At 45.3% G+C, this 1,153,433-nt stretch overlaps 5 protein-coding genes and 3 long non-coding RNA genes across 12 annotated transcripts; 7 read left to right on the forward strand and 1 right to left on the reverse strand.

The window, feature by feature from the left end:
* Nucleotides 1-383: 383 nt before the first annotated feature.
* On the forward strand, nucleotides 384-52,473 carry LOC143768949 (bone marrow proteoglycan-like). Of its 2 annotated transcripts, none has more exons than XM_077257555.1 (5): nucleotides 384-517; nucleotides 17,111-17,316; nucleotides 34,695-34,829; nucleotides 35,688-35,793; nucleotides 52,216-52,473. In XM_077257555.1, exons 1-5 carry the CDS (start codon nucleotides 463-465, stop codon nucleotides 52,272-52,274), a joined length of 561 nt encoding a protein of 186 aa, XP_077113670.1. In that variant the 5' UTR covers nucleotides 384-462; the 3' UTR covers nucleotides 52,275-52,473. The 2 variants fall into 2 exon arrangements, with proteins under 2 accessions (XP_077113670.1, XP_077113669.1); XM_077257554.1 differs by having other exon boundaries at nucleotides 402-526.
* Nucleotides 52,474-84,171: 31,698 nt separating this feature from the next.
* LOC143768950 (uncharacterized) lies at nucleotides 84,172-103,726 on the forward strand. The gene is made up of 3 exons (XR_013214140.1): nucleotides 84,172-84,228; nucleotides 85,638-85,766; nucleotides 103,356-103,726. It is a non-coding gene; the product is annotated as an uncharacterized LOC143768950 (long non-coding RNA).
* A 3,741-nt stretch (nucleotides 103,727-107,467) lies between these two features.
* LOC143764881 (membrane-spanning 4-domains subfamily A member 4A-like) lies at nucleotides 107,468-463,270 on the forward strand. The gene is made up of 7 exons (XM_077250949.1): nucleotides 107,468-107,523; nucleotides 233,127-233,550; nucleotides 295,450-295,569; nucleotides 304,503-304,559; nucleotides 324,145-324,261; nucleotides 324,472-324,594; nucleotides 460,952-463,270. Exons 2-7 carry the CDS (start codon nucleotides 233,140-233,142, stop codon nucleotides 460,967-460,969), a joined length of 846 nt encoding a protein of 281 aa, XP_077107064.1. The 5' UTR covers nucleotides 107,468-107,523; nucleotides 233,127-233,139; the 3' UTR covers nucleotides 460,970-463,270.
* A 2,776-nt stretch (nucleotides 463,271-466,046) lies between these two features.
* Nucleotides 466,047-577,782, forward strand: LOC143768952 (uncharacterized). 2 transcript variants are annotated; one of them, XM_077257556.1, is made up of 7 exons: nucleotides 466,047-466,151; nucleotides 482,304-482,743; nucleotides 507,483-507,602; nucleotides 513,826-513,882; nucleotides 561,381-561,512; nucleotides 565,215-565,324; nucleotides 577,398-577,782. In XM_077257556.1, the coding sequence occupies exons 2-7, from the start codon at nucleotides 482,315-482,317 to the stop codon at nucleotides 577,435-577,437; spliced, it is 888 nt and encodes a 295-aa protein (XP_077113671.1). In that variant the 5' UTR covers nucleotides 466,047-466,151; nucleotides 482,304-482,314; the 3' UTR covers nucleotides 577,438-577,782. The 2 variants fall into 2 exon arrangements, with proteins under 2 accessions (XP_077113671.1, XP_077113672.1); XM_077257557.1 differs by lacking the exon at nucleotides 513,826-513,882 and having other exon boundaries at nucleotides 466,054-466,151; nucleotides 577,398-577,582.
* A 7,445-nt stretch (nucleotides 577,783-585,227) lies between these two features.
* LOC143764884 (uncharacterized) lies at nucleotides 585,228-621,531 on the reverse strand. Its single transcript, XR_013213290.1, has 3 exons — nucleotides 621,376-621,531; nucleotides 587,835-588,113; nucleotides 585,228-585,811 (listed from the first exon to the last, which is right to left on the reverse strand). It is a non-coding gene; the product is annotated as an uncharacterized LOC143764884 (long non-coding RNA).
* A 97,899-nt stretch (nucleotides 621,532-719,430) lies between these two features.
* LOC143767002 (uncharacterized) lies at nucleotides 719,431-808,901 on the forward strand. Its single transcript, XM_077255022.1, has 5 exons — nucleotides 719,431-719,451; nucleotides 720,136-720,192; nucleotides 791,018-791,131; nucleotides 796,747-796,869; nucleotides 808,612-808,901. The coding sequence occupies exons 1-5, from the start codon at nucleotides 719,431-719,433 to the stop codon at nucleotides 808,720-808,722; spliced, it is 426 nt and encodes a 141-aa protein (XP_077111137.1). The 3' UTR covers nucleotides 808,723-808,901.
* Nucleotides 808,902-936,122: 127,221 nt separating this feature from the next.
* Nucleotides 936,123-1,097,595, forward strand: LOC143764882 (membrane-spanning 4-domains subfamily A member 4A-like). Of its 3 annotated transcripts, none has more exons than XM_077250950.1 (7): nucleotides 936,123-936,260; nucleotides 954,023-954,361; nucleotides 1,000,780-1,000,893; nucleotides 1,043,886-1,043,942; nucleotides 1,083,308-1,083,439; nucleotides 1,092,547-1,092,669; nucleotides 1,097,404-1,097,595. In XM_077250950.1, exons 2-7 carry the CDS (start codon nucleotides 954,035-954,037, stop codon nucleotides 1,097,500-1,097,502), a joined length of 852 nt encoding a protein of 283 aa, XP_077107065.1. In that variant the 5' UTR covers nucleotides 936,123-936,260; nucleotides 954,023-954,034; the 3' UTR covers nucleotides 1,097,503-1,097,595. The 3 variants fall into 3 exon arrangements, with proteins under 3 accessions (XP_077107065.1, XP_077107067.1, XP_077107066.1); XM_077250951.1 differs by lacking the exon at nucleotides 936,123-936,260 and adding an exon at nucleotides 936,361-936,427; XM_077250952.1 differs by lacking the exon at nucleotides 1,083,308-1,083,439.
* Nucleotides 1,097,596-1,124,498: 26,903 nt separating this feature from the next.
* Nucleotides 1,124,499-1,134,840, forward strand: LOC143768953 (uncharacterized). Its single transcript, XR_013214141.1, has 3 exons — nucleotides 1,124,499-1,124,609; nucleotides 1,126,709-1,126,765; nucleotides 1,134,718-1,134,840. It is a non-coding gene; the product is annotated as an uncharacterized LOC143768953 (long non-coding RNA).
* Nucleotides 1,134,841-1,153,433: the final 18,593 nt, after the last annotated feature.

The raw sequence follows: 1,153,433 nt of genomic DNA on the forward strand, positions 1-1,153,433 counted from the left end.
GCCGTATTATTGGTGCGAGGATGGAATCGCAATGCTAGGACTAGCAGTCGCCTTGCCTGCTGAGCGTAACAGCTACATAGAAATACATGCTGTCACGCTCAGGTCAGAAGAGCCATCTGCAAGTCCGAGCATTGCGATGCGATCCTCGTGTGAGTAATATGGCCGTCTGATTGCACCCTTAGTATTATTTTTAAATAACAGAGTGAATTCACAAATTTTACTTAAAAGTATCCAAATTAACCAAATAATAAAAAGTGAGTTTACATGGCTGTTTAGACAGTTAAACTTAAGCAATCATTTATCTCTGATTTTATCAAATTTTTGCATAATTTCTTATCAGCTTCATGGAGTAATGTATATTGGCTTTCAAGTTCCTAAATTCCACTTATAAAAGGGAAGGCCTGAAACAGAAGAACAAACTTGTAGAAGATAATTAGTCTAGTGAGAAGACATCTAGAAACCATGTGGAAGCTTCTACTGCTGCTCTTGGTGGGGACCGCCTGTGCTCAAGAATCTGGTGAGTCTGGTGAGTTAATAACACTTACCATTCATGCTGATAGACGTTCGGGTCAATTGTCTTAGCCAGTATTATACTAGTTATATTTACTGCTGATGTACTGAATTAATTTGACTTAAAAATAACCTATCATTTAACATAAATATGATTTTTTTTACCAAGTGGACTTCAACTCCTGCACATATGATAAGAAAGTACAGAATCATTTAAAAGAATACAATCTTACAGTGAAGGAAATAATTAGATCTCTTTCTAATTTTGTAAGTTTACCCACTGACAAATACAAGAAAAACAGCAGCACTCTCTTAGGAAATATCTTGCAAAAAAGTGATGTGTTTATTCACGTGTTGAAACAAGTATATATATATATATATATATATATATCTACACACACAGAAGGAAACATAAACGGAGTAGTACTTGTTTCAACACGTGAATAAACACATCACTTTTTTGCAAGATATATCCTAAGGGCTGTCCCACACGTCCAGATAATTCCGGTACCGGAATAAATCGGTACCGGAGTTATCCGTGTCCGTGTGCCTGGGAACTCACGTAGGCCATACGTGCGGCACACCTGTGCCGCCCGTATGGCGAGTGGGTACCACACGGAGCGTGTGGTACCCACGCGGGTGGTACCCTGCATCGCGGATTCATATGTTCCCTGCAGCAGCGTTTGCTGCAGAGAAAATATGAAGAATAGTGTTTAAAATAAAGATCTATGTGTCCGCCGCCCCCCCACCCCCTGTGCGCCCCCCCCGCTGTTCAGAAAATACTTACCCGCCTCCCTCGCTGCTTCCTGGTCTGGCCGCGGCTTCTAGTGTATGCGGTCACGTGGGGCCGATCATTTACAGTCATGAATATGTGGCTCCACCTCCCATAGGGGCGGAGCCGACTATTCATGATTGTAAATGATCGGCCCCACGTGACCGCATACAGTGGAAGCCGCGGCCAGACCAGGAAGGAGCAACAGCCAACGTGGGAGCGGGTGAGTATTTTCTGAACAGCGGGGGGGGCGCACAGGGGGTGGGGGGGCGGCGGACACATAGATCTTTATTTTAAACACTATTCTTCATATTTTCTCTGCAGCAAACGCTGCTGCAGGGAACATATGAATCGTGGCTTCAGCACCATGTGGGGGGACAGCGCTTACTGTAGCGCTGTCTCCTGCACGCACACGGACCCCAGACGGAGAATGTCCGTGTGAGGTCAGTGTTTTACACGGACCCATTGACTCTATTGGGTCCGTGTAATACGTGCGCTCCCACGAACACTGACATGTCTCCGTGTTTGGCACACGGAGACACGGTCCGCAAAAAATCAATGACATCTGAACAGATGCATTGATTTTTATGGGTCTACGTGTGTCAGTGTCTCCGGTACGTGAGGAAACTGTCACCTCACGTACCGGAGCCACTGATGTGTGAAACCAGCCTAAGAGAGTGTGGCTGTTTTTCTTGTATTGGACTATTTTTGGGTTTTCCCAAGTACAGCCAGCACCGACCCAAAAGCTGAGTGCGCTCTTTTTTCCTTAATATGCCCACTGACAAAGACATGAAAAGTCTAGAATTTTTTGCGTAGGTTACTTTTAACATTGAGAGATAGAATATCAAAAATAAAATCCTGAAAATCACATTGTATAAATTATACAATTTTTTGTGGCCTCTGGATCAGGCCTCTGTAACACACAATATACTACAAACTATTTGAAAGTCAGACCCCTACTGTATGACACTAGGGACAGATGAATTTTTGGTGGCCTCTGGATCAGGCCTCTATAACACACTAGATGCTACAAACTATTTGAAAGTCAGGTCCCCTACTGTATGACGTTTAGCAACAGAAAAACATTTTTGGCTAGCCGCAATGTGCACACATAAAGTTTGGAAAATGAAAAAAAAATTACTGTTTACTAGTGTTGAGGGATACCTTCCGATATTCAAAAGTATCAGTATCGGATTGGATCGGCCGATGTCCAAAAAATATCGGATATCGCCGGTACTGATACCCGATACCAATACAAGTCAATGGGACACAAATATCGGAAGCTATCCTGGATGGTTCCCAGGGGCTGAAGGAGAGGAAACTCTCCTTCAGGCCCTGGGATCCATATTCATGTAAAAAATAAAGAATAAAAAAAAAATATGGATATACGCACCCCTCCAACGGACCCTGGACCTCAGCGGTGCAAGCGTCTGCCTCCGTTCCTAAGAATGCAGTGAGTGAAGGACCTGCGATGACGTCGCGGTCACATGAGCGGTCACGCGACCAGTCACAAGACCATGACGTCATCGCAGGTCCTACACTCACTGCATTCTTAGGAACGGAGGCTGCCGGTTGCACCGCTGAGGTCCAGGGTCCGTTGGAGGGGTGAGTATATCCATATTTTTTATTTTTATTATTTAATTTTTACATGAATATGGATCCCAGGGCCTGAAGGAGAGTTTCCCCTCCTCCAGACCCTGGGAACCATATGCACCGCACACGCCGAAGATGACTGGGAAGTTATATGAACTTCCGATTCCGATTTCTGCTTTCACAAAAATATCGGAACTCAGTATTGGAATTCTGATACAGCGAATATCGGCCGATACCCGATATTTGCAGTATCGGAATGCTCAACACTACTGTTTACAAGAACACCACGCTTCTGAGCTCTGCAAACCCCCTCCCCTCTTCAAACACGTGCCAAACGCTCATGATATACCACCATTGTCGTTGCTAAAGTGCTGAGAAATACTTGTGTGGCAACGCAAATATTTTATTGAACTTTTTACCGAATGTTACCAAATTTTTCCGATTTTTATAAAAAATTTTCTCATGTTTCCGGTCACAAATCCGAATGTGCCGTATTCATGCCAAATTTATGTTTGACGATTGTTTTCCGATCAAATTCGCTCATCACTAGTCAGTGGTTTACTTCAGGATCTGTAAGCCAAAACCAGTAGTGGAACCGTCAGATGAATCGTATAATAGAAACACATCACCACTTCTGCATCTTTCACCCACTCCTGGTTTTGGCTTACACATACTGAAGTAAAATACTGACCAAATGCTGAATGTGTATTAACAAATTATATTATAATAAATAATCTGCATTATTTCCATGTGAGCCAGGCAGCTTGGTAAAAACCATAAAAAGCAGAGCTAGATAAAAAGTCCTATATCTCTTGAACCGAATGGCAAAATACTCATGGAGCACTGGGAATAAAATTAAGAGAAAAATCTGGCCACATTTGCCCTCGTCCTCTTTAACCCCTTTCTGACATCGGACGTAATATTCATCCATGTGACCTGGGCTTATTTGACCATGGACAGAATATTACGTCATTTTTTTAATGCGACACTGCGACTGAAGTCGATGTGATCGCATTAAAATTACGGCGCCATCCAGGCTCGGACTGGCCCACCGGAGAACTGGAGGATTCTCCGGTGTGCCTAGGCACTGACACCTGCTGGCATACTGGCCAGCATCTGCCTAGGGCCCCCACTGCTTCAAGGGCCATCACTGCTCCAGGGGCCCCCAGCCAGTGGCTCTGGGGCCCCTGAGTCACGTGGGCCCGCCCTGTGCCAGCCTAGTTGCAGCAGATCCTGTCCCCGCTGCTAAAGCAAAATGAATACTCATGCTTCCCCATGCCCCTTTGGGCGTGGAGAGGCATGAATACCATTTCTCTTTAATAGCGGGCAGCGTTAGCCCACAGCTAACACTGCCCGCATATAAAGCCCCACCACTGCATCACACACACGCACACGCAAAGCACCGCACCACATACACACATGCAGGGACAGAGACACACAGTGCAGCACAACCCGGCGTCCTGCTTTCTGTCTGAGACAGCTCAGCTGGATGACGTCATCATCCAGTGCGCTGTCTCAGACAGAAAGCTGCTGATGAGGAAGAGGCTGCCGGGATGTGCTGCAGCTGTGAGGATGTGAGCTGTGCTGTGTGTCTGTGTGCCTGCGTGTGTGTATGTGGTGCCGTGCTTTGTGTGTGTGTGAGAGAGAGTGATGTGGTGCTCTGTGTGTGAGAGGGGTGGTGGGGAAGGACAATGATATTGGTGGGGGGAGGCAATGATGCAGGTGATGGGCAATGATGGCGTGGGGGGAGAAGAAGATGGAGATGATGGGCAATGATGGTGGTGGGGGGAGGCAATGATGGTGGGGGAGGCAATGATGGCGGTGATAGGCAATGATGTGGGGGAGGCAATGATGGAGGTGATAGGCAATGATAGTGGGGGAGGCAATGATGCAGGTGATGGGCAATGATGGTGGGGGAGGCAATGATGGAGGTGATGGGCAATGATGGTGGTGGAGGCAATGATGGAGGTGATTAGACAATGATGGTGGGGAGGCAATGGTGGAGGTGATGGGCAATGATTGCGGTGGGGAGAGGCACTGATGGAGGTGATGGGCAATGATGGTGGTGGGGGAAGCAATGATGGAGGTGATGAAATGGGCAATGATGGTGGTGGGGGAGGCAATAATAGAGGTGATGATGGAGGTGATGAAATGGACAATGATGGTGGTGGGGGAGGAGGCAATGATGGAGGTGGTGGAATGGGCAGTGATGGGGTGGTGGGGGAGAATGATAGGGATGGTGGGGGAGAAGGCAATGATGGAAGTGGTGATAAGGACAATCATGGGGGTGGAGAGGGGCTGCATTATACTTTATGAGGGGCTACATTATATTCTGTGAGGGGACTGCATTATTCTCAGGGGACTACATTATATTCTGGGGGGCTGCAACATACTATATGAGGAGGTTACAGTATACTCTAAGGGGGCTGCATTATAGTCTGTGGTGGGGCTGCATTATTCTCTCAGGGGAATACATTATATTCTGGGGGCTACATCATACTATATGAGGGGCAGCATTATGCCCTATGAGGGGGCTACAGTTTACTCTATGGGGGTTGCATTATATTCTGTGGTGGGTTGCATTATACTATATGAGGGGGGCTGCATTATACCCTATGACGGTGCTACATTATATTCTATGTTGGGCACTGCCCTATGGGTGTGGAGAGGCGTGAATACCATTTCTCTTTTATAGCGGGAAGCATTGGCCGCAGGCTGCAGCTAACACTGCCTGCATGTAAATCCCCAGCACCGCACAACACACATGCACACACAAAGCACCGCACCACATACACACATGCAGGCACACAGGCACACAGTGCAGCACATCCCGACGTCCTGCTTTCTGTCTGTGGCTGTGACACCACAATCCCTGCTGAAGAAAGAAAGAACAGAGAAGAAAGAAGACAAGACAACAACTGTAAGTGTTTTGATCCCTGCCCGATCTCTCTTCATCCACCCCAATCCCCCTCTTCCCCCCTCCCCTTCCTCCTCTATTTACCCCCTCCAACCCCCTTTGCGCCACCCCTGTTTTGCTCATCCAGCTGCCACCAAGCTTTGAATAGTGACACATTTCACTCATTAGATCTCGTTCCTGCTCTTTTCTACTTCTTTTACCCTCCTTTTGCTCCACCCCCGTGCGCACATCCAGCAGCTGCTGAGCTTTGATTAGTCACGAAGTTCACTCATCAGAACTCGTGCCTGCTGTTTTCCACTTTTCTTTTTTACCCCTTTTTGAGCCACCCCCATGCGCACATTCAGCAGCCACGAGCTTTGTTTAGTAATGCAGTTCACTTATCAGAGCTCGTGTCTGCTGTTTTAGACACATTTCATCTTCGCCACCCCCGTGCGAACATCCAACATCCACCGAGCTTTGATTAGTGATGCAGTTCACTCATCAGAGTTTGTACCTGCTGTTTTACACTTTTTTAACTTTTTTTTCTCCCTGGTTGCTTTTTTTCTTTTAGCTTTTTCTTTTCAGACAAATAAGTTTATACCAAGCACTAGCTCACACACACACACACACACACACACACACACACACACACACACACACACACACAAACAGTTAAATAAAGTACTGACAAGGTCACTATATTCATAAAAAAAATGTCATCCCGCTCGTCACATTTGTCCCAACAATGCTATTCAGTGGAGGAGGCCATTGCTTTGGGAGAGGATCCCACATTTCTTTACTTTTCAGATTCGTCCTCCTTGTCCTCTTCCTCATCTTCCTCCTCAGGTCCTGCTGAACCACCACACAGACTTCCCAGGCCAGAAGATGAAGCAGTACCCCCTACTCCAGAAGATGAACCAGCGTACCCCATTACGGACCCCGTATGGATCTCGCCCCCCAAAAATTATGAGCCACTGATTCCAGATTTTGCGGCAGAATCAGGAATCAAGTTTGACAACACCGGCCTCACAGAACTAGACTTTTTCAATGTCTTTTTCTCTGAGGGTTTTGTTAACCTCATGGTGAGCCAAACTAATTTGTATGCTCATTAATTTTTGGCACAAAACCCCGATTCATCATTTTGTAACTAGTCTCCTGTAGACGTAGTTGAAATTATGCAGTTTTGGTTCCTGGTCCTTCACATGGGGATCCTGAAGAAGCCAGAACTTCGGCAATATTGGAGTGTTGATGTTTTATACAACACTCCAGTGTTCCAAATGGTCATGGCCCAGACACATTTTGAGGCCATCCAAAAATTCCTGCATCATACCAAAAATGCACAGTACCCCCACGAGATGACCCCAACTTTGACCATTTGTTCAAAGTTCGACCGGTCATCAAACACTTCAACAAAATGTTTGCTGAAGTGTACGTGCCCCAAAGGGACATCTGCATGGATGAGTCCTTTATCCATTTTAAGGGGAGGCTCAAATTCTATCAGTACCTGCCCAGTAAGAGGGCCAGGTACGGATTTAAAATCTATAAGGCTAGTTTCACAATGTTAAAGATAGGGCACGCAGTACGCATGCAGACAGAGACGGAGCTGAAGGACGAGGTGCAGCAGTGGGCGGAGCTTGACGGAGAAAGAAGGCTGCCATCCGCAGCCCTGCCGAACGCTAGTGTGAAACCAGCCTAAGCTGTGTGACAGTACCTCAGGGTACACCCACAGGTTTAGAGTTTAGAAGGAAAGGACACACGGATTAAACTCTCAGAATACCCCCTTGTCCTGGGAATGAGTGGGAAAATTGTGTGGGATTTGGTGCAACCACTGCTGGATAAAGGTTATCACCTCTACACGGATAACTTTTATACCAGCATCCCACTCTTCAAAACCCTGTGGTACTGTCCGCAAAAATCAGAGAGCCTTCCTGAAAATGCAAATTGTGCAGATGCTCAGAAGGGGTGACAGCAGAGCCCAATGAAGCGACCACCTGCTGTTGCTCAAGTACAAGAACAAGAGGGATGTCTTTTTCTTGACCACCATACACGGTGATGGCAGCACCCTCAGCACTGTACGAGGTACCTCTGCACAGGTCAGCAAACCGGACTGTGTACTGGGGTACAACAAAAACATGGAGGGCATTGATCTGTCTGATCAACTGCTCCAGCCATACAGTCCTTTGAGAAAGGCCAAGGTGTGGTACAAAGCTGGGCGTGCACATCGTACAGCTGACAATGCTCAATGCTTTCCTGCTGTCATGATGTGCAAGCCACACCGATACATCGTACCTTCAGTTCCAGGAGGTAGTGATCAAGGCCCTGATATTTAGCACTCAGGAAGGAGAGGGCCTCAGTACTTCCGGAACTGAAGGTGCTCGTATCGTACCAGGTCAACATTTCTCGGGGTAGGTCCCTCAAAGTGGAAGAAAAGGTAAGTTGCAAAAGAGGTGCCGAGTGTCTTACAAAAGGAGAATACCCAAGGACATCATTTATAAATGCGACACTTGCCTCAATAAACCTGGTTTGTGTATGAAAGAATGCTTCAGACTATACCACAACTCCATGCACTACTAAATTCATTTCTGACTTAGACAACCGACGTATGACAACCTGACGAACACTACACAACTGACGTATGACAACCTGACAAACACTACTCAACTCATGTTTGCCACTACATTATAACATTTACATAACAGGAAGCAGTAGATTAGTTCCAAAAAGAGGGCACTTGTTGGGCATTGCCACTGTTTAGGCACATCTAGATAAGTTACTTGGGGGTCTACTGTCCAAAATGGGGTCATTTGTGGGTAGTTTCTGCTCTTTAGACACATTAGGGGCTCTGCAAACACAACGTGAAGCCCACAGGCCATTCCACCAAAGTCTGCATTACAAAGCATTACTACGTAGTTTTCTCCCATATATGGGGTATCAGCATACTCAGGACAAATTGGACAACAACTTTTGGAGTCCAATTTCTCCTGTTACTCTTGTGAAAATTAAAAATTGGGGACTAAAAGATCATTTTTGTGGGGAAAAAATATGATTTTTTATTTTCACGGCCAGATGTTATAAAGTTTAGTGAAACATTTGGGGGTTCAAAGTGCTCACCACACATCTAGATAAGTTCCTTGGGGTGGTCTAGTTTCAAAAATGGGGTCACTTGTGGGGCATTTCCACTGTTTAGGCACATCAGGGGCTCTGCAAATGCGACATGACACCAACAGACCATTCCATCAAAGTCAGCATTCCAAAACGTCACTACCTCCTTTCAGAGCCCCAACGTGTGCCGAAACAGTCGTTTTCTTGAACATTTGGGGTACCAGCATACTCAGAACAAATTGGACAGCAACTTTTGGGGTCCAATTTCTCCTGTTACCCTTGGTAAATTTAAAAATTGGGGACTAAAAGATCATTTTTTGGGGAAAAAAATGTGATATATTTATTTTCACGGCTGGCCGTTATAAACTTTACTGAAACACTTGGGGATTCAAAGTGCTCACCACACATCTAGATAAATTCCGTGGGGGCTCTAGTTTCCAAAATGAGGTCACTTGTGGGGAGTTTCCACTGTTTATGTACCTCATGGGCTCTCCAAATGTGACATGGCTTCCGACCTCAATTCCAGCCAATTTTGGTTTGAAAAAGTCAAACTGCGCTCCTTCCCTTCTGAGCTTTGCCATGCACCCAAACAGTGGTTGACCCCCCTATATAGGGTACCAGCATACTTAGTACAAATTACACAACAACTTTTAAGGTACAATTTCTCTTTTTACCCTTGGGAAAATAAAAAAAAATGGGACTAAAAGATCATTTTTGTGGAAAAAATATGATTTTTTATTTTCATGGCCTGGCGTTATAAACTTTAGTGAAACACTTGGGGGTTCAAAGTGCTCAACACACATCTAAATAAGTTACTTAGGGGGTCTAGTTTCCAAAACTGGGTCATTTGTGGGTTTTTTCCACTGTTTAGGCACATCAGGGGCTCTCCAAATTCAACGTGGCATCTGATCTCAATTTTGCCTTGAAAAAGTCAAACGGCGCTCCTTCCCTTCTGAGCTCTGCCGTCCTCCTAAACAGTGTTTTTCTCCACATATTGAGTATTGACATGTTCAGGAGAAATTGCATTATGAACTTTGAGGTTAATTTTTTCTTGTTACCCTTGTGAAATTTAAAAAAAAAAATAGTTTAAATTTACATTTTTGTGAAAAAAAAATGTTAATTTTTTCCTTTCACATTCCATTAATTTCTGTGAAGCACCTGAAAGGTTAATAAACTTCTTGAATGTGGTTTTGAACAGCTTGAGGGGTGTAATTTTTAGAATGGTGTCTCTTTTGGGTATTTTCTGCCATATAGACACCTCAAAGTGAATTCAAATGTGATATGATCCCTAAAAAAATGGTTTTGTAAATTTTGTTGTAAAAATGAGAAATCACCAGTCGACTTTTAACCCTTATAACTTCCTAACAAAAAAAAATTGTTTCCTAAATTTTGCTGATGTAAAGTAGACATGGGAAATGTTATTTATTAACTATTTTTTATGACATATTTCTCTATTTTAAGGGCATAAAAATTAAAAGTTTGAAAATTGCAAAATTTTTCAAATTTTCACCAAATTTTCATTTTTTACACAAATAAATGCAAATTATATTGAAGAAATTTTATGACTAACGTGAAGTACAATATGTCATGAAAAAATATTCTTAGAATCGCCAAGATCCGTTGAAGTGTTCTAGAGTTATTACCTCATAAAGTGACAGTGGTCAGAATAGTAAAAATAGGCCAGGTCACTAACATACAAACCACCCTCGGGGGTTAAGGGGTTAAGGACAATTTAGATGGTTTTATTTGACATTTTAGAAAAAAAATTGGGGGGATTACTGATGATCATTATTCATATTAAGGATATTTGCACAGAATGTCTTTTTCAATATGACAATATGATTCCACTGCAAAAACATCCTGACAAAGCAATAAGTAAATGCTCAAATACTGAACTCATGCATTTCTATGTAAAATGACTTTCTGTTCTTACAGGAAAGATATATATCTTTGTACCGTGTTAGCCAGTAGATAGAAAAATATTTAGAATTGAGAATCCTCAGTGGCTGATACCGTTTAATGGCTAACTGAGAAGCAATTCTCAATTCTAAATGTTTTTCTGAATTATGCATTTTGATCATCTTTTAACTGCTTGGTGTGTTTGGAAACTTCCAATAGTTAAAAGACTATCACAATGCATAAGAACAGGAAGTCATTTTACATAGAAATACTGTACATAAGTTCAGTTTTTGAGAATTTACTTATTGCTTTTGAGCTGACCATTTTTAAGATATCTAAAGACTCTCTATACTTTATTATAGAAGTCAATGGGAAGGATCAAAAGATGCCCAGAAGATTAGTCAAAAAGTCAAAAAAGCACTCAGGAAATTAGAGAGAAAAATAAAACTCTTCATAAAGAAGTTGGCGTTTCCTGAAGTGTCTTCCTTTAGAAAAAGTTGAGTTCTCATTCCTGGAAAATATGTTTTGTGCACATACAGTTGTGCTCAAAAGTTTACATACCCTGGCAGAATTTTTGCTTTCTTGGCCTTTTTTCAGAGAATATGAATGATAACACCAATTTTTTTTCTCCACTCATGGTTAGTGGTTGGGTGAAACCATTTATTGTCAAACTACTGTTTTCTCTTTTTAAATCATAATGACAACCCAAAGTATTCAAATGACCCTGATCAAAAGTTTACATACCTCATTTCTTAATACCGTGTATTGCCCCCTCTAACATCAATACCAACTTGAAGTCTTTTGTGGCAGTTGTGAATGAGGTTCTTTATTTTCTCAGATGGTAAAGCTCCCCAGAGTGGCTTAATGATATTGAGGTCAGGAGACTGAGATGGCCACTCCAGAACCTTCACTTTGTTCTGCTGTAGCCAATGACAGGTCGTCTTGGCCTTGCATTTTGGATCATTGTCATGTTGGAACGTCCAAGTACATCTCATGTGCAGCTTCCGATGAGTGCAAATTTGCCTCCAGTATTTGCTGATAATGTGCTGCATTCATCTTTCATTCAACTTTGACCAAGTTTGCTGTGCCTTTGTAGCTCACACATCCTCAAAACATCACCTCTGTGCTTTACAGTAGGAATGGTGTTCCTTTCATCATAGGCCTTGTAACGTTTATGGTTGTGGCTAAAAAGTTCAATTTTGGTCTCATCACTCCAAATTACCTTGTTCCGAAAGCTTTGAGGCTTGTCTCTGCGTTTTTGTGTATTGTAGGCGAGATACTTTGTGACATTTGCACAGTAATGGCTTTCTTCTGGAGACTCGACCATTCAGCCCATTTTTCTTCAAGTATCTCCTTATTATGCATATTGAAACTGCCACACCACTAGTTTTCAGAGAGTCCTGTATTTCAGCTGATATTATTTGTGCGTTTTTCATTGTATCTCAAACTATTTTCCTGGCAGTTGTGGATGACATTTTTGTTGGTCTACCTGACCGTGATTTTGTTTTTACAGAACCCCTGATGCCACTGACTGGCATCAATTTCTTGGATAGTATCTTTTTGTATCCCTTTCCTGTTTTATACAGTTCAACTACTTTTTCCAGTAGGTCCATTGACAATTCTTTTGCTTTCTCCATGACCCACAATCCAGAAAAGTCAGTAGCTGGATGAAAGATGCAAGAGTCTGTCTGGATCCCAGAAACTCACTCAGATTTTATGCACACACACTGATTACAAGCAAACAGGTCACAGTTGAGGATGTTACCTTTAGTAGCCATTGAAACCCATTTGTGTCAAATTCTGTGCATGTTATCAGGCCAAAATCACCAGGATATGTGAACTTTTGATCAGGGTCATTTAGATGTTTTGGGTTGTCATAATGATTTAAAAAGAGAAAACACAGTAGTTTGACAATAAATGGCTTCACCCAACCACTAACCATGAGTGGAGAAAAAGTTTTGGTGTTATCATTCATATTCTCTGAAAAAAAGGCCAACTTTGGGCACAACTGTACACTAAGGTATACTCTGCACTGAAAAAGTGCTAAAAAATTACTAAAAATACTTGAAAGACTATTTTGATTCATTTCAGTATTCAAAAACTTTGTTGGTCATATGTTCAGTCTTTTGAGTGTTTTTTTCTGCTTCCGGTTGAGAAAAACACCTGGTAGAAGAAAAAAAAGTGTACTGATAGAAAATTCTCTAAACTGGGCACTGTCCAATCAAAAAGCAGTAAAAAAAAATCATAAGGAAACCTTCAATAAATGAAAAACTGCTCCTGGGTTCCAAGAGAAAACTTGCCTTTTTTGACTGCCTCAAAAAATAAAATCTGTGTTCATATACCTTAGCCCCATGCGCATCATGTCTATTTTCCTTTTTGCATTTTTGCTTTTTCCTCTCCTTCTTCAAAGACCCATAGCTTTTTTAGTTTTATGTCAACATAAGGGCTTTTTTTTGCTGGATGAGTTGCAATGTTAAATTACATCATTCATTTTATAATATGATGTACTGGAAAGCAGGACAAAAATTAAAAGTGCAGCACAATTGTGAAAAAGCACAATTCTTTCTTTTCCATTTATAGTGTTCATTACATTGTAAAAATTACCTGGCAATATGATTTTCCAGGTCAGTACAATCATGAGACTACCAAACATGCATAGATATTTTTTTTATACAATATTGAGGTAGGCAAAATGATTCGATGGTTTCTTATTGCATTTCTTTTGTAGTGCTTCCGTGGCCGAAATACAGCAATTCTGGCATTTTGATATTATTTCTTACATTACAGAGTTTACAGATCAGTTAGAATAATTTTATATTACTTATTATTTATTAATTATTATTTTATATTTTTAACATTTATTTTTAATATAGGAAAATGGGAGAGATTTGAGCTTTTATATTTTTTAAAAACATTTTTTTTCACTGTATTTGGTAGTCCCCTTAGGGGACTTTAATCTGCAATTGTCTGATCCATTGTACTATACACAGCAATGCTACAGTACCGCTGAGTATAGTAAAAATCACGGTTTGGGTGAACAGTCATGACAGGTACCGGATTTTCAGAAGCACATCAATTGTTCTTGCAGTGAGTATACATTTCATTTGCAGATTTTCCCTACAGACTTGAATGAAATGCGAACAATCCATAAATATAAGCCACACATATTTTTAACGTGTTTACATGGCAAAAGGCTGTATATTTCACACAAGAATTTATCCGTAAACTTTAATCAATGCTACATTTCTCAGCAAACAATAAGTTTCCAAAAAAATGTAGTTTATTTTAAAACATTACATACCAAAAAGACAGAAATCACAGCTGAAAAATCACAATAAATAACACATGTAACAAATAACTCTCTACAAATGCAATAAAAAAAATTGTTTAAATTAGCAAATTTGTGTAGAAAGGCTGCAGAAAATTCGAACTAAAGAAAACTTTTCATTGTGATGTTCGTGCATAAAAACAGTCCAAGTTTCATCAGTGTTTCATCAGACCATCAGAATTTCATCATTTATTTTCACTAGAGGAAAAATAAATAAATTACGCAGTTTCTTCTATACATTGCAATGTTAATCACTGACAGCACACAAATCCGTGTTCTGCTTGTGAATTTTAATGACCCAAAAACTTGTATGGGTAATTTTGATATGTGACTATGAGTAAAGATCATGTCTACATGATTCACGGATGTTAGAGGCCTAGAGTGAAGAGTTCTCATTTGTTTGGCTATAATACCCAGCTCATTATCCTTTTTTGTGTGTGGTCTAAAACTGTGCCTACTATTCAAGATGAGGGTTTTTAAAGGATGTATAGAAGGGTAGATTATTTTTTGAAATCCCACATTTTCTTTCTTTTTCCAATTATAAAATTAAATTTGCTTTTACATCAGCAGACTGACATTGCGTACTGCTACCAAAATGCCCAAATCCTTCCCTTATCTTGTTATTTCTAGTTGTATGATAATTAGTGATAACAGAAGTATCGGCCGTCCTCCAAGATTAAGGTAGAACTCCTGAAAATAGAGCTTTTTTATGCTCTTCTGGCCATCAAGGACAAATGGTACAAAGCATCTAGCAGAAGACTGACTGGAGCCTTAGTACACTTAGTAAAACAAAAAATATTAACTTCTTTAGGAGTAATAGCATTGTGTTGGGCAACCCCTTTAATGCTGTGTGCGAACTACCATGGTCTTGTTCCGTTATAGCAGAGGTCCCCAATGTTTCTGACCTTGAGAGCCACATTCAGCTCTGAGAGAGGGTCGGGAGCCACATCTAGCCTTGAGAGAGGGTTGCGAGCCACATTCAGCTCCCGCCCCCCCTAACAATAGTGGCAACCAAAGCCCCCATTACAGACATAATGGTTAACCAAAGCTTTTCCACAAAAATCACGCCAAAGCAGTATACTAAGATCCAGGGGTTCCCACAATACCCCCATTCAGTATTCTCCTATAAAGAACTCCCAAGACACTGTCACATGCAGCTTCAAACATCTCCTCTGGCAGGTGGTATCATCTTGTCTCCAGCGTACCATACTTAAATCATCTCAAAACCCCCAAGACCAGTATATGTGCATCCAGATCTGCTCTTCTGTGCAGGGCTGCTCACAAAATTCATCATTTTCAGATTTGCTCTTCATACCTGTTTGCTAGAACTGGAGCTAATTCACCAAGCTGACAGACAGCCGCGAGCCGCAATTCATGGGACCGCGAGACACATGTGGCTTCCGAGCTACAGGTTGGGGATCCCTGTGTTATAGGAACAGAGCAAGGAACTAGCTGGAGATGAACTCATTGTTAGATGCACACCCGCAGAGCTCAACTTTCCCCTCTGACTATCACTTTCTATGAAGATCACCATCATATTTCAAGCCTAAGTTGTTGTTCTAGTAAGTCCATGCTCAGGCTCACTCCTCAGTGCTCCTCTTGGCCCTCAAGCCAAGTCATATTGCGTCTTTGAATGTCACAATATGCTGTCATTAAGGGTAAAGAAGAACATCTTAATAGGGGATGTCTTCATAGTTAACTCTTTTAAGGGGTTTTCAACCTATCAATCTTCTTCACATCATCAGTGTGCAAGTGTTAAAAATAATAAAATCAGCATCAATCACCTTCACCTGTTCCAGTGCAAGCTGTCCATCATGGTTCCGCTATTTGTTTACAGGCTGCAATGTTGGCATTATATCTGTAGGGCATGTGACTGCTGCAGCCAATCACTGAGCTCAACGGTATCAATGCTGAGTTCGGTGAGTGGCTGCAGCAGTCACATGCACTACAGACATGACATCACAATGGCCATATTTATAACAAAGCAAATAGGGGAACGTACAATATAAGAATTTGAATCTTAAATAGCCAATTGCCCTACAAAGGAGAAAAAGAGTCACCTAGCACTGGATCCTATATCTTTTATCATTAATATAGCCTTGAGAGATAGAAAGATGAAGGGGTAGAGAGAGGAGGGGAAAAAGAGGGTAAGTGGGACAGGAACACTGGCGTATTGAGATGTACAATATCTCTATGTGCCAATACATAGAGCTAGAAGAACATTATTTAAATACACAAGCACAGCAAATGTCCCTCTTCTTGTCAGTTCAGACCCTGGCTCAAAGGTAAAGCAACTGGCTGCCCTTTTAGATGGTGTGAGTTTAACTCAATGGGAAAACCACATTTTGAGAAAAGTAAAGAAAGAATGTTTGTATAAGACAAAGATAGATGTCAGCCCATTCCCAATGTTCTGTGTCAGAGGAAGAGAAACTGAGCAATCACAGCAGTGTCTCATTCTGCATAGCCTAGAGACATGAAAACATCACCATAGAAGTTGAGATATGAGTAGCATAGCTACCGGGAGGCAGAAGATGTAGTTGCTCCAGGTCCCCTGCACTGCCGCACTCCATTACTCCATTCTGTAGGCTGCAGGTTGCTTGAGGCCTGTGGCCTACAAAATGGCAGGTCCAGATCATATTGATGCGATGATGTCATCACGATGCGACATCCACAGAACAAGAGGCCTGGCGTGATGACATCACCACCTCTCTCTGCCAGGACCTGCCGCTCTCTGCTGCTGGATTTGCCGGGGTAAGGTGGGGATATGATGTTTATTTTTTCTTTTAAAATTGTTTGATGGCTATTATGTGTGGGTGATACTGAAGGGGCCCACATTAATGGTGGCGGCTACTACTGGGGACACTCATAAATAGAGGGGGTTACTAAGTGGGCACTCATGAATAGTGGGTGTTACTAAGGGGTCCTGCAAAAATAGTGGGGCTACTAAGGAGGCTCCCATAAATAGTGGAGGGTAAGTCTGGGTCTAAGTATTGTTTTTAATTGTTTCCAGGAGATTATGAGCAGGAAAACGATGATCAATTAATTAAAGTGGCCACAAATGAAGATAACATTCACGAGTTACTTGATGAAGATAATGATGAGGATGAGTTGGATGAAGATTTTACCGAAAAAGCAGAAAATGAGGCCTGTCCTCATAATGGAACATGTCATCAGTACCATGTTTTCACCCAGCTTCATTGCTTCAACAAAGCCAAGGTAAGTCTAAACATCTAGCAAACAAGGTAAATTCTATACAAGCCCCCGGAAGAAGCCAGCGGTGAAACGCGCATTGGGGTGGAGAGCCACCACTTATCTCATCTTCACTGATCTCCAGGTAGTTCTATAATTCTTTTGTTAAATTGCTGGCTACATAAATCTTTTCTTTCTCACTGATAGTTGATTATACACTTATAGCTAAAGTGGAATTGTTTTTGTGCCAGGCTATTCTACCACTTTGATAGATTTTTATACTTACTGCCCATTGGTTTGATGTATCTGTTTCACGATCATGTATCTGCTGGTTTTTGTTACCTTCAGTGGCATCTATCTTTATGAGAGACATAAGAGACATTTTTCTTCTTGTTTACATTTATTTTTTTATGATAATTTAATGAATTATTAATAAATATTTAGCCTTTAATATTACTGGATCTCTTCTAGTTTATACTGACTACAGTCATTATAAATTGGCTTGTATTGTTGATTTGAAGTGCCAGTCCTATATGCATTCTGGACTTTGTTGTGCTAAGGTAAATTCTATGCCAACTCTCAACATGTTAATAGATTAACCACTTTATTGAATAATATCAAATGCTAAATCAATATGATAACTCTTTAGGCATGTTTCAGCTTAAGTACATTTTCACACATGTATAATAAAGTATCACACACATACACAGTATAAAAAAAACAACAACCTATATAACAAACTGTAAAATAGTAAATCTACTGTAGGGTAATTTTTTTTTAATAAAAATGTAAATAAATTAAAATGAAAAGCACATATTGTGAGGCCTCAACAGTAATATTAGTGTCCCAGTTGGTTGTAATGGATCCCTTCAAATGTTGGTAGCATGTGTTTGTATTGTTATATGTTAAAGAGAACCTGTCACCATGAAAATGCAATCTAATCTGTAGGTACCATGTTATAGAGCAGGAGGAGAGGGTAGATTGATATAGTTTTGTGACAAAAGATTCAGTATAAACCGAAACTTCTGCTCTTTCGGGGACTTTCTGTCCACTTGGCGGTCCTATCAGTGACAGACAGCTACTGTACAAAGAAAGCTGTCAGCCACTGATAGGACCGCCAAGTGGATCAAAAATCCCAGAAAGAGTAGAGTATCAAATTATGAAATTACAGATTAAATTGAATCTCTTTTTCACAAACTATATAGCAATCTGTTCAGTTTCCCATGCTCAAAAAAGGCCTTTCACAAATCTGTTTTTTATGTCCATATGTGGTCCGTTTTTTAAGGACCGAACATATGCATACCCATTGTATTTAATGATAGTGGCACATGTCAGATTTTTCACACATACTGTGGGTCCATGTTAAAAATCTGCATACATGTTTCTTTTTTAAATGTACCACTGATGAAATGCACACTGATGACAAACGGACAACATCCGTGTATCATCAGTATGAAACGTACCCACGCCTCGGAAAAGCAGCACAATTAGCGCTGTTCCCAGTCACCGGGTGCTGAATGCAGCTCTCATCATTCTCGCCTGAGATCAGCGAGACCAGGCAACGCTGATGAGACTTTTAGTCAGCACCCACTGTGATGCACAATTTAAATAAATAATTCAATAAATAAAATGGCATGGGGTCCCTCGTTCTTTGTATAACCATCTGAGGGAAGGCCCAAAGCTTGGGGCTGTTGTTAATATTCTCGGAAGGGACCATTAGCCATAAAGATTCCCAAGCTATTAATATCAGCTCACAGCTGTTTGTGTAGCCTTTACTGGTTATTATAGGGGAGACCCACCCCCCAATAAACTATGTAGGATCCCCCTATAACTACTAACCAATAAAGGCTATATAAGACAGCTGTGGGCTGACATTAATAACCTAAGAAGGGGCCATGGATATCGGCCCCCTCCCAAAGTAAGAAATTAACCTTCAGCCACCCCAGAAATGGTGCACACATACTGACACATACTGTAGGTCCCTATAATAACACATTCAGTTACTATACAGCTAGAACAGCCACTGCGGCCCCCCCTTCTTGCTTCTGGTCACCAGTAAGGGCTGTAATGTCCTGATGGCAGCCCTGCGTATGCAATGCATTTTTAAAATCAGCTTTTACATACAGTAATTATCTATATCATTTAAAGCAAAGTAATAAAAAAAATTTATATACAGATATAGATAGCTAGATAGAATAAATAGGATAGATGTTCAATAGATATTTAATGTCAGAAGCCCCCTACAAATAATAAACTATCACCCTTTAATGCCTCTCATGTGGAAATAAAGGGGGTTTAGCCTTTTTAAATATATTAAATAAATAAATAATTAATTTAAACAATGGCGTGAGATCCCTCCTTTTTTTAATGGCCAGCTGAGAGAAAGCAGACAGATGGGGGCTATTGCTATTCTTCTGTGAAGGGACCACTTCCCAACTTACTAATAACAGCTCAAAGCTGTCTGCGTAGCCTTTACTGGCTATTAATGAAATAGGGTGCCCTCTATTTTTAATAACCAGCAAATGCTAAACAGACAGTTTGGGGCTGATGTAATTAGACTGAAAAGAGGCCTTATATATTGGTCCCCTCCTAATAACACCAGCTCTTAGTTGCCCCAGAAACTGCGCATCCATTAGATGCGCCAATTGTGGGTCTTAACCTCGGCTATTCCCGCTCGCTCTGGTGCATTGGGTAATGATTTTGGGGTTGATGTCAGCTGTGTAATGTCTGCTGACATCAAGCCCAAGGGTTTGTAATGGAGAGGTACTCTATTACTGATTCCACAGTCAAAAGTAATAAACACACAAACAGTCATTTAATTGTACAATGCACTTCATGATCTTCTTTTACTCATTTATTACCATACAAACAAAAATACTCCAAATTGGTCTGCCATAAATCTATCCCGCGACCTACGATGATCCCCAACTCTGCTACATCTGGATGCCAAGCTGAGCAGAGAATACAGTATACTATAGAAAGTGTGGATTAAATCCTCGCTGCCGCAATAATGATGAGGTTCCAGTTGATAGTAGACTTAAAACAGTGGTTTATTCAACACGTTTTAAGTCTACTATCAACTGGAACCTCATCATTATTGCGGCAGCGCGGATTTAATCCACACTTTCTATAGTATACTGCTTCATATGGTCGGTGACCGGCTTGTGGATCTGCGGCAGCCGAAATCTTCACATGCCTGCTTTCAGCTTCACCAGGTGAGCGATTCGCTTGGTGATTCCTCCATTCTTTTGTGAGATAAGACCCTATTTGCGCTTTGTGTCTCCCCTTTTCCCTTCAAATATGAGCAGAGAATACAGAAATATGACCGCTCAGCATGGTGGCTGGAACACACTGACAGTAGCATAAGAATGCAGCTGCAGTGACGATCGGTGACATCCCCCTTTTTAATAACCAGGGTTTCCTCCAGGCACTCCGGTTTCCTCCCACAATCCAAAGACATACTGATAGGGAATTTAGATTGTGAGCCCCATTGGGGACAGCAATGATAATGTCTGTAAAGCGCTGCGGAATATGTTAGCGCTATATAAAAATAAAGATTATTATTATTATTATAAAAAGGCTACGCAGACAGCTGTGCACTGTTATTAAAAGTCTGTGAAGATCCATGGATATTGGTCCCTTCCCAGAAAAATAATACCAGCAGGTTATTAAAAATAATGGGAGTCCCACTTTTTTAAAAAAATTATTAGCTATTTACATGTACAGTAAGTACACACACTGCACTAATTATATATGTCACTGACATCTTTCTATCTATTCTATTCTGACAGTTCACGCTGTGAATTTATTGTACTTGACTGAATGTTCGTATGAGATAAGTGTGTAAAAATTGGATGGCACAATCATGTCCGTGAGCCTTGTGATTTTTTTTTATCACACTCATTAACTTGCATTTGCAAGTCTCGTCAGATATACGAAGCCACTGCTGCAATTTTTTTCTCAGTCAGATCCGAGCTGAGAAAAAAAATCACAGGTAAGCACTAAATCAGTGAATAGCATTGGTCAGAGTGCAATTGAGTTTTTTATCCGATTGAATTAATCCAATTTATATGCAGATGAGTATGAGCCCTAAGGGTTAAATTAGTAGCACCACTCCAGAAAAGAAACTAAGAGAATCTACAACCAGAAATAAAAAATAAACTAGAAATCTGCATTAAAATATGCAAATTGCCTCTTAGAACTTAAACTCTAGCACCAATTATTGGAAGTGGCAATCATAAAAGTCAATATGGACCAAATAAAACTTGTTATGTTAACCCCTTCCTGACATCTGCCATAAATTTATAGTGCATTTTGGGTGCATAGATCGCTGCTGCGTAACTAGTCAGATTCCATTGTCATTCACTGATAAAAGCATTGAAAGATTTGTCTATCACAAGTCTTTCTTTTATTTACAGTTGTGCTCAAAAGTTTACATACCCCGGCAGAATTTTTGCTTTCTTGTTTTTTTTCTTCAGAGAATATGAATGATAACGCCAAAAAGTTTTTCTCCACTCATGGCATTTGTGCAGTAATGGCTTTCTTCTGGTGACTCCACCATGGCCCCATTTTTCTTCAAGTGCCTCCTTATTGTGCATCTTGAAACAGCCACACTGCTAGTTTTCAGAGAGTCCAGTATTTCAGCTGATGTTATTTCTGGGTTTTTCTTTGCATCCAGAAAATGTTTTCCTGTCAGTTATAGATGACATTTTTGTTGGTCTACCTGACCGTGGTTTTGCTTTTACGGAGCCCCTGATTTTCCATTTGTTAATCACAGTTTGAATGCTGCTGACTGGCATTATCAATTCCTTGGATATCTTTTTCTATCACTTTCCTGTTTTATACAGTTCAGCTACCTTTTCCCATAGATTAGTTGATAATTCTTTTGCCTTCCCCATGACTCACAATCCAGAAACGTCAGTGGCTGGATGAAAGATTCAAGGGTCTGTCTGGATCCCAGAAACTCACTCAGCTTTTATGCACACACGCTGTTTACAAGCAAACAGGTCTCAGGTGAGGATATTACCTTTAGTAGCCATTCAAACCCATTTGTGTCAACTTCTGTGCATGTTATCAGACCACAATCACCAGGGTATGTGAACTTTTGATCAGGGTTATTTGGATGTTTTAGGTTGTCATTATGATTTAAAAAGAGAAAACACAGTAGTTTGACAATAAATGGCTTCACCCAACCACTATCCATGAGTGGAGAAAAAGTTTTGGTGTTATCATTCATATTCTCTTAAAAAGGACAAGAATGCAAAAACTCTGCCGGGGTATGTAAACTTTTGAGCACAACTGTAAAAAAAGAGGGAGCAGCAGCAGACTGGTGATTTTTCTAAACGTCACCTATTGGCAAAATTGAGCAGAAATGTCTCTAATGCGCCTTAAAATACCTCACATTATGGCAAAAGTAGGGTTCGAAATTCTGGCTTACTGGTATCAGGCATGCAGGTGAAGGTGCAAGATCTTGCTTGGTATTGCAAAATCTTACTCTTTGCTCTAACCCATGACGCATCCTTCACTAGGTAGTTACCGAATGGTAATATTATTAGACAGGTTACTGTTTGGTAACTGCTTAGTAAAGGATGTGGCATTGTTGGGTTCATGTAAAAAGCGAGATCTTGCAATAACATGCGCTTTCAAAGTGAGGAGTTCTGCAGAGCTTTATGGTCTCCATGCCAAGACTCCACAACCTAAAATTTTGTACCTGACTTTTCCAAGAAAGTCTTTTTTTAGGTGGCATTATAGACACTTCTGGCCACTTTTTGAAAATGAAAAGGGCATCACTAGACATACTCTTTAAGTGCTTTGATCTAGGGAGGTGTACTCATCCATCGTCCGCTGCGATGCAATTGTTTGCTGCTGATTAGTGTTGAGCATTCCGATACCGCAAGTATCGGGTATCGGCCGATATTTGCTGTATCGGAATTCCGATACCGAGATCCGATACTTTTGTGGTATCGGGTATCGGTATCGAAACAACATTAATGTGTAAAATAAAGAATTAAAATAAAAAATATTGCTATACTCACCTCTCCGACGCAGCCTGGACCTCACCGAGGGAACCGGCAGCGTTCTTTGCTTAAAATGCGCGCTTTTCCTTCCTTCCGTGACGTCACGGCTTCTGATTGGTCGCGTGCCGCCCATGTGGCCGCGACGCGACCAATCACAGCAAGCCGTGACGTAATTTTCAGGTCCTTCTAGGCATTCAGTATTTTAAAATTACGTTCCGGCTTTGTGATTGGTCGCGTCGCCCATGTGGCCGCGACGCGACCAATCACAGCAAGCCGTGACGTAATTTTAGGTCCTTCAGGATTTTAAAATTACGTTCTGGCTTGTGATTGGTCGCGTCGCGGTCACATGGGCGACGCGACCAATCACAAGCCGTGACGTCACGGGAGGCAGGACACGCGCGCATTTTAAAATGCGCGCGTGTCCAGCCTCCCGTCACGTCACGGCTTGTGATTGGTCGCGTCGCCCATGTGACCGCGACGCGACCAATCACAAGCCAGAACGTAATTTTAAAATCCTGAAGGACCTAAAATTACGTCACGGCTTGCTGTGATTGGTCGCGTCGCGGCCACATGGGCGGCACGCGACCAATCACAAGCCGGGACTTCACGTAAGGAAGTAAACGCGCGAATTTTAAGCAAACAACGCTGCCGGTTCCCTCGGTGAGGTCCAGGCTGCGTCGGAGAGGTGAGTATAGCAATATTTTTTATTTTAATTCTTTCTTTTACACATTAATATGGTTCCCAGGGCCTGAAGGAGAGTTTCCTCTCCTTCAGACCCTGGGAACCATCAGGGATACCGTCCGATACTTGAGTCCCATTGACTTGTATTGGTATCGGGTATCGGTATCGGATTGGATCCGATACTTTGCCGGTATCGGCCGATACTTTCCGATACCGATACTTTCAAGTATCGGACGGTATCGCTCAACACTACTGCTGATGGCTAACCTATGTTTATATTTCTATGAAGCAGAGCATGTCACTGTATTCATAGGAGATAGGTCATTTAAAAATGTTCTAAAATACTGAAGTATTGCAGTGTATTGTACAAGGAGAAGTTAAGTCTAGAGATGAGCGGTGTTCGAGTTCGCCAATTTCAAATTCGAGGTGTTTTGGGCAGTGTTCGAGTCATTCGACGAACCCGAACAATTTGCTTAAAATTCGGCTGTTCGAGTTTCTGTTCGATAACTGTTCGTTCACCAAAAGCCTAGCTTGATTTGCACATTAAAACTGTTTATCATTGTTAATGGACTCTTTCAGTGTATAGTGGGTGGGGGGGCGGGGGATAGATCTGTGCTGAAATAACGCCGATCTCCATTTTTTTTTTCTTTCCCGCATTTACAGAGGGGCGGTGCAGTCTCTCAGCCTATCAGCAGTGTGCACACACACAGCAATGTGCATGTGATGCAGACAAGCAAGGGCATGTGTCATTGGCTGTGTATGTCACATGTCACTCCTTGCCCAATGAGAACCAGCCATTTGACCCGTAGTCACCATTTCCTCACTGCTGCAGCTTAGTGTTAGACGGCACCGCTGCTGCTGTGGGAGCTATACAGTCAAAGAGTCTTTTTTTCGCCAGCGAATTTTCTGAGAGATAGGTTTAGGGAGTCGGGAGTTGGGACTAGTTGTAATATCAACCCTTTTCAGGGTAGGTTACAGCAGTTCATAGCACTGTTTGCCAGGCAGGTCTGAGCCAGTGCTGTGCAAGTGTTAGTCACAGCATTTGGTGTAATCTAGCTCAGCCAATCCTTTTGGGCTAGTAGCATTGTCTGATAGTCATCTGAGTAGCCCGCCTGAGAAGCTAGCTACACCGCCTGTGTATCTCAATTTTTACGGCATCTAACCCAGTAAATCGTTTTGGGGTTTTGGGCTTAGTAGCAGTGTCTACACGTCAGCAGAGTAGCCTGCCTGTGAAGCTAGCTACACCACCTGTGTATCTCAATTTTTACTGCATCTAACCCAGTAAATCATTTTGGGGTTTTGGGCTTAGTAGCAGTGTCTGCACGTCAGCACAGTAGCCCGCCTGTGAAACAAACTATACCGCCTGTGTATCCCTATTTTCACTGCATCTAATCCAATTGATAGTTTTGGGCCTAGTAGCATCGTCTGCACGTCAGCAGAGTAGCCCGCCTGTAAAACAAACTATACCACCTGTGTATCTCTATTTTCACTGCATCTAATCCAGTTGATAGTTTTGGGCCTAGTAGCATTGTCTGCATGTCAGCAGAATAGCCCGCCTGTGAAACAAACTATACCGCCTGTGTATCTCTATTTTCACTGCATCTAATCCAGTTGATAGTTTTGGGCATAGTAGCATTGTCTGCACGTCAGCAGAGTAGCCCGCCTGTGAAACAAACTATACCGCCTGTGTATCTCTATTTTCACTGCATCTAATCCAGTTCATAGTTTTGGGCCTAGTAGCATTGTCTGCACGTCAACAGAGTAGCCCGCCTGTGAAACAAACTATACCGCCTGTGTATCTCTATTTTCACTGCATCTAATCCAGTTGATAGTTTTGGGCCTAGTAGCATTGTCTGCACGTCAGCAGAGTAGCCCACCTGTGAAACAAACTATACCGCCTGTGTATCTCTATTTTCACTGCATCTAATCCAGTTGATAGTTTTGGGCTTAGTAGCATTGTCTGCACGTCATTAGAGTAGCCCACCTGTGAAGCTAGCTACACCGCCTGTGTATCTCAATTTTTACGGCATCTAACCCAGTAAATCGTTTTGGGGTTTGGGGCTTAGTAGCAGTGTCTGCACGTCAGCAGACTAGCCCGCCTGTGAAACATGCTATACCGCCTGTGTATTTCTATTTTCACTGCATCTAATCCAGTTGATAGTTTTGGTCCTAGTAGCATTGTCTGCACGTCAGCAGAGTAGCCCGCCTGTGAAACAAACTATACCGCCTGTGTATCTCTATTTTCACTGCATCTAATCCAGTTGATAGTTTTGGGCCTAGTAGCATTGTCTGCACGTCAGCAGAGTAGCCCGCCTGTGAAACAAACTATACCCCCTGTGTATCTCTATTTTCACTGCATCTAATCCAGTTGATAGTTTTGGTCCTAGTAGCATTGTCTGCACTTCAGCAGAGTAGCCCGCCTGTGAACAAACTATACCGCCTGTGTATCTCTATTTTCACTGCATCTAATCCAGTTGATAGTTTTGGGCCTAGTAGCATTGTCTGCACTTCAGCAGAGTAGCCCGCCTGTGAACAAACTATACCGCCTGTGTATCTCTATTTTCACTGCATCTAATCCAGTTGATAGTTTTGGGCCTAGTAGCATTGTTTGCACGTCAGCAGAGTAGCCCGCCTGTGAAACAAACTATACCGCCTGTGTATTTCTATTTTCACTGCATCTAATCCAGTTGATAGTTTTGGTCCTAGTAGCATTGTCTGCACGTCAGCAGAGTAGCCCGCCTGTGAAACAAACTATACCGCCTGTGTATCTCTATTTTCACTGCATCTAATCCAGTTGATAGTTTTGGGCCTAGTAGCATTGTCTGCACGTCAGCAGAGTAGCCCGCCTGTGAAACAAACTATACCCCCTGTGTATCTCTATTTTCACTGCATCTAATCCAGTTGATAGTTTTGGTCCTAGTAGCATTGTCTGCACTTCAGCAGAGTAGCCCGCCTGTGAACAAACTATACCGCCTGTGTATCTCTATTTTCACTGCATCTAATCCAGTTGATAGTTTTGGGCCTAGTAGCATTGTTTGCACGTCAGCAGAGTAGCCCGCCTGTGAAACAAACTATACCGCCTGTGTATCTCTATTTTCACTGCATCTAATCCAGTTGATAGTTTTGGTCCTAGTAGCATTGTCTGCACGTCAGCAGAGTAGCCCGCCTGTGAAACAAACTATACCGCATGTGTATCTCTATTTTCACTGCATCTAATCCAGTTGATAGTTTTGGGCCTATTAGCATTGTTTGCACGTCAGCAGAGTAGCCCGCCTGTGAAACAAACTATACCGCCTGTGTATCTCTATTTTCACTGCATCTAATCCAGTTGATAGTTTTGGGCCTATTAGCATTGTTTGCACGTCAGCAGAGTAGCCCGCCTGTGAAACAAACTATACCGCCTGTGTATCTCTATTTTCACTGCATCTAATCCAGTTGATAGTTTTGGGCCTAGTAGCATTGTCTGCACTTCAGCAGAGTAGCCCGCCTGTGAAACAAACTATACCGCCTGTGTATCTCTATTTTCACTGCATCTAATCCAGTTGATAGTTTTGGGCCTAGTAGCATTTTCTGCATGTCAGCAGAGTAGCCCGCCTGTGAAACAAACAATACCGCCTGTGTATCTCTATTTTCACTACATCTAATCCAGTTGATAGTTTTGGGCCTAGTAACATTGTCTGCACGTCAGCAGAGTAGCCCGCCTGTGAAGCTAGCTACACCGCCTGTGTATCTCTATTTTCACTGCATCTATTCCAGTTGATAGTTTTGGGCCTAGTACCACAGTTTGGCCACTCAGTTCTGCTCGGTTTTCATCCATCGGTTGTTGTGCCAACAACTTCAGATACAGAGTTGCCAATTAAGCACTAAAATGAGTGGCAAAAGGCCTGCTGCTGGTGGAAAGGGGAATAGGCATGTTGGAAAGGGAAAAAAAGGTTGTGTCCGTGGGGTAGGTGGTAAAGCAACAGTAACATCTGCAGAAGAAAGACCATCTTCCGGCCAAAGTAAGATGTCTACTTCTTTTCATGGACAATCTGATATGATCCCTTTCTTATGACCATCGCTACAAGCATCGCCAAAAATTTCAGATGAGGCACAAAAACAGCAGCTGCTTGAACGGATATCAAGTGCTCGTTCAAGTGGGCTCTCCTCCATGTCAACTTCAACATCACAACTACTCCAGTCCTCAGAGTACCCCAATCGCACTTGCTTCCTCACAGCTCCCAAGTCTCCAGCTGCCCATCTGAGCATGGGGTAGCACACATGGTTGAGTCTGTAGAGCTGTTTACGCATACTATAGCCTGGGAATCAGAGGTCTGCTCCAGAGCTTCTGTGAATCCAGATGAGGAAATGATCTGCACTGATGCCCAGAATCTTTGTGAGTCGTATCCAGGCCCAGATGAAGAAGGTTCTGAGCATAATGTAGACCCTTGTTCCCAAACTGTAACTCCTGTTGGTGGAGACAATGAGGAAGATGATGATGAGACTGAGATACCTGATTGGAACTAAAACTTGACTTTTCAGTCGGGGCAGGAAGGGGTTGGCTCTGAGGACGACAGGTGTGAGAACACACAGGATGATGATGACGAGGTTGTAGACCCCACTTACTGTAAACCCCCAGTCTGCCAGTCCATGAGGTCAGCAAGGGAGGTGGAGGAGGATGCAAGTGACGAGTCTGACGATGAGGTACCGGTGCGCCTTCCTGGACAGAGACGGAGTACTGGAAGCACGTCAACAACTGCATCCTCAACCCCAATTGTGCCTCAGACCAGAAGTCATGGTGGCTCTTCAGGTCGCACGGGCTCTAAGCCTTGCATAGCCTGGGCATTTTTTGACATCGTAAAGGATGACCCAACTCATGTTGTCTGTAAGATTTTTCAACAAAATCTCAGTAGAGGCCAAAAAATCACTAGCTTGAGTACTTCATGCATGAACCATCACATGGATATGAGGCATAAGTTGCAGTGGGAAGCTCACTGTGCTACAATGCGGCCTAGTGGGCCGGGTCAACCACCGTCTGCCCCATCAAGTGCATCCGCATCCTCTTCATCCTCTGTGACTGTGGAGACAGCAGTTGCACATGGTTTTGGAAGCAGACCTTCCACCTCTTTACCCGCAACAGCCAGTGTGATTGGCAGGTCATCAGGACATTTGCAAGTGGAAACACCTGCTGGTGTTGAGCGCTCTCCGACATCAACACCACATTTTGATCAAGGCAACATAACATCTCCTTCCTGCACCTTCCTCACATTCCAGCAGTTTGCCGGGGACACCCTACTCAACTCCATCTAGCACGGCAGCCAGCCCTTAGTCCCTCAGATGTGGACAAGTAAAAGACCATTTCCTCCTAGCCATGACAAAGCTAAGAGGTTGAATTTCTCCATCTGCAAGCTGTTGGCTACAGAAATGCTGCCTTTCTGCCTGGTGGACACAGAGGATTTTCGAGACCTTATGTCCGTCGCAGTGCCCCAGTACCAGATGCCCAGTCGCCACTACTTCTCAAAGAAAGCTGTGCCTGTGCTACACCAGCATGTCGCACACAACATCACCGCTTCCTTGAGAAACTCTGTGTGTGACAGGGTGCATTTCACCACAGACACTTGGACGAGTAGACATGGACAGGGGCATTACATGTCGGTGACTGGGCACTGGGTAACTACGGCGACATCAGGAGAAGGGGCTGCTGTCCAAGTCTTGCCGTCCCCACGAGTTGCTCGTCGATCCTCTGCCTCTAGAAGTTCCTCCACTGCTTCTGCCTCCTCAACCTCCTCTCGGTCCTCCACCTGCACCCAAAGCCTGTCTGGTAATGCCACCCGCATTGTAACTGCGCAGAAGGAATCCTGCATACCTCCTCACTATGCTGTCACCAGGGCTCAACGGCATCAGGCAGTGTTTACATTGAAATGTCTGGGAAATGTGAGTCACAGAGCTGAGGAGTTGTGGTCAGATCTATAGACCGAGTTCCATCAATGGTTGTCTCCACTCAACCTCCAGCCAGGGAAGGCCGTGTGCGACAATGCTGCAAACCTGGGTGCGGCCCTTCGCCAGGGCAATGTCACACAAGTGCCTTGTATGGCTCACATTTTGAACCTGGTTGTCCAGCAATTTTAATCCCACTATCCCGGACTAGATGGGCTTCTGCAGAGGGCACAGTCGCTGTGTGCTCACTTCTGCCATTCGCATCCCGCAGCTCGACGACTTGCATCTCTACAGAAGTCGTTGGGCCTGCTAGTTCACCGGCTGAAATGCGATGTGCCCACACGGTGGAATTCAACTCTGCACATGTTGCAGTAACTGTGGCAGCACTGACGAGCCCTGGTGCAATACGTTATGACGTATAGCCTGGGCCAACGAGATCAAGAGGTGGGGCAAATCACGCTGCAGGAGTGGTCTCAGATCAGGGACCTATGCACCCTTCTGCACAGTTTTGAAATAGCAACGAAGATGTTTAGTGCTGACGATGCCATAATCAGCATGACCATTCTGGTAATTTACATGCTGGAGCACACCTTACACAGTGTTCGGAGTCAGGTGGTGGAACAAGAGGAGGATGAACAGGAGGAATCGTATGCAGAAGGGATCATATCTCCAAGGTCAAGAAGGTTGGCAGCACCAAGGCGGCTGGCATTGGAGGCTGGTGGAGAGGGATTACCGAGGGCGCATGGTAGCAGCCAAACTGTTGAGGAAGGTGCAGGAGGCGAGGAAAAAGTGGAGGACGAACTGGCGCTGGGCATGGAAGACTCATCAGATGAGGGAGACCTTGATCAAATTTCTGTTGTGCGAGGTTGGGGGGAGAGGGCAGACAATGGAAGCATGATTCTCACCTCGCCACCACCAAGACAACAAGGACTTGGTCTTCCTGGATGTGCAAGACACATGAGTGCCTTCTTGCTGCACTACCTGCAACATGACCCTCGGATTGTCAGAATCCGAGGTAATGCCGACTACTGGGTTGCCACACTCTTAGATCCCTGGTACAAAAGCAAATTTGGCGAAATAATTCCTGCCATAGAAAGGGATTCACGCATGCAGGAGTATCAGCAGAGACTGTTACAGAATCTAACATCTCCTTTTCCACAAAACACCAGTGGTGCATGTAGTGAATCTCTGAGTTCTAACTTGCCAACTGTGGGACTATCGAGTCATCACTCAAACCGTAACAGTAACATCGTATCTGGTGGTAACAGCAATTTTTTCCAATCTTTTCAAGATTTTTTTAGACCATCCTTTGCAAGGCCACAGGAGACAAGAAGTCTGACGCACAGCCAACGCCTAGAGAGGATGGTACAAGAGTATCTCCAAGTTAACATCGATGCCATGGCTGTGGAACTGGACCCTTGCTCATTTTGGGCTTCCAATCTTGAAAAATGGCCTGAGCTCGCCACTCATGCTTTGGAGATCTTGTCGTGCCCCGCAGCCAGCGTTCTCTCTGAACGTGTGTTCAGCGCTGCTGGTGGTGTGCTGACAGATAAGCGCACGCGGCTGTCCAGTGACAATGTAGACAGACTAACGTTCATCAAGATGAACAAATCCTGGATCCGCAAGGACTTTTCTACCCCTGTGTCATCTTGGGGAGACTAAAAGCTTGATGATTTTTGAAAATCACCTCACCAACCGTTTTAAAAAACTCTGGCGAAATTGATCCCACTTAAGTGGTGTCTGTGGCCGAATTTTTGGAAAAAATGGAGACTCTTTGATTTAGTCTCCTTGCTGAGTTTTACATGATGTTGCCATCGTCAATTCCAGGTGGGTGGGGTCGTCTGCAGAGTTGTTTACTCATACTATGGCCTGGGATTCAGAGGTCTGCTCCAAAGCTTCAGTGTCTGCTAGTCAGCAGAGTAGCCCAGCCACCCACCGCCTGTTTACCTAAGTACTATTTTTAACAGCATCTGGCCTAGGAAATCCTTTGGGGCCTAGTAGAATTTGGTGCTACTCAGCAGCATACTTCACCCATGAAGCAAGCTACACCGCCTGTTTACCTAAGTACTATTTTGTAACGGCATCTAGCCCAGGAAATCCTTTTGGGCCTAGTAGAATTTAGTGCTACTCAGCAGCGTACCCCACCCATGAAGCAAGCTACACCGCCTGTTTACCTAACTACTATTTTGTAATGGCATCTAGCCCAGGAAATCCTTTTGGGCCTAGTAGAATTTGGTGCAACTCAGCAGTGTACCCCACCCATGAAGCAAGCTACACCGCCTGTTTACCTAACTACTATTCTGTAACGGCATCTAGCCCAGGAAATCCTTTTGGGCCTAGTACAATTTGGTGCAACTCAGCAGCGTACCCCACCCATGAAGCAAGCTACACCACCTGTTTACTTACCATTTTCTAATGGCATCTAGCCCAGGAAATCCTTTTGGGCCTAGTAGAATTTGGTGCAACTCAGCAGCGTACCCCACCCATGAAGCAAGCTACATCGCCTGTTGATCTAATTACTAATTTTTAACTGATCTAGCCCAGGAAATCGTTTTGTACCTAATAGCATTTTGTGCTACTCAGCAGAGTACCCCACCTATGAAGCAAGCTACACCGCCTGTTTACCTAACTACTATTTTTTAATGGCATTTGGCCAAGGAAATCCTTTTGGGCCTAGTAGCAATTTCTGCTACTCAGCAGAGAACCCCACCCATGAAGTAAGCTACACCGCCTTCTTTCTTTCTCATTCTAACCCCTCGGCTCTGGGGTGTCCAGTCTCCCTCCAGCTCTCTCCTTCTCACAGGTGGACTACCACGTGTTTTCACACTGTGGCGAAACTTTTGGGCCCAGGCATAAGAAGTCGTCGAGGTAATGGATAATATGTGCTGCCTTACAAACGTCCATGACGACACATTCGAGGAAGCAACTAAACGCCTCAAATAGTGAGCAGGATATGGAGCACCCCATGGGCAAACAGCGATCTATGTAGTATGCTCCTTCACAGAAGCAGCCCAATGGGAGGACACTATTCGGAGGCACAGGTAGTAACTAGTGTTGAGCATTCCGATACCGCAAGTATCGGGTATCGGCCGATACTTGCGGGTATCGGAATTCCGATACCGAGATCCGATACTTTTGTGGTATCGGGAATCGGTATCGGGATTAATATCAATGTGTAAAAGAAAAAATTAAAGTAAAAAATAGGGATATACTCAGCTCTCCGACGCAGCCTGGACTTTACCGCCGTAACTGGGAGCCGTTGTACCTAAAAATGCGCGCTTGAAGGGCCTTAGATGACGTCACGGCGCTCTGATTGGTTCGTAGCGGTCGCGTGACCGCTACGCGACCAATCACAAAGCAGTGACGTCACCTAAGGTCTTTCAAGCGCTTGAAATACCTTAGAAGACGTCACTGCTTTGTGATTGGTCGCGTAGCGGTCACGCGACCGCTACGCGACCAATCAGAAGCTGCGGTCACGCGACCGCTATGGACCAATCAGAGCGCCGTGACGTCATCTAAGGCCCTTCAAGCGCACATTCTTAGGTACAACGGCTCCCGGTTACAGCGGTAAAGTCCAGGCTGCGTCGGAGAGGTGAGTATATCCCTATTTTTTATTTTAATTCTTTCTTTTACACATTGATATGGATCCCAGGGCCTGAAGGAGAGTTTCCTCTCCTTCAGACCCTGGGAACCATACAGGATACCGTCCGATACTTGGTGTCCCATTGACTTGTATTGGTATCGGGTATCGGTATCGGATTAGATCCGATACTTTGCCGGTATCGGCCGATACTTTCCGATACCGATACTTTCAAGTATCGGACGGTATCGCTCAACACTAGTAGTAACCGGAAATCCCCCTCAATGTCTGTTTTGGCCATTAGGGGGCCCCTTCCCAACTTCTTGACCCACCTGATTGCCTCGTCAAAGGAGGTACAGTACATAGTATGTACGTCGATGTTGTCGTTTACTGACCTGCCCTCTGGATATGACAAATGGTGGATTAGTCTGAATATTTTGGATTCATTTTTTGGCACAACTCCCAATGGGGGTACCACTACGTCTTCTAAGGAAAGTGTTCTGAATGGACCCGCCGCCATTCTACCTAAAGATATTTCTTTTTTTTTTTGTCAAGACGTCTGGGTGTTGGTAGAGTGAATTTAAATTTTTACTCCAGCCTTTCTTAACTTTAGAAGGGCATGACATGCCTATATCTGTGTCTCCTCCTCCTTTTACTCCTCCACCTCTTTTCGTTTCGCATGACTATGTGTAGTTGTGACTTTTCCATGTGTTTGTTGTGTCTTCTGAGCAGTTTGTCAGCTTTTGGACACCTTTTAAGGTGTTTTCTATGTGTTTTCTATGTGTTTGTATGTGTTTGTGTTTGCCTGCCATTGGTTTCAATGGGGTTCGACGGTGTTCGTCGAACAGTTCGACGAACAGTTCGGCGAACATCTCCCTGTTTGACGAACCGAACCGAACCCGAACACTAGGGAGGTGGCTCATCTCTAGTTAAGTCATCTAACGGATCTAAAAAGGTATGCAAAAAAAGTAGAAAAAATAAAAATAAAAAAGAATAAAGAAAAATACATGCTTAAATTAATGTTTTTCAGTTGCAAAAAATAAATGAAAACAATTATTTTTAAAAATAGCATATTTTGTATTGTTGCGTCCATTAAACTCTGATCTTTGAAAAGGTAGCTTTATCCCAGATAATAAACTCCATTAAGAAAAAGAAAATATCTACAGTAGATTGATATTGTCATTTACATTTTTTATATTTCCTTTTCATAGGAAATCTGTCGTTGTCGTAGAGGAAACTTGAGCTCCACTCATAGCTGTACAGCAAATAGCAATCTACAACAATACCTTAAGATAAATGCTAGAAATTTCAGCTATGTTTGGATTGGTGTTTGGAAAAATACATTGGTAAGTGCAACATCATTTTCTATATTTATGGTATTTCCTAATGAATGTTATAATTTCCATGGGATTCCATTGAAACAATTAATGTGGGACACCCTACTAAGGCTTGGTAACGCCATCATGCCTCTCCTGGAACAGTTCTGTCTGACACTTGTTACCCCATCCTTGCAACATTGATATTAAAGAATAGACGCCATATACCTATTAATGCACATATGAAGGAGAAATGGAGCTAGTCTTGGCCCGGACATCCTTCTTAAGGGACCTACACCATCTCTATGGGATGTCTTTAGTGCTATACTCGCCTTTTGCATGACAGACAGAAGAACATTCTAGGTTAGACTGACAGATCAGGCAGTTGGGCATTGTCAATTAGGGGTCTCCCATTTTTTTATGTTCTGCTCCCCCTCCATTCTCAATGATATTTTGTAGAGGCTCATTAGAGGTTTCAATACAAAAGATAGGGCCTGGAGCCAACTATTGTGGCTATGTACATGTGTTATTTCCTGAAACAATAGCAAGTTAAAAACTAAAAAGCTCCAGTGGCCAGTGTGCAAATTCCTTCCTTCCTTCCTTCTCTCCTTCCTTCCTTCCTTCCTTCCTTCCTTCCTTCCTTCCTTCCTTCCCTCCCTCCCTCCTTCCTTCCTTCCTTCCCTCCTTCCTTCCTTCCCTCCTTCCTTCCTTCCTTCCTTCCCTCCTTCCTTCCTTCCTTCCTTCCTTCCTTCCTTCCTTCCCTCCTTCCTTCCTTCCTTCCTTCCTTCCCTCCCTCCCTCATGGCCCTTACTACCTCAGGGCCTAGAGGATTCTTAGTCATCCCCAGATACAGTATAAGGAGATAATCAATCATTGCTTAATTTCTAGTGTGACCCATACAGCACTGTTGATGGAAGTAAATTGAATTATGCCAATTGGGCTTGTAACCAGAACAAAACAAGTGGACGTTGGTGTGTTGCCATGTGTGTAAACAGTAAGTACAGTTGAAGAATATCATGACCACATTTTTATTATACAGTATATGTTCCCATTCTTAACGAGATTTTCCAATTATGAGTTTTTCATCCCCATTGGCTTCCACTAGGTTAAAGTGAACCTATCACAAATTTTTTAAGTATTTAACTTAAAGGCAAAAGTAAAAATATCAATTTGACAAATTATAAACAATAAACTCCCTTTCTTGGCACAAGCCTCTCATTTATTTGAGCCGACTTCAGCTGAAGTCTCCTCCAGGGGATTCCCCAAGCCCCTGTGCTCTGATGACGTCACTCTCCCATGATGCATTGCACCAAGGGAAAGTGAGCAGCAGTCTGCGCTCTGAAACTAATGCTCAGCTAGGGGTGAGATGCAGAGCAGGATCGATGGGCTGTTATGTACATTGGTAACTATCCTGCCAGTGATAAGTAGTATCACAGCGATCCTGCTCTACATCTGCTGGGACAGCAAAATCAGTTTTGTGTCTGCCGATGTCCTGTCCTGTGTAGAGCGGGTTTTAAACAAAGTGGGGCCCTGGGCAAAAGTTTAAAGTGTGGCCCCAAATGCTCACATATTTCCCCATCACACAGAAACATTTCTGTTGTATTTACATCTGCTGATTTCAGGCCGTTAAACGAGCACAATCGACAATATTGAAGTCTTTGACACTTGTTCCCAAGTTTCTTTACACCGACTTAGGAAGAATGATGGGTACAGATAGTCCTTGATACAGTATAATGTATGTCCCACATAGTATAATGCACTCCCCATGGTCCTTCATGGAGTATAATGCAGCCCCCTCACAGTATACTGCATCTCCCACTCAGAGAATACTGCAGCCCACATCAAAGAGTATACTGCAGCCCCCCCCCACAGTATAATGCAGCCCCCCCACACACAGTATACTGCAGCCCCTTCAGAGTATAATGCAGCCCCCTCAGAGTATAATGCAGCCCAGTCAGGGTATAATGCAACCCTCCTCAGAGTATAATGCAGCCCCTCAGGGTATAGTGCAGCCCCCACCCACACATTATAATGCAGCCCCCCTACACACACACTATAAAGAAGACACACACAGTATAGTGCAGACACACATACAGTATAATGCAGTCCCCCTCACACAGTATAATGCAGCTCCCCTATACACACACAGTATAGTGCCACCCCCTCCCACATAGTATAATGCAGCCCCCACACGCACAATATAATGCAGCCCCCACACACATAGAATGCAGCCCCTCCACACACAGTAAAATGCAGACCTTCTGCTCCTCTTTCCCCACCCTGCTCCAGGCTCTGCTCCAGTCTCATCAGCCCCACTGCTGGCACAGCATGGTACACGATGATATGACATCATCATGCACTCACTGAGTCAGAAGAAGAGGGGGAGTGATGTGAGAGGGAGCGTCAGATGATGCTCTCTCCACCATCACTGCTTTGAACTGGATAAGTTGAATGCACAATGCGGGGGTGAGCCTCACAGCAGCCGTGTGGTGTGCCGCTATTAGTGGCACGCCACTGGCTGCAGGACCCTGGAGGTGTTGTGGGCCCTAGGCAGCTGCCTGGTCTGCCTGCCCTTAATGCTGACCCTGCTCCCTCAATAACTCATCAGGCAGTGAGCTGGAGTGCTGCCCTTGATTACCTCCTTCCACCTCCCTCTTCTGTGATAAACCTTGCATGATGTTCTTACTGTAGGCTTCCTATCCCCACACACTGTCCAGCACTGAAGTTCATATCTTCTAAAGACTCCTGCAGCCTTCGGGCTAGTGATTGTGCCCCTCAACCACCGTGACAGCAAACAGAGCTGAGAGGAGGGAAACAAAAACTACCTAATGCAAGATGCTATGTGCCAGACAAGAGAGGTTTTTATTAATTTCCAGTTTCTGTATATGGCCAGTGTATGTGTAATTGTGTGTGTATATACATGTCAGATGTTTGCATATATGTGGAGAGTGCATGCATGAGTGTACAGTGTATATAAGAACTGTATGTAAACATATGTGGAGTGTGTGTATATAATATAATTATATATATTGACACAGCACAATAGTGGAAATAATTTCCATTGGAGTGTTGCCTCCCCTCTATTTTTCCTATACTTGGAGGCTTTTGGCTGGTTGCTTGGGGAAGTATTGAACCCATGACTGCGTATCCCAAGATTGGTCCTTCAAGATGCCACATAAAGCCTACCCCTGACCACCTTCCCCCAAAATATATTTCTTACCCACAATTAAGACGCGACAATTAATTCTTTGGATAATTTGGCCACAGCGGCCACTTTATTAACAAAACAAACATAAATAACCATTTATACATTTGTATAAAAACTTGAGGTGAGGGTTCTTGGAGCTAATAAATCTGGCCCCCAATAGGCAAAAGCCCAAAACAACTTTTAAAACGAAAACCTTCTTTACCCTCAGCCGTAACCTCCAGCTCAAGGGCACCATGTAACCCGTTTTTCCGGGCAAACAAAACCCCAAAGCTCCCGAGGTAAACTCCCTGTCCAGAGCCAGTAAACCAAATCCAGATCAGCCCCATAAAACACCAACTCCAAGAACCCCGCCCCCGCCAACCACGAGCAGCACTGAACACCTCAGGCTCGCGAGTGCCCCACCACCGCCATGGCTCTCTCAACACCTTCCTGTATAGCCAACATCCACAAGTCCATACCAATATCGTTCAAATGAACGCCATCAAGCCTCCAAAAATTTCCCACACCAGCCTCCAATTCAAAATGCCGAACTGCCACATCCCCATTCCGGGAGACAAAGCTTGCCACGGCCCTGTTCAGCTTCACCCGGGCCCTATTGATCCCCTTAAGGGAACGTACCGCCCTCCACATTTTCCTGGGCACGATGTCAGACCAAACTGTCACCATTCCTGGAAAGGATACACACAATCTCAAGAAATCAAAGCGGATATCCCGAATCAACTCTCTTACCGGCTTAGACCCCAAATCATTCCCACCCAAATGCACCACAACAATGTCTGGGGAACGATCCAATCTAGCAGCGCGGGCAAACTCGGATAGTATCCTGCACCACAACATGCCCCGAAAACCCAACCAACGAACCAACACCTCATCTCTCTTAAAACCCATTTGCCTACCATCATGCCTAGCATCCGCACGAATCGCACCCCAATGCACAAAAGAGTGTCCAAATATCCAGGCCAGCAGTGGGGTCCGACCTGCAAAATACAACAACAATTGATAGCCACCAAACCAGTAACCAACATCAATGTCGAACATAAGACAGGTACCAATTAGACACCCATCTGCCAATGCGCTTAATAACTTCTGGACCCAAACCCAAACCAGCAGCCTCAGATGCCACCCCAATCCGAAACGAGTGTGACCCAAAGGAAAATGGGTCAAGGCCTAACGACGTCAGCCCTTTTCTCAATACCACCGTGAACTGAAACCGCAACAAAAACTCACCTTGTTGGTGCCGCAAAAGTGGGCCAGACCTGCCAGGCCACAATCCCCAATAATCCTCCAAACACCGATGAGGGCACATCAAACCCCCAACCACCTTCCCCAAAACTACACATTTCCCTTTACCCAACTGATCGGTCTTTGACCGCCTAATCCAAAAAGCGATTCCACCAGCCCAAAATTCCACATCCTCTGCAAACAAACCCCCCGCTTTAAACCGATTAGGGGACACCAACTCTCCAAGTCTCAATGCCCCGAAAAAGGCCAATGAAAACGCCAACCGAAACAAGACAGCCTCGAAATGAGAACTACAAAGACCCCCCAATGCCTCCCCCAAACGCTCCAACGTCCCAAAAGAAATGGGCTGCCGCGCATCGCAAGTTGACGAACCCTTCCGAAAACCTTTCAACGCCTGCCGAATCAAGAAATCCTTAGTAACATCCACGGAACCCTGAAGCTTGAAACCAAAAGCCAAACCAGATATAAATTTATTCAGCCTTGACACCGACCAACCCCATTCCTCCGCCGACCCAATCAAAAACAAAATCGCCATCACCTTGTCACCATCAGAATCAACCGAACCCAACTGCTCCAACCACCCTTTCCACATATGCCATGATGATTCGTAACCTGACCACGTCCTTCCCGACACCGAGGCCTGTATCAACCGACCTCCTCGTCCGCAACAATCCGCCACAAATGAGAAGGGCATGGTGTTCCTGCATCCTCTGCTTCTGGAACCAACTCCCGAAAACGCTCCCACTGAAAACAAGACAAAGCATCGGCTATAGAGTTTTGAACGCCGGGAACATGCACCGCCGAAATCCAAGTATTCAACTCCAAGCACCGTAACACTAACTCCCGAACCAGTCTGATTACCGGGGGAGAGGAAGACGAAAGACTATTAATCACCGCCACCACGCTCAAATTATTGCAATGGAAACGTACCCGCCTATCCTGAAACATACGACCCCAAATGAACACCGAAACCACAATTGGAAAAAGCTCAAGCAATGCCAAATTTTTTGTTAAACCAGTTTCACACCACCAATCCGGCCATCCGCCAACACTCCATTTACCCGCACAATAGGCCCCATAGCCAACACTGCCAGCTGCGTCCGTAAAAATTTTGCAATCAAAATCATTCAAATCTTCCTGTTGAATCAAAGCCCGGCCATTATAATTATCCAAAAAATGCCGCCAGATGACTAAATCCTCCCTATGCTCCTTAGACAATCATATGAAATGATGTGCGGACCTCACACCCGCAGTCGCCCTGGACAAGTTTCTGCAAAAAATTCTGCCCATAGGCATGATACGGCACGCAAAATTCAAACGCCCCAACAGCGACTGCAATTCTTTAAACGTAACCTTGCCCAACTTTTCACATCTCAGCACCTCCTGTCGTAACCCCAACAACTTCTCCTCTGGTAACCTGCACTCCATCCTCTCTGGGTCTTTGAGAATACCCAGAAAACTCAAAACCTTGCAAGGGCCCTCCGTTTTTTTCCCGCTCCAAAGGCACACCAAACTGTCCCGCCACCCATTCTATGCTAGCCAACAAATTCCCACACAACAAAGAATCCGGCGGGCCAACAAACAAAAAATCATCCAAGTAGTGGATGACAGACGGAATTTGGGAAACATCCCGAACAACCCACTCAAGAAAAGTACTAAAAGACTCAAACAACGAACATGAAATCGAACAACCCATAGGCAAACACCTATCCAAATAAAACCCCCCGTTCCAAAAACATCCTAACAATGGGATACTATCGGGGTGAACCGGTAGCAATTGGAAAGCCGACTCGACATCCGTCTTAGCCATTAAGGCACTGGCTCCATACCTACGCACCCATTGTACCGCAGCATCGAAAGAAGTATATACCACCGAACAAAGCTCCTCAGCAATGCCATCATTAACTGACTGGCCCTTCGGATACGACAGATGCTGAATCAGGCGGAACTTGTTAGGCTCCTTTTTAGGGACAACCCCCAGAGGCGAAACAACCACCCCTTCCATTGGTAAAACGCTAAACGGCCCCACCATACGCCCCAACTCCACCTCCTTTGACAATTTAGCCGTAACTACATCCGCCTGTAAATTAGCCGACCTCAAATTCTTTTTTGAAAATGGGATAGTATGAGCCGGATGAGGAATCCGAAAACCCTCAGAAAACCCGTCCCATAGTAGCCGCGCCTTTTCCCGATCTGGATACCTACTTAGATAAGGGGCCATCCTTTGAACCTTCACTTGTGTCACCCCCTTGACCGCCTCCCACTGCTGGTTTACCCCTTGCTTTTTTAAAACATTTGGCCGCTCCATGTGAGGCCCCGCTGCAGTGAGAACAGACATGCTTGAACTTGCATGTACTGCCATATTTGCATTGGCGGTCATTAAACTGCCAACACGTTCCTGTTTTGTCCTTAGCCCCTTGTGACCCCTGTCCCCCAGCTCCCTGTCCCGACTGCTGACCGCTACACCCTCCCCCCCATGAAAGGACTGCCCAAACAGCGTTGGAGCCATAACTTTCAACCACAACCCTATATCTTTTTGATCCCATTTTATCTCGGGCCTGACCGCCTTCCTTTGCCGAAACTGCTCATCATACCGTAGCCACGCCTGCCCCCCGTACACTCTGTATGCCTCCCCTATAGCATCCAAGTAGCAAAACAGGCCCGAACAGTTCTCAGGAAACTTTTCCCCAATAACACTCGCCAAGATTGAAAACGCCTGCTGCCAATTCACAAACGTCTGCGGTATTAAACGCCAGCGACTCTTTTCTTCCTCCTCCTTTTTACTATCCTCCTTCTTACCCTTATCTAGATTAAACTTCTCCAAAGGCAAGAGGGAGAAAATCTCCACATATTCATCCTTCCAAATTTTTTCCTTTCTTTCTTTCTTTAAATGAGCCCCTAACGGCCCCTCAAAACACACATAAACCTCTCCCTTAGCTCTATCATCCAGTTTAATCGTATCCCCTTTTTCCTTTTCCATTTGAACCGACACTGACACCCCTGCCGCCGACACTTGCTCAATGCCACTCGCCCCATCAGACCCCACTACCACCCCAGCACCCTTACCAGACGCCGGCAACCACGCACCTACCGGAGATGACTGCGCACTATCAGGCCCCCCCCATCCAATCTCCGCAAAATCATACATACAGACATACCCGCCAAAAGCTCCCTGACCCCCGGAACCCCAACAGTGCTAACCCCTCCTCTCCCTGCCAGATCATCCCCCCCATACCATCTCTCCCCAGACCGTACTCCACAATCCATCACCGCAAAAGAATCAGCCTCATACTCACGAAGCTGCCCAGCTGCCCACCAGCCGTGCAATCACCAAAATCGCGTGGATCACTCCCGGATCCGGAATCCTCCGCGCCGCTGTGTTGCTCCTGGCCCGCGCCCCTGGCCTCCTCGTCACCAGGGGGGACCGGAGCAGATGAAACGGACCTCTCCCTCGACCTTCTGGGCGACCTGGACCTGGCGGCTGCCAGCCCGTCTCCAGGCCTGTCTTCCTGCTGGGCCCTGCCACGGGCCCCAGCATCTGCCGAACTGCGGCCCCTCCGAACTGGGCCAGGCTGGGGGGTTGAGGTACGCCTGCCCGTCACCCTGCCTCTTGAAACGCCGCCCCTGCCAGGCACCTGGAGTGGGTCAGACCCCAGGTTACCCGCCGCCGGACCGCTGCTTCCATCGCTGCCGGCCCTCCGTGCCACCGCTGCTCCCTGAGGGCTCCTCGTCGTCGACGTCGCCAGCACCAGAGCAGCTGACCGTGCTGCTCCGCGCCGGGTAACGCTCCTGCTCACCGCCGCCATGTTTCGCCCTTGAACCAAATCCACTCCAGGTACTTCCGGTGCGGCCCGCGCCTCACTTCGGGCCTGCACCGCTGCTGCTCTGGATCGCCGCCCAGCGCCTGCAGTGCCGGCCGGAGGATTCCTGCCGGAGGGCGGGCTGGGGAGGGTTGGTGACCCGCGGCCCGCGCCCTCCGCAGGGTCCCGAGAGGGGCTCCGTGGCCGGCGTCTGCCGCGCGCTCCCAGCTCCGGGGACAAACGCTCCGGGGGACGGGTCCTCCTGGATCTGGTCCCCTGGACACCGGGACCACCCAGAAGAGACGCCAGCTGTTCCTCCAGCCAGCTGCCACGCCTGAACCGCGCCATCTCCCGCAACTGCCCCAATAGTGCATCGACTGAGGACATCATGCCCATCTTCTCACTTCGCTGACTAACCAGGTAATGGCCCCCTTTTCCGCACTTTTCCTACAAGCCCGCCCTACAAGCTACGGGCCACCCCTTTCCTCCTCCCCCTAAACCAATCCCCACTGACCCTGCTTTAATTTTAAACAATGCTCCCCCAGTCCCCTTGGCAACACAGTCATGGGGAGCTTTCGTTTAACTGCGTTCCTACAGCCCCCCCGCTTAACAGTTCTTTGCTGCTGTTTTTTCATGATATATATTTACATTTACATTTTTTTACGTGCATTTTTATTGATACATTTTGGTGCCTTTTTTTTTTATTAAGACACTAAGTCTGCGAATTTGCATATACAATGTCTTCAATGAAATAGCGTTGGATAGCCGACTCCGGCGCCATTTTATTGAAGTAATGTACTACAGCGTCAACATAGCAGCGCGCATGCAAGGGCCATAGATATAATGATAATGGGCGGTGCATACGCACTGCTATGTTGATGTTGCAATACATTACTTTAATAAAATGGTGCCATAGTCAGCACGTGCGCATACTGCACTATCTGGTGCCATTTTATTAAAGGCACTGTATATGCAAATTCACAGACACCATTTCTTTAAAAAAATTGATTGGTATAGAGCAGTATTCGCATGCGCTGACTCTGGCGCCATTTTTTTGAAGTATTGTACTATAAAATTAAATGGATTCTGTAATCAGAAATTACACTATTAGCCTTCAAATATGTGGTTAATCTGCAGGTTAACAGCGTTATTGTGTTTCCCAGTGCCTGCATGTAGGTGAATGCAGCTGGGAGAAAATTAATTTTGTTATCATGGCATCAGGGGCAGTGCTTTGAGTATACAGAGCAGCCACTGTAACCGTGTCCCCAGAACTGATTGACACTGGCTCTACATTGAGGCTGGCTGTCAGTCAGGGCAAGGGGCATGGTAACAGTAGCCTCTCTGTATTCTCAGAACGATGACTGACTGGCTCCGCCCCCAACCCCATAACTTAAACAGAAGGCTCCCCCGTCCTGGTATATGCTCCCCCATCCTGGTCCCCCATCCTGTTACATGCTCACCCATACTGGTCACAAATCTTGGAATATGCTCCCTCATCCTGGCATATGCTCCCCCATCCTGGTTTATGCTCCAGCATTAAGGTCTCCCATCAAGGTATATGGAGCGCCCGCTAGGACCCTGGGGTACTCGGGCAGGGTCTGGTGGTCGTTAAAAAGGTGGTCAGTGACCCGGTCCGTGGCCCTGGGCGTCCAAGTAAAAGGAAAGGACTTTAAAGGGGTTATTTGAATAAAGAGTGTTCGTGATGCCACCTGTAGTATTCGGTCAGGGATTACCGACGCTGCTTAAAGAGGTCCTCTGGGGGTGATGGCACTGCAGCAAGGATGGTATGGCTTCCCACAGGTGAAGCTGGGTCCCCAGGGCTCCCGGTGTAGTAGGCAAAGGTGGTGTGGTACCAGAAAGAATCAGAGGATACAAAGTTGTAGTCTCTTTACCTATTTACTGGTGGTGAAAAGTCACAGTCCAGGGTACCGGTAACAGGTGATGGTGAGGTACAGGCAGCTTGGAAACAATTAGGGATCCCCTTAGTCAGATGGGATTAGGAGCCTTCCTTGCTGTGCTGTAAAGTGTGTCCCTTGATGCCTATGGTGTTGTGAATTTGGATTCTGGGCTCCCCCGGTGGCTACTGGTGGAATTGAACTGGTGTCTTCATCTTCTCTGTTCACCTGTTCCCATCAAGATGTGGGAGTCGCTATATAACCTTGCTGCTCTGTTAGTTGCTTGCCGGTCAACAATGTTATCAGAAGCCTCTCTGTGCTTGTTCCTGCTCCTAGACAACTACTAGATAAGTTGGACTCTTGTCCATGTTTGTTTTTGCATTTTTGTTCCAGTTCACAGCTGTAGTTTTGTTACTGTGTCTGGAAAGCTCTTGTGAACAGGAATTGCCACTCTGGTGTTATGAGTTAATGCCAGAGTTTTAAAGTAATTTCTGGATGGTGTTTTGATAGGGTTTTCAGCTGACCATGAAAGTGTCCTTTCTGTCTTCTGCTATGTAGTAAGTGGACCTCAAATTTGCTAAACCTATTTTCATACTACGTTTGTTATTTCATCTTAATTCACCGCCAATACATGTGGGGGGCCTCTGTCTCCTTTCGGGGTATTTCTCTAGAGGTGAGCTAGGACTAATATTTTCCTCTGCTAGCATTATTTAGTCCTCCGGCTGGTGCTGGGCATCTAGAATCAACGTAGGCATGCTACCCGGCCACTGCTAGTTGTGCGTTAGGTTTAGTTCATGGTCAGCTCAGTTCCCATCTTCCAAGAGCTAGTTCCTATATATGCTGATGCTATGTTCTCTTGCCATTGAGAACATGACAGTTTGACCGGCCCACTAAAGGGTTAAAATCCTTGGCTGAGAAAGGAGAGAAATAAGAAGTCTGCTGAGATTTTTTTTTTTTTTTTTCTCCTTCTAATCTTTGAATGGCTCTGTGTCCACCTGTTTGTAATGGATCTTCAGAGTGTAACTGCAGGTTTGAATAATCTCGCCACGAAGGTACAAAATTTGCAAGACTTTGTTTGTCATGCACCTGTATCTGAGCCGAGAATTCCTTTGCCGGAATTTTTCTCGGGGAATAGATCTGGGTTTCAGAATTTTCGAAATAATTGCAAATTATTTTTGTCCCTGAAATTTCGCTCTGCCGGAGACCCTGCACAGCAGGTCAGGATTGTGATTTCCTTGCTCCGGGGCGACCCTCAAGACTGGGCTTTTTCATTGACACCAGGGGATCCTGCGTTGCTCAATGTGGATGCGTTTTTTCTGGCCTTGGGGTTGCTTTATGACGAACCTCATTTGGAGCTTCAGGCAGAAAAAACTTTGATGTCCCTATCTCAGGGGCAAGATGAAGCGGAAATTTACTGCCAAAGATTCCGTAAATGGTCTGTGCTTACTCAGTGGAATGAGTGCGCCCTGGCGGCGACTTTCAGAGAGGGTCTCTCTGATGCCATTAAGGATGTTATGGTGGGGTTCCCTGTGCCTGCGGGTCTGAATGAGTCCATGACAATGGCTATTCAGATCGATAGGCGTTTGCGGGAGCGCAAACCAGTGCACCATCTGGCGGTGTCCACTGAGAAGTCGCCAGAGAGTATGCAGTGTGATAGAATTCTGTCCCGAAGCGAGCGGCAGAATTTTAGACGGAAAAATGGGTTGTGTTTCTATTGTGGTGATTCTACTCATGTTATATCAGCATGCTCTAAGTGCACTAAAAAGCTTGATAAATCTGTTTCCATTTGCACCTTACCGTCTAAGTTTATTCTATCTGTGACCCTGATTTGCTCTTTGTCATCTATTACCACGGACGCCTATGTCGACTCTGGCGCCGCTTTGAGTCTTATGGATTGGTCCTTTGCCAAACGCTGTGGGTATGATTTAGAGCCTTTGGAGACTCCTATTCCTCTGAAGGGGATTGACTCCACCCCATTGGCTAATAATAAACCACAATACTGGACACAAGTAACTATGCGTATTAATCCGGATCACCAGGAGATTATTCGCTTTCTGGTGCTGTATAATCTACATGATGATTTGGTGCTAGGATTGCCTTGGCTGCAATCTCACAACCCAGTCCTCGACTGGAGAGCTATGTCTGTGTTGAGCTGGGGATGTAAGGGGGCTCATGGGGATGTACCTGTGGTTTCCATTTCATCATCTATTCCCTCTGAAATTCCTGAGTTCCTGTCTGACTATCGTGACGTCTTTGAAGAATCCAAGCTTGGTTCGTTACCTCCGCACCGAGAGTGCGATTGTGCCATAGATTTAATCCCGGGTAGTAAATACCCAAAGGGTCGTTTGTTTAATCTGTCTGTGCCTGAACATGCTGCTATGTGAGAATATATAAAGGAGTCCTTGGAAAAGGGACATATTCGTCCATCGTCATCTCCCTTAGGAGCCGGTTTTTTCTTTGTGTCAAAAAAATGACGGCTCTTTGAGACCATGTATCGATTATCGGCTTTTGAACAAAATCACTGTTAAATATCAATGCCCATTGCCGTTGCTGACTGATTTGTTTGCTCGCATAAAGGGGGCCAAGTGGTTCTCTAAGATTGACCTTCGTGGGGCGTATAATTTGGTGCGAATCAGGCAGGGGGATGAGTGGAAAACCGCATTTAATACGCCCGAGGGCCACTTTGAGTATTTAGTGATGCCTTTTGGTCTTTCAAATGCTCCGTCAGTTTTCCAGTCCTTTATGCATGATATTTTTCGCGATTATTTGGATAAATTTATGATTGTGTATCTGGATGATATTCTGATTTTTTCGGATGACTGGGACTCTCATGTCCAGCAAGTCAGGAGGGTTTTCCAGGTTTTGCGGTCTAATTTTTTGTGTGTGAAGGGTTCTAAGTGTGTTTTTGGGGTACAGAGGATTTCCTTTTTGGGATATATTTTTTCTCCCTCTTCCATTGAAATGGATCCTGTCAAGGTTCAAGCTATTTGTGATTGGACGCAGCCCTCTTCTCTTAAAAGTCTTCAGAAATTTTTGGGCTTTGCTAATTTTTATCGTCGATTTATTGCTGGTTTTTCGGATATTGCTAAGCCATTGACCGATTTGACTAAGAAGGGTGCTGATGTTGCTGATTGGTCCCCTGACGCTGTGGAGGCCTTTCGGGAACTTAAGCGCCGTTTTTCCTCTGCCCCTGTGTTGCGTCAGCCTGATGTTGCTCTACCTTTTCAGGTTGAGGTCGACGCTTCTGAGATCGGAGCTGGGGCAGTGTTGTCGCAGAAAAGTTCTGACTGCTCCGTGATGAGGCCTTGTGCCTTCTTTTCCCGTAAATTTTCGCCCGCTGAGCGGAATTATGATGTTGGGAATCGGGAGCTTTTGGCCATGAAGTGGGCTTTTGAGGAGTGGCGCCATTGGCTTGAGGGGGCCAGACATCAGGTGGTGGTATTGACTGACCACAAAAATTTGATTTATCTTGAGACCGCCAGGCGCCTGAATCCTAGACAGGCGCGCTGGTCATTATTTTTCTCTCGGTTTAATTTTGTGGTGTCATACCTACCGGGTTCTAAGAATGTTAAGGCGGATGCCCTTTCTAGGAGTTTTGAGCCTGACTCGCCTGGTAACTCTGAGCCCACAGGTATCCTTAAGGATGGAGTGGTATTGTCAGCCGTTTCTCCAGACCTGCGGCGGGCCTTGCAGGAGTTTCAGGCGGATAGACCGGATCGTTGCCCACCTGATAAACTGTTTGTTCCTGATGATTGGACCAGTAGAGTCATCTCTGAGGTTCATTCTTCTGCGTTGGCAGGTCATCCTGGCATTTTTGGTACCAGGGATTTGGTGGCAAGGTCCTTCTGGTGGCCTTCCCTGTCACGAGATGTGCGAGGCTTTGTGCAGTCTTGTGACGTTTGTGCTCGGGCCAAGCCTTGTTGTTCTCGGGCTAGTGGATTATTGTTGCCCTTGCCTATTCCTAAGAGGCCTTGGACGCACATCTCGATGGATTTTATTTCAGATCTGCCTGTTTCTCAGAAGATGTCTGTCATCTGGGTGGTGTGTGACCGTTTCTCTAAGATGGTCCATTTGGTTCCTCTGCCCAAGTTGCCTTCTTCTTCCGAGTTGGTTCCTCTGTTTTTTCAAAATGTTGTTCGTTTGCATGGTATTCCTGAGAATATCATTTCTGACAGAGGGACCCAATTCGTGTCTAGATTTTGGCGGGCATTCTGTGCTAGGATGGGCATAGATTTATCTTTTTCGTCCGCTTTCCATCCTCAGACGAATGGCCAGACCGAGCGGACTAATCAGACCCTGGAGACATATCTGAGGTGTTTTGTGTCTGCTGACCAGGATGATTGGGTTGCTTTTTTGCCATTGGCAGAGTTCGCTCTCAATAATCGGGCCAGCTCTGCCACTTTGGTGTCCCCGTTTTTCTGTAATTCGGGGTTTCATCCTCGATTTTCCTCTGGTCAGGTGGAATCTTCGGATTGTCCTGGAGTGGATGCTGTGGTGGAGAGATTGCATCAGATCTGGGGGCAGGTGGTGGACAATTTGAGGTTGTCCCAGGAGAAGACTCAGCTTTTTGCCAACCGCCACCGTCGTGTTGGTCCTCGGCTTTGTGTTGGGGATTTGGTGTGGTTGTCTTCTCGTTTTGTCCCTATGAGGGTCTCTTCTCCTAAGTTTAAGCCTCGGTTCATCGGCCCGTATAAGATATTGGAGATTCTTAACCCTGTTTCCTTCCGTTTGGACCTCCCTGCATCCTTTTCTATTCATAACGTTTTTCATCGGTCATTATTGCGCAGGTATGAGGTACCGGTTGTGCCTTCCGTTGAGCCTCCTGCTCCGGTGTTGGTTGAGGGTGAGTTGGAGTACGTTGTGGAGAAAATCTTAGACTCTCGTGTTTCCAGACGGAGACTCCAGTATCTGGTCAAGTGGAAGGGATACGGCCAGGAGGATAATTCTTGGGTGAATGCATCTGATGTTCATGCCTCTGATTTGGTTCGTGCCTTTCATAGGGCCCATCCTGATCGCCCTGGTGGTTCTGGTGAGGGTTCGGTGCCCCCTCCTTGAGGGGGGGGTACTGTTGTGAATTTGGATTCTGGGCTCCCCCGGTGGCTACTGGTGGAATTGAACTGGTGTCTTCATCTTCTCTGTTCACCTGTTCCCATCAAGATGTGGGAGTCGCTATATAACCTTGCTGCTCTGTTAGTTGCTTGCCGGTCAACAATGTTATCAGAAGCCTCTCTGTGCTTGTTCCTGCTCCTAGACAACTACTAGATAAGTTGGACTCTTGTCCATGTTTGTTTTTGCATTTTTGTTCCAGTTCACAGCTGTAGTTTCGTTACTGTGTCTGGAAAGCTCTTGTGAACAGGAATTGCCACTCTGGTGTTATGAGTTAATGCCAGAGTTTTAAAGTAATTTCTGGATGGTGTTTTGATAGGGTTTTCAGCTGACCATGAAAGTGTCCTTTCTGTCTTCTGCTATGTAGTAAGTGGACCTCAAATTTGCTAAACCTATTTTCATACTACGTTTGTTATTTCATCTTAATTCACCGCCAATACATGTGGGGGGCCTCTGTCTCCTTTCGGGGTATTTCTCTAGAGGTGAGCTAGGACTAATATTTTCCTCTGCTAGCATTATTTAGTCCTCCGGCTGGTGCTGGGCATCTAGAATCAACGTAGGCATGCTACCCGGCCACTGCTAGTTGTGCGTTAGGTTTAGTTCATGGTCAGCTCAGTTCCCATCTTCCAAGAGCTAGTTCCTATATATGCTGATGCTATGTTCTCTTGCCATTGAGAACATGACACTATGGCTTCTTGCAAGGTCCTATCTCTTTCTCCCTCTGTGTCCTTGGACAGTAACTGCATAGCAGGCAGCGTGAGCCTTTTTACAGGTGTCTATATTTACTGTGACTCCAGGCTCTGGATACTACTGTGCCTATGTGTGTAGATGTGGGCAAGTTACTTTCAATGTACTGCCCTCCAGTTTCTGATGTGGGGCATACAGTCCCACACAGCCTCGGACTCCTGGTGTCCGGTTCCTGTGCTTCAGCGTGGAGGGAGCCCAGTCGCAGCTCCCCTCCAGCTCCTCAATTCTCCTGTGCTCCTTCCTCCTACACACTCTCTACAGACTGAACTGACTCCTCCTCCAAGTCAGAACATACATATAGGGAAGCTCCTCTGAAATGAGTCTAGAGCTCCCCCTTCTGGCCTGGAGTAAGAACATGTTGCATGTACAGATTACCTATTAAAGGGATTCTCATCATTTCCAGGCTTGGCATCATCCTCCCCGAGAGGAAGGCAATACCACTGTGGTACCTGAACTCCTGGGGTGCCACACATATTCTCCCCCATCCTGTATAATTTGGTAAATGAGCTGTTAGGGTTGCTAAACAGCTGCTGACCTGAGGTGCTGCCTACCAACCAGCCTGTAATCTGGGGCCGTGTCTGATCAGAACACAGCACTCTGAGCTGTCAATCCCCAGATGGCAGCTTCCATAAACTGATTTTCTAATTACATTATTCACGTAATAAGAGTCATTATTCTTCCAAAAGTAATTTAATTCACGTTTATTTATTTCTACAGTCTCCTCACTGTAATATAACTTAGTATGTGTGTTGGCGATAAGTCCTCTTTAAATAATAGTCAGGTGGTACTCATCGTCCCTAGGGTCTAGTGATGTATCTCCGCCGCCTCTGAAAGGCTGCATTAGTGATGTTACATCTACAGAAAAAATAACTGCTGCGGCCAATCACTGGACCCAACAAACTGCTGTTGTAGCCAAAATAAATCGCTGAACCTAAATGATTGGTGGCAGTGGAAATGTTCATTGTAGAAATGACTGGTTATAGTCTATAAAATCCTGCGGTCATGTATTGCTTTATCAGTTCCTCTTCTTCTGTCTGTTTCTAATGTTAACCCTTAATGTATGATCTCATAGAGCATATTCACATCAGCTTTACAATACCTGCAGAAACCATGCACACACAGTGAAAATTCAATGTCAATTTATATACAACTATATTTACAGCGGGATTTACTGTATACTGTGGGAACATTTCGTATGGGAATTGTCAAACATTCTTTAAGTTTCTCTGTAGCATATCTGCAGCCAAATCCACATTTATAATATGCAGATTGTGCACATGATTACGTTACAGTAATATGTAGACAAAATTTGTTCAAATCTCCTCTATTAGCTTATACTGTATTACAATAGGGATTTTTCCTACATATTTGTGTGCACAATATGTGAACATACCCTAACACTTAAATCTATCTTTCAGCTGGCAAGTGGTACTCCTTCGGATGCAACAAACGCCTTCCATTTGTCTGCACTTACTGAGAATCGGCCCAGCTCATCAGCCCTCATGCACCAGCTTTCAATGCTTGCGACTATGAAGATGTGCAAAGTGCTTTGCCATACAGAAGTGTTCGATTAGTAGCAGAGTGTTGGAATACAAAATTTCCTTACCTCTCCTGCTCCATGAGCATGCTTTAGTGCTATGTAGCTTATAATAAAAATATAATACAATATTATGCAATTGGATGTCGCATTATTTTATTATTACTTTAATAAAATGATATTATTACGTTATTACTGTATAAGACTATGTTAACATGCATCATTCTTGCTGCGTTTTTCCCCAAAATTCTTTAGATTTCAAAAATCTCCTGCACATGCTTGGTTTTTTTTCCTAATTGAATTTGAGAACTACAGCATTCATGAAATCTGCAGCAGCTCAGTTCTTTAAGGCGATGTTCACACGTTGAGTGTTTGGTGAGATTTTTTTACCTCAGTACGTGTAATTCAAAACCAGGAGTGGGTGAAAAATACAGAAGTGGTGACGTGTTTGCTGCATCCACAACTCTGCCTTCTATTAAACGCAGTTAAATCCACATGTATTCACTCAACCATGCAGATTTACCAATTCAATACATTTCTATTGATGTCATTTCTGTTACAGAGACTAGCATCAAAATCGCAACAGTTGCCGATTGTGGGCACATACCCTTTGAGTAAAAGTATGAAGGTTTCAGTCCTGTTTGTGGCTTACAAATACTGAGATAAAATACTGACCAAATATTAAACATGTGAACGTCGCTTTAGAAAGCATTGAGAAAGTGAAAAAACACAACAAAAATTTTCACTGCTTTTTTTGTTACATTTTTTAAGCATTTTTGGTGAATAAAACTGGTAAATGTATTAAACATGTGTAGCGCCCCCACTGCCGCACCCGGTACCGGGCCTGTGAGTCTCTGCTCTGGGGTTGTCACGGTGGCTAGACCCGGTCCGTGACCCTGCTGAGGGGCGTACAATGATAGTTGTAGATGGTGGTAGTGGTGCGGTGTAGTGCCGGTCGCAGTAAATAACGAGGACACCAGGTTGCAGTCTCTTTACCTCTTTACTGAAGGTCTCTGGGTCCTCAGTCCGGAATACGGTTAACCAGGCTGCGCAAGTCCGGCCGGTCCGATGGCACCTCCAGAGTTCCCTTTGCAGGTGGAAATCTGTGCCTTCCTACTAGCGCTATGTGTTGTGGTCCTCCCCTGCTGAGCTTACGGGATAGTCCCCACAACTGTTGTGTCTGTTTCTCGTGTTCCCTCACAACTCGATTAGATGATCTTCTGCTAATCCTCCGTCCCTCCCTGGTGTTATGGTTGGGACGCACCAGTATGACGGGTAGGCTCGGAGCTCTTCCGGGACCCTAGAGTCGCCCCTCTCCAAAGGTTGCCCCCTATGTCTGCATAGGTGATTTAGGTGAGACAGCCCGCCTGTGACTGACTGTCCTGCCGTTGGTTTGAAGTATGGCTTAGAGCTCTGTACCTCCTCGGCGTTCCGGCCGCCGGTTGTTTGCACCTCAGTAGGATGTTGCCTCGATCTTACAGCACGACTCCTACTGGTATTCTCCTTCTTGCTTTGATCTCGTTTCTCACTCAGCACAATAAATCTCGCTTCTTATCCTTTCTTAGGGCACCGCCGCTATCAAGTGCAGGCGCGGTCCCGTAGCTTTCTCTCTGTTTGCCAGGCCTCTGTCAGGATCCCACCCCTGACAGGGACCCTACCGAATCTTCCCCTACAACACCCTCTGCCACAAGGTGTTGTCTGGTTCCAACCCAGACAGCGTTCTCTCTAACTTCCTGCCTAACCCCCAGTTTTATCAGACTGTGAGGAGTGGCCTAATGAATAGTACCCTTAGCTCCCCCTGGAGGCCAGACTGTGAAATGTATTGGTGTCTGTGATACCTGGTCAGATGAACTCCTTCAGTGCCATCAGACGTACCATAGCCCCCCTTAGCGGCGGAGCCACAGTACTGCAACGACCAGGACTCTGGGGCGCTGCACATGTACTGTAGACAAATTACACATGTAATGGGCACCCAAAAAATGAGTATGAAAAATGCAGAACAAATAAACGGAAGAAGCGCAAGATGACTGTCCATGTTCCTAGGTCTGAGGCACCATGCAAGGTCTCATCTGATGGGGTAAGGATGATTCTGAGAAAGGTCAGGAATCAGCTGAAAACCACATGGGATGACCTGGTCAATGACCCGAAGAAAGCTAGGACCACAGTCTCAAACATTACTATTAGTAACACACTATGTCATCATGGATTAAAATACTACAGGGCACGCAAGATCCTACTGCTCTCACCAGCACATGTCCAGGCCCATTTGAACTTCACCAATGACCATCTGGATGATCCAAAGGAAGCATGGTAGAAGATCATGTGGTCAGATTATATCAAAATATAACTTTTTGGTATAACTCTACTTGCCATGTTTGGAAGAAGAAGGATGAGTACAACTCCAAGAGCACCATCCCAACTGTGAAGCATGGTGGGGGCAACATCATACTTTGGGGTTGTTTTTCTGCAAAGGGAACAGGACAACTGCATCATATCGACTACATTAACTGGTGTCTTTTTGTTCATTTTGAGAGTTGCTTTCCAGGGAACCTGGCAAGCAGATGGGGACATCTGATAGCAGAATGTAGTCCACCGCAGGATGAACATTCTTGCTTGAATTTGCAGAGGCCAAAGAAACGGCAGTGTCCCTCATTAAATAGCCAACTCCTGAGTGATGCACGGCCACTGGATCATAACTTTGTGTAGTCCCTGGTTTAGTTGCTTGGGTGTGAAATGGGGTTTGTTTTTGCGCCAGCATTAATCTTAACCCAACATCCATGGCTCTCACACCACAATTAACATCATGTTGCAATGCTAGACAACGCTGTACAAAAATTCTCATCGTAACACCACATAGCCGAACCACCGTGGGATCAGTAAGAGTTATAAATCATGTCTTGATAAATAAAAGCTCCAAACAACATTCTGGGTGTTTTTGACTCATCACACATCCCAAAACAAAAAAGGCTTATAACCAATTATTAATGGTTTTTGCTATTTTTGGCTTTCTATCAAACGTTCTATTGGAATAGGGTCTACGTTCTTTATCGATGGCATGTTGACTGATAAATATTAAAGACCATATGTCCACATATGCATTATCCCAGGTTTTTTTGTTTTGTAACATCATCTAAATGAGCACCTAAAGGATTAACCCAACAGTAAAATGAATCCTTATGTGCACTGGCCCTAAGGGCTTTCTGGATTTCAATCAGGGGTACTAAACCTTGTTTAGCTAGATGATCCCCTAAAGCGTTAAGTGCAGGGACTAAAGGTAAGTCGTCTAAAGCCACGCCATGCCCCTGCATACTCACCAGTTCTAGAAGTCGAAGGTAATATGGGAAGGATTGTTGTGGGAACGCCACCACTGGGGGCATGGGAAGGTGCCTGATTCACAGCCCTGAGTTGATTAGTCCTAGGCCAATCAATTCCTAGCTGTTTTACCATGTGATGTCTTGAGGGTCTCCCAGGCCTCCTAGAGGCACTTGACCCCTCAGAAGATGTGGAGATAGAACACCATGTAGAGGACCTGGATGGGCAACTTCTTGCTGTGGAATGTGAGCATCGGCTTCGGTGTGTAGATGCTGACGCTGTCTAAGTATGCCTTGAGTGCCTCCTGTTCCGATTCATCGAATGGCGATGGCTGTGCTATGCTGATCGAGGTGACACTGAGGAGAACCTGAACAAGTACTGTGTAAAATATATGCAGGACCTCTTGGGTCCATTATGAGGTGAGCATTAATGGCCTCTAATTGTGTATTAATTCGTAAGCATAAAGAAACTTGGTTGGGTTGTGGGGTCAGGGGTGGGGGTTGATTTAATATATCCAAATGTGGTATGATCAAACCATGTTCCTGTACGATCAGACACAACCATTACACAGCACACAGCAGAGGCACATGTATAACATTATCTCAGCACAGGAACAATTTTTTTAACACATCCAATTGAATTGTGGAACTTATTTTTATTTCAAAATCTATTAATTAAAATGTAGTTTGTTTGTGGGAATGTAAAGTGCTGCAGAGCAGTAGTCATAACCAAGCTGTTGTCCTATCACTTTATAGGAAAACTGCTTGAGTCCTGGCTGATTATTAATGTTGGTGTTGTGTGGACTTTGTGCCCATGCAGGCCGCCTTTAGCTGATGGTATTGGCAGGCCAGGACCATGACTTCCACAGATCAATGAAGGAGACTTCCGTGCAAACATGGGAACTTTGCCAAACTTAATAAAAGTTAAGTACAAGTGAGTACACAGTCTTAAACATGTTTCATTCACAGCAAGAAGCATTTTCACAGACATCATTTCCTTCCATTGTACTCTACTCCAGGGCCGGTATAGCACACTGTTTCACCCTATTTCGTCACAGCATAGCTTGTTGCTACAGTACAGTTCAGTGTGGTTCTCTACACTCCCTCAGTGGCTCCACGTCCTATCTCTATGGACGCTCTGAATCCACTGCTCAGGACCCTCACTAGTCCCAAAGTCTCAGTCCTCTTTAGATTCATCCCTTCGGCATTTCTCAAGCTCAGGGTTTCTCGTAACACGTCTTCCTATCCAAGGACCCCTTTAAGATAGAAGGGAACTTTCCTGTCATTTCCCGTCTCCTTCTAGCTGTGGATCAATTTTTGGCAGGACTGCACACTCATGGCTCTCCAGCTTCTCTTCAGGAAGTAATCTGTCTTTATTAGCACAAACCCCTCATACTGTGGGCTATTCCCAAATATTAATGGTATCATAACTCTCCCTGTCATTGCCAGCTACATGTGGCTAGTCAGTCTACAGCTTCATAACAGCAAAGTAAAACATCTTTATACACTAAACCTATTACACTTGTACACTATCATATCATGTACTGTACATTGCTTACATTACTACATACTTTACATAGGCAAACATCTTACACTTCAGATGACACAATATGTACACAAGACACAGGACATTATTCTAAATACACATAACGTTATACACAGCAGTGATGCCATCAAGGGGGAGCAGGGCAATATGTCCATCTCCTTAGAGGAAAATCCCTTTGAATGCATTTAATCTAAACTATGTGAATCATCACTGTTAACCACTTTGTGAACTCTAACCTAACTGTATTCCACAATCAGCATGGGAGTGTAAGAAGCTGGCTCAGGAGCTGACCTTTTACATACTGGGCATATGATTGCAGCGTTGTACAGCCATTATCTGACTCTAGCAGCATTGACCAATCACTGCTGTTTAACCATTTAGATGCCACTGTCAAAAACTGACAGCTAGTGTAAGTGTGCATTGCCACCCATCAGCACACCCCATCAACCTCGTGTGCTAGAATTCTTCTGAGGCCCTCGTAACTGCCATTTGGTTCTCCTATGAAACCCTGAATGAGGCTAGCTGAGCTTCATAGAAGGATGTCAATTTTACTATAGACTATGATACTTGCACATCACAGGTTCAAGTCTTCAAGTACCAGAGGACTAAAGATCAAGTAAAAAATAAAAAAAAGTTGATATAAAAATATTCAAGAAATAAAAAGTTAAAAGTTCACTTCACCCTTCTTTCCTCAGCACAAAAAGTGTATAAAAAACAAACATATTTGCTATTATGATTATTCAGTGTGCAAAAAAATTAAATTCCTCATATAGTTCTATTAAAAGAAAAACAAAAAATAGTTACAGGTCCCAGAAATAGCAGTGACACACACATTTTTTTAAGGTTGTGATTTTTTAGCCATTAAAATGACCAGACCACTGTGACCAGAAGAATCATATCGCCAGGACATTTAAACGCCCAAAAACAATTATGGAATTGGTTTTTTTTCATCCATTTTGCACTTTTAAGGCTATAACAATGAAAAACTCTAAAAGTTATTGCTCTTTTAAGAAGCGTGGGAAAACCTAAGGCACAAAAATGGAAAATCGTTTGGTCATGAGGGTCTTGATCACTCACATCCTGCAGTTTTCTCCAATGGCACCAATATTTTTTGGTGACTCTTCCTTAGTGCCTCAAAAAATGTGTGATTCATTTTATTGTGCAAAGACCATGCCATTACTTGATATCCTCAAGTATCACCTTTATACATATTTTATGTCTCACTTAAATCAACAGTCATAACTCATTCTTACAACAGAGGTAAAGTAATGTGTAACTGGACATACTAATAAAATTCATTCAACTGGGAACCCCACATATATAAAGAAGTAATTGAGCTTTGTACCAGACACTGGACTGTGCATATGATCAGTGAGTATATTGTTTTACTCTGCTACATCCATTACAGACTCTCTTTTGCATGACCTATTTCTCCATACTCTGCTACATCCATTAGTGATTCTCTTTACATGACTTGTGTGTTTTACTGTTCCACATCCAATAGTATCTGTAAAATGAGCACTACTAGTATGATGCACTTGTTTCATAGACAATGAATCAGAATGGAGCAGAGATTGAGCAAGCCACTCCATTCAAAAAGGGACTTTGCCGTTTTCCTAGTTCGGCACCCCGTTCTCTGAATGATTGGCCAGACCCATGAGGATAAGAAGTTTATCTCCTGTTTCAGTGATGGGGAACCTTTTAGAGATTGCGTGTCCAAACTGAAACACAAAACCCACTTGTTTATCACAAATTACCAACACCGTAATTTAACCTGAATGTTGAGGTTTTAATTTAGAAAAAACAACTCATGCATTAACATCTTTTGTCTTAAAAGAAAAACATAATAAGAGGCTTTTGGCATGACTTTCAGGAAGACACTGTTTTAAAGTTGTTCTCCAGAAAGCACTGTGTTATGGGTATTTTCCAGGAAGCACTGTTATTGGTACTCTCCAGATGGCACTGTATACCGACTCCTTGGCACCAGCACAAATCACTCTAGTGGTCTCTGGCCAGACAGGGAGCAAAAACATCTCATTCTTTGGCCACTGTACTACTGAGGCTTTTTACCGAGTATCAGCAAAAACATATTGTCATGTATGTGGGTCCGAACCCTTGAGCGAGTGCTTTGTGGTTGGCTACTCTATCCGCTGAGCCCTAGCTGTCACACTTTTACTCTGGCTGATTATTGTGTGGTATCCCTGCTATAGTATTTTTAGGTTGTCAGGTGTCTGCGTTTGTTCATTTGACCAATCACCTTTCAGGTGCGGAAACATATACTTTCCCCCTGCTGGTGTTTCCTGCTGGTGATACTGTCATTTGGATGTCCAGCAATACTGCCATTGTTTATGCAAGTCTATGAAAGACCAGCTAGGGTTTATCTCTCTGCTGACTATGCTTTTCCCCCTTCCCTCTTGTAATTCTCGATTAGTAAGTAGGCGGCATACTCTCTCTCTAGAAGTACGTACCTTATCTTTTCATTTTGTAATTCGTGGTTTGTTTTAACTCAGTCTGGAATCTCTTTCTATCTCTGCACTCCTCCTATTCTGTGGGTAAATTGCAATCTGCACTTAACAGCCTTTTAGACAGTACGGGTCACAGCTGCCATTGTTTAGTCTATTAGAGCTATTCCAGCACCTGTAAGAACCGCTAGGGACTGCGGGGTCAGAATTTCTAGTTGGCACAGGATTTGCTTGGGTCAGGTATAGATTTTTTGTAGAAAAACACAACACAATGAAGCAATCATCATCTCACCAGATTTAGAAATGCCTGGAATGAGGGTGTGGTGAACAGAAGCTTCAGGCTGGTTTCCGGAGCAAGTGAACCGTGTAAAAAATCCAGCAACCACAAAACTCATTGAAACATCATATTTATTTGTAGATTAAAACATGAAAAAGTAAAGTTTAAAAAACATGTTAGCACAATCATGACAGCTAACATCCAGGAGCTATGAAAATATATAGCATAGAAAGTAGATGTGAAATAGACAAATCACATATGTTAACCCTCTGTATATACAGGAGAAAAAAAAAGCAGGAAAAAAAAATAGTACACAAAATGAAAAATTAATTAATGACTCAAAAACGTATATTTCACAAAGAAATAATATCCTGTAAGAAAATGTCTGCATTTATATGTAACACGGATGACTCAAACACTACTCAATCTAAAAAAAATATACATTATATGAGAAAATGTTTTTTACTTTCAAGATAATTATACTGAGAAGTAAATACATCTACTGTTATATCTTTATACTGGCATTCCTCATTTCACTTGTGTCTAAAATCTGTATCAGAGCCATTTTAGAGGGAAAAATATTGTTAGGGCTAGCGGAACGCACCAAATAATTAGAGAGAAGGAATAAGGTGCGTTCGCAGCCTGGGGTCCACCGTGCAGAGATGGAACCTGCTGCTAAGCAATGACGAACTATATGGTGGTACAATGAGGATACACACATGGGTTAGCTTCACCCTCTGTGAAAGAAGCGAACCCTGTTGCGTCACAGGGCCGCAGTACTGCACGTAACAGAAATAATAAAAAAGTAGCACGAGAGTGCATGCAGTGCCGCACTGACGGACACCACTAACCACCCAGACTTGGGTTTGGAATGCATGGTGATAGCGCACGGCGCCGCACTGGCGGTCACAGCAATAGACGCTGTTTGTGTACTAGAGTTGGTAACAAGTCGGGCGCTAAATTATAATCATCCTTCTTACGCGAGCATTCAAACACAAGGGAGGGGATGATTAAAGAGCGACACACACACACACACACACACGCACGCACGCGCGCGCACGCACACACACACCCATGAGGCCATGCGAACCTTTTATAGCTGCAGCAAGTTCAGGACCTTCCTAGAGGACCAATGAGAACTGCTGCAGTAACTGAGCAACTTCAGGACCTTCTTAGAGGACCAATAGGAGCTACTGCAGTACCTGAGCATGTGACCCCAGACCTCCACTGAGAGGTCTTCCTTTTGGCATGCTCAGAAGGGGAAAAGCAGGAATTAGTCCCAGAGATGTCTGCTCGCCGCTGATCAGTACAGGCTACAATGGCAGAGCCTGGAAAGGCAGCAGTAACCCTTTGCACAGAATCAGACTGAGCGAGACGCTGGGACCGATGTCTCTGCTGAGCAGGCTCCACTGCAGCTGATGCAGAATGGGAGACTGCAGCAGACAAGGTTCGAGATTCCCCCTGTGCAGCAGCGGGAACTCAACTCCTAACAAATATTCATTGTATTTTTTATTCTCTTCTATGGATGAACCTGATCCAAATTTCTAAAAATAGCAAAAAACAATGTACAGTATATATATTTTTTATAGTAACAGAACATTTCAATAAAGATACATTACATCATTTTTCTAATATAACCCATTGGGGAATCTGGTGGCTAGGTAAAAAATCCAAAAGGCTTCTAGTTTAAAGAGAAGCCGCAGCCAATCCCACCTCTAGCTGGATGATCACTTTCTCTATAACTGTGATTAATAAAGTGGAACAATTTCCTTGGTGAATATCATGGAATTTTTTAGATAAACCAGACATACTTTTTTTGTTTTTAAGGGATCATGAATCGTATTGTAAATGTGCTCAGTAATTCTATCTGTTAACTTGTGAGTAGTGTTGAGCGATACTTTCCGATATCGGAAAGTATCGGTATCGGAAAGTATCGGCCGATACCGTCAAAATATCGGATCTAATCCGATACCGATACCCGATCCCAATGCAAGTCAATGGGACGAAAATATCGGAATTAAAATAAACCCTTTATAAACTTGTAGGTTCATTCTACATGAAGGAAAACAACTAAGAATAATGTAGGATGTATTGGGGGACGTGGCGGAGACATTAAAGGCACAGAGGTTTAGCCCAATGTAATAGAATAGCAGGGTTTTGTTTTTTTTTATGACGTTCGGCGGTAGAAAGATTTTGACTATGTTAATTTTTTTTTTATTTTGTCAGATATTGATGTTTCACTACTTCCACGCCCTTCACCTTCTTTTTTACTTCTCCCACACTTTCTTCTTCATTATCCTCATCATCAGCTTCTTTGACATCAACTTCTTCACCTTATTCATCTTCTTCTTCATCTTCTACCTATTATTTTTTTTCTTACATTGTTCATATTCTTTTTATTTTACTATTATCTTCATCATATTCTACTTCTTCATCATATTCTTATTTGTGACAGGCATTCCCGTAGTTGTTATCTATAAAAGTTTGAAGATTACACCTTCCGTTCTGCCTGTCACAAAAGAGTTACATTTGTCCGCGTTCAGTTTGGCCTGCAGCATCAGGCTTTATCCAGGGGCACCACGAGGAGGAACGGACTCACCCCCATACACTGCTTAGTCTTCTTCTGCTTATAATTTAGATAATATTTTTTGCTCTGATATTTAGTGTTATGCTTAATGTTCTTCTGCTCTTTGTTCTGCAGCCTCTTGTTCTTCTGCTTCTCGGTCTTCCAGGTCGTCGTCGTCTCCAGGGTCGTCGTCTCCGGGGTCGTCGTCATCGGGGTGGTCTTCAGGGTCGTCGTCTCCGGGGTCGTCGTCATCGGGGTGGTCTTCGGGGTCATCGTCTCCAGGGTCGTCGTCATCACGGTGGTTGTCGTCTCTGGTGTCGTCGTCATCTTAGGGGTGGTCTTCCGGGTCATCGTGTTTAGTCTCTTGAACTTGGAAATGTAGCAGAAGGTACAAGAAGGCTGAGAAAATGCCGAGAACCAGCTGATGGAACTGGAACTCGGATGGCTACCCGAAGGTCCAAGAGCCAATGGAACTACCGAGGACCAGCTGACGTTACTGGAACCCGGTTACTAAGCAGGAGGTACCCGTGCCTGAAAGCACTACCAAGGACCACCTGACGTTGGTGGAACTCGGATACCCAGAGGGAGGCACCTAAGCCAAAGGCTCTGCCCGGAACCAGCTGACGGTACTGGAACCAGGATGGGGAGCAGAAGGTACAAGAGCAAAAGACAGTGCCGAGAACCAGCTGACGGTGCTGGAACCCGGATGGGTAGCCGAAGGTCCAAGAGCCAATGGAACTACCGAAGACCAGCTGACGTTACTGGAACCCGTTTACTAAGCAGGAGGTACCCGTGCCTGAAAGCACTACCAAGGACCACCTGACGTTGGTGGAACTCGGATACCCAGAGGGAGGCACCTAAGCCAAAGGCTCTGCCCGGAACCAGCTGACGGTACTGGAACCAGGATGGGGAGCAGAAGGTACAAGAGCAAGTGTCTGCGTGGCTTTTGCAGGACACGATGCCGGCTGCACAGCAGGGGAACAGCTGGCGGTGCTGAACCCCACTGACACATTGGCTGGTGTTTTTCTCTGTGCAGCTAGCAGTACCGGGCCCCAACTGGCGGTGTTAGAGCCCGGGGTCAGCAGGAGGAGGAGAGGGAGCAGAGTGTAGGCCGAAGCCTGCACTGGCGGCAGCTTTGGGTCTGTTGTGCCTGCGTGGCAGTTGCAGGACACGTTGCCGGCTGCACAGCAGGGGAACAGCTGGCGGTGCTGAACCCCACTGACACATTGGCTGGTGTTTTTCTCTGTGCAGCTAGCAGTACCGGGCCCCAACTGGCGGTGTTGGAGCCCGGGCTCTGCAGGGGGAGCAGAGTGTAGGCCGAAGCCTAATTGAACCAATTTCAAAGGTAACCTTTAACCCCCCCTCAGGGGTTACAAAGTAGAAGAGCCACAGCTTATGCAGCAGTAGTGCTGCACAAGTCAAAGGTTGCTCTTTTAATTTTGCTCCTTGCACACGCTGAATGAAACACGTATAACATTTAGCTCTTTATACAGTCAAACTGTGTTGGAGGCGCGAGTTCCCTTTGTAATGAGACGCAGCACAGATGTCAAGAATCCCACCTTGGTGCTGGGTGCAGCCTCCTGAGCGTTGTTATTTGCTGTACAGGAGTCTGCGCTGTCGTGTTATCCCCTGGCCTAGCGCTGTTAGCGCTGCCCATCTTCTGACCTCATTTAATGTCGGCCGCTGCGGTTCGCGATGACCATGAATCCCAGCCCCGCGGTGTCTTAACATTGTTAAAACACTGCGGGGCTGGGATTCATGGCCTGGCGCAGCACATATGTTCGCCTCTCGCACTCGGGTCCTTACACCCGCTTCAGACTGTGCGGCGTCAGCTGATCCCTTATCGCATGCCACGGCCATGAAACCGCATAGTCTGAAGAAGGCGGAAGGAGATGAGGGACAGGCGAACTGATGCACTGATCATGCCCATCAATCACACCCTCGCAGTCCCAATAAATAAGACACCGAGGGGCGTTGTGTGGGTCAGGGCGGCCGCAGAGGCGCAGGCAGCCAAACAATGATGCCAGAAGACGGGCAGCGCTACCAAGGGGGTTGCAGCGTGTCATTACAAAGGAAAGTCACACCTCCGGGACGGTTAAATGGTTACACAGAGGACACATTTTAGACGTCTTTTCAGTTCCACATGTGCGAGGAGAATACGTTTATGAGCCACCTTGCACACATGCAGCATTACCGCTGTACAAGGTGGCTGTAAAACGTACAAACGCCTGGGGGAGGGGGGACAGGTTCCCTTCAATTTCAGTTCTGGTGTCTGCGTGGCTTTTGCAGGACACGATGCCGGCTGCACAGCAGGGGAACAGCTGGCGGTGCTGAACCCCACTGACACATTGGCTGGTGTTTTTCTCTGTGCAGCTAGCAGTACCGGGCCCCAACTGGCGGTGTTAGAGCCCGGGGTCAGCAGGAGGAGGAGAGGGAGCAGAGTGTAGGCCGAAGCCTGCACTGGCGGCAGCTTTGGGTCTGTTGTGCCTGCGTGGCAGTTGCAGGACACGTTGCCGGCTGCACAGCAGGGGAACAGCTGGCGGTGCTGAACCCCACTGACACATTGGCTGGTGTTTTTCTCTGTGCAGCTAGCAGTAGCGGGCCCCAACTGGCGGTGTTGGAGCCCGGGCTCTGCAGGGGGAGCAGAGTGTAGGCCGAAGCCTAATTGAACCAATTTCAAAGGTAACCTTTAACCCCCCCTCAGGGGTTACAAAGTAGAAGAGCCACAGCTTATGCAGCAGTAGTGCTGCACAAGTCAAAGGTTGCTCTTTTAATTTTGCTCCTTGCACACGCTGAATGAAACACGTATAACATTTAGCCCTTTATACAGTCAAACTGTGTTGGAGGCGCGAGTTCCCTTTGTAATGAGACGCAGCACAGATGTCAAGAATCCCACCTTGGTGCTGGGTGCAGCCTCCTGAGCGTTGTTATTTGCTGTACAGGAGTCTGCGCTGTCGTGTTATCCCCTGGCCTAGCGCTGTTAGCGCTGCCCATCTTCTGACCTCATTTAATGTCGGCCGGTGCGGTTCGCGATGACCATGAATCCCAGCCCCGCGGTGTCTTAACATTGTCAAAACACTGCGGGGCTGGGATTCATGGCCTGGCGCAGCACATATGTTCGCCTCTCGCACTCGGTTCCTTACACCCGCTTCAGACTGTGCGGCGTCAGCTGATCCCTTATCGCATGCCACGGCCATGAAGCCGCACAGTCTGAAGAAGGCGGAAGGAGATGAGGGACAGGCGAACTGATGCACTGATCATGCCCATCAATCACACCCTCACAGTCCCAATAAATAAGACACCGAGGGGCGTTGTGTGGGTCAGGGCGGCCGCAGAGGCGCAGGCAGCCAAACAATGATGCCAGAAGACGGGCAGCGCTACCAAGGGGGTTGCAGCGTGTCATTACAAAGGAAAGTCACACCTCCGGGACGGTTAAATGGTCACACAGAGGACACATTTTAGACGTCTTTTCAGTTCCACATGTGCGAGGAGAATACGTTTATGAGCCACCTTGCACACATGCAGCATTACCGCTGTACAAGGTGGCTGTAAAACGTACAAACGCCTGGGGGAGGGGGGACAGGTTCCCTTCAATTTCAGTTCTGGTGTCTGCGTGGCTTTTGCAGGACACGATGCCGGCTGCACAGCAGGGGAACAGCTGGCGGCGCTGAACCCCACTGACACATTGGCTGGTGTTTTTCTCTGTGCAGCTAGCAGTACCGGGCCCCAACTGGCGGTGTTAGAGCCCGGGGTCAGCAGGAGGAGGAGAGGGAGCAGAGTGTAGGCCGAAGCCTGCACTGGCGGCAGCTTTGGGTCTGTTGTGCCTGCGTGGCAGTTGCAGGACACGTTGCCGGCTACACAGCAGGGGAACAGCTGGCGGTGCTGAACCCCACTGACACATTGGCTGGTGTTTGGCTCTGTGCAGCCAGCACTTCCGGACAGCAACTAACGGTGTTGGAGCCCGGGCTCTGCAGGCGGAGCAGAGTGTAGGCCGAAGCCTAATTGAACCGATTTTAAAAGTAACCTTTAACCCCCCCTCAGGGGTGAAAAACTACAAGAGCCACAGCTTGGGCAGCAGTAATGCTGCACAAGTGAAAGGTTGCTCTTTTAATTTTGCTCCTTGCACACGCTGAAAGGAACACGTACAACATTTAGGCCCTTACACAGTCAAACTGTTTTGGAGGCGCGAGTTCCCCTCGTAAGGAGACGCAGCACAGCTTGCAAAAATGCCACCTTGGTGCTTTGCGCGGCCTCCTGAGCATCGTTATTTGTTGCACAGGAGTCTGCGCTGTCGTGTTATCCCTTGGCCTTGCGCTGTTAGTGCTGCCCGTCCTCTGACATCATTTGATGTCGGCCGGTGCGGTTCGCGATGCCCATGAATCCCAGCCCCGCAGTGTCTTGACATAGTTAAAACACTGCGGGGCTGGGATTAATGGCCTGGCGCAGCACATATGTTCGCCTCTCACACTCGGGTCCTTACACCTGCTTCAGACTATGCGGCGTCAGCTGATCCCTTATCGCATGCCACGGCCATGAAGCCGCACAGTCCGAAGAAGGTGGAAGGAGATGAGAGACAGGCGAAGAAATGCACCGTTCATGCCCGTCAATCACACCCTCGCAGTCAAAATAAATAAGACACCGAGGGGCGTTGTGTGGGGCAAGGCGGCCGCAGAGGCGCACCCAGCCAAACAATGATGCCAGAAGACGGGCAGCGTTACCAAGGAGCTTGTTGCGTGTCAATACAAAGGAAAATCACTTCTGAGGGACGTTTTAATGGTCACAGAGGACACATTTTAGACGTGTTCAGTTCCACGAGTGCAAGGAGAATAAGTTTCTGAGCCACCTTGCACACATGCAGCATTACTGCTGTACAAGGTGGCTGTAAAACATAGAAACACCTGGGGGAGGGGGGACAGGTTCCCTTCAATTTCAGTTCTTGTGTCTGCGTGGCGGTCGCAGGACACGTTGCCGGCTACACAGCAGGGGAACAGCTGGCGGTGCTGAACCCAACTGACACATTGGCTGGTGTTTTTCTCTGTGCAGCTAGCACATCTGGGCCAAAACTGGCGGTGTTAGAGCCCAGGGTCAGCAGGAGGAGCAGGGGGAGCGGAGTGTAGGCCGAAGCCTGCACTGGAGCAAGTTGAAAGGAAACCTTTAAACCCCCCCCCAGGCGTTTGTAGCTGAAAGAGCCATTGTGTACAGCACTAATGCTGGAAAAGGTAAACTTAGCTCTTTTAATTATGGTCCTTGCACATGCTGAACCTAACACTTATGAAATGTGTCCCCTCACATCGTTAAACCGTCCGGTAGGTGGAACTTTCCTTTGTCGTGTGACGCAGCACAGCCATCATTTTTACCCCCTTGGCCCTACGGCTTCTTCAGACTGTGCGGTGTCACGGCCGTGGCATGCTATTAGGGATCAGCTGACAACGCACAGTCTGAAGAAGCCATAGGGAGGGGAGTGAGAGGCGAGGATATGCACTGCGCATGGCCACGGATCCCAGGCCCGCGGTGGGATTACATTAGACGACACTGCGAGGCGGGATCTCGGCCAGCGCACCCGCACAGGCGCAGCCAGCCTGACACCAAATTATGTCAGAAGACGGGCAGCGCAACATGTGTGCATGGCCAAGGGCTAACCTAACAGCGCAGGCTCCGGGACAGATTCAAACAACGCTGAGGAGGCGGCGCACGGTGCCAAGGGGGTAAAAATGATGGCTGTGCTGCGTCACACGACAAAGGAAAGTTCCACCTACCGGACGGTTTAACGGTGTGTGGGGACACATTTCATAAGTGTTAGGTTCAGCATGTGCAAGGAGCACCACGAAAAGAGGCACTTTTTCCCTTTGCATCATTACTGCTGCACAAGGTGGCTCCTTCAGTAACAAACGCCTGGGGGGGGGGGACAGGTTCCCTTAAATTTAACTTGTTGTGCCTGCGTGGCGGTCGCAGTACACGTTGCCGTATACACAGCAGGGGAACAGCTGGCGGTGCTGAACCCCACTAACACATTGGCGAGGTGTTTGGCTCTGTGCGTACAGCACTTCTGGACGGCAACTAGCGGTGTTGTAGCCCAGGGACAGGTGGAGGAGGAGGAGGTAGGAGGAGGTAGGAGGGATTGCCACACACACAGCTGGGGAACAGCTGACGTTACTGAACCCCAATAACAGAGGAGGGACTGTTGGGACTGTGCGGACAGCACTTCTGGACGGCAACTAGCGGTGTTGGAGCCCAGGGACAGGTGGAGGAGGAGGAGGTGGAGGAGGTAGGAGGAGGTAGGAGGGATTGCCACACACACAGCAGGGGAACAGCTGACGTTACTGAACCCCAATAACAGAGGAGGGACTGTTGGGACTGTGCGGACAGCACTTCTGGACGGCAACTAGCGGTGTTGGAGCCCAGGGACAGGTGGAGGAGGAGGAGGTGAAGGAGGTAGGAGGGATTGCCACACACACAGCTGGGGAACAGCTGACGTTACTGAACCCCAATAACAGAGGAGCGACTGTTGGGACTGTGCAGACAGCACTTCTGGACGGCAACTAGCGGTGTTGGAGCCCAGGGACAGGTGGAGGAGGAGGAGGTGGAGGAGGTAGGAGGGATTGCCACACACACAGCTGGGGAACAGCTGACGTTACTGAACCCCAATAACAGAGGAGCGACTGTTGGGACTGTGCGGACAGCACTTCTGGACGGCAACTAGCGGTGTTGGAGCCCAGGGACAGGTGGAGGAGGAGGAGGTGGAGGAGGTAGGAGGGATTGCCACACACACAGCTGGGGAACAGCTGACGTTACTGAACCCCAATAACAGAGGAGGGACTGTTGGGACTGTGCGGACAGCACTTCTGGACGGCAACTAGCGGTGTTGGAGCCCAGGGACAGGTGGAGGAGGAGGAGGTGGAGGAGGTAGGAGGGATTGCCACACACACAGCTGGGGAACAGCTGACGTTACTGAACCCCAATAACAGAGGAGGGACTGTTGACTGTGCGTACAGCACTACTGGACGGCAACTAGCGGTGTTGGAGCCCAGGGACAGGAGGGGGAGGTGGAGGTAGGAGGAGGTAGGAGGGATTGCCACACACACAGCAGGGGAACAGCTGACGTTACTGAACCCCAATAACAGAGGAGGGACTGTTGACTGTGCGTACAGCACTACTGGACGGCAACTAGCGGTGTTGGAGCCCAGGGACAGGAGGGGGAGGTGGAGGTAGGAGGAGGTAGGAGGGATTGCCACACACACAGCAGGGGAACAGCTGACGTTACTGAACCCCAATAACAGAGGAGGGACTGTTGACTGTGCGTACAGCACTACTGGACGGCAACTAGCGGTGTTGGAGCCCAGGGACAGGAGGGGGAGGTGGAGGTAGGAGGAGGTAGGAGGGATTGCCACACACACAGCAGGGGAACAGCTGACGTTACTGAACCCCAATAACAGAGGAGGGACTGTTGACTGTGCGTACAGCACTACTGGACGGCAACTAGCGGTGTTGGAGCCCAGGGACAGGAGGGGGAGGTGGAGGTAGGAGGAGGTAGGAGGGATTGCCACACACACAGCAGGGGAACAGCTGACGTTACTGAACCCCAATAACAGAGGAGGGACTGTTGACTGTGCGTACAGCACTACTGGACGGCAACTAGCGGTGTTGGAGCCCAGGGACAGGAGGGGGAGGTGGAGGTAGGAGGAGGTAGGAGGGATTGCCACACACACAGCAGGGGAACAGCTGACATTACTGAACCCCAATAACAGAGGAGGGACTGTTGACTGTGCGTACAGCACTACTGGACGGTAACTAGCGGTGTTGGAGCCCAGGGACAGGAGGGGGAGGTGGAAGTAGGAGGAGGTAGGAGGGATTGCCACACACACAGCAGGGGAACAGCTGACGTTACTGAACCCCAATAACAGAGGAGGGACTGTTGACTGTGCGTACAGCACTACTGGACGGCAACTAGCGGTGTTGGAGCCCAGGGACAGGAGGGGGAGGTGGAGGTAGGAGGAGGTAGGAGGGATTGCCACACACACAGCAGGGGAACAGCTGACGTTACTGAACCCCAATAACAGAGGAGGGACTGTTGACTGTGCGTACAGCACTACTGGACGGCAACTAGCGGTGTTGGAGCCCAGGGACAGGAGGGGGAGGTGGAGGTAGGAGGAGGTAGGAGGGATTGCCACACACACAGCAGGGGAACAGCTGACGTTACTGAACCCCAATAACAGAGGAGGGACTGTTGGGACTGTGCGGACAGCACTTCTGGACGGCAACTAGCGGTGTTGGAGCCCAGGGACAGGTGGAGGAGGAGGAGGTGGAGGAGGTAGGAGGAGGTAGGAGGGATTGCCACACACACAGCAGGGGAACAGCTGACGTTACTGAACCCCAATAACAGAGGTGGGACTGTTGGGACTGTGCGTACAGCACTTCTGGACGGCAACTAGCGGTGTTGGAGCCCAGGGACAGGTGGAGGAGTAGGAGGTGGAGGAGGTAGGAGGGATTGCCACACACACAGCTGGGGAACAGCTGACGTTACTGAACCCCAATAACAGAGGAGCGACTGTTGGGACTGTGCGGACAGCACTTCTGGACAGCAACTAGCGGTGTTGGAGCCCAGGGACAGGTGGAGGAGGAGGAGGTGGAGGAGGTAGGAGGGATTGCCACACACACAGCTGGGGAACAGCTGACGTTACTGAACCCCAATAACAGAGGAGCGACTGTTGGGACTGTGCGGACAGCACTTCTGGACGGCAACTAGCGGTGTTGGAGCCCAGGGACAGGTGGAAAAGCAGAGGAACACAATGTAGGCCGAAGCCTGAGAAAGTCGAAAGGGAACCTTGAACCCCCCCCAAGGCGTTTGTAGCTGAAAGAGCCAGCTTGTGCAGCACAAAAGATGCAAAAGGAAAAGGTGGCTCTTTTCATCATGCTCCTTGCAAACACAGAACTAAACACTTATAAAATGTGTCCCCTGAAACCGTGAAACCGTCCCGGAGGTGGGACTTTCCTTCGTAATATGACGCAGCACAGCCGTCATTCCTACAACCCCCGGCGCCGCGCCCCGACTCCTCAGCGTTGTTTGATTCCGTCCCGGAGCCTGCGCTGTTATGTTATCCCGTGGCCAGGCACACTTAGCGCTGCCCATCTTCTGACATCATTTGGTGTCAGGCTGGCTGCGCCTGTGCGGCCGCGCTGGCCGAGAGCCCGCCTCTCAGTGTCTTCTGATTTAATCCCACTGGGGGCCTGGGATCCATGGCCATGCGCAGTGCATATCCTCGCCTCTCACTCCCCTCCCTACGGCTTCTTAAGACTGTGCGGTGTCACGGCCGTGGCATGCTATTCGGGACCAGCTGACACCGAACAGTCTGAAGAAGCCATAGGGAGATGAGTGAGAGGTGGAGGTTCAGATATGCACTGCGCATGTCCATGGATCCCAGGCCCCCAGTGGGATTAAATCAGAAGACACTGCGAGGCGGGCTCTCGGCCAGCGCGGCCGCACAGGCGCAGCCATCCTGACACCAAATGATGCCAGAAGACGGGCAGCGCTAAGTGTGCCTGGCCACGGGATAACATAACAGCGCAGGCTCCGGGACGGAATCAAACAACGCTGAGGAGCCGGGGCACGGCGCCGGGGGGGTAGGAATGACGGCTGTGCTGCGTCATATTACGAAGGAAAGTCCCACCTCCGGGATGGTTTTACGGTATCAGTGGACACATTTTATAAGTGTTAAGTTCTGCGTGTGCAAGGAGCTAAACAAAAATAGCTACCTTTTCCTTGTGCAGCATTACTGCTGCACAAGGTGGCTCTTTCAGTAACAAACGCCTTGGGGGGGGGACAGATTCCCTTACATTTCAGTTGTTGTGTCAGCGTGGCGGTCGCAGGACACATTGCCGGCTACACAGCTGGGGATCAGCTGACGTTACTGAAACCCAATAACACTGGGTCGTATGTTTTGACTGTGCAGACGGCACTTCTGAGCCTCAACTGGCGGTGTTGGAGCCCAGGAATTTAAGTTCAGGTGGTAGAAAGATGAACACAACAGGAGACCTGGATAACGTATACAGTGACCTAATTATTTAATCAGGAAGAGGAGTGGCAAATTCCTGCGAGATCCAGGCCTTGTTCATTTTCAGGAAAGTAAGCCGGTCAACGTTATCGGAGGATAGTCGCATGCGACGGTCAGTTAGTACACCACCTGCAGCACTAAAGACACGTTCCGATAATACACTGGCCACAGGGCAAGACAGCACCTCCAATGCATACTGGCTTAGCTCTGGCCATGTATCCAGCTTTGAGACCCAAAACTTGAAAGGGGAAGAGCCGTCTGGGAGTACAGCAAGAGGGCAAGACATGTAGTCTGTCACCATCTGACGGAACCGTTGCCTCCTGCTGACTGGAGCCGTCTGTGATGGTGTAGACTTTTGTGGGGGGCACAGAAAACTGTGCCACAGTTGGGCCATACTGGTCTTGCCTTGGGCAGAGGCACTGCTTCTGCTCCCTCTTTGTGCAGAGCCTCCACCACTGCCTGGACGCACTGAGCTGCTTTGGAATGCACTAGCAGCACTTCTCTCAGTTGGAATGGAGAAGATGATGGAATTCACCAGTGTGTCTTGGTACTCCCGCATTTTTCACTCCCGGTTCAACGGTGTGATGAGGCTTTCTACGTTGTCCCGGTAGCGAGGATCGAGGAGGGTGAACACCCAATAATCAGACATGTTGAGAATGTGGGCGATGCGGCGGTCGTTTCTCAGGCACTGCAGCATGTAATCCACCATGTGCTGCAGACTGCCAACTGCCCAAGAAACGCTATCCCCTGCTGGAGGCGTGATCTCTGCCCGCTCGTCATCACCCCGCCCTCGCTGTACACACTGAGTACTGGACAATTGTGTAACTCCCTCCTCTGGACGGATGTCTTCCTCCTCCATTGACTCCTCCTCATCCTCCTCACAAATTGTCCCCTGCCTACGCGTTTGTGAGGAACCACGTGGCGCTGACTGTCCAGAAGATGATGGAAATGGTGAATCCTCATCCTCCACCTCTTCCACAACATCATCCCTTAGAGCTTGCAGTGATTTTTCAAGCAGGCAGATAAGGGGGACAGTCATGCTGACTAGTGCATCATCTGCACTCGCCATCCGCGTGGAATAATCAAAGGGACGCAAAACCTGGCAGACGTCATTCATAGTGGCCCACTCTGTGGTTGTGAAGTCTGTACGGCGCTGAGTGCGACTTCTTTGCGCCTGAAGCAGCTGGTACTCCATTACAGCTTGCTGCTGCTCACAAAACCGCTCCAACATATGTAACGTGGAATTCCACCTGGTAGGTAGGTCACATATGATGCGATGTTCCGGCAGGCGGCGTCGGCGCTGCAGAGCCGCAATGCGCGCTTTTGCCGTGCTGGAACGCCGCAAGTGAGCACACTCTAGGCGGACCTTGTGCAGCAGTGCATCAAGATCCGGATAGTCCCTCAAAAAGCTCTGCACGACCAAATTGAGCACATGTGCCAGACATGGGATGTGAGTGAGGTTGCCGAGGCCCAGAGCTGCCACCAGATTTTGGCCATTATCACACACTACCATGCCTGGCTGGAGATTCGCTGGCACAAACCACACATCGCTCTCCTGCTTGATGGCATTCCAGAGCTCCTGCGCTGTGTGGCTACGATTCCCCAAAAAAATTAATTTCAAGACGGCCTGTTGACGTTTGGCCACGGCTGTGCTCATGTCGGTCGTAACAGGTACACGTTCATCACGGGTCCATGTGGAGGTGGACTGTGACGGCTCCTGCAGCGATGATTCTGAGGAACTGGTGTAAGAGGAGGAGTCAATGCGTACAGAATGGATTCCTGCAATCCTTGAAGTGGGCAGGACACGTCCTGCGCCACTCGCACGGTCTGTACCCGGCTCAACGACATTAACCCAATGGGCAGTGAGGGAAAGGTATCGCCCCTGTCCATGTTGACTGGTCCACGCATCGGTGGTGAGGTGGACCTTGCTACTGACGGCGTTCAGTAGCGCGTGTTTTATGTGTCCCTCCACATGCTTGTGCAGGGCAGGGACGGCTTGCCTGCTGAAGTAAAAGTGGCTGGGCACATTGTACTGTGGGACTGCCAATGACATCAAGTCACGGAAGCTGTCAGTCTCCACCAGCCTGAATGACAGCATTTCCAGTGACAGAAGTTTGGCATTTCCTGCAGTCAGAGCCTGTGCTCGTGGGTGGTTTGACGAGAAAGGCCGCCTTTTCTCCCATGCCTGTACTACCGATGGCTGTAGACTGGGCTGGGAGTGTGTGGATGACTGGGAAAGTGGTGCTGCGGGTGGAATTACAGCGGGTCTCTGGACAACAGGGCCAGAGGTTCTTCCACGGCGATCCTGGGAGGAAGCCGAACCAGCTGCGTGTGAGCTGGAGGAAGAGGCAACACGAGCTGAAGAGGTGGTAGCTGCCGCTGTTGGTTGGCCTAGCTCTTCAGTGTGTTTTTCTAACTCCGCCGGGTGCCTGGTGCGCACATGTTTCCACATGTTGGAGGTATTGAGGTTGCTGACATTTTTCCCTCTTTTGACTTTTTGATGACACACCTTGCATCTGACATAGCAAATGTCATCTGCAACTGTGTCAAAAAAGGACCAGGCACTGCAAGTCTTGGGAGCGCCCTTTTTGGCTTTTGGAAGAGACATGCTCCTAACGGGTGCCAAAGCGGAGGCTGCAGGATCCGCAGTCTTCCCCCTCCCTCTCCCTCTTTGGGCCGTACGGGGAATCTCTTCCTCAGAGCTGCTCCCACCACCTTCCTGTCCCTCACGCCAAGATGGGTCAAGGACCTCATCATCTACACTACCCTCTGCCCCCAACTGCTCCTCCTGGGTAGTCTCAGCAGCAGAGCACGCACCAGTAAGTGGCACCTGAGTGTCATCATCAGCTGATGCGGCCTGCGATGTGGTGACCGGAGCCACTGGCCCACCCGCCTCTTCAGAGGAAGAGAGAAAAAGCTGTTGGGCATCACTGCACCCTGCCTCTTCTTCCATTTCTCCAATGCTGCTTGGCTGGCCCCCTGTTTCCAAGCCAAGAGATTCAGAGAACAGAAGTAGAGACGGCTCCTGTCCTGGGCTCTCTGTCTGCCTGGGCAATTTGGCAGGTGGTGAAGAGACAGATGCTCTGTGTCTGAGAGGATGTGGCACTAATTGAAGTTGATGCATTAGCTGCCATCCATCCGACAACGGCTTCAATTTGTTCTTCACGCAGCAGCGGTGTACGGCGCTCTGACACAAAGCTGCGCATGAATGACTGTTGCCTGGTGAAAGTGGGTGCTGATGAGTCACCGGTGCCCGCAGCAGGCACAGAATCCCCACGTCCCCTCCCTGCTCCGCGCCCACGCCCACGCCCACGTGCCTTACTCACTGCCTTCTTCATCTTGGTTGACTGATAAAGATAAGCAGAAAAGTACTAACGGCTTTGTGTGCTTATTCCTGAACAACTCCTCCTAACAGGTATAAGAAACACTAATTTTCTAAAGTGTGGACTAGACTTTAATATGAGCTAATGTGGCCTACACAAATGTAAAGTGGTGTAACTGGTGTGTTTGGTGAACTTTATTATTTATTTATTTTTTGGGGGCTGAACTGACAACAGATAGAGCTGCAGTCACACGGAGACCGTGCAGACAGCCGTAAACGGCGCTGCAAGGCCTAAAAACCCTCTTCTATGTTATCCTATGTAGTGTTTTTCCACAAATTAGCTGGAGACGGGTGGAAAGACACTAATAGGAATTTTTTGAAAAAATGTGCAGCAGCCTGCACTACTTAAAACAAAATGAAAATTGATTTGGCGGTATGACGCAGTGAAGAACCCTGAGCTGGAGACAACCAGGCTATGGCTGCTCACAGACTACAGGGCGAGCTGCAGTCACACCGAGACCGTGCAGACAGCCGTAAACGGCGCTGCAAGGCCCAAAAACCCTCCTCTATGTTATCCTATGTAGTGTTTTTCCACAAATTAGCTGGAGACGGGTAGAAAGACACTAATAGGATTTTTTTGAATAAATTAGCAGCAGACTACACTACTTGGGAAAAAAAAAAAAAAAAGAACAGTATGAGGCAATGAACCACCCTCCCTGAACTGAATACAACCAGCTATGGATGGCCTATGTGGCTGCACTCAGACTAGAGAGTGGGCTGCACTCACACACACACACACACACAGACCTTGCAGGTCGCTTTGAAAACAGCGCTACAAGGCAAAAGCAAGGTGAATAGTAGGTGAACACAGCGGTTGCTAAATTAGCCTTTGGAAAGCACAAAGAAGCAAATCGCTATCTCTAAACTGGCCCTCAGTCAGCAAACAGCGTCCTGTCACTAACTGAATTCACAGCAGAGTGATCGCAAAATGGCGCCAGCGACTTTTAAACTGCATCATGACATCATTTCAGCAGCCAATCACAGCCTTGCCAGTAGTTTCATGCCCTCCATGCTAAACAGGATGTGCCCACACTTGGAATCATTCTCATTGGCTGAATTTGTGCATTTTGAATCTGGGAACTTCCGATTCCGGTATCCGATACGCGGCAAGTATCGGAATACCGGTATCGGAATTCCGATACCGCAAGTATCGGCCGATACCCGATACTTGCGGTATCGGAATGCTCAACACTACCCGTTAGACTATACATCGAATTTTATTGAAGAAACCTCTCAGTGATAACAATATAATCTCCAAAATGAATGAAAGCTCAAAATGCACTGTTCCAAATTATTAGGCACAGTAGAATTTCTAAACATTTGATATGTTTTAAAGACCTGAAAATGCTCATTTGTGGAATTTGCAGCATTAAGAGGTCACATTCACTGAACAAAAAAGCTATTTAACTCCAAAACATCCTAACGGGCCAAGTTACATGTTAACATAGGACCCTTTCTTTGATATCACCTTCACAATTCTTGCATCCTTTGAACTTGTGAGTTTTTGGAGAGTTTCTGCTTGTATTTCTTCGCATGAAGTCAGAATAGCCTCCCAGAGCTGCTGTTTTGATGTGAACTGCCCCCCACCCTCATAGATCTTTTGCTTGATGATACTCCAAAGGTTCTCTATAGGGTTGAGGTCAGGGGAAGATGGTGGCCGCACCATGAGTTTATCTCCTTTTATGCCCATAGCAGCCAATGACTCAGAGGTATTCTTTGCAGCATGAGATGGTGCATTATCATGCATGAAGATGATTTTGCTCCTGAAAGCATGTTTCTGCTTTTTATATCACGGAAGAAAGTTGTCAGTCAGAAACTTTATATACTTTGCAGAGGTCATTTTCACACCTTCAGGAACCTTAAAGGGCCCTACCAGCTGTTTCCCCATGACTCCTCCACCTCCTTGCTGATGTCACAGCCTTGTTGGGACATGATGGCCATCCACCAACCATCCACTACTCCATCCATCTGGACCATCCAGGGTTGCTCGACACTCATCAGTAAACAAGACTGTTTGAAAATTAGTCTTCATGTACGTATGTCTGGGCCCACTGAAACCATTTCTGCTTGGGAACACTGTTTAGGGGTGGCCGAATAGTAGGTTTTTGAACCAAAGCAAGCCTTTGAAGGATCCCACACCTTGAAGTTCGAGGCACCAGCAGCTTCAAATATCTGTTTACTGGTTTGTAATGGCTTTTTTAGCAGCTGCTCTCTTAATCCGATGAACTTGCCTGGCAGAACCCTTCCTCATTATGCCTTTATGAGCACGAACACCTCTGTGCTCAGATTCAGCCACAAATCTCTTAACAGTGCGATCAGGGCCAGCTCCAGGTTTTTGAGGGCCCCGGGCGAAAGAGTCTCACTGGGCCCCCCCTTTAACACATACCACAATTCATGAATCACAGATACAGCAGAGAAATATAGGTATAGTCCAATGCCAGAATTCACTTCTTACATGAGTGATAGCTAGCTATTGTAAATTCTACAATACCATACAGCAGAGGGGCTTTATATAAGTCAACCCCTTATATGCCAATTTTTGTGGAAAACTTTTTAGGCTATGTGCACATGTTGCAGAATTGCTGCGGAAATTTCCGTAACTCCTGCTGCGGGTATATTGCATGCGGAATTGGCATGCGTTTTCCCGCTAAACACTAGCGTTTTACAAGCGTAATTAGCTTGCGGAATGCTAGTGTTTTCCAAGCGATCTGTAGCATCGCTTGGTAAACTGATTGACAGGTTGGTCACACTTGTCAAACATTGTTTGACAAGTGTGACCAACTTTTTACTATTGATGCTGCCTATGCTGCCTATCCCCGGCAGTCTTCCCGCTCCTCGCGATGCTCCGGTCCCAATAATGACAATGACCCCAGATGAAGTAGCAGTCTCGCGAGACCGACGTCATCACAGGTCATTTTCGCAATGCATTATTGGGAATGGAAGCATCGCGAGGAGCGGGAAGGCTGTCGGGGACGCCGGAAGGTGAGAATATCATGATTTTTTATTTTAATTCTTTTTTTTTCTAACAATTATATGGTTCCCAGGGCCTGGAGGAAATTCTCCTCTCCTCCACCCTGGGTACCATCCGCAGATGATCTGCTTACTTCCCGCATGGTGGGCATAGCCACATGCTGAAAGTAAGCAGATCAATGCTTTCCTATGTGTGCGGAATCCCTGCGATTCCGCACAAAGAATGAACATGCTGCTTTTTTTCCAGAATGCGATTCCGCCGTGGAAAAAAAACGCAGCATGTGCACAAAAATTGCAGATTGCATTCTAATAATAGGATGCTTAATGTACGCATTTTTTGCGTTTTTATAGAGAAAAAACGCGAGAAAAAAAGCAAAAAATCCTGAATGTGTGCACACAGCCTTAAAGTAAACATTAGAAATTATTAACGTAGAACATTTGTAAAAGGGCAAAATGGGTTGCAGGCTGCAGCATCACAACACATCAGTATTCATTGTCCCATTGTTTTGAATTCACTGTCGATGTGTAGTGCTGATGACTGACCCCAATAAGTGACATGTACAAAAATGTATACATACAGTACATGTACATGGCACACACGTACATGACACACACACGTACATGGCACACACATACATACAGTACATATACACGGCGCACACACATACATACAGTACATGTACATATTGCACACACGTACATGGTACACACATATACATGGTACAAACATACAGTACATGTACATGGCACACACACATACATGGTACACACATACATACAGTACATGTACATGACACACACATACATACAGTACATGTACATGGCACACACGTACATACAGTACATGGAACATACGTATATGGAACACACACGTACATGGCACACACACATACATACATGGCATACACATACATACATGGCACACACATACATACATGGCACACACGACACATACATACATGGCACACACACATACATACATGGCACACACACATACTTACATGGCACACACTCATACATACATGGCAGACACATGCTGCACAACAAATGCTCATTTGATACATGTGATTCATATAAACACATACACACTGCTCACAGACAGCACACACTACACATACCACACACTATACACACATCAATTACACACACCTCACATACACTGCTTTATGCTGTAGGGAATGAGATGTTCCACAGTATCAGATGCAGCCCTCCTGCTCCCAGCAGCACTATCCCAGCAGACACCTCCCTGCCCTCTCCTCTGCTGGGACTGCCGACAAGAGCAGGAGGAGCTGACAGGAGCCATCATCACAGGAGCAGCACACACAAAGGGTGCTGCACGACTTATGGTACCTCATATCACAGCTCAGGTATGTAGGTGCCGGCCCAGGTCTTAGCTCTCCCTCCCCTCAGAAGCTCCATGCAGGAGGACGGTGCACTGGCCTATGAATACATGGCCTGTGGTGACATCATGGTCACATGGCAGGTCACATGATCGTGATGTCACTACAGGTCCTCAACCAGTCTCTACATCGGAAGCTTCACTGATTATGATTATCAGTGGAGCTTCTGCTGTAGTGGCTGGGGGGCCCCTAACGCCGGCCCTGGCTGTATCCCAGACAGCATGAGTGGGCCCCCCTGTCTCGCCAGGGCCCCGGCACTTGCCCAGGTGCGCCAGGTGCTGACGCCGGCCCTGAGTGCGATGATCACGCTTATGTTTTCAGGAAATACCTAATGTTTTCATCCCTTGACCAAGGCATTGCACTATTTGATGCTTTTCGGCAGCAGAGAGATCCTTTTTCTTTCCCATGTTACTTGAAAACTGTGGCCTACTTAATAATGTGGAACATCATTTTTAAGTAGTTTTCCTTTAATTAGAATTGCCTGGAAAACTAATTATCACATGTGTTTAAGATTGATTTCAGTGATCCATTGAGCCCTGAGACACACTACCATCCACGAGTTTATTTGAAAAACAAAACAATTAAATCTTTATGACACTTAAATCCAAGTTGCATAATAATTTGGAACACAGTGTATATACTCTTTGTTTGTATGTTCACATTATAACTTCTATTTAATACAGTGTTGAGAGCATTTGATTGACTATATTCCCCTATCACAGACATTTGTGCTGATGACCTGGCCTCTCACTTTATAGAGACTATAGATAACATCCATCAGGAAATCCCCTCCCAGCCACCAAGTTCAGTGACTCCCATCCCTCCCTGCATTTCCTCTGGCTCACTCTTCACATTTGATCCCATCACAGAAGAAGAAGTCTCCAGGCTCCTCTCTTCTTCTCGTTCGAGTACATGCACTACTGACCCCATTCCCTCTCATCTCCTCCAGTCTCTCTCTCCAGTCGTCACAACTGACCTAACAACTATCTTTAATCTCTCCCTCTCCTCAGGCATTTTCCCATCCTCCTTCAAACACTCTATCATTACTCCATTATAAAAGAAACCGGCTCTCAACCCATCCTGCACAAATAACTACAAGTCTCCAATCTCTCCTTGATCTATAAACTTTTTGATGATATTCTAATTTTGTGAGAATCACCTGTATATCCTTAAAGAGTTACTATCATTTTAATATTTATTGATCAATCATCAATTTTGCCAGAGAAAGTAGCAGATTTATGTAATAAAATATATTACAAAGTTGCATTATTTTCATGTGCACTATTGCTTTACCGAATACATATTAAAATGACAGTGACTCTTTAAGGAATAAACTCAGTTTTCAATTCTGAGGTAAAATCTGTATCAGGGAAGACACTTTCCCATTACTGAGATAGGAGATGGCAGCCGCTATCTTACTGATAAGATTCTATCTAGATAGGAGGGGGAGGAGGAGGAGGAGGGTGGAGCTCAGCCTCTAACTCCTCCCTCCTACCATCTACATAGAAGTGAATCCATGGCACAGTAAACAGGTAAGCGGATTCTACGGCACAGAGGATGAGGACACAGTGGTAGTTAACCAACAAATATTTATTTGATTAACAAGTATAAATGGTGCGGACTACGCAGCAAGTGGTGTCGTAAGTGAGGTCACTGAGTTTTATCAGCTAGCTCTCTTAGCTCTGGTCTCTCAACTCCTTTTCTAGCTACCTAGCTCTTGTCACTCGCCCATGATTTTGGTGGCTCGATTCTTCACTCACGTCTAATCAACTCTTCACTTTGGTCTTGAAATGGCAGCCATAAGCCAACCTCACAGCAGCATCATGCATCTGGTCCTGCTGCCGGTTTGGGTGCCAACTCCACTCCTTCACTGCCCTCTTGAGCCCTCTATAATTAACATCTGCGCCACAGCTGTCTCCCAATCTGGTGTCTCCTCCAATTTCTTCCCTTCAGGAATCAGGCTCTTCAATATGCAGCTCCACTGATGCAATCCTTTCCACATTTTGTTGTACTAAAATCTTTGCCCAGTAGATGGCGGCGCCGAATAGCAGACATCCTGGAATAGATGAACTGTGGAAATATTCCCTTTGTGCAACTGACATCTTCTATATCAGTAATGCAAAATTCTGCCTTCACTCGATGCGGATTTTACTTTAGATTTGAGAATGTTGAAAATGACTGATCAATTCTGGAAGAGAAAGAAGCAGATGTATTACAAGCTTGCTTATTTTTCTGTACTGTTGATTAATGAAATCAACATTAAAATGCTATTTAACATCTTCATATGTCCTGGTGATTCCTAAATTGGAAAACCCAGAACCGGTGTGATCAGTGGTCCATGTGCTATCCGTGTGTTCGTGTGTGACATCCGTGTGTCCATGTGCTGTCCGCATCCATGTGTCCTTGTGCTGTCAGTGTGAACCTTATGGAATGAAATGCAGCATAGAAATTAAAGTATCAAGTTTTAGGTATTAAAGATGTTCACAGATAGAGATAGATAGCTATGAGGAATATGATAGAAGATAGATAGATAGATAGATAGATAGATAGATAGATAGATAAATAGATAGATGTAAATATGTCCGTGCTTTGTGTGTGCTTTTTCTGTACTTGCATTCTTTAAAAAAAAAAATAAATTGGTTAAAAAAGTCTTGGGATCCCCCATAATTTTCATAACCAGCTGAGGGAAAGCCGACTGCTGGGGGCTGATGTTACTATGAGAAATAGCCCTAACTACTCGCAGGCTGGTTAGTTTACAGGGAGGACACCAGAAAAAAAATACTAAGCAGCAAAGGCTAAAGAGACAGCTGTGGGATGATATTAATAAAATAAACAGGGAAGGGGCAATGGATATTGGCCCCCTCCCAGACAGAGAACATTAGCCCTGGTTTGCCTCAGAAATTATACATCCATAAGATGCGCCAAATCTGGCACTTAGCCTCACTCTTCTCTTTGTGGAGTTGATTTCAGTTTTGTAATGTAAGCTGGCATCAATTCCAGGAGTTAGTAATAGAGAGGCATCTATTAGACAACGCATTGCAAACATTAAATAAAGACACACAGAAAAAAGGTCCTTTAAATGAACAAAACACTTTGAAACAAAGGCCTAAATTTTAAATTAACACTCCCCATCCTATTTTACCCAATTATTAATATATAAGTAAAAAAACCAAAAAACACCATATTCCTTACCTATCCGCCAATAATCCATATGTTTCATGAAGAGCCCATCCCAGGTACATCTGGATGAATTGCTGAGAGGCAGCATGAAGCTCCCGCTCAGCAAGCCACTCAGGAGACACTAAGTTGAGCGTGAGAGCACAGCTTGAGTGACCTGCAGTGATGTCATTGAGGTTACCGCTGGTCACAATTTGCGGTTCCCACGTGCAGCTTACTGTGAGCCAGCGGATGAACTACAGTAACTTTGCTGACGTCACCGCTTGCACCATGAGAAATGCTATTTTTGGTGCTGCGTGAATAAAAAGATTGTCCTTTTCACAATCCTACTATGCTTCACTTTTCTGCTAAATGCTCCACAGCTCTACCTGATAAACCACCAATATTTTTTACCCTTTTTCCCACTAACCTTCTCTAGGGTACAATTTGTCTGTTTTATATAATGAAATATTGTAATATTAATGAATTGTAAAACACTAAAGTGAATAATACCATTGTTTTATTTTTTATAGATTGTGTTGATTGTGACATCCATTGTGCAATTTTTTCTGGGGATTGGAACACTTTTTACTAAAGTCCGTTTTATCTTATATAGCGGTATTCCTTTTTGGGGACCAGTATGTGTAAGTATTTTATCCAGCAATGTTATACTTTGTATTATAATGACTGAGACCAATTTTTACTATTCATTTTATAGTACTTGGTTGCAGGATCACTCACGATATCAGTTAAGGGGTCACCGTCCATTTGCTTGGTGAGTTTTGCATACAGCATAACTTAATTCCAGATTGCAATTGATAGACATGGAGATTATACAGAGTCACGATCAATAATTCTAAAATCCCACGATCAGTAATTGGCATGTGATTGATGTTGAAGGTTTTCTGCAACATTTCTGCACCAATTCATTAACTTTGGGTGCATTCGTTTAATACATTTTCACTGCTTTTTTGTCTCCTCTTGATATGTTATGTTTTCAGCACAACTTCTTTATTTAGATAATTCCTGTTACTTTCCTTTTAATAAAACTTTGCTGATGAAGTCATCTATGGACTAGATGAGATTTAAGTGCATTTCCGCTGCGGCTACACACTAAAAATACATATGTGATTTTACCTGCAGACAATCCCTTTCTCATTTTATGGGTAAAATCCAGAAATAAATTGCATTTTTACCGCAAGTAACATTAACATGTTGTGGATTTCAAAAACTCTTCGCTGGTCAGTTTCCACTGTATAAAAAAGGAAGCACAGTTGGCATGAGATTTCTATAAATCCCATCCACATTGTGGGTTTTTTTTGCACTATCAAGATTTGCAGGGTCAAAAACTCTTTGTGTGAATTGTAAACTTAGCATTCAGGCAATTTCTTGTCAGAAGTAAGGGTACTGTCACACAGTACCATTTTAATCGCTACGACGGCACGATCCGTGACGTCGCAGCGATCGTATGATTATCGCTCCAGCGTCGTAGACTGCGGTCACACGTTGCAATCACGGCGCTGGAGCGATGCCGAAGTCCCCGGTAACCAGGGTAAACATCGGGTAACTAAGCGCAGGGCCGCGCTTAGTAACCCGATGTTTACCGTGGTTACCAGCGTAAACGTAAAAAAAACAAACAGTACATACTTACATTCCGGTGTCTGTCCCCGGCGTTCTGCTTCTCTCCACTGTGTAAGCGCCATAGCCGGAAAGCAGAGCAGTGACGTCACCGCGTCACCGCTGTGCTCGCTTTCTGGCTGGCAGGCGCTCACAGTGCAGAGAAGCTGAGACGCCGGAGGACAGACACCGGAATGTGAGTATGTACTGTTTGTTTTTTTTACGTTTACGCTGGTAACCACGGTAAACATCGGGTTACTAAGCGCGGCCCTGCGCTTAGTTACCCGATGTTTACCCTGGTTACAAGCGAACACATCGCTGGATCGCTGTCACACACAACGATCCAGCGATGTCAGCGGGTGATCAAGCGACGAAAGAAAGTTCCATACGATCTGCTACGACGTACGATTCTCAGCAGGATCCCTGATCGCTGCTGCGTGTCAGACACTGCGATATCGTAACGATATCGCTAGAACGTCACGAATCGTACCGTCGTAGCGATCAAAATGGTACTGTGTGACAGTACCCTAAGTGTCTAAGAGTTGTTTGATTTTTTTTTAATTGTAGATGAAGGGATCTCTTGCTCTTAACATCCTTGGAGCAGTCATCAGCTGCATTGGAATGATCACGGCATGCTTGGCTATTGTAAACACATCTATTAAATGTGGTTTACATATTAGAGATCCAAAACAAGAAGTGAGTTTTGCCCACATTTGATTTGTAATTGTGTAATAAAAGTTTACCTGTCTTGTCAAATAATGCTATTACCTGCAGATATGGGGTTAATCTGCAGGTTAATAGTGTTATAATGCCTTGCAACTGCTGCACTGAAAGCCCAGCTACTGGGTGGAAATTAACTTTATGCCTCCTGGCAGCTTCCAGCTTTCAGTCATAGAGGAGCAGTCGGTGCATCTTCAGTCACCACTCAGTACATAGTGAGCAGTGACTGTAACCACACCATGGCACTGGCTGACAGCTGACTCAGCAGAGCATCAGTACAGAGACAGCTGTCAGTCAGTGCTGGGGTGTGGTTACAGTCACTGCTCACTATGTACTAACTGAAACCATTCAGGCTGCACTTCTGTGACTGAAAGCTAGTGGCTGAAGGAGGAATAAAGTAAATTTCCTCCCTGTAGCCGGGCTTTCAATGAAGGGCCAAATGACTTTAGAAAGCTAGCAACCTGTAGATTAACCCCATATCTGCAGGTTAATAATGTTTTTAGACATTACAGGCTCACATAATGTACAGCCACACAGCAGTAAGCAAATAACTAGTAACACATGTAAAAAACATAGGGTACTTGATTAATTTATTATTTAAAAAAGCATAAAATACATGCCATCACAAAACCTAATGAGGTTGGTGCCTGACTCTAGTAAATTACCTTGCTATGTGCCAGTAGACCTCAAAATAAAATGCAAGACAGGAAGCTGCAGGCGATGGTGGGGCTTCCTGTGCACAGAGGTGAGGTGAGTGTGTGTGCGTGTATGCAGAGAGGTGAATAGTGCTGTGTGTGTGTGTAGGTGGAGGAGAGGGCAATGATGGGGGTGATGGGGCAGAAGGCATTGATTGGGCTGACAGAGAGGGCAATGATGGGGGTGATGGGGCGGAAGGCAATGATTGGGTTGACAGAGAGGGCAATGATAGGAGTGGTGTGGTGGAGGAAATGATGGAGGTAGTGAATGGGCAATAATGGGGTGGTGGAGAGAAAGCAATAATGGAGGTAATGCAGAGGGCAATCATGGGGGTGGGGGAGAGGGCAATAATGGGATGGGGTGAGGGGGATTGGGATGAGAAGAAAAAGGATTTTTAATGGATTTAGGAACGGGGAGGTGGAGGAAGACATTATTATCGATTATTATGTCTAACACAGTCCCATAGTCTATAGTGTACTCACTTAAGTATAGTACAGTCCCTTATTATGTAAATATACTGTATATATATATATACAGTATATAGCTTTGTCACCTTAAATGGAGGGGGGCCCAGACACATTTCCTGGACAGGGGCCCCAAGCTGTCTGTGTCCGCCCCTGCTGCTTGGGTACACCTTGTTGCAGTGGGATGACTTTATGCTTTTTTTAATTAAAAAATGTTATAACCCCTTAATGACTGCTGATACACCTTTTAACGGTGGTAGTTAAAGGGAACCTGTCACCATTTTGTGTCATACCAGCTAAAAATATCATCTTGCTAAGCATCTGTTATGCACTCCCTAAAGAGTCCCCTTGTGAAGCCATGAAAACCTTTTTGATTTCTCTTGCGCTGTACTCTAATCGGGTCTGTCTGGTCCGATGTGTGTGACATTGGGCCTCTCCACCCCTCCCCCCAGCTGCTGCTCGGCATCCTAGATGTGGATGATCCTCCTGCGTCATCCTCATCACCATGAGAAATTTTGCACCTGCGCAGACAAATAGTGTCTCGCGCTTGCACAGTATGCTATGCCCAACTGCAGGCAAAGCTGAAAAGCAGAAGTGTGCATGTGCTGGCAAATGTATTTTTGGTACATGAAAGTACTTCCAGTACATATGCCAGAAATACGTTTGCCAGCGCATGTGCACTTTTGATTACCGCCTTTGGCACATTTGCGCAAATCATATTGCGCAAGCGTGAGACACCATTTGCCTGCCCAGGTGCAGAATTTCTCACGGCGATGAGGATGACGTAGGAGACGTCATCCATGTCCAGGGCAGCAAGTTGCAGCTGGAAGGAGTGGAGTGGAGTGGAGCGAAGCCACACCAATTGGACCAGATGGACCTGATTAGAATACAGCATCAGAGACATCAAAAAGGTTTTTCAGGAGTGCAGTGCAGACGCTGTGCAAGATGATATTTTTAGCTGGTATGACACAAAAATAGTCACAGGTTCACTTTAAAGGTACTTATTCCTCTGTGCTGCTTTTTATCTGCGCTGAGAAATAAGGGTATAGTGTGTTATGATCCTTAGTGGTTGAGGATCCCAGATTTCTCCAACTAAGTAACAAACATAGGACAAGCTATAGGGAGGTGGTAAACTGGACTGACCGCAAATCTGAACCTATCCAAACACACTAGAGGTAGCCGGTGAACGTGCCTAAAATCCTAGACGTCTCGAGCCAGCCTGAGGAACTAACTACCTCTAGAGAGAAAGAAAGACCTCTCTTGCCTCCAGAGAAATAATCCCCAAAGATATAGAAGCCCCCAACAAATAATAACGGTTAGGTAAGAGGAAGGCACATACACAGGGGTGAAAACAGATTCAGCAAATGAGGCCCACTAATACTAGATAGCAGAAAATAGAAAAGGGATCTATGGGGTCAGTAAAAAACCCTTACAAAATATCCACACTGAGATTTCAAGAACCCCCGCACCAACTAACGGTCTGGGGGGAGAAACTCAGTCCCCTAGAGCAACCAGCAAGCAAAGAAATCACATTTTAGCAAGCTGGACAAAAAAACATGATGAACGCTGATAATCAGAAAATGAACAAACAAGGACTTAGCTTGTCTTGGAGAGACTGGGAGCAAGGTAGTCACAAGGAATCTGAAGAGCACTGAATACATTGATAGCAGGCAAGGAACTGAGTATCCAGGTGAGCTAAATAGGAAACCAACCAAGGATAACGAACCAGCTGATGAGCCAACCTGCAGAAAGACAACACTACACAGTACCGCTTGTGACCACTAGAGGGAGCCCAAAAATAGAGTTCACAACAGTACCCCCCCCTTGAGGAGGGGTCACCGAACCCTCATCAAGACCCCCAGGGCGATCAGGATGAGCCGCGTGAAAGGCACGAACCAAATCGGCCGCATGAACATCAGAGGCGACAACCCAGGAATCCTCCTGACCATAGCCCTTCCACTTAACTAAATACTGAAGCCTCCGTCTAGAGATACGAGAATCCAAAATCTTCTCCACCACATACTCCAATTCGCCCTCGACCAGCACCGGAGCAGGATGCTCAACAGAAGGAACCACAGGTACCACATACCTCCGCAACAAAGACCTATGGAACACATTATGAACGGCAAACGATGCTGGGAGATCCAAACGAAAAGACACCGGGTTAAGAATTTACAAGATCTTATAAGGACCGATGAAGCGAGGCTTGAATTTAGGAGAGGAGACGTTCATAGGAACATACCGAGAAGACAGCCACACCAAATCCCCAACACGAAGTCGGGGACCCACACCGCGGCGGCGGTTGGCAAAGTGCTGAGCCTTCTCCTGTGACAACTTCAGATTGTCCACCACATGGTTCCAAATCTGCTGCAACCTATCCACCACAGAATCCACCCCAGGACAGTCAGAAGGCTCAACCTGACCCAAGGAAAAACGAGGATGGAAACCAGAATTGCAGAAAAAAGGCAAAACCAAGGTAGCAGAACTAGCCCGATTATTAAGGGCAAACTCGGCCAATGGCAAAAAAGTCACCCAATCATCCTGATCAGCAGAAACAAAACATCTCAAATAAGTTTCCAACGTCTGATTAGTTCGCTCGGTTTGGCCATTAGTCTGAGGATGGAAGGCCGACGAAAAAGACAAATCAATGCCCATCTTAGCACAAAAAGTTCGCCAAAACCTGGACACAAACTGGGATCCTCTATCAGACACAATATTTTCAGGAATGCCGTGCAAGCGAACCACATTCTGAAAAAATAGAGGAACCAAATCGGAGGAGGAAGGCAACTTAGGCAAGGGCACCAAATGGACCATCTTGGAAAAACGATCACACACCACCCAGATGACAGACATTTTCTGAGATACTGGAAGATCCGAAATAAAATCCATGGAAATGTGCGTCCAAGGCCTTTTCGGGACAGGCAAAGGCAAAAGCAACCCGCTGGCACGAGAACAGCAAGGCTTAGCCCGAGCACAAATCCCACAAGACTGCACAAAAGAACGCACATCTCGCGACAAGGAAGGCCACCAGAAGGACCTAGCCACCAAATCTCTGGTAACAAAAATCCCTGGATGACCCGCCAAGACCGAAGAATGAACCTCTGAAATAACTCTGCTGGTCCATCTATCCGGGACAAAGGGTCTCTCTGGTGGACAACGGTCAGGTCTATCCGCCTGAAATTTCTGCAGCACTCGTCGCAAATCTGGGGAAATGGCAGACAAAATCACTCCCTCTCTGAGAATACCAGCCGGCTCAGAAACTCCCGGAGAGTCAGGCACAAAACTCCTAGAAAGTGCATCAGCTTTCACGTTCTTCGAACCAGGCAGGTATGAGACCACGAAGTTGAAACGGGAGAAAAACAACGACCAACGAGCCTGTCTAGGATTCAGGCGCTTAGCAGACTCGAGGAAAATCAGATTTTTGTGATCAGTCAGGACCACCACACGATGTTTAGCTCCTTCGAGCCAATGTCGCCACTCCTCAAATGCCCACTTCATAGCCAACAACTCCCGATTACCAACATCATAATTCCGCTCGGCAGGCGAAAATTTTCTTGAAAAGAAAGCACATGGCTTCATCACAGAGCCATCAGAGCTTCTCTGCGACAAAACAGCCCCTGCTCCAATCTCAGAAGCATCAACCTCGACCTGGAAGGGGAGAGAGACATCTGGCAGAAATAAAACCGGAGCTGAAGAAAACCGGTGCTTCAGCTCCCGAAAGGCCTCCACGGCCGCAGGAGACCAATTAGTCACATCAGAACCCTTCTTGGTCAAATCCGTCAAAGGTTTAACCACGCTAGAAAAATTAGCGATGAAACGACGGTAAAAATTAGCAAAACCCAAGAACTTCTGAAGACTCTTAACAGACGTGGGCTGAGTGAAGTCATGAATAGCCTGGACCTTGACTGGGTCCATCTCCACAGTAGAAGGAGAAAAAATAAACCCCAAAAAGGAGACCTTCTGTACTCCAAAGAGGCATTTTGAGCCCTTCACAAATAAAGCATTAGCACGCAGGACCTGAAACACCATCCTGACCTGCTTCACATGGGACTCCCAATCATCAGAAAAGACCAAAATGTCATCCAGATAAACAATCATAAATTTATCCAGATATTCTCGGAAGATGTCATGCATGAAGGACTGAAACACAGAAGGAGCATTAGAGAGTCCAAAAGGCATCACCAAGTACTCAAAATGGCCTTCGGGCGTATTAAATGCTGTTTTCCATTCATCTCCCTGCTTAATGCGCACCACGGAGATCTATCTTGGTGAACCAACTGACACCCTTAATCCGAGCAAACAAATCAGACAATAGTGGCAAAGGATACTGAAATTTGACTGTGATTTTATTCAGAAGACGATAATCTATACAAGGTCTCAAAGAACCGTCCTTCTTGGCCACAAAAAAAAATCCTGCACCAAGAGGGGAAGAGGATGGGCGAATATGTCCCTTCTCCAAAGACTCCTTTATATAACTCCGCATCGCGGCATGCTCTGGTATAGACAAATTAAAAAGTCGTCCCTTAGGGAATTTACTACCAGGAATTAAATTTATAGCACAGTCACAATCCCTATGAGGGGGCAGGGCACTGGACCTGGGCTCATCAAATACATCCTGGTAGTCAGACAAAAACTCAGGGACCTCAGAAGGAGTGGAAGAAGCAATAGACACCAATGGAGTATCGCCATGAATTCCCTGACAACCCCAACTTGACACAGACATAGCTTTCCAATCTAAAACTGGATTACGAGCCTGCAGCTATGGCAGACCCAAAACGACAACATCATGCAAATTATGCAGAACAAGAAAGCGAATCACCTCCTGATGTACGGGAGTCATGCACATGGTCATTTGCGTCCAATACTGAGGCTTATTCTCAGCCAATGGCGTAGCATCAATTCCCCTCAGAGGAATAGGAAATTCCAAAGGCTCCAGGACAAAACCACAGCGCCTGGCAAACGACAAATCCATCAGATTCAGGGCAGCACCCGAATCCACAAAAGCCATAACCGAGTAGGACGACAAAGAACAAATCAAAGTAACAGACAAAATAAATTTAGGCTGTATAGTACGAATGGTGACAGGTTTAGCGATTTTTTTTAAGCGTTTAGAGCATGCTGAGATAACATGAGTAGAATCACCACAGTAAAAGCACAACCCATTTTGACGTCTATGACTTTGTCGCTCAATTCTGGTCAGAGTTCGATCACATTGCATAGACTCAGGTCTCTGTTCAGAAAATACCGCCAAAGGATGAGCAGATTTGCGCTCCCGCAAACGCCGATCAACCTGAATGGCTAAAGCCATAGAATCACTCAGACTTGTAGGGGTGGGAAACCCCACCATAACATTCTTAATGGCTTCAGAAAGACCTTCCCTGAAATTTGCAGCCAGGGCACACTCATTCCATTGAGTAAGCACCGACCATTTCCGAAATTTTTGACAATACACCTCTGCTTCATCCTGACCTTGAGAGAGGGCCAGCAACGCTTTTTCTGCCTGATTCTCAAGATTAGGCTCCTCATAAAGCAGTCCAAGAGCCAGAAAAAACGCATCCACATTAAGCAATGCAGGATCTTTTGGCGCCAGAGAAAGCCCAATCCTGAGGGTCGCCACGCAACAAGGAGATAACAATTTTAACTTGCTGAGCGGAATCACCAGAGGAACGAGGTCTCAGAGATAGAAATAACTTACAATTTTTCTTAAAATTCAGAAACCTAGATCTATCTCCAGAAAACAACTCAGGAATGGGTATCTTTGGTTCTGACATAGGGCTATGAATAACAAAATCCTGAATACTTTGCACCCGTGCAGTAAGATGATCCACACTAGAAGTCAGAGTCTGAATATTCATGTCTGCAGCTGAGCTCAAAACCACTCAGAGTTCAAGGGGATGAAAGAAGCTAGACAGACTGCAGCAAGGAAAAGCGGGAGGGAAAAAAAAAAAATGTACTCAGGTCTTCTTTTTATCCCACTTCTGCGATGCATAAAACACTTTTTGGCCTGCTATACTGTTATGATCCTTAGTGGTTGAGGATCACAGATTTCTCCAACTAAGTAACAAACATAGGACAAGCTCTAGGGAGGTGGTAAACTGGACTGACCGCAAATCTGAACCTATCCAAACACACTAGAGGTAGCCGGTGAACGTGCCTAAAATCCTAGACGTCTCGAGCCAGCCTGAGGAACTAACTACCCCTAGAGAGAAAGAAAGACCTCTCTTGCCTCCAGAGAAATAATCCCCGAAGATATAGAAGCCCCCAACAAATAATAACGGTTAGGTAAGAGGAAGGCACATACACAGGGGTGAAAACAGATTCAGCAAATGAGGCCCACTAATACTAGATAGCAGAAAATAGAAAAGGGATCTATGGGGTCAGTAAAAAACCCTTACAAAATATCCACACTGAGATTTCAAGAACCCCCGCACCAACTAACGGTGTGGGGGGAGAAACTCAGTCCCCTAGAGTAACCAGCAAGCAAAGAAATCACATTTTAGCAAGCTGGACAAAAAAACATGATGAACGCTGATAATCAGAAAATGAACAAACAAGGACTTAGCTTGTCTTGGAGAGACTGGGAGCAAGGTAGTCACAAGGAATCTGAAGAGCACTGAATACATTGATAGCAGGCAAGGAACTGAGTATCCAGGTGAGCTAAATAGGAAACCAACCAAGGATAACGAACCAGCTGATGAGCCAACCTGCAGAAAGACAACACTACACAGTACCGCTTGTGACCACTAGAGGGAGCCCAAAAATAGAGTTCACAACAATAGTGCCCCCCAGCATCAGAAAATCTGTGGGGTCTCAGCTACCCTAGAGAACATGATTAGAGCTGGATTTTACACTCCCCTGTCATGCGATCACCATTATTCACCGAATAACGGTGATCACAAAATACAAAAAAGTCAGATTTTCAATTAATTTCTCTCTCCTCTGATATGATCTAGCGTATCAGCGAAGAGTGAAACAGGGTCCCCCGAACACCCCTGGTATCTCTGCCATCCTCGGACCCTCGTTCTCCATCCCATGGCCCTCCATATCATCTTCCTGGAAGAACATGGCGGGCGCATGCACAGTGTGCCTGCCGAGATCTGACAGCTTGTATCTGGCATCAATAGGACATTTTTCCTATTGGTTCCTTTTGTTCACTGTGATAAACCCTACCACAGTGATCAAAATAAAAAAATAGTAAATCAACCCCCCTTTGTCACCGCCTTATTTAGAAAGAAATAATAAAATAAAAAAAATTGTTACTGTTTCCATTCTCTGCAGTTAGGATTGGGGTTAAGTGTTGGGGGTTTAGGGCAATGGTTAGGGTTGTGTTAGCATAGGTGTTAGGGTTGTGTTAGGGTTGGGGTTGTGTTAGGGTTAGAGTTTGGGTTAGGGGTGTGTTAGCGTTAGGGCTGAGGTTGTGCTAGGGCTGGAGTTAGAATTGGATTTTTTTCAAAAGTAGAAAAAAAATTATGACAGTATGATGGCTAGTGTTGAGTGCAAGTGCTCGCAGATCCCCGCATGTTCTTTTTGGGGTGTTTAAGAGCCACAAAACATGTGGGACAGGGACTCAAGCATGTCACTCGAGCACCCGCAATACTCAGTGCATACTCGAGCACCTGATGCAAACTGGAGTAATGAGCACTTGCGCTCAGCGCTAATGATAACATATTCAATATGACAGTCTAATGTTATCAAATTCTGTGATGTACGTGTGGGTTAAAAATTCTTACTATACCCCTGGATAAAATCTTTGAGAGGGCGTTGTTTCCAAAATGGCGTCACCTGTGGGGGATTTCCACTGTTTAGGCGCATCAGGGGGTCTCCAAATGCGACATGGTACCCGCCATCGATTCCAGCCAATTATGCATTCAAAAAGTCAAATGGTGCTCCTTCCTTTCGAGCTCTGCTGTGTGCCCAATCTTTGGATTTTTTCCACATATGGGGTATCAGCATACTCAGGAGAAACTGCACAAAAAAAAATGTGGTCCTTTTTCTCCTGTTACCCTTGTGAAAATAAAAAAGTTTTGGTCTAAAGTAAATTTTCAGTTCTCGTGAAGCAACTAAAGGGTTAATAAACTTCTTGAATGTGGTTTTGAGTATCTTGAGGGCTGCAGTTTTTAGAATGATGTCATTGTCGGGTATTTTCTGTCATACTGACCCCACAAAGTCACTTCAAATGTGATGTGGTCCCTAAAGAAGATGGTTTTGGAAATGTTGGAAAAATTAGAAATCGCTGGTCAACTTTTAACCCTTATAACTTCCTAACCAAAAAAAATTGATGCTTCCAAAGTTGTGCTGATGTAAAGTTGACATGTGGAAAATGTTATTTATGAACTATTTCATGCGACATAACTCTCTGATTTAAGAGTACACAAATTAAAAGTTTGAACAATTGCAACGTTTCAAAATTTTTGCCAACTTTGTTTTTTTTTCATAAATAAATGCAAGTCATTTCGAATAAATTTTACTATTATAACAAAGCGCAATACGACATGAAAAAATAATCTCAGAATCAGCATGATGTGTTGAATTGTTCCAGACTTACAACCTCATAAACTCATAGTGGTCAGAATTGTAAAAATTGGCCTGTCATTAAGGTCAAAAATGGCTCGGTCGCAAAGGGGTTAAGTACCTTGAATTTCTACATGTGTCACTATTTATTTACTTACTGCAGTGTGCCTGCACTTATTATTCTTATTCTGAGTTTTTATTCTGAGTTATATTTGTTAATAGACACAGTGTACACGTGCACCTACATATTACACTTGTGCTAAAAAGTGTGCTGACTCTCCTATAATTCGACAGCACACTGCTCCTAGCTGTATCTGCTTTCTTTTCTATCACTTCTCCACTTTCAGTGTTAGAGAGACCAGCAAAAAGAGGTAGGCAATTGTGTACAAAACCAAAGTGTGGAGAGGGAGGAAAGTACCCGAGTCTTCAGGGAGAGAACATCCTATTACATACTTTCCTTGAACTGTCTTCACATCCTGTTCTGTCCAGATGTGTCCGGGTCCCAGAATTCCAAGTGGCGGAAATTCACAGACCTCCATATTGGAACACACAAGTGATGGGTGTCTCGATATAGAAACTGCTGGTGGTACCAGCCTCTTGAGTGGTACCATCAGCGGAATACCGTCGCACCACATCACACACACAAACACTGTATTCGTCGTACAAACCACACACACACAAGCACACACTGCATACACCGTACAAAGCCTCTTGTGCGGTACCACCAGCGGAACACTGTTGTGAATGCGCCGCCGCTGGGATCAGCAGAATGATTCACTGACCACAGCCATCTTTGTACAGGAGGAGCGCATGCACAGTTTTAATGTGACCACCGCCTTCCGTTGGCACAAAGAGATCGGCGGTTTGATTTACTGCGCCTGTGCGAATTCCGCGCAGGCGCAGTGAATCATTCGGCTGATCCCAGCGGCAGATGTGCAACGTGTCTACAGGCAGAGGAAGCCGGTCACATTAAAGGGGTTTTCCCACAAACGAAAGTTAATTTTAAAAATTGCCTGTGTCTGACCGTGTACGCAGCATACCACATCTCCTGGGCAGGGGAGGAAGCAAAAGACAATACTGACATTACAGCAGGAGATCACAGAGGATTTATTTTGTCTGGTAAAATATTTCACTGACTGTTTTTAAACAATATTTTACCTCACAAAATCTATCCTCTGCGATCTCCTGCTGTAATGTCAGTATTGTCTTTTGCTTCTGGAGCGCCCCCACACCGCCGCAGGGCCGAGGGGGTACCCGGAGCCGGGCCTCTAGTTCTCAGTCTCGGGGTTGTCACGGTGGCTAGACCCGGTCCGTGGCCCTGTCCGTCAGTGGGGGACGTCCGGTGTAATAGGTGGTAGTAATGGTAGCGATGGAGCGGTACGGTTGTGGGGTGTAAGTCGCGGTAAATAACAAGGACACCAGGTTGCAGTCTCTTTACCTCTTTACTGGAGATCTCTGAGTCCTCAGTCCAGAACACGGTTCACCAGGCTACGCAAGTCCGGCCGGTCCAATGGCACCTCCAGAGTTCTCCTCTCAGGTGGAAATCTGTGCCTTCCTTCTAGCGCTATGTGTTGTAGTCCTTCCCTGCTGTGCTCACGGAAAGTAACCCCACAACGGTTGTGTCTGTTTCTTAAGTTCCCTCACAACTCGATTTGATGTTCCTCTGTAATCCACCCCTTCCCTGTATTCAGGTTGGAATGGCACCCGTTTGTCAGGTAGGCCTGGAGTTCTTCCGGGACCCTAGAGTCGCCCCTCTCCCGCAATTGCCCCCCAAGACTTCATAGGTGATATGTGGTAGACAGCCCGCCTGAGACCGACTGTCCTGCCGCTGTTTGGAGTATGGCTTGAAGCTGTATTCTAATCCACTCCCTCGGCGTTCCGGCCACCGGTATTGCGCCTCAGCAGGGTGCTGCCTCTTTCAACAAAACCCCTGCTGGTATTCTCCTTCTGCTTGATCTCGTTTCTCACTCAGCACAATCTATCTCGCTTCTAGTCCTTTCCTGAGTCCCGCCGCTTCCAGGAGCCTGCGCGGACCCGTTACGTTCTTTCAATGCCAAGCCTCTGCCAGGATCCCACCCCTGGCAGAGACCCTACAGTCTCTCCCTTCACAACACCCCCTGCCACAGGGTGTTGCTCCGTTCAATCCCGTCAGCGTTCTCTTCTAACTTCCTGCCTGACCCCCAGTTTACCCACTATGGTGGGGAGTGGCCTAATGAATAGCACCCTTAGCTCCCCCCGGAGGCCCAGCTGTGAAATATATTGGTGTCTGTGATACCTGATTGGAGGAACTCCTTCGGTGCCATCGAACGTACCATGGCTCCCCTTAGCGGCAGAGCCACAGTACTGCAACAACCAGAACTCTGGGGCGCTGCACTCCCCCCTGGTTAAACACAGTACTCCGGGACTGGGAAGAAAAACAACAATACAGATTAATAAACAGACATACAATTTTGTTGAGTGTAAAACAATAAGTATACTTGAACAGGCTTCCCTTTATGGGAGGTGAGGACACTTTTAACGTTACAAACATGGTCAACATTATAAATTACAGGCTATGCATAACTCCTGTTACCCAACCGGGTATTCTACTTAGTGCAAATTCTGGAACAATAAATTAACATTGCCTTTAAGAAACATACACTCTTAGTTTACCAAAGGCCTTCCTATAATCACATTACAGGGTAAGGTAACTACACATTCTCCTACTTTGAACCTGCAGGACCGTCTGTCCCTATGGCACCAGACCTACTGCCTCTCCTTTCTTTTACAGGACCGCCCCGTTCAGCCAGGGCCTACTGCCTTTCGCTACTATACATAGTATAGACATAACATTCCTTTTGTTTAAAGAACTCTGAGCCCGCTCTACTCGGCTCTTTTAAGGACTCACTCTCTAACCCCTACGGGTTCGCTTTCTGTCCTTAGTAACAAAGTAACTTTCTATGGGGACGCAGGGTTGACCTTCTATCCTCACCTTCATCATTACTTCCTTACTTTCAGCTATGTAGATCTCTATCTCTACCCCTACGGGCTCTCTGCATCTTTTCTTTCTGCAAAACATTATTTTCAAATTTCACAATTCAAACAATTTAAACACATATAACTTTTCATGTAAAACAGTTACATTTCTTTTCAAGGCATCATTATGGCATTACTGTTCTGCAACAGTATCTCTCTCAAGTTCAGTTTCTCACATCCCCTTTAAGAGGGGACCAAGTCTTTCTGAGGTAGCTCGTCTTCTCAGCCTACCAGTCCATGCAAAGGTTCCGGTATGGTATCTTCGCAAAGTGTCTTTAATTAGAATCAGTAGGAACGGTATCTTCGCAAAGTGTCTTTGACTCAAACCAATAGGGCAAATATCTTCGCAAAGTGTCTTTGGCTAAAACCAGTAGGGAGCACCTTTAAGAAGGTGCAAACTATTTACAAAGGAAGTTCGAATCATGCACAGTCCATGATTTCTGCAGTTCTTTAAACTTGTGCAAAATTTTAGGAAAACTCAGAACAAACACAGGGATCCCGGGTCAACAAAGGGATCCATTAACCCTGGGCGGGTTTAGCAGCAACTTAAAGGAATAAAAGACAAACAGTAACTATTTACATTTTCATGGTATCGAGGTTTATTCTTCTTCTGGCGGCTCGGGTTCCTGAACCCCGGCCACTGTAGCACGGACACCAGCGGCAAGCTCCGCAGGGACCACCTGGTCGCCTGCTGTCTGAATTTGAAGCCTAACTCTGTCGGCAAGTTCTGGAGCTGCTACAAAGCGTACAGTAGAAACAGTAACAAGGTCTGGCAGCCCTGGATTGACCACAGTTGGGGCCACAGGTGCCATTCTCTCAGACTCGTATCGCTGAACCTTCCGGGCACGCCATCCTTGTGTGTTCCAGTGACGGGTATACGTCACCTGATCCCCCTCCCGGAGTGGTTCACCTTCTCGATCGCAGCAGGGAGTCTCCACATCGTAGCCGGCAACGAAGATGCCAGTAGGTAGACCCGACTCCCAAATGGAACCCCACCCCTTCTTTGGGTGGAATGCCGCCACCGTCCCTCGCCTGACAGCATCTGTCCCATCATAGATCATTTTTTTGCCCTGCAGTTCCCGTTTTTCAACTTCAGTGCGCTGCCCCCAATGCTGGAGCACGCATTGTTTGTATTGGTCCCAGGTAAGTATCGCAATAGTGAGACCCTCCATTGGAATCCCATCCTGCTCGACCCAGGGAACATCCCATCGAAACATCACCCCTCCTGGGTCCATTTCTATGGGCTCTCCCCACCTGGTTGGCAATGGTGGTAACAACTTCCCCAACGCGCCGGGGGTGAGAACCGCCCGGTCGATTGTAAACGCGGGGTTATTGTTGTGGGAAGGATCGGTCGGGAGAGCAGAACCGTCCAGGGGAGTAGGGGCGCCGCCCATACCTGCGCCTGATGTGGTTCCACCGGCGTCGCTCTGGTCCGTTAACGAGGACGCTGGAGTCTGCTGCAGCCCGGACCGGGGCTCCTCCAATGGGATGCTCGGATTCGGCTCCGCTGGCTGTGGTTCCTCCTCCTCTAACTCCGAGGTCGGGATTGGTGGACGTAACTCCGCTGTCTGATCCGCAGGCTTCCGGTCCATCTCCGGTGAAGAAGGGCAGGCCGGAACTGCTTCTTCCTCGCTCAGGCACTCGCTGTTCATCATCACCGCCTGATAGTCGGTGGCAGTGCATGCACCTAACTCCGCCATTTCTCCGAGGTCGGGCTTCTCCGTCACCAGCCTCTCGCCGTTGCATATCAAGGGGTGTTTCTCTTCTGCTTTGGGGCAGGTCATTCCTCTGCAGCCAGAAGTGCAGGGGGCGGTAGCCATTTCTCGCGCCACACTGGGGGTCTCCGCCCATAACACGCCCTCCTTCCCCTTGGGTGTAGCAATGGCGGCGCCTTTTGGCGGGAACTTTTGGCGGCCAGTGGCGCAGCACAGTCTTGCAATAAAGTACAGTCTAAGCACAACAAATCACAGTCTCTAGGCACACATGACCCGATTCTTCAGGCTTAAGTAGATCCTGTTCGTGACGCCAAGTTTTGGAGCGCCCCCACACCGCCGCAGGGCCGAGGGGGTACCCGGAGCCGGGCCTCTAGTTCTCAGTCTCGGGGTTGTCACGGTGGCTAGACCCGGTCCGTGGCCCTGTCCGTCAGTGGGGGACGTCCGGTGTAATAGGTGGTAGTAATGGTAGCGATGGAGCGGTACGGTTGTGGGGTGTAAGTCGCGGTAAATAACAAGGACACCAGGTTGCAGTCTCTTTACCTCTTTACTGGAGATCTCTGAGTCCTCAGTCCAGAACACGGTTCACCAGGCTACGCAAGTCCGGCCGGTCCAATGGCACCTCCAGAGTTCTCCTCTCAGGTGGAAATCTGTGCCTTCCTTCTAGCGCTATGTGTTGTAGTCCTTCCCTGCTGTGCTCACGGAAAGTAACCCCACAACGGTTGTGTCTGTTTCTTAAGTTCCCTCACAACTCGATTTGATGTTCCTCTGTAATCCACCCCTTCCCTGTATTCAGGTTGGAATGGCACCCGTTTGTCAGGTAGGCCTGGAGTTCTTCCGGGACCCTAGAGTCGCCCCTCTCCCGCAATTGCCCCCCAAGACTTCATAGGTGATATGTGGTAGACAGCCCGCCTGAGACCGACTGTCCTGCCGCTGTTTGGAGTATGGCTTGAAGCTGTATTCTAATCCACTCCCTCGGCGTTCCGGCCACCGGTATTGCGCCTCAGCAGGGTGCTGCCTCTTTCAACAAAACCCCTGCTGGTATTCTCCTTCTGCTTGATCTCGTTTCTCACTCAGCACAATCTATCTCGCTTCTAGTCCTTTCCTGAGTCCCGCCGCTTCCAGGAGCCTGCGCGGACCCGTTACGTTCTTTCAATGCCAAGCCTCTGCCAGGATCCCACCCCTGGCAGAGACCCTACAGTCTCTCCCTTCACAACACCCCCTGCCACAGGGTGTTGCTCCGTTCAATCCCGTCAGCGTTCTCTTCTAACTTCCTGCCTGACCCCCAGTTTACCCACTATGGTGGGGAGTGGCCTAATGAATAGCACCCTTAGCTCCCCCCGGAGGCCCAGCTGTGAAATATATTGGTGTCTGTGATACCTGATTGGAGGAACTCCTTCGGTGCCATCGAACGTACCATGGCTCCCCTTAGCGGCAGAGCCACAGTACTGCAACGACCAGAACTCTGGGGCGCTGCACTTCCTCTCCTGCATCGGAGCTGTGCTATATTCTGTACACGGTCAGACACAAAAGCGGGGTAGCACATGGTTTAGACAGGTCAAAGAAGAGAGCACAGGCAGGAGAATTCAGCACATGAGGAAAGACAGAGTGGATAGGTGGGTGAGCACATGGGGGGAGAGATTCTCAACGCTGCAAAGCCTGACCCCATCGTGACATTACCGCCCTCCCGATGCAATAGCATCAGGCCTCCATCTAGTAACACAGTAAGCAGCAAATGTTATTGTCTGGTGGCGAGTTTGGCATTGCTGGTATTTATTGTGTTCACTCTTGGGGTATTGGAGACATTTAAAAAATACACAGATTCCACAGTAAAAAATAAACCTAATAGACTGATATATTTCTCAACATTTAGTAATATGTTATTACATGATATCCCTTGTTCGTTCAGGAACAAATGCACTATATAGCAGCACTCAAGTGATAATTTTGTAATTATTTTTTTTATGATGAGGTAGAGCTAGAACCAGTCCAGGTTCAGCATACAGCTGAGATAAGATCTTTCTGTGGGTTTCTTTTTACAGATTGGAGACATTGTGGCCTTCTCCATCATTCTCATCACAGACGTTATATTGTTTTGCGTGTCTATATCTATTGCCACCTTTGGGTGCCGCTCTTTGTGTGATGTGTCCACCGTTCCTCAAGTAAGAGCATTACAAACTTTCAATTTACTGTAAATTATGATTATGTACTTGTACTAATTTCAATGTACACTATGTTCATGTATCTGAGAGTGCTGCTTGTGGCTCATCCTTATTGTTTAAAGGGAATGTGCCACCAGGTTTATGCTGCCGAATCTCAAATCAACAAAGAGTAGTGGCAATGATTCTGATTCCAGCCCTGGGTCATTTACTTTTCATGGTGAACTATTAAAATCACTCTTTATTAGCTTTAGTGGAAGCCAAGACTGTAGTCCCTATGATGTAACATCATGAACGGCTAACACACTGCCATCACAGTGCTGAATGCAATTTTTTCCCTATTCTGCATCCCTCATGAGTTAAAAGATTGCCCCGTAGCTCATGAATATCAAGCACTATGTAGCATGTGCATTACACTGATAAAAGTCCAGATTTAGGTAACAATACACCTATAGCACTTACAATAGTAAGTGACTCAGAACTGGAATCTGGAACACTGTCAACATCCTATGCTGCTTCAGATACGGCAACATAACCTTGGTGACAGATTACAATAAGCTGACTTTAAAGGGGTTTTGTTATTTGGCTTTCATAAGAAGGCGAATCACTAAAAAAGTGGTGACCTGTCAGTCTGACAACTGGAGGCAGGCTGACGGCTGGCAAAACCCAGATTGACAGGAGTAGAAGTGTAGCATTCATTCCAACTCCTAAGAAGTGTTGCGATATCAGCACAGGTCCAGGTCGAGAGAGGATCTGTGCAATAAAATAATCCTTAAGTAGGTAGCAGCAGTTCTTCACTAGTGATTGACCTACTTTATTTTAATGATTGGTGGAGGTTCAAAAAGTCAGATCTATAATATTTGATTGGTCAAATTGAAATACTTTCGAACTGGAAATTATATACTTTTCACTGTGTATCAATTTAAAGAGATTATATATGAACTGACTTTCTAAGTCAAGCTTTAACTAAAGTCATATTATTTTTTTTTGCTTTAATTGCTTTCATAGATGTATTTGGTCCAGAACGGTGTGGTGGTGCCAGCTCCTACTTCAGCATTTCCAGCTGCTACTGTAGTCTTCACGCAATCTTCACCGTCTTGTGCTACTACTGTAGAATAATAGGACACTTGCTATTAGATCTTGTAATAATAATAAAAAATTCTAAATGTTCTATTTTTACATCTCTACATCTCCTCTCTGGTCTCAGTCTACCACCCTACCCGTGCCCTCCGCTCCACTAATGACCTCAGGTTAGCATCCTCAACAATCAGAACCTCCCACTCCCGTCTCCAAGACTTTACACGTGCTGCGCCGATTCTTTGGAATGCATTACCTAGGTTAATACGATTAATCCCCAATCCCCACAGTTTTAAGCGTGCCCTAAAAACTATTTTGTTCAGACTGGCCTACCGCCTCAATGCATTAACCTAACCATCCCTGTGTGGCCTATTAAAAAAAAATAATAATAAAAAAAAAAAACAGGTTCCTCGCATCATGTTCTCATACACTTTATGCAGTTAATAGCCCTCTGTGTCTGTACTGCTACATACTTAGGCAGTTAACTGGTTCATGTAGCTTTACATGAACACCTGAGCCTTACACTATGGCTGGTCCAAATAACTAAAGCAATTGTTACCATCCACCTCTCGTGTCTCCCCTTTTCCTCATAGTTTGTAAGCTTGCGAGCAGGGCCCTCATTCCTCCTGGTATCTGTTTTGAACTGTGATTTCTGTTATGCTGTAATGTCTATTGTCTGTACAAGTCCCCTATTATAAGTTGTAAAGCGCTGCGGAATATGTTGGCGCTATATAAATAAAAATTATTATTATTATTATATTATTATTTTTATTTGTGTACTAAAAGGAAGAAAACTGTATAATTTTCCTTGTTTTTTGGATGGTTCTTCACTATAGCTCACTATAAAAAATTTTGTTTTAGAATGTGAATTTTTGTTTTTCTCCTGATATCCAATGCCAAATAATTAGGTGTAATATCTCATGCCGGTAACCATAATATAGTTCAGAACAAGTTCCAAAGAGTATGGATCCATCATAGAGCATTACTGTTGTCCCATTTAGGTATATGTGTATGTATTACCCTTAAGTTATATTTAATCCTTTTTGTGACATATGTTCTGCATACATACAGTGGGGAAAAAAGTATTTAGTCAGCCACCAATTGTGCAAGTTCTCCCACTTAAAAAGATGAGAGAGTACAAAATGTATTGACTGGAGTATAAGCTAGGTATGCATTGTCCCCTCATCCCTATCCTGCTATGGGTGGCTCCCCCCATCACTGTCCTGGTATGCGTGGCTCCCGCATCACTGTCCTGGTATGTGTGGCTTCCCCCATCCTGACCTGGTATGTGGCTCCGTGGCTCCCCATTTTGTCCTGACATGCTGCTCCCTCTGTCCTGTCCTGCTAGGTGTGGCTCCCTTGTCCTGTCCTGCTTTGTGTGGCTCCCCAGTCCTGTCTTGGTATATGTGGCTCCCTCCTGACCTGTCCTGGTATGTGTGACTCCCCACTGCCCTCTCTTGGTATGTGTGGCTCCCCCTGTTGTATGCATGGCTCACACCCCCCATCCTACTTACCCACCTCGCACCGTTGCTGCATCTCCGTCCCTGCATCAACGTTGTCCCAACGTGGCAGCTCTTCCTATGAAGAGTGGTCACGTGGTACCGCTCATTAAGGTAATGAATATGCTCTCCACACCTATGGGAGTGGAGATGCGTGTATATTCACTACCACGTGACCGCTCAGAACAGAAAGAGCTGCCGGCACCGGGACAACGGAGACTGGCTTTCTGGACAATGACTCGTGAATAAGCTGAGGGGGGCACTTTCAGCACAAAAAATTGTGCAGAAAATCTTGGCTTATACACGACTATATATGGTAACTGATTAAAACAGAGACAGAAACATAATAAAGAAATACCATGCTGTAAAGAAATAAACAGCAATAGGCCATGTAAATAGTATAGGGTATTTAGTTAACATAATTGTAATAAAAAAAATGCAAACGCCATCCCACCACATCAAGGTGATCCTGTTTTCAGATGGTCCTAACTCTAATATTAAAACATTACCATTTCTCAAGTGACATGTGTGTGGACAAGGGCTTAGAAGGATTGGGCCCAGCTAGTAGACACACAGCCATGGGGAATCACATTAATATAATGTACAGCTCTAGGAAAGGTGGGCCACACCTTTATAAGTACATGGCGCAAATAGACTGCAAAATAAACAAAGAAAAGAATGGCTTGATCAAAATTATGTTAACTAAGCACCCTATATTGTTTTCATCACTATTGCTGTTTATTTTTTTTACTGCAGGGTATTTACTTATTATGTTTCTTAATTATTTTTTCTGTTCAGTGGCCAGTGTGAATGTTAGGTTAATCTGAAGGTTAATAGGGTTACTAACTTGCCCAAAATTAGACGAGTGAGGTGGGGAGAAAACAAACGTTATTCTCTCTCTCAGCATTTGTTTTCAGTCACAGGGACTGCACTGGGTTAGTCACCGCTATGAATATACAGAGAGGCAGCTGTAACCAAGCCCTTGGCCCTGACTGACAGCCGGCCCTGACTGTCAGCCGGCCCCAATGTAGAGTGAGTGTCAGTCAAGGCCGGGGGTGCGGTTACGGCTGCCACTCTGTATATTCATAGCGTTGACTAAATCGGCACCAGCGCCACCCCCATGAATGTAACAGGAATAAATAAAGTTCATTTTCTCCTCACTGCGTTCGGCTACATGCAGGCAGGTAAAAAATTCTATTAACCTACAGATTAACCCAATAGCTGCAGGTTAATAGCATTTTTGCTGGTGACAGGTTCCCTTTAGGTTATATTGAAATTTCTTGACTGTAAATCAGTATCTAATGATACATGCTGTATTTTTTATGCCATCTAAGTATGTATGTCTCTGTTCAGACAATAGAAGATTTTATAATTATAGGGTCAATGTGCAATATTGTGGCCATATTAGACTAAATTGCTACAGTGCAATAAAACAAAATTCAATTGAATTAGTTAAAATATCTATTCCTCCTATAGTCCTGATGTGCATTTAAGTGGTCCCTAGTTATTTTGATGAAGGTGTGGTCTATGACCCTTATTCCATATAAAAGTCACAAGATATTGATGACCTATCATTTATTAGCTGCTCTGGTGGGCTGGTATAGAGCTATCCTGAGGTACCCGGCAGATTCTATACATTGAATGGAGCTATGCAATGCAACTCTGTTCAATGTGTTTACATCCAGCCATCACCAAAACTAAAACAGCTCATTGATGGAGGTGCTGAATATTGGACCAACACCGACTTCATATTCAATGATCTATCCTAAGGACAGATCATTAATATTCTGTGATCGGACAACCTCTTTAATTTTGGCAATCAGAACATAGGACTAAATGGAGTGTGGCCGAACCCAGTAGCTGGACTCTGGCCGGGAGTATACATAACTCATGCGTACCTGCCAGAACTGGCTCAGAAACCGTCGAATCCTTGCAGATTCACAAGTCTGCAGTCACAGAGTGATTTCAGACTTATCATTTTGGACCGGACAACCCCTTTAAAATAATCTCTTGGGGCAGATTCTCATGCAGATCTATGCCTCACCTGTAGATCTTCACAGCTCGTTTGCATATTAGAAAAATATGGATTTCTGCCTAATTAGACATCAAATCGTAGATATCAAGGTGTCACGTTATACAGCTTCCTATGACCTGCATGCCCATATAGGCTTAGGAGAATTGATCCTACCGATAGGTTTCCTTTAATAAATTTGTCATATCAGTCAACTGCCCAGAAATATTACTCCAGACAGGGACTGAAGATCATTTTAAGGCCTGCTTCATCCTGCCTCATTTTCTGAGATTCTCCAAAAATTTGCAACGTAACATTTTATGTCAGAAATCTGGCAAAAAGAAGACCTTTCTGAATCGGTCCCTACTTGTTCTCTGAAACGCCGCAGCTTTTCAGAGTAAAATATTCCTGGCTGTAGGCTCTGATTCATGCTGATATGGTTCAGGCAGCATTCATTTAGTGATATTTTCTCTTTAATTATTAATTTTTTATCTCAAGTGTAATGGGCGCATATCATAAAACAGCCTGGAGAAAGCAGACGTTGTACTGTGAGGCTCACATTGCTTGTGCACAGATCAAAGGTCCATACGTGAGTATCGCTTCCTCTAAGTTTCTTTTTAGTTGAAGATATAGACTTGTGCATTATTGATTTACCTGTATACCTTATTACATAACATGGTGTCAGAACGTATTTATCGCGAGTATACTGCAGATAAATCAGTAGTAGTCTTTGATTCATGTCCCCATGACACATGAACAGCCATCCAGGGAGCTGAGTTATGGAGGGCTGTTTGCTGGAGTCCTTACACTGGAGACATCAGGGCTTTTCCAAAAGCATAAAGTTCTTTTAAACGACTTTCTATTATTTTCGGTTTTGAAGAAAAATGCCAGGAAATTAATGTTTCTACCTGTTATGATAAAGTAGCAGTTTACTGAGAGAATAACCCACTAACAATTCCACATGCAGACTCTTAAATTCCTGATATTGTAGTGATAAGTAGAAAATTACTGGGATTAACAGATTATTACATGGACTGGATTTACAGTGAAGTAGATTGATAAAAGACCAAATTATAACTATTAGTTGAAATGATAGAAGGGTGAACTGGTGTAATGTATGTCAGATGTCTCTTTTACAAGAACAGATTTTATATCCAGAAATGGGAGACTTGCGGAGTACGAACTAGCAGAATTACCCGGCTTCGCATGGGTGTATTTAGTTTAATTGTTTGTTGTTTGACTGTGGTTAAAAATGTTGCTTGTTTCTGATATGAAGTCAAGATATTGGTCCTCGAGAGATGAAGCCGAGTATACAACCTTCCGAAGTGCAAAGGCATTGCAGAGTATTAGATCAGCTATGGGAAAGTTGATGTCCCATCCTGGCAGAATGTAAAAAAAAGTTATTAAAAACATTTGTAAAAATATTTTTTTTTTTTTAAAATCACAAAATAAAGACAAAAAAGAAAAAATATGAATCCAATAAATATATTAATGAAAACAAAAATAAACAAACAAAGTACACATATTCGGTATCACCGCATGCAGAGCGATCTGACCTATAAAACTCTCACACTAGTTAACCTCTTCAGTGAACACCTCTAAAAAAATAAATAAATAAATAAAAAACAAGTAAAAAAAGTGTGCTTTATCACCATACCACAAAATAAAAAGTGGAATAAAACGCAATAAAAAATAAGAATGTAAAAAAATATGCTATTTCTGAAAAGCGCCATCTTGTTCCCCCCAAAAAAACAAGCCACCACATAGCTCCATCAGGGGAAAGATAAAAAAAAGTTATAAAACTCAGAATAACGCAATGCAAAAATAAAAAACTATGTAATAGAAAAAAATTATTTTGAAAAAGCACCAAAACTTAAAAAAACTATACACTGTTCAATTTAGAAGCTTACATACACTATATAAAAAGACACATCTGCATGTTTTTCTCAGTATCTAACATGAAATCAGAATAAACCTATCCCGTTTTTAGATGAATTAGGATTACCATAATTATTAATATGTGCCAAATGCCAGAATAATAAGAGAGAATGTTTTAATACATTTTTATTACTTACTGCAAAATCAAAAGCTTACATACATTTCATTAGTATTTGGTACCATTGCCCTTAAATTGAATGACTTGGATCAAACATCTTGGATATCCTTCCACAAGCTTCTCACAATATTTGGTCGGAATTTGGGCCCATTCCTCCTAAGTGATGTAACTGGCTCAGGTTTCTAAGTCGCCTTGCTCACACCTGTCTTTTCAGCTTTCACCATACATTTTCAATAGGATTGAGATCAGGGTTTGTGATGGCCTCTCCACAACATTGAGTTTGTTATCCTTAAGCCACTTTGTTGCCATTTTGGCAGTATGCTTTGGGTCATTGTCCATTTGGAAGACCCATTGCTGCCTAAGCTTTAACATCCTGGCTGATGTCTTGAGATGTTGCTTCAGTATTGCCACATATTTTCTAATGATGCCATCTATTTTGCCAAGTGCACCAGTTCCTACTGAAGCAAAACAGCCCCACAACATGATGTTGCCACCCCCATGTTTCACAGTTGGGATGGTGTTCTTAGGCTTCCACTCTTCTCTCTTTTTCCTATAAATGTAATGATGGTCATTATGACCAAAAAGTTCGATTTTAGTTTCATCTGACCAGAGGACATGTCTCCAAAAATTAAGGTCTTTGTTCCTGTGTGCTTTTGCAACCATTTATCTGACTTTTTTTATGTTTCATTTGGAGTAATGGCTTATTCCTGGCAGAGTGGCCTTTCAGCCTATGTTGATACAGTATTCGTTTCACTGTAGATATTGACACAATCTTACCAGCTTCCATCATCATCTTGTCAAGGTCTGTTGCTTTTGTGCTTAGGTTGATGTGCACATGTCAGACCAAAGCACGTTCATGTCCTTCCTGAGCAGTATGATGGCTGGACATTCCCATCTTATTTGTACTTGCATACAATTTGTACAGATGAACGAGGAACCTTTAGGTATCTTGAAATTGTACCCAAGGATGAGCCAGACTTGTGGACACAGATGTGTCTCTAATTAACTCAGATGTTGCCAAAAAACAGAAGCTTCCAAACACATGACATCATCATATGGACAGTCCAGAATTGTTTAAAGATATAGTAATCTTAGCGTATGTAAACTTTTGACTTTGCAGTAAGTATTAAAAACATTCTCTCTCATTATTCTGGCATTTGGCAAATAGTAATAATTATGGTAATCCTAATTGACCTAAAACTGGAAATATTTATATTGATTTCATGTCAGATATTGAGAAAAACATGCATGTGTCTTTTTATATAGTGTATGTAAGCTTCTGGTTTCAACTGTAAATGTGGCATCACTGTAATCGTACTGGCTCGAAGAATAAAAGAGGTCTTATCAATTTTAACATACATAAGAACACATAAAAAAATCCCAAAAAAACAATTCCAGAATTGCTGGTTTTTGTTCATTCTGCCTCCCAAAAATTGGAATAGAAAATTATCCAAAATATAATGTGCCCGAAAATGATACCAGTAAAAATGTCAGTTTGTAGCCCAAAAAACAAGCCCTCACATGACTCTTTCAGCCAAAATGTGGAAAATTATAGTTATAAAAATATGAAGATGCAAAAACACTTGTTTTTGCAATAAGAAAAACATCTTATAGACCCTTTTATAGGTCCATTTTTTATGTCCATATGCGGTCTGTTTTTTATGGCCCGCAAATATGTTTTTCACATGGACTGTTATTTCTTTACTTTTGTATGCACTATATTTTCTTTTGAAAAAGGTAACTAGAAGGAATATAGAGCGCACATAGGGTCTTAGCCGAGATAAAGGGAATATTCGTGAGATTTAATATAAATTCACTCACCTATTATGGTTGTGTGAGACACAACCACTTGAACTTAGCATTGGCGGCTGCTGCAAGCCCCGATGTGATGATCCTTTGCTAGGTAAAGAGAATGGGGCATCAGACTGCGCTGCTCGCCTGTCAGGATGATGTACCAGAGAAGTCCAAGTAGATATAATAGAGAATAGACTTTATTTCTACGCTTTTCGTGGTGATCACACCACTTCCTCAGGACTGTCCTATTCTGTCTATTCTGTATTACATCTACTTATACTTCTCTGGTACATTATCCTGACAGGTGAGCAGCGCAGTCTGATGCCCCATTCTCTTCACCTAGCTTTTGAAAAAGAAAAAAGATAAGAAGAATCCAGTCCTGTTGAACAGGACTCCAATTTTTTCTATTTTCCTTGATGTGAGACCAGGGCGAGGCTGGGATCTAAGCCCCAGGAGGATGAGCATAGAGCAACTAGGTGAGCTGGAATCAAGTTTTTACCACTCCCATCAATGTTGCCTGGTTTCGTTGATCTCAGGGAGACAAGATGACAATGATGAGAGCTGCCTTCAGCACCCGGCGCCTGGTAACAGCTAACTGTGTTGCTTTTCGCTAGCAGCGATATGTCTCATACGGGCACATGGATGGCGCACGGATGCCACAATTATGTGACACATGGACACACGGACAGCATACGGATACATGCATGTCAGACGGATGTCACATACGTAAATGGCACACGGATATGGATGGCACATGGACCACAGATCTCATAAGTACTAGTTTTTCCAGTACAGGAATCACCAGAACGTGTGACGGGGGCCTTAGTGTGTGACAGCAACCAAATATAAAACCCCCATATAAATCCGATATCACTATAATTGCACCGACCCAAAGAATAAAGTCGTCTAATCACGAGGAATGGCGTAAAGAATAAATAAAAGCAATTCTTCACCTGCTGTTGATTTGTTCATTCTGAATCCCAAATTTAGCACTGAGTCTTGACTCACATTTATCCTGCACTCTACGCTGACACCATGTCAATCTCTGAAATATGTGAGTCAGACAAAACACCTGTCAATTCCCTATAATGAGGCACATGGGGTCACTGTGGACACCGCCTGACCTGTGATACAGCGGTATCTGTCTTTTTAGGAGTGCATAAAAGCACGGTCCACCACAGTTTTGAGCACTTCTGAAAAGCATGGATAATCATATTGCCAGGTCAGTTTTACTGTGTAGTGAATATGGTAAATACATTTTTTTTAAAAAATGTGGACGTGCACTTTTTTGAAATTTCACCACACCTGCAATTTTTTTTCCCATTTCCAAGTATACATTGTGTTAGAAAGAATGATGCCATTGAAAAGTACAACTTATCTCGCAAAGAACAAGTCCTTATATTTCTATGTGAATAAAAAAAATATAAAAGTTATGGCTCTTGGAAGAATGTGAGGAAAAATGAGAACCAAAAAAAAGGAAATTGCTGTCATGAAAGTATTAAACAGATGACAATTTAAATGAGTTTTAAATTAGTTTTACTTCTTGCCAATAGGCTTTAAAAATAACTTATCAGGTTTTTCATTGAAAAGACTTTGCCACTCAGTTGTGCAGCGCTTTACTCCATAGCTAATAAGCCGTGTATATCATCCAGACATACTTCATAAAAAAGCTTTAAAGTTGTCCATAATGAGCACGGTACTGTGCTCAACACTCCCATTCTGCTATGTATCACTGCCCCTGCACCCATGGCAATGGAAACATGTATTTAAATCAGGGGTGGAAATATTTCAGATGGTGTGCATCCGGATACACATTCAGCTAAAAGGTATTGCAACGCAGGGGACTTGCTGTCTCCTTGCTCTGCTATACACACCACCGGCGAATCACATACCAGCAGCTGACATTGGTGTGCCTGTGACTAGGGGCACATGGCAGTGACATCAAGAGTTGTTGCAGAAGAGGACACTTTGCGTAGTTCGAGAAGATGAGCATAATCATTTTTATAAGGTATTACAAAACAGTTCACATAATCCCAGGACGGGGCCAAGGATGGGGCACATTATACCTGAAAATGGACAAGAACAGGGCACATTATATCTGAAAATGGACTAGGATGGGGCACATTTTACTTGGGAATGAACCAGGATGGGGCATATAATACCTGGAATGTGACCAGGATGGGGCACATTATCAAAAGAAGGGGACCAGGATAGGACACATTATACCAGTATGGGGCACATTATTCCAGGAAGGGAACCAAGATGGGGGACATTATACCTGGAAATGGACCAGGAACCAGGATGGGGCACATTATCACTGTAAAAGGACCAGGATGTGAGTCAATATCCCAAGAAGGAGGCAAGGATGGGGCACATTACCTCATGAAGGGGACCAGGATAGGGCACAATATAGCTGGAAATTGACCAGATTGGGAGGACATTATACTAGGAAGGGAACATGGATGGAGGACATTATCCCAGGAAAGTAAACAGGATGAAGAGCGTTATACCCAGAAAGGAACTAGGATATGGGGATATTATACCAACAAGGAGGCCGTTTAGGAGGCATTATCCCAGGAATGGACCCAGAATGGGGAACATTATTACTGGAAGGTGTGTCCCTTATTACATAACATTCGCCCCAGTATGCCTCATTGCACAGCGTCCTCTGTTATTATGTACATTGATGTTCCATTATTACATAGAATGATCTATTTTCATGTATAGCACTGTCTCTTACCTCATCGAGGTTACCGCCGGTCACTGAGGCTGCGTTCCCTGCCGGGTTGAACTGCGGTGATCTCCCTCTGGTGAGATCACCATTAGCACAGTGAGAAAAAGTCTCACAGTGCAGTGGCGAGTTTACCACATTTCACCTGGAGAATTTCACTGCAGTGAACTCGCCTCAGCACCATGTGACTTTTCTCACTGTACTAGTGGTGATCTCACCGGAGGGAGGTCATTGCAGTTCATTGGCCTGGCTGGGAACGTAGCCTCACTGATGCTGAGCTCGCAGCTGCTCATTCACATGGTTCTCAGCCTGGACAGTCACATCTTGAAAACTATTAATCCCCAGACATGGATTACGGTGTGGGACTGAACGACAGAGAGATGAGGGATATTGTTTTTTTTTTTCTTTTTTGTTTTATTACAGGAGACGAGGGCTTCAATGGAATGGGCGTTAGGTGAGTATAACTGTGTTTGTTATTTTAAAATAAAAAGGAAAGGTGTGTTTTATTTTTATTTCAAATGAAGGACTTTATTGTTGCTGTGTGTCTATTTACAATATAACCATAGGATTAGTAATGGATAGGTGTCTTATAGACTCCTATGGGCTTGATGTCACTGGACAATACTAAGGTGACATCAACTTCACAAATATTACCACACTTGCCACCATTACAGAACAAGTGGGAAGAGCCAGGCAAAGTGCCATAATTTGCACATCTAATAGATGGGCATTTTCTGGGTGGCTGGGGCTGCTATTTTAGGCTGGGAGGACAATATCCATGGCCCCTTACCAACCTGAGAATACCAGGCCCAGCTGTCTGCTTCAGCAAAGCTAGTTGTCAAGAATATGGGGGTGTAATAATTATAGGGGATAATTCAGGAGACTCTTTGCGTGGAACAAGGCAACAGGACACAGTTTTATAAGTGGTAAAGTTTATATTATCACACGGTGATTCAAACAGGTGCAGAGAGAAACTCAAGTCCACAACACTTGATGCAAATAATAAACGCAGCTTAGCAGTCAATAGGAAACTTCAGAGGTAGATATAAACAAACAGAAAGTCTATGAAGCACAGTTATTCTTGAGGAAACTTGAAATGAATACATCCTTGACTTAGTCCAGACAGAGATAGATATGCTTATAGGCAGTTCAAATCATATCTTAGCTCAACCAGGGAGGCCTGGTTAATAGTCTCAGGTTTTGCAGAGCAGCAAACAGCTTACATGTCCAGCAAATGCAGATGGAAGTAACACGAGCAGCAGATGGAGGATTACTGAACACTGGTGTATGCAGCAGGAACTCAGAGCAGAGTGGCAGGATCTCCAACAAAGGTTCACAGGAGCAGGTGCAGGTGCAAGGCCAGGGAGTAATCAGGAGCTGGATGCAAAGCAGAATTATCTAGCACAGACTGAAGGCTGGGGTGGAGTTTTATAGCAGGACGACAAGTGCACATGAGACCAAAGACGCCATGTTGGAAAAGGGCAGTAATGCACAAAAGGTAAAAAATGTTCAGAGTCCTGACATTACTCCCTCCTTAGAAGCGGCCTCAGGACGATCGTGGACCTGGTTTCTCAGGGAATCTCTGATGAAAATGAGAAATCTTCTGTTGGGCATTGATGTTTTCCACAGGTTCCCAAGAGTCTTCCTCAGGGGGATATCCCTGCCATCTTATCAGATATAGGAGCCGATTCCTGCGAATCCTGGAATCAATAATTTCCTCCACCACAAATTGTTCTTGCCCATCAATCAACACAGGCTGTGGAGGTGGCACAACACGTCCCTGGAAGGTATTAGGAGATACAGGCTTTAGTAAAGATACATGAAAAACTGGGTGTACCTTCATTGTCCTAGGTAGCTTCAGCTGGCAGGCCACAGAGCTCACAATACCGTTGATCTTGAAAGGGCCAATGAATTTCTGTCCAAGTTTTTGTGAAGGAACATTTAACTTCAGATTCTTAGTTGCTAACCACATGGAATCTCCTACCTTGAACATGGGTGCAGGTTTACGAAATCTATCAGCCGATCTCTTATAACATTCTTGAGGCGTGGTCAGTAGTGTTGAGCGATACCTTCCGATACTCAAAGGTATCGGTATCGGATGGTATCGGCCGATATCCAAAAAATATCGGATATCGCCGATACCGATACCCGATACCAATGCAAGTCAATGGGACACAAGTATCGGAAGGTATCCTGGATGGTTCCCAGGGTCTAAAAGAGAGGAAACTCTCCTTCAGGCCCTGGGATCCATATTCATGTAAAAAATAAAGAATTAAAATAAAAAATATAGATATACTCACCCCTCTGGCGGCCCCTGGACCTTACCGATGTAACCGGCAGCCTCCGTTCCTAAGAATGAGGAGTTTAGGACCTTCGATGACGTCGCGGCTTGTGATTGGTCGCGTGACCGCTCACGCGACCAATCACAAGCTGCGACGTCATCGCAGGTCCTAAACTCCTCATTCTTAGGAACGGAGGCTGCCGGTTACATCGTTAAGGTCCAGGGGCCGCCGGAGGGGTGAGTATATCCATATTTTTTATTTTAATTCTTTATTTTTTACATGAATATGGATCCCAGGGCCTGAAGGAGAGTCTCCTCTCCTCCAGACCCTGGGAACCATACACTGGGAACTTCCGATTCCGATTTCCGATATCACAAAAATATCGGAACTTGGTATCGGAATTCTGATACAGCAAATATCGGCCGATACCCGATACTTGCGGTATCGGAATGCTCAACACTAGTGGTCAGGGATTCCTTCAGAACCCCCAGATTTTGTCTCATCGCAGTCAGCCTTTCCTCCACTGCTGGAACCGGAGAATTAATTGGAGACCTAGGTAAAATACACGGATGATAACCCAGATTGGCAAAGAAAGGTGTAAATTTAGTGGAGGCGCTCTGAGAATTATTATATGAAAATTCGGCTAACGGCAACAACTCCAACTAGGGTTGAGCGAAACGGATCGGTCATTTTCAGAAATCGCCGACTTTTAGGCAAAGTCGGGTTTCATGAAACCCGAACCAATTCTAGTGAGGGATCGGCCATGCGGTACACGATCAGAGCGCCAAAGTCGCGTTCCGTATGACGCTGTTACCGCCGTTTTTCATCCAGTGAAGGAGGATGCAGAGTGTGGGCAGCGTGATGACATAGGTCTCTGTCCCCACCATCTTAGACAAGGGCATGGCAGTGATTGGCTTGCTGTCTGCGGCGTCACAGGGGCTATAAAGGGGCGTGCACGCCGACCGCCATCTTACTTCTGCCGATCTGAGCATAGGGAGAGTTTGCTGCAGTTAGTCAGAAGCAGGGACAGAGTTAGGGAGGAAATATAAACCCCCAAACCGCTTGTGCTGGAGCGATTTTCACTGTCCCACACCACCTTTTTGTGCAGGGACAGTGGAGGTCGTATTTTAGTGCAGCAGCTGCATAGCTGTGTGCATGGTGCTGTGCAAACCAACTGCTTTTTTTCAAAGCAAAAATCCTGTTGCTCCTTTCTGTACAGTTACCTGTCTTGTTTATTTGTCCACGCTTTTTTGTTCTGAAGTCCTTTTTATTGCTGCCATACTTGTCCTGAGATTATTGTAGGGACTAGGGAGCGTGTTATTGCAGTAATTTTTTTTTATTTTATAATAATTACAGTCACTTTCTGCCACGTTCATAGTGTTGTGTTATACCACTGTGCCAGAGTTGTGGTTCAGTTTCTCCCCCCAAAAGTGAGATAGTAATTCTCACACAGTTTATATTCTGCTGTATTGCTAGTGTGTCGTATATCAGGCAGCCACTTTCTGCCACGTTCATAGTGTTGTGTTATACCACTGGGCCAGAGTTGTGGTTCAGTGTCTCCCCCCAAAAGTGAGATAGTAATTCTCACAGTTTATATTCTGCAGTACTGCTAGTGTGTCATATATCAGGCAGCCACTTTCTGCCACGTTCATAGTGTTGTGTTATACCACAGGGCCAGAGTTAGGGTTCAGTGTCTCCCCCCAAAAAATGGAGATTCAAATTCTCACACAGTGTATATTCAGCTGTACTGCTAGTGCGTCGTATATCAGGCAGCCACTTTCTGCCACATTCATAGTGTTGTGTTATACCACAGGGCCAGAGTTAGGGTTCAGTGTCTCCCCCCAAAAAATGGAGATTCAAATTCTCACACAGTGTATATTCAGCTGTACTGCTAGTGCGTCGTATATCAGGCAGCCACTTTCTGCCACGTTCATAGTGTTGTGTTATACCACAGGGCCAGAGTTAGGGTTCAGTGTCTCCCCCCAAAAAATGGAGATTCAAATTCTCACAGTGTATATTCAGCTGTACTGCTAGTGCGTCGTATATCAGGCAGCCACTTTCTGCCACGTTCATAGTGTTGTGTCATACCACAGGGCCAGAGTTAGGGTTCAGTGTCTCCCCCCAAAAAATGGAGATTCAAATTCTCACACAGTGTATATTCAGCTGTATTGCTAGTGCGTCGTATATCAGGCAGCCACTTTCTGCCACGTTCATAGTGTTGTGTTATACCACAGGGCCAGAGTTAGGGTTCAGTGTCTCCCCCCAAAAAATGGAGATTCAAATTCTCACACAGTGTATATTCAGCTGTACTGCTAGTGCGTCGTATATCAGGCAGCCACTTTCTGCCACGTTCATAGTGTTGTGTTATACCACAGGGCCTGAGTTGGGGTTCAGTGTCTCCCCCCAAAAGCAAGTCATCTTTCAGGCAAGCTACGTGTCAGCAGGGGAAGGTAGGGCAAAAGAATGTGAAATCCATGATTGGTTAATTTAAATGAAGGTTAGCTAATCAACATTTTTGGTAGCCAGACGTGTACTTTGTTCGGTCAGTATTGAACCAGCAGCACTGAACACTCTTTCTGAAAGCACACTGACAGCAGGGCAATCGAGGTCCTGTAATCCATATTCTGGCAATTCAGGCCAGGTGTCTAGTTTAGATGCCCAGTAATCAAAGGGGAATGACCTCTGAGGGAGAACATCGATAAGGGCGGAAAAGTAGTTTGTAACCATACAGGACAAATGCTGTCTCCTGTCACTTTGAATCGATGCAGCTGTCCCTGTCGTGTCAGCGGTCATTGTGAAATCATTCCACAACCTTGTCATAAAACCCCTCTGTCCAACGCCACTTCGGATTTCTGCACCTCTAGCACCTCTGCCATGTTGCCCCCTGCAGCTCGTGTGAGAACCATCACCGCCGCTGTGTGCTGGGAATGCCTGAACCAAACGGTCTACAAGAGTTGCTTGTTTGGTAGCCAATATTTGACCTAGGTTCTCATGTGGCATGATATTTTGCAGTTTTCCTTTATATCTTGTATCCATGAGGCAGGCCAACCAGTTGTCGTCATCGGTCATCATTTTAACAATAGGGGGGTCTCTTTTTAGGATACGCAAGGCATACTCAGCCATGTGGGCCAATGTTCCAGGTGTCAATTAACTGTTTCTGCTGGGTTGAGGACCACTTTCTTGCAAATCAACATCACAAGTGTCCCGCAATAAACCTGTACCAGACCTTGCAATGCCACCAGTTTCTATTGCCACCTGAGAATCATCCTCCTCCCATACATATTCATCCCCATCATCCTCCTCCTCATCCTCTTCGTCTGCCAATTCATCCTGGACAGTTCACTGAGCAGACAATGGCTGACTGTCATCTAGGCTTCCCTCCTCCTCGGCTGCAGACGCCTGCTCCTTAATGTGCGTCAAACTTTGCATCAGCAGACGCATAAGTGGGATGTTAATGCTTATGATGGCGTCGAACACTGCACACCAGACAACTCCATGTCTGCCATCCAAGTGCCTGCCCGTGTATCCTCCCACAAATTAATTACAGCACGCCTCTGTTCGCACAGCCTCTGAATCATGTGCAGTGTGGAGTTCCACTTTGTTGCAACGTCGATTATTAGGCGGTGCTGGGGAAGATTCAGCGATCGCTGATGGTTCAGCATACGGCTGGAGTGTATGGGCATCCGGCAGATGAGCGAGCAAAGTCTTCGCACCTTCAGGAGCAGGGCTGGTAACTTTGGATAATTTTTTAGGAAGCCCTGCACCACCAGGTTAAAGGTGTGAGCCAGGCAAGGTATGTGTTTCAGTTCTGAAAGGGCTATGGCAGTCATAAAATTCCTTCCGTTATCACTGAATACCTTGCCTGCCTCAAGATGTACACTGCCCAGCCATGACTGAGTTTGTTGCTGCAAGTACTCCACCAGTACTTCCGCGGTGTGTCTGTTGTCGCACAAATACTTCATTTGAAACACAGCCTGCTGACGCTTACCACTAGCTGTTCGATAATGGGCCACCCCATGTGCAACATTGGCAGCTGCGGATGGAGTGGTAGGGCGACTTCGCTCTGTGCACGAGCTTTCGCTTCTGGAGGAGGAGGAGGAGGAGTGGCGAACGCCTTATGCCAACTGTTTCCTTAGACTGTGGGATAGGCTGAACTGTCCCACTATGGCTGCCCCCTGTGGACCCTGCATCCTACACATTAACCCAGTGCGCCGTGATGGACACGTAACGTCCCCGGCCATGCCTACTGGTCCATGCATCTGTTGTGAGGTGCACCTTTCCACTGACTGATTGCCTCAAGGCATGGACAATGCAGTCTTTGACATGCTGGTGGAGGGCTGGGATGGCTTTTCTCACAAAGAAGTGGCGACTGGGTAGGTCATAGCGTGGTACTGCGTGGGCCATCAGGTCTTTGAAAGCTTCGCTTTCAACCAAACGGTAGGGCATCATCTGTAATGAGATTAGTATAGCAATGTGGGCATTCAAATCCTGTGTACGCGGATGAGAGGATGAGTACTTTCTTTTCCTAACGAGAGTCTCTTGTAGGGTGAGCTGGACTGGAGAGCTGCATATAGTGGAACTAGCGGTGGTGGTGGTGGACATGGCGGATTGAGAGAGAGTTTGTTATGGTATTCTTGTTGTTGGCCTACATACAGTCTTTCCTACCAATAACCTTGTGATTCCCTGACTGCTTTGGCCTTACGACGACACCTCCACATTTGATGCTGGTGGTGTCCTAACCGGTGGGCTTACAGTGAGGGAAGCAATGTAGCATTGCTGACTACCTTCATTCCGAGCAGGTGCACCAACGGTACGGGACGTTTGGTAGTTAGTCCAGGCTTGCAAGTGCATGCTGGTTAAATGTCTAAGCATGCAGGTTGTATTTAAATTTTGAAGATTCTTCTCTCTGCTAAAGGTCTTTGAGCATTTCTTACAGATAACTTTTGACTAGTGTTGAGCATTCCGATACCGCAAGTATCGGGTATCGGCCGGTACTTGCGGTATCGGAATTCCGATACCGGGATTCCGATACTTGCCGCGTATCGGATACCGGAATCGGAAGTTCCAAGATTCAAAATGCAGAAATTCAGCCAATGAGAATGATTCCAAGTGTGGGCACATCCTGTTTAGCATGGAGGGCATGAAACTACTGGCAAGGCTGTGATTGGCTGCTGAAATGATGTCATGCTGCAGTTTAAAAGTCGATGGCGCCATTTTGCGATCACTCTGCTGTGAATTCAGTTAGTGACAGGACGCTGTTTGCTGACTGAGGGACAGTTTAGAGATAGCGATTTGCTTCTTTGTGCTTTCCAAAGGCTAATTTAGCAACCGCTGTGTTCACCTACTATTCACCTTGCTTTTGCCTTGTAGCGCTGTTTTCACAGCGATCTGCAAGGTCTGTGTGTGTGTGTGTGAGTGCAGCCCACTCTCTAGTCTGAGTGCAGCCACATAGGCCATCCATAGCTGGTTGTATTCAGTTCAGGGAGGGTGGTTCATTGCCTCATACTGTTCTTTTTTTTTTTTTTTTTTTTCAAGTAGTGTAGTCTGCTGCTAATTTATTCAAAAAAATCCTATTAGTGTCTTTCCACCCGTCTCCAGCTAATTTGTGGAAAAACACTACATAGGATAAAGTAGAGGAGGGTTTTTGGGCCTTGCAGCGCCGTTTACGGCTGTCTGCACGGTCTCCGTGTGACTGCAGCTCGCCCTGTAGTCTGTGAGCAGCCATAGCCTGGTTGTCTCCAGCTCAGGGTTGTTCACTGCGTCATACCGCCAAATCAATTTTATTTTTTTTTCAAGTAGTGTAGTCTGCTGCTAATTTATTTAAAAAAATCCTATTAGTGTCTTTCCACCCGTCTCCAGCTAATTTGTGGAAAAACACTACATAGGATAAAGTAGAGGAGGGTTTTTGGGCCTTGCAGCGCCGTTTACGGCTGTCTGCACGGTCTCCGTGTGATTGCAGCTCGCCCTGTAGTCTGTGAGCAGCCATAGCCTGGTTGTCTCCAGCTCAGGGTTGTTCACTGCGTCATACCGCCAAATCAATTTTCTTTTTTTTTCAAGTAGTGTAGGTTGCTGCTAATTTATTTAAAAAAATCCTATTAGTGTCTTTCCACCCGTCTCCAGCTAACTTGTGGAAAAACACTACATAGGATAACGTAGAGGAGGGTTTTTGGGCCTTGCAGCGCCGTTTACATCTGTCTGCACGGTCTCCGTGTGACTGCAGCTCTATCTGTTGTCAGTTCAGCCCCCAAAAAAGAAATAAATAATAAAGTTCACCAAACACACCAGTTACACCACTTTACATTTGTGTAGGCCACATTAGCTCATATTAAAGTCTAGTCCACACTTTAGAAAATTAGTGTTTCTTATACCTGTTAGGAGGAGTTGCTCAGGAATAAGCACACAAATCCGTTAGTACTTTTCTGCTTATCTTTATCAGTCAACCAAGATGAAGAAGGCAGTGAGTAAGGCACATGGGCGTGGGCGTGGGCGTGGGCGCGGAGCAGGGAGGGGACGTGGGGATTCTGTGCCTGCTGCGGGCACCGGTGACTCATCAGCACCCACTTTCACCAGGCAACAGTCGTTCATGCGCAGCTTTGTGTCAGAGCGCCGTACACCGCTGCTGCGTCAAGAACAAATTGAAGCTGTTGTCGGATGGATGGCAGCTGATGCATCAACTTCCATTAGTGCCACATCCTCTCAGACACAGAGCACTGGAGAGCAGCCATCTGTCTCTTCACCACCTGCCAAATTGCCCAGGCAGACAGAGAGCCCAGGAGAGGAGCCGTCTCTACTTCTGTTCTTTGAATCTCTTGGCTTGGAAACAGGGGGCCAGCCAAGCAGCATTGGAGAAATGGAAGAAGAGGCAGGGTGCAGTGATGCCCAACAGCTTTTTCTGTCTTCCTCTGAAGAGGCGGGTGGGCCAGTGGCTCCGGTCACCACATCGCAGGCCGCATCAGCTGATGATGACACTCAGATGCCACTTACTGGTGCGTGCTCTGCTGCTGAGACTACCCAGGAGGAGCAGTTGGGGGCAGAGGGTAGTGTAAATGATGAGGTCCTCGACCCATCTTGGCGTGAGGGACAGGAAGGTGGTGGGAGCAGCTCTGAGGAAGAGATTCCCCGTACGGCCCAAAGAGGGAGAGGGAGGGGGAAGACTGCGGATCCTGCAGCCTCCGCTTTGGCACCCGTTAGGAGCATGTCTCTTCCAAAAGCCAAAAAGGGCGCTCCCAAGACTTGCAGTGCCTGGTCCTTTTTTGACACAGTTGCAGATGACATTTGCTATGTCAGATGCAAGGTGTGTCATCAAAAAGTCAAAAGAGGGAAAAATGTCAGCAACCTCAATACCTCCAACATGTGGAAACATGTGCGCAACAGGCACCCGGCGGAGTTAGAAAAACACACTGAAGAGGTAGGCCAACCAACAGCGGCAGCTACCACCTCTTCAGCTCGTGTTGCCTCTTCCTCTAGCTCACACGCAGCTGGTTCGGCTTCCTCCCAGGATCGCCGTGGAAGAACCTCTGGCCCTGTTGTCCAGAGACCCGCTGTAATTCCACCTGCAGCACCACTTTCCCAGTCATCCACACACTCCCAGCCCAGTCTACAGCCATTGGTAGTACAGGCATGGGAGAAAAGGCGGCCTTTCTCGTCAAACCACCCACGAGCACAGGCTCTGACTGCAGGCATTGCCAAACTTCTGTCACTGGAAATGCTGTCATTCAGGCTGGTGGAGACTGACAGCTTCCGTGACTTGATGTCATTGGCAGTCCCACAGTACAATGTGCCCAGCCGCTTTTACTTCAGCAGGCAAGCCGTCCCTGCCCTGCACAAGCATGTGGAGGGACACATAAAACACGCGCTACTGAACGCCGTCAGTAGCAAGGTCCACCTCACCACCGATGCGTGGACCAGTCAACATGGACAGGGGCGATACCTTTCCCTCACTGCCCATTGGGTTAATGTCGTTGAGCCGGGTACAGACCGTGCGAGTGGCGCAGGACGTGTCCTGCCCACTCCAAGGATTGCAGGAATCCATTCTGTACGCATTGACTCCTCCTCTTACACCAGTTCCTCAGAATCATCGCTGCAGGAGCCGTCACAGTCCACCTCCACATGGACCCGTGATGAACGTGTACCTGTTACGACCGACATGAGCACAGCCGTGGCCAAACGTCAACAGGCCGTGTTGAAATTAATTTTTTTGGGGAATCGTAGCCACACAGCGCAGGAGCTCTGGAATGCCATCAAGCAGGAGAGCGATGTGTGGTTTGTGCCAGCGAATCTCCAGCCAGGCATGGTAGTGTGTGATAATGGCCGAAATCTGGTGGCAGCTCTGGGCCTCGGCAACCTCACTCACATCCCATGTCTGGCACATGTGCTCAATTTGGTCGTGCAGAGCTTTTTGAGGGACTATCCGGATCTTGATGCACTGCTGCACAAGGTCCGCCTAGAGTGTGCTCACTTGCGGCGTTCCAGCACGGCAAAAGCGCGCATTGCGGCTCTGCAGCGCCGACACCGCCTGCCGGAACATCGCATCATATGTGACCTACCTACCAGGTGGAATTCCACGTTACATATGTTGGAGCGGTTGTGTGAGCAGCAGCAAGCTGTAATGGAGTACCAGCTGCTTCAGGCGCAAAAAAGTCGCAGTCAGCGCCGTACAGACTTCACAACCACAGAGTGGGCCACTATGAATGACGTCTGCCAGGTTTTGCGTCCCTTTGATTATTCCACGCGGATGGCGAGTGCAGATGATGCACTAGTCAGCATGACTGTCCCCCTTATCTGCCTGCTTGAAAAATCACTGCAAGCGCTAAGGGATGATGTTGTGGAAGAGGTGGAGGATGAGGATTCACCATTTCCATCATCTTCTGGACAGTCAGCGCCACGTGGTTCCTCACAAACGCGTAGGCAGGGGACAGTTTGTGAGGAGGATGAGGAGGAGTCAATGGAGGAGGAAGACGTCCGTCCAGAGGAGGGAGTTACCGAATTGTCCAGTACTCAGTGTGTACAGCGAGGGTGGGGTGATGACGAGCAGGCAGAGATCACGCCTCCAGCAGGGGACAGCGTTTCTTGGGCAGTTGGCAGTCTGCAGCACATGGTGGATTACATGCTGCAGTGCCTGAGAAACGACCGCCGCATCGCCCACATTCTCAACATGTCTGATTATTGGGTGTTCACCCTCCTCGATCCTCGCTACCGGGACAACGTAGAAAGCCTCATCACACCGTTGAACCGGGAGCGAAAAATGCGGGAGTACCAAGACACACTGGTCAATTCCATCATCTTCTCCATTCCAACTGAGAGAAGTTCTGCTAGTGCATTCCAAAGCAGCTCAGTGCGTCCAGGCAGTGGTGGAGGCTCTGCACAAAGAGGGAGCAGAAGCAGTGCCTCTGTCCAAGGCAAGACCAGTATGGCCCAACTGTGGCACAGTTTTCTGTGCCCGCCACAAAAGTCTACACCATCACAGACGGCTCCAGTCAGCAGGAGGCAACGGTTCCGTCAGATGGTGACAGACTACATGTCTTGCCCTCTTGCTGTACTCCCAGACGGCTCTTCCCCTTTCAAGTTTTGGGTCTCAAAGCTGGATACATGGCCAGAGCTAAGCCAGTATGCATTGGAGGTGCTGTCTTGCCCTGCGGCCAGTGTATTATCGGAACGTGTCTTTAGTGCTGCAGGTGGTGTACTAACTGACCGTCGCATGCGACTATCCTCCGATAACGTTGACCGGCTTACTTTCCTGAAAATGAACAAGGCCTGGATCTCGCAGGAATTTGCCACTCCTCCTCCTGATTAAATAATTAGGTCACTGTATACGTTATCCAGGTCTCCTGTTGTGTTCATCTTTCTACCACCTGAACTTAAATTCCTGGGCTCCAACACCGCCAGTTGAGGCTCAGAAGTGCCGTCTGCACAGTCAAAACATACGACCCAGTGTTATTGGGTTTCAGTAACGTCAGCTGATCCCCAGCTGTGTAGCCGGCAATGTGTCATGCGACCGCCACGCTGACACAACAACTGAAATGTAAGGGAATCTGTCCCCCCCCCCCCAAGGCGTTTGTTACTGAAAGAGCCACCTTGTGCAGCAGTAATGCTGCACAAGGAAAAGGTAGCTATTTTTGTTTAGCACCTTGCACACGCAGAACTTAACACTTATAAAATGTGTCCACTGATACCGTAACACCGTCCCGGAGGTGGGACTTTCCTTCGTAATGTGACGCAGCACAGCCATCATTCCTACCCCCCCCGGCGCCGCGCACCCGCTCCTCAGCGTTGTTTGATTCCGTCCCGGAGCCTGCGCTGTTATGTTATCCCGTGGCCAGGCACACTTAGCGCTGCCCGTCTTCTGGCATCATTTGGTGTCAGGATGGCTGCGCCTGTGCGGCCGCGCTGGCCGAGAGCCCGCCTCGCAGTGTCTTCTGATTTAATCCCACTGGGGGCCTGGGATCCATGGACATGCGCAGTGCATATCTGAACCTCCACCTCTCACTCATCTCCCTATGGCTTCTTCAGACTGTTCGGTGACAGCTGGTCCCTAATAGCATGCCACGGCCGTGACACCGCACAGTCTTAAGAAGCCGTAGGGAGGGGAGTGAGAGGCGAGGATATGCACTGCGCATGTCCATGGATCCCAGGCCCCCAGTGGGATTAAATCAGAAGACACTGCGAGGCGGGCTCTCGGCCAGCGCGGCCGCACAGGCGCAGCCATCCTGACACCAAATGATGCCAGAAGACGGGCAGCGCTAAGTGTGCCTGGCCACGGGATAACATAACAGCGCAGGCTCCGGGACGGAATCAAACAACGCTGAGGAGCCGGTGCGCGTCGCCGGGGGGGTAGGAATGACGGCTGTGCTGCGTCACATTACGAAGGAAAGTCCCACCTCCAGGACGGTTTTACGGTTGCAGGGGACACATTTTATAAGTGTTTAGTTCTGTGTTTGCAAGGAGCATGATGAAAAGAGCCACCTTTTCCTTTTGCATCTTTTGTGCTGCACAAGCTGGCTCTTTCAGCTACAAACGCCTTGGGGGGGGGTTAAAGGTTCCCTTTCGACTTTCTCAGGCTTCGGCCTACATTGTGTTCCTCTGCTTTTCCACCTGTCCCTGGGCTCCAACACCGCCAGTTGCCGTCCAGAAGTGCTGTACGCACAGTCAACAGTCCCTCCTCTGTTATTGGGGTTCAGTAACGTCAGCTGTTCCCCTGCTGTGTGTGTGGCAATCCCTCCTACCTCCTCCAACCTCCTCCTCCTCCACCTGTCCCTGGGCTCCAGCACCGCCAGTTGCCGTCCAGAAGTGCTGTACGCACAGTCAACAGTCCCTCCTCTGTTATTGGGGTTCAGTAACGTCAGCTGTTCCCCTGCTGTGTGTGTGGCAATCCCTCCTACCTCCTCCAACCTCCTCCTCCTCCACCTGTCCCTGGGCTCCAACACCGCCAGTTGCCGTCCAGAAGTGCTGTACGCACAGTCAACAGTCCCTCCTCTGTTATTGGGGTTCAGTAACGTCAGCTGTTCCCCTGCTGTGTGTGTGGCAATCCCTCCTACCTCCTCCAACCTCCTCCTCCTCCACCTGTCCCTGGGCTCCAACACCGCCAGTTGCCGTCCAGAAGTGCTGTACGCACAGTCAACAGTCCCTCCTCTGTTATTGGGGTTCAGTAACGTCAGCTGTTCCCCTGCTGTGTGTGTGGCAATCCCTCCTACCTCCTCCAACCTCCTCCTCCTCCACCTGTCCCTGGGCTCCAACACCGCCAGTTGCCGTCCAGAAGTGCTGTACGCACAGTCAACAGTCCCTCCTCTGTTATTGGGGTTCAGTAACGTCAGCTGTTCCCCTGCTGTGTGTGTGGCAATCCCTCCTACCTCCTCCAACCTCCTCCTCCTCCACCTGTCCCTGGGCTCCAACACCGCCAGTTGCCGTCCAGAAGTGCTGTACGCACAGAGCCAAACACCTCGCAAATGTGTTAGTGGGGTTCAGCACCGCCAGCTGTTCCCCTGCTGTGTATACGGCAACGTGTACTGCGACCGCCACGCAGGCACAACAAGTTAAATTTAAGGGAACCTGTCCCCCCCCCCCAGGCGTTTGTTACTGAAGGAGCCACCTTGTGCAGCAGTAATGATGCAAAGGGAAAAAGTGCCTCTTTTCGTGGTGCTCCTTGCAGATGCTGAACCTAACACTTATGAAATGTGTCCCCTCACAGCGTTCAACCGTCTGGTAGGTGGAACTTTCCTTTGTCATGTGATGCAGCACAGCCGTCATTTTTACCCCCTTGGCGCCGTGCGCCGCCTCCTCAGCATTGTTTGAATCTGTCCCGGAGCCTGCGCTGTTAGGTTACCCCTTGGCCATGCACACATTTCGCGCTGCCTGTCTTCTGACATCATTTGCTGTCAGGCTGGCTGCGCCTGTGTGTGTGCGCTGTCCGAGATTCAGCCTCGCAGTGTCATGTAATGTAATCCCACCGCGGGCCTGGGATCCGTGGCCATGCGCAGTGCATATCCTCGCCTCTCACTCCCCTCCCTACGGCTTCTAAAGACTGTTCGGTGTCAGCTGATCCCTAATAGCATGCCACGGCCGTGACACCGCACAGTCTGAAGAAGCCGTAGGGAGGGGAGTGAGAGGTGAGGATATGCACTGCGCATGGCCACGGATCCCAGGCCCGCGGTGGGATTACATTAGACGACACCGCGAGGCAGAATCTCGGACAGCGCACCCACACAGGCGCAGCCAGCCTGACAGCAAATGATGTCAGAAGACGGGCAGCGCAAAATGTGTGCATGGCCAAGGGGTAACCTAACAGCGCAGGCTCCGGGACAGATTCAAACAACGCTGAGGAGGCGGCGCACGGCGCCAAGGGGGTAAAATTGACGGCTGTGCTGCGTCAGATGACAAAGGAAAGTTCCACCTACCGGACGGTTGAACGCTGTGAGGGGACACATTTCATAAGTGTTAGGTTCAGCATCTGCAAGGACCATAATTAAAAGAGCTAAGTTTACCTTTTCCAGCATTAGTGGTGTACACGATGGCTCTTCCAGCTACAAACGCCTGGGGGGGGGGGTTAAAGGTTTCCTTTCAACTTGCTCCAGTGCAGGCTTCGGCCTACACTCCGCTCCCCCTGCTCCCCCTGCAGAGCCCTGGGCTCCAACACCGCCAGTTGGGGCCCGGTACTGCTAGCTGCACAGAGAAAAACACCAGTCAATGTGTCAGTGGGGTTCAGCACCGCCAGCTGTTCCCCTGCTGTGCAGCCGGCAACGTGTCCTGCAACTGCCACGCAGGCACAACAGACCCAAAAGCTGCCGCCAGTGCAGGCTTCGGCCTACACTCTGCTCCATCTCCTCCTCCTGCTGACCCCGGGCTCCAACACCGCCAGTTGGGGCCCGGTACTGCTAGCTGCACAGAGAAAAACACCAGCCAATGTGTCAGTGGGGTTCAGCACCGCCAGCTGTTCCCCTGCTGTGCAGCCGGCATCGTGTCCTGCAAAAGCCACGCAGACACAAGAACTGAAATTGAAGGGAACCTGTCCCCCCTCCCCCAGGCGTTTGTACGTTTTAAAGGCCACCTTGTACAGCGGTAATGCTGCATGTGTGCAAGGTGGCTCATAAACGTATTCTCCTCGCACATGTGGAACTGAAAACACGTCTAAAATGTGTCCTCTGTGTGACCATTTAACCGTCCCGGTGGTGTGACTTTCCTTTGTAATGACACGCTGCAACCCCCTTGGTAGCGCTGCCCGTCTTCTGGCATCATTGTTTGGCTGCCTGCGCCTCTGCGGCCGCCCTGACCCACACAACGCCACTCGTTGTCTTATTTATTGGGACTGCGAGGGTGTGATTGACGGGCATGATCAGTGCATCAGTTCGCCTGTCCCTCATCTCCTTCCGCCTTCTGCGGACTGTGCGGCTTCATGGCCGTGGCATGCGATAAGGGATCAGATGACGCCGCACAGTCTGAAGCGGGTGTAAGGACCCGAGTGTGAGAGGCGAACATATGTGCTGCGCCAGGCCCTGAATCCCAGCCCCGCAGTGTTTTAACAATGTTAAGACACTGCGGGGCTGGGATTCATGGTCATCGCGAACCGCACCGGCCGACATTAAATGATGCCAGAACATGGGCAGCGCTAACAGCGCTAGGCCAGGGGATCACACGACAGCGCAGACTCCTGTACAGCAAATAACAACGCTCAGGAGGCTGCACCCAGCACCAAGGTGGGATTCTTGACATCTGTGCTGCGTCTCATTACAAAGGGAACTCGCGCCTCCAACACAGTTTGACTGTTTAAAGGGCTAAATGTTATACGTGTTTCATTCAGCGTGTGCAAGGTGCGAAATTAAAAGAGCAACCTTTGACTTGTGCAGCACTACTGCTGCATAAGCTGTGGCTCTTCTACTTTGTAACCCCTGAGGGGGGGTTAAAGGTTACCTTTGAAATTGGTTCAATTAGGCTTCGGCCTACACTCTGCTCCCCCTGCAGAGCCCTGGGCTCCAACACCGCCAGTTGGGGCCCGGTACTGCTAGCTGCAAAGAGAAAAACACCAGCCAATGTGTCAGTGGGGTTCAGCACCGCCAGCTGTTCCCCTGCTGTGCAGCCGGCAACGTGTCCTGCAACTGCCACGCAGGCACAACAGACCCAAAAGCTGCCGCCAGTGCAGGCTTCGGCCTACACTCTGCTCCATCTCCTCCTCCTGCTGACCCCGGGCTCCAACACCGCCAGTTGGGGCCCGGTACTGCTAGCTGCACAGAGAAAAACACCAGCCAATGTGTCAGTGGGGTTCAGCACCGCCAGCTGTTCCCCTGCTGTGCAGCCGGCATCGTGTCCTGCAAAAGCCACGCAGACACAAGAACTGAAATTGAAGGGAACCTGTCCCCCCTCCCCCAGGCGTTTGTACATTTTAAAGGCCACCTTGTACAGCGGTAATGCTGCATGTGTGCAAGGTGGCTCATAAACGTATTCTCCTCGCACATGTGGAACTGAAAACACGTCTAAAATGTGTCCTCTGTGTGACCATTTAACCGTCCCGGTGGTGTGACTTTCCTTTGTAATGACACGCTGCAACCCCCTTGGTAGCGCTGCCCGTCTTCTGGCATCATTGTTTGGCTGCCTGCGCCTCTGCGGCCGCCCTGACCCACACAACGCCCCTCGTTGTCTTATTTATTGGGACTGCGAGGGTGTGATTGACGGGCATGATCAGTGCATCAGTTCGCCTGTCCCTCATCTCCTTCCGCCTTCTGCGGACTGTGCGGCTTCATGGCCGTGGCATGCGATAAGGGATCAGATGACGCCGCACAGTCTGAAGCGGGTGTAAGGACCCGAGTGTGAGAGGCGAACATATGTGCTGCGCCAGGCCCTGAATCCCAGCCCCGCAGTGTTTTAACAATGTTAAGACACTGCGGGGCTGGGATTCATGGTCATCGCGAACCGCACCGGCCGACATTAAATGATGCCAGAACATGGGCAGCGCTAACAGCGCTAGGCCAGGGGATCACACGACAGCGCAGACTCCTGTACAGCAAATAACAACGCTCAGGAGGCTGCACCCAGCACCAAGGTGGGATTCTTGACATCTGTGCTGCGTCTCATTACAAAGGGAACTCGCGCCTCCAACACAGTTTGACTGTTTAAAGGGCTAAATGTTATACATGTTTCATTCAGCGTGTGCAAGGAGCGAAATTAAAAGAGCAACCTTTGACTTGTGCAGCACTACTGCTGCATAAGCTGTGGCTCTTCTACTTTGTAACCCCTGAGGGGGGGTTAAAGGTTACCTTTGAAATTGGTTCAATTAGGCTTCGGCCTACACTCTGCTCCCCCTGCAGAGCCCGGGCTCCAACACCGCCAGTTGGGGCCCGGTACTGCTAGCTGCACAGAGAAAAACACCAGCCAATGTGTCAGTGGGGTGCAGCACCGCCAGCTGTTCCCCTGCTGTGCAGCCGGCAACGTGTCCTGCAACTGCCACGCAGGCACAACAGACCCAAAAGCTGCCGCCAGTGCAGGCTTCGGCCTACACTCTGCTCCATCTCCTCCTCCTGCTGACCCCGGGCTCCAACACCGCCAGTTGGGGCCCGGTACTGCTAGCTGCACAGAGAAAAACACCAGCCAATGTGTCAGTGGGGTTCAGCACCGCCAGCTGTTCCCCTGCTGTGCAGCCGGCATCGTGTCCTGCAAAAGCCACGCAGACACAAGAACTGAAATTGAAGGGAACCTGTCCCCCCTCCCCCAGGCGTTTGTACGTTTTAAAGGCCACCTTGTACAGCGGTAATGCTGCATGTGTGCAAGGTGGCTCATAAACGTATTCTCCTCGCACATGTGGAACTGAAAACACGTCTAAAATGTGTCCTCTGTGTGACCATTTAACCGTCCCGGTGGTGTGACTTTCCTTTGTAATGACACGCTGCAACCCCCTTGGTAGCGCTGCCCGTCTTCTGGCATCATTGTTTGGCTGCCTGCGCCTCTGCGGCCGCCCTGACCCACACAACGCCCCTCGTTGTCTTATTTATTGGGACTGCGAGGGTGTGATTGACGGGCATGATCAGTGCATCAGTTCGCCTGTCCCTCATCTCCTTCCGCCTTCTGCGGACTGTGCGGCTTCATGGCCGTGGCATGCGATAAGGGATCAGATGACGCCGCACAGTCTGAAGCGGGTGTAAGGACCCGAGTGTGAGAGGCGAACATATGTGCTGCGCCAGGCCCTGAATCCCAGCCCCGCAGTGTTTTAACAATGTTAAGACACTGCGGGGCTGGGATTCATGGTCATCGCGAACCGCACCGGCCGACATTAAATGATGCCAGAACATGGGCAGCGCTAACAGCGCTAGGCCAGGGGATCACACGACAGCGCAGACTCCTGTACAGCAAATAACAACGCTCAGGAGGCTGCACCCAGCACCAAGGTGGGATTCTTGACATCTGTGCTGCGTCTCATTACAAAGGGAACTCGCGCCTCCAACACAGTTTGACTGTTTAAAGGGCTAAATGTTATACGTGTTTCATTCAGCGTGTGCAAGGAGCGAAATTAAAAGAGCAACCTTTGACTTGTGCAGCACTACTGCTGCATAAGCTGTGGCTCTTCTACTTTGTAACCCCTGAGGGGGGGTTAAAGGTTACCTTTGAAATTGGTTCAATTAGGCTTCGGCCTACACTCTGCTCCCCCTGCAGAGCCCTGGGCTCCAACACCGCCAGTTGGGGCCCGGTACTGCTAGCTGCACAGAGAAAAACACCAGCCAATGTGTCAGTGGGGTTCAGCACCGCCAGCTGTTCCCCTGCTGTGCAGCCGGCAACGTGTCCTGCAACTGCCACGCAGGCACAACAGACCCAAAAGCTGCCGCCAGTGCAGGCTTCGGCCTACACTCTGCTCCATCTCCTCCTCCTGCTGACCCCGGGCTCCAACACCACCAGTTGGGGCCCGGTACTGCTAGCTGCACAGAGAAAAACACCAGCCAATGTGTCAGTGGGGTTCAGCACCGCCAGCTGTTCCCCTGCTGTGCAGCCGGCATCGTGTCCTGCAAAAGCCACGCAGACACTTGCTCTTGTACCTTCTGCTCGTAACCGGGTTTAGTAACCGGGTTCCAGTAACGTCAGCTGGTCCTCGGTAGTTCCATTGGCTCTTGGACCTTCGGCTACCCATCCGGGTTCCAGCACCGTCAGCTGGTTCTCGGCAGTGTCTTTTGCTCTTGTACCTTCTGCTCCCCATCCTGGTTCCAGTACCGTCAGCTGGTTCCGGGCAGAGCCTTTGGCTTAGGTGCCTCCCTCTGGGTATCCGAGTTCCACCAACGTCAGGTGGTCCTTGGTAGTGCTTTCAGGCACGGGTACCTCCTGCTTAGTAACCGGGTTCCAGTAACGTCAGCTGGTCCTCGGTAGTTCCATTGGCTCTTGGACCTTCGGGTAGCCATCCGAGTTCCAGTTCCATCAGCTGGTTCTCGGCATTTTCTCAGCCTTCTTGTACCTTCTGCTACATTTCCAAGTTCAAGAGACTAAACACGATGACCCGGAAGACCACCCCTAAGATGACGACGACACCAGAGACGACAACCACCGTGATGACGACGACCCTGGAGACGATGACCCCGAAGACCACCCCGATGACGACGACCCCGGAGACGACGACCCTGAAGACCACCCCGATGATGACGACCCCGGAGACGACGACCCTGGAGACGACGACGACCTGGAAGACCGAGAAGCAGAAGAACAAGAGGCTGCAGAACAAAGAGCAGAAGAACATTAAGCATAACACTAAATATCAGAGCAAAAAATATTATCTAAATTATAAGCAGAAGAAGACTAAGCAGTGTATGGGGGTGAGTCCGTTCCTCCTCGTGGTGCCCCTGGATAAAGCCTGATGCTGCAGGCCAAACTGAACGCGGACAAATGTAACTCTTTTGTGACAGGCAGAATGGAAGGTGTAATCTTCAAACTTTTATAGATAACAACTACGGGAATGCCTGTCACAAATAAGAATATGATGAAGAAGTAGAATATGATGAAGATAATAGTAAAATAAAAAGAATATGAACAATGTAACCAAAAAAATAATAGGTAGAAGATGAAGAAGAAGATGAATAAGGTGAAGAAGTTGATGTCAAAGAAGCTGATGATGAGGATAATGAAGAAGAAAGTGTGGGAGAAGTAAAAAAGAAGGTGAAGGGCGTGGAAGTAGTGAAACATCAATATCTGACAAAATAAAAAAAAAAATTAACATAGTCAAAATCTTTCTACCGCCGAACGTCATAAAAAAACCCCAAAATCCTGCTATTCTATTACATTGGGCTAAACCTCTGTGCCTTTAATGTCTCCGCCACGTCCCCCAATACATCCTACATTATTCTTAGTTGTTTTCCTTCATGTAGAATGAACCTACAAGTTTATAAAGGGTTTATTTTAATTCCGATATTTTCGTCCCATTGACTTGCATTGGGATCGGGTATCGGTATCGGATTGGATCCGATATTTTGACGGTATCGGCCGATACTTTCCGATACCGATACTTTCCGATATCGGAAAGTATCGCTCAACACTACTTTTGACTGATCATTCTGATCTTGGTTAAAAAATTGCTACACTACACTCTTCCTACTATCGAAAACCTTTTCAGGCATTGTGCGCTGTGCTACTTTCACTGAATGGCTACGCTCTCCTAAAACTGTTTTTGTTTTTCGCAAACATTTTTGGCCTCATACGGGCCTGCCAGATGACAGCTGTTGCAATGTAGATGGCTGCTGCGGATCATTCTCCTCCGCTTCTGAGCTAGTGGCAGCGGCACCCTATTCCCCAATGGCTGCCAATCTGGGTCAACAACTGTGTCATCTATCCTCCTCCTTAATGTCAAGTGCACCTTCCTCAGTGTCGCCGTGTAAGGTGCTATAGCGTTTGGGACAGGGCACCATAGTCTCATCAGGGTCACATTCTGGCTCAGTAAACTGCGAGGGCAATGTAGTGATCAGAGTCAATGGAACTGCATCACAATCTAGCTGTGGCTGTGCATCAGTGCACTCCATGTCCGATTCTTCTTGTAATTGGCAGTGTACAATTTCCCTTTCTAACCCAGGCACGGTATGTGTAAAGAGCTCCATGGAGTAACCTGTAGTGTCGCCTGATGCATCCTTCACTTTTGGTTTGGGAGAAGGACACAAGGAAACGTCTTTTTTCTGACCGGGATCATCCACTAATGACTGGCTGCTCTTACATTTAGAACTTTGGGAAGAGGAGGCGAAAGAGCTAGAGGGTGAGTCAGCAAGGAAAGACAACACTTTTTCCTGCTTCTCCGGCTTTAAAAGCTGTTTTCCTACTCCCAGGTAAGGGAGCTTTCGAGGCCTTGTGTAGCCAGACGATGACGCAGGCTGAATACCTCCAGCCTTAGGTGCTACTGTGATTTTGCCACTACCACAAGATGCAGCACCACCAGCACCATCAGTACCAGCTGGCAACCCCAGCCCACGGCCTCTTCCACCAGACTTCCTCATTTTTTGGGGGGAGACACTGAACCACAACTCATATTACACCGTCGTAATATGAGGGGCCCTGTGCCAGTACCGCCGCCCATGAGAGAGTGTTCCCCCCCAGCTTGAACAGTGCTCTACCACTTGCAATACTATCTCTCCCAGCTCCACCACTGTGTAGTCTGTGCGGTTAAAACCTTAAATGGCACTGCCAATACAAATTATTTGAAATGATAGATGATAGTTAAAATATATAGGGGCCCTGGACTCCATTTAATACTTTGCGCCTACTACCACTGTCTTTATTATTTGGGCGTAATAACGGTGTCTGCCGCTGCTTCTTTTTATTCCTTCACTGAACGAAGCTGAACTTCAACTGTTGTCCCGTTTCAAATATTAAACTGCATTTGGCCTACTTGTTGGGTTGGGGCCTACTAACGGTGTCTGCCGCTCCTTGGTGTTCTCCTAGTTTATTTTTCTTGCGCTTCAATCCGGCTTTCGTTTAAATATTTTTTATATTAAACTGCATTTGGCCTACTTGTTGGGTTGGGCCTAGTAACATTGTCTGCTGCCGCCTCTTGTTTTCCTCTACTAAACAAAGCTGAGCTTGAAGCTTCAGGCTTTCGGCCTGTAACAACAATATGAAACTACATTTGGCCTAGTTTTTGGTTTGGGCCTAGTAACATTGTCTGCTGCTGCCTCTTGTTTTCCTCCACTACACAAAGCTGAGCTTCAATCTTCAAGCTTTCGGCCTATATTTAGAATATGAAACTGCATTTGGCCTACTTGTTTGGTTGGGCCTACTAACGGTGTCTGCCGCTGATTGTTGTTCTCCTCCACTGAACAAACCAATGCCGCCTGTTTACTCTTGTTACCAATTTTTAACAGCTTTTAGCCTACTTTTTTATTTTGGGCCTATATCTGTGTTTCCTCCGCATTCCTGCTCATTGCCCAGCCACTGCTAGATGAGTCTGCTGGTACATTGACACAGACCACTACATTCCCCTTGCACTCTACACAGCCTGAATCTGACCCTGCTGAAACCCAGGTTCCCCTTCCCGCATACTATACCACCTTACATGGGGACAAAGAGGAAGGTGCAGATGAAAGTGCAGGTTCCTTCAACAGGTGGGGGGGGGCATACTCATTGGCGACGTCACTGGCACAGGGCCCCTCATAGTATGCAAAAGTGTCTCTGCTGGTGGGAGGCGCCCCCGCTGTCAATCACAACGCCGTACTTTGAGGGGCCCTGTGCCAGTGGCAATGCAAACGAGTGTGCCCCCCCTGCTTGCTCATGATCACAGCACTTGCAAAGTTGAAATACTTACCTCTCCCTGCTCTACCGCCGTGACGTAGTCCGCGTTTCCTGGGCCCATGAAAAACTTAAGCCAGCCCTACTCCCCCCACAACTGTTGCCAAATGACCCCCAAATTTTCAATGGCTAACTATTATTATAAGGTAAATTAAGATTGACAAGCTTAAGTAACAAGAATTGATGTTTTTGGCATTAAAATGGGCTCTGTTGGTGTTTTCCTGTCCTCCACTCACTGCTGACTTTGATTCTCCATTGACTTGCATTGGGTTTCGTGTTTCGGTCGGATCCCCGACTTTTTGCAATAATCGGCCGATTTCACCCGACCCGACTTTTGACAAAGTCGGGTTTCGCGAAACCCGACTCGATCCTGAAAAAGTAAAAGAAGCTCAACCCTAACTCCAACCAATCATCCTGGAGATGGCTGACATAGCATCTTAGATATTGTTCCAGCATCTGGTTGGTACGCTCAGTCTGACCATTTGTCTGGGGATGGTAAGCAGAAGAGAGACAGACATTAATATTGAGTGCAGAGCAAAACCCCTTCCAGAATCTTGAAGTGAACTGTACTCCACGATCAGAGATGATCTCATCCGGCACCCCATGCAACCGAAAGACATTCTGTATAACCAAGTTCACTGTATCTTTAGCTGAGGGGAGGCCGGTGCACGGAACAAAATGAGCAGCTTTAGTCAGGCGTTCAACTACCACCATGATTGTATTCATGCCCCCCGATGTAGGCAGCTCCACAATAAAGTCCATTGATATAGACCCCCAGGGGCGGGATAGAACAGGTAATGGTTGTAGAAGACCCGTAGGTGCCACATGAGGAGTCTTGTAACAGGCACATACCTCGCAAGAAAGAACATAGTCCTTGGTATCCTTCAGGCAAGTTGGCCACCAGAAGAATCGGCTCAGGAACTCTTGTGTCTTCTGTACCCCCCTGTGACCAGCCAACTTGGAGTCATGTACCAACTTGAGGATCTGCAGATGGACGACCTCTGGGACGTAGATACGTCGATCTCTGAACCACATGCCACCCTTAAAGACAAGATAAATATCCACAGGTGGGTTGGCCAGAAATAGATCACCTTCATAGGCCTCCATGCACTCCTGATCGTGGATATCTCCGATGAAATTGGCATCAGATAGAATGGTCTTGGACGGGACTCCAGGTACGGAATCCGCAGCATGGATTCGGGATAAAGCATCAGCCTTCCCATTACGAGAACCTGGACGGTACGAGATAACAAAGTTAAATTGATTTAAGAATAAGTTCCAATGAGCCTGACGAGGAGAAAGACATCTAGCGGATCTAAGGAACTCTAGATTGCGATGGTCAGTTAGCACTATGATCTGTTGTGCAGCTCCTTGCAGATGATGCCTCCATTCTTTGAAAGCCGCAATAATAGCCAGCAATTCCTTGTCTCCCACGTCGTAATTCTTCTCTGCTGAGGTTAGTCTACGGGAAAAGAAAGCACAAGGATGTAGCAGACCCTTCTCCCCAGTTCTTTGGGAGAGAATAGCCCCCAAAGCATTATCAGAAGCGTCCACCTCCACAGTGAAAGGATGTGTTGGATCTGGGTGTATCAACAGCGGTGCTGATGTGAAACAGATCTTCAGCCGATCAAAAGCTTCTTGAGCCTGTGATGACCACTTAAAGGGCTTTTCCTTCTTTCTCAAGGAAGTAATGGGATGGACAATATCAGAAAAATTTCGAATGAAGCGTCTGTAGAAATTTGCAAAACCAATAAAACGTTGGACCTCCTTAACGTTCTTGGGTGCCGGCCAGTCAAGGATAGCCTGAATCTACCAGATTCCATGTTCAGCCCCTGGGGAGAGATGATATAACCCAAGAACTGTATCTCAGAACGATGGAACTCGCATTTCTCCAGCTTGATATACAGTTGGTTCTCTTTCAGACGTCTTAAAACAGTTTTGACATGTTCTTCATGTTCCTGTAGAGAGTCAGAAAAGATTAGTATATCGTCCAAATAGATCACTACAAACTGGTCCAACAAATCTCTGAAGATGTCATTAACAAGGTGTTGAAATGCTGCAGGGGCGTTACAAAGCCCGAAGGGCATCACAAGAGATTCAAAGTGTCCATACCGGCATCTGAATGCTGTCTTCCACTCATCCCCTGGACGAATACGCACCAAATTATAAGCCCCACGAAGATCCAGCTTAGAGAACACCTTAGCGTGGTGGACTCTTTCCAGTAATTCGGGAATCAGAGGCAAAGGGTAACGGTTTCGTACGGTTACCTTATTGAGTTTCCGATAGTCAACACAGGGTCTCAGGGTCCCATCCTTCTTCTTTACAAAAAAAATGGGTGCCCCTGCTGGTGAGGAAGAAGGACATATGAAGCATTTGGCCAGATTTTCATCAATATACTCCTTTAAGGCTTGAAGCTCAGGTGCCGCCAAAGGGTATACGTGACCGAAAGGAATATCTGCCCCAGGAAGCAACTCAATGGAACAGTCATACTGCCTGTGTGGAGGAAGCTGATCTGCATTCTTCTTGTCACAGAGGTCAGAGAACTCTTTATAAGCTGGAGGTAAAGAAAATACCTGTACATGTGGTTCCGTAGCCGTGGACTCAGGGACAGCTTCTGTTAACGCTGAGTTGCTCCTTGTTGGAAAGATAATCTCCTTTGTCTCCCAGTTGATAATTGGGTTCTGAGAACACAACCAAGGAATGCCTAAAATCACAGGAAAATGAGAATAAATTAGCAAGAAAGAAAGTTGCTCCTGATGATTAGGCTCCAACAAAATTTCAAGGGGTACGGTCTCCTGATCCACAGGCCCAGAGATTAAAGGTGACCCATCCACTTTTTCCATGGTAATTGGAGAGGCTCTTTGCTGAATTTTAATACCATGTTCCTTGGCAAATGCGATATCCATGAAATCGCCACCTGCACCAGAGTCAATCATAGCTGAACTGGAAATCCACTGTCCTGAACACAAGATCTTAATAGGGAGAGAACAGTGAGAGTTCTTTTCCTTCAGCTCCTTGGGGGGTGAAGTCATAGAAAGTGAATGGAATACAGTGTTTAAAGGCAGGCTACATTCAGAGATGTCAGATTCATCATCACAGTTGTCATACTCCCCTATTGCTGCTAGCACCTTGTTAGGCCGTCTAGGACACTTAGGACAATTGATCAAGAAGTGGTCAGACTGGCCGCAGTAGAAAAATAGACTTTGACGAAGGCGATGCTCCTGGCGCTCATTGATCTCGCGTCTCTGAATAGAATCAATTTGCATGGGCACCTCCTCCACTTCCCGAGATGTTTTACTTGCAGGCTCTTTGGAAGGAAGGGAAAAGTTAGAAATACGGTTATATGCAGCAAATTTCTCCTGCCTACGCTCAGTAAGGCGAATGTCTATGTGCACACAATGCTGTATAAATGTCTCTAGCTCTTGTGGTGACTCCGAGCGAGCTAGTTCATCTTTTATAATATTAGACAGACCCCTTTTAAAAATAGGCAATTGTGCATAACTGTCCCAATTGGTATCTACCGCCAATCTCCTGAATTCAGTGGCATACTCAATAACAGAACGTTTAGCCTGGCGTAAAGACAACAAAGAAGATTCAGTGGTTGCATGGCGATTAGGGTCATCAAACATTAATGCCATAGCGGCCAAGAAATCATCCAAGTCATATTTAACCGTGGGTCACGAGACTCAATCATCGGATTCGCCCAGGTGAGCGCTTTTGTGAGGTCAGTAGCATTATTACACACAATACTTTCGATCTATCAGTAGGAAAACGGTCAGCATGCACATCAAAATATAGCATACATTGATTCACAAAGCCACGAAATTTGTTGCGATCACCATTAAATCTGAATGGGGCAACTTAGGTGGGCTAGCTGGTGGCGGTTGCCCAGAGGGTAAAGTCACTTGTGCAGCTATTTGCGTGCTTATGTCCTGAAAAGCCCGTCCATACTGGGACTCTATGCCAGCAAGTTTGTTTTCCTGGGTTGCTATGCGATTGCTTAAGTCCTGCAAAGTTTGTCCAAACACTTGTTGATTGTGTTCAAAGCTTCCAAACTTCTTTTGCAGACCTTCCACATCTTTCTGCAGTGATCTAATTATGGAAAACACCTGCTCTAATATGCTCTCTGCAGTCATTGTTCCAGCAGTCTCCTTTTTTTTATGGCTAGATTATCCTGTAATAATTATAGGGGATGATTCAGGAGACTCTTTGCATGGAACAAAACAACAGGACACAGTTTTATAAGTGGTAAAGTTTATATTATCACACGGTGATTCAAACAGGTGCAGAGAGAAACTCAAGTCCACAACACTTGGTGCAAATAATAAACGCAGCGTAGCAGTCAATAGGAAACTTCAGAGGTAGATGCAAACAAACAGAAAGTCTATGAAGCACAGTTATTCTTGGGGAAACTTGAAACGAATAGATCCTTGACTTAGTCCAGACACAGATAGATATGCTTATAGGCAGTTCAAATCATATCTTAGCTCAACCAGGGAGGCCTGGTTAATAGTCTCAGGTTTTGCAGAGCAGCAAACAGCTTACATGTCCAGCAAATGCAGATGGAAGTAACACGAGCAGCAGATGAAGGAGGATTACTGAACACTGGTGTATGCAGCAGGAACTCAGAGCAGAGTGGCAGGATCTCCAACACAGGTTTACAGGAGCAGGTGCAGGTGCAAGGCCAGGGAGTAATCAGGAGCTGGATGCAAAGCAGAATAATCTAGCACAGACTGAAAGCTGGGGTGGAGTTTTATAGCAGGACGACAAGTGCACATGAGACCAAAGACGCCATGTTGGAAAAGGGCAGTAATGCACAAAAGGTAAAAAATGTTCAGAGTCCTGACAGGGGGACTCTGTATCAAAGCCAGGACATGTCACGTCATATGATCAGGGGTCTTCGGTGCATCAGCATAACAACCAGAGGTCTCCTGCAGACCTCTATGGTTGTTGATGCCAGATTGCTGTGAGTGCCATCCTGTGGTCGGCACCCATAGCGATGCTGTAATTCAGCTACATAGGGGCGATCTGAGCATTGCTCCTATGTAGAGAGAGGATCAGGCTATGCCAGCTACTAGCCTCCCATGGAGGCTATTGAACCATGGCAAAAGTAAAAAAAAGTTTTTAAAAATATGAAAAAAATAAAAGTTTAAATCACCCCCTCTTTCGCCCCATTCAAAACAAAACAATAAAAAAAATCAAACCTAAACATATTTGGTATCGCTGCATTCAGAATAACCTGATCTATCAATAAAAAAGAACTAACCCGATCGCTAAACAGCATAGCGAGAAAAAAATTAAAAACGCCAGAATTACGTTTTTTTGGTCGCCGCAACATTGCATTAAAATGCAATAATGGGTGATTAAAAGAATGTATCTGCACCAAAATTGTATCATTAAAAATGTCAGCTTGGCACGCAAAAAATAAGCCTTCATCCAACCTGAGATCATGAAAAATGGAGACGCTACAGGTCTCGGAAAATGGCACAATTTTTTTGTTAGCAAAGTTTGGATTTTTGTTTTTACCACTTAGATAAAAAATAACCTAGACATGTTTGGTGTCTATGAACTCGTAATGAACTGGAGAATCATAATGGCAGGTAAGTTTTAGCATTTAGTGAACCTAGCAAAAAAGCCAAACAAAAAACAAGAGTGGGATTGCACTTATTTTGCAATTTCACCGCACTTGGAATTTTTTTCCCGTTTTCTATTACACAACATGGTAAAACTAATGGTGTTGTTCAAAAGTACAACTCATCCCGCAAAAAATAAGCCCTCACATGGCCATATTGACGGAAAAATTAAAAATAATGGCTCTGGGAAAGAGGGGAGCGAAAAACAAAAACGTAAAACCGAAAAAAGCTCTGGGGGTTAAGGGGTTAAAAAAATAGCATGGGGATCCCTCTAGTCTTGATAACCAGCCTTGCTAACGCTGACAGCTGAGGGTTGCAGCCTCCAGCTGTCAGCCATCTTTTTTTTAATTATTTATTTAAAGCGCTCCCATCAGCCGCCACCTGCTCTCACTGTTATTAGCAGCAGCAGGGATCATCTGATGGGATCAGTAGTCCCATGCCATTGGCTGGAGGTGAACTTTTTACCTCCGATCACAGCTGCGGGTTCACTCTGTCATCTGACAGCGTGGAAATCATGACTCTCTAAATGGCAGTAATGATTTTACTGCCGATCAGAAGCAGTGTTTGCTGCGCTGTCATGCACATGACAGCGTGGCAAACACTGGATGTTCGGGCCCCCATTTAAATGAATGGAGTACGGGTTTGGGTTTGAGTCCGAGTACTGTTCTGGTACCCAAAACCAAACTTTGATTAACCGTTCAGCCGAACCCGCTGGAACCTAACATCCAGGGATCTGCCAATCTCTACTTATTAGAGCTAATTATAGTTAATATTCATAGTGCTGATAGCGGTACTTAGGGAGAGATTGTGCTGAATGGATAGTGTAGGACTGGATAGGGTAAATTGCACGTCCTTTCTAATGCAACTCATACCAAAAGCCCTCCAAGTTCTCAGGGCTAATAATATTCTTTTTGCTCTTAATCCTGCAAGTTGCTCTGAGCAGGGAAATATTATACACCATATATATTGCACTAGTTGTGCGTCAAAAGCATACAGACACACTTGGTTGGTTATCAATAGCATCGCTATATTGCTTCTGCACTGTTACCAGTCCATCTGAAGTGAGCAAATTTTCCATCGATAGTAATCCTGCAAAGTTTTTTCAGCAGGGAAATATTATATGGCATTTATACTGCACCAGTTATGAATCAAAAGCATACAGCCACATTTTGTTGATTAGCAATATCATTGCTATATTGCTCCTGCACTGTAACAAGTCCATGTGAGGTGGGCAAATTTTCCTGTTATACTAATCCTCCAAAGTTTTCTCAACAAGTATATATCATATGTAATTTAAAATGGTCAAGGCACGTCGTAAGGGACAGGGAAGTGGATGTGATGCTAATGGTGAGCACACAGGCCGAGGCCATGGGCAAGGTGAAACTGTGCCTGCTGCAGGAACACAACAAATACACACATCATGTCAACCTAGCTTCCTGTACCACTTTGAGGGGGGCACAGTACACTATTATTTATGTCAGACCAGTGTAAAAAGGTTGTTAGATGGATAGCATAAAATGCTTCCCGTCAATTTGCCAGCACCACCCTGTCTTCCACATGGTCCAGTCTCAGTAACTGTGATTCTGGACCCCATAATCCTTACCCTGAATCTCCTTCCTCCCACCATGCCGAGTTCCCTGACACTAGTGAACCCACATATGGACACTCCGAAGAGCTGTTCACATTTCTAATTATAGATTCAAGCGGGACATGAGGAGATTGCATGTAATGATGCCCAAATATTTGAGCAGCCATGCTCATAAGAAGGTGAAGGTGGGAAAATGCAATTACTGTCACAAGAGATGGATGATGATGAGACACAATTGCCAACAAGTGATGCTAAGTCAGCAAGTAAAGAGGGGGACCAGGGTGCGGAATTGGAAGACGAGGTGGTGGATCATGAAGTAAGTGAACTAAGCAGGGAAGATGATAGCAGTGCATAGGGTGAGGGATCAGCAGCACCACAATAGGCTGGGGAATTATAGCCTATAGGCGCATCTGCCTGTCAACTGAAAATACTTACAGGCTGACGCTTATCTTAACAGCGGAACATAAACTCAAATCTATGGTCTATTCCCATGCACCCCTTCTCACTCAAACATTTGTATATGCTTCAGGATTTTGTCTTTTTTGTTACAATATATATCTGCAGCTCATCTCCTATAATGTCCTCAAAAATTTTGCACACTACTGATGTCAGGCTTACCGGACGGTAGTTGCCTGGATCCACCTTCTTACCTTTCTTAAATATCGGTACCACACCAGCCATCCTCCAATCCTGTGGCACCAACCCTGTTACAAGAAAGCCTAAGAATATGAGATACATTGTATTTATTTATTTTACTCATTTCTATAGCACCATTAATTCCACAGCGCTTTACAGACATTATTGGCACTTTCCCCGATGCGGCTCACAATCTAAATTCCCTATTAGTATGTCTTCGGAATGTGGGAGGAAACCGGAGTTCCCGGAGGAAATCTATGCAACCACGGGGAGAACATATAAACTCCTTGCAGATGTTGTCCTTGGTGGGATTTGAACCCAGGACCCCAGTGCTTCAGTGCTAACCACTGAGCCACTGTGCGGCCCCAGTCAATTGCTGACCTCAATTCCCTCAACATTCATGGGTGAATGCCATCTGGCCCGGGGGGGGGGGTTCAATTTGCTCAGATGCCGGCGTACTTCTTGTGTTAAATTAGTTGTATCAGGTGGTGGAGTTTGCTAGCCTGACTCATTTTATGCATTTCTTACTGAGATATTTATACACCTAAAATGCTATTTCTGTATTCTCTATCTTCAAGATTTTGAATGCCTTTTGTATTTGTCTTATTAAACTTTGTATTGTCATATTTATCCATAATGGTTTATTTTTATTCCTTTACATTTTATTACCAGATGATATAAGTTTTCTACAGAATTCTAGTAGTATTTCCTTAGACATGCCCCATTTATGGTCGGTATCCCCAGTTACTATGACATGGTCACAGTCTAAGCTCATCTCTTAATTTGTTAAAATCAGCTTTCCGACATTAAGTATGTCTCATTCAAACTCATTCTGTCATACCTACCTAGCATGGAATAGTTATCCAAAACCTATTAACCTTTTGCCCTTTGCACGTGTTGTTGTGATGCATTTCCTTATCAAGCCTCATTGCTCATGCAGATAAGTGTTGCAACTGATGAAAATCCAGTGGAAAAAATCATGTCAAAGGAATGTTAGCACTATAAAAGGGTTTATATAACACTTGGATTTGAGCCCATAGTAAAAAAACAAACAAACAGTTAGGTTCTTGCTAATTACCTGCCTGGTTTACCCGACTCCGACACAGAATTCTGCTGGTCATACAACGTGCTCAATGTCAAGCTCTTCCTCTTCTGGGCCGCTCTGCCAACAGGCTGTGACTGCAGAAGTCATGCTGATTGACAGTCGGCTTCCTACAGCATTGATACAAAGAATTTTTTTTCTGGAGGTTGCCAAGTGCAGTGCTCACCTGATTTTCAGTTGCTCCTATTAGAATGAAAGGAACGGAAGTGCACATGAATGATCTATTCTCCTTTCACTCGGGGCGCTTCAGTGTTAACAGGTAACCAATCCCCTGACAAGCAAGCAAAATGCTTCTACGTCAAGTTCAGAAATCATTCTTGCTTTCTGTTGTCTGAAGCTCAAATGAAATGGTGTCCCGCAATAAAAAAATGAATGTAGGGAAATAAATTCTAAATTGGCTTAAAGGAAATCTCTCCAAAAATTGTATCAAAGTATTGACAGATCCTTGTAGAAATATTGCAGTAGAATAAAACAAACATTTAGTTTTTGAGAAAACATTTTTTATTTTTACATGCAAATGAGATTCGCAGTCGAGAGCACTCATACAGCTTCTCTGTGTTGGTGTAAGGGTGTCCTACACTATGTGGCCATGCCTGTGGTGCTCAGAGCACTTCAGTTGTTGTCTTCTTCAAGCACAAGATCCATACAAGGATCTCTGATTACTTTGATACAGGTTTTGGAGCTGATGAATTCCTTTAAGGCAATTGTAGATTTTATAAAAATTATTTTTTTATGGGGAACAACATTTCAATTTGTGCCTTAGACAACAGAAAACCTATAATCGGCCCTGACTATTGGTAGATAATGTAACCAGATATAGGTAAGTGTGGCTGCTTTTTCTTTCTTAGATTTTTTTTGGACTTAATGTCTTTTCAGTGAAATTCTTTTAGGTCCCAATGAGATTAGCATTCATAAAGCTCAACAGGGCCATCAGGAGCAAGCAGACTGGACCTCCAGCCGTAGTCTAGAAGACGAGCTGAAGAGTTAATATTGTATAGTGCATCATAGATCTGCAGGGCAAAAGAAATGGTGTGTCATAAGGGCAAGATCCAAGGAACACACATTTCACATTACAATTACAAATCATAATCATAAGATATAATCAACTTACTATTTACCAAAATCATTTATTTCACGAACAATGGACATGTATATTGTCCTTGATAACTTGCCTGGAAGCCACTTAAAGAAAAATATCTGACAATATAAATGTAAAAGTATATTAAAAGTACCTTGTCGTGACGTGAGAAATACAGATGGGCAAGAGTCTACAAACAGAAAGATGATGACATTACATACCAGAAACTGAGCTCATTTTTTCAAAGTTGCTATCTGTCAGCAGAAACTGCCTGTATACAGTGATGTTGTCTCTCTCTCTCTCTCTCTATCTAGTCATCTATCGTGATGAGCCAGACCTCTCTCTGGAAGTACCCCTTGAGATAATTGATTTCTGCACAAACACTGAGCAGCTCGGGACTGATAGATACATAGATACATAGATATGGGATAGATAGATAGATAGATAGATAGATAGATAGATAGATAGATGATAGATAGATAGATAGATAGATAGATAGATAGATAGATAGATAGATAGATAGATAGATAGATAGAGCGGCTGAGCTTTCACGTGTCCCCACTCATTAAGGGAATGAATATTGACCTCTCTCCACGCCTATGGAAGTGGAGAAAGGTGAATATTCATAAGTAGTGTGCAACCGTGATTGCCCGGCTGCTGCTGGAAGCCGGCGGCAGCGGCTCACACTGTGCGTTATAAGTAACATAGTGTTTAAGGTTGAAGGAAGACTTTAAGTCCATCTAGTTCAATCCATATAACACCAGAGCTGCCACTATTCAGTAGTCAGCTCAATGAAGCTCACCAATCGTAAGATCATTTAAAATTTAACGTTTATTAATAACTTGTAAAAGATCCACATGACCACTCAAAATATTTAAACACAAACAGTAACCCCAAATCAGAAGGGAGCATCCACCTACAGAATAGCACATAAGAATAAATCAAATATGGATAGTACCAGATAGTACCAGAAGCAGAGGGTGAAACGAGCATCGGGGCGCCGGAGGAGGACATCCACCAGACGGGCACGTATTGGGTAAGGTGTTGGTTGCATTATCTTACAAGGACGGGCTTTCACCAGGCTATAACAAGTGCCAAACAGCATCTCAAAAGACCAGAATGAACGCCAAGGTAATTTTGAGTGGTCATGTGGATCTTTTACATGTTATTAATAAACATTAAATTTTAAATGATCTTACGATTGGTGAGCTTCATTGAGCTGACTACTGAATAGTGGCAGCTCTGGTGTTATACGTCTAGAGAAGTACCAATATCTTTGTAGTGTGGGACACCTTTGTGATTTATATAGCTCAATCCATAGCCTAACATGTTGATCCAGAGGAAAGCAAAAAAATACCCATGTGGCAAACACTAAACTCCACAATGGGGAAAAAAATCCTTCCCAACTCCACATACAGCAATCAGAGTATGAAGCTCACAGACAAAGTCAGCATGGCATCGTTATACAATAATATTAAGAAGTAGAAACAATTAAAGGCATAATCCTAGCCTGCTGAATTTTAATGGACATGAAGAAACGGACTAGTCGCTAACCATATACATATGAGGGGGAAAGGCAATGAAGCCAGAAAAAAACGACCAAAAAAAGTCCATGTATATAATGATATGAAAATACTTTATTAACACAGTATATAGGACAGCAAAGGATAAAAATGTAAAAAGTGCTGCGCATGGAAAATAACCATTGCAAAGAGGTACAAAAAACAAGCAAGTGTGAACGGGCACTGAGAACCACTATTCACCTGGAAACAATCAAGTAGATAACTCCCCGTCAAAACAGACGGTGTAAGGGAGATTGTCACCATATATGCAGGTAGATATTACAGACTGCATAGATCAATATTTTGTGCCAGATATAGCTAACTGAAGCAGCATAGTGGAGTACAGAGAATAGTCCACAAATTAGAACGAATTAAATAAAGACATTACATACCACGGCTGCAAGGTGTAGGGATTCCCGGGGACCGCTCACACACCCCAACGATCGTTTCGGACACTCTCCTTCTTCAGGGGGCGTGATAGTAAGTGTCTAGAAGCGGGCTTAAATAGCGGTAACCACCGGAAGTAACTGTGCTTAATCCCGGAAGTACCAAGGATTCCACGGCAACAGGTACACAAATATAATATGCACATCAAAACAATGCGCTGAGCGGTGCAGACAGTCCCCATCGTCCCGGCGCAGACCCCGCGCCACACCACGACAGGAAAAAACACGGGGCCCCATGCATTTCACTACCGGGCGGGCAAAGAGGCATGCGCTGGGAAAAGGGGGTGGAGCCAACACCGCGCATGCGCAGAAGTGTATAACAATTAAAAATCGCCATTTGCAGTGAGGGCAAAAGAAAAGAAAACAAGATGGTGAGTATATAGCAGACATTAATAATTGAAAACACTGGGACACGATTGGGAGAGATATACATGTGTGACACCACTCAAATAATAATAATAACAAAAACATTAAACAGCAAGAATCACCAGACTAGCTGATAATACATGCCATAATAGATATTATAAGACTCATATACAATAACCATAGATCCACATAAATGTATTAGGTATATATATAAGAGTATAATCAAACTCCTAAAATTTTCATACAGATATATATGGAAAAACAATAATAAATATAGATACAAAAATATCAACGAGTCCGAAGAAAGTAACCATGGGCATAAATAATTATAACAATAGTCACAATAAATATCAATGGAAATATTCAAAGAGTCCATAATATCAAAATAATGTGGCAGTCACAAATATGTTGATTGAAGATCACAGAATAGTGGTATCCTTCCAAATCCCAGGAAAACATCATAGTCAGCAGTCCACTACTTGGTATTTCAATTAGTATTGTGCCCCCATTTTCCTGAGAGACGAACCAGGCCAAAAAACACCACGCTTGAGCAGACCACAAAAAGAAAAAATACAAAAAAAATAAATGGAAGGCGATGGGAGAACTGTAAAAGGTAATAAAAACAAAGATTAAAATCAATTGATCAAAGAACAATGGAATATCTCAAGATGACAATAGTGCAGTGAATGGCGATCACAAAAATGGTGCGAAACAGGCTCTCGTTCAGGCCACGTGGGTGGACTGTGTCCAGTTTCCAGATCCACCGTGACTCCAACAGTGCTAATCGTTGGGAGATTTTTCCGCCATGGATACCTGGATCCACAGTATCAATGCCCTTTACACTTAGCCTTATCCCTTCCACCTAATCCAAAATCCGGATGAGTCCACTAGCAAAGTGTGGGTGCACCAATGCGATGTCATCATACTGGCGCATGCACAGGGCGCTCAATGACGTCAACACGCTGGGACTCAGGTCATGTGCGTGTGTTCGTGCCTTGCCCAGTGTATTAGCGTGCTGTTCTGTAGACTGCAGGCTTAGGCCATGTGCACACGTTCAGGATTTTTCAGGTTTTTTTCGTGTTTTTTCGCTATAAAACGTGATAAAAATGCGAAAACAATGCTAACATATGCCTCCTATTATTTACAGGGTATTCCGCATTTTTTGTGCAAATGTTGCATTTTTTTCCGTGAAAAAATCGCATCGCGGAAAAAAAAGAAACATGTTCATTAAAATTGCGGAATTGCGGGGATTCCGCACACCTAGGAGTGCATTGATCTGCTTACTTCCCGCACGGGGCTGTGCACACCATGTGGGAAGTAAGCAGATTATGTGCGGTTGGTACCCAGGGTGGAGGAGAGGTGACTCTCCTCCACGGACTGGGCACCATATAATTGGTCAAAAAAAAAAATTAAAATAAAAAATAGTCATATACTCACCCTCTGATGGCCCCAGGAGTGTTCCCGCCTCTCCGGTGCACGCTGCCGCTTCCGTTCCTATAGATGGTGTGGTGAAGGACCTGCGATGACGTCGCGGTCTTGTGATTGGTCGCGTGACAGTTCATGTGACCGCTCACGCGACCAATCACAAGCCGCGACGTCATCGAAGGTCCTTCACACACAAACCATCTATAGGAACGGACGCTGCCGAGGAGATCGGCAGTCTGCAGCTGAGTATAACCTTTTTTTTAATTTTTTTAATTATTTTTAAACATTCTATCTTTTACTATTGATGCTGCATGGGCAGCATCTATAGTAAAAAGTAGGTCACACTTGTCAAACACTATGCTTGACAAGTGTGACCAACCTGTCAATCAGTTTTCCAAGCGATGCTACAGATCGCTTGGAAAACTTTAGCATTCTGCAAGCTAATTACGCTTGCAGAATGCTAAAAAAACCGCAAAAAAAACGCAAAAAAAAACGCAAAAAAAAAAATGCGGATTTCTTGCAGAAAATTTCAGGTTTTCTTCAGGAAATTTCTGCAAGAAATCCGGACATGTGCACATACCCTAAGGGTATGTGTCCACGTTCAGGATTGCATCAGGATTTGGTCAGTATTTTCCATCAGTATTTGTAAGCCAAAACCAGGAGTGGGTGATAAATGCAGAAGTGGTGCATATGTTTCTATTATACTTTTTCTCTAATTGTTCCACTCCTGGTTTTGGCTTACAAATACTGATGGAAAATCCTTACCAAATCCTGATGCAATCCTGAACGTGGACACATACCCTTAACGTGACATTCAGTCTACAAAACAAAGAGCAGTAGTGCAGGGAGATCATACAATTAGGAGTGGTGGTAGCTCTGGGTGGCCACCTCCGATCAAAGGGCCCAGGCTGACCATACTGTCTGCCATCTGATAGATATGCTCAGTGGCTGATTAAGAGTAGCCAGTGCCCCGGGCAGTTTAGAAGGCGTGGGTCCCCCAGGTACCCAATGTATGAAGTGACATGTTACATGACCTCCTTTAATAGATCTTGTGATAGGTCATGCAAGTAACACACTGGTGCTCTGGTGCACGTCCTTACACAGTAAACGACAGTGATAACAGCACACATAGCGCGAAGCACAATTTTTTCCCTTATGTGCATCACTATACATAACATAGCGCTATACATAACAGAGCAAGAGTGGGAGAATAGATTTTCCAAGGGGCCACATGACATACTGTGACCATTGTGGAGGTTAAACATCAACATTAATAATTATTATTCATTGTATGACTTAATATTGAGCAGAATTAAGTGTTCCGACATCCCCCTATATACAGTATGACCCACCACATAGCCCCTACACACAATATGAGCCCCCACACAGTCCTCTCAATCAAAAATCAAAGAAATCGACCTATGGGGCACTTTTACATGTTGTCCATAACAAAAAATCTTTTAAAAAATTATCTCTTTATTTAGTTAGCTTAAAAACGCAATACATAAAGACACACAATATTTTTTGGACTATAAGATGCACTTTCCCCAAAAAAATTTGGGTGGAAAATGAGGGGTGCATGCATCTTATAGTCCGAATGCAGGCTTACTGGGGGGATGCGAAAGTGGTGGAGCAGGGTCTGTACCTCAAGAAGCCGATGGCGGCAGAAGTGTGGCGATGCTGCGGGCCTTGTGTCGGCGGTGAGCAGAGTGGAGTGCATCAGTGCCTTCCTTGGGCAGCATGGTGGCTCAGCAAGGACAACATCTGCAAGGAATTTGTATGTTCTCCCCGTGTTTGCGTGGGTTTCCTCCAGGTACTCTGGTTTCCTCCCACATTCCAAAGACATACTGATAGGGAATTTAGATTGTGAGCCCCATTGGGGACAGCGATGCTAATGTGTGTAAAGTGCTGCGGAATATGTTAGCGCTATATAAAAACAAAGATTATTATTCCTGGATTTTTCCTGAAGCCAAGGGCCGCTGGAGGTGATACATTTGCAGATTGGAATAAAAGTCCAAGAAGAAATATATATGATTCAGGTAGAGGATCCAAGAATGAGAAAGGACAACAGAGGGGGTTAGAAGGATGGGTTTTTTTCAAAATTTTTCAACAATCTGAGCAGAAAAAAAACTCTATAAAAGTCCAAGAAGAAACATATTTGATGTCCTTGTCAAATGAAAAATAACCATTCAGATCATAAATGGCCAGTCAAGTGGCAGTGCAATTAAAACCACAAAACATCCATATACCTCATAGTCACTTTTTTATGGACATAGACTATTCTATATACATATAGAGTGGGGGAAAAAAGTATTTAGTCAGCCACCAATTATGCAAGTTCTCCCACTTAAAAAGATGAGAGAGGTCAGTATTTGACATCATAGGTAGACCACAACTATGAGAGTCAAAATGAGAAAACAAATCCAAAACAATCACCTTGTCTAATTTGGCAAGATTTGTTTTGAAAATTATGGTGGAAAATAAGTATTCGGTCACCTAAAAACATTCAAAATTGCTGGCTCTCACAGACCTGTAACTTCTTCTCTAAGAGGCTCCTCTGTCCTCCACTCATTACCTGTAGTAATGGCACCTGTTTGAACTTGCTATCAGTATAAAAAAAAACACCTGTCTACAACCTCAAACAGTCACACTCCAAACTCCACTATGGTGAAGAACAAAGAGATGTCGAAGGACACCAAAAACAAAATTGTAGCCCTGCACCAGGCTGGGAAGCCTGAATCTGCAATAGACAAGCAGCTTGGTGTGATGAAATCAACTGTGGGAGCAATAATAAGAAAATGGAAAACATTAAAGACCAATGATAATCTCCCTCGATCTGGGGCTCCATGCAAGATCTCACCTCGTAGGGGTCAAAATGATCATAAGAACAGTGACCAAAAATCGCAGAACCACATGGGGGACCTATTGAATGACCTGAATAGAGCTGGGACCACCGTAATAATAGCTACCATCAGTAGCACACTATGTGCCAGGGAATCAGATCCTGCAGTGCCAGGTGTGCCCCCCTGCTTAAGCCAGTACATGTCTGGCCCCGTCTGAAGTTTGTTAGAGAGCATTTGGATTATCCAAAAGAGTATTTTGAGAATGTCATAGGGTCTGATGAAACTAAAGTAGAACTGTTTGGTAGAAATAAAACTCATCATGTTTGGAAGAGACAGAATGCTGAGTTGCATCCAAAGAACATCATACCTACTGTGAAACATGGGGGTGGCAACATCCTGCTTAGGGGCTGTTTCCCTGCAAAGGGACCAGGATGACTGATCCGTGTACATGAAAGAATCAATGGGGCCATGTATCATGACATTGTGAGTGCAAACCTCCTTCCATCATCAAGGGCATTGAAGATGAAATGTGCATGAGTCTTTCAGCATGATCATGATCCCAAGCCCACAGCCAGGGCAATGAAGGAGTGGCTTCGTAAGAAGCATATGAAGGTCCTAGAGTGGCCTAGCCAGTCTCCTGATCTCAACCCCATAGAAAACCTTTGGAGGGAGTTGAAAATCTGTGTTGCTCAGCGACAGGTCTAAAACATCCCTGCTCTAGAGGAGATCTGCATGGAGGAATGGGTTAACATACCATCAACAGTGTGTGCCATCCTTGTGAAGACTTACAGAAAATGTTTGACCTCTGTCATTGCCAACAAAGGATACATTAACAAAATATTGAGATGAACTTTTGTTAATGATCAAATACTTATTTTCCACCATAATTTGCAAAATAAATATTGCCAAATTAGACAAGGTGATTTCCTGGGTTTGTTTTCTCATTTTGACTCTCATAGCTGTGGTCTACCTATGATGTCAGTTACAGGCCTCTTGCATCTTTTTAAGTGGGAGAACTTGCACAATTGGTGGCTGACTAAATACTTTTTTGCCCCACTGTATACAGACCCTACATGGCCTAAACAGTTGTGTATTTAGCTTAATGGCATTTTCTTTTGCCATATTTCCCCCTGTCTTTTGGTCAATCAGGACAAGAGATGGAGACTATGAGTCATACTGCAATGAGGATAACTCACAGGCCCAAGAAATATCCCCCATATAGTCCCTTATATACAATATGAGGCCCCACACAGCATCCCTGTAGTATGAGTCCCCACATAGACCCTTACATACAGTATGAGCCCAACTCTCCTTGCACTGCCTGATTCCGTAGTAGACTGTGACAAGCATGACAGCGCCGGGTCTGATATAGACCTGATGACGCTGTGCAGCCAGCCAATCACTATAATGCCACAACCAACATGGCTCAATCATTACAGTATGTGGCAGACAATCGCTGCATGTTCATTGGCCCTCTAAAGAGAGGGGCGGGGACCCGAGCTCCCGCCAAGCAACCCCGGAAATGCTTGAGATGCTCGAGTGAGTAACGAGTAGTGGCGAGCATGAACGCTCATCACTAGTGGTTACTATCCGCATGTAGGAGAGGATTTTATCCTGCTTGTCTTTCTGGTGGGAGACATCCTGGTACATTTCTGAGATAGAGGAAGCCTGAGAGTCAGCTGATTCCATGGCCTGTGCAAATAGTAACTTTCTGGCCTGTGCCGTGGTCCTAGAGGGGCATTACTAGTTGAGAACCTGAAACTTCACTAGAGCCCCTTATGATGGGGTTAGGCTTGGCTACTCCAGGACAGACCTTGAATGCATGGCAACTGACTCCCAAGGAAGCTGGAATGGCTCTGTAGAAGAGAACAGCTGATACAGGCAGGCTCTGCAGGAACGCATGTGCCATAGATGCAGATGGGTCCAGCTGATATACAGATTGGCACAGCTGGTGTAGGTGGATCTGGCTCATATACAGACTGACAAGTCAGGTACTGCCATGGAGGTTAAGGACGGATAGACACTAGCGGAAATGGGCATGAACTAAAGGAGAAGAACTTGAGAACAAGCCAGCGTGTTGGGAACAAATTAACAACGTTGCACAGGCACCTCCATGAAGGTGGAGGTGCCTTAAATAATGAGTATCTTTAGGATGTCACATGGCCCCTTTAAGAAGGAGGGAGTGTGCATGTGCCCTAAGCAAAGTACCCAGGAATCTGTGCACAGTGCACAGACCCAGGGCAGCAGCCGGAGGGGAAGTGCATGCAGGGATGCCGGTGCAACACACTATAATAATAAGTATAATAATAAGGCCCTCAGTGCTCTGTCCTCAGGCCCTCGTGCCCTGTCCTCCCCCTTCAGCTCCCACAATACCCCCATTCTCTCACATTAACCCCATAGTGACCATTACATACCTGAATTTTATTAGCCTAGTAAATTCTGGCCTACCTCAGAAGAAGTTTGCAGGGAGGTAGTTAATGGATGGCACTGGCAATTTTCCATCCATGGTGCTGCGGGCAAGCGAAGAGAAAAAGGTCACGGCCAGTCAGTGTCTGAGAAAAATCTAAGGTGGGCACTAGGATCAAGGGCAGGTCCAGTGTGTGTGAACCAGGGCACACTTGGAGCGGAGCTGACTATAGCAATGAAAGGCAAGCCTGTCTAGAAAGTTATTAGCTCAGCTCCAGGGCGCACAGTACATTGCACTGACTGAGTCTCTACCACTGTGCTAGTTAGTGTGCATAGTTTCAGTGAAATAGGCAAGCAGGCATTTTGCTGCTCTCCCCCTGAGTGTTGCCTTCTTCCTCTTGATAGAAACAGCCGTGACTCCGGGTGGGCCCCTTCATGTGACGGGGCCTGGGGTGACAGCCCCCTCTGCCCCCCAGTGGCTACACTACTGTATAATCCCTTACAAGCCACTCAAATATTATTCCCACAATGGATTTTAAGTTTGCTGGTCTATAGTTACTTAGGAAAGAGCTGGAGCATTTTTTTTAAACGGACACTACATTAGCTTTGTGCCAGTCGTTTGCCACAGTGCCAGAAACTAGAGAATCTCCAAACATTATGTACACGGACACAGCAATTATTGAGCTAAGTTTCTTAAGAATCCATGAATGCAATCTATTTGTGCTGGAACCATATCTACGTTTAATAAACTAAGTATATTAGATGACATGTTGAGAGCACGGGGATCGGATACATTTGTCGCATTCTCTTCTATAGTATATACATAGCTAAAAAAAAATTTAAGAATTCTGCCTTTTTTTGCTCCTTAGGGACCCATTGCATGGGATCCAATGGATGGATGGATAAATACCGTATATACCATATTTTGCGGACTGTCAGTTGCCTCCTCCCCAAATTTTGGGAGGAGAATAGGAAAAAAAATTTAATTTTAAAATGGGGGTCCATCTTATAGTCCGAATTTAACTTACCGGTGATGGATCGGGGTCACGGGAAGCAGGGTCAATGCTACCGGAAGTCGGTGGCAGGAGTGGGGCAATGTTGTGAGCCCTGACTTGGTCCCGGCAATGCGAGGCTGCTATCCCTGGCCTTCAAGAAAATGTTGGTGGTGAGGTATAAGTAGAGTCGTCGCTCTGCTCATTGATTTCCCGACAGTGGGCATCAGGAAAATGACTCAATGACAAGCCAAGATCTTATTCTACACATGCGCTGGGCAGCGTTTTCGTGCAGCCCACCGCTGGTATTTTCACAGAGCAATAACTCTGCTCCTGACTCACCGCCGACATTTTCTTTAAGCTCAGGGCCCGTGGCCTCACACTGCCAGGACACCCCCTCCTCCCAGACCAGGGCCCACAGCATCGCCTCCACTCCTGCCACCGCTTTCTTCCTGTAGCAGCAATCTTACCTCCTGTGATTCAACGCCATGGCGGCCCTGGGCAAGCTACATGTTCCTTCCAAATTTGAGGCGAAATAAGTGCGTCATGTAGTTCGCAAAATATGATACATAGAAAGATTTGAGAAATGCCTATGTGCTAGGAGCCAAAACTTTGTTAAGTTATGGGTAAACAAAGATACTCTCACTTCTTTATATTAAAATACAACCTATATTTTTACTATATCATTTTAGAAATAAGGGCTCAGAGGCCTGCACCCTTCTATACCCCACGGCTACTTGCATATTTATTTCTATTTTTTTCTTATATAAAAAATACTAAATATTGCTTACCAAGATCATTTATTTGAAAGACAATGAGCAATTGTACTGTCCTTGGCAACTTGCCAGGTTGCCATTTCCAGAATAATGACTGGCAATAAGAATTTTATAGTATATTAAAAGTACCATGCCGTGACTAATACAGATGAGCAAGAGTCCACAAATTGAAATATGATGACATTATATACCAGAAATTGAGCTTAATTTCTCAAAATTAAATTCTGCCACTAGAAATTACCTGGCAGCAGTGATGTTGCCTCTGTCTGCCATCACCAGAACTGGGCTGATCAGAAAAAAACAATTAAAAAAAAACTGTTGCATCTTTAAGTACAGAATCAAGGCTTTTCTGTACTATAAAAATGCTTTAAAAACACTGCTTCAAATCTGCACCAAAAATTCAAATATTATGAAAAAGGCATTAAAAAAAGCAAATAAAATGCATGTCATGCAGGTACATGCAGAAAACGGGCAAGTAAAAAGCAACAGAAAAAGCACAGTATTTATACTACATGTGAACACAGCTTCAGTGCTACATTTTTATTAATTTTTTTTAATGCAATTTTTCATCACCACAAATCTGCTCATTGTATTGTGTGTGTTATTATAGTTGCAGCGATACTAAAAATGCTTGTGTTATTTGCTGATTTGTAATATTTATTTGTTTTCCTTTTCCAAAGTGCATTGAAAATGTCCTTATTGTAATTGCTTTTCATTACTTTTTAGTGATGCTATAGGAACAAAAGCATCTCTGACTTTTAGTTTACCTCTAATATCCAGGTACATAGAAATGCCCTAGCAAATAGAGGTGTAGCACCATGTACCAATACAGTGTACCGTTAATGATTTGATTCATTTGATTCAAGTAGAGAACATTCCACTATACTTGACATTGCAGTCTGTGGCTCAATGCTACATTTGCTGACTGCCATGCAAGAGTTATCATAAAGTGAATTTATTTTAGTTCCTCGATACAAAAAGTGAAACTCATATATTACATAGAGTCACTACAAACAGAGTAATCTATTTCAAGTGTTTATTTCTGTTAATGTTGATGATTATGGCTTACAGCCAATGAAAACCCAGGATAAAAAACAGGACATTTTAGAGCACTTCATGCTTCCCTCTGCAGACAAACTTTTTAGAGATGGAAATTTCATTCTCCAGCAGGACTTGGCACCTATCCACGCTGCCAAAAGTATCAATACCTGGTTTAAAAACAACAGTACCACTGTGCTTAATTGGCCAGCAAACTCACCTGACCTTAACCACATAGGGAATCTATGGGGTATTGTCAAGAGGAAGATGAGAGACACCAGACCCAGCAATGAAGACGAGCTGAGGGCTGCTATCAAAGCAACCTGGGCTTCCATAACACCTCAGCAGTGCCACAGGCTGATCGCGTCCATGCCACGCCACATTGATGCAGTAATTGATGCAAAAGGAGCACCGACCAAGTATTGAGTGCATTTACTGAACATACATTTCAGTAGGCCAATATTTCAGATTTTAAAATCATTTTTCAAGCTGGTGTTATAAAGTATTCTATGAATCAAAAGTAGGAGTGATCAGAATGGCCAGGCACAGCTGCACTGCTCCGGGACTATGAATAGAGGCCGGCTACGAGACCTCAGGTGCCACTCCACATAAAGTCCAAATGAGGGTATGTGCACACGTCAGGATTGCTCTCTTTTTTTCGCGTTTTTTCGCTATAAAAGCGCTATAAAAATGCTTAAAATCCGCATACATATGCATCCTATCATTTAGAACGCATTCCGCAATTTTTGTGCATATGTTGCATTTTTTTCCGTGAAAAAAACGCATCGCGGGAAAAAAACGCAGCATGTTCATTATTTTGCATATTTTTTGCAAATTCCCCACTATATTATTGCATCCCAGAAACTCCGGAAAAATCAAAAAATCTGCAAAAAAGGCGTGAAATACGCGGAAAAAAACACGAAAAATCCGCATGCGGGTTTCTTGCAGAAAATGTCCGGTTTTGTTCAGGAAATTTCTGCAAGAAATCCGGACGTGTGCACATACCCTGAGGGAGAAGTGGTACAGGCAATCACCATCCCATTTATGTCCTAATATTTGGAAATCACATAAAAACAGCAAGGAAATGTGAAGAGGAGACATAATGGCCGACGAGACTCGTAGAAGCGCACACCGGTGCCCTATCATTTTTACCACACGCAGAACAGTATAAACCCCCCCAAAAAATAATTCCTGAGTTACTGTTTTTTGTTCATTCTACCTGCCAAAAATCGGAATAGAAAAAGATAAACCTAAACTCATCCCGCAAAAAAGAAGCTGTCAGCCAAAATAGGGAAAAATTATAGCTGTCTAACTAACTAGTTTTTGCAGTAAAAAGCATCTTTTAGTGTGTACAGCTGCCAAACATGAAAACCCGATATAAATCTATTATGACTGTAATCGCACCAACCCAAGAAATAAAACAATCTAATCACTTATACCGTATGAGGAATGGCGTAAAAAATAACTAACATAAATTGTTCACCTGCTGTTGATTTGTTCATTCTGCCTTCCAAAGATCACAGAAAGCAAATACTGGACACAGCAGTAGATGTACAGTATATATATATATATATATATATATATATATATATATATATATATATACACTGCTCAAAAAAATAAAAGGAACACTAAAATACCACATCCTTGATATCTCTGAATGAAATGTTCAAGTTGCAAATTTATATTCATTGCATAGTGGAATGTGTTCAGAACAATAAAACATAGCAATTATCAGTGTAAATCAAAATGAATATCCCAAGGAGGTCTGGATTTGGAATGATACTCCAAATCAAAGTGGAAAATCAAATTACAGGCTGATCCAACTTCAGTAGAAATGCCTCATGACAAGGAAAATATGTTCAGTATTGTGCGTGGCCTCCACAGGCCTTTATGACCTCCCTACTGTACAACGCCTGGGCATGCTCCTGATGAGGCGATGGATGATCTCCTGAGGGATCCCCTCTCAGACCTGGACTAAAGCATCCGCCAACTACTGGACAGTCTGTGGTGCAACATGACGTTGGTGCATGGAGCGAGACATGATGTCCCAGATGTGCTCAATCGGATTAAGATCTGGGGAACGGGGGGCCAGTCCATAGCTTCAATGCCTTCTTCTTGCAGGAACTGCTGACACACTCCATCCACATGAGGTCTGACATTGTCCTGCATTAGGAGGAACCCAGGGCCAACCGCACCAGCATATGGTCTGACAAGGGGTCTGAGGATCTCATCTCGGTACCTAATGGCAGTCAGGCTACCTCTGGTGAGCAAATAGAGGGCTGTCTGGCCCTCCAAAGAAATGTCACCCCACACCATTACTGAATACTGCCAAACCGGTCATGCTGAAGGATGTTGCAGGCAGCAGATCGCTCTCCGTGGCATCTCCAGACTCTGTCACGTCTGTCACATGTGCTCAGTGTGAACATGCTTTCATCTGTGAAGAGCACAGGGCACCAGTGGCAAATTTGCCAATCCTGGTGCTCTGTGGCAAATGCCTAGCGTCCTGCACGGTGTTGGGCTGTGAGCACAACCCCCAACTGTGGACGTCGGGCACTCAGACCATCCTCATGGAGTCGGTTTCTAACCGTTTGTGCAGACACATGCACATTTGTGGCCTTCTGGAGGTCATTTTGCAGGGCTCTGGCAGTGCTCCTTCTTTCCTTCTTGCACAAAGGTGGAGGTAGTGGTCCTGCTGCTGAGTTGTTGCCCTCCTACGGCCCCTTCCATGTCTCATGGTGTACTGGCCTGTCTCCTGTTTGAACCTCCAGCCTGTGGACATTACGCTGACAGACACAGCAAACCTTCTTGCCACAGCTCGCATTGATGTACCATCCTGGATGAGCTGCACTACCTGAGCCACTTGTGTGGGTTGTAGAGTCCGTCTCATTCTACCACGAGTGTGAAAGCACAACCAACTTTCAAAAGTGACCAAAACATCAGCCAGAAAGCATTGGTACTGAGATGGGTCTGTGGTCCCCACCTGCAGAACCTCTCCTTTATTGAGTGTGTCTTGATAATTGCAGATAATTTCCATCTGTTGTCTATTCTATTTGCACAACAGCTTGTGAAATTGATTGTCAAATAGTGTTGTTTCCTAAGTAGATATAAGTGGTGTTCAAGTCGAACTGTTCGCCAATTTCAAATTCGAGCTGTTTTGGGCGGTGTTCGAGTTGTTTGACGAACCCGAACAATTTGTTTAAAATTCGGCTGTTCGAGTTTCTGTTCGATAACTGTTCGTTCACCAAAAGCCTAGTTTCAGTGTATAGTGGGCGGGGATAGATCTGTGCTGAAGTAACGCCGATCTCCATTTTTTTAAATTCCAGCATTTACAGAGGGGCGGTGCAGTCTCTCAGCCTATCAGCAGTGCACACACACACAACAATGTGCATGTGATGCACACAAGCAAGGGCATGTGTCATTGGCTGTGTATGTCACATGTCTTTGCCCTATAAGAACCAGCCATTTGCCCCGTCGCCGCCATTTCCTCACTGCTGCAGCTTAGTGTTAGACGGCACCACTGCTGCTGTGGGCGCTATACAGACTAAGAGTGTTTTTTTGGAGCGAATAGTCAGAGAGATAGGTTTAGGGAGTCGGGAGGAGTCGGGACTAGGGTTGAGCGACTTTGACTTTTTTAGGGTCGAGTCATGTTTCGCGAAACCCGACTTTTTGAAAAGTCGAGTCGGGCGAAATCGGCCGATTACTGCGAAAAGTCGAGGATCGGCCGGAGCACGAAACCCTATGCACGTCAATGGGGAAAATTATTATTATTATTATTATTTTTTTATTATTATTTTTTTCTCTCTCTCTCTCTCTCTCCCCTCCGTCCCAGCACAGAAAATCTCGTGTTACACATTGCAAATCCCTACTGCGCACAGGCAATAAAATGATGATAGCCGTGCACGCCCCTAACTCCTATGTCATCACTCTGCCCACACTCCTTCATTGGCTGAAAAAATGGTGCTAAACGCGTCATACGAAACGCGACTTTGGTGCCAAGATCGCGTACCGCATGGCCAACCCCACACAGGGATCGGGTCGGGCTTCATGAGACGCCGACTTTGCCAAAAGTCGGCGACTTATGAAAATGAACGATCCGTTTCGCTCAACCCTAGTCGGGACTAGTTGTAATATCAGCCCTTTTCAGGGTAGGTTACAGCAGTTCATAGCTCTGTTTGCCAGGCAGGTCTCAGCCAGTGCTGTGCAAGTGTTAGTCACAGCATTTGGTGTAATCTAGCTCAGCAATCCTTTTGGGCTAGTAGCATTGTCTGATAGTCATCTGAGTAGCCCGCCTGTGAAGCTAGCTACACCACCTGTGTATCTCAATTTTTACTGCATCTAACCCAGTAAATCGTTTTGGGGTTTTGGGCTTAGTAGCAGTGTCTGCACATCAGCAGAGTAGCCCGCCTGTGAAGCTAGCTACACCGCCTGTGTATGTCAATTTTTACTGCATCTAACCCAGTAAATCAATTTGGGGTTTGGGGCTTAGTAGCAGTGTCTGCACGTCAGCAGAGTAGCCCGCCTGTGAAACAAACTATACCGCCTGTGTATCTCAATTTTCACTGCATTTAATCCAGTTAATAGTTTTGGGCCTAGGAGCAGTGTCTGCATGTCAGCAGAGTAGCCCGCCTGTGAAACAAACTATACCATCTGTGTATCTCAATTTTCACTGCATTTAATCCAGTTAATAGTTTTGGGCCTAGGAGCAGTGTCTGCATGTCAGCAGAGTAGCCCGCCTGTGAAACTAACTATACCACCTGTGTATCTCAATTTTTACTGCATCTAATCCAGTTAACCCCTTTCTGTCATTAGACGTACTATTCCGTCCATGTGGGGTGGGCCCTACTTCCCAAGGACGGAATAGTACGTCCAGCACGATCGGCCGCGCTCACGGGGGGAGCGCGGCCGATCGCGGCCGGGTGTCAGCTGACTATCGCAGCTGACATCCGGCACTATGTGCTAGGAGCGGTCACGGACCGCTCCCGGCACATTAACCCCCGGCACACCGCGATCAAACATGATCGCGATGTGCCGGCGGTGCAGGGAAGCATCGCGCAGGGAGGGGCCTCCCTGCGGGCTTCCCTGAGCCCCCCGCAGCAACGCGATGTGATCGCGTTGCTGCGAGGGTCTTACCTCCCTCCCTGCCTGCTCTAGACCCGGATCCAAGATGGCCGCGGATCCGGGTCCTGCAGGGAGGGAGGTGGCTTCACAGAAGCCTGCTCAGAGCAGGCACTGTGAAGCAGCCTGCACTTCTCTCAGATCGGTGATCTGTCAGAGTGCTATGCAAACTGGCAGATCACCGATCTGTATTGTCCCCCCCTGGGGCAAAGTAAAAAAGTAAAAAAAAAAATTTCCAAATGTGTAAAAAAAAAAATAAAAAAAAATATTCCAAAATAATGAAAAAAAAAATATTATTCCCATAAATACATTTCTTTATCTAAATAATAAAAAAAAACAATAAAAGTACACATATTTAGTATCGCCGCGTCCGTAACGACCCGACCTATAAAACTGGCCCACTAGTTAACCCCTTCAGTAAACACCGTAAGAAAAAAAAAAAACGAGGCAAAAAACAACGCTTTATTATCATACCGCCGAACAAAAAGTGGAATAACACGCGATCAAAAAGACAGATATAAATAACCATGGTACCGCTGAAAGCATCATCTTGTCCCGCAAATAACGAGCCACCATACAGCATGATCAGCAAAAAAATAAAAAAGTTATAGTCCTGAGAATAAAGCGATGCAAAAATAATTATTTTTTCCATAAAATAGTTTTTATCGTATAAAAGCGCCAAAACATAAAAAAATAACATAAATGAGGTATCGCTGTAATTGTACTGACCCGAAGAATAAAACTGCTTTATCAATTTTACCAAACGCGGAACGGTATAAACGCCTCCCCCAAAAGAAATTCATGAATAGCTGGTTTTTGGTCATTCTGCCTCACAAAAATCGGAATAAAAAGCGATCAAAAAATGTGACGTGCCCAAAAATGTTACCAATAAAAACGTCAACTCGTCCCGCAAAAAACAAGACCTCACATGACTCTGTGGACCAAAATATGGAAAATTTATAGCTCTCAAAATGTGGTAACGCAAAAAATATTTTTTGCAATAAAAAGCGTCTTTCAGTGTGTGACGGCTGCCAATCATAAAAATCCCCTAAAAAACTCGCTATAAAAGTAAATCAAACCCCCCTTCATCACCCCCTTAGTTAGGGAAAAATAAAAAAAATGTATTTATTTCCATTTTCCCATTAGGGTTAGGGTTAGGGTTAGGGTTGGGGCTAGGGTTAAGGCTACAGTTAGGGCTGGGGCTAAAGTTAGGGTTAGGGTTGGGGCTAAAGTTACGGTTAGGGTTTAGATTACATTTACGGTTGGGAATAGGGTTGGGATTAGGGTTAGGGGTGTGTCAAGGTTAGAGGTGTGGTTAGGGTTACTGTTGGGATTAGGGTTAGGGGTGTGTTTGGATTAGGGTTTCAGTTATAATTGGGGGTTTTCCACTGTTTCGGCACATCAGGGGCTCTCCAAACGCGACATGGCGTCCGATCTCAATTCCAGCCAATTCTGCGTTGAAAAAGTAAAACAGTGCTCCTTCCCTTCCGAGCTCTCCCGTGTGCCCAAACAGGGGTTTACCCCAACATATGGGGTATCAGCGTACTCAGGACAAATAGGACAACAACCTTTGGGGTCCAATTTCTACTGTTACCCCTGGGAAAATACAAAACGGGGCTAAAAAATAATTTTTGTGGGGGAAAAAAAAAGATTTTTTATTTTCACGGCTCTGCGTTATAAACTGTAGTGAAACACTTGGGGGTTCAAAGTTCTTACAACACATCGAGATAAGTTCCTTGGGGGTTCTAGTTTCCAAAATGGGGTCACTTGTGCGGGGCTTCTACTGTTTAGGTACATTAGGGGCTCTGCAAACGCAATGTGACGCCTGCAGACCATTCCATCTAAGTCTGCATTCCAAATGGCGCTCCTTCCCTTCCGAGCCCTTCCATGCGTCCAAACGGTGGTTCCCCCCCACATATGGGGTATCAGCGCACTCAGGACAAATTGTACAACAACTTTTGGGGTCCAATTTCTCCTGTTACCCTCGGGAAAATACAAAACTGGGGGCTAAAAAATAATTTTTGTGGGAAAAAATTTTTGTTTTATTTTTACGGCTCTGCATTATAAACTTCTGTGAAGCCCTTGGTGGGTCAAAGTGCTCACCACACATCTAGATAAGTTCCTTAGGGGGTCTACTTTCCAACATGGTGTCACTTGTGGGGGGTTTCTACTGTTTAGGTACATTAGGGGCTCTGCAAACGCAATGTGACGCCTGCAGACCATTCCATCTAAGTCTGCATTCCAAATGGCGCTCCTTCCCTTCCGAGCCCTTCCATGCGTCCAAACGGTGGTTCCCCCCCACATATGGGGTATCAGCGCACTCAGGACAAATTGGACAACAACTTTTGGGGTCCAATTTCTCCTGTTACCCTCGGGAAAATACAAAACTGGGGGCTAAAAAATAATTTTTGTGGGAAAAAATCTTTGTTTTATTTTTACGGCTCTGCATTATAAACTTCTGTGAAGCCCTTGGTGGGTCAAAGCGCTCACCACACATCTAGATAAGTTCCTTAGGGGGTCTAGTTTCCAACATGGTGTCACTTGTGGGGGGTTTCTACTGTTTAGGTACATTAGGGGCTCTGCAAACGCAATGTGACGCCTGCAGACCATTCCATCTAAGTCTGCATTCCAAATGACGCTCCTTCCTTTCCGAGCCCAACCATGCGCCCAAACAGTGGTTCTCCCCACATATGGTGTATCATCACACTCAGGACAACTTGGACAACAAATTTTGGGGTCCAATTTCTTCTCCTACCCTTGGGAAAATAAAAAATTGGGGGTGAAAAGATAATTTTTGTGAAAAAATATGATTTTTTATTTTTACGGTTCTGCATTATAAACTTCTGTGAAGCACTTGGTGGGTCAAAGTGCTCACCACACCTCTACATAAGTTCCTTAGGGGGTCTACTTTCCAAAATGGTGTCACTTGTGGGGGGTTTCAATGTTTAGGCACATCAGGGGCTCCCCAAATGCAACATGGCGTCCCATCTCAATTCCAGTCAATTTTGCATTGAAAAGTCAAATGGCGCTCCTTCGCTTCCGAGCTCTGTCATGTGCCCAAACAGTGGTTTACCCCCACATATGGGGTATCGGCGTACTCAGGACAAATTGTACAACAACTTTTGGGGTCCATTTTCTCCTGTTACCCTTGGTAAAATAAAACAAATTGAAGTAAATTTTTTGTGAAAAAAAGTTAAATGTTCATTTTTATTTAAACATTCCAAAAATTCCTGTGAAGCACCAGAAGGGTTAATAAACTTCTTGAATATGGTTTTGAGCACCTTGAGGGGTGCAGTTTTTAGAATGGTGTCACACTTAGCTATTTTCTATCATATAGACCCCTCAAAATGACTTCAAATGAGATGTGGTCCCTAAAAAAAAAAATGGTGTTGTAAAAATGAGAAATTGCTGGTCAACTTTTAACCCTTATAACTCCCTAACAAAAAAAAATTTTGGTTCCAAAATTGTGCTGATGTAAAGTAGACATGTGGGAAATGTTACTTATTAAGTATTTTGTGTGACATATCTCTGTGATTTAATTGCATAAAAATTCAAAGTTGGAAAATTGCGAAATTTTCACAATTTTCGCCAAATTTCCGTTTTTTTCACAAATAAACGCAGGTACTATCACAGAATTTTTACCACTATCATGAAGTACAATATGTCATGAGAAAACAATGTCAGAATCACCAGGATCCGTTGAAGCGTTCCAGAGTTATAACCTCATAAAGGGACAGTGGTCAGAATTGTAAAAATTGGCCCGGTCCATAACGTGCAAACCACCCTTGGGGGTGAAGGGGTTAATAGTTTTGGGCCTAGGAGCAGTGTCTGCACATCAGCAGAGTAGCCCGCCTGTGAAACAAACTATACCGCCTGTGTGTCTCAATTTTTACTGCATCTAATCCAGTTAATAGTTTTGGGCCTAGGAGCAGTGTCTGCACGTCAGCAGAGTAGCCCGCCTGTGAAACAAACTATACTGCCTGTGCATCTCAATTTTCACTGCATTTAATCCAGTTAATAGTTTTGGGCCTAGGAGCAGTGTCTGCATGTCAGAGGTGATGCGCCCACTGGTGGATGTCCTCATATGACCTGGAGCGTGGGAAAAAGTTACCAGGCTGCAGTTCATGAGGACATCCAGCAGGGGGCGCATCACCGCGACTGAAGGTAACTATAGGTCATTGACCTACATTTCCTTCATTTGCCGGGGTTTACAGGCACGAGCACAGCTGCATTATAGCACAGCTCCTGCCTGTAAAATATTTTAATCCCTTCAGATGGATTTACCTCGTGGGACGTGACAGTTCATCAGAGGGTATGTATATTGTTGGTTTATTATTTTTCCAAGCGAGGGTCTTCAGATGCATTGAGAGAGCAATAAAATATTAAAACAACCTGTGTGTTTATTTCATTAAAATACTTTTTAATCATGTGTGTGTGTTTTTTAACCCTTTCATACAATTGGATTAATAATGGATAGGTGTCAGAATTGACGCCTCTCCATTATTAATCTGGCTTAATGTCACCTTACAATAGCAAGGTGGCATTAACCCTTCATTACCCCATATCCCACCGCTACACGGGAGTGGGAAGAGAGTGGCCAAGTGCCAGAATAGGCGCATCTTCCAGATGTGCCTTTTCTGGGGTGGCTGGGGGCAGATGTTTTTAGCCACGGGGGGGCCAATAACCATGGACCCTCTCCTGGCTATTAATATCTGCCCTCAGTCACTGGCTTTACCACTCTGGCGGAGAAAATTGTGCTGGAGCCCACGCCAATTTTTTCCGCGATTTAACCCTTAAATTTAATAGCTACAGCGCCGAAATTTTGCACATACACACTACTAACATTAGTAGTGTGGAATATGCAAAAAAAAAGGGGGATATGACATGGTTTACTGTATGTAAACCATGTCTCATATCATGTCGGGTTTGGGCAGGAGAAATGAAAAGCCGGCAATTGAATTACCGGCTTTTCAACATTATCGCGCTGAAGTAAATATAAATATATATATGAGTCTCTATGACATATATATATATATATATATATATATATATATATATATATGTATATATATATATATATAAAAAAAACGAAACCCGACTTTGGATTACAGATCGTGTACCGCCGACCCTATCCCAGAGTGGGATCGGGTCGGGTTTCACGAAACCCGACTTTGCTAAGAGTCGGCGACTTTTGAAAAGTGCCGATCTGTTTCGCTCAACCCTATCCCCGACCATTCTTCTGATTTCCCCTGTGTACTGCACTTACCTCTATGTGTATGACCTTTGGCTTGTCTGACTTCTCTTGCATTACCTGTGACACCTGTGTTGTTGTTCAGTATTGCTGTGCTGTGTGTACAACCTCTTTTCCTGAACCAGCTCCCCCTGGTGGAGGTTGCACGAAACCACACTGCAGCAGCACATTACATTATAGCAGACCCGAATACATTTAAAGGGGATTTTGCCATTTTTTTTTCTCTGGTCATGGATCCGCTTTGCAGCCTGGCGGATCAAGTGTCCAGTTTGACACAGATGGTGCGGGATTTTTGGGTGGAACATTGTGCCCTTGTCACGTCTCATACCCTCTTACAAAAAGAACTGACGGAGACTGTTCAGACCATGCAGGGAACCACCCCCCATGCTGTTAGTCAACCTGGTGAGCCTGTAGATGTTGTTTTGCATTCTGCCAAACCCTTGGTTCAGCTTCCTGACACCTTTTCTGGTGATAAAGATAAATTTCGCTTGTTCAGGGAAAGCTGTAAGTTATTGTTTTCCCTTAGGGTACCGTCACACATTGAAATTTCCATCGCTACGACGTTACGATTCGTGACGTTCTAGCGATATCGTTACGATATCGCTGTGTCTGACACGCTACTGCGATCAGACACCCTGCTGAGAATCGTACGTCGTAGCAGATCGTTTGGAACTTTCTTTCGTCGCTTGATCACCCGCTGACATCGCTGGATCGTTGTGTGTGACAGCGATCCAGCGATGTCTTCGCTTGTAACCAGGGTAAACATCGGGTAACTAAGCGCAGGGCCGGTGCTGCGCTCTGCTCTCACTGTACGGCTGCACTCAGAGCAGGAAGCAGACGGCAAGGGACCTGAAGGACACCGACGGGTGAGTATGTACTGTTTGTTTTTTTACATTTACGCTGGTAACCAGGGTAAACATCGGGTTACTAAGCGCGGCCCTGCGCTTAGTTACCCGATGTTTACCCTGGTTACCCGGGGACTTCGGCATCGCTCCAGCGCCGTGATTGCAACGTGTGACCGCAGTCTACGACGCTGGAGCGATGATTATACGACGCTGCGACGTCACGAATCGTGCCGTCGCAGCGATGAAAATTTCAATGTGTGACGGTACCCTTAGACCCCGATCGTCTGGGAATGAGACTCAGCGGGTAGGGATTATTATCTCCTTACTTAGGCAGGGACCCCAATCTTGGGCTTTCTTACTGCCCCCCACTGCTCCTGAACGGATGTCTGTAGATAGGTTCTTTGAGGCCCTAGGACTTATCTATGACGAACCGGACCGTGTCAGGTTGGCAGAGGACACTATTATGGGTCTGGTTCAGGGGGAACGCTCAACCGAGTGGTACAGCACTGAGTTCCACCGATGGTCCACTGAGATGTCCTGGGATAACTCCGCGCTTAGATGTCTGTTCAGGAGTGGACTGGCGGATTACCTGAAGGACGCTCTGGCCCTTCATCCACCTCCCAGCTCATTGGAGGAGACCATGACTCAGGCTATCCGCATGGATCGAAGGCTGAGGGAGAGAGGTATTGCTCAGCGAAAGGGTCCACTTTTTTCTGCTGGTCCTGTTGTTTCACCCCCGTCTGAACCTATGGAGGTGGGAGTCGCCTGTTTGAAGCAAAGTTGTGTTTTTACTGTGGAGATCCTGGACATTGGAAGAAAGACTGCTCCTCCTGTCCACCAACCTACAAACGTCTGAGTCCGGGTGATTGTCGTGGTAGTCACCCCGACTCTCAGGTACCTTTTTTTTCATTTTCAAAAATTTTGTTGGAAGTGGAACTTTGTTGTGGGAGTGGCTCCGTATCCACTTCTGCCTTCGTGCATTGTGGGTCGTCCATGAACTTTATTAACTCTGACTTGGTGTCCAGGTGTAAGTTAGGGACAGTTAGGCTGGAGACTCCTATTCATGTTGTTGCCATTGACAAAACACCACTGGCTAAGAATGTCATCAAAATGGTTTCAAAAGAGTTTCTCCTTAAAGTGAGTGCCTTACACCAGGAACGCATTTCATGTTTCGTTATGGACAATCTGCCTGCGGGACTGGTATTGGGGCTTCCCTGGTTGCAATTACATAATCCTGTTATTAACTGGGAATCTCGGGACATTGTTAAATGGGGTCCCAATTGTTCTAAGAGATGTCTTGCTTCTGTATCTGTGTCATCCGTCAGTCTGGAGGGTATTCCGGAGTACCTGAAGGACTTTGAGGATGTGTTCTCTGAAAAAGAGGCTGAGGTTCTGCCACCACACCGCTCATTTGATTGTTTGGTTGATCTGGTTCCCGGTGCCAAATTGTCCAAAGCCCGTGTTACACACACCGCTCTCCCGCGGCGCTGTTCTCACCACTCTAGCGCTGCGCTCCGGCATCCTCGTCCCACTGCTGCGCCTCTGCGTCGCGGTTCTCACTGCTCCAGCGCTGCACTCCTCCGCTCTCGGTCCGCCGCTGCTGCATCTGAGTCTGCACGCTCTTCCGCCTTCCCTGCACTTCCGGTGGCCAGGTCCGTAGCAGGTATCCTGTCTCTGCGCAGGCGTTCTAGCTTCCCTCCTGGACGCAGGTCTAGCCTCCCTGCTACCGCTTCCTGAGGTCATGGGGTTCCCTCAACCAATCCTGTTCCAGCGTCTACTATTAAAGGTAGCTCTTCCTGCTTCCTGGTGCCTGATTGTTTTAGCACCTTTGCTATTACGTTTGGCCCACCGTTGTTTTCCTGCCTCTTGGCCCGAACTCTGTGCCCTTCCGTGCTACCTTCCCTTTTACTCCTCGCCCTCCTTGTTATTTACCTTTGTCCCAGTTCTACCATTTCCTATTGTGTTCCTTGGTTGTGTTTTCTGTTTTCTTCCCTCAGGTCCGCTCCTCTCCTGCCTTCCTGTCCTCAGGTCCTTCCGCTACCTCCCGGAGTCTCCTTCCATACCCAGCCTCTGTTGTCTCTCTTCCTGGAGCCGTCCCTGCTGGTATCTCACCGTGGGTAAGTGACCTCTGGGCTTGCTCCTTGCGGTCCCTGTATAGGGGTCATTCTCTCCTAGGCCGCTTGCCCAGGGGTAGGTCTCCCCACGGTCCAGAGGGTCCACTCTTGTCTCCTTTAGCTCGCTACATTGCAATCAGGCCATGGACCCCGCTGGTACCCCTTTTTCGGCCCAGAAAGAGCTAACCCATTTGCGCGATAACCAACAGCGCATAATGGCTTTCTTGAAATCTATGGAGTCTCGCCTCACGTCGATTCAATCCACTGACCCAGTTAACGCCGCCCAATTAGCTAGCCTCCAACAAGAGCTTGCCCAACAACGCGATACCCAGTCCCGCATGCTGAGTTATATGGCCTCTATTGATGACCGTTTATTTAATCTTCAGTCTGCCCCAGCTGTGGTCGCGCAAGCCCCTCCCCTAGATTCCAGTTCTCCGTCCACCGCTCACCCTCCTCCTCGATTAGGAAAACCTCCCAGGTACTCCGACGATCCTAAACTCTGTAGGGGATTTTTAAATCAATGCCGCCTCCACTTTGAGCTTCTGCCACTTCAGTATCCATCTGACCGGGCGAGAGTGGCGTTCATAGTGTCTCATCTAGAGGGAGAGGCATTAGCCTGGTTGAATCCTTTATGGGAGCGTGACGATCCCGTTGTCTGCCATCTGGATGAGTTTCTTGAGACCTTTCGGAAGGTCTTCGATGAGCCCGGACGTTTAGCCTCTACGACGGAGTCTCTCTTTAATTTACGTCAGGGATCTTCTTCTGTAGGACAATATGCCATCCGCTTCCGTACTCTGGCCTCAGAGTTAGGGCGGAACAACGCCGCAAGGAGAGGCGCACCCAGGGTCTCTTCTTCTATTGTGGTAGTGCTACCCATTTACTCCGCAGTTGTCCTGACAGACCGGAAAACTCTTCCGCCTAGGCCAGGTAAGAGAGGCCTCCCTAGGTGCTCACGTTTCCTCTCTACCTCTGACTCTTTCCATTCTTTTTATCTCTAACCAGCATCAATCTTCCGAAGTGGCGTATGTGGATTCTGGAGCGGCAGGCAATTTTATCAGTCTTGAAGCGGTTCGGAAGCTTCGCGTACCTGTAATCTCTTTGGACACCCCCCGCTTAATCGCCTCTGTGGATGGAAGACCCTTACAAGACGCTATTTCTCTCGTCTCTGAAGAGGTGGAGATACAAATTGGGGCTCTTCATCGCGAGAGGATCGCTTTTTATGTTCTGCCTAACCTCTCCTATGCCTTCCTGCTGGGTCTTCCTTGGCTTCGACTACATGAGCCTACATTGAGTTGGCGCACAGGAGACGTACTTCGATGGGGTCCTTCGTGCCATGATCGCTGTCTTCAATCTGTTTGTCCAGTTTCTTGTACCCAGCCTGCTGAAGTTCCTGATGGATTACCTTCCCCTTACTGGTCTTTCGCTGACGTCTTCAACAAGCGAGAGGCAGAAAACCTTCCTCCTCATCGTACCTACGATTGTCCTGTGGAGCTTCTCCCCGGTCGTTCTCCTCCTAGGGGAAGAATTTACCCGCTTTCCGCTGCTGAGACCAAATCTATGTCCGAGTACATACAAGAGAACCTAGCTAAGGGTTTCATCCGGAAATCCTCCTCCCCTGCTGGAGCAGGGTTCTTCTTTGTGAAGAAGAAGGACGGTTCCTTAAGACCTTGTATAGACTATCGGGGACTAAACAGCATCACGATCAAGAATCGGTATCCTCTGCCCCTTATACCAGAGCTCTTCGATCGCCTCCGAGGCGCCCGTATTTTTACTAAGCTAGATTTACGTGGCGCTTATAATTTGGTCCGGATCCGCTCTGGCGATGAGTGGAAGACCGCCTTTAACACCCGGGATGGACATTATGAGTATTTAGTTATGCCTTTCGGTCTCTGCAATGCTCCCGCGGTTTTCCAAGAGTTCGTCAACGACGTGTTCCGGGATCTTCTTTACTCTTGTGTTTTGGTATATCTGGACGACATCCTTGTTTTTTCTTCTGATCTTCCGTCACATCGCAGGAGCGTTCGCGAGGTCTTACAACGCTTAAGAGATAATCTCTTGTATGCCAAGATTGAGAAATGCCTATTTGAGCAAACCTCATTGCCTTTCCTTGGATACATTGTTTCTGACTCCGGTTTTAAGATGGACCCTGAGAAGGTGAATGCCATTTTAAACTGGCCGCGGCCCTGCGGAGTGAAAGCCATCCAACGCTTCATCGGATTCACCAACTACTACAGGCAATTCATCCCGCATTTCTCCTCCATAATCCGTCCTCTCTCTTTTCTCACTCGCAAGAGTTCCTGCTCCAAGGATTGGTCTCCTGAGGCCGAGGAGTCCTTTGTTCGACTTAAGAAATCTTTTTCTTCTGCCCCAGTCTTGCATCACCCGGAGGTGAACAAGCCTTTTATTCTGGAAGTTGACGCCTCCTCTACCGGGGCCGGAGCAGTGCTCTCTCAAAAGACCCCGGAGGGTCTAACGGCTCCATGCGGCTTCTTCTCTAAAGCCTTCTCTTCCGCTGAACGAAACTACACTATTGGAGATCGTGAACTGCTGGCTATTAAACTGGCCTTGGAGGAGTGGAGGTATCTTCTAGAGGGCTCGGTTCATCCGTTTGTTATCTTCTCCGATCACAAGAATCTTACTTATCTGCAGACTGCGCAAAGATTAAATCCTCGTCAAGCTAGATGGTCTTTGTTTTTTGCTCGCTTTGAATTCGAACTTCGTTTTCGGCCCAGCAACAAAAACATAAGAGCTGACGCCCTGTCCAGGTCTTTCCAGTCATCCGATGCCATAGAGGAGCCTGCTTACATCATTGACCCTACTAAAATGGTCACCGTTGCTCCTTTACGGATGTTCCAGCCTCCTCCGGGTAAGACTCTTGTCTTGGATGCTGACACGAAGAGGGTCTTATCTTGGGGCCATTCTTCTAAATTGGCTGGTCATGCCGGTACTAGAAAGACGTTTCTTCTCATCTCACGATACTATTGGTGGCCTACCTTATGTCAAGACGTAAAAGACTTTGTAGCCTCTTGTCCTTCTTGTGCCAGAAACAAGGTACCCAGACGACTACCGCTTGGAAATCTCCTTCCTCTTCCTGTTCCGTCCGCCCCATGGCAACACATCGCAATGGACTTCATCACCGATCTACCTTGCTCTTCTGCCTGCACGGTCATCCTCGTTGTTGTGGACCGATTCTCTAAGATGGCTCACTTCATCCCTTTGTCCGGTCTACCTTCAGCCCCCGAATTAGCAAACATTTTTATTCTTAACATTTTCAAATTCCATGGTCTCCCTCAGCACATCGTGTCAGACAGAGGGGTTCAATTTACTTCCCGCTTCTGGAGAGCCTTGTGCAAACTTCTAAAGGTGAATCTGGACTTCTCTTCCTCTTATCACCCTCAAACTAACGGTCAAGCAGAACGCACTAACCAGACTCTGGCTGTCTATCTTCGGCATTTTTCTAATGCTCACCATAATGACTGGGTCAAACTACTTCCTTGGGCGGAGTTTGCCTATAACAACCATTCCAGCGAGTCCTCTGCAAAGTCTCCATTTTTTATTGTTTTCGGACGGCATCCGAGTGTTCCTTTACCGGTTTCTCCTGCCTCTGGTGTTCCTGCAGCTGACTCTATGGCTCTCGACTTTTCTTCCATCTGGGGCGAGGTCAAACAGACGCTAAATCAAGCTTCGTCCAGAATGAAAAAACAAGCAGACAAGAGGCGTTTAGACTCTTCTCCTTTCTCCCCTGGTGATAAGGTCTGGCTTTCTTCAAAGTTCATCAGACTCAAGATTCCTTCCTACAAGCTGGGTCCACGTTTCATAGGTCCTTTTGAGATTCTACGTCGGGTCAACGATGTCGCCTACAAGCTGAAATTGCCTGCCTCGCTCCGAATACCCAATACGTTTCATGTCTCTCTCCTCAAACCAGCCGTCTTTAACCGTTTTCATTCCCCCTCTTGTACCTCTTCTCTACCAGCCAGCACGGACAATATTTTCGAAGTTAGGGACATTTTGGCTGTTAAAAAGGTTCGGGGTAAAGAGTTTTTTTTGGTGGACTGGAGGGGGTTTGGTCCGGAGGAGAGGTCCTGGGAACCCTTGGAGAACATTGATGCCCATCGTATTCTTAATAAATTTTTTGCTTCTCTTCGTAAAGGGGGGTGTAAGAGGAGGGGTACTGTTACACACACCGCTCTCCCGCGGCGCTGTTCTCACCACTCTAGCGCTGCGCTCCGGCATCCTCGTCCCACTGCTGCGCCTCTGCGTCGCGGTTCTCACTGCTCCAGCGCTGCACTCCTCCGCTCTCGGTCAGCCGCTGCTGCGTCCGAGTCTGCACGCTCTTCCGCCTTCCCTGCACTTCCGGTGGCCAGGTCCGTAGCAGGTATCCTGTCTCTGCGCAGGCGTTCTAGCTTCCCTCCTGGACGCAGGTCTAGCCTCCCTGCTACCGCTTCCTGAGGTCATGGGGTTCCCTCAACCAATCCTGTTCCAGCGTCTACTATTAAAGGTAGCTCTTCCTGCTTCCTGGTGCCTGATTGTTTTAGCACCTTTGCTATTACGTTTGGCCCACCGTTGTTTTTCTGCCTCTTGGCCCGAACTCTGTGCCCTTCCGTGCTACCTTCCCTTTTACTCCTCGCCCTCCTTGTTATTTACCTTTGTCCCAGTTCTACCGTTTCCTATTGTGTTCCTTGGTTGTGTTTTCTGTTTTCTTCCCTCAGGTCCGCTCCTCTCCTGCCTTCCTGTCCTCAGGTCCTTCCGCTACCTCCCGGAGTCTCCTTCCATACCCAGCCTCTGTTGTCTCTCTTCCTGGAGCCGTCCCTGCTGGTATCTCACCGTGGGTAAGTGACCTCTGGGCTTGCTCCTTGCGGTCCCTGTATAGGGGTCGTTCTCTCCTAGGCCGCTCGCCCAGGGGTAGGTCTCCCCATGGTCCAGAGGGTCCACTCTTGTCTCCTTTAGCTCGCTACAGCCCGTTTGTACAATCTTTCCACCCCTGAGCGGGCTGCCATGAAGGAGTATATCTCCGAGAGTCTCCGCAAAGGGCACATTCGGCCATCTGTCTCTCCTGTGGCTGCGGGGTTCTTTTTTGTGAAGAAAAAGGATGGTGGTTTACGCCCATGCCTCGATTTTCGAGAACTTAATAAAATCACCATAAGAAATACTTATCCTCTTCCACTGATACCCGATTTGTTTAATCAATTGTCGCGGGCCAGGTGGTTCTCTAAGTTGGACCTCAGAGGGGCATACAACCTCATCCGTATGCGGGAAGGGGATGAATGGAAAACTGCATTTCTCACCTCTGAAGGTTTGTTTGAAAATTTGGTTATGCCCTTTGGTCTGACTAACGCACCAGCTGTATTTCAGAATTTCATGAATCAAGTTTTCTCAGATTTTATTGGGCGCTTCATGGTAATTTATTTGGATGACATCCTCATATATTCTACCGACAAACAGAGTCACATGGACCACCTCCGTGCAGTTCTTCTGAGGCTTAGGGAGAACTCACTATTTGCTAAACCAGAGAAGTGTTCATTTTTCGCTCAGGAATTGTCCTTTCTGGGGGTCATTTTGTCTGCTAAGGGGTTTCGTATGGACCCTAGGAAGGTACAGGCTATTGTGGATTGGGTGCAACCCAGAGATCTCAAGGGTCTTCAGCGTTTTCTGGGTTTCGCCAATTATTATAGGAAATTTATTAAGGGGTTTTCTCAGGTGGTCAAACCCCTCACAGAATGAACTCGTAAGGGGGCAGATCTCAAAAACTGTTCAGCTCCAGCTTCGGTGGCATTTTCTTCTTTGAAGAATTGTTTCATGACTGCTCCTGTGCTGGTTCAACCTGATTTGTCTAAACCATTTATCGTGGAGGTGGACGCCTCGGAGGTGGGAGTGGGGGCTGTGTTATCCCAAGGACCCACCACATTGACTAATTTAAGACCTTGTGCCTTCTTTTCGAGAAAATTTTCCTCTGCTGAGAGGAATTATGATGTGGGTAATCGGGAGCTGTTGGCCATTAAATTAGCGTTCGAAGAATGGAGGCATTTTTTGGAGGGGGCTGCCCATCATATTACTGTCATTACGGATCACAAGAATCTGTCTTACATTGAATCTGCCAAACGGTTGACCCCGAGACAAGCTACGTGGTCACTATTCTTTTCCCGATTTCAGTTTTCCATTACTTTCAGACCAGGGTCCAAGAATGTGAAGGCTGATGCTTTATCTCGTAGCCTGGACCCAGTTTCACCACCTGAACCTCCTTCCTCCATTCTTCAGCGCGGAGTGGTGGTGGCAGCGGTGTCCTCAGCATTGGAGCGAGAGATTCGTGAGGCCCAATCTCTAGCTCCTTCATCTGTACCCGATGACAAGCTCTTTGTACCTATCCAGTATCGGTTAAGGGTGCTTCGGGAGTTCCATGATTCGGCTCTTAGTGGGCATCCTGGAATCTCAGCCACGCGTAAAGCCATCATTAGGCTGTTTTGGTGGCCTTTGTTGGCTTCTGACGTCATTGGATTTGTGTCTTCTTGTGAAACTTGTGCTCACGCTAAATCCTCCCGTAGCCGGCCGGCCGGGGAATTGGTACCACTGCCAATTCCAGATAGACCGTGGACTCATCTGTCCATGGATTTTATCACTGATCTTCCCCACTCTAATGGCAAAACCGTGATCTGGGTTGTTGTTGATAGGTTCAGTAAGCAAGCGCATTTTGTACCTTTAGCGGGTCTCCCTATGCTGAGACTCTATCAAAACTATTCATGGAGCATGTGGTCCGATTGCATGGTGTGCCTGTCAGTGTGGTGTCTGATAGAGGAGTGCAATTTGTGGCAAAATTCTGGAGGGCTTTTTGTAAAAGGCTGGGTATCACTCTGTCCTTTTCATCGGCCTACCATCCCGAGACCAACGGTCAGACTGAAAGGACCAATCAGTCCTTGGAGCAGATATTGCGATGTCTTGCTACATCCAGACAGGATGATTGGTGTTCTGCGGTACCCATGGCGGAATTTGCTTTTAATAATCGTGTCAATCAGTCCACTGGTACGTCCCCGTTTTTCTGCAACTATGGGTTTCACCCTCACTTTGGTGAGTTTTCCCGGCTGGATTCGGGGTGTCCAGGGGCTGATTCAGCCTTTCTGCAGTTAGGAGAGATCTGGAGGGAGGTTCAGGGCAAGTATAAATTTTGTGCCAATAAACGACGTTCTGTGGGGCCGACTTACCAGCTGGGGGATAAGATTTGGTTATCCACTAAGAATATTAGATTGAGGATTCCCTCTGCTAAGTTGGGTCCCAAGTTTATTGGCCCTTATGAAATTTTGGAGGTGCTTAATCCCGTGTCCTTCCGTCTGCGCTTGCCTCCATCATTGCGGATCCCCAATGTATTCCATAAGGCGCTTCTGAAGCCGTCTGTACCTTCCTCAGATGAGTCTCCCGCGCACCCTCCGCCTGTTGTGGTTGATGGCCAGACTGAGTATGAGGTGGAACGGGTGGTGGATTCTCGTATGCTCCGCCGTTCACTACAGTACTTGGTCCACTGGAGGGGTTACGGTCCTGAGGACCGGTCGTGGGTGCCGGCGTGTTCGGTCCATGCAGATCGGCTGGTCCGGGCCTTTCATGCTCGTTATCCAGGGAAGCCTGGGGGTCCAGTGGCCCCCCATTGAGAGGGGGGTACTGTCATGATCCAGTTCTGTGTTTATGTTCAGCTGTCTTGTCTCTGGACTGGTCATGTGGGAGTTAATTCCCTCTGCCTCACTTTAAAGCTGGCTGAGCTATTTAAGTCCTCTGCAGTCTGTGGCCCAGTGTCTGCTATAGTTCATGCTGCACAGCTTGAGCACCTGACCTGGTCACTAGTACCAGTGTTCCTTTTTGCCTCTGACTGCCTGTACCCGTTTATGACTTGTTCTGACCCTTGGCTTGTATCCCAACTTCGTCTTACGTCTCAATTTTTGTTACCACGTTCCCGGTAGGCTCTGACTTCTTGTTTATCCCCGACCATTCTTCTGATTTCCCCTGTGTACTGCACTTACCTCTATGTGTATGACCTTTGGCTTGTCTGACTTCTCTTGCATTACCTGTGACACCTGTGTTGTTGTTCAGTATTGCTGTGCTGTGTGTACAACCTCTTTTCCTGAACCAGCTCCCCCTGGTGGAGTTTGCACGAAACCACACTGCAGTAGCACATTACAATGGCATTTAGTAGCGCATGTTTGATGTTTGCCTCCACATGCTTTTGCAGGGCAGGGACGGCTTGCCTGCTGAAATAAAAGCGGCTGGGCACATTGTATTGTGGGACTGCCAATGCCATCAAGTTACGGAAGCTGTCAGTCTCCACCAACCTGAATGAGAGCATTTCCAGTGACAGAAGTTTGGCAATGCCTGCATTCAGAGCCTGTGCTCGTGGGTGGTTTGCCGAGAATGCCCGCCTTTTCTCCCATACCTGTGCTACTGATGGCTGTAGACTGGGCAGGGAGTGTGAGGATGACTGGGAACGTGGTGCTGTGGGTGGAATTACACTGGGTCTCTGGACAACAGTGCCAGAGGTTCTTCCATGGCGATCCTGTGAGGAAGCCGAACCAGCAGTGTGTGAACTGGAGGAAGAGGCAACAACACGAGCTGAAGAGGTGGTAGGTGCCGCTGTAGGTTGGCCTAGGTCTTCAGTGTGTTTTTGTAACTCCACCGCGTGCTTGGTCCGCACATGTTTCCACATGTTTGAGGTATTGAGGTTGCTGACATCTCTACCTCGTTTGATTTTCTGACTACACAGCTTGCATTTGACAAAGCAAATGTCATCTGCAACTGTGTCAAAAAAGGACCAGGCACTGCAACTCTTGGGAGCGCCCGCTTTGGCTTTTGGAAGAGGCATGCTCCTAACGGGTGCCACAGTCTTCCCCCTCCCTCTCCCAGCCGTTCGGGGAATCTCTTCCTCAGAGCTGCTCCCACCACCTTCCTGTTCCTACGCTACCCTCTGCCACCAACTGCTTCTCCTGGGTAGTGTCGGCAGCACAGTACGCACCAGAAACTGGCACCTGAGTCTCATCATCTGATGCGTACTGAGAAGTTGTAACCGGAGGCACTGGCCCACCCGCCTCTTCTGATTCAGAGAGACAAAGCTGTTGGGCATCACTGCATACAGCGTCTTCTTCTGATTCTCTAATGCTGCTTGGCTGGCCCCCTGTTTCCAAGCCAAGAGATTCAGAGAACAGAAGTAGAGATGGCTCCTGTCCTGGGCTCTCTGACTGCCTGGGCAATTTGGCAGGTGGTGAAGAGACAGATGGTTGCTCTTCAGTGCTCTGTGCCTGAGAGGATGTGGCACTAATTGAAGTCGATGCGTTAGCTGCCACCCAGCCGACAACGGCTTCAATTTGTTCGTCCCGCAGCAGCGGGGTACGGCGAGCTCCGACAAAGCTGCACATGAAGGTCTGCTCCTGTCATGGTTCCCAATGGCAGGGGAACGTCAGGACACATAAATAACGGACGAGCTCTTGGGTGATGGAATCTCGAGCTGACCGTGAGCTAAACCTACCACACAACTAATAGTAGCCGGGGGGCGTGCCTAAGTTTTATCCCTAGACATCTCTCGCCAGCCGGAGGACTAACTAACCCTAGTAGAGGAAAAAACAGACCTGGCTTTCCTTTAGGGAAATTCCCCCAAAAAGGAGACAGAAGCCCCCCACATATATTGACGGTGAGTTCAGAGGAAAAGACATACGCAGTATGAAGGTAGGTTCAGCAAAGCGAGGTCCGCTTACTAGATAGTAGAAAGATACAAAAGGGAACTGCACGGTCAGCTGAAAACCCTTTTAAAATACCATCCTGAAATTACTTTAAGACTCATGTGTCAACTCATGACACCGGAGTAGTAATTTCAGCCCACAAGAGCTTCCAGCTACAGAGAATGATATTACTGTAAACTGGAACAAAAAATGCAAACAAACTTAGGACTAAGAGTCCAACTTAGCTGATCAGTAGTCTAGGAGCAGGAACATGCAACAGAAAGGCTCTGGTTACATTGATGGCCGGCAAGGCAATGACTGAAGAGCAGGAATAAATAGGAACTCCCCACTACTGATGAAAACAGGTGAACTGAGAAAGAAAACACACCCGAGTCACCAGTACCACTAGCCACCACCAGAAGGAGCCCAAAAGCAGATTCACAACAGTACCCCCCCCTCAAGGAGGGGGCACCGAACCCTCACAAGAACCACCAGGGCGATCCGGATGAGCCCTATGAAAGGCACGAACCAAATCAGAGGCGTGAACATCAGAAGCAGTTACCCAAGAATTATCTTCTTGACCATAACCCTTCCACTTAACCAGATATTGTAGTCTCCGTCTGGAAATACGGGAGTCCAAGATTTTCTCCACAACATACTCCAATTCACCCTCAACCAGCACAGGAGCAGGAGGCTCGGTAGAAGGAACAACCGGCACCTCATACCTCCGCAACAACGACCGATGGAAGACATTATGGATAGCGAAAGATGCCGGAAGGTCTAAACGAAAGGATACAGGGTTAAGAATCTCCAAAATCCTATAAGGACCGATGAACCGAGGCTTAAACTTAGGAGAAGAAACCCTCATAGGGACAAAATGGGAAGACAACCACACCAAGTCCCCAACACGAAGACGAGGACCAACACGACGACGGCGGTTGGCAAAATGCTGAGTCTTCTCCTGGAACAACTTCAAATTGTCCACCACCTGTCCCCAAATCCGATGCAACCTATCCACCATAGTATCCACTCCAGGACAATCCGAAGACTCCACCTGACCGAAAGAAAAACGAGGGTGAAACCCCGAATTGCAAAAGAAAGGAGAAACCAAAGTGGCAGAACTAGCCCGATTATTGAGGGCAAACTCTGCCAACGGCAAAAAGGCAACCCAGTCATCCTGATCCGCAGACACAAAACACCTCAAATAAGTCTCCAAGGTCTGATTAGTTCGCTCCGTCTGGCCATTAGTCTGAGGATGGAACGCAGACGAAAAAGACAAATCAATGCCCATCCTAGCACAGAATGCCCGCCAAAATCTAGACACGAACTGGGTCCCCCTGTCAGAAACGATATTTTCCGGAATACCATGCAAGCGAACCACATTTTGAAAAAACAGAGGAACCAATTCGGATGAGGAAGGCAACTTAGGCAAAGGTACCAAATGAACCATCTTTGAAAAACGGTCACACACCACCCAGATGACAGACATTTTCTGAGAAGCAGGGAGATCAGAAATAAAATCCATAGAGATGTGAGTCCAAGGCCTCTTCGGAATAGGCAAAGATAACAACAATCCGCTAGCCCGAGAACAACAAGGCTTGGCCCGAGCACAAACATCACAAGACTGCACAAAAACTCGTACGTCTCGAGACAGGGAAGGCCACCAGAAGGACCTAGCCACCAAATCCCTAGTACCAAAGATTCCAGGATGACCTGCCAACGCAGAAGAATGAACCTCCGAGATGACTCTACTGGTCCAATCATCAGGAACAAACAGTCTACCAGGCGGGCAACGATCAGGTCTATCCGCCTGAAACTCCTGCAAAGCCCGTCGCAGGTCTGGGGAAACAGCAGATAATATCACCCCATCCTTAAGGATACCTGTAGGTTCAGAATCACCAGGGGAATCAGGCTCAAAACTCCTAGAAAGGGCATCTGCCTTCACATTCTTAGAACCTGGTAGGTATGAGACCACAAAATCAAACCGAGAGAAAAACAACGACCAGCGCGCCTGTCTAGGATTCAGGCGCTTGGCAGACTCAAGATAAATCAGATTCTTGTGATCGGTCAATACCACCACCTGATGTCTAGCCCCCTCAAGCCAATGACGCCACTCCTCAAAAGCCCACTTCATAGCCAAAAGCTCCCGATTACCAATATCATAGTTTCGCTCGGCGGGCGAAAATTTTCGAGAAAAGAACGCACAAGGTCTCATCACGGAGCAGTCGGAACTTTTCTGCGACAAAACCGCCCCAGCTCCGATCTCGGAAGCGTCGACCTCAACCTGAAAAGGAAGAGCAACATCAGGCTGACGCAACACAGGGGCAGAAGAAAAGCGGCGCTTAAGCTCCCGAAAGGCCTCCACAGCAGCAGGGGACCAATCAGCAACATCAGCAGCACCCTTTTTAGTCAAATCAGTCAAAGGTTTAGCAACATCCGAAAAACCAGTTATAAATCGACGATAAAAATTAGCAAAGCCCAAGAATTTCTGAAGGCTCTTAAGAGAAGTAGGTTGCGTCCAATCACAAATAGCCCGAACCTTGACAGGATCCATCTCAATGGAAGAAGGGGAAAAAATGTACCCCAAAAAAGAAATCTTTTGAACCCCAAAAATACACTTAGAACCCTTCACACACAAGGAATTAGCCCGCAAAACCTGAAAAACCCTCCTGACCTGTTGGACATGAGAGTCCCAGTCATCCGAAAAAATCAAAATATCATCCAGATACACAATCATAAATTTATCCAAATATTCACGGAAAATGTTATGCATAAAAGACTGAAAGACTGAAGGGGCATTTGAAAGACCAAAAGGCATTACTAAATACTCAAAATGGCCCTCGGGCGTATTAAATGCGGTTTTCCACTCATCCCCCTGCTTAATTCGCACCAAATTATACGCCCCACGAAGATCAATCTTAGAGAACCACTTAGCCCCCTTTATTCGAGCAAACAAATCAGTCAGCAGTGGCAAAGGATACTGATATTTGACTGTAATTTTATTCAAGAGTCGATAATCAATACACGGCCTCAAAGAGCCATCTTTTTTAGACACAAAGAAAAAACCGGCTCCTAAGGGAGATGAAGAAGGACGAATATGTCCCCTTTCCAGGGACTCCTTAATATACTCTCGCATAGCAACATGTTCAGGTACGGATAAATTAAACAAACGACCCTTTGGAAATTTACTGCCTGGAATCAGATCTATGGTACAATCGCAATCTCTGTGAGGAGGGAGTGAACCAAGCTTAGGCTCCTCAAAAACATCACGATAATCAGACAAAAATGCCGGAATCTCAGAGGGAATAGATGATGAAATGGAAACCACAGGTACGTCCCCATGCGTCCCCTGACATCCCCAGCTTAACACAGACATTGCTTTCCAGTCAAGGACTGGATTATGAGATTGTAACCATGGCAATCCGAGCACCAAAACATCATGTAGATTGTACAACACAAGGAAGCGAATCACCTCCTTTCTTCTTTCAACGTTCTTTTTATTGAAGAGCATATTTATACAAACAGAACAATAAATGTCCAACAATAAAAGGTAATTTTGGCATATAAAATAAAATTGCAGAATATCACCGGTTCTCCACCTTTGAACGACAGTGTCTAGTGAGTATATGCATTCATGTAACTCCATAATAATAAATGAGAATATTAGAATAAACCGCATTCTTGATACACATTGATAACATTTCTGAGTTAAAGAGAAATCACCTGTATATAAGCTAGGGGAAAGAAGAAGAAGAAAAGAAGTGAAAATTAGAGTTAAGAGTAGGGATGGGAGAGGGGGGGGGAGGGGTGAGGGGGGGAAAAATTTCGGCACCCGTGATATCCACGAGAAGGTTTATGATGTTTTTCCGGTTATTCCAGATATAAAGGGTTGTTGCGTTCTGTATAGAATCCAAGGTTTCCAGACACAGTTAAATTTTTCAAGATTATGGTTGATTTTGGCAGCCAATTCTTCAATGTGATATAATTGTTCTATTTTGAGAAGCAATTGGGTATTAGTGGGTATTGTTTTGGAGTTCCAATGTTGAGGAATCAAAGATTTCCCCGCTGCTATAATAAATTGGGCTAGTTTGTCAGTTGTTTTGTCGCCTGTCACAATTGGGAAGTGGAAGAATACACTCTCTGGTTTACACATAATGCGTTTATGCAGCAGTTTGCATAATAATGAGTTAACATCTTTCCAGAGGGGGGCTAATGCCGAGCAGGACCACCATATGTGTAGATAATTCCCTTCCTCCACCTCGCATCTCCAACAGTTTGTAGAAGTAGTAGGGTACCATTTTTGGATTTGTTTGGGCGTCCTATACCATCTGGTGAGTAGTTTAAAAGAATTTTCTTGGATTCTCACACATTTTGAGTGACCGTGTGAGTTCCTATAAATATGTTTGATTTGTGAGTCAGAAAAGGAGCAACCTAGATCTCTCTCCCAACTGGCTAAGTAGGCGCGTTTCAACGTTGTGTCAATTTTGATTAATGATTGATATATAACTGACAAAATTTTGGTAGGGGGTCTCATTTCAGCACATAATCTTTCGTAAGCGGTTAATGATCTATTAAGATCGGCCTGGCGGGCATATTGATTGATTATATGAGAAAGTTTTCTGTGTTGCAGAAATGTGAGGCCTGAGAGACCTGAAATCTTGTGTAATTTTTCTAACGATAAAAGGGCACCATCTTCCAGTATGTGCTCCAATGAGATTTGTGAAGCTTGCTTTGGAAGAGATTCTAGCAAGTCCGTAAGTGCTGCCAGAGGAGAGATAGGAGGAGCTAAATTATGGCAATATTTCCCCCATACTTTAATTGTGGCGGAGGTATGGATGTTTTGTATTTTTGTCGGGTACAGAACAACGTTTTGTCCTAATAATATGGAGCGCAGAGGATGAGGCGACATCTCCTGTTCTATATTCAGCCATTGTTTGTTTTCAGTAGCTCTGATCCAATGCACTGTTCTAGAGATGTGTGCCGCATGATAATATTTAACTATGTCCGGAGCGTTCATCCCTCCCATCTCCCTTGGAAGTGTTAGGGTTTTCGAGTTGATTCGTGGCTTATTTTTTTGCCAAATATAACTTAGAAAGAGTGAGTGCACCTTAGAGAGGAAGGAGGAAGGGACGTGAATTGGGAGCATGTTAAATATATAAAGAAATTTTGGCAAAATTATGCACTTTAGTATATTTTTTCTACCCACCCACGACAAATGTACGTCCTTCCAGGAGTGAAGGGTTTTTGTTGTGTTCTTTAATAGCCGGTTGAAATTAAGCTCAAATAGGTCCTTTTCTGACGCACTTAATTGTATACCTAAGTATTTAAGGCTTTCTTTTTGCCAAGGGAATGAGTACATTTGTTTAAGCGTATTTACTACATGTATGGGGAGGCCTAAATTTAAGAATTCCGACTTTGTTTCGTTTATTTTGAAATTTGATAGTTTACTAAACTTTTCAAAAATTGCAAGTATGGCTGGGATAGTCCTTAAGGGTCTAGTGATTATCAACAAGAGGTCGTCTGCAAACGCAACAGTTTTGTAGTGGGCTCTCTGAATCTGTAGGCCTGTTATTTCAGTGCATTGTTGGATGGCTTGTATCAGCGGCTCGATCGACAATACAAAAAGTAGCGGGGACAAGGGGCAGCCCTGCCTCGTGCCATTGTGTATCTGAAATGAGTCTGTCAAAGAACCATTTAGTTTGATTCTCGCTGAGGGGGAAGCGAATCACCTCCTGATGGTCTGGAGTCATACGCATAGTCACTTGTGTCCAGTATTGTGGTTTATTACTAGCCAATGGCGTAGAATCAATACCCTTCAGAGGTATAGGGACTTCCAGAGGCTCTAGATTAAACCCACAGCGCCTGGCAAAGGACCAATCCATAAGACTCAAAGCGGCGCCAGAGTCGACATAGGCGTCCGCGGTAATTGACGATAATGAACAAATCAAGGTCACAGATAGAATAAACTTAGACTGTAAAGTGCCAATTGAAACAGACTTATCAACCTTCTTTGTGCGTCTAGAGCATGCTGATATAACATGAGTTGAATCACCACAATAGAAGCACAACCCATTTTTTCGCCTAAAATTCTGCCGTTCGCTTCTGGACAGAATTCTATCACATTGCATATTCTCTGGCGCCTTCTCAGAAGACACCGCCAAATGGTGCACAGGTTTACGCTCCCGCAAACGCCGATCAATCTGAATAGCCATTGTCATGGACTCATTCAGACCTGTAGGCGCAGGGAACCCCACCATAACATCCTTAATGGCATCAGAGAGACCCTCTCTGAAATTCGGCGCCAAAGCGCACTCATTCCACTGAGTAAGCACAGACCATTTACGAAATTTTTGGCAGTATATTTCAGCTTCATCTTGCCCTTGAGACAGGGCCATCAAGGCTTTTTCAGCCTGAATCTCTAAATTAGGTTCCTCATAAAGCAACCCCAAAGCCAGAAAAAACGCATCCACATTGAGCAACGCAGGATCCCCTGGTGCCAATGCAAATGCCCAATCTTGAGGGTCACCTCGCAGCAAGGAAATTACAATCTTAACCTGCTGTGCGGGATCTCCAGCGGAGCGAGGTCTCAGAGAAAGAAATAATTTACAATTATATTTGAAATTCAAAAAACGAGATCTATCTCCGGAGAAAAATTCTGGTATAGGAATTCTAGGTTCAGATATAGGAGCATGTATAACAAAATCCTGTAAATCTTGAACTTTTGTGGCAAGATTATTCAAACCTGTAGCCAAACTCTGAGGATCCATTTTAAGCAGGTGAGATCAGAGCCATTCAAGGGTTAGAAGGAGAGGGAGACAAAGACTGCAATTAGAGCTGAAATGCAACTGATTCAACTATAGAGCAAGCACCAAGGAAAAAAGAAAAAAAAAGAAAAAATTTGCAGACTTCTTTTTTCTCTCCTTTCTTCTGCCAACAGTTTTAACACTTGGCCGGCCATACTGTCATGGTTCCCAATGGCAGGGGAACGTCAGGACACATAAATAACGGACGAGCTCTTGGGTGATGGAATCTCGAGCTGACCGTGAGCTAAACCTACCACACAACTAATAGTGGCCGGGGGGCGTGCCTAAGTTTTATCCCTAGACGTCTCTCGCCAGCCGGAGGACTAACTAACCCTAGTAGAGTAAAAAACAGACCTGGCTTACCTCTAGGGAAATTCCCCCAAAAAGGAGACAGAAGCCCCCCACATATATTGACGGTGAGTTCAGAGGAAAAGACATACGCAGTATGAAGGTAGGTTCAGCAAAGCGAGGTCCGCTTACTAGATAGTAGAAAGATACAAAAGGGAACTGCACGGTCAGCTGAAAACCCTTTTAAAATACCATCCTGAAATTACTTTAAGACTCATGTGTCAACTCATGACACCGGAGTGGTAATTTCAGCCCACAAGAGCTTCCAGCTACAGAGAATGATATTACTGTAAACTGGAACAAAAAATGCAAACAAACTTAGGACTAAGAGTCCAACTTAGCTGATCAGTAGTCTAGGAGCAGGAACATGCAACAGAAAGGCTCTGGTTACACTGATGGCCGGCAAGGCAATGACTGAAGAGCAGGAATAAATAGGAACTCCCCACTACTGATGAAAACAGGTGAACTGAGAAAGAAAACACACCCGAGTCACCAGTACCACTAGCCACCACCAGAAGGAGCCCAAAAGCAGATTCACAACAGCTCCCTGCTGAAACTGGGGGATGATGAGTCACCGGTGCCCACAGCTGGTGCAAAATCCCCACGTCCTCTCCCTGCTCCATGCCCACGTGCCTTACTCCCTGCCTTCTTGATCGTGATAGACTGAGTGATAAAGATAGGCAGAAAAGTACTAACGGCTTACTGTGCTTATTCCTGAACAGCTGCTAACAGGTATAAGAAACACTTATTTTATGGAGTGTGGACTAGACTTTATTATGAACTTATGTGGCCTACACAACAGTAAAGTGGAGTGTTTGGTAAACTTTGGGTTTGTTTCGCAGAACAGACACTACAAAGTGAGTGCAGTACTCACACACAGACCGTGCAGACAGCCGTGAACGGCGCTGCAAGGCCAAGAAAAGCTCCTCTAGCTAATCCTATATAGTGTTTTTCCACCATCTAGCGGGATACGTATGGAAAGACAGTAATAGGATATTATTGAAAAAAGGTGCAGCTGGCTACACTAATTGCAAAAAAAAAAAAAAAAAAGGATTTAGCAGTATGAGGCAGTGACGCACTCTGAGCTGAACACAACCGGCTGTGGCTGCGGACAGACTGCAGAGTGAGCTGCACTCACACAGACCATGCAGACAGCCGCGAACGGCGCTGCAAGGCCAAACAAAGCTCCTCTATCTAATCCTATATAGTGTTTTTCCACAATCTAGCGGGATACGTATGGAAAGACACTAATAGGATATTATTGAAAAAATGTGCAGCTGGCTGCACTTATTGCAAAAAAAAAAGGATTTAGCAGTATGAGGCAGTGAAGCACCCTGAGCTGACCAAAACTGGCTGTGGCTATGGACAGACAGCAGAGTGAGCTGCACTCACACACAGACCTTGCAGACAGCTGTGAACAGCGCTGCAAGGCAAAAGCAAGGTGAACACACAGCGGTTGCTGATTTAGCCTGGATTAAGCACAATGAAGCAAATCGCAATCTCTAAACTGGCCCTCAGTCAGAACACAGCGTCCTGTCCCTGACTGAATTCACAGCAGAGTGAGCACAAAATGGCGGTGGCGACTTTTAAAGGGCGTCATGACATCATTTCAGCAGCCAATAACAGCCATGCCAGTAGTTACGTGCCCACCATGCAGAACAGGATGTGCCCACACTTCAAATCATTCCTCATTGGCTGATTCATAAAAAACCGTGAGTTTGCATGATGGGAATTTCCGATTCCGGTTTCCGATACACTGAAAGTATCGGAACTCGGTATCGGAATTCCGATACCGCGAATATCGGCTGATACCCGATACTTGCGGTATCGGAATGCTCAACACTAGTTATGACGTATAGCCTGGGTCAAATAGCTCAAGAGGTGGGGCAAATCACACAGCAGGAGTGGTCTCAGATCAGGGACCTATGCACCCTTCTGCCATTATCAGCATGACCATTCCGGTGATTTACATGCTGGAGCACACCTTACACAGTGTTCGGAGTCAGATGGTGGAACAAGAGGAGGAGGAGGAACAGGAGGAGTCATATGCGGAAGGGATCATATTGTAATAATTATAGGGGATAACTCAGGAGACTCTTTGCGTGGAACAAGACAACTACAGGACACAGTTTTATAAGTGGTAAAGTCTATATTATCACACGGTGATTCAAACAGGTGCAGAGAGAAACTCAAGTCCACAACACTTGGTGCAAATAATAAACGCAGCTTAGAAGTCTATAGGAGACTTCAGAGAAACGAGCAATCAAGCATAAAGTCTATGAAGTACAGTTATACTTGAGGATACTTGACACGAATAAATCCTTGTCTTAGTTCAGTCACAGATAGATATGCTTATAAGGCAGTTCAAATCATATCTTAGCTCAACCAGGGAGGCCTGGTAAATAGTCTCAGGTTATTGCAGCAGCAGCAGCTTACATGTCCAGCAAATGCAGATGAAGTAAAGACGAGCAGCAGATGAAGGAGGATTACTGGAGACTTGTGTATGCAGCAGGAACTCAGAGCAGAGTAGCAGGATCACCACACAGGTTCACAGGAGCAGGTGTATAGCCAGGGAGTAATCAGAGGTCAGGAGCTGGATGCAAGGCAGAATAATCTAGCACAGACTGAAGGCTGGGGTGGAGTTTTATAGCAGGAAGACAAGTGCACATGAGACCAAAGACGCCATGTTGGAAAAGGGCAGTGATGCACAACAGGTAAAAAATGTTCAGAGTCCTGACATTACTCCCTCCTTAGAAGCGGCCTCAGGATGATCCTGGACCTGGTTTCTCAGGGAATCTCTGATGAAAATGAGAAATCTTCTGTTGGGCATTGATGTTTTCCACAGGTTCCCAAGAGTCTTCCTCAGGGGTATATCCCTGCCATCTTATCAGACATTGGAGCCGATTCCTGCGAATCCTGGAATCAGTAATTTCCTCCACCACAAATTGTTCTTGCCCATCAATCACCACAGGCTGCGGAGGTGGCACAACACGTACCTGGAAGGTATTAGGAGATACAGGCTTTAGTAAAGATACATGAAAAACTGGGTGTACCTTCATTGTCCTTGGCAGCTTCAGCCGGCAGGCCACAGAGCTCACAATACCGTTGATCTTTAAAGGTCCAATGAATTTCTGTCCAAGTTTTTGTGAAGGAACGTTTAGCTTCAGATTCTTAGTTGCTAACAACACGGAATCTCCTACCTTGAACATGGGTGCAGGTTTACGGAATCTATCAGCCGATCTCTTATAACGTTCTTGAGCTGTGGTCACTGGTCAGGGATTCCTTCAGAACCTCCAGATTTTGTCTCATCGCAGTCAGCCTTTCCTCCACTGCTGGAACCGGAGGATTAATTGGAGACCTAGGTAAAATACACAGATGATAACTGTTATGATCCTAGTGGCTGAGGATCACAAAACGGACTAGCTAAGTTTATGAACATAGACACGAGCTCTAGGGAGGTGGTAACTGGACTGACCGCAAACCTAATCCTAACCAACACACTAAAGGAAGCCGGTGAACGTGCCTAAAATCCTGGACGTCTCGACGCAGCCTGAGAAACTATCTACTCCTGGAGGGAAAGTAAGACCTCACTTGCCTCAAGAGAAATCACCCCAAAGATATAGGAAGCCCCCAACAAATAATAACGGTGAGGTAAGGGGAAAACACAAACGTAGAAATGAAAACAGATTAAGCAAATGAGGCCCGCTAATACTAGATAGCAGAAGACAGATAGGGAACTGTGCGGTCAGTAAAAAACCCTATGCAAAATATCCACGCTGAGAATACAAGAACCCCCACACCAACTAACGGTGTGAGGGGAGAAACTCAGCCCCCTAGAGCTACCAGCAAGCAAGGAAATCACATATTAGCAAGCTGGACAAAAATAAACCAAGAAACATATGACCACTGATGGTCAAAAAATGAACCAAGGAAAACTTAGCTTCTCTTGAAGGGACTGATAACGAAGGACTGCAGGAGAGCTCCAAAATAGCACTGAAGACATTGACAGCAGGCAACAACTGAGAGTCCAGGTGAACTAAATAGGAAACCAGCTAAGAGATAACGAGACAGCTGATCCTGCCTCAGACCTGCAGAATGACACAAAGAACCACCAGAGGGAGCCCAAAGACAGCACTCACACAGTACCAGTTGTGACCACAAGAGGGAGCCCAAAAACAGAGTTCACAACAGTACCCCCCCCTTGAGGAGGGGTCACCGAACCCCCATCAAAACCCCCAGGGCGATCAGGATGAGCCACATGGAAGGCATGAACCAAATTGGCCGCATGAACATCAGAGGCGACAACCCAGGAATTATCCTCCTGACCATAGCCCTTCCACTTAACCAAATACTGAAGCCTCCGTCTACAAATACGAGAATCCAACATCTTCTCCACCACGTACTCCAATTCGCCCTCAACCAGCACCGGAGCAGGGGGTTCAACAGAAGGAACCACAGGCACCACATACCTCCGCAACAAAGACCTATGGAACACATTATGAATGGCAAACGACGCTGGGAGGTCCAAACGAAATGACACCGGGTTAAGGATTTCCAAAATCTTATAAGGACCGATGAAGCGAGGCTTGAATTTAGGAGAGGAAACTTTCATAGGAACATACCAAGAAGACAGCCATACCAAATCCCCAACAAGAAGTCGGGGACCCACACCGCGACGGTGGTTGGCAAAGCGCTGAGCCTTCTCCTGTGACAACTTCAAATTGTCCACCACATGGTTCCAAATCTGCTGCAACCTATCCACCACAGAATCCACCCCAGGACAGTCAGAAGGCTCAACCTGACCCGAGGAAAAACGAGGATGAAAACCAGAATTGCAGAAAAAAGGCAAAACCAAAGTAGCAGAACTAGCCCGATTATTAAGGGCAAACTCGGCCAATGGCAAAAAAGTCACCCAATCATCCTGATCAGCAGAAACAAAACATCTCAAATAAGTTTCCAAGGTCTGATTAGTTCACTCGGTTTGACCATTCGTCTGAGGATGGAAGGCCGACGAAAAAGACAAATCAATGCCCATCTTAGCACAAAAGATCCGCCAAAATCTGGACACAAACTAGGATCCTCTGTCAGACACAATATTTTCAGGGATGCCGTACAAGCGAACCACATTCTGAAAAAATAGAGGAACCAAATCGGCGGAGGAAGGCAACTTAGGCAAGGGCACCAAATGGACCATTTTGGAAAAACGATCACACACCACCCAGATGACAGACATTCTCTGAGAGACTGGAAGATCTGAAATAAAATCCATGGAAATGTGCGTCCAAGGCCTCTTCGGGACAGGCAAAGGCAAAAGCAAACCGCTGGCACGAGAACAGCAAGGCTTAGCCCGAGCACAAATCCCACAGGACTGCACAAAGGAACGCACATCCCGCGACAAGGAAGGCCACCAGAAGGACCTAGCCACCAAATCTCTGGTACCAAAAATCCCAGGATGTCCTGCCAACACCAAAGAATGAACCTCAGAAATAACTCTGCTGGTCCATCTATCTGGGACAAACAGTCTCTCTGGTGGGCAACGGTCCGGTCTATCCGCCTGAAATTTCTGCAGCACTCGTCGCAAATCTGGGGAAATGGCAGACAAAATCACTCCCTCTCTGAGGATACCAGCCGGCTCTGAAACTCCTGGAGAGTCAGGCACAAAACTCCTAGAAAGAGCATCAGCTTTCACGTTCTTCGAACCAGGCAGGTACGAGACCACGAAATCGAAACGGGAGAAAAACAACGACCAACGCGCCTGTCTAGGATTCAGCCGCTTGGCAGACTCGAGATAAATCAGATTTTTGTGATCAGTTAAGACCACTACACGATGCTTAGCTCCCTCAAGCCAATGTCGCCACTCCTCAAATGCCCACTTCATAGCCAACAACTCCCGATTACCAACATCATAATTATGCTCGGCAGGCGAAAACTTTCTTGAAAAGAAAGCACAAGGCTTCATCACAGAGCAATCAGAGCTTCTCTGCGACAAAACAGCCCCTGCTCCAATCTCAGAAGCATCAACCTCGACCTGAAAAGGAAGAGACATCAGGCTGACACAAAACTGGAGCCGAAGAAAACCGGCGCTTCAGCTCCCGAAAGGCTTCCACGGCCGCAGGAGACCAATTAGTCACATCAGAACCCTTCTTGGTCAAATCCGTCAAGGGTTTAACCACGCCAGAAAAATTAGCAATGAAGCGACGGTAAAAATTAGCAAAACCCAAGAACTTCTGAAGACTCTTAACAGATGTAGGCTGAGTCCAGTCATGAATAGCCTGGACCTTGACTGGGTCCATCTCAATAGTAGAAGGAGAAAAAATAAAACCCAAAAAGGAAACCTTCTGTACTCCGAAGAGACATTTTGAGCCCTTCACAAATAAGGCATTAGCACGCAGGACCTGAAATACCATCATGACCTGCTTCACATGGGACTCCCAGTCCTCAGAAAAGACCAAAATGTCATCCAGATACACAATCATAAATTTATCCAGATATTCTCGGAAGATGTCATGCATGAAGGACTGGAACACAGAAGGAGCATTAGAGAGTCCAAAAGGCATCACCAAGTACTCAAAATGGCCTTCGGGCGTATTAAATGCTGTTTTCCATTCATCCCCCTGCTTAATGCGCACAAGGTTATACGCACCACGAAGATCTATCTTGGTGAACCAACTGGACCCCTTAATCCGAGCAAACAGATCAGACAACAATGGCAAAGGATACTGAAATTTGACCGTGATTTTATTTAGAAGACGATAATCTATACAAGGTCTCAGAGAACCATCCTTCTTGGCCACAAAAAAGAATCCTGCACCAAGAGGGGAGGAGGACGGGCGAATATGTCCCTTCTCTAAAGACTCCTTTATATAGCTCCGCATTGCGGCATGTTCTGGTACAGACAAATTAAAAAGTCGTCCCTTAGGGAACTTACTACCAGGAATCAAATTTATAGCACAATCACAATCCCTGTGAGGAGGCAGGGCACCGGATCTGGGCTCATCAAATACATCCTGGTAGTCCGACAAAAACTCAGGGACCTCAGAAGGAGTGGAAGAAGCAATTGATACCAAAGGAGCATCGCCATGAATCCCCTGGCAACCCCAACTTGACACAGACATAGCTTTCCAATCCAGAACTGGATTATGGGCCTGCAGCCATGGCAGACCCAACACGACAACATCATGCAAATTATGCAGCACAAGAAAGCGAATCACCTCCTGATGTACAGGAGTCATGCACAAGGTCACTTGAGTCCAATATTGAGGCTTATTCTCAGCCAATGGTGTAGCATCAATTCCCCTCAGTGGAATAGGGAATTCCAAAGGCTCCAGGACAAAACCACAGCGCCTGGCAAACGACAAATCCATCAGATTCAGGGCAGCACCTGAATCCACAAAAGCCATAACCGAGTAGGATGACAAAGAGCAAATTAAAGTAACAGACAAAATGAATTTAGGCTGTATAGTACCAATGGTGACAGGTTTAGCGATTTTTTTAACGCGCTTAGAGCATGCTGAGATAACATGAGTTGAATCACCACAGTAAAAGCACAACCCATTTTGACGTCTATGATTTTGCCGCTCAATTCTGGTCAGAACTCGGTCACATTGCATAGACTCAGGTCTCTGTTCAGAAAACACCGCCAGATGGTGCGCAGATTTGCGCTCCCGCAAACGCCGATCAATCTGAGTGGCCAAAGCCATTGAGTCATTCAGACTTGCAGGCATGGGGAACCCCACCATAACATTCTTAATGGCTTCAGAAAGACCTTCTCTGAAATTTGCAGCCAGGGCACACTCATTCCATTGAGTAAGCACCGACCATTTCCGAAATTTTTGACAATACACCTCAGCTTCATCCTGGCCCTGAGAAAGAGCCAGCAAGGCCTTTTCTGCCTGGTTCTCAAGATTAGGTTCCTCATAAAGCAGTCCAAGCGCCAGAAAAAACGCATCTACATTCAGCAATGCAGGATCTCCTGGCACCAGAGAGAAGGCCCAATCTTGAGGGTCGCCACGTAACAAGGAGATAACAATTTTAACTTGCTGAGCGGAATCACCAGAGGAACGAGGTCTCAAAGATAGAAATAATTTACAATTATTCTTAAAATTCAGAAACCTAGATCTATCTCCAGAAAACAACTCAGGAATGGGTATCTTTGGCTCTGACATAGGGCTATGAACAACAAAATCCTGAATGCTTTGCACCCTTGCAGCAAGATGATCCACACTAGAAGTCAGACTCTGAATATCCATGTCTGCAGCTGAACACAAAACCACCCAGAGATTAAGGGGATGAGAGAAGCTGGACAGACTGCAGCAAAGATAGAGAGAAAAAAAAAATTGTACTCAGGGCTTCTCTTATCCCACTTCTGCGATGCATTAAACACTTTTCTGGCCTGCTGTACTGTTATGATCCTAGTGGCTGAGGATCACAAAATGGACTAGCTAAGGTTATGAACATAGACACAAGCTCTAGGGAGGTGGTAACTGGACTGACCGCAAACCTGATCCTAACCAACACACTAAAGGAAGCCGGTGAACGTGCCTAAAATCCTGGACGTCTCGACGCAGCCTGAGAAACTATCTACTCCTGGAGGGAAAGTAAGACCTCACATGCCTCAAGAGTAGTGTTGAGCATTCCGATACCGCAAGTATCGGGTATCGGCCGATACTTGCGGTATCGGAATTCCGATACCGGGATTCCGATACTTGCCGCGTATCGGATACCGGAATCAGAAGTTCCAAGATTCAAAATGCAGAAATTCAGCCAATGAGAATGATTCCAAGTGTGGGCACATCCTGTTTAGCATGGAGGGCATGAAACTACTGGCAAGGCTGTGATTGGCTGCTGAAATGATGTCATGATGCAGTTTAAAAGTCGCTGGCGCCATTTTGCGATCACTCTGCTGTGAATTCAGTTAGTGACAGGACGCTGTTTGCTGACTGAGGGACAGTTTAGAGATAGCGATTTGCTTCTTTGTGCTTTCCAAAGGCTAATTTAGCAACCGCTGTGTTCACCTATTATTCACCTAGCTTTTGCCTTGTAGCGCTGTTTTCACAGCGATCTGCAAGGTCTGTGTGTGTGTGTGTGTGTGAGTGCAGCCCACTCTCTAGTCTGAGTGCAGCCACATAGGCCATCCATAGCTGGTTGTATTCAGTTCAGGGAGGGTGGTTCATTGCCTCATACTGTTCTTTTTTTTTTTTTTTTTCAAGTAGTGTAGTCTGCTGCTAATTTATTCAAAAAAATCCTATTAGTGTCTTACCACCCGTCTCCAGCTAATTTGTGGAAAAACACTACATAGGATAACGTAGAGGAGGGTTTTTGGGCCTTGCAGCGCCGTTTACGGCTGTCTGCACGGTCTCCGTGTGACTGCAGCTCGCCCTGTAGTCTGTGAGCAGCCGTAGCCTGGTTGTCTCCAGCTCAGGGTTGTTCACTGCGTCATACCGCCAAATCAATTTTCATTTTGTTTTAAGTAGTGCAGGCTGCTGCACATTTTTTCAAAAAATTCCTATTAGTGTCTTTCCACCCGTCTCCAGCTAATTTGTGGAAAAACACTACATAGGATAACGTAGAGGAGGGTTTTTGGGCCTTGCAGCGCCGTTTACGGCTGTCTGCACGGTCTCCGTGTGACTGCAGCTCGCCCTGTAGTCTGTGAGCAGCCGTAGCCTGGTTGTCTCCAGCTCAGGGTTGTTCACTGCGTCATACCGCCAAATCAATTTTCATTTTGTTTTAAGTAGTGCAGGCTGCTGCACATTTTTTCAAAAAATTCCTATTAGTGTCTTTCCACCCGTCTCCAGCTAATTTGTGGAAAAACACTACATAGGATAACGTAGAGGAGGGTTTTTGGGCCTTGCAGCGCCGTTTACGGCTGTCTGCACGGTCTCCGTGTGACTGCAGCTCGCCCTGTAGTCTGTGAGCAGCCGTAGCCTGGTTGTCTCCAGCTCAGGGTTGTTCACTGCGTCATACCGCCAAATCAATTTTCATTTTGTTTTAAGTAGTGCAGGCTGCTGCACATTTTTTCAAAAAATTCCTATTAGTGTCTTTCCACCCGTCTCCAGCTAACTTGTGGAAAAACACTACATAGGATAACGTAGAGGAGGGTTTTTGGGCCTTGCAGCGCCGTTTACGTCTGTCTGCACGGTCTCCGTGTGACTGCAGCTCTATCCGTTGTCAGTTCAGCCCCCAAAAAATAAATAAATAACAAAGTTCACCAAACACACCAGTTACACCACTTTACATTTGTGTAGGCCACATTAGCTCATATTAAAGTCTAGTCCACACTTTAGAAAATTAGTGTTTCTTATACCTGTTAGGAGGAGTTGCTCAGGAATAAGCACACAAAGCCGTTAGTACTTTTCTGCTTATCTTTATCAGTCAACCAAGATGAAGAAGGCAGTGAGTAAGGCACGTGGGCGTGGGCGTGGGCGCGGAGCAGGGAGGGGACGTGGGGATTCTGTGCCTGCTGCGGGCACCGGTGACTCATCAGCACCCACATTCACCAGGCAACAGTCGTTCATGCGCAGCTTTGTGTCAGAGCGCCCTACACCGCTGCTGCGTGAAGACCAAATTGAAGCCGTTGTCGGATGGATGGCAGCTAATGCATCAACTTCAATTAGTGCCACATCCTCTCAGACACAGAGCACTGGAGAGCAGCCATCTGTCTCTTCACCACCTGCCAAATTGCCCAGGCAGACAGAGAGCCCAGGACAGGAGCCGTCTCTACTTCTGTTCTCTGAATCTCTTGGCTTGGAAACAGGGGGCCAGCCAAGCAGCATTGGAGAAATGGAAGAAGAGGCAGGGTGCAGTGATGCCCAACAGCTTTTTCTCTCTTCCTCTGAAGAGGCGGGTGGGCCAGTGGCTCCGGTCACCACATCGCAGGCCGCATCAGCTGATGATGACACTCAGGTGCCACTTTCTGGTGCGTGCTCTGCTGCTGAGACTACCCAGGAGGAGCAGTTGGGGGCAGAGGGTAGTGTAGATGATGAGGTCCTTGACCCATCTTGGCGTGAGGGACAGGAAGGTGGTGGGAGCAGCTCTGAGGAAGAGATTCCCCGTACGGCCCAAAGAGGGAGAGGGAGGGGGAAGACTGCGGATCCTGCAGCCTCCGCTGTGGCACCCGTTAGGAGCATGTCTCTTCCAAAAGCCAAAAAGGGCGCTCCCAAGACTTGCAGTGCCTGGGCCTTTCTTGACACAGTTGCAGATGACATTTGCTATGTCAAATGCAAGGTGTGTCATCACAAAGTAAAAAGAGGTCGAAATGTCAGCAGCCTCAATACCTCCAACATGTGGAAACATGTGCGCACCAGGCACCCGGCGTTGTTAGAAAAACACACTGAAGAGCTAGGCCAACCAACAGCGGCAGCTACCACCTCTTCAGCTCGTGTTGCCTCTTCCTCCAGCTCACACGCAGCTGGTTCGGCTTCCTCCCAGGATCGCCATGGAAGAACCTCTGGCCCTGTTGTCCAGAGACCCGCTGTATTTCCACCCGCAGCACCACTTTCCCAGTCATCCACACACTCCCAGCCCAGTCTACAGCCATCGGTAGTACAGGCATGGGAGAAAAGGCGGCCTTTCTCGTCAAACCACCCACGAGCACAGGCTCTGACTGCAGGCATTGCCAAACTTCTGTCACTGGAAATGCTGTCATTCAGGCTGGTGGAGACTGACAGCTTCCGTGACTTGATGTCATTGGCAGTCCCACAGTACAATGTGCCCAGCCGCTTTTACTTCAGCAGGCAAGCCGTCCCTGCCCTGCACAAGCATGTGGAGGGACACATAAAACACGCGCTACTGAACGCCGTCAGTAGCAAGGTCCACCTCACCACCGATGCATGGACCAGTCAACATGGACAGGGGCGATACCTTTCCCTCACTGCCCATTGGGTTAATGTCGTTGAGCCGGGTACAGACCGTGCGAGTGGCGCAGGACGTGTCCTGCCCACTCCAAGGATTGCAGGAATCCATTCTGTACGCATTGACTCCTCCTCTTACACCAGTTCCTCAGAATCATCGCTGCAGGAGCCGTCACAGTCCACCTCCACATGGACCCGTGATGAACGTGTACCTGTTACGACCGACATGAGCACAGCCGTGGCCAAACGTCAACAGGCCGTCTTGAAATTAATTTTTTTGGGGAATCGTAGCCACACAGCGCAGGAGCTCTGGAATGCCATCAAGCAGGAGAGCGATGTGTGGTTTGTGCCAGCGAATCTCCAGCCAGGCATGGTAGTGTGTGATAATGGCCGAAATCTGGTGGCAGCTCTGGGCCTCGGCAACCTCACTCACATCCCATGTCTGGCACATGTGCTCAATTTGGTTGTGCAGAGCTTTTTGAGGGACTATCCGGATCTTGATGCACTGCTGCACAAGGTCCGCCTAGAGTGTGCTCACTTGCGGCGTTCCAGCACGGCAAAAGCGCGCATTGCGGCTCTGCAGCGCCGACACCGCCTGCCGGAACATCGCATCATATGTGACCTACCTACCAGGTGGAATTCCACGTTACATATGTTGGAGCGGTTGTGTGAGCAGCAGCAAGCTGTAATGGAGTACCAGCTGCTTCAGGCGCAAAGAAGTCGCACTCAGCGCCGTACAGACTTCACAACCACAGAGTGGGCCACTATGAATGACGTCTGCCAGGTTTTGCGTCCCTTTGATTATTCCACGCGGATGGCGAGTGCAGATGATGCACTAGTCAGCATGACTGTCCCCCTTATCTGCCTGCTTGAAAAATCACTGCAAGCGCTAAGGGATGATGTTGTGGAAGAGGTGGAGGATGAGGATTCACCATTTCCATCATCTTCTGGACAGTCAGCGCCACGTGGTTCCTCACAAACGCGTAGGCAGGGGACAGTTTGTGAGGAGGATGAGGAGGAGTCAATGGAGGAGGAAGACATCCGTCCAGAGGAGGGAGTTACCGAATTGTCCAGTACTCAGTGTGTACAGCGAGGGTGGGGTGATGACGAGCGGGCAGAGATCACGCCTCCAGCAGGGGACAGCGTTTCTTGGGCAGTTGGCAGTCTGCAGCACATGGTGGATTACATGCTGCAGTGCCTGAGAAACGACCGCCGCATCGCCCACATTCTCAACATGTCTGATTATTGGGTGTTCACCCTCCTCGATCCTCGCTACCGGGACAACGTAGAAAGCCTCATCACACCGTTGAACCGGGAGTGAAAAATGCGGGAGTACCAAGACACACTGGTCAATTCCATCATCTTCTCCATTCCAACTGAGAGAAGTGCTGCTAGTGCATTCCAAAGCAGCTCAGTGCGTCCAGGCAGTGGTGGAGGCTCTGCACAAAGAGGGAGCAGAAGCAGTGCCTCTGCCCAAGGCAAGACCAGTATGGCCCAACTGTGGCACAGTTTTCTGTGCCCCCCACAAAAGTCTACACCATCACAGACGGCTCCAGTCAGCAGGAGGCAACGGTTCCGTCAGATGGTGACAGACTACATGTCTTGCCCTCTTGCTGTACTCCCAGACGGCTCTTCCCCTTTCAAGTTTTGGGTCTCAAAGCTGGATACATGGCCAGAGCTAAGCCAGTATGCATTGGAGGTGCTGTCTTGCCCTGCGGCCAGTGTATTATCGGAACGCGTCTTTAGTGCTGCAGGTGGTGTACTAACTGACCGTCGCATGCGACTATCCTCCGATAACGTTGACCGGCTTACTTTCCTGAAAATGAACAAGGCCTGGATCTCGCAGGAATTTGCCACTCCTCCTCCTGATTAAATAATTAGGTCACTGTATACGTTATCCAGGTCTCCTGTTGTGTTCATCTTTCTACCACCTGAACTTAAATTCCTGGGCTCCAACACCGCCAGTTGAGGCTCAGAAGTGCCGTCTGCACAGTCAAAACATACGACCCAGTGTTATTGGGTTTCAGTAACGTCAGCTGATCCCCAGCTGTGTAGCCGGCAATGTGTCATGCGACCGCCACGCTGACACAACAACTGAAATGTAAGGGAATCTGTCCCCCCCCCCAAGGCGTTTGTTACTGAAAGAGCCACCTTGTGCAGCAGTAATGCTGCACAAGGAAAAGGTAGCTATTTTGTTTTAGCTCCTTGCACACGCAGAACTTAACACTTATAAAATGTGTCCACTGATACCATAAAACCGTCCCGGAGGTGGGACTTTCCTTCGTAATATGACGCAGCACAGCCGTTATTCCTACCCCCCCGGCGCCGCGCCCCGGCTCCTCAGCGTTGTTTGATTCCGTCCCGGAGCCTGCGCTGTTATGTTATCCCGTGGCCAGGCACACTTAGCGCTGCCCGTCTTCTGGCATCATTTGGTGTCAGGATGGCTGCGCCTGTGCGGCCACGCTGGCCGAGAGCCCGCCTCGCAGTGTCTTCTGATTTAATCCCACTGGGGGCCTGGGATCCATGGACATGCGCAGTGCATATCTGAACCTCCACCTCTCACTCATCTCCCTATGGCTTCTTCAGACTGTTCGGTGTCAGCTGGTCCCTAATAGCATGCCACGGCCGTGACACCGCACAGTCTTAAGAAGCCGTAGGGAGGGGAGTGAGAGGCGAGGATATGCACTGCGCATGGCCATGGATCCCAGGCCCCCAGTGGGATTAAATCAGAAGACACTGCGAGGCGGGCTCTCGGCCAGCGAGGCCGCACAGGCGCAGCCAGCCTGACACCAAATGATGTCAGAAGATGGGCAGCGCTAAGTGTGCCTGGCCACGGGATAACATAACAGCGCAGGCTCCGGGACGGAATCAAACAACGCTGATGAGCCGGGGCGCGGCGCCGGGGGGGTAGGAATGACGGCTGTGCTGCGTCATATTACGAAGGAAAGTCCCACCTCCGGGACGGTTTCACGGTTTCAGGGGACACATTTTATAAGTGTTTAGTTCTGTGTTTGCAAGGAGCGTGATGAAAAGAGCCACCTTTTCCTTTTGCATCTTTTGTGCTGCACAAGCTGGCTCTTTCAGCTACAAACGCCTTGGGGGGGGGGTTAAAGGTTCCCTTTCGACTTTCTCAGGCTTCGGCCTACATTGTGTTCCTCTGCTTTTCCACCTGTCCCTGGGCTCCAACACCGCCAGTTGCCGTCCAGAAGTGCTGTACGCACAGTCAACAGTCGCCCTCTGTTATTGGGGTTCAGTAACGTCAGCTGTTCCCCTGCTGTGTGTGTGGCAATCCCTCCTACCTCCTCCTCCTCCACCTGTCCCTGGGCTCCAACACCGCCAGTTGCCGTCCAGAAGTGCTGTACGCACAGTCAACAGTCCCTCCTCTGTTATTGGGGTTCAGTAACGTCAGCTGTTCCCCTGCTGTGTGTGTGGCAATCCCTCCTACCTCCTCCTACTCCACCTGTCCCTGGGCTCCAACACCGCCAGTTGCCGTCCAGAAGTGCTGTACGCACAGTCAACAGTCCCTCCTCTGTTATTGGGGTTCAGTAACGTCAGCTGTTCCCCTGCTGTGTGTGTGGCAATCCCTCTTACCTCCTCCTCCTCCACCTGTCCCTGGGCTCCAACACCGCCAGTTGCCATCCAGAAGTGCTGTACGCACAGTCAACAGTCGCTCCTCTGTTATTGGGGTTCAGTAACGTCAGCTGTTCCCCTGCTGTGTGTGTGGCAATCCCTCCTACCTCCTCCTACTCCACCTGTCCCTGGGCTCCAACACCGCCAGTTGCCGTCCAGAAGTGCTGTACGCACAGTCAACAGTCCCTCCTCTGTTATTGGGGTTCAGTAACGTCAGCTGTTCCCCTGCTGTGTGTGTGGCAATCCCTCCTACCTCCTCCTACTCCACCTGTCCCTGGGCTCCAACACCGCCAGTTGCCGTCCAGAAGTGCTGTACGCACAGTCAACAGTCCCTCCTCTGTTATTGGGGTTCAGTAACGTCAGCTGTTCCCCTGCTGTGTGTGTGGCAATCCCTCCTACCTCCTCCTCCTCCACCTGTCCCTGGGCTCCAACACCGCCAGTTGCCGTCCAGAAGTGCTGTACGCACAGTCAACAGTCCCTCCTCTGTTATTGGGGTTCAGTAACGTCAGCTGTTCCCCTGCTGTGTGTGTGGCAATCCCTCCTACCTCCTCCTCCTCCACCTGTCCCTGGACTCCAACACCGCCAGTTGCCGTCCAGAAGTGCTGTACGCACAGTCAACAGTCCCTCCTCTGTTATTGGGGTTCAGTAACGTCAGCTGTTCCCCTGCTGTGTGTGTGGCAATCCCTCCTACCTCCTCCTCCTCCACCTGTCCCTGGGCTCCAACACCGCCAGTTGCCGTCCAGAAGTGCTGTACGCACAGTCAACAGTCCCTCCTCTGTTATTGGGGTTCAGTAACGTCAGCTGTTCCCCTGCTGTGTGTGTGGCAATCCCTCCTAACTCCTCCTCCTCCACCTGTCCCTGGGCTCCAACACCGCCAGTTGCCGTCCAGAAGTGCTGTACGCACAGTCAACAGTCCCTCCTCTGTTATTGGGGTTCAGTAACGTCAGCTGTTCCCCTGCTGTGTGTGTGGCAATCCCTCCTACCTCCTCCTCCTCCACCTGTCCCTGGGCTCCAACACCGCCAGTTGCCGTCCAGAAGTGCTGTACGCACAGTCAACAGTCCCTCCTCTGTTATTGGGGTTCAGTAACATCAGCTGTTCCCCTGCTGTGTGTGTGGCAATCCCTCCTACCTCCTCCTCCTCCACCTGTCCCTGGGCTCCAACACCGCCAGTTGCCGTCCAGAAGTGCTGTACGCACAGTCAACAGTCCCTCCTCTGTTATTGGGGTTCAGTAACGTCAGCTGTTCCCCTGCTGTGTGTGTGGAAATCCCTCCTACCTCCTCCTACTCCACCTGTCCCTGGGCTCCAGCACCGCCAGTTGCCGTCCAGAAGTGCTGTACGCACAGTCAACAGTCCCTCCTCTGTTATTGGGGTTCAGTAACGTCAGCTGTTCCCCTGCTGTGTGTGTGGCAATCCCTCCTACCTCCTCCTACCTCCACCTGTCCCTGGGCTCCAACACCGCCAGTTGCCGTCCAGAAGTGCTGTACGCACAGTCAACAGTCGCTCCTCTGTTATTGGGGTTCAGTAACGTCAGCTGTTCCCCTGCTGTGTGTGTGGCAATCCCTCCTACCTCCTCCTACTCCACCTGTCCCTGGGCTCCAACACCGCCAGTTGCCGTCCAGAAGTGCTGTACGCACAGTCAACAGTCCCTCCTCTGTTATTGGGGTTCAGTAACGTCAGCTGTTCCCCTGCTGTGTGTGTGGCAATCCCTCCTACCTCCTCCTCCTCCACCTGTCCCTGGGCTCCAACACCGCCAGTTGCCGTCCAGAAGTGCTGTACGCACAGTCAACAGTCGCTCCTCTGTTATTGGGGTTCAGTAACGTCAGCTGTTCCCCTGCTGTGTGTGTGGCAATCCCTCCTACCTCCTCCTCCTCCACCTGTCCCTGGGCTCCAACACCGCCAGTTGCCGTCCAGAAGTGCTGTACGCACAGTCAACAGTCCCTCCTCTGTTATTGGGGTTCAGTAACGTCAGCTGTTCCCCTGCTGTGTGTGTGGCAATCCCTCCTACCTCCTCCTCCTCCACCTGTCCCTGGGCTCCAACACCGCCAGTTGCCGTCCAGAAGTGCTGTACGCACAGTCAACAGTCCCTCCTCTGTTATTGGGGTTCAGTAACGTCAGCTGTTCCCCTGCTGTGTGTGTGGCAATCCCTCCTACCTCCTCCTCCTCCACCTGTCCCTGGGCTCCAACACCGCCAGTTGCCGTCCAGAAGTGCTGTACGCACAGTCAACAGTCCCTCCTCTGTTATTGGGGTTCAGTAACGTCAGCTGTTCCCCTGCTGTGTGTGTGGCAATCCCTCCTACCTCCTCCACCTGTCCCTGGGCTCCAACACCGCCAGTTGCCATCCAGAAGTGCTGTACGCACAGTCAACAGTCCCTCCTCTGTTATTGGGGTTCAGTAACGTCAGCTGTTCCCCTGCTGTGTGTGTGGCAATCCCTCCTACCTCCTCCTCCTCCACCTGTCCCTGGGCTCCAACACCGCCAGTTGCCGTCCAGAAGTGCTGTACTCACAGTCAACAGTCCCTCCTCTGTTATTGGGGTTCAGTAACGTCAGCTGTTCCCCTGCTGTGTGTGTGGCAATCCCTCCTACCTCCTCCTCCTCCACCTGTCCCTGGGCTCCAACACCGCCAGTTGCCGTCCAGAAGTGCTGTACGCACAGTCAACAGTCCCTCCTCTGTTATTGGGGTTCAGTAACGTCAGCTGTTCCCCTGCTGTGTGTGTGGCAATCCCTCCTACCTCCTCCTCCTCCACCTGTCCCTGGGCTCCAACACCGCCAGTTGCCGTCCAGAAGTGCTGTACGCACAGTCAACAGTCCCTCCTCTGTTATTGGGGTTCAGTAACGTCAGCTGTTCCCCTGCTGTGTGTGTGGCAATCCCTCCTACCTCCTCCTCCTCCACCTGTCCCTGGGCTCCAACACCGCCAGTTGCCGTCCAGTAGTGCTGTACGCACAGTCAACAGTCCCTCCTCTGTTATTGGGGTTCAGTAACGTCAGCTGTTCCCCTGCTGTGTGTGTGGCAATCCCTCCTACCTCCTCCTCCTCCACCTGTCCCTGGGCTCCAACACCGCCAGTTGCCGTCCAGAAGTGCTGTACGCACAGTCAACAGTCCCTCCTCTGTTATTGGGGTTCAGTAACGTCAGCTGTTCCCCTGCTGTGTGTGTGGCAATCCCTCCTACCTCCTCCTCCTCCACCTGTCCCTGGGCTCCAACACCGCCAGTTGCCGTCCAGAAGTGCTGTACGCACAGTCAACAGTCCCTCCTCTGTTATTGGGGTTCAGTAACGTCAGCTGTTCCCCTGCTGTGTGTGTGGCAATCCCTCCTACCTCCTCCTCCTCCACCTGTCCCTGGGCTCCAACACCGCCAGTTGCCGTCCAGAAGTGCTGTACACACAGTCAACAGTCCCTCCTCTGTTATTGGGGTTCAGTAACGTCAGCTGTTCCCCTGCTGTGTGTGTGGCAATCCCTCCTACCTCCTCCTACTCCACCTGTCCCTGGGCTCCAACACCGCCAGTTGCCGTCCAGAAGTGCTGTACGCACAGTCAACAGTCCCTCCTCTGTTATTGGGGTTCAGTAACGTCAGCTGTTCCCCTGCTGTGTGTGTGGCAATCCCTCCTACCTCCTCCTACCTCCACCTATCCCTGGGCTCCAACACCGCCAGTTGCCATCCAGAAGTGCTGTACGCACAGTCAACAGTCGCTCCTCTGTTATTGGGGTTCAGTAACGTCAGCTGTTACCCTGCTGTGTGTGTGGCAATCCCTCCTACCTCCTCCTACTCCACCTGTCCCTGGGCTCCAACACCGCCAGTTGCCGTCCAGAAGTGCTGTACGCACAGTCAACAGTCCCTCCTCTGTTATTGGGGTTCAGTAACGTCAGCTGTTCCCCTGCTGTGTGTGTGGCAATCCCTCCTACCTTCTCCTCCTCCACCTGTCCCTGGGCTCCAACACCGCCAGTTGCCATCCAGAAGTGCTGTACGCACAGTCAACAGTCGCTCCTCTGTTATTGGGGTTCAGTAACGTCAGCTGTTCCCCTGCTGTGTGTGTGGCAATCCCTCCTACCTCCTCCTCCTCCACCTGTCCCTGGGCTCCAACACCGCCAGTTGCCGTCCAGAAGTGCTGTACGCACAGTCAACAGTCCCTCCTCTGATATTGGGGTTCAGTAACGTCAGCTGTTCCCCTGCTGTGTGTGTGGCAATCCCTCCTACCTCCTCCTCCTCCACCTGTCCCTGGGCTCCAACACCGCCAGTTGCCGTCCAGAAGTGCTGTACGCACAGTCAACAGTCCCTCCTCTGTTATTGGGGTTCAGTAACGTCAGCTGTTCCCCTGCTGTGTGTGTGGCAATCCCTCCTACCTCCTCCTCCTCCACCTGTCTCTGGGCTCCAACACCGCCAGTTGCCGTCCAGAAGTGCTGTACGCACAGTCAACAGTCCCTCCTCTGTTATTGGGGTTCAGTAACGTCAGCTGTTCCCCTGCTGTGTGTGTGGCAAACCCTCCTACCTCCTCCTACCTCCTCCTCCTCCACCTGTCCCTGGGCTCCAACACCGCCAGTTGCCGTCCAGAAGTGCTGTCCGCACAGAGCCAAACACCTCGCCAATGTGTTAGTGGGGTTCAGCACCGCCAGCTGTTCCCCTGCTGTGCAGCCGGCAACGTGTACTGCGACCGCCACGCAGGCACAACAAGTTAAATTTAAGGGAACCTGTCCCCCCCCCCCAGGCGTTTGTTACTGAAGGAGCCACCTTGTGCAGCAGTAATGATGCAAAGGTAAAAAGTGCCTCTTTTCGTGGTGCTCCTTGCACATGCTGATCCTAACACTTATGAAAAGTGTCCCCTCCTACCGTGATACCGTCCGGTAGGTGGAACTTTCCTTTGTGATGTGACGCAGCACAGCCATCATTCTTACCCCCTTGGCGCCGTGCGCCGCCTCCTCAGCGTTGTTTGAATCAGTCCCGGAGCCTGCGCTGTTAGGTTAGCCCTTGGCCATGCACACATTTTGCGCTGCCCGTCTTCTGACATCATTTGGTGTCAGGCTGGCTGCGCCTGTGCGGCCGCGCTGGCCGAGAGCCCGCCTCGTACTGTCTTCTGATTTAATCCCACTGGGGGCCTGAGATCCATGGACATGCGCAGTGCATATCTGAACCTCCACCTCTCACTCATCTCCCTACGGCTTCTTCAAACTGTGCGGTGTCAGCTGGTCCCTAATAGCATGCCACGGCCGTGACACCGCACAGTCAGAAGAAGCCGTAGGGAGATGAGTGAGAGGTGGAGGTTCAGATATGCACTGCGCATGTCCATGGATCTCAGGCCCCCAGTGGGATTAAATCAGAAGACAGTACGAGGCGGGCTCTCGGCCAGCGCGGCCGCACAGGCGCAGCCAGCCTGACACCAAATTATGTCAGAAGACGGGCAGCGCAAAATGTGTGCATGGCCAAGGGCTAACCTAACAGCGCAGGCTCCGGGACTGATTCAAACAACGCTGAGGAGGCGGCGCACGGCGCCAAGGGGGTAAGAATGACGGCTGTGCTGCGTCACATCACAAAGGAAAGTTCCACCTACCGGACGGTATCACGGTAGGAGGGGACACTTTTTATAAGTGTTAGGTTCAGCATGTGCAAGGACCATAATTAAAAGAGCTAAGTTTACCTTTTCCAGCATTAGTGCTGTACACGATGGCTCTTTCAGCTACAAACGCCTGGGGGGGGGTTAAAGTTTCCCTTTCAACTTGCTCCAGTGCAGGCTTCGGCCTACACTCTGCTCCCTCTCCTCCTCCTGCTGACCCCGGGCTCTAACACCGCCAGTTGGGGCCCGGTACTGCCAGCTGCACAGAGAAAAACACCAGCCAATGTGTCAGTGGGGTTCAGCACCACCAGCTTTTCCCCTGCTGTGTAGCCGGCAACGTGTCCTGCGACCGCCACGCAGACACAAGAACTGAAATTGAAGGGAACCTGTCCACCCTCCCCCAGGTATTTCTATGTTTTACAGCCACCTTGTACAGCAGTAATGCTGCATGTGTGCAAGGTGGCTCAGAAACGTATTCTCCTTGCACTCGTGGAACTGAACACGTCTAAAATGTGTCCTCTGTGACCATTAAAACGTCCCTCAGGTGTGATTTTCCTTTGTATTGACACGCAACAAGCTCCTTGGTAACGCTGCCCGTCTTCTGGCATCATTGTTTGGCTGGGTGCGCCTCTGCGGCCGCCTTGCCCCACACAACGCCCCTCGGTGTCTTATTTATTTTGACTGCGAGGGTGTGATTGACGGGCATGAACGGTGCATTTCTTCGCCTGTCCCTCATCTCCTTCCGCCTTCTTCGGACTGTGCGGCTTCATGGCCGTGGCATGCGATAAGGGATCAGCTGACGCCACATAGTCTGAAGCAGGTGTAAGAACCCAAGCGAGAGGCGAACATATGTACTGCGCCAGGCCATGAATCCCAGCCCCGCAGTGTTTTAACTATGTCAAGACACTGCGGGGCTGGGATTCATGGGCATCGCGAAACGCACCGGCCGACATCAAATGAGGTCAGAGGACGGGCAGCACTAACAGCGCTAGGCCAGGGGATAACACGACAGCGCAGACTCCTGTACAGCAAATAACAACGCTCAGGAGGCTGCACCCAGCACCAAGGTGGGATTCTTGACATCTGTGCTGCGTCTCATTACAAAGGGAACTCGCGCCTCCAACACAGTTTGACTGTATAAAGGGCTAAATGTTATACGTGTTTCATTCAGCGTGTGCAAGGAGCAAAATTAAAAGAGCAACCTTTGACTTGTGCAGCACTACTGCTGCATAAGCTGTGGCTCTTCTACTTTGTAACCCCTGAGGGGGGGTTAAAGGTTACCTTTGAAATTGGTTCAAGTAGGCTTCGGCCTACACTCTGCTCCCCCTGCAGAGCCCGGGCTCCAACACCGCCAGTTGGGGCCCGGTACTGCTAGCTGCACAGAGCCAAACACCAGCCAATGTGTCAGTGGGGTTCAGCCCCGCCAGCTGTTCCCCTGCTGTGCAGCCGGCAACGTGTCCTGCAACAGCCACGCAGGCACAACAGACCCAAAGCTGCCGCCAGTGCAGGCTTCGGCCTACACTCTGCTCCATCTCCTCCTCCTGCTGACCCCGGGCTCTAACACCGCCAGTTGGGGCCCGGTACTGCTAGCTGCACAGAGAAAAACACCAGCCAATGTGTCAGTGGGGTTCAGCACCGCCAGCTGTTCCCCTGCTGTGCAGCCGGCATCGTGTCCTGCAAAAGCCACGCAGACACAAGAACTGAAATTGAAGGGAACCTGTCCCCCCTCCCCAGGCGTTTGTACGTTTTTAAGGCCACCTTGTACAGCGGTAATGCTGCATGTGTGCAAGGTGCCTCATAAACGTATTCTCCTCGCACATGTGGAACTGAAAACACGTCTAAAATGTGTCCTCTGCGTGACCATTTAACCGTCCCGGAGGTGTGACTTTCCTTTGTAATGACACGCTGCAACCCCCTTGGTAGCGCTGCCCGTCTTCTGGCATCATTGTTTGGCTGCCTGCGCCTCTGCGGCCGCCCTGACCCACACAACGCCCCTCGGTGTCTTATTTATTGGGACTGCGAGGGTGTGATTGATGGGCATGAACGGTGCATTTCTTCGCCTGTCCCTCATCTCCTTCCGCCTTCTTCGGACTGTGCGGCTTCATGGCCGTGGCATGCGATAAGGGATCAGCTGACGCCGCACAGTCTGCAGCGGGTGTAAGGACCCGAGTGCGAGAGGCGAACATATGTGCTGCGCCAGGCCATGAATCACAGCCCCGCAGTGTTTTAACAATGTTAAGACACCGCGGGGCTGGGATTCATGGTCATCGCGAACCGCAGCGGCCGACATTAAATGAGGTCAGAAGATGGGCAGCGCTAACAGCGCTAGGCCAGGGGATAACACGACAGCGCAGACTCCTGTACAGCAAATAACAACGCTCAGGAGGCTGCACCCAGCACCAAGGTGGGATTCTTGACATCTGTGCTGCGTCTCATTACAAAGGGAACTCGCGCCTCCAACACAGTTTGACTGTATAAAGGGCTAAATGTTATACGTGTTTCATTCAGCGTGTGCAAGGAGCAAAATTAAAAGAGCAACCTTTGACTTGTGCAGCACTACTGCTGCATAAGCTGTGGCTCTTCTACTTTGTAACCCCTGAGGGGGGGTTAAAGGTTACCTTTGAAATTGGTTCAAGTAGGCTTCGGCCTACACTCTGCTCCCCCTGCAGAGCCCGGGCTCCAACACCGCCAGTTGGGGCCCGGTACTGCTAGCTGCACAGAGCCAAACACCAGCCAATGTGTCAGTGGGGTTCAGCCCCGCCAGCTGTTCCCCTGCTGTGCAGCTGGCAACGTGTCCTGCAACAGCCACGCAGGCACAACAGACCCAAAGCTGCCGCCAGTGCAGGCTTCGGCCTACACTCTGCTCCATCTCCTCCTCCTGCTGACCCCGGGCTCTAACACCGCCAGTTGGGGCCCGGTACTGCTAGCTGCACAGAGAAAAACACCAGCCAATGTGTCAGTGGGGTTCAGCACCGCCAGCTGTTCCACTGCTGTGCAGCCGGCATCGTGTCCTGCAAAAGCCACGCAGACACAAGAACTGAAATTGAAGGGAACCTGTCCCCACTCCCCCAGGCGTTTGTACGTTTTTAAGGCCACCTTGTACAGCGGTAATGCTGCATGTGTGCAAGGTGGCTCATAAACGTATTCTCCTCGCACATGTGGAACTGAAAACACGTCTAAAATGTGTCCTCTGCGTGACCATTTAACCGTCCCGGAGGTGTGACTTTCCTTTGTAATGACACGCTGCAACCCCCTTGGTAGCGCTGCCCGTCTTCTGGCATCATTGTTTGGCTGCCTGCGCCTCTGCGGCCGCCCTGACCCACACAACGCCCCTCGGTGTCTTATTTATTGGGACTGCGAGGGTGTGATTGATGGGCATGAACGGTGCATTTCTTCGCCTGTCCCTCATCTCCTTCCGCCTTCTTCGGACTGTGCGGCTTCATGGCCGTGGCATGCGATAAGGGATCAGCTGACGCCGCACAGTCTGCAGCGGGTGTAAGGACCCGAGTGCGAGAGGCGAACATATGTGCTGCGCCAGGCCATGAATCACAGCCCCGCAGTGTTTTAACAATGTTAAGACACCGCGGGGCTGGGATTCATGGTCATCGCGAACCGCAGCGGCCGACATTAAATGAGGTCAGAAGATGGGCAGCGCTAACAGCGCTAGGCCAGGGGATAACACGACAGCGCAGACTCCTGTACAGCAAATAACAACGCTCAGGAGGCTGCACCCAGCACCAAGGTGGGATTCTTGACATCTGTGCTGCGTCTCATTACAAAGGGAACTCGCGCCTCCAACACAGTTTGACTGTATAAAGGGCTAAATGTTATACGTGTTTCATTCAGCGTGTGCAAGGAGCAAAATTAAAAGAGCAACCTTTGACTTGTGCAGCACTACTGCTGCATAAGCTGTGGCTCTTCTACTTTGTAACCCCTGAGGGGGGGTTAAAGGTTACCTTTGAAATTGGTTCAAGTAGGCTTCGGCCTACACTCTGCTCCCCCTGCAGAGCCCGGGCTCCAACACCGCCAGTTGGGGCCCGGTACTGCTAGCTGCACAGAGCCAAACACCAGCCAATGTGTCAGTGGGGTTCAGCACCGCCAGCTGTTCCCCTGCTGTGCAGCCGGCAACGTGTCCTGCAACAGCCACGCAGGCACAACAGACCCAAAGCTGCCGCCAGTGCAGGCTTCGGCCTACACTCTGCTCCATCTCCTCCTCCTGCTGACCCCGGGCTCTAACACCGCCAGTTGGGGCCCGGTACTGCTAGCTGCACAGAGAAAAACACCAGCCAATGTGTCAGTGGGGTTCAGCACCGCCAGCTGTTCCCCTGCTGTGCAGCCGGCATCGTGTCCTGCAAAAGCCACGCAGACACAAGAACTGAAATTGAAGGGAACCTGTCCCCCCTCCCCCAGGCGTTTGTACGTTTTTAAGGCCACCTTGTACAGCGGTAATGCTGCATGTGTGCAAGGTGCCTCATAAACGTATTCTCCTCGCACATGTGGAACTGAAAACACGTCTAAAATGTGTCCTCTGCGTGACCATTTAACCGTCCCGGAGGTGTGACTTTCCTTTGTAATGACACGCTGCAACCCCCTTGGTAGCGCTGCCCGTCTTCTGGCATCATTGTTTGGCTGCCTGCGCCTCTGCGGCCGCCCTGACCCACACAACGCCCCTCGGTGTCTTATTTATTGGGACTGCGAGGGTGTGATTGATGGGCATGAACGGTGCATTTCTTCGCCTGTCCCTCATCTCCTTCCGCCTTCTTCGGACTGTGCGGCTTCATGGCCGTGGCATGCGATAAGGGATCAGCTGACGCCGCACAGTCTGCAGCGGGTGTAAGGACCCGAGTGCGAGAGGCGAACATATGTGCTGCGCCAGGCCATGAATCACAGCCCCGCAGTGTTTTAACAATGTTAAGACACCGCGGGGCTGGGATTCATGGTCATCGCGAACCGCAGCGGCCGACATTAAATGAGGTCAGAAGATGGGCAGCGCTAACAGCGCTAGGCCAGGGGATAACACGACAGCGCAGACTCCTGTACAGCAAATAACAACGCTCAGGAGGCTGCACCCAGCACCAAGGTGGGATTCTTGACATCTGTGCTGCGTCTCATTACAAAGGGAACTCGCGCCTCCAACACAGTTTGACTGTATAAAGGGCTAAATGTTATACGTGTTTCATTCAGCGTGTGCAAGGAGCAAAATTAAAAGAGCAACCTTTGACTTGTGCAGCACTACTGCTGCATAAGCTGTGGCTCTTCTACTCTGTAACCCCTGAGGGGGGGGTTAAAGGTTACCTTTGAAATTGGTTCAAGTAGGCTTCGGCCTACACTCTGCTCCCCCTGCAGAGCCCGGGCTCCAACACCGCCAGTTGGGGCCCGGTACTGCTAGCTGCACAGAGCCAAACACCAGCCAATGTGTCAGTGGGGTTCAGCACCGCCAGCTGTTCCCCTGCTGTGCAGCCGGCAACGTGTCCTGCAACAGCCACGCAGGCACAACAGACCCAAAGCTGCCGCCAGTGCAGGCTTCGGCCTACACTCTGCTCCATCTCCTCCTCCTGCTGACCCCGGGCTCTAACACCGCCAGTTGGGGCCCGGTACTGCTAGCTGCACAGAGAAAAACACCAGCCAATGTGTCAGTGGGGTTCAGCACCGCCAGCTGTTCCCCTGCTGTGCAGCCGGCATCGTGTCCTGCAAAAGCCACGCAGACACAAGAACTGAAATTGAAGGGAACCTGTCCCCCCTCCCCCAGGCGTTTGTACGTTTTTAAGGCCACCTTGTACAGCGGTAATGCTGCATGTGTGCAAGGTGGCTCATAAACGTATTCTCCTCGCACATGTGGAACTGAAAACACGTCTAAAATGTGTCCTCTGCGTGACCATTTAACCGTCCCGGAGGTGTGACTTTCCTTTGTAATGACACGCTGCAACCCCCTTGGTAGCGCTGCCCGTCTTCTGGCATCATTGTTTGGCTGCCTGCGCCTCTGCGGCCGCCCTGACCCACACAACGCCCCTCGGTGTCTTATTTATTGGGACTGCGAGGGTGTGATTGATGGGCATGAACGGTGCATTTCTTCGCCTGTCCCTCATCTCCTTCCGCCTTCTTCGGACTGTGCGGCTTCATGGCCGTGGCATGCGATAAGGGATCAGCTGACGCCGCACAGTCTGCAGCGGGTGTAAGGACCCGAGTGCGAGAGGCGAACATATGTGCTGCGCCAGGCCATGAATCACAGCCCCGCAGTGTTTTAACAATGTTAAGACACCGCGGGGCTGGGATTCATGGTCATCGCGAACCGCAGCGGCCGACATTAAATGAGGTCAGAAGATGGGCAGCGCTAACAGCGCTAGGCCAGGGGATAACACGACAGCGCAGACTCCTGTACAGCAAATAACAACGCTCAGGAGGCTGCACCCAGCACCAAGGTGGGATTCTTGACATCTGTGCTGCGTCTCATTACAAAGGGAACTCGCGCCTCCAACACAGTTTGACTGTATAAAGGGCTAAATGTTATACGTGTTTCATTCAGCGTGTGCAAGGAGCAAAATTAAAAGAGCAACCTTTGACTTGTGCAGCACTACTGCTGCATAAGCTGTGGCTCTTCTACTTTGTAACCCCTGAGGGGGGGTTAAAGGTTACCTTTGAAATTGGTTCAAGTAGGCTTCGGCCTACACTCTGCTCCCCCTGCAGAGCCCAGGCTCCAACACCGCCAGTTGGGGCCCGGTACTGCTAGCTGCACAGAGCCAAACACCAGCCAATGTGTCAGTGGGGTTCAGCACCGCCAGCTGTTCCCCTGCTGTGCAGCCGGCAACGTGTCCTGCAACAGCCACGCAGGCACAACAGACCCAAAGCTGCCGCCAGTGCAGGCTTCGGCCTACACTCTGCTCCATCTCCTCCTCCTGCTGACCCCGGGCTCTAACACCGCCAGTTGGGGCCCGGTACTGCTAGCTGCACAGAGAAAAACACCAGCCAATGTGTCAGTGGGGTTCAGCACCGCCAGCTGTTCCCCTGCTGTGCAGCCGGCATCGTGTCCTGCAAAAGCCACGCAGACACTTGCTCTTGTACCTTCTGCTCCCCATCCTGGTTCCAGTACCGTCAGCTGGTTCCGGGCAGAGCCTTTGGCTTAGGTGCCTCCCTCTGGGTATCCGAGTTCCACCAACGTCAGGTGGTCCTTGGTAGTGCTTTCAGGCACGGGTACCTCCTGCTTAGTACCCAGGTTCCAGTAACGTCAGCTGGTCCTCGGTAGTTCCATTGGCTCTTGGACCTTCGGCTACCCATCCGGGTTCCAGCACCGTCAGCTGGTTCTCGGCACTGTCTTTTGCTCTTGTACCTTCTGCTCCCCATCCTGGTTCCAGTACCGTCAGCTGGTTCCGGGCAGAGCCTTTGGCTTAGGTGCCTCCATCTGGGTATCCGAGTTCCACCAACGTCAGGTGGTCCTTGGTAGTGCTTTCAAGCACGGGTACCTCCTGCTTAGTAACCGGGTTCCAGTAACGTCAGCTGGTCCTCGGTAGTTCCATTGGCTCTTGGACCTTCGGGTAGCCATCCGAGTTCCAGTTCCATCAGCTGGTTCTCGGCATTTTCTCAGCCTTCTTGTACCTTCTGCTACATTTCCAAGTTCAAGAGACTAATCACGATGACCCGGAAGACCACCCCTAAGATGACGACGACACCAGAGACGACAACCACCGTGATGACGACGACCCTGGAGACGATGACCCTGAAGACCACCCCGATGACGACGACCCCGGAGACGACGACCCTGAAGACCACCCCGATGACGACGACCCCGGAGACGACGACCCTGGAGACGACGACGACCTGGAAGACCGAGAAGCAGAAGAACAAGAGGCTGCAGAACAAAGAGCAGAAGAACATTAAGCATAACACTAAATATCAGAGCAAAAAATATTATCTAAATTATAAGCAGAAGAAGACTAAGCAGTGTATGGGGGTGAGTCCATTCCTCCTCGTGGTGCCCCTGGATAAAGCCTGATGCTGCAGGCCAAACTGAACGCGGACAAATGTAACTGTTTTGTGACAGGCAGAACGGAAGGTGTAATCTTCAAACTTTTATAGATAACAACTACGGGAATGCCTGTCACAAATAAGAATATGATGAAGAAGTTGAATATGAAGAAGATAATAGTAAAATAAAAAGAATATGAACAATGTATGTAACAAAAAAAATAATAGGTAGAAGATGAAGAAGAAGATGAATAAGGTGAAGAAGTTGATGTCAAAGAAGCTGATGATGAGGATAATGAAGAAGAAAGTGTGGGAGAAGTAAAAAAGAAGGTGAAGGGCGTGGAAGTAGTGAAACATCAATATCTGACAAAAAAAAAAAAAAATTAACATAGTCAAAATCTTTCTAACGCCGAACGTCATAAAAAAAACCAAAATCCTGCTATTCTATTACATTGGGCTAAACCTCTGTGCCTTTAATGTCTCCGCCACGTCCCCCAATACATCCTACATTATTCTTAGTTGTTTTCCTTCATGTAGAATGAACCTACAAGTTTATAAAGGGTTTATTTTAATTCCGATATTTTCGTCCCATTGACTTGCATTGGGATCGGGTATCGGTATCGGATTAGATCCGATATTTTGACGGTATCGGCCGATACTTTCCGATACCGATACTTTCCGATATCGGAAAGTATCGCTCAACACTACTCAAGAGAAATCACCCCAAAGATATAGGAAGCCCCCAACAAATAATAACGGTGAGGTAAGGGGAAAACACAAACGTAGAAATGAAAACAGATTAAGCAAATGAGGCTCGCTAATACTAGATAGCAGAAGACAGATAGGGAACTGTGCGGTCAGTAAAAAACCCTATGCAAAATATCCACGCTGAGAATACAAGAACCCCCACACCAACTAACGGTGTGAGGGGAGAAACTCAGCCCCCTAGAGCTACCAGCAAGCAAGGAAATCACATATTAGCAAGCTGGACAAAAATAAACCAAGAAACATATGACCACTGATGGTCAAAAAATGAACCAAGCAAAACTTAGCTTCTCTTGAAGAGACTGATAACGAAGGACTGCAGGAGAGCTCCAAAATAGCACTGAAGACATTGACAGCAGGCAACAACTGAGAGTCCAGGTGAACTAAATAGGAAACCAGCTAAGAGATAACGAGACAGCTGATCCTGCCTCAGACCTGCAGAATGACACAAAGAACCACCAGAGGGAGCCCAAAGACAGCACTCACACAGTACCAGTTGTGACCACAAGAGGGAGCCCAAAAACAGAATTCACAACAGATAACCCAGATTGGCAAAGAAAGGTGTAAATTTAGTGGAGGCGCTCTGAGAATTATTGTATGAAAATTCAGCTAACGGCAACAACTCCAACCAATCATCCTGGAGATGGCTGACATAGCATCTTAGATATTGTTCCAGCATCTGGTTGGTACGCTCAGTCTGACCATTTGTCTGGGGATGGTAAGCAGAAGAGAGACAGACATTAATATTGAATGCAGAGCAAAACCCCTTCCAGAATCTTGAAGTGAACTGTACTCCATGGTCAGAGATGATCTCATCCGGCACCCCATGCAACCTAAAGACATTCTGTATAACCAAGTTCACTGTATCTTTAGCTGAGGGGAGGCCGGTGCATGGAACAAAATGAGCAGCTTTAGTCAGGCGATCAACTACCACCATGATTGTATTCATGCCCCCCAATGTAGGCAGCTCCACAATAAAGTCCATTGATATAGACCCCCAAGGGCGGGACGGAACAGGTAATGGTTGTAGAAGACCCGTAGGTGCCACATGGGGAGTCTTGTAACGGGCACATACCTCGCAAGAGACAACATAGTCCTTGGTATCATTCAGGCAAGTTGGCCGCCAGAAGAATCAGCTCAGGAACTCTTGTGTCTTCTGTACCCCCCTGTGACCAGCCAACTTGGAGTCATGTACCAACTTGAGGATCTGCAGACGGATGACCTCCGGGATGTAGATACGTCGATCTCTGAACCACATGCCACTCTTAAAGACAAGATGAATATCCACAGGTGGGTTGGCCAGAAATACATCACCTTCATAGGCCTCCCTGCACTCGTTCCACAAGTCCTGATCTTGGATAACTTAGATGAAATTGGCATCAGATAGAATGGTCTTGGACGGGGCTCCAGGTACGGAATCCGCAGCATGGATTCGGGATAAAGCATCAGCCTTCCCATTACGAGAACCTGGACGGTACGAGATAACAAAGTTAAATTGATTTAAAAATAAGTTCCAACGAGCCTGATGAGGAGAAAGACATCTAGCGGATCTAAGGAACTCTAGATTGCGATGGTCAGTTAGCACTATGATCTGTTGTGCAGCTCCTTGCAGATGATGCCTCCATTCTTTGAAAGCCGCAATAATAGTGCAGCGCCCCAGAGTCCTGGTCGTTGCATTGCTGGTGCTCCGCCGCTAAGGGGAGTGTTGGTATGTCTGATGGCACTGAAGGAGTTCACCTGACCAGGTATCACAGACACCAATACACTTCACAGTCTGGCCTCCAGGGGGAGCTAAGGGTGCTATGTATTAGGCCACTCCTCAAAATCTGGTAAAACTGGGGGTTAGATAGGAAGTTAGAGAGAAAGCTGACTGGGTTGGAACCAGGCAACATCCTGTGGCAGAGGGTGTTGCAGGGGAAGATTCAGGGGGGTCCCTGTCAGGGGTGGGATCCTGACAGAGGCCTAGCGAACAGAAAGAACGTTACGGGACCGCGCCTGCACTTCATTGCGGCGGTACCCCAAGAAAGGACAAGAAGCGAGGTTTATTGTGAAGAGTGAGAAACGAGATCAACGCAACAAGGAGAAAACACCAGTAGGAGTCGTGCTGTAAGATCGAGGCAACATCCTACTGAGGCATGTAGCCGGTGGCCGGAAACGCCGAGGAAGTACTGGCTCCAAGCCTTACTTCAAACCAACGGCAGGACAGTCAGTTATAGGCGGGCTGTCTCACCTAAATCACCTAAGCAGACATAGGGGGCAACAGTGGGAGAGGGGCGACTCTAGGGTCCCGGAAGAACTCCAGGCCTACCCATCATACGGGTGCGTCCTAGTCATATCATCTGGGGGACGGAGAAGAACATCAGAATCAGTTGTGAGGGAACATCAGAAACAGACACAACAGTTGTGAGGACTATCCCGTGGTGCTCAGCAGGGAAGGACTACAACACATAAGTGCTAGAAGGAAGGCACAGATTTCCACCTGCAAAGGGAACTCTGGAGGTGCCATCGGACCGGCCGGTCTCAGACAGCCCTGTTAACCGTACTCTGGACTGAGGATCCTGAAGCCTTCAGTAAAGAGGTAAAGAGACTGCAACCCTGTGTCCTCGTTATTCATCGCGACCTGCACCACGCCACATCATTCTCAACTTTCACTGGAAGCCCCTCAGCAGGGTCACGGACCGGGTCTAGCCACCGTGACAATCCCAGAACCGAGACAGAGAGGCCCGGTACCGGGTACCCCTCGGCCCTGCGGCAGTGGGGGCACTCCAATAGCCAGCAATTCCTTGTCTCCCACGTCGTAATTCTTCTCTGCTGAGGTTAGTCTACGGGAAAAGAAAGCACAAGGATGTAGCAGACCCTTCTCTCCAGTTCTTTGGGAGAGAATAGCCCCCAAAGCATTATCAGAAGCGTCCACCTCCACAATGAAAGGAAGTGTTGGATCTGGGTGTATCAACAGCGGTGCTGATGTGAAACAGATCTTCAGCCGATCAAAAGCTTCTTGAGCATGTGATGACCACTTAAAGGGTTTTTCCTTCTTTGTCAAGGAAGTAATGGGACGGACAATATCAGAAAAATTTTGAATGAAGCGTCTGTAGAAATTTGCAAAACCAATAAAACGTTGGACCTCCTTAACATTCTTGGGTACTGGCCGGTCAAGGATAGCCTGAATCTTACCAGATTCCATGTTCAGCCCCTGGGGAGAGATGATATACCCTAAGAACTGTATCTCAGAACGATGGAACTCGCATTTCTCTGGCTTAATATACAGATGGTTCTCTTTCAGACATCTTAAAACAGTTTTGACATGTTCTTCATGTTCCTGTAGAGAGTCAGAAAAGATTAGTATATCGTCCAAATAGACCACTACAAACTGGTCCAACAAATCTCTGAAAATGTCATTAGCAAGGTGTTGAAATGTTGCAGGGGCGTTACAAAGCCCGAAGGGCATCACAAGAGATTCAAAATGTCCATACCGGCATCTGAATGCTGTCTTCCACTCATCCCCTGGACGAATACGCACCAAATTATAAGCCCAACGAAGATCCAGTTTAGAGAACACCTTAGCATGGCGGACTCTTTCCAGTAATTCGGGAATCGGAGGCAAAGGGTAACGGTTTCTTACGGTTACCTTATTGAGTTCTCGATAGTCAACACAGGGTCTCAGAGTCCCGTCCTTCTTCTTTACAAAAAAGATAGGTGTCCCTGCTAGTGAGGAAGAAGGACGTATGAAGCCTTTGGCCAGATTTTCATCAATATATTCTTTTAAGGCTTGAAGCTCAGGTGCCGCCAAAGGGTATACGTTACCAAAAGGAATGGCTGCCCCAGGCAGCAGCTCAATGGTACAGTTATAATGCCTGTGTGGAGGAAGCTGATCTGCATTCTTCTTGTCACAGAAGTCAGAGAACTCTTTATAAGCTGGAGGTAAAGAAAATACCTGTACATGTGGTTCCGTAGCCGTGGACTCAGGGACAGCTTCTGTTAACGCTGAGTTGCTCCTTGTTGGGAAGATAATCTCCTTGGTCTCCCAGTTGATAATTGGGTTTTGAGAACGCAACCAAGGAATGCCTAAAATCACAGGAAAATGAGGAGAAGAGATTAGCAAGAAAGAAAGTTGCTCCTGATGATTAGGCTCCAACAAAATTTCAAGGGGTATGGTCTCCTGATCCACAGGCCCAGAGATTAAAGGTGACCCATCCACTGTTTCCATGGTAATCGGAGAGGCTCTTTGCTGAATTTTAATACCATGTTCCTTGGCAAAAGCGATATCCATGAAATTGCCACCTGCACCAGAATCAATCATAGCTGAACCGGAAATCCACTGTCCTGAACACAGGATCTTAATAGGGAGAGAACAGTGAGAGTTCTTTTCCTTCAGCTCCTTGGGGGGTGAAGTCATAGAAAGTGAATGGAATACAGCGCTTAAAGGCAGGCTACATTCAGAGATGTCAGATTCATCATCACAGTTGTTATACTCCCCTATTGCTGCTAGCACCTTGTTAGGCCGTCTAGGACACTTAGGACAATTGATCAAGAAGTGGTCAGACTGGCTACAGTAGAAACATAGACTTTCACGAAGGCGACGCTCCAGGCGCTCATTGATCTCACGCCTCTGAACAGAATCAATTTGCATGGGCACCTCCTCCACCTCCCGAGAGGTTTTACCTGCAGGAAGGGAAAAGTTAAAAACAAGGTTATATGCAGCAAATTTCTCTTGCCTATGCTCCGTAAGGCAAATATCTATGCGCACACAATGCTGTATAAATGTCTCTAGCTCTTCTCGTGACTCAGAGTGGGCTAGTTCATCTTTTACAATGCTAGACAGACCCCTTTTAAAAATAGGCAATTGTGCATAACTGTCCCAATTGGTATCTACCGCCAATCTCCTGAATTCATTGGCATACTCAATAACAGAACGTTTAGCCTGGCGTAAAGACAACAAAGCAGATTCAGCGGTTGCACGGCGATTAGGGTCATCAATAGTGTTGAGCGATACCTTCCGATACTCAAAGGTATCGGTATCGGATGGTATCGGCCGATATCCAAAAAATATCGGATATCGCCGATACCGATACCCGATACCAATGCAAGTCAATGGGACACAAGTATCGGAAGGTATCCTGGATGGTTCCCATGGTCTGAAGGAGAGGAAACTCTCCTTCATGCCCTGGGATCCATATTCATGTAAAAAATAAAGAATTAAAATGAAAAATATGGATATACTCACCCCTCCGGCGGCCCCTGGACTTTACCGATGTAACCGGCAGCCTCCGTTCCTAAGAATGCAGTGAGTTTAGGACCTGCGATGATGTCGCGGCTTGTGATTGGTCACGTGAGCGGTCACATGAGCTGTCACGCGACCAATCACAAGCCGCGACATCATCGAAGGTCCTTCACTCCTCATTCTTAGGAACGGAGGCTGCCGCTTACATCGCTAAGGTCCAGGGGCCGCCGGAGGGGTGAGTATATCCATATTTTTTATTTTAATTCTTTATTTTTTACATGAATATGGATCCCAGGGCCTGAAGGAGAGTCTCCTCTCCTCCAGACCCTGGGAACCATACACTGGGAACTTCCGATTCCGATTTCCGATATCACAAAAATATCGGAACTCGGTATCGGAATTCCGATACAGAAAATATCGGCCAATACCCGATACTTGTGGTATGCTCAACACTAGTCATCAAACATTAATGCCATAGCGGCCAAGAAATCATCCAAGTCATTTAACCTTGGGTCACGAGACTCAATCTTCGGATTCGCCCAGGCGAGCGCTTGTGAGGTCAGTAGCATTATTACACACAATATTTAGGATCTATCAGTAGGAAAACGGTCAGCATGCACATCAAAATATAGCATACATTGATTCACAAAGCCACAAAATTTGTCATAATTACCATTAAAACTGAATGGGGGCAACTTAGGTGGGCTAGCTGGTGGCGGTTGCCCAGAGGGTAAAGTCACTTGTGCAGCTATTTGCATGCTTATGTCCTGAAAAGCCAGTCCATACTGGGACTCTATGCCAGCAAGTTTGTTTTCCTGGGCTGCCATGCGGTTGCTCAAGTCCTGCAAAGTTGGTCCAAACACCTGTTGATTGTGTTCAAAGCTTCCAAACTTCTTTTGCAGACCTTCCACATCTTTCTGCAGTGATGTAATTATGGAAAACACCTGCTCTAATCTGCTTTCTGCACATTGTTCCAGCAGTCTCCTTTTTTCTTTTAGGCTAGATTATCCTGTAATAATTATAGGGGATAAATCAGGAGACTCTTTGCGTGGAACAAGACAACTACAGGACACAGTTTTATAAGTGGTAAAGTCTATATTATCACACGGTGATTCAAAGAAGTGCAGAGAGAAACTCAAGTCCACAACAGTTGGTGCAAATAATAAACGCAGCTTAGCAGTCTATAGGAAATTTCAGAGAAACGAGCGATCAAACAGAAAGTCTATGAAGTACAGTTATACTTGAGGATACTTGACACGAATAAATCCTTGTCTTAGTCCAGACACAGATAGATATGCTTATAAGGCAGTTCAAATCATATCTTAGCTCAACCAGGGAGGCCTGGTTAATAGTCTCAGGTTATTGCAGCAGCAGCAGCAGCTTACATGTCCAGCAAATGCAAATGAAGTAAAGACGAGCAGCAGATGAAGGAGGATTACTGGAGACTTGTATATGCAGCAGGAACTCAGAGCAGAGTAGCAGGATCACCACACAGGTTCACGGGAGCAGGTGTATAGCCAGGGAGTAATCAGAGGTCAGGAGCTGGTTGCAAGGCAGAATAATCTAGCACAGACTGAAGGCTGGGGTAGAGTTTTATAGCAGGAAGACAAGTGCACATGAGACCTAAGACGCCATGTTGGAAAAGGGCAGTGATGCACAAAAGGTAAAAAATGTTCAGAGTCCTGACACATATCTCCAAGTTCAAGGTTGGCAGCACCAAGGCGGCTGGCATTGGAGGCTGGGGGAGAGGGATTACCGAGGGCGTATGGTAGCAGCCAAACTGTGAGGAAAGTGTAGGAGGCGAGGAAGAAGTGGAGGATGAACTGGCGCTGGGCATGGAAGACTCATCAGATGAGGGAGACCTTGATCAAATTTCTGTTGTGCGAGGTTGGGAGGAGAGGGCAGACGAAGGAAGCATGATTCTCACCTCGCCACCACCAAGAAAATAGGGACTTGGTCCTCCTGGATGCGCAAGATACATGAGTGCCTTCTTGCTGCACTACCTGCAACATGACCCTCGGATTGTCAGAATACGAAGTAATGCCGACTACTGGGTTGCCACACTCTTAGATCCCTGGTACAAAACCAAATTTGGCAAAATAATTTCTGCCATAGAAAGGGATTCACGCATGCAGGAGTATCAGCAGAGACTGTTACAGAATCTAACATCGGCTTTTCTACAAAACACCAGTGGTGCACGTAGTCAATCTCTGAGTTCTAACGTGCCAACCATGGTACTATCGAGTCATTACTCTAACCGTAACAGTAACATCATATCTGGTGGTAACAGCAATTTTTTCCAATCGTTTCAAGATTTTTTTAGACCATCCTTTGCAAGGCCACAGGAGACAAGAAGTCTGACGCACAGCCAATGCCTAGAGAGGATGGTACAAGAGTATCTCCAAGTTAACATCGATGCCATGGCTGTGGAACTGGACCCTTGCTCTTTTTGGGCTTCCAATCTTGAAAAATGGCCTGAACTCGCCACTCACGCTTTGGAGATCTTGTCATGCCCCGCAGCCAGCGTTCTCTCTGAACGTGTGTTCAGCGCTGCTGGTGGTGTGCTGATAGATAAGCGGACGCGGCTGTCCAGTGACAATGTAGACAGACTAACGTTCATCAAGATGAATGAATCCTGGAACCGCAAGGACTTTTCTACCCCTGTGTCATCTTGGGGAGACTAAAAGCTTGATGATTTTTGAAAATCACCTCACCAACCGTTTTAAAAAACTCTGGCGAAATTGATGCCACTTAAGTGGTGTCAGTGGCTGAATTTTTTGAAAAAATGAAGACTCTTTTATTTAGTCCCCTTGCTGAGTTTTACATGACGTTGCCATCGTCAATTCCAGCTGGGCGGGGTCATCTGCAGAGTTGTTTACTCATACTATGGCCTGGGATTCAGAGGTCTGCTCCAAAGCTTCAGTGTCTGCTAGCCAGCAGAGTAGCCCAGCCACCCACCGCCTGTTTATCTAAGTACTATTTTTAACGGCATCTGGCCCAGGAAATCCTTTTGGGCCTAGTAGAATTTGATGCTACTTAGCAGCGTACCCCACCCATGAAGCAAGCTACACTGCCTGTTTACCTAAGTACTATTTTTTAACGGCATCTGGCCCAGGAAATCCTTTTGGGCCTAGCAGAATTTGGTGCTACTCAGCAGCATACCCCACCCATAAAGCAAGCTACACCGCCTGTTTACCTAAGTACTATTTTGTAACGGCATCTAGCCCTGGAAATCCTTTTGGGCCTTGTAGAATTTAGTGCTACTCAGCAGCGTACCCCACCCATGAAGCAAGCTACACCGCCTGTTTACCTAAGTACTATTTTTAACGGCATCTGGCCCAGGAAATCCTTTTGGGCCTAGTAGAATTTAGTGCTACTCAGCAGCGTACCCCACCCATGTAGCAAGCTACACCGCCTGTTTACCTAAGTTCTACTTTTTAACGGCATCTAGCCCAGGAAATCCTTTTGGGCCTAGTAGAATTTAGTGCTACTCAGCAGTGTACCCCACCCATGAAGCAAGCTGCACCACCTGTTTACCTAACTACTATTTTGTAACGGCATCTGGCCCAGGAAATCCTTTTGGGCCTAGTAGCAATTTCTGCTACTCAGCAGAGTACCCCACCCATGAAGCAAGCTACACCACCTTCTTTCTTTCTCAATCTAACCCCTCGGCTCTGGGGTGTCCACCCTTCCTATGAGCTCTCTCCTTCTCACAGGTGGACTACTGCGTGTTTTCACACTGTGGCGAATCTTTTGGGCCCAGGCATAAGAAGTCTTCGAGGTAATGGATAATATGTGCCGCCTTACAAACGTCCATGACGACACATTCGAGGAACCAACTAAATGCCTCAAATAGTGAGCAGGATATGGAGCACCCCATGGGCAAACAGTGATCTATGTTGCATGCTCCTTCACAGAAGCAGCCCAATGGGAGGACACTATTCGGAGGCACAGGTAGAAACCGGAATGCCCCCTCAATGTCTGTTTTGGCCATTAGGGTGCCCCTTACCAACTTCTTGACCCGCCTGATTGCCTCGTCAAAGGAGGTACAGTACATAGTACTGTACTTGGTTCTGCATCGATGTTGTCGTTTACTATCCTGCCCCTTTGATATGACAAATGGTGGATTAGTCTGAATGTATTGGGTTCATTTTTTGGCACAACTCCCAAAGGGGGTACCACTACGTCTTCTAAGGAAAGTGTTCTGAATGGACCCGCCGCCATTCTACCTAAAGATATTTCTTTTTTTATTTTTTTTGTCAAGACGTCTGGGTGTTGGTAGAGTGAGTTTAGATTTTTACTCCAGCCTTTCTTGATTTTAGAAGGGCATGACATGCCTATATCTGTATCTCCTCCTCCTTTTACTCCTCCACCTCTTTTCTTTTCGCATGACTATATGTAGTTGTGACTTTTCCATGTGCTTGTTGTGTCTTCTGAGCAGTTTGTCAGCTTTTGGACACCTTTTAAGGTGTTTTCTATGTGTTTTCCATGTGTTTGTATGTGTTTGTGTTTGCCTGCCATTGGCTTCAATGGGGTTCGACGGTGTTCGTAGAACGTTCGACGAACAGTTCGTCGAACATGTCCCTGTTCGACGAACCGAACCGAACCCGAACACTAGGGAGGTGGCTCATCTCTAATCCTAAGTGGACAGTTTTATTTCACAGAAGTTTGATTTATTTGGAGTTATATTCTGTTGTTTAAGTGTTCCCTTTATTTTTTGAGCAGTGTATATACAGTACTGTACATATATATATATACAGTGCAGACCAAAAGTTTGGACACACCTTCTCATTTAAAGATTTTTCTGTATTTTCATGACTTTGAAAATTGTAAATTCACACTGAAGGAATCAAAACTATGAATTAACACATGTGAAATTATATACTTAACAAAAAAGTGTGAAAAATCTGAAATTATGTCTTATGTTCTAGGTTCTTCAAAGTAGCCGCCTTTTGCTTTGATGACTGCTTTGCACACTCTTGGCATTCTCTTGATGAGCTTCAAGAGGTAGTCACCGGAAATGGTCTTCCAACAATCTTGAAGGAGTTCCCAGAGATGCTTAGCACTTCCTTTTGCCTTCACTCTGCGGTCCAGCTCACCCCAAATCATCTCGATTGGGTTCAAGTCTGGTGACTGTGGAAGCCAGGTCATCTGGCGTAGAACCTCATCACTCTTCTTCTTGGTCAAATGGTCCTTACACAGCCTGGAGGTGTGTTTGGGGTCATTGTCCTGTTGGAAAATAAATGATGGTCGAACTAAACGCAAACCGGATGGAATAGAATGCCGCTGCAAGATGCTGTGGTAGCCATGCTGGTTCAGTATGCCTTCAATTTTGAATAAATCCCCAACAGTGTCACCAGCAAAGCACCCGCACACCATCATACCTCCTCCTCCATGCTTCACGGTGGGAATCAGGCATGTAGAGTCCATCCATTCACCTTTTCTGCGTCGCACAAAGACACGGTGGTTGGAACCAAAGATCTCAAACTTGGACTCATCAGACCAAAGCACAGATTTCCACTGGTCTAATGTCCATTCCTTGTGTTCTTTAGCCCAAACAAGTCTCTTCTGCTTGTTGCCTGTAATTAGCAGTGGTTTCCTAGCAGCTATTTTACCATGAAGGCCTGCTACACAAAGTCTCCTCTTAACAGTTGTTGTAGAGATGTGTCTGCTGCTAGAACTCTGTGTGGCATTGACCTGGTCTCTAATCTGAGCTGCTGTTAACCTGCGATTTCTGAGGCTGGTGACTCGGATAAACTTATTCTCAGAAGCAGAGGTGACTCTTGGTCTTCCTTTCCTGGGGCGGTCCTCATGTGAGCCAGTTTTTTTGTAGCGCTTGATGGTTTTTGCAACGCACTTGGGGACACTTTCAAAGTTCCCATTTTTTCGGACTGACTGACCTTCATTTCTTAAAGTAATGATGGCCACTCATTTTTCTTTACTTAGCTGCTTTTTTCTTGCCATAATACAAATTCTAACAGTCTATTCAGTAGGACTATCAGCTGTGTATCCACCAGACTTCTGCTCAACACAACTGATGGTCCCAACCCCATTTACAAGGCAAGAAATGCCACTTATTAAACCTGACAGGGCACACCTGTGAAGTGAAAACCATTTCCGGTGACTACCTCTTGAAGCTCATCAAGAGAATGCCAAGAGTGTACAAAGCAGACATCAGAGCAAAAGGTGGCTACTTTGAAGAACCTAGAATATAAGACATATTTTCAGTTGTTTCACACTTTTTTGTTAAGTATATAATTCTACATGTGTTAAAACATAGTTTTGATGCCTTCAGTGTGAATTTACAATTTTCATTGTCATGAAATTACAGAAAAATCTTTAAATGAGGTGTGTCCAAACTTTTGGTCTGTACTGTATATATATATATATATATATATATATATATATATATATATACAGAGAGAGAGAGAGAGAGAGAGAGGCAATGCCCAATAAGTAATGGAAAAGCTTCAGGTGAAAGGATATTAGTAAGAAAAGAAAAAAGTGTGAATGCTCCTAAGGTGCGAAATGCACTTATTAACATGGAGAAGTTAAAAAAAATTAAACCTAGGATAAATAGTGAGAGTGACAAGACTTAGTGCAGTCAATAAGACTCCTTAAATATAAATACAGCAGGAATGGTAATGATACACGCCATCCAAAAATCAGATGGAAGGATAATGCAAAGTCAACTGGGCATCAGGCAATAATACATCTAGGGCCACAGCAGCACATTGGAGAGAGGTAGTTATGTAACATGGGTGGAGGGAGGTTCCAGTGAGGCACACACCCTGATGCGCATTTTGGACTGTGTCCTTCATCAGGAAGATTTTTGGTTTTCGCTTCCAAAGATCACAGTAAGGCTTGACTCAAATTTATCCTGCACTCTGCACTGAATGCTTACACCTGGGTTTCCATGTTAATCTCTGAAATAAGTGATTCATACAAAACCCCTAATGGTAGATTGCTTATAATGAGGCAGATAGAGGCACTGTGGATGCCATAGGACCTTGGATCTGTTGGTGTCCGTCTTTTTAGACAATTAAAAACGCGTGGTTGACCCCAGTTTTGTGCACTTCTGAAAAAGGACAACGCTAAACAGAGGCTACACAGAGTCCAGAATGAGTCTGCTGCCACATTATAGTGAATGGATCCCTAGGGGGTTTCATCTGTCACATCACTTGGACAATTAGATGGAAACCCCAAATGGGGTCACTTATGGGGGGGTCCTGCTGTTCTGGCACTTCAGGGGTTCTGCCAATTTGACATGGCACCATCAAACCATTGCAGCAAAATCTGCAGTGTAATATGGCATTCCTTCCCTTCTAAGCTTTGCCCTGTGCCTCAAATGTAGTTTTCAACCACATATGGGGTATAAATGAACTCAAGAGAAATTGCACAACATATTTGTGGGGTCGATTTTCTCCTGTTACCCTTGTGAAAATTCCAAATTATAGGCTAAAAATATAGGCATTTTTGTGGGAAAAATGTGATCTTTTTTTCACGACTCAACTTTATAAACTTGTGTGAAGCACCTGGGGCTTCAAGGTGCTCACCAAACATCTAGATAAGTTCCTTGAGGGGTTTAGTTTCCAAAATGGTGTCACTTTTTGGAGAGTTTCAACTGTTTAGGTGCATCAGAGGCTCTCCAAACATGACCTGGTGTCCTCCAATTATGCCATCAAATTTTACAGTCAAAAAGTCAAATTGCTCTCCTTCACTTCCAAGATCTGCCATGCACCCAAACAGTGGTTTCTCCCCCATATATGGGGAACCGGCATGCTCAGGAGAAATTGCACAACAAATTGTATGGTACATTTTCTACTGTTTCTGCAGTGTATAGAATGGTGTAATGTTTGGATATTTTCTGTCATATAGGCCCCTCAAAGTCACTTTAAATGTGATGTGGTCGCTAAAAAAAAATTGTTTTGTAAATTTGGTTGTAAAAATGAGAAATTGCTGGTCAACTTTTAACCCTTATAACTTCTTAACAAAAAAAATTATGTTTCAAAAATTGTGCTGATGTATAGTAGACATGTGGGAAATATTATTTATTAACTATTTTCTGTGGCATGACTCTCTGATTTAAGGGCATAAAAATTAAAAGCTGGAAAATTGCAAAATTTTCAACATTTTTGCAAAATTTCCATTTTTTCATATCGAAGAAATTTTACCATTATCGTGAAGTACAATATACAACAACAAAAAAAAAACAATCTCAGAATTAGCGAGATCCATTGAAGCGTTCCAGAGTTATTACTGTTATTGGCCTGGTCATTAGAGATGGGCGAACCCGAAGAGTAAAGTTTGGCTTCCATACCCGAACACCTCCTGTTCGGGTATGGACACCGAACACGGACTTCACTAGGTATTAATAATGGTGATGTTTAATTTAATACAGTATTCTACCCAGCACCCTGTTCTGAAAAAAATATACAATACTCCCTTCTCCTCCTTATTCCGCCGCTACTTCAGTCTCTACAGTAAGCTCTCTGAATCTCGCCGTAACGAGATTTGCTGAGACGTCAGATGCCAAGGAAGAATGATGGGAGAGGAAAACATCAGGTGAAGCTCCCTCCTTCATCATTGCTGTCAACTGAAGCGGCATCTAGGCTGCCGATACAGTTGAAGTTGTGATGATGAGTGGTGACCCTGTGCCAGGCTCATGGGCCCCATAGCAGCAGTGCAGGAAGATCGTGTCTCCCTGCTCTGCCAGAGAGCTTAACTGTATCAGTGAGCTGTGCACGCTGATACAATAAAAAGCAGCATAGCACCAGGTGGGCCCCCAGAGTATGGGGCCCGGGGCTGCTGCATCCTCTGCCCCCCTGGTAGCTATGCTACTGCCTCCTCCTCCACTGATGCATCATGTAGGCAAGCCTTGTGCTTCATCAGAGACCTCTTGAGAAGCTTTCCTCCTGTATTAACCAATACAAGCAGATTGTCATCCTTAGTGAGTGGGGTCATTTCAGAAGCTGTGCAGCAGGGCAGCTTAGCGGGAAAGATGAGTAACACTGACATAAGTTTAACATTATAAATAACATGTGTTGTTTGAAGCTTACAGTGTTTCATTCTGCTTTTTCCATAGTGATTTCCCGGTAATGTCCTCTACATTAGATGACGACAGTCCTCCATCATATGAAGAAATCACCGCTCCACAAGTATGGAGTATAACTCAGGGCCCATCTTATAGTCAAGAATGGAATTACAACTCCTTACCACCAACTAATATCAATAGCAATATACCATCTCTGAATGCTCCTCTACCTGCATCTCGGAATAATGTCATAGCTACTGTTGACGATGGGAGCATCGAGACACCCAGACCAATCTATAGTAACCCTTCAGCTTTTCATACAACAACAGAAACACCAGAATCTACCTATGACAACATCTCCACACCACCAAGGAGGGCTGATGGCAATAACTTTCCGAATTTAGAGAACAACGTAACCCAAAGGACATCTGTCATTGCAAAAAGATTTCAGAAAGGAAGACCAAAACTGCTTGGGGTGAGTGAAGAATAAAATTGGAAGTAGTCATACAAGTAGAAAATCATAAAATTTAGCATATAAGATGAAATCCAAGAAATCTATAAAGTGATTATAATTTTAAGTAACTTTTCAAATAAGATGCTGTGTGTACATAGGAAAAAAACATTATTTCAGGTCAATCTATGACTCGTATACTATATTTTTTACCAGTTTTCCCCTTCGCATCCTTTTTCTCTAATTTGCATTTGACTCCAGCTAGTGGTTGTAAACCAGCTGCTATGATATCTTCCATATACTAAACCCAAAATATGGAATTCCTGCAGTTTTTCCCATTACTAGCACACAGATAGAAGTGGAAAAGGCAATGGAGGAAATTAAACAGCAATACTGACCTTGAAGCTTTGAACCCAGAAGTTGGATAAGCTGACTGCAGTATGCACCATTTGCATGAAGAATTGGATCATTACTGCTTAATCAAGGAGATTTGTCTGATAAGATATATTTCAAAATTCCTTATATTTACTTGAACTATTGAGTTATGCACAGTGTCTTGAAAAAGTTTTCATGCCACTTGAATTTTTCCACATTTTTTCACATTACACCCACAAATTTAAATGTATTTTATTGAGATTTTATGTGATATACCCACACAAAGTATTTGTGATGTAAAAAGGAAATGAAACATGATTTTCTAATTATTTTAAACTTATAAATCTGAAAATTGTGATGTGCATTTGTATTTAAGTCCCCCGAGTCAATACTTTGTAGGACAACATTTGGCTGCAATTACTGCTGCAAGTCTTTTGGAGTGTGTCTCTACCAGATTTGCACGTCTAGAGGCTGAAACCTTTCTTCTTTGCAAGCTTCTTTGCACATTCTTCTTTGCAAACTAGCTGTATCTCAGTGAGATTGGATGAAGACCGTCTGTGAACAACAATATTCAAATCTTGCCACAGATTCTGAATGGGATTTAGATCTTGACTTTGGACCACTCAAGGACATGAATATGCTTTGATTTAAACCATTCCATCATAGGCCTGGCAGAATTTTTAAGGTTGTTGTCCTGCTGGAAGGTGAATCTAGTCTCATTTTTTTGCAGCCTCTAATAGGTTTTCCTCCAGTACTGCCCTGTATTTATCTCTATCTTCCCATCGACTCTGAGTAGTTTCCCTGTACTTGCCGAAGAAAAGAATTGCCACAGTATGATGCTGCCTCCACCATGTTTGATGTCGGGGATGAGGTTTTCAGAGTGATGCGCAGTGTTAATTTTCCACCACACATAGATCTTTTGGGGCTTAATGCAAAACTCTACTTTGCTTTCATCCAACCAGAGCACCTTTTTCCACATGTTGGCTGTATACCTTACATGAGTTTTTGCAACGTGCAAATGTGAGTAGTTATAACTAGTGTTGAGCATTCTGATACTGCAAATATCAGGTATCGGCCAATATTCGCTGTATAGGAGTTCCGATACTGAGTTCCGATACTTTTACAATATCGAATACCAGAATCGGAAGTTCCCATAGTGCAATGATGCACTATAATGGACTGTGAGCGGTGCATGGGTGGAGACTGCATGTCTGTGTGTGTGGGCGGGGTCTGTGCATGACCGTGGGGGGTCTGTACGGGCCTGCCGGGGTCTGTGTGGGCCTGACAGGGGTCTGTGCGGGCCTGCTGGGGGTCTGTGCAGGACTGCCAGTGGTCTGTGTGGGCCTGCTGGGGGTCTGTGTGGGCTGCCGGGGGTCTGTGCGGGCCTCTCGGGGGTCTGTGCGGGCTGTTTTGGGTCTGTCTGGGCCTGCTGGGGGTCTGTACAGGCCTCTCTGGGGTCTGTGCGGGCCTGCCGGGGGTCTGTACGGCTTCAAACTTCAAACAAGAGCAGGATTTATTAACAGATGCATAATTCTTACAAACCAAAAAGTATTGTTGCTCAGTTAAATTTTTATAAATTTTAAACATAAAAGTGTGGGTCAATTATTATTCAACCCCTAGGTTTAATATTTTGTGGAATAACCTTTGTTTGCAATTACAGCAATTACAATAATCGTCTTTTATAAGACCTGTTCAGGCCGGCACAGGTCTCTGGAGTTATCTTGGCCCACTCCTCCATGCAGATCTTCTCCAAGTTATCTAGGTTCTTTGGGTGTCTCATGTGGACTTTAATCTTGAGCTCCTTCCACAAGTTTTCAATTGGGTTAAGGTCAGGAGACTGACTAGGCCACTGCAACACCTTGATTTTTTGCCTCTTGAACCAGGCCTTGGTTTTCTTGGCTGTGTGCTTTGGGTCGTTGTCTTGTTGGAAGATGAAATGACGACCCATCTTAAGATCCTTGATGGAGGAGCGGAGGTTCTTGGCCAAAATCTCCAGGTAGGCCATGCTATCCATCTTCCCATGGATGCGGACCATATGGCCAGGCCCCTTGGCTGAGAAACAGCCCCACAGCATGATGCTGCCACCACCATGCTTGACTGTAGGGATGGTATTCTTGGGGTCATATGCAGTGCCATCCAGTCTCCAAACCTCACGTGTGTGGTTGGCACCAAAGATCTCGATCTTGGTCTCATCAGACCAGAGAACCTTGAACCAGTCAGTCTCAGAGTCCTCCAAGTGATCATGAGCAAACTGTAGACGAGCCTTGACATGACGCTTTGAAAGTAAAGGTACCTTACGGGCTCGTCTGGAACGGAGACCATTGCGGTGGAGTACGTTACGTATGGTATTGACTGAAACCAATGTCCCCACTGCCATGAGATCTTCCCGGAGCTCCTTCCTTGTTGTCCTTGGGTTAGCCTTGACTCTTCGGACAAGTCTGGCCTTGGCACGGGAGGAAACTTTCAAAGGCTGTCCAGGCCGTGGAAGGCTAACAGTAGTTCCATAAGCCTTCCACTTCCGGATGATGCTCCCAACAGTGGAGACAGGTAGACCCAGCTCCTTGGAAAGGGTTTTGTACCCCTTGCCAGCCTTGTGACCCTCCACGATCTTGTCTCTGATGGCCTTGGAATGCTCCTTTGTCTTTCCCATGTTGACCATTATGAGTGCTGTTCACAAGTTTGGGGAGGGTCTTAAATAGTCAGAAAAGGCTGGAAAAAGAGATAATTAATCCAAACATGTGAAGCTCATTGTTCTTTGTGCCTGAACTACTTCTTAATACTTTAGGGGAACCAAACAGAATTCTGGTGGGTTGAGGGGTTGAATAATAAATGACCCTCTGAAAAAACTTTTCACAATTTAAAAAAAAATAAACAAAGAAATAACATTCTTTTTTGCTGCAGTGCATTTCACACTTCCAGGCTGATCTACAGTCCAAATGTCACAATGCCAAGTTAATTCCAAATGTGTAAACCTGCTAAATCTGCAGGGGGTTGAATATTACTTGTAGGCACTGTACATACATACATACATACATACATACTACATACATACATACAACATACATACATAAAACATACTACATACATACTACATACTACATTCATACAACATACTACATACATACTACATACATACAACAAACTACATGCATACTACATGCATACTACATACATATAACATACATATTACATATATAGATACATACTACATACATACAACATACATACTACATACATACTACATACATACATACTACATACATACATACAACATACATACATACAACATAATACATACATACTACATACATACTACATACATACAACATACTACATACATACTACATACATACTATATACATACAACATACATGCAACATACATACTACATACATACAACATACATACTACATACATACAACATACATACAACATGCTACATACATACTACATTCATACTACATACATACAACATACATACTACATAAAAAATACTACATACATACAACATACTACATACATACATACTACATACATACAACATACATACTACATACATACAACATACATACTACATACATACAGTACATACCGTTCCTCTGTATGTGTTTTCCGTCCGGCGGAAACATCTTTTTTGATGGATCCGGCAAAAAACGGATGCAACGTGTGGCCGTCAGGCGCAATCCGGCGCTAATACAACTCTATGAGAAAAAAACGGATCCGGCGGAAAACAACGGATCCTGTTATGGACCTGGTGGTTAGGAGCACCTGGAATGACCTGATAGTCAAAACTGCAAAACAGAGCGAGCTCTGGGAAGTGGGAGTTCTGCTGACCGCAACCCCTAATCCTATTATCACACACACTAGAATCAGCCGTGGATCGTGCCTGACTCTGCCTAGACAAATCTTCACAGCCTGAGAGGTAACTACCCCTAAAGAGAAATATAGCCTCACCTTGCCCCAGAGAAATTCCCCAAAGGAAAAGGGCAGCCCCCCACATATATTGACTGTGAGTTAAGAGGAAGGCACAAACACAGGTATGAGACAGGTTTCAGCAAAGGAGGCCAGACTTACTAAATAGACAGAAGATAGATAAAGGGATCTTTGCGGTCAGCACAAAAAACTACAAAAAGCCACGCAGAGTGAGCAAAAAAACCCCGCACCGACTCACGGTGCGGTAGGTGCCACTCTGCAACCCAGAGCTTCCAGCTAGCGAGACTATATCATAATAACCAGCTGGACAGAAACTTAGCAGGTACTCAAAAATATATTCAGCACACAAATGAACAAATGAGCTTAGCAGGGACTTAGCTTCTGCTGAAGTAGACAGGTCATCAGGAGATCCAAGTGAGATCTGAACCAGTACTGATGCATTGACAGCTGGCATCAAGTTACGATCTGAGCAGAGTTAAATAGAGGAACCAGCCCAGTCCTAAACGATGCAGCTGAGGAAGCCACTTCAAGACCAGCAGCTCCACTTTCAGCCACCAGAGGGAACCCATGGACAGAACTCACAGAAATACCATTCCTGACCACAGGAGGGAGTACGAGAACAGAGTTCACAACAGGATCCGTTTTTTCGAAAACTCACCAGATTGTGCCTGACGGCAAAAACCTGATGTGTGAAAGCAGCCAGATATATGGATAGATACATCTATGTATCTATAGATATATCTATCTATAAATATATCTATAGATAGATATATCCATAGATATATAATAGAAAGGCTGATGTTTCTAAGGCTACTTTCCCACCTGTGGTTTTAGCAATCAGTTACAATTAGTGTTGAGCGATACCTTCCTATATTTGAAAGCATCGGTATCGGATTGGATCGGCCGATATCCAAAAAATATCGGATATCGCCGATACCGATACCCGATACCAATACAAGTCAATGGGACCCAAATATCGGAAGTGATCCTGGATGGTTCCCAGGGTCTGAAGGAGAGGAAACTCTCCTTCAGGCCCTGGGATCCATATTCATGTAAAAAATAAAGAATAAAAATAAAAAATATGGATATACTCACCCTCGGACGAGCCCTGGCTGTCACCGCTGCAAGTGTCTGCCTCCGTTCCTAAGAATGCAGAGTGAAGGACCTTCGATGACGTCGCGGCTTGTGATTGGTCGCGTGACCGCTAGTGTTGAGCATTCCGATACCGCAAGTATCGGCCGATACCCGGAATTCCGATACCGAGTTCCGATACTTTTGTGGTATCGGGAATCAGTATCGGATCCATATTAATGTGTAAAATAAAGAATTAAAATAAAAAATATTGATATACTCACCTCTCCGGAGGCCCAAGCACCTTACCGCTGTTAACCGGCAGCCTCCTTTGCTTAAAATGAGCGCGTTTAGGGCCTTCCATGATGCCACGGCTTCTGATTGGTCGCGTGCCGCTCATGTGACCGCCACGCGACCAATCACAAGCCGCGACGTCATTCTCAGGCCCTAAACTCCTCATTCTAGGAATTTAGGACCTGAGAATGACTTCGCGGCTTGTGATTGGTCGTGTGGCGGTCACATGAGCGGCACGCGACCAATCAGAAGCCGTGACGTCATGGAAGGCCCTAATCGCGCTCATTTTAAGCAAAGGAGGCTGCCGGTTAACAGCGGTAAGGTGCAGGGGCCTCCGGAGAGGTGAGTATATCAATATTTTTTATTTTAATTCTTTATTTTACACATTAATATGGATCCCAGGGCCTGAAGGAGAGTTTCCTCTCCTTCAGACCCTGGGAACCAAAAGGGATACCTTCCGATACTTTGTGTCCCATTGACTTGTATTGGTATATTGGTAAAAAATATTGATATACTCACCTCTCCGGAGGCCCCTGCACCTTACCGCTGTTAACCGGCAGCCTCCTTTGCTTAAAATGAGCGCGATTAGGGCCTTCCATGATGCCACGGCTTCTGATTGGTCGCGTGCCGCTCATGTGACCGCCACGCGACCAATCACAAGCCGCGACGTCATTCTCAGGCCCTAAACTCCTCATTCTAGGAATTTAGGACCTGAGAATGACTTCGCAGCTTGTGATTGGTCGTGTGGCGGTCACATGAGCGGCACGCGACCAATCAGAAGCCGTGACGTCATGGAAGGCCCTAATCGCGCTAATTTTAAGCAAAGGAGGCTGCCGGTTAACAGCGGTAAGGTGCAGGGGCCTCCGGAGAGGTGAGTATATCAATATTTTTTATTTTAATTCTTTATTTTACACATTAATATGGATCCCAGGGCCTGAAGGAGAGTTTCCTCTCCTTCAGACCCTGGGAACCATAAGGGATACCTTCCGATACTTTGTGTCCCATTGACTTGTATTGGTATCGGGTATCGGTATCGGCGATATCCGATACTTTTCGGGTATCGGCCGATACTATCCGATACCGATACTTTCAAGTATCGGACGGTATTGCTCAACACTAGTGACCGCTCATGTGACCGCTCATGCGACCAATCACAAGCAGCGACGTCATCACAGGTCCTACACTCACTGCATTCTTAGGAACGGAGGCTGCCGGTTGCACCGCTGAGGTCCAGGGTCTGTCGGAGGGGTGAGTATATCCATATTTTTTATTTTTATTCTTTATTTTTTACATGAATATGGATCCCAGGGCCTGAAGGAGAGTCTCCTCTCCTCCAGACCCTGGGAACCATATGCACCGCACACGCCTGGGAACTTATAGGAACTTCCGATTCCGATTTCCGATATCACAAAAATATCGGAACTCGGTATCGGAATTCCGATACAGCGAATATCGGCTGATACCCGATATTTGCAGTATTGGAATGCTCAACACTAGTCACAATCCATCGTTTTGGGAAAAAAATGGATCCTGCAAATGTGCTCGCAGAATGCGCTTTTTACCCATAGACTTGTATTAGCGACGGATCGCGACGGATGGCCACACGTCACATCTGTCATGCAACGGATCCGTCGTGTTTTGGGGGACCGTCGGCACAAAAAACGTTCAAGTGAACGGTTTTTGGTTCATCGCGTCCACCATTTTCAACCGCACATGCGCTGCCGAAACTCCGCCTGTTATGATCTGGTGGCCTAGGAGCAGCATGGACGAGCTCTGGAGAAGGTGGCCTCTATACTGACCGCAGCCCCTGAACTTAACACTGCAACTAGAAGTAGCCGTGGGATGTTCCTGTCACTCCCTAGACACCTCGTCACAGCCTGAGGACTAATTACCCCTAAAGAAAGAAACGGGAAAACTATCTTGCCTCAGAGAAAATCCCCAAAGGATAGACAGCCCCCCACAAATATTGACTGTGAGAGGAGAGGGAAATTACATACGCAGACTGAAAACAGAATTTAGCAAAGGAGGCCACGCTAGCTAAAAAGAAAGGACAGGACAGAGTACTGTGCGGTCAGTATTAAAATGCTACAAAATATCCACCACAGAGAATACAAAAATCTCCACACCTAACTAAAGGCATGGAGGGTAACTCTGCATCTCCAGAGCTTCCAGCTTGGCTGAATAAATCCTTACACAGACAAAGCTGGACAAGAAAAAACATAGAAATGCACTGAGCTATAAGGTCCACAGCAAGTGGACTGCAAAAACAAAGCCAGGACTTATCTTAGATGACTTGGACAGTCTAGCAGGAGAAACCAAGCAGAGATGTGAATCCTCCAAGAAACAATGGACAACTGGCACTGACTAAAGGATCTAGCCAGAATAAATTGCCCAGTCAGAATTGGTAGTAAGTGAAAGAACCTGATGACTGCTGAGATCCAAAGGAGCAGCAGTACCACTTACAACCACCGGAGGGAGCCCAAGAACAGAATTCACAACATCCGCCCCCTCCTCCCCGGACATCAGAATGGGCAGCGGATGCGTTGAAAAACTGCATCCGCTGCCCACGTCGTGCACAAATTTCACAACGTGCGCATAGCGACGGCCCCTACCAGTGCAAGTGTGAAAGAGGCCTTTATGAGCGTTAATTAAAAAAAACAAAACGCGTGGGCTCCTGCGCAATTTTCATGTGCCAGAGGGGGAAAGCCGATGGCCGAGGGCCAATATTTGTAGTCTTGGAGGGGGGTGATACCCATGGCCCCTCCCAGGCTATGAATATCAGCCAGCAGCTGTGTGCGTAGCCTTTACTGGCTGTAAAATATAGGGGGACCCCACATCATCTTTTTTGGGGTCCCCCTATATTTTATAGCCAGAAAGGCTATGCAGACAGCTGCGGGCTGATATTCATAGCCTAGATAGGGGCCATGGATATTGCCCCCCCGTCTACAAATACCAGTCCGCAGCCGCCCCAGAAATGGCGCATCTGTAAGATGCGCCAATTCCGGCACTTAGCCCCTCTCTTCCCACTCGTATGTAGTGGTGGGATATGGGGTAATAAGGGGTTAATGTCATCTTGCTATTGCAAGGTGACATTAAGCCGGGTTAATTAAGGAGAGGCGTCAATAAGATGCCTATCCATTATTAATCCTACAGTAGTGAAAGAGTTAAAGAAAGAAATAAAGACACAGGCAGAAAAAGTATTTTAGTATTCTTAATTTAACTATACTTACCATACTTCAGCACCTGCAAAAAATGTAAAATAATAAACCATATACTACCTGTCTGCCGTAGGCCAATTAATAACGCGTGTCCCACTACGATCTCCCCTATAGAACAGTGACATTGGGTGATGTAACTGCTCTATAGGACCTCCAGTGACACACTGACAGGAGACAATGGCTCCTGCAGTGCATCACTGAGAGGTTACTATAGTTCACTGGTCTCACTTTATGGCATTTGCTGCGTGGGAACTTTCTCACACAGCAATGCCAAAAGTGAGACTAGGGACTATTTTTTTACAGCGGCGGAAGAATACAGTGCGGAAGGATACCTTCCTCCCGTCATTGTATTCCTGGAGCCCCTAGAGAGCAGTCGCATCAGCTGATGCTGCCGTTCTCCACGGGAGATCGTCATGGGACAATCGTGGGTTTCTGTGGATCAGTGAGTATATTGTTTGTTTGTTATTTTAATATTTTTTTACAGATGACACTGGCTTTGGGGAACAAAGTGACAAGTGATGGTGAGTATGTACTCTATGTCATATGTACTGTATGTCTATATGTATGTACTGTATGTAATGCATGAATGTATTGTATGTAGCATGTATGTAGTATGTATGTAGTATGTATGCATGTTGTGTGTATGTAGTATGTATGTAGTATGTATGTATGTAGCATGCATGTAGTATGTTATATGTATGTATGTATGTTGTATGTATGTAGTATGTGTGTAGTATGTATGTAGTATGTGTGTAGTATGTACAGTGGGGCAAAAAAGTATTTAGTCAGTCAGCAATAGTGCAAGTTCCACCACTTAAAAAGATGAGAGGCATCTGTAATTTACATCATAGGTAGACCTCAACTATGGGAGACAAACTGAAAAAAAAAAAATCCAGAAAATCACATTGTCTGTTTTTTTATCATTTTATTTGCATATTATGGTGGAAAATAAGTATTTGGTCAGAAACAAACAATCAAGATTTCTGGCTCTCACAGACCTGTAACTTCTTCTTTAAGAGTCTCCTCTTTCCTCCACTCATTACCTGTAGTAATGGCACCTGTTTAAACTTGTTATCAGTATAAAAAGACACCTGTGCACACCCTCAAACAGTCTGACTCCAAACTCCACTATGGTGAAGACCAAAGAGCTGTCAAAGGACACCAGAAACAAAATTGTAGCCCTGCACCAGGCTGGGAAGACTGAAACTGCAATAGCCAACCAGCTTGGAGTGAAGAAATCAACAGTGGGAGCAATAATTAGAAAATGGAAGACATTCAAGACCACTGATAATCTCCCTCGATCTGGGGCTCCACGCAAAATCCCACCCCGTGGGGTCAGAATGATCACAAGAACGGTGAGCAAAAATCCCAGAACCACGCAGGGGGACCTAGTGAATGAACTGCAGAGAGCTGGGACCAATGTAACAAGGCCTACCATAAGTAACATACTACGCCACCATGGACTCAGATCATGCAGTGCCAGACGTGTCCCACTGCTTAAGCCAGTACATGTCCGGGCCCATCTGAAGTTTGCTAGAGAGCATTTGGATGATCCAGAGGAGTTTTGGGAGAATGTCCTATGGTCTGATGAAACCAAACTGGAACTGTTTGGTAGAAACACAACTTGTCGTGTTTGGAGGAAAAAGAATACTGAGTTGCATCCATCAAACACCATACCTACTGTAAAGCATGGTGGTGGAAACATCATGCTTTGGGGCTGTTTCTCTGCAAAGGGGCCAGGACGACTGATCCGGATACATGAAAGAATGAATGGGGCCATGTATCGTGAGATTTTGAGTGCAAACCTCCTTCCATCAGCAAGGGCATTGAAGATGAAACGTGGCTGGGTCTTTCAACATGACAATGATCCAAAGCACACTGCCAGGGCAACGAAGGAGTGGCTTCGTAAGAAGCATTTCAAGGTCCTGGAGTGGCCTAGCCAGTCTCCAGATCTCAACCCTATAGAAAACCTTTGGAGGGAGTTGAAAGTCCGTGTTGCCAAGCGAAAAGCCAAAAACATCACTGCTCTAGAGGAGATCTGCATGGAGGAATGGGCCAACATACCAACAACAGTGTGTGGCAACCTTGTGAAGACTTACAGAAAACGTTTGACCTCTGTCATTGCCAACAAAGGATATATTACAAAGTATTGAGATGAAATTTTGTTTCTGACCAAATACTTATTTTCCACCATAATATGCAAATAAAATGATAAAAAAACAGACAATGTGATTTTCTGGATTTTTTTTTCTCAGTTTGTCTCCCATAGTTGAGGTCTACCTATGATGTAAATTACAGACGCCTCTCATCTTTTTAAGAGGTGGAACTTGCACTATTGCTGACTGACTAAATACTTTTTTGCCCCACTGTATGTATGTAGCATGCATGTAATATGTTGTATGTATGTATGTTGTGTGTATGTTGTATGTATGTTGTATGTTGTATGTATGTTGTCTGTATGTAGTATGTTGTATGTATGTTGTATGTATGTATGTATGTATGTAGTATGTTGTATGTATGTATGTAGTATATATGTAGTATGTTGTATGTATGTACAGTATGTAGTATGTATTTAGTATATAGTATGTAGTATGTATGTAGTATGTATGTAGTATGTATGTATGTTGTATGTATGGTGTATGTATGTTGTATGTATGTGGTATGTTGTATGTATGTAGCATGTATGTAGTATGTAGTATGTATGTTGTATGTATGTAGTATGTTGTATGTAGTATGCATGTTTGTGGTTTTTTTACATTCAACACATTAGCCGGATGATGGGACTACTACTGTCCCATCATTGCCTAATGTGTCAATCACTGTCATTGTAGCAGGCATAGCCCGATGGGACTTGTAGTCCCATCAGTAGTGTTGAGCATTCCGATACCGCAAGTATCGGGTATCGGCCGATACTTAGCGGTATCGGAATTCCGATACCGAGATCCGATACTTGCCGCGTATCGGATACCGGAATCGGAAGTTCCCAGGATTCAAACTGCACAAATTTGTACAAAATCAGCCAATGAGAATGATTCCAAGTGTGGGCACATCCTGTTCAGCAAGGAGGGCCTGAAACTACTGGCAAGGCTGTGATTGGCTGCTGAAATGATGTCATGATGCAGTTTAAAAGTCGCTGGCGCCATTTTGCGCTCACTCTGCTGTGAATTCAGTTAGTGACAGGACGCTGTTTGCTGACTGAGGGCCAGTTTAGAGATAGCGATTTGCTTCTTTGTGCTTTTCAAAGGCTAATTTAGCAACCGCTGTGTTCACCTACTAATCACCTTGCTTTTGCCTTGTAGCGCTGTTTTCACAGCGATCTGCAAGGTCTGTGTGTGTGTGTGTGTGTGTGTGTGTGTGTGAGTGCAGCCCACTCTCTAGTCTGAGTGCAGCCATAGGTCATCCATAGCTGGTTGTATTCAGTTCAGGGAGGGTGGTTCATTGCCTCATACTGTTCTTTTTTTTTTTTTAAGTAGTGTAGTCTGCTGCTCATTTTTTTAAAAAAATCCTATTAGTGTCTTTCCACCCGTATCCAGCTAACTTGTGGAAAAACACTACATAGGATAACGTAGAGGAGGGTTTTTGGGCCCTGCCGTGCCGTTTACGGCTGTCTGCACGGTCTCCGTGTGACTGCAGCTCACCCTGTAGTCTGTGAGCAGCCATAGCCTGGTTGTCTCCAGCTCAGGGTTCTTCACTGCATCATACCGTAAAATCAATTTTCCTTTTGTTTTAAGTAGTGCAGGCTGCTGCACATTTTTTCAAAAATTCCTATTAGTGTCTTTCCACCCGTCTCCAGCTAACTTGTGGAAAAACACTACATAGGATAACGTAGAGGAGGGTTTTTGGGCCTTGCAGCGCTGTTTATGGCTGTCTGCACGGTCTCCGTGTGACTGCAGCTCGCCCTGTAGTCTGTGAGCAGCCATAGCCTGGTTGTCTCCAGCTCAGGGTTCTTCACTGCGTCATACCGTAAAATCAATTTTCCTTTTGTTTTAAGTAGTGCAGGCTGCTGCACATTTTTTCAAAAAATTCCTATTAGTGTCTTTCCACCCGTCTCCAGCTAACTTGGGGAAAAACACTACATAGGATAACGTAGAGGAGGGTTTTTGGGCCTTGCAGCGCCGTTTACGGCTGTCTGCACGGTCTCCGTGTGACTGCAGCTCTCTCTGTTGTCAGTTCAGCCCCAAAAAAATAAATAAATAATAAAGTTCACCAAACACACCAGTGACACCACTTTACATTTGTGTAGGCCACATTAGCTCATATTAAAGTCTAGTCCACACTTTAGAAAATTTGTGTTTCTTATACCTGTTAGGAGCTGTTCAGGAATAAGCACACAAAGCCGTTAGTACTTTTCTGCTTATCTTTATCAGTCAACCAAGATGAAGAAGGCAGTGAGTGAGGCACGTGGGCGGGTTGGGGGCGGAGCAGGGAGAGGACGTGGGGATTCTGTGCCTGCTGCGGGCACCGGTGACTCACCAGCACCCAGTTTCACCAGGGAACAGTCCTTCATGCGCAGCTTTGTCGTAGAGCGCCGTACACCGCTGCTGCGTGAAGAACAAATTGAAGCCGTTGTCAGATGGATGGCAGCTAATGCATCGACTTCAATTAGTGCCACATCCTCTCAGACACAGAGCACTGGAGAGCAGCCATCTGTCTCTTCACCACCTGCCAAATTGCCCAGGCAGACAGAGAGCCCAGGACAGGAGCCGTCTCTACTTCTGTTCTCTGAATCTCTTGGCTTGGAAACAGGGGGCCAGCCAAGCAGCATTGGAGAAATCGAAGAAGAGGCAGGGTGCAGTGATGCCCAACAGCTTTTTCTCTCTTCCTCTGAAGAGGCGGGTGGGCCAGTGCCTCCGGTCACCACATCGCAGGCCTCATCCACTGATGATGACACTCAGGTGCCACTTTCTGGTGCGTGCTCTGCTGCTGAGACTACCCAGGAGGAGCAGTTGGTGGCAGAGGGTAGTGTAGATGATGAGGTCCTTGACCCATCGTGGCGTGAGGGACAGGAAGGTGGTGGGAGCAGCTCCGAGGAAGAGATTCCTAGAACGGGCCAAAGAGGTAGAGGGAGGGGGAAGACTGCGCAGCCTGTAGCCTCCACTTTGGCACCCGTTAGGAGCATGTCTGTTCCAAAAGCCAAAAAGGGCGCTCCCAAGACTTGCAGTGTCTGGCCCTTTTTTGACACAGTTGCAGATGACATTTGCTATGTCAAATGCAAGGTGTGTCATCACAAAGTCAAAAGAGGTCAAAATGTCAGCAACCTCAATACCTCCAACATGTGGAAACATGTGCGCAACAGGCACACGGCGGAGTTAGAAAAACACACTGAAGAGCTAGGCCAACCAACAGCGGCAGCTACCACCTCTTCAGCTCGTGTTGCCGCTTCCTCCAGCTCACACGCAGCTGGTTCGGCTTCCTCCCAGGATCGCCGTGGAAGAACCTCTGGCCCTGTTGTCCAGAGACCCACTGTAATTCCACCCGCAGCACCACTTTCCCAGTCATCCACACACTCCCAGCCCAGTCTACAGCCATCGGTAGTACAGGCATGGGAGAAAAGGCGGCCTTTCTCGTCAAACCACCCACGAGCACAGGCTCTGACTGCAGGCATTGCCAAACTTCTGTCACTGGAAATGCTGTCATTCAGGCTGGTGGAGACTGACAGCTTCCGTGACTTGATGTCATTGGCAGTCCCACAGTACAATGTGCCCAGCCGCTTTTACTTCAGCAAGCTAGCTGTCCCTGCCCTGCACAATCATGTGGAGGGACACATAAAACACGCGCTACTGAATGCCGTCAGTAGCAAGGTCCACCTCACCACCGATGTGTGGACCAGTCAACATGGACAGGGGCGATACCTTTCCCTAACTGCCCATTGGGTTAATGTCGTTGAGCCGGGTACAGATCGTGTGAGTGGCGCAGGACGTGTCCTGCCCACTCCAAGGATTGCAGGAATCCATTCTGTACGCATTGACTCCTCCTCTTACACCAGTTCCTCAGAATCATCACTGCAGGAGCAGTCGTCACAGTCCACCTCCACATGGACCCGTGATGAACGTGTACCTGTTACGACCGACATGAGCACAGCCGTGGCCAAACGTCAACAGGCCGTCTTGAAATTAATTTCTTTGGGGAATCGAAGCCACACAGCGCAGGAGCTCTGGAATGCCATCAAGCAGGAGAGCGATGTGTGGTTTGTGCCAGCGAATCTCCAGCCAGGCATGGTAGTGTGTGATAATGGCCGAAATCTGGTGGCAGCTCTGGGCCTCGGCAACCTCACTCACATCCCATGTCTGGCACATGTGCTCAATTTGGTCGTGCAGAGTTTTTTGAGGGACTATCCGGATCTTGATGCACTGCTGCACAAGGTCCGCCTAGAGTGTACTCACTTGCGGCGTTCCAGCACGGCAAAAGCGCGCATTGCGGCTCTGCAGCGCCGACACCACCTGCCGGAACATCGCATCATATGTGACCTACCTACCAGGTGGAATTCCACGTTACATATGTTGGAGCGGTTGTGTGAGCAGCAGCAAGCTGTAATGGAGTACCAGCTGCATCAGGCGCAAAGAAGTCGCACTCTGCGCCGTTCAGACTTCACAACCACAGAGTGGGCCACTATGAAGGACGTCTGCCAGGTTTTGCGTCCCTTCGATTATTCCACGCGGATGGCGAGTGCAGATGATGCACTAGTCAGCATGACTGTCCCCCTTATCTGCCTGCTTGAAAAATCACTGCAAGCGCTAAGGGATGATGTTGTGGAAGAGGTGGAGGATGAGGATTCACCATTTCCATCATCTTCTGGACAGTCAGCGCCACGTGGTTCCTCACAAATGCGTAGGCAGGGGACAGTTTGTGAGGAGGATGAGGAGGAGTCAATGGAGGAGGAAGACATCCGTCCAGAGGAGGGAGTTACACAATTGTCCAGTACTCAGTGTGTACAGCGAGGGTGGGGTGATGACGAGCGGGCAGAGATCACGCCTCCAGCAGGGGACAGCGTTTCTTGGCCAGTTGGCAGTCTGCAGCACATGGTGGATTACATGCTGCAGTGACTGAGAAACGACCGCCACATCGCCCACATTCTCAACATGTCTGATTATTGGGTGTTCACCCTCCTCGATCCTCGCTACCGGGACAACGTAGAAAGCCTCATCACACCGTTGAACCGGGAGCGAAAAATGCGGGAGTACCAAGACACACTGGTGAATTCCATCATCTTCTCCATTCCAAGTGAGAAAAGTGCTGCTAGTGCATTACAAAGCAGCTCAGTGCGTCCAGGCAGTGGTGGAGTCTCTGCACAAAGAGGGAGCAGAAGCAGTGCCTCTGCCCAAGGCAAGACCAGTATGGCCCAACTGTGGCACAGTTTTCTGTGCCCGCCACAAAAGTCTACACCATCACAGACGGCTCCAGTCAGCAGGAGGCAACGGTTCCGTCAGATGGTGACAGACTACATGTCTTGCCCTCTTGCTGTACTCCCAGACGGCTCTTCACCTTTCAAGTTTTGGGTCTCAAAGCTGGATACATGGCCAGAGCTAAGCCAGTATGCATTGGAGGTGCTGGCTTGCCCTGCGGCTAGTGTATTATCGGAACGCGTCTTTAGTGCTGCAGGTGGTGTACTAACTGACCGTCGCATGCGACTATCCTCCGATAACGTTGACCGGCTTACTTTCCTGAAAATGAACAAGGCCTGGATCTCGCAGGAATTTGCCACTCCTCTTCCTGATTAAATAATTAGGTGACTGTCTACGTTATCCAGGTCTCCTGTTGTGTTCATCTTTCTACCACCTGAACTTAAATTCCTGGGCTCCAACACTGCCAGTTGAGGCTCAGAAGTGCCGTCTGCACAGTCAAAACATACGACCCAGTGTTATTGGGTTTCAGTAACGTCAGCTGATCCCCAGCTGTGTAGCCGGCAATGTGTCCTGCGACCGCCACGCTGACACAACAACTGAAATGTAAGGGAACCTGTCCCCCCCCCCAAGGCGTTTGTTACTGAAAGAGCCACCTTGTGCAGCAGTAATGATGCACAAGGAAAAGGTAGCTATTTTTGTTTAGCTCCTTGCACACGCAGAACTTAACACTTATAAAATGTGTCCACTGATACCGTAAAACCGTCCCGGAGGTGGGACTTAACTTCATAATGTGACGCAGCACAGCCGTCATTCTTACCCCCCCCCGGCGCGGTGCGCCGCCTCCTCAGCGTTCTTTGATTCTGTCTCGAAGCCTGCGCTATGTTATCCCTTGGCCAGGCACACTTAGCGCTGCCCCTCTTCTGACATCATTTGGTGTCAGGCTGGCTGCGCCTGTGCGGCCGCGCTGGCCGAGAGCCCGCCTCACAGTGTCTTCTGATTTAATCCCACTGCGGGCCTGAGATCCATGGACATGCGCAGTGCATATCTGAATCTCCGCCTCTCACTCATCTCCCTACGCCTTCTTCAGACTGTGTGCCGTCAGCTGATCCCTAATAGCATGCCACGGCCGTGACGCCACAGTCTGAAGAAGCCGTAGGGAGGGGAGTGAGAGGCGAGGATATGCACTGCGCATGGCCACGGATCCCAGGCCCGCGGTGGGATTACATTAGACGACACTGCGAGGCGGGATCTCGGCCAGCGTGGCCGCACAGGTGCAGCCAGCCTGACACCAAATGATGTCAGAAGAGGGGCAGCGCTAAGTGTGCCTGGCCAAGGGACAACATAACAGCGCAGGCTCCGTGACGGAATCAAACAACGCTGAGGACCCTGGGCACGGCGCCAAGGGGGTAGGAATGACAGCTGTGCTGCGTCATATTACGAAGGAATGTCCCACCTCCGGGACGGTCTCACAGTATCAGGGGACACATTTTATAAGTGTTTAGTTCTGTGTTTGCAAGGAGCATAATGAAAAGAGCCACCTTTTCCTTTTGCATCCTTTGTGCTGCACAAGCTGGCTCTTTCAGCTGCAAACGCCTTGGGGGAAGGTTAAAGGTTCCCTTTAGACTTTCTCCAATCAGGCTTCGGCCTACACTGTGTTCCTCTGCTCCTCCTGCTGTCCCTGGGCTCCAACACCGCTAGTTGCTGTCCAGAAGTGCTGTCCGCACAGTCCCAACAGTCGCACCTCTGTTATTGGGGTTCAGTAACGTCAGCTGTTCCCCAGCTGTGTGTGTGGCAATCCCTCCTATCTCCTCCACCTCCTCCTCCTGCTGCTGTCCCTGGGCTCCAACACCACTAGTTGCTGTCCAGAAGTGCTGTCCGCACAGAGCCAAACACCTCGCCAATGTGTTAGTGGGGTTCAGTAATGCCTGCTGCTCCCCTGCTGTGTGTGTGGCAATCCCTCCTATCTCCTCCACCTCCTCCTGCTGCTGTCCCTGGGCTCCAACACCGCTTGTTGCTGTCCAGAAGTGCTGTCCGCACAGAGCCAAACACCTCGCCAATGTGTTAGTGGGGTTCAGTAATGCCTGCTGCTCCCCTGCTGTGTGTGCGGCAATCCCTCCTATCTCCTCCTCCTCCTGCTGCTGTCCCTGGGCTCCAACACCGCTAGTTGCCATCCAGAAGTGCTGTCCGCACAGTCCCAACAGTCGCTCCTCTGTTATTGGGGTTCAGTAATGTCAGCTGTTCCCCAGCTGTATGTGTGGCAATCCCTTCTATCTCCTCCACCTCCTCCTGCTGCTGTACCTGGGCTCCAACACCGCTAGTTGCTGTCCAGAAGTGCTGTCCGCACAGTCCCAACAGTCGCTCCTCTGTTATTGGGGTTCAGTAACGTCAGCTGTTCCCCAGCTGTGTGTGTGGCAATCCCTCCTATCTCCTCCACCTCCTCCTGCTGCTGTCCCTGGGCTCCAACACCGCTAGTTGCTGTCCAGAAGTGCTGTCCGCACAGAGCCAAACACCTCGCCAATGTGTTAGTGGGGTTCAGTAATGCCTGCTGCTCCCCTGCTGTGTGTGTGGCAATCCCTCCTATCTCCTCCACCTCCTCCTGCTGCTGTCCCTGGGCTCCAACACCGCTAGTTTCCATCCAGAAGTGCTGTCCGCACAGAGCCAAACACCTCGCCAATGTGTTAGTGGGGTTCAGTAATGCCTGCTGCTCCCCTGCTGTGTGTGTGGCAATCCCTCCTATCTCCTCCACCTCCTCCTGCTGCTGTCCCTGGGCTCCTGTTGTGAACTATACTTCTTGGCTCCCTCTTGTGGTCACTAGTGGTTTGGCACTTGGATTGTCTTTTCCCAGGTTGGTACTCACCTGGTTCGTTAGGCCTGGGGTGTTGCTATTTAAACTTCCTGGATTCTCAGTCCAGTGCCTGGCATCGTTGTAATCAGTTCATTTCTGTTTGCTCCTGTCTTCAGGTCCTGGTTCTTTGCAAGATAAGCTAAGTCCTGCTTTCTTATTTTTGTTTATTTGCATTGTTCATATTTTTGTCCGGCTTGTACAAAATGTGATTCCTGATATTGCTGGAAGCTCTAGGGGGCTGATATTCTCCCCCCTCACCGTTAGTCGGTTCGGGGGTTCTTGGATATTCAGCGTGGATATTTTGCAGGGTTTTTTGCTGACCATATAAGTCATCTTACTATCTTCTGCTATTAGTCAGTGGGCCTCTCTTTGCTAAAATCTAGTTCATTCTTACGTTTGTCTTTTCTTCTTACCTCACCGTTATTATTTGTTGGGGGCTTGTATTATAACTTTGGGGTCTTTTCTCTGGAGGCAAGAGAGGTCTTATTTTCCCTGATAGGGTTAGTTAGTTCTCCGGCTGGCGCGAGACGTCTAGAATCAACGTAGGCACGTTCCCCGGCTACTGTTAGTTGTTTGTGCTAGGATCAGGTATATGGTCAGCCTAGTTACCACTTCCCTATGAGCTGGTATTTATGTTTGCAGACTTTGCTGTAATCTCTGAGATCCTCTGCCATTGGGATCATAACAGTATGCCAGGCCAAGTGAATAGTTAATGCATTGCAGAAGCGGGATTAAAAGAAAAGAAGTTCTGAGGTTTTTTTTGTTTTTTTTTTTCTTTCTTCCTTCCCCTTTTTCTCTGAGTGGCTTGAAGCTTTGCTGCAGACATGAATGTTCAGACCTTGATTACTAGTGTGGATCAGCTTGCTGCACGAGTGCAGGGCATTCAGGATTTTGTTGTTAGTAGTCCTATGTCAGAGCCTAAGATACCTATTCCTGAGCTGTTCTCTGGAGATCGATTTAAATTTAGGAATTTTAGGAATAATTGTAAATTGTTTCTATCTTTGAAACCTCGTTCGTCTGGAGATTCAGCTCAGCAAGTTAAAATTGTTATCTCCTTCTTGCGTGGCGACCCACAGGATTGGGCTTTCTCATTGGCGCCAGGAGATCCGGCATTGGCGGATGTTGATGCGTTTTTTCTGGCGCTCGGATTGCTCTATGAGGAGCCTAATCTTGAAATTCAGGCAGAAAAAGCCCTACTGGCTATCTCTCAGGGCCAGGATGAACCTGAAGTGTATTGCCAAAAATTTCGGAAATGGTCCGTGCTTACTCAATGGAATGAATGTGCTCTGGCCGCAACTTTCAGAAATGGCCTTTCTGAAGCCATTAAGAATGTGATGGTGGGTTTCACAATTCCTACAAGTCTGAATGATTCTATGGCGCTGGCTATTCAGATTGATCGGCGGTTGCGGGAGCGCAAATCCGCTAATCCTCTGGCGGTGTTGTCTGAACGGACACCTGTCTCAATGCAATGTGATAGAATCCTGACTAGAACCGAACGACAAAATCATAGACGTCAGAATGGGCTGTGTTTTTACTGTGGTGATTCTACACATGTTATATCAGCATGCTCTAAACGCCTAAGCAAGGTTGTCAGTCCTGTCACCATTGGTAATTTGCAGCCTAAATTTATTTTGTCTGTGACTTTAATTTGCTCATTGTCTTCCTACCCTGTTATGGCGTTTGTGGATTCAGGTGCTGCCCTGAGTCTTATGGACTTGTCGTTTGCCAAGCGCTGTGGTTTTGTCCTGGAGCCTTTAAAAGTTCCTATTCCTCTCAGAGGAATTGATGCTACGTCACTGGTGGAAAATAAACCGCAGTATTGGACACAAGTGACCATGTGCATGACTCCTGAACATCGGGAGGTGATTCGTTTTCTTGTTCTGCATAAAATGAATGATTTGGTCGTTTTAGGTCTGCCATGGTTACAGACCCATAATCCAGTTTTGGATTGGAAGGCTATGTCTGTGTCGAGTTGGGGTTGTCAGGGAATTCATTGCGATTCTCCGCCGGTGTCTATTGCTTCTTCTACTCCTTCAGAAGTTCCTGAGTATTTGTGTGACTATCAGGATGTATTCAGTGAGTCCAGGTCCAGTGCTCTTCCTCCTCATAGGGGCTGTGACTGCGCTATAGATTTGATTCCTGGCAGTAAATTTCCTAAGGGACGATTATTTAATTTGTCTGTACCCGAGCATGCCGCGATGCGTTCTTATGTCAAGGAGTCTTTGGAGAAGGGGCATATTCGTCCATCCTCTTCCCCTCTTGGTGCGGGATTCTTTTTTGTGGCCAAGAAAGACGGGTCTTTGAGACCTTGTATAGACTATCGGCTTCTGAATAAAATCACTGTTAAGTTTCAGTATCCTTTGCCACTATTGTCAGACTTGTTTGCTCGGATTAAGGGTGCCAAGTGGTTCACCAAGATAGATCTTCGTGGTGCATACAACCTTGTGCGCATTAGGCAGGGAGATGAATGGAAAACTGCATTTAATACGCCCGAAGGTCATTTTGAGTACTTGGTGATGCCCTTTGGGCTCTCTAATGCTCCTTCAGTGTTTCAGTCCTTTATGCATGATATCTTCCGGAAGTATCTAGATAAATTTATGATTGTTTATCTGGATGATATTCTGGTTTTTTCTGATGATTGGGATTCTCATGTAAAGCAGGTCAGGATGGTGTTTCAGGTTTTGCGTGATAATGCTTTGTTTGTGAAGGGCTCAAAGTGTCTCTTTGGAGTGCAGAAGGTTTCCTTTTTGGGTTTTATTTTCTCCCCTTCTGCTGTGGAGGTGGACCCAGTCAAGGTCCGAGCTATTCATCATTGGACTCAACCTACGTCTGTTAAGAGTCTTCAGAAGTTCTTGGGGTTTGCTAATTTCTACCGTCGTTTTATCGCTAACTTTTCTAGCGTTGTTAAACCTTTGACGGATATGACCAAGAAAGGTTCTGATGAGGCTAATTGGGCTCCTGCAGCCGTGGAGGCCTTCCAGGAGCTGAAGCGCCGGTTTACTTCGGCGCCTGTTTTGTGCCAGCCTGATGTCGCACTTCCCTTTCAGGTTGAAGTGGATGCTTCTGAGATCGGTGCTGGGGCTGTTTTGTCGCAGAGAGGCTCTGGTTGCTCTGTGATGAGACCATGTGCTTTTTTCTCTAGGAAGTTTTCGCCTGCTGAGCGGAACTATGATGTTGGTATTTGGGAGTTGTTGGCCATGAAGTGGGCATTTGAGGAGTGGCGTCATTGGCTCGAGGGTGCTAAGCATCGTGTGGTGGTCTTGACTGATCACAAAAATCTGATGTATCTCGAGTCTGCTAAGCGCCTGAATCCTAGACAGGCTCGTTGGTCATTGTTTTTCTCTCGTTTTGACTTTGTGGTCTCGTACCTGCCTGGTTCGAAGAATGATAAGGCTGATGCTCTTTCTAGGAGCTTTGTGCCTGACTCTCCTGGAGTCTCGGAGCCAGCTGGTATTCTTAAAGAGGGAGTAATCGTGTCGGCCATATCTCCTGATTTGCGACGTGTGTTGCAGAGATTTCAGGCTGGTAGACCTGACTCTTGTCCACCCGACAGACTGTTTGTTCCTGATAAGTGGACCAGCAGAGTTATTTCCGAGGTTCATTCCTCGGTGTTGGCAGGGCATCCGGGAATTTTTGGTACCCGAGATTTGGTGGCTAGGTCCTTTTGGTGGCCTTCCTTGTCACGGGATGTGCGGTCATTTGTGCAGTCCTGTGGGACTTGTGCTCGGGCTAAGCCTTGTTGTTCTCGTGCTAGCGGGTTGCTTTTGCCCTTGCCCGTCCCGAAGAGGCCTTGGACACACATTTCCATGGATTTCATTTCTGATCTTCCGGTGTCTCAAGGAATGTCTGTCATCTGGGTGGTGTGTGATCGTTTTTCCAAGATGGTCCATTTGGTGCCCTTGCCTAAGTTGCCTTCCTCATCCGATCTGGTTCCTTTGTTTTTTCAGAATGTGGTTCGTTTACACGGCATTCCTGAGAATATCGTGTCCGACAGAGGATCCCAGTTTGTGTCCAGATTCTGGCGATCTTTTTGTGCTAAAATGGGCATTGATTTGTCGTTTTCATCTGCCTTTCATCCTCAGACTAATGGCCAAACGGAGCGAACTAATCAGACACTGGAGGTTTATTTGAGATGTTTTGTTTCTGCGGACCAGGATGATTGGGTGACCTTCTTGCCATTGGCTGAGTTTGCCCTTAATAATCGGGCCAGTTCCGCTACTTTGGTTTCGCCATTCTTCTGCAACTCTGGTTTTCATCCTCGTTTCTCCTCGGGTCATGTTGAGTCTTCTGACTGTCCTGGGGTGGATTCCGTGGTGGATAGGTTGCAGCGGATTTGGAATCATGTGGTGGACAACTTGAAAATGTCACAGGAGAAGGCTCAGCGTTTTGCCAACCGCCGCCGCGGTGTGGGTCCCCGACTTCGTGTTGGGGAATTGGTTTGGTTGTCTTCTCGGTATGTCCCTCTGAAGGTTTCCTCTCCTAAGTTTAAGCCTCGCTTTATTGGTCCTTATAAAATTTTGGAAGTTCTTAACCCGGTTTCTTTTTGTTTGGATCTTCCGGTGTCGTTTGCCATTCACAACGTGTTCCATAGGTCTTTGTTGCGGCGGTACGTTGTGCCTGTGGTTCCTGCTGTTGAGCCTCCTGCTCCGGTGTTGGTTGAGGGCGAGTTGGAGTACGTGGTGGAGAAGATCTTGGATTCTCGTCTCTCTAGACGGAGGCTTCAGTATTTGGTCAAATGGAAGGGCTATGGTCAGGAGGATAATTCCTGGGTGGTCGCCTCTGATGTTCATGCGGCCGATTTGGTTCGTGCCTTCCACGCTGCTCATCCTGATCGCCCTGGTGGTCTTGGTGAGGGTTCGGTGACCCCTCCTTAAAGGGGGGGTACTGTTGTGAACTATACTTCTTGGCTCCCTCTTGTGGTCACTAGTGGTTTGGCACTTGGATTGTCTTTTCCCAGGTTGGTACTCACCTGGTTCGTTAGGCCTGGGGTGTTGCAATTTAAACTTCCTGGATTCTCAGTCCAGTGCCTGGCATCGTTGTAATCAGTTCATTTCTGTTTGCTCCTGTCTTCAGGTCCTGGTTCTTTGCAAGATAAGCTAAGTCCTGCTTTCTTATTTTTGTTTATTTGCATTGTTCATATTTTTGTCCAGCTTGTACAAAATGTGATTCCTGATATTGCTGGAAGCTCTAGGGGGCTGATATTCTCCCCCCTCACCGTTAGTCGGTTCGGGGGTTCTTGGATATTCAGCGTGGATATTCTGCAGGGTTTTTTGCTGACCATATAAGTCATCTTACTATCTTCTGCTATTAGTCAGTGGGCCTCTCTTTGCTAAAATCTAGTTCATTCTTACATTTGCCTTTTCTTCTTACCTCACCGTTATTATTTGTTGGGGGCTTGTATTATAACTTTGGGGTCTTTTCTCTGGAGGCAAGAGAGGTCTTATTTTCCCTGATAGGGTTAGTTAGTTCTCCGGCTGGCGCGAGACGTCTAGAATCAACGTAGGCATGTTCCCCGGCTACTGTTAGTTGTTTGTGCTAGGATCAGGTATATGGTCAGCCTAGTTACCACTTCCCTATGAGCTGGTATTTATGTTTGCAGACTTTGCTGTAATCTCTGAGATCCTCTGCCATTGGGATCATAACAGGCTCCAACACCGCTAGTTGCCGTCCAGAAGTGCTGTCCGCACAGTCCCAACAGTCGCTCCTCTGTTATTGGGGTTCAGTAACGTCAGCTGTTCCCCAGCTGTGTGTGTGGCAATCCCTCCTATCTCCTCCACCTCCTCCTGCTGCTGTCCCTGGGCTCCAACACCGCTAGTTGCCGTCCAGAAGTGCTGTCCGCACAGTCCCAACAGTCGCTCCTCTGTTATTGGGGTTCAGTAACGTCAGCTGTTCCCCAGCTGTGTGTGTGGCAATCCCTCCTATCTCCTCCACCTCCTCCTGCTGCTGTCCCTGGGCTCCAACACCGCTAGTTGCCGTCCAGAAGTGCTGTCCGCACAGAGCCAAACACCTCGCCAATGTGTTAGTGGGGTTCAGTAATGCCTGCTGCTCCCCTGCTGTGTGTGTGGCAATCCCTCCTATCTCTTCCACCTCCTCCTGCTGCTGTCCCTGGGCTCCAACACCGCTAGTTGCCATCCAGAAGTGCTGTCCGCACAGAGCCAAACACCTCACCAATGTGTTAGTGGGGTTCAGTAATGCCTGCTGCTCCCCTGCTGTGTGTGTGGCAATCCCTCCTATCTCCTCCACCTCCTCCTGCTGCTGTCCCTGGGCTCCAACACCGCTAGTTGCCATCCAGAAGTGCTGTCCGCACAGTCCCAACAGTCGCTCCTCTGTTATTGGGGTTCAGTAACGTCAGCTGTTCCCCAGCAGTGTGTGTGGCAATCCCTTCTATCTCCTCCACCTCCTCCTGCTGCTGTCCCTGGGCTCCAACACCGCTAGTTGCCATCCAGAAGTGCTGTCCGCACAGTCCCAACAGTCGCTCCTCTGTTATTGGGGTTCAGTAACGTCAGCTGTTCCCCAGCAGTGTGTGTGGCAATCCCTTCTATCTCCTCCACCTCCTCCTGCTGCTGTCCCTGGGCTCCAACACCGCTAGTTGCCGTCCAGAAGTGCTGTCCGCACAGAGCCAAACACCTCGCCAATGTGTTAGTGGGGTTCAGTAATGCCTGCTGCTCCCCTGCTGTGTATACGGCAACGTGTCCTGCGACCGCCACGCAGGCACAACAAGTTAAATTTAAGGGAACCTGTCCCCCCCCCCAGGCGTTTGTTACTGAAGGAGCCACCTTGTGCAGCAGTAATGATGCAAAGGGAAAAAGTGCCTCTTTTCGTGGTGCTCCTTGCACATGCTGAACCTAACACTTATGAAATGTGTCCCCTCACACGGTTAAACCGTCCGGTCGGAGGAACTTTCCTTTGTCATGTGACGCAGCACAGCCGTCATTTTTACCCCCTTGGCGCCGTGCGCCTCCTCCTCAGCGTTGTTTGAATCTGTCCCGGAGTCTGCGCTGTTATGTTATCCCTTGGCCAGGCACACTTAGCGCTGCCCGTCTTCTGACATCATTTGGTGTCAGGCTGGCTGCGCCTGTGCGGCCGCGCTGGGCAAGATCCCGCCTCGTAGTGTCTTCTGATTTAATCCCACTGCGGGCCTGTGATCCATGGACATGCGCAGTGCATATCTGAACCTCCGCCTCTCACTCATCTCCCTACGCCTTCTTCAGACTGTGCAATGTCAGCTGATCCCTAATACCATGCCACGGCCGTGACGCCGCACAGTCTGAAGAAGCCGTAGGGAGGGGAGTGAGAGGCGATATGCACTGCTCATGCCCATGGATCACAGGTCCGCAGAGTGATTACATTAGATGACACAGCGAGGCGGGATCTTGCCCAGCGCGGCCGCACAGGCGCAGCCAGCCTGACACCAAATGATGTCAGAAGACGGGCAGCGCTAAGTGTGCCTGGCCAAGGGATAACATAACAGCGTAGACTCCGGGACAGATTCAAACAACGCTGAGGAGGAGGCGCACGGCGCCAAGGGGGTAAAAATGACGGCTGTGCTGCGTCACATGACAAAGGAAAGTTCCTCCGACCAGACGGTTTAACCGTGTGAGGGGACACATTTCATAAGTGTCAAGTTCAGCGTTTGCAAGGACCATAATTAAAAGAGCTAAGTTTACCTTTTCCAGCATTAGTGCTGTACACGATGGCTCTTTCAGCTACAAGCGCATGGGGGGGGGGTTAAAGGTTCCCTTTCAACTTGCTCCAGTGCAGGCTTCGGCCTACACTCTGCTCCCCCTGCTCCTCCTGCTGACCCTGGGCTCTAACACCTCCAGTTGGGGCCCTGAAGTGCTGGCTGCACAGAGCCAAACACCTCGCCAATGTGTCAGTGGGGTTCAGCACCGCCAGCTGTTCCCCTGCTGTGTAGCCGGCAACGTGTCCTGCAACAGCCACGCAGACACAAAGCTGCTGCCAGTGCAGGCTTCGGCCTGCACTCCGCTCCCCCTGCTCCTCCTCCTGACCCTGGGCTCTAACACCGCCAGTTGGGGCCCTGAAGTGCTGGCTGCACAGAGCCAAACACCTCGCCAATGTGTCAGTGGGGTTCAGCACCGCCAGCTGTTCCCCTGCTGTGTAGCCGGCAACGTGTCCTGCAACAGCCACGCAGACACAAAGCTGCCGCCAGTGCAGGCTTCGGCCTACACTCCGCTCCCCCTGCTCCTCCTCCTGACCCTGGGCTCTAACACCGCCAGTTGGGGCCCTGAAGTGCTGGCTGCACAGAGCCAAACACCTCGCCAATGTGTCAGTGGGGTTCAGCAACGCCAGCTGTTCCCCTGCTGTGTAGCCGGCAACGTGTCCTGCAACAGCCACGCAGACACAAAGCTGCCGCCAGTGCAGGCTTCGGCCTACACTCCGCTCTCCCTGCTCCTCCTCCTGACCCTGGGCTCTAACACCGCCAGTTGGGGCCCGGAAGTGCTGGCTGCACGGAGCCAAACACCTCGCCAATGTGTCAGTGGGGTTCAGCACCGCCAACTGTTCCCCTGCTGTGTAGCCGTCAACGTGTCCTGCAATAGCCACGCAGACACAACAGACCCAAAGCTGCTGCCAGTGCAGGCTTCGGCCTACACTCTGCTCCCTCTCCTCCTCCTGCTGACCCTGGGCTCTAACATCGCCAGTTGGGGCCCAGATGTGCTAGCTGCGCAGAGAAAAACACCAGCCAATGTGTCAGTTGGGTTCAGCACCGCCAGCTGTTCCCCTGCTGTGTAGCCGGCAACGTGTCCTGCAACAGCCACGCAGACACAAGAACTGAAATTGAAGGGAACCTGTCCCCCCTCCCGCAGGCGTTTGTATGTTTCACAGCCACCTTGTACAGCAGTAATGCTGCATGTGTGCAAGGTGGCTCAGAAACTTATTCCCCTTGCACATGTGGAACTGAACACGTCTAAAATGTGTCCTCTGTGACCATTAAACCGTCCCTGAGGTGTGACTTTCCTTTGTAATGACAGGCTGCAACCCCCTTGGTAGCACTGCCCGTCTTCTGGCATCATTGTTTGGCTGGCTGCACCTCTGCGGCCGCCCTGCCCCACACAACGCCCCTCGGTGTCTTATTTATTTGGACTGCGAGGGTGTGATTGATGGGCATGAGCAGTGCATATGTTCGCCTGTCCCTCATCTCATTCCGCCTTCTTCAGACTGTGCGGCTTCATGGCCGTGGCATGCGATAAGGGATCAGCTGACGCCGCACAGTCTGAAGCAGGTGTAAGGACCCGAGTGTAAGAGGCAAACATATGTACTGCGCCAGGCCATGAATCCCAGCCCCGCAGTGTTTTAACAATGTAAAGACACTGCGGGGCTGGGATTCATGGTCATCGTGAACCGCACCGGCCGACATGAAATGATGTCAGAAGATGGGCAGCGCTAACAGCGCAAGGCCAAGGGATAAAACGACAGCGCAGACTCCTGTACAGCAAATAACAATGCTCAGGAGGCTGAGCCCAGCACCAAGGTAGGATTCTTGACATCTGTGCTGCGTCTCATTAAGAAGGAAACTCCCGCCTCCAAGACAGTTTTGACTGTATAAGGGGCTAAATGTCACACGTGTTTCATTCAGCGTGTGCAAGGAACAAAATTTAAAAGAGCAACCTTTGACTTGTGCAGCATTACTGCTGGCCAAGGTGTGTCTCTTCTAGTTTGTAACCCCTGAGGGGGGGTTAAAGGTTACCTTTAAAATTGGTTCAATTAGGCTTCGGCCTACACTCTGCTCCCTCTGCTCCTGCTGACCCTGGGCTCTAACAACGCCAGTTGGGGCCCGGAAGTGCTAGCTGCACAGAGCCAAACACCTCGCCAATGTGTCAGTGGAGTTCAGCACCGCCAGCTGTTCCCCTGCTGTGTAGCCGGCAACGTGTCCTGCAACAGCCACGCAGACACAACAGACCCAAAGCTGCCGCCAGTGCAGGCTTCGGCCTACACTCTGCTCCCTCTCCTCCTCCTGCTGACCCTGGGCTCTAACAACGCCAGTTGGGGCCCAGATGTGCTAGCTGTGCAGAGAAAATCACCAGCCAATGTGTCAGTTGGGTTCAGCACCGCCAGCTGTTCCCCTGCTGTGTAGCCGGCAACGTGTCCTGCAACAGCCACGCAGACACAAGAACTGAAATTGAAGGGAACCTGTCCCCCCTCCCGCAGGCGTTTGTATGTTTCACAGCCACCTTGTACAGCAGTAATGCTGCATGTGTGCAAGGTGGCTCAGAAACATATTCCCCTCGCACATGTGGAACTGAACATGTCTAAAATGTGTCCTCTGTGACCATTAAACCGTCCCTGAGGTGTGACTTTCCTTTGTAATGACAGGCTGCAACCCCCTTGGTAGCACTGCCCGTCTTCTGGCATCATTGTTTGGCTGGCTGCACCTCTGCGGCCGCCCTGCCCCACACAACGCCCCTCGGTGTCTTATTTATTTGGACTGCGAGGGTGTGATTGATGGGCATGAGCAGTGCATATGTTCGCCTGTCCCTCATCTCATTCCGCCTTCTTCAGACTGTGCGGCTTCATGGCCGTGGCATGCGATAAGGGATCAGCTGACGCCGCACAGTCTGAAGCAGGTGTAAGGACCCGAGTGTGAGAGGCAAACATATGTACTGCGCCAGGCCATGAATCCCAGCCCCGCAGTGTTTTAACAATGTAAAGACACTGCGGGGCTGGGATTCATGGTCATCGTGAACCGCACCGGCCGACATGAAATGATGTCAGAAGATGGGCAGCGCTAACAGCGCAAGGCCAAGGGATAAAACGACAGCGCAGACTCCTGTACAGCAAATAACAATGCTCAGGAGGCTGCGCCCAGCACCAAGGTAGGATTCTTGACATCTGTGCTGCGTCTCATTAAGAAGGAAACTCCCGCCTCCAAGACAGTTTTGACTGTATAAGGGGCTAAATGTCATACGTGTTTCATTCAGCGTGTGCAAGGAACAAAATTTAAAAGAGCAACCTTTGACTTGTGCAGCATTACTGCTGGCCAAGGTGTGTCTCTTCTAGTTTGTAACCCCTGAGGGGGGTTAAAGGTTACCTTTAAAATTGGTTCAATTAGGCTTCGGCCTACACTCTGCTCCCTCTGCTCCTGCTGACCCTGGGCTCTAACAACGCCAGTTGGGGCCCGGAAGTGCTAGCTGCACAGAGCCAAACACCTCGCCAATGTGTCAGTGGAGTTCAGCACCGCCAGCTGTTCCCCTGCTGTGTAGCCGGCAACGTGTCCTGCAACAGCCACGCAGACACAACAGACCCAAAGCTGCCGCCAGTGCAGGCTTCGGCCTACACTCTGCTCCCTCTCCTCCTCCTGCTGACCCTGGGCTCTAACAACGCCAGTTGGGGCCCAGATGTGCTAGCTGCACAGAGAAAAACACCAGCCAATGTGTCAGTGGGGTTCAGCACCGCCAGCTGTTCCCCTGCTGTGTAGCCGGCAACGTGTCCTGCAAAAGCCACGCAGACACAAAGCTGCCGCCAGTGCAGGCTTCGGCCTACACTCTACTCCCTCTCCTCCTCCTGCTGACCCTGGGCTCTAACACCGCCAGTTGGGGCCTGGAAGTGCTGGCTGCACAGAGCCAAACACCTCGCCAATGTGTCAGTGGGGTTCAGCACCGCCATCTGTTCCCCTGCGGTGTAGCTGGCAACGTGTCCTGCAAAAGCCACGCAGACACAAAGCTGCCGCCAGTGCAGGCTTCGGCCTACACTCTGCTCCCTCTCCTCCTCCTGCTGACCCTGGGCTCTAACACCGCCAGTTGGGGCCCGGAAGTGCTGGCTGCACAGAGCCAAACACCTCGCCAATGTGTCAGTGGGGTTCAGCACCGCCAGCTGTTCCCCTGCTGTGTAGCCGGTATCGTGTCCTGCAAATGCCACGCAGACACAAGAACTGAAATTGAAGGGAACCTGTCCCCCCTCCCCCAGGCGTTTGTATGTTTTACAGCCACCTTGTACAGCAGTAATGCTGCATGTGTGCAAGGTGGTTCATAAACTTATTCTCCTTGCACACGTGGAACTGAACACGTCTAACATGTGTCCTCTGAGACCTTTAAAACGTCCCTGAGGTGTGACTTTCCTTTGTAATGACACGCTGCAACCCCCTTGGTAGCGCTGCCCGTCTTCTGGCATCATTGTTTGGCTGGCTGCACCTCTGCGGCCGCCCTGCCCCACACAAAGCCCCTCGGTGTCTTATTTATTTGGACTGCGAGGGTGTGATGGATGGGCATGAGCAGTGCATATGTTCGCCTGTCCCTCATCTCCTTCCGCCTTCTTCAGACTGTGCGGCTTCATGGCCGTGGCATGCGATAAGGGATCAGCTGACGCCGCACAGTCTGAAGCAGGTGTAAGGACCCGAGTGTGAGAGGCGAACATATGTACTGCGCCAGGCCATGAATCCCAGCCCCGCAGTGTTTTAACAATGTAAAGACACTGCGGGGCTGGGATTCATGGTCATCGCGAACCGCACCGGCCGACATGAAATTATGTCAGAAGATGGGCAGCGCTAACAGCGCAAGGCCAAGGGATAAAACGACAGTGCAGACTCCTGTACAGCAAATAACAACGCTCAGGAGGCTGCGCCCAGCACCAAGGTGGGATTCTTGACATCTGTGCTGCGTCTCATTAAGAAGGAAACTTCCGCCTCCAAGACAGTTTTGACTGTATAAGGGGCTAAATGTCATACGTGTTTCATTCAGCGTGTGCAAGGAACAAAATTTCAAAGAGCAACCTTTGACTTGTGCAGCATTACTGCTGGCCAAGGTGTGTCTCTTCTAGTTTGTAACCTCTGAGGGGGTGTTAAAGGTTACCTTTAAAATTGGTTCAATTAGGCTTCGGCCTACACTCTGCTCCCTCTGCTCCTGCTGTCCCTAGGCTCTAACAATGCCAGTTGGGGCCCAGATGTGCTAGCTGCACAGAGCCAAACACCTCGCCAATGTGTCAGTGGGGTTCAGCACCGCCAGCTGTTCCCCTGCTGTGTAGCCGGCAACGTGTCCTGCAACAGCCACGCAGACACAACAGACCCAAAGCTGCCGCCAGTGCAGGCTTCGGCCTACACTCTGCTCCCTCTCCTCCTCCTGCTGACCCTGGGCTCTAACAACGCCAGTTGGGGCCCAGATGTGCTAGCTGCACAGAGAAAAACACCAGCCAATGTGTCAGTGGGGTTCAGCACCGCCAGCTGTTCCCCTGCTGTGTAGCCGTCAACGTGTCCTGCAACAGCCACGCAGACACAAGAACTGAAATTGAAGGGAACCTGTCCCCCCTCCCCCAGGTGTTTGTATGTTTTACAGCCACCTTGTACAGCAGTAATGCTGCATGTGTGCAAGGTGGCTCATAAACTTATTCTCCTTGCACACGTGGAACTGAACACTTCTAAAATGTGTCCTCTGTGACCATTAAACCGTCCCTGAGGTGTGACTTTCCTTTGTAATGACACGCAACGACCCCCTTGGTAGCACAGCCCTTCTTCTGACATCATTGTTTGGCTGGCTGCGCCTCTGTGGCCGCCCTGCCCGACACAACGCCCCTCGGTGTCTTATTTATTTTGACTGCGAGGGTGTGATTGACGGGCATGAGCAGTGCATATCTTCGCCAGGCTATCACTCATCTCCTTCCGCCTTCTTCAGACTGTGCGGCTTCATGGCCATGGCATGCGATAAGGGATCATCTGACGCCGCACAGTCTGTAGCAGGTGTAAGGACACGAGCGAGAGGCGAACATATGTACTGCGCCAGGCCATGAATCCCAGCCCCGCAGTGTGAAACACTGTAAAGACACTGCGGGGCTGGGATTCATGGGCATCGCGAACCGCTCCAGCCGACATGAAATGATGTCAGAAGACGGGCAGCACATGGCCAAGGGATAACGCAACAAAGCAGACTCCTGTACAGCAAAATGGGATGCTCAGGAGGCCGCGCCAAGCACCAAGGTGATATTTTTGCCAGCTGTGCTGTGTCTCATTACGAAGGGAACTCCCGCCTCCAAGACAGATTGACTGTATAAGGGGAAAAATGTTGTACGTGTTTCATTCAGCTTGTGCAAGGAACAAAATTAAAAGAGCAACCTTTGACTTGTGCAGCACTACTGCTGCATAAGGTGTGGCTCTTCTAGTTTGTAACACCTGAGGGGGGGTTAAAGGTTACCATTAAAATTGGTTCAATTAGGCTTCGGCCTACACTCTACTCCCTCTCCTCCTGCTGACCCTGGGCTCTAACACCGCCAGTTTGTGCCCGGTACTGCTAGCTGCACAGAGAAAAACACCAGCCAATGTGTCATTGGGGTTCAGCACCGCCAGCTGTTCCCCTGCTGTGTAGCCGGCAACGTGTCCTGCAAACACCACGCAGACACAACAGACCTACAAATGCCTCCAGTGCAGGCTTCGGCCTACACTCTGCTCCCCCTGCTGACCCTTTGCTCCAACACCGCTAGTTGGGGATCTAGGAAGACAAGCTTGAATAGGTCCTCATCCTGGTTCCAGTACCGTCAGCTGGTTCCGGGCAGAGCCTTTGTCTTAGGTGCCTCCCTCTGGGTATCCGAGTTCCACCGACGTCAGGTGGTCCTTGGTAGTGCTTTCAGGCACGGGTACCTCCTGCTTAGTAACCGGGTTCCAGTAACGTCAGCTGGTCCTCGGTAGTTCCATTGGCTCTTAGACCTTCGGCTACCCATCCGGGTTCCAGTGCCGTCTGCTGGTTCTTGGCAGTGTCTTTTGCTCTTGTACCTTCTGCTCCCCATCCTGGTTCCAGTACCGTCAGCTGGTTCTGGGAAGAGCCTTTGTCTTAGGTGCCTCCCTCTGGGTATCCGAGTTCCACCAACGTCAGGTGGTCCTTGGTAGTGCTTTCAGGCACGGGTACCTCCTGCTTAGTAACCGGGTTCCAGTAACGTCAGCTGGTCCTCGGTAGTTCCATTGGCTCTTGGACCTTCGGCTACCCATCCGGGTTCCAGTACCGTCTGCTGGTTCTCGGCATTTTCTCAGCCTTCTTGTACCTTCTGCTACATTTCCAAGTTCAAGACCCTAAAGACGACAACCCGGAAGACCGAGAAGCAGAAGAACAAGAGGCTGCAGAACAAAGAGCAGAAGAACATTAAGCATAACACTAAATATCAGAGCAAAAGATATTATCTAAATTATAAGCAGAAGAAGACTAAGCAGTGTATGGGGGTGAGTCCGTTCCTCCTCGTGGTGCCCCTGGATAAAGCCTGATGCTGCAGGCCAAACTGAACGCGGACAAATGTAACTCTTTTGTGACAGGCAGAATGGAAGGTGTAATCTTCAAACTTTTATAGATAACAACTACGGGAATGCCTGTCACAAATAAGAATATGATGAAGAAGTTGAATATGAAGAAGATAATAGTTAAATAAAAAGAATATGAACAATGTAACAAAAAAAATAATAGGTAGAAGATGAAGAAGAAGATGTCAAAGAAGTTGATGTCAAAGAAGCTGATGATGAGGATAATGAAGAAGAAAGTGTGGGAGAAGTAAAAAAGAAGGTGAAGGGCGTGGAAGTAGTGAAACATCAATATCTGACAAAATAAATAAAAAATTAACATAGTCAAAATCTTTCTAACGCCGAACGTCATAAAAAAAAATAAAAATCCTGCTATTCTATTTGATTGGGCTAAACCTCTGTGCCTTTAATGTCTCCGCCACCTCCCCCAATACATCCTACATTATTCTTAGTTGTTTTCCTTCATGTAGAATTAACCTACAAGGAAAGAAAGGGTTTATTTTAATTCCGATATTTTCGTCCCATTGACTTGCATTGGGATCGGGTATCGGTATCGGATTAGATCCGATACTTTGACGGTATCGGCCGATACTTTCTGATACCGATACTTTCCGATATCGGAAGGTATCGCTCAACACTACCCATCAGACGATGCCTGCACACAGACACAAAGACCCCTGAGAGGCCCGCACAGACCTCCGAGAGGCCCGTACAGACCCCCGGCAGGCCCGCACAGACCCCTGCCAGCCCGCACAGACCCCTGAGAGGCCCACACAGACCCCCGGCAGGCCAGCACAGACCCCCGGCAGCCCGCACAGACCCCCAAGAGGCCCGCACAGACCCCCGGCAGTCCCGGACATACCCCCGGCAGGCCCGCATAGACCCTCGGCAGCCCGCACAGACCCCCGAGAGGCCTGCACAGACCCCCCCAGCAGGCCCGCACAGACCCCCGAGAGGCCCGCACAGAACCCCAGCAGCCTGCACAGACCCCTGAGAGGCCCGCACAGACCCCCGGCAGGCCCGCACAGACCCCCGGCAGCCCGCACTGACCCCCGAGAGGCCCGCACAGACCCCCAGCAGCCTGCACAGACCCCCGGCAGGCCCGCACAGACCCCCGGCAGGCCCGCACAGACTCCCCACGGTCCCGCACAGACACGCAGTCTCCGCCCACGCACCACCCACACTCTTCCCCCCTCCGGAACTGGATGTGCAAGGAAAGAAAGGGTTTATTTTCATTCCGATATTTGTGCCTCATTGACTTGCATTGGTTTCCGGTATCGGAATCTGCGATACCCAATATTTTTTTGGTATCGGAGAGATCCAATCCGATCCGATATTTCCCGATATCGGAAGGTATCGCTCAACACTAGTTATAACTTACTTTCAAAAATGGCTTTTTTCTTGCTACTCTTCCATAAAGGGCAGATTTGTGGAGTATGTGACTAATAATAGTCCTGTGGACAAATTCTCCCACCTGAGCAGCGGATCTCTGGAGCTCCTCCAGAGTGACAATGGGCCTCTTGGTGGCATCTCTAGTGCTCTCCTACATTGTGATGTCGGTTTAGGTGGACAGCCACGTCTTGGTAGCTTTGCAGTTGTGCCATTCTTCTTCCATTTTTGGACGTTGCATTGAACGGTACTTTGTGAGATGCTCAGAGTTTGGGCTATTTTTTTTATAACCTAATCTTGCTTTACTCTTCTCCACAACTTTATCCCTAAGGGTATGTTTCCGCGTGCAGGAAACACTGCGTGTTTGATGCTGCGCAGAGCCGCAGCGTCAAACACGCAGCGTCCAGATGTTACAGCATAGTGGAGGGGATTTTATCAAATCCCATCTCCACTATGCGTGGTAACACGCACCCATCGGCCCTGCGATTCCGGACATGCCGCGCGTCTTTTTAGATCGCAGCATGTCCGTGTACCTTGCGGTGATGCCGCGACACCGCAAGGTATATCACAGGGCCCTATGTGTGGGGTGCGATGATGCCAGATGTGTGCAATGAACACATCCGGCATCATCGCGTCACAGAAGGGGGCGGGGCAGAGCGGGTTTGCCGCTCCGTCCAAACCGCCGGCCATCCTGAAAGTGGGCACATACCCTAACATGTCTGGTTTCCATGATGCTGTTTGAGCCCTAATGTTCTCAAGCAAACCTCTGTGGACTTCATTTCGCACAACAGCTGAGGTTATACAGGTGAACTCAATTATCTGTTTCTGACTACAAGGGGCTGAATACAAATGCACATCACAATTTTCATTTTTATATTTTTCAAATAATTAGAATACCATGCATCATTTCATTCACATATGTCAAAAGCTACTTTGTGTTGGTGTACTACATAAAATCCCAATAAAACAAATTTAAGTTTCTGGGAGTTATGTGAAAAATTTGGAAATGTTCACGGGGTATAAATACTTTTGAAGGCACTGAAAAATTTGTTGAAAGCACAGTTCTCATTTAAACTATAACATCACTAATTGACCTTACCGCACGCTTATTTCTTCAACTGTCATTGTGCTCACTTGTAAATATATCTTAAAGCGTATTTGATATTTCATTTGATTACTAAGAATAGGCTATACTATGTATTTCTGGTCATTATATAGTATGACAGTGCAGCGCCCCAGAGTCCTGGTTGCTGCAGTGATGTAATTCTTCCACCAGGGGGAGTGATATTAAGTCTGAGGGTAATAAAGGAGTTCATCTTTCCAGGTATCACAAACCAAACACCACACTTCACACTCCAATCCACCAGGGGGAGCTACGCTCCTATCTAGTAGGGCACTCCTCACAGAAGGGTAAAACTGGTGGTTTGGATAGAAAGTTAGTGAGATGCTGCCTGGGTTTGACCCAGTAAGTACCTGTCAGGCAGACGGGGGAAAGGAGGAACATCTGAGCTGCAGTCAGAGTGTCCCTGTCAGGGGTGGGATCCTGACAGAGGCCTAGCGGGATAGAAAGCTACGGAGCTGCGCCTGCCCCACGTGCGACAGCATCCTAAGAAAGGACACAAAGAGAACTGTGGTGTAGAAAGTGAGAAACGAAGTCACACCACAAGGAGAAAACTCCGGGAGGAATTCGGCCCTGAAATAGGCTGCCTCCTTCTGAGGCGCGTAGCCGGTGGCCGGAACACCGAGGGAGTAATTGACTGTACGCATTACTTCAGAGACCGGCAGGACAGTCAATTCCAAGTTGGCTGCCCGACCTAAATTCCGAAGAAGACACAGTGGCAAATTGTGGGGGTCGGGGCGTCTCTAGGGTCCCTATAAACAAGCCTCAGGCCATCAGTCATTCGGGTTTGTCCTATCCATACCATCTGGGGGACAGACAGAAAGACATCTAAAACATCCACGAAAGTTGTGAGGACCTTACCGAGTTGCTCAGCAGGGAGGGACTACAACACACAGGCACTAGTAGGAAAGCTACTGATTTCCACCTGGATAAGGGGACTCTGGGTTTGCCTTCAGACCGGCTGGACTCTGCCTACCCTGTGGTCCGTACCCTGGACTGTGGATGCTGAAGCTTCCAGTAAAAGGTAAAGAGACTGCAACCTTGTGTCCTCATTATTTACTGCGCCCTGCATCATCTACCATCTCTTCCTACACCTCTGGGAGCCCTGTGGATACACTTCACCTGTGGGAAGGTTTACCATCTTGCTGCCATAACATCACCCCAGCGGACCCTTAAGCAGCGTCGGTCACCCTGACCGAATACCACAGGTGGTGTCACGAACATTATACAAACTACACCTTTAATTGGACACCCCTCAAAGGGCCATGGACCGGGTCAGGCCACTGTGACATCTCCCGAACCGAAGGACCCGGTACCGAGTACCCCATTGCCCTTACACGTGGGGCGCTCCAAAATCTTGGTGTCACGAACAGGATCTACTTAAGCCTGAAAATTGGGTCATGTGCACTTAAGAACTGTGCCAGAACTGCATTTGAACTGTAATTTGCTTAACCCCTTCCCGACCTGTGACGTCACGTAGGCGTCATAAAAGTCGGTGCCAATCCGACCTGTGACACCTATGTGGCGTCATGGAGGGATTGCGTCCCTGCAGATCGGGTGAAAGGGTTAACTCCAATTTCACCCGATCTCCAGGGACAGGGGGAGTGACACTTCAGCCCAGGGGGGGTGGCTTCACCCCCCCGTGGCTACGATCGCTCTGATTGGCTGTTGAAAGTGAAACAGCCAATCAGAGCGATTTGTAATATTTCACCTATAAAAATGGTGAAATATTGCAATCCAGCCATGGCCGATGCTGCAATAGCATCTGCCATGGCTGGAGACCCCGATCTGCCCCCCCCACCACCGATCGCCTCCCCAGTCCTCCTTTCTGCCCCGTACTGTGGTCCGCTCCCCTCCGTCCTCCTGTCCGCTCCCCCGTCCTCCTGTCCACTCCCCCGTGCTTCGATCCACCCCCCGTGCTCCGATCTCCCCCCCTCATACTTATCGAGCCTCGCGGTGTCCGTCCGTCTTCTTCATGGGCGCCACCATCTTCCAAAATGGCATGCGCATGCGCCGTGCGCCCACCGAATCTGCCGGCCGGCAGATTCGTTCCAGGTACATTTTGATCACTGTGATAAAACCTATCACAGTGATCAAAATAAACAAAATAGTAAATGATCCCCCCCTTTATCACCCCCATAGGTAAGGACAATAATAAAAATAAAGAAAATATATATATTTTTTTCTTCCCCCACTAGGGTTAGGGTTAGGGCTAGGGTTAGGGTTAGGGCTAGGGTTAGGGTTAGAATTAGGGTTAGAACTAGAGTTAGGGTTAGATTAGGATATGTGCACACATGGTGCGGATTTGGCTGCGGATCCGCAGCGGAGTGGCCACTGCGAATTCGTAGCAGTTTTCCATCAGGTTTACAGTACCATGTAAACCTATTGAAAACCAAATCCGCTGTGCCCATGGTGCGGAAAATACAGCGCGGAAACGCTGTGTAGTATTTTCCGCAGCATGTCAATTCTTTGTGCGGATTCCGTTTTACACCTGCTCCTCAATAGGAATCCGCAGGTGAAATCCGCACAAAAAACACTGGAAATCCTCGGTAAATCCACAAGTAAAACGCAGTGCCTTTTACCTGCGGATTTTTCAAAAATGGTGCGGAAAAATCTCACACGAATCCGCAATGTGGCCACATAGCCTTAGGGTTAGGGTTGGAATTAGAGTTAGTGTTGGAATTAGGGCTAGGGTTGGAAATAGGGTTAAGATTAGGCTTGTGGTTAGGGTTATGGTTAGGGTTGTGTTGGGGTTAGGGTTGTGGTTAGGGTTGAAGTTAGGGTTAGGGTTGGGATTAGGGTTAGGGGTGTGTTGGGTTAGGGTTGTGGTTAGGGGTGTGTTGGGGTTAGGTGTTATATCTAGAGTTGGGATTAGGGTTTGGGGTGTGTTGGGGTTAGTGTTGGAGTTAGAATTGAGGGGTTTCCACTGTTTAGGCACATCAGGGGTCTCCAAACGCAACATGGCGCCACCATTGATTCGAGCCAATCTTGCGTTCAAAAAGTCAAATGGTGCTCCCTCCCTTCCGAGCCCCGACGTGCTCCTAAACAGTGGTTTACCCCCACATATGGGGTACCACCATACTCAGGACAAACTGGGCAACAATTATTGGGGTCCAATTTCTCCTGTTACCCTTGCAAAAATAAAAAATTGTTTGCTAAAACATAATTTTAGAGGAATTAAAAATTATTTTTTATTTTCACGACTCCGCGTTATAAACTTCTGTGAAGCACTTGCGGGTTCAAAGTGCTCAACACACATCTAGATAAGTTCCTTGGGGGGTATAGTTTCCAAAATAGGGTAACTTCTGGGGGGTTTCTACTCTTTAGGCACATCAGGGGCTCTGAAAATGCAACGTGACACCCGCAGACCATTCCATCAAAATCTGCATTTCAAAACATCACTGCTTCCCTTCCGAGCCCCGACGTGTGCCCAAACAGTGGTTTACCTCCACATATGGGGTACTGTCATGGTTCTCAATGGCAAGAGACCGTAGTAAAGCATACAAAAGGACTAGCTCTTGGAAGATGGGAACTAGAGCTGACTGTGAGCTAAACCTACCGCACAACTAACAGTGGCCGGGTAGCGTGCCTACGTTTTATCCCTAGACGCCCAGCGCCAGCCGGAGGACTGACTGACCCTAGCAGAGGAAAATACAGACCTGGCTTACCTCTAGAGAAATTTTCCCCAAAAGGCAGACAGTAGCCCCCACATATATTGTCGGTGATTTTAGAGGAAAATGACACACGAAGTATGAAGATAGGTTTAGCAAATTGAGGTCCGCTTACTAGATAGTAGGAAGACAGAAAAGGGAACTTCACAGTCAGCTGAAAACCCTTTCAAAACACCATCCCGAAATTACTTTAAAACTCTAATATCAACTCATGACACCAGAGTGGCAATTTCAGCTCACAAGAGCTTCCAGCCTCAGAAATATTCAAAAACAGAGAACTGGAACAAAAATGCAAAACAATCTTAGGACTACAAGTCCAACTTAGCTGATAGTAGTCTAGGAGCAGGAACATGCAACAGAAAGGCTTCTGGTAACATTGTTGGCCGGCATAGAAATGACTGAGGAGCAAGGCTAAATAGAAACTCCCACATCCTGATGGAAACAGGTGAACAGAGGAGATGAAGCACACAAGTTCAGTACCACCAGTAACCACCGGGGGAGCCCAGAAACCAAATTCACAACAGGGTACCAGCATACTCAGGACAAACTGGACAACGACTATTGGGGTGCAATTTATCCTGTTACCCTTGCGAAAATAAAAAAATTGCTTGGTAAAACATAAGTTTTGAGGAATGAAAAATGATTTTTTATTTTCACAGCTCTGCGTTGTAAACTTCTGTGCAGCACTTGGGGGTTCAAAGTGCTCACCACACATCTAGATAACTTCCCTTTGGGTGTCTAGTTTCCAAAATGGGGTCACTTATGGGGAGTTTCTACTGTTTAGGCACATCAGGGGCTCTGCAAACGCAACGTGACTCTCGCAGAGCATTCCATCAAAGTCTGCATTTCAAAACGTCACTACTTCCCTTCCAAACCCCGACTTGTGCCCAAACAGTCGTTTACACCCACTTATGGGGTATCAGCATACTCAGAAGAAACTGGACAACAACTTTTGGGGTCCAATTTCTCCTGTTACCCTTTTGAAAATAAAAAATTGTGGGCTAAAAAATCATTTTTGAGAAAAGAAAAATTATTTTTTATTTTCAAGGCTCTGCGTTATAAACTTCTGTGAAGCACTTGGGGGTTCAAAGTGCTCACCACTAGTGTTGAGCATTCCGATACCGCAAGTATCGGGTATCGGCCGATATTTGCGGTATCGGAATTCCGATACCGAGTTCCGATATTTTTGCGATATCGGGAATCGGGATCGGAATGCATATTCACATGTAAAATAAAGAATAAAAATTAAAAATAGGGATATACTCACCCTCTGACACGCCCTGGTTGTAACCGCTGCAACCGGCAGCCTCCGTTCCTAAAAATGAGCGAGTGAAGGACCTGTGATGGCGTCGCGGTCTTGTGATTGGTCGTATAACTGCTCACGTGACCGCTCATGCGACCAATCACAAGCAGCGACGTCATCGAAGGTCCTTCACTTGCTCATTCTTAGGAACGGAGGCTGCCGGTTGCAGCGGTTACTACCAGGGCGCGTCAGAGGGTGAGTATATCCCTATTTTTTATTTTTATTCTTTATTTTACACATGAATATGGATCCCAGGGCCTGAAGGAGAGTTTCCTCTCCTTCAGACCCTGGGAACCACCCAGGATCACTTCCGATATTTTGTCCCATTGACTTGTATTGGTATCGGGTATCGGCATCGGCGATATCCGATATTTTTCGGATATCGGCCGATACAATCCGATACCGATACTTTCAAATATCGGAAGGTATCGCTCAACACTACTCACCACTCATCTAGACTAGTTCCTTGGGAGGTCTAGTTTCCAAAATGGGGTCACTTGTGAGGGAGCTCCAATGTTTAGGCACACAGGGGCTCTCCAAACGCAACATGGTGTCCACTAATGATTGGAGCTAATTTTCCATTCAAAAAGCCAAATGGCATGCCTTCCCTTTCGAGCCCTGCCGTGCACCCAATCAGTGGTTTACCCCCACATATGGGGTATCATCGTACTCAGGACAAACTGGACAACAACATTTGGGGTCCAATTTCTCCTGTTACCCTTGGGAAAAATAAAAAATTCCGGGCTAAATATCATTTTTGAGGAAAGAAAAATTATTTTTTATTTTCACGGCTCTGCGTTAATAACTTCTGTGAAGCACCTGGGGGTTTAAAGTGCTCACTATGCATCTAGATAAGTTGCTTGGGGGGTCTAGTTTCCAAAATGGGGTCACTTGTAGGGGAGCTCCAATGTTTAGGCACACAGGGGCTCTCCAAACGCAACATGGTGTCCGCTAACGATTGGAGCTAATTTTCCATTCAAAAAGTCAAATGGCACGCCTTCCCTTCCGAGCCTTGCCGTGCACCTAAACATTGGTTTACCCCCACATATGAGTTATCAGCGTACTCAGGAGTAAGTGCCCAACAAATTTTACGATCCATTTTATCCTGTTGCCCATGTGAAAATGAAAAAATTGAGGCTAAATGAAATTTTGTGTAAAAAAAAAGTACTTTTTCATTTTTATGGATCAATTTGTGAAGCACCTGAGGGTTTAAAGTGCTCACTATACTTCCAGATAAGTTCCTTGGGGGGGTCTAGTTTCCAAAATGGGGTCACTTGTGGGGGATCTCCAATGTTTAGGCACACAGGGGCTTTCCAAACGCGACATGGTGTCCGCTAAAGATTGGAGCCAATTTTTCATTCAAAAAGTCAAGTGGCGCTCCTTCCCTTCCGAGCCCTGCCGTGCACCCAAACAGTGGTTTATCCCCACATATGTGGTATCAGCGTACTCAGGACAAATTGGACAACAAAGTTCATGGTCCAGTTTCTCCTTTTACCCTTGGGAAACTAAAAAAATTGTTGCTAAAATATCATTTTTGTGACTAAAAGTTAAATGTTCATTTTTTCCTTCCATGTTGCTTCTGCTGCTGTGAAACACCTGAAGGGTTAATAAACTTCTTAAATGTGGTTTTGAGCACCTTGAGGGTTGCAGTTTTTAGAACGGTGTCACTTTTGGGTATTTTCAGCCATATAGAACCCTCAAACTGACTTCAAATGTAAGGTGGTTCCTAAAAAAAATGGTTTTGTAAATTTTGTTGTAAAAATGAGAAATCACTGGTCAAATTTTAACCATTATAACTTCCTAGCAAAAAAAATTTTGTTTCCAAAATTGTGCTGATGTAAAGTAGACATGTAGGAAATGTTATTTATTAACTATTTTGTGTCACATAACTCTCTGGTTTAACAGAATAAAAATTAAAAATGTGAAAATTGTGAAATTTTCAAAATTTTGCCAAATTTCCATTTTTTTCACAAATAAACTCAGAAATTATCGACCTAAATTAACCACTAACATGAAGCCCAATATGTCACGAAAAAACAATCTCAGAACCGCTAGGATCCGTTGAAGCGTTCCTGAGTTATTACCTCATAAAGGGACACTGGTCAGAATTGCAAAAAACGGCCAGGTCATTAAGGTCAAAATAGGCTGGGTCATGAAGGGGTTAAAGACTCTATATTGCCATTTGCCGCCAAAATTCCCGCCGGGCCGCCAACACTGCTGCCTTTAGGAGAAGAAGGGAGTGGAATTGTGAGCGTGAACGAACTGAGAAGCGCAAAAAATAATGGCCGCCCAGTCTAAAGATCTCTGTACCTTGAGGACGTGTCCGTCAGCAGCTGAGATCTGCCTCCTGATTCTCAATGGCGGGCGGAGACAACAAAAGAGAAACCGCCCCAGTAGGAGAGAGCGGGAAAAAGACCAGGAAGACGCCAGCCACGTGGGAGACGCCATGGCCAGCCGCCCAGGACCAGAGCGTGGGGTCGGAGCAGAGGACTCCCCCAGCCACCTGGAGAGACACAACGGCCAGGTATCACTCTTTGGCCCTGACTTCCTGCCAGCTGGTATGGAAGAGCTCAACGACCAACTCCTGCGGACGCAGCTGGGCACTGAGGCCGGGTGGAAGAAGACCTTCATTGGGAGCCTCACCAGACGTCTGTTGGCAGCCTCGTCTGGTCCGGAGCAAGAAAGAAGTTCCAGCGCTCTGAAGCCAGAAAGCGAGGCCCTGCCGGGAAGCCAGATGCTGCAAACAGAGATTACAACACCGCAGCACAATGCCCTGCAACCAGCGTTCCAGACCCCAGCGGAGACGGAGCAGACCGGCACCGGGGGGACCTCATCTGAAGCAGGTATGAAGAACAACCCTGCCCTGATGACCAACACCACTCCAGCGACTGCTCGTGCCACCGCTACTGACTCCGTTCCAGTGACTGATCTTGCAGCAGCCGCTACCTTTGCTGCAGCAAATGCCTATACTCAAGCTATGCAGATTTCCATCACTGCATATGACTTAACAATCCATGGAAGACAAACTGATGATGTTTATCTGACACCTGGTGTAACCCTGGACCCTACCCTTCCCAGGCCAAGAAGGGTTAAGTGTCAGGTAAAGCCCTGGTGGAGACCGCCAGAATAAACCTCGGAAACCTGAAAACGTAAATAGTTAACTGTTTGTTTCCTGCTGCTTAAACCCGCCTAGGGTAAACTCTTAAAGGGATCCCTTTGTTTACCCGGGATCCCTGTTGTTTCAAGTTTTGCACAAGTTTTCTACTTTTTCAAAAGAACTGCCGAATCATGGATGGTGAATGATTCACAAACTGTTCCTGTATATAGTTTGCACCTTCTTAAAGGTGCTCTCTACTGGTTTTACATAGGAGGCTTTTACAAAGACTGCCTCTTAACAGAAACTGCTGTTAATTATGCTGTAAAAATAACTGCTTTGCCCTACAGACCTGAAGAAAAACCCGTTGGTGCGGCAGAATTCCGGGTCAGGATTACATGTCTTGTAGCCCACCCAAACCAACGTTCGGGGGTTCGTAACGGGTCCCTCATATCATATTGCATCACATCGCCTTTAAACTGACTTGTATATTGCTGATGTGATTATTTTGCGCTACCTCAAAAAGACTTGGGTTCCCCTTAAAGGGAATGTTAGTTGTTGCACTTTCCTTAAAAGTGATAATGTTGCCGTGAATAGTTAGATAGCAATAATGTTTATACATAGCTGATAGTATGTAGCTAGGAATAGGAAATGTTAATGAATAAAATTGAAGAAAACTGAAGAAAAATGCAGTGAGCCCATAGGGGTAGATAGATGGTCCTACATATGTAGAAGAAGTGAGAAAAAGGTTATAGTATACCCTCAGAGGGTACTTGCTCTTATAGAAAGAGAAATACTGTTTTATACTTGCACAGTAGATAGTATACCCGTTTGGGTAATGGTCGTTCATAGTTAGTTAATAATGGTTACCCCTTAGTGACGGAGCCAAATTTTTTAAATCTGACCAGTGTCACTTTATGTGGTAATAACTCTGCAACGCTTCAACAAATCCCAGTGATTTTGAGATTGTTTTTTCATGACACATTATACTTTATGATAATGGTAAATTTAGGTCAATATGTTTTGTGCTTATTTATAAAAAAATAACAAAAATTTGAGAAAAATGTTAAAAAATTAGCAATTTTCTAAATTTGAATGATTATCCCTTTAATCCAGATGGTTATAACAAGGCAAACCATTAATAAATAACATTTCCCACATGTCGGCTTTACATCAGCACCATTTTTAAAATGTTATTTTATTTTGTTAGCATTTTAGGAGGTTTAAAAATGTAGCATCAATTTTTCATATTTTCAAGGAAATTTACAAAATTTATTTTTTTAGGGACTTATCCATGTTTGAAGTGACTTTAGGGGTCCCATATATTGGGAAACCCCCAAACGTGATACCATTTTAAAAACAGCACCCCTAGACATATTGAAAACTGCAGTCAGGTAGTTTATTAACCCTTCAGGTGCTTTACAGGAAGTAATGCAAAGTGGTATGACAGAAATGAAAATGTGTATTTTTACCACCTAAATGCATCTAACTTCTGAGCAGATTGCTAGAGCAGTCAGACTGTAAGGCCGCTATTTGGTCGTGAATTGCCATCGCAAACATCAGGACCACAAAATCATGATCTGAGGGCACCAATTTGGATAAAGAGGAAGCCCCCACACTCCATTAACCATTTATAATGATGTAGTCACTATTGACAGCAGCATCTAAGGGGTTAAACAGATATGGACAGTGCAAACACTGATTGTTGCTGATGCAGCAAGTTGTCAGCTATAGTGTACAGCCGACAGCTGCTGGATTGTCACCTGTATGGGGAGGCTATTCTCTTATATGTCAGGTCAGTTAAAAGACGTATTGGCTGTCACTAAGGGGTTAAAATCATACTTACATGTAAATATGTTTTTGTTTTGCAATTTTCAAGTGTTCTCACCTCCCATAAAGGGAAGCATTGTTATATTATCCCGTTTTACAGCATTCCAAAAATTTGTATGTCTTTTTGCTTATGTATTGTTGTTTTCTCTTCCCAGCCCGGGAGTGCTGGATTTAACGGGGGGGGGGGGGGGGGGATGGGGGGGGGAAGTGCAGCACCCCAGAGTCCTGGTTGCTGCAGTGATGTCATTCTTCCACCAGGGGGAGTGATATTACGTCTGAGGGTAATAAAGGAGTTCATCTTTCCAGGTATCACAAACCAAACACCACACTTCACACTCCAATCCACCAGGGGGAGCTACGCTCCTATGTAGTAGGGCACTCCTCACAGAAGGGTAAAACTGGTGGTTTGGATAGAAAGTTAGTGAGACACTGCCTGGGTTTGACTCAGTAAGTACCTGTCAGGCAGATAGGGGAAAGGAGGAACATCTGAGCTGCAGACAGAGGGTCCCTGTGAGGGGTGGAATCCTGACAGAGGCCTAGCGGGATAGAAAGCTACGGAGCTGCACCTGCCCCACGTGCGGCAGCATCCTAAGAAAGGACACGAAGAGAACTGTTTTGTAGAAAGTGAGAAATGAAGTCACAGCACAAGGAGAAAACACCGGGAGGAGTTCGGCCCTGAAATAGGCTGCCTCCTCCTGAGGCACGTAGCCGGTGGCCGGAACACCAAGGAAGTAATTGACTGTACGCATTACTTCAGAGACCGGCAGGACAGTCAATTCCAAGTTGGCTGCCCGACCTAAATACCGAAGAAGACACAGTGGCAAATTATGGGGGTCGGGGCGTCTCTAGGGTCCCTATAAACAAGCCTCAGGCCATCAGTCATTCGGGTTTGTCCTATCCATACCATCTGGGGGACAGAGAGAAAGACATCTAGAACATCCACGAAAGTTGTGAGGACCTCACCGAGTTGCTCAGGAGGGAGGGACTACGTTTGTGAATTTTGACATTTGTTTTGGATCATTGTCCATTTGTAGACGCCATCCTCTTTTCAACATAGCTTTTTTAAAGATGGTGCTATGTTTTCATTAAGAGTTAGTGATGAGCGAGTATACTCGTTGTTCGGGTTTTCCTGAGCACGCTCGGGTGATCTCCGATTATTTGTTAGTGTTCGGAGATTAAGTTTTCATCGCTGCAGCTGAATGATTTACAGTTATTAGCCAGCTTGATTACATGTGAGGATTCCCTAGCAACCAGGCAACCCCCACATATACTCAGTCTGGCTAGTAGCTGTAAATCACTCAGCTGAGGCGATGAAAACTTAATCTCCGAACACTAACAAATACTCGGAGATCACCCGAGCATGTTCGGGAAAACCCGAGCAACGAGTACACTCGCTCATTACTATTAAGAGTTTGTTGAAATTTCATTGAATCCATTCTTCCCTATATCAATAAATGGTCCCCTTGCCATTGGCTGCAACACCACCCCAAAGCATGATTGATCCGTTATGTTTAATGGTTTACAAGATGTTCTTTTCCTGAAATTCTATGCCCTTTTTTCTCCACACATACCTGTTATGCTGTTACTGTTCGTGATTAGGGAAATGGGCCCTGAACCGTCCCTAGGACTGAGTGAATGATCAGTTAAGTAATATAGTTTTTATATTTGATTGAAATATTGATTCATGTAAATTCTTTTTTAAACAACAGTGGCTATATAGGTCTGCTTCCAAGTTAGACATGGGTGTTTTAACCCCTTCACCCCTGGAGCTTTTTCCGTTTTTTCATTTTCGTTTTTCGCTCCCCTCCTTCCCAGAGCCATAACTTTTTTATTTTTCTGTCAATTTGGCCATGTGAGGGCTTATTTTTTGCGAGACGAGTTGTACTTTTGAACGACATCATTGGTTTTACCATGTAGTGTACTAGAAAACTGGAAAAAAATTCCAAGTGCAGTGAAATTGCAAAAAAAGTGCAATCCCACACTTGTTTTTTGCTTGGCTATTTTGCTAGGTTCACTAAATGCTAAAACTGACCTGCCATTATGATTCTCCAGGTCAGTACGAGTTCATAGACACCTAACATGACTAGGTTATTTTTCACCTAAGTGGTGAAAAAAAATTCCAAACTTTGCAAAAGAAAAAAAAAATGCGCCATTTTCCGATACTCGTAGGGTCTCCATTTTTTGTGATCTGGGGTCAGGTGAGGGCTTATTTTTTGCGTGCCGAGCTGGCGTTTTTAATGATAGCATTTTGATGCAGATACGTTCTTTTGATTGCTCGTTATTGCATTTTAATGCAATATCGCGGCGAACAAAAAAACGTAATTCTGGCGTTTCGATTTTTTTCTCATTACGCCATTTAGCGATCAGGTTAACGCTTTTTTTTATTGATAGATTGGGCGATTCTGAACGCGGCGATACCAAATATGTGTAAGTTTGATTTTTTTTTTTATTGATTTATTTTGATTGGGGCGAAAGGGGGGTGATTTAAACTTTTATATTTTTTTTATTTTTTTCACATTTTTTTTACTTTTTTTTTCACTTTTGCCATGCTTCTATAGCCTCCATGGGAGGCTAGAAGCAGGCACAACCCGATCGGCTCTGCTATGTAGCAGCGATCACAAGATCGCTGCTACACAGCAGAATTGCAGGTGTGCTGTGAGCGCCGACCACAGGGTGGCGCTCACAGCTACCGAGGATCAGTAACCATAGAGGTCTCAAGGACCTCTATGGTTACCTTCCTGACACATCGCCGACCCCCGATCATGTGACGGGTATGTATGGAACTAAAGTACTATAATATAATAGGAATAATTGAATTAGGTAAAACACGTTAAAAAACTACCACAGATATACCAAACACATAAACTTAAAAGAATAAAACAATATACAAGATATAAACGGAGGTTTCAAAAATTATATATCACCATAAAGGCTAAAAACTATACAGGTACAAAGAGGTTACAGCAATTTCTACATTGGGTTGGAAAAACCTTTCATTATAAAAAGGGGGCAAGGCTTATATTTTCATTTAGTCCCTTTGGTGAGACCGTATCTAGGGCCCATATCCACTTCGTCTCCATTTTGGCCAGTGGTATAGTCACTGGTCCACCACGTTCACCAGTCACTACCATGTCAATACCACGTACTTTAAATCCCATAGGGTCACTATTATGACAAAGTTTAAAATGTTTGGGGATTGTTTTCAGGGATGGGGTCGGCGATGCCGTCATTTCCGGCCGCCTGGCCAGATGCGGTAGTTAAATGCCGCTGTCTGCGTTTGACAGCGGCATTTAACTAGTTAATGGGCGTGGGCAGATCGCGATTCCGCTCGTGCTCATTGCGCGCACATGTCAGCTGTACAAAACAGCTGACATGTCGCGGCTTTAAGGTGGGCTCGCCGCCGGAGCCCACCTTAAAGCGGGGGTTCTGCCAGCTGACGTACTATTCCATCAGCTGACAGAAAGGGGTTAAAGAATTTTTACAGATAGGGCCTAATTCATCATTTGTGATTTATTGAAATCACATTTCTTTTTTATCTTGTTGAATTTGCTGACATTTTTTGTAACAAATTCTTCTTGATATGGTTCATGAATTTGGAACAAAATTAAAAATGCCCTTAATTTTTATCCGTAACCATTTTGTTATGACTGTTTAGCACAAAAATTAGCAAATCATTTTAAAAGGTCACGTTTGTATAAAAGTGCGCCAAATTGAAACCTCCTGCAGAAATCTTACTCCAGGCAGGGACTCGAATGAGACGAGCCAAAAAGATTTTGACTTTTGGAAAACGTTGTATTTCATGTCTAAAACAGCTGTATAAGAAAAATGGTCGATGAAAAGTAAAAAAAAAAAAAAGGCTTCAAATAGAAAGACAATTTAAAAAATGTCTCAAATCCTTTAAAGATTAAGGAACAATTACTAAAACCATTAAAAAGAGCTGAGGTCAGTATGTAGTAAGCTCCTCTTTGTGGTTGAAAGAGGGATTTAAAATGCTCATTTTAACAAATGATTTTTGATTTTCTAAATCCTAGAATTTAAAAGTTTTGTACGAAACAATCAGCACAGAATTTTGGTTCTATTTAAGTAAAAAAGGATAAATCTGGAATCTTGGTTGCCATTTGCTTAAAGGGAAGGTGCCATCAAATAATTTTTTTTCCAGCAATTGAAAAAATGTAAAGAATTAATGTTCACATTTTCTTAAAAAACATTATCATTTGTTTATATTTAGTAAAATATGAAAAATAATTTGAAAAGGTTTGGTATTTCCACTTTTAAACACTAGGGGGAGCAGCTGCTGAAATTTGACAAAAACCTAGTGTACAACTAGCTCACATTACAGCACTGCAGTAATTATGGGCGGAGTCTGCTGACGTGTGTGTGATGTCTCCTCTCCTCCCCTTCTGGGTGTTTGCTAAGGGATAAGAGGATGATATTCAGGAACCCAGTGAGCAGCCATTTTGTTGGTGATTGCAAAGTTATACTGACAAGTAGACAATCACAGAGGATGGCAGGCAGCAAGGATTCTGGGAGATATATGGTGGAGGCAGCAGGGTGACAGCAGCACAGAGTATTTCAGTAGAGCAGTGTGCTGGTGTATGGGGGGGCACCATGTTCAGTGCACGGAGCAGCCAGGGATTGTACATAGAGCGCTGTCTTTTATACACATGGATGGACCGTCTGCTCTACAGAAATCCAGGAAACATTTCTGCGGATTGATGGCCTGTTCTGATCCAGACTTTGCATGCAAAGACCCCATTCCCCTCCTCAGATCCTGTCTTCTCCATCCTGTCCTGGCGATGTGTGAAAGTGAGACGACAGGCGAAGTACGGGGTGACGCTGGGAAGGAAACGTAGCCATATAGTAACGATAAAAATGAGACTCCTCTCTTCAGCTGCCTCACCAGCCCTCCCCTGACTGCACCTAACTTGAGGTCATGCTGCCCCCTCTATTACCCCAGACCCGTGTGCAGGTGCTCAGCCAGAACCACCATAGAATGGGTCCCCTTTTTGAAGATAATACTTCCATAGCGTTCTCACATAATACCGCCATAGTGTTCTCACATAATACCACCATAGTGTTCTCACATAATACCGCCACATATATCACACATAATCCCACAATCTAGTTCTCATATACCGTCATATAGCTTTTACATCATTCCACAATACTGATCAAAATAATGCCACCATATAGATCACATATAATACAGTCATAGATCACACGTAACATAATGCCATAATACATCATGACCCCCGCAGCTCCTGTTATCGCACGCACTGAGCTGTGCAATGGGGAAAGACATGCAGGGGGGAGAGGAGTCCATAGGAGAGGATTAGATACACTGTTCACCAGACAGTATCACAGGATAGGATTAGATACACGGCTCAGCAGTCAGTATCACACAGGATAGGATTAGATACACAGCTCAGCACAGTATCACACAGTATAGGATTAGATACACGGCTCAGCAGTCAGTATCACACAGGATAGGATTAGATACACAGCTCAGCACAGTATCACACAGTATAGGATTAGATACACGGGCCAGCAGTCAGTATCACACAGGAGAGAATTAGATACAGAGCTCAGCATAGTATCACACAGTATAGGATTAGATACACAGCTCAGCACAGTATCACACGGGATAGTATTAGATACACGGCTCAGTAGTCAGTATGGCACAGGAGAGAATTAGATACACAGGGCGGCAGTCAGTATCACATAGGAGAGGATTAGATACATGGCTCAGCAGTCAGTATCACACAGGATAGGATTAGATGCATGGCTCAGCAGTCAGTATCACACAGGAGAGAATTAGATACACAGGGCGGCAGTCAGTATCACACAGGATAGGATTAGATGCATGGCTCAGCAGTCAGCATCACACAGGAGAGAATTAGATACAAGAAGGCCAGCAGACAGTATCACACAGCAGAGGATTACATACATGGTTTAGCAGTCAGTATCACACAGGATAGTAATAGATACACCACGGTCTGTTGTCCTTGATCAGTGGCTGCAGTGAGAGGCAGGGTGGGAGCAGCAAAGAGAGACTCTTCCCCTCCCCCCTCTGTTACCTCTGCAGCTCCTGATAAGAGGACATCAGACCTCAGCACTTCAGCCTCTCTAGGGATTCTAGAGATTACAGGCAGCATAGAAGAGGACAGGGAACGGCCGCTGCCAGTGTGAAGGGGAGACAGATGGTGCTGCCCCTCCAACAGCATGTCTCTAAAGTCAAAGTGGAGCTCACAGATGCACTGTGGGCTGAAGAAAGATGACGCCGACCTCCTGCCTCCGCTGTGATGTGGACTGCTCAGGGGTCATGGCCAGATCACAGCAGGGAGCAGCTCAATGATAGGTATGGGGTCGGCCCAGACCACAAACTCCTATGCCCAGGGCTGCCGTATTTGCAGAGTGTAAGTGTCGTTCTGGAACTCTTAGGCCATGTGCACACGTTCAGTATTTTTTGCGTTTTTTTCGCGTTTTTTCGCTATAAAAACGTGATAAAAACACAAAAAAAGCGAAAAAAACGCTTACATATGCCTCCCATTATTTTAAGTGTATTCCGCATTTCTTGTGCAAATGTTGCATTTTTTTCCACGAAAAAATCGCATCGCGGAAAAAAAAGCAACATGTTCATTAAATTTGCGCAATTGCGGGGATTCCGCACACCTAGGAATGCATTGATCTGCTTACTTCCCACACGGGGCTATGCCCACCATGCGGGAAGTAAGTGGATCATGTGCGGTTGGTACCCAGGGTGGAGGAGAGGAGACTCTCCTCCACGGACTGGGTACCATATAATTGGTAAAAAAAAAAAGAATTAAAATAAAAAATAGTGATATACTCACCTTCGATGGCCCCCGGAGTGTTCCCGCCTCTCAGCGGTGCATGCTGCTGCTTCCGTTCCTATAGATGGTGTGTGTGAAGGACCTGCAATGACGTCGCAGTCACGTGACCGCGACGTCATCGAAGGTCCTGCACACACCATCTATAGGAACGGACGCCGCTGAGGAGATCGGCTGTCTGCAGAGGGTGAGTATAACCATTTTTTTATTTTTTAATTATTTTTAACATGATATCTTTTTACTATTGATGCTGCATAAGCAGCATCTATAGTAAAAAGTTGGTCACACTTGTCAAACAGTATGTTTGACAAGTGTGACCAACCTGTCAGTCAGTTTTCCAAGCGATGCTACAGATCGCTTGGAAAACTTTAGCAATCTGCAAGCTAATTTCGCTTGCAAAATGCTAAAAAAAACCGCGAAAAAAACGGGAAAAAAACACACAAAAAAATGCGGATTTCTTGCAGAAAATTTCCGTTTTTCTTCAGGAAATTTCTGCAAGAAATCCTGACATGTGCACATACCCTTACACTCCTGCAAAGGAAAATGGCGGCGCCCAGTGGCTGCAAAAATAATTAATAATAAAAAAGATATTAAAGTTAAAAAAAATTAATTTTGTATGAAAAATAATTGTTTATATAAACAATCATTTTTAATACAAAAACAAAATTGCGGCACCTTCCCTTTAACATCTTCACCACTTTGCCAATTTCCATTTTTGCATTTTTTTATTCTCCCTTCTTCCCAGAGACATAACTTTTTTATTTTTCCATCAATACAGTGGTATGAGGGCTTGTTTCCTGAGAGACGAGTTGTCCTTTTGAATGACACCATTGATTCAACTACATCGTGTACTGGAAGACAGAAAAAAATTCAGAGTGCGGTGAAATTGCAAAAAAAAGTGCAATTCCACACTTGTTTTTTGTGTTTTGCATTATGCAAAATGATTTTCTAGGTCTTTATGAGTTCGCAGATACCAAACATGTCTAGGTTCTTTTTTATCTAAGTGGTGAAAAATAATACGACATTTGCAAATAAAAAAGGCGCCATTTTCTGAGACACGTAGCGTCTCTATTTTTCGAGTTTGGGGACAGATTGATGGTTTATTTTTTTGCAGCTTGAGCTGATGATTTTATTGATCCCATTTTGGGATAGATACTTTGTTTCGATTGCCTGTTATTGCATTTTATTGCAATGCTCTGGTGGCCCAAAAAGCAAAGTAATTCTGGCGTCTCTGCTTTTTTCTCATTGCGTTGTTTACAGATCACATTAATTTAGTATATATATTGATAGATCGGGCGTTTCTGAACGCAGCGATACCAAATGTGCTTTTTTATTGTCTTATCTTGAATGGGGCAAAAGGGGGGTGATTTGAACTTTTATGTCCTTTCATTTTAAAAAAATATTTTTTAAACCATTTTTTTTTACATTTTACTTGCTCCAATGGTCTCCTCAGAAGAATTGAAGCTGCAATCATCCGTTCGCCTGCCCTACACTTTGCGGTCCTCCAACACTGCCATGTGTAGCAGAAATCATGATCTATGAATGCCGGCCACAAGAGATTTACAATGACAGGCACGAGGGGTCTTCTGCAGACCCCTGGCTGTCATGACAACTCATTGGTGTTTCGCAATCACGTGGCAAATGAGCTTACGGCCAGCGCGTGCTAAATGCTGCTGTAAGAGATTGACAGTGGCAATAAACTTGTTAAAGGGTGGATCTCGAATCCAACAGCGGCTGCTAAAAGCACATGACAGCTGATCAGATCAGCTGTCATGTGCAGGGAAACGTGTGGGCTCAGCGTCGGAGTCCCCATGAAAGGCAGGGACATGGCAGATGATGTACCTATACGTCATCGGTCATTAAGGAGTTAAAGGAATTGTGTCAATAGAAACTGACCTGTCAGCTGATCTAGTCAATGGAGCTATTTTTCAGTGGTACTTCTTGTCCCTCCTGGAAGAGTATATAGCGACTTATTAATATCAGACGCAGGATTACAGTGACAGTTAACAACGCTATACTCAGCTGATAACACAGGATCCACCATTCACAATAGGTGATGTCTCTCCCTGCTCCCCATCAGTACACAATTAGATGCATTAGTACAAAAAAAGGGTGAGAGTCTGTTCATTACAGCTAAAGTAACACCCCAGGTAACCAGTTGTTACAGTGATGTTGCCTTCCTTTCGTGGAGGGCGATATCACGCTTGGAGGCAAGGAGGATTCGCTTTACCAGGTAACGCACCCACATTCAACACATTCCAAATCCAGGCCAGAAGGGGGAGCTCTGAACCCGAATTCAGGGGAGCTTCCCTCAGATAGTTATATCCTGGTCTGGAGGAGGAGTTAGGGAGTCTGTTGGAGGGAGACGAGAGAGAAGGGAGCCTGGAACTGAGAGTAGACAGCGAAGCCATGCAGCCAGGACTGAGCTGCAGCTCCAGGGAAAGGAAGTGAACCAGGGGGGTTGAAAGTGGTGGAGCTACTGAGGAACGGAGCACAGTGGAGAAGGAAAAGGGCTCAGAGGGGAACTGTGACCGGGCACCCTCAGAGCCAAAGTGCAGGAACCGGCACCGGGAGCCCAAGGCTGTGGTGTACTCCAGGACACACGGCAGAACCAGAGGGCATAGAACTGTATGTGATTTGCCCACACCACACCTGAAGGTGAAGCAGCACCTGAAGAGCCTGGGTCATGATAGAGACCCTATAAAATGGCTCAAGTTGCCCACCATACAAGTAACTGTCACAGGACAGGAGAGAGGACCTTGCCAGCAGCTACAGGCAGCAGGGACCTCGCACACAAGCGTGAGTAGGAAGGCTTATGGACCTCACTTGGGAGAGGGATTCACTATTGCCTCCAGGCCGGCCAGACCATACCATCACCTGTTCCTGGTACCCTGGACTGTGGACTCATACTGTCAGTAAACCAGGTAAAGACGTTACAACTTTGTGTCCTCCATTTCTTTGCAGTCATACACCATCCTTGCCCATACACCTTGGGAGCCCTGGCGACCCCGCTTCACCTGTGGGAAGCATCACCATCTTGCTGCAACATCACCCCAGAGGACCCCTTTAAGGAGCGTCGGTCCCCCCTGACCGAGAACCACAGGTGGCGTCACGTACACAAACTTTAATACAAAACCCTTTAAAAGACTTTCCCCTTTAATTGAATGCCCAGGGCCATGGACCAGGTCGCAGCCACCGTGACATCCCCTTTAAGTGCGACTGGACCCAGTACCGAGTACCCCACTGCCAGGCGGGCGAATCACTAACGTACACTTGGAAGTCCTGAAACAATAGGAAGTTTGAGATTAAAGGGCCACTGTCACCCCCCCCCAGGCGTTATAAACTAAAAGAGCCACCTTGTGCAGCAGTAATGCTGCAGTCTAACAAGGTGGCTCTTTTAGTTTTTGATTAAGTTATTACCGCAATAAAACGTTTTAAAAATTGGCCAAACGTACCAGCGATTGTACCGGGAGGCGGTCCGAAGCGTCCTGTATGAATCTTCAAACTGCCGTCACTCTTCTCTTCAGGGCCGATGGTACCCGCCCCCTTAGCGTTGTTGCTTCAAATCCGGCGCCTGCGCTGTGCGTGCCTGCCTGGGGCCTGCGCAGTCTTCTTTGGCCGTCATCACTCACACGCAGGGTGCCTGACTGCGTCTGTGCGGGCAGTGCGGCCGCCCTGTTACTGAATCCCCGCCCCGCACTGTGTTATTCATTATGCACACTGCGGGGCTGGCATTCCTGGGCACAGCAGCTTGCCGCCATATACACTAATCCTCACCAGATTTTGGAATCTGGCAGCCGAAAATAATGCCGGAAGGCGGGGGAGCAGGGGGAACGTCAGACAAGGGAGAACGTCCGAGCTGGGGGAGGGCCTGAACAGCGCAGTGCAGTGCGCATGCCCAGGAATGCCAGCCCCGCAGTGTGCATAATGAATAACACAGTGCGGGGCGGGGATTCAGTAACAGGGCGGCCGCACTGCCCGCACAGACGCAGTCAGGCACCCTGCGTGTGAGTGATGACGGCCAAAGAAGACTGCGCAGGCCCCAGGCAGGCACGCACAGCGCAGGCGCCGGATTTGAAGCAACAACGCTAAGGGGGCGGGTACCATCGGCCCTGAAGAGAAGAGTGACGGCAGTTTGAAGATTCATACAGGACGCTTCGGACCGCCTCCCGGTACAATCGCTGGTACGTTTGGCCAATTTTTAAAACGTTTTATTGCGGTAATAACTTAATCAAAAACTAAAAGAGCCACCTTGTTAGACTGCAGCATTACTGCTGCACAAGGTGGCTCTTTTAGTTTATAACGCCTGGGGGGGGGTGACAGTGGCCCTTTTTAAAAGAGCTCCAGTGGCCAATGTGAAAATTGCATGGTTTATCATTTCATTTTCAATAAAGATTGCGATATAGGAAAAAAATTACCATGAAAAATAATACATTAACATTACAATCCAAATTCAAACAGCTCATTTTCTGATGATGCATTCCCTTCAAGCCCTCACAATTTTGCTGTCTTTATTAAAAATCAATGGCACTTTATATGTGTATAAGTGAGTAAATAAAATATGTCCCGGCCACTAATTCTGTTCACAATACCTTATGTTTGGTTTAAACAAGGTTATGGATTTTAGGAAAATGACCGAAAAATATCCTCTTCGTTTCAAAAAAGAGAAGAAAAAAACATGGAAAAATTGATGCAAAAATAACATGTGCGAACAGGCAAAGTGCCTATTAATTTGGCTTGGCTGGAGCTGTCTGACCACTAAAGTAATATTTCCATAATGCCCTGATTTCTATGATATTTCTACATTGTTCCAGATCATGATACCTTTGAGATTTTATTCCAAGGATGTCATTTAGCCAAAAATAACCTTCCAAACTGGGAAGTTATTATGATTAGTATGCTTTGTGTTTATGAGAAGGATCTCTGGAATGTATACAGCTGTTTCTCATCTATGTCGAATTCTGGCCTCATTTCCCTCTCTAAAATCACTTATACTAATGTCTCCTGTTGGTCACGTTTGTACTGAAAATTGTAACATGAATATTAGAATCAGGGGCGTAACTACCACGGTCGCAGCGGTCGCCAGTGCGACCGGGCCCGGCAGGTCAGGGGCCCAGGCCCGGCAGGTCAGAGTGCAGGAGATTTGCTATCTAATTATACTCACCTACTGCTGGCGCGGTCCCTGCGTGTCCCTGCTTCTTCCAGCACTGCATATTCTTCCTGACCTGTACTGAGTGGTCACATGGTCCCGCTCATTACCGAAATGAATATGTGGCTCCACCTCCCATAGAGGTGGAGCCGCATATTCATTTCGGTAATGAGCAGTAATGGTGACAGCTCAATACAGGAAGAAGATACAGTGCTGGAAGAAGCAGGGACCGCGCAGGGACCGCGCCAGCAGTAGGTGAGTATACAGCGCTGCGCGATATTTACCGCTCCTCGTTCTGGTGCGGCTCCATCGTCAGCGTCCTCTGGCTGTGACGCTCAGGTCAGAGGGTGCAGTGACGTAGTCAGTGTGTGCCCTCTGCTGAGCGTCAGTGCTGGAGACGGAGCCACACGAGGAGCAGGTAAAGCACCGGCGTCCTGAGCGAAGAGACGTGAGTATGTGATTTTTTTTTTTATTGCAGCAGCATTATATATTGCACAGCTTTATATGGAGTATCTATGGGGCAATGATCAACGGTGCAGAGCATTATATATGGCACAGCTTTCTATGGGGCCATAATGAATGGTGCAGAGCATTATATATGGCACAGCTTTATGTGGAGCATCTATGGGGCTATAATGACCGGTGCAGAGCATTATATATGGCAAAGCTTTATGTGGAGCATCTATGGGGCCATACTGAACGGTGCAGAGCATTAGATATGGCACAGCTTTCTATGGAGCATCTATGGAGCCATAATGAATGGTGCAAAGCATTATATATGGCACAGATTTATGTGGAGCATCTATGGGGCAATAATCAATGGTATGGAGCATTATATGTGGCACAGCTTTCTATGGAGCATCTATGTTACCCCCCTATGTTATCCATCTATGTTATCCCCCCTATGTTACCCTTGTTCCTGTCTCCCCTAGCCCCCTTGTGCCCTCTCCCCTGCCCCCTCGTCACCATTTGCTCGTGTCTTTCTCAGTGCCCCTGTATGGAGGGGCTGCATTACACTATGAGGGGGGTTGCGTTGTATTCTATGGGGGTTACATTGAGTTGTATGGCAGGGCTGCAGGGGGGGGGGCATTTGGAAGTTCGCACCAGGGCCCATAACTTTGTAGTTACGCCACTGATTAGAATGTATTATTCTAAGAAAAATTCATGTTTTCTATCAAAGGGAAGCTGTCACTCTATGCATGCTTCCCGAACCGTGACTACAGCCAGGTACGTCCTTCTCTGCAATGCTCCAGGGTTTCAGTGAAAACATAATATGAAAGGTTGGCTGGAGATTATTAGGAAGGACTTGACAAGACCTTTGACTAGCTTTTTGATGTCACGCAACCACCACCAAGAGACACAGCTCCAGTGTCAGAGGAACAATACTGCTCCAGGTGGTAAATATATGTTCTTTTTTCTACAATGGACAATTAAGTTATTAAGAAGGGGTAGTACACTTAAGGACAACCCCTTTAACCACTAGCAGTTGCTTTTTGTACCACTTTCAAAATGCCTCTTTGCGGAAATTAGTGACCAAAACTTTACATAATGACTTTTTAAAACCTTGTTCCTAATATATACCAGATATGTCATGGATTAGGAACACACTAAACAATTTTTGATGGCAGTTATGTGAGGACCACAAATGACCACAAAATCTTGTCTTGATGCAGGCTGTGTCCATGATTAGTCAAGTTTAAAAAATAATGACAACCCCAGAAAGAAGCATCGCTTTACTAAAATAAGATTATTTACCCCAAGCATAATGAAGGTGAGACTCATCAAATGCTAGCAGAGGACGGGGTGCGAGTGAAAGGGCAGCAGATTCAGACAGAACATCTACAGATTTTTCCAGAATTCTGGTGTAAGTTGCTTTGAAAAGTCACAAATTATTTGCCCAACTTGGACTTGCACAAATATTTTGTGACTTTTGATGTTTTCACAACAATTTATCCAATCTCCAGGATTCTTCTAGGAGAAACTAGGTCGTGTCAGGGCATGGCATGGGTGTGAAGCCCCAGCTCATCGACTTTGTGACACGTTATTGCGTCCCTCACGCTAGAAATCCCACACAGAAATCTCACACAGAAGCACACACCACCTGTCAGATGCTCAAATATCATTAAGCATCTTACTCCAACATTACCAGTTACTAAGACCAGCAAGAAAATCACCGGTCTTGATAAATTTGGGCTATATGTGCAGGTACTTGCCATATGGAAGTTGCATGATGAGAGGCAGGGCCTCCACCTTTGACATGCAGAGAATGAGAATTATGTGGGTGAGTGAAACTGGCATGATGGTTGAGCCTTGATACCAGAACACCAGGAGAAGCTAAAGAAGAGGGTTGAACCGCTTGCATCACAGAGTCAATACCTTTAATTCCCATCAACAGTTGGATCACTGAAATCAATAGCATCTACCATGTTTGTAATGAAATGTTCAAAGGCAAAGAGGTAGGTCACTCTGTCACAGCTTATTATAACTCCATGCCATTAAAGGGGATTTGTTACTAGGTTTTTTGCCACCTAATCTGAGAGCAGCATAATTCAGTGTGTCACTTATAGGGCTGCTTGCTGTAGTTTTGATAAAATCACATTTTTATCAGCAGGAGATCATCAACAGAGGGCAAGTAAACCTGCTGCCAGGTAGTCCTTCATATTTATGAGCTCTGCATAACCCAGCCTCCACCATTGATTGTCAGCTCTCTGTCTATGCCCATTATACACATAGAGAAGCCAATCAGTGTGTGTGTGTGTATGTGTGTGTGTGTGTGTGTGTGTGTGTGTGTGTGTGTGCGGGGGGGGGGGGGGGGTATTCAGAGCTCAGTATTCAGAGAAGTGCTAGATCTGCTAGATCAACGTAATAAAATATGATTTTATAAAAACTAATTGACATATCACTGAATATCAGAGTCTCTGTTCCTCCATCATGCTTCTCTCATATCAGATAGAAAAAACCTGATGAGAAATTCCCTTTAAGAACTTAAAGTAACACCATCTAGTTGTATTTTTTTATATGCTTATTAGGTTTTATGACCTAAAAACCTGCATCCAATATCTGAGAAGAAATAGCTAATACCACTGCTACAAATAAAAATAGAATTTTAAATAATAACGAGACAGCACTGTGAAATTTTAGATATGTTATATAGATATAAGCAATAGTATTCAGTGGTGATGTGTAGATATAATGATTATTCTGATTATATTTTTAGATCTTGATGATTCTTGTAGCCATTGCACAGTTTGCTGTGGGTGTAGCACTGGTGTTTAAACAATTTGATAGCGGCTCAAGATCGCTGTTATATGGTATTCCATTCTGGACCTCAGCATTTGTAAGTATTGTAGATGCACATGTGAAATACCTGTGAAGTTGAATAGAGAAAGTTACTGCATTTACTAATCCACCAGTATGGCTTGGGAGTAAATATAGATATGTTTCTGGTGCAGAAGTTACTGTAATTTTAGGCATGTTGGACTAAAGAAATCTGCAAACCTCTCTAAACTGGATTGGTTTCATTATGACTTTAAGAATAAAATGGAGCTAAAAAAAAATTTAAAGAGAGAAGAGAAGCAAGCTTTATACTGTTCATTATAATAGACCAATATGAAAGCAATACATGTACTGAAACAAGATATCATTGCAGAAGGTGGCATTAATGACCTCATTGCCATAGGATACTACAAAATTTATTAATCCTTTTAAGAGATGGCATTTTGGCATTAAACTTTCCATTGTCATGGTCTACCATGAAAGTTGTCACCAAATGCAAATTTTGGGGCCAGATGTGCCCACCTGCATGCAGCTGACACTCAATGATCACCATGATGAACCTTTGTAACTACCAATTCAAATGGAGTCATAGCACCCAGTTTGTGTCTCCCCACCAATTAAGGAGTTGTACAGAATTCTATTATTCTATTGATATCTCACGTTGGCTCCTATGGTGGGCACATATTAAATTCAAAACCCTAATAATAAAACAGAGTAAAAAAAATCTATTACTACAACATTTGGGCACAACTACTTGCAACACATCACTGCAAAGAACTCCTGCCACTTCTAAAGCTGTTGCTCAACCTTAATGATTACCTTGGTCGATATCAAGCCAGGTAGCTTGTGAACCAACATTGACAAGCCAGTGAAGAACTAAACTAGTGGAATGCTTGTTGTTGCCCCAAAAAACACTGCCATCACTCCTGAAGTCTCGGGCTCCCCCACTGCTCTACTTTTTGCCTTCACTTACAAAACCTATCCAAATTATTTCTTAATTTTATCCTGGGCAACAGTGGTACTGATTAGAGATGATCAAACTGTTTGAAAGTTAAATTTGCCACAAATCGCAGTACTGCAATGCCTCTAATTGCCCTAAAAATATGTCTCTCACTAAAAGGTCTCCTAGGACTGTGTTAAAACCCTTTTCAGGTCTTTAAAGGAAACACAGCCTTATTAATGTTCTAGTGACCTCAATTTATCTAATTAAAATAAAATGGATTGTAACCATTGAGACAACAAGCTATAAAACAACATACTGCAGTGTAAAGGTACCTTCACACGAAGCGACGCTGCAGCGATAGCGACAACGATGCTGATTGCTGCAGCGTCGCTGTTTGATCGCTGGAGAGCTGTCACACAGACCGCTCTCCAGCGACCAACGATGCCGAGGTCCCCGGGTAACCAGGGTAAACATCGGGTTGCTAAGCGCAGGGCCGCGCTTAGTAACCCGATGTTTACCCTGGTTACCAGCGTAAAAGTAAAAAAAACAAACAGTACATGCTCACCTGCGCGTCCCCCAGCGTCTGCTTCCTGACACTGACTGAGCTCCGGCCCTAACAGCACAGCGGTGACGTCACCGCTGTGCTTTCACTTTCACTTTAGGGCCGGCGCTCAGTAAGTGTCAGGAAGCAGACGCTGGGGGACGCGCAGGTGAGCATGTACTGTTTGTTTTTTTTACTTTTACGCTGGTAACCAGGGTAAACATCGGGTTACTAAGCGCGGCCCTGCGCTTGGTAACCCGATGTTTACCCTGGTTACCAGTGTAAAACATCGCTGGTATCGTTGCTTTTGCTTTCAAACACAACGATACACAGCGATCGGACGACCAAATAAAGTTCTGGACTTTATTCAGCGACCAGCGACATCACAGCAGGATCCTGATCGCTGCTGCGTGTCAAACGAAACGATATCGCTAGCCAGGACGCTGCAACGTCACGGATCGCTAGCGATGTCGTTTCGTGTGAAGGTACCTTAAGACTTAATGTTTTTCTTTTGGGGGGGAAGAAACAAACGGAAGAAGCACATGGCTTTTCCCCATATATGGTGATGCAAAATCCCAATTTCAAGAGAGTTTTCATTTCTAGAGGCATGTTCAAAAGCTTTTTCACAACGCATCCAAAAATGATCCCTTTATTTCGGGCACAAAATCAGGTGTGCTCATCAGTACTTTTGAAAGTGAAAAAGTAATGGCTTCTCAACTAGTAGTGAAAAAGATATCCATTTTTGGGGATCATGTATGTTAGGTGTCAAGTTCCAGCCGCTGAACATGGGGAATCTCAAACCATCTCCGCTGCAGTCTCCCATTCTCCTCTAGCCGCAGTGGAGCCTGCTCAGCAGAGACATCGGTCCCAGTGTCTGGCTCAAGCTGACACTGTGTGACTGGTTTCTGCTGTCCTTCCAGGCTCAGCCATCATAAGCAGCACTGATCAGCGGTGAGCAGGCACTCCAGGGACTAAGTCCTGCTATTCTTCTTCTGAGCATGCCCAAGTGACGACCTCTCATTGGAGGTCGGGGGTCACATGCTTCGGTCCTGTAGCAGCTCCTATTGGACCACTAGGATGGTCCTGGAGAATTTCCGCTATAAAAGGTTTGCATGGCCGCACGGCCATGTGCTAGTATAAATCAGTTATTGTGTGTGGATGTATGCCTGTTCTGGTGAAAGCTCTGAATCATGCCCATCCCTAGTGTTGATGACTGCTTGTGAATGTTGGCGCCCTCTAGTGCCAGTTAGTGTCATCCAGCACCAGGCACAATCTAATAGCATCCATCAGCAGCGTTAGCCAGTGCGGCACCGTGCGCAACCAGTGTGCTTACCTGTCCCTAGTTAGGGCAGTTAGTGGTGTCTGTCAGAGTGGTGCTGCGCACACCCAGTGCGCTCAATCCATTTTGAATTTATTTTTCCCTGGCACCGCAAGTTCCGGTGCCGAACGCAAGTGGTCTAGAGGGACTCTAACCCCACTTCTAGGGGCAGAGTTCTGTGACTCTATACTTAAGTTTCCTCTGTGGTATTGGGGTCCTGTGATGCAACAGGGTTCGCTTTCTTCATACCGGGTGTAGCTAACCCGTGTGTGTTTTCATTATACCACCATTTACTGTCCGCCATTACCTAGCAGCAGGTATCATCTATGCATGGTGGACCTTGGGCTGCGAACGTACCTTATTCCATGTTTATAATTATTTGGTGCGTTCCGCCAGCCCTAACATTATACTAGTGCCAGGGTCTGGCTAGTAATGGTGGACGAACTGCGACTACAGTGGTACATCCAGCAGATGGAGGGCAGATTGGCGGCTCTCAAGCGCACAACCTCAGCTGTGGATGTTACTGCAGTTGCTGTTCAGGCTGCTAGCGTGGCTGCAGCTAGTTTGTCCACTGCCACCCCTGCTCTGACATTATCCCATCTTCCGTTGCCAGACAAGTTTGCTGGTGACAGTAAGCTGTGTAGGGGATTCGTGAGCCAGTGTGCTATACATCTTGAGCTCCTGGCTGCAGAGCGGGCTAATTTGGGATTTATTATATCCCTCCTGTTGGACAGGGAGTTGGAGTGGGCTATGCAACTGTTGGAGCGCGACGATCATGTGGTGCAGAGTGCTCCGCGGTTCTTGAGCACTCTGAAGCAGGTCTTTTTGGGACCTTGTGTCACCCATGATACGGCAATCCAACTGCTGGCATTGACACAGGGTTTGTCCATGATCAGCCATTTTGATGTCCACTTCCGGACTTTGGCATCTGAGCTGGAGTGGCCGGATAAAGTCCTCATCCCTGTATTCTGGAGGGGACTAGCTGACCATGTGAAGGACTCCTTGGCCATTAGGGAGATTCCTGCCACACTGGAGGAGCTAATAGCAATATCTACCCGCATTGACCTTCATTTTAACGAGCAAAGGTTGGAGCAAGCCCAGTGTAGGCAAAGGTTTTGGCTGGCTCCCACTTTCGCCAAACCTCCGGAATCTCCGGTCCAGGTGTCTGAGCCACATGAGACCATGGAGGTGACACGAGTGGAGTCTAAGTCCTGAACCGCTCGTGCACTCAAGGTCTGTCCTGTCTGTCAGCAGTCGGGACATTATGCCAGAAAATGTCACGAGCGGCCGGGAAAGCATCAGCGTCTAGTGGTTGTAGGAGGAGGTAAACTAGACACGGTGATGTTTTCCTCCAAATTGTCCTTCAAGGGGACAATTACCATAGGCCCATCCACTCATACGGTAGAGCTTTACGTGGATTCTGGGGCAGAGGGCAACGTCATATTTTCTGCCTTCACTCAATGGCACACAATACCCCTGGTGATGCTTGCCAAGCCAGTGACCGTACGAGTGGTGAATGGGTTGACACTGCCCTCACAGATAAAACACCAGACCATCCCATTTACTCTTTCTATGTCACTATCCCATCAGGAGATTATCTCTTTACTTGTCATTCCTGAGGAAATTGATGAGGTCCTGTTAAGGATACTTTGGCTACGGTACCACTCCCCTTATATTGAGTGGTCCACAGGGAGAGTTTTGGGATGGAGTGAATCTTGTGAGGGTAGATGTCAGAGGGAGTGCGTTCAGGTTGCTACTACTGAGGTACCCGCAGAACTTTCTTCTCTCCCCAAGCACTGGCCCTATGTGGACATGTTCTACAAAAGGGCTGCGGAGACTCTTCCACTGCACCGCCCCTATAACTGTCCTATTGACCTCTCGCCTGGAGCTGAGCCTACCCGGGGTCGAGTCTACCCGTTATCTCTCCTGAAGATGGAGGCAATGTCTCAGTACATCCAGGAGAATCTGGCAAGAGGATTCATTATTAAGTCAGTGACACCCGCAGGGGCTGGGTTCTTTTTTGTGAAGAAGAGCGGAGAATTACGTCCCTCCATAGACTACAGGGGTCTTAACGCCATAACCGTTAAGAATAAGTACCTTCTGCCACTTATATCTGAGCTCTTCTATAGGTTGCGTGGGGTGAGGGTATTTACTAACCTTGATCTGCGGGGTGCTTACAACCTGATTCACATCTGTGAGGGGAACGAATAGAAGACAGCATTTAACACCAGGGACAGGCTGTATGAATACCAGGTGATGCCCTTCGGGCTTTGTATTGCTCCTGCCGTTTTCCAAAACTTTGTGAACGATATCTTCCGGGATATGCTCACCACCTCGGTCATAGTCTGTCTGGATGATATTCTTATTTACTCTCCAGATATAGGCTCCCACCGGAGAGATATTTGCAAAGTCTTCGACCTCTTATGGGCAAACTCCCTCTATGCCAAGTTGGAGAAGTGTGTGTTTGAGCAGGAGCCCTTGCCTTTCCTGGGCTATGTCATCTCCGCCCAGGGGTTGGCTATGGATCCTGCCAAGCTACAGGCTGTGATGGACAGGCAGGAGCCCGATTCTCTCAAGGCGGTGCAGCGCTTTATGGGGTTCATCAACTATTATCACCAGTTCATTCCCCACTTCTCAACTTTGGCAGCTCCCCTGGTTGCCCTCACCAAGAAGAAAGCTAATCCCAAATTGTGGTCGGAGGAGGTCTCCAAGGTCTTCCTCTCTATCAAGTCACACTTCATTAGCGCTCCCATTTTACATAGCCCCGATGTTGATAAACCATTTATCATGGAGGTGGATGCCTCTTGTGTTGGTGCTGGAGCAGTCCTCTTCTAGAAGGATGTTCAAGGTCTGAAGCATCCTTGCTTCTTCTTTTCCAAGACCTTCTCACCGGCAGAGAGGAATTATTCCATCGGGGACAGGGAGTTGCTAGCCATGAAGTTGGCCTTTTCTGAATGGAGATACCTCCTGGAGGGGGCTCGCTATCCCTTCCAAGTATTCACCGACCATAAAAATTTGGTATATTTACAAACTGCCCAGCGGCTAAACTCTTGCCAGGCCAGATGGTCCCTGTTCTTCTCCTGGTTCCACTTCCCCCTCCATTTTCTCTCCGAGGAGAAGAACAATCATGCTGATGCTCTCTCCAGCTCCGTAGTGTCATCAGAGGAGGAGGAGCCTCGGCTTATTGTCCCTTCAGAGAGCCTGAGAACTGTGGCTCCGGTTTCGCCAGAGTCTGAGCCCCCGGGCAAGACTTTTGTGCCATCCAATTTGCGACTGGAGGTTCTCTCTTGGGCTCACTCGTCCAAGGTGGGTGGACATTTTGGGACTAAGAGGACATCTGAGCTTCTGACGAGGACGTACTGGTGGCCGCATATGGCCTGTGACGTCGTAGACTATATTCAGGCATGTGTCTCCTGTGCCAAGAATAAGTCTACTCGACAATGGCCTGCTGGGTTGCTTTACCCTCTGCTGGTGGCGGACAGGCCCTGGGAGATGGTCAGGATGGACTTTGTGGTGGGCTTACCCAAGTCCCATAGCTGCACCACTATTTGGGCAGTCACAGACCATTTTTCCAAAATGGTGCACTTGGTGCCGCTTCCACTGCTACCTTCTGCATGGGCCTTGGCGGCGTTGTTTGTTAAGCACGTTTTCCGCCTACAAAGTATGCCAGACAAAATTGTCAATGACCGGGGTCACCAGTTTGCATCTCGGTTCTGGAGAGAGCTTTGTCATCTACTCAGCATAGAGTTGAATCTCTCTTCAGCATACCATCCCGAGACTAATGGGTTGGTAGAGAGGGCCAACCAGACCCTGGTCACATACCTGTGACATTTTGTTTCAGCCAGGCAGGGTGACTGGGCATCCTTGCTACTGTGGGCGGAGTTTGCGTTGAACAATGCCTTAGCCGACTCCACTAGGCAGACCTCATTCCTCCTTAATTACGCATCCGTGGGTTCCTGTGCCCATGCCCGTGTCTTCCACTGATTCCAGGATGGCAGACTGGGCTGTGGAGGCATGTGACATTTGGGACTGCACACAGGATGCCATCTGGGCCTCCAAGGAGAGAATGTACCTCCGCCGATGCACATGCGCGGCCCGCTCCGACCTTTGCTCCTGGCGACTTGGTGTGACTCTCCGCTCATAATATCAGGCTGCGAGTTGAGTCCACCAAGTTTGCACCTCACTGCTGGGGTCCCTTCAAGGTCCTGGAACAGGTTAACCCTGTGGTCTACCGTCTGGCCCTTCCTCCATGCCTAGGCATCACTGACACCTTTCATGTGTCCCTCCTAAAGCCCATTCACATGTCCCAGTTTTCTGAGTCATCTGCCGGGACATCGGGTTCATTCATGGATGATTATGAGGTGAACACCATCATGGCATGTAAGGTGGAACGTGGCAAAAGATTCTATTTGGTGGATTGGAAAGGTCATGGCCCAAAGGACAGGTACTGGGAGCCTGCTGAGCACATTCGGGCTCTGCAGCTCATTGTGGCCTTCGAGCGTAGGGAGGCCCAAGAAGGAGAGATGGGCGCTAGGAAAGAGGGTAATTTTAGGTGTCGAGTTCCTGCCGCTGCACAGGGGGGAATCTCAAACCATCTTTGCTGCGGTCTCCCATTCTCCTCCAACCACAGTGGAGCCTGCTCAGCAGAGACATCGGTCTCAGCGTCTGGCTCAAGCTGACACTGTGTGGCTGGTTACTGCTGTCCTTCCAGGCTCAGCCATTGTAGCCTGTATTGATCAGCGGCGAGGAGGTGCTCCTGGGACTAAGTCCTGCTTTTCTTCTTCTGAGCATGCCCAAGGGACGACCTCTCATTGGAGGTCGGGGTCACTTGCTCAGGTCCTGTAGCAGCTCCTATTGGACAACTAGGAAGGTCCTGGAGAACGTCTGCTTTAAAAGGTTTGCATGGCCACACGGCCATGCGCTAGTATCAATCAGCTATTGTGTGTGTGTGGATATATGCCTGTTCTGGTGAAAGCTCCGAATCATACCCATCCCTAGTGTTAATGACTGCTCGCGAATGTTGGAGCCATCTAGTGCCAGTTAGTGCCATCCAGCACCAGGCATAATCTAATAACGTCTATCAGCAGCATTAGCCAGTGCGGCACCATGCGCAACCTGTCCCTAGTTAGGGCGGCTAGTGGTGTCCGCCAGAGTGGCGCTGAGCGCACCCAGTGCGCTAAATCTATTTTGTATTTATTTTTCCCTGACACTGCTGTTCCGGTGCCGAACGCAAGTGGTCTAGAGGGACTCTAACCCCACGTCTAAGAGCAGAGTTCTGTGACTCTATACTTGCGTTTCCTCTGCGGTATTGTGGTCCTGTGTTGCAACAGGGTTCGCTTTCTTCATACCGGGTGTAGCTAACCCATGTGTGTTTTCATTATGCTGCCATTTACTGTCCGCAATTACCTAGCAGCAGGTATCATCTCTGCATGGTGGACCTCGGGCTGCGAACACACCTTATTCCATCTTTATAATTATTTGGTGCGTTCCGCCAGCCCTAACAATGTAGATCATGACTAAAGCTGCTGTAGCACCTGAAACGCGTAGAAGCCATGTTTGATTTCAACATGATTACCAGTTGTCCATTGTACAATATTTATTTTAATAAAGAAGATTGGAAGTCCATTGGGCTGGATTATCCCTCCTTTCTTTCAACTATGATTAACTTGGACATGTGGAAGTAAACTTTCTATGTAATTTGATGTCGGAATGCATGTTTCTTGGCCACACAAAAGGAGAATTGTCGATAAAATGAAAGTTTAGGAGATAGTGTACAGAAAGCTGTAGATGAGGATGAAGATGGGATTGGTAAAAATGAAGAGGCACTACTTGTGGGTACAGACTAGTTACCAAAAAGACAATCATGAAGAGAAAGAGGACTGCTTGAGTCTTGCTCATTTTGACAGTTTGCTTTCCCCACCTGAGCAGATGATGCCTAGTCCATGTGTGGCATGTGTTCCAGGTCTTATTTTCCAAGAGCACAGCCAACACATTGCAGTAGTCCTCTTTCTCTGGCAACGTGAAGAATATTTCCCACACCTAAGATACTTGTACATTACCATTACCATGACCATCATCATTGCTTTTAGACACTGTTGAGCCTCATACACCATATATATCTATGTATATATGTATGTGTGTATGGTGTCTAGATACATTTACAAATGTTTATGCTATGTCTTTTTTCCCCAGTATATTATTACTGAGTCTCTATTTCTGGCTGCCAAGGCAAAGGCTTCTTCATGCTTGGTGAGTTCATCAAGTAAAGTATTTTTTTTATTAATAGTGTGATTTCCATTTATATATTTGTTAATTTAGTTAGTGACAAAGTTCATGAAGTCATCAATGAATTTATCTTCTTGAATTTATGTTTTAGTAAGAAAAAGTACTAATAGGTTCTAATCTTATGTTGCTTTAATTATTGTATTGTTAACATTGTTACTTATGACTGCTGTGTTTGAAACTGTTAAACTGTAAAGCGCTGCGGAATATGTTGGCGCTATATAAATAAAGATTATTATTATTATTATTCTAATAACAGCAATTTCAGCCAAACCAAGCTATCATGCCTATATGCTGGTAGTACATATTCTATACTGTATATACACAATGCATATATACACATATAGACACATAAATGAACTTCTTGGGCATACTAGAAAAAAACTATTACCAAATCAGCCCCATTCCATTATTACTTAGGCTAGGGCTACACAGCAACTTTGGCTTTGCCACTTGTTGCACAATCAAAGTTTGGTAGGTGTCACTGCTGTATTGCCGCACAATACAAGAGAATAGGGTCGTATTGCAACCTCTGGGATAAGCTGACTGGAAAACAAAAAAAATCGCAAAATATCAGACACAGTTGGACTTCTTGTTACATGCTTGTTGCAGTACACTCGCCATCACAATGCCACTTGTATTGCATTGTGATGTATCAGCGACACCTACCGAACTTTGGTTACTTGACAGGTGTTAGCAGTCAAAGTTGCCCTGTAGCACCAGCTTTTACCACCATATGGATAGCGATTAAGAGGTGTGTACCAATAGTTTCTCTATATACTACTTTATATAATAGTTCTAGTAGTCCTATAGAATAACAAGAGCACTAACAAGCATATCCATATCGTGAGGATGCACAGTGGCCTTGCAGCACTGGGTTCTTGTGGTCAAATCCCATCAAGGGCAACATCTGCAAGGAGTTTTATTTTCTGCAAAAGAAAAAGCAAAATTAAAATGGTTCTTTTCTTGAGATACTTGAGTAAAATACCATTTCCATAATGGCAAAAGTCAAATGTCTGATGGACATGGCCCAATGCATTTCAGACGCACTTCTGCCTCCTTTATCAGAACTACTTAGATGGAAACATAGGGGAGCTCTATAGGCAAATGTGTGATTACAAACAGGGGAATTTACTGAAATCACATGATATATGACATGTACGATCTAATGGCATAAACATGATCAAAGTAACACAACAGCATATCCCTACTGTTAACAATGAAAATAAATGTAAATTCACATATTAAAAACATCAATAAAACATGTTCAGACCATCAGGGACCAGTGTGCCTACCTTGTAGAAGGCTTCCCTGATAAGTAGGGTTGAGCGACTTTCATTTTTTTACGGTCGAGTCGGGTTTTGTGAAACCCGACTTTGTCCAGAGTCGAGTCGAGTGCAGTCGGCCGATTATCGCTAAAAGTCGGGGATCGACCGAAACACGAAACCCAATGCAAGTCAATGGGGAAGCATAGTCGGCAGTGAGTGGAGGCCAGGAAAACACCTACAGTGCCCATTTTAATGCCAAAAACATCCATTCTTGTTTCTGAAGCTTGCCAATCTTAATTAACTGTATAATAATAGTTGGGCATAGGGAATTGGGGGAAAGTTGTGGGGGGAGTAGGGCTGGCTCAAGTTTTTCGTGGGCCCAGGAAATGCGGACTACGTCACGGCGGTGTTGCAGGGAAAGGTAAGTATTTAAACGTTGCAAGTGCTGTGATCCTGAGCAAGCAGGGGGGGGCCCACTCGTTCGCATTGGCACTGGCACAGGGCCCCTCAAAGTACGGCGGTGTGTTTGCATGGCGGGGGCGCCTCCCACCAGCAGCGACACTTTTGCGTACTCTGAGGGGCCCTGTGCCAGTGACGTCGCCAACGAGTATGCCCCCCCACCTGATGAAGGAACCTGCACTTTCATCTGCACCTTCCTCTTTGTCCCTGTGTAAGGTGGTATAACATGCGGGAAGGGGAACCTTACTTTCAGCAGGGTCAGATTCTGGCTGTGTAGAGTACAAGGGGAATGTAGTGGTCTAGGTCAATGTACCAGCAGACTCATTTAGCAGTGGCTGGGCAATGGGCAGGATGAGGAGGAAACAGATATAGGGCCAAAGAATAAAGTAGGCTAAATGCAGTTCAAAATTGGTAACAGGACTAAACAGGCGGCATTGCTTTGTTCAGTGGAGTAGCAAACCCAAGAGCAGCAGACACTGTTTCAAGGGCCTAACCACACTAGTAGGCCAAATGCAGTTTAATATCTGATAGTATAGGGCGAAAGCCAGAATGTGGAAGCTCAGCTTTGTTCAGTTGAGGACAACACCAGGGAGGGGCAGACACCTTTAGTAGGCCGGAAAAGCCTATTGCATTTTTTAAAATGGTAATTTGGAGCAGAAGGTTGAAGCTCAGCTTTATTTAGTTGAGGACAACACCAGGCAGGGGCACACAGACAGACACCTTTAGTAGGCCGGAAAAGCCTATTGCATTTTTTAAAATGGTAATTTGGAGCAGAAGGTTGCAGCTCAGCTTTATTTAGTTGAGGGCAACACCAGGGAGGGGCAGAAGCCGTTAGTAGGCCCTAACCACCATTTTGTTTTTTAAAAACCACTTAATGAGAGCCGGAAGGTTGAAGCTCAGCTTTATTCAGTTGAGGACAACACCAGGCAGGGGCACACAGACAGACACCTTTAGTAGGCCGGAAAAGCCTATTGCATTTTTTAAAATGGTAATTTGGAGCAGAAGGTTGAAGCTCAGCTTTATTTAGTTGAGGGCAACACCAGGCAGGGGCACACAGACAGACACCTTTAGTAGGCCGGAAAAGCCTATTGCATTTTTTAAAATGGTAATTTGGAGCAGAAGGTTGAAGCTCAGCTTTATTTAGTTGAGGGCAACACCAGGGAGGGGCAGACACCGTTAGTAGGCCGGAACCAACAATTTTTTTAAAAAACAGCAGTTAATCAGAGCCAGAAGGTAGAAGCTCAGCTTTATTCAGTTGAGGACAACACCAGGCAGGGGCAGACACCGTTAGTAGGCCGGAACCACCATTTTTTTTTAAAACAGCAGTTAATCAGAGCCAGAAGGTAGAAGCTCAGATTTATTCATTTGAGGACAACTTGAATTAGGGACTGCAGACAGACTTACCAGGCTGTCCCCTGTGTGGACCATGCATGCAATACATTAACCCATTGCGCCACAAAGGACACGTAACCTTCCGTGGCCATGCCTTCCGCTCCATGTGTCTGTTGTCAGGTGTACCTTTGGACTCACAGATTGACAGAATGAAAGGACAATGTGGTCTTTAACATGCTGGTGGAGGGGTGGGATGGCTTTTCTCGCAAAAGAATTGTCAACTGGGTAGCTCATAGCGTGGTACAGCGTAGTCCATCATGGCTTTATTAATATTAAATAAAATAAAACAATAGGCTCTATGCACTGTAAAATAGGTTCCAGGGGTACATGGGCAGCAGTGGTCAGGTGAGTGGAGGCCTAGTGGAAGGAGGGACCGCAGACAGGCTTCCAAGGCCTAACATACTAAAATGGGCGGGCTGTAGGCACTGTAAAATAGGTTCCAGGGGTACACGGGCAGCAGTGGTCAGGTCAGTGGAGGCCTAGTGGAAGGAGGGACTGCAGACAGGCTTCGAAGGCCTAACACAATAAAATGGGCTGGCTGTAGGCACTTTATAATTGGTTCCAGGGGTACACGGGCAGCAGTGGTCTGGTCAGTGGAGGCCTAGTGGAAGGAGGGACCGCAGACAGGCTTCGAAGGCCTAACACAATAAAATGGGCTGGCTGTAGGCACTTTATAATTGGTTCCAGGGGTACACGGGCAGCAGTGGTCTGGTCAGTGGAGGCCTAGTGGAAGGAGGGACCGCAGACAGGCTTCGAAGGCCTAACACAATACAATGGGCTGGCTGTAGGCACTTTATAATTGGTTCCAGGGGTACACGGGCAGCAGTGGTCTGGTCAGTGGAGGCCTAGTGGAAGGAGGGACCGCAGACAGGCTTCGAAGGCCTAACACAATAAAATGGGCTGGCTGTAGGCACTTTATAATTGGTTCCAGGGGTACACGGGCAGCAGTGGCCTGGTCAGTGGAGGCCTAGTGGAAGGAGGGACCGCAGACAGTGGTCTGGTCAGTGGAGGCCTAGTGGAAGGAGGGACCGCAGACAGGCTTCGAAGGCCTAACTCAATAAAATGGGCTGGCTGTAGGCACTTTATAATTGGTTCCAGGGGTAAATGGGCAGCAGTGGTCTGGTCAGTGGAGGCCTAGTGGAAGGAGGGACCGCAGACAGTGGTCTGGTCAGTGGAGGCCTAGTGGAAGGAGGGACCGCAGACAGGCTTCGAAGGCCTAACTCAATAAAATGGGCTGGCTGTAGGCACTTTATAATTGGTTCCAGGGGTACACGGGCAGCAGTGGTCTGGTCAGTGGAGGCCTAGTGGAAGGAGGGACCGCAGACAGGCTTCGAAGGCCTAACACAATAAAATGGGCTGGCTGTAGGCACTTTATAATTGGTTCCAGGGGTACACGGGCAGCAGTGGTCTGGTCAGTGGAGGCCTAGTGGAAGGAGGGACCGCAGACAGGCTTCGAAGGCCTAACTCAATAAAATGGGCTGGCTGTAGGCACTTTATAATTGGTTCCAGGGGTACACGGGCAGCAGTGGTCTGGTCAACGGAGGCCGATTGTAATGAGTGTCTGCCAGTTAGTAGTCAAAAACAACAATTAAATGTGAATGTCTCGCATTAAAACACAACAAAAACACTAAAGGGTGCAATCATTAGGTTCAGGGGTGGTATCCTCTGCGTTGTTTCAGACCTACTAATTTAGCGCAAAGTATTTACTGTGGTAAATAGAGGACACTGCCCCTGACTATGTTAAGTACCATCATACATGTCAACACAATGGTATTGTCAGTGGCAGGTATGGAAGGATGTCAGCGCATAGACTAAACATTGGTGGAAGTGTGAGAGATAACTGTGGAAGTGGTAGAGCAATGTTTGACCTGGGGGTGGGTGAACTCTCTTGTGGCCGGCGGTACAGGCCCAGGGCCCCTCATGTTACAACAGTGTGTCTGACGTTGGGTGCGCACCACCACCGCCAGAGACACTTTATTGTACTATGAGGGACCCAGTAGCAATGCCGTCGACCAAAAGCGAGCACACCCACCTCTTCAGACAAACAGCAGTCTCACGGGTGCTTGCGCCAAGTCGCGATACCACGGCCCCGTGTGGGGAGTTTGGCCATTTAGGGAGGTGTAAACATGTCGTATGCAGGACAATCAGCTGCAGAAAATTAGACATTAGAAAAGTAATTCACAGTAGTATACAGGCAAGAGCTTTTCATAGGAAAGCTAGGTGTCGGCCGGGCAAGGTGGGGCAAAAGATTTCGAAATCCAGTTGTGGTTCATTTTAATGAATGTTAGATCATCAACATTTTGGGTAGCCAGGCGAGTCCTTTTTTCGGTTAATATTGAACCTGCAGCACTGAATACTCTTTCTGATAGGACACTTGCTGCTGGGCAAGCAAGCTCCTGCAATGCATATTCTGCCAATTCTGGCCAGGTGTCTAATTTTGATGCCCAGTAATCAAATGCGAATGACGGTTGAGGGATAACATCGATAAGGGATGAAAAATAGTTAGTAACCATACTGGACAAATGTTGTCGCCTGTCACTTTCAATTTATGCAGCAGTACCTGTCCTATCTGCGGTCATAGCAAAATCACTCCACAACCTGGTCAGAAAACCCCTCTGTCCAACGCCACTTCTGATGTGTGCACCCCTAACACTCCTAGTCTGCTGCCCCCTGGAGCTCATGTGAGAACGATCACGTGCGCTGTGTGCTGGGAATGCCTGAAGCAAACGGTCAACAAGAGTTGATTGTTTGGTTGCTAATATTAGTTCCAAGTTCTCATGTGGCATAATATTTTGCAATTTGCCTTTATAGCGTGGATCAAGGAGGCAGGCCAACCAGTAATCGTCATCGTTCATCATTTTCGTAATGCGTGTGTCCCTTTTTAGGATACGTAAGGCATAATCCGCCATGTGGGCCAAAGTTCCAGTTGTCAAATCTCCGGTTGTGATTGGTTGAGGGGCAGTTTCAGGCAAATCTACGTCACTTGTGTCCCTCAAAAAACCAGAACCCGGCCTTGCCACGCAACCAATTTCCAGTGCCCCCGGGAAAGCTTCCGCATTAAAAATATACTCATCCCCATCATCCTCCTCATCCTCCACATCCTCTTCGCCCGCTACCTCGTCCTGTACACTGCCCTGACCAGACAATGGCTGACTGTCATCAAGGCTTTCCTCTTCCTCTGGTGCAGACACCTGATCCTTTATGTGCGTCAAACTTTGCATCAGCAGACGCATTAGGGGGATGCTCATGCTTATTATGGCGTTGTCTGCACTAACCAGCCGTGTGCATTCCTCAAAACACTGAAGGACTTGACACATGTCTTGTATCTTCGACCACTGCACACCTGACAACTCCATGTCTGCCATCCTACTGCCTGCCCGTGTATGTGTATCCTCCCACAAAAACATAACAGCCCGCCTCTGTTGGCACAGTCTCTGAAGCATGTGCAGTGTTGAGTTCCACCTTGTTGCAACGTCTATGATTAGGCGATGCTGGGGAAGGTTCAAAGACCGCTGATAGTTCTGCATACGGCTGGAGTGTACAGTCGAACGTCGGATATGTGAGCAAAGTCCACGCACTTTGAGGAGCAGGTCGGAGAACCCAGGATAAGTTTTCAATAAGCACTGCACCACCAGGTTTAAGGTGTGAGCCAGGCAAGGAATGTGTTTCAGTTGGGAAAGGGAGATGGCAGCCATGAAATTCCTTCCGTTATCACTCACTACCTTGCCTGCCTCAAGATCTACTGTACCCAGCCACGACTGCGTTTCTTGTTGCAAGAACTCGGACAGAACTTCCGCGGTGTGTCTGTTGTCGCCCAAACACTTCATAGCCAATACAGCCTGCTGACGCTTGCCAGTAGCTGGCCCATAATGGGACAACTGGTGTGCAACAGTGTCATCTGCCGATGGAGTGGTTGGCCGACTGCAGTCTGTGGAAGAGCTGTAGCTTCTGCAGGAGGACGAGGAGGAGGAGGAGGGGGTGCGAACGCCTACAGCCAACTGTTTCCTAGACCGTGGGCTAGGCACAACTGTCCCGAAATTGATGTCCCCTGTGGACCCTGCATCCACCACATTCACCCAGTGTGCCGTGATGGACACATAACGTCCCTGGCCATGCCTACTGGTCCATGCATCTGTAGTCAGGTGCACCTTTGTACTCACAGATTGCCTGAGTGCATGGACGATGCGCTGTTTAACATGCTGGTGCAGGGCTGGGATGGCTTTTCTGGAAAAAAAGTGTCGACTTGGTAGCTCGTATCGTGGTTCAGCGTACTCCATCAGGGCTTTGAAAGCTTCGCTTTCAACTAACCGGTAGGGCATCATCTCTAACGAGATTAGTCTAGCTATGTGGGCGTTAAAACTGTTGTGAAATTGGATTCTGGGCTCCCCCGGTGGCCACTTGTGGAATTGAACTTGTGTGCATCATCCCCTCTGTTCACCTGCTCCTATCAGGATGTGGGAGTCGCTATATAACCTTGCTCCTCTGTCAGTTTCTTGCCGGTCAACAATGTAATCAGAAGCCTTCTGTGCTTGTTCCTGCTACTAGACAACTCCCAGCTAAGTTGGACTTTTGTCCTTGTGTGTTTTTGCATTTTGTTCCTGTTCACAGCTGCTGTTTCGTTACTGTGTCTGGAAAGCTCTTGTGATCGGAAATTGCCACTCTGGTGTTATGAGTTAATACTAGAGTCTTAAAGGAATTTCTGGATGGTGTTTTGATAGGGTTTTCTGCTGACCATGAAAGTGTCCTTTCTGTCTTCCTGCTATCTAGAAAGCGGACCTCGATTTTGCTAAACCTATTTTCATACTACGTTTGTCATTTCATCTAAAATCACCGCCAATATATGTGGGGGCCTCTGTCTGCCTTTTGGGAAAATTTCTCTAGAGGTGAGCCAGGACTGTCTTTTCCTCTGCTAGGATTAGGTAGTTCTCCGGCTGGCGCTGGGCATCTAGGGTTAAAAAACGTAGGCATGCTACCCGGCCACTTCTAGTTGTGCGGCAGGTTTAGTTCATGGTCAGTATAGTTTCCATCTTCCAAGAGCTAGTTCTCATATATGCTGGGCTATGTTCTCTCGCCATTGAGAATCATGACAGTTTGACCGGCCCAAAAAAGGGTTAAATTACTGGCTGAGAAAGGAGAGAAAAAAGAAGTCTGCTACAATTTTTTTTTTTTTTTTTTTTCCTCTAGTTCTGAGTGTGCTCTTAATTGAATCACTTGCTAGTCTGTCTATACTGCAGCCTTCCTCTCTTTCTCTCCTTCTAATCCTTGAATGGCTCTGTGTTCACCTGTTTCAAATGGATCTTCAGAGTGTAGCTACAGGTTTGAATAATCTCGCCACAAAGGTACAAAATTTGCAAGATTTTGTTGTTCATGCACCTATGTCTGAGCCTAGAATTCCTTTGCCTGAATTCTTCTCGGGGAATAGATCTCACTTTCAAAATTTTAAAAATAATTGCAAATTGTTTTTGTCCCTGAAGTCTCGCTCTGCCGGAGACCCTGCACAGCAGGTCAGGATTGTAATTTCCTTGCTCCGGGGCGACCCTCAAGACTGGGCTTTTGCATTGGCACCAGGGGATCCTGCGTTGCTCAATGTGGATGCGTTTTTTCTGGCCTTGGGGTTGCTTTATGAGGAACCTCATTTAGAGCTTCAGGCGGAAAAGGCCTTGATGTCCTTGTCTCAGGGGCAAGATGAAGCTGAAATATACTGCCAAAAATTCCGCAAATGGTCTGTGCTTACTCAGTGGAATGAGTGCGCCCTGGCGGCGATTTTCAGAGAAGGTCTCTCTGATGCCATTAAGGATGTTATGGTGGGGTTCCCTGTGCCTGCGAGTCTGAATGAGTCCATGACGATGGCTATTCAGATCGATAGGCGTCTGCGGGAGCGCAAACCTGTGCACCATTTGGCGGTGTCTACTGAGAAAACGCCAGAAAATATGCAATGTGATAGAATTCTGTCCAGAAGCGAGCGGCAGAATTTTAGACGAAAAAATGGGTTGTGCTTCTATTGTGGTGATTCAACTCATGTTATATCAGCATGCTTTAAGCGTACTAAGAAGCCTGACAAGTCTGTTTCAATTAGCACTTTACAGTCTAAGTTTATTCTATCTGTGACCCTGATTTGTTCTTTGTCATCTATTACCGCGGATGCCTATGTCGACTCTGGCGCTGCTTTGAGTCTTATGGATTGGTCCTTTGCCAAACGCTGTGGGTATGATTTGGAGCCACTGGAGGCTCCGATACCTCTGAAAGGGATTGACTCCACCCCATTGGCTAGTAATAAACCACAATACTGGACACAAGTGACTATGCGTGTTAATCCGGATCACCAGGAGGTTATTCGCTTTCTGGTGCTGTATAATCTACATGATGTTTTGGTGCTGGGATTGCCATGGCTGCAATCTCATAACCCAGTCCTCGACTGGAGAGCTATGTCTCTGTTAAGCTGGGGATGTAAAGGAACTCATGGGGACGTACCTTTGGTTTCCATTTCATCATCTATTCCCTCTGAGATTCCTGAATTCTTGTCTGACTTTCGTGACGTTTTTGAAGAACCCAAGGTTGGTTCACTACCTCCGCACCGGGAGTGCGATTGTGCCATAGACTTGATTCCGGGTAGTAAATACCCTAAGGGTCGTTTATTTAATCTGTCTGTGCCTGAACACGCTGCTATGCGAGAATATATAAAGGAGTCCTTGGAAAAGGGACATATTCGTCCTTCGTCATCTCCCTTAGGAGCCGTTTTTTTCTTTGTGTCTAAGAAAGACGGCTCTTTGAGGCCGTGTATTGATTATCGACTTTTGAATAAAATCACGGTTAAATATCAATATCCGTTACCACTGCTTACTGATTTGTTTGCTCGTATAAAGGGGGCCAAGTGGTTCTCTAAGATTGATCTCCGTGGGGCGTATAATTTGGTGCGAATCAAGCAGGGGGATGAGTGGAAAACCGCATTTAATACGCCCGAGGGCCATTTTGAGTATTTGGTGATGCCTTTTGGTCTTTCAAATGCCCCTTCAGTCTTCCAGTCCTTTATGCATGACATTTTCCGCGATTATTTGGATAAATTTATGATTGTTTATCTGGATGATATTCTGATTTTTTCGGATGACTGGGACTCTCATGTCCAGCAGGTCAGGAGGGTTTTTCAGGTTTTGCGGTCTAATTCCTTGTGTGTGAAGGGTTCTAAGTGTGTTTTTGGGGTTCAAAAGATTTCTTTCTTGGGATACATTTTTTCCCCCTCTTCCATCGAGATGGATCCTGTCAAGGTTCAGGCTATTGGTGATTGGACGCAACCCTCTTCTCTTAAGAGTCTTCAGAAATTTTTGGGCTTTGCTAACTTTTATCGTCGATTTATTGCTGGTTTTTCTGATGTTGTAAAACCATTGACTGATTTGACTAAGAAGGGTGCTGATGTTGCTGATTGGTCCCCTGATGCTGTGGAGGCCTTTCGGGAGCTCAAGCGCCGCTTTTCTTCCGCCCCAGTGTTGCGTCAGCCTGATGTTGCTCTTCCTTTTCAGGTTGAGGTCGACGCTTCTGAAATCGGAGCTGGGGCGGTGTTGTCGCAGAGAAGTTCCGACTGCTCCGTGATGAGACCTTGTGCTTTTTTTTCCCGTAAATTTTCGCCCGCCGAGCGGAATTATGATATTGGGAATCGGGAGCTTTTGGCCATGAAGTGGGCTTTTGAGGAGTGGCGTCACTGGCTTGAGGGGGCCAGACATCAGGTGGTGGTATTGACTGACCACAAAAATTTAATTTACCTTGAGTCTGCCAGGCGCCTGAATCCTAGACAGGCGCGCTGGTCGTTGTTTTTCTCTCGGTTTAATTTTGTGGTGTCGTACCTACCGGGTTCTAAGAATGTTAAGGCGGATGCCCTTTCTAGGAGTTTTGAGCCTGACTCCCCTGGTAATTCTGAGCCCACAGGTATCCTTAAAGATGGAGTGATATTGTCTGCCGTTTCTCCAGACCTGCGGCGGGCCTTGCAGGAGTTTCAGGCGGATAGACCTGATCGTTGCCCACCTGGTAGACTGTTTGTTCCTGATGATTGGACCAGTAAAGTCATTTCTGAGGTTCATTCTTCTGCGTTGGCAGGTCATCCTGGAATCTTTGGTACCAGGGATTTGGTGGCAAGGTCCTTCTGGTGGCCTTCCCTGTCACGAGATGTACGAGGCTTTGTGCAGTCTTGTGACGTTTGTGCTCGGGCCAAGCCTTGTTGTTCTCGGGCTAGTGGATTGTTGTTGCCCTTGCCTATCCCGAAGAGGCCTTGGACGCACATCTCGATGGATTTTATTTCGGATCTGCCTGTTTCTCAGAAGATGTCTGTCATCTGGGTGGTGTGTGACCGTTTCTCTAAGATGGTCCATCTGGTTCCCTTGCCTAAGTTGCCTTCTTCTTCCGAATTGGTTACTCTGTTTTTTCAAAATGTTGTTCGTTTGCATGGTATTCCTGAGAATATCGTTTCTGACAGAGGGACCCAATTCGTGTCTAGATTTTGGCGGGCATTCTGTGCTAGGATGGGCATAGATTTGTCTTTTTCGTCTGCTTTCCATCCTCAGACTAATGGCCAGACCGAGCGGACTAATCAGACCTTGGAGACATATTTGAGGTGTTTTGTGTCTGCGGATCAGGATGATTGGGTTGCTTTTTTGCCTTTGGCGGAGTTCGCCCTCAATAATCGGGCCAGCTCTGCCACCTTGGTGTCCCCGTTTTTCTGTAATTTGGGGTTTCATCCTCGATTTTCCTCCGGTCAAGTGGAATCTTCGGATTGTCCTGGAGTGGATGCTGTGGTGGAGAGGTTGCATCAGATTTGGGGGCAGGTGGTGGACAATTTGAAGTTGTCCCAGGAGAAGACTCAGCTTTTTGCCAACCGCCGTCGTCGTGTTGGTCCTCGGCTTTGTGTTGGGGACTTGGTGTGGTTGTCTTCTCGTTTTGTCCCTATGAGGGTTTCTTCTCCTAAGTTTAAGCCTCGGTTCATCGGCCCGTACAAGATATTGGAGATTCTTAACCCTGTGTCCTTCCGTTTGGACCTCCCTGCATCCTTTTCGATTCATAATGTTTTTTATCGGTCATTGTTGCGCAGGTATGAGGTACCGGTTGTGCCTTCCGTTGAGCCTCCTGCTCCGGTGTTGGTTGAGGGTGAGTTGGAGTACGTTGTGGAAAAGATCTTAGACTCTCGTGTTTCCAGACGGAGACTCCAGTATCTGGTCAAATGGAAGGGATACGGTCAGGAGGATAATTCTTGGGTCACTGCCTCTGATGTTCATGCCTCCGATCTTGTCCGTGCCTTTCATAGGGCTCATCCTGATCGCCCTGGTGGTTCTGGTGAGGGTTCGGTGCCCCCTCCTTGAGGGGGGGGTACTGTTGTGAAATTGGATTCTGGGCTCCCCCGGTGGCCACTTGTGGAATTGAACTTGTGTGCATCATCCCCTCTGTTCACCTGCTCCTATCAGGATGTGGGAGTCGCTATATAACCTTGCTCCTCTGTCAGTTTCTTGCCGGTCAACAATGTAATCAGAAGCCTTCTGTGCTTGTTCCTGCTACTAGACAACTCCCAGCTAAGTTGGACTTTTGTCCTTGTGTGTTTTTGCATTTTGTTCCTGTTCACAGCTGCTGTTTCGTTACTGTGTCTGGAAAGCTCTTGTGATCGGAAATTGCCACTCTGGTGTTATGAGTTAATACTAGAGTCTTAAAGGAATTTCTGGATGGTGTTTTGATAGGGTTTTCTGCTGACCATGAAAGTGTCCTTTCTGTCTTCCTGCTATCTAGAAAGCGGACCTCGATTTTGCTAAACCTATTTTCATACTACGTTTGTCATTTCATCTAAAATCACCGCCAATATATGTGGGGGCCTCTGTCTGCCTTTTGGGAAAATTTCTCTAGAGGTGAGCCAGGACTGTCTTTTCCTCTGCTAGGATTAGGTAGTTCTCCGGCTGGCGCTGGGCATCTAGGGTTAAAAAACGTAGGCATGCTACCCGGCCACTTCTAGTTGTGCGGCAGGTTTAGTTCATGGTCAGTATAGTTTCCATCTTCCAAGAGCTAGTTCTCATATATGCTGGGCTATGTTCTCTCGCCATTGAGAATCATGACATAAAACCCTGTGTACGCGGATGCGAGGATAAGTACTTCCTTTTCCTAACCAGAGTCTCATGTAGGGTGAGCTGGACTGGAGAGCTGGAGATCGCGGAACTTTCGGGTGTGCCGGTGTACATGGCAGACTGAGAGACGGTTGGAGACGGTATTGTTTCCGCCGGTGCCCTAGATGCAATATTTCCTCCTACAAAACTGGTGATTCCCTGACCCTGACTGCTTTTGGCTGGCAAAGAACCCTGCACAGATACTGCCGGTGGTGCGGAAAATGGTGGCCTTACAGTGACGGAAGGGATGTTGCGTTGCTGACTAGCTTCATTGGCCGAGGGTGCTACAACCTTGAGGGACGTTTGGTAGTTAGTCCAGGCTTGAAAATGCATGGTGGTTAAGTGTCTATGCATGCAACTAGTATTTAGACTTTTCAGATTCTGACCTCTGCTTAAGCTAGTTGAACATTTTTGACAGATGACTTTGCGCTGATCAGTTGGATGTTGTTTAAAAAAATGCCAGACTGCACTCTTCCTAGACTCGGATCCCTTTTCAGGGATTGCAGACTGAGCTTTAACCGGATGGCAACGCTGTGCTCCAACAGGTTTTGGCTTTGACACGCGTTTTGGGCCAGATACGGGCCCGGCAGATGGAACCTGTTGCGATGTTGATGCCTGCTGCGGCCCCTCCTCCACCTCCGCTTCTGAACTACTGCCGCCTGCACCCTGTTCCCCCAATGGCTGCCAATCGGGGTCAATAACTGGGTCATCTATTACCTCCTCTTCGAGCTCGTGTGCAACTTCGTCTGTGTCACTGTGTCGGTCGGTGGTATAGCGTTCGTGGCGGGGCAACATAGTCTCATCAGGGTCTGATTGTGGATCTGTACCCTGAGAGGGCAATGTGGTGGTCTGAGTCAAAGGAGCAGCATAGTACTCTGGCTGTGGCTGTGCATCAGTGCACTCCATGTCAGAATATACTTGTAATGGGCATGGCCTGTTAAATGTTTCACTTTCTAAGCCAGGGACGGTATGTGTAAAGAGCTCCATGGAGTGACCCGTTGTGTCGCCTGCTGCATCCTTCTCTCTTGTTGTAGTTTTTGCTGAGGAGGACAAGGAAGCGACTTGTCCCTGACCGTGAACATCCACAAGCGACGCGCTGCTTTTACATTTACCAGTTTCGGAAGAGGAGGCAAAAGAGCTAGAGGCTGAGTCTGCAATGTAAGCCAAAACTTGCTGTTGCTGCTCCGCCTTTAAAAGCGGTTTTCCTACTCCCAGAAAAGAGAGCGTTCGAGGCCTTGTGTAGCCAGACGACGAAACTGGCTCCACAGCTCCAGACTTAGGTGGAATATTTTTATCCCCACGACCACCTGATGCTCCACTACCACTACCATCATTACCAGCTGACAATGAACGCCCACGGCCACGACGACCTCTTGCACCAGACTTCCTCATTGTTTTAAAAACTTAACCTAAGTAACTTTATTTGTTGCTGTCAAACAACTTACACGGTGAGCTATAACTTCAGTATGATTTCAATATCCCTTAACAGGTTGGTGAGACCACAAGAAAAATCAGGCACAATGTTACACACTCTGTTTTCTGTGGCACCAAATCACAGAAATGCCACACACGCAGGACTGTCACTCAAGCACAAATGTCAATATTAATCTCCCACTGTTTTATTTTTTTTTTCTTTTTCAGGGAGACTTTAGAAACCAAATAATAAAAAATAAATAGGCTTTCTATGGCCCACTGAGTGAGAGATGGCACACACAGGAGTCAGGAGTGGTCCACAAGCAGAAAGGGCAATAATAATCTCCCACTGTTTTATTTTTTTTTCTTTTTCAGGGAGACTTTAGAAACCAAATAATAAAAAATAAATAGGCTTTCTATGGCCCACTGAGTGAGAGATGGCACACACGGGAGTCAGGAGTGGCACACAAGCAGAAAGGGCAATATTAATCTCCCACTGTTTTATTTTTTTTTTCTTTTTCAGGGAGACTTTAGAAACCAAATAATAAAAAATAAATAGGCTTTCTATGGCCCACTGAGTGAGAGATGGCACACACAGGAGTCAGGAGTGGCACACAAGCAGAAAGGTCAATATTAATCTCCCACTGTTTTCTTTTTTTTTTCTTTTTCAGGGAGACTTTAGAAACCAAAAAAAAATAAATAAATAGGCTTTCTATGGCCCACTGAGTGAGAGATGGCACACACAGGAGTCAGGAGTGGCACACAAGCCCTGAGGCCAATATTTTTCTCCCACTGATTGATGTAGTGATTTTTTTTTCAGGTAGATTTTAGAACCCAAATCAAGCAAAAAAATAAATAGGCTTTCTATGGCCCACTGAGTGAGAGATGGCACACACAGGAGTCAGGAGTGGCACACAAGCCCTGAGGCCAATATTTTTCTCCCACTGATTGATGTAGTGATTTTTTTTCAGGTAGATTTTAGAACCCAAATCAAGCAAAAAAATAAATAGGCTTTCTATGGCCCACTGAGTGAGAGATGGCACACACAGGAGTCAGGAGTGGCACACAAGCCCTGAGGGCAATATTTTTCTCCCACTGATTGATGTAGTGATTTTTTTTCAGGTAGATTTTAGAACCCAAATCAAGCAAAAAAATAAATAGGCTTTCTATGGCCCACTGAGTGAGAGATGGCACACACAGGAGTCAGGAGTGGCACACAAGCCCTGAGGCCAATATTTTTCTCCCACTGATTGATGTAGTGATTTTTTTTCAGGTAGATTTTAGAACCCAAATCAAGCAAAAAAATAAATAGGCTTTCTATGGCCCACTGAGTGAGAGATGGCACACACAGGAGTCAGGAGTGGCACACAAGCCCTGAGGCCAATATTTTTCTCCCACTGATTGATGTAGTGATTTTTTTTCAGGTAGATTTTAGAACCCAAATCAAGCAAAAAAATAAATAGGCTTTCTATGGCCCACTGAGTGAGAGATGGCACACACAGGAGTCAGGAGTGGCACACAAGCCCTGAGGCCAATATTTTTCTCCCACTGATTGATGTAGTGATTTTTTTTCAGGTAGATTTTAGAACCCAAATCAAGCAAAAAAATAAATAGGCTTTCTATGGCCCACTGAGTGAGAGATGGCACACACAGGAGTCAGGAGTGGCACACAAGCCCTGAGGCCAATATTTTTCTCCCACTGATTGATGTAGTGATTTTTTTTCAGGTAGATTTTAGAACCCAAATCAAGCAAAATAATTAATAGGCTTTCTATGGCCCACTGAGTGAGAGATGGCACACACAGGAGTCAGGAGTGGCACACAAGCAGAAAGGGCAATATTAATCTCCCACTGTTTGAATTTTTTTTTTCAGGGAGACTTTAGAAACCAAATAATAAAAAATAAATAGGCTTTCTATGGCCCACTGAGTGAGAGATGGCACACACAGGAGTCAGGAGTGGCACACAAGCCCTGAGGCCAATATTTTTCTCCCACTGATTGATGTAGTGATTTTTTTCAGGTAGATTTTAGAACCCAAATCAAGCAAAAAAATAAATAGGCTCTCTATGGCCCACTGAGTGAGAGATGGCACACACAGGAGTCAGGAGTGGCACACAAGCAGAAAGGGCAATATTAATCTCCCACTGTTTGAATTTTTTTTTTTTTTTTTCAGGGAGACTTTAGAAACCAAATAATAAAAAAAAAAGGCTTTCTATGGCCCACTGAGTGAGAGATGGCACACACAGGAGTCAGGAGTGGCACACAAGCCCTGAGGCCAATATTTTTCTCCCACTGATTGATGTAGTGATTTTTTTTCAGGTAGATTTTAGAACCCAAATCAAGCAAAAAAATTAATAGGCTTTCTATGGCCCACTGAGTGAGAGATGGCACACACAGGGATGGCACTCTAGCAGAAATGCCAATCTTAATCTCCCACAAAAAAAAAAAACAGGGACTGTCCTACAATTACTATCTCCCTGCAGTAATCTCAGCCAGGTATGGCAGGCAGCAATAAGGAGTGGACTGATGCACAAATTAAATAAAAAGTGTGGACAAACAAAAAAGATAGCTGTGCAGAAAGGAAGGAACAAGAGGATTTGTGCTTTGAAAAAAGCAGTTGGTTTGCACAGCGTCGTACACACACAGGCACAGCACTGCAGCTATCAGGGTCAGGGAGCCTTCTAGGGCAGCCCAATGAGCGACAGCGCTGAGGAAAAAAAAATTTAGCTTCCACTGTCCCTGCAAACAAAAGGTGTTGTTGGACAGTGGAAATCGCTACAGCACAAGCAGTTTGCAGCTTTATGTACCCTGCCTATCACTATCCCTGCTTCTGAAGAAGCGGCAGCAACCTCTCCCTACGCTCAGATCAGCAGCAGTAAGATGGCGGTCGGCGGGAACGCCCCTTTATAGCCCCTGTGATGCCGCAGAAAGCAAGCCAATCACTGCAATGCCCTTCTCTAAGATGGTGGGGACTGAGATCTATGTCATCACGCTGCCCACACTCTGCGTTCACCTTCATTGGCTGAGAAATGGCGCTTTTCGCGTCATTGAAACGCGACTTTGGCGCGAAAGTCGCGTACCGCATGGCCAATGCAACGCTGGGATCGGCTCGGTTTCATGAGACGCCGACTTTGCCAAAAGTCGGCGACTTTTGAAAATGAACGACCCGTTTCGCTCAACCCTACTGGTAAGTAGAGGTCTCCTGTGATCTCCCCCTCAATAAGTCTCTTAACTTGTCCACTGCCAGAAGACAGAAGAAATCTATGGTGTAAACAATGAAGTGATTACATGCATGAGATGGTGTGGTTAGTATTACTTGAGCTGATTACATCTGCAATGTGTTCTGAAATACGGACTTTGAATTTGCGTGAAGTGCAACCTACATACATTTTATGACAAAGAGTGAAATTGATGACATCCTGCTTGTTACAGTTAAAAAAATCTTTGATGTTAAAACTGGATGTATTGTCATGATTTTTAAATGTTTCAGTAAAGCACTGTACCTTGCATTTTCGCACCTATAAAATCCCTTGCATGAAAGCCATGTTTTTTCTGTGATGAAAAATAGCTTGGGGACACAATATTTCCAATTTTAGGTGCTCTTTTTGCCATAATAGAGCAGCCTGGTTCCAGAATGGAAAATATGATGGGGTATTCGTATAGAATGGGCAATAACTTTGAAATAATATGTTTTGTCTGATTAAACTGTAGGCTATATTGAATAAATAAAGTTGGTTTAGTAGTTAAATTTGAGTTATTAGATATTTTTTTTTAATAATAATCCTTGTCTATTTTTATTTTAAACAATACTAGACTCCCCATTTAATATCCATGGAAGATATCCCCTTTGTTTAAGTTTGTGACAAGATCCCACTATTTCCTTGTCCAGTTTATCTTGGCTTCTACAGTTCCTTTTAATCATGGTGAATTTCCCTATGAGTATAGATCTGATAGTGGGTTGTGGGAGGCTATGGGATATGAGCTGTGGGTGGCTCTTCTTGTCTTCATGCTGAGGCTCTGGCGCAGGCATACTTTGTCTGCCCTGTTGAGGGCAGAGCAAAGTACTGCAGTGCGCAGGCGTCGGGCCTCTCTGACCTTTCCTGGTGCCTGCACACTGCAGTATTTTGCTCTGCCCTCAACAGGGCAAATCAGTACGCCTGCGCCGGAGCCACAGCGTGAAGACAAGCAGAGGACATAATCGTAAGAAGATGGGAAGCCCCGGACCGGACCGCGATGCCCATCGGACCAGAACAGAACCGGGACCGCCCCTGGGTGAATATAATCTAACCTCTTTTTCTCATCTTTCAGGATACATCGGGGGCCTATCTACAGCATTCCAGAATGCTGTAGATAAGCCCCTGATGCCAGTGGGCTTAGCTCACCTTCGATTTTGTTGGTGACAGGTTCCCTTTAAGGTGTTGTCTATGTATTTGGTTTTGCATCCCATTGAATCTAATGGGGTTCGGATACATTTGTCGAACTGTTCGCTCATCTCTTTTGGTGATATCGGTGAACAGCTGTGGAAATCACTGGTGACATATAAAGGAGTGAAATAAAATAAAAAATATCTCTGGCATTGCATATCTGATTGCCAGTATTCATCACCATTTTTGTGTAAATGAGTATGAGTAAGTATTTTCCTCATCCCATAACTACATATAAATAGATTCCAATAATTGACCAAAGTGCACTTTTGAGAAAATGGAATTTGAGTGTAAGCTCAATCTTCAGTGTACAGCAATATGCTTTATTTCAGGACATCGTGAATAATTTATAATGAATATTATGTAACTAACTACCCATAATGCATTGAAAATGAAAACTAAAAATATATGGAAACCATGGATAAGCCATATTACCTTTATAATATTTGTACTTGATTTTTTTGATCTAGGTGAAGACTATAATTTGCTCTAAAATTATAACATGGATTTTCTGCGCTACTGCAATTGCATTTAGTGTTCTTGACCTTGAGGAAATAAAATGCTTTCGTCCTTTCTGCGAAACATATGTAAGTAAATCTGAATTTCGAACACAAGAGATTGGGATTGCGTTATGGGATTAACCTACCTTGAAAAATATCCTCCAGAAATCATTGCTTTTGGGAAATAATAGTTATGGAATATTTCCCATTTAATTCCCCTTAATATCCATGTTAGAATTGTTTGATTGTGGAACATAAACATTAAGTGACAAAAATGTCTTTGCCTCCTGTTTCCAGGCCGGTGCTATTCCACTTTACTACTCCCTAATTGCTATGAACATACTGATACTCCTACTTTCCCTTTTAACTGCATTGGTTGGAGTCTATGCACTTAGATCTCATTCCAAAGAAGATCCTCAGGTATGAATGTACTGGAGATGTAGCAAATGAACTTCATAAAGTGCTCTGTGTGAATATAATATACATTTACAACTCTGTTTAGCCTCTTTTCGGGACATTAGGGTGCAGCCTCTTTTTCAGAATCTGATGTGTTACTTTATATAGTAATAGCTTGGGAATCTCATTACACATCCCAACCATTCTGAGGCTGATTTTTCATGATAGATTGTATTTTGGATTATTAGTGGATTAGTGGATTATTATTTTTCATTTTCATTTTTTTCAGAAATAAATCATCTGCATAAGCAGTAGAATTGTTATTTCCATTTTAACCCCTTTACTTCCAAGCCTGTTTTCACCTTTTACATTTTACAATTCTGACCAGTGTCACTTTATGAGGTACAGGAAAGATATATATCTTTGTACCGTGTTAGCCAGTAGATAGACTAATATTTGGAATTGAGAGTCCTCAGTGGTTTATGCCTTTTAACCCCTTAGTGACAGAGCCAATTTGGTACCTAATGACCAGGACAATTTTTACAATTCTGACCACTGTCACTTTATGAGGTTAGAACTCTGGAACCCTTTAACGGATCCCACTGATTCTGAGAATGTTTTTTCGTGACATATTGTACTTCATGATAGTCATAAAATTTCTTCGATATGACTTGCGATGATTTATGAAAAAAATGGAAATATGGTGAAAATTTTTTAAATTTTGCAATTTTCAAGATTTGAATTTTTATGCCCTTAAATCAGAGAGATATGTCACACAAAATAGTAAATAAATAACATTGTCCACATATCTACTTTACATCAGCAAAATTTCGGAAACAACATTTTTTTTGTTAGGAAGTGATAAAGGTTAAAAGTTGACCAGCGATTTCTCATTTTTACAACAAAATTTACAAAACCATTTTTTTTAGGGACCATCTCACATTTAAAGTCACTTTGAGGGGTGTACATGACAGAAAATATCTGAACTTGACACCATTCTAAAAACTACACCCCTCAAGGTGCTCAAAACCACATTCAAGAAGTTTATTAACCCTTGACGTGCTTCACAGCAACTGAAACAATGTGGAAGGAAAAAATGAACATTTAACTTTTTTTGCAAACATTTTATTCAGAACAATTTTTTTTATTTTCACAAGGGTAAAAAGAGAAAATGAACCACAAAATTTGTTGTGTAATTTCTCCTTAATACGCCGATACCCCATATGTGGGGGTAAACCACTGTTTGGGCGCACGGCAGGGATTGGAAGAGAAGGAGCGCCGTTTGACATTTTCATTGCAGAATTGGCTGCAATTGAGATCGGACGCCATGTCGCGTTTGGAGAGCCCCTGATGTGCCTAAACAGTAGAAACCCCCACAAGTGACACCATTTTGGAAACTAGACCCTTTAAGGAACTTATCTAGATGTGTGTTGACCTTTATGAACCCCCAAGTGCTTCACAGAAGTTTATAACGTAGAGCCGTGAAAATAAAAAAAAATCAAATTTTTGCCCACAAATTCTTATTTTCACAAGGGTAATGTTAGGGGTCGAGTTCCCGCCTCTGCACAGGGGGAATCTCGGTCCATCTCCGCTGCGGTCTCCCATTCTTCTCCTGCCGCAGTGGAGCCTGCTCAGCGGAGACGTCGGTCCCAGCGTCTCGCTCAGTCTGACTCTGTACAAAGAGTTACTGCTGCTTTCCCTGCTTCTGCCATTGAAGTCAGTGCTGGGCAGCGGCGAGCAGATGCTTCTGGGACTAAGTACTGATTTTCTTGTTCTGAGCATGCCCAGAGTAAGATCTCTCAGTGGAGATCGAGGGTCACATGATCAGATACTGCAGCTTAGGCAATTAGTCCTTCAGGAAAGTCCTGTAGGTGCTCACGCTCTGTGGCAGCCTCTCATTGGTCCTTCTAGGAAGGTCCTGTACGTGCTGCAACTATTTAAGGCTAGTATTGTTCTAAGTTATGTACTTTGCACCAGTGTGGTCATGTATAATTGTGTTCAGGGACCCGGCTGAAATAAGCCCCTAGAATTCTGGCACCTCCGGCGAGGAGTTTGTGTGTTTGTGTATTCAGGGACCTGGCTGAAATAAGCCCCTAGAATGCTGGCACCTCCGGCTAGGAGTTTTGTGTGCGTGCATGACCACTGACTGCTCTCATTTGGGTAGTTAGCCTGTGCCACTGTGAGGTCTAACAGGGTGCAGTGCTTTGAGTTCACAGCTATTCTGTGAAGTAACAGAGTTAGCTCATACCGCCATATAGTTCCGGCGTTTGCTAGCAGCAGGTTCGCCTGCACGGTGGACCCCGGGCTGCGAACGCATCTATTATAATAAAATCTCTATATTCATTTGGTGCGTTCCGCTAGCCCTAACATAATACTAGCGCCAGGGTCTGGCTAGTAAACGGCGGACATTCAGCAATCTTTGCGGTATATCCAGCAGCTGGAGGGTAGGTTGGCGGCTCTCGAGAGCTCAACCTCAGCTGTGGATGTAACCGCGGTTGCTGTACAGGCTGCTAGCGTGGCTGCAGCAACCTTGTCCACTGCCACCCCTGTTCCAACATTATCTCGCCTCCCACTACCATAAAAATTTTCTGGAGATAGCAAATCCTGTAGGGGATTCGTGAGTCAGTGCTCTATTTACCTCGAGCTCTTGGCTGCACGTTTTCCCACAGAGCGGGCTAAGGTGGGATTTATCGTGTCCCTCTTGTCAGACAGGGCGTTGGAATGGGCTACACCGCTGTGGGAGTGTGGCGATCATGTGGTGCAAAGTGCTCCGTTGTTCCTGAGCACTTTGAAACAGGTCTTTTTAGGACCTCGAGTCACCCATGACACGGCGCTCCAACTGCTGGCATTAACTCAGGGTGTGTCCTTGGTCAGCCATTTTGCTGTCCACTTCCGTACATTAGCTTCTGAGCTGGAGTGGTCGGATAAAGCCCTTATCCCCATATTTTGGAGGGGGCAGGCTGATCACGTTAAGGACGCTCTGGCCACTAGGGAGATTCCTGCCACACTGGAGGAATTAATAACTGTCTCTACTCGTATTGACCTCCGTTTTAACGAGCGGAAGTTAGAGCTAGCCCAGTGTAGACAGAGGTTTCGGCTGGCTCCCACCTTCGCCAAACCTCTGGAATCTCCGGTCCTGGTTCCTGAGTCACATGAGGCCATGGAAGTGTCAGGAGTGGGATCTAAGTCCCAGACCGCTTGTGCACTCAAGGTCTTTCATGTCTGCCAGCAGTCAGGACATCTTGCCACCAGATGTCCCCAGCGGTCAAGGAAACGTCAGCGTCTAGTGGTAGTAGGTGGAGGTACACTAGACACGGTGACGTTTGCCTCCAAATTGTCCTTTAAGGGGACAATTATTATAGGCTCATCCTCCCACTCGGTAGAGCTCTGCGTGGATTCAGGGGCGGAGGGCAATTTTATGTCTTCAGCCTTCGCCCAACGTCACGCAATAGCCCTGGTTATGCTAGCTCAACCAGTAACGGTACGAGTGGTGAATGGGTCGACACTGCCCTCACAGATAACACACCAGACCATCCCTTTTACTCTGTCCATGTCGCCATCCCATCAGGAGATTATATCTCTGCTCGTCATTCCTGAGGGAATAGATGAGGTCCTGTTGGGGATACCATGGCTACGGTACCACTCTCCTCATATCAAGTGGTCCTCAAGCAGAACTTTGGGTTGGGGTGAATCTTGTGGGGGTAGGTGTCAGAGGGAGTGCGTTCAGGTTGCTTCTACAGAGGTACCCGCAGATCTATCCTCTTTCCCCAAGCAATATTGGTCTTATGCGGACATGTTCTCCAAAAAGGCGACCCCATCGCCCCTATGACTGTCCCATTGACCTCTTGCCTGGTGCTGAGCCTCCCCGGGGTCGAGTCTATCCGTTATCTCTCCCAGAAACGGAGGCAATGTCTCAGTACATTCAAGAGAATCTGTCAAGAGGGTTCATCAGGAAGTCAGTGTCACCTACTGGGGCTGGGTTTTTCTTCGTGCAGAAGAAGAATGGGGAACTGCGTCCATGCATAGATTACAGGGGTCTTAACGCCATCACCGTTAAGAATAAGTATCCTTTGCCCTTGATATCTGAGCTCTCCGATAGGCTTCGGGGAGCAAGGGTATTTACTAAATTAGATCTGCGGGGTGCTTACAATCTGATTCGCATCCATGAGGGTGACGAATGGAAGACGGCTTTTAACACCAGGGATGGGCACTATGAATATCTGGTGATGCCCTTCGGGCTCTGCAATGCCCCAGCCATTTTCCAAGACTTTGTGAACGACATCTTACAGGATATGCTCTCCACCTCGGTCGTAGTCTATCTGGATGATATTCTCATCTACTCTCCAGATATTGACTCCCACCGGAGAGATGTTTGCAAAGTCTTCAATCTCCTATGGGCAAAATCCCTCTATGCCAAGTTGGAGAAGTGTGTGTTTGAGCAGGAGTCCTTACCTTTCCTTGGCTATATCATCTCCGCCCAGGGATTGGCTATGGATCCTGCCAAACTACTGGCTGTGATGGACTGGCAGGAACCCCATTCTCTTAAAGCGGTGCAGCGCTTTATGGGGTTCATTAATTATTATCGCCAGTTCATTCCACACTTCTCAACTTTGGTAGCTCCCTTGGTTGCCCTCACCAAGAAGGGAGCAAATCCCAAATTGTGGTCTGAGGAGGTCTCCAAGGCCTTTAACTCCATTAAGTCACACTTCGCTAGTGCTCCCATCCTAAATCGCCCCGATGTTGATAAGCCATTTATCATGGAGGTGGATGTCTCATCTGTTGGTGCTGGAGCAGTCCTCTTCCAAAAGGATGCTCAAGGTCGGAAGCATCCTTGCTTCTTCTTTTCTAAGACCTTCTCACCAGCAGAGAGGAATTATTCCATCGGGGACAGGGAGTTGCTGGCCATGAAGTTTGCTTTCTCGGAGTGGAGACATCTCTTGGAGGGAGCTCATTTTCCCTTCCAAGTCTTCACAGATCATAAAAATTTGGTGTACCTGCAGACAGCCCAGCGGTTAAATTCTCGCCAGGCCAGATGGTCCTTGTTCTTCTCCTGGTTCCATTTTACCCTCCATTTTCTTTCTGGGGAGAAGAACATTCGTGCCAACGCTCTCTCTCGCTCTGTTGTGTCATCTGTGGACAAGGAAGAGGAGCCTCGGCTTATTGTCCCCACTGAGAGCCTGAGAACTGTGGCCCAAGTTTTGCTAGAGTCTGTGCCTCCGGGCAAGACTTTTGTACCTTCCAGTTTGCGACTGGAGGTTCTCTCTTGGGCACACTCGACCAGGGTGGGTGGACATTTTGGTTCCAAAAGGACATCTGAGTTACTAGCGAGGACATACTGGTGGCCACATATGGCTCGTGATGTCACAGACTATGTTCGGGCGTGTGTCTCTTGCGCCAAGAACAAGTCCCTTCGGCAACGGCCAGCTGGGTTGCTTTACCCTCTGCTGGTGTCAGACAGGCCATGGGAGATGGTCAGGATGGACTTTGTGGTGGGCTTACCCAAGTCTCATAACTGAACCATTATCTGGGTGATCACCGACCACTTTTCCAAAATGGTTCATTTAGTGCCTCTTCCACGGCTACCTTCTGCACGGGCTCTGGCAGCCTTGTTCATTAAGCATATCTTTCGCTTACACGGTATGCCGGACAAGATTGTCAGTGACCGGGGTCCCCAGTTTGCGTCTTGATTCTGGAGGGAGCTTTGTCGTCTACTCAGTATTGAGTTAAATCTCTCCTCGGCTTATCATCCCGAGAAGAATGGGTTGGTTGAGAGGGCCAATCAGACTCTGGTCACTTATTTACGACATTTTGTTTCTGCCAGGCAGGATGACTGGGCATCATTGTTACCGTGGGCTGGCTTTGCTCTTAACAACGCTGTAGCCAACTCCACCGGTCAGACTCCTTTCCTCCTTAATTACGGCCAATATCCGCGGGTTCCTGTGCCCATGCCCGTGTCTTCTGCTGATTCCAGGGTGGCAGACTGGGCAGTGGAGGCACGAGACATTTGGGACCCCACTCAGGATGCTATCCGGGCCTCCAAGGAGAGAATGAGGTCCTCCGCCGATGCACATCGGCGCCCTGCCCCGACCTTTGCTCCTGGCGACTTAGTGTGGCTCTCCGCTCGTAACATCAGGCTGCGCATTGAGTCCACTAAGTTTGCACCTCGCTACTTGGGTCCCTTCAAGGTCCTCGAACAGGTTAATCCTGTGGTCTACCGTCTAGCCTTTCCTCCACGCCTAGGTATAACCGACACCTTTCATGTGTCCCTCCTTAAGCCCGTATACATGTCCCGGTTTTCTGAGTCATCTGCCGGGACATCGGGTTTGTCTACGAGGTCAACGCTATTTTGGGGTGCAAGGTGGTTCGTGGCAACATTTTTATTTGGTGGACTGGAAGGGTTACGGTCCTGAGGACAGGTCCTGGGAGCCTGCTGAGCACATTCGGGCTCCGCAGCTCATTGCTGCCTTCGAACGTAGCGAGGCCCAAGGAGGGGGGCCCTAGGAGGGGGGGTAATGTTAGGGGTCGAGTTCCTGCCTCTGCACAGGGGGAATCTCGGTCCATCTCCACTGCGGTCTCCCATTCTTCTCCTGCCGCAGTGGAGCCTGCTCAGCGGAGACGTCGGTCCCACCGTCTCGCTCAGTCTGACTCTGTACAAAGAGTAACTGCTGCTTTCCCTGCTTCTGCCATTGAAGTCAATGCTGGGCAGCGGCGAGCAGATGCTTCTGGGACTAAGACCTGCTTTTCTCGTTCTGGGCATGCCCAGAGTAAGATCTCTCAGTGGAGATCGAGGGTCACATAATCAGATACTGCAGCTTAGGCCATTGGTCCTTCAGGAAGGTCCTGTAGGTGCTCACGCTCTGTGGCAGCTTCTCATTGGTCCTTCTAGGAAGGTCCTGTATGTGCTGCAACTATTTAAGGCTCGAATGGCCGCACGGCCATGCGCTAGTATTGTTCTAAGTTATGTACTATGCGCCAGTGTGGTCATGTATGATTGTGTTCAGGGACCCGGCTGAAATAAGCCCCTAGAATGCTGGCACCTCCGGTGAGGAGTTTGTGTGTTTGTGTATTCCGGGACCTGGCTGAAATAAGCCCCTAGAACGCTGGCACCTCCGGCTAGGAGTTTTGTGTGCATGCATGACCACTGACTGCTCTTGTTTGGGTAGTTAGCCTGTGCCACTGTGAGGTCTAACAGGGTACAGTGCTTTGAGTTCACGGCTATTCTGTGAAGTAACAGAGTTAGCTTATACCGCCATATAGTTCCGCCGTTTGCTAGCAGCAGGTGCGACTGCACGGTGGACCCCGGGCTGCAAACGCATCTATTATAATAAAATCTCTATATTCATTCGGTGTGTTCCGCTAGCCCTAACAGGCAACAAGAGAAATTAGACCATAAAAGTTGTTGTGCAATTTCTCCTGAGTACGTCGATACCCCATATGTGGGGGTAAACCACTGTTTGGGTGTACGGCAGAGCTTGGAAGAGAAGGAGCACCGTTTGACTTTTTCAATGCAGAATTGGCTGGAATTGAGATCGGACGCCATGTCGCGTTTGCAGAAACCCTGATGTGCCTAAACAGTAGAAACTCCCCACAAGTGACACCATTTTAAATACTAGACCCTTTAACCCCTTCCTGACATCTGACGTACTATCCCGTCGAGGTGGGGTGGGCCCGTATGACCGCCGACGGGATAGTACGTCATACGCGATCAGCGGCGCTCACGGGGGGAGCGCCGCCGATCGCGGCCGGGTGTCAGCTGATTATCACAGCTGACATCCGGCACTATGTGCCAGGAGCGGTCACGGACCGCCCCCGGCACATTAACCCCCGGCACACCGCGATCAAACATGATCGCGATGTGCCGGCGGTGCAGGGAAGCATCGCGCAGGGAGGGGGCTCCCTGCGGGCTTCCCTGAGCCCCCCGCAGCAACGCGATGTGATCGCGTTGCTGCGAGGGTCTTACCTCCCTCCCTGCAGCTCCCAGACCCGGATCCAAGATGGCCGCGGATCCGGGTCCTGCAGGGAGGGAGGTGGCTTCACAGACGCCTGCTCAGAGCAGGCACTGTGAAGCAGCCTGCACTTTCCTCAGATCGGTGATCTGTCAGAGTGCTATGCAAACTGGCAGATCACCGATCTGTATTGTCCCCCCCTGGGGCAAAGTAAAAAAGTTAAAAAAAATTTTTTCCAAATGTGTAAAAAAAAAAAAAAAAAATATTCCAAAATAATGAAAAAAAAAAAAAAATATTATTCCCATAAATACATTTCTTTATCTAAATAAAATAAAAAAAACAATAAAAGTACACATATTTAGTATCGCCGCGTCCGTAACGACCCAACCTATAAAACTGCCCCACTAGTTAACCCCTTCAGTAAACACCGTAAGAAAAAAAAAAAAAAAACGAGGCAAAAAACAACGCTTTATTACCATACCACCGAACAAAAAGTGGAATAACACGCGATCAAAAAGACGGATATAAATAACCATGGTACCGCTGAAAACGTCATCTTGTCCCACAAAAAACGAGCCGCCATACAGCATCATCAGCAAAAAAATAAAAAAGTTATAGTCCTGAGAATAAAGCGATACCAAAATAATTATTTTTTCTATAAAATAGTTTTTATCGTATAAAAGCGCCAAAACATAAAAAAATTATATAAATGAGATATCGCTGTAATCGTACTGACCCGACGAATAAAACTGCTTTATCAATTTTACCAAACGCGGAACGGTATAAACGCCTCTCCCAAAAGAAATTCATGAATAGCTGGTTTTTGGTCCTTCTGCCTCACAAAAATCGGAATAAAAAGTGATCAAAAATGGTCACGTGTCCGAAAATGTTACCAATAAAAACGTCAACTCGTCCCACAAAAAACAAGACCTCACATGACTCTGTGGACCAAAATGTGGAAAAATTATAGGTCTCAAAATGTGGAGACGCAAAAACTTTTTTGCTATAAAAAGCGTCTTTTAGGCTGGTTTCACACTTGCGTTTTTATCTGCATGCGTTTTTTTAAAAAAACGCATGTGTGAAAAAATGCATGTAAACGTGGTAAAACGCATGCGTTTTTAGACGCATGCGTTTTTATAGAAAAACACAAGAAAACAAACAAAAAAAAAAACCCTACCCCTAACCCTACCCCTAACCTGAAATACGTGGCACTAAAATATACGTTTATATACGTATATAAGTGCCACGTATATAAGTGCCACGTATATAAGTGCCACGTACTTAAGTGCCACGTACTTAAGTGCCACGTACTTAAGTGCCACGTATTTACGTGCCACGTATTTACGTGCCACGTATTTACGTGCCACGTATTTAAGTGCCACGTACTTAAGTGCCACGTACTTAAGTGCCACGTATTTACGTGCCACGATATTTCAGTGCCACGTATAACCACATAGTTATAGTATTTATAGTACGTGGCACTGAAATACGTGGCACTGAAATATCGTGGCACTGAAACACGTGGCACTGAAACACGTGGCACTGAAACACGTGGCACTTAAATATGTGGCACTTAAATATGTGGCACTTAAATACGTGGCACTTAAATACGTGGCACTTATGACTGTCAGAAAATGTTCATTAAACGGTTAGAGGTGAGGTTAGGGGTAGGGTTAGGGTTACCGTTGGGATTAGGGTTAGGGGTGTGTTTGGGTTAGGGTTTCAGGTAGAATTGGGGAGTTTCCACTGTTCAGGCACATCAGGGGCTCTCCAAACGCGACATGGCGTCCGATCTCAATTCCAGCCAATTCTGCGTTGAAAAAGTAAAACAGTGCTCCTTCCCTTCCGAGCTCTCCCGTGCGTCCAAAAAGGGGTTTATCCCAACATATGGGTTATCAGCGTACTCGGGACAAATTGAACAACAACTTCTGGGGTCCAAGTTCTCTTGTTATCCTTGGGAAAATAAAAATTTGGGGGGCTAAAAATCATTTTTGTGGGAAAAAAATATGTTTTATTTTCACGGCTCTGCGTTGTAAACTGTAGTGAAACACTTGGGGGTTCAAAGTTCTCACAACACATCTAGATAAGTTCCTTGGGAGGTCTAGTTTCCAATATGGGGTCACTTGTGGGGGGTTTGTACTGTTTGGGTACATCAGGGGCTCTGCAAATGCAACGTGACGCCTGCAGACCAATCCATTTAAGTCTGCATTCCAAATGGCGCTCCTTCCCTTCCGAGCTCTGTCATGTGCCCAAACAGTGGTTACCCCCCACATAGGGGGTATCAGCGTACTCAGGACAAATTGGAAAACAACTTTTAGGGTCCAATTTATTCTGTTACCCTTGTAAAAATACAAAGCTGGGGGCTAAAAAATCATTTTTGTGAAAAAAAAAAAGAATTTTTATTTTCACGGCTTTGCGTTACAAACTGTAGTGAAACACTTGGGGGTTCAAAGTTCTCACAACACATCTAGATAAGTTCCTTGGGAGGTCTAGTTTCCAATATGGGGTCACTTGTGGGGGGTTTGTACTGTTTGGGTACATCAGGGGCTCTGCAAATGCAACGTGACGCCTGCAGACCAATCCATTTAAGTCTGCATTCCAAATGGCGCTCCTTCCCTTCCGAGCTCTGTCATGTGCCCAAACAGTGGTTACCCCCCACATAGGGGGTATCAGCGTACTCAGGACAAATTGGAAAACAACTTTTAGGGTCCAATTTATTCTGTTACCCTTGTAAAAATACAAAGCTGGGGGCTAAAAAATCATTTTTGTGAAAAAAAAAAAGAATTTTTATTTTCACGGCTTTGCGTTACAAACTGTAGTGAAACACTTGGGGGTTCAAAGTTCTCACAACACATCTAGATAAGTTCCTTGGGAGGTCTAGTTTCCAATATGGGGTCACTTGTGGGGGGTTTGTACTGTTTGGGTACATCAGGGGCTCTGCAAATGCAACGTGACGCCTGCAGACCAATCCATTTAAGTCTGCATTCCAAATGGCGCTCCTTCCCTTCCGAGCTCTGTCATGCGCCCAAACAGTGGTTACCCTCCATATATGGGGTATCAGCGTACTCAGGACAAATTGGACAACAACTTTTGGGGTCCAGTTTATTCTGTTACTCTTGTAAAAATACAAAAGCTGGGGGCTAAAAAATCATTTTTGTGAAAAAAAAAAAAGAATTTTTATTTTCACGGCTCTGCGTTATAATCTGTAGTGAAACACTTGGGGGTGCAAAGCTCTCAAAACACATCTAGATAAGTTCCTTAGGGGGTCTAATTTCCAAAATGGTGTCATTTGTGGGGGGTTTCAATGTTTAGGCACATCAGGGGCTCTCCAAACGCAACATGGCGTCCCATCTCAATTCCAGTCAATTTTGCATTGAAAAGTCAAATGGCGCTCCTTCCCTTCCAAGCTCTGCCATGCGCCCAAACAGTGGTTTACCCCAACATATGGGGTATCTGCGTACTCAGGACAAATTGCACAACGTTTTTTGGGGACCAATTTCTTCTCTTACCCTTGGGAAAATAAAAAATTGGGGGCGAAAAGATCATTTTTGTGAAAAAATATGATTTTTTATTTTTACGGCTCTGCATTATAAACTTCTGTGAAGCACTTGGTGGGTCAAAGTGCTCACCACACATCTAGATAAGTTCCTTAGGGGGTCTACTTTCCAAAATGGTGTCACTTGTAGGAGGTTTCAATGTTTAGGCACATCAGGGGCTCTCCAAACGCAACATGGCGTCCCATCTCAATTCCAGTCAATTTTGCATTGAAAAGTCAAATGGCGCTCCTTCACTTCCGAGCTCTGCCATGCGCCCAAACAGTGGTTTACCCCAACATATGGGGTATCTGCGTACTCAGGACAAATTGCACAACATTTTTTGGGGACCAATTTCTTCTCTTACCCTTGGGAAAATAAAAAATTGGGGGCGAAAAGATCATTTTTGTGAAAAAATATGATTTTTTATTTTTACGGCTCTGCATTATAAACTTCTGTGAAGCACTTGGTGGGTCAAAGTGCTCACCACACATCTAGATAAGTTCCTTAGGGGGTCTACTTTCCAAAATGGTGTCACTTGTAGGGGGTTTCAATGTTTAGGCACATCAGGGGCTCTCCAAACGCAACATGGCGTCCCATCTCAATTCCAGTCAATTTTGCATTGAAAAGTCAAATGGCGCTCCTTCCCTTCCAAGCTCTGCCATGCGCCCAAACAGTGGTTTACCCCAACATATGGGGTATCTGCATACTCAGGACAAATTGCACAACATTTTTTGGGGACCAATTTCTTCTCTTACCATTGGGAAAATAAAAAATTGGGGGCGAAAAGATCATTTTTGTGAAAAAATATGATTTTTTATTTTTACGGCTCTGCATTATAAACTTCTGTGAAGCACTTGGTGGGTCAAAGTGCTCACCACACATCTAGATAAGTTCCTTAGGGGGTCTACTTTCCAAAATGGTGTCACTTGTAGGGGGTTTCAATGTTTAGGCACATCAGGGGCTCTCCAAACGCAACATGGCGTCCCATCTCAATTCCAGTCAATTTTGCATTGAAAAGTCAAATGGCGCTCCTTCCCTTCCAAGCTCTGCCATGCGCCCAAACAATGGTTTACACCCACATATGGGGTATCAGCGTACTCAGGACAAATTGTACAACAACTTTTGCAGTCTATTTTCTCCTGTTACCCTTGGTAAAATAAAACAAATTGGAGCTGAAATAAATTTTGTGTGAAAAAAAATTAAATGTTCATTTTTATTTAAACATTCCAAAAATTCCTGTGAAACACCTGAAGGGTTAATAAACTTCTTGAGTGTGGTTTTGAGCACCTTGAGGGGTGCAGTTTTTAGAATGGTGTCACACTTGGGTATTTTCTATCATACAGACCCCTCAAAATGACTTCAAATGAGATGTGGTCCCTAAAAAAAAATGGTGTTGTAAAAATGAGAAATTTCTGGTCAACTTTTAACCCTTATAACTCCCTAACAAAAAAAAATTTTGGTTCCAAAATTGTGCTGATGTAAAGTAGACATGTGGGAAATGTTACTTATTAAGTATTTTGCGTGACATATGTCTGTGATTTAAGGGCATAAAAATTCAAAGTTGGAAAATTGCAAAATTTTCAAAATTTTCGCCAAATTTCCGTTTTTTTCACAAATAAACGCAAGTTATATCGAAGAAATTTTACCACTATCATGAAGTACAATATGTCACAAGAAAACAATGTCAGAATCGCCAAGATCCGTTGAAGCGTTCCAGAGTTATAACCTCCTAAAGGGACAGTGGTCAGAATTGTAAAAATTGGCCCGGTCATTAACGTGCAAACCACCCTTGGGGGTGAAGGGGTTAAGGAACTTGTCTAGATGTGTGGTGAGCACTTTTAACCTCCGGATGCTTCACAGAAGTTTATAACGTAGAGCCATGAAAATAAAAAAAATCACATTTTTTTTACAAAAATTATTTTTGACACCAAATTTTTATTTTTACCAGGGTAACAGGAGGAATTAGACCCCAAAAGTTGTTGTGCAATTTCTCCTGAGTACCCTATACTCCATATGCGGAGGTAAACCACAGTTTGGGCGCACAGCAGAGCTTGGAAGAGAATGAGTTCCGTTTGACTTTTTCATTGCAGAATTGGCTGGAATTGAGATCGGCCAAGTGCTTCACAGAAGTTTGACGCAGAGCCATGAAAATAAAAAATCATTTTTTCCCCACAAAAATTATTTTTTAGCCCCTAATTTTTTTATTTTCACAAGGGTAACAGGAGAAACTGGACCCCAAAAGCTGTTGTCCAATCAGTCCTGAGTACACTGATACCTCATATGTGGGTGTAAACCACTGTTTGGGTGCATGGCAGAGCTCAGAAGGGAGGGAGCACCAATTGATGTTTTGTACGCAAAATTGGCTGTCACGTTTGAAGACCCCCTGATGTACCTAAACAGTGGAACTTCCCCAATTCTAACTCCAACCATAACCCCAACAGACTCCTAACACTAATCCCAATCCATAACCCTAATCAAAACTCTAACCCCAAAACACCCTAATCCCAACCCTAATCAAATCCCTAAGACCAACACACCTGTTATGATCCCAATGGCAGAGGATCTCTGATATTCCGGCAAGATAGCAAAAATATAAATACTGCTCTAGGGAGGTGGAAACTGGGCTAACCGCATACCTGATCCTGACACAAACAACTAAAAGTAGCCGGTGAACGTGCCTACGTTGGTTCTAGACGTCTCGAGCCAGCCGGAGAACTGACTACCCCTCGAGGGAAAAAATAAGACCTCGTTTGCCTCCAGAGAAATTGAACCCCAAAGATATAGAAAGCCCCCAACAAATAATAACAGTGAGGCAAGAGGAAAACACAAACGTAGAGATGAACTAGATTCAGCAAAGTGAGGCCCAATAGTCTAGATAGCAGAAAATAGATAGTGGACTATGCGGTTAGCAGAAAACCCTACAAAACATCCACGCTGAACATTCAAGAACCCCCACACCGACTGACGGTGTGGAGGGAGAATATCAGCCCCCTAGAGCTTCCAGCGAGTCAAAAAATCAAATGTAAAGCAAGCTGGACAAAAACACTGAATAATGCAAACGATCCAAATTGTACAAAACAGACTTAGCTTTTCTTGCATGAGGCAGACTGAAAGGAATCCGGAGGAGACCAAATAGGTCTGGATACAACGATGCCAGGCAAGAGACTGAGTCCAGAGGAGACTCAAATAGGAAACACCCGCTCCTTAACGACACAGCTGGAGCTCAGGCCTGCAACAAGACATACCTAACACAATACCGTTAGTGACCACCAGAGGGAGCCCAGAAACACAGTTCACAACAGTACCCCCCCCTTGAGGAGGGGTCACCGAACCCTCACCAAGACCCCCAGGGCGATCAGGATGAGCAGCGTGAAAGGCATGAACCAAATCAGCCGCATGAACATCAGAGGCGACAACCCAGGAATTATCCTCCTGACCATAGCCCTTCCACTTAACCAAATACTGGAGTTTCCGTCTAGAGATACGAGAATCCAGAATCTTCTCCACCACGTACTCCAACTCGCCCTCAACCAAAGCCGGGGCAGGAGGCTCAACAGCAGGAACCATAGGCACCACGTACCGCCGCAACAAGGACCTATGGAACACATTATGAATAGCAAAAGACGCTGGAAGGTCCAAGCGAAAAGACACCGGGTTAAGGATTTCCAAAATCTTATATGGACCGATAAAGCGAGGCTTGAACTTAGGAGAGGAGACTTTCAAAGGAACATGCCGAGAAGACAACCAAACCTAATCCCCAACACGAAGTCGGGGACCCACACCGCGGCGGCGGTTGGCAAACCGCTGGGCCTTGTCTTGTGACAATTTCAAATTGTCCACCACATGGTTCCAAATCCGCTGCAACCTATCCACCACAGAATCAACCCCAGGACAGTCAGAAGGTTCAACCTGACCGGAGGAGAAACGAGGATGAAAACCAGAGTTGCAGAAAAAGGGTGAAACCAAGGTGGCAGAACTAGCCCGATTATTAAGGGCAAACTCGGCCAGTGGCAAAAAGGTAACCCAGTCGTCCTGATCAGCAGAAACAAAACATCTCAAATAAGTCTCTAACGTCTGATTAGTTCGCTCGGTCTGGCCATTAGTCTGAGGATGAAAAGCCGACGAAAAAGACAAATCAATACCAATCTTAGCACAAAAGGATCGCCAGAATCTGGACACAAACTGGGATCCTCTGTCAGATACAATATTCTCAGGGATGCCATGTAAACGAACCACATTCTGAAAGAACAAAGGAACCAAATCAGAGGAGGAAGGCAACTTAGGCAAGGGCACCAAATGGACCATTTTAGAAAAACGATCGCACACCACCCAGATGACAGACATCTTCTGAGACACCGGAAGATCCGAAATGAAATCCATGGAAATGTGCGTCCAAGGCCTCTTTGGGATAGGCAAGGGAAAAAGCAACCCGCTGGCACGAGAACAGCAAGGCTTATCCCGAGCACAAATCCCACAGGACTGCACAAAAGAACGCACATCCCGCGACAAGGAAGGCCACCAAAAGGACCTAGCCACCAAATCTCTGGTACCGAAAATCCCAGGATGTCCCGCCAACACCGAAGAATGAACCTCAGAAATAACTCTGTTGGTCCATCCATCAGGGACAAACAATCTCTCTGGTGGACAACGATCAGGCCTATCAGCCTGAAATTTTTGCAGCCCTCGTAGCAAATCTGGGGAAATGGCAGACAAAATTACTCCCTCTCTGAGAATACCAGCCGGCTCAGAGACTCCCGGAGAATCAGGCACAAAACTCCTAGAAAGTGCATCAGCCTTCACGTTCTTCGAACCAGGCAGGTACGAGACCACAAAGTCAAAACGGGAGAAAAACAACGACCAACGGGCCTGTCTAGGATTCAGGCGCTTGGCAGACTCGAGGTAAATCAGATTTTTATGATCAGTCAAGACCACCACACGATGTCTAGCTCCTTTGAGCTAATGTCGCCACGCCTCAAATGCCCACTTCATGGCCAACAACTCCCGATTACCAATATCGTAGTTCCGCTCAGCAGGCGAAAATTTCCTTGAAAAGAAGGCGCATGGCTTCATCATGGAGCCATCAGAACTTTTTTGCGACAAAACAGCCCCTGCACCAATTTCAGAAGCATCAACTTCAACCTGGAAGGGAAGAGAGACATCCGGCTGGCACAAGACTGGCGCTGAAGTAAACCGACGCTTCAGCTCTCGAAAGGCCTCCACGGCCGCAGGAGACCAATTCGCAACATCAGAACCCTTCTTGGTCATATCCGTCAAAGGTTTAACCACGCTGGAGAAATTAGCGATAAAACGACGGTAAAAATTAGCAAAGCCCAAGAACTTCTGCAGGCTCTTAACAGACGTGGGCTGAGTCCAGTCATGAATGGCACGGACCTTAACTGGGTCCATCTCCACAGTAGAAGGGGAAAAAATAAAACCCAAAAAAGAAACCTTCTGTACCCCAAAGATACATTTTGAGCCCTTCACAAATAGAGCATTCTCCCGCAAAACCTGAAACACCATCCTGACCTGGTTCACATGGGACTCCCAATCATCAGAAAAAACCAAAATATCATCCAGATAAATAATCATAAATTTATCCAGATATTTCCGGAAGATGTCATGCATGAAGGACTGAAACACAGAAGGAGCATTAGATAATCCGAAAGGCATCACTAGGTACTCAAAATGACCCTCAGGCGTATTAAATGCCGTTTTCCATTCATCTCCCTGCTTTATGCGCACAAGGTTATACGCACCATGAAGATCTATCTTGGTGAACCAACTGGATCCCTTAATCCGAGCAAACAAATCAGACAACAATGGCAAAGGATACTGAAATTTAACAGTGATCTTATTCAGAAGACGATAATCAATACAAGGTCTCAGAGACCCGTCTTTCTTGCCCACAAAAAAGAATCCTGCACCAAGAGGGGACGAGGATGGGCGAATATGTCCCTTCTCCAAAGACTCCTTTATATAACTCCGCATCGCGGCATGCTCTGGCACAGATAAATTAAAGAGTCGTCCCTTAGGAAACTTACTACCAGGAATCAAATCTATAGCACAATCACAGTCCCTATGAGGAGGAAGGGCACTGGACCTGGCCTCATTAAATACATCCTGAAAGTCTGGCAAAAACTCAGGGATCTCAGAAGGAGTAGAAGAAGCAATAGACACCAATGGAGAATCGCCATGAATCCCCTGACACCCCCAACTAGACACAGTCATAGCTTTCCAATCTAAAACTGGATTATGGGCCTGTAACCATGGCAGACCCAAAACGACAACATCATGCATTTTATGCAGTACCAAAAAACGAATCACCTCCTGATGTACAGGAGTCATGCACATGGTCACCTGCGTCCAATACTGAGGTTTATTCTCTGCCAATGGCGTAGAATCAATTCCTCTAAGAGGAATAGGATTTTCCAAAGGCTCCAGGACAAAACCGCAGCGCTTGGCAAACGACAAATCCATCAGACTTAAAGCAGCACCAGAATCCACAAAAGCCATAACTGAGTAAGAAGATAATGAACAAATTAAAGTCACAGACAAAATAAACTTAGGCTGAAAAGTACCTATGGCGACAGGATTAACTTTTTTCTTTAAACGTTTAGAGCATGCTGAGATAACGTGTTGAATCACCACAGTAGAAACACAACCCATTTTGACGTCTATGATTTTGTCGCTCGGCTCTGGTCAGAATTCTGTCACATTGCATAGAATCAGGTGACCGTTCAGACAGCACCGCCAAAGGATTATCAGATTTGCGCTCTCGCAAACGTCGATCAATTTGAATGGCTAGAGCCATTGAATCATTCAGACCTGTAGGGATAGGAAACCCCACCATCACATCTTTAATGGCTTCAGAAAGACCATTTCTGAAATTTGCGGCCAGTGCACACTCATTCCATTGAGTAAGCACGGACCATTTCCGAAATTTTTGGCAATATACCTCAGCTTCGTCCTGACCCTGAGAGATAACCAGCAACATTTTTTCAGCCTGATTTTCAAGATTAGGCTCCTCATAAAGCAAACCAAGTGCCAGAAAAAACGCATCAACATTCACCAATGCAGGATCTCCTGGCGCCAGAGAGAAGGCCCAATCCTGAGGGTCGCCGCGCAAGAAGGAAATAACAATCTTAACTTGCTGAGCGAAATCACCAGAGGAACGAGGTTTCAGAGACAGAAACAATTTACAATTATTCCTAAAATTCAGGAATTTAGATCTATCTCCAAAAAACGGCTCAGGAATAGGTATTTTTGGTTCAGACATAGGGCTATGGATAACAAAATCCTGAATGCTTTGCACCCTAGCAGCAAGCTGATCCACACTAGTCAGAGTCTGGACATTCATATCTGCAGCAGAGTTTCAGCCACTCAGAGAAAAAGGGGATGGAAGAAGCTAGGCAAACTGCAGCAAAAAAAACAAAAAAAAACCTCAGAACTTCTTTTTAATCCCGCTTCTGCGATGCATTAAACATTTTCTTTTGGCCTGGCATTCTGTTATGATCCCAATGGCAGAGGATCTCTGATATTCCGGCAAGATAGCAAAAATATAAATACTGCTCTAGGGAGGTGGAAACTGGGCTAACCGCATACCTGATCCTGACACAAACAACTAAAAGTAGCCGGTGAACGTGCCTACGTTGGTTCTAGACGTCTCGAGCCAGCCGGAGAACTGACTACCCCTAGAGGGAAAAAATAAGACCTTGCTTGCCTCCAGAGAAATTGAACCCCAAAGATATAGAAAGCCCCCAACAAATAATAACGGTGAGGCAAGAGGAAAACACAAACGTAGAGATGAACTAGATTCAGCAAAGTGAGGCTCAATAGTCTAGATAGCAGAAAATAGATAGTGGACTATGCGGTTAGCAGAAAACCCTACAAAACATCCACGCTGAACATTCGAGAACCCCCACACCGACTGACGGTGTGGAGGGAGAATATCAGCCCCCTAGAGCTTCCAGCGAGTCAAAAAATCAAATGTAAAGCAAGCTGGACAAAAACACTGAATAATGCAAACGATCCAAATTGTACAAAACAGACTTAGCTTTTCTTGCATGAGGCAGACTGAAAGGAATCTGGAGGAGACCAAATAGGTCTGGATACAACGATGCCAGGCAAGAGACTGAGTCCAGAGGAGACTCAAATAGGAAACACCCGCTGCTTAACGACACAGCTGGAGCTCAGGCCTGCAACAAGACATACCTAACACAATACCGTTAGTGACCACCAGAGGGAGCCCAGAAACACAGTTCACAACACACACCACTAATCATAATCTCAACCCTATCCTCAAACCTAACCCTAACCCCAACCTTAACCCTAATCCCAAACCTAACTCTAATTCCAAACGTAACCCTAATGCCAACCTTAACCCTAATACCAACCCTAACCCTAATACAAACCCCAATTCCAACCCTATCCCTAATCCCAACTCTAACCCTATCTTTAGCCCCAAGCCTAACCCTAACTTTAGCCCCAACACTATCTTTAGCCCCAACCCTAGCCCTAACCCTAACATTAGCCCCAACCCTAACCCTAACTTTAGCACTAACTCTAACCCTAGCCCTAACCCTAACCCTAGCCCTAAACCTAACTTTAGCCCCAACCCTATCCCTCAGTTTAGCCCCAACCCTAACCCTAACTTTAGCCCCAACCCTATCCTTAGTTTAGCTCCAACCCTAACCCTAACTTTAGCCCCAACCCTAACCCTAGCCCTAACCCTAAATTTAGCCCCAACTCTAACCCTAACTTTAGCACCAGACCTAGCCCTAACCCTAACTTTAGCCCCAACTCTAACCCTAACTTTAGCCCCAACCCTAACCTTAGCCCTAACCCTAACCCTAGCCCTAACCCTAGCCCGAACTCTAGCCCTAAGCCTAGCCCTAATTGGAAAATAGAAATACATACTTTTTTTATTTTATCATTTTTTCCTAACTAAGGGGTGATAAAAGGGGGGTTATTTACTATTTTTTATTTTGATCACTGTGATAGGATCTCACAGTGACCAAAATAAAGCAAGAGGAAGAATCTTCATCTGCTGGCCAGCACATCACATTTTCTTCCCGGAGGAAGAAGCCGGTGGCCAGGAGGGGATGCAGGAAGACCCAGGGACACCGGTAAGTATGATAGGGTCCCCGAATCCCCCTATTTCTCTGTTCTCTGATGTGCAGTCACATCAGAGGACAGAGAATGATATGGATCTTTTTTTGCGTTTGCCGGTAAACGGTTAATTACCAGCGATCACAAAACAAGGGTTGCTAAAAACCGACCCTGATCATGTTCTTTGCAGTCTTGGCTACCCCCGGCAGCCGAGTCCCCAAAGATCTGCCGGGTGCTGGCCGGCATGCGCACTGCACATGCGCCCGCCATTTTTTCTCCGGAAAAAGATGGCGGCGCCCATTGGGAGCCACGAAGAGCGTCGGGGGAGAAGGGTGAGTATCGGGGGGCTATTGGGGACCACATTTCTCTGTCCTCTGATGTGTGATCACATTGGAGGACAGAGAAATTAAATGCGAAATCGAGGTTTTTGGGTTTTCTTTGCGGCCGCCGGTAAATGGTTATTTACCGGCAGTTACAACTAGTGTTGAGCATTCCGATACCGCAAGTATCGGGTATCGGCCGATACTTAGCGGTATCGGAATTCCAATACCGAGATCCGATACTTGCCGCGTATCGGATACCGGAATCGGAAGTTCCCAGGATTCAAACTGCACAAATTTGTACGAAATCAGCCAATGAGAATGATTCCAAGTGTGGGCACATCCTGTTCAGCATGGAGGGCCTGAAACTACTGGCAAGGCTGTGATTGGCTGCTGAAATGATGTCATGATGCAGTTTAAAAGTCGCTGGCGCCATTTTGCGCTCACTCTGCTGTGAATTCAGTTAGTGACAGGACGCTGTTTGCTGACTGAGGGCCAGTTTAGAGATAGCGATTTGCTTCTTTGTGCTTTTCAAAGGCTAATTTAGCAACCGCTGTGTTCACCTAATAATCACCTTGCTTTTGCCTTGTAGCGCTGTTTTCACAGCGATCTGCAAGGTCTGTGTGTGTGTGTGTGTGTGAGTGCAGCCCACTCTCTAGTCTGAGTGCAGCCAAAGGCCATCCATAGCTGGTTGTATTCAGTTCAGGGAGGGTGGTTCATTGCCTCATACTGTTCTTTTTTTTTTTTTTCAAGTAGTGTAGTCTGCTGCTCATTTTTTCAAAAAAAATCCTATTAGTGTCTTTCCACCCGTCTCCAGCTAACTTGTGGAAAAACACTACATAGGATAACGTAGAGGAGGGTTTTTGGGCCTTGCAGCGCCGTTTACGGCTGTCTGCACGGTCTCCGTGTGACTGCAGCTTGCCCTGTAGTCTGTGAGCAGCCATAGCCTGGTTGTCTCCAGCTCAGGGTTCTTCACTGCGTCATACCGTAAAATCAATTTTCCTTTTGTTTTAAGTAGTGCAGGCTGCTGCACATTTTTTCAAAAAATTCCTATTAGTGTCTTTCCACCCGTCTCCAGCTAACTTGTGGAAAAACACTACATAGGATAATGTAGAGGAGGGTTTTTGGGCCTTGCAGCGCCGTTTACGGCTGTCTGCACGGTCTCCGTGTGACTGCAGCTCGCCCTGTAGTCTGTGAGCAGCCATAGCCTGGTTGTCTCCAGCTCAGGGTTCTTCACTGCGTCATACCGTAAAATCAATTTTCCTTTTGTTTTAAGTAATGCAGGCTGCTGCACATTTTTTCAAAAAATTCCTATTAGTGTCTTTCCACCTGTCTCCAGCTAACTTGTGGAAAAACACTACATAGGATAACGTAGAGGAGGGTTTTTGGGCCTTGCAGCGCTGTTTACGGCTGTCTGCACGGTCTCCGTGTGACTGCAGCTCGCCCTGTAGTCTGTGAGCAGCCATAGCCTGGTTGTCTCCAGCTCAGGGTTCTTCACTGCGTCATACCGTAAAATCAATTTTCCTTTTGTTTTAAGTAGTGCAGGCTGCTGCACATTTTTTCAAAAAATTCCTATTAGTGTCTTTCCACCCGTCTCCAGCTAACTTGTGGAAAAACACTACATAGGATAACGTAGAGGAGGGTTTTTGGGCCTTGCAGCGCCGTTTACGGCTGTCTGCACGGTCTCCGTGTGACTGCAGCTCTCTCTGTTGTCAGTTCAGCCCCCAAAAAATAAATAAATAATAAAGTTCACCAAACACACCAGTGACACCACTTTACATTTGTGTAGGCCACATTAGCTCATATTAAAGTCTAGTCCACTCTTTAGAAAATTAGTGTTTCTTATACCTGTTAGGAGCTGTTCAGGAATGAGCACACAAAGCCGTTAGTACTTTTCTGCTTATCTTTATCAGTCAACCAAGATGAAGAAGGCAGTGAGTAAGGCACGTGGGCGTGGGCACCGAGCAGGGAGAGGACGTGGGGATTCTGTGCCTGCTGCGGGCACCGGTGACTCATCAGCACCCACTTTCACCAGGGAACAGTCCTTCATGCGCAGCTTTGTAGCAGAGCACCGTACACCGCTGCTGCGTGAAGAACAAATTGAAGCCGTTGTCGGATGGATGGCAGCTAATGCATCAAATTCAATTAGTGCCACATCCTCTCAGACACAGAGCACTGGAGAGCAGCCATCTGTCTCTTCACCACCTGCCAAATTGCCCAGGCAGACAGAAAGCCCAGGACAGGAGCCGTCTCTACTTCTGTTCTCTGAATCTCTTGGCTTGGAAACAGGGGGCCAGCCAAGCAGCATTGGAGAAATGGAAGAAGAGGCAGGGTGCAGTGATGCCCAACAGCTTTTTCTCTCTGAGTCTGAAGAGGCGGGTGGGCCAGTGCCTCCGGTCACCACATCGCAGGACGCATCCGCTGATGACACTCAGGTGCCACTTTCTGGTGCGTGCTCTGCTGCTGAGACTACCCAGGAGGAGCAGTTGGGGGCAGAGGGTAGTGTAGATGATGAGGTCCTTGACCCATCTTGGCGTGAGGGACAGGAAGGTGGTGGGAGCAGCTCTGAGGAAGAGATTCCCCGTACGGCCCAAAGAGGGAGAGGGAGGGGGAAGACTGCGGATCCTGCAGCCTCCACTTTGGCACCCGTTAGGAGCATGTCTCTTCCAAAAGCCAAAAAGGGCGCTCCCAAGACTTGCAGTGCCTGGTCCTTTTTTGACACAGTTGCAGATGACATTTGCTATGTCAAATGCAAGGTGTGTCATCACAAAGTCAAAAGAGGTCGAAATGTCAGCAACCTCAATACCTCCAACATGTGGAAACATGTGCGCACCAGGCACGCGGCGGAGTTAGAAAAACACACTGAAGAGCTAGGCCAACCAACAGCGGCAGCTACCACCTCTTCAGCTCGTGTTGCCTCTTCCTCCAGCTCACACGCAGCTGGTTCGGCTTCCTCCCAGGATCGCCGTGGAAGAACCTCTGGCCCTGTTGTCCAGAGACCCACTGTAATTCCACCCGCAGCACCACTTTCCCAGTCATCCACACACTCCCAGCCCAGTCTACAGCCATCGGTAGTACAGGCATGGGAGAAAAGGCGGCCTTTCTCGTCAAACCACCCACGAGCACAGGCTCTGACTGCAGGCATTGCCAAACTTCTGTCACTGGAAATGCTGTCATTCAGGCTGGTGGGGACTGACAGCGTCCGTGACTTGATGTCATTGGCAGTCCCACAGTACAATGTGCCCAGCCGCTTTTACTTCAGCAGGCAAGCCGTCCCTGCCCTGCACAAGCATGTGGAGGGACACATAAAACACGCGCTACTGAATGCCGTCAGTAGCAAGGTCCACCTCACCACCGATGCGTGGACCAGTCAACATGGACAGGGGCGATACCTTTCCCTCACTGCCCATTGGGTTAATGTCGTTGAGCCGGGTACAGATCGTGCGAGTGGCGCAGGACGTGTCCTGCCCACTCCAAGGATTGCAGGAATCCATTCTGTACGCATTGACTCCTCCTCTTACACCAGTTCCTCAGAATCATCGCTGCAGGAGCCGTCGTCACAGTCCACCTCCACATGGACCCGTGATGAACGTTTACCTGTTACGACCGACATGAGCACAGCCGTGGCCAAACGTCAACAGGCCGTCTTGAAATTAATTTCTTTGGGGAATCGAAGCCACACAGCGCAAGAGCTCTGGAATGCCATCAAGCAGGAGAGCGATGTGTGGTTTGTGCCAGCGAATCTCCAGCCAGGCATGGTAGTGTGTGATAATGGCCGAAATCTAGTGGCAGCTCTGGGCCTCGGCAACCTCACTCACATCCCATGTCTGGCACATGTGCTCAATTTGGTCGTGCTGAGTTTTTTGAGGGACTATCCGGATCTTGATGCACTGCTGCACAAGGTCCACCTAGAGTGTGCTCACTTGCGGCGTTCCAGCACGGCAAAAGCGCGCATTGCGGCTCTGCAGCGCCGACACCACCTGCCGGAACATCGCATCATATGTGACCTACCTACCAGGTGGAATTCCACGTTACATATGTTGGAGCGGTTGTGTGAGCAGCAGCAAGCTGTAATGGAGTACCAGCTGCATCAGGCGCAAAGAAGTCGCACTCCGCGCCGTTCAGACTTCACAACCACAGAGTGGGCCACTATGAATGACGTCTGCCAGGTTTTGCGTCCCTTCGATTATTCCACGCGGATGGCGAGTGCAGATGATGCACTAGTCAGCATGACTGTCCCCCTTATCTGCCTGCTTGAAAAATCACTGCAAGCGCTAAGGGATGATGTTGTGGAAGAGGTGGAGGATGAGGATTCACCATTTCCATCATCTTCTGGACAGTCAGCGACACGTGGTTCCTCACAAATGCGTAGGCAGGGGACACTTTGTGAGGAGGATGAGGAGGAGTCAATGGAGGAGGAAGACATCCGTCCAGAGGAGGGAGTTACACATTTGTCCAGTACTCAGTGTGTACAGCGAGGATGGGGTGATGACGAGCGGGCAGAGATCACGCCTCCAGCAGGGGACAGTGTTTCTTGGGCAGTTGGCAGTCTGCAGCACATGGTGGATTACATGCTGCAGTGCCTGAGAAACGACCACCGCATCGCCCACATTCTCAACATGTCTGATTATTGGGTGTTCACCCTCCTCGATCCTCGCTACCGGGACAACGTAGAAAGCCTCATCACACCGTTGAACCGGGAGCGAAAAATGCGGGAGTACCAAGACACACTGGTGAATTTCATCATCTTCTCCAGTCCAACTGAGAGAAGTGCTGCTAGTGCATTACAAAGCAGCTCAGTGCGTCCAGGCAGTGGAGGAGGCTCTGCACAAAGAGGGAGCAGAAGCAGTGCCTCTGCCCAAGGCAAGACCAGTGTGGCCCAACTGTGGCACAGATTTCTGTGCCCGCCACAAAAGTCTACACCATCACAGACGGCTCCAGTCAGCAGGAGGCAACGGTTCCGTCAGATGGTGACAGACTACATGTCTTGCCCTCTTGCTGTACTCCCAGACGGCTCTTCACCTTTCAAGTTTTGGGTCTCAAAGCTGGATACATGGCCAGAGCTAAGCCAGTATGCATTGGAGGTGCTGGCTTGCCCTGCGGCTAGTGTATTATCGGAACGCGTCTTTAGTGCTGCAGGTGGTGTACTAACTGACCGTCGCATGCGACTATCCTCCGATAACGTTGACCGGCTTACTTTCCTGAAAATGAACAAGGCCTGGATCTCGCAGGAATTTGCCACTCCTCTTCCTGATTAAATAATTAGGTGACTGTCTACGTTATCCAGGTCTCCTGTTGTGTTCATCTTTCTACCACCTGAACTTAAATTCCTGGGCTCCAACACCGCCAGTTGAGGCTCAGAAGTGCCGTCTGCACAGTCAAAACATACGACCCAGTGTTATTGGGTTTCAGTAACGTCAGCTGATCCCCAGCTGTGTAGCCGGCAATGTGTCCTGCGACCGCCACGCTGACACAACAACTGAAATGTAAGGGAACCTGTCCCCCCCCCCAAGGTGTTTGTTACTGAAAGAGCCACCTTGTGCAGCAGTAATGCTGCACAAGGAAAAGGTAGCTATTTTTGTTTAGCTCCTTGCACACGCAGAACTTAACACTTATAAAATGTGTCCACTGATACCGTAAAACCGTCCCGGAGGTGGGACTTTCCTTCGTAATATGACGCAGCACAGCTGTCATTCCTACCCCCTTGGCGCCGTGCCCCGGCTCCTCAGCGTTGTTTGATTCCGTCCCGGAGCCTGCGCTGTTATGTTATCCCTTGGCCAGGCACACTTAGCGCTGCCCATCTTCTGACATCATTTGGTGTCAGGCTGGCTGCGCCTGTGCGGCCGCGCTGGCCGAGAGCCCGCCTCGCATTGTCTTCTGATTTAATCCCACTGGGGGCCTGAGATCCATGGACATGCGCAGTGCATATCTGAACCTCCGCCTCTCACTCATCTCCCTACGCCTTCTTCAGACTGTGCGCCGTCAGCTGATCCCTAATAGCATGCCACGGCCGTGACGCCGCACAGTCTGAAGAAGCCGTAGGGAGGGGAGTGAGAGGCGAGGATATGCACTGCGCATGGCCACGGATCCCAGGCCCGCGGTGGGATTACATTAGACGACACTGCGAGGCGGGCTCTCGGCCAGCGCGGCCGCACAGGCGCAGCCAGCCTGACACCAAATGATGTCAGAAGATGGGCAGCGCTAAGTGTGCTTGGCCAAGGGATAACATAACAGCGCAGGCTCCGGGACGGAATCAAACAACGCTGAGGAGCCGGGGCATGGCGCCAAGGGGGTAGGAATGAGAGCTGTGCTGCGTCATATTACGAAGGAAAGTCCCACCTCCGGGACGGTCTCACGGTTTCAGGGGACACATTTTATAAGTGTTTAGTTCTGTGTTTGCAAGGAGCATAATGAAAAGAGCCACCTTTTCCTTTTGCATCTTTTGTGCTGCACAAGCTGGCTCTTTCAGCTACAAACGCCTTGGGGGGGGGTTAAAGGTTCCCTTTTGACTTTCTCCAATCAGGCTTCGGCCTACATTGTGTTCCTCTGCTTCTCCTGCTGTCCCTGGGCTCCAACACCACTAGTTGTTGCCTGGTAGTGCTGTACGCACAGTCAACAGTCGCTCCTCTGTTATTGGGGTTCAGTAACGTCAGCTGTTCCCCAGCTGTGTGTGTGGCAATCCCTCCTATCTCCTCCACCTCCTCCTCCTCCTGTCCCTGGGCTCCAACACCGCTAGTTGCTGTCCAGAAGTGCTGTACGCACAGTCAACAGTCGCTCCTCTGTTATTGGGGTTCAGTAACGTCAGCTGTTCCCCAGCTGTGTGTGTGGCAATCCCTCCTATCTCCTCCACCTCCTCCTCCTCCTGTCCCTGGGCTCCAACCCCGCTAGTTGCTGTCCAGAAGTGCTGTACGCACAGTCAACAGTCGCTCCTCTGTTATTGGGGTTCAGTAACGTCAGCTGTTCCCCAGCTGTGTGTGTGGCAATCCCTCCTATCTCCTCCACCTCCTCCTCCTCCTGTCCCTGGGCTCCAACACCGCTAGTTGTTGTCCAGAAGTGCTGTCCGCACAGAGCCAAACACCTCGCCAATGTGTTAGTGGGGTTCAGTAACGTCAGCTGTTCCCCAGCTGTGTGTGTGGCAATCCCTCCTATCTCCTCCACCTCCTCCTCCTCCTGTCCCTGGGCTCCAACACCGCTAGCTGTTGTCCAGAAGTGCTGTCCGCACAGAGCCAAACACCTCGCCAATGTGTTAGTGGGGTTCAATAAAGCCTGCTGCTCCCCTGCTGTGTGTGTGGCAATCCCTTCTATCTCCTCCACCTCCTCCTCCTCCTGTCCCTGGGCTCCAACACCGCTAGTTGCTGTCCAGAAGTGCTGCACGCACAGTCAACAGTCGCTCCTCTGTTATTGGGGTTCAGTAACGTCAGCTGTTCCCCAGCTGTGTGTGTGGCAATCCCTCCTATCTCCTCCACCTCCTCCTCCTCCTGTCCCTGGGCTCCAACACCGCTAGTTGTTGTCCAGAAGTGCTGTCCGCACAGAGCCAAACACCTCGCCAATGTGTTAGTGGGGTTCAGTAACGTCAGCTGTTCCCCAGCTGTGTGTGTGGCAATCCCTCCTATCTCCTCCACCTCCTCCTCCTCCTGTCCCTGGGCTCCAACACCGCTAGCTGTTGTCCAGAAGTACTGTCCGCACAGAGCCAAACACCTCGCCAATGTGTTAGTGGGGTTCAATAAAGCCTGCTGCTCCCCTGCTGTGTGTGTGGCAATCCCTCCTATCTCCTCCACCTCCTCCTCCTCCTGTCCCTGGGCTCCAACACCGCTAGTTGCTGTCCAGAAGTGCTGCACGCACAGTCAACAGTCGCTCCTCTGTTATTGGGGTTCAGTAACGTCAGCTGTTCCCCAGCTGTGTGTGTGGCAATCCCTCCTATCTCCTCCACCTCCTCCTCCTCCTGTCCCTGGGCTCCAACACCGCTAGTTGTTGTCCAGAAGTGCTGTCCGCACAGAGCCAAACACCTCGCCAATGTGTTAGTGGGGTTCAGTAACGTCAGCTGTTCTCCAGCTGTGTGTGTGGCAATCCCTCCTATCTCCTCCACCTCCTCCTCCTCCTGTCCCTGGGCTCCAACACCACTAGTTGTTGTCCAGAAGTGCTGTCCGCACAGAGCCAAACACCTCGCCAATGTGTTAGTGGAGTTCAGTAAAGCCTGCTGTTCCCCAGCTGTGTGTGTGGCAATCCCTCCTATCTCCTCCACCTCCTCCTCCTCCTGTCCCTGGGCTCCAACACTGCTAGTTGTTGTCCAGAAGTGCTGTCCGCACAGAGCCAAACACCTCGCCAATGTGTTAGTGGGGTTCAGCACCGCCAGCTGTTCCCCTGCTGTGTATACGGCAACGTGTCATGCGACCGCCACGCAGGCACAACAACTTAAATTTAAGGTAACCTGTCCCCCCCCCCAAGGCGTTTGTTACTGAACGAGCCACCTTGTGCAGCAGTAATGATGCAAATGGAATAAGTGCCTCTTTTCGTGGTGCTCCTTGCACATGCTGAACCTAACACTTATGAAATGTGTCCCCTCACACCGTTAAACCGTCCGGTAGGTGGAACTTTCCTTTGTCATGTGACGCAGCACAGCCGTCATTCTTACCCCCTTGGCACCGTGCGCCGCCTCCTCATCGTTGTTTGAATCTGTCCCGGAGCCTGCGCTGTTAGGTTAGCCCTTGGCCATGCACACATTTTGCGCTGCCCGTCTTCTGACATCATTTGGTGTCAGGCTGGCTGCACCTGTGCGGCCGCACTGGCCGAGATCCGGCCTCGCAGTGTCTTCTGATTTAATCCCACTGGGGGCCTGAGATCCATGGACATGCGCAGTGCATATCTGAACCTCCACCTCTCACTCATCTCCCTACGGCTTCTTCAGACTGTGCGCCGTCAGCTGATCCCTAATAGCATGCCACGGCCGTGACACCGCACAGTCTGAAGAAGCCGTAGGGAGGGGAGTGAGAGGCGAGGATATGCACTGCGCATGGCCACGGATCCCAGGCCCGCGGTGGGATTACATTAGACACTGCGAGGCGGGATCTCGACCAGCGCGGCCGCACAGGCGCAGCCAGCCTGACACCAAATGATGTCAGAAGATGGGCAGCGCAAAATGTGTGCATGGCCAAGGGCTAACCTAACAGCGCAGGCTCCGGGACAGATTCAAACAATGCTGAGGAGGCGGCTCACGGCGCCAAGGGGGTAAGAATGACGGCTGTGCTGCGTCACATGACAAAGGAAAGTTCCACCTACCGGACGGTTTAACGGTGTGAGGGGACACATTTCATAAGTGTATGGTTCAGCATGTGCCAGGACCATAATTAAAAGAGCTAAGTTTACCTTTTCCAGCATTAGTGCTGTACACGATGGCTCTTTCAGCTACAAACGCCTGGGGGGGGGGGTTAAAGGTTCCCTTTCAACTTGCTCCAGTGCAGGCTTCGGCCTACACTCCGCTCCCCCTGCTCCTCCTGCTGACCCTGGGCTCTAACACCTCCAGTTGGGGCCCAGATGTGCTAGCTGCACAGAGAAAAACACCAGCCAATGTGTCAGTGGGGTTCAGCACCGCCAGCTGTTCCCCTGCTGTGTAGCCGGCAACGTGTCCTGCAAACGCCACGCAGACACAACAGACCCAAAGCTGCCGCCAGTGCAGGCTTCGGCCTACACTCTGCTCCCTCTTCTCCTCCTGCTGACCCTGGGCTCTAACACCGCCAGTTGGGGCCCAGATGTGCTAGCTGCACAGAGAAAAACACCAGCCAATGTGTCAGTGGGGTTCAGCACCGCCAGCTGTTCCCCTGCTGTGTAGCCGGCAACGTGTCCTGCAACAGCCACGCAGACACAAGAACTGAAATTGAAGGGAACCTGTCCCCCCTCCCCCAGGCATTTGTATGTTTTCCAGCCACCTTGTACAGCAGTAATGCTGCATGTGTGCAAGGTGGCTCATAAACTTATTCTCCTTGCACATGGGGAACTGAACATGTCTAAAATGTGTCCTCTGTGACCATTTAACCGTCCCGGAGGTGTGACTTTCCTTTGTAATGACACGCTGCAACCCCCTTGGTAGCGCTGCCCATCTTCTGGCATCATTGTTTGGCTGCCTGCGCCTCTGCGGCCGCCCTGACCCACACAACGCCCCTCGGTGTCTTATTTATTTGGACTGCGAGGGTGTGATTGATGGGCATGAGCAGTGCATATGTTCGCCTGTCCCTCATCTCCTTCCGCCTTCTTCAGACTGTGCGGCTTCATGGCCGTGGCATGCGATAAGGGATCAGATGACGCCGCACAGTCTGAAGCGGGTGTAAGGACCCGAGTGTGAGAGGCGAACATATGTACTGCGCCAGGCCATGAATCCCAGCCCCGCAGTGTTTTAACTATGTAAAGACACTGCGGGGCTGGGATTCATGGTCATCGCAAACTGCAACGGCTGACATTAAATTATGTCAGAAGATGGGCACCTCTAACAGCGCAAGGCCAAGGGATAAAACGACAGCGCATACTCCTGTACAGCAAATAACAACGCTCAGGAGGCTGCGCCCAGCACCAAGGTGAGATTCTTGACATCTGTGCTGCGTCTCATTACGAAGGGAACTCTCGCCTCCAACACAGTTTGACTGTATAAAGGGCTAAATGTTATACGTGTTTCATTCAGCGTGTGCAAGGAGAAAAATTAAAAGAGCAACCTTTGACTTGTGCAGCACTACTGCTGCATAAGTTGTGGCTCTTCTAGTTTGTAACACCTGAGGGGGGTTAAAGGTTACCTTTGAAATTGGTTCAATTAGGCTTCGGCCTACACTCCGCTCCCCCTGCTCCTCCTGCTGACCCTGGGCTCTAACACCGCTAGTTGGGGCCCAGATGTGCTAGCTGCACAGAGAAAAACACCAGCCAATGTGTCAGTGGGGTTCAGCACCGCCAGCTGTTCCCCTGCTGTGTAGCCGGCAACGTGTCCTGCAAACGCCACGCAGACACAACAGACCCAAAGCTGCTGCCAGTGCAGGCTCCGGCCTACACTCTGCTCCCTCTCCTCCTCCTGCTGACCCTGGGCTCTAACACCGCCAGTTGGGGCCCAGATGTGCTAGCTGCACAGAGAAAAACACCAGCCAATATGCCAGTGGGGTTCAGCACCGCCAGCTGTTCCCCTGCTGTGTAGCCGGCAACGTGTCCTGCAACAGCCACGCAGACACAAGAACTGAAATTGAAGGGAACCTGTCCCCCCTCCCCCAGGCGTTTGTATGTTTTCCAGCCACCTTGTACAGCAGTAATGCTGCATGTGTGCAACGTGGCTCATAAACTTATTCTCCTTGCACATGGGGAACTGAACATGTCTAAAATGTGTCCTCTGTGACCATTTAACCATCCCGGAGGTGTGACTTTCCTTTGTAATGACACGCTGCAACCCCCTTGGTAGCGCTGCCCGTCTTCTGGAATCATTGTTTGGCTGCCTGCGCCTCTGCGGCCGCCCTGACCCACACAACGCCCCTCGGTGTCTTATTTATTTGGACTGCGAGGGTGTGATTGATGGGCATGAGCAGTGCATATGTTCGCCTGTCCCTCATTTCCTTCCGCCTTCTTCAGACTGTGCGGCTTCATGGCCGTGGCATGCGATAAGGGATCAGATGACGCCGCACAGTCTGAAGCGGGTGTAAGGACCCGAGTGTGAGAGGCGAACATATGGACTGCGCCAGGCCATGAATCCCAGCCCCGCAGTGTTTTAACTATGTAAAGACACTGCGGGGCTGGGATTCATGGTCATCGCAAACCGCAACGGCTGACATTAAATGATGTCAGAAGATGGGCAGCGCTAACAGCGCAAGGCCAAGGGATAAAACGACAGCGCAGACTCCTGTACAGCAAATAACAACGCTCAGGAGGCTGCGCCCAGCACCAAGGTGGGATTCTTGACATCTGTGCTGCGTCTCATTACGAAGGGAACTCTCGCCTCCAACACAGTTTGACTGTATAAAGGGCTAAATGTTATACGTGTTTCATTCAGCGTGTGCAAGGAGAAAAATTAAAAGAGCAACCTTTGACTTGTGCAGCACTACTGCTGCATAAGCTGTGGCTCTTCTAGTTTGTAACACCTGAGGGGGGGTTAAAGGTTACCTTTGAAATTGGTTCAATTAGGCTTCGGCCTACACTCCGTTCCCCCTGCTCCTCCTGCTGAACCTGGGCTCTAACACCGCCAGTTGGGGCCCAGATGTGCTAGCTGCACAGAGAAAAACACCAGCCAATGTGTCAGTGGGGTTCAGCACTGCCAGCTGTTCCCCTGCTGTGTAGCCGGCAACATGTCCTGCAAACGCCACGCAGACACAACAGACCTACAAATGCCTCCAGTGCAGGCTTCGGCCTACACTCTGCTCCCCCTGCTGACCCTTTGCTCCAACACCGCTAGTTGGGGCTCTAGGAAGACAAGCTTGAATAGGTCCCCATCCTGGTTCCAGTACCGTCAGCTGGTTCCGGGCAGAGCCTTTGGCTTAGGTGCCTCCCTCTGGGTATCCGAGTTCCACCAACGTCAGGTGGTCCTTGGTAGTGCTTTCAGGCACGGGTACCTCCTGCTTAGTAATCGGGTTCCAGTAACGTCAGCTGGTCCTCTGTAGTTCCATTGGCTCTTGGACCTTCGGCTACCCATCCGGGTTCCAGTGCCATCTGCTGGTTCTCGGCAGTGTCTTTTGCTCTTGTACCTTCTGCTCCCCATCCTGGTTCCAGTACCGTCAGCTGGTTCCGGGCAGAGCCTTTGGCTTAGGTGCCTCCCTCTGGGTATCCGAGTTCCACCAACGTCAGGTGGTCCTTGGTAGTGCTTTCAGGCATGGGTACCTCCTGCTTAGTAACCGGGTTCCAGTAACGTCAGCTGGTCCTCGGTAGTTCCATTGGCTCTTGGACCTTCGGCTTCCCATCCGGGTTCCAGTGCTGTCTGCTGGTTCTCGGCAGTGTCTTTTGCTCTTGTACCTTCTGCTCCCCATCCTGGTTCCAGTACCGTCAGCTGGTTCCGGGCAGAGCCTTTGGCTTAGGTGCCTCCCTCTGGGTATCCGAGTTCCACCAACGTCAGGTGGTCCTTGGTAGTGCTTTCAGGCACGGGTAACTCCTGCTTAGTAACCGGGTTCCAGTAACGTCAGCTGGTCCTCGGTAGTTCCATTGGCTCTTGGACCTTCGGCTACCCATCCGGGTTCCAGTACCGTCTGCTGGTTCTCGGCATTTTCTCAGCCTTCTTGTACCTTCTGCTACATTTCCAAGTTCAAGAGACTAAAGACGATGACCCGGAAGACCACCCCTAAGATGACGACGACACCAGAGACGACAACCACTGAGATGACGACGACCCTGGAGACGATGACCCTGAAGACCACCCCGATGACGACGACCCCGGAGACGACGACCCTGGAGACGACGACGACCTGGAAGACCGAGAAGCAGAAGAACAAGAGGCTGCAGAACAAAGAGCAGAAGAACATTAAGCATAAGACTAAATATCAGAGCAAAAGATATTATCTAATTTATAAGCAGAAGAAGACTAAGCAGTGTATGGGGGTGAGTCCGTTCCTCCTCGTGGTGCCCCTGGATAAAGCCTGATGCTGCAGGCCAAACTGAACGCGGACAAATGTAACTCTTTTGTGACAGGCAGAACGGAAGGTGTAATCTTCAAACTTTTATAGATAACAACTACGGGAATGCCTGTCACAAATAAGAATATGATGAAGAAGTTGAATATGAAGAAGATAATAGTTAAATAAAAAGAATATGAACAATGTAACAAAAAAAAAAATAGGTAGAAGATGAAGAAGAAGATGAATAAGGTGAAGAAGTTGATGTCAAAGAAGCTGATGATGAGGATAATGAAGAAGAAAGTGTGGGAGAAGTAAAAAAGAAGGTGAAGGGCGTGGAAGTAGTGAAACATCAATATCTGACAAAATAAATAAAAAATTAACATAGTCAAAATCTTTCTAACGCCGAACATCATAAAAAAATATAAAAATCCTGCTATTCTATTTGATTGGGCTAAACCTCTGTGCCTTTAATGTCTCCGCCAACTCCCCCAATACATCCTACATTATTCTTAGTTGTTTTCCTTCATGTAGAATTAACCTACAAGGAAAGAAAGGGTTTAGTTTAATTCCGATATTTTCGTCCCATTGACTTGCATTGGGATCGGGTATCGGTACCGGATTAGATCCGATACTTTGACGGTATCAGCCGATACTTTCCGATACCGATACTTTCCGATATCGGAAGGTATCGCTCAACACTAGTTACAACCCGGGGGTTTGTAACCCCCCCGAATCATGTTCTCTGGGGTCTCGGCTACCCTCGGCAACCGAGACCCCAGAGAAAATTCGACTCTGGGGGGGCGCTATTCACTTTTTCCACAGCGCCGTGGTTTAAGTACCCTTAACTGCTGCTGTTAAAAGGCATATCGGTGATCGTTAAGGAGTTAATGGCTTTCAAGACTAATTAGTCCTCTTCATCAGGCATTGACTCATATAGTCTATGCCTGATGAAGAGGCCTGAGTAGTCTTGAAAGCTTGCAATTTCTTACCATCTTTTCAGTTAGCCATTAAAAGGTATTAACCACTGAAGACTCTTCATTCCAAATATTACTTTATGAGTAGGGTTGAGCGACTTTTACTTTTTTAGGATCGAGTCGGGTTTTGCGAAACCCGACTTTGTCAAAAGTCGAGTCGAGTGAAATCGTCCGATTATCGCGCAAAGTCGGGAATCGACCGAAACACGAAACCCAATGTAAGTTAATAGGAGAGCAAAGTCGGCAGTGAGTGGAGGACAGGAAAACACCTAAAGTGCCCATTTTAATGTCAAAAATATCAATTCGTGTCACTTAAGCTTGTGAATCTTAATTTCCCTTATAATAATAGTTAGGCATTGAAAATTGGGGGGTCATTTGGCTAAAGTTGTGGGGGGGTGTTGTGAATTCCGCTCTTGGGCTCCCTCCAGTGGTTGTAAGTGGCACTTTTGTGAGTTCTGCTCTTGGGCTCCCTCCGGTGGTTTTGAGAGGAATGGCTGCTTCTTGGATTTAGCATCAGCAGCTGCTTCCACTGATCGTCTTTCTGGCTCGGCTATTTTAGTCTGGCCTTATCCCTCAGTCAATGCCAGTTGTCAATTGTTCCTGCTTGGAGTCACAGCTCTTTTGGATTTCTCTGACACTCTGACCAGTTCAGCAAAGATAAGTCCTTGCTTGTCCTTTTGCAGTCCACTTGTTGTAGACTTATTGTTCAGCACATTTTATGTTTTTTCTCTTTAGTCCAGCTTATCAGTATGGATCTATTCCGCTAAGCTGGAAGCTCTGGGCAGCAGATTTTGCCCTCCACACCTTTAGTCAGGTGTGGAGATTTTTGCATTCTCTGCAGTGGACTTTTTCTAGTTTTTATTACTGACCGCACAGTGTTCTTTCCTGTACTATCTATCTAGCTAGAAGTGGCCTCCTTTGCTACATCTTGTTTCATTCTACGTATGTCATTACCCTCTCCACTCACAGTCATTATTTGTGGGGGGCTGTCTATCCTTTGGGGATTTTCTCTGAGGCAAGATAGCTTTCCTGTTTCTACCTTTAGGGGTAGTTAGCTCTTAGGCTGTGACGAGGTGTCTAGGGAGTGACAGGAACATCCCACGGCTACTTCTAGTGTTGTGTTGAGATCAGGAACTGCGGTCAGTATAGTTACCACCTGCTCAGAGCTCGTCGCATGTCGCTCCTAAATCACCAGTCCATAACAGGGGGGGTAGGGCTGGCTCAAGTTTTTCGTGGGCCCAGGAAACACGGACTACGTCACGGCGGTGGAGCAGGGAGAGGTCAGTATTTCAACTTTGCAAGTGCTGTGATCCTGAGCAAGCAGGGGGGCCCACTCGTTCGCATTGGCACTGGCACAGGGCCCCTCAAAGTACGGCGTTGTGTTTGACGGCGGGGGCGCCTCCCACCGGCAGAGACACTTTTGCGTACTATGAGGGGCCCTGTGACAGTGACGTCACCAATGAGTATGCCCTCCCCACCTGTAAGGTGGTACAGTATGTGGGAAGGGGAACCTAAATTTCAGCTGGGTCAGATTCTGGCTGTGTAGAGTGCAAGGGTAATGTAGTGGTCTGGGTCAATGTACCAGCAGACTCATGTAGTACTGGCTGGGCAATGGGCAGGATGAGGAGGAAACACAGATATAGGCCCAAATAATAAAGTGGGCTAAATAAAGTTCAAAATTTGTAACAGGAGTAAACAGGTGGCACTGCTTTGTTCAGAGGAGGAGAACACCAAGTAGCGGCAGACACCATTAGTAGGAACCAACCAAACTAGTAGGCCAAATGCAGTTTCATATTAAAAATATAGGCCGGAAGCCAGAAGATTGAAGCTCAGGAAAAAAAAAACCAGGAGAACACCAAGGAGTGGCAGACACCGTTTGTAGGCCCCAACCAAACTAGTAGGCCAAATGCAGTTTAAAACTTGTAAATATAGGCCGAAAGCCTGAAGATTGAAGCTCAGCTTTGTTCAGTGGAGAAGAACACCAATGAGCGGCAGACACCGTTACTAGGCCCCAAACCAAACTAGTATCCCAAATACAGTTTCATATTAAAAATATAGGCCGAAAGCCAGAAGATTGAAGCTCAGGAAAAAAAACCAGGAGAACATTAAGGAGCGGCAGACACCGTTAGTAGGCCCAACCAAACTAGCAGCCCCAATGCAGTTTTCAAATTCCTATAGGCTGAAAACCTGACAATTGAAGCTCAGCTTTTTTCAGAGGAGGACAGCTGTATTGAGTGGCGCAGACAGACACAGGTAGTGGGCATTAAACAAAACAATTGGCTCTATGCAGTTTAAAAAAAGGTTACAGGGGTACACAGGCAGCATTGGTGTGGTCAGCGGAGGACAATTGGAAGTAGGGACCTCAGACTTACTAGGCCTAAAATAAAAAAGGAGGCTCTATGCAGGTTTAAATAGGTTACAGGGGTACACAGGCAGCATTGGTGTGGTCAGCGGAGGACAATTGGAAGGAGTGGCGCAGACTTACTAGGCCTAAAATAAAAAAAGTAGGCTCTCTGCAGGTTTAAATAGGTTACAGGGGTACACAGGCAGCATTGGTGTGGTCAGCGGAGGACGATTGCACTGAGGGGCAGACACAGTTAGTAGGGCCAAAAAAGTAATAGCAAAATGCAGTTAAAAATAGGTTACAGGAGTATGCAGGCGGCCTAGCTTTGTTCAGTGGAGGACAACTGTAAGGAGTTTTTGACCCAGTTAGTAGGCCAAAATAATAAAGTGAGGTAAATGTCTGCCAAAACAATTTTCAAAAATAAACAGGTGGCATAACTACATACAGGGGTGGGTGTTGTGAACTCTATTTCTGGGCTCCCTCTTGTGGTCACAAGTGGTACTGTGTGAGTGCTGTCTTTCTGCAGGTTTGTGACTGGCATCAGCTGTCTCGTTATATGTGGGCTGGTTTCCAATTTAAGCTCACTTGGACTCTCAGTCTATGCCTGCTGTCAATGTATTCAGTGCTACTCTGATTCCTTCTGACTACCTTGCTACCAGTCTCTTCAAGAGAAGCTAAGTTTCCGTTTGTTCATTTTTTGATCATCAGTGTTCAATATATTTCTTGTCCAGCTTGCTAATATGTGATTTCCCTGCTTGCTGTTAGCTCTAGGGGGCTGAGTTTCTCCCCCCACACCGTTAGTTGGTGTGGGGGTTCTTGAATTCTCAGCGTGGATATTTTGTAGGGGTTTCTGCTGACCGCACAGCTCACTATCTGTCTTCTGCTATCTAGTATTAGCGGGCCTCATTTGCTGAATCTGTTTTCATTCCTACGTGTGTCTTTTCCCCTTACCTCACCGTTATTATTTGTTGGGGGCTTCCTATATCTTTGGGGTTATTTCTCTTGAGGCAAGTGAGGTCTTGCTTTCTCTTTAGGGGTAGTCAGTTTCTCAGGCTGCGTCGAGACGTCCAGGATTTTAGGCACGTTCACCGGCTACCTTTAGTGTGTTTGCATAGGAACAGGATTGCGGTCAGTCCAGTTACCACCTCCCTAGAGCTTGTTCTTTGTTCAGTAACTTAGCTAGCATTTCTAGTGATCACCAGCCACTGGGATCATAACAGTACAGCAGACCAAAAAAGTGTTTAATGCATCGCAGAAGTGTGATAAAAGAAGTCCTGAGTACAATTTTTTTTTTTTTCTCCTTTGCTGCAGTCAGTCCAGCTTCTCTCATCCCCTTAATCTCTGGGTGGTTTTGAGCTCAGCTGCAGACATGGATATTCAGAGTCTGACTTCTAGTGTGGATCATCTTGCTGCAAGGGTGCAAAATATTCAGGATTTTGTTGTTCATAGCCCTATGTCTGAGCCAAAGATACCTATTCCTGAGTTGTTTTCTGGAGATAGATCTAGGTTTCTGAATTTTAAGAATAATTGTAGATTGTTTCTATCTTTGAGACCTCGTTCCTCTGGTGATTCCGCTCAGCAAGTTAAAATTGTTATCTCCTTGTTACGCGGCGACCCTCAGGATTGGGCTTTCTCTCTGGCGCCAGGAGATCCTGCATTGCTGAATGTGGATGCGTTTTTTCTGGCGCTTGGACTGATTTATGAGGAACCTAATCTTGAGAACCAGGCAGAAAAGGCTTTGCTGGCTATCTCTCAAGGTCAGGATGAAGCTGAGGTGTACTGTCAAAAATTTCGGAAATGGTCAGTGCTTACTCAATGGAATGAGTGTGCCCTGGCTGCAAATTTCAGAGAAGGTCTTTCTGAAGCCATTAAGAATGTTATGGTGGGGTTCCACACGCCTGCAAGTCTGAGTGATTCAATGGCTTTGGCCATTCAGATTGATCTGCGTTTGCGGGAGCGCAAATCTGCGCATCCTCTGGCGGTGTTCTCTGAACAGAGACCTGAGGCAATGCAATGTGACAGAATTCTGACTAGAATTGAGCGGCAAAGTCATAGACGTCAAAATGGGTTGTGCTTTTACTGTGGTGATTCTACTCAAGTTATCTCAGCATGCTCTAAGCGCTTAAAAAAAAAATCGCTAAACCTGTCACCATTGGTACTTTACAGCCTAAGTTCATTTTGTCTGTTACTTTAATCTGTTCTTTGTCATCCTATTCGGTTATGGCTTTTGTGGATTCAGGTGCTGCTCTGAATCTTATGGATTTGTCGTATGCCAAGCGCTGTGGTTTTGTTCTGGAGCCTTTGGAATTTCCTATTCCACTGAGGGGAATAGATGCTACGCCATTGGCTGAGAATAAGCCTCAGTAGGACTCAAGTGACCATGTGCATGACTCCTGTACATCAGGAGGTGATTCGCTTTCTTGTGCTGCATAATTTGCATGATGTTGTAGTTTTGGGTCTGCCATGGCTGCAGGCCCATAATCCAGTTTTGGATTGGAAAGCTATGTCTGTGTCAAGTTGGGATTGTCAGGGGATTCATGGCGATGTCCCTTTGGTGTCAATTGCTTCTTCCACTCCTTCTGAGGTCCCTGAGTTTTTGTCGGACTACCAGGATGTATTTGATGAGCCCAGATCCGGTGCCCTGCCTCCTCATAGGGATTGTGATTGTGCTATAAATTTGATTCCTGGCAGTAAGTTCCCTAAGGGACGACTTTTTAATTTGTCTATACCAGAACATGCTGCGATGCGGAGTTATATAAAGGAGTCTTTGGCGAAGGGACATATTCGCCCATCCTCCTCCCCTCTTGGTGCAGGATTTTTTTTTGTGGCCAGGAAGGATGGTTCTCTGAGGCCTTGTATAGATTATCGTCTTCTAAATAAAATCACGGTCAAATTTCAGTATCCTTTGCCATTATTGTCTGATCTGTTTGCTCGGATTAAGGGATCCAGTTGGTTCACCAAGATAGATCTTCGTGGTGCGTATAACCTTGTGCGTATCAAGCAGGGGGACGAATGGAAAACAGCATTTAATACGCCCAAAGGCCATTTTGAGTACTTGGTGATGCCTTTTGGACTCTCTAATGCTCCTTCTGTGTTTCAGTCCTTTATGCATGACATTTTCCGAGAATATCTGGATAAATTTATGATTGTGTATCTGGATGACATTTTGGTTTTTTCTAATGATTGGGAGTCCCATGTGAAGCAGGTCAGGATGGTGTTTCAGGTCCTGCGTGCTAATGCTTTATTTGTGAAGGGCTCAAAATGTCTCTTCGGAGTACAGAAGGTTTCCTTTTTGGGTTTTATTTTTTCTCCTTCTACTATTGAGATGGACCCAGTCAAGGTCCAGGCTATTCATGACTGGACTCAGCCTACATCTGTTAAGAGTCTTCAGAAGTTCTTGGGTTTTGCTAATTTTTACCGTCGCTTCATCGCTAATTTTTCTGGCGTGGTTAAGCCCTTGACGGATTTGACCAAGAAAGGTTCTGATGTGACTAATTGGTCTCCTGCGGCAGTGGAAGCCTTTCGGGAGCTGAAGCGCCGGTTTTCTTCAGCTCCAGTCTTATGTCAGCCTGATATCTCTCTTCCTTTCTAGGTCGAGGTGGATGCTTCTGAGATTGGAGCAGGAGCTGTTTTGTCGCAGAGAAGCTCTGATGGCTCTGTGATGAAGCCTGGTGCCTTCTTTTCAAGAAAGTTTTCGCCTGCCGAGCGGAATTATGATGTTGGTAATCGGGAGTTGTTGGCTATGAAGTGGGCATTTGAGGAGTGGTGACATTGGCTCGAGGGAGCAAGGCATCGTGTGGTGGTCTTGACTGATCACAAAAATCTGATTTATCTCGAGTCTGCCAAGCGCCTGAATCCTAGACAGGCTCGTTGGTCGTTGTTTTTCTCCCGTTTCGATTTCGTGGTCTCGTACCTGCCTGGTTCGAAGAACGTGAAGGCTGATGCCCTTTCTATGAGTTTTGTGCCTGACTCTCCGGGAGTTTCAGAGCCGGCTGGTATCCTCAAAGAGGGAGTGATTTTGTCTGCCATTTCCCCAGATTTCCGACGAGTGCTGCAGAAATTTCAGGCTGATAGACCTGACCGTTGCCCACCAGAGAGACTGTTTGTCCCAGATAGATGGACCAGCAGAGTTATTTCCGAGGTTCATTCCTCGGTCTTGGCAGGTCATCCTGGGATTTTTGGTACCAGAGATTTGGTGGCTAGGTCCTTCTGGTGGCCTTCCTTGTCGCGGGATGTGCGTTCCTTTGTGCAGTCCTGTGGGATTTGTGCTCGGGCTAAGCCTTGCTGTTCTCGTGCCAGCGGTTTGCTTTTGCCTTTGCCGGTCCCGAAGAGGCCTTGGACGCACATTTCCATGGATTTTATTTCAGATCTTCCAGTATCTCAGAGAATGTCTGTCATCTGGGTGGTGTGTGATCGTTTTTTCAAGATGGTCCATTTGGTGGCCTTGCCTAAGTTGCCTTCCTCCTCCGATTTGGTTCCTTTATTTTTTCAGAATGTGGTTCGCTTGCACGGCATCCCTGAAAATATTGTGTCTGACAGAGGATCCCAGTTTGTGTCCAGATTTTGGCGGATTTTTTGTGCTAAGATGGGCATTGATTTGTCTTTTTCGTCGGCCTTCCATCCTCAGACAAATGGCCAAACCGAGCGAACTAATCAGACGTTGGAAACTTATTTAAGATGTTTTGTTTCTGCTGATCAGGATGATTGGGTGACTTTTTTGCCATTGGCCGAGTTTGCCCTTAATAATCGGGCTAGTTCTGCCACTTTGGTTTTGCCTTTTTTCTGCAATTCTGGTTTTCATCCTCGTTTTTCCTCGGGTCAGGTTGAGCCTTCTGACTGTCCGGGGGTGGATTCTGTGGTGGATAGGTTGCAGCAGATTTGGAACCATGTGGTGGACAATTTGAAGTTGTCACAGGAGAAGGCTCAGTGCTTTGCCAACCGCCGTCGCGGTGTTGGTCCCCGACTTTGTGTTGGGGATTTGGTATGGCTGTCTTCTCGGTATGTTCCTATGAAGGTTTCCTCTCCTAAATTCAAGCCTCGCTTCATCGGTCCTTATAAGATTTTGGAAATCCTTAACCCGGTGTCTTTTCGTTTGGACCTCCCGGCATCGTTTGCCATTCATAATGTGTTCCATAGGTCTTTGTTGCGGAGGTATGTGGTGCCTGTGGTTCCTTCTGTTGAGCCTCCTGCTCCGGTGCTGGTTGAGGGCGAATTGGAGTACTTGGTGGAGAAGATCTTGGATTCTCGTATTTCCAGACGGAGGCTTCAGTATTTAGTTAAGTGGAAGGGCTATGGTCAGGAGGATAATTGCTGGGTTGTCGCCTCTGATGTTCATGTGGCCGATTTGGTTCATGCCTTCCATGCGGCTCATCCTGATCGCCCTGGGGGTCTTGATGAGGGTTAGGTGACCCCTCCTCAAGGGGGGGGTACTGTTGTGAACTCTATTTCTGGGCTCCCTCTTGTGGTCACAAGTGGTACTGTGTGAGTGCTGTCTTTCTGCAGGTTTGTGACTGGCATCAGCTGTCTCGTTATATGTGGGCTGGTTTCCTATTTAAGCTCACTTGGACTCTCAGTCTATGCCTGCTGTCAATGTATTCAGTGCTACTCTGATTCCTTCTGACTACCTTGCTACCAGTCTCTTCAAGAGAAGCTAAGTTTCCGTTTGTTCATTTTTTGATCATCAGTGTTCAATATATTTCTTGTCCAGCTTGCTGATATGTGATTTCCCTGCTTGCTGTTAGCTCTAGGGGGCTGAGTTTCTCCCCCCACACCGTTAGTTGGTGTGGGGGTTCTTGAATTCTCAGCGTGGATATTTTGTAGGGGTTTCTGCTGACCACACAGCTCACTATCTGTCTTCTGCTATCTAGTATTAGCGGGCCTCATTTGCTGAATCTGTTTTCATTCCTACGTGTGTCTTTTCCCCTTACCTCACCGTTATTATTTGTTGGGGCTTCCTATATCTTTGGGGTTATTTCTCTTGAGGCAAGTGAGGTCTTGCTTTCTCTTTAGGGGTAGTCAGTTTCTCAGACTGCGTCGAGACGTCCAGGATTTTAGGCACGTTCACCGGCTACCTTTAGTGTGTTTGGATAGGAACAGGATTGCGGTCAGTCCAGTTACCACCTCCCTAGAGCTTGTTCTTTGTTCAGTAACTTAGCTAGCATTTCTAGTGATCCCCAGCCACTGGGATCATAACAGGTGGGCTCCTCTGCTGACTTGCAGACAGTGGTAGTTGGCGCAAAGTATTAACTGGTGTATATGTAGGACAGGGCCCATGAATATTTTTACTAGCATCAATCATGTCAACAAATTGGTATTGGCAGTGCCATTTAAGGATTTACCAGCACAGACTAAACAGTCGTGGAGCAGTGAGAGGTAATTTTGCAAGTGGTAGAGCACTGTTTGAGCTGGGGGGAACACTCTCTCATGGGCGTCGGTACTGGCACAGGGCCCCTCATGTTACGACGGTGTGTCTGACTTTGGGTGTGCACCACCACCACCAGAGACACTTTATTGTACTATGAGGGACCCTGTGCCAGTGCTGTTGTCCAAAAGTGGGCACACCCACCTGTTCAGCCAAACGGCACTCGCACGGGTGCTTGCGCCAAGTGGTGACCACGGCCCCGTGGGGGGAGTCAGCCCATTTAGGGAGGTGTAAAAATGGCCTATGGTGGATATACAGCAGCTGCAAATGGAGAAATTGGAGCAGTCAGTAAGACGAGTCCAAAAGCAAAACCTTTTTACAGGAAAGCTAGGTGTCAGCAGGGAAAGGTGGGGCAAATTAATTAGAAATCCATGATTGGTTCATTTTAATGAAGGTTAGATCATCAACATTTTGGGTAGCCAGAGGAGTCCTTTTTTCGGTCAGTATTGAACCAGCAGCGCTGAATACTCTTTCTGATAGCACACTAGCAGCTGGGCAAGCAAGCTCCTGTAAAGCATATTCTGCCAATTCAGGTCAGGTGTCTATTTTGGATGCCCAGTGTTCAAATGGGAATGACGTGTGAGGGAGAACATCGATAAGGGCGGAAAAATAGTAACCATAATGGACAAATGTTGTCTCCTGTCACTTTGAATTGATGCTGCAGTACCTGTCGTGTCTGCGGTCATTGCGAAATCACTCCACAACCTGGTCATAAAACCCCTCTGTCCAACGCCACTTCTGATTTGTGCACCTCTAACACCTCTGCCATGTTGCCCCCTGCAGCTCGTGTGAGAACCATCACCGCCGCTGTGTGCTGGGAATGCCTGAACCAAGCGGTCTACAAGAGTTGCTTGTTTGGTAGCCAATATTTACTCAAGGTTCTCATGTGGCATGATATTTTGCAAGTTCCCTTTATAGCGTGGATCCAGGAGGCAGGCCAACCAGTAATTGTCATCGGTCATCATTTTGATAATGCAGGGGTCCATTTTTAGGATACACAAGGCATAATCCACCATGTGGGCCAATGTTCCAGGTGTCAATTCACTGCTTGTGCTGGGTTGAGGAGCACTTTCTGGCAAATCAACATCACTTGCCTCCCTCAAAAACCCTGTACTTGACTTTGCAACGCCACCAGTTTCTATTGCCCCCTGAGAAGCTTCCTCCTCCCATAAATATTCATCCCCATCATCCTCCTCGTCCTCCTCCTCTTTGTCCGCCACCTCGTCCAGGAGACTTCCCTGAGCAGACAATGGCTGACTGTCATCAAGGCTTCCCTTGTCCTCGACTGCAGATGCCTGCTCCTTTATTTGCATCAAACTTTGCATCAGCAGACGCATTAGGGGGATGCTCATGCTTATGATGGCGTCGTCTGCACTAACCAGGTGTGTGCATTCCACACAACACTGAAGGACTTGACACAGGTCTTGTAGCTTTGACCACTGCACACCTGACAACTCCATGTCTGCCATCCAACTGCCTGCCCATGTATGTGTATCCTCCCACAAATACATAACAGCACGCCTCTGTTCGCAAAGCCTTTGAAGCATGTGCAGTGTGGAGTTCTACCTTGTTGCAACATCAATTATTAGGCATGCTGAGGAAGATTCAAAGATCGCTGATGGTTCTGCATACGGCTGGAGTGTACAGGTGAACGGTGGATGTGCGAGCAAAGTCTTGGCACCTTCAGGAGCAGGGCGGATAACCCCGGATAACTTTTAAGGAAGCACTGCACCACCAGTTTCAAGGTGTGAGCCAGGCAAGGAATGTGTTTCAGTTGTGAAAGGGCTATGGCAGCCATAAAATTCCTTCCGTTATCACTGACTACCTTGCCTGCCTCAAGATGTACACTTCCCAGCCATGACTGAGTTTCTTGCTGCAAGAACTCGGACAGAACTTCCGCGGTGTGTCTGTTGTCGCCCAAACACTTCATTTCCAACACAGCCTGCTGACGCTTACCACTAGCTGTTCCATAATGGGACACCTCGTGTGTAACACTGGCAGCTGCGGATGGAGTGGTTGTGCGACTGCGGTCTGTGGACGAGCTCTCGCTTCTGCTGGAGGACGAGGAGGAGGGGTGGCGAACGCCTACAGCCAACTGTTTCCTAGACCGTGGGTTAGGCAGAACTGTCCCAATATGGCTGTCCCCTGTGGACCCTGCATCCACCACATTAACCCAGTGTGCCGTGATGGACACGTAACGTCCCTGGCCATGCCTACTGGTCCATGCATCTGTTGTGAGGTGCACCTTTCTACTGACAGATTGCCTGAGTGCATGGACAATGCGGTCTTTGACATGCTGGTGGAGGGCTGGGATGGCTTTTCTCACAAAGAAGTATCGACTGGGTAGGTCATAGCGTGGCCCTGCGTAGGCCATCAGGGCTTTAAAAGCTTTGCTTTAAACCAACGGATAGGGCATCATCTCTAACCAGATTAGTCTAGCAATGTGGGAGTTCAAACCCTGTGTACGTGATGAGAGGATGAGTAGGGTTGAGCGACCTTAGCTTTTTTAGGATCGAGGTGGGTTTTGTGAAACCCGACCTTCTCGGATGTCGGATCGTATGGAATCGGCCGATTCTACTGTAAAGTCGGGTTCCGGACCCGGAACACGAAACCCAATGTATGTCAATGAAATTATTTTTTTTATATCTCTCTCTCTCTCTCTCTCTCTCTCTCTCTCTCTCTCTCTCTCTCTCTCTCTCTCTCTCTCTCTCTCTCTCTCTCTCTCTCTCTCTCTCTCTCTCTCTCTCTCTCTCTCTCTCTCTCTCTCTCTCTCTCTCTCTCTCTCTCTCTCTCTCTCTCTCTCTCTCTCTCTCTCTCTCTCTCTCTCTCTCCGGAAATTACTACGTCCGAAAACGTAACATAGCACTATGATGCCGCAGGAACCGGAACCTATGTCATCACGCTGCCCACAATTAATTGGCTCAAAAAAATGGCGGGGAAGGCGTCATTCGAAACGCGACTTTGGCGCCAAGTTCGCGTTCCACGTGGCCGACCCACACTGGGATCGGATCGGGTTTCATGAGACGCCGACTTTGCCAAAAGTCGGCGACTTATGAAAATGAACGACCCGTTTCGCTCAACCCTAAGGATGAGTATTTCCTTTTCCTAACGAGAGACTCTTGTAGGGTGAGCTGGACTGGAGAGCTGCATATGGTGGAAATAGCGGAGGTGGTGGTGGACATGCCAGACTGAGAGAGGGTTGGTGATGGTATTCTTGATGTTGGCCTACATGCTGTGTTTCCTCCCAAGAACCTGGTGATTCCCTGACTGCCTTGGCCTTGCAATGATACCTCCACATTTGCTGCAGGTGGTGTCATAAACGGTGGGCTTACAGTGAGGGAAGTAATGTAGCGCTGCGTGCTGACTAGCTTCATTGTGAGTGGGTGCAACAAGGTTACGGGACGTTTGGTAGTTAGTCCAGACTTGCAAGTGCATGGTGGTTAAATGTCTACGCATGCAAGTTGTATTTACATTTTTGACATTCTGACCTCTTCTAAAGGTCCTTGAGCATTTCTTACAGACCACTTTGCACTGATTATTCGGATCTTGGTTAAAAAATTGCCAGACCGCACTCTTCCTACTATTGAATACCTTTTCAGGCAATGCACAATGTGCTACTTTCACCGGATGGCCACGCTGTCCTACAACTGTTTTTGGTTTTGACACACGTTTTTGGCCAGATACGGGCCTGCCAGATGAAAGCTGTTGCGATGTTAATGCCTGCTGCGGCTCCTCCTCCTCCGCTTCAGAGCTACTGCCAGTGGCACCCTGTTCCCCCAATGGCTGCCAATCGGGGTCAACAACTGGGTCATCTATCACTTCCTCTTCTATGTCCTGTGCACCTTCCTGTGTGTCACCGTGTAAGGTTCTATAGCGTTTGGGACGGGGCACCATAGTCTCATCAGGGTCAGATTCTGGCTCAGTACACTGCGAGGGCAATGTTGTGATCTGAGTCAATGGAACAGCATAATAATCTAGCTGTGGCTGTGCATCTGTGCACTCCATGTCCGATTCATCTTGTAATGGGCATGGCCTGTTAACAATTTCCCTTTCTAACCCAGGCAGGGTATGTGTAAAAAGCTCCATGGAGTAACCTGTTGTGTCGCCTGACGCATCCTTCACTGTTGTTCTGGGTGAAGGACACAAGGAAGCGACTTGTTCCTGACCGGGAGCATCCACTGACGACACGCTGCTTTTAAATTTTGCACTTTCCGAAGAGGAGGCAAAAGAGCTAGAGGCAGAGTCAGCAAGGAAAGCCAAAACTTTTTCCTGCTGCTCCGGCTTTAAAAGTGGTTTTCCAACTCCCAGAAAAGGGAGCGTTCGAGGCCTTGTGTAGCCAGACGATGACGCTGGCTCAACAACTCGAGACTTAGGTGCTATATTGCTTTTCCCATGACCACCTGATGGTCCACGACCACCACCACTAACATCATTACCAGCTGGCAATGACCGACCACAGCCACGACCTCTTCCACCAGACTTTCTCATTCTTGGAAAAATGTAACTAAACTAATAACCGTTAGATGGTACTGTAAAACCAGGTAGAAGGTGTACGTAAACTTGTTGTGAATTTAAATTTCCCTTTATAGGTGTGGGAGACTGCTGGGAAAAATCAGGCCCACTGTATTACACTACACAGTTTGAGTGGCAGAATGTGGCTGGCAGATATGCCACAAACAGGACTGACGCAGATGCACTCAGTAGCAATATAAATCTCCCTTTTTATGTGTGGGAGAATGCAGGAAAAAAACAGGCCCACTGTATTACACTACACAGTTTGAGTTTCAGCAAGTGGCTGGCAGATGTGCCACAAACAGGACTGACGCACATGTACTCAGTGGCAATATAAATCTCCCTTTTTATGTGTGGGAGAATGCAGGAAAAACTCAGGCCCACTGTATTACACTACACAGTTTGAGTGTCAGAAAGTGGCTGGTGTTGTGAATTAGACTTTTTGGCTCCCTCTTGTGGTCACTAGTGGTATGACTCTGGGATTGTCTTTTTTCTGTTTGGCACTCACCTGGGTCGTTAGTCCAGGGGTGTCACTATATTAACTTCCTGGATCCTTAATCCAGTGCCTGGCATCGTTGTAATCAGATCCTTCTGTTGCTCCTGTCTGCTGGTCCTGGCTCTTGCAAAATTAAGCTAAGTCTTGCTTCTTTGTTTTTTGAGTTACTTGCTTAGCTACTATTTTTGTCCAGCTTGTACTAAATGTGATTTCTGACCTTGCTGGAAGCTCTAGGGGGCTGGTGTTCTCCCCCCGGCCGTTAGACGGTTCGGGGGTTCTTGAATATCCAGCGTGGATATTTTAATAGGGTTTTTGCTGACCATATAAGTCATCTTACTATATTCTGCTATTAGCTAGTGGGCCTCTCTTTGCTAAATACCTACCTCATTCTTATGTTTGTCTTTTCCTCTTACCTCACCGTTATTATTTGTTGGGGGCTTGTATCCAACTTTTGGGGTCTTTTCTCTGGAGGCAAGAAAGGTCTTTCTTTTCCCTTCTAGGGTTAGTTAGTTCTCCGGCTGGCGCGAGACGTCTAGAACCAACGTAGGCACGTTCCCCGGCTACTTCTATTTGTGGTGCTAGGATTAGATATATGGTCAGCCCAGTTACCACTGCCCTATGAGCTGGTTTTTTGTGTTTGCAGACTTGGTATTGATTCCTGAGACCCTCTGCCATTGGGGTCATAACAGTATGCCAGGCCGACATTGAATGTTTAATGCATTGCAGAAGTGGGATATAAGAAAGGAAATTCTGAATTGTTTTTTTTTTTTCTCTCTTCCTCCCCTTTACCTCTGAGTGGCTTGAGCTTGCTGCAGACATGAATGTCCAGACCTTGATTACAAGTGTGGACCAGCTTGCTGCTCGTGTGCAAAGCATACAAGATTTTGTTACCAGTAGTCCTATGTCTGAACCTAAAATACCTATTCCTGAACTGTTTTCTGGAGACCGATTTAAGTTTAGGAATTTCAGGGATAATTGTAAATTGTTTCTATCTCTGAGACCCCGTTCATCTGGAGACTCAGTTCAGCAAGTTAAAATTGTTATCTCTTTTTTACGGGGCGACCCTCAGGATTGGGCTTTCTCGCTAGCGCCAGGAGATCCGGCATTGGCAAATATTGATGCGTTTTTTCTGGCGCTCGAATTGCTTTACGAGGAACCCAATCTTGAGGTTCAGGCAGAAAAAGCCTTGCTGGCTATTTCTCAGGGCCAGGATGAAGCTGAAGTGTATTGCCAAAAATTTCGGAAATGGTCCGTGCTTACTCAGTGGAATGAGTGTGCTCTGGCCGCAAACTTCAGAAATGGCCTTTCTGAAGCCATTAAGAATGTGATGGTGGGTTTCTCCATTCCTACAAGTCTGAATGATTCCATGGCGCTGGCTATTCAAATTGACCGGCGTTTGCGGGAGCGCAAAACCGCTAATCCTCTGGTGGTGTTGTCTAAACAAACACCTGATTTGATGCAATGTGATAGAATTCAGACCAGAAATGAGCGGAAAAATCATAGACGTCAGAATGGGTTGTGTTTTTACTGTGGTGATTCTACACATGTTATATCAGCATGCTCTAAACGCCTAACAAGGGTTGTTAGTCCTGTCGCCATTGGTAATTTGCAACCTAAATTTATTTTGTCTGTGACTTTAATTTGCTCATTGTCCTCTTACCCTGTTATGGCGTTTGTGGATTCAGGTGCTGCCCTGAGTCTTATGGATCTGTCATTTGCCAAGCTCTGTGGTTTTGTTCTTGAGCCGTTGGTTAATCCTATCCCTCTGAGGGGTATTGATGCTACGCCATTGGCGGAAAATAAACCGCAGTTTTGGACACAGGTAACCATGTGCATGACTCCTGAACATCGGGAGGTGATTTGTTTTCTTGTTCTGCATAAAATGCATGATTTGGTCGTTTTGGGTTTGCCATGGTTACAGACTCATAATCCAGTCTTGGATTGGAAGGCAATGTCTGTGTCAAGTTGGGGCTGTCAGGGTATTCATGGTGATTCCCCGCCGGTGTCTATTGCTTCCTCTACTCCTTCGGAAGTTCCTGAGTATTTGTCTGATTATCAGGATGTGTTCAGCGAGTCCAGGTCCAGTGTTCTGCCTCCTCATAGGGACTGTGACTGTGCCATAGATTTGATTCCAGGTAGCAAATTTCCTAAGGGAAGACTATTTAATCTGTCTGTACCTGAGCATACCGCAATGCGTTCGTATATCAAGGAATCTCTGGAGAAGGGGCATATCCGTCCTTCCTCTTCCCCTCTTGGTGCGGGATTCTTTTTTGTGGCCAAGAAGGACGGATCTTTGAGACCTTGTATTGACTATCGGCTTTTGAATAAAATCACTGTTAAATTTCAGTATCCTTTGCCTCTGTTGTCAGACTTGTTTGCCCGAATTAAAGGTGCCAAGTGGTTCACCAAGATAGATCTTCGTGGTGCGTACAACCTTGTGCGCATTAAGCGAGGAGATGAATGGAAAACCGCGTTTAATACGCCCGAAGGTCATTTTGAGTACTTGGTGATGCCTTTTGGGCTCTCTAATGCTCCTTCAGTGTTTCAGTCCTTTATGCATGATATTTTCCGGAAGTATCTGGATAAATTTATGATCGTTTATCTGGATGATATTCTGTTTTTTTCTGATGACTGGGACTCGCATGTAGAGCAGGTCAGGATGGTGTTTCAGGTTTTGCGTGAGAATGCTTTATTTGTTAAGGACTCAAAGTGTCTCTTTGGAGTACAGAAGGTTCCCTTTTTGGGGTTTATTTTTTCCCCTTCTGCGGTGGAGATGGACCCAGTCAAGGTCCGTGCTATTCATGATTGGACTCAACCCACGTCAGTTAAGAGTCTTCAGAAGTTCTTGGGTTTTGCTAACTTCTACCGTCGTTTTATTGCTAATTTTTCTAGCATTGCTAAACCTTTGACGGATATGACCAAGAAAGGTTCTGATGTTGCTAACTGGGCTCCTGCAGCCGTGGAGGCTTTCCAGGAGTTGAAGCGCCGGTTTACTTCGGCGCCTGTTTTGTGCCAGCCTGATGTCTCACTTCCCTTTCAGGTTGAAGTGGATGCTTCTGAGATTGGGGCAGGGTCCGTTTTGTCGCAGAGAGGCCATGGTTGCTCTGTGATGAGACCTTGTGCCTTTTTCTCGAGGAAGTTTTCGCCTGCTGAGCGGAATTATGATGTTGGCAATCGGGAGTTGTTGGCCATGAAGTGGGCATTTGAGGAGTGGCGTCATTGGCTCGAGGGTGCTAAGCATCGTGTGGTGGTCTTGACTGATCACAAAAATTTGATGTATCTCGAGTCTGCTAAACGCCTGAATCCTAGACAGGCCCGCTGGTCATTGTTTTTCTCCCGTTTTGACTTTGTGGTCTCGTATTTACCAGGTTCAAAGAATGTGAAGGCTGATGCTCTTTCAAGGAGCTTTGTGCCTGACTCTCCGGGAGTCGCAGAACCAGTTGGTATTCTTAAAGAGGGAGTTATCTTGTCAGCCATTTCTCCGGATTTGCGACGTGTGTTGCAGAGATTTCAGGCTGGTAGACCTGACTCTTGTCCACCTGACAGACTGTTTGTTCCTGATAAGTGGACCAGCAGAGTCATTTCCGAGGTTCATTCCTCGGTGTTGGCAGGGCATCCGGGAATTTTTGGCACCAGAGATCTGGTGGCTAGGTCCTTTTGGTGGCCTTCCTTGTCACGGGATGTGCGGTCGTTTGTGCAGTCCTGTGGGACTTGTGCTCGAGCTAAGCCTTGCTGTTCGCGTGCCAGCGGGTTGCTCTTGCCCTTGCCTGTCCCGAAGAGGCCTTGGACACACATTTCCATGGATTTCATTTCAGATCTCCCGGTGTCTCAGGGCATGTCTGTCATCTGGGTGGTATGTGATCGCTTTTCTAAGATGGTCCATTTGGTACCTTTGCCTAAGCTGCCTTCCTCTTCCGATCTGGTTCCTGTGTTCTTTCAGAAATTGGTTCGTTTACACTGCATTCCTGAGAATATTGTGTCTGACAGAGGATCCCAGTTTGTTTCCAGGTTCTGGCGATCCTTTTGTGCTAGGATGGGCATTGAGTTGTCGTTTTCGTCTGCCTTTCATCCTCAGACTAATGGACAAACGGAGCGAACTAATCAGACTCTGGAGGCTTATTTGAGGTGTTTTGTTTCTGCGGATCAGGATGATTGGGTGACCTTCTTGCCGTTGGCTGAGTTTGCCCTTAATAATCGGGCTAGTTCCGCTACATTGGTTTCGCCATTTTTCTGCAACTCTGGTTTCCATCCTCGTTTTTCCTCGGGACATGTGGAGCCTTCTGACTGTCCTGGGGTAGATTCTGTGGTGGATAGGTTGCAGCAGATCTGGAATCATGTGGTGGACAACTTGAAGTTGTCACAAGAGAAGGCTCAACGTTTTGCCAACCGCAGCCGCGGTGTGGGTCCCCGACTTCGTGTTGGGGATTTGGTATGGCTGTCTTCTCGATTTGTTCCTATGAAGGTCTCCTCTCCTAAATTTAAGCCTCGCTTCATCGGTCCTTACAAGATATTGGAAATCCTTAATCCTGTGTCCTTTCGCTTGGATCTTCCTGTGTCGTTTGCCATTCACAACGTGTTCCATAGGTCTTTGTTGCGGCGGTACGTTGTACCTGTGGTTCCTTCTGCTGAGCCTCCTGCTCCGGTGTTGGTTGAGGGCGAGTTGGAGTACGTGGTGGAGAAGATCTTGGATTCTCGTCTCTCGAGGCGGAGGCTTCAGTATCTGGTCAAGTGGAAGGGCTATGGTCAGGAGGATAATTCCTGGGTGGTTGCCTCTGATGTGCATGCGGCCGATTTAGTTCGTGCCTTTCACGCTGCTCATCCTGATCGCCCTGGTGGTCTTGGTGAGGGTTCGGTGACCCCTCCTTAAGGGGGGGTACTGTTGTGAATTAGACTTTTTGGCTCCCTCTTGTGGTCACTAGTGGTATGACTCTGGGATTGTCTTTTTTCTGTTTGGCACTCACCTGGGTCGTTAGTTCAGGGGTGTCGCTATATTAACTTCCTGGATCCTTAGTCCAGTGCATGGCATCGTTGTAATCAGATCCTTCTGTTGCTCCTGTCTGCTTGTCCTGGCTCTTGCAAAATTAAGCTAAGTCTTGCTTCTTTGTTTTTTGATTTACTTGCTTAGCTACTATTTTTGTCCAGCTTGTACTAAATGTGATTTCTGACCTTGCTGGAAGCTCTAGGGGGCTGGTGTTCTCCCCCCGGCCGTTAGACGGTTCGGGGGTTCTTGAATATCCAGCGTGGATATTTTAATAGGGTTTTTGCTGACCATATAAGTCATCTTACTATATTCTGCTATTAGCTAGTGGGCCTTTCTTTGCTAAATACCTACCTCATTCTTATGTTTGTCTTTTCCTCTTACCTCACCGTTATTATTTGTTGGGGGCTTGTATCCAACTTTTGGTGTCTTTTCTCTGGAGGCAAGAAAGGTCTTTCTTTTCCCTTCTAGGGTTAGTTAGTTCTCCGGCTGGCGCGAGACGTCTAGAACCAACGTAGGCACGTTCCCCGGCTACTTCTATTTGTGGTGCTAGGATTAGATATATGGTCAGCCCAGTTACCACTGCCCTATGAGCTGGTTTTTTGTGTTTGCAGACTTGGTATTGATTCCTGAGACCCTCTGCCATTGCGGTCATAACAGGCTGGCAGATATGCCACAAACAGGACTGACGCAGATGCACTCAGTGGCAATATAAATCTCCCTTTTTATATGTGGGAAAATGCAGAAAGAAATCAGGCCCAATGTATTACACTACACAGTTTGAGTGGCAGAAAGTGGCTGGCAGGTATGCCACAAACAGGACTGATGCAGGTGCACTCAGTGGCAATATAAATCTCCATTTTTATGTGTGGGAGAATGCGGGAAAAAATCAGGCCCACTGTACTACACTACACAGTTTGAGTGGAAGAAAGTGGCTGGCAGATATGCCACAAACAGGACTGACGCAGATGCACTCAGTGGGAATATAAATCTCCCTTTTTATGTGTGGGAGAATGCAGGAAAAAATCAGGCCCAATGTATTACACTACACAGTTTGAGTGGAAGAAAGTGGCTGGCAGATATGCCACAAACAGGACTGACGCAGATGCACTCAGTGGGAATATAAATCTCCCTTTTTATGTGTGGGAGAATGCAGGAAAAAATCAGGCCCACTGTATTACACTACACAGTTTGAGTGTCAGAAAGTGGCTAGCAGATATGCCACAAACAGGACTGACGCAGATGCACTCAGTGCCATATAAATCTCCCTTTTTATATGTGGGAAAATACAGAAAGAAATCAGGCCCAATGTATTACACTACACAGTTTGAGTGGAAGAAAGTGGCTGGCAGATATGCCACAAACAGGACTGATGCAGATGCACTCAGTGGCAATATAAATCTCCCTTTTTATGTGTGGGAGAATGCAGGAAAAAATCAGGCCCACTGTATTACACTACACAGTTTGAGTGTCAGAAAGTTGATGGCAGATATGCCACAAACAGGACTGACGCAGGTGCACTCAGTGGCAATATAAATCTCCCTTTTTATGTGTGGGAGAATGCGGGAAAAAATCAGGCCCACTGTATTACACTACACAGTTTGAGTGGCAGAAAGTGGCTGGCAGATATGCCACAAACAGAACTGACGCAGATGCACTCAGTGGCAATATAAATCTCCCTTTTTATGTGTGGGAGAATGCAGGAAAAAAACAGGCCCACTGTATTACACTACACAGTTTGAGTGGCAGAAAGTGGCTGGCAGATATGCCACAAATAGGACTGACGCAGATGCACTCAGTAGCAATATAAATCTCCCTTTTTATGTGTGGGAGAATGCAAGAAAAAATCAGGCCCACTGTATTACACTACACAGTTTGAGTGTCAGAAAGTGGCTGGCAGATATGCCACAAACAGGACTGACGCAGATGCACTCAGTGGCAATATAAATCTCCCTTTTTATATGTGGGAAAATGCAGAAAGAAATCAGGCCTAATGTATTACACTACACAGTTTGAGTGGAAGAAAGTGGCTGGCAGATATGCCACAAACAGGACTGATGCAGATGCACTCAGTGGCAATATAAATCTCCCTTTTTATGTGTGGGAGAATGCAGGAAAAAATCAGGCCCACTGTATTACACTACACAGTTTGAGTGTCAGAAAGTTGCTGGCAGATATGCCACAAACAGGACTGACGCAGGTGCACTCAGTGGCAATATAAATCTCCCTTTTTATGTGTGGGAGAATGCGGGAAAAAATAAGGCCCACTGTATTACACTACACAGTTTGAGTGTCAGAAAGTGGCTGGCAGATATGCCACAAACAGGACTGACGCAGATGCACTCAGTGGCAATATAAATCTCCCTTTTTATGTGTGGGAGAATGCAGGAAAAAAACAGGCCCACTGTATTACACTACACAGTTTGAGTGGCAGAAAGTGGCTGGCAGATATGCCACAAATAGGACTGACGCAGATGCACTCAGTAGCAATATAAATCTCCCTTTTTATGTGTGGGAGAATGCAAGAAAAAATCAGGCCCACTGTGTTACACTACACAGTTTGAGTGTCAGAAAGTGGCTGGCAGATATGCCACAAACAGGACTGACGCAGATGCACTCAGTGGCAATATAAATCTCCCTTTTTATATGTGGGAAAATGCAGAAAGAAATCAGGCCTAATGTATTACACTACACAGTTTGAGTGGAAGAAAGTGGCTGGCAGATATGCCACAAACAGGACTGATGCAGATGCACTCAGTGGCAATATAAATCTCCCTTTTTATGTGTGGGAGAATGCAGGAAAAAATCAGGCCCACTGTATTACACTACACAGTTTGAGTGTCAGAAAGTTGCTGGCAGATATGCCACAAACAGGACTGACGCAGGTGCACTCAGTGGCAATATAAATCTCCCTTTTTATGTGTGGGAGAATGCGGGAAAAAATAAGGCCCACTGTATTACACTACACAGTTTGAGTGTCAGAAAGTGGCTGGCAGATATGCCACAAACAGGACTGACGCAGATGCACTCAGTGGCAATATAAATCTCCCTTTTTATGTGTGGGAGAATGCAGGAAAAAAACAGGCCCACTGTATTACACTACACAGTTTGAGTGGCAGAAAGTGGCTGGCAGATATGCCACAAATAGGACTGACGCAGATGCACTCAGTAGCAATATAAATCTCCCTTTTTATGTGTGGGAGAATGCAAGAAAAAATCAGGCCCACTGTGTTACACTACACAGTTTGAGTGTCAGAAAGTGGCTGGCAGATATGCCACAAACAGGACTGACGCAGATGCAATCAGTGGCAATATAAATCTCCCTTTTTATGTGTGGGAGAATGCAGGAAAAAAACAGGCACACTGTATTACACTACACAGTTTGAGTTTCAGCAAGTGGCTGGCAGATGTGCCACAAACAGGACTGACACAGATGCACTCAGGGGCAATATAAATCTCCCATTTTATATGTTGGAAAATGCAGAAAGAAATCAGGGCCAATGTATTACACTATACAGTTTGAGTGGCAGAAAGTGGCTGGCAGATATGCCACAAACAGGACTGACGCAGGTGCACTCAGGGGCAATATAAATCTTCCTTTTTATGTGTGGGAGAATGCAGGAAAAAATCAGGCCCACTGTATTACACTACACAGTTTGAGTGGCAGAAAGTGGCTGGCAGATATGCCACAAACAGGACTGACGCAGATGCACTCATTGGCAATATAAATCTCCCTTTTTATGTGAGGGAGAATGCAGGAAAAAATCAGGCCCACTGTATTACACTACACAGTTTGAGTGGCAGAAAGTGGCTGGCAGATATGCCACAAACAGGACTGACGCAGATGCACTCAGTGGCAATATAAATCTACCTTTTTATGTGTGGGAGAATGGAGGAAAAAATCAGGCCCACTGTATTACACTACACAGTTTGAGTGTCAGAAAGTGGCTGGCAGATATGCCACAAACAGGAGTGATGCAGATGCACTCAGTGGCAATATAAATCTCCCTTTTTATGTGTGCGAGAATGCAGAAAAAAATCAGGCCCACTGTATTACACTACACAGTTTGAGTGGCAGAAAGTGGCTGGCAGATATGCCACAAATAGGACTGACGCAGATGCACTCAGTAGCAATATAAATCTCCCTTTTTATGTGTGGGAGAATGCAAGAAAAAAATCAGGCCCACTGTATTACACTACACAGTTTGAGTGTCAGAAAGTGGCTGGCAGATATGCCACAAACAGGACTGACGCAGATGCACTCAGTGGCAATATAAATCTCCCTTTTTATGTGTGGGAGAATGCAAGAAAAAATCAGGCCCACTGTATTACACTACACAGTTTGAGTTTCAGCAAGTGGCTGGCAGATGTGCCACAAACAGGACTGACACAGATGCACTCAGGGGCAATATAAATCTCCCATTTTATATGTTGGAAAATGCAGAAAGAAATCAGGCCCAATGTATTACAATACACAGTTTGAGTGGCAGAAAGTGGCTGGCAGATATGCCACAAACAGGACTGACGCAGGTGCACTCAGGGGCAATATAAATCTTCCTTTTTATGTGTGGGAGAATGCAGGAAAAAAACAGGCCCACTGTATTACACTACACAGTTTGAGTGGCAGAAAGTGGCTGGCAGATATGCCACAAATAGGACTGACGCAGATGCACTCAGTGGCAATATAAATCTCCCTTTTTATGTGTGGGAGAATGCAGGAAAAAATCAGGCCCACTGTATTACACTACACAGTTTGAGTGGCAGAAAGTGGCTGGCAGATATGCCACAAACAGGACTGACGCAGATGCACTCAGTGGCAATATAAATCTACCTTTTTATGTGTGGGAGAATGGAGGAAAAAATCAGGCCCACTGTATTACACTACACAGTTTGAGAGTCAGAAATTGGCTGGCAGATATGCCACAAACAGGACTAATGCAGATGGACTCAGTGGCAATATAAATCTCCCTTTTTATGTGTGGGAGAATGCAGGAAAAAATCATGCTCACTGTATTACACTACACAGTTTGAGTGTCAGAAAGTGGCTGGCAGATATGCCACAAACAGGAGTGATGCAGATGCACTCAGTGGCAATATAAATCTCCCTTTTTATGTGTGGGAGAATGCAGAAAAAAACAGGCCCACTGTATTACACTACACAGTTTGAGTGGCAGAAAGTGGCTGGCAGATATGCCACAAACAGGACTGACGCAGATGCACTCAGTGGCAATATAAATCTACCTTTTTATGTGTGGGAGAATGGAGGAAAAAATCAGGCCCACTGTATTACACTACACAGTTTGAGAGTCAGAAATTGGCTGGCAGATATGCCACAAACAGGACTAATGCAGATGGACTCAGTGGCAATATAAATCTCCCTTTTTATGTGTGGGAGAATGCAGGAAAAAATCATGCTCACTGTATTACACTACACAGTTTGAGTGTCAGAAAATGGCTGGCAGATATGCCACAAACAGGAGTGATGCAGATGCACTCAGTGGCAATATAAATCTCCCTTTTTATGTGTGGGAGAATGCAGAAAAAAATCAGGCCCACTGTATTACACTACACAGTTTGAGTGGCAGAAAGTGGCTGGCAGATATGCCACAAATAGGACTGACGCAGATGCACTCAGTAGCAATATAAATCTCCCTTTTTATGTGTGGGAGAATGCAAGAAAAAATCAGGCCCACTGTATTACACTACACAGTTTGAGTGTCAGAAAGTGGCTGGCAGATATGCCACAAACAGGACTGACGCAGATGCACTCAGTGGCAATATAAATCTCCCTTTTTATGTGTGGGAGAATGCAGGAAAAAAACAGGCACACTGTATTACACTACACAGTTTGAGTTTCAGCAAATGGCTGGCAGATGTGCAACAAACAGGACTGACGCAGATGCACTCAGGGGCAATATAAATCTCCCTTTTTATATGTTGAAAAATGCAGAAAGAAATCAGGTCCAATGTATTACACTACACAGTTTGAGTGGCAGAAAGTGGCTGGCAGATATGCCACAAGCAGGACTGACGCAGGTGCACTCAGGGGCAATATAAATCTTCCTATTTATGTGTGGGAGAATGCAGGAAAAAATCAGGCCCACTGTATTACACTACACAGTTTGAGTGGCAGAAAGTGGCTGGCAGATATGCCACAAACAGGACTGACGCAGGTGCACTCAGTGGCAATATAAATCTCCCTTTTTATGTGTGGGAGAATGCAGAAAAAATCAGGCACACTGTATTACACTACACAGTTTGAGTGTCAGCAAGTGGCTGGCAGATGTGCCACAAACAGGACTGTCGCACATGCACTCAGTGGCAATATAAATCTCCCTTTTTATATGTGCGGGAATGCAGAAAGAAATCAGGCCCAATGTATTACACTACACAGTTTGAGTGTCAGAAAGTGGCTGGCAGATATGCCACAAACAGGACTGACGCAGATGCACTCAGTGGCAATATAAATCTCCCTATTTATGTGTGGGAGAATGCAGGAAAAAAAAAGGCCCATTGTATTACACTACACAGTTTGAGTGTCAGAAAGTGGCTGGCAGATATGCCACAAACAGGACTGATGCAGATGCACTCAGTAGCAATATTAATCTCGCTTTTTATGTGTGAGAGAATGCAGAAAGAAATCAGGCCTACTGTATTACACTACACAGTTTGAGTGTCAGAAAGTGGCTGGCAGATATGCCACAACCAGGACTGACGCAGATGCACTCAGTGGCAATATAAATCTACCTTTTTATGTGTGGGAGAATGCAGGAAAAAATCAGGCCCACTGTATTACACTACACAGTTTGAGTGTCAGAAAGTGGCTGGCAGATATGCCACAAACAGAACTGACACAGATGCACTCAGTGGCAATATAAATCTCCCTTTTTATGTGTGGGAGAATGCAGGAAAAAAACAGGCCCACTGTATTACACTACACAGTTTGAGTGGCAGAAAGTGGCTGGCAGATATGCCACAAATAGGACTGACGCAGATGCACTCAGTAGCAATATAAATCTCCCTTTTTATGTGTGGGAGAATGCAAGAAAAAATCAGGCCCACTGTATTACACTACACAGTTTGAGTGTCAGAAAGTGGCTGGCAGATATGCCACAAACAGGACTGACGCAGATGCACTCAGTGGCAATATAAATCTCCCTTTTTATATGTGGGAAAATGCAGAAAGAAATCAGGCCTAATGTATTACACTACACAGTTTGAGTGGAAGAAAGTGGCTGGCAGATATGCCACAAATAGGACTGATGCAGATGCACTCAGTGGCAATATAAATCACACCTTTTTATGTGTGGGAGAATGCAGGAAAAAATCAGGCCCACTGTATTACACTACACAGTTTGAGTGTCAGAAAGTTGCTGGCAGATATGCCACAAACAGGACTGACGCAGGTGCACTCAGTGGCAATATAAATCTCCCTTTTTATGTGTGGGAGAATGCGGGAAAAAATAAGGCCCACTGTATTACACTACACAGTTTGAGTGTCAGAAAGTGGCTGGCAGATATGCCACAAACAGGACTGACGCAGATGCACTCAGTGGCAATATAAATCTCCCTTTTTATGTGTGGGAGAATGCAGGAAAAAAACAGGCCCACTGTATTACACTACACAGTTTGAGTGGCAGAAAGTGGCTGGCAGATATGCCACAAATAGGACTGACGCAGATGCACTCAGTAGCAATATAAATCTCCCTTTTTATGTGTGGGAGAATGCAAGAAAAAATCAGGCCCACTGTGTTACACTACACAGTTTGAGTGTCAGAAAGTGGCTGGCAGATATGCCACAAACAGGACTGACGCAGATGCAATCAGTGGCAATATAAATCTCCCTTTTTATGTGTGGGAGAATGCAGGAAAAAAACAGGCACACTGTATTACACTACACAGTTTGAGTTTCAGCAAGTGGCTGGCAGATGTGCCACAAACAGGACTGACACAGATGCACTCAGGGGCAATATAAATCTCCCATTTTATATGTTGGAAAATGCAGAAAGAAATCAGGGCCAATGTATTACACTATACAGTTTGAGTGGCAGAAAGTGGCTGGCAGATATGCCACAAACAGGACTGACGCAGGTGCACTCAGGGGCAATATAAATCTTCCTTTTTATGTGTGGGAGAATGCAGGAAAAAATCAGGCCCACTGTATTACACTACACAGTTTGAGTGGCAGAAAGTGGCTGGCAGATATGCCACAAACAGGACTGACGCAGATGCACTCATTGGCAATATAAATCTCCCTTTTTATGTGAGGGAGAATGCAGGAAAAAATCAGGCCCACTGTATTACACTACACAGTTTGAGTGGCAGAAAGTGGCTGGCAGATATGCCACAAACAGGACTGACGCAGATGCACTCAGTGGCAATATAAATCTACCTTTTTATGTGTGGGAGAATGGAGGAAAAAATCAGGCCCACTGTATTACACTACACAGTTTGAGTGTCAGAAAGTGGCTGGCAGATATGCCACAAACAGGAGTGATGCAGATGCACTCAGTGGCAATATAAATCTCCCTTTTTATGTGTGCGAGAATGCAGAAAAAAATCAGGCCCACTGTATTACACTACACAGTTTGAGTGGCAGAAAGTGGCTGGCAGATATGCCACAAATAGGACTGACGCAGATGCACTCAGTAGCAATATAAATCTCCCTTTTTATGTGTGGGAGAATGCAAGAAAAAAATCAGGCCCACTGTATTACACTACACAGTTTGAGTGTCAGAAAGTGGCTGGCAGATATGCCACAAACAGGACTGACGCAGATGCACTCAGTGGCAATATAAATCTCCCTTTTTATGTGTGGGAGAATGCAAGAAAAAATCAGGCCCACTGTATTACACTACACAGTTTGAGTTTCAGCAAGTGGCTGGCAGATGTGCCACAAACAGGACTGACACAGATGCACTCAGGGGCAATATAAATCTCCCATTTTATATGTTGGAAAATGCAGAAAGAAATCAGGCCCAATGTATTACAATACACAGTTTGAGTGGCAGAAAGTGGCTGGCAGATATGCCACAAACAGGACTGACGCAGGTGCACTCAGGGGCAATATAAATCTTCCTTTTTATGTGTGGGAGAATGCAGGAAAAAAACAGGCCCACTGTATTACACTACACAGTTTGAGTGGCAGAAAGTGGCTGGCAGATATGCCACAAATAGGACTGACGCAGATGCACTCAGTGGCAATATAAATCTCCCTTTTTATGTGTGGGAGAATGCAGGAAAAAATCAGGCCCACTGTATTACACTACACAGTTTGAGTGGCAGAAAGTGGCTGGCAGATATGCCACAAACAGGACTGACGCAGATGCACTCAGTGGCAATATAAATCTACCTTTTTATGTGTGGGAGAATGGAGGAAAAAATCAGGCCCACTGTATTACACTACACAGTTTGAGAGTCAGAAATTGGCTGGCAGATATGCCACAAACAGGACTAATGCAGATGGACTCAGTGGCAATATAAATCTCCCTTTTTATGTGTGGGAGAATGCAGGAAAAAATCATGCTCACTGTATTACACTACACAGTTTGAGTGTCAGAAAGTGGCTGGCAGATATGCCACAAACAGGAGTGATGCAGATGCACTCAGTGGCAATATAAATCTCCCTTTTTATGTGTGGGAGAATGCAGAAAAAAACAGGCCCACTGTATTACACTACACAGTTTGAGTGGCAGAAAGTGGCTGGCAGATATGCCACAAACAGGACTGACGCAGATGCACTCAGTGGCAATATAAATCTACCTTTTTATGTGTGGGAGAATGGAGGAAAAAATCAGGCCCACTGTATTACACTACACAGTTTGAGAGTCAGAAATTGGCTGGCAGATATGCCACAAACAGGACTAATGCAGATGGACTCAGTGGCAATATAAATCTCCCTTTTTATGTGTGGGAGAATGCAGGAAAAAATCATGCTCACTGTATTACACTACACAGTTTGAGTGTCAGAAAATGGCTGGCAGATATGCCACAAACAGGAGTGATGCAGATGCACTCAGTGGCAATATAAATCTCCCTTTTTATGTGTGGGAGAATGCAGAAAAAAATCAGGCCCACTGTATTACACTACACAGTTTGAGTGGCAGAAAGTGGCTGGCAGATATGCCACAAATAGGACTGACGCAGATGCACTCAGTAGCAATATAAATCTCCCTTTTTATGTGTGGGAGAATGCAAGAAAAAATCAGGCCCACTGTATTACACTACACAGTTTGAGTGTCAGAAAGTGGCTGGCAGATATGCCACAAACAGGACTGACGCAGATGCACTCAGTGGCAATATAAATCTCCCTTTTTATGTGTGGGAGAATGCAGGAAAAAAACAGGCACACTGTATTACACTACACAGTTTGAGTTTCAGCAAATGGCTGGCAGATGTGCAACAAACAGGACTGACGCAGATGCACTCAGGGGCAATATAAATCTCCCTTTTTATATGTTGAAAAATGCAGAAAGAAATCAGGTCCAATGTATTACACTACACAGTTTGAGTGGCAGAAAGTGGCTGGCAGATATGCCACAAGCAGGACTGACGCAGGTGCACTCAGGGGCAATATAAATCTTCCTATTTATGTGTGGGAGAATGCAGGAAAAAATCAGGCCCACTGTATTACACTACACAGTTTGAGTGGCAGAAAGTGGCTGGCAGATATGCCACAAACAGGACTGACGCAGGTGCACTCAGTGGCAATATAAATCTCCCTTTTTATGTGTGGGAGAATGCAGAAAAAATCAGGCACACTGTATTACACTACACAGTTTGAGTGTCAGCAAGTGGCTGGCAGATGTGCCACAAACAGGACTGTCGCACATGCACTCAGTGGCAATATAAATCTCCCTTTTTATATGTGCGGGAATGCAGAAAGAAATCAGGCCCAATGTATTACACTACACAGTTTGAGTGTCAGAAAGTGGCTGGCAGATATGCCACAAACAGGACTGACGCAGATGCACTCAGTGGCAATATAAATCTCCCTATTTATGTGTGGGAGAATGCAGGAAAAAAACAGGCCCATTGTATTACACTACACAGTTTGAGTGTCAGAAAGTGGCTGGCAGATATGCCACAAACAGGACTGATGCAGATGCACTCAGTAGCAATATTAATCTCGCTTTTTATGTGTGAGAGAATGCAGAAAGAAATCAGGCCTACTGTATTACACTACACAGTTTGAGTGTCAGAAAGTGGCTGGCAGATATGCCACAACCAGGACTGACGCAGATGCACTCAGTGGCAATATAAATCTACCTTTTTATGTGTGGGAGAATGCAGGAAAAAATCAGGCCCACTGTATTACACTACACAGTTTGAGTGTCAGAAAGTGGCTGGCAGATATGCCACAAACAGAACTGACACAGATGCACTCAGTGGCAATATAAATCTCCCTTTTTATGTGTGGGAGAATGCAGGAAAAAAACAGGCCCACTGTATTACACTACACAGTTTGAGTGGCAGAAAGTGGCTGGCAGATATGCCACAAATAGGACTGACGCAGATGCACTCAGTAGCAATATAAATCTCCCTTTTTATGTGTGGGAGAATGCAAGAAAAAATCAGGCCCACTGTATTACACTACACAGTTTGAGTGTCAGAAAGTGGCTGGCAGATATGCCACAAACAGGACTGACGCAGATGCACTCAGTGGCAATATAAATCTCCCTTTTTATATGTGGGAAAATGCAGAAAGAAATCAGGCCTAATGTATTACACTACACAGTTTGAGTGGAAGAAAGTGGCTGGCAGATATGCCACAAATAGGACTGATGCAGATGCACTCAGTGGCAATATAAATCACACCTTTTTATGTGTGGGAGAATGCAGGAAAAAATCAGGCCCACTGTATTACACTACACAGTTTGAGTGTCAGAAAGTTGCTGGCAGATATGCCACAAACAGGACTGACGCAGGTGCACTCAGTGGCAATATAAATCTCCCTTTTTATGTGTGGGAGAATGCAGGAAAAAATAAGGCCCACTGTATTACACTACACAGTTTGAGTGTCAGAAAGTGGCTGGCAGATATGCCACAAACAGGACTGACGCAGATGCACTCAGTGGCAATATAAATCTCCCTTTTTATGTGTGGGAGAATGCAGGAAAAAAACAGGCCCACTGTATTACACTACACAGTTTGAGTGGCAGAAAGTGGCTGGCAGATATGCCACAAATAGGACTGACGCAGATGCACTCAGTAGCAATATAAATCTCCCTTTTTATGTGTGGGAGAATGCAAGAAAAAATCAGGCCCACTGTGTTACACTACACAGTTTGAGTGTCAGAAAGTGGCTGGCAGATATGCCACAAACAGGACTGACGCAGATGCAATCAGTGGCAATATAAATCTCCCTTTTTATGTGTGGGAGAATGCAGGAAAAAAACAGGCACACTGTATTACACTACACAGTTTGAGTTTCAGCAAGTGGCTGGCAGATGTGCCACAAACAGGACTGACACAGATGCACTCAGGGGCAATATAAATCTCCCATTTTATATGTTGGAAAATGCAGAAAGAAATCAGGGCCAATGTATTACACTATACAGTTTGAGTGGCAGAAAGTGGCTGGCAGATATGCCACAAACAGGACTGACGCAGGTGCACTCAGGGGCAATATAAATCTTCCTTTTTATGTGTGGGAGAATGCAGGAAAAAATCAGGCCCACTGTATTACACTACACAGTTTGAGTGGCAGAAAGTGGCTGGCAGATATGCCACAAACAGGACTGACGCAGATGCACTCATTGGCAATATAAATCTCCCTTTTTATGTGAGGGAGAATGCAGGAAAAAATCAGGCCCACTGTATTACACTACACAGTTTGAGTGGCAGAAAGTGGCTGGCAGATATGCCACAAACAGGACTGACGCAGATGCACTCAGTGGCAATATAAATCTACCTTTTTATGTGTGGGAGAATGGAGGAAAAAATCAGGCCCACTGTATTACACTACACAGTTTTAGAGTCAGAAAGTGGCTGGCAGATATGCCACAAACAGGACTGACGCAGATGGACTCAGTGGCAATATAAATCTCCCTTTTTATGTGTGGGAGAATGCAGGAAAAAATCAGGCCCACTATATTACACTACACAGTTTGAGTGTCAGAAAGTGGCTGGCAGATATGCCACAAACAGGAGTGATGCAGATGCACTCAGTGGCAATATAAATCTCCCTTTTTATGTGTGGGAGAATGCAGAAAAAAATCAGGCCCACTGTATTACACTACACAGTTTGAGTGGCAGAAAGTGGCTGGCAGATATGCCACAAATAGGACTGACGCAGATGCACTCAGTAGCAATATAAATCTCCCTTTTTATGTGTGGGAGAATGCAAGAAAAAAATCAGGCCCACTGTATTACACTACACAGTTTGAGTGTCAGAAAGTGGCTGGCAGATATGCCACAAACAGGACTGACGCAGATGCACTCAGTGGCAATATAAATCTCCCTTTTTATGTGTGGGAGAATGCAGGAAAAAAACAGGCACACTGTATTACACTACACAGTTTGAGTTTCAGCAAGTGGCTGGCAGATGTGCCACAAACAGGACTGACACAGATGCACTCAGGGGCAATATAAATCTCCCATTTTATATGTTGGAAAATGCAGAAAGAAATCAGGCCCAATGTATTACAATACACAGTTTGAGTGGCAGAAAGTGGCTGGCAGATATGCCACAAACAGGACTGACGCAGGTGCACTCAGGGGCAATATAAATCTTCCTTTTTATGTGTGGGAGAATGCAGGAAAAAAACAGGCCCACTGTATTACACTACACAGTTTGAGTGGCAGAAAGTGGCTGGCAGATATGCCACAAACAGGACTGACGCAGATGCACTCAGTGGCAATATAAATCTCCCTTTTTATGTGTGGGAGAATGCAGGAAAAAATCAGGCCCACTGTATTACACTACACAGTTTGAGTGGCAGAAAGTGGCTGGCAGATATGCCACAAACAGGACTGACGCAGATGCACTCAGTGGCAATATAAATCTACCTTTTTATGTGTGGGAGAATGGAGGAAAAAATCAGGCCCACTGTATTACACTACACAGTTTGAGAGTCAGAAATTGGCTGGCAGATATGCCACAAACAGGACTGATGCAGATGGACTCAGTGGCAATATAAATCTCCCTTTTTATGTGTGGGAGAATGCAGGAAAAAATCAGGCTCACTGTATTACACTACACAGTTTGAGTGTCAGAAAGTGGCTGGCAGATATGCCACAAACAGGAGTGATGCAGATGCACTCAGTGGCAATATAAATCTCCCTTTTTATGTGTGGGAGAATGCAGAAAAAAATCAGGCCCACTGTATTACACTACACAGTTTGAGTGGCAGAAAGTGGCTGGCAGATATGCCACAAATAGGACTGACGCAGATGCACTCAGTAGCAATATAAATCTCCCTTTTTATGTGTGGGAGAATGCAAGAAAAAAATCAGGCCCACTGTATTACACTACACAGTTTGAGTGTCAGAAAGTGGCTGGCAGATATGCCACAAACAGGACTGACGCAGATGCACTCAGTGGCAATATAAATCTCCCTTTTTATGTGTGGGAGAATGCAGGAAAAAAACAGGCACACTGTATTACACTACACAGTTTGAGTTTCAGCAAATGGCTGGCAGATGTGCAACAAACAGGACTGACGCAGATGCACTCAGGGGCAATATAAATCTCCCTTTTTATATGTTGAAAAATGCAGAAAGAAATCAGGTCCAATGTATTACACTACACAGTTTGAGTGGCAGAAAGTGGCTGGCAGATATGCCACAAGCAGGACTGACGCAGGTGCACTCAGGGGCAATATAAATCTTCCTATTTATGTGTGGGAGAATGCAGGAAAAAATCAGGCCCACTGTATTACACTACACAGTTTGAGTGGCAGAAAGTGGCTGGCAGATATGCCACAAACAGGACTGACGCAGGTGCACTCAGTGGCAATATAAATCTCCCTTTTTATGTGTGGGAGAATGCAGAAAAAATCAGGCACACTGTATTACACTACACAGTTTGAGTGTCAGCAAGTGGCTGGCAGATGTGCCACAAACAGGACTGTCGCACATGCACTCAGTGGCAATATAAATCTCCCTTTTTATATGTGCGGGAATGCAGAAAGAAATCAGGCCCAATGTATTACACTACACAGTTTGAGTGTCAGAAAGTGGCTGGCAGATATGCCACAAACAGGACTGACGCAGATTCACTCAGTGGCAATATAAATCTCCCTATTTATGTGTGGGAGAATGCAGGAAAAAAACAGGCCCATTGTATTACACTACACAGTTTGAGTGTCAGAAAGTGGCTGGCAGATATGCCACAAACAGGACTGATGCAGATGCACTCAGTAGCAATATTAATCTCGCTTTTTATGTGTGAGAGAATGCAGAAAGAAATCAGGCCTACTGTATTACACTACACAGTTTGAGTGTCAGAAAGTGGCTGGCAGATATGCCACAACCAGGACTGACGCAGATGCACTCAGTGGCAATATAAATCTCCCTTTTTATGTGTGGGAGAATGCAGGAAAAAATCAGGTCTACTGTATTACACTACACAGTTTGAGTGGCAGAAAGTGGCTGGCAGATATGACACAACCAGGGCTGACGCAGATGCACTCAGTGGCAATATAAATCTACCTTTTTATGTGTGGGAGAATGCAGGAAAAAATCAGGCCCACTGTATTACACTACACAGTTTGAGTGGCAGAAAGTGGCTGGCAGATATGCCACAAACAGGACTGACGCAGATGCACTCAGTGGCAATATAAATCTACCTTTTTATGTGTGGGAGAATGGAGGAAAAAATCAGGCCCACTGTATTACACTACACAGTTTGAGAGTCAGAAAGTGGCTGGCAGATATGCCACAAACAGGACTGACGCAGATGGACTCAGTGGCAATATAAATATCCCTTTTTATGTGTGGAAGAATGCAGGAAAAAATCAGGCTCACTGTATTACACTACACAGTTTGAGTGTCAGAAAGTGGCTGGCAGATATGCCACAAACAGGAGTGATGCAGATGCACTCAGTGGCAATATAAATCTCCCTTTTTATGTGTGGGAGAATGCAGAAAAAAATCAGGCCCACTGTATTACACTACACAGTTTGAGTGGCAGAAAGTGGCTGGCAGATATGCCACAAATAGGACTGACGCAGATGCACTCAGTAGCAATATAAATCTCCCTTTTTATGTGTGGGAGAATGCAAGAAAAAAATCAGGCCCAGTGTATTACACTACACAGTTTGAGTGTCAGAAAGTGGCTGGCAGATATGCCACAAACAGGACTGACGCAGATGCACTCAGTGGCAATATAAATCTCCCTTTTCATGTGTGGGAAAATGCAGGAAAAAAACAGGCCCACTGTATTACACTACACAGTTTGAGTTTCAGCAAGTGGCTGGCAGATGTGCCACAAACAGGACTGACACAGATGCACTCAGGGGCAATATAAATCTCCCATTTTATATGTTGGGAAATGCAGAAAGAAATCAGGCCCAATGTATTACACTACACAGTTTGAGTGGCAGAAAGTGGCTGGCAGATATGCCACAAACAGGACTGACGCAGGTGCACTCAGGGGCAATGTAAATCTTCCTTTTTATGTGTGGGAGAATGCAGGAAAAAATCAGGCCCACTGTATTACACTACACAGTTTGAGTGGCAGAAAGTGGCTGGCAGATATGCCACAAACAGGAGTGATGCAGATGCACTCAGTGGCAATATAAATCTCCCTTTTTATGTGTGGGAGAATGCAGAAAAAAATCAGGCCCACTGTATTACACTACACAGTTTGAGTGGCAGAAAGTGGCTGGCAGATATGCCACAAATAGGACTGACGCAGATGCACTCAGTAGCAATATAAATCTCCCTTTTTATGTGTGGGAGAATGCAAGAAAAAAATCAGGCCCACTGTATTACACTACACAGTTTGAGTGTCAGAAAGTGGCTGGCAGATATGCCACAAACAGGACTGACGCAGATGCACTCAGTGGCAATATAAATCTCCCTTTTTATGTGTGGGAGAATGCAGGAAAAAAACAGGCACACTGTATTACACTACACAGTTTGAGTTTCAGCAAGTGGCTGGCAGATATGCCACAAACAGGACTGACGCAGATGCACTCAGTGGCAATATAAATCTCCCTTTTTATGTGTGGGAGAATGCAGGAAAAAATCAGGCCCACTGTATTACACTACACAGTTTGAGTGGCAGAAAGTGGCTGGCAGATATGCCACAAACAGGACTGACTCAGATGCAATCAGTGGCAATATAAATCTACCTTTTTATGTGTGGGAGAATGGAGGAAAAAATCAGGCCCACTGTATTACACTACACAGTTTGAGAGTCAGAAAGTGGCTGGCAGATATGCCACAAACAGGACTGACGCAGATGGACTCAGTGCCACTGAGTCCATCTGCGTCAGTCCTGTTTGTGGCATATCTGCCAGCCACTTTCTGACACTCAAACTGTGTAGTGTAATACAGTGAGCCTGATTTTTTCCTGCATTCTTCCACACATAAAAAGGGATATTTATATTGCCACTGAGTCAGTGGCAATATAAATATCCCTTTTTATGTGTGGAAGAATGCAGGAAAAAATCAGGCTCACTGTATTACACTACACAGTTTGAGTGTCAGAAAGTGGCTGGCAGATATGCCACAAACAGGAGTGATGCAGATGCACTCAGTGGCAATATAAATCTCCCTTTTTATGTGTGGGAGAATGCAGAAAAAAATCAGGCCCACTGTATTACACTACACAGTTTGAGTGGCAGAAAGTGGCTGGCAGATATGCCACAAATAGGACTGACGCAGATGCACTCAGTAGCAATATAAATCTCCCTTTTTATGTGTGGGAGAATGCAAGAAAAAAATCAGGCCCACTGTATTACACTACACAGTTTGAGTGTCAGAAAGTGGCTGGCAGATATGCCACAAACAGGACTGACGCAGATGCACTCAGTGGCAATATAAATCTCCCTTTTCATGTGTGGGAAAATGCAGGAAAAAAACAGGCCCACTGTATTACACTACACAGTTTGAGTTTCAGCAAGTGGCTGGCAGATGTGCCACAAACAGGACTGACACAGATGCACTCAGGGGCAATATAAATCTCCCATTTTATATGTTGGGAAATGCAGAAAGAAATCAGGCCCAATGTATTACACTACACAGTTTGAGTGGCAGAAAGTGGCTGGCAGATATGCCACAAACAGGACTGACGCAGGTGCACTCAGGGGCAATGTAAATCTTCCTTTTTATGTGTGGGAGAATGCAGGAAAAAATCAGGCCCACTGTATTACACTACACAGTTTGAGTGGCAGAAAGTGGCTGGCAGATATGCCACAAACAGGAGTGATGCAGATGCACTCAGTGGCAATATAAATCTCCCTTTTTATGTGTGGGAGAATGCAGAAAAAAATCAGGCCCACTGTATTACACTACACAGTTTGAGTGGCAGAAAGTGGCTGGCAGATATGCCACAAATAGGACTGACGCAGATGCACTCAGTAGCAATATAAATCTCCCTTTTTATGTGTGGGAGAATGCAAGAAAAAAATCAGGCCCACTGTATTACACTACACAGTTTGAGTGTCAGAAAGTGGCTGGCAGATATGCCACAAACAGGACTGACGCAGATGCACTCAGTGGCAATATAAATCTCCCTTTTTATGTGTGGGAGAATGCAGGAAAAAAACAGGCACACTGTATTACACTACACAGTTTGAGTTTCAGCAAGTGGCTGGCAGATATGCCACAAACAGGACTGACGCAGATGCACTCAGTGGCAATATAAATCTCCCTTTTTATGTGTGGGAGAATGCAGGAAAAAATCAGGCCCACTGTATTACACTACACAGTTTGAGTGGCAGAAAGTGGCTGGCAGATATGCCACAAACAGGACTGACTCAGATGCAATCAGTGGCAATATAAATCTACCTTTTTATGTGTGGGAGAATGGAGGAAAAAATCAGGCCCACTGTATTACACTACACAGTTTGAGAGTCAGAAAGTGGCTGGCAGATATGCCACAAACAGGACTGACGCAGATGGACTCAGTGGCAATATAAATCTCCCTTTTTATGTGTGGGAGAATGCAGGAAAAAATCAGGCTCACTGTATTACACTACACAGTTTGAGTGGCAGAAAGTGGCTGGCAGATATGCCACAAATAGGACTGACGCAGATGCACTCAGTAGCAATATAAATCTCCCTTTTTATGTGTGGGAGAATGCAAGAAAAAAATCAGGCCCACTGTATTACACTACACAGTTTGAGTGGCAGAAAGTGGCTGGCAGATATGCCACAAACAGGACTGACGCAGATGCACTCAGTGGCAATATAAATCTCCCTTTTTATGTGTGGGAGAATGCAGGAAAAAAACAGGCACACTGTATTACACTACACAGTTTGAGTTTCAGCAAATGGCTGGCAGATGTGCCACAAACAGGACTGACGCAGATGCACTCAGGGGCAATATAAATCTCCTTTTTATATGTTGAAAAATGCAGAAAGAAATCAGGCCCAATGTATTACACTACACAGTTTGAGTGGCAGAAAGTGGCTGGCAGATATGCCACAAGCAGGACTGACGCAGGTGCACTCAGGGGCAATATAAATCTTCCTATTTATGTGTGGGAGAATGCAGGAAAAAATCAGGCCCACTGTATTACACTACACAGTTTGAGTGGCAGAAAGTGGCTGGCAGATATGCCACAAACAGGACTGACGCAGGTGCACTCAGTGGCAATATAAATCTCCCTTTTTATGTGTGGGAGAATGCAGAAAAAATCAGGCCCACTGTATTACACTACACAGTTTGAGTGTCAGCAAGTGGCTGGCAGATGTGCCACAAACAGGACTGACGCACATGCACTCAGTGGCAATATAAATCTCCCTTTTTATATGTGCGGGAATGCAGAAAGAAATCAGGCCCAATGTATTACACTACACAGTTTGAGTGTCAGAAAGTGGCTGGCAGATATGCCACAAACAGGACTGACGCAGATGCACTCAGTGGCAATATAAATCTCCCTATTTATGTGTGGGAGAATGCAGGAAAAAAACAGGCCCATTGTATTACACTACACAGTTTGAGTGTCAGAAAGTGGCTGGCAGATATGCCACAAACAGGACTGATGCAGATGCACTCAGTAGCAATATAAATCTCGCTTTTTATGTGTGAGAGAATGCAGAAAGAAATCAGGCCTACTGTATTACACTACACAGTTTGAGTGTCAGAAAGTGGCTGGCAGATATGCCACAACCAGGACTGACGCAGATGCACTCAGTGGCAATATAAATCTCCCTTTTTATGTGTGGGAGAATGCAGGAAAAAATCAGGCCCACTGTATTACACTACACAGTTTGAGTGGCAGAAAGTGGCTGGCAGATATGACACAACCAGGGCTGACGCAGATGCACTCAGTGGCAATATAAATCTACCTTTTTATGTGTGGGAGAATGCAGGAAAAAATCAGGCCCACTGTATTACACTACACAGTTTGAGTGGCAGAAAGTGGCTGGCAGATATGCCACAAACAGGACTGACGCAGATGCACTCAGTGGCAATATAAATCTCCCTTTTTATGTGTGGGAGAATGCAGGAAAAAATCAGGCCCACTATATTACACTACACAGTTTGAGTGTCAGAAAGTGGCTGGCAGATATGCCACAAACAGGAGTGTTGCAGATGCACTCAGTGGCAATATAAATCTCCCTTTTTATGTGTGGGAGAATGCAGAAAAAAATCAGGCCCACTGTATTACACTACACAGTTTGAGTGGCAGAAAGTGGCTGGCAGATATGCCACAAATAGGACTGACGCAGATGCACTCAGTAGCAATATAAATCTCCCTTTTTATGTGTGGGAGAATGCAAGAAAAAAATCAGGCCCACTGTATTACACTACACAGTTTGAGTGTCAGAAATTGGCTGGCAGATATGCCACAAACAGGACTGACGCAGATGCACTCAGTGGCAATATAAATCTCCCTTTTTATGTGTGGGAGAATGCAGGAAAAAAACAGGCACACTGTATTACACTACACAGTTTGAGTTTCAGCAAATGGCTGGCAGATGTGCCACAAACAGGACTGACGCAGATGCACTCAGGGGCAATATAAATCTCCCTTTTTATATGTTGGAAAATGCAGAAAGAAATCAGGCCCAATGTATTACACTACACAGTTTGAGTGGCAGAAAGTGGCTGGCAGATATGCCACAAGCAGGACTGACGCAGATGCACTCAGTGGCAATATAAATCTACCTTTTTACGTGTGGGAGAATGCAGAAAAAAAACAGGCCCACTGTATTACACTACACAGTTTGAGTGTCAGAAAGTGGCTGGTAGATATGCCACAAACAGGACTGACGCAGATACACTCAGTGGCAATATAAATCTCGCTTTTTATGTGTGGGAGAATGCAGGAAAAAAACAGGCCCATTGTATTACACTACACAGTTTGAGTGTCAGAAAGTGGCTGGCAGATATGCCACAAACAGGACTGATGCAGATGCACTCAGTAGCAATATAAATCTCGCTTTTTATGTGTGAGAGAATGCAGAAAGAAATCAGGCCTACTGTATTACACTACACAGTTTGAGTGTCAGAAAGTGGCTGGCAGATATGCCACAACCAGGACTGACGCAGATGCACTCAGTGTCAATATAAATCTCCCTTTTTATGTGTGGGAGAATGCAGAAAAAAATCAGGCCCAATGTATTACACTACACAGTTTGAGTGGCAGAAAGTGGCTGGCAGATATGCCACAAATAGGACTGACACAGATGCACTCAGTAGCAATATAAATCTCCCTTTTTATGTGTGGGAGAATGCAAGAAAAAAATCAGGCCCACTGTATTACACTACACAGTTTGAGTGTCAGAAATTGGCTGGCAGATATGCCACAAACATGACTGACGCAGATGCACTCAGTGGCAATATAAATCTCCCTTTTTATGTGTGGGAGAATGCAGGAAAAAAACAGGCACACTGTATTACACTACACAGTTTGAGTTTCAGCAAATGGCTGGCAGATGTGCCACAAACAGGACTGACGCAGATGCACTCAGGGGCAATATAAATCTCCCTTTTTATATGTTGGAAAATGCAGAAAGAAATCAGGCCCAATGTATTACACTACACAGTTTGAGTGGCAGAAAGTGGCTGGCAGATATGCCACAAGCAGGACTGACGCAGATGCACTCAGTGGCAATATAAATCTACCTTTTTACGTGTGGGAGAATGCAGAAAAAAAACAGGCCCACTGTATTACACTACACAGTTTGAGTGTCAGAAAGTGGCTGGTAGATATGCCACAAACAGGACTGACGCAGATACACTCAGTGGCAATATAAATCTTCCTATTTATGTGTGGGAGAATGCAGAAAAAATCAGGCCCACTGTATTACACTACACAGTTTGAGTGTCAGCAAGTGGCTGGCAGATGTGCCACAAACTGGACTGACGCACATGCACTCAGTGGCAATATAAATCTCCCTTTTTATATGTGCGGGAATGCAGAAAGAAATCAGGCCCAATGTATTACACTACACAGTTTGAGTGTCAGCAAGTGGCTGGCAGATGTGCCACAAACTGGACTGACGCACATGCACTCAGTGGCAATATAAATCTCCCTTTTTATATGTGCGGGAATGCAGAAAGAAATCAGGCCCAATGTATTACACTACACAGTTTGAGTGTCAGAAAGTGGCTGGCAGATATGCCACAAACAGGACTGATGCAGATGCACTCAGTGGCAATATAAATCTCCCTATTTATGTGTGGGAGAATGCAGGAAAAAAACAGGCCCATTGTATTACACTACACAGTTTGAGTGTCAGAAAGTGGCTGGCAGATATGCCACAAACAGGACTGATGCAGATGCACTCAGTAGCAATATAAATCTCGCTTTTTATGTGTGAGAGAATGCAGAAAGAAATCAGGCCTACTGTATTACACTACACAGTTTGAGTGGCAGAAAGTGGCTGGCAGATATGCCACAAGCAGGACTGACGCAGGTGCACTCAGGGGCAATATAAATCTTCCTATTTATGTGTGGGAGAATGCAGGAAAAAATCAGGCCCACTGTATTACACTACACAGTTTGAGTGGCAGAAAGTGGCTGGCAGATATGCCACAAACAGGACTGACGCAGGTGCACTCAGTGGCAATATAAATCTCCCTTTTTATGTGTGGGAGAATGCAGAAAAAATCAGGCCCACTGTATTACACTACACAGTTTGAGTGTCAGCAAGTGGCTGGCAGATATGCCACAAACAGGACTGATGCAGATGCACTCAGTGGCAATATAAATCTCCCTTTTTATATGTGCGGGAATGCAGAAAGAAATCAGGCCCAATGTATTACACTACACAGTTTGAGTGTCAGAAAGTGGCTGGCAGATATGCCACAAACAGGACTGACACAGATGCACTCAGGGGCAATATAAATCTCCCTATTTATGTGTGGGAGAATGCAGGAAAAAAACAGGCCCATTGTATTACACTACACAGTTTGAGTGTCAGAAAGTGGCTGGCAGATATGCCACAAACAGATCTGATGCAGATGCACTCAGTAGCAATATAAATCTTGCTTTTTATGTGTGAGAGAATGCAGAAAGAAATCAGGCCTACTGTATTACACTACACAGTTTGAGTGTCAGAAAGTGGCTGGCAGATATGCCACAACCAGGACTGACGCAGATGCACTCAGTGGCAATATAAATCTCCCTTTTTATGTGTGGGAGAATGCAGGAAAAAATCAGGCCCACTGTATTACACTACACAGTTTGAGTGGCAGAAAGTGGCTGGCAGATATGCCACAAACAGGACTGATGCAGATGCACTCAGTGGCAATATAAATCTCCCTTTTTATGTGTGGGAGAATGCAGGAAAAAATCAGGCCCACTGTATTACACTACACAGTTTGAGTGGCAGAAAGTGGCTGGCAGATATGCCACAAATAGGACTGACGCAGATGCACTCAGTAGCAATATAAATCTCCCTTTTTATGTGTGGGAGAATGCAAGAAAAAAATCAGGCCCACTGTATTACACTACACAGTTTGAGTGTCAGAAATTGGCTGGCAGATATGCCACAAACAGGACTGACGCAGATGCACTCAGTGGCAATATAAATCTCCCTTTTTATGTGTGGGAGAATGCAGGAAAAAAACAGGAACACTGTATTACACTACACAGTTTGAGTTTCAGCAAATGGCTGGCAGATGTGCCACAAACAGGACTGACGCAGATGCACTCAGGGGCAATATAAATCTCCCTTTTTATATGTTGGAAAATGCAGAAAGAAATCAGGCCCAATGTATTACACTACACAGTTTGAGTGGCAGAAAGTGGCTGGCAGATATGCCACAAGCAGGACTGATGCAGATGCACTCAGTGGCAATAAAAATCTACCTTTTTACGTGTGGGAGAATGCAGAAAAAAAACAGGCCCACTGTATTACACTACACAGTTTGAGTGTCAGAAAGTGGCTGGTAGATATGCCACAAACAGGACTGACGCAGATACACTCAGTGGCAATATAAATCTCGCTTTTTATGTGTGAGAGAATGCAGAAAGAAATCAGGCCCACTGTATTACACTACACAATTTGAGTGTCAGAAAGTGGCTGGCAGATGTGCCATAACCAGGACTGACGCAGATGCACTTAGTGGCAATATAAATCTCCCTTTTTATGTGTGGGAGAATGCAGGAAAAAAACAGGCCCACTGTATTACACTACACAGTTTGAGTGGCAGAAAGTGGCTGGCAGATATGCCACAAACAGGACTGATGCAGATGCACTCAGTGTCAATATAAATCTCCCTTTTTATGTGTGGGAGAATGCAGGAAAAAAACAGGCCCACTGTATTACACTACACAGTTTGAGTGGCAGAAAGTGGCTGGCAGATATGCCACAAATAGGACTGACGCAGATGCACTCAGTAGCAATATAAATCTCCCTTTTTATGTGTGAAAGAATGCAAGAAAAAAATCAGGCCCACTGTATTACACTACACAGTTTGAGTGTCAGAAAGTGGCTGGCAGATATGCCACAAACAGGACTGACGCAGATGCAATCAGTGGCAATATAAATCTCCCTTTTTATGTGTGGGAGAATGCAGGAAAAAAACAGGCCCACTGTATTACACTACACAGTTTGAGTGGCAGAAAGTGGCTGGCAGATATGACACAACCAGGGCTGATGCAGATGCACTCAGTAGCAATATTAATCTCGCTTTTTATGTGTGAGAGAATGCAGAAAGAAATCAGGCCTACTGTATTACACTACACAGTTTGAGTGTCAGAAAGTGGCTGGCAGATATGCCACAACCAGGACTGACGCAGATGCACTCAGTGGCAATATAAATCTCCCTTTTTATGTGTGGGAGAATGCAGGAAAAAATCAGGTCTACTGTATTACACTACACAGTTTGAGTGGCAGAAAGTGGCTGGCAGATATGACACAACCAGGGCTGACGCAGATGCACTCAGTGGCAATATAAATCTACCTTTTTATGTGTGGGAGAATGCAGGAAAAAATCAGGCCCACTGTATTACACTACACAGTTTGAGTGGCAGAAAGTGGCTGGCAGATATGCCACAAACAGGACTGACGCAGATGCACTCAGTGGCAATATAAATCTACCTTTTTATGTGTGGGAGAATGGAGGAAAAAATCAGGCCCACTGTATTACACTACACAGTTTGAGAGTCAGAAAGTGGCTGGCAGATATGCCACAAACAGGACTGACGCAGATGGACTCAGTGGCAATATAAATATCCCTTTTTATGTGTGGAAGAATGCAGGAAAAAATCAGGCTCACTGTATTACACTACACAGTTTGAGTGTCAGAAAGTGGCTGGCAGATATGCCACAAACAGGAGTGATGCAGATGCACTCAGTGGCAATATAAATCTCCCTTTTTATGTGTGGGAGAATGCAGAAAAAAATCAGGCCCACTGTATTACACTACACAGTTTGAGTGGCAGAAAGTGGCTGGCAGATATGCCACAAATAGGACTGACGCAGATGCACTCAGTAGCAATATAAATCTCCCTTTTTATGTGTGGGAGAATGCAAGAAAAAAATCAGGCCCACTGTATTACACTACACAGTTTGAGTGTCAGAAAGTGGCTGGCAGATATGCCACAAACAGGACTGACGCAGATGGACTCAGTGGCAATATAAATCTCCCTTTTCATGTGTGGGAAAATGCAGGAAAAAAACAGGCCCACTGTATTACACTACACAGTTTGAGTTTCAGCAAGTGGCTGGCAGATGTGCCACAAACAGGACTGACACAGATGCACTCAGGGGCAATATAAATCTCCCATTTTATATGTTGGGAAATGCAGAAAGAAATCAGGCCCAATGTATTACACTACACAGTTTGAGTGGCAGAAAGTGGCTGGCAGATATGCCACAAACAGGACTGACGCAGGTGCACTCAGGGGCAATGTAAATCTTCCTTTTTATGTGTGGGAGAATGCAGGAAAAAATCAGGCCCACTGTATTACACTACACAGTTTGAGTGGCAGAAAGTGGCTGGCAGATATGCCACAAACAGGAGTGATGCAGATGCACTCAGTGGCAATATAAATCTCCCTTTTTATGTGTGGGAGAATGCAGAAAAAAATCAGGCCCACTGTATTACACTACACAGTTTGAGTGGCAGAAAGTGGCTGGCAGATATGCCACAAATAGGACTGACGCAGATGCACTCAGTAGCAATATAAATCTCCCTTTTTATGTGTGGGAGAATGCAAGAAAAAAATCAGGCCCACTGTATTACACTACACAGTTTGAGTGTCAGAAAGTGGCTGGCAGATATGCCACAAACAGGACTGACGCAGATGCACTCAGTGGCAATATAAATCTCCCTTTTTATGTGTGGGAGAATGCAGGAAAAAAACAGGCACACTGTATTACACTACACAGTTTGAGTTTCAGCAAGTGGCTGGCAGATATGCCACAAACAGGACTGACGCAGATGCACTCAGTGGCAATATAAATCTCCCTTTTTATGTGTGGGAGAATGCAGGAAAAAATCAGGCCCACTGTATTACACTACACAGTTTGAGTGGCAGAAAGTGGCTGGCAGATATGCCACAAACAGGACTGACTCAGATGCAATCAGTGGCAATATAAATCTACCTTTTTATGTGTGGGAGAATGGAGGAAAAAATCAGGCCCACTGTATTACACTACACAGTTTGAGAGTCAGAAAGTGGCTGGCAGATATGCCACAAACAGGACTGACGCAGATGGACTCAGTGGCAATATAAATATCCCTTTTTATGTGTGGAAGAATGCAGGAAAAAATCAGGCTCACTGTATTACACTACACAGTTTGAGTGTCAGAAAGTGGCTGGCAGATATGCCACAAACAGGAGTGATGCAGATGCACTCAGTGGCAATATAAATCTCCCTTTTTATGTGTGGGAGAATGCAGAAAAAAATCAGGCCCACTGTATTACACTACACAGTTTGAGTGGCAGAAAGTGGCTGGCAGATATGCCACAAATAGGACTGACGCAGATGCACTCAGTAGCAATATAAATCTCCCTTTTTATGTGTGGGAGAATGCAAGAAAAAAATCAGGCCCACTGTATTACACTACACAGTTTGAGTGTCAGAAAGTGGCTGGCAGATATGCCACAAACAGGACTGACGCAGATGCACTCAGTGGCAATATAAATCTCCCTTTTCATGTGTGGGAAAATGCAGGAAAAAAACAGGCCCACTGTATTACACTACACAGTTTGAGTTTCAGCAAGTGGCTGGCAGATGTGCCACAAACAGGACTGACACAGATGCACTCAGGGGCAATATAAATCTCCCATTTTATATGTTGGGAAATGCAGAAAGAAATCAGGCCCAATGTATTACACTACACAGTTTGAGTGGCAGAAAGTGGCTGGCAGATATGCCACAAACAGGACTGACGCAGGTGCACTCAGGGGCAATGTAAATCTTCCTTTTTATGTGTGGGAGAATGCAGGAAAAAATCAGGCCCACTGTATTACACTACACAGTTTGAGTGGCAGAAAGTGGCTGGCAGATATGCCACAAACAGGAGTGATGCAGATGCACTCAGTGGCAATATAAATCTCCCTTTTTATGTGTGGGAGAATGCAGAAAAAAATCAGGCCCACTGTATTACACTACACAGTTTGAGTGGCAGAAAGTGGCTGGCAGATATGCCACAAATAGGACTGACGCAGATGCACTCAGTAGCAATATAAATCTCCCTTTTTATGTGTGGGAGAATGCAAGAAAAAAATCAGGCCCACTGTATTACACTACACAGTTTGAGTGTCAGAAAGTGGCTGGCAGATATGCCACAAACAGGACTGACGCAGATGCACTCAGTGGCAATATAAATCTCCCTTTTTATGTGTGGGAGAATGCAGGAAAAAAACAGGCACACTGTATTACACTACACAGTTTGAGTTTCAGCAAGTGGCTGGCAGATATGCCACAAACAGGACTGACGCAGATGCACTCAGTGGCAATATAAATCTCCCTTTTTATGTGTGGGAGAATGCAGGAAAAAATCAGGCCCACTGTATTACACTACACAGTTTGAGTGGCAGAAAGTGGCTGGCAGATATGCCACAAACAGGACTGACTCAGATGCAATCAGTGGCAATATAAATCTACCTTTTTATGTGTGGGAGAATGGAGGAAAAAATCAGGCCCACTGTATTACACTACACAGTTTGAGAGTCAGAAAGTGGCTGGCAGATATGCCACAAACAGGACTGACGCAGATGGACTCAGTGGCAATATAAATCTCCCTTTTTATGTGTGGGAGAATGCAGGAAAAAATCAGGCTCACTGTATTACACTACACAGTTTGAGTGGCAGAAAGTGGCTGGCAGATATGCCACAAATAGGACTGACGCAGATGCACTCAGTAGCAATATAAATCTCCCTTTTTATGTGTGGGAGAATGCAAGAAAAAAATCAGGCCCACTGTATTACACTACACAGTTTGAGTGGCAGAAAGTGGCTGGCAGATATGCCACAAACAGGACTGACGCAGATGCACTCAGTGGCAATATAAATCTCCCTTTTTATGTGTGGGAGAATGCAGGAAAAAAACAGGCACACTGTATTACACTACACAGTTTGAGTTTCAGCAAATGGCTGGCAGATGTGCCACAAACAGGACTGACGCAGATGCACTCAGGGGCAATATAAATCTCCTTTTTATATGTTGAAAAATGCAGAAAGAAATCAGGCCCAATGTATTACACTACACAGTTTGAGTGGCAGAAAGTGGCTGGCAGATATGCCACAAGCAGGACTGACGCAGGTGCACTCAGGGGCAATATAAATCTTCCTATTTATGTGTGGGAGAATGCAGGAAAAAATCAGGCCCACTGTATTACACTACACAGTTTGAGTGGCAGAAAGTGGCTGGCAGATATGCCACAAACAGGACTGACGCAGGTGCACTCAGTGGCAATATAAATCTCCCTTTTTATGTGTGGGAGAATGCAGAAAAAATCAGGCCCACTGTATTACACTACACAGTTTGAGTGTCAGCAAGTGGCTGGCAGATGTGCCACAAACAGGACTGACGCACATGCACTCAGTGGCAATATAAATCTCCCTTTTTATATGTGCGGGAATGCAGAAAGAAATCAGGCCCAATGTATTACACTACACAGTTTGAGTGTCAGAAAGTGGCTGGCAGATATGCCACAAACAGGACTGACGCAGATGCACTCAGTGGCAATATAAATCTCCCTAGTTATGTGTGGGAGAATGCAGGAAAAAAACAGGCCCATTGTATTACACTACACAGTTTGAGTGTCAGAAAGTGGCTGGCAGATATGCCACAAACAGGACTGATGCAGATGCACTCAGTAGCAATATAAATCTCGCTTTTTATGTGTGAGAGAATGCAGAAAGAAATCAGGCCTACTGTATTACACTACACAGTTTGAGTGTCAGAAAGTGGCTGGCAGATATGCCACAACCAGGACTGACGCAGATGCACTCAGTGGCAATATAAATCTCCCTTTTTATGTGTGGGAGAATGCAGGAAAAAATCAGGCCCACTGTATTACACTACACAGTTTGAGTGGCAGAAAGTGGCTGGCAGATATGACACAACCAGGGCTGACGCAGATGCACTCAGTGGCAATATAAATCTACCTTTTTATGTGTGGGAGAATGCAGGAAAAAATCAGGCCCACTGTATTACACTACACAGTTTGAGTGGCAGAAAGTGGCTGGCAGATATGCCACAAACAGGACTGACGCAGATGCACTCAGTGGCAATATAAATCTCCCTTTTTATGTGTGGGAGAATGCAGGAAAAAATCAGGCCCACTATATTACACTACACAGTTTGAGTGTCAGAAAGTGGCTGGCAGATATGCCACAAACAGGAGTGTTGCAGATGCACTCAGTGGCAATATAAATCTCCCTTTTTATGTGTGGGAGAATGCAGAAAAAAATCAGGCCCACTGTATTACACTACACAGTTTGAGTGGCAGAAAGTGGCTGGCAGATATGCCACAAATAGGACTGACGCAGATGCACTCAGTAGCAATATAAATCTCCCTTTTTATGTGTGGGAGAATGCAAGAAAAAAATCAGGCCCACTGTATTACACTACACAGTTTGAGTGTCAGAAATTGGCTGGCAGATATGCCACAAACAGGACTGACGCAGATGCACTCAGTGGCAATATAAATCTCCCTTTTTATGTGTGGGAGAATGCAGGAAAAAAACATGCACACTGTATTACACTACACAGTTTGAGTTTCAGCAAATGGCTGGCAGATGTGCCACAAACAGGACTGACGCAGATGCACTCAGGGGCAATATAAATCTCCCTTTTTATATGTTGGAAAATGCAGAAAGAAATCAGGCCCAATGTATTACACTACACAGTTTGAGTGGCAGAAAGTGGCTGGCAGATATGCCACAAGCAGGACTGACGCAGATGCACTCAGTGGCAATATAAATCTACCTTTTTACGTGTGGGAGAATGCAGAAAAAAAACAGGCCCACTGTATTACACTACACAGTTTGAGTGTCAGAAAGTGGCTGGTAGATATGCCACAAACAGGACTGACGCAGATACACTCAGTGGCAATATAAATCTCGCTTTTTATGTGTGAGAGAATGCAGAAAGAAATCAGGCCTACTGTATTACACTACACAGTTTGAGTGTCAGAAAGTGGCTGGCAGATATGCCACAACCAGGACTGACGCAGATGCACTCAGTGTCAATATAAATCTCCCTTTTTATGTGTGGGAGAATGCAGAAAAAAATCAGGCCCAATGTATTACACTACACAGTTTGAGTGGCAGAAAGTGGCTGGCAGATATGCCACAAATAGGACTGACACAGATGCACTCAGTAGCAATATAAATCTCCCTTTTTATGTGTGGGAGAATGCAAGAAAAAAATCAGGCCCACTGTATTACACTACACAGTTTGAGTGTCAGAAATTGGCTGGCAGATATGCCACAAACATGACTGACGCAGATGCACTCAGTGGCAATATAAATCTCCCTTTTTATGTGTGGGAGAATGCAGGAAAAAAACAGGCACACTGTATTACACTACACAGTTTGAGTTTCAGCAAATGGCTGGCAGATGTGCCACAAACAGGACTGACGCAGATGCACTCAGGGGCAATATAAATCTCCCTTTTTATATGTTGGAAAATGCAGAAAGAAATCAGGCCCAATGTATTACACTACACAGTTTGAGTGGCAGAAAGTGGCTGGCAGATATGCCACAAGCAGGACTGACGCAGATGCACTCAGTGGCAATATAAATCTACCTTTTTACGTGTGGGAGAATGCAGAAAAAAAACAGGCCCACTGTATTACACTACACAGTTTGAGTGTCAGAAAGTGGCTGGTAGATATGCCACAAACAGGACTGACGCAGATACACTCAGTGGCAATATAAATCTTCCTATTTATGTGTGGGAGAATGCAGAAAAAATCAGGCCCACTGTATTACACTACACAGTTTGAGTGTCAGCAAGTGGCTGGCAGATGTGCCACAAACTGGACTGACGCACATGCACTCAGTGGCAATATAAATCTCCCTTTTTATATGTGCGGGAATGCAGAAAGAAATCAGGCCCAATGTATTACACTACACAGTTTGAGTGTCAGCAAGTGGCTGGCAGATGTGCCACAAACTGGACTGACGCACATGCACTCAGTGGCAATATAAATCTCCCTTTTTATATGTGCGGGAATGCAGAAAGAAATCAGGCCCAATGTATTACACTACACAGTTTGAGTGTCAGAAAGTGGCTGGCAGATATGCCACAAACAGGACTGATGCAGATGCACTCAGTGGCAATATAAATCTCCCTATTTATGTGTGGGAGAATGCAGGAAAAAAACAGGCCCATTGTATTACACTACACAGTTTGAGTGTCAGAAAGTGGCTGGCAGATATGCCACAAACAGGACTGATGCAGATGCACTCAGTAGCAATATAAATCTCGCTTTTTATGTGTGAGAGAATGCAGAAAGAAATCAGGCCTACTGTATTACACTACACAGTTTGAGTGGCAGAAAGTGGCTGGCAGATATGCCACAAGCAGGACTGACGCAGGTGCACTCAGGGGCAATATAAATCTTCCTATTTATGTGTGGGAGAATGCAGGAAAAAATCAGGCCCACTGTATTACACTACACAGTTTGAGTGGCAGAAAGTGGCTGGCAGATATGCCACAAACAGGACTGACGCAGGTGCACTCAGTGGCAATATAAATCTCCCTTTTTATGTGTGGGAGAATGCAGAAAAAATCAGGCCCACTGTATTACACTACACAGTTTGAGTGTCAGCAAGTGGCTGGCAGATATGCCACAAACAGGACTGATGCAGATGCACTCAGTGGCAATATAAATCTCCCTTTTTATATGTGCGGGAATGCAGAAAGAAATCAGGCCCAATGTATTACACTACACAGTTTGAGTGTCAGAAAGTGGCTGGCAGATATGCCACAAACAGGACTGACACAGATGCACTCAGGGGCAATATAAATCTCCCTATTTATGTGTGGGAGAATGCAGGAAAAAAACAGGCCCATTGTATTACACTACACAGTTTGAGTGTCAGAAAGTGGCTGGCAGATATGCCACAAACAGATCTGATGCAGATGCACTCAGTAGCAATATAAATCTTGCTTTTTATGTGTGAGAGAATGCAGAAAGAAATCAGGCCTACTGTATTACACTACACAGTTTGAGTGTCAGAAAGTGGCTGGCAGATATGCCACAACCAGGACTGACGCAGATGCACTCATTGGCAATATAAATCTCCCTTTTTATGTGTGGGAGAATGCAGGAAAAAATCAGGCCCACTGTATTACACTACACAGTTTGAGTGGCAGAAAGTGGCTGGCAGATATGCCACAAACAGGACTGATGCAGATGCACTCAGTGGCAATATAAATCTCCCTTTTTATGTGTGGGAGAATGCAGGAAAAAATCAGGCCCACTGTATTACACTACACAGTTTGAGTGGCAGAAAGTGGCTGGCAGATATGCCACAAATAGGACTGACGCAGATGCACTCAGTAGCAATATAAATCTCCCTTTTTATGTGTGGGAGAATGCAAGAAAAAAATCAGGCCCACTGTATTACACTACACAGTTTGAGTGTCAGAAATTGGCTGGCAGATATGCCACAAACAGGACTGACGCAGATGCACTCAGTGGCAATATAAATCTCCCTTTTTATGTGTGGGAGAATGCAGGAAAAAAACAGGAACACTGTATTACACTACACAGTTTGAGTTTCAGCAAATGGCTGGCAGATGTGCCACAAACAGGACTGACGCAGATGCACTCAGGGGCAATATAAATCTCCCTTTTTATATGTTGGAAAATGCAGAAAGAAATCAGGCCCAATGTATTACACTACACAGTTTGAGTGGCAGAAAGTGGCTGGCAGATATGCCACAAGCAGGACTGACGCAGATGCACTCAGTGGCAATATAAATCTACCTTTTTACGTGTGGGAGAATGCAGAAAAAAAACAGGCCCACTGTATTACACTACACAGTTTGAGTGTCAGAAAGTGGCTGGTAGATATGCCACAAACAGGACTGACGCAGATACACTCAGTGGCAATATAAATCTCGCTTTTTATGTGTGAGAGAATGCAGAAAGAAATCAGGCCCACTGTATTACACTACACAATTTGAGTGTCAGAAAGTGGCTGGCAGATGTGCCATAACCAGGACTGACGCAGATGCACTTAGTGGCAATATAAATCTCCCTTTTTATGTGTGGGAGAATGCAGGAAAAAAACAGGCCCACTGTATTACACTACACAGTTTGAGTGGCAGAAAGTGGCTGGCAGATATGCCACAAACAGGACTGATGCAGATGCACTCAGTGTCAATATAAATCTCCCTTTTTATGTGTGGGAGAATGCAGGAAAAAAACAGGCCCACTGTATTACACTACACAGTTTGAGTGGCAGAAAGTGGCTGGCAGATATGCCACAAATAGGACTGACGCAGATGCACTCAGTAGCAATATAAATCTCCCTTTTTATGTGTGAAAGAATGCAAGAAAAAAATCAGGCCCACTGTATTACACTACACAGTTTGAGTGTCAGAAAGTGGCTGGCAGATATGCCACAAACAGGACTGACGCAGATGCAATCAGTGGCAATATAAATCTCCCTTTTTATGTGTGGGAGAATGCAGGAAAAAAACAGGCCCACTGTATTACACTACACAGTTTGAGTGGCAGAAAGTGGCTGGCAGATATGCCACAAACAGGACTGATGCAGATGCACTCAGTGTCAATATAAATCACCCTTTTTATGTGTGGGAGAATGCAGGAAAAAAACAGGCCCACAGTATTACACTACACAGTTTGAGTGGCAGAAAGTGGCTGGCAGATATGCCACAAATAGGACTGACGCAGATGCACTCAGTAGCAATATAAATCTCCCTTTTTATGTGTGAAAGAATGCAAGAAAAAAATCAGGCCCACTGTATAACACTACACAGTTTGAGTGTCAGAAAGTGGCTGGCAGATATGCCACAAACAGAACTGACGCAGATGCAATCAGTGGCAATATAAATCTCCCTTTTTATGTGTGGGAGAATGCAGGAAAAAAACAGGCACACTGTATTACACTACACAGTTTGAGTTTCAGCAAGTGGCTGGCAGATGTGCCACACACAGGACTGACGCAGATGGACTCAGTGGCAATATAAATCTCCCTTTTTATGTGTGGGAGAATGCAGGAAAAAATCAGGCCCACTGTATTACACTACACAGTTTGAGTGGCAGAAAGTGGCTGGCAGATATGACACAACCAGGGCTGACGCAGATGCACTCAGTGGCAATATAAATCTCCCTTTTTATGTGTGGGAGAATGCAGGAAAAAATCAGGCCCACTGTATTACACTACACAGTTTGAGTGGCAGAAAGTGGCTGGCAGATATGACACAACCAAGGCTGACGCAGATGCACTCAGTGGCAATATAAATCTCCCTTTTTATGTGTGGGAGAATGCAGGAAAAAATCAGGCCCACTGTATTACACTACACAGTTTGTGTGGCAGAAAGTGGCTGGCAGATATGCCACAAACAGGACTGACGCAGATGCACTCAGTGGCAATATAAATCTCCCTTTTTATGTGTGGGAGAATGCAGGAAAAAATCAGGCCCACTGTATTACACTACACAGTTTGAGTGTCAGAAAGTGGCTGGCAGATATGCCACAAACAGGACTGACGCAGATGCACTCAGTGGCAACATAAATCTCCCTTTTTATGTGTGGGAGAATGCAGGAAAAAATCAGGCCCAATGGATTACACTACACAGTTTGAGTGGCAGAAAGTGGCTGGCAGATATGCCACAAATAGGACTGACGCAGATGCACTCAGTTGCAATATAAATCTCCCTTTTTATGTGTGGGAGAATGCAAGAAAAATCAGGCCCACTGTATTACACTACACAGTTTGAGTGTCAGTAAGTGGATGGCAGATATGCCACAAACAGCACTGATGCAGATGCACTCAGTGGCAATATAAATCTACCTTTTTACGTGTGGGAGAATGCAGAAAAAAAACAGGCCCACTGTATTACACTACACAGTTTGAGTGTCAGAAAGTGGCTGGTAGATATGCCACAAACAGGACTGACGCAGATACACTCAGTGGCAATATAAATCTCGCTTTTTATGTGTGAGAGAATGCAGAAAGAAATCAGGCCCACTGTATTACACTACACAATTTGAGTGTCAGAAAGTGGCTGGCAGATATGCCATAACCAGGACTGACGCAGATGCACTTAGTGGCAATATGAATCTCCCTTTTCATGTGTGGGAGAATGCAGGAAAAAATCAGGCCCACTGTATTACACTACACAGTTTGAGTGGCAGAAAGTGGCTGGCAGATATGCCACAAACAGGACTGACGCAGATGCACTCAGTGGCAATATAAATCTCCCTTTTTATGTGTGGGAGAATGCAGGAAAAAAACAGGCCCACTGTATTACACTACACAGTTTGAGTGGCAGAAAGTGGCTGGCAGATATGCCACAAAAAGGACTGACGCAGATGCACTCAGTAGCAATATAAATCTCCCTTTTTATGTGTGAAAGAATGCAAGAAAAAAATCAGGCCCACTGTATTACACTACACAGTTTGAGTGCCAGAAAGTGGCTGGCAGATATGCCACAAACAGGACTGACGCAGATGCAATCAGTGGCAATATATATCTCCCTTTTTATGTGTGGGAGAATGCAGGAAAAAAACAGGCACACTGTATTACACTACACAGTTTGAGTTACAGCAAGTGGCTGGCAGATGTGCCACAAACAGGACTGACACAGAAGCACTCAGGGGCAATATAAATCTACCTTTTTATGTGTGGGAGAATGGAGAAAAAATCAGGCCCACTGTATTACACTACACAGTTTGAGAGTCAGAAAGTGGCTGGCAGATATGCCACAAACAGGACTGACGCAGATGGACTCAGTGGCAATATAAATCTCCCTTTTTATGTGTGGGAGAATGCAAGAAAAAAACAGGCCCACTGTATTACACTACACAGTTTGAGTGGCAGAAAGTGGCTGGCAGATATGCCACAAAAAGGACTGACGCAGATGCACTCAGTAGCAATATAAATCTCCCTTTTTATGTGTGGGAGAATGCAAGAAAAAAATCAGGCCCACTGTATTACACTACACAGTTTGAGTGTCAGAAAGTGGCTGGCAGATATGCCACAAACAGGACTGACGCAGATGCACTCAGGGGCAATATAAATCTCACTTTTTATATGATGGAAAATGCAGAAAGAAATCAGGCCCAATGTATTACACTACACAGTTTGAGTGGCAGAAAGTGGCTGGCAGATATGCCACAAGCAGTACTGACGCAGGTGCACTCAGGGGCAATATAAATCTTCCTATTTATGTGTGGGAGAATGCAGGAAAAAATCAGGCCCACTGTATTACACTACACAGTTTGAGTGGAAGAGTGGCTGGCAGATATGCCACAAACAGGACTGACGCAGGTGCACTCAGTGGCAATATAAATCTCCCTTTTTATGTGTGGGAGAATGCAGGAAAAAAACAGGCCCATTGTATTACACTACACAGTTTGAGTGTCAGAAAGTGGCTGGCAGATATGCCACAAACAGGACTGACGCAGATGCACTCAGTAGCAATATAAATCTCGCTTTTTATGTGTGAGAGAATGCAGAAAGAAATCAGGCCTACTGTATTACACTACACAGTTTGAGTGTCAGAAAGTGGCTGGCAGATATGCCACAAACAGGACTGACGCAGATGCACTCAGTAGCAATATAAATCTCGCTTTTTATGTGTGAGAGAATGCAGAAAGAAATCAGGCCTACTGTATTACACTACACAGTTTGAGTGTCAGAAAGTGGCTGGCAGATATGCCACAACCAGGACTGACGCAGATGCACTCAGTGGCAATATAAATCTCCCTTTTTATGTGTGGGAGAATGCAGGAAAAAATCAGGCCCACTGTATTACACTACACAGTTTGAGTGGCAGAAAGTGGCTGGCAGATATGCCACAACCAGGACTGACGCAGATGCACTCAGTGGCAATATAAATCTCCCTTTTTATGTGTGGGAGAATGCAGGAAAAAATCAGGCCCACTGTATTACACTACACAGTTTGAGTGGCAGAAAGTGGCTGGCAGATATGCCACAAACAGGACTGACGCAGATGCACTCAGTGGCAATATAAATCTCCCTTTTTATGTGTGGGAGAATGCAGGAAAAAATCAGGCCCACTGTATTAAACTACACAGTTTGAGTGTCAGAAAGTGGCTGGCAGATATGCCACAAACAGGACTGACGCAGATGCACTCAGTGGCAACATAAATCTCCCTTTTTATGTGTGGGAGAATGCAGGAAAATATCAGGTCCAATGTATTACACTACACAGTTTGAGTGGCAGAAAGTGGCTGGCAGATATGCCACAAATAGGACTGACGCAGATGCACTCAGTGGCAATATAAATCTACCTTTTTACGTGTGGGAGAATGCAGAAAAAAAACAGGCCCACTGTATTACACTACACAGTTTGAGTGTCAGAAAGTGGCTGGTAGATATGCCACAAACAGGACTGACGCAGATACACTCAGTGGCAATATAAATCTCGCTTTTTATGTGTGAGAGAATGCAGAAAGAAATCAGGCCCACTGTATTACACTACACACTTTGAGTGTCAGAAAGTGGCTGGCAGATATGCCATAACCAGGACTGACGCAGATGCACTTAGTGGCAATATAAATCTCCCTTTTTATGTGTGGGAGAATGCAGGAAAAAATCAGGCCCACTGTATTACACTACACAGTTTGAGTGGCAGAAAGTGGCTGGCAGATATGCCACAAACAGGACTGATGCAGATGCACTCAGTGGCAATATAAATCTCCCTTTTTATGTGTGGGAGAATGCAGGAAAAAAACAGGCCCACTGTATTACACTACACAGTTTGAGTGGCAGAAAATGGCTGGCAGATATGCCACAAATAGGACTGACGCAGATGCACTCAGTAGCAATATAAATCTCCCTTTTTATGTGTGGGAGAATGCAGGAAAAAAACAGGCCCACTGTGTTACACTACACAGTTTGAGTGGCAGAAAATGGCTGGCAGATATGCCACAAACAGGACTGACGCAGATGCAATCAGTGGCAATATAAATCTCCCTTTTTATGTGTGGGAGAATGCAGGAAAAAAACAGGCACACTGTATTACACTACACAGTTTGAGTTTCAGCAAGTGGCTGGCAGATGTGCCACAAACAGGACTGACACAGATGCACTCAGGGGCAATATAAATCTCCCATTTTATATGTTGGAAAATGCAGAAAGAAATCAGGCCCAATGTATTACACTACACAGTTTGAGAGGCAGAAAGTGGCTGGCAGATATGCCACAAACAGGACTGACGCAGGTGCGCTCAGGGGCAATATAAATCTTCCTTTTTACGTGTGGGAGAATGCAGGAAAAAATCAGGCCCTCTGTATTACACTACACAGTTTGAGTGGCAGAAAGTGGCTGGCAGATATGCCACAAACAGGACTGACGCAGATGCACTCAGTGGCAATATAAATCTCCCTTTTTATGTGTGGGAGAATGCAGGAAAAAATCAGGCCCACTGTATTACACTACACAGTTTGAGTGGAAGAAAGTGGCTGGCAGATATGCCACAAACAGGACTGACGCAGATGCACTCAGTGGCAATATAAATCTACCTTTTTATGTGTGGGATAATGGAGGAAAAAATCAGGCCCACTGTATTACACTACACAGTTGGAGAGTCAGAAAGTGGCTGGCAGATATGCCACAAACAGGACTGACGCAGATGGACTCAGTGGCAATATAAATCTCCCTTATTATGTGTGGGAGAATGCAGGAAAAAATCAGGCCCACTGTATTACACTACACAGTTTGAGTGTCAGAAAGTGGCTGGCAGATATGCCACAAACAGGAGTGATGCAGATGCACTCAGTGGCAATATAAATCTCCCTTTTTATGTGTGGGAGAATGCAGAAAAAAATCAGGCCCACTGTATTACACTACACAGTTTGAGTGGCAGAAAGTGGCTGGCAGATATGCCACAAATAGGACTGACGCAGATGCACTCAGTAGCAATATAAATCTCCCTTTTTATGTGTGGGAGAACGCAAGAAAAAAATCAGGCCCACTGTATTACACTACACAGTTTGAGTGTCAGAAAGTGGCTGGCAGATATGCCACAAACAGGACTGACGCAGATGCACTCAGTGGCAATATAAATCTCCCTTTTTATATGTTGGAAAATGCAGAAAGAAATCAGGCCCAATGTATTACACTACACAGTTTGAGTGGCAGAAAGTGGCTGGCAGATATGCCACAAACAGGACTGACGCAGGAGCACTCAGGGGCAATATAAATCTTCCTTTTTATGTGTGGGAGAATGCAGGAAAAAATCAGGCCCACTGTATTACACTACACAGTTTGAGTGGCAGAAAGTGGCTGGCAGATATGCCACAAACAGGACTGACGCAGATGCACTCAGTGGCAATATAAATCTCCCTTTTTATGTGTGGGAGAATGCAGGAAAAAATCAGGCCCACTGTATTACACTACACAGTTTGAGTGGCAGAAAGTGGCTGGCAGATATGCCACAAACAGGACTGACGCAGATGCACTCAGTGGCAATATAAATCTACCTTTTTATGTGTGGGAGAATGGAGGAAAAAATCAGGCCCACTGTATTACACTATACAGTTTGAGAGTCAGAAAGTGGCTGGCAGATATGCCACAAACAGGACTGACACAGATGGACTCAGTGGCAATATAAATCTCCCTTTTTATGTGTGGGAGAATGCAGGAAAAAATCAGGCTCACTGTATTACACTACACAGTTTGAGTGTCAGAAAGTGGCTGGCAGATATGCCACAAACAGGAGTGATGCAGATGCACTCAGTGGCAATATAAATCTCCCTTTTTATGTGTGGGAGAATGCAGAAAAAAATCAGGCCCACTGTATTACACTACACAGTTTGAGTGTCAGAAAGTGGCTGGCAGATATGCCACAAACAGGACTGACGCAGATGCACTCAGTGGCAATATAAATCTCCCTTTTATGTGTGGGAGAATGCAGGAAAAAAACAGGCCCACTGTATTACACTACACAGTTTGAGTTTCAGCAAATGGCTGGCAGATGTGCCACAAACAGGACTTACGCAGATGCACTCAGGGGCAATATAAATCTCCCTTTTTATATGTTGAAAAATGCAGAAAGAAATCAGGCCCAATGAATTACACTACACAGTTTGAGTGGCAGAAAGTGGCTGGCAGATATGCCACAAGCAGGACTGACGCAGGTGCACTCAGGGGCAATATAAATCTTCCTATTTATGTGTGGGAGAATGCAGGAAAAAATCAGGCCCACTGTATTACACTACACAGTTTGAATGTCAGCAAGTGGCTGGCAGATGTGCCACAAACAGGACTGACGCACATGCACTCAGTGGCAGTATAAATCTCCCTTTTTATATGTGCGGGAATGCAGAAAGAAATCAGGCCCAATGTATTACACTACACAGTTTGAGTGTCAGAAAGTGGCTGGCAGATATGCCACAAACAGGACTGACGCAGATGCACTCAGTGGCAATATAAATCTCCCTATTTATGTGTGGGAGAATGCAGGAAAAAAACAGGCCCATTGTATTACACTACACAGTTTGAGTGTCATAAAGTGGCTGGCAGATATGCCACAAACAGGACTGATGCAGATGCACTCAGTAGCAATATAAATCTCGCTTTTTATGTGTGAGAGAATGCAGAAAGAAATCAGGCCTACTGTATTACACTACACAGTTTGAGTGGCAGAAAGTGGCTGGCAGATATGACACAACCAGGGCTGACGCAGATGCACTCAGTGGCAATATAAATCTACCTTTTCATGTGTGGGAGAATGCAGGAAAAAATCAGGCCCACTGTATTACACTACACAGTTTGAGTGGCAGAAAGTGGCTGGCAGATATGCCACAAACAGGACTGACGCAGATGCACTCAGTGGCAATATAAATCTCCCTTTTTATGTGTGGGAGAATGCAGGAAAAAATCAGGCCCACTGTATTACACTACACAGTTTGAGTGGCAGAAAGTGGCTGGCAGATATGCCACAAACAGGACTGACGCAGATGCACTCAGTGGCAATATAAATCTACCTTTTTATGTGTGGGAGAATGGAGGAAAAAATCAGGCCCACTGTATTACACTACACAGTTTGAGAGTCAGAAAGTGGCTGGCAGATATGCCACAAACAGGACTGACGCAGATGGACTCAGTGGCAATATAAATCTCCCTTTTTATGTGTGGGAGAATGCAGGAAAAAAATCAGGCTCACTGTATTACACTACACAGTTTGAGTGGCAGAAAGTGGCTGGCAGATATGACACAACCAGGGCTGACGCAGATGCACTCAGTGGCAATATAAATCTACCTTTTCATGTGTGGGAGAATGCAGGAAAAAATCAGGCCCACTGTATTACACTACACAGTTTGAGTGGCAGAAAGTGGCTGGCAGATATGCCACAAACAGGACTGACGCAGATGCACTCAGTGGCAATATAAATCTCCCTTTTTATGTGTGGGAGAATGCAGGAAAAAATCAGGCCCACTGTATTACACTACACAGTTTGAGTGGCAGAAAGTGGCTGGCAGATATGCCACAAACAGGACTGACGCAGATGCACTCAGTGGCAATATAAATCTACCTTTTTATGTGTGGGAGAATGGAGGAAAAAATCAGGCCCACTGTATTACACTACACAGTTTGAGAGTCAGAAAGTGGCTGGCAGATATGCCACAAACAGGACTGACGCAGATGGACTCAGTGGCAATATAAATCTACCTTTTTATGTGTGGGAGAATGGAGGAAAAAATCAGGCCCACTGTATTACACTACACAGTTTGAGAGTCAGAAAGTGGCTGGCAGATATGCCACAAACAGGACTGACGCAGATGCACTCAGTGGCAATATAAATCTCCCTTTTTATGTGTGGGAGAATGCAGGAAAAAAATCAGGCTCACTGTATTACACTACACAGTTTGAGTGTCAGAAAGTGGCTGGCAGATATGCCACAAACAGGAGTGACACAGATGCACTCAGGGGCAATATAAATCTCCCATTTTATATGTTGGAAAATGCAGAAAGAAATCAGGCCCAATGTATTACACTACACAGTTTGAGTGGCAGAAAGTGGCTGGCAGATATGCCACAAACAGGACTGACGCAGGTGCACTCAGGGGCAATATAAATCTTCCTTTTTATGTGTGGGAGAATGCAGGAAAAAATCAGGCCCACTGTATTACACTACACAGTTTGAGTGGCAGAAAGTGGCTGGCAGATATGCCACAAACAGGACTGACGCAGATGCACTCAGTGGCAATATAAATCTCCCTTTTTATGTGTGGGAGAATGCAGGAAAAAATCAGGCCCACTGTATTACACTACACAGTTTGAGTGTCAGAAAGTGGCTGGCAGATATGCCACAAACAGGAGTGATGCAGATGCACTCAGTGGCAATATAAATCTCCCTTTTTATGTGTGGGAGAATGCAGAAAAAAATCAGGCCCACTGTATTACACTACACAGTTTGAGTGGCAGAAAGTGGCTGGCAGATATGCCACAAATAGGACTGACGCAGATGCACTCAGTAGCAATATAAATCTCCCTTTTTATGTGTGGGAGAATGCAAGAAAAAAATCAGGCCCACTGTATTACACTACACAGTTTGAGTGGCAGAAAGTGGCTGGCAGATATGCCACAAACAGGACTGACGCAGATGCACTCAGTGGCAATATAAATCTACCTTTTTATGTGTGGGAGAATGGAGGAAAAAATCAGGCCCACTGTATTACACTACACAGTTTGAGAGTCAGAAAGTGGCTGGCAGATATGCCACAAACAGGACTGACGCAGATGGACTCAGTGGCAATATAAATCTACCTTTTTATGTGTGGGAGAATGGAGGAAAAAATCAGGCCCACTGTATTACACTACACAGTTTGAGAGTCAGAAAGTGGCTGGCAGATATGCCACAAACAGGACTGACGCAGATGCACTCAGTGGCAATATAAATCTCCCTTTTTATGTGTGGGAGAATGCAGGAAAAAAATCAGGCTCACTGTATTACACTACACAGTTTGAGTGTCAGAAAGTGGCTGGCAGATATGCCACAAACAGGAGTGACACAGATGCACTCAGGGGCAATATAAATCTCCCATTTTATATGTTGGAAAATGCAGAAAGAAATCAGGCCCAATGTATTACACTACACAGTTTGAGTGGCAGAAAGTGGCTGGCAGATATGCCACAAACAGGACTGACGCAGGTGCACTCAGGGGCAATATAAATCTTCCTTTTTATGTGTGGGAGAATGCAGGAAAAAATCAGGCCCACTGTATTACACTACACAGTTTGAGTGGCAGAAAGTGGCTGGCAGATATGCCACAAACAGGACTGACGCAGATGCACTCAGTGGCAATATAAATCTCCCTTTTTATGTGTGGGAGAATGCAGGAAAAAATCAGGCCCACTGTATTACACTACACAGTTTGAGTGTCAGAAAGTGGCTGGCAGATATGCCACAAACAGGAGTGATGCAGATGCACTCAGTGGCAATATAAATCTCCCTTTTTATGTGTGGGAGAATGCAGAAAAAAATCAGGCCCACTGTATTACACTACACAGTTTGAGTGGCAGAAAGTGGCTGGCAGATATGCCACAAATAGGACTGACGCAGATGCACTCAGTAGCAATATAAATCTCCCTTTTTATGTGTGGGAGAATGCAAGAAAAAAATCAGGCCCACTGTATTACACTACACAGTTTGAGTGTCAGAAAGTGGCTGGCAGATATGCCACAAACAGGACTGACGCAGATGCACTCAGTGGCAATATAAATCTCCCTTTTTATGTGTGGGAGAATGCAGGAAAAAAACAGGCACACTGTATTACACTACACAGTTTGAGTTTCAGCAAATGGCTGGCAGATGTGCCACAAACAGGACTGACGAAGATGCACTCAGGGGCAATATAAATCTCCCTTTTTATATGTTGAAAAATGCAGAAAGAAATCAGGCCCAATGTATTACACTACACAGTTTGAGTGGCAGAAAGTGGCTGGCAGATATGCCACAAGCAGGAATTAAGCAGGTGCACTCAGGGGCAATATAAATCTTCCTATTTATGTGTGGGAGAATGCAGGAAAAAATCAGGCCCACTGTATTACACTACACAGTTTGAGTGGCAGAAAGTGGCTGGCAGATATGCCACAAACAGGACTGACGCAGGTGCACTCCGTGACAATATAAATCTCCCTTTTTATGTGTGGGAGAATGCAGAAAAAATCAGGCCCACTGTATTACACTACACAGTTTGAGTGTCAGCAAGTGGCTGGCAGATGTGCCACAAACAGGACTGACGCACATGCACTCAGTGGCAATATAAATCTCCCTTTTTATATGTGCGGGAATGCAGAAAGAAATCAGGCCCAATGTATTACACTACACAGTTTGAGTGTCAGCAAGTGGCTGGCAGATATGCCACAAACAGGACTGACGCAGATGCACTCAGTGGCAATATAAATCTCCCTATTTATGTGTGGGAGAATGCAGGAAAAAAACAGGCCCATTGTATTACACTACACAGTTTGAGTGTCAGAAAGTGGCTGGCAGATATGCCATAAACAGGACTGATGCAGATGCACTCAGTAGCAATATAAATCTCGCTTTTTATGTGTGAGAGAATGCAGAAAGAAATCAGGCCTACTGTATTACACTATACAGTTTGAGTGTCAGAAAGTGGCTGGCAGATATGCCACAACCAGGGCTGACGCAGATGCACTCAGTGGCAATATAAATCTCCCTTTTTATGTGTGGGAGAATGCAGGAAAAAATCAGGCCCACTGTATTACACTACACAGTTTGAGTGGCAGAAAGTGGCTGGCAGATATGACACAACCAGGGCTGACGCAGATGCACTCAGTGGCAATATAAATCTACCTTTTTATGTGTGGGAGAATGCAGGAAAAAATCAGGCCCACTGTATTACACTACACAGTTTGAGTGGCAGAAAGTGGCTGGCAGATATGCCACAAACAGGACTGACGCAGATGCACTCAGTGGCAATATAAATCTCCCTCTTTATGTGTGGGAGAATGCAGGAAAAAATCAGGCCCACTGTATTACACTACACAGTTTGAGTGTCAGAAAGTGGCTGGCAGATATGCCACAAACAGGAGTGATGCAGATGCACTCAGTGGCAATATAAATCTCCCTTTTTATGTGTGGGAGAATGCAGGAAAATATCAGGTCCAATGTATTACACTACACAGTTTGAGTGGCAGAAAGTGGCTGGCAGATATGCCACAAATAGGACTGACGCAGATGCACTCAGTTGCAATATAAATCTCCCTTTTTATGTGTGGGAGAATGCAAGAAAAATCAGGCCCACTGTATTACACTACACAGTTTGAGTGTCAGTAAGTGGCTGGCAGATATGCCACAAACAGCACTGATGCAGATGCACTCAGTGGCAATATAAATCTACCTTTTTACGTGTGGGAGAATGCAGAAAAAAAACAGGCCCACTGTATTACACTACACAGTTTGAGTGTCAGAAAGTGGCTGGTAGATATGCCACAAACAGGACTGACGCAGATACACTCAGTGGCAATATAAATCTCGCTTTTTATGTGTGAGAGAATGCAGAAAGAAATCAGGCCCACTGTATTACACTACACACTTTGAGTGTCAGAAAGTGGCTGACAGATATGCCATAACCAGGACTGACGCAGATGCACTTAGTGGCAATATAAATCTCCCTTTTTATGTGTGGGAGAATGCAGGAAAAAATCAGGCCCACTGTATTACACTACACAGTTTGAGTGGCAGAAAGTGGCTGGCAGATATGCCACAAACAGGACTGATGCAGATGCACTCAGTAGCAATATAAATCTCCCTTTTTATGTGTGGGAGAATGCAGGAAAAAAACAGGCCCACTGTGTTACACTACACAGTTTGAGTGGCAGAAAATGGCTGGCAGATATGCCACAAACAGGACTGACGCAGATGCAATCAGTGGCAATATAAATCTCCCTTTTTATGTGTGGGAGAATGCAGGAAAAAAACAGGCACACTGTATTACACTACACAGTTTGAGTTTCAGCAAGTGGCTGGCAGATGTGCCACAAACAGGACTGACACAGATGCACTCAGGGGCAATATAAATCTCCCATTTTATATGTTGGAAAATGCAGAAAGAAATCAGGCCCAATGTATTACACTACACAGTTTGAGTGGCAGAAAGTGGCTGGCAGATATGCCACAAACAGGACTGACGCAGGTGCGCTCAGGGGCAATATAAATCTTCCTTTTTATGTGTGGGAGAAGGCAGGAAAAAATCAGGCCCACTGTATTACACTACACAGTTTGAGTGGCAGAAAGTGGCTGGCAGATATGCCACAACCAGGGCTGACGCAGATGCACTCAGTGGCAATATAAATCTCCCTTTTTATGTGTGGGAGAATGCAGGAAAAAATCAGGCCCACTGTATTACACTACACAGTTTGAGTGGCAGAAAGTGGCTGGCAGATATGACACAACCAGGGCTGACGCAGATGCACTCAGTGGCAATATAAATCTACCTTTTTATGTGTGGGAGAATGCAGGAAAAAATCAGGCCCACTGTATTACACTACACAGTTTGAGTGGCAGAAAGTGGCTGGCAGATATGCCACAAACAGGACTGACGCAGATGCACTCAGTGGCAATATAAATCTCCCTCTTTATGTGTGGGAGAATGCAGGAAAAAATCAGGCCCACTGTATTACACTACACAGTTTGAGTGTCAGAAAGTGGCTGGCAGATATGCCACAAACAGGAGTGATGCAGATGCACTCAGTGGCAATATAAATCTCCCTTTTTATGTGTGGGAGAATGCAGGAAAATATCAGGTCCAATGTATTACACTACACAGTTTGAGTGGCAGAAAGTGGCTGGCAGATATGCCACAAATAGGACTGACGCAGATGCACTCAGTTGCAATATAAATCTCCCTTTTTATGTGTGGGAGAATGCAAGAAAAATCAGGCCCACTGTATTACACTACACAGTTTGAGTGTCAGTAAGTGGCTGGCAGATATGCCACAAACAGCACTGATGCAGATGCACTCAGTGGCAATATAAATCTACCTTTTTACGTGTGGGAGAATGCAGAAAAAAAACAGGCCCACTGTATTACACTACACAGTTTGAGTGTCAGAAAGTGGCTGGTAGATATGCCACAAACAGGACTGACGCAGATACACTCAGTGGCAATATAAATCTCGCTTTTTATGTGTGAGAGAATGCAGAAAGAAATCAGGCCCACTGTATTACACTACACACTTTGAGTGTCAGAAAGTGGCTGGCAGATATGCCATAACCAGGACTGACGCAGATGCACTTAGTGGCAATATAAATCTCCCTTTTTATGTGTGGGAGAATGCAGGAAAAAATCAGGCCCACTGTATTACACTACACAGTTTGAGTGGCAGAAAGTGGCTGGCAGATATGCCACAAACAGGACTGATGCAGATGCACTCAGTAGCAATATAAATCTCCCTTTTTATGTGTGGGAGAATGCAGGAAAAAAACAGGCCCACTGTGTTACACTACACAGTTTGAGTGGCAGAAAATGGCTGGCAGATATGCCACAAACAGGACTGACGCAGATGCAATCAGTGGCAATATAAATCTCCCTTTTTATGTGTGGGAGAATGCAGGAAAAAAAACAGGCACACTGTATTACACTACACAGTTTGAGTTTCAGCAAGTGGCTGGCAGATGTGCCACAAACAGGACTGACACAGATGCACTCAGGGGCAATATAAATCTCCCATTTTATATGTTGGAAAATGCAGAAAGAAATCAGGCCCAATGTATTACACTACACAGTTTGAGTGGCAGAAAGTGGCTGGCAGATATGCCACAAACAGGACTGACGCAGGTGCGCTCAGGGGCAATATAAATCTTCCTTTTTATGTGTGGGAGAAGGCAGGAAAAAATCAGGCCCACTGTATTACACTACACAGTTTGAGTGGCAGAAAGTGGCTGGCAGATATGCCACAAACAGGACTGACGCAGATGCACTCAGTGGCAATATAAATCTCCCTTTTTATGTGTGGGAGAATGCAGGAAAAAATCAGGCCCACTGTATTACACTACAGAGTTTGAGTGGCAGAAAGTGGCTGGCAGATATGCCACAAACAGGACTGACGCAGATGCACTCAGTGGCAATATAAATCTACCTTTTTATGTGTGGGAGAATGGAGGAAAAAATCAGGCCCACTGTATTACACTACACAGTTTGAGAGTCAGAAAGTGGCTGGCAGATATGCCACAAACAGGACTGACGCAGATGGACTCAGTGGCAATATAAATCTCCCTTTTTATGTGTGGGAGAATGCAGGAAAAAAATCAGGCTCACTGTATTACACTACACAGTTTGAGTGTCAGAAAGTGGCTGGCAGATATGCCACAAACAGGAGTGATGCAGATGCACTCAGTGGCAATATAAATCTCCCTTTTTATGTGTGGGAGAATGCAGAAAAAAATCAGGCCCACTGTATTACACTACACAGTTTGAGTGGCAGAAAGTGGCTGGCTGATATGCCACAAATAGGACTGACGCAGATGCACTCAGTAGCAATATAAATCTCCCTTTTTATGTGTGGGAGAATGCAGAAAAAAATCAGGCCCACTGTATTACACTACACAGTTTGAGTGTCAGAAAGTGACTGGCAGATATGCCACAAACAAGACTGACGCAGATGCACTCAGTGGCAATATAAATCTCCCTTTTTATGTGTGGGAGAATGCAGGAAAAAAACAGGCACACTGTATTACACTACACAGTTTGAGTTTCAGCAAGTGGCTGGCAGATGTGCCACAAACAGGACTGACACAGATGCACTCAGGGGCAATATAAATCTCCCATTTTATATGTTGGAAAATGCAGAAAGAAATCAGGCCCAATGTATTACACTACACAGTATGAGTGGCAGAAAGTGGCTGGCAGATATGCCACAAACAGGACTGACGCAGGTGCACTCAGGGGCAATATAAATCTTCCTTTTTATGTGTGGGAGAATGCAGGAAAAAATCAGGCCCACTGTATTACACTACACAGTTTGAGTGGCAGAAAGTGGCTGGCAGATATGCCACAAACAGGACTGACGCAGATGCACTCAGTGGCAATATAAATCTCCCTTTTTATGTGTGGGAGAATGCAGGAAAAAATCAGGCCCACTGTATTACACTACACAGTTTGAGTGGCAGAAAGTGGCTGGCAGATATGCCACAAACAGGACTGACGCAGATGCACTCAGTGGCAATATAAATCTACCTTTTTATGTGTGGGAGAATGGAGGAAAAAATCAGGCCCACTGTATTACACTACACAGTTTGAGAGTCAGAAAGTGGCTGGCAGATATGCCACAAACAGGACTGACGCAGATGGACTCAGTGGCAATATAAATCTCCCTTTTTATGTGTGGGAGAATGCAGGAAAAAATCAGGCTCACTGTATTACACTACACAGTTTGAGTTTCAGAAAGTGGCTGGCAGATATGCCACAAACAGGAGTGATGCAGATGCACTCAGGGGCAATATAAATCTCCCTTTTTATGTGTGGGAGAATGCAGAAAAAAATCAGGCCCACTGTATTACACTACACAGTTTGAGTGTCAGAAAGTGGCTGGCAGATATGCCACAAACAGGACTGACGCAGATGCACTCAGTGGCAATATAAATCTCCCTTTATATGTGTGGGAGAATGCAGGAAAAAAACAGGCACACTGTATTACACTACACAGTTTGAGTTTCAGCAAATGGCTGGCAGATGTGCCACAAACAGGACTGACGAAGATGCACTCAGGGGCAATATAAATCTCCCTTTTTATATGTTGAAAAATGCAGAATGAAATCAGGCCCAATGTATTACACTACACAGTTTGAGTGGCAGAAAGTGGCTGGCAGATATGCCACAAGCAGGAATTACGCAGGTGCACTCAGTGGCAATATAAATCTTCCTATTTATGTGTGGGAGAATGCAGGAAAAAATCAGGCCCACTGTATTACACTACACAGTTTGAGTGGCAGAAAGTGGCTGGCAGATATGCCACAAACAGGACTGACGCAGGTGCACTCCGTGGCAATATAAATCTCCCTTTTTATGTGTGGGAGAATGCAGAAAAAATCAGGCCCACTGTATTACACTACACAGTTTGAGTGTCAGCAAGTGGCTGGCAGATGTGCCACAAACAGGACTGACGCACATGCACTCAGTGGCAATATAAATCTCCCTTTTTATATGTGCGGGAATGCAGAAAGAAATCAGGCCCAATGTATTACACTACACAGTTTGAGTGTCAGCAAGTGGCTGGCAGATATGCCACAAACAGGACTGACGCAGATGCACTCAGTGGCAATATAAATCTCCCTATTTATGTGTGGGAGAATGCAGGAAAAAAACAGGCCCAATGTATTACACTACACAGTTTGAGTGTCAGAAAGTGGCTGGCAGATATGCCACAACCAGGACTGACGCAGATGCACTCAGTGGCAATATAAATCTCCCTTTTTATGTGTGGGAGAATGCAGGAAAAAATCAGGCCCACTGTATTACACTACACAGTTTGAGTGGCAGAAAGTGGCTGGCAGATATGCCACAAACAGGACTGACGCAGATGCACTCAGTGGCAATATAAATCTCCCTTTTTATGTGTGGGAGAATGCAGGAAAAAATCAGGCCCACTGTATTACACTACAGAGTTTGAGTGGCAGAAAGTGGCTGGCAGATATGCCACAAACAGGACTGACGCAGATGCACTCAGTGGCAATATAAATCTACCTTTTTATGTGTGGGAGAATGGAGGAAAAAATCAGGCCCACTGTATTACACTACACAGTTTGAGAGTCAGAAAGTGGCTGGCAGATATGCCACAAACAGGACTGACGCAGATGGACTCAGTGGCAATATAAATCTCCCTTTTTATGTGTGGGAGAATGCAGGAAAAAAATCAGGCTCACTGTATTACACTACACAGTTTGAGTGTCAGAAAGTGGCTGGCAGATATGCCACAAACAGGAGTGATGCAGATGCACTCAGTGGCAATATAAATCTCCCTTTTTATGTGTGGGAGAATGCAGAAAAAAATCAGGCCCACTGTATTACACTACACAGTTTGAGTGGCAGAAAGTGGCTGGCTGATATGCCACAAATAGGACTGACGCAGATGCACTCAGTAGCAATATAAATCTCCCTTTTTATGTGTGGGAGAATGCAGAAAAAAATCAGGCACACTGTATTACACTACACAGTTTGAGTGTCAGAAAGTGACTGGCAGATATGCCACAAACAAGACTGACGCAGATGCACTCAGTGGCAATATAAATCTCCCTTTTTATGTGTGGGAGAATGCAGGAAAAAAACAGGCACACTGTATTACACTACACAGTTTGAGTTTCAGCAAGTGGCTGGCAGATGTGCCACAAACAGGACTGACACAGATGCACTCAGGGGCAATATAAATCTCCCATTTTATATGTTGGAAAATGCAGAAAGAAATCAGGCCCAATGTATTACACTACACAGTATGAGTGGCAGAAAGTGGCTGGCAGATATGCCACAAACAGGACTGACGCAGGTGCACTCAGGGGCAATATAAATCTTCCTTTTTATGTGTGGGAGAATGCAGGAAAAAATCAGGCCCACTGTATTACACTACACAGTTTGAGTGGCAGAAAGTGGCTGGCAGATATGCCACAAACAGGACTGACGCAGATGCACTCAGTGGCAATATAAATCTCCCTTTTTATGTGTGGGAGAATGCAGGAAAAAATCAGGCCCACTGTATTACACTACACAGTTTGAGTGGCAGAAAGTGGCTGGCAGATATGCCACAAACAGGACTGACGCAGATGCACTCAGTGGCAATATAAATCTACCTTTTTATGTGTGGGAGAATGGAGGAAAAAATCAGGCCCACTGTATTACACTACACAGTTTGAGAGTCAGAAAGTGGCTGGCAGATATGCCACAAACAGGACTGACGCAGATGGACTCAGTGGCAATATAAATCTCCCTTTTTATGTGTGGGAGAATGCAGGAAAAAATCAGGCTCACTGTATTACACTACACAGTTTGAGTTTCAGAAAGTGGCTGGCAGATATGCCACAAACAGGAGTGATGCAGATGCACTCAGGGGCAATATAAATCTCCCTTTTTATGTGTGGGAGAATGCAGAAAAAAATCAGGCCCACTGTATTACACTACACAGTTTGAGTGTCAGAAAGTGGCTGGCAGATATGCCACAAACAGGACTGACGCAGATGCACTCAGTGGCAATATAAATCTCCCTTTATATGTGTGGGAGAATGCAGGAAAAAAACAGGCACACTGTATTACACTACACAGTTTGAGTTTCAGCAAATGGCTGGCAGATGTGCCACAAACAGGACTGACGAAGATGCACTCAGGGGCAATATAAATCTCCCTTTTTATATGTTGAAAAATGCAGAATGAAATCAGGCCCAATGTATTACACTACACAGTTTGAGTGGCAGAAAGTGGCTGGCAGATATGCCACAAGCAGGAATTACGCAGGTGCACTCAGGGGCAATATAAATCTTCCTATTTATGTGTGGGAGAATGCAGGAAAAAATCAGGCCCACTGTATTACACTACACAGTTTGAGTGGCAGAAAGTGGCTGGCAGATATGCCACAAACAGGACTGACGCAGGTGCACTCCGTGGCAATATAAATCTCCCTTTTTATGTGTGGGAGAATGCAGAAAAAATCAGGCCCACTGTATTACACTACACAGTTTGAGTGTCAGCAAGTGGCTGGCAGATGTGCCACAAACAGGACTGACGCACATGCACTCAGTGGCAATATAAATCTCCCTTTTTATATGTGCGGGAATGCAGAAAGAAATCAGGCCCAATGTATTACACTACACAGTTTGAGTGTCAGCAAGTGGCTGGCAGATATGCCACAAACAGGACTGACGCAGATGCACTCAGTGGCAATATAAATCTCCCTATTTATGTGTGGGAGAATGCAGGAAAAAAACAGGCCCAATGTATTACACTACACAGTTTGAGTGTCAGAAAGTGGCTGGCAGATATGCCACAACCAGGACTGACGCAGATGCACTCAGTGGCAATATAAATCTCCCTTTTTATGTGTGGGAGAATGCAGGAAAAAATCAGGCCCACTGTATTACACTACACAGTTTGAGTGGCAGAAAGTGGCTGGCAGATATGCCACAAACAGGACTGACGCAGATGCAATCAGTGGCAATATAAATCTCCCTTTTTATGTGTGGGAGAATGCAGGAAAAAAACAGGCACACTGTATTACACTACACAGTTTGAGTTTCAGCAAGTGGCTGGCAGATGTGCCACAAACAGGACTGACACAGATGCACTCAGGGGCAATATAAATCTCCCATTTTATATGTTGGAAAATGCAGAAAGAAATCAGGCCCAATGTATTACACTACACAGTTTGAGTGGCAGAAAGTGGCTGGCAGATATGCCACAAACAGGACTGACGCAGGTGCGCTCAGGGGCAATATAAATCTTCCTTTTTATGTGTGGGAGAAGGCAGGAAAAAATCAGGCCCACTGTATTACACTACACAGTTTGAGTGGCAGAAAGTGGCTGGCAGATATGCCACAAACAGGACTGACGCAGATGCACTCAGTGGCAATATAAATCTCCCTTTTTATGTGTGGGAGAATGCAGGAAAAAATCAGGCCCACTGTATTACACTACAGAGTTTGAGTGGCAGAAAGTGGCTGGCAGATATGCCACAAACAGGACTGACGCAGATGCACTCAGTGGCAATATAAATCTACCTTTTTATGTGTGGGAGAATGGAGGAAAAAATCAGGCCCACTGTATTACACTACACAGTTTGAGAGTCAGAAAGTGGCTGGCAGATATGCCACAAACAGGACTGACGCAGATGGACTCAGTGGCAATATAAATCTCCCTTTTTATGTGTGGGAGAATGCAGGAAAAAAATCAGGCTCACTGTATTACACTACACAGTTTGAGTGTCAGAAAGTGGCTGGCAGATATGCCACAAACAGGAGTGATGCAGATGCACTCAGTGGCAATATAAATCTCCCTTTTTATGTGTGGGAGAATGCAGAAAAAAATCAGGCCCACTGTATTACACTACACAGTTTGAGTGGCAGAAAGTGGCTGGCTGATATGCCACAAATAGGACTGACGCAGATGCACTCAGTAGCAATATAAATCTCCCTTTTTATGTGTGGGAGAATGCAGAAAAAAATCAGGCACACTGTATTACACTACACAGTTTGAGTGTCAGAAAGTGACTGGCAGATATGCCACAAACAAGACTGACGCAGATGCACTCAGTGGCAATATAAATCTACCTTTTTATGTGTGGGAGAATGCAGGAAAAAATCAGGCCCACTGTATTACACTACACAGTTTGAGTGGCAGAAAGTGGCTGGCAGATATGCCACAAATAGGACTGACGCAGATGCACTCAGTAGCAATATAAATCTCCCTTTTTATGTGTGAAAGAATGCAAGAAAAAAATCAGGCCCACTGTATTACACTACACAGTTTGAGTGTCAGAAAGTCGCTGGCAGATATGCCACAAACAGGACTGACGCAGATGCAATCAGTGGCAATATAAATCTCCCTTTTTATGTGTGGGAGAATGCAGGAAAAAAACAGGCACACTGTATTACACTACACAGTTTGAGTTTCAGCAAGTGGCTGGCAGATGTGCCACAAACAGGACTGACGCAGATGGACTCAGTGGCAATATAAATCTCCCTTTTTATGTGTGGGAGAATGCAGGAGAAAATCAGGCCCACTGTATTACACTACACAGTTTGAGTGGCAGAAAGTGGCTGGCAGATATGACACAACCAGGGCTGACGCACATGCACTCAGTGGCAATATAAATCTCCCTTTTTATGTGTGGGAGAATGCAGGAAAAAATCAGGCCCACTGTATTACACTACACAGTTTGAGTGGCAGAAAGTGGCTGGCAGATATGACATAACCAGGGCCGACGCAGATGCACTCAGTGGCAATATAAATCTCCCTTTTTATGTGTGGGAGAATGCAGGAAAAAATCAGGCCCACTGTATTACACTACACAGTTTGAGTGGCAGAAAGTGGCTGGCAGATATGCCACAAACAGGACTGATGCAGATGCACTCAGTGTCAACATAATTCTCCCTTTTTATGTGTGGGAGAATGCAGGAAAAAATCAGGCCCAATGGATTACACTACACAGTTTGAGTGGCAGAAAGTGGCTGGCAGATATGCCACAAATAGGACTGACGCAGATGCACTCAGTTGCAATATAAATCTCCCTTTTTATGTGTGGGAGAATGCAGGAAAAAATCAGGCCCACTGTATTACACTACACAGTTTGAGTGTCAGTAAGTGGCTGGCAGATATGCCACAAACAGCACTGATGCAGATGCACTCAGTGGCAATATAAATCTACCTTTTTAAGTGTGGGAGAATGCAGAAAAAAAACAGGCCCACTGTATTACACTACACAGTTTGAGTGTCAGAAAGTGGCTGGTAGATATGCCACAAACAGGACTGACGCAGATGCACTCAGTGGCAATATAAATCTCGCTTTTTATGTGTGAGAGAATGCAGAAAGAAATCAGGCCCACTGTATTACACTACACAATTTGAGTGTCAGAAAGTGGCTGGCAGATATGCCATAACCAGGGCTGACGCAGATGCACTTAGTGGCAATATGAATCTCCCTTTTTATGTGTGGGAGAATGCAGGAAAAAATCAGGCCCACTGTATTACACTACACAGTTTGAGTGGCAGAAAGTGGCTGGCAGATATGCCACAAACAGGACTGACGCAGATGCACTCAGTGGCAATATAAATCTCCCTTTTTATTTGTGGGAGAATGCAGGAAAAAAACAGGCCCACTGTATTACACTACACAGTTTGAGTGGCAGAAAGTGGCTGGCAGATATGCCACAAAAAGGACTGACGCAGATGCACTCAGTAGAAATATAAATCTCCCTTTTTATGTGTGAAAGAATGCAAGAAAAAAATCAGGCCCACTGTATTACACTACACAGTTTGACTGTCAGAAAGTGGCTGGCAGATATGCCACAAACAGGACTGACGCAGATGCAATCAGTGGCAATATAAATCTCCCTTTTTATGTGTGGGAGAATGCAGGAAAAAAACAGGCACACTGTATTACACTACACAGTTTGAGTTACAGCAAGTGGCTGGCAGATGTGCCACAAACAGGACTGACACAGAAGCACTCAGGGGCAATATAAATCTACCTTTTTATGTGTGGGAGAATGGAGGAAAAAATCAGGCCCACTGTATTACACTACACAGTTTGAGAGTCAGAAAGTGGCTGGCAGATATGCCACAAACAGGACTGACGCAGATGGACTCAGTGGCAATATAAATCTCCCTTTTTATGTGTGGGAGAATGCAGGAAAAAATCAGGCCCACTGTATTACACTACACAGTTTGAGAGTCAGAAAGTGGCTGGCAGATATGCCACAAACAGGACTGACGCAGATGGACTCAGTGGCAATATAAATCTCCCTTTTTATGTGTGGGAGAATGCAGGAAAAAATCAGGCACACTGTATTACACTACACAGTTTGAGTGTCAGAAAGTGCCTGGCAGATATGCCACAAACAGGAGTGATGCAGATGCACTCAGTGGCAATATAAATCTACCTTTTTATGTGTGGGAGAATGGAGGAAAAAATCAGGCCCACTGTATTACACTACACAGTTTGAGTGGGAGAAAGTGGCTGGCAGATATGCCACAAACAGGACTGATGCAGATGCACTCAGTGTCAATATAAATCTCCCTTTTTATGTGTGGGAGAATGCAGGAAAAAAACAGGCCCACTGTATTACACTACACAGTTTGAGTGGCAGAAATTGGCTGGCAGATATGCCACAAATAGGACTGACGCAGATGCACTCAGTAGCAATATAAATCTCCCTTTTTATGTGTGGGAGAATGCAGGAAAAAAACAGGCACACTGTATTACACTACACAGTTTGAGTTTCAGCAAGTGGCTGGCAGATGTGCCACAAACAGGACTGACGCAGATGGACTCAGTGGCAATATAAATCTCCCTTTTTATGTGTGGGAGAATGCAGGAAAAAATCAGGCCCACTGTATTACACTACACAGTTTGAGTGGCAGAAAGTGGCTGGCAGATATGACACAACCAGGGCTGACGCAGATGCACTCAGTGGCAATATAAATCTCCCTTTTTATGTGTGGGAGAATGCAGGAAAAAATCAGGCCCACTGTATTACACTACACAGTTTGAGTGGCAGAAAGTGGCTGGCAGATATGACACAACCAGGGCTGACGCAGATGCACTCAGTGGCAATATAAATCTCCCTTTTTATGTGTGGGAGAATGCAGGAAAAAATCAGGCCCACTGTATTACACTACACAGTTTGAGTGGCAGAAAGTGGCTGGCAGATATGCCACAAACAGGACTGACGCAGATGCACTCAGTGGCAATATAAATCTCCCTTTTTATGTGTGGGAGAATGCAGGAAAAAAACAGGCCCACTGTATTACACTACACAGTTTGAGTGGCAGAAAGTGGCTGGTAGATATGCCACAAACAGGACTGACGCAGATGCACTCAGTGGCAATATAAATCTCCCTTTTTATGTGTGGGAGAATGCAGGAAAAAATCAGGCCCAATGGATTACACTACACAGTTTGAGTGGCAGAAAGTGGCTGGCAGATATGCCACAAATAGGACTGACGCAGATGCACTCAGTTGCAATATAAATCTCCCTTTTTATGTGTGGGAGAATGCAAGAAAAATCAGGCCCACTGTATTACACTACACAGTTTGAGTGTCAGTAAGTGGCTGGCAGATATGCCACAAACAGCACTGATGCAGATGCACTCAGTGGCAATATAAATCTACCTTTTTACGTGTGGGAGAATGCAGAAAAAAAACAGGCCCACTGTATTACACTACACGGTTTGAGTGTCAGAAAGTGGCTGGTAGATATGCCACAAACAGGACTGACGCAGATACACTCAGTGGCAATATAAATCTCGCTTTTTATGTGTGAGAGAATGCAGAAAGAAATCAGGCCCACTGTATTACACTACACAATTTGAGTGTCAGAAAGTGGCTGGCAGATATGCCATAACCAGGACTGACGCAGATGCACTTAGTGGCAATATGAATCTCCCTTTTTATGTGTGGGAGAATGCAGGAAAAAATCAGGCCCACTGTATTACACTACACAGTTTGAGTGGCAGAAAGTGGCTGGCAGATATGCCACAAACAGGACTGACGCAGATGCACTCAGTGGCAATATAAATCTCCCTTTTTATGTGTGGGAGAATGCAGGAAAAAATCAGGCACACTGTATTACACTACACAGTTTGAGTGTCAGAAAGTGCCTGGCAGATATGCCACAAACAGGAGTGATGCAGATGCACTCAGTGGCAATATAAATCTACCTTTTTATGTGTGGGAGAATGGAGGAAAAAATCAGGCCCACTGTATTACACTACACAGTTTGAGTGGGAGAAAGTGGCTGGCAGATATGCCACAAACAGGACTGATGCAGATGCACTCAGTGTCAATATAAATCTCCCTTTTTATGTGTGGGAGAATGCAGGAAAAAAACAGGCCCACTGTATTACACTACACAGTTTGAGTGGCAGAAATTGGCTGGCAGATATGCCACAAATAGGACTGACGCAGATGCACTCAGTAGCAATATAAATCTCCCTTTTTATGTGTGGGAGAATGCAGGAAAAAAACAGGCACACTGTATTACACTACACAGTTTGAGTTTCAGCAAGTGGCTGGCAGATGTGCCACAAACAGGACTGACGCAGATGGACTCAGTGGCAATATAAATCTCCCTTTTTATGTGTGGGAGAATGCAGGAAAAAATCAGGCCCACTGTATTACACTACACAGTTTGAGTGGCAGAAAGTGGCTGGCAGATATGACACAACCAGGGCTGACGCAGATGCACTCAGTGGCAATATAAATCTCCCTTTTTATGTGTGGGAGAATGCAGGAAAAAATCAGGCCCACTGTATTACACTACACAGTTTGAGTGGCAGAAAGTGGCTGGCAGATATGACACAACCAGGGCTGACGCAGATGCACTCAGTGGCAATATAAATCTCCCTTTTTATGTGTGGGAGAATGCAGGAAAAAATCAGGCCCACTGTATTACACTACACAGTTTGAGTGGCAGAAAGTGGCTGGCAGATATGCCACAAACAGGACTGACGCAGATGCACTCAGTGGCAATATAAATCTCCCTTTTTATGTGTGGGAGAATGCAGGAAAAAAACAGGCCCACTGTATTACACTACACAGTTTGAGTGGCAGAAAGTGGCTGGTAGATATGCCACAAACAGGACTGACGCAGATGCACTCAGTGGCAATATAAATCTCCCTTTTTATGTGTGGGAGAATGCAGGAAAAAATCAGGCCCAATGGATTACACTACACAGTTTGAGTGGCAGAAAGTGGCTGGCAGATATGCCACAAATAGGACTGACGCAGATGCACTCAGTTGCAATATAAATCTCCCTTTTTATGTGTGGGAGAATGCAAGAAAAATCAGGCCCACTGTATTACACTACACAGTTTGAGTGTCAGTAAGTGGCTGGCAGATATGCCACAAACAGCACTGATGCAGATGCACTCAGTGGCAATATAAATCTACCTTTTTACGTGTGGGAGAATGCAGAAAAAAAACAGGCCCACTGTATTACACTACACGGTTTGAGTGTCAGAAAGTGGCTGGTAGATATGCCACAAACAGGACTGACGCAGATACACTCAGTGGCAATATAAATCTCGCTTTTTATGTGTGAGAGAATGCAGAAAGAAATCAGGCCCACTGTATTACACTACACAATTTGAGTGTCAGAAAGTGGCTGGCAGATATGCCATAACCAGGACTGACGCAGATGCACTTAGTGGCAATATGAATCTCCCTTTTTATGTGTGGGAGAATGCAGGAAAAAATCAGGCCCACTGTATTACACTACACAGTTTGAGTGGCAGAAAGTGGCTGGCAGATATGCCACAAACAGGACTGACGCAGATGCACTCAGTGGCAATATAAATCTCCCTTTTTATTTGTGGGAGAATGCAGGAAAAAAACAGGCCCACTGTATTACACTACACAGTTTGAGTGGCAGAAAGTGGCTGGCAGATATGCCACAAAAAGGACTGACGCAGATGCACTCAGTAGCAATATAAATCTCCCTTTTTATGTGTGATAGAATGCAAGAAAAAAATCAGGCCCACTGTATTACACTACACAGTTTGAGTGTCAGAAAGTGGCTGGCAGATATGCCACAAATAGGACTGACGCAGATGCACTCAGTAGCAATATAAATCTCCCTTTTTATGTGTGGGAGAATGCAGGAAAAAACAGGCCCACTGTATTACACTACACAGTTTGAGTGGCAGAAAGTGGCTGGCAGATATGCCACAAAAAGAACTCACGCAGATGCACTCAGTAGAAATATAAATCTCCCTTTTTATGTGTGAAAGAATGCAAGAAAAAAATCAGGCCCACTGTATTACATTACACAGTTTGACTGTCAGAAAGTGGCTGGCAGATATGCCACAAACAGGACTGACGCAGATGCAATCAGTGGCAATATAAATCTCCCTTTTTATGTGTGGGAGAATGCAGGAAAAAAACAGGCACACTGTATTACACTACACAGTTTGAGTTACAGCAAGTGGCTGGCAGATGTGCCACAAACAGGACTGACACAGAAGCACTCAGGGGCAATATAAATCTACCTTTTTATGTGTGGGAGAATGGAGGAAAAAATCAGGCCCACTGTATTACACTACACAGTTTGAGAGTCAGAAAGTGGCTGGCAGATATGCCACAAACAGGACTGACGCAGATGGACTCAGTGGCAATATAAATCTCCCTTTTTATGTGTGGGAGAATGCAGGAAAAAATCAGGCCCATTGTATTACACTACACAGTTTGAGTTTCAGCAAATGGCTGGCAGATGTGCGACAAACAGGACTGACGCAGATGCACTCAGGGGCAATATAAATCTCACTTTTTATATGATGGAAAATGCAGAAAGAAATCAGGCCCAATGTATTACACTACACAGTTTGAGTGGCAGAAAGTGGCTGGCAGATATGCCACAAGCAGGACTGACGCAGGTGCACTCAGGGGCAATATAAATCTTCCTATTTATGTGTGGGAGAATGCAGGAAAAAATCAGGCCCACTGTATTACACTACACAGTTTGAGTGTCAGAAAGTGGCTGGCAGATATGCCACAAACAGGACTGACGCAGATGCACTCAGTGGCAATATAAATCTCCCTTTTTATGTGTGGGAGAATGCAGGAAAAAATCAGGCCCACTGTATTACACTACACAGTTTGAGTGGCAGAAAGTGGCTGGCAGATATGACACAACCAGGGCTGACGCAGATGCACTCAGTGGCAATATAAATCTACCTTTTTATGTGTGGGAGAATGCAGGAAAAAAGCAGGCCCACTGTATTACACTACACAGTTTGCGTGTCAGAAAGTGGCTGGTAGATATGCCACAAACAGGACTGACGCAGATACACTCAGTGGCAATATAAATCTCGCTTTTTATGTGTGAGAGAATGCAGAAAGAAATCAGGCCCACTGTATTACACTGCACAATTTGAGTGGCAGAAAGTGGCTGGCAGATATGCCACAAACAGGACTGATGCAGATGCACTCAGTGTCAATATAAATCTCCCTTTTTATGTGTGGGAGAATGCAGGAAAAAAACAGGCCCACTGTATTACACTACACAGTTTGAGTGGCAGAAAGTGGCTGGCAGATATGCCACAAATAGGACTGATGCAGATGCACTCAGTAGCAATATAAATCTCCCTTTTTATGTGTGAAAGAATGCAAGAAAAAAATCAGGCCCACTGTATTACACTACACAGTTTGAGTGGCAGAAAGTGGCTGGCAGATATGACACAACCAGGGCTGAAGCAGATGCACTCAGTGGCAATATAAATCTCCCTTTTTATGTGTGGGAGAATGCAGGAAAAAATCAGGCCCACTGTATTACACTACACAGTTTGAGTGGCAGAAAGTGGCTGGCAGATATGACACAACCAGGGCTGACGCAGATGCACTCAGTGGCAATATAAATCTCCCTTTTTATGTGTGGGAGAATGCAGGAAAAAATCAGGCCCACTGTATTACACTACACAGTTTGAGTGGCAGAAAGTGGCTGGCAGATATGCCACAAACAGGACTGACGCAGATGCACTCAGTGGCAATATAAATCTCCCTTTTTATGTGTGGGAGAATGCAGGAAAAAATCAGGCCCACTGTATTACACTACACAGTTTGAGTGTCAGAAAGTGGCTGGCAGATATGCCACAAACAGGACTGACGCAGATGCACTCAGTGGCAACATAAATCTCCCTTTTTATGTGTGGGAGAATGCAGGAAAAAATCAGGCCCAATGGATTACACTACACAGTTTGAGTGGCAGAAAGTGGCTGGCAGATATGCCACAAATAGGACTGACGCAGATGCACTCAGTTGCAATATAAATCTCCCTTTTTATGTGTGGGAGAATGCAAGAAAAATCAGGCCCACTGTATTACACTACACAGTTTGAGTGTCAGTAAGTGGCTGGCAGATATGCCACAAACAGCACTGATGCAGATGCACTCAGTGGCAATATAAATCTACCTTTTTACGTGTGGGAGAATGCAGAAAAAAAACAGGCCCACTGTATTACACTACACAGTTTGAGTGTCAGAAAGTGGCTGGTAGATATGCCACAAACAGGACTGACGCAGATGCACTCAGTGGCAACATAAATCTCCCTTTTTATGTGTGGGAGAATGCAGGAAAAAATCAGGCCCAATGGATTACACTACACAGTTTGAGTGTCAGAAAGTGGCTGGCAGATATGCCACAAACAGGACTGACGCAGATGCAATCAGTGGCAATATAAATCTCCCTTTTTATGTGTGGGAGAATGCAGGAAAAAATCAGGCCCACTGTATTACACTACACAGTTTGAGTGGCAGAAAGTGGCTGGCAGATATGACACAACCAGGGCTGACGCAGATGCACTCAGTGGCAATATAAATCTACCTTTTTATGTGTGGGAGAATGCAGGAAAAAAGCAGGCCCACTGTATTACACTACACAGTTTGAGTGTCAGAAAGTGGCTGGTAGATATGCCACAAACAGGACTGACGCAGATACACTCAGTGGCAATATAAATCTCGCTTTTTATGTGTGAGAGAATGCAGAAAGAAATCAGGCCCACTGTATTACACTGCACAGTTTGAGTGGCAGAAAGTGGCTGGCAGATATGCCACAAACAGGACTGATGCAGATGCACTCAGTGTCAATATAAATCTCCCTTTTTATGTGTGGGAGAATGCAGGAAAAAAACAGGCCCACTGTATTACACTACACAGTTTGAGTGGCAGAAAGTGGCTGGCAGATATGCCACAAATAGGACTGATGCAGATGCACTCAGTAGCAATATAAATCTCCCTTTTTATGTGTGAAAGAATGCAAGAAAAAAATCAGGCCCACTGTATTACACTACACAGTTTGAGTGTCAGAAAGTGGCTGGCAGATATGCCACAAACAGGACTGACGCAGATGCAATCAGTGGCAATATAAATCTCCCTTTTTATGTGTGGGAGAATGCAGGAAAAAAACAGGCACACTGTATTACACTACACAGTTTGAGTTTCAGCAAGTGGCTGGCAGATGTGCCACAAACAGGACTGACGCAGATGGACTCAGTGGCAATATAAATCTCCCTTTTTATGTGTGGGAGAATGCAGGAAAAAATCAGGCCCACTGTATTACACTACACAGTTTGAGTGGCAGAAAGTGGCTGGCAGATATGACACAACCAGGGCTGAAGCAGATGCACTCAGTGGCAATATACAGGTCCTTCTCAAAAAATTAGCATATAGTGTTAAATTTCATTATTTACCATAATGTAATGATTACAATTAAACTTTCATATATTATAGATTCATTATCCACCAACTGAAATTTGTCAGGTCTTTTATTGTTTTAATACTGATGATTTTGGCATACAACTCCTGATAACCCAAAAAACCTGTCTCAATAAATTAGCATATCAAGAAAAGGTTCTCTAAACGACCTATTACCCTAATCTTCTGAATCAACTAATTAACTCTAAACACATGCAAAAGATATCTGAGGCTTTTAAAAACTCCCTGCCTGGTTCATTACTCAAAACCCCCATCATGGGTAAGACTAGCGACCTGACAGATGTCAAGAAGGCCATCATTGACACCCTCAAGCAAGAGGGTTAGACCCAGAAAGAAATTTCTCAACACATAGGCTGTTCCCAGAGTGCTGTATCAAGGCACCTCAATGGTAAGTCTGTTGGAAGGAAACAATGTGGCAGAAAACGCTGTACAACGAGAAGAGGTGACCGGACCCTGAGGAAGATTGTGGAGAAGGACCGATTCCAGACCTTGGGGAACCTGAGGAAGCAGTGGACTGAGTCTGGTGTGGAGGAAATGGGCTACAGGTGCCGCATTCCCCAGGTAAAGCCACTTTTGAACCATAAACAGCGGCAGAAGCGCCTGAACTGGGCTACAGAGAAGCAGCACTGGACTGTTGCTAAGTGGTCCCAAGTACTTTTTTCTGATGAAAGCAAATTTTGCATGTCATTCGGAAATCAAGGTGCCAGAGTCTGGAGGAAGACTGGGGAGAAGGAAATGCCAAAATGCCTGAAGTCCAGTGTCAAGTACCCACAGTCAGTGATGGTGTGGGGTGCCATGTCAGCTGCTGGTGTTGGTCCACTGTGTTTCATCAAGGGCAGGGTCAATGCACCTAGCTATCAGGAGATTTTGGAGCACTTCATGCTTCCATCGGCTGAAATGCTTTATGGAGATGAAGATTTCATTTTTCAGCACGACCTGGCACCTGCTCACAGTGCCAAAACCACTGGTAAATGGTTTACTGACCATGGTATTATTGTGCTCAATTGGCCTGCCAACTCTCCTGACCTAAACCCCATAGAGAATCTGTGGGATATTGTGAAGAGAAAGTTGAGAGACGCAAGACCCAACACTCTGGATGAGCTTAAGGCCGCTATTGAAGCATCCTGGGCCTCCATAACATCTCAGCAGTGTCACAGGCTGATTGCCTCCATGCCACGCCGCATTGAAGCAGTCATTTCTGCCAAAGGATTCCCGACCAAGTATTGAGTGCATAACTGAACATTATTATTTGTTGTTTTTTTTGTTTGTTATTAAAAAACACTTTTATTTGATTGGCCGGGTGAAATATGCTAATTTATTGAGACAGGTTTTTTGGGTTATCAGGAGTTGTATGCCAAAATCATCAGTATTAAAACAATAAAAGACCTGACAAATTTCAGTTGGTGGATAATGAATCTATAATATATGAAAGTTTAATTGTAATCATTACATTATGGTAAATAATGAAATTTAACACTATATGCTAATTTTTTGAGAAGGACCTGTAAATCTCCCTTTTTATGTGTGGGAGAATGCAGGAAAAAATCAGGCCCACTGTATTACACTACACAGTTTGAGTGGCAGAAAGTGGCTGGCAGATATGACACAACCAGGGCTGACGCAGATGCACTCAGTGGCAATATAAATCTCCCTTTTTATGTGTGGGAGAATGCAGGAAAAAATCAGGCCCACTGTATTACACTACACAGTTTGAGTGGCAGAAAGTGGCTGGCAGATATGCCACAAACAGGACTGACGCAGATGCACTCAGTGGCAATATAAATCTCCCTTTTTATGTGTGGGAGAATGCAGGAAAAAATCAGGCCCACTGTATTACACTACACAGTTTGAGTGTCAGAAAGTGGCTGGCAGATATGCCACAAACAGGACTGACGCAGATGCACTCAGTGGCAACATAAATCTCCCTTTTTATGTGTGGGAGAATGCAGGAAAAAATCAGGCCCAATGGATTACACTACACAGTTTGAGTGGCAGAAAGTGGCTGGCAGATATGCCACAAATAGGACTGACGCAGATGCACTCAGTTGCAATATAAATCTCCCTTTTTATGTGTGGGAGAATGCAAGAAAAATCAGGCCCACTGTATTACACTACACAGTTTGAGTGTCAGTAAGTGGCTGGCAGATATGCCACAAACAGCACTGATGCAGATGCACTCAGTGGCAATATAAATCTACCTTTTTACGTGTGGGAGAATGCAGAAAAAAAACAGGCCCACTGTATTACACTACACAGTTTGAGTGGCAGAAAGTGGCTGGCAGATATGACACAACCAGGGCTGACGCAGATGCACTCAGTGGCAATATAAATCTCCCTTTTTATGTGTGGGAGAATGCAGGAAAAAATCAGGCCCAATGGATTACACTACACAGTTTGAGTGTCAGAAAGTGGCTGGCAGATATGCCACAAACAGGACTGACGCAGATGCAATCAGTGGCAATATAAATCTCCCTTTTTATGTGTGGGAGAATGCAGGAAAAAAACAGGCACAGTGTATTACACTACACAGTTTGAGTTTCAGCAAGTGGCTGGCAGATGTGCCACAAACAGGACTGACGCAGATGGACTCAGTGGCAATATAAATCTCCCTTTTTATGTGTGGGAGAATGCAGGAAAAAATCAGGCCCACTGTATTACACTACACAGTTTGAGTGGCAGAAAGTGGCTGGCAGATATGACACAACCAGGGCTGAAGCAGATGCACTCAGTGGCAATATAAATCTCCCTTTTTATGTGTGGGAGAATGCAGGAAAAAATCAGGCCCACTGTATTACACTACACAGTTTGAGTGGCAGAAAGTGGCTGGCAGATATGACACAACCAGGGCTGACGCAGATGCACTCAGTGGCAACATAAATCTCCCTTTTTATGTGTGGGAGAATGCAGGAAAAAATCAGGCCCACTGTATTACACTACACAGTTTGAGTGGCAGAAAGTGGCTGGCAGATATGCCACAAACAGGACTGACGCAGATGCACTCAGTGGCAATATAAATCTCCCTTTTTATGTGTGGGAGAATGCAAGAAAAAATTCAGGCCCACTGTATTACACTACACAGTTTGAGTGTCAGAAAGTGGCTGGCAGATATGCCACAAACAGGACTGACGCAGATGCAATCAGTGGCAATATAAATCTCCCTTTTTATGTGTGGGAGAATGCAGGAAAAAAACAGGCACACTGTATTACACTACACAGTTTGAGTTTCAGCAAGTGGCTGGCAGATGTGCCACAAACAGGACTGACACAGATGCACTCAGGGGCAATATAAATCTCCCATTTTATATGTTGGAAAATGCAGAAAGAAATCAGGCCCAATGTATTACACTACACAGTTTGAGTGGCAGAAAGTGGCTGGCAGATATGCCACAAACAGGACTGACGCAGGTGCACTCAGGGGCAATATAAATCTCCCTTTTTATGTGTGGGAGAATGCAGGAAAAAATCAGGCCCACTGTATTACACTACACAGTTTGAGTGTCAGAAAGTGGCTGGCAGATATGCCACAAACAGGACTGACGCAGATGCACTCAGTGGCAACATAAATCTCATTTTTTATGTGTGGGAGAATGCAGGAAAAAATCAGGCCCAATGGATTACACTACACAGTTTGAGTGTCAGTAAGTGGCTGGCAGATATGCCACAAACAGCACTGATGCAGATGCACTCAGTGGCAATATAAATCTACCTTTTTACGTGTGGGAGAATGCAGAAAAAAAACAGGCCCACTGTATTACACTACACAGTTTGAGTGTCAGAAAGTGGCTGGTAGATATGCCACAAACAGGACTGACGCAGATGCACTCAGTGGCAACATAAATCTCCCTTTTTATGTGTGGGAGAATGCAGGAAAAAATCAGGCCCAATGGATTACACTACACAGTTTGAGTGTCAGAAAGTGGCTGGCAGATATGCCACAAACAGGACTGACGCAGATGCAATCAGTGGCAATATAAATCTCCCTTTTTATGTGTGGGAGAATGCAGGAAAAAAACAGGCACACTGTATTACACTACACAGTTTGAGTTTCAGCAAGTGGCTGGCAGATGTGCCACAAACAGGACTGACGCAGATGGACTCAGTGGCAATATAAATCTCCCTTTTTATGTGTGGGAGAATGCAGGAAAAAATCAGGCCCACTGTATTACACTACACAGTTTGAGTGGCAGAAAGTGGCTGGCAGATATGACACAACCAGGGCTGAAGCAGATGCACTCAGTGGCAATATAAATCTCCCTTTTTATGTGTGGGAGAATGCAGGAAAAAATCAGGCCCACTGTATTACACTACACAGTTTGAGTGGCAGAAAGTGGCTGGCAGATATGACACAACCAGGGCTGACGCAGATGCACTCAGTGGCAACATAAATCTCCCTTTTTATGTGTGGGAGAATGCAGGAAAAAATCAGGCCCACTGTATTACACTACACAGTTTGAGTGGCAGAAAGTGGCTGGCAGATATGCCACAAACAGGACTGACGCAGATGCACTCAGTGGCAATATAAATCTCCCTTTTTATGTGTGGGAGAATGCAAGAAAAAATTCAGGCCCACTGTATTACACTACACAGTTTGAGTGTCAGAAAGTGGCTGGCAGATATGCCACAAACAGGACTGACGCAGATGCAATCAGTGGCAATATAAATCTCCCTTTTTATGTGTGGGAGAATGCAGGAAAAAAACAGGCACACTGTATTACACTACACAGTTTGAGTTTCAGCAAGTGGCTGGCAGATGTGCCACAAACAGGACTGACACAGATGCACTCAGGGGCAATATAAATCTCCCATTTTATATGTTGGAAAATGCAGAAAGAAATCAGGCCCAATGTATTACACTACACAGTTTGAGTGGCAGAAAGTGGCTGGCAGATATGCCACAAACAGGACTGACGCAGGTGCACTCAGGGGCAATATAAATCTCCCTTTTTATGTGTGGGAGAATGCAGGAAAAAATCAGGCCCACTGTATTACACTACACAGTTTGAGTGTCAGAAAGTGGCTGGCAGATATGCCACAAACAGGACTGACGCAGATGCACTCAGTGGCAACATAAATCTCATTTTTTATGTGTGGGAGAATGCAGGAAAAAATCAGGCCCAATGGATTACACTACACAGTTTGAGTGTCAGTAAGTGGCTGGCAGATATGCCACAAACAGCACTGATGCAGATGCACTCAGTGGCAATATAAATCTACCTTTTTACGTGTGGGAGAATGCAGAAAAAAAACAGGCCCACTGTATTACACTACACAGTTTGAGTGTCAGAAAGTGGCTGGTAGATATGCCACAAACAGGACTGACGCAGATGCACTCAGTGGCAACATAAATCTCCCTTTTTATGTGTGGGAGAATGCAGGAAAAAATCAGGCCCAATGGATTACACTACACAGTTTGAGTGTCAGAAAGTGGCTGGCAGATATGCCACAAACAGGACTGACGCAGATGCAATCAGTGGCAATATAAATCTCCCTTTTTATGTGTGGGAGAATGCAGGAAAAAAACAGGCACACTGTATTACACTACACAGTTTGAGTTTCAGCAAGTGGCTGGCAGATGTGCCACAAACAGGACTGACGCAGATGGACTCAGTGGCAATATAAATCTCCCTTTTTATGTGTGGGAGAATGCAGGAAAAAATCAGGCCCACTGTATTACACTACACAGTTTGAGTGGCAGAAAGTGGCTGGCAGATATGACACAACCAGGGCTGAAGCAGATGCACTCAGTGGCAATATAAATCTCCCTTTTTATGTGTGGGAGAATGCAGGAAAAAATCAGGCCCACTGTATTACACTACACAGTTTGAGTGGCAGAAAGTGGCTGGCAGATATGACACAACCAGGGCTGACGCAGATGCACTCAGTGGCAACATAAATCTCCCTTTTTATGTGTGGGAGAATGCAGGAAAAAATCAGGCACACTGTATTACACTACACAGTTTGAGTGGCAGAAAGTGGCTGGCAGATATGCCACAAACAGGACTGACGCAGATGCACTCAGTGGCAATATAAATCTCCCTTTTTATGTGTGGGAGAATGCAAGAAAAAATTCAGGCCCACTGTATTACACTACACAGTTTGAGTGTCAGAAAGTGGCTGGCAGATATGCCACAAACAGGACTGACGCAGATGCAATCAGTGGCAATATAAATCTCCCTTTTTATGTGTGGGAGAATGCAGGAAAAAAACAGGCACACTGTATTACACTACACAGTTTGAGTTTCAGCAAGTGGCTGGCAGATGTGCCACAAACAGGACTGACACAGATGCACTCAGGGGCAATATAAATCTCCCATTTTATATGTTGGAAAATGCAGAAAGAAATCAGGCCCAATGTATTACACTACACAGTTTGAGTGGCAGAAAGTGGCTGGCAGATATGCCACAAACAGGACTGACGCAGGTGCACTCAGGGGCAATATAAATCTCCCTTTTTATGTGTGGGAGAATGCAGGAAAAAATCAGGCCCACTGTATTACACTACACAGTTTGAGTGTCAGAAAGTGGCTGGCAGATATGCCACAAACAGGACTGACGCAGATGCACTCAGTGGCAACATAAATCTCCCTTTTTATGTGTGGGAGAATGCAGGAAAAAATCAGGCCCAATGGATTACACTACACAGTTTGAGTGGCAGAAAGTGGCTGGCAGATATGCCACAAATAGGACTGGCGCAGATGCACTCAGTTGCAATATAAATCTCCCTTTTTATGTGTGGGAGAATGCAAGAAAAATCAGGCCCACTGTATTACACTACACAGTTTGAGTGTCAGTAAGTGGCTGGCAGATATGCCACAAACAGCACTGATGCAGATGCACTCAGTGGCAATATAAATCTACCTTTTTACGTGTGGGAGAATGCAGAAAAAAAACAGGCCCACTGTATTACACTACACAGTTTGAGTGTCAGAAAGTGGCTGGTAGATATGCCACAAACAGGACTGACGCAGATGCACTCAGTGGCAACATAAATCTCCCTTTTTATGTGTGGGAGAATGCAGGAAAAAATCAGGCCCAATGGATTACACTACACAGTTTGAGTGTCAGAAAGTGGCTGGCAGATATGCCACAAACAGGACTGACGCAGATGCAATCAGTGGCAATATAAATCTCCCTTTTTATGTGTGGGAGAATGCAGGAAAAAAACAGGCACACTGTATTACACTACACAGTTTGAGTTTCAGCAAGTGGCTGGCAGATGTGCCACAAACAGGACTGACGCAGATGGACTCAGTGGCAATATAAATCTCCCTTTTTATGTGTGGGAGAATGCAGGAAAAAATCAGGCCCACTGTATTACACTACACAGTTTGAGTGGCAGAAAGTGGCTGGCAGATATGACACAACCAGGGCTGAAGCAGATGCACTCAGTGGCAATATAAATCTCCCTTTTTATGTGTGGGAGAATGCAGGAAAAAATCAGGCCCACTGTATTACACTACACAGTTTGAGTGGCAGAAAGTGGCTGGCAGATATGACACAACCAGGGCTGACGCAGATGCACTCAGTGGCAACATAAATCTCCCTTTTTATGTGTGGGAGAATGCAGGAAAAAATCAGGCCCACTGTATTACACTACACAGTTTGAGTGGCAGAAAGTGGCTGGCAGATATGCCACAAACAGGACTGACGCAGATGCACTCAGTGGCAATATAAATCTCCCTTTTTATGTGTGGGAGAATGCAAGAAAAAATTCAGGCCCACTGTATTACACTACACAGTTTGAGTGTCAGAAAGTGGCTGGCAGATATGCCACAAACAGGACTGACGCAGATGCAATCAGTGGCAATATAAATCTCCCTTTTTATGTGTGGGACAATGCAGGAAAAAAACAGGCACACTGTATTACACTACACAGTTTGAGTTTCAGCAAGTGGCTGGCAGATGTGCCACAAACAGGACTGACACAGATGCACTCAGGGGCAATATAAATCTCCCATTTTATATGTTGGAAAATGCAGAAAGAAATCAGGCCCAATGTATTACACTACACAGTTTGAGTGGCAGAAAGTGGCTGGCAGATATGCCACAAACAGGACTGACGCAGGTGCACTCAGGGGCAATATAAATCTTCCTTTTTATGTGTGGGAGAATGCAGGAAAAAATCAGGCCCACTGTATTACACTACACAGTTTGAGTGGCAGAAAGTGGCTGGCAGATATGCCACAAACAGGACTGACGCAGATGCACTCAGTGGCAATATAAATCTCCCTTTTTATGTGTGGGAGAATGCAGGAAAAAATCAGGCCCACTGTATTACACTACACAGTTTGAGTGGCAGAAAGTGGCTGGCAGATAGGCCACAAACAGGACTGACGCAGAAGCACTCAGTGGCAATATAAATCTCCTTTTTTATGTGTGGGAGAATGCAGGAAAAAAACAGGCACACTGTATTACAATACACAGTTTGAGTTTCAGCAAATGGCTGGCAGATGTGCCACAAACAGGACTGACGCAGATGCACTCAGGGGCAATATAAATCTCCCTTTTTATATGTTGGAAAATGCAGAAAGAAATCAGGCCCAATGTATTACACTACACAGTTTTAGTGGCAGAAAGTGGCTGGCAGATATGCCACAAACATGACTGACGCAGGTGCACTCAGGGGCAATATAAATCTTCCTATTTATGTGTGGGAGAATGCAGGAAAAAATTAGGCCCACTGTATTACACTACACAGTTTGAGTGGCAGAAAGTGGCTGGCAGATATGCCACAAACAGGACTGACGCAGGTGCACTCAGTGGCAATATAAATCTCCCTTTTTATGTGTGGGAGAATGCAGAAAAAATCAGGCCCACTGTATTACACTACACAGTTTGAGTGTCAGCAAGTGGCTGGCAGATTTGCCACAAACAGGACTGACGCACATGCACTCAGTGGCAATATAAATCTCCCTTTTTATATGTGCGGGAATGCAGAAAGAAATCAGGCCCAATGTATTACACTACACAGTTTGAGTGTCAGAAAGTGGCTGGCAGATATACCACAACCAGGACTGACGCAGATGCACTCATTGGCAATATAAATCTCCCTTTTTATGTGTGGGAGAATGCAGGAAAAAATCAGGCCCACTGTATTACACTACACAGTTTGAGTGGCAGAAAGTGGCTGGCAGATACGACACAACCAGGGCTGACGCAGATGCACTCAGTGGCAATATAAATCTCCCTTTTTATGTGTGGGAGAATGCAGGAAAAAATCAGGCCCACTGTATTACACTACACAGTTTGAGTGTCAGAAAGTGGCTGGCAGATATGCCACAAACAGGACTGACGCAGATGCACTCAGTGGCAATATAAATCTCCCTTTTTATGTGTGGGAGAATGCAGGAAAAAATCAGGCCCACTGTATTACACTACACAGTTTGAGTGTCAGAAAGTGGCTGGCAGATATGCCACAAACAGGACTGACGCAGATGCACTCAGTGGCAACATAAATCTCTCTATTTATGTGTGGGAGAATGCAGGAAAAAATCAGGCCCAATGTATTACACTACACAGTTTGAGTGGCAGAAAGTGGCTGGCAGATATGCCACAAATAGGACTGACGCAGATGCACTCAGTTGCAATATAAATCTCCCTTTTTATGTGTGGGAGAATGCAAGAAAAATCAGGCCCACTGTATTACACTACACAGTTTGAGTGTCAGAAAGTGGCTGGTAGATATGCCACAAACAGGACTGACGCAGATACACTCAGTGGCAATATAAATCTCGCTTTTTATGTGTGAGAGAATGCAGAAAGAAATCAGGCCCACTGTATTACACTACACAATTTGAGTGTCAGAAAGTGGCTGGCAGATATGCCATAACCAGGACTGACGCAGATGCACTTAGTGGCAATATAAATCTCCCTTTTTATGTGTGGGAGAATGAAGGAAAAACTCAGGCCCACTGTATTACACTACACAGTTTGAGTGGCAGAAAGTGGCTGGCAGATATGCCACAAACAGGACTGACGCACATGCACTCAGTGGCAATATAAATCTCCCTTTTTATGTGTGGGAGAATGCAGGAAAAAATCAGGCCCACTGTATTACATTACACAGTTTGAGTGTCAGAAAGTGGCTGGCAGATATGCCACAAACAGGACTGATGCAGATGCACTCAGTGGCAATATAAATCTCCCTTTTTATGTGTGGGAGAATGCAGGAAAAAATCAGGCCCAATGTATTACACTACACAGTTTGAGTGGCATAAAGTGGCTGGCAGATATGCCACAAATAGGACTGACGCAGATGCACTCAGTAGCAATATAAATCTCCCTTTTTATGTGTGGGAGAATGCAAGAAAAAAATCAGGCCCACTGTATTACACTACACAGTTTGAGTGTCAGAAAGTGGCTGGCAGATATGCCACAAACAGGACTGACGCAGATGCACTCAGTGGCAATATAAATCTCCCTTTTTATGTGTGGGAGAGTGCAGGAAAAATTCAGGCCCACTGTATTACACTACACAGCTTGAGTGTCAGAAAGTGTCTGGCAGATATGCCACAAACAGGACTGATGCAGATGCACTCAGTGGCAATATACACTCACTGGCCACTTTATTAGGTACACCTGTCCAACTTCTTGTTAACACTTAATTTCTAATCAGCCAATCACATGGCGGCAACTCAGTGCATTTAGGCATGTAGACATGGTCAAGACAATCTCCTGCAGTTCAAACCGAGCATCAGTATGGGGAAGAAAGGTGATTTGAGTGCCTTTGAACGTGGCATGGTTGTTGGTGCCAGAAGGGCTGGTCTGAGTATTTCAGAAACTGCTGATCTACTGGGATTTTCACGCACAACCATCTCTAGGGTTTACAGAGAATGGTCCGAAAAAGAAAAAAAATCCAGTGAGCGGCAGTTCTGTGGGCGGAAATGCCTTGTTGATGCCAGAGGTCAGAGGAGAATGGGCAGACTGGTTCGAGCTGATAGAAAGGCAACAGTGACTCAAATCGCCACCCGTTACAACCAAGGTAGGCCTAAGAGCATCTCTGAACGCACAGTGCGTCGAACTTTGAGGCAGATGGGCTACAGCAGCAGAAGACCACACCGGGTACCACTCCTTTCAGCTAAGAACAGGAAACTGAGGCTACAATTTGTACAAGCTCATCGAAATTGGACAGTAGAAGATTGGAAAAACGTTGCTTGGTCTGATGAGTCTTGATTTCTGCTGCGACATTCGGATGGTAGGGTCAGAATTTGGCGTAAACAACATGAAAGCATGGATCCATCCTGCCTTGTATGGAGCATCTTTGGGATGTGCAGCCGACAAATCTGCGGCAACTGTGTGATGCCATCATGTCAATATGGACCAAAATCTCTGAGGAATGCTTCCAGCACCTTGTTGAATCTATGCCACGAAGAATTGAGGCAGTTCTGAAGGCAAAAGGGGTCCAACCCGTTACTAGCATGGTGTACCTAATAAAGTGGCCGGTGAGTGTATATCTCCCTTTTTATGTGTGGGAGAATACAGAAAAAATCAGGCCTACTGTATTACACTACACAGTTTGAGTGGCAGAAAGTGACTGGCAGATATGCCACAAACAGGACTGACGCAGATGCACTCAGTAGCAGTATAAATCTCCCTTTTTATGTGTGGGAGAATACAGAAAAAATCAGGCCCACAGTATTACACTACACAGTTTGAGTGTCAGAAAGTGGCTGGCAGATATGCCACAAATAGGACTGACGCACATGCACTCAGTGGCAATATAAATCTCCCTTTTTATATGTGCGGGAATGCAGAAAGAAATCAGGCCCAATGGATTACACTACACAGTTTGAGTGTCAGAAAGTGGCTGGCAGATATGCCACAAACAGGACTGACGCAGATGCACTCAGTGGCAATATAAATCTCCCTTTTTATGTGTGGGAGAATGCAGGAAAAAATCAGGCCCACTGTATTACACTACACAGTTTGAGTGTCAGAAAGTGGCTGGCAGATATGCCACAAACAGGACTGACGCAGATGCACTCAGTGGCAATATAAATCTCCCTTTTTATGTGTGGGAGAATGCAGGAAAAAATCAGGCCCACTGTATTACACTACACAGTTTGAGTGTCAGAAAGTGGCTGGCAGATATGCCACAAACAGGACTGACGCAGATGCACTCAGTGGCAACATAAATCTCCCTTTTTATGTGTGGGAGAATGCAGGAAAAAATCAGGCCCAATGTATTACACTACACAGTTTGATTGGCAGAGAGTGGCTGGCAGATATGCCACAAATAGGACTGACGCAGATGCACTCAGTGGCAATATAAATCTCCCTTTTTATGTGTGGGAGAATGCAGGAAAAATTCAGGCCCACTGTATTACACTACACAGTTTGAGTGTCAGTAAGTGGCTGGCAGATATGCCACAAACAGCACTGATGCAGATGCACTCAGTGGCAATATAAATCTACCTTTTTACGTGTGGGAGAATGCAGAAAAAAATCAGGCCCACTGTATTACACTACACAGTTTGAGTGTCAGAAAGTGGCTGGTAGATATGCCACAAACAGGACTGACGCAGATACACTCAGTGGCAATATAAATCTCCCTTTTTATGTGTGGGAGAATGCAGAAAGAAATCAGGCCCACTGTATTACACTACACAATTTGAGTGTCAGAAAGTGGCTGGCAGATATGCCATAACCAGGACTGACGCAGATGCACTTAGTGGCAATATAAATCTCCCTTTTTTATGTGTGGGAGAATGCAGGAAAAAATCAGGCCCACTGTATTACACTACACAGTTTGAGTGGCAAAAAGTGGCTGGCAGATATGCCACAAACAGGACTGACGCAGATGCACTCAGTGGCAATATAAATCTCCCTTTTTATGTGTGGGAGAATGCAGGAAAAAAATCAGGCCCACTGTATTACACTACACAGTTTGAGTGGCAGAAAGTGGCTGGCAGATATGCCACAAACAGGACTGACGCACATGCACTCAGTGGCAATATAAATCTCCCTTTTTTATGTGTGGGAGAGTGCAGGAAAAATTCAGGCCCACTGTATTACACTACACAGTTTGAGTGGCAGAAAGTGACTGGCAGATATGCCACAAACAGGACTGACGCACATGCACTCAGTGGCAATATAAATCTCCCTTTTTTATGTGTGGGAGAGTGCAGGAAAAATTCAGGCCCACTGTATTACACTACACAGTTTGAGTGGCAGAAAGTGGCTGGCAGATATGCCACAAACAGGACTGACGCAGATGCACTCAGTGGCAATATAAATCTCCCTTTTTATGTGTGGGAGAATACAGAAAAAATCAGGCCCACTGTATTACACTACACAGTTTGAGTGTCAGAAAGTGGCTGGCAGATATGCCACAAACAGGACTGACGCACATGCACTCAGTGGCAATATAAATCTCCCTTTTTATGTGTGGGAGAATGCAGGAAAAAATCAGGCCAACTGTATTACACTACACAGTTTGATTGGCAGAGAGTGGCTGGCAGATATATAAAAAAATACAAGGGCTGTAGTAGAATTTCAATCTCCCTACAATGATCAAAGGACAAGTATGTCAGCAATAAAAAGGACTGCTGCACACTAGAGTGTGGACAAAGAAACAAGAGAACTGTGCAGAAAGAAGCCACAGGATTTTTGCTTTGAAAAAAGCAGTTGGTTTGCACATCGGCGTACAAACAGCAGCTATCAGGGAGCCTTATAAGCTACAGAGCTGATGCACAGAAATCTAGCCTCCACTGTCCCTGCAAAGAAAAGGTGGTGTTGAACAGTGGAAATCGGTACAGCACAAGTGGTTTGGGGGTTAATATTTCCTCCCTAACAATATCCCTGCTTCTGACGAAGCAGCAGCATCCTCTCCCTATGCTCATTTCGGCAGCAGTAAGATGGCGGTCGGCGTGCACACCCCTTTATAGCCCCTGTGACGCCGCTGAAAGCAAGCCAATCACTGTAATGCCCTTCTCTAAGATGGTGGGGCCCGAGACCTATGTCATCACGCTGCCCACACTCTGCGTCCACCTTCATTGGCTGAGAAATGGCGCTGAAAGCATCATATGAATAGCGACTTTGGCGCGAAGATCTCCGACCGCATGGCCGATCCCACACTGAGATCGGGTCGGGTTTCACGAAACCCGACTTTGCCGAAAGTCGGCGATTTATGAAATTAACCGATCCGTTTCGCTCAACCCTATTTATGAGGTAATAAACTCTGGAATGCTGCAACGGATCCCACTGATTCTCTTTTTGTGACATATTGTACTTCATGATAGTGGTAAAGTTTTTTCAATGTAACCAGCATTTTTTGTGAAAAAAGTGGAAATTTGGAGAAAAATTTTACAATTTTCAAAGTTTTAATTTTTTTATACCCTTAAATTACAGAGTGGTGTCACACAAAACAGTTAACACATAACATTTCCCACATGTCCACTTTACATCAGGACAATTTTTGAAACATATTTTTTTGTTAGGACATTATAAGGGTTAAAAGTTTTTCTCATTTTCCAATAAAATTTACAAAACCATTTTTTAGGGACCACATCACATTTGAAGTGACTTTGAATGGTCTATATTTCAGAAAATACCCAAAAGTGACACCTTTCTAAAAACTATACTCCTAAAGGTGCTCAAAACCACATTCAAGAAATGTATTAACCCTTCAAGTGCTTCACAGGAACTGAAGCAATATGGAAGGAAAAAATGAACATCTAACCTTTTTCACAAAAAATGTACTTTAGTCCCAATTTTTATTATTTTCACAAGGGTAACAGGAGAAAATAGACCACAAAATTTGTTGTGCGATTTATCCTTAGTAGAGATGGTCGGACCCCTGGATGTTTGGTCCCAGCAGGTTTGGCAGAACAGTTAAAAAAAATTTCAGGTTCAGGTACCGGAACAGTACCTGGACCCGATTCCCAACCCCTTTCAGTTGAATAGGGGGCCTGAACATCCAGCGTTTGCTATGCTGTCATGTGCAGAGAGCAGCACCAAAAAAACTGTTTCTGATCAGCGATAAAATCATTACGTTGGTCATACAGTCGCAGTTCCCACTCTGTCGAATGACAGCGTGAGCCCTCAGCTGTGATCCGAGGTAAAAAGTTTACCTCTGGTCACTGGTGTTGGCTGATTGGGCAACTATTCCCATTAGCCTGTGCCTGCTGTCTCTAATAACAGTGAGAACAGGCGGCGGCGGCAGCGGCTGATGGGAGTGTCCAAATAAATAATGAAAAAAATGTAAAAAAAGGCTTGGGTTCCTCTGTATTTATAATAGCCAGCCAGGCAAAAGTGATAACTTGGGGCTGCAACCTCAGCTGTCAGCATTAGCAAGGCTGGTTATCAAGAATAGAGGGGTCCAGACACAGTTTTTTTTAAAATTATTTAAATAAACAATTTAAAAAAAATGGCGTGGAGTCCCCCCCAATATTTTACAACAAGACAAGCTAAAGCAGACAGCTGGGGGCTGGTATTCTCAGGCTGGTAAGAGGCCATGGATATTTCCCCCCCAGCCTAAAAATAGCAACCTGCAGTTGTTCAGAAAAGGAATATCCTATTCTGGTGCTTTGCCCAGCTCTTCCAACTTACTCTGTGGCGGTAGCAAGTGGGGTTCATATTGTGGGGTTGATGTCACCTTTGTATTGCCAGGTGATATCAAGACCACAGCTTAGTAATGGAGAGGCATCTATAAGACACCTATCCATTACTAATCCTTTAGTTATATCGTAAATAAACACACAGCAAGTATAAAGTCTTTTATTTGAAATAAACAAGAGCACACCTTTACTTTTTTACTTAAAAATAACAAACACAGTCATACTCACCTAACGCCCATTCCATTGAAGCCATTGTCTCCTGTAATAAAACAAAAATAAAAAAACAACCATATACCTCACCTGTTTGCCATTCTGTCCCTTGTCGTTCTGACCTACATTTTCTTATTCTTTATCTTTTCATGACCTTCCTTTTTTCTTTAAAGAGAACCTAGAGATTTATGCTGCCTAAGCCACGAGCTGAATGAGTCAGAGCGTGGCTCTGCTACTGCATCAGATATGTATTTCTCTGAAACACCAAGACTTTTCAGAGAAAACATAGCCTGAAGTGCCTCCCTGCATCACTGTAGCCTATCACTATTTACATACATGGGAGAGACCTGTCAATTCACTAGAGCCGTGTACGGGAGAAGCCATCCGGACTAGACTCATCTCTATCTATGGTGTCTGTCCGGATCTTTAAACTATCTTTTCAGGCAAAAACATACCATGCTGAATTTATTTTCCTCGCCCCCAAGGAAGCCCACCACGCGCAACGTGCGTCGGGGCGACGGCAGGAAGGTACTGAGTTCCCACATGGGTAAGTATTCTTCTACTGGGAGCACTATTTGCGGCACTTTAGTACAATCAGATTAATTACATCAGGACAATTTAGGTTCATGCCTTATAGTGGTTAATCAATTAGGATATGTTTCACTGGGAATTTTCCCGTATACTTTTTTTTATTTCACTAGCTATTAGAGAGAGCATGATTCCTCCATTTTTCATCAGCGTGCGCTGCTGTGCATACCAAGACTGTTTTATTTGATGCTCAGCACTCCTGCCCATGCTTTGTCACCTCACCAACTCAACTAGAGTAACTTTTTAACATGTCTCCACTTATTTTTGTATTTAATAAAGAAACTTTTTTTGATATATCTTTATCTAGTGGTGTCTAGTCTATTTAGCTAGTCATTTAAGTACATATATTGACTCTATTGGGGAAATTAACTCATCTGTTCTCTGTAGGTTTATGCAATTATTTTAGGCAGCATGGATCAAGTGACAGGTTCCCTGACAGTCTTTTTTCTTTTTGCCAATTTTTTTATTTTTGCCCTTCTCCCATTCTTCTTCCCTTTCCCCCTCTATTGTCTTTGTGAGTATTATTATTCTGAATTATCTTACTTACTTTCCATGTTAAAAATGACTGTGTTAAAAAATATATCTTATGTTTTGCATCAAAGTATCGTTTTGTCTACTATTTCAGATTCAGCACCTCCAATAGAAGTTGCTCATCAGCGTGTATGACCAAAGGATCTGAATAATCAACCATATTATCGCATTTACCCTTATCATATTTTAAAGTGAAATCTTAATGTTTGTAATTTGTATAATATGAAGCGATCTGTCATAACATTAAATTCAGCTATCTATTATTGTGTACGTCAGCCTTTCCTAATGCCACCAAACAACTCTGATGGACAATACAAAACGTTTGCAGGCAGCATCCTCTGATATCTGGCACTACAAGATTAGCGGCAGATCTTTAAAGGGTTATCTCCCAACCACAAAATGGGGAGGAGAGGGCTAATTGATTGCTAAAATTCTAAGTGTTGGGACCCCCATAAAAAACTGAAATCTGCCTTAAAGAAGCAGATGTAGACTTCTGCTCTATCGTTGCCTAATGGACTGACGGAGAATCATCTATCTATGGAGACTTACATCTTTTCCAATATCCATATCAAAATGCATGTATTTCTCAATAAAAAGAGAAGCAGCATTACACTTCAAGAACTTAACGTCAAAGAATGATGGTGGAAATGCCCTCTCTACAAGCCCATCCGCTGACTCACTCTATACTGATGATGACCATTTTTATTGTTCATGACAAAACACGTTCATTCTATTGTAATATTTTTTGTTTGAATTTTATAATAATGTGTAATCATTGTACGCTTTTTATTGTTATAATGTAATAATACAAATTAAAAAAATGTAAGTCGCATGTGAAAACTCCTCATTTGAATGAGATATCTTAATCTTTTTCACCATTGCCCCTCTTCCTTCATGTCACCACATGGTTGTCAGTGGTATGAACAGTCCCTATCAAGGTAGTCTGACATTAGGATCAACTTCCTCAAAACCACATACATGGGCATGTAGTTCTTTGAAGTGTAAATCCAGGGACACCTTTGTATCTTTTATTGCTGCACTCCCCAGAAATTAGTATATTAATTGACATGGATATAAGCCGTTAAGTGCCATGGGCTTGACAGAGCACTTAACTGCTTCCTTAGGTTGATTCCCTGCCTCACACCAGTTTCTTTGTCTTCATTGATTAATCACTGTCTGCATGACATAAGTTGCCAGGCAAGAAAATCAAACAGTGTGCAATCAATCAAGACAAAGAGGCTGATGCTAGGTGGTATAACAACCTTGGAAGTGTGAGACCAGTTATGTGCTTTGTCATACCCATAGCTCTTAGCAATCATTTGCATATGAATCAAAATGCTAATTTCTTATGAATGCAACAACAGATAGAAGATATAAAAGTGTCAAAGAATTAATAACTCAAAGACCTGCATGGCTAAATATGAGGTTTGTTGGGGGTTTGAGCTTTATGGTCAGATGCTATTTAAAGGGAACCTGTCACCTGTCACCTGAATTTGGCGGGACCAGTTTTGGGTCATATGGGCGGGGTTTTCCGGTGTTTGATTCACCCTTTCCTTACCCGCTGGCTGCATGCTGGCCGCAATATTGGATTGAAGTTCATTCTCTGTCCTCCAGAGTACACGCCAGCGCAAGGCAATATTGCCTAATAATAAAGAATAAAGGAGAAAAGAGAAAAATAAAAAAAAACTTTATAGTTTCCTCTTCTAAGCTTCACAAAATCAGCAACTGAGTCTCCTATATATCCAGTAGCATGCATACAAGTTAACATCAGCATGTAGTCATGTAAAAAATAGAATCCAGAAATATTTTATGACCAACCTGTATAAAAAGGTTAATAAAGTATAACTGTGCCTAAAATAAAAATCAATAACAAATTACAGGTGCATCTGCCAAAAGTACCAATACCTGGTTTATAAACAACAGTATCACTGTGCTTGATTGGCCAGCAAACTCGCCTGACCTTAACCCCATAGAGAACCTATGGAGTATTGTCAAGAGGAAGATGAGAGACACCAGACCCAACAATGCAGACAAGCTGAAGGCTGCTATCACAGCAACCTGGGCTTCCATAGCACCTCAGCAGTGCCACAGACTGATCGCCTCTATGCTACGCCGCACTGATGCAGTAATTGATGCAAAGGAGCCCTGACCAAGTATCGAGTGCATTTACTGAACATACATTTCAGTTGGCCAACATTTCGGATTTTAAAATAATTTTTTTAAGCTGGTGTTTGAAGTATTCTAATTTACTGAGATAATGACTTTTGAGTTTTCATTGGCTGTAAGCCATTATCATCAACATTAACAGAAATAAACACTTGAAATAGATCACTCTGTAATGACACTATATAATATACGAGTTTCACTTTTTGTATTGAAGAACTGAAATAAATTAACTTTTTGATGATATTCTAATTTTGTGTGGTGCACCTATATATCAAGCAAACACATTTCAAAGGATGACGTTAACTCCTATGGAGACGTGAATGTCAAACATTTATTACTGCAGGATAAGTTTACACATGCCTTTCAAAGCCCAGTTTTTACATATTTTTTTAACATGCTACAAAATGAAGCAGTTTTGCACAAATTCCAACACATACATAATTTGGCAATGGTGTGTGAATGGGCTGTAATGCCATGTGGCACACTCATTTTATTGCTGACACTGAATGAAGGATTAGAAGTGTTTTGCTTAACAGTTATAGGACTGACAATCACCATAAAGAGCCTGGTGCTAATCAAGTGGCACAGGGCTGTAGCCACGAGTGAAGCTCTTGTCTACAGCATGTTACATGAATGTAGAGGGTGGGTGTGTGCACTTGTGCTGTGAGTGCATTATGCCCGTACATGTAACCGATGTTGCTGTTTTTTTCAAGTGTTTTACAGTTCAATGAGGGAGACCACCATTCATAAATAAACTCTTTACTGAACTGCAGCTTGGTCAGGGTTATATACCAAGGACAGTGAGTACAAAGCTTTATGAACATTTCTGTTATGCTTCTGGATTTGAATCCTTGATTCTGTGTTCTTTGGTCAGCATCCCTTCCCACTGAGCCACAACAGATACACCTTTTCTTTGGGTGTTTTAGTTCTGTTATCTTTGTTTCTATCGGTTTTGAGTGACAGATGTTTTTCTGTCCTATCACCTATCAGGTGCAGCTTTAATACCTTCCCCTACTGGTGTTTCCTGCTGTTGATACACTTTCTTGGATTCATTTACTTTGCTGTAGTTTGCGTTAGTTGCAGTTGTTTTGTGTGTGATTCCTTACCTGCTTAGGAAACTGTTTCGCTAGCGATCCTAGGAGCTGCTAAGGACATTCAGGGTAAGCTTCCATTGAAGGGGGGTGACATTGCATTATCTAAGGGTGCCAAGGCAGGGACAGACCATGGTCAGAGAAGGGCATTTCCTAGTCTGTACAGGAACCTGTCAGATTCAGGTGTTTGTCTTCCTGGTTTCTACTTGCTTTGGCAGCCATAACAGTTTCCTTTACAGTTTGAAGCATTTTTCACACAGTATCCTTCCTTAGCAGTATACACCAGGGCTTTCTATATCCACTGTTTCCCCTTACTTCACCACAGTCCTACTGCTAACTAGCAAATCTCCTTTACTTGTTCGGCAGTTCCGCATCCAATTTCCTCCACTACTGTCTTCCACTTGGCAACCCTTCATTAGTCCCAGTCTCTCTGTACTGATTAGACCCATTACCTTTCAGTGTTTCAAGCTCTGGGTTGCGTGGTTAGGCATCTTCTCCTAGGACCCATCTCCTGAAGGCCACTCTGTCTCTTTGTCACTTATGTTCAGGATCTCGCTATCCATCATCTTCGATCTCTTCTCATTCAGGGTCACCCTTGAATGCAGCACTGTACACTTTGAGCCTTTGAGTCCGCTCATTTTGCATTCCAGACCCTCTCTCCCTTTCTATCAGGAAGTTTCCCACAGTATTCCTACATGGCCCCTAATCCCGACTGTTAACTCTACTCTACTCTATGGTCAACTTCACATATACTAACGCACTACACTATTCACATTACATCACATTACACAGCATTTACAAAAGATGCAAGACACAATTCACATATTACATAAGATATTACATAAGATATTACAACATTGGTGTCTTCAGGGGGAACATGGAAATATGTCCATCTTGCTACACATGGTACAGACCATAAAATTTATGATGCACTGTGTCCTCACACTGACAGGTGAGCCAGTGAAGAGCATGCGTAAGTAGGAGATTTAGAATATTTATGTGATACTACTGATTACTGGGTGATTTCTTGAACCTGAAGGTTCGTACTACAAAATATCTATATGCTGGATCCTAGGTCGCCTGGCAGTGAATGCTTATCCCTTTGTGCTGGGGCAGGCGGTGACTGAAAGGCTCTTGCTATTGAGGTGGTGGAGCATAAGTTTGGAGATGGAAGCTGTGCGTTTAGAAGATTTTGTTTCTGCTGCTACCTAGTTGTTGATGACTGACATGTATTGTGTGGCTAAGATGTTAGAAGGTTAGGACTAGAGGATTATAATGGCAAAAATAGAAAGGCAGTCATAGTATTTGAATGTTATTGGCATATGATTGCATTCGTTATTCATTGTCTAGATCTAAGAGCGTATTCAGTCACTCTATGTGAGAGTAAATGTCTGAATAGTGACATCATATGTGGATCATACTGTTTTGACTATTGCCAGGGCAAGCGATCAGTCATATGCGCCGACTAGTCTCATCAGGCTTCGCTGACTAGAAGGGAATTGAGATAAGCTGAATGTGTCTAGTCAGCACCTGACCACAAGTACGCAACCTCTCAATCGCCCCGGCAATTCCGGAAAATCGAAACAGCGTGCACACGATTCAGAAGTCTATAGTCACATGGAGTGACTGCAGGCTTTGCTGTCAAACCTGGACAACCCCTTTAAGTAGAACTACTTGAGAATACCTCATCCTCTAAATTATTACACTGGACTGAATCATTCAAGATGATATCCACGAAGGACTACATGATTACTGACGGATATTGTAAGAATATTGCATCTATTGTCTCATACAATGTCAGAGCAGTGAATCATTGAGCAGTTTACATGAAAGAGTCCTCTGGACAGGTGGTGACGTCACTGGCTGATTTTTCCGATCTGGGAATATTGCCAGTTGCAGATGATATAAATGTCTCTGACATTTATTTGTAATAAACACGAGGCTATGGATGATGTAGCTTTACTTAATTCTTCCACTGTGATGAAGAAGAGAACAGTACAGTAGACACAAGGGAGAAGGCTTGTTCTTTCGGACACGGTAAGTCTACACCCAAACAGCAGATATCACTGAATTTGCAGATTGCAATCACTATAGCTTTACAATCAATGTGAGTAGCAGTTGTAGAGTACTATATGTATTTCATTTGCTTGTCAATTGATGATTTTAAATAATTTCTGCTTGCAAATGTTCTAAAAAATATGGATTTGTTTTAGCCTGGTTAAGCAGCAACCCTCTAGCTTCCTGATCTCCATAATCACGTTTTTAGCTTTTATAACTTAGAACAAGTCTATTACTTTCATATAGCTATACATGTCCCCTGTAATTCCAACAAAAAGTATGAGAAACTCACATTATCCATGGACATTCGTGGGGATATGGACACATCTGTGTGCCCTGGTGTCTTCTACAGGGTTGGATCTGTTTGGTACAGCTTAAAGGGAACCTGTCTTGTGGTTTATGCTACCCAAACCGCTCTGGGTGATTGATAGCTCTCACTATGGCACCAGCACCCTATAAAAGCTGTTTCATGCAATCTACTACTAAGAAATCACCCGTTCCATGAATTGGTAGGTTGTGAGTGGTTGTCTCATCAGTATTTTGCACCTGTGTTGGCGCCATCTTACCTATGGGTTTGCTGCATCCTGAGAGTGTATTAGTTTTGAGACCTGGGCAGGTAAACACTGCTGCCCCTTTTTTGCTGTATTAAATGAGTACTGTAGTTACCCATTAAAGGATGGCCAAAGGAAATAGTTGTGACCAGACAGTAAACTTAGTGGTTACAAATTTCACACAGGGGGCAACAGGTTGATTTGAGTAGTGCCAAGTAGGTGGCACTTGTGACACTTATAACAATATGCCAAAGCTATACATGGCATCTACTTCACCAGTCTGCAACATCTTTGTGTTCAAATTTCAGCAGCTCACCTCACACTCTTGTTGATGGTAGGGTGGACATTTAGGGGCAAACTTGGCAACTATCCCCCAAAAGGCCCCGAATCTGGGGCATATCAATCTTGTTCGCAGTGGGTAAACCACTGGCTCCCTGCTCCACTATACCTACACAAGCCACCGGCCTATCAGATGTCTGTATGCCCATCATAGGCATCAAATGATATCACTTGATTGCACCACCCTGACCATCTTTGCTGGCTGTGAAACAGGAAAAGCACGCTAATCATTATAGGAGCAGGGGCAGGTGACACGAATCGTAATGTTTTAATGTCTATGATGAGCGCCAGCACAGGGGATAGTGCAATATTGGCAATATTGGGTCCATGATAGGGAACATTATTGGTGAAATGGATGACATTATTATTAGATAAGGTCAGAATGGTGGACATTATAAGTGTATAGGGCCAAATAGTTTATATAATTGTATGGGGTCAATTGAGAGATATTATCACTGTTATCGTGGGCAGAACGGGCGACACTATTACTCCACAATGAGGGACATTAACAATATTACCCATTGTGGCCTGAAGATTATGAACTTATCCCATAATTTGGGAAATTTCAACTGTAATGAGGCATAAAAAGTGGAAATTAATACTGTGTTGGTGCCACTGGGGAGGGGGCATTACTGATGTGTTTGAGCATAAGGCAAGACATTTCTACTGTGTGGAGCCACAAAGGGGAATTTTACTATAGTGCTCCATCCATAAAAGGCAAAGTAAGCATTAGTACTGTACAGGAGCCACAGAAAGGGACATTTCTTTTGTTAAGGGGTTACAAAGAGAGGCATCACTACTCTACATTATTTTTTAAAATACTGGTACTGTGGAGGGAACAAAAGGGAAGTAATGTTACTCTTTAGGGCACCAGGAAGTACGGTGCAGCTAAGATTCTTGATGTGGTGCAATGTAGAAGTGGGGGGAAAATGGAACGGGTGCTCTATAAGTGATCAGAGATAGATGTTTGTGTATTGCTTTCTGCTGAGACAAATGGTGGCTTGTAGAAGTCATAGTGGTCTACACCAGATGAAGAAGAAACATGAAAATAAACAACTTCAATTGGAGACATCAGTAAGTGACTGGTATTACCCGTACTGAATACATTTAGATTTACTTGTACTGTATCCTCTTATACACATGCTCACCACTGAATATAGTAACATCCTATAAGGTAGCTGTACATTAATCGGCAGCATTGAATGTCACCAGCACAGCTGCTGATTGGCTAACTATACTGTGCCGTTCTGTGAGTCCAGGCGGTCTACCCATTTTAATGGAGCTTCCCGGATGTTCATGGAGAGATGGAAAATATGGTATAAAGTCTTAATATTACCTAGTACCAGTTCTTTGTTTGTGGTACACAGTACAACATGAAACATACACTGTCACAAGTTGTTTTTTCCAGTGCAATAAGGTCAAAAGTAACCCATACCAACTAGTAATGGTTGGCCACTTTCACTTGTTAGTGCAGCTTTTCTCCCAAACTGACCAGCACTTCTGTCCATAAAATGATTGCTGGTGTAGGGTCATGTGACCAGATCTGTCCATAAGCCCCCTCCATCTGGGAAATCACTTCTCATGGGAAAGCTGCTTTTCTATTAGAGCAGGTTAATGGACTTGTCTGGTCACATGTTCTCCTATCAACAGCCATTGTATGGACAGAACTGCTGGTCAGTGTGTGACGAAAGGTGCACTAACAAGAGAAAGTGCCCAGCCTCTTTCATATAACGTATTTTAATATAGAACATAAGAGTGGGGTCTATGGATTGGTAATAATGTGCCATCGCTATTTATTGGAACTAGGCGGCCAACCTGGTCATTCAGGCCACAGATTGGCTGTAGGGTTAGGTTGGTGGCATTTGCCAGAACTACCAGATGACCAGTCCGGATATGATATTGAAATATATTAACAGCTTCACCTAAGGCAGTCCTGCTAGTTGTAAGTTAGTATTCTTTATAAGAAGTACATGACGTTGAATAGTTCTGCTTTTTGGCATCCTTACATGGCCATAATGGATAAATAGAAAGTAACTCAGGTCATGACATAGTTTCCAATCTGGGTGGTGAAACATCAGTGTGAGCATAAAGTGCCAGGAAATAACAAAGATTCAGTCTTTTATTTGGAATAAAATAGTCTTGACGGTGAGAGGGCTTTTGTCAAGTATACAAAGGCATAATGCAAACAGACTGAACATTTGTGTATATTTAATCTGTTAGTGATGGAACTAACTTAGACCTTAATCACCAGGACAATTTTTGTAAATGTGACAAGTGTCACTTTATTGGTAATAACTCTGGAACTCTTCAACGGATCCCAGTAATTCTAAGAACGTTTTTTGATGATATATTGTACTTCATGTTAGTGGTATATTTTGGTCGATATGATTTGCATATGTTCAGGAAAATATTGAAAATGTTGACCAAAAATTGAAAATGTTTGTAATTTTCAAATTTTACATTTTTGTGCCTTTAGATAAGTTAGTTATACCACACTGAACAGTTAATAAATAACATTTTCCACATGTCTACTTTACATCTGCACCATTTTTGAAACATAATTTTTTATTTTTTTGTAAGGAAGTTAGAAAGGTTCAAAGTTGATCAGCAATTTCTAATTTTTCCAACAAAATTTACAAAACCACATTTTTTATGCTGAGATACCCCATATGTGGGATAAAACTACTGTTTCGGAGAATGGCAGGGCTCGGAAGGGAAGGAGCGCGATTTGACCTTTTGAACGCTAAATTAGCTGGAATCATTAGTGAACACCATGCTGCAATTGGATAGGCCCTAATGTACCTAAACAGTGAGACCCTATTTTGGAAACTAGACTCCTCAAGGTATGTATATAGGTGTGTGGTGAGCACCTTGAACCCACAGGTGCTTCACAGAAGTTTATAATGTTGAACTGTGAAAATGAAAAAATACATTTTTCTTGCTTTGGCCTCAAATTTTTCACTTTTGCAAGAAGTAACACCAAAAAAGTAACCTTTTGACTTCATAAAAATTTATGCTTGGACAAACGGCAGTGCTTGGAACAGGAAGAACAATATTTGAATTTTGGAACACAAATTGACTGAATTAGATTGCTGGCGACATATAACATTTGCAGGGCCTGTAAAGCACCCAAATACCAGAAACCCCTCACAACTGACCTCATTTTGGAAACTATACCCCTCATAGGTTTTTATCCAGGATACTACATAGAATTTTCTAAGATTAGGTCATCAAATTGAATATGTCATCACTATTGTTGTACTCACTACACAAATTTGCATCAGGTGTTCGAGTCCAAGCCCCGCATGTTTTGCAGCTATTAGACACTCAAGAAAAACATGCGGGGATTGTCCGTGTATGGCATGCAATCGTCACATGTTTTAAAATGTGTTACAGTCATGATACATGCAGGACAGTGATTTGAGCATGTCCCTTGAGCATCCACAATACTTGGTGCATACCTGAGCACCCAATGCAAACTTGAGCGGCCAGCACTTGCGCTCAACACCAGTCATCATATCGTTATCATTTTTTTTCTCTTTTGAAAAAATCCTAACCCCAACCCTATTCCCAACCCCAACCCTAATTCCAGCCCTAAACTTAAGCCCAACCCTAACTCTAGGCCCAAATCTAACCTTAAGCCCAACCCTGACCTTAAGTCCAACCCTAACCTTAAACCGAGCCCTAACCTTAAGCCCAATCCTAACCTTAATGGCAATGAATGAAATAAAGAAAAATTAAAAAATAAGATTAATAAATCAAAGAAGATAACACAGAAGGGGATGACATACTAAGTATTGGCTTTTGGTCACTGTGATAGAACCTACATTATCTCTCACTCCTCTGACATGTATGTCATGTCAGGAGAGAGAAAAATAACTTTTTTTATGTGTTCACTGTTATTCATTGATGCTGAGGGCCAGGGGACAGAGCCAGACGGTCCAGGGACACTTGAGGTACCTGGTGGGGCTCGGAGGACCCCATTTCTCTCTCCTCCGGTATGCTAGATCATATCAGAGGAGAGAGAAATAAATGGCAAATCAGATTTTTTTTTTGCAATTAATGGTGATCGCAACACTGGGGACAGTAAAAACCAACCTGAATCTTGTTTTCTGTGGTCTCAGGTACCCCCGGTAGCTGAGACCCCGGAGATTTTCTGACGCTGGGGGGAAGCTATACCCTTATTTCTCAGCACCATTGAAAAGCGGCGCTGAGGAATAAGTACCCTTAACTGCTGCCATTAAAAGGCAAATCAGTGGTCGTTAAGGGGTTAATGTGCAAGCAAGGCTAAGTATTATCTGTCTTTCATGCATTTATTCTTGCTTACCACATCTCTCTTTATTAGAATATGTTAAACATTCTGTATACTGGTTTCTTGGTTATAATATATTGCAAATGATCATTAAGGCCTATTAAGTCTCTCAGCACTATTCATGTTGGAACCTGTTTTTTGGGCTTACATCACTGAGGCTACCAGCCTCAATGATACATATCTCCCCTCCGGGACCTGCTCCACAGCCATCTTTACAATATTAATGACTTGCAACTTTCCCTTTCAGAAATCTACATATGCATATATCTATTGATAGACTGCTACTGCGCATATTTAGCTATGAACATGTTTATTCCATAAATCTAACCCATGTTGTTGCTTGCTATATCAAAATTATAATATTATAATGAAAAGAATTTTAACCCCTTTCTGCCAGCTGACGGAATAGTACGTCAGCTGGCAGAACCCCCACTTTGTGGTGGGCTCCGGCGGTGAGCCCACCTCAAAGCCGCGACATGTCAGCTGTTTTGTACAGCTGACATGTGTGCGCAATGAGCGCGAGTGGAATCGCGATCCGCCCGCGCCCATTAACTAGTTAAATGCCGCTGTCAAGCGCTGTCAGCGGCATTTAACTACCGCTCCCGGCCGCGCGGCCGGAAGTACTCGCATCGCTGACCCCTGTCACATGATCGGGGGTCATCGGTGCATTGCCATAACAACCAGAGGTCTCCTTGAGACCTCTATGGTTGTTGATGGCCGATTGCTTTGAGCGCCACCCTGTGGTCGGCGTTCAAAGCAACCCTGCATTTCTGCTACATAGAGGTGATCTGTGCTTCACCTCTATGTAGCATAGGTGATCGAGTTGTGCATGCTTCTAGCCTCCTATGGAGGCTATTGAAGCATGCCACAATTAAAAAAAAATAGTGTTTAAAAATATTAAAAAAATAAAAAATGTATAAAAGTTCAAATCACCCCCCTTTCGCCCCAGTCAAAATAAAACAATAAAACAAATCAAACCTACTCATATTTGGTATTGCCGCTTTCAGAATCGCCCAATCTATCAATAAAAACAAAGGATTAACCTGATCGCTAAATGGCGTAGCGAGAAAAAAAAACGGCAAAATTATGTTTTTTTGGTCGCCGCAACATTGCATTAAAATGCAATAACGGGCGATCAAAAGAACATATCTGCACCAAAATGGTATCATTAAAAATGCCAGCTCGGCACGCAAAAAATAAGCCCTCATTCGACCCCAGATCACGAAAATTGGAGACGCTACGGGTATCGGGAAATGGTGCAATTTTTTTTTTTTTTTAGCAAACTTTGGAATTTTTTTACCACTTAGATAAAAGAGAACCTAGACATGATTGGTGTCTATGAACTCATAATGACCTGAAGAATCACAATAGCAGGTTAGTTTTAGCATTTGGTGAACCTAGCAAAAAAGCCAAACAAAAAACAAGTGTGAGATTGAACTTTTTTGGCAATTTCATCGCACTTGGAATTTTTTTCCCATTTTCTGTTACACGGCATGGTAAAACCAATGGTATCGTTCAAAAGTACATCTCGTTCCACAAAAAATAAGCCCTCACATGGCCTTATTGATGGAAAAATAAAAAAGATATGGCTCTGGGAACAAGGGGAGCGAAAAACGAAAACGAAAAAACGGGAAAAAGCACCGGGGGTAAAGGGGTTAAAAGAAAAAAGTGTTATTCTTAAATTCTTAAAAGCATCTCCATTTTACCTTGATGACAGCTACCACCCCCTTGGTATTCTTTCAAGCTGCTTTTCTGCTTTACTCCTTGTTTCCATATGTATTGATTTGTGGTTGTATTGCCTTCAAAATTAATCTACAATGTGCACATTGCAAAGAAACAAAGACAACCATTGCATGAACAGGTGTGTCCAAACATTTGACCAGTAACAGTACCGGTATTCAAATAGTGCAACAAACTTTTGACACACCAGTACTTTTACAGAAAAGACTGGTGTCATGGCATTCTTACTAAAGGGAGTCTATCACTAGGTTTTTGCTACTCCATCTGAGAGCAGCATATTGTATGGGGCAGAGATCCTGCTTCCTGCAATGCATAACTTACTTTGCTGCTTGCTGCAGGATTGCTAAGTTTCATCTGCTGCTGAGCTCTGCCTAAACCCACCAACATCACTGATTGCCAACTTTCTGTGTACAGATTCTCGTTAACCCTTTCACGAATTTTGGCGTCATGTCCATGATTTTAACGCGGGCTCACATGCAGAGGCTGCATCTTTCTCCACACATGATGGCTGATTTAACCAGCCATCATGTACCTTTAATAGCCACGGGTGGAACAAAGCACCGCCCAAGGCTGTTTATCCTGTCAAATACCGCTGACAATCTCTGTCAAAATGTCTCTGTCAAAAATGTTACTATAGCCCCAAATATTTTATTTCCACAAGGGTAACAGGACAAAGTAGATCATACAATTTGTTGTGCAATTTCTCCTGAGAGCGCAGATATTCCATATGTGGTGGAAAACTACTGTTTGGGCACACGGCACATCTGGGCAATAAAAATGAAAAAAAGCATATACAGAATGGGAGGAATAGGGCTAAGCAACAGCACATGGGTATACTAATAGATCATAAACTGAACATGAGTCAACAGTGTGATGCAGAAGCAAAAAAGGCAAATGCAATTCTGGGATGTATTAACAGAAGCATATAGTCTAGATCACATGAAGTCATTATTGCCCTCTACTCCTCTTTGGTCAGACGTCATGTGGAATACTGTGTCCAGTTTTGTCACCACATTTAAAAAAAAGACATCAACAAACTGGAGCAAGTTCAGAGAAGAGCGAAGAGAATGGTGACCGGTCTGCAAACTATGTCCTATGATGAACGGTTACAGGATTTGGGAATGTTTAGCTTGCAAAAAAGAAGACTGAGAGGAGACTTAATAGCTGTCTACAAATATCTCAAGGGCTGTCACATTGTAGAAGGATCATCTTTATTCTCATTTGCACAAGGAAAGACTAGAAGCAATGGGATGAAACTGAATGGGAGGAGACACAGATTAGATATTGGAAAAAACTTTTTGACAGTTAGGGTGATCAATGAGTGGAACAGGCTGCCACGAGAGGTGATGAGTTCTCCTTCAATCGAAGTCTTCAAACAGAGGCAGGACAGACATCTGTCTGGGATGACTTAGTGAATCCTCCTTTGAGCAGGAGGTTGGACAAGATGACCCAGGAGGTACCTTCCAACTCTACCCTTCTATGATTCTATGAGAAGGGACAGAGCAAAAATTAATTCTGGAGTGTAATTTTGGCTGAAATAGATTGCAGAAGCATTTCACATTTGAAGAGTCCCTAACATGCCAAAAAAGCAGAAACTCCCACAAGTGACCCCATTTTGGATATTACACCTTTCAAGGAATTCATCTAGATGTGTAGTGAGCATTCTTAACCCTAAGGCGATTCATAGAATTGTATATCGTTGGGCTAAGTAAATGGAAAATTACCATTTTTTTACACTAAAATGTTGCTTTGGCCCCAAGTTTTTAAATTTCAAAAGGGATAATAGGAGAAAATGAATGGTACACTTTGTTGTGTAATTTCTCCTGAGTACACCAATATCCCATAAGTCGTCAAAACTACTTTTGAGGCACAGAGTAAAGCTCAGAATGAAAGGTGTGCCATATTGGAGTTCAGATTTTTTTTTCTGGAATGGTTTGAGAGTACCATGTCACATTGTCAGAACTTCTGAGGTGTCAGAGCAGCCGAACCCCCATATGTGACCCCATTTTGCAAACTAAATCCCCAAATGAATTTATCTAGGGGAACAGTAAGCATATAGACACCACATGTGCCTCACAGAGTTTTACATCATTGGATGGTGAAGAAAGAATAATTACATTTTTACAACTAAAACATTGTTTTAGCCCCAGGTTTTTAATTTGTATAAGTAAATATGATAATAGGAAAATAAATAGACCTCTTAGTTTGTTTTGCCACTTCTCCTGAGTGCGCCAAAACCCTACATGTAATTGTGAACTATTTTTCAAGCACAGTGGAAAGCTCAGAAGAGAAGTAGCTGCTATATTATAAGGCAGATTTTACTGTTACAGTTTGCAGATATCATGACCCACTGGCTGAGCCCCTGAGGTACCAGAACAGCAGAACCTCCCATAAGTGACCCCATTTTACAAACTATACCTCTCAATAAACTAATATAACAGTTCACTGATCATATTGACATCAGAGATATGTCACAGAATTTCATTGTGTTGGGCAGTGAAGAAAAAAACATTACATTTTTTACCACAAGGAAAAATGGGTAGAAAATGCACCAAACTTTGTCACACAATTTCCACTGAACATGACAGTGGTCCATATATGGCTGTACTGCACTGCTTAGTCACATGGAGAGTCTTGAGAGGGACGGAGGGCTACTTGACTCTTGGAGAACAAATTTTTATAGAATTATAGATTCTTTATACAGAGCCTCTAATTGCCAGAAGAACAGAATCTCTTCTTAAGTGACCCTATTTTTGAAATTACATCCCTCAAGAAATTTATCTACAGGTCTAGTGATGATTTTGATTTCTTGAGTGTTTTCCAGAAACAAGCAGCAATGGATGTTGCGGAGAGAGAATTTCACATCTTGGTGCATTGGCAAGCAGGGTAATGGTTGCCAACGCACTGACAGTAGCGTGAGAATGTGGCTGCAGTGATGTACTTAAGGTTACTGCAGGTCATAGATGGTAGTTCTCAAGGGAACCTCTGTGTGAGCCAGCCTATGAACTGCTGTAAACTTACTGACGTCACCGCTCACAGTGTTAGAAAGTTTTCAAGCTGCAAGCAGTGAGGTCAGTAAGGTTACCACAGGTCACACATAGCCAGCTCACACAGAGGTTACCATGAGAACATCCGTAATATAACACTCTTTAATTTCTATGCTGCATTTCATTCCATACATGTCACACTGACAGCACATGGACACACGGATACGGACAGTACATGGACACACGGATGTCACATACATACAAATGGATGTTGCACAGACACGGATTTCACCAGTACTAATTTTTTTAGTACCAGAATCACCAGTATGTGTCAAGGGGGCCTTATACTGACAGAAAACCTGTTAGACCATGCTTCTGGCATGGTCTAACAGGCTACCAAAAGCTGACAGATCAGCAGGGCATCATTTTGTCATGATCCAGGTCGAAGTTTGCTATGTTTCTCCTGCTCCAGCCTGGTCATGGTGGGGTTAACTATTTCTGCCTCTCTTTGATTTAGGAGTGGCTATTTCATGGTGCTCTTGCTGGTAGCTTGTGTCAGTGATAGTTTTGGGCTTTCTGGGACTGCTACCTGTGAAACCCCTGTGTTCCTTTTGCCTCTGACCTCCCTGACCTGTCTCCTGTACCTGACCTAGTTTGACTCTGGTTTGTATCCCCTTCGTTTGTGACTCGGCTAAAACTCTGACTTCGGCTCCTGTTTTCCGTCTTTGTTACCACACGTCTGTCTGGCTTTTTTGACCTTTTGGCTTACTCTGACTCCGTTTTCTGTCTCACGTCTCTGGTACCTTTGCTCCTGGCTGGTTCGGACCCTCGGCTTGTATTTTTGACCACGAGTTCTGTTTTCCCCTTTAAACTATACGCTTACCGACTGTTACTGACTTGGCTCGTTTTGACCACTCTCTGTCGCCACCTGGTAGCACAGTGCAGCGTGCACTGGGCTGCGGTGCGGCAAGTGTGACCTCTTTTTCTGTCACCCACTCTCCCTCGTGGAGTCTGCACATACCTGCATTGCTGCAGCGTGACATTTTTGACCTCCTCCTGTCATGGCAACCATCGGGTTCGCACAATGATGCTGCAATGATGTCGCGGGGCCCAGTATCTCTAAATGCTGTAATCGCTATTGATCATGGCATTTAGAAGGCTACACAGCTGAATTCCAGGCATCAACTGCCAGGAATTTCCAGTACATTCAATATCAGGAAGGGGGAAGGTGTTAACTCATAAATGCCTGTAAAATATTTGGAAATCCATTTCCAGCCAGTCAATAAATTAATATGTAGTGAAGAAGGACAGTCACTTCTGTAGAAGTGATATCTGTGAGGGACTAAGGTTCTTATGTTGATCACTCAAGACGTGATCTTCGTCATAGTCAATCGTTGATTGCAATGTCACTGTACAATAATTAGGAAAAATAAATTCTCACTAAATTAATAATAAATGATCTGTTCTAAAAGTAAAGGAATATAGAATTGACTGATATAAGTAACTGTGAAGTCCAGGCTTGGACTGACCGACAGGAGAATCCTCCGGTGGGCCCCATGTACAAGAGTGGGCCACCAACCTCTTATATGAGCAGCACTTGGCACAATATACTTGAATCAGTACGTACAGACAATGGCAGCATCTTATTCATTTAACACTCTACCCAGTTCATTGTTATATAGATTTGTGATTGAGGATAATGTCACAATTGCATATAGTTGAAAAGTGAGGCCCTGGAGTTGGTTACTGGTGGGCTCTTGGCACCACAGTCCGACACCGGTGAAGTCTCTTTATATTGAAAGCTTTGAGAGCATTTATGCATGTAAGTTGGGAGATATGACTGTGAGCTAAGATACTGTGCATTATTATTATATAAAGGTCAGATCTGTGTTGCTGTTTAATTTATGCTGTATGCTGTGATGTAAGATGGATTACTCTGTATTATAGGCAGGAGAAGGAGGCTAGAAGTAGATTCAATACAGGTATACCCTCTCACAGCCTTCTTCTCAGTGTGGTAAGATGTAAGACGGCTACTGGCTTTGAGCATCTATAGCTCAGATGAACTCTTTATAAGCAGCTATGCCTTCCCCTTTAGCTGTGATGTCTTTTAGGCCTAATATAGACATCAGTGATTCTTCATGTATGGAAAAAAGGGTCCAAGTGTCATCAGTGTTTTTCAATCCTAGTTTCTTCAGTGTTTGATCAGTGGGTCAGTTTTTACAATCAGTGTTTCATCAGTGATTTTTATGCATGAAAAAAATGATAAAACTTCTTATATATTACAATGTTAATCATGAACTAGATTTTCACGGACCCATTAAAATTGTGTGAATAATTTTGATCTGTAACTCCAATTAAAAATAAAACATGTCTCCATCATTTTTTTTGTGGACATATTGTCTGCAAAAAAACATGGACATGCGAACAATCTCATAGACTTTAATAGGTACATGCACTAGCTTAGAAAACTCACAGATAAAACACATTGACAGTTTTTAAATTACATTCTGTACATAGTAGAGTTTAGGCTCTTGTCTGGAGAAAATTAAAATTTTCACCTGACTTGTGTTTTGCTGATTCACACATTGGTCAATCCACGAGATATGTGATTCATTTTTTGTGAGCTTTTGAGAAAAATAGGTGATTTGATTATCCCTTTTTATTCTATGGATCAGCCACTATTAAAAAAAAGTAAGTATGCAAATTGATCTGTTCAACCTCAATCCTTCTGAACTCTGAAGTCTGAATTCAAAGCTCTTTTTATAATTGAGATGTTTCATAGAATTAGGCTGGAGTCACACTAAACTAAAAATGGTCCGATTCTCACTTCCGATTTTTAACACGCAGCATCCGATTTACATCCGAATACAGTGCGATTGATATCCAATTGCAATGTGACTTTAACATGAGCTTTTACAATGAGCTATTCTCTATGTCATTTACATATCGTTTTCAACAGAAATATTCTTCAAAACACACACACACGTACAATATATACTGTATATACTGTATTAGATAGATAGATAGATAGATAGATAGATAGATAGATAGATAGATATGAAAAGCCGGCAATTCATCTGCCACAAACAGTAAAATCACAGTGGTGTGGGTGCTGTGTGGCGGCCATTGTTGCTGCAGTTTTGTGCTGGTGGGGTGGCGCAGTCTGGAGTCATGGGGACTCAGTTTTACAGCATGGGTACTGTAGGGCAGCAGGCCATCTGCCCTGCTGGTGCATTGCTGCTGTGGCGGTGGTCAGCGCACAGCTCGGCTCCGTTAGGGTGGTACGACCCACTACGAAGTTTGCTGTGACATGGCAGTGGGCTTCATATAGTCTTCTCAGAATGTTAACTAAGAACCTCATGTTCAGTTATATATATATTTTTGCCTAGCGGCATTAGATCATTGTATGATTTTTGGAGGTGCTGTCCATTCTCTTTTTTTCAGCAAAGCACAGCGTGAAAAGTTAGAATAGAATAGATAGAATAGATATATACACATAGAAGAGATAGATATAAAGATGTCAGTGACATATACAATTAGTACATTGTGTTTGTAGCTTACTGTACATGTATTTAATTATTAAAATATTATTTGTCTTAAAAAAAATGGCTTGAGCTCCTGCATAATTTTCTTAACCAACAGAGGACAAGCCAACGTCTGGAAGATGATTTTATAGCCTGGGAAGAGGTTAATACCCATAGAGCATCCCAGGCTAGTAATATGAGCTCACAGTTGTATACTTAGCCTTTACTGGCTATTAAAATTGGGGACCCTGTTGTGAATTCTGCTCTTGGGCTCCCTCCGGTGGTTATAAGTGGTAGCGCTGCTGTCTTCGATCGCAGCATTTCATCAGGTGTGTCCACTTAATGCAATCCTCTGGGCTATTTATTTTTGCTTCACCCTTTAGTCAGTGCCAGTTGTCCATTTTTCCTGGAGGATTCACATCTCTGTCTGGTCTCTCCTGCTTTGCTGTTCATTTCAACAAAGATAAGTTCTTGCTTTGTTTTTGCAGTCCACATGCTGTGGGCCTTATAGTTCAGTGCATTTCTATGTTTTGTCTTGTCCAGCTTGGTCTGTATAAGGACTTTCTCTTCCAAGCCGGTATCTCTGGAGATGCAGATATACCCTCCATACCTTTAGTTAGATGTGGAGATTTTGTATTTTCTGTGGTGGATATTTTCTAGTGTTTTAATACTAACCGCATAGTACTCTGTCCTATCCTTTCTATCTAGCTAGAATGGCCTCCTTTGCTAAATCCTGATTTCAGTCTGTGTATGTTAATTCCCTCTCCTCTCACAGTCAATATTTGTGGGGGGCTGTCTGTCCTTTGGGGATTTTCTCTGAGGCAAGATAGTTTTTCCGTTTCTTTCTCTAGGGGTATTTAGTCCTCCGGCTGTGTCGAGGTGTCTAGGGAGTGACAGGAACATCCCACGGCTACTTCTAGTTGCGGTGTTAAGTTCAGGGTCCGCGGTCAGTACAGGTACCACCTTCTCCAGAGTACGTCTCATGCTGCTCCTAGGCCACCAGATCATAACAGGACCCCCCAAAAAATGACATAGGGTCCCCCTATAATTAATAACCAGCAAAGGCTAAGCAGACAGCTGCTGGCTGATATTCATAGCCTAGGAAGGGGCCATGGATACTGCCCTCCAGTCTAAAAATATCAGCTCTCAGCTGCCCCAGAAAAGGTGCATATTAATGATTTGCCAATTCTGGAACTTAGGCTCGCTTTTCCCAGTTGCCATGTAGTGCACCGCAGATCCAGCTAGTATACATGCCGGTGTCGGCCCTGCAGGAAGAGATATGGTGAACACTCTCCCTTCCACTCTATGAGTGCTCACCATATCTCTATGAGTGGGGGTTTATATAGCCCAAGTCTGCTGCAGAGTATTACCGGTGATATTCACATTTTTTCCCTTGTGAAGGCTTGGAACTATAGCAATCGGCTAACTTTCTCTCTGGAACTGTTTGAGGACATTTGGTGTTACCTCTCTGAGTCTGCTCAAATTAAGTTCATTCCCTTTGTCTGTCTAATTTTTTGTCTTTAGTTTACAGTAGTGAATAGTGATTGATCAGTGCTCATCCCTCCCCCTCCCTATCCAGGGCCTAGCTCTAGGGAGATACAGGACTTAGGTTCTTGCATGGCAATTAGTGAGAAACCAATTAAGGGACAGTAGGGCAGGTAGGGTGATATCAGATCTGTCTATGGGTCTCTACTCATCCTTTCCCTAGTGTCTGGGCTTCCTTCCCCTCATACGTTCGTGATGCACTTAGTCTTCCCACACTGTGCGTAACAGGTCCTCTCCCTTCTGTAGATTGTAAGCTTTCATGGTCAGCAGGATCATCTCTTTTCTGTAGATTGTAAGTTCTTATGGTCCACAGAGTTTTCTCTCTTGCCTGTAGAATGAAAGCCTTTATTGATGGCGGGGATCTCTCTCTCTCTCATATAGAGTGTAAGTTCTTATGGTCAGCAGGTTTCTCTCTCTCCTGTAGAGTGTAAAATCTTATAGTTAGTAGGGTTTTTTTTATTTTCTCTCATTGGTAGAGTGTAAGCTCTTATGATTTTAAGGGCTATTTCTCTTTCGTGCCTACAAAGTGTAAGCCTTGATGGTCAGCGGGGTTTTCTCTCTCTCACCACTGCCCCACATGTCTTTTACAAGCTTTCCAGTATTTAAATTTGTGCAAATTTATTCACTGCAAATCAAATTTTGGGGGAAAATTTCAGCGAAGTTGGTGACTATGTATTTCAAAAGATTCACTCATCTCTAATCATCTGTATCTCTTCTTTTAAAATGAAAACAACAGCTCCTGAAGTTGACCTCCAAATTCTGTAAAGCAGTGTACAATACATTATTTTATTCATGGAATTATGAATTTAAGTTCTCTGGAAAATTATTGGACATGTCAAGAACTTCATTAGCATTGCCTTATGATCATATTTACATAGCGTATGATCATATTAACATTCATTGTATATATTTAACTTCATTAGCAATCTCCAAAAGCTGGTAGCTTTTTAGCTGTTGGGAAAGTATAGGTTTCAGCATGAGATGATTGAGCATGCTGTAATTTGTAGTTTTATTGATAGTGATGTAGCATTGCCTTACTTTGCAATGTTGAAGAACATATTTTCTGTTGAATTATGTCCTTACTTGACAATGCATAGTGCCATCTACTAAATAACCTTATTTTTAATCTGTAGTAATCCAACTAATGTCCATACCAGGCAATGGAGCCAACAGGTGTAACTATGGATGTGTTCACTACAGACCTTCTGGATATCCAGTCTCTACAGGGTCTGTTCAACCTGCCGACCAGCAATGGGATAATTTTTCCCCTCCTCCTGCTTATGAAACCATTGACAGATTACCAATATGGAATGAGGAAAATCTTCATTTAAGCACACCACGGACAACTGAAATTTGGATTCGGAGATCTGAAACTAATGTCCCCTCTATGTCTCAAGAATTACATACGCCTTCCAATTTTCAGCAAACGTCAAGTCTACAGTTTAATACCCCATCCACCTTTCCGGAACTAAGTGGACTCTATGCGCTCTCACAACCGAATTCCTACACAGTGGAGCCCCAAACAATTGACTTTAAACAACAGTTTAGACGTTTCAGACCAAGAGTTCTTGGGGTAAGTGATGAATGTTAAAAAAGAAAACATTTTAGCACTCTTTGCACCCTGAAGACCATTTATCTTCAGCATATACTGTATGTTCATTGTTGGGGAGAGGTATAACGAGTAAGAACAACTGATGTGTTCACCAGTGGTAGGATTACATTTTTTAACCTCATATTTCCTGCATTTGTGACTTTTTTTCTGGGGTGGGGGAAGCAGACAATGATAAAAAAGATGGGAGAGAGGGTAATAGAAGGCCCTCTTTTTACAAGGGATAACGGTGATAGGAGAAGTCCTACCATTTAGCATATAAGTGTTTGCAACATATCCCATTGCAGAAAATTATTCCTTAACTAATTCTGAATAGAAAAATTAACAATATTTCAAAAATATTATATCATATAACGAAATTAAATTTCATATTATCAGAACTAAGTCCATTCCATTATTATAATACCAAAACCAAGTTTATTAGACAAACACAGGACTAAAACTCAGCACGCTTATACAGTGATGGAGCCAAGGTCAGTACATATTATAGCTAGGCTGATTACATATATCTTGTACCAGAACAAGGCTTGTTAGGCTGAATCACAGAAGAAAATCCAGCTCACCACCTGCGATTCCACACTTGTGGAGCACGGATAGCACCTGGGCAGGGTGCAACATCCAATGTAGAAAGCAGAAAAATCCAGCTCACAGATGAAGTCCAAAAAAAGTGCATTTCATTTTCTAAGGTACATGAAGCAATGATTAAAATTGTGTGTTCATAAAAAAAAAAGTAAAGGCATCTTTTGACGCGTTTTGAGCGACATGCTTGACAAAGAGTACATGTCACTCAAAAACGCGTCAAAAGATGCCTGTAATTTTCATCTTTGCTTTATGTACCTTGGAAAATGAAATGCACTTTTTTGGACTTTTTCTGTGAACTGGATTTTTCTGCTTTCTTCATTGCTTTGTTAGGCTGCTTTCACACATTGCTGCCTTAGTATTTCACATAGTTGCATAGGTTAAGAAAAGACCTAGTTCATCATGTTTAACCTTTCTCCACCAGTTGTACATTTTATCACTAATTTAACTATATGTATTTATGCAGAAAAAAAGCAACATGGCCAAGAAATGTGAATGCAGCCTTAATGCAAGTATTTAGATGAAACTTATCAGTTGCTGCTTAACTTAATTGATTGGGCGTTTTTTGGATTCTTCGTTGACCAGGAGGCATAACTGATTATATTTGTCCCATTAATATACAGTAGGTACATGAGGCTTGGTTTTCATGGGGTAAGTTCAAGTGTTTAAAAAAACACAATTCCACGGTTGGCTTGGATTTCATCTTTATGGCATTCAGGATGTTATACAGTGGATTCAGAGATGCAAGAATAAATTGGTTCATACAGAATGGCTAAGTGGAAAATGATAGTATAATAGTCCACTAATGGACAACCCCTTTTTGACCAATTAACACCCCTTGATGGACATTTCCTTCATGGAGCATGTCAGGTACTTGGGAGGAGGTTCAGAAATGAAGACTGCTCCACAGAGGGAAGATGCCAGCTATTACATAGATGACATCTGCCTCAAAGGCCACATTCTCAAATTCAGTATTTAATAATTTTTAATTTATTTGTAAGGCAAAACCAGGAGCAGGTGAAAAATACAGAATTGGTGATGTGTGTGACGTTCTACAGTGTGTCCGTAAAGTCATGGTGCACTTAGACCAGTCACTGGAAAGCAACGAAAGACGATAGAAATGTGAAATCTGCTCCAAATAAAAGAAAAACTCTCCCAGTTTCATACCTATTCAGTGCAGTTCGATGTGGGCTCCATTTGTTGCCCTACACACATCCAAATGATAGTGAAGTTCTTGCCACACACGGGTAAGGACGTTTGATGTAACAGAGTGAATAACGTTTGTGATTATCTGTTTTAAGTGATTAATGTCGTTGATGCGTTCAATGTACACATGTTGCTTTACATAACCCCAAAAGTAAAAGTCTAAGGGTGTCAGATCCAGGGACTGTGGTGGCCATTAGGGTTGAGCGACTTTCATTTTTTTAAGATCGAGTAGGGTTTTGGGAAACCCGATTTTGTCCAGAGTCGAGTCGAGTGCAGTCGGCCGATTATCGCTAAAAGTCGGGGATCGGCCGAAACACGAAACCCAATGCAAGTCAATGGGGAAGCATAGTCGGCAGTGAGTGGAGGCCAGGAAAACACCTACAGTGCCCATTTGAATGCCAAAAACATCCATTCTTGTTTCTGAAGCTTGCCAATCTTAATTAACTGTATAATAATAGTTGGGCATAGGGAATTGGGGGAAAGTTGTGGGGGGAGTAGGGCTGGCTCAAGTTTTTCGTGGGCCCAGGAAATGCGGACTACGTCACGGCGGTGTTGCAGGGAAAGGTAAGTATTTAAAAGTTGCAAGTGCTGTGATCCTGAGCAAGCAGGGGGGGGCCCACTCGTTCGCATTGCCACTGGCACAGGGCCCCTCAAAGTACGGCGGTGTGTTTGCATGGCGGGGGCGCCTCCCACCAGCAGCGACACTTTTGCGTACTCTGAGGGGCCCTGTGCCAGTGACGTCGCCAACGAGTATGCCCCCCCACCTGATGAAGGAACCTGCACTTTCATCTGCACCTTCCTCTTTGTCCCTGTGTAAGGTGGTATAACATGCGGGAAGGGGAACCTTACTTTCAGCAGGGACAGATTCTGGCTGTGTAGAGTACAAGGGGAATGTAGTGGTCTAGGTCAATGTACCAGCAGACTCATTTAGCAGTGGCTGGGCAATGGGCAGGATGAGGAGGAAACAGATATAGGGCCAAAGAATAAAGTAGGCTACATGCAGTTCAAAATTGGTAACAGGACTAAACAGGCGGCATTGCTTTGTTCAGTGGAGTAGCAAACCCAAGAGCAGCAGACACTGTTTCAAGGGCCTAACCACACTAGTAGGCCAAATGCAGTTTAATATCTGATAGTATAGGGCGAAAGCCAGAATGTGGAAGCTCAGCTTTGTTCAGTTGAGGACAACACCAGGGAGGGGCAGACACCTTTAGTAGGCCGGAAAAGCCTATTGCATTTTTTAAAATGGTAATTTGGAGCAGAAGGTTGAAGCTCAGCTTTATTTAGTTGAGGGCAACACCAGGGAGGGGCAGAAGCCGTTAGTAGGCCCTAACCACCATTTTTTTTTTTAAAACCACTTAATGAGAGCCGGAAGGTTGAAGCTCAGCTTTATTTAGTTGAGGACAACACCAGGCAGGGGCACACAGACAGACACCTTTAGTAGGCCGGAAAAGCCTATTGCATTTTTCAAAATGGTAATTTGGAGCAGAAGGTTGAAGCTCAGCTTTATTTAGTTGAGGGCAACACCAGGCAGGGGCACACAGACAGACACCTTTAGTAGGCTGGAAAAGCCTATTGCATTTTTCAAAATGGTAATTTGGAGCAGAAGGTTGAAGCTCAGCATTATTTAGTTGAGGGCAACACCAGGCAGGGGCACACAGACAGACACCTTTAGTAGGCCGGAAAAGCCTATTGCATTTTTCAAAATGGTAATTTGGAGCAGAAGGTTGAAGCTCAGCTTTATTTAGTTGAGGGCAACACCAGGGAGGGGCAGAAGCCGTTAGTAGGCCCTAACCACCATTTTTTTTTTTTAAAACCACTTAATGAGAGCCGGAAGGTTGAAGCTCAGCTTTATTTAGTTGAGGGCAACACCAGGGAGGGGCAGAAGCCGTTAGTAGGCCCTAACCACCATTTTTTTTTTTAAAACCACTTAATGAGAGCCGGAAGGTTGAAGCTCAGCTTTATTTAGTTGAGGGCAACACCAGGCAGGGGCACACAGACAGACACCTTTAGTAGGCCGGAAAAGCCTATTGCATTTTTTAAAATGGTAATTTGGAGCAGAAGGTTGAAGCTCAGCTTTATTTAGTTGAGGACAACACCAGGCAGGGGCACACAGACAGACACCTTTAGTAGGCCGGAAAAGCCTATTGCATTTTTCAAAATGGTAATTTGGAGCAGAAGGTTGAAGCTCAGCTTTATTTAGTTGAGGGCAACACCAGGGAGGGGCAGAAGCCGTTAGTAGGCCCTAACCAAAGTTGAAGGCCAAATGCAGTTTAATTTCTGATACTATAGGCTGAAAGCCAGAAGGTGGAAGCTCCGATTTAGACAGTGGAGGACAATTTGAATTAGGGACTGCAGACAGACTTAGTAGGCTGTCCCCTGTGGACCATGCATCCACCACATTAACCCATTGCGCCGTAATGGACACGTAATCTTCCGTGGCCATGCCTACAGGTCCATGCGTCTGTTGTCAGGTGCACCTTTGTACTCACAGATTGCCAGAGTGCATGGACAATGCGGTCTTCTACATGCTGGTGGAGGGTTGGGATGGCTTTTCTCGCAAAAGAAGTGTCGACTGGTTAGCTTGTAGCGTGGTACAGCGTAGTCCATCATGGCCTTATTAATAGTAAATAAAATATATAACTAGGCTCTATGAACTTTTAAATAGGTTCCAGGGGTACACGGGCAGCATTGGTGTGGTCAGTGGAGGAGTATTGCAAGTAGGGGCTGCAGACAGGCTATCAAAGGCCTAAAATAACAAACAGTAGGCAGTCATGGCAGTTTTACATCGGTTACATGGATACACAGGCAGGCACTCCAGGCAGCATTGTGGTCAGTGGAGGAGTATTGCAAGTAGGGGCCGCAGACAGGCTATCAAAGGCCTAAAATAACAAACAATAGGCTCATGGCAGTTTTACAGCGGTTACATGGATACACGGGCAGGCAACTTGGTGGTGGTGAGTGGAGGAGTATTTAAAGTAGGGACCGCAGACAGGCTATCAAAGGCCTAAAATAACAAACAATAGGCTCATGGCAGTTTTACAGCGGTTACATGGATACACGGGCAGGCAGCTTGGTGGTGGTGAGTGGAGGAGTATTTAAAGTAGGGACCGCAGACAGGCTATCAAAGGCCTAAAATAACAAACAATAGGTTCATGGCAGTTTTACAGCGGTTACATGGATACACGGGCAGGCAACTTGGTGGTGGTGAGTGGAGGAGTATTTAAAGTAGGGACCGCAGACAGGCTATCAAAGGCCTAAAATAACAAACAATAGGCTCATGGCAGTTTTACAGCGGTTACATGGATACACGGGCAGGCAGCTTGGTGGTGGTGAGTGGAGGAGTATTTAAAGTAGGGACCGCAGACAGGCTATCAAAGGCCTAAAATAACAAACAATAGGCTCATGGCAGTTTTACAGCGGTTACATGGATACACGGGCAGGCAACTTGGTGGTGGTGAGTGGAGGAGTATTTAAAGTAGGGACCGCAGACAGGCTATCAAAGGCCTAAAATAACAAACAATAGGCTCATGGCAGTTTTACAGCGGTTACATGGATACACGGGCAGGCAGCTTGGTGGTGGTGAGTGGAGGAGTATTTAAAGTAGGGACCGCAGACAGGCTATCAAAGGCCTAAAATAACAAACAATAGGCTCATGGCAGTTTTACAGCGGTTACATGGATACACAGGCAGCTTGGTGGTGAGTGGAGGAGTAGTGCAAGGAGTGTCTGTCCCAGTACTCCCAAAATATAAATAGATGTTAATGTCTCGCAAAACAACCACAACAAAAAAAAAGGTGGCATACTTAGGTACAGGGGTGGGCTCATCTACTGAGTTTCTGACATAGTAATTTGGCAGTAACTATTTAATGGTGCCAATATAGGACACAGACACAGACTACTTTAAGTTGCATCATAGATGTCTACAAATTTGTATTGTCAGTGCCAGACATTGAATGATGTCAGCGAATAGACTAAAGATTGGTGGAGCTGTGCGACATAATTTTGGACGTGGTAGAGCACATTTTGAGCTGGGGTAGGGGGGAACTCTCTTGAGGCCGGCGGGACCGCCCCAGGGCCCCTCATGTTACAACGGTGTGTCTGACGTTGGGTGCGCACCACCACCGCCAGAGACACTACATTGTACTATGAGGGACCCAGTAGCAATGCCGTCAACCAAAAGCGAGCACACCCACCTCTTCAGACAAACAGCAGTCTCACGGGTGCTTGCGTCAAGTCGCGATACCACGGCCCCGTGTGGGGAGTTTTGCCATTTAGGGAGGTGTAAACATGTCGTATGCTGTACAATCAGCTGCAGCAAATTAGACATTAGAAAAGTAATTCACAGGCAAGAGCTTTTCATAGGAAAGCTAGGTGTCGGCCGGGCAAGGTGGGGCAAAAGATTTCGAAATCCAGTTGTGGTTCATTTTAATGAATGTTAGATCGTCAACATTTTGGGTAGCCAGACGAGTCCTTTTTTCGGTTAATATTGAACCTGCAGCACTGAATACTCTTTCTGATAGGACACTTGCTGCCGGGCAAGCAAGCTCCTGCAATGCATATTCTGCCAATTCTGGCCAGGTGTCTAATTTGGAGGCCCAGTAATCAAATGGGAATGACGGTTGAGGGAGAACATCGATAAGGGATGAAAAATAGTTAGTAACCATACTGGACAAATGTTGTCTCCTGTCACTTTCAATTGATGCAGCAGTACCTGTCCTGTCTGCGGTCATAGCAAAATCACTCCACAACCTGGTCAGAAAACCCCTCTTCTGATGTGTGCACCCCTAACACTCCTAGTCTGCTGCCCCCTGGAGCTCGTGTGAGAACGATCACGTGCGCTGTGTGCTGGGAATGCCTGAAGCAAACGGTCAACAAGAGTTGATTGTTTGGTTGCTAATATTAGTTCCAAGTTCTCATGTGGCATAATATTTTGCAATTTGCCTTTATAGCGTGGATCAAGGAGGCAGGCCAACCAGTAATCGTCATCGTTCATCATTTTCGTAATGCGTGTGTCCCTTTTTAGGATACGTAAGGCATAATCCGCCATGTGGGCCAAAGTTCCAGTTGTCAAATCTCCGGTTGTGATTGGTTGAGGGGCAGTTGCAGGCAAATCTACGTCACTTGTGTCCCTCAAAAAAACAGAACCCGGCCGTGACACGCAACCAATTTCCTGTGCCCCCGGGAAAGGTTCGGCATTAAAAATATACTCATCCCCATCATCCTCCTCGTCCTCCACCTCCTCTTCGCCCGCTACCTCGTCCTGTACACTGCCCTGACCAGACAATGGCTGACTGTCATCAAGGCTTTCCTCTTCCTCTGGTGCAGACGCCTGCTCCTTTATGTGCGTCAAACTTTGCATCAGCAGACGCATTAGGGGGATGCTCATGCTTATTACGGCGTTGTCTGCACTAACCAGCCGTGTGCATTCCTCAAAACACTGAAGGACTTGACACATGTCTTGTATCTTAGACCACTGCACACCTGACAACTCCATGTCTGCCATCCTACTGCCTGCCCGTGTATCCTCCCACAAATAAATAACAGCACGCCTCTGTTCGCACAGTCTCTGAAGCATGTGCAGTGTTGAGTTCCACCTTGTTGCAACGTCTATGATTAGGCGATGCTGGGGAAGGTTCAAAGACCGCTGATAGGTCTGCATACGGCTGGCGTGTACAGGCGAACGTCGGATATGTGAGCAAAGTGCACGCACTTTGAGGAGCAGGTCGGAGAACCCAGGATAAGTTTTCAATAAGCACTGCACCACAAGGTTTAAGGTGTGAGCCAGGCAAGGAATGTGTTTCAGTTGGGAAAGGGAGATGGCAGCCATGAAATTCCTTCCGTTATCACTCACTACCTTGCCTGCCTCAAGATCTACTGTGCCCAGCCACGACTGTGTTTCTTGTTGCAAGAACTCGGACAGAACTTCCGCGGTGTGTCTGTTGTCGCCCAAGCACTTCATAGCCAATACAGCCTGCTGACGCTTGGCAGTAGCTGGCCCATAATGGGACAACTGGTGTGCAACAGTGTCATCTGCCGATGGAGTGGTTGGCAGACTGCGTTCTGTGGAAGAGCTGTAGCTTCTGCAGGAGGACGAGGAGGAGGAGGAGGAGGGGGTGCGAATGCCTACAGCCAACTGTTTCCTAGACCGTGGGCTAGGCACAACTGTCCCTAAATTGATGTCGCCTGTGGACCCTGCATCCACCACATTCACCCAGTGTGCCGTGATGGACACATAACGTCCCTGGCCATGCCTACTGGTCCATGCATCTGTAGTCAGGTGCACCTTTGTACTCACAGATTGCCTGAGTGCATGGACGATGCGCTGTTTAACATGCTGGTGCAGGGCTGGGATGGCTTTTCTGGAAAAAAAGTGTCGACTGGGTAGCTCGTATCGTGGTTCAGCGTACTCCATCAGGGCTTTGAAAGCTTCGCTTTCAACTAACCGGTAGGGCATCATCTCTAACGAGATTAGTCTAGCTATGTGGGCGTTAAAACCCTGTGTACGCGGATGCGAGGATAAGTACTTCCTTTTTCTAACCAGAGTCTCATGTAGGGTGAGCTGGACTGGAGAGCTGGAGATCGTGGAACTTTCGGGTGTGCCGGTGTACATGGCAGACTGAGAGACGGTTGGAGACGGTATTGTTTCCGCCGGTGCCCTAGATGCAATATTTCCTCCTACAAAACTGGTGATTCCCTGACCCTGACTGCTTTTGGCTGGCAAAGAAACCTGCACAGATACTGCCGGTGGCGCGGAAAATGGTGGCCTTACAGTGACGGAAGGGATGTTGCGTTGCTGACTAGCTTCATTGGCCGAGGGTGCTACAACCTTGAGGGACGTTTGGTAGTTAGTCCAGGCTTGAAAATGCATGGTGGTTAAGTGTCTATGCATGCAACTAGTATTTAGACTTTTCAGATTCTGACCTCTGCTTAAGCTAGTTGAACATTTTTGACAGATGACTTTGCGCTGATCAGTTGGATGTTGTTTAAAAAAATGCCAGACTGCACTCTTCCTAGACTCGGATCCCTTTTCAGGGATTGCAGACTGAGCTTTAACCGGATGGCAACGCTGTGCTCCAACAGGTTTTGGCTTTCACACGCGTTTTGGGCCAGATACGGGCCCGGCAGATGGAACCTGTTGCGATGTTGATGCCTGCTGCGGCCCCTCCTCCACCTCCGCTTCTGAACTACTGCCGCCTGCACCCTGTTCCCCCAATGGCTGCCAATCGGGGTCAATAACTGGGTCATCTATTACCTCCTCTTCGAGCTCGTGTGCAACTTCGTCTGTGTCACTGTGTCGGTCGGTGGTATAGCGTTCGTGGCGGGGCAACATAGTCTCATCAGGGTCTGATTGTGGATCTGTACCCTGAGAGGGCAATGTGGTGGTCTGAGTCAAAGGAGCAGCATAGTACTCTGGCTGTGGCTGTGCATCAGTGCACTCCATGTCAGAATCTACTTGTAATGGGCATGGCCTGTTAAATGTTTCACTTTCTAAGCCAGGGACGGTATGTGTAAAGAGCTCCATGGAGTGACCCGTTGTGTCGCCTGCTGCATCCTTCTCTCTTGTTGTAGTTTTTGCTGAGGAGGACAAGGAAGCGACTTGTCCCTGACCGTGAACATCCACAAGCGACGCGCTGCTTTTACATTTACCAGTTTCGGAAGAGGAGGCAAAAGAGCTAGAGGCTGAGTCTGCAATGTAAGCCAAAACTTGCTGTTGCTGCTCCGCCTTTAAAAGCGGTTTTCCTACTCCCAGAAAAGAGAGCGTTCGAGGCCTTGTGTAGCCTGACGACGAAACTGGCTCCACAGCTCCAGACTTAGGTGGAATATTTTTATCCCCACGACCACCTGATGCTCCACTACCACTACCATCATTACCAGCTGACAATGAACGCCCACGACGACCTCTTGCACCAGACTTCCTCATTGTTTTAAAATCTTAACCAAAGTAACTTTATTTGTTGCTGTCAAACAACTTACACGGTGAGCTATAACTTCAGTATGATTTCAATATCCCTTAACAGGTTGGTGAGACCACAAGGAAAATCAGGCACAATGTTACACACTCTGTTTTCTGTGGCACAAAATCACAGAGATGACACACACGCAGGACTGTCACTCAAGCACTAATGTCAATATTAATCTCCCACCTAATTTATGTATTTTTTTTTTTCAGGGAGACTTTAGAAACCAAATAATAAGAAAATAAATAAATAAATAAATAGGCTTTCTATAGCCCACTGAATGAGAGATAGCACACACAGCAGTGGCACACAAGCCCTGACTGAGGCCAATATTTTTCTCCCACTGATTGATGTAGTGTTTTTGTGTTGAGGTAGATTTTAGAACACAAATCAAGGAAAAAAAAAAAAAAAGCTTTCTATGGCCCACTGAATGAGAGAGGTGGCACACCCAGGAGTCAAGACTGGCACACAAGCTGAAAGGGCAATATTACTCTCCCACTGTTTTTTTATGTATTTTTTGTTTTTTAAGGGAGACTTTAGAAACCCAATAATATTTAAAAAAAAAAAAATAGGCTTTCTATGGCCCACTGAATGAAAGGGAGAGAGGTGGCACACCCAGGAGTCAAGACTGGCACACAAGCTGAAAGGGCAATATTACTCTCCCACTGTTTTTTGTATGTTTTTTTTTTTTTTTTCAGGGAGACTTTAGAAACCAAATAATATTAAAAAAACCAAAAAAAAATAGCCTTTCTATGGCCCACTGAATGAGAGAGAGAGGTGGCACACCCAGGAGTCAAGACTGGCACACAAGCTGAAAGGGCAATATTACTCTCCCACTGTTTTTTTATGTATTTTTTGTTTTTTAAGGGAGACTTTAGAAACCCAATAATATTAAAAAAAAAAAAAAATAGGCTTTCTATGGCCCACTGAATGAAAGGGAGAGAGGTGGCACACCCAGGAGTCAAGACTGGCACACAAGCTGAAAGGGCAATATTACTCTCCCACTGTTTTTTGTATGTTTTTTTTTTTTTTTCAGGGAGACTTTAGAAACCAAATAATATTAAAAAAACCAAAAAAAAAATAGCCTTTCTATGGCCCACTGAATGAGAGAGAGAGGTGGCACACCCAGGAGTCAAGACTGGCACACAAGCTGAAAGGGCAATATTACTCTCCCACTGTTTTTTTATGTATTTTTTGTTTTTTAAGGGAGACTTTAGAAACCCAATAATATTTTAAAAAAAAATAAATAGGCTTTCTATGGCCCACTGAATGAGAGGGAGAGAGGTGGCACACCCAGGAGTCAAGACTGGCACACAAGCTGAAAGGGCAATATTACTCTCCCACTGTTTTTTTAGGTTTTTGTTTTTTTTCAGGGAGACTTTAGAAACCAAATAATATTAAAAAAAAAAAATAGGCTTGCTATAGCCCACTGAATGAGAGATAGCATACACAGCAGTGGCACACAAGCCCTGACTGAGGCCAATATTTTTCTCCCACTGATTGATGTAGTGTTTTTGTGTTGAGGTAGATTTTAGAACACAAATCACGGAAAAAATAAATAGGCTTTCTATGGCCCACTCAGTGAGAGATGGCACACACAGGGATGGCACTGTAGCAGAAATGCCAATCTTAATCTCCCACAAAAAAAAACAAAAAAAAAAAAAAAAACTGTCCTACAATTACTATCTCCCTGCAGTAATCTAAGCCAGGTATGGCAGGCAGCAATAGGAGTGGACTGATGCACAAATTAAATAAAAAGTGTGGACAAACAAAAAAGATAGCTGTGCAGAAAGGAAGGAACAAGAGGATATGTGCTTTGAAAAAAGCAGTTGGTTTGCACAGTGGCGTACACACAGCAATACAGCTATCACGGAGCCTTCTAGGGCAGCCCAATGAGCTACAGCGCTGAGGGGAAAAAAAAAAAAATAGCTTCCACAGTCCCTGCACACCGAAGGTGGTGTTGGACAGTGGAAATCGCTGCAGCACAAGCGGTTTGGTGGTTAGTGGACCCTGCCTAACGCTCTCCCTGCTTCTGACGAAGCGGCAGCAACCTCTCCCTAAGCTCAGATCAGCAGCAGTAAGATGGCGGTCGGCGGGAACGCCCCTTTATAGCCCCTGTGACGCCGCAGACAGCAAGCCAATCACTGCAATGCCCTTCTCTAAGATGGTGGGGACCAGGATCTATGTCATCACGCTGCCCACACTCTGCGTTCACCTTCATTGGCTGAGAAATGGCGCTTTTCGCGTCATTGAAACGCGACTTTGGCGCGAAAGTCGCGTACCGCATGGCCGACAAGCACAGGGGTCGGATCGGGTTTCATGAGACGCCGACTTAGCCAAAAGTCGGCGACTTTTGAAAATGATCGACCCGTTTCGCTCAACCCTAGTGGCCATAGCTTGACAGAACCCCTGCCTATCCACCGCCGGGGGAATATCCTATCCAGAAACTCACAAACAATGGTGGCATAGTGTGGAGGAGCGCCATCCTGTTGAAAGATGACACCTTCTGGAAATTGTGGCACTGCATACAATTCCAACATGTCAAGATACGTGTTTGCCATCATAGACTGCTCCGTGAAAAAAAATGGGCCTATCACCTTATCATGCATCAGGCCACACCACACGTTCACTTTAGGGGTGTTACATTCGTACTCAACATACGCATGAAGATGTTCAGCAGCCCATATTCGGACGTTATGGCGATGAACATGTCCACAGAAATGGAAGGTTGCCTCATCGCTAAACACAATCTTCTGCAAAAATCTTACATCATTGTCAGTCTCACAGAACACACTGAACTTTCCTCTGTACCGTCCACATCTCGACTGGCATGGAAAACCACACTGCTGGCATAAACTTGTGGTTGCATGATGTCACAGACCTGGCAGTGTATTAATCAGACTTCAGTTTATCAGGGGTTAATCAAAGATGATCGCAGTGTTCCGGCGGTATAGGGAAGCATTGCGCAGGGAGGGGGCTCCCTGCATGCTTCCCTGAGACCTTCGGAGCAACGCAATGTGATCAAGTTGCTCCGAGGATCTCCTACCTCCTCCTCCCTGCAGGCCCCGGATCCAATATGGCTGCAGGACTGCTTCTGGGTCCCGCAGGGAGGTGGCTTACCAAGCACATGCTCAGAGCAAGCGCTTGCAAGCGTCCCTGCAGTGCCTGTCAGATCGTTGATCTGACACAGTGCTCTGCAAAGTGTCAGATTGGCGATCTGACCCTATAACATGATTCCCCCCCCCCTCCCGGGGCAATGTTATAAAGTAAAAAAAAATATTCACACATGTAAAAAAAAAAAAATTCTAAATAAAGAAAAAAAAAATATTGTTTCCATAAATACATTTCTTTATAAAAAAAAAACAATAAAAGTACATATATTTAGTATCGCCGCGTCCGTAACGACCCGACCTATAAAACTGTCCCACTAATTAACCCCTTCAGTGATCACCGCAAAAAAAAAAAAAGAGGCAAAAAACAATGCTTTATTATCATACCACCGAATAAAAAGTGTAATAACATGTGATCAAAAAGACGGATATAAATAACCATGGTACCCCTGAAAACGTCATCTTGTCCCGCAAAAAACAACCCACCATACAGCATCATCAACAAAAAAATAAAAAAGTTATAGTCCTCAGAATAAAGCGATGCAAAAATATTTTTTTTTCTGTAAAATAGTTTTTATCACATAAAAGCGCCAAAACATAAAAAAATGACATAAATGAGGTATCACTGTAATCGTACTATCCCGAAGAATAAAACTGCTTTATCAATTTTACCAAATGTGGAATGGTATAAACACATCTCCCAAAAAGAAATTCATGAATAGCTGGTTTTTGGTCATTCTGCTTCACAAAAATCGGAATGAAAAGCGATCAAAACATGTCACATGTTCGAAAATTGTACCAATAAAAATGTCAACTCGTCCCGCAAAAATGACTTCAAATGTTATGTGGTCCCAAAAAAATGGTGTTGTAAAAATGAGAAACTGCTGGTCAACTTTTAACCCATAACTCCCTAACAAAAAATTTTTGGTTCCAAAATTGTGCTGATGTAAAGTAGACATGTGGGAAATGTTACTTATTAAATATTTTGTGTGACATATCTCTGTGATTTAAGGGCATAAAAATTCAAAGTTGGAAAATTATGAAATTTTTAAAATTTTTGTCAAATTTCCATTTTTTCACAAACAAACGCAGGTAATATCAAAGAAATTTTAACACTCTCATGAAGTACAATATTTCACGAGAAAACAGTGTCAGAATCATCAGGATCCGTTGAAGCGTTCCAGAGTTATAATCTCAGAAAGGGACAGTGGTCAGAATTGTAAAAATTGGCCCGGTCATTAACGTGCAAACCACCCTTGGGGTTAAGAGGTTAAGAACCTATCAAAGCATCATTTATACAACAAAATAGTATCAATAAAAATATCAAGTCCCCCTCAAAAAAATTAGACCTCACACAGCTCAATTGACTGAAAAAATAAAATGTTATGGATTTTGGAAAATGGCTACTATAGCTAATTTTTTTGGGGGGTTGACAAATTGTTCAATATTTTTTCACCACTGAAATTTAAAAAAAAAATTAAGTTTAGTAACGCCTTAATCGTGCTGACCTGGACAATAGTACAGTATTTCCATGTAAGTTTTACTGCAGAATGAACAATGATTAATCAAAACCTAAACAACTGTGGGATTGCTTTTTTTTTACAATTTCACTTCACTTGGAATTTTTTTCCTTTTTTCCAGTACAACTAGTATCAGAAAAAAACAAGCCCTCGTGCCTTTTTCTGTGGGAAAAATAAAATAGTCACGATTCTTGGAAGAAGAGAAGTGAAAAATGGAATCGCAAACATTAAAACTGCTCTGTCGTTAAAGGTTAGGTGCCCCAGATAAAAAAAAAAAAAATAGTCACCACCGGAACCAGTGCTGTTTCCGCGATGTCAGCAGTATGTTCCCTGGGGTCATGTGACATTGTGACGTTACATGAGCACTGCAGCTTATCAGTCGCCACAGATGGGCTGCAGCCTTCACAGTTCTGTCAGATAGAACAGTTCCATTGACGAGATTGTGAAGCTTGAGGCTGGGGTCACACATGGCGTAAGAAAATACGCCACGTATTATACGTCCGTACTACGGCCGTAATACGGAGAAATGTCCCCAAAATATTGATCCGTAGTCAGGGTGTTTCAGCGTATTTTGCGCATGGCATCCTCCGTATGTAATCCGTATGGCATCCGTACTGCGAGATTTTCGCGCAGGCTTGCAAAACCGACATCTAATGGATTTATGTGCTCAAATGTTAGGGAAAACATATATACAGTATATATATATATATATGTCATTGAGACACATATATATATATTCTGTATTTAGATTTCATTCAGCGCGATATCTGTGAACAGCCGCTAATTCAATTGCCGGCTTTTCATTTCTCCTGCACAAACCCGACAGGATATGAGACATGGTTTACATACAGTAAACCATCTCATATCCCCTTTTTTTTTGCATATTCCACATTACTAATGTTAGTAGTGTGTATGTGCAAAATTTCAGCGCTGTAGCTGCTGAAATAAAGGGTTAAATGGCGGAAAAAATTGGCGTGGGCTCCCGCGCAATTTTCTCCGCCAGAGTGGTAAAGCCAGTGACTGAGGGCAGATATTAATAGCCAGGAGAGGGTCCATGGTTATTGGCCCCCCCGTGGCTAAAAACATCTGCCCCCAGCCACCCCAGAAAAGGCACATCTGGAAGATGCGCCAATTCTGGCACTTGGCCACTCTCTTCCCACTCCCTGTAGCGGTGGGATATGGGGTAATGAAGGGTTAATGCCACCTTGCTATTGTAAGGTGACATTAAGCCAGATTAATAATGGAGAGGCGTCAATTATGACACCTATCCATTATTAATCCAATTGTAGGAAAGGGTTAAAAAACACACACACACATGATTACAAAGTAGTTTAATGAAATAAACACAGCGGTTGTTGTAATAATTTATTGTTCTCCCATTCCATTTCCAGGACCTCGCTTGGCAACATAATAAACGCACAAGATACATACCTTCTGCTGTCAGATCTCGTCCCACGAAGTAATCCATCTGAAGGGGTTAACTAATATTACAGGCAGGAGCCCTGCAAATGCAGCTGTGCTCCGTGCTTGTAATCCCCGGGGAATGAATGAAATGTAGGTCATTGACCTACATTTCCTTCAGTCGCGGTGATGCGCCCCCTGGTGGATGTCCTCATATGACCTGGAGCGTGGGAAAAAGTTCCCAGGCTGCAGTTCATGAGAACATCCAGCAGGGGCGCATCACCGCGACTGAAGGAAATGTAGGTCAATGACCTACATTTCATTCATTCCCCGGGGATTACAAGCACGGAGCACAGCTGCATTTGCAGGGCTCCTGCCTGTAATATTAGTTAACCCCTTCAGATGGATTACTTCGTGGGACGAGATCTGACAGCAGAAGGTATGTATCTTGTGCGTTTATTATGTTGCCAAGCGAGGTCCTGGAAATGGAATGGGAGAACAATAAATTATTACAACAACCGCTGTGTTTATTTCATTAAACTACTTTGTAATCATGTGTGTGTGTGTTTTTTAACCCTTTCCTACAATTGGATTAATAATGGATAGGTGTCATAATTGACGCCTCTCCATTATTAATCTGGCTTAATGTCACCTTACAATAGCAAGGTGGCATTAACCCTTCATTACCCCATATCCCACCGCTACAGGGAGTGGGAAGAGAGTGGCCAAGTGCCAGAATAGGCGCATCTTCCAGATGTGCCTTTTCTGGGGTGGCTGGGGGCAGATGTTTTTAGCCACGGGGGGGCCAATAACCATGGACCCTCTCCTGGCTATTAATATCTGCCCTCAGTCACTGGCTTTACCACTCTGGCGGAGAAAATTGCGCGGGAGCCCACGCCAATTTTTTCCGCCATTTAACCCTTTATTTCAGCAGCTACAGCGCTGAAATTTTGCACATACACACTACTAACATTAGTAGTGTGGAATATGCAACAAAAAAGGGGATATGAGATGGTTTACTGTATGAAAACCATGTCTCATATCCTGTCGGGTTTGTGCAGGAGAAATGAGAAGCCGGCAATTGAATTACCGACTTTTCACTAACAGCGCTGCGTATTTCTCGCAAGTCACACTGCAGGTCCGTGTGGAATCCGTATTTTTCGCGCCCCCATAGACTTTCATTGGCGTATTATTTGCGCAGTACGCTGACAAAGGCAGCATGCTGCGATTTTGTACGGCCGTAGAAAGCCGTATAATACTGAACCGTAATATACGGCTAATAGGAGCAGCCCCATTGAGAATAATTGTGCCGTATGTAATGCGAGTTTTACGGACGTAGTTTCTGCGCTCTTACGTCCGTAAAACTCGCATGTGTGACCCCAGCCTGAAGGTTATCAGCAGCCATTAACTTGCTCTACTTCTCACATGGCGTAATGTCACAAGACCACTAGAAAACAGTGTCAATATAATTTCAACAGTCCATACAGGGTTTTTTTTGGGGGGTGTCGCTTTTTTTTATATGGGGCACTTTAACATTTAAGGAGGGGTTGTCCAGAAGTGGAAAGCCCCTTTAAGTGAAAATACAAATTATAAAAAAACAAACAAACGGTGATGGGAAGGACATAAAAGGTTTTGCTGGGAATGTTTTATTGAAAATCTATTTGGCACCTGACTGCCAGTATGCAAATCGTACACAGGGGTCACATATCCACCCACTCAACCTAACAATTGTGTGTAATACTGACAGTGTACAAATTGCATTCTGTTAAGAGTCACCAATCTGCATTTGCAGAGTCACTAGACAAATTCAGTTCAAGCCGAGAAAACAGCTTTAATATACGTTTACATGGATTACTAAATATAAAGTAAATAACCATTTAGCAAAAATAGCCAACATAACATAAAATAACACATTAAACACCTACAGCCACAATACTTAGGCTGGGGTCACACATGCGTGTTTTACGTACGTAAGAGCGCAAAAACTACGTACGTAAAACTCGCATTACATACGGCACAATGCTTCTCAATGGGGCTGCTCCTATTAGCCGTATATTACGGTTCAGTATTATACGGCGTTCTACGGCCGTACAAAATCGCAGCATGCTGCGTTTGTCAGCGTATTGCGCAAATAATACGCCAATGAAAGTCTATGGGGGCGAGAAAAATACGGATTCCACAAGGACCAGCAGTGTGACTTGCGAGAAATACGCAGCGCTGTTAGTGAAAAGTCGGTAATTCAATTGCCGGCTTTTCATTTCTCCTGCACAAACCCGACAGGATATGAGACGTGGTTTACATACAGTAAACCATCTCATATCCCCTTTTTTTTTGCATATTCCACACTACTAATGTTAGTAGTGTGTATGTGCAAAATTTCAGCGCTGTAGCTGCTGAAATAAAGGGTTAAATGGCGGAAAAAATTGGCGTGGGCTCCCGCGCAATTTTCTCCGCCAGAGCGGTAAAGCCAGTGACTGAGGGCAGATATTAATAGCCAGGAGAGGGTCCATGGTTATTGGCCCCCCCGTGGCTAAAAACATCTGCCCCCAGCCACCCCAGAAAAGGCACATCTGGAAGATGCGCCTATTCTGGCACTTGGCCACTCTCTTCCCACTCCCTGTAGCGGTGGGCTATGGGGTAATGAAGGGTTAATGCCACCTTGCTATTGGAAGGTGACATTAAGCCAGATTAATAATGGAGAAGCGTCAATTATGTCACCTATCCATTATTAATCCAATTGTAGGAAAGGGTTAAAAAACACACACACACATGATTGAAAAGTATTTTAATGAAATAAACACAGCGGTTGTTGTAATAATTTATTGTTCTCTCAAATCCATTTGCAGTCCCTCGCTTGGCAACATAATAAACGCACAAGATACATACCTTCTGATGTACTGTCAGGTCCAACGATGTAATCCATCTGAAGGGGTTAACTAATATTACAGGCAGGAGCCCTGCTAATGCAGCTGTGCTCCGTGCCTGTAATCCCCGGCGAATGAATGAAATGTAGGTCATTGACCTACATTTCCTTCAGTCGCGGTGATGCGCCCCCTGGTGGATGTCCTCATATGACCTGGAGCGTGGGAAAAAGTTCCCAGGCTGCAGTTCATGAGAACATCCACCAGAGGGCGCCTCACCGCGAATGAATGAAATGTAGGTCAATGACCTACATTTCATTCATTCGCCGGGGATTACAGGCACGGAGCACCGCTGCATTTAGCAGGGCTCCTGCCTGTAATATTAGTTAACCCCTTCAGATGGATTACATCGTTGGACCTGACAGTACATCAGAAGGTATGTATCTTGTGCGTTTATTATGTTGCCAAGCGAGGGACTGCAAATGGATTTGAGAGAACAATAAATTATTACAACAACCGCTGTGTTTATTTCATTAATGTTTTTTCTTTTTTGCAGTGAAAATTGAAGAAGAGAGTAGCATAGGAGAGAGGAGGTACATACTGTATTTACTATCATAAATCAGTGGTACTGTGACATGTACACAAAAAGGGAGGATACTAGGTCAGAGTTTAGAATATAAAAATCAATACTTTATTGTTAAAAATATGACAACAAGTGAAATTGGGTGACACACAGAGCGGCATCTAAAGAGATGCTGTAAAAATTGGCACGAGGCTTGTGACCAGGAGGTCCAAATTCACTACATTCTCATAAACACATCAATAAAGGTTATACGTATTATTGCACTGATTCCAACAATTAACCCAATGTACCCAATTGAAATAAGTCACTACTAATCTATCATTGGTCACTGAAAATCTGGGGTAATAGGCAGACGCTATAATCATAACAACCAGAGTTGCTGCAATCAGCCACCACTAGCCCCTACAATAGCACCCTAATAGCAATCATAGTCAAGTTCCCAATCAAACGAAACGACAATATTTACCCACCGCAGTGCAAGCAGACACTCCTGGGATGCTCCTCCGCCCCAACGCGCGTTTCGGAAACAACCTTCGTAGCGTTGGGGCGGAGGCGCATCCCAGGAGTGTCTGCTTGCACTGCGGTTGGTAAATATTGTCATTTTGTTTGATTGGGAACTTGACTATAATCGCTATTAGGGCGCTATTGTAGGGGCTGGTGGTGGCTGATTGCAGCAACTCTGGTTGTTATGATTATAGCGTCTGCCTATTACCCCAGATTTTCAGTGACCAATGATTGATTAGTAGTGACTTATTTCAATTGGGTACATTGGGTTAATTGTTGGAATCAGTGCAATAATACGTATAACCTTTATTGATGTGTTTATGAGAATGTAGTGAATTTGGACCTCCTGGTCACAAGCTTCCTGCCAATTTTTACAGCTTCTCTTTAGATGTCGCTCTGTGTGTCACCCTATTTCACTTCTTTGTGAAAGATAGCCGTAGGCACTACTATTAATTGTGGTGCACAAGTAGGTGCCCAAACCATATAATGTTGTAGATAAACTTGGCACACACGTGATGAGATGCAGGTGAGAATTTAATTAAAGGAGAGTACATACAATATGACGTTTCGGTCATAAGTTAGGCCTTCATCAATGTACCTCTCATAGAGAATTTCTTGTTTGTAAGTTTTAGGAGATTAATCCCATTATTACATCAGGTTCAGTTCTGAATAGAAGCCATATATGGCGCCAGTGTTGTGCTGTCCGGACGCGGTATCCACCGCTTGTCCTGAGTGTGGACGAGCGGTGGATACCGCGTCCGGACAGCACAACACTGGCGTCATATATGGCTTCTATTCAGAACTGAACCTGATGTAATAATGGGATTAATCTCCTAAGACTTACAAACAAGAAATTCTCTATGAGAGGTACATTGATGAAGGCCTAACTTATGACCGAAACGTCAGATTGTATGTACTCTCCTTTAATTAAATTCTCACCTGCATCTCATCACGTGTGTGCCAAGTTTACCTATTTCACTTGTTGTCATATTTTTAACAATAAAGTATTGATTTTTATATTCTAATCTCTGACCTAGTATCATCCCTTTTTGTGTACATGTTTCATATATGATGATAGGTCTCAATATGGTCCTAGAGGGCACCAGTTATTGAAAGTTTAATATGTACCATGCAGGAACACCTTATAAGTCGTTATCAGTGGTACTGTGGCTGGATCGCTGTAGGCACTGACCCAGGAGCTCGACCTTCAGCCTACGAGAGACACCAATACTTCCGGCAGTCTAAATTATCGTTTGTTACTAAAGATGTTATTAGAGCAAGACCTTGATCATTAGCAGTTGAGAGAGTTTTTATGGATACAACATCAACATTTTTTATTAAAGGAATTGAGGAATTACTTATTTGCAAGTACTGTTCACTTTTAATGAAGAAAATTAAAATGCCTTCAAATTTTAGAGGGCAATCTATACTTCATTGTATCCTACAGTAATGTGATTTCTAAGTGTAATATTTTTTTATGCTAATTCAAGTGTCTAATTCCTGGCGGCAGCACAAACACCATTTATTAAGTTATTAATTTTTATTTAAGTCTTTTATCAAGAGGCCTCAATCCTGCTGGAAATATCCATAATGTACGCTTTTTAATAACTCCGAACATCCACCACTAATGTGCATAGAGCCAACTTACTTACATTCTTCAGATTACTTTTTGCCTTCTTTCCTCTTTATCCTGCCCTTATTTGCTTGTCTATCCCCACCCTATTCTCATACCTGGTGGCACCCACTGCATAATCTACAATGCCGTATATAAGAAAATAAATCATTTCTGACTTGTAATTCCTGTACAAGTTATCGATGTGAAACGTTGTAAGAGGGCTCAAAAATGAGTCCACCACCCTTTTATAAAGTAGTAAGAGATGATGTGGCCTGAACATCAATGTTATGCCCTGTGCTGTGCAAGACTGATAAATCCGGAGTTGGTTGCTATGGGTAAGCCTTGACCCTATTTTAGTGGAAATACCACCTGATACTTAAACGGTTTGTATTAATCTTTCTTCACCTCACTTATACTTCCTTAATTCCTGTTTGCTAGGGGTGGTGCATTCTTGAAGACTGAGAGTTCAGACCAGCATCCTATTCTGAATTGTTCACTCTCCCAGGCTGCTGCCACAGACAGATTTGGTGGTGCACGGAAGTGGGTAGGAAGCAGCGATCCAGTCAGCGCAAGAGTGGTACTAGCAGGCTCTAGAACATAGAATCTGCTCATTCCAGGCACTCCCAGCTTTGGCAACTGGCAACTCTGAAACTGCGAGGAGGCCAAAATGCTAGGCAATGAGCTGTACAAAATACAATTAAAAATGTCTCGGTTCCAGAGAACATACGGTAGACAATTTTCAATTTTGCATATTAATGAAGTTGAGAAAACCCCTAAAAGATGAGAAAAATAATATTATGAAAATGTAATTACAGTCATGGGCAAAAGTGTGGACACCCATGAAATTTTTCCAGAAAATGAAGTATTTCTCCCAGAAAATTACTGTGATTACTCATGTTTTGTTATACACATGTATACACATGCTTATTTCTTCTGTGTGTATTGGAACAACACAAAAAGAATCAGACATTTGGACATAATTTCACACTAAACCTCAAAGATGGGCAGGACAATATTGATGGCACGCTCAACTTAATATTTGGTTGCACACCCTTTGGAATAAATAATTGTAATCAATTGCTTCCTATAACCATCAACACGCTTCTCCCACCTCTCAAATGGAATTTTGGACCACTGTTCCATTGCAAACTGTTCCAGGTCTCTCATATTGATAGGTGTCTTCTACCAACAGCAATGTTAAGATCTCTCCACAGGTGTTTAATGGGATTTAGATTCAGAATCATTGATGGCCACTTTAGAAGTCTCTAGCACTTTGTTTCCATTGATTTCTGGGTGCTTCTTGAAATATGTTTGGGGGTCATTGTCCTGCTGGAAAACCCATGATCTGGGATGGAAACCCAGCGATCTGACACTGGACACTGCATAGTGAACTAAAATCCTTTGGTAATCTTCAGTTTTCATGATACCTTGTACACAGTCAAGACACCCAGTGCCAGAGGCAGCAGAGCAAACCTAAAACATATTTGAACCTCCACCACGTATTGAGTCAACTTTTAACTTCAGGTGTAATTTTCATATTGCCCACACCTGTTTCTTGGCACAGGTGAGTTTGGACGAGCATCACTTGCTTGAAGCAATCTTCTTCACCTGCAATTTTGGAAAAGGTGCCAACAATTTTGTCCAGCCCATTTTGGGGGTTTTCTGTGAAATGATGTCAAATTATGTCCAGTTTGCCTTTTTTTCCTCTATTTTTTTGTGTTTTTCTAATACATACACAAAGGAAATAAGTGTGTATAACAAACATGTATAATTGCAATCATTTTCTGGGATAAATCTATAGATGGCTTACTTACATTTTGCTTTTAGGATCCTCCTCAGCACATATATATGAATTGTATATGTACAATGATACACTGTTTTATTAAATTATATACCCGGGCTCTATTTATTTATGAATCAGTCTGTATACCAATTTTGGTATTTTTTATCTATTTATATATATTTAAACGAGGTTTCACCTTTTCTTACCTGTGTTGTCTCATTATTATCGTATGTAATTTTTGTTTTATTTTTATATAGTCTAAATAAACATGATGATTTTACTATATTTTGGCTCGCATGTTTTCTAAATTTGGGTTATTGTTGATATGATGCATATAAGCCTTACTATAAGGCTGGGGTCACACATGGCGTAAGACAATACGCCACGTATTATACGTCCGTACTACGGCCGTAATACGGAGAAATGTTCCCAAAATAGTGATCCGTAGTCAGGGTGTGTCAGCGTATTTTGCGCATGGCATCCTCCGTATGTAATCCGTATGGCATCCGTACTGCGAGATTTTCGCGCAGGCTTGCAAAACCGACATCTAATGGATTTATGTGCTCAAATGTTCGGGAAAACATATATACAGTATATATATATATATATATATATATATATATATATATATGTCATTGTGACACATATATATATATTCTGTATTTAGATTTCAATCAGCGCGATATCTGTGAACAGCCGGTAATTCAATTGCCGGCTTTTCATTTCTCCTGCACAAACCCGACAGGATATGAGACATGGTTTACATACAGTAAACCATCTCATATCCCCCTTTTTTTTGCATATTCCACACTACTAATGTTAGTAGTGTGTATGTGCAAAATTTCAGCGCTGTAGCTGCTAAAATAAAGGGTTAAATGGCGGAAAAAATTGGCGTGGGCTCCCGCGCAATTTTCTCCGCCAGAGCGGTAAAGCCAGTGACTGAGGGCAGATATTAATAGCCAGGAGAGGGTCCATGGTTATTGGCCCCCCCGTGGCTAAAACCATCTGCCCCCAGCCACCCCAGAAAAGGCACATCTGGAAGATGCGCCTATTCTGGCACTTGGCCACTCTCTTCCCACTCCCTGTAGCGGTGGGATATGGGGTAATGAAGGGTTAATGCCACCTTGCTATTGAAAGGTGACATTAAGCCAGATTAATAATGGAGAGGCGTCAATTATGACACCTCTCCATTATTAATCCAATTGTAGGAAAGGGTTAAAAAACACACACACATGATTGAAAAGTATTTTAAAAAAATGACCACTCTTGATATAATGCCTCTGTCAATTATGAGGAAAACTAAGGGCGGTATCACTTGCCCTATGCGCTGCTGGGATGAAATCCTTAAAATCAAATCATTTATTGGAACAGGTTTATAGGTCAATGCGTTTCGAGGTTACACAGGACCTCTTCATCAGGACAAAATGGCTGCTTAGAAAAATCTTGAAACTTCATATCTACAGAATATACTACTACTATAAAACCACTTTCCATTCACTTTATTTCCCTGATGTAATAAATTGTATATGATTTTGTAGAATAAACATAGAAATGTTCCTAATATGAAATATGTTTTCTTTCTAGATTGTTCTGATTATCTTGTCCATTTTGGAGATTTCATTGGGCATATCATTGGCAGTCTCTCTTTATAAACATGACCTGAAATCCTTATTGTTTGGCACCCTGTTTTGGGTGCCTGGGATTGTAAGTATTTAAAAAAAGTAGTTGAACAATGTTGTCTTCACTTTCTCTGTCTATTGTTTTGTAAGATGAAGTGTGAAGTGTTCCACAGCAACCTTCTTCCTCATGGTAATGACATTTAGAATTCTACCTGATGCCATTAGTGGTATGGAACGTCTCTTTGTTCTTACTTCGAAAACTGGACCTTGTTTGTCCATTTATATCTCCATGTAATAGAGGTAGGCTTATCACAGAAGCAGGTAGTGACCTGAACTACTTAAGTATTCACAATGGCCTACCTTTTAATAATTTCTCCATTTCACACAAGGTAAATTCTAACATCATATCATATAACACATTCTAACATATTACAAGACATGAAGAAAATTAAATTAGAGAAACCTTGCCCTACTTAACTGAGGTTTTCCATTACCGTCATTGATAGCATCAATGTTTAATAAAAATGTAAAATTGAGAATTTCACAGATGAGACCCCATTGAGTGCCTAAAGTAAAAGGGGCTTCAGTGTTCAGTAAATTGCAGCAAGACTTTAACTTTTTCCTTGCCCCTGGGTAACCTGAAGCTCCGCACAATACTTGATTAAATGATGATTGATGAGTATAATAGGAGCACTTTTTTTGCAATGCTTTACATCTACAATTCCCCAGCCTTTAGCATGTGTTTTGTTTCATTTGTAATAAAATACTTTATTCTCTCTGTGTCTTTATTTACCGTATAACTATAGGATTAGTAATGGATAGGTGTCTTATAAACGCCTCTCCATTACTAAGCCGTGGGCTTGATGTCACCTGACAATACAAAGGTGACATCAACCCCACAAATATGAACCCCACTTGCCACGACTACAGGGCAAGTGGGAAGAGCCGGGCAAAGAGCCAGAATTGGTGCATCTAATAGATGCGCCTTTTCTTGGGCAGCTGCGGGCTGCTGTTTTTAGACTGGGGGATCAATATCCATGGCCCAATATCAGCCTGAGAATATCAGCTCCCGGCTGTCAGCTTTAACAAGACTGGTTGTCAAAAAAGGGGGGACCCCTGCCTGTTTTTTTAAGTTATTTATTTAAATAATTCAAAAAACTGCGTGGGGACCTCTTTATTCTTGATGAATCTGACAGCTGAGGGTTGCAGCCCCCAGCTGTGAGTTTTGCCTGTCTGGTTATAGAAAACATGGGGGAAGGAACATACGCAGGATTTTGTATTCATTTATTTAGTTATAGTGCAGGCGGCGGGGGAGGAATACCCCCATCATCCGCTCCTGCTGTCACTGTTATTAGCGGCAGCAGGTGTAGGTTGATGGGAGTAATAGTCCCAAAAGCCCTCACCTGCTGTCATCGTTCTGACATGAATATAACTCTCATCATTCTCCTCTGCTCACGCCAATAGCCGGCAGAGCAGGGGAGGATGATGAGAGCCGTCTTCAGCACCCGGTGCTGCGGAACAGCACTTACTGTAGCGCTACTTCCCCGGCACCAATGCGTGTCACACGGATGACATCCATGTGTGTTCTCCGTGTGCACGACTGTGGGATGTTTTGCTGCCTGTGCAGACTGTAAAAAATGGACATGTCTACTTGTGGGGCACATGGACACACGGTCCATGGAAACACACTGACATGTGCACAGACCCATACATTTGAATGGGTCTACGTGTGTCAGTGTCTCCGGTACATGTAAAAACTGCCACCACACATGCTGGAGACACGGACATGTGAAAAAGGCCTAATAGAAATCTTTGTAGATAGGAAAGGAGTTGAAGGAAATAATCCGTAGATAAATGAGAATAGTATGGATAAGAACGTTCAGGAGCTGGAGACTGGAACTAGACTAACAGCGAGACACAATACTCAATCAATGAGTGAGAGATCAGTGTGGCTTTAAGTAGGCTAAAACAGGAAACAAGATGAATTCCACAGGTTCAGAATCTGCCATCTTAATAAAGCGCAATTGTAGAACAGTTGCCTCCAGTGGTAAGGCTTGGAATTGCAGCACAATTTTCAATATGAGCAATAGCAGCCACTAGTGGTCAAACTGTATAAGGACAAACAGGAATCCTGACACACCAATTCATTGTAACTTCATGTCCTTTGTCTCACACCACTCCCCAAGTCATTTCAATGTCATGTGCTCTCTCCTACCCCCTCCCTCCTATATCATGCTCTTTCCCACTGTGTTTTTGATCCCTTACCTCTCCAGACAATCCCCCAGGGAGCCAGGTGCCTTATTAGTTATTATTAGCAGCTATTTATTATTATTATTATTATTATTATTATTATTATTAGTAGTATTAGTATTAGTATTAGTATTATTTATTATTTATTTATATAGCATCATTGATTCCATGGTGTTGTACCTGAGAAGGGGTTACATACAAATTACAGATATCACTTACAGTAAGCAAACTAACAATTACAGACTGTTACAGAGGGGTGACAACCCTGCCCTTGCGGGCTTACATTCTACAGGATGGTGGGGAAGACAATAGATTGTGGGTTGTAAGAGCTCCGGTGTTGGTGAGGCTGTATCATCATTAGTGGTGAGAAGGCAGTGGGGTCAGTGCAGGCTGTAGGCTTTCCTGAAGAGGTGGGTTTTCAGGATCCATCTGAAGGATCTGAATGTGGTTGATAGTTGGATGTGTTGGGGCAAAGAATTCCAGATGATGGGGAAATTCTGGAGATGTCTTGGAGGCGGTTGAGTGAGGAGCGGATAAGTGTGGAGGAGAGGAGGTCTAAGGAGGACCGGAGATTACGTGAGGGAAGATATCGGGAGATTAGTTCTGAGATATATGAAGGAGACAGGTTATGGATGGCTTTGTAGGTCAGTATTAGTAATTTGAACTGGATACGCTGAGTGAATGGGAGCCAGTGAAGAGATTTGCAGAGAGGGGAAGCAGAGGAGTAGGGAGGAGAGAGATGAATTAGTCGGGCAGCAGAGTTAAGAATGGACTGGAGAGGTGCAAGGGTGTTAGCAAGGAGGCCACAGAAAAGGATGTTGCAGTAGTCAAGGTGGGAGATGATGAGGGCATGCACAAGCATTTTAGTATAGAGAAACAAGACGTGCACTCTGAGAGTCGTGTGGTAGGTGCTGGTTGAACCCGGAGAGATCCAGATAATACGAACTTTAGAAGAAAACAACCACACTCAAACTGTAGATTTGCGTCATAAATGTAAGGAATTTAATAGGGACACCACAGTGATACAATCAATTGTTCAGGTATTGTAGAGGTAACGTTTCGACCCTTACGTGGGCCTTTGTCAAACCTCACTGAAAAGGTACAGAAACAAAAAATTAGAAACATGCATTGAACAAAAAGAAAATATACATATGTTGCTAGCTAAATGAGAGAGTATACACAGGAGGGCCCCATACAATATCACAATATATACAATATATACAATATATACATAGTATGTACAAAAAGAGCCCCAGATAATGTAGGAACAAAATGGCAGAAAACTGCTGCACAGCAAGGGGGCAGAAGCCAAGGGGGAGGGCAACGTTGTCTAGTAAAGTTACAAATTAACATTATCTGTTGGAGCAAATGTAAATCCAGACGTAAGACAATAAATTTAATACATGATATAAACAGTATAAATGCAGAGTGTTACGCATACCTGACCTTCAAGAAGGAAGAGAAGAGAGCAACGCTCTCTGCGCCTCACCATGCGTTTCACCTGCGGTCCCTCCCCTGTGCGTCCCTGCCACCCTGTTCCCACGTCATCCCCGCAACACAGTTGCCGCACAGCGCATGCGCCCGCCCATTGCGCTTCACCATGCGTTCCACCATGGTTCGCCGCCTTGTGTGTCGCTGTCGCTCCTCCTCTTACGTCAGTCCCCTCCCGCCCTACCTCATTTCCTGTTCTGGGCCTATATTATTCACAGCCACCGGCTTAAACGCACACCATAGCCGTCTCTCCCGGACGTAGGACCCACAGGTATTGTATATGGACAGACGCTCCTGTATATTCTTCCTACTTTTGCTTATTTTACCAGCCCCCCTCCTTTTTATTTGCGCTCCAGCTCTCACAGGGACTAAACCCCTTATCCGTGCCGTTCCGGATCTCCAAGTTCTCCTATCTCAGTGGTATGTGCTTCTTATCCTCTATTTTTGGACTTTCTGCCACCATCTAGTTATCTACAATTGTGCTGCTGCGCCCCTTTTTATAGCTCTACCCCTCCCTGCCTATTGTTACTGTTTCCTTACAAATTTCTTTGCTTTCCTCAGGAGCCATTGCGTTCCGCGTTGCTCTCTTCTCTTCCTTCTTGAAGGTCAGGTATGCGTAACACTCTGCATTTATACTGTTTATATCATGTATTAAATTTATTGTCTTACATCTGGATTTACATTTGCTCCAACAGATAATGTTAATTTGTAACTTTACTAGACAACGTTGCCCTCCCCCTTGGCTTCTGCCCCCTTGCTGTGCAGCAGTTTTCTGCCATTTTGTTCCTACATTATCTGGGGCTCTTTTTGTACATACTATGTATATATTGTATATATTGTATATATTGTGATATTGTATGGGGCCCTCCTGTGTATACTCTCTCATTTAGCTAGCAACATATGTATATTTTCTTTTTGTTCAATGCATGTTTCTAATTTTTTGTTTCTGTACCTTTTCAGTGAGGTTTGACAAAGGCCCACGTAAGGGTCGAAACGTTACCTCTACAATACCTGAACAATTGATTGTATCACTGTGGTGTCCCTATTAAATTCCTTACATTTATGACGCAAATCTACAGTTTGAGTGCGGTTGTTTTCTTCTCAAGCATTTTAGTAGATTGACAGTTGAGGAAAGGACAGATTCTGGAGATATTTTTGAGCTGGAGGCGACAGGAGGTTGAAAGAGCTTGGATGTGCGGTTTGAAGGACAGGGCAGAGACAAGGGTTACTCCGAGGCAGCGGACTTCCGGTACGGGGGAAAGCTTGATGTCGTTAATTGCGATAGATAGATATGGAAGATTTATAAGATGGAGGAAAGATGATGAGTTCAGATTTGTCTACATTGAGTTTTAGGAAGCGAGAGGAGAAGAAGGAGGATATGACTGATAGACACTCCGGGATTCTGGACAGCAGAGAGGTGATGTCTGGGCCAGAAAGGTAGATCTGAGTGTCATCAGCATAAAGGTGGTACTAGAATCCATGAGACCAGGGCCAGACTGGCCATCTGGCAATTATGGCAAATGCCAGAAGGGTCAGTCTAGTCATAGGCTGCCATGATGCTATGTTGTTAACAGAATCGGTGTTCTTAAGACATTCATACTGTGAAGAGTTGTGACAGAGCACAAAGTCGCTGACTCCGTCACTTACTCCTGCAGGCCACGGATATTATTAGAAATATTGGTCTTGTAGAAAAATCTTCCTTTCCTCCATCCAGGGTAATATTAGTGATATATCCCAACTGGTTCATGGAGACGGGGACAACATGGGCCTGTGAGATTTCAAATGCCAGGGCTAAATTTCAGCCCCAGTCCGTACCTGCATGAGACTTTATGAGTTGTCCCAGGCCAAGTGTGTAGATTGAGAAGAGTAGGGGTCCTAGAACAGAGCCTTGGGGGACTCCAACAGAGAGAGTGTGGGATGAGGAGGTAGTGTGGGAGTGGGAGACACTGAATGTGCGGTTGGAAAGGTATGAGGAGATCCAGGATAGGGCGAGGTCTTGACCTTATTGCACCAGCTAAGTTATATAGAAAGCACTAGGCAGGAGAGCAGCTTGCAATTATAGACATAGAAGCTGCTATTGATAGAAAAAAATTATTGTAGCCCCTGCCCAGAAACTTGGGTTACGGATGCTAGCCAAGTTTTCCCTCATTATAATCTATCACTGATTATTTTATCAGTATAATTGTAATCTGTAACAGCGTATTGTAGAGACGATTATGGTTCTTTCATTAAAGGCATTGGTGAGGATATCGATATCCACAAATAAACCTCCACCGATTAGATATGTATGACAAATCTTATTGTACAAGTAGAGCAGTGTGTGGACCCATGGGTTTCTATAATAAAAGGCTGTCCACTAGTGGTCAACCTCTTCCTAATTGCTTCAGTGCCTCAGATAGTCCAGAAGTGGGCAACCACTTTATGCCTGTGCACGACCCTGCTTAGGGTCGATGATGAGCTGAGCAATCGGTTGGGGTCTTAGGAGCCAAGTCTCCACCAATAAACCCTAGCAAGCAGGAGCTATAATTTATAAAGAGAATTTTAACACCTGTTTTCTCTTTTCTCAGCAAATGTTTGCAGGAACTATGCTGATTGTAAGCTGGGCCAAAACATCCATCTGTTCTGTAAGTTCAAGGCTAAATACATTTAATTCTTCAAATGTTTTATTTCCTGGTTTAACACAATTCTGTTTTCAAGATCCAAAATCTTTCAGACTTCTAAAATGTTTTTGATCTTCTATAGCAGGAGCTTTTTCATATAGAGTTATTCAATTGCTACTGCATTCAATACAAACCATATAACTACAGATGTAGAACACTTTTATGTGTATGTGCGCTTTCAGACAACTTTTCAGAATAGGCCGTAATGTGTGTGACTGAGGGAAAACGCTGTTTCTACCCGTTGTAAGACCTGTAAACTGCATTTTTAATATTAAGATTATTTAAGATATTTAAGATTAATTATTTGCACTTAATTTATATAAAAAAGTAGTTACTATTCAACTTGCCATTTAACACATTATATGCCATACAATGACAAATGCAAATTGTCTCTTCAGAGAGGAAGAAGACTTGAACTCTAGTGACACCTCTTGGAAGTAGCAATTCTAAAAATCATTATGAAACCTTTACTGAGCTGTGCTACATGACTTAGGATAAAAACCAAACCAGAATCTCTATTTGCAGACACGTGTTTTGGGGTGTTGCTCCTCCTCAGTGAAAAGCATGAGATCTGATTTACCTGTATGAGAGGCCTCTGACTGGGGTCCAAGGGGTAATGTTTCTCCTTATGGAGAGTGACATGCCTGACATGTTAAAGTTAGGAGGCTGAAAGGCCATGCAATGCTTATCTGAGAATTTAAATATGCAAATCGTCTATTCAGAGAGGAAGAGGACTTGAACTCCAGTGCTACCTATTGGAGGTAGCAATCCAATAGTCAATATCAACCCTTGAACTAGCTTTACGACATAATTTAGGATAAAAGCCAAACAAGAATCTTAATTTGCAGAGATGGTTGTCAGGGTATTGCCCCTCCGTAGTGCAAAGTATGAGATCTGATTTGGCTGTATGAGAGGTCTTTGATTGGGGTCTAAGGGGTAATATTTCTCCTTATGGAGAGAGACATGCCTCATATGCAAGCGTATCTGTTTTATCAAATGTAAGGTTATAGTTTCCTTTATCTTTATGGATGCAGTTAGCTTCATCAAGAGTTGGCTGCACACAATCTTTTTTTTGTTTGTTTAACCAAAGCACGGTGAAGTTAAGCAAAAGATTTGAACCTCTGTGTAGCAAGCTGGAGCTATGCCTTCACTTTACCTGTCACAGTCAGTTTCACTTCTGTCTGATGCTTCCCTGGTAGACTTCTACTCTTGTACACATGGGCGGACATACCGCCTGTGCAACTGCGCTGGGGCCTGGAGGTAGATGGGGGCCTGCAGGCAGGGGCGTACTGCCCATAGTGGTAACTGCTATGGGACCACTCAGTCAAGATTACGGGCGAGAGTGAGAGGGGCTCAGTAACATGCAGCATCGGGCCGTAATCAAGTGGATACCCAGAGCCGAACCGCAGAGTGCAGGGATCCAAAAAGGGGTGTGTCATGTATGTAGAGACACTGTTTGTGTGTGTATGTATGGTATCTGAGAGTATGTACAGTATATGTCTATGTCTATGTGTGCATGTATATACTGTATATGTTTATACACTGTATGTGTGAGTATCTGTGTATGTACGGTATATGTCTATACAGTGGGGCAAAAAAGTATTTAGTCAGTCAGCAATAGTGCAAGTTCCACCACTTAAAAAGATGAGAGGCGTCTGTAATTTACATCATAGGTAGACCTCAACTATGGGAGACAAACTGAGAAAAAAAAATCCAGAAAATCACATTGTCTGTTTTTTTATCATTTTATTTGCATATTATGGTGGAAAATAAGTATTTGGTCAGAAACAAACAATCAAGATTTCTGGCTCTCACAGACCTGTAACTTCTTCTTTAAGAGTCTCCTCTTTCCTCCACTCATTACCTGTAGTAATGGCACCTGTTTAAACTTGTTATCAGTATAAAAAGACACCTGTGCACACCCTCAAACAGTCTAACTCCAAACTCCACTATGGTGAAGACCAAAGAGCTGTCAAAGGACACCAGAAACAAAATTGTAGCCCTGCACCAGGCTGGGAAGACTGAATCTGCAATAGCCAACCAGCTTGGAGTGAAGAAATCAACAGTGGGAGCAAGAATTAGAAAATGGAAGACATTCAAGACCACTGATAATCTCCCTCGATCTGGGGCTCCACGCAAAATCCCACCCCGTGGGGTCAGAATGATCACAAGAACGGTGAGCAAAAATCCCAGAACCACGCGGGGGGACCTAGTGAATGAACTGCAGAGAGCTGGGACCAATATAACAAGGCCTACCATAAGTAACACACTACGCCACCATGGACTCAGAACCTGCAGTGCCAGACGTGTCCAACTGCTTAAGCCAGTACATGTCCGGGCCCGTCTGAAGTTTGCTAGAGAGCATTTGGATGATCCAGAGGAGTTTTGGGAGAATGTCCTATGGTCTGATGAAACCAAACTGGAACTGTTTGGTAGAAACACAACTTGCCGTGTTTGGAGGAAAAAGAATACTGAGTTGCATCCATCAAACACCATACCTACTGTAAAGCATGATGGTGGAAACATCATTCTTTGGGGCTGTTTCTCTGCAAAGGGGCCATGACGACTGATCCGGGTACATGAAAGAATGAATGGGGCCATGTATCGTGAGATTTTGAGTGCAAACCTCCTTCCATCAGCAAGGGCATTGAAGATGAAACGTGGCTGGGTCTTTCAACATGACAATGATCCAAAGCACACCGCCAGGGCAACGAAGGAGTTGCTTCGTAAGAAGCATTTCAAGGTCCTGGAGTGGCCTAGCCAGTCTCCAGATCTCAACCCTATAGAAAACCTTTGGAGGGAGTTGAAAGTCCGTGTTGCCAAGCGAAAAGCCAAAAACATCACTGCTCTAGAGGAGATCTGCATGGAGGAATGGGCCAACATACCAACAACAGTGTGTGGCAACCTTGTGAAGACTTACAGAAAACGTTTGACCTCTGTCATTGCCAACAAAGGATATATTAGAAAGTATTGAGGTGAAATTTTGTTTCTGACCAAATACTTATTTTCCACCATAATATGCAAATAAAATGATAAAAAAACAGACAATGTGATTTTCTGGATTTTTTTTTCTCAGTTTGTCTCCCATAGTTGAGGTCTACCTATGATGTAAATTACAGACGCCTCTCATCTTTTTAAGTGGTGGAACTTGCACTATTGCTGACTGGCTAAATACTTTTTTGCCCCACTGTATATGTTTGTGCACGGTATGTGAATACTATGTGTATACAAGTGTGTGGGTTTGTGTGTGTATGGCATACATGTATGTATGGTATGTGTGTGTATGAGTATATATGGTATACGGTGTATGTACTGTATGTACGGTATATGTATGAACGGTGCATGTATGCATGACATGTGTGCATGTATTTACAGTATATGTACTGTGTATGTGTGATCCATCGGATCGTGGATAACTTGCTGATCACTGGTGATTTAACCACTAGCTCCCTTCCAGAGATTTTGAGAACAGTCTTGTCCTGGATGGAGCAGGGTTGTATATGTTTGGTGTCATGAATCCCAATGGCTAGGGATAGCAAGGGACAAGCAAAGTAATACAAAATATCGGACGAGCTCTAGGGTGATGGAACCTGGGCTGACCGCTGCCCTACGCCTGACAAACGCAACTAGAGATAGCCAGGGAGCGTGCCTACGTTGGTTCTAGACGCCACGCACCAGCCTAAGAGCTAACTAGTACTGCAGAGAAAATAAGACCTCACTTGCCTCCAGAGGAATGAACCCCAAAAGGTATAGTTGCCCCCCACATGTATTGACGGTGAAATGAGAGGAAGGCACACACATAGAGATGATATATATAGGTTCAGCAAATTGAGGCCCGCTGTAAACTAGAAAGCAGAACGATACAAAAGGGGTCTGAGCGGTCAGCAAAAAACCCTAATCAAAAAACCATCCTGAGATTACAAGAACCCATGTGCCAACTCATGGCACATGGGGAGAACCTCAGTCCACTAGAGCTACCAGCTAGCATAGAGACATAATAAGCAAGCTGGACAAAAAACCAAACAACTGAAAATCAGCACTTAGCTTATCCTGAAAGATCTGGGAGCAGGTAGGCAGGAACCAAACAGAGCACATCTGAATACATTGATAGCCGGCAAGGGAATGACAGAAAGGCCAGGTAAAATAGGAAACACCCAGCCTCTGATGGACAGGTGGAAACCAAAGGCCGCAACCCACCAAAGTCACCCAGTACCAGCAGTAACCACCAGAGGGAGCCCACAAACAGAATCCACAACAGTACCCCCCCCTTGAGGAGGGGTCACCGAACCCTCACGAGAACCCCCAGGGCGATCAGGGTGAGCTCTATGGAAGGCGCGGACCAAATCAGTCGCATGAACATCGGAGGCGACCACCCAGGAATTATCCTCCTGACCATAACCCTTCCACTTAACCAAATACTGGAGTTTGCGTCTGGAAACACGAGAATCCAAGATCTTCTCAACAACATACTCCAATTCTCCCTCCACCAGCACCGGAGCAGGAGGCTCAACCGAAGGAACAACGGGCACCTCATACCTCCGCAACAACGACCGATGGAACACATTATGAATAGCAAACGATGCTGGGAGATCCAAACGAAAAGATACAGGGTTAAGAATCTCTGAGATCCTATAAGGACCGATGAACCGAGGCTTGAACTTAGGAGAAGAGACCTTCATAGGGACAAAACGAGAAGACAACCACACTAAATCCCCAACAAGAAGTCGGGGACCCACGCGGCGACGGCGATTAGCAAACTGCTGAGTCTTCTCCTGAGATAACTTCAAGTTGTCCACCACCTGATTCCAAATCTGATGTAGCCTGTCCACCACCACGTCCACTCCAGGACAATCCGAAGACTCCACCTGACCAGAGGAAAAACGAGGATGAAACCCCGAATTACAAAAAAAAGGAGAGACCAACGTGGCAGAACTAGCCCGATTATTAAGAGCAAATTCGGCCAGCGGCAAAAAAGCAACCCAGTCATCTTGATCAGCAGAAACAAAACACCTCAAATAAGTTTCCAAGGTCTGATTAGTTCGCTCCGTCTGGCCATTCGTCTGAGGATGGAATGCAGACGAGAAAGACAAATCAATGCCCATCTTGGCACAAAACGTCCGCCAAAATCTAGACACAAACTGGGATCCCCTGTCAGAAACGATATTCTCCGGAATCCCATGCAAACGAACCACGTTCTGAAAAAATAAAGGGACCAACTCAGAGGAGGAAGGCAACTTAGGCAAGGGCACCAAATGAACCATCTTAGAAAAGCAGTCACACACCACCCAGATAACGGACATTTTCTGTGAAACCGGGAGATCAGAAATAAAATCCATGGAAATGTGCGTCCAAGGCCTCTTCGGGATGGGCAAGGATAACAACAACCCACTGGCCCGAGAACAGCAAGGCTTAGCTCGAGCACACACTTCACAAGACTGCACAAAGGTACGCACATTCCTAGACAAGGAAGGCCACCAAAAAGACCTGGCCACCAAGTCTCTAGTACCAAATATTCCAGGATGACCAGCCAACACAGAAGAATGGACCTCGGAGATGACTCTACTGGTCCAATCATCCGGAACAAACAGTCTTTCTGGTGGACAACGATCCGGTTTATCCACCTGAAACTCCTGCAATGCACGTCGCAAGTCTGGGGATATGGCGGACAATATTACCCCATCCCTAAGGATACCAGTAGGCCCAAAGTCTCCAGGAGAGTCAGGCACAAAACTCCTGGAAAGAGCATCTGCCTTCACATTCTTTGAACCTGGCAGGTATGAAACCACGAAATTGAAACGAGAAAAAAACAACGACCAACGAGCCTGTCTAGGATTCAAACGCCTGGCAGACTCAAGGTAAATGAGATTCTTGTGATCAGTCAAGACCACCACACGATGTTTAGCACCCTCAAGCCAATGACGCCACTCCTCAAATGCCCACTTCATGGCCAAAAGCTCCCGATTACCCACATCATAATTGCGCTCGGCGGGCGAGAATTTTCTAGAGAAGAATGCACATGGCTTCATCACCGAGCCATTAGAACTTCTCTGTGACAAAACCGCCCCCGCTCCAATCTCGGAAGCATCAACCTCAACCTGAAAAGGAAGTGAAACATCTGGTTGACACAACACAGGAGCAGAAGAAAACAGGCGCTTAAGTTCCTGAAAGGCCTCCACGGCCGCAGGAGACCAATCAGCAACATCAGCACCCTTTTTAGTCAAATCAGTCAAAGGTTTAACAATACTGGAAAAATTAGCAATGAACCGACGATAAAAATTAGCAAACCCCAAGAACTTCTGAAGGCTCTTAACAGATGTAGGTTGTGTCCAGTCACAAATCGCCTGAACCTTGACGGGATCCATCTCAATAGTAGAAGGAGAAAAAATGTACCCCAAAAAAGAAATCTTCTGGACTCCGAAGAGACACTTTGAGCCCTTCACAAACAGAGAATTGGCCCGCAGAACCTGAAACACCTTCCTGACCTGTAGAACATGAGACTCCCAGTCATCAGAAAACACCAAAATATCATCCAAATACACAATCATAAACTTATCCAGATATTCACGGAAAATATTGTGCATAAAGGACTGAAAGACTGACGGAGCATTGGAGAGTCCAAAAGGCATTACCAAATACTCAAAATGGCCCTCAGGCGTATTAAATGCGGTTTTCCACTCATCACCCTGTTTTATCCGCACCAGATTATACGCACCGCGAAGATCTATCTTAGTGAACCACCTAGCCCCCTTAATGCGAGCAAACAAATCAGTCAATAATGGCAATGGATACTGATACTTGACTGTAATCTTATTCAGAAGGCGATAATCTATACAAGGCCTCAGGGAACCATCTTTTTTTGCCACAAAAAAAAACCTGCTCCCAGAGGGGACGAAGATGGACGAATATGTCCCTTTTCCAAGGACTCCTTAATATAATTCCACATAGCAGTATGCTCTGGCAGTGACAGATTAAATAAACGACCCTTAGGGAACTTACTGCCAGGAATCAATTCTATAGCACAGTCACAATCTCTATGCGGAGGGAGCGAATTGAGCTTAGGCTCCTCAAAAACATCCCTATAGACAGACAAAAACGCAGGGATCTCAGAAGGAGTAGATGAAGCGATTGAAATCGGAGGTGCATAATCATGAACCCCCTGACATCCCCAGCTTAACACAGACATTGTTTTCCAGTCCAGGACAGGATTATGAGTTTGTAACCATGGCAGACCAAGCACTAGTACATCATGTAAATTATACAGTACAAGGAAGCGAATCACCTCCTGATGAACGGGAGTCATGCTCATGGTCACTTGTGTCCAATACTGCGGCTTATTCATAGCCAATGGTGTAGAGTCAATTCCCTTCAGAGGGATAGGAACTTCCAGAGGCTCCAGACTAAAACCGCAGCGTTTAGCAAATGACCAATCCATAAGACTCAGGGCAGCGCCTGAATCCACATAGGCATCGACGGAAATGGAAGACAGTGAAAAAATCAGAGTCACAGACAAAATGAACTTAGGCTGCAGAGTACCAATGGCAAAAGATTTATCAACCCTTTTTGTGCGTTTAGAGCATGCTGATATAACATGAGCTGAATCACCACAATAAAAACACAATCCATTTTTCCGCCTATAATTTTGCCGTTCACTTCTGGACTGAATTCTATCACATTGCATAGTCTCAGGTGCCTGTTCAGAAGACACCGCCAACTGGTGCACGGGTTTGCGCTCCCGTAAACGCCGATCAATCTGAATGGCCATAGCCATCGACTCATTCAGACCTGTAGGCGTAGGGAACCCCACCATAATATCCTTAATGGCCTCGGAAAGACCATTTCTGAAGTTAGCAGCCAGGGCGCACTCATTCCACTGAGTAAGCACCGACCATTTCCGAAATTTTTGACAATATATTTCCGCTTCATCATGCCCCTGAGAGAGGGCTAATAAAGCCTTTTCAGCCTGAATCTCCAGGTTGGGTTCCTCATAGAGCAATCCCAATGCCAAAAAAAACGCATCCACATTGAGCAATGCAGGATCCCCTGGTGCCAATGCAAATGCCCAATTCTGAGGGTCGCCCCGCAGGAAAGATATTACAATCTTGACCTGTTGAGCAGGGTCTCCAGAGGAGCGAGATTTTAAAGAAAGAAACAATTTACAATTGTTCCTGAAATTCAGGAAGGTAGATCTATCTCCAGAAAAGAACTCTGGAATAGGAATTCTAGGTTCAGACATGGGAATGTGAACAACAAAATCCTGTATGTTTTGAACTTTTGCCGCGAGATTACTCAGGCTGGAAGCCAAACTCTGGACATCCATGTTAAACAGCTAATATCAGAGCCATTCAAGGGTTAAGAGGAGGTAAGAAGCAGCTAGACAGCAATTAAGGGCTAGGCAGCAAAACTCTGAAGGAAAAAAAAAAAAAAAATTCCCTTAAACACTTCTTTTTCTCCTGCTTCAGCCCAAACAATTAACACTTTGTGGGCCGGCTATACTGTCATGAATCCCAATGGCTAGGGATAGCAAGGGACAAGCAAAGTAATACAAAATATCGGACGAGCTCTAGGGTGATGGAACCTGGGCTGACCGCTGCCCTACGCCTGACAAACGCAACTAGAGATAGCCAGGGAGCGTGCCTACGTTGGTTCTAGACGCCACGCACCAGCCTAAGAGCTAACTAGTACTGCAGAGAAAATAAAGACCTCACTTGCCTCCAGAGGAATGAACCCCAAAAGGTATAGTTGCCCCCCACATGTATTGACGGTGAAATGAGAGGAAGGCACACACATAGAGATGATATATATAGGTTCAGCAAATTGAGGCCCGCTGTAAACTAGAAAGCAGAACGATACAAAAGGGGTCTGAGCGGTCAGCAAAAAACCCTAATCAAAAAACCATCCTGAGATTACAAGAACCCATGTGCCAACTCATGGCACATGGGGAGAACCTCAGTCCACTAGAGCTACCAGCTAGCATAGAGACATAATAAGCAAGCTGGACAAAAAACCAAACAACTGAAAATCAGCACTTAGCTTATCCTGAAAGATCTGGGAGCAGGTAGGCAGGAACCAAACAGAGCACATCTGAATACATTGATAGCCGGCAAGGGAATGACAGAAAGGCCAGGTAAAATAGGAAACACCCAGCCTCTGATGGACAGGTGGAAACCAAAGGCCGCAACCCACCAAAGTCACCCAGTACCAGCAGTAACCACCAGAGGGAGCCCACAAACAGAATCCACAACAGTTTGGCCTCTGCTCTTTTCGTTATCTATATCTGAGTGCTGCACTTGCCTATTTACATCAGTTCTATAGACAATGAATAGAGCAGATACCAGATGATACAGATACTGGACATATAATATAATATATACATGGTCGGGCTCTGCCGGTTCCAGCATTAATCACGTGACCACGAGGATACGCTTTGCACACCTGCTGTCATGTGCCAGCTAGAATGTCAGCCGCATCTGCAGTGTTTTAATCACTGACAGCTGACACTAGTTGTCACCTGACTGCAAGCCTGACTGTGCTGGAACCAGCAGAACCAATTCCTAACGGATATATATATATATATATATATATATATATATATATATATACAGAAAAGATTTTAACAAAATTACAAAATTTATTAAAGACACATAATTGCCATATGTAAAATATTGCCATATAAAACAAAGTGACAGTTTTGTGACTAAATCCATGGATACAATGGTGAACTGAAAGCACAGTCCGGGACAGTAGCACAATAGATTCTTAACTCAAAAACATGCAGCAAATATGCTGTCAGTAAGTGCACATAAGAATGTTTACTGGTGTCAAACAGCCTGGCTAAATAGTATAAGCGCATGCATTAGTGCTACAATAATAGCCATAAGCCAGGGTGCACACAATACAAGTAAAAAGGTTTAATTACCCATGTGGAGTGGAATAAAGGTCCCGTCCGGATCCCAGTCACATACCCCAATGCGCGTTTCGCGTTCGATAGTTACCGCTTCCTCAGGGGGCGTGGCTTAATTAAGATCTCAGTCCCATATAAATAGTGGTCACATCGGATCATGTGACACAGTGAAAATAGCGCGTGCGCATGCGTGAACCGCACGCAGAGCCTAATACATGCGTCCCAGGCCTCACACTCATCGAGCCGATGCCGGTCATGTGAGCGGGCCAGTGCCACGCCCACAACACATGACACGGGACCGCTGTCAGAGGGAGAGCCAAGGGCGCAGTAAGCACCGCATGCCGGCATGCAAATTGCCATATTATGTAAATGTAAAGTGACAGTGCTAAAAGTGCAGAAGTGAATAAAAATAGAATGTGTATTAACATTCTTATACTCATCATGTAATGCAGAATTATGCGTAAATGGTGATAATAGTAATTATGTCCCCAATATCCCACCCCTACGATCCCACAATGGATCCCGGCCATAATCCCACCCCATGACCGAGGTCAACAGACCGGAGGGGAACCGGGCAGGGGAATATAAGGTTCAAAAAGTGTGCTTATTTGAAAATGTGGAAAAACAACAGTGAATGGTAATAATAAACAAACATAATAAATACAATGATAAAATATCCCAGCAATGCACATAGGAGGGCCCACAATTGGGGACATGCATAGTAACACAATATCCAACATACAGATTGAAACGGCAACGAATGAAGCAATGTATATACTACTCCCATATAACAAATCTTGTATTGATTACCATTACGGTAGCTGTTATTCATAACTATATGCATTCCAAATTCGCCACAGTTGTATTGTCCACTTTTAAATCTTTATAGTCCTCAATTCGAGGGTGAGGTTATGAATATTTCAATCCCATTCCATTTTCATATTGATGTCCACAATGTCAGACGTCACATGGGCATAGAAAGGATAATAAACACACTAAAAATAATATGAAACAGAGACACAAAGTTAAAAACTGATAGGACATGGTGGAAACTACAGGAAAGAGAATAAGCATGTATATCTCCATCAGAGGTAAGAGGAGAATCCATCCGCTTCATTAAGACCCATGGGCGTCATTGTGCCAAGTGTGGTAATCCAACATTCCAAAAACATTTTTGTTTTCAAGGATGTTTTTTACTTGCAACAGCGCGGCACTGCCATGGGCGCGGCCTGTGCACCCTCTTCCGCCAATCTCTTCCTGGGGTATTGGGAAAGGGAGATTTTTGGTGGGGGAGGGCCGCGGGCTGCGGACCATGTGCAGTGCTGGCTGCGCTATATTGATGACCTATTCATCATATGGCAAGGACCTGATGAGGCTCTACATGAGTTCATGCATGAACTTAATGAGAATACGTATAATATTAAATTGACATATCAAATGAGTAAGACCGAGGTGGATTTTCTGGACATCAAGATTGAGGTCGATTGTGATCGTTATCTGCAGACTGACATCTTCAGAAAATCCACGTCGGTCAACTCACTCTTGCATGCGGAATCAGGCCATCCATATAGCACAATCAAAGCCATCCCAGTTGGTCAGCATCTTAGGATGAAGCGGATCTGTTCCTCCACCACCAAATTTGAGGCCCAGGCAGCAGATCTTAAGGTCAGGTTTCAAACTAGGGGGTACAGCAATAGAAGCATCAAGAAGGGGTACTTAAGAGCTAAATATGTACCGCGTGATGAATTGCTGTGCTCTGGCAAAAAGAGCATGAAAGCCATTGAACAACAAAATGTGGTAAGATTTATCTCCACTTACAATGGTGAATGGTCTACTTATGAGAGACTGTCTCCAAAAACATTGGAGCATTCTCCAAAGTGATCCACTGCTCTCTAAATGTCTCACAAAATGTCCCTCAATGACCGCAAGACGCAGCAAAAACCTCAAGGATCTGTTGGTGTCAAGTCACTATATCCCCAAGGCGAATATATACAATTTTGGATCTGGTGGGCCATCTCATGGCTGTTTTCCATGTGGCGATTGTATCTCTTGTCAAAATGTCTGTTGCACTGCTACTTTTGATTCAGCAGATGGTAAAAAAAAATTTTCTATCAATTACCATATAACCTGTAACACCATCCAGGTTGTATATTATGCTGTATGCAGCTGCCCAAAAATTCATATCGGTCTAACATCTCGTCGTTTAGGCACACGCACACGAGAACATGTGCGTGACATAATGGCTGCTAAAAATGAGACAGACATGACACAATTGAAAACCATACCACGTCACTTTCGACAGTTTCATGAGTGCAACCCTAAGTCCTTTATGGTACGTGGAATTGATCTCGTCCAGTGTGGCATTAGAGGTGGAAATGTTAAGCGTATCCTGGCACAGAGAGAATGCCGTTGGATTACCACACTGGGCACAATGACGCCCATGGGTCTTAATGAAGCGCATGGATTCTCCTCTTACCTCTGATGGAGATATACATGCTTATTCTCTTTCCTGTAGTTTCCACCATGTCCTATCAGTTTTTAACTTTGTGTCTCTGTTTCATATTATTTTTAGTGTGTTTATTATCCTTTCTATGCCCATGTGACGTCTGACATTGTGGACATCAATATGAAAATGGAATGGGATTGAAATATTCATAACCTCACCCTCGAATTGAGGACTATAAAGATTTAAAAGTGGACAATACAACTGTGGCGAATTTGGAATGCATATAGTTATGAATAACAGCTACCGTAATGGTAATCAATACAAGATTTGTTATATGGTAGTAGTATATACATTGCTTCATTCGTTGCCGTTTCAATCTGTATGTTGGATATTGTGTTACTATGCATGTCCCCAATTGTGGGCCCTCCTATGTGCATTGCTGGGATATTTTATCATTGTATTTATTATGTTTGTTTATTATTATTACCATTCACTGTTGTTTTTCCACATTTTCAAATAAGCACACTTTTTGAACCTTATATTCCCCTGCCCGGTTCCCCTCCGGTCTGTTGACCTCGGTCATGGGGTGGGATTATGGCCGGGATCCATTGTGGGATCGTAGGGGTGGGATATTGGGGACATAATTACTATTATCACCATTTACGCATGCGCATAATTCTGCGTTACATGATGAGTATAAGAATGTTAATACACATTCTATTTTTATTCACTTCTGCACTTTTAGCACTGTCACTTTACATTTACATAATATGGCAATTTGCATGCCGGCATGCGGTGCTTACTGCGCCCTTGGCTCTCCCTCTGACAGCGGTCCCGTGTCATGTGTTGTGGGCGTGGCACCGGCCCGCTCACATGACCGGCATCGGCTCGATGAGTGTGAGGCCTGGGACGCATGTATTAGGCTCTGCGTTCGGTTCACGCATGCGCACGAGCTATTTTCACTGTGTCACATGATCGGATGTGACCACTATTTATATGGGACTGAGATCTTAATTAAGCCATGCCCCCTGAGGAAGCGGTAACTATCGAACGCGAAACGCGCATTGGGGTATGTGACTGGGATCCGGACGGGACCTTTATTCCACTCCACATGGGTAATTAAACCTTTTTACTTGTATTGTGTGCACCCTGGCTTATGGCTATTATTGTAGCACTAATGCATGCGCTTATACTATTTAGCCAGGCTGTTTGACACCAGTAAACATTCTTATGTGCACTGACAGCATATTTGCTGCATGTTTTTGTGTTAAGAATCTATTGTGCTACTGTCCCGGACTGTGCTTTCAGTTCACCATTGTATCCATGGATTTAGTCACAAAACTGTCACTTTGTTTTATATGGTAATATTTTACATATGGCAATTATGTGTCTTTAATAAATTTTGTAATTTTGGTTAAAATCTTTTCTGGCTATTCTTTGACTCATGGTTCTCCTATTTGTGTAACATTTATGGTTGAGTCGCCTTTTTTTATGTGATTTACGGCTGATGCTCCTTTATGTGCATATATATATATATATATATATATATATATATATATATATATACAGTACAGACCAAAAGTTTGGACGCACCCTCTCTTTTAAAGACTTCTCTGTATTTTCATGACTATGAAAATTATAAATTCACACTGAAGGAATCAAAACTATGAATTAACACATGTGGAATTATATGCTTAACAAAAAAGTGTGAAACAACTGAAAATATGTCTTATATTCTAGGTTCTTCAAAGTAGCCACCTTTTGCTTTGATGACTGTTTTGCACACTCTTGGCATTCTCTTGATGAGCTTCAAGAGGTAGTCACCGGAAATGGTTTTCACTTCACAGGTGTGCTCAGTCAGGTTTAATAAGTGGGATTTCTTGCCTTATAAATGGTGTTGGGACCATAAGTTGTGTTGTGCAGGAGTCTGGTGGATACACAGCTGATAGTCCTACTGAATAGACTGTTAGAATTTGTATTATGGCAATAAAAAAGCAGCTAAGAAAAGAAAAACGAGTGGCCATCATTACTTTAAGAAATGAAGGTCAGTCAGTCTGAAAGATTGGGAGAACTTTGAAAGTGTCACCAAGGGCAGTGGCAAAAACCATCAAGCGCTACAAAGTAACTGGCTCACATGAGGACCGCCCCAGGAAAGGAAGACCAAGAGTCAGCTCTGCTTCTGAGGATAAGTTTATCCGAGTCACCAGCCTTAGAAATCGTAGGTTAACAGCAGCTCAGATTAGAGACCAGGTCAATGCCACACAGAGTTCTAGCAGCAGACACATCTCTACAACAACTGTTAAGAGGAGACTTTGTGCAGCAGGCCTTCATGGTAAAATAGCTGCTAGGAAACCACTGCTAAGGACAGGCAACAAGCAGAAGAGACTTGTTTGGGCTAAAGAACACAAGGAATGGACATTATACCAGTGGAAATCTGTGCTTTGGTCTGATGAGTCCAAATTTGAGATCTTTGGTTCCAACCACCGTGTTTTTGTGCGACGCAAAGCATGGAGGAGGAGGTGTGATGGTGTGGGGGTGCTTTACTGATGACACTGTTGGGGATTTATTCAAAATTGAAGGCATACTGAAGCAGCATGGCTACCACAGCATCTTGCAGCGGCATGCTATTCCATCCGATTTGTGTTTAGTTGGACCATCATTTATTTTTCAACAGGACAATGACCCCAAACACACCTCCAGGCTGTGTAAGGGCTATTTGACCAAGTAGGAGAGTGATGGGGTGCTACGCCAGATGACCTGGCCTCCATAGTCACCAGACCTGAACCCAATCGAGATGGTTTGGGGTGAGCTGGACCACAGAGTGAAAGCAAAAGGGCATCTCTGGGAACTCCTTCAAGATTGTTGGAAGACCATTCCTGGTGACTACCTCTTGAAGCCCATCAAGAGAATGCCAAGAGTGTGCAAAGCAGTTATCAAAGCAAAATGTGGCTACTTTGAAGAACCTATAATATAAGACATAATGTCAGTTGTTTCACACTTTTTTGTTAAGTATATAATTCCACATGTGTTAATTCATAGTTTTGATGCCTTCAGTGTGAATGTACAATTTTCATAGTCATGAAAATACAGAAAAATCTTTAAATGAGAATATGTGTCCAAACTTTTGGTCTGTACTGTATATATATATATACAGTATATATATACGCATACAGTAAATATATCTCCATCTCAGTGAGAAAACATAAATATATATCTTTTGAGGTGTGGGGAGGCCTAGCTAGAACTTTTGCTATGGGGCTCTGTGAATACTATGTACACCTCTGTTTGCAGGGCAGTAATAATGAGGGCAATCTGGCCTGTTGCTCATAGCCCGAGGCTCCAGGTGTCCCATTGCCAGATTGCCTTCATCATAAGCAGTGTACTGGGCAGGGAGGGGGCCCAGACACATTTCTTGCAGAGGGGCCCCAAGGTTACAGTGTCCACCCCTACTTATACATATCCGCTCCTTGGTCATAAGCTGCTTGTTACATCTGTCATTATGCAGGAACCTCTAATGTGCAATGACCTCTGACTTGTAAAAGGGCTATTGTGCACCAAAATCCTGCTGCTTCAGACAGTACCTTGATTCCTCAGGTGTTTTATTCACCCTTCACCCAGTAACCAGGGCCTGAGCATTATTTTATTTTTGCTGCTAAGGTGTTCTCTGTTCTGTATTTTGGCATATTATCTGCTTATCATTTCTTCGCATTTTACGATGGTGTTTACCCCTGTCTGCTGCCTGTCCTTATCCTCTGCTCTTTCACTTTTCTGGCCCAACTCTGCTAGCCATGACTCTGTCTTTTATTTAGAAGAACATTGCTCACACTGACCACTGCCTATATGACAACAGCTTCTGCCTGTCAACCTGGCCCTGTGTCTTTTTGTCTTCTACTCAATTTCTCATCAGTATCCCCACTGTACCTCCACTACCAGTCCAAAATCAATTTTGTAGATATCTAGTGGGTCTACATTATCTACATTCAGGTGCATTGCATCACTCTAAATAAAAACATGTAATTTAGTAGAAAATGAGTATTATTGAAGTTGGTTTCAACATCACTGCTGTATGCACCCATATATTTGACAATCTGACATTAAATATCTGATATTTACACCTAGGTCCAATGATAATGTAGGAGTCCTGATATTTCTATTTCTGACCTTTTTGGTATAAACTAGACCTGGATAAACAAGCAGTTGAAAGGGCTGTCTCATGACTGACATTTATGGAATATCCACATTATTTATGACATATCCAAAGTCTAATGTCACACAATAACTAGGGAATGTAGGCACTTACCTGATCCCTTGAACTAGGTGGCACCCTAGTCTATTTCTGTCCACCGGATTACCCCAGAAGTTGGAGATGTCGGAGTCACGTACCTTGTTATGCTCCTATCTTAGCCCTTATCTATCCTCTCTTTCACCCAGGGAGGTGTGAGACAGAAGTGTATAGGATTACATTAACCAGACAAACAAGGGAAAACAGACAGGGATAAATGAAAACTGCAATCATACAAATACATTCCCAAAACAACATAATGGAACAAAGGGGAGAGATAGGTAGAAGAAACCAAATAGGTGAGGATAAGCATAAGCACTCAAACCAACGCTATGCAGCAATCTCCAAAACAACTCTTCAAACGGCTACCCCAAACACGAACTACTGTACTTCTCCAACACCAAACCAGGCAAAATGAACTATCACTGGCAAGGGCAGAAGAAAGAAGGAAGGTTCTTTTACCTTCTGAAAGTAACAAACTCAGAAACATTGGTACCACCCAAGACAGAAAACTCCAGCTAAGCAGTTTAACCCTTGCTGTTGTGAAATTGGATTTTGGGCTCCCCCGGTGGCCACTGGTGGAATTGAACTTGTGTGCATCATCCCCTCTGTTCACCTGTTCCCATCAGGATGTGGGAGTCGCTATTTAACCTTGCTCCTCTGTCACTTCCATGCCGGTCAACATTGTAATCAGAAGCCTTTCTGTGCATGTTCCTGCTACCAGACAACTTCCAGCTAAGTCGGACTTTTGTCCTTGTTTGTTTTTTGCATTTTGTTCCAGTTCACAGCTGCAGTTTCGTTTCTGTGTCTGGAAAGCTCTTGTGATCTGAAATTGCCACTCTGATGTTATGAGTTAATACTAGAGTCTTAAAGTAATTTCAGGATGGTGTATTGATAGGGTTTTCAGCTGACCATGAAAGTACCCTTTCTGTCTTCCTGCTATCTAGTAAGCGGACCTCGATTTTGCTAAACCTATTTTCATACTACGTTTGTCATTTTCATCTTAAATCACCGCCAATATATGTGGGGGCCTCTGTCTGCCTTTCGGGGAAATTTCTCTAGAGGTGAGCCAGGAGAATATTTTCCTCTGCCAGGATTAGTTAGTCCTCCGGCCGGCGCTGGGCGTCTAGGGATAAAACGCAGGCTACGCTACCCGGCTACTGTTAGTTGTGCGGCAGGTTTAGTTCATGGTCAGTTTAAGTTTCCATCCTTCCAAGAGCTAGTTCCTATGTATGCTGGGCTATGTTCTCTTGCCATTGAGAACCATAACAGTTTGACCGGCCCACAAAGGGTTAAATTAATTGGCAGAGAAAGGAGAGAAAAAAGAAGTCTGCTGAAAATTTTTTTTTTTTTTTTCTCCTTCAGTTCTGAGTGTGCTTTCAATTGAATCACTTGCAAGTCTGCCTATATTGCAGCCTTCCTCTCTCTCTCTCCTTCTAATCCTGGAATGGCTCTGTGTTCACCTGTTTAAAATGGATATTCAGAGTTTAGCTGCAGGTTTGAATAATCTCACCACGAAAGTTCAAAATTTACAAGATTTTGTTGTTCATGTTCCTATATCTGAACCTAGAATTCCTTTGCCTGAATTTTTCTCGGGGAATAGATCTTGCTTTCAAAATTTCAAAAATAATTGCAAGTTGTTTTTGTCCCTGAAATCTCGCTCTGCTGGAGATCCTGCTCAGCAGGTCAGGATTGTGATTTCCTTGCTCCGGGGCGACCCTCAAGATTGGGCTTTTGCATTGGCTCCAGGGGATCCTGCGTTGCTCAATGTGGATGCGTTTTTTCTGGCCTTGGGGTTGCTTTATGAGGAACCTCATTTAGAGCTTCAGGCGGAAAAAGCCTTGATGTCCCTATCTCAGGGGCAAGATGAAGTTGAAATATACTGCCAAAAATTCCGTAAATGGTCTGTGCTTACTCAGTGGAATGAGTGCGCCCTGGCGGCGAATTTCAGAGAGGGTCTCTCTGATGCCGTTAAGGATGTTATGGTGGGGTTCCCTGTGCCTGCGGGTCTGAATGAGTCCATGACAATGGCTATCCAGATCGATAGACGTCTGCGGGAGCGCAAACCTGTGCACCATTTGGCGGTGTCTACTGAGAAGACGCCAGAGAATATGCAATGTGATAGAATTCTGTCCAGAAGCGAACGGCAGAATTTTAGACGAAAAAATGGGTTGTGCTTTTATTGTGGTGATTCAACTCATGTTATATCAGCATGCTCTAAGCGTACTAAGAAGCTTGATAAGTCAGTTTCAATTGGCACTTTTCAGTCTAAGTTTATTCTATCTGTGACCCTGATTTGTTCTTTATCATCTATTACCGCGGATGCCTATGTCGACTCTGGCGCCGCTTTGAGTCTTATGGATTGGTCCTTTGCCAAACGCTGTGGGTATGATTTAGAGCCTCTTGAAACTCCTATACCTCTGAAGGGGATTGACTCCACCCCATTGGCTAGTAATAAACCACAATACTGGACACAAGTAACTATGCGAATTAATCCGGATCATCAGGAGATTATTCGCTTTCTTGTGCTGTATAATCTACATGATGTGTTGGTGCTTGGATTGCCATGGCTGCAATCTCATAACCCAGTCCTCGACTGGAACGCTATGTCTGTGTTAAGCTGGGGATGTAAGGGGATGCATGGGGACGTACCTTTGGTTTCCATTTCGTCATCTATTCCCTCTGAGATTCCTGAATTCTTGTCTGACTATCGTGACGTTTTTGAAGAACCTAAGCTTGGTTCATTACCTCCGCACCGGGAGTGCGATTGTGCCATAGATTTGATTCCGGGTAGTAAATACCCTAAGGGTCGTTTATTTAATCTGTCTGTGCCTGAACATGCTGCTATGCGAGAATATATAAAGGAGTCCTTGGAAAAGGGACATATTCGTCCTTCGTCATCTCCCTTAGGAGCCGGTTTTTTCTTTGTGTCTAAGAAAGATGGCTCTTTGAGGCCGTGTATTGATTATCGGCTTTTGAATAAAATCACGGTTAAATATCAATATCCGTTGCCACTGCTGACTGATTTGTTTGCTCGCATAAAGGGGGCCAAGTGGTTCTCTAAGATAGATCTCCGTGGGGCGTATAATTTGGTGCGAATTAAGCAGGGGGATGAGTGGAAAACCGCATTTAATACGCCCGAGGGCCACTTTGAGTATTTGGTGATGCCTTTTGGCCTTTCAAATGCCCCTTCAGTCTTTCAGTCCTTTATGCATGACATTTTCCGTGATTATTTGGATAAATTTATGATCGTGTATCTGGATGATATTCTGATTTTTTCGGATGACTGGGACTCTCATGTCCAGCAGGTCAGGAGGGTTTTTCAGGTTTTGCGGTCTAATTCCTTGTGTGTGAAGGGTTCTAAGTGCGTTTTTGGGGTTCAAAAGATTTCCTTCTTGGGATACATTTTTTCCCCCTCTTCCATCGAGATGGATCCTGTCAAGGTTCGGGCTATTTGTGATTGGACGCAACCCTCTTCTCTTAAGAGTCTTCAGAAATTTTTGGGCTTTGCTAACTTTTATCGTCGATTTATTGCTGGTTTTTCTGATGTTGTTAAACCATTGACTGATTTGACTAAGAAGGGTGCTGATGTTGCTGATTGGTCCCCTGCTGCTGTGGAGGCCTTTCGGGAGCTTAAGCGCCGCTTTTCTTCCGCCCCTGTGTTGCGTCAGCCTGATGTTGCTCTTCCTTTTCAGGTTGAGGTCGACGCTTCTGAAATCGGAGCTGGGGCGGTTTTGTCGCAAAGAAGTTCCGACTGCTCCGTGATGAAACCTTGTGCTTTTTTTTCTCGTAAATTTTCGCCCGCCGAGCGGAATTATGATATTGGGAATCGAGAGCTTTTGGCCATGAAGTGGGCTTTTGAGGAGTGGCGTCATTGGCTTGAGGGGGCTAGACATCAGGTGGTGGTATTGACCGACCACAAAAATTTAATTTATCTTGAGTCCGCCAGACGCCTGAATCCTAGACAGGCGCGCTGGTCGTTGTTTTTCTCTCGGTTTAATTTTGTGGTGTCATACCTACCGGGTTCTAAGAATGTTAAGGCGGATGCCCTTTCTAGGAGTTTTGAGCCTGACTCCCCTGGTAATTCTGAACCTACAGGTATCCTTAAGGATGGAGTGATATTGTCTGCCGTTTCTCCAGACCTGCGGCGGGCCTTGCAGGATTTTCAGGCGGATAGACCTGATCGTTGCCCACCTGGTAGACTGTTTGTTCCTGATGATTGGACCAGTAAAGTCATTTCTGAGGTTCATTCTTCTGCGTTGGCAGGTCATCCTGGAATCTTTGGTACCAGGGATTTGGTGGCAAGGTCCTTCTGGTGGCCTTCCCTGTCACGAGATGTACGAGGCTTTGTGCAGTCTTGTGACGTTTGTGCTCGGGCCAAGCCTTGTTGTTCTCGGGCTAGTGGATTGTTGTTGCCCTTGCCTATCCCGAAGAGGCCTTGGACGCACATCTCGATGGATTTTATTTCGGATCTTCCTGTTTCTCAGAAGATGTCTGTCATCTGGGTGGTGTGTGACCGTTTCTCTAAGATGGTCCATTTGGTTCCCCTGCCTAAGTTGCCTTCTTCTTCCGAGTTGGTTCCTCTGTTTTTTCAAAATGTGGTTCGTTTGCATGGTATTCCGGAGAATATCGTTTCTGACAGAGGAACCCAATTCGTATCTAGATTTTGGCGGGCATTCTGTGCTAGGATGGGCATAGATTTGTCTTTCTCGTCTGCTTTCCATCCTCAGACTAATGGCCAGACCGAGCGGACGAATCAGACTTTGGAGACATATTTGAGGTGTTTTGTGTCTGCAGATCAGGATGATTGGGTTGCTTTTTTGCCTTTAGCGGAGTTTGCCCTCAATAATCGGGCCAGCTCTGCCACCTTGGTGTCTCCTTTTTTCTGTAATTCGGGGTTTCATCCTCGATTTTCCTCCGGTCAGGTGGAATCTTCGGATTGTCCTGGAGTGGATGCTGTGGTGGAGAGGTTGCATCAGATTTGGGGGCAGGTGGTGGACAATTTGAAGTTGTCCCAGGAGAAGACTCAGCTTTTTGCCAACCGCCGGCGTCGGGTTGGTCCTCGGCTTTGTGTCGGGGACTTGGTGTGGTTGTCTTCTCGTTTTGTCCCTATGAGGGTTTCTTCTCCTAAGTTTAAGCCTCGGTTCATCGGCCCGTACAAGATATTGGAGATTCTTAACCCTGTGTCCTTCCGTTTGGACCTCCCTGCATCTTTTTCTATTCATAATGTTTTTCATCGGTCATTGTTGCGCAGGTATGAGGTACCGGTTGTGCCTTCCGTTGAGCCTCCTGCTCCGGTGTTGGTTGAGGGCGAGTTGGAGTACGTTGTGGAAAAAATCTTGGACTCCCGTGTTTCCAGACGGAAACTCCAGTATCTGGTCAAATGGAAGGGATACGGTCAGGAGGATAATTCTTGGGTGACTGCCTCTGATGTTCATGCCTCCGATCTGGTCCGTGCCTTTCATAGGGCTCATCCTGATCGCCCTGGTGGTTCTGGTGAGGGTTCGGTGCCCCCTCCTTGAGGGGGGGGTACTGTTGTGAAATTGGATTTTGGGCTCCCCCGGTGGCCACTGGTGGAATTGAACTTGTGTGCATCATCCCCTCTGTTCACCTGTTCCCATCAGGATGTGGGAGTCGCTATTTAACCTTGCTCCTCTGTCACTTCCATGCCGGTCAACATTGTAATCAGAAGCCTTTCTGTGCATGTTCCTGCTACCAGACAACTTCCAGCTAAGTCGGACTTTTGTCCTTGTTTGTTTTTTGCATTTTGTTCCAGTTCACAGCTGCAGTTTCGTTTCTGTGTCTGGAAAGCTCTTGTGATCTGAAATTGCCACTCTGATGTTATGAGTTAATACTAGAGTCTTAAAGTAATTTCAGGATGGTGTATTGATAGGGTTTTCAGCTGACCATGAAAGTACCCTTTCTGTCTTCCTGCTATCTAGTAAGCGGACCTCGATTTTGCTAAACCTATTTTCATACTACGTTTGTCATTTTCATCTTAAATCACCGCCAATATATGTGGGGGCCTCTGTCTGCCTTTCGGGGAAATTTCTCTAGAGGTGAGCCAGGACTATATTTTCCTCTGCCAGGATTAGTTAGTCCTCCGGCCGGCGCTGGGCGTCTAGGGATAAAACGCAGGCTACGCTACCCGGCTACTGTTAGTTGTGCGGCAGGTTTAGTTCATGGTCAGTTTAAGTTTCCATCCTTCCAAGAGCTAGTTCCTATGTATGCTGGGCTATGTTCTCTTGCCATTGAGAAGCATAACACCTTGCAGTGCCAGAGCTGCTAACAAGGTGGTGAAACCGTTCTCACTAGCACAGGTATATGTGACACCAGACATTGCAATTGTCTGACCCCACTCTCTCGCAGTATCCCCATGACATCTAATAGATATAGGGTTCTTGGCTATCTCTAGATTGGGTCCTCCAGTTCAATCCCCCATTCTAACTGGTGTCTTAGCTGAGTAATCTTGTTTGGTTGTATTGGAAAGACCCAAACCAGTGACTGTGAAGGGCTGCTCATGAGCCATTACCTATCTTGTTACTGGAATGGGAGAATGTCAAAAGCAAGAAAAAGTAGAAGATATAAACACCTAAAAACACAGTAAGGGACAGGGGTATACAAATGAGCACGCAAAGTAAAATCTGAGCGTTTCTTCAATCCTCTTTTGGGGAAGTGGGCTTTCACCCCTCCCAAATATTGTTAGTGTTGCGGTCTCAGATACTGCAGAGCTGTGATTTACAGTGCCTGGGAAGGAGGTACGCCTTTAGAGGAAGCTCTGAAGAAACTCCCAGTTGCACAACAAGCAGAGATTTCACAGATTGTGCTCCAAAAGCAACAAATGTGACTACCTCTGCAACAGAGCGACGTAGCACAAAATGTAAAAAAGCGGAACAATCAGGGGAGCTAAGGAAATTTTACAAGGTATTTAAATACATTTTTTTAAGCAAGTGGCAGGTCTTCTTTAAAGCTATACTCTGACCATTTAGTGACCCTATATTAATTCTACACAAGCGGTATACAGAGTATATAACTGAATACAGGTCAGATCACAGACAGTCAATTGTAAAATGCATACTGTAACAATCTCATACAATGACTTACAGATGGAAAAATAAGTGGTAGACATAATAACAAATGGCAAAATGACTGTAAATGAATGAAGCCATTACAAATTCTAAGCACATTGGTGACAACTAGGGTTGAGCGAAACGGGTCGATCATTTTCAAAAGTCGCCGACTTTTGGCTAAGTCGGCGTCTCATGAAACCCGATCCGACCCCTGTGCTTGTCGGCCATGCGGTACGCGACTTTCGCGCCAAAGTCGCGTTTCAATGACGCGAAAAGCGCCATTTCTCAGCCAATGAAGGTGAACGCAGAGTGTGGGCAGCGTGATGACATAGATCCTGGTCCCCACCATCTTAGAGAAGGGCATTGCAGTGATTGGCTTGCTGTCTGCGGCGTCACAGGGGCTATAAAGGGGCGTTCCCGCCGACCGCCATCTTACTGCTGCTGATCTGAGCTTAGGGAGAGGTTGCTGCCGCTTCGTCAGAAGCAGGGAGAGCGTTAGGCAGGGTCCACTAACCACCAAACCGCTTGTGCTGCAGCGATTTCCACTGTCCAACACCACCTTCGGTGTGCAGGAACAGTGGAAGCTATTTTTTTTTTTTTTTCCTCAGCGCTGTAGCTCATTGGGCTGCCCTAGAAGGCTCCGTGATAGCTGTATTGCTGTGTGTACGCCACTGTGGAAACCAACTGCTTTTTTCAAAGCACATATCCTCTTGTTCCTTTCTGCACAGCTATCTTTTTTGTTTGTCCACACTTTTTATTTAATTTGTGCATCAGTCCACTCCTATTGCTGCCTGCCATACCTGGCTTAGATTACTGCAGGGAGATAGTTTTTTTTTTTTTTGTGGGAGATTAAGATTGGCATTTCTGCTACAGTGCCATCCCTGTGTGTGCCATCTCTCACTGAGTGGGCCATAGAAAGCCTATTTATTTTTTCCGTGATTTGTGTTCTAAATTCTACCTCAACACAAAAACACTACATCAATCAGTGGTAGAAAAATATTGGCCTCAGTCAGGGCTTGTGTGCCACTGCTGTGTGTGCTATCTCTCATTCAGTGGGCTATAGAAAGCCTATTTATTTATTTTTTTTTTTTCTTATTATTTGGTTTCTAAAGTCTCCCTGAAAAAAAAATAAAAAATAAAAAAACAGTGGGAGAGTAATATTGCCCTTTCAGCTTGTGTGCCAGTCTTGACTCCTGGGTGTGCCACCTCTCTCTCTCATTCAGTGGGCCATAGAAAGCCTATTTATTTTTTTGGTTTTTTTAATATTATTTGGTTTCTAAAGTCTCCCTGAAAAAAAAAAAAACATAAAAAAACAGTGGGAGAGTAATATTGCCCTTTCAGCTTGTGTGCCAGTCTTGACTCCTGGGTGTGCCACCTCTCTCATTCAGTGGGCCATAGAAAGCCTATTTATTTTTTTTTTTAAATATTATTGGGTTTCTAAAGTCTCCCTTAAAAAACAAAAAATACATAAAAAAACAGTGGGAGAGTAATATTGCCCTTTCAGCTTGTGTGCCAGTCTTGACTCCTGGGTGTGCCACCTCTCTCTCTCATTCAGTGGGCCATAGAAAGGCTATTTATTTTTTTGGTTTTTTTAATATTATTTGGTTTCTAAAGTCTCCCTGAAAAAAAAAAAACATAAAAAAACAGTGGGAGAGTAATATTGCCCTTTCAGCTTGTGTGCCAGTCTTGACTCCTGGGTGTGCCACCTCTCTCATTCAGTGGGCCATAGAAAGCCTATTTATTTTTTTTTTTAAATATTATTGGGTTTCTAAAGTCTCCCTTAAAAAACAAAAAATACATAAAAAAACAGTGGGAGAGTAATATTGCCCTTTCAGCTTGTGTGCCAGTCTTGACTCCTGGGTGTGCCACCTCTCTCTCTCATTCAGTGGGCCATAGAAAGGCTATTTATTTTTTTGGTTTTTTTAATATTATTTGGTTTCTAAAGTCTCCCTTAAAAAACAAAAAATACATAAAAAAACAGTGGGAGAGTAATATTGCCCTTTCAGCTTGTGTGCCAGTCTTGACTCCTGGGTGTGCCACCTCTCTCTCTCATTCAGTGGGCCATAGAAAGCCTATTTTTTTTTTTGGTTTTTTTAATATTATTTGGTTTCTAAAGTCTCCCTGAAAAAAAAAAAAACATAAAAAAACAGTGGGAGAGTAATATTGCCCTTTCAGCTTGTGTGCCAGTCTTGACTCCTGGGTGTGCCACCTCTCTCATTCAGTGGGCCATAGAAAGCCTATTTTTTTTTTTTTTTAAATATTATTGGGTTTCTAAAGTCTCCCTTAAAAAACAAAAAATACATAAAAAAACAGTGGGAGAGTAATATTGCCCTTTCAGCTTGTGTGCCAGTCTTGACTCCTGGGTGTGCCACCTCTCTCTCTCATTCAGTGGGCCATAGAAAGCCTATTTATTTTTTTGGTTTTTTTAATATTATTTGGTTTCTAAAGTCTCCCTGAAAAAAAAAAAACATAAAAAAACAGTGGGAGAGTAATATTGCCCTTTCAGCTTGTGTGCCAGTCTTGACTCCTGGGTGTGCCACCTCTCTCATTCAGTGGGCCATAGAAAGCCTATTTATTTATTTTTTTAAATATTATTGGGTTTCTAAAGTCTCCCTTAAAAAACAAAAAATACATAAAAAAACAGTGGGAGAGTAATATTGCCCTTTCAGCTTGTGTGCCAGTCTTGACTCCTGGGTGTGCCACCTCTCTCTCTCATTCAGTGGGCCATAGAAAGGCTATTTATTTTTTTGGTTTTTTTAATATTATTTGGTTTCTAAAGTCTCCCTTAAAAAACAAAAAATACATAAAAAAACAGTGGGAGAGTAATATTGCCCTTTCAGCTTGTGTGCCAGTCTTGACTCCTGGGTGTGCCACCTCTCTCTCTCATTCAGTGGGCCATAGAAAGCCTATTTTTTTTTTTGGTTTTTTTAATATTATTTGGTTTCTAAAGTCTCCCTGAAAAAAAAAAAAACATAAAAAAACAGTGGGAGAGTAATATTGCCCTTTCAGCTTGTGTGCCAGTCTTGACTCCTGGGTGTGCCACCTCTCTCCCTCTCATTCAGTGGGCCATAGAAAGCCTATATTTTTAAAAAAAAAAATATTATTGGGTTTCTAAAGTCTCCCTTAAAAAACAAAAAATACATAAAAAAACAGTGGGAGAGTAATATTGCCCTTTCAGCTTGTGTGCCAGTCTTGACTCCTGGGTGTGCCACCTCTCTCTCTCATTCAGTGGGCCATAGAAAGGCTATTTATTTTTTTGGTTTTTTTAATATTATTTGGTTTCTAAAGTCTCCCTTAAAAAACAAAAAATACATAAAAAAACAGTGGGAGAGTAATATTGCCCTTTCAGCTTGTGTGCCAGTCTTGACTCCTGGGTGTGCCACCTCTCTCTCTCATTCAGTGGGCCATAGAAAGCCTATTTATTTTTTTGGTTTTTTTAATATTATTTGGTTTCTAAAGTCTCCCTGAAAAAAAAAAAAACATAAAAAAACAGTGGGAGAGTAATATTGCCCTTTCAGCTTGTGTGCCAGTCTTGACTCCTGGGTGTGCCACCTCTCTCATTCAGTGGGCCATAGAAAGCCTATTTTTTTTTTTTTTAAATATTATTGGGTTTCTAAAGTCTCCCTTAAAAAATAAAAAATACATAAAAAAACAGTGGGAGAGTAATATTGCCCTTTCAGCTTGTGTGCCAGTCTTGACTCCTGGGTGTGCCACCTCTCTCTCTCATTCAGTGGGCCATAGAAAGCCTATTTATTTTTTTGGTTTTTTTAATATTATTTGGTTTCTAAAGTCTCCCTGAAAAAAAAAAACATAAAAAAACAGTGGGAGAGTAATATTGCCCTTTCAGCTTGTGTGCCAGTCTTGACTCCTGGGTGTGCCACCTCTCTCATTCAGTGGGCCATAGAAAGCCTATTTATTTATTTTTTTAAATATTATTGGGTTTCTAAAGTCTCCCTTAAAAAACAAAAAATACATAAAAAAACAGTGGGAGAGTAATATTGCCCTTTCAGCTTGTGTGCCAGTCTTGACTCCTGGGTGTGCCACCTCTCTCTCTCATTCAGTGGGCCATAGAAAGGCTATTTATTTTTTTGGTTTTTTTAATATTATTTGGTTTCTAAAGTCTCCCTTAAAAAAAAAAAAATACATAAAAAAACAGTGGGAGAGTAATATTGCCCTTTCAGCTTGTGTGCCAGTCTTGACTCCTGGGTGTGCCACCTCTCTCTCTCATTCAGTGGGCCATAGAAAGCCTATTTATTTTTTTGGTTTTTTTAATATTATTTGGTTTCTAAAGTCTCCCTGAAAAAAAAAAAAAACATAAAAAAACAGTGGGAGAGTAATATTGCCCTTTCAGCTTGTGTGCCAGTCTTGACTCCTGGGTGTGCCACCTCTCTCCCTCTCATTCAGTGGGCCATAGAAAGCCTATATTTTTTTTTTTTTAAATATTATTGGGTTTCTAAAGTCTCCCTTAAAAAACAAAAAATACATAAAAAAACAGTGGGAGAGTAATATTGCCCTTTCAGCTTGTGTGCCAGTCTTGACTCCTGGGTGTGCCACCTCTCTCATTCAGTGGGCCATAGAAAGCATTTTTTTTTTTTTCCTTGATTTGTGTTCTAAAATCTACCTCAACACAAAAACACTACATCAATCAGTGGGAGAAAAATATTGGCCTCAGTCAGGGCTTGTGTGCCACTGCTGTGTGTGCTATCTCTCATTCAGTGGGCTATAGAAAGCCTATTTATTTATTTATTTTTTTTCTTATTATTTGGTTTCTAAAGTCTCCCTGAAAAAAAAAAAACATAAAAAAACAGTGGGAGAGTAATATTGCCCTTTCAGCTTGTGTGCCAGTCTTGACTCCTGGGTGTGCCACCTCTCTCTCATTCAGTGGGCCATAGAAAGGCTATTTATTTTTTTGGTTTTTTTAATAATATTTGGTTTCTAAAGTCTCCCTGAAAATAAAAGAAAAAAAACTTAAAAAAACAGTGGGAGAGTAATATTGCCCTTTCAGCTTGTGCGCCAGTCTTGACTCCTGGGTGTGCCACCTCTCTCTCATTCAGTGGGCCATAGAAAGGCTATTTATTTTTTTGTTTTTTTTAATATTATTTGGTTTCTAAAGTCTCCCTTAAAAAACAAAAAATACATAAAAAAACAGTGGGAGAGTAATATTGCCCTTTCAGCTTGTGTGCCAGTATTGACTCCTGGGTGTGCCACCTCTCTCTCTCATTCAGTGGGCCATAGAAAGGCTATTTATTTTTTTGGTTTTTTTAATATTATTTGGTTTCTAAAGTCTCCCTGAAAATAAAAGAAAAAAAACTTAAAAAAACAGTGGGAGAGTAATATTGCCCTTTCAGCTTGTGCGCCAGTCTTGACTCCTGGGTGTGCCACCTCTCTCTCTCTAATTGTGGGCCATAGAAAGCCTTTTTTTTTTTGTTTTTTTTTTAATATTATTTGGTTTCTAAAGTCTCCCTGAGAAAAAAAAAAAAATAAATTAGGTGGGAGATTAATATTGACATTAGTGCTTGAGTGACAGTCCTGCGTGTGTGTCATCTCTGTGATTTTGTGCCACAGAAAACAGAGTGTGTAACATTGTGCCTGATTTTCCTTGTGGTCTCACCAACCTGTTAAGGGATATTGAAATCATACTGAAGTTATAGCTCACCGTGTAAGTTGTTTGACAGCAACAAATAAAGTTACTTTGGTTAAGATTTTAAAACAATGAGGAAGTCTGGTGCAAGAGGTCGTCGTGGGCGTTCATTGTCAGCTGGTAATGATGGTAGTGGTAGTGGAGCATCAGGTGGTCGTGGGGATAAAAATATTCCACCTAAGTCTGGAGCTGTGGAGCCAGTTTCGTCGTCAGGCTACACAAGGCCTCGAACGCTCTCTTTTCTGGGAGTAGGAAAACCGCTTTTAAAGGCGGAGCAGCAACAGCAAGTTTTGGCTTACATTGCAGACTCAGCCTCTAGCTCTTTTGCCTCCTCTTCCGAAACTGGTAAATGTAAAAGCAGCGCGTCGCTTGTGGATGTTCACGGTCAGGGACAAGTCGCTTCCTTGTCCTCCTCAGCAAAAACTACAACAAGAGAGAAGGATGCAGCAGGCGACACAACGGGTCACTCCATGGAGCTCTTTACACATACCGTCCCTGGCTTAGAAAGTGAAACATTTAACAGGCCATGCCCATTACAAGTAGATTCTGACATGGAGTGCACTGATGCACAGCCACAGCCAGAGTACTATGCTGCTCCTTTGACTCAGACCACCACATTGCCCTCTCAGGGTACAGATCCACAATCAGACCCTGATGAGACTATGTTGCCCCGCCACGAACGCTATACCACCGACCGACACAGTGACACAGACGAAGTTGCACACGAGCTCGAAGAGGAGGTAATAGATGACCCAGTTATTGACCCCGATTGGCAGCCATTGGGGGAACAGGGTGCAGGCGGCAGTAGTTCAGAAGCGGAGGTGGAGGAGGGGCCGCAGCAGGCATCAACATCGCAACAGGTTCCATCTGCCGGGCCCGTATCTGGCCCAAAACGCGTGTCAAAGCCAAAACCTGTTGGAGGACAGCGTGGCCATCCGGTTAAAGCTCAGTCTGCAATCCCTGAAAAGGGATCCGAGTCTAGGAAGAGTGCAGTCTGGCATTTTTTTAAACAACATCCAACTGATCAGCGCAAAGTCATCTGTCAAAAATGTTCAACTAGCTTAAGCAGAGGTCAGAATCTGAAAAGTCTAAATACTAGTTGCATGCATAGACACTTAACCACCATGCATTTTCAAGCCTGGACTAACTACCAAACGTCCCTTAAGGTTGTAGCACCCTCGGCCAATGAAGCTAGTCAGCAACGCAACATCCCTTCCGTCACTGTAAGGCCACCATTTTCCGCACCACCGGCAGTATCTGTGCAGGTTTCTTTGCCAGCCAAAAGCAGTCAGGGTCAGGGAACCACCAGTTTTGTAGGAGGAAATATTGCATCTAGGGCACCGGCGGAAACAATACCGTCTCCAACCGTCTCTCAGTCTGCCATGTACACCGGCACACCCGAAAGTTCCACGATCTCCAGCTCTCCAGTCCAGCTCACCCTACATGAGACTCTGGTTAGAAAAAGGAAGTACTTATCCTCGCATCCGCGTACACAGGGTTTTAACGCCCACATAGCTAGACTAATCTCGTTAGAGATGATGCCCTACCGGTTAGTTGAAAGCGAAGCTTTCAAAGCCCTGATGGAGTACGCTGAACCACGATACGAGCTACCCAGTCGACACTTTTTTTCCAGAAAAGCCATCCCAGCCCTGCACCAGCATGTTAAACAGCGCATCGTCCATGCACTCAGGCAATCTGTGAGTACAAAGGTGCACCTGACTACAGATGCATGGACCAGTAGGCATGGCCAGGGACGTTATGTGTCCATCACGGCACACTGGGTGAATGTGGTGGATGCAGGGTCCACAGGCGACATCAATTTAGGGACAGTTGTGCCTAGCCCACGGTCTAGGAAACAGTTGGCTGTAGGCGTTCGCACCCCCTCCTCCTCCTCCTCCTCGTCCTCCTGCAGAAGCTACAGCTCTTCCACAGAACGCAGTCTGCCAACCACTCCATCGGCAGATGACACTGTTGCACACCAGTTGTCCCATTATGGGCCAGCTACTGCCAAGCGTCAGCAGGCTGTATTGGCTATGAAGTGTTTGGGCGACAACAGACACACCGCAGAAGTTCTATCCGAGTTCTTGCAACAAGAAACGCAGTCGTGGCTGGGCACAGTAGATCTTGAGGCAGGCAAGGTAGTGAGTGATAACGGAAGGAATTTCATGGCTGCCATCTCCCTTTCCCAACTGAAACACATTCCTTGCCTGGCTCACACCTTAAACCTGGTGGTGCAGTGCTTATTGAAAACTTATCCTGGGTTCTCCGACCTGCTCCTCAAAGTGCGTGCACTTTGCTCACATATCCGACGTTCGCCTGTACACGCCAGCCGTATGCAGACCTATCAGCGGTCTTTGAACCTTCCCCAGCATCGCCTAATCATAGACGTTGCAACAAGGTGGAACTCAACACTGCACATGCTTCAGAGACTGTGCGAACAGAGGCGTGCTGTTATTTATTTGTGGGAGGATACACGGGCAGGCAGTAGGATGGCAGACGTGGAGTTGTCAGGTGTGCAGTGGTCTAAGATACAAGACATGTGTCAAGTCCTTCAGTGTTTTGAGGAATGCACACGGCTGGTTAGTGCAGACAACGCCGTAATAAGCATGAGCATCCCCCTAATGCGTCTGCTGATGCAAAGTTTGACGCACATAAAGGAGCAGGCGTCTGCACCAGAGGAAGAGGAAAGCCTTGATGACAGTCAGCCATTGTCTGGTCAGGGCAGTGTACAGGACGAGGTAGCGGGCGAAGAGGAGGTGGAGGACGAGGAGGATGATGGGGATGAGTATATTTTTAATGCCGAACCTTTCCCGGGGGCACAGGAAATTGGTTGCGTGTCACGGCCGGGTTCTGGTTTTTTGAGGGACACAAGTGACGTAGATTTGCCTGCAACTGCCCCTCAACCAATCACAACCGGAGATTTGACAACTGGAACTTTGGCCCACATGGCGGATTATGCCTTACGTATCCTAAAAAGGGACACACGCATTACGAAAATGATGAACGATGACGATTACTGGTTGGCCTGCCTCCTTGATCCACGCTATAAAGGCAAATTGCAAAATATTATGCCACATGAGAACTTGGAACTAATATTAGCAACCAAACAATCAACTCTTGTTGACCGTTTGCTTCAGGCATTCCCAGCACACAGCGCACGTGATCGTTCTCACACGAGCTCCAGGGGGCAGCAGACTAGGAGTGTTAGGGGTGCACACATCAGAAGTGGCGTTGGACAGAGGGGTTTTCTGACCAGGTTGTGGAGTGATTTTGCTATGACCGCAGACAGGACAGGTACTGCTGCATCAATTGAAAGTGACAGGAGACAACATTTGTCCATTATGGTTACTAACTATTTTTCATCCCTTATCGATGTTCTCCCTCAACCGTCATTCCCATTTGATTACTGGGCCTCCAAATTAGACACCTGGCCAGAATTGGCAGAATATGCATTGCAGGAGCTTGCTTGCCCGGCAGCAAGTGTCCTATCAGAAAGAGTATTCAGTGCTGCAGGTTCAATATTAACCGAAAAAAGGACTCGTCTGGCTACCCAAAATGTTGACGATCTAACATTCATTAAAATGAACCACAACTGGATTTCGAAATCTTTTGCCCCACCTTGCCCGGCCGACACCTAGCTTTCCTATGAAAAGCTCTTGCCTGTGAATTACTTTTCTAATGTCTAATTTGCTGCAGCTGATTGTACAGCATACGACATGTTTACACCTCCCTAAATGGCAAAACTCCCCACACGGGGCCGTGGTATCGCGACTTGGCGCAAGCACCCGTGAGACTGCTGTTTGTCTGAAGAGGTGGGTGTGCTCGCTTTTGGTTGACGGCATTGCTACTGGGTCCCTCATAGTACAATGTAGTGTCTCTGGCGGTGGTGGTGCGCACCCAACGTCAGACACACCGTTGTAACATGAGGGGCCCTGGGGCGGTCCCGCCGGCCTCAAGAGAGTTCCCCCCTACCCCAGCTCAAAATGTGCTCTACCACGTGCAAAATTATGTCGCACAGCTCCACCAATCTTTAGTCTATTCGCTGACATCATTCAATGTCTGGCACTGACAATACAAATTTGTAGACATCTATGATGCAACTTAAAGTAGTCTGTGTCTGTGTCCTATATTGGCACCATTAAATAGTTACTGCCAAATTACTATGTCAGAAACTCAGTAGATGAGCCCACCCCTGTACCTAAGTATGCCACCTTTTTTTTTGTTTTGGTTGTTTTGCGAGACATTAACATCTATTTATATTTTGGGAGTACTGGGACAGACACTCCTTGCACTACTCCTCCACTCACCACCAAGCTGCCTGCCCGTGTATCCATGTAACCGCTGTAAAACTGCCATGAGCCTATTGTTTGTTATTTTAGGCCTTTGATAGCCTGTCTGCGGTCCCTACTTTAAATACTCCTCCACTCATCACCAGCTGCCTGCCCGTGTATCCATGTAACCGCTGTAAAACGGCCATGAGCCTATTGTTTGTTATTTTAGGCCTTTGATAGCCTGTCTGCGGTCCCTACTTTAAATACTCCTCCACTCATCACCAGCTGCCTGCCCGTGTATCCATGTAACCGCTGTAAAACTGCCATGAGCCTATTGTTTGTTATTTTAGGCCTTTGATAGCCTGTCTGCGGTCCCTACTTTAAATACTCCTCCACTCACCACCAAGCTGCCTGCCCGTGTATCCATGTAACCGCTGTAAAACTGCCATGAGCCTATTGTTTGTTATTTTAGGCCTTTGATAGCCTGTCTGCGGTCCCTACTTTAAATACTCCTCCACTCATCACCAGCTGCCTGCCCGTGTATCCATGTAACCGCTGTAAAACTGCCATGAGCCTATTGTTTGTTATTTTAGGCCTTTGATAGCCTGTCTGCGGTCCCTACTTTAAATACTCCTCCACTCACCACCAAGCTGCCTGTGTATCCATGTAACCACTGTAAAGCTGCCATGAGCCTATTGTTTGTTATTTTAGGCCTTTGATAGCCTGTCTGCGGTCCCTACTTTAAATACTCCTCCACTCATCACCAGCTGCCTGCCCGTGTATCCATGTAACCGCTGTAAAACTGCCATGAGCCTATTGTTTGTTATTTTAGGCCTTTGATAGCCTGTCTGCGGTCCCTACTTTAAATACTCCTCCACTCACCACCAAGCTGCCTGCCCGTGTATCCATGTAACCGCTGTAAAACTGCCATGAGCCTATTGTTTGTTATTTTAGGCCTTTGATAGCCTGTCTGCGGTCCCTACTTTAAATACTCCTCCACTCATCACCAGCTGCCTGCCCGTGTATCCATGTAACCGCTGTAAAACTGCCATGAGCCTATTGTTTGTTATTTTAGGCCTTTGATAGCCTGTCTGCGGTCCCTACTTTAAATACTCCTCCACTCACCACCAAGCTGCCTGTGTATCCATGTAACCGCTGTAAAGCTGCCATGAGCCTATTGTTTGTTATTTTAGGCCTTTGATAGCCTGTCTGCGGTCCCTACTTTAAATACTCCTCCACTCATCACCAGCTGCCTGCCCGTGTATCCATGTAACCGCTGTAAAACTGCCATGAGCCTATTGTTTGTTATTTTAGGCCTTTGATAGCCTGTCTGCGGTCCCTACTTTAAATACTCCTCCACTCACCACCAAGCTGCCTGTGTATCCATGTAACCGCTGTAAAGCTGCCATGAGCCTATTGTTTGTTATTTTAGGCCTTTGATAGCCTGTCTGCGGTCCCTACTTTAAATACTCCTCCACTCACCACCAAGCTGCCTGTGTATCCATGTAACCGCTGTAAAGCTGCCATGAGCCTATTGTTTGTTATTTTAGGCCTTTGATAGCCTGTCTGCGGTCCCTACTTTAAATACTCCTCCACTCACCACCAAGCTGCCTGTGTATCCATGTAACCGATGTAAAACTGCAGTATTTTGCTTATAAAAAAGAAAATACTGGAGAGATATCAAATGCAGACATTTTAACATTAAAAACAAAAACACATACAACAAAAAACTGGTACAGTACAAAAATTGGCCACCAGCTACAAAAACTTTCTCCTGCAAGTAGTTAACTGAAAGGTTTTTTTCCATTGAAAACACAGATATGGCATCCACCGAGTGTTGTCCTGTCGCGTCTTCTTTATATTATTGCCAAGAAGCTGCAACTGAATAAAGCTGAGCTTCTACCTTCTGCCTCTTATTAACTGCTTTTTTAAAAAAAAATTGTCCACCAGCTACAAAAACTTGCTCCTGCAAGTAGTTAACTGAAAGGTTTTTTTCCATTGAAAACACAGATATGGCATCCACCGAGTGTTGTCCTGTCGCGTCTTCTTTATATTATTGCCAAGAAGCTGCAAATGAATAAAGCTGAGCTTCTACCTTCTGCCTCTTATTAACTGCTTTTTTTAAAAAAAATTGTCCACCAGCTACAAAAACTTGCTCCTGCAAGTAGTTAACTGAAAGGTTTTTTTCCATTGAAAACACAGATATGGCATCCACCGAGTGTTGTCCTGTCGCGTCTTCTTTATATTATTGCCAAGAAGCTGCAACTGAATAAAGCTGAGCTTCTACCTTCTGCCTCTTATTAACTGCTTTTTTTTAAAAAAATTGTCCACCAGCTACAAAAACTTGCTCCTGCAAGTAGTTAACTGAAAGGTTTTTTTCCATTGAAAACACAGATATGGCATCCACCGAGTGTTGTCCTGTCGCTTCTTCTTTATATTATTGCCAAGAAGCTGCAACTGAATAAAGCTGAGCTTCTACCTTCTGCCTCTTATTAACTGCTTTTTTTTAAAAAAAATTGTCCACCAGCTACAAAAACTTGCTCCTGCAAGTAGTTAACTGAAAGGTTTTTTTCCATTGAAAACACAGATATGGCATCCACCGAGTGTTGTCCTGTCGCGTCTTCTTTATATTATTGCCAAGAAGCTGCAACTGAATAAAGCTGAGCTTCTACCTTCTGCCTCTTATTAACTGCTTTTTTTAAAAAAAAATGTCCACCAGCTACAAAAACTTGCTCCTGCAAGTAGTTAACTGAAAGGTTTTTTTCCATTGAAAACACAGATATGGCATCCACCGAGTGTTGTCCTGTCGCGTCTTCTTTATATTATTGCCAAGAAGCTGCAGCTGAATAAAGCTGAGCTTCTACCTTCTGCCTCTTATTAACTGCTTTTTTTTTATAAAATTGGCTGTTCCGGCCTACTAAAGGTGTCTGTCTGCCCCTGCCTGGTGTTGTCCTCAACTGAATAAAGCTGAGCTTCAACCTTCAGTTCCAAATTACCATTTTTAAAAATGCAATTGGCTGTTCCGGCCTACTAAAGGTGTCTGTCTGCCCCTGCCTGGTGTTGTCCTCAACTGATTAAAGCTGAGCTTCTACCTTCTGCCTCTTACTAACTGCTGTTTTTTTAAAAAATTGGCTGTTCCGGCCTACTAAAGGTGAATGTCTGCCCCTGCCTGGTGTTGTCCTCAACTGAATAAAGCTGAGCTTCTACCTTCTGTTCCAAATTACCATTTTTAAAAATGCCATTGGCTGTTCCGGCCTACTAAAGGTGTCTGTCTGCCCCTGCCTGGTGTTGTCCTCAACTGAATAAAGCTGAGCTTCAACCTTCAGTTCCAAATTACCATTTTTAAAAATGCAATTGGCTGTTCCGGCCTACTAAAGGTGTCTGTCTGCCCCTGCCTGGTGTTGTCCTCAACTGAATAAAGCTGAGCTTCTACCTTCTGCCTCTTACTAACTGCTGTTTTTTTAAAAAATTGGCTGTTCCGGCCTACTAAAGGTGAATGTCTGCCCCTGCCTGGTGTTGTCCTCAACTGAATAAAGCTGAGCTTCAACCTTCAGTTCCAAATTACCATTTTTAAAAATGCAATTGGCTGTTCCGGCCTACTAAAGGTGTCTGTCTGCCCCTGCCTGGTGTTGTCCTCAACTGAATAAAGCTGAGCTTCTACCTTCTGCCTCTTACTAACTGCTGTTTTTTTAAAAAATTGGCTGTTCCGGCCTACTAAAGGTGTCTGTCTGCCCCTGCCTGGTGTTGTCCTCAACTGAATAAAGCTGAGCTTCAACCTTCAGTTCCAAATTACCATTTTTAAAAATGCAATTGGCTGTTCCGGCCTACTAAAGGTGTCTGTCTGCCCCTGCCTGGTGTTGTCCTCAACTGAATAAAGCTGAGCTTCTACCTTCTGCCTCTTACTAACTGCTGTTTTTTTAAAAAATTGGCTGTTCCGGCCTACTAAAGGTGAATGTCTGCCCCTGCCTGGTGTTGTCCTCAACTGAATAAAGTTGAGCTTCAACCTTCAGTTCCAAATTACCATTTTTAAAAATGCAATTGGCTGTTCCGGCCTACTAAAGGTGTCTGTCTGCCCCTGCCTGGTGTTGTCCTCAACTGAATAAAGCTGAGCTTCTACCTTCTGCCTCTTACTAACTGCTGTTTTTTTTAAAAATTGGCTGTTCCGGCCTACTAAAGGTGAATGTCTGCCCCTGCCTGGTGTTGTCCTCAACTGAATAAAGCTGAGCTTCTACCTTCTGTTCCAAATTACCATTTTTAAAAATGCCATTGGCTGTTCCGGCCTACTAAAGGTGTCTGTCTGCCCCTGCCTGGTGTTGTCCTCAACTGAATAAAGCTGAGCTTCAACCTTCAGTTCCAAATTACCATTTTTAAAAATGCAATTGGCTGTTCCGGCCTACTAAACGTGTCTGTCTGCCCCTGCCTGGTGTTGTCCTCAACTGAATAAAGCTGAGCTTCTACCTTCTGCCTCTTACTAACTGCTGTTTTTTTTTAAAATTGGCTGTTCCGGCCTACTAAAGGTGTCTGTCTGCCCCTGCCAGGTGTTGTCCTCAACTGAATAAAGCTGAGCTTCAACCTTCAGTTCCAAATTACCATTTTTAAAAATGCCATTGGCTGTTCCGGCCTACTAAAGGTGTCTGTCTGCCCCTGCCTGGTGTTGTCCTCAACTGAATAAAGCTGAGCTTCAACCTTCAGTTCCAAATTACCATTTTTAAAAATGCAATTGGCTGTTCCGGCCTACTAAAGGTGTCTGTCTGCCCCTGCCTGGTGTTGTCCTCAACTGAATAAAGCTGAGCTTCTACCTTCTGCCTCTTACTAACTGCTGTTTTTTTTAAAAATTGGCTGTTCCGGCCTACTAAAGGTGAATGTCTGCCCCTGCCTGGTGTTGTCCTCAACTGAATAAAGCTGAGCTTCTACCTTCTGTTCCAAATTACCATTTTTAAAAATGCCATTGGCTGTTCCGGCCTACTAAAGGTGTCTGTCTGCCCCTGCCTGGTGTTGTCCTCAACTGAATAAAGCTGAGCTTCAACCTTCAGTTCCAAATTACCATTTTTAAAAATGCAATTGGCTGTTCCGGCCTACTAAAGGTGTCTGTCTGCCCCTGCCTGGTGTTGTCCTCAACTGAATAAAGCTGAGCTTCTACCTTCTGCCTCTTACTAACTGCTGTTTTTTTAAAAAATTGGCTGTTCCGGCCTACTAAAGGTGAATGTCTGCCCCTGCCTGGTGTTGTCCTCAACTGAATAAAGCTGAGCTTCTACCTTCTGTTCCAAATTACCATTTTTAAAAATGCCATTGGCTGTTCCGGCCTACTAAAGGTGTCTGTCTGCCCCTGCCTGGTGTTGTCCTCAACTGAATAAAGCTGAGCTTCAACCTTCAGTTCCAAATTACCATTTTTAAAAATGCAATTGGCTGTTCCGGCCTACTAAAGGTGTCTGTCTGCCCCTGCCTGGTGTTGTCCTCAACTGAATAAAGCTGAGCTTCTACCTTCTGCCTCTTACTAACTGCTGTTTTTTTTAAAAATTGGCTGTTCCGGCCTACTAAAGGTGTCTGTCTGCCCCTGCCAGGTGTTGTCCTCAACTGAATAAAGCTGAGCTTCAACCTTCAGTTCCAAATTACCATTTTTAAAAATGCCATTGGCTGTTCCGGCCTACTAAAGGTGTCTGTCTGCCCCTGCCTGGTGTTGTCCTCAACTGAATAAAGCTGAGCTTCAACCTTCAGTTCCAAATTACCATTTTTAAAAATGCAATTGGCTGTTCCGGCCTACTAAAGGTGTCTGTCTGCCCCTGCCTGGTGTTGTCCTCAACTGAATAAAGCTGAGCTTCTACCTTCTGCCTCTTACTAACTGCTGTTTTTTTTAAAAATTGGCTGTTCCGGCCTACTAAAGGTGAATGTCTGCCCCTGCCTGGTGTTGTCCTCAACTGAATAAAGCTGAGCTTCTACCTTCTGTTCCAAATTACCATTTTTAAAAATGCCATTGGCTGTTCCGGCCTACTAAAGGTGTCTGTCTGCCCCTGCCTGGTGTTGTCCTCAACTGAATAAAGCTGAGCTTCAACCTTCAGTTCCAAATTACCATTTTTAAAAATGCAATTGGCTGTTCCGGCCTACTAAAGGTGTCTGTCTGCCCCTGCCTGGTGTTGTCCTCAACTGAATAAAGCTGAGCTTCTACCTTCTGCCTCTTACTAACTGCTGTTTTTTTAAAAAATTGGCTGTTCCGGCCTACTAAAGGTGTCTGTCTACCCCTGCCTGGTGTTGTCCTCAACTGAATAAAGCTGAGCTTCAACCTTCAGTTCCAAATTACCATTTTTAAAAATGCAATTGGCTGTTCCGGCCTACTAAAGGTGAATGTCTGCCCCTGCCTGGTGTTGTCCTCAACTGAATAAAGCTGAGCTTCTACCTTCTGTTCCAAATTACCATTTTTAAAAATGCAATTGGCTGTTCCGGCCTACTAAAGGTGAATGTCTGCCCCTGCCTGGTGTTGTCCTCAACTGAATAAATCTGAGCTTCTACCTTCTGTTCCAAATTACCATTTTTAAAAATGCCATTGGCTGTTCCGGCCTACTAAAGGTGTCTGTCTGCCCCTGCCTGGTGTTGTCCTCAACTGAATAAAGCTGAGCTTCAACCTTCAGTTCCAAATTACCATTTTTAAAAATGCAATTGGCTGTTCCGGCCTACTAAAGGTGTCTGTCTGCCCCTGCCTGGTGTTGTCCTCAACTGAATAAAGCTGAGCTTCAACCTTCAGTTCCAAATTACCATTTTTAAAAATGCCATTGGCTGTTCCGGCCTACTAAAGGTGTCTGTCTGCCCCTGCCTGGTGTTGTCCTCAACTGAATAAAGCTGAGCTTCAACCTTCAGTTCCAAATTACCATTTTTAAAAATGCAATTGGCTGTTCCGGCCTACTAAAGGTGTCTGTCTGCCCCTGCCTGGTGTTGTCCTCAACTGAATAAAGCTGAGCTTCTACCTTCTGCCTCTTACTAACTGCTGTTTTTTTTAAAAATTGGCTGTTCCGGCCTACTAAAGGTGTCTGTCTACCCCTGCCTGGTGTTGTCCTCAACTGAATAAAGCTGAGCTTCAACCTTCAGTTCCAAATTACCATTTTTAAAAATGCAATTGGCTGTTCCGGCCTACTAAAGGTGTCTGTCTGCCCCTGCCTGGTGTTGTCCTCAACTGAATAAAGCTGAGCTTCTACCTTCTGCCTCTTACTAACTGCTGTTTTTTAAAAAAATTGGCTGTTCCGGCCTACTAAAGGTGAATGTCTGCCCCTGCCTGGTGTTGTCCTCAACTGAATAAAGCTGAGCTTCAACCTTCAGTTCCAAATTACCATTTTTAAAAATGCAATTGGCTGTTCCGGCCTACTAAAGGTGTCTGTCTGCCCCTGCCTGGTGTTGTCCTCAACTGAATAAAGCTGAGCTTCTACCTTCTGCCTCTTACTAACTGCTGTTTTTTAAAAAAATTGGCTGTTCCGGCCTACTAAAGGTGAATGTCTGCCCCTGCCTGGTGTTGTCCTCAACTGAATAAAGCTGAGCTTCTACCTTCTGTTCCAAATTACCATTTTTAAAAATGCCATTGGCTGTTCCGGCCTACTAAAGGTGTCTGTCTGCCCCTGCCTGGTGTTGTCCTCAACTGAATAAAGCTGAGCTTCAACCTTCAGTTCCAAATTACCATTTTTAAAAATGCAATTGGCTGTTCCGGCCTACTAAAGGTGTCTGTCTGCCCCTGCCTGGTGTTGTCCTCAACTGAATAAAGCTGAGTTTCTACCTTCTGCCTCTTACTAACTGCTGTTTTTTTAAAAAATTGGCTGTTCCGGCCTACTAAAGGTGTCTGTCTGCCCCTGCCAGGTGTTGTCCTCAACTGAATAAAGCTGAGCTTCAACCTTCAGTTCCAAATTACCATTTTTAAAAATGCCATTGGCTGTTCCGGCCTACTAAAGGTGTCTGTCTGCCCCTGCCTGGTGTTGTCCTCAACTGAATAAAGCTGAGCTTCAACCTTCAGTTCCAAATTACCATTTTTAAAAATGCAATTGGCTGTTCCGGCCTACTAAAGGTGTCTGTCTGCCCCTGCCTGGTGTTGTCCTCAACTGAATAAAGCTGAGCTTCTACCTTCTGCCTCTTACTAACTGCTGTTTTTTTAAAAAATTGGCTGTTCCGGCCTACTAAAGGTGTCTGTCTGCCCCTGCCTGGTGTTGTCCTCAACTGAATAAAGCTGAGCTTCAACCTTCAGTTCCAAATTACCATTTTTAAAAATGCAATTGGCTGTTCCGGCCTACTAAAGGTGTCTGTCTGCCCCTGCCTGGTGTTGTCCTCAACTGAATAAAGCTGAGCTTCTACCTTCTGCCTCTTACTAACTGCTGTTTTTTTTAAAAATTGGCTGTTCCGGCCTACTAAAGGTGAATGTCTGCCCCTGCCTGGTGTTGTCCTCAACTGAATAAAGCTGAGCTTCAACCTTCAGTTCCAAATTACCATTTTTAAAAATGCAATTGGCTGTTCCGGCCTACTAAAGGTGTCTGTCTGCCCCTGCCTGGTGTTGTCCTCAACTGAATAAAGCTGAGCTTCTACCTTCTGCCTCTTACTAACTGCTGTTTTTTTTAAAAATTGGCTGTTCCGGCCTACTAAAGGTGTCTGTCTGCCCCTGCCTGGTGTTGTCCTCAACTGAATAAAGCTGAGCTTCAACCTTCAGTTCCAAATTACCATTTTTAAAAATGCAGTTGGCTGTTCCGGCCTACTAAAGGTGAATGTCTGCCCCTGCCTGGTGTTGTCCTCAACTGAATAAAGCTGAGCTTCTACCTTCTGTTCCAAATTACCATTTTTAAAAATGCAATTGGCTGTTCCGGCCTACTAAAGGTGAATGTCTGCCCCTGCCTGGTGTTGTCCTCAACTGAATAAAGCTGAGCTTCTACCTTCTGTTCCAAATTACCATTTTTAAAAATGCCATTGGCTGTTCCGGCCTACTAAAGGTGTCTGTCTGCCCCTGCCTGGTGTTGTCCTCAACTGAATAAAGCTGAGCTTCAACCTTCAGTTCCAAATTACCATTTTTAAAAATGCAATTGGCTGTTCCGGCCTACTAAAGGTGTCTGTCTGCCCCTGCCTGGTGTTGTCCTCAACTGAATAAAGCTGAGCTTCTACCTTCTGCCTCTTACTAACTGCTGTTTTTTTAAAAAATTGGCTGTTCCGGCCTACTAAAGGTGTCTGTCTGCCCCTGCCTGGTGTTGTCCTCAACTGAACAAAGCTGAGCTTCCACATTCTGGCTTTCGCCCTATACTATCAGATATTAAACTGCATTTGGCCTACTAGTGTGGTTAGGCCCTTGAAACAGTGTCTGCTGCTCTTGGGTTTGCTACTCCACTGAACAAAGCAATGCCGCCTGTTTAGTCCTGTTACCAATTTTGAACTGCATTTAGCCTACTTTATTCTTTGGCCCTATATCTGTTTCCTCCTCATCCTGCCCATTGCCCAGCCACTGCTAGATGAGTCTGCTGGTACATTGACCTAGACCACTACATTCCCCTTATACTCTACACAGCCAGAATCTGACCCTGCTGAAAGTAAGGTTCCCCTTCCCGCATGTTATACCACCTTACACAGGGACAGAGAGGAAGGTGCAGATGAAAGTGCAGGTTCCTTCATCAGGTGGGGGGGCATACTCGTTGGCGACGTCACTGGCACAGGGCCCCTCAGAGTACGCAAAAGTGTCGCTGCTGGTGGGAGGCGCCCCCGCCATGCAAACACACATCGCTGTACTTTGAGGGGCCCTGTGCCAGTGCCAATGCGAACGAGTGGGCCCCCCCTGCTTGCTCAGGATCACAGCACTTGCAACGTTGAAATACTTACCTTTCCCTGCAACACCGCCGTGACGTAGTCCGCATTTCCTGGGCCCACGAAAAACTTGAGCCGGCCCTACTCCCCCCACAACTTTTGCCAAATGACCCCCAATTCCCTATGCCCAACTATTATTATAAAGTTAATTAAGATTGACAAGCTTCAGAAACAAGAATGGATGTTTTTGGCATTAAAATGGGCACTGTAGGTGTTTTCCTGGCCTCCACTCACTGCCGACTATGCTTCCCCATTGACTTGCATTGGGTTTCGTGTTTCGGTCGATCCCCGACTTTTAGCGATAATCGGCCGACTGCACTCGACTCGACTCTGGACAAAATCGGGTTTCACAAAACCCGACTCGATCTTAAAAAAATGAAAGTCGCTCAACTCTAGTGACAACACTAGTCAACATCTAGAGCTCAGAACATGATAATCATGCATCATATGCCTCCTCACCGAAAATGACATTTCCTCTTTCAACGTATTCTTATAATACCCTCTCACAATGAATTACACCCTACCTGTTAAACTCCAGCACCCAAAAATCCTTGCTGTAAATCCAGATGCTACAATGATCAGATGTGAAATGAACCACCTCCAACTGCCTATTATGCTACACCTCAAGTACACAAGAGGACATCTAAGTCATGTGGCAATGCTATTTAAAAAATCAATTTTGACTTTTAGGTGTAGTACTTCCAAAAGTTGGCATTGGCGTACTCACTTTGAGTCTCTAAAGAGGCTACTGGCACATTCAGTCTGTCAAGGGAGCATTACATGGCTTAGAAGTCATATGCTGTTTTGGTGCTCTCTAAACCAAGAAACTTTGACCCTTTGAACCAATATGCAAAGACGAATAGCTGAATAGTTGTTGCGCCCTCATAATCCCTGAAGAAGCTGGAGCTTTCCCCCCACACACACCTTGGTGGTAGATATGACCCTCTTGCAAAGCTGTACAGTACAGTTTATTTACACAAAGTGTATCTTTACTAAGCCAATTTTAGAAAACCCTCCATTATTTCATTATACAGCTTTATAGGGTAATAAACTATATGACTTTAACATACAGGTCTAGAATGCGTGTTGTGAGAGATTGGAGTGCACTCAAGCGAAAGGTAGTGAAGGTAGGTGGCAGTTGATCAGGATGTCCCTTGGAGTATGCAATGAATTTCCTTTATCGCATCTATACAAGATGCAAACATAAATTCTTTATTCTAAGTTGATCATTAGAAATGCTCAGTAAGCATTATGGATATAAGTAGATGGTGACATAACATTACAAAGTTTCGACCCCTCCCGAGTCTCTGTCCAGAATGTTGCTATAATAAAACAAAATAAAATGAAACATCCCTTGTGTAAAATTCTATGTGCAAAATCTCAGATTAAAAAAAAGGTGATAAAACACCCCGCAGTAAATAAATAGCAATAGTGGATGAAAATAATATAGGTTACTTGTCTAACATAATTTTGACACAAAAAAGGGAAAAGCCATCCCATCGCATCACGGTGACCCTATTTGGGACGGCACTAACCTCTAGTATTAAAACATTACCATATGTCAAATGACGTGTGAATAAGGGCCAAGAAGGACCGATGCTAATGGATTCCCAGCAATGGGGAAATGTTATGTCCAGCCCAAGGAAAAGCAACTTGTATTCCAGTTAATTTATTTTTGTTTTAACTCTAAATGCATAGTTATTATAAATAGTACCACAAATAATATTTACATATATACAACATGTCACAGTGGCACTAGTGGTAGAATTGTTTAGCAAAAACTAGGTATAGCGAGCGACTCTAGGTACAGGATAGTGAGGAACAATATGGGATGTGGGATACAAAGTAAGTATGCAACTGACAGATGAGGTATGTGCAGACCATGTTCCTGTACGGTCAGACACGGCCATTACACAGTACACAGCAGGGGCACATTTATAAGATTATCTCAGCACAGAGACATTTTATTTAATCAAATCCAATTGTGGAACTTATTATTATTCCAAGATCTATTAATTAAAATGCACTTTATTTGTGGGAAAACCCTTTAAGACAGCAAGAGGACTTGAGCTCTAGTGCCACCTATTGGATGTAGCAATCCTAAAAGTCAATAATGACTTTTTAACAAGCCTTGCTACATGACTTAAGGCCCCGTCTCACACAGCGACGCTGCAGCGATACAGACAACGATGCTGATCTCTGCAGCGTCGCTGTGTGGTCGCTGTGTGGTCGCTGGGGAGCTGTCACACAGACAGCTCTCTCCAGCGACCAACGATCAGGGGAACGACTTCGGCATCGTTGAAACTGTCTTCAACGATGCCGAAGTCCCCCTGCAGCACCCGGGTAACCAGGGTAAACATCGGGTTACTAAGCGCAGGGCCGCGCTTAGTAACCCGATGTTTACCCTGGTTACCAGCGCAAATGTAAAAAAAAACAAACAGTACATACTCACCATCTGTTGCCCGTCAGGTCCCTTGCTGTCCGCTTCCCGCTCTGACTGTGTGCCGCCGTACAGTGAGAGCAGAGCGCAGCGGTGACGTCACTGCTGCGCTCTCACTTTACGGCGGCAGTCAGAGCAGGAAGCAGACGCCAAGGGACCTGATGGGCAACAGATGGTGAGTATGTACTGTTTGTTTTTTTTTACATTTACGCTGGTAACCAGGGTAAACATCGGGTTACTAAGCGCGGCCCTGCGCTTAGTAACCCGATGTTTACCCTGGTTACCAGTGAAGACATCGCTGGATCGGTGTCACACACACCGATTCAGCGATGTCAGCAGGACCTCAACGACCAAAAAAAGGTCCAGGCCATTCTGACACGACCAGCGATCTCACAGCAGGGGCCTGATCGCTGGCACGTGTCACACATAGCGAGATCGCTACTGAGGTCGCTGTTGCGTCACAAAACTTGTGACTCAGCAGCGATCTCGCTAGCGATCTCGCTATGTGAGACGGGGCCTTTAGGATAAAAAGCCAGACCAGACACTCCATTTACAGACATGTGCTTCAGAGTGTTTGCTCCTCATCATTGCAAAGCAGGAGATCTGATTTGGCCTCTGACAGAGATTCTAAGGGGGGAGTCTCTCCTTGTGGAGAATGTCATGTCAGCATACAGAAATGTGTCGGCCTTGTAATGCTCCTCTGGGAAATTAAATATGCAGAGTCTCTTCAAAGAGGTACAGGATTTAAACTCTACCACCACATATTTGGGATAGCAATCCTAAAAGTAAAAATTGACTCTTTAATGAGCCTTAAAACATAATTTAGGATAAAAAGCCAAACCAGACACTTCATTTACAAGAAAAAGGTTTTTTTCGTGGTGTTTTCCTCTCATCACTGCAAAGCAGGAAGTCTGATTTGCTTGGTGACAGGCCTCTGACCCTGTGACTCACTCTATTGAGAGTGTCATGCCAGAATAAGGAGACTTATAGGCCATGTAATGCTCCTCTAAAATGTATATATGCAAATAGCATCTTCAGAGAGGAAGAGAGATAGGACCCTAGGGATGGTGCTGCTAATGGTATGAGAAGAAAGAGTCCAGACTACACAAATGACTTTTAACACCAATTAGGACATGTGTATACCATCTGGTTTGGTACTCCCTGCTGGTTCCAGACATATGGGAGCTATACCACCAATACTTGGCCTAAAATAGTTATATTGTCTGACTCTTCAGATGGTATTCTGGTTACAGTGCTACTGTCAGTATAATATGGCCGACACTTTACCATTGCAGCTGTGTTTGGAATTGATTGGAATAGGAAAGATCAAAATGAGACAATTTTTTCTTTTTAGGTTTATGTAGTTTAGTTTTTTTTTTTTTTTTAAAGTATAATTAGGAACAAGAGGCACAATTTGCCTTTTATAAAGAAGTTAAAATGCTGCATGTTGGAACCTAGTGGTAATGCTCTAGTAATGTGCAGCTTTACAATACATAAAAAATGTTTTCTAATGAATTGTTCTTATTAGAATGTAAATATCATCTTCATGATGTGCTGTATATCTTCATTATTCTTCATTACTCATATTATGCTTGTTTTTGCAGGTAAAATGTGTACTTTGTATCAGCTTCTTATCATTCATTGCCAGTGTCATTGGACTTATATTTAACAGCTGTGATCTTAATGATATGCTGTGCATCTCCCACTTCCATCCAATCGTATGTAGGATAATATTTGTAAGTGTTGATATTTAAGTTTAATGTGTTAGAATATATATATATATATATATATATATATATATATATATATATATATATATATATATATATATATATATATTTGTATCATGGAAAGCCAATTACTTAACAATGTAAAGATTCCAGGTATACTGGAATGTATGTCAAGTTAGCGACAGATTACACTATTCTCATATACTATGGGTTCAAAATCTTAGATGAACTGTGTAATAGTTTTTATGCTGCATTGAAATCCTGCAATCCCAACGTATGGTTGCCTTCCAATAAATCACTTGTAAGGCCACTTCAAGAATATTACATCCAGTTTTGAGTTCCAATTTTAAAAAGGATATTCAGAAGAGGGATGGAAGGCCTCTCATATGATGAAAGGTTGGAAAAGTTGGGCTTGTTTAGCTTAGAAAAAAGAAGTCTCAGAGAGGATCTTATTTACATGTATAAATATACGTGTGGTCAGCACAAAACACTGGCATATGACTTGTTCCTTCCAAGGACCGTGCTGAGGACTAGGGGGCACTTATTACTGGTGGAAGAAAAGCGTTTCGGCAGCTAAATAGGAAAGGGTTCCCTACAGTTAGAGAAGTCAGACTGTGGAATGCGCTATCAAAAGAGGTAGTAATGGCAGACACTATAACAACTTTTAAAAAAGGGCTGGATGATTTCCTTGATACACTGTGGGTTTTAGTTAAATTAGTGACAAAATGTACAATTGGTGGAGGAAGGTTGAACTTGACTGAAATGTTGGCAGATATGCAACAGATACAAATGTATTTGTGTGCAGGAGGAGTTTACACTTTTCTGACAGTAGATGGCGATGTTGTTACTGTTATATGCTTAGTTGAATGTAATGCATATACTTGTTATACTTTGGTTTCATTTTCTCTCTGGTAAAAACTATTTTCAGACTTCCTGTTATGCTGTATTAAGAAGCGGATGCATGTACCTCATGTTCTGTGAAGATAAAAGTTGATTTACTGCATATAAGCTGCTTTCACAAGTTTATTCTGCGACCAAACTATGTAACAGGACCTAGGTCTTTTTTCAACCTATTTAACCCCATTCCGACATTGGACGTAATAGTACGCTGATGTTGGACTCCCTCCCTTTGATGTGGGGTCCGGCGGTGAGCCCTCATCTTTCCCGGCACATGTCAGCTGTTTTGAACAGCTGACATGTGCCTCTGACAGCTGTGGGTGGAATTGCAGTCCACTCATGGCTGTTAACTAGTTAAATGCCGCTGTCTATCTCTGACAGCGGCATTTAACTTGCCCTTCCAGCAAGTGCACCGGAAATCCCACCCAATGGTGACCCCGTCACATTATCGCGGGTTACCAATGGGTTGGCATGACAACCAGAGGTCTCCAGCAGACCTCTATAATTGTCACTGCCGGATTGCTATGAGCGCCGCCCGGTGGTCGACACTCATAGCAAGTGAGCAATTCTGGTACATACAGGTGATCTGATCATTGCCTGTATGTAGCAGAGATGATGGCAGCTTCTAGTCTCCCATGGAGACTATTGAAGCATGCCAAAAGTATAAAAAAAGTTTTTAAAAATAAAAAAAGATTAAAAAAATATAAAAGTTTAAACCACCCCTCTTTCGCCCCATTCAAAATAAAACAATAAAAAATTAAACATATACATGTTTGGTATCACCGGGTTCAGAATCACCCGATCCATCCATATAAAATAAGAATTAACCGGATCGCTAAACTTCGTAACAAGAAAAAAAGTCAAAATGCCAGAATTAAGTTTTTTTGGGTGCCGCAACATTGCATTAAAATGCAATAATGGGCAATCAAAAGATTGTATCTGCACCAAAATAGTATCATTAAAAATATCAGCTCAATATGCAAAAAATAAGTCCTCAACCGACCCGAGATCATGAAAAATAGAGACGCTACAGGTATCGGAATATGGCACAATTTTTATTTTTTTTTAGCAAATTTTGGAATACTTTTTACCACTTAGATACAAAAGAACCTAGACATGTTTGATGTCTTTGAACTCATAAGGACCTGGAGAATCATAATGGCAGGTCAGTTTTAGCACTTAGCGAACATGGTAACAACCCAAAAAACAACTGTGGGATTGCATTTTTTTTTGCAATTTCACCGCACTTGGAATTTTTTTCCTGTTTTCCAGAACATGATATGTTAAAACTGATGGTTCAAAAGTACAGTATAACTCATCCCGCAAAAAAAAGCCCTCACATGGCCATTTTGACCAATAAATAAAAAAGTTATAGCTCTGGGAAGAAGGGGAGCGAAAAATTTAAATACAAAACAAAAAATACCTCTGGTCATTAAGGGGTTAACTATGTAACTATGTAACTAATTGTTAGTTTAATCCAAACTTCCCAAAATTTTAAAAGTTAAATGCAAACAAACTCACTAATGTCTGGGATATCACACTTGGAACACGTCCAAATAACCAGAAACCATAACAAAGAATGGTACTGTTGATATTTATTGTTTATGAGTAGGAATAAAAAGTCTGTAAGCACAGGTAACATTAAAACACCACAGACTGCTGACTTGACAGATGTCAGAAGGTAGTTACTGACACACTCCACAAGGAGGGTAAGCCAGAAAAGGCCATTGCTAAGGAATCTGGCTGATCACAGTGTGCTGTATCCCAGCATATTAATGGGAAGTTGAGTGGAAGGCAAAATTGTGGTAAAAAAAGGTGCACAAGCAACCGGGATAACCGCAGCCTTGTAAGGATTGTTAAGAAAAGGCCATTCAAAAATTTGGTGGAGATTCACAAGGAGTGGACTGCTGCTGGAGTCCTTGCTTCAAGAGCCACCATACACAGACGTATCCAGGACATGGGCTACAAGTGTCACATTCCTAAGAGGTCCAAGGTGTTGTTTTCAGATGAAAGTAAATTTCGCATTTCTTTTGGAAATCAAGGTCCCAGAGTCTGGAGGAAGAGTGGAGAAGCACACAATCCAAGCTGCTTGAGGTCTAGTGTGAAGTTTCCACAATCAGTGATGGTTTGGGGAGCCACGTTATCTGCTGGTGTAGGTCCACTGTGTTTTATCAAGACCAAAGTCAGCGCAGCAGTTTAATAAGAAATTTTGGAGCACTTCATGCTTCCGTTTGCCAACAAGCTTTTTGGAGATGGAAATTTCATTCTCCAGCAGGACTTGGCACCTGTCCACACTGCCAAAAGTACCAAAACAACAGTATCACTGTGCTTGATTGGCCAGCAAACTTGCCTGACCTTAACCCCATAGAGAATCTATGGAGTATTGTCAAGAGGAAGATGAGAGACACCAGACCCAACAATGCAGAGGAGCTAAAGGCTGCTATCAAAGCAACCTGGGCTTCCATAGCACCTCAGCAGTGCCACAGGCTGATCACCTCCATGCCACACTGCATTGATGCAGTAATTGATGCAAAAGGAGCCCCGGCCAAGTATTGAGTGCATTTACTGAAGATACATTTCAGTAGGCCAACATTTCGGATTTTAAAATACAATTTTTTTTCAAGCTGGTGTTATAAAGTATTCTAATTTACTGAGATAACAACTTTTGGGTTTTCATTGTCTGTAAGCCATAACTATCAACATTAACAGAAATAAAAAAAAAATATTCTAATTTTGTGAGAAGCACCTGTAGCTAAGATACTTTGTATGTTATAGGCTGTAATCCCAGTTCTTATGGTTTGGTTCTTACAGGAGAAGGACTTTAACATATATTGCTGCCTTATTGCACTGAACATCTTGGCATTGCTTCTGTCTTTTTTTGCATCATGCATTGGAAATATGACTCTTGGATTGAAAACAAGGTAACTATAAAATACGAAATAAGAAATATAAAGTAATACAGAATTTTTCCACATCCTCATTAGATGACCAGCTATCTAAGGCTGAATTGACATGCTGCAGGATTTGCTGCAACTGAAAAATGGTTAATATTAATATCAATGGGGTTGTTTCAGTGAAATTGCACAGTTGCAAAAATTTCCACAACAGAATTGATAGCAAATAAGCAATGTGAACATACTCTAAATTTCCACGCTGGCATAGACTTCGCCAAGGATCCATTGTAGGTTGCTCGATCTTGTGATGGGAGAGGTATATCAATAGCATCAGGTCCTGTGGATATTTGATGAGAAAATAAAGAAAATTGATCAGTAAGACCAACCCTCTTAAGCCGTCAATATGGGCATGTAGGTGATAGGAGGCTGAATAAAATGATACCTTGATATCTATGATCTGATGTCTTATTCCAGAGTAATCCACATGTTTCTTAACCCCTTCGTGCCATGCGCCGTACTAGTACGGCGCTGCCGGCACTGCATTAGTGCCAGCCGCAGTACTAGTACGGCGCATCGATCACTGCGGTCTCGCGCTGAGCGCCGCGGTGATCGGGTGCGGGTGTCAGCTGTATATGACAGCTGACAACCCGCAGCAATGCCCACGATTGGCGCTATCGCCGATCGCGGGCATTTAACCCCTCTGATGCCGCTGTCAATAGTGACAGCGGCATAGAGGGGGATCGCGCAGGGACGGGGGCTCCCTGCGCTCTCCCACCGGGAGATCGCGCTGCTCCGGTGACCTGGAAGGAGTCCCCGGATCCAAGATGGCCGCGGGACTCCTTCCGGGTCATGAGATGACCCTGCTTGCCGGCGCCTGCTGAGAATTCCTCATACCAGGCGCCGGCAAGCCTCTGTAACGTGCCTCCAAGATCGGTGATCTGACAGAGTGCTGTGCACACTGTCAGATCACCGATCTGGGATGTCCCCCCCTGGGACAAAGTAAAAAAGTTAAAAAAAAAAATGTCCACATGTGTAAAAAAAAAGAAAAAAAAATTCCTAAAGAAAAAAAAAATAAATTCCCATAAATACATTTCTTTATCTAAATAAAAAAAAATCACACAATAAAAGTACACATATTTAGTATCGCCGCGTCCGTAATGACCCCACCTGTAAAACTATATCACTAGTTAACCCCTTCAGTGAACATCGTAAAAAAAAAAAGAATTTCAGGAATTGTTGGTTTTTGTTCATTCTGCCTCCCAAAAATCGGAATAAAAAGCGATCAAAAAATGTCATGTGCCCGAAAATGGTACCAATAAAAACGTCAACTCGTCCTGCAAAAAACAAGATCTCACATGACTCTGTGGGCCAAAATATGGATAAATTATAGCTCTCAAAATGTGGTGATGCAAAAACTATTTTTTGCAATAAAAAGCGTCTTTTAGTGTGTGATGGCTGCCAATCATAAAAATCTGCCCAAAAAACGCTATAAAAGTAAATCAAATCCCCCTTCATCACCCCCTTAGTTAGGGAAAAATAATAAAATTTTAAAAAATATATTTATTTCCATTTTCCCGTTAGGCTACTTTCACACTAGCGTCGGTCCGACGTACCGACGCATACTGTGCAAGCTCCGCACAACGGGGGCAGCGGATGCTGTTTTTCCACGCATCCGCTGCCCCATTGTGAGGTGCAGGGAGGTGGGGGCGGAGTTCCAGCCGCGCATGCGCGGTCAGAAATGGTGGACCGTCGGCACAAAAAAAGTTACATGTAACGTTTTTTGCTGCCGGCGGTCCGCCACAACACGACGCAACCGTCGCACGACGGTTGCGATGTGTGTCAATACGTCGCAATGCGTCGCAAATGTTAGTCTATGGGGAAAAAATGCATCCTGCAGATGACTTTGCAGGATGCGTTTTTTCGCCAAAATGACGAATTGCGACGTATGCAAAAAAAACGCTAGTGTGAAAGTAGCGCTAGGGTTAGGACTAGGGTTAGGGCTAGGGTAAGGGTTGGGGTTAGGGCTAGGGTTAGGGCTGGGGTTAGGGTTGGGGTTAGGGTTTCAGTTAGAATTGGGGAGTTTTCACTGTTTAGGCACATCAGGGGCTCTCCAAACGCGACATGGCGTCCGATCTCAATTCCAGCCAATTCTGCTTTGAAAAACTAAAACAGTGCTCCTTCCCTTCCGAGTTCTCCTGTGCGCCCAAACAGTGGTTTCCCCCAACATATGGGGTATCAGCATTCTCAGGACAAGTTGGACAACAACTTTTGCAGTCCAATTTGTCCTGTTACCCTTGGGAAAATAAAAACGTGGGGGCTAAAATATCAGTTTCGAGGAAAAAAAAATATTTTTTATTTTCACGGCTCTGCGTGATAAACTGTAGTGAAACACTTGTTGGTTCAAAGTTCTCACAACACATCTAGATAAGTTCCCTGGGGGGTCTAGTTTCCAATATGGGGTCACTTGTGGGGGGTTTCTACTGTTTAGGTACATCAGGGGCTCTGCAAATGCAACATGACACCTGCAGACCAATCCATCTAAGTCTGCAATTCAAACGGCGCTCCATCCCTTCCGAGCTCTGCCGTGCGCCCAAACAGTGGTTCCCCCCATATATGGGGTATCAGCGTACTCAGGACAAATTGGACAACAACTTTTATTGTCTAATTTCTCCTGTTGCCCTTGGGAAAATAAAAACGTGGGGGCTAAAATATCATTTTCGTGGAAACAAATATATTTTTTATTTTCGCGGCTCTGCGTTATAAACTGTAGTGAAACACTTGTTGGTTCAAAGTTCTCACAACACATCTAGATAAGTTCCCTGGGGGGTCTAGTTTCCAATATGGGGTCACTTGTGGGGGGTTTCTACTGTTTAGGTACATCAGGGGCTCTGCAAATGCAACATGACACCTGCAGACCAATCCATCTAAGTCTGCAATTCAAACGGCGCTCCTTCCCTTCCGAGCTCTGCCGTGCGCCCAAACAGTGGTTCCCCCCATATATGGGGTATCAGCGTACTCAGGACAAATTGGACAACAACTTTTGTTGTCTAATTTCTCCTGTTACCCTTGGGAAAATAAAAACGTGGGGGCTAAAATATCATTTTCGTGGAAAAAAATATATTTTTTATTTTCGCGGCTCTGCGTTATAAACTGTAGTGAAACACTTGTTGGTTCAAAGTTCTCACAACTAGTGTTGAGCGATACCGTCCGATACTTGAAAGTATCGGTATCGGATAGTATCGGCCGATACCGGCAAAGTATCGGATCTCGCCGATTCCGATACCCGATACCCATGCAAGTCAATGGGACACCAAGTATCGGACGGTATCCTGATGGTTCCCAGGGTCTGAAGGAGAGGAAACGCTCCTTCAGGCCCAGGGATCCATATGAATGTGTAAAATAAAGAATTAAAATAAAAATTATTGATATACTCACCTGTTCGGAGGCCCCTGCACCTTACCGCTGTTAACCAGCAGCTTCCGTTGCTTTAAATGAGCGCGTTCAGCACCTTCCATGATGTCACGGCTTCTGATTGGTCGCGTGCCGCTCATGTGACCGCCACGCGACCAATCACAATCCGTGACATCATTCTCAGGTCCTAAATTCCTAATTCTAGGAATTTAGGACCTGAGAATGACGTCACGGCTTGTGATTGGTCGCGTGGCGGTCACATGAGCGGCACGCGACCAATCAGAAGCCGTGACGTCATGGAAGGTGCTGAACACGCTCATTTTAAGCAAAGCAGGCTGCCGGTTACTTCCAGGGCACGTCAGAGGGTGAGTATATCCCTATTTTTTATTTTAATTCTTTATTTTTTACATGGATATGGATCCCAGGGCCTGAAGGAGAGTTTCCTCTCCTTCAGACAATGGGAACCATACACTGAGAACTTCCAATTCCGATTCCCGATACCACAAAAGTATCGGATCTCGCTATCGGAATTCCGATACCGCAAGTATCGGCCGATACCCGATACTTGCGGTATCGGAATGCTCAACACTACTCACAACACATCTAGATAAGTTCCCTGGGGGGTCTAGTTTCCAATATGGGGTCACTTGTGGGGGGTTTCTACTGTTTAGGTACATCAGGGGCTCTGCAAATGCAACATGACACCTGCAGACCAATCCATCTAAGTCTGCATTTCAAACGGCGCTCCTTCCTTTCTGAGCTCTGCCGTGTGCCCAAACAGTGGTTCCCCCCAATGTATGGGGTATCAGCGTACTCAGGACAAATTGGACAATAACTTTTGTGGTCCAATTTCTCTTGTTACCCTTGGGAAAAAAAAAATTGCGGGCTAAAACATCATTTTGTGGAAAGAAAAAATGATTTTTTAATTTTCACAGCGCTACATTCTAAACTTTAGTGAAACAATTGGGGGTTAAAAGTGCTCACCACACATCTAGATAAGTTCCTTAGGTGGTCTTCTTTCCAAAATGGTGTCATTTGTCAGGGTTTCCACTGTTTAGGCACGTCAGGGGCTCTCCAAACACGACATGGGTTCCGATCTCAATTCCAGCCAATTTTGCATTGAAAAGTCAAATGGCGCTCCATCCCTTCCGCGCTCTGCCATGCGCTCAAACAGTGGTTTATCCCCATATATGAAGTATCAGCGTACTCAGGACAAATTGCACAACAACGTTTGGGGTCCAATTTCTCCTGTTACCCTTGGAAAAATAAAAAATTTGGGGCAAAAAGATCATTTTTTGTGAAAATTAATATGAATTTATTTTTACGGCTCTACATTATAAACCTCTGTGAAGCACTTGGAGGTTCAAAGTGCTCACCACACATCTAGATTAGTTCCTTAGAGGGTCTACTTTCCAAAATGGTGTCACTTGTGGGGGTTTCCACTGTTTAGGCACGTCAGGGGCTCTCCAAACACGACATGGGTTCCGATCTCAATTCCAGCCAATTTTGCATTGAAAAGTCAAATGGCGCTCCTTCCCTTCCGAGCTCTGCCATGTGCCCAATCAGTGGTTTATCCCCATATATGAAGTATTAGCGTACTCAGGACAAATTGCCCAACAACTTTTGGGGTCCAATTTATCCTGTTACCCTTGGGAAAATAAAAAAATTGGGGTAAAGAGATAATTTTTTTGTGAAAATTAATACGAATTTTTTTTTACGGCTCTACATTATAAACTTCTGTGAAGCACTTGGAGGTTCAAAGTGCTCACCACACATCTAGATTAGTTCCTTAGAGGGTCTACTTTCCAATATGGTGTCACTTGTGGGGATTTCCACTGTTTAGGCACATCAGGGGCTCTCCAATCGCGACATGGGTTCCGATCTCAATTCCAGCAAATCTTGCATTGAAAAGTCAAATGGCGCTCCTTCCCTTCCGAGCTCTGCCATGTGCCCAATCAATGGTTTACCCCAACATGTGGGGTATCGGCGTACTCAGGACAAATTGTACAACGACTTTTTTGGTCCAATTTCTCCTGTTACCCTTGGTAAAATAAAACAAATTGGATCTGAAGTAAAAAATTTTTGAATAAAAAGTTAAATGTTCAGTTTTTTTTAAACATTCCAAAAATTCCTGTGAAGCACCTGAAGGGTTAATAAACTTTTTGAATGTGGTTTTGAGTACCTTGAGGGGTGTAGTTTTTAGAATGGTGTCACTTTTTGGCATTTTCTGTCATATAGACCCCTCAAAGTCACTTCAAGTGTGAGGTGGTCCGTAAAAAAAATGGTTTTGCAAATTTTGTTGCAAAAATGAGAAATCGCTGGTCAACTTTTAACCCTTATAACTCCCTAACAAAAATAAATTATGTTTCCAAAATTGTGCTGATGTAAAGCAGACATGTGGGAAATGTTGTTTATTAACTATATTATGAGATATAACTCTCTAATTTAAGGGCATAAAAACTAAAAGTTTGAAAATTGCTAAATTTTCATAATTTTCGACAAATTTTTGTTTTTTTCACAAATAAATGCAAGTCATATCGAAGACATTTTACCACTATCATGAAGTACAATATGTCACGAGAAAACAATGTCAGAATCACCAGGATCCGTTGAAGCGTTTTAGAGTTATGACCTCATAAAGTGACAGTGGTCAGAATTCTAAAAATTGGCCCTGTCACTTAGGTGAAAACAGGCTTCAGGGTGAAGGGGTTAATATGTAAATGACCTGTTAAGATCTGTGGGTTGGACACTGATCTGCATGAGAGTCTGCCTCTGGAGATTATTTTAAATGAAAGGGGAAATTGCCAGTGTGAGACATGTAGATGAGGATAGCAGATTGTCAGTCATTACATGTCTCACACTGGTAACACTTTCTTTCTTTTAAAATAATCTCTGGGGGCATATTTCAGAGAGATCAGTGTCCGGCCCAGAGATCTTAAAAGGTCATTTACATATTAATATGTTGATTTCCCTGGAATAAGAGACCAGATCACATATGTCAAGGTATCATTTTATTGAGCTTCCTATTCCCATAGGATCCTATTGACGGCTTTACATTCACAAGGCAAATCTTAACTGTTTAAAAAAAAAGTGTTCTAAATAAATGGGTTTAACATCCACAGAAATGTGCAGGGATATACTATATAAAAAGTATACAAAAAAAGACCTATCCATAAAGTGATGTACTAAATAATAAAATGATTAAAAGATTTCAATACTTTATTATAACATAAGTGCCTTTTAATTAATAACAAAATATATGCAATAAAAAATCAGGGACGTGTTAGCAGAAAAGAAAACAGCCACATACTGGATCAAGGACAATATCTCTATAAGTACAAAGGAAGCCTAATTGTCACGGTTCCTCTCCTTAGGGTGTCTGGGATGCAGTAACTGACTACTTTGATAGACAGCATGGCCATCCAATCTGGTACATGGGCGTGCTGAGCTGTCAGTGTGTTGATTGACAGCTCAACTATCCAATCTCTTACTTGGAGGCGTTGGCTGTCTCAGGTGTTCACTATCCCTGGTAATGGCCATGCCTAATTAACTGAGCAGCTTCTCCCAGACCACTGCCAGACATACTTTCAGCCTGTGAGGTTTGTGCTTTCCTGTGCCTAGAGTTCTATATGCTTGATCTGTTGTCTGACCTTGGACTTCGTTCTGACCATCCACCTGTTTTACCCCTTCAGCTCTGATCCGTTATCCTCCCGGTACTTTGACTTCGGAATGTTACCTGACTATGCTTTTGTCTCTTCCTTCTGTTTATGACTTACCCTCCTGGCTTCTGACCTTGGACTCTTTGACTACTCTGACTCACGGCTTGGCCGTGGGAAGTGACTAGCATCACATTAATCAGTACTAATCCACCCTCTGCTCTCTGTATCAGTTGGTTTATGTGTTTTTCTAGGTAATTTTGAACTCTTATTTGTAATTTATGCTTTAAAGGGCGTTGTGCAATTATTCATTATATTTGGCATGAGTTTGGTTAGTCTACCTTTATACTTCTTTCAGCTCGCACTATATGAAACCACAATAACACATTGCAATTGTTGATATGTATTGTACATACATTTATTAGGTCCTTCAGCTTAATCCATTTTTAAGTTCTTTTGTTAACTGGACACTTTTTCAATGCATTAGTGACAATTAGTGGTCTATTAGTAGTCTTTTGCACTGTATGTGGCTGCTTTCCTCTATTCTAGTACTTCCCTGTATTTTCCCTTTTTCTTTCTTTTTAAGCACTTATGTTATGATAAATTATTGAAATATTTTGATCCTTTTTGGTTTGGTGTAAATCAGTGAGTGGATAGGTGTGTGCTGAATTTTGGATGTATTGTAGGAGTGCTGGAGCTGATGGTCTGCTCCCTGAAACTATAAAGGGTTAATGTCACGGGGCAGAAATAGGAAGACAGGAGATGAGGGATCTGGGCCCCTGAACTGCCCCTCAGGCTAGGGGAAGCCCTGTCTTTCCTTAACTTGGGGGTACCCTTGAAGGTAGGGAGGCCCAAGTCACCGACCTGTCCCTGTCTCCTGTTAAACCCTGAACTAAACCCCCAACCCCCACCCCAGGAGGTGAACAGTGTAAATAGCACCACTAAGCAAATAAACAATATGAGAGTGAGGGGAACACAATACCAAAAGGTGAATGCACAAACTACAAAGTAACAAAAACTTAGAACTTAGCTTGTGCACGCCGCTGCAGACTCCACAACACAGATAGTACAGCAACAGAGCTCCAAACACCAGACTTGACTGATACCAGGGAGCTGCTACTGCAAGGTTGGTCCCCTGAAAGGACCTGTATAACCAACAGTCAGCTGATGCACCAGGTGACCTTATAAAGGATGGTGGGATTGGTCACAAACATCAGCTGACCCAGCAGCAATGCAATGCAATAACACCAGTGGCCACCGGGGGGGGGAACTGCATTAACCCCCAATGACCAGAAAGGAAAAAAGGTTTAAATAAGAGGGAAACCAGATCTGCCACAGATCCAAAAATGGATCATCGTGACAGTTAAATGTATTTGATATTCATGTATGTTATAAAAGGGTAACACTCACAGGGGCTGGACCTCTTCATCAGGACAAAAGCCTAGCACTAGGTGAGGAATGGGGAACTATATGCCAGGATGAGGGGCATATTCCAGGATGGAAGGACATATACCAGGATGGAGGAACATATACCAGGATTGTGAAGCATACAGTGGGTACGGAAAGTATTCTGACCCTTTAAATTTTTCACTCTTTGTTTCATTGCAGCCATTTGGTAAATTCAAAAAAGTTCATTTTTTTCTTGTTAATGTTCACTCTGCACCCCATCTTGACTGAAAAAAAACCAGAAATGTTGAAATTTTTGCAAATTTATTAAAAAAGAAAAACTGAAATATCACGTGGTCATATCACGTGGTCATAAGTATTCAGACCCTTTGCTCAGTTTTGAGTAGAAGCACCCTTTTGAGCTAGCACAGTCATGAGTCTTCTTGGGAATGATGGAACAAGTTTTTCACACCTGGATTTGGGTATCCTCTGCCACTCTTCCTTGCAGATGCTCTTCAGTTCCATCAGGTTGGATGGTGAACGTTGGTGGACAGCCATTTTCAGGTCTCTCCAGAGATGCTCAATTGGGTTTAGGTCAGGGCTCTGGCTGGGCCAGTCAAGAATGGTCACAAAGTTGTTCTGAAAACATTCCTTTTTTATTTTAGCTGTGTGCTTAGGGTCATTGTCTTGTTGGAAGGTGGACCTTTGGCCAAGTCTGAGGTCCAGAGGACTCTGGAATAGGTTTTCATCCAAGAAACCTCTGTACTTGGCCGCATTCATGTTTCCTTGAATGACAACCAGTCGTCCTGTCCCTGCAAATGAAAAACACCCCATAGCATGATGCTGCCACCACCATGTTTCACTGTTGGGATTGTATTGGGCAGGTGATGAGCAGTGCCTGGTTTTCTCCACACATACCGCTTAGAATTATAACCAAAAAGGCCTATCTTCAACTCATCAGACCAGAGAATCTTATTTCTCATAGTGTGGGAGTCCTTCATGTGTTTTTTAGCAAACTCTATGCGGGCTTTCATATGTTTTGCACTGAGGAGAGGCTTACATCGGGCAACTCTTCCTTAAAGTAGCGACATGTGGAGTGCTGCAGTGATAGTTGACTTTGTGTATCTTTCTCCCGACTCCCTACTGCATCTCTGGAGCTCAGCAACAGTGATCTTGGGGTTCTTCTTTACCTCTCTCACCAAGGCTCTTCTCGCATGATTGCTCAGTTTCTCTGGACGGCCAGGTCTAGGAAGACTTCTGGTCCCAAACTTCTTTCATTTAAGGATTATGGAGGCCACTGTGCTCTTAGGAACTTTGAGTACTGCAGAAATTCTGTTGTAACCTTGGCCATATCTGTGCCTTGCCACAATTCTGTCTCTGTGCTCCTTGGCCAGTTCCTTTGACCTCATGATTCTCATTTGGTCTGACATGCACTGTGCTGGTTTTTTGCATCTGGCAGAATCCGGTGAATGTTGGAAAAAATGGATCCGGAGCAGATTGTGAAAAACTGATGTGACGGATCCGTTTTTTTGACAGATCCGACTAGCATATCCAGATAATTGGATAAAAAAAAATTTGGAGCATGCTCAGTTTAAAAAACCAGAATCGGGCACCAGAATACATCATTTTCCGGATCCGGCACCTTCCAGCTCCCAAAGGCTTCCATTCTAGCAAACAGCCGGAAGCGCCGGATTTCGGTTTTCGCCAGAGACAAAAAACGTTGCTATGGACGTTTTTTCCAGAAACGGCAGATTTGCCGGATCCGGCGAAAACCAGACAGAACGCAAGGCTATCCGGCACTAATACAAGTCTATAGGAAAAAAAACGGACCCGGCAGCAACATTCGCCAGATCCGGTTTTTTGAAAATTAGCCGGATTGAGCCTGACGGCGAAAACCTGATGTGTGAAACTTGCCTTATATAGACAGGTGTGTGCCTATCAGTCCTATCAGTTTAAATAAACACAGCTGGACTCCAATGAAGGAGTAAAGGTACCGTCACACTCAGCGACGCTGCAGCGATATAGACAACAAGGCAATCGCTGCAGCGTCGCTGTTTAGGTCGCTGGGGAGCTGTCACACAGACAGCTTTCTCCAGCGACCAACGATCAGGGGAACGACTTCGGCATCGTTGAAACTGTCTTCAACGATGCTGAAGTCCCCCTGCAGCACCCGGGTAACCAGGGTAAACATTGGGTTACTAAGTGCAGGGCCGTCACCACTGTGCTCTGCTTTACGGCCGGCCGGTGCTGACACATTCCGTGCAGGGAAGCCACCGGCGGGGACGTGACAGACATCAGAAGGTGAGTATGTAGTGTTTTTTTTTTACTTTTACAATGGTAACCAGGGTAAATATCGGGTTACTAAGCGCGGCCCTGCGCTTAGTAACCCGATATTTACCCTGGTTACAAGTGAACACATCGCTGGATCGGTGTCACACACACCGATCCAGCGATGACAGAGGGTGATCAGCGACAAAATAAAGTTCTGGACTTCTAGCTCCGACCAGCGATATCACAGCGGGATCCAGATCGCTGCTGCGTGTCAAACACAACGAGATCGCTATCCAGGACGCTGCAACATCACGGATCGTCGTCGTTCTCGCTGCAAAGTCGCTTAGTGTGAAGGTACCTTTATACTATCTCAAGGAGGATCACAAGGAAATGAACAGCGTGTGACTTAAATATGAGCAAAAAGTCTGAATACTTATTACCATATGATATTTGTTTTTCTCTTTTAATTAATTTGCAAAAACTTCTACATTTCTGTTTTATTTTCAGTCAAGATGGGGTGCAGAGTGTACATTAATGTGAAAAAAATGAACTTTTTTTGAACTTACTAAATGGCTGCAATGAAACAAAGAGTGAAAAACTTAAAGGGGTCTGAATACTTTACGTACCCATTGTATACCAGGATGGTGGGACATATACCAGGATTGGGGAGCATATTTTTTTGTATCTGCAGTCTGGTACCCTTGATCCTGTCTGTAGTTGCACTTTGTTGCCCCTGCCTGCTTCTCTGCACCCATCTGTTCTCTGCCACCCTGCCTGCTCTCTGTATGAGTTGTTTTTTCTAAACTAAAACCTCAGTATTCAGGTTAAATTGCTGTGTTGGCACTTTATGATAAATAAGTGGGTTTTGGGCTGCAGTTTGGGTACTCAGTCTCTAAAAGGTTCGCCATCACTGTTCTAGTACATTACTTCAATAAAATGGCTCCGGAGTCAAAGCATCTGTCTATTGCGATGTCCAGCACCATTTTATTGAAGACATTGTATATGCGAATTCGTAGACACAACGTCTTAAATAAATGGTGTGTAATTAAAATTGTACCAATAAAGATGCTCGCCACATGGGCATAGCACAGGGTCACTAGCTAGTATTATACAAGGGTCTGATGCTCAGTCTCTTCGCCATAGAGCATGATGATACTCTTCAAGGAGTCAGATAAAATATGGCAGATAATGGATATAAAAGTTCACAAATTCTGGAAAACATGTCATGGTGTGGTATCACGTTCATTTTCTGTGGTGGAACGAAAGAGAGGGACATAAGGAATTAGTGAAGGGTGGAGGGTGAATCAAAAACAAAAAAAGAAGAGCAAAAGAGAACATATTAGAAAAAGAGTCTTTATTGTCTTTCTCTTCTCTAGATCGCCACATCCGTATGCAATCACATCTATGCCAAGGTGATGAGATGTTGCATATTGAGAGCGACGCAAGGAGTCAACAGAACTTAAAATAAGGGTGCTCACTCCAATGACTTACCATAACATTACATTAATTTGCCCTTGATGACATTTCAAGTTTCCACTTTATCATGTTGAACACACTTCATTGTGACCAAACGTCATTACACTTTTGGTGATGTTTGATGTTGTAATGTTCAGTATTGCACTTAACGCACTAGGTCTTTTGGTTTGTTTTACAGTTACTGACTTGTCCACTAATATATTGATTGTAATTCTGTTTTTTTCTTAACTTGTGTAATGAAGTTACTATGCTGCCAAATGACAATAAAGATGATATTACAGTTGCTATTCAATTATTAATAAGTGAAGTCAAATATGTTAGTACATTAAGCATGCTATAATAAGAAATATTTTGCCAGTTACAGATAATCTGGCACACACAGAATTTAGCAACATCATGTCGGGAGCTAACCCCGTGGTTCAGCATACATAGATTTATATAGAGCTTACATCAAGATTGAATTATGTATTAACTTCTTTAAACAGTCGCTCCCTTTGGACTATCTTTTATTAATAGAAGGGACGACCAAATATAAGCTGATAATAAAGGGTATATATAATGAAGATCTCCCAGCACTCACATGTATCATAAATCTTATGTTGGTATGCCCTAGATAACACATACATTCACCGTTCCTCCCAATTTTCTATATACTATGTTGTTTCATAAATGTTGACACTAAATACGTAGTCTATTGTATTGCTTGCGTGACATGTAATGTTTATTATGTAGGACAAATCATCAGGAAACGGAAACAGATTTGCATGGCACATAGCTAACATTAACAACAAAAACTGTTTTTTCTGGGGCATGCAAACATTTTGTCTCTGTTCACAACAGTGATATGTCCCATTTTGTGTTTTTTTGGGGTGGAAAGGGTGCCATGTCCCAAACGTGGCGGTAATTGGAAGAAAAAACTTGCTCTCAGAGAAGCATATTGGATCTTATGTCGGAATGCTAAGTTTCTTAATGGAATGAACTACAAAAACAATTTATATTATATTTATTAACTGAGTTTAACTTTCTGCTGGTTATCATTCACTATGTTTCAGTCTCAACTGTTTGCATTTATAATTAGCCATTGGGTTTCCAGGATTGGTCAATGTTTCCTATATATATCCATATTTATTTTCTGTTCACTATCCTATGACTAAGGGCACATTCCTGAGCCAGAAACGCATCAGGTTTCTTTATTTTTTTTTTTACATTTGAATTAATAAACGTTATCATTTTATAAGGATAGAAGTGCCAAGGTAATCCTTCCCTCTTTTCTCCACGTGGCAGCTGGATCGGCACCCTCTGTGATTACCAAACCACCCTGCTAATCTCCAGATTATGTCTGCAGCTCCCGGCACTCCGCCTCCTACAGTCTCAACATATAATGAATTTCACGGAAGTGACATCAGAGAATTATCAGTGATAATTACACAACATCTAATCAACTCGTAATAAAACACAAAATTACACAAAGTGTTAAATACAGAAAAAGTTATACAGAGGGTATACAGACATGGATAATCCTACACACCTATACAAGAAGACTATATTATTGAAGAATAAACAAAAATATCCCCTGTTGATTCTAGGACCTGGAATCCAGGAAAATATATTCATATTTCCTAACGAGATGAGATATATGCTGTCATTAAAACAGCACAAAGGGCCTGCAGTGCTCACATGTCCAGGTGTCTGAATTAGTGCACTCCCAGGATGCAGCAAGCCCATGTGATAAAAATGGCGAAAATACAGGTGCTAAATACTGATGAGGCAATCACTCACAGCCTACCAACTCATGGAGGGGGTGATCGTTTAGTTAGAATATAATTGCACAAAAGAGGCTTGAATAGGGCGCTGGTCAGACACAGATAATGAACAGTGTCTGGCTGACCTAAAATCCAGGAAAAATTATATTCATATTTTCTAACGAGATGAGATATATGCTGTAATTGTCAAAAAAAGAAAACTATCAAAGGGGAAATATTTCTAATTAAATAATATTCTAGATTATTAGATTATTTCAGCATCCTAATATAAACGTCTATTTCCTATAGAACGTATAAAATAAAGTCAGAAATGTTATTTATTTTGTTTCTTGATTTCTAATTTTTTCATTATTTCTCATTTTTTTTCCAGCTACTTTTATTATTTATTTTTTGCATACACAGTATAACTATGGGAGAATAACAGATGACAAAAAACTTCCCAAACACTTAAAATTAGGGGCAGCCACCATGAAGAGTAGCATACATTGAACCATAGTAGAAATTGCAAATGGCACAACAGCATTTCAGCAATGGGCCACGCATGAAGTATCGGGGTCTGGCCTCCAATTTTTTTTTTTTATCATAACCACACTCAGATGGCACAAACATCAGTTTCATACAGTACTAATGGTAGAAAAATGTAAGGAAAGCAACACAAGTAGTTGACTGAACAATTGACCCACAGTAGAACATTTTATAATAGCACAGCAGCAGTCAGCCATGGGCCATGCATGAGGTATTAGAGCCATTCAAATTGAAATTTGAATGAGGACCTGGTGGTTAAGGGAGTGGTGTAAGCCTTCTTAGATGGGAGATCTGATACCTCATGCAACACCTCCAAATTATTTTTTTTTCCAGCAACATTCAGATGGCACAAACATTAGTCTCATACAGTAGTATTGGTAGAAAAATGTAGGGAAAATAGCACAGGTAGTTGACTGATCAATTGACCCACAGTAGAACCTTTTTAATGGCACAGAAGCAGTCAGCCATGGGCCATGCCTGTGGCGTTAGGGTCTCGCCCAGCATTTACAGCTTGGAATTGAAGTTTCAATGAAGACCTGGTGATTACGGGAGCGGTGTAAGCCTTCTTAGATGGGAGCCCTGATACCTCAAACAACACCTCCATTTTTTTTTATTACAGCCACAATTATATGGCGCAAACATCATTTTCATACTGTACTAATGGTAGAAAAATGTAAGGAAAGCAACACAGGTAGTTGACTGATCAACTGACCCACAGTAGAACCTTTCATAATGGCGCAGAAGCAGTCAGCCATGGCCCATGCATGAGGTATCAGAGTCTGTCCCAGCATTTACAGCCTGGAATTGAAGTTTGGATGACGGCCTGGTGGTTAAGGGTGCAGTGAAAGCTTTGTTAGCGGGGAGATCTGATACCTCATGCAACACCTCCAATTTTTTTTTATTCCAGCCACACAAAAATGGCACAAACATCGGTTTCATACAGTAATATTGGTAGAAAAATGTAAGGAAACTAACACAGGTAGTTGACTGAAGGTAAGTGCAGGCCTGCCTGTCTGAGAGTCCTACTTACACAGGCAGCCCACCAGATGGAGACCCAACTTGGAGTCTCCATATTTCAAAAAATAATTGTCACACACCACTAACGTCTCATCAATTTCCCCAAAGTAGAAACAGTATATGAGTCCTCTGACACATCTTCCACCATAGGCAACCCACCAGATGGAGACCCAACTTGGAGTCTCCACATTTAAAAAAAATAACTGTCAGACACTACTAAAGTCGCATCAATTTCCACAGAGTAGAATCAGTATAATAGGCTTCTGACACACCAACTACTACCGGCAACCCTCCAGATGGAGACCCAACTTGGAGTCTCCACATTTCAAAAAAATGATTGTAACATCAGCAGCAGTAGTAACAGCAAGCACAGAAGACACCACAAAAATGGCACAGGCTGCAATAATGCAAGATCAATGCATGACTCCAAAAACAACACCATTGCCTAGTCTGCCGAGTCAGGGACTAGGGTGCAAAAAAATTTGAAGATCTATGACTTGTTCATTTTGATGAAAGGTAGGTGGTCTACACTTTCAGGGGACAGCTGGATGTGCTTATCTGTCAGAACACCACCAGCAGTGCTAAAAACACATTCTGAGAGAATGCTGGCTGCCAGGCATGACAAAGCCTCCAAGGCGTGACAGGCAAGCTCAGGCCACTCGTCCATATTTGAAGACCAAAATAAAAAAAACTGTCCAAACCCCCCTTGATAGCATTGATATTGAGCTCCAGATAATCCTACACCATCCTCTCCAGTCGTTCACTACGTGTCAGACTTGTACTGTGTTCTAATGGTCCATTGTCTGGTCTAAAAAATATGTGAAATGACTCACAGAAATTGCTTATGCCACTTATACTGCTGCTAAAGTTTTTGTGATGACACCTTGGCGTTCCCATGGTTGGACATCTAGAACTGGGATGCACACTCTGTGCATCACTGCTGTCTCGGGGAAAACCAGTATTAAGATTACGTAGAAATGTTTTTCGATACTTCAGCACGCGCGCATCCCTTTCCAAAGAGGTAAGCATCTGACTAAATTTACTTTTGTACCATGGATATAACAGAATGGCAACTCAGAAGTCAGCAGTCAGTACTATTTCTAACTCTACGAATGCTTGCATCATGTTGAAGAAGAAGGCGCTTATGTGTCGGGCGCTTCAATGAGGTCCGAGTCCATGGTGTGTTGGTGGCGGGGTAACACTCACGGTTGCTTCCTCCGTCCCCACCTGCAAGCCATGAACAACTGAGAGGGGATCATTATCCTCTTCATCTCTTGACTGTTGCATGTCCATCACCTCGTCTTCCTTCATTTGTTCCACTGCACCTGCACCTTCACTTTCACTAGCAGTTTGTCTGGTATCATGAGCCCCCTCAATCACTGTAATCCACCTTCCCATGGCACCCGCCTATGCGACAGCAGTCCATAACTTTGAGATATTGTCAACCCTTCCGCATCCTCCTCTGCTTCCACCTCTTCCACTGGGACCACTGGCTCCTCATGCAGACTATTCAAAGTGTGCTTCAGCATGTAGATGACTGGAATAGTAAGTTAGCAGCCATTTCAAAATTGTGTAGAAGGGTGCTAAGATCCTTTATCTGTGCCCACTCCGCCAGCATGATTTGCACCTTGTTGATATGGCCAAGAAAGAGCATGTGCTCGAGTGGATCGCAAGCTTCAAGTGGCCTCTCCTCCTCTTCCTCTACCTCATCATCAAGCTGAGCACAGTCCACAGATGTGGCTCCCAAATTACTCTTGCTTCCCCCACGTCACCCCTCTCCAACAGTACAACTGAGTGTAGGGAATCACAGATTGGTGAGTCTGAAGAGCTGTTCACATGTTCAATGTCACAGGCATCAGAAGTGTACTCAAAAGCTTCACAGAGTCAAGAGGAGGAAATCTGCAAGGATGCCCAAACTTTTTTAGCTTGTATCCGGGGCAGGATGAAGTAGGGTCCGAGCAGCATCCTGACCCTTGTGCCAGACATTATCCACTGGTGGTGGAGGTGATCCTGATGAGACTCAGATATCTGAGGTTCACGTGGACTGTACTGTGCCATCAGGGCAGGAAAGGGAGGAGGGCGACTCTAAAGGCGAGGAACATGATAACACAGAGGATGATGATGATGAGGTGGTAGAAGATGAGGAGGAAGATGAGGAAGATGTGTTGTGCCGTACATCGCAGACACGTAGTGATGCAGCGACGGTGAGCAATGCATCCTTAGCCACAACTGCTAACAGAATTGGCAAGGGTTTCCTAGCCTGCGCCTTTTTCACCACCGCATAGGATGAGCCAACACATAATCTGCCAACTTTGCAAAAAAATTGAGTAGAGTGAAAAAGTGCAATAATTTGACTACTACATGTATGAACCTTCACATGCACAATCAACATGTTTGAATCCCACTGTGCAAAAATGTGGGCCACTGGCCTTCAACAATCATCAGCCGCCTCATTAATTGCATATGTTGCTTCTTCCCCCTCCTCTTTTACCGTGCCAAACATTGTGATGCAGGTCTCTGACCGAAGAATCTCAGGTTCTTTACCCGCTCCAGTCATGCTGACTGAGAGCCTGCCATCAGCTGTAACGGAAGCGGACATGCCTGCTGTTGTTGACCGATCTCAGAGAACGAGCACACCACAACTTTCTGAATCTACCGTAACATTTCTGCCTGCACCTCCTTCATGGTCCAGTAGTTTGTCCTGTTCACAGTACTCCGCCCTCCCTCAGCCCTGCATCCAGCCCACGGTCCTGCAGTTGTGGTCATGTTAATGATTGCTTCTGCCTACACAAGACAAAGCTTGCTGGGTGACTCTGGTGGATGTGGGGGCAGGTGCTGATCCACAAGTCTTAAAATACCCAAGGTTTGCAGGATAATCCTCTATATTTCACACTTTCTCCACTGCTTATGCCTCCTCCTCTACCTCCTCTAGGGCCTCCTCCTGCACCTTCAACCTCTGCCTTAATGAGATACGCATTTCAACTGAGGGAATCCCCACCACCTCTGTACTGCGCAGCCAGGGCTCACCACAATAAGGCAAACTTAAAATTGATATGCCTTGGAGATCGCAGTCATACAGCAGAAGATAAACCCATAAGTAGCCTAGATTTGTGGCATTTCCAAAAATATATAAACCAAAAACAAGATAAAGGAAGCAAATACCGTAAAATATCAAAGATTATTGAAACATATTAATTAGAAGGTTAAAGTTTGAGTAGGGACATAAATGTAAAAAAGCCACTTTTAAGGGAGTACACCGAAAATAATACCACAAATATTTCAAGAAAATCACCTTAAATAACTAAGCTTGGGCTATCTTAAAGATACATTTGTAATTTGAATAAATAAATGCATGTACAAGGCTGTGATATTTTCACAGACTAAAATGGAGTACACAGAGCCTGAAACAGGTTCCACCCAGGATTGGGATTGGAGTGCTAAGTTAATAGATAAACTGCACATTTTGCTGTCTTAAATAAGGTCAATAATCATCATATTAAGTAGAGTGTTCAAATAGAGTCCTATACCTAGCTACTTAGTATAATAAAGTGCACTAGTTGGTGCCACATGGCCAAATTTACAGCTGTACTGCAACAAGAAAAAGTATATAAATAATAGGTGAATCACCTTAAATAAAGTATATATGTTATAGCAACAAGTATATAAATAATAGTCATTTTGAAAAGCGTATAAGTTGTAGCAGCAAATAGATAGATAAAAAGATAATAGTGCAAAAAGGTGCAGATAAGGAAGATTAACCTGGCATAAAACCTTGAGGTGGCAGAGGAACCCCGATGCGCGTTTCACATTTAGCTTCTTCTTAGGGGAGCGTGTGTCTAGAGGTACTGACATGTGGTTCTTATATAGCGGTGTTTAAATCAATGGTGGCAGTAACTTGGCAGCGGCGCTTCCACCGGCGAACCGGCGTGACCTCATCGCTGACCGGTGTCATGTGACGCTTGCCCATGCCCCCATCCGATGCGTCAGAATGAGGGAGTAGTACAAGTGGCAACAGAGATGCATCTCCACTGTAACGCCAGACCAGAAGCTGACAGGAGCTCTCACCGATGTGTGTGCTCACAGTAAGTGACTCTGCTATATGGTACGCACGATAGGTGCATAGTAATCAATAGAAACTCGGCAGGTGAGTTGCATCTTATAGCCAACAGGTGTGACTAGCATTAGGCCTGAGGAATGGTGTATAAAACGCACTATAGGTGCGTTGTAATAATAATTAAGTGCAGTCAAAGAAGCATTTCAAATAGACTGGGGAATTAGTCTGAGCAGGATCTCAGAGTTTCTATGTCTGATCCATAGCCTGTAAGTATGTTAACATTCACAAATTTAAATAAGATAATAATGTGCAAATATTCCTAAAAAGTGATGAATGTAGTGCATTAAGTACATGGAAACTTACTGCTTATGTTGAAATGAGAAAAGTAAGTGGATTAATGTGAAAAAAGAAGAAAGAGTGAATTATGAAGTGCTTGAAATGCACAAAGGTGCATAAAAAATGCATAATATATATGTTTTAAGAGCTTGATGCTGCTGAATCACAGTATAAAGGAGAAAAAAAGGAAGAAAAGAAAAATATATTCTAAAACAAGAGAAAGTGCATATTGTATTGTGTATTGAGGGAAGTGTCAAGTAAGTGAAAGAATGAATATCACAAATAAATACATTATAAATCAAGTGCATTTTTAGTTAGCATATATGTAAATAAATATCATAGGGCTATTGAAAGGTCATAGATAACAGTGGTAAATAGAAACAATTTATAAAATTGGACAAATATGCAGTATTAAAGTCTACAAATTTTTGGTTGCAATACAATGCGTCCATATCCTTTCATATTAGAGCAAGGTGTCAGTCCTTGAGACTCCAGCCACATTGTGCCGCCATCCAGAAAGCCGTGGAAGTAAGAAGGTCGAACCACCCGCAGTACTGAGACCGCAGCAGACCACCGAAGCACCAGCAGATGAAAAAAAAATTACATTAAACATAGTTCACTGAAAAATAAAAGAAAAAGAAGTTAAAAACAAGATAAAAGAAACCAACAATACATAAAATTTAAATATCATACTATCTAGAGGAAAGGGGCAAAACTTAAAACTTAATTTAAGCCGTGGGGTTGAACTGACCTAGTTTTTTAATTTTTGAGATCCGACTGGCCTCCAGTTGAGCAAGATTTTTCCTCCAATTGCCACCTCGCTGATCGATATATACTTTATGGATCCCAATAACCATCAATAGTTTGTCATTGCAATCATGGTCAGTTTTAAAATGTCTAGGTATTGGCTTCAAATGTTATATATCCTCAACATCACGGGCATTTTGAATGTTCCGATAATGTCCCCTGACTATTTTTTTAGGGTCTAGAGGTAAGGCCTACATAAATTTTAGGGCACAGGCATACTGCGTAATACACAATGCCAATAGTATTACATGTGATATGTCATGTGATGGTGAAAGTTGTATTACCATTGCTAGATTCAAATGTGGTGGCACAGGACATGTTAGAGCAAGCAATACATTTGTTACAGGGGAAGTATCCTCACTTGGATCCTTTGTAGCTGAAGACTTTCTCCAGGCTGGGACTGGGATAATAGCTGTGGACAAGTTGATCCTTGAGGTCAAAGGACCTCCTATAAGTAATTGATGGTTGGTTATACAGATGTTTGGTCAGAATAATATCAATCAAACAAATAAGGCAGCACTCTGTAGCGCTATAACATGCAAACATGAAATATGAAAAGTAAATTGCATTACTGCACTAGAATTTGAGAAAGCTTAGCACATAAATTGGCCAATTCATGTGTCTTTGGCAGCCACGTTAAGGCATTTCTCGTTGCCAGGACCTAATGCCAATCCACTTTTAGACAGTCTGCATCTATCTGGGAACCTAATGTGTATCCTCTTCAGACTAAAATCTATATCTGTATGGAGGGCTAGGATCCTGCTGCAATTAAAGACAGCTGAGGCCAATGGGCGGAATGCTCAGTCAGAAGGCTAATACAAAAATCAAAATACTTACCGTCACATCCAAACATGAATGAGGTCTGGCAACGAGAAATGCTTTGGCCAATGTATGTACTAAGCTTTCTCAATTTTTTCATAGTTCTAGTACAGTAATGCAATTTAGTTTTCATATTTCATGTTTGTATGTTATAGCGCTACAGAGTGCTGCCTTATTTGTTTGATTGTATTTGAGTTGGTTACTCTAGGTAAGCACCTGTTCAGACCTTATTCATGTTTGGATGTGATAATGTGATAGTCAATTTTTTTATATTTGGTCAGAATAATAAACCCAATCCTCAGATCAGAAACCATAGTTCCATTCCGTCATACCCTATACCAAGTGATAACGGGGCTACAGTAGCCCAGACGCTCTCATAGAGCATAACCACACAAAAGAAAAAAAAAGCACAAAGGCCTCAGAATAAAATAGTAAGAAATTTATTAAAAATACACATATATAACACATAAGAGAAAATAGTAGCAATCAAATTGGAGACAAAGCCAGATAATGATTTTCACAAGTGTAAAGCCCATGGTCCACCTGTAATATAGTGGAAGGGAGGGCAGAAAATAGCAGCAAATAAAGTAAAGTGCACGTGTGACCCAACCATGAGTGTCCCTATATAAGTAAAAGTCTGAGTGGAGACAAAAACACACGCACGGTCTAATGCTCAATTAGTATAAGGTAAGTGCCACTTAATGATGAAGTATGTAACAGTATTGATCAAAAAGACCTAATGCGTGATAGAGTCAACACCAGAAAGTCATGTGTAAAAGGGTGTATATCACTTTAAGGGAGCATCTGCCCTTACCCATACTCTCCACTCAGGGACCCAGTGCAGTGTTTTTTGAATAAATTTGATACTATTTTATTCTGGGACCTTTGTGCTCTCTTTTTTCTTTTGTGTAGAGATGTTTGGTCAGAGATTAATCCATTTTTAATATCGGCCAGTATTTGTTTAGGGCACTCCTTATTTAACGCCACTTGTTGCTATATGTTGAGATGAATCTTACCTTTTGTTCGCTCATTGGTTTTACTTGTGGCTGTAACAGATCAGTTTGTTTGGTTTTCATCAGGCCCCTCTTAATACTTCTTCTTGAGTAGCCCTGTTCTTCAAATCAGCCTTTTCTGAAAAGGTTTGATCATTTGAACAGATTATTTTAGCTCTGAGGAATTGGTCAGTAGGTATTCCATTAATGAGGGATTGTGGATGTGAAGAAGCCGCGTGAAGAAGGGAATTTACAGTGGTGTCTTTCGAAATATATTAGTTTCCAAACGTCCATCTTTTCCTCCTGAAATTTGAATGTCCAAAAAGTCAATCATTGTTTGGCTTTATTTACAGGTTAATTTGATTTTTGTGTATTGTAATTCAAAATCTCTAGGAAAGTGAGAAGGTCCTGTTCTGTACCCTACCAGATCATAAAAATGTCATCTATATAGTGGACCCAGAACAGGACCTTCTCAATAAATGCTATTGGCCAGGAAAATAAAATTTTTCTCTCCAACATACCCAAAAATAAATTGGTATATGAGGGGGCAAAGGCCGCTCCCATTGCTGTACCTTGTTTCTGCAAATAAATACTTTCCTTAAAAATGAAAAAAATATGTTCCAATAAGAATTAGAGAAGAATTTAACCTAACCTTTTAACCTTCTAATATGTTTCAATGAACTTTGCTATTTTATAGTATTTTCTTCCCTCTGTCATGTTTTTGCTATACATACAGCTGAAGAGTTGTGGACAGCTCTCCAGGCTGTTTGTGCAATGGCTGTCTCTGCTGAACCTGCTTTCAGGAAAAAGATTTGAAGTGTAAACTGTGGCAGCTCTACGAAGAGGCAAGCTCACACATGTGCATTGGATGGCTCAAGTCCTCAACCTGGTGGTACAGCTTCTCCCTACTACTTTCCTGGCCTGGGAGAGCTTATGCAGAAACCACGGAAGCTGTGTGCTCACTTCCGCCTTTCAAACCCCTCAAGTCTTTGTCCATGCCAGTTAACAGATTGATATGTGATGTGCCAACACAGTGGAATTCCACTCTGCACATGTTGCAGTGACTGTGGAAGCTGCAACGAGCTCTGATGCAGTATGTCATATTGTATAGCCTATATATATAGCAGTACGGATGTGGCGCATTTCACGTTTACTGAGTGGGCACAGATTAAGGTCCTCTGCATCTTTCTGCAGTTTCAAAATGGCTACTAAGATGGCTAGCATTGGCACGGCTAATACACCATTATTCTGGTCATCTATATGCTGGAGCCGACTTTGAATAGCCTGCTGGAGGAGGTGGTGGTCCCAGAAGAAGAGGAGGAAGCAGAGGAGGATGCAGAAGGCATAACATTATCTCAAAGTTCCAGACTGTCATCACACAGGTGGGTGCCAAGGTAGGGTGGATTACTGCGATCAAGGGGGGCTGGTGATAACAGACAAACTGTTAGTGAAGGTGCAAGATCCAAGGAACAAGTGGAGGAGGAAGATGGACGAGCAACTGTCAGGAGATGAAGAGGATAATTATCTCCTCTCTGTTGTTCGTAGTTGGCGGAAGGGGACAGAGGATACAGGCATCAGTGTTACCTAGCCACCAACACAGCATGCGCTTGGACCTCATGGAAGAGCCCAACATATGAGTGCCTTCTTGCTGCACTCTCTGCAACATGATCCCCGTATAGGTATGATTTGAAAAAGTGCAGACTACTGGGTTGCCACTCTATTAGATCCACATTATAAGACCAAATGTTGCCAGATGCTTCCCACCCTTGAACGAGACCTGCAAATGCTGGAGAATTAACAACCTTATGAGAGGTTTTCCCCAAGATAGCAGTGAGACACACTGTGTGCATCGCAGCCAAAGACTTACAACCTCTGGCACATCAATTCATCAATGCCAAAACATTAGCAGAAGCAGCTGCAGTAGTGTAGGTGTCTGTCCCTCATTTGATGTGTTTCCACAGCTTTTGGGCCCGTTGGAAGATGTTGAACATGCGTTTGTTTTTGCACCCCATTGAGTTGAATGGTGTTCGGTTATGTTCGGTGAATATTCGACAAATAAATATTGAAAATCCGCACCGAACATTGAAATATTCGCTCATTTCTAATGTCTAGTGTCCACTATTCAATTCTTTTGTTTGTTTCCCTACCATACAGATGCAAAACACTTAGACTAATCTATGTTTAATCTATGTTTAAAAAGATCAATTGCTATGTTTAAAAACAGAAATGATGTATGTATTTGAAGCATTGTAGAACATAGACTAACTTTTGTTTGAGGACAATTGCTATGTTTAAATGGATATCTTGGTTGTGATACTCTATATGGATTGAAGCACGTGCCATATTTATCTTGTCAGGACAATTTCACTGCGTCAGGATAATTTTATATTGTCGTATTAGAATACCTTCGAATCACTTGCACTTTGTATTTTTGACAAGTAATCAATATGTCATTTATAAGTACAACCTAAAAGTTATTAATTAGGATCTATTTAAGAGCCCTATATTTGAAAGCAGCTGGGACTCACTTATTTCAGCTTGTGATTGTCTGTAACTTTTTTATACATAATTCCCTGTCCATGGTCATTGCATGTGTGTCTTTTTATTGCTTTTAACTTGTTTTGGCACTTCATGTGTCTAATAAAGCCCTTTTTTATTCTTACCTTTGAGTGTGTGCAATATGTTTCTGTGCAACGTTTTGTCCTTTATACATTGTGCCAGGGGCGGACACAGACAGCTTGGGGCCCCTGTGCAGGAAATGCGTCTGCCCCCCACCCTCCTTTTAAGGCGACAAAGATATATATATATATATATATATATATATATATATATATATGTAGTTAGATAGATAGATCGATCGATCGATCGATAGATAGAAAAAATAGTAATAGCACCCAAGAAAATACTTTATTCAAGTGCACGCTTCCTCAGATTATAGGTAAAAAAAAGGAAACAGCACAAAATGAATAACTAGGACTTTAATGCCCAGTGGCGTTGCAAAGTTTAGGTTAAGACGATCCTATCTCAAGCAATAAATCAAACAATGTTACAAGTATATAGGGTGCACATGTCATTAATTAAAGAATTAATTAATACACATGGGATTGCGGGAGTAATGTTAGCGTCATCACAGATATGCGCAAAGGATTCCTGAGGACATCGAGGATTCGGCATGCATTTTGGAATATGGAGATGTGAGTGTGATCTAAATCTCTTTGGGATGCAACACCTGTGATCGTTTTGCTCAAGAACATGATGTATGTACTACTGAGCACTTCATATGATATACGATACTGTTTTAAAAAAATGTTCGAGAATTATTTCTTATATATGCACTGAGCACTTTAATCACAATAATATGGCCACTTTGTTTTCACAGATTATATATGACATTGTATATTAATTAATGTTTTAATTGATGACATGTGCATTGCTTGAGAAAGGATTGTCTTATCCGAAACGTTGCCACGCCACTGGGCATTAAAGTCCTAGTTTTTCTTTTTGTGCAGTTTCCTTCTTATTTACCTATATATATACTGTATATATATATATATATATATATATATATATATATATATATATATATATATATATATAGCCACACACATATACATGTATGTATTACATAGTCTCCTTTATTATGTATATTGTCATCCCTTATTATACAGTGCCCTCTCGTTATGTACAGCACCGTCCCTTACATATTGGATTTTATGGAGCCCTGTTGTTTTATTACATACCGTCCTGTCTTGTTTGCTGTATAACGCAATGGCTGATGGAGCATGGGAAAACTTCTTTTCTAAAGGAGGAGCTGATGGACTGGTAGTCTGGTCAATGGCTCCTCCATCAGTAGTCATTTTATATCTAACAAGAGAGAGGACTATGTAATAAAAGAGGGCACTGTGAATAACCAAAATAACAAGAATACCCTATGTAAGAGACAGCACTGTACATAACAGCAGAGGAAGCTATATTATAATGGAGGGCATCAAATATAACTAGAGAGGATGGTCCATAATAAGGGATGGTGTTATACATAACAAAAGAGGAAACTATGTAACTAGGGATGGTGCTATACATAATAAGCGAGTACACTATACACTAAGGGATTGTGCTATACATAATAAGTAAGTATACTTTATACTAAGGAACTGTGCTAGCCATAATAATCAATAATAACGTCTTCCTCCAAATCCCCCTGTTCCTAAATCCATTATAAATCCCCTTTTCTCTCATCCCAATCCCCCACACCCCTCATTGTCCTCCTCCCCTTGCATCCCATTCTCCCTCACCACTCCCATCATTACCCATTCCAAGACCTCCATCATTTCCTCCTCCCCCACATCCCCATCATTGCCTTTTCCACCACCACCATCATTGTGTTTTCCCCCACCACCCCCACCATTACCCATACCACCACCTCCATCACTGCCTCCACCCCACCACCCCATCATTGTTCTTTCCACTGCCATCATCATTGACTTCTCCCACCACCTCTGTTGTGAATTCTGCTCTTGGGTTCCCTCCAGTGTTTGTTGGTAGTAATGCAGTTGTCCCTGGGTTGCAATCCTGGGCAGGTGTCCCTGCTGATTGCAGCTCTGACTGGGATATTTAGGTGTGCAGGATTCATTAGCCCTTGCCCAGTTGTCCATTGTTCTTGGAGGTTTTGCATCTCTGTCTGGTTCCTCCAGCCCTGCTGCCAAATCAGCAAAGATAAGTGTCTGGTTTTGTTTCTACAGCACACATGCTGTGTGCTTTACAATTCAGTACTATTCAATGTTTTTTCTTGTCCAGCTTAGACTGTGTTTGGATATTTGTTGTGAATCTGCTTTTGGGCTCCTTCTGGTGGTGGCTTGCGGTACTGGTGACTCGGGTGTGTTTTCTTTCTCAGTGCACCTGTTTTCATCAGTAGTGGGGAGTTGCTATTTATTCCTGCTCTTCAGTCATTGCCTTGCCGGCCATCAATGTAACCAGAGCCTTTCTGTTGCATGTTCCTGCTCCTAGACTACTGATCAGCTAAGTTGGACTCTTAGTCCTAAGTTTGTTTGCATTTTTGTTCCAGTTTACAGTTAAGTCTTTCTCTGTAGCTGGAAGCTCTTGTGGGCTGAAATTACCACTCCGGTGTCATGAGTTGACACATGAGTTTAAAGTAATTTCAGGATGGTATTTTAAAAGGGTTTTCAGTAGGGTTGAGCGAAACGGGTCGATCATTTTCAAAAGTCGCCGACTTTTGGCTAAGTCGGCGTCTCATGAAACCCGATCCGACCCCTGTGCTTGTCGGCCATGCGGTACGCGACTTTCGCGCCAAAGTCGCGTTTCAATGACGCGAAAAGCGCCATTTCTCAGCCAATGAAGGTGAACGCAGAGTGTGGGCAGCGTGATGACATAGATCCTGGTCCCCACCATCTTAGAGAAGGGCATTGCAGTGATTGGCTTGCTGTCTGCGGCGTCACAGGGGCTATAAAGGGGCGTTCCCGCCGACCGCCATCTTACTGCTGCTGATCTGAGCTTAGGGACAGGTTGCTGCCGCTTCGTCAGAAGCAGGGAGAGCGTTAGGCAGGGTCCACTAACCACCAAACCGCTTGTGCTGCAGCGATTTCCACTGTCCAACACCACCTTCGGTGTGCAGGGACTGTGGAAGCTATTTTTTTTTTTTTTCCCCTCAGCGCTGTAGCTCATTGGGCTGCCCTAGAAGGCTCCGTGATAGCTGTATTGCTGTGTGTACGCCACTGTGGAAACCAACTGCTTTTTTCAAAGCACATATCCTCTTGTTCCTTCCTTTCTGCACAGCTATCTTTTTTGTTTGTCCACACTTTTTATTTAATTTGTGCATCAGTCCACTCCTATTGCTGCCTGCCATACCTGGCTTACATTACTGCAGGGAGATACAGGAAAGAAATATATCTTGGTACCGTGTTAGCCAGTAGATATAAAAATATTTAGAATTGAGAGTCCTCAGTGGTTGATACCTTTTAATGGCTAACTGAAAAGATGGTAACAAATTGCAATTTGCAAATTGCAAATTGCAAATTGCAATTTGTTACCATCTTTTCAGTTAGCCATTAAAAGGTATCAACCACTGAGGACTCTCAATTCTAAATATTTTGCAGGGAGATAGTAATTGTAGGACAGTCCCTGTTTTTTTTTTGTTTTTTTTGTGGGAGATTAAGATTGGCATTTCTGCTACAGTGCCATCCCTGTGTGTGCCATCTCTCACTGAGTGGGCCATAGAAAGCCTATTTATTTTTTCTGTGATTTGTGTTCTAAATTCTACCTCAACACAAAAACACTACATCAATCAGTGGGAGAAAAATATTGGCCTCAGTCAGGGCTTGTGTGCCACTGCTGTGTGTGCTATCTCTCATTCAGTGGGCTATAGCAAGCCTATTTTTTTTTTTTTTAATATTATTTGGTTTCTAAAGTCTCCCTGAAAAAAAAAAATACCTAAAAAAACAGTGGGAGAGTAATATTGCCCTTTCAGCTTGTGTGCCAGTCTTGACTCCTGGGTGTGCCACCTCTCTCCCTCTCATTCAGTGGGCCATAGAAAGCCTATTTATTTTTTTAAAAAAATATTATTGGGTTTCTAAAGTCTCCCTTAAAAAACAAAAAATACATAAAAAAACAGTGGGAGAGTAATATTGCCCTTTCAGCTTGTGTGCCAGGCTTGACTCCTGGGTGTGCCACCTCTCTCCCTCTCATTCAGTGGGCCATAGAAAGCCTATTTATTTTTTTTTAAAAATATTATTGGGTTTCTAAAGTCTCCCTGAAAAAAAAAAATACATAAAAAAACAGTGGGAGAGTAATATTGCCCTTTCAGCTTGTGTGCCAGTCTTGACTCCTGGGTGTGCCACCTCTCTCCCTCTCATTCAGTGGGCCATAGAAAGCCTATTTATTTATTTTTTTAAATATTATTGGGTTTCTAAAGTCTCCCTTAAAAAACAAAAAATACATAAAAAAACAGTGGGAGAGTAATATTGCCCTTTCAGCTTGTGTGCCAGTCTTGACTCCTGGGTGTGCCACCTCTCTCCCTCTCATTCAGTGGGCCATAGAAAGCCTATTTATTTTTTTTTTTAAATATTATTGGGTTTCTAAAGTCTCCCTTAAAAAACAAAAAATACATAAAAAAACAGTGGGAGAGTAATATTGCCCTTTCAGCTTGTGTGCCAGGCTTGACTCCTGGGTGTGCCACCTCTCTCCCTCTCATTCAGTGGGCCATAGAAAGCCTATTTATTTTTTTTTTTAAATATTATTGGGTTTCTAAAGTCTCCCTGAAAAAAAAAAAATACATAAAAAAACAGTGGGAGAGTAATATTGCCCTTTCAGCTTGTGTGCCAGTCTTGACTCCTGGGTGTGCCACCTCTCTCCCTCTCATTCAGTGGGCCATAGAAAGCCTATTTATTTTTTTTTTTAAATATTATTGGGTTTCTAAAGTCTCCCTGAAAAAAAAAAAATACATAAAAAAACAGTGGGAGAGTAATATTGCCCTTTCAGCTTTTGTGCCAGTCTTGACTCCTGGGTGTGCCACCTCTCTCCCTCTCATTCAGTGGGCCATAGAAAGCATTTTTTTTTTCCTTGATTTGTGTTCTAAAATCTACCTCAACACAAAAACACTACATCAATCAGTGGGAGAAAAATATTGGCCTCAGTCAGGGCTTGTGTGCCACTGCTGTGTGTGCTATCTCTCATTCAGTGGGCTATAGAAAGCCTATTTATTTATTTATTTTTTTTCTTATTATTTGGTTTCTAAAGTCTCCCTGAAAAAAAAAAAAAAACATAAAAAAACAGTGGGAGAGTAATATTGCCCTTTCAGCTTGTGTGCCAGTCTTGACTCCTGGGTGTGCCACCTCTCTCTCTCATTCAGTGGGCTATAGAAAGCCTATTTTTTTTTTTTTTTTTTTTTTTTTTTTTTATATTATTTGGTTTCTAAAGTCTCCCTGAAATAAAAAAAAAACTTAAAAAAACAGTGGGAGAGTAATATTGCCCTTTCAGCTTGTGCGCCAGTCTTGACTCCTGGGTGTGCCACCTCTCTCTCTCTAATTGTGGGCCATAGAAAGCCTTTTTTTTTTTTTTTTTTTTTTAATATTATTTGGTTTCTAAAGTCTCCCTGAGAAAAAAAAATAAATAAATTAGGTGGGAGATTAATATTGACATTAGTGCTTGAGTGACAGTCCTGCGTGTGTGTCATCTCTGTGATTTTGTGCCACAGAAAACAGAGTGTGTAACATTGTGCCTGATTTTCCTTGTGGTCTCACCAACCTGTTAAGGGATATTGAAATCATACTGAAGTTATAGCTCACCGTGTAAGTTGTTTGACAGCAACAAATAAAGTTACTTTGGTTAAGATTTTAAAACAATGAGGAAGTCTGGTGCAAGAGGTCGTCGTGGGCGTTCATTGTCAGCTGGTAATGATGGTAGTGGTAGTGGAGCATCAGGTGGTCGTGGGGATAAAAATATTCCACCTAAGTCTGGAGCTGTGGAGCCAGTTTCGTCGTCAGGCTACACAAGGCCTCGAACGCTCTCTTTTCTGGGAGTAGGAAAACCGCTTTTAAAGGCGGAGCAGCAACAGCAAGTTTTGGCTTACATTGCAGACTCAGCCTCTAGCTCTTTTGCCTCCTCTTCCGAAACTGGTAAATGTAAAAGCAGCGCGTCGCTTGTGGATGTTCACGGTCAGGGACAAGTCGCTTCCTTGTCCTCCTCAGCAAAAACTACAACAAGAGAGAAGGATGCAGCAGGCGACACAACGGGTCACTCCATGGAGCTCTTTACACATACCGTCCCTGGCTTAGAAAGTGAAACATTTAACAGGCCATGCCCATTACAAGTATATTCTGACATGGAGTGCACTGATGCACAGCCACAGCCAGAGTACTATGCTGCTCCTTTGACTCAGACCACCACATTGCCCTCTCAGGGTACAGATCCACAATCAGACCCTGATGAGACTATGTTGCCCCGCCACGAACGCTATACCACCGACCGACACAGTGACACAGACGAAGTTGCACACGAGCTCGAAGAGGAGGTAATAGATGACCCAGTTATTGACCCCGATTGGCAGCCATTGGGGGAACAGGGTGCAGGCGGCAGTAGTTCAGAAGCGGAGGTGGAGGAGGGGCCGCAGCAGGCATCAACATCGCAACAGGTTCCATCTGCCGGGCCCGTATCTGGCCCAAAACGCGTGTCAAAGCCAAAACCTGTTGGAGCACAGCGTTGCCATCCGGTTAAAGCTCAGTCTGCAATCCCTGAAAAGGGATCCGAGTCTAGGAAGAGTGCAGTCTGGCATTTTTTTAAACAACATCCAACTGATCAGCGCAAAGTCATCTGTCAAAAATGTTCAACTAGCTTAAGCAGAGGTCAGAATCTGAAAAGTCTAAATACTAGTTGCATGCATAGACACTTAACCACCATGCATTTTCAAGCCTGGACTAACTACCAAACGTCCCTCAAGGTTGTAGCACCCTCGGCCAATGAAGCTAGTCAGCAACGCAACATCCCTTCCGTCACTGTAAGGCCACCATTTTCCGCACCACCGGCAGTATCTGTGCAGGTTTCTTTGCCAGCCAAAAGCAGTCAGGGTCAGGGAACCACCAGTTTTGTAGGAGGAAATATTGCATCTAGGGCACCGGCGGAAACAATACCGTCTCCAACCGTCTCTCAGTCTGCCATGTACACCGGCACACCCGAAAGTTCCACGATCTCCAGCTCTCCAGTCCAGCTCACCCTACATGAGACTCTGGTTAGAAAAAGGAAGTACTTATCCTCGCATCCGCGTACACAGTGTTTTAACGCCCACATAGCTAGACTAATCTCGTTAGAGATGATGCCCTACCGGTTAGTTGAAAGCGAAGCTTTCAAAGCCCTGATGGAGTACGCTGAACCACGATACGAGCTACCCAGTCGACACTTTTTTTCCAGAAAAGCCATCCCAGCCCTGCACCAGCATGTTAAACAGCGCATCGTCCATGCACTCAGGCAATCTGTGAGTACAAAGGTGCACCTGACTACAGATGCATGGACCAGTAGGCATGGCCAGGGACGTTATGTGTCCATCACGGCACACTGGGTGAATGTGGTGGATGCAGGGTCCACAGGCGACATCAATTTAGGGACAGTTGTGCCTAGCCCACGGTCTAGGAAACAGTTGGCTGTAGGCGTTCGCACCCCCTCCTCCTCCTCCTCCTCGTCCTCCTGCAGAAGCTACAGCTCTTCCACAGAACGCAGTCTGCCAACCACTCCATCGGCAGATGACACTGTTGCACACCAGTTGTCCCATTATGGGCCAGCTACTGCCAAGCGTCAGCAGGCTGTATTGGCTATGAAGTGCTTGGGCGACAACAGACACACCGCGGAAGTTCTGTCCGAGTTCTTGCAACAAGAAACACAGTCGTGGCTGGGCACAGTAGATCTTGAGGCAGGCAAGGTAGTGAGTGATAACGGAAGGAATTTCATGGCTGCCATCTCCCTTTCCCAACTGAAACACATTCCTTGCCTGGCTCACACCTTAAACCTGGTGGTGCAGTGCTTATTGAAAACTTATCCTGGGTTCTCCGACCTGCTCCTCAAAGTGCGTGCACTTTGCTCACATATCCGACGTTCGCCTGTACACGCCAGCCGTATGCAGACCTATCAGCGGTCTTTGAACCTTCCCCAGCATCGCCTAATCATAGACGTTGCAACAAGGTGGAACTCAACACTGCACATGCTTCAGAGACTGTGCGAACAGAGGCGTGCTGTTATTTATTTGTGGGAGGATACACGGGCAGGCAGTAGGATGGCAGACATGGAGTTGTCAGGTGTGCAGTGGTCTAAGATACAAGACATGTGTCAAGTCCTTCAGTGTTTTGAGGAATGCACACGGCTGGTTAGTGCAGACAACGCCGTAATAAGCATGAGCATCCCCCTAATGCGTCTGCTGATGCAAAGTTTGACGCACATAAAGGAGCAGGCGTCTGCACCAGAGGAAGAGGAAAGCCTTGATGACAGTCAGCCATTGTCTGGTCAGGGCAGTGTACAGGACGAGGTAGCGGGCGAAGAGGAGGTGGAGGACGAGGAGGATGATGGGGATGAGTATATTTTTAATGCCGAACCTTTCCCGGGGGCACAGGAAATTGGTTGCGTGTCACGGCCGGGTTCTGGTTTTTTGAGGGACACAAGTGACGTAGATTTGCCTGCAACTGCCCCTCAACCAATCACAACCGGAGATTTGACAACTGGAACTTTGGCCCACATGGCGGATTATGCCTTACGTATCCTAAAAAGGGACACACGCATTACGAAAATGATGAACGATGACGATTACTGGTTGGCCTGCCTCCTTGATCCACGCTATAAAGGCAAATTGCAAAATATTATGCCACATGAGAACTTGGAACTAATATTAGCAACCAAACAATCAACTCTTGTTGACCGTTTGCTTCAGGCATTCCCAGCACACAGCGCACGTGATCGTTCTCACACGAGCTCCAGGGGGCAGCAGACTAGGAGTGTTAGGGGTGCACACATCAGAAGTGGCGTTGGACAGAGGGGTTTTCTGACCAGGTTGTGGAGTGATTTTGCTATGACCGCAGACAGGACAGGTACTGCTGCATCAATTGAAAGTGACAGGAGACAACATTTGTCCAGTATGGTTACTAACTATTTTTCATCCCTTATCGATGTTCTCCCTCAACCGTCATTCCCATTTGATTACTGGGCCTCCAAATTAGACACCTGGCCAGAATTGGCAGAATATGCATTGCAGGAGCTTGCTTGCCCGGCAGCAAGTGTCCTATCAGAAAGAGTATTCAGTGCTGCAGGTTCAATATTAACCGAAAAAAGGACTCGTCTGGCTACCCAAAATGTTGACGATCTAACATTCATTAAAATGAACCACAACTGGATTTCAAAATCTTTTGCCCCACCTTGCCCGGCCGACACCTAGCTTTCCTATGAAAGGCTCTTGCCTGTGAATTACTTTTCTAATGTCTAATTTGCTGCAGCTGATTGTACAGCATACGACATGTTTACACCTCCCTAAATGGCCAAACTCCCCACACGGGGCCGTGGTATCGCGACTTGGCGCAAGCACCCGTGAGACTGCTGTTTGTCTGAAGAGGTGGGTGTGCTCGCTTTTGGTTGACGGCATTGCTACTGGGTCCCTCATAGTACAATGTAGTGTCTCTGGCGGTGGTGGTGCACACCCAACGTCAGACACACCGTTGTAACATGAGGGGCCCTGGGGCGGTCCCGCCGGCCTCTAGAGAGTTCCCCCCTACCCCAGCTCAAAATGTGCTCTACCACATGCAAAATTATGTCGCACAGCTCCACCAATCTTTAGTCTATTCGCTGACATCATTCAATGTCTGGCACTGACAATACAAATTTGTAGACATCTACGATGCAACTTAAAGTAGTCTGTGTCTGTGTCCTATATTGGCACCATTAAATAGTTACTGCCAAATTACTATGTCAGAAACTCAGCAGATGAGCCCACCCCTGTACCTAAGTATGCCACCTTTTTTTTTGTTTTGGTTGTTTTGCGAGACATTAACATCTATTTATATTTTGGGAGTACTGGGACAGACACTCCTTGCACTACTCCTCCACTCACCACCAAGCTGCCCGTGTATCCATGTAACCGCTGTAAAACTGCCATGAGCCTATTGTTTGTTATTTTAGGCCTTTGAAGCCTGTCTGCGGTCCCTCCTTCCACTAGTCCTCCACTGACCAGACCACTGCTGCCCGTGTACCCCTGGAACCAATTATAAAGTGCCTACAGCCAGCCCATTTTCTTATGTTAGGCCTTTGAAGCCTGTCTGCGGTCCCTACTTTAAATACTCCTCCACTGACCACCAAGCTGCCTGCCCGTGTATCCATGTAACCGCTGTAAAACTGCCATGAGCCTATTGTTTGTTATTTTAGGCCTTTGAAGCCTGTCTGCGGTCCCTCCTTCCACTAGTCCTCCACTGACCAGACCACTGCTGCCCGTGTACCCCTGGAACCAATTATAAAGTGCCTACAGCCAGCCCATTTTTTTATGTTAGGCCTTTGAAGCCTGTCTGCGGTCCCTCCTTCCACTAGTCCTCCACTGGCCAGACCACTGCTGCCCGTGTACCCCTGGAACCAATTATAAAGTGCCTACAGCCAGCCCATTTTCTTATGTTAGGCCTTTGAAGCCTGTCTGCGGTCCCTACTTTAAATACTCCTCCACTGACCACCAAGCTGCCTGCCCGTGTATCCATGTAACCGCTGTGAAACTGCCATGAGCCTATTGTTTGTTATTTTAGGCCTTTGAAGCCTGTCTGCGGTCCCTCCTTCCACTAGTCCTCCACTGACCAGATCACTGCTGCCCGTGTACCCCTGGAACCAATTATAAAGTGCCTACAGCCAGCCCATTTTCTTATGTTAGGCCTTTGAAGCCTGTCTGCGGTCCCTCCTTCCACTAGTCCTCCACTGACCAGACCACTGCTGCCCGTGTACCCCTGGAACCAATTATAAAGTGCCTACAGCCAGCCCATTTTCTTATGTTAGGCCTTTGAAGCCTGTCTGCGGTCCCTACTTTAAATACTCCTCCACTGACCACCAAGCTGCCTGCCCGTGTATCCATGTAACCGCTGTAAAACTGCCATGAGCCTATTGTTTGTTATGTTAGGCCTTTGATAGCCTGTCTGCGGTCCCTACTTTAAATACTCCTCCACTCACCACCAAGCTGCCTGCCCGTCTATCCATGTAACCGCTGTAAAACTGCAATGAGCCTATTGTTTGTTATTTTAGGCCTTTGATAGCCTGTCTGCGGCCCCTACTTGCAATACTCCTCCACTGACCACAATGCTGCCTGGAGTGCCTGCCTGTGTATCCATGTAACCGATGTAAAACTGCCATGACTGCCTACTGTTTGTTATTTTAGGCCTTTGATAGCCTGTCTGCAGCCCCTACTTGCAATACTCCTCCACTGACCACACCAATGCTGCCCGTGTACCCCTGGAACCTATTTAAAAGTTCATAGAGCCTAGTTATATATGTTATTTACTATTAATAAGGCCATGATGGACTACGCTGTACCACGCTACAAGCTAACCAGTCGACACTTCTTTTGCGAGAAAAGCCATCCCAACCCTCCACCAGCATGTAGAAGACCGCATTGTCCATGCACTCTGGCAATCTGTGAGTACAAAGGTGCACCTGACAACAGACGCATGGACCTGTAGGCATGGCCACGGAAGATTACGTGTCCATTACGGCGCAATGGGTTAATGTGGTGGATGCATGGTCCACAGGGGACAGCCTACTAAGTCTGTCTGCAGTCCCTAATTCAAATTGTCCTCCACTGTCTAAATCGGAGCTTCCACCTTCTGGCTTTCGGCCTATAGTATCAGAAATTAAACTGCATTTGGCCTTCAACTTTGGTTAGGGCCTACTAACGGCTTCTGCCCCTCCCTGGTGTTGCCCTCAACTAAATAAAGCTGAGCTTCAACCTTCCGGCTCTCATTAAGTGGTTTTAAAAAAAAAAAATGGTGGTTAGGGCCTACTAACGGCTTCTGCCCCTCCCTGGTGTTGCCCTCAACTAAATAAAGCTGAGCTTCAACCTTCTGCTCCAAATTACCATTTTAAAAAATGCAATAGGCTTTTCCGGCCTACTAAAGGTGTCTGTCTGTGTGCCCCTGCCTGGTGTTGCCCTCAACTAAATAAAGCTGAGCTTCAACCTTCTGCTCCAAATTACCATTTTAAAAAATGCAATAGGCTTTTCCGGCCTACTAAAGGTGTCTGTCTGTGTGCCCCTGCCTGGTGTTGTCCTCAACTAAATAAAGCTGAGCTTCAACCTTCTGCTCCAAATTACCATTTTAAAAAATGCAATAGGCTTTTCCGGCCTACTAAAGGTGTCTGTCTGTGTGCCCCTGCCTGGTGTTGTCCTCAACTAAATAAAGCTGAGCTTCAACCTTCTGCTCCAAATTACCATTTTAAAAAATGCAATAGGCTTTTCCGGCCTACTAAAGGTGTCTGTCTGTGTGCCCCTGCCTGGTGTTGTCCTCAACTAAATAAAGCTGAGCTTCAACCTTCTGCTCCAAATTACCATTTTAAAAAATGCAATAGGCTTTTCCGGCCTACTAAAGGTGTCTGTCTGTGTGCCCCTGCCTGGTGTTGTCCTCAACTAAATAAAGCTGAGCTTCAACCTTCCGGCTCTCATTAAGTGGTTTTTTAAAAAAAAAAGGGTGGTTAGGGCCTACTAACGGCTTCTGCCCCTCCCTGGTGTTGCCCTCAACTAAATAAAGCTGAGCTTCAACCTTCTGCTCCAAATTACCATTTTAAAAAATGCAATAGGCTTTTCCGGCCTACTAAAGGTGTCTGTCTGTGTGCCCCTGCCTGGTGTTGTCCTCAACTAAATAAAGCTGAGCTTCAACCTTCCGGCTCTCATTAAGTGGTTTTTTAAAAAAAAAAGGGTGGTTAGGGCCTACTAACGGCTTCTGCCCCTCCCTGGTGTTGCCCTCAACTAAATAAAGCTGAGCTTCAACCTTCTGCTCCAAATTACCATTTTAAAAAATGCAATAGGCTTTTCCGGCCTACTAAAGGTGTCTGTCTGTGTGCCCCTGCCTGGTGTTGTCCTCAACTAAATAAAGCTGAGCTTCAACCTTCTGCTCCAAATTACCATTTTAAAAAATGCAATAGGCTTTTCCGGCCTACTAAAGGTGTCTGTCTGTGTGCCCCTGCCTGGTGTTGTCCTCAACTAAATAAAGCTGAGCTTCAACCTTCTGCTCCAAATTACCATTTTAAAAAATGCAATAGGCTTTTCCGGCCTACTAAAGGTGTCTGTCTGTGTGCCCCTGCCTGGTGTTGTCCTCAACTAAATAAAGCTGAGCTTCAACCTTCCGGCTCTCATTAAGTGGTTTTTTTAAAAAAAAAGGGTGGTTAGGGCCTACTAACGGCTTCTGCCCCTCCCTGGTGTTGCCCTCAACTAAATAAAGCTGAGCTTCAACCTTCTGCTCCAAATTACCATTTTAAAAAATGCAATAGGCTTTTCCGGCCTACTAAAGGTGTCTGTCTGTGTGCCCCTGCCTGGTGTTGTCCTCAACTAAATAAAGCTGAGCTTCAACCTTCCGGCTCTCATTAAGTGGTTTTAAAAAAAAAAAATGGTGGTTAGGGCCTACTAACGGCTTCTGCCCCTCCCTGGTGTTGCCCTCAACTAAATAAAGCTGAGCTTCAACCTTCTGCTCCAAATTACCATTTTAAAAAATGCAATAGGCTTTTCCGGCCTACTAAAGGTGTCTGTCTGTGTGCCCCTGCCTGGTGTTGTCCTCAACTAAATAAAGCTGAGCTTCAACCTTCTGCTCCAAATTACCATTTTAAAAAATGCAATAGGCTTTTCCGGCCTACTAAAGGTGTCTGTCTGTGTGCCCCTGCCTGGTGTTGTCCTCAACTAAATAAAGCTGAGCTTCAACCTTCTGCTCCAAATTACCATTTTAAAAAATGCAATAGGCTTTTCCGGCCTACTAAAGGTGTCTGTCTGTGTGCCCCTGCCTGGTGTTGTCCTCAACTAAATAAAGCTGAGCTTCAACCTTCCGGCTCTCATTAAGTGGTTTTAAAAAAAAAAAATGGTGGTTAGGGCCTACTAACGGCTTCTGCCCCTCCCTGGTGTTGCCCTCAACTAAATAAAGCTGAGCTTCAACCTTCTGCTCCAAATTACCATTTTAAAAAATGCAATAGGCTTTTCCGGCCTACTAAAGGTGTCTGCCCCTCCCTGGTGTTGTCCTCAACTGAACAAAGCTGAGCTTCCACATTCTGGCTTTCGCCCTATACTATCAGATATTAAACTGCATTTGGCCTACTAGTGTGGTTAGGCCCTTGAAACAGTGTCTGCTGCTCTTGGGTTTGCTACTCCACTGAACAAAGCAATGCCGCCTGTTTAGTCCTGTTACCAATTTTGAACTGCATGTAGCCTACTTTATTCTTTGGCCCTATATCTGTTTCCTCCTCATCCTGCCCATTGCCCAGCCACTGCTAAATGAGTCTGCTGGTACATTGACCTAGACCACTACATTCCCCTTGTACTCTACACAGCCAGAATCTGACCCTGCTGAAAGTAAGGTTCCCCTTCCCGCATGTTATACCACCTTACACAGGGACAAAGAGGAAGGTGCAGATGAAAGTGCAGGTTCCTTCATCAGGTGGGGGGGCATACTCGTTGGCGACGTCACTGGCACAGGGCCCCTCAGAGTACGCAAAAGTGTCGCTGCTGGTGGGAGGCGCCCCCGCCATGCAAACACACCGCCGTACTTTGAGGGGCCCTGTGCCAGTGGCAATGCGAACGAGTGGGCCCCCCCCTGCTTGCTCAGGATCACAGCACTTGCAACTTTTAAATACTTACCTTTCCCTGCAACACCGCCGTGACGTAGTCCGCATTTCCTGGGCCCACGAAAAACTTGAGCCAGCCCTACTCCCCCCACAACTTTCCCCCAATTCCCTATGCCCAACTATTATTATACAGTTAATTAAGATTGGCAAGCTTCAGAAACAAGAATGGATGTTTTTGGCATTAAAATGGGCACTGTAGGTGTTTTCCTGGCCTCCACTCACTGCCGACTATGCTTCCCCATTGACTTGCATTGGGTTTCGTGTTTCGGTCGATCCCCGACTTTTAGCGATAATCGGCCGACTGCACTCGACTCGACTCTGGACAAAATCGGGTTTCCCAAAACCCTACTCGATCTTAAAAAAATGAAAGTCGCTCAACCCTAGTTTTCAGCTGACCGTGCAGTTCCCTTTTGTATCTTTCTACTATCTAGTAAGCGGACCTCGCTTTGCTGAACCTACTTTCATACTGCGTATGTCTTTTCCTCTGAACTCACCGTCAATATATGTGGGGGGCTTCTGTCTCCTTTTTGGGGGAATTTCCCTAGAGGTAAGCCAGGTCTGTTTTTTCCTCTACTAGGGTAAGTTAGTTCTCTGGTTGGCGAGAGACGTCTAGGGACAAAACGTAGGCACGCCCCCCGGCCACTATTAGTTGTGTGGTAGGTTTAGCTCACGGTCAGCTCGAGATTCCATCACCCAAGAGCTCGTTCGTTATTTATGTGTCCTGACGTTCCCCTGCCATTGGGAGCCATGACAGTATGGCCGGCCACGTGTTAAAACTGTTGGCAGAAGAAAGGAGAGAAAAAGAAGTCTGCAAATTTTTTTATTTTTTTTCCCTCTGTGTTTGCTCTATAGTTGAATCAGTTGCATTTCAGCTCTAATTGCAGTCTTTGTCTCCCTCTCCTTCTAACCCTTGAATGGCTCTGATCTCACCTGCTTAAAATGGATCCTCAGAGTTTGGCTATAGGTTTGAATAATCTTGCCACAAAAGTTCAAGATTTACAGGATTTTGTTATACATGCTCCTATATCTGAACCTAGAATTCCTATACCAGAATTTTTCTCCGGAGATAGATCTCGTTTTTTGAATTTCAAATATAACTGTAAATTATTTCTTTCTCTGAGACCTCGCTCCGCTGGAGATCCCGCACAGCAGGTTAAGATTGTAATTTCCTTGCTGCGAGGTGACCCTCAAGATTGGGCTTTTGCATTGGCACCAGGGGATCCTGCGTTGCTCAATGTGGATGCGTTTTTTCTGGCTTTGGGGTCGCTTTATGAGGAACCTAATTTAGAGATTCAGGCTGAAAAAGCCTTGATGGCCCTGTCTCAAGGGCAAGATGAAGCTGAAATATACTGCCAAAAATTTCGTAAATGGTCTGTGCTTACTCAGTGGAATGAGTGCGCTTTGGCGGCGAATTTCAGAGAGGGTCTCTCTGATGCCATTAAGGATGTTATGGTGGGGTTCCCTGCGCCTACAGGTCTGAATGAGTCCATGACAATGGCTATTCAGATTGATCGGCGTTTGCGGGAGCGTAAAACTGTGCACCATTTGGCGGTGTCTTCTGAGAAGGCGCCAGAGAATATGCAATGTGATAGAATTCTGTCCAGAAGTGAACGGCAGAATTTTAGGCGAAAAAATGGGTTGTGCTTCTATTGTGGTGATTCAACTCATGTTATATCAGCATGCTCTAGACGCACAAAGAAGGTTGATAAGTCTGTTTCAATTGGCACTTTACAGTCTAAGTTTATTCTATCTGTGACCTTGATTTGTTCATTATCGTCAATTACCGCGGACGCCTATGTCGACTCTGGCGCCGCTTTGAGTCTTATGGATTGGTCCTTTGCCAGGCGCTGTGGGTTTAATCTAGATCCTCTGGAAGTCCCTATACCTCTGAAGGGTATTGATTCTACGTCATTGGCTAGTAATAAACCACAATACTGGACACAAGTGACTATGCGTATGACTCCAGACCATCAGGAGGTGATTCGCTTCCTTGTGCTGTACAATCTACATGATGTTTTGGTGCTTGGATTGCCATGGTTACAATCTCATAATCCAGTCCTTGACTGGAAAGCAATGTCTGTGTTAAGCTGGGGATGTCGGGGGGCTCATGGGACGTACCTTTGGTTTCCATTTCATCATCTATTCCCTCTGAGATTCCGGCATTTTTGTCTGATTATCGTGATGTTTTTGAGGAGCCTAAGCTTGGTTCACTCCCTCCTCACAGAGATTGCGATTGTACCATAGATCTGATTCCAGGCAGTAAATTTCCAAAGGGTCGTTTGTTTAATTTATCCGTACCTGAACATGTTGCTATGCGAGAGTATATTAAGGAGTCTCTGGAAAAGGGACATATTCGTCCTTCTTCATCTCCCTTAGGAGCCGTTTTTTTCTTTGTGTCTAAAAAAGATGGCTCTTTGAGGCCGTGTATTGATTATCGACTCTTGAATAAAATTACAGTCAAATATCAGTATCCTTTGCCACTGCTGACGGATTTGTTTGCTCGAATAAAGGGGGCTAAGTGGTTCTCTAAGATTGATCTTCGCGGTGCGTATAATTGGGTGCGAATTAAGCAGGGGGATGAGTGGAAAACCGCATTTAATACGCCCGAGGGCCATTTTGAGTATTTGGTAATGCCTTTTGGTCTTTCAAATGCCCCTTCAGTCTTTCAGTCCTTTATGCATAACATTTTCCGTGAATATTTGGATAAATTTATGATTGTGTATCTGGATGATATTTTGATTTTTTCGGATGACTGGGACTCTCATGTCCAACAAGTCAGGAGGGTTTTTCAGGTTTTGCGGGCTAATTCCTTGTGTGTGAAGGGTTCTAAGTGTATTTTTGGGGTTCAAAAGATCTCTTTTTTGGGGTACATTTTTTCCCCTTCTTCCATTGAGATGGATCCTGTCAAGGTTCGGGCTATTTGTGATTGGACGCAACCTACTTCTCTTAAGAGCCTTCAGAAATTCTTGGGCTTTGCTAATTTTTATCGTCGATTTATAACTGGTTTTTCGGATGTTGCTAAACCTTTGACTGATTTGACCAAAAAGGGTGCTGATGTTGCTGATTGGTCCCCTGCTGCTGTGGAGGCTTTTCGGGAGCTTAAGCGCCGCTTTTCTTCTGCCCCTGTGTTGCGTCAGCCTGATGTTGCTCTTCCTTTTCAGGTTGAGGTCGACGCTTCCGAGATCGGAGCTGGGGCGGTTTTGTCGCAGAAAAGTTCCGACTGCTCCGTGATGAGACCTTGTGCGTTCTTTTCTCGAAAATTTTCGCCCGCCGAGCGAAACTATGATATTGGTAATCGGGAGCTTTTGGCTATGAAGTGGGCTTTTGAGGAGTGGCATTGGCTTGAGGGGGCTAGACATCAGGTGGTGGTATTGACCGATCACAAGAATCTGATTTATCTTGAGTCTGCCAAGCGCCTGAATCCTAGACAGGCGCGCTGGTCGTTGTTTTTCTCTCGGTTTAATTTTGTGGTCTCATACCTACCAGGTTCTAAAAATGTGAAGGCAGATGCCCTTTCTAGGAGTTTTGAGCCTGATTCCCCTGGTGATTCTGAACCTACAGGTATCCTTAAGGATGGGGTGATATTATCTGCTGTTTCCCCAGACCTGCGAAGGGCTTTGCAGGAGTTTCAGGCGGATAGACCTGATCGTTGCCCGCCTGGTAGACTGTTTGTTCCTGATGATTGGACCAGTAGAGTCATCTCGGAGGTTCATTCTTCTGCATTGGCAGGTCATCCTGGAATCTTTGGTACTAGGGATTTGGTGGCTAGGTCCTTCTGGTGGCCTTCCCTGTCTCGAGACGTACGAGTTTTTGTGCAGTCTTGTGATGTTTGTGCTCGGGCCAAGCCTTGTTGTTCTCGGGCTAGCGGATTGTTGTTATCTTTGCCTATTCCGAAGAGGCCTTGGACTCACATCTCTATGGATTTTATTTCTGATCTCCCTGCTTCTCAGAAAATGTCTGTCATCTGGGTGGTGTGTGACCGTTTTTCAAAGATGGTTCATTTGGTGCCTTTGCCTAAGTTGCCTTCCTCATCCGAATTGGTTCCTCTGTTTTTTCAAAATGTGGTTCGCTTGCATGGTATTCCGGAGAATATCGTTTCTGACAGGGGGACCCAGTTCGTGTCTAGATTTTGGCGGGCATTCTGTGCTAGGATGGGCATTGATTTGTCTTTTTCGTCTGCGTTCCATCCTCAGACTAATGGCCAGACGGAGCGAACTAATCAGACCTTGGAGACTTATTTGAGGTGTTTTGTGTCTGCGGATCAGGATGACTGGGTTGCCTTTTTGCCATTGGCAGAGTTTGCCCTCAATAATCGGGCTAGTTCTGCCACTTTGGTTTCTCCTTTCTTTTGCAATTCGGGGTTTCATCCTCGTTTTTCTTCCGGTCAGGTGGAGTCTTCGGATTGTCCTGGAGTGGATACTATGGTGGATAGGTTGCATCGGATTTGGGGACAGGTGGTGGACAATTTGAAGTTGTCCCAGGAGAAGACTCAGCATTTTGCCAACTGCCGTCGTCGTGTTGGTCCTCGTCTTCGTGTTAGGGACTTGGTGTGGTTGTCTTCCCGTTTTGTCCCTATGAGGGTTTCTTCTCCTAAGTTTAAGCCTCGGTTCATCGGTCCTTATAGGATTTTAGAGATTCTTAACCCTGTATCCTTTCGTTTAGACCTTCCGGCATCTTTCGCTATCCATAATGTCTTCCATCGGTCGTTGTTGCGGAGGTATGAGGTGCCGGTTGTTCCTTCTACCGAGCCTCCTGCTCCTGTGCTGGTTGAGGGTGAATTGGAGTATGTTGTGGAGAAAATCTTGGACTCCCGTATTTCCAGACGGAGACTACAATATCTGGTTAAGTGGAAGGGTTATGGTCAAGAAGATAATTCTTGGGTAACTGCTTCTGATGTTCACGCCTCTGATTTGGTTCGTGCCTTTCATAGGGCTCATCCGGATCGCCCTGGTGGTTCTTGTGAGGGTTCGGTGCCCCCTCCTTGAGGGGGGGGGTACTGTTGTGAATCTGCTTTTGGGCTCCTTCTGGTGGTGGCTTGCGGTACTGGTGACTCGGGTGTGTTTTCTTTCTCAGTTCACCTGTTTTCATCAGTAGTGGGGAGTTGCTATTTATTCCTGCTCTTCAGTCATTGCCTTGCCGGCCATCAATGTAACCAGAGCCTTTCTGTTGCATGTTCCTGCTCCTAGACTACTGATCAGCTAAGTTGGACTCTTAGTCCTAAGTTTGTTTGCATTTTTGTTCCAGTTTACAGTTAAGTCTTTCTCTGTAGCTGGAAGCTCTTGTGGGCTGAAATTACCACTCCGGTGTCATGAGTTGACACATGAGTTTAAAGTAATTTCAGGATGGTATTTTAAAAGGGTTTTCAGCTGACCGTGCAGTTCCCTTTTGTATCTTTCTACTATCTAGTAAGCGGACCTCGCTTTGCTGAACCTACCTTCATACTGCGTATGTCTTTTCCTCTGAACTCACCGTCAATATATGTGGGGGGCTTCTGTCTCCTTTTTGGGGGAATTTCCCTAGAGGTAAGCCAGGTCTGTTTTTTCCTCTACTAGGGTAAGTTAGTTCTCCGGCTGGCGAGAGACGTCTAGGGACAAAACGTAGGCACGCCCCCCGGCCACTATTAGTTGTGTGGTAGGTTTAGCTCACGGTCAGCTCGAGATTCCATCACCCAAGAGCTCGTTCGTTATTTATGTGTCCTGACGATCCCCTGCCATTGGGAACCATGACAGATATTTCAGTCAAGTTGGATTCTCAGGAGATGCAGATATACATTCCATGTCTTTAGTTAGATGGTGGCATTTTTGTATTATCTGCTGTGGATATTTTTATGGATTTAATAGTGACCGCTTAGTATTCTGTCCTATCATTTCCTATTTAGCTAGCGTGGCCTCTTTTGCTAAATCCTGATTTCTGCCTGCGTGTGTCTTTCCTCTAATACTCACAGTCAATATTTGTGGGGGGCTGCCTATCCTTTGGGGTTCTGCTCTGAGGCAAGATAGAATTCCCATTTCCATCTATAGGGGTATTTAGTCCTCCGGCTGTGTCGAGGTGTCTAGGATGTGTTAGGTACACCCCACGGCTACTTCTAGTTGCGGTGACAGTTTAGGGTTTGCGGTCAGTACAGGTTCCACCTACTCCTGAGAAAGTCTCATGTGGCTCCAAGGTCACCGGATCATAACAGTACAACTGGCCAACAATGAGTTAAATGCATCTCAGGAGAAGGGAAGAAAGAGCCATTTTTTATTCTGTAGCCTGCTTTGTCTTTTCTTCCCTCTTTTTCTCTGGGTAGCTGAGGAGTCTTGTGCTAGCATGGATGTTCAGGGATTAGCTTCTCGTGTAGACCACCTTGCTGCTAGGGTACAGGGTATTTCTGATTATATTGTTCAGACTCCAGTTTTAGAGCCTAAGAGTCCTACTCCTGATTTGTTTTTTGGGGACAGGTCCAAATTTTTGAATTTTAAAAACAACTGTAAACTGTTTTTTGCTCTGAGACCTCGATCCTCTGGTGATTCCATTCAGCAGGTTAAAATTGTCATCTCCCTGCTGCGTGGTGATCCTCAGGATTGGGAATTTTCCCTGGAATCTGGGAATCCGGCCTTGCTTAATGTAGACACCTTTTTTCAGGCTTTAGGATTATTATTAGTGTTGAGCATTCTGATACCGCAAGTATCGGGTATCGGCCGATACTTGCGGGTATCGGAATTCCGATACCGAGATCCGATACTTTTGTGGTATCGGGAATCGGTATCGGGATTAATATCAATGTGTAAAATAAAGAATTAAAATAAAAAATAGGGATATACTCACCTCTCCGGCGGCTCCTGGACTTTACCGCCGTAACCGGGAGCCGTTGTACCTAAGAATGCGCGCTTGAAGGGCCTTAGATGAGGTCACTGCGCTCTGATTGGTCCGTAGCGGTCGCGTGACCGCTACGCGACCAATCACAAAGCAGTGACGTCACCTAAGATCTTTCAAGCGCTTGAAATACCTTAGAAGACGTCACTGCTTTGTGATTGGTCGCGTAGCGGTCACGCGACCGCTACGCGACCAATCAGAAGCTGCGGACGTCTTCTAAGGTATTTCAAGCGCTTGAAAGAAAGAAAGACTGCCGGAAAGAAGCCAAGGGTGAGTATATTCCTATTAGGTATATACTCACCCTCGTACGTGCCCTGCTTCTTTCCGGCAGCCTTCCTTCTTAAGAATGAGCGTGTTCAGGGCCTTAGATGACGTCACTGCTTTGTGATTGGTCGCGGCGGCCCACGTGACCGCTCAGCGACCAATCACAAGCCGTGACGTAATTCTCATGGCCTAAATTCCTAGAATGAGGAATTTAGGACCTGAGAGAATTACGTCACGGCTTGTGATTGGTCGCTGAGCGGTCACGTGGGCCGCCGCGACCAATCACAAAGCCGTGACGTCATCTAAGGCCCTGAACGCGCTCATTCTTAGGAACAGAAGATGCCGATTACTACCAGGGCTCGTCAGAGGGTGAGTATATCAATATTTTTTATTTTAATTCTTTATTTTACACTTAAATATGGATCCCGGGGCCTGAAGGAGAGTTTCCTCTCCTTCATACCCTGGGAACCATAGTATCCAATTGCACTGCATTGGGTTTCGTGTTTCGGCCGACCCCGACCCCGACTTTTTTATAGGATCGGCCGATTTCACTCGACCCGACTTTTGAGAAAGGTTTCGTGAAACCCGACCCGATCCTATAAAAATAAAAGTCGCTCAACCCTACTCATTATCATCATTTTCTGTCATGGCGTTTGTGGATTCAGGCGTCGCCTTGAACTTAATGGACTTTGAGTTTGCCAGGCGTTGTGGTTTTCCCTTGCAGTCTTTTCAGAACCCTTTTCCTTTAAGGGGCATTGATGCTACACCTTTGGCTAAAAATAAGCCCCAGTTCTGGACACAGGTGACCATGTGCATGGCGCCAGCCCATCAGGAAGATTGTCGATTTCTGGTGTTGCATAATTTACATGATGCTATCGTGCTGGGTTTTCCGTGGTTGCAGGCACATAATCCTGTGTTGGATTGGAAGTCTATGTCTGTGACTAGTTGGGGATGTCAGGGGGTTCATAATGATGTTCCTTTGATGTCAATCTCCTCTTCTTCCACTTCTGAAATTCCAGAGTTTTTGTCTGATTTTCAGGATGTATTCGATGAGCCCAAGTCCAGTTCCCTTCCACCGCATAGGGACTGTGATTGTGTGATTGACTTGATTCCAGGCTGTAAGTTTCCTAAGGGCCAACTTTTCAACCTGTCTGTGCCTGAACATACCGCCATGCGGAGTTATGTTAAGGTGTCTTTGGAGAAAGGACATATTCGGCCATCTTCTTCACCGTTGGGAGCAGGATTTTTTTTTGTTGCTAAGAAGGATGGCACCTTGAGACCCTGTATTGATTATCGCCTCTTGAATAAGATCACGGTCAAGTTTCAATACCCTTTACCTCTGCTTTCCGATTTGTTTGCTAGGATTAAGGGGGCTAGTTGGTTTACTAAGATTGACCTTCGGGGGACATATAATCTTGTTCGTATTAAGCAGGGTGATGAATGGAAAACTGCGTTTAATATGCCCGAAGGCCATTTTGAATACCTTGTGATGCCATTCGGGCTCTCTAATGCTCCATCTGTTTTTCAGTCCTTCATGCACGATATCTTCCGGACTTATCTTGATAAATTCATGATTGTATATTTGGATGACATTTTAATTTTTTCCGATGATTGGGAGTCTCATGTGAAACAGGTCAGGATGGTATTTCAGATCCTTCGTGATAATGCTTTGTTTGTGAAGGGGTCTAAGTTTCTCTTTGGAGTGCAGAAGGTTTCTTTTTTGGGCTTTATTTTTTCTCCCTCATCTATAGAGATGGATCCAGTTAAGGTTCAGGCCATTCATGATTGGATTCAACCCACATCTGTGAAGAGCCTTCAGAAATTTTTGGGCTTTGCTAATTTTTATCGCCGTTTCATTGCTAACTTTTCCAGTGTGGTTAAACCCTTGACCGATTTGACGAAGAAAGGCGCTGATGTGACGAATTGGTCCTCTGCGGCTGTCTCTGTCTTTCAGGAGCTTAAACGACGATTTACTTCTGCCCCGGTGTTGCGTCAACCAGATGTTTCTCTTCCGTTTCAGGTTGAGGTTGACGCTTCTGAGATTGGGGCAGGAGCCGTTTTGTCTCAGAGGGATCCTGTTGGTTCCTTGATGAAACCGTGTGCCTTCTTTTCCCGTAAGTTTTTGCCCGCTGAACGCAATTATGATGTCGGCAATCGGGAGTTGTTGGCTATGAAGTGGGCGTTTGAGGAGTGGCGACATTGGCTCGAGGGAGCTAAGCACCGTATTGTGGTCTTGACCGATCATAAGAATCTGATTTACCTCGAGTCTGCCAGGCGGCTGAATCCTAGACAGGCTCGATGGTCCTTGTTTTTTTCCCGTTTTGATTTCGTGGTCTCGTATCTTCCGGGTTCTAAGAATATTAAGGCTGATGCCCTCTCTAGGAGTTTTTTGCCTGATTCTCCTGAGGTCCTTGAACCGGTCGGCATTCTGAAAGAAGGGGTGGTCCTTTCTGCCATTTCCCCTGATTTACGACGGGTTCTTCAGGAATTTCAGGCTGACAAACCTGACCGCTGTCCAGTGGGGAAACTGTTTGTTCCTGATAGATGGACTAGTAGAGTGATTTCTAAGGTTCATTGTTCTGTGTCGGCTGGCCATCCTGGTATTTTTGGTACCAGAGATTTGGTTGGTAGGTCCTTTTGGTGGCCTTCTTTGTCACGTGATGTGCGTTCTTTTGTGCAGTCCTGTGGGACTTGTGCGCGGGCCAAGCCTTGTTGTTCCCGTGCTAGTGGGTTGCTTTTGCCTTTGCCGGTCCCTGAGAGGCCCTGGACGCATATTTCTATGGATTTTATTTCTGATCTTCCGGTTTCCCAGAAGATGTCTGTCATCTGGGTTGTTTGTGACCGGTTCTCTAAGATGGTCCATTTGGTGCCTTTGCCTAAATTGCCTTCCTCTTCTGATTTGGTTCCGTTGTTTTTTCAGCATGTGGTTCATTTGCATGGTATTCCGGAGAATATTGTGTCCGACAGAGGGTCCCAGTTTGTTTCTCGGTTTTGGCGGGCCTTTTGTGCTAAGCTGGGCATTGATTTGTCTTTTTCTTCCGCATTTCATCCTCAGACAAATGGCCAGACCAAGCGAACTAATCAGACTTTAGAAACTTATCTGAGATGCTTTGTGTCTGCTGATCAGGATGATTGGGTGGCTTTCTTGCCATTGGCCAAGTTTGCCCTTAATAATCGGGCTAGTTCGGCTACCTTGGTTTCGCCCTTCTTTTGTAATTTTGGTTTTCATCCTCGTTTTTCTTCGGGGCAGGTTGAGCCTTCTGACTGTCCTGGTGTGGATTCTGTGGTTGACAGGTTGCAGCAGATTTGGGCTCATGTGGTGGATAATTTGGTATTGCCTCAGGAGGAGGCTCAACGTTTGGCTAACCGTCGTCGGTGTGTTGGTTCCCGGCTACGGGTTGGGGATCTGGTCTGGTTGTCTTCCCGTCATGTTCCTATGAAGGTTTCTTCCCCTAAGTTTAAGCCTCACTTTATTGGTCCTTATAGGATTTCTGAGATTATTAATCCGGTGTCTTTTCGATTGGCCCTTCCGGCTTCTTTTGCTATCCATAATGTCTTCCATAGATCTTTATTGCGGAAATATGTGGTGCCCGTTGTTCCCTCTGTTGATCCTCCGGCCCCTATGTTGGTTGATGGGGAGTTGGAGTATGTGGTTGAGAAGATTTTGGATTCTCGCTTTTCGAGGCGGAGGCTTCAGTACCTTGTTAAATGGAAGGGTTATGGCCAGGAGCATAATTCTTGGGTTTTTGCCTCTGATGTCCATGCTGCTGATTTGGTCCGTACCTTTCATCTGGCTCATCCTGATCGGCCTGGGGGCTCTGGTGAGGGTTCGGTGACCCCTCTTCAAGGGGGGGGTACTGTTGTGAATTCTGCTCTTGGGTTCCCTCCGGTGGTTGTTGGTAGTAATGCAGTTGTCCCTGGGTTGCAATCCTGGGCAGGTGTCCCTGCTGATTGCAGCTCTGACTGGGATATTTAGGTGTGCAGGATTCATTAGCCCTTGCCAGTTGTCCATTGTTCTTGGAGGTTTTGCATCTCTGTCTGGTTCCTCCAGCCCTGCTGCCAAATCAGCAAAGATAAGTGTCTGGTTTTGTTTCTGCAGCACACATGCTGTGACCACAAATGAAAAAAACACGACAACAAAGTCCCAGGTAAGTTATAAGAAATACATATAAATTTATTGAGTGATCAGGTAAAAAGATGACACACAACGGAAAGGGAATTGAGTACACCTACTAACACATGTCAAGAGAGTTGGACATTCACAGGACAGCAAAATAACGGATCATAATGGCAAAAAAGACATTAAATATCATTTGTTACAATTATTGTATTAATCTGTATTGCCTGATACATGTACAGCCTGGTAACAAGGTATAGCATATAAATACAAAAAGGGGCCATATAAGAGCCACATGAAAAGATAGATGTGTTTACCTATATACTACCAGGGGCAAGTCCAGGAGTGTCCACCCGGGTGGTAGTATATAGGTAAATACATCTATCTTTTCATGTGGCTCTTATATGGCCCCTTTTTGTATTTATATGCTATACCTTGTTACCAGGCTGTACATGTATCAGGCAATACGGATTGATACAATAATTGTAACAAATGATATTTAATGTCCTTTTTGCCATTATGATCCGTTATTTTGCTGTCCTGTGAATGTCCAACGCTCTTGACATGTGTTAGTAGGTGTACTCAATTCCCTTTCCGTTGTGTGTCATCTTTTTACCTGATCACTCAATAAATTTATATGTATTTCTTATAACTTACCTGGGACTTTGTTGTCGTGTTTTTTTCGTTTGTGGTCATAGCCTGTGCGACTTTTTCCCATTATGTCCATAGAGGTCATTATAATCACAGTATAATTATTTATTTTCACCTTAGTATTGTGACTGTGATTTGTTGCTTTCATGAGGTATGTTCATTTCAGCACACATGCTGTGTGCTTTACAATTCAGTACTATTCAATGTTTTTTCTTGTCCAGCTTAGACTGTGTTTGGATATTTCAGTCAAGTTGGATTCTCAGGAGATGCAGATATACAGTGGGGCAAAAAAGTATTTAGTCAGTCAGCAATAGTGCAAGTTCCACCACTTAAAAAGATGAGAGGCGTCTGTAATTTACATCATAGGTAGACCTCAACTATGGGAGACAAACTGAGACAAAAAAATCCAGAAAATCACATTGTCTGTTTTTTTATCATTTTTTTTTGCATTTTATGGTGGAAAATAAGTATTTGGTCAGAAACAAAATTTCATCTCAATACTTTGTAATATATCCTTTGTTGGCAATGACAGAGGTCAAACGTTTTCTGTAAGTCTTCACAAGGTTGCCACACACTGTTGTTGGTATGTTGGCCCATTCCTCTATGCAGATCTCCTCTAGAGCAGTGATGTTTTTGGCTTTTCGCTTGGCAACATGGACTTTCAACTCCCTCCAAAGGTTTTCTATAGGGTTGAGATCTGGAGACTGGCTAGGCCACTCCAGGACCTTGAAATGCTTCTTACGAAGCCACTCCTTCGTTGCCCTGGCGGTGTGCTTTGGATCATTGTCATGTTGAAAGACCCAGCCACGTTTCATCTTCAATGCCCTTGCTGATGGAAGGAGGTTTGCACTCAAAATCTCACGATACATGGCCCCATTCATTCTTTCATGTACCCGGATCAGTCGTCCTGGCCCCTTTGCAGAGAAACAGACCCAAAGCATGATGTTTCCACCACCATGCTTTACAGTAGGTATGGTGTTTGATGGATGCAACTCGGTATTCTTTTTCCTCTAAACACGACAAGTTGTGTTTCTACCAAACAGTTCCAGTTTGGTTTCATCAGACCATAGGACATTCTCCCAAAACTCCTCTGGATCATCCAAATGCTCTCTAGCAAACTTCAGACGGGCCCGGACATGTACTGGCTTAAGCAGTGGGACACGTCTGGCACTGCAGGATCTGAGTCCATGGTGGCGTAGTGTGTTACTTATGGTAGGCCTTGTTATATTGGTCCCAGCTCTCTGCAGTTCATTCACTAGGTCCCCCCGCGTGGTTCTGGGATTTTTGCTCACGGTTCTTGTGATCATTCTGACCCCACGGGGTGGGATTTTGCGTGGAGCCCCAGATCGAGGGAGATTATCAGTGGTCTTGTATGTCTTCCATTTTCTAATTATTGCTCCCACTGTTGATTTCTTCACTCCAAGCTGGTTGGCTATTGCAGATTCAGTCTTCCCAGCCTGGTGCAGGGCTACAATTTTGTTTCTGGTGTCCTTTGACAGCTCTTTGGTCTTCACCATAGTGGAGTTTGGAGTCAGACTGTTTGAGGGTGTGCACAGGTGTCTTTTTATACTGATAACAAGCTTAAACAGGTGCCATTACTACAGGTAATGAGTGGAGGAAAGAGGAGACTCTTAAAGAAGAAGTTACAGGTCTGTGAGAGCCAGAAATCTTGATTGTTTGTTTCTGACCAAATACTTATTTTCCACCATAAAATGCAAATAAAATGATAAAAAAACAGACAATGTGATTTTCTGGATTTTTTTTTCTCAGTTTGTCTCCCATAGTTGAGGTCTACCTATGATGTAAATTACAGACGCCTCTCATCTTTTTAAGTGGTGGAACTTGCACTATTGCTGACTGACTAAATACTTTTTTGCCCCACTGTACATTCCATGTCTTTAGTTAGAAGGTGGAATTTTTGTATTATCTGCTGTGGATATTTTTAGGGTTTTAATAGTGACCGCTTAGTATTCTGTCCTATCCTTTCCTATTTAGCTAGCGTGGCCTCTTTTGCTAAATCCTGATTTCTGCCTGCATGTGTCCTTCCTCTAATACTCACAGTCAATATTTGTGGGGGGCTGCCTATCCTTTGGGGTTCTGCTCTGAGGCAAGATAGAATTCCCATTTCCATCTATAGGGGTATTTAGTCCTCCGGCTGTGTCGAGGTGTCTAGGATGTGTTAGGTACACCCCACGGCTACTTCTAGTTGCGGTGACAGTTTAGGGTTTGCAGTCAGTACAGGTTCCACCTACTCCTCAGAAAGTCTCATGCGGCTCCAAGGTCACCGGATCATAACACACCTCCATCATTACCCATTCCATGACCTCCATCATTTCCTCCTCCCCCACTATCCCCATCATTGCCCTTTTCACCACCACCATTATGTTTTCCCCCACCACCCCATCATTACCCATTCCACCACCTCCATCATTGCCTCCTCCCCACCACCCCATGATTGTCCTTTTCACTGACATCATCATTGTCTTCTCCCCCTCCACCCCATCATTACCCATTCCATGACCTCCATCATTTCCTCCTTCCCCACAATCCCCATCATTGCCCTTTCCACCACCACCTTCATTGTCTTTTCCTCTACCACCCCCATCATTGCCCATTCCACCTCCTCCATCATTTCCTCCCCACCACCCCCATTATTACCCATTCACCACCTTCATCATTTCATCGTCCCCCGTCACCCCCATTATTACCCTTTCCACCACTCCATCATTGTTTTCTCCCCTACCACCCATATCATTGCCCTCTACATCAACCCAATCATTTCCTTTTTCCCCATCATTGCCTTCTACATCAACCCAATCATTGCCTTTTGCCCCATCATCCCCATCATTGCCCTCTCCTCCACCTACACACACAGACACACACAGCACCATTCACCTCTCTGCACACACACACACACCCCTCACCACACCTCTGTGCACGGTATCGTGAAGCTGCAACATCGCTGGACAGGAAGCAGGAAGGATCCCTGCAGGGATAGCTTCCTGCCCGCCACACATGAGGGCAATCTAGCCAGGGGCCCCCCAGAGCCTCTGGGCCAGATAAACTGGCCAGATTGCCCTCATTAGCCGCCATGCAGGGACCCCCCAGAGCCTCCAGGCCCCAGTGCAGCGGTTGAAAAGGCGATATGTCCGCCCATGCATTGTGCCTTTATGGTAAGTCGCAAGGTGCATAGAGTATAGGGAGTTCCTGCCTCCAGCATTGACGCACATATTTCGCCAAGCTTCATCTGAATTTTTTTTAAGGTTTTAAGAAGGAGAGATTATGCACTAAGTAAATAGGAGCACATAACCCATTCAAAATGTGCCATAGATCATCCATCCTTTATTGAACAAAAGCTCTTTTTTTTCCAGCTAATTGTCTGATATTTAATGTTCAGTCGTTTTTCTATAAAAATCTAAATGCTCAATATTATATCCATCTACTATTGTGTTATCATAATATATAATAGAATTTAATCAGATATCTATTGAGTACCTGTGTCACTTTGATTATATTTAAGTACTCAATTCCTTCCATTTTCTAGCACCTGTTCCTGATTTTAGTTAAATTTAAAACAATTTTTCAATAAAAATTTAATTTGTATTATTAAATCAAGTGTCACTTCTGGTTGTTACAAATAGACAAAAAGACCAGCCCATTCAAACTAGTGTGAACAGGCGCTAACCAAAAAAAGCTGTTATTTTGGTTGGTGCCTGTTCACACTAGTTTGGATGTGCTGGTCTTTTTCTCTGTTTGTATTAAAGCCTTTTTGGACATGTGAACTCCCACTCCCAACAGCCACAGGGGATTTTAAGTAGTTAGCTGGTCCACTCCTGACCCATAAATTGTAGGCTTTTTTGCCCAGGAGAAGTAACAAAACAGGACAGGGACTCAACTTTCGAAGGACGCCTTGATGTGGCAGTTGGGCACATATATATTGGCCAATCTATGCGCTGAGTACCTTATTTTCTGCTGTATTTTTCATAGCAATTTTTGCAGATGAATATTTCGTATATAAATTATATAGCGCTGTTTTTCCTTTTTTCCCCATTTCCTATGGCAGTAATGCATCTTCAATGTTCTAGAGGAATCATTCTTGGTAAATCATGGTTGTTGCCATTGGGAAACCAAACACCATTTTGATTAAATGTGTGGTTACAAGAAGTGCTGCCCATATATAAAGGTTGATTTGTATTAAAGAGGACAAACCATTGCTATAAATACTTGTATTATTCAAGTTTTCTTTTTCCTTTTCTCATTTTATATACATTGTTTTCAAATGACAAGCAAACCTTTTTGTCTGAAATGTGTTTGCTATAGAATTTCCCCCAATAGCCATATTTTTATACTTACCTACTAAAGATGATGATTGTATTAAGACCTTTGACTCTGAAATCCTTCATTTTGATTTAATTCACTGTGGCACTGCTGGTCTCCGAGCCTTGGACTTCTAAAGTGGTTGTGCTGACTCTTCTTGTGTTTTCCTTGATCGAATATTAGGCAGGTGGTTTTCACATTATGGGTGATTGGGATTGACACTCCTTGATATAAATTTCCATGACATAACTAGAAATTACAACTATCACATGGTAAGATTTTATTATAGATACAGAAACATTTAGCTATTGGTAATTTGAGAAGGTAATAAAACTTGGATAGCAGAAGAGTAAAGTTTCCGAGTTGCACAATCAAGCAAGAGGGTTAAAGGTTCACTGCGCTGTGAGTATTTCTCAGTCTTAAGACTTACATGTTACCTTTTACATTACAATTGTTTATATATATATATATACTTTTTAGAATGTTTCATTTCCTAGTATTAGTATATTACTCTTCATGTTGTATAATTAGAGTGACTGAAGAGATGTGGTTACAAAGAGTACAAGGGGAAGTAAATTTTCATATTGCTATTTTTCTGAGTATTGTCTTTGTGTGATGCTTTTTGGTTTCTCATATTCGTATAGCTAGAAGTCATAATTATCATACATACATTGATCTCAGTTATTGTGTTGTACGATAATAAATTATATTGTGGTACTAAGCCAGAAAAATCAATGTAAATACTTTTATGCCCAATGATGAGGTATCACTCTGAGTATGCTTTGTCATCATTGGGCATAAAAGTACTCACGTCGATTTTTGTTATTGTAAAGTAGGCATAGTCTATAGCCTAGTGTAAGGCACAGTGGGGCATATTGCCACATTGTGATGCTGCTGCATTATAATGCACACCATTGTTTATGGCTTGACTTAAAACAATGAAAAAGTGGACTTATTGATCCAGATGAAGGTTAAAAGAAGCCCCTTTCACATGAGCCTGTCATTAGATCCAGCATGAATTATTATTGCAGCCAGGAATGTTTAACTCTGAAATGCTGCAAACATAGTTTGCCTCTGTGATGTTTCAGAGAAAATGTAGATTGAAAAGCCAGATGGGGACTATTGGGAGAGACCTGACTTATCTGACACATACCCTGGACAGCTTCTTTCTGCTACTCTCCAGTTCATTGACAGGTTTTCTCTGATGTACACATAGTCCCCAGTAGTCCCCGGCACGCATTTCAAACTATGTTTTCTTTGAAACGCCACAACATTTCACAAGAAAGAATAGCTTGTTGTAATTGCATAGTAATTGTAATTGCTATTATAATTATTATTTATTATTATAGCGCCATTTATTCCATGGCACTTTACATGTGAGGAGGGGTATACATAATAAAAAACAAATACAATAATCTCAATCAATACAAGTCACGACTGGTACATGAGGAGAGAGGACCCTGCCCGCGATGGCTCACAAACTACAAGGGATGGGTGAGAATACAGTAGGCGAGGGTAGAGTAGGTCGTGCAGCTGTTTGGTCTAGCGGTGGTTACTGCAGGTTGTAGGCTTGTCGGAAGAGGTAGGTCTTCAGGTTCTTTTTGAAGGTTTCCACTGTAAAGGTACCATCACATTAAGCGACGCTGCAGCGATATAGACAATGATGCCGATCGCTGCAGCGTCGCTGTTTCGTCGTTGTGTGGTCGCTGGAGAGCTGTCACACAGACAGCTCTCCAGCGACCAACGATGCCGAAGTCCCCGGGTAACCAGGGTAAACATCGGGTTACTAAGCGCAGGGCCGCGCTTAGTAACCCGATGTTTACCCTGGTTACCAGTGTAAATGTAAAAAAAACAAACACTACATACTTACATTCCGGTGTCTGTCGCGTCCCCCGGCGTCCGCTTCCCTGCACTGTGTAAGCGCCGGCCCTAAAGCAGAGCGGTGACGTCACCGCTGTGCTCTGCTTTACGGCCAGCCGGCGCTGACACATTCAGTGCAGGGAAGCCGCCGGCAGGGGAAGTGACAGACATCAGAAGGTGAGTATGTAGTGGTTTTTTTTTTACTTTTACAATGGTAACCAGGGTAAATATCGGGTTACTAAGCGCGGCCCTGTGCTTAGTAACCCAATATTTACCCTGGTAACAAGTGAACACATTGCTGGATCGGTGTCACACACACCAATCCAGCGATGTCAGCGGGTGATCCAGCGACGAAATAAGGTGCTGGCCTTCTAGCTCCGACCAACGATGTCACAGCAGGATCCTGATCGCTGCTGAGTGTCAAGCACAACGATATCGCTATCCAGGACGCTGCAACGTCACGGATCGCTATCGTTATCGTTGTTAAGTTGTTCAGTGTGAAGGTACCTTAAGCGAGAGTCTGATGTGTTGAGGTAAACAGTTCCAAAGTATGGGGGATGCGCTGGAGAAATCTTGTATGTGATAGCGGGAATTGGAGATAGGAGTGGAGTATAGAAGGAGATCTTGTGAGGATCGGAGGTTGCATGCAGGTAAACACCTGGAGACGAGGTTACAGATGTATGGAGGACACAGATTGTGGATGGCTTTGTATGTGATGGTTAGGGTTTTGAACTGTAGTCGTTGGGTAATGTGGAGCCAGTGCAAGGATTGAGGGGAGAGCCTGGGGAATAGCGGGGGGACAGGTGCATTAGTCGGGCAGCAGGGTTTAGAATAGATTGGAGGGGTGCAAGAGTGTTAGAGGGGAGGCCACAGAGCAGTAGGCTGTAGTCAAGGCAGGAGAAGATCAGGGCATGGACTAGGGTTTTTGCAGATTCTTGGTTTAGGAATGTACGGATCCGGGAAATATTTTTGAGTTGGTTGGCAGGAAGTGGAAAGGGCTTGGATATGCGGTTTGAAGGAGAAATCAGTGTCAAGGATTACCCCAAGGCAGCGAGCTTGTGGGACTGGGGAGAGCAGCCATTTATTTTAATGAATAGGTCTGTTGGGGGAGTCGAGTGAGATGAGGGAAAGATGATGAATTCTGTTTTGTCCATATTAATTTTTAGAAATCTAGTGGAGAAGAAGGATGAAATAGTAGACATTGTGGGATTCTGTTTAGTAGGGTGGTGATATCTGGTCCAGAGATGTAGATCTGTGTGTCGTCGGCATAGAGATGAAACTGAAAGCCATGGGACTCTATGCGCTGTCCGAGGCCAAAGGTTTAGATGGAGAATAGCAGAGGCCCTAGGACTTAACCTTGCAGGACTCCGACAGCTAGGGGGCAAGGTGAGGAGGTGGTGTGCGAGTGGGAGATGCTGAATGTCCGGTCTGTTAGGTACGACAAAATCCAATATAGGACCAAGTCAGTGATGCCAAGAGATGAGAGGGTCTGTAATAGTAGGGAATGGTCCACTGTGTCAAAGGCAGAGGACAGGTCTAGGAGGAGGAAGACAGAGTAGTGTCACTTGGCTTTGGCAGTTAATAGGGTTATTGGTGACTTTAGTTAGGGCAGTTTCAGTGGAGTGATGTGGCCGGAAGCCAGATTGAAAGCGGTCGAAGAGGGAACAAGAAGAGAGGTGGGAGGACAGTTCAAGATGGACGTGTTGTTCCAGTAGTTTTGAGTCATAGGGGAGAAGTGATATGGGGCGATAGCTAGATGCAGAGGATGAGTCAAGAGAGGGCTTTTTGAGTATAGGTGTGTTAGGTGTCGAGTTCCCGCCGCTGCACAGGGGGAATCTCAAACCATGTCTGCTGCGGTCTCCCATTCTCCTCCAGCCGCAGTGGAACCTGCTCAGTGGAGATGTCGGTCCCACTGTCTAGCTCAGACAGATACTGTGCAAATGGATACTGCTGCCTTTCCAGGCTCTGCCTTTGTAGCCAGTACTGGTGAGCGGCGAGCAGGTTTTTCTGGGACTAAGTCCTGCTTTTCATGCACACAGCATGCCCACGGGAGGATCTCTCATTGGAGGTCGGGGGTCACAAGCTCAGGCCCTGCAGCAGCTCCTATTGGTCCACCAGGAAGGTCCTGAAGAGCTGCAACTATAAAAGGTTCGCATGGCCGCACGGCCATGTGCTATTATCAAATGTGTTTGGCTTATGCCAGTGGATACTATACCACTCTATTCATATGTGTTGTGAGGCTGTAGCTTTGGGACTGTACACTCAGGCAGGCAGCTAGCATTAGTGGGGGCAATTAGCCTTGGCTTAGCATCTGGTTCCTACATGTGTGCGGTTAGCACAGAAGAGTTCCAGAGCAAGCACAACCCTAGTTAGGGTAATAGTTTTGTGTACAGCGTGACTCTGTGAGGCAACAGAGATCACTTTCAGTTCATACGGGGTGAAGCTTAACTCACGTGTGAGCTCAGAGTTTATCCGCCGTTACTTAGCAGCAGATATCTCTGCACGGTGGACCCCCGGCTGCGAATGCACCTTGTAGCTACCTATCTATACTCGGTGCTTTCCGCTAGCCCTAACAAGGTGTAAATGAGTTATGTTTAAAGTTTGAGGAGAAAACACCAGTTGTTAGTGAGTTAGTTGAAGAGATGGGTTAGGTTTGGGATGAAGACTGTGGTGAGGTTTGGGATGAAGTGGGATGGGACCGGGTCAAGTGCACAAGTAGTGAAATGTGATCTTGAGATTAGAATGGAGAGTCGATCTTCTGTAATGGTGTAGAAGTTGGTTTTGGAGGAGGGGGGCTGAGGAGTTAGGAAGAAGGGCTCTGGGGGTTGTCGACCAAAACTCTGATGTTATCAATCTTCTGCTTGAAAAATGAGGCAAATTCACACTGCATGTGATTCGAGCAGCATGAATCTAGTCACAGGGTCTTCTTGAAAAGTTAAAATTCACAGATTAGAAAGTGTTGATAAGACTAGATGAATATTCAAACATTTACACAGTTATTGAAGCTTTGATGTCATATTTTTTTAAACATTAATTTAAGCCTTTTTTGAAGGCATCACCTGTTACAGACGTGACCATCCCATGAGGTAGAATGACCTAATAAACGCAGTTACTATTATAAAGAAGGCTTATTGTCACCTTTCTTAATTAAATCAATCACACTTGCCTTTTCAAAAGATTTTACATGGAGCAGTTTTGCACCATAGTATAACGTACCCGCACCTCACCACCCCGCCTGACGTCACTATTATGTCAAAGGAATCACATGGTATGGTGTCTTCACTTGCAGCAACATGATGTTCTGCACCCTTTGGGGATACATTGTTGTCAGCTTGGCATCATTTTACACAGACACTCCCAGTCCATACGGGCCCAGGGATGCACGGGAAGTGAAAGGATGTGGCCCACCCAGTTGCTGACGTGGCACCACAGTCACTCACAATCCTTACAAGCTGAGAAGTCCCCTCCATTAGCATTAGTGAAAAAGAGTGTTGCCAGCCTAGTAGGACTGGCACCAGTTCCTCGCTACATATAAGCCCAGTCTGTTAATGGGATTATATCGGGCCAGAAATCAGCCCAGAAGCATAGAAATCTAAAGTCGAGAAAACGAATGTGTGGATTTGTGGATTGAGATAAAAGAGCAGCCCAAGGTTATACTATATATTTAATTACCTTAGGGGCACACTAGACAATACACAATATACACAATGGTTATACATATACAATGGTCAGTTATGCAAATACAGCTGAGAGTACAAAAGTTATAAGCAGATGAATCATGTCAATTACAGGTTTGATGTTCGACCATGTGTGCTGGGCCGCATTGCAGCATGAGGCTGCCTGTTGACTTAGTTCCTTCCAGCACATTACACAAGTTGCCCCCCCTTAAGGAGTGAACAGCAAGCATGACAAAGAGAGGTAGCACATGGCCTTGCACAGGTATTTATCCTTTTGGTTGGTCACACCCTTTTAGCCCCTGGGAGGCCCTTATCTCACTTCCCTGGGTGTTTGAAGTTAAAACTCCTCCTAAAACCTATGAGGAATCATAACTTCCCAATGGAAAGTCAGCTGCCAGTGGTCCTTGTGCCATTGGATATGGTCGGGCCCATGTTACACTAGAGCAGTGTTCCCCAACTCAGGTCCTCAAGAGCCACCAACAGCTCATGTTTTCAGGATTTCCTTAGTATCACACAGGTGATGGGATTCTTGGTCATCCAGCTGATGCAAGTATCATCTGTGTAATACTAAGGAAATCCTGAAAATATGACCTGTTGGTGGCTCTTGAGGACCAGAGTTGAGGAGCACTGCACTAGAGCAGAAAAAAGGCTTTGCTGCCTGGATTCTACTAGCCATTCTGTTTAACTACCCACCCTGGGGATGTAGAATGGATCGAGTCTTTGGAGGACATATGGCCCATTCCAGAGATCTCAAAAATGTAACTGATGTGTAGCTAGGATGTACAGTAATTCCATATACCTCCATCTAAAATCTTTTTTTGAAATTCCCCTCTGATTGAACAAAGTAGTTTACACAGCTTGGCTCCATAGGAGGTCATCTTGTATGAGCTTGGATGCTAGCTGGTGTGGATGGACCACCTGCTGAGCCAGGTGTCCTGTTACAACTATACATGCTAATTATGTAAATTGTCCCTTCAGAGAGGAAGAGAACTAGAACTCTAGTGCCATCTATTGGAAGCAGCAATCCTACAAGTCAATGTTGACCCTTTAATGTGCCTTGTCACATGACTTAAGATAATAGCCAAACCAGAATCTCGATTTGCAGACACTGTGTTTCGGGGTAATGCCCCTCGTCAGTGCAAAGTGGAGATTTGGTTTGGCTGTGTGAGAGGTGTCCGACCGATATCCAAAAAGTATAATTTCTCCTTGCAGAGATTGACATGCTTAGCATGCCGAGATGAGGAGACTTAAAGCCAAAATGCTCCTCTGGGAAATATGCTAATTATGCAAATTTTCTCTTCAGAGTGGAAGAGAACTAGAACTCTAGTGCCACCTATTGGAAGTAGCAATCCTACGAGTCAATGTCGAATCTTTAACGAGCCTTGTCACATGATTTAGGATAATAGCCAAACCAGAATCTCAATTTGCAGACATTGTGTTTCGGGGTACTGCCCCTCGTCAGTGCAAAGTGGAGATCTGGTTTGGCTGTGTGAGAGGTGTCCTACAGATATCCAAAAAGTATTGTTTCTCCTTGCGGACATTGACATGCTAAGCATGCCGAGATGAGGAAACTTAAAGCCGCAATGCTCCTCTGGGAAATATGCTAGTTATGCAAATTGTCTCCTCAGAGAGGGAAAGAACTAGAACTCTAGTGCCACCTATTGGAAGTAGCAATCTTACAAGTCAATGTTGACCTTTTAACGAGCCTTGTCACATGACTTAGGATAATAGCCAAACCAGAATCTCAATTTGCAGACACTGTGTTTCGGGGTACTGCCCCTCATCAGTGCAAAGTGAAGATCTGGTTTGGCTGTGTGAGAGGCGTCCAACCGATATCCAAAAAGTTAAAAAACAATACTGGAACTCACTGGCGCTACTATGAAAAAGGCCCGAGTGCTGCAGATACTTAGGCAGATCTGTGCCCACTCTGCCAAGAGACAAACAAACTAATCAAAGATAAAGTACCGCGCTACAAGGGTCTAAAGGTGCTTACTACTGACTGATAGATAGGCTGATCCCTAGTTCACCCCTAGCACAGACAGAGGCTGCATGTTGGGGCAGGTGTACTGGGCTAGTATGCAGTAAATAATGGGATGCCAACTGCTAGTGCTCCCAACTACTGTACAAATGTACCACACTCAGTGCTAGGGCATACATAAACTGAATAGCTTACCGTACCAGGGTGTTAAAAACGGGCTGTTCTGAGTTCCTACAAGGAGGCTCATGGTAGGTGCATCCAAAGTTGCATGCGGCACTCCGCCGGCATAGGTGGCAGGGCTGATGGTAGAAATAGTCCTGTGGATGGTAGCAAACAGGTGGGTGCCCACTAGCTAGCGCTTGTCCGACCAGGGACAAGATGCCGATGAACAGTGCAGAGCCAGGGAACGTCCCGGCCGGAGGCGCCCCTGGTTATACTGAGAAAAATGGCCGATGCTGCCAAGCAGCGTGTGACGTCACAGGCCTACGGAGCCTGACTGAAACAAAAAAGTTTGATTAGCTTGATATCCAAAAAGTATCGTTTCTCCTTGCGGAGATTGACATGCTAAGCAGGCTGAGATGAGGAGACTTAAAGGGAACCTATCACCCCGTTTTTTTCGGTATGAGATAAAAATACTGTTAAATAGGGCCTGAGCTGTGCATTACAATAGTGTAGTTTGTGGACCCCGATTCCCCACCTATGCTGCCGAAATACGTTACCAAAATAGTCCTTTTCGCCTGTCAATCAGGCTGGTCAGGTCGGATGGGCGTGGTTTCTTCCCCCAGATATTGCGTAGTTTTCCGTTGGTGGCGTAGTGGTGTGCGCATGTCCAAGGTCCCGAATCCTGCACAGGGGTGTGAAAATAGCAGCGATGTCCGTTAATCCATTAGTGGTCGGTGGGCGCGGCCATCTTGCTTTGGCCGCGCGTGCGCAGAAGCGGCGCTCTGCTGGCCGCGGCTTCAGGAAAATGGCCGCGGGATGCCGCGCGTGCGCAGATGGATATCGCGGCGGCCATTTTCCTGAAGCCGCGGCCAGCAGAGCGCCGCTTCTGCGCACGCGCGGCCAAAGCAAGATGGCCGCGCCCACCGATCACCAATGGAATAACGGACATCGCGCTCTTTCCTCTCCCCTGTGCAGGATTCGGGACCTTGGACATGCGCACACCACTACGCCACCAACGGAAAACTACGCAATATCTGGGGGAAGAAACCACGCCCATCCGACCTGACCAGCCTGATTGACAGGCGAAAACGGCTACTTTGGTAACGTATTTCGGCAGCATAGGTGGGGAATCGGGGTCCACAAACTACACTATTGTAATGCACAGCTCAGGCCCTATTTAACAGTATTTTTATCTCATACCGAAAAAAACGGGGTGATAGGTTCCCTTTAAAGCCGCAATGCTCCTCAGAGAGGAAGAGAACTAGAACTCTAGTGCACCATATGCAGAAAGAGAATTGTAAGCTGCCATTAAATCCCCCCATTCTTTACAATTATGCCTCCCTTTTATCCCAATTTATGCATGTTTCTAGTCTTTTCTCATAAGATCTTTATGCTGCTTTTTAGTGTAGCTGCTCTACATTGTTCTTTACTCTGTCCAACTCCAGAACTTCCATTCCATAAACAGGTGCTCAAAAGTGAAGTGCATATTCCAGGTGAGGTCACATTAGTACTTTCTGTTTTGTTTTAAACATCTTTTTATTAATTTTTTACACAGAAAAAAATAACAACTTTTACAGATAATGATTTTAACAGGATGGAAGTTATTGATTCTCAGTCGAATACAATGCAGTTTAAAGAGTCAAGAATAAAAGTCAAACTTAATACTGTTCCACCAGATACGATATGAATAGACAAGGGTGAAAAACAAAAGGGAAGTAGGGGGGAGGGATGGAGGGGTAAGGGAATCTCTCCTCATTTGTGGAGAGTCACTTCCGGCGTATTGTGTTTCCAATAATTGAGATTAGAAGACCTGTCAAAATGTTTATATTAGAGATTTGTTATATCTTCAGATATCTGAGAGGTACTTTATATGTTTGTGAGATCAATGCATTCATCACTATCTCTAAATGATTTCTAAGGTGCCCATGTAGTCTGAAATTTAAATTGTGAGAAATAGGAATATGCTATAATTTTTTCTATGTAGTATAGTTGGTCAACTTTATGTAACCAATCTGTTAGGCTCGGGCAACTTTGGGCAAGCCAATGTGAGGGAATAAGTGATTTAGCTGCCGCTATCAAGAGCAGAAGTAGAGATTTATTTTTGTATTTCGAATTATCTCCTCCCCAGTTTAGAAAAATAAGCGTCAGAGTTGGAGGTTGTGATAGTTTACAGATTTTCATTATGTATTTCAACACTTCTTTCCAGAAGAATTGGATTGTGTCGCATGACCACCACATATGCAAAAATGTCCCTGTTTCCCTGGAGCATCTCCAGCAGGCTGAGGTAGAGTTAGGGTACCAGAGGTGTGATAAGACTGGGGTGTACCATCTAGTGATGATTTTATATGAGATTGCCTGAATTCTAACACATCGTGATGGGCCATGCAAGTTTTTGCATATTTGATCTACCTCCCAGTCCTGTAATTTAATGTCTAAATCTTTTTCCCAATTAGAGATAAAGGCTCGCTTAACGGGAATTGTGTTAAGTTAGAATCTCTCGGTAGAGTTTAGTTAGTACTCCTCTAGGTGGGTTATGCTGAGCCAAAAGTTTTTCAAAAGTTTTAAGCTCTCTGTGAGGGATCCCCTGACTAAGGTAGGTTTTAATTGAATTCTTAAGCCTATTATAATGAAGAAAATTGAAGTGATGGTGGGGGAACTTTAATTGCAACTCCGTCAATGAGAGTAGAGCGCCGTCCGCCATGAAACAATCTTTAATCCTATGTAGAGAGTCAGAGCTTATGGTCAAAGAGCTATCCAGGTAAAGACCTGGGAGGTCCATCACTCTAGCCAGAGGGGACGGTAGTGGCATTAATAAACGGAAGTGTTTTGACCATGTCCATATTATGTTTTTGGAAATTGCATTTGAGATTTTTTGGTTGTTAATGAATTCTTTAGAAGCATGAATATTGTGGAGATAGGGACTGGGACTGAAGTATCTGCAATTTGCATCCAAAGCTTATGTGGATATGCTCTCCACCAGTCGACTATTAGAGAAAACGTTGCCGCAGTATGATACTTCTGAGGGTCTGGAGCTCCAATGACCCCTTTAGATTTAGGAAGTTAGAGAGTGGAATAGCTAAGTCTGGGCTTGGAATCTCTCCAAATATATTTCCCAAATATAGAGCGGCCCTTTAGGAAAAATGTGTTGGGAACGGAAATTGGAAGCACTCTTGAAATGTAGCTAAACTTAGGGAGTATAAAACCTTTTAAAAGTTTTTTCCTACCTATCCAAAAGATAAAAGGGGCCCTCCATATTTTAATAAGATCTAAGGTGGCGTTAAGTAGAGGTATATAATTAATTGAGAATAATAGGTGCCAATGTGGACTTAATTTAATCCCGAGATATTTAATGAATTTCGAGTTCCACTTTATGGGAAAATTAGCTTTAATGTCTCGAATGATCGTATGTTCTACATTTATAAACATCGCCTCAGACTTCTCTAGATTGATTTTACAGTTGGAGAGCTCTCCAAATCTCTCAAACATTTCTATTACTGTGGGGATTTCTTTTTTAGGATTAGTTAGTGTCAATAGTAAGTCAACAGCGAAAGCTGCTACTGTATGCGAAGTCCCCTTAATTTGAACACCCTCAATTTCTGGGTGCTGTCGAATACCCTGGATCAGAGTTTCGATAGATAAAATAAATAAAGCTGGTGAGAGGGGACAACCTTGCCGCGTTCCGTTTTTAATTTCAAAGGTAGAGGAGAGGTCTCCATTCACTCTCACTTTTGCAGAAGGCGATCTATACATTTGAAAAATAGCTTTTGCTAATCTCAGTGGGAATCCGAATCTGTCAAGAGTCTCTTGTATGAAAGTCCAGTCCACCCTATCGAACGCCTTCTCAGCATCTGTACCCATCAGGACCAAGGGTCTGTGGTGGGTGAGGGCAGATTGCATCAAGTATAACATTTTTAAAGAGTTGTCCCTTCCCTCTCTACCCCCCACAAATCCCACCTGTTCTGGTGAGATCAGTGTATCCAGCACAGAATTGACCCTGTTAGAAATTAATTTTGCGAACAATTTAAGATCATTATTCAAAAGTGAGATTGGCCTATCACATTAGTACTTTCTAAAGCAGAATTATCATATTCATTTCCTCTTTGTTATTGCCCTTTTATTGCATGCATATTGCGAGATTGAGACATAGCTATTGTGGTAATGAGAGATGAGTGCCTTGGTGCACCCTGCATCCACAAAAATATTGTGAAAGGCATATGGCAAGTAAAGGGGTGTACATTTTTGTATTAGATCTTTGGGGGAGAGGGATGCAGATATTTGTGTAAAGAGAGGCACTCTACTTTTGATAGACATTTGCACACTCTCTGGGTTGTTGTTAGCATTGCTTTTTCATCAAGAGGACTCCTCCTTTGCTTCCCTACTGTCCTTTGCTTCCCTCCCCTCCCTATTGTTAATGATATTTTTGTTGAAGTTGATAATCTTACTTGCTCAGTTAATCTGTCGAAGAGCTGATGATTGCCAAACTCATGTTTGACCATAAGAACATTCTCTGCTCCCTGCCGAGTCCACATTTCTGTGCGTGTGTGTGTGGCCCATGTGCAAAGCAGGGCATAAGGGGCAAAATTGTTATATCAACCAAAATTCTTGGAAATCTGTAATGTAATTTTCAGTAAAAAATGTCATTTTTTTTTTTAAATTAATGATTTATTGGGGTGGCACTTCTCCAAGTGTGCTAGCACTACAGCTACAACAAATAACCAAGACAAGAGCAGTTATTACAGTATAAACTACATGACGGACCAGCTGCTTTATATGCCTTTGCATCAACTTGATAAACAGATTTGAACTGTATGAACAGCCAGGTTCAGTCATACATGCACCACGTACTTTCTCCTGCATATATCCAGCTGCAATTATCATTATTATTTATTATTATAGCGCCATTTATTTATATGTGAGAAGGGGTATACATAAAAAAACAAGTACAATAATCTTGAACAATACAAGTCACAACTGGTACAGGAGGAGAGAGGACCCTGCCCGCGAGGGCTCACAATCTACAAGGGATGGGTGAGGATACAGTAGGTGAGGATACAGCTGGTCGTGCAGTGGTTTGGTCTAGCGGTGGTTACTGCACCTTGCAGGCTTGTCGGAAGAGGTGGGTCTTCAGGTTCTTTTTGAAGGTTTCCACTGTAAGCAAGAGTCTGATGTGTTGAGGTAAACAGTTCCAAAGTATGGGGGATGCGCGAGAGAAATCTTGTATGCGATTGTGGGAAGAGGAGATAAGAGGGGAGTAGAGAAGATCTTGTGAGGATCGGAGGTTGGGTGCAGGAAAGTTCCGGGAGACGAGGTCACAGATGTATGGAGGAGACAGGTTGTGGATGGCTTTGTATGTCATGGTTAGGCTTTTGTACTGGAGTCTCATTTAAAGATTTTTCTGTATTTTTCATGACTATGAAAATTGTACATTCACACTGAAGGCATCAAAACTGTGAATTAACACATGTGGAATTATATACTTAACAAAAAAGTGTGAAACAACTGAAAATATGTCTTATATTCTAGGTTCTTCAAAGTAGCCACCTTTTGCTTTGATGACTGCTTTGCACACTCTTGGCATTCTCTTGATGAGCTTCAAGAGGTAGTCACCGAGAATGGTCTTCCAACAATCTTGAAGGAGTTCCCAGAGATGCTTAGCACTTGTTGGCCCTTTTGCCTTCACTCTGCGGTCCAGCTTACCCCAAACTATCTCGATTCGGTTCAGGTCTGGTGACGATCATCTGACGTAGCACCCCATCACTCTCCTTCTTGGTCAAATAGCCCTTACACAGCCTGGAGGTGTGCTTGGGGTCATTGTCCTGCTGAAAAATAAATGATGGTCCAACTAAACGCAAACCGGATGGAATAGCATGCCGCTGCAAGATGCTGTGGTAGCCATGCTGGTTCAGTATGCCTTCAATTTTGAATAAATCCCCAACAGTGTCACCAGCAAAGCACCCCCACACCATCACACCTCCTCCATGCTTCACGGTGGGAACCAGCTTTTTTCTTGCCATAAAAGAAATTCTAAGTCTATTCAGTATGACTATCAGCTGTGTATCCATCAGACTTCTCCACAACACAACTGATGGTCCCAACCCCATTTATAAGGCAAGAAATCCCACTAATTAAACCTGACAGGGCACACCTGTGAATTGAAAACCATTCCCAGTGACTACCTCATGAAGCTCATCAAGAGAACGCCAAGAGTGTGCAAAGCAGTCATCAAAGCAAAAGGTGGCTACTTTGAAGAACCTAGAATATAAGACATATTTTCAGTTGTTTCACACTTTTTTGTTAAGTATATAATTCCACACATGTTAATTCATAGTTTTGATGCCTTCAGTGTGAATTTACAATTTTCATAGTCATGAAAATACAGAATAATCTTTAAATGAGGTGTGTCCAAACTACCTATACTATGTGTAGACATTAATTTTATCTATTCTATTCTAACCTGTCAGTGTGATTTTACTGTACACCACACTGTATTGCCGGCTTTTCTAAAGGACACCAGTGCGTATTTCTTGCAAGTCACACTGATGGTCCGTGTGGTGTGCGACTTTTTTTTCGCACCCATAGACTTTCATTGGCGATTCTCTGTTGATATACTGTGCAAATCGCAGCATGCTGTGATTTCTCTCGCACGCATAATACAGCAGAGAAAACAACGGATGATAGGAGCTGCCCCATAGGTTAACATTGGTCCGAGTGATATGCTATTTTTTATCGCATAGCACTTGTCCGTATAACGGTCTAGTGTGACTTCGGTCTAAAGCATGGAAAAACTAGTTCCAATTGTCCATGCTCACTCGGGCAATTAGTCAGTCCCTGTCTACCATGTCATCTATACTGTAGTATAGCTGCTGCTGGGGCTGCAGTTGCTGGCCATACATTGCCAGACATTTCATTGCCTGCTCCATCCTATTTTTCTACCATGTGGCATCTGACGCTGCCAATGCACAGTCATGCCAGACACACATTTCCTGGCAGCCCATTGTGATTTCTAGCTATAATGTACTGATCTGCAAAGTCTACTTTCTTGAAGGTACGCAAACATGAAACAGTTGAAAAACACCGGATTACGTACCGGTAATGCTCTTTTATAGAGCCGCGACAGCACCCACTTGAGAGAGGGGATCCGCCCCTAGGAACAGGAAACCCTATGGAGAGATAAAAGGGGCGGTCCCCCTCGCTCCCACAGTTGGGTTACAGAGATTGCGAGGAACCGCCCACCAGATTTAGTAGGCAATTTGATTTCATCATTTATCATTAGTTAACTTAGTATGGCTAACTACAAGAACCAAAAAACACCCTTAATCGTGCTTTTATAAAAATAACTTAATAGGGTGGGAAGTAAAGGGGTGCTGTCGTGGCTCTATAAAAGAGCATTACCGGTACGTAATCCGGTGTTTTCTCTTCGCCACGACAGCACCCACTTGAGAGACTTTCAGAGATAGTCATTTGGGAGGGATTACAGTGCTAAGAACTGATCTACCAAAGGACAGGTCAGATGAAGAAGACAAATCCAATCTATAGTGATTATAGAATGTAGTAGGAGAAGCCCAGGTTGCGGCCTTACATATCAGTTCTATTGGAACTTCCGCTCGCTCGGCCCAGGATGATGCTATCGCCCGAGTGGAATGTGCTTTTACAGTCTCAGGCGGGTTCTCCCCTTTGGATGAATAGGCCAGACATATTGCATCCCGAATCCACCGAGATAAGGTACCCTTCGTGATTCCATCTCCTTTCCTATGGCCCTGGAAGGAAATAAAGAGAGCCCTGCTCTTCCTCCAGGCGCTAGTTCTGTCTAAATAGGCTAATATGGCTCTCCTCAAATCTAAAGTGTGGTATTTTTGTTCTTCCTGATTCGTAGGGTTATCATAGAAGGAGGGAAGAAAAATTTCTTGTGACCTATGGAATTTAGTACATACTTTGGGCAAGTAGGAAGGGTCTGTTTTTAGGACAATTCTATCTGGAAATATAGACATAAATGGTGGATCTATCGATAATGCCTGTATGTCACTTACTCTTCTAGCTGATACCAAAGCAACAAGAAGAGCTGTCTTGATGGAGACATGTTTTATGTGAGCTGAATGTAGTGGCTCAAAGGGGTGGTCTGTTAGAGCTTCGAGGACCAAATTAACATCCCAAGGTGGTACATGGGGAATTTGGACTGTCTCTGACCTTTGGCAAGCTGCGATAAACCTAGCTACCCACCTGTCACCTGCAATATCGTGACCATATAAAGCACCAAGCACAGAAATATGTACTTTTAAGGTACTGACTGCCAGACCTAAATCGCGCCCTTTTTGAAGAAATTCTAGGACCATAGGGATATGAATTTTGTTTGATAGTGCTGTTGGGTAGAGGTTTAAAAAATTTTTCCACACTCTCACATAAATGGATGTGGTGGATTTTTTCCTACTTAGTAGCAGAGTGTCAATTACTTTGTTAGAAAACCCTCTCATTTTTAGCAGCTGCCTCTCAAATGCCAGGCTGTCAACCGTAGACCCTTTACCTGAGGGTGGTTGAAGGGGCCTTGATAGAGAAGATCCTGATCCTCCGGAAGGATCCACGGGTCTGAGATTGACATGGCTCTCAGCCAGGAAACCATGGCCTCTTGGGCCAAAATGGAGCTATTAAGATCACATGAGCTCTGTCTTCCCTTATCTTCCTGATCACCGTTGGAAGAAGTATTAGTGGGGGAAAGGCATATGCTTTCTCGAATGTCCATGGGACTTGCAGAGCATCGAAGATATCTGGATTGTCGGATCGGAACAATGAAGCGAACCTTTTGACTTGTCTGTTGCGTCTCGTCGCAAAAAGGTCTATCTCGGGAGTGCCCCATTTTTTGACTATCATTAAAAAGATACGTCGGCTGAGAACCCACTCTCCTTGGCGGAGAGTGTGGCGGCTGAGAAAATCCGCTTTTGGATTGTCGACTCCTCTCACGTGCAGTGCCGACAAGGATAGGAGGTGCTCCTCTGCTATGGATAGAATGTCGCCGGCTATAGACATGAGAGCTTCTGATCTTGTTCCCCCTTGGTGATTTAAGTATGCCACTGCTGTCATGTTGTCTGAAAGGATTCTTGTATGCTTTCCGTGTAGCTGTGGAAGAAATTTACATATGGCATGATAGATAGCCTTCAGTTCTTTTTTATTAGAAGAATCGTTCGATTCTTCAAGAGACCACAGACCTTGAACTATTTGATCTCCTAAGTGTGCTCCCCAACCACTAGGACTGGCATCGGTAAAGATTGTTCTTGAAGGTTTAACCACCCAGGGAACCCCACTGGTAAAATGACTCTGATCTAACCACCAGGTAAGAGAATTTAACACGTCTGTTGGTAAAGATAACCGACTATCTAATTGGCCCTGTAACCTCTCTTCTTCTTGTAGAATTTTATACTGTAATTTTCTACTATGGTATTGAGCCCAAGGGACAGCCGGGATACATGATGTAAAGGAACCAAGAAGGGACATCCCTTCTCTTAGGGAGATTAGGGGGTTATTAATCACCGAATGTACTTTGTTTATAATTGTTATTTGTTTAGAGTCGGGAAGAAAGCACCTCTGACTTGTAGAATCTAGAATAAGCCCCAGGAATGTTTGACGAGTTGTGGGGGATAATCTGGATTTTTCCCAGTTTACTAACCACCCCAATTCCTGCAGGGACGAAATTGTATCAAGTACTCGTTGATGGCATTGGGAAAAGGAGTTACCCACTATCAAAAGGTCGTCTAAATATGGTATTACAAGTGTGTCTTTTAATCTCAAATATGACATTACTTCCGACATTAATTTTGTGAAGACTCTCGGGGCTATCGACAGTCCAAAGGGCATTGCTGTATATTGATAATGCCTTACTTGACCTCCCATCATAACTGCCACCCGAAGATATTGCTGATGTTCGATGAAGATTGGTAGATGATAATACGCATCTTTAAGGTCAAGCACAGCCATAAAGCAATGGGGAAAAAGAAGCTTAATGGTTGATCGTATCGATTCCATTTTAAAGGTTTGGTTTTCTAAGAAGACGTTTAGTCTCTTCAGGTTAATTATTGTTCTAAACGATCCGTCTGGTTTCGGAATCAAAAATAAAGGGGAATAAAAACCCCTTCCTTTTTGATGAAAAGGTACTTCCACTAGTACCCTGTCATGGTTCTCAATGGCAAGAGAACGTAGTAAAGCATACAAAAGGACTAGCTCTTGGAAGATGGGAACTCGAGCTGACTGTGAGCTAAACCTACCGCACAAATAACAGTGGCCGGGTAGCGTGCCTACGTTTTATCCCTAGACGCCCAGCGCCAGCCGGAGAACTGACTGACCCTAGCAGAGGAAAATACAGACCTGGCTTACCTCTAGAGAAATTTTCCCCAAAAGGCAGACAGTAGCCCCCACATATATTGTCGGTGATTTCAGAGGAAATTGACATACGAAGTATGAAGATAGGTTTAGCAAATTGAGGTCCGCTTACTAGATAGTAGGAAGACAGAAAAGGGAACTTCACAGTCAGCTGAAAACCCTTTCAAAACACCATCCTGGAATTACTTTAAGACTCTAATATCAACTCATGACACCAGAGTGGCAATTCCAGCTCACAAGAGCTTCCAGCCTCAGAAATAAACAATCACAGAGAACTGGAACAAAAATGCAAAACAAACTTAGGACTACAAGTCCAACTTAGCTGATAGTAGTCTAGGAGCAGGAACATGCAACAGAAAGGCTTCTGGTAACATTGTTGGCCGGCACAGAAATGACTGAGGAGCAAGGCTAAATAGACAACTCCCACATCCTGATGGAAACAGGTGAACAGAGGCGATGAAGCACACAAGTTCAGTACCACCAGTGACCACCGGGGGAACCCAGAAACCAAATTCACAACAGTACCCCTTTGGACAGGAGATTTGTTATTTCTTGTTCCAAGGCCTCTTGTTGTGATTGAGACCTTAAGGAAGTCAATAAGAATGAGTCTGGAGGGACTCGGGCAAACTTTAATTTTAGACCCGTAGATATAAGGCTAGTTGCCCATGGATTGGAAGTTATTGTGAGCCATTGTGATGAGAAGAAAGACAACCTACCACCAACGGGTAGATCTGTCCTAACGGGGTTTATCCTCAGGTTTGAATAGACGTTTCCCAAAAAACGCTCCTTTTTGTTTAAAATCTTTATTAGCCCAGCGGTCTTGGTTTTTATAGTCCTTTCTCCTATTAACCCCTTCACCCCCGGAGCTTTTTCCGTTTTTCCGTCTTCGTTTTTCGCTCCCCTCCTTCCCAGAGCCATAACTTTTTTATTTTTCCGTCAATTTGGCCATGTGAGGGATTATTTTTTGCGGGACGAGTTGTACTTTTGAACGACATCATTGGATTTACCATGTCGTGTACTAGAAAACGGGAAAAAAATTCCAAGTGCAGTGAAATTGCAAAAAAAGTGCAATCCCACACTTGTTTTTTGCTTGCCTATTTTGCTAGGTTCACTAAATGCTAAAACTGACCTGCCATTATGATTCTCCAGGTCAGTACGAGTTCATAGACACCTAACATGACTAGGTTATTTTTCACCTAAGTGGTGAAAAAAAATTCCAAACTTTGCAAAAAACAAAACAAAACAAAATTGCGCCATTTTCCGATACTCGTAGCGTCTCCATTTTTCGTGATCTGGGGTCAGGTGAGGGCTTATTTTTTGCATGCCGAGCTGGCGTTTTTAATGATAGCATTTTGGTGCAGATACGTTCTTTTGATCGCCCGTTATTGCATTTTAATGCAATGTCGTGGCGACCAAAAAAACGTAAATCTGGCGTTTCGATTTTTTTTCTCATTACGCCGTTTAGCGATCAGGTTAATGCTTTTTTTTTATTGATAGGTCGGGCGATTCTGAACGCGGTGATACCAAATATGTGTAGGTTGTGTTTTTTTTTTATTGATTTATTTTGATTGGGGCGAAAGGGGGGTGATTTAAACTTTTATATTTTTTTTATTTTTTTCACATTTTTTTTTACTTTTTTTTTAAACTTTTACCATGCTTCTATAGCCTCCATGGGAGGCTAGAAGCAGGCACAGCCCGATCGGCTCTGCTACATAACAGCGATCATCAGATCGCTGTTATGTAGCTAAAATGCAGGTGTGCTGTGAGCGCCGACCACAGGGTGGCGCTCACAGCCACCGGCGATCAGTAACCATAGAGGTCTCCAGGACCTCTATGGTTACAATGTACAAGCATCGCCGACCCCCGATCATGTGACGGGGGTCGGCGATGCGCTCATATCCGGCCGCACGGCCAGATGCGGTAGTTAAATGCCGCTGTCTGCGTTTGACAGCGGCATTTAACTAGTTAATAGCGGCGGGTGATCGCGATTTCACCCGCCGCTATTGCGCGCACATGTCAGCTGTAAAAAACAGCTGACATGTTGCGACTTTGATGTGCGCTCACCGCCGGAGCGCACATCAAAGCGGGGGTCCCGACATGTGACGTACTATACCGTCACATGTCGGGAAGGGGTTAAACATGGGCTTTTGGAACGCTCTCCTGTAGGATGGAAGATAAGTGTTATTGGGGAACCCCTTCTTCCTCTCACCCGCTTTAGTTAGTATTTCATCTAACTTAGTACCAAATAGGTACTCACCCTGGCATGGAAGACCACATAATTTAGACTTTGTTTTGACGAGCCGCGTTAGTCAGACCTGCCGATTTGGCCGCTAGTCGTATGGAATCAGCTGAGGAATCCGCCAAAAAGGCTGTAGCTCCCCTAATTAACGGCATGGAAGAGATTAATCTATCTCGGGAAAGGCCGCTTTTTAATCCTTCTTCTAAATCATTCAACCAGACCAACATGGACCTGGCAGTGCATGTGGCTGATATAGCCAGCCTGAAGGCTCCCGTACAGGATTCCCATGCTCTTTTTAGGAGGGTATCCGCCTTTCGGTCCAGCGGGTCTTGCAAGGAGCAGGAATCTTCCACGGGTAGCAAAGATTTCCTAGAAGTGGAGGCCACTGCTGCATCCACCTTCGGGGCTTTTAACCATATGGAGAAATCTTCATCATTAAAGGGATAGCGTCTTTTTGACGAAGACGGTAATCCTCTTTGTCCCTGGCTTTCCCACTCCTTTTTTACTACATTTTTTATTGCTGGAATTACAGGAAAAGAAGGTTTTTTCTTCTCTGACAGGCCTGCAAACATCACGTCCTGTGGGGTTTTAGGGGTTTTCGTGTCCTCAATACCCATGGTGTTACAAACTGATCTTACTAAATTATTGATACTGTCTGTGGGAAAGCATGTATCTCGCTCATCATCTGAGGAAATGATCTTTTGGGAACCATCCGAATCTTTATCTTCGATATCAGAGGACTGCTCAGACCTAGGGGAATTATATTTTTTCCTACTCTCGGGAATTTTTTCCGAGCTTCGGAAGGCCCGCAATTCTTCTCTAATCATACTCCTTATATCTTCCGACCTTACTGAAGATTCCTCACGTAAGGTGGATTCGATGCAAGGCTGGCACAGCTTCTTTAAATAATTATCGGGGAGCGGCTGAGAGCATAAAGCACATTGTATGTGTTTGGTTTTCCCCGTTCTTTTTGCCTAAGGAATATAGACAAAGAGGGGAAGTATAATCAGCCTAAAAAGGGTACAGACACACACTCACCCAGTGAGGTTGTTGTTACAATACCGGCTGACGAGGAGAAGACGGAGGCACAGATGGAACCGACCGGCCTGACTTTTTGTCTCTGGCGTTTTTAGAAGACGATCTGTGGCTGCTGCTTGTGCGGCTGCCAGGCGTAATAGCGGTGACTTCGGATGAAGCCATCGCTGGGTCCTGCGGAGATGCCATGATGGACGCCGGAGGATCAGTGCCGGCGTCCTTTTCTAATGGGGGCCGCCATCTTGCTTCCTGCCGCACCCGGAAGTGACCGCTACATCCAGGTCGCGGCCATGCTGTATGCGCCTGCGCACCCACCAGCGTCAGCGCAGGCGCCGTCTCTCCTGAATCACCCCGGAAGTTTGCGATACTGCTTCCGGGGGACAATACACCGGACCCACGCTGCCTGCGCACCATGCGAGATGGCGCCGCAGGATCACCTTACCCCAGCGAGTCGGTCCCTGCAGGTCCGCTGGGTGGATCTTCGTGAGCCAGGTGACTTCCCGGACCCGGCCTCACGGTACCTGCCAGCAGAGGGGGGAAGCTGTCAAAGGACCCCCGACGCTGCATCCAGCTTCTGGAGCCCTTGCCGTCCCATAAAGGTAAACTGCGCAAGCGGCATCCAGGCTGGGTATCCTCTTCTCTCCAAGCGTCTCCCGTAGGAACAGGAAACCAACTGTGGGAGCGAGGGGGACCGCCCCTTTTATCTCTCCATAGGGTTTCCTGTTCCTAGGGGCGGATCCCCTCTCTCAAGTGGGTGCTGTCGTGGCGAAGAGAAAACAGGGCTGCTTTTCTGCACAGCTGACTTCATTGTATCTTAACTTTATGCTAATTATGCAAATTGTCTTTTGAGAGAGGAAGAGAGCTAGAACTCTAGTGCCACCAATTGGAAATAGCAATCCTACAAGTCAATGTCAACCCTTTACCGAACCTTCTCGGCATGCTTCGCATGTCAATCTCTGCAAGGAGAAATGATAATTCTTGGATATCTTAGGCTAGTTTCACACTAGTATTTATCCGGGCTGCTGAGGGATGTGTACATCCTCCGTGACGCCCGCCCAATGCTGCGCCTCTTCGTTCAGCTCTGTCTATGCCGCTGCATGCGGTGTGCGCACCCTATCTTTAACATTGGGTATGCAGGCCATGCCACTGTATGCAGATGCCACTGCATGCGTCGTTTTGACGGTGCGACGACCTGCGCCGAACGCAACACGTTGCTTTTTCGTGCAGATGCCGCACCGTCAAAACGATGCATGCGGCGGCATGGCCTGCACACCCAATGTTAAAGATAGGGTGCGCACGCCGCATGCAGCCATAGGTGGAGCTGAACGAAGAGGCATGGCAGTGGGCGGGGCTTCACGGAGGAAGTCCGCATCCCTCCGCAGCCCGGATAAACGTTAGTGTGAAACTAGCCTAAAATATAAAAACAGCTAACCTGTTTCTGCACCCAAATATAGGGAACATATTTAGAGGGTTGCGTTTCTTCATTGTGCAAGGCAAAAAACCCTTGACACTGTTTAAACACAGATATTTTTTGTTCTACTTCATGCGAAAAAGATACCACTTTCTCCATTTGCCCTACCTGAATTTAAACACAAGCAAAGCAAGCATCTGCCCCAAAAGACAGAAAACTTTTGGACAATTATTACAATTTACACAACCTAAAAGTTTGATACTGCAGTGTGATGATAAGAAAACTGCTTATTACAACCGGTTAGCATCCATTTTTCCTTAACCAGATAGGATGAGGTCACTTGGATATTAATAAGGCTGTGTTTGTATTAAAGAGCTCCAAAGGGGGTTCAAAACTGAGGTCTGGTAGACATCAGAATGCTATTTATGAATTTTCCAGGCAAGTAGTCTTTTCAGTAATGTAATTTAAAGAAATAAATTTATCACATTCACTGTAAATTTAATTTTTGAGGAAAATTCAGCAAAGTTGTTGAATTTCAAACGATCCACTGATTTCTATTTAGAACAGTTTCTCATAATCTGTTTATTTTTCCACAGCCGAGAAATCAACGACGTGATGTCCATACAAATAAATGAAATTACCATGCAGAACCAAGATTTTGTCCATTATCCACCACCACAATATGATGAAATTCCTGCAATAGTAATGGGGAATGTAAATGCAGTTCCACCTACTCAACATTTGTTGACCGAATGCAACCAACCTCCTGCATATGATACTCTTTCCGATCTACCAATATGGGTTATACCTCTGCCAGATTCAGACATGTCATTCATTGTTGACCACTGGATCACAAACCCTCAGATTCCTCTGCATAGTGTGACCTCATCGCCTCAATACCAAAGATCTAATGCTGTAACGTCACAAACATCTGAAACACCACTATTTTACTATAAATTTTGGAAAAGTCCACCAGCAATTGTGGGGGTGAGTGAAGACCACAAGTCTAAATTATTAGTAACTTTTAATAAATAAACCATGTCAAATTTGGTGATTGTGGATGAGAAGACAACATGTATATTCTCTACATAAACACCTATATTTTATTGATCTTGATGTGGATCTGTTTTAGGCACCTGATTGATAGTTTGAGATTTTCTCTAAAAAGCATTATCCCAAGAATACATTCTAAAAAGTACCTGCTGTTTCATAAAATAATTGATATGTCATAATAATATGTCAAGAATTGTGATGGGTGGAGGTCCTGGTATTGAGATCTCCAGTGACAGCTAATACTGGATGACAGTAGTGATCAGCTGTATGCTGTGTCCCTTCAATGTTATTTAGATGTATATACCTAAGATATTCTTGGGTAGACAGTTTTAGTATTTTACTGGTGTTGGGGCTAGCTGAACGCACCGAGTTAAGAGATATAGGTACAAGGTGCGTTCGCAGCCCGGGGTCCACCGTGCAGAGATACCTGCTGCTAAGTAATGGCGGATGGACATTGAGCTCACACGTGGGTTAACCTCACCCCGTGTGAAATGTAAGCGGCCGCTGTTGCTTCACAGAGTCGCACTGTACACGGAAAACTATTACCCTAACTAGGGTTGTGCTTACCCTGGAACTCTTCTGTGCTAACCGCACACATGAAGCAACCAGATGCTAAGCCAAGACTAATTGCCCCCACTGACGCTAGCTGCCTGCCTGAGTGTACAGCCCCAGAGCTAAATAGACTCTCCACATATCCCATAGCCTCTTCCCAAAACAGCACCATATGGAAGTTTCTTTACCACTCCACTGTATGTCTAATCTCCCCAAACGTGGTGGAAAAGGTAACCTTTGATGTCATATTCTCTCAGAGATTCCCATGTATACAAACAACTCTGATTTTCCGACCATTGGGGTTTTCCCCAGCAACCAATGACATATGGACAAGTGATTCAAGTTTCCCTCAGTCCCAGAGAGCCTCCGTCTGGTATCTATTGACGCATACCTTGCACAAATGTGGTTCACTTTGTGTGGCGTCAGCATCTGCAGTGCACACCGTCTGGGCAAACATACATAACCTCAGGAAAACCTGCTGTCCAGGGGCTCAGTAGTCAGGGGGCAGTTGGCAGCTGCATATCCTGGCCCTTGGCACTGCCATCACCTGATAGCCCATGAGAACAGTTTATGGAAAACTGGTCTCCTGCCCTTCTCATCCTGGAGTACCCCATTAGCATGGACTCAGTTCTGACTGACCAAAGCAGAGGGTCGTGTCCCTTTTCCAGGATCCTGGGCTTGAAGAAGTAGCCATGATACCTGCAGTGGGGCAAAGTTCCGTACAAAAATCTGAATGGCACTATAATGGCCAACCACTTGATCCAAATTACCAGGGTTCCCTTGCCCCACCCAGCTCTGCATTGTTGCTGGCAGTATTTGCAGCAACTATTTGACTACTACTCTCTCTACCATCTGGGTTAGTTTCAAGGTTTCAGGCTGGAGCCATTTTTTTACTGAATGCAACAAGTCATACTCCTGAGCCCTAGCGGTTCCACTGTTATACTTTTTGTGCATGTACATATGCTTTTCCCCCATCCGAGCAAGGATCTCATCTTGGAGCTTCCCATAGTCCGGGGCATCCTCTTAGCTGAGGTTGAAATACACTTTCTGGGCATTTCACATCACAAAGAGGGCAACTACTTCAGCCCACTTCAGTTTTTCCTGCTCTATGGTTCTTTGAACACTGTGTGGAAGGCTTCCAAGTCATCCTCCAGGTCGTCCTCCAGACTCATTTTCCTCAGCGCCGACCTGACTTTGTCTTGGGCCTTTGGATGGACTGGGGTAGAGATTGGGGAGTCTCTCACAAGGCTGCAATCTACTGCAGAATCAGATTGTTAGTCTGCTGCTGCTGTTCTTGCTACCCCTGCTGTTGCCGCTGAGTGAGCACCAACTACTTTAGTAGCTCCTCCATATAATCCACAGTAGGGTTGAGCGAAACGGATCGGTCAATTTAAAAAATCGCCGACTTTCGGCAAAGTCTTCGATCTTCGCGCCAAAGTCGCGTTTTGTATGACGCTTTCAGCGCCATTTCTCAGCAAATGAAGGAGGACACAGAGTGTGGGCAGCGTGATGACATAGGTCTCGGTCCCCACAATCTTAGAGAAGGGCATGACAGTGATTGGCTTGCTTTCTGCAGAGTCACAGGGGCTATAAAGGGTCGTGCACGCCGACCGCCATCTTACTTCTGCCAATCTGAGCATAGGGAGAGGTTGCTGCAGCTTCGTCAGAAGCAGGGATATTGTTAGAGAAGAAAGATTAACCCCCAAACCGCTTGTGCTGTAGCAATTTCCACTGTCCAACACCACCTTTTCTTTGCAGGGACAGTGGAGGCTAGATTTCTGTGCATCAGCTCTGTAGCTTATAAGGCTCCCTGATAGCTGCATTGTTGTTTGTACGCCGCTGTGTAAACCAACTGCTTTTTTAAAAGCAAAAATCCTGTTGCTACTTTCTGCACAGTTCTATTGTTTATTTGTCCACACTTTTGTGTGCAGCAGTCCTTTTTATTGCTGGCTGCCATACATTTCCTGAGATCATTGTAGGGAGATTGTTATTGTAGTACAGTCCCTTTTTTTATATATATATCTTCCAGCCACTTTCTGCCACGTACACTGTGTAGTGTAATACAGTGGGCCTGTTTTTTGCAGCAGTCTCCCACACATAAAAAGGAGATTTAAATTGCCGCTAAGTGCATCTGCGTCAGTTCTGTTTGTCGTATATCTGCCAGCCCCTTTCTGCCACATACACTGTGTAGTGTAATACAGTGGCCCTGTTTTTTGCAGTAGTCTCCCACACATAAAAAGGGAGATTTATATTGCCACTAAGTGCATCTGCATCAGTTCTGTTTGTCGTATATCTGCCAGCCCCTTTCTGCCACATACACTGTGTAGTGTAATACAGTGGGCCTGCTTTTTGCAGTAGTCTCCCACACATAAAAAGGAGATTTAAATTGCCGCTAAGTGCATCTGCGACATGTTCTGTTTGTCGTATATCTGCCAGCCCCTTTCTGCCACGTACACTGTGTAGTGTAATACAGTGGGCCTGTTTTTTGCAGTAGTCTCCCACACATAAAAAGGGAGATTTTAATTGCCGCTAAGTGCACTTGCGTCAGTTCTGTTTGTCGTATATCTGCCAGCCCCTTTCTGCCACGTACACTATGTAGTGTAATACAGTGGGCCTGATTTTTGCAGCAGTCTCCCACACATAATAAGGGAGATTTAAATTGCCGCTAAGTGCATCTGCATCAGTTCTGTTTGTCGTATATCTGCCAGCCCCTTTCTGCCACGTACACTGTGTAGTATAATACAGTGGGCCTGTTTTTTGCAGTAGTCTCCCACACATAAAAAGGGAGATTTTAATTGCCGCTAAGTGCACTTGCGTCAGTTCTGTTTGTCGTATATCTGCCAGCCCCTTTCTGCCACGTACACTATGTAGTGTAATACAGTGGGCCTGATTTTTGCAGCAGTCTCCCACACATAATAAGGGAGATTTAAATTGCCGCTAAGTGCATCTGCGTCAGTTCTGTTTGTCGTATATCTGCCAGCCCCTTTCTGCCACGTACACTGTGTAGTGTAATACAGTGGGCCTGTATTTTGCAGTAGTCTCCCACACATAAAAAGGGAGATTTAAATTGCCACTAAGTGTATCTGCGTCAGTTCTGTTTGTTGTATATCTGCCTGCCCCTTTCTGCCATTTATACTGTGTAGTGTAACAGTGGGCCAATTTTTTGCAGTAGTCTCCCACAAAAAAAGGGAGATTTAAATTGCCGCTAAGTGCATCTGCGTCAGTTCTGTTTGTCGTATATCTGCCAGCCCCTTTCTGCCACATACACTGTGTAGTGTAATACAGTGGGCCTGATTTTTGCAGTAGTCTCCCACACATAGAAAGGGAGATTTTAATTGCCGCTAAGTGCATCTGCATCAGTTCTGTTTGTCGTATATCTTCCAGCCCCTTTCTGCCACGTACACTGTGTAGTGTAACACAGTGGGCCTGATTTTTGCAGTAGTATCCCACACATAAAAAGGGAGATTTAAATTGCCGCTAAGTGCATCTGCATCAGTTCTGTTTGTCGTATATCTGCCAGCCCCTTTCTGCCACGTACACTGTGTAGTGTAATACAGTGGGCCTGTTTTTTGCAGTAGTCTCCCACACATAAAAAGGGAGATTTAAATTGCCGCTAAGTATATCTGCGTCAGTTCTGTTTGTCGCATATCTGCCTGCCCCTTTCTGCCACTTATACTGTGTAGTGTAACAGTGGGCCAATTTTTTGCAGTAGTATCCCACACATAAAAAGGAGATTTAAATTGCCGCTAAGAGCATCTGCGTCAGTTCTGTTTGTCGTATATCTGCCAACCCCTTTCTGCCACGTACACTGTGTAGTGTAATACAGTGGGCCTGATTTTTGCAGTAGTCTCCCACACATAAAAAGGGAGATTTAAATTGCCGCTAAGTGCATCTGCGTCAGTTCTGTTTGTCGTATATCTGCCAGCCCCTTTCTGCCACATACACTGTGTAGTGTAATACAGTGGGCCTGATTTTTGCAGTAGCCTCCCACACATAAAAAGGGAGATTTAAATTGCCACTAAGTGTATCTGCGTCAGTTCTGTTTGTCGTATATCTGCCTGCCCCTTTCTGCCACTTATACTGTGTAGTGTAACAGTGGGCCAATTTTTTGCAGTAGTCTCCCACACATAAAAAGGGAGATTTAAATTGCCGCTAAGTGCATCTACGTCAGTTCTGTTTGTCGTATATCTGCCAGCCCCTTTCTGCCACGTACACTGTGTAGTGTAATACAGTGGGCCTGTTTTTTGCAGTAGTCTCCAACACATAAAAAGGAGATTTAAATTGCTGCTAAGTGCATCTGCGTCAGTTCTGTTTGTCGTATATCTGCCAGCCCATTTCTGCCACATACACTGTGTAGTGTAATACAGTGGGCCTGTTTTTTGCAGTAGTCTCCCACACATAAAAAGGGAGATTTAAATTGCCGCTAAGTGCATCTGCGTCAGTTCTGTTTGTCGTATATCTGCCAGCCCCTTTCTGCCACGTACACTGTGTAGTGTAATACAGTGGGCCTGATTTTTGCAGTAGTCTCCCACACATAAAAAGGGAGATTTAAATTGCCGCTAAGTGCATCTGCATCAGTTCTGTTTGTCGTATATCTGCCAGCCCCTTTCTGCCACGTACACTGTGTAGTGTAATACAGTGGGCCTGTTTTTTGCAGTCGTCTCCCACACATAAAAAGGGAGATTTAAATTGCCGCTAAGTGTATCTGCGTCAGTTCTGTTTGTCGTATATCTGCCTGCCCCTTTCTGCCACTTATACTGTGTAGTGTAACAGTGGGCCAATTTTTTGCAGTAGTCTCCCACACATAAAAAGGAGATTTAAATTACCGCTAAGTGCATCTGCGTCAGTTCTGTTTGTCGTATATCTGCCAACCCCTTTCTGCCACGTACACTGTGTAGTGTAATACAGTGGGCCTGATTTTTGCAGTAGTCTCCCACACATAAAAAGGGAGATTTAAATTGCCGCTAAGTGCATCTGTGTCAGTTCTGTTTGTCGTATATCTGCCAGCCCCTTTCTGCCACATACACTGTGTAGTGTAATACAGTGGGCCTGATTTTTGCAGTAGTCTCCCACACGTAAAAAAGGAGATTTAAATTCTCAACAAGTTTACATACACCTTCTACCTTGTTTTACAGTACCATATAATGGTTGTTAGTTTGGTTACATTTTCCCAAGAATGAGGAAGTCTGGTGGAAAAGGCCGTGGGCAGTCATTGCCAGCTGTTAATGATGGTGGTGGTGGTGGTGTTGGAGCATCTGGTGGTAGTGGGAAAAGCAAAATAGCACCTAAGGCTCGAGTTGTTAAGCCAGCGTCATTGTCTGGCTACACAAGGCTTGGAAGGCTCCCTTTTCTGGGCGTAAGAAAACCGCTTTTAAAGCCGGAGCAGCAGGAAAAAGTTTTGGCTTTCCTTGCTGACTCAGCCTCTAGCTCTTTCACCTCCTCTTCCGAAAGTTCCAAATTTAAAAGTAGCGAGTTGTCAGTGGATGCTCACAGTCAGAAACAAGTCGCTTCCTTGTGTCCTTCACCCAAAGCAAAAGTGAAGGATGCAGCAGGTGACACTACAGTTTACTCCATGGAGCTCTTTACACATACCGTGCCAGGGTTAGAAAGGGAAATAGTTCACAGCCCTTTACAAGATGAATCGGACATGGAGTGCACAGATGCACAGCCACAGCTAGATTATTATTCTGTTCCATTGACTCAGATCACAACATTGCCCTCGCAGTGTACTGAGCCAGAACCTGACCCTGATAAGACTATGGTGCCCCATCCCGAACGTTATAGCACCTTACACGGTGACACAGAGGAAGGTGCACAGGACATTGAAGAGGAGGTGATAGATGTCCCAGTTGTTGACCCAGATTGGTAGCCATTGGGGGAACAGCGTGCCGCTGGCAGTAGCTCAGAAGCAGAGGAGGATGAGCCTCAGCAGGCATCAACATCGCAACAGCTTTCATCTGGCAGGCCCATATCAGGCCAAAAACGTGTGTCAAAAACAAAAACAGTTTTAGGACAGCGTGGCCATCGGGTGAAAGTAGCACAGCGTGCAATGCCTGAAATGTTATTCGATAGTAGGAAGAGTGCAGTGTGGCAATTTTTTAACCAAGATCCGAATGATCAGTGCAAAGTTATCTGTAAGAAATGCTCAAAGACCTTTAGCAGAGGGCAGAATGTCAAAAATTTAAATACAACGTGCATGTGTAGACATTTACCCAGCATGCACTTGCAAGCAGCCTGGACTAACTACCAAACGTCCCGTTACGTTAGTGCACCCACTCAGAATGAAGGTAGTCAGCAACGCTACATTGTTTCCCCTCACTGTAAGCCCACCATTTAGGACACCACCTGCAGCAAATGCGGAGGTATCGTCGCAAGGCCAAAGCAGTCAGGGAATCACCAGGTTCTTGTTAGGAAACACTGTATGTTGGCCAACATCAAGAATACCATCACCAACCCTCTCTCAATCTGCCATGTCCACCACCACCCCTGCTAGTTCCACCATATGCAGCTCTCCAGTCCAGCTCACCCTACAAGAGACTCTCATTAGGAAAAGGAAGTACTCATCCTCACATCCGTGTACACAGGGTTTGAACACCCACATTGCTAGACTAATCTCGTTAGCTTTCAAAGCCCTTATGGCCTACGCAGTACCACGCTATGACCTACCAGTCGACACTAATTTGCGAGAAAAGCCATCCCAGCCCTCCACCAGCATGTCAAAGACCGCATTGTCCATGCACTCAGGCAATCAGTCAGTAGAAAGGTCCACCTCACAACAGATGCATGGACCAGCAGGCATGGCCAGGGACATTACGTGTCCATCACGGCACACTGGGTTAATGTGGTGGATGCAGGGTCCACAGGGGACAGCCATAGTGGGACAGTTCTGCCTAGCCCACGGTCTAGGAAACAGTTGGCTGTAGGCGTTCGCCACCCCTCCTCCTCCTCTTCCAGCAGAAGCAAAAGCTCGTCCATAGAGCGCAGTCGCACGACTACTCCTTCCGCAGCTGCCAGTGTTGCACACGAGGTGTCCCATTATGGAACAGCTAGTGGTAAGCGTCAGCAGGCTGTGTTGGAAATGAAGTGTTTGGGCGACAACAGACACACCGCGGAAGTTCTGGCCGAGTTCTTGCAGCAAGAAACTCAGTCCTGGCTGGGCAGTGTACATCTTGAGACAGGCAAGGTAGTCAGTGATAACGGAAGGAATTTTATGGCTGCCATAGCCCTTTCAGAACTGAAACACATACCTTGCCTGGCTCACACCTTGAACATGGTGGTGCAGTGCTTCCTGAAAAGTTATCTGGGGTTACCAGCCCTGCTCCTGAAGGTGTGAAGACTTTGCTCGCACATCCGCCGGTCGCCCGTACACTCCAACCATATGCAGAACCATCAGCGATCGTTGAAGCTTCCCCAGCACCGCCTAATAATCGATGTTGCAACAAAGTGGAACTCCACACTGCACATGCTTCAGAGGCTGTGCGAACAGAGGCGTGCTGTAATGTATTTGTGGGAGGATACACATACACGGGCAGGCAGTTGGATGGCAGATATGGAGTTGTCAGGTGTGCAGTGGTCGAAGCTACAAGACCTCTGTCAAGTCCTTCAGTGTTTTGAGGAATGCACATGGCTGGTAAGTGCAGACGACGCCATCATAAGCATGAAGTCCCACTAATGCGTCTGCTGATGCTAAGTTTGATGCACATTAAGGAGCAGGTGTCTGCAGCCGAGGAGGAGGGAAGCCTTGATGAAAGTCAGCCATTGTCTGCTCAGGGAACTCTCCTGGACGAGGTGGCGGACGAAGAGGAGGAGGATGATGGGGATGAATATTTATGGGAGGGGGATGCTTCTCAGGGGGCAATAGAATCTGGTGGCGTTGCAAGGTCAGGTACAGGGTTTTTGCGGGAGACAAGTGATGTTGATTTGCCAGAAAGTGCTCCTCAACCCAGCACAAGCAGTGAATTGACACCTGGAACATTGGCCCACATGGCTGATTATGCCTTGTGTATCCTAAAAAGGGACGCCCGCATTATCAAAATGATGACCGATGACGATTACTGGTTGGCCTGCATCCTGGATCCACGCTATAAAGGGAAATTGCAAAATATTATGCCACATGAGAACCTTGAGCAAATATTCCTCTTACTGACTGCTCCAATTCCTCCATTTGCAGCTGCTGAATGTCCACCATAGGCCATTTTTTTACCTCCATAAATGGGCTGACTCCCCCACAGGGCCGTGGTCGCCACCTAGCGCAAGCACCGTGCGAGTGCTGTTTGCCTGGACAGATGGGTGTGCCCACTCTTGGGCGACGGCACAGGGTCCCTCATAGTACAATGAAGTGTCTCTGATGGTGGTGGTGCACAACCAACTTCAGACACACCGTCGTAATATGAGGGGCCCTGGGCCAGTACCGCCGTCCACGAGAGAGTGTCCCCCCCAGCTCGAACAGCGCTCTTCCACTTGCAAAACTTACCTCTCCCGGCTCCACCACTGTGTAGTCTGTGCTGTTAAATCCTTCAATGGCACTGCCAATACAAATTTGTTGAAATTATAGATGATAGTAAAAATATACAGGGGCCCTGGCCTCCAATTAGACCAGTTAATACTTTGTGCCAACTACCACTGTCTGCTACTCAGCAGAGGAGCCCACCCCTGTACGTAGCTATGCCACCTGTTTATTTATGAAAATTTGTTTAGCAGACATTTACCTCACTTTATTGTTTTGGCCTACTAACTGTGTCATCCACTCCTTACAGTTGTCCTCCACTGAACAAACCTATGCCGCCAGTTTACTCCTGTTACCAGTTTTGAACTGCATAGAGCCTATTTTTTATTTTAGGCCTTCTAAGTCTGTCTGCGCCACTCCTCACAATCGTCCTCCGCTGAACAAACCAATTCCATCTGTGTACCCCTCTAACCAAATTTAAACTGCATTGAGCCTACTTTTTTATTTGATCTAGTCAAGCAAATAAGGCAGCACACTGCAGCGCTGAAACATGCAAACATGAAACACGAAAATTGAACTGCATTACTGCACTAGAAATTTGAAAAATGAGAGCGTTTAGCACATAAAAATGGCCAATTTTATGTGTAACTGGTAGCCACTTTACGGCATTTCTCTCATACCAGGTCCTACGCTTTCCTTTCCTCGCTGAGAATAAACCTCTCCATCTGAATGGGTACCTATGAAAACCTCTTCTTAGACTAACATTCTCTCTCTCTGTGGAGGGGTAATGGACCTGTTGCAATTAAAACACCTGTGGCTAGGAGGCGGAGTGCTCGGTCAGAAGGCTAAATAATACATTTGAAAAAACTGACCGTCACATCCAAACACAGACTAAGTGTGAACCGGTGCTGAACCTAGAGTCACCAACTCTTATACAGTCAAGCAAATAAGGCAGCACACTGCAGGGCTGAAACATGCAAACATGAAACACGAAAATTGAACTGCATTACTGCACTAGAAATATGAAAAATGAGAGCGTTTAGCGCATAAAAATGGCCAATTTTATGTGTACCTGGTAGCCACTTTACGGCATCTCTCTTATACCAGGTCCTACGCTTTCATTTCCTCGCTGAGAATAAACGTCTCCATCTGAATGGGTACCTATGAAAACCTCTTCTTAGACTAACATTCTCTCTCTCTGTGGAGGGGTAATGGACCTGTTGCAATTAAAACACCTGTGGCTAGGAGGCGGAGTGCTCGGTCAGAAGGCTAAATAATACATTTGAAAAAACTGACCGTCACATCCAAACATAGACTAAGTGTGAACAGGTGCTGAACCTAGAGTTACCAACTCTTATACAGTCAAGCAAATAAGGCAGCACACTGCAGCACTGAAACATGCAAACATGAAACACAAAAATTGAACTGCATTACTGCACTAGAAATTTGAAAAATGAGAGCGTTTAGCACATAAAAATGGCCAATTTTATGTGTATCTGGTAGCCACTTTACGGCATCTCTCTTATACCAGGTCCTACGCTTTCCTTTCCTCGCTGAGAATAAACGTCTCCATCTGAATGGGTACCTATGAAAACCTCTTCTTAGACTAACATTCTCTCTCTCTGTGGAGGGGTAATGGACCTGTTGCAATTAAAACACCTGTGGCTAGGAGGTGGAGTGCTCGGTCAGAAGGCTAAATAATACATTTGAAAAAACTGACCGTCACATCCAAACATAGACTAAGTGTGAACAGGTGCTGAACCTAGAGTTACCAAGTCTTATACAGTCAAGCAAATAAGGCAGCACACTGCAGCACTGAAACATGCAAACATGAAACACAAAAATTGAGCTGCATTACTGCACTAGAAATATGTAAAATGAGAGCGTTTAGCGCATAAAAATGGCCAATTTTATGTGTACCTGGTAGCCACTTTATGGCATCTCTCTTATACCAGGTCATACGCTTTCCTTTCCTCGCTGAGAATAAACGTCTCCATCTGAATGGGTTCCTATGAAAACCTCTTCTTAGACTAACATTCTCTCTCTCTGTGGAGGGGTAATGGACCTGTTGCAATTAAAACACCTGTGGCTAGGAGGCAGAGTGCTCGGTCAGAAGGCTAAATAATACATTTGAAAAAACTGACCGTCACATCCAAACATAGACTAAGTGTGAATAGGTGCTGAACCTAGAGTCACTAACTCTTATACAGTCAAGCAAATAAGGCAGCACACTGCAGTGCTGAAACATGCAAACATGAAACACAAAAATTGAGCTGCATTACTGCACTAGAAATATGAAAAATGAGAGTGTTTAGCGCATAAAAATGGCCAATTTTATGTGTATTTTATCAATACACATACAATTTTATGTGAATTTTATCAATGCTGCAGGTTACATGTAAGGTGCTCAGGAATCTTCCTGCTCAGGTGGTTTTGGGTTTTCCATGGTTGGCTATGCACAACCCAGTAATTGACTGGAAAACTCAGGACATAATTAAGTGGAGCGAGTTCTGCCAGGAGAATTGCCTGGCCACATGTGTGTCTGCTGTGACTTCAAGCGTTCCGGAGTCACTTCTGGATTTTGTGGATGTGTTCTCTGAGAAGGGTTGTTCAGAGTTGCCGCCACATCGTCCCTATGACTGTACTATCAGGTTTAAACCAGGGGCCAAATTGCCTAAAGCAAGAATGTTTAACATCTCCAGTCCGGAGAGACAAGCGTTAAAGGATTACATTGCTGAAAGTTTGAGCAAAGGGCACATCAGGCCTTCATCCTCGCCTGTGGTAGCAGGGTTCTTCTTCGTGAAGAAGAAAGATGGTGGATTACGCCCGTGTTTGGATTTCAGGGAGTTGAACCAGATTACGGTTCGGGATCCATACCCTATGCCACTGATACCAGATTTGTTCAACCAGGTGGCAGGTGCTAAGTGGTTTACCAAGCTTGACATCAGGGGGGCGTACAACCTCATAAGAGTCCGTCAAGGTGATGAGTGGAAGACGGCACTTAATACCCCTGAGGGTCATTTTGAAAATTTGGTGATGCCATTTGGGTTGACTAACGCACATGCAGTGTTCCAACATTTCATCAATGATGTGTTCTCGCATGTTTTGGGGAAATTCGTTATCGTGTACCTCGATGACATTCTCATATATTCTTGCGACCGTGATACTCATTTAGGTCATGTCAGGCAGGTGTTACAGCTTCTCAGAGAGAATAAGCTGTATGCTAAACTTGAGAAATGTGTGTTTTCTGTTCAAGAGTTGCCTTTCTTGGGTTATATTGTGTCTGCTTCTGGTTTTAAAATGGACGCCGCTAAGGTGCAAGCGGTGCTGCATTGGGAACGGCCTGATAACCTGAAAGCACTTCAGCGGTTCCTTGGGTTTTCTAACTACTATAGGAAATTTATCAAGGATTTTTCCATCATTGCTAAACCGCTAACTGACATGACTAAAAAGGGTACCAATTTCTCCGTTTGGCCGGAGGCTGCTGTGCGCGCATTTGAATTTCTTAAGAACAGTTTTGTTTCAGCCCCCATTCTTGTGCAGCCAGATGTATCAAGACCTTTTGTTGTAGAAGTCGATGCGTCTGAGGTTGGTGTGGGGGCGGTACTATCACAAGGCTCATCTTTGAGTAATTTGCGTCCATGCGCCTATTTTTCCAAGAAACTGTCGCCCGCCGAACATAACTACGATATCGGCAACAGGGAGTTGTTGGCAATCAAGTTGGCCTTTGAGGAATGGCGTCACTTCTTGGAGGGGTCGGTTCATCAGGTTACTGTTATTACTGATCATAAAAACCTGCTGTATTTGGAGTCAGCCAAGCGTCTGTCTCCCAGGCAGGCTCGCTGGGCATTGTTTTTCACGCGGTTCAACTTTGTTGTCACTTACAGACCAGAGTCTAAAAACACTAAGGTGGATGCTCTGTCCAGGTGCTTTCCAGGGGGAGAACCTTGGGAGGATCCTGTACCCATCCTCCAAAAGGGTGTTGTGGTTTTGGCTCTCACTACCGAGGTTGAGGCTGAGATTGCCGAGGCTCAGGAGGAGGTACCGTCTGAGCTTCCCATCAACAAATCTTTTGTTCCGCTTCATCTCCGCTTAAAGGTTTTGGCAGAGCATCATGATGCTGTCCTGGCTGGCCACCCAGGGGTTAGAGGTACCTTGGAGTTGGTGTCACGTCGGTTTTGGTGGCCCAAGATCCAACAGGACGTGGTCTCATACGTGTCAGCTTGTACCACGTGCGCTAGGGCTAAGACGCCCCGCTCCCGTCCTGTTGGCACACTACTTCCTCTTGAGGTACCTAGTAAGCCATGGACGGAAATCTCCATGGATTTTATCACTGACTTGCCCTCCTCAGCTGGGAACACGGTCATCTTGGTGATTGTTGATCGGTTTTCAAAAATGTCGCATTTTGTGTCTTTGCCTTCGTTGCCTAACTCTAAGACTCTGGCTCAGGTGATGGTCAGACTTCATGGGGTTCCGTCTGACATTGTGTCTGATAAAGGTACTCAGTTTGTGGCAAAATTTTGGAAAGCATTTTGCTCACGGCTGGGGATCAAGTTGTCTCATTCTTCAGCGTTTCATCCTCAGTCAAATGGTCAGACTGAGCGTATGAACCAAAATTTGGAACAGTACTTACGCTGCTTTGTCTCTGATAACCAGGAGGAGTGGTTTACATTCCTTCTGTTGGCTGAATTTGCCATCAATAATCACCATCAGGAGTCTTCTGGGGAGTCTCCTTTTTTTGTGTTTACGGGCTACATCCTCAATTTTGTACTTTAAGTCAGAGGGGCTCATCCGGCGTTCCGGAGGAAGACCAGTTAGGAGCACAATTGTCATCAGTCTGGAGGAGAGTTAAACAGCGCCTGTTGAGTGTGGGTGCTAAGTACAAACGTGTGGCTGACAGTAGGCGTGTGCCAGGTCCGGACCTGAGTGTGGATGACTGGGTGTGGTTATCCACAAAAAACATAAGACTCAAAATACCATCCCTTAAGTTGGGTCCACGGTTTATTGGTCCATTTAGGGTCGCCGCTGTCATTAACCCTGTAGCATACCGATTGGAGCTTCCTACGGTGTATAGGATACATAACGTGTTCCACAGATCGTTGCTAAAAAAGACGGTGGGTCTTGTGGACGCGACACCCATGCTTTCTCCAGTCTTGGTGGATGGTAATTTGGAATTCGAAGTCTCCAAGGTGGTTGACTCTCGTGTAGTGCGCCGCACTTTACAGTACTTGGTACACTGGCGTGGTTATGGGCCTGAGGAAAGGTCCTGGGTACCAGCCTCGGACGTTCATGCGGACCGGCTGGTCAGGTTGTTTCACCGCCGTCATCAGGACAAGCCGGGTCCTATAAGCCGTGAGGGCCCTGGGGTCCCTTGTAGAAGGTGGGGTACTGTCATGTCGGACACTGTTCAGACCAGGTCGTTCGACAGACAGCGGTAATTCCGCTTTTGACCACTATGCGCCCATTGGCGTCAGCTAGATTTCATCTAGCTGGTCCTGGGTTAATTTACCTGGTGCTTTGATTGGTAGCTAGGCCATGCCCACTGCCTTTAAATAGTTCTCCTGAACATTGGGCGTTGCCGATTATAGCTTCCGTCTTGTGTGTTGTTATCTCGGTCTGGAGTGGTGAGCTAGTAGTTGGAGTATCGTTGCTGGTGGTGTATTTCCCTTTGTATTATTTACCCCTTCCTATATTTGTATTTATTTTGCCCTTCGCACTTATTGTGTATTCCTGAGTGACTGCGGCGTGGTGTATATTTTCCGTTATCCTTGTCTGTGCTAACTGTGGGTATTGGTGTATAATCTTTTCACTGGGTGGTGGGCAGTGGTTTCAGCCTAGGGTTGAAACAGGAGACAGGGTGAGGTTCGAGGCCTAGACATGCACACCATCAGTGTAAACTCTAGGTAGAGGGTCAGTCAGGATTTCCCTAGTGTGAGGGAAATTGCAGGGGCCCGGGTTATTAGCTCTTGCCCACCTAGTCTCCCCGTGACATTGGTTGGGCCGACTAATGGTGTCTGCCGCTCCTTGCTTGTCTCCTCCACTGAATATAGCTGAGCTTCAATCTTCAGGCTTTCGGCCTATAGGAAATATTAAACTGCATTTGGCCTACTTGTTTGGTTGGGCCGACTAACGGTGTCTGCCGCTCCTTGCTGTTCTCCTCCACTGAACAAAGCTGAGCTTCAATCTTCAGGCTTTCGGCCTATAGGAAATATTAAACTGCATTTGGCCTACTTGTTTGGTTGGGCCTACTAACAGTGTCTGCCGCTCCTTGCTTTTCTCCTCCACTGAACAAAGCTGAGACTCAATTTTCATCCTGTTTTGAATTTTAAACTGCATTTGGCCTACTTGTTTGGTTGGGCCTACTAACGGTGTCTGCCGCTGCTTGTTGTTCTCCTCCACTGAACAAAGCAGTGACGCCTGTTTACTCCTGTTACCAATTTTGAACTTCATTTGGCCCACTTTATTACTTGGGCCTACTAACTGTGTCTGCCACTCATTACAGTTTTCCTCCACTGAGCAAAGCAATGTCGCCTGTTTAGTCCTGTTACCAATTTTGAACTGCATTTAGCCTACTTTATTATTTGGGCCTATATCTGTGTTTCCTCCCCATCCTGCCCATTGCCCAGCCACTGCTAGATGAGTCTGCTGGTACATTGACCCAGACCACTACATTCCCCTTGCACTCTACACAGCCAGTATCTGACCCTGCTGAAAGTCTGGTTCCCCTTCCCGCATACTATACCACCTTACACAGGGACAAAGAGGAAGGTGCAGATGAAAGTGCAGGTTCCTTCATCAGGTGGGGGGGCATACACATTGGCGACGTCACTGGCACAGGGCCCCTCATAGTATGCAAAAGTGTCTCTGCCTGTGGGAGGCGCCCTCACCGTCAAACACACCGCCGTACTTTGCGGGGCCCTGCGCCAGTGCCAATGCGAACGAGTGGGCCCCCCCTGCTTGCTCACGATCACAGCACTTGCAAAGTTGAAATACTTACCTCTCCCTGCTCCACCGTCGTGACATAGTCCGCATTTCCTGGGCCCACGAAAAACTTGGGGCAGCCCTACCCCCCCACAACTTTATCCAAATGACCCCCAATTTTCAAAGCCTAACTATTATTATAAGGTAAATTAAGATTGACAAGCTTAAGTAACAAGAATTGATGTTTTTGGCATTAAAATGGGCACTGTAGGTGTTTTCCTGTCCTCCACTTACTGCCGACTTTGCTTCCCCATTGACTTGCATTGGGTTTCGTGTTTCAGTCGGATTCCCGACTTTTCGCAATAATCGGCCGATTTCACCCGACCCGACTTTTTAGTCGCGAAACCCGACTCAATCCTATAAAAGTAAAAGTCGCTCAACTCTAGTCCACAGGTCTGATTTGTAATTTTGCAGGCTTTATTACCGATATGCAGTTTTTTTCGGGCTATGTTTCAATTCCTGTTGCTTGCATTCTCCAACATATTTGAGGCGGTGATATTGAATTTAGTGAGACAGTGACCCAGGCAAGTGAAGTAAAACGTCTTTTATTGTCCAAATACTGCACATATGAAACTGCTCACCTACAGATCGCAGCAGGGAAAAAGTAAGCAAAGTCCAGTGCCGCTGGCACTTGCACCCTCATAAGGTTCTCGAGTGCTATCGTGTTCATCCACATCATTGGCTCTGGTCAGTGCTTCACACATCCAGATCTACATCCACAGCACCTCCAGCTCTGCTACATGTGCAATTCAAGCACAAACTGACACACCCAAATCTTAACTATAGGTTTAAATGAAAACTGTGGCCATCGGCAACTTGCAAGACGCGGACGGAAGGGACAGATTCATACCACTTCCATCCTACAGATAACTCCAAAAATAAAAGTCCAAGACAGGTTTTCCTAAACTGATTTGGTCTGATAACTTGACCCAGTCCACATTTTTTTTGCATGGTAACCACAGCTGTAATATTACAATGCACGTCAGTGCTTCAGTATGCTTGTAAGTACATTCTAGGGAATACATAACGGTCCTCACATATAATTCCCTTCATTGTCTAATAATGGTAATAAAGGAAACCAATATTTTAACTTGCTTTGGGGCACTGTGTGACTTAGCAATCTAAAGAAAACATGCTCATACATTCAGAATAGGACACATTGAGCATGGGGGGCATAATGTGACATTGTCACTAGAGGGTCAAAATACACTTGACCTGTGTGCCATGAATCTGAAATTACTTAATAAGACCCCAATTCCAAAAATGTTTGGATTCTGCAAAATGTAAAGAAAACAAGAATGGAATGATTTAAAATCTCTTATAGCCATAGTTTATTAATAACAGAAAATAGAGCACAGATCAGAAGTTGAAAATTAGGCATTTTTCAATTTCATTTAGCAAAAATAAATTTTGAAGTTGTTGGGGGCAACACATCTCAAAAAATTTATTAAGGGCTCTTTCACACGTCCTGATATTTCCGGTACCGGGAAAAACCGGTACCGGAGATATCCGTGTCCGTATGTCCGTGTGCTCAAGTGGCACATACGTGCGGCATCCGTGTGCCGCCCGTGTGCCCCCTGAGGACCACACGGACCGTGCCGGAGAGACAGCGCTACACTAAGCGCTGTCCCCCCCGCATGTGGTGCTGAAGGCAGAATTCATCTCTTCTTCCCCGCCGGAGAGAAGAGATGAAAGATCTTTTTTTTTTTTTTTTTCTGGGGGGGGGGGTGAAAAATAAAGTTTGCATGTGCCCCCGCGTCCCCCCCCCCCCTCCCAGTGCGCCGCCTGGCCTCTTGCCGCAGAAATACTCACCCGGCCAGCTCCTGCGATGTCTCCTGTGTCCTCTCCGCGCTGCCAGCTTCTCCTGTGTGAGCGGTCACGTGGTTACAGTCAGTGAATAATCCCTGACTGTAATGAGCGGTCCCACGTGACCGCTCACACAGGAGAAGCTGGCAGCGCGGAGAGGACACAGGAGACATCGCAGGAGCTGGCCGGGTGAGTATTTCTGCGGCAAGAGGCCAGGCGGCGCACTGGGGGGGGGGACGCGGGGGCACATGCAAACTTTATTTTTCACCCCCCCCCAAAAAAAAAAAAACAAGAAAAAAAACCTTTCATTTCTTCTCTCCGGCGGGGAAGAAGAGATGAATTCCGCCTTCAGCACCACATGCGGGGGGACAGCGCTTAGTGTAGCGCTGTCTCTCCTGCGGGCGCTACGTGCACACGGAGGAGGGTGCACACTGTTCTCCGTGTGCACGTGTGCAGGACGTATTGTGGTCCGTGCTGCCGGTGGAAAACGGACATGTCGACGTGTTTTCAGCACGGACATACGGTCCGTGTGAAAACACGCACATGTGCATAGACCCATTCATTTGAATGGGTCTACGTGTGTCAGTGTCTCCGGTACGTGAGAAAAATGTCACTACACGTACCGGAGACACTGACGTGTGAAAGAGGCCTAACAAAAGGTTTGAGCATTTAGCGATATTAATGAAAAAGAGCTGGAGGGACAGTTTTCAACAAAGCCAAATGACTGTAGGTATGTGCACACGTCCGGATTTCTTGCAGAAATTTCCTGAAGAAAAGCGGAAATTTTCTGCAAGAAATCCGCATTTTTTTTTTGCGTTTTTTTTTCGTTTTTTTCGCGGTTTTTTTTAGCATTTTGCAAGAGTAATTAGCTTGCAGAATGCTAAAGTTTTCCAAGCGATCTGTAGCATCGCTTGGAAAACTGACTGACAGGTTGGTCACACTTGTCAAACATACTGTTTGACAAGTGTGACCAACTTTTTACTATAGATGCAGCCTATGCAGCATCTATAGTAAAAGATAGAATGTTTAAAAATAATAAATAAAATAAAAAAATGGTTATACTCACCCTCTGCAGCCTCCGTTCCTATAGATGCCGGTGTGGTTCAGGACCTTCGGTGACGTAACGGCTTGTGATTGGTCGCGAGCGGTCACATGAGCGGTCACGCGACCAATCACAAGACAGTGACGTCATCGCAGGTCCTGAACCACACCATCTATAGGAACAGAAGCGTCAGCATGCAGCGGTGAGAGGCGGGAACACTCCGGGGACATCGAAGGTGAGTATATGACTATTTTTTATTTTAATTCTTTTTTTTTTGACCAATTATATGGTGCCCAGTCCGTGGAGGAGAGTCTCCTCTCCTCCACCCTGGGTACCAACCGCACATAATCTGCTTACTTCCCGCATGGTGGGCACAGCCCCGTGCGGGAAGTAAGCAGATCAATGCACTCCTAGGTGTGCGGAACCCCCGCAATTCCGCATTTTTAATGAACATGTTGCTTTTTTTTCCGCGATGCGATTTTTTCGCGGAAAAAATCGCAACATTTGCACAAAAAATGCGGAATACACTGTAAATAATAGGAGGCATAGGTTAGCGTTTTTTTCACGTTTTTATCACGATTTTATAGCGAAAAAACGTGAAAAAAACGCTAAAAATCCTGAACGTGTGCAGATGGCATTTTTTGTGCAAATGTTGCGATTTTTTCCGCGAAAAAATCGCATCGCGGAAAAAAAAGCAACATGTTCATTAAAAATGCGGAATTGCGGGGGTTCCGCACACCTAGGAGTGCATTGATCTGCTTACTTCCCGCACGGGGCTGTGCACACCATGCGGGAAGTAAGCAGATTATGTGCGGTTGGTACCCAGGGTGGAGGAGAGGAGACTCTCCTCCACGGACTGGGCACCATATAATTGGTCGAAAAAAAAGAATTAAAATAAAAAATAGTCATATACTCACCTTCGATGTCCCCGGAGTGTTCCCGCCTCTCACCGCTGCATGCTGCCGCTTCTGTTCCTATAGATGGTGTGGTTCAGGACCTGCGGTGACGTCACTGTCTTGTGATTGGTCGCGTGACCGCTCATGTGACCGCTCGCGACCAATCACAAGCCGTGACATCACCGAAGGCCCTGAACCACACCGGCATCTATAGGAACGGAGGCTGCAGAGGGTGAGTATAACCATTTTTTAATTTTTTTAATTATTTTTAAACATTCTATCTTTTACTATAGATGCTGTATAAGCAGCATCTATAGTAAAAAGTTGGTCACACTTGTCAAACAGTATGTTTGACAAGTGTGACCAACCTGTCAGTCAGTTTTCCAAGCGATGCTACAGATCGCTTGGAAAACTTTAGCATTCTGCAAGCTAATTACTCTTGCAAAATGCTAAAAAAACTGCGAAAAAAACCGGAAAAAAAACGCAAAAAAAAAATGCGGATTTCTTGCAGAAAATTTCCGGTTTTCTTCAGGAAATTTCTGCAAGAAATCCGGACGTGTGCACATACCCTAAATGTTAGGGAGGCAGAGTCTCTCAGAAATAAAAATGGTTAGATATTTACTACTCTGTAAACAACTGATTCTTAAAAGTTGTGAAACAATTTCCAGAAAATGTTCTTTGTAAAATTACAAACATCTTGCATATCGCACCATCTACACCACATGATATCATGAAAAGATTCAGAGATTCTGGAGAAATCCATGTGCACAAGGGACAAAGCCGACTTTCATTATTGGATGATCGTGATATACGGGCCCTCAGGTATATAGCAAATACAGGTGACTAGCAGCACTCACTTTTTAAGGGCGCTCGTTCCAGGTCCAGGGAACCCTCCTGGAGAAGCATATATCCAAAAAATAGAAAGAACAGCGCTCCAAACGGGTGTTATGATCCAATAGAAAAAGTGTTTATTCCAGCCAACGTTTCGGCCGCACATCCGGCCTTTTTCAAGCATACAATATAGTGTCCAGGGCTGTCTTAAATAGTGTGTACTCCACGCAGGGAGCCAATCACCATTCAGTGCCAGCCCACCATTAAAATATACAATATAATATAGAACTCAAAACAGACATCAGATATGTGTAAACATACAAACTCCATATAAGTGAACCACCGCTATATATAATCATATAATAAATGCTTCATAGATGTAGAAACGTATGTTGTCTATTTATTCCTCTCAACATGTTTCATAGTGCATATTCGTCTCTATGCCAACCATCTGCCAATCGGTCCGGCTCTACGATATACTTCCTGTATTATCCCAACCACTTACATCAATTGGCGCCGAATACTATATACATCCAACCCGGACTTTCCATATATCGGCATGTGGCTTACGCCACCAATGCACTGCAGTCTTTCAAAGTGTCGTACTTACGACGTCATCAGCAGCCTTCACCTTTGCTTTCCTTATGCTCTTCCGGTCTCAGCGCAGGTCGCGGTATGCCCGCATCAGCGCCCCACGTCATCGCTGAGCTCCCCGCTTGAACAGGGAAAGACCCAGTGACGGCATGACGCGCCTCAGCAACGCCCCCCGCAACTCCCACGTGACGGCAGATTGCATTGGTTACCAGGGAAACGTAAATGCTCCGCTCTATTCCGCTATGGTTAACATTTTATGTTGTTGCCTCTCCAATGACCACTAGAGCACCTAATTCATTTATAAAGACATTCGGCGCAATCGTGGCGGGGCAACATAGTCTCATCAGGGTCTGATTGTGGATCAGTACCCTGAGAGGGCAATGTGGTGGTCTGAGTCAAAGGAGCAGCATAGTACTCTGGCTGTGGCTGTGCATCAGTGCACTCCATGTCAGAATCTACTTGTAATGGGCATGGCCTGTTAAGTGTTTCACTTTCTAAGCCAGGGACGGTATGTGTAAAGAGCTCCATGGAGTTACCCGTTGTGTCGCCTGCTGCATCCTTCTCTCTTGTTGTAGTTTTTGCTGAAGAGGACAAGGAAGCGACTTGTCCCTGACCGTGAACATCCACAAGCGACGCGCTGCTTTTACATTTACCAGTTTCAGAAGAGGAGGCAAAAGAGCTAGAGGCTGAGTCTGCAATGTAAGCCAAAACTTGCTGTTGCTGCTCTGCCTTTAAAAGCGGTTTTCCTACTCCCAGAAAAGAGAGCGTTCGAGGCCTTGTGTAGCCAGACGACGAAACTGGCTCCACAGCTCCAGACTTAGGTGGAATATTTTTATCCCCACGACCACCTGATGCTCCACTACCACTACCATCATTACCAGCTGACAATGAACGCCCACGGCCACGACGACCTCTTCCATCAGACTTCCTCATTGTTTTAAAAACTTAACCAAAGTAACTTTATTTGTTGCTGTCAAACAACTTACACGGTGAGCTATAACTTCAGTATGATTTCAATATCCCTTAACAGGTTGGTGAGACCACAAGGAAAATCAGGCACAATGCTACACACTCTGTTTTCTGTGGCACCAAATCACAGAGATGCCACACACGCAGGACTGTCACTCAAGCACAAATGTCAATATTAATCTCCCACTGTTTTATTTTTTTTTTCTTTTTCAGGGAGACTTTAGAAACCAAATAATAAAAAATAAATAGGCTTTCTATGGCCCACTGAGTGAGAGATGGCACACACAGGAGTCAGTAGTGGCACACAAGCAGAAAGGGCAATATTAATCTCCAACTGTTTTATTTTTTTTTTCTTTTTCAGGGAGACTTTAGAAACCAAATAATAAAAAATAAATAGGCTTTCTATGGCCCACTGAGTGAGAGATGGCACACACAGGAGTCAGGAGTGGCACACAAGCAGAAAGGGCAATATTAATCTCCCACTGTTTTATTTTTTTTTTCTTTTTCAGGGAGACTTTAGAAACCAAATAATAAAAAATAAATAGGCTTTCTATGGCCCACTGAGTGAGAGATGGCACACACAGGAGTCAGGAGTGGCACACAAGCAGAAAGGGCAATATTAATCTCCCACTGTTTTAATTTTTTTTTTTTTCAGGGAGACTTTAGAAACCAAATAATAAAAAAAACAAAGGCTTTCTATGGCCCACTGAGTGAGAGATGGCACACACAGGAGTCAGGAGTGGCACACAAGCAGAAAGGGCAATATTAATCTCCCACTGTTTTCTTTTTTTTTTCTTTTTCAGGGAGACTTTAGAAACCAAATAATAAAAAATAAATAGGCTTTCTATGGCCCACTGAGTGAGAGATGGCACACACAGGAGTCAGGAGTGGCACACAAGCAGAAAGGGCAATATTAATCTCCCACTGTTTTATTTATTTTTTCTTTTTCAGGGAGACTTTAGAAACCAAATAATAAAAAATAAATAGGCTTTCTATGGCCCACTGAGTGAGAGATGGCACACACAGGAGTCAGGAGTGGCACACAAGCAGAAAGGGCAATATTAATCTCCCACTGTTTGAAAATTTTTTTTTTTTCAGGGAGACTTTAGAAACCAAATAATGAAAAAAAGGCTTTCTATGGCCCACTGAGTGAGAGATGGCACACACAGGAGTCAGGAGTGGCACACAAGCCCTGAGGCCAATATTTTTCTCCCACTGATTGATGTAGTGATTTTTTTCAGGTAGATTTTAGAACCCAAATCATGCAAAAAAATAAATAGGCTTTCTATGGCCCACTGAGTGAGAGATGGCACACACAGGAGTCAGGAGTGGCACACAAGCAGAAAGGGCAATATTAATCTCCCACTGTTTGAATTTTTTTTTTTTTTTTCAGGGACACTTTAGAAACCAAATAATAATAAAAAAAGGCTTTCTATGGCCCACTGAGTGAGAGATGGCACACACAGGAGTCAGGAGTGGCACACAAGCCCTGGGGCCAATATTTTTCTCCCACTGATTGATGTAGTGATTTTTTTTCAGGTAGATTTTAGAACCCAAATCAAGCAAAAAAATAAATAGGCTTTCTATGGCCCACTGAGTGAGAGATGGCACACACAGGAGTCAGGAGTGGCACACAAGCAGAAAGGGCAATATTAATCTCCCACTGTTTGAATTTTTTTTTTTCAGGGAGACTTTAGAAACCAAATAATAAAAAAAAGGCTTTCTATGGCCCACTGAGTGAGAGATGGCACACACAGGAGTCAGGAGTGGCACACAAGCCCTGAGGCCAATATTTTTCTCCCACTGATTGATGTAGTGATTTTTTTTCAGGTAGATTTTAGAACCCAAATCAAGCAAAAAAATAAATAGGCTTTTTATGGCCCACTGAGTGAGAGATGGCACTCTAGCAGAAATGCCAATCTTAATCTCCCACAAAAAAAAAAAAAAAAAAAACAGGGACTGTCCTACAATTACTATCTCCCTGCAGTAATCTCAGCCAGGTATGGCAGGCAGCAATAAGGAGTGGACTGATGCACAAATTAAATAAAAAGTGTGGACAAACAAAAAAGATAGCTGTGCAGAAAGGAAGGAACAAGAGGATTTGTGCTTTGAAAAAAGCAGTTGGTTTGCACAGCGTCGTACACACACAGGCACAGCAACGCAGCTATCAGGGTCAGGGAGCCTTCTAGGGCAGCCCAATGAGCGACAGCGCTGAGGAAAAAAAAAATGTAGCTTCCACTGTCCCTGCAAACAAAAGGTGGTGTTGGACAGTGGAGATCGCTACAGCACAAGCGGTTTGCAGCTTTATGTACCCTGCCTATCACTATCCCTGCTTCTGAAGAAGCGGCAGCAACCTCTCCCTACGCTCAGATCAGCAGCAGTAAGATGGCGGTCGGTGGGAACGCCCCTTTATATCCCCTGTGACGCCGCAGAAAGCAAGCCAATCACTGCAATGCCCTCTAAGATGGTGGGGACTGAGATCTATGTCATCACGCTGCCCACACTCTGCGTTCACCTTCATTGGCTGAGAAATGGCGCTTTTCGCGTAATTGAAACGCGACTTTGGCGCGAAAGTCGCGTACCGCATGGCCGATGCAACGCTGGGATCGGCTCGGTTTCATGAGACGCCGACTTTGCCAAAAGTCGGCGACTTTTGAAAATGAACGACCCGTTTCGCTCAACCCTAGCTGTAAATAATCGTAGTCTAAGATGGAAACAACACTCTTATCTAAAAATAACCCGATCCTATAGTATTGAATCTCATCTATCTATGTTAGCATAAGTCTAGGAAAAATAATACATCTATGAAGCAGTTAAAACAGATATCCCAATTACCTATATATATATCTCTCAAGATGACGTTTCAAATGGGACAGTCGGGAAGAATCCCGAGCTAAGAAGCCAAAATATTGGTATATAAATTATTAGACTGTGTCAATCCAACACTTAATCATGATGAGGGATCCTATTTTTTCATACACCGACTGCCACATTCTTTGTCCATCTGGTGACACACAAAAAAGAAAGAGAAAAAAAATATTAAAAACAATGTCTATATATAATAAAAACAAAGACGATGACGATCCTCAGAAGGGGGCATCAAATGCTTAGTGGGTACAAATATGCGGATTAAAGTCTATATTCAAACCTCTAGGTTGTAATGCATTCAGAGTATAAATCCATCTCATTTCTTTAATTTTTAACATTTTCAACCTATCCCCTCCCCTTCCTAAGTTTGGAACATTGTCAATCACTCTAAATCTTAATTGGTTCACTGAGTGTTTGTTCTCTAAAAAGTGCTTAGGAACTGGTAACTCAATGAGTCCCGTTCTGATCGTACTTTTATGTTTACTGATGCGTTTTCTTACTTCGGTGGTGGTTTCACCGATATACACCAGTCCACATGGGCACGTGATCATATAAATGACATAGCTCGATGCACAGGTGTATCTCTCTTTTAGATGAAATTTCTTCCCTGTCAATGGGTGACAAAAAGAATCTCCTTTTAGCATGTTATTGCAGCAAGCGCAACCGAGGCATGGGAAATTCCCAAGTCTTGGTGCACTAAGAGTTTTTTTGATATGTCACCTTAGAGGTGCCGAAGTCAGATTTGACTAATCTGTCACCCAGATTCTTTCCCCTCCTGTATGACATCATGGGGAATGATCTAAAACTGGGATTTTGTAGTAAACCCCGTTGTAAAAGGGCCCAATGTTTCTTTATAATACCACCAATGCGATTGCTCATTGAACTGTATGTAGAGACGAATGGAATCCGTTCGCATCTTGATTTCACTGAATTTTTCTTCCTAGCACTTTCACGTGAGGTATTAAGTGCTTTCCTTTTGAAATTGTTCACTTCTTTCCTTGGGTACCCTCTCATCACAAATTTAGTGCACATTTCATCCAACCGTCTATTAACTACATTCTCGTCAGATACAATCCTCCGTACCCTCAACAGTTGGCTCCAGGGAAGAGAGTTAACCATTCTCCTTGGATGATTACTGTTGTAGAGTAACAGACTATTTCTGTCTGTCTCTTTTACAAATATATCAGTTTTTAATTTTCCTCCATCTTTGTACACAAGGGTATCCAAGAATTGTATTTGTACGGTTGAATGAACAAGAGTGAACTGTAATTCTGGGTACACCCCATTAAGAATCTTATGAAACTCATCTAGAGCCGTCAGGCTCCCCTCCCAAATCATAAAAATGTCGTCAATGTAGCGCCACCAAGCTCTGACGTGGCGCCAGAGGATGGATTGGTACACAAACCTGTCCTCGAATACCGCCATATAGATGTTAGCATAAGTGGGGGCCACATTGGACCCCATGGTGGTACCCCTCAACTGCAGGTAATACTCATCCCCAAAGAGAAAATAATTCCTCCTGAGGATGAGCTCCAACAGTGTGAGGACAAGCTGTGCACACTCTGGGGCCACGTCAGAGCCCGATAGCGCACATCGAACGGCATCGAGGCCCTTCTCATGTTCAATAGATGTATATAATGACGTGATGTCAAATGACGCCAAAATCGTATCTCCAGAAATTGACAAATAATAATATTTTTTTTCTCTTTCTTTTTTGTGTGTCACCAGATGGACAAAGAATGTGGCAGTCGCTGTATGAAAAAATAGGATCCCTCATCATGATTAAGTGCTGGATTGACACAGTCTAATAATTTATATACCAATATTTTGGCTTCTTAGCTCGGGATTCTTCCCGACTGTCCCATTTGAAACGTCATCTTGAGAGATATATATATAGGTAATTGGGATATCTGTTTTAACTGCTTCATAGATGTATTATTTTTCCTAGACTTATGCTAACATAGATAGATGAGATTCAATACTATAGGATCGGGTTATTTTTAGATAAGAGTGTTGTTTCCATCTTAGACTACGATTATTTACAGCTATTGCACCGAATGTCTTTATAAATGAATTAGGTGCTTGTTGTGAATTCCATCTGGGTTCCCTCTGGTGGCCTTTAGCGATACTGCGGGTCTGGAGCTGGGCTCAGCTGCCTCATTTCCTGCTATGCTGGTTCCTATTTAACTCCACCTGGACCTTTACTTGTTGCCTGCTGTCGTTGTATTCAGTACTGCTTCTGACCTCTCCTGGATTTTCCTGGTGACCTGTCTATTTCTGAGAAGCTAAGTCTTGCTAGTTCTTTTTGCTCATTGTTTCCTTGAAAATGTTTCTCAGTATATGATGTGTTCAGTCGAGCTTGCTTATATGTGATTTTTCGCTTGCTGGTAGCTCTGGGGAGCAGAGTGCGCCCCTCACATCGTGAGTCGGTGTGGGGGTTCTTGTACTTTCTGCGTGGATAGTTTTTGATAGTTTTTGTACCGACCGCACAGATCCCTGCTATCTTCTGTCTATTTAGTGTTAGCGGGCCTCATTTGCTTAAACCTGTTTTTCATTCCTACGTTTGTATTTTCCCCTTAACTCACCGTTATTATTTGTGGGGGGGCTGTCTAAACTTTGGGGTTATTTCTCTGAGGCAAGTGAGGCTTTGCTTTCTCTCTAGGGGTAGCTAGTTTCTCAGGCTGTGAAGAGGCGTCTAGGTTTTTAGGTAACGCTCCACGGCTGCCTTTAGTGTGTGTGGATAGGATCAGGATTGCGGTCGGTATAGTTTCCACATCCCCGGAGCTTGTCCTACTATTCAGGTTTACCTATCAGGTCAGTTTGGTGATCCTACCACCGGATCATAACAGTACAGCAGGCCAGTAAAGAGTTAATGCATCGCAAAAGAGGGATAAGAGAAATCCTGAGTTCATTTTTTTTTTCCCTCTGCAGTGTGTCTAGCCTCTCTCCTCCCCTTAATCTCTGGGTGGTTCAGAATTCAGCTGCAGCTATGGACCTTCAGAGTCTGTCTTCTAGTGTGGATCATCTCACTGCTAGGGTACAAGGCATTCAGGATTATGTAGTCCACAGTCCTATGTCAGAGCCTAAGATACCAATTCCTGAGCTGTTCTCCGGAGACAGATCTAGGTTTTTGAACTTTAAAAATAATTGCAAATTATTCCTTTCTCTGAGACCTCGTTCCTCTGGTGATCCGGTTCAGCAAGTTAAAATTATTATTTCTTTGTTGCGTGGTGACCCTCAAGATTGGGCATTCTCTCTGGCGCCGGGAGATCCTGCATTGCAAAATGTGGATGCGTTTTTTCTGGCGCTTGGAGTGCTTTATGAGGAAACTAATCTGGTAGACCAAGCAGAAAAGGTTTTGCTGGCTCTCTCCCAGGGTCAGGATGAAGCAGAGGTTTTCTGTCAGAAGTTTAGGAAATGGTCTGTGCTCACTCAATGGAATGAGTGTGCCCTGGCAGCGATTTTCAGAAAGGGTCTTTCTGAAGCCATTAAGGATGTTATGGTGGGGTTCCCCGCGCCTGCGGGTCTGAATGAGTCAATGTCTTTGGCCATTCAGATTGATCGGCGCTTACGGGAGCGCAAACCAGTGCACCATCTGGCGGCATTTTCTGAGCAGAAGCCTGAGTCTATGCAATGTGACAGGATTCTGACCAGAATTGAACGGCAAAATCACAGACGTCAGAATGGGTTGTGCTTTTACTGTGGTGATTCTGCTCATGTTATCTCAGATTGTTCTAAGCGCATAAAAAACTTCGCTAAGTCTGTCACCATTGGTACTGTACAGCCTAAATTCATTTTGTCTGTTACTTTGATTTGCTCTCTGTCATCCTACTCAGTTATGGCTTTTGTGGATTCAGGTGCTGCCCTGAATTTGATGGATTTGTCTTTTGCCAGGCGCTGTGGTTTTATCTTGGAGCCTTTGCAATTCCCTATTCCACTAATGGGAATTGATGCCACGCCATTGGCCAAGAATAAACCTCAGTACTGGGCTCAAGTGACCATGTGCATGACTCCTGCACATCAGGAGGTGATTCGCTTTCTTGTGTTACATAATTTGCATGATGTTGTCATGTTAGGTCTGCCATGGCTGCAGGCTCATAATCCAGTCCTGGATTGGAAAGCAATGTCTGTGTCAAGTTGGGGTTGCCAGGGGATTCATGGCGATGCTCCTTTGGTGTCTATTGCTTCTTCTACTCCTTCTGAAGTCCCTGAATTTTTGTCGGACTACCAGGATGTATTTGATGAGCCCAAGTCCAGTGCCCTACCTCCTCATAGGGATTGTGATTGCGCCATAAATTTGATTCCTGGTAGTAAGTTCCCTAAGGGACGACTTTTTAATTTGTCTGTACCAGAACATGCCTCTATGCGGAGTTATATCAAGGAGTCTTTGGAGAAGGGGCATATTCGCCCGTCCTTGTCCCCTTTGGGTGCGGGGTTCTTTTTTGTGGCCAAGAAGGATGGTTCTCTGAGACCCTGTATAGATTATCGCCTTCTAAATAACATCACGGTCAAATTTCAGTATCCTTTGCCACTGTTGTCCGATCTGTTTGCTCGGATTAGGGGGGCCAGTTGGTTCACCAAGATAGATCTTCGTGGAGCGTATAATCTTGTGCGTATAAAGCAGGGCGATGAATGGAAAACAGCATTCAATACGCCCGAAGGCCATTTTGAGTACTTGGTGATGCCTTTTGGGCTTTCTAATGCCCCTTCTGTGTTCCAGCCCTTCATGCACGACATCTTCCGAGAATATCTGGATAGGTTTATGATTGTGTACCTGGATGATATTTTGGTCTTTTCTGATGATTGGGAATCTCATGTGAAGCAGGTCAGGATGGTATTTCAGGTCCTGCGAGCCAATGCCTTGTTTGTGAAGGGCTCTAAATGTCTCTTCGGAGTCCAGAAGGTTTCCTTTTTGGGCTTTATTTTTTCTCCTTCTACCATTGAGATGGATCCAGTCAAGGTCCAGGCTATTTATGACTGGACTCAACCTACATCAGTAAAGAGTCTTCAGAAGTTCTTGGGTTTTGCTAATTTTTACCGTCACTTCATCACTAATTTTTCCAGTGTGGTTAAGCCTTTGAAGGATTTGACCAAGAAGGGTTCTGATGTGACAAATTGGTCTCCTGCGGCCGTGGAGGCCTTTCAGGAGCTCAAACATCGGTTCTCTTCGGCTCCTGTCTTGCGTCAGCCGGATGTCTCTCTGCCCTTCCAGGTAGAGGTTGATGCTTCTGAGATTGGAGCTGGGGCTGTCTTGTCACAGAGAAGCTCTGATGGCTCTGTGAGGAGGCCATGTGCTTTCTTTTCAAGAAAGTTTTCGCCTGACGAGCGGAATTATGATGTTGGTAATCGGGAGTTGTTGGCAATGAAATGGGCATTTGAGGAGTGGCGACATTGGCTTGAGGGAGCCAAACATCGTGTGGTGGTCTTGACTAATCACAAGAATTTGACTTATCTCGAGTCTGCTAAACGGCTAAATCCTAGACAGGCTCGATGGTCGCTGTTTTTCTCCCGTTTCGATTTCGTGGTTTCATACCTTCCGGGTTCGAAGAACGTGAAGGCTGATGCTCTTTCTAGGAGCTTTGTGCCTGACTCTCCGGGAGTTTCTGAACCGGCTGGTGTCCTCAGAGAGGGGGTGATTTTGTCTGCCATCTCCCCTGATTTACGACGGGTACTGCAGGAGTTTCAGGCCAATAGACCTGACCGTTGTCCACCGGAGAGACTGTTTGTCCCGGATAGATGGACCAGTAGAGTCATTTCCGAGGTTCATTCTTCGGTGTTGGCGGGTCATCCTGGGATTTTTGGTACCAGGGATTTGGTGGCTAGGTCCTTTTGGTGGCCTTCCTTGTCGCGGGATGTGCGTTCCTTTGTGCAGTCCTGTGGGATTTGTGCTCGGGCCAAGCCTTGCTGTTCTCGTGCCAGTGGACTGTTTTTGCCTTTACCTGTCCCGAAGAGGCCCTGGACGCATATTTCCATGGATTTTATTTCGGATCTTCCAGTCTCTCAGAAGATGTCTGTTATCTGGGTGGTTTGTGATCGTTTTTCTAAAATGGTCCATTTGGTGCCCTTGCCTAAGCTGCCTTCCTCCTCCGATTTGGTTCCACTGTTTTTTCAGAATGTGGTTCGTTTGCATGGTATTCTTGAGAATATTGTGTCTGACAGAGGATCCCAGTTTGTGTCCAGATTTTGGCGGTCCTTTTGTGCTAAGATGGGCATTGAATTGTCTTTTTCATCGGCCTTCCATCCTCAGACGAATGGCCAAACCGAACGAACTAATCAAACCTTGGAGACTTATCTGAGATGTTTTGTTTCTGCGGATCAGGATGATTGGGTGACTTTTTTGCCATTGGCTGAGTTCGCCCTCAATAATCGGGCTAGTTCTGCTACTTTGGTTTCGCCTTTTTATTGCAATTCTGGTTTTCATCCTCGCTTTTCCTCAGGTCAGGTTGAGCCTTCTGACTGTCCTGGGGTGGATTCTGTGGTGGATAGGTTGCAGCAGATTTGGAACCACGTGGTGAACAACTTGACGTTGTCACAAGAGAAGGCTCAGCGCTTTGCTAACCGCCGTCGCTGTGTGGGTCCCCGACTTCGTGTGGGGGATTTGGTATGGTTGTCTTCTCGTTATGTTCCGATGAAGGTTTCCTCTCCTAAGTTCAAGCCTCGTTTCATCGGTCCTTATAAGATTTTGGAAATCCTCAACCCTGTGTCATTTCGTTTGGACCTCCCAGCATCATTTGCCATTCACAATGTGTTCCATAGGTCATTGTTGCGGAGATATGTGGTGCCTGTGGTTCCTTCTGTTGACCCTCCTGCTCTGGTCTTGGTCGAGGGAGAATTAGAGTATGTGGTGGAGAAGATCTTGGATTCTCGTGTTTCGAGACGGAAGCTTCAGTACTTAGTTAAATGGAAGGGCTATGGTCAGGAGGATAATTCCTGGGTTGTCGCCTCTGATGTCCATGCGGCCGATTTGGTTCGTGCCTTTCATTCGGCTTGTCCTGATCGGCCTGGGGGCTCTGGTGAGGGTTCGGTGACCCCTCCTCAAGGGGGGGGGGTACTGTTGTGAATTCCGTCTGGGTTCCCTCTGGTGGCCTTCAGCGATACTGCGGATCTGGATCTGGGCTCAGCTGCCTCATTTCCTGCTATGCTGGTTCCTATTTAACTCCACCTGGACCTTTACTTGTTGCCTGCTGTCGTTGTATTCAGTACTGGTTCTGACCTCTCCTGGATTTTCCTGGTGACCTGTCTATTTCTGAGAAGCTAAGTCTTGCTAGTTCTTTTTGCTCATTGTTTCCTTGAAAATGTTTCTCAGTATATGATGTGTTCAGTCCAGCTTGCTTATATGTGATTTTTCGCTTGCTGGTAGATCTGGGGAGCAGAGTGCGCCCCTCACATCGTGAGTCGGTGTGGGGGTTCTTGTACTTTCTGCGTGGATAGTTTTTGATAGTTTTTGTACCGACTGCACAGATCCCTGCTATCTTCTGTCTATTTAGTGTTAGCGGGCCTCATTTGCTTAAACCTGTTTTTCATTCCTACGTTTGTATTTTCCCCTTAACTCACCGTTATTATTTGTGGGGGGGCTGTCTAAACTTTGGGGTTATTTCTCTGAGGCAAGTGAGGCTTTGCTTTCTCTCTAGGGGTAGCTAGTTTCTCAGGCTGTGAAGAGGCATCTAGGTTTTTAGGTAACGCTCCACGGCTGCCTTTAGTGTGTGTGGATAGGATCAGGATTGCGGTCGGTATAGTTTCCACATTCCCGGAGCTTGTCCTTCTATTCAGGTTTACCTATCAGGTCAGTTTGGTGATCCTACCACCGGATCATAACAGGTGCTCTAGTGGTCATTGGAGAGGCAACAACATAAAATGTTAACCATAGCAAAATAGAGCGGAGCATTTACGTTTCCCTGGTAACTAATGCGATCTGCGGTCACGTGGGAGTTGCGGGGGGTGTTGCTGAGGCGCCTCATGCCATCGCTGGGTCTTTCCCCGTTCAAGCGGGGAGCTCAGCGATGACGTGGGGTGCTGATGCGGGCATACCGCGACCTGCGCTGAGACCGGAAGAGCATAAGGAAAGCAAAGGTGGAGGCTGCTGATGACGTCGTAAGTACGACACTTTGAAAGACTGCAGTGCATTGGTGGCGTAAGCCACATGCCGATATATGGAAAGTCCAGGTTGGATGTATATAGTATTCGGCGCCAATTGATGTAAGTGGTTGGGATAATACAGGAAGTATATCGTAGAGCCGGACCGATTGGCAGATGGTTGGCATAGAGACGAATGTGCACTATGAAACATGTTGAGAGGAATAAATAGACAACATACGTTTCTACATCTATGAAGCATTTATTATATGATTATATATAGCGGTGGTTCACTTATATGGAGTTTGTATGTTTACACATATCTGATGTCTGTTTTGAGTTCTATATTATATTGTATATTTTAATGGTGGGCTGGCACTGAATGGTGATTGGCTCCCTGCGTGGAGTACACACTATTTAAGGCAGCCCTGGACACTATATTGTATGCTTGAAAAAGGCCGGATGTGCGGCCGAAACGTTGCTATCCTATCATGGCTGGAATAAAGACTTTTTCTATTGGATCATAACACCCATTTGGAGCGCTGTTCTTTCTATTTTTTGGATATATGCTTCTCCAGGAGGGTTCCCTGGACCTGGAACGAGCGCCCTTAAAAAGTGAGTGCTGCTAGTCACCTGTATTTGCTATATACCAGATCGAACCCAGACTGACGTGCACCCGAACCACAAAGATGGACTCTATTGTTAATTCAGAGATGGGTGACTCTGACACCGCCATGACCTTTTCATACACTGACGATGACGCTGTACGAATATTGGCTGGCTCTAATATGGACATTGCATTCCTGAGTAAACCCACTAATGAAATGATGAGGAAAAAGTGGGAGAATGAGAGGAGGAAATTGATCTCATCTGAACTCCATGCTATGACTCTGACAGAGTACTTCAAGGTCAGAAGGATTCCACGTGGTTTGCGTCCACATTTGAGACCGACTCTCTTTCCTGATAACACGCAATTCTGTACAAAATTTTAAGCCATCTCCAATAAATTTGCATTCGACATTATGCTACTTAATATCGAGTTTCTCACTAAAGAGCTGGATGCTGTGAAGAGAAATATAGTCGAATGGGAAAATCAACTAAAGACACAACTCACTATACAAGAGTGGGGTTCCCTTAAGACTAAGACCGATGAAAATCTGACTAAGTTCAGAATGGACATTGAAACTACTAAGAGGACAAAGTGGTTCAGAGATATGGAGGACTACAAAGCAGGAGGTGTTTTCTCCTGGCATATGGGCCCTAATCAACTCTCCACTAATACCAGGAGGGGTAAATATCCATCATCAAAAAGACGGAGGAAGCCACAAGAAAGGAGACAATCCAATTTTGGCTTCACTACACCAGAATCCGACTCTACGGATGACTCCGTTTTTGGAGGAGCAAAAGGAGCTCATTTTTTAGAGCCGAGGAGGCTAGACAAAACTACCCCAAGAGACGTGGTCGAAGAGGGGGACGGAAACACAGGAGGAACACGTGCCAAAGAACAGAGACAAGGCAAAATAACTGCAATGAAGACGAGGAATACGAAGAACAATTAACAGAAAACAAAGAACTAGTGGTAAATATTTCTTCTACTGTACTCTCTAATATTGAACTCGATATAATATCTAAGGGACTGTCATTTTGTCCATCAAATCACCCAGATTGGTTTGAGATTGAAATAGACCTACAAGCTTTTTATAGGAGATTGAGACTGTCATCCTTTTTTTCTGATAAGACTAATGATATTAATATGAATAACAATGATGTATTGCAAGGTTTTTCCCTTAAAGAATTGGGTCTCTATAACAAAAGCACGTTTCAACCTCCAACTAAAAATCACTTTATAGAGTCATATGTTGAGTTGATACAGGGTGAGGTTGAAAAATTAAAAAATTCCTATAAACCTCCTCAACACCAAAATATGACACTAGCTGAGAAGAAGGCGGTTAAAAATCTGGCTGACAATAGTGTTCTAACCATTAAGAGAGCAGATAAATTTGGGGCGGTGGTTATTATGGACAGTACAAAGTATAAAGCAGAGATCACTAGACAATTGAGAGATCATCTGGTATATGAGGGGTTATCTAGTGATCCAACATTATGTTTTCAGAGAGAGTTACAGCTTGTGGTCAGTGACTCCCTAACTTTGGGACTCATTGACCACAAGCTGTCTGAGTTTCTAATTGTGGATGCACCAGTGGTACCGGTGCTATACGTACTACAGAAAATCCACAAAGATCTGCTAAACCCCCCCGGTAGGCCGATAGTCTCTGGGAGAGGGTCTCTGTTCAATAAAACTGCCATTTTTCTCGATCGGGAATTACGCCCTTTTGCAATGTCTGCCAGGTCTTATGTCAGAGTTCCAAACGATTTTTTGGATAAGATTGATAATTTGTCATTTTCTGGAAATACGATTTTGGCGTCTTTTGACGTCACGTCATTATATACATCTATTGAACATGAGAAGGGCCTCGATGCTGTTCGATGTGTGCTATCGGGCTCTGACGTGGCCCCAGAGTGTGCACAGCTTGTCCTCACACTGTTGGAGCTCATCCTCAGGAGGAATTATTTTCTCTTTGGGGATGAGTATTACCTGCAGTTGAGGGGTACCGCCATGGGGTCCAATGTGGCCCTCACTTATGCTAACATCTATATGGCGGTATTCGAGGACAGGTTTGTGTACCAATCCATCCTCTGGCGCCACGTCAGAGCTTGGTGGCGCTACATTGATGACATTTGTGTGATTTGGGAGGGGAGCCTGACAGCTCTAGATGAGTTTCATAAGATTCTTAATGGGGTGTACCCAGAATTACAGTTCACTCTTGTTCATTCAACCGTACAAATACAATTCTTGGATACCCTTGTGTACAAAGATGGAGGAAAATTAAAAACTGATATATTTGTAAAAGAGACAGACAGAAATAGTCTGTTACTCTACAACAGTAATCATCCAAGGAGAATGGTTGACTCTCTTCCCTGGAGCCAACTGTTGAGGGTACGGAGGATTGTATCTGACGAGAATGTAGTTAATAGATGGTTGGATGAAATGTGCACTAAATTTGTGATGAGAGGGTACCCAAGGAAAGAAGTGAACAATTTCAAAATGAAAGCCCTTAATACCTCACGTGAAAGTGCTAGGAAGAAAAATTCAGTAAAATCGAGATGCGAACGGATTCCATTCGTCTCTACATACAGTTCAATGAGCAATTGCATTGGCGGTATTATAAAGAAACATTGGGCCCTTTTACAACGGGGTTTACCACAAAATCCCAGTTTTAGATCATTCCCCATGATGTCATACAGGAGGGGAAAGAATCTGGGTGACAGATTAGTCAAATCTGACTTCGGCACCTCTAAGGTGACATATCAGCAAACTCTTAGCGCACCAAGACTTGGGAATTTCCCATGCCTCGGTTGCGCTTGCTGCAATAACATGCTAAAAGGAGATTCTTTTTGTCACCCATTGATAGGGATGAAATTTCACCTAAAAGAGAGATACACCTGTGCATCGAGCTATGTCATTTATATGATCACGTGCCCATGTGGACTGGTGTATATCGGTGAAACCACCACCGAAGTAAGAAAACGCATCAGTAAACATAAAAGTACGATCAGAACGGGACTCATTGAGTTACCAGTTCCTAAGCACTTTTTAGAGAACAAACACTCAGTGAACCAATTAAGATTTAGAGTGATTGACAATGTTCCAAACTTAGGAAGGGGAGGGGATAGGTTGAAAATGTTAAAAATTAAAGAAATGAGATGGATTTATACTCTGAATGCATTACAACCTAGAGGTTTGAATATAGACTTTAATCCGCATATTTGTACCCACTAAGCATTTGATGCCCCCTTCTGAGGATCGTCATCGTCTTTGTTTTTATTATATATAGACATTGTTTTTAATATTTTTTTTCTCTTTCTTTTTTGTGTGTCACCAGATGGACAAAGAATGTGGCAGTCGGTGTATGAAAAAATAGGATCCCTCATCATGATTAAGTGTTGGATTGACACAGTCTAATAATTTATATACCAATATTTTGGCTTCTTAGCTCGGGATTCTTCCCGACTGTCCCATTTGAAACGTCATCTTGAGAGATATATATATATATATAGGTAATTGGGATATCTGTTTTAACTGCTTCATAGATGTATTATTTTTCCTAGACTTATGCTAACATAGATAGATGAGATTCAATACTATAGGATCGGGTTATTTTTAGATAAGAGTGTTGTTTCCATCTTAGACTACGATTATTTACAGCTATTGCGCCGAATGTCTTTATAAATGAATTAGGTGCTCTAGTGGTCATTGGAGAGGCAACAACATAAAATGTTAACCATAGCGGAATAGAGCGGAGCATTTACGTTTCCCTGGTAACCAATGCGATCTGCGGTCACGTGGGAGTTGTGGGGGGCGTTGCTGAGGCGCGTCATGCCGTCGCTGGGTCTTTCCCCGTTCAAGCGGGGAGCTCAGCGATGACGTGGGGCGCTGATGCGGGCATACCGCGACCTGCGCTGAGACCGGAAGAGCATAAGGAAAGCAAAGGTGGAGGCTGCTGATGATGTCGTAAGTACGACACTTTGAAAGACTGCAGTGCATTGGTGGCGTAAACCACATGCCGATATATGGAAAGTCCGGGTTGGATGTATATAGTATTCGGCGCCAATTGATGTAAGTGGTTGGGATAATACAGGAAGTATATCGTAGAGCCGGACCGATTGGCAGATGGTTGGCATACAGACGAATATTCACTATGAAACATGTTGAAAGGAATAAATAGACAACATACATTTCTACATCTATGAAGCATTTATTATATGATTATATATAGCGGTGGTTCACTTATATGGAGTTTGTATGTTTACACATATCTGATGTCTGTTTTGAGTTCTATATTATATTGTATATTTTAATGGTGGGCTGGCACTGAGTGGTGATTGGCTCCCTGCGTGGAGTACACACTATTTAAGACAGCCCTGGACACTATATTGTATGCTTGAAAAAGGCCGGATGTGTGGAAGAAACGTTGCTATCCTATCATGGCTGGAATAAAGACTTTTTCTATACGGGCCCTCAGGTGACGCTGCATTAAACAACAGGCTTGATACGATCATGCAAAACACTACATGGGCTCATGTATATTTCCAGAAATTTTTGTCTGTGAGCACAGTTTGTCGGGCAGTCTGCAAATGCAAGGTAAAGCTCTGTCAATCAAATAAGAAGCAATAAATCAGCAAAATCCAACATGCTGCTATCTTGTCTAGCACAAAGATCATTTAAAATAGAATGAGGCAAAATATAAAACTGTTCTGTAGTCAGATGAATCAAAATTTGAAATTGCTTATGGATCGCCCCCACGTAAGGGCAATGGGGTACTCGGTACCGGGTCCTTCGGTTCGGGGGATGTCACGGTGGCCTGACCCAGTCTGTGGCCCTTTGATGGGTGTCCAATTAAAGGTGTAGTTTGTATAAAGTTTGTGACGCCACCTGTGGTATTCGGTCAGGGTGACCGATGCTGCTTAGGGGTCCGCTGGGGTGAAGGAATGGCAGCTAGATGGTATACCTTCCCACAGGTGAAGTGTACCCCCAGGGCTTCCCAGAAGTATAGGTGGTGATGGTGGATGATGTAAAGCACAGTGAATAACGAGGACACAAAGGTTGCAGTCTCTTTACCTTTTACTGAAGATTTCAGCATCCACAGTCCAGAGTACAGATCATAGGGCAGGCAGAGTCCGGCCGGTCCGAAGGCAAAATACAGAGTTCTCTTATCCAGGTGGAAATCAGTAGCCTTCCTACTAGCGCCTATGTGTTGTAGTACCTCCCTGCTGAGCACCACGGGATAGTCCTCACAACCTTTGTAGATGTTCTAGATGATGTTCCTTCCTCTCTGTCCCCCAGATGGTATGGATAGGACATACCCGTATGACTGATGGCCTGAGGCTTGTTTATAGGGACCCTAGAGACGCCCCGACCCCCACAATTTGCCACTGTGTCTTCTTAGGTTTTGTAACGCCCACAGGGTGTGACAAGGTAAAGTGGACTCACTAAACCACTGATGGTGCAGTGGCGGCTGTATACCCGATACTCAAAAGACAGGAGAGTGGATCTCATAAAGCAAAAGATATTTATTAAAGAGGTAAAAACAAAAAGGAAACAGTTGTCAGAGGGAAAGAACCTCTGGATCACAACACTGTACCACGTAGTGGAGCACCGGGCAAGGTGTACCCCTATACAGGGATTCCCGTCACAACACCAGGTGGCCTGAATGCTAAGAATCCAGGACCAGAGGACGACCCATACCGACAAACTAGCAACACAGTAGAATACTTGGGCCTGCTGTTGGAGAGAATCCCAGAAGCGCCATGAAATCCAGCAAGGTTGATCCCACTGGTAGCAGGGTCTGGAGAATTCCGTGAGGAGAGGCAAGACAACTTGGAGTGGGAACCGGAAAGACCAGAGGAGTCCAGAATGGGATTCACCAGAAGAGGACTCTGTGAAAATAGATATATAAGTAAAGTGCAGAACACAGAAGAGCGTTGCCTGAAGCTGAGGCAACAATCCAAAGAATGAACACTTTGCCCAGGCACCTCCCTTAAGGGGAGGGTGCTTTTTATGCACAGAGCATAATAACACAGACAGCCCTAAGAGCGAACAGGTGTCCTGCTGTTTCAAGTATGTTCAGGAAGCGGGGCGCGGCTCCTAAGAGCATTTCCAGGAGACCTGCCAAGAGGATGCAGGTTCTTAGCAGAGAAAGAAGCCGCGGATCGTCTGGAGCCACGGACAGGGTGAGTAAGGCTGTGTGATAGGCGCCGGTCTCCCTGCACAGCGGAGACCGGACCTGCGGCTGAGGGCATGACAGTACCCCCCTTACGCCCCCCTTCTTCAAACCTGTCAGGAACCTTCTAAGGAGAACTGGGCCATTAATGTTCTCCTCAGGCTCCCAGGACCTCTCTTCAGGGCTGTATCCCTTCCAGTCAACCAGAAAGAGTGACCTGCCCCCTTCATGGCCAGGATGTCCTTCACTTCATAAACGTCATCGGAACTGACAGGAGAAGGAAAATTACCTGGATCCTGGGTGAAGCGGCTGAGAACAACTGGTTTCAGCAGGGATACATGGAAGGAGTTATGGATCCGTAAGGAGGCAGGCAATTTCAAACTATAGCACACATCGTTGGTTCGGTGGAGTACTTCAAAAGGACCAATGAAACGAGGAGCCAGCTTATAAGAAGGGACTTTAAGTCGGATGTGCCTGGAAGACAGCCATACCTTATCTCCAAGATGGAAAGGTGGAGGATCCAGACGTCTCTTATCCGCATGTTCCTTGGTTCGAACCGCTGCCTGCTCCAGCGAGGTCCTCGTCTCAGTCGAGACTTTTGTGAAGTCCTTGGCCAGGGACTCAGGTGCAGGATTGCCGGAAGCAAGAGGCAGTGGAGTCGGGATCTTAGGATGCAGTCCATAAACAATGAAAAATGGGGAGTTAGTGGAGGACTCACCGACATGATTATTGTAGGAAAACTCAGCCCATGGCAGCAGGTCGCTGTGGTGACCATTCACGAAGTGTCGCAGATAGTTGGTGAGGACTTGATTCACTCTCTCCACTTGGCCATTAGATTGTGGGTGATAGGCCGAGGAGAAGTCCAGGGTGACATCCAGCAGTTTACAGAGGGACCGCCAGAATCGGGAAATGAATTGGACTCCTCTGTCAGAAACAATGTGGAGTGGAAGTCCGTGAAGCTGAAGGACATGCTGAATGAAGAGCTCTGCGAGTTTAGGAGCGGAAGGAAGACCAGACAGTGGAGTGAAATGTCCCATCTTGGAGAACCGGTCTACAACAACCCAGATTACTGTACAACCAGATGATGCTGGCAGATTTGTGATGAAATCCATGGCAATATGTTGCCAGGGAGCAGACGGAATCGGGAGCGGGAGGAGGTGACCGGCTGGCAGTTTCTTGGGTGTTTTATTATGAGCACAGGAGGGACAGGCTGCAACAAAGTTCAGAACATCTTGGCGCAAGGTGGAACACCAGTAGTGTCGAGAAATTAGCTGTAACGTTTTCTTTTGACCAACATGTCCGGCAAGCTTAGAAGAATGACCCCAGCGTAGAACTCGCTTCTTGTCTCTTTCAGTTACAAGGGTCTTATCGGGAGGGAGCTGCGACAGCCTGACTGGAGCCACCGTGATCATCTTGGACAGTTCAATGATGTGCTGAAGCTCCTCTTCAAGGTTGTCTGACAAGAAGGACCTGGAAAGCGCATCAGCTTTGATATTCTTTTCTGCAGGACGGAAATGGAGAGAGAAATTGAACCAAGCAAAGAATAATGACCAACGAGCCTCGCAAGGATTGAGTCTTTGAGCAGACTGAAGATAGGACAGGTTCTTATGATCAGTGTAAATCAGAGGTGTCAAACTGCATTCCTCGAGGGCCACCAACAGGTCATGTTTTCAGGATTTCCTTGTATTGCACAGGTGATAATTTAATCACCTGCACAGAATGATTCCAGCACCTTGTGGAATGCTAAGGAAATCCTGAAAACATGACCTGTTGGCGGCCCTCGAGGAATGCAGTTTGACACCTCTGGTGTAAGTGATGACTGGATGAACTGTGCCTTCAAGCAGATATCGCCATTCCTCTAAGGCTAGCTTAATTGCAAGTAACTCTCTATCACCATTTGAGTAGTTACATTCACAGGGTGAAAATGCCTTGGAGAAGAAACCACAGGTCACCATCTTACCAGAAGGCAGTTTTTGTGTGAGGACTGCTCTGGCTCCGGATGACGAGGCATCCACTTCAAGAAAAAACTGTTTGTTGATCATAGGCCAATGAAGAGCTGGTGCGGTTGAGAAGGCTTGTTTGAGGGAGACGAAAGCTGATTCGGCCTTCGGAGTCCAATCCTTAGGTTTGGCACCTTTACAAGTCAGGGCAGTGAGTGGTCTTACCAGAGAGGAGAATTGGGGAATTAATTGCCGATAGTAGTTGGCGAGTCCTAGGAACCGCTGAATGGCCTTGATTCCCTCAGGTTTTGGCCACTTTAACACAGCAGAGACCTTCTCTGGATCCATCTTGAGACCTGTATCTGAAATAATATAGCCAAGAAAGGGTAAAGACCTCCGTTCAAACAGACATTTCTCAAACTTTGCGTAGAGACGATTTTCCCTCAATCTTTGAAGAACGAGACGAACATTCCTCCTGTGAGTTGGTAAGTTGGGAGAAAACACCAGGATGTCATCCAGACACACCACCACACAAACATAGAGCAGGTCATGGAATACATCATTGACAAACTCCTGGAAGACGGCGGGTGCATTGCTTAACCCGAAAGGCATGACCAGATATTCGTAGTGACCATCTCGCGTGTTGAAGGCGGTTTTCCACTCATCCCCGGATCGTATCCTGACGAGGTTGTAAGCCCCACGGAGAGCCAACTTGGTGAAAATCCTGGAACCTCGAAGCCGATCAAAGAGCTCTGGAATTAAGGGAAGAGGGTATCTGTTCTTTACCGTTATTAGGTTGAGACCACGGTAGTCGATGAATGGGCGAAGAGACCCATCTTTCTTCTTAATGAAGAAGAACCCAGCTCCAGCTGGGGAGGAGGACTTCTGGATAAACCCTTGAGCCAAATTCTCCTTGATGTAATCGGACATGGCTTGAGTCTCAGTAGGAGAAAGAGGGTAGAGCCTACCTCGAGGCGGAGTAGATCCAGGGATTCGATCGATGGGGCAATCGTAAGGCCTGTGCGGTGGAAGTGTCTTGGCTTCCCTCTTGTTGAATACATCTGCGAAGGACCAGTAGGCAGACGGTAACCTGGGTAAAGCTGCCGGAGGGCGCGGGGTAGAACCAGGCCGTACTGGTTTGAGGCAATGTTCGTGACAAGACTGACCCATCGAAGGACATTTCCAAACCGCCAATCCAGGACAGGTTCATGGAGGCGCAGCCACGGAAGACCTAGAAGGAATGGTGGAGAAAGATTCAGTAACAAATAGAAGGTAATTTTCTCCCTGTGGAGTGCTCCGATTAGAAGCTCCACCTCTTCAGTGATACCGATAATGGCATCTGTCAGGGGTCTACTATCTACAGAGGCGATGAGCCAGGACTGCTGCAGTGGAACAATTGGAATCCCGAACCGCCTGGCCACAGCTTGCTGGATGAAATTTACACCAGATCCAGAGTCCAGATAGGCCGTCTCGGAGAACCGCACCTTCCTGAAGATCACCTGTATGGATATGGTTAGCGGGAGAAAAGAGTCATTCTCACCTAGGGAGGGCTCCCTTACCTGTCCTAGGCGGACGAGTTTTTCTGACCTCTCAGTTCCACTGCATTGACCGGAAGTGGAGCGCCCACCATAATGATATGGATTCCTAGTGGGAATCTCCTCCTACTGATTCCTCTTCACCTTTATGCGGTCAAGCTCCATGAGCTCATTCCACTCCATGAGGGGGCTGAACCAAGCTAAAGCCTCTCCCCTCCAGATGAGAGGCAAGGAAAGCCACCTTGGCCATGTCTGTCTGAAAATGCTGAGACAAAAAATGAAAATGCAGCAAGCATAGGTTGAGAAATCCTCTGCACAACTTGGGGTCACCATAGTAACGAGGAGGCTTGCAGAGACAAGGAGGACAGGGTCTCATGGTGGGCTCAACCGTCGGATGCTGTACCTTAGAAAACCGGTCATCCACAGTGGTCATGTAGTCCAAAAAGCGGGTCTGCATCTCATGTTGGCGATTGAATTCCAGATGGAGCTCTGCTAGCTGGGTCACGTTGGTGGACTCGGCAGCCTGTAGAGTAGATAAGCGGGTATCCAGAGTTTGCACGAAGGCAACTAGCTGATCCTGGCTTTGACAAAGTGCAGCTAGCTCTCTCTGGACTGAGAATCGGGTATCAGCGGAGTCCATGGCCTGGGCAAACTGTAACGCCCACAGGGTGTGACAAGGTAAAATGTACTCACTGGACCACTGATGGTGCAGTGGCGGCTGTATACCCAATACTCAAAAGACAGGAGAGTGGATCTCATAAACCAAAATATATTTATTAACGAGGTAAAAACAAAAAGGAAACAGGTGTCAGAGGGAAAGAACCTCTGGATCACAACACTACCACATAGTGGAGCACAGGGCAAGGTGTACCCCTATACAGGGATTCCTCCATCACAACACCAGGTGGCCTGAATGCTACGAATCCAGGACCAGAGAACGACCCATACTGTCAAACTAGCAACACAGTAGAATACTTGGGCCTGCTGATGGAGAGAATCCCAGAAGCGCCATGAAATCCAGCAAGGTTTATCCCACTGGTAGCAGGGTCTGGAGAATTCCGTGAGGAGAGGCAAGACAACTTGGAGTGGACACCGGAAAGACCAGAGGAGTCCAGAATGGGATTCGCCAGAAGAGGATTCTGTGAAAATAGAAATATAAGTAAAGTGCAGCGCACAGCAGAGCGTGGCCTGAAGCTGAGGCAACAATCCAAAGAATGAACACATTGCCCAGGCACCTCCCTTAAGGGGAGGGTGCTTTTTATGCACAGAGCATAATAACACAGACAGCCCTAATAGCGAACAGGTGTCCTGCTGTTTCAAGTATGTTCAGGAAGTGGGGCGCGGCTCCTAAGAGCATTTCCAGGAGACCTGCCAAGAGGATGCAGGTTCTTAGCAGAGAAAGAAGCCGCTGATCGTCTGGAGCCACGGAAAGGGTGAGTAAGGCTGTGTGATAGGTGCTGGTCTCCCTGCACAGCGGAGACCGGACCTGCGGCTGAGGGCATGACATGTTTTAAGGTCGGGCAGCCAACTTGGAATTGACTGTCCTGCCGGTCTCTGAAGTAATGCGTAGAGTCAATTACTCCCTCGGTGTTCTGGCCACCGGCTAAGCGCCTCAGAAAGAGGCAGCCTTTACAGGGCAGAACTCCTCACGGTGTTTTCTCCTTGTGCTGTGACTTCGTTTCTCACTCTCTACAATACACTTCTCTTTGTGTCCTTTCTTAGGATGCTGCCACATATGGGGCAGGCGAAGCTCCGTATCTTTCTGTCTCGTGCTAGGCCTCCGTCAGGATCCCACCCCTGACAAGGGCCCTCTGTCTGCAGCTCAGATGTTCCTCCTTTCCCCCTGTCTGCCTGACAGGTCTTGCCTGGGCCGAGCCCAGTCAGCTTCTGCTTAACTTCCTATCCAACCCACCAGTTTTACCCTACTGTGAGGAGTGCCCTAATAGATAGGAGCAAGGCTCCCCCTGGTGGACTGGAGTGTGAAGTGTAGTGTGTGTTTTGTGATACCTGGTAAGGTGAACTCCTTTAATGCCATCAGACGTAATATCACTCCCCCTGGTGGAAGAATGACATTACTGCAATGACCAGGACTCTGGGGCGCTGCACTTATGGAAACAATGGACTCAAGAGGAGAGGGACCACCCAGCTTGTTATTAACAGTTCTACAGCCTGCATCTCTGATGGTACAGGGTTGCATTAGTGCCTATGGCAATAGCAGCTTACACACTTTCATTTATGAGTAACAAAATGCTTTCAGAACAACATATGCTTCCATCCAGACAATGTCTATTTCAGGGAAGGCCTTGCATAGGGTTGAGCGAAACAGATCGGCCAATTTTAAAAGTCGCCGACTTTTGGGAAAGTCGGGTTTCGTGAAACCCGACCCGATCTCACTGTGGGATCGGGTCGGCCGTAGGCGATCTTCGCTCCAAAGTCGGGTTTTGTTATATATATATATATATATATATATATATATATATATATGTGTATATATATATGTCATTGAGACACATATATATGTATATATATTATATTTACTTCAGCGCGATATATGTGAAAAGCCGGTAATTCAATTGCCGGCTTTTCATTTCTCCTGCCTAAACCCGACATGATATGAGACATGGTTTACATACAGTAAACCATGTCATATCCCCCTTTTTTTTGCATATTCCACACTACTAATGTTAGTAGTGTGTATGTGCAAAATTTTGGCGCTATAGCTATTAAATTTAAGGGTTAAATCGCGGAAACAATTGACGTGGGCTCCCGCGCAATTTTCTCTGCCAGAGTGGTAAAGCCAGTGACTGAGGGCAGATATTAATAGCCTAGAGAGGGTCCATGGTTATTGGACCCCCCGGCTACAAACATCTGCCCCCAGCCACCCCAGAAAAGGCACATCTGGAAGATGCGCCTATTCTGGCACTTGGCCACTCTCTTCCCACTCCCGTGTAGCGGTGGGATATGGGGTAATGAAGGGTTAATGCCACCTTGCTATTGTAAGGTGACATTAAGCCAGATTAATAATGGAGAGGCGTCAATTATGACACCTATCCATTATTAATCCAATTGTATGAAAGGGTTAAAAAAACACACACACTATTAAAAAGTATTTTAATGAAATAAACACACTGGTTGTTTTAATATTTTATTGCTCTCTCAGTCCACCTGAAGACCCTCGCTTTGCAAAATAATAAACCAACAATATACATACCTTCTGATGAACTGTCACATCCCACGAAGTAAATCCATCTGAAGGGGTTAAATCATTTTACAGGCAGGAGCTGTGCTAAAGCACTCGCTCGTGCCTGTAAACCCCGGATAATGAAGGAAATGTAGGTCAATGACCTATAGTTACCTTCAGTCGCGGTGATGCGCCCTCTGCTGGATGTCCTCATGAACTGCAGCCTGGGAACTTTTTCCCACGCTCGACGTCATATGAGGACATCCAGCAGAGGGCGCATCACCGCGACTGAAGGTAACTATAGGTCATTGACCTACATTTCCTTCATTCCCCGGGTTTACAGGCACGAGCGAGTGCTTTAGCACAGCTCCTGCCTGTAAAATGATTTAACCCCTTCAGATGAATTTACTTCGTGGGACATGACAGTTCATCGGAAGGTATTTATATTGTTGGTTTATTATTTTGCAAAGGGAGGGTATTCAGGTGGATTGAGAGAGCAATAAAATATTAAAACAACCGGTGTGTTTATTTCATTAAAATACTTTTTAATAATGTGTGTGTGTTTTTTTTAACCCTTTCATATAATTGGATTAATAATGGATAGGTGTCATAATTGACGCCTCTCCATTATTAATCTGGCTTAATGTCACCTTAGTAAATATATCAAGATTGACATCCTATATGTACAGGGAGTAAATATCAAAATACAAGGCCCATTATTAGAGCCAAAAGGTAGTCCCCATCATATATATGAACCATAGCAGGACGAACTGCAATATACACTAAGCAAAACAGAAGCACCACAAGCAGTTTAATTATCCAAAATAGCAAAGATTACTTTATTTATCATAAAAATAGACAAACAGATGTATGGAGAACAAGGGAACACATGTAAGAACACAACACAGCAAGTGCCCATAGAAAGCCATGGACGGCATTGATATTATATACAAAGCAATGGTAAGTCAGGATACATCATGGCGTAACCATGTATACCGCCATACTTCGCTGCCCTGATATTAGTTTAATGCGATGCATAAGGCAACAGAGTATCCACGCTTATAGCGGAAACATACCAGAGTGTAGTGTCCGTCACCACGCCGTCCAACGCTGTCCCCGACGCGCGTTTCGGTTAAGAAACCTTCCTCAGGGGGCATAACAAAGAACTAAAAATGCCGTCTTTATGTAGTGTGAATACTATAGTGCGAAACCGGAAATCAACTGCCGTTGTGATTCACCACCAGGCTCCAGTGGCGCAGAACCGGAAGCAGTAAGGCGTCGCTACAATGTCGCTATAGTAACAGCAGCGCCATAGAAATTCATAGTAATTTAGAAAAACGTAAGACCAAAATCAACAGGACGTCGCTATGGCGTCAACAAGCAAAAAACGTCACCGTAATAGTAAAATTACCAACACAATGTATATCATTGCCGGGGAAGAAATCAAATACCCACGTGACGTACATGACCCGGAAGTGCTGGAATGTCGCCATAGAAAACGGCCACAGCATACAGGAACACCGCTCCCCAGTCAGCTGGTGCCGGAACACATGGGGCCCCATGTGACCACACAGCAGACAGACAACAAGGGGCGGAGTCCCAGCGCTACACTACCACATACCCATAGAGACGCCTCATAGCAGAAGCCAGCAGGTAACCGCAAAACAGATACAAAAAGCAAGCAAAGAACAAGAAGGCATAATTAGCTTATAATGTGGTACCGCATATTACCATGTGAATACATAACTGATCTAGAATCAAAACAAAATATACATATACTAACAATCAACAATAACAATAAAAATAAAAATACTAAAGAGGCAGACAACAAACTAGACATATACATACAGATATCACAAGAAAAGTGGAGATACAAAATAAAGAATAATCCCTGGGTCGTCAGACCAATACTGCATATATCCAGAGAAATAAATAAATGTAAATGTAATATCACAGTATTATTATATGTATAAGGCAATGTCCAAAAGGGGCCATCTCCGATAGGCATAGCAGTAATGGATCCAGATGAAAAGACAGCTCCAATAGATTTGAGTGGTCACCCACATGTCCAATAACGTCATCCTCGCAGAAAGTATATCTCCAATCATGAATCCACATAAGGCATATGGATACTACAAATAAAAGCACATATTAAAACCACATAAAAGAAACATAATGAAGCATTACAAACATGATAGGTGCGCAGGGGCAGGGCGACTACAGGAAGGGAGCAAAGGGAAGATTCTCGTTTAGTCCATACGGGTGGACCGTCTTTAACGTCCATATCCAGCGTGACTCCATCATACCCAGCCGTTTAGACAGTTGGCCACCCCGGATATTGATCCGGAGGGCATCAATGCCCCATGTGTTCCGGCACCAGCTGACTGGGGAGCGGTGTTCCTGTATGCTGTGGCCGTTTTCTATGGCCACATTTCAGCACTTCCGGGTCATGTACGTCACGTGGGTATTTGATTTCTTCCCCGGCAATGATATACATTGTGTTGGTAATTTTACTATTACGGTGACGTTTTTTGCTTGTTGACGCCATAGCGACGTCCTGTTGATTTTGGTCTTACGTTTTTCTAAATTACTATGAATTTCTATGGCGCTGCTGTTACTATAGCGACGTTGTAGCGACGCCTTACTGCTTCCGGTTCTGCGCCACTGGAGCCTGGTGGTGAATCACAACGGCAGTTGATTTCCGGTTTCGCACTATAGTATTCACACTACATAAAGACGGCATTTTTAGTTCTTTGTTATGCCCCCTGAGGAAGGTTTCTTAACCGAAACGCGCGTCGGGGACAGCGTTGGACGGCGTGGTGACGGACACTACACTCTGGTATGTTTCCGCTATAAGCGTGGATACTCTGTTGCCTTATGCATCTCATTAAACTAATATCAGGGCAGCGAAGTATGGCGGTATACATGGTTACGCCATGATGTATCCTGACTTACCATTGCTTTGTATATAATATCAATGCCGTCCATGGCTTTCTATGGGCACTTGCTGTGTTGTGTTCTTACATGTGTTCCCTTGTTCTCCATACATCTGTTTGTCTATTTTTATGATAAATAAAGTAATCTTTGCTATTTTGGATAATTAAACTGCTTGTGGTGCTTCTGTTTTGCTTAATGTCACCTTACAATAGCAAGGAGGCATTAACCCTTCATTACCCCATATCCCACCGCTACACGGGAGTGGGAAGAGAGAGGCCAAGTGCCAGAATTGGCGCATCTTCCAGATGTGCCTTTTCTGGGGTGGCTTGGGGCAGATGTTTGTAGCCGGGGGGGGCAATAACCATGGACCCTCTCTAGGCTATTAATATCTGCCCTCAGTCACTGGCTTTACCACTCTGGTGGAGAAAATTGCGCGGGAGCCCAGGCCAATTTTTTCCGCAATTTAACCCTTAAATTTAATAGCTACAGTGCCGAAATTTTGCACATACACAGTACTAACATTAGTAGTGTGGAATATGCAAAAAAAAGGGGGATATGACATGGTTTACTGTATGTAAACCATGTCTCATATCATGTCGGGTTTAGGCAGGAGAAATGAAAAGCCGGCAATTGAATTACCGGCTTTTCACATATATCGCGCTGAAGTAAATATAAAAATATATAGATTTTCCATTACCTTGAATTGGGTTTCGTGTTTCGGCCGATCCCCGACCCCGAATTTTCAAGAAGATCGGCCGATTTCACTCGACTCGACTTTTGAGAAAGTCGGGTTTCGTGAAACCCGACTCGACCTCAAAAAAGGAAAAGTCGCTCAACCCTAGCCTTGCACATTCCAGAAAGACAATGCTAAACCACATACTGCATCCATCACAAAACATGGCTTTGCAGAAGAGTTCGGTTGATGAACTGGATGCCTGAAATCCAGACATTTCACCAACAGAGAACTTTTGATGCATTGGAAAATGAAAAATCTGGCAAAGACCCTGGACGTTGAGCTGCAACAATCCGGTATCATTAGCAACATTCCTCTCTAAAAACTTTTATCAACTGATTTCCTCCCTTCCCGGACACTTACAGACAGTTGTAAAAAGAAGCAAGGATGCTGCACAATGGTAGGCAAGGCCTTGTTCTAACATTTTTTGAGATGTGCTGCTGCCATCAATCTCTAAATGTGTTCTGTGTTCTGCTGTGAATAAGATGTAGCTATAAGAGATTTCCAAACATTGCATTTTTCTTTTCTTTACATATTACACATTACATAGTAATATAGTAACATAGTTATTAAGGTTGAAGGAAGACTTTAAGTCCATCTTGTTCAACCCATAGCCTAACCTAACATGCCCTAACATGTTGATCCAGAGGAAGGCAAAAAAACCTCATGTGGCAAAGGGTAAGCTCCACATTGGGGAAAAAAATTCCTTCCTGACTCCACACATGGCAATCAGACTAGTTCCCTGGAACAACGCCCTATCAAGGAATCTAGTGTATATACCCTGTAACATTATACTTTTCAAGAAAAGCATCCAGTCACCTCTTACATTTTAGTAATGAATCACTCATTACATCTTGCGGCAGAGAGTTCCATAGTCTCACTGCTCTTACAGTAAAGAATCTGCATCTGTTATTATGCTTAAACCTTCTTTCCTCTAGACGTAGAGGATGCCCCCTTGTCCCTGTCTCAGGTCATCAGAAAGGTCTTCGTACTGTCCCCTTACATATTTATACATTAAAATAAGATCACCAATTAGCCTTCGTTTTTCCAAGCTAAATAACCCCAAATGTAATAACCTATCTTGGTATTGCAGACCCCCCAGTCCTCTAATAACCTTGGTCGCTCTTCTCTGCACCCGCTCTAGTTCAGCTATGTCTTTCTTATACACCGGATACCAGAACTGTACACAGTATTCTAAGTGTGATCGAACTAGTGACTTGTATAGAGGTAAAATTATGTTCTGCTCATGAGCATCTATGCCTCTTTTAATACATCCCATTATTTTATTTGCCTTTGAAGCAGCTGCCTGACACTGGCCACTATATGTGAGTTTGTCGACCACACATAACCCCAGGTCTTTTTCAGTGACAGTTTTGCCCAGTATTTTGCAATTATTTCTTCTGCCCAAGTGCATGACCTTACATTTGTCCCCATTAAAGCTCATTTGCCATTTATCAGCCCAAGCTTATAGTTTACATAAATCCTCCTGCAAAAATTGAAATTCTACCCTGTATGCCCCCTACAAGGTCATTAATAAATATGTTAAAAGAAGAGGGCCCAATACTGACCCCTGTGGTACCCCACTGTTAACCGCAACCCAGTTCGAGTGTGGTCCATTAATAACCGCACTTTGTTTCCAATCCCTGAGCCAATCACTGAGCCAGCTCTTAACCCACTTACACATATTTTCCCCATTCCCATTGTTCCCATTTTATGTATCAACCTTTTGTGTGGCACCGTATCAAAAGCTTTTGAAAAGTCCATATACACTACGTCCACTGCATTTCCTTGGTCCAGTCCGGAACTTACCTCGTCATAGAAGCTGATCAGATTAGTCTGACAGGAACGGTCCCTAGAAAACCCATGTTGATATTGGGTCATGAGTAGTGTTGAGCGATACCTTCCAATATCCAGAAGTATTGGCATCAGATTGGATTGGCCGATATGCAAAAAATTTCGGATATCGCCGATACCGATACCCAATACCAATGCAAGTCAATGGGACAAAAATATCAGAATTAAAATAAACCCTTTCTTTACTTGTAGGTTAATTCTACATGAAGGAAAACAACTAAGAATAATGTAGGATGTATTGGGGGAGGTGGAGGAGACATTAAAGGCATAGCGGTTTAGGCCAATCAAATTGAATAGCAGGAATTAATTTTTTTTTTAAGACGTTCGGAGTTACAAAGATATTGACTATGTTAATCTTTTTTATATTTTGTCAGATATTTATGTTTCACTACTTCCATGCTTTTCACCTTCTTTTTAACTTCTCCCACACTTTCTTCTTCATCATCCTCAGCAGCAAAAAAGCTCCTCTATGCACTCCTATATAGTGTTTTTCCACAATCTAGCAGGATACAGATGGAAAGCCATTAATAGGATAAATTTGAAAAAATGTGCAGCAGGTTGCACTAATTGAAAAAGGACAATGGAACAGTATGAGGCAATGGCGCACCCTGAGCTGACTACAAACAGCGGTGGCGGCAGAATAGACTAGAGCTGCACTCACACAGACACCTTGCAGACAGCCGTGAACAGTGCTGCAAGGCAAAAAAAAGGTTCTCACACAATGGTTTGCTACATTAGCCTGGGTAAAGCACAATGAAGCAAATCGCTATCTCTAAACTGGCCCTCAGTCAGAACACAGCTTCCTGTCCCTAACTGAATTCACAGCAGAGTGAACCCAAAATGGCAGCGGCGACTTTTATAGTGCATCATGACATCATTTCAGCAGCCAATCACAGACATGCCAGTAATTACATGCCTAACATGCAGAACAGGATGTGCCCACACTTCTAATGATTCCTCATTGGCTGAATTAAATGAAACTTGCTCTTTGCATTATGGGAACTTCCGATTCCGGTATCCGATATACTGAAAGTATCGGAACTCGGTATCGGAATTCCGATACCGCGAATATCGGCCGATACACGATACTTGCGGTATCGGAATGCTCAACACTAGTCATGAGGTTATTCCTCTTCAGATACTCCAGTATAGCATCCCTATGGGTATGTGTCCACATTCAGGATTGCATCAGGATTTGGTCAGGATTTTCCATCAGTATTTGTAAGCCAAAATGAATATTCACTGCATTCCATGCCCATGGGCATGGAGGGAAGTGAATAACCTTTTCTCTTTAGTAGCATCCAGGTATGCATGGCTCCCATCCTCATCCTGGTATGCATGGCCCCATCAGAAAAACATTAAAGAAAAACATTACACTTACCTCCCTCAGCTTCCTCACAGTGTCTTGTTCCGGTGCCAGCAGAAGCTTTATGTTGGTAAGCAGCGCATGGCAGGAATGTCATGCGCTGTTTACAAGTCGAGACAGCTGCTGACAGTTGGGACTATCTGCGTGGAGGGCAATAAGTATTAATTGTTCTTTAGGAATCAAAATCCACTGAAACATACTATCCATACATCAAATCTGGTCCAATGCCTACTAAAAGACCAGTATAAAATGTCAATGGACACTCCCAATAATATAGATCCTACAAAAAACACGGAGTCGTAGTCCAGAAATAATAATTAAATAAATGTATTACATGATAAGGCATAAAAAATATCACAGAAAATATACAGTACAAGTAAAAAAACACAGAAAAAGGCTCAGGAGTGAAGGACATAATAATAATAATCTCTTTATTTACAGTATATAGTGCCAACATATTTTATAGCACTTTACAGTTTTCACGCATTATTATTGCTGTCCCCGATGGGGCTCACAATCTAAACTCCCAATCAGTATGTCTTAGGACATTATCACATCACATTATGTAAACATGGTCAGGGTAAGCTATGCTTCAAAATCATAATACCCTCATATTTAGTGGTGACATAAAGGGCTTAGTGCAAATTGAGTGTACCTACTATTACCCAATGTTATATCACTAAGGTAACCTGCTCCGATCTAAGTAATATATTGAACACATGCCCCTAACTAGTTAACGGGTTATGCTGACACCTGCTGCTGACAGCCCGTGAGGAAGCCCACAGGAAATGCATGTCGAGGCTGCACTAGGACATCACAACACACAGGCAATCACATGAGTTCGCTGGCTTTCTACCTGATTGTTTATATCCTTAATCTAACCTGTGCCTTTCTCTGCATTCTACATATTGTGAAACTATAAGGTGTGAGCATAATCTGTTATTTTCTGTGATATTTTTTATGCCTTAAAGTTATCATGTATTAAATGTATTTAATTATTACTTCTGGACAACTCTGTGCTGTTTGCAGGATCTATATTAATTGTTAGTAGCGAGCACAGTGTCAGCCACAGGCTTCCTGCAGCTGCCAGGCGGTCACGTGTCCCCGCTACTAAAGGGAATGAATATTCAATGCGCTCCACTCTCATAGGCATGGAATGCAGTGAATATTCATTCCCTTTAGTAGCGGGGACTTGTGACCACCCGGCAGCTGCAGGAAGCCTGCGGCTGTGGCTGACACTGTGCGTGCTACTAAAGAGCAACGAATACTCTCTGCCCTTCACACACATAGCTGTCCTTCAGTTTGTAAGCAGTGCATGATGTCCCTGCCATGCGTTGCTTACAAGCATAAAGCAGCTGCTGGCACCGGAACAAGACGCTGTGAGGGAGTGGAGCAAGGTAAGTTTAATTTTTTTAAATGATTTTCTGATGGGGCCATGCATACCAGGATGGAGATGGCGACAAATCATACCAGGATAAGGATGGGACCATGCATACCAGAATGGAGATGGGGGACAGAGGCCAATTATACCAGGAAAAGGATGGGTCCTTGCATACCAGGACTGAGATGAGGGCCCTAAATACCAGGATAGGGATAAGGAGGACATGCCTACCAGGATAGGGATGAGGGGGCCATGCCTACCAGGATAGGGATGAGGGGGCCATGCCTACCAGGATATGGATAAGGGGGACATGCCTACCAGGATAGGGATGAGGGGGCCATGCCTACCAGGATAGGGATGAGGGGTCATGCCTACCAGGATAGGAATAAGGGGGACATGCCTACCAGGATAGGGATGAGGGGGCCATGCCTTCCAGGATGGAAATGTGAAGGCCATGGGATGAGAGAGGCCATACACATCAGGATGAGGATGAGTGGGGTCTCATGCATACCAGGATAAGAATGATGGGACCCATGCATGCCAGGATGGGGATGAGGGGGCTATGCATACCAAGATGGGGGGGCTATGCATGCCAGTATAGGAATGATGGATCCATGCATGCCAGGATGGGGATGATGGGGCCATGTATACCGGGTTAGGGATGAGGGGGCCATGCATACCAGCATGGGGATGAGGGGACCATATATACAAGGGTAGGGGATGTTAAGTACAGAATTGAACACATTTTTTGCTTCAATTTTTTTTCTAATTTCCTCCTCTAAAATCGAGGTGCTTCTTATGGTCCAGTGCGTCTTATAGTCCAAAAAATATGGTATTTTATACATCAATTTTGTATTTTTTTCACTTAAATATACATATTTTTGGAAGTGCATCTGAACAGCAAGGTGGATTGCTGTTGAGGGGAGATAGAAAGAAAAAAAAAATCTATAAATCTTCAGCACAGCGAGTGTGAGCGAGCTGAGTGTGACCTGAGCGTAAGTGTGAACGGCGGTAAGTGTGTGACTTATGATTCAGTGAGGAGGTATTTGGAAGGCCTTTAACAAATACCTGTGTGAATTTGTGTGAGTTGCTGAATTGGGAGTAGCTATATTCATAAGGAGTTAACTTAGGGTGGGGGCTCATAATTAAGGGGATATAAGGGGCAGCTGTTTGGGGCTCAAGTCCTTTTTGGAAGTGTGAACGGCGGTAAGTGTGTGACTTGTGATTCAGTGACTTTGGAATCAGGGAGTTTCCAAGGGAGGAATTGCTTCTGTTTTTTTTTTTTTTAAATTAATACTTTGTATTTATTTTTAATTAACGTTTCTGTGTGGTGCAATCCCCATTAAGAAATGTGCTCCACAATTGTTAATGCCATCCAGTGCACATCTTGCCACATGTATGCAGTCCTTGACCAGCTGGTCGAGGGTGCATACTGCTGTGCGAGATGTGAGCACATTGTCGATTTGGAAACCCAGATACTGGATCTAAATGTGCAGCTGGCAACACTGAGATCCATAGACAATATGGAGAGGAGTCTTCTGCTCACAGAGCAGACGCTCAATGGGATAGATGAGGAGGGGGATGGTAGGATGGAGCTGCAGGACAGTGTGGCAGTTAGCTGGGTGACAGATAGAAGGCGGGGTAGAGGGAAGAGTGCCAGGGAAGAGTGCCAGGGAGGCTAGTCCTGATCTGGCACACCCCAATAAGTTTGCTAAGTTGGCAGATGAGGGGGGTGCCAGTACAGGGGTAGCACTGCTGCAGCCAGGCATGTCCTCTGAAAGCCGGAGGAGTGACTGCTCCAGTAAGGAGGGAAATAGGAGAGCAGGGCAGGCCAGACAGGTGCTGGTAGTGGGGGACTCAATTATTAGGGGAACAGATAGGGCAATCTGTCACAAAGACAGGGATCGTCGGACGGTGTGCTGCCTACCTGGTGCTCGAGTCCGACACATCGCTGATCGGGTGGACAGATTACTGGGAGGGGCTGGTGAGGACCCAGCGGTCATGGTGCACATTGGCACAAATGACAAAGTTAGAGGTAGGTGGAAGGTCCTTAAAGATGATTTCAGGGAATTAGGCTGCAAGCTGAAAGCAAGGACCTCCAACGTGGTATTTTCCAAAATACTGCCTGTACCACGTGCCACGCCAGAGAGGCAACGGGAGATTAGGGAGGTTAATAAGTGGCTCAAGAATTGGTGTAGGAAGGAGGGGTTTGGGTTCCTGCAGAACTGGGCCGACTTCTCAGTTGGCTACAGGCTCTACGCTAGGGACGGGCTGCACCTCAATGGCGAAGGGGCAGCTGTGCTGGGGGAGAAAATGGTTAGAAGGTTGGAGGAGTGTTTAAACTAGGGATTGGGGGGGAGGGTATTCATTTTATAGGAGGGGAAGATAGTGCAGATAGAGACCTGGGCACAAATAAGGAAGTTGGGGGTGGCGGTGGCATGGGGGGTGGGGTTAGAACAGTTAGTAATTTAAGAAAGAATAGAGGTACAGAGAGTAACATCAAGTGCATGTATACTAATGCCAGAAGCCTCGCCAACAAAATGGATGAATTAGAACTAATGTTGTTGGAGCATAATTATGACATGGTGGGGATATCTGAGACGTGGCTGGATGAGAGCCATGACTGGGCTGTTAACTTGCAGGGCTATAGCCTGTTCAGAAATGACCGTACAGATAAGCGAGGGGGAGGGGTGTGTCTATATGTAAAATCTTCCTTAAAACCCATCCTGCGTGATAATATAGGTGAATTTAATGAAAATGTAGAGTCCCTGTGGGTGGAGATAAGGGGAGGGGGAAAAAATAATAAATTACTGATAGGGATTTGTTATAAATCTCCAAAAATAATGGAAGCAATGGAGAATATCCTCGTAAAGCAAATAGATGAAGCTGCGACTCAAGGAGAAGTCATTATTATGGGGGACTTCAACTACCCTGAAATAGATTGGGGAACAGAAACCTGCAGTTCCAGCAAAGGTAATCGGTTTTTGACAACTATGAGAGACAATTACCTATCACAACTGGTTCAGGACCCAACAAGGAGGGGGGCACTGCTAGACCTAATATTAACAAACAGGCCAGACCACATATCAAATATAAGGGTTGGGGGTCACTTGGGGAATAGTGATCACAAAATAATAAGTTTTCATGTAACCTTTAATAAGATGGGTAGTAGGGGGGTGACAAGGACACTAAACTTCAGGAGGGCAAATTTCCAATGGATGAGAGAGGATCTTGGTGCACTTAACTGGGACGATATCCTGAGACACAAAAATACACAAAGAAAATGGGAGACGTTTATTAGCATCCTGGATAGGACCTGTGCACAGTATATACCGTATGGGAATAAACATACTAGAAATAGGAGGAAACCAATATGGCTAAATAGAGCTGTAAGGGGCGCAATAAGGGACAAAAAGAAAGCATTTAGAGAATTAAAGGAAGTAGGTAGTGAGGAGGCATTAAATAATACAGAAAATTAAATAAATTCTGTAAAAAGCAAATCAAGGCAGCAAAGATTGAGACAGAGAGACTCATTGCCAGAGAGAGTAAAAATAATCCCAAAATATTTTTTAACTATATAAATAGTAAGAAACTAAAAAATGACAGTGTTGGCCCCCTTAAAAATAATCTGGGGGAAATGGTGGATGAGGATGAGAAAAAAGCCAATATGCTAAATGACTTTTTTTCATCAGTATTTACAAAAGAAAATCCCATGGCAGACAAAATGACTAGTGATAAAAATTCCCCATTAAATGTCACCTGCTTAACCCAGCAGGAAGTACAGCGGCGTCTAAAAATAACTAAAATTGACAAATCTCCGGGCCCGGATGGGATACACCCCCGAGTACTGCAGGAACTAAGTACAGTCATTGATAGACCATTATTTTTAATCTTTAAAGACTCCATAATAACAGGGTCTGTACCACAGGACTGGCGTATAGCAAATGTGGTGCCAATATTCAAAAAAGGGGCAAAAACTGAACTCGGTAATTATAGGCCAGTAAGCTTAACCTCTACTGTGGGTAAAATCCTGGAGGGCATTCTAAGGGATACTATACTGGAGTATCTGAAGAGGAATAACCTTATGACCCAGTATCAGCACGGGTTTACTAGGGACCGTTCATGTCAGACTAATTTGATCAGCTTCTATGAAGAGGTAAGTTCCGGACTGGACCAAGGGAACCCAGTGGACGTAGTGTATATGGACTTTTCCAAAGCTTTTGATACGGTGCCACACAAAAGGTTGTTACATAAAATGAGAGTAATGGGGATAGGGGAAAATATGTGTAAGTGGGTTGAGAGCTGGCTCAGGGATAGGAAACAAAGGGTGGTTATTAATGGAGCACACTCGGACTGGGTTGCGGTTAGCAGTGGGGTACCACAGGGGTCAGTATTGGGCCCTCTTCTTTTTAACATATTTATTAATGACCTTGTAGGGGGCATTCAGAGTAGAATTTCAATATTTGCAGATGACACTAAACTCTGCAGGGTAATCAATACAGGGGAGGACAATTTTATATTACAGGATGATTTATGTAAACTAGAAGCTTGGGCTGATAAATGGCAAATGAGCTTTAATGGGGATAAATGTAAGGTCATGCACTTGGGTAGAAGTAATAAGATGTATAACTATGTGCTTAATTCTAAAACTCTGGGCAAAACCGTCAATGAAAAAGACCTGGGTATATGGGTGGATGACAAACTCATATTCAGTGGCCAGTGTCAGGCAGCTGCTACAAAGGCAAATAAAATAATGGGATGTATTAAAAGAGGCATAGATGCTCATGAGGAGAACATAATTTTACCTTTTACCTTTCTGGAAAAGTATAATGTTACAGGGTATATACACTAGATTCCTTGATAAGGCGTTGATCCAGGGAACTAGTCTGATTGCCGTATGTGGAGTCGGGAAGGAATTTTTTTCCCCATGGTGGAGTTACTCTTTGCCACATGTTTTTTTTTTGCCTTCCTCTGGATCAACATGTTAGGGCATGTTAGGTTAGGCTATGGGTTGAACTAGATGGACTTACAGTCTTCCTTCAACCTTAATAACTATGTAACTATGTAACTATGTAACTATATATTAATACTAAGTTTTGTGACGTACTATATTTATTTGAATGTATATATGATTGATTACCACTTCTGTCTCTGTTAAAATATACCTCCTTTATTTTTAGTTGTTAATTGTATGTTTTATTGTACGTTACTTAATAAAGATGAAATATTTTTATGGATTAACTGGGTAGTTTAATTTCTGTTGGCATGCTTTGTAAATTAGTAGTATTACGTCCCTGTCCTGCAAGTTCATGCCTGTTTTACTACATGACAATATTATGCTGGCCTTAGAAGCCTTCATTTGATGTTGCATGGCGTTTTTTAATCTGTCATCAACACATTCACCCAGATCCTTCTTTACAAGAGACTCTCCTAGTTTTACTTATTTTAGAATATATGATGCCCTCATACTATTAGTGCACCTGTGCATAACTTTACACTTCATCATATTGAATCTCATCTGTCAAGTGAACATCCAAACATGCAGTTTGTCGAAGTCAGCTTGTAATTTATGAATATCTTCCCTATACTGTACTATACTACATAGTTTACTGTCATCTGCAAAAATAGTAGCAACACTATTAATTCTGAATTCTATAGCATTAATATATAAGTTGAATAATAGCGAGCCCAACACTGAACCGTGGGTTGCCCTACCTACAACCCGAGACCATATCTTATCAAAGTAATAGACATTCACTCTTTTGGCAAGCTCTTTGAGGCAGTTTTCAATCCAATTACAAACCTTCCTTTCTAAGCCTATAGGCTTTAATGTAGCCATAAGACTTCTCTGTGGGACAGTGTCAATTGTCTTTGCAAAGTCCAAAACCCACTACATCCACAGCTACCCCTCTTTCCAGGTGTCGACTCACCTGTTCATAAATATAATCAGGTTGGTTTCACAACTCCTATCGTTAGAAAAATTTTGCTGGTAACACTTAAAATATGACTTTCTTTCACATACTCCTGTGTATAATTCCCTTACAAGTCCCTTGAACTGTTTTATACATTGTATTAGGGGACCTAGCTTCTATAACAACCATAGCAGCACTCTACTTGTTACTGGCACAGGTCCTGAGAGAATAACTTTTAATTGGCATTCAAATGCCTTTGGTGTATCCTTGGCATGCCCAAAAGTTGGATCACCATTATACCTCCTCATTTGCATATTGGGATCCTTCCTTCACTTTTTATTAACAGTGCACACTTTTTTCACCACTTATTTAGCAAGCTTCCTAGAGCAAGCACTGTTAATTCTGCTGGCATGTGTACGTATGCGTACTGCCTGTGTCCAGCCACAAGCACACAAAGGACATATTCGCCTCCCTGTCTACTCCCTGCTTGCTACAATAATACACCCAAAACTGTAGCAAGCGACTTTAGAGAATTCTTCTCTGAAGCCGATCGTTACACTTCAGGGTGTATTGGTGTAGAGAGTGGCATCAGCAGGAAGAAAACAAAGCGGAGAACATACATGGCCACAGTGAACATGAGGCCAGGAACAGGACATGTCAGTGTACATGCCATCAGCATTCAGTCAATGCTCACTCTTGGAAGCACTTTTTAAAATTTTCATCTGAATTTCATATCCCAAACTAACAGTATGTATGTAAAGGCACTTTAATTTGCTAATTTGCAATTTTAGAGAATTCCATAGCGGAAACTGTATGCTAATGAGTTGCAGTAGGCGGGTACTTCTGCCTTTGTGCCTATTCCACGTCCACTGCCTGCCTCCAGTCTCTGGCTGACTGACAGGTCACTCATGTTTCAGTAACCTGTGAGTTATTGACAGGAGGCAAGCAGCAGGTGTGGAAATAGCAGAGGGCTCGCCCACTGCACTTACAACTCATTAGCATACAATTTCATTTATAGATTTCTCTAAAGCATCAAAACAGACTTCTGCAAAAAAAGGTCGGGATTCAGCAATAAAGCATCATTATATACATGCCATTAGTTTGGGGCATAAAATTCTAAAAATTCAAAATTGAGCTAACAGCAGAAAGTTTGTGATTATTACTAATAAACATATTTTGCAGGAGGGGGTTAATAATTTTGATTGCAGTTGTATATAATTAAATATATATGTATATATATAGATAGATAGATAGATAGATAGATAGGTAGATAGATACACAGTATCTACTATATAATTGTCTAAGGGTCACTTCCGTCTGTCTGTCTGTCTGTCACAGATATTCATTGGTCGCGGCCTCTGTCTGTCATGGAAATCCAAGTCGCTGATTGGTCGCGACAAAACGGCCATGACCAATCAGCGATGGGCACAGTCTGGCGGTAAAATGGCCGCTCCTTACTCCCCGCAATCAGTGCCCGCTCCATAATCTGTTATGATCCTGGTGGTAGGATCTCAAACTGACCTGACAAATATACCCTGAGTATATAGGACAAGTTCTGGGGATGTGGAAGCTATACTGACCGCAATCCTGATCCTATCCAAACACACTAAAGGCAGCTGTGGAACGTTACCTGAAAACCTAGACGTCTCGTCACAGCCTGAGAAACTGACTACCCCTAGAGAGAAAGCAAAGACCTCACTTGCCTCAGAGAAATGAACCCCAAAGTTTTAGATAGCCCCCACAAATAATAACGGTGAGTCAAGGGGAAAACACAAACGTAGAGATGAAACAGATTTAGCAAATGAGGCCCGCTAATACTAGATAGGCAGAAAATAGATAGGTGTCTGTGCGGTCAGTACAAAAACTATCAAAAGTAAACCACGCAGAGAATACAAGAACCCCCACACCGACTCACGATGTGAGGGGCGCACTCTGCACCCCAGAAGTAACCAGCAAGCAAAAAATCACATAAAGCAAGCTGGGCTGAACTCATTATATAATGAGAAACGTTTTCAAGGAAATAATGAGAAACTGAACAAGCAAACTTAGCTTCTCATAGCAAGAGACTGGTCACAAGGAATATTCAGGAGAGCACTGGATCAGGACTGAATACACCGACAGCAGGCGACAAGTGAAGGTCCAGGTGAGCTAAATAGGCCCAGCCTAGCAGGAGATGAAACAGCTGAGCCCAGCCAAGACCAGCCATATCGCTAAAGGCCTCCAGAGGGAGCCCAAGAACAAACTCACACAGTACCACTCATGACCACAGGAGGGAGCCCGAGAACGGAATTCACAACAATAATCCCCGCCAGTCAGCGCTCACACAGGGTTAATGGCAGCGCTAGTGGACCGCGTTATGCCGCGGGTAACACACTCCGTTACCGCTGCTATTAACCCTGTGTGACCAACTTTTTACTATTGATGCAGCCTATGCGGCATCAATAGTTAAAAGATCTAATGTTAAAAATAATTTAAAAAATAAAAAATCGTTATATACTCACCGTATTAATTCTTTTTTTAACAGGGATATGATGCCCATATTGCTATATACTGTGTGGGCTGTGCAATATACTATGTGGGCTGTACAATATAATACGTGGGCTGTGCTATATAATACATGGGCTGTGCAATATAATACGTGGGCTGTGCAATGTACTACCTGGGCTGTGCAATGTACTGCGTAGTCTAAGAAGAGGTTTCACTGGTACCCATTCAGATGACATTTATTCTCAGTGAGGAAAGGAAAGTGTAGGACCTGGTGTACGAGAGATGCCGTGGAGTGGCTGCCAGGTACACGTGGGTTGGCCAATTTATGCGCTAAACGCTCTCGTTTTTTCATATTTCTAGTGCAGTGATGCAGTTCGGCTTTCATGTTCCATGTTTGCACGTTTTGGCGCTACAGTGTGCTGCCTTGTTTGTTTGACTGTGTACGAGTTGGGGACTCTAGGTTCAGCACCTGTTCACACTTGATCTATGTTTGGATGTGACGGTCAGTTTTTGAAATTTGCAATATACTATGTGGGCTGTGCTATATACTGCGTGGGCTGTGCAATGTACTACATGGGCTGTGCAATGTACTACGTGGGCTGTGCAATGTACTACATGGGCTGTGCTATATACTACATGGGCTGTGCAATATACTACGTGGGCTGTGCTATATACTACGTGGGCTGTGCAATATACTACGTGGGCTGTGCAATATACTACGTGGGCTGTGCAGTATACTAGGTGGGCTGTGCTATATACTACGTGGGCTGTGCAATGTACTGTGTGGACTGTGCTGTATACTACGTGGGCTGTGCAATATACTACGTGGGCTGTGTTATACACTACGTGGCCTGTGTTATACACTACGTGGGCTGTATTATACACTGCATGGGCTGTGTTATACACTACGTGGGCTGTGTTATATACTGCGTGCGTGGGATGTTATATACTATGTGAGCTGTGTTATATGCAACGTGGGCTGTTATAAACAACGTGGCTGTGTTATATGCTATGTGGGCCGTTATACACTCCGTGGTCTGTGCTATATACTACGTGGCTGTGTTATATACTCCATGGCTGTGTTGTATACTACGTGGGCTGTGCTATATACTCCATGGGCTGTGCTATATACTCCGTGGGCTGTGCTATATACTACGTGGCTGTGCTATATACTACGTGGCTGTGCTATTTACTACAAGGGCTGTTATATACTACATGGCCAGCCGCGAACAATCAGCGACAGGCGCAGTCCGGCCGCGAATTGGCTTGGGATTTGAACCACGCTTTACTAATTGGTCGCGGCCGGCCGAATCCTGTGTATTCAATGTATTATTCTAAAATCTTCATAAATAAACTACATACATATTCTAGAATACCCGATGCGTTAGAATCGGGCTACCATCTAGTATATATATAATCACCAGATACATTAGCCTTTTTATATAGGCATCCTGTCCTTTTTACAACAAAAGAAAGGAACATATGCGGCACTCACCCAGCTTTCGTGAAACTGTAGTCTTTAATAGTTCAATCAGCTGGTTACAATCATTGCATACAGTTCGGCAGAAAACGGTGAGGGTGCGGGGTGTGTGGATGGGACGACGGCCGTTTCGCGTGGTATGCGCTTCGACGGGTCCATGTGAAGTTAAAATGATGTCACTTCCTTTACAGACAAGGTCTGAACATCAACAAGGGTTAATATTATTGCTACAATTTTTTTCAAAATGCTTTTCACAATAAATATTAATACAAATTATATTTGTGCCGATTGCATTAATATAAAGAATTACAAAAATATAGCCATATCTAACTTGTCATTCAAACCTATAGGTCCTTGAGCATTTGTGTTCATTATCCATTTTGCTTCATGTTTAAGAAGCAGGCTGTTGTGATTACCTCCCTGAGGAGGGAATTTAACAATTTCAAGCCCGGCAAACTGCAAGAGCTCTAGATTTCCATTGTGCCTTTCTTGCATGTGTTTTATTAAGCGCATGCAGCCTTTGCCTGTTAGTATGGAATTGTAATGTTCGCGAAACCTAGTTATTAGGGGTCGAATGGTTTTCCCTATATAGTAATATTCGCAGGGATAAAACAATACATAGACAACGAATTTACTCTTGCAAGTAATAAAATCGTAAATTATGTGATTTATCGGTACAATTTTCATTGGATTATTTAATTTATGCAGATGACAGAAATTACAATTGCCACATTTAAAATTGCCTTTTGGGATATCTTTATTTAACCAATTGCTTTGTGTTGGCAATAGTCTGTTTTGTACTAAAAAGATCACTCAGATTTTTTGTACGCTTGTAGGTAATTTGTGGATTCATTAATGTAATTTTTGATAGTTCCCTATCACTTTGTAAGATGTGCCAGTTTTTTCTGATTGCTGCATAAATTTTTTTATCCATTGGAGTGTGCTTAAAGACAAAAGTAAATCTCTGGTTGTTTGTCGAGTGGTGCATTTTTTTATGTTTTTTGAGAAGATTGGTTTGAGATAGTTTTTCTGCTCTATTTTCGGCTTCATTCAGAAGCTTCGGGGGGTACCCTCTATTACTGAGACGATTTTTTAGCTCGGCAACTTGTTCTTTATAAATATCGTCATTATTATTATTTTTTCTGAGTCTGACCATTTGACTGTATGGAATGCTCTTTTTGGTGCGCATTGGATGCGCACTATTAAAGTACAGCAAATTATTTGTCGCTGTCGGTTTTCTAAAGACTTTCGTATTTATTTCACCATTATTTATTTCTATTTGGACATCTAGAAATTCTAATGAATTTTTTCCAAAGTTCGAGGTGAAGCGCATATTTTCGTCATTGCTGTTATTCAAATAAGTGACAAAATCACCTCTTCTGACCCGTCCCAAATTATGAAGATGTCGTCAGCAAATCTCAAGTAGGTTTTTATGTTTTAGGAAAGGGTTACTCATAGTTGTGATGAATTTTTCCTCGAAAGCTGCAAGGAATAAATTAGCATAAACGCACGCGGCCGGCGTACCCATTGCGGTACCTGTCTTTTGCAGGTACCACTTGTTGATGAACTTGAATGTGTTATGGGAGAGGACGAATTCTAAGCTCTCTGTTAAGAAGGAAATAAAACCTGGATCTTTGCCAGTGTTTAAGAGAATTTTATGTATGGCGTCAAGTCCCTTTTTTTGTGGGATTCTAGTATACAAATTCACTATGTCAATGGACGCTAGTGACAAAGTTGTTTGCCATTCTGTATCCTTCAGAGCTAGTAAGAAATCACCACTATCTTTAATGAATGAAGGAATTTTTTTCAGTAATGGTTTTAGGAGCCAGTCTATAAATTGCGACAAAGGTTCTGTTAGAGAGCCTATACCCGAGATTATCGGGCGGCCCGGTGGTTTCTTAGAGCATTTGTGAATCTTGGGTATGCTGTACCAGTATGGAATATTTGGGTACTCAGGGAGTAGTTTTTCGGCCCTGTTTTTTGTTAGAATGCCCTGTTCCACGTATTTCTTTAATAGAACACGTAGTTTTTCTTTATATTTGGTTGTGGGATTATTGCTAAGTGGGAGGTGTGTCTCAGTATCATTCAGCTGTGACATAGCTTCACTTATATAGAATTCTTTATCCATAATGACTAGATTACCTCCTTTAATCCGCTCTTCTTATTATAACATCGTCCCATTTTTGCATTTCACGAAGAACTTTTTGTTCTTTATGTGAGATATTTTTTATGGGCTCTGGATATATTAATGCCTCAATATCTTTGATGACTGCTTCATGAAAGACATCAATGACGTTACCTAGAGGTGTTGGGGGCATATAGTTTGATTTAATGCCCCCTTTGAAAGGTGTAATCTCACAATTAAAGGTGTTATCAAATGGATCTACTTCTGGCTTGTCTAATGTTTCTGTTTTTTCGCTCAAGTTCATCAATAATAGGGTATCCTCGATATCTTTTATATCTGAGGGGGGATATGCCATGAAACCCAGATTACCAATTGAGGCCGGATTGTCTGTTGTTACTGCAATAGTGTTTATATCTTTACTAGATGGCAGCCCGATTCTAAAGAATCGGGAGTCTAGAATCCATATATACTTTATTTATTCAAATGTAAGAATAATACAATTAATAAATAATAGTAAGAAAGAACAAAAAATGGCTGCACTCACCAGCTCTTGACAATTCTTGTTATTTAAGGTACAGTTACACAGGATCCATGAACATGCTTATGAGGGGAGTGATGAAAGACATCAGACAACAACTTTGCGTGTTGTGGCAAATGCCACAACAACGGTTCTTTGCTTAAGAACAATAATGTAAATAATAAATAATATGTATCAATAACTATGTATATTGGTATGTTCTATGACATTTTAAAATATTTCATTATTATGTGGAAAAGCTCTTAGTACCCATACTGGCGCATACTTGTGTGCCCATCAGGTATTTTCACAGTAAAATTTTCACAGGTGGGGCCCCTCGTCCTCCGATTTGGTGGGCGGGGACCCTTGGCCTCCGATTTGGTGGGCGGGGACCCTCGGCCTCCAATTTGGTGGGCGGGGACCCTCGGCCTCCAATTTGGTGGGCAGGGACCCTCGGCCTCCAATTTGGTGGGCGGGTACCCTCAGCCTCCGATTTGGTGGGTGGGGACCCTCGGCCTCCGATTTGGTGGGCGGGGCCCCTCAGCCTCCGATGTGGTGGGCGGGGCCCCTCGGCCTCCGCTTTGGTGGGCGGGGCCGGGCCCCTCGGCCTCTGCTTTAATGGGCGGGGCCGCTCGGCCTTCGATTTGGTGGGCGGGGCACCTCGGCCTCCGATTTGGTTGGCGGGGCCCCTCGGCCTCCGATTTGGTTGGCGGGGACCCTCGGCCTCCGATTTGGTGGGCGGGGACCCTCGGCCTCCGATTTGGTGGGCAGGGACCCTCGGCCTCCGATTTGGTGGGCGGGGACCCTCGGCCTCTGATTTGGTGGGCGGGGCCCATCGGCCTCCAATGTGGTGGGCAGGGCCCCTCGGCCTCCGATTTGGTGGGCGGGGACCCCCGGCCTCCGATTTGGTGGGTGGGGCCCCTCGGCCTCCGATTTGGTGGGCGGGGACCCTCGGCCTCCGATTTGGTGGGCGGGGACCCTCGGCCTCCGATTTGGTAGGCGGGGCCCCTCGGCCTCCGATTTGGTGGGCGGGGACCCTCGGCCTCCAATTTGGTGGGCGGGGACCCTCGGCCTCCGATTTGATGGGTGGGGACCCTCGGCCTCCGATTTGGTGGGCGGGGACCCTCGGCCTCCGATTTGGTGGGCGGGGCCCCTCGGCCTCCGATGTGGTGGTCGGGGCCCCTCGGCCTCCGCTTTGGTGGGCGGGGCCGCTCGGCCTTCGATTTGTTGGGCGGGGCTCCTCGGCCTCCGATTTGGTTGGCGGGGACCCTCGGCCTCCGATTTGGTGGGCGGGGATCGGCCTCCGATTTGGTGGGCGGGGACCCTCGGCCTCCGATTTGGTGGGCGGGGACCCTCGGCCTCCGATTTGGTGGTCGGGGCCCCTCGGCCTCCGCTTTGGTGGGCGGGGCCCCTCGGCCTCCGATTTGGTGGGTGGGGTCCCTCTGCCTCCGATTTGGTGTGCGGGGACCCTCGGCCTCCGCTTTCATGGGCGGGGCCCCTCGACCTTCGATTTGGTGGGTGGGGCTCCTCGGCCTCCGATTTGGTTGGTGGGGCCCCTCGGCCTCCAATTTGGTGGGCGGGGACCCTCGGCCTCCGATTTGGTGGGTGGGGACCCTCGGCCTCCGATTTGGTGGGCGGGGACCCTCGGCCTCCGATTTGGTGGGCGGGGCCCCTCGGCCTCCGATGTGGTGGTCGGGGCCCCTCGGCCTCCGCTTTGGTGGGCGGGGCCGGGCCCCTTGGCCTCCGCTTTGGTGGGCGGGGCCGCTCGGCCTTCGATTTGTTGGGCGGGGCTCCTCGGCCTCCGATTTGGTTGGCGGGGACCCTCGGCCTCCGATTTGGTGGGCGGGGATCGGCCTCCGATTTGGTGGGCGGGGACCCTCGGCCTCCGATTTGGTGGGCGGGGACCCTCGGCCTCCGATTTGGTGGTCGGGGCCCCTCGGCCTCCGCTTTGGTGGGCGGGGCCCCTCGGCCTCCGATTTGGTGGGTGGGGTCCCTCTGCCTCCGATTTGGTGTGCGGGGACCCTCGGCCTCCGCTTTCGTGGGCGGGGCCCCTCGACCTTCGATTTGGTGGGTGGGGCTCCTCGGCCTCCGATTTGGTTGGTGGGGCCCCTCGGCCTCCAATTTGGTGGGCGGGGACCCTCGGCCTCCGATTTGGTGGGCGGGGACCCTCGGCCTCCGATTTGGTGGGCGGGGACCCTCGGCCTCCGCTTTGGTGGGTGGGGCCCCTCGGCCTCCGATGTGGTGGTCGGGGACCCTCGGCCTCCGATTTGGTGGGCGGGGCCCCTCGGCCTCCGATGTGGTGGTCGGGGCCCCTCGGCCTCCGCTTTGGTGGGCGGGGCCGGGCCCCTCGGCCTCCGCTTTGGTGGGCGGGGCCGCTCGGCCTTCGATTTGTTGGGCGGGGCTCCTCGGCCTCCGATTTGGTTGGCGGGGACCCTCGGCCTCCGATTTGGTGGGCGGGGATCGGCCTCCGATTTGGTGGGCGGGGACCCTCGGCCTCCGATTTGGTGGGCGGGGACCCTCGACCTCCGATTTGGTGGGCGGGGACCCTCGGCCTCCGCTTTGGTGGGCGGGGCCCCTCGGCCTCCGATTTGGTGGGCGGGGTCCCTCTGCCTCCGATTTGGTGGGCGGGGACACTCGGCCTCCGATTTGGTGGGCGGGGCCCCTCGGCCTCCGATTTGGTGGGCGGGGCCCCTCGGCCTCCGATTTGGTGGGCGGGGCCCCTCGGCCTCCGATTTGGTTGGAGGGGCCCCTCGGCCTCCGATTTGGTGGGCGGGGACCCTCGGCCTCCGATTTGGTGGGCGGGGACCCTCGGCCTCCGATTTGGTGGGCGGGGACCCTCGGCCTCCGATTTGGTGGGCGGGGACCCTCGGCCTCCGATGTGGTGGGCCGGGCCCCTCGGCCTCCGCTTTGGTGGGCGGGGCCGCTCGGCCTCCGCTTTGGTGGGCGGGGCCGCTCGGCCTTCGATTTGGTGGGCGGGGCTCCTCGGCCTCCGATTTGGTTGGCGGGGCCCCTCGGTCTCCGATTTGGTGTGTGCTCTGCCTGGGGCCACTGTGCTCTGCCTGGGGCCCCATATGCTGCCTGGGGCCCCTGTGCTCTGCCTGGGGCCCCATATGCTGCCTGGGGCCCCTGTGCTCTGCCTGGGGCCCCTGTGCTCTGCCTGGGGCCACTGTGCTCTGCCTGGGTGTAGGACACTGGTGACGTCACTTATCTCCGGACATTAGCTCCGGACATTAGCTCCGGACAATAGCTCCGGACAATAGCTCCGGACAATAGCTCCGGACAAAGCCACGGAAGTTGGCACAAATTGCAGGAAGTAGTATTCTAGGCAATTATATATTAGATTCCCGGCATTAGAAAAATGTTTGTGCAAATATAGCTTCCTTATGCTTTTAAACAACTCTATCCTAAATTCAGTCAAATTAAAGGTTTCTGGTATACAATAGTTCAGTCCCCGTGATAGTACTTTCATTTGATCTGCGGTGATAGATTTGCCGACAAGTTCATGATCCGGAGCGAGTCTTATCCATTGGTTATTTTCTCAATGATACTTGTTTGCGTTTTTTCTTTGCGCTTATGACCACCTCGTCGGATTTTATTCCTAAAGGGACTGCTGATTGATTTGATGTTGTTGCTAATTCGTCAGTTTGCTCTTCCATTCCGCTAGAGTCTGAATCTGTTATCCAACCATCTTTAGATTGTTTCTTTTTGTTGCGATTTTTTGCGGGATTATTTCTACGGAAGTTTTTTTGTTTGTTCTTGTTCCAGGTAAAGATCTGTCCTGTTTCAAAATCTTTTTTAGCCCTTAGGATTTTTTCTTTCTTTTTTTCTTTTGTGTCCATCTGAATTAATACTAATTTATTTTCCAGTTTTTTTAGGAATATTTTATTTTAATTTTCCGTGATCCTTGAGAGTAATTCATTTTTTTATTTTTCTAGTTGTTCGCATAGATCAACATATTCTTTTTCATTTTGCTTGGTGACTAATAATAACAGGTTTCTTGAGCATTCCAAATGGATTTGTTCCCAAGCTTTCTGAAAGTTTACATCGCCTTTAAATTGTGATATTTCTTTGTATATTCTGAGTCCTCTAGGGACTCTATTGCAGTCCACATATGATTTCAGAGATTTAATTGTCCAAAATAATCTGATTTCTTTTTCTGCTAAAGAGTAAATTTTCAATTCTAGAGTTTTAGTGCTTATTAGCTCTAATTCGCCCCTTAGGGTCCCTTTCCACTTGCGAGATAAAAAACGGTCCGTAATCTGGACCGAAAAAACGGATGGAACGTATGCGATTTTCATGCGAGTGTCATGCGAGTACAATGCGATTTTTAATCGCATCATCCGTTTTTTATACTCGCATCATCCGTATGACATCCGTATTACTGTCCGATTTGTACGCACCGGTGTCCTTTGAAAAGCCGGCAATTCAGCGCAGTGTACAGTAAAATCACACTGACAGGTTAGAATAGACTAGATATATACACATAGAATAGGTATATATACATATATATATGTCAGTGAGACACCTATATATGTATATTTATATTTAATGCAGCGCAAGATAGCATAAAAGCCACTAATTCAATTGCCGGCTTTTAATTTCTCCTTCCCAAACCCGACAGGATATGAGACATGGTTTACATACAGTAAACCATCTCATATCCCCCTTTTTTTTGCATATTCCACACTACTAATGTTAGTAGTGTGTATGTGCAAAATTTCAGCGCTGTAGCTATTAAATTTAAGGGTTAACTCGCGGAAAAAATTGGCGTGGGCTCCCGCGCAATTTTCTCCGCCAGAGCGGTAAAGCCAGTGACTGAGGGCAGATATTAATAGCCAGGAGAGGGTCCATGGTTATTGGCCCCCCCGTGGCTAAAAACATCTGCCCCCAGCCACCCCAGAAAAGGCACATCTGGAAGATGCGCCTATTCTGGCACTTGGCCACTCTCTTCCCACTCCCTGTAGCGGTGGGATATGGGGTAATGAAGGGTTAATGCCACCTTGCTATTGGAAGGTGACATTAAGCCAGATTAATAATGGAGAGGCGTTAATTATGACACCTATCCATTATTAATCCAATTGTAGGAAAGGGTTAAAAAACACACACACACATGATTACAAAGTAGTTTAATGAAATAAACACAGCGGTTGTTGTAATAATTTATTGTTCTCCCATTCCATTTCCAGGACCTCGCTTGGCAACATAATAAACGCACAAGATACATACCTTCTGCTGTCAGATCTCGTCCCACGAAGTAATCCATCTGAAGGGGTTAACTAATATTACAGGCAGGAGCCCTGCAAATGCAGCTGTGCTCCGTGCTTGTAATCCCCGGGGAATGAATGAAATGTAGGTCATTGACCTACATTTCCTTCAGTCGCGGTGATGCGCCCCCTGGTGGATGTCCTCATATGACCTGGAGCGTGGGAAAAAGTTCCCAGGCTGCAGTTCATGAGAACATCCAGCAGGGGCGCATCACCGCGACTGAAGGAAATGTAGGTCAATGACCTACATTTCATTCATTCGCTGGGGATTACAGGCAGGGAGCACAGCTGCATTTGCAGGGCTCCTGCCTGTAATATTAGTTAACCCCTTCAGATGGATTACTTCGTGGGACGAGATCTGACAGCAGAAGGTATGTATCTTGTGCGTTTATTATGTTGCCAAGCGAGGTCCTGGAAATGGAATGGGAGAACAATAAATTATTACAACAACCGCTGTGTTTATTTCATTAAACTACTTTTAAATCATGTGTGTGTGTGTTTTTTAACCCTTTCCTACAATTGGATTAATAATGGATAGGTGTCATAATTGACGCCTCTCCATTATTAATCTGGCTTAATGTCACCTTACAATAGCAAGGTGGCATTAACCCTTCATTACCCCATATCCCACCGCTACAGGGAGTGGGAAGAGAGTGGCCAAGTGCCAGAATAGGCGCATCTTCCAGATGTGCCTTTTCTGGGGTGGCTGGGGGCAGATGTTTTTAGCCACGGGGGGGCCAATAACCATGGACCCTCTCCTGGCTATTAATATCTGCCCTCAGTCACTGGCTTTACCGCTCTGGCGGAGAAAATTGCGCGGGAGCCCACGCCAATTTTTTCCGCCATTTAACCCTTTATTTCAGCAGCTACAGCGCTGAAATTTTGCACATACACACTACTAACATTAGTAGTGTGGAATATGCAAAAAAAAAGGGGATATGAGATGGTTTACTGTATGTAAACCATGTCTCATATCCTGTCGGGTTTGTGCAGGAGAAATGAGAAGCCGGCAATTGAATTAGCGGCTTTAATGCTATCTAGTGCTGCATTAAATATAAATATACATATATAGGTGTCTCACTGACATATATATATGTATATATACACATTCTATGTGTATATATCTACTCTATTCTAACCTGTCAGTGTGATTTTACTGTACACCGCGCTGAATTACCGGCTTTTCAAAGGACACCGGTGCGTAAAAATCGGACAGAACTCGCATGGTGCGAGTGCTGTGCGATTTTTTTCTCGCACCCATTGACTTGCATTGGCGAGTCTCGTCCGAGAATCGCAGCAATACGCAGCATGCTGCGATTTTTTTCTCAGCCGATCCAGATTTTTCTCAGTCCGATTTCGGCTGAGAAAAAAATCGCAAATCAAAAGACACCTATTAACTAACATTGGTCCGAGTGCAATCCGATTTTTTATCGGATTGCACGCGTCCGTTTTCCTCGCAAGTGGAAAGGGACCCTTAGGTTGCAGTCGGCGAAAAACTCCACTGCACCCTCTCTGCCTGCTTGCAAACCAAGTTCCGCAGTCATGTTTGGATCAGGGTCTGTGATATCTTCATCGTGTGTTTCCATTATAATGGTGTTACACGTTGTCTTCTCTATGGCTTATTCCTGTGCTCTATTCACGAAGTATGATAGATATCAAACATAAAAGCAACAGCAGACTGAATGGCACTAGGAACACAGCCGACAATAGAGGGAATTTATCTCAATTCACACCCTTTTATTCCAATTTTCCTGGTGACATGCGGCGTTACGCCCCACTGGTGAGATGGTGCTCAGCATATATATATGGAATAATTCAGTCTTCAAATCCACAACAAAAGAAAGGAACATATGCGGCACTCACCCAGCTTGCGTGAAACTGTAGTCTTTAATAGTCCAATCAGCTGGTTTCAATCATTGCATACAGTTCGGCAGAAAATGGTGACGGTGGGGGTGTGTGGATGGGACGACGGCCGTTTCTTTTGTTGTGGATTCGAAGACTGAGTTATTCCATATATATATGCTGAGCACCATCTCACCAGTGGGGCATAACACCACATGTCACCAAGAAAACTGGAATAAAAGGGTGTGAATTGAGACAAATTTCCTCTATTGTCGGCTGTGTTCCTAGTGCCATTCAGTCTGCTGATCCTGTCCTTTTTAAAATGCAACCACCTTATATTTTATCCAGAAGCTATTCTGGCAGAAATAGCAAAAATGTTTCAAGGACTGCAGATCAGCTCCTACTTGAATAGGGGTGCAAAGCTGCCTTTCTTGGCATCAGCCAATGAACAGTGTAAAAGAGCTGTATTGTTCCACTCTGTACACAGTTTACATCCGTGCTTGATAACAGCTAATTTCTTGAAGTACTATGTATTAAACCAAAACCAATCTGACATTGATGACCTGCTCTCATTGTTGGACCACCTGTTAACAAATGAAATGCTCTACATTATGTTTTACAGTACTTACTTACTGGATGTCTATCAATTATAGTTCATTTTAAACCACTCAGAGTTCAGGTAAGTAGATTAACGAGAAGTAAGTAGGATTAATGTATTAGTTAATGGGTCTCTTATCACTGCAATTTCTTTCTATATGTCTTTGTGGAGGCATATTGGTTTCAAAAAGGGAAGTCCCCTTAGCAAAAAAATTTGCAGCAGTATTTAGGCTACGTTCACATTTGCGTTGTGCGCCGCAGCGTCGGCGCCGCAGCGCACAACGCAAACAAAAACGCGGCAAAACGCACGCTAAAACGCTGCGTTTTGCGCCGCATGCGTCCTTTTTGGCTGAAAGTTGGACGCAAAAAAAATGCAACTTGAAGCGTTTCTTGCGTCCAACGCTTGCGGCCATGCGGCGCAAAACGCAGCACAACGCATGTCCATGCGCCCCCATGTTAAATATAGGGGCGCATGACGCATGCGGCGCCGCTGCGGCGCCCGACGCTGCGGCGCTGACCGCAAATGTGAACGTAGCCTTATGGATGTTATGAGAGGCCCACTGCAGAAATGTCTGGTGTTTACATCCCCTAAGTCAGGGGTGTCAAACTGCATTCCTCGAGGGCCTCAAACCATGCGTGTTTTCAAGATTTCCTTCTCATTGCACAAGGTACTGGAATCATTCTGTGCAGGTGATTAAATGATCACCTGTGCAATACAAGGAAATCCTGAAAACATGACCTGTTTGCAGCCCTTGAGGAATGCAGATTGACACCCCTGCCCTAAGTGTTCTAGAGAGCCCTAAATTCTGAATATTAGTAACAGTCCAAGGTCAAATATTCACTGATGTCTAATATTAAAAGTTTATCTTATTCATTATTCTCTTTTAAAATAAAAGAAAATGTGAAAAATGATGGTTATAATCAGGAGCGTACATAGAAGTCATGAGTAGTGTTGAGCATTCCGATACCGCAAGTATCGGGTATCGGCCGATACTAGCGGTATCGGAATTCCGATACCGGGATTCCGATACTTGCCGCGTATCGGATACCGGAATCGGAAGTTCCCAGATTCAAAATGCAGAAATTCAGCCAATGAGAATGATTTCAAGTGTGGGCACATCCTGTTCAGCATGGAGGGCATGAAACTACTGGCATGGCTGTGATTGGCTGCTGAAATGATGTCATGATGCAGTTTAAAAGTCGCTGGCGCCATTTTGCGATCACTCTGCTGTGAATTCAGTTAGTGACAGGACGCTGTTTGCTGACTGAGGGACAGTTTAGAGATAGCGATTTGCTTCTTTGTGCTTTCCAAAGGCTAATTTAGCAACCGCTGTGTTCACCTACTATTCACCTTCCTTTTGCCTTGTAGCGCTGTTTTCACAGCGATCTGCAAGGTCTCTCTGTGTGTGTGTGTGTGAGTGCAGCCCACTCTCTAGTCTGAGTGCAGCCACATAGGCCATCCATAGCTGGTTGTATTCAGTTCAGGGAGGGTGGTTCATTGCCTCATACAGTACTGTTCTCTTTTTTTTTTTTTTTTTTTTCCAAGTAGTGTAGTCTGCTGCTAATTTATTCAAAAAAATCCTATTAGTGTCTTTCCACCCGTCTCCAGCTAATTTGTGGAAAAACACTACATAGGATAAAGTAGAGGAGGATTTTTGGGCCTTGCAGCGCCGTTTACGGCTGTCTGCACGGTCTCCGTGTGACTGCAGCTCGCCCTGTAGTCTGTGAGCAGCCGTAGCCTGGTTGTCTCCAGCTCAGGGTTGTTCACTGCGTCATACCGCCAAATCAATTTTCATTTTGTTTTCAAGTAGTGTAGTCTGCTGCTAATTAATTTAAAAAAATCCTATTAGTGTCTTTCCACCCGTCTCCAGCTAATTTGTGGAAAAACACTACATAGGATAAAGTAGAGGAGGGTTTTTGGGCCTTGCAGCGCCGTTTACGGCTGTCTGCACGGTCTCCGTGTGACTGCAGCTCGCCCTGTAGTCTGTGAGCAGCCGTAGCTTGGTTGTCTCCAGCTCAGGGTTGTTCACTGCGTCATACCGCCAAATCAATTTTCATTTTGTTTTCAAGTAGTGTAGTCTGCTGCTAATTAATTTAAAAAAATCCTATTAGTGTCTTTCCACCCGTCTCCAGCTAATTTGTGGAAAAACACTACATAGGATAAAGTAGAGGAGGGTTTTTGGGCCTTGCAGCGCCGTTTACGGCTGTCTGCACGGTCTCCGTGTGACTGCAGCTCTATCCGTTGTCAGTTCAGCCCCAAAAAAATAAATAATAAAGTTCACCAAACACACCAGTTACACCACTTTACATTTGTGTAGGCCACATTAGCTCATATTCAAGTCTAGTCCACACTTTAGAAAATTAGTGTGTCTTATACCTGTTAGGAGGAGTTGCTCAGGAATAAGCACACAAAGCCGTTAGTACTTTTCTGCTTATCTTTATCAGTCAACCAAGATGAAGAAGGCAGTGAGTAAGGCACGTGGGCGTGGGCGTGGGCGCGGAGCAGGGAGGGGACGTGGGGATTCTGTGCCTGCTGCGGGCACCGGTGAGTCATCAGCACCCACTTTCACAAGGGAACAGTCGTTCATGCGCAGCTTTGTCGCCGAGCGCCGTACACCGCTGCTGCGTCAAGACCAAATTGAAGCCGTTGTGGGATGGATGGCAGCTAATGCATCAACTTCCATTAGTGCCACATCCTCTCAGACACAGAGCACTGGAGAGCAGCCATCTGTCTCTTCACCACCTGCAAAATTGCCCAGGCAGACAGAGATCCCAGGACAGGAGCAGTCTCTACTTCTGTTCTCTGAATCATCTCTTGGCTTGGAAACAGGGGGCCAGCCAAGCAGCATTGGAGAAATGGAAGAAGAGGCAGGGTGCAGTGATGCCCAACCGCTTTTTCTGTCTTCCTCTGAAGAGGCGGGTGGGCTAGTGGCTCCGGTCACCACCTCGCAGGCCGCATCAGCTGATGATGACACTCAGGTGCCACTTACTGGTGCGTGCTCTGCTGCTGAGACTACCCAGGAGGAGCAGTTGGGGGCAGAGGGTAGTGTAGATGATGAGGTCCTTGACCCATCTTGGCGTCAGGGACAGGAAGGTGGTGGGAGCAGCTCTGAGGAAGAGATTCCCCGTACGGCCCAAAGAGGGAGGGGGAAGACTGCGGATCCTGCAGCCTCCGCTTTGGCACCCGTAAGGAGCATGTCTCTTCCAAAAGTCAAAAGGGGGGCTCCCAAGACTTGCAGTGCCTGGTCCTTTTTTGACCCAGTTGCAGATGACATTTGCTATGTCAGATGCAAGGTGTGTCATCAAAAAATCAAAAGAGGTCAAAAAGTCGCCAACCTCAATACCTCCAACATGTGGAAACATGTGCGCAACAGGCACCCGGCGGAGTTAGACAAACACACTGAAGAGCTAGGCCAACCAACAGCGGCAGCTACCACCTCTTCAGCTCGTGTTGCCTCTTCCTCTAGCTCACACGCAGCTGGTTCGGCTTCCTCCCAGGATCGCCGTGGAAGAACCTCTGGCCCTGTTGTCCAGAGACCCGCTGTCATTCCACCCGCAGCACCACTTTCCCAGTCATCCACACACTCCCAGCCCAGTCTACAGCCATCGGTAGTACAGGCATGGGAGAAAAGGCGGCCTTTCTCGTCAAACCACCCACGAGCACAGGCTCTGACTGCAGGCATTGCCAAACTTCTGTCACTGGAAATGCTGTCATTCAGGCTGGTGGAGACTGACAGCTTCCGTGACTTGATGTCATTGGCAGTCCCACAGTACAATGTGCCCAGCCGCTTTTACTTCAGCAGGCAAGCCGTCCCTGCCCTGCACAAGCATGTGGAGGGACACATAAAACACGCGCTACTGAACGCCGTCAGTAGCAAGGTCCACCTCACCACCGATGCGTGGACCAGTCAACATGGACAGGGGCGATACCTTTCCCTCACTGCCCATTGGGTTAATGTAGTTGAGCCGGGTACAGACCGTGCGAGTGGCGCAGGACGTGTCCTGCCCACTCCAAGGATTGCAGGAATCCATTCTGTACGCATTGACTCCTCCTCTTACACCAGTTCCTCAGAATCATCGCTGCAGGAGCCGTCACAGTCCACCTCCACATGGACCCGTGATGAACGTGTACCTGTTACGACCGACATGAGCACAGCCGTGGCCAAACGTCAACAGGCCGTCTTGAAATTAATTTTTTTGGGGAATCGTAGCCACACAGCGCAGGAGCTCTGGAATGCCATCAAGCAGGAGAGCGATGTGTGGTTTGAGCCAGCGAATCTCCAGCCAGGCATGGTAGTGTGTGATAATGGCCGAAATCTGGTGGCAGCCCTGGGCCTCGGCAACCTCACTCACATCCCATGTCTGGCACATGTGCTCAATTTGGTCGTGCAGAGTTTTTTGAGGGACTATCCGGATCTTGATGCACTGCTGCACAAGGTCCGCCTAGAGTGTGCTCACTTGCGGCGTTCCAGCACGGCAAAAGCGCGCATTGCGGCTCTGCAGCGCCGACACCGCCTGCCGGAACATCGCATCATATGTGACCTACCTACCAGGTGGAATTCCACGTTACATATGTTGGAGCGGTTGTGTGAGCAGCAGCAAGCTGTAATGGAGTACCAGCTGTATCAGGCGCAAAAAAGTCGCAGTCAGCGCCGTACAGACTTCACAACCACAGAGTGGGCCACTATGAAGGATGTCTGCCAGGTTTTGCGTCCCTTTGATTATTCCACGCGGATGGCGAGTGCAGATGATGCACTAGTCAGCATGACTGTCCCCCTTATCTGCCTGCTTGAAAAATCACTGCAAGCGCTAAGGGATGATGTTGTGGAAGAGGTGGAGGATGAGGATTCACCACTTCCATCATCTTCTGGACAGTCAGCGCCACGTGGTTCCTCACAAACGCGTAGGCAGGGGACAGTTTGTGAGGAGGATGAGGAGGAGTCAATGGAGGAGGAAGACATCCGTCCAGAGGAGGGAGTTACACAATTGTCCAGTACTCAGTGTGTACAGCGAGGGTGGGGTGATGACGAGCGGGCAGAGATCACGCCTCCAGCTGGGGACAGCGTTTCTTGGGCAGTTGGCAGTCTGCAGCACATGGTGGATTACATGCTGCAGTGCCTGAGAAACGACCGCCGCATCGCCCACATTCTCAACATGTCTGATTATTGGGTGTTCACCCTCCTCGATCCTCGCTACCGGGACAACGTAGAAAGCCTCATCACACCGTTGAACCGGGAGCGAAAAATGCGGGAGTACCAAGACACACTGGTCAGTTCCATCATCTTCTCCATTCCAACTGAGAGAAGTGCTGCTACTGCATTCCAAAGCAGCTCAGTGCGTCCAGGCAGTGGTGGAGGCTCTGCACAAAGAGGGAGCAGAAGCAGTGCCTCTGCCCAAGGCAAGACCAGTATGGCCCAACTGTGGCACAGTTTTGTGTGCCCCCCACAAAAGTCTACACCATCACAGACGGCTCCAGTCAGCAGGAGGCAACGGTTCCGTCAGATGGTGACAGACTACATGTCTTGCCCTCTTGCTGTACTCCCAGACGGCTCTTCCCCTTTCAAGTTTTGGGTCTCAAAGCTGGATACATGGCCAGAGCTAAGCCAGTATGCATTGGAGGTGCTGTCTTGCCCTGCGGCCAGTGTATTATCGGAACGTGTCTTTAGTGCTGCAGGTGGTGTACTAACTGACCGTCGCATGCGACTATCCTCCGATAACGTTGACCGGCTTACTTTTCTGAAAATGAACAAGGCCTGGATCTCGCAGGAATTTGCCACTCCTCCTCCTGATTAAATAATTAGGTCACTGTATACGTTATCCAGGTCTCCTGTTGTGTTCATCTTTCTACCACCTGAACTTAAATTCCTGGGCTCCAACACCGCCAGTTGAGGCTCAGACGTGCCGTCTGCACAGTCAAAACATACGACCCAGTGTTATTGGGTTTCAGTAACGTCAGCTGATCCCCAGCTGTGTAGCCGGCAATGTGTCATGCGACCGCCACGCTGACACAACAACTGAAATGTAAGGGAATCTGTCCCCCCCCCCCCCCAAGGCGTTTGTTACTGAAAGAGCCACCTTGTGCAGCAGTAATGCTGCACAAGGAAAAAGGTAGCTATTTTGGTTTTGCTCCTTGCACACGCAAAACTTAACACTTATAAAATGTGTCCACTGATACCGTAAAACCGTCCCGGAGGTGGGACTTTCCTTCGTAATAGGACGCAGCACAGCCGTCATTCCTACCCCCCCGGCGCCGCGCCCCGGCTCCTCAGCGTTGTTTGATTCCGTCCCGGAGCCTGCGCTGTTATGTTATCCCGTGGCCAGGCACACTTAGCGCTGCCCGTCTTCTGGCATCATTTGGTGTCAGGCTGGCTGCGCCTGTGCGGCCACGCTGGCCGAGAGCCCGCCTCGCAGTGTCTTCTGATTTAATCCCACTGGGGGCCTGGGATCTATGGACATGCGCAGTGCATATCTGAACCTCCACCTCTCACTCATCTCCCTATGGCTTCTTCAGACTGTTCGGTGTCAGCTGGTCCCTAATAGCATGCCACGGCCGTGACACCGCACAGTCTGAAAAAGAAGCCGTAGGGAGGGGAGTGAGAGGCGAGGATATGCACTGCGCATGGCCATGGATCCCAGGCCCCCAGTGGGATTACATCAGAAGACACTGCGAGGCGGGCTCTCGGCCAGCGCGGCCGCACAGGCGCAGCCAGCCTGACACCAAATGATGTCAGAAGATGGGCAGCGCTAAGTGTGCCTGGCCACGGGATAACATAACAGCGCAGGCTCCGGGACGGAATCAAACAACGCTGAGGAGCCGGGGCACGGCGGCGGGGGGGTAGTAATGATGGCTGTGCTGCGTCATATTACGAAGGAAAGTCCCACCTCCGGGACGGTTTCACGGCTTCAGGGGACACATTTTATAAGTGTTTAGTTCTGTGTTTGCAAGGAGCATGATGAAAAGAGCCACCTTTTCCTTTTGCATCTTTTGTGCTGCACAAGCTGGCTCTTTCAGCTACAAACGCCTTGGGGGGGGGTTAAAGGTTCCCTTTCGACTTTCTCAGGCTTCGGCCTACATTGTGTTCCTCTGCTTTTCCACCTGCCCCTGGGCTCCAACACCGCTAGTTGCCGTCCAGAAGTGCTGTACGCACAGTCAACAGTCGCTCCTCTGTTATTGGGGTTCAGTAACGTCAGCTGTTCCCCTGCTGTGTGTGTGGCAATCCCTCCTACCTCCTCCAACCTCCTCCTCCTCCACCTGTCCCTGGGCTCCAACACCGCCAGTTGCCGTCCAGAAGTGCTGTACGCACAGTCAACAGTCCCTCCTCTGTTATTGGGGTTCAGTAACGTCAGCTGTTCCCCTGCTGTGTGTGTGGCAATCCCTCCTACCTCCTCCAACCTCCTCCTCCTCCACCTGTCCCTGGGCTCCAACACCGCCAGTTGCCGTCCAGAAGTGCTGTACGCACAGTCAACAGTCCCTCCTCTGTTATTGGGGTTCAGTAACGTCAGCTGTTCCCCTGCTGTGTGTGTGGCAATCCCTCCTACCTCCTCCAACCTCCTCCAACCTCCTCCTCCTCCACCTGTCCCTGGGCTCCAACACCGCCAGTTGCCGTCCAGAAGTGCTGTACGCACAGTCAACAGTCCCTCCTCTGTTATTGGGGTTCAGTAACGTCAGCTGTTCCCCTGCTGTGTGTGTGGCAATCCCTCCTACCTCCTCCAACCTCCTCCTCCTCCACCTGTCCCTGGGCTCCAACACCGCTAGTTGTTGCCTGGTAGTGCTGTACGCACAGTCCCAACAGTCCCTCCTCTGTTATTGGGGTTCAGTAACGTCAGCTGTTCCCCTGCTGTGTGTGTGGCAATCCCTCCTACCTCCTCCTACCTCCTCCTCCTCCACCTGTCCCTGGGCTCCAACACCGCCAGTTGCCGTCCAGAAGTGCTGTACGCACAGTCAACAGTCCCTCCTCTGTTATTGGGGTTCAGTAACGTCAGCTGTTCCCCTGCTGTGTGTGTGGCAATCCCTCCTACCTCCTCCACCTCCTCCTCCTCCACCTGTCCCTGGGCTCCAACACCGCTAGTTGTTGCCTGGTAGTGCTGTACGCACAGTCCCAACAGTCCCTCCTCTGTTATTGGGGTTCAGTAACGTCAGCTGTTCCCCTGCTGTGTGTGTGGCAATCCCTCCTACCTCCTCCAACCTCCTCCAACCTCCTCCTCCTCCACCTGTCCCTGGGCTCCAACACCGCCAGTTGCCGTCCAGAAGTGCTGTACGCACAGTCAACAGTCCCTCCTCTGTTATTGGGGTTCAGTAACGTCAGCTGTTCCCCTGCTGTGTGTGTGGCAATCCCTCCTACCTCCTCCAACCTCCTCCTCCTCCTCCACCTGTCCCTGGGCTCCAACACCGCCAGTTGCCGTCCAGAAGTGCTGTACGCACAGTCAACAGTCGCTCCTCTGTTATTGGGGTTCAGTAACGTCAGCTGTTCCCCTGCTGTGTGTGTGGCAATCCCTCCTACCTCCTCCAACCTCCTCCAACCTCCTCCTCCTCCACCTGTCCCTGGGCTCCAACACCGCCAGTTGCCGTCCAGAAGTGCTGTACGCACAGTCAACAGTCCCTCCTCTGTTATTGGGGTTCAGTAACGTCAGCTGTTCCCCTGCTGTGTGTGTGGCAATCCCTCCTACCTCCTCCAACCTCCTCCAACCTCCTCCTCCTCCACCTGTCCCTGGGCTCCAACACCGCCAGTTGCCGTCCAGAAGTGCTGTACGCACAGTCAACAGTCCCTCCTCTGTTATTGGGGTTCAGTAACGTCAGCTGTTCCCCTGCTGTGTGTGTGGCAATCCCTCCTACCTCCTCCAACCTCCTCCTCCTCCACCTGTCCCTGGGCTCCAACACCGCTAGTTGTTGCCTGGTAGTGCTGTACGCACAGTCCCAACAGTCCCTCCTCTGTTATTGGGGTTCAGTAACGTCAGCTGTTCCCCTGCTGTGTGTGTGGCAATCCCTCCTACCTCCTCCTACCTCCTCCTCCTCCACCTGTCCCTGGGCTCCAACACCGCCAGTTGCCGTCCAGAAGTGCTGTACGCACAGTCAACAGTCCCTCCTCTGTTATTGGGGTTCAGTAACGTCAGCTGTTCCCCTGCTGTGTGTGTGGCAATCCCTCCTACCTCCTCCACCTCCTCCTCCTCCACCTGTCCCTGGGCTCCAACACCGCTAGTTGTTGCCTGGTAGTGCTGTACGCACAGTCCCAACAGTCCCTCCTCTGTTATTGGGGTTCAGTAACGTCAGCTGTTCCCCTGCTGTGTGTGTGGCAATCCCTCCTACCTCCTCCAACCTCCTCCAACCTCCTCCTCCTCCACCTGTCCCTGGGCTCCAACACCGCCAGTTGCCGTCCAGAAGTGCTGTACGCACAGTCAACAGTCCCTCCTCTGTTATTGGGGTTCAGTAACGTCAGCTGTTCCCCTGCTGTGTGTGTGGCAATCCCTCCTACCTCCTCCAACCTCCTCCTCCTCCTCCACCTGTCCCTGGGCTCCAACACCGCCAGTTGCCGTCCAGAAGTGCTGTACGCACAGTCAACAGTCGCTCCTCTGTTATTGGGGTTCAGTAACGTCAGCTGTTCCCCTGCTGTGTGTGTGGCAATCCCTCCTACCTCCTCCAACCTCCTCCAACCTCCTCCTCCTCCACCTGTCCCTGGGCTCCAACACCGCCAGTTGCCGTCCAGAAGTGCTGTACGCACAGTCAACAGTCCCTCCTCTGTTATTGGGGTTCAGTAACGTCAGCTGTTCCCCTGCTGTGTGTGTGGCAATCCCTCCTACCTCCTCCAACCTCCTCCAACCTCCTCCTCCTCCACCTGTCCCTGGGCTCCAACACCGCCAGTTGCCGTCCAGAAGTGCTGTACGCACAGTCAACAGTCCCTCCTCTGTTATTGGGGTTCAGTAACGTCAGCTGTTCCCCTGCTGTGTGTGTGGCAATCCCTCCTACCTCCTCCAACCTCCTCCTCCTCCTCCACCTGTCCCTGGGCTCCAACACCGCCAGTTGCCGTCCAGAAGTGCTGTACGCACAGTCAACAGTCGTTCCTCTGTTATTGGGGTTCAGTAACGTCAGCTGTTCCCCTGCTGTGTGTGTGGCAATCCCTCCTACCTCCTCCAACCTCCTCCAACCTCCTCCTCCTCCATCTGTCCCTGGGCTCCAACACCGCCAGTTGCCGTCCAGAAGTGCTGTACGCACAGAGCCAAACACCTCGCCTATGTGTTAGTGGGGTTCAGCACCGCCAGCTGTTCCCCTGCTGTGTATACGGCAACGTGTACTGCGACCACCACGCAGGCACAACAAGTTAAATTTAAGGGAACCTGTCCCCCCCCCCCCCATGCGTTTGTTACTGAAGGAGCCACCTTGTGCAGCAGTAATGATGCAAAGGGAAAAAGTGCCTCTTTTCGTGGTGCTCCTTGCATATGCTGAACCTAACACTTATGAAATGTGTCCCCTCACAGCGTTCAACCGTCCGGTAGGTGGAACTTTCCTTTGTCATGTGACGCAGCACAGCCGTCATTTTTACCCCCTTGTCGCCGTGCGCCGCCTCCTCAGCGTTGTTTGAATCTGTCCCGGAGCCTGCGCTGTTAGGTTACCCCTTGGCCATGCACACATTTTGCGCTGCCCGTCTTCTGACATCATTTGCTGTCAGGCTGGCTGCGCCTGTGCGGGTGCGCTGTCCGAGATTCAGCCTCGCGGTGTCGTCTAATGTAATCCCACCGCGGGCCTGGGATCCGTGTCCATGCGCAGTGCATATCCTCGCCTCTCACTCCCCTCCCTACGGCTTCTAAAGACTGTTCGGTGTCAGCTGGTCCCTAATAGCATGCCACGGCCGTGACACCGCACAGTCTTTAGAAGCCGTAGGGAGGGGAGTGAGAGGCGAGGATATGCACTGCGCATGGACACGGATCCCAGGCCCGCGGTGGGATTACATTAGACGACACCGCGAGGCTGAATCTTGGACAGCGCACCCGCACAGGCGCAGCCAGCCTGACAGCAAATGATGTCAGAAGACGGGCAGCGCAAAATGTGTGCATGGCCAAGGGGTAACCTAACAGCGCAGGCTCCGGGACAGATTCAAACAACGCTGAGGAGGCGGCGCACGGCGACAAGGGGGTAAAAATGACGGCTGTGCTGCGTCACATGACAAAGGAAAGTTCCACCTACCGGACGGTTGAACGCTGTGAGGGGACACATTTCATAAGTGTTAGGTTCAGCATCTGCAAGGACCATAATTAAAAGAGCTAAGTTTACCTTTTCCAGCATTAGTGCTGTACACGATGGCTCTTCCAGCTACAAACGCCTGGGGGGGGGGTTAAAGGTTTCCTTTCAACTTGCTCCAGTGCAGGCTTCGGCCTACACTCCGCTCCCCCTGCTCCTCCTGCTGACCCTGGGCTCTAACACCGCCAGTTGGGGCCCAGATGTGCTAGCTGCACAGAGAAAAACACCTCGCCAATGTGTCAGTGGGGTCCAGCACCGCCAGCTGTTCCCCTGCTGTGTAGCCGGCAACGTGTCCTGCAAAAGCCACGCAGACACAACAGACCCAAAGCTGCCGCCAGTGCAGGCTTCGGCCTACACTCCCCTCCCCCTGCTCCTCCTCCTCCTGCTCCTCCTCCTGCTGACCCTGGGCTCTAACACACCGCCAGTTGGGGCCCAGATGTGCTAGCTGCACAGAGAAAAACACCTCGCCAATGTGTCAGTGGGGTCCAGCACCGCCAGCTGTTCCCCTGCTGTGCAGCCGGCATCGTGTCCTGCAAAAGCCACGCAGACACAAGAACTGAAATTGAAGGGAACCTGTCCCCCCTCCCCCAGGCGTTTTTACGTTATCCAGCCACCTTGTACAGCGGTAATGCTGCATGTGTGCAAGGTGGCTCAGAAACGTATTCTCCTCGCACATGTGGAACTGAAAACACGTCTGAAATGTGTCCTCTGTGTGACCAGTTAACCGTCCCGGTGGTGTGACTTTCCTTTGTAATGACACGCTGCAACCCCCTTGGTAGCGCTGCCCGTCTTCTGGCATCATTGTTTGGCTGGCTGCGCCTCTGCGGCCGCCCTGACCCACACAACGCCCCTCGGTGTCTTATTTATTGGGACTGCGAGGGTGTGATTCATGGGCAGGATCAGTGCATCAGTTCGCCTGTCCCTCCTCTCCTTCCGCCTTCTTCGGACTGTGCGGCTTCATGGCCGTGGCATGCGATAAGGGATCAGATGACGCCGCACAGTCTGAAGCGGGTGTAAGGACCCGAGTGTGAGAGGCCAACATATGTGCTGCGCCAGGCCCTGAATCCCAGCCCCGCAGTGTTTTAACAATGTTAAGACACTGCGGGGCTGGGATTCATGGTCATCGCGAACCGCACCGGCCGACATTACATGATGCCAGAAGATGGGCAGCGCTAACGGCGCTAGGCCAGGGGATAACACGACAGCGCAGACTCCTGTACAGCAAATAACAACGCTCGGGAGGCTGCACCCAGCACCAAGGTGGGATTCTTGACACCTGTGCTGCGTCTCATTACAAAGGGAACTCGCGCCTCCATTACACAGTTTGACTGTATAAAGGGCTGAATGTTATACGTGTTCCATTCAGCGTGTGCAAGGAGAAAAATTACAAGAGCAACCTTTGACTTGCGCAGCACTGCTGCTGCATAAGCTGTGGCTCTTCTACTTTGTAACCCCTGAGGGGGGGTTAAAGGTGACTTTTGAAATCGGTTCAATTAGGCTTCGGCCTACACTCTGCTCCACCTGCAGAGCCCGGGCTCCAACAACGCTAGTTGCTGTCCGGAAGTGCTGGCTGCACAGAGCCAAACACCTCGCCAATGTGTCAGTGGGGTCCAGCACCGCCAGCTGTTCCCCTGCTGTGTAGCCGGCAACGTGTCCTGCAAAAGTCACGCAGACACAACAGACCCAAAGCTGCCGCCAGTGCAGGCTTCGGCCTACACTCCCCTCCCCCTGCTCCTCCTCCTCCTGCTCCTCCTCCTGCTGACCCTGGGCTCTAACACACCGCCAGTTGGGGCCCAGATGTGCTAGCTGCACAGAGAAAAACACCTCGCCAATGTGTCAGTGGGGTCCAGCACCGCCAGCTGTTCCCCTGCTGTGCAGCCGGCATCGTGTCCTGCAAAAGCCACGCAGACACAAGAACTGAAATTGAAGGGAACCTGTCCCCCCTCCCCCAGGCGTTTTTACGTTATCCAGCCACCTTGTACAGCGGTAATGCTGCATGTGTGCAAGGTGGCTCAGAAACGTATTCTCCTCGCACATGTGGAACTGAAAACACGTCTGAAATGTGTCCTCTGTGTGACCAGTTAACCGTCCCGGTGGTGTGACTTTCCTTTGTAATGACACGCTGCAACCCCCTTGGTAGCGCTGCCCGTCTTCTGGCATCATTGTTTGGCTGGCTGCGCCTCTGCGGCCGCCCTGACCCACACAACGCCCCTCGGTGTCTTATTTATTGGGACTGCGAGGGTGTGATTCATGGGCAGGATCAGTGCATCAGTTCGCCTGTCCCTCCTCTCCTTCCGCCTTCTTCGGACTGTGCGGCTTCATGGCCGTGGCATGCGATAAGGGATCAGATGACGCCGCACAGTCTGAAGCGGGTGTAAGGACCCGAGTGTGAGAGGCCAACATATGTGCTGCGCCAGGCCCTGAATCCCAGCCCCGCAGTGTTTTAACAATGTTAAGACACTGCGGGGCTGGGATTCATGGTCATCGCGAACCGCACCGGCCGACATTACATGATGCCAGAAGATGGGCAGCGCTAACGGCGCTAGGCCAGGGGATAACACGACAGCGCAGACTCCTGTACAGCAAATAACAACGCTCGGGAGGCTGCACCCAGCACCAAGGTGGGATTCTTGACACCTGTGCTGCGTCTCATTACAAAGGGAACTCGCGCCTCCATTACACAGTTTGACTGTATAAAGGGCTGAATGTTATACGTGTTCCATTCAGCGTGTGCAAGGAGAAAAATTACAAGAGCAACCTTTAACTTGCGCAGCACTGCTGCTGCATAAGCTGTGGCTCTTCTACTTTGTAACCCCTGAGGGGGGGTTAAAGGTGACTTTTGAAATCGGTTCAATTAGGCTTCGGCCTACACTCTGCTCCACCTGCAGAGCCCGGGCTCCAACAACGCTAGTTGCTGTCCGGAAGTGCTGGCTGCACAGAGCCAAACACCTCGCCAATGTGTCAGTGGGGTCCAGCACCGCCAGCTGTTCCCCTGCTGTGTAGCCGGCAACGTGTCCTGCAAAAGCCACGCAGACACAACAGACCCAAAGCTGCCGCCAGTGCAGGCTTCGGCCTACACTCCCCTCCCCCTGCTCCTCCTCCTCCTGCTCCTCCTCCTGCTGACCCTGGGCTCTAACACACCGCCAGTTGGGGCCCAGATGTGCTAGCTGCACAGAGAAAAACACCTCGCCAATGTGTCAGTGGGGTCCAGCACCGCCAGCTGTTCCCCTGCTGTGCAGCCGGCATCGTGTCCTGCAAAAGCCACGCAGACACTTGCTCTTGTACCTTCTGCTCCCCATCCTGGTTCCAGTACCGTCAGCTGGTTCCGGGCAGAGCCTTTGGCTTAGGTGCCTCCCTTTGGTATCCGAGTTCCACCAACGTCAGGTGGTCCTTGGTAGTGCTTTCAGGCACGGGTACCTCCTGCTTAGTAACCGGGTTCCAGTAACGTCAGCTGGTCCTCGGTAGTTCCATTGGCTCTTGGACCTTCGGCTACCCATCCGGGTTCCAGCACCGTCAGCTGGTTCTCGGCAGTGTCTTTTGCTCTTGTACCTTCTGCTCCCCATCCTGGTTCCAGTACCGTCAGCTGGTTCCGGGCAGAGCCTTTGGCTTAGGTGCCTCCCTCTGGGTATCCGAGTTCCACCAACGTCAGGTGGTCCTTGGTAGTGCTTTCAGCACAGGTACCTCCTGCTTAGTAACCGGGTTCCAGTAAAGTCAGCTGGTCCTCGGTAGTTCCATTGGCTCTTGGACCTTCGGGTAGCCATCCGAGTTCAAGTTCCATCAGCTGGTTCTCGGCATTTTCTCAGCCTTCTTGTACCTTCTGCTACATTTCCAAGTTCAAGAGACTAAACACAATGACCCAGAAGACCACCCCTAAGATGACGACGACACCAGAGACGACAACCACCGTGATGACGACGACCCTGGAGACGATGACCCCGAAGACCACCCCGATGACGACGACCCCGGAGACGACGACCCTGAAGACCACCCCGATGACGACGACCCCGGAGACGACGACCCTGGAGACGACGACGACCTGGAAGACCGAGAAGCAGAAGAACAAGCGGCTGCAGAACAAAGAGCAGAAGGACATTAAGCATAACACAAAATATCAGAGCAAAAAATATTATGTAAATTATAAGCAGAAGAAGACTAAGCAGTGTATGGGGGTGAGTCCGTTCCTCCTCGTGGTGCCCCTGGATAAAGCCTGATGCTGCAGGCCAAACTGAACGCGGACAAATGTAACTGTTTTGTGACAGGCAGAACGGAAGGTGTAATCTTCAAACTTTTATAGATAACAACTACGGGAATGCCTGTCACAAATAAGAATATGATGAAGAAGTTGAATATGATGAAGATAATAGTAAAATAAAAAGAATATGAACAATGTAACCCAAAAAATAATAGGTAGAAGATGAAGAAGAAGATGAATAAGGTGAAGAAGTTGATGTCAAAGAAGCTGATGATGAGGATAATTAAGAAGAAAGCGTGGGAGAAGTAAAAAAGAAGGTGAAGGGCGTGGAAGTAGTGAAACATCAATATCTGACATAAAAAAAAAAAAAAAAACATAGTCAAATTCTTTCTAACGCCGAACTTCATAAAAAAAAAAAAAAAATCCTGCTATTCTATTACATTGGGCTAAACCTCTGTCCCTTTAATATCTCCGCCACGTCCCCCAATACATCCTACAATATTTTTAGTTGTTTTCCTTCATGTAGAATGAACCTACAAGTGTATAAAGGGTTTATTTTAATTCCGATATTTTCGTCCCATTGACTTGCATTGGGATCGGGTATCGGTATCGGATTGGATTCCGATACTGTGACGGTATCGGCCGATACTTTCCGATACCGATACTTTCCGATATCGGAAAGTATCGCTCAACACTAGTCATGAGGCCTCAACACAAAAGTTCTATTGTAATTGAGCCCCCAAACACACACAAAAAAATAATTGGCAGAGTCATAGAAGAGCATATATCACAATTTTGCAGTGCTTACAAAGTAATTTTCCTCCTACTGAGGCCCAAGATTCCTCATTCATTGCACCCATAACATAAAGTATGTGTCACAACTCTGTTGCCGGGGATCCCAGAGCCAGGGGCTCCTACCCGGTCCCTAACGCTAGGGGCGCCATAGCTATCCTTGTTTCCCAGATTACTTCTAACGGGGAAGACTCCTTGGCGACGTAACTTGCTGAGCTCCAGAAACTGCCCTCAGTCTGATCCCTCCCCCACCCAGGGAAGAGGGGAGTAGTAGTGTATGGCTATAAACCAACCAGACTAACAAGGTAATAAGACCAGGGATAAAGGAAAATACCAATCATACAAAAATGCACAAACAAACAGCAGAGGGAGATACTGTTGAGTGAAGGATGGGAAAAAAAATAAGCCTAGCTACAGTCTTAGATATATCCTCCAAGTGTCATCTTAAGCAACAAACCACCAACTCCTGAACTATGCAGCAATGAAGCAAACTCATTTCCTGATTGCTAGATTCCAGTTTATATAGGAGAGATGAGTGGCCAACAGTGAACAGCTGAGAGCCTTAAGGCAGTAGATTAGCCTTTGCACTGCTACAAAAAAACCTGCACCGTTTAATATGAAGGTGAATGCTTCTAGTCGGTGCAGGAGTAGGAGATATCAGATGGCGCAGTCTTCTGGCTTATTTCTTCTCTTCGCAGCAACTCCGTAACAGTATGATATCAGCAAAAGCATCACACAAGCATCATGATAACCCGAGAGTAAATTTCTCCACACCCACAGCATGATGACCCTACTGTACACCATGTCAAATGCCCTGGCAAAGTATGGTGACCCTGACACAATAGGATTTCCCAACTGTGACCTCCCACACAATCCTTCATGCATTACAATGGGCCCACATACAGTATTATGGCCTCACGCCTCACTGCACTGTAAAATTGCCCTCACTAGCCCTCCAAACATTATAATGGCCCCCATACAGCCTTCCACACAATATGATGTGTAAGGCAGTGACCCCTGGTACAGCTAGGGGGCGCTGTATGTGCTCTGCAGAATGTGCATGGAAGCGTAGTGAGGCCATGAGGGCGTACTACAGACACAGGTGTGGCTGTAATTAAAATAGTGAAGCAATGACCAATTAAAAAGCCCTGTAGTAGTGGGGGAGGTGTGTCAGTGTGTTCTTGGAATCAGACAGGGCAGTTGTCTGCAGAGCTCTCACTGTGTGGAGCAGCACAGAGGCTAAAGGAACCAGAGAGACTGACACCCCACGCCTTGGGCTGTCTTACGTGTACCCGGCTGCACTCTAGAGCAGGGGTCAGGAACCTTTTTGGCTAAGAGAGCCGTAAACGCCACATATTTTGAAATATAATTCCGCGAGAGCCGTACAATATGTTTAAAGGGCCATTGACAGATCAATCGCTCCAATGTTCACTTAGTACAGCAAGGAATGCTCCTCCCTGCTGTATAAAGCCACAACTGGACTGAAACAATGGTAATTAGCAGTAAAAAAATTAAATAAATAACTTACATTGTGAGCTTGCGATGCATGACATCAGTCCAGCAGTCTGGCTTCTTCTTTTTCCTGCGCATGACTGGAAGCTGGCATTCTTCCCACCTGATGTTGAGAGAATGCCAGCTTTGAGGCATTCGCAGAAGAAAGAAGCTGGAATGTTGGACATGTCACACAACGCATTGTCAGTTATGTCAATTATCTATTTTATTATTTTACAGCGAATTATTGTTTAGGTCCAGCGGTGGCTTAGTGCAGCAGAGAGGAACACTCCTTTGTGTACTAAGTGACCGCTGGAGCAATTGTATCTGTCAGTGGCCCTTTTAAAAGTGTTGGTCTTACAGAAAATGAACAAAAAAGAGAGGCTCAGACCCATAGGGAACTAAAGCATTTACTACTTAAAGTGGTACATACAAGCAGGCACACCCAGCGTAAGTTCTGGCGTCGGCACATTGGAGCGGAGCTGTGCAGCTCCATGTGTTCCTATGCGGCCGCACACTCCGCTCTGGAGTGCCGACGCCAGGACTTGGTTCCCACATGCGAGACACGGACGTGTTTCTCGCATGTGGAAACAAGCCCTAAGTGCCATTATACACAGGAGATCTGTACTTAGTATGCAGCGTCTGTGTATAGGTAATACAGTGATCACCGGTGACATACACAGGACCTCAGTATATAGTATACAGTGTATAGGTAACACACTGACTCACCAGTGACGTCTCTAAGTGAAGTCCTTCATCTTTCATCCCGCACAGACCGCCATCACTTCATCCAGCCAGGACTCGTCTCTGCAGGAAATAACACAGTTATCACGAGTTCCACTTGCAGAACACATTACTTAATTTTCCCAACTTCTACATTACACCACATGAAGAAGGCAACATAGTGTCAATCTACACAGTAATAGGACCGCCCCGCCATTTAAAACAGTATACTCAAAAAATAAAATAAATACATCCCTGCAGTAATAATATCCCTTAATTAGCCCCTGTGGTAATAATATTCGCCATCCTGGCCCCCGTGTGTCTCATTCCTGGCTCCAGCCATATGTTCTCCCATCCTGCCCTCATGAGTATCCATCCTGCCCCATATGATCTGCCCCATCTGTCTCCATCGTATCCATCCTGCCCCATGATCCTGCCCCATCTGTCTCCAATCCTGCCTCCAGTGTCTCCAGTCATGACGCCATGTCTGTCATCCTGCCCCGTGTCTCCAATCATGCCCCGTTTCTCCATTCTGCCCCTGTGTCAAGCATTCTGCCCCTGTGTCCAGCTTTCTGCCCCTGTGTCCAGCTTTCTGCCCCTGTGTCCAGCTTTCTGCCCGTGTCCAGCTTTCTGCCCCTGTGTCCAGCTTTCTGCTCCTGTGTCCAGTTTTCTGCTCCTGTGTCCAGCGTTCTGCTCCAAAGTCCAGCGTTCTGCCCCAATGTCCAGCTTTCTGCATCAGTGTCCAGCGTTCTGCCCCAATGTCCAGCGTTCTGCCCCAGTGTCCAGCGTTCTGCCCCAGTGTCCAGCGTTCTGCCCCTGTGTCCAGCGTTCTGCCTCAGTGTCCAGCTTTCTGCCTCAGTGTCCAGCGTTCTGCCCCCGTGTCCAGCATTCTGCCCCAGTGTCCAGCGTTCTGCCCCCATTTCCAGCATTCTGCCCCCGTGTCCAGCGTTCTGCCCTCGTGTCCAGCGTTCTGCCCCCGTGTCCAGCATTCTGCCCCAGTGTCCAGCGTTCTGCCCCCGTGTCCAGCTTTCTGCCCCTGTGTCCAGCTTTCTGCCCGTGTCCAGCTTTCTGCCCCTGTGTCCAGCTTTCTGCCCCTGTGTCCAGTTTTCTGTGCCTGTGTCCAGCGTTCTGCTCCAAAGTCCAGCGTTCTGCCCCAATGTCCAGCTTTCTGCATCAGTGTCCAGCGTTCTGCCCCAATGTCCAGCGTTCTGCCCCAGTGTCCAGCGTTCTGCCCCAGTGTCCAGCGTTCTGCCCCAGTGTCCAGCGTTCTGCCTCAGTGTCCAGCTTTCTGCCTCAGTGTCCAGCGTTCTGCCCCCGTGTCCAGCATTCTGCCCCAGTGTCCAGCGTTCTGCCCCCGTGTCCAGCATTCTGCCCCCGTGTCCAGCGTTCTGCCCCAATGTCCCTTCTGCCCCCCTGTGTCCAGCTTTCTGCCCCCCTGTGTCCAGCTTTCTGCCCCCCTGTGTCCAGCTTTCTGCCCCCCAGTGTCCAGCTTTGTGCCCCCCTGTGTCCAGCTTTGTGCCCCCCTGTGTCCAGCTTTCTGCCCCCCTGTGTCCAGCTTTCTGCCCTGGGCCCCCCCCCCCCGATCGCCGCTCTCAATTAAAAAAAAAAAAAAAAAACAAGTTTTACCTGACCGCGATCCTGCTCTGTCTGGTTATCGGTGGGGGCGGCCATCTTCCTGAGGCCGCGCGTGCGCAGGTGGAGCGCTCTGCTGCCTGGGGCTTCAAGAAAATGGCCGCGGGATGCCGCGCATGCGCAGATGGAGATCGCGGCGGCCATTTTTCTGAAGCCGAGATGCGAACAGGTAAATTCTGCGCCGCCGGCGACCCGCCCCCCGCATTGTGCCGCCCCCCGCCCTTCCTACGCCACAGGCTGTCTGCGAGCCAGATACGGCCATCAAAAGAGCCATATCTGGCTCGCGAGCCATATGTTCCCGACCCCTGCTCTAGAGGATAAAGAGTGCAGTGCACTGAGTGAGTACAGAGACTTGTTACTGGCGTGTGGTCACCCAGGGAAACTGGACAGAGGGAAGTTCGGCCTGTGTATTGACTGCGTCATATAGCCATGAATTATTAATGGTCTGTATGAAGAAGCCGTATACTATATTGACTGTGTGAAGTAACACAATAAAAGAACATTTTGTTTGAACTTGTTTGGGTCACTGCCGTTTCACTGTGTATGGTCATACCGCTGCATCACATATGGTGGAAAGAATGCGGGCCATGTGAACTAAGGCATACCCCCAGAGAGTGCTGCAGATTGTTGTGCGAGTCTGCTGGAAAAATGGAGGAACTTTTGGAGCAGATTGTGCTCAGTCAGCAAAGGCTTCAACAAGAGACGCTGCAGTTTCAACATTCCCAGCATGAGATTTTGCAGCAGCATCAGCGGCAGCAGGAGACACTGCAGAGGGAGCTAGCAGAGCTTCAACGATGTAAAGTGGAGACCCCTAATGTGAGGGGTGAACAGCAGAGTTCTGAAGAGACCCCCAAAGGTAAGGGGCGATCATTGGGTGTACCAGTGGTCCTATGTAGAGACTCGGTCTGCCAGGTCTTAAGCAAGTGACTTGTTGCAATTTGTGGAGGAGTGGCTCCAGCCTGAGTTCTGTTCTCCGTATGAGATGATGGAGAGAATCGTGGCTGATCGGTTGGTGAGGGCTCTGCCGGCTGCCATGCAGCTTTGGGTCGGGCTGAGGGAACTAGGCCACTTGGAACTGCTGATAGAATTGATTGAGCGGTATAAGTCCACTCAGGACGTTGCACCAGAGCCCGGCAATGGGGCTAGTAACTGTTCGGTGACATCTAAGCCTGTGGGAACACTGGTCAGGAGTCTATGTGTGCCCAGCCTGTCTGTATCACCACTATGGGCACAGCTGGCGGCGAACCAAAATTGTGCCATGTACTTGTGAATTGGTGCCGAACAGAGGCTCTCCTGGACCCGGGGAGTAAAGTGACTCTGGTTCATCGTTCCCTTGTTGCTGGGGACAACACCAATGGACAGAAAGTGGAGGTGATGGGTATCCATGGGGAAATCCAAGAGAACCCGACCGCGGAGGTCAATGTTTCTACACCATGTGGATACATTAGACATGTGGTGGGAGTGGCAAAGACCCTTCCCTATGTGACTGTGTTGGGAAGAGATTTTCCCCTGTTTTGGTCCCTGTGGGAGACCAGGGTAAACCCTCTCATGGAAAAAGTTATACCGGGTGCAGAACCCAAAGATATTGAAATACCTGCCATAGGGGTCGCCAACCTAGGGACAGAGTGTAATCCCGATAGGCTCCCCCTAGAAGTAGCAGCAGGAGAAGCTAAAGATGTTGTTTCGGGCGTAGAACCCGAAGATCCTAAGATGTATGCCACAGGGGTTGCCAATTTAGGATTAGAGTGTAATCCCGATAGGCTCCCTCTAGAGGTTGTGGCAGTAGGGGTTGTGGGGACCCTATTGAACCCTGATCTGGAGGTGTTCCCTGGTAAGGTTGGGACAGCTCAGATCCAGGGTCCCTTTCAGAGAAGCAGATATAAAAGACGCAGGTATGACAAGAGCCGAGAGTGTATGATCGCAGAGGCGACTGGGGACGTGCGCACAAGGAACCCTCTGGCACCGGTCAAGGATTGGGCTGGAGGTCAGGGTAAATTAGATAGAGCACTCGCTAGACAGCAGTGTCGGGAGGCTCCGGTTCGTGTGTGGCGTAGTACAGATATATGCTCAGAGTTGTCAGCGCGGTCCATGGCGTTTCAGAATGATATAGTCACTGAGGCTCAGGTAAGGGTACAGAGGAAACGGTACCAGGGGCCCGAAAGCAGATACTTAGGTGACAGGATGACCCGTGGGGTTAGTGAACCTAAAGTAAACAAAGTAAAGACCACCCAAAACTGGCCCAAATCTTCGGTTAATCAGAAAAGAGGGTTTGGCTTCTGCAATGGAGATCAGGGTGGGTGGTCCCATAATGAAATATGGAGGAGAAACGCAAAGGGGAGGGATGCATGTGTTGATCGATGGTTCCAGTCCCTACTTTGGTTTCTTAATGTAGTGAGCGGGGATGTCAGGGAGGCATACCGATGCCCTGTCTTTCGCCCTTAGGGGGTAACAAATGTTCAACCCCACAGGTATGAACAGGGGGGAGGATATGTAAGGCAGTGACCCCTGATACAGCTAGGGGGCGCTGTATGTGCTATGCAGAATGTGCATGGAAGCAGAGTGAGGCCATGAAGGCATACTACAGACACAGGTGTGGCTGTAATTAGAATAGTGAAGCAGTGACTGATTAAAAAGCCCTGTAGTAGTGGGGGAGGTGTGTCAGTGTGTTCTTGGAAGCAGACAGGGCAGTTGTCTGCAGAGCTCTCCCTGTGTGGAGCAGCACAGAGGCTAAAGGAACCAGAGAGACTGACACCCTGCACCTTGGGCTGTCTTACGCATACCCGGCTGCACTCTAGAGGAGTGCAGTGCGCTGAGTGAGTACAGAGACTTGTTACCGGCATGCGGTCACCCAGCGAAACTGGACAGAGGGAAGTTCGGCCTGTGTATTGACTGTGTCATATAGCTTCATATAGCCATGCATTATTAATGGACTGTATGAAGAAGCCGCATACTATATTGACTGTGTGACGTAACACAATAAAAGAACATTTTGTTTAAATTTGTTTGGGTCACTGCCGTTTCACTGTGTATGGTCATACCGCTGCATCACAGATGGAACCAATGAAAGCAGGTAAACGGATGCAGTAACGGTCAGAGGCAGAGCAAGGGTTAACAGAGGGATTTAATATAACAGCGTTACTCCATGCAGGGAGGGAGTAAATAGAGGATAGAGTAATAAAACTGTATATGATTAACTTAGGGACAACAGGTGTATAATCAAAGTATAAAACTTATCGATCCGGTGTCGATGAGAAGCAGTCTCTGAGATTATAGCGGTGGTGTTCCAGCCTGAACACTTGAAGAATCCAGTGTTATCCTGGAAAGGAAGGGATCATGGATTCCTATGTCATCGGTGGTCCTGGGATGTCCGATCGCTGGTCCTGGGTCCAAGAGAAAGATCCACTGGAGAAGGAACAGTCCTTTTTTAAAGCACTGACACAGTACGGGAGTATGCGACAGCGGGTATGTAAGGTAGCCACACTATGCTTGCAGCCTGGTCACCCCGTCTGGGAGTGTGCCCTCTAGTCTGGTTTTGATGGGGAATCACTCATGGTCAGTGGTATCACGGGAGTCAGCACGGTCAGCAACCTCTGAAAGCGTCCCCCCCTAAAGTTTCTGGTAAGCCTCCGTAGGCCACTCTGGCTTGGGCCTACTTTGTCTTGACAGTGCAGTGCAGAAGGGGTTGCACTCCGTCCCTGCACACTACAACTTCCAGCGCACACTGCCCTTGTTCCTGTGCACTGTTGCCCTCTTATGTCCTCCATGCCCCCTGGTCTCAAGTTCAAAGGTCTGTCCGGAGAACTAAACTCTCCCCCCTGCAACTCAGATGAGGGCATCGGTGGTTCCAGACTCTTCCCAGACAAGGCACACCGAGGCCGTCTCTCCTCCTTACACCAACACAAGCCTTCACACTGCAAAATTGCTTGCATTTAGTATAATGTGTAAAGCTAGAAGTGGGAAACAGAGTACACAATAGGGTGGTAGCCTATGGAAAGAGAGTTGGAGAGTGCTGGTTCTACTCATGTGATGGAGTTGTGACTAGAGATGAGCAAATATTTCAATGTTCAGTTCAGATTACATTTGCCGATTTTGCTATATTCGCCAAATTATTCATTGAACATTCGTCGAATATAGCGGAAAACAATTGGAATCAATGGGAGGCAAAAATAAACACATACACAACACCTTCAAATGGTCCCAAAAGCTGCCAAAAACACATCAAATTAGGGGCAGACACCAGGAAAGTTGCATCAAATTTTAGAATGGCATGGCAGCATTCAGCCATGCATGAGTTATCAGGGTCTGAGACAGCATTTCCAGCTTTGAATTGAACTTCAGATTAAGATGAGGTGGGTACGGCATTGGTATGGGCCTGCTATACTAGGAGCTCTGATCCCACATGCAATAACTTGACCTGCTTTTATACTCAGACACACTCAGGTGGCACAAATGTCAGTTTTGTTGCCTACTGTTACAGGCAACAACCACGAAGGAGACCCAACCAGGAGTCTACACATTTCCTAAAATTAGTGGCAGACACCACCAAAGTGGCATCAATTTCACTGGAGTATAAATAGTATAATGGGGACCGACATCTCTTCCACTACAGGCTACTCAGCAGATGAAGACCCAAACAGCAGTCTCCACATGTCCAAATATTAGTGGCAGACACCACCAAAGTGGCATCAATTTCACCATAGTAGAAATAGTATAATTGGGACCGACACCTCTTCCACTACAGCCAACCTAGCAGATGAAGACCCAATCAGGAGTCTTCAAATTTAAATAATTAGGGGCAGACACCACAAAAGTGGCATCAATCTCACCAGATTAGAAATAGTATATTGGGGAGCAACAATCTCTTCCGCTGCAGCCAACTCAGCAGATAGAAAGACCTAATCAGAAGTCTCCATATTTGAAAACATTATTGGCAGACTCCACCAAAGTGGCATCAATTTCACCAGAGTAGAAATAGTATAATAGGGACTGACACGTCTTCCACTACAGTCAACCCAGCAGATAGAGACCTGCAACACCCCAGGTAACTGGTTGTTGCAGTGATGTTGCCTTCCTTTCTGGGAGGATGATGTCATGCTTGGAGGCAAGGGAGATTCTATCTATCAGGTAAGGCACTCGCATTCAACATATCTGAATCTAGGCCAGGAGGGGAGCTCAGGACCCAGATTCAGGGGAGCTCCCTTACACTTTATGTATCCTGGCCTGTAGGAGGAGCTAGCCAGTTGGTCGAGGGAGACCAAGGCAGCAGTAGTGAGGAGGAGTGCAGAAGGACGTCTGGAGCAAACGTGGGGGCCGAGCAGCCACGAGGGAAATGCTACCCCTGGAAAGAGTGAGAAGCAGAAGGAGAGGTGAATAGTGGAGGAACTTAGAGGGAAGAAACACAGAGGAGGAAGAGGCTCAGCAGGGGAACAGCAGAAGGACAACGTGGGAGCCAGAGCGCAGAACCGGGTACCGGGAGTCCGAGGTCGTGTTGTTCTCCAGGACTCGTGACAGAACCGGAGGACATAGTACTATATGTTAATTGCCTGTAATAAGTCTGAGGTGAAGCAGTGACCTTAAGAGCTGGGTAATCTAAGAGATCCTATAAACAGGCTCAAACTGCTTCTCATACAGACATCTGTCTTAGGACAGGAGAGAGAGGACCCTGTCAGCAAGCTTTAAGCCGCAGGGATCTCGCCATCTGGCGCAAGTAGGAAAGGCTTACGGACGTCACCTGGGAGAGGGATCTCCTATTGCCTCCAAGCTGGCTGGAATACAGCTACCCTACACCTGGTACCCTGGACTGAGGACTGCTACCTTCAGTAAACCAGGTAAAAGACTTTGCAAACTTGTGTCCTTGTTCTTTGTGCATTCATAGGCTTACACCATCTCGCCATACACTTGGGAAGCCCTTGGGACCTCGCTTCACCTGTGGGAAGCATCACCATCTTGCTGCATGCCATCACCCCAGAGGACCCCTTTAAGCAGCGTCGGTCCCTACTGACCGAAAACCACAGGTGGTGTCACGAACATAGACATTACAAAATCCCTTTAAAGACCTTTCCCATTAATTGGACACCCAGGGCCACGGACTGGGTCGCAGCCACCGTGACATCCCTTCTAAGACTGGACCCGGTACCAATTACCCCGCTGCCCAGGTTGGGGCGCTCCAGACCCAACCAGGAGTTTTCATATTTCCAAAAATTAGTGGCAGACATCATCAATGTGGTATCAATTTCACCAGAGTAAAAATAGTATAATGGGGAGCAACATCTCTTCCAGTACACCCAATCAGCAGTCTCCACATGTCCAAAAATTAGTGGCAGACACCACCAAAGTGGCATCAATTTCACCATAGTAGAAATAGTATAATTGGGACCGACACCTCTTTCACTACAGCCAACCTAGCAGATGAAGACCCAATCAGGAGTCTTCAAATTTAAATAATTAGGGGCAGACACCACAAAAGTGGCATCAATCTCACCAGATTAGAAATAGTATATTGGGGAGCAACATCTCTTCCACTGCAGCCAACTCAGCAGATAGAAAGACCTAATCAGAAGTCTCCATATTTGAAAACATTATTGGCAGACTCCACCAAAGTGGCATCAATTTCACCAGAGTAGAAATAGTATAATAGGGACTGACACGTCTTCCACTACAGTCAACCCAGCAGATAGAGACCTGCAACACCCCAGGTAACTGGTTGTTGCAGTGATGTTGCCTTCCTTTCGGGGAGGGTGATGTCATGCTTGGAGGCAAGGGAGATTCTATCTATCAGGTAAGGCACTCGCATTCAACATATCTGAATCTAGGCCAGGAGGGGAGCTCAGGACCCAGATTCAGGGGAGCTCCCTTACACTTTATGTATCCTGGCCTGTAGGAGGAGCTAGCCAGTTGGTCGAGGGAGACCAAGGCAGCAGTAGTGAGGAGGAGTGCAGAAGGACGTCTGGAGCAAACGTGGGGGCCGAGCAGCCACGAGGGAAATGCTACCCCTGGAAAGAGTGAGAAGCAGAAGGAGAGGTGAATAGTGGAGGAACTTAGAGGGAAGAAACACAGAGGAGGAAGAGGCTCAGCAGGGGAACAGCAGAAGGACAACGTGGGAGCCAGAGCGCAGAACCGGGTACCGGGAGTCCGAGGTCGTGTTGTTCTCCAGGACTCGTGACAGAACCGGAGGACATAGTACTATATGTTAATTGCCTGTAATAAGTCTGAGGTGAAGCAGTGACCTTAAGAGCTGGGTAATCTAAGAGATCCTATAAACAGGCTCAAACTGCTTCTCATACAGACATCTGTCTTAGGACAGGAGAGAGAGGACCCTGTCAGCAAGCTTTAAGCCGCAGGGATCTCGCCATCTGGCGCAAGTAGGAAAGGCTTACGGACGTCACCTGGGAGAGGGATCTCCTATTGCCTCCAAGCTGGCTGGAATACAGCTACCCTACACCTGGTACCCTGGACTGAGGACTGCTACCTTCAGTAAACCAGGTAAAAGACTTTGCAAACTTGTGTCCTTGTTCTTTGTGCATTCATAGGCTTACACCATCTCGCCATACACTTGGGAAGCCCTGGGGACCTCGCTTCACCTGTGGGAAGCATCACCATCTTGCTGCATGCCATCACCCCAGAGGACCCCTTTAAGCAGCGTCGGTCCCTACTGACCGAAAACCACAGGTGGTGTCACGAACATAGACATTACAAAATCCCTTTCCCATTAATTGGACACCCAGGGCCACGGACTGGGTCGCAGCCACCGTGACATCCCTTCTAAGACCGGACCCGGTACCAATTACCCCGCTGCCCAGGTTGGGGCGCTCCAGACCCAACCAGGAGTTTTCATATTTCCAAAAATTAGTGGCAGACATCATCAATGTGGTATCAATTTCACCAGAGTAAAAATAGTATAATGGGGAGCAACATCTCTTCCAGTACAGCCAACCCAGCAGATGCAGACCCATCTAGGAGTGTTCACATTTCCAAAAATTAGTGTTAACATCTACAGCAGCAGCAACAGCAGGCACAGAAACCACACTAAAGATATCACACAGTGTAATTACACGATATCAATGCAGCACACTAAAAACTACAACATCGCCTCGCCTGTAAAGTCTGCAATTCGGGTGCAAAAGTCCTTGGAGACCCATGACTTGTTCATCTTGATGAAAATTAGGCGGTCTATACTTTCAGGGGACATCTGGCTGCGCTTATCCATCAGGACTCCACCAGCAGTGCTGAAGACACATTCTGAGAGAACGCTTGCTGCCGGGCATGATAACACCTTCAAGGTGTCGCAGGAGAGCTCAGGTCACTCATCCATTTTTGAAGACCAAAATGTAAAAAGGGTCCAAAACCTCCCTGATGGCAGTAATAATGAGTTCTAGATACTCCTGCACTATCCTCTCCAGTCGAACCCCACGTATGAGACTTAGACTCTGTTCTGCTGATGCATGAGCTTGTCTAAAAATGTGTCAAAGGACTCACAGAAATTCCTTCTGCCAGTTACACTGCTACTGCTGCTGCTGTTAATGCTTTGGCATTGATGAATTGACGTGACATAGGTTAGAAGTCTAGAGCTACGATGCACACTTTGTACTTCACTGCTGTCTTGAGGAAAACCTCTCTTAAGGTTGTGTAAAAGCGTGCTTCAATACTCCAGCATTTGCGAGTCCCTTTCAAGGGTGTGAAGCATCTGGCAAAATTTACTCTTGCAACACGGATCTAACAGAGTGGCAACCCAGTAGTCAGCACTATTTCGAATCATAACTATATGGGGATCATGCTGTAAATAGTGCAGCAAGAAGGCACTAATAAGTTGAGCTCTGGCATCAGGACAAGAACATGCTTTGTTGGTGGCTGGGTAACACTGACGCTTGTTCCTCCTCCCCCCGCCAACCACGACCAACAGAGAGGAGATGATTATCCTGTTCATCTCCTGACAGTTGCTTGCCCATCACATTTTCTTCCTCCAATTGTTCCTCGGATCTTGCACCTTCACTATCAGTTTGTCTGGTATCACCAGCCCCCCTCGATTGCAGTAATCCATCCTCCCTTGGCAACCACCTGTGTGACGACAGTCTGGAACTTTGAGGGTATGTGCAAACGTCCAGATTTCTTGCAGAAATTTCCTGAAGAAAACCGGAAGTTTTCTGCATGAAATCCGCATTTTTTTTTTTGCATTTTTTTTGCGTTTTTTTAGCATTCTGCAAGCGTAATTAGCTTGCAGAATGCTAAAGTTTTCCAAGCGATCTGTAGCATCGCTTGGAAAACTGACTGACAGGTTGGTCACACTTGTCAAACATAGCGTTTGACAAGTGTGACCATCTTTTTACTATAGATGCTGCCTATGCAGCATCTATAGTAAAAGATAGAATGTTTAAAAATAATAAAAAAAATAAAAAAAATGGTTATACTCACCTGCAGGCGTCCGTTCCTATAGATGCCGGTGTGGTTCAGGACCTTCCATGACGTCGCGGTCACGTGAGCGGTCACATGACCGGTCTCTACCAATCACAAGACCGTGACGTCATCGCAGGTCCTTCACCGCACACCAGCTATAGGAACCGAAGCGGCAGCATGCAGCGGAGAGGCGGGAAGACATCGAAGGTGAGTATAGGACTATTTTTTATTTTAATTCTTTTTTTTTGACCAATTATATGGTGCCCAGTCCGTGGAGGAGAGTCTCCTCTCCTCCACCCTGGGTACCAACCGCACATAATCTGCTTACTTCCCGCATGGTGTGCACATCTCCGTGTGGGAAGTAAGCAGATCAATGCACTCCTAGGTGTGCGGAATCCCCTGCAATTCCGCATTTTAATGAACATGTTGCTTTTTTTTCCGCGATGCGATTTTTTCGCGGAAAAAAAGGCTACATTTGCACAAAAAATGCGGAATACACTGAAAATAATGGGAGGCATATGTTAGCGTTTTTTTCGCGTTTTTATCACGTTTTTATAGTGAAAAAACGCGAAAAAAACGCGAAAAATACTGAACGTGTGCACATGGCCTGAGACATTTTTATCCCTTCCACATCCTCCTCTGCTTCCTCCTCATCCTCTGGGATCACTACCTCCTCCTGAAAGATATTCAAAGTCTGCTTCAGCATGTACTTAACCGGAATAGTAATCCAGAGGATAAACAGTCGCACTCAGAGTCATATAATTTGCAAAAAAAGGATTTATTTCAATCACCAAATAAAGAAAATTGCTTCACCGCAGTAGAGAAATGCAAACTATTCTGTAAGGTAATGTTTCGATCATGTCCCTGGTCTTTATCAAACCTTATAATAGAGATTCAAGGAAGGGTAGAGCAGTGTAAAGTTGATAAGTAGTGAAATCCCATTGTGGGCTTGTCTGGTGCTGCTTTGGGAACAGTGTTGGCTCACTAGTGCTTTCACCAACATTACCACCTACCCCACGTACACCTTGAACACCAAGCATATTTCCCCTTCCACCACAACCTTTCTTTTTCCCAGTCATGTTGCTCAGATAGTATGGTTAGATTTAGAGTTGAGCGACTTTTACTTTTTTCGGATAGAGTCGGGTTTCGCAAAACCCGACTTTGTCAAAAGTCGGGTCGGGTGAAATCGGCCGATTATTGCAAAAAGTCGGGGGCCAACTGAAACACGAAACCCAATGCAAGTCAATGGGGAAGCAAAGTCGGCAGTGATTGGAGGACAGGAAAACACCTACAGTGCCCATAGACTGGCCTACCGCCTCAATGCATTAACCTAACCATCCCTGTGTGGCCCATTCAAAAAAAAAAAAAAACATAACCAGGTTCCTCTCATCATGTTCTCATACACTTTATGCAGTTAATAGCACTCTGTGTCTGTACTGCTACATACTTAGGCAGTTAACTGGTTCATGCAGCTTTACATGAACACCCGAGCCTTACACTATGGCTGGTCCAAATAACTAAAGCAATTGTTACCACCCACCTCTCGTGTCTCCCCTTTTCCTCATAGTTTGTAAGCTTGCGAGCAGGGCCCTCATTCCTCCTGGTATCTGTTTTGAACTGTGATTTCTGTTATGCTATAATGTCTATTGTCTGTACAAGTCCCCTCTATAAGTTGTAAAGCGCTGCGGAATATGTTGGCGCTATATAAATAAAAATTATTATTATTATTATTTTAATGCCAAAAACATCAATTCTTATTACTGAAGCTTGTCAATCTTAATTTACTTTATAATAATAGTTAGGCATTGAAAACTGGGAATCATTTGGCTAAAGTTGAGGGGGGTAGGGCTTGCTCAAGATTTTCGTGGGCCCAGGAAATGCGGAATATGTCACGGTGATAGAGCAGGGAGAGGTAAGTATTTCAACTTTGCAAGTGCTGTGAGCCTGAGCAAGCAGTGATGTCGCCAATGAGTATGCCCCCCCACCTGATGAAGGAACCTGCACTTTCATCTGCACCTTCCTCTTTGTCCCCATGTAAGGTGGTATAGTATGCGGGAAGGGGAACCTGACTTTCAGCAGGGTCAGATTCTGGCTGTGTACAGTGCAACGGGAATGTAGTGGTCAGGGTCAATATACCAGCAGACTCATCTAGCAGTGGCTGGGCAATGGGCAGGATGAGGAGGAAACACAGATATAGGCCGAAATAATAAAGTAGGCTAAATGCAGTTCAAAATTGGTAACAGGACTAAACAGGCGGCATTGCTTTGTTCAGTGGAGGAAAACTGTAATGAGTGGCAGACACAGTTAGTAGGCCCAAATAATAAAGTAGGCTAAATGCAGTTCAAATGTGGTAACAGGACTAACAGGCAGCATTGCTTTGTTCAGTGGAGGAAAACTGTAATGAGTGGCAGACACAGTTAGTAGGCCCAAATAATAAAGTAGGCTAAATGCAGTTCAAATGTGGTAACAGGACTAAACAGGTGGCATTGCTTTGTTCAGTGGAGGAAAACTGTAATGAGCGGCAGACACAGTTAGTAGGCCAAAATAATAAAGTAGGCTAAATGCAATTCAAATGTGGTAACAGGACTAAACAGGCGGCATTGCTTTGTTCAGTGGAGGAAAACTGTAATGAGTGGCAGACACAGTTAGTAGGCCCAAATAATAAAGTAGGCTAAATGCAGTTCAAATGTGGTAACAGGACTAAACAGGCGGCATTGCTTTGTTCAGTGGAGGAAAACTGTAATGAGTGGCAGACACAGTTAGTAGGCCCAAATAATAAAGTAGGCTAAATGCAGTTCAAATGTGGTAACAGGACTAAACAGGCGGCATTGCTTTGTTCAGTGGAGGAAAACTGTAATGAGTGGCAGACACAGTTAGTAGGCCCAAATAATAAAGTAGGCTAAATGCAGTTCAAATGTGGTAACAGGACTAAACAGGCTGCATTGCTTTGTTCAGTGGAGGAAAACTGTAATGAGTGGCAGACACAGTTAGTAGGCCCAAATAATAAAGTAGGCTAAATGCAGTTCAAATGTGGTAACAGGACTAAACAGGCGGCATTGCTTTGTTCAGTGGAGGAAAACTGTAATGAGTGGCAGACACAGTTAGTAGGCCCAAATAATAAAGTAGGCTAAATGCAGTTCAAATGTGGTAACAGGACTAAACAGGCGGCATTGCTTTGTTCAGTGGAGGAAAACTGTAATGAGTGGCAGACACAGTTAGTAGGCCCAAATAATAAAGTAGGCTAAATGCAGTTCAAATGTGGTAACAGGACTAAACAGGCGGCATTGCTTTGCTCAGTGGAGGAAAACTGTAATGAGTGGCAGACACAGTTAGTAGGCCCAAATAATAAAGTAGGCTAAATGCAGTTCAAATGTGGTAACAGGACTAAACAGGCGGCATTGCTTTGTTTAGTGGAGGAAAACTGTAATGAGTGGCAGACACAGTTAGTAGGCCCAAATAATAAAGTAGGCTAAATGCAGTTCAAATGTGGTAACAGGACTAAACAGGTGGCATTGCTTTGTTCAGTGGAGGAAAACTGTAATGAGTGGCAGACACAGTTAGTAGGCCCAAATAATAAAGTGGGCTAAATGTCTGCCAAAAAATTATTCATAAATAAACAGGCGACATTGCTTTGCTCAATGTCGGAAAATTGTAATGAGTAGCAGACTAAGTTAGTAGGCCCAAATAGTTAAGTGGGCTAAATGTCTCCCAAAAAATTGTTCATAAATAAACAGGTGGCATAGCTAGGTACAAGGGTGGGCTCCTCTGCTGAGTAGCAGACAGTGGTAGTAGGCGCAAAGTATTAACTATATTTTAACTATCATCTATCATTTCAACAAATTTGTATTGGCAGTGCCATTGAAGGATTTAACAGCACAGACTACACAGTGGTGGAGCAGGGAGAGGTAAGTATTGCAAGTGGTAGAGAACTGTTCGAGCTGGGGGGAACACTCTCTCGTGGGCGGCGGTACTGGCACAGGGCGCCTCATATTACGACGGTGTGTCTGACGTTGGTTGTGCACCACCACCATCAGAGACACTTCATTGTACTATGAGGGACCCTGTGCCAGTGCCGTCGCCCTAGAGTGGGCCCACCCACCTGTCGAGGCAAACGGCACTCGCACGGGTTCTTGCGCCAGGTGGTGACCACACCCCTGTGGGGGGAGGCTGCCCATTTAGGGAGGTATAAAAATGGCCTATGGTGGACATTCAGCAGCTGCAAATGGAGGAATTGGAGAAGTCAGTAAGAGGAGGCCACAAGCAAGACATTTTTCAGGCAAGCTAAGGGGAAGGTGGGGCAAAATAATTTTAAATCCATGATTGGTTCATTTTAATGAAGGTTAGATCATCAACATTTTGGGTAGCCAGGGCATGTAATGGGCAGTTAACAATTTCCATTTCTAACCCAGGCACGGTATGTGTAAAGAGCTCCATGGAGTAACCTGTAGTGTCGCCTGACGCATCCTTCACTTTTGACTTGGGTGAAGGACACAATGAAACGTCTTGTTCCTGACCGGGAGCATCCACTGACGACTCGCTGCTTTTATATTTGGAACTTTCTGAAGAGGAGGCAAAAGAGCTAGACGCTGAGTCAGCAAGGAAAGCCAAAACTTTTTCCTGCTGCTCCGGCTTTCAAAGCTGTTTTCCTACTCCCAGATAAGGGAGCCTTCGAGGCCTTGTGTAGCCAGACGATGACACTGGCTCAACACCTACAGCCTTAGGTGCTGTTGTGCTTTTGCCACTACCACCAGATGCACCACCACCACTACCACCATCAGTACCAGCTGGCAACCACCACCCACGGGCTCTTCCACTAGACTTCCTCATTTTTTGGAAAATCTAACCAAAATAACACCCGTTATATGGTACTGTAAAACAACGTAGAAGGTGTATATAAACTTGTTGAGAATTTAAATCTCACTTTTTTGGGGGGGAGACTGAACCAAAACTCAGGCCCTGTGCATAAAACAACACAATGTAAGTGGCAGAAAGTGGCTGGCTGATATACGACAAACTAACAGGACAGAAGTATATCCACTTTGTGAGAATTTGAATCTCACTTTTTTGGGGGGGGAGAATGAACCAAAACTCAGGCCCAGTGTATAAAACAACACAATGTATTTGGCAGAATGTGGCTGGCTGATATACGACAAACTAACAGGACAGAAGTATATCCACTTTGTGAGAATTTGAATCTCGCACGCCTCTTTATAGCTCCTGTGACACCGCAGAAAGCAAGCCAATCACTGTCATGCCCTTCTCTAAGATGGTGGGGACCGAGACCTATGTCATCACGCTGCCCACACTCTGCGTCCTCCTTCATTGGCTGAAAAATTGTCATGTCGGACGCTGTTCAGACCAGGTCGTTCGACAGACAGCGGTAATTCCGCTTTTGACCACTATTTGCTCATTGGCGTTGGCTAGATTTTATCTAGCTGTTCCGGGGTTAATTTACCTGATCCTCGGATTAGAAGCTGGGCCGGGGGGCGTGGCCTGACTGTGGAGGAGAGCGGTCGCACATCTTGTGAGCTCCTGCCTGGCTCTGGATCCCCATCAAATTTATAAGACCCACAGAGATAATAATAGTTCCAGGGTCGGTCAAAAACACCGTGCCTAGCCCTGGGGGCATTTGTGGACGGGCGTTGAACCTCATCTCGGCGCAGGACCTGCAGGCTTCGGGGGAGAGGGAGAGGGGTGAAGGTGACATCGCCATCTTGGACTATCTTCAGCCTGTGAGCGCTATTGAACACAGCGGCTCCAGGAAGGTACGGGTGGCCCCCTCCCTGGACTTCCTCCCCGCCTCAGCACACCGCTCACACAGACCACCGCTTACCTGCATAGGCGTCGCCGGTTATCTGACGCCTCCTGCGGTGCTCCGGACTGCCGCTGCTGGGCCCCAAGTGCTGCTTCCCGCCTGCGGTGCCTTGTGTGAGAGAGGGGAGACGCGCCTGCCGTCGGGACCGCTGGAGGAGATCATCATCCTCGGCGGTGCTCCGTGCTCTCCGCAGCCCGGCAGTTACTTTGAAGGGGAGACGCACCTCTGAGAGAGAGGTGAGGGACCCGGGGATTTCCCGCCAAGCCCGGCGCTATCTTGGCTCATCCGCATAGTGCAGGGGGGAATCCCTGAAGGCTGCACTCAAAATAGGTTCGCTCCTTCCCTTTTGCTCTTGTCTGTTCCTCCTCTCCTGCTGCCCCATACCCACCTATTCAACACATATCCCTCAGAGACAGGATTCTGACTGTGGGTTACATTGGAGGGTCGGCTTGATATAGTGCCCTGGATCAGGTTGTGATACCATCTGTGCTGGGCTTTTGCGACATAATCTAGAGGCTTTGTTGTCTCTCCTCAGTACTACATGAATGATTTTCAATACTAGTACTTAAAAGCACAACTAGCCTCACACAGAGAGGAGCATTAGCCATATGAAAAACATTAATTCAAGGAAGTGCACAACTTGAAATACCACAGGACATCACTCTTCCTAATGCACATAGGATAAAGTAAAACGAAAGCACTATAAAACAAACTGTAAAAGATCGCGGCCCTCTCCTTAAATCTCGCAGTGCAGAGAAATACAATAAAGCTTCTGCAAAAGACACTGGATTCCCCATATATACTTAAGCAGACCTGCACTGAAACCTATTGGCCGCACAAGGGAATACCATCTTTAATATTTCCTCAGAATTGCAGAAATCTTTGTGCTCTATCGTCCTGATTGAAGTAGCAAATCTGTCAAACTTAGTGACTGTCGAGAACCCAAAAAGATGAAACTATAATATCTCCTAAAACAGCTAGAGGAGGAACTGGAAGCATTCTTTATAACCTGAAACAGTGCACAATGGTTAGGTCCAGCACCAAAACGCCTAGATCAACTAAAGCAAATACTCTCACTTCGCAATCAGATATGGACAAGTATTTAAAAAAGCGGTTAACTGCTGCTAGTGCTATTAAAACAAACTACCCTTCTGACCCAGCTCCGGATGGAGAGACAGATACAGATATGGAGAGTGATTCGGATATAGGATCAGAGAGCAAAGAACAGCCAGTAACGCGTTCCTTTATTAAACGAATTTTGTCTAAAGTACTGGAACCCATTGGAAAGGAGCTGACTGACATTAAGCATGAGATATCCCAACAGGGCCATAGACTGGAGTCCTTAGAGAGTGCCCAAAGCAGTCATGTAGAATATTCCAATGCCATTTTGACCTGTCTTAAAGCACAAGAGGAACAGATACAAATCGTACACTCTACTCTAGAGGATCACGAGAATAGAGAGCGTAGGAACAACATCAGAGTTAAAGGTTTGCCAGAATCTGTGGCAGCTGAGGCCCTAACCAAAGTGGCTACAGAAATATTCCGCTCTCTCCTAACAGATCAAGATCCTCAGGATATAGAAATTATTAGGATCCATAGAGTACTCCGTCCCAAGCCCAAACAAGGGGACCCCCCTCGAGATGTTTTATGTAGATTTCTTGATTTCCGTACTAAAGATCTAATTCTAAGACGTGCAAGGGAAGTGCAGGAAATTAAATTTGAAGGCTCACTGCTTAAATTGTTCCAAGACTTATCAGCAATAACTCTGAGGAAACGCTATATTCTCAAACCGTTTACAGAGGCTCTCATCCAGAAGAAATTACAGTACCGCTGGCTCTACCCATTCGGGATACAAGTCATCGCAGACGACAAGAGATTACAAGCCAGATCGTCGGCGGACATCAGGAAAATCTGTGGGGAATTAAACATCACCCTGGCCCAGTACCCGGACATTGAGTCCTTTCATGCGGCCTCCACATTGCATCCCCTTCCTCTTCCGACGCCGTGGCAATCTGTCTCCACACCCAAAGCTCAAAAGACTAAACGCAAAAGCCTCAAAACGACTCCCACCAAGGATCAAGTTACTTGAGAAAACATCAATCTGTATGGATAACTTTAAAAGACTTGATCCTTAATGATTCTCCTGGAGATCGAGCTCTTACCCATATACTAACTGGGTACATGTTTACTGCATTAGTTTAAAACAATGTTTCAGTTATTTAATGCATTTATTGCTTAGTTAACTATCCTCCAAACTAGCTGATAGTATGTCATTAATCACAGACAAGTGTTCAGATATGTTGCACTCGTACGAGTGTGTTGTTGTTCTAAATCCCCTTTTGTTGTTTCACACTTTCCTGCTTTTCACACTTTCCTCTCCCTTTCCTTCCCTGGTCCCTCCCCCCTCTTTATCTCCCCAGGCACCTCGTGAGGATTTCCTACAAGTAACGATATATCCAGATGGCGGTTAACCAGAGAACATTCAAATTACTGACTTTCAACGCTAAAGGGTTCAACTCTCCGGCAACCAGAGGCCAAACTCTCTCGCACTTTAAGAAAAAAGGTATCGATTTACTCCTATTACAGGAGACGCACTTTACAGACAAAAAAATTCCTACATTTAACAAAGCACACTACGACAGATGGTTTCATGCCATCTCACCACAAAAAAAGTCAAGGGGAGTGTCGGTGGCCATAGCCAAGGACATTCCTTTTCAACTTCATGATCAGATGACAGATGCAAATGGTCGCTATATATTGGTGAAGGGGATTCTGGCGGGAGTAGTCGTAACCATATGCAATATTTATGCCCCAAACACGAAACAGCTGAAATGGCTGCTAGCTACGTTTAAAAAAATAAGAGACTTTAGGGAAGGCATACTATTGCTGGGTGGTGACTTTAATTTAGCCCTGGAACCAAGTATAGATACAACAAAGAAAAAAAGTGCGATATCCTTAAGGGACTTGTCCAGATTAAAGCATTCACTGCACTCTTTGAATATGGTAGACATATGGCGTTATATGCACCCATCAACTCGAGACTATACTTTTTACTCTTTCCCCCACGGCTCATACCACCGTATTGACTACCTGTTCGCACCACGATCCTTACTGTCTAACATTAAACATGTGGAGATAGCTCCCTCCTTATTTTCTGATCATTCTTATGTAGTGACCGAATTAGCACTGTCCAAACAATTTTCCACATGCAGATCCTGGCAACTTAATGACTCTTTGCTTGATAATACTACAAATAAAATACGTATCCAAAAAGCCATAACAACATACTTTGAGTTGAACAATAATGCGGAGACATCGCCGCTAATAATTTGGGAGGCACATAAGTCCGTAATCAGAGGTGAATTTATATCAATAGCATCTTATTTGAAAAAATTGGAAGGCAAGGAGATCGACTCTCTTTATGAAGAGATAAAACTCTTAGAGTCACAACACAAGAAAACTCTACTATCCCAGGTCCTGTTAGAACTCACAACCAAGAGACAGAGACTAAAAGATATTCTGAGGGAGCAATCAGTTAAGTTTTTTGCCTCTTTTAAAAACCGAATATATGTACATGGAGATAAGGCTTCAAAGCTAACTATGTCACTAATAAAAAAAAGACAAGCCCGCACGTTCATTCATGTTATTAAAACGAAGTCAGGTTTAAAGACCCAAAATTATTCTGAGATAGAGAAAGAATTCTTGTCCTACTATAAGTCTTTATATCAATTGCGCCCTGAAGAAGGTGTAAATGAAAAGAGCCAAAAGAGACAGGATATCCAATCTTTTCTAAAACACTTAAAGCTCCCAACCTTATCAAAATCCCAACAAGAACGATTACTTAAGCCGTTTACTATGGCGGAACTCCGGTCGACCCTGTCGAAATGTCCTAGAGGGAAAGCTCCAGGCCCAGACGGCTTTTCGACTCATTATTACAGCACCAATTCTGAGCTATTACTTCCCCATCTGCTTAACATGTGTAATGGTCTCCGGGAGGGAGGGGTGGTGCCGCGGCAACTACTTGAAGCCAGAATCTCTTTGATATACAAAGAAGGTAAAGATCCAGAGCAATGTGGCAGTTATAGACCCATATCATTACTGAATACGGATCTGAAGATATATGCGAGAATGATGGCGGATAGAGTTGCTGCGGTGCTCCCCCAGTTAGTTTCCTTGAACCAATCTGGGTTTGTAAAGGGAAGAGAGGGGAAGGACAACACTTACAAAATTTTACACTTGATACAATTTGCTAAATGGAGAAAATTACCAATGGCACTAATGGGTATTGACGCTGAGAAGGCGTTTGACAGGGTCGACTGGGTTTTCTTACAAGAAACATTATCACAATTCGGCTTCCCCTTATCAGTAATTACAGCCATCATGGGAATGTACTCATGCCCCTCAGCTAGAATTAAACTAAATGGTTCTTTGACAGACTCATTTCAGATACACAATGGCACGAGGCAGGGCTGCCCCCTATCCCCGCTACTTTTTGTATTGTCGATCGAACCGCTTATACAAGCCATCCAACAATGCACTGAAATAACAGGCCTACAGATCCAGGGAGCCCACTACAAAACTGTAGCGTTTGCGGACGACCTCTTGTTGATAATCACTAGACCATTGAGGACTATCCCAGCCATACTAGCAATTTTGGAAAAGTTTAGCAAACTATCGAATTTCAAAATAAATGAAACAAAGTCTGAATTCTTAAATTTAGGCCTCCCCATACATGTAGAAAATATGCTTAAACAAACGTACTCATTCCCTTGGCAAACAGAAAGCCTTAAATACTTGGGTATACAATTAAGTGCGTCAGAAAAGGACTTATTTGAGCTTAATTTCAATCGGCTGTTAAAGAACACAACGAGAACCCTCCACTCCTGGAAGGACGCACATTTGTCGTGGGTGGGCAGAAAAAATATACTAAAGTGCATAATTCTGCCAAAATTTCTTTATGTATTTAACATGCTCCCAATCCAAGTCCCTTCCTCCTTCCTCTCTAAAGTGCATTCACTCTTTTTTAGTTATATTTGGCGAAAAAATAAGTCACGAATCAACTCAAAAACCCTAACACTACCAAAGGAGATGGGAGGGATGAACGCTCCGGACATAATAAAATATTATCATGCAGCACACATCTCTAGAACAATTCATTGGATCAGAAATACTGAAAACAAACAATGGCTAAATATAGAACAAGAAATGTCGCCTCATCCTCTGCTTTCTATATTATTAGGACAAAATGCTGTTCAGTACCCAACAAAAATACAAAACATTCACACCTCAGCCACAATTAAAGTATGGGAAAAATATCGCCATAATTTAGCTCCTCCTATATCTCCCTTAGCAGCAATTACAGACTTGCTAGATTCCCTCCCAAAACAGGTTTCACAAATCTCATGGGAGCACATACTGGAAGACGGTGCCCTTTTATCATTAGAAAAATTGCACAAAATTTCGGGTCTCTCAGGCCTCACATTTCTGCAACACAGAAAACTTTCCCATATAATCAATCAATATGCCCGTCAGGCCGATCTTAATAGATCATTAACCGCTTACGAAAGATTATGTGCTGAACTGAGGCCCCCTACCAAAATTTTGTCAACCATATATCAATCATTAATCAAAATTGACACAACGTTGAAACGCGCCTACTTAGCCAGATGGGAGAGAGATCTAGGTTGTTCCTTTTCTGACTCACAAATCAAACACATTTATAGGAACTCACATGGCCACTCAAAATGTGTGAGAATCCAAGAAAATTCTTTTAAACTACTCACCAGATGGTATATCACGCCCAAACAAATCCAAAAATGGAATCCTGCTGCGTCTACAGACTGTTGGAGATGTGGAGTGGAGGAAGGAAATTATCTACACATATGGTGGTCCTGCTCGGCATTAGCCCCCTACTGGAAAGATGTTAACTCATTATTATGCAAGCTACTACATAAACGCATTATGTGTGAACCAGAGAATGTATTCCTCCACTTCCCAACTGTGACAGGCGACAAAACAACCGACAAACTAGCTCAATTTATTATAGCAGCGGGGAAATCCTTGATTCCTCAACACTGGAACTCCAAAACAATACCCACTAATACCCAACTACTTCTCAAAATAGAACAATTATATCACATCGAAGAATTGGCTGCCAAAGTCAATCATAATCTAGAAAACTTTAACCACGTCTGGAAACCTTGGACTCTTTACAGAACACAACAACCCTTTATTTCTGAAATAACAGAAAAAACATCATAAACCTACTCATTGATATCACAGGTGCTGTAGTCCCCCCCCCCCCCCCCCTTCCTCCTCTTCCATACCTATTCTTTTGACCCTAATTTTCACTCCTTTGCCTATTCCTCTCTTCTTCCTGCTAATGTACAGGTGATTTCTCTTTAAACCAGAACTGTTTATCAAATGTGCGCCAAGAATGCAGTTTATTCTATTATTTACATATGTTACTATGTAGGTATGCATGTATATACTTACTAGACAGTGGCGCTTAAAGAATGAGAAACCGGTGTTATTCTGTAATTTTACTCTATATGCTAAAATTACCTTATATTAATGGGTATTCATTGTTTTGTTTGTATAAACATGCTTTTCAATAAAAAGAACGTTGAAAGAAAGAAAGAAAGAAGCTGGGCCATGCCCATTGCCTTTAAATAGTTATCCTGATCATTGGGCGTCGCCGATTATAGCTTCTGTCTTGTGCGTTGTTATCTCGGTCTGGAGTGGAGAGCTGGTTGTTGGAGATTCGTTGCTGGTGGTGTATTTTCCTTTATCTTATTTACTCCTTCCTATATTTGTATTTATTTTGCCCTGCACATTTATAGTGTATTCCTGAGTGACTGCGGCATGGTGTATATTTTCCTTTATCCTTGTCTGTGCTAACTGTGGGTATTGGAATACTACCTCTTCACTGGGTGGTGGGCAGAGGTATCAGCCTAGGGTTGAAACAGGAGACAGGGTGAGGTTCGAGGCCTGGACATGCACACCATCAGTGTAAACTCCAGGTAGAGGGTCAGTCAGGATTTCCCTAGTCTGAGGGAGACTGCAGGGGCCCGGGTTATTAGCTCTCACTCATCTAGTCTTCCCGTGACATTATAATTGGCCCAACATAAGAAAAAAAAAAAAAAAAAAAAGGGGGGTTCTTTTTTTTTGTGTGTTTTGTCATGGATCCCATGACTTCCATAACCCGCCAGTTGAGGGCGCTGTCCCTACAGGTCACTGAGTTGAGGGGGGCAGTGCAGAAACAGGGACTAGCAGTGTCCAATGTGCAAGCTGGAGCGACAGGAGGAGTTACAGAGCCTAAATTTCCTTTGCCTGAAAAATTTACTGGGGAACGCAGTAAATTTGTTTCTTTTCGTGAAAATTGCAAACTATATTTCCGCATGCGCCCGATCTCCTCGGGTAATGAGGCTCAGCGTGTGGGCCTGGTGTTGTCATTGTTAAGCGGGGATCCCCAAGCATGGGCATTTTATTTGCCATCTGATTCTGTTGCATTTGACTCTGTGGAGAGTTTTTTTTCCTCTCTTGGGAGAATCTACGATGAACCTGAGAGAATGGCTCTAGCAGAATCTAAGATACGCACTATTCACCAGGGGGAGCGAGTTGCAGAGGATTACTGTTCTGAATTTCGTCGCTGGGCGATCGATACACAATGGCATGATCCAGCATTGCGGAGTCAGTTTATACATGGGATTTCTGGAAGGGTTAAAAAAGCCCTTCTGATGTACGAGACTCCTGCTTCTCTAGATTCCGCCATGAGTCTGGTTGTCCGCATTGATCACCGTTTGCGTCAGGGGGAGCACGAGACACCGCCTATGTGAGAGGGTTTAGGTTCACGTGAGGTTGCTGCAGGTGAGCCCACGGAGCCTATGCAAATCGCAGGGGTATCACATGTCAAGCGTCGAGCCCCTGAGCTCAGGAAGCAGGGAGCCTGTTTTTACTGTGGTAAAACTGGTCATTTTATTAACATCTGTCCTCTGCTGTCTAAGAAAAACGCAACGGCGGAAAACTTCTAAGCTCAGAGGGTGTGGAGGAGACCAATCTGAGCTTATGTACATCCTCCATGGTGGTTTCTCAATGCATGATCCCTGCTAAGGTTTTTATTGCTGGTAGTGAGCTGCCAATTACTGTTTTTGTGGATAGTGGTTCAGCCACAAATCTCATTGATGAGGAGTTTGCGCGCACAGCAGGTTTTAGGATTGAAAAACTGTCTCATCCTATCCGCTTGGTCACCCTCAATGCTGCTCCTCTCTCTCAGGGGGAGATTACTGAATTTGTGGCTGAGGTGAAACTCCACATTGGAGTTCTACATTCCGAGCAGGTTACATGTAATGTGCTCAGGAATCTTCCTGCTCAGGTGGTTTTGGGTTTTCCTTGGTTGTCTATGCACAACCCGGTAATTGACTGGAAAACTCAGGACATAATTCAGTGGAGCGAGTTCTGCCAGGAGATTTGCCTGGCCACATATGTGGCTGCGGTGACTTCAAGCGTTCCTGAGTCACTTCTGGATTTTGTGGATGTGTTCTCTGAGAAGGGTTGTTCAGAGTTGCCGCCACATCGTCCCTATGACTGTTCTATCAGGTTTAAACCAGGGGCCAAATTGCCTAAAGCAAGGATGTTTAACATCTCCGGTCCGGAGAGACAAGCGTTAAAAGATTACATTGCTGAAAGCTTGAGCAAAGGGCACATCAGGCCGTCATCCTCGCCGGTGGCAGCAGGGTTCTTCTTCGTGAAGAAGAAAGATGGCGGATTACGCCCGTGTTTGGATTTCAGGGAGTTGAACCAGATTACGGTTCGTGATCCATACCCTATGCCTCTGATGCCAGATTTGTTCAACCAGGTGGCAGGTGCTAAGTGGTTTACCAAGCTTGACCTCAGGGGGGCGTACAACCTCATAAGAGTCCGTCAAGGTGATGAGTGGAAGACGGCTTTTAATACCCCTGAGGGTCATTTTGAAAATTTGGTGATGCCATTTGGGTTGACTAACGCACCTCCAGTGTTCCAACATTTCATCAATGATGTGTTCTCGCATGTTTTGGGGAAATTCGTTATCGTGTACCTAGATGACATTCTCATATATTCTTGCGACCGTAATGCTCATTTAGATCATGTCAGGCAGGTGTTACAGCTTCTCAGAGAGAATAAGCTGTTTTCTAAACTTGAGAAATGTGTATTTTCTGTTCAGGAGTTGCCTTTCTTGGGTTATATTGTGTCTGCTTCTGGTTTTAAAATGGACACCGATAAGGTGCAAGCGCTGCTGCATTGGGAACGTCCTGATAACCTGAAAGCACTTCAGCGGTTCCTTGGGTTTTCTAACTACTATAGGAAATTTATCAAGGATTTTTCCATCATTGCTAAACCGCTAACTGACATGATTAAAAAGGGTACCAATTTCTCCGTTTAGCCTGAGGCTGCTGTGCGCGCATTTGAATTTCCTAAGAACAGTTTTGTTTCAGCCCCCATTCTTGTGCAGCCAGACGTATCAAAACCCTTTGTTGTGGAAGTCGATGAGTCTGAGGTTGGTGTGGGGGCGGTACTATCTCAAGGCTCATCTTTGACTGGTTTACGTCCGTGCGCCTATTTCTCTAAGAAACTGTCGTCCGCCGAACGTAACTACGATATCGGCAACAGGGAGTTGTTGGCAATTAAGTTGGTCTTTGCGGAATGGCGACACTTCTTGGAGGGGTCGGTACATCAGGTAACTGTTATTACCGATCATTAGGGTTGAGCGACTTTCATTTTTTTAAGATCGAGTCTGGTTTTGTGAAACCCGATTTAGTCCAGAGTCGAGTCGAGTGAAGTCGGCCGATTATCGCTAAAAGTCGGGGATCGACCGAAACACGAAACCTAATGCAAGTCAATGGGGAAGCATAGCCGGCAGTGAGTGGAAGCCAGGAAAACACCTACAGTGCACATTTTACTGCCAAAAACATCCATTCTTGTTTTCTGAAGCTTGTCAATCTTAATTAACTTTATAATAATAGTTGGGCACTGGAAATTGGGGGTCATTTGGCAAAAGTTGTGGGGGTAGGGCTGGTTCAAGGTTTTAGTGGGCCCAGGAAACATGGACTACGTCATGGCGGTGGAGCAGGGAGAGGTAAGTATTTCAACGTTGCAAGTGCTGTGATCCTGAGCAAGCAGGGGGGGCCCACTCGTTCGCATTGGCACTGGCACAGGGCCCCTCAAAGTACGGCGGTGTGTTTGCATGGCGGGGGCGCCTCCCACCAGCAGCGACACTTTTGCGTACTCTGAGTGGCCCTGTGCCAGTGACGTCGCCAACGAGTATGCCCCCCCACCTGATGAAGGAACCTGCACTTTCATCTGCACCTTCCTCTTTGTCCCTGTGTAAGGTGGTATAATATGCGGGAAGGGGAACCTTACTTTCAGCAGGGTCAGATTCTGGCTGTGTAGAGTACAAGGGGAATGTAGTGGTCTAGGTCAATGTACCAGCAGACTCATCTAGCAGTGGCTGGGCAATGGGCAGGATGATGAGGAAACAGATATAGGGCCAAAGAATAAAGTAGGCTAAATGCAGATCAAAATTGGTAACAGGACTAAACAGGCGGCATTGCTTTGTTCAGTGGAGTAGCAAACCCAAGAGCAGCAGACACTGTTTCAAGGGCCTAACCACACTAGTAGGCCAAATGCAGTTTAATATCTGATAGTATAGGCCGAAAGCCAGAATGTGGAAGCTCAGCTTTGTTCAGTTGAGGACAACACCAGGGAGGGGCAGACACCGTTAGTAGGCCCTAACCACCATTTTGTTTTTTAAAAAACACTTAATGAGAGCCAGAAGGTTGAAGCTCAGCTTTATTCAGTTGAGGGCAACACCAGGCAGGGGCAGACACCGTTAGTAGGCCGGAACCAGCAATGTGTTTAAAAACAGCAGTTAATCAGAGCCGGAAGGTAGAAGCTCAGCTTTATTCAGTTGAGGGCAACACCAGGGAGGGGCAGACACCGTTAGTAGGCCCTAAACACCATTTTGTTTTTTAAAAAACACTTAATGAGAGCCAGAAGGTAGAAGCTCAGCTTTATTCAGTTGAGGGCAACACCAGGCAGGGGCAGACACCGTTAGTAGGCCGGAACCACCATTTTGTTTTTTAAAAAACACTTAATGAGAGCCAGAAGGTTGAAGCTCAGCTTTATTCAGTTGAGGGCAACACCAGGCAGGGGCAGACACCGTTAGTAGGCCGGAACCAGCAATGTGTTTAAAAACAGCAGTTAATCAGAGCCGGAAGGTAGAAGCTCAGCTTTATTCAGTTGAGGGCAACACCAGGGAGGGGCAGACACCGTTAGTAGGCCGGAACCAGCAATGTGTTTAAAAACAGCAGTTAATCAGAGCCGGAAGGTTGAAGCTCAGCTTTATTCAGTTGAGGGCAACACCAGGGAGGGGCAGACACCGTTAGTAGGCCGGAACCAGCAATGTGTTTAAAAACAGCAGTTAATCAGAGCCGGAAGGTAGAAGCTCAGCTTTATTCAGTTGAGGGCAACACCAGGGAGGAGCAGACACCGTTAGTAGGCCGGAACCAGCAATGTGTTTAAAAACAGCAGTTAATCAGAGCCGGAAGGTAGAAGCTCAGCTTTATTCAGTTGAGGGCAACACCAGGGAGGGGCAGACACCGTTAGTAGGCCGGAACCAGCAATGTGTTTAAAAACAGCAGTTAATCAGAGCCGGAAGGTTGAAGCTCAGCTTTATTCAGTTGAGGGCAACACCAGGGAGGGGCAGACACCGTTAGTAGGCCGGAACCAGCAATGTGTTTAAAAACAGCAGTTAATCAGAGCCAGAAGGTTGAAGCTCAGCTTTATTCAGTTGAGGGCAACACCAGGCAGGGGCAGACACCGTTAGTAGGCCGGAACCAGCAATGTGTTTAAAAACAGCAGTTAATCAGAGCCGGAAGGTAGAAGCTCAGCTTTATTCAGTTGAGGGCAACACCAGGCAGGGGCAGACACCGTTAGTAGGCCGGAACCAGCAATGTGTTTAAAAACAGCAGTTAATCAGAGCCGGAAGGTTGAAGCTCAGCTTTATTCAGTTGAGGGCAACACCAGGGAGGGGCAGACACCGTTAGTAGGCCGGAACCAGCAATGTGTTTAAAAACAGCAGTTAATCAGAGCCAGAAGGTAGAAGCTCAGCTTTATTCAGTTGAGGGCAACACCAGGGAGGGGCAGACACCGTTAGTAGGCCGGAACCAGCAATGTGTTTAAAAACAGCAGTTAATCAGAGCCAGAAGGTTGAAGCTCAGCTTTATTCAGTTGAGGGCAACACCAGGCAGGGGCAGACACCGTTAGTAGGCCGGAACCAGCAATGTGTTTAAAAACAGCAGTTAATCAGAGCCGGAAGGTAGAAGCTCAGCTTTATTCAGTTGAGGGCAACACCAGGGAGGGGCAGACACCGTTAGTAGGCCGGAACCAGCAATGTGTTTAAAAACAGCAGTTAATCAGAGCCGGAAGGTAGAAGCTCAGCTTTATTCAGTTGAGGGCAACACCAGGGAGGGGCAGACACCGTTAGTAGGCCGGAACCAGCAATGTGTTTAAAAACAGCAGTTAATCAGAGCCGGAAGGTAGAAGCTCAGCTTTATTCAGTTGAGGGCAACACCAGGGAGGGGCAGACACCGTTAGTAGGCCGGAACCAGCAATGTGTTTAAAAACAGCAGTTAATCAGAGCCGGAAGGTAGAAGCTCAGCTTTATTCAGTTGAGGGCAACACCAGGGAGGGGCAGACACCGTTAGTAGGCCGGAACCAGCAATGTGTTTAAAAACAGCAGTTAATCAGAGCCAGAAGGTTGAAGCTCAGCTTTATTCAGTTGAGGGCAACACCAGGCAGGGGCAGACACCGTTAGTAGGCCGGAACCAGCAATGTGTTTAAAAACAGCAGTTAATCAGAGCCGGAAGGTAGAAGCTCAGCTTTATTCAGTTGAGGGCAACACCAGGGAGGGGCAGACACCGTTAGTAGGCCGGAACCAGCAATGTGTTTAAAAACAGCAGTTAATCAGAGCCGGAAGGTAGAAGCTCAGCTTTATTCAGTTGAGGGCAACACCAGGGAGGGGCAGACACCGTTAGTAGGCCGGAACCAGCAATGTGTTTAAAAACAGCAGTTAATCAGAGCCAGAAGGTTGAAGCTCAGCTTTATTCAGTTGAGGGCAACACCAGGCAGGGGCAGACACCGTTAGTAGGCCGGAACCAGCAATGTGTTTAAAAACAGCAGTTAATCAGAGCCGGAAGGTAGAAGCTCAGCTTTATTCAGTTGAGGGCAACACCAGGGAGGGGCAGACACCGTTAGTAGGCCGGAACCAGCAATGTGTTTAAAAACAGCAGTTAATCAGAGCCGGAAGGTAGAAGCTCAGCTTTATTCAGTTGAGGGCAACACCAGGGAGGGGCAGACACCGTTAGTAGGCCGGAACCAGCAATGTGTTTAAAAACAGCAGTTAATCAGAGCCAGAAGGTTGAAGCTCAGCTTTATTCAGTTGAGGGCAACACCAGGCAGGGGCAGACACCGTTAGTAGGCCGGAACCAGCAATGTGTTTAAAAACAGCAGTTAATCAGAGCCAGAAGGTTGAAGCTCAGCTTTATTCAGTTGAGGGCAACACCAGGGAGGGGCAGACACCGTTAGTAGGCCGGAACCAGCAATGTGTTTAAAAACAGCAGTTAATCAGAGCCGGAAGGTAGAAGCTCAGCTTTATTCAGTTGAGGGCAACACCAGGGAGGGGCAGACACCGTTAGTAGGCCGGAACCAGCAATGTGTTTAAAAACAGCAGTTAATCAGAGCCAGAAGGTTGAAGCTCAGCTTTATTCAGTTGAGGGCAACACCAGGCAGGGGCAGACACCGTTAGTAGGCCGGAACCAGCAATGTGTTTAAAAACAGCAGTTAATCAGAGCCGGAAGGTAGAAGCTCAGCTTTATTCAGTTGAGGGCAACACCAGGGAGGGGCAGACACCGTTAGTAGGCCGGAACCAGCAATGTGTTTAAAAACAGCAGTTAATCAGAGCCGGAAGGTAGAAGCTCAGCTTTATTCAGTTGAGGGCAACACCAGGGAGGGGCAGACACCGTTAGTAGGCCGGAACCAGCAATGTGTTTAAAAACAGCAGTTAATCAGAGCCAGAAGGTTGAAGCTCAGCTTTATTCAGTTGAGGGCAACACCAGGCAGGGGCAGACACCGTTAGTAGGCCGGAACCAGCAATGTGTTTAAAAACAGCAGTTAATCAGAGCCGGAAGGTAGAAGCTCAGCTTTATTCAGTTGAGGGCAACACCAGGGAGGGGCAGACACCGTTAGTAGGCCAGAACCAGCAATGTGTTTAAAAACAGCAGTTAATCAGAGCCGGAAGGTAGAAGCTCAGCTTTATTCAGTTGAGGGCAACACCAGGGAGGGGCAGACACCGTTAGTAGGCCGGAACCAGCAATGTGTTTAAAAACAGCAGTTAATCAGAGCCGGAAGGTAGAAGCTCAGCTTTATTCAGTTGAGGGCAACACCAGGGAGGGGCAGACACCGTTAGTAGGCCGGAACCAGCAATGTGTTTAAAAACAGCAGTTAATCAGAGCCGGAAGGTAGAAGCTCAGCTTTATTCAGTTGAGGGCAACACCAGGGAGGGGCAGACACCGTTAGTAGGCCGGAACCAGCAATGTGTTTAAAAACAGCAGTTAATCAGAGCCAGAAGGTTGAAGCTCAGCTTTATTCAGTTGAGGGCAACACCAGGCAGGGGCAGACACCGTTAGTAGGCCGGAACCAGCAATGTGTTTAAAAACAGCAGTTAATCAGAGCCGGAAGGTAGAAGCTCAGCTTTATTCAGTTGAGGGCAACACCAGGGAGGGGCAGACACCGTTAGTAGGCTGGAACCAGCAATGTGTTTAAAAACAGCAGTTAATCAGAGCCGGAAGGTAGAAGCTCAGCTTTATTCAGTTGAGGGCAACACCAGGGAGGGGCAGAAGCCGTTAGTAGGCCCTAACCACCATTTTGTTTTTTAAAAAACACTTAATGAGAGCCAGAAGGTAGAAGCTCAGCTTTATTCAGTTGAGGACAACTTGAATTAGGGACTGCATACAGACTTAGCAGGCTGTCCCCTGTGTGGACCATGCATCCAATACATTAACCCATTGAGCCACAAAGGACACGTAACCTTCCGTGGCCATGCCTACAGGTCCATGTGTCTGTTGTCAGGTGTACCTTTGTCAGTGTAGGCCTATTGGAAGGAGGGACCGCAGACAGGCTTCGAAGGCCTAACACAATAAAATTGGCTGGCTGTAGGCACTTTAAAATTGGTTCCAGGGGTACACGGGCAGCAGTGGTCTGGTCAGTGGAGGCCTAGTGGAAGGAGGGACCGCAGACAGGCTTCGAAGGCCTAAAATAACAAACAATAGGCTCATGGCAGTTTTACAGCGGTTACATGGATACACGGGCAGGCAGCTTGGTGGTGAGTGGAGGAGTATTTAAAGTAGGGACCGCAGACAGGCTATCAAAGGCCTAAAATAACAAGCAATAGGCTCATGGCAGTTTTACAGCGGTTACATGGATACACGGGCAGGCAGCTTGGTGGTGAGTGGAGGAGTATTTAAAGTAGGGACCGCAGACAGGCTATCAAAGGCCTAAAATAACAAACAATAGGCTCATGGCAGTTTTACAGCGGTTACATGGATACACGGGCAGGCAGCTTGGTGGTGAGTGGAGGAGTATTTAAAGTAGGGACCGCAGACAGGCTATCAAAGGCCTAAAATAACAAACAATAGGCTCATGGCAGTTTTACAGCGGTTACATGGATACACGGGCAGGCAGCTTGGTGGTGAGTGGAGGAGTATTTAAAGTAGGGACCGCAGACAGGCTATCAAAGGCCTAAAATAACAAACAATAGGCTCATGGCAGTTTTACAGCGGTTACATGGATACACGGGCAGGCAGCTTGGTGGTGAGTGGAGGAGTATTTAAAGTAGGGACCGCAGACAGGCTATCAAAGGCCTAAAATAACAAACAATAGGCTCATGGCAGTTTTACAGCGGTTACATGGATACACGGGCAGGCAGCTTGATGGTGAGTGGAGGAGTATTTAAAGTAGGGACCGCAGACAGGCTATCAAAGGCCTAAAATAACAAACAATAGGCTCATGGCAGTTTTACAGCGGTTACATGGATACACGGGCAGGCAGCTTGGTGGTGAGTGGAGGAGTATTTAAAGTAGGGACCGCAGACAGGCTATCAAAGGCCTAAAATAACAAACAATAGGCTCATGGCAGTTTTACAGCGGTTACATGGATACACGGGCAGGCAGCTTGGTGGTGAGTGGAGGAGTATTTAAAGTAGGGACCGCAGACAGGCTATCAAAGGCCTAAAATAACAAACAATAGGCTCATGGCAGTTTTACAGCGGTTACATGGATACACGGGCAGGCAGCTTGGTGGTGAGTGGAGGAGTATTTAAAGTAGGGACCGCAGACAGGCTATCAAAGGCCTAAAATAACAAACAATAGGCTCATGGCAGTTTTACAGCGGTTACATGGATACACGGGCAGGCAGCTTGGTGGTGAGTGGAGGAGTATTTAAAGTAGGGACCGCAGACAGGCTATCAAAGGCCTAAAATAACAAACAATAGGCTCATGGCAGTTTTACAGCGGTTACATGGATACACGGGCAGGCAGCTTGGTGGTGAGTGGAAGAGTATTTAAAGTAGGGACCGCAGACAGGCTATCAAAGGCCTAAAATAACAAACAATAGGCTCATGGCAGTTTTACAGCGGTTACATGGATACACGGGCAGGCAGCTTGGTGGTGAGTGGAGGAGTATTTAAAGTAGGGACCGCAGACAGGCTATCAAAGGCCTAAAATAACAAACAATAGGCTCATGGCAGTTTTACAGCGGTTACATGGATACACGGGCAGGCAGCTTGGTGGTGAGTGGAGGAGTATTTAAAGTAGGGACCGCAGACAGGCTATCAAAGGCCTAAAATAACAAACAATAGGCTCATGGCAGTTTTACAGCGGTTACATGGATACACGGGCAGGCAGCTTGGTGGTGAGTGGAGGAGTATTTAAAGTAGGGACCGCAGACAGGCTATCAAAGGCCTAAAATAACAAACAATAGGCTCATGGCAGTTTTACAGCGGTTACATGGATACACGGGCAGCTTGGTGGTGAGTGGAGGAGTAGTGCAAGGAGTGTCTGGTCCCAGTACTCCCAAAATATAAATAGATGTTAATGTCTCGCAAAACAACCGAAACAAAAATAAAGGTGGCATACTTAGGTACAGGGGTGGGCTCATCTACTGAGTTTCTGACATTGTAATTTGGCAGTAACTATTTAATGGTGCCAATATAGGACACAGACACAGAGTACTTTAAGTTGCATCATAGATGTCTACAAATTTGTATTGTCAGTGCCAGACATTGAATGATGTCAGCGAATAGACTAAAGATTGGTGGAGCTGTGCGACATAATTTTGCACGTGGTAGAGCACATTTTGAGCTGGGGTAGGGGGGAACTCTCTTGAGGCCGGCGGGACCGCCCCAGGGCCCCTCATGTTACAACGGTGTGTCTGACGTTGGGTGCGCACCACCACCGCCAGAGACACTACATTGTACTATGAGGGACCCAGTAGCAATGCCGTCAACCAAAAGCGAGCACACCCACCTCTTCAGACAAACAGCAGTCTCACGGGTGCTTGCGCCAAGTCGCGATACCACGGCCCCGTGTGGGGAGTTTTGCCATTTAGGGAGGTGTAAACATGTCGTATGCTGTACAATCAGCTGCAGCAAATTAGACATTAGAAAAGTAATTCACAGGCAAGAGCTTTTCATAGGAAAGCTAGGTGTCGGCCGGGCAAGGTGGGGCAAAAGATTTCGAAATCCAGTTGTGGTTCATTTTAATGAATGTTAGATCGTCAACATTTTGGGTAGCCAGACGAGTCCTTTTTTCGGTTAATATTGAACCTGCAGCACTGAATACTCTTTCTGATAGGACACTTGCTGCCGGGCAAGCAAGCTCCTGCAATGCATATTCTGCCAATTCTGGCCAGGTGTCTAATTTGGAGGCCCATTAATCAAATGGGAATGACGGTTGAGGGAGAACATCGATAAGGGATGAAAAATAGTTAGTAACCATACTGGACAAATGTTGTCTCCTGTCACTTTCAATTGATGCAGCAGTACCTGTCCTGTCTGCGGTCATAGCAAAATCACTCCACAACCTGGTCAGAAAACCCCTCTGTCCAACGCCACTTCTGATGTGTGCACCCCTAACACTCCTAGTCTGCTGCCCCCTGGAGCTCGTGTGAGAACGATCACGTGCGCTGTGTGCTGGGAATGCCTGAAGCAAACGGTCAACAAGAGTTGATTGTTTGGTTGCTAATATTAGTTCCAAGTTCTCATGTGGCATAATATTTTGCAATTTGCCTTTATAGCGTGGATCAAGGAGGCAGGCCAACCAGTAATCGTCATCGTTCATCATTTTCGTAATGCGTGTGTCCCTTTTTAGGATACGTAAGGCATAATCCGCCATGTGGGCCAAAGTTCCAGTTGTCAAATCTCCGGTTGTGATTGGTTGAGGGGCAGTTGCAGGCAAATCTACGTCACTTGTGTCCCTCAAAAAACCAGAACCCGGCCGTGACACGCAACCAATTTCCTGTGCCCCGGGAAAGGTTCGGCATTAAAAATATACTCATCCCCATCATCCTCCTCGTCCTCCACCTCCTCTTCGCCCGCTACCTCGTCCTGTACACTGCCCTGACCAGACAATGGCTGACTGTCATCAAGGCTTTCCTCTTCCTCTGGTGCAGACGCCTGCTCCTTTATGTGCGTCAAACTTTGCATCAGCAGACGCATTAGGGGGATGCTCATGCTTATTACGGCGTTGTCTGCACTAACCAGCCGTGTGCATTCCTCAAAACACTGAAGGACTTGACACATGTCTTGTATCTTAGACCACTGCACACCTGACAACTCCATGTCTGCCATCCTACTGCCTGCCCGTGTATCCTCCCACAAATAAATAACAGCACGCCTCTGTTCGCACAGTCTCTGAAGCATGTGCAGTGTTGAGTTCCACCTTGTTGCAACGTCTATGATTAGGCGATGCTGGGGAAGGTTCAAAGACCGCTGATAGGTCTGCATACGGCTGGCGTGTACAGGCGAACGTCGGATATGTGAGCAAAGTGCACGCACTTTGAGGAGCAGGTCGGAGAACCCAGGATAAGTTTTCAATAAGCACTGCACCACCAGGTTTAAGGTGTGAGCCAGGCAAGGAATGTGTTTCAGTTGGGAAAGGGAGATGGCAGCCATGAAATTCCTTCCGTTATCACTCACTACCTTGCCTGCCTCAAGATCCACCTCCGCTTCTGAACTACTGCCGCCTGCACCCTGTTCCCCCAATGGCTGCCAATCGGGGTCAATAACTGGGTCATCTATTACCTCCTCTTCGAGCTCGTGTGCAACTTCGTCTGTGTCACTGTGTCGGTCGGTGGTATAGCGTTCGTGGCGGGGCAACATAGTCTCATCAGGGTCTGATTGTGGATCTGTACCCTGAGAGGGCAATGTGGTGGTCTGAGTCAAAGGAGCAGCATAGTACTCTGGCTGTGGCTGTGCATCAGTGCACTCCATGTCAGAATATACTTGTAATGGGCATGGCCTGTTAAATGTTTCACTTTCTAAGCCAGGGACGGTATGTGTAAAGAGCTCCATGGAGTGACCCGTTGTGTCGCCTGCTGCATCCTTCTCTCTTGTTGTAGTTTTTGCTGAGGAGGACAAGGAAGCGACTTGTCCCTGACCGTGAACATCCACAAGCGACGCGCTGCTTTTACATTTACCAGTTTCGGAAGAGGAGGCAAAAGAGCTAGAGGCTGAGTCTGCAATGTAAGCCAAAACTTGCTGTTGCTGCTCCGCCTTTAAAAGCGGTTTTCCTACTCCCAGAAAAGAGAGCGTTTGAGGCCTTGTGTAGCCTGACGACGAAACTGGCTCCACAGCTCCAGACTTAGGTGGAATATTTTTATCCCCACGACCACCTGATGCTCCACTACCACTACCATCATTACCAGCTGACAATGAACGCCCACGACGACCTCTTGCACCAGACTTCCTCATTGTTTTAAAATCTTAACCAAAGTAACTTTATTTGTTGCTGTCAAACAACTTACACGGTGAGCTATAACTTCAGTATGATTTCAATATCCCTTAACAGGTTGGTGAGACCACAAGGAAAATCAGGCACAATGTTACACACTCTGTTTTCTGTGGCACAAAATCACAGAGATGACACACACGCAGGACTGTCACTCAAGCACTAATGTCAATATTAATCTCCCACCTAATTTATTTATTTTTTTTTCTCAGGGAGACTTTAGAAACCAAATAATATTAAAAAAACCAAAAAAATAAAAAGCCTTTCTATGGCCCACTGAATGAGAGAGAGAGGTGGCACACCCAGGAGTCAAGACTGGCACACAAGCTGAAAGGGCAATATTACTCTCCCACTGTTTTTTTATGTATTTTTTGTTTTTTAAGGGAGACTTTAGAAACCAAATAATATTTAAAAAAAAACAAAAAAAAAAGGCTTTCTATGGCCCACAATTAGAGAGAGAGGTGGCACACCCAGGAGTCAAGACTGGCACACAAGCTGAAAGGGCAATATTACTCTCCCACTGTTTTTTTAAGTTTTTTTTTTTTTATTTTCAGGGAGACTTTAGAAACCAAATAATATTAAAAAAACCAAAAAAATAAATAGCCTTTCTATGGCCCACTGAATGAGAGAGAGAGGTGGCACACCCAGGAGTCAAGACTGGCACACAAGCTGAAAGGGCAATATTACTCTCCCACTGTTTTTTTAAGTTTTTTTTTTTTATTTTCAGGGAGACTTTAGAAACCAAATAATATTAAAAAAAACCAAAAAAATAAATAGCCTTTCTATGGCCCACTGAATGAGAGAGAGAGGTGGCACACCCAGGAGTCAAGACTGGCGCACAAGCTGAAAGGGCAATATTACTCTCCCACTGTTTTTTTAAGTTTTTTTTTTTTTATTTTCAGGGAGACTTTAGAAACCAAATAATATTAAAAAAACCAAAAAAATAAATAGCCTTTCTATGGCCCACTGAATGAGAGAGAGAGGTGGCACACCCAGGAGTCAAGACTGGCACACAAGCTGAAAGGGCAATATTACTCTCCCACTGTTTTTTTATGTATTTTTTGTTTTTTAAGGGATACTTTAGAAACCAAATAATATTAAAAAAAAAACAAACAAAAAAGGCTTTCTATGGCCCACAATTAGAGAGAGAGAGGTGGCACACCCAGGAGTCAAGACTGGCACACAAGCTGAAAGGGCAATATTACTCTCCCACTGTTTTTTTATGTATTTTTTTTTTTTTAAGGGAGACTTTAGAAACCAAATAATATTTAAAAAAAAAACAAAAAAAAAAAGGCTTTCTATGGCCCACAATTAGAGAGAGAGGTGGCACACCCAGGAGTCAAGACTGGCACACAAGCTGAAAGGGCAATATTACTCTCCCACTGTTTTTTTAAGTTTTTTTTTTTTTATTTTCAGGGAGACTTTAGAAACCAAATAATATTAAAAAAACCAAAAAAATAAATAGCCTTTCTATGGCCCACTGAATGAGAGAGAGAGGTGGCACACCCAGGAGTCAAGACTGGCGCACAAGCTGAAAGGGCAATATTACTCTCCCACTGTTTTTTTAAGTTTTTTTTTTATTATTTTCAGGGAGACTTTAGAAACCAAATAATATTAAAAAAACAAAAAAAATAAATAGCCTTTCTATGGCCCACTGAATGAGAGAGAGAGGTGGCACACCCAGGAGTCAAGACTGGCGCACAAGCTGAAAGGGCAATATTACTCTCCCACTGTTTTTTTAAGTTTTTTTTTTTTTATTTTCAGGGAGACTTTAGAAACCAAATAATATTAAAAAAACCAAAAAAATAAATAGCCTTTCTATGGCCCACTGAATGAGAGAGAGAGGTGGCACACCCAGGAGTCAAGACTGGCACACAAGCTGAAAGGGCAATATTACTCTCCCACTGTTTTTTTATGTATTTTTTGTTTTTTAAGGGAGACTTTAGAAACCAAATAATATTTAAAAAAAAAACAAAAAAAAAAAGGCTTTCTATGGCCCACAATTAGAGAGAGAGGTGGCACACCCAGGAGTCAAGACTGGCACACAAGCTGAAAGGGCAATATTACTCTCCCACTGTTTTTTTATTTATTTATTTTTTTTTCAGGGAGACTTTAGAAACCAGATAATAAGAAAAAAAATAAATAAATAAATAGGCTTTCTATAGCCCACTGAATAAGAGATAGCACACACAGCAGTGGCACACAAGCCCTGACTGAGGCCAATATTTTTCTACCACTGATTGATGTAGTGTTTTTGTGTTGAGGTAGAATTTAGAACACAAATCACGGAAAAAATAAATAGGCTTTCTATGGCCCACTCAGTGAGAGATGGCACACACAGGGATGGCACTGTAGCAGAAATGCCAATCTTAATCTCCCACAAAAAAAAAAAAAAAAACAGGGACTGTCCTACAATTACTATCTCCCTGCAGTAATCTAAGCCAGGTATGGCAGGCAGCAATAGGAGTGGACTGATGCACAAATTAAATAAAAAGTGTGGACAAACAAAAAAGATAGCTGTGCAGAAAGGAACAAGAGGATATGTGCTTTGAAAAAAGCAGTTGGTTTCCACAGTGGCGTACACACAGCAATACAGCTATCACGGAGCCTTCTAGGGCAGCCCAATGAGCTACAGCGCTGAGGAAAAAAAAAAAAAATAGCTTCCACTGTTCCTGCACACCGAAGGTGGTGTTGGACAGTGGAAATCGCTACAGCACAAGCGGTTTGGTGGTTAGTGGACCCTGCCTAACGCTATCCCTGCTTCTGACGAAGCGGCAGCAACCTCTCCCTAAGCTCAGATCAGCAGCAGTAAGATGGCGGTCGGCGGGAACGCCCCTTTATAGCCCCTGTGACGCCGCAGACAGCAAGCCAATCACTGCAATGCCCTTCTCTAAGATGGTGGGGACCAGGATCTATGTCATCACGCTGCCCACACTCTGCGTTCACCTTCATTGGCTGAGAAATGGCGCTTTTCGCGTCATTGAAACGCGACTTTGGCGCGAAAGTCGCGTACCGCATGGCCGACAAGCACAGGGGTCGGATCGGGTTTCATGAGACGCCGACTTAGCCAAAAGTCGGCGACTTTTGAAAATGATCGACCCGTTTCGCTCAACCCTACCGATCATAAGAATCTGCTGTATTTGGAGTCAGCCAAGCGTCTGGCCCCCAGGCAGGCTCGCTGGGCGTTGCTTTTCACGCGGTTCAATTTTGTTGTCACTTACAGACCGGGCTCTAAAAACACTAAGGCGGATGCTCTGCCCAGGTGTTTTCCGGGGGGAGAACCTTGGGAGGATCCAGTACCCATCCTCCAAAAGGGTGTTGTGGTTTTGGCCCTCACTACCGAGGTTCAGGCTGAGACTGCCGAGGCTCAGGAGGAGGTACCATCTGAGCTTCCCATCAACAAATCTTTTGTACCGCTTCATCTCCGCTTAAAGGTTTTGGCGGAGCATCATGATGCTGTCCTGGCTGGCCACCCAGGGGTTAGAGGTACCTTGGAGTTGGTGTCACGTAGGTTTTGGTAGCCCAAGATCTGACAGGACGTGGTCTCATACGTGTCAGCTTGTACCACGTGCGCTAGGGCTAAGACGCCCCCCTCCCGTCCTGTTGGCACACTACTTCCTCTTGAGGTACCTAGTAAGCCTTGGATGGAAATCTCCATGGATTTCATCACTGATTTGCCCTCATCAGCTGGGAACACGGTCATCTTGGTGATTGTTGATCGGTTTTCTAAAATGTCGCACTTTGTGTCTTTGCCTTCGTTGCCTAATGCTAAGACTCTGGCTCAGGTATTTGTGCAGGAGGTGGTCAGACTTCATGGGGTTCCATCTGACATCGTGTCTGATAGGGGGTCTCAGTTTGTGGCAAAATTTTGGAGAGCATTTTGCTCATGGCTGGGGATCAAGTTATCTCATTCTTCGGCGTTTCATCCTCAGTCAAATGGTCAGCCTGAGCGTATGAACCAAAATTTGGAACAGTACCTACGCTGCTTTGTCTCTGATAACCAGGAGGAGTGGTCTACTTTTCTTCCTTTGGCTGAGTTTGCCATCAATAATCACCACGAGGAGTCGTCTGGGGAGTCTCCGTTTTTTTGTGTTCACGGGCTACATCCTCAATTTTGTACTTTGAGTCAGAGGGGCTCTTCCGGCGTTCCAGAGGAGGATCAGTTAGGAGCACAATTGTCATCAGTCTGGAGGAGAGTTAAACAGCGCCTGTTGAGTGTGGGTGCTAGGTACAAACGTGTGGCTGACAGTAGGCGTGTGCCAGGTCCGGGCCTGAGTGTGGATGACTGGATGTGGTTATCCACAAAAAACATAAGACTCAAAATACCGTCCCTTAAATTGGGTCCACCGTTTATTGGTCCATTTAGGGTCACCGCCGTCATTAACCCAGTAGCGTACCAATTGGAGCTCCCTACGGTGTATAAGATACACAACGTGTTCCACAGGTCTCTTCTAAAGAAGGTGGTGGGTTCTGTGGACGCGGCGCCTATGCCACCTCCAGTCTTGGTGGATGGTAATTTGGAATTTGAAGTCTCCAAGGTGGTTGACTCTCGTGTAGTGCATCACACTTTACAGTACTTGGTACACTGGCGTGGTTATGGGCCTGAGGAGAGGTCCTGGGTACCAGCCTCGGACATTCATGCGGATCGGCTGGTCAGGTTTTTTCATCATCGCCATCCAGACAAGCCGGGTCCTATAAGCCGTGAGGGCCCTGGGGTCCCTCGTAGAAGGCGGGGTACTGTCATGTCGGAAGCTGTTCAGACCAGGTCATTCGACAGACAGCGGTAATTCCGCTTTTGACCACTATTTGCTCATTGGCGTCGGCTAGATTTTATCTAGCTGTTCCGGGGTTAATTTACCTGATCCTCAGATTGGAAGCTGGGCCATGCCCATTGTGTTTAAATAGTTCTCCTGATCATTGGTCGTCGCCGATTATAGCTTCTGTCTTGTGCGTTGTTATCTCGGTCTGGAGTGGAGAGCTGGTTGTTGGAGATTCGTTGCTGGTGGTATATTTTCCTTTGTCTTATTTACTCCTTCCTATATTTGTATTTATTTTGCCCTGCACATTTATAGTGTATTCCTGAGTGACTGCGGCGTGGTGTATATTTTCCTTTATCCTTGTCTGTGCTAACTGTGGGTATTGGAATATTACCTCTTCACTGGGTGGTGGGCGGAGGTATCAGCCTAGGGTTGAAACAGGAGACAGGGTGAGGTTCGAGGCCTGGACATGCACACCATCAGTGTAAACTCCAGGTAGAGGGTCAGTCAGGATTTCCCTAGTCTGAGGGAAACTGCAGGGGCCCGGGTTATTAGCTCTCGCTCACCTAGTCTTCCCGTGACAAAAATGGCGCTGGAAGTGTCATACGAAATGCGACTTTGGCACAAAGATCGCCGACCGCATGGCCGATCCCTCACTAGGATCGGGTCCGTTTTGCTCAAACCTAGTTAGATTGTTTACCCTGCACCAGCTCTGCACACAGCGGATTTTCAGCGGCACTAAATGACAACATGAAATATGGCATGTTGAATCATGTTAGCAACTGAAAAAATAGGGTTTTTTTAAACTGCAACAGCTCTGTACACAACTGAATTTCAGCAGCACTAAATGACAAGAATAAATATAGTGAGCTGAATCACTTTACTAACAGAAGTAAGTATTACATTTTATTGTGGATAAGGCTTGTGTAACATAGAATACAATATCAAAGTGAAATCTCCCCTGTTGTATCACATTAGTAACAGAAGAGAGCATTTTTTTTAGTGTGGATGAGGCCTGTATAGCATAGAATATTTGCTCCAAGCAATTCCAAACTGAAATCTCCCCTACTGTATCACATTAGTAACAGAAAAAATATTTTTTTCATACTGGATGAGGCCTGTATAATAAGGAATGTATTCTCCAAGCAATTTCAAACTGAGTTCTCCCCTACTGTATCACGTTAGTAACAGAAGAAAGCATTTTTTAGTGTGGATGAGGCCTGTATATTTTTAGTGTGGATGAGGCCTGTATAACGTAGAAGATATGCTGCAAACAATTTCAAACTGAGATCTCCCCTACAGTAACACGTTAGTAACATAAGAAAGTTTTTTTTCGTGTGGATGAGGCATGTATAACATAGAAGATATGCTCCAAACAATTTCAAACTGACAACTAGCCTTCTGTATGACATTACTAACAGAATAAAGTTTTTTTTTAACTGTGGATAAGGCCTGTGTACAATAGAATATATGCTCCAAACAATTTCAAACTGTGATCTAGCCTGCTGTATCACGTTTGTCACAGAAAAAAATATTTGTTTTCATTCTGCATGAGCTCTGCACACAGCTGAATTTCACCACCACAAAATAAGAAGTTGGGATATGGCGTGCCATATCATGTTTGGAACAGAAATAAAATAGTTTTTTGCTCTGCAACACCTCTGCACACAGATGAGTTTCATTGTCACTAAATGACAAGGTGAGGTATGGCATGTGGAATCGCATTAGCGACTGAAAAAAAAACAACTTTTTTTACTCTGCGACAGCTCTGCACAAAGATAAATTCACATCTACAAAATGAGATGGTGGGATATGGCGTGCTGTATTACATTTATAACATTAAAAAAATAAGAGATTTTTTTTACTCTGCAACAGCTCTGCACAGAGATGAGTTTCACCAGAACAAAATGAAAAGGTGTAATATAGCATGTTGTATCACATTTGTAACAGATTTTTTTAATTTTTTTTTTTACTCTGCAACAGCTATGCACACAGATGAATTTCACCCCTTCTAAATGACAAGATGAGATATGAGGTGCAAAATCACGTTAGCAACTGAAAAAAAAAATTTTTTTTTACTCTGCGACAGCTCTGCACACAGATGAAGTTCAGCGACACTAAATGACAAGGTGACATATGCCTTGCTGAATCACGTCAGCAACTGAATAAAATATATTTTTTACTCTGCACCAGTCTGCACATAGATGAATTTCACCGCCACAAAATGAGAAGGTTGGATATGGCATGCTGTATCACGTTTGTAACAGAAACAGTTTTTTTTTTTACTCTGCAACACCTCTGCAACACCCAGATGAATTTGACTACTACTAACTTACAAGGTTAGATATGGCATACTGAATCACATTACCAACTGAAAAAAAGTTTTTTTTTAACTCTGCAACAGCTCTGCACACAGATGAAGTTCTGCAGCACTAAATGACAAGGTGACATATGCCTTGCTGAATCACGTTTAGCAACTAAAATAATAGGTTTTGAAAACTCTGTTCATGCATGGAGCACAATAGAAGCATTTTACAACACACTTCTATGAAATGTGCCATGCTGTCTTTATCTGTGGACCTCAGTAATGGCACAAGAAAAAAAAATCTGTTGGAAGGTCGATTTCACAGCCACACAGGACACTAGCTATCTTAACTATATGACTTTGATGCAACCACCTAGCTAACTAGCTAAAATCGATCAGCCCCAAGGAACAGTGTCAGAAGTAGCCTCTCTGTGCTGTTATACTGAGAAAATAGAGAGGGATATGTGTGAACGGTACAAGTCATTGTGTATGGACATTGTGGATGTTTGCTGTGCCCTTACTGGCTAGCTGCAATGTGCATACATAAAGTTAGAAACAAAAATAATTTACAAAATAATTCCTCTGAGCTCTTCCCAATCCCTCCCAACATCAAACACGTGCCCCCCGCTCATCATACACCACCAGTATCCTAACCTAAGTGCTAAAAATACTTTAACCCCTTCCCGACCTGTGACACAGCGTATGCGTCATGAAAGTCGGTGCCAATCCGACCTATGACGCATATGCTGTGTCACAGAAGGATTGCGCTCCTGCGGGTCGGGTGTTGTGAATTTGCTTTTTGCTCCCTCTAGTGGTTACTAGTTTTTTGACTCTGGTTTTTCTGTCATTCCTTTTATCCGCACCTGGGTCGTTAGTTAGGGGTGTTGCTATATAAGCTCCCTGGACCTTCAGTTCTATGCCTGGCAACGTAGTTATCAGAGCTAGTCTGCTGTGCTCTTGTCTACTGATCCTGGTTCCAGTTTTATCAGCTAAGTCTGCCTTTTGCTTTTTGCTATTTGTTTTGGTTTTGTATTTTTGTCCAGCTTGTTCCAAATCTATATCCTGACCTTTGCTGGAAGCTCTAGGGGGGCTGGTGTTCTCCCCCCGGACCGTTAGACGGTTCGGGGGTTCTTGAATTTCCAGTGTGGATTTTGATAGGGTTTTTGTTGACCATATAAGTTACCTTTCTTTATTCTGCTATCAGTAAGCGGGCCTCTCTGTGCTAAACCTGGTTCATTTCTGTGTTTGTCATTTCCTCTTACCTCACCGTCATTATTTGTGGGGGGCTTCTATCCAGCTTTGGGGTCCCCTTCTCTGGAGGCAAGAAAGGTCTTTGTTTTCCTCTACTAGGGGTAGCTAGATTCTCCGGCTGGCGCGTGTCATCTAGAATCAACGTAGGAATGATCCCCGGCTACTTCTAGTGTTGGCGTTAGGAGTAGATATATGGTCAACCCAGTTACCACTACCCTATGAGCTGGATTTTTGTATTCTGCAGACTTCCACGTTCCTCTGAGACCCTCGCCATTGGGGTCATAACAGTTTGCCAGGCCAATATTAAATGTTTAATGCATTGCAGAAGAGGGATTATAAGAAAGAAGATTCTGAGTTTTTTTTTTCTTTTTCCCCTTTACCTCAGAGTGGCTATGCTTGCTGCAGACATGAATGTCCAGACCTTAATTACAAGTGTGGACCAGCTGGCTACTCGTGTGCAGGGCATACAAGACTATGTTATCAGAAATCCTAGGTCAGAACCTAAAATACCGATTCCTGAACTGTTTTCCGGAGACAGGTTTAAGTTTAGGAATTTCGTGAATAATTGTAAATTGTTTTTGTCCCTGAGACCCTGTTCATCTGGAGATTCTGCTCAGCAAGTAAAAATTGTTATTTCGTTCTTACGGGGCGACCCTCAGGATTGGGCTTTTTCGCTGGCGCCAGGAGATCCGGCATTGGCTGATCTTGATGCGTTTTTTCTGGCGCTCGGTTTACTTTATGAGGAACCCAATCTTGAGATTCAGGCAGAAAAGGCCTTGCTGGCTATGTCTCAGGGGCAGGACGAGGCTGAAGTGTATTGCCAAAAATTTCGGAAATGGTCCGTGCTGACACATTGGAACGAGTGTGCACTGGCCGCTAATTTTAGAAATGGCCTTTCTGAAGCCATTAAGAATGTTATGGTGGGTTTTCCCATTCCCACAGGTCTGAATGATACTATGGCACTGGCTATTCAAATTGACCGGCGGTTGCGGGAGCGCAAAACCGCAAATTCCCTCATGGTGTTGTCTGAACAGACACCTAATTCGGTGCAATGTGATAGAAAAACCGCAAATTCCCTCATGGTGTTGTCTGAACAGACACCTGATTTAATGCAATGTGATAGAATCCTGACTAGAAATGAGCGGAAAATTCATAGACGCCGGAATGGCTTGTGCTACTACTGTGGTGATTCTACACATGTTATCTCAGCATGCTCTAAACGTATAGCTAAGGTTGTTAGTCCTGTCACCGTTGGTAATTTGCAACCTAAATTTATTCTGTCTGTAACTTTGATTTGCTCACTGTCATCTTATCCTGTCATGGCATTTGTAGATTCAGGTGCTGCCCTGAGTCTCATTTCTCTCATTTGCTAAGCGCTGTGGTTTTACTCTTGAACCATTAGAAAATCCTATACCTCTTAGGGGTATTGATGCTACACCATTGGCAGCTAATAAACCGCAGTATTGGACACAGGTTACCATGTGCATGACTCCTGAACACCGCGAGGTGATACGTTTCCTGGTTTTACATAAAATGCATGATTTGGTTGTTTTAGGGCTGCCATGGTTACAGACCCATAATCCAGTCCTGGACTGGAAGGCTATGTCAGTCTCAAGTTGGGGCTGTCGTGGTATTCATGGGGATTCCCTGCCTGTGTCTATTGCTTCTTCTACGCCTTCGGAAGTTCCGGAGTATTTGTCTGATTATCAGGATGTCTTCAGTGAGTCTGAGTCCAGTGCACTGCCTCCTCATAGGGACTGTGACTGTGCTATAGATTTGATCCCAGGCAGTAAATTTCCTAAGGGAAGACTGTTTAATCTGTCGGTACCTGAACATACCGCTATGCGTTCATATATCAAGGAGTCTCTGGAGAAAGGACATATTCGTCCGTCTTCTTCCCCTCTTGGTGCGGGATTCTTTTTTGTGGCAAAAAAGGACGGATCTTTGAGACCTTGTATTGATTATCGGCTTTTAAATAAGATCACTGTCAAATTTCAGTATCCTTTACCGCTGTTGTCTGACTTGTTTGCCCGGATTAAGGGTGCCAAGTGGTTCACCAAGATAGACCTTCGTGGTGCGTACAACCTTGTGCGCATTAAGCAGGGTGATGAATGGAAAACCGCATTCAATACGCCCGAAGGTCATTTTGAGTACTTGGTGATGCCTTTTGGGCTCTCCAATGCGCCTTCAGTTTTTCCGTCCTTTATGCATGACATTTTCCGGAAGTATCTGGATAAATTTTTGATTGTTTATCTGGATGATATTTTGGTTTTTTCTGATAATTGGGATTCGCATGTGGAGCAGGTCAGGTTGGTCTTTAAAATTTTGCGTGAAAATTCTTTGTTTGTCAAGGGCTCAAAGTGTCTCTTTGGTGTACAGAAGGTTCCCTTTTTGGGATTCATTTTTTCCCCTTCTGCTGTGGAGATGGACCCAGTCAAGGTCCGAGCTATTCTTGATTGGACTCAGCCCTCGTCAGTTAAGAGTCTTCAGAAGTTCTTGGGCTTCGCTAACTTCTACCGTCGTTTTATCGCTAACTTTTCTAGCATTGTGAAACCTTTGACGGATATGACCAAGAAGGGCTCCGATGTAGCTAACTGGGCTCCTGCTGCCGTGGAGGCTTTCCAGGAGTTGAAACGCCGGTTTACTTCGGCGCCTGTTTTGTGCCAGCCTGACGTCTCACTTCCCTTTCAGGTTGAGGTGGATGCTTCGGAGATTGGGGCAGGGGCCGTTTTGTCGCAGAGAGGCCCTGGTTGCTCTGTTATGAAGCCTTGTGCCTTTTTCTCTAGGAAGTTTTCGCTTGCCGAGCGAAATTATGATGTGGGCAATCGGGAGTTGTTGGCCATGAAATGGGCATTTGAGGAGTGGCGTCATTGGCTCGAGGGTGCTAAGCATCGTGTGGTGGTCTTGACTGATCACAAAAATCTGATGTATCTCGAGTCTGCTAAACGCCTTAATCCGAGACAGGCCCGCTGGTCATTGTTTTTCTCCCGCTTTGATTTTGTTGTCTCGTATTTACCAGGTTCAAAGAATGTGAAGGCCGATGCTCTTTCTAGGAGCTTTGTGCCTGATGCTCCTGGAGTCGCTGATCCTGTTGGTATTCTTAAAGATGGAGTTATCTTGTCAGCTATTTCTCCGGATCTGCGACGTGTGTTGCAGAGATTTCAGGCTGATAGGCCTGAGTCTTGTCCACCTGACAGACTGTTTGTCCCGGATAAGTGGACCAGCAGAGTCATTTCCGAGGTTCATTCCTCGGTGTTGGCAGGTCACCCGGGAATTTTTGGCACCAGAGATCTGGTGGCCAGGTCCTTTTGGTGGCCTTCCTTGTCAAGGGATGTGCGGTCATTTGTGCAGTCCTGTGGGACTTGTGCTCGAGCTAAGCCTTGCTGTTCTCGTGCCAGCGGTTTGCTCTTGCCCTTGCCTGTCCCGAAGAGACCTTGGACACATATCTCCATGGATTTCATTTCTGATCTTCCGCTATCTCAGGGCATGTCCGTTATCTGGGTGATATGTGATCGCTTCTCCAAGATGGTCCATTTGGTTCCTTTGCCTAAGCTGCCTTCCTCTTCCGATCTGGTTCCTGTGTTTTTCCAGAACGTGGTTCGTTTGCACGGCATCCCTGAGAATATTGTGTCAGACAGAGGATCCCAGTTCGTTTCCAGGTTCTGGCGATCCTTTTGTAGTAGGATGGGCATTGATTTGTCGTTTTCGTCTGCTTTCCATCCTCAGACTAATGGACAGACGGAGCGAACCAATCAGACTTTGGAGGCTTATTTGAGGTGTTTTGTCTCTGCTGATCAGGACGATTGGGTGACATTCTTGCCGTTGGCTGAGTTTGCCCTTAATAATCGGGCTAGTTCCGCCACCTTGGTTTCGCCTTTTTTCTGCAACTCTGGTTTCCATCCTCGCTTTTCTTCGGGTCATGTGGAGCCTTCTGACTGTCCTGGGGTGGATTCTGTGGTGGATAGGTTGCAGCAGATCTGGAATCATGTGGTGGACAACTTGAAGTTGTCACAGGAGAAGGCTCAGCGCTTTGCCAACCGCCGCCGCGGTGTGGGTCCCCGACTACGCGTTGGGGATTTGGTATGGCTTTCTTCCCGCTTTGTTCCTATGAAGGTCTCCTCTCCCAAATTTAAACCTCGTTTTATTGGGCCTTACAAGATATTGGAAATCCTTAATCCTGTATCTTTTCGTCTGGATCTTCCTGTGTCGTTTGCTATTCACAATGTATTTCATAGGTCCTTGTTGCGGCGGTACATTGTGCCTGTAGTTCCTTCTGCTGAGCCTCCTGCTCCGGTGTTGGTTGAGGGCGAGTTGGAGTACGTGGTGGAGAAGATCTTGGATTCTCGCCTCTCCAGGCGGAGGCTTCAGTACCTGGTCAAGTGGAAGGGCTATGGTCAGGAGGATAATTCCTGGGTGGTCGCCTCTGATGTTCATGCGGCCGATTTAGTTCGTGCCTTTCATGCCGCTCATCCTGATCGCCCTGGTGGTCGTGGTGAGGGTTCGGTGACCCCTCACTAAGGGGGGGGTACTGTTGTGAATTTGCTTTTTGCTCCCTCTAGTGGTTACTAGTTTTTTGACTCTGGTTTTTCTGTCATTCCTTTTATCCGCACCTGGGTCGTTAGTTAGGGGTGTTGCTATATAAGCTCCCTGGACCTTCAGTTCTATGCCTGGCAACGTAGTTATCAGAGCTAGTCTGCTGTGCTCTTGTCTACTGATCCTGGTTCCAGTTTTATCAGCTAAGTCTGCCTTTTGCTTTTTGCTATTTGTTTTGGTTTTGTATTTTTGTCCAGCTTGTTCCAAATCTATATCCTGACCTTTGCTGGAAGCTCTAGGGGGGCTGGTGTTCTCCCCCCGGACCGTTAGACGGTTCGGGGGTTCTTGAATTTCCAGTGTGGATTTTGATAGGGTTTTTGTTGACCATATAAGTTACCTTTCTTTATTCTGCTATCAGTAAGCGGGCCTCTCTGTGCTAAACCTGGTTCATTTCTGTGTTTGTCATTTCCTCTTACCTCACCGTCATTATTTGTGGGGGGCTTCTATCCAGCTTTGGGGTCCCCTTCTCTGGAGGCAAGAAAGGTCTTTGTTTTCCTCTACTAGGGGTAGCTAGATTCTCCGGCTGGCGCGTGTCATCTAGAATCAACGTAGGAATGATCCCCGGCTACTTCTAGTGTTGGCGTTAGGAGTAGATATATGGTCAACCCAGTTACCACTACCCTATGAGCTGGATTTTTGTATTCTGCAGACTTCCACGTTCCTCTGAGACCCTCGCCATTGGGGTCATAACAGTCGGGTGACCGGGGTTAATGAAAGGTCACCCGACCCGCAGGTGCAGGGGGACCTATACTTGACCCCAGGGGGGTGGCTTTGCCCCCCCGGGGCTGCGATCACTTCTGTTGACCTTTTTTACACCCCCCTCAGATCTGATTGGAGCTAGCGTCCATGTGACGCTAGCCCTCCAATCAGATGTGGGGGCGGAGAAAAACAATGCCTGCCTCACTCCTCAGCTTCATCCCGTCCATGGAAGCTGAGGAGCGAGGTGCCTGACTGCTCACCTGCCCCCCCAGACACCGCGATTGCCACAGCCGCTGCCGCTGTACACCTCTTCACAGCGCCGCCGCTGCTGCCACCACCTCCTCCACTGCAACTGCCAGCACCGCCGCTGCTGCTGAGGACAGGTACCTCCCCTTTCCTTTCCTCCACCCCCCCCCAACCTTCGCTCCCTCCCCCTGCCCCCCCTGATCACCCCCTGCTCCGGTGATCAACCACTGCCCCCTTTATCACCTGCAGCTGCCGCTCTGATTTCTCCTCTCCTACCGCCCCCTGCGCCTGTCAGCCCCTCCTCCCCTGGTGATCACCCTCTTCAGTGATCACCCCTAATCACCCCCTGCCCCCCTGATCACCCCCTGCCCCCCCCTGATCACCCCCTGCCCCCCATCCACCTGATCACCCCCCTGTACGTGGTCCTTGGCGTCCAATAAAAAGTGATGTGAAGGGGGAAAGTTTATAGGGGAATAATTTGAGACGCCACCCGTGGTGTTCGGCAATGATAATATGGCCGATGCTGCAGTTCAGATCCACTGGGGCAGTTTGTGACGCAGCAGAGTTGGTACAGCTCTCCACAGGTAGAGCTAGGCCCCAGGGCAGTTATGGTGTTAAATGTGATGGTGGTGGTCGTTGTAGAGCAGGGCAGGTGACGCAGTAATAATTCAGAGGACACAGCAGGGTGCAGTTTCCACACTGTACTCACAGTTCTTACGTATATGTAATCCCCAGCTGGGTGCTGTGTCCTCCGGGTCTGTGGTCCAGTCATCTCTCAGTTAATTTGGGGTACACTTTGCCAGAACCCCCTTTTTATGTTCCTTCCCTCGCTGTATCTCTGTGCTGGCTCTCGCCTCTCCTGCCCTGCGCCATTACGCACAGTGTCCTGAGCCAGCAGCCACAGATCCTGTCGGGTGACGTCCTCTTGGTCCCCTTGACCCTATATGGCTGCCTTTTCAGCGAGTGTGTGTGGAGTTGACTGTAGCACATGCAGTTACTTCAGCCTCAAGTTTGCTAGCTGAGTTCTCAATTTCTCCTCTAGTCTAGGGCCGGTCCCTTACTGTGACCTGGTTCCTCCACCTGACTACAGTTGGTGTGGATGCAGGCCCCACGGGTGGATTCCTCACTATCCGTGCCCCTAGGACCCCTTCTTCCTCCCTCACTCTCTGGAACTTCTCTCTATCTTCCTTTTTCTCTCTCTCTGTCCTCTGGTGCGGGGACAAGCTCCTCACTCCTCCAGTCCCCAGCTTCAACTCCCTCTGCCGTTTACTGACCACTCCTCTTGTCACTGACTCCTCCTCTCCCTACTTCCTCCACCCACACCCTCTACCTAGTTATCTCCAGGCCTATAGAGGTCTGGTGTTGGGTGCATGTGTGTGGGTCATGGGCAGTGCCCCTTCGTTCCTGAGAGCAGGGTATCACACCTCTGGATGAGGTGCAATACCTCTGCGGCGATTGGACCCGCAGGGGTGCCACATTAGTCCACTCCAAAGGTTTGTTCTCACTGAGTCATTTTGCTGAGTTTTTGGAGCGGAACCTCCAAGCTTTGAGGAGTTTTTAGTTTTTCAGGAGCGTTTTGAAGACTTTCAGCTAGAAAGACTCATTGTGAACATAGCCTAATGGGTATCTAACTGGATTAGTATGCAGAAAGAGATCATTTCTAAGTCATCGCTGACATATCTTACTCCACAGATCCGAAACTCATTGATTTTCAACATATTAACAACCATTATCAGTCCTGTTGGACTTGTGTTTAATGTAATAGATCTGGAAACACTGTGGAATTATCAATATCCTCAGAATTCGGTGAGTTTTTAAAGTTTTATAAATTTACTATATAAACACATATCTGTATATATGCGCCACACAGAATTTAAACATTAAAAAAAACACCAATAAAAAAAATGGAATGAGAACCAAATTTAAATATTTTGAAATGTTCTGATTGTACATTCCCTTTCAGATTTTGATGGCATATCAGTGAGAGTTCAACCTCTTAAGGACACAGTAAATTTTCATTTTTGCATTGTCACTTTTACCTACTTTTCTTCAATTTTCTATTATGTAAGAAGTCAATTCAACCAATGATTTTTGGGTTTAATTTTTATGGCTTAGATTGTGTAGTAAAAGGGATCTGGCAATATGATTCTCCAGGTCAGTACATTTACTGCATAGCTAAACATGAAGAGATTCTTGAAAAAAATTTTAAGGCTATGTGCACACGTTCCGGATTTTTTGCATTTTTTTTCGCATTTTTTCTTCGGTTTTCCGCTGCAAAAATGCTTAAAATATGCCTACATTAAGGATCCCATCAATTTAATGCATTCCGTAATTTCTGTGCCCATGTTTTCTGTGAAAAAAATGCATCACGGAAAAAAATGCAGCATGTTATTAATTTTGCGGAAAATCTGCGGACTTGCCACTAAATTATTATATTGGGAACCTCCGGGAAAAAAAAAAAAAAAAATTAATAATAATAATTTTTATTTATATAGCGCCAACATATTCCGCAGCGCTTTACAACTTATAGAGGGGACTTGTACAGACAATAGACATTACAGCATAACAGAAATCACAGTTCAAAATAGATACCAGGAGGAATGAGGGCCCTGCTCGCAAGCTTACAAACTATGAGGAAAAGGGGAGACACGAGAGGTGGATGGTAACAATTGCTTTAGTTATTTGGACCAGCCATAGTGTAAGGCTCGGGTGTTCATGTAAAGCTGCATGAACCAGTTAACAGCCTAAGTATGTAGCAGTACAGACACAGAGGGCTATTAACTGCATAAAGTGTATGAGAACACAATGCAAGGAACCTGATTATGTGTTTTTTTTTTTCTATTTTAAATAGGCCACACAGGGATAGTTAGGGTGTTGAGGCGGTAGGCCAATCTGAACAAATGCGTTTTTAGGGCATGCTTAAAACTGTGGGGATTGGGGATTAATCGTATTAACCTAGGTAGTGCATTCCAAAGAATCGGCGCAGCACGTGTAAAGTCTTGGAGACGGGAGTGGGAGGTTCTGATTATTGAGGATGCTAACCTGAGGTCATTAGGAGGGCACGGGTAGGGTGGTAGACTGAGACCAGAGAGGAGATGTAGGGTGGTGCTGAGCCATGGAGTGCTTTGTGGATGAGGGTAGTAGTTTTGTACTGGATTCTGGAGTGGATGGGTAGCCAGTGTAATGACTGGCACAAGGTAGAGGCATCGGTGTAACGGTTGGTGAGGAATATGATCCTGGCAGCAGCATTCAGGACAGATTGGAGCGAGGAGAGTTTGGTAAGAGGGAGGCCGATTAGTAGAGAGTTACAATAGTCCAGACGGGAATGAATAAGAGAAACAGTAAGAGTTTTTGCAGAGTCGAAAGTAAGAAAAGGGCGAATTCTAGAAATGTTTTTGAGATGCAGATAAGAAGCCAGTGATCGGATGTGGGGGGTGAATGAAAGCTCGGAATCAAGGATGACCCCAAGGCAGTGGGCATGTTGCTTTGGAGTAATGATTGAACCGCACACGGAGATGGCAATGTCAGGCAAAGGTAGGTTAGTAGAGGGAGAGAACACGAGGAGTTCAGTTTTTGACCGGTTCAGTTTCAGATAGAGGGAGGACATGATGTTAGAGACAGCGGTAAGACAATCACTGGTGTTTTCTAAGAAGGTCGGAGTGAAAGCAGGAGAAGAGGTGTATAATTGGGTGTCATCAGCATAAAGATGGTACTGGAACCCAAATCTACTGATTGTTTGTAAAAAAAACCCCGAAAAACCGACAAAAAATCACTCAAAAAAACGCAATAATAACGCGAAAAAAATGCAAAAAATACATGTGCGGATCTCCTGCGAAAGTCATCCGGATTTGCTCAGGAAAATACTGCAAACTTTCCGGAACGTGAGCACATAGCCTTAGTGACTCACATTGTGCAAATTCAGCAAATTGGAAGAAGGCCAGCCGTCATTTTGCTGAATTGTAAATAGCAGTAAAAATATCTCATTTCTCACCTGTATTACCTCTGAGTCTGCAGCCTTCTGTTCAGTGAACTGTGAGTCCTCTTTAGGGTATGTTTCCACGTTCAGGAAACGCTGCGTTTTTGACGCTGCGTTTTTCCGCAGCGTCAAAAACGCAGCGTCCAGATGTTACAGCATAGTGGAGGGGATTTCATGAAATCCAGACTCCACTATGCGTTAAAAAACGCATGCGTTTTTGCCGCGAAAACGCATGCGTGGTGCGTTTTTTCTAAACGCAGCATGTTGCTACTATGAGCAAAACACGCAGGTACACCGCAGGTGACCTGCCAGTGACCTCAGGTGCGGTTTTGGTCAGGATTTTACCTGCATAAAATCCTGACCAAAGCCTGAAGCAAAACTGAACGTGGAAACATACCCTTAATGTTCTTCATGTGTTTTTCTGTCTTGGGTTGCCTTCATTAGGGTATGTGTCCACGTTCAGGATTGCTTCAGGATTTGGTCAGGATTTTATGCAGGTAAAATCCTGACCAAATCTGCACCTGAGGTCACTGGCAGGTCACCTGCGTTGTCCTTGAGTTTTTTCTGCAATGTAAGGACATGCTGCGTACTTAAAAGACGTGCCGCATGTGAGTTTTCTTGGGTGTGCCGCATGCGTCTTTTACTGCATAGTGGAGACAGGATTTCATGAAATCCCCTCCACTATGCTGTAACATTTGGACGCTGCGTTTTTTATGCATGCTGCTCAATGCTGCGTCAAAAATGCAGCGTTTCCTGAACGTGGACACATACCCTAAGGGTATGTCTCCACGGTACGGATGGGGGCCGGTATCGCCGCAGCGGCGAAGCCGCTCGGCGCTAAGCCCCGCCCCCTTAATGGGACGCGATCATGCCGGATGTGTTAACTCTTCACATCTGGGATGATCGCTCTCTCCCATAGGGCCCTGTGATATGCCTTGCGGGGACGCTGCGTCCCCGCAAGGTGTACGGGCATGCTGCGATCTGAAAAGACGCGCAGCATGTCCGGAGTCGCAGGGCCGCCGCGTGCGGGTTTCCACGCATAGTGGACACGGGATTTCATAAAATCCCCTCCACTATGCAGGAACATCTGGACGCTGCTTGTTTGACGCTGCAGCGCTGCGCAGCGTCAAACAAGCAGCGTTTCCTGACCGTGGAAACATACCCTAAGGGTATGTGTCCACGTTCAGGATTGCATCAGGATTTGGTCAGGATTTTACATCAGTATTTGTAAGCCAAAACCAGGAGTGGGTGATAAATGCAGAAGTGGTGCATATGTTTCTGTTATACTTTTCCTCTAATTGTTCCACTCCTGGTTTTGGCTTACAAATACTGATGTAAAATCCTGACCAAATCCTGATGCAATCCTGGACGTGGACACATACCCTAAGGGTATGTGTCCACGTTCAGGATTGCATCAGGATTTGGTCAGGATTTTCCATCAGTATTTCTCAGCCAAAACCAGGAGTGGGTGATAAATGCAGAAGTGGTGCATATGTTTCTATTATACTTTTCCTCTAATTGTTCCACTCCTGGTTTTGGCTTACAAATACTGATGTAAAATACTGACCAAATCCTAATGCAATCCTGAACGTGGACACATACCCTTAGGTGCCGGGTCTTCCAGTGCTCAAATGACATGATGCACATTGTGATCCATCAGGATGTCATAAACTTCTGATAAAGGTCCAATTGTAAGGCCAAAAATTTAAACACAACCATAAGGATTGTCAAATAAATGTATTTTCTTTCACTGCAAATTCCTGAGTGCCAAGTGTTTCTATTGCATTATTCTTATCAAGTTATGTGTATCTGATGACTCCAAGACTTGGGCTAGGGCTACAAGGCGATGTGTCAGGCGACAATGAGAATCACAGGGTCATATTGTGACACTTCTTGATATCTAAATGGTGTCATATTATGGCCTGTGACCTCTTGCAACATAGACATAAAGTTGCAAAAGTTTCAAATGTATTGGATTTTATGCCTCTGGTGACAAGTCGCACTTGACTCACTTGCCATTGCTTCAGTGAGAGTCACATGCGACTGCGACTTGCATTCGACCTATATGAGATTTGGCTCCAAAGTAGTCACAAAATAGAAATGGACAAGTTGCACAGATGTTTTTCATTGTGCGACATGTCTGAGAATTGTGTGGCGCCCCAGGGTCCTGGTCTTCACAGTAGCATAGCTTTCCTCACGGGGAGAGTAATGTTACGTTTGGAAGCGATGAAGGATAGCTCTTATCAGGTAACCACCATACACACAACATGTTCACACTCCAGGCCACAAGGGGGAGCTTTTGATCCTATTTACTAGGTGACTCCCCTATATACATTGTGGTTTGGAGGGAAAGGGAGATCAGATTGTCAGAGAGACAGAAGAGAGCAGACGGACCTAGAGGGTCAGAACGTCTGAAGGGGCCATGTTGTCTGAAGCACCACAGCTCCTGGAAAGAGGCACACAGAAAGCCGATCATTGTTCAGTGAGAGTGAAGGAGAGCGAAGCAAAAGGAGAAGGACATCAGGGGAGAACAGCCACGAGCAGGCTGCCTCCCTCTGAAGAGCAGACAACCGGTAGCCGGGACATCAAGGATTGTAAGGAACTCCATGACTTACATCAGAGACCGGCAGGACTGCTGAGCTGTCCGCCTTAATATCCAGGAGGCACGGTGACACCTATAAAGCCTGGGGCGTGCTAGAGTCCCTATGAACCGGCTCAAGTCACCAGTCATATGGGTTATGTCCTATCCTATATGGGGGACAGAGAGAACAACTGTGAGGACCTTATGTGAAACAGTAAGGGACTACAACACCACCGTGCTAGAGGAAGGCTTTTAACTCCCACCTGGTAAAGGGGGAGTCTGGATTTGCTTACAAACTGGCCAGACTCTCCCTGCCCTGTGATCTGGTACCCTGGACTGTGGCTGCCTGAAGTCTTCAGCAAACCAGGTAAAGAGACTGCAAACCTGTGTCCTCGTTCTTTACTGCGCCATTCACCATCTTCCATCTACACACTGGGAGCCCTGGGGATGCACTTCACCTGTGGGAAGTTATACCATCTAGCTGCCATAACATTACCCTAGCGGACCCCTTAAAGCAGCATCGGTCCCCACTGACCGAATACCACAGGTGGCGTCACGAACATAAACTTTATTTCCTTTAAAGACCTTTCCCCATTTACATGGGCACCCAGGGCCACGGACCGGGTCGCAGCCACCGTGACATCCCCCTGTGAATGCAGGACCCGGTACCGAGTACCCCACAGCCCTGGTGGGCGACTCAATTACTGTTGCGTGGAACATGTCGACATGTAGCCTGAAACTTGAAGCTGCTACACCAGTAAACTAAAATTATATAGCCAATTAATGACAAGCTTTCGGGGCAGTCACTGTGTAAGAACATTTATATTAAGAGAATAAATTTAATATTTTGTATTTGATTTACAGATAGGTGAATATAAATTTTACTATACCTTAATCAGTACAAATGTGGCTCTACTATGTTTATCCATTTCTGCTAATATCTTTGGATTATATGCACTGTGCCATTCGTCAACTAAGGATCCTCAGGTAAAGTCAACTCTGAACAATACACCTACTTGTGATTGTCGCTGTTGGTTAATTCTTTATTATAGGCACTGTTTTCTTTGGCTAAAACATTCCCTTTCCATGTGCTGTGCAGATAGTAAAGCAGAATCCTGTCTATTAGGCTTCATCTATACATCGGTGTAAATTCTACCATCTGTGAGAAACTAATAATAATAATAATAATAATTTTTATTTATATAGCGCCAACATATTCCGCAGCACTTTACAATTAAGCGGGGACATGTACAGACAATAAATTCAATACAAGATAAGACAATTTAAACAGTGACATTAGGAGTGAGGTCCCTGCTCGCAAGCTTACAATCTACAAGGAAATGGGGGGACACAATAGGTGAAAAGTGCTTGTTATTTCAGGTCTGGCAATTATAATAAATAGGGATTTTCATATAAAGCTTCATGATCCGGTCATCAGCCCATGTGATTAAGTGCAATAGTCAAGTATCAAGTGCAGTGACCTTTTTTGCCATCTGTATTGTCTCCGTGCTGCATCCATTTTTTGCTATTTGTCAGGAGGAGGTGTCTTTATTCCTAAGCTAATAAAATGTCACTGTATATCCATTCATCCTGGTTGGGAAGGACTTCTCGATCTTGGACGTATGGATACGTCCTGACAATTCTGCATGCACAGGAGCTGTGCATGTGCGATAGCCGCCAGATGTTCAGCAAATTTGACAGCACACACTTGACTGTTACTGCCAGGAGCAGCGCCCACATTGGTCACAGCAGTTCTACCACCTAAATGCTGTGATCAATGTTGATCGCAGCATTTAGAAGGCAGGGAGAGGGAGCTCACTCTTCCCTCCAACCGGCACCTCTATGGCTACATCGCAGTAGCCCAACTGTTGGCATGGTGACCCAATGTTATGATGACATCCAAATCACCAGGGCTATCATGCTTGTTAGACCATGCTCAGCATAGTCTAAAAAGCTTGTGTGTCAGTGCAGCACTGACAGTTTATAAAACATTGCAATTCTTTCAGCAATGAAAGCAAGAAAAGTGAAAGTCCCATAGAGGGTCTAAAACAAAAATGTAAAAAAAAGGGGAAATTTTTTTTAGAAAAAATAACAAAATAATAAGAAAATATATACTGTATATATATTGTACACATGAATAAGTATTTGTATGTAAACAAAATAAAAAAAACTAAAAAAATACACATATTTCATACTGCAGTGTCCAGATTGACCTAGCCTATAAAACTGTCACACTAATTAACCCATTCAGTGAACACCATAAAAAATAAAAAACGAGGCAAATGCCTATACTTTTTCATCATACCGTAAAAACATTTACAAAGTGGAATAAAATGGGATCAAAAAGACGAATGTAAAAAAAATGGTACCGCTGTAAAAATCATCTTATCCAGCCAAAAAAAGCCACCATAAAGCTCCATCAGCTAAAGAATAAAAAAGTTGTAGCTCTCAGAATACAGCAATGCAAAAATTATTATTTTTTCAATAGAACAGTTTTAATTGTGTAATAGCGCCAAAACATTAAAAAATTATATAATTGTGGTATTGCTGTAATAGTACTGACTTGAAGGAAAAAGCTGCCTTATCAATTTTATAACACACAAAATGGAATTTAAAAAAAAACAAAATAACAATTCCTGAATTGTTGGTTTTTGCTGTTTCTGCCTCCCAAAAATCAGAATGGAAAGGGTTCAAAAAATGTAATGTGCCTGAAAATGATACTAATAAGAATGTCATCTCGGTCCAGAAAAAAAACAGGCCTTCTGTTGTCTGTTAACAGAAATATGTAAAAGTTATAGCTCGCAAAATATGGTGATGCAAAAATTATTTTTTTTGCCAAAAAAATGTGTCTTTTAATGTGTGACACAAGCCAAAAATAAAAAACGGATTTATATCTGGTATTATTGTAATTGCACCAACCCGAAGAATAAAGTCATCTAATCACTTATAGTATACCGCACGAGGAATGGCATAAAAATAAATAAAACTAATTCTTAACCTGCTGTTGATTTGTTCATTCTGCCTCCTAAAGATTCCACTAAGGCTTGGCTCACATTTATCCTGCACTCAGCGCTGAGTGCTTATACTGGGGTTCCCATGTACATTTGTGAAATACAGAACCTCCAGCAGAAGATTCCCTATAGTGAGGCAGATGCAGGCACTGTGGATACTGTCTGGCTTCTGATCAACTGGTATCTGTCTTTTTGGGCGTGCATAAAAGTGCAGGTCATAACGGTTTTGTGTGCTTCTGAAAAGAATAACACTGCTGAACAGAGGCCACACGGAATTCAGAGTAACTCTGATGCATCATTATAGTAAATTGATCCCTCGGCGGTTTCATCTGAATCACGTGATTCAGAGATTTGGATGGAAAACCCAATGTAAGTGCTTAGCGTAGAACACAGGATAATTGTGATCCAAAATATTATGTAAAATGTTCCCAATAAAAGCTTCAACCCAATCAACAAAAAAAAAAACAAGTCCTCACTTATGTCCGTCATGTGTCAATGGAAATATAGGGGCTTCCATGTTCCTGGTAGTACAAAGACTCTGGAAAAGCGCTATGGCTGCTCACCTTCCAAAAGAAATCCAACGAATTCTGCACTCCCAAATCAAAATACCTCTGTCCCTTCTGAGCCCCACAGCATGCCAAAACCACATTTATTATCCACATATTTGGCATTTCAATAGCGATGAGAGACCACCTAATTTATGGTTGGGTACTACAATGTACTGGTATTGGGTACTAAACTAGCAGATTTGTAATTTTCAGTCAGCAACGTCCACTGCTGCTTGTTTTTGGAAAACACCCACAGAGTCAAATCATCCCTAGATAAATTCCCAAAGAAGTAAAGTGTCCAAAATGGGGTTACTTTAGGGGTATTCTCCTCTTCTAGCATTTAGTAGCTGTGTATATAGAGTTTGAAAACTATTCTAGGAAAATCTGAGCTCTAGAATGCAAATAGCTCTCCAGGAGGCAAATAGCACTCCCAGGTACTTTACCAGGTATCGCCATGTGGCTAGGCAGTACTGTACAGCCACAAATGGGGTATTTCTATAGTCGCAGAAATTGTGTGACAAATTTGGTACTATTTTTACCCATTTCCTTATGTGAAATGCAAAATCTGGGGCTAAAACAAAATGTTGGTTTTAAACAGGTAATTATTATTTCTTCATAACCCAATGGTATAAAATTTTGTGACACACCCGTGGTGTCAATATGATAACTGCACCCTTAGATGAATTAGTTTTAGAGGTAGTTTGTAAAATGGGGTCACTTATGAGGAAGTTTGCAGTTCTGGTACCTCAGGGGCTCTGCCAGCTGCTCATGAAAACCACAAACCATAACAGTAAAATCTCCACTATAATGTGGTGCTCCTTCCCTTCTGACCTTTGCACTATGCCTCAAAAATATTTCCCGATTACATGTAGGGTATTGGCGCATTCAGGAGAAATTGCACAACAAATATTGGAATACATTTTGTCCTATTACCCCTGTGAAAATAAAAAAAATTGGAAATTGGGGCTAAAACAACATTTTGGGTGGTTCAAGGTGCTCACTATACATCTAAATACATTCTTGAGGGGTCTAGTTTCCAAAATTGTGTCACTTCTTGAGGGTTTCTACTGTTTAGGCACATCAGGTGCTATGCACGCAACACGGTTTCATCTCCAGACAATTTTGCATTCCAAAAGTCAAATGGTGCTCCTTCCCTTCTGAGTCATGCTATGCACCCAAACAGTAGTTTGCTCATACTCAAAGGTTTTAGACAAGAAATCAGGCAAGCACCTATGCATGCATCCTACGGTGGATACCACGGTGTCACTAAGCGCTAATTTCGCGTTTTACACCTTTGAGTCTGAACAGTCCGCACACTGATGAAGGTCTGCAGACTGAAACATTTGGATATTTTTGTGATTACTAATAGAGATGGGCAAACCCGAACAGTAAAGTTCCGAAAACCTACTGTTAGGGCACGGACCCTGAACATGGACTTCTCCAAGAAGTCTGTGTTACTGTCTGGGTTCAGCACCCCAAACATTGGGTGTTTCCCACGCTGTCATCTGCATGACAACACAGCAAACACTGCCTCTGATTGGTGGTAATATTATAGCCGCCAGTCAGAAATCTGCGGTTCCCACGCTATCACATGATAGCATGAGCCATCAGCTGTGACCAGTAGTGTTGAGCGATTCCGTCCGATACTTGAAAGTATCGGTATTGGAAAGTATCGGCCGATACCGGCAAAGTATCGGATCTAATCCGATACCGATACCCGATACCAATACAAGTCAATGGGACTCAAGTATCGGACGGTATCCCTGATGGTTCCCAGGGTCTGAAGAAGAGGAAACTCTCCTTCAGGCCCTGGGATCCATATCAATGTGTAAAATAAAGAATTAAAATAAAAAATATTGCTATACTCACCTCTCCGACGCAGCCTGGACCTCACCGAGGGAACCGGCAGCGTTCTTTGCTTAAAATGCGCGCGTTTACTTCCTCCCGTGACGTCACGGCTTCTGATTGGTCGCGTGCCGCCCATGTGGCTGCGACGCGACCAATCACAGCAAGCCGTGACGTAATTTTCAGGTCCTCAATGCCTAATTCTAGGCATTGATGATTTTAAAATTACGTTCCGGCTTGTGATTGGTCGCATCGCGGTCACATGGGCGACGCAACCAATCACAAGCCGTGACGTCACGGGAGGCAGGAAACGCGCGCATTTTAAAATTACGTCACGGCTTGTGATTGGTTGCGTGCCGCCCATGTGACCGCGACGCGACCAATCACAGCAAGCCGTGACATAATTTCAGGTCCTGTATGCCTAATTCTGCATTCAGGACCTGAAATTACGTCATGGCTTGCTGTGATTGGTCGCGTCGCGGTCACATGGGCGGCACGCAACCAATCACAAGCCGTGACGTAATTTTAAAATGCGCGTTTCCTGCCTCCCGTGACGTCACGGCTTGTGATTGGTCGCGTCGCCCATGTGACCGCGACGCGACCTATCACAAGCCGGAACCTAATTTTAAAATCATCAATGCCTAGAATTAGGCATTGAGGACCTGAAAATTACGTCACGGCTTGCTGTGATTGGTCGCGTCGCGGCCACATGGGCGGCACGCGACCAATCACAAGCCGTGACGTCACGGAAGGAAGTAAACGCGCGCATTTTAAGCAAAGAACGCTGCCGGTTCCCTCGGTGAGGTCCAGGCTGTGTCGGAGAGGTGAGTATAGCAATATTTTTTATTTTAATTCTTTATTTTACACATTAATGTTTTTTCGATACCGATACCCGATACCACAAAAGTATCGGATCTCGGTATCGGAATTCCGATACCCGCAAGTATCGGCCGATACCCGATACTTGTGGTATCGGAATGCTCAACACTAGTGACCAGCAGTAAAAAGTCACTGAAGTTGGCTGGTGGGAGTATTACTTCTGGCTCATCCAGCAAACACTGGAGCTATCTAGCTGGTCAAAATCTGCAGGACACAACCAGAGAGGCGCCGATAGCAGAAAAAAATGGTAGCTTGTGGGTATAATATTAGGGTTAGGGAACTTAAATTAATGGCTGGAATGGTGCTTTAACTATCCAAATCATTCACACATTAAAGGGAACCTGTCACCCCCCAAAATCGAAGGTGAGGTAAGCGCACCGGCATCAGGGGCTTATCTACAGCATTCTGTAATGCTGTAGATAAGCCCCTTATGTATCCTGAAAGATGAGAAAAGGAGGATAGATTATACTCACCCAGGGGCGGTCCCAATTCTGTTCTGATGGGCATCGCTGTCCGGTCCGGGGCCTCCCATCTTCTTGTGATGTCGTCCTGTTCTTGTCTTCTTGCTGCGGCTCCGGTGCAGGCTTACTTTGTCTGCCCTGTTGAGGGCAGAGAAAAGTACTGCAGTGTGCAGGCGCCGGGCCTCTCTGACCTGCGGAGCCGCAGCGTGAAGACAAGAAGAGGATGTCATCGTAAGAAGATGAGAGGCCCTGCACCGCGACGACCATCGGACTGGACTGCAGCGGGACCGCCCCTGGGTGAGAAAAATCTAACCTCTTTTTCTCATCTTTCAGGATACATCGGGGGCTTATCTACAGCATTACAGAATGATGTCACCTTCGATTTTGGGGGTGACATGTTCCCTTTAAGTAATGCTTTTAAAGGGTTATTCTCAAAGTGCACTTAATAGCAAAGCCACAAAAAGAGGACTAACAAGCCTCCAAAAATTCAAGAATTATTACAGATGAAAAGGGGCAGCAGTGCTTGTCTGCTCAGGATGTAGCAAACCCATGAAGTAAAGATGACGGCAAAACAGGTGAAAAATAATGATAAGACAACCACTCGCAGCCTATCAATTCATGGATGTGATGATTGCTTAGTATATGTGCAGCGCCCCAGAGTCCTGGTCGTTGCAGTACTGTGGCTCCGCCGCTAAGGGGGGCTATGGTACGTCTGATGGCACTGAAGGAGTTCATCTGACCAGGTATCACAGACACCAATACATTTCACAGTCTGGCCTCCAGGGGGAGCTAAGGGTACTATTCATTAGGCCACTCCTCACAGTCTGGTAAAACTGGGGGTTAGGCAGGAAGTTAGAGAGAACGCTGACTGGGTTGGAACCAGGCAACACCTTGTGGCAGAGGGTGTTGTAGGGGAAGATTCGGTAGGGTCCCTGTCAGGGGTGGGATCCTGACAGAGGCCTGGCAAACAGAGAGAAAGCTACGGGACCGCGCCTGCACTTCATAGCGGCGGTGCCCTAAGAAAGGACAAGAAGCGAGATTTATTGTGCTGAGTGAGAAACGAGATCAAAGCAAGAAGGAGAATACCAGTAGGAGTCGCGCTGTAAGATCAAGGCAACATCCTACTGAGGTGAAAACAACCGGTGGCCGGAACGCCGAGGAAGTACAGAGCTCTAAGCCATACTTCAAACCAACGGCAGGACAGTCAGTCACAGGCGGGCTGTCTCACCTAAATCACCTACGCAGACATAGGGGGCAACCTGTGGAGAGGGGCGACTCTAGGGTCCCGGAAGAGCTCCGAGCCTACCCGTCATACGGGTGCGTCCCAACAATAACATCTGGGAGGGACGGAAGATTAGCAGAAGATCATCTAATCGAGTTGTGAGGGAACACGAGAAACAGACACAACAGTTGTGTTGACTATCCCGTAAGCTCAGCAGGGGAGGACCACAACACATAGCACTAGTAGGAAGGCACAGATTTCCACCTGCAAAGGGAACTCTGGAGGTGCCATCGGACCGGCCGGACTTGCGCAGCCCGGTTAACCGTATTCCGGATTGAGGACTTTGAGACCTTCAGTAAAGAGGTAAAGAGACTGCAACCTGGTGTCCTCGTTATTTACTGCACCGCACCACTACCACCACTACCACCATCCACATCTATCATTGTACGCCCCTCAGCAGGGTCACGGACCGGGTCTAGCCATCGTGACAACCCCAGAGCAGATAAAGAAGAAACCTGGCACTCAACTTAATGCTCGTGTCAATTTAATGTAGTACACAAAACGTTTCGGTCCTATGTCCGGACCTTCATCAGTTACGTACTGCAAGAATGGAGGGTGACAGATGACAACACGTGTCAAAATTTACCCGGTGGACTGCGCCTGTCAAAATGCGCTGTAAGGGCATGAATGGAAGGCTTAATACTGGCCGTTGAAGCGTGCACCGGTGTGCAGACGCGGTATCCACCAGCGGTGGATACCGCGTCTGCACACCGGTGCACGCTTCAACGGCCAGTATTAAGCCTTCCATTCATGCCCTTACAGCGCATTTTGACAGGCGCAGTCCACCGGGTAAATTTTGACACGTGTTGTCATCTGTCACCCTCCATTCTTGCAGTACGTAACTGATGAAGGTCCGGACATAGGACCGAAACGTTTTGTGTACTACATTAAATTGACACGAGCATTAAGTTGAGTGCCAGGTTTCTTCTTTATGTGTCACAAGGTGTGGGAACCTACCTCGGCACCTATCCTAGTAGTGCACACGCCATTATTCCTAACCCCAGAGCAGAGACTCAGAGGCCCGGTACCGGGTACCTCTCGGCCCTGCGGCAGTGGGGGCGCTGCAAACTTGGCGTCACGAACAGGATCTACTTAAGCCTGAAGAATCAGGTCATGTGTGCCTTGGAACTGTGATTTACTGTGTTTGAACTGTACTTTATTGCAAAGACTGTGCTGTGCCACTTGCCGCCAAAATCCGCCGCCATTACAGCGCTGAGGAGAGCGCAGTAGAAGAAGAGGGGCATGGAGTAGGCGTAGACAAGCTGAAGAGCGCGAAAGACAATGGCCGCCCAGTCTAAATATTGTTGCATCCTAAGGGCGGGCCCGTCAACAGGGGAGATTCGCCTCCTGATCTTCTATGGCGGGCGGAGACCGAAGAAACGAAACTATGACTCAGATGAGGTGGGGCTGGAGACTAGAGAAGGCCTGCAGAAGAGGATGGCCCCGCATCGACCCCCGTCACCAGAGGATTACTCTGATATGCCCCCGCTGGAGGATTTGGATCCATGGGAGCTGTCGATGGGGCATCCGTCGCCTGCGTGGTCCCCAGCCTGTGTGCCTCCCTTAGGGGAAAGGAGTGACGCTGGAGGAGTTACCACAGGTAGGGGTACTGAGTGCCGTGACCCCCAGGGAGACCGCCTCACCTCTGCACCAGACCCGGCCGCTGCTGTGGCCACTGGTGCCCCAGCATTCCTGCCGCTTGATCCCAAGGAACCGAGAGGACCAGACATGGGGCCCTTCCCTTGGGGAGAGTACAGGAATCACCTGATTGCAGAGTTCCAGTGGGAAGTGGAGTGGGAGGCGCGTGGTGAGCTGCTGGAGGGCTCCCTGCCGAAGTGGGGCGTCGTCATTGTTTACCTGCCCCAGACAGGAAAGGGCTTCGTGCAGGAGATTGGAACAGCCCTGAGAGTCCGCATCACCCGGGATGAGGTGGAGCCCTGCCTGCGTGGAGACGGCGCCAAGTCCCTCCTGAAACCGGGGGATGTGGTCACATATCGCCGGCACCTAAAGGGGAGCAGCTGGTGGGCCCGGGATATGCAGCGCTGCACCGCCGTTCTGGCGGTATCCCGAACCGAGGTGGAGGAGCTCGCCGCTGAAGCCGCTGCTGCCACCGCCGCTGCCAGCATCATCCATCGACCCACACAGACCCTCATTGCAGCGCACGACCTGGTTGTGCAGAAGACCCGAAACCACGGGGTACACCTGGCCGCAGGAGTGGACTTGGAGTTCAGCCTATCCGGGCCGCAGAAAGCCACCTGCCAGGTAAAGCCTCGGTGGGGGCTGCCAGAAACTGAGTAGTGAGTAAGCTTTAATGACTGTAAATAGTTCCTTGTTTTTCTCTGCTATTTTGCTAAAACCCGTCTAGGGTTAACTCTTAAAGGGATCCCTTTGTTGACCCGGGATCCCTATTGTTTCTTATTTTTGTTTGTTTTCTATGTTTGCACAAGTTATCAAAGAACTGCTGGATCATGAACAATGCATGATACAAACTCCTTGTATATAGTTTGCACCTTCTTAAAGGTGCTCTCTACTGGTTTTATATAAAAGACGGACTCTTTGCGAAGATACGGTTCTTGGAACTTGTACTGGAGTCCTTGCTGCATACGGACTTGTAGCTTGAGAAGTTGCACTACCTCATAGAGACTTGGTCCCCTCTTAAAGGGGATGTTCACATCCTGCACTTATGAACAGTGTTGCCTTAAGATGGTTGAATGGCAATAATGTCCTGAAAAGAAAGTATTGATGATGTTGATATGTGAAAGTTAAATGTAACCAATTAGTTGATTGTAAGAAATGTTCAATAATGTTAGAGGAATGAGGACAGGAAGTGAACCCGTAGGGGTTAGTAGTGAGTCCTCCTAGGAGCCATATAGAGATGGCTCAGTGCTCTTAAACTGAAAGAAAAATGATATGTTCTATACTGTGTATAGTAGTGGAAGGACAGTAGGCTCGGGCGGAAAGGAGCGGTCCTGTAACAGAAAGGAGAGGCAGTAGGTCTGGAGCGGTTAGGACAGGCGGTCCTGCAGATTTAAAGAAGGAGAATGCATAAAAGTTAATAAGCCTTATATGTGATATAAGAAGGTCTTTAGTGGATTTAGTGAGTACGTCCTTAAAGGCAATGTTAAATTATTGTTCAAAATTTTGCACTCAGTAGAATACCCGGTTGGGTAAGAAAAGTTATTTATAGTAAAGTTATTTAAAAAGTATTTAACAATGTTTGTAACCAGTAGTAATACCAGTAGGAGTCGCGCTGTAAGATCGAGGCAACATCCTACTGAGGTGCAAACAACCGGTGGCCGGAACGCCGAGGAAGTACAGAGCTCTAAGCCATACTTCAAACCAACGGCAGGACAGTCAGTCACAGGCGGGCTGTCTCACCTAAATCACCTACGCAGACATAGGGGGAAACCTGTGGAGAGGGGCGACTCTAGGGTCCCGGGAGAGCTCCGAGCCTACCCGTCATACGGGTGCGTCCCAACCATAACATCTGGGAGGGACGGAAGATTAGCAGAAGATCATCTAATCGAGTTGTGAGGGAACACGAGAAACAGACACAACAGTTGTGTTGACTATCCCGTAAGCTCAGCAGGGGAGGACCACAACACATAGCACTAGTAGGAAGGCACAGATTTCCACCTGCAAAGGGAACTCTGGAGATGCCATCGGACCGGCCGGACCTGCGCAGCCTGGTTAACCGTATTCCGGATTGAGGACTTTGAGACCTTCAGTAAAGAGGTAAAGAGACTGCAACCTGGTGTCCTCGTTATTTACTGCACCGCACCACTACCACCACTACCACCATCCACATCTATCATTGTACGCCCCTCAGCAGGGTCACGGACCGGGTCTAGCCATCGTGACAACCCCAGAGCAGAGACTCAGAGGCCCGGTACCGGGTACCCCTCGGCCCTGCGGCAGTGGGGGCGCTGCATATGATTACACAAAAGCTGCTCAAATTGACTCTTGAGCGTCTCAGAGCTATGCAGTCTCCTTACACTTTCCTCACTTGTTGGTATCTGGCAAGGTGGGCACTTCTTCTTGAATGAGAGTACAGAAGGAACTATATAGTAGAACTTAAGGCTCATCATCATATATTCCACTATAACACATTTAGCAATTAGTGGTTTATTCTGAGCCTAAACTGTTATCACTGTATTTACACATGAGATGACACGGTATTTAAATAAGCATACACCTCCTGACAGTGAGAGCCAGAGCTGTGATTAGGAAAACTGCTGTAGGAGCAGTGAATGTTGGGGACTGGTGATTTTGCAAGATTTATAACAACAGAGGGAGAGGTAAGTGGCTACAGTAACTGCTGTACAGAAGTCAATGGACTGGAGAGAGCTGACTGGTATGTTAGGAGCTAACCCATGTCGTGCAATGTAACTACTGCACATGCTCATCCAGATTCTGGTGGCCCAGATCAATGCAACCAGCTATACCCAATGAAAGACAAACACTTTAATTGCAGGAGAATGAAAACAAACAGAAAAAGCAAGCTATTTGTAAATTTACTTATTTTCATGCTAATTAATTAAAGCAATTTTATAACTTTGAGTATTCCCTGTTAAGCATATCGCTCCATTTTCATCTAAGCTAGATGTTCAAAACACAAAATATGTCTGCACTCTCAGATATACTTACATATTTATTTGTTTGCTTGCTATCTTATCTTATTTAACTCTTTATTATTTCTTTAGGAATCTGAGATAGAGAATGGTTTTATGTCTCCAACACCGCCTTCAGAATTACTTCAATCACAATTACCTTCTCCTCCGCCTTATACACCCCAAGAGATAACTATACAATGAAGAGAATTTCTCCAAAAATGTGCATTCCTGTGTTTTTTTTCCATCTTCATGTTAATAGTTTTATTACCATTTAAAATATTGCTGCTGGTTTCCTAAAAAGTAAATGTCCAACTTTTAAGTCCAGGCCATTTTTTCAGTTTACTCCATAAATATTAAAGCACATTATGTATTGCTTTTTACATCTGTCTCATTAAGTTTGCAGAAAGCTCCCCACAGAGGTCTCCACAAACAGAATTTTATAATTTTCTGATGCATATTTTTTAAAGTTCTGCATCAGACAAATAGCAATTATTCTTTAAATTACTTCTGTTGTAAAATTTTTCAAATAATGGTAAAAACATTATACAATTTAATATAAAATTTTATGTGTACTGCCAGGCACAGTAGTTATTGTAGGCACAGGAGTTACTGTAGGCACACAATGCAATTTAATAAATGACTTAATATAATTTGTATTAACTGACTAACAAAAATATCCAGTGGTTAACTAAACAAACTGTCTCATCCAACTCTAAACATAAATGTCCAATTGATGTTAGTATTTCTGCTGGAAATCTGGAGTAAACAACTCTGAAAAGTTACACATTTTTTGTGCAGCAAGAAGTTGTGAAAAAAAATGCGCTTTCTCACCACTTTTGGACAGTTCTGCCAAAGTGAGCGGAACTGGGGAGGAGCCAGGTTGTGGCGTAGCGTGCCAATACTGACCTGACAAGTGATAGGGTACATTAAACCTAAAATGTTATTTCAGTTACTGATACGAATGTGCACTCCACTGAGAAGATGGACTGAATTCATTAAGTGGCGTGTGCCTCATAATGAGTTCGGCACATCTTATTCTTGCGCGGAGAGTATTCAGACCCCTTTACATTTTTCACTCTTTGTTTCATTGCAGCCATTTGGTAAAATCAAAAAAGTTCATTTTGTTTCTCATTAATGTACACTCTGCACCCCATCTTGACTGAAAAAAACAGAAATGTAGAAATTTTTGCAAATTTAATAAAAAAGAAAAACTAAAATATCATATGGTCATAAGGATGCAGACCCTTTGCTCAGACACTCATATTTACATGCTGTCCATTTCCTTGTGATTGTCTTTGAGATGGTTCTACTCCTTCATTGGAGTCCAGCTGTGTTTAATTAAACTGGCAGAGTGGCCCGACAGAAGCCTCTCCTCAGTGCAAGACATATGAAAGCCCACATAGAGTTTGCAAACATGAAGGACTCCCAGACTATAAGAAATAAGATTCTCCAGTCTAAGGAGACAAAGATAAACCTTTTTGGTGGTAATTCTAAGTGGTATGTGTAGAGAAAACCAGGCACTGCTCATCACCTGCCCAATACAATCCCAACAGTGAAACATGGTGGTAGCAGCATCATGCTATGGGGGTGTTTTTCAGCTGCAGGGGCAAGACGACTGGTTGTCATTGAAGGAAACATGAATGCGGCCAAGTAGAGAGATATCTTGGATGAAAACCTCTTCCAGAGTGCTCTGGGCCTCAGACTTGGCCAAAAGTTCACCTTCCAACAAGACAGTGACCCTAAGCACACAGCTAAAATAACAAAGGAGTGGCTTCAGAACAACTCTGTGACCATTCTCGACTGGCCCAACAGAGCCCTGACCTAAACCCAATTGAGCATCTCTGGAGAGACCTGAAAATGGCAGTCCATCAACATTCACCATCCAATCTGATGGAACTGGAGAGGATCTGCAAGGAAGAGTGGAAGAGGATCCCCAAATCCAGGTGTGAAAAACTTGTTGCTTTATTCCCAAGAAGACTCATGGCTGTACTAGCTCAAAAGGGTGCTTCTACTCAATACTGAGCAAAGGGTCTGAATACTTATGACCATGTGATATTTCAGTTTTTCCTTTTTAATAAATTTGCAAAAATTACTACATTTCTGTTTTTTCAGTCAAGATGTCATGCAGAGTGTACATTAATGAGAAAAAAATAACTTTTTTGAATTTACCAAATGGCTGCAATGAAACAAAGAGTGAAAAATTTAAAGGGCTATGAATTCGTTCCGTACACACTGTACGTCAAAATACACTACTAGAAGAGCACACACTAGAATTGCATGTGAGAAACTGAGTCAAATGTATGAGACTCAACTATATAAATAGGCAAAAAACCTCAACAGTGATGAGCAAAGAAGCAATAAATGTCCTTATCTAGCTCTACGTAAAACCCTTCCTTGCCACAGAGGTTGGCACCTTAAATATATAAACGATATGTATTCCTCTGTGATTATCCACATGTCAATACATCACTTATTTTCAGCTTTTGATTACTGGTCATTTTCCCATTTTGCCTGATAAGTCTCCTTATTTAGATGGAGAACACATCAAAATACAGCAATATTGAATGCAAATACATGGATTACTGAAATAAGTCTATCTGTTGTAAAGAAATAATTGTCCTTTTTTGTAGTGACATGTGTTATGGTGCTTCCACATTGTGCTTTTTGGACGTTCGTGGGCCCTGTTGGGGCTTGCATCCGAACCTGCTCGCAAGACGAAATTCAGACGTATGCGCTGATGGGGCCATAGACTATAGAGGTGCTGGCAAAGTGAACATGTTCTCTGTTGTGCATCATTTTCGGGTATATACGCCTACTGACACACTGATGTTGTCTACTACATAATGAGGCGCAGGGCATTCAGCTCTCAAGTTTTGCCTAAGCTCTCAGATGTGTCTATATCCTGAGGATATGGCTAAAGTTGAAAGTGGCCCTGTCTTTGTCTAAGATGATAGCTGATTGATAGCTTGCTATCTCTTCATTATTTAACGAGTCTCACTGTGTAAAGTATTGATGACCAGTGTATATTAGTTACTGTGCACATGACATTAAAAACATGTAAATTATGTATGCTTGAATAGCTCAATAAAATAATGTTTAAAACTTGTAATGAGTCTAGTAGTAGAAATTGTTGGAGTTTCAAACATACATTTTTGGGATATTTTAAGGCTTGCAGTATTGGCAGATCATCTAGTGTGTAGAGCAGCTCCTCTACGTTCCCTCATATATGTGAGAAGAGAATTGGGCACAGGGGTGGATTAAGGGTAGCCAGGGCCCCGGGCTGTTCAGACACTGTGGCCCCCCCCGGTCATGTGACGGGCGGGTCATGTGACGGAGGGTCATGTGACAGGAGGGTCATGTGACAGAGGGTCATGTGACGGAGGGTTATGTGACAAAGATTTTGTAAGCCACCACCATAACACGGTAGACACTTTTGGCCAGGCCCTACTCTACTGTAACCTATTAAATATTTGTTAAAATATGCAATACAATTTAAGTATATTTTGATTTATTTTTCAATTTTTAAAATGACCAATAATATCACATACAAGGAACAAATACCACAGCACCATGACCAGACCACATATTACAACTACAGTGATCGAATAATATCACATACAAGACACAAATACCGCTACACCATGTCAAGACCACATATTACCACCACATGGTGACCAAATAGCACATACAAGGGACAAATACCGCAACACCATTTCCAGACCACATGTTACCACCACATAGTGACTGAATACTACAATACTGATCAGTGATAAAAAAACAAACAAAAAAAACACAATACTATCACCATAAGTGCCAGTATTCACAGGAGATCTATACTTAGTATGCAGTGTCTGTGTAGAGGTTATACAGTGATCACCGGTGTCATTATACACAGGAGCTCTGTATATAGTGTATAGGTAATACAGTGATCACTGGTGACATTGTACACAGGACCTCTGTATATAGTATACAGTGTATAGTGTCAGTGTATAGGTAACACTGACTCACCAGTGACGTCTCTAGGTGAAGTCCTTCATCTTTCATCCAGCACAGACCGCCATCATTTCTTCCAGCCAGGGCTCGTCTCTGCAGGAAATAACACAGTTATCTAGAGCTCCGCTTGCAGAACACATTACTTAATTTTTCCCAACTTCTACATTACACAACATGAAGAAAAAAAGGCAACATAGTGTCACTCTGCAAAGTAACAGGACCGCCCCCCCATTTAAAACAATATACTCAAAAGAAAATAAATACATCACTGCAGTAATAATATCCCTTAATTAGCCCCTATGATAATAATATTTCCCATCCTGGCCCCGTGTGTCTCATTCCTGGCTCCAGCCATATGTTCTCGCATCCTGCCCTCATGAGTATCCATTCTACCCCATATGATCTCCCCATCCTGCCCCATCTGTCTCCATCGTATCCATCCTGACCCATGATCCTATCCTGCACCATGTCTTTCATTCTGCCCCGTGTCTCCAATCATGCCCCATATCTACATTCTGCCCATGCCTCCAGTCCTGCCCTCAGTGTGTCCAGCATACTGCCCCCAGTGTGTCCAGCATTCTGCCCCCAGTGTGTCCAGCATTCTGCCCCCAGTGTGTCCAGCATTCTGCCCCCAGTGTGTCTAGCATTCTGCCCCCAGTGTGTCCAGCATATTGCCCCCAGTGTGTCCAGCATATTGCCCCCAGTGTGTCCAGCATATTGCCCCCAGTGTGTCCAGCAATCTGCCCCAGTGTGTCCAGCAATCTGCCCCAGTGTCTCCAATATTGCCCCCAGTGTCTCCAATATTACCCCCAGTGTCTCCAGCATATTGCCCCCAGTGTCTCCAGCATATTGCCCCCAGTGTCTCCAGCATATTGCCCCAGTGTCTCCCGCAATCTGCCCCCAGTCTGTCCAGTATTCTGCCCCAGTCAGTGTCTCCAATCTGCCCCAGTGTCTTCTCTCCAGCATCCCCAGTGTGTCCAGCATTCTGGCCGTTCGCCAGGAAAAAAAAAAAACAAACACGAGTTCTCCTCACCTGTCCTGTGCGCTCCAGCGGCGAGCTCCCTCCAGCAGCGCACACTCGCCGGCGACTGACAATGACGTCAGACGCCGGCGACGTGTGTGCTGCGACTGCGGCAGACTTCAGCTGCCAGCCTCCAATTGGAGGGGGAGAGAGGAAGAGAGGGGGGCGTGGTAAGAAAAGTGCGGGAGAGCAGAGTGCGCGAGACAGAGGGGACAGCGTGCCAGGGAGAAAGCAGGCTATGACTATATACTTTTTTATCATTAATCAAACTAACAACAAACAATAATGTTAGTATTGCTCTTTTAGTGGTGTTAGTGTTTCAGATTTTTTTTAATCAAATATTTATACGATGTGGGGCGTGGCTATGTAGTGGAGCAAGAAGGATGTGCTTGGCTGGAGCTCCTAGTATCCTGATCAAAACCCCGCTATTTAACCTGCCCGAGTGGACCTCCACAGGTGCCGCTGAGCTCCCCTGGGCTCCTGGGAGCATCTGGCTTCAGAGAAGGTGAAGAGAACGGCTCCGATCGGACGTGGCCCGGAGAAATCTCAGGTGGAGGACGGCATCTACAGGAGGCGGCGGCCATTTTCTTTACCGCCTACCATAACAGTGAAGGACGCAGAGCAGGGCTGTGTGTGCTGGCAGGACGGCACAAGGAACTCTTGGAGGTACAGGAGGGGGATTGTGCGGCGTGTGCCCTGAGAAACAGGCCCCATGCTTCCCCCTCAATAGTTATATATAACGCCGGCCGGCCCTGGCACCCGCAACAGAATTGGTGCTTTTCCCGCCGCTCTCGCCATCCGAAGCACGGCTGAATTGACTGGTGATCCAGCTCAATATTTATTACACCTGGACTGCTATAATCCTTTATTACAACACTGAGAGGAAGAGACTGCAGTGAATAAAATAGAATAAGGAGCTGTGCACAGTGCATTCTAAGCTGAGCTCTCTTGGCTACTGCTCTTGCTTCCCTGGTCCCTCCTCTGATTCCCTGAGGCCTTTTTTGCAATTACTGTAGTAAATCATTGAGGCTGCAGTGAATTATCTTTTTTGCAAAGTGTTCAATGCTAATCTGCTTACACTATTTTACAGTGGGACATTGAATAAGCAATAATAGTATTTTACTGACAAACTATCTGTCTTATTCTTTGAATATTAACGAATATTAACTATGCACCATTCCAGAACTTCAAGTGCAGCTGACAAGTTAAAAAAATATAGACGATCTGACCCCCATGATACCCCACAATCTCATAAAGACAATTCATCTGGGGTCAGAACTGCAGGCCAACAGAAAAATCATGCCTCGGATAGTGATGAGGGTGAGGGACCAGTGACCGCCACGCGACCAATCACAAACCGCGACGTCATCTAAGGTCTTTCAAGTGCTTGAAAGACCTCAGATGACGTCGCGGCTTGTGATTGGTCGTGCGGCGGTCACGTGACCGCTCACACGACCAATCACAAGCCGCGACGTCATCTAAGGTCTTTCAAGCGCTCATTCTTAGGAACGGAAGCTGCTGGTTACATCAGTAAGGTCCAGGCTGCGTCGGAGAGGTGAGTATATCAATATTTTTTTTTTTTATTCCTTATTTTACACATTAATATCGATCCCGATACCGATTCCCGATATCACAAAAGTATCGGATCTCGGTATCGGAATTCCGATACCGCAAATATCGGCCGATACCCGATACTTGCGGTATCGGAATGCTCAACACTACTAGTAATACACATGAGATCCACCCCGGCTATCAGGGGCATTACAATAGCAGACCGTATGGATACTATTGGTCTATATGCGGACGATATGTTAATATTTATGGATGAAGTGGAGGAGACCCTACCACATGTGATCACCATTATAGAGGGATTTGGTAAACATTCGGGACTATATATATCAACTGGGATAAGTCCGCCTTAATGCCTCTCTCCTATGTCTCCTCAGATCACATTGATGTGTTATCTCCATTGCCGGTTGTCTCTAAATTTAAATACCTAGGAATAATTATACCAAAATGCAGTAGACTTGATCTACAGTTTAACATTCTCCCGTTATTGGATTTAGTTAAACTCAAATTTGTTATATGGAGTAAACTACCATTGTCTGTCTCTGGCGGCATAAACTTGATTAAAATGATATTACTCCCGAAGGTCAATTACTCCCTTCAACATAGTGCAGTACCGGTCCCTAAGACCTTTTTTTTAAGTTTAAATTCGTTAGCTACGTCCTTTATATGGGGGAAGGCTAGACCTAAACTTAAATTATCCACCTTGTATAGGTCTTAACAAATGGGAGGGGCGCGTTGCCAGATTTTTTCTTGCATTATTTAGCTGGACAACTTAAGGTACCTTCACACTAAGCGACGCTGCAGCGATACAGACAACGATGCCGATCGCTGCAGCGTCGCTGTTTAGTCGTTGTGTGGTCGCTGGAGAGCTGTCACACAGACGGCTCTCCAGAGACCAACGATGCCAAAGTCCCCTGGTAACCAGGGTAAACATCGGGTTACTAAGGGTGGTTTCACACTTGCGTTTTTGTCTGCAGCGTTTTTTGCACAAAAAAACGCATGCGTTTTTTCCCTATATTTAACATTGAAAACGCATGCGTTTTTTTGTACGCGTTTGGTCGCGTTTTCAAACGCATGCGTTTTTTTCTGCATGCGTTTATTTTCAGAAATGCAACCTGTAGTATTTTCTTGCGGCGTTTTTTGCCGCGAAAAAACGCATGCGTTTTTCGCGGCAAAAAAATGCATTGCTGTCTATGTAAACGCATGCGTTTTTATAGAAAAAAAAACAGAAAACACACTGAAAAGCCACCCACCACCATCAAGGTGATAAAGGGATCCAAACCCTAACCCTAACTCTACCCCTAACCTCACCCCTAACCGTTTAATGAACATTTTCTGACAGTCATAGTGCCACGTATTTAAGTGCCACGTATTTAAGTGCCACATATCACGTATTTCAGTGCCACGTATTTCAGTGCCACGTATTTAAGTGCCACGTATCACGTATTTCAGTGCCACGTATCACGTATTTCAGTGCCACGTATTTCAGAGCCACGTATTTCAGTGCCACGTATCACGTATTTCAGTGCCACGTGTTTCAGTGCCACGTATTTAAGTGCCACGTATCACGTATTTCAGTGCCACGTATTTTATTGCCACGTATTTAAGTACCACGTATTTCAGTTGCACGTATTTCAGAGCCACGTATTTCAGTGCCACGTATTTCAGTCACGGTTAGGGTTAGGGGTAGGGTTAGGGTTAGGGTTTTCTCATGTTTTCTTGTGTTTTCTTGTGTTTTCTTGTGTGTTTCTATAAAAACGCATGCGTCTAAAAAACGCATGCGTTTTACCGCGTTTACATGCGTTTTTTCACACATGCGTTTTTTTAAAAAACGCATGCAGATAAAAACGCAAGTGTGATACCAGCCTTAGCGCAGGGCCGCGCTTAGTAACTCGATGTTTACCCTGGATACCATTGCAAAAGTAAAAAAAAAAATACATACTCACATTCCGGTGCCCAGGGTCCGCTTCCCTGCACTCCTCCTGCATCCTGTGTCAGCGCCGAACATCTCCGGCATCTCCCACAGAGCAGAGCGGTGACGTCACCGCTCCGCTTTATGGCCGGCACTTACACAGGATGCAGGAGGAGTGCAGGGAATGGGACGCCGGGCACCGGAATGTGAGTATGTGTTTTTTTTTTTACTTTTACAATGGTAACCAGGGTAAACATCGGGTTACTAAGCGCGGCCCTGCGCTTAGTAACCCGATGTTTACCCTGGTTACCAGTGAAGACATCGCTGGATCGGTGTCACACACACCGATCCAGCGATGTCAGCGGGAGATCCAGCGACGAAATAAAGTTCTGGACTTTCAGCAATGACCAGCGATCTCACAGCGGGATCCTAATCGCTGCTGCGTGTCAAACACAACGATATCGCTATCCAGGATGCTGCAACGTCACGGATCGCTATCGTTATTGTTGCAAAGTCGCTTAGTGTGAAGGTACCTTTAGAGCTCTGGGAAAATGGATGCCTGGGGGCCGTTTGCCAAATTCAGAGAGTCATCTGGCTCATGCCGCAAAGTTTGATTGCCCGTTAGGTTTCTTGGAAGTAAATAGACCATATACACTATTACCACTACTTCGGTTGGCGAAGACAATTTGGAGACAGGTAAAGCAGGTAATCCACTTTGATGGCATTATAGCTGAAATGCCTTTGTGGAATAATGAATATTTTCCGGGAATCACCCATCTGCTCAGTTCTGGATATCACATGATGTTTTGTCCCTTAACCCCTTTACCCCCAAGGATGGTTTGCACGTTAATGACCGGGCCAATTTTTACAATTCTGACCACTGTCCCTTTATGAGGTTATACCTCTGGAATGCTTCAACGGATCCCGGTGATTCTGACATTGTTTTCTCGTGACATATTCACGATAGTGGTAAAATTTGTTTGTTATTACCTGAGTTTATTTGTGAAAAAAATGGAAATTTGGCAAAAATTTTGAAAATTTTGCAATTTACCAACTTTGAATTTTTATGCCCTTAAATCACAGAGATATGTGTAAGGAGGTTGCTTTCCCTGCTCCTTACCTGGAACCACTTAGTCAGACAGCTGGGTTGTCAGGGGGAAGACTTTCTGCCCTGGACAGAAGGGACCATGTGACTGCAGGGGGAGAGAGGAAGAGAGGGGGGCGTGGTAAGAAAAGTGCAGGAGAGCAGAGTGCGCGAGACAGAGGGGACAGCGTGCCAGGGAGAAAGCAGGCTGCAGCGCCGCACTCCCCATGATAGAGTGCTCCCCGTGAGGACATTAAGGCTGGAATGAGAGTGGGGACTTGGAAAACTCCATAATCAGAGACGACGTATCCCCTTACAGTGACCAGAGCGCGCAGCCCCGGTGACTGCACTGACAAGCCAGGACCCCTGAGTGTGACTAAGAAAACTGCTCAGTGTGTGTGTATTCTTGCTGCAGAAAGAGAGAGACTGTCAGCCTGGTGCACAGAGACTCACAGCAAAGTGGCTGTGTGATTTCCTGCTTGCAGCTTCACTGGGAGAAAAGTCTTAACCCCGGAGTTTCCAGTTTCCAGGAAACAGAGAAGAGACTTCGATCCCCTGGTCCCCGCAGTATCAGTACAGAGACTGTGATTCTTTGTGAGAGACTTAACAGTGCGGAGCCCCTGATTCCTGGCTGTGCTGTAAAAGCTAAAGACTTCATCTTGTGAGTACATGAATGCGGACTCTGCTGGTGACTGTACCCACGCTGGAATTAAGACCCTCCAGTCAGGACCTCCCTGGACTGATAAGTTACAAGAGAAGGATTAGTCTGCACTCATGCTATATCAAAAAAAGGTGCTGGTGTAACGGACAAAAAGTCCCAGACAATAGTTTTAAGAAAATACACCGCACTCACGGATGGAATATTTTGCAAATAAGTCAAGTAGCAATTTATTTACATATCAAAGACAGCAATGCAATTTAATGCAGTAGAAAGCGTATACATAAATGACGTTTCGAACCCAACCGGGTTCTTACTCATATAACGCTTGTAATGATATGTGGCAAAGAGAATTTGTAAATATCCCAGCCGGGATAGACTATTGCATTGGGTAGATATGCTAATATAGATGTAGGAAGCATCCAATAGAAGGCTAGCTATCGCTAGACAGTGGGGCCTGTGGCCAGGAAAGTGAAAGGCGGCGCTTTCACAAGCACAGCAGGGCGCGGGAGCGCCGCCTTTCACTTTCCTGGCCACAGGCCCCACTGTCTAGCGATAGCTAGCCTTCTATTGGATGCTTCCTACATCTATATTAGCATATCTACCCAATGCAATAGTCTATCCCGGCTGGGATATTTACAAATTCTCTTTGCCACATATCATTACAAGCGTTATATGATAAGTTACAAGAACACTTGTTAACCCTTTTGTTTTCGCTTAACTGTTTACTGTTTGATTTACCTTTATTAACCCCCTGTTTAGTCCCTGCGAGGATAATCTTACCCCTGTTAATAAATTCCCCTCAACAGTTGGTCTGTCTGTTCCGTGGTGACATACTCCACCCTGCACTCTATTACATATGTCACACAAAATACTTAAAAGGTAACATTTCCCACATGTTCACTTTACATCAGCACAATTTTGGAACCAAATTTTTTTTTTGTTAGGGAGTTATAAGGGTTAAAAGTTGACCAGCAATTTCTCATTTTTACAACACCATTTTTGTTTAGGGACCACATCACATTTGAAGTCATTTTTAGGGGTCTATATGATAAAAAATAACCAAGTGTGACACCATTCTAAAAACGGCACCCCTCAAGGTGCTCAAAACCACATTCAAGAAAAAAACACGAGTTCTCCTCACCTGTCCTGTGCGCTCCAGCGGCGAGCTCCCTCCAGCAGCGCACACTCGCCGGCGACTGACAATGACGTCAGACGCCGGCGACGTGTGTGCTGCGACTGCGGCAGACTTCAGCTGCCAGCCTCCAATTGGCTGGCGGCTGTTGTTAACTATTGACGTGCGGGCGCGCGCCTGCACGTCAATACTGAAACTGCCGCAGCGCCGGTAGGGGCCCGCTGAGCATATGAGACGGGGCCCGATGCGGGCCCCCTCTCCGCCCACCGGGCCTATACGCCAGTCAGGGCAGTAATGCCCTGACTGGCGGTGGGCAATCTGAGCGGTAGCCGAGGGCCCCCCCACACCGCTGGGCCCTGGGCTACCGCCCAGATTGACCCTATTATAATCCGCCCCTGATTGGGCAGTCTGAATTTAAATACTCAATTCTTTTTTTTGGAGTCTGGCAGGAGCTTACATCTTCCTTCCCATTAAGGATATAAGGGCGCATTTAGTCTCTTTACTATTGTACTTTTTTATCATTAATCAAACTAACAACAAACAATAATGTTAGTATTGCTCTTTTAGTGGTGTTAGTGTTTCAGATTTTTTTTAATCAAATATTTATACGATGTGGGGCGTGGCTATGTAGTGGAGCAAGAAGGATGTGCTTGGCTGGAGCTCCTAGTATCCTGATCAAAACCCCGCTATTTAACCTGCCCGAGTGGACCTCCACAGGTGCCGCTGAGCTCCCCTGGGCTCCTGGGAGCATCTGGCTTCAGAGAAGGTGAAGAGAACGGCTCCGATCGGACGTGGCCCGGAGAAATCTCAGGTGGAGGACGGCATCTACAGGAGGCGGCGGCCATTTTCTTTACCGCCTACCATAACAGTGAAGGACGCAGAGCAGGGCTGTGTGTGCTGGCAGGACGGCACAAGGAACTCTTGGAGGTACAGGAGGGGGATTGTGCGGCGTGTGCCCTGAGAAACAGGCCCCATGCTTCCCCCTCAATAGTTATATATAACGCCGGCCGGCCCTGGCACCCGCAACAGAATTGGTGCTTTTCCCGCCGCTCTCGCCATCCGAAGCACGGCTGAATTGACTGGTGATCCAGCTCAATATTTATTACACCGGGACTGCTATAATCCTTTATTACAACACTGAGAGGAAGAGACTGCAGTGAATAAAATAGAATAAGGAGCTGTGCACAGTGCATTCTAAGCTGAGCTCTCTTGGCTACTGCTCTTGCTTCCCTGGTCCCTCCTCTGATTCCCTGAGGCCTTTTTTGCAATTACTGTAGTAAATCATTGAGGCTGCAGTGAATTATCTTTTTTGCAAAGTGTTCAATGCTAATCTGCTTACACTATTTTACAGTGGGACATTGAATAAGCAATAATAGTATTTTACTGACAAACTATCTGTCTTATTCTTTGAATATTAACGAATATTAACTATGCACCATTCCAGAACTTCAAGTGCAGCTGACAAGTTAAAAAAATATAGACGATCTGACCCCCATGATACCCCACAATCTCATAAAGACAATTCATCTGGGGTCAGAACTGCAGGCCAACAGAAAAATCATGCCTCGGATAGTGATGAGGGTGAGGGACCAGTGACCGCCACGCGACCAATCACAAACCGCGACGTCATCTAAGGTCTTTCAAGTGCTTGAAAGACCTCAGATGACGTCGCGGCTTGTGATTGGTCGTGCGGCGGTCACGTGACCGCTCACACGACCAATCACAAGCCGCGACGTCATCTAAGGTCTTTCAAGCGCTCATTCTTAGGAACGGAAGCTGCTGGTTACATCAGTAAGGTCCAGGCTGCGTCGGAGAGGTGAGTATATCAATATTTTTTTTTTTTATTCCTTATTTTACACATTAATATCGATCCCGATACCGATTCCCGATATCACAAAAGTATCGGATCTCGGTATCGGAATTCCGATACCGCAAATATCGGCCGATACCCGATACTTGCGGTATCGGAATGCTCAACACTACTAGTAATACACATGAGATCCACCCCGGCTATCAGGGGCATTACAATAGCAGACCGTATGGATACTATTGGTCTATATGCGGACGATATGTTAATATTTATGGATGAAGTGGAGGAGACCCTACCACATGTGATCACCATTATAGAGGGATTTGGTAAACATTCGGGACTATATATATCAACTGGGATAAGTCCGCCTTAATGCCTCTCTCCTATGTCTCCTCAGATCACATTGATGTGTTATCTCCATTGCCGGTTGTCTCTAAATTTAAATACCTAGGAATAATTATACCAAAATGCAGTAGACTTGATCTACAGTTTAACATTCTCCCGTTATTGGATTTAGTTAAACTCAAATTTGTTATATGGAGTAAACTACCATTGTCTGTCTCTGGCGGCATAAACTTGATTAAAATGATATTACTCCCGAAGGTCAATTACTCCCTTCAACATAGTGCAGTACCGGTCCCTAAGACCTTTTTTTTAAGTTTAAATTCGTTAGCTACGTCCTTTATATGGGGGAAGGCTAGACCTAAACTTAAATTATCCACCTTGTATAGGTCTTAACAAATGGGAGGGGCGCGTTGCCAGATTTTTTCTTGCATTATTTAGCTGGACAACTTAAGGTACCTTCACACTAAGCGACGCTGCAGCGATACAGACAACGATGCCGATCGCTGCAGCGTCGCTGTTTAGTCGTTGTGTGGTCGCTGGAGAGCTGTCACACAGACGGCTCTCCAGAGACCAACGATGCCAAAGTCCCCTGGTAACCAGGGTAAACATCGGGTTACTAAGGGTGGTTTCACACTTGCGTTTTTGTCTGCAGCGTTTTTTGCACAAAAAAACGCATGCGTTTTTTCCCTATATTTAACATTGAAAACGCATGCGTTTTTTTGTACGCGTTTGGTCGCGTTTTCAAACGCATGCGTTTTTTTCTGCATGCGTTTATTTTCAGAAATGCAACCTGTAGTATTTTCTTGCGGCGTTTTTTTGCCGCGAAAAAACGCATGCGTTTTTCGCGGCAAAAAAATGCATTGCTGTCTATGTAAACGCATGCGTTTTTATAGAAAAAAAAACAGAAAACACACTGAAAAGCCACCCACCACCATCAAGGTGATAAAGGGATCCAAACCCTAACCCTAACTCTACCCCTAACCTCACCCCTAACCGTTTAATGAACATTTTCTGACAGTCATAGTGCCACGTATTTAAGTGCCACGTATTTAAGTGCCACATATCACGTATTTCAGTGCCACGTATTTCAGTGCCACGTATTTAAGTGCCACGTATCACGTATTTCAGTGCCACGTATCACGTATTTCAGTGCCACGTATTTCAGAGCCACGTATTTCAGTGCCACGTATCACGTATTTCAGTGCCACGTGTTTCAGTGCCACGTATTTAAGTGCCACGTATCACGTATTTCAGTGCCACGTATTTTATTGCCACGTATTTAAGTACCACGTATTTCAGTTGCACGTATTTCAGAGCCACGTATTTCAGTGCCACGTATTTCAGTCACGGTTAGGGTTAGGGGTAGGGTTAGGGTTAGGGTTTTCTCATGTTTTCTTGTGTTTTCTTGTGTTTTCTTGTGTGTTTCTATAAAAACGCATGCGTCTAAAAAACGCATGCGTTTTACCGCGTTTACATGCGTTTTTTCACACATGCGTTTTTTTAAAAAACGCATGCAGATAAAAACGCAAGTGTGATACCAGCCTTAGCGCAGGGCCGCGCTTAGTAACTCGATGTTTACCCTGGATACCATTGCAAAAGTAAAAAAAAAAATACATACTCACATTCCGGTGCCCAGGGTCCGCTTCCCTGCACTCCTCCTGCATCCTGTGTCAGCGCCGAACATCTCCGGCATCTCCCACAGAGCAGAGCGGTGACGTCACCGCTCCGCTTTATGGCCGGCACTTACACAGGATGCAGGAGGAGTGCAGGGAAGGGGACGCCGGGCACCGGAATGTGAGTATGTGTTTTTTTTTTTTACTTTTACAATGGTAACCAGGGTAAACATCGGGTTACTAAGCGCGGCCCTGCGCTTAGTAACCCGATGTTTACCCTGGTTACCAGTGAAGACATCGCTGGATCGGTGTCACACACACCGATCCAGCGATGTCAGCGGGAGATCCAGCGACAAAATAAAGTTCTGGACTTTCAGCAATGACCAGCGATCTCACAGCGGGATCCTAATCGCTGCTGCGTGTCAAACACAACGATATCGCTATCCAGGATGCTGCAACGTCACGGATCGCTATCGTTATTGTTGCAAAGTCGCTTAGTGTGAAGGTACCTTTAGAGCTCTGGGAAAATGGATGCCTGGGGGCCGTTTGCCAAATTCAGAGAGTCATCTGGCTCATGCCGCAAAGTTTGATTGCCCGTTAGGTTTCTTGGAAGTAAATAGACCATATACACTATTACCACTACTTCGGTTGGCGAAGACAATTTGGAGACAGGTAAAGCAGGTAATCCACTTTGATGGCATTATAGCTGAAATGCCTTTGTGGAATAATGAATATTTTCCGGGAATCACCCATCTGCTCAGTTCTGGATATCACATGATGTTTTGTCCCTTAACCCCTTTACCCCCAAGGATGGTTTGCACGTTAATGACCGGGCCAATTTTTACAATTCTGACCACTGTCCCTTTATGAGGTTATACCTCTGGAATGCTTCAACGGATCCCGGTGATTCTGACATTGTTTTCTCGTGACATATTCACGATAGTGGTAAAATTTGTTTGTTATTACCTGAGTTTATTTGTGAAAAAAATGGAAATTTGGCAAAAATTTTGAAAATTTTGCAATTTACCAACTTTGAATTTTTATGCCCTTAAATCACAGAGATATGTGTAAGGAGGTTGCTTTCCCTGCTCCTTACCTGGAACCACTTAGTCAGACAGCTGGGTTGTCAGGGGGAAGACTTTCTGCCCTGGACAGAAGGGACCATGTGACTGCAGGGGGAGAGAGGAAGAGAGGGGGGCGTGGTAAGAAAAGTGCGGGAGAGCAGAGTGCGCGAGACAGAGGGGACAGCGTGCCAGGGAGAAAGCAGGCTGCAGCGCCGCACTCCCCATGATAGAGTGCTCCCCGTGAGGACATTAAGGCTGGAATGAGAGTGGGGACTTGGAAAACTCCATAATCAGAGACGACGTATCCCCTTACAGTGACCAGAGCGCGCAGCCCCGGTGACTGCACTGACAAGCCAGGACCCCTGAGTGTGACTAAGAAAACTGCTCAGTGTGTGTGTATTCTTGCTGCAGAAAGAGAGAGACTGTCAGCCTGGTGCACAGAGACTCACAGCAAAGTGGCTGTGTGATTTCCTGCTTGCAGCTTCACTGGGAGAAAAGTCTTAACCCCGGAGTTTCCAGTTTCCAGGAAACAGAGAAGAGACTTCGATCCCCTGGTCCCCGCAGTATCAGTACAGAGACTGTGATTCTTTGTGAGAGACTTAACAGTGCGGAGCCCCTGATTCCTGGCTGTGCTGTAAAAGCTAAAGACTTCATCTTGTGAGTACATGAATGCGGACTCTGCTGGTGACTGTACCCACGCTGGAATTAAGACCCTCCAGTCAGGACCTCCCTGGACTGATAAGTTACAAGAACACTTGTTAACCCTTTTGTTTTCGCTTAACTGTTTACTGTTTGATTTACCTTTATTAACCCCCTGTTTAGTCCCTGCGAGGATAATCTTACCCCTGTTAATAAATTCCCCTCAACAGTTGGTCTGTCTGTTCCGTGGTGACATACTCCACCCTGCACTCTATTACATATGTCACACAAAATACTTAAAAGGTAACATTTCCCACATGTTCACTTTACATCAGCACAATTTTGGAACCAAATTTTTTTTTTGTTAGGGAGTTATAAGGGTTAAAAGTTGACCAGCAATTTCTCATTTTTACAACACCATTTTTTTTTAGGGACCACATCACATTTGAAGTCATTTTTAGGGGTCTATATGATAAAAAATAACCAAGTGTGACACCATTCTAAAAACGGCACCCCTCAAGGTGCTCAAAACCACATTCAAGAAGTTTATTAACCCTTCAAGTGTTTCACAGGAATTTTTGGAATGTTTAAAAAAAATGAACATTTAATTTTCTTTCACAAAAAATTTACTTCAGCTCCAATTTGTTTTATTTTACCAAGGGTAACAGGAGAAAATGGACCCCAAAAGTTGTACAATTTGTCTTGAGTACGCCGATACCACATATGTGGGGGCAAACCATTGTTTGGGCGCATGGCAGAGCTCGGAAGGAAAGGAGCGCCATTTGACTTTTCAATGCAAAATTGACTGGAATTGAGATGGGACGCCATGTTACATTTGGAGAACCCCTGATGTGACTAAACATTGAAACCCTCCACAAGTGACAACATTTTGGAAAGTAAACCCCCTAAGGAACTTATCTAGATGTGTGTTGAGCACTTTGACCCATTAAGTGATTCACAGAAGTTTATAATGCAGAGCCGTAAAAATAAAAAATCATATTTGTTTCACAAAAATTATTTTTTCGCCACCAATTTTTTATTTTCCCAAGGGAAAGAGAAGAAATTGGACCACAAACGTTGTTGTACGATTTGTCCTGAGTACGCTGATACCCCATATGTGGGGGTAAACCACTGTTTGGGCACAAGGGAGAGCTCAGAAGGGAAGGTGCGCCGTTTGACTTTTCAATGCAAAATTGACTGGAATTGAGATGGGATGCCATGTTGCGTTTGGAGAGCCACTGATGTGCCTAAACGTTGAAACCCCATACAAGTGACACCATTATGGAAAGAAGACCCCCTAAGGAACTTATCTAGATGTGTGGTGAGCACTTTGACCAACCAAGTGCTTCTCAGAAGTTTATAATGTAGAGCTGTAAAAATAAAAATAAAATTTTTAACCACAAAAATTATTTTTTAGCCCCCAGTTTTGTATTTTCCCAAGGTTAACAGGAGAAATTGGACCCCAAAAGTTGTCCAATTTGTCCTGAGTACGCTGACACCCGATGTGTGGGGGGAACCACCTTTTGGGCACATGGGAGAGCTCGGAAGGGAAGGAGCGCCATTTGGAATGCAGACTTAGATGGAATGGTCTGCAGGCATCACATTGCGTTTGCAGAGCCCCTAATGTACCTAAACAGTAAACCCCCCCCACAAGTGACCCCCATATTGGAAACTAGACCCCCCAAGGAACTTATCTAGATGTGTTGTGAGGACTCTGAACTTCCAAGTGTTTCACTACAGTTTATGACGCAGAGCAGTGAAAATAAAAAATCCTTTTTTTTCCACAAAAATTATTTTTTAGCCCCCAGTTTTGTATTTTTCCAAGGGTAACAGTTGAAATTGAACCCCAAAAGTTGTTGTGCAATTTGTCCTGAGTACGCTGATACCCAATATGTGGGGGAAACCACCGTTTGGGCGCATGGCAGAGCTCGGAAGGGAAGGAGCGCCATTTGGAATGCAGACTTAGATGGATTGGTCTGCAGGCGTCACATTTCATTTGCAGAGCCCCTGATGTAACTAAACAGTAGAAACCCCCCACAAGTGACCCCATATTGGAAACTAGACCCCCCAAAGGAACTTATCTAGATGTCATCTCTTAGGGCCTGGTTAGAGCTGGTAAATTCAATCATACCATATGAATGAACCCTATATCAGAATAGAGGCTGTTTAGAGAAATTTAATAAGATCTGGGATTTATGGAACTAGTCATACCTTACTATGTCACCACGTGGTTAACGGTCAAGATTTAATATGATAGAGCTTAAGGCAAAATGCGCATTGTTCACACTATGCTTCAGTATTACTTAATTAATATGATGGAGACTGTTCTGGCAGTAAAACAGTTTTAGTGTTAAGGTTTTTTAGTATTCAAGACATACTATAGTACTTTGAGTGTATATGATCCAGTCTATGCATTGAGATTTATATCAGTGGAAACTACTATGAGAAATGTATCTGTACTCACTTAGGCTAAGTTCACACTAGCGTTGTGCGCCGCTGCGTCGACGACGCAACGCACAACGCACGCAAAAACGCGGCAAAACGCACGCAAAAACGCTGCGTTTTGCGACGCATGCGTCGGTTTTTGCCGAAAATCGGACGCAAGAAAAATGCAACTTGTTGCGTTTTCTTGGTCCGACGCTTGCGGCAAAAAAGACGCATGTGTGGCACAACGCAACAATAAAAAACGCATGCGTCCCCCATGTTAAGTATAGGGGGCGCATGACGCATGCGTCGCCGCTGCGTCGCCGACGCAAACCCGACGCACATTAGCTTAACGCTATTGTGAACGTAGCCTTAGTTTAATTTTCTCTAACTTTTCCTATCTTTTCTTTAAGTTTGTTAGACAAAGACATTCCTGAGATCCCCTTATCTGATCACAGTCTCCATCTTGCAAGGAAATAGAGAATATATGTAGAATATTCACAATAGAGATGGATAGATAACCCCTTAATGACCGCCGATACGCCTTTTAACAGCGGCATTTAAGGGTACTTAAACCACAGCGCCATTAATTAACGGCACTATGGAAAAAGTGTATAGCGCCCCCCAGAGTCAGAATTTCTCTGGGGTCTCGGTTGCCGGGGTTAGCCGAGACCCCAGAGAACATTATTCGGGTTGCGATCGCCAATAATTAACCACTTACCGGCGGCAGCAAAAAAAAGCGATCTCCCATTTAATTTCTCTGTCCTCAGAGAGGACATCAGAGGACAGAGAAATGGGGTCCCCGATAGCCCCCTGATACTCACCCGTCTCCCCCGATGCTCCTCGTGGCTCCCAATGGGTGCCACCATCTTGCTCCAGCAAAAAAATGGCGGGCGCATGCGCAGTGAGCACGTCGGCCGGCACCCGGAAGATCTTTGGGGTCTCGGCTGCTGGGGGTAGCCCCAAAGAGCTTCGGGGTCGGTTTTTACAAAAAGAAGAAAAAAAGGCGTGTCATTCTCTGTCCTCTGATGTGATCGCACATCAGAGGACAGAAAATAGGGAGATTCGGGGATCCTATCATACTTACCGGTGTCCCTGGGTCCTCCTCCATCCCCTTCCTCCGGGAAGTAAATGGTGGGCGCATGCACAGTGCGCCTGCCGTGATGTGCCGGCCAGCAGAGGAAGATTCTTCCTCTTGTTTTATTTTGGTCACTGTGAGATCCTATCACAGTGATCAAAATAAAAAAAATAGTAAATAACTCCCCCTTTATCACCCCCTTAGTTAGGAAAAAAATGATAAAATTTAAAAAAAAGTATGTATTTCTATTTTCCAATTAGGGCTAGGGTTAGGGTTAGGGCTAAGGCTAGGGTTAGGGTTAGGGCTAGGGTTAGGGCTAGGGTTAGGATTCGGGCTAAAGTTAGGGTTAGGGCTGGGGCTAAAGTTAGGGTTAGGGCTAGGGTTAGGGTTGGTGCTAAAGTTAGGGTTAGGGTTGGGGCTAAAGTTAGGGTTGGGATTAGGGTTTGGATTAGGGTTAGGGTTGGTATTAGGGTTAAGGTTGGCATTAGGGTTATGTTTGGGATTAGGGTTAGGTTTGGGATTAGGGTTAAGGTTAGGGTTGGGGGTAGGTTTGAGGTAAGGGTTGAGATTATGATTAGGGGTGTGTTGGGCTTAGGGATTTGATTAGGGTTAGGGTTGGGATTAGAGTTAGGGGTGTTTTGGGGTTAGGGTTTTGATTAGGGTTATGGTTAGGGTTAGGATTAGGGTTAGGGGTGTTTTGGGGTTAGGGTTTTGATTAGGGTTATGGATTGGGTTGGGATTAGCGTTAGGGGTGTGTTGGGGTTACGGTTGGAGTTAGAATTGGGGGGTTTCCACTGTTTAGGTACATCAGGTGGTCTCCAAATGCAACAGACAATTTTGCGTTCAAAAAGTCAATTGATGCTCCCTCCCATCTGAGCTCTGCCATGCGCCCAAACAGTGGTTTACCCCCACATATGGGGTATCAGCGTACTCAGGACTGATTGTAAAACAACTTTTGGGTCCAGCTTCTCCTGTTACCCTTGCGAAAATAAAAAAAAATTGGGACTAAAAAAATCATTTTTGTGGGGAAATTTTTTTTTTATTTTCATGGCTCTGCGTCAAACTTCTGTGAAGCACTTGGGCATTCAAAATGCTCACCACATATCTAGATAAGTTCCTTGGGGGTCTAGTTTCCAAAATAGGGTCACTTGTGGGGGGTTTCTACTGTTTAGGTACATCAGGGGCTCAGAAAATGCAACATGACACCCGCAGACCAATCCATCGAAGTCTACATTTTAAAACGTCACTACTTCCCTTCCGAGCCCTGATATGTGCCCAAACAGTGGTCCCCCCCACATATGGGGTATCAGCGTACTCAGAGCAAATTGGAAAACAAATTTTGGGGTCCAATTTCTCCTGTTACCCTTGGGAAAATAAAAAATTGGGGGCTAAAAAAATCATTTTTGTGGAAAAAAAAAATATATATTTTCACGACTGCATTATAAACTTCTGTGAAGCACTTGGACATTCAAAGTGCTCACCAGTCACCACACGTCTAGATAAATTCCTTGGGGGGGTCTATTTTCGAAAATTTCTCCTGTTACCCTTGAGAAAATAAAAAATTGCGAGCTAAAAAAAATCATTTTTGAAGAAAAAAAAGGATTTTTTATTTTCACGGCTCTACGCTATAAATTTCTGTGAAGCACTTGGGGGTTTAAAGTGCTCACCACACATCTAGATAAGTTCCTTAATGGGTTTAGTTTCCAAAATGGGGTCACTTGTGGGGGGTTTCCACTGTTTAGGCACATCAGGGGCTCTCCAAACGCGACATGGCGTCTGATCTCAATTCCAGCCAATTGTGCATTGAAAAAGTCAAACAGAACTCCTTCCCTTCCGAGCTCTGCCATGCGCCCAAACAGTGGTTAACCCCCGCATATGTGGTATCGGCGTATTCAGGAGAAATTGCTCAACAAATTTTGTGGTTCATTTTCTCTTTTTACACGTTAAAATAAAAAAAAAATCGGTTCTGAAGTAAAATGTTTGCAAAAAAAAGTTAAATGTTCATTTTTTCCTTCCATTGTTTCAATTGCTGTGAAGCACGTCAAGGGTTAATAAACTTCTTGAATGTGGTTTTGAGTACCCTGAGGGGTGTAGTTTTTAGAATGGTGTCAAGTTATAACCTCATAAAGTGACAGTGGTCAGAATTGTAAAAATTGGCTCGGTCATTAAGTACCAAATTGGCTCTGTCACTAAGGGGATGAATATAAAGCCAATGACCACTGACCATTAGCATAACCAACACACTCTCAGCAAACCTGATGCACAATACTATGTTTTCATACCTGTTCTGTAAATTTGTAGACTTTAGGCCCAGGAGTGTCTCATAAAAAAGGTATGAGATCAATTAAAAAAAAGACAAAAAACCAAGTTGTCTTGTTCACGTCTTTTGGATAGTATGTACCATACATTAGCAACCATGACAACATAATACAACCATCTAAGGCTGGTTTCACACTTGCGTTTTGATCTGCAGCGTTTGTAAAAAAAACCGCAGGTGGTGAAAAAACGCATGTAAACGCGTGCAAACGCTGCGTTTTTTAGACGCATGCGTTTTTGCATGCAGAAAAAAACCGCGGCGTTTTGACGCATTTACATGCATTTTTTCCTGCGTTTGCGTTTTTGAAATGCATGCTGAGAAGTGTGTGACAGCTGCCAATCATCAAAATCAACTAGAAAACACACTATTAATAGAATTAGCTAGGGTTAGGGTAAGGGTTAGGGTTAGGGTTAGGATCCCTAGGGTTAGGGTTAGGGTTAGGGGTAGCTTTTTATTAGAAGAATGTCCTGGTCACCAGGTCACTGATAAGCCACCCCCCACCATCAAGGTGATAAAGGGATCCAAACCCTAACCCTAACCCTAATCCTACCCCTAACCCTAACCCTACCCCTAACCCTAACCATAACCCTAGGGATCCAAACCCTAACCCTAACCCTACCCCTAACCCTAACCCTAACCCTAGGGATCCAAACTCTACCCCTAACCCTACCCCTAACCCTAACCCTAGGGATCCAAACCCTAACCCTACCCCTAACCCTAACCCTAACCCAAGGGATCCTAGGGATCCATAGGGATTGGCTATTACTTTGACCTGGAGACCAGGACATTCTTCTAATAAAAAGCTTTGTTCAATGTGGACACCCCAAGATATACGGTATTGCTATAGAGTACTAAAAATATAAACTCGGAGAGTATTCACTGTCATATTGTTAGGGTTAGGGATAGGGTTAGGGTTAGGGTTAAGGTTAGGGTTAGGGTTTGGATCCCTAGGGTTAGGGTTAGGGTTAGGATCCCTTTATCACCCTGATGGTGGGGGGTGGCTTATCAGGGTGTATTCTTGTTTTTTTTCTATAAAAACGCATGCGTTTAAAACGCAAGCAAACGCATGTACGCAAAAACGCATGCGTTTCCATAGACCAATGTATTTTTTGACGCAAATCAAAAACGCCTCTGAAAATTACTACATGTTGCATTTCTGCAAAAGAATGCATGCAGCAAAAAAACGCATGCGTCGTAAAACGCGGCCAAAAGCGTACAAAAAAACCGCACGCGTTTTTAATGCTAAACATAGGGAAAAAAAACGCATGCATTTTTTCCGGTAAAAACGCTGCAGATCAAAACGCAAGTGTGAAACCAGCCTAAATTTTTTAGTAAAATTATCATATCGTGATCAAAAAATTGTATTACTTACTGCTTGTCACAAGCACTTTCTGCTTGCTGCACACGTGACTCAGATGATACTATAAAAGTATAAAACTCCACAGCCTGTCCGCACATCCACATCGCACTTCTTGCTTCCACCACTTGCTATAATGTTAGGCCAGCGGGAGGCCTACCCTGGATAACACATTAGTACACCCACACATCCAACTTTCCAGCATGAAACAAGTACATTTCTAAAACTCAGGCACAACTATACTTTCCCTTTTCAAGGTTGTGGGTACATTCAGATTTGCAAGAAACAAACTTATTACAATACGTTTACTACACAAAAGGTACACTGCTAACAAAATCAGCAAAAACAATGAAATAACAAAAAGACAAAAGCACAAAACTAAACAGTAAAAGAATAAAAGAGATACATAAAGATAGTTTCTATGGAATAGATGAGAGAGCAATCCTTGTGGAGGAGACACAGCGGAAATTTAGACAGATCTACCATGAGTGAGTACACATAGAAAAAATTTGGTCTTCTTGTAGACTGTTGACTTTATGTTACTTTAATTATTTTCTAACAGAATAAATGATTGTGAACAATGATATAATTTTTTTTATTTATCTAGTCCATAGCACGGCTCAATAATGATATGAAATCATGCTAAAAATGCTTGAAATAAACTGTGATGCCTTCCCAAGACAGTGAGGTCAATTTTAAAATTCAATTTCATAGGAAGAGATAGACATGATACTGATCTGATCATTAGATTAACTTTTAGCATTGTAGCATTGCAGTGCCTTAAAATAACTTTTTTTGTGATGAGTTCCAGTGTGACATCAGTGACCTGGTCCACTGTCACATAAACCAAAGCCACCTATAGTCTATAAATTTAATTTAATGGAGGCACCATTGAAGGCAGACAAGGCTTTTCACTCAGTAGAATTGCCATACCTAATTAAATGAATTCTTGCAGAGTTCCGGACTGGGTCCAAAACTCATTAAGTGGATTAACCTAATTTACAAAATCCAAGAAGTAATGTACTCATCAATGGTCAAAACTCTTCCTATTTTAAATCTGAAAGGGGGACCCACCAGGGATGCCAGCTGTCACCTCTATTATTCTCATTCGCATTGACAGTTGAACCTCTGGCTCTATACCTTTGACAGGATGCAGTGTATCATGGAGTGAGATCTGGAGATAGGGAAAACAGAATTGGTTTATATGCTAGCGATTTGATATTGCCAAACCATTTCATTTTGGCCAATTATTGAACAACTAGTTCTTTTCTCTCACAAACTTCTTTTACTTAATAAGATAGCGATCCCAGTATGACATGCAGCCAAGAGCTTAGGTTGTCATAAGAGTCTACCATCTGTGGTTCCATTATAGCGCTCCCCATCTTTTATCATCTATCTGTATGAGAAGATTGGACATTTGGAAATCCTTTAAAGTGATCCTGTCAGCTGTTTTGGCTGATATAAGATACTGCCACCGCCTTTCAGGGCATATCTACAGCATTCCATAATGCTGCAGATAAGCTCCTGATCCAACCTGAAAGATAAGAAAAATAAGTTTTGTTATACTCACCCAGGGGCGGTCCGGTCTGATAGGTGTCACAGGTCCGACGCCTCCCATCTTCTTATGATCGCTGCCCTCCTGCTTGCTTCACAGGCTCCCCGGCATCACCCTCCTGCGCAGCTGTACTTATCTGCCCTGTTGAGGGCAGACCAAATACTGCAGTGCGCATGTGCCAGGAAAGGTCAGAGAGGCCCAGGGCAACAGGGCCTGCAAAACAACTTATCTTTCTCCGGGAAAATTTCTTCCTTGCCAGGAAGGCGATGGCCCTCAGGTGGATGGGGATAGAACCCTTTCTCAATGGAAATTTTTAATTAAAATGACAATTCCCTTTGAAAATTTGGTACACAAAAAGAGAGGATGTCCTCAAAAATGTAAAAAATGTACTAAACAGTGGGAGGAATGATGTGCATCTCCTAGGACCTCCAATTCTTCTACAACCTTTAGGTCTCACCTCCCTTCTGACCTTGGTACAGTGATCTGAACCAATAAGTTTCCAAACTTTTGATCTCTGTTGCTGAAGAGATGTTGGGTCCCAAGTTATGGATAAATGGATATTACAATATTGATTTTGTAATTGTATAGATGTTATTTATGTTTATTTACTGTTTTCTATTGAGTACAGGTATCCTGTAAATGTTGACTACAACAATGTACATCATGAATCCATAATGTACCTTTCTGTATTTAATTTGTTGTATACTTTTGAGCCGAGAGTTCAATAAAACAAGGTTAAAAACATGTATTGATGGCATCCTTCCACTCTGGGTTGTTTGCAGCGCATAAATGCTCAATTGGTCAGTGCAACCCTTCTCTTGAAACCTTTAAAATTTATTGATTTGTTATGTCCAGAGTCTTGCTGTAAAGCTAACCTTAAGGTACCACAATATACCTGTATGTCATGTATTGCCTTACAGAAAAAAAACATAAAGTACAGGTATGTCATAGAGGTTGTGAAGGAAAAAGAAGTAGATGCAGGAGTGGTAGAGAGAGAGTAAAAGCCAGTCTATTGTTGTTTTAGAACCTACTTTACAAGGAAATACCACAAAACACACTGACGATGGGATGCCGTGAGTGTACTACAATAAATAAAACCTAAGTAATTATTAAAAAGGTCCTATAACAATAAAAATTACCAAAATATGATAAAATAAAAATAATTACTTTATTCAACAAAAATTACTATAAAAACATTGATTACACAAAGCAATTAAAAATATAATGACGGGGGAACAATAACTAATGGCTGATATTATATAAATATTAAAGGTCTAGTGATAATGAAGATTAAATTATTATACAGTGAAACCGGAGTAATAAAAATAATAATATTGCACTGCCACAGGGTGAAAACCAAATTAAATTAAATTAAGTAATACCTGACACTACATTGCGAGATATTGCAGGTGTTTTACTTGTATAAAGAATATAATAGTAACCAGAATTAGGCATACAGACCCAATGACATGGATAGTTAAGTATTGTTCCTCTGCCACAAAATCCAATGTGCATTTCACGTTAGCTTCCTCAGGAAGTACAATCCCTGTCAAAAATTATGGAAACACCGGCCTTGGAGGATGTTTCTTAAAGCCAGAAAGTTGCCATTAGAAATGACTTTAGTTTTGTGCCATGTCTGTGATCTGCTTTTTTTCTACAAAATTAAACAATTGAATGAACATCCTCCAAGGCCGGTGATTCCATAATTTTTGTCAGGGGTTGTATACCTGTACCTCAAGTATTGCCATACATAAAAGCACCAGGAAGAAGACGTTGAAATGGATCAAAATACATCTCATGAGAGGTTTTGAACTGTGCACACTCAGGGCAAGGTGCTTCAAATTCTTCGACATCTTGTTTTCATTTTGGTGTCCAGTAGAAACAAGAGAAGACTTCAGCAATTTGTTTATCACCTGGGTGACCAGAGAGAAGAGAAGAACAGGCCTAAGACAAGACCTTTTGTCAGACCTGGCAGAATGATTAGAGACAAGAGAACGTCCTTTATGTAGAGCATTGGAAGAAGAGATGTAAGCAAGAATACATTGAGACTCACTTACATGTGAGGGGACATCTTCTAAAGAATCACATGGATTAAATTACCTATATTGGGCAGGAAATCTGCATTTTTTTGGCAAGACAGAAGGTGAGAATGAAGTCAAACTACAAGAAGAGAGATAATCGAGCTTGATGGGGATGAGATTTATGAGCTGACTGAAGATATTTCAGATTTTTAAGGGCAGTAAAGATGGTCACCAGAAATTAGCTCTTTCGAGAAGATGTTGCCATTCTTATAGAGCTTATTATTTGGCTAAGAGCTCATGGTCATGGTCATTCAACAGAATAAAATATCTTGGAGAAAAATCAACAAGGATGTTTCTTTGACTTTTACACCAATAATGACATCCATTTCAAGGTGCAATGACCTGTCAATGGTGTGTGACTGAAGTAGTAGAACATTTTTTTCAAGTTTTGGAAGGCTTGAACATTAAAATCCTACCAGTTAAGAGAAATAGTGCCCTTGTGAGTAAGTTCCTTAAGATGAGCAAACATTCAAGAAAAGTATAGCTATGAAACCAACGTGTATCGTGCGAACATGAAGAGAATGTGCATCTACATCTCTGGACTAAATTAGGTTGTCATCCAGACAGACTAGTACACAGCCAGCATGTTGCATAATCCAAAGTGTTCCACTGGGCAACACGTTGGCTCATCGTTTAGCACTGGTGCTTTGCAGTCCTGGGTTCAAGTACCACTAAGGATATCATCTGCAGGGAGTGTCTATGTTCTCCCAATAGTTGTGTGAGTTTCCTCCCAAACTCTAAAAACATAGGGAATTTAGATTGTGAGTGTTGCCCATGTCTGTAAAGCACTGTAGAATTAATGTTGTTATATAAGTGAGTAAAATAAAAAAATAAATATCCAAACATTTTCCATCTTTTTTGTGGTAGCCATCAGGGTTGTTCACTTTCCCCAATGCATTATGCTATATCAATGGAAACTTTGAAAAATAAATATTAAACTAGATATTCATAGTGACAATCATGAGTTATAAATGCTGTCTTCCATTAATGACTCTTTAGAATGTGGATTAGCGTATACGCTCTATGCATAAATAATTTGATGAAGATGGTAGCTCCTTTAGTCCTGTCAAATAATTCAGAGATGAGTGGAAAATAATATCTGTCTATCAGGCCCCTTTCCCATGTATGTTTTTCTAGTACGTATGGCATTTGTTTTTTTGCGGATACCACACGTACCCATTATAACATAATGTGATCTTCACATGTCCATTTGTCCGTGTGAACAACGTGGAGACATGTCCGTTTTTTTCCAGCAGCACGGATGACAAGGGCCAATACAAGTACATGGAATCCATGTGCTGTAAGTATTTAATTCTGCAAAGTATAGGAGTAGCTTTATAATTTTGTTCTTTCTTTATCCGTACTGGAAAAAGATGGATGGCACACTGATGACACTGATGACACATTGATGGCACATTAACGTGTGAAGGGGGTGTCAGAGAGATTTTATTCAGACTCTAGAAATCTACACACACACTCTCAGAGACCCATCTTTCATCTTAAGGCCACATTCACACGTTCAGTGTTTGTTCAGTATTTTATAACATCAATATGTGTAAGCCAAAACCAGGAGTGGAGCAATCAGAGGAAAAATGTAATATAAACACGTCACCACTTTTGCATTTTTCTCTCACTCCTGATTTTTACTTTCAAATATTGATATAAAATATTATCCAATCTTGTGTGAATGTAGCCTTAAGAACAGAATACCAGACTGATCAGACATATAGCTTTTGGGATAAATCGCCCATTCCAGGTTCTCTTTAACCCATTTTCAGACATCTGTTTTAATATTCCATCCATGTGACCTGGACCTATTTCACCATGGACGGAATATTACATCTGAGCCATCGCCCCCGCACACAACGGGTGTGCGGGCAATCGCCGCTGGGTGCCAGCTGATTCTGACAGCTGACACCCTGCACTAAGTGCCAGGAGTGGTCATAGACAGCTTCCGGCACATTATCCTCAAAAATGCTGCCCTTGAAAACAATCCTTCTGCCTTTGGATTGGAAACCCCGCAGCGTGACGCGGAGTACCGATCTTTGCCATGGTGACCCAATGTCGTCATGACGACATCCGGGTCACAAGACCTATCAAACTTGCTGATCATACCCAGTGCATGATGAGCAAGTTTGTCAGTGCAAAGCTGACAGCTTCTATGCTGCTTCATCTCCAAGCTGTAGAAGCAATCAACCTGCAAAATATGATTGTGCCATAGTGGGACAAAGTAAAAAAGTTAGAAAAAAGTAAAAAAAAATGTTTAAATAACTGTAAAAATATATTTTTTTCAAATATAATAATAAAAAATCAAAAGATATTGTATCTCTGAATAAATATTTGAATAAAAAAAACAATAAAAGCACACATATTTGGTATCACCGCATCCGCAATGACTCGACCTATAAAACTGTCCCAGTATTTAACTCCTTTAGTGAATACCATAAAAAATAAATATTAAACAAGGCAAAAAACAATGCTTTATCGTCATTCCACCAAACAAAAAGTGGAATAAAATGCATTAAAGATGATGGATATCAATAAACCTAGTACCATTGAAAATGTCATTTTGAAGTGGAGGCCTGATGGTCATGGAGGCCTACAGCTACAGGCAACATGCATGAAGGAGACCCAACCAGGAGTCTGCACATTTTCAAAAATTAGTGGCAGACACCATCAAAGTGGCATCAATTTCACCACAGTAGAAATAGTATAATAGGGGCTAACATGTCTTCTACTATGCCCAATCCAGCAGATTCCCCTCCAGCCAGGAGTGTTCCCATTTCCAAAAATTATTGGCAAACAATACCAAAGTGGCATAACTTTCACCACAGTAGAAATAGTATAATAGGGACCAACAGGTCTTCCACTACATCCAATCCAGAAGATGGACACTTAAACAGGAGTGCTCACATTTAACCCCTTCCCGACCTTTGACGCCACGTAGGCGTCATGAAAGTCGGTGCCAATCCGACCCATGACGCCTATGTGGCGTCATGGAATGATCGCGTCCCTGCAGATCGGGTGAAAGGGTTAACTCCTATTTTACCCGATCTGCAGGGAGAGGGGGAGTTGTACTTCAGCCCAGGGGGGGTGGCTTTGCCCCCACGTGGCTACGATCGCTCTGATTGGCTGTTGAATGTGCAACAGCCAATCAGAGCAATTTGCAATATTTCACCTATGAAAATGGTGAAATATTGCAATCCAGCCATGGCCGATGCTGCAATAGCATCTGCCATGGCTGGAAATCATGTTCTGCCCCCCCCCACCGCCCCCTATCTCCTCCCCAGTCCTCCGTTCTGTCCGGTACCCCCCTCCGTCCCCCTGTCCGCTCCCCCGTGCTCCTGTCCGCTCCCCCGTGCTCCTGTCCGCTCCCCCGGTCCTCCGATCCCCCCCCTGTGCTCCGATCCACCCCCCCCCACCCCCTCATACTTACTGAGCCTCCCGAAGTCGGTCCGTCTTCTCCCTGGGCGCCGCCATCTTCCAAAATGGCGGGCACATGCGTAGTGCGCCCGCCGAATCTGCCGGCCGGCAAAGTACATTTTGATCGCTGTGGTAGGTTCTATCACAGCGATCAAAATAAAAAAATAATAAATAAAGCCCCCCCTTTATCACCCCCATAGGTAGGGACAATAATAAAATAAAGAAAATATATATATATTTTTTTTCCACTAGGGTTAGGGTTAGAACTAGGGTTAGAACTAGAACTAGGGGTAGGGTTAGGGGTAGGGTTAGGGTTATGGCATGTGCACACAGTGCGGATTTGGCCGCGGATCTGCAGCGGATTGGCCGCGGATCCGCAGCGGATTGGCCGCGGATCCGCAGCGGATTGGCCGCGGATCCGCAGCGGATTGGCCGCGGATCCGCAGCGGATTGGCCGCGGATCCGCAGCGGATCGGCCGCGGATTGGCCGCTGCGAATTCGTAGCAGTTTTCCATCAGGTTTACAGTACCATGTACACCTATGGAAAACCAATTCCGCTGTGCCCATGGTGCGGAAAATTCCGTGCAGAAACGCTGCGTTGTATTTTCCGCAGCATGTCAATTCTTTGTGTGGATTCCGCAGCGTTTTACACCTATTCCTCAATAGGTATCCGCAGGTGAAATCCGCACAAAAAAACACTGGAAATCCGCTGTAAATCCGCAGGTAAAACGCAGTGCCTTTTACCTGCAGATTTTTCAAAAATCGTGCGGATAAATCTCACATGAATCCGCAACGTGGGCACATAGCCTTAGGGTTAGGGTTGGAATTAGAGTTAGGGTTGGAATTAGGGCTAGGGTTGGAAATAGGGTTAAGATTAGGCTTGTGGTTAGGGTTACGGATAGGGTTAGGGGTGTGTTGGGGTTACAGTTGTGGTTAGGGTTGGGATTAGGGTTAGGGTTGGGATTAGGGTTAGGATTAGGGTTAGGGTAGGAATTAGGGTTACGGGTGTGTTGGGGTTAGGGTTGTGGTTAGGGGTGTGTTGGGGTTAGGGTTGTGATTAGGGTTATGGCTACAGTTGGGATTAGGATTAGTGGTGTGTTGGGGTTAGTGTTGAAGTTAGAATTGAGGGGTTTCCACTGTTTAGGCACATCAGGGGTCTCCAAACGCAACATGGCGCCACCATTGATTCCAGCCAATCTTGCGTTCAAAAAGTCAAATGGTGCTCCCTCCCTTCTAAGCCCCGACGTGCGCCCAAACAGTGGTGTACCCCCACATTTGAGGTACCAGCGTACTGTTGGGGTCCAATTTCTCCTGTTACCTTTGCAAAAATAAAAAATTACTTGCTAAAACATAATTTTTGAGGAAAGAACAATTATTTTTTATTTTCACGGCTCTGCGTTATTAACTTCTGTGAAGCACTTGGGGGTTGAAAGTGCTCACCACACATCTAGATAAGTTCCTTCGGGGGTCTAGTTTCCAAAATGGGGTCACTTGTGGGGTGTTTCTACTATTTAGGCACATCAGGGGCTCTGCAAATGCAACGTGATGCCCGCAGATCATTCCATCAAAGTCTGCATTTCAAATGTCACTACTTCCCTTCCGAGCCCTGACGTGCGCCCAAACAGTGGTTTACCCCCACATATGGGGTACCAGCACACTCACAACAAACTGGGCAACAAATATTGGGGCCCAATTTCTCCTGCTACCCTTGTGAAAATAAAAAATTGCTTGCTAAAACATCTTTTTTGAGGAAAGAAAAATGATTTTTTATTTTCACGGCTCTGCGTTATAAACTTCTGTGAAGCAGTTGGGGGTTCAAAGTGCTCACCACACATCTAGATAAGTTCCCTTGGGTGTCTAGTTTCCAAAATGGAGTCACTTGTAGGAAGTTCCTACTGTTTAGGCACATCAGGGGCTCTGCAAACGCAACCTGACGCCCGCAGAGCATTCCATCAAAGTCTGCATTTCAAAACGTCACTACTTCCCTTCCAAACCCCGACGTGTGCCAAAACAGTGGTTTACCCCCACATATGGGATATCAGCATACTCAGGAGAAACTGGACAACAACTTTACCTGTGGGCTAAAAAATCATTTTTGAGAAAAAAAAAATTATTTTTTATTTTCATGGCTCTGCGTTATAAACTTCTGTGAAGCACTTGGGGGTTCAAAGTGCTCACCACACATCTAGATTAGTTCCTTGGGAGGTCTAGTTTCCAAAATGGGGTCACTTGTGTGGGAGCTCCAATGTTTAGGCACACAGGGGCTCTCCAAACGCGACATGGTGTCCGCTAATGATTGGAGCTAATTTTCCATTCAAAAAGCCAAATGGCGTGCCTTCCCTTCCGAGCCCTGCGGTGCGCCCAAACAGTGGTTTACCCCCACATATGGGGTATCATCGTACTCAGGACAAACTAGACAACAACATTTGGGGTCCAATTTCTCCTATTACCCTTGGGAAAATAAAAAATTCTGGGCTAAAAATCATTTTTGAGGAAAGAAAAATTATTTTTTATTTTGACGGCTCTGCGTTATAAACTTCTGTGAAGCACCTGGGGGTTATAAGTGCTCACTATGCATCTAGATAAGTTCCTTGGGGGGTCTAGTTTCCAAAATGGGGTCACTTATAGGGGAGCTCCAATGTTTAGGCACACAGGAGCTCTCCAAACGCGACATGGTGTCCGCTAACGATTGGAGCTAATTTTCCATTCAAAAAGTCAAATGGCACGCCTCCCCTTCCGAGCCTTGCCGTGCACCCAAACAGTGGTTTACCCCCACATATGAGGTATCGGCGTACTCAGGAGAAATTGCCCAACAAATTTTAGCATCCATTTTATCCTGTTGCCCATGTGAAAATGAAAGAATTGAGGCTAAAAGAAATTTTGTGTGAAAAAAAAGTACTTTTTCATTTTTGCGGATCAATTTGTGAAGCACCTGAGGGTTTAAAGTGCTCACTATGCCTCTAGATAAGTTCCTTGGGGGGTCTAGTTTCCAAAATGGGGTCACTTGTGGAGGCGCTCCAATGTTTAAGCACACAGGGGCTTTCCAAACGCGACATGGTGTCCGCTAACGATGGAGATAATTTTTCATTCAAAAAGTCAAATGGCGCTCCTTCCCTTCCGAGCCTTACCATGTGCCCAAACAGTGGTTTACCCCCACATGTGAGGTATCGGTGTACTCAGGAGAAATTGCCCAACAAAATTTAGGATCCATTTTATCCTGTTGCCCATGTGAAAATGAAAAAATTGAGGCTAAAATAATTTTTTTGTGAAAAAAAAGTACTTTTTCATTTTTACGGATCAATTTGTGAAGCACCTGGGGGTTTAAAGTGCTCACTATGCTTCTAGATAAGTTCCTTGGGGGGTCTAGTTTCCAAAATGGGGTCACTTGTCAGGGAGCTCCAATGTTTAGGCACACGGGGGCTCTCCAAACGCGACATGGTGTCCGCTAAAGATTGGAGCCAATTTTTCATTGAAAAAGTCAAATGGCGCTCCTTCCCTTCCGAGCCCTGCCGTGCGCCCAAACAGTGGTTTACCCCCACAAATGAGGTATCAGCGTACTCAGGACAAATTGGACAACAACGTCCGTGGTCCAGTTTCTCCTTTTACCCTTGGGAAAATAAAAAATTGTTGCTAAAAGATCATTTTTGTGACTAAAAAGTTAAATGTTCATTTTTTACTTCCATGTTGCTTCTGCTGCTGTGAAACACCTGAAGGGTTAATAAACTTCTTGAATGTGGTTTTGAGCACCTTGAGGGGTGCAGTTTTTAGAATGGTGTCACTTTTGGGTATTTTCAGCCATATAGAACCCTCAAACTGACTTCAAATGTGAGGTGGTCCCTAAAAAAAATGGTTTTGTAAATTTTGTTGTAAAAATGAGAAATCACTGGTCAAATTTTAACCCTTATAACTTCCTAGCAAAAAAAAAATTTGTTTCCAAAATTGTGCTGATGTAAAGTAGACATGTGGCAAATGTTATTTATTAACTATTTTGTGTCACATAACTCTGTGAAAAAATTCAAAATGTGAAAATTGCGAAATTTTCAAAATTTTTGCCAAATTTCCGTTTTTTTCACAAATAAACTCAGAAATTATTGACCTAAATTTACCACTATTATGAAGCCCAATATGTCACGAAAAAACAATCTCAGAATCGCTAGGATCCGTTGAAGCGTTCCTGAGTTATTACCTCATAAAGGGACACTGGTCAGAATTGCAAAAAATGGCAAGGTCATTAAGGCCAAAATAGGCTGGGTCATGAAGGGGTTAAGCAATGAGGGACTTACACCACAGAAGTGGCATAAATTTCACAAGAGTAGAAATAGAGTAGAAATAGTATAATTGGGACCTGACATGTCTTCCACTACAGCCAACCCAGCAGATGTAGACCAACAATGACTGTTTACATTTCCACAAATTCATGTTAACATCTGTAGCAGCAGCAGCAACGGCAGGCACAAAAGCCACACTAAAGATATTGCACAGTGCAATTACGTGACATTAATGCAGCATACCAAAAATGCAATACCGCCTAGTCTGTTCAGTCTGCGATTGGGGTGCAAAAGTCCTTTGAGATCCATGACTTGTTCACCTTAATGAAAGTTAAACTAACTAAACTTTCATTGGCCATCTGGCTGCGCTTAACCTTCAGGATACCACCAGCAGCTCTGAAGACATGTTCTGAGAGAACGCTCTCTGCCGGGCACGATAAAACCTCCAATGCGTGTGAGGAGAGCTCAGGCCACTCATCCAATTTTGGAAAACCAAAATGTAAAAAGGTCCAAACCCTCCTTGATGGTATTGATATTCGGTACTAGATACTCCTGCACAATCCTCTCCATTCATTCACCACGTGTAAGACTTGGGCTCTGTTGTGCTGATGCACGAGCTGGTCAAAAAAAGTGTCAAAGTACTCACAGAAATTGTTTCTTCCACTTACACTACTTCTGCTGCTAATGTTTTGGTATTGACGAATTGGCGTACCGGACATTGAAAGTATAGAGCTGCAATGGATGACACACCACTGGTTAAGGCATGTGCCACTGACTGCGGTACCCCATCCCCTTTTTTCCCCATTCAGCCAATTTGGTGCTCCCCCTCTCCCTCCCCTTCATAATTGAATACTGTGATACAGCTCATTTTAGGATGGCCAATTGTAGCCTGTTGGGCTGTATTCATCTTCCCACCCCTTTTACCTGGTATATAAATGAGGTGGCAGCCTGGATCCTCCTCTTCCCCTTTTGGGTCCTGTGAAGTTAAAGTGCTTCCTTTTTATTATTGTTACATATATTTCTATGAAAAAATTAAAGCTGCGACCAACCTCACCCATCAATTGTTGTGTTTGTCTGGTTATTTAGATGGGTTTTTGGGGGGGGAGGAGAGAGGGTTGTTCTGGGGGGGTTTGATGGGGGTCGCCGCAGTCTGCGCATTGTGTGCTTCACTGCTGTCTTGGGGAAAAACTCTATTAAGGTTGTGTGAAAGCATGTTTCGATGCTACAGCAGTCGCGGGTCCCTTTCCAGGGTGGGAAGCATCTGGCAAAATTTGGGTTTATAATGTGGGTCTAACAGAGTGGCAACCCAGTAGTCAGCACTATTTCTAATCATAAATATACATTGATCCTGTTGCAGATGCAGCAATTAGACACTCATACGTCGGGCTCTACCATGAAGTCTAAGACCATGCTGTGTTGGTGACTGGGTAACACTGATGCTTGTTTCCTCCGTCCCCTCCTGCCAACTACGAACAACGGAGAGTCGATGATTATCCTTTTCATCTCCTGACAGTTGCTCGCCCATATTCCTCCTCCATTTGTTCCTCGGCTCTTGCACCTTCACTATCAGTTTGTCTGGTATCACCTGCCCCTCTTAATCGCAGTAATCCACCCTCCCTTGCCACCCACCTGTATGATGACAGTCTGGGACTTTGATACGATATTATCCCCTCCACATCCTCCTCTGCTTCCTTCTCTTCCTCTGGGACCACCGTTTGCTCCTGCAGGCAATTCAAAGTCTGCTCAAGCATATAGATGACCGGAATAGTGATGCTGATTATGACGTTGTCAGTGCTAACCATATTAGTTGTTATTTCAAAACTGTGCAGAAGGGTGCAGAGGTCCTTATTCTGTGCCCACTCTGGAAACTTGATATACGCCATGTCCGTTCTGCGTTGGCCCAAGCTAAATGACATGATATACTGCATAAGGGCCCATTGTTGCTGCAGGTCACTGCAACATGTGCAGAGTGAAATTCCACCGTGTCGGCACATCGCATATCAACCTGTTAACTGGCATGGACTAAGACCTCTGTATTGATGCAAGTTGATGACCTGAGTGGTGCGAATGGCAGAAGTAAGCACACAGCTTCCAAGCTTTCTGCAGCAGTTCACCCAAGCCAGGATAGTGGTGGAGGAAATGCTGTACCACTAGGTTGAGGACTTGAGCCATGCAAGGCACATGTGTGAGCTTGCCTCACTGTAGGACTGCCAGCAAGTTCAGAACATTATCAGATATGGCCTTCCCTGGATTCATGTTCAGCGGAGATAGTCATTCCTCAAACTTGGCCTAGCGAGCTGTCCACAACTCTTCAGCTGTATGACTGCGATCTCCAAGGCATATGAATTCATCACTGCCCGATTGCAGAGAACCCTGGCTGCACAGTACCAAGGTGGTGGGAATTCGCTCTGCACTGTTGAAACATGTGTCTCATTAAGGCAGAGGTTGAGGGTGCAGGTGGAGGCCCTAGAGGAGATAGAGGAGAAGACAGAAGCAGTGGAGGGATTGTTAAATATAGAGGTTTGTCCTACAGGCCTTGGGGATCCCAAGACATGTGGAGCAGCACTTGCCCCACAGCCACCAGAGTCACCCAGTGCCCAGTCAGCGAGATGTAACGCCCTTTGCTATGCTTACTCCTCCTAGTGTCTGTGGTGAAATGCACCCTGGCAGACAGAGTTTTAGTCAATGAACGGGTGATATTGTCAAATTAATAAACTATATTCTACCTCCCCTTTAAGTCCTTTTCCTTTTTCCCTTTAAATATTCCTCCTAACAGAATAACAGAATAAAACTTAGATTTTAGTTTTGTGAAATCATGTCCACAATCTATCAGTAATCACTAAGCAAAAATACAATATTGACAGAAGCTACTGTGGTATTTACAGAAAGCCATTTGCCCTGGTCACGCTAACCTTAGGTCAGTATGGTCGAGGGTATCAACCTTGAACATCAAAAACACTTGTCACTGTATCTTTTACCTTTAACTTAAAATACCGTGTTGTAATATGATTGGTTGTTAATTGTTTGTTCTGTACAATGATTGGTTGTTTCATGATTCTCCTATGTTCCCCATACCTGTACTCCCACCTATGAATTTACTATAAGAGTTGTACCTCGAGACAATGGAGTTAGTTCTGTTCTAACATAGATCAGAGCTCTTGTGGCTACAATAAACCTTTTAACCCTTACAAAGGTTGTGACGTCATCCTTGGGAGATTGAGAAGTTATTCCCTATCATTTGGTGCCGAAACCCGGGACTCAGCGAGCATCACACGGGGATCTTCAAGGCAAGGCTCAGGCGGAAAAGTGGATCGCTGCTAAAAGCGTGCAGCAGGTGAGATTCTCCTGTTTTATGTGGTCATCCACTTTGCCTGCTGATAATTGCTTGATCCTGTCTGGTGTTGCCTGAGGTACCTTTTATGTTTAATATTTAAGTCCACTCTCCCAAGTGATTAATTTTAATTAATGTAAAGTTATAAGTGTGCATATAAGGCATATAAGGAGTATATATGTATTAAATGTATTAAGATAAGATAATATACCTGGTATCTTTAAAGTTATTTGTTCTGTTACAAGTATAAATCCAGGGTACTGTAAGTTTTAAGTTCATCTTGAACAACCATATAAGTATCTTTCATATCTTTAAGACTGAACATTGTTAGCTAATATAGCTGGTCTGACGAGACCCACATTTGTTTCCTGGCGCGGTGACTCCACGAGATTAAAATACTATGGGAAATATCAGTAGTAGTTGTGCAAAACCTACTGAAACCCCACAGAAGGAAACTAAATGTGTACAATTTTCAGAAGGGAGTCCGATGATTTATATGATTGATACCTATGGACAGCCTGCTTACACCATATGGAATAGATGGAGGGCCGTGTTACCTGATTTACCAGTTGAAGGTACATTAGATGTTCCTTTGTTAAAAACAATCTCAAAACACTGTAAAACTGGGGCTGAGAATGCAATGTATTGTGCCTGGCTAGAAAGAGCTGCATCAGTAGGTACCCCTACTGTTCATCCTGCACCCATTACTCCCCCTTTGCCAAATGCCCCACCGTCATATTCTGCTAACAAACCTAGATTAATGAATATAATGGATTGTGAGGATGACATGATGCTAGCCTGCATAGCTCAGAGTATATTGGATCGAGCACGTGCAACCCCGTTTGCTCCTATCACCTCACAAGTAGGAGCTGCTGCACAATCAGGCGTCCAACCCATCTCAGAAGTTGAAACTGTAAAATTTAGTCCCCCTGTAATGAAACAAGAAGAAATTGGTGTTGCACAGGCTAGAGCCAGCAACATTTACCCTCATCAGGATGTGCAGCAGCATGCTGAGAAAGTGGCCTTAATGGATAAGAATTATACCAACATTAGTACTGATAATATAATGCCCATTGGTAGACGGAATACTACCCTTCCCACAGTATCTCAGGCACAATTATATCCTTTACAGGAAATGACAGGTCCAGGTAACCAATCCTGGAAAATGAGAAAGCCCTATTCCTGTACAGATTTGTTTGAGATTAGTAAGCAAGTTGGGGCATATAAAAAGAACCCTAGAAAATCATGGGAAGTATTGGATAAGCTTTTTCATACTCATCAAATGTATGGCCAAGATATATTACAAGTTCTGCATACTGTATTCACTCCTGCAGAGGTAGTTGAACTTCTAAAGGATACCAGCTATGCTGGTCCTGCTCCTACATTTAATATTGATGATGTAGCAGATCAATGGGCAAAAGTACGAAACAACTACTTTCTCACTTTTAAACAGACCCCTGATTGGAATGCAATAGCTAATATCCAACAAGGACTCAATGAGTCCATAAGAGAATACTATCACCGGTTTAGTCAACTTGTTAAAGATCAAAGTGCAGATAAGGACTTGTTTACTGTACCGGAGGTGGCTGTTATATTGATACAAGCCTTTGTTGAAGGGCTACGGCCAGTACTAAAAACCAGGTTAACTACAAAAATGCCCCATTGGAAAAACACACAAATTGCAGCTGTAATAGATGATCTATATCATCACGAGAGAAATCTTGAAGGTGCTCAGAAAAAGAAAGAAGAAAAATTAATGCAATTGCAAATTGCAGCTACTAAGTGGTCTTTAAATAAATCGAAGAGTGATGCAGGTAAGGATGGTGATGGAAGGAACAGAGATTTCAAATGTTATAACTGTAATGGTAAAGGTCACATTGCAAGGTATTGCAAGAAACCAAAAAGACAACAAGTGCAGACAGAGAATAAGCAGGATTGACTAGATGATAGTGATGTTATGTGTGACATTACCCCTTTAATGTCTTTACACAGGTCTCCTGTTCCAGCCAAAGAACCTGTACTGCACTGTGACGTTGCAGGAACTAACATTCCCTTTCTTGTTGATACAGGTGCATCTGTCTCCCTGATAAATGATACTTTTCTCCCAAAAACAGGGGAAAAGCTGAAAACAGTAGGAGTTACCGGAAGACCTAACTTTCTTTCCATTTCAGATCCTGCACCTGTGACCATAGGTCCAATAACAACAGAGCATTCTTTCCTCTTGTCAGCAGATGCCCCGATAAGCCTTCTGGGACGGGACCTGCTGTGTAAGCTCAATTGTACTATCTTTTGTACCCTGGATGGAGTACATATCCAAGTACCAAACGGCAACACTGAGGAGGTAGTAACTTTGTTGTACATGAATCCCCATGTCGACCCTGAGAGCAAAGGTCTGGATCCCGAAGTAGAATCCATGTTGATGAATGTCCCCAATAAATTGTGGAATGCAGATTCTACCGAAGTGGGTCAAATGAGTCATGTCCAGCCAGCACAAATTGCATTAAAACCGCATTGTATTCTCCCATGTAAGCCTCAATATCCATTAAAACCTGAGGCAGAAATTGGCATAGGACCAACCATTCAGTCTCTCCTGAAACAAGGAGTCCTGCGGAAAATTCAGAGCCCTTGCAACAGTCCAATTTACCCAATAAAGAAAGCTGGGGGAAAGGGTGCGTGGAGAATGGTGCAGGATTTGAGGACCATCAATGAAGTTGTGGTGCCACTGCATCCAGTGGTCCCAAATCCTGCTACCATTTTAATGCAGATACCGTCAGACAGCAAGTATTTTTCGGTTGTTGATTTGTGTTCTGCCTTTTTCTCCATTCCCATTCACCCTGACTCACAATATCTTTTTGCTTTCACCTACAGAGGACTGCAGTACACTTGGACGAGATTACCACAGGGTTTTCTGAACTCCCCTACCATCTTTAGTCAAGCACTGAGTAACAACTTGGCCAATTTAAGTCTCCCATGTGGGTCAGTTCTGATCCAGTATGTGGACGACCTGCTGCTGTGCTCCATGACAAAAGAAGAAAGTCTGAAAGATACGGAAGCCCTTCTGTGCTTTCTGGCAGAGAATGGACACAAAGCAGCAAAAGCTAAGTTGCAACTTTGTCAGATTAAAGTCAAATATGTTGGGAGTTGCTTGACACAGGGACAGAGACATCTTTTGACTGACAGAGTCAATGCCATACAGCGTCTATCCATTCCCCTTAACAAAAAACAGATGAAACAGTTTTTGGGAACGGTGGGATACTGTAGACAGTGGATTTTGTGTTTTTCTGTCCATGCGACTCCTTTGTATGCTCTGACCCAAGACTCAGTTCCAGAACCCTTTGAACATACTGAAAAGACTCAGACTGCTTTCCAAGCACTGAAGACTGCGCTCTTGACCGCACCTGCGCTTGGACTGCCGAATTATGCTCTCCCTTTTCATCTTTTTTGCCATGAGGTTCAAGGGCACGCTCAAGCTGTATTGACACAAAGGCATAACGACGCAAACCGACCAGTTGCCTATTACAGCGCCCAGTTGGACCCAGTCGCCAGGGGGATGCATGCCTGCCTCAAAGCTGTTGCAGCAACTGCATACTCTGTAGAAAAATCTGCAGATTTGGTTCTCATGCATTCACTGACTGTATGGGTTCCTCACTCCGTGTATGCTTTGCTCAACTGTCAGAGGACCAGACATGTCACCCAAGCCCGACTGACCAAGTGGGAAGTGACTCTTTTGCAGCCCAGTCACATCACCCTCCGCAGGTGTTCACAGCTTAACCCTGCTACTCTTCTTCCTTATGAGACAGGATTGTCTCAGAGAGAGGAAGATGGGGGGGTAAGTGACACAGATTTTTCTGGCGAAACTGATTTTTTTGTGAATACAGCAGACGACCATGACTGCATACTTCACACGCAGACGTTGACATTGCCAAGGGCAGACCTACGTGAAGAACCATTACAAAATCCAGACTTGGTGTTTTATGTAGATGGGAGTTGCCACAGACAGACAGACACTGGAGAATTGAATTCTGGATTTGCAGTAGTGGATGATCATACTGTGATACATGCTGAAGCACTGGGACCCCCACATTCAGCCCAAAGAGCAGAGTTAGTTGCACTCACAAAAGCATGTCAACTAGCTGAAGGGAAACATGTGAACATTTACACAGACTCACGATACGCTTTTGGGGTGACACATGACTTTGGTACCATCTGGAAGATGAGAAATTTCCTTACTGCAACGGGCTCCCCAATAAGCCATGCAAAGGAAATTACTCAATTACTTGATGCTATACATCTCCCAAAGGAGATTGCGGTTATCAAGTGTCAGGCTCACACTTCTGGACAGGATCCAATAGCAAAAGGAAACAGCCGAGCTGATGCTGCTGCAAAAGAGGCAGCAAGCAAAACAGTCAAAACACTCTTACTGAGCCTGAAAGAAATCCCAAGTTGGGAAAAACTCAAAACAATGCAAAGTAATTGTTCTCCACAGGAAAAGGCCCGATGGAAGGATAAAAGGTGCACCCAGGATTCTGATGGCCTCTGGAGAGACAGCGAAGGTAAACCAGTGGCCCCAAAATCACTGCTCACAGCGCTAGCAGACATTTCCCATGGTTTAACCCATGGGGGCAAAAATGCGATGCGAAATTTGATATACACGTACTGGTGTGCACCTGGGTTCACAGCCATCGCGAAAAGGAAGTGTTTGTCTTGCCAAACATGCCTCCAGCAAAACGCTGGAGGAGCTGTGAAAGCCCCACCTTCGCACCTTCCATCAACCGAGGGTCCTTTCCAGATTCTGCAGATTGACTACATCCAGTTACCCAAGGTTGGTAGACTGCAATATGTCTTGGTATGTGTTGATCAATTTTCAGGATGGGTAGAGGCTTATCCAACAGCCTCACAGACAGCAGAAGTAACAGCATCTAAGATCTGCAAGGAATTTGTATGTAGGTATGGTATTCCCCAGGTAATCTCGAGTGACCAAGGCCCTGCTTTCACAGGTAAAGTGTTTCAACAAGTGTGTTCAATGATAGGGGTAAAACAGCAACTACACACCCCCTATCACCCACAAGCTAGTGGGAAAGTTGAAAGGTACAATCGAACAATAAAAGAGAAATTGGCTAAATGTTGCAGAGAAACAGGAATGAAATGGCCAGATGCATTACCTTTAATATTGATGGATATTAGGACCACTCCACGTGGTCATTTGCAATTGTCACCATTTGAGGTTCTGTATGGAAAATTACCTAATCATCCACTTTCACCCCCAGAAACCATTCACACTGCTCAGAATACCCTGAATGTGGACTACGTCTTACGTCTACAACAACAGTTGAAAGACATTCACCGGAGCGTTCATTTGCAGCAACCACAAGCTAACCTGACTTGTCATACGGTGCAGCCAGGAGACTACGTTTTGGTGCGTAAGTTCTTGCGATCTGGTTCTCTTACAGAAAGGTGGGAGGGTCCCTATCAAGTCCTGTTGACAACGCCTACCAGTATCAAGGTAAAAGGAAGAGGGGCTTGGATCCACGCATCTCACTGCAAGCGAGTGCATCCCACAGCTGAGACGACATCTGAGTCTACGACAGCCAAAGAGGGACCACTGGACATCATCAGCACCACCCACCCTGAGCTGCACCCGTAAGTGTTGCCGTGGTCTGAGGTGAAGCAGAAATACGTTTCCCTCAGACTGCCACCTAAGTCGCAGCTGAAACAGCTGAAGATTTATCCAGCGCTGTTTCTTCCTTCGTGTGAAGAGGACATTCAACAGAAGAAGATGACACTATATGAGCAGTTGTATGGTCCACATGCTAACAAAAGACTATGGGGAGCGGTGATTAGTATATGGTGCCTCTTGGTAGTAATCATAATATTGCAAATTGGTAATGAGCACAGTTTTTCCCCAGGTACTAATGATCCAACAGACCAGTCTGATCCTCCCTTTGAGAGACGAAACAAGAGAGGACTGACTGATGTCCATGATTGCATTGAGTACTATTGTAAGCCTAATGGTTATGAAGCTAGATGTATAGTATGGTGCTTTGATCAGAGAGAATTTCTTAGAGGTAAAAGAGATTTACACGAGCACCTACAAGAACCTTGGGACAATAGGTTACTAAATATGCATGACACCATAGCTAAACGGACAGGTGTAAAAGATTGTTGGATCTGTACACACGCACCCATTTCTTCCAAATCAATGCCATTTCTAGCTACCCCAGTTCCAATGGATGAATTAGTATTGGGCCTGGATGATGCATTTTCCTTCCCTACAAATTTAAGTGCATCAAGATACAATAACACTCGAGTAGCCTTACCCATAGCTGGGTGGACCGCCCCACCATGGTGGGTTGCTATCAGAGACTTGTCCCTTATATCTCCTCATAGCATAGCTGTGTGCGGTCCTGGGTCCACTAGTATTCGGTGTAATAGGATTAACATTTCAAACAATGACTTGGGAACCATACCTGTAAATTTAGAGTCATTACAAGTAATATTCATACCAAGCCGTGTTTCCTATACAGTGAACAATGAAGAATCCACTATATTTGGGGGACTGATATATGAGTTAACTGAAGGAACTTCTGGTTTCTTGCGCGATTTAATCAATGGTTCAGGATATAATAACAACGAAAACAAATGCAATGAAACAGTAAGAGGTATATTGAAGTTCCCTTGGTGCCCATCCCAAAGATTACAGCCCTTAATATGGTATGCTTCTGAAATTTCTTACAGGTTGCTGTCCCATCTAGGAGGTGAACACATTATACTCCCTGAAAATATGTATTACGTTTGTGGAACTTTTGCTTACAAATTTCTACCTTATGACGGAGTTGGCACATGTACACTAGCAAGATTGACTCTAGCTACATGGACCATCTCTCATGATGAGATAGATCTTGATCAGATACCAAGACATATGATGCAAAAACGGAGAACAAAGACAAAACTACTTGTACACACTCCATGGTATACAAAGTTTGGTCTTACTTTAACCATCACAGGTTTGGCTATACATAACTCGCACACTATAGAGCAATTGGCTGAGTTGTTTGATAATGTAACAGATGAGGTGTTTGATGCTATTTCAATATTGAATAATCAGACCAAGTTTCATGCGAAAGTACTTAATCAACACACAATTGTCCTAGACTATCTTACAGCCAGTCAAGGAGGTATGTGTCAGATAATTGGACCAGCATGTTGTAACTACGTAGACACCAACTTTTCTGTACGAGTAGATAAGCACATAGCAAAAGCTATAGAGCTAAAAGAAAGGTTTAGAGAAGAAAACTCTCAGGACGATGACTTCTCTCTGGGAAGCTGGTTTCAATGGCTGAACCCATCCACCTGGTTCAAAGGCATAGGAGGATGGTTTACAGGCATTGGACACATGTTCCTACAGCTATGTCTCATAGCCATCGTTATTGCCTTCCTGATAAAAATTATCAAGTGTATCATAAGAAAAATACGTAAGCCAAGACATGTCCTGAACGTGCATTTGCTGCCAGATAATGAAAATTCCGACATCCCTCTTCTCGCTCCACCCACTCAAAGAGAAGGCCGCAGATATTACTATTTTGATGTAGAGGTATAAGTGATAAAATAATTATCAGAGAGAGGAATGATAAGGAAATTAATAAACTATATTCTACCTCCCCTTTAAGTCCTTTTCCTTTTTCCCTTTAAATATTCCTCCTAACAGAATAACAGAATAAAACTTAGATTTTAGTTTTGTGAAATCATGTCCACAATCTATCAGTAATCACTAAGCAAAGATACATCCCTGAGGAAGGAGCTCGTTCAGCTCCGAAACGCGTAGGAATTGGTCCTTTTTGCTATCCATAGGCTGTCACGTGAACAATCACGTGGACGTGACGTCACGTTAGGTCCTGCCGCAAGCAGAGTACCTATCAAAGCCGAGGCGCATACAAAGCCTGCACGTGGGTATAGAGCACATGAGGTTCTGTCACCGGCCGGGACAGGTACTGTAGTGCATACCCTGAAAGAAATCACATAAACTCAGACCGGACTATCATATTTATCTGGATCACACGGACGGACTTGCCGATCATAGGAGAAAGAGGGTGAGGAATACCGTTTTGTATGATTCCAGTTTCAGATCAGCATTTGGTTATAAGGCAATCATTGTTTATATGATCACAGTACGATTATTGCTTTTTCACACGGTCCTCTCATTTGATGTTCACAGCGCAGATATTCTCTATTTTACTAATCTGACTTTTTATATTGCTACAGTTAGGTGATACTGTAGATATATCAGCTGCAGGTTCAGAGGAGGGGTAGCGCTTTTGGTATAGATACTTGACAAAGATACAATATTGACAGAAGCTACTGTGGTATTTACAGAAAGCCATTTGCCCTGGTCACGCTAACCTTAGGTCAGTATGGTCGAGGGTATCAACCTTGAACATCAAAAACACTTGTCACTGTATCTTTTACCTTTAACTTAAAATACCGTGTTGTAATATGATTGGTTGTTAATTGTTTGTTCTGTACAATGATTGGTTGTTTCATGATTCTCCTATGTTCCCCATACCTGTACTCCCACCTATGAATTTACTATAAGAGTTGTACCTCGAGACAATGGAGTTAGTTCTGTTCTAACATAGATCAGAGCTCTTGTGGCTACAATAAACCTTTTAACCCTTACAAAGGTTGTGACGTCATCCTTGGGAGATTGAGAAGTTATTCCCTATCAGTCTGCGACAGACTGATGTAGCGCTATTACAACTTTTTAAAAAAAGTAATGGCAACTGGGCAACTGGTACTGGAGGACTGTGACAGCCATCAACTTTTGGAAACTATCTGTATCTACCAGCTGGAAAGGCAGCATTTCCGTGTCCAACAGATTGGAGATTGTGTTCAACCAGAGTGATACAAAGTGACTGTCCTAGCGTGACATGACCCAACAAGTGGACGGTCACAAAACGTCAAAACACAAAAGGGTACATCGGGGACACTTTAACAACGCTGGGCCCTGTCGGTAGGAGACGGGGAATGGACACCTCTTGCACTTGCAGCGCCCCAGAGTCCTGGTCGTTGCAGTACTGTGGCTCCGCCACTATGGGGAGCTATGGTGCGTCTGATGGCACTGAAGGAGTTCATCTGATCAGGTATCACAGACACCAATACATTTCACAGCTGGGCCTCCGGGGGGAGCTAAGGGTGCTATTCATTAGGCCACTCCCCACCATAGTGGGTAAACTGGGGGTCAGGCAGGAAGTTAGATCAGAAAGCTGACTGGGTTGGAACCAGGCAACACCTTGTGGCAGAGGGTGTTGTAGGGGAAGATACAGTAGGGTCTCTGTCAGGGGTGGGATCCTGACAGAGGCTTGGCAACAAGAAAGAACGTAACGGGACCGTGCCTGCTCCGGGTAGCGGCGGTACCCAAGAAAGGATTAGAAGCGAGATAGATTGTGCTGAGTGAGAAACGAGATCACGCAAAGGAGAAATACCAGTAGGAGTCGTGCTGTAAGACCGAAGCAACATCCTACTGAGGCGCACTACCGGTGGCCGGAACGCCGAGGGAGTATCATAACATTCAGCTTCAAGCAATACTCCAAACAGCGGCAGGACAGTCAGTCTAAGGCGGGCTGTCTCACCTTAAATCACCTATGCAGTCTTGGGGGCAACTTGTGGAGAGGGGCGACTCTAGGGTCCCGGAAGAGCTCTGAGCCTACCCGTCAAACGGGTGCCGTCCCAACCAGAACATCAGGGAGGGACGGAGGATTAGCAGAACATCATCTAATCGAGTTGTGAGGGAATTTAAGAAACAGACACTGTTGTGGATTCTGTTTGTGGGCTCCCTCTGGTGGTTACTGCTGGTACTGGGTGACTTTGGTGGGTTGCGGCCTTTGGTTTCCACCTGTCCATCAGAGGCTGGGTGTTTCCTATTTTACCTGGCCTTTCTGTCATTCCCTTGCCGGCTATCAATGTATTCAGATGTGCTCTGTTTGGTTCCTGCCTACCTGCTCCCAGATCTTTCAGGATAAGCTAAGTGCTGATTTTCAGTTGTTGGTTTTTTTTTGTCCAGCTTGCTTATTATGTCTCTATGCTAGCTGGTAGCTCTAGTGGACTGAGGTTCTCCCCATGTGCCATGAGTTGGCACATGGGTTCTTGTAATCTCAGGATGGTTTTTTGATTAGGGTTTTTTGATTACCGCTCAGACCCCTTTTGTATCGTTCTGCTTTCTAGTTTACAGCGGGCCTCAATTTGCTGAACCTATATATATCATCTCTATGTGTGTGCCTTCCTCTCATTTCACCGTCAATACATGTGGGGGGCAACTATACCTTTTGGGGTTCATTCCTCTGGAGGCAAGTGAGGTCTTTATTTTCTCTGCAGTACTAGTTAGCTCTTAGGCTGGTGCGTGGCGTCTAGAACCAACGTAGGCACGCTCCCTGGCCATCTCTAGTTGCGTTTGTCAGGCGTAGGGCAGCGGTCAGCCCAGGTTCCATCACCCTAGAGCTCGTCCGATATTTTGTATTACTTTGCTTGTCCCTTGCTATCCCTAGCCATTGGGATTCATGACAGTATAGCCGGCCCACAAAGTGTTAATTGTTTGGGCTGAAGCAGGAGAAAAAGAAGTGTTTAAGGGAAATTTATTTATTTATTTTTATTTTTTTTTTTTCCTTCAGAGTTTTGCTGCCTAGCCCTTAATTGCTGTCTAGCTGCTTCTTACCTCCTCTTAACCCTTGAATGGCTCTGATATTAGCTGTTTAACATGGATGTCCAGAGTTTTGCTTCCAGCCTGAGTAATCTCGCGGCAAAAGTTCAAAACATACAGGATTTTGTTGTTCACACTCCCATGTCTGAACCTAGAATTCCTATTCCAGAGTTCTTTTCTGGAGATAGATCTACCTTCCTGAATTTCAGGAACAATTGTAAATTGTTTCTTTCTTTAAAATCTCGCTCCTCTGGAGACCCTGCTCAACAGGTCAAGATTGTAATATCTTTCCTGCGAGGCGACCCTCAGAATTGGGCATTTGCATTGGCACCAGGGGATCCTGCATTGCTCAATGTGGATGCGTTTTTTCTGGCACTGGGATTGCTCTATGAGGAACCCAACCTGGAGATTCAGGCTGAAAAGGCTTTATTAGCCCTCTCTCAGGGGTATGATGAAGCGGAAATATATTGTCAAAAATTTCAGAAATGGTCGGTGCTTACTCAGTGGAATGAGTGCGCCCTGGCTGCAAACTTCAGAAATGGTCTTTCCGAGGCCATTAAGGATATTATGGTGGGGTTCCCTACGCCTACAGGTCTGAATGAGTCGATGGCTATGGCCATTCAGATTGATCGGCGTTTACGGGAGCGCAAACCCGTGCACCAGTTGGCGGTGTCTTTTGAACAGGCACCTGAGACTATGCAATGTGATAGAATTCAGTCCAGAAGTGAACGGCAAAATTATAGGCGGAAAAATGGATTGTGTTTTTATTGTGGTGATTCAGCTCATGTTATATCAGCATGCTCTAAACGCACAAAAAGGGTTGATAAATCTTTTGCCATTGGTACTCTGCAGCCTAAGTTCATTTTGTCTGTGACTCTGATTTTTTCACTGTCTTCCATTTCCGTCGATGCCTATGTGGATTCGGGCGCTGCCCTGAGTCTTATGGATTGGTCATTTGCTAAACGCTGCGGTTTTAGTCTGGAACCTCTGGAAGTTCCTATTCCTCTGAAGGGAATTGACTCTACACCATTGGCTATGAATAAACCGCAGTATTGGACACAAGTGACCATGCGCATGACTCCCGTTCATCAGGAGGTGATTCGCTTCCTTGTACTGTATAATTTACATGATGTACTAGTGCTTGGTCTGCCATGGATACAAACTCATAATCCTGTCCTGGACTGGAAAACAATGTCTGTGTTAAGCTGGGGATGTCAGGGGGTTCATGATTATGCACCTCCGATTTCAATCGCTTCATCTACTCCTTCTGAGATCCCTGCGTTTTTGTCTGACTATAGGGATGTTTTTGAGGAGCCTAAGCTCAATTCGCTCCCTCCGCATAGAGATTGTGACTGTGCTATAGAATTGATTCCTGGCAGTAAGTTCCCTAAGGGTCGTTTATTTAATCTGTCACTGCCAGAGCATACTGCTATGCGGAATTATATTAAGGAGTCCTTGGAAAAGGGACATATTCGTCCATCTTCGTCCCCTCTGGGAGCAGGTTTTTTTTTCGTGGCAAAAAAAGATGGTTCCCTGAGGCCTTGTATAGATTATCGCCTTCTGAATAAGATTACAGTCAAGTATCAGTATCCATTGCCATTATTGACTGATTTGTTTGCTCGCATTAAGGGGGCTAGGTGGTTCACTAAGATAGATCTTCGCGGTGCGTATAATCTGGTGCGGATAAAACAGGGTGATGAGTGGAAAACCGCATTTAATACGCCTGAGGGCCATTTTGAGTATTTGGTAATGCCTTTTGGACTCTCCAATGCTCCGTCAGTCTTTCAGTCCTTTATGCACAATATTTTCCGTGAATATCTGGATAAGTTTATGATTGTGTATTTGGATGATATTTTGGTGTTTTCTGATGACTGGGAGTCTCATGTTCTACAGGTCAGGAAGGTGTTTCAGGTTCTGCGGGCCAATTCTCTGTTTGTGAAGGGCTCAAAGTGTCTCTTCGGAGTCCAGAAGATTTCTTTTTTGGGGTACATTTTTTCCCCTTCTACTATTGAGATGGATCCCGTCAAGGTTCAGGCGATTTGTGACTGGACACAACCTACATCTGTTAAGAGCCTTCAGAAGTTCTTGGGGTTTGCTAATTTTTATCGTCGGTTCATTGCTAATTTTTCCAGTATTGTTAAACCTTTGACTGATTTGACTAAAAAGGGTGCTGATGTTGCTGATTGGTCTCCTGCGGCCGTGGAGGCCTTTCAGGAACTTAAGCGCCGGTTTTCTTCTGCTCCTGTGTTGTGTCAACCAGATGTTTCACTTCCTTTTCAGGTTGAGGTTGATGCTTCCGAGATTGGAGCGGGGGCGGTTTTGTCACAGAGAAGTTCTAATGGCTTGGTGATGAAGCCATGTGCATTCTTCTCTAGAAAATTCTCGCCCGCCGAGCGCAATTATGATGTGGGTAATCGGGAGCTTTTGGCCATGAAGTGGGCATTTGAGGAGTGGCGTCATTGGCTTGAGGGTGCTAAACATCGTGTGGTGGTCTTGACTGATCACAAGAATCTCATTTACCTTGAGTCTGCCAGGCGTTTGAATCCTAGACAGGCTCGTTGGTCGTTGTTTTTTTCTCGTTTCAATTTCGTGGTTTCATACCTGCCAGGTTCAAAGAATGTGAAGGCAGATGCTCTTTCCAGGAGTTTTGTGCCTGACTCTCCTGGAGACTCTGGGCCTACTGGTATCCTTAGGGATGGGGTAATATTGTCCGCCGTATCCCCAGACTTGCGACGTGCATTGCAGAAGTTTCAGGTGGATAAACCGGATCGTTGTCCACCAGAAAGACTGTTTGTTCCGGATGATTGGACCAGTAGAGTTATCTCCGAGGTCCATTCTTCTGTGTTGGCTGGTCATCCTGGAATATTTGGTACTAGAGACTTGGTGGCCAGGTCTTTTTGGTGGCCTTCCTTGTCTAGGGATGTGCGTACCTTTGTGCAGTCTTGTGAAGTGTGTGCTCGAGCTAAGCCTTGCTGTTCTCAGGCCAGTGGGTTGTTGTTATCCTTGCCCATCCCGAAGAGGCCTTGGACGCACATTTCCATGGATTTTATTTCTGATCTCCCGGTTTCACAGAAAATGTCCGTTATCTGGGTTGTGTGTGACCGCTTTTCTAAGATGGTTCATTTTGTGCCCTTGCCTAAGTTGCCTTCCTCCTCTGAGTTGGTCCCTTTATTTTTTCAGAACGTGGTTCGTTTGCATGGGATTCCGGAGAATATCGTTTCTGACAGGGGATCCCAGTTTGTGTCTAGATTTTGGCGGACGTTTTGTGCCAAGATGGGCATTGATTTGTCTTTCTCGTCTGCATTCCATCCTCAGACGAATGGCCAGACGGAGCGAACTAATCAGACCTTGGAAACTTATTTGAGGTGTTTTGTTTCTGCTGATCAAGATGACTGGGTTGCTTTTTTGCCACTGGCCGAATTTGCTCTTAATAATCGGGCTAGTTCTGCCACGTTGGTCTCTCCTTTTTTTTGTAATTCGGGGTTTCATCCTCGTTTTTCCTCTGGTCAGGTGGAGTCTTTGGATTGTCCTGGAGTGGACGTGGTGGTGGACAGGCTGCATCAGATTTGGAACCAGGTGGTGGACAATTTGAAGTTATCTCAGGAGAAGACTCAGCAGTTTGCTAATCGCCGTCGCCGCGTGGGTCCCCGACTTCTTGTTGGGGATTTGGTGTGGTTGTCTTCTCGTTTTGTCCCTATGAAGGTATCTTCTCCTAAGTTCAAGCCTCGGTTCATCGGTCCTTATAGGATCTCGGAGATTCTTAACCCTGTATCTTTTCGTTTGGATCTCTGTTATGACCCCAATGGCGAGGGTCTCAGAGGAACGTGGAAGTCTGCAGAATACAAAAATCCAGCTCATAGGGCAGTGGTAACTGGGTTGACCATATATCTACTCCTAACGCCAACACTAGAAGTAGCCGGGGATCATTCCTACGTTGATTCTAGATGACACGCGCCAGCCGGAGAATCTAGCTACCCCTAGTAGAGGAAAACAAAGACCTTTCTTGCCTCCAGAGAAGGGGACCCCAAAGCTGGATAGAAGCCCCCCACAAATAATGACGGTGAGGTAAGAGGAAATGACAAACACAGAAATGAACCAGGTTTAGCACAGAGAGGCCCGCTTACTGATAGCAGAATAAAGAAAGGTAACTTATATGGTCAACAAAAACCCTATCAAAATCCACACTGGAAATTCAAGAACCCCCGAACCGTCTAACGGTCCGGGGGGAGAACACCAGCCCCCTAGAGCTATCAGCAAAGGTCAGGATATAGATTTGGAACAAGCTGGACAAAAATACAAAAACAAAACAAATAGCAAAAAGCAAAAGGCAGACTTAGCTGATATAACTGGAACCAGGATCAGTAGACAAGAGCACAGCAGACTAGCTCTGATAACTACGTTGCCAGGCATTGAACTGAAGGTCCAGGGAGCTTATATAGCAACACCCCTAACTAACGACCCAGGTGCGGATAAAAGGAATGACAGAAAAACCAGAGTCAAAAAACTAGTAACCACTAGAGGGAGCAAAAAGCAAATTCACAACAGTACCCCCCCCTTAGTGAGGGGTCACCGAACCCTCACCACGACCACCAGGGCGATCAGGATGAGCGGCATGAAAGGCACGAACTAAATCGGCCGCATGAACATCAGAGGCGACCACCCAGGAATTATCCTCCTGACCATAGCCCTTCCACTTGACCAGGTACTGAAGCTTCCGCCTGGAGAGGCGAGAATCCAAGATCTTCTCCACCACGTACTCCAACTCGCCCTCAACCAACACCGGGGCAGGAGGCTCAGCAGAAGGAACTACAGGCACAATGTACCGCCGCAACAAGGACCTATGAAATACATTGTGAATAGCAAACGACACAGGAAGATCCAGACGAAAAGATACAGGATTAAGGATTTCCAATATCTTGTAAGGCCCAATAAAACGAGGTTTAAATTTGGGAGAGGAGACCGTTATAGGAACAAAGCGGGAAGAAAGCCATACCAAATCCCCAACGCGTAGTCGGGGACCCACACCGCGGCGGCGGTTGGCAAAGCGCTGAGCCTTCTCCTGTGACAACTTCAAGTTGTCCACCACATGATTCCAGATCTGCTGCAACCTATCCACCACAGAATCCACCCCAGGACAGTCAGAAGGCTCCACATGACCCGAAGAAAAGCGAGGATGGAAACCAGAGTTGCAGAAAAAAGGCGAAACCAAGGTGGCGGAACTAGCCCGATTATTAAGGGCAAACTCAGCCAACGGCAAGAATGTCACCCAATCGTCCTGATCAGCAGAGACAAAACACCTCAAATAAGCCTCCAAAGTCTGACTGGTTCGCTCCGTCTGTCCATTAGTCTGAGGATGGAAAGCAGACGAAAACGACAAATCAATGCCCATCCTACTACAAAAGGATCGCCAGAACCTGGAAACGAACTGGGATCCTCTGTCTGACACAATATTCTCAGGGATGCCGTGCAAACGAACCACGTTCTGGAAAAACACAGGAACCAGATCGGAAGAGGAAGGCAGCTTAGGCAAAGGAACCAAATGGACCATCTTGGAGAAGCGATCACATATCACCCAGATAACGGACATGCCCTGAGATAGCGGAAGATCAGAAATGAAATCCATGGAGATATGTGTCCAAGGTCTCTTCGGGACAGGCAAGGGCAAGAGCAAACCGCTGGCACGAGAACAGCAAGGCTTAGCTCGAGCACAAGTCCCACAGGACTGCACAAATGACCGCACATCCCTTGACAAGGAAGGCCACCAAAAGGACCTGGCCACCAGATCTCTGGTGCCAAAAATTCCCGGGTGACCTGCCAACACCGAGGAATGAACCTCGGAAATGACTCTGCTGGTCCACTTATCCGGGACAAACAGTCTGTCAGGTGGACAAGACTCAGGCCTATCAGCCTGAAATCTCTGCAACACACGTCGCAGATCCGGAGAAATAGCTGATAAGATAACTCCATCTTTAAGAATACCAACAGGATCAGCGACTCCAGGAGCATCAGGCACAAAGCTCCTAGAAAGAGCATCGGCCTTCACATTCTTTGAACCTGGTAAATACGAGACAACAAAATCAAAGCGGGAGAAAAACAATGACCAGCGGGCCTGTCTCGGATTAAGGCGTTTAGCAGACTCGAGATACATCAGATTTTTGTGATCAGTCAAGACCACCACACGATGCTTAGCACCCTCGAGCCAATGACGCCACTCCTCAAATGCCCATTTCATGGCCAACAACTCCCGATTGCCCACATCATAATTTCGCTCGGCAGGCGAAAACTTCCTAGAGAAAAAGGCACAAGGTTTCATAACAGAGCAACCAGGGCCTCTCTGCGACAAAACGGCCCCTGCCCCAATCTCCGAAGCATCCACCTCAACCTGAAAGGGAAGTGAGACGTCAGGCTGGCACAAAACAGGCGCCGAAGTAAACCGGCGTTTCAACTCCTGGAAAGCCTCCACGGCAGCAGGAGCCCAGTTAGCTACATCGGAGCCCTTCTTGGTCATATCCGTCAAAGGTTTCACAATGCTAGAAAAATTAGCGATAAAACGACGGTAGAAGTTAGCGAAGCCCAAGAACTTCTGAAGACTCTTAACTGACGAGGGCTGAGTCCAATCAAGAATAGCTCGGACCTTGACTGGGTCCATCTCCACAGCAGAAGGGGAAAAAATGAACCCCAAAAAGGGAACCTTCTGTACACCAAAGAGACACTTTGAGCCCTTGACAAACAAAGAATTTTCACGCAAAATTTTAAAGACCAACCTGACCTGCTCCACATGCGAATCCCAATTATCAGAAAAAACCAAAATATCATCCAGATAAACAATCAAAAATTTATCCAGATACTTCCGGAAAATGTCATGCATAAAGGACTGAAAAACTGAAGGCGCATTGGAGAGCCCAAAAGGCATCACCAAGTACTCAAAATGACCTTCGGGCGTATTGAATGCGGTTTTCCATTCATCACCTTGCTTAATGCGCACAAGGTTGTACGCACCACGAAGGTCTATCTTGGTGAACCACTTGGCACCCTTAATCCGGGCAAACAAGTCAGACAACAGCGGTAAAGGATACTGAAATTTGACAGTGATCTTATTTAAAAGCCGATAATCAATACAAGGTCTCAAAGATCCGTCCTTTTTTGCCACAAAAAAGAATCCCGCACCAAGAGGGGAAGAAGACGGACGAATATGTCCTTTCTCCAGAGACTCCTTGATATATGAACGCATAGCGGTATGTTCAGGTACCGACAGATTAAACAGTCTTCCCTTAGGAAATTTACTGCCTGGGATCAAATCTATAGCACAGTCACAGTCCCTATGAGGAGGCAGTGCACTGGACTCAGACTCACTGAAGACATCCTGATAATCAGACAAATACTCCGGAACTTCCGAAGGCGTAGAAGAAGCAATAGACACAGGCAGGGAATCCCCATGAATACCACGACAGCCCCAACTTGAGACTGACATAGCCTTCCAGTCCAGGACTGGATTATGGGTCTGTAACCATGGCAGCCCTAAAACAACCAAATCATGCATTTTATGTAAAACCAGGAAACGTATCACCTCGCGGTGTTCAGGAGTCATGCACATGGTAACCTGTGTCCAATACTGCGGTTTATTTGCTGCCAAAGGTGTAGCATCAATACCCCTAAGAGGAATAGGATTTTCTAATGGTTCAAGAGTAAAACCACAGCGCTTAGCAAATGAGAGATCCATGAGACTCAGGGCAGCACCTGAATCTACAAACGCCATGACAGGATAAGATGACAGTGAGCAAATCAAAGTTACAGACAGAATAAATTTAGGTTGCAAATTACCAACGGTGACAGGACTAACAACCTTAGCTATACGTTTAGAGCATGCTGAGATAACATGTGTAGAATCACCACAGTAGTAGCACAAGCCATTCCGGCGTCTATGAATTTTCCGCTCATTTCTAGTCAGGATTCTATCACATTGCATTAAATCAGGTGTCTGTTCAGACAACACCATGAGGGAATTTGCGGTTTTGCGCTCCCGCAACCGCCGGTCAATTTGAATAGCCAGTGCCATAGTATCATTCAGACCTGTGGGAATGGGAAAACCCACCATAACATTCTTAATGGCTTCAGAAAGGCCATTTCTAAAATTAGCGGCCAGTGCACACTCGTTCCAATGTGTCAGCACGGACCATTTCCGAAATTTTTGGCAATACACTTCAGCCTCGTCCTGCCCCTGAGACATAGCCAGCAAGGCCTTTTCTGCCTGAATCTCAAGATTGGGTTCCTCATAAAGTAAACCGAGCGCCAGAAAAAACGCATCAAGATCAGCCAATGCCGGATCTCCTGGCGCTAGCGAAAAAGCCCAATCCTGAGGGTCGCCCCGTAAGAACGAAATAACAATTTTAACTTGCTGAGCAGAATCTCCAGATGAACAGGGTCTCAGGGACAAAAACAATTTACAATTATTCACGAAATTCCTAAACTTAAACCTGTCTCCGGAAAACAGTTCAGGAATTGGTATTTTAGGTTCTGACCTAGGATTTCTGATAACATAGTCTTGTATGCCCTGCACACGAGTAGCCAGCTGGTCCACACTTGTAATCAAGGTCTGGACATTCATGTCTGCAGCAAGCATAGCCACTCTGAGGTAAAGGGGAAGAAGAAAAAAAAAAAAACTCAGAATCTTCTTTCTTATAATCCCTCTTCTGCAATGCATTAAACATTTAATACTGGCCTGGCAAACTGTTATGACCCCAATGGCGAGGGTCTCAGAGGAACGTGGAAGTCTGCAGAATACAAAAATCCAGCTCATAGGGCAGTGGTAACTGGGTTGACCATATATCTACTCCTAACGCCAACACTAGAAGTAGCCGGGGATCATTCCTACGTTGATTCTAGATGACACGCGCCAGCCGGAGAATCTAGCTACCCCTAGTAGAGGAAAACAAAGACCTTTCTTGCCTCCAGAGAAGGGGACCCCAAAGCTGGATAGAAGCCCCCCACAAATAATGACGGTGAGGTAAGAGGAAATGACAAACACAGAAATGAACCAGGTTTAGCACAGAGAGGCCCGCTTACTGATAGCAGAATAAAGAAAGGTAACTTATATGGTCAACAAAAACCCTATCAAAATCCACACTGGAAATTCAAGAACCCCCGAACCGTCTAACGGTCCGGGGGGAGAACACCAGCCCCCTAGAGCTATCAGCAAAGGTCAGGATATAGATTTGGAACAAGCTGGACAAAAATACAAAAACAAAACAAATAGCAAAAAGCAAAAGGCAGACTTAGCTGATATAACTGGAACCAGGATCAGTAGACAAGAGCACAGCAGACTAGCTCTGATAACTACGTTGCCAGGCATTGAACTGAAGGTCCAGGGAGCTTATATAGCAACACCCCTAACTAACGACCCAGGTGCGGATAAAAGGAATGACAGAAAAACCAGAGTCAAAAAACTAGTAACCACTAGAGGGAGCAAAAAGCAAATTCACAACAGATCTCCCAGCATCGTTTGCTATTCATAATGTGTTCCATCGGTCGTTGTTGCGGAGGTATGAGGTGCCCGTTGTTCCTTCGGTTGAGCCTCCTGCTCCGGTGCTGGTGGAGGGAGAATTGGAGTATGTTGTTGAGAAGATCTTGGATTCTCGTGTTTCCAGACGCAAACTCCAGTATTTGGTTAAGTGGAAGGGTTATGGTCAGGAGGATAACTCCGGGGTGGTCGCCTCCGATGTTCATGCGACTGATTTGGTCTGCGCCTTCCATAGAGCTCACCCTGATCGCCCTGGGGGTTCTCGTGAGGGTTCGGTGACCCCTCCTCAAGGGGGGGGTACTGTTGTGGATTCTGTTTGTGGGCTCCCTCTGGTGGTTACTGCTGGTACTGGGTGACTTTGGTGGGTTGCGGCCTTTGGTTTCCACCTGTCCATCAGAGGCTGGGTGTTTCCTATTTTACCTGGCCTTTCTGTCATTCCCTTGCCGGCTATCAATGTATTCAGATGTGCTCTGTTTGGTTCCTGCCTACCTGCTCCCAGATCTTTCAGGATAAGCTAAGTGCTGATTTTCAGTTGTTGGTTTTTTTTTGTCCAGCTTGCTTATTATGTCTCTATGCTAGCTGGTAGCTCTAGTGGACTGAGGTTCTCCCCATGTGCCATGAGTTGGCACATGGGTTCTTGTAATCTCAGGATGGTTTTTTGATTAGGGTTTTTTGCTGACCGCTCAGACCCCTTTTGTATCGTTCTGCTTTCTAGTTTACAGCGGGCCTCAATTTGCTGAACCTATATATATCATCTCTATGTGTGTGCCTTCCTCTCATTTCACCGTCAATACATGTGGGGGGCAACTATACCTTTTGGGGTTCATTCCTCTGGAGGCAAGTGAGGTCTTTATTTTCTCTGCAGTACTAGTTAGCTCTTAGGCTGGTGCGTGGCGTCTAGAACCAACGTAGGCATGCTCCCTGGCTATCTCTAGTTGCGTTTGTCAGGCGTAGGGCAGCGGTCAGCCCAGGTTCCATCACCCTAGAGCTCGTCCGATATTTTGTATTACTTTGCTTGTCCCTTGCTATCCCTAGCCATTGGGATTCATGACAAGACACAACAGTTGTGGGGGACTTTCCGTAAGCACAGCAGGGGAGGACCACAACACATAGCGCTAGTAGGAAGGCACCGATTTCCACCTGTGAAAAGAACTCTGGAGGTGCCATTGGACCGGCCGGACTTGTGCAGCCTGGTGAACCGTGTTCCGGACTGAGGACTCAGAGATCTTCAGTAAAGAGGTAAAGAGACTGCAACCTGGTGTCCTCGTTATTTACTGCACCGCACCACCCTCATCCACACCTGTTATTCACTGTGCGCCCCACGGCAGGGTCACGGACCGGGGCCTAGCCGCCGTGACAACCCCAGAGCAGAGACTCAGAGGCCCGGTACCGGGTACCCCTCGGCCCTGCGGCGGTGGGGGCGCTTCACACTCACCTGAGGATGTGCCCTGCTCCTACTAGCATCCCTATGTGGGTTCTTTCACCCTGTCGTCGAGCAGGATACCTAATCCCTCACTAGCCCTGCTCTTATCCCTAAGTAGGGAATTGGCAAGAGAGAGCACTGGTCCCACCGCTGCACTAAGATGACACAAGGTAAGGTAACACAAACACCACAGGGAAAAGGAAACACAAACAACACAGCTTTTCTCTGCTGAAATGCACCGCACAGCAGAGTAAGGCACCAAATTACTGCCTACAACTGAAGCACCACTGAATCAGCAACCTCCAGTCTTCAGCACGGTTGGTATCAAAAAGGACCTGTATAACCAACAGTCAGCTGATGCATCAGATAACCTTTTGAAGGATGGTGGGAGTGGTCACCAACCACATCAGCATACTAGGCAGCAATGTAATTACACCAGCGGCCACGGGGGGGAAGTAAAACTGAAAGGAAAAAAGTTTTAATATGAAACGCCAAATCTACCACAGATCCAAAAATGGATCATGACACAGAGTTTAACCTCTTGAAGGAAATAATCTTTTATGTGACCATAACTGCGGTAACATGGGCTGGCTGCAATGCTGAGAGAGGATGGAGTACGGTAAACCAGACAAACTGCTGGACCGTGAGTGAGGTGCAGGTGGGGATGTTACTGTGGATTGAGAAAGTTATGGTGTACTTGTTGTCTGAGATCAGTCAAAAACAGCAGGCATGTCCACTTCCGTTACAGCTGATGGCAGGCTCTCAGTCAACTCAGTCAACGTGAATGGAGCGGGTAAAGAACCTGAGGTTCTGCAGTCAGAGACATGTGTCTCAATAGTTGGAATGGTAATAGAGGAGGAGGAGGAAGCAACAGATGCGAGTGATGGGGAGGTTAATGGTTGCTGAGGTTCGCTGGTCCGCATTTTAGTGCAGTGGATTCCCAGAGTAATGCATGTTGATTGCGCATGTGAAGGTTCATACATGTAGTAGTCAAATTATTGCACTTCTTTTTACCTCTACTCAGTATCTTTTTGCACAACGTTGGCAGATTATGTGAGTTGGCTCATCCTTTGCAATGTCAAAAAAGGCAAAGGCTAGGCAACCCTTGCCACCCCTGTGAGCTGCAGACCCTGGATGCTGCTGGTCACAGCCACAGTTGTGGCTGAGGAAGCATTGCTTGTCGTGGCTGCATCACTACATGTCTGCAACATATAGTGCAATGTCATCTTCTCAAAAGCCTAAAAAATTGTGGGCATCAGTGCAGATTTTCTCCTCTTGACTCTGTGAAGCTTTTCAGTACACTTCTGATGACCATGGCATAGAATGTGTGAACAGCTCTGCACACTCACCCATCTGTGGTTCCGTACAGTCAGTTGTACGTTTGGAGAGTTGGGATGCGGGTGAAAGCAAGGGGAATTTGGATGCCACCTCTGTTGACTGTATTGGGTGTGATATTGAGGTGGATGAAGAAGAGGAGAGAAGCTGCGCTTGCCATCCACTCGAGCTCATGCCCTTTCTGAGCCTCATCATCAAGGCGTACTGCTGTGCATCTGCCAAAGAAAGGTAGTGGAATAGCCCGTCCAGTGGCAGAAGTTGTCAGTTGTCTTTGCATTGGATGTGGTGTTGTTGGTTCACTAGTGCTGTCGCAAACATTACCACCTACCCCACGTACACCTTGAACACCAAGCCTAACTCCCCTTCCACCATGGCCTCGCTTTTTCCCAGTCATGTTGCTCAGATAGTGTGGTACGAGCACAGTATTCGGAACAAAAAATTAGATTTTAAACTCTGCACAAGCTCAGCAAACAGCTGAATTTCAGTGGCAGCAAATCACAAGTTTAAATATAGTGTGCTGAATCACATTAGTCACAGAAGAAATAATTGTTTGAGTGTGGATGAGGCCTGTATGACAATGAAGATATGTTCCAAACAATTTTAAAATTACATCTCCCCTACTGAATAACATTAGTAACAGAACAATTTTTTGGTGCCTGTGGATAAGGCCTCTATAACAAACTAGATGCTACAAACAATTTGAAAGTGAGATGTCCCCAACTGTACAACGCAAGTAACAGAAGAATTTTTTTGGGGGCTGTGGATCAGGCCTCTATAAAAGACTAGATGCTGCAAACAATTTAAAAGTGAGATGTCCCCTACTGTATGACATTAGTAACAGAAGAACTTTTTTGGTGCCTTTGGATTAGGCCTCTATAACAGAATAGATACTACAAACAAACTGAAAGTGGGATGTCCCCTACTGTACGACATTAGTAGCACAAGAATTTTTGTGGGGCCCGTGGATCCAGCCTCTATAACAGACTAGATGCTACAAACAATTTGAAAGTGAGATGTCCCCTACTGTATGACATTAGTAACAGAAGAACTTTTTGGTGCCTTTGGATTAGGCCTCTATAACAGACTAGATACTACGTTTAGCAACAGAAATTTTTTGTTTGTATGTGCGTGAGGTCTGCAGACAGCTTTACTTCAACTCAACAAAACTACAATGTGGAATATGGTGGGCTGTATCACATTTTGCAACAGGAAAAAATATAATTTTTTTTAACGTGCGTTAGGTCTGCAGAAAGCTTCATACCACCACCATAAAATTACAACATGGAATTCGGCGGGCTGTATCCCATTTAACAACAGAAAAATTAATGTTTTTAATGTGCATGTTCACTGCCACTAAATACCAAGGTGAGATATGGCATGGTGAATCACACTAGCATCTGCCCCAAAAAAATATTTCTTCATGCACAACAGCTCAAATAACAGAACTATGTCACCACAGCACTAAATTACAAGGTAGGATATGGCATTCTGTTTCACATTTAGCTAGTGAAAAATTAAGATTTAGAATGCTAAACAATTGAAGCACTGCACAACACACCTGTGTAACGTGCCCTGCTGGCTTTTTCTGTGGACCTCTGCAATGGCAAAAAAAAATAAAAATTGCTGGAAGGTCGATTTCACAGTCACAACGGACACTACCTAGCTAAACTATCTGAGTAAGAAACAACCACCTATCTAACTACATAAAATCTAGCTGCTAACACTGCCAGCATCAGCAGTAGCTTCTCTGTACTGTTACAGTGTCAAAATGGCGCTAAAACAAGATGTCTGCTTTTTATATGGAGAGGGACATGTGATTTCAGTAGCCAATGACACAAGATGTTGTATCAGGACATTGTGGATGTTTCCTGTGCCCTCATTGGTTAGCCACAATGTGCACACATAAAGTTAGGGAAAAAAAATTACTGTTTACAAGCACGTCACCTCTGAGATCTGCAAACTCCCTCACATCATTAAACATGTGCCCCATGCTCATGATACCCCACCATAATTGTTGCAAAAGTGCTGAAAACACTTTTGTCGCAACAGAAATATTTTCCCGCACTTTTTTCAAAATGTTACCGATTTTATGAAATTTTGCTCCTGTTTCAGAACAAATTCACTCATCACTAGTGTTGAGCATTCCGATACTGCAAATATCGGGTATCGGCCGATATTCGCTGTATCGGAATTCCGATAGCGAGTTCCGATATTTCTGCAATATCGGAAATCGGAATCGGAAGCTCCCACAGTGCAAAAATGCAGTATAACAGTGTGGGCGGTGCGTGGGCGGAGACTGCGTGTCTCTGTGCGGGCGGGGTCTGTGTGGGACTGTGGGTGGTCTGTGCGTGCCTGACGGGGGGTCTGTACGGCCTGCCGGGGGGTCTGTATGGCCTCTCCGGGGTCTGTGCGGCCTCTCTGGGGTCTGTGCGGCTTGCCAGGGGTTCTGTACGGCCTCTCCGGGGTCTGTGCGGCCTCTCCGGGGTCTGTGCGGCTTGCCGGGGGGTCAGTACGGCCTGCCGGGGGTCTGTGTGGCCTCTCCGGGGTCTGTGCGGCCTGCTGGGGGTCTGTGCGGCCTGCCAGGGGTCTTTGTGTCTGTGCAGGCATCGTCCGATGGGACTACAAGTCAGATTGGACGATGCCTGCTACAATGACAGTGATTGACACATTAGCCAATGATGGGTCAGTAGTAGTCCCATCATCTGGCTAATGTGTTGAATGTAAAAAAAAAAAAACTCCATACATACTCCTTACATGCTACATACATGCTACATACATACATGCTACATACTACATACATACATGCTACATGCATGCTATATACATGCTACATACATGCTACATACATACATACTACATACATACATGCTACATACATGCTACATACATGCTACATACATACATACTACATACATACATGCTACATACATGAAACATGCTACATGCATGCTACATACATACATGCTACATACATGCTACATACATGCTACATACATGCTACATACATACTACATACATGCTACATAAATACATGCTACATACATGCTACATACTACATACATACATGCTACATACATGCTACATACATGCTGGATACTACATACATACATGCTACATACATGCTACATGTTACGTACATGCTACATACATGCATACTACATACATACATACAACATACATACTGCATAAATACTACATACATACATCCATACATACTACATACATGCTACATACATACTACATACATACATAATCCATAAATACATACTGCATACATACATACATGCTACATACATGCTACATACATACATACAACATACATACTGCATACATGCTACATACATACATCCATACATACTACATACATACATACTACATACATACTACATACTACATACATACTCCATACATACTACATTCATACTCCATACATGACATACATATAGACATACATACTACATACACACTACATACATTACACACAATACATACATATAGACATACAGTACATTAAACATAGATTACATACTCACCCCTACTTGTCATTTTGATCTCCGAAGCCAGTGTCATCTGTAAAAAATATGAAAAAAACAAACAACCAATATACTCCCTGTCCGCAGAAATCCACGAGTGTCCCACGACGATCTCCCATGGAGAATGGCAGCAACAGCTGTTGCAACCGCTCTCCAGGGGCCCCAGGAACACAATGACAGGAGGAAGGTATTCCTCCGCCGCTGTAAAAAAAAAGTCCATAGTCTCACTTTATGGCATTGCAATATGAGAAATTTTCCCAGGCAGCAATTGCCATAAAGTGAGACTTTGAACTCAGGTAACCTCAGTGATGCACTGCAGGAGCCATTGTCTCCTGTCAGTGTATCACTGAGGGTCCTATAGAGCAGTGACATCACCTGATGTCGCTGTTCTATAGGGGAGATCGTCGTGGAACCCTCGTTATTAATTGGACTACGGCGGACAGGTAGTATACGGTTTATTATTTTACGTTTTTTGCAGGCGCTGAAATATGGTAAGTATGGTGAAATGAAGAATATTAAAATACTTTTTCCTAATGTGTGCGTGTTTTATTAACCCTTTTTTTACTATTGGATTAATAACGTTATTAAGCCGTTATTAACCCGGCTTAATGTCACCTTACAATAGCAAGGTGACATTAACCCCTTATTACCCCATATCCCACCACTACACGGGAGTGGGAAGAGAGGGGCTAAGTGCCGGAATTGGCGCATCTTACAGATGCGCCATTTCCAGGGCTGCTGCGGACTGGTATTTGTAGCTGGGGGGGGGGCAATATCCATGGCCCCTCTCTAGGCTGTGAAAATCAGCCCGCAGCTGTCTGCGTAGCCTTTTTGGCTACAAAATATAGGGGGACCCCATGTCATTTTTTGGGGGGTCCCCCTATTTTAATAGCCAGTAAAGGCTACGCAGACAGCTGCGGGCTGATATTCATAGCAGGCTACAAATATTGGCCCCCGGCCGTCGGCTTTCCCCCTGCGGCGCAGAAAATTGCGGGGGAGCCCATGCTGTTTTTTTCCGTTCTTTTTTTTTTTTTAAATTCAACGCTCATAAGCGCCTCTTTCACACTTGCGTCGGTACAGGTCCGTCGCTATGCGTCGGGCCGACGTACCAACGCACGTTGTGAAATTTGTGCCCGACGTGGGCAGCGAATGCAGTTTTTCAGGGCAACCGCTGCCCATTCTGAAGTCCGGGGAGGAGGGGGCAGAGTTTTTGAAGCACATGCGTGGTTGAAAATGGCGGACGCGATGGAACAAAAAAACATTCACCTGAACGTTTTTTCGTGCCGATGGTCCGCCAAAACACGACATGTAGTTTTTGGTGCAGTTTTTGGTGCAGGTTTTGATGCTGGTTTTTGGTGCAGTTTTTGGTGTGGTTTTTGATGCAGTTTTTGGTGCAGTTTTTGATGCTGTTTTTGATGCAGCTTTCGTTCCGTTTTTTGACCGGTTTTGATGCAGTTTTTGGAAATAAATAAATGGAAAATGTTCATGATTTGAATGGAAACATGCATGAAAACACGGATTCGGAGGCTGGATTCATCATTTTACATCTGTTTCATCCGTTTTTTGCTGGATCCATCGCTGTGCGTTTTTTTGCCGGACAGAAAAAACGTTCCTCTGTATGTGTTTTCCGTCCGGCGGAAACAGCTTTTTTGAAGGATCCTGCAAAAAATGGATGAAACGTGTGGCCATCAGGCGCAATCCGGCGCTAATACAACTTTATGAGAAAAAAAACGATCTGGCGGATAAAAACGGATCCGGCGGAAAAAAACGGATCCGGCGGGAAAAAACAGATCCGGTGGAAAAAACGGATCCCCTGGAAAAAACGGATGTGGCAGAAAAAAACGGATCTGGCGGAAAAAAAACGGATCCTGCAAATGTGCTCGCAGGATGCGTTTTTCCCCATAGACTTGTATTAGCGACTGATCGCGACAGATGGCCACACGTCGCGTCCGTCGTGCAACAGATCCGTCGTGTTTTGGCGGACCGTCGGCACGAAAAAACGTTCAAGTGAACTTTTTTTGTCCATCGCGGCAGAAACTCTGCCCCCTCCTCCCTGCACTTCAGAATGCACGTCGTGCACAAATTTCACAACGTGCGTCGGTACGTTGGCCCGATGCATAGCGACGGACCCGTACTGACACAAGTGTGAAACAGGCCTTTATGAGCGTTGAATTTAAAAAAAGAAACCCCGAAAAAAACGGCGTGGGCTCCCGTGCAATTTTCTGCGCCAGAGGGGGAAAGCCGACGGCTGGGGGCCAATATTTGTAGCCTGCTATGAATATCAGCCCGCAGCTGTCTGCGTAGCCTTTACTGGCTATTAAAATAGGGGGACCCCCAAAAAAATGACGTGGGGTCCCCCTATATTTTATAGCCAGAAAGGCTACGCAGACAGCTGGGGGCTGATATTCATAGCAAAGAGAGGTGCCATGGATATTGGCCCCCCCACCTACAAATACCAGTCCGCAGCAGCCCCGGAAATGGCACATCTGCAAGATACACCAATTCCGGCACTTAGCCCCTCTCTTCCCACTCCCGTGTAGCGGTGGGATATGGGGTAATAAGGGGTTAATGTCACCGTGCTATTGTAAGGTGACTTTAAGCCGGGTTAATAACGGAGAGGCGTCAATAAGATGCTTATCTGTTATTAATCCAATAGTAAGAAAGGGTTAATAAAACACGTACACTAGTGTTGAGCGATACCGTCCGATACTTGAAAGTATCGGTATCGGAAAGTATCGGCCGATACCGGCAAAGTATCGGATCTAATCCGATACCGATACCCGATACCAATACAAGTCAATGGGACACCAAGTATCGGACGGTATCCTGTATGGTTCCCAGGGTCTGAAGGAGAGGAAACTCTCCTTCAGGCCCTGGGATCCATACAATGTGTAAAAGAAAGAATTAAAATAAAAAATAGGGATATACTCACCCTCTGACGCGCCCTGGACTTTACCGCCGTAACCGGGAGCCGTTGTAGCTAAGAATGCGCACTTGAAGGGCCTTACGTGACATCACGGCTTTGTGATTGGTCGCGTAGCGGTCACGCAACCGCTACGGACCAATCAGAGTGCCGTGACGTCATCTAAGGCCCTTCAAGTGTGCATTCTTAGGTACAACGGCTCACGGTTACGGCGGTAAAATCCAGGGGCCGCCGGAGAGGTGAGTATATCCCTATTTTTTATTTTAATTCTTTCTTTTACACATTGATATTAATCCCGATACCGATTCCCGATACCACAAAAGTATCGGATCTCGGTATCGGAATTCCGATACCGCAAGTATCTTCCGATACCCGATACTTGCGGTATCGGAATGCTCAACACTAACGTACACATTAGGAAAAAGTATTTTAATATTCTTCATTTCACCATACTTACCATACTTCAGCACCTGCAAAAAAACGTAAAATAATAAGCCGTATACTACCTGTCTGCCGTAGTCCAATTAATAACGAGTGTCCCATGATGATCTCCCCTATAGAACAGTGACATCGGGTGATGTCACTGCTCTATAGGACCCTCAGTGACACACTGACAGGAGACAATGGCTCCTGCAGTGCATCACTGAGGTTACCTGAGTCCAAAGTCTCACTTTATGGCAATTGCTGCCTGGGAAAATATCTCATACAGCAATGCCATAAAGTGAGACTAGGGACTTTTTTTTTACAGCGGCGGAGGAATACAGTGCGGAAGGATACCTTCCTCCGTCATTGTGTTCCTGGGGCCCCTGGTGAGCGGTTGCAACAGCTGTTGCTGCCGTTCTCCACGGGAGATCGACGTGGGACACTCGTGGATTTCTGCGGACAGGGTGTATATTGGTTGTTTCTTTTTTTCATATTTTTTACAGATGACACTGGCTTCGGGGATCAAAATGACAAGTAATGGTGAGTCTGTAATCTGTGTTTAATGTACTGTATGTCTATATGTATGTATTGTATGTAATTTATGAATGTATTGTATGTAGTATGTATGTAGGTATGGAGTATGAATGTATGTATGTATGTTGTATGTAGCATGTATGTATGTATGTAGCATGTGTGTATGTATGTATGTATGCAGTATGTATTCAGTATGTATGTTGTATGTATGTATGTAGTATGTATGTACACTATGTTCCAAATTATTATGCAAATGACATTTTTCTCGGATTTTCCTAAATGGTCAGTGCAAATGACAGTCAGTCTAATAAAAGCCATCACCCGTTAGAGTATACATCGAATTTTATTGAAGAAACCTCCCAATGATAACAGTATAATCTCCAAAATGAATAAAAACTCAAAATGCACTGTTCCAAATTATTAGGCACAGTAGAATTTCTAAACATTTGATATGTTTTAAAGAACTGAAAATGCTCATTTGTGGAATTTGCAGCATTAGGAGGTCACATTCACTGAACAAAAAAGCTATTTAACTCCAAAACATCCTAACAGGCCAAGTTACATGTTAACATAGGAGCCCTTCATTGATATCACCTTCACAATTCTTGCATCCATTAACTTGTGAGTTTATGGAGAGTTTCTGCTTGTATTTCTTTGCATGAAGTCAGAATAGCCTCCCAGAGCTGCTGTTTTGATGTGAACTGCCTCCCACCCTCATAGATCTTTTGTTTGATGATACTCCAAAGGTTCTCTATAGGGTTGAGGTCAGGGGAAGATGGTGGCCACACCATGAGTTTATCTCCTTTTATGCCCATAGCAGCCAGTTACTCAGAGGTATTCATTGTCATGCATGAAGATGATTTTGTTCCTGAAGGCACGTTTCTGCTTTTTAGACCATGGAAGAAAGTTGTCAGTCAGAAACTCTATTTACTTTGCTGAGGTCATTTTCACACCTTCAGGAACCTTAAAGGGCCCTACCAGCTGGTTCCCCATGATTCCAACCCAAAACATGACTCCTCCACCTCCTTGCTGATGTCGCAGCCTTGTTGGGACATGGTGGCCATCCACCAACCATCCACTACTCCATCCATCTGGACCGTCCAGAGTTGCTCAACACTCATCAGTAAACAAGACTGTTTGAAAATTAGTCTTCATGTATGTCAGGGCCCACTGCAACCGTTTCTGCTTGTGAACACTGTTTAGGAGTGGCCGAATAGTAGGTTTATGCACCACAGCAAGCCTTTGAAGGATCCTACACCTTGAGGTTTGAGGGACTCCAGACGCACCAGCAGCTTCAAATAACTGTTTGCTGCTTTGTAATGGTATTTTGGCAGCTGCTCTCTTAATCCAATGAATTTGTCTGCCAGAAAACTTCCTCATTATGCTTTTATTTGCATGAACTCTGTCTGTGCTCTGTTTCAGTCACAAATCTCATCAGAGTATGATGATCACTCTTAAGTTTTTGTGAAATATTTAATTTTTTCATACCTTGTCCAAGGCATTGCACTATTTAACGCTTTTCAGCAGCAGAGAGATCCTTTTTATTTCCCATATTGCTTGAAACCTGTGACCTGCATAATAATGTGGAACATCATTTTTGAGTAGTTTTCCTTTAATTAGAATCACCTGGAAAACTAATTATCACATGTGTTTAAGATTGATTTCAGTGATTCATTGAGCCCTGAGACACAATACCATCCACGAGTTTATTTGAAAAACAAAACAGTTAAATCTTTAAGACACTTAAATCCAATTTGCATAATAATTTGGAACACAGTGTATGTATGTAGCATGTATGTATGCAGCATGTATGTAGCATGTATGTATCATGTATGTAGCATGTAGCATGTATGTAGCATGTATGTATGGAGTATTTTTTTTTTCATTCAACACATTAGCCGGATGATGGGACTACTACTGTCCCATAATTGGCTAATGTGTCAATCACTGTCAGTGTAGCAGGCATTGTCCGATGGGACTTGTAGTCCCATCGGACGATGCCTGCACACATGCACAGAGCCCCAGCATGCCACACAGAGACCCCCCCACGCCGCACAGAGACCCCCCCGCTGCACAGAGACCCCCCCACGCCACATAGAGCCCGGGCCACCCACATACAGCCCCAGCACGCCACATAGAGCCTGGGCAGCCCGCATACAGCCCCGCATAGAATTAGATCCCTGGCAGGCCCGCACACACAGACACTCACAGTGTCTGCCCACGCACCACCCACACTCTTCCCCCCTCCGGATCAGCATATAGAAGGACAGAAAGGGCTTATTTACGTTCCGATATTTGTGTCCCATTGACTTGCATCGGTATCGGCGATATCTGATATTTTTTGGATATCGGCCGATCCAATCCGTTGCCGATAATTTTGAACATCGGAAGGTATCACTCAACACTACTCATCACTAGTTATACATTTCTGTTAAGCACCTGGGGCTTCAAGGTGCTCACCACACATCTAAGCACAGATCTGGCAAAAAATAACAGACCACCACATCAAAACCCTGTCATGGGCAGCCGAATCCCCAGACCTGGACCCCATTGAAAACCTCTGGAATGTAATCAAGAGGATGATGGATAGTCACAAGCCATCAAACAAATATATAAAGAAAACACCGTGTGCACTGCTATCCCTGGTGCGGAGACTAGGTACCCAAATCCTTCTATAGACAGAAAAAAAAGTCTCGCACTCAACTTAAATATATTTGCAGATTTATTAGGTGCTGAAGTAGCACTGGAGAAACGTTTCAGCCTCAACTAGGCTTTCGTCAGTCACTACAACATTCAAAATGAAAATAAAATACAGAATATAAACAGCCAGGTACATTAAATGAAAATAAAGTATATACAATTTATCAAGAGAGCCATATTAACAGGATAACATAATTTTTAAATTTTGTGGCAAAGTATGACCACTTTTAGAATATCCTGTCATGATCTCTGCAGGCAGAGATCATAGCAAGCCTATAGAGGGACAAGCTCTCGGAAGATGGAACTATACTGACCATGAACTAAGCCTGCCGCGCAACTAGAAATAGCCAGGTAGCATTTCCTATTTATCGCTAGATGCCCAGCTCTGGCCTAAGACCTAAATAGCTAGCAGAGGGAAATATAAGACCTGGCTCACCTCTAGAGAAATATTCCAAAGAAGACAGTAGCCCCCCACATATAATGACGGTGAGTTCAGATGAAACAACAAACGCAGCAGGAAAATAGTCTTAGCAAATTTGAGGTCCGCTTACTAGATAGCAGAAGACAGATAGTATACTTTCATGGTCAGCAGAAAAACACTAACAAAACACCATCCAGAGATTACCCTAAACTCTGGCATTAACTCATAACGCCAGAGTAGCAATCCCTGATCAACGAGAGCTTTCCAGACACAGTAACAAAACTTCAGCTGTGAACTGGAACAAATAGGCAAAACAAAACATGGACAAAAGTCCAACTTATCTAGTAGTTGTCTAGAAGCAGGAACAAGCACTGAGAGGCATCAGATAACATTGTTGACCGGCAAGAAACCACCAGAGAAATGAGCTTAAATAACGACACCCACTACTGATGGAACCAGGTGAAACAGGAAAGAGGATGACAAGTCCAATTCCACAAGCGGCCACCGGGGGAGCCCAGAATCCAAATTCACAACAGTACCCCCCCCTCAAGGAGGGGGCACCGAACCCTCACCAGATCCACCAGGGCGACCAGGATGAGCCCCATGGAAGGCACGAACAAGATCAGAAGCATGAACATCAGATGCATTGACCCAAGAATTATCCTCCTGGCCGTAACCCCTCCAGTTGACCAGATACTGGAGTCTCCGTCTGGAAACACGAGAGTCCAAAATTTTCTCCACAACGTACTCCAACTCACCCTCAACCAACACCGGAGCAGGAGGCTCAACTGAAGGTACAACAGGTACCTCATACCTGCGCAATAACGACCGATGAAAAACGTTATGAATGGAAAAGGACGCAGGGAGGTCCAAACGGAAAGAAACAGGATTAAGAATCTCCAATATTCTATAAGGGCCGATGAACCGAGGTTTAAACTTAGGAGAAGAGACCCTCATAGGGACAAAACGAGAAGACAACCACACCAAATCTCCAACACAAAGCCGAGAACCAACACGACGATGACGGTTGGCAAAACGCTGAGTCTTCTCCTGGGACAACTTCAAATTGTCCATAACCTGCCCCCAGATGTGATGCAATCTCTCCACCACCGCATCCACTCCAGGACAATCCGAGGATTCCACCTGACCGGAGGAAAATCGAGGGTGAAACCCCGAATTACAGAAAAACGGGGACACCAAGGTGGAAGAGCTGGCCCGATTATTGAGGGCGAACTCAGCCAATGGCAAAAAAGCAACCCAATCATCCTGGTCAGCAGAGACAAAACACCTCAGATATGTCTCCAGGGTCTGATTAGTCCGCTCGGTCTGGCCATTAGTCTGAGGGTGAAAAGCAGATGAAAAAGACAAATCTATGCCCATCCTAGCACAGAATGCCCGCCAAAATCTAGACACAAATTGGGTACCTCTGTCAGAAACAATATTCTCAGGAATACCGTGCAATCGGACAACATTCTGAAAAAACAGAGGAACCAACTCAGAAGAAGAAGGCAACTTGGGCAGAGGAACCAAATGGACCATTTTAGAGAAACGGTCACAGACCACCCAGATGACAGACATCTTCTGGGAAACAGGCAGATCTGAAATAAAATCCATCGAGATGTGTGTCCAAGGCCTCTTAGGAATAGGCAAGGGCAACAGCAGTCCGCTAGCCCGAGAACTACAAGACTTGGCCCGAGCACAAACGTCACATGACTGCACAAAGACTCGCACATCTCGTGACAGGGAAGGCCACCAGAAGGATCTTGCCACCAAATCCCTGGTACCAAAAATTCCGGGATGACCTGCCAATGCAGAAGAATGTACCTCAGAGATGACTCTGCTGGTCCAATCATCCGGAACAAACAGTCTATCAGGCGGACAACGATCCGGTCTATCCGCCTGAAACTCTTGCAAGGACCGCCGCAGATCAGGAGAAACGGCCGACAAAATTACTCCCTCCCTAAGGATACCTGTGGGTTCAGAATTACCAGGAGAGTCCGGGTCAAAACTCCTAGAAAGGGCATCTGCCTTAACATTCTTAGAACCCGGTAGGTATGACACCACAAAATTAAAGCGAGAAAAAAACAAAGACCAGCGCGCCTGTCTAGGATTCAGGCGTCTGGCAGTCTCAAGATAAATCAAATTTTTGTGGTCAGTCAATACCACCACCTGATGCCTAGCCCCCTCGAGCCAATGGCGCCACTCCTCAAACGCCCACTTCATGGCCAAAAGCTCCCGATTCCCAACATCATAATTCCGCTCTGCGGGCGAAAATTTGCGAGAAAAGAAGGCACAAGGCCTAATGACGGAGCAGTCGGAACCTTTCTGCGACAACACTGCCCCAGCTCCGATCTCCGAAGCGTCAACCTCAACCTGAAAAGGCAGATTCACATCAGGCTGACGCAACACAGGGGCAGAGGCAAAACGGTGCTTAAGCTCCTGAAAGGCCTCCACAGCATGAGGGGACCAATTAGCAACATCAGCGCCTTGTCTGGTCAAATCAGTCAGTGGTTTAACGACATCCGAAAAACCAGCAATAAATCGGCGGTAAAAGTTGGCAAAGCCCAAAAATCTCTGAAGACCCCTAAGAGAGGAGGGCTGAGTCCAGTCACAAATAGCTTGCACCTTGACGGGATCCATCTCAATGGAAGAGGGAGAAAAAATATACCCCAAAAAGGAAATTTTCTGGACCCCAAAAACGCACTTAGACCCCTTCACACATAAAGAATTAGACCGCAGAACCTGAAAAACTCTCCTGACCTGCTGGACATGAGAGTCCCAGTCATCAGAAAAAATCAGAATATCATCCAGATATATTATCATAAATTTATCCAGAAAATCGCGGAAAATATCATGCATAAAAGACTGGAAAACTGACGGGGCATTAGAAAGACCAAAAGGCATGACCAAATACTCAAAGTGGCCCTCGGGCGTATTAAATGCGGTCTTCCACTCATCCCCCTGCCTGATCCGCACCAAATTATACGCCCCACGAAGATCAATCTTAGAGAACCACTTAGCACCCTCTATACGAGCAAACAAATCAGTAAGCAATGGCAATGGGTATTGATACTTAACAGTGATCTTATTCAGAAGCCGATAATCAATACATGGTCTCAAAGAGCCGTCTTTTTTTGAGACAAAGAAAAACCCAGCTCCCAAGGGAGAAGAAGATGGACGAATATGTCCCTTTTCCAAAGACTCCTTTATATATTCCCGCATAGCAGCATGTTCCGGCACAGACAGATTAAACAAACGACCCTTTGGATATTTACAACCCGGTATCAAATCTATGGCACAATCGCACTCACGGTGCGGAGGTAACGACCCAAGCTTGGGTTCGTCAAAGACGTCTTGATAATCAGAGAGGAACTCAGGGACTTCAGAGGGAATGGACGACGAAATAGAAACCAAAGGTAAGTCCCCATGAATACCCTTACATCCCCAGCTCAACACAGACATTGCTCTCCAGTCCAAGACTGGGTTGTGAGACTGCAACCATGGCAATCCCAGTACCAAATCGTCATGTAAATTATACAGCACCAGGAAACGAATAATCTCCTGGTGATCCGGATTGATACGCATGGTTACTTGTGTCCAGTATTGTGGTTTATTATTAGCCAATGGGGTGGAGTCAATCCCCTTCAGAGGAATAAGAGTCTCCAAAGGCTCTAAATCAAAACCACAACGATTGGCAAAGGACCAATCCATAAGACTCAGAGCGGCGCCAGAGTCAACATAGGCGTCCGCGGCAATGGATGACAAAGAGCAAATCAGGGTTACAGACAAAATAAACTTAGACTGAATGGTGCCAATGGAAACAGACTTATCAAGCTTCTTTGTACGCCTAGAGCATGCTGATATAACATGAGTAGAATCCCCACAATAGAAACACAATCCATTCTTCCGTCTAAAATTCTGTCGCTCACTCCTGGACAGAATTCTATCACACTGCATACTTTCTGGCGTCTTTTCCATAGACACCGCCAGATGGTGCACCGGTTTGCGCTCCCGCAAACGCCTATCAATCTGAATAGCCATTGTCATGGACTCATTCAGACCTGCAGGCACGGGGAACCCCACCATAACATCCTTAACGGCATCAGAGAGACCTTCTCTGAAAGTTGCCGCCAAGGCGCACTCATTCCACTGAGTAAGCACAGACCATTTACGGAATTTTTGGCAGAAAACTTCAGCTTCGTCTTGCCCCTGAGATAGTGCCATCAAAGTTTTTTCTGCCTGAAGTTCCAAATGAGGTTCCTCATAAAGCAAGCCCAAGGCCAGAAAAAACGCATCTACATCGCGTAACGCAGGATCCCCTGCTGGCAATGAGAAGGCCCAATCTTGAGGGTCACCCCTGAGCAAGGAAATCACAATCCTAACCTGCTGAGCAGGGTCTCCAGCTGAACGAGACTTCAGGGACAAATAAAGCTTACAATTATTTCGGAAATTCTGGAAGCTAGCTCTATTCCCTGTGAAGAACTCCGGCAAAAGAATTCTCGGCTCAGATACCGGAGCATGTACCACAAAATCTTGTAAATTTTGTACTTTCGTGATGAGATTATTCAAACCCGCAGTTACACTCTGGAGATCCATTATTGTCAGGTGCACACAGAGCCATACAGAGATTTAGGAGGAGAGAGAGAAAAAAGACTGCAGCAAGGCAGACTGGAGGGAAAAAAAAAAAAAAAAAAAAAATTCCAGCAGACTTCTTATGACTCTCCTTTCTCAACCTGGGTCTTTAACACTTTATTGGCCGGTCAAACTATCATGATCTCTGCAGGCAGAGATCATAGCAAGCCTATAGAGGGACAAGCTCTCGGAAGATGGAACTATACTGACCATGAACTAAGCCTGCCGCGCAACTAGAAATAGCCAGGTAGCATTTCCTATTTATCGCTAGATGCCCAGCTCTGGCCTAAGACCTAAATAGCTAGCAGAGGGAAATATAAGACCTGGCTCACCTCTAGAGAAATATTCCAAAGAAGACAGTAGCCCCCCACATATAATGACGGTGAGTTCAGATGAAACAACAAACGCAGCAGGAAAATAGTCTTAGCAAATTTGAGGTCCGCTTACTAGATAGCAGAAGACAGATAGTATACTTTCATGGTCAGCAGAAAAACACTAACAAAACACCATCCAGAGATTACCCTAAACTCTGGCATTAACTCATAACGCCAGAGTAGCAATCCCTGATCAACGAGAGCTTTCCAGACACAGTAACAAAACTTCAGCTGTGAACTGGAACAAATAGGCAAAACAAAACATGGACAAAAGTCCAACTTATCTAGTAGTTGTCTAGAAGCAGGAACAAGCACTGAGAGGCATCAGATAACATTGTTGACCGGCAAGAAACCACCAGAGAAATGAGCTTAAATAACGACACCCACTACTGATGGAACCAGGTGAAACAGGAAAGAGGATGACAAGTCCAATTCCACAAGCGGCCACCGGGGGAGCCCAGAATCCAAATTCACAACAATATCCCCGCTCAACAACGGTAATTAGAGGTAGACGGAACATATTCTGGGAGAAACACATACCGTGCTGTGTCTTTCACGCTGTATGGACACTAGTAGTGGTCAGGACACAAATCATGTATGGTGCTTAAAGTGGCGTGATAGAAGAAGGCAATGGTACATGAATGTGTAAATCTAGAGGATACATAAGGTGGTGTGTATAGTGAGGCAGTGGTACTTACACTGAGTGGTCACCTTGTGAGAACGTATAATGGTAATGTACACAGGATGTTGAGAAGTTTGTAGAGCTCTAATATAGGGAAAAATGCAGGTATAGGCAAGTGGAACATTATACTAATCATTATATGAGCAAGACCTCCCCTGTCTGAGTTTTAACCTCAGATAGGCTGGCCCTGGTGGAGGGTGATATGCACGTTAGGTGACCAGATAAGGGATCCGATGGCTAAAAAGAATATGAGATATGCACCAAGTTACATGGAGAGTAAATGCTCCATATGTGTGTCCCCTACTGCGGTGTGATGCCAACATACCTGGAGGGATGCCGCTGTGGAGTAAATCTGATCCTCACCGACGCGGTATCTACCGCTTGTCTGGGATATTGGACCAGAGCGGCGCTATTTGAATACCCCGGTGTGCGCCCAACCAGAAATGACGTGGTATGATAGCGGCCGGACAGGAAGTCCATAGCCGTGCATATGGGAGGGGATGTTTGCGTTCCACGATATAAGTGATGTTGCGTTCCACAGTAGCGGCAATCCTCTATTTAGAAAAATAACTGAACGTGGCCTGAATCATGGGTTAAAGAATAAAGGGCTCAGTATATGGATGTATAGAGTATAATATACGTGTGGGGATGGATGATTGTTGTGGAAGTAATGAGTGGGCGGACTTACTGGGCAGGGTTGTAGTATTTGCTGGCTATTGGTGTGGAAAAAGAAAAAGAAAACCAAAGGGAGGTAGACATAAGAGAATAGTGATATGACCTGATGGATGGAGTTGGTGTTAGAAAGATAGAAGAGCGCTTACATAGCAGAGCGGTGAACCGTACCATACACATGGGTATACTACCTGTGAGGGTTGCGATGTATGTATATGGGTGACCCGCTCGGTATATCAGTCAATCATGGGGGATATATGGTGATATAGAGGTGAACGTGATAGCACATATATCGAACCAGTGCCGACAAACAGGATGGATTTCAACGTGGTCCGTGGTGAAACAGTGGCACAGTGAAAAGTGTTCGATCCGGTGATGATACGTGCTGAGTCAGCCATCATTAGTACAATCGATTCTATAAAATGAGAAAAGATAAATCAGTACAACACATCATATAAAACATGCAGTATAACATTAAGAATATACTGTAATAGTGCTAGCCCAAGTGGTAATGCCCTTAAATAAATGCCGATAGCTCATATTCCCTGTTTAATCCTCTAGGAGATAGTGTGTCCAAGGAGTGTATCCAATAGGCCTCACGTCTTTTGAGCATAAGTACTCTGTTGCCCCCCCTACGTTGTATCGGGACATGTTCAAGAACCTGAAATTTCAGCTGTGAGATATTGTGTCCTGACTTGTGAAAGTGATGGGGTAGTGGTAATAGAAGGTTATTGCAGCGTATAGTGGATTTGTGTTTAGATACACGATCCCTAATAGGTTGCGTCGTTTCGCCTACGTACAAGAGGCCACAAGGGCATTTGATTACATAAACTACGTAGGCTGAACTGCACGTAAAAAATCCTCGGATTTTGAACTCCTTACCGGAGTACGGGTGCCTGACAACATTCCCCTTCAACACATTGTTACATTGGACACAATTCAAACAAGGGAAGGTACCTTCCCTCGGGGTGCCCAAAAAGCTCTGTCTCAAGGTGGTTTTTGTGCCAATGTCTGCTTTTACCAAATTGTCTCACAGGCTTGGAGCCCTTTTGAAACACGGGAGGAATGGTTGTTGGAACTCTTTCACTTTGGGAAAGGCATTGGAGAGAATAGACCAATTGCTTCTTATTGCCCTGTGTAGTTTGTACATGTAGGGATGGAACGAATGAACAAAGGGAATACGTAGGGAGGTGTCAATCCTAGGTCTACTTGCAGTGGTTCTGGAGGTATCTAGTAGGGATGATGGATACCCTCTGGCCCTGAACTTCTCTGTCATTTCCTGTGTGCGTAACTTTCTGGTGTCACTATTGGAGACTATGCGTTCTACTCTTTGATATTGTGCTTTTGGTATGGATTTCTTAGTCGATGGAGGATGGAGACTTTGGTAGTGTAGGAGACTATTTCTGTCTGTACTTTTAGAGTATAGATCCGTACTCAGGATACCATTCATGTCTTTAACCACCAGAGTGTCCAAGAAATTCATTTCCCACATGTGACAATTCATAGTGAACGTGATGCCTGGCCATGAGGTATTCAGGAAGGATAGAAAAGTATGGAGGGTCTCTTCAGAGCCCCGCCACAGACAGAAAACGTCATCTATGTATCTCTTCCAAATGATGACATTTTCCCTAAATAAGGGATTAGGGTAAATGCTACTCTCCTCGAAATGGACCATGTACGCATTTGCGTACGGAGGTGCTGCGTGTGACCCCATCGCGGTCCCCCATTTTTGTAGGTAGAACGTGTCTTCAAATAGAAAAAAATTGGAGGAAAGTATAACTCTTAGGAGATCAATGCATAGTGACGTGTGGTCTATGTCCTTATTGGTGCTCTCCAGTAGGTGACGGACAGAGAGGATACCTTCCTCCTGAGGGATAGAAGTATATAAATCCCTCACGTCAAGGGTCACCAAGAGGGCATCCACTGGGACAATGTTGATTTCTCTAATCAACTTCAGAAATGAACCTGTGTCGAGTAGAAAGGACTTAGACGTCTGTATAAGAGGGGTGAGTATCCGTTCAACATACCTTGCCAAGGGAGATAGAATCGAATCTGTGGAGGCCACTATGGGTCTCCCAGGAGGATTATCGAGATCTTTGTGAACCTTAGGAAGTGTGTAAAACACGGGTATAATCGGGTTAGGGTTCATAAGGAAACTGCAAGTTTTTTGGTCTAAGACTCCTAGATTAGTGTATCTGTGGAGGATAGTTGCGATGGTGTGGCGGATCTCATGTGTGGGATCCCTCTCCAATACCTGGTAGATGGACCTATCACTCAGTTGTCTCGTTATTTCTGCCAAATATTTAGACTTATCCATGATCACTAATGCCCCTCCCTTATCTGCCGGTTTCATAATGATGGACTTATCACCCTGGAGGTTTTTAAGCGAGTGCCTCTCTTCTACCGTCAAGTTTTGGTGGGTAAAATAAGTTACCTCTCTCTATGTCACCCCTAAGGGATGTGAATGCCTCCTGTACAAAGTTAACAAAAGTTTCGACCGCATGGGAACATTGTGGGGGTCTGAAATGACTTTTATTTCTCAGGCCCAAGCTAGATGAAGATAGCAGTTTAGGGTTACTGTCAGTAGGGACAGTATCCATGATTGGAGGGATGGTAGAGAAATGTGCCTTTAATCTAATGGAGCGAAAAAATCTCTGAAGGTCCATGTCAAGCTGAAAAGTGCGACACCTATATGATGGGCAAAACGATAGTCCCTTTTGTAGGAGGGAGTGTTCAGCCACACTCAAGGTACGAGAAGAGATGTTTATAACTAGATTGTCCATACCTTCGGTCGGGTAGTCCTGTAGGTTTCTTGATTCCTTCTTGTGTTTCTGTCCCCATCTTGTTTTCTTGTGGGGTATCGTCGTTGTCCTAAAAAAGGGAAAGTAGACACTGAAGTAGATGGTGTTGATTCGTGGTCCGACCCTGAAGTGGAGAGATCTGAGGATGTTGGTTGATTTGGACGAGTATTGATGCGCATTGAGTTGTCCTGCCATCTGTAAACGCGGTTGTTTTTATAGTCCTCCGCGTCTCTTGCAAACTTGTTGCGTTTCCTGGCTTCTATGTCCCTTTTATGCTTGGTGATCCGGTCTTGGATTTCAGCTTTGAGTGAAGACAGCTCTTCAGGTGAACCTGTGGCAGACAACTGTATTTCAATAGATTTAATGTTCTCAGTACTATCTGCAATGGCACGTTGCAGGTGCTCCACTGTGAGGGTGATCAGATCTAGGGAACACTTGTTGAGAATGTGCTCAAATCTAGTGCAAAAGTCAGGTGAGTCTTTAAACAATGTGGGGCGTAGAGGAACCCGTAGTCCCCTCGGGATCCGTTGTACACGTATATACTCTGATAGAGTGGCACAATGGAGCTCGAGGTTAGTCTGGGATCTGAGTTCCCGTTCCAGATCGCGTCCACGAATCTCACGTGGTGGAATAAGTAGGAAATCACTGGATAATTTAGATTGGGCGAGGATATTCGCGGTTTCCTCTGCGTTGTAGGAAAATGTAGGAAGATTGGACATGGCTCTATAGCGTGCAACCACGTACAGGTAAAGTCTATATAAAGAAAACACCGTGTGCACTGCTATCCCTGGTGCGGAGACTAGGTACCCAAATCCTTCTATAGACAGAAAAAAAAGTCTTGCACTCAACTTAAATATATTTGCAGATTTATTAGGTGCTGAAGTAGCACTGGAGAAACTACTACTATCAAACAAAGAAAAACTGCTTACATTTATGTGCCAGAAGCAGTGTGAAAGACTGGTGGAAAGCATGCCAAGATGCATGAAAGCTGTGATTAAAAATCATGGATATTCCACAAAATATTGATTTCTGAACTTTGCCTGAGTTAAAACATTAGTATTGTTGTGTTTAAATGTTTATGAACTTGTATTCTTTGCATTATTTGAGGTCTGAAAGCACTTTTTTTTTAAATTTTGACCATTTTTCCTTTTCAGAAAAAAAATACAAAATTTATTGCTTGGAAATTCGGAGACATGTTGTCAGAAGTTTATAGACTAAAAACAATTTACATTTTACTGAAAAATGTACCTATAAAGAGGAAAATCAGACAAACTGAACATTTTGCAGTACATATGGGGCATTTCCATTGTTTAGGCACAGCAGGGGCTCTCGAAATGGGACATGATGTCCACTAATGATTCCTGGAAATTTTACATTCAAAAAGTTAAATGATGCTCCTTCCCTTCTGAGCCCTGCTGTGCGCCCAAACAGTAGTTTTCTCCCTCATATGGGGTATCAGTGTACTCAGGAGAAATTGCAAAACAATTGAATGGTGCAATGTCTCCTGTTACTCTTATGAAAATACAATATTTTGTGCTAAAACCATATTTGTGGGGAAAATGTGATTTTTTTATTTTTACGACTCAATGTTCTAAACTTCTGTGAGGCACCTTCAATGTGCACACCACACATCTAGATCAGTTCCCCTGAGGGGTCTAGTTTCCAAAATGGTTTCACTTGTGGGAGATTTTCACTTTTTAGGCAAATCAGAGGTTCTCTCTCATGACCTGGTAGTTACGGAGCGGTACTGAGATGACCTGGTGGGTAAAACCAATCATGAACAAGCTCAGAGGAGGTGGAAGCTCCACAGACAGAAATCACTGGTATGACCTGGTGATTACGGAGCAGCACTGAAATGACCTGGTGGGAAAAACAAATAACGAACTAGCTCTGAGGAGGTGGTAGCTTTACTGACCGCAATCCCTACTCCTAACACCAACACTAGAAATAGCCGTGGAGCGTTCCTATCTCTGCCTAGACGCCTCTTCACAGCCTAAGAACTAGCTACCCCTGAAGATGGAAACAGAAAACTATCTCGCCTCAGAGAAACCCCCAAAGGAAAGATAGCCCCCACATATATTGACGGTGAGTGGAGAGGGAAATGACAAACTCAGAAATGAAACTAGAATTTTAGCAAAGGAGGCCAATACTATCTAAATAGACAGAGATAGAAAAGGCTACTGTGCGGTCAGTATAAAAACTAAATGTCCACGCAGAGTTTACAAAAATAACCCCCACACCGACTCACGGTGTGGAGGGGCAAATCTGCAACCCCAGAGCTTCCAACTAGCCGGAATATTTCATAATGACAAGCTGGACAAAAGAGACATAACATAAACTGAACAGAAGTTCATAGGCAGGGAAACACCCAAAAACTAGCAGAACTTATCTTAAGCTGAAATGGACTGGCCAATAGAGAACTTCCAGAAAAGGACTGAATCCACAGGAGAACATTGACAGCTGGCATCAACTACAGCCTACAGCCCAGTTAAATAACAAGGCCAGGGCACCGATTAGTGAAAGCAGCTGCTAAGTTCCACTTGAAACCACCAGAGGGAGCCCAAGAGCAGAACTCCCAAAATTACCATTCATGGCCACAGGATGGAGCCCAAGAACGGAATTCACAACAGTACCCCCCCCTTGAGGAGGGGTCACCGAACCCTCACCAGAGCCCCCAGGCCGATCGGGACGAGCCAAATGAAAAGCACGTACCAAATCGGCAGCATGGACATCGGAGGCAAAAACCCAAGAGTTATCCTCCTGGCCATAACCCTTCCACTTGACCAGATACTGAAGTTTCCGCCTTGAAAGACGAGAATCCAAAATCTTTTCCACCACATATTCCAGCTCCCCCTCAACCAACACCGGAGCAGGAGGGTCAATGGAGGGAACCATGGGCACCACATATCTCCGCAACAAAGATCTATGGAACACATTGTGAATGGAAAAAGAAGCTGGAAGGGCTAAACGAAAAGACACCGGATTGATAATTTCCGAAATCCTATAAGGACCGATAAAACGAGGCTTGAACTTAGGGGAAGAGACCTTCATAGGAACATGACGAGAAGACAACCAGACCAAATCCCCAACCCGAAGCCGGGGACCAACGCACCGACGGCGGTTAGCAAAACGTTGTGCCTTTTCCTGAGAAAATATTAAATTGTCCACCACATGAGTCCAAATCCGCTGCAACCTGTCCACCACAGAATCTACCCCAGGACAGTCCGAAGGCTCAACCTGCCCTGAAGAAAAACGAGGATGAAAACCGAAGTTACAAAAAAAAGGCGAAACCAAAGTAGCCGAACTAGTCCGATTATTAAGGGCAAACTCGGCCAACGGCAAGAAGGTAACCCAATCATCCTGATCAGCAGACACAAAGCATCTCAAATAGGTTTCCAAGGTCTGATTGGTTCGCTCCATCTGTCCATTTGTCTGAGGGTGAAATGGAGAAGAAAAAGACAAATTAATGCCCATTCTAGCACAAAAGGACCGCCAAAACCTAGAAACAAACTGGGTACCTCTGTCAGACACAATATTCTCCGGAATACCATGCAAACAAACCACATGCTGGAAAAACAAAGGAACCAAATCAGAGGAGGAAGGCAACTTAGGCAAAGGTACCAAATGGACCATTTTAGAAAACCGGTCACAAACCACCCAGATGACAGACATCTTCTGAGAAACAGGAAGATCAGAAATAAAATCCATGGAAATATGCGTCCAGGGCCTCTCAGGGATAGGCAAAGGCAAAAGCAACCCACTAGCACGAGAACAGCAGGGCTTAGCCCGGGCACAGATCCCACAGGACTGCACGAAGGAATGCACATCCCGTGACAGAGAAGGCCACCAAAAGGACCTGGCAACCAAATCTCTGGTACCAAAGATCCCAGGATGACCAGCCAACACCGAACCATGAATCTCAGAAATCACCTTACTAGTCCATCTATCAGGAACAAACAGTTTCCCCATAGGACAGCGGTCGGGTCTATCAGCCTGAAACTCCTGAAGCACCCGCCGCAAATCAGGGGAGATAGCAGAAAGAATAACCCCCTCCTTGAGAATACCAGCTGGCTCATGGACTCCAGGAGAATCAGGCAAAAAACTCCTAGACAGGGCATCAGCCTTCACATTCTTAGATCCCGGAAGATACGAGACCACAAAATCAAAATGGGAGAAAAACAAAGACCACCGAGCCTGTATAGGATTCAACCGCTTGGCCGACTCAAGGTAAATCAGATTCTTATGATCGGTCAAGACCACAACACGATGCTTAGCTCCCTCAAGCCAATGTCGCCACTCCGCGAATGCCCACTTCATAGCCAATAACTCCCGATTGCCGACATCATAATTACGCTCAGCAGGCGAAAACTTTCTGGAGAAGAAAGCACACGGCTTCAACACAGAGCCATCAGAACTTCTCTGAGACAGAACAGCTCCTGCCCCAATCTCAGAAGCGTCAACCTCAACCTGAAAAGGGAGAGAAACATCTGGCTGACGCAACACAGGGGCCGAAGTAAAATGACGCTTAAGCTCCTGAAAGGCCTCCACAGCCGCAGAGGACCAATTCACCACATCAGCACCTTTCTTGGTCAAATCGGTCAGAGGTTTAACCACAGTAGAAAAATTAGCAATGAAGCGGCGATAAAAGTTAGCAAAGCCCAAAAATTTCTGAAGGCTCTTCACAGATGTGGGTTGAGTCCAATCATAAATAGCCTGGACCTTAACAGGGTCCATTTCAATAGCCGAGGGAGAAAAAATGAACCCCAGAAAAGAAACCTTCTGAACTCCAAAAAGGCACTTAGACCCCTTCACAAACAGTGTATTCGCACAAAGAATCTGAAATACCATCCTGACCTGCTTCAAATGAGACTCCCAATCATCGGAAAAAAACAAAATATCATCCAAATATACAATCATAAATTTATCCAGATACTCCCGTAAAATATCATGCATAAAGGATTGAAACACAGATGGAGCATTAGAGAGCCCGAAAGGCATCACAAGATATTCAAAATGGCCTTCGGGCGTATTAAATGCTGTTTTCCATTCATCACCCTGTTTGATGAGGACCAGATTATACGCCCCTCGAAGGTCAATCTTGGTAAACCAGCTAGCCCCTTTAATCCGAGCAAACAAATCAGAGAGCAAAGGCAAAGGGTACTGGAATTTGACCGTGATCTTATTGAGAAGGCGATAATCTATACAGGGCCTCAAGGAGCCATCCTTCTTGGCAACAAAAAAGAACCCCGCTCCCAACGGTGACGAAGACGGGCGAATATGCCCCTTCTCCAAGGACTCCTTTACATAAGTCCGCATAGCGGCATGCTCTGGCACAGACAGATTGAAAAGTCGACCCTTAGGGAACTTACAGCCAGAAATCAAATTAATAGCGCCATCACAGTCCCTATGAGGAGGCAAAGGACTGGATTTAGGCTCCTCAAATATATCCTGGAAATCCGACAAAAACTCAGGAACTTCAGAAGAAGGGGACGAGGAAATTGACATCAGAGGAATGTCACTATGTATCCCCTGACAACGCCAACTAGTCACAGACATAGATTTCCAATCTAGCACTGGATTATGTACCTGTAACCATGGAAACCCCAGCACAACCACATCATGCAAATTATGCAACACCAAAAAGCGAATATTTTCCTGATGTGCTGGAGCCATATTCATGGCTAACTGTGTCCAGTACTGAGGTTTATTCTTGGCCAATGGCGTAGCATCAATCCCCCTCAAGGGAATAGGATTCTGCAAAGGCTCCAAGGAAAAACCACAGTGCTTGGCAAATTCTAGGTCCATTAATTTCAGGGCAGCGCCAGAATCCACAAATGCCATTACAGAAAAGGACGACAATGAGCAAATCAGGGTAATAGACAAGAGAAATTTAGGCTGTACACTACTGATGGTAACCGACCTAGCAACCCTCTTAGTTCGCTTCGGGCAGTCAGAGATAGCATGAGTAGCGTCACCACAGTAAAAACACAGCCCATTCTGACGTCTGAACTCCTGTCGTTCTGCTCTCGTCAAAACTCTATCACATTGCATAGGCTCAGAACTCTGCCCAGAGGACACCACCATATGATGCACCACCTTATGTTCACGTAGGCGCCGATCAATCTGAATGGCCAGAGACATTGATTCGTTCAAACCAGCAGGCGTGGGAAACACCACCATAACATCTTTAAGAGCTTCAGAAAGACCCTTTCTGAAAATAGCCGCCAGGGCATCCTCATTCCATTTTGTAAGCACAGACCACTTTCTAAATTTCTGACAATATATCTCTTCCGCTTCCTGACCCTGACACAGAGCCAGCAAAATTTTTTCTGCCTGATCCACAGAATTGGGTTAATCATAAAGCAATCCAAGTGCTTGAAAAAATGAATCTACATTGAGCAATGCAGGATTCTCTGGCTCAAGGGAGAATGCCCAATCCTGCGGGTCACCACACAGCAGAGAAATAACAATCTTCACCTGCTGAATGGGGTCACCAGAGGAACGGGGTCTCAGAGCAAAAAATAATCTGCAATTATTTTTAAAGTTCAAAAACCTAGATCTATCCCCAGAAAACAAATCAGGGATAGGAATTCTAGGCTCAGAAACAGGAGTTTGAACAACATAGTCTTGGATACTCTGTACCCTTGCAGCGAGATGATCAACACGCGCAGACAGACCCTGAACCTCCATATCAGCACCAAGCTCCTGCACCATCCAAAAATCAAGGGGAAAAAAAAGGACGAAACAAGCAACAAGAAAAAAAAACAAAAAACAATGACTCAGAACATTCTCTTCCCTCTTTTGAGATGCATTTAACACATTGTGGGCCAGCTGTACTGTTATGACCTGGTGGTTACGGAGTGGTACTGAGATGACCTGGTGGGTAAAACCAATCATGAACAAGCTCAGAGGAGGTGGAAGCTCCACAGACAGAAATCACTGGTATGACCTGGTGATTACGGAGCAGCACTGAAATGACCTGGTGGGAAAAACAAATAATGAACTAGCTCTGAGGAGGTGGTAGCTTTACTGACCGCAATCCCTACTCCTAACACCAGCACTAGAAATAGCCGTGGAGCGTTCCTATCTCTGCCTAGACGCCTCTTCACAGCCTAAGAACTAGCTACCCCTGAAGATGGAAACGGAAAACTATCTCGCCTCAGAGAAACCCCCAAAGGAAAGATAGCCCCCACATATATTGACGGTGAGTGGAGAGGGAAATGACAAACTCAGAAATGAAACTAGAATTTTAGCAAAGGAGGCCAATACTATCTAAATAGACAGAGATAGAAAAGGCTACTGTGCGGTCAGTATAAAAACTAAATGTCCACGCAGAGTTTACAAAAATAACCCCCACACCGACTCACGGTGTGGAGGGGCAAATCTGCAACCCCAGAGCTTCCAACTAGCCGGAATATTTCATAATGACAAGCTGGACAAAAGAGACATAACATAAACTGAACAGAAGGTCATAGGCAGGGAAACACCCAAAAACTAGCAGAACTTATCTTAAGCTGAAATGGACTGGCCAACAGAGAACTTCCAGAAAAGGACTGAATCCACAGGAGAACATTGACAGCTGGCATCAACTACAGCCTACAGCCCAGTTAAATAAGAAGGCCAGGGCACCGATTAGTGAAAGCAGCTGCTAAGTTCCACTTGAAACCACCAGAGGGAGCCCAAGAGCAGAACTCCCAAAAATACCATTCATGACCACAGGATGGAGCCCAAGAACGGAATTCACAACAGCTCTCCAAACGTGACATGATCGTCCGCCAATTGTTCCAGAAATTTTGCATTCATCTGCATGTCAAATGATGCTCCTTCTCTTCCAAGCACTGCCATGCGCCCAAACAGTGGTTTTATCCATAATATGGGGTATCAGCATGCTCACGACAAATTACTCAACATATTTGTACATTTGGTACATTTTGTTCTGCTACCCTTGTGAAAATAAAAAAAATTGGATCTGAAGTAAATTTTTTGTGAAAAAAAAGTTACAGTAAATGTTCATTTTTTTTCCACATTTTTAAAAATTCCTGTGAATCACCTGAAGGGTTAATAAACTTCTTGAATATAATTTTGAGCACCTTGAGGGGTGCTCAAAATTACCCTCAAAAGGACTTCAAATGTCATGTGGTTGCTAAAAAATGGTTTTGTAAATTTAGTTGTAAAAATGAGAAATCGCTGGTCAACTTTTAACCCTTATAACTTCCCAACAAAAAAAAAGTTGGTTCTAAAATTGTGCTGATGCAAAGTAGACATGTGGGAAATGTTACTTATCAAGTATTTTGTTTGACATATCTCTGTGATTTAAGGGCATGAAAATTCAAAGTTGGAAAATGGAGAAATTTTTGCCAAATTTCCGTTTTTTTTCACAATTAAATTCAAGTCATATCGAGTAAATATTACCCCTATCATGAAGTATAATATGTCACAAAAAAATCTCAGAATCACTGGGATCCATTGAAGCGTTCCAGAGTTATTATTGCCTCATAAAGTGACAGTGGTGAGAATTGTAAAAATTGGCCTGGTCATTAACGTGCAAACCACCTTCGGGGGTAAAGGGGTTAAAATGAAAGTCTTTTCAGGACTACACACTGTCTTTTCTCTAGTAAAACCACTGTTACCTGCATTTAGAGTAGGGATAGCTGGTGATGAAGGATAGTTTAGGATTAGAGGCATATAGGCAGGGTTTAGTGCATTACAGTCCTTCTAAAGGAAGACTGCTTCTGCAACCTGAAACCAAAAGTCCACGAGACACACACTAGACCTCAAACAGCTTGGATTGTATGCCTCTCCACTCTTCCTCCAGACTCTGCGACCTTGATTTCCAAGGTCTAGTTTGAGGTTTCCACAATTAGTGATGGTTTGGGGAGCCATGTCATCTGCTGGTGTAGGTCCACTGTGTTTTATCAAAACCAAAGTCAGCGCAGCCGTCTACCAGGAAAATTTAGAGCACTTCACACTTACCTCTGCCGACAAGCATTTTGGAGATGGAAATGTCATTCTCCAGCAGGACTTGGCACCTGTCCACACTGCCAAAAGTGCCAATACCTTGTTTAAAAACAACAGTATCACTGTGCTTGATTGGCCAGTAAACTCGTCTGACCTTAACCCCATAGAGAATCTATGGGGTATTGATAAGAGGAAGATGAGAGACACCAGACCTAACAATGCAGACAAGTTGAAGGCTGCTATCAAAGCAACCTGGGCTTCCATAACAACTCAGCAGTGCCACAGAATGATTGCCTCCGTGCCACACTGCATTGATGCAGTAACTGATGCAAAAGGAACCCCGACTTAGTAATGAGTGCATTTACTGAACATACATTTCAGTAGGCCAACATTTCAGATTTTAAAATCATTTTTCCAAGCTGGTGTTATAAAATATTCTAATTTACTGAGATAATGACTTTTGGGTTTTCATTGGCTGTAAGCCATAATTATCAACATCAACAGATTACTCTGTTTGTAATGACTCTATCTTATATATGAGTTTCACGTTTTGTATTGAAGAACTGAAATAAATGAACTTTTTGATAAATGAACTCTTCTTCTAAACACATTTTTCACATCTCTTGAGCTCTGCTGTATTGCAACATTATTGCAACCCTTTCTGCGTGTGATATGGAAGCTGAAGATGGTAGGACCTGCACATCGGATAAGGAAGGTGACGGTCACAAGGGGGCATTCTCTGCGTCTGGAGGAGAGAAGGTTTTTCCACCAACATGGAAGATGATTCTTTACTTTTAGGGCAGTATGTATCTGTAATTCCTTTTCTGAGGAGGTGGTGATGATTATCTCAGTTGAGGGGTTTAAGAGAGGCCTTGATGTCTTCCTTGAGCTTAACAATATTGTATCTTACAGTTACTAGGTTCTTTAGGAGGACGGAGATCTGGGGATTTATTCTGATGGAATATACTGGTAGCTCCACCTTCATGGAAAATAAGCTCTAGAGGCAGAGTTATCTTCCAGGCAGTGTCCGCTCCAGAGTCTGGAAGAGTTCACAATGTGATAAAAGATGATATATCAACAACAAGGCATCTGATATGAAACATTGGGTAGGACTTTTTTCAGCAGTATATAACCTGTATGGCCATAATAATAGTTCAGTTAGATCAAATGTAGCAACTAGTGATGAGCGAGCATACTTGGTAATGCTCGTTACTCGCCCGAGCATTGTTGTACTCACGCTACTTGGCGAGCACCAAGCATTTCCGGGTTTGCTAGGCGGGAGCTCGGGTCTCCACCCTGCATGATTGGCGCTCTTTACAGAGCCAGTCAGCATGCAGGGATTGTATGCCTCGCACTGTAATGCCACAGCCATCTTTGTTGTGGTATTACAGTGATTGGCTGGGCGCACAGCATCATCAGGTCTATAAGAGACCTGGAGCTGCCCTGCTCCGGCGCATTCAGCTCCGGATTCAGACAGTGTAAGGAGAGCTGCTGCCGAGATAGGGTCAGATTTGGGGATTTATAAGTTAGCGTGGGTCTACATCATAGAATCCACAAATCCAGCTAAACCAAGTCCTAAGGACCAATTACGGAGTATATAGATTGCAGTGCTAGGTAGGCAGGAGAGTGTATGTGGCTTTATACATATCAGTGCAAGGCATGCAGGCACTGTATGTGGGTATATAGATAAAATTGCATACATCAAGAGGGTCTATTCCAATAGTGTCTGCTGCTGCTGCCTATTACATATATAACTAGCCGCCGGTATCAGTAGCTAGGAAGAATTTTTTTGGCATCTTGATCCTGTTTATTTTATTCCAAATCAATACAGAGCCCCCTTTTTTTGCTTTTTTCACATATTGAACAGTGTTGTACCTCTGTCAGACTCCTGATCTATCTGTGGGCTACAAATTGGGCATTTCACGCCACCTTTCCACTGTATTTGATGCCTGTTACCCTCATTCTATACAGTTTTTTTGGGTGAAAAATACAAAAATACAGGCCACAGGCCTCTGATCTATCTGTGGGATACAAATCTGGGCATTTCAGGCCTCCATTCCACTGTATTTGCAGTCTGTTACCCTCGTTCTATGCAGTAATTTTTGGGGAAAAATACAAAAATACAGGCCACATATTGAGTATTGTGGTTTCTCTGTCAGACGCCAGATCTATCTGTGGGCTACAAATTTGGGCATTTCATGCCACTATTCCACTGTATTTGATGCCTGTTACCCTTGTCCTATACAGTTTTTTTGGGGTAAAAAATACAAAAAAACAGGCCACACAATGAGCATTGTGGTACCTCTGTTAGACCTCTGATCTATCTGTGGGCTACAAATTTGGGCATTTCAGGCCTCCATTCCACTATATTTGCTGTCTGTTACCCTTGTTCTATGCAGTATTTTGGGGGGAAAAATACAAAAATACAAGCCACATATTGAGCTTTGTGGTTTCTCTGTCAGATGCAAGATCTATCTGTGGCAGAGGCATAGCTAGGGCTTTAGTTTTGGGGGGGGGGAAGGGCGAACCTTCTGAGTGGGCCCCTAACCAGGTAACCTTGATTACAACTGGCACCCTAGTAGTGGAGGATAACCTCAGCAGATGACAGATGTTACTGAAAATAATCCCTAAATAAAGACCAATATTGATATTACCGCCATATGGTCAGTGGTAGATACCGGTCCTACAGAACATATAGGAGATCACAGCACAGTTGCAGATAATGACTTACCGCTGACGTTCTTTATGATGGAACCGTTCATTTTTCCTGTCTTTTCCATCTGGCCCAGACCGACAAGACAACTTTTTCCAGCCACGACTCACCTGCAGAGAATACAACAGAGACACATTTCACTTCTCATATTCCAGCCATCACCATCTATTCCCAACCTGCACAAACTCCTCATCCTGCTGATATCTCAATACTGAGCCGCTGCTGCCATATGTGTCCCTATTACTCCACCTGATACCCCAATGCTGAGCCGCTGCTGCCATATGTGTCCCTATTACTGCCCCTGATACCCCAATACTGAGCCGCTGTTGCCGTTTGTGTCCTTATTACTGCCCCTGATATCCAAATACTGAGCCGCTGCTGCCATGTGTCCCTATTACTGCCCCTGATACCCCAATACTGAGCCGCTGCTGCCGTATGTGTCCCTATTACTGCCCCTGATACCCCAATAGTGAACCGCTGCTGCCATATGTGTCCCTATTACTGCCCCTGATACCCCGATACTGAGCCGCTGCTGCCGTATGTGTCCTTATTACTCCACCTAATACCCCAATACTGAGTCGCTGCTGCCGTATGTGTCCCTATTACTGCACCTGATACCCCAATACTGAGCCCCTGCTGCCATATGTGTTCCTATTACTGCACCTACTATGTGGTTCTCTGTGGCCTCTAAATTCTAAAGCACCCCTCTATAATATAGTAATGCCAGGTAAAGGTGCCCTAGAAAACAGTGCCCATATTTTGTCCCCTAGAAAGTAATAATGCCCTGTGTGCCCCTTTGATAGTCACAGTAACCTGAGTTCCCCTATAACAATAAGTGCCCACTTTACATTTAATAATGTCCCGAGTCTCCCCCCTGTACAGCTCCCTTATACACATCATGATGCTTTCTTATTCACAGTTTAATGTCCCCTCATTGTATAGTATCACCCACACAGTATACAGACCCCTTAGAAGCCCCCAAACTGTTTGATGGCTCCAACACTGTATGATGGACCCTCACTGTAATCTCCACACTGTATGATGGCCCCTAGATAGCATCTATTTAGTATAATGCACCAAATCATCCTCAATATAGTATAATGCACCAGATACTCCTTAATATAATATAATGCACCAAATAGTCTTCAATATAGTATAATGCACCAGATAGTCCTCAATATAGTATAATGCACCAGATAGTCCTCAATATAGTATAATGCACTCCCCATAGGCCTACTCTATATTGTATAATGCACCCCCCATTAGCAGACTCTATAGCACAAGGCAGTACCCATAGGAAGACTCTGTAGTATAAGGCAGCACCCCATAGGCAGACCCTGTAGTATAAGGCAGCACCCCATAGTCAGACCCTGTAGCATAAAGCAGCACCCCTATAGGCAGAGCCTGTAGCATAAGGCAGCACCCCCACAGGCAGACCCTGTAGTATAAGACAGCACCCCCATAGGCAGACCCTGTAGTATAAGGCAGCATCCCACAGGCAGACCCTGTATTATAAAGCAGCACCCCCATAGGCAGACCCTGTAGTATAAAAGAGCACCCCATAGGCAGACCCTGTAGTATAAGGTTGCACCCTGCAGGCAGACCCTGTAGTATAAATCAGCAACCCTATAGGCAGCCCTGTAGTATTAGGCAGACCCCCCATAGGCAGATCCTGTAGTATAAGGCAGACCCCCCACAGGCAGACCCTGTAGTATAAGACATACCCCCCATAGGCAGACCCTGTAGCATTAGGCAGACCCTTATACGCAGACACTGTAGTATAAGACAGACCTAGCCATAGGCAGACCCTGTAGTTTTAGGCAGACCCCCATAGGCAGATCCTGCAGTATAAGGCAGACCCCCCATAGGCAGACCCTGTAGTATAAGGTAGCACCCTGCAGGCAGACCCTGTAGTATTAGGCAGACTCCCATAGGCAGACCCTGTATTATTAGGCAGACCCCCCATAGGCAGACACTGTAGTATAAAACAGACCCCCATAGGCAGACCTTGTAGTATTAGGCAGACCTCCCCATAGGCAGATCCTTTAGTATTAGGCAGACCCCCCATAGGCAGACCCTGTAGTATTAAACAGACCCCCATAGGCAGACCCTGTAGTATTAGGCCTTGCAATGACAGGTGGGGGCCCACTGCTGGCACCGGGCCCCCCTCCTGCTCAGGGGCCCCATAGCTGCGCGTGCCGATACAGTTACAGTAGCACCAGGCCTGCACCCTCTGCCCACCCAGTAGCTACGCTACTGATCTGTAGGCTACAAATTTGGGCATTTCAGGCCTACATTCCACTGTATTTGCTGTCTGTTATGTTGTGAATTCTGTTCTCGAACTCCCTCCAGTGCTTATGAATGGTACTTTGGTGAGTTCTGTCCATGGACTCCCTCTGGTGGCTGTGAGTGGAGCTGCTGGCTCTGAGGTTCCTTCCTCAGCTGACTTCATTTAGTTCTAGGCTGCTGCTCTATTTAACTCCACTTAGATCGTTACTTGATGCCAGCTGTCAATGTTCTAGTACTGGTTCAGTTCTCTCTTGGATCTTTCAGATGACCTGTCTACTCCAGCAAAAGCTAAGTCCCTGCTAGCTTATTTGTTTACCACTGTTTTTCTTATCCAGCTTGCTATTATGATTTTGCCCGGCTAGCTGGACCGTGAGTCGGTGCGAGGGTCTCTTTTGCACACTCTGCGTGGTTTTTTGGTAGTTTTTTATGCTGACCGCAAAGATACCTTTTCTATCCTCAGTCTGTTTAGTTAAGTCTGGCCTCCTTTGCTGAAACCTATTTCATTCCTGTGTTTGTGACTTTCCTCTTAACTCACAGTCAATATTTGTGGGGGGCTGCTTATTTCTTTGGGGAATTTCTCTGAGGCAAGTTAGGCTTTATTTTCTATCTTTAGGGGTAGTTAGCTCTTAGGCTGTGAAGAGGCGTCTAGGCAGAGTCAGGTACGCTCCATGGCTATTTCTAGTTGTTTGTGATAGGATCAGGGGTTGCGGTCAGCAGAGTTCCCACTTCCCAGAGCTTGTCCTGTATTTCTAGTTTGCTCATCAGGTCATTCCTAGTGCTCCTAACCACCAGGTCATCATAACAGTACAGCTGGCCAGTAAAGTGTTAATGCATCTCAATAGAGGGATAAGAGAAAGTTCTGAGACCATTTTTTTTTTTCCTCTGCAGCGTGTTTTGTTTTTCTTTTCCCCTAAATCTCTGGGTGGTTCAGGACACAGGTGTAGATATGGACATTCAAGGTCTGTCCTCTTGTGTGGATCAACTCACTGCAAGGGTACAAGGCATTCAAGATTATGTAGTTCAGAACCCGATGTTAGAACCCAGAATTCCAATTCCTGATTTGTTTTCTGGGGATAGATCTAAGTTCCTGAATTTCAAAAATAATTGTAGACTGTTTTTTGCTTTGAAACCCCGCTCCTCTGGTGACCCCATTCAGCAAGTAAAAATCATTATTTCTTTGCTACGTGGCGACCCTCAAGACTGGGCATTTTCCCTTGCGCCAGGAGATCCTGCATTGCGTAATGTAGATGCGTTTTTTCTGGCGCTTGGGTTGCTTTATGATGAACCAGATTCAGTGGATCAGGCAGAGAAAATCTTGCTGGCTTTGTGTCAGGGTCAGGATGAAGCGGAGGTATATTGTCAGAAGTTTAGAAAGTGGTCTGTGCTTACTCAGTGGAATGAGTGTGCCCTGGCGGCAGTTTTCAGAAAGGGTCTTTCTGAAGCCCTTAAGGATGTTATGGTGGGATTCCCCACGCCTGCTGGTCTGAATGAGTCTATGTCCTTGGCCATTCAGATCGATCGACGCTTACGTGAGCGCAAAACTGTGCACCATTTGGCGGTATCTTCTGAGCAGAGGCCTGAGCCTATGCAATGTGATAGGACCTTTACCAGAGCTGAACGGCAAGAATACAGACGTCAGAATGGGCTGTGTTTTCACTGTGGTGACTCCACTCATGCTATCTCTGATTGTCCTAAACGCACTAAGCGGTTCGCTAGGTCTGCCACCATTGGTACGGTACAGCCAAAATTTCTTTTGTTCGTTACTCTGATCTGCTCTTTGTCGTCCTATTCTGTTATGGCATTTGTGGATTCAGGCGCTGCCCTGAATTTGATGGAATTGGAGTTTGCCAGGCGCTGTGGTTTTTTCTTGGAGCCTTTACAGTATCCTATTCCATTGAGAGGAATTGATGCTAAGCCTTTGGCCAAGAATAAGCCTCAGTACTGGACTCAATTGACCATGTGCATGGCTCCTGCACATCAGGAGGATATTCGCTTTTTGGTGTTGCATAATCTGCATGATGTGGTCGTTTTGGGTTTGCCATGGCTACAGGTCCATAATCCAGTATTGGATTGGAAATCAATGTCTGTATCCAGTTGGGGTTGTCAAGGGGTACATGGGGATGTCCCATTGTTGTCAATTTCGTCTTCCCATCCTTCTGAAGTCCCTGAGTTCTTGTCAGATTACCGGGATGTATTTGATCAGCCCAAATCCAGTGCCCTACCTCCTCATAGGGATTGCGATTGTGCTATTAATTTGATTCCTGGTAGTAAGTTTCCGAAGGGCCGACTGTTCAATTTATCTGTGCCAGAACACGCCGCTATGCGGAGTTATGTAAAGGAGTCCTTGGAGAAAGGGCATATTCGACCGTCGTTGTCACTGTTGGGAGCAGGTTTTTTTTTTGTGGCCAAGAAGGATGGTTCTCTGAGACCTTGTATAGATTACCGCCTTCTCAATAAAATCACCGTCAAATTTCAGTACCCCTTGCCGTTACTGTCTGATTTGTTTGCTCGGATTAAGGGGGCTAGCTGGTTCACCAAGATATATCTTCGAGGGGCGTATAATCTTGTGCGTATTAAACAGGGCGACGAATGGAAAACAGCATTTAATACGCCCGAGGGCCATTTTGAGTACCTGGTGATGCCATTCGGACTTTCTAATGCTCCATCTGTGTTTCAGTCCTTTATGCATGACATCTTCCAAAAGTACCTGGATAGATTAATGATTGTATATTTGGATGATATTTTGTTTTTTTCGGACGATTGCGAGTCTCATGTGAAGCAGGTCAGAATGGTGTTCCAAGTCCTTCGTGCTAATGCCTTGTTTGTGAAGGGGTCTAAATGTCTCTTTGGAGTTCAGAAGGTTTCATTTTTGGGCTTCATTTTTTCCCCTTCTACTATCGAGATGGACCCTGTTAAAGTTCAGGCCATTTATGATTGGACTCAGCCTACTTCTGTGAAGAGCCTTCAGAAATTCCTGGGCTTTGCTAATTTTTACCATCACTTCATCGCTAATTTTTCTAGTGTTGTTAAACCATTGACTGATTTAACCAAGAAAGGTGTGGATGTGGTCAATTGGTCCTCTGCGGCCGTTGAGGCTTTTCAGGAGTTGAAGCGTCGTTTTTCTTCTGCCCCTCTGTTGTGTCAGCCAGATGTTTCGCTCCCGTTTCAGGTCGAGGTGGATGCTTCTGAGATTGGAGCAGGGGCTGTTCTATCTCAAAGAAGTTCTGATGGCTTGGTGATGAAACCATGTGCTTTCTTTTCTAGAAAGTTTTCGCCTGCTGAGCGCAATTATGATGTGGGCAATCGAGAGTTGTTGGCCATGAAGTGGGCGTTCGAGGAGTGGTGACATTGGCTTGAAGGAGCCAAGCATCGCGTGGTGGTCTTGACGGATCACAAGAATCTGACTTATCTCGAGTCTGCCAATCGGTTGAATCCTAGACAGGCTCGATGGTCGCTGTTTTTCTCCCGCTTCGATTTTATGGTTTCGTACCTTCCGGGCTCTAAGAATGTGAAGGCTGATGCCCTTTCAAGGAGTTTTGTGCCTGATTCTCCGGGAGTTCCTGAGTCGGCTGGTATTCTCAAAGAGGGGGTAATTTTGTCTGCCATCTCCCCTGATTTGCGGCGGGTGCTGCAGGAGTTTCAGGCTGATAGACCTGACCGTTGCCCAGCGGAGAGACTGTTTGTACCTGATAGATGGACTAGTAGAGTTATCTCTGAGGTTCATTGTTCTGTGTTGGCTGGTCATCCTGGAATCTTTGGTACCAGGGATTTGGTGGCTAGATCCTTTTGGTGGCCTTCCTTGTCACGGGATGTGCGTTCTTTTGTGCAGTCCTGTGGGACTTGTGCTCGGGCTAAGCCCTGCTGTTCTCGTGCCAGTGGGTTGCTTTTGCCCTTGCCGGTCCCGAAAAGGCCCTGGACGCATATTTCCATAGATTTTATTTCAGATCTCCCTGTCTCTCAAAGGATGTCGGTTATCTGGGTGGTTTGTGATCGCTTCTCTAAGATGGTCCATTTGGTACCTTTGCCTAAATTGCCTTCCTCCTCTGATTTGGTTCCATTATTTTTCCAGCACGTGGTTCGTTTACATGGCATTCCGGAGAACATCGTGTCGGACAGAGGTTCCCAGTTTGTTTCGAGGTTTTGGCGGTCCTTTTGTGCTAAGATGGGCATTGATTTGTCTGTTTCTACAGCTTTCCATCCTCAGACAAATAGCCAAACCGAACGAACCAATCAGACTTTGGAGACATATCTGAGATGCTTTGTTTCTGCTGATCAGGATGATTCGGTGTCCTTCTTGCCTTTGGCTGAGTTCGCCCTTAATAATCGGGCCAGCTCGGCCACTTTGGTTTCGCCTTTTTTCTGTAATTCTGGTTTCTACCCTCGTTTTTCTTCAGGACAGGTTGAGCCTTCGGACTGTCCTGGTGTGGATTCTGTGGTGGACAGGTTGCAGCAGATTTGGACTCATGTGGTGGACAATTTGACATTGTCCCAGGAGAACGCTCAGCGTTTTGTTAACCGCCGTCGCTGTGTTGGTCCCCGACTTCGTGTTGGGGATTTGGTTTGGTTATCGTCTCGTTATGTTCCTATGAAGGTTTCGTCTCCTAAGTTTAAGCCTCGTTTCATTGGTCCTTATAAGATTTTGGAAATTCTTAATCCTGTGTCATTTCGTTTGGATTTTTCAGCTTCTTTCGCCATCCATAATGTGTTCCATAGGTCGTTGTTGCGGAGATATGTGGCTCCTATGGTTCCCTCCGTCGACCCTCCTGCCCCGGTGTTGGTTGAGGGGGAGTTGGAGTATGTGGTGGAGAAGATTTTGGATTCTCGTATTTCGAGACGGAAACTTCAGTACCTAGTCAAGTGGAAAGGTTATGGTCAGGAGGATAATTCCTGGGTGGTTGCCTCTGATGTTCATGCTGCCGATCTTGTTCGTGCCTTTCATTTGGCTCGTCCTGATCGGCCTGGGGGCTCTGGTGAGGGTTCGGTGACCCCTCCTCAAGGGGGGGGGTACTGTTGTGAATTCTGTTCTCGAACTCCCTCCGGTGGTTATGAATGGTACTTCGGTGAGTTCTGTCCATGGGCTCCCTCTGGTGGCTGTGAGTGGAGCTGCTGGCTCTGAGGTTCCTTCCTCAGCTGACTTCGTTTAGTTCTAGGCTGCTGCTCTATTTAACTCCACTTAGATCGTTACTTGATGCCAGCTGTCAATGTTCTAGTACTGGTTCAGTTCTCTCTTGGATCTTTCAGATGACCTGTCTACTCCAGCAAAAGCTAAGTCCCTGCTAGCTTATTTGTTTACCACTGTTTTTCTTGTCCAGCTTGCTATTAAGATTTTGCCCGGCTAGCTGGAAGCTCTGGGACGCAGAGTGGCACCTCCACGCCGTGAGTCGGTGCAGGGGTCTCTTTTGCACACTCTGCGTGGTTTTTTGGTAGTTTTTTATGCTGACCGCAAAGATACCTTTTCTATCCTCAGTCTGTTTAGTTAAGTCTGGCCTCCTTTGCTGAAACCTATTTCATTCCTGTGTTTGTGACTTCCATCTTAACTCACAGTCAATATTTGTGGGGGGCTGCTTATTTCTTTGGGGAATTTCTCTGAGGCAAGTTAGGCTTTATTTTCTATCTTTAGGGGTAGTTAGCTCTTAGGCTGTGAAGAGGTGTCTAGGCAGAGTCAGGTACGCTCCACGGCTATTTCTAGTTGTTTGTGATAGGATCAGGGGTTGCAGTCAGCAGAGTTCCCACTTCCCAGAGCTTGTCCTGTATTTCTAGTTTGCTCATCAGGTCAATCCTAGTGCTCCTAACCACCAGGTCATCATAACACTGTTACCCTCATTCTATACAGTATCTTGGGGGCAAAAATACAAAAATACAAGCCACATATTGAGCATTGTGGTTTCTCTAACAGACGCAAGATCTATCTGTGGCAGAGGCGTAGCATCATTTTACAGCCAGGAGCTGTGCTAATGCACCCGCTCCTGTCTGTAAATGAACTCGAGCCTGGGAAAAGTTCCCACGCTCGAGTTCATATGAGGACATCCAGCAGGGGGCGCATCACCGTGACTCAAGGTAACTTCAGGACATTCCCCTGCACTCCATTCATTCACAACATTTTACAGACAGGAGCGGATGAATTAGCACAGCTCCTGGCTGTAAAATGATTTAACCCCTTCAGATGGATTTACATCATGGGACTGACGGAACGACGGAAGGTATGGAATATTGTTGTTTGTTTTTTTTACTTTATTTCAGGTGACAAGGGTCTTCAGGTGGATTACCAGTATAATAAAATATTACAACACCCTGTGTCTTTATTTCATTAAAATACTTTTAAATAATGTGTGTGTGTTTTATTAACCATTTCGTACTATTGGATTAATAATGGATAGGTGTCATAATTGATGCCTCTCCATTATTAATCTGGCTTAATGTCACCTTACAATAGGTAACATTAACCCTTCATTACCCCATATCCCACCGCTACACGGGAATGGGAAGAGAGAGGCCAAGTGCCAGAATAGGAGCATCTTCCAGATCTGCCTTTTCTGGGGTGGCTGGGGGCATATGTTTTTAGCCAGGGGGGGGCAATAACCATGGACCCTCCCTAGGCTATTAATATCTGCCCTCAGCCACTGGCTTTACCACTCTGGTGGAGAAAATTGCACGGGAGCCCACGTCAATTTTTTCCGATATTTAACCCTTTATTTTACAAGCTACAGCGCCCAAATTTTGCACATACACACTACTAACATTAGTAGAGTGGAATATGCAAAAAAAAAAGGGATATGAGATGGTTTACTGTATGTAAACCATGTCTCATATCCTGTCGGGTTTGTGAAGGAGAAATGAAAAGCCGGCAATTGAATTACCGGCTTTTCTATAGAACACCGCTGTGTATTTCTCGCAAGTCACACTGCTGGTCCGTGTGTAATCCGTATTTTTCTCGCCCCCATAGACTTTCATTTGCGATTTTTTTTTTGCGCAATACGATGACAAACGCAGCATGCTGCGATTTTCTATGGCCGTACAAGACCGGATCAGTAAAATACGGCAGATAGGAGCTGGCACATAGAGAATCAATGTACCGTATGCAATCCGTATTTTCTGCACCTCTCATACGTCCGTAAAACTCGCTAGTGTGACGCCGGCCAAAGTGTTAGACATCCTCCATAATTCCTATGTGCCTTTTAATTATTTTGTATCCAAGCTGGACACGTGGCATGAACTGGCTCTCTACGCCTTGGAAGTCCTGGCCTGCCCTGCAGCTAGCATTTTGTCAGAGCGGGTTTTTAGTGCCACTGGTGGAATTATAACAGATAAGCGCATCTGCCTGTCAACTGAAAATGCTGACAGGCTGACTCTTATAAAACTGAACAAGGGCACAATTGGGTCAGACTTCTGTACACCACCGAATGATAACAGCGAAATATAACCCCCAATACAAAGTCTTTTTTTGGGAGGTGTATTCCCATGCACCTCTTCAAACCCACACATGAGTGTACGCTTCCTGATTTTGGCTATTTGGTGTAAACCTCCTCTTCCTCCTCATCCTCATCATCAACCACCACTAGAACACCAGGGTGAACATGTTCCGCGATGCTACAGCACTTCTATTTTTTTTTTTGCAAGGGTGTTTATGATGCCCGTAAATAATAATAATAAAAAAATGTGTACCTCTCCAGGGGGAAATGTTTGTCAGACCATACAGTTAGTGTATGAGCATTCCAAATATAGGAGACTCACTCCTTTAAATTGAGAATAGATTCATAGGAGGACATCCCCCACATCTCTTCAGACACCACCACTAGAACACCAGGATGAACGTGTTCCGTGATGCCACAGCCACTCTATTTTTTTGCTATGGTATTTATGATGCTCGTAAATAATAAAAAAAAAAAATGTGCACCCCCCAGGTGGAAATGTTTGTCAGCCCATACCCTTAGTGTATGGGCATTCCAAGTATAGAAGACATGCTCCTTTATAATAGGAACACATTTTATGAGGCCCTCCTCCACATCTCTTTCAAGAGGCATTGGAGTGCCTCCTAATTTTTTGCAGGCCTTGCATTCACTGCATAAGCAAGAACTAAGAGAGACCCACTTCCTAATAATGGGAACATTTTTTGCAGGAGGCCCACCTCTATGTCTCTTCCAAGGCTTATTGTGGTACGTGTAAATTTGGTGCAAGGCAGGCCTTGCATTAAATGCCTAAGCAAACAGTATGGCAAGTGGGGGTGCACGCAAGCGTCCCAGAAGCAAAGCGTCACGGAAGATAAGCATTGTGAAACCGCATTTATTTCATGGCAGTTAGTCAGGGCAGGAGTCAGGTAACACACACTCTGCTCTCCCTTCTCACCATGTGCTTTATTCCTATCCTCCTGTGTTCCCTTGCAATACACTTTCACTGCTGTTGTGGATTCTGTTTGTGGACTCCCTCTGGTGGTTACTGCTGGTACTGGGTGACTTTGGTGGGTTGCGGCCTTTGGTTTCCACCTGTCCATCAGAGGCTGGGTGTTTCCTATTTTACCTGGCCTTTCTGTCATTCCCTTGCCGGCTATCAATGTATTCAGATGTGCTCTGTTTGGTTCCTGCCTACCTGCTCCCAGATCTTTCAGGATAAGCTAAGTGCTGATTTTCAGTTGTTGTTTTTTTTGTCCAGCTTGCTTATTATGTCTCTATGCTAGCTGGTAGCTCTAGTGGACTGAGGTTCTCCCCATGTGCCATGAGTTGGCACATGGGTTCTTGTAATCTCAGGATGGTTTTTTGATTAGGGTTTTTTGCTGACCGCTCAGACCCCTTTTGTATCGTTCTGCTTTCTAGTTTACAGCGGGCCTCAATTTGCTGAACCTATATATATCATCTCTATGTGTGTGCCTTCCTCTCATTTCACCGTCAATACATGTGGGGGGCAACTATACCTTTTGGGGTTCATTCCTCTGGAGGCAAGTGAGGTCTTTATTTTCTCTGCAGTACTAGTTAGCTCTTAGGCTGGTGCGTGGCGTCTAGAACCAACGTAGGCAAGCTCCCTGGCTATTTCTAGTTGCGTTTGTCAGGCGTAGGGCAGCGGTCAGCCCAGGTTCCATCACCCTAGAGCTCGTCCGATATTTTGTATTACTTTGCTTGTCCCTTGCTATCCCTAGCCATTGGGATTCATGACAGTATAGCCGGCCCACAAAGTGTTAATTGTTTGGGCTGAAGCAGGAGAAAAAGAAGTGTTTAAGGGAACTTTATTTATTTATTTTTTTTTTCCTTCAGAGTTTTGCTGCCTAGCCCTTAATTGCTGTCTAGCTGCTTCTTACCTCCTCTTAACCCTTGAATGGCTCTGATATTAGCTGTTTAACATGGATGTCCAGAGTTTGGCTTCCAGCCTGAGTAATCTCGCGGCAAAAGTTCAAAACATACAGGATTTTGTTGTTCACACTCCCATGTCTGAACCTAGAATTCCTATTCCAGAGTTCTTTTCTGGAGATAGATCTACCTTCCTGAATTTCAGGAACAATTGTAAATTGTTTCTTTCTTTAAAATCTCGCTCCTCTGGAGACCCTGCTCAACAGGTCAAGATTGTAATATCTTTCCTGCGAGGCGACCCTCAGAATTGGGCATTTGCATTGGCACCAGGGGATCCTGCATTGCTCAATGTGGATGCGTTTTTTCTGGCATTGGGATTGCTCTATGAGGAACCCAACCTGGAGATTCAGGCTGAAAAGGCTTTATTAGCCCTCTCTCAGGGGTATGATGAAGCGGAAAAATATTGTCAAAAATTTCGGAAATGGTCGGTGCTTACTCAGTGGAATGAGTGCGCCCTGGCTGCAAACTTCAGAAATGGTCTTTCCGAGGCCATTAAGGATATTATGGTGGGGTTCCCTACGCCTACAGGTCTGAATGAGTCGATGGCTATGGCCATTCAGATTGATCGGCGTTTACGGGAGCGCAAACCTGTGCACCAGTTGGCGGTGTCTTTTGAACAGGCACCTGAGACTATGCAATGTGATAGAATTCAGTCCAGAAGTGAACGGCAAAATTATAGGCGGAAAAATGAATTGTGTTTTTATTGTGGTGATTCAGCTCATGTTATATCAGCATGCTCTAAACGCACAAAAAGGGTTGATAAATCTTTTGCCATTGGTACTCTGCAGCCTAAGTTCATTTTGTCTGTGACTCTGATTTTTTCACTGTCTTCCATTTCCGTCGATGCCTATGTGGATTCGGGCGCTGCCCTGAGTCTTATGGATTGGTCATTTGCTAAACGCTGCGGTTTTAGTCTGGAACCTCTGGAAGTTCCTATTCCTCTGAAGGGAATTGACTCTACACCATTGGCTATGAATAAACCGCAGTATTGGACACAAGTGACCATGCGCATGACTCCCGTTCATCAGGAGGTGATTCGCTTCCTTGTACTGTATAATTTACATGATGTACTAGTGCTTGGTCTGCCATGGTTACAAACTCATAATCCTGTCCTGGACTGGAAAACAATGTCTGTGTTAAGCTGGGGATGTCAGGGGGTTCATGATTATGCACCTCCGATTTCAATCGCTTCATCTACTCCTTCTGAGATCCCTGCGTTTTTGTCTGACTATAGGGATGTTTTTGAGGAGCCTAAGCTCAATTCGCTCCCTCCGCATAGAGATTGTGACTGTGCTATAGAATTGATTCCTGGCAGTAAGTTCCCTAAGGGTCGTTTATTTAATCTGTCACTGCCAGAGCATACTGCTATGCGGAATTATATTAAGGAGTCCTTGGAAAAGGGACATATTCGTCCATCTTCGTCCCCTCTGGGAGCAGGTTTTTTTTTCGTGGCAAAAAAAGATGGTTCTCTGAGGCCTTGTATAGATTATCGCCTTCTGAATAAGATTACAGTCAAGTATCAGTATCCATTGCCATTATTGACTGATTTGTTTGCTCGCATTAAGGGGGCTAGGTGGTTCACTAAGATAGATCTTCGCGGTGCGTATAATCTGGTGCGGATAAAACAGGGTGATGAGTGGAAAACCGCATTTAATACGCCTGAGGGCAGTTTTGAGTATTTGGTAATGCCTTTTGGACTCTCCAATGCTCCGTCAGTCTTTCAGTCCTTTATGCACAATATTTTCCGTGAATATCTGGATAAGTTTATGATTGTGTATTTGGATGATATTTTGGTGTTTTCTGATGACTGGGAGTCTCATGTTCTACAGGTCAGGAAGGTGTTTCAGGTTCTGCAGGCCTATTCCCTGTTTGTGAAGGGCTCAAAGTGTCTCTTCGGAGTCCAGAAGATTTCTTTTTTGGGGTACATTTTTTCTCCTTCTACTATTGAGATGGATCCCGTCAAGGTTCAGGCGATTTGTGACTGGACACAACCTACATCTGTTAAGAGCCTTCAGAAGTTCTTGGGGTTTGCTAATTTTTATCGTCGGTTCATTGCTAATTTTTCCAGTATTGTTAAACCTTTGACTGATTTGACTAAAAAGGGTGCTGATGTTGCTGATTGGTCTCCTGCGGCCGTGGAGGCCTTTCAGGAACTTAAGCGCCGGTTTTCTTCTGCTCCTGTGTTGTGTCAACCAGATGTTTCACTTCCTTTTCAGGTTGAGGTTGATGCTTCCGAGATTGGAGCGGGGGCGGTTTTGTCACAGAGAAGTTCTAATGGCTCGGTGATGAAGCCATGTGCATTCTTCTCTAGAAAATTCTCGCCCGCCGAGCGCAATTATGATGTGGGTAATCGGGAGCTTTTGGCCATGAAGTGGGCATTTGAGGAGTGGCGTCATTGGCTTGAGGGTGCTAAACATCGTGTGGTGGTCTTGACTGATCACAAGAATCTCATTTACCTTGAGTCTGCCAGGCGTTTGAATCCTAGACAGGCTCGTTGGTCGTTGTTTTTTTCTCGTTTCAATTTCGTGGTTTCATACCTGCCAGGTTCAAAGAATGTGAAGGCAGATGCTCTTTCCAGGAGTTTTGTGCCTGACTCTCCTGGAGACTCTGGGCCTACTGGTATCCTTAGGGATGGGGTAATATTGTCCGCCGTATCCCCAGACTTGCGACGTGCATTGCAGGAGTTTAAGGTGGATAAACCGGATCGTTGTCCACCAGAAAGACTGTTTGTTCCGGATGATTGGACCAGTAGAGTCATCTCCGAGGTCCATTCTTCTGTGTTGGCTGGTCATCCTGGAATATTTGGTACTAGAGACTTGTTGGCCAGGTCTTTTTGGTGGCCTTACTTGTCTAGGGATGTGCGTACCTTTGTGCAGTCTTGTGAAGTGTGTGCTCGAGCTAAGCCTTGCTGTTCTCGGGCCAGTGGGTTGTTGTTATCCTTGCCCATCCCGAAGAGGCCTTGGATGCACATTTCCATGGATTTTATTTCTGATCTCCCGGTTTCACAGAAAATGTCCATTATCTGGGTTGTGTGTGACCGCTTTTCTAAGATGGTTCATTTGGTGCCCTTGCCTAAGTTGCCTTCCTCCTCTGAGTTGGTCCCTTTATTTTTTCAGAACGTGGTTCGTTTGCATGGGATTCCGGAGAATATCGTTTCTGACAGGGGATCCCAGTTTGTGTCTAGATTTTGGCGGACGTTTTGTGCCAAGATGGGCATTGATTTGTCTTTCTCGTCTGCATTCCATCCTCAGACGAATGGCCAGACGGAGCGAACTAATCAGACTTTGGAAACTTATTTGAGGTGTTTTGTTTCTGCTGATCAAGATGACTGGGTTGCTTTTTTGCCACTGGCCGAATTTGCTCTTAATAATCGGGCTAGTTCTGCCACGTTGGTCTCTCCTTTTTTTTGTAATTCGGGGTTTCATCCTCGTTTTTCCTCTGGTCAGGTGGAGTCTTCGGATTGTCCTGGAGTGGACATGGTGGTGGACAGGCTGCATCAGATTTGGAACCAGGTGGTGGACAATTTGAAGTTGTCTCAGGAGAAGACTCAGCAGTTTGCTAATCGCCGTCGCCGCGTGGGTCCCCGACTTCTTGTTGGGGATTTGGTGTGGTTGTCTTCTCGTTTTGTCCCTATGAAGGTCTCTTCTCCTAAGTTCAAGCCTCGGTTCATCGGTCCTTATAGGATCTCGGAGATTCTTAACCCTGTATCTTTTCGTTTGGATCTCCCAGCATCGTTTGCTATTCATAATGTGTTCCATCGGTCGTTGTTGAGGAGGTATGAGGTGCCCGTTGTTCCTTCGGTTGAGCCTCCTGCTCCGGTGCTGGTGGAGGGAGAATTGGAGTATGTTGTTGAGAAGATCTTGGATTCTCGTGTTTCCAGACGCAAACTCCAGTATTTGGTTAAGTGGAAGGGTTATGGTCAGGAGGATAATTCCTGGGTGGTCGCCTCCGATGTTCATGCGACTGATTTGGTCCGCGCCTTCCATAGAGCTCACCCTGATCGCCCTGGGGGTTCTCGTGAGGGTTCGGTGACCCCTCCTCAAGGGGGGGGTACTGTTGTGGATTCTGTTTGTGGGCTCCCTCTGGTGGTTACTGCTGGTACTGGGTGACTTTGGTGGGTTGCGGCCTTTGGTTTCCACCTGTCCATCAGAGGCTGGGTGTTTCCTATTTTACCTGGCCTTTCTGTCATTCCCTTGCCGGCTATCAATGTATTCAGATGTGCTCTGTTTGGTTCCTGCCTACCTGCTCCCAGATCTTTCAGGATAAGCTAAGTGCTGATTTTCAGTTGTTGGTTTTTTTGTCCAGCTTGCTTATTATGTCTCTATGCTAGCTGGTAGCTCTAGTGGACTGAGGTTCTCCCCATGTGCCATGAGTTGGCACATGGGTTCTTGTAATCTCAGGATGGTTTTTTGATTAGGGTTTTTTGCTGACCGCTCAGACCCCTTTTGTATCGTTCTGCTTTCTAGTTTACAGCGGGCCTCAATTTGCTGAACCTATATATATCATCTCTATGTGTGTGCCTTCCTCTCATTTCACCGTCAATACATGTGGGGGGCAACTATACCTTTTGGGGTTCATTCCTCTGGAGGCAAGTGAGGTCTTTATTTTCTCTGCAGTACTAGTTAGCTCTTAGGCTGGTGCGTGGCGTCTAGAATCAACGTAGGCACGCTCCCTGGCTATCTCTAGTTGCGTTTGTCAGGCGTAGGGCAGCGGTCAGCCCAGGTTCCATCACCCTAGAGCTCGTCCGATATTTTGTATTACTTTGCTTGTCCCTTGCTATCCCTAGCCATTGGGATTAATGACACACTGCCCAATCCCCCCTCCACCACGACTCATACACATCAGCTCCTCACTGCTTCCATCTCCCATGTACAGCTCCCATGCACTTCTCACCTTCCTGAAAAACATCAGCCCATCTTACACAAACACACTGCACAAAAAAACTTCAAACATTTCAAAAAACTACTTGCTTTTTATCTTGTTACTCCTACTGATTTCAGGGGATATATCCCCTAACCCCGGTCCCCCATCCCTCAACCGCTACCCTACCTCATATCAAAACCATACTAACCTTATTAATATTACTTGCACCCCCTCATCTCTCCCTTTCAATTGTGCCCTTTGGAATCCACGGTCTGTATGTAACAAGCTTCCTTTCCTGCACAACTACTTTCTGAACAACTCTCTGAATCTATTGGCCCTCACTGAAACCTGGATCCAGGACTCTGACACTGTCTCCCCTGCTGCCATTTCCCATGGTGGCTTACAATTCTCCCATTCTCCAAGACCCACAAACAGACCTGGTGGTGGAGTCGGCATACTCTTGTCCCCCCAATGCACGTTCCAGGTTATACCCCCAGTTCCATCACTATCATTCCCTTCTTTTGAGGTCCACACCATCAGGCTCTTCCTTCCCCTCTCCCTCAGAGTAGCGGTCATATACCGGCCCCCAGGCTCACTCACCCACTTCCTGGACCACTTCTCAGCCTGGCTGCCGCACTTCATGTCCTCAGAACTACCAACCCTTATCCTGGGAGACTTCAACATTCCCATTAACAGCCCCACTTCCACATCTGCATCCCAGCTTCTATCACTAACCACTTCCCTAGGCCTCTCACAGCTCTCAACCTCTGAAACACACAAAGATGGTAACACCCTGGACCTGGTCTTTGCCCGGCTCTGTTCAATCTCTTACCTAGATAACTCACCACTTCCCCTCTCTGACCACAACATTCTCTCCTTCACACTCACAACTCCTCGCCCACCCCAGCACCCTCCTACCTACCACACATTCAGAAATCTACATTCCATTAACCCTCATACACTTTCAGACTCCTTACACTCATCATTGTCCCCAATCTCTTCTATTTCCTGTCCTGATCTGGCTGTACTTCACTACAATGACACTCTTAGAAGCACCCTTGACCAAGTAGCTCCCCTCACCCTCAGAACCTCCAAACACAGAGTGAAACAGCCCTGGCTCACATCGCAAACCCGATTTCTCCAGCGATGCTCTAGAAGTGCTGAACGCTTATGGAGGAAAACACGCACACCAGAAGACTTCATCCACTTCACATTTATATTAAGGACCTATAACTCTGCCCTTCACCTCGCCAAACAGACCTACTTCACCACTCTGATCTCCTCACTATCCAACAACCGCAAGAAACTTTTTAACACCTTCCACCCCCTCCTCAGGCCAAAAGCACAAGACCCTATCACAGACATTTGTGCTGATGACCTGGCCTCCCACTTTATAGAGAAAATAGACATTATCCATCAGGAAATCTGCTCCCAGACACCAAGTGCAATGACTCCCATTCCTCCCTGCATCTCCCCTGGCTCACTCTCCACTTTCGATCCCATCACAGAAGAAGAAGTCTCCAAGCTCCTCTCCTCTTCTCATCCGACTACATGCACCACCGACCCCATTCCCTCACACCTCCTCCAGTCTCTCTCTCCAGTCGTCACAACTCACCTAACTACAATCTTTAATCTCTCCCTCTCCTCTGGCATTTTTCCCTCCTCCTTCAAACACTCTATCATTACTCCATTACTAAAAAAACAAACCCTTGACCCATCATGCACAAACAACTACAGACCGGTCTCCAATCTCCCCTTCATCTCAAAACTCCTGGAGCACCTAGTCTACTCCCATCTTACCCGTTACCTCTCCACTCATTCCCTCCTAGACCCTTCTCAGTCCGGGTTCCGCCCCCTACATTCGACAGAAACTGCACTCATCAAGGTGACCAATGACCTTCTGACAGCAAAACGTAACGGTGACCACTCTCTGCTCATTCTCCTCGATCTTTCTGCAGCTTTCGACACTGTTGACCACCCTCTCCTACTCTCTAGGCTCCAGTCACTAGGCATCAAGGACACTGATCTCTCCTGGTTCTCTTCCTATCTTTCTGAACGCTCCTTCAGTGTTCTGTTCCCCGGCACCACTTCATCTCCTCTTCCTCTCACTGTCGGGGTACCTCAGGGCTCAGTCCTTGGCCCCCTTCTCTTCTCCCTCTACACGGCCCCAATTGGACAGACCATCAGCAGATTTGGCTTTCAGTACCATCTTTATGCTGATGAAACACAACTATACACATCATCCCCTGACCTTACCCCCGCTGTACTACAGAACGCCACTGACTGTCTGTCCGCAGTCTCTGACATAATGTCCGCTCTCTACCTGAAACTCAACCTCTCTAAAACTGAACTTCTTCTGCTCCCACCTTCTAACCTCCCTAAATCTGGCATTTCCCTCTCCGTGGGTGGCACCATAATAACACCCCGGCAGCAGGCACGCTGTCTGGGTGTTATGTTTGACTCCGATCTCTCCTTCACCTCCCACATACAATCTCTTGCCCGCTCGTGCCGCTTACACCTAAAGAACATTTCTAGAATCCGCCCTTTTCTCACCATGGAGACAACAAAAACTCTCACTGTCGCCCTAATCCACTCCCGTCTGGACTACTGCAACTCTCTATTAATTGGCCTCCCCCTCACGCGACTTTCCCCTCTCCAGTCTATCCTTAATGCAGCAGCCAGGGTCGTCCATCTGGCTAATCGTTACTCGGACATGTCAGCTCTTCGCCAGTCATTACACTGGCTGCCCATTCATTACAGGATACAATTCAAAGTACTTGTTCTCACCCACAAAGCTCTCCACAGTGCGGCACCACCTTTCATCTCCTCCCTCATTTCTCTCTATCAGCCTAGCCGACCGCTGCGCTCTGCAAACGACTTTCGACTAACCTCTGCACTAATCCGTACCTCACTAGTGTTGAGCATTCCGATACCGCAAGTATCGGGTATCGGCCGATACTTGCGGTATCGGAATTCCGATACCGAGTTCCGATACTTTTGTGGTATCGGGAATCGGTATCAGATCCATATTACTGTGTAAAATAAAGAATTAAAATAAAAAATATTGATATACTCACCTCTCCGGAGGCCCCTGGACACTGGTAACTGGCAGCCTTCTTTGCTTAAAATGAGCACGTTTAGGGCCTTCCATGATGTCATGGCTTCTGATTGGTCGCGTGCCGCTCATGTGACTGCCACGCGACCAATCACAAGCCGTGACGTCATTCTCAGGCCCTAAACTCCTCATTCTAGGAATTTAGGACCTGAGAATGACGTCGCGGCTTGTGATTGGTCGTGTAGCGGTCACATGAGCGGCACGCAACCAATCAGAAGCCGTGACGTCATGGAAGGCCCTAAACGCGCTCATTTTAAGCAAAGAAGGCTGCCGGTTACCAGCGGTGATGTCCAGGGGCCTCCGGAGAGGTGAGTATATCAATATTTTTTATTTTAATTCTTTATTTTACACATTAATATGGATCCCAGGGCCTGAAGGAGAGTTTCCTCTCCTTCAGACCCTGGGAACCATCAGGATACCTTCCGATACTTGGTGTCCCATTGACTTGTATTGGTATCGGGTATCGGTATCGGCGATATCCGATACTTTTTGGGTATCGGCCGATACTATCCGATACCGATACTTTCAAGTATCGGACGGTATCGCTCAACACTATACCTCACACTCCCGACTCCAAGACTTCTCCCGTGCTGCACCAATCCTCTGGAATGCTCTACCCCAAGATATTAGAACCATCCACAATTTGCATAGTTTTAGGCGCTCCCTCAAAACTCATTTGTTCAGAGCGGCCTATCACGTTCCCTAATCAAACTCATTTTATGTTTGTGTGTGTGTAGCCCATTCGCTATTCACCATCTACCCCCCACTCCCTGAAGATGGCTGGACCATCATTGTAAATACATCATTGTAAATACACACCTGTACTTTGTATCTCCCCACCCTTACTGTAGATTGTAAGCTCTCACGAGCAGGGTCGTCGTATTTTGTTTTATTCTGCTTTATTACTGTATTGTTAACATTGTTACCTATGACTGTTGTGTTTGAAACTGTTAAACTGTAAAGCGCTGCGGAATATGTTGGTGCTATATAAATAAAGATTATTATTATTATTATTATTATTATTATTATTATTACAGTACCAAAGGAATAATATGAATTTGGTTTTCCTGTGGCCATGCAGTACGTGGGCTCAAAGGCTTATTGGGGTGCGTGTAACTTTGGGGCAGGGTAGGCCTTACATTCAATACCTAGGCTAACAGTATGGCAGTAACAAATGAATAATGTGAACTTGGTTTTCCTATGACTATCCAGTACGTGGATTCAAAGGATTATTGTGGTGCCTGTGACTTTGGGGCAGGGCAGGCCTTGCATTCAATGCATAAGCAAACACTATGGGAGACGCACTTTCTTAAAATGGGAACATTTTTTCAAGAGACCCTCCTGTACGTCTCGTAAAAGAGGTATTGGGGTGTGTCCTAATTTTTGGCAGCCCAGCCACTCACTGCATAGGCAATAACAGTATAGGAGACCCACTGTATAATAATGGCCCTTTAAGAATATTAATGCCGCCTGATGGCCCTATAAAAATAGGCTTTGTGACTTTAAGAGTCCCTCTTTCATAAATGAAACAAGATGTGTCTGATGATGTGTCACACAAACTCATGACCAGCTAAGGTTTTTAAATGTTACAATGACATTTCCCAGTGAATGCATTTGTATTGGTTGAAAGCAATACTAAAGATGAAAAATGCATCAAAAATACTACGCGTGAACATAGCCCAAGTGGGGGTCTTTATTTTGCCTTACATAAAAATTATTACCCTTGAAAGGATGTTCCTTAACATATTTCTCAGGAAAATCCATTTTGGTTTCGTTTTTGTATGTTTTAGTGTGCGCCTGTAAAATTGGCGTCACACTCTGAAAACATTGGTCACAGCTGTGACCTAGGTGTCAGAAATGCTTCCAAGGGTCTTCCCAATGATGTTTCCATGTCACTTCAGCACTGTTCCCATTGTAAGATGTTTCTAGACCCTAAAAGGACCCCCGGGGGGATCACGGCAAAAATGCTCGAGTTTCCCATAGACTTACATTGGACTCATTGCTTGGTCGAGTACACGAGTATTCCAATTTTCTCAACCCGAGCAACGAGCACCCGAGCATTTTAGTGCTCGCCCATCACTAGTAGCAACAGATTCACTTTAATGTCCACTCTGAGGTCGTTTTCTCCCATCCTCCATACAATATAATGCTATCTACATGGTCCACCATAGAATATACTGCACCCTCATGGTCCTCCATATAATATAATGCTCCTACATGGTCCAATGGCGGAAAGCCACACCACCGCAATAAGGACCGGTGTCAGCACCCGCATTGGGCCCATCCTCAGCCACTCAGCATCCGCAATGGATCCCCACCGTCCATCAGCACAGAATGATGGATGTCAAAGCGTTTACTGATGCTCCTTTCTCCATCATAGTTGCTCGCTGTCTGACATATCAGAGCAGTGAGCGCGATGGCGTCTTTACAGCATGCCCACTGTTCTGACATGTAGAGCTTCACACCACACACTCTGGAGATTGGTGCACTGGAGCACTGAATGGAGCGAGGAGGGTTGATTATAATATTAATTTAATTAAATCAGTGACTGGTGGCCATAATAGATTATGTAAGGCCATAGGGGGTGCATTATGTTGTTTGAAGGGCCATGCAAGTGCATTATATTGTGTGGAGGACCATGGGAGTGCATTATCTTGTATGGAGGTACATTATATTATATGGAGGACCATGGTGGGTACATTATATTGTATGGAGGACCATGGAGGTGCATTATATTTTATGGAGCACAATGGGGGTGCATTATACACTGCTCAAAAAAATAAAGGGAACACTAAATTCCCACATCCTAGATAACACTGAATGAAATATTCCAGTTGTAAATCTTTATTCATTACATAGTGGAATGTGTGGAGAACAATAAAGCCTAAAAATGATCAACGTAAATCACAACTAATATCCCATGGAGTTCAGGAGTTGGAATGATGCTCAAAATCAAAGTGGAAAATGAAGTTACAGACTGATCCAACTTTAGTGGAAATTCCTCACGACAAGGAAATAATGCTCAGTAGTGTGTGTGGCCTCCACATGCCTGTATGACCTCCCTACAACACCTGGGCATGCTCCTGATGAGACGGCGCATGGTCTCCTGAGTGATCTCCTCCTAGACCTGGACTAAAACATCTGCCAACTCTTGGACAGTCTGTGGTGCAACTTGACGTTGGTGGATGGTGCGAGACATGATGTTCAGATGTGTTCAATCGGATTCAGGTCTGGGGAATGGGCGGGCCAGTCCATAGCTTCAATGCCTTCATCTTGCAAGAACTGCTGACACACTCCAGCCACATGAGGTCTGGCATTGTCCTGCATTAGGAGGAACCCAGGGCCAACAGCACCAGCATATGGTCTCACAAGGGGTCTGAGGATCTCATCTCGGTACCTAATGGCAGTCAGGCTACCTCTGGTGATCACATAGAGGGCTGTGCGGCCCAGCAAAGAAATGCCATCCCATACCATTACTGACCCACTGCCAAACCGGTCACCCTGAAGGATGTTGCAGGCAGCAGATCACTCTCCACAGCATTTTCAGACTCTGTCACGTCTGTCATATGTGCTCAGTGTGCACCTGCTTTCATCTGTGAAGGGCACAGGGCACCAGTGGCGAATTTGCGAATTCTGGTGTTCTGTGGCAAATACCAAGCATCCTGCGGGGTGTTGGACTGTGAGCACAACCCCCATTTGTGGACATCGGGCACTCAGACCTTCCTCATGGAGTCGGTTTCTAACCGTTTGTGCAGACACATGCACATTTGTGGCCTGCTGGAGGTCATTTTGCAGGGCTCTGGCAGTGCTCTTCTTATTCCTCGTTGCACAGAGGCTGAGATAGTGGTCCTGCTGCTGGGTTGTTGCCCTCCTACGGCCCCCTCCATGCCTCCAGGTGAACTGGCATGTCTCCTGGTAGTGTCTCCAGCCTCTGGACACTACGCTGATAGACACAGCAAACTGTCTCGCCACAGCTTGTATTGATGTGTCATCCTTAGTGTTGAGCATTCCGATACTGCAAACATCGGGTATCGGCCGATATTCGCTGTATCGGAATTCCGATACCGAGTTGCGATATTTTTGTGATATCGAAAATCGGAATCGGAAGTTCCTATAAGTTCCCAGGCGTGTGCGGTGCGTATGGTTCCCTGGGTCTGGAGGAGAGGAGACTCTCCTTCAGGCCCTGGGATCCATATTCATGTAAAAAATAAAGAATAAAAATAAAAAATATGGATATACTCACCTACCGACAGACCCTGGACCTCAGCGGTGCAACCGGCAGCCTCCGTTCCTAAGAATGCAGAGTGTAGGACCTGCGATGACGTCGCGGCTTGTGATTGGTCGTGTGAGCGGTCACATGAGCGGTCACGCGACCAATCACAAGCCGCGACGTCATCGAAGGTCCTTCACTCTGCATTCTTAGGAACGGAGGCTGCCGGTTGCAGCGGTGACAGCCAGGGCTCGTCCGAGGGTGAGTATATCCATATTTTTTATTTTTATTCTTTATTTTTTACATGAATATGGATCCCAGGGCCTGAAGGAGAGTTTCCTCTCCTTCAGACCCTGGGAACCATCCAGGATCACTTCCGATATTTGTGTCCCATTGACTTGTATTGGTATCGGGTATCGGTATCGGCGATATCCGATATTTTTTGGATATCGGCCGATCCAATCCGATACCGATACTTTCAAATATCGGAAGGTATCGCTCAACATTAGTCATCCTGGATGAGCTGCACTACCTGAGCCACTTGTGTGGGTTGTAGAGTCTGTCTCATGCTACCGTGAGTGTGAAAGCACAACCAACATTCAAAAGTGACCAAAACATCAGCTAGAAAGCATTGGTACTGAGATGTGGTCTGTGGTCCCCACCTGCAGAACCACTCCTTTATTGAGTGTGTCTTGATAATTGCCAATAATTTCTATCTATTGTCGCTTCCATTTCCACAACAGCATGTGAAATTGATTGTCCAAAAGTGTTGCTTCCTAAGTGGACAGTTTGATTTCACAGAAGTTTGATTTACTTGAAGTTATATTCTGTTGTTTAAATATTCCCTTTATTTTTTTGAGCAGTGTATTATATGGAGGACCATGAGATTGCAGTATATTCTATGGTGGACCATGGAGATAGCATTATATTGTAAGGCGGACCATGGTTGTACATTAAATTGTTTGGAGGTCCATGGGGGATGTATTATATGGTATGGAGGACCATGAGGGGTGCATTATATTCTATGGAGGACCATGGGGAGAGCATTATATTGTATGGACGTCTATGGGAAGTGCATTATGTTGTATGGAAGACCATGGGGATGCATTATATTGTATGGTGGATCACGTGAAGTGCATTATACTATATGGAAGATCATGGGGGGTGTATAATACTATATGGAGGATAATGGGGGCTCATTATACTATGTGGCGGATTATGGGGAATGCTTTATAGTATGTGGAAGGTTATATAGGGCCATTATAATATTTAGAGGGCTATATGGGGGGCCATTATAGTGTATGCAAGCAATCATACAGTGTGAAGGTTTGTGTGAGGTCCATCATACTGTGTGGAGCGCTGTGGGCGGGCCAATATACTATTTGGAGGGCTAATGTGGGCCATTATACAGTGTGGGGCTATTATACTGTATTTAGGCCCATTACACTGCATGGAGGGCTGTATGGGGGTCACAGTTGTTCATACTTTGCCTTTGGAGTTGAGGTGGTGTATAGCAAGGTCATCATGCTGTGAATGAAGAGGCTAATGCGGAGGACTTCACCATATCATACTCTGTTTGGAGGGGACTTTTACTGACATCATACTTTATGGGGGCAATGAAAGAGAAATCTAGGACTTCAGCAGGAGAAAATTACTACAGTATGTAATGGCTGGAAAGTGTGAGATATGCTCTTCTGTGATGCCAATAATTTTTTTTTGGGGGGGAGGGCCAACTGGAACATCTGCTATGCGGTCTTATGAAGTCTATGTATGCTGCTGATAAGCATGCCTCTGCAATGAAGCAAGAGAACAAAGTTATTTGTGTTTTATGTGCACTTTGCTCATTTGTCATAACAGTATATGGTAAAATGTGCAATCACATCTTATCATGTGAAGCAATATTCCACTATTCCACTATGTAAGACCAAATGATTTAGTCAGAGGCATGTGTTTTTGATTAGATAAGTCTGATCAGCAAGGCGGAAATGCTTGGAGGATATTTGGAAATATGCTGAATCTGTTTTAATATGAAAATATTCTTGTAGTAGTACTGCTTAATGAATTATGGTGTGCCAGTCCATAAAAATGATGTTTGCAGACATTGTGCATGTTTATTGCTCATCTTGCATCTTGTATAACTCTCAAAGGTCTCCTAGGATTGTACTGAACCACTTGTAAGGTCTTTTATGAAAGCACAGCCTTGTAAACATCCAAGCTACCTCAGAATATCTGACTAGGTGATAACTATTGGTAACTAACAGGCAATACTGCAGTGTCAGGCTTATCAGGATATTTAGAGAGACCCTGTCTCTATGATAATGCCATCAATTCTGCAGACATCATGTTATAGAGCAGGTGGAACAGTGCAGATTGATTTATAATTTTATGGAAAATTATATGGAACATCCATCTAATTGCACTATGTATAATGTTTCAAAACATTTCAGCAATAGTCATAACAGACAAACAGCTAGTTTCTCTACCTATGCCATTGAGCAAATTCTAAAACACATTGATAGTGGTAAAAGAGGAAATATACTTCCTAATAAAGAGGCATACTGGATTTTTGCCTTGGTCACTAGGGTCCCCTCGGGTTTAAACCTTAGAAGACAAATCATGTTACATTATTCTTTTTTTTTTTCCTTTTTTCTTTCATATTGTTTTATTTAAAAATATTTTGTTTTTATATATCTCCTTTAAAGGGACCCCCAAAATTGACGATGAGCTAAGCCCACCAGCATCAGGGGCTTATCTACAGCATTCTGGCATGCTGTAGATAAGCCCCCGATGTATCCTGAAAGATAAGAAAAAGAGATTAGATTATACTCACCTGGGCGGGCGGTCCGATCCGATGGGCGTTGCAGTGCAGGTCTGGGGCCTCCTATCTTCATAGGATGACGTCCTCTTCTTGTCTTCACGCTGCAGCTCCGGCGCAGGCGTACTTTGTCTGTCCTGTTGAGGGCAGAGCAAAGTACTGCAGTGCACAGGCGCCGGGCCTCTCTGACGTTTCCCAGTGCCTGCGCACTGCAGTACTTTGCTCTGCCCTCAACAGGGCAGACAATGTATGCCTGCGCCGGAGCCGCAGCGTGAAGACAAGAAGAGGACGTGATCGTAAGAAGATGGGAGACGCTGGACCGGACCGCAACGCCCATCGGATCGGGCCGCCCCTGGGTGAGTATAATATAAACTCTTTTTCTCATTTTTCAGGATACATCGGAGGCTTATCTACAGCATTATAGAATGCTGTAGATAAGCCCCTAATGCTGGTAGGCTTAGCTCATCGTCGATTTTGGGGGTGACAGGTTCCCTTTAACTATGGTCTCTTGCACTTCACTTTCTGTTTTCTTATCCGGAAGACCTGTAATTTAATTTCACTAATCATGTTGGTATATGGGGTTCCTCCCTTTCCTCAACACAAATTCCAACACAAGTCTAAGAACATGTGTTGCTCGAAACACGTCTGGAAACCACATTAAGATAGCTTTTTTCCACATGTTCCCCCTTTTCTTCCATGGATATTGGTGTACATACAGTGGGTATGAAAAGTATTCAGACCCCTTTAAATTTTTCATTCTTTGTTTCATTGCAGCCATTTGGTAAATTTAAAAAAAGTTCATTTTTTCTCATTAATGTACACTTTGCACACCATCTTGACTGAAAAACCCCCCAGAAATGTAGTAATTTTTGCAAATTTATTAAAAAAGAAAAACTGAAATATCACATGGTCAGAAGTGTTAGGAGTCAGGACTCTCCCTCTGCATGGGGTAGATCCCATGCTTTGTCTGCCTCTGCAGTCTCCCGTTCTACTCCGGCCGCAGTGGAGGCTGCTCAGCAAAGATGTCGGTCTCAGCGTCTTGCTCAGACTCAGGCTGTTTGCTTGTTAATCCAGCCTAAGCTATGGTAATCAGCAATAAGCAGCGGCAAACAGATGATCCAGAAGATAAGTCCAGAAATCACTCTAGTGAGCATGCTCATGAGGTGGAGACCTCTCATTGGTGGTTGGTCGTCAGCTGCTCGGGTGATGTGGCAGTTCCAGATTGGTCCTCAAGTAAAGTCCTGTCTGACTGGACTAAAGTGGAACTTATAAAAGGTTCTCTGGAGCTCATGCCGGCGTGCTAAGATCATTTATATCTTATGAGTTTGTGGAACATAATGGTAGTGTGGACTTGTCTGCATGTGCTCAGGGCAAGTGTATAGCTTTTAGAATTCTGGCACCTCCAGACAGGCGTTTAAGTGAATTCAGGGCTGGTGTATAGACTTTAGAATTCCAGCACCTCTGGAGAGGTGTTTGTGTGCATGCACATGCTGTGAATGTTTCCACTACCTGTTCCCTTGCCCCTGTAAGGGTTATGTTCTCCTGTAAGGTTAACAGGGATCGTGTTTAGCACCATACCTGCTCTGTTACTGTGTGTGAGTGACACCGCTCTACTGTAGAGCATCTATTCTGTTGCTGTGTGCGAGTGACACAGCCTCTCTGGCTCTAGGTAACTACTGCATTCTTATTAAAGCACTTACATACATGTTGTTTAATAATTTGTACAAAGATCTTTCCAGGTATAGAAGTAAAATAGTAAAAAAGTTAGCAAGGCCAAAAAAATACATTTGTCCATCCAGTTCAACCTATTCCGTCAGAATAAATCCCCAGATCTACGTCCTTCTAAAGAACCTAGTAACTGTAAGATACAATATTGTGACGCTCCAGGAAGATATCCAGGCCTCTCTTGAACCCCTCGACTGAGTTCGCCATCACCACCTCCACAGGCAAGGAATTCCAGATTCTCACTGTCCTAACAGTAAAGAATCCTTTTCTATGTTGGTGGAAAAACCTTCTCTCCTCCAGACGCAGATAATGACCCCTTGTGACCATCACCTTCCTTGGTATAAACAGATCCTCGGAGAGATATTTGTATTGTCCCCTTATATACTTATACATGGTTATTAGATCGCACCTCAGTCATCTTTTTTGTAGACTAAATAATCCTAATTTTGCTAATCTCTCTGGGTATTTCGCACCTCAGTCGTCTTTTTTGTAGACTAAATAATCCTAATTTTGCTAATCTCTCTGGGTATTGTAATTCCCCCATCCCCTTTATTAATTTTGTTGCCCTACTTTTTACTCACTCTAGTTCCATTATATCCTTCCTGAGCACCAGTTCCTGTCATTTCCTGGCCCCATCCATAGAGGGCACATACTTTCTGACCAGATGAGGAGACAGTGGTGGAAGTAGAGAAGGAGGAGGAGTTAACATGGTAAGAGACAGCTGACTTAAATGCTAGGGGCCGGCCGCAATGCGCAGAACCAGCCAACTTAATGACTAGCGGCTGGCCTCGGCGCTTTGTAGCAGCTGATATAATAGCTAGGGGCTGGCTGCAGTGCACAGAAGCAGCCAAAATAATGGCTAGGGGCCAGCCTCAGAGCTTTGTAGCAGCTGATGTAATAGCTAGCATCAGGCCGTGGAGGCAACCCATTTGAAACACTCTTCCAATTGAATGTGCAACCATTTATTATCACTCTTTGAGAACGATCACTGAGCCAGTTATGAATCCACCTAGCCATAGCCTTGTCAATCCCATACTTGGTCATGTTTTCAATAAGGGTAATATGAGATACTTTATCAAATGCTTTGCTGAATTCAAGATATACTATATCTACCGGGTTTTCCTGATCCACCCAGTCAGTGATTGCATCATAGAAGGAAATTAGATTAATCTGGCTTGACTTGTTTGCTACAGACCCATGCTAGCTCTAGGTAATTACTGCATTCTTATCCAAACACTTACATACATGTTGTTTAATAATTTGTTCAAAGATCTTTCCAGGTATAGAAGTAACATAGTAACATAGTTAGCAAGGCCAAAAAAAGACATTTGTCCATCCAGTTCAGCTTATATTCCATCAGAATAAATACCCAGATCTATGCCCTTCTAAAGAACCTAACAACTGTAAGATACAATATTGTTAAGCTCCAGGAAGACATCTAGGTCTCTCTTGAACCCCTCAACTGAGTTCGCCATCACCACCTCCACAGGCAAGGAATTCCAGATTCTCACTGTCCTAACAGTAAAGAATCCTCTTCTATGTTGGTGGAAAAACCTTCTCTCCTCCAGACGCAGAGAATGTGGCCGTCACCTTCCTTGGTATAAACAGATCCTTGGAGAGATATTTGTATTGTCCCCTTATATACTTATGCATGGTTTTTAGATCACCCCTCAGTCGTCTTTTTTCTAGACTAAATAATCCTAATTTTGCTAATCTCTCTGGGTAATGTAGTTCCCCCACCCCCTTTATTAATTTTGTTACCCTCCCTTGTACTCGCTCTAGTTCCATTATATCCTTCCTGAGCACTGATGCAGTACAGGGTACATTTGGGAAGAGGGATGATTGACGGTGGGGTACAGGACTGAGGGTGCAGGAAATAATTGAAGGACACGGGGATAGCAGTTTCCTTTACCTTTTACTGATTAAATGCAGGTACAGTCTAGGGTACCGGTAGCAGTTGGTAATGGGGTCCGGGCAGCCTCAAAACAGCTTGGGATCCGCCTAACCAGGTGGGTTCGAATGCCTTCCTTCTGTGCTTTGCACTCTGACCCTTGCTGCCTGAAGCTCTGCACAAGTCCTCTCAGTGTCTGTACTTCCAACCCATATGGCTGACAGTCTGAGCCTGTCTTGGGCACTGCCTTCTCACTGAAAAAAACGCATCATAAAAAGCAGACTCACCAAAACCTTGTCAAATGACAAATGCACTAACAGGGCGTATCAGACCCCCACTGATAAAAGCTGGAGCAGCACAGGTGCAAGCTACTGATGAGAACAACCACCCACTCACCTAACTAATGGAGGCGTGGCTGCCTAGTAGCAAAAATGCACACAGATAAGACATGCATAAGACCCTGTTCACACAGGTAGGTGTGATGCACAGTGTCTGGACGACCTATTGATCACGCCCAAAGTATTAGCAGGCGGGCCGTCCAGCACTATATATAAATACACCACACAAAAACCAAGCCAACATAAAGGGGCCCTGCCACACCCTGCAAAAAATGATAAAAAGTGCAATAAAAAGATGAAAAAAATGAATGCATATAATACAATAAATGAGGTATCGGTTACAATTTTGGCCAAAATGGAAAAGCTCGCAACCCAAAGTCAAGGGTCCTCATTAACTTGCGAGTCCTACGCTAATATCAAAACAGCTAACATAGAGCAACTCAAAAAAACACATCATAAAAAGCAGACTCACCAAAACCTTGTCAAATGACAAATGCACTAGCGGGGTGCAGCAGGCCCCCACTGATAAGGCTCGAGCAGCCCAGGCTCCTGACCTGCTGTGTTGCCTCCGGATGTCAGTTGGGGCCAGGAGACTTGGAATCTCCTGCCCTCTGGATTCGGTGGCCGAGTATGTAATCCTCTCACCGCCACGGACTCCGGTGTCTGGTCTCTTTGCACTTTATCTTGGGGTGAGCTCAATCACAGCTCCAGACCCCAGGGTCCTCTCTCTCTTGCTTCCTTTCCCTTCAGTGTCTCACACTAAACTCTCTAACCCCACCTCCAGACCAGAACTTATAGGGAAGCTACCCTGAAACCGGGTTTAGAGCTCCTCCTTCTGGTCTGGAGGTAGGAAGGTGTTGCATGTTTGTATTACTTGATTAGGGGATCCTCGCCCAGGCTTGCCTCGCCATAGGGCCGCCACAAGGTTTGCACCATTTTCAGACATGACCTTCCCTGAATGCAGGTTCAGCAGAGACAGCCATTGATCAAATTCAGCCTGGAGAGCTGTCCACAACTCTTCAGCTGTGTGACTGAGATCTTCAAGGCATATTAATTTTAAGACTACTTGATTGCAGTGAGCCCTGGCTGTGCAGTACAGAGGTGGTGGGGCTTCACTATGCACTGTTGGAACGTGTGCCTCGTGAAAGCAGATTGAGGGTGCAGTTGGAAGCCCTAGAGGAGATAGAGGAGGCAGAAGCAGTTAAGGAAGTGTTAAATGTAGAGGTCTGGCCTGGAAAACTTAGGGATTCCAAAACTTGTGGAGCAGTGCCTGTTCCCACAGCCACCAGAGTCACCCAGTGCCCAGTAAGCGAGATGTAATGCCCTAGGCCATGCTTACTCATCCAAATGTCTGTGGTGAAATGTACCCTGGCAGACAGAGATTTTGTCAAGGAAAGGGTATGTTGTCTGCTACATGCTGGTGTGGCACAGCTTTCTTTGAAAAATAATGGTGACTGGGTAATTGGTACTAGGAGACTGCGACGGCCATCAGCTTTCGGGAAACCGTTAGTATCCACCAGGCGGAAAGGCAGCTTTTCCATGGACAACAAATTGGAGATGGTGGAGTTCAACCTTTTAGCTTTGTCATGCATAGGAGGAAACTATCTTTTCCGTGACCACAACTATGGAGCCATGGGCTGGATGCAGTGCTGTGAGAGGGCAGAGTACAAACTGCTGGACCATGAGAGAGGTGCAGGTGGAGATTACTGTGGATTAAGAAACTTGTGGTGTGATCATTCTCTGAGATTGGTCAAAAACAACAGGCATGTCCACTTCCGTTACAGCTGAAGATGGCCTCTCAGTCAGCGTGACTCAATCGGGTAAATAGGTTCTACAGTCAAAGACCTGCGTCTCAATAGTTGGCATGGTAACAGAGGAGGAGGAAGAAGCAGAAGATTTGATTGATGGGGCAGCTGATGGTGGTTGATATCCACTGGTCTGCATTTTTATGCAGTGGGATTCTCACACTAAAGCATGTTGATTGCGCATGTGAAGGTTCATACATGTAGTAGTCAACTTATTGCATTTTTTTACCTTGACTCAGTTTTTCTTTTGCAAAGTGTCAAAAAAGGCCCAGGCTAGGCAACCCTTGCCACCCCTGTGAGCTGCAGTCCCACGGATGCTGCTGGTCAGAGGCACAGTTGTGGCTGAGGATGCATCGCTCGTCATGTCTGCGTCACTACGTGTCTGCAATGGTCGGCGCAACAACATTACAGCCACACTGGACACCATCTAGCTACATTATCTGACTGATATACAACTGCCTAACTAAATAGCTGAAATCTTGATGCAAACAGTGGCAGCTTCAGGAGCAGCCTCTCTGCACTGTATCAGTGTCAAAATGGAGCTAAAACAACATGTCCGCTATTTTTATGCAGATCAACATGTGATTTCAGCAGCTAATGACACAAGTCGTTGTGTCAGGACACAGTCAGTGTTTCCTGCTCCCTGATTGGTTAGCCGCAATGTGCACACAAAGTCGGGAAGAAAAAAATGACTGCTGTGCCTACAAAAAATGTCGTGCCTCTGAGCCCTACAAACCCCCTCCCCTTATCAAACGCATGCCAAACATGCATGATACACCACCATTATCATTGCTAAAGTGCGGGAAATATTTTGGTGGCAACGCAAATATTTTCCCACACTTTTACCTAATGTTACCGATTTTTTTTTAACCGATTTTATGATATTTTGCTTGGATTTACGATCACGAATCCGAATGTGCCATATTCTTGTCAAATTTATGTTTGGCGATCATATTCCGTACATATTCGCTCATCTCTAGCTAACACACTTCTTTTGCACTTACCGTGGTTTTACGTCCCGTTTTTGTGGCCCCTATAGATATCTATGGGGCCGCAAAAACGGGCTGCAATAATTCCACGGAATGCCGTATGCCGTATGGCTGTGAGGGCCTGCTCAATATTTTTCACGGCTTACGTACACGGCCCCCATTGACAATAAAAAAAAAACGGAAGCTTGTTTTTGTGGTGTACCGTAACTTCTGGTTTTCCATTTTTTTCCAATACTTTTACCATAGTATTGGAAACCTGAAAAACGGCGATCCTCAAGTTTTTTGCGGTCCGTTATTGCAGCAGATTGTGAAAATTGCAGCACAATGGCCCTCAAAAAAGGCCCTCAATAACGGGCTGCAAAAACCACGGTAAGTGTAAAAGAAGCCTAGTAGTCACAATATGGTGCCCCTGCTCCACGTTATTATCCCTGAATGCTTTATTAAGCCCCTGCAATACAAAAAGAAAAAAGAAAAAAAAATGTGTATATACACAGAAAAGGCCTCAGTTTGAATGATGAATTTACGGCCTTAAAAACACGTAAAAAAAAGTATATTGATTTACAAATATTTGGCAGTAGTCAGGGATATATAGGTTCATTAATCTATAGAAATGACAATGCCAGGTATACCTCCTACACCTGCCATTAGTTAAGGACCAAGCTAATCATGGTATAGAAAAAATGGCTCTATCACCAAGTATATACAGTAATTAGGCCAATATAACACAGTGCACCCATTTCCAATATGCTGAGGTCACCTATATACACATTTCATACGCTAATGAAAGGAAAAATAATTTATCCTGTCCTGTAATCAGGAACATATATCAGGAGAAAGCCATCAATGTGAGAATAAAAAAATCACAATACTTATCAGCCATGATGGTTAGAACTATTCCTTCATCCCAAAATATTTCCCCTGTTCGTGTCAGGTTTGATCAGGGGACTAGTGGGGGTAACAATATTCCACACAGATAGGTAGGGTGACTGACAGGGATCTCTAGGGAATTGATAGTCGCCACTATTGTGCATATACATTTATGTCTTTATTGATGTGTAACCCTGTATGGAACTAATTGATTGTACCTCTATGCTTCAAAATATTTTTTGAGTGTTGTACTTTTATATATAAGAATAAATGTTATTTTTAGTGGTCTCTTTTCTCTTTCTAATACAATTCCAGATATCATTCTTTGAATTTTTTTATTGCTGTTCAAAGGTTGGATTTTCATTTTTTCCTGGTTGTTAAGGACTAACGTCATGCTGTACAGCAGTTAAAATGGAATCAAGATCAGATGCCATTAATGTGAGCAGGGACTTTCACACCGAGAAGACACCAAGAGGAAGACACCTTAATGTGAGTAAGCAGTGCCTGTGTGCATTATATGGATACAATGTATGGCTTTTAGTGTGTATATATGTTTCCAATTTTGATGTATTCCAAAATATTGTTTCAGAGTTCTAAAATATATCTTGCCAACCAAGCTTACAAGGTCTGTGTGTACTCCATGTACATATTATAGGGTAAGGAAATGAAGAATTTGAGAAAAAAAGTGATGCAGTAATTACATTTTTACTTGGCTGCATAAAAAAAACTGATAAATAATGATATAGTTATAATTTATTGCTAGCTAAAAGATCATATCAGCTAGATGCCCCCTTAATTTTGTCAATCCTCCCACAATGTACAGTGTATTGCACTTATTAATAATTGCATTTATATGGCCCGACATATTGGTAATTACTAGGAGTCAGTCCTTTCTCAGTGTTTTCATTCTTTTTCAAAGAAACTTTATTGGAATTTTAAAACTTAAATGGGAAATGGGAAAAAGAGGATAAAAGAAATGAGGGAAAAGGGAAGGGAAACAAGGTCGGGAGGGCAGGAAAGAAAAGGGAAAAATGAAGGAGTGAGAAGACATTTGTGAAATACAAAAACAAGTACTCAGAAATACAATAAAGTACCACGAAGTTGCATACCAACATAAGTAAAGCTTCCGAACGCACGAATCTCCGAAAGACAAAACAACCATTCGAAATGCGATGCATTATGGGAAGACCTCTGTCCAACGGGACCACTTATCAGAATTTTTTTTAAAACTATCATTGGCTATGGAGAACTTATGTTCATATGTTTTATGAAGAACAATGTGTTCCACTATTTCCTGTACGGAAGGAGGTGTAGGGTTCTTCCAATTGTATGCAATAGCATTTTTCGTTACCAGTAAAATATGTATAACAATAGCCCTAAGAGAAAAATGTAGGACATTTAAACCAACAGAAAGCAATGCCATCTGAGGGGAGAGGACAATATTTCCTCTTATTAGGATGTTGATCATGTCAGAAATCTTTGTCCATAATGGTTTTATCTTAGGTTATTCGCAAAAACTGTGAAGCAAACTACCTCTATGTCCGCAATTTCTCCAACAGTCCGAGGAATTATGATTGCCAATCAAAGACAGCCTTGCGGGAGTTAGATACCACCTAGAAATCATCTTAAAACACGACTCTTGTAGAGTCATTGAGATAGTAGAAGAATAGGTATGGGCAAAAGCCTTTTCCCATTCCTCTGCACTAATTGGTAATTGAAGTTCTTCCTCCCACTTTAGCATAAACGGGGACTTAGCAAATTCAGTGTTATGATTAAACCATCCGTATATGTACTTGTAGCTCCAAAAAATGTTATGATCAGGGTTACAAATGAGGTTTTGTGCTGCTTTGGAAAAAGGGTCTATTGGAAAGGAATTTTTGAACTAGATCTTTTATAATCTGGTATTCGCAAAAAACAGAAGAAGGAACACCAAAACTACTTTTAAGAGCGCTAAAGGGTAAAAAACTTTTCCCATCAAATATGTCTTTTAATTTTGTGATTTTATACTCTGTCCATAGAGAATTGACTGTTCTATTATACAGTTCAAAAATGAAAGAAATAGGGAGATTACCCAGAGATTCAAATCTATCCGAGCCTCTCTTTGGCCTAGCCAGTTTATACCAAGCCTTGCTGGCTGCCATAAATATTGGGTGTGATTTATTACTAACATTTTTATTGTTCATTAATTGTTTGAGAATAAGCTCTTTGGGTGCATTATTCAGATTTAGCGTGGTCTCAAGATCTAGCCAAGCAGGCGTTTCCCTTTTGGACCACCAGTGGAAACTCTGTTTAATTAAATTGGTGTAATAGTGAGCCGTAATGTTAGGTAAACCCATTCCCCCATTTAGTTTATTTTTGTGAAGTGTTTTCATTCTGTAAATAAAAGTAAGTCTCGGAGATAGCAGTGTGAAGTATGAAAATTTTCTGCACTGCATATTCATATCATTTAGAGACTGTGAACTTTTATTATGTTATTTATTAGAGTCCTGGGAGAAGCCCCGTCCTAACTCTGCCCTAATGTTTCTGAATGTCATTAGCATCACAAAACAATTCAAAATTTTCATAAGTACTAAATTAAAGAAGATGGGAAAGAAAATTTTAATTTCCAAATATAATGCTGTTACAAGGCAGTGTAAAATATTGGAGACATAATTCTTTTACATTTCTGGGGTTAATAATAAATTATTCAGTAGTCATGCTAAGGTTGGTGAGATGAATAATCTATCTTAATTAGAGATGAACAAACCCATGGATGTCTGTGTTCAGCTGGTTCAGGAGGACATTTTTTTTAAAGTCCGGTTTGGGTCGTGAATTTGACCAAAACTTGATCCTGAACTCCAAACCACATATAAGTCAATGGGAGCCCAAACTACTGTGCTGTAAATGGCTATATAATGGTTGTAGTAAGTGCTAAGGGGCTGCAAAAGGAAGACAAATGGGGTAAGGCCAGTACAATTACCCTGCAAACAAATGTGGAAAGAAAAATCACTTAAAAATCATGGCAAAATAGGAAATGCTCAAACTATGGTGATGCAAAAACTAAATGAATAAATGAATAAGAGAGCACTTACTTAATGAGTAATCATTGGTTATACAGTGGATGTTGTAATAGGTCCTTAAAGTACTACCAGAATCTTAGGGGAATGAGAAGAAAAAAAAACAAATGTAAATGTTTGTATTGGTGAATATTGTGAGACTAAATAGATTTATAATATATACTCACTCAGATATTAAATGGAAATGTGCAATGAGGAGACATGATCCCTGTGTATCTGCAATTGATGCGGGTATTGTGATGACCACGGTTGCTTAATCTTCAGAGGTTTATAGTAGATTCCCCTGCTTAAATAAATGTACAACCTTTATAGGTATGGTTTTAAATATATGCGGTCTAGTTTTCCCAGTACACAATAAACTTACTGCTGGTGGGAGTAGCGCACAATTCCGTTAGGTTAAAGTACTAAGATGATCGTCAGGTGCTGGCTGACAAGGATTACTGTGATTAGAATTGATTGCCCATATGTTGAGATGAGGAGAAATGCTCCCCTAGTATGTTGGAGCACTAATATGCCACAATTGCTATGTGCAAATAAAATATGCTGTACTCACTGTGGTGCTGAGTGTGGAGGGAAGCGGTTTCGGAAAGTCTGAGCCACCACTAGGTGTACCGCTATGGCACAGCGATGGGTTAAGGAGAGGGTGGCGGCAGAAGCCACGCTACCGCGAGACCTCGCGTGCCCCGGCCGGATGCAACACTGAGGTAGCAGTCGGAGAGGGTGGGCGGAGCTACTGGTGACATCACCACGCTACGGGTTAAATCAATTCTAATCACAGTAATCCTTGTCAGCCAGCACCTGACGGTCATCTTAGTACCTTAACCTAACGGAATCGTGCGCTACTCCCACCAGCAGTAAGTTTATTGTGTACTGGGAAAACTAGACCGCATATATTTAAAACCATACCTATAAAGGTTGTACATTTATTTAAGCAGGGGCATCTACTACAGGTCCTTCTCAAAAAATTAGCATATAGTGTTAAATTTCATTATTTACCATAATGTAATGATTACAATTAAACTTTCATATATTATAGATTCATTATCCACCAACTGAAATTTGTCAGGTCTTTTATTGTTTTAATACTGATGATTTTGGCATACAACTCCTGAAAACCCAAAAAACCTGTCTCAATAAATTAGCATATTTCACCCGTCCAATCAAATAAAAGTGTTTTTTAATAACAAACAAAAAACCCATCAAATAATAATGTTCAGTTATGCACTCAATACTTGGTCGGGAATCCTTTGGCAGAAATGACTGCTTCAATGCGGCGTGGCATGGAGGCAATCAGCCTGTGACACTGCTGAGATGTTATGGAGGCCCAGGATGCTTCAATAGCGGCCTTAAGCTCATCCAGAGTGTTGGGTCTTGCGTCTCTCAACTTTCTCTTCACAATATCCCACAGATTCTCTATGGGGTTCAGGTCAGGAGAGTTGGCAGGCCAATTGAGCACAGTAATACCATGGTCAGTAAACCATTTACCAGTGGTTTTGGCACTGTGAGCAGGTGCCAGGAAGCATGAAGTGCTCCAAAATCTCCTGATAGCTAGCTGCATTGACCCTGCCCTTGATGAAACACAGTGGACCAACACCAGCAGCTGACATGGCACCCCACACCACTGACTGTGGGTACTTGACACTGGACTTCAGGCATTTTGGCATTTCCTTCTCTCCAGTCTTCCTCCAGACTCTGGCACCTTGATTTCCGAATGACATGCAAAATTTGCTTTCATCAGAAAAAAGTACTTGGGACCACTTAGCAACAGTCCAGTGCTGCTTCTCTGTAGCCCAGGTCAGGCGCTTCTGCCGCTGTTTATGGTTCAAAAGTGGCTTTACCTGGGGAATGCGGCACCTGTAGCCCATTTCCTGCACACGCCTGTGCACGGTGGCTCTGGATGTTTCCACACCAGACTCAGTCCACTGCTTCCTCAGGTTCCCCAAGGTCTGGAATCGGTCCTTCTCCACAATCTTCCTCAGGGTCCGGTCACCTCTTCTCGTTGTACAGCGTTTTCTGCCACATTGTTTCCTTCCAACAGACTTACCATTGAGGTGCCTTGATACAGCACTCTGGGAACAGCCTATTTGTTGAGAAATTTCTTTCTGGGTCTTACCCTCTTGCTTGAGGGTGTCAATGATGGCCTTCTTGACATCTGTCAGGTCGCTAGTCTTACCCATGATGGGGATTTTGAGTAATGAACCAGGCAGGGAGTTTTTAAAAGCCTCAGGTATCTTTTGCATGTGTTTAGAGTTAATTAGTTGATTCAGAAGATTAGGGTAATAGGTCGTTTAGAGAACCTTTTCTTGATATGCTAATTTATTGAGACAGGTTTTTTGGGTTTTCAGGAGTTGTATGCCAAAATCATCAGTATTAAAACAATAAAAGACCTGATAAATTTCAGTTGGTGGATAATGAATCTATAATATATGAAAGTTTAATTGTAATCATTACATTATGGTAAATAATGAAATTTAACACTATATGCTAATTTTTTGAGAAGGACCTGTATAAATCTCTGAAGATTAAGCAACCGTGGTCATCACAATACCCACATCAATTGCAGATACACAGGGATCACGTCTCTTCATTGCACATTTCCATTTAATTTCTGAGTGAGTATATATTATAAATCTTTTTAGTCTCACTATATAAACCAATAAACATTTAATTTTTTTTTTTCTCCTCATTCCCCTAAGATTCTGGTAGTACTTTAAGGACCCATTACAACATCCACTGTATAACCAATGATTACTCATTAAGTAAGTGCTCTCTTATTCATTTATTCATCTATTTTTCATTTTATTGTTCGTTTTTGTAGACAGCGCAGGTGAATACCACTTTTTTCATTTGATATACTTTACAGGTCTACACAGAACCTGTCACAATCACCAGCAGCACTCTACATTCAGCAATTTTGTTCCCCCACTAGGAACTATCAGGAGCGCCAGTGCTTTCTACTTCCTTTGATGTAAAAACTAGTTTTCGCAATAAAAAGTGTCTTTTAATGTGTGACAGCAGCCAAACATAAAAACCTGATATAAATCTGGTATCACTGTAATCGCACCAACCTGAAGAATAAAGTTACCTAATCACTTATACTACATGAGGAATGGTGTAGAAAATAGAGTGCCGGTTTCTGGCACATGCATTTTTGTAGACTAAATCTAAACCCTTTTATGGTCCACACATAGAGCGAACAGCTATTTCTATTGCCTATATTGTTGTGACTACATGGGTTCTATAGACTATATGTAAAACATCTGTTGTTTGCACGTTTAGTGCATGTCTATTGCACATATCGCATATACTGCTCATATTGTCGCTACCATACAATCTGCATACAGAGTGTACATCTTGTTGTATATATTATTTATAGCATTATTCCCATATGGGTCTTGTAGCGCCCCCACCGCCGCAGGGCCGTAGGGGCTACCCGGTACCGGGCCTCTGAGTCTCTGCTCTGGGGTTGTCACGGTGGCTAGGCCCGGTCCGTGACCCTGCCGAGGGGCATACAGTGAAAGGTATGATGTAGATGGTGGTGATGAGGCTGTAGTAGTGCGGTGCAGTAAATAACGAGGACACCAGGTTGCAGTCTCTTTACCTCTTTACTGAAGGTCTCTGGGTCCTCAGTCCAGAACACGGTTCACCAGGCTACGCAAGTCCGGCCGGTCCAATGGCACCTCCAGAGTTCTCTTCACAGGTGGAAATCGGTGCCTTCCTTCTAGCGCTATGTGTTGTGGTCCTTCCCTGCTGTGCTTACAGAAAGTCCCCACAACTGTTGTGTCTGTTTCTTAAGTTCCCTCACAACTCGATTAGATGATGTTCTGCTAATCCTCCGTCCCTCCCTGTTGTTCTGGTTAGGACGGCACCCGTATGACGGGTAGGCTCGGAGCTCTTCCGGGACCCTAGAGTCGCCCCTCTCCACAAGTTGCCCCCCAAGACTGCATAGGTGATTAAAGTTAGACAGCCCGCCTTAGACTGACTGTCCTGCCGCTGTTTGGAGTATTGCTTGAAGCTGAATGTTATGATACTCCCTCGGCGTTCCAGCCACCGGTAGTGCGCCTCAGTAGGATGTTGCTTCAGTCTTACAGCACGACTCCTACTGGAATTTCTCCTTTTGCGTGATCTCGTTTCTCACTCAGCACAATCTATCTCTCTTCCAATCCTTCCTTGGGCACCGCCGCTACCCGGAGCAGGCACGGTCCCGTTACGTTCGTTCAAGTTGCCAAGCCTCTGTCAGGATCCCACCCCTGACAGAGACCCTACTGTATCTTCCCCTACAACACCCTCTGCCACAAGGTGTTGCCTGGTTCCAACCCAGTCAGCTTTCTGATGTAACTTCCTGCCTGACCCCCAGTTTACCCACTATGGTGGGGAGTGGCCTAGTGAATAGAACCCTTAGCTCCCCCCGGAGGCCCTGCTGTGAAATGTATTGGTGTCTGTGATACCTGATCAGATGAACTCCTTCAGTGCCATCAGACGCACCATAGCTCCCCATAGAGGGCGGAGCCACAGTACTGCAACGACCAGGACTCTGGGGCGCTGAACTCCCCCCTGGTTAAACACAGTACTCCGGGACTGAGAAGAAAACAACAATACAAGTTAGCAAAAAGACATACAGTTTTGTTGAGTGCAATAACAATAAGTATACTTAAACAGAGCTTCCCTTTATGGGAGGTGAGGACACTTGAACGTTACAAACATGGTTAGATATCATAGCAACATGCTATAAATAACTTTTCTTACCCAACCGGGTATTCTACTAAGTGCAAAATTGTTGAACAATAATTTAACATTGCCTTTTAGGACATACACTCTGAATCCACTAAAGACCTTCCTATAATCACATTATAAGGTAATTTAACTTTTCCATTCTCCTTCTTTAAATCTGCAGGACCGCCTGTCCTAACGGCACCAGACCTACTGCCTCTTCTTTCTATGCAGGACCGCCCCGTTCAGCCCGGGCCTACTGCCTTTTCCACTACTATACACAGTATAGAGCATAACATTACTTTCAGTTTAAGAGCACCAAGCCATCTCTACATGACTCCTATGAGGACTCAGGGTTTACCTTCTATCCTAATTATCTATCAACGTTATCAACCATTTTTTTTATATAACATCAAACCTTCTCATTATCTTTCTCACTAACATGCATGCTGGACACCACGTCTACCCCTACGGGCCCACTGCATCCTTCTGCTATCTTTCACTTTTTCTTTTCAGAGAACATCATCAGCATTTCTTCACAATTAACTAGTTGAACACATATAACTTACTCATGTAAACATTATCATCACTTTCTTTCGTCAAAACATTATTGCTACCTGTCTTAAAGCAATATCATCGTTTAAGCGCGACAAATGAACATCCCCCTTAAGAGGCGACCAAGTCTCTATGAGGTAGCACGCCTTCTCAAGCTACCAGTCCATACTCAGCAAAGGTTCCAGTGTGGTATCTTCACAAAGAGTCCTTCTTTAAGTAAAACCAGTAGGGAGCACCTTTAATAAGGTGCAAACTATGTACAAAAAGTTTGTATCATGCACTGTTCATGATTTCAGCAGTTCTGGAAACTTGTGCAAAAACGTAGAAAAAAACAAACAAAACAACAAGGATCCCGGGTCAACAGAAGGATCCCCTTAAGAGTTAACCCTGGACGGGTTTTAGCAGCAACATAAGAGAACTGTAACTATTTACATATATAAAGCATTATGCTTACTCGTTCTTCGGGGAAGAAGGTGGTTTCCTTCCGGGCCTCACCAGACCAACGGGTCGTGCTGCCGATCCAGGGAGCGGTTCCGGTCCTAGCAACGACAGGATCCCTCGCCGCGACGCTCTTTTCGCTGAGGATCCGGCACGCCCCCAAGGTACATGGTGGGTCCGGGTTCCCCGCTGCTCCGCAGGGTCAGGTCCCGTTGCCTTTTCAGCGGGAGGCCCATCTGCAGACATTGCAGCGGTGGCCTGAAGCGCGACGCATCGCTGGACACCCCGCGCCATCCAGCCAGCTTCGCCTGTTGCTCTCCTCCACCTGGTGTAGGTCACAGCATCACCTGGCTCCAGGTCGCGAGGGAATCTTCCTCCGCAGGGCTCCACCTCCTCCCGGTCCACGTGGACTTGTAGCGGCTCCCCGATCTCCTGTATAACCCCGCGTCCATGTCGGGGGTTGAAGGAGACCACTACACCCCAGTGGGACGAGGGGACCTCTGCAACGGTGGTCAGATCAACCTGGGTTGCCGGTTGTGGTCGGTCTCGCCATGCAGCCACCAAGCGCCGCAGGTGTTCGGCCTCTGGCATGATCTTCAGGCCCTGCGTCCGCAGCGCACTTTCAGCCGCGGCCGGGTTGGGAGGAGCAGGGGACACTGGAGACAAGCGGACCTCCGTGGGCTGGCCCAGCCGAACGAGCACGCGGGCATCAGCCTCCAAGCGGCGTGCTATCCGGCGGGCCTCGGCTGCAGCTACACGCTCCTCAGATGGTGGCAAGGGGGGTCGGCCCATCGGTGGCTCCGTGAGGGTCAGTCCCTGCAACGTTGGCACGTCTGGGGCTATGTCGAGTGGCACAACCTCAGGCTGGATCGGGTCAGTCCCACGCGGTGTTCTCGGTGTCGCCATCTTTTCTCCTTCTCCAGTGTCCTCTTCCCGCGGTCTCTTTCGTGGGCGGCCCCGTCTCCATGGTCTCCACCCTCCAAACAAGATCAGGAGGCGGACCTCAGCTGTTGACGGACACGTCCTCAGGACACAGAAATATTTAGACTGGGCGGCCATTGTTGTTCGCGCTCTCCAGCTTGCCTACGCCCACTCCACGCCCCTCTTCATCTCCTGTGCTCTCCTCAGCGCTATAATGGCGGCGGATTTTGGCGGTAAATGGCACAGCACAGTCTTTGTAATAAAGTACAGTTCCAGCACAGCAGATCACAGTTCCAAGGCACACATGACCTGATTCTTGAGGCTTACAGTGGGGCAAAAAAGTATTTAGTCAGTCAGCAATAGTGCAAGTTCCACCACTTAAAAAGATGAGAGGCATCTGTAATTTACATCATAAGTAGACCTCAACTATGGGAGACAAACTGAGAAAAAAAAATCCAGAAAATCACATTGTCTGTTTTTTTATCATTTTATTTGCATATTATGGTGGAAAATAAGTATTTGGTCAGAAACAAACAATCAAGATTTCTGGCTCTCACAGACCTGTAACTTCTTCTTTAAGAGTCTCCTCTTTCCTCCACTCATTACCTGTAGTAATGGCACCTGTTTAAACTTGTTATCAGTATAAAAAGACACCTGTGCACACCCTCAAACAGTCTGACTCCAAACTCCACTATGGTGAAGACCAAAGAGCTGTCAAAGGACACCAGAAACAAAATTGTAGCCCTGCACCAGGCTGGGAAGACTGAATCTGCAATAGCCAACCAGCTTGGAGTGAAGAAATCAACAGTGGGAGCAATAATTAGAAAATGGAAGACATTCAAGACCACTGATAATCTCCCTCGATCTGGGGCTCCACGCAAAATCCCACCCCGTGGGGTCAGAATGATCACAAGAACGGTGAGCAAAAATCCCAGAACCACGCAGGGGGACCTAGTGAATGAACTGCAGAGAGCTGGGACCAATGTAACAAGGCCTACCATAAGTAACATACTACGCCACCATGGACTCAGATCATGCAGTGCCAGACGTGTCCCACTGCTTAAGCCAGTACATGTCCGGGCCCATCTGAAGTTTGCTAGAGAGCATTTGGATGATCCAGAGGAGTTTTGGGAGAATGTCCTATGGTCTGATGAAACCAAACTGGAACTGTTTGGTAGAAACACAACTTGTCGTGTTTGGAGGAAAAAGAATACTGAGTTGCATCCATCAAACACCATACCTACTGTAAAGCATGGTGGTGGAAACATCATGCTTTGGGGCTGTTTCTCTGCAAAGGGGCCAGGACGACTGATCCGGATACATGAAAGAATGAATGGGGCCATGTATCGTGAGATTTTGAGTGCAAACCTCCTTCCATCAGCAAGGGCATTGAAGATGAAACGTGGCTGGGTCTTTCAACATGACAATGATCCAAAGCACACTGCCAGGGCAACGAAGGAGTGGCTTCGTAAGAAGCATTTCAAGGTCCTGGAGTGGCCTAGCCAGTCTCCAGATCTCAACCCTATAGAAAACCTTTGGAGGGAGTTGAAAGTCCGTGTTGCCAAGCGAAAAGCCAAAAACATCACTGCTCTAGAGGAGATCTGCATGGAGGAATGGGCCAACATACCAACAACAGTGTGTGGCAACCTTGTCATTGCCAACAAAGGATATATTACAAAGTATTGAGATGAAATTTTGTTTCTGACCAAATACTTATTTTCCACCATAATATGCAAATAAAATGATAAAAAAACAGACAATGTGATTTTCTGGATTTTTTTTTCTCAGTTTGTCTCCCATAGTTGAGGTCTACCTATGATGTAAATTACAGACGCCTCTCATCTTTTTAAGAGGTGGAACTTGCACTATTGCTGACTGACTAAATACTTTTTTGCCCCACTGTAAGTAGATCCTGTTCGTGACGCCAAGTTGTAGCGCCCCCACCGCTGCAGGGCCGTAGGGGCTACCCGGTACCGGGCCTCTGAGTCTCTGCTCTGGGGTTGTCACGGTGGCTAGGCCCGGTCCGTGACCCTGCCGAGGGGCGTACAGTGAAAGGTATGATGTAGATGGTGGTGATGAGGCTGTAGTAGTGCGGTGCAGTAAATAACGAGGACACCAGGTTGCAGTCTCTTTACCTCTTTACTGAAGGTCTCTGCGTCCTCAGTCCAGAACATGGTTCACCAGGCTACGCAAGTCCGGCCGGTCCAATGGCACCTCCAGAGTTCTCTTCACAGGTGGAAATCGGTGCCTTCCTTCTAGCGCTATGTGTTGTGGTCCTTCCCTGCTGTGCTTACAGAAAGTCCCCACAACTGTTGTGTCTGTTTCTTAAGTTCCCTCACAACTCGATTAGATGATGTTCTGCTAATCCTCCGTCCCTCCCTGTTGTTCTGGTTAGGACGGCACCCGTATGACGGGTAGGCTCGGAGCTCTTCCGGGACCCTAGAGTCGCCCCTCTCCACAAGTTGCCCCCCAAGACTGCATAGGTGATTAAAGTTAGACAGCCCGCCTTAGACTGACTGTCCTGCCGCTGTTTGGAGTATTGCTTGAAGCTGAATGTTATGATACTCCCTCGGCGTTCCGGCCACCGGTAGTGCGCCTCAGTAGGATGTTGCTTCGGTCTTACAGCACGACTCCTACTGCAATTTCTCCTTTTGCGTGATCTCGTTTCTCACTCAGCACAATCTATCTCTCTTCCAATCCTTCCTTGGGCACCGCCGCTACCCGGAGCAGGCACGGTCCCGTTACGTTCGTTCAAGTTGCCAAGCCTCTGTCAGGATCCCACCCCTGACAGAGACCCTACTGTATCTTCCCCTACAACACCCTCTGCCACAAGGTGTTGCCTGGTTCCAACCCAGTCAGCTTTCTGATCTAACTTCCTGCCTGACCCCCAGTTTACCCACTATGGTGGGGAGTGGCCTAGTGAATAGAACCCTTAGCTCCCCCCGGAGGCCCAGCTGTGAAATGTATTGGTGTCTGTGATACCTGATCAGATGAACTCCTTCAGTGCCATCAGACGCACCATAGCTCCCCATAGAGGGCGGAGCCACAGTACTGCAACGACCAGGACTCTGGGGCGCTGCAGTCTTATATGAACTATGTTTGTTGATGTTATACTGAGTACAAATCTGCATATACTGTTTACATTGTCGCCACCATATGGGCCTCATATACTGAATTTATTGGATTAAATGACATCTGTAGCATATATATTTTTTGGTGCAAAATTTGATCGCAGCCGGGAACCATATATATATATGTATATCAGTAATGAATACTGTATTTTGAATATTGGATCTAACATGTATGTTCCAGTGTGGAACGGTTTTTAGATGTTTTTAAATTGTGTGTAGTGTCTTTGGTGTGAAAAATAAACATTTTGTATTTTTGCCTACATTTTTGTGGTGATCCTACTTTCATTTGCATGTACTTTTTCTCTTCTAAATTTGTGGTAAGACATGTGGGAAATGTTATTTATTAACTATTTTGTGCGATATGACTCTCTGATTTAAGGGCATATAAATTAAAAGTTTGAAAATTGCAAAGTTTTCAAAATTTTAACCAAATTTCCATTTTTTCACAAATAAATGCAAGTCCTATCAAATACATTTTATCACTATCATAAAGTACAATATGCCAAAAAAATGGCCATAGCAAGTAGAAATGAACAAACCTTTCACATTTCGGATCACATAGGAAAACATCCCAGCCGAACATGTTCATCGAACATACAGAACCACATTGACTTCAATGAGAGGCAAAACCAAATGCATAGACAACACCTTCGAGGGGGGGGGGGGCAAAAAGCTGCCAAAACAGCTAAGGGCAGGCACCAGGAAAAGTGGCATCAATTAACCCATCAATTGCGCTATAAATAATTAAAAAAAAAATTGACATGGGTTACCCGGTATTTTTGATAGCCAGCCAGGCAAAATAGGCTGCAACCCTTAACCAGCTTTGCTAACGCTGACAGCTATCAAGAATAGAGGGGTCCCCATGCTCTTTTTTTAATTATTTAGATAAATTATTTAAAAAACTGGTGTGGGGTCCCCTCAATTTTTAACAACTAGCCAAGCTAAAACTAACAGCTAGGACATTGCATTCTCAGGCTGGTAACGGGTTATGGATATATGCTTCCCCAGCCTAAAAATAGTAGCCCTCAGCCACCCCACAAAAGACGCATCTATTAGATGTGCCATTTCTGCTCCTTTTACATGGCTCTTCCCACTTGCCCTGTGGCAGTGGCTAGTGGGGTTGATGTCACCTTTGCATTGTCCAGTGAAATCAAGCCATGGCTTAGTAATGGAGAGGCATCTATAAGGGTACCGTCTCACAGTGGCACTTTTGTCACTACGACGGCACGATCCGTGACGTTCCAGCGATATCCATACGATATCGCTGTGTCTGACACGCAGCAGCGATCAGGGACCCTGCTGAGAATCGTACGTCGTAGCAGATCGTTTGGAACTTTCTTTCGTCGCTGGATCTCCCGCTGTCATCATTGGATTGGTGTGTGTGACACCGATCCAACGATGCGTTCGCTTGTAACCAGGGTAAACATCGGGTTACTAAGCGCAGGGCCGCGCTTAGTAACCCGATGTTTACCCTGGTTACCATCGTAAATGTAAAAAAAAAAAAACAGTACATACTCACATTCCAGTGTCCGTCAGGTCCCTTGCCGTCTGCTTCCCGCACTGACTGACTGCCGGCCGTAAAGTGAAAGCAGATCACAGCGGTGACGTCACCCGGGGACTTCGGCATCGTTGGTCGCTGGAGAGCTGTCTGTGTGACAGCTCCCCAGCGACCACACAACGACTTACCAACGATCACGGCCAGGTCGTATCACTGGTCGTGATCATTGGTAAATCGTTTTGTGTAACGGTACCCTTAGATGCCTCTCCATTACTAATCCTATAGTTATATTGTAAATAAACACACAGCCAGAATAAAGTCCTTTAAGTGAATGTCACAGAATCCTTTAATGAATCACGTCAACACCCATTCTATTGAAGCCATGGTCTCCTTTTATAAAAAATAGAAAACAACCATATCCCTCAGCTGCCTGTAATAATTATAGGGGATAACTCATGAGACTCTTTGCGTGGAACAAGACAACTACAGGACACAGTTTTATAATGGTAAAGTCTATATTATCACACGGTGATTCAAACAGGTGCAGAGAGAGACTCAAGTCCACAACACTTGGTGCAAATATCAAATGCAGCTCAGCAGTCTATAGGAAACTTCAGAGGAAAATGCAATCATGCAGAAAGTCTATGAAGCACAATTATTCTTGAGGATACTTGACACGAATAAGTCCTTGCTTAGTCCATAACACAGATAGATATGCTTATAAGGCAGTTCAAATAATATCTTAGCTCAACCAGGGAGGTCTGGGTAATAGTCTCAGGTTCTTGCAGAGCAGAAACAGCTTACATGTCCAGCAAATGCAGATGGGAGCAAACACGAGCAGCAGATGAAGGAGGATTACTGGAACTGGTGTATGCAGCAGGAACTCAGAGCATAGTAGCAGGATAACCCCACAGGTTCACAGGAGCAGGTATATAGCCAGGGAGTCACCAGAGGTCAGGAGCTGGATGCAAGGCAGAATACTCCAGCACAGACTGAAGGCTGGGGTGGAGTTTTATAGCAGGAAGACACAGTGCACGAGACCAAAGACGCCATCTTGGAAAAGGGCAGTAATGCACAAAAAGGTAATAAAAAATGTTCAGAGTCCTGACACTGTCGTTGTTCTGTCCCACGCCGTAATCCATGTCTGGGGAAAACAGTTTTCAACCTGGACAGTGCCAAGATGTGACTGTCCAGGCTGAGAACCACTGATGAATGAGCTTCTGGGAGCACAGCCTCAATGACTAGTGGTGACATCACTGAGGTTACCTCAGGCACTAAGGCTGCATTCCCAGCCGGGCCCCTGAACTGCAGGGGGACCCTCTAAAAAATGACATGGAGTCCCCCTGTATTTAATAACCAGCATAGGCTAGGCAGACAGCTATCAGCCATAAGATGCGCCAAATCTTGCAATTTGTCTCACCCTTCCCACTTACGCTAGTGCAGTGGCAAGTGTGTGATAATTGGGGGGGCTAATGTCACCTTTGTATTGTCAGGTGAAATTAAGCTCAGAGGTTAGTAATAGAGTGGCATCTATAAAACGCTTCCATTGCTAACCCCCATAGTCATACTGTATAAAAAACACACACATCTAGATGGCAGGCTGCATTGCTTCTTGATGTGACTATACAGCCTGCCATCCAGCAGAGACACTGAGCAGCATGTGCTTCCGCTGCTCAGTATCTCATGGTGAACTCCTATGACCTGACTGAGGTCACTGTGAACATGAGAAAAAAATGTCCTGTGTTAAACTGTGTTCATTTGTTGTATGAAGCGGTGAGCTGGAAGGTAGAAGTGATGCTACAGTGCTGATAAACGAGCAGCAGCAGGTTGAGAACGCTGAAAGCACACACACAATGCACGCACTTTCAGAAGCAAATCAGACAAATTTGGGTAATTCTTCATGAACATCTGCCACTAAGTTCAGCACGTGCGCCAGGGAAGGGATATGCGTCAATCTGGCTAGGCCCAGAGCTTATACCAGATTTAAGCCGTTATCACAAACCACCAGGCTGGGATTCAGGTTCATGGGCACAAACCACTCATCTGTCTACTGTTTGTTCCCTGTTCCCTGTTGCCTCCCCACTCTGTCCCTGCAGCCTCTTCATTGACCCTTGGGGCAGTTCATTAGTAAGATGTAATGTCCCTTCCCGTGCTAACTTGTTCACATGTCTGTTGTAACATGGACTTTGCTTGTGATGGCATTGTGCAGTGCACATGTTATCTCGTCAGAGACATGTGTTTGAAGGGCAAGGATGGCCCACCTGTCAAAGTAGTGGTGGCTGGGAACAATGTACTGCAGGACAGCCACCAACATCTGTTTTTTTAAACTGGTGGTCTCCACCATCTGTAATGGCATTATTTTAAACACTGGTATTTTAAAAATGCTGGCATTCGGGCACATGGATCCTAGGTGTGTAGGGTGGAATTTCCTCTTTCTCTCAATGGTTTCGGGGATTGAGAGCTGAAACTTCCATGTAACAGTGGAGACATGGTAAGTGACACTGCTCGTGGTGGTGTTCAGTCACACCCTGTTTGTGACATGGCAGGTGGCCCTGTTGAATCTAGAGGAAGATGCCGAGAGCGTAGCAAAAGAGAGAGCAGGAGGATACTCAGATTTGTCATGATTTTTAAAATGTGTACTCCACTGCACTTTGTGCTTGGATTTGAGATGCCTCATCATGCAGGTGGTACTCAGGTTTGGAACATTAACGCCTCACTTGAAGCTCTGATGGTATAGCCTGCAAGCCACCTGTTGCCTGCCATCCGGGGGTGTAACTACAACAGGTGCAGGGGTTGCAATCGCCCCCGGGCCTTGGAGCCTAGGGGGCCCTAAAAGTCCCTTTGAAAAAGACTATTGCTATTAAAGGTTTAAAATATTTGGGGGCCCCGTTGGAGCTTTTGCATCGGGGCCCATGAGTTTCAAGTTACGCCACTGCTGTCATCAGTACATTCCATGAAGAAATCTGAAGAAATCATGAAGAAATCTCAGGGAGCTAGAATTTGGGAGCTCATCCCATTGGTGTGGAGGTCAGTAGCAGACGATTTGTCAGAGAACTAGATGTTTATGCAACAGATCAATAGGATTTTTTTTTCTGAGAACTAGATTTTTATGCAATAGACCAATATGTTTTTTTCCAGAGAAAAATATTTTTATGTACAGAACAGAAGGAATTTTTGTCAGAGAACTAGATTTTTATGCAGCAGACCAATAGGATTTTTTTGTCAGAGAACTAGATTTTTATGCTACCGAGTAATAGGATTTTTTCACACAGAGCTACAGGTGTTATGGCACAGACCACAAGGCTTTTATGGCACAGACCACAAGGCTTTTATGGCACAGACCACAAGGCTTTTATAGCACAGAGCACCAGGATACACAACTATGGTACAGGAACAGATTCTTGGTGCAGTCTACACAATGCTGCTATGGCACACAGAGCATGAGGCATATGTGGCACATAACAGGAGCCTGAAATGGCACAGAGAACCAGACTGGTGAGCCAGCCAATCACAGCCATGCCAGTGCTTGGCATGTCTGTGATGTCTCCAGATGTACCCACAGCCTAAAAGTTTGCTGATTGACTTTTCTGCAGCCTTTTAACAAGCTTTATTTGGCTTGCAAACAGGAAACCGGATTTCCGGTTAAAAGTCCATGTTCAGGGTCCGAGCACGGATACTAAGAATCCGGTATGGAACCCGAACTTACTCTTAATAACAAATAACTAATAACAGATTAACTTAAACTCCCCGATCACCTATTTCCTCAGACTATAGTTTTCTTTATACTAGTGTTGATGACCTGCATGCATAAAATCCTAAATATTCCTCTAACTGTTTAAAAAATGTTCTGCAGTGTTTAACCATGTTTTCTTATCTACTGTATATAGTAGTATTTCATTCATGACTAATATTTGTGATTTTTCTTCTTCATTTCTTTTTCAGTAACTTTTTAAGATGCATAAGCCAACGATGTCACCAATGACACCTGTCAATGGCTTTGTGGCTCAACCTAATGGTCCTCCTCCTCCTCCAAATTCAATACCTTATCAGTTCCAGTCGAACATGATTCCTGGACAAAATGCACCCAATCAGTATTCATCAATGCCACTATGGAATGTGACACAAGTTGAGCCACAACATTTTACCCCAACAACCGCACACCAATGGAATGCTCAGCCTGGAATGACAATGCAAAGTAATCCAAATTATATCATACCTCAACTTACAAATCCTACATCATGGCTTAAGACGTTTGAAAAAGGAAAACCAAAAGCTTTAGGGGTAAGTTTTGTGATTTACTTGACTGTAAGAATAAAAATCATCCCACTGAAATGTAGCACTGGTCACTTCATTGGTTTCCCCATAAAAGGTGATTAATGTATAACCACAATTAAAAGTCACAGAGGATGAATTGTGAACTCACCACTTTTGTAATGAAATGAACATCATCTATAATCTTTATTATTGCTTACCAATTTATTTAGAGTTGTGGCATCTTTCAATTTGCCATGACAGGCTACAGAATAAATGATTAACCTAGCTGTAAGTCATAGGGTAAAAGTTGTATTGCTTAGGTAGGGCTAAGTGCCATGCCGGCTTTGGACTCTGTTCACACTGGGGAGTCTGATGAGCTGTCTTAGACCTTCCTGTTGCTCAGCCTGTGTTTGCACGTTGGTGGTGGTTTGTTGTCTGATGTTCAGCTTTGCAGGAGTTAACTTTTTGATTAGTGTCAATTGTAGGCTGAGGCTGCTGGGACTATAGAATTTGCGTGCCTTTTGCTTACCGGTCCTGTTTTGGAGTAGCTGTTCATACTCAAATCTTAATTTGGAGTCTGGTGAACTATACTTTGATGTTTGTTCATTTCTCTATTTGCATTGTGTTCTCTAATCACACATATTGTATCATCCTGAGGCCATGTGCACACGTTCAGTATTTTTCGCGTTTTTTCGCTATAAAAACGTGATAAAAATGCGAAAAAAACGCTAACATATGCCTCCCATTATTTTCAGTGTATTCCGCATTTTTTGTGCAAATGTAGCCTTTTTTTCCGCGAAAAAATCGCATCGCGGAAAAAAAAGCAACATGTTCATTAAAATGCGGAATTGCAGGGGATTCCGCACACCTAGGAGTGCATTGATCTGCTTACTTCCCGCACGGGGCTGTGCACACCATGCGGGAAGTAAGCAGATTATGTGCGGTTGGTACCCAGGGTGGAGGAGAGGAGACTCTCCTCCATGGACTGGGCACCATATAATTGGTAAAAAATAAAAGAATTAAAATAAAAAATAGTCATATACTCACCTTCGATGTCTTCCCGCCTCTCCGCTGCATGCTGCCGCTTCGGTTTCTATAGCTGGTGTGCGGTGAAGGACCTGCGATGACGTCAAGGTCTTGTGATTGGTCGAGACCGGTCATGTGACCGCTCACGTGACCGCGATTTCATGGAAGGTCCTGAACCACACCGGCATCTATAGGAACGGACACCTGCAGGTGAGTATAACCATTTTTTTTATTTTTTTTATTATTTTTAAACATTCTATCTTTTACTATAGATGCTGCATAGGCAGCATCTATAGTAAAAAGATGGTCGCACTTGTCAAACGCTATGTTTGACAAGTGTGACCAACCTGTCAGTCAGTTTTCCAAGCGATGCTACAGATCGCTTGGAAAACTTTAGCATTCTGCAAGCTAATTATGCTTGCAGGATGCTAAAAAAACGCGAAAAAAACGGAAAAAAACCGCAAAAAAAATGCGGATTTCTTGCAGAAAATTTCCGGTTTTCTTCAGGAAATTTCTGCAAGAAATCCGGACGTGTGCACATACCCTGATAGTTTGCTTTGTGGGGCAGTTTACTTTATCCCTGTTGGTCTTTATCAGTGTTTTTCTCTATAGTTCACCTCCTGGGGTGGGGGTTGGGGGTTTAGCTCAGGGCTGGACAGGAGATAGGGACAGGTCGGTGATGCAGCCCTCCCTACCATCATGGGTACCCCTGAGTTAAGGCAATACAGGGCTCCCCTAGCCTGAGGTGCAGTTCAGGGGTCCAGGTTCCTTATCTCCTGTTTTCCCATTGCTCCCCATGATACTAAGAAAGCAACTGATCCTAAAGAGGGAAGATGTATTAGGTGACACCAGTGCATTATATCTGGAAGGAGTAATGAGTTGTGAATAAAAAGCTAAGTTTGGCATCAAAAGCGGAAGGTTGAATTGGAAATCTACTGGATCTGGATCGCCCCCAAGGGCAATGGGGTACTCAGTACCGGGTCTCTCTCTCTCGGTTCTGGGGATGTCACGGTGGCCCGACCCGGTCTGTGGCCCTTTGAGGGACGTCCAGTAAAAGAGTTTATATATAAGGGAATTGTTCGTGACTCCAGCTGTGGTATTCAGTCAGAGTGACCGACGCTGCTTAGGGGTCCGCTGGGGAGATGGAATGGCAGCTAGATGGTGTTTCTTCCCACAGGTGAAGTGTATCCCCAGGTCCTCCCAGGAGTGTAGATGGTGATGGTAGATGATGTAAGGCGCAGTGAATAACGAGGACACAAAGGGTGCAGTCTCTTTACCTTTACTGAAGACTTCAACATCCACAGTCCAGAGTACCGTTCACAGGGCAGGCAGAGTCCGGCCGGTCCGAAGGCACATCCAGAGTTCCCTTATCTAAGTGGAAATCAGTAGCCTTCTTACTAGCGCCTGTGTGTTGTAGTACCTCCCTGCTGAGCACCACAGGATAGTCCTCACAACCTTTGTAGATCTTCTAGATGTTATTTCTTCCTCTCTGTCCCCCAGATGGTATGGATAGGACAACCCGTATGACTGGGATAGCCTGGGGCTTGTTTGTAGGGACCCTAGAGATGCCCTGACCCCCACAAATTGCCACCGTGTCTTCTTAGGTATTAAGGTGTTCCGGCCACCGGCTACGCGCCTCAGAAGGAGGCTGCCGATCTCGGGGCAGAACTCCTCCCAGTATTATCTCCTTGTGCTGTGACTTCGTTTCTCACTCTCCACAATACAATTCCTTTCTTGTCCTTTCTTAGGATGCTGCCGCACGTGGGGCAGGCGCAGCTCCATGACTTTCTGTCTAGCTAGTCCTCTGTCAGGATCCCACCCCTGACAGGGACCTTCTGTCTGCAGCTCAGATGTTCCTCCTTTTCCCCCTGTCTGCCTGACAGGTGTTGCCTGGGCCGAGTCCAGTCAGCTTCTCACACTAACTTCCTATCCAACCCACCAGTTTTACCCTAATGTGAGGAGTGCCCTAATAGATAGGAGCAAGGCTCCCCCTGGTGGACTGGAGTGTGAAGTGTAGTGTGTGACTTGTGATACCTGGCAAGGTGAAGTCCTTTAGTACAATCAGATGTAATATCACTCCCCCTGGTGGGAGAGCGACATTACTGCAACGACCAGGACTCTGGGGCACTGCAGATCCACAAGTAGACCACTAGATATTTAGACCTGATGCTTAATTTACTTCTAGAGGTATGGTGTGCTGGAACCTAACAAAGCTGAAATTCCTACACTGAGGTCTGCAGAAATAACAATGATTTCCTTGAGGGGAATGGAGATAATGTTATACAGAGTTAGCTAATTCAGTAACTACTATTCAGAAGGGGGGATCAGGGACAACTGACAGCAGTGATGAGCTTCAACCCAGAGGAATGGAGAGGGTTGACATATCCCAACTCTGGAGGACTTGAGAATCTACACTTAGAAAAAGAAGTTTCTGAAAAGGAGTATAGAGAAAAATATGACTAGTTTCTGATGTAACAATAATGCTGTTACTCACAGATAGCGATGGGTGAACCTGAAGACTTAGGTTCAGAGTCCATACTGAACAACTAGTGTTCAGGCACAGACCCTGAAAACAGACTTCACCAGGAAGTGTTACTGTTTGGGTTCGGCACTCCGAACATTGAGTGTTCTCCACACTGTTATCTGCATGACAGGGCGAGAAACACCGGCAGCTTTGATCAGCGGTAAGATCATTACTGCTGGTCACAGAGCTGAGGTTCCCATGTTATCAGATGACAATGTGAGGAAGCAGCTGTGACCTGTGGTAAAATTTTTACCTCTGGGCATAGGCATCAGCTGATGAGAGAGTACTGCTCTCATCAGTCTATGCCTACTGTTGCTGAGGGCAGGTGCCACTGACGGGAGTATTCATCAGCCAGCACCTGTGCTATAAATTAAAATTGACAAGCAAAGGCAAAAATGACAATTGCAGGGTGCAACCCACAGCTGTCAGCTTTTTCATGGCTGGTTATAAAGAACAGAGGGGTTCCGATGCAGTTTTTTTTTAAAGTATTTAAATAAATAATTTAAGAACAGCGACATAGAGTACCCCCCATTTTTGCCCATTGCCCCTGTAAAAAAGAAAAATACTGAACAAACATATCTCACTGGTCCGATGTGAAGATCATCCATACTCTCCGATGACGATATGTATTATATGGATAGCGGTCCCATCAATAATCACTCCTACAGTGTCTACCACTGAGCTGCCATGAGAAATATTACAAAAAGTTCAAGAGTTCAAAACAGATGAACCACAATGACTTTGCATACCCCACCTTTTAGGTTACTAAGGTTCACAGCCTCAGGTGTCCCGGCAGCTGCGATGCCCAGAAACCACATAGCAAACTTTGAGAGACATTTTACGGTACTTTAGTTTCCAGGTGCTGGAACTCCTGGATCCTGTGAGCTAAGGGGTTCATCAGGTTTGAACTCCTGTGAACTTTCTCATGGCAGCTCAGCATTAGACAGAGCAAGACTAATTATGTTCCTGTCAATGTGTTCCAGCTGGCGTGGATGGCGTTCACATAATTGATGTGACCGCTATACAAATCATCCAGATTGTTGTGGGACAGTATGGATAATCTTCTCAATGGATAGGTGAGGGATATGGTTGTTTATTATTTTTCTTTTTTTACAGGGGACAAGGGCATCAGTGGATTAGGTGTAAGGTGAGTATAATAGTTGTTTAGTATTTTCTATGGCTCCTTACCAACCTGAAAATACCAGCCCCTAGCTGTCTGTTTTAGCTTGGTTGGCTGTCAAAGATGTGGGGGATCCTTTATCATTTTTTAAAAATTATTTATTTAAATAATTTTAAAAAAATGGCATGGGCACCCCTTTTTTCTTGATAGCCAGCCATGATAAAGCTGACAGCTGAGAGTTGCAGGCCGCAGCTGTCAGTTTTGCCTGCAGCAGTTATCAAAAATAGAACAGACTCCACATCATTTTTTTTTATTTATTTATAGCACAGGTGCTGGCTGATGAATCCTCCCATCAGTGGCGCCTTCACTTTCTGTTTTCAGTGACATCAGGCGTAGACTGATGAGAGTAGTACACTCTCATCAGCCGACGCCTGTGACCAGAGGTAAACTTTTTACTGCTGGCCACAGCTACTTGCTCATGCTGTTATCTGACAGCATGGGAACCTAATTTCTCTGACAGGTGGTAATGATCTTAATGATAATCAGAGCCCTGGTTTGCCATTCTGTCATGCAGATGTTCGATCCCCCATTCATCTGAATGGGCCTGAGTTCAGGTACCATTCTACTATCTGAACCAAACTTTTTTTAGATGTTCGGCCGAATCTGTCGGACCCAAACATCCACGTGTTAGCCCATCTCTACTTATAGACTACTAGACTGTGGCCCGATTCTAACGCATCGGGTATTCTAGAATATGCATGTCCCCGTAGTATATGGACAATGATGATTCCAGAATTCACGGCAGACTGTGCCCGTCGCTGATTGGTCGAGGCAACCTTTATGACATCATCGTCGCCATGGCAACCATTATGACATCTACGTCGATACTGTGCCCATCGCTGATTGGTTGAGGCCTGGCGGCCTCGACCAATCAGAGAGGCGGGATTTCCAGGACAGACAGACAGACAGACAGACAGAAAGACAGACAGACAGACAGACAGAAAGACAGACAGACAGACAGACGGAAAAACCCTTAGACAATTATATATATAGATAAGTAAGGGTGTTATTGTTACACTGGAAGAAACACTATTTTGATCATGGATGTACCGGGCCTTCATATATAATCCTTTGTTTAAATAGTCTTTTCAGAAGGTTTTGAATAAGAAACATTGTGCAAATAAAACTTTGTGGAAGTAATACACTGTATATTCAGAAACATTTAGGCACTATACTGTATCACATGCATTAACATATCTCCAAAGTAACATTTCCACCATCACAGCAATAAAAAGCATGGCATGGTCATTTTTTTTTTTTTGGGGGGGGGGCAGCACGGAGGCTCAGTACTTAGCACTGCAGCCTTGCAGCGCTGGGGTCCTGGGCTCAAATCCCACCAAGGACAATATTTGCAAGGAATTTGTATGTTCTCCCCGTGATTGCATGGGTTACCTCCGGGTTCTCCAGTTTCCTCCCACATTCCAAAGACATACTGATAGGGATATACCTTACATATAAAGTCAGTGATCTGAGTTGGTAAGATATGCATGGTTTGGCAAGCTTGTTTTCATTCCTCTTCAGTATTTCCTGCTTCCTGATTATTTCATCTGAAGTGCAAACTATTATAACAATGTATTCTGAGTTGCAATTGTAGGAACTGAATCTTTTTTAAAGAAAAAAACCAAAGGCTCTACAATAGAGAGTGGAGCTGAGCTATCCCCTGTATGGCGAGTTGAGAAAGTCTATCAGGAGCAGGAAGATAAGTACTCTTAATAAATTGTGTCGAAGGGATAATCTCGCTCAGCAAACCCTCCCCCCTCTTCCATTACACTGTGCTGGAAGGAATGCTGTGGTCTGCTGTGCTTTTGTAAAGAGTCTTGATCTGTGCTGAACTGTCCTATCAAAGAGATTGTTAGTCAATGTGCCTCTAAGAAGCAGCTGTACTGTTTATAAAGCCTGTGCTTAAGAGACTTGAATTGTACTGAATGTGCTGTGACATTAAACTACACTGTTCATGTTCATGATGACTCTATCAATCGTATCTGTGTGAGCAAGTGGATCCATCTTGTGCCTGAGGAAGCTGCAGTACTTGGTCGCCCTGAGTAACAGTTCCCCCAGAGTTCCAAAGAATTCATGAGGCCTATCCGACCCCTATCTGAACCTAGCGGCGTACATGTAACATTGGTGACCCGTACAGAAAATTCTGAGTGGGAATTCGCGTGTAGAGGGAAAAGAGGCAAAGTGACTGGAAAATACAGCAGCATAGCACCTCAACTTAACTCTGCTACACCAGTTAAAAGGGACCGGCCCTAAAGAAAACTCACTAGCAGCAATGGACGTGGAAATGCAAATGGACAGGATCAGAGAACTTATTCTTCAGTTAACATGTGAAGAATTGAGAACAGTAGCAGAACATATAAAGATGTCAGAACAACAGATCTCTAAAGCACGCTCCCGCAGACAACTTGTAGCCGCCGTTAATATACAGTTGGATGAGCTGGGGGAGAAAGAAGCTGAACATGTCATAAGGACATTCCTCCCGGAGCTAAAACAATTTCTTACCGGGTTGAAGTTGGAAGATGGAGGGGCGGCACCAATACCAAAAGCGGGAATCTCCTTCTGCAGACAGAACTACAAGAATTGAAAGAACAATTTAAAGCCTTAACAGCCCTGCAGAAATCTACCCAACCCTCTGAACGTGTGACAGACTCTGACAGAACCTTTAACCTGCTTAGGTTTGATAAATCAGGAAAACGGTACTCTCCAACATCACAAGTCACCATAAGAAAAGAGGTCAAGATCCTGGGACAGATTGGAGTGTGTGAGCAGAAAGAGAAACTGTCTTAAATGAACTTGTTGTACCAGATCGATGCAAGATTATTGAAAGGCTACCAGCCAGATGAGATCATTGAGGGGGTGGTGAAAGCGATCAGCCCAGGACTGAACCTCCGCAGTATGCTAGAGATGAAAAGTCAATTGACCCTACCACAGTTGAAGATGATTTTAAAAGGACGCTATAAAGAAGAGAGTCCTTCAGAATTGTTCTACAGACTCATTAACATCTCAAAGAGCAAAAATGATTCACCCCAAATTTTCTTGTTCAGAGCAATTGAACTTAAGGATAGACTGTTATTCGCATGCAGAGATGCAGGGGTGGAGAAGTTTGATGCTGGGCTAGTCCAGAAGAAGTTCTTGAGATCATTGGGAACAGGCTTAATCAGCAAAGATATTAAGTTACAGCTGAAACAGTACCTAGATGATCCTTGCATTCTGGATGAAGTCCCAATTGAAAAAATGAATGAAGCAGCTAGTTTGGAGTCAGAGAGCGAACAGAAGTAAAAGAATGGCTCCTAAAACCACCAAAATGAGTCAGCTAAAGCTGGGGACCCCCGGTTGCCAGTCCAAAGATCATGATGAAGACCCTCCAGTACCACCGCTGAGAGTGAACCTTAAACCACCAACAAAAGGGAGGACAGCCAGAGCTAACTGGGAAGAAGTAATAGGAGAACTGTAAGCTGAGCTGATGGAGGTGAAAGAGTTGATATGTTCCAGGCCAGAATTTGTATCTCTCTGACTCAGGAGTGAGTTCCAAAACAGAAGATACCCAGCTTGTGAGGTGTGCCGTTCATCAAATCAGAGTGCCTTATGTGTCCACTGTTTAAGATGTGGCGAGAAGGACATTATGTCAAGGAATGGCAATTGGTATGGTCATTTGGGTTAAAAAAAAGGAGGCTGCCAGTGTGGGGCGACTGTTAACCACGACACAGAGGAGACCCCAGAAGCAAATCCAAATTCCACCAAGCCCCAGAATGGCGCATGAGGTAAATCAGCAGCGCCAGCACTATCCCCAAGTGTGCTCCCATCAACAACAGCTGCAAGAGACACTGGGGCATCATTTACTTAATTCCCAGTGCGGAGGTCTAACGTCATACCCCTGGGAGGAGGATTCCTTGGTCAGTAAAGACAGCCTTATCGGTGAAAGGTGCTATGTACACTGCCAGCTAGATGGACTCCTGGTAAAAGCACTGTGGGAAACAGGAGCCCAAGCTAGCCTTTTAAATGAAGAATGGAGAAGGCGCCACCTGCCACATACCTGCCTTCAGTCGCTAAAGGAACTCTTAGGACCAGTGAAACTCCATGGCAAAGCCATCAACCAGACAGAAATTCCTTTCATAGGCTGGGTGGAAGTGACTTTCCAACTCAGGGCTATGCAGAACATCAACACCATTGAGCTTTTGGTACCTTTTCTTGTGACCAGTGATCAGAAAAAGGCAGAGGATCCTATTCTGTGTTATAATGTCATCAACGAGGTCATCACGAATCACAAGTCAGGGACACTGCTGGTGGATGCAATTGCCACATTGTTCATCATACCCAACGCTGTGGCAGAAAATGTGATTCATAGAGTAAAGAAAGCACAGAATACAATGGACCTGAAAGAAGTCAAGGTAGGCTAGTGCCCAACCATCATCCCTGCAAACCAAATGGTGGGAGTGAGGTGTAGAGTTCGGGTGGAACCAGGAAAGAAAAGTCTAAAAGAGACTGTTAATGCCAAAAGATTCCTCTGAACTTCCAGAAGGCCTAGTTCAAGGTGAGACTGTGCTTAAGATTCTTACTGGTGGGTTTGCCCGTGTGACAGTGCCGATGATGAATACCTCAAAACACGAAATTAGACTGGATCCAAAGACTATGTTAAGTCACATTGAATCCTTCAAAGTGGTATATCCAACCAGTGTGAGACCCGCCCCAGTGGTCTACCATGAATTCAGTCCCCCCACAAAGGAACAGGAGTTGCCCAGGGGAGGAAATTGCACAACCCACCTTGGGATCCTGGGATCCCCCAGTACCCCAGGAACACTTGTGTGCTGAAGATCTAGCGGTAGCAAAACAGATGCGGAGAGAAGAGTGTCATTCATTCTCTAAAGATGACTCTGATATAGGATGTATTCCGTCATTGCAGTTGAAAGTTAATTTGAAAGACATGACCCCAGTAGCCAAAAGTTACATGTCGGTGCCAAAACTATTACATCTGAAGTGAAAGAGTATTTACAAGATCGAATCAACAGAGGTTGGGTCCAAAAGTCAAAGTTGTCTTAATCCTCTCTATTGTTTGTGTTAGGAAGAAGGACAGTACATTGAGACTCTGCTGTGATTACCGGGAACTAAACCGAAAGTCAGTACCTGATCGACACCCAATACCAAAGATCCAAGATATGCTGGATAGCCTCTTAGGAAGTACCTGGTTCTCTGTCCTCGATCAGGGTAAGGCATACCACCAAGGGTTTGACGAGAAGTTCAGTAAACTTGACATCATTCATCACACCAAGGGGATTATACGAGTGGATCTGCATACTGCTGGGCTCATTTCAGTTCCAGCAGAATTCCAGAGGAGCATGGAGACATGTTTCAAAGGATTGAGGGACGATATCTGTCAGCCGTATTTGGATGACAATGTGGTACACCGCAAAGCCTTCCGAGAGCATGTTGAACACATGAGGACCATACTTCAGCGATATCAACAACACGGCGTTAAGTTGACCCCAAAGAAGTGTGAACTGTTCAAAAGGCAAGTCTGATTTCTAGTGAAAACTGTGTCCGGAGAATGATATATCATGGACCCAGCAGACATCACTCTGGTACTGGCCTTAAAAGACAAGCGGCCTTCTACTGTCGGGGAGGTGAGGCAGATCATAGGATTCCTCTCCTACTATTGTACTTATATCTGAAACTTCTCCAGGATTTCTGCCCCATTATATCTACAGAATGGAAGGAATAGGGCTAAGCAACAGCACATGTGAAAAAGACTTGGGTATACTAATAGATCATAAACTGAACATGGGTCAACAGTCTGATGCAGCAAAAATGGGAAATGCAATTCTGGGGTGTATTAACGGAAGCATACAGTCTAGATCACGCAAAGTCGTTATTGCCCTCTACTCCTCTTTGGTCAGACCTCATCTGGAATACTGTGTCCAGTTTTGGGCACCACATTTTAAAAAAGACCAACACACTGGAGCAAGTTCAGAAAAGAGTGACCAGAATGGTCACTCTTGTCCTATGAGGAACGGGTATAGGATTTGGGAAAGTTTAGTTTGCAAAAAAGAAGACTGAGAGGAGACTTAATAGCTGTCTATAAATATCTCAGGGGCTGTCACATTGTAGAAGGATCATCTCTATTCTTATTTGCACAAGGAAAGACTAGAAGCAATGGGATGAAACTAAATGGGAGGAGACACATTACATATTAGAAACAACTTTTTGACAGGGTGATCAATGAGTGGAACAGGCTGCCATGAGAGGTGGTGTGTTCACCTTCCATGGAAGTCTTCAAGCAGAGACTGGACAGACATCTGTCTGGGATGATTTAGTGAATCCTGCTTTGAGCAGGGGGTTGGATTAGATGACCCAGAAGGTCCCTTCCAACTCTACCATTCTTGTTATGATCCGGTGACCTTGGAGCCACATGAGACTTTCTCAGGAGTAGGTGGAACCTGTACTGACCGCAAACCCTAAACTGAAACTGCAACTAGAAGTAGCCGTGGGGTGTACCTAAAACATCCTAGACACCTCGACACAGCCGGATGACTAAATACCCCCATAGATGGAAATGGGAATTCTATCTTGCCTCAGAGCAGAACCCCAAAGGATAGGCAGCCCCCCACAAATATTGACTGTGAGTATTAGAGGAAGGACACATGCAGGCAGAAATCAGGATTTAGCAAAAGAGGCCACGCTAGCTAAATAGGAAAGGATAGGACAGAATACTAAGCGGTCAGTATTAAAACCCTAAAAATATCCACAGCAGATAATACAAAAATTCCACCATCTAACTAAAGACATGGAATGTATATCTGCATCTCCTGAGAATCCAACTTGACTGAAATATCCAAACACAGTCTAAGCTGGACAAGAAAAAACAATGAATAGCACTGAATTGTAAAGCACACAGCATGTGTGCTGTAGAAACAAAAACCAGACACTTATCTTTGCTGATTTGGTAGCAGGGCAGGAGGAACCAGACAGAGATGCAGAACCTCCAAGAACAATGGGCAACTGGCAAGGGCTAATGAATCCTGCACACCTAAATACCCCAGTCAGAGCTGCAATCAGCAGGGACACCTGCCCAGGATTGCAACCCAGGGACAGCTGCACTACCACCAACAACCACCGGAGGGAACCCAAGAGCAGAATTCACAACAGTACCCCCACCCTTGAGGAGGGGTCACCAAACCCTTACCAGAGCCCCCAGGCCGATCAGGACGAGCCAGATGAAAGGCACGGACCAAATCAGCAGCATGGATATCAGAGGCAAAAACCCAAGAATTATCCTCCTGGCCATAACCCTTCCATTTGACAAGGTACTGAAGCCTCCGCCTCGAAAAGCGAGAATCCAAAATCTTCTCAACCACATACTCCAACTCCCCATCAACCAACACAGGGGCCGGAGGATCAACAGAGGGAACAACGGGCACCACATATTTCCGCAATAAAGATCTATGGAAGACATTATGGATAGCAAAAGAGGACGGAAGGGCCAATCGAAAAGACACCGGATTAATAATCTCAGAAATCCTATAAGGACCAATAAACCGAGGCTTAAACTTAGGGGAAGAAACCTTCATAGTAACATGACGGGAAGACAACCAGACCAGATCCCCAACCCGAAGCCGGGAACCAACACACCGACGACGGTTAGCAAAACGTTGAGCCTCCTCCTGAGACAACACCAAATTGTCCACCTAATGAGCCCAAATCTGCTGCAACTTGTCAACCACAGAATCCACACCAGGACAGTCAGAAGGCTCAACCTGCCCCGAAGAAAAACGAGGATGAAAACCAAAATTACAAAAGAAGGGCGAAACCAAGGTAGCCGAACTAGCCCGATTATTAAGGGCAAACTCGGCCAATGGCATGAAAGCCACCCAATCATCCTGATCAGCAGACACAAAGCATCTCAAATAAGTTTCCAAAGTCTGATTAGTTCGCTCGGTGTGGTTCTTTGTCTGAGGATGAAATGCGGAAGAAAAAGACAACTCAATGCCCAGCCTAGCACAAAAGGCCCGCCAAAACCTAGAAACAAACTGGGAACCTCTGTCGGACACAATATTCTCCGGAATACCATGCAAATGAACCATATGCTGAAAAAACAATGGAACCAAATCAGAAGAGGAAGGCAATTTAGGCAAAGGCACCAAATGGACCATCTTAGAGAACCGGTCACAAACAACCCAGATAACCTACATCAATTGGGAAACCGGAAGATCAGAAATAAAATCCATAGAAATATGCGTCCAGGGCCTCTCAGGGACCGGCAAAGGCAAAAGCAACCCACTAGCACGGGAACAACAAGGCTTGGCCCGCGCACAAGTCCCACAGGACTGCACAAAAGAACGCACATCACGTGACAAAGAAGGCCACCAAAAGGACCTACCAACCAAATCTCTGGTACCAAAAATACCAGGATGGCCAGCCAACACAGAACAATGAACCTCAGAAATCACTCTACTAGTCCATCTATCAGGAACAAACAGTTTCCCCACTGGACAGCGGTCAGGTTTGTCAGCCTGAAATTCCTGAAGAACCCGTCGTAAATCAGGGGAAATGGCAGAAAGGACCACGCCTTCTTTCAGAATGCCGACCGGTTCAAGGACTTCAAGAGAATCAGGCAAAAAACTCCTAGAGAGGGCATCAGCCTTAATATTCTTAGAACCCGGAAGATATGAGACCACCAAAACGGGAAAAAACCAAGGACCATCGAGCCTGTCTAGGATTCAGCCACTTGGCAGACTCGAGGTAAATCAGATTTTTATGATCGGTCAAGACCACAATACGGTGCTTAGCTCCCTCGAGCCAATGTCGCCACTCCTCAAACGCCCACTTCATAGCCAACAACTCCCGATTGCCGACATCATAATTGCGTTCAGCGGGCGAAAACTTACGGGAAAAGAAGGCACATGGTTTCATCAAGGAACCAACAGGATCCATCTGAGACAAAACTGCCCCTGCCCCAATCTCAGAAGCACCAACCTCAAACTGAAACGGAAGAGAAACATCCAGTTGACGCAACACCGGGGCAGAAGTAAATCATCGTTTAAGCTCCTGAAAGACAGAGACAGCCGCAGAGGACCAATTCGTCACATCAGCGCCTTTCTTCGTCAAATCGGTCAAGGGTTTAACCACACTGGAGAAGTTAGCAATGAAACGGCGATAAAAATTAGCAAAGCCCAAAAATTTCTGAAGGCTCTTCACAGATGTGGGTTGAATCCAATCATGAATGGCCTGAACCTTAACCGGATCCATCTCTGTAGATGAGGGAGAAAAAATGAAGCCCAAAAAAGAAACCTTCTGCACTCCAAAGAGACACTTAGACCCCTTCACAAACAAAGTATTATCACGAAGGATATGAAATACCATCCTGACCTGTTCCACATGAGACTCCAAATTATCGGAAAAAATTAAAATGTCATCCAAATATACAATCATGAATTTATCAAGATAAGTCCGGAAGATATCGTGCATGAAGGACTGAAAAACAGATGGAGCATTAGAGAGCCCGAATGGCATCACAAGGTATTCAAATGGCCTTCGGGCGTATTAAACGCAGTTTTCCATTCATCACCCTGCTTAATACGAACAAGATTATATGCCCCCCGAAGGTCAATCTTCATAAACCAACTAGCCCCCTTAATCCTAGCAAACAAATCGGAAAGCAGAGGTAAAGGGTATTGAAACTTGACCGTGATCTTATTCAAGAGGCGATAATCAATACAGGGTCTCAAGGAGCCATCTTTTTTGGCAACAAAAAAAAAACCTGCTCCCAATGGTGAAGAAGATGGCCGAATATGCCCCTTCTCCAAAGACTCCTTAACATAACTCCGCATGGCGGTATGTTCAGGCACAGACAGGTTGAAAAGTCGGCCCTTAGGAAACTTACAGCCTGGAATCAAGTCAATCGCACAATCACAGTCCCTATGCGGTGGAAGGGAACTGGACTTGGGCTCATCGAATACATCCTGAAAATCAGACAAAAACTCTGGAATTTCAGAAGAGGAAGAAGAGGAGATTGAATTCAAAGGAACGTCATTATGAACCCCCTGACATCCCCAACTAGTCACAGACATAGACTTCCAATCCAACACAGGATTATGTGCCTGCAACCACGGAAATCCCAGCACTATAGCATCATGTAAATTATGCAATACCAGAAATCGACAATCTTCCTGATGGGCTGGCACCATGCACATGGTCACCTGTGTCCAGAACTGGGGCTTATTTTTAGCCAAAGGTGTAGCATCAATGCCCCTTAAAGGAATAGGGTTCTGCAAGGACTGCAAGGGAAAACCACAACCCCTGGCAAACTCAAAGTCCATTAAGTTCAAGGCGGCGCCTGAATCCACAAACGCCATGACAGAAAATAATGACAATGAGCAGATCAAGGACACAGATAATAAAAATTTAGGTTGTACAGTACTGATGGTAAATGAACTAGCGATCCTCTTTGTACGCTTAGGGCAGACTGAAATGACATGAGAAGCATCGTCACAATAAAAAAACAACCTATTCTGACGTCTGAATCCTTGTTGTTCCGTTCTAGACAGAATCCTATCACACTGCATTGACTCAGGCATCTGCTCTGAGGACAACGCCACAGCGCGCACAGTTCTGCGCTCCCGCAAGCACCGATCAATCTGAATGGCCAGAGACATAGAATCACTCAGACCGAAAGGCGTGGGAAACCCCACCATAACATCTTTAACAGATTCAGAAAGACCCTTTCTGAAAATTGCCGCCAAAGCATCATCATTCCATTTAGTCAACACAGACCATTTTCTAAATTTCTGACAATACAATTCTTCCGCTTCTTGACCCTGAGACAGGGCCAACAAGGTCTTCTCCGCTTGATCCACAGAATTTGGTTCATCATATAATAATCCTAAAGCCTGAAAAAAGGCGTCTACATTAAGGAAGGCTGGATTCCAAGATTCCAGGGAAAATGCCCAATCCTGAGGATCGCCACGCAGCAGGGAGATGACAATTTTAACCTGCTGAATGGAATCACCAGAGGATCGAGGTCTCAGAGCAAAAAACTGTTTACAGTTGTTTTTAAAACTCAAAAATTTGGACCTGTCCCCAAAAAACAAATCAGGAGTAGGAATCTTAGGCTCTAAAACTGGAGTCTGAACAATATAATCAGAAATACCCTGTACCCTAGCAGCAAGCTGGTCTACACGAGAAGCTAATCCCTGAACATCCATGCTAGCACAAGACTCCTCAGCCACCCAGAGAAAAAGAGGGAAGAAAAGACAAAGCAGGCTACAGAAAAAAAAATGGCTCTTTCTTCCCTTCTTCTGAGATGCATTTAACTCATTGCTGGCCAGTTGTACTGTTATGATCCGGTGACCTTGGAGCTGCATGAGACTTTCTCAGGAGTAGGTGGAACCTGTACTGACCGCAAACCCTAAACTGACACCGCAACTAGAAGTAGCCGTGGGGTGTACCTAACACATCCTAGACACCTCAACACAGCCGGAGGACTAAATACCCCTATAGATGGAAATGGGAATTCTATCTTGCCTCAGAGCAGAACCCCAAAGGATAGGCAGCCCCCCACAAATATTGACTGTGAGTATTAGAGGAAGGACACATGCAGGCAGAAATCAGGATTTAGCAAAAGAGGCCACGCTAGCTAAATAGGAAAGGATAGGACAGAATACTAAGCGGTCAGTATTAAAACCCTAAAAATATCCACAGCAGATAATACAAAAATTCCACCATCTAACTAAAGACATGGAATGTATATCTGCATCTCCTGAGAATCCAACTTGACTGAAATATCCAAACACAGTCTAAGCTGGACAAGAAAAAACAATGAATAGCACTGAATTGTAAAGCACACAGCATGTGTGCTGTAGAAACAAAAACCAGACACTTATCTTTGCTGATTTGGTAGCAGGGCAGGAGGAACCAGACAGAGATGCAAAACTTCCAAGAACAATGGGCAACTGGCAAGGGCTAATGAATCCTGCACACCTAAATACCCCAGTCAGAGCTGCAATCAGCAGGGACACCTGCCCAGGATTGCAACCCAGGGACAACTGCACTACCACCAACAACCACCGGAGGGAACCCAAGAGCAGAATTCACAACACATTCTATGCTTCTATGATTCTATGATATCTCCTCTTGGGGGGACGACAGAGTCAACAACACCCATGGAGAAAAAGAAAAATGCGGGCAGGACCTGACTTAAAAGAAACATCACTGTTTCATCCAGCAGCCAATTGTCTGGACATCAGACCACAGGAGGTATTGGAAGAACTAGTGGATTACATGGTAAAACCATCCATATTGGGATATCCAATGTTCTTCATTGTGACGCTACTCAAGTTGTACTGGGAGCTGCCCTGTATCAGTATCAAGATGGGAAATTGAGAGTCATTGGTTACGGTTCCATTATATTGACAAATGCTGAGAGAAATTACCATCTACATTCTGGAAAATTGGAGTCACTGGTAGGGTTGAGCGAAACGGGTCGTTCATTTTCAAAAGTCGCCGACTTTTGGCAAAGTCGGGTTTCATGAAACCCGATCCGACCCCTATGCGGTGTCGGCCATGCGGTACGCGACTTTCACGCCAAAGTCGCGTTTCAATGACGCGAAAAGCGCCATTTCTCAGCCAATGAAGGTGAACGCAGAGTGTGGGCAGCGTGATGACATAGGTCCTGGTCCCCACCATCTTAGAGAAGGGCATTGCAGTGATTGGCTTGCTGTCTGTGGCGTCACAGGGGCTATAAAGGGGCGCTCCCGCCGACCGCCATCTCACTGCTGCTGATCTGAGCTTAGGGAGAGGTTGCTGCCGCTTCGTCAGAAGCAGGGATAGCGTTAGGCAGGGTCCATTAACCAGCAAACCGCTTGTGCTGTAGCGATTTCCACTGTCCAACACCACCTTCGGTGTGCAGGGACAGTGGAAGCTACATTTTTTTTTTCCCTCAGCGCTGTAGCTCATTGGGCTGCCCTAGAAGGCTTCCTGATAGCTGCATTGCTGCGAGTACGCCACTGTGCAAACCAACTGCTTTTTTCAAAGCACAAATCCTCTTGTTCCTTCCTTTCTGCACAGCTATCTTTTTTGTTTGTCCACACTTTTTATTTAATTTGTGCATCAGTCCACTCCTTATTGCTGCCTGCCATACCTGGCTAAGATTACTGCAGGGAGATAGTAATTGTAGGACAGTCCCTGTTTTTGTTTTTTTTTTGTGGGAGATTAAGATTGGCATTTCTGCTAGAGTGCCATCCCTGTGTGTGCCATCTCTCACTCAGTGGGCCATAGAAAGCCTATTAATTTTTTTGCTTGATTTGGGTTCTAAAATCTACCTGAAAAAAAATCACTACATCAATCAGTGGGAGAAAAATATTGGCCTCAGGGCTTGTGTGCCACTCCTGACTCCTGTGTGTGCCATCTCTCACTCAGTGGGCCATAGAAAGCCTATTAATTTTTTTGCTTGATTTGGGTTGTAAAATCTACCTGAAAAAATATCACTACATCAATCAGTGGGAGAAAAATATTGGCCTCAGGGCTTGTGTGCCACTCCTGACTCCTGTGTGTGCCATCTCTCAGTCAGTGGGCCATAGAAAGCCTATTAATTTTTTTGCTTGATTTGGGTTCTAAAATGTACCTGAAAAAAAATCACTACATCAATCAGTGGGAGAAAAATATTGGCCTCAGGGCTTGTGTGCCACTCCTGACTCCTGTGTGTGCCATCTCTCACTCAGTGGGCCATAGAAAGCCTATTAATTTTTTTGCTTGATTTGGGTTCTAAAATCTACCTGAAAAAAAAATCACTACATCAATCAGTGGGAGAAAAATTTTGGCCTCAGGGCTTATGTGCCACTCCTGACTCCTGTGTGTGCCATCTCTCACTCAGTGGGCCATAGAAAGCCTATTATTTTTTTTGCTTGATTTGGGTTCTAAAATCTACCTGAAAAAAAATCACTACATCAATCAGTGGGAGAAAAATATTGGCCTCAGGGCTTGTGTGCCACTCTTGACTCCTGTGTGTGCCATCTCTCACTCAGTGGGCCATAGAAAGCTTATTAATTTTTTTGCTTGATTTGGGTTCTAAAATCTACCTGAAAAAAAATCACTACATCAATCAGTGGGAGAAAAATATTGGCCTCAGGGCTTGTGTGCCACTCCTGACTCCTGTGTGTGCCATCTCTCACTCAGTGGGCCATAGAAAGCCTATTAATTTTTTTGCTTGATTTGGGTTCTAAAATCTACCTGAAAAAAAATCACTACATCAATCAGTGGGAGAAAAATATTGGCCTCAGGGCTTGTGTGCCACTCTTGACTCCTGTGTGTGCCATCTCTCACTCAGTGGGCCATAGAAAGCCTATTAATTTTTTTGCTTGATTTGGGTTCTAAAATTTACCTGAAAAAAAATCACTACATCAATCAGTGGGAGAAAAATATTGGCCTCAGGGCTTGTGTGCCACTCCTGACTCCTGTGTGTGCCATCTCTCACTCAATGGGCCATAGACAGCCTATTAATTTTTTTGCTTGATTTGGGTTCTAAAATCTACCTGAAAAAAAATCACTACATCAATCAGTGGGAGAAAAATATTGGCCTCAGGGCTTGTGTGCCACTCCTGACTCCTGTGTGTGCCATCTCTCAAATTGTGGGCCATAGAAAGCCTATTAATTTTTTTGCTTGATTTGGGTTCTAAAATCTACCTGAAAAAAAATCACTACATCAATCAGTGGGAGAAAAATATTGGCCTCAGGGCTTGTGTGCCACTCCTGACTCCTGTGTGTGCCGTCTCTCACTCAGTGGGCCATAGAAAGCCTATTAATTTTTTTGCTTGATTTGGGTTCTAAAATGTACCTGAAAAAAAATCACTACATCAATCAGTGGGAGAAAAATATTGGCCTCAGGGCTTGTGTGCCACTCCTGACTCCTGTGTGTGCCATCTCTCACTCAGTGGGCCATAGAAAGCCTGTTAATTTTTTTGCTTGATTTGGGTTCTAAAATCTACCTGAAAAAAAATCACTACATCAATCAGTGGGAGAAAAATATTGGCCTCAGGGCTTGTGTGCCACTCCTGACTCCTGTGTGTGCCATCTCTCACTCAGTGGGCCATAGAAAGCCTATTAATTTTTTTGCTTGATTTGGGTTCTAAAATCTACCTGAAAAAAAATCACTACATCAATCAGTGGGAGAAAAATATTGGCCTCAGGGCTTGTGTACCAATCCTGACTCCTGTGTGTGCCATCTCTCACTCAGTGGGCCATAGAAAGCCTATTAATTTTTTTGCTTGATTTGGGTTCTAAAATCTACCTGAAAAAAAATCACTACATCAATCAGTGGGAGAAAAATATTGGCCTCAGGGCTTGTGTGCCACTCTTGACTCCTGTGTGTGCCATCTCTCACTCAGTGGGCCATAGAAAGCCTATTTATTTTTTTGCTTGATTTGGGTTCTAAAATCTACCTGAAAAAAAATCACTACATCAATCAGTGGGAGAAAAATGTTGGCCTCAGGGCTTGTGTGCAACTCCTGACTCCTGTGTGTGCCATCTCTCACTCAGTGGGCCATAGAAAGCCTATTTATTTTTTTGCTTGATTTGGGTTCTAAAATCTACCTGAAAAAAAATCACTACATCAATCAGTGGGAGAAAAATATTGGCCTCAGGGCTTGTGTGCCACTCCTGACTCCTGTGTGTGCCATCTCTCACTCAGTGGGCCATAGAAAGCCTATTAATTTTTTTGCTTGATTTGGGTTCTAAAATCTACCTGAAAAAAAATCACTACATCAATCAGTGGGAGAAAAATATTGGCCTCAGGGCTTGTGTGCCACTCTTGACTCCTGTGTGTGCCATCTCTCACTCAGTGGGCCATAGAAAGCCTATTAATTTTTTTGCTTAATTTGGGTTCTAAAATCTACCTAAAAAAAATCACTACATCAATCAGTGGGAGAAAAATATTGGCCTCAGGGCTTGTGTGCCACTCCTGACTCCTGTGTGTGCCATCTCTCACTCAGTGGGCCATAGAAAGCCTATTAATTTTTTTGCTTGATTTGGGTTCTAAAATCTACCTGAAAAAAAATCACTACATCAATCAGTGGGAGAAAAATATTGGCCTCAGGGCTTGTGTGCCACTCCTGACTCCTGTGTGTGCCATCTCTCACTCAGTGGGCCATAGAAAGCCTATTAATTTTTTTGCTTGATTTGGGTTCTAAAATGTACCTGAAAAAAAATCACTACATCAATCAGTGGGAGAAAAATATTGGCCTCAGGGCTTGTGTGCCACTCCTGACTCCTGTGTGTGCCATCTCTCACTCAGTGGGCCATAGAAAGCCTATTAATTTTTTTGCTTGATTTGGGTTCTAAAATCTACCTGAAAAAAAATCACTACATCAATCAGTGGGAGAAAAATATTGGCCTCAGGGCTTGTGTGCCACTCCTGACTCCTGTGTGTGCCATCTCTCACTCAGTGGGCCATAGAAAGCCTATTAATTTTTTTGCTTGATTTGGGTTCTAAAATCTACCTGAAAAAAAATCACTACATCAATCAGTGGGAGAAAAATATTGGCCTCAGGGCTTGTGTGCCACTCCTGACTCCTGTGTGTGCCATCTCTCACTCAGTGGGCCATAGAAAGCCTATTTATTTTTTTGCTTGATTTGGGTTCTAAAATCTACCTGAAAAAAAATCACTACATTAATCAGTGGGAGAAAAATATTGGCCTCAGGGCTTGTGTGCCACTCCTGACTCCTGTGTGTGCCATCTCTCACTCAGTGGGCCATAGAAAGCCTATTAATTTTTTTGCTTGATTTGGGTTCTAAAATCTACCTGAAAAAAAATCACTACATCAATCAGTGGGAGAAAAATATTGGCCTCAGGGCTTGTGTGCCACTCCTGACTCCTGTGTGTGCCATCTCTCACTCAGTGGGCCATAGAAAGCCTATTTATTTTTTTGCTTGATTTGGGTTCTAAAATCTACCTGAAAAAAAATCACTACATTAATCAGTGGGAGAAAAATATTGGCCTCAGGGCTTGTGTGCCACTCCTGACTCCTGTGTGTGCCATCTCTCAGTCAGTGGGCCATAGAAAGCCTATTAATGTTTTTGCTTGATTTGGGTTCTAAAATGTACCTGAAAAAAAATCACTACATCAATCAGTGGGAGAAAAATATTGGCCTCAGGGCTTGTGTGCCACTCCTGACTCCTGTGTGTGCCATCTCTCACTCAGTGGGCCATAGAAAGCCTATTAATTTTTTGCTTGATTTGGGTTCTAAAATCTACCTGAAAAAAAAATCACTACATCAATCAGTGGGAGAAAAATATTGGCCTCAGGGCTTGTGTGCCACTCCTGACTCCTGTGTGTGCCATCTCTCACTCAGTGGGCCATAGAAAGCCTATTATTTTTTTTGCTTGATTTGGGTTCTAAAATCTACCTGAAAAAAAATCACTACATCAATCAGTGGGAGAAAAATATTGGCCTCAGGGCTTGTGTGCCACTCTTGACTCCTGTGTGTGCCATCTCTCACTCAGTGGGCCATAGAAAGCTAATTAATTTTTTTGCTTGATTTGGGTTCTAAAATCTACCTGAAAAAAAATCACTACATCAATCAGTGGGAGAAAAATATTGGCCTCAGGGCTTGTGTGCCACTCCTGACTCCTGTGTGTGCCATCTCTCACTCAGTGGGCCATAGAAAGCCTATTAATTTTTTTGCTTGATTTGGGTTCTAAAATCTACCTGAAAAAAAATCACTACATCAATCAGTGGGAGAAAAATATTGGCCTCAGGGCTTGTGTGCCACTCTTGACTCCTGTGTGTGCCATCTCTCACTCAGTGGGCCATAGAAAGCCTATTAATTTTTTTGCTTGATTTGGGTTCTAAAATTTACCTGAAAAAAAATCACTACATCAATCAGTGGGAGAAAAATATTGGCCTCAGGGCTTGTGTGCCACTCCTGACTCCTGTGTGTGCCATCTCTCACTCAATGGGCCATAGACAGCCTATTAATTTTTTTGCTTGATTTGGGTTCTAAAATCTACCTGAAAAAAAATCACTACATCAATCAGTGGGAGAAAAATATTGGCCTCAGGGCTTGTGTGCCACTCCTGACTCCTGTGTGTGCCATCTCTCAAATTGTGGGCCATAGAAAGCCTATTAATTTTTTTGCTTGATTTGGGTTCTAAAATCTACCTGAAAAAAAATCACTACATCAATCAGTGGGAGAAAAATATTGGCCTCAGGGCTTGTGTGCCACTCCTGACTCCTGTGTGTGCCGTCTCTCACTCAGTGGGCCATAGAAAGCCTATTAATTTTTTTGCTTGATTTGGGTTCTAAAATGTACCTGAAAAAAAATCACTACATCAATCAGTGGGAGAAAAATATTGGCCTCAGGGCTTGTGTGCCACTCCTGACTCCTGTGTGTGCCATCTCTCACTCAGTGGGCCATAGAAAGCCTGTTAATTTTTTTGCTTGATTTGGGTTCTAAAATCTACCTGAAAAAAAATCACTACATCAATCAGTGGGAGAAAAATATTGGCCTCAGGGCTTGTGTGCCACTCCTGACTCCTGTGTGTGCCATCTCTCACTCAGTGGGCCATAGAAAGCCTATTAATTTTTTTGCTTGATTTGGGTTCTAAAATCTACCTGAAAAAAAATCACTACATCAATCAGTGGGAGAAAAATATTGGCCTCAGGGCTTGTGTACCAATCCTGACTCCTGTGTGTGCCATCTCTCACTCAGTGGGCCATAGAAAGCCTATTAATTTTTTTGCTTGATTTGGGTTCTAAAATCTACCTGAAAAAAAATCACTACATCAATCAGTGGGAGAAAAATATTGGCCTCAGGGCTTGTGTGCCACTCTTGACTCCTGTGTGTGCCATCTCTCACTCAGTGGGCCATAGAAAGCCTATTTATTTTTTTGCTTGATTTGGGTTCTAAAATCTACCTGAAAAAAAATCACTACATCAATCAGTGGGAGAAAAATGTTGGCCTCAGGGCTTGTGTGCAACTCCTGACTCCTGTGTGTGCCATCTCTCACTCAGTGGGCCATAGAAAGCCTATTTATTTTTTTGCTTGATTTGGGTTCTAAAATCTACCTGAAAAAAAATCACTACATCAATCAGTGGGAGAAAAATATTGGCCTCAGGGCTTGTGTGCCACTCCTGACTCCTGTGTGTGCCATCTCTCACTCAGTGGGCCATAGAAAGCCTATTAATTTTTTTGCTTGATTTGGGTTCTAAAATCTACCTGAAAAAAAATCACTACATCAATCAGTGGGAGAAAAATATTGGCCTCAGGGCTTGTGTGCCACTCTTGACTCCTGTGTGTGCCATCTCTCACTCAGTGGGCCATAGAAAGCCTATTAATTTTTTTGCTTAATTTGGGTTCTAAAATCTACCTAAAAAAAATCACTACATCAATCAGTGGGAGAAAAATATTGGCCTCAGGGCTTGTGTGCCACTCCTGACTCCTGTGTGTGCCATCTCTCACTCAGTGGGCCATAGAAAGCCTATTAATTTTTTTGCTTGATTTGGGTTCTAAAATCTACCTGAAAAAAAATCACTACATCAATCAGTGGGAGAAAAATATTGGCCTCAGGGCTTGTGTGCCACTCCTGACTCCTGTGTGTGCCATCTCTCACTCAGTGGGCCATAGAAAGCCTATTAATTTTTTTGCTTGATTTGGGTTCTAAAATGTACCTGAAAAAAAATCACTACATCAATCAGTGGGAGAAAAATATTGGCCTCAGGGCTTGTGTGCCACTCCTGACTCCTGTGTGTGCCATCTCTCACTCAGTGGGCCATAGAAAGCCTATTAATTTTTTTGCTTGATTTGGGTTCTAAAATCTACCTGAAAAAAAATCACTACATCAATCGGTGGGAGAAAAATATTGGCCTCAGGGCTTGTGTGCCACTCCTGACTCCTGTGTGTGCCATCTCTCACTCAGTGGGCCATAGAAAGCCTATTAATTTTTTTGCTTGTTTTGGGTTCTAAAATCTACCTGAAAAAAAATCACTACATCAATCAGTGGGAGAAAAATATTGGCCTCAGGGCTTGTGTGCCACTCCTGACTCCTGTGTGTGCCATCTCTCACTCAGTGGGCCATAGAAAGCCTATTTATTTTTTTGCTTGATTTGGGTTCTAAAATCTACCTGAAAAAAAATCACTACATTAATCAGTGGGAGAAAAATATTGGCCTCAGGGCTTGTGTGCCACTCCTGACTCCTGTGTGTGCCATCTCTCACTCAGTGGGCCATAGAAAGCCTATTAATTTTTTTGCTTGATTTGGGTTCTAAAATCTACCTGAAAAAAAATCACTACATCAATCAGTGGGAGAAAAATATTGGCCTCAGGGCTTGTGTGCCACTCCTGACTCCTGTGTGTGCCATCTCTCACTCAGTGGGCCATAGAAAGCCTATTAATTTTTTTGCTTGATTTGGGTTCTAAAACCTACCTGAAAAAAAATCACTACATCAATCAGTGGGAGAAAAATATTGGCCTCAGGGCTTGTGTGCCACTCCTGACTCCTGTGTGTGCCATCTCTCACTCAGTGGGCCATAGAAAGACTTTTTTTTATTATTTGGTTTCTAAATTGTCCCTGAAAAAAATCATTTTATCTTATTTGGTTTCTAAAGTCTCCCTGAAAAAAAAAAAAATTAAAACAGTGGGAGATTAATATTGCCCTTTCTGCTTGTGTGCCAGTCTTGACTCCTGGGTGTGCCCTCTCTCTCTCAAATTGTGGGCCATAGTAAGCCTATTAATTTTTTTGCTTGATTTGGGTTCTAAAATCTACCTGAAAAAAAATCACTACATCAATCAGTGGGAGAAAAATATTGGCCTCAGGGCTTGTGTGCCACTCCTGACTCCTGTGTGTGCCATCTCTCACTCAGTGGGCCATAGAAAGCCCATTAATTTGTTTGCTTGATTTGGGTTCTAAAATCTACCTGAAAAAAAATCACTACATCAATCAGTGGGAGAAAAATATTGGCCTCAGGGCTTGTGTGCCACTCCTGACTCCTGTGTGTGCCATCTCTCACTCAGTGGGCCATAGAAAGCCTATTTATTTTTTTGCTTGATTTGGGTTCTAAAATCTACCTGAAAAAAAATCACTACATCAATCAGTGGGAGAAAAATATTGGCCTCAGGGCTTGTGTGCCACTCCTGACTCCTGTGTGTGCCATCTCTCACTCAGTGGGCCATAGAAAGCCTATTAATTTTTTTGCTTGATTTGGGTTCTAAAATCTACCTGAAAAAAAATCACTACATCAATCAGTGGGAGAAAAATATTGGCCTCAGGGCTTGTGTGCCACTCCTGACTCCTGTGTGTGCCATCTCTCACTCAGTGGGCCATAGAAAGCCTATTTATTTTTTTGCTTGATTTGGGTTCTAAAATCTACCTGAAAAAAAATCACTACATCAATCAGTGGGAGAAAAATATTGGCCTCAGGGCTTGTGTGCCACTCCTGACTCCTGTGTGTGCCATCTCTCACTCAGTGGGCCATAGAAAGCCTTTTTTTTATTATTATTTGGTTTCTAAATTGTCCCTGAAAAAAATCATTTTATCTTATTTGGTTTCTAAAGTCTCCCTGAAAAAAAAAAAATTAAAACAGTGGGAGATTAATTTTGCCCTTTCTGCTTGTGTGCCAGTCTTGACTCCTGGGTGTGCCCTCTCTCTCTCTCAAATTGTGGGCCATAGAAAGCCTATTAATTTTTTTGCTTGATTTGGGTTCTAAAATCTACCTGAAAAAAAATCACTACATCAATCAGTGGGAGAAAAATATTGGCCTCAGGGCTTGTGTGCCACTCCTGACTCCTGTGTGTGCCATCTCTCACTCAGTGGGCCATAGAAAGCCTATTAATTTTTTTGCTTGATTTGGGTTCTAAAATCTACCTGAAAAAAAATCACTACATCAATCAGTGGGAGAAAAATATTGGCCTCAGGGCTTGTGTGCCACTCCTGACTCCTGTGTGTGCCCTCTCTCACTCAGTGGGCCATAGAAAGCCTATTTATTTTTTTGCTTGATTTGGGTTCTAAAATCTACCTGAAAAAAAATCACTACATCAATCAGTGGGAGAAAAATATTGGCCTCAGGGCTTGTGTGCCACTCCTGACTCCTGTGTGTGCCATCTCTCACTCAGTGGGCCATAGAAAGCCTATTAATTTTTTTGCTTGATTTGGGTTCTAAAATCTACCTGAAAAAAAATCACTACATCAATCAGTGGGAGAAAAATATTGGCCTCAGGGCTTGTGTGCCACTCCTGACTCCTGTGTGTGCCATCTCTCACTCAGTGGGCCATAGAAAGCCTATTAATTTTTTTGCTTGATTTGGGTTCTAAAATCTACCTGAAAAAAAATCACTACATCAATCAGTGGGAGAAAAATATTGGCCTCAGGGCTTGTGTGCCACTCCTGACTCCTGTGTGTGCCATCTCTCACTCAGTGGGCCATAGAAAGCCTTTTTTTGTTTAATTAATTGGTTTCTAAATTGTCCCTGAAAAAATCATTTTATCTTATTCGGTTTCTAAAGTCTCCCTGAGAAAAAAAAAAAAATAAGTGGGAGATTAATATTGACATTTGTGCTTGAGTGACAGTCCTGCTTGTGTGGCATCTCTGTGATTTGGTGCCACAGAAAACAGAGTGTGTAACATTGTGCCTGATTTTCCTTGTGGTCTCACCAACCTGTTAAGGGAATATTGAAATCATACTGAAGTTATAGCTCACCGTGTAAGTTGTTTGACAGCAACAAATAAAGTTACTTTGGTTAAGTTTTTAAAACAATGAGGAAGTCTGGTGCAAGAGGTCGTGGCCGTGGGCGTTCATTGTCAGCTGGTAATGATGGTAGTGGTAGTGGAGCATCAGGTGGTCGTGGGGATAAAAATATTCCACCTAAGTCTGGAGCTGTGGAGCCAGTTTCATCGTCTGGCTACACAAGGCCTCGAACGCTCTCTTTTCTGGGAGTAGGAAAACCGCTTTTAAAGCTGGAGCAGCAACAGCAAGTTTTGGCGTACATTGCAGACTCAGCCTCTAGCTCTTTTGCCTCCTCTTCTGAAACTGGTAAATGTAAAAGCAGCACGTCGCTTGTGGATGTTCATGGTCAGGGACAAGTCGCTTCCTTGTCCTCTTCAGCAAAAACTACAACAAGAGAGAAGGATGCAGCAGGCGACACAACGGGTTACTCCATGGAGCTCTTTACACATACCGTCCCTGGCTTAGAAAGTGAAACACTTAACAGGCCATGCCCATTACAAGTAGATTCTGACATGGAGTGCACTGATGCACAGCCACAGCCAGAGTACTATGCTGCTCCTTTGACTTAGACCACAACATTGCCCTCTCAGGGTACTGATCCACAATCAGACCCTGATGAGACTATGCTGCCCCGCCACGAATGCTATAACACCGACCGACACGGTGACACAGACGAAGTTGTACACGAGCTCGAAGAGGAGGTAATAGATGACCCAGTTGTTGACCCCGATTGGCAGCCATTTGGGGAACAGGGTGCAGGCGGCAGTAGTTCAGAAACGGAGGTGGAGGAGGGGCCGCAGCAGTCATCAACATCGCAACAGGTTCCATCTGCCGGGCCCGTATCTGGCCCAAAACGCGTGTCAAAGCCAAAACCTGTTGGAGGACAGCGTGGCCATCCGGTTAAAGCTCAGTCTGCAATCCCTGAAAAGGGATCCGATGCTAGGAAGAGTGCAGTCTGGCATTTTTTTAAACAACATCCAATTGATCAGCGCAAAGTCATCTGTCAAAAATGTTCAACTAGCTTAAGCAGAGGTCAGAATCTGAAAAGTCTCAATACTAGTTGCATGCATAGACACTTAGCCACCATGCATTTTCAAGCCTGGACTAACTACCAAACGTCCCTTAAGGTTGTAGCACCCTCGGCCAATGAAGCTAGTCAGCAACGCAACATCCCTTCCGTCACTGTAAGGCCACCATTTTCCGCACCACCGGCAGTATCTGTGCAGGTTTCTTTGCCAGCCAAAAGCAGTCAGGGTCAGGGAATCACCAGTTTTGTAGGAGGAAATATTGCATCTAGGGCACCAGCGGAAACAATACCGTCTCCAACCGTCTCTCAGTCTGCCATGTCCACTGGCACACCCGAAAGTTCCACGATCTCCAGCTCTCCAGTCCAGCTCACACTACATGAGACTCTGGTTAGAAAAAGGAAGTACTTATCCTCGCATCCGCGTACACAGGGTTTTAACGCCCACATAGCTAGACTAATCTCGTTAGAGATGATGCCCTACCGGTTAGTTGAAAGCGAAGCTTTCAAAGCCCTGATGGAGTACGCTGAACCACGATACGAGCTACCCAGTCGACACTTTTTTTCCAGAAAAGCCATCCCAGCCCTGCACCAGCATGTTAAACAGCGCATCGTCCATGCACTCAGGCAATCTGTGAGTACAAAGGTGCACCTGACTACAGATGCATGGACCAGTAGGCATGGCCAGGGACGTTATGTGTCCATCACGGCACACTGGGTGAATGTGGTGGATGCAGGGTCCACAGGGGACATCAATTTCGGGACAGTTGTGCCTAGCCCACGGTCTAGGAAACAGTTGGCTGTAGGCGTTCGCACCCCCTCCTCCTCGTCCTCCTGCAGAAGCTACAGCTCTTCCACAGACCGCAGTCGGCCAACCACTCCATCGGCAGATGACACTGTTGCACACCAGTTGTCCCATTATGGGCCAGCTACTGGCAAGCGTCAGCAGGCTGTATTGGCTATGAAGTGTTTGGGCGACAACAGACACACCGCGGAAGTTCTGTCCGAGTTCTTGCAACAAGAAATGCAGTCGTGGCTGGGCACAGTAGATCTTGAGGCAGGCAAGGTAGTGAGTGATAACGGAAGGAATTTCATGGCTGCCATCTCCCTTTCCCAACTGAAACACATTCCTTGCCTGGCTCACACCTTAAACCTGGTGGTGCAGTGCTTATTGAAAACTTATCCTGGGTTCTCCGACCTGCTCCTCAAAGTGTGTGGACTTTGCTCACATATCCGACGTTCGCCTGTACACTCCAGCCGTATGCAGACCTATCAGCGGTCTTTTAACCTTCCCCAGCATCGCCTAATCATAGACGTTGCAACAAGGTGGAACTCAACACTGCACATGCTTCAGAGACTGTGCCAACAGAGGCGGGCTGTTATGTTTTTGTGGGAGGATACACATACACGGGCAGGCAGTAGGATGGCAGGCATGGAGTTGTCAGATGTGCAGTGGTCGAAGATACAAGACATGTGTCAAGTCCTTCAGTGTTTTGAGGAATGCACACGGCTGGTTAGTGCAGACAACGCCATAATAAGCATGAGCATCCCCCTAATGCGTCTGCTGATGCAAAGTTTGATGCACATAAAGGATCAGGCGTCTGCACCAGAGGAAGAGGAAAGCCTTGATGACAGTCAGCCATTGTCTGGTCAGGGCAGTGTACAGGACGAGGTAGCGGGCGAAGAGGAGGTGGAGGACGAGGAGGATGATGGGGATGAGTATATTTTTAATGTGGAAGCTTTCCCGGGGGCACTGGAAATTGGTTGCGTGGCAAGGCCGGGTTCTGGTTTTTTGAGGGACACAAGTGACATAGATTTGCCTGAAACTGCCCCTCAACCAATCACAACCGGAGATTTGACAACTGGAACTTTGGCCCACATGGCGGATTATGCCTTACGTATCCTAAAAAGGGACACACGCATTACGAAAATGATGAACGATGACGATTACTGGTTGGCCTGCCTCCTTGATCCACGCTATAAAGGCAAATTGCAAAATATTATGCCACATGAGAACTTGGAACTAATATTAGCAACCAAACAATCAACTCTTGTTGACCGTTTGCTTCAGGCATTCCCAGCACACAGCGCACGTGATCGTTCTCACACGAGCTCCAGGGGGCAGCAGACTAGGAGTGTTAGGGGTGCACACATCAGAAGTGGCGTTGGACAGAGGGGTTTTCTGACCAGGTTGTGGAGTGATTTTGCTATGACCGCAGACAGGACAGGTACTGCTGCATCAATTGAAAGTGACAGGAGACAACATTTGTCCAGTATGGTTACTAACTATTTTTCATCCCTTATCGATGTTCTCCCTCAACCGTCATTCCCATTTGATTACTGGGCATCAAAATTAGACACCTGGCCAGAATTGGCAGAATATGCATTGCAGGAGCTTGCTTGCCCGGCAGCAAGTGTCCTATCAGAAAGAGTATTCAGTGCTGCAGGTTCAATATTAACCGAAAAAAGGACTCGTCTGGCTACCCAAAATGTTGATGATCTAACATTCATTAAAATGAACCACAACTGGATTTCGAAATCTTTTGCCCCACCTTGCCCGGCCGACACCTAGCTTTCCTATGAAAAGCTCTTGCCTGTGGACTACTGTGAATTACTTTTCTAATGTCTAATTTGCTGCAGCTGATTGTCCAGCATACGACATGTTTACACCTCCCTAAATGGCCAAACTCCCCACACGGGGCCGTGGTATCGCGACTTGGCGCAAGCACCCGTGAGACTGCTGTTTGTCTGAAGAGGTGGGTGTGCTCGCTTTTGGTCGACGGCATTGCTACTGGGTCCCTCATAGTACAATAAAGTGTCTCTGGCGGTGGTGGTGCGCACCCAACGTCAGACACACTGTTGTAACATGAGGGGCCCTGGGCCTGTACCGCCGGCCACAAGAGAGTTCACCAACCCCCAGGTCAAACATTGCTCTACCACTTCCACAGTTATCTCTCACACTTCCACCAATGTTTAGTCTATGCGCTGACATCCTTTCATACCTGCCACTGACAATACCATTGTGTTGACATGTATGATGGTACTTAACATAGTCAGGGGCAGTGTCCTCTATTTACCACAGTAAATACTTTGCGCTAAATTAGTAGGTCTGAAACAACGCAGAGGATCCCACCCCTGAACCTAATGATTGCACCCTTTAGTGTTTTTGTTTTGTTTTAATGCGAGACATTCACATTTATTTGTTGTTTTTGACTACTAACTGGCAGACACTCATTACAATCGGCCTCCGTTGACCAGACCACTGCTGCTCGTGTACCCCTGGAACCTATTTTACAGTGCCTACAGCCAGCCCATTTTATTATGTTAGGCCTTGGAAGCCTGTCTGCGGTCCCTCCTTCCACTAGGCCTCCACTGACCTGACCACTGCTGCCCGTGTACCCCTGGGAACCAATTATAAAGTGCCTACAGCCAGCCCATTTTATTATGTTAGGCCTTCGAAGCCTGTCTGCGGTCCCTCCTTCCACTAGGCCTCCAATGACCAGACCACTGCTGCCCGTGTACCCCTGGAACCAATTATAAAGTGCCTACAGCCAGCCCATTTTATGTTAGGCCTTGGAAGCCTGTCTGCGGTCCTTCCTTCCACTAGGCCTCCACTGACCTGACCACTGCTGCCCGTGTACCCCTGGAACCTATTTTACAGTGCATAGAGCCTATTTTTTTATTTTATTTAATATTAATAAAGCCATGATGGACTACGCTGTACCACGCTATGAGCTACCCAGTTGACAATTCTTTTGCGAGAAAAGCCATCCCACCCCTCCACCAGCATGTTAAAGACCACATTGTCCTTTCATTCTGTCAATCTGTGAGTCCAGAGGTACACCTGACAACAGACACATGGAGCGGTAGGCATGGCCACGGAAGGTTACGTGTCCTTTGTGGCGCAATGGGTTAATGTATTGGATGCATGGTCCACACAGGGGACAGCCTGGTAAGTCTGTCTGCAGTCCCTAATTCAAGTTGTCCTCAAATGAATAAATCTGAGCTTCCACCTTCTGGCTCTCATTAAGTGCTGTTTTTTAAAAGATTGTTGGTTCCGGCCTACTAACGGTGTCTGCCCCTGCCTGGTGTTGTCCTCAACTGAATAAAGCTGAGCTTCTACCTTCTGGCTCTCATTAAGTGCTGTTTTTTAAAAGATTGGTGGTTCCGGCCTACTAACGGTGTCTGCCCCTGCCTGGTGTTGTCCTCAACTGAATAAAGCTGAGCTTCTACCTTCTGGCTCTGATTAATTTTTTTTTTTTTTTTTAATTGCTGGATGGGGCCTAATACCTCTGTTTGCTGCTCCCTGGTGTTTGTCCTCAACTGAATAAAGCTGAGCTTCTACCTTCTGGCTCTCATTAAGTGCTGTTTTTTAAAAGATTGGTGGTTCCGGCCTACTAACGGTGTCTGCCCCTGCCTGGTGTTGTCCTCAACTGAATAAAGCTGAGCTTCTACCTTCTGGCTCTCATTAAGTGCTGTTTTTTAAAAGATTGGTGGTTCCGGCCTACTAACGGTGTCTGCCCCTGCCTGGTGTTGTCCTCAACTGAATAAAGCTGAGCTTCTACCTTCTGGCTCTCATTAAGTGCTGTTTTTTAAAAGATTGGTGGTTCCGGCCTACTGACGGTGTCTGCCCCTGCCTGGTGTGGTCCTCAACTGAATAAAGCTGAGCTTCTACCTTCTGGCTCTCATTAAGTGCTGTTTTTTAAAAGATTGGTGGTTCCGGCCTACTAACGGTGTCTGCCCCTCCCTGGTGTTGTCCTCAACTGAACAAAGCTGAGCTTCCACCTTCTGGCTCTCTTTAAGTGCTGTGTTTTTAAAAATAGGTGGTTATGGGCCTACTAACGGTGTCTGCCCCTGCCTGGTGTTGTCCTCAACTGAATAAAGCTGAGCTTCTACCTTCTGGCTCTGATTAATTTTTTTTTTTTTTTAATTGCTGGATGGGGCCTAATACCTCTGTTTGCTGCTCCCTGGTGTTTGTCCTCAACTGAATAAAGCTGAGCTTCTACCTTCTGGCTCTCATTAAGTGCTGTTTTTTAAAAGATTGGTGGTTCCGGCCTACTAACGGTGCCTGCCCCTGCCTGGTGTTGTCCTCAACTGAATAAAGCTGAGCTTCTACCTTCTGGCTTTTGGCCTACAGTAGCAAATATTAAACTGCATTTGGCCTATTAGTGTGTTTGGGCACTTAAAACAGTGTCTGCTGCTCCTGGGTTTGCTACTCCACTCAACAAAGCAATGCCGCCTGTTTAGTCCTGTTACCAATTTTGAACTGCATTTAGCCTACTTTATTCTTTGGCCCTATATCTGTTTTCTCCTCATCCTGCCCATTCCCCAGCCACTGCTAGATGAGTCTGCTGGTACATTGACCTAGACCACTACATTCCCCTTGCACTCTACACAGCCAGAATCTGACTCTGCTGAAAGTAAGGTTCCCCTTCCCGCATGTTATACCACCTTACACAGGGACAAAGAGGAAGGTGCAGATGAAAGTGCAGGTTCCTTCATCAGGTGGGGGCATACTCGTTGGCGACGTCGCTGGCACAGGGCCCCTCAGAGTACGCAAAAGTGTCGCTGCTGGTGGGAGGCGCCCCCGCCGTGCAAACACACTGCTGTACTTTGAGGGGCCCTGTGCCAGTGCCAATGCCAACGAGGGGGCCTCCCTGCTTGCTTAGGATCACAGCACTTGCAAACTTGACATACTTACCTCTCACTGCTCCACCGCCGTGACGTAGTCCACATTTCCTGGGCCCACTAAAAGCTTGAACCAGCCCTACCCTCCACAACTTTTGCAAAATGACCCCCAAGTTCCAATGCCCAACTATTATTATAAAGTTAATTAAGATTGACAAGCTTCAGAAACAAGAGTGGATGTTTTTGGCATTAAAATGGGCACTGTAGGTGTTTTCCTGGCCTCCACTCACTGCCGACTATGCTTCCCCATTGACTTGCATTGGGTTTCGTGTTTCGGTCGATCCCCGACTTTTAGCGATAATCGGCCGACTGCACTCGACTCGACTCTGGACAAAGTCGGGTTTCACAAAACCCGACTCGACCTTAAAAAAATGAAAGTCGCTCAACCCTAGTCACTGGTATTGAAATGGGCTATCTGTGAATGATTTAGAGATTATCTCAATTACAGCAAAGAGTTTGAGGTTTACATGGACAATAACCCCTTGATCTATGTTCTCAATACAGCCAAACTGAATGCAATGTGTCAGAGATGGGTAGATGAACTAGCTGACTAATTTCAGTATTAAGTACAGTCCCGGGAAATGCAATATGGATGCTGACGGATTGTCGAAAATGCCACTAGAGCCTGAGGAGCTCATGCAAAAATGCTCAGAGGAAGTCAGTCTGGAAGCTATTGAGAGTACTACTCATGCAGTACAAGCTCATCAAGAGGAAGATACACCATTGTGGTGTCCGTTGACAGTGGAAACCACTGTAAAAGCGAAAAAATGAGATCACCCCCTGTCCACTCAACCACTACCAAAAAGAACAATCCATAGAGCACAACAGGAAGATCAGATAATTGGCAGAGTGCTTCCTTATATGGACCAAAATCGTTTTCCAAGTAAATGAGAGAGAGATAATGAGTCATCAGCAGTATCGGTTTTAGTTAAAGAGTGGACAAAGCTCTACCTCTGTGAAGATGGTATCCTGTATCATAAAGGAGGGCAAAAACAGCAGTTGGTGCTACCTAGAGTGTGCCGTAGGTTGGTCTTCAAAGAACTCCATGAAAACAAGAGACACCTGGGAGAGATATTGAGAGGTACGTGACCAGGGAGTGTGGGTGCCTGAAAGATAAAGGTCCCAACACATCAACCCGGGCACCTATGGGCAACATCCAGACTACATATCCATTTGACATGGTCTCAATAGACTTTTTACATCTCGAGATGTGCAAGGGAGGTTACAAATACATCTTGGTGGGGAAGGACCATTTTACTCGATTTGCTCAAGCACATGCCACGACTAATAAATCTGGTCGAACAGCGGCAGAGAAGATCTTCACTGATTTTGCTTTGAAATTTGGGTTCCCTATGAGGCTACACCATGACCAAGGAAGAGAATTTGAGAACCAGCTCTGTGGAATTCAGAGATCCCATACAACACCCTATCACCTAGAGGGTAATGGACAAGTGGAATGTTTTATCCAGGCATTATTGTCAGTGCTGTGTACTTTAACAGCTGATGAGAAGAAAGATTGGAAGAGTTCTCTATCAAAAGTGGTACATGCATATAACTGTACCAAGAGCAAGGCAATGGGTTACCCATGTTTCTTCCTATTGTATGGACGATAGCTAAGAGTGCCAATTGACATCATGTTCGACACTCCAGTGTCAGAGACTTACAAAATGTATCCTGAGTATGTTTGAAAATGGAGGAAACAGATGACAAAAGCATATAACATAGCCTCCAAAGTAGCTACCTAAAGGCAGAGCAAGAGTAACGAGTACTATGATCGAAAATGTTATGGAACAGAATTAACACCGGGAAGTCGGGTGCGAGTCAAGAACGTATGTGAAAAAGGTGGTCCAGGAAAACTTTGGTCGTACTGAGAAGACAAGGTTTATGTGGTCTTAAGGAGGAAAGCCAATGACAGTCCAGTGTATGAAATCCAATTGGAAATAGGGGACAAGAAAACCAGAACAGTCCATCGGAATTTACTACTACCTTGTGATTATCTCCCACCTCAACAAGTCTCCCCAGAAGTAGACCGATATCGATCGAGATTGACTACGGGACTACCACAGACTGAAGCTCCGGAGGTGGACAGTGACCTTCCTGAGAGTTCCGATGAAGAAGAGCACATTGGTGTGCCTCTCAGGCCGCAAGGAGAGGGATGCACTATCCTCTGGAGAGTGAACTAAGTCCAGAGGATCCAGAGTTTGTACCAAAGAGTACAGATGAAGTCCAATTCAGTTCTGATGACCGATCACTGATCACTGCAGAGACCAATCGACACTCAGGATGAGTGGTATTACCAGACTGTGCAGAACAAGATGATTCAGGAGAAGTACAGGAACTTACAGAGGCCATTCCAAGAGCGTCTGAGTAAGTACGAGAAATGAATGCGGCGGAAAAAACTCCTGCAACCAAAGAAACCGTGGTATCTGAGTAACAACCCATCAGGAGGATGTCAACTTGTGAAGTGAGGAGGCCCATGATGCTGACGTATGAGACACTTGGTGAACCTAGTCAAGTGCCAAGGACTGTCGATTGGAAACAGGTATCCCTGCCTAAGGAACCAGGTAAGCCCACTTGAGTGGTATTCACCACCAAGAGGCAGTATGGAAGATGTTGCCTGGCAGAAAGACTTGTTTTCATGCTCTGATTTTGCTTAAAAGACTTTGTAGAAACAGAGAACTGTTAAGGCCTACTGAGAGAGAAAGCTGGTTGAAGACATATGAAAAGCTCCATCTGAAGAGATGCTGTTTGTTTTAATTGTTTATTTCTTACAGGAGTCCCACAAGTAAAAGGTGGTAAGAATAGGTTGTTATTAATGTTTATGAATGTTATGCCAATATGTATATGAAGTGACATGACTCCCACCACTGTCTTAGAATTGGTCAGATCGATCAATTGAGGCAAATGTCGAGGACGACATTCAAAAAAGAGGGAAGAGTGTGACATGCAGAAGTAGTGTTAACTGCTGTTGCTTCAAAAGCATCCAGCAAATAGAAGGGTTAACCCAGTCACAAGAGACAGGGTGTGGTTAGCAGAGCCCCAGGGGGATTGTGGGAAACTTGCTGACTATTCTGGCAGCAGCAGAAGGGATTGGTGGTATGTGTCTGTGATCTCTCTCAAAAATGTTCAGGCAAGTGAACAAGGGACACAGGATTACATTACAGAGTGGAGCTGGGCTATCCCCTGTATGTCCAGTTGAGAAAGTCTATCAGGAGTAGGAAGATAAGTACTCTTAATAAATTGTGTCACATGGGTAATCTCCCTCAGCAAACCCTCCCCCATCCTCCATAACACTGTGCTAGAAGGAATAATGTAGACTGCTGTACTTTTGTAAAGAGCCTTGATCTGTACTGATCAGTGCTATCAAAAGAGACTTTTAGTCAATGTGCCTCTAAGGAGCAGCAGTCCTGTTTATAAAGCCTGTGCTTAAGAGACTTGAATTATACTGAATGTGCTGTGATATTAAACTACACTGTTCATGTGGACTCTATTAATTGTATCGGTGTGAGCAAGTGGATCCATCTTGTGCCTGAGGAAGCTGCAGTACATGGTCGCCGTGAGTAACGGTTCCCCCACAGTTCCAAAGAATTCGTGAGACCTGTCCCGCCCCTATCTGAACCTAGTGGCATACACATAACACAGAGACCATAGATATGGAATTATTCATAGAAATATATGGTAAAAAGAGTCAACTGACTGCTTTGATAAACTGTGTTTTGTTCTCCTTTATTGTAGAATTACTTGATATGATACGTAATACAACTGTCTAAGTATATATTGCAATAAAAAAAAGAGTATTTTGTACACTATTGTTATACTAATATATGTAGGTGAAATTGTGCAGCAGGGGAAGGCTGGATATTAGGGTTTGATTATTTTTTGTATTTATAGCATTCTGTGGAAAAAATGTCTCTTTATTACCAATAAAAATGAATTGATTAAAAAAATACTAGTCAATCCATTCATACTGTATGCCACATGCATGGGTTAATACAAACAATTCCATAAATTTGTAAAATACAGTGCCTTGAAAAAGTATTCATGCCCCGTGAGCATTTATACATTTTTTTCATGTTACACCCACAAATTTAACAGTTTCTTATTTGGATCTTATGTGATATACTAAAACAAAGAAGCAAATATTTGTGAAGTGTAGAAGAAATGATATATAGTTTTCTAAATGTGCTAAGAATATAAATCTGAAAATTGGGAAGTGCATTTGTATTAACCCCCCCTCCCTCCATGCCTCAACAGCTTGTAAGATTGCCTGTGGCTAAAATTACCGTATATACTCGAGTATAAGCCGACCCGAGTATAAGCCGACCCCCCTAATTTTGCCACAAAAAACTGGGAAAACTTATTGACTCGAGTATAAGCCTTGGGTGGAAAATGCAGCAGCTACCGGCGAATTTCAAAAATAAAAATAGATGCTCCATACCATTCATTATGGCCCCATAGATGCTCCATATAAAGCTGTGCCACATATATAATGCTATGCACAGTTCATTATGGCCCCATAGATGCTCCATATAAAGCTGTGCCATATATAATGCTCTGCACCGTTCATTATGGCCCCATAGATGCTCCATATAAAGCTGTGCCATATATAATGCTCTGCACCATTCATTATGGCCCCATAGATGCACCACATAAAGCTGTGCCATATATAATGCTCTGCACCATTCATTATGGCCCCATAGATGCTCCACATAAAGCTGTGCCATATATAATGCTCTGCACCGGTCATTATGGCCCCATAGATGCTCCACATAAAGCTGTGCCATATATAATGCTCTGCACCGTTCATTATGGCCCCATAAATGCTCCATATAAAGCTGTGCCATATAGAATGCTCTGCACCGTTCATTATGGCCCCATAGATGCTCCACATAAAGCTGTGCCACATATATAATGCTCTGCACCGGTCATTATGGTCCCATAGATGCTCCATATATAGCTGTGTCATATAGAATGCTCTGCACCGTTCATTATGGCCCCATAGATGCTCTATATAAAACTGTGCCATATATAATGCTCTGCACCATTAATTATGGCCCCATAGATGCTCCATAGAAAGCTGTGCCATATATAATGCTCTGCACCGTTCATTATGGTCCCATAGATGCTCCATAGAAAGCTGTGCCATATAGAATGCTCTGCACCGTTCATTATTGCCCCATAGATGCTCCATAGAAAGCTGTGCCATATATAATGCTCTGCACCATTCATTATGGCCCCATAGATGCTCCATAGAAAGCTGTGCCATATATAATGCTCTGCACCGTTCATTATGGACCCATAGATGCTCCATAGAAAGCTGTGCCATATAGAATGCTCTGCACCATTCATTATTGCCCCATAGATGCTCCATAGAAATCTGTGCAATATATAATGCTGCTGCTGCAATAAAAAAAAAACCGACATACTCACCTCTCTTGCTGCCCGCAGCTCCTCAGCGTCCCGTCTCGGCATCTCTCCGCACTGACTGTTCAGGCAGAGGGCGGCGCGCACACTAGTACGTCATCGTGCCCTCTGACCTGAACAGTCAGAGCAAGAGGACGCGGAAGACAGAGCGGCGCCCGGCGTGTGGAACGCGGACATGTAACTATGACATACTTACCTGCTCCCGGCATCCCTGGCTCCTTATCCCGGACAGCTGGTCTCCGGGTGCCGCAACCTCTTCCTCTGTCAGCGGTCACCGTTACCGCTGATTAGAGGAATGTATATGCGGCTCCACCCCTATGGGAGTGGTGTCCATATTCATAACTTTAATGAGCGGTCCCACGTGACCGCTGAACAGGGGAAGAGCTGTGGCATCGAAGACCGTGGGATGGGCAGGGGGAGCGCCAGGAGCGTCGGGACTAGGTGAGTATGCGACAGTCCTCTCTCCCCCTCACCCGCCGACCCCACTGCCGATCATGACTTGAGTATAAGCCGAGAGGGGCAATTTCAGCCCAAAAATTTGGGCTGAAAATCTCGGCTTATCCTCGAGTATAGTGTTGAGCGATACCATCCGATACTTGAAAGTATCGGTATCGGAAAGTATCGGCCGATACCGGCAAAGTATCGGATCTAATCCGATACCGATACCCGATACCAATACAAGTCAATGGGACTCAAGTATCGGACGGTATCCCTGATGGTTCCCAGGGTCTGAAGGAGAGGAAACTCTCCTTCAGGCCCTGGGATCCATATTACTGTGTAAAATAAAGAATTAAAATAAAAAATATTGATATACTCACCTCTCCGACGCAGCCTGCACCTTACCGAGGGAACCGGCAGCCTTCTTTGCTTAAAATGCGCGCGTTTACTGCCTTCCGTGACGTCACGGCTTCTGATTGGTCGCGTGCCGCCCATGTGACCGCGACGCGACCAATCACAACAAGCCGTGACGTAATTTCAGGTCCTGAATGCCTAATTCTAGGTATTCAGGATTTGAAAATTACGTCACGGCTTGTGATTGGTCGCGTCGCGGTCACATGGGCGGCACGCGACCAGTCACAAGCCGTGACGTAATTTTCAAATCCTGAATGCCTAGAATTAGGCATTCAGGACCTGAAATTACGTCACGGCTAGTGTTGAGCGATACCGTCCGATACTTGAAAGTATCGGTATCGGAAAGTATCGGCCGATACCGGCAAAGTATCGGATCCAATCCGATACCGATACCCGATACCAATACAAGTCAATGGGACTCAAGTATCGGACGGTATTCCTGATGGTTCCCAGGGTCTGAAGGAGAGGAAACTCTCCTTCAGGCCCTGGGATCCATATAAATGTGTAAAATAAAGAATTAAAATAAAAAATATCGCTATACTCACCTGTCCGACGCAGCCGGGACCTCAGCGAGGGAACCGGCAGCGTTGTTTGTTTAAAATTCGCGCTTTTACTTGGTTACGTGAAGTCCCGGCTTGTGATTGGTCAGGGCGGCCATGTTGCCGGGACGCGGACCAATCACAGCAAGCCGTGACGAAATTACGTCACGGCTTGCTGTGATTGGTCCGCGTCCCGGCAACATGGCCGCCATTAACCAATCACAAGCCGTGATGTCACGGGAGGCTGGACATGCGCGTATTTTGAAAAGCGCGCGTGTCCAGCCTCCAGTGACATCCCGGCTTGTGATTGGTTAATGGCGGCCATGTTGCCGGGACGTCACTGGAGGCTGGACACGCGCGCTTTTCAAAATACGCGCATGTCCAGCCTCCCGTGACGTCCCGGCTTGTGATTGGTTAATGGCGGCCATGTTGCCGGGACGTCACTGGAGGCTGGACACGCGCGCTTTTCAAAATACGCGCATGTCCAGCCTCCCGTGACGTCCCGGCTTGTGATTGGTTAATGGCGGCCATGTTGCCGGGACGTCACTGGAGGCTGGACACGCGCGCTTTTCAAAATACGCGCATGTCCAGCCTCCCGTGACGTCACGGCTTGTGATTGGTTAATGGCGGCCATGTTGCCGGGACGTCACTGGAGGCTGGACACGCGCGCTTTTCAAAATACGCGCATGTCCAGCCTCCCGTGACGTCCCGGCTTGTGATTGGTTAATGGCGGCCATGTTGCCGGGACGTCACTGGAGGCTGGACACGCGCGCTTTTCAAAATACGCGCATGTCCAGCCTCCCGTGACGTCACGGCTTGTGATTTGTTAATGGCGGCCATGTTGCCGGGACGCGGACCAATCACAGCAAGCCGTGACGTAATTTCGTCACGGCTTGCTGTGATTGGTCCGCGTCCCGGCAACATGGCCGCCCTGACCAATCACAAGCCGGGACTTCACGTAACCAAGTAAAAGCGCGAAATTTAAACAAACAACGCTGCCGGTTCCCTCGCTGAGGTCCCGGCTGCGTCGGACAGGTGAGTATAGCGATATTTTTTATTTTAATTCTCTTTTTTACACATTATTACATTAATGTTGTTGCGATACCCGATACCCAATACCACAAAAGTATCGGATCTCGGTATCGGAAATTCCGATACAGCAAGTATCGGCCGATACCCGATACTTGCAGTATCGGAATGCTCAACACTAGTCACGGCTTGTTGTGATTGGTCGCGTCGCGGTCACATGGGCGGCACGCGACCAATCAGAAGCCGTGACGTAATTTTCAAATCCTGAATGCCTAGAATTAGGCATTCAGGACCTGAAATTACGTCACAGCTTGTTGTGATTGGTCGCGTCGCGGTCACATGGGCGGCACGCGACCAATCAGAAGCCGTGACGTCACGGAAGGCAGTAAACGCGCGCATTTTAAGCAAAGAAGGCTGTCGGTTCCCTCGGTAAGGTGCAGGCTGCGTCGGAGAGGTGAGTATATCCCTATTTTTTATTTTAATTCTTTCTTTTACACATTGATATTAATCCCGATACCGATTCCCGATATCACAAAAGTATCGGATCTCGGTATCGGAATTCCGATACCCGCAAGTATTGGCCGATACCCGATACTTGCGGTATCGGAATGCTCAACACTACTCGAGTATATACGGTACTACTGCAAGTCTTTCGGGATATATCTCTACCAGCTTTGCACATCTAAAGGCTGAAATTTTTGCCCATTCTTCCTTGTATATTCGTTTTAGCTGAGTGAGGTTTGGATGGATATTGTCTATCAGCGGCAATTTGAAGTCTTGCCAAAGATTCTCAATGGGATTTAGGTCTGAACTTTGACTAGGCCATTCACACACATGAATGTGCTTTTATCTAAACCATTCCACTGTAGCTCTGACAGTATTTTTAAGGTCATCTGCTTGCTGGAAGGTGAACCTACACCGCAGTCTCAACCCTTTTGCAGCCTCTAACAGGTTTTTCTCCAGGATTGCCCTGTATTTAGCTCCATCCATCTTCCCACCAACTCTCAACAGCTTCCCTGTCCCTGCCGAAGAAGCGCATGCCCACAGTCTGATGCCACTACCACATTTGATGTGGGGATGATGTTTCCAGGATGATGTGGAGTGTTAGTTAGCGTTTTACATTTAGCCCCAAAAGTTTTACTTTTGTCTAATTTGACAAAACTGTCTTCTTGAACAAGCTAGCTATGTCTCCTACATGGTTGCTTGAAAACTGCAAAAGTAGCTTCTTATGGCTTGCTTTCAAAAATTACTTTCTTGTTGCCAGTCTTCCATAAAGGCCAGATTTGTGGAATATATGACTAATAGCTGTCCTTTGGACAGATTCTCCCACCTGAGCTGTGGAACACTGCAACTCCTCTGGGGTGACCAGGGGCCTCTTGGTTTCTTCTCTAGCTAGTGATCTTGCTTGTGATATAAGTTTAGGTGGACAGTCATGTCTTGTAGGTTTGCAGTTATGCCATACTCCTTTTGGATGATGGATTGAACAGTGCTCCTTGAGATGTTTAGAGCTTGGGCTATTTTTTTATTATGTGACTTCTGGAGGCAAGTGGAATTTTATTTAGGGGTATTAGACTGCAGGGGCTGAATACAAATGTATGTCACAATTTTCAGATTTATATTTTTAAAATAATTTAAAAAATGTATAATTTCCCTTGTATTTAACCAATTCTTGCTACTTTGTGTTGATATATCACATAAAATCCCAAGAAAATACATTTAAAGGGAATCTGTCACCCCCTGGGACACTTTTCAGCTATTATTATGGGCATACAGGTAATAGAAATGTTAATCTAGTCTTACCTGTATGCCTCATAGTTGCTGTCTAGATGTGAAGAAACAGACTGGAAGAATTCTCTGCCTCTTCCTCATTAACTATCACTCCCTTTCTATGCACATCACACTGACCTGTGACATGCAGCTGTAGTGCCTGAATCCCAAGCCGTGATCCTGAGCATGCGCCTTGCACTCGCTTGATATATATGTGTATATATATATATATATATATATATAAAATCGTCTAAGGGGTACTTCCTTCTGCTTGTCTGTCTGTCTGTCTGTTTGTCTGTAACGGAAATCCTGCATCGCTGATTGGTCGCGGGATCAGTGACAGGCGTAGTCCGGTCATGAATTGGCCCCTCCCTACCCTCCTCCAGTCAGTGCTCCCTCCCTACCCTCCTCCAGTCAGTGCCCCCTCCCTACTCCCCTCCAGTCGGTGCCAGTGTATCGCCCCATCCCAGACCAACTTTTTACTATTGATGCTGCATATGCAGCATCATTAGTGAAAAGATATAATGTTAAAAATAATTTAAAAAAATAAAAAATTGTGCTATTCTCACCTTCTGCCATCCACCGATGTGCACGATGCTGGCGAGACCGCTAAGTCATCTGGGTAATTTCACAATACATCACTGGGAACGGAAGATGGCGGCAGCATCGTGCGCATCGGGACAGCTTCGGTGGACGCCAGAGGGTGAGTATATAACTATTTTTTATTTAACTTTTTTTTATCAGGGATATGGTGCCCACACTGCTATATACTATGTGGGCTGTGTTATATACTGTGTGGGCTGTGTTATATACTGCGTTGGCTGTGTTATATACTGCGTGGCCTGTGTTATATACTGCATGGCCTGTGTTATATACTGAATGGGCTGTGTTATATACTACATGGGCTGTGCTATATATTACGTGGGCTGTGTTATATATTGCCTGGCTGCTATATACTACGTGAGCAGTGTTATATACTGCGTGGGCTGTGTTATATACTACGTGGACTGTGTTATATACTGCATGGGCTGTTCTATATATTACGTGGGCTGTGCCATATATTATGTGGGCTGTGTTATATACTACGTGGCTGCTATATACTACGTGGCTTTTCTATATACTACGTGGCTGTCTGTGTTACGTGGGCTGTGCTATATACTATGTGGCCGCTATTTACTATGTGGCTGCTATATACTATGTGGCCGCTATTTACTATGTGGCTGTGCTATATACTACGTAGCTGTCTGTGTTATATACTACGTGGCTGTGCTATATACTAGGTGGCTGTGCTATATAGTATGTGGCTGCTATATACTATGCAGCTGCTATATACTACATGGCTGTGCGATATACTGCGTGGCTGTGCTATATACTACGTGGCTTTCTGTGTTATATACTATGTGGTTGTGTTATATACTATGTGGCTGTGCTAAGCGCGACGTACATACATACATACATATTCTAGAATACCCGATGCATTAGAATCGAGCCACCATCTAATATATATATATATATATATATATATATATATATATATATATATCTGTGTGTGTGTGTGTGTGTGTGTGTGTGTGTGAATATACAGGGTGGGCCATTTATATGGATACACCTAAATAAAATGGGAATGGTTGGTGATATCAACTTCCTGTTTGTGGCACATTAGTATATGGGAGAGGGAAAACTTTTCAAGATGGGTGGTGACCATGGTGGCCATTTTGAAGTCCGCCATTTTGGATCCAACTTTATTTTTTCCAATGGGAAGAAGGTCATGTGACACATGAAACTTATTGAGAATTTTACAAGAAAAATAATGGTGTGCTTGGTTTTAACGTATCTTTATTCTTTCATGAGTTACTTACAAGTTTATGACCACTTATGAAATATGTTCAAAGTGCTGCTCATTGTGTTGGATTGTCAATGCAACCCTCTTTTCCCACTCTTGACACATTGATAGCAACACCGCAGAAGAAATGCTAGCACAGGCTTCCAGTATCCATTGTTTCAGATGTTGCACATCTTGTATCTTCACAGCATAGACAATTGCCTTCAGATAACCCCAAAGATAAAAGTCTATGGGGGTCAGATCAGGAGACCTTGGTGGCTATTCAACTGGCCCATGACGACCAATCTACTTTCCAGGAAACTGTTCATGTAGGAATGCTCAGACCTGACACCCATAATTGATGGTTTATTGTGGTATATGAGGTACAAAGATATCTGAAATTGCTACATGATGATGTGTTGCCCTCTTTATGCACTGAAGATGGCATGTTCCCTGAGTTATTCCAGCAAGATGGTGCACCACCACATTGTGGGTGTCAGGTCCGAGCATTCCATTCTTTATGAAAAAATAAAGCTACGTTAAAACCAAGCACACCATTGTTTTTCTTGTGAAGTTGTCAATAAGTTTGATGTGTCACATGACCCTCTTCCCATTGGAAAAAATAAAGTTGGATCCAAAATGGCCAACTTCAAAATGGCCGCCTTGGTCACCACCCATCTTGAAAAGTCTTCTCCCTCCCATATACTAATGTGCCACAAACAGGAAGTTGATATCATCATCCATTCCCATTTTATTTAGGTGTATCCATATAAATGGCAAAAGGAACTACGTCCTGAACAGAATATATATAAGTAGACTCCTTTTGAGCAATGAAGGGTTACTTGATGACTTGTATTCTTTTTTTTCAGATAGTGCTGATCATCACAGCCATCTGTCAGATAGTTCTTGGAATTGTCCTGCCATTTATTTCATTGGGCAGTATTACTTTCTACAGTGGAATCGAGTACTGGTCAACAGTGTTTGTAAGTAGGATTTAGCATCTATTTAAGTTATTTGTATCCCATTTTACAGGTATCGTAAGTGAGGTTCAAATTCGCACATTTAAAACTTTTTAAAAGAGTAAAAATAAGTATTGCTAAAAATAGTTGTAAAATGAGCTGAATGTAAGGGTACCGTCACACAGTGCAATTTTGATCGCTACGACGGTACGATTCGTGACGTTCTAGCGATATCGTTACGATATCGCAGTGTCTGACACGCAGCAGCGATCAGGGATCCTGCTGAGAATCGTACGTCGTAGCAGATCGTTTGGAACTTTCTTTCGTCGCTTGATCACCCGCTGACATCGCTGGATCGTTGTGTGTGACAGCGATCCAGCGATGCGTTCGCTGGTAACCAGGGTAAACATCGGGTAACTAAGCGCAGGGCCGCGCTTAGTAACCCGATGTTTACCGTGGTTACCAGCGTAAAAGTAAAAAAAAACAAACCGTACATGCTCACCATCTGATGTCCGTCCGGTCCCTTGCCGTCCGCTTCCCGCTCTGACTGTCTGCCGGCCGGAAAGTGAGAGCAGATCACAGCGGTGACGTCACCGCTGCACTCTGCTCTCACTGTACGGCCGGATCTGTCAGAGCAGGAAGCGGACGGCAAGGGACTGGACGGACATCAGATGGTGAGCATGTACGGTTTGTTTTTTTTTACTTTTACGCTGGTAACCACGGTAAACATCGGGTTACTAAGCGCGGCCCTGCGCTTAGTTACCCGATGTTTACCCTGGTTACCCGGGGACTTCGGCATCGCTCCAGCGCCGTGATTGCAACGTGTGACCGCAGTCTACGACGCTGGAGCGATAATCATACGATCGCTGCGACGTCACGGATCGTGCCGTCGTAGCAATCAAAATTGCACTGTGTGACGGTACCCTAACTAAAGGTACCGTCACACTAAACGATATCGCTAGCGATCCGTGACGTTGCAGCGTCCTGGATAGCGATATCGTTTAGTTTGACACGCAGCAGCGATCAGGATCCTGCTGTGATGTCGCTGGTCGCTGAATAAAGTTCAGAACTTTATTTGGTCGTCCGATCGCCGTGTATCGTTGTGTTTGACAGCAAAAGCAACGATACCAGCGATGTTTTACACTGGTAACCAGGGTAAACATCGGGTTACCAAGCGCAGGGCCGCGCTTAGTAACCCGATGTTTACCCTGGTTACCAGCGTAAAATGTAAAAAAAACAAACAGTACATACTCACATGCGTCCCCCGGCGTCCGCTTCCCACACTGACTGAGCGCCGCAAAGTGAAAGTGAAACCACAGCACAGCGGTGACGTCACCGCTGTGCCCTGCTACTGCCGGCGCTCAGTCATTGCAGGAAGCGGACGCCGGGGGACGAATGTAAGTATGTACTGTTTGTTTTTTTTACATTTTACTCTGGTAACCAGGGTAAACATCGGGTTACTAAGCGCGGCCCTGCGCTTAGCAACCCGATGTTTACCCTGGTTACCCAGGGACCTCGGCATCGTTGGTCGCTGGAGAGCGGTCTGTGTGACAGCTCTCCAGCGATCAAACAGTGACGCAGCAGCGATCGGCATCGTTGTCGCTATCGCTGCAGCGTCGCTTTAAGTGTGACGGTACCTTTAGAATGCTATAAACAGTAGTGCAAAAGATAAGATAAGACTAGTCAAGTAATACTGCACAGTAATCACAACAGAGCACCAGCAGGGGAAGAAATCCAACCGTCTCACAGAACTAAAAAAAAATCTGTTTTTTTTATTTTGTAAAAATGATTGCATTTTTTTCATAATTTTATGGTAGAGAAAAAAACTGGCAGCATTGTGTGCAGATATGCGTATTTTAATTACCTGTATTCGGCGTGAGAAAGAAATTGCACCATGCTGCGATTTGACTCCTCAATCAGATGGGTGTGTGAAAAAAAATCGCATGCTATATGGACCTTCAGTATGGCATCCGATTTTTATGGATACATTACAATTCTGTACGCGATGAACAACTGCTGAGTAAAAACACAGATTGCATACGGCACACGGACTTCACACGGTGAGAAAAAAAATCGCCCCACTTTCCTGAGTGAGCCCTTAGTTAAAATGCCCTTACTTCTTCACTTGTTGAGCACTACAGATGAAAAGATGTTTAGAAATTACCTTGTTTACAGAATTTTCCCCCCCAAAATTAGATATGCGTAAAATATGTGAGCCACTAATCGCACTCTGAATAGCCACTAAGTATACGAGAGAAGGACCGAACTAGAAGCTTAATACGGCCCTACTATTTTGAATGGAGTAAAGAATACAAATAAAAAAAAGGTTGAGGTTTACTGCTAAATAACAGATAAACCAATTCAGTCCCACCGAGTGACGCTATACAGGTAGAACACTTCGCTATAAATCACTTGAATATTTGGATTATTATTCACAGAATGAAACTAGCACTCCCATTTTGAATGTGATTCAGTACAACAGTAGTATATCTAAATCAGATTAGGCCTTTTTCATCCCGCAAATAGAAAGAGCTGCGCGATCTGATTTCCTATCCCTATTCTGAACAAGCATAAAATAAAAATAGTGCAACACCCGCTAGGGCCGTGGGGTACTCGGAACTGGGTCGGATGGTTCTTAAAGGGGTGGTCACAGCAGCAGTGACGTGGTCCGTGGCCCTGGGCGCGCAATTAAAAGGGGTGGATGAAGTAAAGGAATAAAGTTTATATAGGAAAAGTGCAAATTGTCTCTTCAGAGAGGAAGAGATCTAGAACTCTAGTGCCACCTATTGGAAGTAGCAATCCTACAAGTCAATGTTGACCCTTTAACGAGCCTTGTCACATGAGTTAGGATAATAGCCAAACCAGAATCTCAATTTATATAGGAAAAGGGGATTATTTGTGACGCCACCTGTGGTACTCGCTGCTTAAAGGGACTGGGAGGAAGAAATTCTGGGTCTCCGCTGTACAGTATACCTTTGCTCTAGGGTCAAAAAATGAGGTTTGAATTTTATGCCATCTAGTGGTGGACTATTTATTAGCACTTACTTTTTCAGATATTTTTTTGAAATTAGATTTAATCTTGAATTCAATTAACATTTGATCACTTTTGGCACTTTATTTTGCACCAACACTTTCAGTAATAATTAGAATTTTCTGTTTAAAATCCTCTTTTTATATTTTGGCTTATATAATTGATAAAAATATTTGGAGAATATAAATTTATGAACATTGTATACCAGGCTGCTACATATTGATTATTTGTTCCTGTATCTCCTATTTCAACACCTTTTTCTGAAATTATAATATTTTATTCTTTATATTAATAAATGTTATTTTTTAATTACAAAATCATTGTTATTGGTCAATTCTATTTTACAACTGACTACTAGATCAGAAGCAAAAAATGTGTATATAAAATTATTTCTATATGAAGTGCAGCCCACTGATTATGGGCATATTGAATATTTTAGGACTAAGTGTGGTATTCATGTAATGCCATAGTTGCAGGATACTAAGGAGTAGTCAAAGCAAAATGTCAATAGCCGAGTCTTCAGCAATGTGTAAAATACCTCTGTCCATTTTTCGGAGGATCCTTCCAAATGGCGTTGCAAATAGGGTTGAGCGAAACGGGTCGATAATTTTCAAAAGTCGCCGACTTTTGGCTAAGTCGGCGTCTCATGAAACCCGATCCGACCCCTGTGCTTGTCGGCCATGCGGTACGCGACTTTCGCGCCAAAGTCGCGTTTCAATGACGCGAAAAGCGCCATTTCTCAGCCAATGAAGGTGAACGCAGAGTGTGGGCAGCGTGATGACATAGATCCTGGTCCCCACCATCTTAGAGAAGGGCATTGCAGTGATTGGCTTGCTGTCTGCGGCGTCACAGGGGCTATAAAGGGGCGTTCCCGCCGACCGCCATCTTACTGCTGCTGATCTGAGCTTAGGGACAGGTTGCTGCCGCTTCGTCAGAAGCAGGGAGAGCGTTAGGCAGGGTCCACTAACCACCAAACCGCTTGTGCTGCAGCGATTTCCACTGTCCAACACCACCTTCGGTGTGCAGGGACTGTGGAAGCTATTTTTCTTTTTTTTTCCCCTCAGCGCTGTAGCTCATTGGGCTGCCCTAGAAGGCTCCGTGATAGCTGTATTGCTGTGTGTACGCCACTGTGGAAACCAACTGCTTTTTTCAAAGCACATATCCTCTTGTTCCTTCCTTTCTGCACAGCTATCTTTTTTGTTTGTCCACACTTTTTATTTAATTTGTGCATCAGTCCACTCCTATTGCTGCCTGCCATACCTGGCTTAGATTACTGCAGGGAGATAGTAATTGTAGGACAGTCCCTGTTTTTTTTTTGTTTTTTTTGTGGGAGATTAAGATTGGCATTTCTGCTACAGTGCCATCCCTGTGTGTGCCATCTCTCACTGAGTGGGCCATAGAAAGCCTATTTATTTTTTCCGTGATTTGTGTTCTAAATTCTACCTCAACACAAAAACACTACATCAATCAGTGGGAGAAAAATATTGGCCTCAGTCAGGGCTTGTGTGCCACTGCTGTGTGTGCTATCTCTCATTCAGTGGGCTATAGAAAGCCTATTTATTTATTTATTTTTTTTAATATTATTTGGTTTCTAAAGTCTCCCTGAAAAAAAAAAAAAACCTAAAAAAACAGTGGGAGAGTAATATTGCCCTTTCAGCTTGTGTGCCAGTCTTGACTCCTGGGTGTGCCACCTCTCTCTCTCATTCAGTGGGCCATAGAAAGGCTATTTTTTTTTTTGTTTTTTTAATATTATTTGGTTTCTAAAGTCTCCCTGAAAAAAAAAAAAAACATAAAAAAACAGTGGGAGAGTAATATTGCCCTTTCAGCTTGTGTGCCAGTCTTGACTCCTGGGTGTGCCACCTCTCTCCCTCTCATTCAGTGGGCCATAGAAAGCCTATTTATTTTTTTTAAAAAATATTATTGGGTTTCTAAAGTCTCCCTTAAAAAACAAAAAATACATAAAAAAACAGTGGGAGAGTAATATTGCCCTTTCAGCTTGTGTGCCAGTCTTGACTCCTGGGTGTGCCACCTCTCTCCCTCTCATTCAGTGGGCCATAGAAAGCCTATTTATTTATTTTTTTAAATATTATTGGGTTTCTAAAGTCTCCCTTAAAAAACAAAAAATACATAAAAAAACAGTGGGAGAGTAATATTGCCCTTTCAGCTTGTGTGCCAGTCTTGACTCCTGGGTGTGCCACCTCTCTCTCATTCAGTGGGCCATAGAAAGCATTTTTTTTTTTCCTTGATTTGTGTTCTAAAATCTACCTCAACACAAAAACACTACATCAATCAGTGGGAGAAAAATATTGGCCTCAGTCAGGGCTTGTGTGCCACTGCTGTGTGTGCTATCTCTCATTCAGTGGGCTATAGAAAGCCTATTTATTTATTTATTTTTTTTCTTATTATTTGGTTTCTAAAGTCTCCCTGAAAAAAAAAAAAAATAAATAAAAAAACAGTGGGAGAGTAATATTGCCCTTTCAGCTTGTGTGCCAGTCTTGACTCCTGGGTGTGCCACCTCTCTCCCTCTCATTCAGTGGGCCATAGAAAGCCTTTTTTTTTTTTTTTTTTAAATATTATTGGGTTTCTAAAGTCTCCCTTAAAAAAAAAAAATACATAAAAAAACAGTGGGAGAGTAATATTGCCCTTTCAGCTTGTGTGCCAGTCTTGACTCCTGGGTGTGCCACCTCTCTCTCTCATTCAGTGGGCCATAGAAAGGCTATTTTTTTTTTGTTTTTTTAATATTATTTGGTTTCTAAAGTCTCCCTGAAAAAAAAAAAAAAAACATAAAAAAACAGTGGGAGAGTAATATTGCCCTTTCAGCTTGTGTGCCAGTCTTGACTCCTGGGTGTGCCACCTCTCTCTCTCATTCAGTGGGCCATAGAAAGGCTATTTTTTTTTTGTTTTTTTAATATTATTTGGTTTCTAAAGTCTCCCTGAAAAAAAAAAAAAAAACATAAAAAAACAGTGGGAGAGTAATATTGCCCTTTCAGCTTGTGTGCCAGTCTTGACTCCTGGGTGTGCCACCTCTCTCTCATTCAGTGGGCCATAGAAAGCATTTTTTTTTTTCCTTGATTTGTGTTCTAAAATCTACCTCAACACAAAAACACTACATCAATCAGTGGGAGAAAAATATTGGCCTCAGTCAGGGCTTGTGTGCCACTGCTGTGTGTGCTATCTCTCATTCAGTGGGCTATAGAAAGCCTATTTATTTATTTATTTTTTTTCTTATTATTTGGTTTCTAAAGTCTCCCTGAAAAAAAAAAAAATAAATAAAAAAACAGTGGGAGAGTAATATTGCCCTTTCAGCTTGTGTGCCAGTCTTGACTCCTGGGTGTGCCACCTCTCTCCCTCTCATTCAGTGGGCCATAGAAAGCCTTTTTTTTTTTTTTTTTTTAAATATTATTGGGTTTCTAAAGTCTCCCTTAAAAAACAAAAAATACATAAAAAACAGTGGGAGAGTAATATTGCCCTTTCAGCTTGTGTGCCAGTCTTGACTCCTGGGTGTGCCACCTCTCTCTCTCATTCAGTGGGCCATAGAAAGGCTATTTTTTTTTGTTTTTTTTAATATTATTTGGTTTCTAAAGTCTCCCTGAAAAAAAAAAAAAAAACATAAAAAAACAGTGGGAGAGTAATATTGCCCTTTCAGCTTGTGTGCCAGTCTTGACTCCTGGGTGTGCCACCTCTCTCCCTCTCATTCAGTGGGCCATAGAAAGCCTATTTATTTATTTTTTTAAATATTATTGGGTTTCTAAAGTCTCCCTTAAAAAACAAAAAATACATAAAAAAACAGTGGGAGAGTAATATTGCCCTTTCAGCTTGTGTGCCAGTCTTGACTCCTGGGTGTGCCACCTCTCTCTCATTCAGTGGGCCATAGAAAGCATTTTTTTTGTTGTTTTTTTTAATATTATTTGGTTTCTAAAGTCTCCCTGAAAAAAAAAAAAAAAAAAAAAAAAACAGTGGGAGAGTAATATTGCCCTTTCAGCTTGTGTGCCAGTCTTGACTCCTGGGTGTGCCACCTCTCTCTCTCATTCAGTGGGCCATAGAAAGGCTATTTTTTTTTTGTTTTTTTTAATATTATTTGGTTTCTAAAGTCTCCCTGAAATAAAAAAAAAACTTAAAAAAACAGTGGGAGAGTAATATTGCCCTTTCAGCTTGTGCGCCAGTCTTGACTCCTGGGTGTGCCACCTCTCTCTCTCTAATTGTGGGCCATAGAAAGCCTTTTTTTTTTTTTTTTTTTTAATATTATTTGGTTTCTAAAGTCTCCCTGAGAAAAAAAAATAAATAAATTAGGTGGGAGATTAATATTGACATTAGTGCTTGAGTGACAGTCCTGCGTGTGTGTCATCTCTGTGATTTTGTGCCACAGAAAACAGAGTGTGTAACATTGTGCCTGATTTTCCTTGTGGTCTCACCAACCTGTTAAGGGATATTGAAATCATACTGAAGTTATAGCTCACCGTGTAAGTTGTTTGACAGCAACAAATAAAGTTACTTTGGTTAAGATTTTAAAACAATGAGGAAGTCTGGTGCAAGAGGTCGTCGTGGGCGTTCATTGTCAGCTGGTAATGATGGTAGTGGTAGTGGAGCATCAGGTGGTCGTGGGGATAAAAATATTCCACCTAAGTCTGGAGCTGTGGAGCCAGTTTCGTCGTCAGGCTACACAAGGCCTCGAACGCTCTCTTTTCTGGGAGTAGGAAAACCGCTTTTAAAGGCGGAGCAGCAACAGCAAGTTTTGGCTTACATTGCAGACTCAGCCTCTAGCTCTTTTGCCTCCTCTTCCGAAACTGGTAAATGTAAAAGCAGCGCGTCGCTTGTGGATGTTCATGGTCAGGGACAAGTCGCTTCCTTGTCCTCCTCAGCAAAAACTACAACAAGAGAGAAGGATGCAGCAGGCGACACAACGGGTCACTCCATGGAGCTCTTTACACATACCGTCCCTGGCTTAGAAAGTGAAACATTTAACAGGCCATGCCCATTACAAGTATATTCTGACATGGAGTGCACTGATGCACAGCCACAGCCAGAGTACTATGCTGCTCCTTTGACTCAGACCACCACATTGCCCTCTCAGGGTACAGATCCACAATCAGACCCTGATGAGACTATGTTGCCCCGCCACGAACGCTATACCACCGACCGACACAGTGACACAGACGAAGTTGCACACGAGCTCGAAGAGGAGGTAATAGATGACCCAGTTATTGACCCCGATTGGCAGCCATTGGGGGAACAGGGTGCAGGCGGCAGTAGTTCAGAAGCGGAGGTGGAGGAGGGGCCGCAGCAGGCATCAACATCGCAACAGGTTCCATCTGCCGGGCCCGTATCTGGCCCAAAACGCGTGTCAAAGCCAAAACCTGTTGGAGCACAGCGTTGCCATCCGGTTAAAGCTCAGTCTGCAATCCCTGAAAAGGGATCCGAGTCTAGGAAGAGTGCAGTCTGGCATTTTTTTAAACAACATCCAACTGATCAGCGCAAAGTCATCTGTCAAAAATGTTCAACTAGCTTAAGCAGAGGTCAGAATCTGAAAAGTCTAAATACTAGTTGCATGCATAGACACTTAACCACCATGCATTTTCAAGCCTGGACTAACTACCAAACGTCCCTCAAGGTTGTAGCACCCTCGGCCAATGAAGCTAGTCAGCAACGCAACATCCCTTCCGTCACTGTAAGGCCACCATTTTCCGCACCACCGGCAGTATCTGTGCAGGTTTCTTTGCCAGCCAAAAGCAGTCAGGGTCAGGGAATCACCAGTTTTGTAGGAGGAAATATTGCATCTAGGGCACCGGCGGAAACAATACCGTCTCCAACCGTCTCTCAGTCTGCCATGTACACCGGCACACCCGAAAGTTCCACGATCTCCAGCTCTCCAGTCCAGCTCACCCTACATGAGACTCTGGTTAGAAAAAGGAAGTACTTATCCTCGCATCCGCGTACACAGTGTTTTAACGCCCACATAGCTAGACTAATCTCGTTAGAGATGATGCCCTACCGGTTAGTTGAAAGCGAAGCTTTCAAAGCCCTGATGGAGTACGCTGAACCACGATACGAGCTACCCAGTCGACACTTTTTTTCCAGAAAAGCCATCCCAGCCCTGCACCAGCATGTTAAACAGCGCATCGTCCATGCACTCAGGCAATCTGTGAGTACAAAGGTGCACCTGACTACAGATGCATGGACCAGTAGGCATGGCCAGGGACGTTATGTGTCCATCACGGCACACTGGGTGAATGTGGTGGATGCAGGGTCCACGGGCGACATCAATTTAGGGACAGTTGTGCCTAGCCCACGGTCTAGGAAACAGTTGGCTGTAGGCGTTCGCACCCCCTCCTCCTCCTCCTCCTCGTCCTCCTGCAGAAGCTACAGCTCTTCCACAGAACGCAGTCTGCCAACCACTCCATCGGCAGATGACACTGTTGCACACCAGTTGTCCCATTATGGGCCAGCTACTGCCAAGCGTCAGCAGGCTGTATTGGCTATGAAGTGCTTGGGCGACAACAGACACACCGCGGAAGTTCTGTCCGAGTTCTTGCAACAAGAAACGCAGTCGTGGCTGGGCACAGTAGATCTTGAGGCAGGCAAGGTAGTGAGTGATAACGGAAGGAATTTCATGGCTGCCATCTCCCTTTCCCAACTGAAACACATTCCTTGCCTGGCTCACACCTTAAACCTGGTGGTGCAGTGCTTATTGAAAACTTATCCTGGGTTCTCCGACCTGCTCCTCAAAGTGCGTGCACTTTGCTCACATATCCGACGTTCTGTACACGCCAGCCGTATGCAGACCTATCAGCGGTCTTTGAACCTTCCCCAGCATCGCCTAATCATAGACGTTGCAACAAGGTGGAACTCAACACTGCACATGCTTCAGAGACTGTGCGAACAGAGGCGTGCTGTTATTTATTTGTGGGAGGATACACGGGCAGGCAGTAGGATGGCAGACATGGAGTTGTCAGGTGTGCAGTGGTCTAAGATACAAGACATGTGTCAAGTCCTTCAGTGTTTTGAGGAATGCACACGGCTGGTTAGTGCAGACAACGCCGTAATAAGCATGAGCATCCCCCTAATGCGTCTGCTGATGCAAAGTTTGACGCACATAAAGGAGCAGGCGTCTGCACCAGAGGGAGAGGAAAGCCTTGATGACAGTCAGCCATTGTCTGGTCAGGGCAGTGTACAGGACGAGGTAGCGGGCGAAGAGGAGGTGGAGGACGAGGAGGATGATGGGGATGAGTATATTTTTAATGCCGAACCTTTCCCGGGGGGCACAGGAAATTGGTTGCGTGTCACGGCCGGGTTCTGGTTTTTTGAGGGACACAAGTGACGTAGATTTGCCTGCAACTGCCCCTCAACCAATCACAACCGGAGATTTGACAACTGGAACTTTGGCCCACATGGCGGATTATGCCTTACGTATCCTAAAAAGGGACACACGCATTACGAAAATGATGAACGATGACGATTACTGGTTGGCCTGCCTCCTTGATCCACGCTATAAAGGCAAATTGCAAAATATTATGCCACATGAGAACTTGGAACTAATATTAGCAACCAAACAATCAACTCTTGTTGACCGTTTGCTTCAGGCATTCCCAGCACACAGCGCACGTGATCGTTCTCACACGAGCTCCAGGGGGCAGCAGACTAGGAGTGTTAGGGGTGCACACATCAGAAGTGGCGTTGGACAGAGGGGTTTTCTGACCAGGTTGTGGAGTGATTTTGCTATGACCGCAGACAGGACAGGTACTGCTGCATCAATTGAAAGTGACAGGAGACAACATTTGTCCAGTATGGTTACTAACTATTTTTCATCCCTTATCGATGTTCTCCCTCAACCGTCATTCCCATTTGATTACTGGGCCTCCAAATTAGACACCTGGCCAGAATTGGCAGAATATGCATTGCAGGAGCTTGCTTGCCCGGCAGCAAGTGTCCTATCAAAAAGAGTATTCAGTGCTGCAGGTTCAATATTAACCGAAAAAAGGACTCGTCTGGCTACCCAAAATGTTGACGATCTAACATTCATTAAAATGAACCACAACTGGATTTCGAAATCTTTTGCCCCACCTTGCCCGGCCGACACCTAGCTTTCCTATGAAAGGCTCTTGCCTGTGAATCACTTTTCTAATGTCTAATTTGCTGCAGCTGATTGTACAGCATACGACATGTTTACACCTCCCTAAATGGCCAAACTCCCCACACGGGGCCGTGGTATCGCGACTTGGCGCAAGCACCCGTGAGACTGCTGTTTGTCTGAAGAGGTGGGTGTGCTCGCTTTTGGTTGACGGCATTGCTACTGGGTCCCTCATAGTACAATGTAGTGTCTCTGGCGGTGGAGGTGCGCACCCAACGTCAGACACACCGTTGTAACATGAGGGGCCCTGGGGCGGTCCCGCCGGCCTCTAGAGAGTTCCCCCCTACCCCAGCTCAAAATGTGCTCTACCACATGCAAAGTTATGTCGCACAACTCCACCAATCTTTAGTCTATTCGCTGACATCATTCAATGTCTGGCACTGACAATACAAATTTGTAGACATCTATGATGCAACTTAAAGTAGTCTGTGTCTGTGTCCTATATTGGCACCATTAAATAGTTACTGCCAAATTACTATGTCAGAAACTCAGCAGATGAGCCCACCCCTGTACCTAAGTATGCCACCTTTTTTTTTGTTTTGGTTGTTTTGCGAGACATTAACATCTATTTATATTTTGGGAGTACTGGGACAGACACTCCTTGCACTACTCCTCCACTCACCACCAAGCTGCCCGTGTATCCATGTAACCGCTGTAAAACTGCCATGAGCCTATTGTTTGTTATTTTAGGCCTTTGATAGCCTGTCTGCGGTCCCTACTTTAAATACTCCTCCACTCACCACCAAGCTGCCTGCCCGTGTATCCATGTAACCGCTGTAAAACTGCCATGAGCCTATTGTTTGTTATTTTAGGCCTTTGAAGCCTGTCTGCGGTCCCTCCTTCCACTAGTCCTCCACTGACCAGACCACTGCTGCCCGTGTACCCCTGGAACCAATTATAAAGTGCCTACAGCCAGCCCATTTTTTTATGTTAGGCCTTTGAAGCCTGTCTGCGGTCCCTCCTTCCACTAGTCCTCCACTGGCCAGACCACTGCTGCCCGTGTACCCCTGGAACCAATTATAAAGTGCCTACAGCCAGCCCATTTTTTTATGTTAGGCCTTTGAAGCCTGTCTGCGGTCCCTCCTTCCACTAGTCCTCCACTGACCAGACCACTGCTGCCCGTGTACCCCTGGAACCAATTATAAAGTGCCTACAGCCAGCCCATTTTTTTATGTTAGGCCTTTGAAGCCTGTCTGCGGTCCCTCCTTCCACTAGTCCTCCACTGACCAGACCACTGCTGCCCGTGTACCCCTGGAACCAATTATAAAGTGCCTACAGCCAGCCCATTTTTTTATGTTAGGCCTTTGAAGCCTGTCTGCGGTCCCTCCTTCCACTAGTCCTCCACTGGCCAGACCACTGCTGCCCGTGTACCCCTGGAACCAATTATAAAGTGCCTACAGCCAGCCCATTTTTTTATGTTAGGCCTTTGAAGCCTGTCTGCGGTCCCTCCTTCCACTAGTCCTCCACTGGCCAGACCACTGCTGCCCGTGTACCCCTGGAACCAATTATAAAGTGCCTACAGCCAGCCCATTTTTTTATGTTAGGCCTTTGAAGCCTGTCTGCGGTCCCTCCTTCCACTAGTCCTCCACTGGCCAGACCACTGCTGCCCGTGTACCCCTGGAACCAATTATAAAGTGCCTACAGCCAGCCCATTTTTTTATGTTAGGCCTTTGAAGCCTGTCTGCGGTCCCTCCTTCCACTAGTCCTCCACTGGCCAGACCACTGCTGCCCGTGTACCCCTGGAACCAATTATAAAGTGCCTACAGCCAGCCCATTTTTTTATGTTAGGCCTTTGAAGCCTGTCTGCGGTCCCTCCTTCCACTAGTCCTCCACTGACCAGACCACTGCTGCCCGTGTACCCCTGGAACCAATTATAAAGTGCCTACAGCCAGCCCATTTTTTTATGTTAGGCCTTTGAAGCCTGTCTGCGGTCCCTCCTTCCACTAGTCCTCCACTGACCAGACCACTGCTGCCCGTGTACCCCTGGAACCAATTATAAAGTGCCTACAGCCAGCCCATTTTTTTATGTTAGGCCTTTGAAGCCTGTCTGCGGTCCCTCCTTCCACTAGTCCTCCACTGGCCAGACCACTGCTGCCCGTGTACCCCTGGAACCAATTATAAAGTGCCTACAGCCAGCCCATTTTTTTATGTTAGGCCTTTGAAGCCTGTCTGCGGTCCCTCCTTCCACTAGTCCTCCACTGGCCAGACCACTGCTGCCCGTGTACCCCTGGAACCAATTATAAAGTGCCTACAGCCAGCCCATTTTTTTATGTTAGGCCTTTGAAGCCTGTCTGCGGTCCATCCTTCCACTAGTCCTCCACTGGCCAGACCACTGCTGCCCGTGTACCCCTGGAACCAATTATAAAGTGCCTACAGCCAGCCCATTTTTTTATGTTAGGCCTTTGAAGCCTGTCTGCGGTCCCTCCTTCCACTAGTCCTCCACTGGCCAGACCACTGCTGCCCGTGTACCCCTGGAACCAATTATAAAGTGCCTACAGCCAGCCCATTTTTTTATGTTAGGCCTTTGAAGCCTGTCTGCGGTCCCTCCTTCCACTAGTCCTCCACTGACCAGACCACTGCTGCCCGTGTACCCCTGGAACCAATTATAAAGTGCCTACAGCCAGCCCATTTTTTTATGTTAGGCCTTTGAAGCCTGTCTGCGGTCCCTCCTTCCACTAGTCCTCCACTGACCAGACCACTGCTGCCCGTGTACCCCTGGAACCAATTATAAAGTGCCTACAGCCAGCCCATTTTTTTATGTTAGGCCTTTGAAGCCTGTCTGCGGTCCCTCCTTCCACTAGTCCTCCACTGACCAGACCACTGCTGCCCGTGTACCCCTGGAACCAATTATGAAGTGCCTACAGCCAGCCCACTTTTTTATGTTAGGCCTTTGAAGCCTGTCTGCGGTCCCTCCTTCCACTAGTCCTCCACTGGCCAGACCACTGCTGCCCGTGTACCCCTGGAACCAATTATAAAGTGCCTACAGCCAGCCCATTTTTTTATGTTAGGCCTTTGAAGCCTGTCTGCGGTCCCTCCTTCCACTAGTCCTCCACTGGCCAGACCACTGCTGCCGGTGTACCCCTGGAACCAATTATAAAGTGCCTACAGCCAGCCCATTTTCTTATGTTAGGCCTTTGAAGCCTGTCTGCGGTCCCTACTTTAAATACTCCTCCACTCACCACCAAGCTGCCTGCCCGTGTATCCATGTAACCGCTGTAAAACTGCCATGAGCCTATTGTTTGTTATGTTAGGCCTTTGATAGCCTGTCTGCGGTCCCTACTTTAAATACTCCTCCACTCACCACCAAGCTGCCTGCCCGTCTATCCATGTAACCGCTGTAAAACTGCCATGAGCCTATTGTTTGTTATGTTAGGCCTTTGATAGCCTGTCTGCGGTGCTTACTTTAAATACTCCTCCACTCACCACCTAGCTGCCTGTGTATCCATGTAACCGCTGTAAAACTGCAATGAGCCTATTGTTTGTTATTTTAGGCCTTTGATAGCCTGTCTGCGGCCCCTACTTGCAATACTCCTCCACTGACCACAATGCTGCCTGGAGTGCCTGCCTGTGTATCCATGTAACCGATGTAAAACTGCCATGACTGCCTACTGTTTGTTATTTTAGGCCTTTGATAGCCTGTCTGCGGCCCCTACTTGCAATACTCCTCCACTGACCACAATGCTGCCTGGAGTGCCTGCCTGTGTATCCATGTAACCGATGTAAAACTGCCATGACTGCCTACTGTTTGTTATTTTAGGCCTTTGATAGCCTGTCTGCGGCCCCTACTTGCAATACTCCTCCACTGACCACAATGCTGCCTGGAGTGCCTGCCTGTGTATCCATGTAACCGATGTAAAACTGCCATGACTGCCTACTGTTTGTTATTTTAGGCCTTTGATAGCCTGTCTGCGGCCCCTACTTGCAATACTCCTCCACTGACCACAATGCTGCCTGGAGTGCCTGCTAGTGTATCCATGTAACCGATGTAAAACTGCCATGAGTGCCTACTGTTTGGTATTTTAGGCCTTTGATAGCCTGTCTGCAGCCCCTACTTGCAATACTCCTCCACTGACCACACCAATGCTGCCCGTGTACCCCTGGAACCTATTTAAAAGTTCATAGAGCCTAGTTATATATTTTATTTACTATTAATAAGGCCATGATGGACTACGCTGTACCACGCTACAAGCTAACCAGTCGACACTTCTTTTGCGAGAAAAGCCATCCCAACCCTCCACCAGCATGTAGAAGACCGCATTGTCCATGCACTCTGGCAATCTGTGAGTACAAAGGTGCACCTGACAACAGACGCATGGACCTGTAGGCATGGCCACGGAAGATTACGTGTCCATTACGGCGCAATGGGTTAATGTGTTGGATGCATGGTCCACAGGGGACAGCCTACTAAGTCTGTCTGCAGTCCCTAATTCAAATTGTCCTCCACTGTCTAAATCGGAGCTTCCACCTTCTGGCTTTCGGCCTATAGTATCAGAAATTAAACTGCATTTGGCCTTCAACTTTGGTTAGGGCCTACTAACGGCTTCTGCCCCTCCCTGGTGTTGCCCTCAACTAAATAAAGCTGAGCTTCAACCTTCTGCTCCAAATTACCATTTTAAAAAATGCAATAGGCTTTTCCGGCCTACTAAAGGTGTCTGTCTGTGTGCCCCTGCCTGGTGTTGTCCTCAACTGAATAAAGCTGAGCTTCAACCTTCCGGCTCTCATTAAGTGGTTTTTAAAAAACAAAATGGTGGTTAGGGCCTACTAACGGCTTCTGCCCCTCCCTGGTGTTGCCCTCAACTAAATAAAGCTGAGCTTCAACCTTCTGCTCCAAATTACCATTTTAAAAAATGCAATAGGCTTTTCCGGCCTACTAAAGGTGTCTGTCTGTGTGCCCCTGCCTGGTGTTGTCCTCAACTAAATAAAGCTGAGCTTCAACCTTCTGCTCCAAATTACCATTTTAAAAAATGCAATAGGCTTTTCCGGCCTACTAAAGGTGTCTGTCTGTGTGCCCCTGCCTGGTGTTGTCCTCAACTGAATAAAGCTGAGCTTCAACCTTCCGGCTCTCATTAAGTGGTTTTTAAAAAACAAAATGGTGGTTAGGGCCTACTAACGGCTTCTGCCCCTCCCTGGTGTTGCCCTCAACTAAATAAAGCTGAGCTTCAACCTTCTGCTCCAAATTACCATTTTAAAAAATGCAATAGGCTTTTCCGGCCTACTAAAGGTGTCTGTCTGTGTGCCCCTGCCTGGTGTTGTCCTCAACTGAATAAAGCTGAGCTTCAACCTTCTGCTCCAAATTACCATTTTAAAAAATGCAATAGGCTTTTCCGGCCTACTAAAGGTGTCTGTCTGTGTGCCCCTGCCTGGTGTTGTCCTCAACTGAATAAAGCTGAGCTTCAACCTTCTGCTCCAAATTACCATTTTAAAAAATGCAATAGGCTTTTCCGGCCTACTAAAGGTGTCTGTCTGTGTGCCCCTGCCTGGTGTTGTCCTCAACTGAATAAAGCTGAGCTTCAACCTTCCGGCTCTCATTAAGTGGTTTTTAAAAAACAAAATGGTGGTTAGGGCCTACTAACGGCTTCTGCCCCTCCCTGGTGTTGCCCTCAACTAAATAAAGCTGAGCTTCAACCTTCTGCTCCAAATTACCATTTTAAAAAATGCAATAGGCTTTTCCGGCCTACTAAAGGTGTCTGTCTGTGTGCCCCTGCCTGGTGTTGTCCTCAACTGAATAAAGCTGAGCTTCAACCTTCCAGCTCTCATTAAGTGGTTTTTAAAAAACAAAATGGTGGTTAGGGCCTACTAACGGCTTCTGCCCCTCCCTGGTGTTGCCCTCAACTAAATAAAGCTGAGCTTCAACCTTCTGCTCCAAATTACCATTTTAAAAAATGCAATAGGCTTTTCCGGCCTACTAAAGGTGTCTGTCTGTGTGCCCCTGCCTGGTGTTGTCCTCAACTGAATAAAGCTGAGCTTCAACCTTCTGCTCCAAATTACCATTTTAAAAAATGCAATAGGCTTTTCCGGCCTACTAAAGGTGTCTGTCTGTGTGCCCCTGCCTGGTGTTGTCCTCAACTGAATAAAGCTGAGCTTCAACCTTCCGGCTCTCATTAAGTGGTTTTTAAAAAACAAAATGGTGGTTAGGGCCTACTAACGGCTTCTGCCCCTCCCTGGTGTTGCCCTCAACTAAATAAAGCTGAGCTTCAACCTTCTGCTCCAAATTACCATTTTAAAAAATGCAATAGGCTTTTCCGGCCTACTAAAGGTGTCTGTCTGTGTGCCCCTGCCTGGTGTTGTCCTCAACTGAATAAAGCTGAGCTTCAACCTTCCGGCTCTCATTAAGTGGTTTTTAAAAAACAAAATGGTGGTTAGGGCCTACTAACGGCTTCTGCCCCTCCCTGGTGTTGCCCTCAACTAAATAAAGCTGAGCTTCAACCTTCTGCTCCAAATTACCATTTTAAAAAATGCAATAGGCTTTTCCGGCCTACTAAAGGTGTCTGTCTGTGTGCCCCTGCCTGGTGTTGTCCTCAACTGAATAAAGCTGAGCTTCAACCTTCTGCTCCAAATTACCATTTTAAAAAATGCAATAGGCTTTTCCGGCCTACTAAAGGTGTCTGTCTGTGTGCCCCTGCCTGGTGTTGTCCTCAACTGAATAAAGCTGAGCTTCAACCTTCTGCTCCAAATTACCATTTTAAAAAATGCAATAGGCTTTTCCGGCCTACTAAAGGTGTCTGTCTGTGTGCCCCTGCCTGGTGTTGTCCTCAACTGAATAAAGCTGAGCTTCAACCTTCTGCTCCAAATTACCATTTTAAAAAATGCAATAGGCTTTTCCGGCCTACTAAAGGTGTCTGTCTGTGTGCCCCTGCCTGGTGTTGTCCTCAACTGAATAAAGCTGAGCTTCAACCTTCCGGCTCTCATTAAGTGGTTTTTAAAAAACAAAATGGTGGTTAGGGCCTACTAACGGCTTCTGCCCCTCCCTGGTGTTGCCCTCAACTAAATAAAGCTGAGCTTCAACCTTCTGCTCCAAATTACCATTTTAAAAAATGCAATAGGCTTTTCCGGCCTACTAAAGGTGTCTGTCTGTGTGCCCCTGCCTGGTGTTGTCCTCAACTGAATAAAGCTGAGCTTCAACCTTCCGGCTCTCATTAAGTGGTTTTTAAAAAAACAAAATGGTGGTTAGGGCCTACTAACGGCTTCTGCCCCTCCCTGGTGTTGCCCTCAACTAAATAAAGCTGAGCTTCAACCTTCTGCTCCAAATTACCATTTTAAAAAATGCAATAGGCTTTTCCGGCCTACTAAAGGTGTCTGCCCCTCCCTGGTGTTGTCCTCAACTGAACAAAGCTGAGCTTCCACATTCTGGCTTTCGCCCTATACTATCAGATATTAAACTGCATTTGGCCTACTAGTGTGGTTAGGCCCTTGAAACAGTGTCTGCTGCTCTTGGGTTTGCTACTCCACTGAACAAAGCAATGCTGCCTGTTTAGTCCTGTTACCAATTTTGAACTGCATTTAGCCTACTTTATTCTTTGGCCCTATATCTGTTTCCTCCTCATCCTGCCCATTGCCCAGCCACTGCTAAATGAGTCTGCTGGTACATTGACCTAGACCACTACATTCCCCTTGTACTCTACACAGCCAGAATCTGACCCTGCTGAAAGTAAGGTTCCCCTTCCCGCATGTTATACCACCTTACACAGGGACAAAGAGGAAGGTGCAGATGAAAGTGCAGGTTCCTTCATCAGGTGGGGGGGCATACTCGTTGGCGACGTCACTGGCACAGGGCCCCTCAGAGTACGCAAAAGTGTCGCTGCTGGTGGGAGGCGCCCCCGCCATGCAAACACACCGCCGTACTTTGAGGGGCCCTGTGCCAGTGCCAATGCGAACGAGTGGGCCCCCCCCTGCTTGCTCAGGATCACAGCACTTGCAACGTTTAAATACTTACCTTTCCCTGCAACACCGCCGTGACGTAGTCCGCATTTCCTGGGCCCACGAAAAACTTGAGCCAGCCCTACTCCCCCCACAACTTTCCCCCAATTCCCTATGCCCAACTATTATTATACAGTTAATTAAGATTGGCAAGCTTCAGAAACAAGAATGGATGTTTTTGGCATTAAAATGGGCACTGTAGGTGTTTTCCTGGCCTCCACTCACTGCCGACTATGCTTCCCCATTGACTTGCATTGGGTTTCGTGTTTCGGTCGATCCCCGACTTTTAGCGATAATCGGCCGACTGCACTCGACTCGACTCTGGACAAAATCGGGTTTCCCAAAACCCTACTCGATCTTAAAAAAATGAAAGTCGCTCAACCCTAGTTGCAAAGTGTTAGAATTTGCAAGCATCTGCAAATTTAAGGAAATTGAACTAGAAGCTGCTCCTCTGCGGATTGACCCAATCCTTTCTACTGACCACACCTGTTTTTACTCCCTAAATAAAGAGATAATTTGGGGATGTGTTGTGAAAAACCTTTTGCTACTTCATTTATCAAAGAAAAAAAGCTCATGAAATTCTTCAAACAGGGATAATTTTTACACCACTCTGTGTGAAAAAGACAGCTCATTGTGTTTGTACTGCCTAGGTATAAACACCAATAAGGCAGATATCTACCACAAAAACATATAATTTTTGGACCTTTTCGACAATATAAGTAGTCTCACACTGCAATGTTTTATTTAATAGCCTGTAATTTACCACCATATTGCTCCACTAATTTCCCCTCTATTCTTCACCCCTGCTATAAATATACAAGCATCAATTTTATTAAGGAGAGCACTAATGACACAAAAGAGAGAAAAATATCAGCTCACCTTCTCAAAGGATACCACGCAAGGAAACCTGTAGTGCCGCAGTTAGGAAGGATACCATTTTTAGAAAATAGAAAAATATCCAGCGTGTTGAATAAAATTCAGAAGTCTTTATTGAAGAATTAAAAAGCCGCAACAGTGTTCATGGGCAGAAGAAAATGTGCAAATCTAGCATACGCGTTTCGGAATTTAATCCTTATTCATTGCATTTATAAAAAAAATAAATGAGGTATCACTGTAATCATACCAACCCGAAGAATAAAACTGCCATACCTATTTTACCATACGCAGAGCGGTATTTAAAAAAAAAAAAAAAATTACTGAATTGCTGTTTTTTGTTCATTCTATCTCCCAAAAATCGGAATAGAAAGCGATAAAAAAATCATGTGCCCAAAAATGGTACCAATAAAACGTCAGCTCGTCCCTCAAAAAACAGGATCTAACATAACTCTGTTGGCCGAAATATGGTAAAATTATAGTAGTCTAAATATAGTGAGGCAAAGGCAATAAAAAGTGTTTTTTTATTGTGTGACAGCAGCCAAACATAAAAACCATGTAGAAAAGCCGCGGAGACACCATCACTTGTTTCTCAACGTAAGCAATGAATAGCCAGGTCTTTCACCGGGAAGGAACAACCACGGGAAGGGCAGCATCCAATAAATGAAAACCACCTATGCCAAAACATGTTATCCATCCACAGACGGCTGTTTCGGGGTATTTGCCCCTCATCAGTGTGGAGTAGGAAACTGGCTATTAGGAGCAGTGCCTAGTGAAAAGGCTATGAACATAAGGATGAATGACCTCGGGGAGATCAAAACATCCAACACCGTGGAGACACCATCACGTGTTTCTCAATGCAGTGATCCAGAACACTGCCCCCCATCCCTTATGGTAAATATGCAAATGCATGTAGAAAAGCCGTGGAGACACCATCACGTGTTTCTCAACTCAAGCAGTGAATAGCCAGGTCTTTCACCAGGAAGGAACAACCACGGGAAGGGCAGCATCCAATAAACAGCTGTCTGTGGATGGATACCATGTTTTGGCATAGGTGGTTTTCCTTTATTGGATGCTGCCCTTCCTTCCCGGAAATTCTTCACCTGCTGTTGATTTTTCTTCATTCTACTTCCCAAGTAAGCCTTGATGCACATTTACCCTGCACTTTACGCCGAACACTTACATTGTGGTTTCTGTATAAATCTCTGAAATACGTGATTCAGACAGAACCTCTGGTGAAAGATTCCCTATGATGAGGCAGAGCCACATGTGAATGCCATAGGACCTGTGATTCGGCTTTGTCCACCTTTCTAGGATTGCATAAAAGTGCCATTGGCCATAGTTTTTTGCTCTTCTGAAAAGGACAACGCTGAACAGAGGCCAGACAGAGTCCACAATAACTCTGCTGCCTCATTATAGTGAATAGATCCATTGGGGGTTTCATCTGTCACTTCACTTGGAGATTTAGATGGAAAGCCCAAAGTAAGTGCTATGTGAGATGTTCCCAATAAAAGCTTCAACTCAATTCACAAAAAAAGCAGGTCCCCACTCGGGTCCGTCATCTGTTAATGGAAATATAGTGGGATTCCATGTTACTGGTAGCATAAAGGCTCTGGAAAAGCGAAATATCTCCCCACTCCCTAAAAGAAATTCAGCTAATTATGCGCTCCCTTCTGAGCCCCAGTGTGTCTAAACCACATTTAGCGTCCACATGTTTTGCATTCTGTAGTGATGAGAGCCCATCTAATTTACAGGTGCTTGTCTCCAGAAGCATGAGCTTAGCATAATGTACTGGTCACTACAACGTATTGGTCACTACAGTGTACTGGTCACTACAACGGCAGTTTTCACTCAGCAACATCCACTGCTGCTTGTTTCTGGAAAACACTCAAGGAGTCAAAATCGTCAATAAACCTGTAGATAAATTCCCAAAGGGTTATAATTTCCAAAATGGGGTCATTTAAGGGGGATTCTGCTTTTCTAGCACTTATGGGCTCTTCATATGGAATCTCCAAACTATTCTAGGACAATCTGCGCTCCAGGAGGCAAATAGCTCTCCATCTCTCCCGAATCTTTCCGTATGGCTAAGCAGTACTGTACATCCACATATGAGGCATTTCTACATTCAACAGAAATTGTGGGACAAATTCTGGTGCCATTTTTACCCATTTCCCAGTATGAAATTGTAAAACTTGGGCTTAACACAAAATCTTGGTGGTAAAAATGTACATTATTTTTTCTTCACTGCCCAATGGTCTAAAATTCTGTTACACACCTGTGGTGTCAATATAATCACTGCACCCCTAGATAAATTCATTGAGAAGTTTAGTTTGTAAAACGGGGTTACTTATGGGGGGTTCTGCTTCTCTGGCACCTCAGGGGCTCTGCCAATGTAACATGGTACCCTCAAACTAGTGCAGCAAAATCTGTACTGTACTATGGAATTCCTTCCCTTCTGAGCTTTGTACTGTGCCTCAAATGTAGTTTTCAACCACATATGGGGTGTTGGTGACCTCAGAAGAAATTGCACATTTGAAATTTGGAGCTAAAAAAGATTTTTGTTGGAAAAATTTGATTGTTTTATTTTGACGGCTTATTGTTATAAGTTTCTGTGAAGCACCTGGGGTTAAAAGTGCTCAACACACATCTAGGTAAGTTCCCTGAAGGGTTAGTTTCCAAAATGGTGTCATTTGTGGGGGGTTTCCATTGTTTAGGCACACCATGGGCTCTCCAAATGTGACATTGACTTCCGCTAATTATTCCAACAAATTTTACATTAAAAAAAGTCAAATGGCGCTCCTTCCCTTCCGAGACCTGCCCAAATTAGTGGCTTTCCCCACATATGGGGTATCAGCATGCTCAGAAGAAATTGCACAACAAATTGAATGGTCCATTTCACTTCCTAACAAAAAATTATGCTTCAAAAATTTGTGCTGATGTAAAGTAGACATGTGAGAAATGTTAATTAACTATTGTGTGTATGGGACATTGCATCAGTGTTGCCTTTATCAGCGTGTGCTCAAGGTCGGTGGTAAGCCGTTAGAATTCCAGCACCTCCGGAGAGGAGATTGTCTGAATGAATTCTGTGTGTTTGCTGTGTGCTTTTGCCTACTGTGTGACCACTAATTGCTTTTTACCCCGTGAGCAGGCTTAGTTCCCCTGTGAGGTTAACAGGGATTGTATCTAACATCATACCTTTTCCGTTACTGTGTGCGAGTGGCACAGCTCTGTAGCAGAGCATCTATTTTATTTCTGCTTGCATGTTCTTTTTTGGTGGTGTTCATGGAGTGGTGTTTAACTCTGTGTGTGCAAGCAATCGCTCGCTGTGTGTTTTGTCATTGTTCACACTAGCTGCAGTTTAACATCTCTGCATGGTGGACCTCAGTTTGCGATTGCACTTTATTATTTAATTTATTTAGTGCAATTCGCTAACCCTAACAACTATTTTGTGGGTCATGACTCTCTAATTTAAGGGCATAAAATTAAAAGTTTGAAAATTGTTAAATTTTTGCCAAATTTCAATTTTTTTCGCAAAAAAGCACAAGTCTTAAGAAAGAAATTTTAACACTATTATGGAGTACAATATTTCATGAAAAAACCATCTCAGAATCAGTGGGATCCATTGAAGCATTCCAGAGTTATGACTTCATAAAATGACAAAAATCATCCTTTCTACTCCTTGAACAGTCTACACTTCCTCGCATATGCGCAGAGCATGTTAGAATAAGAAAAATTGTCAGAAAGGGCAAAATTGTTTGGAATTATTAAATAGTGATGGACGAACACTAAATAGCTTGAATGCTTGTTAGTCTTAACAAGCTTTTCATAATGCTCGATTGCTCATCTTCAGTAACGAGCATAATGGAAGAACTGGGAAACTCAAGCATATTTCCTGGATGTCTGGGGGGAGGCAGGAAAATTGTGGAAATGGATGGGAAAAGTGATGAAAAGTAATGTCTACAGCAGGAGAAAAATGCCTGGATGCATCTCCGACTCCCAGGTCGCTGCTGGGAACAATGTTGTCAGAGTATTACAACACTTTAATGGACTGACAATAAAACATATCAAACAGAAGATAAAACGGATTTTAAAGGAAAAATTGTTATGAAATGTTAGGAAACATTTTTTCATGTAAAATCAATTGTGTATAAGGCAAAATTAAAAGTAGAAAAAAATTGCCTCCTTCACCCCATATGCTATGTTCACACATAGCGTTTTTCAGCATTTTTGAACTCCCTCATTGCTTTCAATGTAAAATTCACTGGTAATTTTAACATCAGACATAAACATCAGGTTAAAAATCAGCCATCATTCATATATGTTGGAGGGCCATCAGGTGGCCCTCAGTCATACATTTTAGAGGGCCGTCAGGAGGCCATCAGTCATACCTTTTGCAGAACCATCAGGTGAAACTCACTTATAATTTTAGTTGCCACAGATTGTAGCCAGATCTGAGTCTCGCAGGCCACACTCTCTGCCCCCTCCCTCGTGGGTTTTTAGTTTTTTAGTGCTGCAGAGGGCATAATAGCTGATAGGCACTAGTGATGAGCGAGTATACTCGTTGCTCGGGTTTTTGTTGACCCAACCGCATGATTTATGGCTGCTAGCCAGCCTAAGTACATGTGGGGGTTGCCTGGTTGCTAGGGTATCCCCACATGTAATCAAGCTTTCTAGTAGCCGCAAATCATGCATCATACTCGGAGATCACCCGAGCGTGCTCGAGAAAAACCGAGCAACGAATGTACTCGCTCGTCACTAATAGGCACATCCGTCTGTCAACTGAAAATGCTGACAGGCTGACTGTTCTTAAAATGAACAAGACTTGGATTGGCCTAGACTTCTCAACCACAGCACATGACAGCAGCGGAACATAAAACCAAATGTTTCTTATTTTTCTTGTGTATTCCCATATGGTTCATGATTTATTATTTTTCTTGTCCTCCTCCTCATCCTACACCATATCAAAAGGTTTACCATGCGGCCCTCGTTCCAAATTTTTGGAGGTCCATCAAGCGTCCCTCAGTTATACATTTTGGAGGACCATCAGTCATAAATGTTGGTGGGCCATCAGGCAGCCCTCAATAGTAAGTATTGGAGGGTCATCAGGCAGCCCTCACTTATAATTTTAGTTGCCATTGACTAGAGCCAAATCTGTGTCTTGAAGGCCGCTGTCATGAATCCCCAATGGCTAGGGATAGCACAGGACAAGCAAAGTACAAATAAATAACGGACGAGCTCTAGGGTGATGGAACCTGGGCTGACCGCTGCCCTACGCCTGACAAACGCAACTAGAGATAGCCAGGGAGCGTGCCTACGTTGGTTCTAGATGCCACGCACCAGCCTAAGAGCTAACTAGTACTGCAGAGAAAATAAAGACCTCACTTGCCTCCAGAGGAATGAACCCCAAAAGATATAGTTGCCCCCTCACATGTATTGACGGTGAAATGAGAGGAAGGCACACACATAGAGATGATATATATAGTTTTAGCAAATTGAGGCCCGCTGTAAACTAGAAAGCAGAACGATACAAAAGGGGACTGAGCGGTCAGCAAAAAAACCCTAATCAAAAAACCATCCTGAGATTACAAGAACCCATGTGCCAACTCATGGCACATGGGGAGAACCTCAGTCCACTAGAGCTACCAGCTAGCATAGAGACATAATAAGCAAGCTGGACAAAAAACCAAACAACTGAAAATCAGCACTTAGCTTATCCTGAAAGATCTGGGAGCAGGTAGGCAGGAACCAAACAGAGCACATCTGAATACATTTATAGCCGGCAAGGGAATGACAGAAAGGCCAGGTAAAATAGGAAACACCCAGCCTCTGATGGACAGGTGGAAACCAAAGGCCGCAACCCACCAAAGTCACCCAGTACCAGCAGTAACCACCAGAGGGAGCCCACAAACAGAATCCACAACAGTACCCCCCCCTTGAGGAGGGGTCACCGAACCCTCACGAGAACCCCCAGGGCGATCAGGGTGAGCTCTATGGAAGGCGCGGACCAAATCAGTCGCATGAACATCGGAGGCGACCACCCAGGAATTATTCTCCTGACCATAACCCTTCCACTTAACCAAATACTGGAGTTTGCGTCTGGAAACACGAGAATCCAAGATCTTCTCAACAACATACTCCAATTCTCCCTCCACCAGCACCGGAGCAGGAGGCTCAACCGAAGGAACAACGGGCACCTCATACCTCCGCAACAATGACCGATGGAACACATTATGAATAGTAAACGATGCTGGGAGATCCAAACGAAAAGATACAGGGTTAAGAATCTCCGAGATCCTATAAGGACCGATGAACCGAGGCTTGAACTTAGGAGAAGAGACCTTCATAGGGACAAAACGAGAAGACAACCACACCAAATCCCCAACAAGAAGTCGGGGACCCACGCGGCGACGGCGATTAGCAAACTGCTGAGTCTTCTCCTGAGATAACTTCAAATTGTCCACCACCTGATTCCAAATCTGATGTAGCCTGTCCACCACCACGTCCACTCCAGGACAATCCGAAGACTCCACCTGACCAGAGGAAAAACGAGGATGAAACCCCGAATTACAAAAAAAAGGAGAGACCAACGTGGCAGAACTAGCCTGATTATTAAGAGCAAATTCGGCCAGTGGCAAAAAAGCAACCCAGTCATCTTGATCAGCAGAAACAAAACACCTCAAATAAGTTTCCAAGGTCTGATTAGTTCGCTCCGTCTGGCCATTCGTCTGAGGATGGAATGCAGACGAGAAAGACAAATCAATGCCCATCTTGGCACAAAACGTCCGCCAAAATCTAGACACAAACTGGGATCCCCTGTCAGAAACGATATTCTCCGGAATCCCATGCAAACGGACCACGTTCTGAAAAAATAACGGGACCAACTCAGAGGAGGAGGGCAACTTAGGCAAGGGCACCAAATGAACCATCTTAGAAAAGCGGTCACACACAACCCAGATAACGGACATTTTCTGTGAAACCGGAAGATCAGAAATAAAATCCATGGAAATGTGCGTCCAAGGCCTCTTCGAGATGGGCAAGGACAACAACAACCCACTGGCCCGAGAACAGCAAGGCTTAGCTCTAGCACACACTTCACAAGACTGCACAAAGGTACGCACATCCCTAGACAAGGAAGGCCACCAAAAAGACCTGGCCACCAAGTCTCTAGTACCAAATATTCCAGGATGACCAGCCAACACAGAAGAATGGACCTCAGAGATGACTCTACTGGTCCAATCATCCGGAACAAACAGTCTTTCTGGTGGACAACGATCCGGTTTATCCACCTGAAACTCCTGCAATGCACGTCGCAAGTCTGGGGATACGGCGGACAATATTACCCCATCCCTAAGGATACCAGTAGGCCCAGAGTCTCCAGGAGAGTCAGGCACAAAACTCCTGGAAAGAGCATCTGCCTTCACATTCTTTGAACCTGGCAGGTATGAAACCACGAAATTGAAACGAGAAAAAAACAATGACCAACGAGCCTGTCTAGGATTCAAACGCCTGGCAGACTCAAGGTAAATGAGATTCTTGTGATCAGTCAAGACCACCACACGATGTTTAGCACCCTCAAGCCAATGACGCCACTCCTCAAATGCCCACTTCATGGCCAAAAGCTCCCGATTACCCACATCATAATTGCGCTCGGCGGGCGAGAATTTTCTAGAGAAGAATGCACATGGCTTCATCACCGAGCCATTAGAACTTCTCTGTGACAAAACCGCCCCCGCTCCAATCTCGGAAGCATCAACCTCAACCTGAAAAGGAAGTGAAACATCTGGTTGACACAACACAGGAGCAGAAGAAAACCGGCGCTTAAGTTCCTGAAAGGCCTCCACGGCCGCAGGAGACCAATCAGCAACATCAGCACCCTTTTTAGTCAAATCAGTCAATGGTTTGACAATACTGGAAAAATTAGCAATGAACCGACGATAAAAATTAGCAAACCCCAAGAACTTCTGAAGGCTCTTAACAGATGTAGGTTGTGTCCAGTCACAAATAGCCTGAACCTTGACGGGATCCATCTCAATAGTAGAAGGAGAAAAAATGTACCCCAAAAAAGAAATCTTCTGGACTCCGAAGAGACACTTTGAACCCTTCACAAACAGAGAATTGGCCCGCAGAACCTGAAACACCTTCCTGACCTGTAGAACATGAGACTCCCAGTCATCAGAAAACACCAAAATATCATCCAAATACACAATCATAAACTTATCCAGATATTCACGGAAAATATTGTGCATAAAGGACTGAAAGACTGACGGAGCATTGGAGAGTCCAAAAGGCATTACCAAATACTCAAAATGGCCCTCAGGCGTATTAAATGCGGTTTTCCACTCATCACCCTGTTTTATCCGCACCAGATTATACGCACCGCGAAGATCTATCTTAGTGAACCACCTAGCCCCCTTAATGCGAGCAAACAAATCAGTTAATAATGGCAATGGATACTGGTATTTGACCGTAATCTTATTCAAAAGGCGATAATCTATACAAGGCCTCAGGGAACCATCTTTTTTAGCCACGAAAAAGAAACCTGCTCCCAGAGGGGACGAAGATGGACGAATATGTCCCTTTTCCAAGGACTCCTTAATATAATTCCGCATAGCAGTATGCTCTGGCAGTGACAGATTAAATAAACGACCCTTAGGGAATTTACTGCCAGGAATCAATTCTATAGCACAGTCACACTCTCTATGAGGAGGGAGCGAATTGAGCTTAGGCTCCTCAAAAACATCCCTATAGTCAGACAAAAACGCAGGGATCTCAGAAGGAGTAGATGAAGCGATTGAAATCGGAGGTGCATAATCATGAACCCCCTGACATCCCCAGCTTAACACAGACATTGTTTTCCAGTCCAGGACAGGATTATGAGTTTGTAACCATGGCAGACCAAGCACTAGTACATCATGTAAATTATACAGTACAAGGAAGCGAATCACCTCCTGATGAACGGGAGTCATGCGCATGGTCACTTGTGTCCAATACTGCGGTTTATTCATAGCCAATGGTGTAGAGTCAATTCCCTTCAGAGGAATAGGAACTTCCAGAGGCTCCAGACTAAAAACCGCAGCGTTTAGCAAATGACCAATCCATAAGACTCAGGGCAGCGCCCGAATCCACATAGGCATCGACGGAAATGGAAGACAGTGAAAAAATCAGAGTCACAGACAAAATGAACTTAGGCTGCAGAGTACCAATGGCAAAAGATTTATCAACCCTTTTTGTGCGTTTAGAGCATGCTGATATAACATGAGCTGAATCACCACAATAAAAACACAATCCATTTTTCCGCCTATAATTTTGCCGTTCACTTCTGGACTGAATTCTATCACATTGCATAGTCTCAGGTGCCTGTTCAGAAGACACCGCCAACTGGTGCACGGGTTTGCGCTCCCGTAAACGCCGATCAATCTGAATGGCCATAGCCATAGACTCATTCAGACCTGTAGGCGTAGGGAACCCCACCATAATATCCTTAATGGCCTCAGAAAGACCATTTCTGAAGTTTGCAGCCAGGGCGCACTCATTCCACTGAGTAAGCACCGGCCATTTCCGAAATTTTTGACAATATATTTCCGCTTCATCATGCCCCTGAGAGAGGGCTAATAAAGCCTTTTCAGCCTGAATCTCTAGGTTAGGTTCCTCATAGAGCAATCCCAATGCCAGAAAAAACGCATCCACACTGAGCAATGCAGGATCCCCTGGTGCCAATGCAAATGCCCAATTCTGAGGGTCGCCCCGCAGGAAAGATATTACAATCTTGACCTGTTGAGCAGGGTCTCCAGAGGAGCGAGATTTCAAAGAAAGAAACAATTTACAATTGTTCCTGAAATTCAGGAAGGTAGATCTATCTCCAGAAAAGAACTCTGGAATAGGAATTCTAGGTTCAGACATGGGAGTGTGAACAACAAAATCCTGTATGTTTTGAACTTTTGCCGCGAGATTACTCAGGCTGGAAGCCAAACTCTGGACATCCATGTTAAACAGCTAAGATCAGAGCCATTCAAGGGTTAAGAGGAGGTAAGAAGCAGCTAGACAGCAATTAAGGGCTAGGCAGCAAAACTCTGAAGGAGAAAAAAAAAAAAAAAAAAAAAAAAATTCCCTTAAACACTTCTCTTTCTCCTGCTTCAGCCCAAACAATTAACACTTTGTGGGCCGGCTATACTGTCATGAATCCCCAATGGCTAGGGATAGCACAGGACAAGCAAAGTACAAATAAATAACGGACGAGCTCTAGGGTGATGGAACCTGGGCTGACCGCTGCCCTACGCCTGACAAACGCAACTAGAGATAGCCAGGGAGCGTGCCTACGTTGGTTCTAGACGCCACGCACCAGCCTAAGAGCTAACTAGTACTGCAGAGAAAATAAAGACCTCACTTGCCTCCAGAGGAATGAACCCCAAAAGATATAGTTGCCCCCTCACATGTATTGACGGTGAAATGAGAGGAAGGCACACACATAGAGATGATATATATAGTTTTAGCAAATTGAGGCCCGCTGTAAACTAGAAAGCAGAACGATACAAAAGGGGACTGAGCGGTCAGCAAAAAAACCCTAATCAAAAAACCATCCTGAGATTACAAGAACCCATGTGCCAACTCATGGCACATGGGGAGAACCTCAGTCCACTAGAGCTACCAGCTAGCATAGAGACATAATAAGCAAGCTGGACAAAAAACCAAACAACTGAAAATCAGCACTTAGCTTATCCTGAAAGATCTGGGAGCAGGTAGGCAGGAACCAAACAGAGCACATCTGAATACATTGATAGCCGGCAAGGGAATGACAGAAAGGCCAGGTAAAATAGGAAACACCCAGCCTCTGATGGACAGGTGGAAACCAAAGGCCGCAACCCACCAAAGTCACCCAGTACCAGCAGTAACCACCAGAGGGAGCCCACAAACAGAATCCACAACAGGCCGCATCCACTTCTCCCTGCATTCTTAAGTTGATTCTGTGGGTTTTTAGTGTAGCCAGGGTCATAATAACTAATAGGTGCATCCACCTGTTGCCTGAAAATGCTGACACTATTACTGTTCTCAAAACAAACAAGCCTGGATTGGCCGAAACTTCTGTGTGGCAGTCTCTGGTTGCCCCATTTGCTACTCCAAATCGTTTGTGCTAAATCTGTGTTTCAGTGGCAAATCAGAAGGCTAGATTTCCACTTAAAAATTGTTAGGACAAATATTGGGTTGCAACCTGGTAGGCCAATTAGCTACTCCAAATTGTTTGTGCTAAAACTGTGTAACAGAGACCAATCAGAATGCCAGATTTCCATGTAAAAATTGTTAGGCCTAATATTGGGGTGCAGCCATGAGGCCCAATTAGCTACTCCAAATCGTTTGTGCTAAAACTGTGTTCCAGATGCCAATCATAATGCCAGATTTCCACTTTAAAATTGTTAGGCCTAATATTGTGGTGCAGCCACGATGCCAAATTAGGTACTCCAAATTGTTTGCGAGAAAACTGTTCCTGAGAGAAATCAGAATGCCAGATTTCCACTTAAAAATAGTTAAGCCTAATATAGTGGTGCAGCCACAAGGCCCAATTACCTACTCCAAATTGTTTCGTGGCAAATCAGAAGGCCAGATTTCCACTTAAAAATTGTTAGGCCTCATATTGGGGTGTAACCACGAGGCCCAATTAGCTTCACCAAATTGTCAGTGATAAAACTGTGTTTCAGCGGCAAACTAGAAGGCCAGATTTCCATTTAGGAGTCGTTAGGCATAACAGTATTGTTCAGGCACATTATCTAAGAAAATAAATAGTGATTGTTCATTTAGTGACAGGTGACTGACAGCTATGGGCCTAAGGTTTTGAAACAGCAGGGTATAAGAGGGGAAGGCTACTTACAACACGAGTGGGAAAAAGCGAGTTTGTGGTAGAAGTGGAAATAGGCTTTGTGGTCGATGTGTACATGGGTTAGGTGTTAATGTGAATGAAAGCTCAATAGAACAAACACCGTCTCGTCGTATCCGAAGACCACTGAAAACATCTGTTATTGGCTGCATACTGGACTCCCTTTCTTTTGCAGCCGCACAGTGGTACGCCTTGTAGATGAGTTTCAGAAAGCATGTGCTCCAGTCCTGCAAGGTCTGCATCAAGTGGCATCTCCTCTTCTTCCTCCACCTTAGCATCACACACAGTACAATCTTCAGAGGTGGCACCCCAATCACCTTAGTTTCCCCCAGCATCAAAATTTTCCAAATGCCCAACTGACTGTGAGGAACCGCAGATGGGCCATTCTGCAGAGCTGTTCAAACATTCTATTCCATGGGCATCAGAGGTCTGCTCTGAAGAATCATAGAATCCAGAGGAGGAAAGCATCTGCACCGATGCCCAAAATTTTTTGTGTTGGATCTGGGGCCTGACAAAGTGGAGTCCGAGCAGAATCCAGACCCTCGTCACCAGACATTAACCATCAAGGGTGGAGTTGATCCTGATTAGACTCAGATACCAGAGGTGCACAGGTTATGTACTGTGTTGTCAGCGCAGGAAGAGGAGGAGGATGACTCTCAGAGTAAGCAGTATGAGAACAGAGGATGACAATGAGGTTGTAAATCCCATTTGGTGTGAACCCAGAGGTACGCAGCTGAGTAATTCAGCAAAGGAGGTGGAGGAGGAGGAAGATCAAGAGGTTATGTTGTGGCTTCCCACACAGACACAAAGAGATGCAACCACGACAAGCACTGAATTCTCAGCCTCAACTCAGGCTGTGGCCAGCACCGGTAGCAAGTGTGCATTTCACAAAAGCGACAAGGGTTTCCTAGACTGGGCCTTTTTTTAAACCAATGGATGACCCAACAAATATTATCTGCAAATTTGCAGAAAAAAAACTTACTAGAGGCAAAAATTGCAATAATTTGACAAGTACATGCATGAACTGGCACAAGCGAGATCAACATGCCTTTGTGTGGGAATCTCACTGTGCTAATATGCAGACTAGCAGGCCTCACCAACCGCTGGTCATTCCATTAACCTCATCTGCTGCTTCTTCCTCCTGCGTCACCATGTCAAGTCTTCTCAAACAGGTCTCCGGCTTCAGAAACTCCACTTCTTTACCCTCTATAGTCGGGGTGATTGAGAACCCGTAAGCTGTTATGGAAGTGGACATTACCACTGTTTTTGTGTCACCTAGTACAACACTTCTCAATCCACTATAACAATTATGCTTGCACCTCACTCACAGTACAGCAGTTTGTCCGCTCTTTGCACTTCGCCCTCTCTCAACAGAGCAGCCAGCCCTCGGTCCCGCAGTTGTGGTCACGTAAAAGAATGTTTTTTCCTTTACACATGTCAAAGCTAAGAGCCTGAACTCAACCATCTTCAATATGTTGGCCACAGAAATGCTGCTTTTCTGCCTGTTGGATCCAGACGTTTCCGAAGGTTGATGGTCATTGCATTCCTTCAGTACCAGTTGACCAAATGCCATTGCTTCTCTAAGAAAGCACTACATCAGCATGTCGTTGACAACATGACCCGCTCCCTGAAAAAAAATCTATGTCTCCCAGGGTGCATTTAGCCAGTGACACCTGGATGAGCAAACATGGACAGGGGCGTTACATCTCACTGATTGGGCACTGTGTCACTCTGGTGGCTGTTGGGGCAGGCAGTTAAAGGGACACTGTCACCTGAATTTGGAGGGAACAATCTTCAGCCATAGAGGCGGGGTTTTCGGCTGTTTGATTCACCCTTTCCTTACCCGCTGGCTGCATGCTGGCTGCAATATTGGATTGAAGTTCATTCTCTGTCCTCCATAGTACATGCCTGCACAAGGCAATCTTGTCTTGCGCAGGCGTGTACTACGGAGGACAGAGAATGAACTTCAATCCAATATTGCAGCCAGCATGCAGCCAGCGGGTAAGGAAAAGGTGAATCAAACAGCCGAAAACCCCGCCTCTATGGCTGAAGATTGTTCCCTCCAAATTCAGGTGACAGTGTCCCTTTAAGAGGCTGCTCCACAAGTCTTTGAATCCTCAAGAATTGCAGGACAAACCTCTGTATCTAACATTTCCTCCACTGCTTATGGCTACTCCACCTCCTCTAGGGCGTCCACCTGTCCCCTCAACCTCTCCCTTAATCTGACATGCATTCCAACTATGCAGATAGAACCCCACCTCCATACTGTGCAGCCATGCCTCACCGCAATCAGGCAGTGTTCAAATTAATATGCCTTGGAGATAGTCACACAGCTCAAGAGTTGTGGAAAGCTATCCAGGCTGATTTGAAGCAATGACAGTTTCCACTGAACCTGGAGCCAGGGAAGGTCATGAACGATAACGGTGCAAACTTGGTGGTGGCCCTATGCTGGGGTAAACTCAACATTGCATAGCTTGCATCCTCAGCCTGGTGGTACAGCAATTTTTCCACTACCATACCGGCCTGGATGCGCTGCTGCAGAAAACATGGTCGATATGTGCTCACCTTCGCCGTTCCCACCCCGCAGGTCAGCGACTTGCCTCGTTACAGAGGTGTTTTGGCCCATTGGTTAACCATTTGATTTGCAATGTTCCAACATGGTGGAATTCCACTCTTCACATGTTGCAGCAACTGTGGCAGCAGCAACAAGCCCTGGTGCAGTATGTCCTTTTGCATAGCCTGGGCCAACGCTGTCCGGATGTGGTGCAAATCATGCTTCCAGAATGAGCACAGATGAAGGACCTCTGAACACTTCTGCACAGTTTCTAAATGCCTACTAAGATAATTAGAGCTGATGATGCCATCGTCAGCATCAATATTCTGGTCATCTAGATGCTGAAGCACACTTTGAATAGTCTGCGTGAGGAGGTGGTGGTCCCAGAGGAGGAGGTGGAAACAGAGTATGAAGCAGAAGGGATAACGATGTCTCAATTTTCCGGACTGTCATCACACAGGTGGGTGCCATGGGAGCTTACAGCAATCGATGGGGCTCATGGTACTAGATAAACTGTTAGTGAAGGTGCAGGAGCCAAGGAACAAATGGAAGAGGATGAGGTGATGGATGAGCAACAGTCAGAAGATAAAGAGGATAATCCTCTCTCTGTTGCCTGTGATTGGTGGGAGAGGCTGGAGAAAGAAACCCTGAGTTTTGCCCTGCCACCAACACATCATGGACTTGGACATTATGGAAGCATTTGCCTTCTTGCTGCACTATCTTCAACATGATGCCTGTATTCTTAGGGTCAGAAATAGTTTTGACTACTGATTTGCCACTCAATTAAATCCACGGTACAAAAGTAAATTTAGCCGGAGAGTTTAGCCAGACAGCAGTGAGGCACACAGTAGTGCATCCCAGTTCTAGATGGCATCCCCAGGAATGTCAAGGCATCATGGCAAAAGCATTAGTAGCAGCAGCCCGTGCACCAGCAGAACAGACTACAAGTCTGACACATTGGGAATGACTGGAGAGGATGGAGTAGGAGTATCTGAACTTCAATATCAATGATTTCAAGAGGGGATTGAACCCTTTTGCATTTTGATCTTCAAAACTGGAAGAGTGGCTTGAAATTGCCTTGGAGGAGTCGTCACGTCTGGTGGCCTGCATTGTCCCAGAACTTGTCTTCAGCATTGCTGGTAGTGTACTGATGGATAAGCACATCCGGCTGTCCCCTCGAAGTGTACACTGCCTAACTTTCATCAAAATGAACAGGTCATGGATCTCCAATGACTTTGTCACCCCAGTGGCAGACTTGGCAGACTATGCGATGGTGTAGTTTTTAGTTTCTTGCATTGATCTCTCATTATTGCAGTCTGTGCCATCTTTGTGGTGTCTTCTGTGCCTGCTGTTGCTACTTCTGCTGATGTTACAATTTTTTGCAGACTTCAAGTTGGATCTCCATCTGGTGGGTTCCCTGTAGTAAGAGGTGTGGCAGAGCCCTATAATACTGTTTCTACTCTGAGGAAATCGATGCCACTTTAGTGATGGGTGACAATTATTTTTGGAAATGTGGAGACTACAAGTTGGGTCTCCATCTGGTGGGTTGCCTGTGTAAGTAGGACTCCCAGACAGGCAGGCCTGCACTTACTTTCAGTCAACTACCTGTGTTACTTGCCTGACATTTTTCTTCCCATATTTCTGTATGAAACTGATGTTTGCACCATCTGAGTAAGGCTGGAATTAAAAAAAAAATTGGAGGTGTTGCATGAGATATAAGGTCTCATAGCTAAAAAGGCTTACACCAATCTCTTAACCACTATGTCTTCATTGAAACTTCAGTTTCAACCTGTAAATGCCGGGCCATATCCTGATGCCTTATGCATTGCCCATGGCTGAGTGCTGCTGTGCCATTTGCAAATTTGTACTGTGGGTCAACTGATGCCACTTTTCCTGGCATCAGCCCCTAATTTTAGCAGTTTGGGAAGCTTTTTTTCACCCGTAAGGTGTTGTGTATACATTTGATTTAGCCTCCCAGTGAATCTAATAGCGTTTGTCGAACTGTTTGGCGAATATGTTCGGCAAATGGAATTGAAACGAACCTTGATAGGTTCGCTCATCTCTAATCATTACCCTATAGATATGGTGGAAGAAGAGAAGGAGGACAATAAAAAATAGAAAACATGGTAATACACCAGAAAAAAATTAACATTTTATTTGTCTTCATGTTCCACTGCTGTCATTCCAGGGAGGAGGAGGGGGGTTGAGAAGTCTTGGTCAATTTATGCCTTTTTCATTTTGATAAGATTCAGCCTGTCAGCATTTTAAGTTGCCAGGTGGGTGTGCCTATCAGTTATTATGCCCTCAGCAGCACTAAAAACCCTCTCTGACAAAACGCTAGCAGCAGAACAGACCAGCATCTCCAAGGTGTAGAGGGACAGTTGATGTCACATGTCCAACTTGGACACTCATTAGTTGTACAGCACAAAGGAATCATGGAGAACACTGGTGTGGTCGACTAGGTACTCTGTTAACATCTTGCAAAATGTTTTTCTGCTTGTCATAGTACATCAGGCATCAGTGCCTGGGCACTAGGAGTGCCTAATGGAATTGTCCCATACTTTTGATAGTCTTCCCCTGCCTTTATTGTACCTGCTTCACAGCCGGATGTAATTATCAGTTATGCCTCCGGCAGCACTAAAACACTCGTAACAGGGCAGGCTAGCACATCCAAGGCACAGAGGGACAGTTCATGCCACATGTCCAGATGAATTGATGAATCACAGAGGACGCTGGTGCAGATGGCTAGACACTCCTCCACCATCTTCATTAACTTTTCCCTCCTTCTGAGAGAACCCCACAAATTATGGCCTTGGCTCTGGGAGGTTCTAATGAAATTGTCCGAGACCATTGATAGTGTTTGCCTTCCATGATGCCTTCTCCTCCTCTTCATCTATGCTGAACACAAGAGAAGCTGGTGTTGGAAGTACCCTCTTTAGCTCAAGTAACTATCTCTTTTTCCTCCTCCTAATTATTACCCAATCCATGCTGAGAAGATGAGATGAGGCAGGGCTGGGTAGTATAATCCAGTCTACTTCTTCCTCTATGGCCACCTGGTCCGTATGCAAAGCTTCATCTTTTATTGTGAGCAGGAAACATTTGAGTAGACACAGAAGCGGGATGATCATGCTAATTATGTTGTCATCACCACTCACCATCTTGGTTGATTGCATGAAGTTTTGGAGTATCGCACAGGTGTCAGACATACATGGCCACTCATCAGCTGTTATGTGCGGAGGCTGAGTGGAATACTGATGGGCATGTTAGAGCTGGTATTTAACTACTGCTCTATGCTGCTCACAAAGCCTTGCCAACATATGCAATGTTGATTTCCAGCCTGTCGGTAGTTCGCAAACCATTTGGTGAATTGGCAGTTGCAAGCACTGCTGCAGCACTGCCAGACTGGCAACAACTCTAGGTGACTTTAGGAAATCAGCACACATGTGGCATAGCTTGACAAGTAGCTCAGGCAAATCAGGGTAGGTTTTCAGAAGGTGCTGAACTACAAAGTTGAACACTTGGGCCAGGCATGGTACGTGTTTGAGATTTCCAAGCTTCAGAGCCACTATCAGGTTATGACCATTATCACATATGGCTCTGCCTGGTTGGAGGTTCAGCGGCAAGAACCACAGATCTGACCCATCTGTTAGACCTTTCAACAACTCTCCTAAGGTGTGCGGTTTGTCACCTAAACATATTAGTTTAACCAGAGCCTATTGTCACTTTGCCAAGGCAGTTCTACAGTGCTTCCAGCTTGCGATTGATATGGATGATAATTCTGAGTTTGGGATGAGGAGGAGGGGGGTACACAAACTGGTGTAGGAGGAGGGCGAAACCCTGATTGAACCTGGGACCGCAATTCTAGGTGTCAGTATAACTTGTGCAGTCCCAGGGTATGACTCAGTCCAGGCCTCCAGCAGGTTCACACAGTGTGCCTTTAGGGAAATGTAGCATCCCTGGCCATGAGCACTTGTCCACGTGTCCATTGTTAAGTGGATCTCCCCACAAACTGCGATGCTGATGGCATGGGTCATGTTTTGGGACACGTGCTGGTATAAGGTAAAATACTGTCAGCAGGAAAGCGAGTACCAAAGGACTGCTGCTGCCATGAAGTTGCACAACGCTTCAATGTCCACAAGCCTAAATGGCAACATTGCCAGGGCAAAGAGTCTTGAAATGTGGCCATTCAATGTTTGGACCTCTGCATGGGTGACTGTGTATTTCCACTTGCGTTTGAAGGCCTGTGGTAAGGACAGCTGGATGCTGCATTTGGACAAAGAAGTGGACATGGTTGCTGTTTGTGGTTGCGTATGTGGAACAACAGGTTCAAGGTGGGAGGCATCTGCACCTGCATCCTGGGCAGGGAATTGGCAAGTATGTAGCACAGGGGAAGAGGCAGTGGTGTAACCCGCTTACACTGATGGTGGATTCAAGCGTTCGGCTCATCTAGTAGGGTGCTTGGATGACATTTGCCTGATCATGGTGGTGGTGGTCAAGCTGATAGTGGAACAGCACAGGTTACAAATGAACAGTTTCTTGTCTTCTGCACTTGCGATAAAAAAGTGTCAGACTGGGGAACACCTATCCCTTGGCCTGGGATCTGTCCATGTGTGGGTGCACTGGTGAACAGTTGATCGCCTTCTTCCTCTGTCAGAAGAAGGGATTTAGATTTGGGAGTGCAATATTGACTGGATTTTATTAGAAAGTGGGAGGAGTCATGTCGTTTCCCAGAGTCTTTGTTCTACCAGTAACGTGGGAACCTCCTATAGTTCCAGTGACAGATGACAGTCTTGAGTGGTGGCTGGTTTTATGCAGAATAAATTAGGGGTTTTATCGGTAACATTTTGCGGTACATAACATTTTTTGATCGCTTCCAGAATAAGCATTCTTGCGATCTCCGATTAGCACTTACATCAAGGTTTCAGCTTTTACAAAAATTAATTTGTCTTTATATCGTTATATTCTGAGAGCTGTAACTTTTTTTTTTTTTTTCCAAATAAGCGATTTTAGGGCTTGTTTTTTGTGAGATGGTTTGGGGTTTTCAATTATACCATTTTTTTACATACGTCTTTCTGATCGCTTTTTATTCACTTTTTTTGTGAGTCAGTATGATGAAAAAGTTACAATTTTTGGCATGTTTTTTTTTTATTTTCTTTTACGACATTCGCCAAATGGAATTAATAACATGCCAGTTACATTTAAGTCCATATATATTTGGACAGAGACAACATTTTTCTAATTTTGGTTATAGACATTACCATAATGAATTTTAACCAAAACAATTCAGATGCAGTTGAAGTTCAGACTTTCAGCTTTCATTTACGGGTATCCACATTAAAATTGGATGAAGGGTTTAGGAGTTTCAGCTCCTTAACATGTGCCACCCTATTTTTAAAGGGACCAAAAGTAATTGGACAATTGACTCCACATGGACAGGTGTGGGCAATCCCTTCGTTATGTTATTCTCAATTAAGCAGATAAAAGGCCTGGAGTTGATTTGAGGTGTGGTGCTTGCATTTGGAAGGGTTTGCTCTGTAGTAAACATGCGGTCAAAGGAGCTCTCTATGAAGGGGAAACAAGCCATCCTTAAGCTGCGAAAACAGAAAAAACCCATCCAAGAAATTGCTACAATATTAGGAGTGGCAAAATATACAGTTTGGTACATCCTGAGAAAGAAAGAAAGCACTGGTAAACTCATCAATGCAAAAAGACCTGGGCGCCCATGGAAGACAACAGTGGTGGATGATCGCAGAATAATCTCCATGGTGAAGAGAAACCCCTTCACAACAGCCAACCAAGTGAACAACACTCTCCAGGAGGTAGGCGCATCGATATCCAAATCTACCATAAAGAGAAGACTGCATGAAAGTAAATACAGAGGGTTCACTGCACAGTGCAAGCCACTCATAAGCATTAAGAATAAAAAGGCTAGACTGGACTTTGCTAAAAAACATCTAAAAAAGCCAGCACAGTTCTGGAAGAACATTCTTTGGACAGATGAAACCAAGATCAACCTCTACGAGAATGATGGAAAGAGAAAAGTATGGTGAAGGCGTGGTACAGCTCATGATCCAAAGCATACCACATCATCTGTAAAACATGGCAGAGGCAGTGTGATGACTTGGGCACGCATGGCTGCCAGTGGCACTGGGTCACTAGTGTTTATGGATGATGTGACACAGGACAGAAGCAGCCGAATGAATTCTGAGGTATTCAGAGACATACTGTGTGCTCAGATCTAGCCAAATGCAGCCAAACTGATTGTTTGTCGTTTCATACTACAGATGGACAATGACCCAAAACATAAAGCCAAAGCAACCCAGGAGTTTATTAAAGCAAAAAAGTGGATTATTCTTGAATGGCCAAGTCAGTCACCTGATCTCAACCCAATTGAGCATGCATTTCACTTGATAAAGACTAAACTTCAGACAGAAAGGCCCACAAACAGCAACTGAAAACCACCGCCGTGAAGGCCTGGCAGAGCATCAAAAAGGAGGAAACACAGCGTCTGGTGATGTCCATGAGTTCAAGACTTCAGGCAGTCATTGCCAACAAAGGGTTTTCAACCAAGTACTAGAAATGAACATTTTATTTAAAATTATTTAATCTGTCCAATTACTTTTGGTCCCTTTAAAAACAAGGTTGCACATGTTAAGGAGCTGAAACTCCTAAACCCTTCATCCAATTTTAATGTGGATACCCTTAAATGAAAGCTGAAAGTCTGAACTTCAACTGCATCTGAATTGTTTTGTTTAAAATTCATTGTGGTAATGTCTATAACCAAAATTAGAAAAATGTTGTCTTTGTCCAAATATATATGGACTTAACTGTATATAGAACAGGTTATTCCAGATGCGGAAATACTAATTATGTGTAATTTTTTTGTTTATTTTTGTTTTATCACAAACACTGTGCTTTGAGCGGTGAAATGACTTGTCATTATTCATATGCACTTTTTCAATGTGAGATGTGTAGAATGTTTATTTTGATCTCTGGTCTCACACACTGCAGTACTAGTGTACAGCAGTGTATGAGACTGTCAATGAGTCACTGACTCAGCCTCTGAGACCCAGCTAATAGCTGGATCTCACAGGCCACCATACCCTGTGGTCATCACTCATCACATGACCTCAGGGTACCATGGTAGCTATCAGGATCCCCGATTCTCATTGCAGTGGTCCGATGGTCACTAAGGGAACCCCTTGCAACAACTTAATTACCGCTGTTGTGACTGACAGTGGTATTTAAGGGGTTAATCGGCCTCGATCAAATAGCAAAACCAGTCATTTCCAATACTGCACCGTGTCAGCTGTCATGTACAGCTGACACCAGTGGGAATTGCCGCCGTTAAGGCCCCTTAACGACCACCATTTTAATGCGTATTGGAGGTTGTTAAGGGGCTAAATCAAATTTCGGGCCAAAATTCAGCAAAGCTGGCGAATTCAAATCTTATGTTATCTACTTATTTCTAGCTACATTTGGTTAGTTAATTCCTTTGGTATGTCCACCACTGAAACTTGTAAATGTGTATAACATGAAAAACATACATTTTGCCAAATGTATTGCCCAGTTTATCACATAAGAAGCCAATTGCAAAATTGAGGGTTTGTATGGGTTCACACAGAGGCTGAATGGTTGTAGTTATCTCCACAATTTCACTTGGTTTAATGCTGTAATTAGGGTTGAGCGAAACGGGTCGTTCATTTTCATAAGTCACCGACTTTTGGCAAAGTCGGCGTCTCATGAAACCCGATCCGATCCCAGTGTGGGTCGGCCACGTGGAACGCGAACTTGGCGCGAGAGAGAGAGAGAGAGAGAGAGAGAGAGAGAGAGAGAGAGAGAGAGAGAGAGAGAGAGAGAGAGAGAGAGAGAGAAAAGAAAAAAAAAAAAAATAATAATTTCATTGACATACATTGGGTTTCGTGTTCCGGGTCCGGAACCCGACTTTACAGTAGAATCGGCCGATTCCATACGATCCGACATCCGAGAAGGTCGGGTTTCACAAAACCCACCTCGATCCTAAAAAAGCTAAGGTCGCTCAACCCTAGCTGTAATTATTACTAATGTTTTTTTTAACTTTATTATATTTTGGCTATATTTTGTTTTACTTGAGCTGCATATCTTTGCAAATTATGACTATTTTTGTGATTTGTTTATTGTTAATATTTCTAGATCTTGTTCTGAGTTCCTGCTTAACCTCCAAGCTATTGGGTGGATCTGGGAATTCTGCGTTTCAAATATGAACATGTTATGTTTTCTTAGTACACATGTTTATCAAATGTATAAGCTAACTTGCATGTTCCAAATACTTTTCAGATGTGGTTTTCAGTGGTACATGCCACAGCAAAGCTGGCAAATTCGAATTTTAAATTATCTGCTTATTTCTAGTTACTTATGGTTAAACAATTCCTTATGATATATCCACCCCAGAATCAAGGAGATGTGTCTTACATGAAGACATAAATCTAATCAAATTTATCATGCCACCCATTCTCAGTTTACAAAATATATAAGCCAAATTAAGAGTTCCTCTTGGTTCACACATAGGATGACCAATGATTCTAGTTATCTCCTTCAGTGACTGATGGCCCATCTTCTAATAAACATACATAGGCTCACTTTATTATTTTGTTTTTTGTGGTTTTTTTAGTACATAATTACTGGATCTCTTACAATCAGTGCTCAGAAAAGACAGAGCATCTCTCAGGTAAGTTCCTCTTTCATTTTTAAATATGCACATGAAATATTTCCTGATAGAGATGTAACAAAGTTTACTATGACAAATTATATATTGGAAAAAGAGCAGAACCAGCCAGGCCTCGACAAGTGGCGTTGATTTAGGGGCAGGGTTGGTCTCTGCTTTTGTAATTTGCCAGGTTATCTCCTTACACTGCGCACTAATATCACCTTCTCTTACCGGCTTGTCACTTCTTGTCAGAGCCGACGATTTAGTGCACAGTCATTGTGCGTTAAAAAGAATATTGCACAGTGATAATATCCTACTGAGCATATGTTGGACTTGACAACCAATGAATGCTCAATAGAGCAGGGACTAGCCTAGCCCCTAAAATGGACGTCATTGATGAATCCTCGTTTCAGGATGGGACAAGACTGCAGCCAATGCCCCTTCATTGCATTTTGTTTGAGCATCCCAGCATTCATCAGAAACCAGAAAGTAAGGAGACTGCATATTTCTGATCTGCCATTTGACCTTATATATGGTAATGTGAGGATTATCCAATAAGCTTTAACATAGATAGTACAGACCAAAAGTTTGGACACATCTTCTCATTAAGATTTTTCTGTATTTTCATGACTATGAAAATTGTACATTCACACTGAAGGCATCACAACTATGAATTAACACATGTGGAATTATATACTTAACAAATAAGTGTGAAACAACTGAAAATAGGTGGGGAATCGGGGTCCCTTTAACAAAAAAGTGTGAAACAACTGAAAATATGTCTTATATTCTAGGTTCTTCAAAGTAGCCACATTTTGCTTTGATGACTGCTTTGCACACTCTTGGCATCCTCTTGAAGAGCTTCAAGAGGTAGTCTCCGGGAATAGTCTTCCAACAGTCTTGAAGGCATTCCCAGAGAGGCTTAGCACTTGTTGGCCCTCTCCCTTCACTCTGCGATCCAGCTCACCCCAAATCATCTCGATTGGGTTCAGGTCTGGTGACTGGAGGCCAGGTCATCTGGCGTAGCACCCCATCACTTTCCTTCTTGGTCAAATAGCCCTTACACAGCCTGGAGGTGTGTTTGGGGTCATTGTCCTGTTGAACAATAAATGATGGTCCAACTAAGCGCAAACCAGATGGAATAGTATGCAGCTGCAAGATGCTGTGGTAGCCATGCTGGTTCAGTATGCCTTCAATTTTGAATAAATCCCCAACAGTGTCACCAGCAAAGCACCCCCACACCATCACACCTCCTCCTCCATGCTTCACGATGGGAACCAGGCATGTAGAGTCCATCCGTTCACCTTTTCTGCATCGCACAAATACACGGTGGTTGGAACCAAAGATCTCAAATTTGGACTTATCAGACCAAAGCACAGATTTCCACTGGTCTAATGTCCATTCCTTGTGTTCTTTAGACCCAACAAGTCTCTTCTGCTTGTTGCCTGTCCTTAGCAGTGGTTTCCTAGCAGCTATTTTACCATGAAGGCCTGCTGCACAAAGTCTCCTCTTAACAGTTGTAGAGAAGTGTCTGCTGCTAGAACTCTGTGTGGCATTGACCTGGTCTCTAATCTGAGCTGCTGTTAACCTGCGAATTATGAGGCAGGTGACTTGGATAAACTTATCCTCAGAAGCAGAGGTGACTCTTGGTCTTCCTTTCCTGGGGCGGCCCTCATGTGAGCCGGTTTCTTTGTAGCACTTGATGGTTTTTGCCACTGCACTTGGGGACACTTTCAAAGTTTTCTCAATTTTTTGGACTGACTGACCTTTATTTCTTAAAGTAATGATGGCCACTTCTTTACTTAGCTGCTTTTTTCTTGCCATAATACAAATTAGGATTAGGACTATCAGCTGTGTATCCACCAGACTTCTGCACAACACAACTGATGGTCCCAACCCCATTTATAAGGCAAGAAATCCCACTTATTAAACCTGACAGGGCACACCTGTGAAGTGAAAACCATTCCCGGTGCCTACCTCTTGAAGCTCATCAAGAGATTGCCAAGAGTGTGCAAAGCAGTCATCAAAGCAAAAGGTGGCTGCTTTGACGAACCTAGAATATAAGACATAATTACAGTTGTTTCACACTTTTTTGTTAAGTATATAATTCCACATTTGTTAATTCATAGTTATGATGCCTTCAGTGTGAATGTACAATTTTCTTAGTCATGAAAATACAGAAAAATCATTAAATGAGAAGGTGTGTCCAAACTTTTGGTCTGTACTGTAACTCCTCCTTAAAATATGATTTATTAGATATACATTAAAAACAAAATCCAATAAAAAAGACAGACAAAATATAGACTTACCATAAACTGCTGTACAAATCCCCCCCATACTAGGATAATGAAGGCAGACAAATGTTTATAGATAAGCCTTCATTTCCAATGCAACCAAAACAATACTGGAAGGATAACAAAAGGCAGTATGGGGGCTTTGACCACAAGAAAAAAGATTTCTACCTATGAATTTAGGATTTTTTTCCTTGCATTTTGGCAAAGGTTTAATTTTAGAGGACATTACATTTGCTCTCTCCCTATGATAACAAAACCTTAAAGTATTCTTAAACAAACTTTTAGTGATGTTTTTGGAATACATAGCATAGAGCTGAAAGAAACAATACCAATAAACAGTATATTCATCTCCTCAAACTCAACATGGGGATACTCCATGTGTTCACTTTACCCACTGCTTGTGTATTTTTCAGGGCCTAGAACAGATAGTGTGTATGATAGTATCCAGCTAGCATTTTAGCATTTTTATTTCATTTTTAGGAGGGTGGGCTAAATACTAAATAAATATACGGTAATTATACTGTATATGCAATAAATTACATATCTATGAAGGTGTGTTTTGGCAACAATGGCAAACATCTGATGGCAGTAAAATTCCCATCCATTCATACGGTAAATTATGTGTAATTCACTAAATAAATCATATGCTTGAATGTTTCACCTGGGACAAATAAATGAACAGTTTAGGAATGTTGCTTCATAAGCAAGATTTTAAATAAAAATGAGAAAATTGATGCATGGAAGATCAAGTGCATGTTGAATTTCTTGAAATTTGTGGTTTCACGCGAATTTGAACACTTTAACATTCAATAAGTGGTTTGCAAAAAAAAAAACTTGCCTTGCACAATTTTCCAAGCTGATAAAGATTCGGAAAGCTGGCAAATGTATTTTTGCAACTGGTATATGGTGATTTTTGTGCCAACAAAGTCTGAATGGTTTTATATTACTTGTATTATGTTAATTAAGAATACGACTTCGGTTTTGTAAGATTGTTTCTGGTTTCTTAGCTATTGAATGGTTGATTAATTAACGCAACACAATTTTAAAGCTTTAAAAATTGCGAGAATATTATTATTTTTGTCACAACTAGTAAGTAAACAGTATATAATTATACAGAAAAGACATTAAAAATATCTGTGACAGAAAAAAGTTTTGCATGATATGATTAATTAATACAATATTAGTTATTAATTGTTATTAATGTCAATGCTTCAAAAAACGCTATGTATATACGATTTTATATGTGTCATCATGACGATCATCTTGCAGGATCCAAGAGTAGGCTGCCATCATGTGTATGTCCCATCAGTCTTGATATCTCTCCTCCATCACCTTCATATGCTGGTGGAACCTCTCGCCTTGTTCCTTGGTGAAGTGTTGTGAATTTGGATTCTGGGCTCCCCCGGTGGCTACTGGTGGAATTGAACTGGTGTCTTCATCTTCTCTGTTCACCTGTTCCCATCAAGATGTGGGAGTCGCTATATAACCTTGCTGCTTTGTTAGTTGCTTGCCGGTCAACAATGTTATCAGAAGCCTCTCTGTGCTTGTTCCTGCTCCTAGACAACTACTAGATAAGTTGGACTCTTGTCCATGTTTGTTTTTGCATTTTTGTTCCAGTTCACAGCTGTAGTTTCGTTACTGTGTCTGTAAAGCTCTTGTGAACAGGAATTGCCACTCTGGTGTTATGAGTTAATGCCAGAGTTTTAAAGTAATTTCTGGATGGTGTTTTGATAGGGTTTTTAGCTGACCATGAAAGTGTTCTTTCTGTCTTCTGCTATGTAGTAAGTGGACCTCAAATTTGCTAAACCTATTTTCATACTACGTTTTGTTATTTCATCTTAATTCACCGCCAATACATGTGGGGGGCCTCTGTCTCCTTTCGGGGTATTTCTCTAGAGGTGAGCTAGGACTTATTTTCCTCTGCTAGCATTATTTAGTCCTCCGGCTGGTGCTGGGCATCTAGAATCAACGTAGGCATGCTACCCGGCCACTGCTAGTTGTGTGTTAGGTTTAGTTCATGGTCAGCTCAGTTCCCATCTTCCAAGAGCTAGTTCCTATATATGCTGATGCTATGTTCTCTTGCCATTGAGATCATGACAGTTTGACCGGCCCGCAAAGTGTTAATTGTTTGGGCTGAAGCAGGAGATAGAGAAGTGTTTAAGGGAAATTTTTTTTTTTTTTTTTCCCTTCAGAGTTTTGCTGTCTAGCCCTTAATTGCTGTCTAGCTGCTTCTTACCTCCTCTTAACCCTTGAATGGCTCTGTGTCCACCTGTTTGTAATGGATCTTCAGAGTGTAACTGCAGGTTTGAATAATCTCGCCACGAAGGTACAAAATTTGCAAGATTTTGTTTGTCATGCACCTGTATCTGAGCCGAGAATTCCTTTGCCGGAATTTTTCTCGGGGAATAGATCTGGGTTTCAGAATTTTCGAAATAATTGCAAATTATTTTTGTCCCTGAAATCTCGCTCTGCCGGAGACCCTGCACAGCAGGTCAGGATTGTGATTTCCTTGCTCCGGGGCGACCCTCAAGACTGGGCTTTTTCATTGACACCAGGGGATCCTGCGTTGCTCAATGTGGATGCGTTTTTTCTGGCCTTGGGGTTGCTTTATGACGAACCTCATTTGGAGCTTCAGGCAGAAAAAACTTTGATGTCCCTATCTCAGGGGCAAGATGAAGCGGAAATTTACTGCCAAAGATTCCGTAAATGGTCTGTGCTTACTCAGTGGAATGAGTGCGCCCTGGCGGCGACTTTCAGAGAGGGTCTCTCTGATGCCATTAAGGATGTTATGGTGGGGTTCCCTGTGCCTGCGGGTCTGAATGAGTCCATGACAATGGCTATTCAGATCGATAGGCGTCTGCGGGAGCGCAAACCAGTGCACCATCTGGCGGTGTCCACTGAGAAGTCGCCAGAGAGTATGCAGTGTGATAAAATTCTGTCCCGAAGCGAGCGGCAGAATTTTAGACGGAAAAATGGGTTGTGTTTCTATTGTGGTGATTCTACTCATGTTATATCAGCATGCTCTAAACGCACTAAAAAGCTTGGTAAATCTGTTTCCATTTGCACCTCACCGTCTAAGTTTATTCTATCTGTGACCCTGATTTGCTCTTTGTCATCTATTACCACGGACGCCTATGTCGACTCTGGCGCCGCTTTGAGTCTTATGGATTGGTCCTTTGCCAAACGCTGTGGGTATGATTTAGAGCCTTTGGAGACTCCTATTCCTCTGAAGGGGATTGACTCCACCCCATTGGCTAATAATAAACCACAATACTGGACACAAGTAACTATGCGTATTAATCCGGATCACCAGGAGATTATTCGCTTTCTGGTGCTGTATAATCTACATGATGATTTGGTGCTAGGATTGCCTTGGCTGCAATCTCACAACCCAGTCCTCGACTGGAGAGCTATGTCTGTGTTGAGCTGGGGATGTAAGGGGGCTCATGGGGATGTACCTGTGGTTTCCATTTCATCATCTATTCCCTCTGAAATTCCTGAGTTCCTGTCTGACTATCGTGACGTCTTTGAAGAATCCAAGCTTGGTTCGTTACCTCCGCACCGAGAGTGCGATTGTGCCATAGATTTAATCCCGGGTAGTAAATACCCAAAGGGTCGTTTATTTAATCTGTCTGTGCCTGAACATGCTGCTATGCGAGAATATATAAAGGAGTCCTTGGAAAAGGGACATATTCGTCCATCGTCATCTCCCTTAGGAGCCGGTTTTTTCTTTGTGTCAAAAAAAGACGGCTCTTTGAGACCATGTATTGATTATCGGCTTTTGAATAAAATCACTGTTAAATATCAATACCCATTGCCGTTGCTGACTGATTTGTTTGCTCGCATAAAGGGGGCCAAGTGGTTCTCTAAGATTGACCTTCGTGGGGCGTATAATTTGGTGCGAATCAGGCAGGGGGATGAGTGGAAAACCGCATTTAATACGCCCGAGGGCCACTTTGAGTATTTAGTGATGCCTTTTGGTCTTTCAAATGCTCCGTCAGTTTTCCAGTCCTTTATGCATGATATTTTTCGCGATTATTTGGATAAATTTATGATTGTGTATCTGGATGATATTCTGATTTTTTCGGATGACTGGGACTCTCATGTCCAGCAAGTCAGGAGGGTTTTTCAGGTTTTGCGGTCTAATTCTTTGTGTGTGAAGGGTTCTAAGTGTGTTTTTGGGGTACAGAGGATTTCCTTTTTGGGATATATTTTTTCCCCCTCTTCCATTGAAATGGATCCTGTCAAGGTTCAAGCTATTTGTGATTGGACGCAGCCCTCTTCTCTTAAGAGTCTTCAGAAATTTTTGGGCTTTGCTAACTTTTATCGTCGATTTATTGCTGGTTTTTCGGATATTGCTAAGCCATTGACCGATTTGACTAAGAAGGGTGCTGATGTTGCTGATTGGTCCCCTGATGCTGTGGAGGCCTTTCGGGAGCTTAAGCGCCGTTTTTCCTCTGCCCCTGTGTTGCGTCAGCCTGATGTTGCTCTACCTTTTCAGGTTGAGGTCGACGCTTCTGAGATCGGAGCTGGGGCAGTGTTGTCGCAGAAAAGTTCTGACTGCTCCGTGATGAGGCCTTGTGCCTTCTTTTCCCGTAAATTTTCGCCCGCTGAGCGGAATTATGATGTTGGGAATCGGGAGCTTTTGGCCATGAAGTGGGCTTTTGAGGAGTGGCGCCATTGGCTTGAGGGGGCCAGACATCAGGTGGTGGTATTGACGGACCACAAAAATTTGATTTATCTTGAGACCGCCAGGCGTCTGAATCCTAGACAGGCGCGCTGGTCATTATTTTTCTCTCGGTTTAATTTTGTGGTGTCATACCTACCGGGTTCTAAGAATGTTAAGGCGGATGCCCTTTCTAGGAGTTTTGAGCCTGACTCGCCTGGTAACTCTGAGCCCACAGGTATCCTTAAGGATGGAGTGGTATTGTCAGCCGTTTCTCCAGACCTGCGGCGGGCCTTGCAGGAGTTTCAGGCGGATAGACCTGATCGTTGCCCACCTGATAAACTGTTTGTTCCTGATGATTGGACCAGTAGAGTCATCTCTGAGGTTCATTCTTCTGCGTTGGCAGGTCATCCTGGCATTTTTGGTACCAGGGATTTGGTGGCAAGGTCCTTCTGGTGGCCTTCCCTGTCACGAGATGTGCGAGGCTTTGTGCAGTCTTGTGACGTTTGCGCTCGGGCCAAGCCTTGTTGTTCTCGGGCTAGTGGATTATTGTTGCCCTTGCCTATTCCTAAGAGGCCTTGGACGCACATCTCGATGGATTTTATTTCAGATCTGCCTGTTTCTCAGAAGATGTCTGTCATCTGGGTGGTGTGTGACCGTTTCTCTAAGATGGTCCATTTGGTTCCTCTGCCCAAGTTGCCTTCTTCTTCCGAGTTGGTTCCTCTGTTTTTTCAAAATGTTGTTCGTTTGCATGGTATTCCTGAGAATATCGTTTCTGACAGAGGGACTCAATTCGTGTCTAGATTTTGGCGGGCATTCTGTGCTAGGATGGGCATAGATTTATCTTTTTCGTCCGCTTTCCATCCTCAGACGAATGGCCAGACCGAGCGGATTAATCAGACCCTGGAGACATATCTGAGGTGTTTTGTGTCTGCTGACCAGGATGATTGGGTTGCCTTTTTGCCATTGGCGGAGTTCGCTCTCAATAATCGGGCCAGCTCTGCCACTTTGGTGTCCCCGTTTTTCTGTAATTCGGGGTTTCATCCTCGATTTTCCTCTGGTCAGGTGGAATCTTCGGATTGTCCTGGAGTGGATGCTGTGGTGGAGAGATTGCATCAGATCTGGGGGCAGGTGGTGGACAATTTGAGGTTGTCCCAGGAGAAGACTCAGCTTTTTGCCAACCGCCACCGTCGTGTTGGTCCTCGGCTTTGTGTTGGGGATTTGGTGTGGTTGTCTTCTCGTTTTGTCCCTATGAGGGTCTCTTCTCCTAAGTTTAAGCCTCGGTTCATCGGCCCGTATAAGATATTGGAGATTCTTAACCCTGTTTCCTTCCGTTTGGACCTCCCTGCATCCTTTTCTATTCATAACGTTTTTCATCGGTCATTATTGCGCAGGTATGAGGTACCGGTTGTGCCTTCCGTTGAGCCTCCTGCTCCGGTGTTGGTTGAGGGTGAGTTGGAGTACGTTGTGGAGAAAATCTTAGACTCTCGTGTTTCCAGACGGAGACTCCAGTATCTGGTCAAGTGGAAGGGATACGGCCAGGAGGATAATTCTTGGGTGAATGCATCTGATGTTCATGCCTCTGATCTGGTTCGTGCCTTTCATAGGGCCCATCCTGATCGCCCTGGTGGTTCTGGTGAGGGTTCGGTGCCCCCTCCTTGAGGGGGGGGTACTGTTGTGAATTTGGATTCTGGGCTCCCCCGGTGGCTACTGGTGGAATTGAACTGGTGTCTTCATCTTCTCTGTTCACCTGTTCCCATCAAGATGTGGGAGTCGCTATATAACCTTGCTGCTTTGTTAGTTGCTTGCCGGTCAACAATGTTATCAGAAGCCTCTCTGTGCTTGTTCCTGCTCCTAGACAACTACTAGATAAGTTGGACTCTTGTCCATGTTTGTTTTTGCATTTTTGTTCCAGTTCACAGCTGTAGTTTCGTTACTGTGTCTGTAAAGCTCTTGTGAACAGGAATTGCCACTCTGGTGTTATGAGTTAATGCCAGAGTTTTAAAGTAATTTCTGGATGGTGTTTTGATAGGGTTTTTAGCTGACCATGAAAGTGTTCTTTCTGTCTTCTGCTATGTAGTAAGTGGACCTCAAATTTGCTAAACCTATTTTCATACTACGTTTTGTTATTTCATCTTAATTCACCGCCAATACATGTGGGGGGCCTCTGTCTCCTTTCGGGGTATTTCTCTAGAGGTGAGCTAGGACTTATTTTCCTCTGCTAGCATTATTTAGTCCTCCGGCTGGTGCTGGGCATCTAGAATCAACGTAGGCATGCTACCCGGCCACTGCTAGTTGTGTGTTAGGTTTAGTTCATGGTCAGCTCAGTTCCCATCTTCCAAGAGCTAGTTCCTATATATGCTGATGCTATGTTCTCTTGCCATTGAGATCATGACAGTGAAGTCTCCAAAGTTATCAGGACATCTGTGTAAATGGCTATGGATAAAGTGCATCTTTATGCTCATATCAACTCCCAAATTTGTCAAGTTGCACCAATTCTTCATAATTGTCAGCTTTGTGATTACCCAAATAGTTCTTCACAACAGAGACAAAATGCTTCCAGGCCGAAGACTCAGTGTCATTCATGCATGTAGTAAAATTTGAATCGTTCATGAGTTTACGAATATGAGGGCCATCAAATCCAGCTTTTAGTGTACTTGAAACCTGATTTGTCCAAAGCCCTAACAAATTGCTTAATTAAAGGGAACCTGTCACCCCTTTCCTTTTTTTCAGTATGAAATAAAAATACCATTAAATAGGGCCTGAGCTGTGCTGGACAATAGTGTATTTTGTGTACCCTGATTCCCCACCTATGCTGCTGAAATACCTTACCAAAGTCGCCGTTTTCGCCTGTTAATCAAGGTGGTCTGGTCAAATGGGCGTGGTGAAATCGCTTCTTCTCCCCCAGATCTTGCTTATCTTTCCATTGGTGACGTAGTGGTTTGCGCATGCCCAACAGGGGAATGCACTGCACAGCTAAAGAAAAAGAGCACGATCTGCGCTATTCTCCACTTTTTCGCTGGCGGCGGCCATCTTCCTGAGGCCGCGCATGCGCAAATGGAGCGCTCTGCTGCCCAGGGCTTCAGGAAAATGGCTGCGGGATGCCGCACGTGGGGATCGCGGCGGCCATGTTCCTGAAGCCGAGTTTGCATCTCGGCTTCAGGAAAATGGCCGCCGCCAGCGAAAAAGTGGAGAATAGCGCAGATCGCGCTCTTTTTCTTCAGCTGCGCAGTGTATTCCCCTGTTGGGCATGCGGAAACCACTACGCCACCAACGGAAAGATAAGCAAGAAGGGGGAGAAGAAGCGATTTCACCACGCCCATTTGACCAGACCACCTTGATTGACAGGCGAAAGCGGCGACTTTGGTAAGGTATTTCGGCAGCATAGGTGGGGAATCAGGGAACACAAAATACACTATTGTCCAGCACAGCTCAGGCCCTATTTAATGATATTTTTTCTCATACTGAAAAAACGGGGTGACAGGTTCCCTTTAATTCTAGTTTAATATGAAACCGTTGGGGAATGATTTTGTTCTTGTCCATCAGTTGGTTGCTGATGATATTTTCAGCACCAACAATCATTTTTTCCCTTGTAGGCCATGACACTTTTGTCCAATGATCTTGCTTTGCCCTGCTATCCCAGAAACACATGAAACATAGGTATTTTGTGCATCGAGATTGCTGTCCAAGCAAGAAGTTCACGATCGTCAGATCAACACAAATCGACCACTGATGTTCATAATAAGTGATTTTTTGTAATATGATTTTTATATTTTCATATTCTTCTTTAACATTTGTTGAGTGAGCAATGGGAAGAGATGCATAACTGTTACCCTTTGTGCAAGAGAACACATTTGAAGATTCTAATGGACCTGACTATAAAAAGTTACCAGTCTTCTGGTTGATATTCTGTTAGTTCCATTTGAATTCGTGGGATATCATTGCAGTATACACGTTTTTTCTTTTGGTTGAAATATTTGAGAAGCCTCTCTTCACTTGTCCGATAGGTTGTAATTTTAACCCCTTCATGACCTTGGGATTTTTCGTTTTTCCGTTTTCGTTTTTCACTCCCCTCCTTCCCAGAGCCATAACTTTTTTATTTTTCCATCAATTTGGCCATGTGAGGGCTTATTTTTTTGCGGGATGAGTTGTACTTTTGAATGATATCATTGGTTTTACCATGTCGTGTACTAGAAAATGGGAAAAAAATTCCAAGTGCGGTGAAATTGCAAAAAAAGTGCAATCCCACACTTGTTTTTTGCTTGGCTATTTTGCTAGGTTCACTAAATGCTAAAACTGACCTGCCATTATGATTTTGCAGGTCAGTACGAGTTCATAGACACCTAACATGACTAGGTTATTTTTTACCTAAGTGGTGAAAAAAAATTCCAAACTTTGCTAAAAAAAAAACCGTGCCATTTTCCGATACTCGTAGCGTCTCCATTTTTCATGATCTGGGGCCGGTTGAGGGCTTATTTTTTGCATGCCAAGCTGGCATTTTTAATGATACCATTTCGGTGCAGATACTTTCTTTTGATCGCCCGTTATTATATTTTAATGCAATGATAGATCGGGCGATTCTGAACGCGGCGATACCAAATATGTGTAGGTTTGATTTTTTTTATTGATTTATTTTGATTGGGGCGAAAGGGGGGTGATTTAAACTTTTATGTTTTTTTTTATTTTTTTCACATTTTTTTTTATTTTTTTTTCACTTTTACCATGCTTCAATAGCCTCCATGGGAGGCTAGAAGCAGGCACAACGCAATTGGCTCTGCTATGCAGCAGCGATCATAAGATCGCTGCTACACAGCAGAATTGCAGGTGTGCTGTGAGTGCCGACCACAGGGTGGCGCTCACAGCTGCCGAGGATCAGTAACCATAGAGGTCTCAAGGACCTCTATGGTTACCTTCCTGATGCATCGCCGACCCCCGATCATGTGACGGGGGTCGGCGATGACGTCATATCCGGCCACCCGGCCAGATGCGGTAGTTAAATGCCGCTGTCTGCATTTGACAGCGGCATTTAACTAGTTAATAGGCGCGGGCAGATTGCTATTCTGCCCGCGCCTATTGCGGGCACATGTCAGCTGTTCAAAACAGCTGACATGTCCCGGCTTTGATGCGGGCTCACCGCGGAGCCCTGCATCAAAGCAGGGGAGCTGACCTCGGACGGTATAGTACGTCTGAGGTCAGTAAGGGGTTAACTTCCCCCTTTATAACATTTTGCTAATTAAGTTTGGACGCTAAAAGATCAGATACTTGCTTGGAAAGAGTTTAAGTTTTGAATCTGGTCATTGAGTTCTTCTTGGCTTAATGGTTGAGACCTAGAAGAGCTTCCCTCAAATTCACTTCCACTGCTACAACCTGCTGTACACTCCAATCCCTGCCTTTCTTCATAAGCTGAGAGTGGATGATCTGGTAGTTTAGTAAACACTGGTATGGGAACATCATTGCCATGTGTAACAGGTCATCTTGCTGATTCTAAATCGGGATAAACCCACAAAGCTTTCTTGTAAAGATCAAAGCCGTTAATCTTTACAACACACAAATATAGCATTCATCATGGTGGTTTTAACGCCATACCATTAGCACACCAAAGTTTAAACTTTTTCTTTCACCATTTGTCCAATGTCATAGGTAGACACTAGCAAACCTGTGCATGTTTGGGTTTGCCGGGTTCGCTGATCATACAGTAAAAAGTTTGTTTGGGGCCAAACTTAACCTTGAACTTGACCCCAGACTCAAACCCAAGAGAAGTCAATGGGGACCTGAACTTCGGTGGCTGTAAAATTGTCACAATCAGGGCTAAGGGGCTGCAAAAGGAAGTGAAATGGGTGTAAGAGCAGGACAACTGCCCTGCAAACAAATGTTTATAGGGAAATTCTATACAATAAAACAGAATAATAAAAAAGAAATGCATTATGTGCTGTAAATTTTTTCCATAAGAATTTGGGAAATTTATGAAATAAATCTCTGTTTTATTCATCATATAATAATGTAGTCTTTTAGTATAGATGAATCTGTGCTGCACTTTATGTACATGCAAGTAGTGAGACCGTGTTGTAGAGTCTGAGTCCTGTAGTCGTGAGTCAGAGAAATTGAAGAGTCATAGGTTTGGCTTATCGACTCCACAGCCCTGCCTTCTACATGCCCAAATGTAACACCTTTCTTTGGTGCATGCAGGCCTCAGGATGTTCTGCATAATTTCATAGGAACAAGCACAGCTGGACAAAAAGTGAGACAAGAACACATAGAGATGGTTTTAAATTGGTTGGCTGAGATTGCCTTCAATTCCTTTGCTTGGTCTTTTACACGGTCGCCTGCTGAAAGTGCAGATTTTGTGCCTAAAGCCCATGGACATCTGTCTTTCACCTTACTCCCATTTAAATAAAAAAAGCAGTCTTATTCCCAGTCATGCAGCTATCACTTCTGCCTTTTGATGATTCTGCTGGCTGTGGTTCTATGGGCCATCCACCTGATCCTGGCCAACAATTGGAAGAAATTGTGTGCACAACCACTTTTTCAGTTGGAGAATAAGTATGTGGGAAGAGTAGTGCAAACAATCAGCAGACAACAGTAGCACATCTCTGATGATAATCAAACACAAGTGCCAACTGCTGCAGCTTTCTGCTGTTTGTAGTCTAGCAAGGAGGGCAGGGGGTGAGGACTGGGTGGAACATCATGTGGAGGATTATTGTTATTAGTAATTTTGTAATTTTTTAGAGCATCAGTGATTCCATGGTGCTGTCACATGAAGAGAGGTTATTTATGGAGCGCCCGCTAGGACCGTGTGGTACTTGGTACTGGGCTGGTTCTTAAAGGGATGTGGTCACAGTGGCAATCACCCGGTCCATGGCCCTGGTCATCCAGTAAAAGGGGGTTAATGGAAATGGAAATAAAGTCTAATGTAGTATGTTCGTGATGCCACCTGTGGTACTCGGCAAGGGATGGCTGAAGCAGCTTAACGGGGTCCACCTGAGATGATGATATTGCAGCTTAGATGGTACAGCTCCCCACAGGTAGACCTTACTTCCCAGGGCTCCCGGTGTAGTTAGAAATGATGAGAAAGATGGTAAAGTGCAGGAAAGAATTGGAGGACACAAGGTTGCAGTCTCTTTACCTTTTACTGATGCAGTTCAGGTACAGGTTACAGGTGGTCTTTGGAATCTGGGCAGCCTGGAAGCGATTTGGAATCCCACTAGCCAGGTGGGGTTGGAAGCCTTCATTTATGCGCAGTGTTCTAAATCCCTTGCTGCCCTAGGCTTCATACAAGGTCCTTTGTCACTCTGTCCTTTTAGGTGGACATTACCCACATGAGAGGCAACTGGATCCTTTTTACAGGTGTCCCTTCTTGTGGTGACTCTGGGCTCTAGTCTGCTTCTGTGCCTTCGGGTGTAATGGTGGCCAGGAGACTTGGAATCTCCTGCCCGCCGGTTTCTGCTGTGGGGCCTACAGTTACCCCCACAACTTCGGAAATCTGACCTCTAGTTTCTTGCGCTTGATCCTAGAGGGAGCCCGCTCACAGCTCCCATCCAGTTTCTCTCTCTCTTCTCCTTTGCTCCTTCTCCCCTCACTGTCTCTTTCAGACTGTCTGACTCTCCTCTCAGGAGCCGCAGAACTGCATGTCTGCTCTGCTCTTGTTCTCCTCACTGACTCCTCACTCTCCAACTCCTCCTCTAGACAGAATATATAGGGAAGCTACCCTGAAACCGTGTCTAGAGCTCCCCCTTCTGACCTGGAGTCAGAACAGTGTTGTGTGTTTATGTTCCCTGTTAAAGGGATCTGTCATGGTGCAGTAATGGGAAAACAGGAGATGAGGAATCTGGGCCCCTGAACTGCCCCTCAGGCTAGGGGGAACCCTGTCTTTCCTTAACTTGGGGGTACTCTTGAAGGTAGGGAGGACCAAGTCACTGACCTGTCCTTATCTCCTGTTAAACCCTTAGCTAAACTCCCAACCCCCACCCCAGGAGGTGAACAAAGTAAACAGCACCACAACGCAAATAAACAGGATGACACATTATGAGAGTAAGGGGAACACAATACCAAAAGGTAAATGCACAAACTACAAAGGGACAAAGTAACAAAAAATCAGCACTTAGCTTGTGCACACCGCAGCTAAACTCCACACCACAGATAGTACAGCAACAGAGCTCCAAACACCAGACTAGGCTGACACTAGGGAGCTGCTCCTGCTAGGTTGGTCTCCAGAAAGGACCTGTATCACCAACAGTCAGCTGATGCACCAGGTGATATTTTAAAGGATGTGGGCATGGTCACCAGCAACATCAGCTGACCCAGCAACACTGCAGTAGCACCAGGCTGCCAGCGCGAAAAAACTGCATTTAACCCCCAATGGCCTGAAAGGAAAAAAGCTTTAATGTGTCTGGAACCAGAGCTGTCAGAAATCCAAAAATCGATTGTGACAGGACCCTTGTCACTTCCAGACATGGCATCACCCTCCCTGTGAGGAAGGCAATACCACTGTAACAACTGAATTCCTGGGGTGTTACACTTACAAAATGCAAACAGAAATTACACTGAACAAATTAATAGTGACAGACAGGTACAGAGAGGAGAGGACCCTACCCTTGTGGCCTTACATTTTACAGCATAATGGGGAAGCGGAAAGTAGGCTCGAGGGCTGCAGCAGCTCTGATGTTGTTAAGGTGGCAGCAGGCTCATTGCAGGCAGCAAGCTGCTCTAAAGACATAGGTTTTCAAGATTTGCTGGAAATTTCAAAATGTAGGGGATAATCAGATATGTTAACCCACAGAATTCTACAGGATGGGGAATACTCAAGAAATCTTGCTGTAGATTGGAGAGGAACATACGATTATGGAGGAGAGAAGGTGGACTTCGGAGGATCAGAGATTACGTGGTGGGAGATATCATGAGAATAGTTCTGAGATATTAGGGGAGACAGATTATGGATGGCTTTGTAGGTCAGTGTAAGTAGTTTGCAGTGGATACATTTTGTAACTGGGAGGCAATGAAGGGATTATTATAGGGACTATGTGGAGGAGTAGCTAGGACTGAAGTGTATTAGTAAGGCAGCAGAGTTAAGGACAGATTGGAGTAGTTTGAAGATGCTATGGGTGATGATGAGGTTCTAGACTCCACATGGGGTCAAAGCCATCTAAGTCCATGTGCGCTTTTGGCATTATCATCCTGCTGCTATTCTCCTGCCTGCACTGCCGCTTCACTTCTGCCTTCCCGCTCACCACATTATATGTCACTTACCCACAAGGTGGAACTCCACCTTGCACATTCTGGACAGACTGTGCATGCAGAAGCAGGCAATACTGGAGTTTGAGATGCATCACGCACAGGTGAGTCACTCAGTGAAACAACACTTCACGACCAATGTGTGGCCTTCCATGCGAGATGTTTGTGCCGTGTTGCGCTGCTTCAAGTACTCCACCAACATGACCAGCACTGATGATGCCATCTGTTATGGACCTGATGGTTAGGAACACTTGAAATGACCAGATAGGTAAACCAAAAATATCGGACAAGCTCTGGGAATGTGGGAACTTTACTGACCGCAACCCTGATCCTATCAACACACACTATAGGCAGCCGTGGAGCGTTCCTGACTCTGCCTAGACGCCTCTTCACAGCCTGAGAGCTAGCTACCCCTAGAGAGAAACAAAGCCTCACTTGCTTCAGAGAAATTTCCCCAAAGTATAGAAAGCCCCCCACAAATAATAACGGTGAGTTAAGGAGAAAACACAAACATAGAAATGAAAACAGGTTTTAGCAAATGAGGCCCGCTAATAACTAAATAGTCAGAAGATAGCAAGGGAACTGTGCGGTCAGTATAAAATACTACAAAATTATCCACGCAGAGAATACAAAAAGACCCCCACACCGACTCACGATGTGAGGGGCGCAACTCTGCACCCCAGAGCTTCCAGCTAGCAAGGAAATAGCATATAAGCAAGCTGGACTGAACTGATCATGTACTGAGAAACATTTTCCAAAAGCAATGAGCAAAAATGAACAAGCATAGACTTAGCTTCTCCAGGAGGAGACAGGTCACAAGAGAAGTCCCAGAGAGATCTGAACCAATACTGAATACAACGACAGCTGGCAACAAGTAAAGGTCCAGGTGGAGTTAAATAGGAAACCAGCATAGCAGAAAACGAGGCAGCTGGGAGCCCAGCTAAAGACCAGCCCTATCACTCAAAGCCACCAGAGGGAGCCCACGAACAGAACCCAACAAAGTACCATTCATGACCAGAGGAGGGAGCCCGAGAACGGAATTCACAACAGCCATCATCTTTAGCACTACCATCCAACTTCTATATCTCCTAGAAAAACAAAGTTTCAGGAGATGATGGATGAAGTGGTAGCACAGGCGAAAGAGGAAGAGGAACAGGGACTATTCATAACATTATGAGACACGTCTCTACACGTCTTTGAAGATGGGTTCCTGTTGCAACAGTGGCAAGGTACACAAATGTCCAGCCAGGGGACAGTTTTGGAGAAAGAGAGGGAGGGAGCCCGAGAACGGAATTCACAACAGTACCCCCCCCTTGAGGAGGGGTCACCGAACCCTCACCAGAGCCCCCAGGCCGATCAGGACGAGCCAAATGAAAGGCACGAACCAAATCAGCAGCATGGACATCAGAGGCAACAATCCAGGAATTATCCTCCTGACCATAGCTCTTCCATTTAACCAAGTACTGAAGCTTCCGTCTCGAAATACGAGAATCCAAGATCTTCTCCACCACATACTCCAATTCTCCCTCGACCAACACCAGAGCAGGAGGATCAACAGAAGGAACCACAGGCACCACATACCTCCGCAATAATGAACTATGGAACACATTATGGATGGTAAAAGATGCTGGGAGGTCCAAACGAAATGATACAGGATTGAGGATTTCCAAAATCTTATAAGGACCGATGAAACGAGGCTTAAACTTAGGAGAGGAAACCTTCATAGGAACATAACGAGAAGACAACCAAACCAAGTCCCCCACACGAAGTCACCCAATCATCCTGATCAGCAGAAACAAAACATCTCAGGTAAGTTTCCAAGGTCTGATTAGTTAGTTCGGTTTGGCCATTTGTCTGAGGATGGAAGGCCGAAGAAAAAGACAAATCAATGCCCATCTTAGCACAAAAGGACCGCCAAAATCTGGACACAAACTGGGACCCTCTGTCAGACACAATGTTCTCTGGAATACCATGCAAACGAACCACATTCTGAAAAAACAGCGGAACCAAATCAGAGGAGGAAGGTAACTTAGGCAAGGGCACCAAATGGACCATCTTAGAAAAACAATCACAAACCACCCAGATGACAGACATCCTTTGAGAGACTTGAAGATCCGAAATAAAATCCATGGAAATATGCGTCCAGGGCCTCTTTGGGACAGGCAAGGCAAAAGCAATCCACTGGCACGAGAACAGCAAGGCTTGGCCCGAGCACAAATCCCACAGGACTGCACAAAGGAACGCACATCCCGCGACAAGGAAGGCCACCAAAAGGACCTAGCCACCAAATCCCTGGTACCAAAAATCCCAGGATGACCCGCCAACACCGAACAATGAACCTCGGAAATAACTCTACTGGTCCATCTATCCGGGACAAACAGTCTCTCCGGTGGACAACGGTCAGGTCTATCGGCCTGAAATTCCTGCAGCACCCGCCGCAAATCAGGAGAGATGGCAGACAAAATCACCCCCTCTCTGAGGATACCAGCCGGTTCAGAAACTCCCGGAGAGTCAGGCACAAAACTCCCAGAAAGAGCATCAGCCTTCACATTCTTAGAGTCCGGAAGGTACGAAACCACGAAATCGAAACGGGAGAAAAACAGCGACCATCGAGTTTGTCTAGGATTTAACCGCTTGGCAGACTCGAGATAAATCAAATTCTTGTGATCCGTCAAGACCACCACGCGATGTTTAGCTCCCTCAAGCCAATGTCGCCACTCCTCAAATGCCCATTTCATTGCCAACAACTCCCGATTACCAACATCATAATTCCGCTCGGCAGGCGAAAACTTTCTAGAAAAGAAATCACATGGCCTCATCACAGAGCCATCAGAGCTTCTCTGCGACAAGACAGCCCCTGCTCCAATCTCAGAAGCATCAACCTCGACCTGAAAAGGAAGAGAAACATCCGGCTGACGCAAGACAGGAGCTGAAGAAAACCGACGTTTCAGCTCCTGAAAGGCCTCAACGGCCGCAGAAGACCAAATCGTCACATCAGCACCCTTTTTGGTCAGATCCGTCAAAGGCTTAACCACACTAGAAAAATTAGTGATGAAGCGACGGTAAAAATTAGCAAAGCCCAAGAACTTCTGAAGACTCTTCACTAATGTAGGTTGAGACCAGTCATAAATGGCCTGGACCTTAACTGGATCCATCTCGATAGTAGAAGGGGAAAAAATAAAGCCCAAAAAGGAAACCTTCTGGACTCCGAAGAGACATTTAGAGCCCTTTACAAACAAGGCATTGGCATGCAGGACCTGAAATACCATCCTGACCTGCTTCACATGAGATTCCCAATCATCAGAAAAGACCAAAATATCATCCAGGTACACAATCATAAATCTATCCAGATATTCTCGGAAGATGTCGTGCATAAAGGACTGAAACACGGAAGGGGCATTAGAAAGCCCAAATGGCATCACCAAGTACTCAAAATGGCCTTCGGGCGTATTAAATGCTGTTTTCCATTCATCGCCCTGTTTTATACGCACAAGATTATAAGCTCCTCGAAGATCTATCTTGGTGAACCAACTAGCCCCTTTAATCCGAGCAAACAGATCGGACAGCAGAGGCAAAGGGTACTGAAATTTGACAGTGATTTTATTAAGAAGGCGATAATCTATACAGGGTCTCAGAGAACCATCCTTCTTGGCCACAAAAAAGAACCCCGCACCCAAGGGTGACAAGGACGGACGAATATGCCCTTTCTCCAAAGACTCCTTTATATAACTCCGCATAGCGGCATGTTCTGGTACAGATTAATTAAAAAGTCGACCCTTAGGGAACTTACTACCAGGAATCAAATTTATAGCACAATCACAATCCCTATGAGGAGGTAGGGCACTGGATTTGGGCTCATCAAATACATCCTGGTAATCCGACAAAAATTCAAGGACTTCAGAAGGAGTAGAAGAAGCAATTGACACCAAAGGAACATCGCCATGTACCCCTTGACAACCCCAACTTGACACAGACATTGTTTTCCAATCCAGGACTGGATTATGAACCTGCAGCCATGGCAGACCCAACACGACAATGTCATGCAAATTATGTAACACCAGAAAGCGAATAACCTCCTGATGTGCAGGAGTCATGCACATGGTCACTTGAGTCCAGTACTGAGGCTTATTCTTGGCCAATGACGTAGCATCAATTCCCTTTAGTGGAATAGGGAATTGCAAAGGCTCCAAGATAAAACCACAGCGCCTGGCAAATGCCAAATCCATCAAATTCAGGGCAGCGCCTGAATCCACAAAAGCCATAACTGAGTAGGATGACAGAGAGCAAATCAAAGTAACAGACAAAATGAATTTAGGCTGTACAGTACCAATGGTGACAGTCTTAGCGAACCTTTTTGTGCGCTTAGAACAATCAGAGATAACATGAGTGGAGTCACCACAGTAAAAACACAACCCATTCTGACGTCTGTGATTTTGCCGTTCAATTCTGGTCAGAATCCTGTCACATTGCATAGACTCAGGCTTCTGCTCAGAAAACACCGCCAGATGATGCACAGGTTTGCGCTCCTGCAAACGCCGATCAATCTGAATGGCTAAAGACATTGACTCATTCAGACCCGCAGGCGTGGGGAACCCAACCATAACATCCTTAAGGGCTTCAGAAAGACCCTTTCTGAAAATCGCTGCCAGGGCACACTCATTCCACTGAGTGAGCACAGACCACTTCCTAAATCTGACAGTAAACCTCCGCTTCATCCTGACCCTGAGACAGAGCCAGCAAAATCTTTTCTGCCTGGTCTACTAAATTAGGCTCCTCATAAAGCAATCCAAGCGCCAGAAAAAACGCATCCACATTTAGCAATGCAGGATCTCCTGGCGCCAGAGAGAATGCCCAATCTTGAGGGTCACCACGTAACAAAGAAATAATAATTTTAACTTGCTGAGCAGGGTCACCAGAGGAGCGAGGTCTCAGAGCAAGAAACAATTTGCAATTATTTTTGAAATTCAAAAACTTAGATCTATCTCCAGAGAACAAATCAGGAATTGGTATTCTAGGCTCTGACATAGGACTGTGAACTACATAATCCTGAATGCTTTGTACCCTTGCAGTGAGATGATCCACACTAGAAGACAGGCTTTGAATGTCCATATCTGCAGCTGAGTCCTGAACCACCCAGAGATTAAGGGGAGGAGAGAGGCTAAACACACTGTAGAGAAAAAAAAATGAGCTCAGAACTTCTCTTATCCCTCTTTTGCGATGCATTAAACTTTATGGCCAGCTGTACTGTTATGGACCTGATGGTTAGGAACACTTGAAATGACCAGATAGGTAAACCAAAAATATCGGACAAGCTCTGGGAATGTGGTAACTTTACTGACCGCAACCCTGATCCTATCAACACACACTATAGGCAGCCGTGGAGCGTTCCTGACTCTGCCTAGACGCCTCTTCACAGCCTGAGAGCTAGCTATCCCTAGAGAGAAACAAAGCCTCACTTGCCTCAGAGAAATTTCCCCAAAGTATAGAAAGCCCCCCACAAATAATAACGGTGAGTTAAGGAGAAAACACAAACATAGAAATGAAAACAGGTTTTAGCAAATGAGGCCCGCTAATAACTAGTCAGAAGATAGCAAGGGAACTGTGCGGTTAGTATAAAATACTACAAAATTATCCACGCAGAGAATACAAAAAGACCCCCACACCGACTCACGATGTGAGGGGCGCAACTCTGCACCCCAGAGCTTCCAGCTAGCAAGGAAATAGCATATAAGCAAGCTGGACTGAACTGATCATGTACTGAGAAACATTTTCCAAAAGCAATGAGCAAAAATGAACAAGCATAGACTTAGCTTCTCCAGGAGGAGACAGGTCACAAGAGAAGTCCCAGAGAGATCTGAACCAATACTGAATACAACGACAGCTGGCAACAAGTAAAGGTCCAGGTGGAGTTAAATAGGAAGCCAGCATAGCAGAAAACGAGGCAGCTGGGAGCCCAGCTAAAGACCAGCCGTATCACTCAAAGCCACCAGAGGGAGCCCACGAACAGAACCCAACAAAGTACCATTCAGGACCAGAGGAGGGAGCCCGAGAACGGAATTCACAACAGCCATCATCTTTAGCACTACCATCCAACTTCTATATCTCCTAGAAAAACAAAGTTTCAGGAGATGATGGATGAAGTGGTAGCACAGGCGAAAGAGGAAGAGGAACAGGGACTATTCATAACATTATGAGACACGTCTCTACACGTCTTTGAAGATGGGTTCCTGTTGCAACAGTGGCAAGGTACACAAATGTCCAGCCAGGGGACAGTTTTGGAGAAAGAGAGGGAGGAGTAGGAGAATGAGGATGAGGAACAATCATGGTTAGAGCAGGGTGGCACTTAAAGGGAACCTGTCATCAGGTTTGGACGATATAAGATACGACCACCACCTTTCAGGGCTTATCTACTGTTAGAATCTATTTCAGTTTGATCTGTCATCTTATTGTGGTTTTCAGGCTGCTGGTCTTTTTCCTCTGGTGCTGGGTTTGTCCTAGGTCAGGTGATTGCTTCACCCTTTATTACCCAGCACCTGCCTCACAGTCCTTGCTGGACAACAGTGTTAATCCGCTAGTGTTCTGGCTTGGTGCCTTGTTATCTTTTTGTGTATGCTATTGTGCAGTTCTGGGGTCTCTAGCTCTGCCAGTTTTGTTTTTGGTTTTCCATTCATTTCTGCAGCTTCCTCTATTTTCCTACTAGGAGGTTACCTGTTTTTGTTCCCAGTCCCTAGATCGTTCAGGGATACCCTTCCCCCATACCTGTAGGTCTTCGCTTGAGTTTAGCTCAGGAAACGTTGGTGGGTCTATTCACAAGGAATAGGTCGCCCACTCTACAGTAGAGTTTCAGCCTAGTCCTATTACAGGGTTAGCTTTTCCCCCTTCTACCCTAGTCCTGAGTTGCAGATCCGTAACATCTACAGCATTCTATAATGCTGTGGATATGCCCCCGATCTGACCTGAAAGTTAAGAAAAATAAGCTTCATTATACTCATCCGGGGGGAGGTCCATTCCAATGGGTGTCGCAGGTCCAGGTTCGGCGCCTCCCATCTTCTTATGATCGCCGCCCTCCGGCTTGGTTCATGGCTCCCTAGCACCACACTTCTGCGCAGGTGTACTTATATGCCCAGTTGAGGGCAGAGAAAAGTACTGCAGTGTGCAGGCGCCAGGCCTCTCTGTCCTTTCCTGATGCCAGCGCACTGCAGTACTTTATCCATCTCCCTAAAGACAATATGAGCCCTGACATTGACTCCTATATACAGTACAAGCCCTCATATAGCCTCTATATACAGTGTGAGCCCGCATACAGCTAACTCTATATAGTATGTGCCTGCACCTAACTCCCTATATACAATTTGAGCCTCCACATAGCTCCCTAGATACAGTTTGAACCCCACATAGCCTCCTATATACAGTATGAGATCCCATATAGCCAATGATGTTGCACAAAATATTATAGTGAGGGAAAAGCAAAAGAAAACTCAAAGATGCTATAGGATTTTTTCAGGATGAAAAGGTTGAAGTGGTCATAAATGATGTCTAAGAAAGCAAATGCAACATCAACTGATCTTCATTGTCCCATCGAAGGAATAAAAGAATCCACACTCTCTAAAAATAGAGAGATGGTGGGGTACCATGATACTCTGTCCTGGCCCCAATGCTGTTCAATATTTTTTTATAAAGGACCCAGATAAGGGAACTGAAAGTAAACTAATCAAATTTGCAGACAATGCAAAGCTAGAAGGGACAGCTAAAAATAGAGAAGACAGAGTCAGCTTCAGAAGAATCTAGAAAAGCTTAAAACAATGGGCAGTGACTAATAGAATGGCATTTAACAGGATGAAATGCAAGATTCTACATCTAGGCAAGAAAATTGAAAATTACATCTACAGAATAAGAAGAATAGAACTAAGCAACAGCAAGTGTGAAAAAGACTTGAGTATACTAATAGATAGTCTGTACATGAGTCAACAGTGTGATGCAGCGGCAAAAAAGGCAAACACAGTTCTAGGATGTATTAAGAAAAGCATAGAGTGTAGATGCTGTGAAATATCCCCCTCTACTGCTCCTTGGTCAGTCCTCATCTGGAATACTGTGTCCAGTTCTGGGCACCACCTTAAAAAAAAGACATTGAAAAACTAGATGTCACGTTACTAGCGATACAGGACTGAAGGTCAGTAGCCAAAGCAGATGTATACAAGTGACCCGACCATGGAAAGACCTCTGGAGATGCAATATATGGCAGTGATAGTTCAATATATCTGCAGATGCAGGCACCAGCCCGAGCAAGGGCCGGCCTGTATTACACACGTGCACAAAGTCCATATGAGCAGCAGGAGTTCAGGGTAGTAGCAGCAGAATATCAGTAAGAAGCAGAGAAATGCCAGCAAGACACCTTCCAACCAGGAGCTCAGAGATTGCTTCACTCAGTTAGACTGAGCACACAAAATACTCAGCAACAGGAAGCTGCACAGGGCCAGGTATATATAGCAGGTCCAATCAAGCTCAGTCAGGGCGGGGACAAATCAACAGGGCAGTGATGAACTCTATCCAGACGAAGTTCATATGGTTTCAGACAGAAGTAAAGCAAGTTCCGAATAGCTCCTCAAGCAAAGGAAAAGACTAACAAACAATGAGTCACAGGTTCAAATCCTAACAATACTCCCCTCTTAACAGTGGCCTCTGGATGCAATTTGCCCAGACTTTGAATTCTAGAATCCAAGATCTTCTCCACCACAAACTGCTCCTGTCCGTCCACTTCAATTGAATTGGGAGGAAGAGAGGATCGCTCTGGGAATGAATTGGTTGTGGCGGCTTTCAACAATGACACGTGGAATACGGGATGAATCTTCATTGATTTTGGTAGCTGTAAGCGTACAGCCAATGGACTCACAATCTTATTAATTTTGTATGGTCCCACAAACTTCTGTCCTAATTTAGGAGAAGGAATCTTCAATTTCAAATTCTTAGTGGATAACGACACTCGATCTCCAATCCTAAACGTGGGAGTGGGTCTACGATACCTGTCGGCAGCTTTTTTATATTTCTCCTGAGCTTCCCTTAATGTGTCTTTCAGGACATTCAGATTTTTCTGTAGGAGAGAGATTCTTTCTGCGACTGCTGGTATTAAAGGCGCCACAGGATTCTTGGGAAGGATGTTTGGATGATATCCAAGATTTGCAAAAAATGGTGTCTGTTTCGTAGAGGCATTCTGTGAATTATTGTATGAAAACTCAGCAAATGGGAACAAATCTACCCAGTCGTCTTGCAGATGGCAAATATAACAACGAAGATACTGCTCCAGCGTCTGATTCGTACGTTCTGTTTGACCGTTAGAGCACAGACTGCGTCAAAATTTAGATGTAAATTGCACACCTCGATCTGAGACAACTTCATGTGGCACTCCGTGGAGACGAAAAATATTGCAAATTATCAGATCAGCTGTATCTTTTGCTGAAGGCAGACCTGTACACTGGATAAAATGTTCTGCTTTCGTAAGTCGATCTACTACTACCAGGATAGATGTCTTTCCCTTGGAATCAGGTAGATCCACTATAAAGTCCTTTGAAATCGATCCCCATGGCCATGTTGGGATGGCGAGAGGCTGCAATAGTCCCATAGGGGGAGCACGTGGGGTCTTATGTCTGGCACAGATATCACAAGGCTTGACGTACTTCTTCACATTTTCTTGAAAGTTCGGTCACCAAAAGAAACGTGACAAAAACTCCTGCGTTTTCTGTACCTCTTTATGCCCTGCAAATTTAGAGTCGTGCACTAGTTCTAGAACTTTTAACTGAGCTGCTTCTGGCACATATAGTCGTCGACCATCAGTCCATACTTGATTTTTGAAAAGTAGGTATACGTCCCCTGATGGACGTGATAGAAAAGAGTCTGTTTCGTATGCTGCGTTCAGATCTTCCAGTAAATCTCCATCATGTATTACTCCCATGATTTTAGTATTGGTCACAATAGGTTTGGGTGTTGTTACGAGGTTAACATCACTTGAAAACTTGAAAACATTTGGGATAATGCATCTGCCTTCTTGTTACGGGAGCCTGGTCAATATGAAATTACAAAATTAAACTGATTCAAAAACAGACTCCAACGGGTCTGCTGAGGAGAGAGGCATGTTGCAGACTTGATAAACTCTAGATTACGATGATCGGTCAACACCTAAATTTGCTGTGCAGCCCCTTGAAGATGATGGCTCCACTCTTTGAAAGCTGATATAATGGCAAGCAATTCTTTATTACCCACGTCATAGTTCTTTTCGGCTAAGGACATACGTTGTGAGAAAAATGCGCATGGATGCAGCAACTTTTTTTCCCCTGTCCTCTGAGAGAGGATAGCACCAACCGCACAGTCTGAGGCATCCACCTTGATGATAAATGCCAATTCTGGGTCAGGATGGCGTAATATGGGAGCCGTCGTGAATTTCATTTTTAAACAAGAGAATCCTTGGCGCCTGGGGAGTCCAGAGGAAATTTGCTCCTTTTTTTGTTTTAATAAAATGTCTGTAAAAGTTGGCAAACTTCACAAAACGCTGGACTTCTTTTACATTTTTAGGGATAGGCCACTCGGTGATAGCTTGCGTTTTCTTAGCATCCATCCGTAATGCTTGAGGTGAAATAACATATCCGAATAACTGGATCTCTTCTCGATGGAATTCACATTTTTTCCAATTTAATATACAATGAATACTCTCTTAAACATTCTAGCACTCGTCTTACGTGCGTCTGATGTTCTTCTACAGAGTTTAAAAAAATCAAAATGTCGTCTAGATAAGCGACCATGAACTTGTCCAACAGGTCTCGGAAAATATCATTCACCAAGTGCTGGAAGGTAGCTGGAGCATTGCAAAGTCTGAAGGGCATCACTAGACTCTCAAAGTGTGCATATATCGGGTACGGAAAGCTGTTTTCCACTCATCCCCAGGTCTTATACGTACTAAGTTATATGCCCCACATAAATCCTTTTCTAGGAGTTCCGGGATCAACGGTAAGGGATAACGATTTTTAATTGTGACTTTATTAAGCTCCCTGTAGTCCACTACTAGCCGAAGTGTTCCATCCTTCTTTTTAATGAAGAATATAGGAGCGCCAGCGGGCGAGGATGATGGATGAATGAATTTTTTGTTTAGATTTTCTTCAATAAATTCTTTGAGAGCCTTTAGTTCAGGACCTGCTAGAGGGTAGATAGTTCCAAACGGTATAGCCGCCCCCGGGAGTAGCTTTATTGGGCAGTCGTATGGTCGATGAGGGGGAAGTGTATCTGCTCCCCTCTTGTCACAGACATCTAGAAAATCTTCATACAACGCTGGTAGCTGAGGTAATTCTGAATTCTGGGCTGTTTCTAATGTTGACTCACTTGGAACTTCCGCCCGAATGTCCATTACGGGGAAACTGATTTTTTTTTATCTCCCAATCGATACTAGGATTTTGCTTCTGTAACCAGGGCAGACCTAAAATATTGGGAAAATGTGGGGAAGAAATAATAGGGAATGTCGACATCTCGCAGTGCTATGGCTCAATATAAATCTCCAAGAGTCCTGTCTCATGGTCCACTGGCCCCGAATTTAGTGAAGATCCATCTGCTGTCTCCATCACAACAGGTGAACGTCTTTTATGCACCTCTATGCCATGTTTTTGAGCAAACGCAGAATCCATGAAAGTCCCACTAGCCCCAGAATCGATCATGGCTGATGCGGTGATCCACAGGGAGTTGACCTTCAGTTTGATAGTTACAAAATAACGGGATTCTCAGCTCTCTTTCCTAACATGTGCAGTTATGGATGATATGGACTGGATCTCATCCTTAGCATAATCAGTCTCTGAAATGAAAGACTCCTCGTTGGAGGACTCAGGGTCCATTATGGTCGCCACCATTTTTCGTGAACGGCTTGTGGGACGACTTGGACAGTTAATGAGAAAATGTCCTGCTACCCCGCAGTACAGACATAGATTCTCTTTAAATCTTTGTTCTCTTTGTTCTGCACTTGCTCATCTCTGAATCGCGTCTACTTGCATCGGCTCGGATTCTGTATCCCGGGAATTCCGGCTAGGCACTTCTTTGATGACCAATGGAAGGGGAGGGTTATATGAGTTAGTTGAGCGATTCATGGAAGTCCACTTCTCTTGTCGTCGTTCAGACAAGTGGGTGTCAATCCAGATGCAATGTTTGATGAAATCATCCAAATCTGAAGGGGTCTCTCCACGGGCAAGTTCGTCCTTTACTGCACTAGAAAGTCCTCTTTTAAAGAAGGTTACGTTTGCTGCATTATTCCATTCAGTGTCGACGGCCCACCTCCTACACTCCATAGCATATTCTGCGACGGGACGTTTGCCTTGTCGTAATGTCAGCAACTTTGATTCAGCTGTAGCTGCACGATTTGGGTCATCAAACATCTGCTGCAACGCCTGGATAAACTCATTCAAATTGTCTAAACGCGCGTCCCGAGTCTCAATCAGAGGATTAGCCTAAGCGATCGCTTTGTGGGTTAACAGCATAATGATGCATAACACCTTTGACATATCAGTCGGGAACTGATTAGGATGTGTATCGAAAAACAGATAGCATTGGTTCAAAAATCCACGAAATTTGTCTTGATCACACCCAAAATGAAACAGTGGCAATTTGGGGGGCCTGTCAGATGCTGAGACGGAAGCTTGTCCTTCTAGCTGTGTAATTCGGGCAGTCAACACCTGTACCGTATTCTGCAGATCTTGGATAGTTTGTTGGAGATTCTGGACATTATGGTCATTTTGTATAACAAATGCGTCCATCCGTGCTTTTCCATTCATCTGTTTGGCGTGAAGATTGGATATTGCACCCTGCAGTTTTCTGACACGTGTCTCCATAGTTTCTGCTCCAGCGGCCTCCATTTTTGGGCTTAATATCCTGTCATGTTACTAGCGATACTGGATTGAAGGTCAGTGGCCAAAGCAGATGTATATGGAGCGCCCCCATGGGGCCGTGGGGTACTCAGAACCGGGTACTTCGGTTCATGGGGGGATATCACGGTGGCTGACCCGGTCTGTGGCCCTGGGACGTCCATGTAAAAGGGAAAGGTCTTTAAAAGGGAAATGTTCATGACACCACCTGTGGTATTTGGTCAGGATGACCGACGCTGCTTTAAGGGGTCCGCTGGGGTGATGTTATGGCAGCTAGATGATATACCTTCCCACTGGTGAAGTATGTCCCCAGGGTTTCCCAGTGTGTAGATGTTGCATGGTGGGAGGCACAGTGAAGAATGTGGACTCAAGGTTGCAGTCTCTTTACCTTTACTGAAGGCTTCAGCATCCAAAGTCCAGAGCACCAGATCACAGGGCAGACAGAGTCCAGACAGTTTGGAGGCAAGTCCAGTCCCCTTGTCCAGGTGGAAATCAGTAGCCTTCCTCTAGCGCCGTAGTGTTGTAGTCCCTTACTGCTAAGCTCCTCATAAGGTCCTCACAGATGTTGTAGATGTTATGTCTCTCTCTCTGTCCCCCAGATGGATAGGACAAGCCCGTATGACCGGCGGCTTGAGGTGTTTTACAGGGACTCTATCATGCCCCAGCCTCTAAGGGGTGCCACCTTGCCTCATGGGTATAGGGGCGGACAGGTAACATGAAATTAGCTGTCCTGCCAGTCTCTGGAGCAATATATAGAAAATTAGTCTGAACTCTGCTATATAAACGAGGGTGCTGGTGTAACGGACAGAAAGTCCTCAATAACATTAATGAAAAGATACACCGCACTCACGGATGGAATATATTGCAAACCATATAACAATTTATTTATGTACATACATATCAGGGATAATAATACAATTATATGTAATAAAAGCGTATTTAAATGACGTTTCGAACCCAACCGGGTTCTTACTCATATACCGCTGTGGAAAAATAGGAAAAACACAAACAAATCATACATAACTTATACAATGATAACAATATGCACACAAAAAAAGGCACCATGCCTATAAAGGTAACCCCAATTAGAGAAAGGAATGGAATATACAGGTCCTTCTCAAAAAATTAGCATATAGTGTTAAATTTCATTATTTACCATAATGTAATGATTACAATTAAACTTTCATATATTATAGATTCATTATCCACCAACTGAAATTTGTCAGGTCTTTTATTGTTTTAATACTGATGATTTTGGCCTACAACTCCTGATAACCCAAAAAACCTGTCTCAATAAATTAGCATATCAAGAAAAGGTTCTCTAAACGACCTATTACCCTAATCTTCTGAATCAACTAATTAACTCTAAACACATGCAAAAGATACCTGAGGCTTTTAAAAACTCCCTGCCTGGTTCATTACTCAAAACCCCCATCATGGGTAAGACTAGCGACCTGACAGATGTCAAGAAGGCCATCATTGACACCCTCAAGCAAGAGGGTAAGACCCAGAAAGAAATTTCTCAACAAATAGGCTGTTCCCAGAGTGCTGTATCAAGGCACCTCAATGGTAAGTCTGTTGGAAGGAAACAATGTGGCAGAAAACGCTGTACAACGAGAAGAGGTGACCGGACCCTGAGGAAGATTGTGGAGAAGGACCGATTCCAGACCTTGGGGAACCTGAGGAAGCAGTGGACTGAGTCTGGTGTGGAAACATCCAGAGCCACCGTGCACAGGCGTGTGCAGGAAATGGGCTACAGGTGCCGCATTCCCCAGGTAAAGCCACTTTTGAACCATAAACAGCGGCAGAAGCGCCTGACCTGGGCTACAGAGAAGCAGCACTGGACTGTTGCTAAGTGGTCCCAAGTACTTTTTTCTGATGAAAGCAAATTTTGCATGTCATTCGGAAATCAAGGTGCCAGAGTCTGGAGGAAGACTGGGGAGAAGGAAATGCCAAAATGCCTGAAGTCCAGTGTCAAGTACCCACAGTCAGTGGTGTGGGGTGCCATGTCAGCTGCTAGTGTTGGTCCACTGTGTTTCATCAAGGGCAGGGTCAATGCAGCTAGCTATCAGGAGATTTTGGAGCACTTCATGCTTCCTGGCACCTGCTCACAGTGCCAAAACCACTGGTAAATGGTTTACTGACCATGGTATTACTGTGCTCAATTGGCCTGCCAACTCTCCTGACCTGAACCCCATAGAGAATCTGTGGGGTATTGTGAAGAGAAAGTTGAGAGACGCAAGACCCAACACTCTGGATGAGCTTAAGGCCGCTATTGAAGCATCCTGGGCCTCCATAACATCTCAGCAGTGTCACAGGCTGATTGCCTCCATGCCACGCCGCATTGAAGCAGTCATTTCTGCCAAAGGATTCCCGACCAAGTATTGAGTGCATAACTGAACATTATTATTTGATGGTTTTTTTGTTTGTTATTAAAAAACACTTTTATTTGATTGGACGGGTGAAATATGCTAATTTATTGAGACAGGTTTTTTGGGTTATCAGGAGTTGTATGCCAAAATCATCAGTATTAAAACAATAAAAGACCTGACAAATTTCAGTTGGTGGATAATGAATCTATAATATATGAAAGTTTAATTGTAATCATTACATTATGGTAAATAATGAAATTTAACACTATATGCTAATTTTTTGAGAAGGACCTGTACTTAAACCAAAAGAGGAAGGTGAGAAAAACCACCAAAACCAAAACTAAATAAATGAACCACCCGAATACACCCGGATACACCAAAAAACACATTGGAGTGAGGCAAGGGAAGCCAGTCATTACCTTGTAATGATATGTATTTGCTTAATCAGGACTGTCTCAGCCGAGACAGAATATTGCATTCAGCAGTTATGCTGTGGGGAATAGCGTGACAATCAGGAGGATATCAATGGTAAGAAAAAAAGAGGAGGAAAGGGGCCACAACCATAATATCATAACTACCTATATGTGCTGTAGGAGGGATTCAGCCGGGGGCTAGCTATCGCTAGGTAGGAAGACCTGTGGGCATGAACAGGCGGGCATGAGCAAGCGGTAAACATTTAGAAGTCCCTGTCTAATCACTCCATGCTGAGAGATGCGCGCTATAATGCTTTACCTGTAGGTAGAATGTTGAAGAGCGGCGCTCCCGCGCCCTGCTGTGCTGTGTGTGTGGGAGGCAATGATAGCTGCTAGATAAAGGGAGCCAGGACGTGGCGCTAACCGGAAGTGTCCAGTATGAGGGCGGATGTGACGTTGCGCAGGCCGCCGATGTACAGAGCATGCGCAGGGGTTGCTATGGACGCTTGGTAGCGCTCAGTGTCATTACAGCACTTGGTGCCTGCGCAGTGGTAAAGGAATCGTAAAGAGCTGTGTAATATACATATCCGCAGTCTGACAAGACGCAATCCTATAGCCCACAAGTAAACCGGTATTCTATAGACCTAGTGTGTGCGATTATAGTAGCCGACCAATGGTCCTGTAAAGCTAATGTGTAGGAATATCCACAAAAAGATTGAATAAGACATATCTGATGTTAAGGACAAAACTAGATAACTAGTTAAGGGTAACCAAGAATACTGGATGAGGAGATAAATACTGAAAAAAAATACTGAAAAAAGCTGAAAAAAATGAAAAAAATAAAATTGAAATGAACTGAACCCAAATGGAAAAGGTGAGATGATAAAATGGAATAAAAATAAGAGGAAATAAGAATACAATTTAGAAAAATAAGGAAAAAATAAGGAAAAAATAATGAAAATAAAAAATAAAGAATGAATAAAAAATAAATAAAAAATAAATAATAAAAAATAAGGAATAAAAATAAAACAAAAACCAAATAATTGTAACCTAGGTTGACCGAGAGCCCTGGAAGATGTGACATGGGACCCAAAAGGGGGGGAGGGAAAAATTATTTTGAAAAAGCAATGCAACTAAAAGACCATAACGAAAAAAACGAAAAGAAGGGGGAAGTAAAAAATAATAAAATTAATAATCAAATAAAAGTAAAAATAAATATAAAATTATAAAAATAAAAATGAAAATGAATGAAAAATAAAAAATAAATAATAAAAAATAAAAAATAAAATGAAAAAATGAAAACCAGCAGTAGCCAAGGCTAAATATGTCAATTGGACTCACCCACAGGGCCTCCAGGTCAATGTGTCTGGGAGAAATGGAACAAAGATTAAATTATTAGTAAATGCGAAAATTTATGGATGCCAATCTATCTCTCTATTCAAACCCCTGGGTTCCAGGGTGTCCAGTGTATAGATCCAGTAGGCCTCTCTCTGTTTTAAAAATCTAATACGATCCCCACCTCTTCTGGGGCGACCCACCTGTTCCATAATTTGGAAACGTAGTTGTGCGACTGTGTGCCTAAATTTAGTGAAGTGATCTGGTAACGGAAGCCAATTTCTATTGCATCTAATTGTAGACTTGTGGCTTGCTATGCGGTCACGTATACATTGTGTGGTCTCTCCCACGTAAAGGAGGCCACATGGACACTTCACTACATAGACCACAAAGTTTGAACTGCATGTAAAATAACCACGGATAGGGTAGCTTTTGCCAGTTCTAGGGTGAGTGATATTCTCAGCCTTGGTGACATTGGAGCAGGCCGCACAACAAAGGCACGGGAATGTGCCTCGACGTTGTGTGCTGAGGAACCTCTGGGTAGTGCCTGGATGCGAACTCCCTACGTCAGCTCTAACGACTGTATCTTTAATGTTAGTTGGTCTCCGGGTACAGATTAATGCAGGTGTGGAAAATGACTCAATCTTAGGATATGCCTTAGAGAGGAGTGACCAATGCTTCCTGATAATCGAATAGACTTTGGGCATACACGGATGGTATGTATGGACAAATGGTATCCTGTCCATTTTCCGGGATAATGGAGCTGGCGAAAGTGGGGTGGTGGCCCGTATTTTTTCTCTCTCCAATAGTCTGATAGGATATTGTCTCTCTTTAAACTTATCACTCATTGCATTGAGTCTGATGTCTCGCTTTGTGGGATCTGTAACTATTCGCGACACCCTGGTAAACTGTGACCGTAGTAAGCTGTTTCTTGTGGCTCTAGGATGACAACTAGAGTAATGGAGTAGATTATTACGATCAGTGGGTTTACCATATAGATCAAGGGAAAGTAATCCTGTATCGTCCTTCATCACCAGTGTATCTAGAAAGGGTATCTCCTTCATGTTGGATTGCATGGTGAAAGTCAGCTCTGGTATAATGGAATTGAGGTATTCATGAAATGTTTTGAGGGAATCAAGGGATCCAGACCAAATACAAAATATATCGTCGATGTAACGGTGATAACATTTGGCATATTGCATGAATAGACTGTTTTGGAAGATGTGTTTGGTCTCAAGTTCATTCATATATGCATTTTCATACGCAGGCGCCACATGTGACCCCATAGCGGTCCCTTGTTTTTGAATGTAAAAGTTGTCTTCATAGAGAAAGAAATTCTCATATAACACGAGTTTTAGTAGGTCCATACAAAGTTGTATAGAACCCTCAGGTAGGTCCGACGTGATCAGAAGCGACTTGGCAGCTTCCAGACCCCTAGTGTGTGAAATTGAAGTGTACAGGCTGTTGACGTCAAATGTGACTAGCCAACAGGTGGGGGGTATACTCCTTATGCCCTTAATAATCCGTATGAAATGACCTGTGTCCAGAATGAATGATTTTGTTGTTTTAATGAGAGGTGTTAATATTTTATCGAGAAATATAGACAGAGGGGACAAGATCGAGTCAGTAGATGCCACGATTGGTCTACCCGGTGGGTTCACAAGTGACTTATGTATTTTGGGTAAAACATAGAACACAGGTGTTATGGGATGGGAATTAACCAAGAACGTGGCCGTTTTTTTGTCAATTATATGTCTATCCAAATAGTGTGTTACCACTCTGTCTATTTTGGTTTTAATCTCTGTGGTAGGGTCCCTCTTGACGATCATATATGTCTCATGGTCAGAGAGTTGACGTAAGACTTCCTGAGAGTAAGATGACCGGTCCATCACTACTACGGCTCCGCCCTTGTCGGCCGGTTTTATCATGATCAGTTTGTTGTCTCGGAGAGACCTAAGTGCTATTCTTTCACTCTGTGATAGATTCGAGTGAGTCGGAAAGAAGCCCAATTTGTGATCATGTGAAAGTTGTTTCACTTCTTGGTCAACCAGATCTATAAACGTCTCAATCGCGTGATAAGTACGTGGTGGTTGAAAGTGACTAGGTGTGCGGAGGCCGAGTGATGAGATAGAAAGTTCAGATTGAATCCCTGTAGGGGGTGCCCTCTGTTCTCCTGTGATGGGTGATACACCGAAATGGGTCTTAAGTCTTAGAGAGTGATAAAACATTTGTAAATCTTTCTCAAGTTGAAATGCATTCCAGCCTGGAGTCGGGCAAAAGGATAAGCCCTTCTCTAATACAGAAAGTTCCGCAGGGGCAAGCAGGTGGCTGGATATATTGATTACCAGGCTGGATGGCCTACCTGAGAACGTGTTGTCATGCGTTCTCCTGGATCTTCTCGTGGGCCTGCTTGATGTGCTCCTCCCCTGCGGTTCCTTGGTAAAAAAACGTTGTCGTCCTGTTCTTGTCGAAGAGTCTCCACTTGAACTGAAAGAACCGAATCTTCTCTGAGAGGAAGGTTGACGCCAGGTAGATGATTCGTTCCATCTGTACACTCTATTATTGGCGTAGTCCTCGTCACGATAGAACTTTTGTCTTTTCCGTTCCTGTAATAATTTCTCGTGCTCGGCCAAACTTTTGTCAGTTTTAGTTTTAAGAGCCGTCCATTCACCGGATGAAAGAGTTGCACACAGTTGTGTCTCAATGGCTTCAATTTTAGATTTTGTCTCAACAATACTTTTTTGCAGATATTCCACCGTGAGTACAATGATATCAAGGGAACATTTGTTTAATATTTTCCTGTATTTGTCACAAAATTCCTCATTGTCAGCAAATAAGGTTGGGCGCAAATTGCTTCTAAGACCTCTCGGTATCCTGCTCTGGCGGTGGTATTCCGCCAATGTGGTGCAATGTAAATCGTGAGAGACTAAACGTTTTCTCTCTCTCTCATAGTCCCTTGTCCTTAACTCCTGTGTTGGAGTTTTTAGGAAGTCACTTGAACTAGTGACCTGTGCAAGTATACTGGAACTGGTAGCCGTGTCATAGGCAAATGTATTCAACGACATGGGGAGAGCAGGTGCAATGACTAAGAAATAATACTATATATAGAAAATTAGTCTGCACTCTGCTATATAAACGAGGGTGCTGGTGTAACGGACAGAAAGTCCTCAATAACATTAATGAAAAGATACACCGCACTCACGGATGGAATATATTGCAAACCATATAACAATTTATTTATGTACATACATATCAGGGATAATAATACAATTATATGTAATAAAAGCGTATTTAAATGACGTTTCGAACCCAACCGGGTTCTTACTCATATACCGCTGTGGAAAAATAGGAAAAACACAAACAAATCATACATAACTTATACAATGATAACAATATGCACACAAAAAAAGGCACCATGCCTATAAAGGTAACCCCAATTAGAGAAAGGAAAGGAATATACCTAAACCAAAAGAGGAAGGTGAGAAAAACCACCAAAACCAAAACTAAATAAATGAACCACCCGAATAGCGGTGACAATCAGGAGGATATCAATGGTGTCATACTGGACACTTCCGGTTAGCGCCACGTCCCGGCTCCCTTTATCTAGCAGCTATCATTGCCTCCCACACACACAGCACAGCAGGGCGCGGGAGCGCCGCTCTTCAACATTCTACCTACAGGTAAAGCATTATAGCGCGCATCTCTCAGCATGGAGTGATTAGACAGGGACTTCTAAATGTTTACCGCTTGCTCATGCCCGCCTGTTCATGCCCACAGGTCTTCCTACCTAGCGATAGCTAGCCCCCGGCTGGATCCCTCCTACAGCACATATAGGTAGTTATGATATTATGGTTGTGGCCCCCTTTCCTCCTCTTTTTTTCTTACCATTGATATCCTCCTGATTGTCACGCTATTCCCCACAGCATAACTGCTGAATGCAATATTCTGTCTCGGCTGAGACAGTCCTGATTAAGCAAATACATATCATTACAAGGTAATGACTGGCTTCCCTTGCCTCACTCCAATGTGTTTTTTGGTGTATCCGGGTGTATTCGGGTGGTTCATTTATTTAGTTTTGGTTTTGGTGGTTTTTCTCACCTTCCTCTTTTGGTTTAGGTATATTCCATTCCTTTCTCTAATTGGGGTTACCTTTATAGGCATGGTGCCTTTTTTTGTGTGCATATTGTTATCATTGTATAAGTTATGTATGATTTGTTTGTGTTTTTCCTATTTTTCCACAGCGGTATATGAGTAAGAACCCGGTTGGGTTCGAAACGTCATTTAAATACGCTTTTATTACATATAATTGTATTATTATCCCTGATATGTATGTACATAAATAAATTGTTATATGGTTTGCAATATATTCCATTCGTGAGTGCGGTGTATCTTTTCATTAAAGTCTCTGGAGCAAGGCATAAAGGATTATTGCTCCCTCGGTATTCTGGCTACCAGGATCCTGCGCCTCAGAAGGAGGCAGCCTGTGTAGGGCTGTTCCCCTCCTGGATTCCACTCCTTTGCTATGACTTCTACACCCTCTCTACAATACAGTTCTCCTTCAGTGTCTCTTTCTAAAAGCTGCAGCTCTCAGGGCATGCACAGTTCCATGTCCTTCTGTCTCGATCTCTGACAGGATCCCACTTCTGCCAGGGACCACCTACCTGAGCGAAGCGAAGCCAGCAACTAACTAACTTACTCCCCAGGCAACCAGTTTTACCTAAGTGTGAAGAGTGCCCTAATAAATAGGAGCAGAGCTCCCCCTGGTGGCCTGGAGTGCGAAATGTGTTGCATGTTTGTGATACCTGGATTCAGTTGTCCTTCTTTGCCTTCAAACGTAATATCACTCCCCCTTAGAGGAGAATGGTATTACTGCAGTGACCAGGACCCTGGGGCACTGCATATACAAGTGACCAGACCGTGGAAAGACCTCTGGAGATGCAATATATAGCAGTGATAGTTTAATATATCCGCAGATGCAGGCACCAGCCCGAGCAAGGGCCAGCCTGTATTACACATGTGCACAAAGTCCGTATGAGCAGCAGGAGTTCAGGGTAGTAGCAGCAGAATATCAGTAAGAAACAGAGAAATGCCAGCAAGACACCTGCCAACCAGGAGCTCAGAGATTGCTTCACTCAGTTAGACTGAGCACACAAAATACTCAGCAACAGGAAGCTGCACAGGGCCAGGTATATATAGCAGGGCCAATCAAGCTCAGTAAGGACGGGGACAAATCAACAGGGCAGTGATGATCTCTATCCAGACGAAGTTCATATGGTTTCAGACAGAAGTCAAGTAAGTTCCGAATAGCTCCTCAAGCAAAGGAACAGACTAACAAACAAAGAGTCACAGGTTCAAATCCTAACACTGGAGCACATTCAGAAAAAAGCTGTCAATATGGTGAGTAGACTGCAAAGTATGTCATATGAGGAATGATTAAAGGATCTGGGAATGTTTAGCTTGCAAAAATAAGGGTTAGAGGAGACTTAATAGCTGTCTACAAATATTGGAAGGGATGTCACAGTGTAGTGGGATCATCCTTGTTCTCATTTGCACATGGAAACATGAGAAGCAATGGAATGAAACTGAGAGGGAGAAGATACAGATTAGATATTAGAAAAAACTTTTTGACAGTGAGAGTGATCAATGAGTGGAACAGGCTACCACGAGAGGTGGTGAGTTCTCCTTCAATGGAAGTCTTCAAGCAGAGGCTGGACAGGCATCTGTCTGAGATGGTTTAGTGAACCCTGCATTGAGCAGGGGGTTGGACCAGATGATCCTGGAGGTCCCTTTCGACTCTAACATTTTATGATTCTATGAATCAGACCAGTCGACAGCCCAGATTACCCTTTTTATTATCTGACTATGCATATGCTACCGAACAATACTACGTAGTTAACAGTTCATGGCAGGGGAAAAGCAACATTATGTAGCATAAAGCATAACCTTGATATAAACATAGAGGAAATCATGTGTGATGCATTTTGCATATACTGTATATTTACATGTGTTAATACAATGCAGAGCTCATAATAGCACAAAATACTTTTTTTGAATGATGTATAGGAAGATGTAAGATGTATAACAAGATTCTAAAGTGCTACCATGGAGTAAGATGGTCTATTGCAGTTATTCTAAGAATTTTAAACTACCATGTATTTATCATTATTTTGTTGTTTCTATCCTTCATTCAGGTTAAAGCGTCTTTTGGTTTGAACATTGTATCAGCCATAATTACCATCGCTGGAATAATCATTAATATATTGGATTTCTTTGTCGTATACTGTGATTTTGATTATGGGTGTAATTACTATTATCGATCTCCGGTAAGCTGTTATTTTTCCTTTTTCCTTTGCTCATACAATTGTTAAAATATATTTACAAAAAAAACATTGTGTTTGTCAACATTTATACAAGTACTTAACAAAAAAATTTGAACTGACAGATACATAGACTATGCTTATAAAAGTAAGGTACTTATTTGACAAGCTGGCCAATTCCTGTGTATTGCTTTGTACATACATATATAACTGCAGTGATGGGAATGTGTACAGTATATGTATATATACATATATATATATATATATATATATATATATATATATATATATATACAGTACAGACCAAAAGTTTGGACACACCTTCTCATTTAAAGATTTTTCTGTATTTTTATGACTATGAAAATTGTGCATTCTCGCTTAAGGCATCAAAACTATGAATTAACATATGTTAAATTATATACTTAACCCATTACTTGCCAAATTAGCAATTTTTATATTTATTTTCTAAATTACAGATTTTTTTATGATTTTGGGTCCTAAAGAATCAGAAACATTATTTGCCAAATTTTTACAAATACGGATTTTTCAGAAAAGGGCGTCACAATATTCAATTAAAAATGACAATGACATGATTTCCTGTTTTGAAAACATTCATTTTACAAACACAACACAAAAAATTGGACCTAATTATAAAAAAATATGAAATCTTAGTTGCTAGAAGCAAAAGATTAGGTGTCCCAAAAAAAGGACATTGGTAGATAAAGGGTTAACAAAAAAAAGTGTGAAACAACTGAAATTATGTCTTATATTCTACGTTCTTTGATGACTGCTTTGCACACTCTTGGCATTCTCTTCATGAGCTTCAAGAGGTAGTCACTGGGAATGGTCTTCCAACAATCTTGAAGAAGTTCCCAGAGATGCTTAGCACCTGTTGGCCATTTGCCTTCACTCTGCAGTACAGCTCACCCTAAACCATCTTGATCGGTGTTCAGGTCTGGTTAATGTGGAGGCCAGGTCATCTGGCGTAGCACCCCATCACTCTCCTTCTTGGTCAAATAGCCCTTACACAGCCTGGAGGTGTGTTTGGGGTCATTGTTCTGTTAAAAAATAAATGATGGTCCAACTAATCGCAAACTGGATGAAATAGCATGCCGCTGCAAGATGCTCTGGCAGCCATGCTGGTTCAGTATGCCTTCAATTTTGAATAAATCCCCAACAGTGTCACCAGCAAAGCACCCCCACACCATCACACTTCCTCCTCTATGCTTCACGGTGGGAACCAGGCATGTAGAGTCCATCCGTTCACCTTTTCTGAGTCGTACAAAGACACGGTGGTTGGAACCAAAGATCTCAAATTTGGACTCGTCAGACCAAAACACAGATTTTCACTGGTCTAATGTCAATTCTTTGTGTTCTTTAGCCCAAACAAGTCTCTTCTGCTTGTTGCCTGTCCTTAGCAGTGGTTTCCTAGCAACTATTTTACCATGAAGGCCTGCTGCACAAAGTCTCCTCTTAACAGTTGTTTTAGAGATGTGTCTGCTGCTAGAACTCTGTGTGGCATTGACCTGGTCTCTAATCTGAGCTGCTGTTAACCTACAATTTCTGAGGCTGGTGACTTGGATAAACATATCCTCAGAAGCAGAGGTGACTCTTGGTCTTCCTTTCCTGGGGCGGTCCTCATGTGAGCCAGTTTCTTTGTAGCGCTTGATGGTTTTTGCCACTGCACTTGGGGACACTTTCAAAGATTTTCCAATTTTTCAGACTGACTGACCTTCATTTCTTAAAGTAATGATGGCCACTCATTTTTCTTTACTTAGCTGCTTTTTTCTTGCCATAATACAAATTCTAACAGTCTATTCAGTAGGACTATCAGTTGTGTATCCACCAGACTTCTGCTCAACACAACTGATGGTCCCAACCTCATTTATAAGGCAAGAAATCCCACTTACTAAACCTGACAGGGCGCACCTGTGAAGTGAAAACCATTTCCGGTGACTGCCTCTTGAAGCTCATCAAGAGAATGCCAAGAGTGTGCAAATCAGTCATCAAAGCACAAGGTGGCTACTTTGAAGAACCTAGAATATAAGACATATTTTCAGTTGTTTCACACTTTTTTGTTAAGTATATAATTCCACTTGTGTTAATTCATAGTTTTGATGCCTTCACTGTGTATTTACAATTTTCAAAGTCATGAAAATATAGAAAAATCTTTAAATGAGTAGGTGTGTCTAAACTTTTGGTCTGTACTGTATACGAGTCAGGCAGGTAATGGCTTGAATAAGTGACTTCCAACTTGAGAATCTTTCGAACCTGCAAGATCCAAGCTGGATAACAGAGGTTATTGTATGAAGTGTAGACACCTGAGGGCGGATTTCAGCATCTGAGTCCTCTCCTACTAGTTCAAAGGTGTCTTGAAAGCATTCCTCAATGTACAATAGTTTTGGTCCTGAGAACCATGTTGTGCTTTCTAGTCAACTTGCGTCAACTGCCCTAGTTGCATAATCTGCGGAATTCTAGTCCGTGGGTATGTAATGCCACTGCTTCAAATGAACTGATCTCCTGATTAGTAGCACTCTGTTATTGACATAAACATAGAATCGCCTGGTTTTGTTGTGGATATATCCCAGGACTACTTTGCTGTCTGAGTAGAACTTGGCCTGTGTCAGGTCGATATCAATTTCGGATGTGATGAACTCCGCTAACTCAACAGCTAGGACTGCGGCACAAAGCTCTAACCTGGGTATAGTGTACTCTGGTTGTGGTGCGAGTTCGGCCTTCCCCATAATGAACCCAATGTGGCACTGACATTTGGAGTCTACAGTTTTGAGGTAGGGAACAGCGGCAATCACTTTGACAGAAGTGTTGTGAACTCTATTTTTGGGCTCCCTCTAGTGGTCACAAGCGGTACTGTGTAGTGTTGTCTTTCTGCAGGTTGACTTCATCAGCTGGTTCGTTATCCTTGGTTGGTTTCCTATTTAGCTCACCTGGATACTCAGTTCCTTGCCTGCTATCAATGTATTCAGTGCTCTTCAGATTCCTTGTGACTACCTTGCTCCCAGTCTCTCCAAGACAAGCTAAGTTCTTGTTTGTTCATTTTCTGATTATCAGCGTTCATCATGTTTTTTTGTCCAGCTTGCTAAAATATGATTTCTTGCTTGCTGGTTGCTCTAGGGGACTGAGTTTCTCCCCCCACACCGTTAGTTGGTGCGGGGGTTCTTGAAATCTCAGTGTGGATATTTTGTAAGGGTTTTTTACTGACCGCATAGACCCCTTTTGTATTTTCTGCTATCTAGAATTAGTGGGCCTCTTTTGCTGAATCTGCTTTCACCCCTATGTATGTGCCTTCCTCTTACCTCACCGTTATTATCTTTTTGGGGCTTCTATATCTTTGGGGATTATTTCTCTGGAGGCAAGAGAGGTCTTTCTTTCTCTCTAGGGGTAGTTAGTTCCTCAGGCTGGCTCGAGACGTCTAGGATTTTGGGCACGTTCACCGGCTACCTCTAGTGTGTTTGGATAGGTTCAGTTTTGCGGTCAGTCCAGTTTTCCACCTCTTGTCCTATGTTTAGTCACCTTGCTGGAGTAATTTGTGATCCTCAACCACTAAGGATCATAACACAGAAGCATCTGCACATACATGCAGTCTTTGGCTTTGTGTTTCGGTAGATGGCACAGGGGTGTATGGTCTTGGCACGTTCAGATTGGAGAGGGCTGCTAACAAGTTCTTCCACCCCTCCCTCTGGATCCTCTTATCAGCTGGCAGAGGTGCATCCCAGTCAGATTTTTCCCTAGTTAAGTCTCTTAGTAGGGCCTTGCCTTGTATAGTAACAGGAGCTGCAAAGCCCAAGGGATCGTACAGACTGTTGATAGTAGACAGGATGCCTCTGCTTGTGAAAGGCCTTTCTTTCTGGCTGACCTGAAATGTGAAAGTGTTTGACTGTGAATTCCAGAGAAGCTCGAGGCTGCGTTGCATTGATGCAGGGTCTGACCCCAGGTCCAGTTCTCTGAGACCATTATATAAGTCCTGAGAAGGGAATGCTTCTATGAGTTCTTGGCTGTTTGAGGTTATTTTATGAAGCCTAAGGTTCAAGCAGGCAAGCAAAGGTTCAAGCAGGCAAGCATGTCCTGGGCTCTCCTGAGAAGACTGATGGCAGTCTCATTTGAAGGCATGGCTTTCAGACAGTCATCGACATAAAAGTCTTTTTCTATAAATTGTCTGACATCTGCTCCATATTCTGCTTCTCCTTCCTGGGCCGACCTTTTGAGTCCGTAAATGGCGACTGCAGGTGAAGGACTGTTGCCAAAGATGTGCACTCTCATGTGATACTCTGTGACTTCTTTACTAGGATCATTGTCTCTGTACCAGAAGAATCTTAGGAAGTTCCTGTCTCTCTCTCTCACAAGGAAACAATGGAACTTCTGCTGGATGTCAGTGATGAAGGCAATGGAATCCTTACGGAAGTGCATGAGTACTCCCAGCAGTTTGTTATTCAGGTCTGGTCCTGTCAGTAGAACGTCATTCAGGGAGACATCATTAAACTTAGCACTGGAATCAAACACGACTCTAATCTGGCCTGGTTTCTTAGGGTGGTATACTCCAAATATGGGTAGGAACCACCATTCTTCAGAGTCTTTGAGAGTGGGAGCTAGCTCTGCATGACAGTTTTCGAAAATCTTTGACATGAAGGAGAAAAAGTGATCTTTCATCTCTGGTTTCTTTTGTACATTATGTTTGAGAGAGGAGAAACGTTGTAATGCCTGATTTCTGTTGTTCGGTAGACGTGGTCTGTGGGTTTTGAAGGGAAGAGGTGCGACCCAGCTGTTGGTCTCATCTTTAACAAGTCCCTTGTCCATTATCTCTAAAAACAACTTGTCCTCTATGACATTGCCACTTGGTTGTCCTGCTTAGTTCTCTGGAAGACTGTGCACCCTAACTGATCCTCATAGCTTCCTGACACTATACTGCTGTCGTGACTAAAGTCTATTAAATGGTTGGGCAGTTGGATGCTGTGTGGCAGTTCCCTGACATGGAACTCATTGTTACAAGGTTGAAATAGACATGGTCATGCTTTCTCCAATGTATTTGTTAGCATGCTTGTCACAGAAGACGGGGCGTGCATGCGCCCCAAGCATAGGTTGCCAATTATGACCCATCCTAGGTCTAGCTTTTGGGCATAGGGAGCATTGTGGAGTTCATTGATATGACGTCTCACTTTATGAAACTGCAGGATATCTCTACCCAACAGCAGAATTATCTGGGCCTGGTGGTCAGGTTCCGGTATAAGGTGTGCTAGTCGTTTCAAGTGATCGTGATGGATTGCTACATCTGACATAGGGATTTCAGATCTGTTGTCTGGGATCTGGTTACATTTGATGATCGTAGGTAGAGGTAGGCAGAATTGTCCATCTAAGGACTCGATTTGGTAGTCAGTAGCTTTCCTGCCTGCTGTTGTCACAGTACCTGCACGTCTTTAATGAATAGGGAGTGCTTGGCCCTTTGATGTTGAGTAGGCCAAAGAATGTTGATCTAGCCAAAGATCGATTACTTTGATCATCCAAGATAGCATACAGTCTTTCAGCTTGGTCTCTATGGCCTTTTCGGTAGACTCTGACGAGGCATATTTTTTGAACAGGACCTACTGTCTATTGTCCCTTTGCAGAGTTCTGTACATTGTGAAGTGATCTCTGGCACAGCTGTATCAGTGTGGCATGTTTTGTGTACTCCATGGAGCTTGGCCAGGGTGTAGAGCAGTGTTGTGGTCTGTGGTGCCACATTCTGTGCATTTTACAATGACCTTGCAATCCTTGGCGAGATGCATTGTGGACGAGCAGAACTTGTAGCAGATACCGTTTTTTTTTCAGGAAGCTTCTGCGATCTGGCATAGATTTTCCTCTGAAGGCTCTGCATTTCAGGAGAGGGTGAGGCTTCTGATGAAGTGGGCACTGCTTGTCAGGTTCCTGCGCCTTTGTCTCTGATTGGGAGCAGCCAGCAGACTTGTAATTAGAAAAGAAACATAAGTCTTGTGTACTGCCACAGATGTTCTGCGTGGATTTGCAGGTGGTGACAGTGTGACATATGGTATTGCAAAGTCAAAGCTGGGATCGTTTCTATTTCTCGCTAGTTGGTGCATAAAGTCTACAAAAACGGAGAAGGGATGGAATGGAACACTGTGTTTGTATTTGTACGTGGAATCATGCGTGAGCCACCTCTCCTGCAGATTGCAGGGCAACTTTTGGACTATAGGGTTAACACCTTTGGCTGTGTCGAGGAATGCAACTCCCTGTAGGTTGTCCTCATTTTTGGCAACTTGGACTTCCATTAGCAGGTCGCTTAGTTCCCTAAGTTTCTGGAGACCTTTGTTAGAAATTTTAGGGAAGTCATCGATTCTTTTGAACAAGGCTCTTTCTATTACCTCTGCTGAGCCATAACACTCATCCAGCCTCTTCCAGATCTCTTTGAGGCCAGTCTCAGGGCGGTTTATATTAATGTCTCTGATCCTTACTGCGTGATTGACTGACTGTTCTCCCAGGTATTTGACTAACAGGTCTATCTCTTCTCTGTGTTGTAGCCCCAAGTCTCTAGTGACATTTTGGAAGGAAGCTTTCCAAGCTCTGTAACCTTCAGCTTGGTCAGTGAATTTCATGAGTCACTTGGCAACCAGTTCACGTCGTGTGAAGAACTTGGCAAATTCTGTCGTGAACCGGTTGTCAGCAGAGTATAATGGTGATGGGACGCCCTGATAGTGATGTGAGGTGTGTTCATACCTGTTAGTGTCCTCAGGGTGGCGCCAGCCGGTGTCGTATTGCTTCCCTCTGATGTACGGTGTGTCAACAGGGTGATCCACGTTGGTTACCTGGCCAGGCTCAAGGTAGTCATTAGCAGAGTTGCTTTGCCTCACGTTTTCGAGTTCGTTTCTATCCTGGAGCTGAGCCTCATGATGACTCTCGCTCACTTCGTTGTATTCTTGTTATGGTACTGGTTCAGAGTTATAGTTTGGATCAGGAAGTTCATTAACATACTGAGATGTGCGTTGTGGTGTGTCTTGCAGTGGAAACTCCAGACTCAACTTACTGCTTCGACTATGCAGCTTGGGGTTTTGTGCGGCTGCTAGCGATTCTGCTTCTGCGAGGGCTGCGGCAGCTTCCCTTTTTGCTGCTAGGCTTTCTAAGGCGGCATCCATGCATGCCTTCTCTAATTTAAGTTGCATCTCTTGGTTGGCACTCGCTCGCATTTTGGCGGCTTCAGCATTCGCATGGGCAAGGGCGACTGCGCTGCTGATGGATGTTGTATTTGAGGAGACGGAAGAAACAGATCTTGTCCTATATGATTTGTGAGACATGGTGTCTTGCGAAAGTGCTTGGCTGTGCAGACATTGCTGTAGCTGTATTTAGTCTCTGTATAGCCAGTTACTTGAATCCCACTAGTTGGATGGCTGAAGTTTCACTGAATTCCGCTAGCGGGATGGTTGCCGTTTCACTGAATCCCACTAGCTGGATGGTTGCCATTTCACTGTTCTGTCCTCACTAAATAGCTAAAAAAGCTGCTAGGAAACCACTGCTAAGGACAGGCAACAAGCAGAAAAGACTTGTTTGGGCTAATGAACACAAGGAATGGACATTAGACCAGTGGAAATCTGTGCTTTGGTCTGATGAGTCCAAATTTGAGATCTTTGGTTCCAACCACCATATCTTTGTGCGACACAGAAAAGGTGAACGGATGGACTCTACATGCCTGGTTCCCACCGTGAAGCATGGAGGAGGTGTGATGGTGTGTGGGTGCTTTGCTGGTGACACTGAAGGCATACTGAACCAGCATGGCTACCACAGCATCTTGCAGTGGCATGCTATTCCAACCAGTTTGCGTTTAGTTGGACCATCATTTATTTTTCAACAGGACTGTTCTGTCCTCACTAAGTGAGGCAGGCTCATATGTAGCTATACATGCAGCTAAACCGCTATACAGGAGTCCAATAAGGAGACTGTTGTTGAGTCTGTGCTTTATTGAACGTTGAAGTATATTGAAGCGGTGAAACTGTAAACAATCATATACATACAAATCAGTGCATGGTATAGCAGAAATACATACTAAACATGTTGTACATTATGCATGATCATTTACAAGGCTAGTAACTGAACTACTACAACTGACTAAGCTAGGCTAATATTAGAGCAGAAATTACCTACAGAAAGCATAAAAACATACCGGCAATGCAATAGCAAGGGGAATGAAGTGGAAGCGTCTTTCCTTGAAAGCAGACTGAAGGAAGTGAAAAGAAAATGGAGGAAGATGCAGGCTGAGCTACCATAATGCTTTGAAAAAGGGAGGAGAATCAGACATGGAAAATAAAAAAAACAGAAAATAGAACTGTGAACATGACTCTGACCGCTAGAGGGAGCCAAAACAATACAGACAAATAAAGGTATGACTATATATCAATTACTGTATGCTGGCTACTGAGAAAACTGCAAATTATGCAAACAGATAGTCAGAGGTAACAAATTGCATGGCGGAGAAAGAACAAGGACAATGACCCCAAACACACCTCCAGGCTGTGTAAGGGCTATTTGACCAAGAAGGAGAGTGATGGGGTGCTACGCCAGATGACCTGGCCCTCCACAGTCACCAGACCTGAACCCAATCAAGATGGTTTGGGGTGAGCTGGACCACAGAGTGAAAGCAAAAGGGCCAACAAGTGCTAAGCATCTCTGGGAACTACTTCAAGATTGTTGGAAGACCATTCCCGGTGACTGCCTTTTGAAGCTCATCAAGAGAATGCCAAGAGTGTGCAAAGCAGTCATCAAAGCAAAAGGTGGCTACTTTGAAGAACCTAGAATATAAGATATCACACTTTTTTGTTAAGTTTATAATTCCACATGTGTTAATTCATAGTTTTGATGCCTTAAGTGTGAATGTACAATTTTCATAGTCATGAAAATACAGAAAAATCTTTAAATGAGAAGGTGGGTCCAAACTTTTGGTCTGTACTGTATATATATATATATATATATATATATATATATATATATATAGTACACTCATTTATAAGCATCACGCAAACCTAGACATATAATTTACAGCAATTTAGAACACTCGTTCTGCTTGTTTTAATAATCCAGTTGTACTAAGTGGACATGTTTGTCTCTTTTTTTTTTAGGATGGTGCATATGTAGTCTTGGGTATCCTTCTTCTTTTGAATCTGCTGGTGTTCTGTGTGACTGTATCAAGTGCTGTATTTGGTGGCCGAGCCCTGGATCAAATGCCATCAAATGTCCATCAAGTAAGTCCAGTATATGTATAGACTCACCGGCCACTTTATTAGGTACACCATGCTAGTAACGGGTTGGACCCCCTTTTGCCTTCAGAACTGCCTCAATTCTTCGTGGCATAGATTCAGCAAGGTGCTGGAAGCATTCCTCAGAGATTTTGGTCCATATTGACATGATGGCATCACACAGTTGCCGCAGATTTGTCGGCTGCACATCCCAAAGATGCTCCATACAAGGCAGGATGGATCCATGCTTTCATGTTGTTTACGCCAAATTCTGACCCTACCATCCGAATGTCGCAGCAGAAATCGAGACTCATCAGACCAAGCAATGTTTTTCCAATCTTCTACTGTCCAATTTCGATGAGCTTGTACAAATTGTAGCCTCAGTTTCCTGTTCTTAGCTGAAAGGAGTGGTACCCGGTGTGGTCTTCTGCTGCTGTAGCCCATCTGCCTCAAAGTTCGACGCACTGTGCGTTCAGAGATGCTCTTAGGCCTACCTTGGTTGTAACGGGTGGCGATTTGAGTCACTGTTGCCTTTCTATCAGCTCGAACCAGTCTGCCCATTCTCCTCTGACCTCTGGCATCAACAAGGCATTTCCGCCCACAGAACTGCCGCTCACTGGATTTTTTTTCTTTTTCGGACCATTCTCTGTAAACCCTAGAGATGGTTGTGCGTGAAAATCCCAGTAGATCAGCAGTTTCTGAAATACTCAGACCAGCCCTTCTGGCACCAACAACCATGCCACGTTCAAAGGCACTCAAATCACATTTCTTCCCCATACTGATGCTCGGTTTGAACTGCAGGAGATTGTCTTGACCATGTCTACATGCCTAAATGCACTGAGTTGCCGCCATGTGATTGGCTGATTAGAAATTAAGTGTTAACAAGAAGTTGGACAGGTGTACCTAATAAAGTGGCCGGTGAGTGTATATATAATATCATTAAAGATTTTTGTAGCTGCTTTTGAGTGCCATTTTAAGTTTCAATGTACCTGGCATGGATAATGATCTGATACACCAGATATAGTTCGCTGCTTTCTCCTCTGGTGGCCCTGAGGTTTCTTCTCTTCATCGCACCCTGGCAATTGGCACAATGCACGGTCCTATACCATTGGGGTAAAAATAAAATGCTTGAAAAGGTCAGTGTTACTTGGGGTCTTGCGAACATCAGAAGAAAAATAGATGTTTTTGCAGGCATTGCCTGTTGTTTCCCCAGCAGTCATACAGTTGTACTCAAAAGTTTTCATACTCCAGCAGAACTGGAGGCTTTATGCCAAGAAGAGCAGGCAGCTTTGCCATCTGAGAAAATAAAGAACCTCATCCACAACTAACACAAAAGACTTCAAGCTGTCGTTGATGTTAGAGGGGGCAATACACGGTATTAAGAAATGGAGTATCTGAACTTTTGATCAGGGTCATTTGGATGTTTTGGGTTGTCATTATGATTTAAAAAGAGAAAACACAGTAGTTTGACAATAAATGGCTTCGCCCAACCACTAACCATGAGTGGAGAAAAAGTTTTGGCGCTATCATTCATATTCTCTGAAAAAAGGCCAAGAAAGCAAAAATCCTGCCGGGGCATGTAAACTTTTGATCACAACTGTATTATTCTGAATGATGGTATTGAAGGGAGATGCTTTATTTCCTCTGCAGAAATTGTTTTGTTTATTTTTGCTGTTCAGGTATAGTGTAGTATAGAGTATAGTATAGTTAAATAGCAGGGATCAAGTATATTCCAATGTTCATTTACATTTTTTTCAAATCTAACTATGGCCACTATGAAAACTTGTAACAAAATTATGATTATGTTTCTTTATTTTACCTGAGCTGATGCTACATTTATTAAACAATCATTAAAATTTCTTTGAAAATCAGACTTTACCATTTTAGTAGGGTATTCTGTTCTTTCGGTTATCTTTGTGTAATCCAGGATTGATTGGTTTAACCCAAAGTGTTCACACTTTTCTTCCTAGTTGTAAAGGACAGGCTGAAAGTGATGTTCTGTTAAAAGGAACCTATCATCATTACTGTCATCAAACCATGGTCAATATGAATCAGATACTGACTGCGTTATTGCAGCAATGCATGTTTTCCTCTGAAATGCTGCTGGTTTTCAGAGAAAGCATAAATTGAAAACACAGACAAATCTAAGTTTTATGGCAAATATTCAGTTTAGCACCCTCTCCTATACAAAGCTTAAAGCAAACTTATCATGTGGAAAACATACTATTAACCTACAGATATGGGGTTAATCTGCAAATTAATAGTGTTCTGAACCTAGCCGATGCCGACACTTAGAGCTGCAGCCAGGAGGTAAAACTTTATTCCCTCGTCCATGCATGAGTTTTGTTTACGGATCTATGTATAGGGAAAGGTGGCTGGAACCACATTCCAGGCACTGACTGACAGCAGCTCATCATTAGGGCTGGCTGTCAGTCAGTCCCAGAGGTGCAGTAACAGCTGTCCCCTTTCTTCCCCCTATATTGTCCCTCAACTTTCCGCAACTTTGCAAACTCACACTTTCCTCCATAAGGTCTCCTCACAGTATTCTCCCCTATACTGTTTCCTCTTGCTTTCTCCCCATTCTGTCTCCTCACATTTCTGCCCCATAATGTTCCCTCCCATTTCCCCTTACTATATCCTTACACTATTCTCTCACATACTATTTCCTCCTGCTTTCCCCCATACTGTCCCCTCACACTGTTTTCCTCCATACAGTTTCTTCCTACTTTTCCCAATACTGTCCCCTCACACTTTTCACCATACTGTCTCCTCACACTACTCTCCACCATACTGTTTTCTCACACTATTTTCCTCATATTGTTACCTCCTACAGTCACATTTCCCTTACACCTTCTTTATTTATTAATTTATTTTTTTTTATATAGCATTAACATATTCCGCATCACTTTACAGTTTTCATACATTATCATCACTGTCCCTGAGGGGGCTCGCAATCTAAATTCCCTATCAGTATGTCTTTGGAATGTGGGAGGAAACCGGAGTGCCTGGAGGAAACCCCCGCAAATACGAGGAGAACATACAAACTCCTTGCAGATGTTGTCCTTGGTGGGATTTGAACCAACGACTCCAGCGCTGCAAGGCTGCAGTGCTAACCACTAAGCCACTGTACTGTACATATCCCCCACACTATCCCCTCACACTTGCCCCATACTATCTCCTCCTATGCTCCCCCATACTTTCCCCTCACACTTCCCCCATTCTGTTTTCTTACTTTCCACCATAAGGTCTCCTCACACTATTCTCCCCATACTGTTTCATCCTGTTTTCCCCCCATACTGTCTCCTCACACTTCTCTATCATACTATTCCCTCACACTTCCCCGCCATACTATTCTCTCACACTTTTTGGTGACACTAATCAAATTTGAAGGGCCAAAATGAAGGTTACCATATAAATGGGGCTACTTACACAAATGTCACAAAGCCTTCTTTTGCAGAATGCTAACCTTTTGGATAACATTTGAGTCACACAAGTTTTGCAGATCCCTTTAAATGCACACGTAAGAAACAGTGTATTAGAGTCTCCATCTCTAGGGATGAGTGGACTCATTGAAGTTCGAGTCTGTTGGGTTCAAGCGAACTTTAGTCAAAAGTTTGGTTCAGATACCAGAACTCTATCTGAACTTTTACCAGAACCCAAACCCCATAAAAGTCAATGGAGACTCGAATATTGCTGTTGTAAAATGGTCACAGTGAAGGCTAGAGGGCTGCAAAAGTCTCTCTATTTTTTTCTCTCTCTCTCTCTCTCTCTCTCATTCGAATTAGTGAAGTAATAAAATCCATTTAAATAGCAATTATGGTTGTGTGGCAGTGCAGTTTTTGTGGCAGTTTCTCAGTAAGTGTTTTAAGTGAAAGCTAGAAATAGATTCTGTTACAAGCAGAGTGCTATTGATATTAAACTGCAATGTGTACCAATGGACAACTACACATGAGACTTGTGGTTCTACAGAACAAGAGTCTTTAAAGAGGTTGTCCAGTTAGAAAATATTGATTACGTACTTTAACATTCGGATAGGCCATCCCATCAATATCAGATGGGTAGGGATCTTATACTCTAAACCGCCAATCAGCTATTACAAGCTCAGGTGGTAAACACATCTTAGGGTATGTTTCCATGTGGCGTATTTGCTGCAGATTGCACGCTGCCTCCAGCCGTAGCGTCCAATCCGCAGCGTCCAAATGTTACAGCATAGTGGAGGGGATTTTATGAAATCCCATATCCACTATGCATACAAATACACAGGTGGCAAAGCTGTGTATACGCACATGCGGTGGGTCTTTATAGACTGCAGCATGTCTATTTATCTTGTGAAGATGCTCAGTCTCTGCAAGATAAATAGCACCGTTCTTTGTACAGGATGCAGTGATTCCGCATGGTTCAATGAACACATGCGGAATCACCACGCTTACAAAAGCCGGCAGCACTTTGGACGGGGTGGGTGTCTGCTGCGATCAAAGCACTTGGAATACGCCATGTGTAAACATACGCTAATGGTGTGGTACAGCACAGCTACATTTAATGTGTATTAGGTGCTGCAGAACAGACCTATTCTATTCAAGAGACTGTAGTGTGTTCTGCCTTTTTGCTTACATGGGAAAAGAAGTGCTGAATACATTCTAGTGTATTTTATTATTTTATCATTGGTACTGCATTTTTAAACTTTTGCATTTAGGATGCTAACCTATGTTCAATAACCCATTATCACTTTTATCATTACAGGTGCTTGTAATTCAGAATGTGGCACAAGGGCCTCCATCTGCCTATCCACCAAACACTTCAGAGTTCCCTGTTCCACCTAATATGTATACTCAAAAATGAAGATGGTGTCAAAATACAGACTACTGATGTTTTTAGTGTTTTTAGAAAAGAAGATTCAGAGATTGTCTGTAAAATAAACATATTTTAGTTGAACTAACTGCTTTAATTTCATTAATGTGAAAAATAGAAAACTATTTATTTTGCCATACTATTCCATTCATAAGTGACGTTAAGACTCTGTCAATACTCCGACATCCTAGATACAAAGTTCAATTATTCATCATAATTTCATACGTAATTCATACGTAATTTCAACGTAAGTATTCATTCACCATATAATCAGGTATTTATAACTAGGCATAGGAGAGCAGGTACCTAGGACATAAGGGAGGAAGGGGTGGCACTTTGCAGAGAAGTTACCAATTTATTTCCGTTTTCACAAAGTAAGAAAGTGCTGCCTCCAGATGAATGTCTAAAAATCGAGCAGCAGTAGGAAAGGAGGGGGTGGGACCTTGGCACAGTCTGTTTTACTATAAGAAGTCAGGGACCCAGCTCTAGTAGCAACATGCTGTGAGACTGAATTTCAACACCCATTCCTGCTCTGAAAACAGTGGAGCTTAGAAAAGTGTGAATTAGCAGGCAGCTGATAGGTCACATACCTCCCAAATTTTGGAAAAGAGAAAGAGGGTCAAATTATGTTGAGCGCAAATTTACCATTTCTTTCTACCCTTGTTGGAGAAGATGTCAGAGGGGCACTGGCAGTGAGGGAAATTCAGCAGCTGCCCGAGACTGCAGGGTGTAGACCAAAATCAGGGACTGTCTGCATTGGATCAATTCACAGGACTCTGGTCCAGTGTCTAGGTCAGTGCTACCAGGTGTCTCGATGGGAGTTTATGAATCTCTTACCTTCCGGCGCACCAGGGCTCATGCAACATCATCTGTGTTTCCTGCTCATCTCTAGTTGAGACCTGTGGATTTATTTTTCATTCATTTGTGATGTTGCCTAGGGTGGTAGTCATATTCGAGTGTCATGAGTTCGACACCACGGCATGCTATAAAAAACAGGCGCCTGTTTCCAGTGTATGTGTTGCTGTTGTGGCTGTGAACACTTCTTGTGCCCTATGGTCTGCCATGCTTAGCATGGCCAAGGTTCCCCTTAACCCCACGAATGGGAGACAACATTGATGTATAAAAACAAGTTTAACTTTACTGTTCACTTCATTGATTCACAAAGCACAGCAGGAGATGCAGACATCTTTCTTTAGGTTGCAGTACAGAGACATCTCTTCAACAAACATTTTTCAACCGCACAAGTGTTAAAACTTCTCACTAGCGGAGTAATGAGTTTTCAAGCTTCCTCAACAGCTATGCATCTTCAGATGCTTCTTCTAACTTTCTCTAGCTAAAGCACTTTCAGGAACTGAGTAAATGAAGCACCTGTGACCAATGTCTTTACTGTATGTGCCCCCAGTCTCGCTGAATAGTCTCTTCTTAGACCTACAGGTGTCAAGCCTTGGATGACACATCGTGTTCCCAAAGTCCTATAGGATATCTCACAGGTTGCTGACCAAGAGCTCCCTTTCCACAGTCACCACTCGAGCTCCTTAGTCATTTTCCTTCTTTGTCTGCTTCTCTGTTCTCCTCTTCCACACACGCACACACACACACACTCTCCGGTGTAGATCACCTTGACCATAGGAGGGTTCCTCGTCTGATCTCACTCTTAAGGCCCCGTCTCACATAGCGAGGTCGCTAGCGAGATCACTGCTGAGTCACAAGTTTTGTGACGCAACAGCGACCTCTGTAACGATCTTGCTATGTTTGACACGTACCAGCGACCCGGCCCCTGCTGTGAGATCGCTGGTCGTGTCGGAATGGCCTGGACCTTTTTTTGGTCGTTGAGGTCCCACTGACATCGCTGAATCGGTGTGTGTGACACGGATTCAGCGATGTCTTCGCTGGTAACCAGGGTAAACATCGGGTTACTAAGCGCAGGGCCGCGCTTAGTAACCCGATGTTTACCCTGGTTACCATCGTAAATGTAAAAAAAAAAAAACAGTACATACTCACCTTTCGGTGTCCGTCAGGTCCCTTGCCATCTACTTCCTGCTCTGACTGAGTGCCGCTGTACAGTGAGAGCAGAGCGCAGCCGTGACGTCACCGCTGTGCTGTGCTTTCACTTTACGGCGGCACTCAGTCAGAGCAGGAAGCAGACGGCAAGGGACCTGACGGACACCGAAAGGTGAGTATGTACTGTTTGTTTTTTTTGGTAACCAGGGTAAACATCGGGTTACTAAGCGCGGCCCTGCGCTAAGTAACCCGATGTTTACCCTGGTTACCCGGGTGCTGCAGGGGGACTTTGGCATCGTTGAAGACAGTTTCAACGATGCCGAAGTCGTTCCCCTGATCGTTGGTCGCTGGAGAGAGCTGTCTGTGTGATTTGTTATTTTCCAGTCATCTACTATTCTAGTATAATTGAAATGTTTTGGAACAAACTGCCTATGAAAACAGTATCTTTTTAAAAAAAAATAAGCACTCAAAATGCAAGTTCCAAATTATTATGCACAGCATAGTTTTCAACCTTTTTTTTTAATTTTGAACAAAAAAATGGCCAGTTGTGAAGTTATAAGCATTATCAGCTTATTACAAAATCAAACAGTTTTCAAGTGAAAACTTTATTCTAGGTGATGTTACATTTGCACATAGGACCCCTTGTTCAAAAGAAGCTTCTGAACTCTCTCGTCCCTTGAATTTGTCAGTTTTTTGATGGTTTCTGCTTCAATTGTTTTGCAAGTGGGCAGAGTACCGTCCCAGAGCTGTTGCTTAGATGTGAACTGCCTCCCGCCATCATAGACACTCCTTTTGATGATGCTCCAGAGGTTCTCAATGGGGTTGAGATCAGGGGAAGATGGTGGCCACACCATAAGTTTGTCCTCTTTTATGCCCATAGCAGCCAGAGATGCAGATGTGTTTTTTGCAGCATGAGACGGTGCATTATCATGCATGAAAATGATCTTGCTACAGAAAGCACGGTTCTTCCTCTTGAACCATGGCAGGAAGTGTTGTTATAGAAACTCCACATAGATTATGGAGTTCATCTTTACCCCTTCAGGGATCATAAAGGGGCCGACAATCACTCTCCCCATGATTCCAGCCCAACACATTACTCCACCTCCTCCTTGTTGTGCCTTAGCCGTGTTTTCATGGGGTGTCCATCCTCCACTCCATCCATCTGGACCATCGAGCGTTGCACGGCACTCATCGGTGAACAAAACAGTTTGGAAGTCAGTCATCATGTATCATTTGGCCCACTGGAGCCGTTTCTGCTTGTTGCACTGGATAGAGGTGGTCGACAGGATGGCTTACGCAAACCTCTGAAGGACCCTGCATCTTGTTGTTCTGGGGACGTTGGATGCACCAGCAGCTTCAAAAACTTGTCTGCTGCTATGACAACGCATTTTTGCAGCTGCTCTTTTAACCTTACGCAATTGCCTGTTGGAAAGAGTCCTCAATTTTTCCTTATCAGCACGCACACGTGTGTGCTGGGAATCAGCTACATACTTCTTGATTGTGCGATGATCACGATGAAGTGTCTTGGCAATGTTGATTGTAGTCATGCCTTGACCTAAATACTCCACAATTTGTTGCTTCTCAGCAGCCGACACATCCTTTTTCTTTCCCATTTTGGCAAAAATGTAGGCTGCTTAATAATGTGGAACAGCCTTCTTAAGTAGTCTTGCCTTTATTTGGACACACCTGCCAAACTAATTTGCACAGGTATCTGCAATTGCTTTCAGTGATATAAAGAGCCCTGACACACATCACCATCAATGAGTTTAAATGACAAACAAAAAAATTCTAACCTTATCACTCCTAAACTCTATGTGCATAATAATTTGGAACACAGTGTATATATATATATATTGATTAGATAGAATAAAAGCTGGCAACTGAGCAACCGCGTACAGTAAAATACAGCAGGACGTGACAGAATTTAACAGATGGATTACATGCAGTGTATACACATAGAATAGATACATAGATGTCTGTGACATATATAAGTAGAACAGTGCATGTGCAGCTTACTGTACATGTATTTAATTATTAGAAGATTATTTTTCTGAAAATAAATGATGTGTGCTCCCGCATAATTTTCTTAACCAGTAGATGGAAAGCCGATGGCTGGGGGCTGATATTTATATCGTGGAAAGGGGTAATACCTATGGAGCTTCCGAGGCTATTAATATCAGCTAACAGCTGTATACTTAGCTCTTACTGGCTATTAAAATGGAGGGCCCCCCAAAAAAATGACGCAAGATCCCCCTATAATTAATAATCAGCAAAGGCTATGCAAACAGCTGTGGGATGATATTGATAGCCTAGGAAGGGGCCATGGATATTGTCCCCACCCCTCAGGCTAAAAACATCAGCTCTCAGCTGCCCCAGAAAAGGTACATCTAAAAGATGTGCCAATTCTGGCACTTAACCTCGCTTTTGCCACTTGCTCTGTAGCGGTGGCAAGTGGGGTGATAGTTGATGGGGTTGATGTCACCTTTGTATTGTCAAGTGACAACAAGCCCCGAGGTTAGTAATGAAGATATACACAGTGGGTACGGAAAGTATTCATACCCCTTTAAATTTTTCACTCTGTTTCATTGCAGCCATTCGATACATTCAAAAAAGTTCATTTTTTTCCACATTAATTTACACTCCGCACCCCACCTTGACTGATAAAAACAGAAATGAAGTAATTTTTGCAAATTTATTAAAAAAGAAAAACTGAAATATCACATGGTCATAATTATTCAGACCCTTTGCTCAGACACTCATATTTAAGTCACATGCTGTCCATTTCCTTGTGATCCTCCTTGAGATGGTTCTACTTCATTAGAGTCCAGCTGTGTTTAATTAAACTGATAGGACTTGATTGGCAAAGACACACACCTGTCTATATAAGACCTCACAGCTCACAGTGCATGTCAGACCAAATGAGAATCATGAGATCAAAGGAACTGGCCAAGAAGCTCAGAGACAGAAATGCGACAAGTCACAGATCTGGCCAAGGTTACAGAAGAATTTCTGTGCAGTACTCAAGGTTCCTAAGAGCACAGAAGTTTTCCTAGACCTGGCCGTCCAGCCAAACTGGGCAAATTTTTTAAATTTGCAAAAATGTCTACATTTCTGGTTTTTTCTCAGTCAAGATGGATTGCAGAGTGTGCATTAATGTGAAAAAAATGAACTTTTTTGAATTTACCAAATGGCTTCAATGAAACAAAGAGTGAAAAATTTAAAGGGGTATGAATACTTTCCGTACCCACTGTATATACTATATATATACATATATATATATATATATATATATATATATATATATATATATATACAGTCATATGAAAAAGTTTGGGCACCCCCATTAATCTTAAGCTTAATGTTTTATAAAAAAAAATTTTTTTTGCAAAAGCTATTTCAGTTTCATATATCTAATAACTGTTGGACACAGTAATGTTTCTGCCTTGAAATGAGGTTTATTGTACTAACAGAAAATGTGCAATCTGCATTCAAACAAAATTTGACAGGTGCATAAGTATGGGCACCCTTATCATTTTCTTGTTTTAAATACTCCTACCTACTTTTTACTGACTTAATAAAGCACTTTTTTTGGTTTTGTAACCTCATTGAGCTTTGAAATTCATAGCTAGGTGTATGCAATCATGAGAAAAGCTATTTAAGGGCTCATTTCCACATGCTAGTCACACGTCCGTGTCTCACATGTGGAAACCAAGCTGGGGAGCCGGCACTCCAGAGCGGAGCGTGTGGCCGCATAGGAACACATGGAGCTGCACAGCTCCGCTCCAAAGTGCCGGCTCCACAGCTTGGTTTCCACATGCGAGACACGGACGTGTGACTCGCATGTGGAAATGAGCCCTAAAGTGGCCACTTGCAAGTTGTTCTCCTGTTCGAATCTCCTCCGAAGAGTGGCATAATGGGCTCCTCAAATCAACTGTCAAATGATCTGAAAACAAAGATTATTCAACATAGTTGTTCAGGGGAAGGATACAAAAAGCTGTCTCAGAGATTTAACCTGTCAATTTCCACTGTGAGGAACATAGTAAGGAAATGGAGGAACACAGGTACAGTTCTTGTTAAGGCCAGAAGTGGCAGGCCAAGAAAAACATCAGAAAGGCTGAGAAGAAGAATGGTGAGATCAATCAAGGACAATCCTCAGACCATCTCCAGAGAGCTGCAGCATCAACTTGCTGCAGATGGTGTCACTGTGCATCGGTCAACTATACAACACACTATATATGTTTAAAAGAATATTTCCTTTGAAAACAATGTGTAAATAACATAGAGAATTGCTCTATGTAAAATATAATGTTAACCCTTTCGTGCCAGAGCATGTTTTTGCCTTCGTGGTTTTAATATTACACAGTGTAGGACTGTCCCGATTAGAGTTACCTTGTCATGGTGGGATGGCTTTTATGCTATTTTTTTATTGAAAATAGTATTACTAACTAAACTCTGATATTTAAATGCACTTTTTGCTTTTAATTTACTTAGTTACAGCAGAGTTTTTGCTCACTTTTTTTCCTGTAGATTTTATATGTGTTGTGGCCAATGTGAACATGCGTTTAAGTTCTGCATGTGTACCTACTCAAGTGAAGCCCAATTTTTTTTTTTTTGCATTATTGCATTCTGTGCAAGCTGGGGAGTGGCCTCCCTTTCCTGGGCTGTAAATTGTATATAAGGCTTCCCCAGACTGGTGTTCCACTGGTTGGGCCCAGTCCTTTTGTCTGGCCTTATTCACACTGAGATCAACATTGACCCATGGTTAGATTTTAATATTAGACAGTGTAGGACTGTCCCAATCAGAGTTAGCTTGTCGTGCTGGGATGGCTTTTATGTTATTGTTTTTATTTTAAAAAAGTATTCCAATTTCCCTGACTTGGGAAGATATAACTTAGCGGCTAACTTTAGATACGCCATTGACTGGATAAGGGGTATCTCTCACTTCGCTAGTGTCGGCCTGGAACAACAATTCTACCCACGCATCTCGTTGTCGGCTTTATTACACTTGAATGGGGAGGACCTTCCAGTGGGAATACGGGAACACCCGTCGCTGTGGCAAACGTTACTGACCTGGCGATGCTGTAGAAAGATTTGTAAACTGAGGGCAGACTTGTCCCCTTATCAGCCTTTTCTGGGCAATCCTGGATTCTCACTATTTAGTAATAGACCTTTCCTATTTCTCCAGGCGCGTAGCTTAGTACAGAAGTGTCAGTCGATGGGGGGGGGGTGGAGGGGAGGATTAACCTGGATGGGTTTATTAGAAATGCAAGATCCCAACCGGCTTCTATAAGCAGCATTTACTCGAAAATATGCAAAAAATAGTCGTGGGAGGGGAAAACCACGGGAGTGGCGAGGTGGTTGAAGGACCTGCCATGCCTCAGGGTGGAAGACCTCCTCAATGCTACTACAGCACAAAGAAAAACTCTGCCATACAGCAGCTACACTGACATGGCACTCTTAATATTGCACAGAGCTTACATTACGCCTTACCTGCAATCTAGAATGTCACCCTCCACCATTTATCTGTGTTCTAAATGCAAATCTCGCAACACCGACATATACCACCACTTATGGAGTTGCCCGAAAATTCAGCGGCTATGGGGCGATGTTCATGACGAAATACAGAGAGTATGCGGAGTCAACTTCACGCTTACTCCACAATGGGCTATTTTTAATATTCTAGACGAGGCATCTCACAAACTACCCAGACAAATCAAAGCATCGCATCGCTCTCTTTCATCCGCACTAAAATCCAGTTCATATTTAGAATGGAGTGGATGGACGCGCTGACTAACAGGGAGAAGCTATCAGGTAGATTTATATCCACGTGGGCCACTTTCATTCCATCTCTTCCTCTGGAGATTAGGGAGAATACTTTACTGTTATTTCCATTGTTTTGTTTCTATTGGAAATGTTTGGTTTGTATTGTAAATGTCAAAATCTAATAAACAGATTTACAAAAAAAAAAAAAAGCATTCCCAAAAACTCACTTTTTCTCTAGTAGGTTTTATATGTTTTGCAGCCAATGTGCCTTAATCCTTAATGCAGCAGCCAGGGTCGTCCATCTGGCTAATCGTTACTCGGACGTGTCCGCTCTTCGCCAGTCATTACACTGGCTGCCTATTCATTACAGGATACAATTCAAAGTACTTGCTCTCACCAACAAAGCTCTCCACAGTGCGGCACCACCTTACATCTCCTCCCTCATTTCTGTCTATCGGCCTAGCCGACTGCTGCGCTCTGCAAACGACTTTCGACTAACCTCTGCACTAATCCATACCTCCCACTCCCGACTCCAAGACTTCTCCCGTGCTGCGCCAATCCTCTGGAATGCTCTACCCCAAGATATTAGGACCATCCACAACTTGCATAGCTTTAGGCGCTCACTCAAAACTCATTTGTTCAGAGCGGCCTATCACGTTCCCTAATCAGTCATTTTATGTTTGTGTGTGTGTTGCCCATTCACTATCTCCATCTACCCCCCACCCCCTGAAGATGGCTGGACCATCATTGTAAATACATCATTGTAAATACACACCTGTACTTTGTATCTCCCCACCTCATTGTAGATTGTAAGCTCTCACGAGCAGGGTCGTCTTATTTTGCTTTATTACTGTATTGTTAACATTGTTACCTATGACTGTTGTGTTTGAAACTGTTAAACTGTAAAGCGCTGCGGAATATGTTGGCGCTATATAAATAAAGATTATTATTATTATTATTATTATTAATGTGAACATGCGTTTAAGTTCTGCATGTGTACCAGCTCAAGTCAAGCTCAATTTTGTGTTTTTTTTCCCTTTGTGAGCTGGCCAATTTTTTCAATTCCTGACCAGAGTCATTTTATGAGGTCATAACTCTAGAACACTTCAACGGATCCCGGTGATTCTGAGATTTCTTGTGACATATTGTACTTTATGATAGTGGTAACATTTATTTGATATGACTTGCGTTTATTTGTTTAAAAAAATGGAAAGTTGGCGAACATTTTAAAAAATTTTCAATTTTCAAACTTTTAATTTTTATGCCCTTAAATCAGAGAGTCATATCACACAAGATAGTTAATAAATAACGTTTACCACATGCATAATTTACATCAGCGCAATTTCTTAAAAAAAAATTTTGTTAGGAAGTTATAAGAGTTAAATTTGACCAGTGATTTCTCATTTTTCCAACAAAATTTACAAAACCATTTTTTTTAGGGACCACCTCACATTTGAAGTGAGTTTGGCAGGTCAATATGACAGAAAATACCCCAAAGTTACACCATTCTAAATGCTGCATCCCTCAAGGTACTCAAAACTACATTCAAGAAGTTTATTAACCCTTCATGTGCTTCACAGGAATTTTTGGAATGTGGAAAGAAAAAATAAACATTTACTTTTCTGTCACAAAAATCTTCCTTTAGACCTAATTTTTTTTTTGCTTTTGCAAGGGTAACAGGAGACTATACAATTTGTTTTGCAATTACTCCTGAGCATGCCGATACCCCAAATGTGGGGGTAATCTACTGTTTTGGTGCACGGCAGGGAAGGGAAGGTGTGCCATTTGACTTTTTGAATGTGAAACATACTGGAATAATAAGCATTGCCATGTCGCTTTTGGAGAGCCCCTGATGTGCCTAAACAGTGGAAACCCCCAACAAGTGACACCATTTTGGAAACTAGACCCCTTAGGGAACTTATCTAGATGTATATTGAGCATCTTGAACCCACAGGTGCTTCACAGAAGTTTATAACGTAGAGCTGTGGAAATAAAAAAATATAATTTTTCCCCCCAAAATATTTTAGCTCCATATTTTGCATTTTCATAAGGGTCAAAGGGAAAATTGCTCCATACAATTTGTTGTGCAATTTCTCCTGAGCACGCCAATATCCCATATGTGGGGAATATTACTGTTTGGACGCACGGCAGGGCTTGGAAGGGAAGTAGTGCCATTTAACTTTTGGAATGCAAAATTGGCTGGAATTGATAGCGGATGCCATGTTGCATTTGGAGAGTCCTTGGCATGCCTAAACAGTGGAAACCCCCCACAAGTGATCTCATTTTTATCTAGATGTCTGGTGAGCACCTTGAACCTCCAGGGGCTTCACAGAATTTTATAATATTGAGCCGTCAAAAGAAAAAAGAAAAAAACATTTTTACCACAAAATGTAAAGTGGAAGCCTTCTATATTTCCATTAACAGTTATTTATTTTGTGATTTTTTTTAAATAATTTTAAAACCTTTTTTTAACTTTTTTTTTTTTACTTTTTTACTTACACCCTTTATGGGACTTCAATTTGTATTTGTCTGATCACTGGACTCTTACAATGCAATACACATACAATGCATTGAGATTTGTTAGTTTTACACTGTGAAATCGCTTGTTAGGTCGGCGTCACACATGCGAGTTTTACGGACGTAAGAGTGCAGAAACTACGTCCGTAAAACTCGCATAACATATGGCACAATTATTCTCAATGGGTCTAGTCCTATCAGCCGTATATTACGGATCCGTAATATACGGCGTTCTATGGCCGTACAAAATCGCAGCTTGCTGCGATTGTCAGCGTATTGCGCAAAAAAATCGCCAATGAAAGTCTATGGGGGCGAGAAAAATACGGATTCCACACGGACCAGCAGTGTGACTTGCGAGAAATACGCAGCGGTGTTAGTGAAAAGTCGGTAATTCAATTGCCGGCTTTTCATTTCTCCTGCACAAACCCGACAGGATATGAGACATGGTTTACATACAGTAAACCATCTCATATCCCCATTTTTTTTGCACATTCCACACTACTAATGTTAGTGTGTGTATGTGCAAAATTTCAGCGCTGTAGCTGCTAAAATAAAGGGTTAAATGGTGGGAAAAATTGGCGTGGGCTCCCGCGCAATTTTCTCCGCCAGAGCGGTAAAGCCAGTGACTGAGGGCAGATATTAATAGCCAGGAGAGGGTCCATGGTTATTGGCCCCCCCGTGGCTAAAAACATCTGCCCCCAGCCACCCCAGAAAAGGCACATCTGGAAGATGCGCCTATTCTGGCACTTGGCCACTCTCTTCCCACTCCCGTGTAGCAGTGGGATATGGGGTAATGAAGGGTTAATGCCACCTTGCTATTGTAAGGTGACATTAAGCCAGATTAATAATGGAGAGGCGTCAATTATGACACCTATCCATTATTAATCCAATTGTCTGAAAGGGTTAAAAAACACACACACACATGATTTAAAAGTATTTTAATGAAATAAACACAGTGGTTGTTGTAATATTTTATTGCTCTCTCAATCCATCAGGAACACCCTCGCTTGGCAACATAATAAACGCACAAGATACATACCTTCTGCTGAACTGTCAGGTCCAACAAGGTAATCCATCTGAAGGGGTTAACTAATATTACAGGCACGAGCTGCGATAAACCACTCGCTCGTGCCTGTAATCCCCGGGTGCTGAACGGAAAGCAGAGTGATCTATACTTACATTGAGTCACGGTGATGCGCCCCTGCTGGATGTTCTCATGAACTGCAGCCTGGGAACTTTTTCCCACGCTCCAGGTCATATGAGGACATCCAGCAGGGGGCGCATCACCGCGATTGAAGGAAATGTAGGTCAATGACCTACATTTCCTTCATTCTCCGGGGAATTACAAGCACAAGCACACCGCTGCATTAGCAGGGCTCCTGCTTGTAAATTATTTTAACCCCTTCAGATGGATTACCTCGTGGGACGAGATGGGTCAGCAGAAGGTATGTATATTGTGTGTTTATTGTTTTGCCAAGCGAGGGTTTCCTAATGGATTGAGAGAGCAATAAAATACTAAAACAACCGCTTTGTTTATTTCATTAAAATACTTTGTAATCATGTGTGTGTGTGTTTTTTAACCCTTTCAAACAATTGGATTAATAATGGATAGGTGTCATCATTGACGCCTCTCCATTATTAATCTGGCTTAATGTCACCTTACAATAGCAAGGTGGCATTAACCCTTCATTACCCCATATCCCACCACTACAGGGAGTGGGAAGAGAGTGGCCAAGTGCCAGAATAGGCGCATCTTCCAGATGTGCCTTTCTGGGGTGGCTGGGGGCAGATGTTTTTAGCCACGGGGGGGCCAATAACCATGGACCCTCTCCTGGCTATTAATATCTGCCCTCAGTCACTGGCTTTACCATTCTGGCGGAGAAAATTGCGTGGGAGCCCACGCCAATTTTTTCCGCCATTTAACCCTTTATTTTAGCAGCTACAGCGCGGAAATTTTGCACATACACACTACTAACATTAGTAGTGTGGAATATGCAAAAAAAATGGGGATATGAGATGGTTTACTGTATGTAAACCGTGTCTCATATCCTGTCGGGTTTGTGCAGGAGAAATGAAAAGCCGGCAATTGAATTACCGGCTTTTCACAGAGATCGCGCTGAAGTAAATATAAATACAGACTATATATATATATATGTGTCTCAATGACATATATATATATATATACTGTATCTATGATTTACCGAACATTTGAGCACATAAATCCATTAGATGTCGGTTTTGCAAGCCTGCGAGAAAAACTCGCAGTACGGATGCCATACAGATTACATACGGAGGATGCCATGCGCAAAATACGCTGACACACCCTGACTATGGATCACTATTTTGGGAACATTTCTCCGTATTACGGCCGTATTACGGACGTATAATACGTTCCGTATTGTCTTACGCTGAGTGTGACGCCGGCCTTAGACTCAGCTGCAGGCTGAGTCTAACAGGCCACCGTAGCTGGCAGACCCGGAGGTCATCACATGACCTCTGGCCGCTGGGACAATGCGGGATCCCCCGTAATGTGATCAGATTTCATCACAGGAGGCTTCGGAGAGGTGAGAGTAGCAGGGGTCTCCTTCTGCTATCTTCTAAATGCCGCAATCGTGGCATCTAGAAGATCGCAAAGGGGTAACATCATTGGGACCTGATGTAATCAGATCCCGATCATGTCATCTGTCAGAGCAAGTGCTCTGCACAGGAATCGCAGCGCTTGCAGGACACTTGGGTTCCTGAGCGCTGCTAGACCACCCACCGTTCATAAACGTTGGCGCTGCACAAAGCCCTGCTAGCGCTGATGTATATCTACCGTGGGCGTCACAAAGAGGTTAAAATTGCATTGCAATTGGATATCAATCGCACTGCATTCTGATGTAAATCGGATTGTACTCGCATGACACTTGCATTACACCCATGTGACTCGGCCGTGAGAATCGGACCAATTTTTTTATACGTTTAGTGTGACTCCAGCCTAACTGTAAAACTTTGTAGCTCATTTAGACACTATAACCATAAGACTTGTGCTCTACAGCAAATCTGGCCATGACACATGTTGCAGCTGCTACTTGACGGCACAATGTAGGTGACTGCGGATGCTTTGCAACATGAAATTCATAAAAATTTTAATAATTCGGATGTTTTGCCACTTGTGGGTTGCAGAGGAATCCCATGCACTTACATTACCATACAATGTAGCATCGACATATCGAAATGTTTGGTCACACCACATTTGTTGCAGCCAAAGTTGCTAAATAGGCTTTGCCGTATTCTTTTGTACCACGTAATGTGACCAGAACTGTCAAGATTCCTCTGAAATTTCTGTAATACGTCACAGTACAGTGGACAATTTGGTGGTTTTGATCCACAGTACAGGGCAGTGTGTAGAAGGTTCAAAGACCAATGTTACAAGGCAGCAATGTTCATCAATGTGTGGCTTATACCAGGGCCACTGAAGAAATCAGTAATCTGCTCAGTCACTGAAGCACATTGTAAATGTTATACAGGTAATGAAAACATCACGTGAAGAATGAGTTAATGTTCCCTAACCCTTATAGTTTCTGTGAAACAGTTACGTATGACAGCATGGGTGCAGATGGCGAACTGTTATTGTGCCCTGGTAATAGATCCCCAGGGAACAGACATTTAACACTAATTAGGTGGAAGGGAAGCAACATATAAAATATTAGTGTGTGATGCCAAGTTGTTATTTTACTTCCTTGTCATAGCTCATGATATTGTACTCCTCTTGCATTCGATTATTTCCATGAGATTTGTGCCTTTTTCATCCCTTCTTTGTTATCCATTAAGCTTTCATAATGTCATCAATGAATGGAGACGGCATGCACAGCTATGAAGCTCTAACCAGCGAGACAATTCCTACTGCTCCACCCCATAGCTTTCCACTTTATCATGTTCCTCCAGTTCCTCCTGGATATAATGGTCCATCTGCTGCCCAGATGTGGAAGGTCCCCACCGTGGCTCCGCAGTGGAGCTTTGCTGCTGTCATTCCTCAAATTACAGAATCCTCAACCTTTTACAAAACCTTTCTCAAAGGCAAACCTAAGGCTCTTGGGGTGAGTGATTCGATTTTTAGGTTTTGAACTAACCATAGAAGACAATTATGAATGCGATATACCCATTAATCCAGCACAAATTGGTCAAATATAATAACTAGTGATGAGCAAGTATATTCGTTGCTCGGGTGGTCTCCGAGTATTTGTGACTGCTCGATTTATTTTTCATTACTGCATGATTTGCGGCTACTAGACAGCTTTATTACAAGTTGGGATTCGCTAGCAACTAGGCAACCCCCACATGTACTCAGGCCGGCTAGCAGCTGTAAATCATGTAGCTGCATAAACAAAAACTAAAGCTCCAAGCAGTCACAAATACTTGGAGACCACCCGAGCGTGCTCGGAAAAACCCGAGCAACGAGTATACTCGCTCATCACTAATAATAACCAGAGATGAGTGAATCTGGTGAGATTTGAATTCTCCAACTCACGCAGATTTTCCTGGGAAATTCTATTTGCAGAGAAGATATTCTTTGCAAATTGAAAGTTCCTTTTTATGCTCTTGGGTCTTAAAACACCCCAGAGCATAATGAATGTTTGATGGTGGATTCAAAACTTAAAAATTAATACTCCCTGTTCACTTCACAGGATACCAGCTTCTTGCTGCCCACCGCCTGGTCCTCAAGGCCTTTTCTTTTTGCTATCAGTTGCCATATCTCTGGTGTCTTCACTCTGGATTGAAAATTCCAGGCACAACTAGGCTTCAGAGGTTCCTGTGCATCGTAAGGTCGCAAAGTCATGATGTCACAATGTGTTCCGAAACCTTATGGCATGCAATGACCTCCAAGGCCTGGTCACGACCAGGAATTGCATTGTAGAGTGAAGACACAAAAGATGCGGCACACGACAGCGGTTGGGGAGGTGAGCGATGACTTATTGATTTTTTTTCATCATTTGCCAGTTTTCCAAAGTTCAGCCATATGGCGAAGCAAATTACAAAAATCCATATTCTGTAGACTACAGGTTTGAAAAATTTTTTTTGGAATAGAACGCAATTCAACTAATAAATATGCCCATCTCTAATAGCAATACGTCTGTGTCATGTCGGACCCTGTTCAGAACAGGTCGTCCAACAGACAGCGGTAATTCCGCTTTTGTCCACTGTGCGCTCATTGGCGTCGGCTAGATTTTATCTAGCTGGTCCAGGGTTAATTTACCTAGTGCTCGGATTGGAAGCTGGGCCATGCCCACTGCCTATAAATAGTTCTCCTGAACATTGGGCGTCGCCGATTATAGCTTCTGTCTTGTGCGTGGTTATCTCGGTCTGGAGTGGTGAGCTAGTAGTTGGAGTATCGTTGCTGGTGGTGTATTTCCCTTTGTCTTATTTTCTCCTTCCCATATTTGTATTTGTTTTGCCCTTTGCACTTATAGTGTTTTCCTGAGTGACTGCGGCGTGGTGCTTATTTTTCCGTTATCCTTGTCTGTGCTTACTGTGGTTATTGGAGGGAGATCTCTTCACTGGGTGGTTGGGTGGTGTTTTCAGCCTAGGGTTGAAACAGGAGATAGGGCGAGGGTGGAAGCTCAGACATGCACGCCATCAGTGTAAACTCTGGGTAGAGGGTCAGTCAGGGTTTCCCTAGTCTGAGGGAAATCGCAGGGGCCCGGGTTTTTAGCTCTTTCCTACCTAGATCTCCCGTGACATTATAATCGGCCTTAAGAGAGAGAGAAAAAAAAAACAGGGTTTCTTTCTTTTTTTGTCATGGATCCCATGACTTCCATAACTCGCCGGTTGGAGGCGCCGTCCCTACAGGTCACTGAGTTGAGGGGGGCAGTGCAGCAACAGGGACTAGCATTATCAAATGTGCAAGCTGGATCGACAGGTAGAGTTGCTGAGCCTAAGTTTCCTTTGCCTGAAAAGTTTGCTGGGGAACACAGTAAATTTGTTTCTTTTCGTGAAGCTTGCAAACTATATTTCCGTATGCGCCCGATCTCCTCGGGTAATGAGGCTCAGCGGGTGGGCCTGGTGTTGTCATTATTAAATGGGGATCAAGCATGGGCGTTTTCTTTGCCATCTGATTCCGCTGCATTTGACTCTGTGGAGAGTTTTTTTTTCTTCTCTTGGAAACATTTACGACGAGCCTGACAGAATGGCTCTAGCTGAATCTAAGATACGCACTATTCGCCAGGGGCAGCGAGTTGCAGAGGAATACTGTTATGAATCTCGCCGCTGGGCAGTCGACACACAGTGGAATGATCCAGCGCTGCGGAGTCAGTTTATTCATGGGGTTTCTGGAAGGGTAAAAATGCCCTTCTGATGTACGAGACTCCTGCTTCTTTAGATTCCGCTATGAGTCTGGTTGTTTGCATTGATCGCCGTTTGCGTCAGGGGGAGCATGAGACCACGCCTATGGGAGAGGGTTTCGGTTCACGTGAGGTTGCTGCAGGTGAGCCCACGGAGCCTATGCAAATCGTAGGGGTGTCACATATGAAGCGTCAAGCCCCTGAGCTCAGGAAGCAGGGAGCCTGTTTTTACTGTGGTAAAACTGGTCATTTTGTTAACATCTGTCCTCAGCTGTCTAAGAAAAACGCAACGGTGGAAAACTTCTAAGCTCAGAGGGTGTGGAGGAGTCCAATCTGAGCTTATGTGTATCCTCCATGATGGTTTCTCAGTGCATGCTCCCTGCCAAAGTTGTTGTCGCTGGCAGAGAGCTGCCAATCACTGTTTTTGTGGATAGTGGGTCTGCCAAAAATCTCATTGATGAGGAGTTTGCACGCACTGCTGGTTTTAGGATCGATAAACTGCCTCATCCTACCCGCGTGGTCACCATCAATTCTGCTCTTCTCCCACAGGGGGAGATTACTGAGTTTGTGGCTGAGGTTAAACTCCACATTGGGGTTCTTCATTTCGAGCAGGTTACATGTAAGGTGCTCAAGAGTCCTCCGGCACAATTGGTTCTGGGTTTTCCATGGATGTCTACACACAACCCGGTGATTGACTGGAAAACTCAGGACATAATTCAGTGGAGTGATTTCTGTCAGGAGAATTGCTTGGCCACATGTGTTTCTGCTGTGACTTCAAGCATTCCTGAGTCACTTCTGGATTTTGTGGATGTGTTCTCTGAGAAGGGTTGTTCAGAGTTGCCACCACATCGCCCCTATGACTGTTCTATCAGGTTTAAACCAGGGGCCAAGTTGCCTAAAGCAAGGATGTTTAACATCTCCGGTCCGGAGAGACAAGCGCTTAAGGATTACATTGCTGAAAGTTTGAGCAAAGGGCACATCAGGCCTTCATCCTCTCCTGTGGCAGCAGGGTTCTTCTTCGTTAAGAAGAAAGATGGTGGACTACGGCCGTGTCTGGATTTCAGGGAGTTAAACCAGATTACGGTTCGTGATCCATACCCTATGCCATTGATACTGGATTTGTTCAACCAGGTGGCAGGTGCTAAGTGGTGGAAGATGGCTTTTAATACCCCTGAGGGTCATTTTGAAAATTTTATGATGCCATTTGGGTTGACAAACGCACCTGCAGTGGTTCAACATTTCATAAATGATGTGTTCTCGCATGTTTTGTGGAAATTAGTTATTGTGTACCTAGATGACATCCTCATATATTCTTGCGACCATGATACTCATTTAGATCATGTCAGGCAGGTGTTACAGCTTCTCAGAGAGAATAAGCTATATTGAAAACTGGAGAAATGTGTATTTTCGGTACAGGAGTTGCCTTTCTTGGGCTATATTGTGTCTGCTTCTGGTTTTAAAATGGATGCCGCTAAGGTGCAAGCGGTGTTGCATTGGGAACGGCCTGATAACCTGAAAGCACTTCAGCGGTTCCTTGGGTTTTCTAACTACTATAGGAAGTTTATCAAGGATTTTTCTATCATTGCTAAACCACTAACTGACATGACTAAAAAGGGTACTAATTTCTCCGTTTGGCCTGAGGCTGCTGTGTGCGCATTTGAATCTCTTAAAAACAGGTTTGTTTCGGCTCCCATTCTGGTGCAGCCAGATGTATCGAAGCCTTTTGTTGTGGAAGTCGATGCATCTGAGGTTGGTGTGGGGGCGGTGCTGTCACAAGGCTCATCCATGAGCGGTTTGCGTCCATGCACCTATTTTTCTAAGAAACTGTCGCCCGCCGAACGTAACTACGATATCGGCAACAGAGAGTTGTTGGCAATCAAATTGGCCTTTGAGGAATGGCGACACTTCTTGCAGGGGTCTGTTCATCAAGTTACTGTTATTACCGGCCATAAGAATTTGCTTTATTTGGAGCCAAGCGACTGTCTCCCAGGCAGGCTCGCTGGGCATTGTTTTTCATGCGGTTCAACTTTGTTGTCACTTACAGACCTGGTTCTAAAAACACTAAGGCGGATGCTTTATCCAGGTGTTATCCGGGGGGAGAGCCTCGGGAAGATCCAGTACCCATCCTCCAAAAGGGTGTTGTGGTTTCAGCTCTCACTACCAAGGTTGAGGCTGAGATTGCCGAGGCCCAGGAGGAGGTACCATCTGAGCTTCCCGTCAACAAAACATTTGTACCGCTTCATCTCCACTTAAAGGTTTTGACGGAGCATCATGATGCTGTCCTGGCTGGCCACCCAGGGGTTAGGGGTACCTTGTGCGTGGTTATCTCGGTCTGGAGTGGTGAGCTAGTAGTTGGAGTATCGTTGCTGGTGGTGTATTTCCCTTTGTCTTATTTTCTCCTTCCCATATTTGTATTTGTTTTGCCCTTTGCACTTATAGTGTATTCCTGAGTGACTGCGGCGTGGTGCTTATTTTTCCGTTATCCTTGTCTGTGCTTACTGTGGGTATTGGAGGGAGATCTCTTCACTGGGTGGTTGGGTGGTGTTTTCAGCCTAGGGTTGAAACAGGAGATAGGGCGAGGGTGGAGGCTCAGACATGCACGCCATCAGTGTAAACTCTGGGTAGAGGGTCAGTCAGGGTTTCCCTAGTCTGAGGGAAATCGCAGGGGCCCGGGTTATTAGCTCTTTCCTACCTAGGTCTCCCGTGACAGTCTGATAAAAAAAAACCCTAAGCTAGTTAATATTTGTAAATTCATTCATTGATTCATTCAGAAACATACCTAGGAATCAGTGTTTTAATAAAGTAGATTGGTAAGGCACAGTATACATGACTGAGCTTGAACTGCAGTATATGAGAACAGCTACTGCACGTTATATGGCGCTATTGTGTTTCAGCTTCATGCATTGGTTTGTTATGGTTACCATTGGACCTGTTAACAGCTGAATGGTGGGAATGCTGGGTGTTCGACCCCAACAAATCTGCTATTGATAACCTATCCTGACTATAAGCAATCGATATCAGAGTCCTGGACAAACCATTTTTCCTCTGGTATAAAATTTGCACAGCTGCTAATTATGACCATAACCCTAGCCACATCCATTTACCATTACTTTCTTACCTGAAAGGTAAGGTAAGAGATGTCAGAGGGGAAATGAGAGTAAGTGACATTCAGTAGATGCATGAGACTGCATAGTATAGACCCAAATCTGAAACTGTCTCTCTGTATCCGGGAGATTTGGGACTAGAGATGAGAAGGTTGATTCACGGGACTCCTGTGCTGCTTCCAGGTCACCGATACTGGGTGGCTGAAGAGGAGGCACGTGAATCTCTCATCATCTGGTGTCCCTGGCACAGTATTTGAGTTTCCAGGGATGGTGCAATGTCATCTGTGTGTCCTACTTATCTCTAGTTGGGACCTGTGGATTTATTTTTTTGTTCATTCATTCATAGTTGTAGCAGCCAGGACTTTTTCATCTTTATGTAGCTTCACTATATGACATCTGGATTTTTTCTGTCTGTAAAGCCGTGTTCATACATTGCACAAATACAGTGTTTTTTGTTTTCTGTAAGTGCACGCAGCAAACTAAGCAATAATAATCTTCTCTGGTTATTGCCTTTTTGCAGCAATTTATGCCTTTTCCTTCTTAATTGATGCTTTTTTGGTACAGATGCGAAGCAGTGTTTTTATACAATACAGAAAAGCTTCTATTCTGCACTTAAAAAGTACCTGCAGTTTTTAACATGCATTTTTTAAAACTCCACGTAGAAGTCTCCAGACAAAAAGAAGCACCAAAACCGCACAGCTCAGCAGTGTTTTTAGACTCACAGTGGGTGCAGTTTTCATGAAATCATATCCATTTTGCTTGGGCATTTACTTTGCTTGAAAAACAGAAAAACTTGTCAGCTCACCCAGTATAAACATTCGTCTGTAGTCCACATAATGTCCGAGCAAGGAAAAAACATCTCTGTCTGACGTTGAAACTTGTGCACATGGAAAGAAAATCCAGCTCCAGGAATAAAAAGTATCAAAAATGTATTTAAACATATTAAAATTTGGAAAACTGCTGACAAGCAAAAAATTACATCATTTGGATGGAAGCTACCATGTAGTCGCTGGACACGTTTCGAGCACAAACGGCGCTCTTAGGCCATGTTCACACGATCCTTTTTTTGATCCTTTTTTTTTCAGGTCCTGATTTGGAAAACCCGCAGTGCAAAACTGCACTGCTGATTTTCCTGCAGTTTCTTCTGCAGATTCCTCTGCGGGTTTTCAACAGCACTTTCCTATTGGTGCCTGTTGAAAACAGGAGCTGAATCCGCAGAAAGAAGTGACATGGTACTTCTTTTTTTCTGTAGGCAAATCCTCGCGGATTTGCCTGAGAAAAAAAGGATAGTGGGCACAGCGGTTTTTGTTTTCCATAGAGTAACATTGGACTGTACCCTGCATGGAAAAAGGACCTGAAAAAAAAAGTATCAAAAAAAGGATCGTGTGAACATAGCCTTAGACTTCAGGGTGAAACAACTGAAAACATGTCTTATATTCTAGGTTCTTCAAAGTAGCCACCTTTTGCTTTGATGACTCCTTTGCACACTCTTGGCATTCTCTTGATGAGCTTCAAGAGGTAGTCACCGGGAATGGTTTTCACTTCACAGGTGTGCCCTGTCAGGTTAAATAAGTGGAATTTCTTGTCTTATAAATGGGGTTCGGAACATCAGTTGTGTTGTGCAGATGTCTGGTGGATACACAACTGATAGTCCTACTGAATAGACTGTCAGAATTTGTATTATACCAAGAAAAAAAGCAGTTAAGTAAAGAAAAACGAGTGGCCATCAATACTTTAAGAAATGAATGTCAGTCAGTCCGAAAAATTGGGAAAACGCTGAAAGCGTCCCTAAGTACAGTGGCAAAAGCCTTCAAGCGCTACAAAGAAACACAAGAGGACCGCCCCAGGAAAGGAAGACCAAGAGTCACCTCTGCTTCTGAGGATAAGTTTATCCAAGTCACCAGCCTCAGAAATCACAAGTTAACAGCAGCTCAGATTAGAAACCAGGTCAATGCCACACAGAGTTCTAGCAGCAGACACACCTCTACAACAACTGTTAAGAGACTTTGTGCAGCAGGTTTTCATGGTAAAATAGCTGCTAGGAAACCACTGCTAAGGACAGACAGCAATCATAAGAAACTTGTTTGGGCTAAAGAACACAAGGAATGGACATTAGACCAGTGGAGATCTGTGCTTTGGTCTGATGAGTCCAAATTTGAGATCTTTGGTTCCAACCACCGTGTGGGATGGGGGCAGTGTTCTGGATCACTGCGTTGAGAAACACGTGATGGTGTCTCCGCGGTGTTGGATGTTTTCATCTCCCCGAGGTCATTCACCCTTATGTTTATAGTCTTTTCACTAGGCACTGCTCCTAATAGCCAGTTTCCTACTCCACACTGATGAGGGGCAAATACCCCGAAACAGCTGTCTGTGGATGGATACCATGTTTTGGCATAGGTGGTTTTCCTTTATTGGATGCTGCCCTTCCCATGGTTGTTCCTTCCCGGTGAAAGACCTGGCTATTCATTGCTTGCTTTGAGAAAAGCCGTGATGGTGTCTCCGCGGCTTTTCTACATGCATTTGCATATTTCCCATAAGGGATGGGGGCAGTGTTCTGGATCATTGCCTTGAGAAACACATGATGGTGTCTACGTGGTGTTGGATGTTTTGATCTCCCCAAGGTCATTCATCCTTATGTTTACAACTACATAGAAATACATGCAGCCGCACACTCCGCTCCCGAGTGCTGGCAGCAGAGCCGGGTATTGAGGTGTGAGTCTCATGTGAGTTTCTTGCAAGAGTGACCCCAGCCTAATGGGGTTTTCATGTGTGTGTCTTTAGGCCAGAATCACGCATGCGAGAAACTCGGACGAGCCTCGCATCTTAATACCCGGCACTGCCGCCGTCACTCAAGAGGAGCCTGTGGCTGCATGGAAATACATGCAGATGCATGCTCCACTCCCGAGTGCCTGCGGCAGTGCAGGGTATTAAGATGCGAGACTCATCCGAGTTTCTCGCATTTGTGTGATCCTGGCCTAACTCTTTATGTACCATTTTATTATGTTTATTACTAAACATCGGGCTTGGTATTATCTATGTATCTATAGATATATCTATTATCTACCTATCTATCACCTATCTAACATCTATCTATTATATCTATCTATCTATCTATCTATCGTATATATCATCTATCAATTGCATCTATCTATCTATCTGTTATCTATCTATCAATTTGTCACGATTCCTTGACCTCTGCCACCACAATGTCAGGGATCCACACCGTGACCGTCACTCCTACGTCACGGATAGGGGTGACTTTAGGCCAACAGATGGCTATCACATGTGCAGGGGGGGCTTATCTTAGTTATCCCTCCACTCAACAATGTGATAAAAAGACACACACAAGGCTATTGACCTCTTAGTTTACAGCAGGGGCTTATTTTAGGTATCCCACTGCTCTTCAATATACCACGAACTGCAGGGACTTATGTATCCTGCTTACAGTTCCACTTAACACTTTCCAGTCCCTACTCAACCCAAGAGAGCAGGCCCCAACCACAGATCTCCCCGCTGACGATCTGGCCATTTACTTCAAAGAAAAAATTGACCACATTCAACAGGAAATCATCTCCCAATCTCTTCATACCAGGCAATGTCCTCCCTCCCCCACTGCATCTAGTTCACTCTCTGACTTTGAACCAGTTACAGAAGAAGAAGTAAGCAGGCTCCTTGCATCTTCTCGCCCGACCACTTGCACCAGTGACCCCATTCTGTCACATCTCCTCCAGTCCCTTTCCCCGGCTGTCACCTCTCGCATAACAAAAATATTCAACCTTTCCCTCACTTCCGGTATTTTTCCCTCCTCATTTAAGCATGCCATCATACATCCATTACTTAAAAAACCCTCCCTCGACCAAAACTGTGCCGCTAATTATAGACCTGTCTCTAATCTTCCCTTCATCTCTAAACTCCTGGAACACCTGGTCCACTCCCGTCTTACCCGCTATCTCTCAGATAACTCTCTTCTCGACCCTCTTCAATCTGGCTTCCGCTCTTTACACTCTACTGAAACTGCCCTCACTAAAGTCTCTAATGACCTACTAACAGCTAAATCTAATGGTCACTACTCCATGCTAATTCTCTTGGATCTTTCCGCAGCATTCGACACTGTGAATCATCAGCTCCTCCTCACTATGCTCTGCTATATCGGCATCAAGGACACCGTTCTCTCTTGGTTCTCCTCCTATCTCTCTGACCAATCCTTCACTGTATGTTTTGCTGGTTCCTCCTCCTCTCCCCTTCCCCTTAAGGCCCCGTCTCACTTAGCGACGCTAAAGCAATCCCGACAACGATACGACCTGTCAGGGATCGTTGCTGCGTCGCTATGTGGTCGCTGGTGAGATGTCAAACAGTGAGATCTTCCAACGATCGCAGCTGCGATCTCACTGTTTGACATCTCACCAGCGACCTGTAGCGACCTGTACAACGATCTCACATGGGAGCTATTATGACGATTCTGTGTCTGAGTCGTCAACGAGGTCGTTGGTAAGGTGTCAAACACAGCGATGTGTGGTACCCAGCGGGACCTCAACGATCAAAAAAAGGTCCAGGCCATTCCAACACGACCAGCGATCTCACAGCAGGGGCCTGGTCGCTGCTACGTGTCACACATAGCGAGATCGCTACGTAGGTCGCTGTTGCATCACAAAACTTGTGACTCAGCAGCAATCTCGCTAGCGATCTCGCTTAGTGAGACGGGGGCTTTACTGTTGGGGTTCCTCAAGGATCAGTCCTAGACCCCCTCCTCTTCTCTTTGTATACTGCCCCTATTGGACAAACAATCAGTAGATTTGGTTTCCAGTACCATCTCTATGCTGACGACACCCAATTATACACCTCTTCTCCTGCTTTCACTCCGACCTTCTTAAAAAACACCAGTGATTGTCTTACCGCTGTCTCTAACATCATGTCCTCCCTCTATCTGAAACTGAACCTGTCAAAAACTGAACTCCTCATGTTCTCTGCCTCTACTAACCTACCTTTGCCTGACATTGCCATCTCCGTGTGCGGTTCCACCATTACTATCAAGCAACATACCCGCTGCCTTGGGGTCATCCTTGATTCCGAGCTTTCATTCACCCACCACATCTGATCACTGGCTCGCTCTTCTTATCTGCATCTCAAAAATATTTCTAGAATTCGCCCTTTTCTTACTTTCGACTCTGCAAAAACTCTTACTGTCTCACTTATTCATTCTCGTCTGGACTATTGTAACTCTCTACAAATCGGCCTCCCTCTTACCAAATTCTCCCCGCTCCAATCTGTCCTGAATGCTGCTGCCAGGATCATATTCCTCACCAACCGTTACACCGATGCCTCTACCTTGTGCCAGTCATTACACTGGCTACCCATCCACTCCAGAATCCAGTACAAAACTACTACCCTCATCCACAAAGCACTCCATGGCTCAGCACCACCCTACATCTCCCCTCTGGTCTCAGTCTACCACCCTACCCGTGCCCTCCGCTCCGCTAATGACCTCAGGTTAGCATCCTCAATAATCAGAACCTCCCACTCCCGTCTCCAAGACTTTACACGTGCTGCGCCGATTCTTTGGAATGCACTACCTAGGTTAATACGATTAATCCCCAATCCCCACAGTTTTAAGCGTGCCCTAAAAACGCATTTGTTTAGACTGGCCTACCGCCTCAACGCATTAACCTAACTATCCCTGTGTGGCCTAATAAAAAAAAAAAATAATAAATAAATAAATAAATAAAAATAAATAAAAAAAAATTAAAAAAAACATTATCAGGTTCCTCGCATCGTATTCTCATACACTTTATGAAGTCAATAGCCTCTGTGTCTGTACTGCTACACACTTAGGCTGTTAACTGGTTCATGCAGCTTTACATGAACACCCGAGCCTTACACTATGGCTGGTCCAAATAACTAAAGCAATTGTTACCATCCACCTCTCGTGTCTCCCCTTTTCCTCAGTTTGTAAGCTTGCGAGCAGGGCCCTCATTCCTCCTGGTATCTGTTTTGAACTGTGATTTCTGTTATGCTGTAATGTCTATTGTCTGTACAAGTCCCCTCTATAAGTTGTAAAGCGCTGCGGAATATGTTGGCGCTATATAAATAAAATTATTATTATTATTATCATCTATCTATCTATCATCTGTCTATCTATCTATCTGTGTGTGTAAACATTATTCTTCAAAGGAGTATGTAAAAGAAGAGGTTGGACAAGGAAATTACATCACAATTCTTTTTTTTGTGTATCTTTATTTATCTTACAAAACACACACAAATCCGCATGAAAAACGCGGATGTACACAGCGTCCAACCCGCAGCATTTACTGACCGTGGGAACATATCCCAATATATCTGCAAACAGGAAATCACTTTTTGTCCTTCCCAGAAGCCAACTTTCAATTAGCTTTATTTAAAGTGACAATAAAACGCATGCAATTAAAAAAGGCATCAAAAACACATGCGGAAAAAATGCATAAAAAAACGCATGTAAGGAACCGCATTAAAAATGCAGGTGACCTGCCAGTGACCCCAGATGCAGATTTGGTGCAGATTTTACCTGCGTCAAATTCTGAACAAATTCTGAGCCATTCCTGACCTTGGAAACATACCCTTAGAGTATGAGTCCACGTTCAGGAATACACTCGGATTAACTGCGGATTGAACGCTGCGTAGAGCATAGTGGAGGGGATTTTATGAAATCCCATCTCCACTATGCGTGCGAACATGCATCAGTCAGCCCTGCGTTAACAGACATGCGGCGCGTCTTTTTAGAAGGCAGCATGTCTGTTTACCTTGCAGCGACGCTCCGTCGCTGCAAGGTAAATCACAGGGTCCTATGTGTGGGGTGCGGAGATTCCGGATGTGTGCAATGAACACATCCTGAATCACCGCACGTACAGAAGGGGGCGGCACTCCGTCCAAAGCGCAGTCATTATGGAACATGGACACGCACCCTTAGATGTCCATACGGTTTGTGTACTGTTTCCTTTATCCTTTCTATGATATCCTGTTGCTGGTTCTCCTTTGATTGCAGCTCATTCCTTGGGGGTTTCAGAGTTGAGACACATTATTGTTAGGTTTTCAGTGGGTTTCAGTGGGAGATCCTGCTACAAATAATGGGTTTGTCAGTAACAGGTGACTCATTTTATTGCAAAGGAAAAAAATTAAGACAATACTAAATGGTAGCCAATTAATGGTCATTGGATGAGTGTAGCAATGTATGAATCCCAGCTCCTAGCCAGACACATGGAAATTATTCTTGGTAGAATATGAAATCTAACGTCTTTTTTTTAACTTTTAGATTGTGCTGATTTTGGCAGCCATACTGCAAGTTATGGTTGGGATTGGACTCATTTTCACCACATTTTCAGTTTCATTACCCAGTGGAATTCCCTTCTGGGGCCCAATCATTGTAAGTATGAAATTCTGAGTACATTTTATCATGTGAGTCCTTGCCAGTGATTTAATTTTCCTAGTGCCACTATTATCAATGAAAGCAAAATTTGCAGATTTGAGTTTTTATTTTTTTACCTTAATGTATGTATTTGGGGCTACAAATAATTTTTCCATTTGGGTTTCATAAAAAAATGTTTGCTCTATTTGCCTTCTATAGCCTCTATGTTGCGTATTGTTGGCCGCACAAAGTGCTAACTGACAATCCATGAGTCATCCCTTGAGTTTGTTACTCTTTTATCTGTGTTTTTCTGAGCTCCTATCAGCTGATTTATGACTACAGACCACATCAGGGTTGAATCTGCAAATAAAAAGTCAAAAGATGCAACATGAAACCCAAATGCAAAAATGATTTTTAACCCCAAAAACATGTATTTAGCCCCTTCACACCCGAACCTTCCTGACCAGACCAAATGTTACAATTCTGACCATTAGGGTATGTGTCCACGGTCAGTAAACGCTGCTTGTTTGACGCTGCGCAGAGCTGCAGCGTCAAACACGCAGCGTCCAGATGTTCCAGCATAGTGGAGGGGATTTTTTGAAATCCTGTGTCCACTATGCGTGGAAACCCGCACGCGGCGGCCCTGCGACTCCAGACATGCTGCGCGTCTTTTCAGATCGCAGCATGTCCGTGTTACCTGCGGCGATGCTGCATCGCTGCAAGTAATATCACAGGGCCCTATGGCGAGGGGTGCGATGATCCCGGATGTGTACAGTTAACACATCCGGCATCATCGCGTCCCAGAAAGGGGGCGGGGCTTAGCACCGAGCGGCTTCGCCGCTCCGACGATACCGCCGGCCATCCTGAACGTGGACACGCACCCTTATTAATTTATGTGTTAATAACTCTGGAATGCTACAAGGTGATACCGAGACTGTTTTTTTTTTCCCCCGACATATTGTCCATCATGTTCGCGATAAAACTAGGTTGATATTTTTTGCGTTTGTTTGTGAAAATGACAGAAGTTTGGTGACAATTTTGAAAATGTAGCAATTTTCCAACCTTTAATTGTTATGCCCCTAAACTAGATTGTTATATCGCACAAAATAGTTAATAAATAACATTTACCACATGTCTACTTTACATCAGCATAATTTTTGAAAGACAGTTTATTTTAGTTAGAAGGGTAAAAAGTTGAGCAATGTCTTCATTTTGCAGCAGAATATACAAAGCCACTTTTTTTAGGGAAGTGACTTTAAGGGGCTTATGTGATAGAAAAAACCCAAAAGTGAGACCATTTTAAAAACTACACCCCTCAATATACTCAAAACCACATTCAAGAAGTTTATTAATCCTTCAGTACTCAGTAGCTTCCCAGGAATGAAAGAAAACTTTTACTTTTTCCTACAAAAATGTTGATTGAGCCCCAAAATTAGCATTTTCACAAAGTAACAGGAGAAAAAGGACCATACATATTGTAGTGCAATTTCTACGTTGATACCCCATATGTGGCGGAAAACTACTGTTTGGGGGCACGGCAGGGCTCGGAAGGTAAGGGGAAACATTGGACTTTTGGAATGCAAAAATTGGCTGCAATCGATAGCGGAAGCAATGTCGCGATTGGAAAGCCCATGATGTGCATAAACAGAGGAAACCCCCCACAAGAAAGCAGGAGTACACCTGTGGAGATAGAACAGGGAAGCTGTGCATCTGTACTTAGAGGTTATTTAACAGCAGACAAAGCATCGGAGGAACACAGGGACTGAATCTGGCCAGGTCGCTTCAGAGGAGTGATTTCAAGCCCTGCAGCAAAAAGCTCGTAAGCACTGTGCTCATTATCTAGAAGATGGGTCACCGCTGATAGACAGGGTAATTTGCAAAGCTACTGGCTTTTCCAAGCACTTTCTAGTATTATCAGATGATAAGACAACCCCTTTAAGGGACAATTTTTAGAGTTGGCACCTTTAAGTAGCATTTATTTCTCCTGTAACATATTACTTGACAGCTACATTTTAGCCTCATGCGCAGATATAGAGATTCCCTATTCTGTATGTTGCTTTATGATGCCATTTTACAGTTTATTATATTTACAGTAATTACTAATATTCCTTTTTTAGTATATCATAGCAGGATCCCTGACAATAGCAGCTCAGGCTAAACCTAGCATCTGCCTGGTGAGTAAACTCATAAAGAGAGATATTTATTAGTTTTACTATATTATTATACCGTTTTGACGCTTTCATGCTCGGGGTTATACGTGATGCTGATCTGAGCAGCGTCTCTCTGTCCGTTGCTTTCAGGGTCTGTGATATGGAAACCAGAATCTTTACCAGAGATGTTTATCTGCCTAAAACCAGTGCAAAAATAACTACAATAGTCTCATTGTTGCAATACACTTTGTTAAAGGGACACTGTCAGCACAGAATGACTGTTCAAACCAAGCACAGGTGCTCTAAGCATCGGGGCGGGGCCAAACATTTAAACACACCTCCCACTGACTTTTTTTCCCTCTATCTCTATCCCTCCTCTTCTTTGATTGACAGCTTTGGCTTCATAGAGCCAAAGAGGGGTGGAGACAGATGGGAAACAAGCAATTTGGAAGGTACTTCAATGTTTGACAAGTGCCTGTGCTAGGTTTGAACAGTCATTCTGTGCTGACAGAGTACTTTATATAAAATCTTGCACAATTAAAAAACATATTTATAATCCACTTATTCGTAACAACAATTACAACAACAGGTATGATATAGTTATCTGTAAATGGAATAAATAAGAATGTCAGAGCTGTTTTTTTTTCTGGATATGTTATAATAAAATTATCTTTTACTTATGAGAAGGCAAAATTGCACCTAAAAGAACACAGCTTGTCTCACAAAAAATAACTCATATGCTAAAGATTGTGGAATAAAAAGAAACAACATAAATAGTTGACCATGGGAATGTGAAAAGGTGTTATCAGGACTGTAAGATTTCTCTTACTGAGTGTATTGGGGGACACTCGCTTGGCACGGGATTAATGTAGCCAGGCACAACTTTCAAACAAAAACAGTCCATGCGGTTTATTAAAATGCCATAAACCGGGTTATGCAAAGTTCATTACTTATAACACATAAAACACAACAGGCACCAACAGTCTCTTTGGTACCTGACGGGAGCTCCAGCTCCACCAGCCGTCTCCGTTAACCTCTTCTGGGTAAGCTGCCTAACGGGGATCACCAACTTGCCTGGTCAATACACAGTAGTCAGTCCAGACCTCACCGAAGGACTCCAGCTTCCCCACACTCCGTTAACACTCTTCTGGGTAAGCTGCCTAACGGGGATCCCCAACTTGCCTGTCCGGCACACAGTAGTCAGTCAAGACCTCACAGAAGGACTCCAGCTTCCCCACACAGTAACTGTCCCTGGCTCCGCAGATCCCGGTCCTCACCTCGTGCTATTCAGGCATCCGGTCCACCTCGCAGGACCTCCCAACACCCAGGTAGCCGGGACCCCGCCTGGTGGCCTAGTCCGGGTACTCTTCAGGACGTCCTTCCCCAGCCGGGAACGTCCAATACCCAGGCCACCCGAAGCCAAGTCTCACGGTCTCAGGTGCTTGCAGGACCCTAGTCATTCCTAGGACAATCCAGCACCGACCATCTCAGGTGCTTGCAGGACCCTAGTCATTCCTAGGACAATCCAGCACCATCCATACATCAGGTTCCTCGGTTCCAGGTGCTCACAGGACCCTAGTCATTCCTAGGACGATCCAGCACCTTCACCGGTCAGGTCCATACACAGGAACCACACAGGACCTACCGGACACACCTCTCAGCTCCAGACACAGGAAGCTCACAACGAACACTGACCCACACCCTGGTCACGTTACATACTGGTAACCACTCCCCTGGGTGGGAGTGTGTGTGTGTGGCTAGTCTGACCCTCCCATCTCTCATGACTAGCCCTGCCAATCTCCCATGAGAACTATACACATAACACAAACTCTTGAGGGACTACAGGTCCCAGCAGACCAACTTGCAATCAGATTGACAGTGCAGAGTAACCTCCTCTGCAACACACATATTGGCCATTTACAATCCTGCCAAACTTTCTCTCTTCACCATCACGCCTCCAAGCGCATACTGGGGAGTTCATGCAGCGCCCCCTACCTGTTACAGGGGTTACTGCATCACATATATCACATATCCCCCCCCTCTGTTCACACCTGTAGGGTTGAACACCTGTCAAACACCTGGAATCTCGAGACAGGTCACGCACACTACCTTGCCCTACCAGTCGAGAAGACCGTCTCAGTCGGTTTTGAGCAACACTCACAATCACACCCTTGTTGGGTTTACCCCGCCCCCAGCGGTCAACACGTATGCCTTGAGCTTTGGCCCTTAAGTCACAGTCTGTCTGTATCACCAAACCTTTAGTCACCTCACCACATTTTCTCTACCAGGTCTCCCACCTAGGTCACTCAACACTGAGTTAACTGAGGAGTTACTGCCTCCCACTCTTCCTTGGCGATCAGCCATTCCACTATTTGGAGGTTCCCTTTTGTTCCCTTTTCCTTGGGAAGAAGGCGGCCGCCATCCTGTGTTCTGCAGCTGTTTATTGACCCGCTGTCTGTACAGTCTTAGCTGCTCTATTTCTTTCAGGTATGTCACGCGATACCCTAGGAGCATCCTGATATTCCTTAGACTCTCCTTGGACCCGACAACAAGGAATGGAACCATCCCATCTTCACCCACCTGGGCCTCATCATCAGCCGGAATCCTCAGTCTCTTTACACCGGATATATTCACCATCTCCTGCATTACTTTCCCAAATCTACCACTGATCTTCCCCACCAGATTTCTGGGTACTCACACTGTGTGTTCCACCAAGCCCAGACGACTTTGAGCTTTCCTGGCTTGCTCCAAACGTCGAGTGGCTTCATTATTCCTCAACAGGATCATCTGTTTTGTGCGGAGGCACTGTAGATGCATATCCTTCAGGACAGCTACCCGCTTCACTGTGACTTCCTTAGTCGACAGTATCACCAACTGTTTCATCTCTAGTGCCCAATGCACACTACACGCTTCTACTGCCTTTTTAAAGGCTTCATGCACACCCTCACCGGTACATGCATCTTGCGCCTCTTCGGGTACATCTATCACACACTTGAAGAGTGGATTCTCACTTTCTTCAGGAACGGATGGCCCCTGTTTTGCCATCGACCTTTCCAACAAGACCTCTGTCACAACCGGGTGACTATCTTGTTCGGCTCTTAACGCCCACTCTTCTTCAGCGTTACCCTCTTCCAGACCCCTGGTCAAGATGGGCATTAGCAGATGTGAGTCTTCGACCAGCATCTTCTTCTCTTGTAGAAGACCACTTAATGCTTCTCTGAGCCCTTTCACATCTTCCCTTAAGGCTTTGTTCACACCTTGCCAGGTTAACAGGTGACCTCTGAGCTCCGAGACTTCCTTCTCCAGCTCATTCACCCTGTGCTCAGCCTCTTGTCTCAGGACCCTTTCTCGTTCGACATGTTCTTTCACTGTCTCTTTAATCAGCTCTATTTCAGATGGGTCAGTTTGCTCACCCACACTCTGCCTCTTCAGAGATCTTCCTATCAAATCTTCACAAGGTGCAACTGGTTCAGCCCCTTTGCCTTTTTTATGTCTTCGGTGACGGGAGGAAGTTTTGCTACTTATTCCAGAGTCAGTCTTACTGCGCTCTTTTCCGCCTTCGTCACCGTCTGAATGGGAGTCACCACCACCCGATCTGTCATCCAGGAACCAGCCGTCCCTCTCTGTCTGGGTGTCAGCTCCACTTATTTTATCCACCAGACCACTACCAGTCACACTGTGGCACACTTCAGGTGGCATGTCCGTAAGTTGGGCACGTTTATCATTTTCTCTGGTCATGCCCACCTTAGGACTGTCAACTCTAGGGGGCGCATTCTCACTAATACTACCACCCATCCACATAACATCCACAAACACTTCACCCTTTTTCCACCAGTCCCACAGTGTTACCAAATCTTGTCCTATTACCATAGGACACGGCAAGCTCGGGACTACAACCACCTCATGGTATGTGGAAACATCAGCTGCGGTAATGGAGAGAGTGGCTGCCTGAAGACATTTAGTGTCCCCAGGTGATACAGAACTTCCTGGAAGGGTTCTCAGCAAAGACGCTTCTCTCCCCGGGTCTAACAACCCCTGCACACGCTCTCCATTCAGCCAAAAAGGACACAGACGTGGCTCCTCACTGATTGCCAGCCAAATAGGACATAGTCGTGACTCCTCACTGATTGCCACCCCTTTTTTGGCTCCGCCCCCTTTTTGGACAAGTGCTCTGCTTTTTGACACCACCCCTGTTCGGGATTCAGCCCCCCTTCGGGATTCCACCCCTTCTTGGGCCACTACCCCTGTTCGGGTTACCGCCCCTTTTTGGGACTCTGCCCCCTTTTGGACAACCATCTCCGTTTGGGTCACCGCTCACAATTAGGGATAGTTCCTTCCCTGGGATACACCCCGTGGACTTCCCCACGGCACTCAGACCCCAGTTCACACAATACACTAATGTGACTCTGGCCCTTTAAGAGTCTGCAAACAGAAAAAAAAAGTCCCTCTTTTTTTTCTTTTTTTTTCGACTCTTCACCAGCACCTGCTGGCACTGCACGGCTCCACCGCTGCCGCTTGTCACCTTCGTGACCCTGCCGAGTCACAGCAGACGCTTGTCACCTTCGTAACCCCGCCGAGTTACAGCTAGACGCTTGTCACCTTCGTGGCTCTGCCACAGCAATTAACTCCATGTGTGCCACCTGGATCGCTGCCAAAATTCTCCACCACATGTAAGATTTCTCTTACTGAGTGTATTGGGGGACACTCGCTTGGCACGGGATTAATGTAGCCAGGCACAACTTTCAAACAAAAACAGTCCATGCGGTTTATTAAAATGCCATAAACCGGGTTATGCAAAGTTCATTACTTATAACACATAAAACACAACAGGCACCAACAGTCTCTTTGGTACCTGACGGGAGCTCCAGCTCCACCTGCCGCCTCCGTTAACCTCTTCTGGGTAAGCTGCCTAACGGGGATCACCAACTTGCCTGGTCAATACACAGTAGTCAGTCCAGACCTCACCGAAGGACTCCAGCTTCCCCACACTCCGTTAACACTCTTCTGGGTAAGCTGCCTAACGGGGATCCCCAACTTGCCTGTGCGGCACACAGTAGTCAGTCAAGACCTCACAGAAGGACTCCAGCTTCCCCACACAGTAACTGTCCCTGGCTCCGCAGATCCCGGTCCTCACCTCGTGCTATTCAGGGATCCGGTCCACCTCGCAGGACCTCCCAACACCCAGGTAGCCGGGACCCCGCCTGGTGGCCTAGTCCGGGTACTCTTCAGGACGTCCTTCCCCAGCCGGGAACGTCCAATACCCAGGCCACCTGAAGCCAAGTCTCACGGTCTCAGGTGCTTGCAGGACCCTAGTCATTCCTAGGACAATCCAGCACCGACCATCTCAGGTGCTTGCAGGACCCTAGTCATTCCTAGGACAATCCAGCACCATCCATACATCAGGTTCCTCGGTTCCAGGTGCTCACAGGACCCTAGTCATTCCTAGGACGATCCAGCACCTTCACCGGTCAGGTCCATACACAGGAACCACACAGGACCTACCGGACACACCTCTCAGCTCCAGACACAGGGAGCTCACAACGAACACTGACCCACACCCTGGTCACGTTACATACTGGTAACCACTCCCCTGGGTGGGAGTGTGTGTCTGTGGCTAGTCTGACCCTCCCATCTCTCATGACTAGCCCTGCCAATCTCCCATGAGAACTATACACATAACACAAACTCTTGAGGGACTACAGGTCCCAGCAGACCAACTTACAATCAGATTGACAGTGCAGAGTAACCTCCTCTGCAACACACATATTGGCCATTTACAATCCTGCCAAACTTTCTCTCTTCACCATCACGCCTCCAAGCGCATACTGGGGAGTTCATGCAGCGCCCCCTACCTGTTACAGGGGTTACTGCATCACATATATCACAGGACTCTTTTACCCTCACATCCACATAGAGAGGTTGTACTGTATCTGCCACTGCAGAATACCTCCATTAACCTGGACAACTTCCCCTGATGAACTCCCTGAACAGGGGAGGAAACGCGTTGGGAAGGGAAGACATATTATCCAGGGAGGCTACATCTATCATGGGCACCACAAAGTAGGCTCATACTTGGGTACTGCCCTTGTGAGGGCGGGAGTCTTTTGCAGAGGGCACGACAGGGAAAGTAGGCCCCAAATCCTCCTCCCCCAGTCCTCCTTCTTTCTATAATTTGGTCTCATAGATCCTGGCGCTATATGAACCCTTGAAGAAACCAGGAGACAACAATTGTGTGAGATTGTGGCATTTTATTAAGCGCACTGGTAATCACGAGCACTTTTTGTATTTTTTGATGTTATTGGTTTTATGTATACATATTAAACCTTAAGTTTTAACTAGTTTAGGAGCTGGCTATGCTGTATTGCGTACTTATATTGGTCAGATTAATCCAGACAGATTGTTCGGATTTTTGGTTTGCTGAGTATACATGTTATCAGGACTTAGGATGCCAGATTTGTGAATCCTCACATTGCATGCACTGCACTCTGTGACGATTCTCTGTTGCCGGTGGATTCTTATTTGATGGCAGGTATGCAATTTGCATACTTCTGGCCACATTCCAACTAGACGTGTCCTGCCTCGCTTAATGCAATCTTATTGAGCAAGGCTTCACACGTCTAGTGGGCATGTGACCGCATGTATGAAAATCACATACTTGTGGTCACGCGCTCATCATTCTGGATGCCAGCACAGGAGAATCGCAACAGTGCACTGTCCATGCAATGCTAGGATTCACAAAAAGTGACAGATTTGTACACTGAAGCCAGACAAGGACTTTAAGTTACAAACTGATCTGATTCTCCGTTATGTTTTAGGCTTTCCTTAGTAGACAGTATATTTATGCTATTTTTAAACATGTGAATGTTTATGTGCATATTTCACATATGCCTAATTGTAGATGTAAGAGGTGCAGCAAGCAGTGGTGCTACTCTGTAAATAATTGTGACACTTAAAGAACCACCTGAAACTTTTTTTTTCCACAAGGAAAGTGCAATTTCAAAGCTGTTTCTTGACAATCCAGAATTCTTGCCCTAGGTCAGAGCTACTTGTTTTATCAGTAAGTAATTCTGCATTTCACGGTGCTCATACTCCATGTGCATCCTACGGAATAATTTCTTCTGTGGGAAAATTACCTCTGTAATTGGAAATGCATCTGACTACGACTACACTGCAAATACAGCACTATCTGTCTATATGTGCTGACCACAGAAGGTTAATAGTTGGAAATAGGTGTGTTATGCTGTTTTCATAACTCCTGTTGAAATAAATAGAAGCTACAGAAACATAGCACCACAAGCAATGAATCCCTAAGATGGGAATGACCCTTTAATTTAGCCAAGTTCATAATACTACAATCTCAGTTCTAAATGTGAATGAGACATGATGTCACTGTCAATACATAGGCCTCGAGTTGTTTTCATCCCAGCCATAGCCAGAAATTGAAAACCCAAAGCTATGTATATGAAAAAAATACTAAAGGGAACCTGACAACCCAAAGGAAGCATGTATCAGACACTGGCTGCATGATTTCAGACATGTATGTTTAAATCTAAAAAACTGGTGTTTCAGAGAACAACATACTTTAATAGCCACTAGTGACCGAGCCACAAGAGAAGCACAATAGAGATAAAGAGATAGGCGAGTCCCAGTGACTTCTTTCCACCCGCTGCACTGGAGTGACAGGTCTCTCCCTATACATGCATGCAGAGAGAGTCCTGTCAATCACTAGCAGTGGGCGTGGAGAAGCCATCAGAAACCAGCCTATCTCACTAGTCTTCTGTGCAGCTCATCCTCGGTGACTATTAAACTATGTTCTTCTCTGAAAAGCCACAGTGCTTCACAGTTAAACATACATGGCTGAAATCATGCAGCCAGGGCCTGATACATGCTTCCTTTGGGTTGGGTTCCCATTAAAGAATAAAAATCATACATTAATATGCTGTTTTTTATTACTTTTTCACTTTTTTCTTCTACAGATAAAAGGATCTCTGTCCATGAATATATTGACAATAACATTTAGTGTGATTGGACTAGTGCTGACATGCGTAGACCTGGGGATCATTTGGTGTTACCCAAGAAGATTGTGCCGCAGTAGAATTGTAAGTCCAAACTTTTGCTTTTGGAATCACTGGAATTGTTGTAGTTTGTCAGACCGTCAGCTTATTGTCCAGCCTAAAGTTACGTAGTAACTTGCTCAACTCGGAGGGGTCTTATGATGCTGGATCGAGGAGTTAGGGTATGTGCACATGTTGCAGATTTGCCTGTGGAATTTTCTACACAGATTCTGCATTTCTTGGCAGAAAACGCAGGTAAAAATCCACGCGGATTTGATGCATTTTTTATGCATTTTTTGTGCGTTTTTGATGCGGATTTTCATGCTTTTTTATGCAGATTTGTATGCATTTTTGTAGGCTAAATAAAGATCTATTACACAGGTCAACAAAAAAAATTTTTTTTTCTGGTGTCCAAAATATTTTAATGAATTTGGAGTATTTTTGGGGTGCTGATTCTGAATATGCTATCAGTTTTGCCAGATTGGCTCAAGTTTTTGAGATTTTTGGTATCTTATTTATAGCACTTGTTGGTAAATGCGACGCATCATCTCATTAATTTCTTTGGATTAGTACTTGAACTGAGCAGTTCTCAATATAGTTTTGTGTTAATTAGTGTTCTAAAAGTTTGTTCATAGCTTGATTTTTGCACTAACTTTATGTTGTTGTCTGTTTTCCAGTGAAAAGCATGAACTCATCAAGAAGAAGTTGTCTTAATGATCCAGACTCATTCTGTTACATTTGTGGTGAATACACACTGCCAAAACATAGAAGAAACATAACAGACTTCGTTAAAAAAAGTGTATTTTGCCTATTTTGGGGTTATGCTTGGGGACCAAGACAAGTTTTGGGCACCACACATAGTGTGCAAAGCATGTATCGAATTATTACGAAAATGGAGCAAAGGACAAAGAAAAAGCTTCAAATTTGATGTTCCAATGGTGTGGAGAGAGCCAAAAAATCATCATGATGACTGTTATTTCTGTGCAGTGCAAGTGCAAGGATTCAATAAGCATAAGAAACGAAAATGGGAGTAACATGGAATCTGCAAGAAGGCCTGTCCCTCATTGTGAAGATGTGCCTGTACCTGTGTTTACCATAAATAACAGTCATCATGATGATTTTTTGGCTCTCTCCACACCATTGGAACACCAAATTTGAAGCTTTTTCTTTGTCCTTTGCTCCATTTTCGTAATAATTCGATACATGCTTTGCACACTATGTGTGGTGCCCAAAACTTGTCTTGGTCCCCAAGCATAACCCCAAAATAGGCAAAATACACTTTTTTTACGAAGTCTGTTATGTTTCTTCTATGTTTTGGCAGTGTGTATTCACCACAAATGTAACAGAATGAGTCTGGATTGTTAAGACAACTTCTTCTTGATGAGTTCATGCTTTTCACTGGAAAACAGACAACAACATAAAGTTAGTGCAAAAATCAAGCTATGAACAAACTTTTAGAACACTAATTAACACAAAACTATATTGAGAACTGCTCAGTTCAAGTACTAATCCAAAGAAATTAATGAGATGATGCGTCGCATTTACCAACAAGTGCTATAAATAAGATACCAAAAATCTCAAAAACTTGAGCCAATCTGGCAAAACTGATGACATATTCAGAATCAGCACCCCAAAAATACCCTAAATTCGATGAAATATCTTTGGCACCAAAAATGCTGTTGACCAGTGTTATTTAACACAAAAGTAAGAATTGTGATGTCATTTCTTGTCCAACCTCTTCATTTATAAACTCCATTAAAGAATAATGTTTACACACACAGATAGCTAGATCTATAGATAGATGGATAGATATATTGATAGATAGATAGATAAAAACATAGATAACACCAAGCCCGATGTTTAGTAACAAACATAATAAAATGGTACATAGAGTGTTAAATATCTATAGATAGATCTATAGATAGGTGGATAGATATATTGATAGAAAGATAACACCAAGCCCGATGTTTAGTAATAAACATAATAAAATGGTACATAGAGTGTTAAATAAAGACACACACACACACAAATTCTGCATTAGGCCGGGGTCACACTTGCGAGGAACTCGCACGAGTCTCGCACCTCAGTACCCGGCACTGCTGCCGGCACTCCGGACCTATCAGCTACACAGAAATACATACAGCTGCACACTCCAGTCCTGAGTGCCAGCGGCACTGCCGGGAATTGAAGTGAGAGACTTGTGCAAGTTTCTCGCAAGTGTGACCCCGGCCTTAAAAGCAATATCTGTTTAATTTTAAAAAAGTTGGAAAAAAATGGCTCCCACGCAATTTTCTGCACCAAAGAGGGAAAGTCAGCGACTGGGGGCCGATGTTTATAGCCTACGAAGGGGTTAATACCCATGGACCTACCCAGGCTATGAATATCAGCCTGCAGCTGTATATTTAGCCTTTACTGGCTATTAAAATAGGAGGACTTCCCCCCAAAAATGACGTGGGGTCCCCCTATAATTAATAGCCGGAAAGGCTATGCAGACAGCTGCAGGCTGATATTCATAGCCTAGGAAGGGACCATGGATATTGTCCCCCCGACTACAAACACCAGCACACAGCCACCCCAGAAATGGCGCATCTGTAAGATGCGCCAATTCTAGCACTTAGCCTCTCTCTTCCCACTGCCCTGTACTGGTGGCATATGGGGTAATAGGGGTTAATGTCACCTTTGTATTGTAAGGTGACATCAAGCTGGCTTAGTAATGGAGAGTAGGGTTGAGCGACTTTCATTTTTTTAAGATCGAGTAGGGTTTTGGGAAACCCGATTTTGTCCAGAGTCGAGTCGAGTGCAGTCGGCCGATTATCGCTAAAAGTCGGGGATCGACCGAAACACGAAACCCAATGCAAGTCAATGGGGAAGCATAGTCGGCAGTGAGTGGAGGCCAGGAAAACACCTACAGTGCCCATTTTAATGCCAAAAACATCCATTCTTGTTTCTGAAGCTTGCCAATCTTAATTAACTGTATAATAATAGTTGGGCATAGGGAATTGGGGGAAAGTTGTGGGGGGAGTAGGGCTGGCTCAAGTTTTTCGTGGGCCCAGGAAATGCGGACTACGTCACGGCGGTGTTGCAGGGAAAGGTAAGTATTTAAAAGTTGCAAGTGCTGTGATCCTGAGCAAGCAGGGGGGGGGCCCACTCGTTCGCATTGCCACTGGCACAGGGCCCCTCAAAGTACGGCGGTGTGTTTGCATGGCGGGGGCGCCTCCCACCAGCAGCGACACTTTTGCGTACTCTGAGGGGCCCTGTGCCAGTGACGTCGCCAACGAGTATGCCCCCCCACCTGATGAAGGAACCTGCACTTTCATCTGCACCTTCCTCTTTGTCCCTGTGTAAGGTGGTATAACATGCGGGAAGGGGAACCTTACTTTCAGCAGGGACAGATTCTGGCTGTGTAGAGTACAAGGGGAATGTAGTGGTCTAGGTCAATGTACCAGCAGACTCATTTAGCAGTGGCTGGGCAATGGGCAGGATGAGGAGGAAACAGATATAGGGCCAAAGAATAAAGTAGGCTACATGCAGTTCAAAATTGGTAACAGGACTAAACAGGCGGCATTGCTTTGTTCAGTGGAGTAGCAAACCCAAGAGCAGCAGACACTGTTTCAAGGGCCTAACCACACTAGTAGGCCAAATGCAGTTTAATATCTGATAGTATAGGGCGAAAGCCAGAATGTGGAAGCTCAGCTTTGTTCAGTTGAGGACAACACCAGGGAGGGGCAGACACCTTTAGTAGGCCGGAAAAGCCTATTGCATTTTTTAAAATGGTAATTTGGAGCAGAAGGTTGAAGCTCAGCTTTATTTAGTTGAGGGCAACACCAGGGAGGGGCAGAAGCCGTTAGTAGGCCCTAACCACCATTTTTTTTTTTTTTAAAACCACTTAATGAGAGCCGGAAGGTTGAAGCTCAGCTTTATTTAGTTGAGGACAACACCAGGGAGGGGCAGAAGCCGTTAGTAGGCCCTAACCACCATTTTTTTTTTAAAACCACATAATGAGAGCCGGAAGGTTGAAGCTCAGCTTTATTTAGTTGAGGACAACACCAGGGAGGGGCAGAAGCCGTTAGTAGGCCCTAACCACCATTTTTTTTTTTTAAACCACATAATGAGAGCCGGAAGGTTGAAGCTCAGCTTTATTTAGTTGAGGACAACACCAGGGAGGGGCAGAAGCCGTTAGTAGGCCCTAACCACCATTTTTTTTTTTAAAACCACATAATGAGAGCCGGAAGGTTGAAGCTCAGCTTTATTTAGTTGAGGGCAACACCAGGGAGGGGCAGAAGCTGTTAGTAGGCCCTAACCACCATTTTTTTTTTTAAAACCACATAATGAGAGCCGGAAGGTTGAAGCTCAGCTTTATTTAGTTGAGGACAACACCAGGGAGGGGCAGAAGCCGTTAGTAGGCCCTAACCACCATTTTTTTTTAAAACCACATAATGAGAGCCGGAAGGTTGAAGCTCAGCTTTATTTAGTTGAGGACAACACCAGGGAGGGGCACACAGACAGACACCTTTTGTAGGCCTGAAAAGCCTATTGCATTTTTCAAAATGGTAATTTGGAGCAGAAGGTTGAAGCTCAGCTTTATTTAGTTGAGGACAACACCAGGGAGGGGCACACAGACAGACACCTTTTGTAGGCCTGAAAAGCCTATTGCATTTTTCAAAATGGTAATTTGGAGCAGAAGGTTGAAGCTCAGCTTTATTTAGTTGAGGGCAACACCAGGGAGGGGCAGAAGCCGTTAGTAGGCCCTAACCACCATTTGTTTTTTTAAAACCACATAATGAGAGCCGGAAGGTTGAAGCTCAGCTTTATTTAGTTGAGGACAACACCAGGGAGGGGCAGAAGCCGTTAGTAGGCCCTAACCACCATTTTTTTTTTTAAAACCACATAATGAGAGCCGGAAGGTTGAAGCTCAGCTTTATTTAGTTGAGGACAACACCAGGGAGGGGCACACAGACAGACACCTTTTGTAGGCCTGAAAAGCCTATTGCATTTTTCAAAATGGTAATTTGGAGCAGAAGGTTGAAGCTCAGCTTTATTTAGTTGAGGGCAACACCAGGGAGGGGCAGAAGCCGTTAGTAGGCCCTAACCACCATTTGTTTTTTTAAAACCACATAATGAGAGCCGGAAGGTTGAAGCTCAGCTTTATTTAGTTGAGGACAACACCAGGGAGGGGCAGAAGCCGTTAGTAGGCCCTAACCACCATTTTTTTTTTTAAAACCACATAATGAGAGCCGGAAGGTTGAAGCTCAGCTTTATTTAGTTGAGGACAACACCAGGGAGGGGCACACAGACAGACACCTTTTGTAGGCCTGAAAAGCCTATTGCATTTTTCAAAATGGTAATTTGGAGCAGAAGGTTGAAGCTCAGCTTTATTTAGTTGAGGACAACACCAGGGAGGGGCACACAGACAGACACCTTTTGTAGGCCTGAAAAGCCTATTGCATTTTTCAAAATGGTAATTTGGAGCAGAAGGTTGAAGCTCAGCTTTATTTAGTTGAGGACAACACCAGGGAGGGGCAGAAGCCGTTAGTAGGCCCTAACCACCATTTTTTTTTTAAAACCACATAATGAGAGCCGGAAGGTTGAAGCTCAGCTTTATTTAGTTGAGGACAACACCAGGGAGGGGCAGAAGCCGTTAGTAGGCCCTAACCACCATTTTTTTTTTTTAAACCACATAATGAGAGCCGGAAGGTTGAAGCTCAGCTTTATTTAGTTGAGGACAACACCAGGGAGGGGCAGAAGCCGTTAGTAGGCCCTAACCACCATTTTTTTTTTTAAAACCACATAATGAGAGCCGGAAGGTTGAAGCTCAGCTTTATTTAGTTGAGGGCAACACCAGGGAGGGGCAGAAGCTGTTAGTAGGCCCTAACCACCATTTTTTTTTTTAAAACCACATAATGAGAGCCGGAAGGTTGAAGCTCAGCTTTATTTAGTTGAGGACAACACCAGGGAGGGGCAGAAGCCGTTAGTAGGCCCTAACCACCATTTTTTTTTTTAAAACCACATAATGAGAGCCGGAAGGTTGAAGCTCAGCTTTATTTAGTTGAGGACAACACCAGGGAGGGGCACACAGACAGACACCTTTTGTAGGCCTGAAAAGCCTATTGCATTTTTCAAAATGGTAATTTGGAGCAGAAGGTTGAAGCTCAGCTTTATTTAGTTGAGGACAACACCAGGGAGGGGCACACAGACAGACACCTTTTGTAGGCCTGAAAAGCCTATTGCATTTTTCAAAATGGTAATTTGGAGCAGAAGGTTGAAGCTCAGCTTTATTTAGTTGAGGGCAACACCAGGGAGGGGCAGAAGCCGTTAGTAGGCCCTAACCACCATTTGTTTTTTTAAAACCACATAATGAGAGCCGGAAGGTTGAAGCTCAGCTTTATTTAGTTGAGGACAACACCAGGGAGGGGCAGAAGCCGTTAGTAGGCCCTAACCACCATTTTTTTTTTTAAAACCACATAATGAGAGCCGGAAGGTTGAAGCTCAGCTTTATTTAGTTGAGGACAACACCAGGGAGGGGCACACAGACAGACACCTTTTGTAGGCCTGAAAAGCCTATTGCATTTTTCAAAATGGTAATTTGGAGCAGAAGGTTGAAGCTCAGCTTTATTTAGTTGAGGACAACACCAGGGAGGGGCACACAGACAGACACCTTTTGTAGGCCTGAAAAGCCTATTGCATTTTTCAAAATGGTAATTTGGAGCAGAAGGTTGAAGCTCAGCTTTATTTAGTTGAGGACAACACCAGGGAGGGGCAGAAGCCGTTAGTAGGCCCTAACCACCATTTTTTTTTTAAAACCACATAATGAGAGCCGGAAGGTTGAAGCTCAGCTTTATTTAGTTGAGGACAACACCAGGGAGGGGCAGAAGCCGTTAGTAGGCCCTAACCACCATTTTTTTTTTTTAAACCACATAATGAGAGCCGGAAGGTTGAAGCTCAGCTTTATTTAGTTGAGGACAACACCAGGGAGGGGCAGAAGCCGTTAGTAGGCCCTAACCACCATTTTTTTTTTTAAAACCACATAATGAGAGCCGGAAGGTTGAAGCTCAGCTTTATTTAGTTGAGGGCAACACCAGGGAGGGGCAGAAGCTGTTAGTAGGCCCTAACCACCATTTTTTTTTTTAAAACCACATAATGAGAGCCGGAAGGTTGAAGCTCAGCTTTATTTAGTTGAGGACAACACCAGGGAGGGGCAGAAGCCGTTAGTAGGCCCTAACCACCATTTTTTTTTTTAAAACCACATAATGAGAGCCGGAAGGTTGAAGCTCAGCTTTATTTAGTTGAGGACAACACCAGGGAGGGGCACACAGACAGACACCTTTTGTAGGCCTGAAAAGCCTATTGCATTTTTCAAAATGGTAATTTGGAGCAGAAGGTTGAAGCTCAGCTTTATTTAGTTGAGGACAACACCAGGGAGGGGCACACAGACAGACACCTTTTGTAGGCCTGAAAAGCCTATTGCATTTTTCAAAATGGTAATTTGGAGCAGAAGGTTGAAGCTCAGCTTTATTTAGTTGAGGACAACACCAGGGAGGGGCACACAGACAGACACCTTTTGTAGGCCTGAAAAGCCTATTGCATTTTTCAAAATGGTAATTTGGAGCAGAAGGTTGAAGCTCAGCTTTATTTAGTTGAGGACAACACCAGGGAGGGGCAGAAGCCGTTAGTAGGCCCTAACCACCATTTTTTTTTTAAAACCACATAATGAGAGCCGGAAGGTTGAAGCTCAGCTTTATTTAGTTGAGGACAACACCAGGGAGGGGCAGAAGCCGTTAGTAGGCCCTAACCACCATTTTTTTTTTTTAAACCACATAATGAGAGCCGGAAGGTTGAAGCTCAGCTTTATTTAGTTGAGGACAACACCAGGGAGGGGCAGAAGCCGTTAGTAGGCCCTAACCACCATTTTTTTTTTTAAAACCACATAATGAGAGCCGGAAGGTTGAAGCTCAGCTTTATTTAGTTGAGGGCAACACCAGGGAGGGGCAGAAGCTGTTAGTAGGCCCTAACCACCATTTTTTTTTTTAAAACCACATAATGAGAGCCGGAAGGTTGAAGCTCAGCTTTATTTAGTTGAGGACAACACCAGGGAGGGGCAGAAGCCGTTAGTAGGCCCTAACCACCATTTTTTTTTTAAAACCACATAATGAGAGCCGGAAGGTTGAAGCTCAGCTTTATTTAGTTGAGGGCAACACCAGGGAGGGGCAGAAGCTGTTAGTAGGCCCTAACCACCATTTTTTTTTTTAAAACCACATAATGAGAGCCGGAAGGTTGAAGCTCAGCTTTATTTAGTTGAGGACAACACCAGGGAGGGGCAGAAGCCGTTAGTAGGCCCTAACCACCATTTTTTTTTTTAAAACCACATAATGAGAGCCGGAAGGTTGAAGCTCAGCTTTATTTAGTTGAGGACAACACCAGGGAGGGGCACACAGACAGACACCTTTAGTAGGCCGGAAAAGCCTATTGCATTTTTCAAAATGGTAATTTGGAGCAGAAGGTTGAAGCTCAGCTTTATTTAGTTGAGGGCAACACCAGGGAGGGGCAGAAGCCGTTAGTAGGCCCTAACCACCATTTTTTTTTTTAAAACCACATAATGAGAGCCGGAAGGTTGAAGCTCAGCTTTATTTAGTTGAGGACAACACCAGGGAGGGGCAGAAGCCGTTAGTAGGCCCTAACCACCATTTTTTTTTTTAAAACCACATAATGAGAGCCGGAAGGTTGAAGCTCAGCTTTATTTAGTTGAGGACAACACCAGGGAGGGGCACACAGACAGACACCTTTAGTAGGCCTGAAAAGCCTATTGCATTTTTCAAAATGGTAATTTGGAGCAGAAGGTTGAAGCTCAGCTTTATTTAGTTGAGGGCAACACCAGGGAGGGGCAGAAGCCGTTAGTAGGCCCTAACCAAAGTTGAAGGCCAAATGCAGTTTAATTTCTGATACTATAGGCCGAAAGCCAGAAGGTGGAAGTTCCGATTTAGACAGTGGAGGACAATTTGAATTAGGGACTGCAGACAGACTTAGTAGGCTGTCCCCTGTGGACCATGCATCCACCACATTAACCCATTGCGCCGTAATGGACACGTAATCTTCCGTGGCCATGCCTACAGGTCCATGCGTCTGTTGTCAGGTGCACCTTTGTACTCACAGATTGCCAGAGTGCATGGACAATGCGGTCTTCTACATGCTGGTGGAGGGTTGGGATGGCTTTTCTCGCAAAAGAAGTGTCGACTGGTTAGCTTGTAGCGTGGTACAGCGTAGTCCATCATGGCCTTATTAATAGTAAATAAAATATATAACTAGGCTCTATGAACTTTTAAATAGGTTCCAGGGGTACACGGGCAGCATTGGTGTGGTCAGTGGAGGAGTATTGCAAGTAGGGGCTGCAGACAGGCTATCAAAGGCCTAAAATAACAAACAGTAGGCAGTCATGGCAGTTTTACATCGGTTACATGGATACACAGGCAGGCACTCCAGGCAGCATTGTGGTCAGTGGAGGAGTATTGCAAGTAGGGGCCGCAGACAGGCTATCAAAGGCCTAAAATAACAAACAATAGGCTCATGGCAGTTTTACAGCGGTTACATGGATACACGGGCAGGCAGCTTGGTGGTGAGTGGAGGAGTATTTAAAGTAGGGACCGCAGACAGGCTTCAAAGGCCTAACATAAGAAAATGGGCTGGCTGTAGGCACTTTATAATTGGTTCCAGGGGTACACGGGCAGCAGTGGTCTGGTCAGTGGAGGAGTATTTAAAGTAGGGACCGCAGACAGGCTATCAAAGGCCTAACATAACAAACAATAGGCTCATGGCAGTTTCACAGCGGTTACATGGATACACGGGCAGGCAGCTTGGTGGTGGTGAGTGGAGGAGTATTTAAAGTAGGGACCGCAGACAGGCTATCAAAGGCCTAAAATAACAAACAATAGGCTCATGGCAGTTTTACAGCGGTTACATGGATACAAAGGCAGCTTGGTGGTGAGTGGAGGAGTATTTAAAGTAGGGACCGCAGACAGGCTTCAAAGGCCTAACATAAGAAAATGGGCTGGCTGTAGGCACTTTATAATTGGTTCCAGGGGTACACGGGCAGCAGTGGTCTGGTCAGTGGAGGAGTATTTAAAGTAGGGACCGCAGACAGGCTTCAAAGGCCTAACATAAGAAAATGGGCTGGCTGTAGGCACTTTATAATTGGTTCCAGGGGTACACGGGCAGCAGTGGTCTGGTCAGTGGAGGAGTATTTAAAGTAGGGACCGCAGACAGGCTATCAAAGGCCTAACATAACAAACAATAGGCTCATGGCAGTTTTACAGCGGTTACATGGATACAAAGGCAGCTTGGTGGTGAGTGGAGGAGTATTTAAAGTAGGGACCGCAGACAGGCTTCAAAGGCCTAAAATAACAAACAATAGGCTCATGGCAGTTTTACAGCGGTTACATGGATACACAGGCAGCTTGGTGGTGAGTGGAGGAGTATTTAAAGTAGGGACCGCAGACAGGCTATCAAAGGCCTAAAATAACAAACAATAGGCTCATGGCAGTTTTACAGCGGTTACATGGATACAAAGGCAGCTTGGTGGTGAGTGGAGGAGTATTTAAAGTAGGGACCGCAGACAGGCTTCAAAGGCCTAACATAAGAAAATGGGCTGGCTGTAGGCACTTTATAATTGGTTCCAGGGGTACACGGGCAGCAGTGGTCTGGTCAGTGGAGGAGTATTTAAAGTAGGGACCGCAGACAGGCTTCAAAGGCCTAACATAAGAAAATGGGCTGGCTGTAGGCACTTTATAATTGGTTCCAGGGGTACACGGGCAGCAGTGGTCTGGTCAGTGGAGGAGTATTTAAAGTAGGGACCGCAGACAGGCTATCAAAGGCCTAACATAACAAACAATAGGCTCATGGCAGTTTCACAGCGGTTACATGGATACACGGGCAGGCAGCTTGGTGGTGGTGAGTGGAGGAGTATTTAAAGTAGGGACCGCAGACAGGCTTCAAAGGCCTAAAATAACAAACAATAGGCTCATGGCAGTTTTACAGCGGTTACATGGATACACAGGCAGCTTGGTGGTGAGTGGAGGAGTATTTAAAGTAGGGACCGCAGACAGGCTATCAAAGGCCTAAAATAACAAACAATAGGCTCATGGCAGTTTTACAGCGGTTACATGGATACAAAGGCAGCTTGGTGGTGAGTGGAGGAGTATTTAAAGTAGGGACCGCAGACAGGCTTCAAAGGCCTAACATAAGAAAATGGGCTGGCTGTAGGCACTTTATAATTGGTTCCAGGGGTACACGGGCAGCAGTGGTCTGGTCAGTGGAGGAGTATTTAAAGTAGGGACCGCAGACAGGCTTCAAAGGCCTAACATAAGAAAATGGGCTGGCTGTAGGCACTTTATAATTGGTTCCAGGGGTACACGGGCAGCAGTGGTCTGGTCAGTGGAGGAGTATTTAAAGTAGGGACCGCAGACAGGCTTCAAAGGCCTAACATAAGAAAATGGGCTGGCTGTAGGCACTTTATAATTGGTTCCAGGGGTACACGGGCAGCAGTGGTCTGGTCAGTGGAGGAGTATTTAAAGTAGGGACCGCAGACAGGCTATCAAAGGCCTAACATAACAAACAATAGGCTCATGGCAGTTTCACAGCGGTTACATGGATACACGGGCAGGCAGCTTGGTGGTCAGTGGAGGAGTATTTAAAGTAGGGACCGCAGACAGGCTATCAAAGGCCTAAAATAACAAACAATAGGCTCATGGCAGTTTTACAGCGGTTACATGGATACACAGGCAGCTTGGTGGTGAGTGGAGGAGTAGTGCAAGGAGTGTCTGTCCCAGTACTCCCAAAATATAAATAGATGTTAATGTCTCGCAAAACAACCAAAACAAAAAAAAAAGGTGGCATACTTAGGTACAGGGGTGGGCTCATCTACTGAGTTTCTGACATAGTAATTTGGCAGTAACTATTTAATGGTGCCAATATAGGACACAGACACAGACTACTTTAAGTTGCATCATAGATGTCTACAAATTTGTATTGTCAGTGCCAGACATTGAATGATGTCAGCGAATAGACTAAAGATTGGTGGAGCTGTGCGACATAATTTTGCACGTGGTAGAGCACATTTTGAGCTGGGGTAGGGGGGAACTCTCTTGAGGCCGGCGGGACCGCCCCAGGGCCCCTCATGTTACAACGGTGTGTCTGACGTTGGGTGCGCACCACCACCGCCAGAGACACTACATTGTACTATGAGGGACCCAGTAGCAATGCCGTCAACCAAAAGCGAGCACACCCACCTCTTCAGACAAACAGCAGTCTCACGGGTGCTTGCGCCAAGTCGCGATACCACGGCCCCGTGTGGGGAGTTTTGCCATTTAGGGAGGTGTAAACATGTCGTATGCTGTACAATCAGCTGCAGCAAATTAGACATTAGAAAAGTAATTCACAGGCAAGAGCTTTTCATAGGAAAGCTAGGTGTCGGCCGGGCAAGGTGGGGCAAAAGATTTCGAAATCCAGTTGTGGTTCATTTTAATGAATGTTAGATCGTCAACATTTTGGGTAGCCAGACGAGTCCTTTTTTCGGTTAATATTGAACCTGCAGCACTGAATACTCTTTCTGATAGGACACTTGCTGCCGGGCAAGCAAGCTCCTGCAATGCATATTCTGCCAATTCTGGCCAGGTGTCTAATTTGGAGGCCCAGTAATCAAATGGGAATGACGGTTGAGGGAGAACATCGATAAGGGATGAAAAATAGTTAGTAACCATACTGGACAAATGTTGTCTCCTGTCACTTTCAATTGATGCAGCAGTACCTGTCCTGTCTGCGGTCATAGCAAAATCACTCCACAACCTGGTCAGAAAACCCCTCTGTCCAACGCAACTTCTGATGTGTGCACCCCTAACACTCCTAGTCTGCTGCCCCCTGGAGCTCGTGTGAGAACGATCACGTGCGCTGTGTGCTGGGAATGCCTGAAGCAAACGGTCAACAAGAGTTGATTGTTTGGTTGCTAATATTAGTTCCAAGTTCTCATGTGGCATAATATTTTGCAATTTGCCTTTATAGCGTGGATCAAGGAGGCAGGCCAACCAGTAATCGTCATCGTTCATCATTTTCGTAATGCGTGTGTCCCTTTGTAGGATACGTAAGGCATAATCCGCCATGTGGGCCAAAGTTCCACTTGTCAAATCTCCGGTTGTGATTGGTTGAGGGGCAGTTGCAGGCAAATCTACGTCACTTGTGTCCCTCAAAAAACCAGAACCCGGCCGTGACACGCAACCAATTTCCTGTGCCCCCGTGAAAGTTTCCGCATTAAAAATATACTCATCCCCATCATCCTCCTCGTCCTCCACCTCCTCTTCGCCCGCTACCTCGTCCTGTACACTGCCCTGACCAGACAATGGCTGACTGTCATCAAGGCTTCCCTCTTCCTCTGGTGCAGACGCCTGCTCCTTTATGTGCGTCAAACTTTGCATCAGCAGACGCATTAGGGGGATGCTCATGCTTATTACGGCGTTGTCTGCACTAACCAGCCGTGTGCATTCCTCAAAACACTGAAGGACTTGACACATGTCTTGTATCTTCGACCACTGCACACCTGACAACTCCATGTCTGCCATCCTACTGCCTGCCCGTGTATCCTCCCACAAATAAATAACAGCACGCCTCTGTTCGCACAGTCTCTGAAGCATGTGCAGTGTTGAGTTCCACCTTGTTGCAACGTCTATGATTAGGCGATGCTGGGGAAGGTTCAAAGACCGCTGATAGGTCTGCATACGGCTGGCGTGTACAGGCGAACGTCGGATATGTGAGCAAAGTGCACGCACTTTGAGGAGCAGGTCGGAGAACCCAGGATAAGTTTTCAATAAGCACTGCACCACCAGGTTTAAGGTGTGAGCCAGGCAAGGAATGTGTTTCAGTTGGGAAAGGGAGATGGCAGCCATGAAATTCCTTCCGTTATCACTCACTACCTTGCCTGCCTCAAGATCTACTGTGCCCAGCCACGACTGCGTTTCTTGTTGCAAGAACTCGGACAGAACTTCCGCGGTGTGTCTGTTGTCGCCCAAACACTTCATAGCCAATACAGCCTGCTGACGCTTGGCAGTAGCTGGCCCATAATGGGACAACTGGTGTGCAACAGTGTCATCTGCCGATGGAGTGGTTGGCCGACTGCGTTCTGTGGAAGAGCTGTAGCTTCTGCAGGAGGACGAGGAGGAGGAGGAGGGGGTGCGAACGCCTACAGCCAACTGTTTCCTAGACCGTGGGCTAGGCACAACTGTCCCTAAATTGATGTCGCCTGTGGACCCTGCATCCACCACATTCACCCAGTGTGCCGTGATGGACACATAACGTCCCTGGCCATGCCTACTGGTCCATGCATCTGTAGTCAGGTGCACCTTTGTACTCACAGATTGCCTGAGTGCATGGACGATGCGCTGTTTAACATGCTGGTGCAGGGCTGGGATGGCTTTTCTGGAAAAAAAGTGTCGACTGGGTAGCTCGTATCGTGGTTCAGCGTACTCCATCAGGGCTTTGAAAGCTTCGCTTTCAACTAACCGGTAGGGCATCATCTCTAACGAGATTAGTCTAGCTATGTGGGCGTTAAAACCCTGTGTACGCGGATGCGAGGATAAGTACTTCCTTTTTCTAACCAGAGTCTCATGTAGGGTGAGCTGGACTGGAGAGCTGTAGATCGTGGAACTTTCGGGTGTGCCGGTGGACATGGCAGACTGAGAGACGGTTGGAGACGGTATTGTTTCCGCCGGTGCCCTACATGCAATATTTCCTCCTACAAAACTGGTGATTCCCTGACCCTGACTGCTTTTGGCTGGCAAAGAAACCTGCACAGATACTGCCGGTGGTGCGGAAAATGGTGGCCTTACAGTGACGGAAGGGATGTTGCGTTGCTGACTAGCTTCATTGGCCGAGGGTGCTACAACCTTGAGGGACGTTTGGTAGTTAGTCCAGGCTTGAGAATGCATGGTGGTTAAGTGTCTATGCATGCAACTAGTATTTAGACTTTTCAGATTCTGACCTCTGCTTAAGCTAGTTGAACATTTTTGACAGATGACTTTGCGCTGATCAGTTGGATGTTGTTTAAAAAAATGCCAGACTGCACTCTTCCTAGACTCTGATCCCTTTTCAGGGATTGCAGACTGAGCTTTAACCGGATGGCAACGCTGTGCTCCAACAGGTTTTGGCTTTGACACGCGTTTTGGTCCAGATACGGGCCCGGCAGATGGAACCTGTTGCGATGTTGATGCCTGCTGCGGCCCCTCCTCCACCTCCGCTTCTGAACTACTGCCGCCTGCACCCTGTTCCCCCAATGGCTGCCAATCGGGGTCAATAACTGGGTCATCTATTACCTCCTCTTCGAGCTCGTGTGCAACTTCGTCTGTGTCACTGTGTCGGTCGGTGGTATAGCGTTCGTGGCGGGGCAACATAGTCTCATCAGGGTCTGATTGTGGATCTGTACCCTGAGAGGGCAATGTGGTGGTCTGAGTCAAAGGAGCAGCATAGTACTCTGGCTGTGGCTGTGCATCAGTGCACTCCATGTCAGAATATACTTGTAATGGGCATGGCCTGTTAAATGTTTCACTTTCTAAGCCAGGGACGGTATGTGTAAAGAGCTCCATGGAGTGACCCGTTGTGTCGCCTGCTGCATCCTTCTCTCTTGTTGTAGTTTTTGCTGAGGAGGACAAGGAAGCGACTTGTCCCTGACCGTGAACATCCACAAGCGACGCGCTGCTTTTACATTTACCAGTTTCGGAAGAGGAGGCAAAAGAGCTAGAGGCTGAGTCTGCAATGTAAGCCAAAACTTGCTGTTGCTGCTCCGCCTTTAAAAGCGGTTTTCCTACTCCCAGAAAAGAGAGCGTTCGAGGCCTTGTGTAGCCTGACGACGAAACTGGCTCCACAGCTCCAGACTTAGGTGGAATATTTTTATCCCCACGACCACCTGATGCTCCACTACCACTACCATCATTACCAGCTGACAATGAACGCCCACGACGACCTCTTGCACCAGACTTCCTCATTGTTTTAAAATCTTAACCAAAGTAACTTTATTTGTTGCTATCAAACAACTTACACGGTGAGCTATAACTTCAGTATGATTTCAATATCCCTTAACAGGTTGGTGAGACCACAAGGAAAATCAGGCACAATGTTACACACTCTGTTTTCTGTGGCACAAAATCACAGAGATGACACACACGCAGGACTGTCACTCAAGCACTAATGTCAATATTAATCTCCCACCTAATTTATTTATTTTTTTTTCTCAGGGAGACTTTAGAAACCAAATAATATTAAAAAAAAAAAAAAAAAAGGCTTTCTATGGCCCACAATTAGAGAGAGAGAGGTGGCACAACCAGGAGTCAAGACTGGCGCACAAGCTGAAAGGGCAATATTACTCTCCCACTGTTTTTTATGTTTTTTTTGTTTTTTTCAGGGAGACTTTAGAAACCAAATAATATTAAAAAAACCAAAAAAAAAAAAGGCTTTCTATGGCCCACTGAATGAGAGGGAGAGAGGTGGCACACCCAGGAGTCAAGACTGGCACACAAGCTGAAAGGGCAATATTACTCTCCCACTGTTTTTTTATGTATTTTTTGTTTTTTCAGGGAGACTTTAGAAACCCAATAATATTTAAAAAATAAAATAAATAGGCTTTCTATGGCCCACTGAATGAGAGGGAGAGAGGTGGCACACCCAGGAGTCAAGACTGGCACACAAGCTGAAAGGGCAATATTACTCTCCCACTGTTTTTTTAGGTTTTTTTTTTTTTTTCAGGGAGAATTAGAAACCAAATAATATTAAAAAAAAAAAAAATAGGCTTTCTATGGCCCACTGAATGAAAGGGAGAGAGGTGGCACACCCAGGAGTCAAGACTGGCACACAAGCTGAAAGGGCAATATTACTCTCCCACTGTTTTTTTATGTATTTTTTGTTTTTTCAGGGAGACTTTAGAAACCCAATAATATTTAAAAAATAAAATAAATAGGCTTTCTATGGCCCACTGAATGAGAGGGAGAGAGGTGGCACACCCAGGAGTCAAGACTGGCACACAAGCTGAAAGGGCAATATTACTCTCCCACTGTTTTTTTAGGCTTTTTTTTTTTTTCAGGGAGACTTTAGAAACCAAATAATATTAAAAAAAAAAAAAAAAAAAAAAAAATAGGCTTGCTATAGCCCACTGAATGAGAGATAGCACACACAGCAGTGGCACACAAGCCCTGACTGAGGCCAATATTTTTCTCCCACTGATTGATGTAGTGTTTTTGTGTTGAGGTAGAATTTAGAACACAAATCACGGAAAAAATAAATAGGCTTTCTATGGCCCACTGAATGAAAGGGAGAGAGGTGGCACACCCAGGAGTCAAGACTGGCACACAAGCTGAAAGGGCAATATTACTCTCCCACTGTTTTTTTATGTATTTTTTTTTTTTTCAGGGAGAATTAGAAACCAAATAATATTAAAAAAAAAAAAAAAATAGGCTTTCTATGGCCCACTGAATGAAAGGGAGAGAGGTGGCACACCCAGGAGTCAAGACTGGCACACAAGCTGAAAGGGCAATATTACTCTCCCACTGTTTTTTTATGTATTTTTTGTTTTTTCAGGGAGACTTTAGAAACCCAATAATATTTTAAAAAAAAAATAAATAGGCTTTCTATGGCCCACTGAATGAGAGGGAGAGAGGTGGCACACCCAGGAGTCAAGACTGGCACACAAGCTGAAAGGGCAATATTACTCTCCCACTGTTTTTTTAGGTTTTTTTTTTTTTTTCAGGGAGAATTAGAAACCAAATAATATTAAAAAAAAAAAAAAAATAGGCTTTCTATGGCCCACTGAATGAAAGGGAGAGAGGTGGCACACCCAGGAGTCAAGACTGGCACACAAGCTGAAAGGGCAATATTACTCTCCCACTGTTTTTTTATGTATTTTTTGTTTTTTCAGGGAGACTTTAGAAACCCAATAATATTTTAAAAAAAAAATAAATAGGCTTTCTATGGCCCACTGAATGAGAGGGAGAGAGGTGGCACACCCAGGAGTCAAGACTGGCACACAAGCTGAAAGGGCAATATTACTCTCCCACTGTTTTTTTAGGTTTTTTTTTTTTTTTCAGGGAGAATTAGAAACCAAATAATATTAAAAAAAAAAAAAATAGGCTTTCTATGGCCCACTGAATGAAAGGGAGAGAGGTGGCACACCCAGGAGTCAAGACTGGCACACAAGCTGAAAGGGCAATATTACTCTCCCACTGTTTTTTTAGGTTTTTTTTTTTTTTCAGGGAGACTTTTGAAACCAAATAATATTAAAAAAAAAAAAAAAAAAAAAATATAGGCTTGCTATAGCCCACTGAATGAGAGATAGCGCACACACAGCAGTGGCACACAAGCCCTGACTGAGGCCAATATTTTTCTCCCACTGATTGATGTAGTGTTTCTGTGTTGAGGTAGATTTTAGAACACAAATCACGGAAAAAATAAATAGGCTTTCTATGGCCCACTCAGTGAGAGATGGCACACACAGGGATGGCACTGTAGCAGAAATGCCAATCTTAATCTCCCACAAAAAAAAAACAAAAAAAAAAAAAAAACTGTCCTACAATTACTATCTCCCTGCAGTAATGTAAGCCAGGTATGGCAGGCAGCAATAG

The sequence above is a fragment of the Ranitomeya variabilis genome, chromosome 4 (assembly GCF_051348905.1).
Source record: "Ranitomeya variabilis isolate aRanVar5 chromosome 4, aRanVar5.hap1, whole genome shotgun sequence".
Classification (NCBI taxonomy): Eukaryota; Metazoa; Chordata; class Amphibia; order Anura; family Dendrobatidae; genus Ranitomeya; species Ranitomeya variabilis.

What these genes read in the sequence shown, in the direction of transcription:
- LOC143767002 (XM_077255022.1), top strand. Translation starts at nt 719,431, where the DNA reads ATGCGGCGTTACGCCCCACTG. An exon ending in TTAAACCACTCAGAGTTCAG is followed by an intron (nt 720,193 to 791,017) that starts GTAAGTAGATTA and finishes CTTACTCCACAG; the next exon opens with ATCCGAAACTCATTGATTTT. An exon ending in ATCAATATCCTCAGAATTCG is followed by an intron (nt 791,132 to 796,746) that starts GTGAGTTTTTAA and finishes TTTGATTTACAG; the next exon opens with ATAGGTGAATATAAATTTTA.
- LOC143764882 (XM_077250950.1), top strand. Translation starts at nt 954,035, where the DNA reads ATGCATAAGCCAACGATGTCACCAATGACACCTGTCAATGGCTTTGTG. An exon ending in ATTACTATTATCGATCTCCG is followed by an intron (nt 1,083,440 to 1,092,546) that starts GTAAGCTGTTAT and finishes TTTTTTTTTTAG; the next exon opens with GATGGTGCATATGTAGTCTT. An exon ending in TGCCATCAAATGTCCATCAA is followed by an intron (nt 1,092,670 to 1,097,403) that starts GTAAGTCCAGTA and finishes TTATCATTACAG; the next exon opens with GTGCTTGTAATTCAGAATGT.
- LOC143764881 (XM_077250949.1), top strand. Translation starts at nt 233,140, where the DNA reads ATGTCCTCTACATTAGATGACGACAGTCCTCCATCATATGAAGAAATC. An exon ending in GAAGACCAAAACTGCTTGGG is followed by an intron (nt 233,551 to 295,449) that starts GTGAGTGAAGAA and finishes TTATATTTTTAG; the next exon opens with ATCTTGATGATTCTTGTAGC. An exon ending in CAAAGGCTTCTTCATGCTTG is followed by an intron (nt 304,560 to 324,144) that starts GTGAGTTCATCA and finishes TTTTTGATCTAG; the next exon opens with GTGAAGACTATAATTTGCTC.
- LOC143768949 (XM_077257554.1), top strand. Translation starts at nt 463, where the DNA reads ATGTGGAAGCTTCTACTGCTGCTCTTGGTGGGGACCGCCTGTGCTCAA. An exon ending in ATTGCTTCAACAAAGCCAAG is followed by an intron (nt 17,317 to 34,694) that starts GTAAGTCTAAAC and finishes TCCTTTTCATAG; the next exon opens with GAAATCTGTCGTTGTCGTAG. An exon ending in GTGTTTGGAAAAATACATTG is followed by an intron (nt 34,830 to 35,687) that starts GTAAGTGCAACA and finishes CTTAATTTCTAG; the next exon opens with TGTGACCCATACAGCACTGT.
- LOC143768952 (XM_077257556.1), top strand. Translation starts at nt 482,315, where the DNA reads ATGTCCATACCAGGCAATGGAGCCAACAGGTGTAACTATGGATGTGTT. An exon ending in TCGTATGTAGGATAATATTT is followed by an intron (nt 561,513 to 565,214) that starts GTAAGTGTTGAT and finishes TGGTTCTTACAG; the next exon opens with GAGAAGGACTTTAACATATA. An exon ending in ACTCTTGGATTGAAAACAAG is followed by an intron (nt 565,325 to 577,397) that starts GTAACTATAAAA and finishes TCTCTTCTCTAG; the next exon opens with ATCGCCACATCCGTATGCAA.